Below are 991,231 nucleotides of genomic sequence, written 5' to 3' on the forward strand. Positions count from 1 at the left end.
TCACAATCAGGCTGACAAAGGCCGATTCCCGTGGCCGAGTGAAACGGGAACAAGATACATTTCCCGTCTCTTTAAAGTGACAGCCGTCGTTTCATCGTGAAAGTAATAAACGAGTTCTAGAATTAACAATTTTATCCTGCTTCGAGATGTCCCGAAACAATTTATGTAGCTAATTGAACCGTCATAAGGTTACGAACTCGGTAAGAAAGGGGCGGAATCGAAGCAATGAACGGTGATCGAAGAACCATTTCCATTAATGAAGATGTTCGTTCATTACGCTATATTTTGTGCTCGTATGTATTCTAATAAACATTCATACTCCACGAGTTTTATGTACAAGTGAATAAATATTTATGTACTAGTAGTGAAAATCTACAATTATGACAAAATTGAACATCTTAATCATTGACCAACTACTATGTATTAAGTACAAACAAATAAATATAAACTTTAGTAATTTTTGCAGGTTTTATTTGACATTGATGTTCTAGTAGTGAGAATCTACAATTGTGACAAAATTGAATGTCTTAATCATTGACCAACTATTATGAATTATACAGGGTGCCGCAAAAATGTCGTACTTCCTTGAAAGTGTTGAAAGGGATGATTCCTGAGTTGATTTGACGAACAAATTGCGGACACATAATCTCGCGACACTCGAATCGGTGATTTGGAAGCAAAAGGAACCCTAGAATGCAGAAATAGTGTTTGCCCGCGAGCAACGTCGATAAATCAAGGGCTCCCTTACCGAAATCGGCCGCATGGATGTATAGATATTATGTACAGGCGTTTCTTTATGAATTGTCGAACGCGAAAACTACGAGCGGCCGGAAACCTGCGTTTTCATTGATGGCGGACGTTATTTGCCAACGATGCATGGCTCGCTCCTCGTATATGAGGGCCGGTTGCAAGGGAGAAAAAAAAATAAATCCCCTCGACGAATGCGTTTTCCGCCGATGCGATGGCTGGATAACCCAGATACATATGTTGCCTTTGTGACTGTGAAAGAAAAAATATATCCGCGACGGAAAGGGAACAGGAACACGACAACGACGACGACGAGGAGAGAAAGAACGCGACGACGGTCTGAAATATGTAGTTGTCGGCGACCCGCCTTCGATTCGAGGCTTGAACGTCGTATTTTTTCGTCAATTAATCACTTTCGAGTGTATTTGCGCTCCGCTCGACGGCTGTTATTTTTTCCCCCAGTTTCCTCTCTCTCTCGCTTCTCTTTTTTTTTGCGTGTGTGTTTTTCGGTTTTTATCGGTGGATTCATATCGCGATACGAATAACATCGGCGAAAAAGGACAATACTCGGGGATATCGCGGGGGATAAAAAGCATGGCGGACGAGCACGGCCACTGAAACGCGCGAAACGACGTGCAAATTGCGATGGAAGAGACAAAGGAGGCGGAAGAGGGATGCGCGGAATTACGCTCGCGGTCACAGTGCAGTATAAATTAACTGATAATCCTTTTGATAACGAACGTTGCCGACCCAGTTTCCAAGTTAATACAATCGGAAACCCTGTCGTTGGTGCTTAATTGCCAAGCGTATCTACGTATGAACCGCGAGGAAAATTCGAGACTGTTTGGATGTAGCTCAATTGATCGAATTGTCTTCGCCCGGTGAATGCAGTAATGAACACGCCGGCAAACGGTCCTGTCGTGTTTTCCTCTACCAACAAAGAGAACAAAGAAATAAAGAAAACGCACCGGGTTTGTCGCGAATCGAAACGTTGTTCCAGCCTCTCGACGTTCATCATTGAAGATTGCCAGCTCGAGATCCTATTTTTGTTTGTTATCCCCTTCATTCCCTCCATTCAATATTCCGATTCATTATTTACGGAAATAAAACTTAATCTGCTGTTTGACGATGAAAATGAAGCGTTGTCTCTCAAACGCCGTAATTCACCGAACACTCGACGAAGCGAAGATTAATTCATTATTTCGTCTGTTTGAATCGTACGTCGCATAATCCGAGGAAATTAAATGCGACCTCCAAACGTTTCACGAACTGGAAAATTATTTAATGTTTTTTATATAAAAATTCATCTGATATTTCGTGATCAATGGACTGGCGTTCTCGACTGCTTGTGACGTGAAAAATCATTTGTTATTGTACCCCGAAAAAACGGATCCGATCGAACGTGGGAAAATGGAATATCTTCTCGAAACGTTTATCGAATTACAAAATAAAACTCGATATCTCCGTGTTTTTAACGAAATATTGGTTTTAATTTATTATATGTTTCCATTAATAATGAAACAAGGGCAGCTTAATTGAATTGTTTAATTCGCCCGGTGGCCATTCCGAACGCGTATTTGCATTCTTTAGCTATTTTGAAGCGCAATAAAAATTTATACCGTTACACGTTCATTGTGTACGTGAATTATACGTAAACGTTCTCATAATATTTTCAGCAATCTCGATATTCGCGCCCGGGGGACATCTGTATAATTCCCGATTTAAAAGCGCAATTCTGTTCGACCCGGTGTGTTACAATATATCATATTTCACTACACCGATATTCCACTTCACCTTTGGTAGGCGACAATCGAGCCTTATAAAACAAACGCTTTTTGCCGCGACGAAATCATACACGGCTTTATGAAAACGACAGGCAACAGCCACATGGAAGTGAAGCGCCTCGCTCTCAAAGGAAACGTACCCTGTTCTACATTGAAACGCGCAATTTATCGCGTAAATCGCGGCAAATAAATCGGCGTTTTAAAAACACGATAAAACACGCCGCGCCGTGCCGATATTTCATATGTAAAACATCGAAAATGTTAATTCATCTGTCGATTTCATACGATTCCAATCGCGTTCTCGAAAGAGCTTTTCGATGAGAGCTTGCCTAATTGATAAATTATTCGAAGCCGTGCAAATCCCAAAATACAATCATCATGTGCTTAAAATTTCCTTCCTCATAAATTGTTTTTAAAACCATCAGAGAAAACCTGAACACAGCATACTTTTATTGTATACAGGGTGTTCCAAAAATATTCCTTAGGTCGTTTGGAGTAATTTTTCTTTTAATAAAATGTTCTCCGAAAACCACGGACCAATCAGAGTGTTTTTCGTTAATAACTCCTTAACGAAGCTTCAGAGTACATTTTTGCAAAGGAAAAAGTTATTTCAAGTTACCTTAGAGACCGCTCTTTTCAGCGAAATACATTTTTGGGACACCCTTTAAGTATGAATGTACTTAATTCTGTACGAGCAGATCGGTAAGTCCCATATAAAAATGGTCCAATCGGTTTATAATAAATAAATTACCGCGGATCGATCGGCGGAGGAACAATAACCAGAGAGATGTAGGAGTCTAATTAATGATTTAATTATAAGGGAAAGTTTCGCGGACGGCCTGGCGTTCCTTGGGGAAACGAACCGTCCCGTGGATAATTGAGGATGTTAAGGTAAAGTCTTACGGCTAACCACGAGGCAACTAAGGGGTCCGGCTAACCATGATCTATGAGCGTTCAACATATGAGTGACCTTTGTACGGGCACCGGCTCCTCTGGGAATCAAAAAGGGTCGGGGCACTACCATAATGAAGAAAAACTCTCGGCGGTCGAGCCCCCCCCCCTCCGTGACGCAAGAGAAATCGACTTTCGCCTTTTGCCGGATCGATTACCGGTAACGATGCTCTTAACAGCGTTAAGACAAGACCCCGAAAGTTACGATTAGTTCAATGTTCGTCTATCGAATTGTGGTTTCCATGGAACGGGATAGGAATCCGGATGGGGCGCACAACTCTTGTTCTTCTCCTTGGTCTTTGCTCTTTGGCGAGCTGTAATTTTCTTGAGAGGCGAAGGAGAATGTTCAGTCTTCGAAAATTCATCGAGAAAAATAGCGAAGTGGATTGCAGAATTTTATGTGAATTCTAATTTCCGTGCATAATTTCAATGACATAAGGGAAGAATTTCTTCGACTGGTGGTAATTTTCTTGAAACGTAAGGAAATGTTCAGTCTTCGAAAATTCATCTATAGAAAAGAAGAATTTCTTCGACTGGCGGAAATTAGAAATAGAATAAGAATACTGTTTATTAATGCACACGTTTTGTATAATTTCGTGAAAATCCATAAAAATTGATAGAATTCTGTCTCTGTTTAATTGACCGATAAAATGCGGAACAACCGTCAAGGAAGTTTTTCAGGTTTGGCGGGACAGATTGAATTTCGCTGCCGAACCGAAGTGTCCCGAGGAACTTTGATTTGCCGGTGCCTTAATTAACGTCGCCGGGGTCCTCTAAATTTTTTAAGAGAACCCCTCGGTTGCCCGGTACGGAGAATGAAGGTTTCAATGATTCATCGTCACAATGCGGTATTGGGGCTCCGGTGTCCCGGAGATAATATCCCTTTAAACGAGCAAGAGGGTCGGGAAGAGACGGCGGTTGACTGACAGGGCAGTCTTGCCGGAAAATCTTATTCTTCCGCAATGAAATGAGAAAAGAAAAACGACTACGAGAGACGCCACCGCCGCGCAGCAGCTATGGGGTGAATACCGACTCCCACCCTCACCCGTACTGAGATATTTAAATCATCGTCGGCCTAGCGAAACGTCATCCCTCTCCGTTACCACGCAGTATCGGTGTGTTTCAACGAATGATAAATCGTCTTCCCTCGAGCGCGATTCCCGCTCCGATAAACATTCGCTTCCGTCCGTACCATCTTGATTTACAATTTTGACGGCAGCTTGATCGAACGTATTCTTTCCGATGCGTACCGAATAAAACAGTTTATACAAGTTTACGATACTTTTGCAAAATATATCTGAACTAGGTGTATTAATACATTCGTCGTAAAACGATGGAAAATGGATAACGTTGTAAATGGTTCAACTGGTCTTCAGATATGGTGTAACCTTCACGTGACTTTCAATGAGAAAATCATGTTTTGCGTGGAGGAAGGTATAGGTAAGATTTATATTTATTTGCAAATTAATGTATCGCACATCGTTGAATTTGTTTTCTTTTTAATCTTTAGCGGGTGAATAAAATAGGCAAGATATTTGTGATACACTGTATAATCAAATGGATTCGAGAGAAGTAATATTTGTCGTCGCAGAACATGAACTGTTCAAAATACATTTTCTAGAATAATTTTCCAGGACGCCCAAGCGCCTCCACAAGATTCGAGAAGCTCCCTACTGAAGTTAATAAGGAGCAGAGGGTGAATTCGTCTACATTTCCATGTAATACGCCCCATATTCTTCAGTAGACTTTTTGTATCTCTCGCCTAAACGACGGAAATAAGATTACTCGCAGCAGCCTTTTTTCCCCACTTGTCTTTGATAATATAGCCTGAACAGGTTTTCTTCGAAACTGCAGAAAACTTGTGCCATCAAGGGGAAACGCTTGGGGAACCCGGACGAGGATACTTCAATTTAAGTGCAGTTGAAAATTGAACTATGATTTGCATCATACAGAGACATGTTGTTGGTTCGTCTCTTAGCATAAAGTTTAAAAATCTAGAAAAATCTGAATGCTGTTTTTGCAGCAGTGTCTAAAGTTAGTGTATAAACTGTATAAATTATAAATTCATTGAAAGAGAACACTGTTGTCAAATATTGTTATAAATGGTAGTTGTTCAGTTTTGAATCATGAATATTCTCTTCCACTTAGCTGACCAAAGTTGGACTCAAAAGCATGATTTGCATCTTACAGAGACGTATTGTTGCCTCTGGTTCGTGTTAGCATAAAGTTGAAAAATCTAGAAAAATCTAAATGCTGTTTTCACAAGCAGTGTCCAAAGTTAGTGTATAAACTATATAAATAATTAGTCGAATAAGAATAACAAAATAGGACACTATTATCAAATATTGCTATAAATGGTAGTTGTTCAGTTTTCATTGAAAATAGCTTATGATATACTGTCCACGTCTGAATCATGAATATTCTATTCCACTGAGCTGACCAAAGTTAAACTCAATCTACTTGCCACGCTACAGGTTGACCTATTCTACTTGTCTGTACACACCGTTTCTATTTGCTTGTTCATGACTCGTCCTATCTGGACAATGGAGAATTCAGATATCGCTCACACACAAGAAGAACGCCATAAATAAAAAGATACAAATTTTATAGTCGAGCGCTTCAAAGTCCTTTGATAGTTTAGCTGTGGCTGCAAGTAAAAGCAAATAAAACCTAATAAATATATAAAAGGATATTTTTAACTAGACTTGTGATGATTTTCTACATTAGAGATACTAGGTTAGAAGAAATGTGTGGTTTTCGTGTTAAAATAGTTCCGAGTGCAAAGGGTTGTTAGTTTTATCAATGCAACATGGACATAGTTCAGTGTAATCGCGCAATTTCGGTTACACGCATAGTCCTGCAAAATTTTCGGGATTTTACGTCACCTGTTTAAGAAATGCGGGACCAAAAAATGACGGATCCTACGGAATTGCGGAATCCCACTTTGTGGGATTGCAAGCCCTACATCTGACGAAGATGGACTACAATAAAGTAATCGCTCCTCTCCGAAAAAATGTCCGAAATCCTCCCGAAGGTACGGGAAACTTGTAACTGCAGTCTGTCGAAGTGGAAACCACTTGACTTACGTGTGGGTTTCGCCTTAAAGCCCAGGGCCACGGTACACACCGCAGTCGGCAGACAGAGGCGCTCACCAAAAAACATCAATATTTGTACACCATAAAATCAAGCGAAATAAAAGGTACGGGCCGATATATCAGGCGATCCCGACAGGAATTTATAGACTGATATCGATAAATCTCCGACGGCCCAATGGTACATCGCATTCAAAGGGTTACGGTGGCCACACTTGCCGCAATTTGTTGTCGGCCGGTATATCGATATCCCCGAAATAGTTCGCGGGCCGATCGACATTCTTTCGAGATGCGTCGTAAAACAGTTTCCCGGGGGGGGCGAGAAGTGGCCATTTCACCGCGAATCGAGGGTGGAGGCCGATCGGCCACTTTGTCCGTTTCGCGCAGGGGCGTTTGATAATGCGCGAGAGGTCGAGCGACACGGAATCGATTCGGAACCGAGAGCGGTCCTTCATTTTTCGGACGCTGGACTATTCCCGGCACACTGTGCTTCGAAATCGTAAAATCCGTACTGAGTTCATAAATCTCTTAATTATAGAGAATGGTAACTAAATGCATTCGAATTATTGCTTTAAACGTTGGTAAACTTCATTGAATTTAACAAGTGTTATGAATATACAGCGGATCTTTATGCGAAATAGAATGTTTGTACATCATTTGTGTGGGAACGAAGCTTAACAAAGATTGATTTCTTATGGAACTAATTTTATCCGATCGTTAATAACGTCTTCATATTTTTACATTTTCAAATGTTTTTACTGTTTCAAGTTTCGCCTACTCATTTTTGTCATAAATGCATAAAATCCGTTGTCTAATTATGAAAATAAATCCTTTTTGCACCCTTGACAAAAATCGTTCAAAATCATTGTTTTTTGCAAAAGAATATTTAATTTTGTCCTCCGAAATATGGATGGAAGTGAGATTATGCAGTCCGGGTTATCTTCGAATTTTCTATCCGCCCCCGCAGATATTTCATCGGCAAAGAGTGGAACTCTTTCGTCGTAAACCTCTTTTGAGTTTCGCGCGAGCCGCCAAAAGTAACGGAACACGCGCGAAATAAATTCGATGAAGAATATGTTTCCCGAGAAGTTCGCTTCCGAAATAGCTATTTTTTCCGGTATGCATCTGCATTCTGGAGCGAGCTACAGTGGAGAAGTTGCGAACACTTCCGGAAAAAGTTGAATACAAGAATGAAACATTGAAGAGGTAACAATATTTTGATTGCTTATGTAAAATTTGAAGTTCCAATCATTTTTTAACGAAAATGCAAAATAGTCTCTTAATGTCCACCAGATCAATAATAAATAGAATTAAGATGCTAGATGAAAACGTGACCATTCTTTGAAAAACTAATTTTAGCTAGTAAACGAGTTAACATGCATAAAAGGTTCAAGAGGCCCAGATCCTAATTTTTGTACGATTATACATAATGCGTTAAGTTCGAAAAGCTGTTTAAGTTGGAGCGTAAGTATAATTTGGGGATACGACGTGGTATATTTTAAGTCTTCCAGCGATGTTTCTTTGAGAGAACTTCAAAGCAATTCAACGGTGGAAGTGATATTTAAATAATCGTGTTAAATTTCAATTTTAAACCCCTGAAACTTTAGATCTACACTTAACTGCGAAAGACGTAAATGTGCCGTTTTAAAAATCTTTGAAGTTGCTTTAAAGGGAAGTTTTATGTTCAACGTTGGCTCGCTTTCCTGTTATTAAAAAAGTCTGAGAAAAACATATAATATTTCATAAAATAGGTGAACCGTTTGAAAATAAGCAAATAGCAATCGGGAATCGTTCGATCGACTAACAATGAATACGAAATGGAACGAAGTAATGTCTTCTCTATGTTGTATCAAGAAATTCGGGACTGCGATTCGATAAGGAAGTACAAATTTACCTTTTATTATCGAATACGTAAAGTTCGTGCAACAAGCCTGTCTGCTACGTGTCTAATCCGAGAGGAAGCATCGTCTCGTAATTTAATCCCCCCGATTCCGCTTGTAATTAGCGTTCAGACGTGTAAGGGACTTCCAATCGTCTGTTACTATGCAAATATTGGAAATTTTCAGCTTGCATCTCCTCATCGCACGTGTGTTCATGCTTTCGAAGTTCAGACTTTTCCTTTTGACGTCAGAAATACTTGCAAAAAGAAAATAATGCAATCTCTACTAATTTCTCCAAGATTTAAAATTATAAAAATAACCCACGAACAATGTATTTACCCACAACAAAATTTAATGTTCTATAAAATCATCATTTTCATTGGTTTTCGGGAAAGAGAATACATTTCCCCGTTGCCTTGTCGAGAGGAGACGAGGAAGGGTGTAGGATGTGTTCCCATTGGCCAGCCTTCCAGTTTCATGGTAAAACTCGTGCGAACGTCGGTGCGAGTCTGGGAACTGCAGACAATTTCGTGATAACATTAACAAATACCGGGTCGAGGATAGGTGGTAAGCCTCGTGTACTCGTCCCGCACCGTGACCGGAAATTAATACGAAATTGCTCTGTAATCCGGATAGTCTGCACACCGTAGACGCAAGAAAATGATCCTCGTACACGTGGCATTGCGTGCCGGAGTCACTAGTTTAAATACGATCACGCAGATTATCCCCCTTGTGCTTCGTCCCCACGTAATACTCCGACTTATTTATAATGTATTAGTATCGTATTCCTGAGGTTCTATTATACGGACGCTCGGGCCGGAATATTCATGCCTGGCCGTGATTTAACGATCCTTATCCCCTATTCTGGAAAAAGGCTCCGAATACTCTACGTACACACACGTATCACCGTTTACCACGATTTCTATTAATCCTTCTGGACTCGGTCTTTGATACATGTCGCACGAAACCTGAGGGGAGGCCAAGTTTCAAGTCATTAGATATCTCTGTGATGAATGGACAGATAGATTACCGGTATTAATGAGCCTCGAATTTCTCATGCATTCGAACGCTTGTTTGTCCTGTACACTCAGCTACAGTTCTTTGTAAGAATGTTGAAGAACGCTTCTGCTCAAAGAAAATACAAAAAAATAGATTTTTGTAGATTTACATCGTTAACAGCCCCTTAAGGGGTAGATTCGTTTCCAGGATTGCAAGGGTGCGGGTGCGCCTTCTCGTTTCTCGATAATGCAAAGATGGGGTTCTTCAGTAGTAAGAAAAACTTGATAAAAGATTAATCTGGGCCGCAGTCGCTCCCAAATTTCCTATTTCTCCGTTTACGAGGCGTAATCTGTCGTAGCTTTATGAAAATAGCTACATGCGCAGCTTTAGCTTTCGAATAATGCAAATTACGCTTCGTAAACGTAAAAATAAGACTTTTGAGAGCGACTCCGGTCTAGATTGATCTTTTATTTAGCGCTTTTGTCTACTGAAAAACATCTCTTTGCATTATCGAGAAATGAGAAGGCGAATAGCGCACCCTTGCAATCCTGGAAAGGAGAATACCTCATTTAAGGGCTCATTTGCGCTTCTGCTCGAAGAAAATAAAAAAAAACAGATTTTTGAAGATTTGCATCCGTAACAACCCCTTAAGTGGAAGCATAACTTACGTGACACCTAGTATAACGCAAGAACCGAATTTACAACCAGATAAATGCTACGGTAACATTCCACAGATGCAAAATAATGAACATTATAGTCGAAGGGGTGAGGTGGATCTTTCCCGTAGCGCGGCGGCGGATTAACGTCGTAAAATTTCCAATTACAATCTGTTTCCGGGGGAGAATACGTCAATCTGTTATCGATTATGAGCATGATATTAATTTACCCATACACCGTGTCAATGTCACCGTTTCATGGTGCTCGGCATTCAGATTCGACGTGTTGCGTTCCCATAGGAGATCGATTCGCGTTGCAAAATCCCGCTGGCAGCCGGAAGGGACGAAGGGGTGGGTGAGGTCAGACAGGGTGGACATCCATTGCATCGATCTGGGTCTGCTCATGCCACCGCAAAGAGCAACAGTTGGTTTTTATATAGACTAATATTCGGTGAGCGTGACAGGGGACGATTTCAACTTGGAATTGCTCCCTTGTAACGACAACGTTGCACCCCGTGCTGCTTCTATGTCCGGCGACGTCTTTCGAACTTTCTCTTTCGCACGTTTCAGGGCCGACGATAATGGTGTCTCATCGTTACGTGCTAATCAAGCCATCCTGCACTGACTAAAACTGCGGATAAAGCTGCTAAAGAAGCCGTCGAATCTACTACTGGGCGTAAGTGCTTGTAAATCGCCAACGACAAAAAATATTGAAAAATGGTTCAAGTGAAAGTTATATGTAAACAGCGGATCTTTATGCAAAATGAAAATTTTCGAAATGGTAATTTCGTGACATGTTTAATAGGATGAAAATCATAAAACAGAATTTTTAAATTCTTCTAACATTTTTACTGCTTTAAATCATTTTTCTTATTTCTAAAAATTTGTTCGTGATTTGTTTCATTACCTGTAACATTTGCAAGACTGCAGGAAGTATTAAAGAATGGTTCGAGTGAAAGTTACATTGTGTCTTTAGGCTCAAAAGGCTAGTTTTCTGAAGAAACAATTTTTCCTATTTTTGAACATTTTTCCGTGATTTGTTCCATTCCCTATAACACTCGTCAGACTGCAGGAAATATATAAGAAGTGAATCTCTCGATTATATTCGTATCATCAGTCTTTCGAAAAATCGTATAAACAAATGGAAAGCAGCTCGATCGTGAAATACAAAATAATCCAGGATGAGCAGGAGCGAAGCAGCTTAAATTAATCCATGATGTGCAGCGCCCGTCATAATTAGCAATTGTAGTGGTCGTATCTTGAATATCTCAAATTAATCTTACCGGGAGTTTACGTTTGTCATGTGTTAGTGTGCTCTAATTAATGTAACTAAACTTGAGAGTTGCAACATTCGCTGGATGAAGCCGCCACGCGGAACTGGGTTACGCAATGGAAAAGCACCGTAAGTAAAATGCAGTGGTTGGAGTGTTACAATCATAATCGTCGATCAGCTATAAAATGCTCGAAACTAAACCCTTGCTTCAAAAATATACAGTTTCTATTAAACCATAAATTTATCCAACTAAGAATAAATTGTTCTACTTAATTCCAGTTTCTTCAACATGGTAAAATGTAAATTTGTGTAACCCTTCACAGTGCTGCTAGTTGCGAACGCACAAACACGCTGTGCTTGTTTGCAGAGCAGAAACAGAGGGCCAGAAAATTTCGGGGGAAAGAATCGTCTGGTATTATCGCCGAGGAAATCGATTAGAATCGCTGTCAGCGACACGTGGGGTGTGACAGTGGGGGCGACTCCGAAGAGATAGATTTTGGACGAGTATCGTAGGAAGAGTAGTTTCACGGACGTCATGTTACGTTTGCTGTCGATCTCGAGAATTAGGGAATTAAATCGACCTCCCTTCCTTCCTCCCCCATAGCATATCTGGTGCTCGCCCCCTTGCACCTGACGTATTTCAAATACGGGCATCGGGAAGGAGAGTCGGACGTCTGACAGTAAGTTCACGAACACATAGCCCAAGTCGCTCGACGCTGCAGGCGTGTAGTTACTTGCCGGCTCGACGGCATTATTGACAGGGGTGGGCCAAGTGTGTAACTTTGTTGAGCCGAGACTGAGGTAGCGAGCGACCCCGTGCGCTGAATCCGCAATGGGGGTCGCAGAATTTCGCATACCCGGTAGAAAATCATTTTTCAATTTCCCAACCGCCTCCCGCTCCGATGAATCGACTCGCCGGCGCACACACTGCGACAAATGCCCATTCCAGCTGGAAAAATATCAGATATTGTTTTGCACTTGTTATTGTTCGGCCAAATATTATTTTAGAACGTGAAACTCGGTTTTACCGTGTTTCCCAAATAAAAGAAATAAATTACGTGCGATAGAGGATTTGAAACTCTACTGTACATTTTTTTTATAGAAAGTGATTTGTTTAATCAGCGAATCTTTTCCATTAGTGTGTATTCTCCCATCGTTCCACGAGTAAAATTTTCGTGGTCAAACGTCCAGATAATCTTTTAACGCCCTGAATAATTGCTAATCTTGGGTATGCTCCATAATTTCCCGATTTGAGTCCTTAACTTTTGTACACAGTCTTACAAAAGAATATAATGGAGGATGTACTTATACTTGAAGCATTAATCAGCTGAAGCTATTACAATCTATTCGACAATACGAATGGAGAGTGGTTCGACGAAAAAGGCCCGAGTGTTTCTTACTGAAATCGAGTTTTCGCATCGATTGGGCCGGCAATTCGGCCAGCGAAACAGTTTGAATCGGTGCTCGGGGACGTATTTTACTTCATAACCGAGCTGACAAGGCCAAGTCATTGCGGAGCAATTACAAAAGCATTCGAACATCGTTTACACTTTAGCAGACTGGCGAACGGGGTGGAGAAACGCCGTAGGCGAGAATGGTCTTCAGGATATTAGCACGTTATTGCCCGAGTTTATTGGTTTTATCGATTTCCCCCGTTGCTCTCCTATTCGGACCACGTTGGCCCCGTGTAAAAACGAATTAACAACCGAGTTATTTGCTAAATGCGACGTCGTTTCGCGAAAACTTTCGACAGAATCGATATTTGCTGTCCCGGCGACCCAGCGCCGATGGTCATTATTGCCTGCGTAAATTTATAATATATTTCGAGCGTTACCTTGTGTCACAAATACCCCCGTTTGTGTGTGTGTGTGTGTATCTCAAATATTGACGACCGAATAATGTTCTGTAAATTTAGATCTATAAATACAGTTTCGGTGCTCGCTAATAATAAATACATTTCGTACGCAGTATTTATTCATAATTACCAGATATCATCTGTTATCAAAACTCGAAACTGTCGCAGAAATGCAAGGTAAAACGAAAATCAAGGATTTAGGTCATCGCCGATAATTATCGAACAAAAAACAACTTTCACGAGTCCGACAAATATTTTAATAGCCCCACTATATTTTCCAGATCATCTGAAAATCCGTGATCGAATTAACAGTTTGAAACGGTCCGATAATTCTTTACTCGGAGAGCGTAATGAATAAAATTACGAAATACATTTATTTAATTGATGATTATTTACAGAGTGGTTCTGTTTTCCGATTTCGGTTAAATTTAAATATGTTATTGATCTCGACATTTTCAGTAACATTATTTTTATTACATCCTGCATTCGCGAGTGCGAAACTTCTTCAATTAAATCGAGAGCGTACTATGTTTGAACGACGAAGAATGGAGACACTGTTGCCCCTCGGCGCGGCGTAATGGAGCGAGGGGGACGGCGAAATCGAAGGAATTAGAAAAGTAAATCATGTAATAGACACGCGGCAACTTGGAACCGTAAAAGTTGAGGGCGACCGCGTTGAGAAGCGAAGACAAACACGCGTAAACAAGTATCAAACTCTCGTTGCATGAATTATCGCGCCGCGCGCCTCGTTTACATTCGTTTGTCGATGCCGGTGTTTGCAGCCGCGTTTGCACTTCGCCCCGCTCCTTGACGCCCGCGATGGGGAAAACTTTTAATCCAGCCTCCTCTGAACGTCGTTACACGTCCAGAAATAATGCACGGGACAATTGTAAACCGTCGACAGCGGTGTTTCGCTACGCAAACAAGTCGCCCGGAATCCGTAACGTTCGTTAGCCGCCGATTAAATTAACGCACGGTAAAATTTACAAATCGTTCGGCCATTTTCACGATTCGTTTGTAGTTTGAATTACGGGATTCGTCATTTTACATGGCAAACACCGGGACAGGGAATTACCGAACGGTTTTACAATTTGATGAAATAGTAATTGAATAAACAAAATTGAAAAGCAGAATTGGAATGTTCAGATTTACACTTCACAACTAATCGAAATCTTAAGTAGAGGCTCAACAAATTTCGCAAGCGATTAAACTTCACTAAAAAATTCTGATATTGTATAAATTATTGCTTCAAGTATTGGGTTGGCAAGAAAGTAATTTCAGTATTTTAAGGTGAAATAAAACCGAATTTCTTTATTCTAGCAATGAACTTTAATCAATAAAATATATTCTTTTTGGCAAAAGATCATCGAATAAAAGGAAGAACATCTTATTCATTAAAATTTATTGCTTGGATAAAAAAATTGGGCTTTAATGTACCTTAAAATACCGAAATTACTATCTTACCAACCCAATATTTTTTAAGAGACAGATATGGTCAAGATATTTCCCCAATATTATATTACACATTACGATTTGAGAGATCAGCGTGTGTAAAATGAGTCTGACATTTTCAACGCGAAATACGATAAATATTTTAACGAATAAACGGGCAACCGTATACTGGTGATTATTGGATCACAGTGGCAGTATTGCATTAAGAGATCAAGTTTCTTGTTGGTGTATCGTGTTTCACCTACGAACTTAAGTATGCAAGCATTGTAAATAATTCAATCAGCCTAAGAGCTGGTATTCTCGCATCGACGACTGAGGTTCCACGTCTGATTGATACGGTTTGCTGCCACTATTACTAACCTCTGCGTCCCATCTCTAGACTGTCAATCATTCTCTGTTGCGGTCGGCTAACTTACTATACATATGGAGTGCGGCGAGGGAGCATGGCAACTCCCCAGTAGTATTACACCGTATGTGTCAGACCTAAGAGCTGCGTGACCTCAAATTCCATTACCATCTTCTTTGGAGCCTCCTGTGCTATATGTGGGGAATGTCTTGCCCTTTATGGTCCAATAAAAGATACTTTTCACCGGTATAGTTAGTCTGACGAGAACTCCTTTGTAACCTTATGGAGATTAATCTGTCACTGGAATAATGAGACTGCGGATTTGATGCATTTATGAAACAGTAGAAAGGTTAAAATGATTTAAGAACGTCAATCTCTTATTTTCAGCCTGTTAAAAAGATTAAAGGAAGAATGAATTGCAATTGATGCAGACAATTTTTATTTTGCACAAAAATCCGCAATCTATCCAGAATTTCTGTTGAATTTTTATTTTTGCTGCAAACAGGTTTAAACATTTTACTAAGCTATCACACGCACATTAGATTAGAGACTTTAATAAGTTCCACAGAATTTTCATGAATATAATTGGCGAATGTTTGAATAAATAATCATCGTAGGTCTTATGAGAACTGCCTGAATCGTGGGACTAAATTATTGACCACCCTGTACAACTGCAGGGTTACTAGCAGACCTGTTCATCAATCCACAGAATTTTGTCGAATCTAATTGGCGAGTGGTTGAATAAATAATTATAGTAGGTCTTATGAGAACTGCCTGAATCGTGGGACTAATTTGTTGACCATCCTGTACAACTGCAAGGTTACTAGCAGACCTGTTTATCAATCCACAGAATTTTGTCGAATCTAATTGGCGAGTGGTTGAATAAATAATTATCGGAGGTCTTATGAGAACTGCCTGAATCGTGGGACTCATTTCTTGACCATCCTGTACAACTGCAAGGTTACTAGCAGACCTATTTATCAATCCACAGAATTTTCTTGAATCTAATTGGCGAATGGTTGAATAAATAATTATCGGAGGTCTTATGAGAACTGCCTGAATCGTGGGACTAATTTGTTGACCATCCTGTACAACTGCAGGGTTACTAGCAGACCAATTCGTACGACAATAAATCACAAACGACCCGTGAATCAGTCAGCCTTCGAAATTCATATTTCCAAGGGAATACGAAATCTTAGGAGGCATGCGAATCAATATGATCATCCCCTGGGAGAGGGGGTTAGCGAATTCCCGCATGAATCCATCCGATTCGTATGTATCAGCGCGGACGTAACGTCCGCGAGCGTACGTCTAATTTATTCGAGCGCGCGGGAGAGGCCCGGGCCGAGCGATGCATTGAATTCTGCGGATTCTTTGGGAAATTGCTCGCTGGTTCCAGTCCGTCAGCCAGTCGGCAGCACGCGGCGGCCGCGTTCGCATAGAAATGACCGGCTGGATCTATCCCGGCGGTTCCGCCGAAATACGAAAAATTCTTATCGCAAATAATATTCATCACTCGGCGCGCGAGCATCCTCCATTGCCGGGAGCGGTCCGGCGAACCGATGGAATTTCGATGCGGCATTATCGAGCGCGAAAAGTCGAAGGTTATCGAACCACCCCGCGGTTCCTGAAGGAAAAGTTACGTCCCCTTTCGTTTCCTTTATTTGTCTTTCCTCTCGCTTCGCCGGTTCTCTTTCCATCTCTATTTTCTCTGTTCTCTTATTTTTTTTTTGTTGTTTCCGTGGTAATGTCCAGCTAGTTCCCTCGTCCAGTTTCGCCCCCCTGATCTTCCATCTTGATCTCTGCTCCGTCTCTTGGCCCTCTTTCGGGAATGGATATGTTTTCTTCGAAACTCTCCGCCCACATCATAGAGCAGAAGACGACCGGGCTATTACTATGCCTCCGCTGACCCGTACAAACAATGACGTCCAGAAAGATATCGCCCCGTCCCGTAAACAGGATGAAAAATATCTGGCCGACGAGCTTTCCCAGCTCTCCCCTTTTTCCCGGGGAACGCCACGACGTTCTTTCGTTAAGCTGATTGAACCCGGCCAGGGAAATTTCAAATTGGACTTCCTCCTAGTTCGTTATACGGTCGAAAGGATCAATCGTAGTGACTGCTATCCGCTGGTTTTGGAAAGGATTCCCTCGGAAAGTAATCAAAAGTTTGGGATTAACTGGGACATCGCAGCCGGATTTTCGACACGTGAACGATCCTTGTTGGCGATACCTTGTCTCGTCCGCTTGTGTTCCCTCCGCCCGGCGTACGTGTAACTTGATAATGAGATAATTGTGTCTCCGATTTTTTGCCACCGTTTCGTTCGGTCTCCAGCTCTAGTCGGAGTTCCGTCTCGTTTTATAAATAGACACTGGTCGACGGAGAATTTTGTTACGGTGAAAAGTTATAGTTAGAAATGACGACTAACATTTACGAAATTAAAGGAAAATACTTTAAGTCCAAGCAAACCACATCGAACAACAGCTGTATAGAGTTTGTTTGGATTCCGTTCCATTCTGGCATTGTTGGAAATGTTGAGGCTGACGCTTTAGCTAAGTTGGCAACACTAGAACAAGCTGATAAACGTATTGTCAGTGCCTTCTCTGATTTACGTGAATCTTTTAAGCACAGATGTAGGCCAGTTCAGAGGCGAGAAACACTTTCATTATTATAGTAAAGACAGTGCTGCACCGCGGTTCTCAAACAGAGGTCTGTCAGGAGAATTTGTTGCATCTCTTTCACGCCTACATGTATAATAGTAACTGCGGCAATGAGGTTCAAGATAACGCTGATATCCGAGATAAAAAAACTCTGATATCAAACTATTTTACTCCGAATTTCTTAATAAGAGTAAAAAGAGTAGTAAAATAAATCGTAGTACATGATGTTGAACATTGTCCAACTCTGCCACGATCCCTTTGGAAACGTATCATCCCTTTGTCGCGTCCTTACCAATGAAAGCCGTTCGAATACGTGAAACAAGGATCGACAAAGAGCCGAGCAAAACGATCGCCGATGATCGAGATTAAACTCGCATAAATTCCGCGGCGCTGCTTCCACCTCCAGTCGTAAATAATCCGAATATTACGTTGGTCGTGTCGAATAACCAGCCCCTCCGCAGAGAACGGAATCCCCAAAGCGGTAGCGACGGTGGATGCAACGGAGAAGTGCGATCGGTTACGAGAGGGAACCGTTGGACACAGGGGGTGGATCCTGTTGCCAGGGGTTTCATAAAAGCTGTTTCGCAGGTGCTAAATCCTTCAGCTTTCCAATCAGCGGCGATCGCGATACGGCCGGTTCCCGTACGCTTGTGGACGTCGTTGACGGGACGCGACGGTGGAGCGCGTGTGTCGTGGTCGTCGTCGCGATTAATTAGGCTCGTAGCGGCACCCCACGGAGACATTCGTAAATTTTTGCATAAATCTGGTTCGCGTGGCGCGGCCCAAGGACGAAGGGGGGCACAGGCTCGATGGCCAGCTGAAGTACTAACTGCTGATTCAAACCTGGAGAACCGAACGAGACCGGCCATGGGGTGGACACCGTGAAACATTGTTTTAGGCCTATAAATAATCGTTATTGCCGCGTTAATCATGGATAGTCGAGAGGCTCCATTATTCGTAGTGCTTCAGGGGTGGCGCACGGTATGTTATTGCCCCCTTGAACGAAGGGGTCGGCATAGCGCCAACCCTTACGGTTTCGATGCGGCTGGTATTGCTCTGCTCGGAGCATGCCGCGAATTGCTGAGAACGAGCCGATCGAATCCTGCACGGCGTCGGATGCTACGGCCTAGTCTAGAATCCCTCTTATTGATATCTGCATACCTGATGAGTTTTACGGCGGCCTATCCACCCCAAACCCCACTCCCTTTCTCTTTCTGTCTCCCAGCCCACCCTGTTTCGTGGATTCCCATGGAAACCCGGTTTACGCCGCGATTATTCCACGGTCGTTAACTAAACCTCCAGATCGTTTAGATCGCAGATATTCTAGGAACGGAGACGGATCGAAGAAGTTCCCGGTATTTCGGGATCGGGACCGAAACACTCGCGAAGCCACTGTTTAAGTGATAATTGCTGGCCCGCTGGACTTTCAGCAGTTTCTAGATCTGCGATTTAATTATTATTTATTCAGGCAAGTCCAATTTTTATAACGACCGTTTTCTGCGAGAAAGTTGTCGAGATTTGTTTGAAGGGTTGTTTCAGAATTTGGTATTGTCAAGTTTAAATATATCTATTTTGTCATTTTAATTTGTGATTCTTCTCCTTTATGCAAAATAAAAATTAGCTGCACCCAAAAGATACCTTTCTTTTTGAATCATCTTAATTCTTCCCCTGGTTTAAACTACACCGACCCATGCTTATCATAAATGCATAAAATTCGCAGTCTAGTGATCATTATTGTCGCACCGGTACACAGTGGGCCAGAAACCGATCTTTTTGGACAAAAATCTGCCGACAACTCAGTTTTTCATGGATCCAATTGGAATTTTTTTTAAAATGTTCGTGAATCCGTTTTCTTCGAGGAGGTTGTCGAGATTTGTTTCAAGGGTTGTTTCAGAATTTGGTATTGTCAAGTTTAAATATATCTATTTTGACATTTTTATTTGTGATTCTTCTTCTTTATGGAAAATAAAAATTAGCTACATCCAAAAGATACCTTTCTTTTTGAATCATCTTAATCCTTCTCCTGTTTTAAACTGCAACCATAAATGCATAAAATTCCCAGTCTAGTGATCATTATTAATCGCACGGGTAGCTAGAAGGAACTTTGAACATTATAATTTTTGGGAGTTCGATATACACTTTATGCGGACAAATTGCAAGTAAAATAATGTTGAAAGTACGTATATTATACACGCTGCCATGTACATACTTTAGCCGATAATTAACATTTTACTGATCGATAGCCGAAACAATGCGGGGAACGTAAATATTGCTTTAATGCGATTTATGTTAATAATAACCGCGGAATGATTGGAATGACCATAATAACGAAACAAATAAAACTCTCGTTCGAAATTGATTTAATTTGATTACCCCCCTCCGGAAAGTACGGATTATTAATATCAATTTAACGTTAATTACGAGCACACAGTTTGGAAATCGCTGGCGAGCTTCTTCTCCAATAATATCATTTTAAATGAATTATCGAGTACCGTCATTATTAGCATATAAATTGCGTAATATGGTATTACCTGGCCACAGTAAGGCTCCCCTCTACCGGCTACGATGTCTGAAATTTTTAATTACGTTTCGTTCGGAATCTACTCGCGGCGGAGCAACTTTAGTTTAATCAATCGATATAACCGAAGCCGCAGAAGTCGCCGTCGGGGCCGATACTGCCATTGAATTGCAGAGATTGTCACGTATTCCAGTTTATAATTACTTCAGAACCCTTCATCTTCAGCGCAGTTGTGTCTAAATGAATTTTCACCGTCTACAGTCTCATTAAGATTCTGCGTTCTAATTGCAGTTACAACAAATACGGATTTAATCAACCTTGCCACTAATTACCATCAACTAAACTAAATTGTTTCATCGCCGCCCTCGATTTATCTTCAAAGATCTCTCGCCGATAACTACAGTGCAAAAAACTTCCTAGACTTTTAAACTCTCGTCCGCGACTACCCCCCTCTCCGGATTATTCAGTCGTAAATATTTATAAAAGCGAAACTTGGTCGATTTAATTTAGATAGACCTTGGATTCGAGCTGGGGATTTTTAGAAACTTTTTATTTTTTCCTAGTCGTATGAGAAAATAAGAAGTTCTGCTATTGTCGAGCGTCTTGATGAGTCAATAAACAAATAGTTTCCGATCGCATTTGATCGAGGGCGTGCGGCACAGTCAATATGACTCGGTGGATCTTCGACCCGAGCTAATATTTTTCTCCGGCGGGGTTCCAGGTTGTCACGTCACGGTGCAGAAGCTTCATAAAAGGATCGACGGGCAAACAGACGCATTCGAAATTCGATACGGGGCCATCGCGCGACACTGATCGACGTTCTAATAAATCAAAGGCCAGTGTCACGAGCAGCCGGAGAAGCAGACAGGGGAGATTAACTTATCGAGGCGAGGACCGAAGCCCAATCCCGGATGACCTTTCGCCTTGCCGAAGTTGACCGAGCACCGAATTTTGCGTGAACAAGCGTAACCAACAGCTCGACTGAAGCCTATTGTTCCAAACAACGAGACTTGGCTGTGACGTGTTTCCTCGAGCCGGGAAACTTAGGGTATGCTAACAGCCAACACCGTGGGCTCGGCTGAATTATTATTCATCTGCCACTTCGACCCGTGATTCTTAGGGGGACGAAGATTGCGAATGTCTTTTGTGGACAAACAGCGAGATTAGAATGCCAAACTGTGGGTTCATTTCTAGTATTTAGCGGTCCTGAATTATGATGGTTTCGTTTCTTTTTTGTTAGATTTATTCTAGATAATTGAATAACATGTACGGTAACCATAAATATTTCCTACAATTACTATAGGACGTTTTAAATTTGATAGTCCCTGCTATAAATGCACAAATCTCGCAACCTTGTAATTAAAGTTTATATTTTATTACTGTGAATTATTTGATTATGAATGTCCATTAATATCCACGCCTTCGCAAAACAATCTCCTAGATTCGAAACGATACAAAATATGTAAAAGTGATTAAGAAATAATTGAATAAATTTCAAATTGAACAACAAAGTAAAAAAGTTTGAGGGAAATGCACATTTCAGGGTTGTAAAGTACTGGGTAATCAATCAAGAGTTGGGACGTGGTGCATGTATTACGTACAAAAGTGTAGTAATTTGATAGCGATAAGAAACAATCAATTATAATTAGCGAATATTCCGCTTTCGTGACAAAACTGCCACCACGAGAATTTACAGATGCAAGGTACTCAAATTATTCAGTGTGACCGAAGATATTTATCATTGAACTGATCATTTGTGCAAAACGCTATTAAATACGCAAATTATATGAATTTTCTGTATGTTCCAGGTACTTATGGAGCAAACCGTGGACGAGACTAATTTCTGCGTGGTCAAGATCGCCATGAACCAGGAAAATCTCGGTGCATTTGTAGTCCTGGCTCGTGTGTATAGTAGTCGTGGACACGGCGGTTGGCATTCTATAGTCGGGACACGCGCCAGTTTCGTTGTTTTAGGACCCGCGGTCCATCGCAAGGGACGAATCCTTCGTGCGTATACCGGCGTTAATTGTGGAAAAGCGAAGCGAGAGGTAGGTTTACCGTGTCGGTTCATTCGGGATCGCGTCGGAGAGGCAGGTACGATCGGGAGCCCCTCGGCCCGACGAGATCCGACCGGGGAAGGAGGAAACACATCAACTCCGATCTCCCGGTTATTAGATTAGTTCGGTCCTACCATCCGTACGGAATATCGTTAACTATTCGTAATCTCATTCCGCTACCTAAACCGTGATGTGACGTCGGCTCACCGAGACATCCGCATGGCTTCTTTGCAAACTGTCGTGGAAAATCAGCGCACGCCCTTGGGCTTCCGTTGCACAGCTTTGACGAATTCTAATTGAAAATTGTGATTCGGCCATCAGGTCAACCCGAACTCGTTCCTGAGTGCTCAAAAAATTCTGGGAAACGAGGAGATTCATTTTCGTGGAGAATTCATATGAACGTCTACATGCCAAATCTAATTTTTGAATAAAATTTTAAGAGTCCATTCTAAAAAGTTCATGCTATAACAGAATAAACAATTTAAAAAAAAATTGATTTTTCGACTTCATCGAATATATGTAACACCTTAAATGTGTAAAAAAAATCTAAAGTTGTAATAGACCACCGATGATTTCATTGTCTAGCCCACCCGATAAAAAGTTACTGGCGAGCCTTATGATCAATACTTGTAGATGAATGACACTCGATTCGCGATAAAAGGTAGTAGTTATAACGAATAAGCGCGTCAAAGCGACAGCTCCGTTCTTGTACGTTTTTAGCGGGCGTCTCTTTGCTGTAGTCATGATCGATTTTCCTCTCCAATATGTGCATATCGGAAACTCTCGACAAATATGTATGCACGAAGGGCGCCAACGCCACTCAACTTCCTTGGAACGCTGATCATTCGAGGGGCTCGCGGTATCGATGCCAATCTATCGTCTGGATATTGCAGATCGTAATGTACCATTTCGTTACTGATAAAAGCTTCAACATAATTCGGCACTGGACCATCATTCTACCAAGCCGTAGCACTCGAGTGGCCACTCTGAGACGCCACCAAAAATGACTATGTACATCGTTACCTAAAATATTCTTCACATTATTAAATTATTTAACATTGAAGTATTCTATGAGCGAATTCCATTAGTTTCGTATGCACAAATGAAGGATGTCACTATGCTGCGGATGTTTAGGCAATTTTTAATTTTTGCAGGCAAATTTCAAGAAAGTGGGCACAAATGAAATCTTATTTTCAGTGGTAGTAGCCTTTACAGATCCGAAATAAGTAAAAATCGTATTAAATTCTGTGGCATTCTACATTCCAGCATTTTTTGAACATTTTTAGAAGCCATAAATATTTCTCAAAATATTATTCACATTATCAAATACGTTTGCATTTAATAAGTCACATCCTTCATTTATGCATAGGAAACTAGTGGAATTTGAATCAAATTAAACTAATGAAATGTTGTCACGTGCAGGCAAAAAGTTTGAAGTAAGATTAAGTCGATTAGATTATCAACGGAATAATAAAAAAGGTGATGGAATGGCGCAGAACGAATCGTTACATCGAAAGTGCAATATCGCAAACGAGAGTCGATATCGTAGCAAAAACGAATCTCGTCGAAGACTGGGCGATCTGAATAAAAAAGCGCGGAATGCAGCAGGAAGTTGATCGATTAAATCGGATTCGTATCTCCGATAAAAACTATGATCGGGGCTATTCGTTGGATAGGTAATCGGTGCGCCGATAATTACGCTAATCTGGAAACGGTAACAACATGATCGACGGCGGGGAATCTCTGGCGCCAGGTAGAGGGTATCGGAGGCAGGCCGGGCACGTCATCATCATCAACACCGGGTGCACGGCCGGGTCGTACACGCCGGATAATATTCGTACATATGTAGCGACGCATTATTACGCGTTATTAGTCGCGCTGTGGGCGCATGCGGCTCGCATCGATTTCCCTCTATTATTGTCACTACGAATCCCGGTAGATCAGCCGTGTGCGAGGCCGGGTCCTATAAATACCTGCGCCTCCAGAGAGGCCGGTGATTCTGTTTCCAGCACGGCCACGTCGATAAACGCATTCTCCGGTGGCGTGCCACACCGTCGCGTCGCCTCGGACGTGAACAGGTGAGTAAATGACCGCCGCGCACCTGAGAAACCTGAGCTAACAAGCAGAGTGCACGACCTTCGGGTCACCGATTTATGTATTTGGAACTTTGCGCACTTGTGCTATTCGTTCTTCTGCTTAGGAGTCCTGTTCATAAGTCAACGGACACTTATTCAGGATATAGACGATGTTATTGACGGACATATATTATGAAATAAATATGGTACTTACTAATTCTTTCTAATGTAGGGAACATGTAAATCAAAAATCTGACTAAAATATTCTATATTTTTCTAAATTTTCATTATTATTCTTATATTTTCTAATTTCTAAAATTTAAGTGGGGTAATTGCTTTACAATATGGCTTCTACAGCTGTGTCCATAATAATCCCACAATTTCTCGTATAATAGCTACATCTAATCAAAATGAAACAATAAAATCAAGCTGGAAGCTTGTATTCATCAATTACCATTTTGTTGAAGATAAGTATGTGTCCGGTGATTTATGAACGGGAGTGTATGTAGGGGGAATATGGTCAGTATTGTTAATACAAAATAACACGTTTTAAAATTTCCATTTCTCTTGTTCAGATTATGTACGTAATACTGTCAGGTTTATTATACAGATTCATTTGAAGTAACGTTTTGCTTACGTTTGTTAACACTAACCGTACCAAGGACAAAATATGGCTGTCGTACGATGTGTTATAAAAATTGCAAGTCTGAATTTATATGGATTCCTCACAATTTTTATAACAATATGAGCTTGTCAAAGAAAGACAACCGTCAACCCATAACCGTCATCTGGTAGACGATATAATCTTGGAACAAGGCATGTTATCTGAAACCGGGTCCATAATGTATGCCCTAAGGATGTTCCCTCAAAGGTAAGTACGTGTTTTTATTTGCATTTTCTTCATTTGATGACGTATTTTGTGCAGCGAACGGACGTGTACCGTCAGCAGCATCGCTGCTTAAATTACAGGAAAAAGTAGAAGATAGCTGTAACGAGATATGGAACGTATTTGATAAATAACAGAAAAATGCCGCAGAATCAAGCGAATTAACGTAGCGCCAACTTCGCATTCTGTCTCCATAAAGAAAATTTGTATGCAGTTCGTTGAAGTTTAGCGGTTTAAATCAATTCCAGCAACGCTCGTTGCCGCGTGTATTATTTTATACAACGAATATTTCCTCCTGTATAGAAACCATAAAAACAAGGTGTCAAATATTTTATTTCGGTGAAAAAAGCCGAAGTGAAAGATAGTGGAGGCAATTAATACAACGACGTATAATTTACGGAACGGACAATGCATCATCATGGGGACCGGAAACGGCGACCGAAGTGTAGAAATGAGTTATCCCCACGGAAACATCGTGAAAACAAGGGGCGCGGGAATCAAGGGACTTTGAATTCGCGGGCGAATTTCGCCGAACAAACTAGCAGGTGAATCACGTTCGCGCGGCCGGTAGAGGCGAGAGAAAAAAAGATTAGGCAAATTTCCTCGGGAAATCGGATGTCCGGCTCCTCCAGCGACGACGCGACGTTCCTCGCGCGTTGCGTGCTTTTCCGCCGGAATTATTATGGCCCGAAGCCATCCGGGGCTCGCACGTACGACAACGATAGAGAAAGCAATTACCGCGGCCGCGCCAGTTAATTTTACATTTTTTTTCCGCCCGCGCGATAATGTAACTTAACTGAGCGACGAGCAGGCGAATATTCCATTACACGAGCAATTTCCCGAAAATTATTCCAGGGCGACGCGTAGCTAATAGAGCCGCGAGTGCGGCAAAGATGATTGCCTTTTAAGCGGAAAATTCAATTATGCGCACAAGTGACCCAATTTGCCCGAAGAATCCGGGATCCAAAATCGAACCGCGCCACACCGCCGACCGCCATTTTGACGTCGCGTAAACCGGATCACCGTGGAACTCGATCGGATCAGCGCCAGATTATCGCGTTCCCCAAGCTTCACCTTTTTGCAGTTATTATTTCCCGAAAATTAGTTCGTCTATACATATACGAATTGTTTCATCTTTTTAAACGAAATGTAACAACAGGAATAATGCACGTCATTTTTCCCTAAAACATTTCATTGCTGAGTTGTCAAATAGAATGATATCATTTTTTAAAGAACATAGACATTCCACCGAGAGAAACATTTATACTCATTTACATTAATTCACACGTGGAAATGATACATTAGGACCCTAATGTAGAACGTTACATTAAAAGCTGAAAGGAAACATTTTTTTATGAAAATGTTTAAAAAGTATCTTCGCAGTGAAATATTTGAAGCCAGAATCATTTTTAATTCGTCCACTGTTCCAGTAGAAAATGTTGCAAAAGGTAATGAAGATGATGAATATAATAACTGCTTGTGTAACGGAATAACTAATCACGATGAATAGATAGATAGATGAACAATATTATAATTTATATTGAATACCATATTAATCATACGCTACGCATTGCAAAAAATTACAGTGTCGTTTATCAAAAAGTATGAATAATTGGTTCATTAAAAAACTGAAACGAAGATTTGTGAACGTTCGCAAAAATCAACGTTTTCAAGGACGTGTTACCGGAGGCGGTAATTAAAGAAAAATTAATTGCACGCGATAGGGACTCCATCGAGTTACAGACAGAGTAAGAAAGTTTTCTGTTCGGTGTTTAACATGTTGAAGCTGGTGGTCGGACGCGGGCGAAGATGAATTTCTATTCTGTTAATGTTGTGGACGTTGTCTCTTATCACGGCGGAATAAAAGATACAGAGACGGAATAAAGTTTTCCGCATGAATTCCAGACACGTAGACGTAAAAATTCGTAACTGAAACTTCGCGGGACTCTGGCCACAACTTTATTTCGATTATGGAAATGTCTTATTACAGAACTTTCTGGAATATTTCCAGGAATGCACGTCGGCGGAACTATAACGAGCCGGTACTGGGTCAAGTGTTGCTGTAATCGCGCAATCTTGGCTCGTAAAGCCACTGCCAATTCACGTTACCCCGGATTATGCGCCATTGCAAAAGCAACCCGCGATAATTTTGACCGTCGCGTCGGATCGGCGGGTAAATAAAGTCCGATGAAATACGAGCACTTTTCAACATTGATAACAGTCTTTCCCCTGTCGCCGTTCCTATATATCATTTTACGTCGCGTAAATCTTAATCGAAATTATTCATTAACCGGCACGGCAGAACGACGTTCTGTTCTTTTTTTCGTTTCATTAATATTTCAAGCTCCCGACGATCGATATCTCGTGTCGTTGGATCATGAATTGAGAAGATTGAAAACATTTTTAACGTACAGATCTCCGCTCGTTTGACTCAATCGGACATATCGGAACGGGGACATCAAATTTCGTAAATTTTTTAATGAACAAATATATAACTGACGCGCGGCAGTGTTTTTGAAGCCCCGACAAGGGTGTATTACAATGCGCGCGGGCTGTGAATAACGAGATTCAAGCATACTTCGCTCCCGGAACTATATCGACAATTCAATACGGTCAATGTGTGCGAAACAGAAAGCTGAATGTACTGTTCATCGGAACGTCATCAATTGATTGTACAAAAATGCACGAGAGCCAGACGAACACCGAGCACGATTCGAAAAATTTCTGTAACGGAGTTACGCGAACACAAATTTGGCGACGCGAAATCCGAAACCGATCGGAAATATTTTCCAGCGATTAAAGGTCGAGATTTAACTTTGTAATAATGCTTTTACTGGGAATTTTAAAAGCTACATCTGCTCGGTAATCATTTATTTAGGGGAGTATCGTGTATTCACAGTTTTAAAAGGGTATCATTGAACTTTCATTACGGGATCTATCAAAGTTTGTGACTGATTACTTTTTTATAAATAAAATGCATATATAACATTTTTCCTTTGCGTAGTATAGTATAAGTGACTGTTTTACGTTCTCGCTAGCGATGCAGCCAATTTTTATTTCGCATACAAATTATACGTTCCAGATAATAGAACCAATTCGATCCTAACATTTGGTAAAATTTAGTAACGAAACAGACATCTCCCAACCCGATTTAGCAGTGCAACGTGCACTCAATTCGACGAGTACAATTACAGTGGGCATTACGTGTAACACGCCGTTTCTCAGATCTCAATTAGCAGTGAAACAGGCGCATTGTTCACCGGGCCGATACTATCGCAAATATTGTTATAGGCAATTCCGTTTTTTTTTCCCCCGACGTGGCTCGCCAAGAAGGAACGGCGTTCCAGGTACACAATTATTTCTTCCTCGGGAGAGCCGCAGGAACACGAGGTGAATAACCGCGGTATAAGTTTCAAACAATCGCGTGCGCAGTTCGTGACCAACCTCGGCCCCGGTTCCGAACGCGTGTCGCGTCCCCAGTGTTTGATTCGATTTCCAATCGTACAACTTCATAATTCTAGCCGAGGTTTATAGCTGTCTTAAATCTTTCAGCAGGCCGATCGAACGAATTAAGAAATTTATTGCGAGACTGAAGTACAAAACGTTACCTTCGGTAATATTTCATCGCGCTCGAGGACCATTCTCACGGGAAACTGCGCGCTGATCGATTTATGGCAACTGAATACATACTCTGATTGCCGCGAAAACACAGGGAACCTGTAGCGCGCTGTCGAAATCGCATTTCATATCTTTATAGAAAATCTACCATTGATAATTTTAATACATTGAAAATAATATATTATAGTAGTTTATTAGAGGGAGGGGAGAGGTCAAATGACCTCCCTTTCAAGGAACTCGAACATTTTTGGGACATTCTGTGTAACACCATTTTCTGTGTCTAGTAAACGCTCGAACAATTCATTCGGTGACTTTTTAAACAGTACATAAAATCAATGACATTAAAACAGCGAGAGGATCTGTTATCAAACAGCCAGTAGATTATTCGACAACTCAATTTCCGCGGAAAATTCATGGTGGCGCATGTGCGGACGTTACCGCGTCTGCCGGTAGATTTATCCTCGCTATTGTATTATTATTTTTTGGAAAAAATGCCGCGGCGGGAAAAACCGAGAAATAAAGAATCTCCGTTACAATTTATTCACGCGGTAGCGGTAATTTCGCAACCGGCAAAAAGTGCGGCTGAACGCTGATTTATGGCGTCGAGCCGTGCTATCAGCGACGCCGGGCACTTCCGAAAATACAAATCGGTTTAATTGCACGGAAAATTTTTGGCCACGCTGGCACGCTCGCAATGCGCATTAATAAACTGACGGAAGGGTGCGAATAAAGGATTCCTCGGGGGTGAGCCGAACATTTCGCATCGCCTTTCCCCTCGGTCCCTCCGAAAATTAAGCTTTTGTTTAATTACGTCGACCGTCACACTTCGGTGGCCCGTTGACAGTAATACTGCACGCGAACGCGTCCCAGGAAACGGGAAACGTAACACAATGTTGCGGAAAGCTAGACCAGCTCATTGCTTCGTTTCGCCGGAATGGATTTTTGGTTTTCTTTTTTTCTTTCCCCTTCCCCCCCACCCTTTTTGCTCGAATTGCGGCTCGCGTTACGCGAAACACCAGGCGATTTATTTGAAGAGATTCCGTAGCCGTGGAGGAAGGAACGTAATTGTGTAAAGCAAAGCGAGTATAATAAATATCCATGCAACAAAAGGACCGAATTTAATCAACGAAATAGGGTTGGGAATAGAATTGAGACTAACCTTTTATACTTACAGCCACGTCATTGCTATCATTTCTATGTATGTCTGCAATTTGCAGTATTTTTTTGTGTATTGAATTTTATAGAATGTTTAAAACAGTCTGACAACATGATGGTATCGTACTTCATTGTACATTTCTATATATTTTTATGTACACATATTTCTGGAAACCGTGTATGTAGAATTTTAACTTGAAACTTTAAATTACATTATTCTGATGCTTTACCAGCTATAATTTTAACACTGAACAATTATTATATTTGGTAGATTGAGAACATATTTATTTTCATCTCCTAAGTAAGATTCTAAAAATTCATCCCCAAAAAGTTTCAAAATATTCATACAGCTCTTATGGTTAATGTACATGCACATATTAATGGAAACAGTGTGTTCTTGGTAGAATGATAACATTTTTATTTGAGCTAAGATTCTCAAAATTCAAAAATATTAATACAACGCTTGTGGTCAATGTACACGAAATTCTTAGAGTTGGAGAAGCGACTTTCGAATTCGTGTTGAATTACGTTCAGGGTGCGCGAACAAACATTTTCCACCGCAGCATCGCTATGAAAAACAATTCACGCGACTCCAGAGTACCATTCTGACGGTTGATTAAAATTTTTCTTCGAGCACGCTAGATTTCCGTCATCCAACCGGAAGATAATTTCAAGTTAACGTAATTGTTGCGCGAGGCGGGAAGGAGAAACGGAAAACGGAGGATAGAAGGAAGGCGAGTCTCGGCTCGTATATCCCCGAAGCGGGTATATTTGGGAATTTTTAATCTCGTGGACTTTACACCGCCATAAGGAACGCCGCCAGCTGTATTTAGAAGCGAACTGCATGTAGTACGTTTATTAAACGCCGCGTGCACCCCCGGGGCCTGTCCCTCGAAAATATACGGAGCGATTCGTTCTTATCCCGTGCTACCGTGATTCGCGTGAAATGCGGAATCCAAACTTTCGCGACTCGGCTGCGTCTTGCGCCTGCGATTAAACATTTCTTGCATCGCGAGCGCCGAGTGCACGCGATTTCTAACTCGTTAACTTCGGTTTGTTCATCTATTTTTGCGAAAGATCTTCAGATAGTTATCCAAAAATAATTGCTGTAAAATTAATGACACTGAAATCAATTTATTCTTCATTATCAAGTAATCAAATTAAATACACTTTTTATGAAATGGCTTTGGTTGTTTATTGAGCGGTTGATGTCAACTTCATTTCTTTAATACCCAATTTTTCATGCTGCTAATATCGATAGAATTCAGTTGTATTAAAAAATTATTCATTTTATGAAATATTTGACGCAGCGCGAGCAACGAACAATTAATTTAGAATTTTTGGTCGGAGTTAAAATTCCGATAGTTTCTACGCGGTCGATGAAATTTCCACGAGCACACGATTAATCACCGTAAAAAACAATTTTTTGAAATATAGATAAGACATTTGATGAATGAATGAAAAATGAACGAAGGCTCGACTACATTCTGCAGTTGTTGCAGATTGGGATATTCGAGGTCCAATGACACGCCAGTTCGGCGATTAATGGTGTAATAGAGCTTCGACGAAAAACCTCGATTATTGGTTTTCGCTTAACCCCACGGATATCCCCATAAATATTTATCGAGTCGCTCCCATGAAAGTCAACCGATTCCATCTAATCGTTCTTCCCTCGGAACTGTTCGAGAAACATCCTTGCCGCTGTTCCTCAAACTCAGTCGTATCCACCGGGGAAAACTTTATCCCCGGAAGTGGAAAACTTGTCGTCGGGTCGATTTAACGGTGCCGACGATCGTCAGATTTCCGCGAAAATATGTGCTCCTTGCGGACCAATCGCTTTCAATTAGTTCTGTCCAATACACGTCGGAATGAAATAAACAGAAAATTGAATTAACGCTGGCATTTATGACAATACGGAGTAGATGTAATTTAAAACATTAAATATTTTTATATTATTTTCAACCTATTTTGAACATATTAAGAGAGAAAATTTTCTATGTCACTGCGGTTTATTGCAGTTCAGGTGAAAAATTTCTATTTTGCATAAAGGTCCGCTGTCTAATCATAAGTGACTGACGTGTATTGTGTTATAAAAATAATAAGATTAAATTCATTTATATTTTGTGCGATTATTATTATAATATATACTGGAATAAAAAAATGTATTCAATCGATTCTCATGAAAGCACCTTTATAATTTCCGGTCAATCAAAATGAAATAAAGGAAGAACAGCGTACATGCTAACTAGACAATTTAGGATTTCCGAGTTCAACATAGAATAGCAAGGTAATTGAATTCGTATATTCAACTTTTATTCGATCGATCGAGTAAAATGCCAACATGGCAGGCCTTATAAAAAAATATATAAAAAAAGCTTTTTAAAAACCACGCTTATATTAAAATGCACTGAAAAGGAGAAAATAATTTTTTGCTGGTTCTCCATAAAATACCGAATCCAGTTAAATGATTAATAATATATTTCCCCAAAATTTTAAGCAATTAGTTCAAAATTTCTTCTGTTATAAAATTAATGTCGGAATAGACAGAAAAATTTAATATAAATTTAAATAATATCAAGACATTAGTGACTATAAAAATAAAAGCGCGGAGCGCGCACGAAGATTACGTCAATATAGTTTAGCGATCTACGCTTTTATGTTTATAGTCACTGTCATGATTTTATTTAAATTTATATTAGATCTTTATATCTATTCCGACACTAATTTCCTAACAGAAGAAATTTTGAACTGATTGCTTAAAATTTTGGGGAAAAATATTACTAATTATTTAACTGGATTCGGTATTTTATGGAGAACCAGGAAAAAAATTATTTTCCCCTTTTTAGTGCATTTTAATGTACGCGTGGTTTTTAAAAAGTTTCTTTATATATTTTATTTCATACTTTTATTGTGATCGGAAGCAAGCGTGTACAAAATTTCAGCAAGATTGGACTATGGGAAGAGGTTTGAAATTCGATTACAAGATTTGACGCGTACAAAAACACGGCAAGTTAATATAAGCGTGGTAATAATGATCTATGAATGATTTCCACCCGGAGTGTTGCCGGTTCGTTCGCGATAGAACGAGGAAAATTGAAATTTCGATGAATCAGGCTGTTTCTCGGATGAAGTGGAGGTCGGCCGTGATGCAAACGCGGAGACCTTTATCAGGGCAATCGCATTATTACAAACTAGCAAACACGGCCGAGCACGGCGGCAGTAAAATCTAACGGCTGCTTGATACTTTGAGCACGTAAACGTCTCTTAGCGTATGCATGGACTCGTCGAGGAGAGAACGGTCGTCAACGCCGCGCCGCCGCGTGATCCTGTGCGCTCACGCGACAGCTTTCGATTATCCAGCTAATAAATCGTGAACGCGCTGCTGCATCGAGGCCACGTCGCCTCCCCCGCGAAATTTATGAAAACCAAACTATAACATTCTTATATTAAGGCCCGTATCGGTTTACGACCTCGTAAACTCGGTATGCATCGCGGCAGGTGCATTATAATATCGTGGCGAAGGTCCGTCGGTCTTCGTGTTGGACCTGACACAGCCTCATCTTAAATAAAACCCGAAGGAACCTCGGATAACTTCGTTCAAAGTAGACTCCACTCTTTTCTTTCTTTCTTTTTCTCTCCCGCTCGATGACGTGACCGATTTTCTCTGTGTAAACATTTCAATATTAGCCGCCGGATATCAGCGAAATAAAGTGCAAACTCGACTGTTCAGCGAGTCTTCTGAGAAATGTCTAGTCGGACCCAGGATTTTATGCATTTTTAAAATGCGACTCTGCAGCGCCCGTGATAAAATGTTTGATACCGTGTCGTAGAATTTTTATTCTGCTCAGATGTCGATAGAATTCGCAGACCGCCGATTCACGGTGCGTTTTCATGTCTTTCTTTAGATAATAACAGCTTCATATTTTTGATGAATTTTTCAAAAACTTTATTCAATTTTTACTCGAAGAAGTAGACGAGTTAGAAAATATTTTATCATTCGATTTACCAAGAAGGAAAGACATTTTTCAAAATTTCTATTTTACTTATAGATCTAGTTATGACAACTATCCTGATAGTCTTACAAATCTAGAATGATCGGAGTGAAAAAATTATACCTCTTGGAAACACAAATTGCAGCAACCTGTGACTGTTTGTCAACTCAAATATTTGCTAGTTACTTGTGGATAGCATTAATTACCAAAAATATGGCGTCCAACGAGTCCCGTACGCTCCAGAATCGACCAGAAATTCTATTTGACTAAGGAACCAATCCAACCTAGTTTTCCAAGCAAGCATTGCTCCAAACTACGAATGTACGTTCAAGTTTGAATTTGGTTTCAATTTACGTACTTTTGTAACTAGACTGCGGATCGTTATGCGAAATTAAAATTGTTTACCTGAATTGCTACAAACTGGAGTGAAATAGAACATTATTTTCCGACTTGATATGTTTAGTAGGTTGAAAATAATAAAACAGTATTCTGAAATTCTTGTGAATATTTGTTGCCTGCACAAAAGTATTGTTTTCTTGCGGCGCGAGGTACGATGTTTATTCGCATGTTGCCACGAATCCGGTGAATTCAATTCAGCCACGAACACTTAAGGTGTGTCTGGTAGCCATAAAGAATTACTGTCAACGTCCGGGTTCTCGTTATCTGATAATTAAAGCTGTGTCTAATTGCAGCGAGATACTAATTAAACAAGCCGGTGGCGGGTTACAGGTGCCCATGCATATTAACGTCTCGTACAACTATAAAATAACCATTATGATTTCAAATCAACTAACGATACGTTGTCGAGCCTGCATGTAAATTAATCAGATACACGATGAATTATGCGTCTCCGGCGACCGGTTTTAAAATTCGTCCGACATTAATGAATAAAATGGAATGTAACCCCAGTGACGGCGAATTAATGCTTGATAATTTCTGTCACACATTTCTCTCCCGCGAACATGATTTGCCTGCCTAACGCGGACCCATTATAACCAGCATCTGATAAGTTAATATCCACACGACTTCACCGTGCACGGTCACTTTTCATTTGCATACGTGTGTGACCAGCTTTGCGCTTGCACTTAACGCTGTTCAATTTCAGAGAAACCAGAAAATTATCGTCGCGTCACATTTAATCAATCTAATCGTTCAAATTCTTTTACGGCGGCGCGACTCCGTTGTTCGCAGCGAGAACGTTCTCGAAATTTCCTTATATTTTACAAATTAATTTACAAATTAATAAAATTCTAAGTTTTCCTTATATTTTACAAATTAAATAGCAAATCCACACATTTCTACGTAACTTTACCTACTTGAACCAATAGATAATGAAACAATATCTAAGTCTACTAATAAGTTCCGTAGAATTTTGAAGATTTTTACGAATGCAGACATTTTTGGCAGTCCAATAGATCGAGAGCTCGACGGAGTCGAGGCATGGGCGACTTCGGGGGTCGAACCGAGAATCACAATCGATTCGAGGAGGAAGAAACGCGTGCGGTGGAGTGTATGAATATTCATTTGTCGCGAAACAATAAAAGGCTCGCAGAATTAATACTCGGCAAAGGTTGTATTGGGACAAAGAATTTCGGGCCGGACCGGGGTTGGAAGGGCGCGGGACAACTGTGCCGCGGGATCCCGGCTAATTAAAGCATTCATTCAACCCTATGGATTATTTAAATCAATGTCACGCTGGTCCTCCGGAGACTCGTTAGAAATACGGGCCAATTACCATTAAGAGGTCGAGCCATCAGCCGAAGGGGATGTATTCCCATGCGAAGGCGAAGGAGTCTAAAATTGCTTGACGCAACGGTCCATCCCTTTCGGCAATAAACTCGCAAGTCTTGTAATAAGTCCACCCTTTCAGACGCCGAATTCCGTCGAACCCCGTGCACGCAATCCTACAGATTCCCGGAACTCTCTCAATATTTTTGTAATCAATGTTTCGAACGCTTGGAACTTTGTCGCCGACGAAGCGCAACTCATTGTCAGTAAAACAATTTTACTAGTAATACCTTAGTAATAATTTACTAGTAATAACTAAAAGTAGTAGAAGAATTTTAAAATAATTATCTTAAACTTGTTGGACATATTAAGAAAGAATTGTTGCAATTCAGCTGGAAAGTTTTGATTTTGCATGAAGATCCGCTGTGTCTACTCACAAGTGTAAAAATTTCCCTTAGCCAAGTTCCATTAACAACACCGCAAATATTTTAATAAATAAATATTTTAATGCAACTGTTCCATAAATTTTTGTTACTAAAAGCCACATGAAGAGGTCGTATTAATTATACACAGTGCCCTTCGAAAAATATAATTCTCAAAATCGTGAGAAAGCAAATTCAAGAAAAAATGGGCTTCGTGAGAAATATCAAAGAAAATAGCTCAGTTAAACGATCTCGAAATGTTCATAATATTAAGAAAAGGTCTACAGAACATCTCGTTAAAAACATAAAGTTCTTGTGAAATTTCTTGAAGTTGAAGAAGCGACTTCCGAATTCGTGATGGTAGGATCATTCGTTTAGTAAAAGCTTGCTAACGGAAAAAGCGAACTGTTAACCTACAAAAAGTGCTATAATTCTCTTTACGGCTCGGCTTGCACACCGTACGAGAAATATGGACGTTGTCAAACATAATATAGTACGTGGGTACCTAACACGCGTAACGTTAATGTGCGCGCGTACGTGCAGACGCCGAAATGGTAAAACAGCATCATGTACATTATGCACATAACATATATACAAGGGAATGTGACACAGGGCGGTAATGGCCCTTTATGTAAGTCCCCGTTACCCCGCAATATCTGGTGGAATTAGTTGTCGCCCAGGTTTCAGGGTTAAAGGGATTGCTAGACAACTCGTTAAAAGGATTATCCCCGCTTACGTTACTCGGGCCGACTAATGCTCTACACATTATTAAATCATTCCTCGAGCCGTAGTTGGGTGCGCTCCTATTTCGCCGTTGTAAGACGTTACCCCTCTTATGGTTGCCTGTTGGATATATCCAGAGCGACGCGGATTCGCCGAGCAGAGAAATCCGCGGCCGTAGAGAAATCTTCGAGGAGTGGCTGCCAGAACACTTGGACCTTTAAGTTCATAAATATTTAATGCGCGACGCGGAGGACCCTCGAAAAGGGTAAGGTCAAATGCAATTTCAATGGGGAAAGATAACTTCGCAGGGCAAACTTCATTTTCTTGTCCACGGGGGGGAACCGCTGTCATTAGCATCGATAAGCTTCTAAAGTGCTTGCAAATTTTTCGGCATAAGCACCGCCAATATCAAATGGAGATATTAGAACGCTTCATTCTTTTCCATGATATCGTTGGTGAAACGATTAGGTCCGTTACAGTCCGCTGCTAGGCTTGCACGGTGATTGATCGTTCACCGAGAAGAGAACCGGCTAACCTTTTATGATGGATGATAGATCTGATGGTGGGTGGGAACGCGCAGGTAAAAGATTTTATCTTCACTTACTGGCCAGGTGTAACGATATCGTGGTACACGAGAAAGATTTCGTTCCTGATTGCGAGCTGTAACGAGCCTCGTTCCTCACTGATTTCGAAGACACTGGTTCTCCTATCACCAATCAACAGTTTCTAGAAGTTGCCCTTTAAGTGTGACTTTATAGTGCAGATGTAGAGCAATGCAGAATTGAAATATTTAACAAGTGACGAGTCCAGACAATTTTGCAGCAAACAACAAAAGCTTTGAACACAAGGGAAAATGGATGTCCAATACTTGTAGGCCCAATCATTGAGTCGTTCTACTTTTATCTCGGCGCATGGCGCTGTACTACATGTCTGAGCAGGATGGATAATGCTACTTACTTGACTAGGCATGAAGTATACTGTCTGACCAAATACGGATAACACTACTTGCTCGATTGTGAATAGAGAATACCACTTGCCTGACTAGACGTGTTATTTCCTTTGCAAGCAATAAAGCCAAATTATTTGTTCATCCACATGCAGTGGAAATAATTATTAGCGAAAATTAACACTAGGTTTAATAATCTTAATTTGCGATTACTAAGATTATAAAGATGCTTTCTAGAGGAATTATTTACCAAATTTATTTCTTGGGGTATATTGGGTTGGCAAATAAGTTCGTTCGGTTTTTGTGATTTATTCCAATGTACAAGACCGAACGAACTTATTTGCCAACCCAATACTATTGGAAAAATGGCCAAAAATTTGGATAGACACATTCTCGTTGTGTTTATAAAATAATGTGAAATATTTATTTCTAGACCTCCGTAAACCTAGTGTTAAAAACAGAAGTTGATAAAAGATCACTACATAAAAGTTAGAAACAGAAATTCAACAAGTGCCACATTATTTTTTACTGGTTACACAAATGGACTTCTCGGTGCAGCACAAAACAAAATGGTTTCATTGATTGTCATACTGTGTAATGGATTTAAATTGTTTTTGCAAATTCCGACTTGTTCCGATTTAACAAAGACACTTTTTAAATACCGTTGGGATAAATTGTGATCGAATTCGTTTTGTTAATTCGTTCCTGAACTTTCGCGAGCGAGCGTACGTCATAATTACGAATTTGCTAAAATACGTCGTCTACGTCTCGCATGTATTTACACGGCAGTATAATTCGAGCAGCCTCGATCTCAGTCAATTTCGTGGATTCACTATGTAAAGCGAATTTCCTTATCCTTACATAATAATTATAACTTCGTGCACACTAGAGATTTCTAGCTCGGTTCCGCTCCTTCGACAATGTAACCAGGCTACAGACTAAGTAACTCAAATAATTTCATTTCACGTTTCAGTAATTTCTTGATAGCGTTTCGGCTTTGCGAATAAGAACGACGGTGATACTGCCAGTAGTTCCAGCCAATTACCAGCACGTTAAAAGAACCTATTACCTTCTCTCTGTTCAATTTTCGTTGTTTAAACTTGAGCTACTATGAAGACTAACTACAAATACATTGAGACATAAATTATTTTAGAATGTTCTAAAATATGAGGTACTCGACAATGTCATTATAATTATTATATCAATTTTTATATCTGGAAATCTTCCTTGAAGATATCAGAAGTATTTTAAAGATCTTTTTTAGTAGCATTCTATTTTGATGTTAATATACACACATAATAAATGTAAAACATTTCATTATACAGGGTGTTTCCGAAATCGTGTTAGATGCTGAAACTAGTTGAAAAAAAGCAATAACATTTTTTCTTTTAACTATTTGGTGATTTATCTTAGAAAGTTAACAATTAACGAGAAAGTGATTGGAAAAAGCTGCGCGTACTCTTTTCCAAAGAATAATAAAGGTATCTCTGCCATAATACATGTGTTGTTAGCAAGATTTAAACCAGCCTCGATAGATGGACCACGCTGTATATGGAATAGACGTGAAGCTGCGATTGTAGAGGTTGCAAGAAGCCATAATCTCGTGGAGAAAAATGAGCGTCCTTTTTCTATCGGCCGGCTCGCCGGTATTGATAACAAAATCAACGTGGATAAGAACGAGGGAAGGGTCCGCCGAGCGGAAAGCCCGGTAAACGTCAACGGGGAAATATATTTTTACTGTGCTTAATCCGAATATAATTCGGCTTTATGGTGACATTTAGCCGTGGCGGCGCGCATTCAAGGGAGACCGGCGCGGCGTCCCGCGTGTGCGGTTAATTGTTAGACGCATGTGTTGGAGTCCAATTAAACCATTATACGGGGGCGCGAAAGGCGAGCCGCAGGGTCGGAGGGCAAGGGAAATATAAAATCTCAGCGGCGTGCAATATTTCACCACCGGTCTCGCGTCAGGTTTCGCTCGCCTCGGCGTTTTACCTGGTTTTTATAGTTCCTCCCGTTTCGCGTGTTATACTATCAGGACTTCGCATTTGTCACGGTGCCTTAAGCCTAACCCGCATTCGACCGCATTGTTTCGTAACGTACTGCTGTCTCTATTCGCGGAATCACAGCCGCAAATACACCGCGAGCTTATTAAAAACCGAAGCGACCGATTAAAGTGCCGTTTTCATCAGAACTGTTGAAAAATTATCGTAATTATCAAAAGGTACAGAACAAAAATGAAAATTATGAAATCATTGAACTTTGAACACCAACTACAGCAAATAAAATATGATTTACATAGTTTTAAAAGTTCACTTGCCGGTTTTATTCGATTTTAAACTGATTCTAATAAATTGAAAATTCCAATGAATTCGTCACAAGATTATTATCTTTTTCGAACATTTGAAACTTTGAAGACCATCTACAGCAAATAAAAAATTCTCTTGCTTGTTTTGTTCGATTGAAAAGCCTGTCTCACGCAGTATCGCCGCGCGCCCATCAGTCTCCGGAAATGCACAATCAAATTTTCTGTTGAAACCGTATCCTTTTAAACGGTTGCAACAATTATTCGATGAAATGTAATACCATCCACGGAAACAACTCTGAAATGTTATGTAACAGTGGAACATATTGCTAAAAATCGTTGAAAACGAAAATAAAAGCGACAGACAAATGACAATATATAAAATTTCGTGCTATAATTCTTCTTTGGGCGGCATGCGAACAAACATGTGTGTCACTGTGCTGGCTGTATCCTCGAGTGTAATATACCGTGAAAATTATTCATACGGAGTTTCGTTTTAGATAAAATGGGCTTTGCAATGTTGTCCCAGGACCGTGTAATCGAACCCGTTTTGAATAATGTATCAGTCTATTTTACATTATTTTATATTACATTAATGTGCGTAAATGTTCACCGTGTCGCGTCAGCTGGCCTCCACTTGAATTATTTACCGAAGTAGTATTAAAAAGAAATATCAGAAAGTACTAAATGCAGTTGCACCTGTGATACTGCCCATAGACTCATTTGATTTGAAACAAACGGAGGCTGAAAATTATTAAAGGGAAGAAGGAACGTCTACTTGAAATTATTTATTATAAACTTTCGTAATCCTGCGACAGATTTGCAAAATCAATTTTCTCGCAATCGTCTGAAATGCTGAAAAGTTTTGTAAAAACGCATCGAGCTTGCTATATTTTAATCGCCCCTTTCGCAACACAGGATGCAGAATTAATAATTCACGATCACAGGGAACACGAAGCGGTATTACAAGCATTATATTGGCAGTGTAATTTATTTGAGCTTGGTGTAATACATCCAGGGCCGTTTCGCGCAAACAGGCGAGCGTTTCGCAACACAGTGCGACGTGTCACGGATAATCAAATTTCGAGAAACGTTTTCACCGAATTAACGCTCCCAAAGCTAGCAAAGGGACAATTCCATCGCGTTAAAAGCACGATGAAACGACCTATCGATCGGTAACACACGTCGTTAATAATTGACGTCTCCCTTAAAGGCCGTTCTCTAAAAGCGCGTCAGCTTTTACTTTCCACTCGAGTCTCGTCAGAGGCGTCGTCTCATAATCGACTGACAAATCCCTTATGCATTTGTTCGTTCTGCGAAGTGATCCATTCTCCCGAGCTCTGCCGCGATACAAAATGACAAAAATTGATAAAGGTTTGCAGAGCCCGGTGCTCGACGAGTGACGTGAACCTTGGTTTCAGGAAATTTCATGAAAAATTGAAATCGAGTCGAAACCAATGGAACACGACAAAAAAAATATTAAATCTAAAAATACTACATTTCAGTTTTCCCGGTACAATTGTTCCTGTTCGCTAAAGGAATTTACATGCAATAGAAGAGATCAACGTCGAATAAGCGCGCAGGCCACAATAAAAACTGATCTCCCTTGACAAATCATACTTTACAAAAGACTTTAATGAATGAAGAGAAATTGCCATTTCCGACAATCTAAAATGTCAGAGATTAAGTCGTTTCCATTGTTACTGTTAGCAAGAAGAATTTACAAGTCGCAATAAAAATTTACCTCCCTTGAAAATCATATTTCACAAAAGATTTTAATGAGTGAAGAGCAATAGAATGCGTATAAAATGTTGAACAATACAACGAATTGTGCAAGATGGAAGGGCATCTTCGCAGAATTTGATGCCTAAAGCTCTATACGGTGTTGTGGCAAGAAGAACAGGCCATTTCTGACAATGTAAAATGTCGGAGAAGTAAGTCGGGGGCGAAACAACGTAAGAGTCACCGGCATGAAAACACGTTGCCCGTGAGGTTCTCCGGAGGAAGTAGACGGGAAGAGGGCGAGGTAAGGTTGCAATACCCGGCTACGCGGGGTGCGGCAGTCGTCTGGGAATAAGTTATGAACTCCATGCATTTTAAATGACTAAATCTCTGGACCGAACGTACTCTTTGCTGGATTTTTCCGCGAGAAATGCATTATTGGCCTGACAATCTCTCTGGGCGACGCGTCGCGACGGCGGCGCGTACGCTATACGTGCACACCCTTATCGCGCATCATAGCCCTCCCGAGGTTTTGTCTCTCGAAGTAACATTACGCACCGTTCTTTCTTCCGGATCGTTCGCTGTGTGTTTCGTTCTCATCGCCGTGTCTCGCCGGCCGAAATTAGTTTTCGCCGCGCTCGAACTTCCCGGGCGAAGTCGAAGAACACTCGTTGCAGGACTTCGAAAAATAATGGAAGCACCGAACGACACGATTATATAGTTCCCGAAGACGGAGGAATGAATACGGTGCCGGTGTCGTGTGTTCTGAATTTCATTTTGCCACTGCGAAATCGTACCAATGGCGCGGCAAACTTTTTCTATTGCTCGCGCGATATTACCGGCGAAGTTCAGCCGTGCGAACGCGGCTTTGGAACTGAGCAACTTCATTGAGAAATAATATCTTCAGATTTTGCTGCAGTGAAAAATAAATTTTTAATACGAAATGTTGGTTCTGATCGTACAGGGTGATCTATATGAACAAATAAATCGAAACTAACGAATAACGTTATTTCAAATCGAGTTTAAAGCAGAAAGTAGAATTGGTCGGCCATGATCAGACACCGTCAGACGATTCTTGTCCAACGAAACCGAAGCTGCGAATGAAAAAATAGTGTTCAAAATGAAACAATGACTTCCCAGTCCACCCAACCGGGCCCTCTTGCTCCAGCTTTAGTAAATTACGAAAAGAGTAAAATGCTTGAGAGCCGGCGGAGTTTCCTCGCCAATTAAAGGTTCCGAATGCCGGGAGGTATGAAACAAAAAAAAGATCGCAACAAGATCTTACGTCGGGTGAAACAGTAGCGTGGAACAAGGAAACGGAAGTTCTCGCGATATTTCGTCGGTTGAATCGAAAAATCGAAGGGAGGTCGAGCGAGGGAGCACGGAGGCGGCAGAAAAGGACGAGAAAGTAAAAGTTCTAGCTCGGGGGAAAGGGGAGTAAAAGGACAAGTACGAGAAAAGGAGGAGGCGAGGTGGAGTATGAGGTGGCCGGTGCACGGACCGAGCGATTTCTATCGGCGGCGGTGGTTCCCTTCGCCGGTTTAAGTCGAATCAATTGGAAAAGTTCGATTTCCACTCGTTTAGAACCGCCGCGTTCCACCGGATCGCCGCAGCTTTCCCTTTGGTTTAAAGTAGCGATAGATCAGAGAACGTTTCCGCGTGGAGGGCTGCGAAAGCCCGAAACTTCGTCGCTCCACCGCGGCATCCGGTTCCTGTCCGCTTCCTGCCGGTCTGCTTTCTTTCCCGTGGAACCGCGGCCGCTCGAGAAATTTCGTCGAACTCGGACGATTAACCCTTCGTGCACGCCAGCTTGCCGAAGTTTCCACGGGCGGTACTGCCGGTTTTTCTTGCCGTGCCGACGCATTTAGGGGCAGCGGTATGTATCGATTTGTTGGCTTGCATCGCCGCCTCGAGCTAGGACTAGAAGAGAGCCAGCGGAAGAACGGACTCGTTTCGCCGAGCACGTGGCATCGTGGATCCTCGAGGACCTCGGATTCCAAATAGAGGTTCAGAATTTAGATCTGGGGTGAATGCTCGGGACAGTGATCAGTAGACTGCGGATTTTATGCATTTGTAACCAAAATTGATATTTACAATTTAAAACAGTAGACATATTTTGAAAATTTAAGAACATCAACGTATTAATTCCAGTTTAATAAAACAATTAAAAGAAGAAAGACATTTTTATTTAGCTTCTGTGTCTTGGAATTCTAGTGATCTGTCAATTATAATCGCATAATCGATTTTTACATGTTTTATAAATTTAACAGAATAGAGCCAGCCGAAGTTCTAACTCGTATCGAAGTTCAGAATTTAGATCTAGGGCAAATGTTCCAGAAACTAGCCAGCTTAGAGTAAGATCGTGCCGAATTATTTATAACTCGTTGCCTGTCGGCATAATTAAATAAATAACGTTTCTACATGTTTTATAAATTTAACAGAAGAGAGCCAGCCGAAGTTCTGACTCGTATCGAAGTTCAGAATTTAGATTCTAGAGTGAATGTTCCAGAAACTAGCCAGCCTAGAGTAAGATCATGCTTAGTAATTTATAACTTACTGCCTCTGGACATGATTAAACAAATTTGTACATGTTTTATAAATTGAATAGAACAGGCAGCGAACCATGGCACGTACAATAATATTCCTGTTTGGAACGTCGCCCGTGTTAGAAATTTAATGAACTGTGTACGGTTGAAATCATGACACGTCATCTGTCTTCCATCCTGATATTTAATAATCTCCTTCAACGGGCGAGTAACCGTGGAATAATTATTTTACTTCAGCCACGCGTAACCGAAGTTCGTTTATTCGCTGAACGCGAAATCGGCTTAAAATGGTTTTATTGATCCCTAGGCGCCGGTGCGTACGCGGTATTACGTTGTAACGAGCTGCGAGGGTGCCTTTAATTCTCAATGCAATTAGCTTTCAATTTCCTATATATTGTCGAATATAATCGCCACCATTGTTGTACCGTAGGCCCCGCCGTAAAAATATCTGCGGTTCCAGTCTTCGACTCCATTGGCGACGCTTGTAGCCAATTTCTATACGTACATATTTGGCACCGATGTGACATAATTAGCGAAAATTAATTTATCGCAAACGATATACAGTCACCCGCATTCAATTTGTGAAACAAAGATGTGACTGGAAATAATAATTTCTCTTTGTGCTGGACTGATTGTACACACTTTTATGAACTTATGGAATGTATACAGAGATTTAGAGGTTTTAGAATCTGAAATTAATAATATAAGATAATAACATTTTACAAAGCTCAATTCAACCCTTACGTGGATACGCAAAAATTGCTGTGACGTTCTATTGAATATTATTATTAGACTACGAATCTTCCTGCAAAATAAAAATGTTCTGCATTGATTGTGGGAAGAGCAGGAATAAAATAAAAATTGATTTCATCCCTTGATGAGTGTTAAATTTTTCTAATCCTTTTCTGTGTTTTATATTTCACCTAACCAATTTCTTTATAAATGTATAAAAATCCCCAGTTTAATTATTACATTACACCCGTTATAAATTGCATCTGAGAAAGTAAGACCCTACAAGTTAGGAAAATCTGTAAAAAGTTGAAAGTATCGAGGTACCCTAGGCTAATAAGGTTCAAACCCTGAAGCTGAAGATAAGACGCGTTGGCCCGGCTAACAATACAGCTAATAACCGACGGTGTGCTAGCTCTAGCAAGAGAATCTGCCTTCATCAGAGGCGTGCCAGGTCGAAAACACTTCGGATGGCCGTCGGAGCGATTCCCCTGATACACTGTCCCGATCGTTTCGCCCTCCCTTCGATCTCCGTTGTCGCGTGAGTGATTTGTGCCTTCGGAGCCGACCGCCTGACAAAACAAGTCGTTACACCGCTGTCGGAACGGCTGACCCAGCCAGGCTGCTATCTACTGTCACTGCCGGCACTCGTAAACCGGCAACACGTTTATCTCGCAGCTCGGCGCTACCAGTCGTCAAAAAGTTCAACTCGTTTCTCCCTTATCCCTGGTCTTCCGTCCGTCGTCGTTAAGCCGCCCCTGGCGCATCGTCCGTCGACGACGCGGCTCGTTTTCTCCACAAAAATCCATAACTTTTCTTGTCCTTTCCACGAAAACACGTCGTGGAAAGGACGTTCTCCAATCGTGTTTGGGTCTTTACAAATTATTACTACATCGTGTTGCTTGTATTTATAGTTTTAACATTATAGTTTGAACATATGGTAATGTATAGGATTTTACGTGAAAATACTCGAAGAATTAAAAAATGCTGTATTATTTTCGACGTATGAAATGAACATATCCAATTTGAAAATCCTTTTGCAAAGAATTAAAAAATGTTGTATTATTTTCAACGTGTATCAAAATAATAAAAAAAGAAACGAAATAAATATGTAGCTCTCGCATCTCGTAATTAATGCAGACATTTTTCATTTGGCATAAAAATCCGCGGTTCTCTAATGTAAATGTGGAACAACATATTCAATTTGAAAATTCCTCTGCGAAGAATTAAAAACTGCTGTATCATTTTCGAAGTATCAAACTGATCAAGAAACGAGATAAACATGTACTTCCCGTATCTGGCAATGAATGCGAACAATTTTTATTTCACTTAAAAATCCGCAGTCTACTAATGTACAATCTGAAGTGACATATTCAATTTTCGTGCATGCGCATTATGCTGCGCGTTCTCTCCCCAAGGCCCAGTAAATCGCCGCACGACGATCCTTTTGTCCCCGCTTCCGCCGTGCAAACTTTCGGACAGACGAGCTTTTTCCGTCCGCGGCAAACTAAAGCATCGCCTGGTGTAGAGAGCGGCGCGACGAGTTTCGCTAGCGAACACTTGGCCGGCAAGGCCGTTTCGTAGGAATTTTCGTCGAGTTGCGTCGTGTGCAGCGCCCGTAAACTTCGCCGGACGAAAGACGCTTCTCCAGCCAGCGTAACCGCGCCGAAAAAGTTCCCGGACTAATTAGTAGCGGTGGTTAGTTCGAGTCCACCCAACCGGCAGTCTCTTTGAGCAGTCCGGCGATCGATAAGCCGCTGAAAAGACGGATTTTTATTTTTCTCGCATTTATTTATTCACGTTAGGATGACCTGTTTCGATTATTTTGGAAGAAAGATGGACAAATGATTTATTTTGATGGTCGATGTTGGACTGTCTTGATGTTATAGTTCAGTTTTAGATATTACAGTTAATTTGAACCATTCAATAATTGAAAATCTTTACGAGACGCTTTTCTGTATTGGTCTGGGTTATTCCACTATTGTATACGATTTATGATTTATCGTCTTTGTAAATTACAATCAAAGATAATTTTAAAGTAATATTAAAGAAAAAACATTTAAGGGACGGTATTTCGAAGACTTTTATCATACTGAGAAAATCTACCGCAGATTAGTCGGGATCCACTCGAATCAAGGCGAATACAGTTACCCCCTCTCTGCCAGTACCCGAGAGTCACGTGACGTTCCGACGCAAGCGCGATGGAGACGAAGCGCCTCACGTGACCTACCGTGGCGAAAGCGTGGAGGAATAGCGTAGTAGAAGGGGAATGCGAAATTCTGATATTGCCAACAAGAAATTTTGGTTGTATTTTTTGATCATTTCGCCGTATAGATCTATTAATTCACGCTTAAGGGATATCTAAGGGGAGGATTTTACGCATTCTTCGTACTCCGAGAGAATCAGAGAATATTCTCGGTTGCGGGTTGGTTCATAGTTCGTTTAACAGATTCCACGGTCGGTGGCTCGGCACCGCGGTTCTCCTCAATAATTTAGAAATCGGTGCTGGTTAGAGGCAGCCCGACAGTGGCCGCCATTCTGTCGGCTCGGATAGAAGGGTGGGCACGATCTTCTTTCATTAAATCCCGTACAATTCACGCCGACCGCTTTGTTTAAAGTACAATGGCCATCGACGCGGTGCAGCCGGTGGGCGTGGATACACGACACGGCCGAAGATCGAGTTGGCTCCGGTCGAATCCTTGAGAACTGCCGGGATTCCTTCGAGGTGTAGGGGACACTTCCAAAGGGAATTGGAGAACGGTGATAAGGCAGCGTGCTGGAACAATGCCGGCTCAAATTCGCGCACTCCGTCTCGGATTAGGTGCAGATATGCTCGCGTGACATTTCGCCGCCAGTTTTATATTGCTTCCCGCGCACTGTGTCTTCGGGAACCTCTTCCTGGAAATTCCACCACTCGAAAATTATTGGTGACACATACGATGATTGAACACATGATGATTGTATTTGTTTGACATTGGGGTAACCTTGAAAAGCTCCGTAAAGATTCCAATTGAAATTATCAAAAGAAGAAGGTATGTGTTTCCTGGACAAATTGCATCCTTCGAAAATTTTTGGTGACATATGATGATTGAACACATGATGATTGTATTTGTTTGACATTGGGGTAACCTTGAGAAGCTCCGTAAAGATTGCAATTGAAACTTTCAAAGTGCGAAAATATTTTTCCTGAATAAAATTCCATCACTCGAAAATTATAGGTGACACATATGATGTTTGTATTTGTTTGACATTGTACTAACCTCGAAAAGCTCCGTAAAGATTGCAATTAAATTTTCAAAGGAAGTAATTATGTCTATTTTCAAGTGTACAGAAATATTTCGTTCAAGAAAAAGTAAAAGATTTATTTAATTCAAGAAAAAGTATGTAAAAGAAGAGCATTTATGAAAGAGCTAGTGAAGTACTCGAATCTATCTGTAGACTCTAATGCTGAAGAACGGTTTAGGAGGTCAAACTTCGTTAAAGTAAAGTATCAAGTTATACGAAGCAGCGGATTAACAGAAAAAACAGATGGAGAGTTACCGTAGTAACAAGCTGCATTCGTGGGCGAGTCAACAAAGCGCAACAGTAACCGGACTTTAGAATCAACGACATCGCGTGTTGCATAAATCCGTGGCGTTTTTGCAAATAAGCTTGAAGAATAACAGTTATCCCGGAAATTGTGAAACGCTGCATAAAACGCGGAAAATAATGCTAGCCGGAGACGGTTTCGTAATTTAGATGTTGCGCGACCTACATCTCGTCCGAGCGACAGTTCTCTGCGAAATTGATTTGTTTCTGCGTTTCACTCATTCGTTGTTCATGATTATTGCTCTGCAGAACTTTATGCTGATATAAATTGTTTTATGGAAATTAGGATTGAGAGAAAAATTGTCAATACTCTATTAGGTTCTATCATACGTCTTGAACGTATGCACTTCCTTGAAGTGCAGCTCATTCAATTCAAAAATTTCACAGAATCAAAGTAATTTAATGAAATAAAAATTTTACCATAATTCTAAACAATTTTCACGTTATGAAATTCAATATTATAATAAAGTTTGCTTCAGTTGTTAAGCCAAAAATCTCTTGTACATTTTACTTGATCGGATAAGATGAGAAATGTTACATTTCCAGAGTTCTAGTTGAGTTCAATGACCCGATGGTACGTTGTTAATTTTCGCTACGACATCGGCGCATTTTCGTAAAAACTCTTGATGCGATGTATCGCGATATATCGCAGCCGAAAGACTCCCGGTGCACAGCTGAGCCTCTGGCCAGCGTCGTCGCTCGACGAAGCGGATAATACGGTTTTAACGAACTGTTTTCCATAATGCAAGTAAAGCATTATCAGGCTGTTGAGTGCAGTACAGCCGTATACGTCGGATATTGGAAGCCGTTAACTTTAACGCCCTGATCCACGCCGCTCGAGAGCGACATTATAAATTCCTCCCACCCGCGCTGCAAAATGCAGGAAGAAGCGCGAGAGGAATTGAGCGCGACGTCGACGACGATCGACGAGTGGGCTGCCGCAGAAATTAAAAACACCGTCACGGGAGAGAGAGAGCGATCGCGAACGGATTTTCTGACGTCGGCTTTGCTTGATGCGCGATCCAGATTAAAATTATTTCAACTGCACACGGGCATTTACGAAAATTTATAATATATTTTCGTCAAGGTTGCTTAATTGAACTGCATATTTTGTTTATAGCTAAATAAACAGCTTGTTTGACGACCTGTAACACTGTCCAACAAACTTCAAGATTCTTTTTGCGTTTCCAGAACGATTCTCATCGGTTTTGGTGGGCAGAACGTGAATTACAAGTAGAATAGATGGTCCATGGTCAGACATGTAGGATAAGACGACATTCAAGTAGAATTACAGTATATTGAACAGCAGAAATGAGGAGGAGAATTGAAATGCGATGAGTTATGATTAGTTAAATGAGATAGGAAGAAGATCTGAGTTGAACTAGAGTTAGAGGAACGGAATAAGGCTGATTGTTGGGTATAAGTTAAATAGTTGATAACACGATACTCGAGAAGAGGTTATAACCCGGCTAGGATAGTTGAAAAGTTCTTCACACGTCCAATTCAACTGTTAGACTATGCACAGTGTGGCAAAAGATCGCGATGGAATCCCAATAAATTTGAATACGACTGTTCGACGATTATTTACAAATTAAAAACTCCAAGAAACAATAATTTCCTGTAATTTCTGTACAAGGGAAAAAGTTATACAACGAGGAAGTTTACATTATGAGAAACAGCCATTTTCTCGACGAGAACCAAGCCCAACCCAATTATATTTGCACACATCCTCGCGGGATCGTGTTGTAAGGTTTATCAAACGAATAAGCTTACGAACTTCATCGCGTCCATTCTGAAGTAGGATTCGAATGAATGAAACCGAGCGGGATTTCAAGCAGCCACGAACAAAAGGAGAAAGTGGCGGGAACAATGAAGAAGAAAGCGGCCGGAAGTATAGTAAATGAAATGGGAAGTAAGTATAGTTTGAAAAAGAGCCTGACGGCGGTGGGGGGAGAGACCGATGGCGAACAAAACTAGAGAACGGAAATTTAATTAGCGGCGCACACTCGTTAGACGTACCCATTCGTATTTTCATTGGTTTCTCGAGGCTCTGCCTTGGGCGGACTGTTATCATCTGGCTGAAAGCTACCGCGCGGATTCAGGCCATCTTGAACCGCCGGGCCATGGTCTCGCCGAGTGAATTATATCCCGAAACGGAATCGAAAGATAAATGCCGGCAGACGAGCCCAATGATTTACTAATGGATGGGACGTTGAGAACGCGCCATTCTCGAACGACCAATAAAAAATCGTTGCAGCAGCGAACACGGTAACCGAATGACCGGCCTTCAATAAACCCTGTTTCGATGGGAGCTCGCTTATTTTTATTGAAAGCCGAGCCGGGGTGCAGTTTATCGGGAATATTTAATTGGACGCTCCTATTTTTCCCCGCGGCGATAACGATATAGATATATTGTATTATTCTGCTGCATAGCATTCACTTCGGATCCGGGAACAATGGACACAATTTCTATTTAAAGTGTAGAATATATAGGTAAAGATAAAATTCTGGAAAGCAAGTTCCAGTTCGAACGGAGTTTATAAAATACGATCAAGACGATTTCAGCCGGGAGAAATTAACGTGGATAAATACATAACAGAAGAGACTTGCCTAAGTCAGTGGAACGATTACAGAAGCCCTTGCAAACCCACTGAAATTTATGAACCTCGAGTGAAATCTCTCGGTCTTATGTTTTATGCATCCTGGTGTGCTCGAACGCGCAAAAACAGTGGTAGGTCCGCGAAGATTTGTATTTAGGTATTCCGAAATGATTTCGGTTTAAGCACAACGGGAATATCCCCGGGAAAGTAGACCTCTCCGCGTCGGGCGTATGTTTTCCGCGCGGGAGAGCGCATAAGTAAGGGAATATCCGCAATATTTTATAGATTAGCCAAGCCCCCATAAGATTTCGCGATTCTCATAGAGCGGAACGACACGCGGTGTACGTCATACGATAAAGCCGGCTTAAGCGGCCGCCGCGGTTTCGAAATATCTCTTGGAATTGATTGCCCCTACCGTATGCACACGTTCCTGCGGCGAACCGTTTGTCTTACACCGGTCTTGTTACGGGAAGGGCGTTTCTTTTTATTGACGGTACTTACCTAAACGTTGTTGAGGGGATGAACGCAGCTTTTTTTCCGGAGTAATAGCCTTTCCGGAGAGCGGTCGGCCCTCTTTACGACTGCCTGGTCCAACTTCAAACCGAGACCAGGACCGCACGGTCGCGTAATTTCCGCGGAGAAACAGCTCACGGCCGCCTGTGAGTTATGTTATGCCGATTTTATCGTGTTTGCCCGGAACTTTTCATCTCCGCGCTCGCACGCCCCACCACGTGCATGTTTCTGACGTATACGGTCATCGAATCATTCGTTTCGCTTCATGCATCCGATCTTGTAATATTGGGTCAGTACGCCGACCTACGAAGTATTCGTACACCTTTTAAAAACGAATAACTTTCTCCAAATTGGACCCGACAGCTTGAGTTCTTTTCAAACGTTAGAAGAATTAGTCTACTAGCTAATGTGTAAATCATTTTTTAAAAATTGTTATTGGTCATAATTGCGAAGGAAAAAGTGGGGGTCTATAATGAAAATTAAAAAAAAAAGTAAGTTATATTCTCTTCTTTTAAACGGAAGTACAATTTTTTATTTCTCGGTTATCGATACAGTAAATTTTCTATAGACGCAAGGGCCTCGGGGTCATTTCTTCGCATCTATCGCATATGGGTACCTATTTTTTGAGCTTCAAAGACCGCACCGATCGTACAGAAGGATCCAAAGGCCGAGCCGAACGTAGAGAAGGACAGCGCGTGTAAAGAGAGATCACGGCAACTGTCGATGCGACGACAACTGTCCGCGTCTCTATCTTTCTGATGCGCTGTCCTTCCTTGCGTTCGAAACTCTCATCATCGATTCAACCACTAAATACAGTTGAAATTATATCGTGTTTGGTATCATTTTGCATTAGAAAAATCCCAGGAATATGTTGCTGAAAGTTCCATAAAAAAATAATGAAAAATAAAGAAGATTAAATATTGGTGTTACATTGTGATGACGCACGGGCGTTTGAACTGTGCCGACGACTGCGACTCTCCGCGTCGCGTTAGTAGTGGTTCACACCGATATACCGAGCCGAGATTAGATTACTAAGTTGGGGGGGTATTTTTTTCGCATCTATCGTACAAAAATTTTCGCATCTATAGAACATTTACTGTACTTAACACATTACCGACCGGTGATCATTGCATAATTTTGAAAAATCTATGATTCATGGCTAAACACATTTTAATGAAACCTTCAACAATGACAGCAATTTTCATTGCGAACTAACAAGTCACCCTCAATAACGTCATTTAATACTTTCATTTAAGATTGTAATGTGAAAGAAAATTGCTATGCTTTCTTTTGGTACAGTACAATTAGTGAAATTAGTATGCTTCCGGTAGGTAAAGTGTTAAAAGCTTAATCCAAATATAAATTATGATTATGCGGTCAACAAACGACAGTACAGCACGATGCATCGACCCCGTTCGATGAACTTCACGCGTCGAAGGTGAATTTCATTGCGAAAGAAGTAAAAGTTGAGCAACTACCGCGTCAACCTATAAAGCCGGGAGTTTGCGTGAACTTCCCTAGTTTGTCCGCGCTATGGACAAACAGATTTGCGGGATTGTTTAATTTTTAATCAGTTCGGGGCCGGACATCAGATGCGTTCTTCCCACGACCTTTCCGCGCGTTCAAAGAAGCTCTCGACGCTGTATTCGCTGCTAGACGGACAATCAACCCTGTCGTCTATGACGACACAGTCGCCGGTCGATCAGGTAACTCTGTAATAGGAACACGGCAAGTTCTTCCCAGTGACGTCGTTGCTCTAATAGTTCTTGACCCGTAGCTCGACGATGACGTCTCAACGGAAGCGTAAAAGTCAACCGCGACAACGACGTAAGCTTGACAACGAGGACGATGCGGGGGACGGCTGTTGCTGTCTATAGACGGGGGTGCATAACTCGCACGGAGTTAGTAGTTGCGAGTAATTATTCAAACTCGGGGGATAGCCTGAAGTTCAGGTTGCTCTATTGATCGGGCAATGGTCGAGCGGGGGCGGTGGAAACGTAAGTCTCGAGTACGTTGCTCCGGCTGGATTTCTCTTATTGTTAGTCACAACTCTGTTATCGGGAACCGAATCATCGCCACGGCTCTCCGGATAAATTAATTCGCGGTAGTTAGTCGCGAGATTCTTCCCCTCACCCCCCGGCCTGTCTGTCTGGTCGTCGTCCGTGCAGCTGACTATGTACTCTGTGAATTGTTTTCCTGCATAGTGCAGGCGGCGGATTGGCGACCAGGCATTATCATTCATTTTATTCGTTTTGTCTAGTTTGTTTCGTTTGTCACTCGCCCCCGAAACTTGAGTCCATTTGATCGATTCGAATAGATACAGGCACCTGCAGGCTTCAATTTTATTTATTTTACTTGAACTTCTATTTTTATAATTATGATTAGACTGCGGATCTCTTCATGCGTTTATAGGAAAATTGAGTAGATGAAATTGAAAAAATTCAAGACGTCAATGTATGATTTCTCCTATAGTAAAATCATTAAGGGTAGTTTCTATGTCTTGCAATCGATGCAGACAATTTTTATTTTGCATGAAGATCCGCAGTCTAATTGTAATACATAATTAAGGAAATGCACTTACCTTCACTGTATATTTGATGAGTAGACTGCGGATCTCTATGCAAAATAAAAAACACAGAAGCCAAATAAAAATGATGTTCTTCTTTTAAGTATCCTATTAAGCTGAAGCTAACAGATTGATGTCCTTAATAAATGCATAAAATCCGCAGTCTATCGATGAGCATGGTGCGCAGAAAGGAGGGGAGGGCGAGGTTGTTCGCGCAGAGAAATAGCACATACGGATCCATCGTTTATTAAAGCAAAACTTTATTATAGCAATAGTGAACAATGGATAACTATTAAAGATTTTTAACATATTTTTTTGTTTTTTTGATAAAAATAGCGATTGGATGTTTAGGTTTAGGTATTAGGTGAATATCTAAAGGGTCTCTTACCGTACGAAGTTGTTCGGAACTAAAAGAAGTGTCTACAGTCGAGTGTGTTTCAACGATGATGATAATCGCGCGCGCAACCCAGTGCGATATACGTGTGTGAATTTTTCATTAGCGGGGCAAGTCCACCGTGAATCTGGGAATAACGGTATTATCGAAACAATTCCGTCGATAAATTCCTCGATTTTTTTGTTCGGTTCGAGGGTGGTCAAAGAGGGAGTGGAACTGTGTTCGTCATCCCCAAACCACCCGGCCTCGGTCGGCTAACTGATCAAAAGCATGAGAACCGATGTAACGCGCTAACGAATCCAATAAATCGCGATTACCGTCGAAAATTGGAAAGCAGACAGTAAAATTCCTCTGGTCGTTCATACTCGAAATATCCTCGATAAACGAAAATGGAAGTTCCCGCCGAATGAAAGCGAAAATTTAGTCCGCAACGTTGCCTCGCCCCGAAAAGTAATACCGATCCGTCGAATCTAATTGCTCGGATCGTTGCCGTACGAACGAACGAGAAAAAAAAAGAAAGAGTTCAAACAATTGGTCTTAAAAAGCTTGAAGCTCGCTCCGCGTAAAGTAAAAGAAGAAGAAGAAGCCCCGGATTCACGGTGTACTTTGGTCCGACCCTAATTTCTACCCTTGATCGCTGCAGTCCAGAGAAGGATGAGCACAATACAAACAAGTGGAAAAGAGCGGTACAAAGGAGGAGGGAAAACGAAAAAGGGTGGAATAAAACTAGACGCCGATGACGCCCGCCTCCCCCGGTAATAATGGCGGTAATGAGAAATGAATTCCACAGATGCGAAACGATTAATCTCGCGCGGGACCTCTCTACAGCTCTGTCTTGCTCCCGGGATTTCTCTCTGTCACGGTCGATGGGGATTGTCATCGAAACGATATTAAAAGGGAAACGACGCAAGAAGACAAACGGCGGCGCTGCGATAGAAGAAGCTAACGAATTACGCGAAATTATTGGACTGTTGCTTGCGAGCAAGCCCCGTTTCCACCATGAAGCGCATTCTCTAAAGACACTACACCATTTTCAATCCTGCAGAGCTATTGGCTCCAGCTGATCATTATAAAATGCATTTTTAATCTCTGTTCTCGTTTCGAACGTTCGACAATCTACAATTCATTTGCTACCGAGTTGCATTATAAAGATTATGAGATTCGATTTATTTAAAATTCATTCAACCAAGATACAAAGTAACAAAATACATGCAAAACCGAGGGAGCCCGATCGCAAGCGAGAGTCCAGCGGAACAGAATGATGGAGGAATGATTGTTCTAACCGGTATTACAAGAAGCACGGTAAAAAGATCGGCAGATCAACCCGTCCCACCCCCGACACCCCCGGAGAAACAGAAAACCGATTTCGTACAGAAATCTAGAGAACCTAAGACAGTCGTCGGCTAGTTCTAATGATATATTTGAATTAGTCGTTACCGGCTATCCTACTCTCCTCCTTGTATCGTAGTAATAAGTCATCGTAGTTTACGTGTTTTTATTTAGGGCATCTCTCTCTCTCTTTCTCTTGCTGTTCCTCCACTCCGTTCGCTCTTATTACTTCGAGTAACTGTCGTCGCGGGGGACGTCATTATTCTTCTGTTTTTTTTTTGTTTTCGCACAGCGTACACTAAATCGATCTATAACCTATCTGTGGTGGACGGGACCGGCACCGTTGGATCCGATCGATCGCGATCTCACGATGGTCCCCGAGCCAAACGATCCACGTACAACGACACAAGTCGGCTCAAGTCGCTTTTCACGTTATTCTGCACCCCCTCCCCCCCGGATCCGACAGCGACGATCATGTCCACGCAATATACAGTACTCCGATAATCTTACAAATAATATATCTAACAACGTTAGGTTCATCTTAGATTGCTTTCCGTGATCACTCCATATCTGTCTCGAGAGGCTGAGCGTGCACTGGTCGCGGCCGGAAGTCGTCGGACACCTTCACGCTGCTGACGATTATTACAATAGCGTTGTGTCTCGCAGAAAAAAAAACTGAGACAGATGTCGATGTTGCCGGTTTCTGTCGGCCATCGACCGGTGCACGGAAGACTCCTGGGCCAAAGATCATTGCTACCATAGTGTTCCTCTGTGTCTTTGTCCTTTTCGTCTGCTTCGCCTCCGCGATAATACGTCCGCGATTTTCCGTAAAATCGGCGCCCCTCCCTAATAACTTTCTTCAGAGACGATAGATAGGTTACTGCTATTCTGTTTTTCTTACGTATCGTTTCGACGTGACGCACGCACACCCTGATTCGAACATCCTCTCGCAGCAGGCATCCAAGGAGCCGGTCGCCCCTGGAATAGTCTCGAGCGTCGTCCGAGTCGTTTCCGTCGTCACGAGCGGATCGTCCCGTCGACGGATCGACGCCGGATCCTTCTCTAGATCCTCGTCGATTTCCCGACACGCGATACCCCCTCCCCTTACAATCCGAAACTTAACTCTTTATACCTTACGACGTAATACTATTCAATACTTGTTGAAGCTCATAATAAGTACATATTTGAGGATTAAGTTACCGATTATTGTGTTAACCTTACGCACCTACTCGCAGATTTCTCTCTCTCTCTCTTTCTCGCACATGTACTCGCTCCTCTCGCATTCCGTCGTTCTCACGCACACTCTCTTTCTCGTTTCATCTATATCTGACAGTGTACCTTTGTATGCCGTCGACGCGATAGATACAGAACAGAAAAACGTCGAACTCGGTGTGTATCCAAATATCTCTGTACAAGAATAACTAACGAATCGCGATTCAGTGATCCGCGATCGGCCCGTCAGACGCGGAACGACGCCGATTTAGGGTAACCGGCGTCGCATAGTGATCGAAACGCCGCGGCGGGTTACGAGCCGCTTGGCAGCGTCGCGAGCGTCTCAACGATACCAACGGGGTTTTCTATTTACAAACTGAACGGCAAAACAGCGAAATCTATCACCGACGCGGCTCCGTGTTCTCTCTCTCGCCACCGTCTTCGCAAATTCTCGCTCCGATTCGCGGAGAACCCGAGCCTCGGGCGATCCCCTCGCGCACTATAATATTATACTTTATAGCCTACTCGTACGTCTATTTATGATGACGAGCCGGGTCGCTGCGGAAACAACGACCCTCCCACGGATTGTTTAATACAGCACCGGTAAGCATCCATCTCCGTCAGAGCTCGGGTCAACGAATTGTCTAAACGAGAGCAACGAACACGATCGCTCCACTTTGTCCGTCATTTGGAAACGTAAAGACGACGTTCTGGTTCACGGGAATTTTAGTTGGATTCCCTGAGTAATTTTTGTTGGATTTTTTATACAAAATGTACAGGACAATGTACCGGTCCTATTTTTATTTTAGAAGATAAAAGAAATCAATGTTAATCGAGGTTTTCAATTTCTTCTTTTCGATAGTCTACTGAAACATCATTTTCAAAAAGAGTCTGTTTAAGCACTCCTTAGAAAAGGAACTGATTAATGTGCTTTTCCATCCAACGCAGAGAAACTATCGAGGGTAACACGATGGGAAGCGACCACTATAGTCTGCAATACGCATGATCATGCATTGCCTCGTGGGGCATTGCTGTACGGCTTCGTCGAGGTGTAGGGCAACGTAGCCACGCCCACTCGATGAATTTTGCAGGGAAAGGGCAAGACTGTCTTTTATTGTCGTCGACGTTGAACTGGCAAGATTGAAAGGCAAGAATGAAACTTTGTCTAACGTCGTCTGCCTCGAAGCAGTGCGTATAGTGCAAGTCCCTCGAAAATCAACCAGCGATTGTTGTAAAAAAGATTTCTTGGATCTTCCAACTCGAATTGCACACCGGTTGCTCGAAAGTCTCGTTTATACAGGGAACGTGCCCGACTCTGATCTCCGTTGGTAGAGGCGATCGGCCATCGTCGCTCTACGCTGATTAAAAGTAGATTTAAACTAACGCTCTCGCTACGTGTACGCGATACAAAAACCGATTTCGAAACGATTAAAAATACGACGAAACGAACGGATTAATGAAAGGAAAGATAGTAGCTGGGGTCGAACGAAAAACAAAAACACCGCGAGCCGTTCCTCGCGTTCACGGTCGCGTCGTTTTCCCGGAGAGAGAGGAAAAAATTTGTCGTTCGTCTTTTCCGTCTTTCTTTCCTTTTTTTCTCTTTTGTCGTTTATAAAAATACCATGCGCTATCGCGATCCTATGTACACACAGACGTTCCCGGACCGGAAGAAAAACGATTCCGACGGGGCTCGTTGCCGGACGTTCTCTCGAGTTGGAGAACGATCGCCGACGTCAGTCCCTCCGTCGAGCTTCTTTGCTTCGGCTCGAACCGATCGTCTGCCCAGTTTGACCCGCGATCCACGACCGGCTCTGCTCGATCACTTCGTCGATCCAGACGTAAACGGTCGAGCAAACGAGAATACTCTATTTCTAGGCTCGGAGGCGTTTGCGATTATGGTTCTGCCTTTTTTTACTCCTGACCGGTGAGAGCCGACGAGATCGGCGATTATTCGCGCGTCTACGCGTGCAATTGGAAACGGGAATCAGCGTACACCTCGCAACGATCGGATATATTCGTGAAAGAGGAATGATCGAAGATGTCTTTCGTATCAAAAGTGGAATTATTCAAAATCTTATTTTGCAGTGGTAGTAGCCTTTGAAAAATTCTGTCGAATTTTACATTACAGCATTTTTTGAAAATTTTCATAGATACATAATGATCCACAGTCTAGTAATAAGTAGACTGCGGATCTCTATGCAAAATAAAAAATATTTGCATTGATTGCTGGACACAGGAGCGAAATAAAAATTGTATTCTTCTTTTAATTATCCTATTAAACTGGAACCTTTCTTAAATATTATTAACATGTCCACTGTTTTAAATTGTACGAACCCATTTTTGTCATAAATGCATAAAATCCGCAGTCTAGTAATAAGTAACGAAGAAACTGTCACGGGAAACCGTTTGTGTTTTTCAATGAACTAATTATTCCGTAACGATGCTTATCGGGTGTAAATAAATTGTTTATAAAACGTAGAAGTCTGCAATTCTGCTATTTGTTGACGAGAACGTTAAATAAATTGAGCAGACGTGCCCGAATAGCTGTTCTAAATAATAGAGTTGAATGAATGAAGTTTACGAAGTTTAAAGGTGTACACTTACTTCTCAGTTCCATTGCATTTCTATACGATTATGTGTTCTGCGAATTGTGAACGCGTCCATGGGGTTGAGGAAAGTAGTGCGAACGTTTCGGGATTGTAGGCCTTACCAATTTCCAGCGCGCATCGAACGCACCTGCGTAGCACCTTTAGAGTTGTTGACGATGATAATGGCAATAGTGATACTGGGTAATGTTCTCCTAGTTACAGCGTTTCACGAATGGTAGACGCTCGGTCGCAGTGGTACGCGTGAAAGTGTCATCGGAAGAAAACATCCTGATATGAAATGATGGCATTCACGTAACCTCGTACGCAAAGAAAGAATACATGAAAATTATAGTACAAGTATCGCACGTTTCTAAACGATTAATCGAAAGGAGATTAATCGATCGGATTAAAAAGTGAAGAAGACTAAAACTCGAACCAAACTGAAAGATCAGCGTGATGAAAGACGAAACAGGAGAGAGAGAGAATGCATTCTCGAAATTTGAGAAGTCCGAATTCCTTACTTGCTAAACCGAACCTGGAATCTCGAGCATTGAAAATAGGTTCAACGATTCGATTATCTCAGATCGAAAATTAATTTCAAGATAAAAAAATACAGAATAAAAGGGTTAATAAATTCCGCTTACAAAACTATATCCTTATCAAATGAATAAAAAAACTTACCTAAACTATTGTTCACTCGAACAAGCGTCACTCGAGCGTGTATTGTACGCTCTTCCTCGAAAATTCCGTATTCTTACTCTACTTACTGCAGCAGTGGCTCGAGAACTGATCGATTCGGGAGATACGCAATGAAAATTCTCCTTCATACCAATTGGCTCACAACTAACAAGAAATTACAATTAACGAGCCGCTACTGGGTACTGACACTAAACCTACCGATCACTGAAACTGACCTCCGCGCATTGCTTTATAAAAGTGACGAGATTCTTATTAAAATATGTGGTTGGATTAAAAAATGTGTTCAATCGTTTTGGCATCAAAAATGGAAAAAGTTGCCAGATCCTTTTCATATTTTTGAACCCTCGTCTCAGATCAATGTAGATCTTATCGAGCCTGATACAAATGAATGTCAACTGAAAGTTAGAATTCAGCTGCTGAAACAGCAATTCTGGTCTTCTATTGTTCCGAAGACTCATCCCCTAAATTGTCTTCCACCTGATGCCGAATGCATAAAACCGGTCGTTCGATGGCGGTAGGTTCAGCGTTAAAATCGATAGCTCGTCCGAAGAACGATAACAGTCCTTCCGCACGGGGACACGCGAGCCTGTATTCCCGATTTCGAGTACGTGTGAGATACACGTCGGGAATAAAGTGTATCCGACACGTGTGTACGCAGTATACGATACGTACGCGACACGGGAACCGTGGAATCGCGTGTCCGTGTGCGATAGAGCTGAAGAATTGACCGATTGCGAAACTAAGAATGACCCGCGCGTTCAAAGAAGCCCAAGGAGTGCCGGGTCTCCAGCGAACCACTGCGAACGGGCCGCGATATGTTAACCTACGGGTTAAGCTGGGTGTCCATTTCAGAGTAAAACTCTCGCGAGTTGTCCTCGACAATGTTTCTCACTTAACACATTACCGACCGGTGATTATCGCATAATTTTGAAAAATCTACGGTACATGGCTAAACACTTTTTAATGGATCCTTCAACAGCAATTTTCATTATGAACTAGCAAGTCACCCTGAATAACGTCATCTAATACTTTCATTCCATATCGTAATGTAAAAGAAAATGTCTATGCTTCCTTTTGGTACAGTATACGTTAAGCGAGAAATCCAGCGAGCAACCGGGCGAGTTTAACGCTGAAAGGGATTCCTGGCTTTAGGAACCGAATGTCTGAGTGTCGATCAGTCTACGCCCTACGAGAACACGAGGAAAGTGACCGCGCCACGGCTATAGGAGAGACGAGCGCGTTCGTCGATTCGCGAGTCGAAGACAGACGGCGGTGCGCGTCGCGAGCCTGGCAACGTGATATGGAAAAGCTAACGAAGCCTAGGGTGAAAGGTCGCAGCTCCGCGACCAGGTCGCCGATAATAATCTCATGTGTAACCTGCGTGACGCTCGGAAACGCGTTCGACGCCGCGTTCTTCTTGCACCCGGCTTTCCATTCATCCGCGAATGTACACGGCACCATACACACACGCAACACACACTCACACACACGCACACAGCCTCTACTTACAAGTCACCGTTCATCGCCACCATCACCAACACCACCACCAACCACCGTCATCCATTACGGCGAGACCGCGCGAGGCCGAAAGCTCGCGCAGTTTTCCAGGACACGTTCTTTAGAAACGGATCGGAACGGAAATTACAGATTTTCCTCGTTAGCGTCGCGTCCCTCTTCGTCCCTGGCCAATAGGAAATGGCGTCCACTGTTTGATAGCGTTACGCTGTCTGTCTGCCGAACCGTGCGACGATAACGAGATAAAACTGCTCGCGCTCTCTCTCTCTCTCTCTCTCTCTCTCTCTCTCTCTCTCTCTTCTTCAACGTGACGCAACCGAGCACGTTCGTCCGAGAATCCCGTCGTTCGTATCACAGATCTAAGAAAACAGGAGAACCGATTTCCGCTTGGTGAACGGTTCACGGACGGGCGCCCTCGGCTCGAACCTCCGCGGATTCTTCCGGTAAAAGTCCCTCACCGAGTACCGGATCATCTCTGTGATAGAAATGGTCCCTTAACGTCGTTCCTGGTAGTACCATTAATTGCGGAAGAGTTGTTGAAGGCTCCCGGCAATCTTGAGGTCGCAGGACGTTAAAGAACGATCCATGGCTACCCTTGAATATGGAGAAAACAGCGTTCATCCACGTGTCCGCGTGGTCGCTCGCACAAGAGCTCGCCGCTTAAGCCTCCTCCTCATCTCCGTTCGAAGAGAAAGTAACTCGCACCGGTCTCGAAAGGACTTTTACCGTTCCGTTCTCGAGAGTCCTCTGGAAAGGATGCGACGAGCCGTGGTGTCGTCCTCTAAGCGCAGTTTCCCGCCCGGCGAGCCTCGTCGCGACCATAACTCGCCGCGATCCTTCGTCAACTCCGGGCTATGTACAGAAACGAGAAGCGGGAACGAAAGCGAGTCTCCTCGAGGTGTGTGTTCGCGAGTGGACCGTATGCGCGCGTGCACTGCTCCGGGAAATAGAAGACAACGACGACGACGACGCAACGTCGAATGGCAGTCGCTGTTCGCGACGAACGCCGATCGAAGGATGATCGCGTCGATCGGGTAAAACGTCCGTGGATGATCGGTGATCCGAGGCGCGAAGTCACGTGGGCGTTAGGGTACGAGAGGCTCGTTTGATCGATCGAGGATGGACGTCATGGTGGACGAGGCGATCCTCGCCGGTTTCGGACGTACGGTTTTGCCGGCCCTCTTGATGCGGACGCGTTTCGCTCGTCGGTGTTTCACTTGGTCGAAAGCCCGTCGGTAGCAAGGAGGACAAAGGCAGTGGTGTAACCGGTCAGAAGGAGAGCGAGGTAACTCGTCCGACTGATCGTGGATGGACCGCGATTCTTCGGCAGGACGCTTGCACGCAGCACTGCGCCGGGGTCTCGGCTCGACGAGGGCTCCAACGATCGGCTCCATCAGACCAGGGGTGTGCCGTACACCTCGTTCGTGTGTAGGTTTTGATTGCTGTCGTTCAGCCTCGAGGCGCATTGCTGCAACACAACGGAAAAAAACGATTCCTCAAGCAACCGGTCCGTTAGCAGTTCCTCTCGGTCTTAAAAAAAGGTAGTCTCCTTTCCAGCAGTCGCCCTCGAAGGTCCTATTTTTACGTTTGCGAGGCGCAATTTGCATTATTCGGAAGCATAAAGCTGCGAATGTAGCTATTTTCATTAAACTGCGACAGCTAAAGGGTCTTTCAATAAGCGATAGAACTCTGAATTGAAATAAAACGAAAAATACGGAAGATAATCTAGTAACACATAATTAAATACAGAAATTACCATCACGACTGCGTTTGGTGGAGTGAATACGACAAATCCAATTTTCTGAACTATGTTTCTGAACTATGTTGTTTTCAGAACGATGTTTGCTTTTAGATCATTAACAGTTTGTGGTTTATGGGAACAAACAAGAGACTTAACGTGGCTCCACAAGAAAAAGTCTAATGGCGTCAAGTTGCAAGTTCTTGGAGGCCAATTGACAGCCGCATTCCTCAAATTTCATATTGGCTTTATCGTATTCAATCCACCAAACGCAATCGTGGTGGTTATTAATATGATATTGTATTTCATGTATAGTGCTATCGGATGTACGTTAAAATAAAGTAGTGAGAACTAGCAATGAGTTTCATCTACTCTTTTGCAGTCTTGGAAACGAGTCTACCCCCTCAAGGATTTCCGGACAGGAATTATTCATTAACGAAATTCCCAATAATCCTTTTCAAGCAGGGATTTAAAAAAGCTACTGTCAATATCAGCCCCGCAAACGTTGATCATTTATTCTGAGATACTTATTCATTATTAACGATCTCCGTTAATAAGCAATAACCGTTACTCGTTGAAATTAATTCACGCGGGGTGCATAAATGTATTATGTTATTCAAGTATTTACTATAAACTTGTTTGAATTATGCATGAATTTAATTTACAGCCTCGTTCGCAGTTTACGGAGTCCTTTTGAACGTTTCTGTCACTTGAGTTAATTAAGTCGGAACATAATAATTACCATTGTGCAGTATAATTAACGAAATTCATTGAATTGCGTGTAAAGCTGTAGGCTACAATGCAGGATAAGTATTCCGCATAGTGAAAACACACTACTCCACAAAATTAGGGAACATTGAATTATAAATTTCAACGAAATGGTTACCAATCTTTGAACTGTCGTAGCTTCGTGTAAAAAAATCTTACAATGTTCTACCTGTGCTCATTTTGAAGAGTAAAATCTCTAGTTTCACATCCGTGAATTCAGATTTGTGAAAATCTCTTTATAAAACAAAGCAGGAGAGTGAAGTTACTTTTCTCCATTAGAAAATTTATAAATTCAGTAGCTTCAGCGAATTTAAACAATTATTTCGCAGATTCACTTCAATGTGAGATTTTGAAGGGAGTTCTACAATTCGGAAATCTTCACAGTGATCTCTCAAAGGTAAATCAGCATGAAAATCAACATTGAACTTCAGAGTTGGCACTCAACACGTTAATTTAGTGGATTAGTGTGTTCCTCAATTGGGAAGTTTCTACGTATATCGTGGACGTGAGCTTACCGCTTGCTTCCTCTCCCAGCTCTTCATGGCGGACTTGTATTTCTCGAATTCGTGGCACCAGTCCGAGTATATCTTCTGATAATCGTTCGATTTGGCGGGCGCGGAACATCTGTGGGCGTCCACGGTGATGTTGTACGAGCACAAAAGCGAGCCACCGAGCCAGCAATCGTATCTTCCGGCGTCTTGTTCGTTCACGCCCACGATCACCAGACCCTTCTCGGACGTCTCGATGAACTTGTCCCCGCCAGCCCCGTACTTGTAAGCTATCTGGTACCTGCCCTTCTCCTTGCTGTAATGGTACCATCTGACTTCCTGGTTCGCCAACACCTCCGGCATCTTCACGAAACAGCCCAAATGCACCGACTGACCCCACGTCACTACCAACTTCCGTTTACCCACGCTGCTGTCGCACACGTCCGCCGTGCTGTTCGACACATCCTGAAGAAGTCTGTAAAACGCACACATCCCACCATGAACAAACTTCATCCTTATTTGCTCTACTCACAGAAATGTACATGTTCATATAAAGGATTATTCTGCCATTCGTAGAACAGTTGATGCGAAACTTTATTATTATTGGGTTCTTTTTATTCAAGCTATGCACTTTAATCAATAAAATATTTTCCATTTTGTTCGATGATCTTTTACCATCTTTAAAAACTTCTGTCTCCTATATGGCGGATGTGACATCACTTCACGACCAAGTTCCAATCATTTTTCACGTGTTACCAAAGATGTGTGAACACGTGAATCTCCACCAAGTTTACAAATCTCTTTGAATGGTAAAACATTCACTAATGATGATGACCTGAAGTCGCAGGATCAGTTTTTTGCCGATAAGTTCCAGAAGTTTCATGAGCGCGCAATTATGAAGCTACCAGAATGATAGTGAAAGATCATCGAAGAAAATGGAAAATATTTTATTGATTAAAGTTCGTTGCTTGAATAAAGAAATTGGGTTTTATTTCGCCTTAAAATACCGAAATTACTTTCTTGCCAACCCAATATTATTATTATTATATATTTACAGTTTATTTTAACGTGTTCGCGTTAACAGCGAGGTCATTAGTGACCGCATGATTTACCAGTAGCTAGTCCGGGACCGGTTTAGCGAAAATGTAGTTAATTTTGACGGACTTACCCGGGTTCGTAGGGCTTGCAGGTGTTGGTGTCCTTGTCCCATCCGCAGTAAGGATCATGAACGCAGCGAAGACAATTGTCGTATCGGCGCGTGCACATCACCAAGTCAATTTGCTTTATTCTATGATCGGACGCGACATAAAGGGCCTTGTGCTCCTTCGAGATTTCCATCGCCTGAATCGGCTCGCCCGGCGTCACATCAAAAACGTCCAACAGGATGGACTGCGAATCCCCGTTGTTGTCTATCCATTGAACTACCTTGTGTACACGTCCGTCGCCTGTAACACGAGGCAACGATGCCTTTGTAAACTACTACTTCGGACAGCTGACGGGCCGCGATACGGTCAAATTTACATCGATATAATGTCACCGACAGCCTCGTAATCTTCGGATAACAAATTTACTCCTGTCAAACGACCGGCATACATACACCGTTACATTCCATTACCAGTCTGCCGATTTTATGGATTCGTCACCGGAAGTGAACGACAGAAATGCCAAAGAACATAAGTCAGCGATATTCCAATTCAAAACGTACTTTGTTGATTCGTGAGTAGAATTACTTATGCTATCAAAAAATTGATCAAAGTCTTACTAGTGGTAAAAAATATGAAAATAAAATCAAAAGGATTTTAATCCACTGCTTGGAGACCATCAAAAATTAATTTCACGTTACTATTGAAAAATTGATCAAAGTCTTAGTAGTAGAAATGTAAAAATAAAAGAAAAGGATTTTAATCCACCGCTTGAAGATCATAAAAAATTAATTTCTTGTAAAAAAAGACTAAAGGAATTAAAAATGAATAATATAAATATAAAAAATAAATAAAATTAAAAGGACTTTAATCCACTGCTTGGAGATTATCAAAAATTAATTTCACGTTACTATTGAAAAATTGATCAAAGTTTTAGTAGTAAAAATATGAAAATAAAATGAAAAGGATTTTAATCCACTGCTTGAAGATCATAAAAAATTAATTTCTTCTAAAAAAAAACTTGTTAAGACGCTTCTTTCTGTGTCGCGCTTCTGTGTTTTGTCATGACAACGGCACGATTCCTGATTATGTCAGTTTTCGATGCAATAATACCGGACCAACTACACAGCTGTGAAACAGCGCCAGCGATAGTGAAAGCAGATGATACAAGTCAGCTGCAAGAACCTCCGAGTTAGTGATTATCTTGCCAAGTTCGCCCGCGACAAATCAGGATTAAGATATTTCGCGCAAAATGGTTCGCAGACATGTAATTCCCATTAAATCCCCTTCCGTAATTTAGCTTGCGTCACGGCGATTGCGAATTTGCTGTCGCATACACGACTGAAGAAAACATTCATGGCAAACTTGTATCGCTGCTGAAACTAGTGTTCGTTTACGCACGTGTTAGAAAGGACATTGAAATTTTGAATTATTCGATTGATTCAATTTCTGTCGTACGATTATTATCTCTACGATAAAGTACTCTTGTTGGATCTATTTTCGAATTATGCTATGTTAGTTGCATGCTACTTTCAGATTTTGGAAGATCTTCACGACGTCGTTTGTCTTTTATTTTCAAATTAATATAAGGCTGCAACTATATCAATATTATTTTCTAACCTTCGGTTATGACTAAACTGCGGATGTTTCTGCAATTTTCAATTTTTGTAGGCAAATTTTAAGAAAGTAAATCTTATTTTCAGTGGTAGTAGTCTTTGTAGTCCTGGAATAAATAAAAATCGTACTAAATTCTGTGGAATTTTATATTCTAGCATTTTTTGAAAATATTTGGAACCCATCAATGCATAATGATCTAGTTGTGACAATGGGCCAGCCAATTAAATTTTCAAACAACTGCTGTTCAATAATGAACAATAATATTGAACCGAGAAAAATTAGGAATGTAGTTCGAACATCACCCAATTGCTAAAAAGAAAGTTAAGAATTTCAGACCTATAATGACAATCGAGGGCTAATAGAAACTTTAACTGACGTAAGAATCGTGTCGACGCAATTCCGGAAAGAGGCCCGACCTATCGGAACGCGCGAGCAGTTGGAAAAACGAGGCAATCGACGTCATTTGAATTTTTCAAAGGGATTGTTTGAACACTTACTGGAACCGGCATAGTAGACCGTGTAATCCAGATCCAGGCCAACGAAATCGATGCGCAATTTATCCACGACCAATCGCGTGAGCATCACGTCGCGCTTATAAAACACCGGCTTCTCGTTCTCGTGCGATATCGCGGAGTCCATTAGCGGGTGAGACCGTATAAAGTTCAAAACGGTGTCTGGGAAGGTCTCCGTGTCGTTGACGCACTGGCCGGGTCGCGGGTCAGGAACTTTGTTCGACAGCACCGGAAGCCAGGCGCTGCTGCTGGTCGCTTGTTCTTTGAATTTCCCTCGGAACGCCTCTTGGATCGCGTCGATATGAAACGAGCAGATCGCCGAGCCCATTAATCCGTTCGTCGAGGTGGTGAACGTCCCGTAAAAGTGCGTGTCGTCGCCGGGAACCTTGTAAATGCTCTCTGGAAAAATACGAATGCCACGGTAATTAATGATCCCTGTTCCAGGAAGAACATTCTTCGCCCTCCGACCGCCTAAGGCACACTACAAGCGAAAACCGTTCATATATGTTCAAGAAATTGTGTTAGTAGACCGCGGATTTTATGCGTTTATCACGAAAGTGATAGGTTGCGTTTCAATTGAAATCTTCTAATGTATCAGATGATTGCATAAGTTCGTGCTCCATTTGAAAATAAAATTCAATGGTTAAATTTTAAAGAGCTTTATTAATTAATTATATAGTCACCATTCTTTTCAACCATTAGAAAAGAATAAGCGAACTTGTGCAATCATCTAATATTACTCTCAATCTTCTGGAATTGTTGATAAAAGAATGACCATTCGGAGTGTCTCCTTTCTCCTGCGATCGTTGCAGGCAATTTTCATTTTGCATAAAAATACACAGTCTAGTAATAATATTATAGAAGTTTCCGACCAACCGGAAATGTTACTTACGTATCTCGTTGAAGTAGAAGGGAAATTCGCCAGGTATCGAGCAGTTCAGCCGAGCCTTCAGATAAGTCGACCAATTCTGCGACAAAATATTCTTGCCGCCGGTGTCCCTTTTGCAAACTCTCGCCACACGGGAATAGACGCTTTTGCCGCAGTTTATGTACTCCACCGCGGTCTCGCGGAAGAAGAAGAACACGTGGCTTCCGATGTCGTACGAGCCCACGAAATTCGGCTCTGAAACAAGCAAACAGAATATTCGTGTGACCAAAAATTAATTAGCGATATTCAGCGATTGAATCTTTTTCATCTTCCGAAGCATCGATTTTATTTATATTTATGTGTACAAACTCGAGTGTATAAATCAGCACGCTGCCCCAATTATATTAAATGATTTTGCTTAAACGACTCCGAAATGAGAACGAATAAACGTCGAAACGGTTGAATCGAATTTTCCGCGCGGAAGGACCGCCCGAAGCAATAAAATCGCGTCGATTTTGGCGACGTATGAAAACGAACGGCATGAAAAATTGAGAAACCGTGTTGCACGTGCGTAGGTACGTGTACCTAGACAAATTCAATTCGCAGCCGAACGCCGAGGACGCGGCGGGTTTTATGGAAATATTAAAGTCCCGCGTAAAAATAAAATTGAATCCCGTGTTCGGGGCGGGAACAGTAATTTCAATGGGAATTGCCGCGGTAAGATTCCGCGTTGATGAAATTCCGGCGCGAAGATTCCCGCCGAACGATTTGCTCTTTAAACACAATCAAGCAAATTAAGATGCAAATCCGCGAGCGGTGTTCCGGGCTCTTTCACTCCCGGCTAAAAATCAACACCGTGTCGGTGAAAGTCGCGGGAGCCAGGCATTTTCTCCTGCGGGATTGGGTGGGGGAATTAAAAGATCAGTTTTCCGGGGGCCGGTGTAATTTAGCATTTTCTTTTCTGTTGCCGGATCCCCGTCTTTTAAAAAATCTACCCGAAGAGATCCTATCTCTTTCAGATTGAAGAAACCAGTTGGAAAACTATTGGAGACTATTTTGTAGAATCACAAGTTTACAATCAATATTCGTAGAATCGCAAATAATTGAATAAGCAAGTACTTTTGCTTGCAAATCGTGATTGGGAAACAGGAATTCACGGATTATCTGAAAGATGGCAACAAGCTATTACAAATAATGGAAATTATATCATAATATAAAACATATATTCGCTCTCCCCAAGCTAATGATTGAGATTCATCGAATGGTGCGTCTAACAGGGGAACTAAATAAATAATCAAATATTTCGAGTGAAAGCTGTGGTCCCGGCGATACAGGAGAGCTTCGTCGGATGTAACAAGGACGGTACCGCGGGGTGCTCGTTACGAAAACAAAAGCGGAACCCCGTGAAATTACGCGGAAGGGTTACGGGCCCGGAAAACGATCGTCGGAACTCCGCCGAAAACTTTGGAATTCGAAGGAATGCCGGCACAATGAGAAAAACTATAAAACAGACGGTCGAACGAGCCCGCGTTACGACGCGACGAAGTAAGTTTTCCGCGCGAAGGAAGAGGAACGACTTTCCAAGTTTTCATTTAGCACCCCCGGACGGTTCGTCCCGACCGGGCGCATACTTAACGACCCCCACTTTGTCCGTTTTTACGACCCGCAATCGTAAAACTGCTCTCTCGTCCTCTCAACTGTTATGATGGCACCGCCGTACTCGCTCGTTCGTCGACCTTAATCGTTATTCGAAAGCAAACTTTAGCACGTAGCCCCCACGCGGTCGCGAACACAAGTGATCCTTTAAGAACTATTCGAATTAACACGTTGAACGCCACCTATATTTCTTTTGGTCAGATTTCATTTAAAGGCACCAAAAATTTTCAACTGTTTCTTATAGAATCCCACAGATGTTGACGAGAAAATGCCAAAAATGTAAACTCACTGGTTCTACAGTTTTAAAAGTTGCATTTGACTCAAAATACATAAAAAGAAGAAATCTTTCTTTGTCTCTTGCTTCTTGCAATTGATGCGGAAGATTTTACAAAATGAATTAAGTCCACCTAAAACTCTCTTCAATATTTTCTACAGAAAGAATGGAATGTCCAAGAGTCTCCTGTTATTTTTCATAGAAACCCGCAGTGTACTAATTACCAAATGTGGCAGATTCGTTACATCAGCGATTGAGAAAGGATTGGTTACTGAAATATTAGGAGAAAGTTTTCGGATGATGTGCTTCTCCTTTGTAGACGATTCGAATACAATTGAGTCTGTCTCTGATCGCGAGTCGAGACACTTCCGATTTCCGACTCCCTGTTCCCGTCCGCGGATCGTCTCCCCCTTTCTCCCTCATTTACCCTCTTCCTCCCCGATTCTCCGCCCTCTACACCCTCGTTTCCTCGTCCTCCACCCTTTCCCTTTCGCCCGTTGCACCTCAATATATCAAACTTCCACCGGCGAAGCGTCAGACAATCGATTTAATCGGTGAACTGTGAAAGAGATTGCAGCCTCTTCCTCGCGCCACCGCATAATGTAAAATCGACAGAGGCTGTGCCGTTCGCACGGCGCGATTTAAGCGCGGAGAAAATTCGATTTCCGTCTGCGTCGCGACGTCATCGGATGGCGTCCTTGTTTCTCCACCCACGCGGCGATAAACTACGTCGCCTGAAATCGGCTCGGTTTTAATCGGCCGATTAGTAGCTCCGGGCTAGATTGGAATTCGGCACGGTATTTCGTTGCAACGACGAGCGGTGTGTTTATTTAAATTTTAATTAAACATCGCGACACTGTCCCTTTGTAATACGAAACTTCAATCGTGCATTTTTGCTGTTGCGATCCGGATTACCGCGTGAGCTCCGTTATGGATACTGCTGAAATGGTTCCAGCTAAAGAAATCATAAAAAAGTTGTTGAATCGAAATAAAGCGAATTGTGCGTATAAAATTACGATTTGCACATTCAATCGCCCAAGGAATATTTAAATAAAACGTTTAAGATAGCGATCTTATATCGTGCTTTTAAAAATTGCATTGATCTCTACATCTTTGAATAAATATACATTTCCCCTTTTAATAATTGTAGCAAGCCGAAAGTAATACATCAACGTCAATTCTTCTAATGTCTTTGTGGTTCTACATTTGACCAGTCCATTTTTTGTTATATTTACATAAAATCCACAGTCCATTAATTATAGACGCTGTCCGATTTTAATGTACAAGTGCAATCATCTTCGCAACGATTCGTTATTCGAAAAATATTTCAAGCGCAATTTGTCCTGCGCGAAGAGCCGGTAATTTAGTGCACTTAGTTCATTTTGTGAAATGGGAATATATTTTTTGTTATACCAGAGCCGAAGCTGTAGAACACACTTTATAAAAAAAGTATTAACCCACGCATATCGGCAGACCATTAGCTTAAGAGACTTTTCAATTTCAATATTGCAAAGTGGTTTTAGCAAATAGACCTATCGGCACCATTTTGCAGTATCACGATTAAAATATTTCCTAATCTTCGCATCGACTGGAGTAAAACAAATTGTGAAATCCCGATTGAGAAGTGTAGTTGACTTAACGAAAGTCGAAAATATCGAATACATTTTTATCATATGTTGGGCCTGGTTCTCGAGAAAATCGAGTTTGAAAATTTAATATTTCTCGCGCAGAGTCACCTGTCCCTCGGTTGTACCATCAATATCGAGACACCCTGTATGTACAAAATATCGAAACCTTCCTCGTTCTAGTTCGAACCTATTTAGAAGAATGGCATCCTCGAAGTGCTGGGGAAACGTTCGAAGCTATCAAGCCAGAATCAAACCTACTTACAACGTGCTTGATCCCATCAGCAACGCGCGTTTCAGCTAGGCGTCAAGTTTTGATTAGATGGAGCCGCGCGCGTTCGTTGAAGCGAGGCGGTATTCTATGCAGACGCGGAGCGGAAAACGTTCTCGCGGCACTCTCGATTTCGCGTCTCGCGCTGAAGGAATAATGAAATCACCCCTGGGGCTAGTTTCGCGAAGTTTACAAGTCGCGGGGTTCGTGTACCGGGGGGTGGTGGTGGGTCTAGACCGTCGCGCGTACAAATACGAAATTCTATTTTCCGCGGGTCCCTCGCGTTCGCTATTAGACACGACGCCACGTTAATAAATACGGCAAATTAGTCTGGTTAATACTCTGAGCCCCCGCCTCGACAGCGTCTCCGCAGAATTCCTAAATTAACCGTGTCAATCTTTTTCCGTGTCCTCCCGCGCCTCTCGATTTTCGCCGAGCAAGTTTTCGGGGTAAACTTGTACTTCGCACTTCGGCGGACACCTTAGCCTCGACGCTCTGACTTCCTCGCAGAATCCACGTTCCGAAGACTCAATTAGACTTGTCTGGTCTTTGCTTTCGACGGTGTATACGCCGGCAGACAGGGGAGGACGACTGTGGGTAAACCGGAGAGTCTGACAATAAGGGAAACTTCACCGGTACATGATGTTCGCCGCGCGGATGTAGCCTGACTCCGGTAGAAAAACTTTCTTAATTAGGATTTGATATGCTACGCGCGGCCCGGGATACGAGGAAGGCGAAACTGAAACGTTAGACTGCAAATATTGATAATTAGTGCGGTGAAAGGGGCGTTGATTGCTGCGTTTGTGCAATATTTCCTGTTACTTAGCGATTCTTAGACGGGTTATACGATCACTGTTGTTTATAGTGCGTAAATTGGGTCGAAGGTGGCGTTCATTTGATTGCAGAGAATTTCTATTGTCGACCCCGTAGTTCAAACGTATAAAAAAAGATTCGATCGCAGTGTAATGTATAGGGAGCACACTTTATTAGAAAAATGGGTAGATGTAATTTAAAACAATAAAACCATTCTTCTTATACAATAAAAGAATTTCTCTAAAAGAATTGAAAAATACTGTTAAATTATTTTCGACCTGTTAAACTTGTTAGGCAATGGGATAAACTATTTCAAACTAGTTTGTTGTAATTCACGTAGAACATTTTTATATTAAAAATGCTGTTATATTATTTTCGACTTGTTAAACATGTTAGAAAACGGGATACATTTCTATTTCACTCCAGTTTGTTGTAATTCATGTCGACAACTTTTATATTAAAAATGCTGTTATATCATTTTCGACATGTTAAACATGTTAGGAAAGGGATGAATTTCTATTTCACTCCAGTTTGTTGTAATTCATGTAGACTATTTTTATATTAAAAGTACTGGTATATCATTTTCGACCTGTTAAACATGTTAGGAAAAATTCTATTTCACTTCAGATTGTTGTAGTTCCCGTAGAACATTTTTATTTCGCATAGAAATCCGCAGTCTAGTAACCTGGATTCGAAACAAAATCACTACTTTAGGGTTGTTCGCCGTGTAGGGCAGTAGGTACTTTGAATCTGATCACACTTTGATCCACTGGAAGGTCGGCAAAACGATAAATCAGTATCCGTGCACCCTCCGGCGACTTCCGACGTAGCTAACCAGGCGAGGAGTACCCAGGATCTAGGTACGCAGGATTCAGCAGGATCGCGAAGGAAACAAATGAACGCGGACCGGCGAACGGTCGTTTGACAGGCGCAAGGATCCGTGAAAGTGGCCGGTCGTCGGTCGGTTATTCAGAGCTTGTTAAGCGCCCATCTCTTGCTCCACCACCTTATCCACCCCGGCGTTGCAACCCCTCTCTCTCTCTCTCTCTCTCTCTCTAATCCTTTATCTCCAGCCGACCCGCAAATCGCAATCAATCTTCATTCCACATACTTTACCCCGTGAACGCTGAAGAGCAGGATGAGAGCTCTATGAAGTGGAGCCGGGAGAGAGAGAAACACTCTCACAGGCATACAATGTCACTATGGCGACCATACGTCCTTCATTTAAATGGACAGTCCTTCACTTCACTGCTCTGTTCTCCAGATAATTTATTTCCTACGATTTTCTAAGATAAAATTGAAGACAGCATTTTGTTCACTCATTGGAATTTGAATGTGAACAACAGCGAACTGTTTGATGGATATATTAAAGTTGTATCACGAGTGAAAAAATCGGAGAATGACGACGAAACTATCAACCCTGCCGACATGGATGGATTAGGTACATCTTTTGAAAACTGTGGAATTTTCTGTGGAGGTTTCTCCCATTTATGACCTTGTATGACCTTGATAAGACCCTAATCATATAAATATCATACAGTATAATAAAAACACTCAAAAAAATTAAGGTCACCTTTATTTCCAAAAAAAGTAGTGCAAACACGAAATTATATTCTAATATTTATTATTAGACAGGAGACCTCTGTATGGAAAATAGAATTCTTTTAACCTGATTTGCAACAAACTGGAGTGAAATAGAAATTTATTTTCTTTCTTGATACGTTTAATAAATTGACACTAATGTAAGAGTATTTTTAAATTCTTTTAATGTTTTAATGTTCTAAATTACACCCACTCATTTTTGTGATAAAATCCGCCGTCTATTTACTATTTTGAAGAAGAACGCCGGCTAGTAATCGCGCGAACACTGCATAATGGAAGCTATTAAGAGAAATAATAAGAATTTTCTGGGCGGAAATGTTCGAGACAACAGTTAGCTGAATGAAATCCTGGAAAGGGCGAGAGGGATGAAGAAAGTGGCGGTAGAGGTGGCGCACGCGAGCTTATCCGTCTCCCCGGGTGTCTCTGCTGCATTTAATCAACGCCGCTGTTAATAGACAAACCCGGGGTACGTCTCTTGATGGTAACGTCCCGGTTTGGATGGCGGTGGGATGGGGTTGGAAAGGGCGTCGCCTTCAAATTAAACGACGAAACAAACGGCTAATCATGCGTCCCTCGGGTGTCGGGGGACGCGGGACGGGTTAGAAAGATACAAAATGGGGTCGACATCGGCCTCCTTCCGTCTTGTTTTAGTTCTTCCACCCCCCGCAACCCTCCGTGGGAGGGTCGTGTAGCCGGAGGTCGGACCCCGGCACGCTTCCGAGGGCGGGAAGCAGCACCCTCCTGAGAAATATAAGGCAACTACTTCACTCTATGCGCCGCTATTATTCCGTGCCACGTTGCCTCTCTCGCGAAGCACCACCTCCCCTCTGTGCCCCCACGCCAGAGAGAGAGAAAATTACCGCGGACAGGATACACCGGGTAGAAGGTGGAATTAATTGACAACTTCGCCGGGGATTTATGACTCCATTGTATCATACGGCCGGGAGAGAGAGAGAGAGAGAGAGAGCCGCGGACGAAATTGTTTCGCGACTGATTACGTGACTCGGTTACACACGGATCGAGGGGGCTACGGCACCCAACGTTGCTTTCGCTTTCTTTTGTTGTTTTGCGCGAACGCTGTCGGGCTGACTGATCACCGCCTGGTGTCAAGGTTGAAGGGCGTGTTTGCGATTCGCGACGGTGCGCGAGTTTGTTCCGAATGTTCCGGGGACGGGCACCCCGTAATTGCGACCGTTGCTCGCAGCAAAATTTGCGAGACAATATTAATTCTGTTGGCTTCACTGACGAAGAGCCATTGCGCACCGAAAAACTCAAAAAAACCTTGGCACTTTCTGGGGATACTGAAATGTGAAATCTACATTTGAAAATTCGACTATTCTTCAATTTTTCCGAATTATTATAACATAGCATTTAAACGGCATAGAAGGACACTTTTTCGGAAGTTTCAAGGCCTCCTTGGTCCTTTTTAATGAGTGACTACATTTTCTATCGTGAATCGAGTATCAAATTCCGGCGAAAAAAATCGACCTCCACTCGTCCTAGACCTAATAGGATAATACAAAATGATACACGAACTTTTGCACTGACCTAATATAATAATTTCTTCGTGAAGAAAATTTTCAATGTCAAAATACTGGCCCTCTGATGGATTAGGAGCGAATAATGTCGCGAATTGAAGAGCAATTTTTGCGACGTCGAAGCGAGAAAACATGGAGAACCCTACTCCGAACCCCTACGAAAGTGGGTTGCTCCGCGTACCAGCATTTAGTTCGGCGAAAATTGTTCCGGGGTGTTATTTTATTACTCCGCCTTCTTAGAGGCAACACCCTCTGCAAAGCCTGATGGGTATTCTACCGACGAGGCCGCCCTTCGAGAACCGCTTTTTATCTTCCCCATACCCACGACACCAGAGTTTTTTCACGGTTTCCCCTGGAAAACCCCCGGCACGCTCAAAGACTGTCAACCCCCACCGCTTTATCGAACAAGGGAACTGGTGGCGGCGTGGTATCGGCTTTATACGCAACTATTTAAGCGGGGTACGTGTTTCTTGCAACGTTCCGGCTTCAAAGAGCCTCGCGTAATGAAGAGGCTTTCTCAATTGCTCGGCTGCATGCGTTTTTTTTTTTGTAAATCCGTACTTCGACCCTAATGAAAATTCGATGGTGAGATTCGTGCAGTAAATATCTCCGTTTAATCGTCGTCCGCTACTCCAATGGAAACTAGCCCAATTTTAACCCTTAGCTCTCAAATTGTGACTCTCATTATTCAAAATATTGTTTAAATTATTAAATATATCGGTATCGAATCAATTAATAAATATTCAGGTTCTGTGTGAGGTATTACACCAATTTCATATTCATACAATTTAAAAATTTATAGGAAATGGGAATATTCTAGATCGGAAGAGAATCGTTCAATTTTCGAGTTAAAATACCTCCGAGTGCAAAGGGTTAAGACACAATTAGTTGGATAAAAGTGTAAGACGCATGACATTAACATGTCAACTTGTCACCGACGAACAAATTAAATGAAAGAGCTGAATAAATCAGGACGACGACCTCGTTCGGACGACGTTTGAACTGGAACTTTAATTTTCTCACTTTACAGTATTTTCAGATTTGAAGTGGTCACTTGAAAATGTTCGATAAAGCTTTGCCCTCCCATTGTGATAAGGTTCGACGGCACAAAAGTTCTTGGAAGGCAGACTACTAATTCCTGAAGCATTACCTTGTTCGAGAACGAGAAAGAGATAGAGATAGAGAGTTGAAGAAATCGTCGAGTGTAAGAGTACTTACTGTCCAGCCATTTCGAGTCGTACTTCAGTGTCCTCTTGAAGGTGAACTCCTTGCGACCGGTGGTTAAATTGTAGAGATCCGTGCGGAAGATTACAGTATCGGCTTTCGTGAATTCGGCATTGGTGCCGGAATAAAGAGCTGGCAAGTCACCAGGATTGCCCTTTTCCACCCAGACGGCGGTCGAATTGTCCGCAGGATCGTAAGGACACTTCGCTATACCCATTCCCACGCCTGGGACGTACTCGTGGCGGGGCAGATGGGTCAAATTGCTCTGTGAAAAGAACGCCCAGATTAATCCATTATCGACAAATTATCGTTTAACTTCGTGCCGGCTAGTTCACAATCTCTCTTCGCTGTAACTTTTGTCCTCTAATCAATTATGGAGGTCGCAGAAGTCACAAAAATATGAATTGAAGACGCAACAAGAAGGTAGTCGACCTTGAGAGGCCAGGAACTATCTTTACTATTTATTATTGAATTAATATCATAGCATGCAATTACTATCTTTATCTAAAGTTATCGTGTTTAACTTCGTGCCAGCTACTTTACATTCTCCCTTCGCTGTAACTCTTGTCCTCTAATCAATTATGCAAGTCGAAGAGGTCACAAAAATATGAATTGAAGATGCTACCAGTAGGTAGTCGACCTTGAGAGGCCAAGAACTATCTTTAGTATTTATTATCGTATTAATATCATAGCATTTAAAGACAGTAATTACTGTCTTCATTATTTAGTATTGCTGATAAGGGTCGTCCAAGTAATCCGGGAACGTTCATTTGGCATTTCGATTACGCTCCCGATGGGGGAGGCTCGGTGAAAGATGCGTCGCGCGCGCACGCCGGAAAATTTGGGGCCGGAGCGACGCGTTTCTACGCAAAAGCTGCACATTACCGCGCGAGACTCTATTACACGCACGGGAGTCGTAATTTTCGACAAAGCGAGACCAATATATTCTTTGACTTCATTACACGGGTACTTGAACGCGCGATTCATTTACCTTGGTGCATAATTCCCATCCCGTGGGCACCCGGCTCTGACAGAATCAAAGCGAAAATTCAACAAACACGACCGACTGACAAGACTCTCTCGAGCTACGAGAAGTTTAATAACCGACGATTCTTTACTTCGAGTTTATCCTTTTGCTTCGGAACTTTAGAATGAATTCTATTCCGAATAAGATTGAAATCAAATTCCGAGTTTAAAAATGAACTCAGCAGATCTGCTTGGAAACTGCTCTATAAAATTCAGAGTGAGCCACAAAATTACACGGTGACAAGATCGAAAGTGAATAAGTACCCGCAACAACCCTAACGCGATCGGAAACTCGCAACCTCCCCGTCAACCCTACAATATCCTCGATCGCAACTCAAGCATTCCAGGCAGACGTTCTGTCGAATCCAGGATGAACAACAAACGACAGCAAGAGATACTTACATAAATCACCCAATCCTTGGGCGAGTGAGCGTTCGTGCCGCACATGTAGAGCCGATTCCCGTCCGCCATTGGCTGGATCACCCTTATGTGATTCCGGCAGTCGAAGTGCTGCGAAAGAAGGGGAAGAAAATTGAATTTTCGGTTGATACGTGCAAAGAAACGCGGGGGTAGGGAAAAAGGGGGTGGGCGTGAGAGGATGGCAGAGGTAGGCGACGCGGACAGAGGCTCGATGCGCGGACACGGATTTTTCGAAAAAATTATATTGAACCGGATCGGAGCAAAGGGTTGCTCCGTGATCGATCACATCGGTCCCGTATTTCGGGCGAAATCGCCGCCGCGCGAACGCGAGAAATAAATTGGTTTGGTCGTCACGTAGAGAATATTTGCGTGGACCTTACACCTCGACACGGTGCGTGACACCGTGAATACGAATGAACCGGTGATAAGCGGTCGCTTGCGAACGAATGACCGACGGACAAGCGAATTTTACGTCGGCCTTCGCGATAATCGCACGAAACGCTCATTATTATTAGACAAAATAACACATTAATTTCTCTGTGATAAATAAACTAATCTTTGTGCAAGATAAAAATTGTTTCTGCAGGTTCTTCCATTCAGAAGTGTTATTTTAACTTTTAATTACTCGCATATAGTATTTACAATCTTAAAACTTTAATTCTAGTGTTTCTAGCATAAACAGAGGGGGTTCGACGAAACTATCAAATATTTATTTTGCATTAAAGTGGTTATTTTATTGAAAAGAAGTTCTGTTTTCTCACAATTAACAACTTCACATTTTTTAACAGTTTGACTAACCACGTGTCGAAGAGTGCGACTCTAGTCTTCACGAATAAAAAATACCTTCAACAATATGTTACACAAATGAGTAATAAATGCACCCTAAACATCGTCAACCTCAATTTAACGAGGAGCTACATTAAATTGGCAAAGTCTACTTGATAAATAAAAGTGGGAGAGATTTTCATACCGAAAATATACCTCTGTAAACAGGTGCATCGAGAATCGATAAGTGAAATAAATAATTCGAATATCGGAGTACTCAGCAAGGAACATTTATTCGAAAATAGTTTCGAAAATGACTATTGCACGAAGGGAGTTATTTAAGGCGCGGCATTCAATACTACGTTGATCGGGCGTTGCTTTTGGCACTTTGTTTCATTAAAAAAGAAGTGAAAACGGCACCCTACGGGAGAATTCAACGAGTCCGCTCGATATCAAATTTCGAAGTCTATTCTTCCACGGTCGTGGAATTGAAACGTACGGTCCATTAAACGTGATCTCTTTTCGATTCTCTCACGGGTCCATTTATTTTACATGAAAAACGAGGAATAACAAGAGTAACGAAGGCATTGTGTTACAGGTGCCTTCAAATGAACTCGAATTACTTTGATTCACAAAAGAATGTGCCGGCGATCCTCTGCGAGCGCGTTACCCGACGCGGTTTCTTTCCTAGTTTTATCGAAAATATCATATGCTGCCTCAAAAACGGACCGTTTCTCCGTATGCTTTTAATTGTGCCTTTAATTCGAAATACATCTCGCCCCTTTCCCTTTGAATCGGGCCATTGCGGTCGTCAAAGGACGAAGTACGATTCGCTTATGTTCTCTTTACCAGAAAAATCGAAGAAATTCTTCTCCTTGACTTCAATTTTCTCGCATCACCGTTGCTGTTCCATTTCAATACACAAAATTTATATATAGTTCTCAACAAATATAAAACCTTCAACGCTAAGCTCGCTACGATCAAATTACGAAGACGTTTCCTCGAGAAATTGATATTTTGCATTATTTTTAAATTATTTGAAAAATGGGTAGGTAATTTTATAAGCAGTGGAGGATGGACATTGAGGGGGATGTTATCTTCTGCAATGAAAAGAACTCTGCTCACCTCTGACTTCCCTTTCGACACACAATTTGCCACATTGCTCGGCTCCAAGTTCAGCACGTCCCTCTGAAACAGAAAAGAAACAGGAAGGTCATTTCGATTCGATTTGCACATGCGTAATTCAATGTTTAAACGAATACATTCTTCCACTGTTTTCTACCATGTTGGGAATCGTATTAGACGAGTCGAATAACTCTGTTAGATTCTAAAGCATCGACAAATACTAGAGCCTATCACAAGTTCGGTAATCCTCGCTGAACAGACTGATTAATTTATACTTCTCATCCGCGATTCGTACCGCTGATAATGTTCAGAATACCGACCACCCCCGGTAATATTCGCGCTGCGGTCTCGTTGCGAGATTCTCTAACAAAGGACTATTGCAGCGAGGCGTTATACTGCATCTTTAGGCGTTAGTAATAGCACCACGATTAAATGCTTAACGAGCCTCATAATCGCCTTTTAATTGATTCGTTCAGCTGAGGTATTCCGTCTGTGACTGCAAGAAATTCTGTTTCTACATAGCGCGACCGGCTCTCGCATTATCCAACAGATACGCATCATTGAAAAAGTTTTATCAATGTATATTTTTCTTCATTTTCTAGAATCCACAGAATTTTACGTGCATGACAGATCTTTTGTTCATTGATATTAAAAAAGTGCTGAACCATTGTCATGTACTCTATGAATATTTTTACTTTACGATTATTGAGATTATAAAGATACGAAGAATTATTCAACATTTCGTACATGTTTAAAAAATGGCTTGTTACTTTTGCAAAGTAATGCAGAATATGTAGTCACTTTTGTGCACATATTTGACAGTTATGCTGAAAGAAAATGCAGAAAATGAAGATGAATTTGATGAAAAACCAGAATATCCACTTAAACAGAACAATTTTAAAAACGAATGGCAATTAGGGTAAAGGTACCAGTAAAACAAATTTTTTAGAAATTAATAAAAATAACATGAAGTATACCTAGCATTACTTTATTTTTAAAAAATGAAATTGGTGTTTCCCTTTCGCATATAAATCAAAAGTATTACAATAATTTTTGTTTAACATATAGAAAATCGAGTCAAATAGAAAAGGCCGGTGAGAGAATCAGCGAGAGCTGACCAATTCCGACAACCGCTGCTGCCAGGTTGCTCGCGAGGCGTTCAAGGAAAGATTAGCCGAGTCTTCATCGCAGACGGCGAAGGTATCCGTCCTGGGGCATTCCGAGTGCCATTAGCAGAGCCAGTTAGAGCGCGAAGGGACGACGAAATTCCCGATTAAAAGCGCTCGGAGAGAGAGAGAGAGGCGGGAGATTTAATTTCGCTTGTCGTTGGTAGTCGAGCGGAAATAGGGCGATCAGGAGGAACACAACCGTCAAACGAGCCCGTCGGACTCAATTACAACGCACACTCGGCGCGATATACTTTTGAAAGTTCGTTAGCGCCGTCCATTTGTGTCGTCTTCGGGTTCAGCGAAGTCGTCGTCGCGTCACCAGGGGGGGGGGGGGGAATGAATGTTTCCCCATTGGCACGGCCGTTGAATGGCTCGCGGAACGTCGTCGTCCGTCGAGGGAAATTCTATTTCGGCGCCGGTTGCCATAATTACGAGCCTTTCGAGACGAGGGACGAAAGGATCCGTGGCTGGAACACCGGTTTCTTCGCTGGCTCGTTTCACGCTCGCAGTCTCGCCTGGCAACCGGCTTCTCTCCATCCTCCTTTCTTCGGGACCAACTTCAGCCTGCCCCGAAGAGGTGTCGCGAGTGCATGCTTCACGTTCTGCAAGCGGGAAGAAGAGGCCGCCAGCCGCCACTCGTCTGTCATTGTGCGAATCGCGACGACGATGACGAAGACGGCGACGCGACACGGTAAATGCGATGCACCACTCGCCTTTCGAAACTTTTCTGCTGCAAATGCGCCGCGGAATAAGGTCAGCAGACAGAGACAAGCAATAGGCAGCTCGAGGAGCCATCAAGACACCCAGACGTAACTCTTCTCTCGACCAAGCCCCACTCTTTGATCCGTCGACGCCGTTTCCGGGCTACGCCCGCCAGACTTCGCTAATAAAAGTTCCCTGTTCGGACGACCGTGGCTGCGACAAGCTGTTTGTTTATGGAGCAGCAACTTTCCTCGGTTCCCGACTGGGTAAACGATTTGTACGGCTTTTTATCCATTTCTGACGGGGACGGGTGAAGCTCCGAACATCTCTACGTTGCTTGCGACTTATTCAAGCAATTAATGAAATCGTCTCAACTGAAGTTAATGAATGAACATTGAAAAAATGACATTGACGAACAATTAATAATTGTGACATGTTGCAACTGTTTACAATTACTTCGTCCACTTTCGCATGGTACGAAACGAGACGTTCATTACAGAAGTCGTACATGTGCTTTTTAGTGGGGAAAAAGGTTAAAAACGTTACACGTTCCCCGGATGAGGTTACACGTAATTAATTCAGCACACTGTGTCCTCTATTTCTGCCCGGATATTTTAGAGAAATGTATCAAGTTGCGACACAACCACAGAGAATTCAAAGATTTTATAGCACCTGTAACGAAAATGAATTTCTACTATATTCGCAGTTGGCTAAATATGGACAAACAATTCGCACACGTGTGAAAAAGTCGAATCGACCCGGAATAAGTGTGTGCAGCAGTAAGTTGCATCGCAGAGTCCGTTGTAAATCACGATCGAGGTCCGGAATCACGGTGGTGTTCACCGGGAAAGGTCGAACATCCTCCGGGCGCGGGGCACGTACGGGTCTAACATAATTTCGAAAAACGGAAACCGCGCGCTCGCAAACCGTTCGGCCATGCATTTCGACGCCTGGGAAGGGTCTGGCCCCGGTCGCTATCTCTCGGGAAGCAAAAGCGTTTCGTGCGGCTGCGGAGGTCGTGGACACGATCCGGAAAAGGAAGTGGTTCGTTTGCACGGTCAATCGTCCGAAACGCGTCGGCCTTAACGATCGATCTCCTGCGGACGTCGCGTGCCGTTCCCCGGGGCCAGTGTCACGGCCAGGAACGGCGTTGATCCTCGAAATTGTCCTGGTCGAACCCGTCGGGGAGCCCGGAACGACCCGAAAACAGCTCGTCCACCCGACGCTAGCCCGGACTGACAGTGATCTACGACTAATAAATTAACGAAAGAATTGTTTTTGCCCGGCGCACGCGACGATATCTGTTATACGAGCGATGCGGAAGACAGCGAGAGGGAGGACAACGAAACCCGCTGAAACTGCAGGATTTCCGGGCTTCATACATGCGCCAGACAGACGTCCGCGGGAGTTGACGCACCGTGAATAACTTTCAAGGAGGAGGAGTCCGTTTTACGGCGGAACAGATATTTTAAAGATTGCACGGTCGTAACTCGAGCCGGACCTGTCGCAGACTGCTCACATACTGTCGTATTTTCTACGACAACGGCTGAAATTGTAGCATGCTGACAATTAGTTGAATTTGTGTTAAACTACATTTTCTGTGGAACGGAGCCGTATTCAATTTTTAATTTATTCCGAACGAAAATATCGATGCCATCGCTTCAAACGAATTTTGTAACACTTGGTGTTCGTCTGAACAATTTTATTCATGTCTCTGTCACTGTAGATACGATGATTTTTATTAATTCAACGAATTGATTCTCCGAACGAAAATATCAATGTCATCGCTTTAAACGAATTTTGTAACACTTGGTGTTCGTCTGACCAATTTTATCGATGTCTCTGTCACTGTTCCTGGTAGATACGATGATTTTTATTAATTCAACGTATGTATTGATTCTCCGAACAAAAATATCAATGCCATCGCTTTAAATAAATTTTGTAACACTTGTTGTTCGTCTAAACAAGTTTATCAACATTTCTGCCACTGTTCCTTGCAGATACGCTGATTTTTATTATTTCAACGAATTGATCCTCCGACTGAGATTCTGAATGTATTTCGTCGTAATAATAACAGGAGCTGATCATCGTATTTAACCGTAAACAACGAGATGAAGCGTAAAATCATTATCGTTCGTACAATTATGAGCGGTATGTAAACATCTCCCTCCCCCCATTATATGTGTATACATCTATCATAAAAGGAGAGAGTATTCAAATCCAATGAAATACAAATTTTACGAGAGTCTATTTATTCTTTGCTTCGCATAAATGGAAGGAAGATACGATTTCGCGATCGCGAATATTGCGCTTGTAAAATGAACCTGCGTTTACGATCAACATACATCCTCCTTTTTACGCTAGAACATCGTTAACAACTTCTGCGAATCCGACAAATGAAGCAATTAAAGGTATAACAATGAGAGGATTTTGAACGTCCGGGGAAACAGATACATAAATTCATTACTGAATCTCCAGTTAGAAATATAAATAATCCTCAATTTAACGTGTCTGACTGCAAAATGCCGTTACTGCTGAACATTCTTTGTGTTCTTGAACAGCAAATAAATAATTCCATGCACAATCTTTAATGCTTACAATAGAGAATCCGACAGAGCGAACTTCCCAGAAAAATGTCGCGTTACAGGTTTACGAGTTGTTTTTACAAGGAGAATTATTTCCGTCGCGGTTAACTCGAGTTAGAAATATGAATAATATATCTTTACATGAATATGCGTCAATATATTTAATGCGTCTGACCACCAAATGCTGTTTCTACTGAACGTTCTTTTGCATGATTAAGGCCTTCCCACGACCAGATAAATAATTCGTAAATACATACAGGAGTTTTTTTCATGCACAATCTTTAATGCTTTGAATGTAAAGCCCGACAAAGCAAACCTTTCCCAGAGAAATGTCGCGTTACAGGTTTACGAGTTGTTTTTACACGGAGAATCGTTTCCGTCGCGGTTGTATTGCTATTTTCTGCGGGGCGACATATTTCTCGCGACACAGTGCCGCTTCTTCTCGCAATATTTTACAGAACGCAGACAATTATTAATATTGGATTCCGAGTGTGTATGTGTGTGTGAAAGAGAAAGAGCGAAAGACGTGGTTTTCGTCCGAGGCCGGACTCGACGAAATAAATAACTTCAACCGGAAAAATTGTTGGGCGCGCCGTTTCGCGATAAATCGCGTACTTTCTTTATTTTTTCGCTAGCGCGTCCCCCCTCTTTTTCCACAATGTTTCACACGTCCCGGACAATTCGCGGCGCTTGATTTCGTAACAGGTTTTCGGCGAGAGCGCGGGAAAATTATTTGTTCGGTCGGAACGATAAAATGAATCTCCTCGAACGGAATTGAATCGGACCGGGTTGCGGGAACCCGGGCGATGTAAAATGGAATTCCTACGAGGAATTCTATTCTACAGCACGTTGGAAGTTCGCGGGGCTCTGGGCGGCAGACTTACGGCGGGCCGATTTACAAGCGCCGATTCGAAACCGGAAACGCTCCGATACTCGGCCGGAATTGCAATCGTTAAGTGCGGCCTGAGCACGCCCGCCGAAAATGTCGGTCCGCGGATTCCGCCAGGAGAAGCGAATCCGCGGTGGAGCCACGATTGAACGTTGTTAACGTTCGCTCTATTTAACGGATACTGATTTACAGCGTAATGCTGCGCCGAACAGCTGCTTCAACGCATCTCATCCGGCGATTAAACGGTAAAAGTTCAGCTTCCGAATCGCCACTCGAGCGGCGCCGGCTATTGTTGCCGGATCTTCGAAATGGCCTACAGATTATGCGATTTATCATGTCCCTTATTTCGCTGATCTATTCTTTGTTTTTCTGGCCATTTTGTCAAGTATTTTGCGAATTGAAGTAAAATTGATCGTCGACACACTGTACGAAGATCGACGAAAGCATTTTGTTCATTTCCAGTTATCCCCCGCTTTATTTAAAAAAATTCATTCTTGTGAACAGTATCAGAAATAATTTCTTTTTACACACAAAACAATTCCTGATTTGTCCATTATTTTTTCCAAATGAAGGGTAACTTTCGAACAACCCATTTCAACACCCATAAATATGTCGATAACAATTCATGCAACGCTGGTGAAACATAAAAGTGTTCGTGTTTCTATGGATGAGTGTACGATGGTCGATGTAAAAACCTAGAAATGTTAATTAAAACTTTCGCGTAGAAAATTAAGAGTTTCCGAGTCGCACGACGTACACCTGTCAAAGTTTCTGATTGCTACGCCGGATGTGAACAATCGAAAGTTAGGTCACAATAGTATCGCTATAGATGAACAAGTTCCTCGTAAGTAACACTCGTTCTCTTACCGTACTCCGTTATTAAACACGTGGGCAAAGTACTACTCTGCGAGTAATTACCTTTCCTTCATGGTTCTCTTCAAGTAGAAATAGAGTTCTTTCCCCCACGGTGAAATAATTAATACCTTCATTTTTTCCTTGACCCGAACCGATTAAGTGTGCAATTTTAAAACACGATGCGAACATGCAATGCAAATTGACACGTTTTATCGATGTCACCGTTAACATACGGCACTGCGTTTGAAAATGGCGAATTCTTATGCATTCGAAGCGTCGGAAACGGATAAAGTCAGAATTTCAATAGAATACCGTTCACATTACCTTTACGCTATTCATGTAGAAAATAAAATTTCTGTCTGACTGGAATGCGAAAGGTGTCAGGAAATAAAGGGATACAAAACATTGAAACCTACTTGAATGTGTCACATTGGATTCGCAGAACGTGTCGATCTGTCGATCTACAAAAATAATTACGTACGTACGGCTCACATCCTGATATAATTAACGTACATAATAATTAAATCCATCCTCCAACCCTTTAGTATCAAACGTATATTAGAACATTTCGTAAAAACTGCGATTTTCTTCTCATATTTTTAAGGAACAGGGTAGAAAAATATTTCCCTCCCTTTTTACATTCACACCTTAATATTAGTATATGATTAACGTACATAATAATTAATTCCATGCTCCAACCCTTTAGTATCAAATATATTTTTAGAGAACAAGGTAGAAAAATATTCACCTCATTTTCTACAAAAGGGGCTACCCTTAATAATTTCCGTTCACTCCTCCAAGATCCTCGCCGAAGTATCACCAAAATTTCAGCAAAAATACTGTCTAATTATCAACACACCTTCTAGATTTTGCAAAAGCAGTGTCAGAACCGAACGACTCTGCACAGGCAAGTCTCCAGACCATTTTCGGATTAACAACAACAGAAACTTGGTCCTGGCAAGTTCACCTGCGCCTGTTTACACGGTCCAAGGTTCCGCAATAATTTCATAACGATCGGGGGGAAGGGAGAGGCACTGCATAAATTGTATTCGCGCGTCATGACTAAATAAATGATCTAAGGCCTCTCGGAGCGGATCCGTTCGATTGATACATCTGCGACAGCGGGTAATCACACGCGTACGATCACACGTATACGTCCCCCGAACACGTGATACGCAAACACTTGCGCGCGCGCGTCAACAGCACCACCGCGTACGTGTGTAGACGCGAATATATAATGATACACAAACACATGCGGCCGCGCCTGTGCGAATCACGCGTCTGCGGGAACGAGTAATAGGACAAGGGGGCCACAGGTGGACGCGCACGCACACGAATGCGTAATCACCTGCAAACGCACGGTGTCTAAACAGACGGCTCCGCTCTGCATCGCCCTGCATCGCCCTGCATCGCCCTGCATCGCCCTACATCGCTCTGCATCGCTCTGTTCATTCGCTCGCTCGCGCACAATTGTCGCGATTGTGCGATTACACGGTCGTGCTCCTGCGAGCATGGAATCGCGTGTACACATCTTGTTCTCCAAGTAGTCACTACATCCTGTCGGTGCTCAGCGGTCATCGCCATTTTATTGCTACACGTCCTTCCGCGAGAAGAAAATGGTCGGATTCTGAAGGCTTATCCAAATGCGACGGCCAGATGTCAGCACTGCATAATATTACGTTGGAGGGAAAGCTCTGTCGCGTATTTTAAATAAGCAGGTAATTTTGTTTGTAAATCAAAAACACATGTTGCTAGTGAGTCATTGAGAAATAATGGAGATTACATCATTGAACAATATTAAACATATATTTTTATAAATTGATTCATATGTTTTCTTTCAAATACGACAGAACTTTCCCTCCAACCTGATATTTTATTCGGGGTCAGGACTACAGCAGTGCTTAGAAAATGATATCATGAAGAAATTAACTGGGTGAAATACAAAACGGTGAGAAACGTAACAAATCTAAGGATATGGTTACGTTGTTTTCGAACGTAAACAGACTATTAAGGGATGAAATTTATTTTTATTTAACCACAGCTTCGCACAATCGATGCAGAATTTTTTTCGTTTGCACGAAGATCCGCAGTCTCATTGCTAGGAACAGAATATTTTTCGTTGAACCAGCGGATTCTTAACCCTCATACACTCCTCAAAGATAGTTGCATAAAAATGACTTGGATAATAATTCGCCCATGTTTGCTCTACACGTGAAATCAACAAATTATGTTCCATTTGTAATGTTACATATTAAAGAAATACATCTCACAACATAGTCATAGGGATCAATGATTTTTCAGTACTTTTGTGAAAATGGTAAATGGGTGAATTTTTACCCCGAGGATCGTATAATGGTGAAGGGCGTAATGTTCTGGAAATATGAATTTGTACTAAATTGTACAAAAAGATCGAGAATTAAATGTCACGTATAATATCGTTTGAGGGTAGCCAGTTTTTCACGGTTGGGTCCCGCGAAATAATTGTTAACCATGGAGGCGCATTAGCGCGATAATAATTTTCAGGGGGGTTCCGACCGCGTATAAAGATAATCTACTTACGAACTACGTTACGTTCGTTCGCTCGGCACAATTATTCTCCAAGTACCGCACACGTGGCTGTTGAACTACTTCGTCTCGAAGTGGCTGATATACGGCCCGCATTTCCTATGCAAAACGACCAAGAAACTATAGCACACGTATGTACAATACATGTATGTACAATACTGTATACGTAGAGCCCCACCTATCGTTCCTTCGCTCTACAGTTTCCATTCACCGCCGATTTTGGGTTAACTGTTTCGCCTTCTGTCTCTTATCATCCGTCCATTAAGTCAAGATATTGATCACCGGTCTTTCTATTATCTTTTATACACTCCGGCTAATAGCTGATTTATTCTCGGCGATATTCCGACGTGAAATATCCCGGTCCCCGCGTTCGCTCCGATTTCCGCAATGTCGCTGATTTAATCTTATTAGCCTCGCGAATTCCCATATTTCGTTCGACGTAATATTTCTATTCGCTTCGAATCCAGACGCTGTTAAAATAGCGGTAAACTTTCGCGTGTCGAATGAGAAATATCGTCTTTTTAAATGCGCGCGATGAATGGCTTTTCAATAACTATGCTTGGAAATCGATATTCCCTGTTGACCTATCCCGCTCGGGGTCGATCGGGGCGCAATCTGCAAAAATTCTCCATTGCTCGCGAGATACTCGATGTTGTCGGTTCTATCTCGTCGGAACAGAGACGAGCAGAGTCTTCATTAAATAATAATAGCTGGACCGTTGTTTTTTCCGAGCCGAACGATCAATCGCTCCACTAAATTGTTTATAGCACACGTTGATACGTTAGCAGCTCCATACAATTCGACAAGTAAATGAGCTTTGATAGAAACTTTCCACTTGCAGGGGCGAAAAGTATCCAGGTATAGTTCATACTTATTTATCGGTTTTACTATTTTTACCACTACCTTTGTAGAAGATATCTGGGAACACTTCTACGAAGGTTTCAAATACGAATATGAAAGCTAATTGTTTGATATTAAAACTCGCATCCCGAATATTCCCGATTCAACCCAAGGATTCTTAATAAGAAGAAACCCCTCCATTATCCATGTAATCTAATAAAAACGCAGCCCTTCGCTCGCGGTCGCTGGCATCCCCAGAGGCCTTGTATCATTTTTTCGGGGGAACGCTCGCATACCTGAAGACCGTAGGAGGGCTCGATACAACCGATCTGCTTTTGATTCCTCATTTCTTCCTGTCTATTGTTTTCCCAAACGTCGTTTTTTCTTTTCAGACGCTTAGTGTGTGTGAGTCTCGTGGCTTCCTCCCTCCGCCCAAATATTCCCTTCACTTGGTTGGTTGTGTTATTATATTTACGCGTTCATAGTTGCTAACTAAACCCAACAAAATCATCCTGTAAACAGGAGCCAAGTTCCTATGGCCGTAAAAAGTTGTGAGATCAAACAAAATACGGCCAAGTTCATTAGCTTAGAAATACCTCTTCCAATACTGAAAAAAGCGTTTGCAAAAATTAGTTTCAAAGAACGCTATTTAATGTTTAAAGAGTTACATGGAGGGCTAAATTATTCAAACTTGACCATTACTTTTTCAACCAATGGCCATAAAAGGTGTTGGGTAGCGTCCAAGTTTGAATAATTTAGCCCTTCATGTAACTCTTTAAAAATTAAATAGCGTTCTTTTAAACTAATTTTTCAGTATTGCAATAGGTATTTCTAAGCTAACGAACTTGGCCACATTTTGTTAGATCTCACAACTTTTTACATATCTTGGCTCCTGTTTACAGGATGTTTTTGTTGAGATCAAGATTAATACGTTCAATCACACACCACACACTTGCTCTAAAGGTATAAGGCATCCACCTATGTATCTATCTACAACATTAACATTTTTCTCCATTGTCAACGCAGTGCGACATTCAAGAAGCATCGTTTCAGCCCTAACGCGGATTCGCATGTTTCGCCTGGTTTCTACGTTCCGTTCAGCACCGTTGCGATGCACCAGAGAACGAGTTAACCGTGTTGCAGGATGGTTGACTGTAGTTGTGATTGGCCCGCGTAAATTCGCCCGAAGGGCGTCTCGTTAAAATCATATAACAATCCGGCCAGCTGGTAGAGTCGGTTCGCGGACCCTGATAGCGACGTATTACTCGTTAAGCAGTCCGTTGCATTAAGGCCGCGAAGTACACACCGGTTCGCCGGTAATTAAAAGCGGAGCCATTCCCGGTATCCGCACTTAACCGTAAGCCAGGCAAGGATCTCCTCGTTACACTAATCATTACTATCCGTTGCGAGGTGTAGAAGGTGTGGGGGGTGAGGTTTGAAATAGCCGAGCTGCCCAGCGCGTGTAAATGCTGCCGGACGCCGCGCCGGGAGGCGTGGATCGGAATATCTTTGTAGAGAAGAACGGGAAGACCGAAGAACCAGAGCCTGCGAGAGACCATCGGGTTCTTCTTCCTCCCCTACTTTCCTCGACTCTTTTTATTCCGTGACGAAGGGTCGGGTGAAATGAAACATGTTAATGGTATTGGCAACACGGAAAGGGTGCGACCCGTGCAGCGCACTTTGTGCGAAGGAATCTGCCGTTCGGGTCATTAATCGACCCCAAAGGATTTATTTTATACCTTATCGAGCCTACATTTCGGTCGCTGAACACCAGCTCACCCGTCTCTCCGCGTAAAGAGACTTTTAACCCTCAGTCGTCGTTGTCCTGGGGCTCCGTGATTCACAGCTTTACTTTCAAAACTGATATCAAAGAGATTTTTACCTGATTATATATTTTCAGAGTGGTGTCACTTTCAAAACATACTCGATCTTCATACTACTACACTGTTGCGACCAAAATCTGTGCAGCTGAAGGGCCATTTTAGAGGCCGGACTCCATTCTTCAAATCTACGTCGTTCTTCAAAGAATTTTTTAACGTCTGTATGATCCTTTGAATTTACATTTTCAAAACAACGAAGTATTTTCACTTCCCACCTGTTACATAAACGACTTTGTTGAGAAAAACAGACAATGTTTTCATGCTTTCAATTCGATGCTGTTGTTCAAAAATTTCGAGATCCGTTTACTGAACAAAGCAGCGTTGGGCATTCATCAATTAAAATTTTAACCAAGGACAAGAAAAATGGACGATTGATTCAATTGATTGCAGAAGTTAATCACCAATCGTTGATTAAAAAAAGAAATCATCGAAAAATCGGAGACTGATTTAATCAATTGTTGAAGTTAATCGCCACACGGTCTATCCATAAATTGTAATAAGCAATTAATGAATAAAGTAGGAGGTTAATTGTTAATTGCAATTAACGATTGAAGTAGAAATTTATTCGTCAAATTCGTTGATTAAATTTTTGCCCAACTGTGCAACAAAGTCGTTTATGTAACGGGTTGGAAAGTAAAAGTACTTTCCAGTTTTGGAAATGTTGCAAATTAGAAGAATGAAACCAACGTAGATTTGAAGAATATATGTAGTCTGGCCTCTAAAAAGGCCCTTCAGCTACATAGATTTTGCACGCCAGTGTAGTATGAAGATCGAGTATGTTTTGACAAAATGTTTTAGTAGGTCGTCGTAGTCTAAAGTGGTCGTTCATGTAGATTTTTATTCGGGCACTATAAAATTTTAGACTTGATATGTTAGACAGTTTATATGTTTACAAATTCATGCTGTTCTAAAATGGAAATATTGAATCTTCTATTTTCGAGATCCATTGTTCAACATACCAAGTCTAATTTTATAGTACCCGGATAAAAATCAACATGAACAACCACTTCAGACCAGGCCACGACCAATTGAACCGCCACCTATTAATTATGCTGCTATAAATCCCGAACCTGTTCGAGAATTTCTCCCCCGATAAAATCTCTGCAGGGCTAAAAATAATCAAGGTCAAAGTATGGCATAAAACGAATGCAAAGCGGACCGAACGCGACAGCGCTCCAAAGCGGACCGAACGCGACAGCGCTCCGTATCTGGGATCTTGTGTACCTTATAAATAAAGTTTATACCGCTTTTTGCCGAATAAGACGCTGATCGTAAAACATTATGATTTCGTGCACGCACACGCGTCGTTAATTAACCGAGCTCATAAATGAGCTATGCTAACGTTGAATTGTTTTCGAGAAAATGAGTCGTAGAATCTAATGCCCCACCTTTTTCCATTAGCGGCGGCCGGTAACATAAAAGTTTATGCAACTCGTAAAATTTTCCCGCCATTACGCTCCGCGAATATTAGTAACGCCGTGCATCCCACTGTCCTCGGGAATGTAACTTAATAACCGGCGGCACGTTGCGTAAACTCTGCCCTCTTCGCCCTTTCATTTCCTCGAGTCCTCATCTCTGATCCAGTTTTTCGGATCCCAAACCCTACAGATTGGGCGAAGTCAATGCAATTTATTTGATAAAAACAAAGAGGATAAAATTTAGGATATCTATTGACCAAAACTGATTTTATGAAGGTCTGCTTCGTATACAAACATTATCGTTTCCTCCTCTCTTTCTTTCACGCCCGGATTTCAATACAAGCGGGATGGGTCCGCGTACCCTTGGCAAATAGTTCTTTTGTTATGAGGACGACCGATAAGGTCGGTAAATACGCGGCGAATTCTTCGTCCACGACTTCCAGTCTCCGTGTGTCATTCAACAAGTAAAGACGTGTCTTCCTTGGTTTAATAGTGTACAAGGTGAGGACTTACACCGAAAATATCTCCGTTGTTTTTACTAATACAAGAAAATGTTTGGTTCAGTGTGGCAATTATTGTGACGGAGAAGTTCTTTAGGCTGCTCTTTACTTTACCGGACTCAATATTTGTGCCTTTCTCCTATAAATTTGTATTTGGTATGTAATCTAGTAGATTTGTACCCGGGGCGGCTGCAGATCAAAGTTTCGGTCTTGTAGGATCAAAGGTTCAGGAGTTATGCTTGCTTAAACTTGAGCAATCTGCAGTGTTTTTGACAGATAAGGGCGCCGCCATATTGGTAGTGACGGTCGCGCGCCGCTTACCGAGTTAGTTGGTGATTAGGCAAGGACCGGCGGTTCTGCTCGGTAAGCGGCTCGCGGTTGTCACTACAAACCAATATGGCGGCGCCCTTACCTGTCAAAAACACTGCGGATTGCTCAACTTTAAGTAAGCATAACTCCTGAACCATTGATCCTACAGGATCGAAACTTCGATCGGCAGCCACCCCGGGTACAAATCTACTAGATTACATACCAAATACATCATAATAAAAATTTTGAGTCCGGTAAAGTAAAATTTACCCGTTTTTTACCCTGGTGGAGTACGGTAAACATGAACATGGTCTCCCTACGTTAAGTTATGCTTTTTGATGAATAACTCCACCGAAGGTCATTCGAAGATCAGCATATTATACATGGTTGAATTGAAATAGTGGTTCCATTTAAAAATACGACGATGAACCACTGATCCAAACATTTTTAAAGATAAATGAAATATTATTTGTTCATTTCTAATACCCTAACTGAATAGCTTGAGTGTCGTAGGCGATCGTGACAATTCGTCTAACGGTTGAATTTCAGATTACAACCTCGATATCAGAGCGCCGGGTACGTCGTTTTTCTAACGAACCCCTCGTATTACCGGGGAGCCGTTAACGAGCTCGCGAAATGGGAACGCACCTTAATCTCGCTCGGTTTCTGATTAAAGGCTATGTTCTCCAGTCCTTAATTCACTAAAGAGCAGCAGAAAGTTCTCGAGCAAGTAGACGACGGCGGCCAAGAGACGCTGCGAACCCAGACATGGTGGAAGGAAGAGGGTTGTGGAACACGGGGGCGAGAACAGGTGCGAGTTACCGGGACTGTACACACGGCGTGTCCGGTTGAAATCTATAGTTCCTTAGTTTCGGCGAAGAAACGCCACTGCTGGAATTACAATCTTCCTCGAACCAGGTCGTTATCCGCTCAACGTTCCTAATTGTGCGCGTTTTCTTCGTTTAATTGCTGTTTCCGGCCGATATTTCACCGACAATTCCCTTTGCACCCGTTCGATATTATCCATAGCCACAGTGCGATACGTATTTACCGCGCCACCGGATAAATTACGATGATTAGAAACTGACTATCACGAAATTACAATGGTTCTCGTCAGAGGATGCTGATTAAATGTAGCGAATTCGAGGCAATTGTACTCAATCGGAACCGACACTAATGTGCTATTTGATATTTCGCCGAGAAAGACAAACTCGTATGCGGGATTAATGCATATCTGTCATTATCTACCGATTGAATTCGATACATCGATGATATTCGCGATATTGTAATAGCTGTTATCAGATATTCGTTCTTTAAACAATTCCTAATGACTGGGCTATATTAATTTTTTTAAGAAAGATAACGTAATAACGAAAGTTCTGCGAGAGGACCGTTACTTGTGCTTGGCTTAACTTTAAATTTCAAAGTTTAAATCCTTCTTTAACAAAAAAAGAAGAGCTGAGAGCTTATCCTGTTTCTTCTTGAAAACTCAGAGTGTACTTAGACAACCCTTAACTAGTATAATCGATAAATGAGAAGCTGACTATACGGACTGATGGGAAAGGTTTTAAGGGACTTACGGTGCTCGTTTCGCGGAGTAAAGACTGTTTAATGAACATTTGCTAATTTCCAGAAAATTTTGAACGTAGATCCTCAGGCATTTGTTGCGAATGTTAGGGACTTTGAAATTTAGAGGGATTCAAAACATTATTGAAATCATAAATCTTCTCAGTTTCTATTTTATTAAATAAATCGCTTCACTATTACGAAATTTTTGTGGACACTGGGTGAGCGATCGACGCATTACGCTAACCAATTTACATTGCATTGAAAGCAATACGTAGTATTTTATTTTTCATCGATGCATATTTAGATTTAATCTGAAATTTCGGAATGAAACTGTAAAGTAAGGGATTCACAGCAGGTACTCATTGCATACGCGAAGAAGCTCATCCGACAAGGGATTGAAAAGATTATTTTTATTTCCAACTAATACACCTATTCTCTTATTCTCGCGCCGCAATAGGGTCAACACGATGTACGGGAAGGCTCAATCACGAGAGTCGATGGCTCGTATCACACACGCGTGCAAGATTCCAGGGCAATAATATTCTCGGCCGGCTGCGGTGCATCATTTTATCGTGTTGCCTACGACGCCATTAACTTTACGGCACCGGCATGCCTGCCGGCATGTAAACGCCTTGACTTCCATTACCGGGGACGGTACGCCGACTATTAAACAGAAATATCTCCCTGGGTTAGGTCCCTGTCCCGACCCAACCCCCCAAAACTCTCTGAACCGGGGTTTCCGCGGATTCGTCGGCGAACGGGGTGAGTCTAGAGATAGAAAGAGGAGAGGAAAGAGAGAGGGAGAGAGAGCAGTATCCTCGGGCCGCGTTTACACGCTCGGTAAGCAGTCTGCGAGAGGGAACCCGTCCGCCCGTCTTACAGACGACGAAAGTCGTCGACGCTTGCATTTTGAGACGTTGTGATGCAGCCGAGGCGACTTCTAAGGGCTCGTACTCGGCGCGAGATTACGCGAGCTGATATTTCGAAGACGAATTCGAGGTAAGCCCGGATTTCATTAAGATGCAAGAACGTCGATATATATGCACGATTAGACAGAGGATCTTTATGTAAAATAAAAATATTTTGCAATGATTGTGGGAAGCAGGAATAACATAACAATTGATATCATCCCTTAACCCCTCGCCCTCCAATGTCGTGCCAGACTCGTGATGAAGATGAAGAACAGAGTCTAATAATAAAATTCCTTTTGGTTTTCTAATCTACAGCTATTAGAGAATATACATAGGCATACAATGAATATAAATTTTTTCCTGTTTTAGAAAATTACGATCTATGAAAATGTTCTAATCGCTGAAACCGTATAATAAATCGTAAGGCAAGGGGTTAACGACTATGTTACATTAAAAGCAACATTACAACATTCTTGAATCTTTTAAATCTTTTACTGTTTTATATTCCACCCAACCGATTTCTTCATAAACGGATAAACATCCGCAGTCTACGCACGATGTTTCTGAGGGTAAAATCGAGTTACAACATTTCAGGTTTGAACGTTAACGCGTTCATAAGGCATAGGTTGCTCTGTTTAAGACGATTTTCGACGCTGTGCGAGCGAGCGTTTGATGAAGCTAATACCTCAACTAGACTTAATGAAGGGAAACTGAACCAGGTCTCAGTTGAATCACTTAACCCAGACGTGATTTCACATAATTCGAGGTGACTAACCTAGACCTTCCCTGACTAGCGCGTGTTGATTAGTCTGGACCAAACGCAACCTAACCACAGTCCTATCGAACCAACCTAGAACCCACTTGACCCGAATACTGCAGACTAGATTAGTCTAGACACAACGCCATCCGAGTGCGCAGACCTTCTAAATTCTAATGTAATCTTGGAAGTTGGATGGAAATTAATCAGGCAGAGGTGTGCGAGAGCGTAAAGGTGTCTGGCGGAGAAATTTACTTCGGATCGGGAAGGGTTCTCGAAAATTTCAGGATTCTCGAGAATTTTCGGGATTCTCGAGACCAGATGCTTTCCCGACCATCGGGTGCCCGATATTTCCGGGTCCTCGCACACTTCTAATCACTAGGAGCTAGATGATGCCTTTGAAATGCTGGATCAAAATGAATCCAGGTCACATCGGCCAAGTGTTAAAGATTTAAGAGATCGATTGCGGCGGTATCCGGTGGCGGAGTGGATCGTCGATCCCCAGTATGCGGAGACTGTCCTCGAAGATGATTCTCCTCGGCTAAAAGTTCGAGTATGAGAATCCTCTGCCGGAGTAGGTCGTTGTCTCCGGGTTAATATTCCTTTCGACCGAGCCCGGAGCTTGAAAACGACGTTACGCGCATACAAATTTCGCGTGTCACCGTGGGGAGGAAAGACGCAAAGCGTGTTTGAGATTTACATATTTTTGAAAGGACGCTTGCCCGGGCTTCTCCGTTGATGCCCGCGTCTTTGCATTTCATTAGACCCGGCCGGTTCCTCATTTGGCCGTTAGAAAACAGACGGGACTGAAAACGCGGACGGGAAATAGGTCGCCTCCGACCCGGTGCGGTGGGTCGTGTTGCGGGGTAGCCGTGCCGCGCCGTCAAAGACAAAGAGATTCCTTGCCGAAGAGAAACACTTCACCCGCTCGCTACGTCTCGCTAGACACGTTTTCTGCTCCCGCTCTATCGCGGACTCCTCATTACCGGCACATCTCAAGAAACTCGATCCTTCCACGCCATTCACCATTTTCTACGTAATTCCTCGAATCCGCCAGAAACCTCGACCAAATTCATGTCTCTGTTAATTATACATCAGTCATTATACGCTAAACAGCTTCAGGAGGTTCTAATTCTGGTATTTACTTGCAAAGCTACCCAACCGTGACACGCCGATTTTTAAGAAATTTTGGTAGGATGTAGAACTCGACTTTTTATGCTGCCGACATTTATGTTAAATGCAAGTTCTGCGTCTTCGAATAAGAAAATAATTTTAAAATTAACTTCTTTTTCGGGCTGCACTTTCCCTTAACCAGAAATTCACTTATTAAATTATGGTTATTATAGCTGTGTTACACTCTCTTCTCTCAACACGTTCTGCGAATCTCTTGTATAGGATATCATCTCGTGTTTCTTCACTTTCCGTTGTTTTAAACCAACAAACCATGTTACTACCGCCGTTTATTTCAACAATAACATCGAAAGTGTCGTATATCCCGCGTGTAGCTCACATAACACCGCGAAATTCCTATTTCATCCTGTTTTATCCGTCATAAAATCGAACGTTCGGTCTAAAATATCATTCACAATTGGTCAAGCTTCCCACCGGTAAAAATCCACGTTTCACAATATTTTTCGGTGAAATCGTTCATGGGAGAGCATATTCGAAGTTTCTATCACCATATCCTTCTTCATACAAAAATGTTGTTTTAATGCAAACGGTTCGGGAAATGATTTTCCAGATTCAATTTCATTCGAACAAAAAATCACTCGGATTTTGTGGGACATGTTTGTGTGATAGCGCAGCGATCAACGTGCTAGTACCGAAGATCATCAAAGTCGGTCGCCGTAAAACCAGTCGCGTCGTAAAGAAAGGAATCATCGTTCCAAGAAAATTCCATTTCCAATTCTAATTTTTCTGAGCTCGCCCAGCGAAGGGTACTACAGTCGAACAAATGAATTGCTCTTAGGACTTGTCGTCAGAACTTGTGTTGAACAAATAACTTTCTATCTTGGATCTAATTCGTGCAATGTTAATTCTGCAGAATATTTGTGTGCGGATAGTCTAGCGATCATCGTGCTAATACGAAGAACAGTCTGCAGAAAATTGCATTTCTAATCGTGATTTTTCTGAGTTCGCTCGGCGGGGGGTACTGCATTCGAACCAAGGAATTGCTCTTAAGACTTGTTGTCAGAACAGAACTCGTATTAAACAAATAATTTTCTAGCTCCGATCTGATTCGTGCAATATTACTTCTAGAATATTTGTGCGCGGATAGTCTAGCGATCAGCGCGCTAATACGAAGAACGGTTCGAAGAAAATTGCATTTCCCGATTTTTCTAAGGCGGAGAGGGTTGCTCTGAAGATCTCCGGCTCATGATACGCAATCAGGAAAGAGGTGACCTTCCTCCGGAAAGGTCTGGCCCCGACGTAATCATGACCGTCGGATGCAATCGTTACGAGGAGTGAATCGAGGCGAAGGGGTTGCCTGTGGAAGAGGGTGCAGCGGGGCGCAAGAAAGACGGGTTGATTATGTAGCAAAGGTGAGAGCTTTGAGCGTCAGTGGCAGGCGAACACCGAAAACACCCGAGTCCACATGTAATCACTACTCCACCAGTGGCGTGTCCCAGTTCGGATGAGCCCCGATGCTTTATGCTCCTCCGGATCAGTCGCGGCGTTTCTCCCGCCTCTTCTTCCTCTATTCAAGAGGTCTGCAAGCCACCGGTGGGCGCGCCAGAGGGTGGCTTTAGACTTTCGGCATCCGGCCCGGCTTGATTAAGCTTCTGGGCGAGGTGATGATGTCGCGAGTAGAACGCCCAGAGGTTGTCATCCGCGTCGCGTCGTCTAAACTCCCGCGAACTCGTTCCTTCTTCGTTCCGTTCGGCAAACCACCTTCGACCCCGAAAACCTAACCCCCTCCTTATCATTCTTGTCTCAGCGGTGCACGTTTAATCATCGGTGCAGCCGCGAAACTGTCGCGCCCCGCTGAAAACTCCGTCGCCGCCTCGCGCGCAATTGGGAGCCAAGAAACCGTCAAGGGACTCTCACCCGCTGTCCCGGGATCTTCAGACCTCTTTTCCAGGTCGAACAATCGAACTCCGTCTTCGCAGAAACTTCCTGAATAGGGCAACTTTGTCGTTCGACGCGAACGCCGATTTCTACCTACCCTGCTTCGCCTTTGTGCATGCACGAGATTTATTTCATTTAAACAGGGATTTTCATTCGAGAGATTCTGAAGAAATAACGATGTTGCGGATCATTTAGCTCCGGCAGAGTTGGAACACAACAGCTTGGGAATTTAAAAATCGTTTAACAACTAACTGGCCGATCAATATCGAATCATATTATTGTTATTCTTGATTAAGAGAAGATTTTATTCCTTAAACGTCAGAAATCGTTCGATTCTTCGTTTCTTTGGAAGTTTGACACAACTTCAACGTAAAATATATAAAAAGAAGATTATTCTTTTTTCAGTTATGCAACGAATTTAGTATTGAATCGAGATGTAAGCAACTTTTGCCACAATCACTGACGAATTTTGGATTTCGAGTACGTCGAGTCTCGCGATTAAGTGATTAAGAAAATCCGGGAATCGTTTAATACTTCAGGCGGTCCGTAAAATTGTGTCGTTCATTATTCAAGGAAGAAGAGAGCGAACTGGCGCAGACGACGATACAAATAAACCATCGACTGGTAGGAAGCAGGAACACGATCGGTAATTCAATTCCTCTCACGTAAAGAGTAACTCTGTCTCTCGAGTAAGGCACGTTTCTTTTTCCCCGATCCGAATGAATGATTCAACGATGGACCACGTTCGTTTCGCACATCCGAAAAAGGGCCGGCAATTCGGCGAAAGTGAAATTGAACTGCATTCCTGGAGCAGGATCCGCGTGAAATATTTACGCGATCATCGGGCTCGATTTTTACGAATAACCTTTTGAAGCCGGGGAAACAAGAAAACGGTAGATCAGTCTATACGGCGGCCGGCACAATTTACCGCGTTGAATTATTAAGGGGCGAAGACTACCGGTTTCCCAGGGGTATCGACACCCCCTAACCTACGAAATTCGAGGTCCGTAATGGTACCTGGGAGGCGTGGTTAAAAATTCAACGGGCTGAGCCACCGCGACGCTTTTTATCTCATCAAATAGTAACGCGCGCTGCTGAACTGCTGCAAGATGGAATCGTTTTCTCTCTTGACGAGCGCTGCACGCTAATAATCTCGAACCGGCAAACAAACTGAAATTCCGTCGGAACAATATCGACGTTCTTTTAATTATTTTAATTCGACGTGGATCTCTAATCCTGGGATTCGTTGCTTCAATGCTCTGGTGGCTTCGTTTCATACATTTTCATTATCATGAGAGATGATACATTTTCATTATTAACTCGAAAGTTGAACATCTCTTCTGACCTAGAATAATTCCATTCTATTAGATGATTGCATAAGTTCGTGCCCGATTTGAAAATAAAATTCAGTGGCTAAATTTTAAAGAATTCAGCTTTATTAATCAATTATATTTATTTGTCAATTATGTGGTCACCGTTCTTTTCTACAATTGGAAAAGAATTGTGATTATATAATTTTTTTCACAATCCTCCGTGCAGTACTGTTTACGACATCCATGAAAATCGGGCACGAACTTATGCAATCATCTGATATATCATTTTCCCCATTTTATGGATATGAGATTGATATAACACCTCATACAATACTTGAATGTCTAGGAATTGATTAGATACTAATCGCCACTCGAGTGCTAAGGATAAACCCTTCGGGCACGACATCAGTGCGTCATACTGACTCTGAGAATATTTAAGAATTGATTATACACGGTGAGCTTATTAGACACGATACACCATATTTTATTAGAAGTTGAACATGGTGGTTAGGAAAATATCAAAGAGTCTGGATCACACCAACAGATTACAGCAACATCGCTAATATAATGCAATATTTATCAGTAGACTGCGGATCTTTATGCATTTATAGTCAAATTGAGAAGTGAAATTGAATATTGTTGAAATATTTTAAAAATTAAAGATGTCAATATACGATTGTTGCTCTATTAAAATCATCAAGTGAAGAAATAACATTCAATTTGGTTTATGTTTTGTGCAATCGATGCAGACAATTCTTATTTTGCATAAAGATCCGCAGTCCGTTTATCAGAGAAAGAAAATGACGATTGCGGTCGTCTTGTAAGGGGTGAAAAGTTGTATTTTCTCTATGAAAACAGTTATACACGTACGTACATCATCGAAACATCTCTCAAAGAGTATAGTAAACATTTCTCTCGTCCAAATCTACCACAGATATGTAGATTGAAGTTTCTTCATCAGAACAACCTTCTAAAACTTGATATCCGATTACTTTGTCATTCACTGTAATATCAGTGCGTCAAAGAAACAGATTACGAGGCCACGAACCACACATTTAACAGGAAAGACCGATAAAATATTATCGCAGAACAACGCCAATAAGAAAAGTAATTGGCCGCGGTGTTTCCGGAATGAATTTTCCCGACGAAACGAGAGAAAAATTGTCTCTTAAAACCTCGAGCAAATAATCGCGATTCAAAGGCGGGTAAGTGAAACAGAAGGCAAATAAAATTCAGGAGCGAGTACCCGCAGGCACTAAAGCACAAGAAGGCCGACGACTGCAGCGTCGAATGGGAGCGAATGAACATATAGCCGGTAGGTAATAGTCAAAGCTAATTTCGTAGAGATTCCTGGAGACCCGGTGGAACAATCTCATTCTGGCGGTTCGGTTTCCCGCGAACGTCGTCCTATCTTTCTTGCGTCCCATAAACGAATTCTGCTCCATTCTCGGCGGCGCGTCATATGGCCGTCGATGTCACGCATAAAATGCTCGTCGGTTTGCCGGAGCTAAAAGTGCCTTTCGCTGTCGATCGGCCGCCATAAGTCACTCTTTGCTTAATGGAGTCGTCTGCGCATTGTCTCCCGCAACATAGGAGGACGGAAAGGAAACGCGGAAAATGGAGAAACAGATACGAGGGTTCCTTTCGCGCGGTTGCGCGTCGAAAGGAGAAATCGGATAAGGGAGAAACCGGAGGAACAGAGAGAGAGAACTCGCGGAAGAAGCGAAAACCCGGGATTCAATCTGCATTCAATATTGATTTCAATCCGATATCGCAGATTTCAATTTTTGTGATTTACTTCTTACGCCGCGCACCGCCCGGGACAAAAACTGTCCCGATGAAAAAGACCGGCCCGCCGAGAGCTTTTCGAAAGTCAGCCGCCCCAATGCATACCGATGGAGCGCCGTCATCGATCAGACCCTTGATCCCGGAATTATTTTCAAGATCATCCGATTATAAACGGTGCCGCGGGAGAACCTGCTCCGCTGGGAACCTACGGAAGTAGGGCGTGCGTTTTTGAGAGCTTTTTTATGCTCCCGGGAAATAGAACAAGGTGCTTGCGAGTCTTTCTTGTCTACCCAGGGAGATAGGAATCTGATTACCTGCGGTAGCATGAGACTTTGTGTCGGAGAGATCTTGCCATTTCTTTTTTGAAAGCTTAAGCTTTAAGCTCAACATACAGTCTGGTATACATCAGGTTGATATGACATCTTACAGTTATGCGTTACTAGTTTACATAGCTTTAAATCTTTAAATTACATTGCTTGAAAAAATTTAGAAGAAGATGACATGCCTGAATATTTCGGTTCGTAAAGTAACTATCTGATTTTTAAGGGTGGGAACAAATAGAACTTACCTTTAAACTGACCTTGCTTTATTGTGAAATCGTTAGGACTTTGCCTACATCTGTATTTAAAAGATTCACGTAAATCAGAGAAGAGAAATCACCATTTCCACCAATCCCTGAATGGGGCGGAATCCAAACGAATTCTACACAGCTGATGTTCGATGTGGTTTGCTTGAACGTAAAGTATTTTATTTTCTTTTTTCATAATTTTACACAAGATCTCAGATTGTTATATTAAAATTGGAAAAGTATATCACTGAACACTGAACACTGACAACCAGCATACCCTGGTAAAAATCATGTCGTTTATCATGCGATACATGCGTACAGGATTGAACTAACACGCTGGAAGAACAAGAAGACAAGCGGAATCCCGCGGAAGATGTTCGTATCAATTACGGGAAGTCAATGAGATAGAAGAAATTCGTAACGACCGAAGTTCCAGGACATTGTTGGAGTTTGCGAAGGGGTCGCGCGCGACGCGATGGTCCCGACGCGATGATAAGAAATTATCGATCCGATTTACCGAGTGACGAACTTGTTCGCGCAATATATCTCGGGAAATTACCCGTGACCGTGTTGCCGGCGAATTGTAACGGTGACGCGGAGGAGCGAGGAATAGAGAGAGAGAGAGAGAGAGCCGAGAAAAGAACCTGGTCCCCCGTCAATTGAGTTTAACTTGAAACGAAGAAGGAACGCGGCGTTATAAGGAAAAGTTACGATGGTGGAATTTTCTGATTCGCTGGAATATGGAACAGAGAAATCGCGGAAATGTGTTTCCCCCACCGAAGAATATCCATCCACGCAAGACATGTTTTTTTTTTGGTTTGAGTTAAAACATGAAAGTAAAAACTTTTATATCTGCCAATCTGGCTTGTCTGTAGCTGGAATCAAGATTATTATTCCTGTAGACTAGAAGAAGACTTATTTGCCGAGTTATTTGGTTAAGAATATATTTGTATCCTCTAAGACTACAAAGTAGTAAGTTCGTTTTCATTATTGACAGTCGACTTAGACATTCTCGATTTTAAAACTGAATTCTAATGTTGAGAGTCACTAACAATAACCCTAATTGCTTCTATAAATGAAATAGGCGAAACTTGTATAAAACGCACAAAATTCGCGCTGCAGTAAACGCGTTAAAACCAACATCTGAGCCAAGAATATGCCACAAAATGAGGACCATTACCACCAACCATAAAACATTGAAATGAAACCTGTGAACCACATCTGGTCCAGAATCCACCCCACGTCACCAGACTGCGCATTTTATGCTTATGTAACAGAAATGCGTGGGTGAAAATATAAAATAGTAGGACTTAAGTCGATTTTGTATATTTAATGTTGTTAATTCCTTTCACACGGAATTTCATTCGAACCATTAGCACTCGAGTGAAGACTCTGAGGCAGCACTAAATATTGCTAGATCAGTAATGTAAAATAATTGTTACGTTATTAAATTATTTTATATCAAATAAATTACTAAACATTACTGCATGAGTATATTTCATCAGTTTAATATGCATAAAATGAAAATATTCTAGATCAGAAGAGAAATGTTTAGTTTTCGTGTTAAAACATTTCCGAGTGCAAACTGTTAAAAGTTAGGTTGCATTTTCATAGTGTGCATTGATCGAAAGCGAGAGGAACTTTTGGGAGAGCCTAATATAATTATACAATCGTTTAAATCACTAGATTATAAAATATATTAGATTGTCCCAAAAGTTTCTTTCGGAATGTGTTCCTTTAATGTTGCTAAATAAATACAAACAGTACGATGATCTTTATGTTAATGTCTTAGTATTTTCTAACATGAATTTGCATTATGTGCATGAATGGGAAACCAACATTTGGGAAGACCTAATATTTATTTAGCAATATTGAAGGAACAAATTCCGAAAGAAACTTTTGGGACAACCTTAATAATTATGTTTTGATTAACGCGGAAAATTTATATTTTGCATATTCGCGGTCCACGCATCGCCAATCGAGTAACACCGTGTAGCTATGACGCGCGTGGTAGGCGCCAGGGGGGATGGATATCGAGCAGCCGCAAGAATGAGTTTAGCACAAAAGGCGAGTCTCTTGAATGGCGTCGAAACAATCGCGGATTATCACGGTTCGGCAGGCGGTCGAGCATGTCGGTGTCGTTCGCTTCTTTTTGCCGTCCCGTTCGGCGGCTTAATGCCGTAGTCTGGCAGCATTTTGCGCGACGTCGACGAGGACGCCCGGCGCGGCGTCGCTGGGGCTGTATGGCTATTTGAACACTTTCGCCATAAATTCGCGCGAGAGGGTACTCGAGGCTCGTTCGCGCCGATCCTTCTCCTCCCTTTTCGCATTCTCATTTTTCCTCCCTTCTCCTTCCGTGGGACACACAACGACGCGACGAGTCGCCGCTTTCGATTCGAGACTCGTTAGCGCGACTCGAGTGCCCACGTTTTCAAGGTTAGATGACTGCAATTTTACTATTAGTCCTACTATCCGGTAATTAAGTGTGAAACTTCACAAATTTAACACAAATTTTAAACACATTTGTCAAGTTTTAATGACCTGATACAAACATACGTAAGAAAGAAATTTTCAGCTAATTTATGTAAGCATTCTATGGATGAATGTGTTCTGAATGCAAAAAAGAATTGGTGGCCCTCAAAACCGAATACAACATAAGAAAATATTAAAAAATTAAATCGATAACATTTTGTACGTATTACTGCGGACGAACCGTAGTTGCAATTCATACCGCAGTATTAGGGACATTCCTAGTGATTTTTGTGCCACAGTAATGAGCTCCTCCTTCACTTAAATGTGCGCAATGCTGAGGGCATAAATGTTTTTATTAAAAAGGCAAGAGAAGTTTCTTTTTATATTTTTATTTTATCAAAGTAGATATCTAAATAATAATAAAACTTTCCTGTATGTGTAATTTAAAGCAATATAATCTTTGGCAATCCAGATAGAATGTTTTCAAAATATGAGAACAATTGACAATTTTGTTTGCCTCGCCAACGAGTATATACATTGAATTGTACATTCAGGGCAAAACATTTATTTTTACGTATTCTGATCTGATTGGGAAAAAATACTGCAGTAATAGGTACCCTATCTGTCTGGAGAAAACGACGAGGAGAACAAGGCTGGAAAGAGAAGAAGAGATGGAAACAAAGCGACAATAAACAAGAGCAGGCCGGTAATTAAAAAGTTAAGCTGTTAAGTAGCGATGGGATCGCGGGGCGACGTCAGCTCAAGAACAAACACCGCGGACGCTGACTTCTGGGAAACTGGTTGGAACGGGATCACCTTGGGCGAAACTAGATCGAGGAGAATTTGCTGGGGATCGCAGCACGAGATACGGTCCGTTGCTCTTCTTTGTACAGAGGAATCGGGTCGGAGGTTCGTACTGTTTTAATTATTAAGTAGTGTTTGATTCAATTGGCCGGGCAAGGCGGTTCTGTCTTATTATAGGGATTAGTGGAACGTGAACTGGTTTATGAAGATAACTTCAGGTTGATTTGTATACTAGAGCGAAGTACGGATTTCTCGCCGTCAATTGTTGTTTGCGGAGATGTATTATAGAAGTGGTTCTCTGGTGGAGATTGCTTTGTAGGTGTTTGACGTAAGCCTTTGTTCAGAGGTTTCTGTTACGTTTTGATAAGCGCGTTAAGAGTACAATTTGCTGGCGAAATTCTTGTTTCTTTTTTTTTAAATTGTACGTACCCTAAATTAATCTCTGAATTTTTTGTATGTTTACAATGGACCAAATAACACTGTCCAACACCAAATTTGTTTTCAATATACTGTTGGATCCGTCTTATAGAGTTTCTTGCGCTGATTTCGAATCTGTCCTTAATTTTTCTCCTATACGCACAGTTTTTGAGAAACATGGCTTTGAAAAAAAAAACATACAGGAACTGCAAAGAAAATGGTACGGCAAAGGATTAAGCCAGCTGTTGTCAGCATTGGCGTCTGTGGCCAACAATGACACTGACCGGTATATTGGAAAACAAGGTTTCTCACTTATCGAGGTATCGGAAACAAAACCTCGAAAGGTCGGGCATGCTGGACAAGTGACATTGTCACCTTTTAATCGGTTTATTCGACCGAGGTACTTGAAAGTTCGCTTGACTTATCGGACCGCAAGGATTTTTTCCTGAAGTTCCCTAAAAAAATCATTGAGATCCTTCTCTACTATAATATCATCCTTCACTGTATAATATCATTCCCAGGCGTCTTATCGCGGTAAAACAGTGTACGATTTGAAAGTGAAAGAAAAAGCAGCGAGGGTGTAGGGAGCGCGAGGAGGGTCGCATGGTGCGAAACTTTTCCATCGATTTATAACTATTGCGTGGCCGTTGGGGGCTCGAAAGTCGGGCGTTAAGAGGCACCGAACGAATTCATTTCGGCGAGGAGGCGAGAGGTGAGGTCGCGGCAACGAAAAATCAGGGAAATGGGAAGTGTAAACAAGTTCGTTGGTTCGCGGCACAGCTCGGTGAACTGAGAGAAAGAGAGAGAGAGAGAGAACGAGAGAGAAAAGGTGGAGTAGCGTGGCCAGATAAGGAGGATTCCGCGGAGGGAACCGTGAGAATTTTTCATCGCAACTTCCGCGCGGAATTTTGTTTGTCTTTTCTCTTTCCGCAGTACACCCCGGTTGCTCCGAAGCTCCGGCCGTGATTATCCGAGGAACGGGATTTAAAACTGCGTTGCCCGTTGGACTCGCGGAGCACTCGTGCACCATCGTAATCCATTTATTTACAAGTTTGCCGGGGGAAACACCGTCGCGCGTCCGCACACATACGCGGAAAAGTAAAAGAAACGAGAGCCGGCGCGCGGCCGGGGCCCGCGGAAAGTACTTTAAAGTAATATCCCGGCTGCGTCCCCGCGCTGCCCGCGCGGCAATGGAACCGCGCCCGGGCCACTGTTAGTCAATATTAAACTGTATGAAAATTTATCGTCCGCCATACCAATGAGTCCGAGGGTACGCTCCGCTGCGATTTCATCCGCTAACGACGAACTAGAGCTGTTTTTCGAACACGAGCGATCGCGGATGCACGAGCATCATAGAAAATATGATTTTCAAACTGGAATAACTTTGATTAGATTCTTCCAAGCACCTGAAGACTCGCTTTCATCGGTTCGTTAGACCAGCCATTATAATTAAAAATTTACGTCAAAAATGAGAAAGTATAATTCGAAACAGAAGAATTTTTTAGAAGAATGTGAACATATTGTTATATTAGTTTCAATCTATTAAACATATTAAGAATGAAAATAATTTTCTACTTCACTCCAGTTTGCTGTCTAATTATAATTCAATGATAAAAGGTTCACAACGTTATTTCACAGATCTGTAAATCCAGCAGTTTGTAAGATTTCGAGAAATCCTTAGTACTCGAGTACCATTATTCAAAATATTGTTTACATTATTAAACATGTTGGTGTCTAAAATCAATTACTAAACATTTAAGTATTGTATGAAGTATTGTATCAATTTAATATAATGAAATTAAATGAAGAAAAGCATATGGAATTATTCTAGGTAGGAGGAAATGCTTAATTTCCGAGTTAAAATAGCTTCAAGTGCAAAGGATTAATATAGGTTCATACATCACTACTGACTACATTATAACTGTACAAATTTCGTGAAGAGGATATGTTAAATGCTATTTTTATGAAGGGTTAATATATGGGTTCATACATCACTAATGACTACATTGTAATTGTACAACTTTCATGAAGAGGATATGATAAATGCTATTTTTATGAAGGGTTATTATAGGTTCATACGTCACCAATGACTACATATATGTATAACTGTACTAACTTCAACATGAAGAGGACATCGTAAACGCTATTTCTCTCATTTAATACGAATCATGTTCATTCACTGGACAGGTTACCCTACACGTTGGGAGTACAGCTCGTCTCGAAGCAATTTTTCAAGGTGAGGCACGAATGAGACGAGGGAACGAGGTTGTATCGAGTGGCAGGAGAAGAAGGAGCAGCAAACAATTCTGCCAGGCACTGAAATATAAACGGGCCGGTCCGTTGCTTTCTAGAATGATGGCATTAAATATACATTTCACGGCGAAGGCCACTCTGTGTAACTTCGGGACCGGGCGCTTTGCCTTCGGAATTTCTATCCCTAACACGGCACAACCCTCTGCTCCTCTTCTTTCGCCCTTTCCGTTTCGCCGGCATCCCTCAGCCGACAGGGGCGGTAGGCACTAGTCGTGTACAAGCTGTAACGCGGAGTTTATTGCAACGATGAATTTGGGATAAGACCCCGGCGAAATTTCAGTTTGATGAGGCTCTTCTGCGCCCGGCCCGGCGCGGCGGCCGCCCACATTCGCTGCAGAGAGAGAAAGATAGGTGAAACTCTACCCGCCGCGCGCCTCCCGGTGACAATCTTACTCCTCGAGACAGGAATTCGTGAAAAGGATCCTCGCATTTCCATCCCGAATTGATTACTTTAACGACGGCTCCCTTGGTAATCTATTGGACCTGCGAAATTCTCCAGATACAAAATTGCCGAGCTAGACGATCGCTATTCGCGAAATCGAGTCCCGGCGAAATTCAATTTTGATGATCCGAGGACGTGGATTACAGCACTGAAAAAATCGTGGAATATCGTGGAGCGTTAACACTTTGAGGGTGGATCACGGTCATGATCAAGGAAGAGTTAATGAAGTATTCACAATTACAATGTCTTCTCTAAGAGAACGCGAAGAGGCTGTAGATAATCATAGAGGAGCTTCGTACGAATACTTGTTTCATTAAGACATTTACATTGCAACCAATAAGCAATAAATACAGACAATTTTCGATTACATACAATTTTCGAAAAGGAAGAAAATGTAGAAAATGAAATTAAACAAAAATTAAATAATTCAAGTGCCTGGTTAAATTTTTACTCTAATTCATTAAGCGGATCTGTATGCAAAATAGAAATGTTGTACCTGAATTGCAACAAACTGGAGTGAAGTGGAAGTTTTATTTTCTCTCTCAATATGTGTAATGGATTGTGTGTGAAAATAATGTAGCAGCATGTTTGAGTTATTCTAATGGTTGTACCTTTTTAAATTACTAATTTTTGTAATAAATGCATAAAATCCGCTGTCCATTTATTAAAGACGACACGCAAATATTTTCGCCGCATCATAAATACTGTAAAAACTCGGAAAGCTGCATAATGAATGCAGTAAAGTGGACCACCGGTGGTCTTTGAATTTGGGGCGGCAGCGTGGATGTTAATTTATGAAGCACACTCCTCCGCGGTAGTTTGGTGGAAGATTTTCAAGATACTTGTGTTTCTGTAGCTCTTTTCATGCCGACTTTCTTTTTCCCTCGCGCCGCGCGTGGTTTCCGTCGAAAGATGAGAAACACAGGGAAATAAAAAGTGGAAGATCCCGGCGTTCAAGATCTCTCAATTTTGCGTCGAAATACGGTTGGCCCCACATCGTAATAAGGGCAGGGGAGAAGAAGAAGAAGAAGAAGAAGAAAAAAATAAAAGAACCGAAACGAGGAGTTTTTAATCATCGTCCCGTATTCCCTAGTCGTTGCTCTTTTAGAACGGCATTTTTCTAGGTCACCGCGGTACTCGAGGCGCGGCGGGAACGTTATACCTTACCGAACTGCTCACAGCTCCGCTTTCTGAGTGAGCGTATTAAATATTGTGCATCTCGTTCGGTGGATTAAAAAATAATTCAATTTCCGTTTCTTAATCGACACGTTCCGTTCCTCCTCTCTGCTGTCCCCGGGAAGATTAATCACGACCGCGCGCGGCCCGTAATCAAACCCGCTTTTATACGCGAAATCTAAGCGCACGTCCATTAAATCACTCTGCATATTTTCCTCTTCCCGGTTTGAAATCCGAATACGGTACGCGAAAGAGAAAGATTCGTATTAACTCGTACTGTATTATTGGCAGAAAATTAATGCGACGCGCTTGAAAAGCTGCGAAAAGGAAGCGACTAACTAACGATCGATGTGGAATATTTTCGCATAGAAATACCAGCCAGTAAAAAATCAAATTTTTTCGCATACTCCGCGCAACAAAAGCGCGAGCGGGTAATATTTCCGCCCGCGACAGCGATAAATAATAAACACAATCAAAAGCGAGAGTGCGTGGTCCACGTGTCGCGGCGTAGTCCCACAATAATTGGCCGTGGTCCGATAAAACAATTTCGCCGTGAAAATGGCTCGCACAAATCAAAACGCGCGGCGCGTCGCGTCGGTCGAAATAATTCCAGGGACTCATTATTACAGCGCTCCCCGGGCATAAAAGACGCATAAATATCCGGCCCGGACAAGGCCAATAGAACCCGGGCCGGGGGTAGAGGAGAGCTCTCTCTTTCTCTCTCTTAGCCGCAGCATCAGCAAACTGAAAGCAGGCTCAGCGGTATCTCATCCGCGGCTTTACAGCCGTGTAAATCCCACGGAGGGTTTCTTAATACTTTACTGCCGTCATGTAAACGTAAAACCGCCACCGCGTCCAATCTACCGGAGTTGCAGTCGTCGCTGGAGTTCCGGCTGATGCGATGCGGTTACTCGAAGGCGTGGGTGGTGTATCCAACGGTATCGTGGATCTTGATCTCGTTCCGGATTGGACGTTGTTTTATTGGGCGTACCGGTGTTTTATAGATTCCGATTTTCTCCGGCCCGCTGAAACCACTTGAGCTTACCTCTCACTCTTTCTCTCTCTCTCTCTCGTTCAACCCTCTACCCTCCCACACCCTTCACAAAACCCTTCTTCCATCGGTCCTGTACTTCACTCCGAGCAACACTGGCCGAGCAACGGCCCTCGCTTCCAGATCAACGACGAACGATCTTTCTTCATCAACCTGGCCCGATCGGTGCGCATATCGATCGATCCTCTTTATCGTCAACCCGGAATCCTTTCCGATTTCACCCACCCCGTCCCCCGCTTCTACCATTGTCTTCCTCCGCAACCCCCGAAAGGCCAACCTCCGGTGAAGTATAGAAACCGGTTTGTTTGATTTTATGGCTCGACGCAAGTCTCCCGGGTAGATGATCCGGATACAGGCTACGGAGACGGAGAGTTACGACGTTTTTCTGCGATATTGATTCGTTGCGTTTTGGTGGACCCCGATATGCCTTTCGGAAATTCGCTGGACCTGCATGTTTTATGCGACCGGTTTATGCGGAACCCGTTTCGTATTTTATTCCGCGGATTTATTCAAATGCAGTGGGCTGCATATCTTTACAAGTCGTTCGACTTCGTTAAGAATATTTTCTCACGATAGAAAATTAGGAAAAATCAATTTCAGAGAGTGTATACTGGACAACTAAATCTTGAGATATCATCTGAATCAGAAAAGAAGATTCTTTTACCAGTTAAGTATATGGAAATATGCCTACTTCGAATTTCTACAACTTCATTTTTGCTGACAATTTATAAATCAGTCAATTTTACATTGAATCTTTAAAATATTGCATGATTGGAAAAGTTCCTGACCGATTTTCAGATCTTCTACGAAGGAAAAATATTTACGGAAGAGTGGCGATTCATGCAGCCGATCATTTTAAAATGCAACCACGCTTTACTTTCAGGTCAGGCACGACCTCTGCAATGATCTAATACAATTTAGAAAATCGATTTTACCGGAGTTCTATACCGAGACAGCTCTTAGGGTTGTACGACAGTGACCACGACCGATTTGTCCATAATCCAATCTCGGCTCGCCCCTCGATAGCTCCTCCGACCGGTTCCTCTTCTAATTCGTTCCGGAGTTTACAAAGTCCGAAGTTTTGCGGAGAAACGTTCCCCGGATGGGAATGATTTGTGCCACGTGTTTTTGCGAGCACGGCGGCAAAGGTTCTGCAACATGTACGGGATCCTAAAGAAACCCCGGACACGTCTATTCAAACCACGTACTATAACTCGCGCGTAACGTATGAGGGGGCCCCCGTGGTCCCTCAGGGCTGACGTACCGGACTCGAAACTTTTCTTCCCCTTATGAAATTGTAATGCAGACTCGGGATTAGCATGGGGCCATTGTCTCGGTCGCGGGGGGACAGAGAAATGCACACCGTTGCGTGACGCCTCGACAGGACATACTACGCGCGATGCTATCGAATCGATCCGTCCGCGAGATAGATGGAATAAGACTGTGCGTACACCCGAAGCCCATTCTCGACACGGCGTTCGATTTAAATCGACGAAACTAATGGAAATGGCAATCGTTCCATTTTACTTCCAATTCGGCTAAGCTCGGACGCTTCATTATGGAAACTGTCGGCGAACCGAGCGGACTTCGTCGAATGTAATGGGTATCTCATATTTCTAACCTCTCCTCTATGTGTTTGATTTAAGAAATTTATTCAATCATGTTCTGCGATAGAGACTTTATTTATATATTAGAATTGTGTTAAAATTGTTCGTATTAGAATTGTTGAAATTATAAAGTCTCTGTCCTAGGGCATGATTGAATAAATTTCTTAAATCAAACGTATAGAGGAGAGGGCAGGAATACGAGGCAGATTATTTATATTAGAATTGTTGAAATTATAATCCAAGATTGGTCAATCTGTATTATTGTATTTTTTAGAAGTATAGAATTATTTAAGCCCATTCAAATGATAAAGCTATGACGATCCCAGGAGAATGCTTCTTAAGTCGGCCATTTATTTTATTCCATCGGTTTGAAAGCGCCAGGAGCAAAGCCCATTTTCTTGAATCAATCAATGTAATCTCATGAAAACGGTAGATCCGAACAATCGAACCTCAAGAGGATAATATTAAAAGCTGAATAAGCGACATCGAAATATCAGAGAGCTCATCCTTCAGATTTTTCTCTAATTTCGAAAATAAAATAAGACAGCTTAACAACGCTATTCAACTACCTTGTCCGACATTTTCCGATATCTCGTACAATAGAATACGTTATCTGATCTATACAATATACAACGACGAAGACAACACAGGATACCTTTGAAAGATCCAGGATACATAATAGCCTTATATTAGTAGGTTATATTAATAGGTTGCGACATAATTTAAATACGTAGCGTAATCGATTTCGACGAAAGTCGACAGAATTTCACGAAACTGTTCGAGATGATGTTTACTCGAAAGTTGCAAGTCTTATAGTTTGTTTTTCAATCATTTATTAGGATTGTTATTAGGAGATAACAACATGATAAACATGGCTATGGATAACTTGGGTACCTGCGAGAATATTTGGGTGCCCCTGGGCATATTTGGCCGCCCGTGGGTAGATTGAAAGAACAAATAGGACATTCTGCTGTGTGTAAACGGGCGCCTTCGAATAATTAAAGATGGTGAAAGTTTTTGTAGATTTTTAGAATATGTATAAAATTTTACATTTCCAATATTGGTTCACATAAAAAATTGCAAGAACCAAATTTCAGCATTTTCTGTAGAATTCCGACCAATTGCAATGTTTTAAAAACATTTGTGTGTATTTTAATTATCCGAACCACTAAAAAAATCGAAGTCGTACGGTCCAATATGAACCGAATATGAAATTAAACATTTATTCCAACCTAGAATATTTCCATTCCCTATAATTTTGAAACAATATTTTGAATAATGGTACAGCAATTTTTAGTGGCGCCTCAGAGTCATCATTCGAGTGCTAAGAGTTCTTAAGAGTGACTGTATCTACGGAAAACATTTTTTGAATTTTCAATACAAGCCCACATAAAATGTCCGATGACTATGTGTGTCACTGTAAAACTCAGGATTGCACGAAGGCCCGCCTTCTTACGTTTCCCGGGCCGCGGTTTTTGCTTGGCAGTGCACCACCGCGTAACACAACCCCCTTCCTGCTCCCATGAACGCCTGGGGAACACCCCTTGGGGGTTTGTCAGGGGGATGGACGGCTCTGCGGCCTGGCTGAGCCTGCGCTAACGTTTTACGGCTACGTTACCACGCCACCGCCGCGAGTAAAATCGAAATCCCATTCCCGTTAATTCTCCACGGAATCGAACTCTGCGGTGGCAACACCGGGCATTGCAATGGGATTTCATTGTAACTGCGCCCCAGCGCGCACCAGGGCCAACTTTCCTCGAATTTTTCACGGTCCCGAGGAAACGGGGTAACTAACCCCCCTCCATTTCACCTCCGCGTGTCACCTCTCCTTCCGCAAAGTATGGAAAAGTTCTGCGTAGCCGGCTCTCCTTCACGATCGAAAGCAACGCTCTTTGGTCTCCCTGTTTTCCATGGAAACGCTATAGCCGAACCCTGAAACGACGCCGTGCAAGAACCGGGAACCTCGTGCCGCCGATGGCCGGACGTTTCCCGGTGCAACGTTTGCATTTATTAACGATGGAATTGCGCAACCGCGCGTCGGGAATCCGAATTGTTTGATCATCCTTCGGCAGCCGGATTTTAATGCAGCCGTACCTTCCCGGTGTCAGTTTCTCAGTTTGTCTTTTCGTTTACCCTCGTCCGTTCCTCGTGTTAACCCTTTGCAGTCGGAGCTATATATTTTAACTTGAAAATTAAACATTTCTTCCGTCCTAGAATAATTTCATTGTGTTGTGCTTTTTCATTTTATGGATACGAAATTGATGTAATACCTCATGCCATACTTAAATGTGTAGTAATGATTAGATACCAACATAGTTAGTAATGTAAACAATATTATGAATAATGGTACAGCAATTTTTAGTGGCGACTCTCTCTAAAGAATGAACTATTCTGCCACTCGTGGAACAATTGATCTGAAAAACTTTGTAATTTTTCTTTATTTATCGTGAAATATATACGTACTTCAAATTGTCAATAGAATTCGAAAAAAAGGTCTGTCCTTCCACCCAGCACGAGGTAAAAACATCAGGTGGCGTTTATGAGTCTCTATTGTCCTATACCTCCCTTAAGAAACTTTCTGAAGGACAGACGATGTTTTGCCATATGATTGCCATAAATTCTAGTCTTACAGCGGTCCTTCTCATCTAATTTTTTTTGTTTCTTCAGGAAAATTTTGTCTAAAATCAGTATCGTTCGAACCGCGGTACGGACAACATCTCTAGTGACGTGTCAGTTTGAAGCTTGTGTGTGTTATCTACCAGCAGTGTGGAGTTTATTGACATAACCGTACGTCCCTCAACTTTTGACACTGCCGTATCCTGAAGTCAGCTGTGACACACATTCGGAAGCATCAACTGCATTTGCGGCTGAATAAGTGAGTTCTAATTAAATCTTATTTCTGTTCCTTCTCTTGTTCACTACTTCACCGCGGCACGACACCATCGCTACGCTCAGTAGAACCTGTCGTGAAGCCGGACCCGGCAGGACTTTTACTCAGGGGACCAAAAATTTATACTATTCGACGAAAAAAATGATAAAACTTTAAATTCTAGTGCGCGAATCGAAGTTTCAACGAGTGAAGTTGTTTGTTTTCAAACGCGTTTGACAGCTTAGCCATATTGATTTCCAAATATAATACATTCTTGCAATAGAAGTTAAAGTTTTATCATTTTTTCGTCGAATTTTTTTTGTATAATATTGCATTCAGAAAAGCTGACAATTTTTGGTCCCTGAGTGAAAGTTTAACGTGTAAAGTGTTTATAAAGTGTAATGAGAATTTCGTTTCATATATTTGCAAGACAAAATGCAAAGTCAATCATTAGTCTTCCATATATAATTCTACGGATCGTAGAAAATGAAGGAAAATATTCCTAGAACAGATCGCGATTTTGTCTTACCTTCAAAAAATATGCAACAAGTTCCATTACTCATGGGATCACCTCACATTATCTATTTAATTACCTATTCTCATATCGAAGATTGTTTGAAACATTGTTTGTTTATCCAAAGCATGACATTGAAAAGAAAAATCTCGTCAGACAGAGTTTCATTAATACTAACCCAACTAGCTATGATGAATATTCCCATTTTTATGTACATCAAAATTGAAATTCATGTCCAGGCTATTATCCGCTGTGTGGTAATTGAAAGAAAAGTTTTAACGAGATTACTCTTGTACGATAATGATCGCCGAGGATTTTTTTGTTAGATTAATTTACTGCTTGTCGGGCTGGTGTGGAATTTATTGCGTCATGCGACACTCTGTAAAGCAAAATGTTGTAACTGGATTTCGTTGTGTGGAAAAATGGAGGATCAAGTTGCAACGTAATTCAATATTTGTAAACGGGAAAGCATGATGAAAACGATAAACAGTATAAAAATATTTTACCACATTGGAAACTATATTATTCCTAGTCACTCGATCATGGAAACAGAATTTTAAAAAATTAGACACTGAACTTCAAAGTGAAGGTCAATTTTACAACAAACGTTTGGAAGGGATATACATGTACACTTAATGCTTGAAATTCATCATCAACCTTCAAGATTAAATTTATCTTCATACACACGATCTTCTAAATGAGTTCCAAAAAATTAGTCTGAACATCAAAGTGCAGGTCAATTTTACAACAAACGTTTGCAAGGAATACATATACACCTAATGCTAAAAATTCATCATCCACTTTCGAGGTCAAATTTGTTTCCATTCATACGACCTTGTAAACGAGTTTCAAAAAATTAAACCTTGAACTTCACAGCACCCCTTGCAACGAATGTTCGTCTAGAGAGCATGCACACAGAAGCATTAAACAAAGCCATAACCCACCGTTCCTTTACACAAACAGTGATCATCGGCGGCGCGCGTGCGCGAAAATTTCATAGCGACGGATACGAGCAAGAAACGCGACACGCGAATTTCGTTCACGCCCCAATTTACAGTTGGCAGTGTGCTGCGCGACGATGATAATTAAAGAAAAAAGGCTTCGCGCGAAACCCGATCCATTTTGAAGCGACAGGAGGGATGGAGGGGTTGGGTGGGGTGGTAGTAGAAGGGGAAAGAACGAAACACGAGCGTCACCCCTTTTTTTCGTAGCCCGGGTCCGTTCGGCGATGGCGCGTTGTTCTCCGCTTTTAAATTATTTTTCCGTGTCGTCACAATCGTCACATCTGGCCGCGGAGGCAAGAGAGAACACAGAGTTGCCGCGATATCTCCCCCCTCCTCTTTACCGTCCCACCCGTCTTTCTCTCTCTGGCTCTGTTTTTTGCACCCCCTGGCATGGGGTGGTTTTCGGTTTCGCGACAGGTGGCACGGCCAACGATACGTTGCCCGAATAATTGCATTTTCGAATTGTCGTTTTCCACCCCGCGTCCGCCTATGGCGGAGAGCGTCGTTTCGGCGTTCTTTGTGCCCGACCATGGAGCCCTGCATCGGGAAAGACTAGTTTTCCATCTTTCTCTCGTTTTTCTTTTTTCGTTTAGTTTTGTTTCTTTCGCGTGGAAACTCCTCCCCCGGGGAATCCCGGGAGAGGGATTCAATGGCCAATTTCAATGGACTTGTGAAGGTAAAGATACGTGAAAAGCTACTCTTTCGATGCACGGCCGATACCTCGAAAATTATGCTTTTTTTCAACCCCCTCTGTTGTCGGCCCTCTTGCTTCAACTCCTCGTGACCGTCTCTCTGTCTTCGTTCCGGTTGCACGCGGCCCGAACGATTTGTAGAACATTGCTCGAACATGTTTGCGCGGATCCGCTCGGTTCAAGAGTAACACACTTTTCAATTTATTGGCTGCGCTCTACTTGAAATTTAATAACGTTCCACGCGCTCGTTAGCCCCGGTTGTCATCAATGACTTCGGTTCTTCCAGTCTCGAGCGGCCCGCGTACAATACCACCACCGCATACACTCGTCCACAAAAAAATCGTGTCTGCTGCCGTTAGGATCGCGATACTGCCCGAATTTTCTGCATTCGACCAATCGTCTATCAATATTATCTTTTAGCAGGATTTGTAAGCATCGTTAGAGGGAGGAAGTAATTTCTATTTCGCCCCTGTTGATTGCAATTGATCCAAATTTATTTCTTTGGATATTATATTATTAATACTAGATTTACGAAGGAGTGTTAACCTAGGTTTCTAATATTCTTAATTTGCGATAATTAAGACTGTAAATATGCTTCTCTGAGGAATTGTTTACCAAATTTATATTTCTTTTTAATCTTTCAAATTTATTTCTTTCGAAAAATGGCCAAAAATTTGGATAGACACATTCGCGTTATTTGTAAAGTAAAATATTGGATTGGAACGAAAGTTCGTAACGTTTTTAAATTAAAATTGAAAGCTAAAATTCAGTTACTTATTCATAGAGAGAGAGATTTCTTCAATAACATATTTTCCATTCTGTTCTATTACTTTTTGCCATTTTCGAGGGAACTCCTCGTGTTATTGAATAAACATATGAATAAATACATCAATTTTATCTTCGATTCTTAATTTGAAAACGCTACGAACTTTCTTTCCAACCCAATATTTAAAACGAAGTACAGTGTTAAAGAACAGCTTATTCAGCAAAGTCGTGTATCAAATAAAAATATGCTCTGGTCCTGTGACATTTACATAATTATATTATTTATTTGTAGACTCCGGATGTTTGTGCAAAATAAAAGTTTGTGCAACAATTGCAAGACATATTAGGAGCTAAATATAAATTTATATTTTTCGCTAATAATTTTAATGTAGTGTAATTTTAATACATTAGTACTCGTAAAGTATTTTAATCTCTTAACTGTTTTAAATGGTACCTACTCATTTTTGTCATAAATGCATAAAAGTCTATTTATTTTCAACCCTCGCAACCAGACACGAGCCTAATGTTACTAATACGTCGACAGGTGTCTTCGAAGGATTGAGTATCATGTAATTAATTATTCGTAGAATTTCAACAGACACAAATTCATTTCTACGACATGAACATGCAATCTTTTTGTTCGCGAGTGTATCTCGACGAACACTCACGCTATCCGGTGAAGTTTTCATCACCGAGGAAACCTCATCGATCATTTGACAAAATCATTCCCGTGTTTGAACATTTTGACGTGATTTAGTTGGTAATATTCCGACACGATGCTCTAGTGCTCTCGAAACTCGATTGTCGAAAAATCAACGACAGCCTCCGCGCCGAACGCGCAAAAACGGATCGCATGATGAACTGTCGTTCAGCAGTGTATTGCTGTCTTTATCGAGAGTGCGCGAATGTACCCGGTTTCAAAACGGATTGGAAAACATATCGCAGCGGAGAATTAAAATTCTAATTTGCGCTGTATAAATTTAATGCGAACGGTCGACAGAGCATTTTCGCGGCTTGAAAATCAATATACTGGATCTGTATGTATACTCAGATTGTCCCGGGGGTTCAAAAATAATACTGAAATATCGTGTGACGAATAGTCCATAAATACTTGCTTAAACAGTTTATGGTATTCTAATTCGTGTCTTCGAAATTGTACACAATTTTCTTTTCCCTGCAAATAATTTCTTTAAATAAAAAATGAGACGATGTGCTTACGTCAATGGAACTGTGTTCAAATACTCTGGACGTCAGTTGAAGGTCGATTTATCATTAGCTATAATAATACTGCAGACTTCATGCATTTGTTTCACGAATTAAAGAATATTGTTGTGTATTATTTTCGAAAATTATTGAGCTTGAAAAATCATCTTTATTTTTTATTCCTGGTTCTTGCAATTGACTAGCTGTAACTTTACATTAATCAGAATATGTCACGCCATTAAAAAATAACGATGGTGACATTGAAATATCAGAATCTAACATTCCTTCTTCTCGTACATTTTCTTTCATCGTTAAAAGAATACTTCAGCTAAAAATGTTAAATGCTTGACCCTGTATACAGATGTCCAAAGAGATGAAGTTAAAGAATGATTGATAAAAATACGGAAATTAATTTGGAACGTTTTGAAGTAGTTTCGGTAAGGGTTGGAGCGCCACGAGGACTGAGAGGGATACAGCGCAACGATTATGTGGTAGCAGGTGAAATTCCAGTATTGATAGCAATATCACGAGGCAATTCGAGGTACAAATCGAAAGTCGGGCTCGTTGGCCGTCCGAGATAACCCATTATCGAGCCGGGAACCGGATCGCGGACAAAAGGAGCGACAGAAACGAAGACGACGGGAAAGAAGTGGCGGAATGAAGGTTAATAGCAATTCCGATCGAGGCGTTTCGAGTAACGGGGTAGGAGGAGGGAGACAAAAGGACCGGGAGAGGAGGAAGAGAAGAGATCGTCGTAGGGATCGGATTTCGGTCTTCGTAAAAACCATTGCACCGGACCGAACGGAAGTGGCGTTCGGCCACGGCCATCTCTCGAGCCTTCCGATCGTTGGAGAGGGTTAAAAAGCAATTTTCCTTTCCCGACAGACCCAACAATCGGACTGCAGTTGACCACCGGCCTGGCTAACATCGCCGACACCGACGGCGGCTTCGACAAAGCAATTCCAATTCAATCTGAGCGAACGAACCTGGCCCGTATACGGTGAAAACGAACGCAGTTAGGCCATGCTTTGCGCCTCCGAATGGGAAGCCCAACTGTGCGTGCGAAAAATTTAACGAGACTGATGGACCGACATTCTGCCGGAAACGGATCGCCGAATGGGATAACAAAGGGGATCAACGGCAGATTAAGTACATCGATGCAAATGTTTCGTAACAAACGTTGTTGGGTACACGAAACGTGCTTTTATCGTACTGGTAGATCCTTATGCAGTTCTGAAAGAAATGGATTCGTCAAACGAATGGATATGTCGGTTTTTAAAAACGTCTTAGGATATTTAGCACAGTCTGTTTTAGCCCTTTGCAGTCGGAGCTATTTTAACTCGAAAATTAAGCATTTCTTCCGAAGTATTATAGAATAATTCCAATGTATATAATGTTTGTTCATTTTATGTTTTATGTTCATTTTATGGACATTTTGTATTTTAAACATGAACAAAGGTGTCGGCGACACTATCAAATATCTATTTTGCATTAAAGTGTTTATTTCAGTGAAAAGAAAATTATTTATGTTGGAGTCGTATAGAGTTCCATGTAACCAGCTATGTCATGTGTAGTAATTGATTAGATAACAACATATTGAATAATGTAAACAATATTGTGAATAATGGTCAAACTTTCACTTTATATGTAAGTACTGTAAAACTGAAATTCATGAATGTCTTAAAAGTGCTTCGGATGGATATAACTAATTTTGATATATTATAGTACAATCTTGTACCCAAAATTGATTGTATTAATAGATTTCATCAAAACCAAGTGTGAAAATCAAGTATGAAGATCAAGTAATAAAATCATGTATTAAAATCAAGTACTATTAAGATCGTTAACATGTTTTTTAAAGGCACAAACGCAGACAGTTCTACTTACGAGCGCATCAGAAAGCTCCGAAAAAACTAAAGGAGCGCAGAACAAACAAAAGCGTACGAGGGAAGGGATGCGCAGCCTCTGTGATCTAGCTGAGACGGGAACCGCGGACCTTTAAATACCAAAATTCACGTTGGTTTCGCGCGCATGAAAAACCGGCTTCTGAAAAGGCTCCGCAGAATGTCACGGAATTTCCAACGCGCGAATCCATTTTCGCCGGCGTGCATTAAGCCCCGACGTGGATTGTTCGATACGGCGCACAGAGACGAGCCTGTGTATCCAGAGTGAAAGAAAGCCCGTGGAAAAAAAATCGGGCCACGCATCGTTTCTCCACAATGGATCGCTTAGCGATCCGGTGAGATGGAGAAAGAGAGCGATGGTTATACAGGGTGTCCCGGTATTGGCGACGTAACCGGAGGTGACCGGAACATTAGAAAAATTAAAGACTACTGTTGCACTATTTTCTAAAATTATTAAACCGGGAGAAGTCATTTTTCTTTTTTATTCCTATAATTATATTGCAAGGCTGGGGGGACGTTAGGAAAATTGAAGACTAGTGCTGCACTATTTTCTGAAAATATTAAACGGGAGAAATCGTTTCTATTTTTTATTCCTATAATTATATTGCAAGACTGGGGGGACGTTAGAAAAATAAAGATTATTGTTGCACTATTTTTTAAAATTATTAAACGGGAGAAGCATGAGAAAATATAACCATCGAACGTGAAGGCCTCTTTATCGCAATAACCGCATCACTGGAGCAAATATGTTTTTCCGTGCGTACATTTTCTTTCATTATTGAAAACGACGGGGGAATTTCGAGTAAAAATGTTAGATGAAAAAATCGGACCAGGATGGATCGTTCAGCGATCGAAAGAGAGTCGTCAGCTGTCGCGATGATGCAGACGACGTTTCCACCGACGTGATTGACAGTTTTATAGGGAACAGCGAAGACCGTTTTCGGATTTACGGACAGGACCCTGTTTCAGTGTGAGCCAGGATAGGGTGGGGTCATCGTTACGCGACGTTTGATGCTAATCGAAGCGTGATGCTGCGACAGAAGGCGGTTTCGGGACGTTGCCGATGTTCGTCCGCTCAAATGGAAGAAGAACTGGTATGCCGCTCGGCAAAATCACTGTGAAAGCTCCCTGTCACCCAGCTTCGAGCTCTGAGCAATGATTTATATTCTCATTGCAACCCTTCGGGTAGCCCGCAATTGTGCATGGTTATGAGGAAATGATACTAGGGTTGGCAATTCTAGATTCGATCTAATTTATAATACGTAGTCTATTGTTATCGCTGATGTAAAGCTGTAAATGGGTTTCTACTCCATGATTCAGAGATAAATCGGGCTCGTAATCGATTAATACTGTTACGAGATCCGATACGTGGTAGTTCGAGCACTGATCTAAATTCGATCGCACTGCCTTAGATCGTGGCTCGATGCTTCAATTCTTTATTGAATCTGACTTATGGGAAATATTTCAATTTAACAAATCTTTATGCCTTAAACGAAAGTATTGGATTATGGGTATATAAAACCACACTCTCTTTATGAGAAAGACAATAAGTTTATTAAAACGATACTAAAGGCATGTTGAGAGACACAATGTATATATTTATACAGGTCAAGAGTCTATTCAATCGATCCTTCCTTGTAAAGAAATAATAGATTAGTTTTGTTCTTGATTTACGAGATAAATTCCAACAGAAACTGAAGTCAATAGCTACGAATATTATTCAATTCGATATTCAACGAAATAATACAGTTTGGGAATTCAGTTGGAAATTTTTGTCGTCTTCCGTTGCCTTTTTCTTTTACCAAATATAGCATTTTAAATATAGTTTATACCAACATGTCCATGACCAACTGTCACAGTGCAGTGAAAGAGTTATTCGTCGAATACAGAAGAAAATGAAAAGTTTCTGAACTCGGACGAATTAACACGTTGAACGCCATTATCAAGCAAAGTACAAACAAAGTGAAACTTGTGTCAAACGCGAAAAACTCGCGTGGCAGTCAACGCGTCAATTCCTCATCCGCATCCGCAGTTGAAAGGTTAAATGACTTGGACCACTCACCTCGCAGTTCGAGTGACTGATGTTGCTCAGATTCAGCCTGAACACCTTGTCCCTGTAACAGAAAGAAAAGCTCGTGAGGTTTCGCGTTGCAAGGCGTGTGTGCGGCAACAATTCGCATTAAACGCGGGGGTATGGCCGAAAGCTGCGAGATGTAAATTTTCATTCCGTACGTCTGGGAGATGCATTACTCCGTCTGACTCGACCCTGCCTTATCTACCCACCGGTTATGTATGGTTCTGTACGAGCGTGGCACTTTGCTTACGGCGTTCTGGGTCCCGGGAACTGCCAGCAAGCGCCATGGAATTTCTATGAGCGTCGAAGGGGAAGAGGATCTTTATCCCTCCCCCCGCTCCGCGCTACAGCTGGTTCCCGGATCTCTTTCCCGACGAGGAACGCGCGGACTTTCCTCGTTTCCGTGCCGCCTGTCTGCTTTTATTAGGAAATCTCCCACTTCGAGGGACGAGCCTCTCGCGCGTTCCGGATTATCCATCGAATCAAGTCTACCGGCTGGTTCAGAAAAGGCGAGCGAAAATGTTCGTTAAACAAAGTGCTCCTTGTTCGAAGATTGCGAAACGGAACTGTCAATGCATCTGACAGTGTAACCTACTCCAATCCAGTGTGTTAACAATCAAGTGTCAATTTGGGTCTTCGCTGTGTTCGATTTTGACGCAGCGTGGCCCAAACGTGGCGCCAAGGGCCTGTGTCCCTAAGAGTAATTTATTTCCTTTATGTCCCTAAGAGTTTCTTTAATTTCGCCTATGGGCGGTGCCCTAATTAAGAAACCTCCTACTCTGTTATTAGCTAAGGCCCTGCTTTCCGATATTTGGTGGAGGGAACTTTTCATTCCGACGAGGTTTCCTTGTTCGTGGACCTTCGACGGAAGGTCAGTCGCATCTTATAGTCTCAGTGAAGCAAGTTCACTCCTTTTATCAAAGTTATTGTGTGCCGAACATTCGATTATTGTAGAATGTAGAGCACTGTATGTCTCACAGTTTCCTCGCGGAATCGTCGTCGGAAGAGTCATTCATTTTGGCGCTGACTGGGCGGCTTTTTTTAAATCGAAAACAGGATGACTCGGGTCCCCGCCGCCATTGATCACCCCCGCAAATTGCTTTGGTGGAAAATTTTTTCTTGCCGGCGCGGCGCGGCCCCTCTTGAACGACGTGCCAGCACGTACAAAGAGCCCCCACCCGCCCATCCACCTGCTCAGACCCCCGGAAAAGTTCTCCAGAGCGAGAACTAACTCGACGCGGCTGGATTCCAAAGTACGGATTTGTTTTTCCACGTCGCTATTTACTTTTTCACGGCGGTGTGCACAGGATGAATGAGGAAGGAAAGCCTCGAAGGGTGAAGGAACCGGCTTGTTTCCTACCCTCTCACTCTTCCCCGTCTTTCCGTCACTCTCTCCTCCCCGTTTCCGCCTTTCTTCTCTCGCTTCTCTCGACCAGACAATTCCATCCGATTGCGTATTTTCTATTGAAGACCGATGACGAATGGTTATCGAAAGAAAATTATGCGGCGCAACGGCGTTAATGTTGCGAAACGCCTCCCCGGAAACTATGTAGATTCGATTTGCAGCGGTACGCGGCATGACTGGATCCTCGATTCCAACGGCGTTTCACTCGATTCAGGCTGCCGTTCCTTTTCAACGGAACGCGGAACATTGAATTACCATGAAAACATCGCGATCAGCTTTCTGGAGCGTCGTTCTCCAGATTTTTCGCCAATTAGTGCGCCGTCCATCATTTCTCTCGAGAGCCTACGGCTCAGAAACGATCTTCCCTCTTTTCAGTGTACCTATCCTGTTTCTGGGTCAGACGTCGAGCATTTCCTTGCCGAGCTGCGGAAAATCCACGTACCCCGGCTTTCCGAGATTCCCTTGGAATTTGCGCCGGCCCGGATCCAGACATGCGTCGGGAAATTAAAGATACCTGACGGTACTCTGTAATTGGACCTACTTCGGTGCTCGATTGTTCCAGATTCCCGTTTCACCCGCGGAACCGGCGTCGCGTCGATGCGAAAAATACCGATCGGGAAATTTACGAAATGTTTACCGGAACTGCAATCTGATTGCGGATTGTTTCGGACGGGTTTCAATCATTTCACCGATAATGATTTAATGAATAATTATTTCACCGATATCGCTTTTTGACTTACAGGAATCCTTTAACACTTGTAAGTCAAACGATAACGTTGGTGAAGTAATTTCCGATGATATGATTATCGGCGATTTCGACATTCAGGTAGATTAACGCCGTCGGTGAACTCGTGGAATTTTGTCGATAAAAACATTGTCGGCAGAATGTTAAAATCAATGTTTCTCACATAATATAGTTGTTTAAACCCGAGTTCATTGATCTGATAAAGTTCCAGAACCAATGCTTCTCATTGGAACAATTAGGTTGGGATTTCTTTCTTTGTCTTCATAATTATCTTCAGTACAAATTGGTGAGTGCAATTTCAAACAGTGGAAAGATCCAAAACATTTAAGAGTGTCAACACATTTCTCACGATTCGATAAAGCCATCAAAGAGAGAAATTTATTTAGCGTTGTGCATATTGTAACGCTTGTCACAAGCGTAATTATGGCGGATCGTCTGTCAGGGAGCATAAAATTTAAAAAGAATAAACAGTTCTTTTTCACGAAGCAATTCGCAGAAGCGTCCATATCGAATCGGCCGGTGGCATTCTTCGCGTGTACAGCGGAGGGTGAGTCTGGCAGCGAAAGGGTTAAAGAGAAACGTCGGGGCGAAGTTGTTGCAGCGTCGCGGTCGCAACAATGCGGCGAATGGGGTCGAAAAAGGAGCCAGACAAAATCCGAAAAAACGTATCCGTCTGCTCCGGTAGTCTCGCACAACAGACATCTCCGACTCTCGATGCATTATCCATCGCGTCAAGGTCCAGCCCCATCCACCTGCTTAAATTTTCGATGGAGAAACGCACGAACCGAGAACCGCCCGGAAAAGGACGCTTTTGTTATTTACGGCGGCGCGGTTTAACATAATCGAAGCGATCTTCATTATTCCGGCAATGCATCAAATTCGTGAACGAAATCGTGTTGACCGTCGGTGAACTCGGCGAATCGAGCAGCAGATTACGTAATTCATATTTCACAACGCTGTCCAGACGCAGACGATTATCTGTCGTTAATCGCGGATAAAACGTATCACGTTTTCAATTATTCGCGTCGGACGTCGCGGACTTTTCGCCGGTTCCGTGCGAGCCTCGAGGAAATCGATTCGATATAATTGATTCCCTGATACTCGGACGGCGGTTCATGCTTTATTCCTCGTAATGAGTCTAATACGGTAGAACCTCGCTCGTTGCAATCTCGTTTATTTCGCGGAATACTCGTTCGTTGCATACTAGCGAGGTTATACAAGTTCTGGAACTCGTGGTGGGGAGTGGGGAAACAGATCGCGTGATTGGTTACCACTTTCATAGCACTACCTCGATATTTGCACCCATGTTCGCCCCTGTTTCGAGCAACCAGCGAGGTCCTACTGTATTGCAGATATTAGCAGACTACTTTGGTGTTTCGTATCATGATCAACAATTTATATATGCTAATTATACGTCGTGTTACTCATCTTTGACTTCTGTATTTCAGTGAGTGGATCGTAATACGCTGCAAACAATGTGCAAAGAAAATGTGCTACCAATGTTGCTACCAAGAGACACGTTAAATTGGGAAAAACGAAGACCGACGAGTAGACTGCAGATTTTACGCATTTCCACAAAAATAAACCGGTAAGTTCGTTAGAAACATTTAGAAATATTGTAAAGTTATCCTCAAGCAATTAAACCTGTCAAGTAAGGAAATAAATTTGTACATTTCACCGGTAAAATTTTGATTTCGCATGCAGAGCTGCATCAAAGAACAATTTCAAGTAATTGAAGTAACGCACACGTTAATCCGTTAATCCATTATTTGCAAAGATACATACCTATCAAGACCTTTAGGCGAATAATTATTGCAATAATACCGTGAAACCCGCGCATTCCCTAGAATCGTTTACGGCTATTAATTTTCAATAGACCGGTCGTATCATGCCAAATCAATCGCTAAAACGTTCAGTTCCGACCGCGTATGAAATTTAATCGCATACGTCGGACTACGATTGATTCGCTAAATGCATTTGCCGTGTTTCCAGAATCGGGCCCCACCGCCGCTGCCTGTTTAATTATGTAAAACACAGCGGAATCGAAATTTTCTATTGACATTGTTTCTCCACTCGACTCCCGTGAACCTCATCACGGAATCCCCGAACCACTCGCTTTAAATTCTATAGCGAAAACTCTCTCTCTCTCTGTGTCTGTCATAGCCATACTACACATTTTAATTGTATATATTACATAACGGCCTCTAATTTATTACTAGACTGCGGATTTTTATGCAATTTTCAATTTTTGTAGACGAATTTTAAGAAACTGGGACCAAATCATATTTTATTCTCATTGAAAATAGCATTTGTAGATCCAAAATAAATAAATATTATAAATGCATGAAGATCCGCAGTCTACTTATTACGTAAAAATGACAATAATGCGATGTCACGTTTACTACAATAGCTCCATAAAATTATCAACTGAACATAAAAGTTTGCACTGTGTCTAGTTAATACATTAGGTTGGAGGGAAAGTTCTGTCGTATTTCAAAGAAAATATTTAAAGAAAACGTTATGCAATGATATAATTTCCATTATTTATAACAACTTGTCGCCAACTTTCAGATAGCCTGCCTATTCATGTTTCCCAATCACTCACTGGCAACATGTGTTTTTGATTTACACTTTTGATTTATTCTTTCGATTTACTCTTTCGACTTACTCTTTTGATTTACACTTTTGATGTACATTTACTAATACACACTTACCGGAAAATGCATACATTTGCCGAACCAAATTGCTACAGCACCTCATCTAAATGTAAACATTGAAATAGAACAATTGAAATCAAGTTATCCGCGTCCATTTACCAAATCGGATCTAGGACGTGTAAGTGTCAGCATTTTTTAGTTCAAGAGAATACATCAGCCTGGACGCGACTACATAACAAATTGGCGCACGCACACACAGTAAGCGTGGACGTTTGCCGAGTTACGGTTCCGCGTAAGGCCGCGTAATTTATTAAAATGGCGTCAGGTCGCCGGTACTACGGAAGCGTGGTAAAAATGATTACGGTAAGGAGTCTCTGGAAGTATTACGGGGGCAAACTAATCTACGCGATGCATAGAGAGTGCATTAACACCGCGCTACGTCAACATTCTATTAGCGGCGCGTTCGTGTTTATTACCAAGATCAACCTAATCGATGCACTCCTTTCGCGACGCAACGCTATCGGCGGGAGCGCGGGGGTTAAGCTGATAGCAGCGTCTCGCAATTTCGAGGGACTTTTTTACCGGGACCCTCATCCACCACTCATTGCTCCCATAAACTCTTATCTCAGCCCTCGATCGATATGCAAAAACGAGCACACCCGAATCCACTGCATAAAATATAGTCCATAAAGACGGGGATAGGGGGTGAGAGAGCGAAGCGAGGAGGGTCTGCGAGAAAATAACGAATAGACGAGGGTGAAATGGAAAAGAAAGAGAACGTGGAACCCTCGCGATGGATAATTTCTATGATATCGTGGAAGAAAGAAACGGGAAGTTTTCTTGTAGAGCAGATGATTTTTGCCGTTCGAACCTATCCGGGACGTGTTCGCGGAAGATTTTCGTGACACGACGCCATTCTATCGGGGTGCCGATATCAGCGAACACTAGTTCTTTCCTCGCGTTTCGCTTTTCTTTTTGCAACGGTAGCTCGCCAACGACTCCCACGGCCTGATAATTGGAAGCGTTCAATTAACGTCCTTTAATTGTGGATCGAGCCGCAACACGGCCGCCGATTCTCGAACTACAATTAATGGGTATCACCTTTCTAATTAACGAGGAACGATGCTCGCACATAGTATCGATCCGTGCCGGTGATACCGCGGGTATAAAGGGATCATAAGGGTCGGGAGATGGGGCGGAATCGAGGAGGGTTACGGATAGAAACGTGTACTCTGTTGTCCGCAAGCACTCCGACACTTGGACGAATCTTTATAGATATCTTTATGCGCTTACTCGTGCACAGTCGAATGGAAGAGAAGGCGGTAAACTTCATTAAGGGTTTCGTTCACGGTTAGCGAAAATGGAGGGAATAAACGACGTTGAACTTTTTTTAAATTAATGTGTGCTATGGTTGCTCAAATCTAATGTGGTTGTGACGTCTCTTTCAAACAATAGGACGAGTGATCAAGTCATTCTAATCCAGCCGTGTTTCATCTGTTACGAACTCTTTATGTTCAAAGTAAAGTATCTTTTGAAAAATGAACAAAAATCTTTCTACACACTGGCTGAATTCTTGTCGAAGAATCATTAATTAATAGACCTTAATAGATCTTCATGCATCGAAAATATTTGCACATTTTCAACATGAAAGAAAATAAACATTAATGAAATCTCAATTCTATGCTTGCTATAAGAAATCTTCTAGCAGATCAATTGAACTGATTCACCGTACTGATTGTTCTAAAACAATCGATGAAAGTTGGATTTTGCATAAAGATCCGCAGTCTACTAATTATTTAAGCGTAGAACCAAGTAAAGCCTAATTTATAACCTCAGATAAAAACATTAAAAATCGTGACCATTATTTTTTTGACGTTCAAAAAACTTTTTGGCTCATTATCCAGTAAATTCGGTCCAGTTTCAAAGAAGATATCCCGGTTTGAAGCGATTCTACGACTTCTAGGAACAAAACGATCGCCTAACGATCACGTTTAATCACTGATCTTTCAAGGAGACGTTGTCAACGGTCAAAATACTTACGAACAACGACGTACACAGGGTATAGGTCGGGGGATTCGCGTGGACGGGGAAGTGTGATCGCCACCACTTATCACCATCAACGACGATCTGCAACGTGCGTCGATTACACGCCGTTTCGCCTCCATTCCGTACTTTTTTTTTTCTCTCTCTCTCTCGTTCACATTTTTTCCCTCCCGTCTACCGATATATTCTTTTTTTTATCTTACCGACAACGTCCACGCTGCATTGACTCGAACCTTACACGCGTGCGCTCGCTAGAATTTATTATCGGCGCGCGCGGAGCAATAGGTCGAGGCATTATCGAGCAATTCGTTTTGACGTATCGATTTAACTCCATCGCGGTTCGCGCCCCCTTTGTCCATTATTCCGCGCGGATACGTTTATCCCTTTTATTTTTCATTCGATCGACACGGTATTAGAACCGTTCTGGTTGTTTTTGCGAAATTTCGCCCGCAAAGGCACCTTATTTTTCTCTGTTCCACCGGCCCCGCGGCTAACACGGCCGATCATGCTTTCGCACGGAGACTGGCTCTACGAAACACTTCTTTTTCCTCGTTTTTTAACACTCGCACGGCCGTCGCCGGGTGTTTTCGGACCCAGAAATCACAGTTTTCCTGTCTACGTTTTTCTACGATGTTCGACAATAAAGTAATTTTTAGTATCCACTGGAAAATCGATTTTTAAACGACGTCCAATTGGCTTATAATTTGATCGGCACCTTTAGTGCATGTATCGCCACAGCTCGTATATCGATCTCATTTTTTGGTGCTTGAAATTGTCTGAAATTTGATTTTTTCAAGCGTCAAAAAAATCAACTGAATCAAATACGAGAATTTTCATCCGAGACATTCATTCATCTCGGTTGATTGTTCTCGACGCTGGCTTCGCCGAATTTAGAACGAAAACTGTTCCAATTAGGAGTGAAATACACAAAAAGGAGAAATGAATATCGGAATTTTGCCGACTGAAATCGTCGTTGAATTTCCGCGGGAGTCTGTTTCCAAATAATTGGACGCAATATGCTTTCAATTGGCTTAAATCGCTCGAGGGAATGTTCGGAGACTCTCAAAGTCAATTGTGCTAATAAAAATGTTGCTTTTCATGCTTTGGAATATTAAAATAGAAACAGGCGAACAAGTCTGAAAGCGTCGCCATTCTTGTGGCACAATGTTCCAAACAAAATTGAACCAGCCTTAACTTTGCGGTAAAAGAGTTTCTAAAAATGTTTATCAAATACATTCAAAATTCAAAAATATGTTTCTAATCGCCGAGCTAAAATGTTTTAAAGCCGCGTGCTGATCATGTTTTCAAAACAAATTGTCAGCGGATGTGTGAGAAACCTGTTCAGCCCATGAATTCAACTTTCGAGCGAGCAACATCCGCCGCAGGGACGCTCTAATTCGCGTGTTCCGCAAATTAGTTAATAAGCTTCTAAATTCGAGTAAACAGCCTCGGTCTAACGACCGCTAAACCAATTCGCTGTCAATATAACCGGCCTGCCGGCCGAAATTCAATTCGATCGTTAAATAAATTAGGTGCAGGGAAATCGCGAAGACCAGGAGCGAGCACGAGAGAGCCCAGCTGAATTTTACATGACAATGAATTTCGACGCGGAACGAAGCGAACATTTTCGCATCTATAGAGAGGCGTGGGGGTGTTGAGCTGAAACGAGATTACGGGCAAAATAAATCGGATCAGGGTGACAGGGTGGGGTAAGAAATGACAATCGCGTAAGATGCTTCTGCTTTTAGAGTGACTCGGTTTCTGTAATGAAATGATCTCGGCGTATGGGGTCGGAGAGGAGGGTCGCGGGCAAAGACGACTATACTTCCGGTTAAACTGCATTTCCCGGTGGGAGAGAGTGGTTCGATTTGAACATTTCCTGTTTTCTGGCTTCGTTCCATGGCCCCGTTTCGCGGGCGCTCGTTTCTCCATAGCTATCCGCCGACATAGTGAACCACCGTGACCGTCCTCCCGTCCTCCAGTCCTGCTCTCGTCCCATGCAATATCGGATTCCGATAAGAATTCTGCGCAAAAAGGAAAACGATCCCCGACATTCCTTTTCCAATGACGTGAAACGATTAAGCTCTATGATCTTCGAGCGAGCGGGCTCAATGATGTGACTCTCAATTTCAGACGAAAGGGTGGCCGGCTGTAATTTAATTAAAGGCTGAAATAAAATGCTCCGCGCGCGTTGCTCTCGAACTCGAGAACGAGCCGAGCCGAGCCGTGCCGAACCGAGAACCGATGCTGAGAGCGCTCGGCCAAAAGGAAGGCCACCGTTCGAATTCTATCCGTTGCATTTTTCAAAGGGGAGCATAACGTTTGTGCATAACGCGCGAAACAATTGCCGGGCCAAGCTCGCGCTCCGTTCGCCCCGTGTAATTACTTTGATCTTTTCTTTGATACGTTTCGACGCAGCTTAATGTGCGCGCCGACAGACAGACGAACATGGCCGAATGTTTTTTATTGCTAAATACCTCACGGCGAAAACATTTCCGCGCGCCGTTTCGCCAGTTTTTGTAGGTCCGAGCAACGACGGTGCGCGCGCCGATAGCAATATAGCGAATTAAACATTTCAACGAAGGTCGCCGACAGGTTTTACTTCCTTCTACGCTCGCGAGAACAGTTCGCCGAATTAATAAGCCTCTGTTAACTGTCCGCTCCCAAATATCTCACCGCGAAAAACGCGAACTATTGTGGGGAAATAATTGCGTTCCGTTGGGGGCGAGCTAATTACATTTTCTTTGCTCGTGGTTAGCCTTTTCTGTAATCTGACGATGTATTATTAGTAAGTAGTGTGAACTTTTTGGTTCAATAAATTGATTTTATTCTATTGCACGAATAGTTAACTTGTGCAACCTCTTGATCAAACACAGCGTGTTAACAAAGAAATCACATTTTTATCATGAGCACACGTCATCGGAATAATTCAACAGCACTAGAACATTTTTGGCGATTTTATTGAACTATTTGAACAATTTCCGTGCTGTTCTTTCACTAACTGTACTTACTATGCTGCCCTTTTAAAATTCATGAAGAGAGAAAGTAAAATTCTTCTCACAATTCGTCCATCACCTTTAATTTACAGAATATCGAAAGAAATGAAAGATAAAAAACATGTGTACCGCTAAAATGTACAAAAATTAGTGTAACTATTAATTTTGTACACCACAGTTGCGACTGCATGTAAAAATTGTTCAATTTCAGCGTAGAGCGAAAAACCTCTGAGAGTGTTCGTTGAAAATTCGACTACATCTCCGCGCAGCAAAGTGGGTTAAAGGTATTTTGTTCGGGGAATTTGTATGAGCAGAGGTATAATTAGAGGGAAATGACAATCCTAATTTCCCGTGAATACTCGAAGCAGAAAATTTCGATATTGGAGGCCTCGTGGCTCGGCGTTGCGAGCCCAATGCAGCGTGAAAGTAAATTTATCGAGCGACTAAATTTAATAGTTTGTTTAGCGGAACGCTTTGATATTCAATACCCATCGGTTATATCGCAATTACCTTTTAGATTAGCATAATACTACTTTATTGAAAGCCGCCGCGATTAAACCTTCATTACCCTGAGTAGTATTTGGCAAATGGAAAGCGCTGCCGCTGATAAACTCGGCAAATATAAACGAAATGAATCGTGCTTGTAAGCGTCGTCCACTCGATTTGGTGATTATGACAATAGCTTCTAACGAAGAGCATCAACGGTGCATACGCATCCCCGACCATAAGTGTCCGCAGATTGACGGATTCGCGTGAGTATCTCTCGGATAATGAATTTAATCTTTCCAAGCCATATTTATCCTGAAATAGTGATTCTATTATTCCATTGCCTACGCACTCATCTTTTTCATGAATACATAAAATCTTCAAGTTACTACAATACGTTATTGAATTAGATATTCTTTATATTCTTCGTAGTTTAACAACAGGGTTGGTCGAAAATTTTATTGAAATAGAATTATAATATAAATATAAATAAAAATTAAATCATTTTATTAAAAATTTCGAATAAAGTGGATTTAAAACCCACTCTATTTTTATTGAATTATTGTCTAAGAATTATAATCTAGTTATTGAATTAGTTACTGTTTATATTCTTTGTAATTTAACAGCAGAGTTGGGCAAAAATTTTATTGAAATAGAATTATAATATAAATATAAATAAAAATTAAATCATTTTATTAAAAATTTCGAATAAAGTGGGTTTAAAACCCACTTGGAAAAAACCCACTCTATTCGTAATTTCTATTTAAATAAAATTTTTGCCCAACTCTGTTTGACAGTAATTCTTGTTTTGCATGAAAGAATTGTCGGGTAACGCATTTGTATTCTATTATACATATGTGCCCATAATTATGAAAGTGGTCTAAGTCAGAATTTAAAGAAAAATGAGTTTATCAGTTATTTCACGTCACATTATTTTAAACTAAATGAATTCAATGTAATTTATACGACATTGTGAAAAATGAACCGTTAGATAGTGCTTGTTATTTCATATCCTTCTCCTTTAAATATCTGGAAACAAGAAATATATGACTTAATTGATAATGTTAAATCGAAAGATCTGTCCTTTAATTACTCAATACAATTTAATCATTAGCCTGCGGATCTTCATGCATTTATGAAAAAGTTGATCGGGCGAAATATAAAACAGAAAACTTTAAGAACATCGTGATATTGTTTTTAACGGCGATAAAACAATTTCAATCAATCTAGAACATCACTCACAACATTGTTTCTGTGACTCGAAGACAACATAATTTCCGATGAAACTTTTCCTGCCACAATGAACGTATCAGACTGTTTTTGTGCTTCAACGTACGAGAGGTTCTCCCTGTGTATCCACTAGCTTTCAGACGGTACCCTCGCTGTCTCTCTATTACCGGAGCCGCGTAGCATTTTGTTGGCATTTACCAAATTAAGAAGGGAGCCTCACAAAAGAAAACGCTAGTGAATGGTCGATGGTATAGCGTCGCGGGACGCAGCGGGGAAAGGTTGGAACCGAATCAAGAAATAATACTTCGGTAGTAATGATGCTAGGGGCCCCTTCAGGATCCTCAGTTCGCCCCTGAAGGAGCTACCCCCTTTTCACTCTACGTTTTCAAGAAGTAACGATTTCCCGTGGATTTTATTAAGAGTAACGGTAAGAGATTTTTAGGCTGATTATACGAGGAGAAAATACATCGAGCGACGGTAAAAGATTAAATTTGCTGAATCGAGGTGATTACAGATTCCTCCTGGGAATGCGATAAAAGAAGTGTATTTTGAACAGTTCCTATTTTCTGAATTATGTAAATTAAATGGCATTCTAATTGACTGAGACTGGAAGGAATCAGTGCGAGTACTTAGACAGATTGCAATTAATTATGAATCGCAGCCTACTTCAGTCAGCCTGAAGTAATAACATGTTTAATTTACATAATCTCGATGTAATCTATATATATAAAAGCGAAGTCCTGACTCACCTATCAACGCCCAGGCTAAACCCTTGGACTTAGAAAGCTGAAATTTTGCACAGAGGTTTCCCTTATGATCTATACAAGGGATAAGAAAGGATATTTCGAAATTCAATCCCCAAGGGGGTGAAAAGGGGTTGCAACGTTTGTATGAGGAATATTTTGTTCGTGGTCGGATTTACTTCATACTTGGTCTTAATGCTCTTTGATATAATTAATCAAACACCTGTTTCGGCATTTTGAAAAATTCGACCTCTAAGGGGGTGAAAAGGGGTTGCAACGTTTGTATGAGGAATATTTTGTTCGTGGTCGGATTTACTTCATACGTGGTCTTAATGCTTTTTGATATAATTAATCAAACACCTGTTTCGGCATTTTAAAAAATTGAACCCCCAAGGGGGTGAAAAGGGGTTGCAACGTTTGTATGAGGAATATTTTGTTCGTGGTCGGATTTACTTCGTACTTGGTCTTAATGCTCTTTGATATAATTAATCAAACACCTGTTTCGGCATTTTAAAAAATTGATCCCCTAAGGGGGTGAAAAGGGGTTTTGAAATCTAAGATTGCGGCATGACATAAAATTAAAACTCTATAGGGGTGAATGGGGGGTTAAAAGGTTTTATATGGAGAAACAATATCAAGTTCCGAGAGGCATTAAACGGTTTTCTGTGCGAGCGAAGCCGCTTGCAAAAGCTAGTCAACTATAAATCGAATAAATGTACGGTCGCAGCGAATTCTCATTCTCTCGAATCGCAGAGGTGCACCGGAAAAGTGGATAATGAATTCTAGCAATGACTATTATTCCAGTAGTCGAAAAGAACATGCGAGAATTTCAAGACGCCGGAATTATGTCAAGAATGCAATTTCACGGCGGATGGTAATTGAACGTCCGAATTAATCACGGCTACGCGAGAACCTTTGTTCATTTCCGTTCGATCGCGGAGATTAATCGGAACGGTTCTTAAAAGTTGCGCCGGGTTCCGGACGGCGGCACTTGTTTCGCCCGGTTCGTTTCGAACGCGGCGCCGCGTGCCCCGAAGGTTTCAGTAAATTACCTTTCTGCAAATTGAAACGTTTAGCAAACGAAACCTGGTCATCCCTTCGTGCGCAGGGGGAATGATCCGGTACATAAACGCGGTCTACATATATGTATTTCGGTGCTCGAGCTAAGAGTGCGTGCAAATACCGCGGAGGGAGCCGATTACGAAAAGGAGCACAGACACACTCGACAGGCTGCTGCGCGATGATGGGTCTCTGCGCGGACACGTCTAGACGAGGGAGAGAAAGCAGTCTAATCAAAATCGAATTCAGTGAATTACCGATCCGATTAAAAACACTCTCGATGATTAAACGTCGAAATGCCAGAACTAAAATGATTATTTTTCTATTTTCGTCGAGATTCTGGAAACGAAATTACTCGAGGAACCACACATGTTGGCGAATACTCCGACATACTTAAATTGATACACTTCAAAAACTGCGGATTTTATGCATTTATGACAAGAATGGGCACACACAATTCAAAGCAGTGGACATGATAAAAATATTTAAGGACATCAATGTATCAGTTTCAGCTTAATAGGATAATTAAATGCAGAATACAATATTTTTTGGTTCCTGTGTCTTGCAAACAATGCGAACATTTTTATTTTTCATAAGGATCCGCAGTCTAATAATTAGCTTGATTAAATTATTATTAAAATTATTTTACAGGATTTAAATTGGAGGGGAATAATATTAAAATTAATTATGTGAAACATTGAAACGAATTACTCAATTATGTAGAAAGGAACTCGTACACTTGTCTGGTTTGTAGGTTGATTCCATTCTACTTTTATGACAATAAACTATACCTATTCTGCTTGTCTGACCATAGATCGTTCCATTCTACTGTGTCTCTTGTTCTACTTGCGTAATGTTCGGTTGCCCCTATTCTGTTTGTGTCATTACAGGTTTATTCCTTTAGTCTGATCACAGGTCGGCTTATTCCACTTACTCCCTTTACCTTCATTAACCATACACGTATTCTTCATTCGACTTGTGCTATGTACATGTGTGAACTTTCCTCGGTGAACTACTGTATTAATAATAACTAGACTGCGATCTTTATGCAACGTAAAATATGTTCGTATCGATTGGAGGACACAGGAGCCAAATAAAAATTGTATCCTTTTAATTATCCTAATAATTATCCTATTAAATTGAAGCTAATACATTGATGTCCTTAAATATTTTTGACATGCCCACTGCTTTAAAATATACGTGTCCATTTTTGTTATAAATGCATAAAATCTACAGTTTAATAATAACTAAACAAAATAGTATATATGGGAGAAAGGGAGTAAATTTCAATAAAAACTGAACGTCTCTTGTACATCGACCTCAGACCGAAATCAGATGCTAAAATATGGAGAATTCGCGAGGATTGACGTTTCAGCAATCGGTGCAGCGATAATTGTGATCCGCGAAAGCCATGTGCGGGCCGATGTAATATATCGAGTATTTCAAAACAGGGATTATCCGATGTTCGACGTCACCGAGAAATTTAATCAATCGGCACGCTCCGCTCTGGTCCGGCGCGTGCACACCGCGCAGAATTTTAATCACGGGAATCAGAAAAATCTGTTCCGCGGCACGTACCCATACACTTCCACGCGCGCGCATACAGAGATACATGTTCTACGTTTCAGGGAGAGGTTGGTGTATCTCTCTGTTCTGGTACGGCCGAATCCTCGGCGCTTTGACGACGAGCCGAGCGCGCAACTTTTACCCGTGGGGATTTTCATCTCGCGACATTTTATTACGTGACAAAAACGGATCAGGGATTGGACGTGGGTGGGGTTGTTCGGGGTACGAGTAGACCGGGGGTAAAAAAGAAAAGTACTTACATTGCGCCAACGTATAGGGCGTCCCTCTTACTGTCCAGGTACAGTGTCCTGTAATACAGCATCCCGCAGCTGAACTCCCTCACGTGTTCTGAAAGCAAAAGTAAACAAAGAGATTAAATACTATGTCGCTAGGAGTGCGCAACCCAGACCGGTTCGTTCCTCTTCTCCCACCCCTCAGCCCACCCCCCGAGGAAATTCATTTCTGCGACCCTTTCCATACACCGGCTGACGGATCGTTAGATTTTCATTACGACTTTTATAATAACGCTCGACCGTCTCTCTCACCCTCTCTCTCTTTCTCTTTCTAGCCTTATATCTATCTTTCTGTCTCTCACTCTGTCTTTTTGTTTACCTTAGCCACGAGATAGGGACGCGCCAGTAAGCCGAGGCAAAGTCGACGAACGACTTATGTCTCCCAGCCAGCTGAAACTCGTTAGAATTGCACGGCACGTAACGCCGCGGACGATGTCTCTCGTATCATCGAGATGCTTTTATTGGGGGATGGGAAAAGCTACCCTGTCAGATCGTTTCGCAGCAAATGAACGACAGCCGAGACGCAAGCTCCCAGGATGGGCTTTCTCCGTCTCGAGTTGGTGCATCATTAAATTTTAGGTTCGCGCAAAAATAATTGAGACTACGTCCACGGAACCCGCGCCGCTTGTTTCGAGGGAAATTGTTCTTTGAATACGTTCGCGTGTTTTAATAATCGAAATCGTACAGTTCGATTTGCGAACATGGATTTTAAATAAATTGCTGATAAGATGCCAGTTATTTCACTCAATACACTTGAATCAAAGCTTTTGAACAGGTCCTTCGTGTATTATTTTTGAGTTGAAGAACCTGTTCGAGTGCTTTGATTAATTTCCAAAGCCATCCCGGTCATTTTGTTACCGCATTGAGTGAAACCACTGGGATCATCATTTTTATTATTATTTTTGAGTTCACGCTTCAAGGCTGCATTTATTTATGCGCCTACGAACAATGCATTTCATTTAAAAATGGTAAAAATGGCAGTGCTAGGCCGAAAATCATGAATTACCATTTTTACCACTTCTGATCGATTATAATTCGTAAACCAATTAACCAATTTCAATGAAATTTTCAGAACCTATATAATTTCCATTATTGGCCCAGCTAAAAAAGTTGTAAAAATCAATTTTTCCTCTTGTTTTTCACAATTTATTAGCCGTCATTCACTAAACTAACTCTTCTAGCCTTACAGAAAAATTGAAATCATTCGATCCATTAAAAAAAAGTAATTCTGACGTAAAGTATGCGTGATCAATTATGTGCGTAACTGCAGATTCATACACAAATGTTCTCCCAGGTGTATCGGCCCGAGTCACCCATGATAATTAAAAGAAAAAGCCAGTCGCCGTCTGATAAAAAACGAGGCGGACAATTGAATTCTTCCGAACAACGCGGAGTTCCCGCTAGCAGCACATTTTTCTATACGCGCGGCAAAGTCCGAGCTCATCGTTCAGCGTAATCTAGCGACCCCGAAGAGCATCCAGCTCATTAAGTCGGCGCAACACAATGGCGCGGAGATTAAATCACTAGCAGTTCGGCGTGCGAGCACGCGGCAGGTTAACGAGCGCCCGGGTTCGGTTAAGTCCCATATTAAGGGGGTCCGGCGCGGCATGGATTCGCCGTTTCGGTCCTGGAGATAAAGCAAGAGAGAGATCTGGTTTTTGCATTCATTCATGGGTTCGTGGCGGGTCGGGATAGCGGCGGCGGGTCGCGGTGTCGGCATAAACACGGCCGGGAGCAAGAAACCTCGACGCAGAAAGAGAGAAAAGGAAGAGAAGCCGCCGGGGGCTTCGACTGTGTCTGGGAACCCCTTTCATTGGACGTCGGCCCCTCCTGATACCGTATAAAATATAGTATTGTTCGCGCTCTGTTAGTCTAGAGTGGCGAACGAGTATATTTAGGAAAGGGCGGTTCTCTTTCATATGTTAAGCAGATCAGTGTCGGGCGACGAGATAGAGAGCGAAAAGAAGTGGCTGGGGTGTGCAGAATGCGGCGAGCACGACTGTAAGCTGCACCCCCTCGAGTTTCACCCCCCGCCATAGTTCTCTCTCGCGCACCTAAATGATTGCCGGCTCGACTTAATGTTGTGAAAAATAGCTGGCGCGCTGTGCTCGTTCTCTCTCGCTCGCCGCATCCGACCGATATTTTTCTTTATAAAGAGCACGGGCCAACGAGATGAAACCAATTTTTCAGAATCGCATAATTCGAAGCTTTTCCCGCGCCCGCGCGATTTATATTCGCCGCGTTGCCCCGCTGCGCCGCGCCGTGCAGCGTCGCGATCTCCGGGACTCTGTTGAATCTCAGCGGCCTGCATAATTCGCGGGAAATCTTTAACGCTCCGCTCTGCTCCGGTCTGCTCCTCGATCTTCTCGGCCGGCATCGAAACTGCGGCCCACCCGGACGCCTCTTTTCTTTAATTTCCTTCCGTTCGAGCGTGCCCGGAACCTCAAGTCCGCTGCCTCTCGGGTTTAATGTCTAGACTGCTGCGAGCGCACCGGAACCGTGAATAGAATATATTACGCCTCGGTAGACGGCCGTTATTATATCCCGGCGTCCTTATTAAAGTTTTATCGCGACACTTATTTGCAGGACGACCGGCGGTTGTTCGTTATTCGCTGATCATCGCGAGCTCCGGGCAACGATCAATCTTCTAAACCACGTGTGCAGTTTTAATCGGTAAGATAAGTTGAAAGCCAACTTCCGGTTTTGGAAGCGCCTGTGTGTCCTCTAATTATTCTCTATTATTATTTTGATTAACTCTCTATTATTATCCTCTAATTATTCTAATTGTTCCGAGTCGAGCCAGCGCGCACATCTGGAAATATTTCCAAAGCAGACTTCTCAATGGGAAAAGATTCCATGCAATATGTAAACCCACCTTAATAAACTGTAGGTCCCGTCGCTAATGACTAGACTGCGGATCATGATGCATTTCTAGGAAAATTGAGTAGATGAAAAATTAAAAATTGTGGAAAAGTTTTAAAAATTGAAGATGTCTCCTCTATTAAAATCACCAAGGGAAGAAATATCATTCAATTTGGTATCTATCTCTAGCAATCGATATAGGCAATTTTTATTTGCACAAAAAATTATTATATTCCGCAGTCTACTAACGACCATAGCAGACTAAAGACCAAATAAACAAAATACATCTTTATTAAATCTTCGCCACGTGACCGTTACGTACAAGCTTTGCATAACACTAAATAAAATACACCATTAAAGAGAGATAAGTATGATTCCATTTCGGAAACAATCATTAAACTATTCATGACAGAATGCTTTAATTCATGCCATTAACAATTTTCTCTTTTCCACAGAATCCAGAGCTGGAGCTTCGGGTTGGAGCCCGAAATTAGACGACTCACCGACGCGGGACCATAATTCACGAAGGCCATTCGGGTTCAGCTACGCCCCCTGCCGTCGACAAGCAATAAAATCATTTTCGCGACTCCTTAACATTCAATCCGAAGGAACCACGGGTCCGCAAATAGAAATACATAGGTTGGACGGTAAAATTAGAGTTAACGGATCCCATACGGGCCGTTATGCTTGACCGAGCTTGCGGCGAAACGGGCGCGTCAGTTCGTTAGATCGACAGGAACCGGCGACCGCCTTGTTTCCCCGGGGGAGAGAGGGGCAACGGGAAATTTATCCTCGCTCGCAAAATACGGAGGTTCATTTTTCCGGCTCGTCAGCGAGGCGGCCGCGTTCGTCGCGCGCGTTATTCTGATTTTATTGCCGCAATAAAATCGTATCGCCCGGCGCGGCAGCCTGCATGGAAGATGATGCCTGCACCTGCCGCTCGTTCGACCAGTTGATATAGCTGGTGCCGGGGGGCAGGGGTGTTCTACCGTGCAAAACGGGAACCCACTATTTTCGACGCCCCATAAAAACGTCTGCCCCGATGATCGTCGGCGGTCGTCGGACGTCCGGATCGCGCGAAACTCTCGTCTTTCCTGAAAACTCGATAGTGTTCCACGGCCCGTTGAGAGTCGCTGTTCATTCAGCCGCAGCTCGACCGTACGGCTGTGAAATTAATTTTACGCGCGGATACGAGACAATGCGACACGCTTCTATTTTCACGGCTCCATTCACCGAATGCTCCGACTCCGAGGGGCAAACGTTATTGCCGCGCTCTCGTCGCGCGTTCGTTCACTCCCCGACAATGTTGAAACTTTTCCTTGAACGGCGAGCGGCCAACGTTTATTCGAGAATGTGGACGCGAAGCCCTATATGCGGTTCGCTCGATATACCTCTAATAGGTGAGTACTGCCAATACTGTTCATTCACTTATCGTCTATTTGCACCGCCGCGGTCGTCGTGCGTGTCAATGCAGTTGTTTTTGTACGGATAGTTTAGTGCATCGAGGTTTTATTGGGATTTCATCAGCACCAATGTAGGTGCTGCTCGTGAAATTGGTTGAAGTAGGTAAACCCGCTGATATAAACTTTTTCGCAAGATATTTGGGCACATTTATGCAAAATTTCGTTTGAGGAAGACGAATATGCGGCGTGATTTTGAGAACTTGGACAAGTTATTGCTCTTTTTAAAGTAAAAATAGAAAAAAGGGCTAACTTCCCTTTACCAGAATCAAAATTCGAAGTTTCGAACCTATAGGATCAATGGTTCAGGAGTTATGCTTGCTTTAAGTTGAGCAATTTGCAGTGTTTTTGACAGGTAAGGGTGCCGCCATATTGGTAGTGACGGTCATGCGCCGCTTACGGAGTTGGTTGGTGATTAGGTCGGGGGAGGGCGGCAAGGTGAGCGGCTCGCGGACGTCACTACAAACCAATATGGCGACGTCCTTACCTATCAAAAACACTGAAAAATGCTCAACTTTAAGCAAGCATAGCTCCTGATCTATTGATCCTACAGGATCGAAATTTCGATCTGCAGCCGCCCCGGGTACAAATCTACTGGATTACATACCAAATACATAATAATTTATAGGAGAAAGGCAAAGAAATTGTGAGTCCGGTAAAGTAAAGAGCTCTACACTAATGTAGAGTAAACACGGCATTACTTCTTACAATTCTACGGATCAACGTAGTAAAGTACGTTTCTGACACAAAATGTTAAATATCTCGCGAAGTACATAAAGACATTTCGATGACCTGGAGTTAGTACTTTTATACGTAGGATAATAAAAGGGATCGATTGGTTTAAGAACAAAAATTGAGTTGCGTTAAAGAATAAAGTGCAATTGCACCTGGCGGGTGCATAAGTGCATCCACATAAAGAATAAGTTCATAGAAAGTTATTACGTACTATGACATGTGATTTTTTCCTCCATCATTTTTTTAATTTTTACTGAAACCGGGCAGTAACTTGTGCCAGTTCCAGGATCGATGAGGTACAAATCCACTGATGGTAAGCATGATTATTCCAGTGATTAATTACTACAGCTTTCATGATAACGGAATATAAAAATTCACGAATGCGCATTAAGTAGATGCAAATGAGTCGGGCTCTCATAAATTCATTTTAATTACTTCGTTAAACTTAACTTAACAACTTCAATCGAATTCATTATGGGTTACTCTCTCGCAGATTAATAATTCGACACTAATTGTCACTGGCACGGGACCATAACGTTCAAGACTGTCCAGCATTCACCACGTGCGTGTCTTAATCGCTTAAAGACGATAATAATCTTCTGGGTACGTATTAAACTTTTCATGAAAAATAGTGTGTACAATTTCATTTATAAAAATCTGCAAACACTCGATTCTTCTATGTACGCTCGTTGAAACGAACCGGAAATTAATCGTTCAAAGTTCGGTTTTGCGCGCGTCGATTATGGAAACTTCAAACAAACTTCCGACCACGGTTCGCATAACTTGGCCGGTATCTGGCGCCGAAAAAATGTGTAAAAATACGCGTTGTTTGCGCTTTACGCGGAAGCGATTTGACAAACAACGGACGCGGCTACATGGCGAATCAAAACGGTCAACAGGCAGAGTCGTTCGAAGTTATTTATGCGACACCCGCGCAAATAACTGTTTACGTTCTCCTTTTCGGACGGCATGTGAGCTCTCGGCTGTTTGCCTGTTTACCAAGACGATAATACACTAACCGGGGAATGTAAATCGCTAATTGCCAAATATTTGCTAGTCGCGTGGTACCTTTGCCAGTCGAAGCTGTTGCGAGCACTTAGGCTTATCCTTCGTATCATACTCCGCGTCCCAACTCAAACATCTCGACACGCAGCCGCAAATTCCTATTGTAAATCGCGACTGTGGAAACGGATCGCGAAGTTTAGTCGCCCGTGGAATACGGGAAACGGAAGTTGAACCGGAAGCGAAGGTGACTGGTCAGAGATAATAAATCCGATGAAAATATTGGCTGGTATAAAACGCCGATAAACGTGGCTGCCTTATCAGCCTGTTGCAATGCATCTTTCTATTTTAAAGCGCATTGGAATGCTTTGAACGTTTTCTAAGTTTCTTTCGTAATTTAAAAATCTATTCTATGTACAATTGAATTCTTGTAACTAGACAGCGGATTTTATACAATTATTACAGAAATGAGTAGGTGTAATTTGAAACAGTGAAAACATTAGGAGAATTTAAAAGTACAGTCGTGTTATTTTCAACCTATTAAACATATTGAGAAAGAGAATAAATTTTTGTTTCATTCCAGTTTGCTGGAATTCAGGTAGAAAATGTTTATTTTGTTATAACTAGATGTGGTATGTGTAACTTGAAACAGTGAAAACATTAGGACAATTTAAAAGTACAGTCATGTTATTTTCAACCCATTAAACATATTGAGAAAGAGAATAAATTTCTGTTTCATTCCAGTTTTCTGGAATTCAGGCAGAAAATTTATATTTTGTTATAACTAGATGTGGTATGTGTAATTTGAAACAGTGAAAACATCAGGACAATTTAAAAGTACAATCGTGTTATTTTCAATGTATCAAACATATTGAGAAAGATAATAAATTTCTGTTTCATTCCAGTTTGTTGGAATTCAGGTAGAAAATTTTCATGTTGTTAAAACTAGACTGCATACAAATTTTAAGAAAGTGGTACCAAATAAAATTCTATGTTCATTGGTACACTTGCTGATCTCCAAACTAAATAAAAATTATACTCAATTCTGTCGAACTTGACACCCCAGCATTTAAAAAAAAATTTTTACAAACTATAAATGCATAAAGATCGACGTTAATGAAATTTTTAAAACATTTCTGCCGCGTTGTTCCAAGATACAGCTAACCAAAAAGTGCTTGAAAATTCATGACATTTTGATGCTGATAACGAACTCAGTTTTATCACACATATACTTAAATTTGAGTGGAACGTCCACAGCTTGCGGCTTATTAGTACAACTTGAGTTCGGTGGTGCGGTGTAGATTACCACGGAGCCGTCGAAAAATTTCTCAGGGCATCGTGCAACGATAAGATCGCTCCTCGGGGGTGGTTAACGCAACGAGATAACGCTTAACGACTCCGGGACCGGAAGCTATCCGTTTGAATTCGGTGGTTCCGGCAGCGGCTTAGCTCGTTTAGACAGTATTTCTCAATTAACCAATGGTTTTCTCTCTGTTTTCCCTTGTCGTTGGCTTCACGAGCCTCGTAATCGCATTCATTAGGCTCGATGGAAAGGAGAGGGTTGCGAGGTTGAAGGGCGCTAAGTAACTGCGACAAACGAGATCCTATCGGCGAAATGTGAATACTCTGTCCTCTCCTCGGCCCCGAAATATTCAGATAATTATTCACCGGCGCGATGCAACTGATAACTTCCAGGCCGCTCGCTTCGTTCAACCAGCCATTTATTAAATTATAAAGCCTTTATTAATCAATTGCTAGCGCGGTTATTCACGCTATACACTCCCATCCATAAGTCGAACACGTATTCAGATTTGGATGCAGACGATTTTTTGGTACTGAAAGACCTATATCAAGAAATAAAAATGGTACTTGCTAATTTTGTTCCATTGTAGAGAACATATAAATCAAATCTGACTAATTTTTAAAATTTAAGTGAGCTAATTGTTTTCCAATTAGAATTTTTAAAGCTGTCCATAATCACCCCACAATTTCTCAATCTCTTTTTTCCAACATTTAGTCAATGTACAAAGCTACATCTAATCAAGATAAAACAATAAAATCAAATTGAATGCTTGTATTCTTTAATTACCATTTTGTTGAAGATAAGTGTCCGGTGATTTATTGACAGGAGTGTACATGGCTAAAATACGGAGTTCCAAGCAAGATTTCCAATCTCCAGATTGTCCCACGAACAATGAAAATTTTCTTTTACATCTTTGAAAAATGAAATGCAGAGATATCATTGCGCGATTAGTCTTCCATGTATTTTTCCTCGTTTTGTACACGCTGTGGAAAAGTAATGAGAGCAATTACGGTTTTGTATTTCACTTTTCAAAAATATACAACACACGTTGCATCATGGTTACGGCCTATGCAGTGAAAATAATATGTTCCATCTATTTATTTTCGTGACAAATGCGTAAAAGCCGCAATTTAAAAATTCCCATCGCGCCAGCTGTTCAGATTGAAAAATTAATTTCTGCGCCGGCATATAGCGCAGTAAATTTAATTTCTCCAGTACAGTTTCATTAGACGCTTCAATCTTATAGATTTTTTACGGTTACAATCACGGCGTGAACGCGCGAACAACTTTAACGAAGCAATTAAAGTCCTTTTTCAGTTCGCGCAGCTGCGCGTAATTTGAATCCCCGCGATTTCGTCAGGAAGCGCGTGATTAAAAATACAATGCAGTTCGTTCCGAAACTTGCCGAGCAGTTTACCGCGGGAAGGTCTTAGCGATTGATACCTAAGTAGACAGCGGATTTTATGCATTTATGACAAAAATTAGTAGGTGTAAAGGGTCCTTCCGACCGATTTATGTATAATGGCAAATTTATTTAATTTAATTTTCTGTAATCCATTTAATAATTCAATTAGCAAGACACATCGACGTGAAATTCGATCGAGCGCGCTAGCAGTGCATATTAAAATCACCTTTCGCGGCAGTTCATTAATTAATGCAAAGGTTCGTATATCAAATCGCTCGTTAAGCTCGAACTATAGGTTTTTTGGTTAATTATTAACACTAGTTCGTCGGGTCCTCGTTTAAAATGCTTTAAACCGGAGGAATGAAAAAATTCGTTCAAACGGGAGCGACGCGACGAGGGTGGGGCCGCGTAATTAGAGCAGAAAGTACTCGAATTCCTGCTCTCGGTAACAAGTAATGACTGCCCGCCTCTCTCCTCCTCCGTTGCACTCGTTGCACCACCGTTGCACCCCCGTGTGCACCGAGGGAGGTTCATAAAGTGTTCCGCACGGCCACGGGCACAACGGGTCCCGCATTTTCGACGCATCGGGAATTCGTTAACGAAGGTAAAAGTAAAATATGTCTGTCGATCGCGATGTACCCTCGTGTGCGAATTCCTTAAAATCGTAAGGGACGATCTCGGACTCTAAGGGTGGATTTATAGTGGAGCTGCGAGCATCGATGATAGCGGCGCGGTGAAAAGAAACCAACATTCGTGACAACATTTCGACACACATACTAATGAAAAAGTACATATGTATTTTCTTTGATTTTCTTTTTTTTCACCGCACAGCTCACCTCGCTGCTCCACTATAAGTCCACCCTTATCAATAGACAGCGAACTTGTATGCAAAAGAAACATTTGAGGTAAACTTTACTTTACCGAACTCAAAATTTGTACCTTTCTCCTATAAATTATGATGTTATTTTATCGTCTTAAAAAACATTTTGATCAAACTGGTTATTTGATCAGCGGTGATAAGCGTTAATGAAATAAAGAAAGGGGCACGAGTTGTTTCCCTTCGACTGTTAAGAACGTAAAGTTTGCTTAGACAACGATACTGTAGTATAGTATCGACTGAGATGGTTGCACACGAAATTTCGCGGAACGAAACGGTTCTAAATGCTTTCCACCGTCGGGGGTAATTCAGCGACGGACGACCTCCGACATTGACTCCGTTCAAACCGTGCCAGTCCAGTAGAACAAACTCGAGGTTTGCTTTTCTTCCTGTCGGTAATTATCTCCGCGAAAATCCGACACCGGCGCGACAGTGATAATGCACACGGGAACCGGCGGATGTAGAGCCTGAAATCGCTCGAATAAACGGTTTAAATGAAAATGGGCTCGTCGCGAATCCCGGTTCCGCGAATAAGCGCATACTATTCATTTTTCTTTTTTATCTTCTCCTTTCCACCCTCTCTCTCTCTATCTATCTTTACCCTTTCTTTTTCTTCGTACAGCCTGTTTAAACAGCCGACGTTCTACAAGTTTGAGGATCGTTAAAAAATGTTTAATTTGTCTTCAAACCTTCCCGAAGCGGATTACAGGGGCCTGGTTCTGCGAAATTCGCGGAAAACTGCGCGCTTCGGAGTCCGCCGAGTATCGGAATCGTTATCCGAGCAAACGCGATCGCTTGTTCCGGATGAAATTACCGCGATCATTTCACGGAGAAATCTGTGTCAGCGGCGGTCCGTACTATCGCGTTTAGTTCGCGGAACCGTTTTGTAAATTTCGATTCGCAGCATCGACTGTAACCTGTTATCCGATTTCCGGCGATTTTAGTTTTCGCGGGATTAACGCGTCGACAATTGCGCCCCCGTAATCGAATTGTTGCGAGGCGAGCCGTTAGAAATGTTTATTTTCCACTCGAACCGTCTAATCCGGAAAGTAAGCTCTTCTTACACGGTAAATGGTGCGCACAAACACATTTTTCATCGCGCTCTCGTTGCCTAACGGGTAGAAACGAATGAAACAATGGATACACGCTTGTAACCAACGTCGAACAAAGTTCACTTTGTTTTCAACATTGCTTTTCAAAAAATCCTATTGAAAATTTTGGTCCCGGAAGTGCAGCCTCTGCCAGCCTGAAACAGTTATTTTGTTCAACATGATTGGTAGACTGCAGAATTTATGCATTTATGACAAATATGGACAATTTAAAACAGTGGACGTGTTAAAAATATTTAAGGGCACCAATGTATTAGTCTCAACTTAATAGAATAATTAAAAGAAGAATATATGTATACGAATTGAACATTTTTATTTTGCATAAAGATCCGACCCAATAATTTATTCAGCATTCTATGAAATGATTACAATTTTATAATTATACTAACATGTAGACTGTCGATGCCTATGTAAAATAAAAACCGTCCAAGTCAATTGAAAGAAACAGAAATTCAATTAAAATGCATTTCCTCTTGTAATAATTGCAATAAACCGAGAATAACTTTCTCGAATTAAATTCTCGAATTAAAATGCATAAAATCCGCAGTCTGGTAATATTTAACTGCAATAGTTACATAATAATCGTTCTTACTAAGGCATCCGAGGTAGATCGTGAAGTCGACGACATTCAATAAATTTAATAAACGATATTTTATAAAAGCTCAGAGTGTCGGTACACATTTCCGGATGAATGGAAATAATTACACGAAGTGTAAAGAACGTTATAAGCAGATATGAAATGATTCTACCTCGGCTAACCAATGCGAAAGCGCAGCATAATCAAAATATGATAAGAAGATTACAAATTCATGGAGCGCGGGGAAGACCGCGGTAGAAAAGTAGTTAGCGGCGGAGCTAATCTCGATTAACAACGCCTTTCCTATTAAACAACGAATAGTCTTCCATTCCGCGATGCCGAGCATAAACGATTAATCTTCCCATGGCATTATAATACCCGACTCGCGTATCGCTTGCCGTTTAATTGAATTAAACGGTAACTGCGGACGGAGAGCGTAACGCGAGGCGAAAAACCGTGATACAGAGCTGACCAATTTAATCCCACGGTTACACGTGGTAATCTGAAAGCGAGCCGTGTGACAAAAAAATCCGAGGAAAATACCGTGTCGATCGACGGATGGAAAATCGAAATAAATGCAGAATTATGAATCGCGAACGAAACCTGGGGATCGATTCCGCTCACAAGGATCAACTGAAAAAGTATCCAGAGCAACTCGAGAATGTGTTAGTGACTTTTTCGGAGTGTTCACACGGGAGTAGACCTCGCTGTATTTTTTTGCTATTCGATAGCGAACTTATCGAATCGACGCGCGTTACGGTCGAGAAAAATGCAGCTGGGTGAACAGAAATGATCGAGCCTTTCAGAAGGAAACATTTCGACGAGGAGAAATCGTTCGAAAGTACGTCTCGTTTCCTTTCGAACGATTTCGATTCGATAGGAAAAATTGATTCGAGCATCGAAGTAACCAGGTGACACTTGAAACCGATATTAAGTCCGTTGTAATATTTTCCGGTCGGTGGGAAATTTTAATGGATTGTAACGGTGTGGTTATTTCGCTTAAGCTCATTCATAATTCTGTCTTTCATTTTGAATATAATTGTACGTAGATTGTTAGTAATATCATTTTATGACGCAGGCGTTTGTTATCGAAGGACCTATATTATGAAATAAAAATGGTACTTACTAATTTTATCTAATGTAGAGAACATGTGAATCAAATCTGGCCAAAATATCCTATATTTTCTAACTTTTAATTATTATTTTTATATTTTGTAGCTTTTAAAATTTAAGTGGGGCAATTGTTTTCCAATTTGGCTTCTAGAGCTTCTAGTCCATACTCATTTCTCAATCTCCTTTTTCCAACATTTATTCAAACAGTGCATGTATATATTTAATTTTTCATTCAAAATGTTATCGTATAATAGCTACATCTAATCAAAATAAAACAATAAATTCAAGCTGGAAGCTTGTATTCTTTAATTACCATTTTGTTGAGAATAAGTAAGTGTTCAGTGAATTATGGACTGGAGTGTACATTTATATTCTAATTCGTAATATTTTTCCAGGGGCACACTTCACATAAAGAAAGAAGCAGCGGATGCAGTCTACATAACAACAGAAAGTTCATACCTACAAATCATCTAGTCTAACTCAACTGGCTGAATAACTTTTGGACAAGATCGTCGATCACAGAGAGTTTGGAAAAGTTGTATCCTTTATTTAGCAGGAAGTGGCAAACGTGTTAAGAAGAATAGAAAGCAAATGGTTACTAAAATATCCGCCTGTGCACGGTTGTAGGACAAACGATTCACTGGGGGATGGTTTCACGCAAGCTCCGTAGATCCTGGTTAAGTCCCGGGTCATCGTTGATGTCGACGTCAACGAGCATTTGGGATACCAGTCCAGCCCCGACACATTTGCGCGGACACGTTCTCCTATCCTGGTTGTAGCACGCGTTTGCAGGCGACACCTTATCGGCACGCAGACAGTTCGCGTGCCACGTGCGGTAAGAATAGCTCCGATCCCAGGCCGTCTCGTCGGTACCCCGATACGTGAAATGGAAACGGAATTCGCGACGACCGATTGAATTCCTTAGCCCACGCATCTAAGTCGCTTAAATTGCTGCTCGAATATTTGATTCCGTATAATGGAGCTTTTAACGCGCAGCAGCCGGCTGCCGTCTGGGATACACATTTCTTGGATTCCATGCGGAAAATGGCAATAAACGTTTGTTGTCGATATGCTGGCTGTCCTAAAGTTGTTGTACTTGAAAGAGGTAATTCCTAATGTTATTTGCAGTCATTTTTTCCTGTGTGGAATTGTTCTCTGTCGCTTTGTTGAGGAGTTATTATCAAAAAATGTGGACCTTCAGAGCGCGGCTGCAACTAACAAGTTGTAGTAACAACTTCAAATCAACCCAGGGCCCTTTCAAAGGGTGTCAAACTTTTTGGACACCTTGTATAGACTCTATACTAATTTATAATAGACTCTATAATAATTTTGTTTAGACAGAAGATTTTACACATTTTTTTCGGAGAATAAAATTGTTCCTCGGTAGCTGAAGGTACACTTAACTTGTAAAACACATATTAAAGGACCTATATCATGAAATAAAAATGTTACTTATTAATTTTTTCGAACGTAGAGAACATAAATAAAATCTCTCTCTGACCAAAATGTTCTATATTCTTAATTTTAATTATTACTTTTATATTTTCTAATTTCTGAAATTTAAGTGAGGCAATTGTTTTCCAATTCTCAATCTCTTTCTTGCAACATGTGACTGCGGATGTTTATGCAATTTTCAATTTTCGTAAACAAATTTTAAGAAAGTGGTGCCAAATGAAATTCTATTTTCATTGGTAACATCATTTGTAGATCCAAAATAAATAAAAACGTTGAATTTAATACTCCAGCATTTTTTGTAAATTTTTATAAGCCATAAATGCATAAAGATCCGCAGTCTAATTATCGTACATCAGCTACATCAAATAAAAAAAAAACAATAAAATCAAGCTGGAAGCTTGTAGTCTTTAATTACCACTTTGTTGAAGATAAGTAATGCAATTTTGATTTGGTAAAATCAGCTGTCTTTCGAGACCGACTTCTGGTCGAATTGAGATGTAGCAAATGAAGACGTCAAGGTGTTAAATCGCGAAATCCCGACGCGCGCAGCCGGCTATTATCGAGAGCATAAAGAGAACGATATTCGCGGAGCCATAATTGAAAATAAATCCAGGGATTCGTAACGGTAGTGTGAAATTTTATGCATCACGCATTCCGTGAGCCTCGATCCACCCGGCGGCACCTTTATCAGCGTCATCTTATCGAGTAACAGCGGATTTCGCGACACGTGCGGAGAAGAATAACCCCATTCGATCTACCCTCCCATTCGTCTTCCTTCGAAATGCGAGACCATAACGAAGCGCATTCGCGATTGAATAAAGTTAGGCGCCCCAACCCGCTCGCACAATGCCAGATTAGGTATGCGATCATTTTTTTCCCGTTCGGCTGGCTTCGTTCCAGCCGGCACGCAGGCATATGGCCGTCAAAGATTACGAGGGTACCACCATGACCAATCCCCACTATTATTATTATTATTTCAATCCCTTCGGTTCGGCAAGGTGCTACGGTTATGGCAACGCGACCATCATTGGTTCAAAACATATATTCGAAAAAGAGATTGTTGGTAGATATTTAAACTGTTATAATTTCGTACAAAAGAATCGTACAACAACGAATCCAAAAATCAATTTAAAGCTTCTACTAGTACATATAGTTCATCCTTTTCTATTAAGATGGATGGAAAGTTCTGTTGCATTTTAAATAAGCAGGTAATTATGCTTGAAAGATGGCAACAAGTTGTTACAAACAATGGAAATTATATCATTGTGAAAAATATTAAAATTAATGTTTTCTTTAAAGTACGACAAAACATTTCCTGCAACCCATAGTATAGTTTTGCATGATATAGTGGGTGTAGAACAGAAGACACATTTCTCTTGAAAATGTAGCAAACTAAAAACATTTTCACGTCTTTAAAAACGTTTGAACATTTTTTTCCTAGCTAAATCTATCATTGACTTGATGATTGAACTTCCCTATTTACAACCACCCCTTAAAACTTGACACACGATTTTTCTCGACTGTTCTGTGGAACAAAAAATGCGCATCCACTCCAAAAAGGGTAACACAAATAAGATGGAAAGATATAAATTAGCGAGTTAATTTTTCTGAACATCTAACTATATAGTTGATCGGGTAGAATCTTTCTCGCAAGAGTTCGAAGAATTTCTTCTTGTACGTTCACGAGGTGCGCGATTAAGACCGACGCGAGCAAATCAATTTCAATCGGAGCAAGGCGAGCACGATTTCGAAATTTCGATTCCGGAAAAGAATCGACTCCACTTCCTTAATTTGTTTCTCCCCGCGTTATTCTTTGGCCCAGGGGTTCGGGGAATGACAGGCGGAGAAAGGAGACCCGGGGCAGTTTGCGCGAACTTCGAATTAACTGAAATCGAGTGGTCCGTAGACGAGCGATAAAAGATAAGGCAGAGAAACTTGGGGCTTTTCCGGTTATCTCGATCGTTCGCGTCAGAGTTCCCGAAACGTTCACGGGTCTGCGACACTTCCTTCTACGACGTGTGTTCCAGATCGTATCGCCTTAAATTATTCCGATTAAAAACCCGTCTATTGAAACTTCTCAAGCTGAAACTCGAAGAACGAGCCCGAACCCCTTCTGCTTTCTTTCGCGAATTTTTATGTTGAAAGGTAGTTAATTTGACACTCTTTAAAAGAATTCGTGACGGACAACATTTCTTCTTGATTGGACAACATTTCATTCTTTCAATAAAAAGAATTTTGCATGATGATCAAATCATATTATATTATATTATAAATATATAAAGAATAAATTATTTTGAGAAAGCCTACATTTTTTCGGGAATCCCGATAAATTCGAGCATCTCGTATTTTCGTGTTCCCGACCCGATATATCGGATTCTCGCACACCCTGGTAATTAATTATTCTTATTTTATTCAATTTGCTAATTATTCTCTGTACACTAAATCTATACGAAAATATTCCACTCTGTTTTGTTCCATATTCTCCTGTAAAGTTTTTGGCGGTCGGCTTTAGTTTACGAGATGACCCAGAAATGTGTCAAGGTTCCTTAACAATATTTCCCTTTCAAGTAAACCACAATATCGCTATACGCACTACATATTTTTAGAAATGATGTACACCCTCTCCACTATTGTACACGATCAAAAATCCTCTTACCACTCGGTTCAACGACCTCAAAAGACCTAAGCGAACCGACTCGAAAATCCGGCGCTGTAACCGCGAAGAATAAGTTGGCAAACGGCGTCGGTGTCTGTTAATGAACAATCCCGGGGCCGATATAAGCCGATTTAAATGGAACATCGGATCACTTTTTGATCAGGATAGTTCTGCCCGTGGGACTGGGCCTGCTGACGCGGTTCTAGGAGCTTTTATCCGGTCTGAAATGCGACTCTCTCTCTCTCTCTCTCTCTCTCTCTCTCCTCCTTCGGTGTCCATCAGGAGTTCACGATCGAGGGTCGTGCCAGATGTGAATGCGTACACCCTCGACATCCTAGTTCACGCCTCTTCACGGAATTGACATGTTTCCAACTCGTCCGCGTTGATTGCGGATCGGACGACCTCGACACGACAATACACTCTTCTCGAAAGTCCGTCGCCGTCGGGTATCGCCCGCGAACTTTCGAGTGCTCCCTGGGAAACCATAATATCGGAGGGGCTCTCTCTATCTCCTCGCCCCCATGGTTCGCGTCGCGGCTTCCGGCTCGTTAATATACCGAGAAACTTTTAATTGATATTTACCGGTAATGCCGGGAAAAATGCAACGCTGATTGACCCTTTTAGTGCCAGCGCACGGTGCTACGATTCGAGATGCTAGATGGATAAAACCTTCTTTATGATTACTTATACAGAGTACGCAGATATTTGGAAATATTAACCCGTATAGATTTTTATGCTTCTTCACATAACGTATCTATTTCTCCAAAACATATTTATACAATCCATTAACCCCTTGCCGTACCATTTTCTTAACAGTTACAGTGATTTATGCACGAAAGTGTCGTAGAAGGGAAAAGAAAATGTATATTTTTTGTATGGCTACATTTATTTTAATGCTTAAATATTGATTACAAACGAATCAAATTTTATTGCATTTAAAATGAAACGCGTAACATTTATATTTATAACGTTATTTATAATTTCCACAGGACTGTAAAAATATTGCTCGCTGTAAGAAAAACGATGTCGGCAATAGCACGATTGATCCGACTTTAGAAATTATTTTTAATTAAAGAAGTCGCGTGGCTCGGAGGGACTATTTTCGTCGAATCGATTCCGAACAGCAAAGGGCTCAAAAGTGGAAAAATCACCCTTGGGGATCACACCTTACTGAAATAAATCTAGATAAAAGTAGCCTTCAAGGTATCCCCCAGCTCGCTGGAAGACACGTAGGGTGGGCGTTGAAAAGAGGACGTGCTATCACGCACGTGAAACGCTTTCGAGAAACGGGAACAGGGGGTGAGAATGAGAAACACCCCTCCTCGGATCGCGTGGACACGGACGTCGATAATGACACGTTGATTTTCAACTCGTTTGCCTATCTAGAAAACTGCTCGGCGTCTCGATGACTTCGGACACGAAGGTGACGGTTCGTGGGGGATGAAAACGCGTGCAGTTTAAATAATCAATAAGCAGAAGAAGAAGTATTACCTTCCTGAAGAAACTGAACCGTTTTGTAACCATTCGCAAACTAACACTCTTCGTGTGAACAACGGACAGTGATTCAGAATGAAAAAGTTGTAAAAAATGATTAATAAAGTGCATCATAAAAATGTTCGTACACAAGGATGAAGTTTGTCCAATTTAATTTACTAGTTCTTTTATATTGTTGTCATCAAATATTACAAAAATTGGATCGAATAAATTCGATCTGCATGATATGTTAGCGTTCCATTAAAATTGTTTAAATTTGTACAAACAAAACTTGAACCACTTGCTGTATGTTAACCAGTGAGACTCGTCATGACGATTTTAACAAAGTCTAACAAATATGAATGTTATGCCTTTCTGTTTAGATAAAATACAATTTGATTCGTTTCTAATCAATATTTTACCCTTGTGTAGTCAACCAGGTACCCATTTATTGTATTTCTTTCAACAATTTGTTAATGTTTCTTTAAAAAATATTACAAAATTTCTCTGAATATGTCCATTCTTCACTCGCTAATATATTAATTTATAGTTAGTATAGTATAATTTATAGCTAATATATTAATATATTAATTTATAGTCTTATAACGAGAATTTGTGCAAACATGTTAAATGCAGAAAGGTTTTAAATAATCTATATTTGTATTGGTTGACTACGTAAGGGTTAAGCATTAAAATAAATGTAGTCATACAAAGAACACAAATTTTCTTTTCTCTTCTACGACATTTTTGAGGACAAGGACGTCTTAATCGCTGTGACTGTAAAGAAAATGGTACGGCGAGGGGTTAATAGATACATGAACAATATCCATCCCTCTGCTACGCTCAATTTGCGTAATATTTCAGTTTCGCCCGATAGTTGATTACTCCCAACCGAGGATTCAATGCAGAGAAGAACAAAGTGGTCAATAGTTAACTTGGCCATCGGTTAATTCCGCGCGTGTTACAAACTAGGACACCTGTTTCGGTTGCAAGATACAAGTGAGTTATGCAGTAACATCCAACTCTAACGCGCGATATTGCTGCTCGATGTTTGCTCCCCAGATATTTCTGTAAAAGCTCGTGCGAGAGCCACCGTTGAACCCGGTTCGTTCCAATTTCGAGGACTGGGTACGAATTCACTTTCCCCGAATCCTGTAGGATCCATCTTCATAACCGGTGTCTGCGCCTTCGTCTTCGTGAAGGGACGTCTCTCGTTCTCGACCGACCGGTGTGTACAGGGTGTCACAAAATTATATGTCGCGGACACCATAGCGCGATTCTACACCCCCGATTTAGTCGAAGATGACATAAGGAACCCCCAGCAGTCCTTGAAAAATTGACCTCGAACGTGAACAACAAGGTAAAAGAAACCAGAATTTTTTAAAGACTAGATTTTTTAAAGATTTAATATCTTAAAAAAATTATTTCCTTTTTACCTTGTTTTCTCCGTTCAAGGCCAATTTTGCGGGGGGTTCCTTATGTCATTTTCGACTAAATCGGGGGTGTAGAATCGCGCTACGGCGTCCGCGATACATAATTTTGTGACACCCTGTACAGCACCGTCGCGTGTAACTTCATTTCGCCGCTCGGGAATCGATCCCTCCGGCAAACATACAGGGACAAGAGCATTACCAGGGAAAAACGGGCGAGCGGACGAGGAAAAAGACGGCGGGGCGAGCAGACGGCAAGCGGTCCGGCTAAACAAAGGAATCACGAAGTTAAGGAAAGAAGACCGAGAAGCTCTACGGATAGAGCGAAATTAAACAAAGACTGAGAGGGGAAAAGGAAAAGTGAAATGCGGGGGGTTAGTTGGGTGGCGGAGCAGAAATAGAGAAAGTGAGACGCATAGATCGAAAGAGGGATGGAAAGGGAAGCAGAGGGGAATGCAGAGATGAAATGGGGCGAAGCGTGGCTGGTGCGCGGCGTACCGCCACGTCACTCCCTTCTCATTAATCAACCTCCTTCCATCCTTCCAACACTGTCTGTCTTTCTCTGTCCCGCTGTTGTCGGTCCCTTTTTTTCCCTCGCTCACTTTCTCCCGCGCTCTTGTTTTCCCGTCGCTCGGTTACCCTGTCGTTATCTCACTCGGACGAATTCGATTATTGGATATTTTAATCAAGGTAATAGACTCGCGACTTCGGTGCACGCTTAAAGTAACGAGCAACGCCTATTTCGCGATCGTGTAACAGCAGCGAACGAGACACACTCTCCATCTATCGTCCTCCTTCTTCTGTTCCCGCGGGATAATTCTTCATTGAGAACGCAGCTTTTGGACGACTGCATATAGACGTGCGTTACAACAAGATGCTCGTCTCATTTGTGTTACGAAGAAAAGCATGTTTAGGTTGTTATTACTTTAGAAAATAAGTTATGTGCATGTACAATACAAATACTTTATGTATGACTCTACAATGAATAAATAAAGACAATAGAAAAGAGTTACTGCGTTTATGTTTATTGAAACATCCATTCTTCCTGAACTTCCGACTTGTCGTTGAGTTATACTACTGATTTCCGCAGAAATCTACGCCAGTCCTACTTGTCATTCAGAACTGTGCTGATTCGCAATTGCAAAAGTTGCGAAACTTTGAAAAATCAAGATTTCTGGATGTCTGACTTGTCGTTGACTTGTACTACTGAATTTCGTGCCACCTCCTGCGATATCGTGTTCTCCTAATACAGAGTACAATTTTCGAGGTTCTCGAAAATTTTCGGATTTCTACTAGGAGAACATGATATCGGAGGAGGTGGCACGAAATTCAGTAGTGCAACTCAAGAACAAGTCAGACGGTCGGAAATTGGCGAAAATTTTCGAAAATCTCGAAAATTGAACTTTGTATTAGGAGAACATGATATCGAAGGAGGTATCCGGAATTTCAGTAGTACAAGTCAACGACAAGCCAGACGCTCGAAAAATTTCGAAAATTCAGTAGTGCAAGTCAACGACAAGTCAGACAGTCGAAAATTGGCGAAAATTTTCGAAAATCTCGAAAATTGAACTTTGTATTAGGAGAACATGATATCGAAGGAGGTATCCGGAATTTCAGTAGTACAAGTCAACGACAAGCCAGACGCTCGAAAAATTTCGAAAATTCAGTAGTGCAACTCAACGACATGCGAGACAGCCGAAAATTGGCGAAAATTTTCGAAAATCTCGAAAATTGAACTTTGTATTAGGAGAACATGATATCGAAGGAGGTATCCGGAATTTCAGTAGTACAAGTCAACGACAAGCCAGACGCTCGAAAAATTTCGAAAATTCAGTAGTACAGCTCAACGACAAGTCAGACGGTCGAAAATTGGCGAAAATTTTCGAAAATCTCGAAAATTGAACTTTGTATTAGGAGAACATGATATCGAAGGAGGTATCCGGAATTTCAGTAGTACAAGTCAACGACAAGCCAGACGCTCGAAAAATTTCGAAAATTCAGTAGTGCAAGTCAACGACAAGTCAGACGGTCGAAAATTGGCGAAAATTTTCGAAAATCTCGAAAATTGAACTTTGTATTAGGAGAACATGATATCGAAGGAGGTATCCGGAATTTCAGTAGTACAAGTCAACGGCAAGCCAGAGGCTCGAAAAATTTCGAAAATTCAGTAGTGCAAGTCAACGACAAGTCAGACGGTCGAAAATCGGCGAAAATTTTCGAAAATCTCGAAAATTGAACTTTGTATTAGGAGAACATGATATCGAAGGAGGTATCCTGAATTTCAGTAGTACAAGTCAACGACAAGCCAGACGCTCGAAAAATTTCGAAAATTCAGTAGTGCAACTCAACGACATGTCAGACAGCCGAAAATTTTCGAAAATTCAGTAATACAACTCAACGACCAGTGAGAAGATCTACGATTTTTCTGCATCCAAAATTTTCGAAGATGTGGATCTTATTCTACTACCGAATGTTCATGTACAGGGTGGCAAAAAAGAACACATTAACTGTCGTAACTAATATTCTTTATTTTTCACTTAAAATATTACAATATTAATCGTATGTCATGGTAAGATGAGAGGAAGGTCCATTTTATGAAAGTGGTGACGTAAGATGCAGTGTCTGTACTGAACTCTCCGATTCTGTCAAAAGAATGCAAATGTGTATTATCATCACAGAAAATTGTTAAAGGGACTGGACACCGAAATACCGAGGAAACAAAAATGTCTTATTTACAAGTAACACCTTACTTCCTGTTCCTTTTCCATTAAAAAGAGATATGTAATGTGCCCTCGCGTTTCCGCTGAACGGCTGCTTTTGCTGGAGCACGGTGTGCCTCTATTTTCCTATACACCTTCGAGTTTCCGAGGCCAAGTGAAAAAAGGGGAAACAAAAGTCGGAGGAGGGGATCGATATCCGTTAATCCTGCTAAGTAAACTGCATCTCGTTTCAGCCGTTCCACCGGTGCGGCACCGCCGTCCCACTTTCAGCTTGTTCCTGTCAAACTTTAATTATATTAGGGACTTGTTAAGTTAATGACGTGGCCGTTCAAGATTCGGAAGAAACTCAGCCCACGGATCCGGCGTCAAACTTTCTCCACCGCTGAAGAAACTACGTTCACGTCCACCCGCACGCCCGTAAACACCAAGCGCGTCTCACTGGTTTTCCACGAGGAACACCGTAAACTCTCTCTCTCTCTCTCTCTCTCTCTCTCAGCTCGAACCACTTACTTACATGACTGCCTATTATACATATAGTTTCCGGAAGCCGGGCCCGGTCGAACTTAGAGTCGGGATCTCATTCCGGCCGGTTCCACGTGGGTTACAAAAGGGCTTAATTAGTAATGTGATAGTCCCTTAACCAATAATTGGCCGACCGTATACAACAAAGCGAGGATCATTACCGAGCACAATGCGTGCTGTCCCGCGAACGAGGTCAGGGGTGCACTACTGAAGCTGAACGCGTTCCTGCGGATCTACACCGTCGAATCAAGATGATACTTGGAAACTGGAATAGCTCGGTTCCCTTTGCAACTATTGCCGGATTCCTGCAAATTGCTTAAGATTCGTATTTCTAAGAGATCGATTACCCAGCGACGCATTTGCATTGTTATCTAATTATTCGCCTACGTTTGACGCAACAACTGACGAACGCTAAAATTGCCTTGTTTGTATCAGATGATTATTGCATGAGTTCGTGCCCGATTTGAAAATAAAGTTCAATGGTTAAATTTTAAAGAATATAGCTTTATTAGTCTTTATACAGGCTGTTTCACCTCTAACGGTTCATTTTTCACAATATCGTAAAGATTACATTGAATTCATTTAGTTTAAAATAATGTGATGTGAAACAACTGATAAACTCATGTTTTGTAAAATTGTCAGTTAGACAACTTTCATAATTATGGGCACGTATTTTCCAATTATTGAAATTATACAAATTCATCTATAGAACGTAATGCAATAAATTTCCTTCTCCAAAATTGTATTACATGTATTAAATTTAGTTAGGCGACGATATAATGTAATTTTAAAGACATTAAATACGATTACATACAATTTTAAAGACATTCAATACAATTACAATTTTAAAGACATTCAATATAATTACAATTTAAAGGAAATGAAATACAATACAATACACTTGAAATTTATGTGGAATTGTCCAGAAGCTTTCGAAAATAATGGAGAAGAGCAGATCAATGAGGACACGTAACTTTCCGACGGTGTGACCGAAAGTTGGAACGATGCACGTTCGAGTTGTAACTGGGTCGACCGGTGTTTCGAGTTGAAGTAAGAGTTGTATCCAGCGGATTCGGGAAACCTCAGAACGATTCCGCAATTATTCGGAGCGGCGGGATTTGAAGTTGACGCAATCGGGACGCGCGGCTCGGCGTGTCGTCACGTAAGTGATCAAACGTGATGGCCGCTTTCAGTCGGTTCGAACCGAGGGGGGCCGAAGGAAATTCAATTTTGCTGGAACCGGGACCGAAGACGAGCGTGCACGAAAGGCTGCGGACGCGAGACACCTGATCCCGACCGCGCATTCCGCGGCAACCGGCAACGAAACTTAGGGGTGTACGCACGGAGAGAGTCTTTCGTGGAGATACAGTCAGCCGCCCAGCCCGTTGACCTAAATTGCCGTGGTTGATGCATGCGCCCGGCACTGAGCTCGAACAGTTGCACAACAGTTCAGACAGTTGATCCGAATAATGGCGCAAGTTTCTGGTATGTTAATCGTGCTCGCGCTGAGCTAGGAGAGACAGCGGAGAGAGGAGAAGCGCGCTCTCGCCCTCTTGGAAAACTGAGGAGCATAACGATGAATCGCGTGTATCGCGACGCCGCGCCGGATTCCAGGCAGCCGGAAATGAGAACCGTGTGAATTTGGATTAAACGCGATTGAGTTGGATTATTCTAGCCGAGTACCAGCCTTTGAACAGAAGCCGCGCCGATTTCACCAGGACCCCGCCCGGGAGAATCAAATTTCTATCCGGCGCGTCACCCTGGAACACGTACTGTTGCATCCCGAGGAAACTCGCAATTCCGCTTGGTGCATTCCGGATTTTTGGACCGGTCGATAGGTTAATGGCTTTCAAGAAGTTCTCTGTTGTTTGCACAAACCTCTAGCCTGGAGTGACAATCACACGAACGAGTTAATAATTAATTATTGTCCTCCAAACTTCCCGAAACAAAACCCAGCCCAATCAAATCGAATTAAAATTCAACCCCCACCAACAACTTCAAACCTTCTCAAACCAAACCGCAAAATTAGAGGATCGCCACGTTTCAATTAAAAAATTGCCCATGTTCAAAGCATTGTTACTTGAAAACTTCAAAAACTTCGTCTTATCTCGAAGCTTGAAATGAATTGAAATCAATTGTTCGTTTCTCCGCAACAACGTTTTGCACGCTGTTCAACGTGTGATTATAGAAACACATTTTTTTGTTTGAAGAAAATGTTTTCAACGAATGATACCAACGTAGATATGAAGATTGCAGTCTCATCTTTATGTTTACTGTATGTGGCCGGACGTGCTGTACACGAACGAACAAACACAACCGCCAAGCGTGAAATTCACACGTCGACTGGTTCCTCCAAAAAATTTCAAAAGTCGTAGACAACGTTCAAGAGGGTAGTCGCCGATCTCGGAGCGCGTAGACCTGATGAAGGTTGCTGGATAGGTATCCAGCGAGAGTAGGAAAAAAGCGGGACAAGTGCGAGATAGAAACCCTTCACTGTTTCCGACGGGCAGGTTAAACCGATAACTTAAAACGAGAATGGAGCTTAAAACCCCACTCTGCAGTCTTCCTAAACGGCTCAAGAAGAATTTCAGATATTATCACGGCGAAGCCGTACGCGGCATCGCAGCGCGTCGGGCGCAAAGAGGACGCGCGTTTAAATCCCGTATGGATAATAACGACGAAAGAGAAAGAGAACGGCGAGGGAGGCGGTAAGAATGGGAAAATATGAAAACCGAGGGGAGGATTTTCAAGAACGTGGAAAGAGGGGCCACGAGTGAGAGAGGGAAAGAATGAAGAAGAGAAAGAGAGAAAGAGAAAAGAGGAAGACGAAGCGACAGAGGCGGAGAGAAATTACAAAAAGTGTTCGGCCGCGCAGCCAGGGATCGTACACAAACGGTGGGGAGCGGTCGGGGGAGGTAGGAAGAGGATGAATAAAGCCTGAAATAAATTGCGTTATCTTTTCGTTCCACGCGTATGGCTTCCGCCGGTGTATCTAGCGCAGTTACAGCGACTACACGAGCCTCCGCCATCGACTGGCTAATACCTTTCCTGCGTGCGGTACCGCGAAAGGTGCAGTCATTTTTAGAGTACCCTCCAAGCCTTTTCTATGGGGGTATTCTCGTCGGGACTTGGCGATGGTATATGAAAGGATCCGTTCAGGGGATGCTCTCTCTTTCTCTCCGGCTCATCCTTAAGGACCCTTCTCTCTTATTGACCCTTGGCATTTCTTTTTCTACCTCTCCCTTACTCCGACTCTCTCGGCCGACTCTTTTTAGTTTTAAAACCCTATCTCGCTCCCACCACCTGTCCCTCCCTCCTCCCACAATCCCCCATTCACCTCGTCCGAACCTTCGCTCCACCCCACCGGGTTTCCTTCGATGCCAATTTTCGTGCTTTCTTTCATCGGTGATCCTCGAGCGGGTAACGAGCAGAACCAGCTCGAGGGACAGCTTTCCTTCTCGCGAGACAGCGAACGACAACGCGTATCGGCGACCGTTGAACCATACATGATTTAGTCTAGCGTGACAACCGGCCAGCCTTTTCATTCTTCTCGATGCCTGAACTTTCTTCGTCTCAAGTGACCCCGAGGAATGTCGACAAGTAGTCGACAAGGAGTCGGGACACTTGCTATCTATACGGGGAAATAGTTGTACTGGTTCTTTCTTTTTTTTCGAGGCTAGTGATCTATACGGAATTTAGGTACTATATGAAACATTCAGTGTTTCATTTTTATCTGCGTCCCACACTTTTAAAACCCCGCTCAGCTCGCTCCGTATCTCATATATGCACCATGTTTTCCGTGTCGCCAGCGTCGGTAAGATATACGAGCCTGCGCCGGTACAGTCTGTCTGGAAATTCTATTCTCACCTGTTCAATTTCGGACATTGACGAGGGAGCCAGAGTTTTGTGAGTTTTAAAAATGTTTGCTGATTAAATGTGCGTGTTGCTCGGTTTACAGTCAGAGGGACATTGTCTTCTGTTTGTTAACATGTCTTCTGTTGAATGACTTTGCAACAACCATAGACTATAAACTATTACACAGTGGGATGCAAACATTCATAGGAGGAGCATATTAAAGATGACAATGTGGATTGGATTTTCTGAAAGTAATTTTCTAGTCTGTTCGAACATAAATAAATAAATTCATTATAGATCTACGATGCTTTGTTTCATATGTTCGAAATATCACTGGTAAACTTTTGTGGCTGACTGTACGCAGTAGTTTGCTAGCAACGGTCTTTCGCAATATAATACGATAGTTATTCGAATGTTGCAATTGTATACTGACGTCAAATTATCGGGAGGATAGCCGGTTCGTTAATTATTCATCGACGTCAAGGGGTTAACGATCTTCTCGAATGTTGCATGAAGTGCCTAGCTTGTCAATTAATCATTATCGAACCGCAGATATTTATGCAATATCCGATTATTGGTTGTCTAACAACATTGATTTTAAAACAGTGTATATCATGCATTTATCACAACAGTGAATTGATGTACTATGAAACAGCAAAAACGTTAGAAGAATTAAAAAATACTGTTACATTACTTTCTATCTATTAAACATATTAGATAGAAAAATGTCACTCTAGTTATGATTACGTTTCAATATTCTACAAACAAGTCTCGTAAGTTTCCAAACAAATGTACCCAGCACGTAACACAACTGACCCGCCATTTTTGCTGTAACAGCCACCATAATTGCCACTTTGTAACAAGCCGCACAGATAAAAATACGCCTCAAAGTCACCAAGACTTCCCAGCGAATTCCAGAAAACGTCGCAGCCCGAAAATTTTGGGAAGTATGCCAACGGCCGGATGTATAGTAAAACCCACCCCCAGAAGAGGATCGTCCAGTCCGGCGGAGCTTCTGGGAGCAGACAGCTAATCAAGATTGGTTTCCTTCCGGCGTGGAAGAAGAGGATGTGGCAACAAAGACGGAAACAGAGAACCCCGAAGAAGACGGTGGTGAGAGTCTGGGGTTGGTTAAGGACAAGGGCAAGGGAGGGTAAGGCAAGGCCCACGATCGGATCAGCGTGCTGGCGTTTATCATCGCCGGGGAATCTACTGCGAGGCTGTAATCACCTGCCCCTCCACCGTTCCCTTTCATCGCTAATAACGAGTTACAACCCTTCTGCCGACGGTCTACGCTGCGAATGCCAGCGCGGCTGGAAGGAGGCGAGAGAGAGGCAGAGAAACAGAGAGAGAGAGAGAGAGAGAGAGAGAGAAACAGAGAGTTGGTTGTCCAAGGGAGGGTGGGGGTAATTGCCAACGTAATCACACACGTTGCACAAACCAAGCCCGTTTCACCCTTTCGTGGGTCCACGCGGCGCTGACCGAGGCGAGGGTTGCGGACCACGCGTCCGTCACCCTCGTCGGGATCCGTTTTCGAGGATGATCAGATAGAGGGCCGAAACCCCGCAAAATGTCCCGTGACTGCTAGTCCAGGGCCCTCTTCCTCCGACCTCTAGTCGTCCCCTAGGTCTCTCTCGCCATGTACGCGTCGATGAAGGCCATTCGTCACCGAGGAACCAACGACGTAGCGTCGCCGAAGTATCACCAGAGATATTTGCACTTTGCTGCGCGGCAGTTTTTAATGGCCACGGAAAACCGTGGGGCGTTTTTATGAATGTATCCAAGCTTACGGCGCGCCCGTAAATTCCCGATTCCTTTCCCTCGTGGATTTCGTCATCAGGCCCGACCCTCGGTGAGGGTCTCGATCCTGCTCGTCGAGACACCCTGGGTATAAATTACCATCCCCGTGTATTATAAATTCCATGTGGTGGGTCCACGGATCCTCCTATACACTGCTGTCTCAAAAATTTCCGAGCTTGTGTAAACGATACTCTTGAGAGGATTAGATTACTCCTTCAATTTGCAGGATTTTGGACAGGATGGACCTGTCGCAGAGGATCGGGAGCTGCGCTTCGTGTGTAGGGATCTTGTTACTGTTGGAGTTTGAGTTAGGAATGATTTTGGAAGAAGACTCGTTGTTCAGGAAAATGACCAGTTTGGAAATGCAAGCGGTTAGAGTCTCCGCCAGCACTGGAAGCAGCCAAGCGACATCCTGAAGCTGGATGGTGAATAGTCATCTCGCTGCGAAGCGCGATCACTTAACCGTCTGACAGGGCTCAAAGACGCGGGTGACAGGGTCGCGTGGGTGGGACACAATGATCGCGTCGCGCGGGGTGCGTTCGACGTACATGTGGCAATTACGGTATTAAATTACACTGGTACTTGCGGCGGATCCCGATGAAGTTCGTGTAATCGTGCCGCGGAATTGGCCCATCGACGGTTAATAGCTTTCGCTATTAAGCCATATCGCGATATGATTGGCCGGAGCCGGGCCGTTCAGGCTCGTCCACGGGACACTGTTGACATGCGAGCCTGCGTATCGCGGCCCGGCTAACTAACTTCCACACACGGAAAGGTAATCAAACACTGTGCGGTGATTGTAATCCCCTTATAAAGCGACCAGCGAAAGCGGCTCGAGCTCGGCTCCGCTCGGCCTGGTTGATGAGAACGACTCGGTTTGCGGGAAGGCCCTCCGGACAAACACCGTGATTGACAGTGTAATGAAACATCGGCCGGATAATACGGACGGCAAGGCAATCGTATCTGTCACTTACGCTGCAGTTGACAAAGCTACCGCTGACGCGGTGAAACCCATTCGCAGCCCGCGCTTTGTACACCTTTTTTCACCAACCGATAAACAATCGAAATCTCAGACTTGCGAATCCACTCTTATGCGAATCGATCTATCTCTGAACCATCTTATTTCGTACTGGTTGTTCAGTCACGCACTTCTCCAATCGGTTCAACAAGTAAAGGACACTCTCGCGCGTATCGGTTTGCACTTCCAACGCTGACGCTAACAGAGTCGATGAAAGGTGGGTTACCGGGTCCCATGGAAATCACCGACACAGATTTCTCCGACACGGTTTTCGCCGACAACATTTCTCCGACTCCAGATTTGTCCGACAATAGCTTTGGCCGACAACGCCTTTAACCGACAACGATTTTGACCGGCAACGAATTTGATCCACAATGACTTGAGACACAGTATGAAAATACTGTATGATAGTACATATAATAATACTGTATAATACATACTGTGGTCGTCTTAAGTTGTTGTGGATCAAATTCGTTGTCGATCAAATTCGTTGTCGGCCAAAGCTATTGTCGGACAAATTTGGAGTCGGAGAAATGTTGTCGGCGAAAACCGTGTCGGAGAAATCTGTGTCGGTGATTTCCATGGGTTCGTCGACAACTCATTTGACCGACACGATTTGACCGGCAATAACTTTCGTCGACACTATGTTTTCCTCGACATTGTGAAATGGTCGACAAATAATTTGACCGACACTATGTTTTCGTCGATACAAGAAATGTACAGTGATATGGACCTTTTAGGGTCTGGTTAGTTTGCCACAGCCTCCGGCCGGCACCAATGCTTAAGGATAGGGCGCCCGGCGCCGGAGAATATTCAGTGAAATCACGTGGAAGTTGAGAACAACGAGGAGAACAGGACTCCCTCGTTGATTAAATCTTTTGATTAACGACTGCAGCATCAAAAGAACAAGTCCAACGTTCCCCGAAGCGTTCGAAATGTTAAACACCCGTTTGAATTTTTCTGCCTCGGACTGGTCGTGTCTCTGTTTCGTTTTTAATTCGCCTGGCGAGCACAAGCATCGGTGCTCCACAAAGCAAACGGTTCGGTCGGGATATCAATGAGCCGAGCATCGAACCGATCAGCCAGCGGAACCGACCGAAATAATCGTACGTGTAACCAGAGGGTAATTGCTCGAAACTTATATAATCTGGATCGAGCAAATTAAACGTGTATAACAATCGCACGGCTCTCCGGTCCCGACACCGCTAACAATCGACCGCTGCGGTTCGAATTTCGCGTTGCAGTTCATCACCGGACCACGTGGTGTATAACTCCGCCGTTCGAGTGTAAATTCGAAAGGGAGATCAGCCGCAGAGATAATTGTGATCCTATTATAAATTGATTTCGTCCGGTCGTTTCCGCTCCGCGTACCACAGCCGTGGGATTGTGCGCTAGCCGTTACCGCCACCGGGAAACGACTGTTCTTTTCGGTACGCGTCCCTGCGGAACGATTGGCGCGGTGAAAGAGTAATCTAAACAGGTAATCGGTACCTGCGCGTGAAATACGACCGCCAGTCTACGTATAGTCGCGCATGTAAATGGTACACTTGTTGCATTACTTCCGAGCAAATTACCGAATTACCTCGACATATTTTACTCGCCGCGGAAACGCTTCAGATATCCTTGATTAATCTTCATCGAAACGCTGCCTGGAAGTTTAGGATTGTTCCTTGCGTTTACTATTTCCGGAGACTTGGCTGACGGCGGCTCTTAGATGAAGGCAATGATTGATGGTCATCATATAATCAAAATTTTTACAAACTCTGACACAAATTTTACGTCTTAAACCCATCACTAAAATCCATATTTTCATTAAGAATGAAGAGCTGCATAAAATGAAAATGTTTACAAATTCTGACACAAATTAAGCGTCTTTCTATATCTATCTACATGTTCATTAAAACAGTAGATCGTCCTAAACCCATCACGAAAATTCATACTTTCATCAAGAGCGGAGAGCTGCATAAAATGAAAATGTTTATAAATTCTGACACAAAAATGAAGTATTTTTCTATATCTATCTACACGTTCATTAAAACAGCAGATCGTCTTAAACCCATCACTAAAATTCATATTTTCATCAAGAAGTTCTTCAAAATTTCTGTTGTTTGCACAAACGTCTGGCGTGACAGTCACACCAACAAGTTAATAATCAAATACTGCCCTCCAAACTTCCAGGAACAGAACCCAACAGCTGCAACGAATTAAAATTCAAACCATACCAACAACTTCAAACCTCGTCAAACCAAACCCCGGTGGGAATCCTTCAAACCATCGACCCCATAGAACAATCACGACCCAGAGACGTATCCATCGAGTGCAAGGTGCATCGTTTAAGGGGGGAGGAGGATGAGGAAGAGTGGGGGTAACGCCGGCACGCAAACGCAGCTAAACCCTGCCAACAACTTCAAACCTCGTGAAACCAAATCTCACGGAGAATCCTACAAATCTCCGATCCCGTAGAATGTAGAACAATCGCGACCCAGAAACGCTTTTATCCGAATGCAACGCGCACCGCCTACCGGGGGGGGGGGGGCGCTTGGCACGTAAACGCAGCTAAACAGATTGCAACCGCGGAAGGGGTAATCAAACACGGGATAACTGTAATCCCCTTATAAAGCGATCGTAGCAGACCGATATTCGCGGCCGGGATCGGGATGGACGTCTGGTGAAACTGAGGAGGCAGCCGCAGGCTGGAGGACTTGATTGACGGAAAGGGAGAAGCATGAACAGTCGGCTAATGAAACATCAGTATGCGCACACAATGCTTGGCTCTCTCGGCGAGCAGGGTAGCTGGTCGCTATTACGGTGGCGTGTTTACACGTTGCAGAACCGAGCAGTACGGGGCTCCGCGACACGGGGAAGAACGTGTGGTGGGGAGGGCTGTGACGAATGTGACGGGCGTAGCCAGACTCGGACAGGTTGCCGTCGTTCAGGGGAACAAGAGGCGGGGCCATCATCGGAACCAGGAAGGTACCCACCCCCTCCACTTCCCTGACTAACTGGCTGCGACGGTGGGGGTCGGTCGCGGGAACAACGCGGCTCTAAATTATACAGTAGTGCTCACTTCAATTCGATGAGATTTGTAACACTTCAATTGCACGATGCATCCCCACTCTTCCCATTGGCGCAGCCCAATAAAGAAAATTTGAAATTCAGTCGTTTTTATCTTGCCTTTTCAAAGATGAGTTGTTCAGATTTTTCTCAGTAAAATGAGTCTAAACACGACGAAAGTCGGATTAGTTTTGTAGACTTAATGTAGAGAAATGATTAATTACGTCGGTGTGATTGCTATGTATGAAGTCTATAAAAGTAGGCCGATTTGTGTCGTGTTTGGACTCATTTTAATCGGCAGTATGTAAACAATAAAAAGGCACCGCGTTTAACTAGGTCAGACGAAAATGACTGAATTTGAAAATTGTATTGAATTTGAAATGGGTACTTTTAAAATAAAACTATATTTCACGGCGCGGGAGGAAGCTCTTTTACTACACAAAATCTTTTCTTCGACTGAAGGAAACCAAGGTCCCCTCGTATCTCCATACTGTTTATGTTAGGCCCCACAGTCCGGCTCTTGGAACAAAGTATCAAATGGTATGCTTCGTAATCTCTGTTTATTGATACGATTCTGAGAACGTTTCATCGGTACTTCGTAATCTCTGTTTATTAAAACGATTCTGAGAAGGTTGATGCATTTTTGACAACGAACAATAAGTTCATTGTGCTGGTAACTTATTGATACAATCCAACAGTTCCTGGGAGAACAGCGCTATGCTGTAACGCAACAATTCGAGTCCCGGATAACATACTTTGCAAATTTAACTCGCAGCTAGTCGGACAGGTTGCCGTTGTTCAGGGGAACGAGGGAAGGGCCATCATCCAGCAAACTTCCCCCACTCCCCTGACGAACCAGCGGTGTTGTTGTTGTTCCCCGTATAAAATGCAACGGAAGGGGGGATCGGTCGCGGAAACAACGCGCCTCTGAATTATATTACGACGCTCAAGCTTGCGAGCTACAACCCCACAACAGATACGTGGGCGGGAACGGGGCGGACTCTCGGTCCGTTCGTAGGAGAAGGGGGGTAAGTTGCGTTTTGGCGTGCAGCCTGGAGATTGGCCTTTTGTCGGTTGGGACTGCAAGTGGTCTGGCTCGCCGAAGGTATGCTTTGACTACGGCCGTTTCATTTGACGCGGTATACAATTATAGTTCCCCGAGGAAACTTCGAGTTTTCGGGATGGAATGAACGGTGCCGTTCGGACATGCATCGATACATCGGGCTGTGTAATCGGAATTCGCTGATGCGATGGACGTAATAAGATGCGATTGACGATGACGAGAGGCGTCCTGGTGTTTGATGCTGTTTGTGACGCACTATTGAGATGAGGAGTGAATTGTTTTAGGGAATGTTGGGCTGGTTCGAACTTGGTGTGCTAGTGTTTATTCAACGTTCGATTGGTCAGGCAGTTCGCGGTTTATTTTAGACAGTAACATTCTGATGTTCTTTTCAGAACGCAGTCTTCAAACCTTTCGTAATACGTTTTGTTCTGAGTAAATACCAGATTTCTGATTCTGATCACTAGGCTGCGGAAAATCGAGCAGATGAAATTCAAAATTGTTGAAAAATTTTCAAAATTTAAGATGTCGACATATGATTTCTCCTCTGTTAAAATCATTAAGGGAAGAAATAACATTCAACAAAGTTTCTGTTTCTCGATGCAGACAAACTTTTATTTTGCATAAAGATCCTCAGTCTACTTATGAACAACGATCTATATAACCTTCTGAGAAGTCAAGATGGATTGTCCCTTTGTCCGATCACTGTCACATGTTCACTAATTATAAAAAATGAGAAACCAGTGGTCCGACTGGTCTCGATAGCGGACAGCATTGGTGTATCGTAGGAACAAATAAAATCGATATGAAGATTAAAGGCACCGAGAACAATGAGGCCGTAGCAGCATTGTTCCAATTATTTATTCGTTGGAATACTGGAGAGCAAATCTGGCAATTACCAATTCTAATTAGAACACGGTGCACTGCCTGCATCGTGTGATCAGATTCAACGCGCGCGCAGGTGGGGGCGGCTAGTTTTTCTTGTACGGTTCGTCACCGCAACGGGAATTGGTCACCGGAAGTGGTCGGGTTCCGGCATTATTATCACTATTATCATATATATTGGGCGGTGGGGCGGGGGTGGTGCTGGCGCAAAGCCGCGCGGTGCTAACGCATTTGATTTAACGCTAATAAATAACCATTATTGCGCGGGCCGGAGCTGTAGTCCCGGACCCCCGTGCGCCGCGCCGTGCCGGGGCGGTTGCCAGGTTCCCAAGGGAGAGAAAATAGAATCGACGACGTAGTTTCCATTATTGCGCCCCGATAAGGGGATGGACCCGCGAGGGCGGCCGTACGTGTGGATAGGGTTGATTGCGCCACCATAATATCCCCATAGAAGCGCGACAGATGGCCGGGGACCGCCCAAGTCGCGAAATTCGCGGCTCAGTTCTTCCGTTCGATCGAAAAAGACAGCATCTTCCTATCAAATGTCAAAAACCTGACACTCTGGAATAAAAGAGGGACTCAACATGGCTCCTCTAGAAAAAGCCTAATGACGTCAAGTCACGAGAACACCATAGTAGAAAGATTTAACCTTCGCTCTACGTGTAGGGGTGTAAACGCACCCCCGACTTATTAAAACGTACACGATAAATTACCGAATGGAAAATATTTCACGAATATTTCACAGAAAAGAATTGCAATTATTAAACTTATTATTTTTATTTATATATAGAATTTTTCTGTTATATTAAATTTTGCGATCTTTTCATGCATACGTCATGTCAAAGTGTTTTCTTTACATTTTTCACTGAAAACATGCAGGGGTGTGATTGCGTGAAGGTTAAACAAATTCGTTGAAAACTAGTCAGCTAATTCATTACATAGTTGGAAATAATTATTGATACGATCAACGTTGAATTACATAAAGTGCCGCAGATAGTGTTCGACCGTTAAACGGATGGAAAATGTACAGCAGTTTCTCACGGGGAGGTTCGCAACAGCTGCGCAAACGCGCGCATAAAGTACAAGATGTTTTCGTTGACCCCGGTTAACCGATAAATGTAAATTTCAATATATTCCACGTTAATTGAGCGCGATATGCATGGGAATTATCGATCGAATTGTGTATCGGATTGCAACAACCCGACGACAAAATATGCGCAATGTATTCGTACCTATATTATTCGATAACCTACTGAAACACTCTATAAACGCCACTTTCCTTTTTATCAACCACAAGCCGTGTAATTTCGCTACGGTCTCTCGACACGATGGTCTTATGAATGATACATCAGATTCGTGCAGATCGACACTGATTGTTTCGCTTTGCATACGCTGAACGTGCGTCATTGATTGTAAGACAAGCCTGGATTTCGAATCCTTACAGCTTTGCCCCGTTTAGGACTTGGCACTTCGTTCTTTTGACATATTTTTATTAGCATTAGTAATCTCTATGTTACTCTTTCTGCTGAATAATTTCTTTTAAGCTTTTGAACGTAGTTGAAGTCATTTATAAATACAAGCATCCATTAATCTTGTTATTAAGTCTCGCTTGATTTCCTTCCATATTTAAATTAGACGAGTAGAGTCGAGTAATAAGTAGGCAGTGGATGTTTACGCAAAATAAAAATGTTGTACCTGAATTGCAACGAACTGGAGTGAAGTGGAAGTTTATTTTCTTTCTGAATATGTTTAAATTTTTGTCATTTTCGTCACAAGTGCAGAAAATCCGCTGTCTAGTAATGATTATACAGTAGCACTGGACAGTGAGTACTTAAATAGAGTACCCAAACTTAATGTACTGTCCAATATTATCCAATATTAAAAAAGTTATCGTTTTTTTAGAGCGTCCGAATATTACTGGGAGTCACTGCAAGCAACGGTACCTCTCAACCCAAGCTATTCTCTGCGTTTGCCAGAATAAAGTTTACAGTAAAATGTTTCGTAAAAAATCTCAGGCTTACAATCCTCTAAACTCTAAACGATTCAGGACATCCTCCAGCAGCCAGCACCGCTAATTCAACGCGTCGCGCGGGATCGTTTCATCTCAAAGGACTCGTAGTAAAACGTTCTCCGCAACGTTCCCAGTATTTCCCGACAGTCGGAAAATTCCGGAAAATTCGAGCGGACGAGTTCTGTCGGCGCGGAACGTTTCCGATAATCAGGTGGTTGGCACGTTTCGCGGTTCCGTCGCGGTACCGCAGGATGTAACGTTTAATAGTCACTGACCAAGAATCTGGTCAGCCGAACGACAGGTAGCCTGTCTCGACCTTGTCAAAACCACGAATAGCCAAGCCGTGGTGGTTAGCTACGTAGCATCCTTGGAGGAGGGTGCGGCGCTCGGCACATCTGCGGACACCCCAAAGGATACTCTGACGACAGAGGTTCCGGCACCGATTGCTGATACCGTACACCGCATCTGTCCTCCGGTTCTGCGGAATGTTTGCGGCGGATGCGTTCGAACGTCGTCGGTCCCCAGCAACCCTTTGACCTCGTTATCGATGAAGGATCTCTATCAGCTGGCGGTCTTCTCTCTATTACCTGTCAAAGCAGTGCGACAGTCTCTAAGCCGTGATGAAGCTCGAGGATACCTCGGTTTCGGAATGAATCTTATCAAAGGGAGCCGTCCCATCTAGAAACTTGGCTGTTCTCTTAACAATATTTTCGATCCAACTCATTTCTTTAGTCCAGTCAATGAATCCTCGTAAGGGGGTGTAGAGGGAAATGGAAGGAACACAATTTTTAACTTTGAGCCTTTGTTTGGACTAGTTAGGAGGTAAACATATTAAAAGTCCCCACTCCTACGAGGTGAGCGGGGTGCAGGGGACACGTAGAAGGTCCCCTTTTTCGGTTTTCCGCTTATATCTCGGAAACACACAGTTACGCTTGTTAGACTCCCCCGCAGATCGACGAGAGCGAAGATTTTTTTCTCCGGATAAGTTAGCGCAGACATCGATCAGCAAACTTTCGAGGAGCTAGCTGACTCCTCCTAAAAGGACAGATAAGAGAGTTTCATTTCTCTGGCGAGATCCGTTTACAGATCCGACGCAGGGCATCGAGCATGACTAACGCCGAAGCCGGAAGTCCTGCGAGAAGCAGCATCTTAGCAATATACCAGGGACAGACTCTGGCCAGAGAAGGCAATCGAGATGATTTAAGAGGAAGATGGTATTTGGTCGCGGCCGACGTTGTTTTCTTTGTTCCTCCCGGGTAATATCTTGCAGTTTCGTGTCCCGAGCCGAGTTTCTCCCGCCTGTGTTTTCGGGGGTTACATGATTAGTGGCCACTCCGGTTTTCTCTGACTTTCCACTATCGCGATAGCGGAGGTCAAGCCCCCTCTTCATGGCAGATAATTCAATCTGGGGACCTTCGGGCGCAGGACCGAGGGAGCCCTGTGCGACCAACGCGACCCTATAATCCTGCTAGCCGTGTGTCGACGTGTCCCGTTTCTGCTCCCTCGGACCTCAAGCCTTTGTCCTCTCTTTCCCTGGGCCGAGGCTAGAACAGGCGGCTGAGCTATAGGACCGAACGAGGTTATCGAAGGTAACCATGCAGACTAGAGACACCAGGCATCCGATCAGCCCGGCAGATTTCGCATCAGATGCAATATCGTGTGCCCGGGGTTACTAGGTAGAGGTACAATGTGACCAGGTAATGGCGGAGGCCTGCCGACAAGATTGTCCCACGGGAGGCTGGACAACCGCTGTCCAGAACACGCACCCGCTAGTGCCCCAGCCCCGAAGATGCTAGATCGAATCCGCTCCTCGTTCAAACGACCATCGGATTATCGGGGATAAAGGTTTACGTCGCCCTTAAACGCTCGGCCAGCCCCTTTCAGCTAGGATCGAAAACCGTCCCTTTATCACAATGGAATGAAACGTAATTTGACATCGCGACACTTGGGGAGCACGTCCGATGATTAGGAAGATAGTGAGTTACGTTAGACCACTTCTGAAGTTCCTGCTCCATTTTCGGAGACCTCAACACCAGCCGCGGAGGAGATCAGACATCAATAATCACTGTTTTAACGCCAATTAACCTCGCAATTAGTTGTGAACAAGTCACGTTCTACTTCATCCGAGAAACAGAACATTCATCGAAATTTTCCTCATTGTGTGCGAACGAACCGGCAGCATTCCGGGTGGAAATCATTCGTAGATCATTTTATCACGCGTGCCATGATAGCTTCGTACTCAATCGGTCGAATAAAAGTCGAATATATTAATTCAATTATCTCGCTATTTTATTTGATTGTACAATTATTGAAATTATTAAGGTGTTTTCGTGGGAATTGATTGAATAGATTTTTTTATTCTAGTATATATTATAATAAAAATCGCACACAATATAAATAAATTTAATCTTGTTATTTTTATAATACAATACACGTCAGTCACTTATGATTAGACAGCGGATCTTTATGCAAAACAAAATTTTTAATAGATTGAAAAAAATAGGTTGAATAAATGTATTTTTACATTCGTTTAACGTTTTCAACGTTTCAAATTGCACCTGCTCATTTTTGTCACAAACGCATAAAATCCGCTGTCAATTTTTGTCATAAACCTCCATCTTCAGACTACAAAGCGCCGAAACAGCGTCCAAAGAGTGGACACTTGAAACAGTTTTACGATACTTTCAGAACCGCGAAGAAAATGCACAAAAATGATAAACGTATAAAAAGTGAAGAGAGGATACATTCGCGAGGCTCATTTCCCTATTTGAAAAATCCACGAGGCTCCCGCAGGATCGCGATCCGATCGTAACTGGTAGTTCATCTGTTTCGTTACGAGACGATAGCGCCGTGGGACATCAGAATAAAATTCAGGATCGTCCAGGTGCTGCTGGTCGATATCACCGGAAAGTCGGGATTTACGAGCGGCAGTTGCGAGCGGCCGCGGCGTAAAAACCGGAGAACATTTTATGTAAACGTGTGTTTTACATGCATCGACGCATTAACCGAGTAAAAGTAAATCTGGGACAATTTTGTTCTCCACGTTACTTGATTATGAACTTGTTCATGAATTTGTCTGTGAACTTGACTATGAACTTGACTACGAACTTGATTACGAACTTGTTTGTGAACTTGTTCATGAATTTGTCTATGAACTTGTATATGAACTTGTCTATGAACTTGTTCATGAACTTGTTTATGAACTTGTTCATGAATTTGTCTATGAACTTGTTTATGAACTTGTTCATGAATTTGTCTATGAACTTGACTATAAACTTGTCTATGAACTTGTTCATGAATTTATCTATGAACTTCACTATGAACTCGTCTATAAACTTGTCTATGAATTTGTCTATGAACTTGACTATGAACTTGACTATGAACTTGTTTATGAACTTGTATATGAACTTGTTTATGAACTTGTTTATGAACTTGTTTTTGAACTTGTCTATGAACTTGACTATAAACTTGTCTATGAATTTGTCTATGAACTTGTTTATGAACTTGTTTATGAACTTGTATATGAACTTGTTTATGAACTGGCCTATGAACTTGTTTATGAACTTGTTTATAAATTCGTCTATGAACTAATAAGTTACAACGTGGTACAACGTGTCCTACCAGAGTTGTCGAGAGAGATCCTTCAAAGTGTTAAATAAAAATAGACGTGCATCTATGGTTGGTGCCAAGGCGTGCAACATTTACTGTAATTCTGGCTTAACCACTTATTTAGTCAGTTTTAAAGTACGTAGACTTTTCCGAGCGTATAACTGTACATGTATAAAAAACATGTTTAAATATTTATAACTAGACAGTGGATCTTCATGCACAATACAAATCTTTTACCTGATTGCAACAATCTGGAGTTAAACAGAAATTGCTTCTTAACATGTTTAGTATGCTGAAAATAATATAACAGTCTTTCAAAATGCTTCTAATGTTTTTACTGTTTTATTTAAATTACATGCGTTCATTTTTCTCTTAAATGCATGAAATTCGCTGTCTAAGTGTTCTTCTTCTCCTATAAACTTTTACTCACTGTAACCCTAAAATGAATGGCAGGGTTCAGTAGACACTTACAAGAGAATCTTCCAACTAACATCGTCTAGCGAAATAAATTGACGTGGACGATTCTCAAGAAACTGCAACCGGCCGTGTTCTTTCGAGCGACAGAGTGTACGTTCATGTCGCCGGTGTATATGACCGAAAGACTGGTTGCTGAATTATACATGAACGATAAGTTCCCGAAGCGAATTACCGTGCTCGGTGGTCCCCGATAGTTTCGGAATCGCGTTCTTGGAGCCAGGCGGGGTCGTTAAGCGGGATCTTCGAGCGGCGAAACGACTCGCGTGACATCTCACATTACGGTTGAATTAAACATGACCGACAAGTTGAAATTAGAACAGACTCTTAGAAGGTCCTGACAACGTGAGGCGACGCGACGCGTCGCGAGACGACGAGGCGTATCGGCTGATTCGGAACCGGCTGCGGTCGAATCGATTACCCCGTATCAGCGCGGCCACTGGAAGCTGTCGGTTCCAGACTTCGGTCGGAAATCCATTCGGCGAGAATCGCGACTGTCTGATGTGAGTCAAACGCGGTCAAACGCATGGAATTACGAGCCAATACCACGCTTTAGTAGGACCGCTTCTGCACGCGTTCCACCTCTGTTCATGCGCCGCACGTGAACGCTCGCGGTAAATTTATCGGCGCTCTTCTGTGCAAACCTATCCGACGTTGTTTCATCGTACTTTCACCCTGCTGTATCGTTCGATTATTTTAGCCCGATGCGAAACTTCTTTCCCTAATAACCACGCTTAACCCTTTGTCTGGGCACGCGCTGCCCACCGGCGTTCGGGGCAAGATGAATTGGTTAGAGCGAACGAAATCATTTCCAGCCGTTCGCAGAAGCTTCGCGATGAACATTGCTTTGTCCGACTGTGTTTTTTTTTCTGTAATCATGAGACAGCGGATTTTTAAGCACACTAACAATTTTCCAGCTGAATTCCAACAACTGGAGTGAAATAGAAATTTATTTTCTCTTTTAATATGTTCAGTAGATTGAAAATTTCCGGAGACTTCGCTGACGGCGGCTCTTAGATGACGGCAACGATTGATGTTTATCGTAAAATCAAAATTTTTACAAATTCTGACACAAATTAAGCATTTTTCTATATCTATCTACATGTTTATTAAAACAGTAATCCATCTTATAAACCCATCACTAAAATTCATATTTTCATTAAGAATGGGGAGCTGTATAAAATGAAAATTTTTTAGAAATTCTAATACAGAGATTACGTATTTTTCTTTACCTACCGATATGTTTATTAAAACAGTAGGTCGTCTTAAACCCGTCACTAAAATTCATATTTTCATCAAGAAGGGAAGAAATTTCTCTTTTAATATGTTCAATAGATTGAAAATAATATAAAAGTATTTTTTAATTTTGTAGTGGTTTTACGGTTTTAAATTACGCCTGCTCATTTTTGTTATAAATGCATAATTCTTGCTCAGCATTTTCTCGCACGCTATTTCCTACATAACTGGAACTACATACATATATGGAACTTTGAATAACTCCAACATTTAATCAATTTTTTTATTCAGTAAAATAACTACTTCAATGCAAAATGAATATTTCCTATTATATACGGCGTCGTTATTTATGCTTGAGACACTAAATTTAATATTTTGAGACGGTGTTTGAGACAGTGAAACTGCATAGACAAGTTTAACCCTCACCCGTCCCTCATTTCACGAACTGAATCTGTCCCTCGGTATCAAATTGGCACAGTGATACAAAATAAAAAAAATTTCGATGTTTTTTTAGTCGAATTGATGAGGTAACATTTACATCTTAGGTTTTTCGGTTATATGTTCTGCATTAAAAAAATAGAAGTCACACAAAGTTTCGGGAAAATTTACCTACAAATAGAACAGTATAACTTATTTCGGGAAAACTGTGTGAAATTGACACGAGGGACGGATGAGGATTAAACCTGTTCAAACAAATTCACAGTGTTCGAACAGAGTTCAACCATTAAATATAAACATTCCGATTTCCGCCCATCGTATATTCATTGTGGACGATTCATCCGCGATGTACATCCAAAGCGAAGAAGTGTAAATTCGCTGGAACTTCCTCAATTCCAGCAAACATCCTCGCCTCCTCCCAAGACAATCATTTCGTCCGCAACATCCTCCGACATTCCCTTAATTACCTCGCGAAGCATCAACCATAAATTCCTGAAATACTCGAGAAATTATACTAGAACACGTTTCTCGGTGAACCTTCCGCTCGATTAAAAAGACGCAGAGAGCGCGCAAATGACTCGACGGCTATCGGTGTCCTCCTCCAGAGGATTCGGATCGCAACTGGCCGCGGTCGATCCAATATTTACCAAGTAATAATACGAAATCGGCTGCTCATCGCTCGTTGACCCGAATATCGGGCAAATCGAAGCCTCGATAATTATCGAACCTGAGTCTCGGGCCGTTTAGTATTCGAAAATTAGCTGGAGGATTCTCGAGGGCGGTGTAATTCCGTTCGATCCCAAGGGTGCCGTTTCGCGCGGGCGCGTGTAAAAAGCGCCGAAAAAAAGCCGAAGAGGCGAACAGGGAAAAAAGAGAGAGCGAAAGAGAGAGAGAGAGAAAGAATAGGAGCGGCGTTTCACTCTCGACCCGGTCGTTTGATGCGTCCGGCCAATCTCCGCATTCGTGCGTGGAAAATAAATTCTAGAATGCAATTGCCGAAACCGATAGATTGGTAGAACGAGTAGTCGAGGGGGGTTGTGCGCGGGGGATGGCGAAGGAGGGTTGCCTCGTAAGAGGGAAAAGGCTGTAGCATTGGAGGCGGTGGGGGTCTGAAGGGGAGGCATAAAGGTTATTCGCGTCGTTACAGATGTATAGAAAGCGTTTGGCCCCGGCGAAAGGTTTCACGTTTTCGCGGATAGGATTTGTGGCGGAGTGGCGGAGGTGGGGCGCCTCGAGATGTCCTGGTGTGCGTGCGCGTTCCGGTGCGTGTGTTCCCGGCGAACCCGAGCTTTGCAAATAATATATTGCCCCGTGAATTGAAATAAAAATCCACCGGTTGCTTTCGGCTTCTCAAAAGACTTACGACATCCTATATTCCGATTTTCAGGACACAGACTAGACTGCCACCGTGTCGCGACGTCGTTTTCTCTCTTTTTCTACCGTTCTCCGGTTTTCCCGACCTCTTTTCCTCTCGGTGTGCCTTCGGCAACGCCGCCGTAATACCTAGACTGCGCTAGTTTATGCAAATCCACGTTTTTATCGTCCTCGGCTCACGAAAATTGGAATTAGCCCGTGTACACTGTCCGTTCAGAGTTTCATTAGGCGGGGAACGAACGTAAACGTTATTGGACGGTAAAATATTCGCTTTACGATCCGTTCAGTAGGCTATCGCCAGACAGCGATACGAGATTGGTAGTCTCGAGGTGTGGGTGACTGCGGCCTCATACGCGAATCTAATTGTGAAACGAAAGTTGCGGCGAATCTCTCGTGCGTCAACATTTTCTAACATCGGCTCGGTCTCGTGATGGACATTTTGAATGGTTAAATATGATTCCCATTCATTTATTTCAAGACTGAACCAATTATTGAAACAATAAAAATGATTTAGAGCCGCACAAAGTTTGAATAAAATCAATCTTGTTAATTTTATAAGCGAATATGAGCCAGTTACTTTCAAGGCTCGGCAGGTTTAGTGCTGAACCGAAATGATATTTTATTTTATTGTTATCGATATGCAGCCATTGGAGAATATGTAAAGAATACAGCACGAGGCAAAATTCGTGGTAGAAATGTGAAGGGAGTACAGCTAAAAATAAAATGAAAATAAAGAATAATAAAATTGCGTTGCAAGCTTCATTTTCGAGAGAAATGAATTTTGAGGTTTCATAACTTTAACCCTCTGCAGTCGGACTAATTTTAACTTGAAAATTAAACATTTCTTCCGGTCTAGAATAATTCCATTGTACATCATTTTCTCATTTTATGGATATGAAATTGATATAATACCTCCAGACAGCGGATCTTTATGCAAAATAAGAATTTTCTACCTGATTTGTAACAAACTGGAGTGAAATAGAAATGTATTTTCTTTGTTAATACGTTTAATAGGTTGAAAATAATATAACAGTGTTTTAAAATTCTGCTGTCTTAAATTACATCTGCTTATTTTCTGTCATAAACGCATAAAATCCTAGTCGGTCAGTTACTCGCACTCCATTTTCTACGTAACTGTTTACATGGAACTTTATACGACTTCAAAGTAAAGAAATTTTCTCGAGCTAATCAGAGTACACCGAAATGCATTTCGGGTAAATATCAGACTCGTTTCCCGGCACCACTGTCCGCAATGTCAGCTTATCAACAATTTCTGACCGAAAAGACTATAGCGGGGTTTGCGCGTTCGAATCCCGCGAATCCAATGCATTTTTATGGGTTTTTGGGGGTACGAATTTATTGGGGTAGCAGCCGTAGCTGTTCGCCGGTCCTGCGATGTTATCCACGGCCGTGTGTCGTTCTCTCTCTCTCTGCCCCCACCCATCTAATATATTCGAGCGACGCGAGTCAACGAAAATAAAAATGAAAAAAAAAAAAGAAGAGAAGAATAGCCGGGCGAGAATATCAAAACACGCATAAATTGCCCGGTCTCGTGGCGGCCATACGGGAGTATGATGAATGCGAGCGTGTACGCGTTCTACGTCGCCGGATCAAGAAACACGTTCCGCGGGACGGAACGGAAACGTAAATCAGCTCGTTCGCCTATTTTTCCCCTTCCCGTTCTTATCGTGTCCACGTCGCGTTCGAGCCGCGCTATAAATGTAAAACTAAGTGTGAATATCTGCTGAATAAATATAGAATGTTTTGCGGAACAGACGGGGACCGTTTTAGTCTCGGACAGCCATCTTTTTCGCGGGGAAACGCGCGCCATGCGAAACGAGATATCAAACACACTATCGAATTGACTTTCACAATTTACTAGATCTTCTCGTGATGAAGATTTTCGACAAAGTCTAACAAATATGAATGTTACGCCCTTCTTTTTAACTGAAATAACATTTGATTCGTTTGTAATCAGTATTTAAGCATTCAAATAAATGTAGTCATATAAAAAACATTTTTCTTTTCTCTTCTACCACATTTTTCGGGATAAAGGCGTTTCTGCAAAATCACTGTAATTGTAAAGAAAATGATACGGCAAGAGTTAACTTCTGCTTAGGCACATTTAAGCAATTCTTGCAATCAAGTTTTTTCTGTTACCGTGAATTTTTAAGTGACGTTTCACTCTGATCGTCCATAGATGTGCACAAATAGTATGAAGATTACAATAACTTAAGACTGAAGTTTCAGTTCTTATTACTAGACAGCGGATTTTATGAATTTATGACAAAAATGAGCAGGTGTAATTTAAAATAGCAAAAATATTAGGAAAATTTAAATATACTATTATATGATTTTCAACCTGCTAAACATAATAGGGAAGAAAATAAATATCTATTTCACTCCAGTTTGTTGCAATTCAGGTAAGAAATTTTTATTTTTCATAAAGATCCGCAGCCTAATTATTACTTTGTCTGTATTACATTTTTTCTGCAGCAACTGTAGTGATTTGACAATGAAGGATTTTTCTTACAGTACCAACTGAAGTGAATCGACGACGTCCGTAGAGACTAAAACATTTTCTCGGCAGTATTGACTACAGCGAATTGACGACGTTCATCGACTAAAACATTTTCTCCGCAGTATCGGCTACGGCGAATGGACGACGCTCATCGTTTAAGATCAATTGGCAATCGGAAAAAGCGAAAGAGCGTCTTCTAACAGATCGTCAAAACGACGCGAACAAAATGTCTGTCGACGCGTTGAAATGAACGAAGAAACAGCGTTCAGTGTTATGGAGAAGAGTGTCAGAAATACTTTCGACGAGCACGTACAGCAATTCGCGCAGATGCCGGCCCATAAAGGAGGAATAAAAAGGCGCGTTGAGAATAATACGAGAACAGCAACAATCGTGCGCTTGAGAATTTTGTTTTTCGTTACCCTCTTCGCCGGAATTGCTCTGTGAGCGACGAGCAGTCTCTATTAGGTGATATGCATTGAAAAGAAGCGCGACGTATGAGACCGAAGTTGACTTTTCCCGTGTGCATCGCGTTCTCCCTACTTTTGGCACAATTTTATTCGGTTTGTCAGAATTCGTGACGCTTCTCACTGTCTCCCTGCTCTTTTGTTGTAATAAATCTAATTCGAATACCATCGTTCTGTTCCTTTCCTCCCCCCGATCTGGCCTACACTGGAATTTGTAATATCTCTCACTGTACACGCCCGGCAGATTTATTTAAATTCAATGGATTTATTTTAGTTCAATAGATTTATTTTAGTTCAATAGATTTACTTTAGAGTTCAATAGATTTATTTTAGTTCAATAGATTTATTTTAGTTCAATAGATTTATTTTAGTTCAATAGGTTTATTTTAATTCAAGTAGATTTATTTTAATTCAATAGATTTATTTTAATTCAATAGATTTATTTTAATTCAATAGATTTATTTTAATTCAATAGATTTATTTTAATTCAAGTAGATTTATTTTAATTCAATAGATTTATTTAATACTGTACCTACTTCTGCACGCTGAAATTGAAATTGTAATTTTAAGGGGATGATCCGTAACCCTTTACAAAATACTCCACTTTCCACCCTCTTCTATTTCATGTCATTTAATTCAACTGTATTTCGGTCAATTATTATACTAACTTGTTCCACCCTTTGCACTCGAAGCTATTTTAACTCGAACATTAAACATTTCTTCCAACCAAGAATAATTCCATTCTGTATTAATTTATTTTTTGTATGAATATGAAATTGATATAATGCCTCATAAAATAGCTACATGTTTAGTAATTGATTAGATACCAACATATTTAATAATGTCAACAATATTTTGAATAATGGTATTCGAGTGCTAACGGTTAAAATACTAAGGTTCTTTTATATGCAATATTTAACCCTGTAGCTAAACTGGACACGAATTAGGGACAAATGGTTATAGAAATAAAATCCAAGATCAAAATGTGCGAAGATTTACATGCTCGTGCTACGAAAGTCGCGGAAACTCGTGGATCACGGACCACCTTTTCCGCTTGACAATGTCCATAAATACTCGAACAACTTCTCAGCCACCATCCTCCACCATTTCGGTAATCGATACCTCGCGAACATTTCGGCTCCCGCGAAAACTCTGATACGCAACGCCATAAATACATTGCGGGGTTTCATTCGCGCTGGCCCCTAATTCCCCAACTTTTCTAATAACCGGGCCGAATACATCACATCCGGACAAAACACCGGTCGGAGAATTTGGCAACTTCTGATATTATTTCGCATAATTCATCGTGGGGAAGCCGAACGCGAGGATCGAGTGGTATGCTGGGATCGGCTGGTAGCGACGACAGCGCGTTGAAACAGAGTTATTTGTATTTTTAATTAAGGGTTGCATCCAACGATGCTCGAGAAGTTTCTCCCAACATTATTTTCTAGATCTCAAGATCATCCGTATTTAACACGTTGAACGCCAAAGTAGAAGATGATTGCATTAGTTCGTGTCCAATTTGAAAATAAAATTCGATGGTTGAATTTTAAAGAATACAGCTTCATTAATCAATAATATTATACACAGAATTATTCATTCTTTTCTACAATTAGAAAAGTTTGTAACGTCCATGAAAATCGTGCACGAATTTATGCAATCATCAATAGAAACGCAATTCTGGGTCCCCAGGGTCTCATAACAAACTAACAAACAAAAATGTAATGAAATAACAAAACGATGCTTCGGAGTGGCAGTGTCAGTGACGCTTTGTGTGAATATGTGTGGTGAGAATGAGAAAGAAACATAATAAGTGAGAGGCAAAACTGTAAGAATTAAAGGTACTTTGTCAGTCGTTGATTGAACACCGTTTGTGTTACACATAATCTGTTTCGTTCAACACACGGTTCGTTTATAAACATTGATAACGCTATCCACAGCTTGAACCGGCTGTTCGGATGCATTCCGAGAAGAACCAAACTGTGAACGGGACGTATTCTTGCGGAAATGGCGCGGAGGCTCGAATAAATGGCGTCTTGCACGGTAGAGAGGTTCGCGGAATCGTTGGGGCGAACGGCGCGCCGTAGACGATAATAAATCCCGGGAAACGATTAATTAAGTACAAGCCGAAGCTCTCTTGCGCGGGTTAAAGTATGCCGTCCCACTTTTCGTAATGCCGGAAATAATTCACGGAAACGGTTTGGGATTTAGCCGGGCTGCGGGGGTTGCTCTCCGTGCATCGACGAACGACCGTAATACCGTATGCGGCTGGTTTCGGATGGCGAGGGGGTGGTGGAGGGCGGAGGGGGTGCTCTGGTTCGGTCTGGTCGTCTGTCCTTTGCCCGGTGCCTCTCCACGCCACTATTTATTCGCTTTTTAGTCTCCTCCGCCGCTCTGGAACTGACGCTCGCGGGAGACTGCGGCTTGCAACTGCGGATGCAGAGCTGCAACCGGTCAGCGGCGTTGCACCCTCCGCCCGTATATTTCGGGGCTGATTCGCGGCCGACCGGGAACGTCGCCATTTCCTCGGGTACAAAACACAATGCCCCAGCCGTCCAGCCCGCCGAAGACCGGCCTAATATTTCGCTAGGAGGCCAGAGAGGAACGGGCTGCTCCCTTTTGTGCGTTTGTTTGCGCACCTATCCGCCGTGCAACCCTGGCAAACCTACCCCCGATTCGAAACCCCGCTGACGATACCAGGATATACCCCGAGACAGAGAAACAAATTTACGTGGTTTCATAAGCGTAATGGACGACCCGGTATGTTCGATCCCGAGTTCATCCCGTCACCGGCACACACTGCCCATCACAATGGTAAGAGATTGCGGATGTTTACCATGAGCAGCCCAGAATTTCGAGGATTATGCCTCTACAATGGGTAACGCATCTGTGATAAATAAGAAATGTTGATTCGATACCATTTATGCAGGACTCTCGCTTCTACTTGAAGCCATTCAAACTCGAAACTAATTTCTGTGGTTTTTGCAGCCACTGTTCAACCGAGTCCAGCGTAATGAACTATTTTGATAATTGACAAATGTAAAATGTAAATATATTGATTAGACTGCGGATCTTCATGCATTTGTAGCAAAATTGAGTAGCTGAAATTGACAATTTTTATTTTGCATAAAGATCCGCAGTCTAATAATGATTATAAGTTGAGCGAGTAGTGCAGCGAACAATTTGGAATTAAATTTGAATAATTGTAAAACGAGTATGATTGCAGAATTAAGGAAGTACGAGTTTAGAATTCGAAAGAGTTTCTTTTAAAAGTTAAATAGTTCGCATAATTGTAAATTCATTCCCGATATAAATCCTACAGGCACGTAGAGATATTCTATGTGTAGAATCATAGAAACATGATAAATGTTTGGAACGCCTGACATAAATTCATTTCTGATATAAATCCTGAACAACCATGAATATTTAGAGCGCCTGATATTTCACTTAAAGACCGTTGAAGAAGTATAGCTTGCACATTCTTTGACGGTGTATCTCGCGACACCCGTCAAGCGGCTAATTCTATTACCATATTCGGTACATGATTTTCATTGTCCCGCAAGTTCGCATGCGCGATAGTTACCATGATTAATTTCAGATTTATCGCGGAATTGTCGCCCTCTGTCACGTGTAATCCATCAAGCAGTCTTACGGTTGACTTCACGACTCCACCGGCCGTTTCTTTAGGTTCTCGCTCGAATGACACGACGATCGAAAAATTGCTTAATTAGTTGATTGTCCCAGGCTGTCAAAAGATTTTTTTGAAGCAGAAGAAGCGTGTTAACAGGACCTGTCATTGTCTGAAAAATCGTTGGCAAATCAACGACTCCGTTTTCTCCTTGATCCGCGCGTTTCACCCCGACCACCTTCATTTCTTACCCGTATTTCGTTCTCTTTATCTATTTCCTCTGGTTCCCGAGATTGTTCTGCTGACGCGGACAAAAAACCGTCGAACAGAACATTTCTGGAGGACTCACGATTGTTTTCTGGCTCGGAACACGAAGCTTAACGACAGCAAAACACAATCCATTATCTTCCGCAGGAAGAAGATAATATTGGCCCGTGCTCTGTCATTGGCCGACGAGAACATTCTGTCGAGTTAGGCACTCAGGAATCCTGCTGAGCTACGAAATATAGGGGATGGAAACCCGTCCACGGCAAAACCTCCGAATACCCTGTTGCCTTACAAAGGAAGCGGAATATCATTGTCAAAACGTAAACGTCCGTTTGCATGCTATTCATCAAATAATGTAAGAACGAAAGAATCAGCCGCTCGCCAAGACGCTGAAAGTGCTTCGAAAGAGTTACTAGAGAAATTTCCTGATACGGATTTTTATGAAGAATGAAAATCAGAAGATCGTATCGCATCTACTTATCAAAGTGATTGTTTAATTGTGAATGTATAGATAACACAACAATTTTGTCACGATCAAAATAAATATACAATTAGGAGCAAAACTGATCACACACAATTTAAATCAGAATAACTTTTTTATGAATGGACCAAACGACTTCGATTTCTCTATAAGGCTAGAAGAATTGGTTTAGTAAATGACGTCTAAAAAATATTTTGAAAAAATGCATTTGGTCGGAATTGTGAAAAACAATAGTAAAAATTGTTTGGTCAACTCGTATAAATGATATACGCTCTGAAAATTTCATTGAAATTGGTTAATTGGTTTACGAATTATAAACGATAAAAAATGGTAAAACTTGCCACTTTATGGTACGCTACAAATTACCACTTTTGATCGTTTATAACTTGTAAACCAATTAACCAATTTCAATGAAATTTTCGGAGCGTATATAATTTATACAAGTTGACCACAAACATATCATTTAAATTTTCGTTATTGGGCCACATAAAAAGTCATAGAAACCAATTTTTACTATTGTTTTTCACAATTTATTAGCCGTCATTTACTAAACTAACTCTTCTTAGCTTTACAGAGAAATTGAAGTCGTTTGGTCCATTCATAAAAAAGTTATTCTGATTTAAATTGTGTGTGATCAGTTTTGCTCCTAACTGTAGTTTGTGCCAATATGGAGATACTACAGTACAATAAAATGAAAGAATCTCTCAAAAAGTATTTTGCGGAAACTGAAAGTGAAGATAAAAGGCTTCCTTTGGTTATTGGAACGCAGAATAGACAAAATAGGTGTCGAACGTGTAAAATGTATCAAGCGTGCATTTTTCGGAGGATGTCCGAAAGTTTCCTCAGGTGACTCGCTCTTCGGAAAAATGTCCACGGAGAAGAAGTAAGGTCCGCGCCGGTGAAAATCACGTAATGGGAATACAATTCCCAAGGCGCGGGTAGAAAGAACGAAATGAAAAAAGGTCGAGGGAAAGTTGTTTGCCGGTCGTGCTGGTAACACGCGAGCTTGTCACGCGCGCAATATTTGTACAAAGTCGTTTCGGTTTTATTAAATCTCGTTACCGGCGTAAAACCGGGCTCTCCCTCGGCGCTTCAGTCGGAATTTCCGCGGGAACGTGTCCATCGAACGATTGGGACCGAATCGCGTCCTTTCGAGGCGTCGCGACGCCGCAGGACGTGTGGTACGTGTCCTGTTCAAATGTCTGAGGCGTTTTCATTACCACAAAAAATATCACAAGATAGTCACCGACGAACGGTGCGGATAAACCTGGCATATCTTATTACTCGTTTATATCACGATGTGCGATAAACTCCTTTGGCAAAACTGCATATTAGACTGCGGATTTGATGCATTTATGACAAGAATGGGTACGTGCAATAGAGTTAAGGACATCAGTGTATTAGTTTCAGCTTAATAAAATACTTAAAAGACGCCAGAAGTTTCTATATGGCTGCTGTCTTGTAATATATGCGAACAATTTTTATTTTGCATAGAGATCCGCAGTCTATTAATCAAATAACAATCATTTTTATACTTGAATATTGTTAATTTTTTTGAATTTATTAATTTCATTTTTTATATCACGATATGTGTGAGATATATTTCTTTTGCAAAAAATGCGTATTGGGATAGAAAAAATAAAAAATCGTTAATTTCTTGTCAAAATTAATCCTGGAGAAGTGCCGAATTTTGGCCATTTATCCGCACTGTGCGACGGAGCAAAGGCGACCGAAAATTTGGAGTTCAGCTAAAGGTCAATTCTCATAGATAATCGATTACATTAAAATTGGATTTATTAGAAATTTGGAGTCCGGCTAAAGGTCAATCTCCTCATAGAAAATAAATTACATTAAAATTGGATTTATTAGAAATTTGGAGTCCGGCTAAAGGTCAATCCTCATAGATAATCAATTACATTAAAATTGAATTTATTAGAAATTTGGAGTCCGGCTAAAGGTCAATCTCCTCATAGAAAATAAATTACATTAAAATTGGATTTATTAGAAATTTGGAGTCCGGCTAAAGGTCAATCCTCATAGATAATTAATTACATTAAAATTGAATTTATTAGAAATTTGGAGTCCTGCTAAAGGTCAATCCTCATAGAAAATCAATTACATTAAAATTGAATTTACTTGGCCGTGTTAAAACGTAGACGATATTACCCAATGTTTCTAAACCGGTGTCGGTATTCTAATGAGAGGAGAGGATCAGCGAGACCGGGGATCGGATTTAGCGGGTTGATCGATGATCCAGGCCGATCGGAAATTTCGAGCCGAGTTAGATAGCCGGGCAATTTTGTGATATATCGGTTAACGATATTAAAAGCCGAAAAAGGCATGCATATTCAGGCCGGCGTTTACGTTTTATCTGATCGTCGCTGGCAGCCGCCGCCAGGGAATCTTGACGCGCGATGTAAACCTGCCAGAAGTTGATGGATTGCGGCAACGCTCGGAAGGAGGTTACCTAGAGGAGCCAAACCCACCCATCCCCGGCGTTACACATCGCCCCGGCGCGGCGTCGGGCTAATTTGAATTTAATAAGGGGTTAAATTACTGTTTATTCGTTCGAGCTTGTACGCCTCTCTCGCGACGCGGCTACTCCCACCGGTGGCTAGGATGTTTCTCCGAGGACACGAACAGCCGGTAACTCGCGCGACGCTTGAAACTCTGCTTCACGGGGAAGGAAGTTGTTTTCTGAAGTATGGCGGACACAGCAACCTGGAGGGGCCTCTGCTTTGACGGCTCCGAACAACCCCAATTTTTCGGCGTCCTCAAACACTTCATATTTTACAGACGCGTGTGGACGTGGTAGAGCAATTTGGCAAATTGGTACCGGCACACGCTGCAATTTTAACAGTTTATCTACCGTGAATCTATTAATAGGATTTTCGTCGGTTTTTCAATTTTTAATTGGTACACCGCTGCACTGCAGTCTTGACACTTTATCTACTGGAAGCCTGTTAATTATCTACCGGCGATTATTCGTCCTCGATAACGTAATCTAATCGTTTCGGTCGGGATTATTGTGTAAAAGAATATTTCTAGACTTCCATTTAGTGCAGCACAATTAGTGAAAAACCTATCAACCCTTTGCACTCGAGTGGTGACTCAGAGACGCCACTAATGATTCTTATACCATTATTCCAGATATTTGTTGCACTATTTTTGTATTCAATAAATTACTAAGCGTATTTAATATTTTAATAAACTACAGAAATTAATTCTATATTTAATATTCTATATATAGAATCGTATAAAATGGAAATATTTCAGGCTGGAAGAAAAAAGGGTTAATAGGTTTTCTAGTTCAATTCTTCTAATTATTCTCAGCCTGAATCGGTAACCCCCCATTGCGGATGACGGGCGCAATAGAACAAACTGCGTCGCCTCACCGGCAACGATCAAAACCGTCAGAGTGACGGTATTCGAACAGCGGCTAGCACACGTAGGTGCGCGGAAAGTCCAACAGCATAGTCAACGACACACGAAGTCAATTTCATAATTGCGAGCCGCGGCGGCGACTCTCGCTGTCTCTTTCCGAGAGGTGTACCTTTCTCGGGTTATTTTCTTCCAGGCCGGGTCGGAATTTACATCTCGTCAAGTCTGTCGTGGTTGCAACGAGTGGGAGCAAAAAAAAAAAAGAAGCCCGGGGCCGGGGTCTCTGTTCACGGGGCGCATATATACACGTACCATCCGGTACACGTACACGCTTACCCTTCTGCAATCCCATGAGGATCGCCCCGTGGATGCTCCTGCAACCCTCGGCCATCTTTATTCTAGGACGGACAGGTCGAGAGGGTAGGCATCGGACCGTGGTAACTGGCAGCCCTAGAGGGAGCCGTTAAACCTCGTCCCTGCCCCGGTGTACCTAGCTACGTTTTCCTTCTGATATACAACCCTGCAGCCCGGCTCGACCGCTCCGCTGATTCCGACACGAAGTTCAGAGCAGACCAGGGCAGAGCAGAGCGGAGCGGAGCCGAGCAAGGCTGAGCCGCGGCGGACCGCTTGTTTCCCCCCGGAAACAGAGACGAAAACTCCAATGAGAAGTAAAGGTCGGCTGGCAAGCCGGCTGCCAGGCTAGCTGGAAGAATCACCACCACCACAGCCACCTGTCTTCGGTGAAATACGCCCCTGGATCTACTACTTTTCTACCCGCGATAACCTTCGACCGGCCCCTCTTCCCGTTATTAGCACCGCTACGACCGGCAACGCCGCCCTGAACTTTTGCGATTAGTGGCCAACAATAGAGGGTTTACGGCAGTCAGTAGGCTACTCCACCTTTTACACGCTCTTTTTCTTGTAGCTACTGCGATCGAATCGTTAGAGCCACTTGCTCAGATGGACATGTTCGTTATCGGCGCGCTGCGGTGTTTCATGCAAAATCAAAATTGCGTCCGTTGCAAAATAATGGAGCTAAATGTACATTTATTTCCCTTTGTAATCATATAAACCCTTTAAATATGACTCTTATTCTACAATAATGAGTTCACTTTCTATTAAAGCGAAATAAAATTCTGTTCTGTTTCGTTATATACATGGTTCATTTACAAACATTGATAATGCCATCCACTGCTTGAACAGGCTGTTCGGATACATTCGAGAAAGTATCCTCAGAAAAATAGAGGGTTTACGGCAGTCAGCAGGCTGCTACACCTTTTACACGCTCTTTTTCTTGTAGCTACTGCGATCGAACCGTTAGAGCCACTTTGACTACGGATTTTCATGCAAAATAAAAATTGCATTCATTGCAAAATAATGGAGCCATATGTACATTTATTTCCCTTCGTAACCATCTTAACCCTTTAAAGATGATTCTTACACGACAATAATGAATACAGCGGATCTTTATGCAAAATAAAAATTTTTTACCTGAATTGCAACAATCTCGAGTGAAATACAAATTTATTTTTAAATTCATTTTTTAATTCTTCTTATATTTTTACTGTCTTACATTGCAGCTACTCATTGTTGTCATAAATGCATAAAATCCGCTGTCAAATAATGAATTAATTATATTAAATTAAAATAAAATTCTGTTCTTTGCTAACCAATATTTAAGCATCGAAGCAAACGTCTTTCCTCGTCTGCGAAATTATTAGAGGCAAAGAATAAACATTGCAGCAAGGGTTTAACTAGGAGTACATAATGGTTTTAACATTCCACACTCTCCTCCACAGATTCATTAGTGAATCCATTCACTGGATTTATACAGAATTGTACACGCATAAGAGAAATGGTGATTTGCACATTTTTGGACAAAGACCAGCCCCACGCTAGCTGGGAATTACTTTCGAAAGTAGCCGGTCGTTATAGTGTTAGAAGAACAAGATTATGTTTGAGCAGCTCGCGTTGCTTTCATTAGGTCCTTCAATATTTGAGACCGTCCGTTTGCCATCCTCTCTCGCCGGTCAACAGAGAAAAGCCCGCGAAATTGTACTAACGAGAGCTCGGTTAAGATTGGATCGCGAGCATTACCATGGACCTAAGTCTTTTGAATGAGCGTCGGAGAGGACACAAGTTTTCATGGTGTCCGTCGTACATTGAGCGTGTTCAGCATTCTGTTCGCAGAATCCGATAGCAGACAACTGACTCGCGAATATTCTGAACCTTGGCACGTCTATCTTCCAGGTGAACCGTAGATCGAGCTAGCCGACGCATAAATCATGGGTCAACGGACAGGATACGTGTGTAACACGCTCTCGAGGAAAAAGGAGACACGAACGTGGGCGTCACCAGCGGGGAACAGATAGCAACGCCTCGCTGTTATCGGCCTGTTGTGTTGCGATTATGCGAAAGAACGAGAAATTGCGACTTTTTGTGAGATACGAAGAAAATTAGTTTCGAGGACTTTTCCTTGAGAAAGTGAAGGGAAGCGTTTTCCCTCGACGAAAAACGAGAAATACCGACTTTTGGTAAGATACAAAGAAAATTAGTTTACAGGACTTTGCCTTGCGAAAGTGAAGGGAAGTGTTTCCTCTGGACGAATATTTCTTGATATTCCATTGTGAAGACACAGTTCGTTAGTGCACATTCAATTCATCAATGCACATTAAATTCTCAATTCGTCATCAAAAGGTGCATCCAATTTATAATTCATTATCAAGGTGCATTCAATTCACAATTCATCATCAAGGTACTTTCTATTTATGAAGGTACTTTCAATTCATCAATGCACATTAAATTCTCAATTCGTCATCAAAAGGTGCATCCAATTCATAATTCATTATCAAGGTGCATTCAATTCATAAGTCATCATCAAGGTGCATTCAATTCACAATTCATCATCAATGTACATTCAATTCACAATTCATCATCAAGGTACATTCAATTCATAATTCATCAATGTACACTCAGAAAGACAGAGAGAGAGAGAGATCACAATTCATCAACGTACATTCAACTCGCAATTCATCAATATACATCCAACCCGCGAGAACTCTTTCGAAAAGCATGGACACGCGAGGAGCAGCAAACATGCAGCAAGAGCGAAAATCTGTGACCGAAAGCCTGGCACATATCGGCTAGGTGTTCGAGCGGATTAATCGTGGGCGTCCTCGGGCGTTCCGACGCGGCATCCCGCTGGCCTCTTCATCCTTAATAAACGACGAAAGTCTAATGTACTTATCGCCCTCGCTAAATAAGCGGCCGCTCGGCGAGCACTCTTCGGCGTCAAAGAAATGTAAGCAGCTTATTTATTTCGTCGTTTGATAAATACCGGCAATTAAGCTTAAAGAGCGCGGCCGGAATGGCGGAGGTTGCGCCGGAGGGACAGAGAAAGAGAGAGAGAGAGAGAGGAATGCTGGGAGTCGAGGATTGAAGAAAGAGAGAGAGATGTAGATGAGAGAGAAGGGAGGACGTCAATGGCGGCGCAGACGTTCGAGGATTCACGGACCCTCTCTCTGCGAAAAGCGGAGAGGATGGAGACGTCCAGAGTCGAGCGGGATGGTCGCGCGAAAGCGGAAGGTCGTAGGAAGCGAGGAACAGGTCTTTCCCTTCTTATCTGCAAGTTCCAATATACCCGACCCCAGTTTTCCGTTCGCGCGAGGCCCTCGTCGCCTTCGTCGTCTTAATGCAATAAATGATCTCATTCCCGTGATAACTGTCTTGATATATCGCGCGCAAGGGGCGCCGATCTTGCTGCGGGGGTGGGGGCCGACTGCCAGCAACCGAACCAAACTTCCTTTCCATCGACTACACCCGGAGATCATCCCGACTCGATAGATAAGAGCGCCGACCGTTTATCTGTCCACTGGCCTATGCACGCCTCTTTATCGCGCCGACTTTCCCTCCGATACAACGATCCTGGTTTTCGAGTTACCCGGTTTCTCGAAAATTTCGGGACCCACCTAACTCCGGAGTTCATAACGTCCGATGGCCACCGTGTCGATGCTGATCGAATCTCGGTCCAACAGCTCTGGATTATGGCTCCGGTCATTCCTGGCAAGACTGCTTTGACCTTAATCGGTACTCGTTCCTCGAGAAAGTAGGGTAAGATTCCTCCAAGAGTCATACCACGGGTACGATGATTGATGCGATTCGGATTTGTATGTATGTCAAGTTCGAGGCCCGGAACCTGGTTCCCAGAGAGATCCGACTGTATTTCGGGAAATTACCTTCCCGTCTTATAAACCTTTTGGAACACTTGGGCTCCTCTGGGAAGTCGTTTGAGAAGAAGTTCAGGGCGCAGACATTTCGTGTGGGAGAACATGTAACTGTTTCTCTTATACGTAATCCTTCTGATACAGAGGATAAGATCTTTGTACAATTTACTACATCAGTTTTACATGGAAATAATGCTGTATTTACTTAGCAGAAAGTTGAAAGCTGCGACACCCTCCGCCAGCGATAACGACGATATGCTTCGGCGAATATATTAGTCCCAAAAGTTCCTTTCGGAATGTGTTCCTTTAATGTTGCTAAACAGATACAAACAATGCGATAATCTTTATGATAATGTTTTAGTACCTTCTAACATGAATTTGCACTATGTGCAGGAATCGAAAATCTACTTCTGGGACAACCTAATATTTATTTAGCAATATTAGAGAAACTTCTGGGACAACCTAATGCATATTAGGTTGAAGGGAAGGTTCTGTCGTATTTTAAAGAAAACAGTTGCATCAAATTTATAAAAATATATGTCTAATTTCCATTACTTGTAACAACTTGTTGCCATCTTTCAGATAACTCACTAGCAACATGTGACAGAACTTTCCCTCCAACCTAACACAAAATAGAGTTTTGAAAGACACTAAAGAGACTTAAACAGCAGCCTTGATCAGCATCAAAGGACGCCTCAAACTCAGATAGGTCCGATTATGATTGTGCACGTTAATATTCCTGTTAAATCGTGGGAAAGGAGGCAGGATAACACAAAGGACAGAGCGTTCGCCAGGTGTCTCGTGGATCGAACTTTGAACCTGCTTGCCGAACGGAATTTGCTAGCCGGGGACGTTGTCGGTGGGCTTTTTGCAGACAGTGTGCCGCACACACGCAAGAAGATCGAGCATTGTGAGGCGCGAGGATCGAGGATCCCGGGCCCTTCCCTCGGAACAGGCGGCCCGTGAACGAACTGCAAGGGTGTAAATCTGAAAGTTGGCTAAACTGTCTACTCTCCCGGGGTCGAGTCGGGTTTTGCACCCTCGTCCGCCTTCTTCCCGGCTCTATTCAGCAATGTTTGCCCCCGAGGCATCGCCACGATGTTCCTACACCCAACCGAAGTCGCTAGGTTCCTCCGAGGGCGAGAGTAAGCGGCCGAGAAAATCGGAGACGGGTTGAACGGAGCAAGTAAGAGAAACGACGGGGAAATTGGAACTTTTTATTACCGCCTCGTTTCCAATTTTACACGGAATCACGTCTGCGATTCTAACGCGATTCGCGGCGACATGCACCGGTGAACCGACAGAAATAAACTGCGATCAAGCCATTTGATCGATCATTTTTTGCGGCGTCGAGATTGTCTTGTCGTGTCTTAAGAAACTTGTTAATGAAAATTAAACATTTCTACCTAGAATAAATTCCATTCTACTAATTCTTTTCTTTGTATGAACATGAAGTTGATACAATAGGATAAAGTGCCCAAATATGGTATAGTCGCCTATTATGGCACTACCTTATATAATATCTTGTAAAGGAGAAGTCGCACTCTAGTGAGAAAATCCTCAAACAATAGTTTACTATGTATACGCCATGTATTCTATAGATTTCAATATCGATCCTCCGCCAGTTGTGTCTCCACGTCTTGAATATTTTTGTGGTTAGATTTTCGATTGTATCTTTCTCGAGGAAGGTAAGTCATTTTGAAATGTTTGAACATATCTGTAGTTTCAGTTTATCTATATTAATGTTTGCCACCTGTTGGTTTAGGCTGAAATCTATTTTCTCTTTGTCAGTAGCTAGTATTATCAGTCCACGCGGGGTTCCCAATATGGCACTACCAAGGGTTCCTTAATATGGGTATAGCTATTGACATTCTTGGTGTGGGTGCCGAATATGGCACTAGATGTCATATTAGGGACTCAAGGTGTACCATATTAAGAATCCCCTTCGCTGGAACCTGCAAATGACACTACAAAAACAATATTTTTCCGAAGCTGTATTAATTTTTGAACAAACTTGACTCCAGAATCTTATAGGAAGGAAATGCATCTACAACTGGTAGTTTTTTGGACGAAAAAGAGCATTCTAAAATAATAAAAAAATGACCAACAAAAAGTGGTTCATATTTGGGCACTTAACCCTTCCTCATACAATACTTAAATGTTTAGTAATTGATTGTGAAATTGATGAAACAATATTGTGAATAAACTCGAGTGCTAAGGGTTAAACCAATAAATGTAATTATTTTTAGGAGGTTTTCAACTTAATCCTCCGATGTTAATCACTCATTAATCACCAATCACAATTAATCACTCAGTTTTTGGTGATTGAATTAAATGAACAGCTGAAACAGCTCTGAAAACGCGTTTTAAAAAAATGTAATAAACATCATCGATTATATACTTGTAAAAATCGCTAGATTAAAATTATTAGACGAAGAAATGAATGTTCGATTGAATTATAAATTGTCGGTACATTTGTAATTCGCGAGACACAGTGACACTCTGGAAAAGTGGTTGAGCACTGCACAATTGAAAGGCAGGAATTCGGTATGGCGATGATAACGAACGACACAGAGATCCAGTGTACACGTATTGGCATGAAAGGGTAGCGGCGGGCAACCCTAACACGTCGTGTACACGATGATACCTAGACCATTGAATGAAAGCAAGCAACAGCGCTGCTCTGTTCGTATGTTTGCAAATATTCAAATACAACAGTCGCGGAATATGCAGTTTTTAATAGTTCCATCACAGAGGGTTGATGGGAAATTTGTTTTCAATTTTAGAGTCCTTTGTGCTATCAAACACAATGTGCGAACGTGGCCGACAGCGTGCGAAAAACGAGATCAAAAATAGTAACTTAATAGAGAGAAACGTATTAGGTACCGAGAGAACTGAGTATGTAGAACGCGTGCGTACAATGCGTTTGTTTCGTGTATGGATCCTGCGAACAATGCGAGCGTTAACTGAAGCCAATGAAAAACGAATTTCTACATTCGCCTATATCTGCATTCCACCCCAAAAATTTTTATAATCTTTTAATGTACTATTAATAGCTTCATTATTTTATCAATCGATGCTTGATCCCCGGAAAAAAACATGTTCAACACTTCCCCAACTGAAAATGCATTTTTATCGTCGATATGAATGCTCGTTGAAAATACTTTCATTAAACGGAGAGCAAACCCGAAGCTAAATCAATATCGCGTCGCAATATTGACGAAACTGAAAATCTTTATTAGATTGTGAAATCTGTTTTACGCAACAATACAGAACGAACAAGTTCCCTGATATTTACCGTGCAAACGCGCAAGCCAATTTCTATCGCTGTAATATTACAAGACCGATAATAATATGCACGCGCATACGCGATTTCCATATTTCCCGTCGCGTTACAATATGAATATTATCGCCGATTGCATTATTAAAAATCGCGCGCGAGCCAATTAATATTCCCATTCGACTCATTACATTGTTCAGAAATTGCAGTCGTCGCGTACGCGCGGATTTCTCGTAATACAAAAAAAGTCGTCGATAGGCAATCAAAATTACTATTCCGACTTGATAATCGCTCACTGATCGAGTCGCGATGCACGTGAAAAAATATACATATAGCAGACGTAGTTAAAATTTATCATTTTGTGATTAGTAATTTATAATCAAATGCATTTGTTCACGATTAATAATGCATCGCCGTTCGTAGAAATTATAACTGAACTGATCAATCTCTCATTGTAGTCATTAATGAGGTGCGAACTATTGTGCAAAGTTTCGCGCTTCAATTTCGTACATTAATTTACTTGATATTTGTGTATTGTTTGATAGATATTCGCAGGCTTTTAGGAAGGCAAATAAATCGAAAATTAAAAACACTCCGAAAGAAAATTGGAATAGTGGGGCGGTTTCATAGACTTATGATATTACGCCAATCACGTCACCAGACACAGTCCGTAAAGTGACGTGGATCTACATCAGCGGCTGTGAATGTTTTGAAAATATTTGCGGCCGTCAAACGAAGAAACGAGCGTTTATTTGATTTATTTGAGTTAATTCAGCTTCGCCTGAAACTTTCTTCTCTCACGGATTCGTTCATGGTCGAGATAACTTTACCGCGACGGTGTCAGTCGACAAATTGTTGTTCGAGACTCCATCACACTCACAATTTCGCGTGCCATTGGTCGCGTTTAGAACGATGATTCTCACGCTATTTCCTTTAAGACGACGTTGCGAACCCGGTCAGTAACATTGGCTCCATTTATGACCCAGTTTACCGGAGATTTCATAACGTAAAACGCGGATCAAGTAGACGAAAATACGACGTCGACGACGACGATTTAAGCGTGCCGCACTTCCGAGCGACGATGATAATCCCGGAAATATCGTAACGCTTGAGACCAGTGTTCTAAACTCGATCGTACGCCGCAAACGATATTGCTCGGACGTCGATTTAACGGAGATTTATTAATGCGACATTGTGTCGGCCCGGAGAATAAACCGATTGCTGCGAAACTCGCTTAAAATAAATTTCAAGAATTCTCGCTTCAAAAGTCTACACGCGGGAAATATAGATTTACTTAAACGTTGAACAAGCTTTATAAAACGCGATGAAGGTATGCGATAAATTTCAAGATTTCCAAGACTTTTGGTGTTTATTACTTTTTATGACAAACTCGTCGCCGTGCGTTGAAATCCTTTCATCTGAATCCAATTTTCATAACTCCGAGACACAAGTTTCTATAATTTTTAGACACAAGCTCGTCGAATGAAAAATTCTTTTAAAGAATAGAGAAAATCAAATTAATTTTATGCTGTTTAAAAGTATAACGCACAGTGTTTACGAGAATGATTGAAATCACTAAACTGCGGATTTGATTAATTTGTGACAACATCGGGTATGTGCAATATAAAATAGAAGATCGATTAATAGAATTTAGGATCAATATACAGGAGACCATCTAAATATCTCCTTTATTTTTAATGCTACAAAAGATATTTACGGGATAATTTAAATGGTATCGAAGGAGGAATATCATAGAAGAACAATTTCTTTTGTCCGGTTATTTTTCATAGTTTTTCCAAGGTCACCGTCATTTTGTTATCGGGAAAACTTATTTTATTTTATTCCATCTTGGCTGAAAAAATACATTTGAATATGCTTAAGTCATTACACCACGATGGAATAAAGAAAAATAAGTTTTCCCTACAAAAAATAACGATAACCTTGAAAAAACTATGAAAAAATAACCGGACAAATAAAAATTGTTCTTCTATGATATTCCTCCCTTCGATAACATTTAAATTATGCCCTAAATATAGTTCTTGTGCCATTAAAAATAAAGGAGATGAAGGAGATATGTAGGCGGGGCCTCCTTCAGCTGAGACACCCTGTATAATTCTCAACTCAGAATGATTAAAAAATGAAATGCCCTTATATGTGGCTCGTGCAATTGATTGAAACAATTGTTATTTTACATAAAGATCCCATAAAAAGGGATTGATCAAGAGGACTAACGAACACGATCAATTCGCTCCTCGAAAGTCCATCAAGCACACCTCCCAAAGTCCTGGTTTCATTAAAAATACTTGCCGCTCGTTGACGCGGATCGGCGTAAAAAAAAATCGGGCCCGCGAACGTTCGAAAACATCGTTCCGCGGGCAAAAGCGTTATCAATTGACATTCGCGTTCTGTCGGCCGACAGATTTCCCGCTGCAAAAACCTTCCCCGATGTGCCCTAACAACGACGCTTCACCTCGCCGATCGGAAACAAAATAAAATAAAATATGACTAAAAAAAGTGCGGCTCGAGGGACGCGCGCGGGACCGATCGGGGAGCGAAGGGGAGGGGATATGAAGCCGGAGGAAAAAAAAAAGAATTGACGGGCGCAGAATTTCGCGTTGCGCGTTTCGCGCGTATCGGCAGGCAACGTGGTGCGGCTGGCTGCGGTGTTCTCGGCAGCGGAACCGGTACCGGCGGTGGCCCGCTGTATTTGCATACGTGGCGCGCGGGGGGGGGGGCGGTGGACGCGTAGGTGGCGGAGGATGGCAGGCTTTAATGCCCATGCATCATGCATATTCAAACCCTCGGCACGGTACAGCTGTACACGGAAGCTAAATCCCAACGCGCGTCTCCGCCGGTGCCCCAGCCACCCCCTTGTACCCCATAGCCGCGTCTCCATTCGCCACCCCCCCCCATGCAACCACCGGTACACCGGTGTACAGGGTGTTAAGAAATGTTTTGCCCCGTCCATCCTAGACGGAGTCGACAACTTCCGATCGATGCAGATTTGTTGAACATTTTTTTTTTCATTCAATGTTGAAAACATGTTTGTAACACGTATACTAAAAGAACCTTTCCGAAACACGAGTCTACACATAGCGAGACATCGCATGCTTTGCATATACACGTATCTGCTCCCCCTGTCGTGTGTTTTCGTAGTGCACAAAATCTATTTTCTATAACGCCATAATCAGAAATGATCTGAATATGATAACGCAAAGTCAGAGACGGCAAGAAGAGTTAACACGGACATTTGCGAATAATGTATTGAGATGGGAGCATAATTCCCATCGGCTGAATAAGGGTTGAAATAATAGATTCCTTCACGAGTTAATAGATAATCGGTAGACATCGGATCTTTATGCAAAATAAAAATTGTCTACCTGAATTATAATAAACTGGAGTGAAATTGAAATTTATTTTCTTTCATAATATGATTAACCCTTTGCCTAGTGATTCATATAGTACACCAACAACTCCAGCACTATATTAGTAAGCAAAACAGTCGCGTCGCCGTAGCAGCGACAGTGGATTTAAAGTTCATATTTCAAATGTCGCATTATGGGCGACAACGGAGTGCAAAAGGATAATATATGTTGAAAGTAGACTGCGGATCTTTATGCAAAATAAAAAATGTTTGCATTGATTGCAGGACACAGGAGCCAAATAAAAATTTCACTCTTCTTTTAATTATCTTATTAAGGTAAAACTAATATACTGCTGACCTTAAATCTTTTTAATACCTCCACTGTTTTAAATTGTATGTACCCATTTTTGTCATAAATGCATAAAATCCGCAGTCTGGTTGAAAGTAATATATAACAGTGTTTTAAAATTCTTCGAATGCTTCTGCTGTTTTAAATCACACCTACCCATTTTTGTCGTAAATGCATCAAATCCACTGTCTAATAATCAGACTTGAACATTTGTACTAGATTTTCCAACGCCAACAAAATTGTTTAACGAATCCCCGCCGATCAAAAACATTTCTGCACACCCTGTACAGGAGCGTCGCTCGTCTGTCTCACTTCCCTCTTATTGAAAATCAAAATTCAAGCGAATTAGTCGGCCCGGGACAAGGGCGAGTAGACGCTCGGCGTCGGCGTCGCAGTTCGACGTCTCACCGTCGAGCACCCGTGATTCCCTTTGTGTGGAGAACCACCTCTCCCCGTGTTCCAGTCCGCAGACACATGTACACACGGCCGGAGAAGTATAATTGCTCAATCGTAACCTGGCTCGGCCGGCCAGTGCTGTAAGTGGATCCGCAGCACCCTCACCTGCGGCCGAGATAATTAAACTTCGCAGACGCGGTGGCGCGGCCAAGCTACCTTGCCACCACCTCGCAATTCGCGACGCCATCCGACCGCCACTGGGAACCCGCGATTCGTGATCGTCGATGAATGGCCCCGAGAAATTGCGCCAGGCTACTCAACATTTCCGGAATCAGAATACTACAACTATTCCGATCAACTTTCCATTTCTCGCGATTTCTTCCGTTCGATTCGAAGGACGCGCGAGGTAAACAGCTGGAAATGACAATCAAAATTCTGAACATCTCCTACTATTTAACATTAACCGTAACGAGCACAAAATTCGACTGCTATACACTGTTTTATAAAAATGACAACACTGAATTTATTCAAATTTCTTGCAATTTTTAGAACAATACGTGCTTGAATGAAGAAATTCATTTAATCATTTCTAATGGAATTATCCTATTTTTGAATGATTGAAGATGCTTCTAGCTGAAATTATTCAATAAATTTCTTTATTTCATCACGTATTATTATTATAAAAATTCTGGAAAGTCTAAATAAGTTCAGTCTTGTTATTTTCATAAAATAACGAGTATCCGACACATTTTGTAACCGGTACGGTTAGCGTTAAGCTTTCTTATTGTTAGATTTCAAAGATCGTGGTACGAGAGTAGGATATAATAATCTCTGTGGCATTCAGCTACGCAATTTGGTGATAGAACCGCGGCCCCTAGACAAACAATCGTCAAGGTAAATTCATAAATCGGTCGAAGGAAAAGTTTCGACATCGGCGGTGTAACGAGTGGGTTGAATCTCATTGGAAACGCGCAGGGAGAGGGTTAACGGGAGAAAGGCGAGTCCTCCCGGCAATTTACGGTTAATTTCGGCAAGAGCAAATAATTGGTCGTCCGGGGTAGGGAGAAGGGCCACGTAAGAAACTGCGTAATTGCTCGCAATCACGCCAGCTGGCCTGAGGAATTCGAATCAGCCTCTGATGTATTCGCGGCTCGGGGAACGAGCAGGGAAGGAAGTCGTGTTCTATCGTGCTCTAGAAAAGAAGGCGGCTCTCGTTCGTCTCTTTTTCAAGCGCAATTATCTCATTTGGCCGCCGGCCGGTAATTGAACGGGCAAGAAAATGGTGATCGACGCACCGGGACGTGCTTCCTGAAATTAATCGACGACCGATCGGGCCTGAAACGCCCGTCGAAACGATAAAATAACGCGACGCACGGTATAATTGAACGAGAAGGCCCGTTCAATTATGAATTCCCGCGAACGTGTCCAACCGGTGGAACAGATGGGCCACGGGCTCTGAATTCGACGAGCACGAATCTCGACGCCACCTTTTCGCCGATTGCGAGAGGCACTGATCGATGCGGATGCGAATGCATAGTATCGTTACGCGGTGACAACACGCTAATTAGCTCGTTATCGATGCGCGCCGGCAGAAGCGCGCGCAAATAATTTATCACTGGCCTATGATGTACCCGTGATTGCAATATAATGTTGATAATGGCCGGCCGAAAAAGCCGGCGTCCAACTATTTCACGCTTTTCACCTGCGTCACTGACAAACCACTCGCCCTTTCGTCACCCGACGACAACCGAAAAACTCGTTTCCAACCGTTCGAAGATTTACCGACGTTGCATCGGCTTTTGCACGCTGATCGATAGACTGGTAACTATTTTTGGCACTTTGGTAGATGACTGCCAAATTTTTTGTAAGTTCGGTAATGTGGCTTTGACAGAGTCAATTCAATTTTAAATCGATTTTACTTCTAACTTTCTAATCTAACTTTCAATCAAGATTACAAAATAATGTGGTTGACCACAAACTGTTTGGTACGATCCTTCCCAATCAAAAAATAAAGAGAGACAGATATTTTCGCACTGGTCGATTATTTTGATGAGCAGCATTCGCATGAAATATGAGGAAACGTGTACATTCACAAATATTAACAGTATATTTATTTATCTTCGCCAGAACAAATTCTGTACATGACGAAACACATTTCAAGTTTACCCGTGACTTTACACAAGAATTTGTGTGAAGAACGAACGCAGATTAATACTATTGTGTCTAATTGTAATTATTCATATACAATTTGGAGATTCGATGCATTTATGACAAAAATGAGCCAGTGTGATTTCAAGCACTCGGATTAAAAGAGATTAAGAGCATCAATGTAATATTTATCAATTCATGTGAACGATGTTAAACGATGATATTTCTACGTGATTTCTGTTTCCCACAGTTAATGCAAACAATTTGTATTGCAATGATTGGAAGAAGTAACAATGACAAGTTGAAGATTTCTCAGGAGTTATGGAATCATATCAAATCGAGTTTAGCAAATGATTAGAAGAGGTTGAAGGTTTCTCAGGAGTTATGGAATCATATCAAATCGAGTTTAGCAAATGATTAGAAGAGGTTGAAGGTTTCTCAGAAGTTATGGAATCATATCAAATCGAGTTTACTATATCATAATACAATTAATCAAGTGTAGCATTAATCTTTTTCTAATTTACAGAAATCAAGATATTTTCTGAATATCATAAAATTAAATGTTAATAATCTTGATAAATAATGAGTTATTTTTGCTTTTGATTCACCAGAAAAAGTTTAAATAAAATTCCCCACCACTGTGACCTCTCCTTGTAAGTTGACTACACTCACTTCCAGTCCCAAGTCAGAACAAATAATTCCGTCTCGCATTTCCGGTAGACGTGGCACACGAAGCGTCAAACTGTAGAACCGATCCACCGAAAGACAAAAGCGGAAACACAACGGTCTCGGTTCCGCAATCCGAGAATCGCATCGGCGATCGCGTTACACATACGATTACGGGCGAGATGAAGCCCGCAAACGTTCGCCGTAAAAACAGCAGTTAGACGCAGGCCAGTCGCGGATTCCCGTGCGATCGGTGTCGCAAGAAACAAAAGTGTGCAGGGCGAGTAGTACGTGATCCGGCGACACGAGACGGCAGCACCCGGTAATAATCCCGAGCTCGCGTACACGTTCTCTCATTGTTCTTCGTTGCTGATACAACGGCCGCACAAGTGAGTACACGGCCGGGCAATGGGGGTGTGTTTGTGCGAACCCTGTGGCCCCACGCGTGTATGGATATCAGACGCACGTGTTTACCGAGCGGCCGTTTGTAATTACATTTCGGTTACGAGCGTACGCGTGCTGATTTTACGCTGACGCCGTACCAGCATGAACATAATTCGACGAAACGGATATTGATACTCGTGTGTGCCCCGCAGCCGATATCCCGCGCGACAAACGAGCGGATCCGCGAGACAAATTCTGAATTACTTCCACGCTCGACTGGCCTAATTTCGGCCGATCAATCCACCGGAAAGTCGAACACGTTTTTCCGCCGGCTCCACCATTATTGGGGTTACGCGGGAACAAATGGCTGAATTAGGGAAATCACGATCCTACATCAACATCATTTTGCTGGAATTTGTCCGACGCTGGGATCAACCGAGAGGAACTGGCAATATACAGGGTGTCCCATATCTTCCATGCTGAACAAACATTTTCTTCGTCCTTTTTGTAAGGGATCATACTTAAATAAGACTTCGTATTTTCTGTTGATAATTTTAACACGTTCCGTGGCGCGTGTGGCGCTTGTGAATTGAAAAACGAAGAACATTTTAAAAATGTATTGTAAAGTCAGGTAGAGCTATCTTAAGTCTATAGAATATTCCGACCGAAAGAATGAGGGATTATAAAAAATGCAGGACAGAACAAAGCAAATGGCCTGAATGAAAAATCGAGCAGAAGCAGCTCGGCACGGAACGTGTTGACGAGTTGGAAATAGTCTGACAGTATTCATAGATTCCTCCGATGTTTTTACATTCTTTAATCCAGTTGTGATAAGTGCGTAAAATTTAGTTCTCACTAGACTGCGGATGTTCATGAAATTGTCAATTTTTATAGAGAAATTTTAAGGAAGTGGCATGAAATGAAATACACTATTTTTAATGGGAACAGCCTCTTTGTAGATCCAAAACAAAAATAAAAATCTTGCTAAGTTCTATCAAATTTTGTATTGTAGCATTTTTTGAAAATTTTCATGAGCCATCGGTGCATGAAGATCCGCAGTCTAGTTATCACATTTGCATTAGAAAAAAAATCCTTTAATCTTAGTAATTTAAACATAAAGGATTAACTTAGTATCTAGATAAAATCCAAATAAACGGATAGCTGATACCTAAGTACTAATATACTAAACTTAGAGCACAAGAAGGGTTGGTTAACGAGGGTGGAGCATTTCCTGATCAGCTGCATCGCGGATGACTAACGTGGCCGGGCTGTTTTGAAAATAGACTGACTCAGAGAGATGTACTTGGAGTTCGTACGGGGCTGGAGGGTGGATTATTACGGCTCGGGGGTGTATCGGGCTAATTAAAGAGCAACAGTTCGATTTAAAAAGGAGAAATAATCGATCGCGGGGTTCGTAAGGCAATTACCTAATGCCGGCCCTGTCAGGAGGTCACGTCACATTTAATGAAACGTAACCCCGTCTACTGTTTCGAAAACAGAGCTGGTTCTTCGTGGGCTCTGCGCGCCGTCTGCACCACGCGCCACACACAAAATATGAGTAATAGGAGAGAGCTGGACGAAGGGGTGATTTAGTATTAGGATTTATTAGGGCCGCTCACCCCCGCGGCCGTACCGGCGCGCTGAGAAGGGCGAGGGTAAGACCTTATGATTTCTCTTGGGGACCCATACACACGACTTCGACTAATGCACCTGCTATCTGTACTCCTTCGCAGTACCTTTCTCTACCGTGGCTGATGGAAAAAAGTTCGTATATTTATATCTGGCGGGTCCCAGCACGGAGATTCTGGCGACGGCTACATTCGAATCGCAAGAAAAACGACGGGCATTAGAATATCTCTCCCCTGTGCCTAATTGAAACGAACACCTCTTTTAGGGCTATCTTCCTTTAGGCGCACTCCATCCTCCCTCTTTTCCTGATCCCGCTCAACGCCTACCGGGAAAATATTTTTCTACTGCGCGGAACTCCATCCAAACTTTATCGGAATTCGTGAATTTATCCGGGGAAAGTATATTTATGTGAAAATTGACTTCAGTATTCGCAGGAACCATTACTAACCCGTAAATAGGCAAAATGCAATTCTATCCAATCATGGCAAATGGGCTTTTTTATAAAATGCAGAACAAGGTTTCTTTCATTCACTGGTAAATTTCATCATCTTGTTAATTTTGGTTTCGTTTCGTTTTACATTTTCATATGACGTAAATGCATACAGATCTGCTGTCTGGTTACGTATCTGTTTATATGCACGTCACGGAAAATGTTTTCGTTAAAGGTAGAGGCAAATATAATTATGAATTTTGTCGTGTGAAAAGATATTAACATAAATACGCATATGTTCATTTTTCTTAATGAAAATTGAGGAAATCTCACACTTACTCAAGAAAAAAATGATTGTTGGCAATAACTTCTTCTCTATCGAAGTGTCGAAAAGTACTTTGATAGTTAGTTACGCTGCTTAAATTACATCCACGATTTTCATCGAATATTTTCTATCAATGCGTTATTAAATTATGTAAAACGTTTACGTTCGCCTTGTCCCATTTTCAATTTCTTCGCGATTTTTTTATGGTTGTCTCGATATGCACCGGTAACACATGCACGAGTGCACGCCAGTCTACATTCTAATATGCTGTAGACGCCATAAAATTCTAGTTCGTGCACGAAATTTCCTTATCGAACGATATGAACAATGTTATCGTTTACTGAAGAACGATAGACACGAGAAAGCACTATGAAGGTAATCACTACATAACGGAGCAGTTACCGTCTTCAAAATTGCCATGCTATGCAAACTTATGTTTCGCGAAACTGTATGTACACTGTGTTTCGAAAGAAAAGATCTAAGAAATGGCCGTAATAGTTGTCCGTGGTATTTCTGCAATCCGCGCGGTAAGTATATCTCATTGTCAGGTATTTTCTGTCGAGGAACAAAGCTGCACCAGTGTTAAAATAAAAATATATACTTTTGTATGTTATTGCTATGGATCTTTTTGTTGCAAAGTGCTTATCTTTTATTCCTATCTGCAGTATCCCTGTCTCTACAATTCTTCATTCCGTATATGTATTTTGTATAAAGCCTGTTATTCTTTTTATTGATTTCTTGTTTGTTATTTCTTCGCTTTTCTATGACTTCTTAGCATATACCAATGTAGTTTTACAAACTAAAATACGAGTGACACAGTTTTTCGCTGATCTCGAATGAAATAATCAATTTTTGTCATAACATATTCGCATAAACCGAGATTCATTAGAACGTACAGGATTGAAAAGAATGAAAAGAGCAATCACTATGCAAATTCGTATTTTCACAGGCTGTTTTATAAATCGCTGAATAAGTACGAAATTTTCTGCGTCTACTGGAAAATTCCTTGACGTTCAAGTAAAATTCAACGTCTATTACTATAGGCCTTTTCTTGCAGTTCATAAATTCGCACACGCTATAAACGCATAAAGATCCACAATCTAGTAATTACTAGATTGCTGATTTTATGTATTTGGGTTAAAAAGGGATAGGTGCGATTTAGAACATTTAACACGATCGACATACTAGGCATTTACACCTTATTAACCCTCGAGTGGTGTACTTATTATTCAGATAAATCAAAGCATACATATAAAGAGACTTTCTAACAAATAGAACACGTTATTTCGAAGAGTGCGCGTACGATTTCAAATAAAGCAAACTATTTACTACTTCGAAGAGTGTTTTACCCAGCTCTGTGAAAAACAACAGAGATAATTGCACGCCGAGTTGGTTATCTTACCGGTTCCAGTGTGCGACAGTTCGACAGTCGACGCGTTAACATTACCAATCGATTGCACGAAACGCAGCTATCGATCGTACGCGTGGGGTGCGTACAGGTCGCCTTGCGGCGGCAGCGCCGGAAATCGTCGACTCACCTGGAACAGACGGAAAAAGAGGGGGGGAAATATTAGTAATTGCATCGACGCAACAAATTCGTGTCGGACGACAATAGCAGATAAGACCGGCTGTTATCGTCCGGGGATATCGTAAACAGGCGTGTTTGCTGAAGGCTCGGTGGAAAGTGATACGTGACACGCATACCGGTGCGCGGAGCAAAGGCTGGATTCACGGGCGGGCTTAAATTTCCATTAGTTACACGACAATGGCGCACCGACTGCTCGGGACACAGAAATGGGCGGGTCTAATGCGCTCACCGGGATTACCAAAAATGTGATGCAGGCCGGCTTACGCGGAGACCATTCCCGTGCCACTGTGCATCTGTACTTACAGAGCCAAAGGACTTCCGAGCTAAGAACCGGAACAACTTTTTTTCACGTCTGGCCTACATTTTTTTTTCCATTTCCAGCCCGATAACACTGACGCGGAAACGTTCCGACGTTTCTTTCGCCCTGGGAGATTTAACATTTAGGTCGACCCGAAGGTTCATTTACTGAGCGCTGTTCAATGTTCGGAGAACGTCGTTTATCTGCGAGCTCGTTACGGGTCAGCGGCGACCCGGGTATTAAGCAAATGCATCTTCTTTGAAATAATGCTGTTCGAGCACTTTCTTTGGCTCCAGTTTAAAAGCGAATAGTCAGCCATCTTAAATGTTGGTATTATTAGCCCTTTGCAGTCGAGGGGTGACTCAGAGTCACCATTGAAAATTGCTGTACCATTATTCACAATATTGTTTACATTATTACTAGATTACTTTATGCAAAATAAACATTGTCTGTATCGATTGCAAGAAATAGAAACCAAATTCCATGTTATTTCTTCCCTTAATGATTTTAACACTTTAATGTAGCAAAAAAATATCTGAATAATTTTCTTACAAATAATAATTTTAGGGGAAGATGTTATATACATTATATACTCAGAGTCAACACTAAAAATTGCTGTACCATTATTCACAATATTGTTTACATTATTACTAGATTACTTTATGCAAAATAAAAATTGTCTGTATCGATTGCAAGAGACAGAAACCAAATTTCATGTTTTTTCTTCCCTTAATAATTTTAACACTTTACTGTAGCAAAAACATAGCTGAATAATTTTCTTACAAATAATAATTTTAGAAGAAGTTATTGTATACATTATATTGATTCTAAAAATTTGTTAAATTATAAACGATATTTGCTGTCGCTCTTAAACAATTTATTGAGGAACTCTCAACTGTTGATCTCTCATAAAATGGCATTAAAAAATTGCCGGTAAGTAAAGTGCTAATACAGGAGAAATAATATTGACATCTTCAAGTTTGAAAGTTTTCCAACAATTTTGAATTTCCTCTACTTAATTTTCCTACAAATGCATAAAGATCCGCAGTCTAATTAATACATACATGTTAATATCTAATCACTTACTACACATTTTAGTACTGTACGAGATATTATACAATACAAATACACAATGGAATTATTTTAGATCGGTATGAATGTTTCATTTTCAAGTTAATATTATATTATTTTCTACATTTATATGGGGACATGAAGCTATACATTGATGTAACATGATGTAAAAATAATATACTCGGAGAGTATTCACCCAAAAAAAGGGAACGATTGCATAAAGCATACTGCAGGAATTCTTTTCTGGGACATATTGCGAAAAAAGGTAGCGTCCACTCCAGCGCAGCGGTGGGAGCGGGTGATTCAACTTGGGAAAGAGAACAATAAGCCCATCTTTGAAGATAAAATCGCAAGAGCGATCAAAGATCAAATAGATGTCCCTCGGAAGGTACAGAGCTTCGACCTGGACCCTCGGCGCATTCCAATTTAGCAGAACGCAGAACTTAAATAAGGAAAAGAAAAGGCTGATCAGATTCCTGCCCGGAATAGTCTGGTCAGAGTCCGAGGGGCCACTTACGGGCCATCGATTTCTTCCCGGAAAACTTCTATAACTCATCGACGAGAGCGTACTCTCCCCGGGACAGGCCATAACGTATTGTCCCCTTTTATTTCCCATAAAACTTCAAAAGCCTATCCGAATATTACGACGTCCGAAGAATTCGTTAGCGTCCGCCGTTTGCGATGGTTGGCTCCTCCGGCTAGACTGCTGGTCTGTGAATGGCAGCCGCGTAATATCGTCCGGAAATTATTGGAGACCCGAAATCGTCCCGGGAAACGATATCGAGGACATACATACACCAGCAGGCACGTGGCACATCGACGTATCGTCGATCCACCATACGCATTAACGCGTGAAGATGCGGGCGCACAGGGTCCCGCGGCTGTGCACGCACCGCACAAAGAGGAAAGTCTGCTGGCAAACAGAATAACGGGCCAACACGTGCCGAAGCACGCAACAAATAGCCTAGAAAGCACGCGTATCCCCTGTCACGAGGTACAACACTATCCAAAAGTCTCGCCTGCCTCATCTTTTTCTAAACATAATCCACAAACATGATATTCCCATTTTCTGGACTCGTACGAATTTTTCGTGCGTTATCGATTTTCTACTTTATGAAGTTCTAGGAGGGTTCGTGGTACCTCTCGTCTACATTAGTAGTATCTGCCTCTCGTATACATTAATGATCATAACAGCTGTTCATTATTGTGACTATCGATGCATCTCGAGTTCTGTCTTTCGAGAAGACGCATTATAATCCGATACGAGATGTGTGCAAGCATAGATGCCACGTATTTTCTAATAGGTTCGGCATTTATTCTGTCACGTTTGCTTAAATACATCGATAGCACACGAAAACAAACTTTATAAGCGTGCCAGATGATTAACTATTCACCCTATTAGTAATTTATTTCACACAGCCAGATCGGTATCTACGCGAAGCAAACTCAGCCCTTCAGAACCTTCAGAATTAGTCACTCACGCTGCGCTGTGATGTGTCACAGTAGTCATCCGTATCTCCGCTCTTTCCACAAACCTAATACACAGGGTGTTTCTATTGGATTAAGCTTGGAAGAAGTAGGTCAGAAATGTATTAAACAATTCAGGGTGTTTCTTAATAAAATTGACGTTGGAATAACATAGGCTAGTTACTCGAAATCCAAACAAGTAAGTTCAGAGATATATGAAAAAATTCGTACATAACATTTTAAATATCCATTTTCCAAAGGTCAGTCGGAAAGAATACAGACTTGATCAGGTTCCTAAACCACAGAAATAAGCACCGAGGAAAGAGAAGCCACTATCAGCGAACCGCTATCACGACAAGATAAGACCATATCGCTTTCTCTAATACACGGTCGAGGACTTTTGGAGAGTACTGTATGGCTCGAGTGTGTACTCAGCCCTCCCTGTCGAATTACCCTCGTGCGTTTCCGCTTAGGACACAGTTCCGATTCCGAGAAGAAGCTATCTCCGAATACAAGAGGATCGACGCTTTATTTAAACGCGTGACTACGGTTTATTGTTTGCCGAGTGTATCGATCCATTTCGTCGTTGCCCCGAAGGGGTGGCACGGGGGTGGTGGACTCTTCTCCACTCCCCCGCGGCGCGCGCCGTGACGCGTGATCCTCTTTTTCCACTTTTTCGTCCTTGTTTCCGGCGAAACGAAGTCAGCCGACCGGTCGCCGAACGTTGTTCTTTGATTGTACGTTTGTTTTTCTTCCGCTGATTCGATTGAACGGTACACGAACAGAATTTCCTCGACGCTGCTCGCCTTTCCGTTTTTCGTCGGCGCCCGCCCGCTGTGTACCGGTGACATCGGGTTTGTTTGCAATTTAGGTAATGGCTCGTAATGATTTTTCGGTAACAGAGTAGTCCCCCGCCGCCATTTTCAAGCCTTCTCCAGCGGATCGTGCGTCGTCGACGATCGACTGTGCGGTTTCGCGCCTCGTCACGACGGAATCGAATTCGTTTCAACCCTTGATAGCTGACTTTCGCGTGAAACAAGGAAATTAACCTGTGTAGGCCACCGCCACCCATTTCCTGTATTTCTTTCAACAATTTGTTAATGTTCCTCCAAAAAGTATTACCAAATTTCTCTGAATGTCCAGTCTTTACTCGCTAATATATTAATTTATAGTCTTATAATCAGAATTTGGGCAAACATGTTAAATACAGAGAGGTTTTAAATAATCTATACATTTTGGTTGACTGCATAAGGAATATTTTCGCGTAACAAAACTCCCCGTCGCCATTTTAAACGATCGGTCGTCTAGTGTCGCGTCTCATCACGGCAGTATCAAATTTGCTTCAACCCTCGAACTTTCGTGTGAAACAGGGAAATTAAAATTTTTCGAGAAAATGTGTTTCAAATTACCAATTGCACCAATACGAATATTTTCGTGTAACAAAGTGTTCCACGTAGCGTTTTTCAACGATCGGTCGTGTAGTTTCGCGCCTCGTGACGTGCGGCAGGATCGAATTCGTTTTGAATAAATCTGACCCAATTCCGGCGGAAAAACCGCCCGCTGCGCGCCTCGTCTTCGGCGAGGAATTCGAGCCGGGAAAACCCGTTCATGACAACGGCTCTAACGCGCGCATTTTATGCGCCGGCCGCTAGCAAAAAGAGAGGAAATCGCTCGAAGCAATCACGACTTCTCCGTTCCCCTTTTTTGTTTTTCGGAGAAGAAAAAAGAGGAAAATCGTTAACTCCATATCAGACCGCGCGCGGACTATTCGCTTTTGTGGCTTGCGCGTAGGTGACGAACAACGAAATCGGAGAATTGATGAAATTTTAATGACGTTACCGTGTCAGTTTTGTCCCAGTGAATGTGGATCGGATTTTTCTACGGCAATTCTTTCTACGGACAAACAACCCCGCGATTCGACTATTCTTGTGCGCTACTAATCGCACGATTCGATGATTTTCGATGAAAGTGCGTTTCTATTGTTCACCGTTGTTGTAATTGTTTCCTGTACTAGTGGTAAGTTTGTAATAGGTTGGAGGGATTCTGTCGTATTTTAAATAAGCAGGTAGTTTTGCTTGTAAATGAAAAACATTGACTTACAAGAAGAATTGAAATTCCATCATTGAATGATATATTAAACACATATTTTTATAAACTCATTTAAACGTTTTCACTAAGATACGACGGAACTTTCCCTCTAACCTAATAATATGTGATGTTTGAATAAATCAGACGAGTGATGAACGTATCGGTATCGGAGTGATTAACGTGAACCACAATATTCGATATAACTTTCGTTCCAAATACAGTAGAACCTCATCAGTTGCGTTTCGCCATCACGCGGTGGGAATAGTTGCGGAAAATACGCCGACAGTAAAGAGAAGCGAGGATTCCGTGTAGTAGCGACGAAGTGGACGACTTCATACAGTTGATTGGTTACCTCGACACTTGCAGGTGTTTCAGTCCCGCTCCTACCGTGGTTCTACATTATTAGTTTGTCCCAAAAGTTGGTTCCGATTCCAATTAATGCGTTCAATGAAAATCGAAACTCGTTTTCTAAAAAGGAAAATGGAAAAAATAAAACAATAATGATCATCACGTTTAACACACGTGAACATTGCGAAAGACACTTTGGGTCCGTTCGAGACTTCGAAACACGACTTATAAAATAATAAATACTGAGTAAGAGAGAGAAGAGTTTCGACAACGGTCTCGCTCCGCATGGCTTGCGAGCACAACGGCTGTTTCCCACGGAAAAAAGCAATTCCAATATCTGGCACAAAAGAATTATTTTCGTGGTGATATCAATTCTTGAATATGTATCAGCATCGGAGTCGAATTGAAGCAAATTGAAGGACGAGTTGGCCACGGGTAAAAATCATTTTCCAATTATTCTTCTATTCTGGCTCTGTTTGACACGTTTCTACGAAAGAGACACTGGACACAAAGAATCTGAATATCAACTGAAGTTTATTTATTATACATAGTGCCACCAGTAAGCAAAAGAAGGCGAACAATTGTTCCTCTGATCTTCTAAAGTGAACAATTACTTCGAACAATCGGGACAATATGTACTTTGAAGCATCTTCGCCGTAAATATAGACCGAGATTGTTTTTATGTCCTCGACCGTAGCAAATTCTTCATAAAGTATGCTGCCTCCACTTCGGTCCAGAGCCAAAAAGGGTAACAAATCCACTCGAGAAATTCCCATTGTGCGAAAGTCGAATTTCGCCGGAGTTAAAAGAAGATTTCCCGACCTCCGCGGGAATAATCTTATTCCCGATTAATTTTGAATGGCTCCGACATGCTGCTCCCGTTGAATGGGGAAGTTATAATACTTCCGAGCGGGCAGCAACGGACAACAAGTCGGGAAGCGAAGTCTTAAATGACGAGTATGAAAGTAACCGACGACGAAGTTTGTCGAGCGGGGGACGAGCGGGTGTCCTTTCCCCGCGCGCCGCGCCGGCTAAAGTTTCCCATTAAGATAAAGCTTATTGTCGGAAAAATTAGGATTTAGATCCTAGTTTTAGTTTGGCAAAGTTATGCTTCACTTTCGGAACTAATAAAAGTGAAGTTATAAGTCCATAATGGAAAAACTTTCTCCCTAAAATCTGAAATTGTCAATTTCCCCGGCCGAGAACGGGCCCGGACCGTCGTATTTTTTCACTCGGCCGGGAATTGCATTCGTTTCTCATCGTCAATCCAAATTAGAAATTCTCCATCTATTCTGTCTCTTCTTTCCTCTTTTACGTGTATTCAGAGCTGCGGACACGCTCAAGGCGTACCGATCGGAATCTAGATCGGGTACTCGCTAGGAAGACGTCTTGGTGACGTAGAAAATTGATCTTTCGTTTCTTTGATCCCGCATTTCTTAAACGGGTGATGCGAAATCCTGCAAAATTTGCGGGATTATGCGTGTAATAAAACGTTGCATTGATACTAACTATTATCCCACAAGTGTAGATGCTGAACGAGCTTTTGCCAGTATATCTTTATAACGACTTGAGGAGCAACAAGTTCTCCACGATGACGATATCTAAAAAATGACTACAGTAACAGAGAAGAACGCGATCAAAAAATCTTGTTACCAGAAAGAGGAAGGCTGCTTCTACTAATTCGAACTACCAGATCAAACATAAGCGAATAAATGAATTGTAAAATACGTTTGAGAAACTCGAAACTCGATTACAAGAAAACTAGTCACGCGAATGCTTTGAAATAATTAATACAAGTTTCGAAAACACGTAGTTCTTGTATAAGCCACGATCATATTTCAGAGTCTTAGGATTTTTCAAATTCGAACAACTATCTCTGATAGTACGGTTCTAGTTCAGCGTCGGTGTTTTCTTTCGTAGAAAGAAGCTAGTCAAAGGAGCCGTAGTATCCTCTTAAATTACTCGAATTCCTCTAGCAAGCTATCCGCATCAAGCCCGATAATAAAACTCGTGTTATTGAGCGGCGTTCTTTCCGCCGCGCGTTTCAATAAGTTCCGTGATACGCAAAGCTCGGCAACTTTAAACCAATATATCGGGCTCTCCGAAAGTTTTCGGAGTTGCCGATCGCGTCTTCGGTTCTCGCGAGCCGCGCCGCGCCGCGTTGGCCCAATTTCGTCGGCCCGGAACTTTAATGAAAGAAGTTCCGGTATTCGAGGACGCGGGATCTTCGACGCTCGATCGATCCGAGGCAATATAAACCGTGCCCTGCTGGATCATCACGCGAACGAACATCAGGTCCGCGAACTACGCGCGTCCCTTTATCGTCCCTTGTGGCTGACACGCAACGAATATCGCGTCCCAGCTACGTCGTCGTCGTCTTTCTATCGGTTATCATGTTGTAAACCTTATCTGCTGTGGAACACAATACAGGCACGCGGGACCAGGAGTACGCGTGTTTTACGCGTTGCTCGCGCGATGTAACTCGGTCGACGGACAGTCCTCTGAATGCCCCCCCGCCGGAAGCTTACACCGATTTCACACGACACACCTTCGTGCGACACGAATTCGTTTAATCCCATACCTCTGCTCGATTATTTCACACGTTTCCGCGACCAGTCGCCTATCAAAATACGATGTTTCTGCTGTTCCTCGCGATTTTGTTGTTTGCTCGTGATCAGACTCCGGATTTTATGCACTTAAAAGTGAAAATATTAAGACTTTAAGAGTATCAATACACTATTTTCACCAGATTAAAATGATTAATGAAGAATATAAATTTATATTTAGCTCCCGCGTCTTGCAATTGATGCACAAATTTTTTATTTTTGCATAAACATCCGGAGTCTACTCGTGATAACACATATTTCTTGTTACGCTAAATCACGCTTTCCTAATTTTTTCTCCATTTTTTTAAAATGACCATAACAATTTTCTCAAAATATAATTTTATATAATTGTTTTATTTGTCTGCGAGAGCACCAGAACATTCGAGAAAGGTATAGTCCACTTTATCGTACGATATGCATAGTTTTCTGATAACAAAATTCCAACCGTGAACAAATATGGAAAATATGCCAAATAACGATCCAGCAGGATATTAAAATCTTTTACAGGAAGGATGAAATACTTTAAACAAGAATGTACAAAATATTACCCGGTTATTGACACAAGGATTAACGCAAAATCTTAGTGAAAACGTGTTACTACTAAATAGTTGCCCCAATAAAATGTCAAATATGTAACAAAAAATTTTCTCCGCGAAACAGGAGATCTCCGGTACACTTTGCTCGGCCGAATGATCGTCAAACTGTAAAAGTTGCTGTGCGATCACCGATGAAACCTGACACTGACAGCTTTACAGGATCCTTTGACCGTCGCTGCGACACTAATGGTTTACGGAAATTCTTTTCCATTCTGTCCGAAACTGTCGATCCTCTCTGACGCTGTCCACACGGATTTCGTCCTAAGAGGAATAATTTCGTAAGCGTCGCTACGTGGTTCTATCCTCTATATTTTCTATACGTTCCCGATCAACGTCTTCTTAAGGAGCTCCTGTCGATCTGATCGAAAAATCGGTAACCCTCCTTGTCCCTTTTTATGAAAAAAGGGTCACTGCTATCGACTGACTTTCGATTTGCTTTCACGTTGGAGCTTTTACGGAAGAAGCACGCTGATTGAGAAAGCTTGAGAGCGATGCTTTTCGACGTTCTTTTGAGGATATCACCAGCGACGAGGTCGCCCGGCGAATCTACTGCCGGTGACTCGACTTTCGAATTACTTCTCTTCAAAGAAGTCGACGTTTAATTGGGTTCGCTCTCATTTGGTCAGTCGGTCGGCTGTAGACGACCGTAGAACGAAAATCGCGGCTCCAATTTCTGCATGGAATTGTAGATCAAAAGAGAGTAGGCAATCCGACCAAAATGAAGAAAAATATAATACCTCTTCAGGTTCATCGTCCTCCGATGTAGACGTAGAAGCGGGAGCAAATTAAAAATTCGATCTTCCGACTACGTACAAATCAAACGGTCTCGGTTAGGTTAGGAACGGTGCTTGATCAAGTTCAAGATTACGCAGTCCTACTATGGAGCAATATACAGCGGTATAGCTATAGTATTCCTCTGTGACAAGTTTATCAATATTCGATTAAGCGTAATCATATATATATAACCTTTGATAGATTACATGATATCGATACTATCGGCTCTGTGTACCACACCTCTCAATGACTGGCATTATTGCCTTGGTCGATCTAGCAAGTAGCTAGCATGTCAGAATTTAGGATTCCAAACCGCGTCGATTGATATAGGAGCTTTCAGTATTGTGTTTCTCAATTAACCGGTGGCTTCTCCCTAATCTCGCTTACAAGATGCTAATCCAATAAATCAGCCGGCTAAATGTTTTCCGATTACACACCGCCGGGTGGTAAGCAACGTCGTCGTCGTCGTCGTCGTTGTCATCGATATCTAAGCAATCGGCGTCGAATCGAATCGACAAAGGAGTTGAGAGCCCCTGACAGAGCCAACGGAATCGGCAACGTAATTACCCGTTGTAATTATGGGACGTTTGAACAGCCGTGAGTAACGTTAGCCTCGTTCACGCTGTACGCAGGATAATCGTGGCTCCCCGTTAACTGTCAACATCGTGCACGTGTCGCTCGCACACGGCTTCAGATAATTAGGATCCGACTAATTAGTACCTTTGCCAACCAGCCGGGGCCTTTCTTGCCAAGAACGTTTCACTGAACTTTCGACTTGGTGCCTGTTACACACTTGAAAACTATCGCCGCGATAATTGATCAAAGATGATCGATGATAGAGCCTTCAATCGCTGCACCGCCCCGAGAGAGAGGCCCGAACCGATCCTCTTTGAGCTAAACGGTTCTCTTGTTACCGTGTAGCGGAAAATTAAACGGGCTAATCTGCGGCGAATCGTGCGAGCATAATCTTCAGTAGAAGACTAGATCTTTCGATGGTTAATCTCTGTTATTACTAGACTGTCGATCAAAATAAAAATGCTCTGCGTTGATTGTGGAGAAAGCAGGAATAAAATAAAAATTGATTTCACCCCTTAATGACATCGTTACGTTAAAAACAACACTATTAATTTCTTCATAAATGCATTTCAAAGATGTTAGAAGAGTCCATCGATTGTCGCATTATTTTCGAATTCCATTTCTCAATTTTATTTCGCATAAAACTCAGCAGTGTATGCAGATTGCCATTTTCCAGATAAAACGCGCAATAATAAGAGGGCTTACGACATTTAAGATCGGAAATCTCTCCCATTCAGCTGGCAGCCTCCATCATTCTCGATCATTAACGCGGATCGATGAGAATGAATCGTCGAACGTGGCGAGCGAGGGCGGTAAGCGTCTTTATGGAACCTTTAATTAAACGTTTCATAAATCACGCCGACCGCGAGAGGGTCGATGGAACGCGGGGACAAATTAATAAGATTAATTGGTTGACAGTTTGGGAAACACTTTCGTCCCCGATCCCGTTTATTTCGATGTGGGCTGAATCGTTCAGCGATAGAGGGAGGAGAGAGCGAACGGTGCGCGGAGGGGTGTAAAGCCTGCGAGGAATATTAATTTTTAGCCGGAGGGCCTTTGGAAAATATGTTTTCTTTGGAGCTCGTTTCGCAAAAGCTCGCGAGGGGTAGATCCCTCGTGGACCACGGGATAAGCGTCACGACCAGCAGATAGCTCCTTAGATTGATGGATTTGACCGATTTTAACGAGCGTAACGACAACTAAGCCGAACGGCGCTTTCGAACATTATTGGATATTTGCATAGAGCCGAGGGATCAGCGAGAGTGGCTCCGAGCTAATTAAGACGTACCCCATGCGGACTTAGAGGCGAACAGCACTCTCGAATGGGACATAATCTTGCCAAGGCATTATAGTATAGTAGGTCGCGTTTTCCGAGTCTACTAAAGTAAGAAACACGCGTTCGAATTATATCTTCTGGCATCTACGTACATCTAGTTTTCAGAAATCAGATGAATTTTAATGTAATTTGGATTTTATTTAATGGACATTTTTACCACGAAGACCTTCAACCCTTTGCATTCCCAATTATTACTAGACTGCGGATCTTTGTGCATTTATAGTAAAATTGAGAAGATGAAATTCAAAATTTTTGGAGAACTAAAAAAATTGAACATGTCAATATATGATTTCTCCTCTATTCAAATAATTAAGGGAAGAAATAGCATTCTATTTATTAGTTTCTCTTCCTTGCAATCGATGCAAGCGATTTTTATTTTGCATAAAGATCCGCAGTCTAATTATTACACAATTTTATTGCCAACACATCCCTACATAAAGGACAGATCCATGATTGCTATTTATTTTAAACAATTTTGTTTACTAATTATATTAAAGATAGCTCTCAAAAACGTCAAATTGTTGTAATTTATATTTTTGGAAATTATATTTGTTTTTAACTAAAAAGTAAGAAATTAAATAAATAAAGAAAGCACTCTAAATACATATAAAAATCACACTCGACAAAGGAGTGCAAAAGGTTAACGTAAGAAATTAGCTCATGTCCTACAATTTGTAATTATACAACGAAACAAAATTTCAATTGGTCAGAAATCTCCAAAGGACCGCACGAGGGTCTTGATAATATACCTATGTGTCTAGATACATTATATTATTTAAGCACATTTACGTAACTTTTAGGTCTCAGGTAACCTGTTTAAGCAGCTTACAGGCAAGGAAGAAAAATGAACCTTTTGTTTGAAGTGTATCAAGTTCCGAATGGACGCAAAGGAAGGAGCTAGTTATTTCGTGGGCCAGATCACAATCTGCCCCGCGACCCTACGGGGGTAACAATCATTTGTCTCGCATTACAAATCGTCGTGCACTCGTTTAACGCTTAGAACGACAGCCGTCGTAATACTCGGACGTTATCTGAGGAGCCAGCAAAGTGACAGAGCGATGCCAGTTAGGTGTGAGGGGTCGTTGATCGATAAGACGATACTGGCTAAGTCTCCGAGATACAACACCCTCAGCTGCTATCAACCTTCTGCTAATATGGACACGAGAAACTGGCCGGGACGCTGCGCTATAATCGTTCAAATTGTAAACTGTTTCTTCAAGATGTAAAAAGTCTTCCAGTAAGAGCAATGGAACTCTGAATTGAAATGTAACAATAATACTAAAGATGATGTGACAACCACTGCTTCATTTTGAAGTATCGAGTTGGAAATAAATTAAAATTGAAAGCTAAAATTCAGATATTTATTCATAGATTTATTCAATAACATATTCTCCATTCTGTTCTATTACTTTTTGCCATTGTCGAGGTAACTTCTCGTGTTATTGAATAAATATATGATTCGATTCTTAATTTGAAAACGCTACGAACTTTCTTTCCAATCCAATATATTCGACGACATTATACGTGAAAAAAATATGATATTTCCAAATTTCGATAACTCGGGCACATAAATCAGGTCGTACTTCACCGATAACGCGAATAATGTTTACTTTGAGATCGTTAACAGTTTGTGGGTTGTTGGAACAAACGAGAAATAGTCTGATGACGTCAAGATATTGGTGGCTAGTTGATATTTCTCGAAATAATCCTGTCGATGAACTTTAATCTCGATAAAGCGATAGTCAAGCAGCACTGAATACGCTGACAGATGTCCAACAAACTTGGCGGCGGCTATGACAATTGCAAGATTAGTGTATCGCTATCATTGGAAGACCCTGTACAACTTTAATTTGAGGATTTCATACGACGAACACATTGACTGACAAGTTACTCTAGTGTGACTGACACAATCTTCTGGCTAGACTCCAACGTTAATTCGTACGGCAATAGATAAACCAAAATTTCATCAACGAACAGACTGCGAATCTTTATGCAAAATGAAAATGTTTGGCTCCAGGTTGTACTGTTTTAAATCGCATTATTCAATTACAAATTTGATTCGATGCATTCTGGCTTCGAACTTTTTTCCAGAGCGCAGTACAAGTCCAACCGAAAATTAACATTGAACAAATAAAATGCTCGACACTTTATTTCTTCACTGGACGTTTAGAAAGGGCAGAAAGTTGGAAAAATTAGGTTATGGCTATTGAAGGGAGAATCGCGGCTCGAGCGAAATCGGCAGCAATGAAATGGGAAACCCAAAGAAACGGAGAATGGTCGGCGCCGCAAAACACCATTGCCAGTCTCTCTGGCTTCTCGCGCCATCTTTTTTCGATCACTTTTGTCCGGGTTCACGAATACTTTTGTCGCTCGGTGTACCTTTTTAACAGGTACCACGCGACAATGCGACGCGTTCAGTCCGATACGTTCCGAACAATCTATTTACCGAGCATTGTAATCCGAGGCTCATTGTTCCTTGCAAACAGTGTTTTTCTGCTCGTGCAAACGAGCACGCTCGAAGGCAAGGCACGGGGATATTGGGGATTTACAGCCACCATTGCACCCCGGGGCTAAAGTGGTCGAGATATTTCCGGTTTGTATTTCCGGTCTGGCTCGACACATCGCGGATCAACAACACTCCACTTTCCCCACTGTTTTTCCCTCCCTTTCTCTCTCTCTGTCTTCCTCCGACTTCTTTCTCTATTTTTTTTCTCTCTTTCTCTCTCTCTATCGACATAAAAGGCCGTCAAAGTCAAAACACAATTAAGCCGGAATTGAATAAAGCTTACTTGAACGTACGATACAATCGACCGTTCTATTTCACGTAATTGGATCGATAATTGTATACCGTGCGTGAAAAACTGGACACAGCTGGCTGTAATTATCCGTTTCGGACGCGTTATGTGCGCGACTATCCCGTACCGGCGACGTAACCTATAGCACTCACTAGCGATTCGATTAATCGAATCCCGTGACAGCTTACGCAGTTTTCTCTCGTTTCGGCGTGCTCCATATTTCTTTCTGTATGCGCAACTCTTTTCCCGCGATTGGCTATTGGGATAGAAGATCATCTCTCCACGAATTGCGAGTAGCATACGTATCGCAGATTGTCTAATTATCAGTTTTTTAAAACCATTTTTTACGGGTCCCTCCCTACCAATTTTTTATTATTCGAAGTACATTATCCTTTTTTCCAAGTCGAAAACAGTAGAATCGTTTGAGCTACATTTTTTGCAATACGATTTTAGCCATTCTAATCATTCGAAACAAGAAATTGAACGCCTATGTGTTGCGGCTACAGTATCAACGAAATAATTAAATAAAATATCATGTTGCCGAGAAAAATTACCCTTATGTAGTCAACCGGGTATCCATTTACTGTATTTCTTTCAACAATTTTCGTTAATGTTACTCTAAAAAATATTAAAAATTTCTCCGGGTCCGTTGTTTACTTGCTTGAATCCGTTGTTTAATATATTATTTTATAATGAGAATTTGCGCAAACATGTTAAATACAGAAAGGTTTTAAATAATCTGTACATTTTGGTTGACTGCACAAGGGTTAAAAAATTTTTACGTTTTACTCACGATTTATGCTACTGGAGGACGATTTCTCGAGATAGAGACTCACCTGGAAAAAGAGAAAAAAATATTGTTACTCTCGCATGTGTGCAGAATATTATTCACCAACATAAAATGTAGAAAATTTGTTATAGTTAGACGTAAAAAATGAATGGGAAGTAAAATCATGAATATTGTCCTGTTATACAAAAAATGTATAAAGGAAAACTGACAAGAACGTGACAATTGCGAACATGTTTAGACTGCGCTGAATGTTTATTTAATGCATAAAAGAGCACTGGCAATAAACGTTCCAATTAATGCACGAAATTTCATCAGCCTCTCTTTCTCTGTCGTTTATCTATCGATAGACTGCACTCGGGGAATTAGTGCATTTTATCGCCTTTTCCGTTCGAGTTCGTCGCGAGTCAAAGGAAACGCGATTATACATCGCGGGAAAAAGTGGCGGCGAGCGAGAGAGAGAGAGAGCGAGAGGAGGGGCGAAAAAAATGGGAAATTGCTCTTTTGATCTCCGCACTCGACGAGATTACCGAAAGCTCGAAGATCAAAGACGTAATAGAATTCGTTGCGTGAATTATCCCCGGTATAAATTACGTTTAGAAGCTTCGGACAATAATCGCGGAGGTTTGAATTGCAGAAGTGATACTCGGCGAAATTTAATTTCGAGTTAGCCAATGCTTTGCGAAGAGGCCGTTACAAGTGTCTCGGGCCGCTCTTGGCCCGGAAGACGATGGTTTCTTTCCTTTTTGCGCGTTTAATATCACCGGAGGACGTAACGCGTTAAACTTTGACGGCTTCTTTTGTTTCCGCCTGTTATTGCAAGCGTTTTACGGTTTAACGAGGGCTTCGGCGTGCCTCGGTCCCGCGAATTGACCGGCTGAAATGGATTTAGAGGTGGCGCCCGTAAACGCCGCCTCTGCGGGCACAGTAATGCCTCGATGTATGCGCCAGTGATGTGCACGATATTTGCTATAAATCCCCAATCGACTCACCGGTATCTTTGCGACATTTTTCTGACTGAAACAAGACCGTCAATTTATAATTCAGGAGGACGATTATCCCAACCATTTAATAATTCAATCTAAAGGGAATTTATACGCAACACGTACAACAAGTTAGTAATTAATTAATTTAGCATTACAATATAATCGAGGTTCTACTGTATCAATGAATTAAACAAATAAATATGATCCAAACTTCGTCATGTTTGGTCTCGTTTTAATCAGGAAAATGTCACAAGTATGTTGGAAAAAGTTTCATAAAAAAATCATCAAGAAAACAGATATGATATTGAATATGAAATTTGTTCTGAACAAATTACGTATAAACTATAGTATGGTACAAATTTTGGTAGCTACCTTTAGGTGGACCATCCTGTATGCAGGATGCATATTTAGTTGGTCAACGTTAGCCGACCCTTATAAAGTATGTGTTCTAATATAACCGAATACTTGGCAGACTTTCAATTTGGCGCGTCGTCAAATGCAGATTAATGCAGTTCCGTGCGTACCTTCCAGTAATTCGCATAAAACTTAGATCAAGAAGCGGCGTAACGTTCATGATTGCATGGTGCAGGTAGAAATATGTAGGTCAGAATATGCAGACTGTCATTAACGCGCTCGCAGTCCGTATGTGGGTCAGGATAATTTTAAATAAAGTGTTGATAGTTGCACGCCGTCGAGGATAACGAGTGCCGCGAGTTTAATTGATCTAACCTCGATTTTAATCTGGAAAGGAAGAATAATCTTTAGAAAGAACCGTCCACCACAATTTTTGAAATAGTCATTACTGTCTTGAATTTGTACGATACTGACGGACCTACATTATTTGTTAAAAATTAAATTATACATTCATTCTAAAAATAATTCCTTCAGGTACTTTCATCATCCTTTTATGATTGCACACTTTCGTTATTATTATTACACAGTAGAACAAATGAATATAAATAACATTCTATAAACGTTGAATAAAATATTCCACGGTTTCGTCGAGTAAATAATTTTTCTTTGGCAACTTCGGCGCGTGCTAATCCCGTTAATGTATTTTTTCACGTTCAATATTAGAGTTTAACGAAAACATCCAATATTTAATAACGCTAAAGTACATTGTTTCGCCGAGCGTTATACGTAACAATTAAAGTGGCCACCGCGTAATATTGCAATATCCCGTACAAGTTCCGCGGAAACTGGATACAAAAGCAACATGGGAAAGTGTTGGTTCAAATTCCCCGGGAAACGGAAACTTACATGTGCGAAGTTTTTAAAGCACGGTTCCCAACTTTTCAGGTTTCATATAATCGCCTCCTCTATTATAATCGTACCGATGATTGTAGCCGTGCGGTTGTGAAAGTACGTGCGACAAATTGCTAGTACAATTTTCAAATAATCACCTTACCCTCCCGCCGTTCTATACACGTATGTACTTGGAAGAATATTAAATCTGCATAAGTTTCAATTTAGATAAGGTGGCCGACACTGGGAAACATTCACAAGTTGCTTCCTCACTAAGTTATTCAAGAGTGAGCGAACGGAAAAGAATCATGCCAAGGAAATTCAAAAAGGTGTAGGGAAGGAAGACTTCATGGAAAATTGATGACTCGCATAACCGCGTTAATGGCCGTCGCGCGAAGTCTTTCCAAGTTGCAGCAAATGTTATAATGTCACGGAAAGTATATTTCCCCCTGTCGAGGAGGTAATATTAAATGAAGATTGTACACGATACCGATGAATATTGAAACATGGCACTTCCGTATACAACAGTACTGAATACTATCATTTTTGTTGGAGGATGAAAGACAAGATTCCACGGATTTTCACTAATCTGAACAACAAATGTTGCAAACAAAAGTGAAATGGTATTTAGACACTTGCAAACTTTGATACATCAGGTTCGAGGGAAAAAAATAATTGAGAAGATTGAATTTACTTAAACTTTGTTCGCTTTTCATGATACTATGTGCTTAAATAAAGAAGTCAATTCAGTAATTTCCTATTAATTTCAATTTCAATAACTATGCATCAGAAAACCGATTAATTTGACCGTGGTAGGTTTAGTGTTAACCAAAACATTTGAATCAATTTACAAAAATATAATTTCCATTATTTGTAACAACTTGTATGCTGCCACCTCTCAGATAACCTGCGTTTCTGATTTACTTTCCCTGCAATCTAATAAAAAATTTCGAAAAAGAACTGGTTTTAATATAAAATCGTGGCCACTGTGATTTTTGAATGTTAATATTTGATTTCAGGACGTTGTGGCTGACGTTACGGCCTTGAACCTGTAACCAGACACCGCTTAAAAAATTGATTTGCTAAGAGAACGGAATCGAGAACGTTCCGAGGGTTTGCAAAAAGGAGGAACCGTCCTTTGTAGTTGTGTTACACTCGAGCGGGAAGATTGAGTAACCGCGATCAATGGATCGTCCCTCGATAAGAGAAAAAAAAACCCCGCACAATGCCGGTCTACGTAATCCAGGATAGGTCAAAGTACCGGACTTACGTCGGGAAGGAGTCGTATACGATGCACTAGGGGCACTAGTGTAAGCGAATTAATAATTCAAAGAAGCCGCAGTTAATACCTACATGACGTCACTTGGAAATCGATCCAATGAAACATGCATTACCCCAGGGAGTGACGTCTGTTCGAGCCTGTTACCAGGCGTAGCGCAGAGCTCTGCGGAGGCGCATATCGGAACGTTCGTTAAACTGTCACCGGATCGAAATCGCGACCTAAAATAAAACTTTCACGAACGAATGGTTCTCGGAATTCCGTGCGCTGTAACGAATCATCGGTAGCCGGCCATACGCTGTTGGTATCGGCTAAAATATTCATTCTCGTTACGGGTTTACATCGCAGACCGCTGCTGCCCGCCCGTCGCCACGAGGACGAGGTCTCGTTTCATTTCGAACGATCGAAAATTCCGCGGTTCCCGTTCCCGATTGTGTAAAGTGCAAAAAGAAGTGTGATTGACAGCCGAGATCGCTCCACGTGAATGTAGAAAGCAGTCAGGATTAGCGAGATCATTCCACACGAGACAACGGAAGCTCTGGAATTTTCTTTGCCTCGTCGATTGGTAATGAGACGTTCAAATGGTTTATAAAAAAGAAACTCGATTCGAGATTCTTGGAGACGCCAGTAAAAATTGCTGTACCATTAACTGAAATATTGTTTACATTATTAGATATGTTGGTATCTAATCAATAGACTGCGGATCTTTATGCGAAATAAAAAATGTTCGCATTGATTGCAAGACACAGGAGCCAAATTAAAGTTTCATTCTTCTTTTAATTATCTTATTAAGGTGAAACTAATACATTGGTGGCCTTAAATCTTTCTAATACTTCCACCGTTTTAAATTGTACGTACACATTTTTGTCATAAATGTATAAAAACCGCAGTCGACTAATCAATCCATAGGAAATGCTTAATTTTCGATTTAAAATTGCTCCGAGTGCGAAGGGTTGATTACATGCTGTATTTGATAATTTCCTGGCAAAATCGAGGCTGTGCAACGAACGAGGTAACCGATCATAGCAATTGCCAGACCACAATCCCCACCACGAGCTCATAAAGATTGCAACTAGCGAGGTTCTACCGTAATTCTGTATTCCGTATGAAACTACAAAATTTCGCTTAAAGAACACGAAAAATTACTGAAGGAATTACAGGAATTCCCGAAATGAAACCAAATAGGTGGAGATTGAGGAGTATTTACGTTCTCGAAATTTAATTCAGAACGTGTAAATTGATACGCGATATAACCAGAGAGAAATGCAGCTCGAATTTCTGGATTTCGATGCTGCAAGAGCGTTCCGGATATCGCTTAGCGCGTTTATAATCGAAGCTAATGCAAAATTTATACACTGACGGGAATATAACTCCGGCGTAACTCTGACGAGACAAATTCGCTTGGACGCGATCAGTTTTATTAATCTGACGGCTCGAGGAAAGCGATGGTAACCGTTAAGAAGAGCCCCGATATTCATTTATCTTGTCCGTTTCGCGCGCCAGTCCCGGAACCGTTGAACGAGTGTTTAATTAAACAGGGAAAACAGCACCGGGAGTATATTCTACCGGAAAGTTGAGGGATCCTGAATGCCTGTGAAATAATCCAGTAGCCGCTTGTCCCCATATAAGTTTCACTTTTACAGGGCATTAAATTCGGAATAGTCTCGTCGCGAAGAACTTGGAAGTTTCGCGAGCGGGCCGTGCATTAAATAACAAGATATTCCACGCCGAAAGCGTGGAAGCAACGCGAAGAGCCGACACGGCGAAAGGCGAGAGACTAATTAATATGCTCTGTTATTATCGCTATAGAACGGTAATTACCGCTGCTGAACGATCCTCTTCGGTACGAAAACGAATCTTCGAAATGCAATTAATAGCTGCTCGTAAAGCGGGCGAACGTCACTGCCACGTTATACACGTGCAAGCCTGGGAATTGAAGATTTGGAAATAGGAGAAATTACAGTTCAAGGAATCGCCGGAATTGGATGGAAATGGAAGATACACTCGAGTAATTCATCCGTGCCGGCGGAACTGCAATTCTTGCCACCTGTTACCAATCTTCTGTGCTCCACTGCGTTCTATCTTCCGTAAAGAAGACGATTTCTAGTTCGAACGATCCGCTACGGAATTGTCTGGGTAAAGTTCGCGCAAGAGGAAATGATTGAGTTCTCGAATTTAAACGTTTCTTAACCCTCATCCGTACCTCCTGTCGATTCAACACGGTTTTCCCGAAATACACTCCCGACTATCAGTCACCGGACACTTATTCAAATTTGGATGCGGCCGATTTTTTTATGCAGATTCAGTTCGTGAAATCAGATCGAGCAACTTTGATTTTCTTTATCGATTGCTTTCCTAGAGACATACAAGATTTTAATGTTCAGATAAATGCTGAGAAATGCTTTCGAATCCGGCATGATGTGAATTAAAAATCGTCTTTAGATTCCAGTTCAGGTACAAATATGAAGATAGTACATGGAAATGAAAATGAACGATATTAACCAAGTTCGCGAACAGACTGCGAGTCTTTGTGGAAATTTCACTGGCGCCGTTTAATCGCAATAAAACCGAGTAAAGCTAAAAGCCGTTCTGAAAGCTCTCATCTTGAATCCTCGTGGTAAATCGGATTATTTGAGACTGATAAACATATGCGTTGCTGAGGAAATCTTCGTGCGCTTCGAAAATCGTGTTATAAAAATACTATATCGTCCGAGCTTTAACTAATTCAACGTTCCCGGCTGACAACACGTGTGTGTTCTTTTCGTATATCGCGGCATCAACGGCGTTCATTCGATTCCATGAAAAATGTTGACGCAATGGCACGCATCGCGTGCCGCATTCCAGTTCAATAATAAAGGAGGCGTTGCGGTGGCGGAATTGAAACACCGCCGAATTCGAGCCGACCGATAGCGTCGTTATCAAGATGTAAGGTAGCCAACAGGTAACCAACAGACCCGGAACCAGTGTGTGCACGCGCGTGTGTCGCGAAACATAAAATTCGCGGCAGCTGTAGGACGCGGAAAATGCCCGGCGCCGAGTCCGACGAAATTTATAGCGGCAAAACGAACCACCTCCTTTCTCTCGTTCCACCGTACTCTCTCTTTCTCTCTCTATGGGAGTTCGTGGCCTATAGAAAATCGTTAATTGTCCGCGCCGACGCCGGCGTTAATTTGCTTTGATATACGAGCCAATTTATTCTTCGGCAACGAAGCTCCGATTTTTATGGCGTCCCTTGCTTGTGGCTGCCTGCGACCCCGTCTCTCGTCGATGCATTAACGACACCGATTGCATTCGCGGCTAATTTATGCACGCATAATTTGCTGCAAAGTATTAGGCTGGTGTAGAAATAATTGTGGCTCTCGTCAGTTTAAACCTTGGCAATTTTTCTGAAGCGATGTTTTGTCTTCAGACTGCGGATTTTTATGCAAAATAAAAATCGATCTCCTGTTTTAATTGGTTCAAAAGATTGAAATTAGTATTGTAAGTCCATTAATGCTTACATACATAAGTGAAGAGTGTGGGCTTCATCTATCGATTTGTGTTTTGTCTTTTGCAGTAAGTGTTACGTTGGAGTGAAAGTTCTGTCGCTGGTACTTTTGCTTGTAAATCAAAAACACAATGAATTGCCAGGTTATCTGAAAGATGGCAACAAGTTGTTACAAATAATATTCTTGTGAATTGATTCAAATGTTTTCTTTAAAGTACGACAGAACTTTTCCTCCAACCTAATATTTATTACTGGATTATGCTCGAGAGAAAGCGAATAAAAACGCGAGTTAAACGCAATCATGAAATTTCAAATAATGTACATGCAATAATTTATTCTTGAGGATACATACAGAACGGAATGGATTTCAAGGATACGTCGGACAAAGAAAAATTCAGTTTTCGTTGTTTCAATTCGTCGCAGAACATGCACAAACAATAGGATGCCTGCACCAAAATCAACACAGCTGTCGTTCGGATCACAACATATGTATCTAACAAAAGTGTAAATCGAGCACTTGAAGAGTCGCGGAATTTTCAACCCCGCTCGTGAACTCTCCCATTTTCTCCCTGTATCGCGAGTTTTATTTTTCTCTTCTTTTCGACAAAGTACCGAGAGAGTATTCAAACGTCGGTGTGCACTGTTGGAGTTGCGAGTGTCGACGCACTTCTACGCGCAGTATTAGCACAAAAAAAAAGAGTCGTCACTTTTATGCAGCTATGTACCGAGAAACGAGGGCGGAGCACGGACAATTCTGACTTCCGAGCTTCTTCTAATTTCGTGAGTGGAAACTTGTGTGCACGAAGTGCACCGGCCTATATCTGAATTTTTTTCAAAGGAAACGCTTCGTGCTAAAGGTTCGACGGAACATTGAGAAAATTGCGAGCATCGTTTAGCTACGTACAAAGAAACTCGTTGCAAATACGGGAAAAGCATGATAGTCGAATCTGAATGGGACAGCTGAATCCGTTTTACAAGTAACTAGTCAGCGCGGTGAAAAGGATCTTTAAAAAATGCAGGTTAATTAGTTGATTTGGGTAAAACAATTTCCTAGAGTAATTTGTGAATGCTGTCATAGAACAAAGCCGCTATTAACACTAAACCTACCAATCTTTAAAAGTAGCCTGTACTGTACATGTTCGCGACCTCCACATTTTCTCAAACAAAGTCATTTATATATATTTTTTAAGCACGGGTATTTTATATCAAATTAATCGCAAAATTCAGAGCTTTCCAATGATATACAGTTGAAAAGGAATATTCACTGAATGAAGTTAAAATGATACAATAAAAGAATTACGAAACAAAAGGTCGCGAATTTGGTTGTTAACCTAATAATAAGATCAAATTTTATTTACTAAATCTATTTAGTAATTTCAATAATTGTGAAATAAAAAATCTGGAATCGGTAATCTGACCGGCGGTGGATTTTGTGCTTTCATAAGAAAAACGAATAGACGAAGGGGTTGGTGCAAGCAATAAATATTAAATCCGCTGGTCGATATAACAAAATTAATAACACAGACGAGAACAAAAATGCATCTTAAACCCAGACGAGCAAAGGAAGAATTTCAATCCGGATTTCCCTGGCAGTGGCAAACACAGTGTGTACAACAAACATTTCATGAAAACCGAACAAGCAAAGGAGGAATTTCCGTTTTGAGCAAATTCATTTCTTTATTTCAATGACGCGAAACAGCATTCATCTCGATTGTGCATCGAAGAGTTGAGAAACCGGTCATTCCAGCAGCTTTTAGCACTCCTTTGTCGGATGCCGTTGCAAGGCGTTCAGAATCCCTTTATACATCTTTATACGTCTTTGAAGAAACATACTTCCGGCGGAATATCTTGCATCCTCGCATAAACACGGCTCTCGGCAGCATGCGCGAACGATGTTGCGAAGGGGGTAGATATGGGGGAGAGATAGGGAGTACCGAATTTCTCTAATTACTGGCATAAATCCAGCGAAAGAATTTCTCCTCTCCTTGCTGGTGTTGCGGGGGTGGGGCGGCCTCGGCTACGCGAGTATTTCAGCTATCGCGTACAGAGAGCGTGGAGAAAGTTGGTTCGATATTTTCCACGCACGTGCACGAAATATTTGTGCAGGTATGCAAATTTCATCCCCTCAGCGAGCAACCGGTCCGACCGAGCAACCCCTCCCCCTCTCTCGTACATCCCTCCCGCAGTCTGTCGCGCTCGGCAGATTAACATCGATGTTCCGGGAACAAAATCCCGATGCGTGGGTATTATCGTTCATGCTATCGGGCAACAATGCCCACCTCCGAAAAAAATACAAAAATAGGTGTTCTCGTTGCGTCGTGTCGCGTTCCACGTACGGCGAAAGTAATGACGTGTGACGGCAGAGCACAGCGACGTCGCCGCCGGAAAAGGGGGACAGAGGGATTATCGATGTTTTACTCGAAAGACCGATATTTTCCGTGTTCATAGGCCGACGGATTACGCGGGACGCGCTGCGAATAATCTTTGGCATCGGCAATTTCGGTCTCAGACCGTCGGCTGGCTCGAGGGAACCCCGGGTCAGATTCCCACCCCCGTAAGAGCGCGCCTAGATTCCAACCCCCGTTTTCCATCCTCAGGTGCGCGAATTTTTACCCTTAACGCTCGAGTGGTGACTCTGAGGCGCCAAATCGCTGTACCATTGTTCAAAATATCGGTTACATTATTAAACATGTCGGTATCTAATCAATTACTAAACATTTAGGCATTGAACGAGGTATTACATACCAATTTTACATATTCATAAAATTTAAAAGATCTGGAAAGAATGGAAATATTCTAGGTAGTAAGCATTTTACCAATATTGGGTAATTTCACTTGAAGAGGATGAAATAAAATTGATTTTTGCATTATTAACCCGGCGTTAGTTAGGTGGGGTCTCACAGACCCCAGAGATTTTAGATTGATTGTAACATTGTAACAACGCGTGACAGTTGTTAAGTACTTTTGAATAATAAAAGTTTAATTTCGTGGATCTGTGTTTTCACTCTGATAAATTAGAAGCCTCTTAAGCAATACCTAATCTTATATTTATGAAAGAGGTATTTATTTTTATAATACAATATATTTTTTCCTGGGGTCTGTGAAACCCCACCTTACCACTTACGATACATTTTCCCATCTTACCAACGCCGGGTTAAATTTGTATTAAACGAATTACTAAACGCATCTAATATTTTAATAAACTACTGAAAGTATTGCACGAGACATTATACCAGTTTTATATCGATAAAATTAAGAAAATCATATAAACTGGAAATATTTTATGCCGGAAGAAAAATTCGGGTTTCCAATTAGAATACCTCCGAGTGCGAAGGGTTAATCCCTCAGGGCCAACGTTCGTACCCCCTACTGACTCTGCGCAATATTCCGAAATTGATTACAGGAGCTCGAACTAAAAGCAGTCATACTAAACGCAACAACAATTTCTGCAGTAGCAACGCTGGTATAAACTTGGCATAACCCGTTCGTATTAGCTTAAAGCAGATCGAAATTCTCTGTGTACAAAATTTCCAATAATAATAATAATAATAATAAACTGTATACAGCCCCTTAAATGAAAATAATAGCGCACTTATCCGAGCGGTACTCCGTCAGCCGTGCCGGGAAATTGCGGCTGAAGTGAATCTGTAATATTGCTAATTAAATCGAAGTCATCCGAGCTGACTAATTAAATGGATGTCATTGAAATTCGTTTATTGCGATGACGCGCGCGCGCGCGCGGGCGGCACACCGGGCAGCAAGAACTCGCACCCGTATTATTGGACGATCTCTCGAGGACTAATTTCCCGCGCTATAAACGTTTACCGTATTGTTTTGCCAGCTCTGATCGATTTCGACGAGGCGTGGGAAGCGGTATCAACGTTCCCGGAAACTCTATGTTTACATTCTACACATTTATTTTACTACTTGACGGTACGAGCCCGTATTTCGCGCGGGCAAATCTGATAATGAAACAGAAATCTAAGACAATATTTTCGTTTCTACGAGAGGTCGTACTAAGAGGAAAACACCGCAGCGCCGATATTTCAACTTGACGACCTACTAGAGGAATTTTCGACTCGCGGAGCTAATCTGGTAATTTATTCGTTCGTTGTTATTTGCTTTAACATGGTAAAAGCTTTATCCGTCCCTGGAGGCCGACGGTATCGAATTTATAAAATAATGTACAAAGCACAATTCGCACAATGTTGTTTTCAATATTAAAATATAAAATATCGCACATAGAAATGAACAATGAATGGCAATAGTATACATACTTTTTATATCAAATACTTTTTTGGATTGACGATAGCCACACAAAAATATCTTAGATAGAAATGAATAAATAAATGGAAATAATAATGGAATAAATGGAAATGAACAATGAATGACAGTAGTAAAGGCTTCTCAGGCTTTAAAATTAGAAAATTAAAATTAAATTTAAATACTTTTTGAATTCACGATAGCCGCACAAAACTATCTTACATAGAAATGAACAATGAATGACAATACTAAGGGCTTCAGGCTTTAAAATTAGTTCAGGTAGATTGTTATACCTCTACTATTTCTTTTCACAAATACTTTTTGGATTCGCTGGCTTTGGGAGTGTGAAAGCGTTAATTATAAACGATTTAGAAAAACATTATTGGCAGTAGATTTCAAAGATGGCAGAATAAAGACAAAAGCATCGACAGTCAACGTTCACAGAGAGGATTATCGTTTCCTCATTGGCAACAATCGGGGGTGTGTTCACGCTTCTCGGAAAACCACGAGTGCAAAAAAGAGGAGTGAATAATGTATAAATAATTGTACACATTATGGACTCACGGCTCGTCAGGTAGAGCCACGCCGGCAAGCCAGAATATTCCGCAAGGATATACACGTTATTTTTTTTCTCTCTTTCTCTCTCTCTCTGTCTCTCTCCCTCTCTTTTTTAATCCACGCTCCGCTGGCCCGACTATCGTGATGCTATCGAATCCGCTATAATACGCTTAAATGCGAAAATAATGGCGCGCCGTCGAACCGTCGGCGCCGCTGACGTGTTCCGTTCCGACCTGGGGGTCCAACGGGGGGACAGTGGCTCTAACTACACCCTCCGTACACCCTTATACATTATTGATAAAACATCTATGCAGTCGGTGTCGGTTCATTTGCAGTCGCCTCGATCGCAGAAAAATCGTTTTCCACTGTGATCGATTACAGAAGCAGATTATACCGTCGCGTCGCGTCGTCGTCCGAGGGAAAAAAAGATCTGCACGCTAACCGCTCGCCGGGCACCGAGAAACATGTGTACTTTGCACCAGGGTGAATTCAATTTGAAAATCGTTTGTAAAAACCGGGACAATTTATTTTGGAAAAGACTGCATCCAACTGCCTCTTTATTAGGTTCGTAAATTCTTAAACTGCTTTTATCCGTCGCTTACAGTCACGAAAACCAATACAGAAAGGAGCACAAATTGAAGGAATCCCGGTAATAGCCGAGTTAATTGTTGATAAACAATTAACACGTCGGGCAGCAAACGCGACAGTGACAGCGGTGGAAAAGAAAAGAGGTCGCGAATTTCGCGAAATAAATAAAAGTAATAAATCGATGAAAAATACATAATTCACTAAAACACAGAGTTAATGGTAAAAGTAATGGAAATCAAGAAAACGGTACTCACCACGTAACGGTCGCCATACTGCGACGCACACTTGTACACTTTCCGCGTCTCGATAACAAATGACGTGGTTGAAATGGTCACTCGCGGAAACTCACGTGTGTTTATTTTCACTCTCATTATACTAATGACACCGCGGCCGAAATCTTGGGTCCGCGAGGTACGGCGGAGCGGTGGGGTGGGGTGGCCACTCACGCGAATTTTTCATTGGTGGAGAGGGGCGAGAGACCCGAACAGAGTCCCCGACGATCGGCGATTGCCCCCGAAGTGGGACCGGAGCGGTGGAGAGGGAACGCGATTGGTCCATCACCCGTCGATTAAATATGGCGAGTTCATACTTTGCATTAAAAATTCCCTGTGACACGTCATGTTACCTAGTGACGTCACGATACGTACTAAAGGTGCCTTCTTTATATGATTGAGAATAAAAAAATGTTAGAAAATATGCACGTGTTTCAGGGAAATCTTCAAGCCAATTATAGTATGCATTCTTATTGGAATTTTCGAACGTTTGGGGGCTCGAATTAAAGGTGGAGGATCGCACTTTGTGATAGGAGCATTCCTCATTAAAGTAAATTCGAGAGAATATAAATAAAATTAAAGTATAAAACTCGTATTTTATAACGAGTCAGACTCGTCATGAATATTTTAACGTAGTCTAACAAATATGAATGTTACGCGTTTCTTTTTAGATGAAATAAAATGTGATTCGTTTCTAATTAATATTGAACCATGAAAATAGATGTAGTCGTACAAAAAATATAAATCTTCTTTCCCCTTCTACGACATTTTTGAGGATAAAGACGTCTTAATCACTGTAACTGTAAAGAAAATGGTACGGCAAGGGTTTAATGCACCAAAACATATTTTGCTACATTTCGTATTTTCGTAAAACATTCTTCATAAATACAAAAACACATTCAGAAAGCGCGTGGCCCGCATAGCGATAAAAATTCCGCGAAGTAAATAGAATCGGCGCGGTGCGGGGAGCAACGTAAAGGAGAGAATGGAACTACAAACGATCGAAGGGAATGAAAGCTGGTAATGAAAAAAACGCGCGATAAGGAATCTCGAAGTGGCCGGATAATGCGCTTTAAAGGGAAATTTCTTTTTTAATATTCCCGGGAATGGGAGCGTTTATGCGGTCACGGGGGAGAGAAAAGGCTATGCGATTCTAGAACGACGATCGGGTTGGTGGGGATATGGAAAAGGAATCGCGGCGAAGGGGCGTTAATGTGCGTGACAAACATCGGGACACGGTGTCCGTGCACGCATTGCAACCCGATGCACGCGTTGCATTCCGGTATAAGCTGCACTCGCACACCAGCAGATTCCACTGTTTTCCGAGATATCCAGGAAACTGGGTTATGGGACAAGCTCGGTTCTACCCGCATAATTAGACCCGCTACTACCCCAAAATGATCATGAGGCGATTTAGCCAGAAGCGTTATAAACGGAGACTGGAACAGCGTGCATACGAGAGAGATTACTGCGAACACAGAGAGAAAGAGAGAGGAGAGAACGTGGAAGTTTACATTGTATCTCAAGATAAAATCTACGTGTCGATATCCTGAAATACGACTGCCCAGGGCCACGTAAATTACCCGCCAACGTGAATTTTTGCAGAATAGAAGTTCCATGGAGTATCTGGCAACGATCACGGCAGAATTAATGGCGCCTCTTGTCAAACGAACGAAGAACAGATGCAGACTCTCGCTTCAAGATTTTCTGCTAGCACGTGTAACATTCTCGTTGTACGTATATACAATCTTTTGTTTTCGGTGACGGTGAATTATTGCTCCTGTCGGTATTGTTTCTTTGTGGATCGTGGGAGTCTGATTTCGACACTGGCTCTTGTCTGACAGTGGACGTGCGGAATGTTCGTGTTTATCTGGATCTACGATACACGTGCCACAGACATGCTAGTCGCTACAGTCAATTATTTAACTACAGTTACAGTACCTTTCAAATGCAAACAAATAATTGTGTTGAACGAAACTGAAGAATGATCGATATTTATTATTGACTGTCGTGTTCCATGAATTGTTTCACTTCGATGTTTGCGAGACGATTAAATAGAACTTTGGTACTGAATAATTTTACATTTCACATAGTCGATGAGTGTAAAATGTTTTAACAACCGCGAGCAACAGTGATACAATCAGTTCCACCGCAAATCAAAGACGACCAGATGAAATTTTCTATTGGAAACCATTTTCTCGAGGCGGTTAATAGCGATTTTCGGTAGACTGCAGTAGAGAAATATGGTTTCCCGTCGATAGTCAAAACCGAAGATTGATTGCTTTTCTAGTTGAATCTTTTACAGTTATTGGAATGGAGACAGTTGTCTGGATGTCGTGGGAGCAGCGGTAACTGGTAGGCATACTGGCAATTTTGGAAGGATCATCGATAGCCGATAGTCTTCGATTTCGTCAACGCGATATTGCACATCAGACTATACTGCATTCCAATTCGGGGTCTTGATCGAGATGAAGTCAGTATCGTGGAAAGAATGGACACATCCAAGGTGTATTATGTCTTTTAAAAAATGGTACCGTATTACGTTGCTGCGTCTGTGTTTATGATTTATAAAATTTTTCATTAAAATATATTCATAGAGACTAGACAATGAATGACAAAAATGAGCAGCTGATATTTAACCCCTTGCCGTATCATCTTTTTTACGGCTACAGTGATCAGAACGTCTTTATTCTCAAAAATGGCACAGAAGAGGGAAGTTCATATCTTCTGCAGTTACTTCAATGCTTAAATCTTGATTAGAAACGATGTTGGTAATGAAGTCCTCGGCTTGCAGTATAGTTTAGTTAATTTCAGCATGAATATCCTCAAAAATGAATATCCATTTTCATTCTCAAAAATGTCACAGAAGAGAAAAGTTTATATCTTCTGCATTTACTTCAATGCTTAAATATTGATTAGAAAAGATTGATAATGAAGTCTTCGACTTGCAGTATAATTTAGTTCATTTCAGCATGAATAGATTGATGTTCAGTGGTATTAATTTCATGAGAATCATTCGCAAGTCTCTATCCTCAAAGATATCACAGACGAGGAAACTTTATATCTTCTATATTTACTTCAATGCTTAAATATTGATTAGAAAAGATTGATAATGAAGTCTGCGGCTTGCAGTATAATTTAGTTAATTTCATCATGAATCGATTGATGTTCAGTGGTATTAATTTCACGAGAATCGTTCGACGTGTTAATTAAACGAGAGTTCGCTGTAACTCGAAGCGTCACGTGAAAAATCGATTGCTCAGCCAATCTAGCGAGCTGAAGAGAAAAAAGAAAACGCCAAAGTATTTCGGAAAGTTTCTCGCTGTGTCCGTGTTGCTATTCAAGAGCAGACGAGTACACGGGAGAGCTCGGTGCTCGCATTATTGTCTTAGCAAACAACGGGTGTCGCGGTGTAACGTCGTGCGCGGCGCTTCTCCTTTGGATTTCGTCTCACGGAAACTACGAATTTCCCGAGGAAAGTCGGCGGAACACGCGCGCTATATGAATTCGTAACGGCGCGTCTCGTCGCTCCGATTTCCAATATCTCCGTCGACGTGCTGGTGGCGCGTCAACGACGGATTAGAGACGACGCGACGCGCGCGGCGCTTCGGGACACGAAGATCGTCGAGGCAACGAGGAAACAAGAGAGCAAAAATCGAACAAAAATTCTTTCGTCGCGCTCCGCTGTGAACTGTGCACTGCTCCGTAAAATTCAGTTGTTTATAAAATTTCGCGTCCTTTTCACGGCGCGTCGGCGTTCGCTCTCTCAGCTCTGCCGCAGATAATTCGCTCGGCGGATAGACAAGCGCGACAGAAAGTGCAGCAAAAATGGAAATATCGATTCTCGCGTCGTCGAGATGCTTCCTCTGCCATCCGCGAAACTGCTTTCTCCGAGCTGGAATTTTTAATCGCCACTGGCGCAGGTGAGCGGGCTGACCTTTCTGCAAAGTAGAAATTGCCCGCTTCGATCGCGTAAAACTTCGTGTGAAACAACCTCATGAAAATATTTGGCAAATGTCATTTTATTGCTGCAATTAAAATGATGGGCCATCGAAATAACGAACATTTTTAGCTCTCACGAAATCGTTATTTTAACCCGCTGCTCCCCATTTCTGTATTTTGTTTTTTACATTTCGATGATTTCCGGTTGCATGCTTGAAAATTACTGGAAACTGATGGAACATGCAACTTATTGGATCCAGAGTTTAAAATGTGGAAGTGTATAATGCCGAGAGTAGTTCGTTCTTTGATTCCAGTAATCCATGCTTTCTTCGTTTCCAGCAGTTCATATTCCAAGGAATACGCCTCATAAATTGATCAAGTGGCTGACACAGATTCGAGCGAAGGAATCGGCAGAGTCTTAGCCATTCAACGAGTACCTTAGAATAGAAATCTTAGCCCGGTGGTCTGTCTCCGTTTCAATCGAAAGACGACAGACAGCAAAAAAGTCGAGCATCCACGAAATGTCTCTCCGCGAAATGACGAATTTAATGTCTATCGGTGACGATTACTTTAGACTCGTACTTCAAACATTCATTTTTATCGAGACTAGGATCGTGGTTCTTGTAGCATGCTGAAGATACTTGCGCATTCATGACAAGTATCACCGAGCAAAGTCTAGGAAGATACAAATTTTTAAGTTCAACCCAAGTTCACTGTTTTTCTTCAGCGAAAATGTTGGTCGAGGATTTAATCCAACAACTGTCTCCGCGAATTTGACCTAAAAACGTAAATCTGCATGAAGTGCTGCAGTCTATTCGTCAGGTATTGGACCTGATTTAGCATGCAGGAGGCGGACCCTTCTGATAATTGCACAGATAACAGCATTCGGCTCTAGAGCCATCTATCTAGAGCCATGGATCTTCTAATTGCACGGGATTGCGCAAACTTCTATTGAAATCAATCGACGGGAGCTCACAAGGCAGGTTAGCCAGCCGTAATACGCCGATTTTAATGAAGTTTTGCCGTGATGTGGAACTCAAAAATTATCATTCATATATATTCATATCATTCATATTAACACTAACCGTACCGACCACAAAATGTGTTCGATATGTACATCGTTTTATAAAAATTGCAAGACTGAACTTATTTAGATTTTAATTAATTAATTATTTATTTATTGCTGCTGTAAACCTTGACTTATTTAGATTTGTCAAAATTTTTATAATAATACGTGATTAACCCTCGGACAACGGACGATTTTTATAGCTATATAATTGGCAATGCTCAGGACCGTTCACAACTCTGATTAATAATTTTTAAAAATTTACTTTTGATGATATCTCGTGTAGACACATTAGTCTTTTCGATATCCTTCATGAAACAGCCATTCAGTTAGTTTAATTGCCACAAAGTGAGTAATTAAATAACAATTAAATAAAGAAATTTATTGAATAATTTCTGATGGAAGCATCTTTATAATTTCAATAATTAAAAAATAAAAAATATGGTACGGTTAGTATTAAGGGGGTGAAAATAGTCCTCAAAGTAGGTTTGAAAAATCCATTTTATCGAGAATTTCAAAATCCAACTTGTGCGTATTTGAATGTCGAACCTTTTAGAGTAAACTAATTTTTAAGAAATAATTTGTGTGTAAAGGATTTGTTAACCTTTATTTAAAAGATAGGGCAACCTCCCTTGTTAGCAGATGTTTAACCCTTAACAACTGTCAGTCTCTTTAATTCTTCCATCGCGCGAAGCAGCGGAGAAAATAATTTGCGCAATGAAATTTGATTTTACGGTAATGTTCCCGCGATTGCTGGCAGGATTGCGGGTTCTCGAGGATGTCGGCCATGATCGAAGACATTGATCAAGCAGTAAACGCGTTTAACGTGGATCCTCGGACGACTGTATCGCGGCGAGAGAGCGCGCATCAAGAGAAAGTGGCTCCGTTTCGGAATAGGTCGCAACGCGTAGCGTTACGTCGACCGATAAATAAAATACTCATAACAATTTATCGTCGGGCGTGATGCACGCCGTTTTATCGACGCTCGTGTTCACCGCTGGCGGGTGACGATCCTCCCGCGCACGGTTATAGCCGTTCGCAGGTGGCAGAAAGTATAATGCTAATAAAAATAATGGCGGACAGTATGTAGGTGAGAGGCAACGGGAATGGATGCTGTTCGTCGACTTGATGCTCGACGCGTAAAACTCCGCTCGGATAATACGATAATCTGCACGGTCAAGACAATTGTACGCGAACAGAATATTCATGTCGCAGTGAAACATTTTTCACGCGCAGTATCAGGATCCGGTCGAACCAAAAAATAATATTTCAACATAGAAACATGTATCTTACTTTTACCGCAGGAAAGTTTACATTGATAAAAGAAATTTTTTCAGGGATTCGCACGAAGACCCACGGTGTAAACTTCATTTTTAAAAGCACTGAGAAGTCCGCCATTGCTTACAGTGGTAATTGCAACGACTAGTAAACAGGATTTGCGCCCTTTTTGTTTAAATTAACTAATCGTGTTTAAACGGGATCGCGTTACACGGGGATTGCCTGTAATCCTAATGACTACATTCAAATGTAATCATTAAAGTAAGTGTGCCAACAAAACGTGGCAAATCGATAATTGAATAAAATGTTTCGCATGAACGAGTAAAAGCTAGGAAAATAGTGTCCTACATCTCGCTGAATGAAATTGAAACTCTACTGTAAAACAATATTCTCTTTGAAACGGGGAAATTAATTTTATTAGCAATGTCCATTTATTCGAGATTGATAAGGTTCCGTTTCAGGATGAAGTGATCGAATTCGCTGTTTCGTAGATAAAGATTTTCACGGAAAACGAAAATTTCGCGTCATTTATAATTTGTGTTCGTAGTGGCATTATAATATCGCAGCTCGGGGAACGAACGAATGACGCAATTCAGATGACGGAAAAGCGTCATTTTCAAATCGCGGCCGAAGCCTGACTTGCCGGCGCGGCGCGATGGCGAAAAATTAAATTAGCATTTCTGTTTGTCCGTGTTTCGCGAAATCGTTTCATTCAACGCCGGTAAAAACTCGATGCGTTCCGGCCCGTGAATACGTTAATCACGATCATGCGTAAATCAGATTGATTCAGAGCTTTTCCCGTGCATTTCACACGGCGGCGCTCCCCCTGACTTCAATAATTACTTGAATCATTTCGAATTCAACGCGTGACGTCGCGTTAATGAGATTAAATACTTCGAAAACACTGATATTCAACGCGGCCTCTCCCTCTCTCTCTCTCTCTGTATTTTCAACTCCATTCACCGAAGAATAATTTCGTTCGAATAAGCGAACAAAATGGAAAAAATTCACCGACCCGATTCTAAACGAAAGCTTTCGCCGTCAACCGTCTGTGAAAAGTATTTTTTAAACGTCATCGCATCTCTAACGAAAATTGCTGTTGTTTTTATGCTCGCCCTGATCACGGGTACGTGCACATTTCGAAACTGTATCAATTAGCGATCCGTGATTTTTCAAGTGAATAAATCCCGTTGAAAGAAATGCGATACATTTTTCAAAAACACCACAATTTCGTCAATCATCAAATAGGAAATCTTATCCTGAAAGTGCTTCCTAAAAATAGCTTCTACGATTTTTTAAAATCATATCTACAGTGAAAATTGCATAAAGCGCTGATGAATTAGGTGGACGGAACGTTGGTAAAAAGAAACGGTGTGCGAACGATGCAGTGAGCTTATACGAAATCATAAAATGATACGGTCTAGAACGAGTGATTGCTTCATCGTTCCAGAGGAACAGTTAACGGTATTCTCGTGTGTGCAAGAGGGTTAATGTTGCGTTTAAACGTTCCATTGTCACGGCAAGCTGGAATTAACCTCGCAATTAGGCGCTTGCGATGTTAATTACTTCTTAAAATCTCTTTAATAAATGTCCAAAGTGAAATAGACGCGGTAATACGTAACAGGTAGTTTCAGAGCTGTCGTAAGTGCTCGCACACCTCCGCAGCCGGAGTAGGTTAACGTGCAAAATTCTATGCGTAATGGGAACTGGGTGTAAACTAGTTCCTACGGGAAATTGCTACAACAAATAGTTCCGTGTGCACCCCGTTGCCAGCGGACATCTTGATGGATTAAGGTCACCCGTGTAACGTATCGAAAATTTTACTGTGTCAAGGAATTTCCAGGAAAATTGAACGCGCGCTTCAGAAACACACTTTTTCGCTAGATAATCTGATATAAAATCATTTAACCTGCGCGTGGTATTTCCGTGACATTTTGTGTACAGTTCTCCCTGCGCTCTAAAAAGCCAGCTGATATTTATTTAATGGTTCCAAGCTTGCTGCACGTCCAGTCCCATCAAAAGCGACTTTGCGCGCTGACAGGAGAAACGGCATTGAGCTTTTTCGTATTGTGAAATAATTGTAGGATGAGACACTAACGCGGGATATTTTCATTTGAAGCGAGCATCGGAGTTGCTACACGTCTGTCATTGTGCGAATACAAGTAATAACAATTATTCTTCATTATGATTACCGCTACTATTGTTTCATCCACTTCCCGCAGCATGTTTCTCCTTCTTGTCATTAATATTTCGTTATTCGAAATCCGATTTTGCAGCAGTCCTTTGTGCCGCACCTTCACTTTGCACGTAATAAGTTGCTGATTGTGCTTTCCCCGTCCCGTTGCTCGTATCCACAAATAAATGAATTTGTTTAATGACTTCCTACAAAAGCTCCCTCATGAGTAGACCACGGTCTTTTATGCGCGTACTCCCATTTTCATAAATCAAGACTGCGATAAGGAGAAGATTTGTTTCGTTAACATTCGCGGTAATGCTACGTAAATGCATAAATGGGAGCTTTGAGTCAAAGGATTAAAAGCACGTTCGCATACACGTATAATATCAATTGAAACCGTGGCGATTAAGAATCATATAGTATAGAAAACATATAATCATTTACAAAACAACTTGCAACATTCACGAACCTGTACGGAAAAATTGTGTGCTCGTAAATCATCCGAAATCTGGGGTGAATGGGAACGCTCTCCCAAATAAAATTCAAAACAGAATCGTATATTCGACGTGTCTATGGTGCATTCAGTTTCATTTACGTTCTTATACTCGTATAATATCAATCGAGACCGTGGCGATTAAAAGTCATATAGCATAGAAAACATCTAATAATTCATAGAACAACTCAACCAGAGTAAGAACGGAAAAATTGTGATCTCGTAAATCGCCCGAAATCTGGAATGGAAAGGCTCTCTTAAATAAAATTCAAAACAAAATCGTATATTCGACGTGTCTATGGTGCATTTAGCTCCTTGACCGTTGTGTGGACCATAGTGGAATCGGGATTCGCGAATCGAACAATAGTGGGCGGAAAGGGAGGGGCGAGCTTGGGAGAGGGGGACGCACGCGTGCGGGTGAAGTCTCGTGAAAAATTGCAACGCGGCGAATCCCGATTTACCGATGCCATTACTCACGGGATCGACATCAAAGGGAAATCCGCGGCTAGGCGAAAGGGGTGTCGAGCCAAGATTTCTGCGGATAGCCGCGCGATACGATTATGCAATGCTCGGCCCGCCGGCCCTGCGGATCCATCGGCGCATATATCAGCCATTGTGCATAGCTGCCCTCACCTCAGTTATCTTAATTACATCTGTAATGCGCACCGCAGCGCCCCCGACACGGCAGTCTCGCGTGTTCGTGTGCTTATTTACCAACACCCGTTCGTTTCGGCTCATTCGAACGATCGCGCTTCTCACAAATGTCTAAGGCTGCAGTTCCAGCGGGTGCATCTGCTTGTCGGACCAGTGCAACAAGCGATGGTTGCAATGGATACGTGTTATAACGAACGTGGACACAAAAAGGTGATCGTTTCACTAACTGTTGGGTCCATTAACTATTGGGTTAAAGTGAAACTAGTCAGCTCCTTCTCTTTGCCCCTTTCTTAGTTCCCCTCCACCCCTCTCCTCGTCGTAGGTTGCCATTTCCTCTTCCCTTCTGTAGATTCCTTCTCCTATTCCCTTGCCCTAGGTCTCCACCTTCCATTTCCTTCCCTAGGTCCCTTCTCTTCTTTCTTTCCCTAGGTTTCCTCTCCCTTTCCCTTCCCTAGGTACCCTCCACCTTGTCCTCCCTCGCCTTGATCCTCTCCTCTCTCCTTCCCCTCCCTAGATAACCTCTTCAAAAGCAAGGACCTACAAATGGAATTGCAAGCAAACGGTAAGAGATAAATGGCAGTGGATTCGTTAAACAGTACATTTGCAGGTTACTTTAAGGTCAGAAATGGCGATCAACTGATCAAAGAATCCCACTTCCCCTTCCTTATCGAATTATCTCGAGTCCCACACACACTCGCTCCGCTCAAATTACATTTGGGTCATTCCATGCTAGATCGATGACTTTTTGCAGGCACCATCGTCGATTTTGTTCTAAATGAAATATGTTGTAGTCCATGTGAAATTAGTCATTCTGCTGGTTTCGAATTTTTTTAGAAATGGCAGACCTTCAAATTTTTATCTTTTTCAAGAGCTCATTTTAAAGGGGTAACTTCAACGAATATAACCATATTTTTTCAAAATTTAAATCACTCTGGCCCCTCATCGGATAAAACGTAAAAAAAGAATTTGTTTAAATTTTTCGCCATTATAAAGTTGATTTTCGAGGTTGAAAAAATTATTTTGTAGTAGCCCAATCCTTTCCTAATAAAACAAAAAAAATGTAGCTCAATCGGACAAACAGTTCCTGAGATAAAAATTCGTAAATGAGGCCCGTTTTCGCCAAAATGGGCAAAAATTGAAAACTTTGAAGGCCTGCCAGTTCTAAAAACATTCGAAACCGGCAAAATGATGACTTAAACCCCCCCCTAATTTCACATGAACTACAACATATTTCATTTAGAACAAAATCGACGATGATGCCTGCAAAAAGTGATCGATTTGGCATGGAATGATCCATTTACAACTGTATGCACCATCTATCGACGGAAAAGATGGATTGCAGCATTCACAGAACTAGAGGAAATTCCCCAAAAATCGATTCTCGATTATTGAAACACAAGCTCGCGGCTCCGCATAACTTCTTGTCCGGTAAGAGCGGTGTCAAAAAGCAACGACCGAAACGAGTGGGAACTTCATCCCAGCGGCCGTTCGTTTTTCATTTAATAAACCGTATTTATCCCGAAGCTACTACGTGCGAACGGGGGAAAAAAGAGCAAGGAACGGACCCGGGACTCGAATAACGAGCCGCGATATTTTGGCCGTGAACGAGAGAAACTAGGTTCCACTATCGCGTTCCTATTTCACGCGTTCGCGCGTGAAAGGGCGTGGAAGAGCGATTCAGGGGGAGGGCCAAAACCAATTCAACTATGGCATCGACTTGTTTTGGTCATCGAAATTCCTTTTTTTTTTGTATCTCTCGCCCCACCCCCCGACGTGTCGCGGCGACGACCGACAAAAACGAGCAAGTGTAGCGTGTAACGAGCGAGGCGATTTTTTTTTCTATCTCACGTTACACGACGCGCGCGCGCGCGCCGCTATCCGCGACGTTTTTCGAACCGGCGGACAAAAAAGAATTCGTAGGAAAAAAACGAGGCAACGATCGACACGCGGCCCACCGTGAAATCGTTCGTTAACTTTCTTTGGCGGCCGATCGATCGTCCACCGCACCGAAAACGTGGCAACGTGGCGGCCACGAGCGCTCTTTGCCCCGAGAGCGCGCCCGGGGACCCGCGGGCCACTGCTCCGGGCCGAAACACCTCGCATGAAAATAGAACTACTGCGCTAATCGCTTAAATTTACGAAATTTGGGATCCGGAAGTCAAGACGCGGATGTTTATACAATTTTCAATTTTTGTAGGCAAGTTTGAAGAAAGTGGGATTAAATAAAATCTTATTTTCAGTGGTAGTAGCCTTTGTAGATCTGGAATAAATATTAGATGATTGCATAAGTTCGTGCCCAATTTTCATAGATGTCGGAAATTGTACTGCACGGCGCAGTGTAAAGAAAAAAATTATATTAATAGAATTGTATTTCTACAATTAAAAAAGGATGGTGACTATATAATTCATTAATGAAGCTGTCTTCTTTAAAATTTAACCATTGAATTTTATTTTCAAATAGGGCACGAACTTATGCAATCATCTGATAGAAACCGTAAAAGATTCTATCGAATTTTACGTTTCAGCATTTTTGTCTAGTCATATAATATTATTTCGGAGAGAATTGAATTGGAATATATTGGAAACATAATTCAACACGATTGTATTCCTGCATGTGTGCGTTGAGAAGTACGACAAAATCCTTAATCATCGATCACATTGATTGTCGAAGTTACGATTCGTTAAGAAACCTTTATTAGATTGCAAAAAGATTTTCAGAAAATGACGTAAAGAGAGAGAACGATACCCAGACGATGACTGGGTTTTGTTTTTTGTGCAGTGTAGCCCGAGCAGGCGTGGCTTCGTTGTTCTCAATTTCGACAAAACCAGAGCTGTGCCCCATGGGTTAATCGGTGCCGTTTTGTTTATGCAACTGGAATCTCGCACGAGAAAACTACAACCGCGACGCACCGTTGCGTTCATGTGTGACGGTGTTCCGTGAGCATCTATGAATGATTTGTTTATTCATCGAGGCGTTCATTTTTCAACTGGAATCGAGAAAATTCAATTGGATTCCAAAATAGAAAACGCAGGGGGCTGATTGTGCGAAATTGACGGGTTATGGATTTTTTAAAGGTGAAATGTGGGTCATGCGGTTGGTTTATTCGCCGTTTAACTTTATCCAACGAGAAGTCGAGACCACGTTTTTTTGTAAACTAACCCCATAAGGACCAAAGCGATCATACGATTATTTTTTTAAATACCTTCAGAGATAGTTAACCTAATTAACCCTTGTCACTTGAGTGGTGACTCTGAGGCGCCATTAAAAATTGCTGTACCATTATTTAAAATATTGTACATACGTTGGTATCTAATCAATATGTATATTAGGTTGGGGAAAAAGAAATCCATTATTTTTACGTTATGTCAAGCGGAGAAATGATGGATTTCTTTTTCCCCAACATAATATCATATTATTAAACATTTCAGTATTTAAACCAAATTTAGAAAATCATTGGGAATGGAAATATTCTGGGTCGGAAGAAATGTTTAATTTTCGTGTTAAAATTGCTCCACTGAGAAAATTGCTCCACTCACCACTGAGAACACTTACACTTGAAAAGGATTAAATAAAATTGATTTTTGGATCGTTGAAAACGAGAGCAATTTCAATCCATCAAATTTAAATAATCATCGAGAACGGAAATATTCTAGATCGGAAGAAATGTTTAATTTTCATGTTAAAATTGCTTCACTGAGAAAATTGCTCCACTCACCACTGAGAACACTTACACTTGAAGAGGATTAAATAAAATTGATTTTTGGATCGTTGAAAACGCGACCAATTTCAATCCATCAAATTTAAAAAATTATCGAGAACGGAAATATTCTAGATCGGAAGAAATGTTTAATTTTTGAGTTAAAATAGCTCCGAGTTCGAAGGGTTAACCTAATATTGTTCCTGCCGTTAAAACGGTCACCCGGTATACTTGAGTGGTACACCCGAAGCAGGCCGCGGCACATTTATTATTTCCGTTCTGCGGCGCGGCGGCGCGAGGATAACAGAGAACTCGATTCTACATATGTTATCGATATAATTTCTTGCAATAACAAGCGGCGCAATTTGGAGAACATGGAGTATTGCATTCGCCTCCGCAAATGTGCGACATACACCGTTTAGTAACGAATACCTGGAGGCAGTCTGTTATGTAGTACGGTGTGGCCATTGTTTCCAAAACACAACAGCGAGGCATTATAATTGAGGACTCGTGAAACCGTGATACGATACAACTCCAAAGACAGGAACTCGTTAAATGTGACTCGTACGTGGATATTCGTTTGTCGACTTACAACAAGCCACGAATTAAACACAGACAATGGACCATGTATATAGCGAATTTTTCCCTTTAGCTACGCTTTCTTCGTCATTGAAACTGCTGCAAATTGAGAATGAGGCATTCAACCATTTATTATCGCATTTTAAAACCAACAAAACAGAGTCGATGACACTTAAACATGCCAAACAGTATGGCGTTTTAATTACTTGTTAGTTTAACACGATTCGAGGTACGTACCGCAGATGAAATTAATAATTAGCAGCTCGAAGAGCCAATGCGAATTTCTGTTTAATATTTAATGCTGTTTCCGTCATTAACATTTCTTCAATACGATGGTCAAATATTTTTCGTGCAAATACGTTGTTACTTCACAAGTTTGTGAATGCATTGCGAGGTGAAATTTATTGTTTCTTTCGTCGGTAATATTTCGAACTCGTAAAAACTTAATGAGATTGCGTTTGTTGCAGACACTTCGACGAGAAAAAAATTGATTCTGTAACGTATTGTATTCCAATCGCGCGGATTCAATGGAAATCGCCCGTTCGTTTTTGGACGAATAATTCGACGGCCGATATCGGTTCAATTAACCGAAGGGGTCATTATGGCCGGAAATTAACGATAAAGAGAAACTGAACTCATTCAGGCAATCAAGTTCAAATTGTAACGTATATACGCGGGCAAGCTGCGCCATTTAGTCGATGGAATTACACAAAGAAACGTTTGCCCTGCGTCGCTCTGTTAATTTTTCATCTTTTGTGTTCGATTGGTCCGCTGGATTTGACCAAAAACTCTAATTAGACGGTTCGATGGCAAAATTTCTGATTCGGCCAGTCCCGGCAGCCTTTCAAACACTCGAATGATGCTAATTACGTGCGCAAATTACATAGCATTTAATTGGAACGCTAATAATAACTATAACGTGTGACAATTAACTCGTACAATGGGGTCAAGGGTCGCCTGTGATCCTTTCACGTTTGCACAGTGATATTATGCAGAAGAAGTTGTATGTTTTGTTAATTAATTGTACATTTGTTTATTTCCTACTCACGTTGAACAACGAGTGGACACTTGATTGGAGGAAAGCTTACCTGCAAAAAGAGAAAAAGCATTTTATAATTTTTTTATAGGATGCACAGGTTGTTCGTAAATATTAAATCAATTTGTGAATATAATTTCATACAAATGTATGTTGATATTCTTCATGTAATATAAATGTATAACATGTTACATACATATATAAATGATAAGCTGCAGATTTTTAATTAATTTGAACAAACTGTAAAGTAAGGTCATTTAAATATTAAACATCATTATTAGCCTGTGGATGTTCTAAAAAGTCAAGAAACAACGATGAAACGACGCAATACCGTTTCCAGATTACAGTTCCAGTAGGTCAGCAACCGAGACAGTATACTTCGCAGAATAACGCCAGCGGAAAATGCACAAAAGCGATGAAATAATGAAAAGCGTTTGTATAACGGCAAGTCGGTAATTTCGAGGGTAGGAAACGATTACATCGAATCGATAAGTAATCACAAGCCGCGCGGAATAAAACAGGCTCTCGTCGGCCGGTTCCATTCGAATGACACGATAAACGGGAATAATTTCACCGTAAACCATCGACGGCGGTCCCCGCGCGAGGCGTTTCCTTTTGTCGCACGCAATCTTACATTCCACTTGAAAGCGAAACGTTCTCACAACAAAGCCGACGTTCCCGACGCGGCGCCGCGCGTCGCGAATCGTTTCCTGCCGACGAAACGAGACGAGGGAACATTACTGTTATTGCCACTGTCAGATCGCGCGGCAGAAAAGATCAATGACTGCGGCAGGATTGTCGAAGGCATGTGGCAGGATAATTACCGAAAAGCAGACATCGTGACGGTGCAGGCGAGCGTCGGTCCCACCCTCTTTGTGCCCTGCGAGGGACAACCTATATTTAAGATATGATTAATCATGTGGAGTCGCTCGCGCGATCATCGGCTACCTTTTAGCCCCCAATGGTCCCACCGAGGTATTTAGAACAATTATTCCGTTCCCATTGGCCGGCGGAACGCCATTAAAACGGAAACAAATGATACGATCTGCCTGCCCCGCGACGAACACGGAGTCGCAGAGGGAACAATTTTTTGAGAGATCCGTTTGAAAAGTTTTGCCTTCATTTAGCGGAATGAAATTCAAATATAATTGTATTTCTCTTCATTCTGGAAATATTATCTATAGATATAATTGCTTAAAGTTCAAAGGGGTTTAATTGTAAAATTAAATTAGTGTCATTCCGGAAATCCCCCAGGATAAAATAATTTTGAAAAATTGAGAAATAAGCCAGCCGTTGATTTTTCAACGGGCGTTATCCTATCGAAGGATAGTGATGAGATTTATACTATTTTACTTGCCCGCAAAATTTACATCCACCTCGCACACCCTTGCAGATCCTCTTAAAAATGTATCACGTAAACTCGATCGCAATTTGAACGAGCGCGAACGCTTTCCGCGATTTATACTGTAGCCGCAGCGTGAGATCCACGAGCCGCCATTTCCCCTTCGATTATGCCCGCGGTGACCCGTATTCAGGATTTTGATTGCATCTTCGAAATTACTTTTTACAGCTATCACGCGATCCATCAAATTTTTAATTATCGCCCGGCTGTATAGCTCTCGTCTCCATGAAACTGTAAAGAGAGAAATACACACTGTGCACGGTCGACGGGGGTCGGATCCTCGAGCGGGAGGGGTGGTTGGGACGGGGGGGAAAAATGCCCGGAAACAACGACACAAAAGTGAAACAACGACGAAATTGTGGTTCGCAGAACGAATGGACGGGCGAGCGCGGACGAAACGGGAGATTAAAAAGCACCGAACGTAACGTAATAAATGTTAATCTCGATCCCTCAATTTTCTTCGTTGATGGAACGAAACAGTAATCGGCGAAAATCACGGAACTCGAAAACGTTGTTTCCCCGCAATTACGACGGATCGTACCTTGTTTTGCTTAAACGAAACACCGTTTCCAATCGTCACGCCCGTTGCGACACGAAGCAACGCGACACCGCGTTATTATTATTATTTCGAATTATTGTTTCATGAACGAACACGCGTAACGGAATTACTTTGATCGAGACTGTAAACCGGACAGGACCGGTATTGTCGAGCTGTCGCATCGGAAAGCTTCGATCCATCCTCGAAAATCGTCGATGGAAACGATTCTTCTACCATTTTGCTGACTTTCATATCCGTATTATCTTGGATCCCGGTGAAATTTGCTTTTAGCGGACGCGCGAGCACCCTTTGTAAACGAAATGCGAAAATTCAACCGCGGCGAAATGAGCGGTCGCTTGTCGCCCGCCATTTTGGCAATCATCGAGTGGAATTTCTTTCTGTACTAACGTCCGTCGTTTACGCCAGCTATTTCGTTTCATTCATTATTTAATGAGATTGTTTTCCACGTCCATCTTTTTGTAACAACTTACATCTTTTTCAACCCATTTGAATGATGAGGAACAATTAAATGTTGCATTCTCATTGCAAATATAAAGATGGATTGGTCGAATACAAAGGTATGAAAACATTAGCAAAATTTTACAATGTTATATTATCCTCAACCTATTAAAATCATTAAAACGAGAAATGCATTTTCATGTAACTTCGGTTTCTTACAACTTGGACAATTTTTACTTTGCATAAATATCCACAGTCTAATAATAATGCAATACAGATTAATTGTTTTTCTCAATAACTGTTCCAATTGGATCGATCGCGTAAATCGTACGATCGATTTGAAGACGTCTCCGGAGCTAGCAAGCGGCAAGATCGTGGCCTAAACATAATTTTGCAAGTGTCTCGAAAACGCTCAGCCTAATGGGTAAATCGTTGGATTTCACGGGCGCAATTAAAACGATCTACCAGAGGATGAAACTACGGTGACCAGAAATGTTCGTTATATTAATATCTTTCCCGTGGTTGCCGATATATTTCCGGCGGTGCCTCGCGCATCCACGCATATCTCATGTGTCGCGTATTCACTTCAATTGCAGCGTTCCCGCGGTTTTACTTCCTTTATGCCTGGCCTCATTGTCTCGGGACGCGTGTGGAAAGCCGACTCTGTACGATTATAAATATTATGCGGCCCTTGCATTTCGGGCGTGGCTCGCGAGACGCATAAATCACCTGAACAACGAGGACCGAGATAGTTCGATGGAGACGGCAAGTAACCACAAATGATCTCCGTAATGTGCCAGCATTGATACCTTCAAAATTCTTGAATTTTTAGACATTTGCAAATTATGTACATTATATTAAAGTATGGAGTATGTTATAAAAACATAAAATTCACGGACAAAATAATGTAGCAAACATCAAGAATGGCTTTTTATCTAATAGCCTCACAATCCTTGGGTATCCTAAACCTAGTTACTCTAAAGATTCTAACCTAACACATCATCCAATATTTTTTTACATTTTGAAGGTACATATCGTGTTCCATTTATGTCGCATTTTAAAATCTTCATTCATTTTTTACATTTTGAAGGAACAAATCGTGTTTCAATTATGTGAAATTTTAAAATCTTCATTCATTTTTTACATTCTGAAGGAACAAATCGTGTTTCAATTATGTGACATTTTAAAATCTTCATTAATTTTGTACATTTTGAAGGAACAAATCGTGTTTCAATTATGTGACATTTTAAAATCTTCATTAATTTTTTACATTTTCAAGGAACAAATCGTGTTTCATTTAGGTCACATTTAAAAATCTTGCAATACAAATACAAAGCAGGTTTACCTTGTCTAAAATGAAAAATGGGTAAAGATTTTGGAAAGCTCAAAAGATTCTGACCTAACACTTCACCCACATAATTTTTTACATTTTGAAAAAACAAATCGTGTTTCATGTGACATTTCAAAGAAGTGCATCTTGCAATACAAAAAAGTCAAAGGGTTTACAATGCTTAAAATGAGAAAATGGGTGAATTTTCACTGTGGCCACCATATGGGTTAAGTTGTTTGTTTTAGGGGAAGAGTGAAGTGAATTTGGCAGGAGTCCGATTCTTTCTTGGGCAGCGTGCACAACAATTTCCCTGATTGTGCATTCTAAAGTGGCACCGCTTATTGTTAGCGATGGCTGTGAGCCGTACCCCCTGGCACAGTCATCGCGATGCAATTACGTGTTCCTGGGCGTGGATACGGTCATTATACCGCCCTACTACGCTTGAAAGGAAAAGTTTAATTGTGAGGCCGACCTAGGCCACGTGACAATGATGCATCTAATGCGCGGACCGCAGGGATGTTACTCTCATTAAGTTGGTACACGGTGGAAAATGGGGGCACAGATGGAAATTGAAATGGCCTCGGCCGCTGGAGCCATGCCTGACGTTTGATAGATATGCGGGTTATTATAGAACGTATAATTTATATGATTTCCGGTTGGACCTGGTTGAAATGGGAATTGTGTGTCGATATATATCGAAATAACAGAAATAATTGAAATATTTCCCGTTGCAAATTGGAAATTTTGTGGTGCCTTCGTTTCAGATTCAGTGCTGTCAATTCGTCTTTCCTAATTAATTTATAACAAAAACGGCGCAATTTAAAACACTGAACACATTAGAAAACTTTAAAAATATTTTTGTATTACTCTCAACCTATTCAACATATCTTTACTCCAGTTTGTTACAATTCAAGTAGAACATTTGTCTCACCATTCTGGACAACATTTCTCTTTAAACATTTGTTTGCATAAAGATTAGTAGATTTTATTATTAGTAGACTGCGGATCTTCATGCATTTATGGCCTCTAAAAATGTTCAAAAATAGTTAAAACATAAAATTCCACAGAATTAGGTGCGATTGCCATTGGAAATAAGATTGCACACGATTCTGCTTTCTTAAAATTTTCCTACAAGAATTGAAAATTGCATAAACAACCGCGGCCTAGTTATTAGGTAGCCATAATTTTGCTGTGGATCGAAGTGGCAATGTGAGTGCTCGTTGAAGGAATACAACAGAGATCTTAGGAGATAATAAAAAATTAGAATAGACGACGTCGTTCTTATAGTACACACTCGTGTTACTCAACATAAACGAGCACATTGCGAAAGAAGCTTCCGGAACAGGCTGACACGTTCAAAAAATTAATAACCGGAGCTGTGAATAGCCGTAAGCATGGTCGATTGTGTAGTAACAAAAAAGGGCTCGTCGTCTGAGGGTTAACGGGGGAAGCTGGTGTCGGGCCGCTTCCTTTCACCTTGGGGAACAATATGTAGGCAAAGTTGGCGCGAACTTTGCTGGTCGGACGATGCCGCGAGGTTTCCCTTGTAAAGGGGGGCAGAGCAGAGGGGCACGGGGGTCGATCTGGAAGACGGCGGCTGGCGGGGGGGGGGGGCGTGTGCCGCACAGGTTTCGGGTTCTTGCGGCAGAGCCGAGCGGTTTAGGCAAGGCGTTAAATAGCTCGCAAGTTTCCCGTGGCAAAACAATGTGGCTCGAGTGTGAACCTGGCAGCCGCTCCGTGGAAAGTTGCCTTTAAACCGACAAGGACTACGTGTCTTCCGAGCCGCTCTGCCTCGCGGCTACCAACACGCCACAGTGCCACGTAGATATTAGGCGCACGTACCCTAATCGTTCCGACGCGACGCTACGTAGGAACTCGTCTGCCTTCCGGCCCGATCTCTAGCGTGTCGGACGCTCTTTGGAATGAAGATCGGAGCGGCGTTCAGTCTCGAATAAACCGGGTGCAATTTGTAAATTTAAATTAGCCCGCTTAACTGTGTCACCCGGGGGTTTACGTGTTATTTGTATGGTTGCAGATACTCTAAACCTGGCCTGGAAAACTGGTTGATAGACAAGAAGAGCGGGGCCCCGGCAGCTCCACATACGAGCCTGCAGTTGTGGGAGGAAAGGGCATATGTTCTGGGTGATGGTTTTTTTAGTGGGTAGTGGGGGATCCGACCATCCGATCCTCACACTACCCCCTTCAGGGGTGTGCGCAAATGCATTTTTTCATCATCCTTAACAAAAAAGGCCTGCGGAACTGGTGGCCCACGCAGAGTGAGGGAAAAGTCTTGATCTGTCCACATTCAGCTTCCAATTCTACTGAGCTACTCCCGCCACACCCAATTGACTCTACGTCTGCGTAATGACGTGACAGTGCTGCCAGTCTGATAGCACACAGTTATGCCTACGAGGTAGGCGAACCGCCACAACATTACAGTGCGGTATTTAAATGGGAATTCGACATAAAAATTAAAAAATTCAGACAGGATCCCATAAATATCTTGCACACTTATATCAGTATCTAGTCACACACGATGACGTTTAAATAAATAATCTTCCTGTAATTGTTTGTAATATATGGCCGAACTGTAATAGTTTATCCTCTATGGCTGTTGCCAAGACATTCAAGACAAGGCATGTTAACAAACAGAATACCTACATTCATAAATAAGGATCTTTATGCAAAATAAAAATTTTCTACCTGAATTGCAACATACTAGAATGAAATAGAAATTTATTTTCCAACTAGGTATGTTTAATGGGTTAAAAATAATGTAACAGCATTATTAAATTCATCTAATGTTTTTACCGATTTAAATTACACCTACTCAATTTTGTTATATGTAGATGCATAAAATCCGCTGTCTATTCATAAAAGTCCTACTTATGAAAGCCCTAAATTCATTAAATGGTGTGTTCAGATTCGACAGAAAATGATATTCAATCAAAACTATGTTTTTAACCATTTCATACCGCCTACCAGCCAAGGTTCATCTGCGTACGCTCAGAGCACAGTTCCAACAAGCGAAAAGAACCGGAGAAGAGGGAAAAGGAGCGGAGAAGAAGCAGAGAGTACAGGGGGCCGGAAACTGTGCTCCTTTGATCCCCGAACGTTTTTATCATCCCCCGATGTCGGATACATCGGCGTCCAACTCCTGGATATTTAGCCACTACAAAGTTTTTGGAAGTTGAAGCAGCGGCCCGAGAGTTCTCGAGATGCCTCGAGAGGCTTTAAAATTGGCGGACGTCTTTGGAGGAGGGCAGACGGATCGCGGCCGCCTCTTCGCTGCTGCATCGCACTGCTGCACTCGATAGATTCGATACAAGTCGGGAAGGAGCTGGTAATCTACACCGGGAACCGTTCGGCGATTTTATTGGTCAATTAATACTTTGATGTTCCCCATTGATTTTCTTCTCGCTATTTCCGACATTTAACGATGGGATCGCAACGTACAGTGAAACATTACAAAAATCTAGTCAACGTTGAAATCTATAATAATCCACAGATGCCCAAAGCAGGTTTCGTATCAGTTTCACCTATGGTTGGATAGTGGGACCAGGTTTCGGGCGTTCGATAAAATCGGGGAACAGTGTCGCGGTGTCGTAATCAGCAAAGTATAAACGGAAAGTTCTCGCCCGGGATCCGGAGAGGGGGAGGGGTCGCCGTTATCAGATTCGCCGTGGAAATTTCAAGCCGGCGCGGCGCGGAGCAACGCGAATTCCGGTAACTCATGTAAGTAACCCCGATAGCTATTTGGCTTCATGAACAAGCTCAAAGGATAACGGGTGAGCGTCCCAGCTCGGAGGGTCGATGATCAGGAGAGGGGCGGGGGATGCTCCGGGCAAGGGGCTCGAAATCATCGGTTTCGCGATACGTAGCCCACGGTCTCTCTCTCTCTCTCTCTCTCTCTCTCTCGGTAGGCGATGCTGCTGGAACCTCGAGGGTCCCGGCGCAACGCTCGATACGCGCTTATCGTACAGAGACGGATGCTCCATTATGTCCACATGCTCGACATGCCGGCCGTTTCAATTGAATCGTTCGCCAGATTACCCAATGACGCATAATGCCCACCCCGCGCGCGTTCGCTGCACTCCCGGTTACGTGCACGTAGAACGCGCGCGCGGCGCACGGACACGGGAATCGTAACTCCCGTTGCACTCCCTGCTACCGCCCGCGGACCACCCCTCTGCTACACCCCTGGGTTCGGCCCGGGGTCCTCTCACGGGTTCCACCCCTCGTGCTGCTGCTGCCTGTACTCCCTGCGCGCCTCTGCACCCTTTCACCGGGTGCAGAGAGCGGCCGAGCGGGTGCAGGTATGCAGCTCCGCGGACTATTGTGACCCTCTGAGTAATTCCAGACACGTAAAAGCAATTCCCGGAATCCTCCTCATTGTTATGCAATCACGGCCGGCCGCCAATGCAAACCGAACGGGATCATAATTTTGTCGGGAAGCCGGTAATGCCGCCGCGGTCGTGCCGATGACGCGCCAAGTGTCCCGTTTCCTTTGACGTACGTAACGTATGCGATCGCACTTCGGCTGCTGCGTCGCCCCCGCGCATTACCCAGCCTGCCACGCGTATACTATACACGGTCCGCCGATCGGTTGACAGCTACGAAAGCATTTTCCGGTTTAATGTGACCGTCACGTGCCCGCCGCGCGGTATTCGAGTCCTCCCGAACCGCGGTCCAACGAGCTGAAATTTCGTGGGGCTCGTTGCGGAAGATGGCTGAACTGACATACGGGGTACACGTCACTTCTTCAATGGAAGGCCGTCGATGAGGCCACTAATTTCTCCGTGCATCAATCTCCAAACAATGCTGTGAAAACGTCATTCTTTGAACTACTAAAGTCTCTGCAAAGAAATTTCAGGAAAGAAGATGCACCAGCTCGAAACAGTGTCTCCGCGAGCTGCGCCGCTTGAAAAACGGACTGTCCTTTTATGAACAGCAGTTCAATTTTTGTCGTGTGCCCGTAATGTACGACGGCCTTTCCGGTGGACAGTAAATTTTGATTTCGCTCCTCGCATAAAGATCTGCAAGGACGCGGCGGTGCACTTTCGAGGAAAATTGAAATTCGCTCCGCGGCCCCGGACAAAAATACGAGTGACAAGATTCGGCGCGGCGGCGCTCGGACAAAATCTACGAGCGGGCCGATGTGCCAAGCGGAGAAACAACACGCCGAATACCAAAGCAGCCAGAATTTTTACGCGAATCCTGTCCACGATGTTAGAACGAGCACGCCGGATTGCAACCGTGTAGCCGAAATCGAAATTACTGGCGAGCCGACCCGGGATTCCGAATGTCTTGAATTTTCCGGTACACGAAAAGTGAAAATGTAACATCAGATTGGAAGATCATGAAGAATCATGCTCGTGTGATCGCACATTTCTCGGATCGTCAAACTCGATGCCACTCGACCGCAGCTTTGGGTACCCGAAATTTCGAGAACCCGCACAAGCCCGAGAAATTACCGAACCACGGACTGCTGTCGACCAACGCGACGAGCGCAGCTATTATTTCCTCTGTTCATGGGCGAAAATCGAAACTGGCTCCGTAATTATTCCACGGTGCAATAATTACTGGCGCAAGTCCTTGCCAAGAACCCTAATAGCAGTTAGCCGAACGCCGACAAGTTCCCGGAGACATCCTTCAATTACCCTTTTATCCCTCTTTCCACTTGCGAAACCCGCTGTGATTAACGTGCACCGTGTCGATAGAATTTCTGTAACTGCGCTTCGCGCTTTTTGTCTCTTTCTCTCTCTCGGGTAAATGCGATTTTCGAACAGGAGCCCGGTGTCGCATTCTATCGCGGAAAGTCGCGCACGACTGACATAGGAACGGCAATTTGTTAGTCAAATGAAGCACGTCGATCGGCCATTACGTTGAATTACACTCGCGAACGATCACGGAACGCATTAAATCACGCACGATTGTCCTTAAAAGCAGTTGTCATTTCGGGAATTGCATTCGAAAACGGTATTAACGGTGAAAGTCGTGTTTCGCGCGGAATTGTAAATAAAAATGCTTTCAGTCCCGGAGCAATGAGTTGCGCGACACAATCCAGCAATTACCGAAAATAATCTGGCACGATTGTTCTCAGGTAATTATTCCAAAAAGACTGTTTTCGGCATTTATCGGCACGGTAAACACGTACATTACGTTAACCCATGCAATACATACACAATATGTGCAGTTTCATATTCGCCAAGTTTATTTAACGTTAAAGGCCTCACTGAAATAAGCCTTTCAACAGTACACTTTTTAAAATTAGGGTTTAAAATTAATATTAGGGCTGAAAATCGGGAGTCACCCGAATTAAAGGACTCTCGTGCGATAAATTTCATTAAACGTTCATTTCCACCGGCCACGAAAAGCAATTCCGGGGCACCGGCGATGCAAGACACAGCATCGACAGGGGTTGTTTGGACACGGTCGACGGAGGTTAAGATTTTAATTTTTAAAAATGCTTTCAATCCCCGTGCAATGAGTTGCGCGACACAATCCAGCAATTACCGAGAATAATCTGGCACGATTGTTCTCAGGTAATTATTCCAAAAAGACTGTTTCCACGTTTCGTTGCTGTTTCGCGACAACATTTACGATACAGTAGACACGTTTTATATTACGGTGAATCATGCAATTGTATATTAGGTTGCCAACTAAATTCGCGATCTTTTGTTTCGTAATTCTTTTATTGTGTCATTATAATCTCAATCAGTGACCATTCCTTTTGAAACTGTATATCATTGGAAAGCTCTGAATTTTCCGATTAATTTGATATAAAATACTCGTGCTTAAAAAATATATTGACTTTGTTTGAGAAAATGTGGAGGTCGCGAACTTCCAACCTAATACAATATTTTTTATTAATTAATAGTTTTATTTAACATTAAAGTCTGCACTGAAATAAGCCCTTCAACAGAACACTTCTTAAAATTAGGGTTTGAAATTAATATTAGGGCTGAAAATCGGGAGCCACCCCTTAAATCAACGCGACGAAGGGACATGAATTAAACGACTCTCGCGCGATAAATTTCATTAAACGTTCATTTCCACCGGCCACGAAAGCAATTCCGGGGCAGCGGCGATGCAAGACACAGCATCGACAGGGGTTGTTTGGACACGACGGATGGAGGTTAAGATTTTAATCGGGGCGATTTAAAGCGTTTATTGATTTTTCGGGGACGGTGCCGATCGGTCGCGAACACGGGCTGGACGCGGCGGAATTACGTTTCCGGTGGCTGTTGGCGAGATACGAGTGGTCCAAGGGCCCGTTCCGTCATTTTCTAGCGAAAACCGAAGCAGAACGTGCGGGGGGTTGGGCACACGGCTACGACTGACAGTACGCGTGTTCAATTTCCGATGGTTACTACGGCTGCTCGAAAGGGTCGGCGAAGTTCAATTTTAACGGTGTAACCCTCAACACACCTTCGACCCCAGGACTCCCTTTGTCGGTCCGCCAGTGAATTTTCCGAGTTTTCAAGGCGAACTGAGCCGCGATACGGATGAAACGGATTTGGTCGCCGTCGCCGTCCTCGTCCTCGTCGTCTGTGTGACGAGCGGATCGACGCTGGATAAATCCAACCTGTCGGTTTCACTTTCGACCATTCGATCCGGTTCTCGATGAGGAAAGTTCCCGGAGCCTCGCTTTTAATTGAATTTTCGTGATCGCAAAGCAATCGTTACAAGATTGTAGATCTTCAAGAGTTTTTAGCAAACGCCACTTTGTAAAGTTTTGTTGGAAATGTCTTCGTATATACTTTATCAGTATTGTAAAGATGTTGCTCTAAATAATGACATAGTGTTTCCGCGTATCCTGCATTTAATCTATGTGTAAATAGTAAAAGTGAAACAAGCTCAGCAAAGAAAAATTGTAATACTTGCAATCACAATGTAACCAGTTGACTGCAGATCTTCGTGCAAATTAAACATTGTCCAAGTTGATTATAGAAGTTAAATAAAGACGTGCTTCTTCTTTCATCGACCTCTTCGATTGTTCGTTCAATTCCAAAGATTCGACATTGTCGAAGAAGTTTAATAAAATATCAGAGCACAATGAAATATAATTTCCCTTGCTGACTAATCTCGTTGGAAGTTTCGTTTAAAAGCATTATTCAACTTCTCGCTTGCTATCTTCGCTAAATCCATTGCAGGGGGCCCGGAGGGTCCTGTATTGCTCCGGAATAAATGAGGACTAGCATCCGACAAAATATGACGAATCAATAAAGCGGTCCGCAGTGCAGGAAGGTCAAGAATCAGCAAGATTTCAATCAAGAGCCATTAGGGCGGCCAGTTATGCCGGTAGGCCGAGGGGTTCAACTTTCTCTGCTGGGGTCAATAAAGTACACGGCAGCTCTGTCTGCGACAAACGCGGTCCACGGAGGGTTGGAAGCCATATTGCCGTTGTTGTTCGCCGTTTGGAGACCTTCATAAACACTGAAGATATTTCCTGCCGTCAGGCCCCGTTTGCGCAGGTAGCCAAGACTCGCAACCTATCATTTACTGATCAAACATGGTCAAAAGGCTGCAAACAGGGGTACGGATGAATTTTCTAAGTCATTTTCAAGCAATCCAATAACATACGGATAAGAAAGTAAATGTACTCCATCAGTTTCCGACGATATCTCATAGGTAAACTGCGGATCTTCAAGTAAAATAATATTGTTGAGACCCGTAGTTTTGATAATGTACCTCGAGCAGCGCGTTTAGCTACAAACTGAGGAAACCCAAAAGTAGCAGCAGCAACAATACAGCAATCGCTGATTGGCTACCAAGCCGAAAACTTGGTTCGAGAAGTCATATAAAACCAGCGCAAACCGTTAGAACCTCGTCAGGACGCTGAACTCTAGTTTGTATAATAGAGGCTCGGTTACGAGTTCGTATACATGCAGTTTAGCATTAATTGGTTTGCACAAACGAGGTTCCACTGTAACACACGTCGAAATGTGCACAATGTGCACGTGCAAAGAAGTAAGCTACAACTACTTACATTCAATCATTAGGCAACAAACTACTTGCAACCAGAAAGTGTCTCGTTCGGATAACATCGAACACAGGCTGGTTCGAAATGAATACCTGCGCGATATGAATTTACCAAATGAACATCGGGCTACGTCGAGCAAAGGACAACCACAAAGCATCCCTAATCGGGATCCACGTGACAACAGACCTGAAAACGAGGCCCGCCGTTGCTCGGAGTCGTCTAGCGTGCAAACCAGCGCCTACCAGCCCTGTGCACTCGGAATTCGAGTAATTTAGCGGCGACAAGAACTCGTTCCTGCGCCCAGTCGACTGCCAATGGAAGAATAGCTTCACCCGCGGTTCCTCCCAGTCTGTGAATACCTCGCGATCTACGACACCCTCAAGTGCTCCCCAGAAATTCCTTGTAAAGTCGCCGCAGCCGGCGCGAGTTCTCCCTCCAGGACAAACCAGTTATCAAACACAGAGTTTCTCGGCCGTCGGACAAAGACGCGTTTATGGCGATAAGATGCTCGAAGGACAATGGTACACGGTCGGGGTGGTTCCTTAGCTTTAACCGATTGCGGCACTGCCTACGTATTTGTCCGGCTGGAACCACCTATTATTCCATCGATATCCTTTCGCCCGTGCCGGAAAGTATCTGGCTTCTAAACAGCGGATCTCTTTATGCAAAATAAATATATTCGAATTGCAACAAATTTCTTGTCTTTCTTAACCCTTCGCGGACGGAGCTGTTTTAAAGTGAAAGTTAAACATTTCTTTCGATCTAGAATAATTTCAGTACATCTCATGCAATACACTGAAATGTGTAGTAATTAATTAGTAGACTGCGGATCTTTATGTAAAATAAAAATATGTAAGGTTGCAGGAAGCAGCAATAAGTTGAATAAAAATTCATTTCACCCCTTAATAGTCTTTATACGTTGAAGACAACATAACGATATTCTGAGATTTTTTATATTTCTCACTGTTTTATATTTCACCCAGTTAATTCCTCCATGAATGCATACAAATGATATAATATTCAATTCTTTTAGCGCTTTTACTGTTTTAAATTACGCCTATTAATTTCTGTCATAAATGCATAAAATTCACTGTCCAGCTATTTAAAAAATTTTTCCCTTTCACCGTCGCAGAATCATCGAAAGTCCCATTTACAGGTTTCTGATAAATAAAGTGGTATTGCACACACCACGTCAGTCGACGTTTGTGGTAGTCATCTCCAAGCACATGGGCGATGCAAGATAGTAATAAAGAATGGACGAAAACCTCTGAAAGCGCTCGCGTAGAATCAGGAAATAGCGAAGCACGCGAGAAGTCCAAAAGTGTTCAGGAGAAGAAACGGCTGTTCCGCGCAATACCATCCCCAGCATTACACCGAAGGGGGAAGGAAGCTATCGCAAGGAGCAACTTTCTCGGGTGAGGTGTCCAAGAGAGAGAGAGAAAAAAAGGGAACAATCCGACGTGACAAACACTTGGTAGGAAACTCGAGTCGGGCCATTGCGACGATTTATGGCCAGTTGAAACGTAGCAGAAGTGGATCTTGCCGAATGCCACGCGATCTACGGAAACCTGGGGAGACCAGTTTGCATTCCACGCAGAAACGTCCCCATTCTGTCAGAAACGGACATGAAGGGTGAACCCCGGGCTGCCGTGTTACGCACGGTCGTTTCGCGACCTAAATATCGATGCCAACTCGCGAGTCGCCGATTCCGCGAACGCAAACTTTTGAGACTGACGTGGCACGTGAAAAGAGAATCGCGTGGAAATACAATACTACTATTTTTGGATGAGAACTTCACTAAAATATAATTGCAGAAAATATTGTTAATCGGTTTTTCAATTTTACTATCACCTTTTTTAAGATATTCATATAATTCTGAAACTAAATTCCGTTATTTACGTTTCTTTATTCCTCGACGATTAGAATCCTAATAAACAGGGCGTTTCGAATTAATTGGAATCACTACAACGATGAAATTAATTAATATCATAATCAAATGTTCGGCTGATAGTTATTACGCGTCGCAATTAAGCGCCGGCGAATTAAACGGGAAATTATGGAACAACGGCAAATATCCGTGTAATAACTGTCGGTACCTCAAACAAACAAGACTCGGCTTGCATTCGAAATGCAATCACCCGAATTTCTGATTGCTCTCGAACTGATAAGAGTCGTGTAAAGCTCCCTAAACTACGCTTGAAAAGAACATTTCGCAGTTCACAATGATCGCAGCGCTTCGCCGTATGCGCAACAGCGGAAATCATTTTCTGAAATGCTTGCTCTCGATGTTCCAGGAAACGTAACACGTGAAACGTTCGATGGGCACAATACTCCGCGGAGGACGCACAAAATTGTAACCGGACGGTCGTTAACCCACATCCAACGAATGAGAAAGATAACACTGGTGGACAAAATTAAAGTTTTCGAATGGCGGAGTCCAGAGAAACCTTTATTACAAGCTTCTTGCAGCGTTTTTGTTGATTTTCAGCGAGGCTATGAAATAAAGTAATGCCAAGAATTCGTGGGAAGTGAGAATACAGGAGAAGTTTCTCGCTGTAGCGCTTCAGTTCAACTGACTTCATGTTCTGAGTCTAACTTTGAAAAGGCCGACTTTATTGTTGGTCGAAGATAAAATCTATTGGGTTGACAAGAAAGTAATTTTGGTATTTTAAGGTGAAATAAAACAGAATTTCTTTATTCAAGCAATGAGAGCTTTAATCAATAAAATATTTTCTCATTTATTCTTTTTAGCAAAAGATCACCGAACAAAAGGGAGAATATCTTCTTCATTAAAATTCGTTGCTTGGATAAAAAAATTGGGCTCTATTTCACCTTAACATATATTTAATTCTTTAAAATAAATACGTAACCATTATAAATGCTTCAGTGTGCTTTCACGTATGGTACACGTTCGTAAGCAGAAGAACGACGTCTATAAGTGCGAAAAGTTTCAACAAAGTTCTCTTCGTAAGTGTCAATATCGATCCCTATTACCAGGCTGTCTCGAACAAGTCCACGCTAAGGCAAACAATCCTCCATCACTGGAATTCCCATCGGACAAGATCCTTGGCCGTCAGAAAACAGTGTCAGCACCGCATCTGCAGGAAACGTAAAGCATGCTGTGCGCGGTAAATAAAGAGAAAAATCCGCAATTTTAGCGGGTTTGTGACGGTCAGCCGGCATTTACACGTCTCGCGTGTTCGGTGTCCGCCGAGAGTCGATCCGGGGTAGTCTATGTATCCGGTAAACGCGCTATCCATAAAAGTCAATGGCCGGGCGTTCTTCTCGCGTTGTTGTCCCTGGCAAATGCCAGATAAATGGCTCTCGGGGGTCCCGGCGACACCAACTAATACCCGGCCCGCGGGCGCATTCTCCTGCCAGAGAGCGGAGTCGTTTACGTCCATGGGGCGGCGCGCAGGATCGGCCGATATCAATATAGGAAACTGGACTTCGGGGACTGATGGGACTCGAAAGGTTACGCCTTCTCGGGGGTGCCTCTGCTAATATCGAAGGCGGATGACTTATGGTCGCCACGGTCCGTGGGACCTCCTATGTCTGGTCGCTCGGACATGGGGTTGCGGAGGCCACCACCATGCCGAGCACGCCGCAACCCCCATACTATGTACCAGCCGGACAGGACATCTAAACACAGTCTGGGGACGCAACGAGCCGAAGTGCCGTGCGACTCGCATGCGAATGGAAACACGCACAATGGAAATGTAATTTCATTCCTCGCGACGACTCCGCTCGAGCAGGACGCATTGAATTCTTCCGTGTCTGACCATCGACGTCGTTGCGCCCTTTCTCGTCCTACACCCTACTCGCGACCAGCGTTTACTTCCTGCCAGGGTTTTGTTTAAATTCCGAAAGCATCCTGCTGAGGGGAAAAACCCGTTTGCTATCTCTGACTACACTCGTCCCTTCGAGCTTTGTTATCGACCACGTTGAGATCGCTGAAGAGGTTTAAACATTAATTTTGAGTCTATCTCTTCTTCTTCGTTAATTGCCAGCGGAAAAGAATGAAGAACGACTGCCGTATGCAATGAAAATGCAGCGAGCGGTCGGGGTTTTCTGTTTCCACTCTAATCCTGGGAGCGAAAGGGGGACTACATCCATCATCTCTTCGAACGAGGCTATTCATATAATTACGATCGAACTTCATGTACAGGTAAGTTCGTTTGATCGTTTAATTTTGAGTCTATCTCTTTTTCTTCGTTAATTGTCAGGAACAGCAGCTACAGAAGTGTTTCTTCACTTGCTCATTTCAATCGATTCAAAATAAGACAATAGCATTGTCAAATTCCGCAAATGCTTCTACAAGTTCTACATTTGATTTACAGATTTTCGGTGCAATTGCAAAAAATTCGCAGTCTAGTCAGTCGAACATAAACGGCGGCAATCTTCCTTCTGCAATTTTATTCACACGGAATCACTGCCGGCATGTATACGGCATCTCCATCGCAGAACTCATTATCCCCCGATCAACCCACTTCACCCTCGATCCACATTTATAAACAACCCCATCTCGAAGGCTGCAAACACGGAAGCGAATCTCTCTCGAAGCACGGGCTAAACAGATGACAACGATCAACCATCGAACCACTTGAGGGAGCCATTTTTAAGCGTGCGATAGGGTTGGGGAGGATCGTTCCCGCGGCAAATAAGCTACAGGGGAGCAAATCTTTTCAATTATCGAACCGGGCGATATACATAACAGTAAAGGGTAATGACCGGCGGATTTCGTTCTCGGTCGCGCACGGATCTTCTATCGAGCTACAAGATCGCGCAGGGTTCACGCTTTCGTCGGAAATTCCTTGCTCAGTTCGCCGGTAATTGTACGTACATCGGAGATCATGGCTTTTAAAGTGTGCTAATGCCACATGTGCGGGAACTGTCAAATTTTTTGGTTCACAATTTCTTGAAATTATAAAGACATTTTCTTAATACACTTGTCTATTCAAGCACATATTATATAAATTCAAACAGTTGCCAAATGAATGTTTTTGATGCTCGGACTTCTCAATAGTCAATAAAATTGACGTACACTCCCGTCCATAAATTACCGGACACTTACTTATCTTAAAAAAAATGGTAATTAAAGAATACAAGCTTCCAGCTTGATTATATTGTTTTATTTTAATTATATGTGTAGCTATTATACGATCACATTTGGATACGATACTATTTGATTAAATGTCGTGAAAGGAAATTGTGGGCTGGGCAGCTCTAGAACCCAAATTGGAAAACAATTGCCCCACTTAAATTTTAAAAATTAGAGAACATAGGAATAATAATGAAAATTTAGAAAATATAGGATATTTTGGTCAGATTTGATTTACATGTTCTCTACAGTCGAAGAAATGTGTAAGTACCATTTCTATTGCATAATATAGGTCCTTTAATGACAAACAATCGTCTGAACGACTCATGGGCCGGAGTGTAACAAAAACCTTGTTACAATACACATAAATATGACGTAATTCTCACCCAAAAGTGGGAGAGAATTGATTTCGATACGTAGTAGACATGGACGCCTACGAGTTGGATCAATCTCGTTGACCCGTTGAGAAGCGGCGAGAAGAATGATCGACGATGGATCGTTCCGATGGAACTTGTAGTTCTTCGTGTAGCCAACGGAATTCCAGCAGGAAAACCGGGGCGTGCGATCCGGTCAACAAGTCCCGGGACGCATCAGCCGATAGTGACACGCAGCGTCGCTCACTCATTCTACCGTAATAAGCTGACGGATTACGACGGGGTTTCCTTGGCACGGGTACCGGTGCCAGCTCTCTCTCGATCCCATTAATTTCGCTTCGCATTAACTCCTTCGGGTAATGGTCGATCCGTGCCTATCAAGACGCGTGATTCATTTTTGAGATAACGACCGGCGACGTGTCGCGATAAATGATCGCTGGTTGCGATCGGAATACCCGCCGACTTCGAATCAATGTGCGAAGAGAACCTCCGATGAGCTTCTGAACGGTAGATCATTTATTTTTTAAGAATATAATACTCTGATAATAATTTTATTCTTTTATATATTTCCTCAATAAGTGAGGTAAAGGACTTAGGTATTTATTTCTCCTCAACCTTGAACTTTTCCAAACATATTCATAACATTGTTAATTCCGCCTCAAGAATACTCGGGTTTATACTACGCTTTTCTACAGATTTTCACTCAATACACACAATTAGATTGCTATATATTACCCTTGTCCGTCCCCAGTTGGAATTTGCTTCAGTTATATGGTCTCCGAATAGCTTAAATTATGAAATCATGCTAGAGAGAGTGCAGCATTTTCTTAGGTTTTGTTCTTATAAGATTAATAATCCTATGTCAATCTTTGATCACGATTACTCCACAATATTAAACATAGTCAACCTGGAAACATTGTCTGCTCGCAGAAAAGTATCCGACCAGAGCTTTATGTTTAATTTAATTAATAACCATATAGATTGTCCCTCTCTCCTTATGCAAATCAATTTTTACGCACCTGAACGTGCTTTGAGATCTCGATCAGGTTTTCAAACACTTAAATGCAAATCCGCATATGGATTAATAAATCCTATAAATCGAATTATTGCGAACTCCAACACTCTATATAATAGTATTGATTATTTTGATGGGTCGTTACACACTTTCAAAAAAAAAAATTACGCAGGATTAACTTATAATTCTTAGTAATTTATGTTAAGTCTTTGTTCTATTGTAAACATTTGTGTAAATGGACCTCGGTCCGTTCATATAATAAATAATAATAATAGTAATATCACAGTCTCTAATGCCAAATTCACATGATTTACAATCTCAGAACCTCCTGCAACGGGGTAGACTTCAAAAATCCCAGAGGTTGGCCAGAGATCATCGGTCAAAATGGAGCACACATGGTTTAATAAAGTTCTCTAGCGTTCTCAAAATGTCTTTTCGAAGCTGTCTTCGAAAGGTAGATATACTAAAACGCATTAATCTTTCGGAGCCGGTGAGAGATGTGACAAACTGACAGAAGGGACGCGCGAGGGTGGAGCAACGTTAATATCCGCAAACATCAAACAGTTTCGCGCGTTGCCAATTACGCGTGGCTGTGCAGAAAGATCGGGCATTAACAAAAGTGCGAAAGGACGCGAGGGGGGCGTGTAAGGTGCGCGTCGCCATGTTCGAGGGGTTAAATAATACCGACGGTAAAAACTGTGCCCCTAATCCGGGGCTGTTTGAAAAGGAGCGTCGAGCAGAGCAGCGAGCAAATTAGAGTACAGGCTTGGCAGAGAGCCTATTACGGCTTGCACGACTGAAATCGCACACCGAGGGCGTAATGTGACGTAAATTGATGGTTTCTATATCTCGGCGTTACAGGGTCGTGCTCGATCTTTACGCGTCCGCCGCACACTCTTTCCAGTCGGTACTCTCGCGAGTATCCAGCTTAATTATTGCATCCATTCCCGGACGAGGTGAGGAACATGCTCGCGTTTCACGTTCGAGCAAACCGGCCCGAGGAGTTTTCTTCCGTTTCCGTTCGCTTCCGCGCCGTCACCACCCCCGAGGAGAATCCGAGACGGCCGGATGAAAACGGATTGCCTTTCGTCGGACTCTACTCTCGCTTACTAAACTGATATTAATGGACCGTAAACGACGGTGCATCCCGTGGACCTGGCCAGCCTTCTTCGCCTCAACCTCTCTCTCTCCCTTTCGTTCGCGTACTCTGGCTGTTTTCAGAGTGGACGCTCGAATTTCAGAGGAAGATCGATCGCTCGCCCCGATTCCTCCAATCTGTATCACTCAGGGAACTCGAAATCCTGCTCACGGGCTCCTCTCGAGCAGGGCCAGTTGTGAACGGTGGTGAAATTGAAGAAGAAATATATGCCTCTCAGCACTTGCAAGACGCGTTTTTAGGGCATGGCCCTGAAATTTTAGGAAGAAAGAGTTACATACGTCAGCGTGCAAGGAATAATATTGTACTGGGTGTAAGGTAAAGGTAGTATTAGTTGACCAGTTAAGAGAAGTTTTCCACGCGAACAATAGTAACCACTTGCTCTGTCATCAAATAGCGAGAGTCGATGCCTGAAGACACTCTTTAAGTCTTCTAGATCAGTGGTCCCCAACCCCCGGGCTGCGGACCGGTACCGGTCCGTGGATCAAATGGTACCGGGCCGCCGAAGGAACATTAAATACAATTAAATTAAAATTATTAAATCAAAACAATCGAAAATATAAACAATCAACGTCCCCCCCCCCCCATCAGCGGGCCGCGGTAAAATTATCAAACGTTGACCGGTCCGCGGCGATAAAAAGGTTGGGGAGCACTGTTCTAGATTATGTACCAAGGCCACTTCTTAAAAAAAGTTTACTTATACAAACTTACTTTACTTTTCTTTTTATCCCCCTTTCCCGCATCCTCCACTACCATACTCTTGCCTAATACTTTCTCCATTACTGAGCAATCATGTTTGCGTTCGTATTTCAAAAGCGATCTCCTAATAGTCCGTCCCATATATACCAAAAATCGCAAACAATTTTTATTATGGTGTACACATATTTCATTCAAATTATTTATTAGTTACATATCTGAAATACGGTTGATTTCGTGATTTCGACACCTGCAGCACATAATAAAAACTCTTCAACGCTTGAAATTGTCGACGCAGCAAGGTACATAAACGTTCACGAAACTAGATCGATTTGCCATGAAATTTTCACGAACCGATGGATTTTAAACGGAAAGAAAATTAAAATTTTCGTTCTCTCCGGATAGAAACGTTTCCATTCTGTTTTTAAAGCGCTTTGTAATTTCAAATCAACAGGCACGCGGGGTAGGTGCGCGATATCCCGACACTGACAAGTGAATATTTTACAAACAGGATAATACGAAACATTTCACTGCGAAATCCGGACAGCCCGTTTGACGAGTCAATAATTAAAATTCAGCGAAATCGAGTAAATTAATGAAAACTGTGAAAAAGAGCAAGTTACCGTTTCCATTTGATATCAACCTGACTGTAGAACTCGATAACCCAATTACAGAAATAGAAGATCAAACTGTTGCGTTTTGAAAAACATAATTTATATAATACCAAAAAATCTTTTATCAGAGCGTGCGAGGGCTAACGCTTTCGTAACAGGGGCGAAAAGCTCGGAAGGGGAGGCAATTCGAAAGTCTCAGCCGAAATTGGATTGGAAAGGGTTAACTACCCCGACAAAAGTGCGCGTTTGCGAATTCTACGTTTCGCGTGTCACGTGATCATCGCGCGAGAGTTTCAGGAAGCGTCGCAGGCGCGAGTTCGACTCCTAAAGGTGAGTGGGAACACTTACGAACTTCTCGCATTCAGAGGTAACCTGTGCAAGCGCGCGGCTCCTTTCACGCGTCGCGAACACGTGTCGAAACAGGGAGGGAGTGGGGTGTGCAACTGCGGGAGCGATACGAAACTGTACAGCCATATAACGAACAGGAAGCGGTATTTCATCGTTCGTTCGGGAACTGCCGTGATAACGTTTCTATGATTTCTATTTTACTCGGGCGGCGTGGCCCCTCCCTCTTCACTCGAGTCCCATTCCCGTTTCAGCAAACGGGAACACGCGGACCGTTCTACGTTATACGCGCGGCTGGGGAACGGAACACGAATATATCCCGACACACGTTCAAGCATTACCCACTGCACTCGACGGTATCCGGCTCCGGAGTCTACGTTTACGGTGCGCACCGAGCCTGTCGAGCAATATCTCCGCTGTTTATGAGAAACACGCGAAAGACGCGAGAGACTCCGCTCGCACAGCGGCCCCGTGAATGGGCTTGAAGTTTCGTAATCCTCTAACTACGAGTTCGTCGATTCTTTCTCGGGGTCTTACGGAAAGTGTCGGATACACGCGGCGGAAGTTTTCAGCCGACCACGTAACCTGAAGAATTTTACAATCTCGACGGATTCAGCATAATTCATTCCGGGACTCCTGAAATATTCGAATGTTTCGCGATTAATAGTCTGCGGATTACCTTTCGGTACATCTAGAACAGCTTCGTATACATGAAAAGTTCCAGTTCTTAGACGACTTCCTGGAAAACGATATCATAAGATTTCGACCGAAGCACACTGGCCAAAAACGCTGAGTTCGATCGTTTTCCGAAGAAAATCTCGGACGTTCGCTGCGACAAAAGTTAAAAACATAATCGCTGAGCGGATGGGTAAAAAGTATTGGCCGGGAGTTATCGAAAACAATGGCTGACTGATTCAAAGATTCTCGAAGCGGAAGTCGACGGTTGTTAAACTTTTCCGCCGAGCAGGTTCGTTTTTATAAAACTTATTGCAAGAAAAATCGGAAACCCACTTCGCGCGCTTTCTCTCTCTCTCTCTCTCCCACTTTTGCTCTGGTTTCACGAAGTTATACTGTTCGGATTAATAAAGAAAAGATCGTGGCTCGGTATAATGAGAAAAGTTTGTTTGTAAGAGTCAGGAATCGTCAATTTCGGAACGGAACAGGTGAACTCGGCTCCACCGTCCGGCGTAGGAAATTGAAATTTCGGGGGACAATGGACACACACGAGCAACTTCGGTTCTCCGTGAATGTTTGAAAAATTCGATTGTTTTCCTTCGAACGGCAGCTTCGAGTTTGAAAATTGTTCCTGGGCCCGGTTCGCTTTGATGATGCCAGTGGATTGAATCTTTGGAATTGTGAGAAGAAGATTCTCTTTCTGCATCATTTTTAACTCATATAAATTTTGACGTTTCTGGATCATTAAAATAGATCCAGCAGAAGCAGCTGATGTACCAGGAACAGCCCAGACAAACAAGTCCAGCATCAATTTTTATTGTGAATATAAATGAAATTCTACATTCATTGTTAATCATTTAAAGTGACTGCTAAAAAGTTCAAATTAAGATGAATTGGAATGGATCCACCAGAAGCAACAGATCTGCCAGGAACAGTCCAGACAAACAAGTCCAGCATCGATTTTTATCGTGAAAATATAAATAAAATTCTACATTCATTGTTAATCATTTGAAGTGGCTGCTAAAAGTTCAAATTAAGATGATACGTTTCTGGATCAGAATAGATCCAGCAGAAGCAGCAGATCTGCCAGGAAAAGTTCACACAAACAAATCCAGCATAAATTTTTATCATATATAAATCAAATTCTACATTCATATTCTTAATAATTTAAAGTGGCTGCTACAAAGTTCAAATTAAGATGATACGTTTCTGGATCAGAATAGATCCACTAAATAAATAAAAAATTCTGCATTCATTTTTAATAATTTAAATTGGCTGATAAAAAGTTTAAATAAAGATGATACGTTCCTGGGTCAGAATGGGTTTATCAGAAGCAGCAGACCTGTTAGGAGACAACCTAGTCCAGACAAACAAGTTCATCATCGATTTGTATCGTATATGTATAAATGAAATTCTACATTCATTGTTAATAATTTAAAGTGGCTGCTAAAAAGTTCAAATTGAAATGATACATTCTTGAATCAAAATGGATGCAGCAGATTTAGCAGATCTGCCAGGAACAGTCCAGACAAACGAATCCAGCATGGAGCACCTGGCGTCGAAAGCGTCCCCTCTTTCCTGCGGGACCTGAGCGACTGCAATTCGTCCTTGTGACTAAGTAAGAATCGCTCTCCGAAAAAAGAGCGGTCCCCGCGAATCCATATTCACGCCTCCCGACAACACTCCAGCCGGCAGAGTCTCTCTATTGTTGTGCCGGCGGTCGTCGTACAAAAGTCAGCATCGATCGGCGCCAAACTCATGGCACGCACGCACACCGTCGCACACCGGCCGTGGCACAAAAGTGGGACAATATTGGCAAATGAGACGGTACATTTGCCAGGCATTGTCGACAGGCGCCGGGGTGACCGGCCGGGCCACGGCCGTTGAGCGCACCGTAATTGCGCGCATTGTTTGATGCGCGCTGGACGATTCGAATCAAATCGAGGCTTGGCGTCTTCTTCGCTCGCGGGGACGTCCCCGCCCTCTACATTCGTCCTCGAATCATCCTCGATCATTTTCGCCGGTTCATCTTCCGCGACGGATGACTCACCCGTTGGTAATGGCCTGTGAATGATTATTAGCAGCCATCTTCCTCCCGAGCCTAGCTACCGCGCTTTTTTTCGTTGCTGCACCCTCGCCGAACCCGGCTGTACCAACTATTCCGTCGGAGGAACAAGAGAATTAATCTTGCCCGAAGAAGATTTCCTGCCAAAGCTCGCATTGCGATTTCGAAGCAGTCATCCCTGTGTCCGAGCTTTTGACAAAGCTATTCTGCCTTCTCATCGTGATCGATGCGTCGTAATTAGAGATGGAGTTTAATAAGAGTGATTTATGAATGGTAGTCCAGGATCGTGGGACTACGCGTTGCGGTGATCTATCCATTCAAACAATGAAATTGTGGAGTAACTGACTAACGACCTGGACTCCCGAAGAATCGATCGCCCGACAAGAGGTAACCGGAAACGTAGTTTGATCATTTTTTCTAATATAAGATTACACTCGATCTTGTCTGCATTCCGAAACGTTGTTATTGAATCCCGGAACTGAATCCGAGCTCTATAAAGTCCTTCGAACAAAAGTTACATGATACTGCACTTCTGTTAGCTCACTGATATGTATCAGTTTCAACTAGCTCTACGAAAGCTACTCCGAGATGCATACCTCTAGCCTTCTCAATAGACGGTTCACTGATTTCTATGCTATCAGCAGTGCGATCGATGTCTTCGAGCTATCGACATAGAGAAACTGTACTTACAGATGCAGACGATAGACTCTATCATCATACTTTCGCATATCGTTCCCTAGATGTAGAATTTCAATAAAGTTATTCCAGACTTTCTGTACCTTTAATTGATTTGATCCATTTATGAAAATTTTTGACATCTTTGGAAAAAATTACAATTGTCTTCCTGCAAGTTAGACTATCGTAGGACAAGGCTAGACTGCGGATTCTATGCATTTACGGCAAAAATGAGTAGGTGCGACTTAAAATAGCAAGAACATTAAACGAATGCGAAGCTACTGTTGTATTATTTACAATCTCTGAAACATAGTGAGATAAAAAAGTTTTTATTCTGCATAAAGCTCCGCAGTTTACTTATTACGTTTTTATTACAGGCTTAGATAAAAAGAAAACTTCTGAGAAGCAACTTTTACCATTTCGAAATTTTCGTTGCGCGTCTCCAGCTGAACCAATCGTTCCAGCATCGAAGTACCGTAGCCGTTCGGTCCACTTTTAAAGAAGCGATTCTGCAAAGCTCTCTGACCGCAGTTTCAGAATCGGAGAGTACAGGTTGGAAGGAGAAGGGGAGCCAGCAAAAGAGCTCGAAATGTCCGGCGAATTCATTGGTCCGGCATTCGGGATATTAAATGGCGCGTGTCTGTGCGTGATACCGTGGAGCGGTATCAAATCGGCCATCTCGCCTGTAAAAGTTTCGTTTTGTCCGGTGGTTTATAGCCAGGCGAAACCGAGCCGAGTCCCCGTCTACGCCCGGTCGAGCATTGTTCGACTTGCGCCCGTTCCTTTTCACCCCGGAATAGCCAAGCCGTGATTAACTTCGGCCGTTCCTACCGTCGACGTGATATAAACGCCGTGACGATATCGCCCCGAGAAATGGAATTCCACGCCGGTAACCCTTTTCGACGTCATACCGGTTAATTTACTCGCGTGGTCCGCGGTTATCAGTTTCGCCTTCTGCCATCGGAGGCCGCATTCGAGAGATTTACACGTTCGGCCAAGATCCGCGGCACACATCGTCCTTGTCTGCGGATCTAGCGCATTCTAGATATCCCGATCACTGAACGCATCGCGTGACTCGCCGATCTAAATTCCCGATGATGGCTGCCCGCATCCACCAGATACCGCCAGATGATCGAATGACCCGCACAACAGCCTTTTTCCGATATTCGAATTGAAAACTGTCGTCCAATGCCGCTCGACCATCATCCTGTCGATTCCATTGATCGACAACGCCATGCTTTTTAACACCGAATCGTCGTTTTATTTTTCACGATTATTGGAACGTTCGTCAATTAACAGGGGGCTGTCTCGTGTAGACACTTAGAACTAGACTACGGATCTTTATGCGAAATAAAAATGGTCTGCATCGATTGCAAGAAGTAGAAACTAAATCCAATCCAATTTCTTCTCTTAATGATTTTAATAGAGAAGAAATTTTCAACGATTTTCAATTTTATCTTCTCAATTTTGCTATAAATGCCCGCAGTCTAGTTATACATAACTTCCCTTTCTGTAATTGATTTAGCTACTTTTTCGTCATAAAGAACAATTTCAGAGAAGAACGTCATAAAGACCAAAACAAAGAATTCAAGATGACTCTGTGTTAGGTTCTATACTTTTAGAAAGTTCAATGAAGTAATCGATTTTCTATTTTCACACTTCTCGAATATTTTCGTACTACGCGTTCATCGTTTGCCGAATTACTTGAGAAAATGAAGCATAGCCTGTGAAACGATGAAACTCTAGAGAAACGATGAAAAAATAGAGAATCTTCCTTCTCCTAAGAAGCAATCGCAGGCGCACCCTGAGGTAAGGAGCGTTCAAGCATCGATTCCCGATAGTCCTTGCTCGATTCTCAAAATCAGTGCCAGAGCTAGGACTCGGTGGGGGAAGTCTAGCACTTCGAAGTCACGTTTGGTTATATCGTAGAGAACCGAATGGTTCTTATCGCGACGTCGCAGGCCAGGTGGCGTCGCGTCGCGTCGGCAGGTCGCTCTGCATTCAGGAAAGAAGAGGCGTCGTAAACAGGGCCGGCAGGCAAAAGCGAAGCCAGCAGCGAGCAGCGCGATGCGTTGTATCGGGCGATACGAAGGAGACATCCGAGGGTTCGTAAAGCAAACGAGCCATCTTATCGGTCGGTCCATCTGTATTCACGACGTTTCTGGCTTATCTTCGGCGTCTTCTCTCTCTCTCAGTCTTTCTTAAACGAACGAACACCGCCGCGCACCGACCGTACGGTTCCTTGTCTGTCCTTCTGTCTTTCTGCTCTTTCCCTAAGGAGATCACTTGCCGGCACTCCGGCTCGGCCATACTGCCACTCCATCACATCAGCATCTCTGTTTTCCACTCTATCGCCCCGTCACATCTTCCCGCTCCCTGGATTCTTTATCCTTCGCCGTCCGAGTGTCGCTCTCTCCTCGTCCTCTCTCTCTCTCTCTCTTCCACTGGCATCTATCTGCACTTTCATCCGTTTTAGTCCATAGTTCTTGCTCTCGGCCGGTTATCCGCGTGTACACCGGAAAAGAATGAAGAAAAACGAGCACGGCTCGAGATGAAAAGTCTTGCCACTCATCCGCGGCTAATCCTCCTTTTCTCTTGAAAGTCATCGTCACGGTGCCGCTCCGCGAATCTTCTTCGCTCGCGGACGCCGCCGTTCACGATGAACGCGGCCGTCCGGATTACGCTCGGCCCCTCGACGAATGATCGGTACCACCCTCGCTCCTCTCTTCATCCTCGTCCTCTGCCCCCCGCACAGACCGCGACACGGTTTCACGCTTTCACGGTACGCCGCGCCACGTTCTTCTAAGAAAATGAGGCTAAGTTCCCCGCGGGACAAAAGGGAAGAATCTTTCGCCTAGGCCCTAGCTTTCTTTCTTCCCTCGGCCAGATACCAGCCGCGGCTAGCTTATGTAGGCCGGTTTGGAATACTCAGCGAGCCGGATCGCGCGCGCCGAGGAGTTTATTAGAGGTGTAGGGACGCGCCGCGTGCATCCACGCCGGGTTCCTACTTTATGGAAACCCCGGATTACCGGAGGATTACTAGCTGGATATAATCGCTTATGTTCTTCGTAAAGCCTTAAGCAATGCTAAGCCGCTAGTTACGAGCTTTTTATAAAACCCGCGGAAACTTCTGCGGCTGCATTTCCGGCCTCCGTCCCGTCCGCCGATAAGGTGTCCGTGTTTATTAGCATGATTTCCTCCCGAGACTCGAGCAACACCGTTTTTATTCGTTCTGGGTGCGTTCGGGACAGCTAGTAGCGGCTTTTTAGCACCTCGATCTCTGCGTCGTGCTTGCCTGCCCTGATTTAAAAATTCATTTTCTCTGGAAGGAATTGCGGGGGTTTATAATGGCTTCGTTAAATAAATTATTGTGTTTCCGTTGGAGGGTTTAGGGTGCTCGAAAATGTTTCTGGTGTGGACACAGCTTTATGACGGAGCAGCGGGATTGCTCTCGAAGGGAGATCGATGGAGAAGTGCTCCGAATCGAGCGGGAAGTTCACGCCCCGCGGCGTCGTTAATTCAGCGCATCCCGAAATCTTCGGGTCAGTTTAAAACCGGTCCGGAAACGAGGTGCACTCGCGGGACCGCGTCCATCCCGATAATTACGAGAGCGTTCTCTCTGTCTCTCCCACTCCCGTGGAGAATTTTGCCGCACGATCGGCAGGAACGTTAACGATAGAAGTGGAACACGGTGTCCTACTTTCCGCTCACAATCGGAAGCTCTCTTAGGAGCTGCCGGATGGAATTGGCCGGTGTAAGAGGAACTCCGCGATTAGACATTTACAGGCCGAATCTTCGATCGGATATCGATTCGCCGGCCGATCTTTTTACTGCTGACGCCGACCGAGGGCGGGGGCGTGTGTGGAGCTTAAGGGACCGAGACCGCCGATCTCTTTGTTCGGACTTCTCCCGCGGTGAACGAGAGGGAATCGAGCCGAAGGCAACGAAGGGAAATAAAAGACGGAGCAAGAGAGGTCTCTCTACTTGCACACCGAGACCTCCCGTAAGCGGCACTCCGAGAGCCGGTCTGACCGGTACTCGGCCAACCATTGTCGGACGTCTAGCTGCGAGCGATCGTCTCCGTTTCCACGCCCGGTTCCTCGAGAATCGTAAATTTTTGCTCCAACTACGTGCTCCCAAGCTCTGATTTCTCGCCTCGAACCTTCCTCGCTGCTTTGTTTTATAAGGCACGAACCTAATGCGGCTTCTTCTGCTTTCGTAATACGCTGACATCGTCCTACACTTGCGGAATCAGAGGATTATCGAGTACCTCTGTCCGCATCGTAGGACGCTGTGTCGATTAATGTGATGCAGTGTGTGTTACGTCAATGAATATATTTTATAAAGTTTGTTAATGCACATGGCGGAATTCAGGTTCTACGGTCGTAGAGAAAGGATGGACTTTACGAAATATGTTGAAGTTCATTGTGAAATTCATTTTCTACATTCGTCAGAAAGCATGTACTATATGGAGTATGTTAAAGTTCATTGTAACATTCATTTTCTACATTCGTAAAGAAAGGATGTACAAACATACTATGTGGAGTATGTGGAGTATGTTGAAGTTCATTGTGAAATTCACTGTCTACATTTTTTAAATTTATTTTCTACATTCATAAAGGAAGGATGTACTGTATAGGCAGTATTAGATAGAGTATGTTGAAGTTCATTGTGAAATTCATTTTCTACATTCGTATGAAAGGATGTACTGTACGAAGTATGTTGATGTTCATTGTGAATTTCTGGTTCTATGTTCCGAAAGAAAGGGTGTACTGTATGGAGTATGTTGACATTCATTGTGAAATTCATTTTCCACATTCGTCAAAAAAAGGATTCAGAACATGGGGTCGATTTTACACACCGCACTGTACCACACTAGTGTTTGAAGCCTTTATATCTTCATCTATCTTCCACACTGACATTTTGGGGATTGGATTTCGTGTTCTCTTCACGCTTGACGATTTATCTTGAAAACAACGGTGGATTTACTCGGCAAGTCGCGAGTGTGGTAATGGATATCGTACTAAAACTGGATTGGCTACTAACATGATGTTTTGAACCGTATTAACTTTAACTTCGTAATTTTCAAGAAAGTGGTGAACGAACGTACTAGATTGTCAGAGAATAGTGTGATACTGAATCAGATCTTCGTTTAAAAACTTTGGAGTAATTAATAAACGGTCGTTTTCTCCAGCTAACCATTTGCTATTGGCTCATTGGTTCCAAAATGTTTTATGAAAAATCTCGATGATTCATATCCAATCAAAAATTGGTTTTAAGCTCATAAATTATAGACAGACTTGACAAAAATTGAACAAAGGATCAGAACGTGTTATATACTCATTTAAATAATACTCCAATATTATATAAAATAAAATAATTCCAAATGGATATGATTCTTCCCTTTTTCGCTTCTGAATAATTTGTACGGTTCGTTTCAACCCATATGTCGTGGATGATTAATATGTTCTGCTTTTCACATGTTTTTCGCTGCACCCAGAAAATTTAATACCATTTTCCCGTCGAAGCGAGTAATGCAGACCTCTCTTCTCTCTCTCTCTCTCTCTCTCTCTCTCTCTCTCTCTCACTACCTCTCTATCTCTCTCTGACGATCGACACACGCTCTGGAACTTTGTTTTTACGCAGAACCGCGCTCTCATTCTTTACGCAACATCGGATATTGTGCAAAGAACGTTGAGATCATACATCGTGATTCTGCTTCCAATACTTTTCAACGGAGCATACCGATGTGAACTTTTTACCTTGTTGCTTTTTTTCAGTGACGACCTTAAAAGCGCCATGTGAACGTTCTATGGTTAGAACAGTCGTATTTGCTCGAGTGTTATGAATAGTATTCCAGTAAAACGAGTTAAGTCCTTCACTCACCTGCAACAGAAAGCGAATGAAAAATTATTAATGTGTACATCCTGTTTCAGCAGATCAATATTCGGCGTTTTTAATAGTTAACAAAGAAACTACTTTCATTTGCTTGGATAATTTCTGAATGGTCTATGAATTATTCATCCGATTTATTTCGAATTCGTGCAGTATACAGAATTTTAATTGCAAGCTTATTGTGCATAAACTAGGAGACTATAAAAACGTACACTCTGCATTTTTATACGAGATAAAAATTTCATTGAAAACATCTCCTTTTAACAGTCTTTACAAATAATTTTTGTCACAAGCGCATAAAATCCTCAGCCTATTTACCCATAAGTATCTCGCACACGCGAGTCCACTGTCTACATTTGAATCATTCTGTACAACGTCCAAGAAAAACATTTTCCCGCGGCTAACACCACGTAAGCTTCGAGCTCGCAGATTCTGCAGAAATTTTCAACAAGGGCCGTGACAATGTACGAAATTCGCCCAAGAATTATGTGTCAGCATCGTTATTAATAGCGCCTCATTTCCATTTTATTACCGGGTATAAATTTCACGTTTCCATGACGAGGAGGACGTGTTTCATAAAGCACACCTACCGATTGAGACATTACCCGCAAAATTGGTAGGCTTCTTTCTCGGGACAAGTGAGGCGAACGAAAGTGGGATAACCAGTTTTGTCAGCGTGCTAGATAGCCGGACGTTGTCGCTTCATTGGTGAACGTGTTATTTCAGCCGAACCGGTTGCTGCACGCCTTGGATATATCTTTATCCACTCGCCTCGGACGGATAATGTTGTCGTTTTTTCGCAACCGCGGCTAATTTTAAAGAACGTGTCCGCGGGATTGAATTAATTGCCGATCACTCGACGGTACAAAAATTACGAACGAAATCTTCACCTGAAAATCAAGGATCTATATCCAATAAGAAATAGCAAAAAGATGAAGTTCGAATCAGAGACACCTATCAATTTAAACGAGTCCGCGGGATTCAATTAATTACGATCGAAATCTTCACTTGAAACACAGGATCTACACCCAAGAAGTAGTAGCAAAAAGGATGAACTTCGAATCAGAGACACCTATCAATTTAACCGAGTCCGCAAGATTCGATTAATTGTCGACCATTCGGAAGTACCAAAATTAAGGACGAAATTTTCACCTGAAACGCAGGATCTACATCCAAGAAAAAGTAGCAAAAAGGATGAACTTCGAATCAGAGACATCTGTCCACTTAAACGAGTCCGCGTGATTCGATCAATTGCCGGCCACGAGGACGTATCAAAATTACGAACGGAATCTTCACCAGAAAATCAAGGATCTACATCCGAGAAGAAGTAGCAAAAAGATGAACTTCGAATCAGAGACACCCATCAATTTAACCGAGTCCGCGGGATTCAATTAATTGCCGATCACTCGGAAGTACCAAAATTAAGGACGAAATTTTCACTTGAAACGCAGGATCTACATCCAAGAAGGAGTAGCAAACAGATGAACTTCTGTCAGCAATTTATTATTTCAATGTTTATTAAATGTACTTCAAAAAACGCATTTCTATGATTAATTTACAGTGTCGTGTTCCAATCTATACATATGTATCTTGATTATAGTATGGTAGCTAAGGATGAATGATGGATGCAGGAGTGTAAGATAAAGAGATAATGCGAGTGTAAGATAATAGGGTGATTGTAAACGGAGCTCCATTTTTGCAGCCAGGAAAATAAACTATTTTTAGCGAATATATACAGAATATGGGTTATCGCGTAAGAAAAATTGTCTACAAACGTAGCAGGATTTAAACAGCTAACCTCCTCTGACTATAGGAGTCCCAATTTCCCTAATTTGTAAGTTCGAACGTTCCGGGGGACACGGAGGGGGTGTGAAATCCGTGGAACTTTTTTCCAGAACTGGATTCCCGTTCGAATTTGAAATTGGTGTCCCGGTTCAATTATACGTCCTAACGTTCCGAGGGGAAAAGGAAAAAAAGAGAGAGAAAGAGAGAGAGAGAGATGATCGAATTCAGAAAAACCAGCGACGCAAGCTAACCGTATCGATTTTCCGTTGAACGGAAGATGACTATGTATCCGCTGGACCTGGTTCCCGGAAAATTACGATTCACTCTGATCCACGGTGATAATGCCGTGCTCCTATCGCGGCATCATCATCGGCAGTATTTTCCCCTAACGGGTCAATCTTCTGAAAGAGGCTCCATCTCGAAAAGTGCACGTACACCGAGGGTAGCGGAGGCAGCGCCAGCAGCAACGTCCTCTCCATTGCAGCCCTGTACGTGCTGCATATCCTTCTTCATTCTTGTCCGGCTATCTATTCCGGATCGTTTTCCGACTGATAAATAAACCAGCCCACTAGATCATCCATCTTGGTTAGCATTGGGCGTGTTCTCTCCATTGGTGGCCGCCATTAGAAAGAACCGCAGTCACGGCAGGCCTGGTTAGCTGATTTCGCTCGCCGTGCATTATCGAGCGCCATCAATCGACGTTGTTCAACCAACCCCAATCACACGAAAGACATCGTTGAGAGGACACCAGCTGTTAGACGGCTCGCTAGATCCCGGATACCTAATCATTCGAGTGCAGCAACGCCTCGATACTTGCGAATCAGATGTAAACGGTGTTTATCGACAAGCTTCTTTGTTTCAAATCATTTCTCTATGAAACTTTCTGATTATAACGGCAGCAAACACGGCGCAATTTGGATCGTTCGCTGTGTTGGTCGTGCAAAGTTGATCTGAAGGAACGCTCGTGTATCCAAGTAATGTATAGTCACGCTGTTCGTTTTCTCTTTAGTAGCGAATAGACTGTCATCGGAAAGGAGAAACTCTCAATTTCGCGGGTTAGTTATTTAGTTGCGCCAGCTGTCGCAGATGTCCGGTTTCTGAATCAATGAAGAGCAGCTTATAGAACGTCTGAGGAGCAACGGAACGCAGCAAACGAGTGGAAAAGCTGTCATTTGGCGGCATCGATGTCCGTCATTTTATTCGCTCCGATATCGGGCCGATCGATAAGCAGGCAAGCGGACATCCGATGCTCGGGCTACGGTTACACGGCGGAATGTGCAGTTGAAATTCATGGCTCTTTATGGTAAACGCGACTAGGAATCGATAGCCACGATCCAGTTAACAACGATTTCGGGTTACACGAGCCGGCCGAAAAAGTCACCGGCGAGGGACACCGGCTCCCGGTAATGAAGACTTCGCGCTGACGGCGCCGATTAACTCGGCCGATTGAATATTCAAATCGACCGTGCGAATTTGCAAATGAATCTTGCATGAGATCCGATCGAGGGATTTGTAAACGAAACACGTTTAACACTTACGAGAAGCAACATCTTAACTCCGGTGAACCTCGTCTTCGTGAGTAATACCAGATTCTTGTTCGACCAACTTTCTCAACTTTTCAAATGAAATTCAAACTCTGCTTTTTCCCCCCTTTTGGTCATTGCTATCGGTAGGAAAATATGGTCGAGGGGTCGTAGTCGGAGTCGGACGGTAGCTGCAACCCTTCGGATAATTTATGGTTGTGTTCCTGGCGTTCGGACGTTCGCCGGAAATGTGTAATAAAGTCGTTCTCGAGGATTCTAGACTCTTAGCGTCTCCTCTAGAATGTAAAACGGACCTGCGAGACAATCTCCAACGGGCGAAGCGATTTTACGATTTTTCTGCTAGGGAAAAGATGGTTCCGACTCCATTTGCTGGCAAGTGCCTGGATATTGACATAAGCGTAGAAGAACCACTTTCAGACATTCTCTTAACACTAGGTCCAGCGGACTTGCTGCTGATTTGTTCTTTTTCTGAGGAATTTTTTTAGTGAACTTCTCCATTGAAGTATATACATGTTTAAACAAAACTATTTATATTATAAGGCAATGTATGCCAATTGTTTAGATCTAGTTTAAGGTCTGCACACGTTGAACTTCTGTCTGGGTTCAACAGATTTTAATTCTCCATTATTATTTTATTTCATCATTTATTTGCCAAGCAACGCCACTTCTGCGATGCCAATTCTAAGCGCGCGTCTCTTTTTCGTCGGGTCGCAGACGCCGCTCCGAGTCGACGACTCGACGGAGGGAGGATTTAATTAAGGCGTTAATTGGAAAATGGCGAGGCTTAATCGGCCCCCATTTCCTCCCCGTTGAAAACCTACGACGATAACGACCAACTTTCCACCCGCAACTTCTGACCTCCGCTGTAATCCTTCCCGCGCCCTTCCGGTCCGCGCTATCTTTGCGACGATGCCACGCCGTTCTCTCTCCTCTCTTTCTCTCACTCTCTCTCTTTGCTCCTCTTCCGGGAAGATTGGTTGCGCGAACACGATCCCAAATTGGATTTCGCCTGCTCCGAGCGTCGACGTAAGAACCACGCAAAGCCCGATCCATGCCGTCAGTCTGTCGACTTGCACTTGCATTCGCGTTAGCCGACTGTCTACCGCTTCGGTATAAAAGTGGATAAGATGTTACATATACTATGAATTCTCTGTATCCGATTTCGTCGGAGATAACTCCTACAATTTCAATCTAGGATGTTTCGTAATTTACGGTCACTCGTTATACGCTCTTGCAAGGGCCGTTGCTATCACGAAATTGCCGGTTGCAATGATATCTGGCTCGTTTACTCATTATGTGTTCTTACAAGCGACTAATAATCCTGTTAATCATTGTTTGATTTAACAATTGCACCCTGAAATTATCATTTCTTAACGTGCCCTAAGAAGAGAGAATCTTTAAGACAAATTATAAAGACGCTCTCACGTGAAATAATTGAAAATATCGCGTAAAATTGAGAAATAAAACAATCTCGTCAATTTCGTAAGGCAACAATTTAACTTCTAGTAGTCTGCGGATTTTTTGATTGTGGCAATCAAAAGTAAAACAAAAATTGATTTCATCCCCTAATGACTTTGTTAAGATCCAATCAATTTGTCCATAAATGATTGAATGATGAATTTTTCATAATAAAACAGATTATTGTTCGAGGGGTAATGGAATCAGTGATCTGTAGATTTTCAGGAAATCGTATTTCTCGCGTGAAACGCGATCCGGCCTATCGGCGAAAGCATTTTCCACGGTTCCAAAGCTTTCAGAGGAAGCTCGCCTTTTAATCCCACTCGACTTCCTCCCCCAAGGTCGTAACCCTTGCGAGCCCTTATCTCAGTCACCCTCGTTTCCTATATCTCTCTCTCTCTCCCCTTTCATCGCGAGACTTCTAACCTTAGCAACCGGCTGGCTCAGCTCGCGAATTCTTTTTTTATCTTGTTTCCTGCCAGCCAGCATAAGTGACACATGAACACTATCTCAGAGGGGACGAAAGTTCGTCCACTAATTTTCGTAGATCTTCGTCGTTTCTCGAATCGGCGTAACGGTATATTCCTGCGACAGTTTCGTTGCGATACGGTGAACTATGATATAAGAGGGTAGCTTCTGGTGTTTGCGATATCTACACCGAGAACGTGAATATATACGATCTACATAATTATTCAAGGTGTTTGCGAATTACTGTTACTGGAAGCTGTTCAAAAATGTTACTATTAAAATGTACAATCTCGGTTAAATTTTAGTGACATGTCTTTGTCGATGTTTCTTGTTCCAGAAGGTGTGGAAGCAGCTTCAAAATTAGAATTTGAAAAATAATACCAATTTTCTAGCCCCCCTAATGCATTTAAAGACTCATCTTTATTTTGAAGAAGTGTCAGGACCATTGTTCACCGGTAGAAAACGAGTTGCTCCATTATCGCGTGAACTACATTTCCGGAGTTTCGAATTGTCTGACCTTTTCGCCGAACTTTTCTTGTCAGTCGCTCGATCAGGCGACCCGCTACAAAATCTCGGAACCCTATCGCGTCACAGCGAAATGAAGCTGGCAGGGTAAGAAGCGCGAAGAAAAACCCGGTCGAATCAATCTCCCGAATTCTCCCCGAAAGAGCTGCAGCACCCTTGAATCGGGCGACCCTTCGGCTTGCATCCCTCGGAGCGGCTGCAGATGTTTACAACAGATTGGGTCGCCGAGAACAAGATGTCATATTTCGTGCGGTGATCAACGAGCGAAGGAGTGGATATTCCATTTTCGCGTCCGTGGATCATCCGGGGTCGCTTTCTTATCTCCGATTGGTACGGATCCCGGCGACAAAAAGCTCGCGCCCCTGATACACTGGCGTGGGAGGGGGTCGAGGGGGGTTATCAGGGGCAGCCGATAGCGTCGCGCAGTGATTGATACACGCGTGTCGAACACGCCGCGTGATTGATGCTACCAATCGACGTCAATACGTTGTCGAGTTATCTCTCGTTGGTATCGTGCATCAAACGCTGATCTACTTAGCTCGGCGCGATGCTCGTCGCGACGTGTTAGGCGTCATTGGATCATAGCTCTCTCTCTCTATTCCTCTCTTGCTTACTTGCCCCCCAATCCTCTCGTGACAGCCAACCGTCGTTTAATTTACCGTAAAAATTTCGACCGAGATAGCTCCGCGGGCTCGTGACGCATCGTTTCCCCGGAAAATGAAAAACACATACTCGCGCGGAACGTTGATCGAGCGCCTGCACGCCTCCTGTTGCCCGCTCTATTAATACGGTTTAATGAGCTGCTGAAAGAAATTTTCATCCCGCACCGCGTTAGCGGATTCCGGAATTACGTCGGCCAGCTTTCATCGGGCCCGTTTAACCACCCCAGCGACGATCACCAAATTCATTCTGACCCCGGCGTCGAAAATCGCGTTGGAGAAATGATGATTTAGGCGAGGATCGCTGGAATGCGTCACAGAAGCTCCGGAACGAACAATTGGAAGCATTACTAATCGAGTAATTAGCCACTTCGATAGTTAATTCATATTTTCGATATTTAAGGAATATCTCAAAATGAATTATACGCTACTGTCCGCTTTCTAGAATTTGTAGGTAGCTAGGGGACATAGCAAACAATCATTAAAAGATAACATCGCAATCCATAGTGGACCCCGCAGGGTTAGTTCAATGACGCTTCTTATATTTTTAACTTCATGTAGTTTTTAAATTCATTACAACAGTGATTTCCAAAGCATCGCTCGAAACAAAACTTTCAAAAAATTGGTCAGATTCAATCCATCATCCGTAAGTATCCCAATACTCGTAGGACTTCAGAAAAAGCGTCTCCAAACAACAAACTGTCTCCCTTCCAACGTGCTGATACTTTTCTGATAGGTGGGAACTGGTCGGGGCACGTATCGCACGTTGCACTTAATTGCCAATTATAATCCCTATTAATTAGTAGAGTCTCGAAATGGAAGTGGCCGCCTATTAACGAGGGCCCGCGCCCCATGCCTGGGGACTTGGCCGTTTACGTGGCTGGCAACGCGATAATTCGAGTTCGCCCGCAGCCGGATTATGGCAATATGGCTATTTTCATGATAAACCTCCTTTCCTTTGTAATTGGCTCGGCCCGGAACCGGAACAGATGCGATTTCTGTCCGGAACCGGTAAGAATCGACTTCGAATCGACACCTTTCGAAGCTTGTCCACTTTCCAACTTGCAATTATACTTCTCCGAGCTCCATATTGCATTCGAATGATCAAACTTTCTTTATTTCAGCCAATTAAAAGTTTTACTGACCCCTTCGCGATGTCTCTATCTCGATATGAGAGTTTCCAGTCGGCGAGATGTTTTCACTCGCTGCTCCTCTTCGGGAATCTGATTTTGCTTTTGTGTCGCTCTTGTAATGTCACAGTATTCAATTTAAAAAATTGATCATTTCTCCATAAATATGTTATTGAAAGAAAGATTGAAAATATACCTGAAGAATCATAAGTCGTGATTAACACGTGTAATTCAAGAGGAATGGCAAACTGCTGATCATAAAATAATATCCGACATAAAATCATATCTATTCTTTTGCTCGCTTCGGACTCATTCCCACCATTTTCGTAATTATTCGTATTCCTTGGCCTCTTTTGTTGGCTGAGAACAATCGATTCTTCTTGTAGTTCCCAACCCGTTGGAGAGACAATGAGTTAAACTTAGATAAGAAGAATGGACTATTGAAATGTCTACTCAGGTATTTTCATATTTGGAACGAACTAAAACATAAATTGAGGATTAGCTATTTTATAATCCTCCTGAAACAATTCAGAAGATGTTTCGAGATGTTTGATTGATTTATTTCCAATAAATCGTGAATTTTTCGAATAGTATAATAAATATGTAGTAGACATTTTTGCGAGGAATTATACGAATTCTGAGGCGCGACCGCCGTTCACAAAGTTTGTTCGATCGCTGCACGAACGAATGGATTCGACAGTGATTCTTTCAACTGGAACGGCCACGTATTTTCGTTTTCGCGGAAACTTTACTATTTCACCTGGAAGCGGAATCGATAATGTCCGCGTGATAGTTGAATTTATTAGCCTCGCGTTCGCCAAGTTTCTATCACGTGCTTCAACCCCTGACGGATTATCGCGAGACTTTAAATCACCAACTTACCGGTCGGAGGATTACGCAACGCAAGGTTCAAGTACTCATACATGCAAACAGTTTCATCCAGATGGATAAAACATCGATTGTATTCGAGAATATTTTCACATTCGATAGCAACACTTTCAAACTATAAACTCGGAAAATTTCAAATAAAAATTCATCGAACTAACGAACCTATGACCTGCAATAGACATCTACTCCAATTTACTTCAATTGTGTCCGTGACAGAGTCCGATACTAACGCGTTTTTTATCAATGTCACATAGATAATGGCTGTTTTCGAGTGGGATGTCATGATCATCTTAATAGAATTATTCGATTTTTACTGAAATTTATTTCACGTAAAAAACCATCGAAAATACTAAATTTGCAAATTTATCATTTTTCTAATTATTCGAAATATCAAGATGTATAAAACAACCTAGGTGAAAAACATTATCTTAATAGAATTATTTGGTTTTTACTGGAAAAGTAAATTCATTCATTTCACGCAAAAACCATTGAAAATATTAATAATGTAATTTTACTAATCATTCAATGAACCTTTCACAATTTATACACAAAAGTATAAATTTCAAAATGCATAAAACAGCCTAGGAGAGAAACATCGAATTAATATAAAAAAAAATGGTAAAAATGTCTTCGATTCGGATAATCAAGGTTCTATTAAATATCAAGCAAATATGCTCCGAACTACATCATGTTTGGTCTCATTTTAATCAGAAAAATGTGACAAATGTGTCGGTAAAAGATAGAAAAAGATTGGAACATCATTTTAATAAAATAAAAGTTGTCAAAGTTCATCGTGAGTTCATGGTTTAATTCGTTATTTAATCGTAGCAAACGAGTCGAAGTGGTCGAGGTACCGTGGACGGCGCGGCGCGTCTTGCGTAGCCGCGGATACATTTCCGGGGAAATTCGCGCGACTTTCCCGGTCGTCTTTCCGACGATTTACCTTCAATGGAAGATAATGCTCGCGGAATTGCTCGCCGGCTGGATTATCGCAGAAGGGAAAGAAAGGCAAACGTTTTTCTTTTTCGATCGACCGAACAATCCGATAGGTACGCCGAAGATTTCATCGCGACGATTTCAGACAAAAGGAGCAACGCGATCGCCACTCTCCGACGTACCCCGGGAACCTTTCACGAATTTTTCACGAACGATTGATCGTTTTTTATAATCTATAATCGCGTAGAATGCGAAGGTTTCCGGAGTGGAGCGCCGTCGGGGCTCGTTATCGATTTGCTGCACCCGACGCGACGCGACGGCTGCATTTCTAATGGAATATTTCTTTATTCGCAGTCGAGACCGACGATTGAGCAATTCATGGAAATTGTGTGACCACGAGCAAAACGTTGTGAAAGCGACGGTGTTGGTGTGCTCGTGTGGAGCCGCTTTTTCGTAGACCGAGTTAAACTGAGCGGCTCTTCGGATCAACCCTTATGTCAATACCCAAATATTTCCACAATGTTCAATAACTTTATATTTTTTAGATGTTCGTTAATTAATGATCACCCGATAGAGACAAATTGAATAACATGGTTTAATTGGCGTGTATCAACTTGAGGACAAAATGAAAATGTTGCAGTGGATCTCCATGCAAAATAAAAATTTTTTGCCTCATTTGCAACAAACTGGAGTGAAATAGAAAATAATTTTCTTTCTTAATATGTTTAATAGGTTTAATAGGTACACGTACTCATTTCTGTACTAAATGCATAAAATCCGCAGTCTACTTATTGTGCATGTCTCTAAATTACTACCATCATACTGCAATAATTGTATTGCTTCGTATCCATTTAAATATGCATTTAATCAGAAATTGCGCATATGCAATTACTTTTACTGTAGCAAAGTAACAAGAGCACCCGATACTTCTGAATACTTTTGGGATACCTTTTTATCGGAATTAAAATAATCGTCCTTTTGATGTCGATTTATTCAGTATTGCAAATGAAATTTGTGCGCCATCATTTTTGCAGGATTTATTTAGTTCGATCGAGTTTAAATTAAAATAGAAGATTTGCATGCTAACGACAGCGTATTTTTTTAAAACGAAATCAATGCCAGATGCTATTCGCGTTCGGTTGATTTATTGGGATTAATTTATTATTAAAAAAAGAGCCAAAATGAAATTTGTCGACGGAGTAATATCAAATTTGTAGTTGTCGTGTTAATATTTGAACAATGAACGGAGTGCCGTTTGCTTTGTAGCTCCAGTTTTCAATTAAAACTGTGTTACTGAAAATGTCGAATTCAATTTCGAGAACTCTCTCGTACGTTCGATGTTAATAAATTTCATGCGACTGCCAAATATTGTATAATATGAAAACTTGATAAAATTTGAAATTCTAATCAGGTGTAAATACTACCAAAAATTCAAGTGTCCAAAGACTAGTACCAAACCTGCCAAAGGCACCGCGACGCGAGTCAGCGTCTACGCGAAATTACCCTGAGCATCGGAATTAATACGTCTGCAGAGGAATCGAGAGAATAGGGATGCGTAACTATATCCGATGTAATTGCACAATAAAATTTAATCGCGAACGATGAGGCGAATATTAACGCCGTAACGCGCGAGAGAAAATTTAAGCTGCAACCGGGCTGCTTAAATCAGAAACGCGGCGCTATTGTTCGGTAGAAACAACTTTCACCTTTTTGGTAATTGTGTTCAACCGTGCGAAGTGTGATTATCGTGCTGCGATTCCGACCGAGGCAACATCAAGCGCGGAAATTGGTCGGAAAGTATGTCTGACCAGTGCTGGGTATTTCTACTGACACCTTTTCACCTTTTCTCCTTTTCATATTCTATCGTCTTTATTTTTGAAACGCAGCTTTATGCGCGATATTAATGTTCGCTTCTAACTAGAAAATAGTCTGAAATTCTGCATTTTATGTGACTCGAAGACAATGATATCTAATTTTTCTCGCGCTCTACTTTGTACATAACTGGTTATATGAAAGCTTACTTCATTCCAATATAAATAAATCTTTATTCAATAAAATAGCTAACTAATGCAAAACACAATGTAATGAAACACTAAGCTTCAAGTTTTGAGATTGTAAAAACTATATGCAAGCAATTAAAAGTTAAGGGGCATTTTTATACAGGGGGCACGAGGTGGTTCCTTATGAAAAAAATAAGAAAAGCATATAAAATAAATTGTTTCATCAGAAGATTCGTTTTTGAGAAATGAAACTTTAAATGAAAAAATTTAATTCCATCTTTTCGAATTATTTTTACAAGTAGGTACATGTTATTTGGTCGCACTGACCGTTTTGTTCTTACTTTTTCATCGTCAGAAGAGTCCGCTTCCTAGAGAAGTAAACTCGAGCACTCGGCAAGGTCTGCCGATGTTTAAAGCGAAATAAATTCGCGGCGGCCGCAACAGGACGCGCGAGAGCGAATCTACAATCGAGGTTCAATAGAAAATCATCTTTCATCGTAAACGGTTCGATGAATCCGTCGAGAAGGAGATTCTCGATCACTTTATTCCCGTGTCACCGGTAAAGCGTCGAATTTATCCGGTGGAAATCGGACTGGTGTACACGCTTTACAAAATGGAAAATAGAAAAACAGAAGGAAGAGAAAGATAGAGAAGGCGAAAGAAAGAAAAAGGAGAACAGACACAAATCCTGGGATGCAACGGGGGCGAGTCTGCGAAAGGGTACACGGTGATCCCCCTTTATCCGTGTTTATCGACACTCGACAGCATTCGGGCAGCGCGTAAGCGTTGTAGAAAATGGAACACTATCAATTCGAGTATCAAGCGGCGCGATCGGCGATGGCACTGCAAATATTTAATTACATGCCGCATCGGAGGCCGACGCCTCCGCCAGCGCCGCTGCAAATAACCAGCCATTCATCTCTCCTCGTTGGCCCGCAAGCCTCGTGCAACATCGTAGACGCATGGAATCGCGTATCGAATATGCGTGCTTGCGTCTACTATAGCTACTCTCCTCGGAATCCGACGAAATCCGTGACGATCAAGCCGAATCTGCCCAGCGAGATCAATCTCTCCCGGAATTTCGTCTGCACTCACTACTAATGTCAAAAATAGGATAAGAATGATAAATTCTAGATAAAATGAAGAGGATATATTATCTTTGTTGACACAAGTAATCATGATGACGAGATATATCGTTCATATATTCGGCAAATATACGGAATTTCTAGTGCCACTAATTTCAAATATTCAACATTTCTAGCTCCACAAATTTTAAATATTCAACATTTCCAGCGCCACAATTTTCAAATACTCAACATTTCTATATATAGCGCCACAAATCTCAATGAATTAAATTTTCTAGCGATTCAATTTTAAAACACTCAACATTTCTAGAGCCACAATTTTCAAATATTCAACATTTCTAGCGCCACAAATTTCAAATATTTAACATTTCTAGCGCCACAAATTACAAATATTCCAAATTTCTAGCGCCAAAAAATCCCATACAAATTAAACAATAAGTGTAAAATATGGAGTACTTAATATTTATCATCTTTAAATACTTTATTTGTGTCGAATTTTCAAATAAAATTTCATGTCAGTAATAAAGATACACGAGATATCTCGTGCATAGCATCGTTTCTTCCACATCGTGGAAGCGAGATATCTCGTCCACGGTAGTGAAAGGGTTAGAGGAGCATTTTGGTTTTCGAGTTCGTTTCTGCACGAATTTTTTTGAATTTTTTCAGTAATCCACTTTGTCTTTTTCTGATTATGTGGCTCAGAATTTATCGACACATTATTTTCTGATAAAAATTAGAAACTTGAATAACAAAAATATAATTTGTGTGACATTTAAAAAATTTTTCTTCCATGTGTTGCCTTCACATTTCGCAGTAGTGGACAGTTATAATTTAAAATTTGAAGCTAGTAGAATGCCCGAGCAATTGTGGATTTCAACATTTTTTTTTTTGGCGAACGCTGACAGATTCGTGTATGAAATATACGGTGTGAGAGGACCAGCCATGGTTCCTTGAATGGTATGAATATTTATATTTACACGGGGATACGTTCGTTGAAACGCTATAAATATTCAAATCGCTCAAAGCCATCGAACGCGTGGAATCTGTCGGTTTTCCTAAAAGCGACTGAATGACGAGTGATTGATGATAACGCCCGTAATAATGAAAAATCAGTGTTGTATGTCTTCTTCACTTAACTGAATAACGAGACGCCATCGGAAAATGCTCGAAAACCGTGGGGAAAAACAAACGGAAAAACTTTGTCGACGGAATTGCGAAGCTGAAAATCACAATTTATTCTCTGCTCTGTTGAACTTTTTTAAACCGGTGACAAAAACTTGTTCCGACGTTGTTAAAAATAAAAAATTACAAATTGACGGTATTTAATCTGTCGTAATTTCGTATAAAACAGTCGTACAGCAATAAACTTGTTCGAATTTAAAGCTTCAAGATTCTAATTTGCACACGATTATTAAAACACTTCAACATGATGTAGCAGGAGATTAAATAAATAAAGTATGTATCACAGTGTAAAGATAATTCGCTTTCCCTTCACAGTAAATTGGGAAGAAATGATAAGGTTAATATAAAAAATTGAAAGAATTAAAAGTAACTAGCGCTAAATTCAGAGACTGTTAAAGTTAAAAGTACAATTAGTTTTTCACGTTTCTTTTTTCGCGGAGTTGGTTAGCCGGCTTTTCGGAAAAGCTCTGCAGCAGAGAGCGAAGTAGAAAAGGATCGCGTGGAAAATTCTGCGTTTCTGGGCACTGGAAAACATGAAAAAGTGGCTGTTGCGGAGGGAGAGAAGGGTTCCCTCTCGCAAGGGCAACATTTGCGAGAGATTATGACGAATTGTCGGAATTTCATCGTTAGCCCGGCCGACGAACGATAACTAATAGGTTGTTGGCTGTGCGGCCGAACAGAATTGAAATTAATGATTTAATAATGCCGGCCGATGTAATTATTTATATGAATGCACTTTGATGGAGTGCTTGTCAGCCGGGGCTGAATAATTCGCGATTGAAATGTGGTCGGGCCGCACGGTCGCATAAATTGTCGCGGAATCAACAATATATTCATCGGGCCCGGTTCAGCCGTATACTGTTTGCGCAATAACGTCAATATGTACTCGGCAGTGAGAACTCCGTGTGTACAGGATCACGCAGAAAAACACACGCAAGAAGGGAAAACTGCCGAGGACAATCGTCGACCGGGGGAGTGTTGTGTAATCTTTGATTTATTCCGGGGACATTGCGAACCGAGAAACTTCCTCCGATGCCTCTATCCTACATTGTTAATTGTCTCATTAACGCCGACTCATGCTCGCCCGCACCCTCCTTTCGTTATCAAACAATACCAGCGTGCGACAATTTCAGAAATAATTAGCCTATAGAGAGGGTTTTGTTAGGACGTCGCGCGCGAATTGATGGACTTGCCTCTACGCCGCTTAATTAGATTTTTATGAATGGAAGTGATTAAGAGCAAATGTTATTGTTCGCGCGCGCAATCAAAATGAATAACAGGTTTGTCGTTCCGGAGGTTTTCGACGCACAGTGGTCTGGTAGCTCGCTTTTTATGGCCAAAAACTATTGCAGCGTTATTTCAAGGTTTAATGTTATATTATTATACGTCGTTGGATTCGTCTTGATACCAGTTAGAATATTATCCAGTAAAAAATATATGTTAATATTTAAAACATTCAGGTGACCTTCATTTTTTATACAAAAACAAAGAGATTTTTCTTTAACTTTTTGTATTGAAGTTTGTAGAAAAGCGAATACTGATTAACTTTCGTTGGAAACATTTTTTTGTCAGATCATCGGAAATATTTGAGAAATCTTGTTAACAATTCTCACAAGTTGTTACATTATATTCTGACGAGTTGTTACATTATCGGAAACAAAAATTTTTCAATGTATTAAAGTTGAAAAATTGAATTTCGGCCAGAAAAACAGGGTCTCCAGACCACTGTGCGACGCTGCGATCGGAATGGGATTTGTCGGAACCAAATTTTCTTGTCGAGTAGCTGGCAATATTTTTACTCGAAAATTGGACATATAATAACACTTCTTCAGGAGCATGTAAAAGTTTGAAACAATCGGCTGGGATCTATTAACGAGATGAAAAAATCTTTCATTTAAAATTCCGCGGGATTCTCTATTTTCGGTGGTAAAAATTGAAACATCCGCGGCAGAAGTGGTGGCGCGCATGAATATGGTAATCGACGGATCGCCCTATGTGTTCTAAAATATATTCGCATGATCCGGGGGACGGAATCGCGACACCGGATCAATTAACATTGTTGCGGTCAATAAATTCGGCCGGAGGCGGTCGACAGTTTCCCTTCGGCCGATCCCCGCAACAAAATCTTCGTCGAATTTGCAAGCGGTCGGCGCGCATCGTTGCGAGCGGAGGTGGAGGACAGGCTCGCCTTAATTAATGAAATTAATGACCGTAACGCTGCCGGCGCGTATGTACAGCAGACGTGGACTAATCTACCGCCGGTTCTCGGGGCCCGTTGATCTAGTGTAAGAGAAGCCCAAGGTATATCTGCTAAGACGGACAATGAATAGACGCTGGTTTGATTCAGTAGTTCGAGAGTTTACCTAGGCCGAACGGGGGAGTTCGAAACGCTTCCTCGGTCTCGGCTAAGTACACCGTGGATTTCGCCGGACCGGCATTATCAGGCTACCGGCAATCGATCTGGAATATCGGGTCCGGTGATTGGGTCACCACGAGTGTTTTCGATTTTCACTGACCCGTCTCTCTGTATGACGTGCACTGAATTCCCGACTCTCGGCCGAGAGACTCGCTTTGTGTACTACGTTTCCCGGCAACTTCCATCTGGAAACACTGAACGCGTTAACTACAAGTAGAACGTAATAAAATTAGATCCAGAAACGCGGATCCCTGTCCCGGATGAACGCCGATTGGCTCGGAAAATTCATTTTGAAACGGACTCGACACGCTGCTTTGTTGCACGTAGAACCGTGAGAAGCGAGAGCTACGACTATTTATAGCTGAACTCGGAAACTCTATTTGCAGCTTGCTAGAACCATTCAAGAGATAGAACTACAATCATGTCTCGGCGTGTGTGGAAGATCCCCGCTACCTCTTTGAACGGTGTACCATATTTCTGGCATATTTCTAGTACGATTCTAATTATTTCGTGGTTGTAGTTAAATAGAAAAATGCCAGGAATGCGTTGACAGGAAGGACCAAGTATAAGTGGCATTTCCATCCCGAAACGTTAACATATATCGAGACACGAATATATGCAAACGTAACGTTAAAATCCTCAATTTTAGAACAGTGCAGCTCCCGGTGCAGTCAGCAGTCGCGACAGACTGCATCCGCGGATTATCGAATCTCCGTTCCTCGGCGGGCAGATAACCAGATTCCCAAACAATAAGTTAAGAACGTTCACGTCAATCCTTGAAATCTTATTTTTCCTGATAACCGTGTTCCCATTGTGCGGGCACTTGGTCGAAGTTCTTAAACGTGTTTGGCTGTCCCCTCGGAGGCAGCTTCCTCTCGCCGTTGTCCGACTTCGGAGCCGTGTTCCGAAGTTGCAATTTCTCGAATATCTGCGCGGCGCGGGTAACTCGATTTCGAATGCAATAAAAATACCAATAACTTTCGGAGCGGTTCGAATCAATCGTTGCGCGGGGCCGGCCGACCGCAAAAAGAATATGATCCGCGTCGACGACAATACGTAAGCCGAGAGGCACCGCGGGAATATTCTCGACGGTATCGGGGATTCATGAATTCTCCCCCGGACATATCTTGTCCGAGGACACGGACGAAATACTTGTTGAGAACGACAGAAGGTTGACCAACCGACCGACAGGCCGAGACCGTAGTTCCGCAGTAACCTGGATTTGCGAAAAGATTGCACGGTCCAACGACCCGGAAAGAACAAACGGTGTTCGGTGAACCGTGTTTCATCCACGAAATTTTCCCTGCGCCCCTGTGCTCGCCTGGTTTTTTCTTCTCCATCCTTTCGCTCTATTCCTATCGACTGCATCTCACCCCCGAGACGAGCCTATATATCGCTATTTTCCTTCCAACCTCCCCCATCCACCCTCTCTTTCCTCCATCTACTTCTTCTTCCTGTTCCTCTTTTTGCAGCTCTGATTTTGCTTCACCTTGCCAGCAACGTTTTCCGTGGAACTGCTCTTTCTGGCCCAGCGACCTCCGAATTCCAGCCAAAAAGGACCAGAAAGACGACACTCGGTCTGTTCAGGTGTGCTCCTCTGGATGACGAAGCCCAGAACACGCAGCCACGGTACAACCCATCCCTTTTCGCCCCATAAATTGCTCCAACGAATCTTTAAACCTCTTTTGTCCAGGCTGTTCATTAACCCGCTCGTTACCAGTGTTTGTCTCGGCAACAGCCTTCGCGTTAGCTTGGCGTACAAAATTATTTGGAGCATCCGGTTTAACCCTTCTTTGCTCAGACTTTCTTGATTAAAGTCTTACTAGAGTCTAACATCTCTTTATCGTTGTTTATTCATTCCATATGCAAGGAACAAGTGGCGAATAAACGAGGTATTCAATTCAGCTTTGTAAAAACACCCTTTGAAATCTTTCCGAAAAGTTTCAGCCCCATATGTCGCCTGTAAAGGTAGTCACGGGGATAAAAAAAGAAACACCAGTTTTTGACCTACTTTCGTCTGACCGCCTGTGAAAATTTAAAAAAATATCTGACACGTTCAACATGTCGAACTACATACACGAGAATTTTTTCCGATTTTTCAGTTACGAACTCTGGTCGAGTAAAAATGAAAAACACTGATTCAAAAGTACAGTTTTGTATTTCGAGTTTAACACGTTCGCTACCAGCAGTTGTTTCGTTGCTTACCTTCCTTGTTCGAACGTTTTATTAAACGCTACGCACCCAATTTTGAATTATTAAAACAGTTTAGCAGAAGAAAGTCACAGATTCCCTGAGAATTATGCATTCTACTATGACTTTAAACAACGAAGTGCATAAAATTAAGTCTACTGTTTTTAAGTGAACTGTTATAACATTTTCGTTATTGTGCCTATCGGAGAGCACGTGAGCAAACAATAAATTTAAACTTTCTGCCTCTCCCAGAAAATTATCATTAACGAATTCCCCTGTTAAAATTGCTTCGACTTAGTGAAAATGCGGCGAGCAATGATCCACAACGAGCGTATTCAAACGGATCGAGTGCGTCACCGCTGTAAAATGATTTTGCGATCCGTCCGACAACATTTTGGATTAGAAAATTTCGCGATGCGGTGGAAATAGCGGCGGCGTCAGAAATAGACCGGGGATCCGAGGGAAATGGTGGGAATCGCGCCGACACAATTATCGCGGGCCGCTCGCGGCCTGTATAACGCCGCCCCAGCGAATGCGTACTAATGACGCAATGATGATGCAAATCTCCCGAGATATGTGTGCACGGACAGAAGCCATCGGAATCCGGTTCGTTAATGTATCGATACGCGCCGTTCAAATTAATGCAACCTATTATCGGCGTCGATGCCGGGGCGTTGCTCAGAGGAAGTTTATACCGTTAAAGACGCTTAGCGCCGTTGATTGCACCCTGGAGATGTTACGTGTATCCCGGCTCGTTACGACTTCCAAAACATTTGCGTGCGGCCCTGAAGAGAAGTTTCGTTATAAAAAAAAGCCAGTGGCCACGGTTAATGGAGCAGGCTAATTTGATTTTCAAGAGCGCCGGTCTACTTTGGACGGCCGAATTCTGGAACTGTTGATTAAGCCGCCCTTAACGATTCGAAGCATTAGCGTCGTATTACGACCTCTTACCCCGAGTCCAACTTTACCAACCGATGAAAAATTCCGCAACCCGCTGAGTGCAAAGTTGCGTCACGATTTTTACCATCTTGGAAAAGCAAGTGAATATTTGTGCAATCTGACCTGGACGAGATGGATAAGAAATTATTCGCAAATGGAGGGAGGTGCTGTTAATTAATTTTTTTTTGCCGAGAAGAAAATTTGATTTTTAAGAATACTGAAGGGATGAATCCAGAATAATTATTTATAAATGAAGGAAGCTGCTGTTAATTAATTTTAACGGAAGGTTTGTTTAGGAAAATATAAAATATATTTTGGTACAGTTGTTTTTCAGATTCTGGAGCAGGAACGCCCTCTGTATACGAAGCATCACGGACAGATGCACTTATTGATCCCTCAGCTGATCAGGATCCCAACTTCCGACTCATTTTTCATTTCCCATGGCCGGACGTTGGGAACGTCAGTTTCAGAACGCGAGCTATGATGATATCATAGTTGGTTCGCGTTCAATAAGCTTTCATCAAACGCCGAGGAAATTGCGAGATAAAGCTATCGGACAAAGCTAAATCCATGGAGTGTCATGGGGTCGGGTCACGTTAACTGCAGATGGTATGCTTTTGTTGGTGGACTATTTATGTCTCCGTGCCCTTGGCATCAGAAATTCCGGATTTAACCTGAATACCTGAATTTCATGAAAAACGGGTTACTATGACCTCTAGTCGTGACTTCCCATATTAAAATTCCAATAATAATAATCGTACAGATTTTTAAATGTATCTGACGTTCGGTTTTTATACAAACACTAACAAGAGTATGTGACATATAATATTGAGGAACTGAAGACACGTTTATTCTCAAAATTGAACATTCTTCTCCTGGACTGGATCTACCATAGAGATTTGAAGATTGAATCCTCCCCTTTCGAACGACCCCATAAAACTTGATACAACACGATTTTTTTTGTCTGCTTCATGGAGCAGAAATGAGGAACAAGTTCGATCGCCTACATCTCTCATTCCGTACCTCACATTATTATAAAGTAGACAGCACACCTTCCATTCAAAGTTCAATAAAACGAAAAGGAATCGTACGTCAAGATTTGGGGATTCTTCAATCTTCAAAACTGGGGGAGATTCAGTCATAGAAAAAGATTTGTTAGTATTTGTACAGTCACTTCACCAGAAGCTTCTTGTTCAGAAATAGCTACCAGCTAAGGAACGTCATCGCTGGTTCGATGGTGCGACGTGGGAAAGGAATCCCAGCACAGCCGGAAGGAACTGAAAGATGCAGGGATCCCATAATCGCGGCTAGGCGAACGAACATTCCCCGAGGAGTCCTTCGTCAGGACTTTCCTATTCCGCGGCGAGCAGGACTCTCGACTCGCGTTTCGCCGGGGATCCGAACGGGCTAAGCGTAATCGATCGCCGTGAGAATTCGCGTTCTGTTGACCTCGACGAATCTGGAGGATCGAGAGAGCCTCTCACAGCATCGTGAAAAAGTTAAAAGCTACCCTAATAGATGCTGGCGCCTCTGGAAATGCGGCTCGAATGTCCTTCCGCTGGTCGTCCACGAATTTCGAGAGGGCGCTGTTGACCAATGCTCCGAAAAAATGTAAACAGTTCCATGCGTAGTTAGCAATCCATATACTTTCACTCCAAGCGATACTTAAATGTTCCTGAAAGCGCCCAACTATTTGTATGCACGTGGTTCTGTTGATGATAGATCTTTTATGGATTGTCCATTCCAGCCCATAATCTTTTAACATTATTTTACTTATTTTAGATATGTTTGTTCTGTGTTCTATAAGATCGTCGCCACACTGGAGATAAAAGCAAGAAAATTTGCTGTTCTGTTCAATATTCAAAGCATCCTTGGATCCTTTAAAAAAGTCTTACAAACTCTGAATAATTTATTTGAGCATTTAATCTTATAAAATTTGTTTTTAACTATTTGCAAGAAGGACCAGGAGCCTACTAAAAATGTCCTTCCCTTTGAACAATGTTGATATGTTCTAAATTCTCTGATCTTCCTGCTGTTTGCAGTTCCACGCACTAGTAGCTTGCATTTACTGAAATGTCTTATTCAAGGCTCACAAATTCTGAAATATTTTTCCTCGAGGAACGACTCTTTTAATAAAAAGGTGTGCACGGAAAAAAGTTTCACTCGTCAAACAAGAGAAGGGAGAGAGTAATTACTGTTTTAGTAGTTCCAGGGTGAACGACGCGACGGTCGTGGCACCGGTTCCGATCAAGATAAGCAAACACCTGAAACAACGTTCCAGTAAAAAAAACATTAAGATATCGTTTGCATGATCCGCGGGCGATTTCCTTCCTTATTTCCCCATATTTCACGTGGCACCGGTGTATCCCCTCCGGTAATCAATGGGACCCGGCAACCCGTAATTCACTCATAATTCGCGACAATTCCCGAAACATTTTTACGAGCGCAGAAATGGTCGGCTGAAAAGTTCCGTGCTTGTAAGTATTTGCGAACTGTACGCAATCGAAGCGTGTCACGCGATCCCGCGTCTCTTCCGGCCGATGCTATCGAGAGGAATGTTACAGCGTCGCGACGCCGAGTGATTTCCTTATCCAATCGCGGAACTGCACGGGAAAGCGAAATTCTCCATCAAAATTGACTATTTCCGCATCAAATTTTCCTTTGTACAATGATCCCGTTTATTATATTTCAATAAAAATAGTGTCACAGATAAGTCAGAAGTTCTCCGAACATAATGCCACGTGATTCGACATTGAATAACGTTATGCACAAAATGAATTTGATTTTCTTTGCGTAAAATACAAAATCGCGGTTGTCATAAATGCGTTAAAAATTTGCAATTTCTTTTTATTCATTAATTTTTGTTTCAGTTATATTTGAAACTTCTTTAGTTTTCTATTGTATTAATTGCTTACTGTATGGAGGATTCCTTTTCCCTCTATTTTCATCGAGGATATTTGCATTTATCGCGTCGAAAAGAGTGCAGCAGCGCCGCGACGCGAATGATTTCTTTATCCAATCCGGGAATTTCGCGCGACTTGATTCACTGTACAAAAATCACGGTTCCGCGAACTAATTTCAGAACCGCACGGGGTGCGCGAAATTCTGGATCAAAATTTACGGCTCGGAGCGTCCGCGAAAATTTGCTCGCGTTCCCGAGTTATTCAACCTCCGAGACGAAATTTTCGCCGGGCGTTTTTCGAAGAGCACGATCGCTGCTCATGCCGTACAATTTTCTTGCAATTTTTTCCCCGACCGAGGGTGTAATCACGCTACCGAAGAACACGCGTTCTCTTTGGAGGCTACTTTGCACGTTATTTACCGTTTCTTCTAACGATACGTGTGCAACTTGTCGGGATCTGATGAATAAACGGCACGACCGCAGTTTCGAACAATCTGTACGCCGAGATTTGCGAGGAAAATTGCATCGACATTAAGATAAGCTCTTTGGAATCACAGTATTCGAGATCTTATGTCGTTGTACGCTATAATGCAGATTCTAGGCTCTTGAACGGAAGTATTGCAGAATGGTTTGTAAATTGATTTTTTTCCAACTCTTAACCACCGAGTAAAATCTTCCATCTGCGTTTTTATTGATAAATATTTTTCATTTTGGTTAGCAATATAAGTTCCATGCTTCGTCGCAAAACACTACTGCAAAGAAAGCGAATTCATTTAAACTATAAAATAACTACTTCAATGTAGGTGGAACTTTTATTGGGAATCAACAATGAATTTTCATCAAAGAACAATTTTAATAGTAATAGTAATCGTAATCATCATCAAAAGTGGATATTTATCAAGTGTGAACGACGCTCGAATATTATGGATCGATGTTCTACAAGCGCTTATTATTTACTCCATGATTTACTGAAGTATCTTACGCAGTGATCAAGGAGAATTATTACGAAGTTAGGGGCTTTCGCCCTTTAGAGGAGGGAGTGGAGCATTGAAACCTTTCAAAATAGTATTTCAAGCACAGATTGCCCTGTGGGGTACTGTCACAGCTGCGTCTTGCATTGCTAGGTTTCTATCTCTTTCTCTGACGTCATTCGGCCCGAAACGTTGCCTCCGGCGGTAATCCAAAGCGTTCCGCAGCAGAGAGCTGGTTTAGACAATTTATACAATAGATTTTGATGGATACAGTAACATGTTGCAGATGACATCGACGATTTTCGAATGATAAAAAAAGAGAAATCTTCAAACAGGAACACATGTTTTCTCACCGTGCTAATGGCGAATTTTTCGAAAACTCGATTTCCGTGCAAGTCCAATTCGAAACCGAATTAACGTGAATCAGTCGCACGGATTTCGCCTATTTCGCGATATTGTTCGCGAACGAGCGGGACATTGTTTACGGTGTATCGTGGAAGAGCGATCGCGGTGAATTCGAGTACATACGATCCGTGGACAGGGTCTTTGTTCTCGGCTCGCAGAGGAACGAAGAGGATTGGCTGCGCTCGGCACAGATGTCGATAGGTCGAGAATCGTTCGAACGGCATTTATCGAGATTGGCCCCGGGCGTGTGAACAACTCGCCGTGTGGCCATGGTCGAGCGAGAAAAAGAGAGAGAGAACGGGGCTAGATGTTGCCCGATTTTCAAAAATCTCGAAAAGCTTGCCCCGGCGCGCTGGTACGATCGGTAGCGCGATAAATATACCCACTCGTGCGTATAACGTATGCGCGGATTGCGATTTTGTATTCGAGGCGCGGCCAGGCCGATCGCCTCTCTCGCCGTTTCCAGCGTATTCCGATTGCATTACCTTTTCCGGCCCATTGGCCTCTTCTCTGTTTGCAGGAAAAATTCGTCGACGAACAACACGCCCTCGCTCTCCGCGAGAGCTTGCTTTTATTTATAAAGTCTTCTGTTTGCCTATCCACATATACATACGCGTATACAGTCGGGCCAACAAGTTTCCTTCCACCCTCTCAAAACAATAACCTTTTTTTTTCAAATCGGTTAAAACGACTTCGCGTTTCCTCAGGCGTTGACAGAACTAGGAAATGGCGAAACTCCACCATTTTTTCCATACGTGTCTTTTACGCTTACATGGACTTTCGAAGTGCACTTGGAAATGCAATAATTCAATTAATACGAAACGTAGTGAGACAGTGACATTTAATCTGCATCTAGGCATAGCTTTATTATTAATAGTTACACATTGAATAATTTAATGGAAACCTCGAATAAGAGTCTACGTTATACATGCAACGTAGACCCTTATTCAAGATTTCCATATTAGCATTTTGAGTGGGACCGCATCAGCTCCAATATTCACTTAGGGATTAAAGAAAATTGGAAACACGTTTTGTAGATTTATATCAGTTGCATACACTTATTTATTATACATTTATTACTGTCGTCGACCGTGTGTTGCGATAAACTCCGAGTTTCTCACGACTTTCAACCCTTTCAACCCTCACGGCAACGTTACCCAATTTCGATGAAAGTTTCAGCATTATATCAGCTGATCTTCATGAATTTCTTGATTATTTACAGTCATATTGTCAAAAATAATCTTCATCACTTTCTGTGTATTTACTCCATCTTATAAATAATTCATTGCGTCTATATTCTTTTGGTCCTCGTGACAAGCACGGATAAAGAAGCTCCATAATCAATATTTACAATCTTTTTATACATCGCGTAGCAAAGTAATCTTTCTGACTTCTTGGAAGAAGTCGTTCACTTCTTTTTAAAAAATTGCTCCCCTTTAAAGAACGCGTCAAGACTTTTTTGGCTGACTGTATGTCTACGTATCTATGCACGTATCGCCGATACACCGAGCTTTTCTTCCAGCGCGTATACAGAAACGGTTCCGCATGCATCAGTTCCATCGATCATTCTCTCCATCTCTGCCTTTCCCGCTTATTTTCCACCGTGTTGTTGGAATGCTGAGTTTCAGCTTTATTTTTGATCAATATTATTTTCATTTAAACCGACGCCGCTTTTATACCGCGTGTCTCCGGTTCTTTCTGCACAAATTGGGTCAGGATATTGCATCCGCGGCTCCGAAGGGATGATGTTCAATTGGAGGAACAGGGATGCAGCTAAACGGAAAACCAATTAGAAATATCGAGGAAAGTTTCAGCTTGTTCGGGTTTGTTCGCTTTTGTGCAGATGTCCTTGTTTGTTTTCAAACGACAAACAACGTTGAAATCACTCGGTTCATCCAGTTCGAGTTTTATTAGTTTACAAACTATCCAGCATTAATGGTGTATATTACTTTCTAATGGTAAACAAAATGAATTTATCCGAACTTCAAGTTGTACCAATCAACTCAAATAAATAAGCTTTGAAATTTTTATTTCGGACCAAGTTTTCAAGGTATTACCGTGTAATTACCATTTTCGTCGTGCTTGTAATTTCGTCAACACAGTTCGAATACCATTATTAATTTAACACGTTCGTTACCGACCTCACACGCGTGTGACGATTATGATTTTGCTTTTCGCGTAAAGAACATAAAATTAATATTATGCGTGTCGTTGTTTAAAATTAAAATGCATCGCATGGCGCACGTTGCATTTAATGGAATGTTATAACCATAGAAGCTGTTGCAAGAGAAAGGCTGGCAACGAACACGATGAATAAATTTTAATTAATTTGATTATAGTAAAGCAGATGCTATCTTAGTGGACGGGGTTTTATTGAAATTGTTTCTAGCAACATTTCCGAAGAGTATTCTATTCAGTCGCGCATACAGCTCGGAGCATAATCCTATTATATCTGCATACTAAATCCCATGCGATAATATGATATTCTCATTGTGTCCTAGTAAACTGTAAGCTTTCAGATAATGATTGTAATGACAGTCACATTCGGTAACAATGGACTTCAATACCATGAATCGAACGCACCGTTAATAATATGTCTAACAAATGTAACGAACAACTGCCTAAATCGTGACAATATTATTATAAAAAAAATGATTGCAAATGATTGCAAGGAATAGGAACTAAATAGAATGTTATTTCTTCCCTTAATGATTTTAATAGAGGAGAGATCATACATTGACATCTTCAATTTTAAAAATGTTCCAACAACTTTGATTTCAATTGTCTAGTCGTCATTAACGCGATCAGGGCGAAATAAAACTGCATCTGATCGAGAAGCCTGGAACAATACAAGAAATCTTGGAATCGCGGAAAGAAAATGAACCGCAGAAAACTGGATTATCGGTCCAGAGGGTGCCACTAAAAACCGCACGAGCATCGGATAAATAGCTGGGAGAAGTTTGCAAGGAATCTTCTCTAGAAATACATTCGACAAAAGCGTTTCCCTCGGGAACCGTTCTCGATCTCGATTTAACCGTTTCGAACCGGTCGAGCTGACAATCGCGCGGTCGGCTTGCATTATTATTACACGGCGGATTACGAGGCATTATTTTTGGAGCTGTGGTGAACTTTTCACGGACCCCTCCCTGAACAGACGTCTCCTGGCGACGCTCCAGAACGTTTGCTCGCCCTAAGTCACCCGTTCGCCCCTCCGGCCACTTTCACCTTCGCCGTTTAGGCCGAGATGAGAGGCCTGAGATTAATCAGTTGTGGATTGAACCAAAATGAGTCACAGGATAAAAATTATTTCTCCTACGAAAATATTTTTTAGTACAGTAATTATAATGACCGAGAATTATTTCTGTTAGACAGCGGATCCTTGTGGAAAATAAAAATGTTCTAGCTGACAGCAAACTGGAGTGAAATTGATTTTCTTCCTTAATATGTTTAATAAGCAGACGATAATGTTACTGTAGTTTTAATTTCTAATGGTTTTACTGTTTTAAATCAGGCCTACTCAATTCTGTCATAAATGCATGAATTCCGCTGCCTACTCGTACCAGTTCCAGAAAGTAGATGTGATAATAATAATTTGACCAGGTGTAATCAATTTTTCCGCTCATCTTTTCGCTGTCGAAGAAAAATTCTGTCCGCGAGCGATGCGGTCGCATGGAGAAGTGACTGAGTGAGTGAGAGAGAATAAGAGAGAGAGAGAGAGAGAGAGAGAGAGAGAGAGAGAATTTCCCGGACGCTGTTCGATTCAGAACGGCGATACGGTTCCACTCTAATCAGGATTTATTCGCGAATGAGGCCAAACACAATACGGTGACGGCGCGGAAAGACTCTTTTTCTCCCCCCCGGGAAGCGCATTACCACGAATGAAAAAGGAACTTTACATTTGCGTTAATGAAGTGAATGGAGCGTATTAGACCTGCGGAAATGGCGATTCCACGCCCGGGAACGACAGAGATTTTGGTCGACGACGAAGCAGCGTTTTGCATTCCGCGTTAACCCATAAGATTTCTGTGTCGTTCGCTATTTTAGACGTACAGGATGTTTCTCTATAGTGAGAGATGAATCTTGAATTAAATTCCTCTATAACCCTGGTTTTAATACCCACAATCTTCAATGCATATTTTTATGCCTTGAATGTAAATTAAAACGAGTGGTTCAAATTCAAAGCGAAAAAGATATTAGAAAAATTGAAGGATATTGTTATATCATTTCCGACTTTTTAGAGAAAATTTCATTTAATTTCGGTCTCGTACAAACGCCTCAGGCAATTTTATTATTTTGCACAAAGATCCAGCAGTCTAGTGATCACCCCAGGAAATATCTACAATAATCTTGAAAGTGTTTGACGAAATAAATAACGACACTGAAATTTATCTAGTCAGAGTGGTAGGGAAGCTCCGCTCTGTCGAGAGTTGATCCTTTATACCGTAATACCCTTTGATGAGCTGTGAGGATGATGAAATAATTATTACAGAACTAGAAATAATATTTGTATTACTGAACTTGTCGGAATTGAATGAGGTGCGCGAGCATAATTTCTATCCTCTCCCGTTTGTGACTAGTTTCAATCTATTCAGTAAATTAATCGTGGATTCCGAAGACTGTGTAAAGCTGATGATCAGATATTAAATATGACTCGTCAAATGAGAAAGAATCTTGTTGCAATGATTAGCAACGAATGCATTTCCTGCATTGTAAAAATATAACACATACTGCATAGCACTAATACGTGCGTCCAACATGTAACATGTTCCATAATGGGTACATACGTATTTCGACAAATAAATAACAAAATGATTTATTATTAGTTAACACTAAACCTACCACTGCCGGTCAAATGACCGATCTTATATTTTTCATCTTACAATTATTAAAATTACGAAGTTGCTTAAATTGACTAAAACATTTTTACCATGTCGTTACCATTTACATTGACTAAAACATTCTAATCGCTATTAGTGCTCGATAGGTTTAGTGTTAAACACGTAGTACGTTTGAGTCTGAAATCTCGGAATTAAATTGCACGGCAAGTAAGAAATCCAGTAAAAACGCCATTGAGGAAAGACACTGGGAAAATTCGAGAAGTTCCGCGGCGTTGAAGAAATGCGTTGCTCGGAAATAATCGGAGGTGCTCATTAAAGAGGAGCGAGCCGTGTGATCTCGAACGGCAAATCGGTACGTGTCGATTACAAAGCGCGTGGACGCGATCGATGGCGGTCCTTTCGAGACACAAAAGGAACCCGTGGAAAAAGGCCGGCTCGCTGGTAACAAAGAACCGATCGCGTGGTCGGCGGAGGTGCTCGTTAACGAGTTAAGGAAAATGTATCCGAAAAATCGAGAAATTAGGAGAGAAAAGGTGGTGGTGTTCGACAATCCGGTGGATATCGACGGTCAGGATCGCTTACAGTTGTCCGCGCCTGGTGTAACGTATCCGCCATTACGATATCTAACACTGGCGCGCTCCGGTCGACCAGTAGTCGTCAACGATATCTCGTTTCTCCATTGCATAGAGCACGAATGCCTGTATCGGCTGCCGGAGCCGGGCTGGGCGAACGTGACGATGCAGCACGCCGTGAAGGTGTCGATAACGCTGCACCAAATGAGACACGAGGGGATGGGCGATGGGGTATAGGGGATGTGATGCTGAGACCTCACGAAAACGGGGAAAAAAGACGCGCGATAGGGGAGAGAGCCTCCCCGGGACGGTACATTTATCTATCGATAGACGTCGAGGCCGTGCTCGGACGTTATTTGACGTGTCTTCATCGACTTCCATTCAGAAATCCCCGTGCAAACCTGCTGTCAGCTTGTCGCCTTACTACATAATCGCTGTCGAGGCGACTGACTTTTGATTAATGCGTTCTGAGATCAGCCCCGACGTCGCGGCCTCTCTGCCAGATTATGAATCAAGCTAAGACTCTCTTTTTATATGTCCTGTTATTGATAATCCGTGGAAACGCCACTTTGTGGAGTTAGGTAAAGCAACGCGGACACTCTAGCAAGAATGGCATTACTATTCACGGAGGATAATACACCGGTGAATAAATCAGTCGTGGAGGGAACAAACAATTGCAGATGAGTTTTCATAAAGCGCCGATCCCGGTTGGAAGTCTCCTCGAGGACAAGGCCAATCTCTTTCCCCGGATATGGCTTTCGCAATAAAAAGGATCGCGGTGGAAAGAAGCTGGCGAAGGTATGCCCAGGTAAAGAGGAAAATTATCAGTCCGAAAGGAACGGGAGTTTGTTCACCTTTCACGGTAAATCGCACTTCCGTGCTTTCAACGGGTTTCCTCTCGCGAAGAGCCGTAAAGGAGGAAGAGAGTCGAAGGGATCGGGGCCCGATGGCAAATTCATAAATTCCTGCTCTTCGTTTGGCTACGTGTTCAAGTCCGTCCCCGGCGACTAGCAAAAACGGATCTCCTTTTCTCTTGCCCTCGGTGAAGATACCGGGGAGGAATGAAAAACCAAGACTGCGATAAGTTCCGCGGTGGATCGAGAAAGACGTCCTGGAAGAGGACGACGCTCTGGCGACGCTCTGGCTTTCGCTGTAAACGTTCATCTCGTTATTACATCGCCGGAGAGTTTTCGTGCAACTTGCCTGCTCGGGCAATATACAATTATGCAATAATTTGAAAGCAAAGACCTCGGCGATGCTCCGTATTTCATCCTTGTCGCGAAACCCGCGTTTTTGCCCGATGTTTCCTTCTCGCTGTTCGAGTGCGCGCGTTCTTCCGCCGACAATTTCCCGGGTGGCGCGTCGTCGCCGTCGACGGCGAAAGAAACGCGGCACGGTTCGAAGAAAGTTCGTTAAAAAACGGCCGGGCGCTCTTTTATTAGAGCCACCGGTGGTTCTACAACGTTTTCGTGCCATTTCCCCGGTTCTTGCGCTCCTTAACGGCGGTAATTAGCGATATCGCTTCCCGTTTCCATTCCGCTCGCCAACTACCGCGCAACTTCGACGCCGTTCCGTTCTTTCGACGTCACCTCGTTACATACACCTCTCGGAAAAGGTTCCCAGCACAGAAATCCATCTTGCAGGAAGAGCATCCAGCTCCGAGGACCCTGCATCTATGACACGTAGAATTGTAAACATGCTGCGAGCACAATGTACTCGCTGTTCATGGGAAAACTATCGATCCCCTCGCGATCTTCAGCGACCCCCTTTCGATTAGGGTTCTATCGACGTATCTGGTTGGAAGTGTTCAACACAGCCCCACGCGATCGCGAACCCCCATGCGACGCTCATAGAAACGCAGATTAAGTGTCTTCGATAAGAGGACGCTGGGGGTTAAATCCGGGCAGACGGGCTCTGTGTATGTACCAGTGCTCTGTGTCAATATGAGATTTTGAAAATGTGTTCTCGAGAGTATTGCATTTCGAACTGGTCACACGACTGGCAAAGCTTTGATAAAACTTCTGCTACTTGAAGTTACAACTTTAATTATTCAGTTACAATATTTTGATCAATATTTTTTAGATCTGATTTAGGTAAGCTATTTGATGTTTAGTATTAGTCTCAATTGATCGAGAGTTTGACGAATCAATAGACACAATGAATAGGAGAGTTTGATAACATTGACAGAGAAACTTAATGAAAGAGTAGCTTTTTCGCAGAACCAGTTTTAAAAGTGCTTACTCCAGGACTCGACGACTCCCAGCTGTTTCCAGGAATGTTCAACGAAATGAAATTGCTTCGATTATCCAGTGTTACTGTACCCACCTCTTGGATTAAAGCAGTTGTCGAGATATTAAATGTTAATGCTTTCTGGCGCGAGGATTTTCTTTCGTTCTAGCAAAGCTGCATTCAATATTCAATTTTCTTACAATTCCAGCAGCTCTCGGTGATTCTAGAAACCCTGTTCGACAGCAATACCTCCCATAACGCTTTATAAATTTACTTCCTCGCATTATAAAGCATTGATAAACAATAAAATGGCTAATAAATTCTATTTGAAGTCTTCATTATTGGTTTGAAATGTATTACACTTGAAGAGGTTATAGGGTGTTTTTCAACTTGTTCTTGTCAGGATCGAAAGTAGAGCTGGTAGGCAAGCTCTCTATCAGCGACCCATAAACGATACACAGTCGCCGATTGACAGTCTATCGATCGTTGGAAGAAGGCAGCTTGCTTGGAGGAACGTGTGCCGGTAGGGCGGAAGGCTGTCACGGCCAAAGGAAAGAAAATAGACAGGAAAGACGACTTGAAAGGTAAGGGGCAAGGAGTATGGACGAAGGTCCGCGTACAAAGGATCGTTAACTGGCGTGTAATCGTTAGCTTTGAGCCGGTCGAGAAGAAACCTGCCAGAGGTGGGTACGGTTAAAAAAGAGATTGCGCCGGTGGTCTCCTTCGAGGCCGCACAAAGCCTCGGGATATATGATCGCGTCGCCTCGATCCGCAGTGTATCGATGCACCGGCCAAGAAAAAAATGCAATAAAGCGAACGCTGGCCACGACAATCGGTTGCGATCGAAACGGGGTGAGAGCACGACCGCAGAATCGATCGTGCGTATAGCGTTGCCAATGCTGCGTCGCGACGCCACCAATTTAATTACTCTGAAAAACTCACTCACTCTGACACACTCGCTGGACCAATCCACTGTTCCAACCATAAATTACACCCAATTAAAATAAGCATTCGTGTCATTCAGGAATTTTTTCTGAGAAATTTAATGGGCTCCACTTTTTAAAAAATACCTTGTCTGAAAGTACAGGCACTACCAATTGGAATCTCGGCGTAAATTCAGAGAAACAGAAAGTTTATAAGAAGAACTGAATGCCTTTAGAACAAACAAGAAAGATTATATGTATTTTTCTTTAAATTGTTCTTTCATTAAAAAACCGCCTTTACTTTTAATAACAGCCTGATTTGATATTTCTCCATGCTTCCCATGTATGTCCGAAGAAAGAAAAAATCGGTAGTTCGAACCCCATCTATTGACCCTGCTGTTAATGCTCCTGTTAAACTGGAACACGTCCCCGTAATCCTGGCAGCTTCTTGCCCTGGGCCGCATACCATAGGAGCCTCGACATGTTAGGGTGTCGCGCAGCCACCCCATAACCAGCAGGCGATAATTGGCGGCGGGGATTGATCAGAAAAACGGCGAGCCGCGTCAGCCCTTCACTGACGTGGACATATGGTTTCGGGTTTAGGAACAATAGCTCGGCCAGCAATTAACGTTATTACGGGTTATCCGAGCAGGCCGGAATGCCTCCTCTTTCCTCGGATTTGCGATGATTAAACCCCGCTGATCACTACGATACTTTCAGGGTGTTTTAATTAACGTCGCTCCGCGTTACAGCGCTCATCTCTCTCTCTCTCTCTCTCTCTCTCTCTCTCTCTCTCTCTCTCTCTCTCTCTCTCTCTCTCTCTCTCTCTCTCTCTCTCTCTCTCTCTACCTCTCTTTCTCTGGCCGGCTAGAAAATTGTAAGATACGAGATACTTTGAAGTTGCTGAACTGTTTCAAACGCCTCGGACCAATCTTTCACTGGCCTCGCCGTTTCATCAATTTGTTGAGCTAAGATTAAATAACCTCGTTTCTGGAGGAATCGTCGAACTTTCAGTTTTCTCAGTTTCATTAGTTATATGTTCTGTTCCATCTCGTGTAGTTGTAGAAATATTTCCTCTCCTTCTTCCTAAATTTAACATCTAAATAAGGAACTCGAAAAGATATTTATTTTTGAAGGGCCTTCCACTTAATCCTGTCGCCGACTGTGCGTCAATAATTCGACAGTATTGAGCGTGGTGTATTTGTCAGCGTCACAGAAGAAAATTTTTTACAAATTACCTAGTAAACTAATACATACTTGTAATATCTAAAAATCAATTCAAGTCATGTGGTCCAATTTTGAAAAAGTTTTTGGTTTTTAAATAGCCTCCACTTAATTCTATCCTTGACGACAGTATTGGGCGGAGTACAATTGTCAGCGTCACAGAGAAAGTTTCCAAGCGATAGCAATTTTGAATGAAATTTTTTTACTCATTAAACTTGTAACATCTCAAAAACGAACTCAAGTCCGATTTTGAGAAAGTAATTTTCAAAGGGCGTCCACTGAATTCTGTGCTCGACTGTACGTCAATAATTCGACAGCATTGGGCGTGGTACATTTGTCAGCGTCACAGAGAAAAATTTCGAGGCAAAGCATCGGAGGAGGCGAAGTTGCGCCGACGTGAATCCAAAACGATTTACCGTCCCGTGTACCGGGAGTCCATCGATACACGCCAGTTTCACGAGAGCACCGGCGAGAATCAAGAACTGTGTACTCTGGCTCTTCTCCTCGAAATCTGAACAAATTGACGCGGCCCGCTTATTGAACTCGACCGCAAAATCGATCGATCGGCCGGAAACAACGACGAAAATATATTTGAACCGGCGCGGAGCTCCTCCTCTGGCCGCGGCGTGACGACCGTCCGAATCGATAAACACGCTTTCTACGTGACAAAACAAACGGTTCGGCTAACGAGACGTAATTCACCGTCTGTTTCGGGCCACTTTTCTGTAAAAAGGATGATTGCGCCGCGGTCGCGTTCCGCTGCGTCGCTATCGGCCATGATTTCGCACCATTAGGTCGCGTTAGCGACGCGTTTGCCGGAGGATCGATGACTCCATTGGTCGAACATTAATCCTCACGATCGTTCGCCGATCTATCACTCTCCTACGCTTCCTACCTCGCTGTTTATACTTCTGCTTCGGTCTAGGTCCGTGTTGGACAACTGCACTTTCAATTTCACAGTGTCATCTTCTTTTGCATCTCTAAATTCGCGGACGATCATCGTTTTGGGTATTGATTGATAGAACGATTAAATTGCAGTGCTCATGAAAAATATCAATTTTCTGCATCAACTGCAAGAACCAAGATATAAAGACGCACGGGGGAACTGTCGGACCGCACGCTACACTAACAACTTCAACCGTCCGGCTTCCGAATCCATTCAGAAACCATAAATAGTCCCGCCACAGCTTTGCAACTCGTTCGCGAGATCAAAGAAAGTTCCTCGTATCCGTAACGCAAAACACGTGTTCTTCGAGCTAACGAAATATCACGCGTCCGCCGTTATTTCGTCGATTAAAGAGACGCGGTTAAAAATACGATTCGAAACTTCTGCGAAAGGAATTTCAATACTGAATCAACGAGATAGAACTGTGTAGAACAATTGGGTCATACGGTAAAGCGGTAACCAAAGAATTGTGAAATTTGCGATGGTCACAGTGAAATGGCCCCTCGAATTTTCGACGAACTTCAATTCCCTCACAATTAAGGTCACGCTGAATGGTGATTAAAACTGCTGCAAGTATATGGGACATGTTCGCGAACCGTTGAAACCGCGGCGCTATGAAATTTTTAATCCGGCCCGCGATTGAAATCTCAAATGAGCCACCGGGAATTACCTAACTTGCTGTCCGCGCACCTATGGACAAAGTCGCGTAATTTATCGGCAAGGTACACACCTGTTTTCGCGTTTCGACGGGCTCCCGCATCAGATAATTGATAAATTGGAGTGCTTCTTAACTTGGTTTATCGGTCCATTAGAGCGCGACGAACGAATGGGCTGAAAATTAGTATGCGCTCCGCCGGCATAAACGATAAGTCAAACAGACCCGCCTATGTCGAGCTGAAATATTGCTATGCATGAACGACGGCTTCGTCGCAGAAATTCCTGTTCATCCGATCAACGAGCTACGTAATCGAGGATTAATTGAGCTTCTTCGATTATAGTCGGCGCGAGTCTCCATCGGCGTCACACGCGGGTCTCGAAGAGACCCACTTGGGAAGTTTAAAGCCGAACGACTTTTCAGAATCTCTGAGAACCTGTTGGCAATCCAGAGCAATTTCGCGATTCTAGTCCGGGGAATCGCGCGGATCCATTTTGTAGGCGTAATGGAGCGTCACGAATGCGAATGGGTTGCCCTCGTTATCGTTTCTGACTAATTGTTTCTGTTAGGTACATTATTTTCCAATATACTTCGTTGTGTGTCGCCGTTATCGATTTCACTGACTTCATAAAATATCTTGCACATTTACTTCAAATTGGGGCGGGGGTAGCGGCGTGCACTACTGCATTCTACATTAACTAATAAATATCTGTGGTTCAATTTCTTTAGAAATAGCAATTGATTCGATAAATTTCCTTATCCCAGCACATACTGTGATAAAAACTGCACAAAATCTAAATAAACAGAGCCTTGTCATTTTTGTAAGCTAAAACGCTTTAATCGCTTTTAGTGCTCGGTAGGTTTAGTGTTATTAGGTTGGCAACTAACTTCGCGACGTTTTGTTTCGTAATTCTTTTATTGTATCATTATAGCCTCATTCAGTGACTGTTTCTTTTGAACTGTACATCATTGGAAAGCTCTGAATTTTGCGATTAATTTGATAGAAAATACTCGTGCTTAAAAAATATATATAAATGACTCTGTTTGAGAAAATGTAGAGGTCACGAACTTAGTTGCCAACCTAATGAGCCAGTCCTCCATTCTTTAAGAATTGGCGCGGGGGTAGCGATGGACACTAAAGTGTGCATTCGACATGCTAGAGCAAAATGGAGAAGACATGGAGTGGTCGATTCTCGTCTTTCGGGGATCAATCGACATAATTCCTTTCGGCCGGTGAAAGGGCTGCCAATAAATACAGGGCCGGAACCGGTAATAAATTAACCGGCGTCGGCGGATTGGCTTCTCCCCGAGAAACCAGCAGCCGGTTTCGAACCGGGACGGCAACACACGCCCTTCCCGGTTTCGCGCCCCATGGGCCGATTGCACGCAATATTTATAGCACGCGCGTAATCGACCGTTCTCGCACTGAAACCGCCACCCTGTGGCCTTACATCGACGGCGGCTGATTTGTGACAGCCACGATTCTTCCGGCCAATCCAGCCGAGCCACTCACGGCAATATTGTACCGGGAACTCTTAAATCAGAGAAACATCGAAGATATTTCAAGAGCCGCTGCTAATCATCCCCCGGGCCGCTCCCATGCGAGAGCCACCCTTAAAACGCAGGGGGAGAAACGTTTCATTGCTTCCTCCCACTCGAGAACTTTGAATCTCATCAAAGGGGATTCCCGCGACACTGTTATTATCTAATATCGAACCTCTCTGTCTGTCTGTCGAGGGGCGGATTCGCTAATATGAACTTTTTATGGCTGCTTGGGTTGCCGGGAAATCGTCCTTTCATCCTCCATGTCTTGCGAAAGCGAGACGAATCACCAGAACTCGTATTACGCTCTTTATGGTTGTACTGATTGGGACTGGTTATGGGTCTGCAAAGTTCTATTGACTGACAAGTTGATCCTAGACGACGACAGCCGACCGCAGGGGATGGGAACAGTGGATATGATAAAAAATTTAAGTTTAGCACTTTCCTGTCATAATTCTTCATTCATTCTGCGCAGGTTTTATTAAGATTATTACGTCGTTTTTATTCTTTTGTTGAATATAACCCCTTGTTGCTTTAGATTCATTATTCCTTATCTGCATATAGATTTTATATGTTTCATTCCTCACTATAAAAATAGAAATAAGATGTTCGTGTCGAAGAACGAAATGCCTAGAATGAAAAGCAACATTCCATTTCAGTGTTTTCCAAAAATTTTGTGAATTATTGCATAATTAGAATTCTGTTTCAGAGGTAGAACAGTTTAAAAGTGTAACGAATAGACTGCGGATCTTTATGCATTTAAGGCACATAAAAATTTTCAAAAAATGCTAACATATAAAAGTCGATATCTACAAAGTCTGTTCCTACTAAACAAAAGGACTTCATTGAATTCCACGTTCTTAAAATTCGATTATAAAAATTGAAGATTGCTTCACTGAACTTCAACTTCGAGGATAAAGAGGCTTCTACGAGTTTTACGTTATTGATAAACAAAGAGAGCTATTTTACCGAGGAACGTCTTTTGATAATTAACTGGGATGGGTTCCCGACACAAGATTGTAAATGGAGGAAATCTATTTCCGCTGCCTTTATCAGGCGATTAATTGAGAGCACAGGCTGCATCAGTCCGGTATTCTGTTTGTGGCGTACGTAATGGTAACTCGGCAGAGTATAGATGACCCAATGTCTTTCCTCGGGTTGATTCATTTGCAGTCTGAACCATCCTTACCCTCTCTGTTTCTTACACGGAAGAACCCACCCCCTAGTCTCGTGGGCGAACGATACTCGTTTAAAACTGTAGCTTGAAGAATGGGAGCTGTCAGTTGATCGGTTAACCAGACAAATGTGTTCTGCTTCTCTAAAGTTTCGCAACGATACAAAAATTAATTGTACGTCCTCAAAAAACACCGCGTAATCCTAAGCACGTCTGTATAAACGTTAAACCTTCTCATTCATCCCTTATCTATACAACATAATTTAGTTTTTTTTATATCAAAAGGATCAAAAAGAATAATTTAGTGTTTATGTTTCGTTGATGCGCTGTGGTGAAATTCATAATGTTGATTAAAAACAACAATGGCGGCATTATTATGTGTACTTTTAGATGAGGAGAGTACACTTAACTTTTCAAAAATTTAGAAAAGACATTGAAATAAAATTTTCTTTCGATTTTCGAATGATGTAATTTGTAGGCCATCGAGATTTTTTTAGAGTTTAGAAACTATGATAGTATTTCTGGATGAAACCCCTCCATAGAATTAGCAGTTCGAGGTCGGCTATGCCACATGTAGCAGGCTAATTTAAACGAATTCCCAGGTGAAGCGGTGTAACGGGATAGTGAAGGCAGCCCCTTCGATAATTGACAAAGGCGGCCGTAAATCTGAAAGACACCCAAGGAAAACAGTTTCTCAAACAGAGAGCGAGAGAGGAGCATCCCCTTGGCGGGGACGGCGGATTCTCGAGTGTTAATTGCGAGCGTAAATAAACTATATCAGCCGAGTCGGGGCGCACCCTTCTCCTAGTTAACAAAAATGCAAGGCAAGCTACCGTCGGGGGATGAAAGAACCACGTTAAACGAACCCTGCACGCGTGTATACACGGGGCTGGCCGGTTGCGTGCGAGAGATGGTCGAAGCGCGGGGGATAAAAGGGTATCCTCGTTACAGGAAAAAAAGAAGAGAGAGAGAGAGAAGGTAGCCAACCCTCCGTCAGAATTTCGACGGCCCTCCGGGGGTGTCGGCTACTAATTATGCGTGCGTCGATACGCGCTGTTTACTCACCGAAAATGCGAGGCGGCCCCCGAGAGCCGGAGCCGCGCGGATTCACTTTGATACTGTCTGGGGGTGGGCTTACCTGGAACAAAAAAATACGAAGGAGTTTGTTAGTCAAACAACGTAATTGCTAATCGAGTTCTGTGCTAAATAAAGGAGCCATCAACCTCGCCGGGACACGCAAATGTTCTTTTCGCGATGTCCGTCCCGTCCCCGGGATTTAATTTAGGGCCGACGACGACGGGGGGGGGGGGTTCTGAAACTCGTGAGTTCGTTAACAGGTGTGCGGTACACGCGCGTGCACCGCTTTCGAGCCGGCTTGCGTTGTTTTTCATCAACAGGTTTTATGAAAACCCACCACCTGTTTCTTGCGCTTCCTTTATTTCGACGATTCTTCGCCGGCGCTGCACGCGATGCCACGAATTCGTCGGGGTGAAATCGCGGAAACTCTCCGGCGATGGAAATTCGCCAACTTGAGAACTCGGAAAATATATTGAGACTTCGTATAAATATTATACAATTTACTACAGAAATGGGCAGATGTAATTTAACAGAGAAGAATGAATAAGAGAATTTTAGAATAAAGAATCTAAAGAACATTTAAAATACTGTTCTTTGTACGACATGAACATCTAAATTAATTTCACGCAGCTCTTTACTAACCTGTAATTACGTGATGATACATTACAAAGAAAGAACTACATGAAATTAATTCAGAAGTCCATGTCGTGCAACAAAGGACGGAACTTGAAGAGCTCTTTAAAGGGCTGTATAAATCTAGATAGAATATAAAGGTTAAATAAAAAATGTTCCCGTACTAGATAATATTCCCATAACATTTTTAGCGGTCACAAATCTAACATTAAAAATTCCCATGTACGCCGAGCTAGAAAATTCTTCTCTAAATAAACCGTTTAGCCAAACGCAATTTACAGATCGACCGAGCAGCGTGCAGGGGTTGAAAGCTCGCTCAGAGCAAAGGCGTGAATCCGTAGCAACCCGCGTAATTCGAAGGGAGGTGGAAACCGAAATTTTCGGGTTGGTCGCGTCTCCTTTTCGGTTCTCCGGAAACGTTGGCAACCGACGGAGCCCCCGCAGCTCGAAATCCATCGGAGCTACACGCGCAATTATTCTCGTATAAATTTTAAATCAGGCACGTAACACGGCGGGGAGGTGACGCGTTCGATGCGGTGGTGAGGCGTGCTCCGTTATTAGGAGTCAATTTTCATGGACGCGCGCATAAATCCTCTAACGAACGAGCATTCGCGATAAAACCGAGCGGGTCCGCGTCGAATCGATTCCATTTCTCGCCTGTCCCGCGCCCTCCTCCCTTTTACATCGATTCTTTCGACGGCCGGAATGTAAAACGCCCCGACCCGGTCCATTGGCTACGAACGACATTAAATCACGGTTCGGTTATGATGATTGAAAAGCGGAAATCAGCCGTCGAACGAGCTCCGCGGACCCCGGGATCGTTCTCGCGCGTAAAAACACCGATCTGATTTTGTTCTCTCACTGACGCGCTCTGCATATACTTTTTTTACGATCCGCACTCGCATAATACGGTGGCTGATCAAATTATTAGAGCCACGGTACGAAAAGTATCGCTGAAGGGGTGATAAAAAAGGCCCCTGTTTTATATTTCTTCCTAAAATTCATAGACATCACAATTGCTGCAAGACAAAATTTAAAAGTCATAGACTTAATACATTGAATCTCGGTTATGAGTAACTATTATGATTTACTCATATCATTCTGGCTATCAGTAATCATTATAAACAATCAGCATTTTCGATGGTTGCCGATAATCGTTATTCGCGAGGACAAAGAATCGCTTCCGAGAAAACAGAGCGAAATAATTTATTTCTTCCGAATCATTATCACATTTCTCCTAACAATTTTATTTGGAAACTGACAAGATCCACAATCAAGCAATTAACTAAACATTCTACAAGAACTTTATGAATAACTATTATGATTTTTGTTGGTTGCCGATAATCGTTATTCACTTCTCCTAATAATTTTGTTTAGAAACTGACAAGATCTACATTCATACCAACTGGCTAAACATTCTACAAGAACTTTATGGGTAACTATTATGATTTACTAATATTATTCTGGCTATCAGTAACCATTAAAAATAATATAATTGTTATTGTTACAATAATATAATTGTAATAATTGTTATTCATTTCTCCTAATAATTGTCTTTAGAAACTGACAAGATCCACAATCAATCAATTAGCTAAACATTCTACAAGAACTTCCACTGATCTTCTAAATTCCAGAACAAAATTGCTCACGTTCTTGGGGAAGGTTCTTGGTGTTCATGGGAAAACAATCGGTCCGAGGGTTTTTCTCTTGGGAAGATCGCGTCGATTAAAAAGGAGATTGGTTGATCGAATCGCGAATGGATGGAATCGCCTGTTAATACTGTGGGAATCTGCGAGGTTAAAGCGGAAGCTGGTAGTAGGTTGATGAGATGTCGTATTAGACTGAACGATCGTGGCTGAATCCAGCGATCTTCGTTTCCCGTTCGTGTCCTGATCGGCATTAACCCAGGACCAGGGAAGAGAAACGACGCCGGTTCTGCCATCGACAGGAGCCATCCTTTTTAATTTTCTTTCTTAAGCAACCGGGAGGAACGGTGTCCCTTGTTAGCGGACCGTTTATCGAAGCTCGTGCTCTGCCGGGGCTTTAATTATCCTATCAATTTATCCGGAGTTTTTCCCTCCCGAAAGCTGTACGAAACAGATTCATCGAAAAATCTCTCGCCTCTCGTCCGTCCTCTATCCAGACAAGATTCCTTGATTACTATTTTCTTGGTCGCTCGGGAAACGCAATCGCTTGTCGCGGACTAACGACCACATTCTGTTTACAAAGAACCGGGGAAACTTCTCTTAATTGTTGCAAATAGCCAGTCTGAGATGCTAAAGCGAACGAGCAAACTTTGTTCGAGTTCGTTTCTAGAACAATAGCGAAACAGCCTCGCCGGGAGTAACAAGAGAAAGATTAAAAATCTTATAACGAAGATAACGGGAAGATTGTACACAATGATTAATGCTAATGCTCGCTCGATCCAGTCTTCGTTCAACTTAGTCATTCTCGGTGGAGTCTGCCCGAACAATCGTGAATGAAATCGTTTTAAAATTCCGGGCCGCAACTGTCGAATGTAATTGATTCCCAGCGCGCGACGAAAATTTCAATCCACGCTAATGATTCATGAATCGCGGAAATAATCGCGAACTTTGTTTCGCCACTGTTTTGCCCGACGCAGGAAGCGTGGTTTAATCAGGTTAACGCGCCGAATAATGGAACAACTTGCGACGAAAAATCTAAAATGAAAACTTTTATAGAATAGCCAGTTTTGGACCATTTTTAATTTAATCAATCTGTCAAAGTGTACTGGAATTTGTTGGATCCTTTTTAAATTTTCCACACTAATGGTATATCCATCAACTATGTGAGAATGTTTTAATGCGAGATCAGTATCGAAGCTGTACAATTGCAATAAATATGTCAATATTTTTTAAAATGTTCATGGCGAAGCTTCGAGTAGCTTCGAGATTCTTCGGCGATTACAGGATCGATTTTCGCGAACCAAAATTCACGATGTGTGTTACTGTTTCAACAACAGAGAACTAGTTAACAGCGGCACCGCGAGCATAAACATAAACCGTGGTTACCGCTGGAACGTAAGCTCTGGTTAAGCTGTGGGTTAATCGTTTGTTTAGCCATGCGTAGACTATATTTAATGCTTCGCCTCGGAGTGTTGGCTCGTACGAAAACAACTCGACGTAATCGAAATGTTGAGCTCCCGAGACTCGAATCCCAAGGAAGATCATGGGAACGTTGCGAGACAATTATCGTCGATGAATCTGTGAATCCAGTTGTCGATCGATCAATTTATTCCCAAAATTGTCACGAATTCGGAATATTCGACAACGGTATATTGCAATACAAAAGTGGAACCGAGGATACAGCTTTGCAATTGACTGTTTCGTCGAGCATATACGAGATCACTTGACCTGCTTAACGGTGCATAACTTTCGTGAAAACGAATCTCTATCGTGGCTGAGACGATCTTTTGATTCAAGAACAGTCACTTGAACTCTTCTTTCTTGAACGCCGAATGAAGCTTTAGTGTATATCCGAAGAAAATCAAATAGTCGTTAAATCGCTACTTCTCTTCGTGTATCAATACGGTTTCAGTAAAGTTTAAGTTATTTATTCGGAACAGTAAACGCATTCATGAATGCAGCTCGTATCTTCGTGAAGTGCATTTCTTTCTACAGAGGGTGCTTTCATTTTTTTAATCTCTTACAACAGAATAGGATCGCTTCACATACGATCATTCAAATAAGTTCTTGGTATATACAGTCTTATATGTGTAACACTACTTTCATTTTCCGCACAATAACGCAAGCCAACAAACAAAATGAAAGTGAATGAAAGGGATGTATTGTTAACGAGGTAAAAAATAACTTCGATTTACAAAATGGACTATGAAAAACCGTGTTACAGCAAGCTTGAACCTCATATCCGGACTGGAAGTGTATTTACAGAGAAACATCGAAATATTGGTTATATTTCCTATTAAATCGTACGCGAAGCTTTTGAAAAAGTTGGGTGAATTGCAAATATCGATATGGGTAGGTAAACAGTTTTTGAAATTGCGTATTCCAGTTCCGAACTGTTACGAACGATAAAAATCTTTCCAAAAGCAACATTATGTACTGTACTCATTCTCTGAGTACTGCGAATTAACGCTTTGGACTCGTCACAACTTTAATACCAAAATCAAGACATTTCTTAAACCTAGATCATTTTTATTTTATGTAATCTTTTTGGGCACATAAAATTGAACTTGTTTTCTCATACATCGGCGGAACTTTTTGCAATTCATAGAACACTTCTCTACTAAGTCATTTTTATTGGCGCCTCGGAGTCACCATTCGAGTAAGGAAGGTTGAAAGGAAAATTGTAAAAATTGCAAACTGTAAAAATCCTGTGGAACATAATTCCAATGCGCAACATTACGATCGCCCAATAGTGGTTTGCGGCAATGCGCATTGCGCTCGAAAATGATCTCCCCGCCGAGACATAAATTGCTGGAGCGAAACAAAAAGACTCGAAACATTGTCCCGCAGGTCCGATCGATCGCTGACAAGTCCCAGCTGCGCTGGATCGACGCTCGAAGTCACACTATTTCCGTCGACGAGCAGATATCCACGCCCAACCTGGCGGACACGAAGCCAGCGGCTTAATCGAATACGTCGTTAACCGGGTCTTCGTTAACGAACCCGGGGGTCCGGCTGGAAAGAAACTGCCTAACTAGCCGAAGAAACGAAGTACGCTGCAAAACAAACTTCGGAAGAACGGGAAGACGACGAGCGTTGCATTCCCGCGCAGTTGGCCGAAACAAAACTCCGGTCGGATTCGAAATCCGATGTGTTCGATTGCTCTCGGTGGATTTACGGGTTTTATTTCCGCACCGATAGGTGAAAAATCGCCGATAAGAATGTCTTTCGCTCGATAAGCACCGGCCCTGTTTGCGAAGCGTTCATGGAAATTTGTGCGTACGCTCGTTCCACACCAGACCGCACAGAATTTGCCTCCAACTTATCTTCGAATTTCTGGCACATGTGTAGAAATGAACTGTTAAATAATTCTCATTATTCTTAACGTGAGTCAAGTATTTATTAGAAAGAGGGGACTCCTGAGATCATTTAAAATAAACCTTTCCTTTGGGAAAAAGTCCGTAGCGTTGGCATTGGCCGAGCCGGAAGCGTTTTTCTTTAATAATTTTAACAATAATAGTGTAGTGTGTACCTTCCTTAAGGGGGTAGTCTCGATTCCAAGATTGCAAGGATGCGAGATGCGTCTTCTCATTTATTTATAATGCAAAGATAGGGTTTTTTATTAGTCAAAAGTGCTAGATAAAAAATCAATCTAGGCCGCGATCGCCCTCAAAAGTCCTCTTTTCACGTTTACTAGCCGTAATTTTCATTATTCGGTGGCATATAGTTCTCGCAGCTTTATGAATAATGCAAATTACGCTGCCGAATAATGAAAATTACTAAAAATAGGACTTTTGAGAAATGGGAAGGCGCATGTCGCACTCTTGCAACCCTGGAAAGAGGAGTCCACTCCCTTAACTTTGATGTGAACACAATGATATGAACATTACATCGTGTCAAATTGTGCGCGATTTGACGCAGAATGGATTGTACGCGAAAAGTCGTAATATCGACGAGTATCGATGATAAGTTCCAGTCGAATATCGGCGCGTGAACATTGCTAGATGGCCCGTGAGCCGTCGAGATACATAGAACGAGCGGGCATACATACACACACGGTACTATCGGGTTGCTCCAGCGGCGCACGGTGCACATGCGAGCCCTCCATAAATATCCTGTTAAACGGCCTCGATTTACTGTCCAATAATGGTCGAGTACCAGGCGTCTGTATACTCGTTGATAGTCGAGCCATTATACACGTGGACCGGGCCCCGGGGCTCCGCATAAGAAGGATCTCATTGTTGAGTACAGATAGGCGAGCCGTTACTTTACGAGCGACACTGGAACGCGGACGACGCCAAGGGAACCGCCGGAAATTGACCGTGGATCCTGAACTGACGATACCCGCCGACCATACCAGACACACCAGACGAACTACGGCTTGAATATCGACTGCTTCGACAATAGGCCACTGAACATTAGGGTACCGGGCTCTGCCTTCTTCGAGACCATGCTACCGCCATCACGGACCGAGCTGTTATTGCGCTCAGAAAGACCGGGACACATCCTCGCATCTTTCCGTTCGATCTTCGTTGCAACCGGTTTTATTCCTTCTACCTGTCCGTTGTTCTGTTTCATTATTTAACCCTTTTCGTTCGATGTTATTTTAAATTGAAAATTAAACACATCTTTCGACCTAGAATAATTCCGTTCTATATTAATTTTTTTCTTTGTGTGAATATAAAAGTGATATGTATAATAGCTCATAAAATACTTAAATGTTTAGGATCAGTCTCCTTGTTTCAAGCACATCCAATTGTATCAAGGAAATAAAGATTGAAATGTTTTGAAAAATTTATTAGAACTCTCTGGACAGTATTTCATTCCAATGAAAAGTTAAGGTCACCTCCACTGCTTTAAATGGCGCTAGTTGCTAGGTGCTACATTATGACTAGATAACCTCGAACAGAGCAACTTGCCAGAAAATAGAAAGACTACAGCATAAAAGTTTATGTTTAGTATAAAGAAGTTTTTCATACTAAGAATACAAGAGATTTAAGAGTGCACCATTCCTAACGGATAAGAAGCAGCAAGGATGAACTCCAGTCGAGGATTAAAAGTATCGTACGCGAAGTAAAAGGAAATAAATATGAAACAACCTCTGCATATTAAATGAAAGTTCACGAACGTCTCTGAAAGTCATCTCTTTTCCATCCCCGAGCATTATTTACAGGAATAATTCTACCTGAAGAGAGAACCGATTGCATTCGACCAGAACCGGAGCAGACGTTCCGCGAATCTTCGCGTAGAATTAATTCGAAAGCAACGATTCCAAGAGTCCCCGAGTACGGGAACATCAAAAGGCGACCGAGTCAAGCCGCAGGTGCTAGCTAGAATTGAAATTTCCCTCGTCAGCCACATCTCGATTCGTAGAAACAGCTCGTCCCTCGCTCATCGGCAAAATTCGAAATTCCGAGGGAACAGTATTTCATCCAAGCAGAGAATCTACAGCGCATATTGTGGAAGCGTCCTAAACGCAGCAAAACATGCCTTCCATTAATGCATCTCGATAGAAAAATCTTTGCAGCGAATTCAAGACGATAAGTTTAAAATTTGAGATTATAAATGTATTGAATATTCTTTGGATTTTAACAAATTTAAAATATTCATTTTCAATGCTTGTGTACCGTTCTTTCTAACGATAGGACTTTATACATCTGCGAAAATATTCTTAAATGCTTTCAAATGCTTTAAATTGCACTTATTCACTTTTGTCACAAATGCATCGAAGTCTAATTATTACAACGTGAAATTATGAAGTCCCAGAAACATTTGGGTGCGCACATAATAGTTAAATGTCTGATAATTTCAAGGGAGAAACGCTTTTCGCCGCAGTTCCTGATCGCACGCATTCCTCGATCCACCAAATATGATTTGGCCTAACGTGCAGCATGGCTTTCGTCCGGGAATTTCATCGAGCCACCGGAATCGTACCTGGTCGAGTCAGGTGGGTTGGCCTTACCGTCGACCGGTGCAATAAATTACTGCGGGTCCGTCTCTCGTTCGCGGTTCGTGGGAATCTCTCTGTTTCGCTCTCCCTCTCTTTCCATTCCTCTTTCACCGTTTCTCCCTCTTTGGAGGTCTAACGACCGCAAATAAACCCGGAGTGACGCATCCTCTACGACGGCGACGCGCTCGCGGGCTCCAGGGCCAAGTAAATAAGACATCAAACAATTTGGACCGGGCGGACTGTTCGCGGATAGTCGTCAACAACGAGTTCCACGGTCGACCGCAACGAGGTTGACGAGGTTGCGGACGAAGGTGGACGAGCCTGACCGGATGAAAGAGTGGGGGCAGACGAGGAGCAAGAGGATGGAGGGGGCAACCTGACAATCCGGGCAAGATGGAGAGAGAGAGAGAGAGAGAGAGAGAGAGAGAGAGAAAGATGAGAGAGACAGGAGCGGTTGCAACGTCGACGCTCGGCCCAAAGCCACCACAGCTCGCCTTGTTTTCCAAGAAGACAACAACTTCATTAGGCCGCTCCTCTCCGCCCGTTTCGACTCTATTCCACCTTCATGAATATGCATGCCGACCGCCATCGCGTCCCGATACATTTGCCTGGCTTTCGTTCACGCGAACCGAAGATCTTCCGCAAGCGCGATCGGTCCTCGTCAAACTGACGTAAAGGAGGTCCCGGGTTTCGAGTAGGTACCTGTGCTCGGGATATTCTAGGATCACCGGTTGTTGTTCCATCGCATCTCCTAGTAGTTTCAGACCCATTAAATTCCCTTTAAACCACAATTCCCCCCCCCCCGTTAGAACCGCTTTTCACACCCGGTACATTCCAATTTTTAGTACTACAGTAAATTTTGGATGGATGCGAAAATTTTTGTACGATAGATGCGAAAAAAATATTCCCCTCAACTGTAATGTGATCTCAGCTCGGTATATCGGTGTGAACCACTACTAACGCGACGCGGAGAGTCGCAGTCGTCGACACAGTTCGAACGCCCGTGCGTCATTACAATGCAACACCAATATTTAATCTTCTTTATTTTTCATTATTTTTTTATGGAACTTTCAGCGACATATTCCTGGCATTTTTCTAACGCAAAATGATACCAAACACGATATAATTTCAACTGTATTTAGTGGTTTCATCGATGATGAGAGTTTCGAACGCAAGAAAGGACAGCGCATCAAAAAGAAAGAGACGCGGACAGTTGCCGTCGCATCGACAGTTGCCGTGGTCTCTCTTTACACGCGCTGTCCTTCTCTACGTTCGGCTCGGCCTTTCGAGCTCAAAAAATAGTACCAAATGCGATAGATGCGAAGAAATCCCCCCGAGGCCTTCGCATCTATAGAAAATTTCCTGTATTTAACTATTTTTGAGAGAAACCTTCCCCTTGGTGTATTCAGTTTCCTGTTATTTCCATACTAGGAAGAGAGACGACGTTCGTCTTGTGTCTCCATAGCCATCGCTTAAGTTTAATGTCGGTTGATGTTGATTAAAAAGGCATAGGTGAAATACAATATATGTAGAGTATGAATCGTATAACGTTAACACAAACTCTGGAATTTAGAAGAAAGACTTTGTGGCTGAGAAGGTTGAATCGTTTAAATTAAAACGAAGTAGAGAATTCTCGAATTTACTGGAACCGATTGCCATCAGTTTTTGTTATGGGCAGTATTACAATTGAATATCCGCAAAATTTTAATTTAAGACCCTGTACATTGAATTTACTCGTGTTCATATGTGGGATTTCCCCAATTTAAATGTAACTGCAATATCAGAGCTTTGCATAACACCGGTTGAACTCGCAGACTCTCTTTTCAGCCGGCGATTTTATAATCTTTTATGAACGTGAAACTTAATTTGTCAGAATACCGTATCGGCCTGACCGAATAACAGACCCGCGGTACGATATAATCGGGCAACGCGTATAACGAAAAATTAATTGAATGTTGTAGCCAATTTTAATATCTACCATTCCCAGTGAAATTCCACCGATATAACCCACTATTGTTTTATACCAGCGCATTTCTTCATTTTCCCAATATCAATTATCGAATACCGATTAACAGATACCGATCGCGATCGGATTTAATCGCCATCGCGGGTTTCCTTCTGTTGGTTCGAGCCACAGTGATCAATAAGAGGAACTACTATGAAATATTTCGTGAAATTTTGTTCGACCTATTTCGAAAATTCCAGCGGAATTCCAACGGTGCCAGAAGCAAATTGATCCTAGTTTATAAATTATTCGGCTCGGTTACGTCAATTTATCTGACAGTTACGTTTTCAATAATTCTTCGGTAAATTAACATTAAAGCTATATTCGAAAATTGTGAAATCACGTGGCTTACTTTCTGTTCCCGAAATATGTATCCATAACTAAAAAGGAAATATCTAAACCCTGACGCATTTTAACATAGATATACGTCAGTTTTGGAGTGCTTAAGAAAATTGGAGGTCATCAATTTTTAAGTTCGTAGCTGATTTCGTTCTACTACTTCGAGATGATCGTAGCATGACATTATTTAATCATTATGAATAGTCTGCGGACGTTTGAGCAATTTTAAAAATTTGTAGATAAACTTTAAGAAAGTGGGACCAGATAAAATCCTATCTTCTTTGGTAATAGCTAGACAGTGAATTTTATGCAATTTATGACAAAAAAAGAAACAGTGAAAATAGTAGAAGAATTATTATAATTAAGAAAGAAAGAAATAATTACTTTTATTTTGTATATCGTTTTATATAAAAAGTTTTATTTTGCATAAAGATCCGCTGTCTAGTAATCCTCACTGTAATTATGAAAAATGTTACAATGGTAGCTTGTAGAAGATAAAATTTGATGTACTCACTTTTATAAGGTATTTACTCGCAGTTTACGCTTCACAAGCTGCGCACGAGAAGAAGAACCGAGCAGTACACAATTCCGGGTGCATGTAACGAGGTGAAAGCGGTTTCTTGGATAGTGGGTGGCAAGAAAGCTAGACTCTCGGCGCAATCTGTGGTCCACGAACGAGTTCAAGGAAAGGATAACAGTACATTGTTCGAATGCCACAATTAGCTGGACAAAATACATTTTCAACGAATTGCAAATTTTTTTTCAATTAATACAATGCTGCGTTTCGAATCGTTCCGAGATCTACCGGCTAATCTCCCGTCTCTTCGGCCCGATAAGGATCCTCGATAAAGAGCTCCAAGCAAGATCTATCAGGATCGCTGACAGCTTTCGACTGACCCACATTCGCGCGTGGAAAAACCAGCGCGGACGCCAGCTGTTGCCCTCCAATCCCTTCGAGATGCGTGCACATATTAACGTGAAACGGTCTGTTCCCGAGACAACGAGTTCGGAATAGCGACGTTCCTAACACTACCTGTACACGAGATCCAGGATTTCACGGTTCCCTTCCAATTAGTTTATCACGGCCACTCTACTTTCGCAGATTACGCTCCAGGAAATTCTACTAATTGGCTCTCGAGAAATTCGGATGATCTTTTTCCGTAGACTCGTGACTGAAGTAACTGGCAGTTTTTCAGAAAAATCTATCCATGGAAAATGTTACATTCCGCTCGTTATATGGAGATTGTACTCTGTGTGTGATGCACGAGAAATGTATTAACGTCAGACATTTTATCAGCAAATGCGTGGATTTATGCAAATTTCAATTTTCATGGATTACTTTGTAGAATGTAGAATACATATAGTATTACTTTGACGAATTAATTCAATTTACTAACTACAAAATTGCTTATAGCAAAAATGAAGCAAAAATGTCATTGTTGTTTGTTAATATTTGACAGCGGATTGTATGCATTTATGACAAAAATGTGAGTAGGTGCAATTTAAAATGGTAAAAACATTAAAAGAATTTAAATATACTGTTCTATTATTTTTAACCTATTAAACATATTAAGAAAGAAATATTAGATGTTGCATAAGTTCGTGTCCGATTTGAAAATTAAATTGAATGGTTATATTTTAAAGATTTGGTTATAAATTGGTTAAATTAAAGTTAAGAAAGGATTATTTGTTGCAACTCATGTAGACAATTTTTATTTTTATTATACGACATTCAATTGTAATATTCCAGCTGTGAGGTTTAACTAAAATACACATGATTTTTTAAGAGCCTTATTTCACACTATTCTAGCCTAGAATGGAACAACTATATTTAAAAATAGGGCTGAGTAATTCAATTTGAAATATCATGTAGATTAGGCCATCAGCCATCACACATTGGGAGAAAGAAAAATGGTGGTGGTGTTATTAGTGGTGCGAATTGACTATGATTTGTAAATTAGGACCAACCTTGGCACCGGACCAAATTCAGCTATTCTCTCTTATTATATGTTTATTTTATAGCAAATAATACAACACCGAAAGTTCGCATTTTTATAGAGGTTTAATGAAACGACTGGTCAGAAGAATTTCTGCAAAATTTTCGACAGCTAAAGTTCCACAAAGTTTAATTGAGCCTTTAATCTACTAACAACGGTCAGTAACCACGGAGGATAGTAGAATTATATAACGGAGGTACCAATAACGATGGTTTATCCGTGATGAATATTCATACATATCCATTGAATCTGTATCACGCTATTAAACTTTAGCAGAATATCTACAGCTCCGCTTTACATACACGATGACCCAGTTTAATCTTCAAATGTACTGAATCGCCTATTAAACGCCTGGGCATTACTTTTTGCAATTTGAATTACAACGTGTAACAAACAACTTGCTCGATCGCCATTCATGAATCGTGCCACGGTCGTCTAAAACTGTCAAAAACCAATCGCCGATAAAGAACAATACAAAAATTTCGTTGGGACGCGAAATTTTGGATTTTTTCGGTATCGAGGGGATCAGATGACGCAAACAATTTAATATCGCAGAATTTGACTCTTAAAAGATACAGCTCGAAAATATTCACTCTTTCAGTGGTCACTTTATTAGCCATTTAAAAAATTATAACTCCCGAAGAAAAACACTTTTATTAAAAACCGGTACACGTTCTGAAAAATAGATGTGTATTGTTTTACGGCCAATTGAAAAGTGCAGTAAAAACAGTTCGCTTCCATGATAAAACAATAACTAAAATTGTACAAATACGCAGATAGAAAAATGGAATGGGCGACCTAGTTCCTGAAATTTTTTCTTTTTTCATATATTGCGTGTGAGATATCTATGTTTTCAATCAAATTCATTTAATCAATGAAACCGAAACTGGAAACTTAGAAATTGTCGTGGTAATTTCTACTTCAGCTCTTATTAAGATAACCCAATCATTAAGAGTGTCAATATTGTATATTGGCTAAAACCTTGCTGTCTGGTATTTCTTTACGCTTTAAAATTCAGGAAGAAAAGTCGCAACGATTTTTACACCAACCTACCATTCAAAGTAAAGCTAGAACACCGGGCTGCGGATGTAATTCACGGTTGAGCAGGGTGTCCGCTGTCGGATCGACGAATCGAAACAGTTATAATGGTACGGGGGGGGGGCTTCGGGGCGCATGGAAAATTCATACATCAACCGCGTTCGGTGTCTCAGAATTTATGCACGCCGGTGTTACATGTCGCCGGAGCGGTTCGATCGCGACACGCGTTGAACGAGTAACCTATATTCCGCTGAATATCGGATTCTCATGACTACGTTTAACGGCTGGCGCCGTTCGATGGGGTTGGGGCTGCAGAGGGATGATAGATCGCGCGCATGTGAAGTCCATTATTCAAGGATGGAGTTTTCGGCGGAGGCATTTTTGTTCTAGCGTGAAAGCTACTGGGTCTTATCGAGGGCTACGAAGAGTTATGGCCCGGCTATTATCCAGGAAATTATAGAGTGAACTCGCCTAATGCGATGCCTCTCCTAATATCAGACCTCGGCTTATCTCTTCGTTGCACACAACTTCTCACCGATCACGTTTTGTTTCGTACCTCAATTTATTCCATCGATCAACATTAGTTAGATACAATTAAATGTCTTGAGATAATATTACCGACACCTTGAAAAGTGGCAAGGGTGTAATCATTTTCATAAATGCTGTTATATGTATTGCATTTTTCAGAAAATAATTACCAGAAACCAAATGGCTAGATCATTTTGCAAATGCAAAATAAAAATATTCTGCATCGATTGCGGGAAGCAGTAGTTAAAAATGAATTTCATCCCTTAATCGTCTTTGTATACGTAGAAAACAACACAACAATATTCTTAGATTTTTCAAAAAGCGAATAACACTTGTTGCCGGTTCATGACTGGTTGAGATGAAGACGGCTGGATGAGAAAGAAGACGTAGAGGGTGATCGTTGAAAAAAGGAACGCGTTCTAGCCGATCGAACAAATGGCCGACGATCCACGGTCAATATTTCCGTGCCGCTGAATCCGCCGGCAAAAAGCGCGAGCGTTCCCCGAGCAAAGACATCGGACAAGTTATTAAAAGGACTCCGTTACTATCTATCCGACGTGCGCCAGGTTATTTCTGGAGCAAGATGGTCCTCCCCAAGAGCGAATGTCGGGTGTTCGCACACAGACGAACGGGCAGGCATCGGCACATGGCCGACGATTGCTCCGAAACCAGAGGAAGCCACGTTTAGAAGCAGAAGAGAGACCGAGCGAGTCGCGAAGAAAAGAAATCGTCGAGGCAACGCGCGCCGATGTCGTTGTCCGCTCGATCGAGCTTTCAGCTTCTGCTCCTTTCCTCCGCTTCGCCACGGCGCGTTAAGCTCTGTAAATGATCGCCAACAGCGGCACAGATCGACGCTAATTTTCACTCCCTCCCTTCGCCGTTTTCTACTCCTCGTTCGAGTGACCGAGATTCGCCCGGACCACATGCTAATTGGTTAATACGCTCTCTGCTGGTTAACATCCTTTGTGAGGAAAAATAGAAATTGTCTGCGCCAAATAAGAATTTGTTTCTTCTATTAATCATTTTAATAAGTCTCTTCAATTTCTTACACCTCTCTACTAGTTCATTTTTGTTGAATCTGTGAAATTCGGAAATGAAAATATCTGTATTTGTTACGTTTTTTAAATAAACTGGAAAGATTGATTTTTGTACAAACTCTGTCGCAAGCATGATTCAGTAGAAATACCCTTTTTCCGGATAACAATGGAATAATTACATTTGAATGATTATTACGGAGAACATTATGAGCATCTCGATGAATCACTTACCGAGAACGCCGTTTATAGAATTGACAAACACCCAGAAAAATAGAAAGGCGCAAGAAGCTTCGCAACAGACACTATTGTCTCAGAAGAACGGTCGGATAGATATCTGGAATTTAAATTACAGTGGGACGTCTGTAAAGGCTTGCGCCATTGGAGTCTCCGCAAACATATGCAGAGATTCAATTGAATGGGATCTAGATCTCAATCATTCCCGATTCACGTTAAATTACAGAGGACGAAGGGGTGACGACAGAAGCTTGCAAATTTATTCTTGTAATCTCGCCACAAAAGAAGTTCTGATTTAATCCCAACAGGACGTAAAGCGTTCCGCATTAACGCCGCGCACAACTCCTGAACAAACTGTACAAAGCAAAGTACGATTGAACACAGCTTAATGCTGTAACAATATAATATTATTCGTAAATTAGTGAAACTGCTCATGAACGGAATGGGATTTTACTTAATCCTCGTTGAATGAAACAACCCAGCGATATTGATTATGGCAGTGCTGAGTAGATAGACAGAGGCAACGAAAAGGCAACTTGGAGAGAGGTGATCGAGTACAGTCATGACAAAATCAATTGATCCTTTAAAACCACTTTCTCCTGTGGGAACTATGCCAGGGCTCGGTTACGTTTGCTAATCCCGCGATACACTATACGTACTCGGGTCACGACGATCTGGGCACATAATCTCCTGAACGGTTATTTGCGACGTACAACAACGTCATCCCGTTCTACGCGTGCTACCTCGGTATCTGATTCGGAGTTCTCAACGCTTCGGCAAAGCTTCCCGGCTGAAATCCTGTTTGATTCTACTCTTTCATCGCCAACAAACAAAGTTCGCCAACCGAGGAGGCGCTGTCCACAAAGAAACGCGAATTAAATGTCATTCCATTTACTTGGAGGACCCATAGAGCACTCCTAATTAATCAAAGTTTCTTTTCTCCGTCCGCGCTCGAGATTCCTCCGGCAGCCGGGAATCAAACGATCAAGCGAAAAGGAATAACGAGGCGAACGAGATCTGCAGGCTTGATCGCGGCAAAGCTCTCTTTTTCACTAGCAGTGGACCAGCCAGAGATCCTCGGCTCGGAACTTAATTATTTTAAAAAGTTGCTTGCTTCAACACTGTTATTTATTGTTCGCACAATTTCAAAAAACACATTCAGCTAATGAAACGTTGCTTGATCAGCTGAATTCGAGTGACCGAAAATTCTGAAGAAATTCACGAAGTAAAACCAACTGGAATGCAAATTGGAATGCACTTAGGGAAAGGTAGGATTAAGCTCAGAAGCTAAAAATGGCCTTGTGGGTGGTATCTCTCATCAAGACCCTGGAGATACGCCTTTATCAAGCCTGTGTTACGTATTTGTCGGCGGACGCACGTGTGGCGTCATTGAATCCAGGTTGCCGGGTCGCGTATCGCGATTACCGGGCGCCGAACTATGATTTTTTCGTTGTTAAGTGGACTGGCTGCACGCGAGCGCAGCCCGGAGCTGTGCAGGCTGGGGCTCGGATGCGAAATATGGGAGTTAAGCAATCCAAAAAATGGGTCGCTTTTGCAGTGGGCACTCGACGCAAGGCCAGCCATTCCGGGCACTCGAAACGCGTTTAAACGCTTTGTGCCGCGTTTGTATCCCGATTCCCATCCCTTCCGGCGGCCGCGGAACAGCTCGGGCAAGAGAAATGGTCCCGCCACATTAAAGTGCTTTCGAAAAAGGTGAAAAGAATCGCCTCTCCGCCGCGGCCCGCGAACGGGCTGGGCTCGGGCTGCTTGAAACGATGAGCGGCCGCGGGAATTTTCCCGTTTTTTGTCAAACACGCGGCCGCAAACGTTGCACAGAGGCCCCCGGGGGAGCTACGCCTACGCGTCCCCGCTGCCCCCTTTCCGCCCCTTTGCGCCGGATAAATACGCCTATTTAATGGAATTTTAATGTCGGCTCCGTTTGAAAGTCCCGCGCGCTCACCGACACACGCGAGCGATGTGGGTCACGTCCAAGTGAAACCGGATTTCGTACGTCCGTCTAAACCCCTCGAAGGTTTAATTTCGAAAAGAAGTTTATTTGCTAATTTTTGCGCCGCGCTGGCCGACGCTCGTTAACCGGCTACCTCTCTCTCTCTCTCCCTCTCTTTTTCTCTCTGCTCGCGCGCTTTGCTCGCATCCTCTGATATGACTCCACCGCCATGCGTTTTAATATTTCCGCGATTCCTTGTTTCAGCTTCCCTGTGTGTCTGATATTTTATCATGCTTTCTTTTTTCGAAAATATGCGCGAATGCCGAGGCCACCCCGCATGTTACCACGGCCCCGCGGATTTTATAATGGCCAGCCTTGTTTCGACGACCCGTGCCCGGCTCGTGTTCAGCTCTAGAAAAACGCGTGGCTTTTCCGGCTCGCGAATTGTTAAATGTCGGGAACACGTTGCCTCTGGAATAGCTTTAAAATGTTTGTTCGCCGGACGATGTAGTTAGTCATCGTTTACATTTTCTGAAAATAAGTACTCCCGTACTACTTTTGAATCGAAACAGTTTTTCTGGAGATTTTGAAGTTTGCTGAACGGCAACACGGGACTCCTTTTTATCATCTCAAGTCCCGAGGCAATTCCGAATTTATCGTTTAATGTAATTCTACCGAGGAGGCGAGCTCCCTAGATAGAAGATCTTATTGTGTTAATTTAGACCACCACATCCTAGGAAATCTGCTTTTCGTCAGAGTGAAGTTACAAGGGTCTGAAACGGAACCTCCAGTTTACTTCGTTTCACGACAGCAAGTCCCAAGAGCCGGTGACACAGTGCTGGTTTGTGTTCGAGTTACATGCCCCGAACAACCACACAGGTTTAAGAATTGCGTAGTTTGCGAGACTCTTGAGGTGCGTCTCCGGAGCCACCATTGCAGACGAAACGCCTCGCGTTATGTTTCGATAAACGGAAACATCGTTTTCTTAAAACATTTACATTACGTACTCCTTAATCCTCATACATTCTCCAGAGATAGTTGCGTAAAAGAACTTGGCATAATCTTTCACTCGATCTTGCATTCAAGTATCTAAAGAAACAAAATTGATCAATTTTTAAACAATCCGTAGTCTCATCAATCATCGCGTCAAAAGTCGTATTCAATACAACTTCCTGACTCGATAATTTCATAAATCTGTTATTACCCGCGCGTTTGTTATTCGAAGCGATTAATTGGCCCGCCTCGCGGAACAATAAATGTAAAAATGTCGAGTAACGTTTCCCAAAGCGCAATTTGTATCTGCCCAGACGAATGTTGCATCCAATACATTTTCACGCGGGTCCGTGGCGGTGTTCGATTTCAGAGGCACCATGCAAAATGTCTCGATCCACGATTATATACGTATCACTAAATTACGTGTCCACGGCCGGGGTTTTTGCGGAGGTTCTTGGTATCTGCCGCTCGTAAATCGGAGACCGCAGTGTACGTCAACGATTTCACACTTTGCCGGAATTCTGGGTAAAACCTGCGCCACCGGACGACTGATACTCGGTTTTATGCGAAGCTTGCGCGATAATTTGTAGCAATTCGTTCTGCGTGGTACGGCGCAGCTAAGAATTGCCACGTTTGAACGCATGTAATCAACCGTGCACATTGCACGATAGGAACGTAATTGGTAGACTGTGGATTTTTATGCAAACTTCACTAGTTATCGTACAAACAGCGAAAATTTTCATTCACCGATTGAATGTGAAATCATCTGATTTAAAAATATATTTAAAATGAAACATTTCGTTCCACTCAATCTTAATTTTCTTACCAATTTTGTTATTATCGTATTCGATGAATAAATATGAATAAAAGTACAAGAGCCAGCAGAATTTTGCTAAAATGTTCCGTTCCTCTAAATAGGCAATGCAGAAGTACCATTAAAAAGTTCTTCAATTTTGCAAACGAATAATTATTACGAGTCCAAAAAAGTTGTACAAGCAGCAAACAAGTATTTTTCGAAATTTAAAATTTAACCGATTAATGAATAACCCTTGTGTCGATAACCACTCGCAACGCGCGTTTAAATATTTTGCATCGCGGCATGAAATGAAAAAAATAACATGTATAAGGGTGATTCAACCCTGATTCAAATTCACAAATGTAATAGAGAACATTTTGAGAATTACGTGCATTGAAAATTATTTGAGGGTATCCCAGTAACAAATAAATAACTAATAAAAAGTCTCAAGGTGACCTTTCCATCTTGATAAAAAAGCAAAACAGCTAAAAGCTAATTATTATACACATTCTACGTTATTCGTGGGACAATATGATTTTTGTTCAATCATTTGTTCATGTGTGAAATAGTTTACAAGCAATTGGGATGGCGCACTTATCTGAATCAGTTTGTATTTATGAAACTCGACGTGGATGCGGAAGAACGGTTTACCGAAACGAAACGGAATGACACCGCAGGGAAATCGATCGAGACGATCGATAGAGCTCTCCGGGTATCTAAGGAGAATCGCAGTCAGTCGTTCAAATAATCGAACGAGCGGAGAATTTCTCTTTTGTCGGGCTCCGATAATCACCAGCCGCTGAAAGGAAGTTATCCTCGAGGAGAGGCAAGACGAAAGTTTAACGAGCAATTGCTCCCTTCGTTTTCACGCCCGCGAACTGCCGCGGAATTTCACTTTTTATCAGGCTCTCATGCAGCAATTTACAACGGCGGAGCAAGCTTTTCGTGTTCTGCAAAACCGTTCGGTTTGTTCTTTCCTTCTTTAATCGTTCCAGGAATACGGCCGAGTAACATTCCAATTTGTTCTTTGCCTCTCTCTCCACACTTTATCCTTTTGCAGAATTCGATGCTCGTTAAATCGCGAAGGAAACAATAGCTATGTACAGGGTGTCGCCCGCGAATCTTCCGCATCTTATGTTGCAAACAAAATGCATTGATACTGTGCAATGAATTCGTTGATGTAACAAAATTTTTAGAAAAGATAGGAATCATTCGTAAAGAGTTGTTTCATAATGTAATTATGTTTATCCAGGTTTGTGTCCGTAAATTATTCATTTCATGCGTTTCATGCGAATATATTCGTAAAAACATGAAATATGAGATACCAACAATATTAAAATAAAACAAACGTGATCACTAAAAAATTAAAAATTGTTCGACTATGGCCAATTCCATTTTAAATTATTCCGCCTTTTCGTGTATCGACAAAAACTCGTTCGCAACAAATACATCAGCAACAGCATCACTTCGTTAGGATGTTTGAAAACGAACTACTGCAAAAACAACAGTGCTCCATAAACAATGTCGGAATCTCAGTTTCCTAATTGCATCGTTCTCTCGCAACCTTTTAATTTGATCTTTTATTCATTGGCGTTCTATCGCGCAGGCCCTTGAAAAATTTTCCTCTTCCCCCAGAGCGAACGGTAAAGCAAACAGATGTTTAATTATTAACATAATTGCAATCGATGTTCCGCGTCGCGTCGACAACGGGAACACGCGTCAGCATGTTCGCCGAGACTGCGAACATTTAGCAAGCGAAATTAACAATGTTTTCAGGATAAACAGAAGGAACGCAGCGGAGCAAGGTTCGTTTCTTTTTTCCCACAACAAGCACGGTCTAATATAAATGTTTCTGCTGTATGCTAAAAGTCGAGCGCGGCACGCTCACCGAGTAAATAAAAATTATATTTACGATTTGTGTTTGCCCTTTCTTCATCAAAGGTTCCTCGTCGGTGGAATGAAAAAGGAAAATACGTTCGCGACGAATACATCAACGGAGTTCGATGGGTTATTGCAATTTTTCATCTGCGAGAGTGTACATAACGTAGAAAATCGTTCAACGTTTGATTCCGATTGACACACGGGTCCGCGGCGTTACCAGCGAGGTTACAAGAGATGTATCCAGCTGTCCAAGTTATTGTAAAAGCTGCTCCTGATAGAATGATTCGAGATTTAATTAAAACCGCTGTTCTTTCGTTCGGCTCGATCGCGGGGTGAACGAGTCCATGCCGGAGGCGGAAAAGAGCCGCGACAGACCCAATTTTCATACATTTTCGACTAGTTTCACCTTTCTCGACTCCGGAAAACAGCAACTGCGACACGCGACGCGCAGCACACTTTATTCGCATTAATTTGTAATTATTCCGGCGGATTCGAATAACATACGCACGTTAACGCTCGCGCGAGTAACGCGCTGAATTACCATGAATAACCGCGTACACGTTAGCGCTGACTTCCTAATAATTTATACGCGCGAATAAATTTATTGTATATGTGCATAAAGTGGTTGGCGTGACTGTCGGGTGTATGAAACATTTTTCAAATTATTTCACTTTGGGAATTCATAAGCGAAGCCCGCCTTCTTTGTGTAACACGTAGTACTTTATCCGTAAGTACTGTTACGTGGCTAGCGTACACATCGCGTTTAATATTCCACGATACATATGTCACGTGATTTATTACAATATTCAATGAGGTGTTCCGGTCCGGTACCTCGTTATGACTAGATCAGATTCAGAATCTGAATGCTGTTATTTTATTTGTGGGGCCAATCGATTCACTTTGATTAATTGATCAATTTCTAGTTCACTCGAGTTTGTTGCGATTCGTCATTCATTGCAATTTCGGGTTGGTTAAAATATTAAATATTGTATTCTGATAGCAGTAGTTTGGGCTAAACTTTACCTTACCGGACTCAAAATTTTTGAGCCTTTCTTCTATAAATTATGATGTATTTTGTAGGCTATCCAGTAGATTTGTACCCGGGACGGCTGCAAATCGAAGTTTCGATCCTGACGGATCAATGGTTCAGGAGTTATGGTTGCTTAAAGTTGTGCATTTTTCAGTGTTTTTGACAGGCAAGGGATACTGGATTACATACCAAATACACCATAATTTACAGGAGAAAGGCACAAATTTTGTAGTTTAATATAAAGACTGCAATATCCCATGTGATATCCAATTTCATACTTCATTGCTTCGAAGAATTAGACTGCAGATCTGCACGCCAGATAAAAATCGTCTGCATCAAGTGAAACAAAATGAAGACATAAAAGTCTCATTGAAAATAATATATCGATGTTCTTAGTTTCTTTTAATATCCTTGTCGTTTTAAATTACACCAACACGCTTTGTTATAAATGCATCACATCCGCAGTCGCAGTAAACATGCGACTAGTCCACACCTCGACGATTGAAATGTTAGTTAACAGAATGATTCCCGTTGCGTCGAAGCACTGGCTGTCAGACAGTAACGTGCCAGGACACGTGAGCGGTGGGAAGAAACGGAAATCATGTTCGAGCGATACCGCGTTCCTGCGAGGCGTCCGATTATCCTGCGAATCGGGCACGCTCGTGGGAATAATTCCACCCCCGCGCAGCTGGCATTCTTGGGGAGCGAAGCGGTTATTTTGATCGACCGACATTATAAGCCTGGAACCGCCGCCGCTGCTTCCGGAACCGTGAAACGAGCTCCCAAGTATTAAGACGATGATATTTGCAGGCTACGCGGCTCGCCGCGCCGGAAGCACGGTTCAGAGACGCGTATAGATTACCGCTAGACAGAATATAAAGAGCGGAATTATTGTAGACAGGGCGCGGTGGTCATTGGAAACGCACCACGACATTCTTCTAGCCACTTAACAGCGAGACTACGATGTTAATTAAAGCAATTACATCGACAAAATGCGATCTGCTTGATCACGAGAATTTCTAGGAAGGAGCCAGAAAATTTTCGCCAAGTTGCGTTACTTCGAATCTCGCAGAGAAATCGCGACTCCCACAGTCTAGACCAATAAACGGGAGCGTTCTCTTAAAATAAAATCGATATAACAATAATTTACGAGCCGGGGCGGAAACAGGGGCGACAAGAAGCAACGGGTCGATTGTTCGGGTAGGTATTAATTTTTGTCGACGCCGGGTATTGCTAGGAGGTCCGCGATAACGCGCTGGAACGCTGAAGCATGCAGGGGCTCGCCGATTAGGAGGGAAATCGTGAACGCGGCGGTTTCAAGTTTTCCCGTGCGTCGAGTTTCGCGGATGTGTCCCGTTCCGTTCCGCTCCATTTCGTTCTGGCGTCGGCGCGAGACGACGATCGGATAATTAGCAGGCTGGCAACGCCACGATGCAAATAAATTTCGGCCGTAAGCAGCCATGAAGTCGACGCTTAATTGTACGTCGCGCTGCTGCCCACGACGAACATTCTCCATTTCGCGAGCGCACTCGATTCTCTTTCCGACTTTGTTCCGCGTCTCTGCGAACTTTTGCAGAACAGTATTCGAGAAACGACGGGTGAAATTCGAGCAACCGGTACCGAGGAGTTCACCATTCTCGGCCCCCTGCACGATGAGCATAGTTTCGCGAAAGACGCTCAACCCCCGCGCTTAGGCCTGCACTCGATGCCCGAGGATTATGGTTATCGCTAGCGCCCGTGCAAATCATTGGTACTATTGGAATAATGTATCGCGTGTACAAATTAATTCGCTGCCCCTTCTTCGCGAGCTTGTTGGCTATACACGAACAACCCAAAGACATTCGACTACATCTTGGAAGTAATTAATGAATCTCCGGTATGGCAGGGTGAAGGATTCCAATTCTTGCAAATAATAAATATCAGAAAAAATGTTCAAAACCTTTCCTCCATTCCTGAAATGTATTTCATTTAAAAAATTGAAGAGTACCTGAATTTCTAGAACAAGAGCAGCACAAATACAAAAAAATTACGTAACACATACGCTACACGTAATATCCGGGGATATATCGATGTTCCCGTGAACATTATAATGGAAGTGCATTACATTCACCGTTGCTTATCGGAAGTCGAGCAATTAAACAAGGCCGTGGAGGACCAGTGTGACCGTAAAGATTTGCAATTCGAAGTCCGGGATCGGTGTCACTCGACTGCAATTCCTCGCCAATAAACATCGCGCCGGCCAACGATTCCCGTAAAATTCGATCGAAAACTGCACGCACGGCCGTATGCAAATCTTTCGGGGGCGACATGCGCAACAACCTGCGTTCGGTAACAATGTTATCCTTAAATCTCCATAGTTCATGGCTCATTTCAGAATCCGGCCGTCGAATAGCACGCGATTGCGCGCACGGTGGTGCACGGGGGGTGCGCGGCGTTCGTGGAACGGGGTGCTCAATTTTCGATGTTGCAGAATTTGGAAAAAATCGACAATGCCGACGGGATCGCGGTGGAGGGAGGGTAGGGGTTGTAAATACGTGATGCGGGGAACGAGAGCTGGTATCGGAATGCCGTTGAAAATTGTTTACAAGTTTTCGTCGAAACGCCCGCCAACCCCGCGCGGAAAAAACGCACGCACACGTCGACCGGTCGAGTTCCCGTCACAAAAATATACTTGAGCGGCAGCCACGAGCGATCTCGGGATCGAGGAGAGAACAACGGGCGATAGGGGAGAGGGAGAGGAGTGTTCGAAACGCGGACGGCAGAGCAGAAATGAAAAACAGACGACGAAAATGTAAATTTTCCGGCGGCTTTTTTAAAGGAAAAACTGCGAGCGGCGAGCACACGTGTCCGTGGGATGAGGGGAGGGGGGCTTGCGCGCGCGGTCCGCCGTTAAAAAATTAATTCTTCCTGAACTGGAATAATGGAGCGGAGGGACTGCGAGACACGCGGCGGTCTACGGCTATAGTGAGCCGGAGCTCATGGGGAGTGACAGCTGCGCTGCTCGGTTTCGCCAGAAATACGGAGCGTGTGCATCCGGTGATGCGCGGCGGGTATCGACTGCTCCTAAAGTTTTACACTTGAAAATATGCGGCTCGCGTGCACCGTTCCCCTTTCTCCCCCCCCCCCCTCCTCCGGTTCTTCTCTCCTCGCCGCGATCCAGACTTTATTTTTCACGGCGAAACTCGTCCCATGCTAAGAAAATATGCGAATAATGCTCCACCGCTGCGCCGGGGCCATATCGTTACGTAATTATAAAGTTCCCTCGTTTCGAGCTCGAACGACCCCGTAAAAAACAGCATCCCGGCTCGATGCTGTCTGTCGGTGGGTATATGGATCAGTGGAATCTGTAGCCTGGCCTGAAAAATGCGGGTCACGCTGCCTGAATGACTCCGAGGGAATAGAATATCATTATGTCGATGTCGAAGGAAATGGGGAAATACGATCAGGGGGGGATTTCTTCAGATTTTTCAGCCGGGAGAGTAAATATTGCGTAATGAGGACGGTTTGAATCGATGAAGAGTTTTGGCGTGGAGTTTCTAGCCAATTTAACGATCTGTCCTATTGGGGATGGAAGAAGAAATTGAGCCAAACTCGACGTTGACTTATATTCGTCATATTAGAGGAAAGAATATGTTATAATTGAATTATATCATTTTGTATAATAGCAAGCTCCGAAGTAAAAGGTGGAACGCGGTGGACCGTAGAGGATTGAAACGTAGAAACAAAAATAAAATTGAAGTAGCAATTGCGAAGAACTAGTAAAAATGTACCGAATGCAACTTTCAAAATGTATAAATCATTACAATCAGTTCGGCCATTCCAGTCCCGCAAGTCCTTAAAAATTGAGTATCGTGAACATTGGATGATTGGATCCGGAGCGTGTTGCATCGAAAGACAAAGAAACCGGGGCGGCTGATCTATATTGAACCGCGAGTGAAACAAATGATGTTGATCGTACCAGGCCATTTAAATTCGGCTGCCTGAAATTTAAATCATTCACGAGAGAACCGCATGCAAACTGCTATACGTATACGCCACGCCGCGTGCGCACAATATACTTGTGCAAATATTACTGGCGAACGAGGGAAATAATTTAGCCTAAATAGCGCAGGATATAGGTGCGTGTAAACGGGAAACACGCGGGACTTTTACACGCACGGTTAACCCTAATGAAACTGTACCAGCTGCGTCTCGAGGAACGTTCATCAGACACGACACGGTATAATAGACTACTGCGAGCTCATAAATTTTTCTTACGGGAAACAGGCTACGTTCGTCTAAATTAACGATGCTGTACTTCCGGTCGCTGCTATAGTTCTTTGAAAAAAGCGGATGCAGTTGTAACAAGTCTTCGTAAAAGACACACGAAACGATTCAGTAGACTCGCGCAATAATTCAAGAAATTGTTCAGCCAAGAGTATATTTACGACCGCCTCGCTGATTCAGTGAATGTTGAGCGAGGACCAAATCGTCGCCTTTGTGAATCTCTGTGACACGCGTACGAAGCAGGTGAGATGAAGACGGAGCAGAAGATCGGCTCGTTAGCTGGGATTGTCACGCGAATCCTCTCTTAAATCTCCGCGTGTCGAGTGATCGGTCCCGCGTCGAAGTTTCCGAGGGGAGTAACCGCGAAGTGCAGCTGCAAGTCCAGCGGAACATTAACGACATACCGCAGCCAGGGAGTAGCCGGCGGTATTACTCGACTAATCACTTTGTAACACGGCCGAAGAATAGACGGAGAAAAGAGAGAGAGAGAAGGAGAGTTGGATGAGAGCTGGCTCCTTGGAGGTTGGCTAAGGCGAAGAAGAACTGCTAGAGCCCCGCTGGTGCCTGTTTCATGGGAGTGGGTCGAGGACCCTGGAAAGAGGTGAGACAGGCCAACAAACGGTGCCAAGTGCCAACTCCTCTTGTTAGGGAACAATTAAGAAATGCAGTGTGCTGCAACCAGCGTCGCACGGTGAAAGAGGAACAGCGCAAGTTTTCACGCACGTTCGCCCACCAACCGTACACAACCGAATATCCTCGTGTTTCAACGCGCGCCACGCCGACTCGTTCCGTTAAAAGCTGTCGGCAATTAGAACTATTACTAGCCACCGGGATAATGAACCGCCGACGGTTCCGCGGTTTTTCGCAAGAATTATGCGTCGTCCCCACCGCCGCGCCGCTGAGAGATGAACGCGCGGCGCCAAGTGGTTTTTTTCGAGCGCGAACGCTTGCGACGAAATGCGACCATTATTCCCGAACACGCCTGTAAACGTAATTCTATTCTTATACGCAACGGATGAGACTGGTAATGGTCGCTTCAACTGCCTCCATATGCGATCCGCGAATGGGATTTTTTCTGCGGCTTCGAGTATGTCTTTTCGCGACGATAGTGGTTGAACAAGTGCTGATGGAGATGACGACTGCGGATTTTTATGCAGAATAAAAACTGTCTGCGTTGATTGCGACACATAGGGACCAAGTAGAAATTTTAATCTTGCTCTTCCAAATTGCATCTGCCCATGTTTGTCATGAATACTTTGTCGTGTTTACTTCTCACTGTTTTAGGAGTTGTCACACAAAACTCCAGAGTATCTGTTTAAGTATGAGATTGAAGTAATAATCACTCAGTCTAATCTTTCACTAATGTGTCTATAGTTTGATTTTTGTTAATCCTGTTCGAATTCTCCGTTGTCGTGCACTCGTGAAAATTCACTCACGTGTTCACAGAGCTGAAAAAAAACGCCTTGGTCGGCGTCCGGAAAAAGCTTGTCAAACAAGGGGCAAACACGTCGCACCGACGAAATTAATCCACCGTGCCGAGGTACTTGATCTTCAAGGTCTTCGCATGAGTCTACGCGACCACACGATTTTCAGCTTGTAATCGTCACCCGGAAGGGAGCGTTCGCCGATCCCCTCTGCGGTTTTCATTTCAGTTAACACCTTCCCCCGATGGTTATTAACAGCCGATACAAATTGTCGATACCCACCGCTGTCCGTCACCCCCCTCGTGTCCACGGAACCCGCGCGATACCCGTAAAGTTTCGCGCGGAAGCCCGGTTCCCTGAATGTATGTAGTACACATTTTTTATGGGGTTGGTTAGGTGTAGCCTAGCAGGTCTACGGGGTCCTCGGTCGACGACAACATGCTTCTGGTAACGCCGGTACACCCGGTATCAGATTTGATGGGGCCATGCGGTCGTGTTACGCCGGTACAGGTCGTTACGAGGGGCGATCGCGCGCGGCCCCTTTCGTTCAACCATTACGAGGCATTAACTGGCCCTGTCGACTATTAACCCCCGTGGCAACCGTTATAATACTTCTTTCAAGCTCGGCCGATACACCGCGGTTTCCACGGCGAGGCCAGTTTCCAATTGCTCTTTGTTGCCGCGATTTTCACCGCCCCACGTTCCCTACACGTCCACCTCTTCCGAGCCTCCACCATTGTCAGGTGAAACGGTTTCGGTGCTTTTAGATGCTCCGTTTGTTTCTCTGGAAATCGCTATTGCGCCGAGTATTCTCTTTTATTCGATTTTATCCCTGGTAAGGCCGGGCTAAAACTTTTTGTTATATTTTCATATTTTTCCATCCCCTTGTTGGACGAAGCGGAACATTTTGCCCCAATGTGGACCAAGGTGATAATAAACAACAAGATTCGTCAATAATTAAAGCTTCGACAGAAGACCTTGTTTCTCAGTGAAGTTCATAATTGAAATCAGTATTTGCCTCTCTGTACAACCACGCAACACGGGATGCTCAAAGTTCACAAAATATTAATTAGACGCATCTACGAGAATTTAATTAAATTTCTTCGTAATTTTTCTACGCCTGTATGACGACCGTGACTTCGTGTACCTCACAATTTAAAAATCTAATTGATTTCAAGAAGTCGATCCTCGGAAAAAGACAAAACCTTCCTGTCGAAGTTCGCTCGTATTTCGTGGGAAGAAATACGATGAGTTTGGTGTACTTCGCCTGTACCCACGAACGCCGATATCGAGACAAATAGCGGCAGCAAACATCTTAATAAAGCAGCGTCGCTTCTTCATCTTTATCAGCTCGTTGAAATTTCACTTTGAAGTTTGTCTTGCCTCGCCGATAGACGTTTGACTTATTGGATCCGGTTAAAGGTCGACCAGTTTTCCTGTCAACGGCAACTTGTAGAACCGTTCGTTCCCGGTAAACTTCGAACCATGACGGATTTTTTTTTTATCTCCCCACAGCCTGCCACTTTTATTCGCCTCGGGAAATGTAAATATTTAACGCGTTCCTGGCTGTTGTCGCGATCAACCGATAAAAGGTGTGCGTCGTTATAATCGTCTATGGATAAACGTCTTGATCCGATGATGAATTTCAGGGGAACGGGCATGACGTGCAAGCACAGAGCCTGGAATACGCGAAACACGGGGGTCGAAGCTAGCCGAGTGCACACGCAGGTAAGGACGTACCTGGAACCGAGGTTGCCAAGTAATTAACCGACCAGAAACGACCCGTTCGTGTTTAAGAAGCACGGATAGCTTTCAACGACTTCATTTCTCCGCGCGTCTCGAAGTAATAATAAACTCGAAAGTCGTTACGTTATATCGGGCTCCAATTATGAGGCAATAATACCGAATTACAAGCCTTTGTGCTTTTCAGCTTCGACTTCGACTCCGGCCATTGTTAACAGTACAATATATACCTTCTAGAAAAATAGAGTCGTAAGAGTGTAATTACTAGACCGCAGGTGTTTTCGCGAAATCAAAATCGAAAATGTATCTCGTCTTTCACGAACTTGAACTTCACTACAGTTCTGTTCTTCGTCCATCTGTACCGTATAAATGCACAAAATCCGTGGTTTACAAAATATATATGTAATATAATATGTAAATAATAAAACAGTAAATGGTTAGAGAAATTTAAGGATATTGCAACGTTGTTTTTAACGCGACAAACTCATTAAAGGGTGAAATGAATTTTCATATTACTTCTGCTCCCCACATTATCAATGCAGAACATATTTATTTTGCAAAAAAATCCTCAGTCTAATAATTAGTTTCTGAGAAATGTTTAGATACGAGTCGCGAAGAGTATGTGGCCGCTAAACAGACTTCCTTCGCAGTAACTAGCTTCTATAATTTCTTTTCGTATTGAAGTATTGTGCGTGTGATAATATGGACTTGTGTAAAAACTATATAAGTCATGTGCTTTCTTTTCTCAAATAAAATATCAGTTTAACATCTCTTCTCTTACATATGTTTAAACTGTTAATTGGTATATGATACAAGATGTGAAAAAATTCCTGAAGATCACGTTTCTTCAGGCTGTCGACTAGACACGGGATTCCTTGAAGAAAAATCGAACGAGTCGGAATATTAGGATGTAACTGAATCGTAGGCGACGAAACGAGCATGGCAGCGCAGAGTCTGATGACTGGCAGTCCTAACCGGCGCAATTTCATCCGCGTGCGCGTCCAGCTGCGCGTAACGAGGAAGGGAATCCTCCTCGGTCGAACGCATGCAATTCCCAGATAAACGCGCACGCGATTACTTGCGCCGTTTAATACGCGGAATCGACGAATCGTCGGCCGCTCGAACGGTGGAAAGTCGGAGGGAGGAGAGAAGGCCCTCCTCTGTCTGCGAAAAACCACTCGACTGGCTGGAGCCGAGAGTGTGCGCCAGAGAGAAAGAGAGAGGCGCCGCGTCGCGATATACAAGCGCACACCTGACCCTCAGATCTGACGGTAATTGCGCGCGAATTCCGCGACGTCGCCGCGTCGCGACGCCGCTTTTTATTGCCGGTCGTTAGTGTAATTAGGTCCCACCGACTCACGAACCGGAGGAGCCTTGTAGGCTTAACGCAATCACGGACAGGTGTGTTCGCGCGAAACGCGGAACTCGCTGTAGTGTTCGTTACGTAAAGTTAATTTGTACGCGTGTGCCTACCTGGCCCCGTGCGCTTCAGTTTTTCTGATAGGGGGCCGACAACCTCCCATTTTAATTGGTCCTCGCCGTCGCGCCCGGAAACTTCGAATCCGCCGAGGAAACTTCAAGCTGCGCACGAAGAAATCGGAGATCCCCTTTTATTTCGTTCCGTTATTCGAACTAAATAAGGAAGTTAGCTTACGATTCAAATTGCTATTGCCGTTGAAAGGCCAATCGGATAATCCTTAGCGATGGACCAAAGCAAAGAACTTTCCCCGGAATAAAATCTCCTAATGAACGGAAGAAATTGTTCCCATATCACGACTTTCATGAAGAAGCCCAGAATATCGCGAATTTCTATGAACAACCGCTAATTCGGATCAATATCGAGGTCCGATTGGGTGAACGGATCGGATCAGCGGTAGATGATATGTTAATTGAACTTTCCCCGGAATGAAATCTCCTAATGAACGAAGGAAATTGTTCCAATATTGCGGCTTTCATGGAGGAGCGCAGAAAATCGCGAATTTCTATAAACATCCGAGGTCTGATTGGGTGAACGGATCGGATCATATGTTAATTGAACTTTCCTCATAACAAATTCTCGTAATGAGTGAAAGAAATTGTTCCAATATTACAGCTTTCATGAAAGAGCCCAGAAAATCGCGAATTTCTATAAATATATCCGCTAATTCGAATCAATGTCGAAGTCCGATTGGGTGAACGGATCGGATCAGATAGATAGATCCTCATAATTTTCAGACTCGCCGAGTTCGTGAACCGGGGTGTCCCGAGATGGTTATCAGGACCCCGAAGAATCCCTGACATCTTCACAGCGTGTGACGCACCGCGAAGCCAAGTGAGCCGAGAACCGCAACGAGCCTCGATCGAGACCGAAATTTTATCGATGCGACGCGAGACCCGAAAGCTAAATGGACGAGAGAGAGAGAGAGGGAGAAGTGTACATGTAGGAAATCGGACGTGTCGATCGGAGAACACGCAGACGGGTAGAATAGCAGGCTCGAGGGGTGAGAACGCTCGTATCGCGGCGCTGTTGATAGCGGTTGTAACAATTTATTCAGTCGAGCGACGCCGACGCGCGTCACGAAGAGGGGTGGCTCTGATCCTCCTTCCAAGAGACATTCTCTCTCCTCTCCTTCCAATATCGTCGCGAGAGATAAAGCAAGATTCAATTTGATCTTCCTCTCTCTCACTCTCTTTTTCTCTTTTCTTACCTCTTTCTCTATTAACGCCGGCTTGAACAGCAAGATCTAAAGATTCCTGCGAAGAGCTGATATCGACTGCCGAGGGTGAGAGCACGCGAGATAACTTCCGAGCACGCAAAAAGACTCGCCCGGGATGTGCAGACAGGTGCGATTATTGACTCTACAGAGTTTTCGATATTAATAGAGTCCCTTGTCTCCAAGTGATAAATCACTCCTGATTACCAAATCAGAGCCAAAGCTGTCGCTTCGAAATTTTCTAATCGGTTAGACTTGGCTAGATCGGAAATTTTTCTGAAAAATAATCATTGTCTGCGTCAATCGTAAAACACAGAAACTGCATACACCTTTCTTTCAGTATTTCTTAATTGCATTTGCTAATAGTATTTCCTGATATCGCACCCCCGCAAGAAAAGTGACACAAGTCAACAAATGGCAATTTTGAGGTTATGTCATTGAAAAGTATGTATGAAGTGCCCCAACATGCATGACGGTGTGACTAGTGTGACGGTGGTAACGAAAGCGACTTGTCCTTTATCATTTATAACGAGCAGATTGGACTTGTACAGCTTAAAAAAATTGGAGCGCATTCTACAAATGTCAATCTATAAGCATGCCAAGTATAAAATGATGACACTCGTTACCTTTTTTTAAAAATATTCCCAAAGATAGCCTTGTGATCAGACAAACTGTGGAGTCAGAATTCTCACATTTCTAAATATTCCGTTGAAATCATTTTTGTACCATATTGAAATAAAGTTGCGCGGTTAAAGTGACGTTTCTCAGGCGTAACAGCGTTACCATAGAACTAAGTTTCGCCCTGAAGACAAGGCGAAACGGCGGAAGCGCACAGCTCGGCCGCGTATCAGGCAAAATAATAACGGCACGGTGTCTCGCGTTTTCCGCCGCGCGAAAAATCTCTTGCCTTAAGTCTCAGGTTTATGGCGGTCGTTGGCCGCGTCCCGTTGTAAACTAGCCGGTATTACATTCTCGCGCCTTACGGTTCGAGTGTGCTTTAACTGCGCCCGATGCTCTCCTCCGCCGCGGCTTAACGAGATTCCCGCGCGGCAGACGAGCTCCTTTCGAGAACACGCGGAATGCCGATATCCTGCTGGGAGCGCGAAATTTCCAGCAGACGGAAAACTGCTCGGAACGCGAACGATGCGTCCTGATGCGTGATCTACGGACCTCTCGATCCTCGCCGCGGTAGATGAAAGTTGCCTAAACTGAGGGGGTGTTCTTTAATTGATCATAGATCATTAGACTGCGGATTTTATGCATTTATGACAATAATGGATGGATGGAATTTAAAACAGTAAAAACATTCAAAAAATTTATATCCATATGGTATTTTCAATTTATTACAATTTTTAAAGATGGGAAGAAATTTTTGTATGGTTCCTGCATCTTGTAAGTGACGAAGAAAATTTTTATTTTGCATAAAGATCATACTTGAATAGAAGAAAATTTGGAGATTTTGCATATATTGCTCTTCTAAACAATGTCTCGAACAATTTTCACTAGACTAGATATCAATTTATATTTTTCATTAATAATTTTAATGTAATAGAAATAATATATTAATACTCTTAAAGTTTTTTAATCCGTTCACTGTTTTAAATTGCATCTACTCATTTTTGTTATAAATGCATAAAATCCGGAGTCTAATTATCACTTAATTAACGAGCGGGAAATTTCCACCGACGGAAAACTGCTGGGAACGCGAGTTAATTCGAAGCGACGAAAGTTGCCTAAACTGAAGAGGTGTTCCTTAATTGATCGTAGATCATACGTAAATTAGAAATGTGAGATTTTGCATATGTTGCTTCTAAACGATGCCTGAAACAATGATCACTCAATTAACGAGCGCAAAGTGAAAAGGGAAATCGTTCCGGAAAACTGTGTTCCGACACGGAATTCAGTTCCAGCCAAAAGGATTGCGTCCGAGTGGACGGATTCAAGGCTGTTCGATTAACTATCGACTAAAACGATTTAATCGTCGATCGACTGGGACGCTGGACGAATGGAAAAATTAACCCAGTTTCGTGGGTATGATCGACGGGCCACGCGCAAAAAGAGAGAATTACACTTTATTATTCGGGAACCGGGTGAATGGTATTTGGAGCGGGTGGGTCACGCGAAACTGCCGACAAAGCCGCAGTCGTTTAATACCAGTGATTTCGAAGTAATATTCGGAGAGACTAGAGCCGTTTTAACGAAAATATTCCTGATAAATATTATAGAGAGTGTACATGGGCGTGTTCTCATTGGCGGATTCGTCACACGAAAATCAGAGGGAATAGCTCGTGCAAACGTTTGCCTTGTCTGACCGTGTTTGGCCAAAATTTACTTTTCAACCACTGCAAAAAATATTCTTCGAACGGGTCGTACCTCTCGCATAAAATAACGAGTTGAATCAATTCGACAAATAGCTTCCCGGAGAGGAATTCGCGAGCATTGCAACATTTAAAAGTCTAACAAACAGATTTGAAACAATTGGAATTTGCGACATTTTTCTGATTAAAATGAGACCCAGCACGGCACAGTTCAGATCGCATTTGCTTGTTTAATTGACGATTCGGTAGAACCTGGATTATCCGATTGTACGGATAACAGTTGTGGATTAAAAAGGTAAATATGATCGTGTTTGGTGTCCTTCCAATCGGAAAAGTGTCAGGGATAATGCTCATAGACATTTCACTAAAATCAGGAACAAGAAGATTCTTTTTTATATTCGATACCAGCGGCAAGAGGTAGACGTTAATTTAAGTCTATAATATTACGAACAAAATTCTGCCATCGCTGGAAGGGACAGTATCTTCTCGACGGGTTAAAAGTCTGCTCAATCCAGATAGCAGCTAAGCGGGCGATCGCTGTCGTTTTAAAACGATCACGCGATCCGATGCTCGTTGCTCGTGCTCGTTATGCGAGAACTTTAACCGGTTGGACGCGATAACGCGCTCCTCGCCTAAACATCTGGAGCGTCGGTTGCCGCATTATATCCTCATTATCCTTTCCATCGTGGACCAGAAGTACCATCGTGACCAGGCCCCGTCCCGCGGAATCGCTTCCTCTCCGTCGGGTCGGCCACTTTCGCGCGTTTACACGCCGGCTACAAAGTGTTTTCCAACGGAATAAAGAAAAGGAGCAGGGGAGAGAAGGAGACGCGCGGTGGAGGGGAACATGGGAAGGGGATAGAAAAGAAAAGGAAGGCTCTCTCGAGGGTGACTGTAATCCTGTCGTTGGAATATCCGACAAGTCCCGCGCGCTGTTTCCTTCGCGTCCGCCTCATCCTTCGAGCTTTCGTTATTCCGGAGTTTTTGTTTCCTGTGTCGAGGCGAGTTTACATCGCGAGCGGATTTCGTCTCGAATAAAGACACGATGCAAGCTAATGCAAATAGAGCCGCCTCTTTCTGGCCCTCGCCTCGTATAAGTTGCTCGTCCCGCGCAGCCCGAAGCGCGCGGAGCGGCGGCGCCGCAAAGATCTCCGCAAAGAGGGACAGGGATCCCAACACACCGGGAAAAGAAATTTCTCATAACGGGCAAGCGCCTCGCGTCTCTGTTTCTGCGCGTGAAACTTTCTTTTTTAATCCGGGGTTACGAGCGTGTGTGCGCCGGATAAGTGTACTTTGCCCCACCGTCTGTTGACTTTGACACTAGAGCCGCCCGGCTGCCGAAGTGACGGGCTTCAGAGACTTTTCACTTCGCTTTCCAGATTTTTAGTTCAACTTTTCATTTGCATAGGACAAATCCGCAGTATACGCGTTACCATAAAAATTATACAAAGTCATGAAACGTTAAATACATTGATCTGGTCCCTAATGCGCCGCATTCGAGAAGAGGGAAGCGGAAACGATGCTCGCAGACCCGTCGATAAACGGGGGCTTCTAAATCCGAGGTCTCCGGTCGGGAAAAAATAATTCGCAAACTCCGGCCCGATAAAGCTGTCTCGCGAAAATCGCAGGAGAAAAGTTCCGCCGGAGAGGCAAGCTCCTGTTTACCCAGGAGAAGCGGAAGTTGCGCGCCCGTTCAGCAACGCGGCGAATTAAGTGACTATTAATTCCGAAGTTTTATCGCGTTGTTGCTGCCGCATCGACACAATAATCTCAGCAGACTGGCGTCGCCATCTTAAAACAGACTTACGGCCCCTTTCTAGGATCTATGGGTTCCAGACAGAACTATAGACGACGACGCCGTTCCTCCATCCTTTATCCTTCCCCCATCTTTCCGCAGTTCTTCTTGCTGGCAAGCTTTTTCCATCGGTTAACCCTTTCAACGCGATCCTGGAGGACGTTCGAGAGGTCGGAACTTTCGGTGGAAAAACTCGAGAGTCGGCGCGGGCACGCGACCGATCGAAAGAAACGGTCTCCGAGCTGGCGAATGGCTGGCTTTGGCCGGTCGGTCCCTGAGTAAATTATTAAGGAAAGTTGGCTAATGATTAGCCGGGATGAATGCGCGGCAAGGTGGTTCGCGAGTAACTCTTTCAAGGGGATATCTTCGGAGGGGGGGTTCTTCAAAGGAGATAATTCGACCGAGGCGCAGAGCTTCCCATCCAAAGGCACCTGGTCGGAGGAGCCAAGGTCCTAAGTTCGTAAACTCGTCCAGCAAAGTCAATGTCTCGGCATTCACAGGGATCGGTCTTTGCCGCAGGAATGCGCGGTTTCGAATACCGTATGGCGAGCGAGTCGCCCCGCCATCATCTTTCATTAGCCAGTCAGCCTCCGCAACGGCGCGAGTCTTCGAGAGGGTTCACCGAGAGAGAAAGTACGCTCCTCTCCGTGTGCTAGCTTTTAATCTCGAGAATCTTTCGGACGTTTGGCGACCAAAGAGAACCTCGTCGGGCCCGTTGGTTTTTGCTACCAGACGTTGCCCTACCCTCTATCCCCAGCTACACCTTCACCTCCGTCCGTCCTTTTCTGAATCTCTTGTCCAACCATTCGCTCTCACTCTCTCTCTTCTCCTTCGTCTTCGCCCAGCTACTTACGCAAACATCATTCGTAGAATTCTAGCCGGAGCAAAGAAAGTATCTTGGCGAGCTTCTCGAGTTTACGGTCGAATTAAGGATTTACGCGGGGTAATTCAGCAGTCGGAGCAAATCTTGCGCGAGGGGAGATAGAAGGAGGGCTGCAGAACCATTCGTAGAGAATACGACTACCCAGAAACCCTTGCCGTCTACCCTGCGCGAAGCAATTATCGAACTCGCGGTCAATTTTCGTTTATAAAATTTTGGCCGAGCGGAAAGCTCGCGGTGCGGCTCGCCGAGAGAATCTCGTTTAGCAAGTGAAAAAGATTTCTCGTTTGCTTTAATACTAAATGTGCCAAACACTAAACGCAACTGGTAAGCACTGGTAACATTTGTTTAGAGTCTCTCTCTGCGGTTTGTATTTTGATAGATAATAATTAGACTGTGAATGAATTTTTATAATTTCAATAATTGTTGAATAAAAGTTTTATAATAAGCATTTGATAAAGCAACTTATGCAATTTTCGGTGAAAATTTGTAAATCAGTAATTTCAATTCAACGCGAAACAGAATAAAAATAATTTTTGTCACGGTAGACGGGAAATTGAATAACCGACTGTCAACATTTACTTGTACATAGATTAGAAAGATTAGTATTGCGCGCATCAAATGTCCGTGCAAATTGGATTAATGGATTCCGTTTGAGAAGCTCATCGAAATTAATATCCGTTCTGTTAGATACCAGAGATTCGATATCGGGGCTTTACGATTCATGATCACATCGCGGCGTACACTCGTAGCCGCAAGTGCGGCTTAAATTGACATACTGTTTGCCTCGAGAACGGGGAACCACGGTTTGCGGTGTCGCAATAAATTCGTGCTTTCGTTCGATAAATTAACCTCTTAGCGTTATTGAGCAAGATATCGTTTTATTTGTAATATTCGGCATCCTAAATCGGTACGATACTATAAATTTTAATGCATATCTGTACCGAAACGTGTTATATAAATTCGGATAATCCCTTGGATGACACGGAACATTCTCCGGCAAGACGAGTATACTCGTCACTAGACTGCGGATTTTTATGCAAAATTGTCTGCATTAATTGCCAGATGCAGGAACTGCATAGACATTTATTTTTTCTTAATCATTCTGAATGAAAAGAATGATTTTTCTGGTCGAGAAGAGTTTTTACATTCTTGAAATGTTTTTACTGTTCTGTGTTTGATCTACATATTTTTATTATTAATTAATAATTCATGATTTCAACCGATTTATAGTTTTCTGATTTATTCATCGAAGAATATCTATAAATTAGTATAGATTTATACTTCCTCGAGCACAATTATAAATTAATTTACATTTAATTTTAAAAATATGGAGCAGAAACATGAAGTATTGTATATCGATTGCACTGTTATTGAGCATCATCGAATATTTTGAGTATCGGCATAAGGGCTAATAAGAGAGTAATACATATTGTTTTTCCACATTCATTAACAACAGAAGGCTCGAGCAATTCACCGTATTACAAAGCAAAAATACCACAAGTGACGCGAAGCATGAAACTTCTCGATGTCGCCACGTGGAAGGGAAGAGTGTCATATAAAACATCAATGGTACATACTGTTCACAGAGATTTATCGCTGCAGGATGAAAATCGACGAAGAGTTCTTATCGCGAGTTTCGTATTTCAATAACGGGTGTGCAATACACTTCCACGGTATTTACATATCGTTGGTTACATCGCTTAGCAGTCGTGCAGGATGTAACGTCACACTCCGAATACAGGTTCGAGCGACCACGCATCCGAGAGGCAAAACGAAACCACAATTCAGCGTCATCGTTACGAGAACTCTTAAAATATCCTTCCTGACAAGTTCTCATGATACACTCGTTAACACTGCTGTCGTTGATTTGACTAGAACGAATTTATAAGAAGAAATAGTGATCCTCATAGATCGTCGAATCTACTAAAGGACATACAAACTTAACATGCTCATCGTACGTCAAAATAGTGGATAAATTCACGTCAACAAAATTTCATAAAATCTGGATGCATACTTCATTTAGTCACACAAAAATTGAAAAATTAAAATATGTACTTTCTTAACATTCCGTCATTTTGTATATCCTTACCAAGGTACATTGAACATATTAATGCAAAAATATAAAACTCTCAATTCACTTGACACATATTTTAATGCTCGTCTTCCATGAAATTTTCGGTACTACTAGACAGAAATTCATAGTTAGGTTTTTCCTGGACGAGAAGGATCGCCCGGAGGTTCCTCAGGTCAGGTATGGGCCGGCAATGAAGGACCATAAATACAGAGCCCTGGTAAAAGCATCTCTTAGCAGTTTACGACGCGTCGATTCCTATTTTGCCAGAGCAGCTACGCTTCACGTTTAAATTACGTTTGAAAATTTTCCTCCACTTTCTGTGACTCTCGCCATTATTTCCCAGTTCAGAGAATCAATATTGCAAGACTAGTTGTGCAAGGATGCATACTGCTTTATCGCGTAGACATTTTTCATTCTTCGAAACTAAATAAAACAAAATCGAACGTCCATCCGCCAGAAGACCGTCCCGAAACAGGGGCGCGAATATCATCAGCATGGTGCGAAAACGGGCGGGGGCAATGTAAAGGTAGAAAAACTGGCGCCGGTAATTTCGAACGAAACGAAAAAAAGTGTCGAGCAAATTCGCATAACAAGGCGGACAACCGCGCAATTAAAATTACGTTCTACCGTGCAAAAGGTAGAGTGAGAGAGAGAGAGAGAGAGAGAGAGAGGTTGGGCGCGAGACGAAACAATAAAACGGAAACCGAAAGAGAAAAACAACCTCGGGCTGGCGGGGGGTGGGGGGTAAAAAAGGCGAAAGGGACAAACAAAAAATAAATAAAGCGACGATTTCGTATGTGCACCGGTCGCGGAAAAATGTCTCGCGAAACGAATATACAAAAAAAAAAGAAAAAAGGAGAAAAACCGACACACACGCACACGGGCTTTCCGGGCAGGGAACGAGTTGGAAACGGGGCTGGTAGACGTCGTCGGTGTGCACCGGCAACCACCAGCGAGCCAGCCAGCCAGCCGCCGCTGTTGCCCGTAGTTTTCGGCGTGCCCTAGCGAAACATATGCGACTCTAAACACGCACTTTCCACACTCGACTTGCACACGTAGGCCTGGTTGGCTGGCTGGCAGAGAGGCAGCCGTGCAACCATCCAGCGAGCGAGCCAGCCAGCCAGCCAGCCGGCTGCTCGACCAACCAACCATTCCACATTCCATTCGACGATCGTCTCTCTCCCTCTCTCTTTCACCGAGTCTCTCTCTCTCCCCCCTCGAGTACATAATGAAGTCAGTCCTGGCGTTCTAAGCCCCGAAAATATCGTGTGGCAGGGACCCTCCCCGAGATAATATTGGTGATGTATACTAACAGGCTTTTCGCTACCGGGGCTACGTTTTTACGTCGACCCCCTCCCCGTTCTTCGTCCTCCTAAATGATTTACCGTGAAAAAGGGAAGAAAGGAAGGAAGGAAGGAGAAAACGCACGTTGCCCGGTCAGTATCTCCGCGGCCGCTATTCACCCTCCGTGCCACCCCCTCGAGGAAAAACTGCAGCCCTTTTTAATCCCACCCCCTCGGCTGTGTATACCCGTGGCGAAAAGTGTTTTTTCGCGCCGCGCGCCGAAAATTCCGCCCGGTAAACCGCCGTAGACTTCGTTAACCTTTATCCGACCGTGGCCGAGGGTGTCTGGATGTTTCGCGCGGGGGTCGGTGAAGGGCGCGAAGGGTCGCCGGACGACGCGGAATGTTCGAAAGTTCGCGATTTATATGGCGCGCGGGGCGCATTGTTGAGCGCCGCCGTTGCTGTTTAGAACGGCCGCGGAAGTGAAACTCGTAGGATTAATTAGTGAAAGGATATTTACGTAGCATTAACGATATATTGTCTCTCGCGCTGACGGGGCAGCCCCGCTCATCGCCACGAGAATCGAGCAAGTTTAATTAAAAACGGAACAAAACGCCGCGCGGCTCATTCCCCGGGAAAACTTTAAACTAGACGGGAGAAACAAGCTCGTGATCTATGAAAAATGCCACTACGGGGTGCTGTAACGGAGAGCCATTTAGTCAAACTCGATGCTCAACTATCCATTATGCCGCGGACCGTTTTAGAAGCCCCACCGGTAGGTACTTCAGGGATGCCGGGAGATACGAACAACAACAACAGCTATAAGGAAAGAATAGGAAAATACTGCTCATCGAGTAACGATATCTGAACTGATCATGCAGGAATGGGCTAAGTCAATTTTTTGTTTATTTCGCGTGGGACCACATCTCGAAAGTTTTATCGTTATTCTGTTTTACGGTAGCTTACGTGAGACAGATGCAACTTTCTTCGCTATTATTGCATTTTACAGAACTTTGACTTCATCCCGTATAGTCACAACTTTTTTTGCTTAGATTGGAGCCAAGATCACGCAGCGAAATTTTTAATAAAGTCTCCTCGGGTTCTTCGTAGTGAACGTAAATACGCATGCAATGTAGCTCGGTCAATAGCTGCTATTGATGATGACGTTGTCTAATGGTAATACCATGCATGTCATAGAAACACTGGATCGCTCCTGGCTGCAACACGAACTTGCAAACGGGACTATCAGTGTCTCCCTGTGTTGGTAGTACGTGATCAGAAAACAGTGGTAAAGTCAGTCCTGTTAACCACAGTCGGACAAAAATTTACATATACTCATCAGTTTTAGATGTTTGTGTATAAATGAAATTAGGCATGAACGAAGGTGTATAAACATTTATCAAAGGTGTAAGAACGTGACCAGACGCCAATCAATTAATCTACTATGTTCAATGAATGTTTAAATATTTACATTGTCTGTGACAACTTTGCCTCTACAATAAACACAATTAACACTTGTCAATGATAACAAATGAAACGATAGGTATTGTAGGTTCGGTGTTTCTTGGATAAGTTTAAATAGACAAAGGTATACAGTTTGTTAATCTAAATTTTGTGATAATGACAAGACTTTCTATTTTTATACTGTTTTGATAATTTTAACATTGACTGCTTCGAATTATCTCAACAATTCGAGCGCTTATTGACACATTAATATTTGTGCAATTAAAAATATCATGTTTTGCAGTCGTGATCGAATAAACTAAATTTTTTGATAATGACAACAGGTCCTATTTCTATGCCGTTTTGATCCTTATAATACTGACTGCATTGAATTATCTGAATAATTCGAATGTCTATTGGCACATTTACATTTATCTAATTGAAAATTTCTGTCTGAAAATAATGTAACAATGCCTTGGACGCGACACCTGTCATTGCGTAGTTTCGAAGTAGAACAATCTGTGGGTAGTTAAAATGGCTTTCATCGTTTTGAAACACAATTCTCGCGTCTTTCTTTCATAATTTATTACACGAACGATAATGATGTGATTAACGAGCGTGTGGTACTCCGAAATGATTGAACAAGTGTGAAAGCAGTGATTTCTGCCCGAGGAAACATGTCTAAACGAAAGGTCAATCGAGATTAATGACGACGATGACATACGTTAGTTGAAAATAAATCAAGATTTACATAATCGTGTAAATTAGAATTTCAACAGCGTGTCGTCATTACACGCGGGATTATTATGCTAAATTAGGCAGATCTTAATCGTTCACCTCTACAGAGTTCCATTTCCCAACAATTTCTCTTTAAACTGATCAAACACCAATCATGTGAATTACTTCCGGCCAAAATTTAAAAGGTTACTAAATACAGCTGTCTCATAATCATCACTGTGTCGCCTGCTACATACTCTTTTAGCTCATTTTAAAGATTTGGAGGAGATTTTACGTATTGAAAAATGCCTCAAGATCTATAACTCTTTTTCTCCAACTCTGAACCGCTAAATCAACGAAAACCCTCGAAACTCAGCGCGACTCAAACATCAAGAACTAGATCCTCACAATGGTAAAAACTGACATTCTCTTCAAAAAGCTCTTCCACACTTGCATCATAATCACTTTCAACTCATTTTAATAACAGATTTTGAGGAGATCTAAAAATATATTCTTACACGTGTTAAAAAATGCCTCAAGATCTACTATATTCCTTTTCTCCGAACCACTAAACTAAACCAACAAAAACCCTCGAAACTCAGCTACTCAAACATCTAGACCCAGAGCATCACAGCCGACGACCATTCGTACAATTAGCTCATCGTTCGTATCCCCGGGAACGCAAACACACGCGGCTATCGGATCTGAACCCCGGTTATCTACAGTACACAACGGTGGGACGGTGTCTGGGAGACGATCACGAAACACATTCTCGGATTCGAACCTTTGTGATGCCTGAGGTGGGAGCGTCCGCAGCATGGTTGTTCGAAGTAAGCGTGTCCGGGGTGTGCTCCGGCGGGTCTGTTGGCCAGACTGGGTCCCAGAAGCTGTCCGAAGACAGCTGCGAGGACAGCTGTCCTGACGAGTAGCAGCAGCGCATCCGGTAATCTTCGTCGCTGCATCCTGGCTCACGATTCGGAGGTTCACCGACGGAGAAACAAACAACAACATACGAGGGGGGGTAGTAGGGAGTTCGTGCACTCTCTCGGGTGAACTGGGTCCGATGGAATTGACGGTCGCTAATCGTGGAGCATGTCGTGGACAGTGTTGGACCGTGGAGGATTCGGCCGAGGCCGAGCAGCTGAGGATGTTTTGGCTGTGCGAAGCGTGGCGGCTGCGAGGTTGTCCTGGCCTTGGCTCAGCAGCGCTCCGCTGTGTTCGTAGCGTGGTTGTTGCCCTTTGCTGTTGGCAACGCGCTGACGGACGTTCACCGATGCTACGGCGAGAGAAAGAGAGAGAGAGAGAGAGACTTGTTCCCTGTCTCAGTCTCTCCAGCAGCGACTATCCTGCTCGCACCTGCGGGTCGACAGGTATACACAGAAGAGGACAACGCAGAGAAACTCGACTGTGTGGCTTCCTCCTCCCTTCTCTTTGCTCGGCGTTCACCGCTGGGCCCTCGAGGACAAAGGAATTCTTCGTTCTCTCTTTCCGAACCGGTACCCGGTGTCCTCACAGGTAGAGAAAAGGTGAGACCGGGGTCTACCTAGCCGGGGATCCAGAGTTGCACGAGAAACACAATCCCCCCCTCTCACTTTCGCTCGCACACGATCCGAATCCGGATCCGATCGGTGACCATCGCGGGCACAAAAGGTGTATAGAGTATAGAGGCGGCTGCAGTTTCAAGCTGACCGTCCCGGACCGAGTCGCTCTCGTTCAAGGCTCGGCTGGTGTATGCACAGTCGGCGGTTCTCTATGTCACTGACGCGCGCGGTACACCCTCGTCGCGCGTCATATTACGTCACCGGCTTACGTAGGAGAACGACGAAGCGCCGATCGTTGAACCGAAGAAGTTGCACACTTGCGTAGCCAGTCGGAGGCCGCAGGAAATCGTGGGCAAGTAGTCGGCCGGCTGCAACGGGTCGCTTGACCTCGCATCTGTTGCGCGGCCCACGATCGCCAGCACACACGAAAATTGTCCGGGTTTCTGGTTCGCAACCGTTTCGGACGTACCCGATTTATCGCGCGAGGCGTCACAGCATCGTTCCCATCCACCGATCTACGTCGATTCGTGACACGCGTCCGACAACGCTCGCTCACCACGGTACTCTGCTCCGAACGACACCGGCTATACAAACCTCCCTCTATGGAGGCCGCGGCACGACTGTAGGCGCTTTCGCGAGTTGCCGCGTTCACCGCTCCTCGGATCTGCTCGGCAATCCTCGGCACACGTCGGGCGGCTCGTGCTCCGAGACTCTATGATCCAAGCCAGTTCCTCCCAATCCGAGTCACTCGCCGACACGAACCCCGAACGAACGCTTGCTCCAGCTCCGAGAACGTCACCCCTGATATTTCTTTTAACCCTCGCCCCCGGAGGCGGTTTTTATGGCGCCTATGAAAAATTTTCGACCACGCGGGGCCAATACCGAACGACCAACTTCGACGCTACTCTCGCCTGCAACAATGCCTTGAATTATGGTGCTCTGTCCACCATCAGCTGTGAAACACGCTTATCCGCGCTCCATTCCCGGCTCTATGCCGTGATTCCCACTTTCGCGGTGATTTGAATGCGGCTTGTTACTTTTATGGCTCCGCTCGCGCGGTCGTTCGACACTTTTCAAATTTTTCTGGTCTCTGAAGTTTGGGAGATTTGAATTTTTGGAGATGCGAATTGTTTCATTCGAAAGTTTTGTATTTCGCATAAAGATCCGTGAGTAAAATATTCTTCAGGTGAAATGAGGAATGTCTGGAGTCAGAATAGCTTCACAATTTTAAATTTTAATTTAAAAAAAAATTGTTTGGCAGATAATTCGCAAACAGTAGCTGCAAACATTAAAATTTCCGAGTATATTCATCTCGCCAACGTCTAATTAGCAATCGTTCTCTGCACAGAGAAGTTCCCACAGTCTTGGAACGAAAGCAAAGATTCCCGCAGGAAGTTCCGCGGGAATAATTAGATCCGGCTTAATTATCGGCAACGTTACGGTTTTATCTGTCGAAAGTACACACTCTGCCGTACACATAAGTTACTCGAGAATTGAAATAGAACGTAGAGACCTTTAAGAGTCGGTTAAGTAGGACGATTCTGCGAGTGATAGATTAACGAGTCACTCGCGCGGCATTCTTGCGAACCAACAGACAGAAAGAGAAACAGAGGAAACGAGAGAAAGGGAAGAAGAAGAAGAGTGAAATTCCACTCTAATCTCGCGGAAACTGTACCGAGCTTAATCGCTAAAATATTTCCAATGGTGATTCACGGCGGTGACGTAATTCATGCGTAACGACCAGATAAAAAATTGTTTTAATTCTCCCCGGCCGCGAAGCGTTCGGTTAAAATGACGAAAAGGAACGCGTGGCAAATTCGTCATTGCTGGCAATACGGATTTGCTGTTCGACGAAATTCGTTTCGGAGATTTACTGCAAAAAGAAGAAGACGGACATGTATTTGCATTTTATTTAAAAACATATTCGAGATGGTGAATCCTTCAAATTTTTGTTGTATGAAGCATTAGATAATTTTAAGAGAAGAATGATTCGACTCCAGTTTCTTATACTCGACACAGAAAATTTGTATTTGTATAAAAATCAGCAGTCCGCGGATCTTTATGCAAAATAAATATTTTCTTCATAAAATTATAAGAAACAGGAGCCGAATACAAATATCTTCCACTCTTTAAAGATTGTGGAGAGTCGAAAATTCTTAAATTTTCGTAATATCCTCACTGTTTGAAATTTTGTGTAGAAATACTGTCTAGTTACAACAATTTCGAACAACTTAGGTCCAACGAGAGAGTAAATGTGCACGTAGCCACTTCTACGGTACACTATAGGCCCTTCACTGTAGAACCACGGTGCGCGGGTTGCAGCGTATAACTTCGCGACACCCTGTACATCTTTCCAGTAAGAATCGTGCAGCGGAGATCGATCGGTTTGTTTCATCCCGGGGAACTTTTCACCGGTCGTAATCCCGACAAACGATTCCCCTCTCCGCGAATCGAAATTCCGCGTCGAGAGCGTTACGGCATTATCGAGGCCGTTCCGAGGGTTCGGTAGTCGGCACTCGAGTTTAACGAAATCAATGTATCGAAACACGTCGTAACGTATTCCCCGGAGGGTCGAGGAGTCGAAGTTCAAAGCCCCTGAAAAAGCGCGGTACGCCATCAGCGCGGCATCATCATCGACGGGTCTCTCTCTTTCTCCGCATAGCCCGGAGGTGGAGCGTGCGTGTTCGTCCGCGGAACACGAACCCGGAGCGGATTGTATGAATAAGTCGATATGCTAATGCTCGAACCCTCGAAGTTAGTCGAGCGGGAGGGCACCGACTCTCGCGGCGTTGCCGAAGAAAGTTGCCGGGCATACCTATCCCGTGACCGCTTCACTACCCCGCGAACTATCCTCTAACCAGCCCGCAGGTTGGCCTAACGCGAAAGAAGAGACAATTTCGTATTATACCTCTGACGCGAACCTCTCCACCGACATTACCGCCCACGCTGATACAGACCACTTCCTTTGTTGTTGCACCGCGGGAAGGGGAGCCAAGAAGACGTAGGGGAAGTCGTAAGAATTTTAGAACAAAGGAAAAGTGAGCGAACCAAGTCTACAGAGGAGCGTGGCTTTCCTTAACTCGGTCTAGCGTGCTCCCCGGGCAGCAGAAGCGAGCAACCTTAGCCCGGGTACCCGCGACCAACAAATCTACCGGTCGCTATCCCATTTCATTGAAATAGTTTAGAATTGCATGAGTTTCTCTCCGGCGAACGGCTTCCTTTGTCGTTTCTTACGAGCACCGATCGCCTCTCTCGCTCAGAGTTTTAAGCGCCATCCAGCCGCTTCCCCATCTTTTTTCCAGGACGCTGGCAAATCGCTGGAAAAACCGCGATCCCGCGAAATATAAATGCGAAATATAAACTATCGGCTCACGACAGCCGCAGACTCGCGCAAATCGCAGGACTCCGCGCGGAGCTACCGCAAAAAACCGCGGAAGAATTTCTAAGGGTATTCAGAGTAACCTTCGGCTGATGGTTTCGCAGCTGTCTGTTTGGTTCTCTGCGCGAAGATTTATTATTCTTATCTCGTTTCTTGAGGAATCGCGACATGTCTGTCGCACAGACGTGAACTTTTAACTGTTTATATGTTATCCCAGAAATATGTAATTGAAATCGAAGACGACTACCTCTCAGAGCGGGACTGAGTCCTAGAAGTCTTCCTATTGCTTCCTATTGCCAAGAAGATTTCACAATTTCGTAGTGCTTCTAGAGTTTCGTATTTCACCGATTTATTTTTGCTATGAATAAATAAAATTGAGAGTTGAGTATTTGGCTAAGGACAGCCGATTAGCGTCTTTCTCCGGGTGAGGCAAGCACTCGGTGAAAATGAGACTGGAAGAAACCGTACTCGATACGAAAACTTCTGGTCTGAGGAGCGTTCGCCGGAAATTAGCGTTTCAGTGGGATCCGGGCTGCCGGGCGATAAGAGGGAAAAAAAGGGGCGGGTGCATTACAGGGCACGTTCGTTGTAAACTACAACGGGGTACAGCAACGAGAACTCGACGAGCGCATAACTACCGGCAGTCGTTTCGGCGAGGCGACGTAATCGAATGTCTGAATGCGCCGGCGGCGTGGCGGCGTGGCGGCGTGTTCAAGCGCGGAAGCAATGCGACCAACAACGAGCACGTATAATACACCCTGTCATGTTTACGTGAATGACACATCCGAGAGAAACGGCATTCTAACTTGAGAAGTTCTTAGGGAGACCCCTGGTTTGAATAAGAAAGAAGGTATTATTGTATTCGCCGGCTGTCTGACGCGGCATTCATTCGCCGGACAGTGTTTCGTGACGCGCGAGCAGCCTGATAGGGGTTTTCGTGAATTTCTCCGCGTCTGGTGAAATTTCGCCAAGTTCCCCATAGAGGCCGCCCTATCCTGACTTATGGAATAGCGTACCGGCCTGAATGGATTCACGTGCCAACGCAGAAACACGTAATTACCGCGGGCCGCCGATAAGTTTCGAAGTTAAGTCGCTGTTAAACGGACGGTGCTTGATTTATGGAGGCTCGCGAAGCCGCGCCGAGAAAACCATATTTCGAACGGAGTAACAACGATCGCCCCGTCAATATTACGCCGGGATGTTTCCAGATTGCGTTGTGCAACTTTGTCCGAGCTTACCGCTCGCCACGAACCTATCTATCCATTCGTCACCCTTTTAATTATTGCAATCACGGTTTAAGTACGATTGAATTCAGCGCTAGTTGTACGAAGAAAGAGCTACACACATAAAAATGGTATTTCTTCGATTAAGGGAGTTCGGAGAATTATTTTTAGAATAATTGGAAGCTCTGTCGAAACGAACGCGTTCCCGTCGACTCGTTCCGCAACAAGGCGACAAGAGGCTTCACTTTCGCTTCCGTTTCAGATCTGCCCGAGGGAAGATTAAATGTCGAGCACGAAGGGGTCACGGCCGAAATGGTAACCGGGTACCTGTATAATCTGTACTCGGATCAGACCGAGTCCGGGGACCCGGTTCACGACCGTATTTTTGGTGAAAATATTTTTACGTTATTTCCACATCCTCCCCTTCCCGGCTTGATAATTCTTTGAAAGCCGGGAGACCATAAAATCCGGCAGTATTAAACGAGCCCCGCGCGTGCGGCGACGAGATCAATCGGGTACGATCAGTCATGCGTCTTCGATATTACTCCAGACAGAAGCTGATCCTTCGTTAGTTCCGCTTCAACAGGGGCGAATATCTCTGGGCCCCGGTCGCAAAAAGCTTGCACGGCGAGAAGGTTTTCGCGAGATATTAAATATTCAAGGACGTCGAATCGAGTCCGCATTATCCTCTTATTCCGCGGAGGTACATCGCGCGCCTTTGATGCTCCCACGCCTCGTCACGATTCAACGCGCGAGTCGATCCCGTTTTAGTAACTGCCAATCGAAAATATTTGTCATCCCGAAGATCAACGAAATCCATCGAGCAAAGAAACCGGGGGAAACACGGGAAGGCGAACGTTCTCTCGCTTGTTCCTTCGGGAACGACGCACCGGAGAATTTCTGTCCCCGCGTTTGCTTTAACGAGACTGTTCAATCGTTGAAAAATTGACCAACTTCTCGGATTAGCTCCGCGGAAACGAAAAAACTGCAGAAGTTCCTTTTCGTGCATCCTTCAACATTCATTTTATTTCAGTTCTATAAAATTCTCAATTAGTTTCAATAGTGCTCGTTTTTAAAAGCAATGTATCCATCACTTTATCCAAGAATTCAAAGAAAAGAAACGCGTGCGTCAGACCGTCCAAAAATGGTTTGGACAAACTCGATAAAATCAGGACAAAGATAAAAAGATGAAAAATTATAATTCTAAGTGGTTCAATTTCGGATGACTCTATTTTTTTCAAGCGTTCCTCGAGTAAAATATCCCCTCGCGGCGCTTTAAACCAGCGAGAATGATTCAATGACGAAATCGATCTAGCATAATTGAACGAACGGAAGCAATAATGGAGGAGAGTCGTCCGTTGAAAAATTCAGCAATTACGCCGACCCAATTTCATCCCCTTTTAATCGGCAGACGTTGTTGCGCGTCACGACCGATGAAATATTAACCACGCTTTCGCGCCACTTTTTCGACGCCCATTGTTCGGGAACGTCGGCCGCCGAGATCATTAGATCGTCATTAAGGCACTCTAATTGCGACAATGTAACCGTCCCAATTGCTTCTTAACATCGATCCACGCGTTCAAGTGCCGCGTTTCGTTCGGCGGCGCACGCAAGCCTGTACTGGCAACTTGATTGCTCCAAACTTCTGCTGTTTGGCTTTTACGCTAGGTACTTATATATCGGTCTCCACCCCCTCCGATCTTCCCTTCTTGCTTCGGACCAGGCTAAATTATAACCTATCTAATATCGACGCACCGTAACCCTCACTTATCTCCGCGTCGAAACACATGGTGCCCGAGAGTATCGGGATCTCATCATCCGATTCGAGCCGCGCCGACGAACAGTATCCAGCGATTTTTCGCCACAGGCGGCGGCAACGTATAATGTCTTACTCTGCGGCGCGCGAGCTCCTCGCGTCACGGTGTTCTTTTATTCGGCTAGAGCCACTTAGCCTCGCTTCTTCCTACGGCCGCGTGGGGATCAAATTAGAACGTCAAAGGGAAAGATGCAATTTCGAGAAGGTACACCGAACCGGGTTCGTCCCGTTTAATTTCCATCCTACCTGGAATAGAGCGCCTACAAACACAAACGGCGTCCGCCGTGCCGTCTGGATCTCGTTTCTTCGTGACGCGAAATTAAGAGGGACTTTTTTTGCTAGAAAAATACGCGATGTCGCGGCGTAAGTCGAACAATTGTGCGTTTTTTAAGTAGGGGAATAATTAGACTGCGGATTCTTATGCAAAATTGTCGGAATTCATTAGGGGACCGCCACCCGTCAAATCGTCGGTTTCTGGTTTTTTATTTCAAAATTATTGAAATAAATTCCGTGATGTCATTTTTATGAGGCAACACATGCCAACCATCTTTAGAGCTCGGTAGATTTCACTTAATCTCAGCCGTTTTTAAACTGATGTTTGCTCTTGTAGAAATACATAAGTGTCCGCTCTCTTACCACGTGTGTTCTCACAGCTTCCAGCAATGCCGGATTAAGCAATTTTAATTCCGAAATCAAGACATATCTTTCAACCTAAAAGATTGTCATTCTACGTAATCTTTTTTACGCTGTGCACACGAAACCGAACCTGTTTTCCCGCACGAGCTTTGAATTGTCTAGCAATTTATAGAACACGGAAGACTTTAATCATTAAAAAACTGTTTCAAATAATGCAAAGGGTTAAAATCCCGGGATAATGACTGGCGAACGAGTGCCGGTCGGTTCGTCGCCGGGTCCGTGAGATTACTTTTCCGATACAGAGGCTGGCACAGTTACGGAGGTCCGTCGGGGACCGGCTAAACGAATCAGGATCAAAGGGAGAAGCGAGTCGACGGAGCCGTGCGAAATTATGCCAAGGTTCGCTGGTCGTCGTCGTCGTTGTCTGTGGATCGGCATTCAATAACGACAATAGGCTCTTCGGTATATCCTTCGTGGAGTGTTCTTGGTAGTCGTGTAGCGTTGTGGCCTAATCCGTGGAGTAGGACTTTGATAGTTAAGACGTTCCCCTGTCGTTCGGTCGGGGATTCGAGTTGGTGAACCGGTCCGTGGCGGTGGTGACGAGGAGGATCTCTCCAGAGTTAGGAGAGGGCCGAAGGTGATGAAGGAAGCCGGGGGTATAAGGCACGGGAGGAGTATAGGAGGGAGGAGGAGCGGTCTGTACCGGAGTGTAATCATCAAAGTGACCCACACCCCGTTAAACGGCTCACGCCTCGATCACAGAGACAAGCAAGCCCGAGGTGGGTCCGCCGAGTGATACCAAGGCTGGCGGCTCGTCGGTGACGGCCTAGGGTGTCACGGTGGATTTAATTAATGCAATTTAGCATCCATCCATCATCTCTCGCGTTTTTGCGTTAACGAGGGCCGCTGGCCGGCCTGCCTGGCTGCCGTTCGGTTGGCGTCGGCGTCGGCGTCGGCGCTGTCGTCGTTGTTGCTGCTAACGCCGTGAGCTAGGAGAACCACGGGGGCACTTTGATGACAAGCAAGCCTCTCGATTATATCGACACCTGGACCGCCCCGATCGCCAACCCCTTCCTCCCCTGGCTGCCAGCCGCCTGCCCTCCGACCACCACCAACGTCCACTTGCCCAGCGAAACCTGGGCTTTATGGTCACCCGCCCGTATTAAACTCTCTCTCAGTCATGGAAGGCGCGCGCTAAACCGGCGCGCCTCGATGTGTGGGTGTCCGGTCCGTCTGATCGAGTACGAGGATCCATAGTGTGTGTGTGTGTGTGTGCGACAGCTGCCGATACATCCTCCGGTATCGTCGGCAATAGACGTTCCGGATAATAATAAAAATATTAGACGACGAATAAAAACGCAACGGAGGACCCAGGCGCGTCACCCTCGCAAGGTGGACCGAGTCTAAAAGAGATGGATCGTGCGCGCGCGCACCAACCCCCGATAAAATCATGCCGACGGAACGGTGATATCGGTTCTCTCTTTCTTTTGTTTTTGGCTCGAGTTCTTGTTTTTTTCAAAGCTGGCCCGTTGTCGTCGTTGGAGCAGCGGTTTCATAAAGCGGCCGACGTACATGGACGCGCGAGAACTCGTCGGTGAATTTACGCCGGGCTAGGACGCGGGAAAACTGATTTATGGACGGCTTTATTGGGGAATATTATCGATCCTAGACACCGTTTGACGGCCGCACCGAACACACGCGGCCGGCTAGTTGTCATAAACTTGTTCACCGGCCGCGAAACTTTAGCTACGCGTCGCGGCGTTTGAACTATTGCGGCGGACGAAGAATTTTTAATTTCAGGTAAGAGCGGTCTCATGAACGCGATTCTCGTTTTTTCGCGCGGCATATGAGAAACGCGCGGCAATAAGCGGGACAGAGAAAACTAAAAGAAACGCCGCGGTTGCGGAGCTGCTCGGAAGTCGTTCGTACAAACGAAATTGCTTTCGGTTGGTTTTTCTTGGTTTTGAGTAAAAGTTGACGTTGACCGCGAATCGAGCGCATCCGCTACTTTCTCTTTCTCGAGCGGAATGTTATTCGGGCAAGATGAAACGTCACGATCGTTCATGCCGGTAATGGTCATTTTGTAGCGACGTCGAGGAAGAAATTCGGAAGGCCGGCTGCAAGGAGCAGAGATCGATTGCGTCGAAATTGGGCCGCGTGCAACGTAGCACCGAATCCTCGATCCGTGTTTGTTCTTCGTGGGAATCGAAAGAGAGAAATAGGAACCGGGATCGCGTAATCGCGCGAGGCGGTTCTCGCCCCGTCGACACGAATCGTTTTCGATAAGGCGAACAGTGGAGAATCTTCTTCTCGTCGACGTGGCAGCCGCGAACCGTGGAAATGGCCGCGATTTCTGGCTACCGCGCGCCAACGAGAGATTCCGGGCTCCCGAACGGGATTACCTGTCGAACAGTGGTTACCCAAGCCCGAAATAACCTCCACGACGAACAGATACCCCGGCTAATGTCGTACGTCCCAGTCACGTGAACCCGTGCTTCTTCGATTTTTAACATTGCGAGAACGATATCATTTTCTGCGCTTCGCTCCGCTTGCAACGAGCAATCGTCGGCTACTCGCATACAGTGGAGCTTCAATTGTTATAATAGAAATATGTAGGCGCTTACCCAATTTCTAACAAAATTTATCATAAAAATGTGTAGGTGAAACACAAGGCAGTGAAAATATCAGATGATTTGAGAAATACGATTTTACTGCTTGTGATTTAATCAAATTATTGTGTGAGGGAGTAAATGTCTATGCAGCTCCTGTCTCTTGCAATTGACAAAATCATAAAATATATGCATGTACGTACAATACATAGTAATTATGTATAGTACAGTAATGTACTGATTGCTACATTAATTGTTACTGCTACACTGGTTCCAAGAAGTGGTGGGGATAGCGACGATGCAACAATGGTTCGGATAATTGATGCATTACCGCACTCAACGATGCTTTGTGCAAATGCACTTAAGCTGCATATCTGGTAAATCGTTATTTGGTTTTTTCTGTACAATGGATATTGTATGATTCGCAATTCTAATAGTATTTGATGGTTGCAACGAATGTTGAAAGTCCAGCATAGAATTAAACCAAAAAATAATTAAGGTACATTGAACCAGCTCGAAATGAAAATTGCTGATCTCACGATTACAATACTCGATTTGAATACGTCGGATAATAGAATTGATGTTAATACGAAGGGAGTATGATAAATGTCTTTTTTCGTTTAATACGAATTATATTTAGTCACTGGACAGGTCAGTCTACATAAACAATCGCTTGGTAATATATGAAACATCCAGATTTAGGTTACCTACGTATGAAGTGAAGAGCACATCGTATTTGGACGCTTCCGTTTTTCAATATTCAGAGCCGCGAAAGGTTAAAGGTAGTGTAGTAAAACGTGGTTTACGTCGATACAGGTTGATCAAAATACATGAAACGAAATAGGGCGAAGCTTTAAAAGAAAAGAGCCGTACTTCCAGCTAACATAATAAAGAACTTTCTATTTCCTTCGTGCGTTAACATTTGAAGAAATCGCATATAAATCAACAATATTACCGTCGCGTGCGTTGTACCCTTTTTATTCTAACAGAAATAAGTTGGGTAGCAGCTTGACTTTTCTACGTGGAAACCTTGAAACCTTGGCTCTTGAAACTTTTATGGGTCCTTGCTGTTTATAACATTCAAGGCTTGCAGCCACGCTTAAGAAATCTTATCATACCGCTGCCACTTTTGCAAGCCACACTATGAAGTTTCTAAGGAAGCCTCGAATAATATCGATGAACTAATTAAACCAGGATGAACGAGGTTAATTGAAAATAGTTTCGAAACATCTCGGGAACACTGTAAAAAGGAGTAGATATACTGTATTAGACAAAGTTTTCGAAATTGTTCACATTGTCGGTAGCCCGAAGCGTTTTGAAATTGGCTAAGATCTCCGCGAAAATGGATAATATTATCTCTTAATCGAACTCCTTTGTTGCCCGGAATTATCCCGCGGTCACTCGCCGCGCTTCGAACTTAAAACACTCGAGACTTTCAAACTTTTCATACCAATTTTGAGTGCGAGACGCGAATCACAACTCTTCGCCTTAAACATCTTGCTGAGAAACTATTAAACTTTAACCGGTACAGCGTGTCATTTATTAGGTAGAATTACAAAAGAAAGAATTACAGCCCTGGACCCTCTATGTAGTTCCCCTAAACGTGCGCGTGAAATGTTTTTCAACAAATTATATCATGCATCAATTTCATTAAAATTAATTTCATCACAAATTACATAGAAGTGTTAAATAATACAAGCTTCCAGCTTGATTTTATTGTTTTATTTTGATTAGCTGTAGCTATTAGGTTGGAAAGAAAGTTCTTGCGGTTTTTATTATAAAATCAATATAACAAAAACCGTAAGAACTTTCTTTCCGACCTAATATTATACGATAACATTTTTAAATGAAAAATTAAATATACATATGAATAAATGTTGGAAAAACGAGATTACCCCACTTCAATTTAAAAAATTAGAAAATATGAGAATGATAATTAAAATTTCGAAAATGTAGGATATTTTAAATGACTCTTTAGGATTCTCTCTCTTTAATAACAAAAAATCGTACGCATCCAAATTTGAATAAGTGTCCGGCGACTCGTAGGCGGGAGTGTGGGTATCAGTAAACGGCAGAAAGTTCTTCGGGTGTTTAATAATTTGATTGGACGCGATAATGATGCTCGTCGCGGTGTGGTAGATTTTCGGCCGTCATTTTTCCGGGCCGAGGCTAGCCGGTGCGAATCGATAATCGCGTGAATGGCCGTGTTAAGCAACGTTTAGCGGCGGCGGCCTGTACATTTTTCACGGCAATATGCTTAACGGCGGCGTAACGATCGACGGGGCCAATGAATGCTGCTTAATTGGTGGTCGGGGCCTCTAATTATATAGCTGATTGTCGATGCGCTCATCGACGGGCCACCGCCATCTGCATTACCAGTGATTACAGTGATGTCCGTCCGAAACGATCGGTGCCGTCCCCGTCGCATATTCCTGCCCTCGATCGCCGGCCAATCCGGCCTGATTATACATTCCGTTTCGGGGGATTCGGCCAGTAGTGCATTTTTCACGAGCAGTTAACCGAAGTAATTAGCCGGCGGCCGGCAAGCAACCGGAATAAACGGCCTATACCGAAAAGCATTCTGCGCCGTGGATGCTCGATCGATAAGCGGCTACCCCCGCGACAGAAACTACCCCTCGAGATGTCAATTACCGGTGTCAACCGGCGAAACGAAAAATCTCGTCGCGACGTAAATGTAGAACCACGGGAGTTGCGAACGCGCCCCTTCGCGTCGGCGTTAAAGACAAAACCTCCGAAATTATTCATCCGTTCGATCAAGGGTAGAAACGAAATATAGATTATTTTTAAACGCTCCTGGCATAATATCCTGCATAACGTATGCTCATTTACATCCGACGACCGGTAAGTAAATTTATATCGCCGGGTAATGTGTCATTAACTCTTGAAGGATGGACGTTCTTCCGAATCTTTACTCATCCTCTTTGCGATTATTTTTAAACGTAATTCGGAGATCTCAGAATGGCAATATAATTATGTATCCACTCAATTACTTATGTATTATTTTAGACAAGGAGGAAATGTCAAATGCAGTGTGGTGACCATTCTAAAAATGTTGAACCAATGAATACATTAAAAATGAAAAATTCAAAAGCGAATTAAGGCCAGTAAAAATATCCAAACCTACCGACGAATAGATCGTTCTGAAGAATTGGGGGTAGCAGCCGCAAACAGCCTAAGTGCTTAGAGTGCCAAGTGTCGTCGCCGATATCTGTCAGAAATTTTTCAACGTGGAGGATTTAATACATCGTTGCGCAGCGATGTTCTTAGCACGGTTTAACGTAATTTCGCGAGTTAGCAGGGCGGAAGTGCGTAGAACGCGACTGATTGTTCGACGTGGTTCGAGACGAGGGTGGGATTCGCGGGAGACAGCCGCCAGTGTAACACAATTATACCTTCACCCCCCTCTGACTTCTCATGAATATCAACGTCTGCTCGATTTGTACAATCTCGAGTTATTGTTCCGGAATCGAATCGGACCGGATATTTCAACTGAAATGATATCGGAGCGGAGGGATGAGCGAGTGTCGTTGTAACAACACTAATATGGGGAAAATGATTAACCGGGGAGCGGGAGAATGGGGAAAATACTTATTTGCCGGAACTGTGTCCGGGATATGGAAATGCCACTCGCTTGTGCAAATTTTTTCACTTTGAATATTCACGGTGACCGTTTCACCGTGACCGGGGGGTATCTTTTTTTCTCTCTCTCCAGCAAGCCGCGAATTTAATGAAATTACAAAGCGAAACTATCCCCGAGACGGCGCGTTAATTGAACCAAAGAAACGTTTCTTCTTTCATGCATATTTCGGTATAAATTATTCAATATCGACGCCCTTAACAATGTTATACGGGCCGACCGCGACGTGGAGGAGCGAAGAAAAGTTTGAGAATCATTACCGTCCCTGTTCGTTTCGCTGTAGCGCCTTCAATCAAGCCCCGTTGTCTAGACAATTAACCGGACGGTCGATGCAATTAAAAGCAATTGTTAGGAGTGTATATATATTATATATGTGTGTGTGCGCGCGTGTGTGTCTGTGCGCGGAAGCCCCACGAACTCGGAATTAATGCATCTGTATTAGAACAAACGGATCGCTCGTCTGACCATACATTTCAATAACCATTCTCTATCTGCGTAAAATTTATCGCCGTCCCTCCCCGATTCATGAACGTCGAACGTTAAACAATTATTCGTCGCATAATTCAATGTTCTCCTGGATATTTACCGGCACGGCGGAAAAAGAATTCGTCGCGCGAGCAGAGTGGAAAATGTGTTTCGCGCTCGCAATTTCTGAGCTTTCTCGGAAAACGTTAATTAACGCTATGTAGGACGTCTCTTAATTTCCGATGCGCAAAGTATTGAATACGCGTGGGAAAGTGGAAGTTGTATTTTCAGGATTCAAATTCAATTTTTTCCCAATGTGATGTTTATGTAAATTCGGTGTGTTTCAAGTTATAGACCTTCGAAATAATCGAATTCTAGAATTTTGTTAGCACCGGTAGTTTCTTATTAATATTTCAGTTTAAATAAATGATGGAAAATTTTGCTATATCTGATTTCATTCACGCCAATTCAGTGATCGATAGTGATTTGATAGATTTTTACGGAAAATCAAAATTTTCTACGTCGCTCACAAAACACAGGGACTAGATCCAAACGTGTTTCTCTTTCTTTTAATAATTTCCACTCATTTCTATCGTAAATCGCCCGTATAGTAATGGTTGTTCTTTGACGCAGGGTTAACATTCATCCAAGCTGTTTTATCAGAGCACGATCGCGAGGCATTGACATTTCCCAGAACACCAATTCCTCATCCTCCCGTGGAATTAAAACGGTCGCGTTCCGTGGGGTTCCGTGTCTCGCAGCCGTGAAGCATGTCTGATAAAACAGCCAGAAGAGTATCGAATCGCAATTCCAGGAGAAACGTCTGTCGAACGGGAGCATAACGCACGAAAGTCCTCTGCGACGTCCTCGGCAACGTCCGCGCGGACGTCGCGTATCAGCCATAATGATACGCGTGACGCGCGGATAGACGGTCGCGTCCGTTAAGCTATGTCCACACGTTGCATGCCTCGACTGCCTCGAGTGTTTCCTTACAGTACACGAGGCGAGCACGCGAGGCAGCACAAACCATCAGTTACAGTGACTCGCGTAAATGATCAGTGGCCTGCGAATCTTATGCATTTTATGACAATAATGAAGATAGATAAATAAATGTCCGTGTGACTCCTGCACTAGAATTTCTGTTTCGCATAAAAATCAGCAGTCCCGTGAGCACACACCTATTAAAACATGATAACATTTTGAATAGCGAACGAAATTTGAGCTTTTATTAAAAGCCAGATGGATTAAAAGAAATTGCAGTCGATTGGAATAATAACGAAAACAATGGAGGCCGAATTTAACCATTTTTTACTTCTGCAGAAAAATTGTGAAAAATGATACATTTTCTGTATGTTCGAGAAACTCAACAATTTTTTGTTTGAAAACAATGTTAAAAATAGTATCCTTTGAATAACGATACGAGGTTTTTTTAATTAGAAACGTCACAAGCTTTAAAATGCATCGATTCCGCACGAAATGTCTGAGTCGCGAGGTCGCATCCGCGAAGCATAACCGGGCAGCGTGTGGACATAGCTTTAGACAAGGCAGATGACGGGCACGCCTTTCAGTTTTGTGCGGCCAGGGGAAATTGAAACAGCTAACCGCGTTGGTGTCGACGAGGGTGGCAACAACGGAGTGTAAAGGAGGGGGGTGAGCGAGCGAACCAGAGAAAGAGAAAGACGGGAAACACGAGGGAAGAGGGGATGTGGAAACGGGGGGTTTGAAGAGAGACGTAAATAGAGGGAAGAGCGTGGTCCGGAGAAAGGGAGACGAAAGATAGATCCGTGGAAAGAGAAAGAGAAAGGGCGTAGCGCGGGGAGTGGGGAGCAGAACTAAGCGGGAGAGATTCAATCAAACGAACGCATATAAATGAGTCGTTTTAGGGTAAAACTGAATTATACGCTGGCGGTGGTATGGCGTTGCACACGGTCCGCGAGCGTGTACGTACACGGGTGCGCAGGCCGGAGGATCGCAGTTGCAAGCCCGGCCCCCATGGAGGCCCCCATGAAGGCCGTTGTATATACAACGAATATCCGGCCTGCACGCTCTCCGCCCGCGGACCCTTACGCGGAGAGATTCGTTTGGATAGCGACTATTGAATGGCGCGACGAGAAAGCCTGAAACGACCAGCCGGCTCTCGGAAAAACGGGCAAAGCGAGATCCTTATCCGCGAAGAAGCTGTTCCACTCCTCGATGCGCTTCGCTCGAAATTCAAGCCCTCTTTCTGCCTTCATCCAGCACCGTGGAAGACGTTTTTTTTCGCCGGGTATCGCCTCGTGACGCGCCGTTTGCATGATAACGACCGCTCGAAAGAGCCGATCAACGTAGGGGCGAGTTTCTAGGAAACAGTCGCGGGGGTATGCGTCGCGTGCGACTCCGCGTAACCGCGAGGAGCCGTGCGTGACGATCCGTTGTTATTTTTCTATGGCGTATTTGTTACCAACGTGTGGTCTCTCGTCCCCCTTTCATACACCGGCCGATTCTTTTTTCGCGCACCGTGCCGCTCCCCCACCGACCACGGCCTCGCCGGAATAATTGCGGTAAACTGTTGTCGTTGCAATTGAATTCTTTCGCCATGACTTCTCGTCGCCATTGTAGCTCCGAGGACGAGAGAACGGGTCACGCGAGTTCGCTTTAATAAAGAAATAAATACTCTGAACACGACATGCGGTGAACTCCGGTGTCGTTGGGCTTGCGATGCTTGAACGGGTCGTGACGGACACGTCGGACTTGACGAGACCTGCACCGGACGCGTTTAGCGGTGTACTAGTTGCGGGAAAGTAAATAGAGCTGGGGTAGGTCGTAGCCGACTCGTCGGGCTCGATGAAAACAACACAAGCCATGTTCTGTATACAAGAGATGTCCTTCGACCATGTCTCACTGTTTACGTTAATGGGACCCTACTTGTGTAGACGGTAAACTCGAACGTCGTGCTCGTACGGTGAATTATGATTTTTGAAGAATAACAAACGTTTTCCTTACACATTTTTTCGTACCACTGTGAACTGAATAGAATTACAGTCAGTTGCATCAACTCGTCAAGCTCGATGGAAGCTGATGACTTATTCCGAATTGTGGATAAATCCCAGAAAACTGAATAGAGCAAACTCTGATTTAGTTGAAGCAGTACAAGCCACACGTGTCAGTATAAAACAGCAATAATTAATGAAACAAAGTAGAGCTAGGCCATATCATAGTCAGCTGATCGGCGGCGAGGACAGCTACACGACTCGTGTCAAATCTAATGCAAATCGTGAAAACCTGAACAGAGTTAGAGCAAGTCATGGAATAATTCATCAGCCTATGTGAAAGCCGCATAATTCGTGTCAAATCCCACGCAAACCGCAGGGAATCGAACAAAGCTGGAATAGGTGGTAGCGTCGGTTTTGACAAAAGTCAAGTCATGTCAAATGTTGGACAAGGGAGCTAAACTTATCTTGGACAGATGATAGCGCTTTCGTCAGATACGGAACTGGTATATTTTATTATTACTAGGGTAGGTCATAAATAACTCGTCATATCCAGAACAGGTCACAGCTAACTCGTCAGTTCCAGGACAAGACGTAGCATACTCTACTATAGTTGGATACTATATAGTCGCATTAAGCTTGTCATATCCGACACAGGTCGAACCAACTACGTCAGACGGGACAGAGGTTAAACCAATCTCATCAGGCCAGATAGCAGACGTCTCTATGGGGTCTCAGAGGTCTCGGGGAATCCTGGGAATCTCTTGGGAGAAATGCTTAGGTCCCTGCTTCGAGCTATTGATGATTTTGGGGTCTCGCGGATCTGTAACTACCACGAACGAGTGAAAGTGGTCTGCTAGAGCACTTGTCAATGGGCCATCAAAAGGATAAGTCATCGTAAATCGATCGTCCAAAAACAGTTATCCATTGTACGAAAATATTTTTCATACAAAGGATGCAGGTACATGTTAAGTTTCATTAATCATGAATTCAGTAAAAGCACAAAACACAAGTTCGTGTAAAATATTTCTTTCGTATGAACTGTCGGCGTAACAGAGTTTAAAATATTTAGCTCACGTGGTCGACTGCCTTGTATATTTTACGTGCAAAAGAATCAATAATATGTATTCCAGCGGCGAGAGTTAAGAATTTCATAGCTTGGCTGTAGAGTGGACCATAATATCGCTTGACCCGAGCTTCTTACAATTTTATCGTTTCCCAGTGATCGATCGGACGGCGTCAGGTTAGCGGGTCGTCCAAACACTTGCGGAATTACCGGTACGCGGAGATCACCGGAGTCATTGGCATAACAGCAGGAAACTTGGCTGGAAGGAAATCGAGGGTGGACGGCCGGGGGTGGTGAGGGGGTTAAAAAAGATTCTCGCAAAAGTTTTTGGTCGGTCGAGATGGGGACCGCCGCCGGACGGTGAAGAATAGCAAGCGCTGAACAGAGCGACGGAGGAAACTTCTAAAATTCGTTGAAGCGACGCCAAGTCCGACATAGTATACAGAGGTCACAAAATGGCGGACAGAGTCACGTTTGTCTTACAGTTCTTGCGGGTGTTACCGCCGCGGTGCCGATCCCGCGCGCGTCTTCCCCGTTGTCATCGTTTGTTCTTTTGATTCTTTCTAGTCTCTTCGCCGCCATCGTCGTCCGCCAATGTAACCCCGGGAATCTTCCCGCGGAAAGTTTGGTTATTTAATTTCCTAGCCGCCGCGACTTGCCAGAGGAATCTATCTCTGCCCCCGCTTCCTTCGCTCATTTCTTTCCGCCTCGCTCCCGCACACGTACCGAGTACATCTCTGCCGGGAAACCGTTTCTCCTTGTCAGGCCCCTTATCATGTGCCGGAGATAGTTGACTTTTGTTCCGCAACCAACGGGAATGGGAAAGTCTCGGGAACGCCGGACCGATGGGGATTTCACCGCCACACGACCGCCACAGTGTTCGGGACGATAAAAAGTCCAATTTTCAAGGTGTGAAAAAATGTAATGTTATATAGAACTCGATAGTGTAGACCCGTTGTCTTTTTATCTTTTGATGAGAAGAAACAGCAATTTGCCGAATTGGTTTCAACTGATTAAAACCATCGATGTTCTTAGATAATTGTACAAACTATAGCGATCACGAGAGCGATACGTTTACGTCGGACCTTTTGTTACAATAATATCGGAGCTGGTCAGAACCCCCGGAATTAATACGCGCATCGATTTTGTCTCCGGCTGAAAATTCGTCGGTTTCGTCGCCGAACGCTTGCGTATTGGCGGATAGGTTGCTTCGGGGGCGTTGTCAGCTATCAGTAAACAAAATAAAGGAGCGACTGCTTTGAGTCCTGTAGACGCTGATAATTGGACGAGGCTTTAGCAATACGGGCTTTAACCGATCCCTCCTCTTTCGTGCCTGTGTCCGGCCCCAGGTCCGAGGTGTCCAGAATAGCTCGGGATAACGAGGCAATCTGGAAACGCGATTTGGCTTAACGACAAAAGCGAATTCCAATCACCGGGAACAACAGGGGCCGGCGACTTGCATAAACCAACCCCGGCGGGACCGAACGAATTAAGAAAAATCCTGCGGCTCCTAATTGAAACACGAGTAAATTGATTCTTTTCTGCGGTGCACCAGACATTAGTGCGAGGCGAACGATGTCTACAAGGTGTCCCCTGTTCACGATACCGACGTAGCAAGCGAGGGAGAAACCAATCCTTTCCGATCCTGAGGTAAAATTACAATTTTGGTACGAGGCGATTGCAACATCACTGAAAGATTCAACATTATCTTCGAGTGGCGACAGAATTTGGTTTTGTATAAATTCTAATTTTCCAATAGCCACTTAAAAGATGGATTTACATCAACGCACATGAAGTTAATCACTGAAAATTATTATCTAAAATATTTATACAAAGAAAATGTTGTTTTACAAATAATACAAGAAAATATAAACATTATAATACCAGCTAAGAAGTAGCTATTCTATTGGTAAAGTACATACAAAGAAGGAAGATAATCTTTTATAATCCTTTAAGCTGCTCCAACAAGGAAAATATGATCAAGAACGAGAAAAATAAATCGTGAAGGCTTCTTATTTCAGAATATTTTCCATTAAAGATAATTAAGTACTTTATACTGTACATTGAAGCTATAGAAAATCTTCTCTCGGTCAAACGAAGTGTAATTTCCACGGTTCGCAGCACCGTGAATTCGCGTGTTTTCTATGTCGAACGTCTCGGGCGCGCATTTTCGATTAATAAGTTTATTCCTGCAGAAGTAGCTCGGCAGAAGTATCGCGGAATGCGTTACTCTGATAATTCGAGATCCGCCTTTCGTTACGCGCTATGATCAAGAGCGAATGCACTTTACGACCGCGCGATAAGAAGCGAAAGACAGCGTTGGCAAGAGGATGCCTCGGTTGTTGGCTCGGCTCGCGGATGCTCGCAAAAACGACTCCGAGGACATGCACTTTGCATTTGCGCATACAATCTGCAGTTGGTTTTATGGTGCAGCATGTTTAATCAAATTTCTACGATCTTCGCTGGCCGGGCCCCGTGTTATCTGCTTTCCCCGTTAGCGGGACACTAATTCTCTCGTTCTTGCGTATCTTTAATTCCGAATTAAATTCAACTGCAGTCTCGCTTCAACGGATGCTCCTTTCTTTGGAGTCTTCTTCGGAGATCGACTCCTCGAATACATGCAGTTTATTACAAAACATTTTAAAAATAAGTTCAGTAGAAATGTGTATAGCTTCAAGTTAGCGGATTAATAAATTGCTTAAAGAAAATGCATTGCACTCTGGCTTAAGTAGATTTTGCTGCTGCATTCAAAATGATATGTTTTTTAAATCCAACTTTGCAAATTTGATAATTATATTAAATATTGTGAACACATTTTAACGAATCTATCCAAATACATGGTGTTGTATTTTTAACACAGAAGTTAATATTAGAAATGAGGAAAAACACAATGTAATCAAAAAGTTCTGTTGAATATTATAAAATGAATTCCTTATAAACATGTAACTGTAGACAGGTAGACTGCTATAATATGAATCACCTGATTATGTGAGCTTTAAAGCTGGCACGACGCTAAATAAATGAAAAATGGGAGAAGATCGCAGCGAGCCGATCGCGGTAAAGTGATTAAAATGATCAATACGCTATTAACCATTATTATTTCCGGAACTTCGAAGCGAAAGCCAGCTGGGCGACGCAACCATTCAATCTCAGCAGATTCAATCATCTCGGATGATGGATATCTGCGTCTCCCACGGCATGGGGGATGGGCGCAGAAGAATGGTTCTGAAGAAGGACGGATGCAAAGACGACGAGGATGAGGTCGCGACGTCTCTACCGGAAGGCAGGATCGCGTGTTCGAAGGAAACAGGAGAAGGAGAGAGGTCGGAGGGCCGAGATAAAGAAGAGAAATGGAACGAGAAGCGCGAGCAAGAAGCGAGATTTCATCGTGGCTTGCGTCATCGGCGTAACGCTTCACCGGGTATCCGCCGAACGCAATTTTTCACGGACCCCGGCAAACCGGAAGTCTCCCGGAAACCGGAAGCGGGCTCGGCGAACGCGCGGAACGGTCCCGAAACAGAAACAAAGCGGCACTGAACGTTTCTCGGTGGAAGAACAGCTATATCTATCCTCGGATTTCGATGATTTTTGCAGAGGAAAAAGTTGTTAAAAAATGTCGGGCTTTTGTAACCTACACAAAAATTTATACACACCGATTTTGGTCGACATGTGCGAGGTAGTTCTCGCAAAAATATTCGATACCCTTGAAACGGCCCTTAAAGTCGTTGATTAAAATCGGTGCGTCTTGCAATTCCGCGCAAAAATCTGTTAATCTCGTCGGCGACGGAAGGAGATTAACGTTGTTTGATGCACCTCGATGTTTCTCGTTATGCCGCATAATCGCCAGCTATTTTTCATCGCCGATAGCCAGCAGTATCACCGAGCACTCGGGGTTGGCAGGTCCCGACGCGACACAATGGACAGACGCTCGTGAAAATGCTTAACGGCGCCGTTGTTCCCCAAGTAATGCTGTTGTCCATCGTTAAAGCGAGTACTTTCGATCGCAACTTAAATCTCGCCGCGCTGTTCTCTCTGTATCGCGCATTTTTTAAAGGCTACTCTGGCTCCGAGGAGGGCTCTATTTCCAAACAATTCGATATTAACATTATTTTAGACTGTTTCGAGTCTTTCACTGTTTTGGGAGCTTTTATTAAATCGATCCTCTTAAAAAAATTTTTACACGATGAAAGGGTGCAGTGTGATGCAATATACAATCCATAAAAATTTCTTTACAGCTTTCGTTTGAAATTTTCTTGCAGCTTCGCTGCTTTTCCTGTTGACACGAATTCTAAGGGAACGTTCAAAACAGAGAAACAACTCTACACACTCTGTTCCATGTTAATTTTATTTATTAAGAGAGATTGACAAAGGCATCTCGCACAAAACATCGGCTCGATAACTAAAACTCGATTTTCTTCGCGAGTGGTCTCGTCGAATCGATGCTAAAATGGAACAGTATCGGATTCAAATAAATTTCCCATTCTACTTAATCGAGGACTTCCGTAGATTGTGTTTCGCTGATGAAGATTCGCTGAAGATGAAGATCTCTGCATAAAGCTTCTAGTGACAGTGATAGCTAACTTCATCGGAACGGTGACCGTTCAATCACACAGTCGACTTTCAGAGGCTTTGCGAAGCCGTCCCGCGTAACTTCAATTGGCGGCAGGCACTCTTGTGCCGACGGTAGTGCCGCCGGGGACCTTATTGAAGATTACTTTCAATGACAAAGAATAAGTACGGAGGCCGATAAATGTTAAACGGTCCGCAAAAGACTCGGAACACCTAGACCGGATACACAGGGAAGCATCTTGGTCGTCAAAGACAGGCTACGGGCCGCGCGAGTCCGTGAAACGAGAACTTTAATGCTTCGCTAGCACGCGACGACCGGCTAAACGAAACTCGGCGAGGAATATTTATAGACGGAAACAAACGGATTGACAGAGATATTGAAACGAAGTGTATCGCCGAATGGAACGGTCGAGCGACCCGCAGAATGAAATGCAGAAGAGATAGGCACAGAAAGGGAAGTATCAAAGAGGAAGTAGATACGTGCAAAAGAGAGAGAGAGAGAGAGAGAGAGAGAGAGATGCGCGTATTACGTCAAAGGCTACGTCGTCGGAAACGGAAGTGAGGTGATGCTTATTCAGTCGGAAGTTGCAACGGAGCTTGCTGGCTTTCGCAGACAGAGAACGAGAGAGAGAGAGCGAGAGAGAGAGAGAGATAGATGGAACGGGACGAAGGGACGTTGGAGGCGCTCCTCTGCGACACAGAAGAGTGGAGAGACAGGAAGGAAGAGAGCAAGAGAGAGTAGAGGAGAGGATAGAAGAGGACCTATCGGCCGGAAGGTGCAGATACTCTATCTAGCGCGGCCGCGATAGATAATTCCCTGGAAAACTCGATAAAACCGTTTCGTTCTCTCCTTGTCGATCGGTTACCGGTTGCAGTATGGAAACCCGCGCGCATCCGATCCCACGATCCATTTCGCCAAATGCTTCTAATTACGATCGGTACACCTGATACACTCGGATCCAGTTCGAAAACCTGGCAGAAATTACTTTAATCGAGTTCCTGTTCCTAGGCGCGATTCGAGGCCATCCAGATCCTATCTGGCAGTCGTACGTGCAATCATGTGAGCACACGTGCGGGGATAACCGGGCCGCGGCTTCCGGTCCGTGAAGTTGCTTCGGTAAGTTAATTAGGCCAGCCTCCGCAAAAACTGGATCGGTGCATCGCAATCTTTTTGTTATCCCGTAGGGTCTTGTTAGGTAGGTCAGTTACGTTAGATTCGATCTAGGATTTCGCGTGAGACAATGTTTACTGCACGTGCGCGCTATTGTGAACAGACTGCGGATCTTTATGCAAAATAAAAACTTTTTATCCGAGTAGTAACAAACTGGGCCGAAATAAAAATGTAATTTCTTTCTTAAAATGTTTAATGGATTGAAAATAATATAACAGTAGCATTAAATTCGTCTACGTTTCTTGGTGTTTTAGATTACACCTACTCATTTTTGTCACAAATGCATAAAATCCGCAGTCTAATTATTATGAATTAAAAACGAAATTCAAAAATTATAATCTGATGGGAAAAACGCGTAGATTTTAGCGGAATATACACAGAAAAATCGGTGATTACAGTGGAGCCTCGATTAATCGGGGTCCTGGTAATTGTTCGATAGTGCCTGTTCCACTCTAACCAGTCAGCTCCGCATTCCTTTCACGGGCACTTCTTGTGAGTCACGCACCGTACGAATGAGCAACAAATTCCAGTCGACATTCAGTGTGGTGTAGCAAGACGTAAACGTCACATTGTGACGACACAGTGAAAGAAACTTTCTTAATCACGAAACGTTGCAGTGGCGAAGCACTTATTAATGAAAACTGAACGAAATAAGACGAAATAAATGTATAAATTGTAAAAATAATTGCATTCATTATCAAATCTGGTTTACAGTTGACCGACCTATTTGAGAGGAATAATTTTTCAGTCGACATTCGTCGAGACGAAAGGGTTGAACGTCCATTTAGCCGTAAAATCACGAGAGCCGAGAACAATCGATCGTTTTCTGCTTCACCTTCGCGGAAAGCCATTCGGGCAGCGGTCGTGTAGTCAGACACGTCGCGGCGACACGGTCGCGTGAATCGGAGAACGCGGAAATCGTTGTCGGGGGTGTGTGCGTGGGCGGTGCGGGGACGGCTAAACTCGTCGTTCCGGGTAGTGTGGCGAGGCGTGATTAATATCGAAATACGAATGACTTTATTCATGAGGGGCCGTCGTCGCCTTGTTATGCAGATGAAATTTATGGTTAAATCATATGGCGTTGTAGGCGCGGACGAGCCTGCGGTCGTCGACGGGGCTTACCCTGCGTCTTGCTCGCGGCAACGTGAAATCAGGATAACGAGAAACCAAAGAAGCGGCGGCGACAAGCGGAACCGGGGCGGGGTTTGGAGGCGATCGCATTACGAACGCGGCTTAAAGTGCCTCGCCACCGTTCTCGCTCTTACGCTTCTTTTACGATTATCTCCGGTCGTTCAGCCATCTGCGCGATTCCGGTCGTCTTACTGTCCGGGAATTCCCTGTCAAAGAACACCCCCGTCGCACAGTGGGGTATTTCGCCCGAAAAACTATTCTATTAGGTGTGCAAATAAGTTCTTTCCCCTTTTTTTTCAAATTACATTTTATGCAATAAAATCTTGTCTGGTGATTCTTCTTGCGTCTGAATCGGATTTTCGTTGAGCAATTTCTCCAAATCACCGTCATCAAACTCTCTCGGTGAACGATCGTCGTCTTCCAAATAAAACTTTGAGGCTTTAAATCTCTGGTACACCACTTTTGCATGTTCTGCAAGATACAGCGTTATATTCCAGTGTCGCACAAATCATTTCAGTAGCTTCAACAGCTGATTTCTCGCACGCCATATTGCTTGAAATTGTTGTATAGGATCGGAAACTCTTGGAGCGCTCATCACGACTCTCCTTAAAACTAAAAGAACGCACTTTCAGATGGCACCAAAACCGGGAAGTAATTCGAGTAATTCGAAATACAGGAAGGAACTTATTTGCACATTTAATAGTTGCAGGTTGCAATACTCAAATGTGTAACAGTTATTTTTAATGCCACAAAATATATTTATAGCATAATTTAAATGATATCGATGGAGGAATATCATAGAAGAACAATTTCTTTTGTCCGGTTATTTTTTCATAGTTTTCTGAAGGTCATCGTTATTTTTTCATCGAGAAAACTTTTTTTTTATTCCATCTTATAGCGGCTGAAAAAATATCATATATTTGGATGTGCTTAAGACATTAACAAGATGGAATAAAGATAGAAAGTTTTCCTGATAAAAAATAACGATGACCTTGAAAAAATAACCGGAAAAATAAAAATTATTCTTCTATGATATTCCTCCTTCGATACCATTTAAATTATGCCATAAATATTGTTTTTGTGCCATTAAAAATAAAGAAGATATTTAGGTGGCCTCCTTCAGCTGAGACACCCTGTATACTGGAGTTTGTAAACGTCCAAATACAATCAACTGTGTGTATTCAGTCCTTTTCGTTTTGGAACGCTTCTGAAAATGTGCGTGATCCTGGCGAACCGGCAGGTAACAGGATAGCAACGCGTGGAAGATTTTAATGACGCGCCGCGAAGCCGAGCGCCGATTTTCCGCCATTGTAAACCTAATAAATCTCGCGGCCCGTTCAATACATTAAACAGAGATTTATCATCGTCACTCGAACCCTGTCACCGACGCTGCGTCGACCCGCGACGAGCACAAGAATGATAATGACTTTTCGCGCTCCATACTCTTCGCCTTCGATCGCACCCTGGAAAAATGATGGCAACGCGATCGTGCCAACGTGTCCTCCGACTCGCTACGATGAAACGCTGTCACGTGATTTTTATTGCAAGATTCATTCGATCGTGAAGCTGCCGGTGCTCTGCTTCGTGAACGCGATTGCATAGAATTTTCGAAGCTGATGCTCGTACATCCTTCATTCGATAAAACGACCGAAAAAATCGAGAAACGCGGGGAACTTCAACATTTTCAAACCCGTGACGGATTCAGTCGCGAGCCAAATTTTTCAATACCTCCAGATCTCTTCGGCATCGATTAGCCGCTGGTAAAAACCAACTGTTCTGTGACGCAGCCAGACGATTTTTATTGCAAGATTCATTCGCGTGGAAAGTCGGCCATTTTCTGCGTCGTGATCAAGTAGAATTGTTGAAGTTGAAGGGTGCAAACAGATTGTAGAATTTCATATTTTCATGAAAATATAGAATGCTAATGTTTGCAAGTCGTTGGATAAACTTGATTTTTAGTTTTAGTTAGTAAGCTTTTTAATGACTACGTTGTATCTGAAATGCGCTCGGTGGTTCTCTGTTAAATAATAATGTATTCTACAGTTGCCTTTAAGTTCAGAAAGCAGAGAGCCGTTTGGCAACAGTTTTTCATTAGTGAATTGCGTCGAGCAACCTGTTACGAATGTCGATAAAGATGAGAGAGTCGGAAATGGTAGAGACTAACCTTCGTGTAGTTTCTCCAAAGTTCCAGCCGAAGCTCCGACGAATAAGAAGACGAACCAGAGGAGACTGGCCATTCTTCTCAGCCACGTTCGGTTTCTTGAGGTATCCATCGCTCTGACACTCATACACTACAACAGAAACGGATTTCTCGTTGTAAACGTCGATTCTTGTACAAAAGAAATAATTCCTTACTTTATTTACACAGGGGGGGCGTTATCATTTGAAAATGTTTCCACAGCGTTTGCAATTTTTTGAGTATTAATAATCCGCGGGATTGACTGCTCAAGTTAAACGGACAAGCCTGTATAAAATTTACGAACTTGAAAAACATTTTCTGAGCACGTATATGCTCGCAGTTTCTATAATTTATGAACTTTCTGCAGATCGTACGCGTAAAGCTTACACTAGATCGTTCACAGCACGATATTCTCTTCCTTTATAGGTTACATCGATATAAGTGAAACGATAGAGCACTTCCCTTTTTTAGGAGAGCTATAATACCGAAGTTGAATACTCGACTGTGCGCTACAAATCATGCTTATACGATCCTGCACGGTTACGACTAATAACGAAAATCCATCACAGCTGCAATGAACTTGAAATGTACATTCACTAGAGAAAAATGAATCGGAGGTAAATCAGAAAAGGATGTGTGGCGCGATGTACTCATCTATTCTCAGAAAAAGTGACAGTTAAAAAAGACTAAAATAAAATGGAAAATCGTGAAAGTCGCATGGTGAATCGTCCGCAGTTCTTCGATTTCCCACAAAGAATTCTGACTACGTAGCCGAGCAGAACGAAAGAGATCAGGGGCGGGCAGTGGGCCAAGATTTGCTCGACAGTGGACCGAGCCAGTTAAGACACTATCTGGAAAATCAGGATTCGTCGACTCAACCGTCTGTGTCGGCGTCGAACTTCCCGCGGGTAAAAATTTTTCGCTGGAATGACGGATAATGACGGACGATACTAGGATGGTTTTATTTTTTTCTTGATTATGACGATTTCTGTATGAAATATTGTTTGAAAATTACAACTGCATATTTGGCTGGGCTGCTCTTTACTTTACCGGACTCAAAATTTGTGCCTTTTTCCTATAAATTATGATGTATTTGGTATGTAATCCAGTAGATTTGTACGCGGGGCGGCTGCAGATCGAAGTTTCGATTCTGTAGGATCAATGGTTCAGGAGTTATGCTTGCTTAAAATTAAGCAATCTGCAGTGTTTTTGACAGGTAAGGGTGACGCTATACATATTGGTAGTGACGGTCGCGCACCGCTTACCGAGTTGCTTGCGATTAAGCGGTTCTGCTCGGTAAGCGGCTCGCGGTCGTCACTACAAACCAGTATGGCGGCGCCCTTACCTTTCAAAAACACTCTAGATTGCTCAACTTGAAGCAAGCATAACTCCTGAACCATTGATCCTACAGGATCGAAACTTCGATCTACATACCAAATACATCATAATTTATAGGAAAAAGGCACAAATTCCGGTAAAGTAAAGTTTACCCTTTGACTGCGCTGTAGACAGCACAGGAAATATACAGGGTCGATCAAAAATGTTGTACTTTCTTGACAGGGATGATAATTTTGAGGTCATTTGAAGTACCCTTTTCATTTTAAGGAAGTACAACATTTTTGAAACATCCTGTACAATGTTGTAGTACGTATAACATTGTACAATGTCCGGAAGGCCAAAAATGCCATTGTGCAAAACTACAGAATTGCAACTAGAGAGCAGCATCGCTCGAACAGCACTATCGACTTTCGATTTTCTATTAGCAAGCAGTAAAGATTCGTGGAGGGTTGTTAACATCGGTGCTAGTAAATATGTTTTTATCCGTGAAAGATCGGCGCGAGAAAACTTTCCGGGCGAGTTTCTGGTGCAGTATCAATAACCAGTTTTCCATGAGGAAAAACCATCCGAGTCACTTGAACCGCGAACGGATATCCGCCGCGGATCCGGCAGCTTTTTGCGTGCCAACTCGCGAATGTTTCTTGGTGGTTCTTGCCGGTTCTCGCGGCCGGGGGTGTACGAAAGAAAATAACGAATGGTACTAATAGAGCGTTCTCGGTCGCCGAGAAACTTTTGCTTCGCCATCGAACGGGCCCCGGCACTCGTAAATCAAAACTTTCTCACCTAAGAGCGCGCCGGCAACGACCGCGGATTATTCGTACTCGTCGAACACAGGAAGGTGCGACTACGTTACGAGAGTTTTTCCCGTGGTCCCCCGCTCGCACCGTGGTGTCCTCAGTTAATGAAGCACCCTCTGAAAGTATTACTTCCGGCGGAGGCGCGCGCTCCCCGAAATATGGTCGTCGTAAGTTGACTATGAGAATCGACCAAATACTGTTAAAGACTGCCAGCCTTATGGGAGATCGTGTCACTGAAATAATTCGGCGTTTTCTTACGCTCTCTAGGATATATTGTGGCTGGAGTAAAAGAAACAGAAGGCCACGATTCTCGTCGGTAAGAAGGCGAATGAAGGCATGAAATGTTACATAGATATTTCTGACGATGTTTTCATGTTGGTTTTTAAAATCCACAAAATCGTACATCTTTCGATGCGTGTCGTTTTTTCCTACGTCAACCGATTCGGCGAGACAAAATAAAACAAAATCTTAATGCAAAATAAAAAATTGCATTGATTGCAAGATACAGGAGCGAAATAAAAATGTCTTTCCCCTTTTAATTATCTGACTAACAATAAGTTGAAACCAATAAGCTGATATATTTAAATCTTTTTAACATGTCCACTGCTTTAAATTGCAGTCTACTAATAATTTTAAGGTACCGATTCCTTTCAACGAAATTGCAACAGTTTAAACATGAAATAATTTCAATTTAAGTGCTCGCATAAAGCCCGGTCGTCAACATTAGGACGATCGGAGTAGACAAGTGTTCGTAACCATAGCTGTATGTTGCAATTATAATTTCTTTGGAGCACTCGCTGTGCACAGACGAGCTGTTTTCTTTTTCGGCCGTCCGAGGATACAAGTATCACGGGATTACGAGCCAGAAGTTGGCGCGACAATGTAGCTCGTTTTTAGTAGTTCATCAGGCCTGATTCACGGCGAACCAGAAACTCGCTTTCCCGCGAAGTGGCGTTCGCTCGGACTTCAAAACGCGACGGGCCTCGTCGCGCGGATAAGAAGCGTCTGCCGGCGAAATTCGCGCGTAAAGTGCACCCTCCGAGAACGACTCGATGCCTCGTCGCTCGCCGACATTTTTCTGCCTCGTTTTTGCGATTTTTCATTACGCCGACACCTTGCCACTTACCACCAGACTGCATACCTCCGCGCGAAATGAAATTGCATGCATCGAAATAAACCCTACAAGCGCGCCTCGTGTTCAATACATTTTTAACCCTCGTCCATCCGTCGTGTCAATTTAACACAGTTTTTCTCAAATAAGTGACACTGGTCTGTTCTGCGTAGGTCAATTTGCCCGAAACTTCGCGACTTTTATTTTTCTAATGCGAAACACAACCGAAAAATCTAAGATGTTGAAAAATAACTGTTTATATTGTTAATTCGTCGATCTTTTACCACTGTATTAATTCAAACATTTACAAGAATACATGTTCCCTTATAAAAACGACAAAATTTTTATCATTTCAATCATTTTTATTATTTCAATAATTGCACAATAAAAAATCTGGAACCGATCATTCTGACCGGTCGTGGTAGGTTTGGTGTTGAAACAAAAATGGCCAAAACTCTCAATCTCTTGACAATTCGAATGTATAGGAAATAACGTAATAGTTAGACTGGGGCCTTAATTCGAGACACGAACAGGGAAAAGGCGAATTTTTCACTGATTTAGGAAGTAAATGAGTTATACTATGCCGTCTAACGAACAATTGAAGGATCGAGAGGCGAAGAGAAATCCGTTGAATTCATAGTTATTAATTATAGCTAGCGTGCGGATGGTAATTGCTGGTTTCAGAAGGTGAAATCAGTGTAATTGCACGCGGTAAGGGAAGGAGGCTAGTGCGAGAGAAGCGAAGGCACGGACGGATAGAGCCGAAGAGGACGCCTACAGCGTTTCTGAATAGTGCAGTTCAAACGTTCTCCACTCGGCGAATCGGTGAAGTCGATTGCACTTTGGGGGACCTTACCGGAGCTGCGACGCGCCAAAACGATCCACTCGATCGATACGCGTTAGCGCCGCACCACCTAGAATTTCTAGGACACTTGTCCCGCCGTCACACTGTGATTTTCGTGAATCTCTTGGTGGCATGAAATCCAAATAAGTCGCTTTGTCACGGGACACTCCCTTGTGACGGGAAACTGGACACTCATCAAACGTAAACCGACGCCGTTTACAGAGCGTCGGCATGACCGCAGCTCGTGATAACGCCAGCTTCACTATTTATAACTTCATCTCCGATTTTGACAGATCTCTGAACGCTTGAACCGACTTCTTCGCCCTAAATTCGCTCGCATTATCTTTCCGTTACTTTTTTATTTTCATTGCAAAAGGCTTTTTTATATTTCACTAATTTTTCCGATGATTTTGAACCCCGAAACAAGAAAATTTGGCCAAGAAATGAAAGGATCAAATTTTCTTTTTCTCGCAATTGAACAAAAGAGTCGAAGTTGATCGAACGATATGGATAAATATAATAAGTGAAATACAAGTGAACAGTGCGAATCGGCAAATGGAGAATATGCAATCGACGACCATGTAATTTCTAGACCGGTTGTAGAAGATGCAGACCCGCGTGACGAGTTAAGGTCGTTAAAAAACAATCTGAGTCGGAGCGAGAGGAAAAAGTAGCCCGGTGTCGGGCAGATCGAAGGCACGATCCTCTCGAAATTAACTTACGTTAATTGATTAATCGAATCAGGAGTTCGCCGGCAGTAAAGTAATTGGCAAAGGATGCGAGACTCGGGGGCAATGCAGCTCGAGGCAGCAACAGCCACTTAGCTACATTGCAGCGAGCATTAGCGATAACGAAGTTAACGAGAGCTCGGTTAAACCGATTTACAGGGCAAGACGAGACGGAGGGACGAACAGCCTAACACCCGTCGCTGATCTTCGAGTGAAGCCTGGCTCCTTCTGGTCGGAACGGTCTACTGGACCAATCGCGTTTCTTTCGGCACAGCAGAACTTTATCTCATTTTTCAATTAGAACGACAACGCAATCGTTGACAAGGTATTTTTCATATCTTGTTGGGAAACAACACACAGCACTGGTGCAAATCATGTTTATTCGACACACTATAAGATAATTTTCCTGCGTTCTTCAAGTCTGTTTTGATCCATTCTCATTTTTTTAATATCATCTTGATTGTATCTTATTTTTTCAATTATGAAGGAAGCTAAACATCAGCAGTATTAATCATTGTTTAAGTATCTCACAACTTTGGGTAATTATTGAGAAGTTTTACCTCCTCGTCGATTGCAATAACCTCGAAATATGTTGAAAGTCATTGTCTGGGTTAAGTAGATTACAACAACGGTAGCTGTCTTGTAAACATGATCACTACCTTAAATAAACATATAGCTGAATATTGCTGAGTTTATGCATTAATTGAGCTTTGGAGTATAGGATTTACGTATTTACCAGAAAAAAGTCATGGAAACAAATTCGGAAGGCTCAGAAAATAACGCAATTTAGCCGATGCCCTATGTCAAAGAATTAGTAATCAAAACTTGAAACGGCATGTATCTTGAAAATGAAAGTATGCGACATGAGGCGTTCTTCCTTACAACCACAGATATTTTCCTGTATATTTTGGAAACTACGGTCGAATGACGGTAACATGTAAAGAAAAAACGTTGTTTTATGACGATTGACAACACGTTTCAAGGTCATTGAACCAGCGAAACCAGTCAAAGGTCATTGGAGGTGAAACTTCTAAAAGATTAGCTGATTTAATTGATTCTAGACAAAATGTTTCCTCGGATAGAAGAAGATAGCTCGTGTTTGAATATCGTGTAAGAAGGATTCTGAGAACTTTTGCATTCCCGATCGTTCGGTGCATCCCGCGATAAAGAAATGCCGGCCCTTCCAATACCATTCCTTGTTCGACAGGAGGCTAGATGATCCGTGACCGCCGGGTCGGCCATCAAAGGGCAGTTGTCCATGCCCGTGCCCTACAATTTTAATTTGCCCGGGCGACTTTGACTCTCTTTCTACCGGAACGAGCAGGAGGAACCTCTCGGATTTCAATTTCGCCACGAAGAATCCCCCTCGACCAGCCGGGTATAGAAATGCGGGACAAGAGGGACTCCTCGAGTGCACTCAAACTTGAAGGACGCTCAGGATCAATATTTATAATCTCGATTCGAGACGGCCATGGGTCCGCAGAATCCGTGTCTAAGACTGCCAAACAAGATTCACCGTCGACGCCCCCTCGTTTAATACTATGTATCGTGATTCGGATAAATATTATTCCACGAAATCAGCCGAACGCTCCCGCCTTCTAAAAACAATTCATTTCCACGATATCAATCCTTGGAAGACTAACTATCTCATAAACGACAACACTTGGGTCAAGTAAAACTCTCGGTTTTCCATTCGTATACAGGGTGTTTAAGAAATCGTGGTACACACGAGAAAATTGAGTGGAGATAATTTGGGAAAGGCGAGAAGTATATTTCCATTTTTAAACATGCATTGTTAGATTAGATTTATCGGATTCGCCATTCGACAGATTCAGCTTGGATCCAAAATATCAGCTTAACGCGACATTCAGGAAATTGTTAGGTAAATATTATATGAATGAAATTCGATCAGAGTTGATATTCAATTTAGGGAGATGATTGATTTGGATCTAATTGTATTAATGGGTCTGTGGTGAGAGATATAATTAGATTGTGGATTTTGTGCACGTATAGCAGAATTGAGTTAGTCAAATAAAAAAAAGATACTATTATTATATATTATTAGCACAATCTATCACTAGATTATTAACCTGCAACTATACATAGATGAGGATTAGCTTCCACTAATCGTTAATTTTCTTACCAATTGATAAAATACTTTTGCAAAAATTTAACGCAAGAGATTGTTAGCTGGTAGCAAATTTCTTTAGTAAATTTCTTCCTCGACAAGCGAGTGTGGTTTACCACATTTTACGGATTCGACTGGTCAGAGGTTTCGTTTGATTTCCCGACGAAACCATGACGTCTCGTCAGCTCAATTGCTCGGTGTTGTGCGACCGGAGCATCAGGAATCAGCATCTACGGGATGGGTCGCCCGCTTTGTGCAATTCGCCGGTGACCGATTGTTGTCTACGACGTTTCAGCCACCGGTGGATTGCAATCAGTCTATTGGACGTCTTGCGGTTTCCGCTATGTTGATGCCCGTACGTGTACGCGCGGCACATTCGGAAGAAGGCAAAAGGACAAGGACGATCGTTGAGTGACTCTTTGAAGTTCCTGAAAGCGGTGGTTCCACGCTCGACGGATGCGGACTTTCATGGGGCGCCAGGTGAAAAATGCAGAAAAAGCGAAATGGAAAAGCAAGTCTGTCGAATACACAATTTGCTGTCTTATTATAGTACTCGCATACGCCACAAGTCGGCTGAAATCGATTTCGAAAATGTATTATCGATTTCTCTTTTTCTTTCCTCTTCCTCCGAAGGTAACCAAAACTATAATCTGCTTCCATTTCTATACAATACCAACAAAACTGATATTATTTCTTGGTTTAAACTGTGCCTTGGGTAACCAGAAATTTTTGCCTTTTTCTTGTTTAATCCTGTAGATTTTGACGAGAAAATACCAAAAGGTATAAAGTCTTAAATGTGTTTAAAGTCGAGCGATTTTATTAGATTTATAAAATTCGGATGTGTTTCGTTTCGTCAGTTCTTTCAAACTGTTTCTTTCCGCGATGAGTAGAACGTGTTGATGTAAAAACAAACTTTAACGACAATTTTTCGCCAAGTTTCTTTTACTTTCAAGTTTCATTAGTTTTTATACAACCTGTACAACTAGCAATAATTTTTCTAATATCACAAGACAGCGAATTTTATGCATTTATAATTAAAAACAGTAAAAACATTCGGAGAATTTAAAAAAACTGCCATATTATTTTCAGCCTGTTAAACACATTAAGAAAGAAAAGAAATTTCAATTTCACTCCAGTTTGTTGAAAATCAGCTAGAAAATTTTTATTTTGCATAACGATCCGCTGTCTAGTTATCACTTTTCAATTTAATTTGTCTCTTAATGTCCAATTTGCACAATACTAAAAACTAAAGAAAGATTTTAATGTAAGAGTGCATAGAGAGCCCATACTATTGATTCAGAATCAATGAAAAATGTATAGATTGATACAAGGGACGGTTAATTGTTAAACAATTACGAACATCGGGGTATAATCGCGAATCAGGCCAACATTCTGGAAGTGGTTAGATCAGGATATTCTCCGAGCAGCACGGTTGTTACAGCAGCATGATTTCCTCTTAAAAGCATTAAACGCTATCGCGGAGACAATTAAAGTCTTTTGGTAATGAAGCAACGTTTAGGTACAATACAAAGATCTTAGAAAGAGAGCGTCGAGACCCGGTGCGTCATTATTGAGTCCTTTTAGAAGGGATTCCCCTGCTGTATAAGCACGTAAGACCACCAAAGAAAAGCTCTCGAGTTCGAAGCAAACAAAAACTTTGTTGTTACGATTTCGATGCGTATGATATCGTTAAACGACTTCGCCCTGGTTCTTCCTGGTACTCGAGGAGGGCGGAGTGTTTCCCCGAAATCACAGCGGCGTAGCTTTTCTACTAATGATTCCGAGGGTGTGGCCGAATCTCGGGGAAAAAAATACGAGGGTTCCTTTCTTAACCTCGCGTTCGAGTACACCGACGCCTTAAGAATTTCGCTGACGCGTTCGAATGCAAATGATCGCCGCGATATGCTTCGACAGGCGATTTTTCAACGTGTGCGGTCGCGTGATAAGGTAAGAATAACATTTTACATACATTTAATGGACGCGTCTCGCCAAACGGCGCCTCGGTTGTTTATTGAATAATCGGGGAGAGGGAGGTCGTAAATTATCATGAAGAGAGATTAACTTTATAGCTGCGTACGAATATGTGATTTATAAGGAAGCAGTATTTTGGAGCAATTTATTCGAGCCTGTTCCGCTTCCCGTGGTAGTTCCCTTGGTAGTTTCGATGTATTAAGGTATTAATGTATCAACATAAATTCTTTGTAGACGAATTTTAAGAAAGTGCAACCAAGTAAAATCTTATTTTAAATAAATAGATCTGCACAAATCCACAAAGATCCGCAGTCTACTACCCGTACAAATTTTTAGAACTGTAATTCACCTGTTCAGCAGTTCTGAAAACCGAAATCGTGGAGGTGTTAAGCAATTTTCGGAAACATAACTGATGGAGAACAATTGTGGAATTGTGAAATAAGAAAGTAAATATTGAATATAAAGGTAACGCGTACCAACTATTCAAAATATAATCCATGGAAAATGTGTAATGGGTTCCCGATAGAACTTCGATCGCGAAGTTTCCCGAAAAATCGAGATTTCCAGCCGCGAATAACAAAATGAAAGTGTATTTTTCAATGAACGGGACGTGTCGGAAATGTCAATGGAGCGGTTTTTACCGGGACGGACCATTTGTTTAGGGATCTTTTTCTTCCAGCTCGGACAGCTATTTCCAAACACGTCCGCTTCGTCCATTCCGAAGAGGAAACCGAGTTTTCCGATTTTTTTTTCCGTATAGGCGAAACAGCGGTGCGGCGGATCGCGGCAACGGTAAACAATGTTTGCACACACATCACGTCCTAAAATAGCGGTGGAGAGGCATCGATCACGCGTGGCGCGGCGGAAAGTGGGTGCCGCTCCGGCAAGTTCGCGGTAAGGTTGTTAGCGGAATTTTCACGGGGCTGCTAATGTCGTCGCCGCGTAGGGGCGGAGGGTCTCCGGCTCTTACACTGTCAAAGGCCCACGGCATTTTCAGTTTTCAGCGGCGCGCGGCGACGTGATAATCGAGTGCGCTACGCTTTTAGCTATAATGGGCAGGTACACGCTCCGCGCCGCCAGGAGAGTGTCGCAAAGAGAGCGTCGCGTGGGAAAGCCGAAGCCACGCGCAGCAGCCAAAGACAGCGAGCGTTTTACACGGATCGCGAGGGACAACCGGCGGCTGCTGAACAAGTGCCAGATAATTCGGTTAGCTGCTTGACAGTCCGCTATCATCGGTTTGCTAACCAAATTTCATGTAGCCCCCCCCCCGACCACGCGGTATCGCGCGCGCTGCGCTCAAAAAGTCCGGCAATCCGCTCAGAACTGCCCTATTCTACCCTCCTTTGATACAATGTATTTCATGCTCGACGTTGGCGATCGTTACTCACTAGAAGAACAAGGAAATTGACATCTACTGGATGCCCAAGTATTAAGTCGGAAAGAAAGTTCTTACGGTTTTTGTTATTTTGATCTTATAATAAAAACCGCAAGAACTTTCTTGCTAAGCTAATATTTTCTGATCGCTATACATTGAGAACAAAATAGAATTTTATTCCGGTTTAAAAGAAATTAGTAACATACTTTCTACTACCTTTTTAACCCTTTGCACTCGGAGCTATGTGAACTCGAAAATTAAACATTTCTTCCAACCTAGAATAATTCTATTCTATATGATTTTATTCATTTTATGGATATGAAAAATTGATATAATACCTCATACAATACCCAAACGTATTTAATGTGCTAAGGGTTAATTTCTTTTACATATTTTATTCACATACTTTACGTTATAAAAATGTCAGGTATTTAGATATGAATTTTCATATTTGAAAATGCACAACTGTACATTAAAATTGTTTTTGTTGCAATTCATAGTATCCAAGGTACCTCATTCTCAGAGGTCGATGGCAAACAGGATTTTTTTATCAAATTTAAGCAAACGATGGAAGAATGAAAGTTAAAAACATTTAACTGATTCTAGTTCGATATTTCGACAGACTTGATAATTATGATTTGACAAATGCGTTAGACGCGCGGAGTTTCTGCGCGAGAGGAGGAATGATTTGTAAAACGGTCCAGCTACGTTTCAGCAATTTACAATATTTCGCGGGGGCACTTACGGTTGTCAGTAACAGTGGTTGTATCGATATCATAAAGTGATTGTCACGTTGCAGTTAACGATCGTGATAATCCGAAAACATCGGGGGTCGGTTCGAGTTCACAGCAAGAAAATGCATATTTATCAACGTTTATGTCGGCCCGAACTTCACAATCCATTTATATAATGACCATCCCCGGATTTAATGGGTTCATACCCGGCTTTCCTATTAATAGCCTACCGCGCTGATAAACCATTAATTTCAATTACAGAAAGTTACCGTAGCCATTTGTTTTGAAACATCTGTCGTTGCCTCCGCTCTCTCTCTCTCGAAAAGACTAATTCGCGGTTAAACATTTCCGAGCAGCTGCTACGAACACGGAATAGACTTCCTGATTATATTGAAAACAACACCCGAAGTTGCAATCGTTAATTCCTACTCTATCATCGGGTCAATTACGAACGTTCGCTATAAACTCCGAACTACAGCCAGAAATTTGTTCACGCGGATCGTGTCACTTAATATTCCGTTAATTTCCAGCGAATCGAAGAACACGCTGCGCAACGTAATCAATCATAGATATTAATGAATATTCCTCAGCGCTGTTCGGATCGTTTCGTTGGCATCATTTCCAAGGAGCATTTTTATTTCATTATTTTCTTGCATTCTTTATTTCGTTCGCAACACTTTCGTATTGGATACTTTCAGTACAGTTAAAATTAATGTATGTAATGCTAAAATTTTTTAAAATAGATATTTGATGGTAACGTCGAAAAAACGAATGGGTGGAAAATATTGAAAAATTTTTAGATTTGAAACAAATGTTGAAATCCACTACAAAAGAATGAAATAAACTTTCGTGCACTCTTAAACGATTTTTAACTGGTCTCCACCAGTATTTTAAGATTCTGGAAAATCGAGGTCCTTCATTTGAATAGAATTGACAATTTACTTGTGCAAGGGGACGAGATTTTTCTTCTGAGCTGTACCGCCGTCAAGTTCACAGATGAAGTTCGCGATACTCTCGTCCGACTCTGGTCGATATATCACGATACGTAGAAAGCGAGCAGCGGGATAAAAAGTGACTTCGTGTAAAGATAAATCGCCGAGCTTCCCGTTCGTCGGATTCGCAGAGGAAGTTCGCGAGTATCCTAGCTAGGAAAATAATTACTGTTCCGATGTTTCTCCACCGTAGACGATTTCAGCACGATCGGATGGAAGAAACGTAGCCGAGAAAGCAGGCAGGCAGGCAGGGGCCGTGCTTTATTAATAAATAATTGAAGAGTTTAATGCGCAGCATTGCCAGTGACTGATAACAGATCGTAAATGAGTTTCCATCCGTCGAGGGCTTTTTATTGCCGGTGGAACGAGCAACGACGTTACATTGCGCAAGCAGTTACACGTAATTGCCAATATTTCATAAACCGTCCTACGGGTAAAACGAACTAAAATTGGAATATTCCTTTATTATTAAATTGTTCGTTGTTTGAAAACTCGTCGATGAAGACCAGGCAATCGAACACGGAATTGCAAGAATTTCTATTACGCTTTTTTTCCCCATCCGGTTTCCCTAATTTCCACCGTGTTCGCCGACTATTAAATACAGGAAACCTAATACCAAATGATATAGCAATTGACGAGTCCATCTCGAACCACCATTAATTTAAATTAATGTTTTAATCTGAACTGTCTCGTTTTAATAAAGTTTTTTCTGACCACGAGTAATATTGCAGTTGTCGGCTTTTTGCGAGAACTGGCTGGCAACTTGGAACATTTTCAACTCGGTTATACACGGGTCTGAACCCTTCGTTGCTATGCTCGAACTCCAGCAGGTTTTTTGGTTCGATCGACGGCTGCTTCTGTCTCTTTTTCGAAGTTGATTGCGCTGGGAATATAATTTGATTGCTTCGGCGCCGGGTCTCAGCAGACGGGGCAATCCTAGCTCGCGGCTTAATGAAAAAGTATTATTGGCTATTCTTCGAGCGGCCGTGTTAATCCCGCCGCGTCCGAAATTGCCCGTTTACGTTTTATACGATGAAAGCAAAACGGAGGGAGGTTTTACAGAGAACGATGATAGACGACGCTCATTTGGTACCCATCGGATCGCGAGCTTCTGCTCGTTTACCTTGGTATTTCACCGATCTCCCAGTTGCAGCAGATCAGTGCAAAAAATTCTTTATCCACTTAAACGCGAACTTACTTAGTCTAACAATGTACAAACACCTTTGAGAAATCGTTAAATGTCCGATTTGAGAGAATTCGATGCAGGTTTATTGTTCAATTCTTTGGAAGTGTCGGTGTCGGAAAGTCAGGAAAATAAATTTTGACTATGTAGAAATATTTATAAGAGATCACACCTTTGAGAAATCGTTAAATGTCGGATTTTAGAGGATTCGATGCAGTTTTATTTCGTGTTCAAGTCTTTGAAAGTGTCGCGGTTAGAAAGTCAGGAAAATAAATTTTAATAATGTAGAAGTATGACAGATAAGATAAGATTCATTACAAAAGTTAATTTTAATGGCACTCAAAGTGTCGATAAGTAATTCCAATTTTTTAAGATTTTTGTAGCTTCAGCCGGCAATAGTTTAAATAACAGCCAGTTCTACTTCGCATCGCGACATCACGTTTGCGCACGACGAATCTGTTGTTTAGAATCGAGGAGACTGCCACATACTGTAACGCGATCGTTCCGTTATGATTCATGCGTCCCAGATTTTAGTTCGAATTTCAAACAAGGTTTCCCAATTGGCCGATCCAATCACCGTGTGACCTATAAACAAATTTCTCAAGCCGAGCTACTCCGCCGCGATTCGGCGCGGGCAACAAGAGGAAATCTCATCCGGATGACTCGTTCATGGAAACGGACCAGAACGTTATTAAAAGTTCGAACGAGTTCGCGGAAGTCGCGAATGAACCTGATCTCCACTGGCAAACTCGAACGCAACGTCCTCTCGCGCTATATATGTTAGCTGCTCGGGTCCAACGACTAACATATAACGAGGGCGAACCACGTTTTTGTTTTTCTATCTGGACCCAACATCATTTGGATCTCCCACTTTCCACGAGATTTTTCTAGTTTTACGACCGCGGCGTGAAACTTCACTCGACCTTTCATTTTTATGGAAAAACTTGGTCGATGTAAAACCGAGAAAATTTCGACTTTCCCCGCCATTGGTCTCGGATCGCGTTAAACATTCGTTCGAACGATTTATTGATCTTTGTATGCGGTACGAAGTCGACGGTTTATTCAAAACTGAATTGCGGACATTTGTGAATTTTTTTTATTGATGGGCTTTCGGAAGATAAAGAGTGTTAAGCCTGTTTCTTCATCAACAAAAATTGCCACCCATCAGGATTCTGCCACTATTTCCAAATCAGCCTTCGCAATGAAAGGCTACTGAGGTATTTAAAGCCGCGTTGAAACGGCAACAACGTGCTCGATGTATCACGTGGACAGCTTATAGCAGGGAGCGATGATCGAGGGACGCTTATGGGAGAAGGAACGATCGAGCACGATGGACAAAGGGTCGAAACGAAGTCAGTCAGGCAGTCATGAACCGTCGTCGGCCGCGACGACCAAGACGAAGGCGAAGGCGAATGCGACGAGGAGTAGCTGAGTCTCCTCTGAAAGCGCGACACGGGATAATAGGATAACGCAATAAAGGTGTATGTTGAGGCAAAGGCGTTGGTAGCCGGTTCTAGCCTACGATGCATTCGTAGCAGCCGACTCCGTCGTCAGACGGCGCTTTAACGCGATTAATTTGCGCAGCTACGGCAAACCGGCCTTTGTTTCCGCCTTCGGCACGATAACTTTGCTCCCGATTCCTTTTCTCTTCCTTCACAGACGCTTTTTTCCAACGGCACTTCGCGATCCGTCTCGACTCTCACCCCTTCACCTATCTACCCCTCCCTCTCAACCTCCGCCTGGTTGCTCTCTCCGCCACCCCTCCGCGACCTTCTTTACAACCCCTTCCATTTTCCGGCTCGTCGCTTCGATTCTGCTTCGTTAGCGGAAGACCCTTCATAGAGGATCGGACGTACTTTAAAAATATTAAAGTGTACGCTCGCTACTTGAACGGCGTGCCTGTCCTTTGTTACGTGTCGGTAAGCAGCTCTCCGAGCCACCACCCCCGCTGCCGCCGCCGCTCATCCCCTTTCCCGACTATCAACGGCATCATTCCGATGAATCTACCTCCGGAGTCGTTCTTACGGCGCTGCTCCTCCAGCAAACCGAGGAATATTGGCAGCGCTAGGTAATACAGTGTACCGGTTAAATCATAGGATCTTTGATGTATAGTACTCTCTCCCAATAGTTCGATATACGGGGCTGTGAGGGAATATTTTTTCACCAAATGAACTACCCCTCCAAACTCTCGATACGTTCAAAATGGAACAAACAACGAACAGTTGTCTCTTACAACAACAAGCTTCCTCGTGCATACGAGTGGCCATGTGCATTAATCGGTCATTTGAATTAAGAAAATGCTGATATCAGTTTTATATCACGTACAGCCTTGACACTGTTTAATAAAAAATGGTGTCCCATTCGACGGTACTCTTGATTTTACATGATTTTCATCTTTTCATGCATATGAAATGATTATAATACCTCATACACAAAAGGTTGAGTAATCGATTAGATACTACAGCACATATATTTAACAAAATAATTCCAATTATAGATCGTAAATGTTATCAAATTTGAAAATGCTTTCGGCGCTACCGTTTCGATCAATTAATATAATATAGAAATTTTGCTAGTAAATTTACTAGGAGTAAATCTTTTGCAAAATTGCTATATTATATTAATTGATCGAAACGGTAGCGCCGAAAGCATTTTCAAATTTAATATATTTAACAATGTATAAATATTTTGAATAATGGTACAGCAATTTTTAGCGGTGACTCTCCGAGTCGCTCGAGTGCAAAGGGTTAATACTATCGTCAAAAGCATTTTCGTTCCAAAATGCATTGTTTCCGCGACAATCGACCGTTCCGGGACATTCGGAAAACCCTGTACGATAAAACAGGGTGCAGACGTCACAATAGAATATTCTAAGCAAAGACAAACATTTGCAGGTTCCTTCGCACAGAAGAATATTACAAAATCCAGGCGATGTCCCCCAGTCATGTTCCGATGAGCGACCCGCCCGGCCTCCCTCTTCGAATTCGCATATCCCCTCCAGCCAGCCCTTCTTTCGTCAGGGAATCATCCCTTGGAATTGTTCTTCTGGGGTCGGTATCCGTCTCGCGAGGCGGTGGAAAATTCTGGTATTGTCCCCGGTTGATTATCACGGACAATCGAGCAGCAGGCCGGCCGATTAGCTTCTTCGGGCCTCCGTGGGATTTAGGGGAACCGTTTTAACCCCGGCCGATAGCAGACTTTCTCGTTTATCATTCATGGAACGCTCTTCGATCCGTGTACATGTTCGAGCGTGCCGAAGAATCGGAGTCAAAATTGCTGTCTAATTCTCGAGCCGGTTAGCCAGCCATTAAGCATTCATGGCGGAATTTTGACGCGGTGTTTTAGCCATCGGGATGTCGAGCGAGAGGGGGCTGGCTTTTTCGCGGCGGAATCGGTGATTGACGTTGCTTTCGAAATTGAATTTTAATATTCCATGAGCTGCCCGGTGCCGGATGGCGCGGGTAAGGAGGAAGATGTTTATCAGGGAGCTGGTGGCCCATCATTGGCTTTCGAATATTCCCAGCGGTGTCGTAACAACTTTAGCTAACTGGTTACTGTCCCATCCGAAAATAAACACGTGCCGGTGCAACGAGCATCCCCGAAACATCGGGCGAGATCGTTTTGACTCTCGGTATGATCTCTCTGATCTTCCGGATGATGTGTATATACTATCAAAATCATGCATTTTTATAGAAAGCAATGTTTGTTGATTTGGTTTTAGAACGACTCTATAAGAATCAGACAATAGATATTTTAGAACACGAACAAATTTTTATTTTGTTGGACTGTTTAACCCCTTGCCCTACAATATCGTGTCAGACTTATGATGAAGATTCTGAACAGTGTCTAATAAATATGTATGTTATTAATTTCCTTTAAGCCGAAATGAAATTTTATTTTGGTTTCGTTAATATATAGTTATTGGAGAACATGTAGGGGCATGCAATAGATATAAATTTCTCCTGTTTTAGGAAATTACGAACCACAGAGAAAGTTCTAATTACTGAAACCGTAAAATAAATCGTAGAGCAAGGGTTAACTTAGTCGAGAGGTGAATCAGAGTCACTACTAAAAATTGCTGCACCATTATTCACAATATTGTTTACGTTATTAAAAATATGTTGGTATCCAATCAATTGCTAAATATTTTTGTGTGAGGTATTATATCAATTTCATATCCACGAAACGATAAAGATCATGTAAAATGGAATTAGACTAGGTCGGAAGAAATGTTTGTAAGAACTGTACCATTATTCACAATATTGTTTACATTATTAAATATGTGAATCTAGTCAAGTAGTACACATTCAAGTATTGTATGAGCATTAAACGAAAAAAATAATACGCAATGGAATTATTCTAGATCGGAAGAAATGTTTAATGTTCAAGTTAAAACAGCTTCGACTGCAAAGTGTTAATCGTGGTTCTGCTATACTAAAACTTCATATTGTTTGTATATATTAATTACTAGACTGCGGATCTTTATGCAAAATAAAAGTTGTCTGCATTGATTGCAAGAAATAGAAACCAAATTGGATGTTATTTCTTCCCTTAATGATTTTAATAGAGGAGATATCATATATTAACATCTTCAATTTTTAAAATATTTCAACAACATTGAATTTCATCTACTCAATTTCACTATAAATGCATAAAGATCTACAGTCTACTAATTAAGATGTAAGGGATCTTTCAACCTGATTTTTGGATCTAGAGGTAATTTTCGATCGGGAAATAGTGTCGTTCTCTTTAACGCGGGCATAGTTATAGGATACATTTTTTCAAGAACTATATGAAATTACTCGAAGCGAGTGCCGCCTATGCCAATCAGCTTACGCGATTTCATCTCCCTCTATGCGCCGCGTTTCATTTAAATATGGCGCGGCCGCGTCGGACGCAATTCCACGCAATCCAATTGACCGAACTCTGAAAAGCTCTACGCGGGAGAACACGTAATTTATTTTTTATCCTTTTATCTCGCCGGCTAATTAGCAATAAAAGAAATTTTAACGCACTCGATGTCGCTCGGAGATATAATAATATTATTTCTATAACCTATAGTTGAGGGGAGGGGCCCACACCGTTGCTTTATATCCATTAATGTTTCCGCCGGCAGATCAAATAAAATTAGGCCTCCTCCTGGCGGCGATCTGACAATGAATTCATTTCGAGTTAATCGAAATGCCTGCTGGAGCGGAAATAATATTAGCCGAGCTGAGAGTCACACGGATTTTTCAAATGCAATGCAATTTTCTTTAGGTTTCACAATTTCATAGACGAGGCGCGCGCGGAAACCTCTCGAACTGGCAACTTGATGAAACTCGTAATAATATAATAATAATGTATAATAGATACAACAAATATTTCGCCAAAATGTTCAAAAATTTCGTTGTATTTTTTACTAATGGGTACAATGCGTACCGGAATTTTGCCTATGACTCTCAAACAAATACTTTCTATTAATAATCTCCACGAACTTCTTGCCCACACCTCGTGTAAAAATGAGCAACCTCAGACAAGCTTTGATATTTTGTTATTTGTCCCTTCGTCCCTTCATTTATATTAGATGATTGCATAAGTTCTTTTCTAATTGTAGAAGAAAATGGTGACTATATAATTGATTAACAAAGCTGTATTCTTTAAGATTTAACAATTTAATTTTAAAATCGGGCACGAACTTATGCAATCATCTGATACAACATAAAAGCTTTCTGCATCGACTGGATGAGACAGGAGTTACGTAGAAATGAATTTTTCAAAATTAATTTATAAGAAAATTCTGACATAATCAGCATGATAAATGCGTCGAGTTTAATAATCGAATAATAATCGAATAATTTCGCAACAACGTGAATAACGAATCGAACGAGCAAGACGAAGCAGAGCGAAGTCCATGAAAAAATGATTTCCACTCGGTTCTTGAACATCCATCAAGGTGTTCGCTCGGCCGGAGCAGTCTGGCGCACACGGATGCAAAAACTTTCGCAAGTGTTCCGTCAAATTAAGCCACGGTGCTGGCGCAAATTGATAGATGTTCGCCGATCGTTGCCTCTACATTCATAAACAAGACATTATCCCGACGAATATCCTGGTAATGCGTTCCATCTATTCGCAACATCCACGAGCCGAGAAGGAATCATCCCCCGGAGAGGATGGAACGATGAAGTTGGATAATGCGAAAATAACAAGTCGGGGGATGAATCATGCTCGATCTGACTGCCGCCGGCGGGCACGTCAGGGGTGGCTATTCAAGGACACGGCTTTTCCGAGCCGATCCTCGTCGAATGGACGACGGATATTTCATAAAACCTACGACGGACGATCGACTCTGCTGTTACGAATCCGACTTCCATTATTTAGCACTGTATTTGCAAGAATTTATATTCAAATCTCTCGCAATATTTATCATAATTGTGAAAGTGGTCTAAGATATTGGTTAGGTAAAATATGAAACAGTAAAATTCAAGAATGTTGTTGTTTTTAATATAAAAAAGTCGTTAAGGGATGAAATCAATTTTTATGTTATTCCTGCTGCCCACAATTAATGCAGAACATTTTTATTTACATAAAGATCTCTCTCTCTCTCCGCAGTGTCTACTCATCACATTATTTTGAACTTTAAACTAAGTTCAATGTAATTATTACGACATTGTCAAAAATGAACCGTTAGATAGTGCTTGTTATTTCAGCATTATATGGAATTCATTTAGTGTTAATATCCTTCACCTTTAAATATCTCGAGACAAGAAATATATGACTTAGACTACTTTTCATAATTATGAGCACAATTAATAGTGGTGGACAAAAGTATTCGCGCTCATCCTTTACAATTAGCCCAATCGACTTTTTGAGGTGTCACAAGGATTATTTTGCTAGTTGATATAAAAAAAATTTGCGAAGAAAAACATCAATGTTTTTTATCATTGTCAATATTTCGTGGATCTAAGTATGTTTCGCAGAAAAAAGAAAATTAGAAATATAGTACAGTAACCCCGCGATTATGTAGATTCTCGGTTCTGTGCTGTGACAGAGATCGTGAAGATTACTTAGATCGTGGGATTACTGTATTCCCTAAAATTTGTATAATAAAGGTCACACGCCAAATTTTACTTTAATTTCATTCTCTCACACTTAAGACGGCCTAACCTAATGATCTCGCCGCAACGACACACCTCTCTGCAAGAAGTCTCGCAGTCGACTGCCTGGCCTGGCATAATGTGGCCAAGCAATCGACATATCGAGGATCGAAAGAGACGGTCTTCGAACGAGTGGCTGCGGCCGTTATTCCGTGCACGTTTACTGCATCATTAACGAATTATACGAGGCAACGATAAAAGTGAAATAAAGTTCGCCGCGTAAAGAGATTTACGAGCTACGTACACGAAGCGTCGGACGCGTGTAAACGGAGAGAACGCGTGTTGCCGGCCCAAGGAAAACACCAAAAGGAACCCGTCGGGGAATAAGTTGACCGGCTTTCTTGTACTTCGACACCGATAGGTTTACGGCCTTGTTGACTGCGAGCCGTTTTCCAAGCCACTTCCGGTATGGAGACGACGGCGCTGCTGTCCTCCCACGTAAATGTTCCACGGCTATGTGCTCCACCTTTATTGCGCCATTTTAAATGCCGAGGGTTTCCTTCCATTCCCTGACATCGACGATTATTGTCAGTGGAATGGACGACGGGTCGTCCATTTTAACACATCGTCGGACGCTGACGCGGTACGTCCTTTGATGACCTCGCGTCGGGTCTTCGGGGTTTGTTCATTACCTCAAAAGCTGGCAGCTATCAGCTTGAACCATCGTGTATCTCGAGAACGAACGTGTGAGTTCCGGGTAAAAATTTTCCCATTTTTAAATGAAATATAATTTGTTGTTTAAAAGTGTACAACAAAAGTGGGTGAAATATTACAGCCGCGCCGTATGGGTAAGGGTATGTTCCTCAGGGTAAAAATTCGCCCATTTTTACATACTGTAAAATGAGTGATCTCTTTCTTGCGTTTTTCTTCAAGATGTGACGCTATAAATGAAATACAATTTGCTGTCTGAAAGTGTACAATCAAAGTGTACAACCGCAACAATTTCTGTGGAGCGTATGATGCTAAATGGTATTGATTGTAATTAATTGTCGAATCTAGATACTGGTCTAAATTCAATTGAAACATCAGCTATAATCAGCTGATCATCCGCTAAACGGTCAAACGATCGTTTTCAGCAAATTGTGGCAATTAGAAGTGTAAATTCTAACGATAATTTCCAAACAATCGAGGAACAAGTATCGTCTGAGACGGTTCTATGCGGGCGCATGAAAGCGTAACGACATCTTCGTTTACATAAAAAGAGGGGCGAATCCTTCTCGCTGAACGGCGTGCACGGCGTGTATAATGGATGCACGGGAAATTGTCTCTAAGCGGGTAAAGGTAAAAACTGCAGCGGTCTTTTGTGAGCCGAGGTCGACGTTTTCCACGGTGAAATTGAAACGATTAAAAGAGGAGGAACGAGCAAAGTATACAAGACAGTCCTTTCACCCGGAGGAGCTTTCAAACGAAAAGTAAGTCAAACGGGGCACTCCGTCCGAAAAGCTTTTTCTTCCACACATCTCATTTTCTGTCCGCCTCCATTTAGAAAGTTTTGCACGCGTCGCGGAATTTGTGTATTGCCGGCTAACAATAGGCCGACCTCGTTAAAATTGCCTTCTTCTAAACTCGATGTCGAAATATTTATAAATACCGCGAATCGTTGAAACATGGGTTTACAAATTCAAGAGCTGGTGCTTAGTATTCTTCTCGTGAAAATGTAACATTCACCTAACAAACGAGGATGAAAAGTTCCAAAATTGTGAAGGATTTTTCTTTTTGGTTGAAGTGGAAAGTGTACGGGGTGATTCAAAGAAGGACAATTTTAACAGTAAATAATATTTTATCAATTATTCTATGAGAATTAGAACAAGGTAAAATTTAATTCCCCAATCAAAAGCTTTCTTGCGGTAGAACGAAAATAAAAATGCAAATTTTCAGACACTATAGACGTAGAAAAGTTCTGCTCGCTTCGGGACTGAGCATTCGGTTGAATCAGCCTGTATAAGGGATCGTTACATTTTTAATGAGCAGACTCTGGTTCCGTCTTCAATTAGCCGGTAGACGGTCGCGTCGCAAGAATAATTCGTTAAGGCAAACCGTCGCGTTCCATGAATCGGGAACAACCGTCCGCCGAAAAGTTCGGCCGGCAAACGACGAGGAACTGCGGGAAACTGTTCTTTCCCCGTTAAAACGAAGTTCAAAGGCTTTAACGCCGCGGCCCGAGCGGGCGCGGAACGAGAACTTCTTCTTTCCGATTACTTCTCGTTTTGTCTTCGGTACACTCTTCCTTTGGCCCGGTTCCTGCTCGCAGGAAACTTCGCGTTTGCGCGGATTCGTCGCTTGAGTTCTCTTGAGTTTCTCTGCGTGCGGCCGAGGTTCAATTTTTTTGGTTACTCTTTGCAAAAATGGATGAAAAGTCGCCGGCCAGACTGCTACACCGGCCGATAAGAAGCGCGTTAAACCGTAATGGGTGTGGAATTACGATGGCGGCGAGCAGCGGGGTCAATTTCGAGAAAATTTGCTATCGCTGATGGCCTCCGACCTTATCAATTTTTATGCTCAAGAGACACGCTAACGCGGAGATAGGTGTTAACTGGAGCTTATCCAGAAACAGACTGTTCAAAATGTGCATCTATTGCGAGGTATTGAAAGCGAATAAAACTTTGTTCCTTCCATTAGTGGTTTAAAAATCGATTTAACGAATGAATCATCGAATTGAGGCATCGTTGAGTCAGTAGCACAAGTTACGAAGAAAAATGATCATTCCAGACGCTGTCTGGCAGGCGAGCTCGAAACGAAACACGGCAAAAATTTCCTCGGATAAGAACGATCGCATGTACTATCGATTCGAGCGTCGAATGGTTTCGTGCTCTTATTGTCAGTCACGCGACTGTATGGGATTTCCGGGATCGCAATCTCATCTTATTTCTGCGGAGAAAGAATGGCGGGGGACCGGTGGCAGATGGAAGCTAAGTCGGATCGTCGTCGTCGACGTCGACGTCGGCCCGCAGCCGTTCGCTCGAGGAGCCAATAAAAGCGAAGGCTCGTCGTGCAACGCGCGTAATTCAGAATAATTGAAATACACGCGATGCGCTGATCCCGAGCCGGGTTCAGGTTGCGGAGCGGATTCGGGCGGATCGCACCGAAGCCAATCCGCTCCGCGCGAGCTCGCCCGGCTGCTCATTTCCGCTTTATTGGCGCACAATAAGACAGGCCTATCCCCGCTGATCGAGTAATGGATTTTGATTCCGCCCGACGACTGCCTAATCGCGGCCGGCGAACGCTATTTCGAATCGCGAGCACCGATAATTCGCCATTCCTTCGATAAATCGAACGCGATCAGCTCGACCTAACAAATTGATATTCTCGAATCCTCTGAAACTGACCACTGCATTAAATTGCGCTCACTCATGTCCTTCGTAAATGCATAAAATCCGCAATATTGATTTCTCAATTCTTCTCAGCTAATTTGTAAGTTTCGTCCACATCAGACATATACGACGAATGAGAAGTCGCAGCGCAACAAAGAGAGAGACTGGAAACTGAACGATAAATCCACTGGTTTCGAGAACTTTTTCGCGGATCTAATAACGCCGGCGCCGTTAAGAAAAGTCGACAAAAAGACGCGTGGACAAAGGAGGTCGCGTTAAAATAATAAATCGCCGCGACTCCCCCGCCATTTCTTACAAGTGTCATGCCGATGTGAAAGTTTTCTGAGTTTCGACGGTAGAAATTTATGCAGCTCATCTCGGTCTGCGGGTTCCCTTAATAACTGTCGGCCCTATACACGATAATTTTCAGTTACCGCGCAAAGTTTAACGCGGGGAGCACGGGTAATTTTCCTTTTCTTTCGCGTCCGCCTAAACGGCACGCGGCGTCGTTACAGCTTGGAAGATTGTCCGTTCCTCTGTCTCGCGCCGCAGGAAAAAGTCTCCGGACTATCGAGGCGCTAATCAGGGAGCACAAGGGGAGACTAGAGGAGACGGTTTCTCGCTTAGATACGCCCCTGAAATCCCAGCGGGGCGTAAAGTAAGCCATAGCCGCACGCAGCTTCCCGAGATCTTGCCTAGAATCGTTTCTACCACGCCGAGCCCGCTGGTTATTAATTGTAATTAAATTCCGAGTGCTTGGTTCGGGTTAATTCGCCCCAGCTTCTTCGTCTCCATCGTGGTCGATTAAAAAAATATTCGGCCACGTCGTCTTGGCCTCGAAAACTTTCTAATGGAACTTTCGTTTGCTCGGACGTCTGAGAGACGGGAATTCTTTCCGAGCGCGGACATCGCTCTATTTTTAATCGGTGCCCATCCAAAATTCAATCGTTGAAAGTTCGGACCGAGTACAGTCAGCTGAATCTTTAGCGTCGCTCGCTTTAAAATCCGTTGGAAAGTTCCTATTTTAAAATTCTTACATTACATTTTAAAACGATTCTCGTAAATATACAGAGTACGCAGACTATTAAAATCGAAGAAGTCTCTCGTTTCCGCGTCTTATGCGAGAATATTTGCATACAGATGTGCTAACAACGTTCGGCAGAACGGTGAACGGTTTTTCGCTGGTTTCCGGTTTCGGGCGGGGCAATTTCATTGTAATCACGATACGCAGGCAGGCTAAACCCATCCAAAACAAGCGGCAATCAGGATTGCGGTTAATAACTAGACGCCGGGCCGCAGAGCTGTGCGCGCGAGAGGGCGATAGACGAAATACCGAAGCAGCGTGGTCGCGACGTAAAACCGCGAACCCTGGTAAAATCGCAACCCGTTGCAACGCCCGAAATATTGCTCGGTCTTCCCGCGCTGACGTGAAAATAAGTTTCGACGAATTAATCGGGCGCAGACCGGCCAGACCGCGGCGCGTGGTACGCGCGTTTTAACGCACGCTGCGGTCGCGGGTCGCGGCGTATAATAACGCCGCACATGAATCCTCGCGGATCGACGTCGCTCACTGTTCACCACGCTTCCTCCCGACACTTAAGAAACCTCACGCTAACTGCGAAAACTGCTGCGCACAATATCAAACATTCAAGTCATATCAATTGCAATTAATAGACTGCAGATCTCTATGCAAAATTAAAAATGTCTGCATTGATTGCAAGACGTAGGAGCCAAATAGAAATTTCATTCTTCTTTTAATTCTCTTGTTAAGGTGAAACTAATACACTGGTGGCCTTAAATCTTTTCAATACCCCCGCTGTTTTAAATTGTACGTATTCATTTTTGTCATAAATTCATAAAATCCCCACTCTAGTAATTAAATTCCCAGTCTGGCATGAGTGTCGAACGAATGTGATTTACATGTTTAAGCCTTTGCACTCGAGAGAGAGGAAAAAATATTTGTTGCATTGTGAAATTTGTATTCTATCAATTACTAAACGTTTTTAGTATTTTAAGAAACTGCTGAAAGTATTGCACGAAGTATTATATCAATGTTATAACGATAAAATGAAGAAAATTATATGAAATGGAAATATTTCAGACAGAAAAGTGCAAAGGGTTAAAAAATGCAACTCCTACAGCATCTATTACAATCTGCAAGGAGAGACATTAAACTATTTGTACAATTTTATCCATTTATTTTAAGACAGAAGTATGAAGAGTTTAGAAACTCCCATCAATATCCGAACACCCGGACTGTTTTAAAATTAGACCAAACAACCCAACTTCTTAATTAGACACATCAAAGGCGATTTTGAAGAAATCGTAACTGGTAGGAATGACACGAGAAAAGAATGTTTTTATTGTTCCGCATGCGATCTACATATTCGCGCGACCAAAGCGTAGACTCCGCAGTCTAATTATCAAACTACACCGCGAAAGCTCAAACAAAAAAGAGACTTCATTAATCAAACTCACTTGACGCAGCCGCGCAGTAATAATTGCAAGTCGCTCGGTCTAAAAACCAAACAAATTGTCCCAATAAGGGAACCGGCGAAGAGTTCTCGAACGAGATAACAATTCCCGGGACGCGGCGATATAATTATTACGAAAACGTTCGAGCGGATCCCCCGGTCTGGTTCAATCGGGCGTTATCATTAAAACAATCAACAACCCTGTTCCGCATTCAATTTCCCCGGACGCGGCTGGCGGCTAACAAGAAAGCACGGGGCCGTTCGCAGTTTCCTCGCGGGCAAAACCCATGGGCGATGGGACAATCTCGAATTTTCATAAAGCGGCCGTGTGTCTGGCGCGTCGCTCCCTGCTCCGGGCTATGAAACCGCAAACCGAAGTCCAGGGGCGGGGGGCTTTTTAGGGGTGGGAAACGAGCGGGTGCAGAGAGAACGGTCATCGTTCGCGAGAGAGCAAGGCGCTTACACGTCCGCTACCGTGAACTTACGGGCCAAGTTTTAATTTCAACTTTTATTTATACGAATCCTGCATTATCGTAAGCCCGGCCGGAACCGGGCGGCCATCCTTGTGTCCTCTGCCAGATGAATTATCTACCTCGCACCGCCATGGTTTTTCTAGCCGGCTGCTGGTCCGTGTTAGCCAGCCCCCAACGAAATTCTCCCGGGGTCTCGCGGGAGAGAGAATAATTATTGGACTGTCGATATCCGAGACGCCAAGGAGACTTTGGCTTGTTTTATTGATCGCAGAAGTTGAGGCTCGTCGAATCCGCCGTATCGGTAAACAGTTTATCAACGTTGGTCTGTCGAGGATAATGCGGTTCCTTGGGTTTAGTCTTGTCGGGGGTAAACGGACGCTTGATATAGATCATGCATCTTATCATTTAAATTATGTATACTTAGTGTCGAGACGCAACGCAATGCGAGAACCACGAAACTGTCTCTCGAATTTGACACCAGGTCCCAAAGTCTTCTGCCACTCAATCAGAGGATATAAATTAGTCTAAGAGATTCTTCGCATCCCTTAAAAAGCATCTTTCGCTTCTAGTCTTCAGTCTTCAGCCTGTTCTCACATAAGCCACAACCTTGTACAGTCGTCCTACTTAAAACATAAGTTATTGTTACCACAACACACTTCATACAGTTACTCCACCATTCATCATGGCTTTAAGTAGCCAAGCCAGAAGTGACAGATGTGAGAAAAGTCGAATTCACCGATCTTATCCATCTGCAAGGTAAAGTTTCAGGAGCACAGTAATTTCTACAAAAATGGCTCGCGAATAGCCGCCGGGTCCAAGATAGTCCATTCGGAGGGACCGCCGCGCCGGTCGTGGTTCGATCATTAGCATGGCAAGTAAGTTCGGTGTCGGTATATTACACGGTGCTGGCGTGCTATGACAAAGGCGATAAAGGCCCGGGAAGCTCGAAGCCGCGATAGAATTCCATTATCCCCGTGGAGGACGTGTCCGGGGCGTTGGTGAAAAACAGAAGCCGATAAGAAGCTGGCCGCTCGCGCGACAAGTGCATCAGATGCCGTACAGGAAAATCAGATTGGAGATTCGCTTAGTGCCCGGTGTTCAAAATCATTGAACATAATTAACAGACGACCCGGGGGGGAGAGGAACGATGCGACGGTGCCCTGAGTGGTACCGGATCCTACGCTCTCACGGCCCGCTCCGTTGCTCTGTCTGCTACTCTGAATAGGGTGGCAGAAAGGTTAATGCAGTTAGCTGGCCTCTCCCTTTACCCTCTGCTCCCCTCCTCGCCTCTTCCTCACCTCTTCGACCCCTGTTTACCCCCTCCTTTCGCTTCCTCATCCACCAACGGTCCCTTTCGGTGGCCCTTGGTTTCGCACGAGAGGACGTTAGCGCTCTTGCCGACGAGACAGGCGCTAGGGCCGAGCGTTTTAGTAAAATGGCCTGAAAATGCAATTATCGGCTATAGGTGCGCGCTAATGAATTGCCGACGTTATCCGTATAGACGCCTGCTGAGGGCCGCCGCCTGAACACCAGGGTCATCCACCTCGAAGAATCGCGGTCCTCGATCCGCCGATTTTTCTGCACCCTCTCGCAGATCGATAATCCGATTTTAGCATTGGAAAGTCGTCGGAGAACGCCGGCTATTAGCGCCAAGGGAGACTCTCCAGGATCTTCTAACAAATTGGAGTGGAGAGGATAGGAATGTGAGACGTTTTGAGCAATACACAATATTGATACTTTCAACCCCCTCCAGTATAACAATGAATCGATGAATAATTCCTTTGAAACCAAAATAACATTCCATTTTTTATTGATTCGAGAATATACTATACAGGGTGGTCCACGCAACTTGCACACGTTACGATCTTCAATACCTGGAAGCTGGTACTTGTTCAATTTTTATGCAACTCCACCGCACGAGAGTAGTTAAACCGGGGAAAAAGTCTGAGGGGAACGGATTCATTCCCGACTCCCTCCGAGATTATACGAGCTTAATAAGCAAAAGTATGAGATCGGAGACGGTACCGGGAGCGACGTGCAAGTGGCCGGGATGCTGTAGTTTCGGGGAATTAATTTACGAATTAATAAGGGACTCCCGGGGAACCCGAGGCATTTACTTTGATAATTTGGGTAGCATCTGGCTCGAACAACTCCGAGAATTCTGGACATCTTACTTGGAGGCACCAATACTTTCGGATTAAGAAGAGACAGACCCTCCGACGTTTTCCCTTCGCCCCGGTAATCGGACAGTCTGAATTATTTAATTGCCGTAAAACGTTCGTAATTAGCTTTTCTTGCCCGGCAAAGTGACGCGGTTCCGGCGAGCCAGTCAGACGGAATCAGCGATTCCGAAGGTCGTCGAAAAGCGTTCGAAAGTACCATTCGGCTGTGTCAGATTAATGCCCACTGTGACTCTCAAATGACGCCGTGAACTATGCAGCCGCGAGAAAGTCGCGAATCGAGTAGATTTGTGAATTTACAATATTATACTTCAATCTTTGTATCGAACGTTTTTCCAAATTCTATCAAAGTATGAGTTATTGCATAAACTATTTCATCGTGACCCGTTTATTATGCATAATCGGTGTTCATAGAAGAACGAACAATACAGTACCGTTAACAGTGTACGTAGTTGTTATTTTGTGAATAAGTGTGGTGAGAATGAGACAGTAACATAATGAGTGAGAGGCAAGCCGTATGAAGTGAATTTGGTTGAACAAAATATAGAAACGAGTGTGCATGAGGGAGCGTTTGTTTGGAAAATTTGTCAGTCCTTAATTGAACATTGTTCGTGTTACATCTAATATCTTTTGTTAAATATCAGATGATTAAGTTCGTGTCCGATTTTCTGCTTAGTCACCATTCTTTTCTGATTAATAAAGCTGTATTCTTTAAAATGTAACCATTGAATTTTATTTTCAAATCGGACACGAACTTGTGCAATGATCTAATACATGGCTCGTTTATAAACATTGATAATTCCATTCATTGCGTGCACTTTTATACTTTGTCTCGCTTTTCCCAACGTCAATTAACGATCCCGAACCGGGTTAACAATGGCAGGAACTTTTCGATCTTTAATAGCCTGCTAGGAAGAACAGAAGGAGAATCAGATCAAGGAACGTTCGAAGCTAGGTGAGGTTGGTCCAGGCCCGGTGGTTTCCGTCGGAACAGATCTCTGTCGAGCTCGGAGTAAGTTCGTTGAATACGGATCCGGGCCTGTCGGCTGCTTCCGTCCGTGTAAATGGCGAGCTCTGTTTACGTTTCGACATTTAATAATCATCCATCATGCAACGCCTTAACGAACTAACGGGAGAACAAAAGCACGGGTATCCGACCTCGTTTCCCTAGATTTGTTGCTTGGATTCACCCCTCTCCTCCCCATCCATCTCTCTCTCTCTCTCTCTCTCTCTCTCTCTCTCTCTCTCTCTCTCTCTCTCTCTCTTTCTCCTTCTGTCTATATAGGTAGTTCTCGTGGAATCAAGGCACGAAGTCTTGGTGAATGGCTCGGGATGAAAAGCTACCAGCGAAATCTGAATGTCGGAGGGTCTACCATTAAAACATCGGACGAGTGCTCTCTCGCGTGGCCTAGAATTTGATGCGTTACTTAATGATGAAAAGTCGCCGGGGATGCCTTGCGTCGGATTAGACGCCGGCCGAGACTCACTTGGCATAGATATACTAATTGCGAAACGATATTCCCCGCTGGAGGAACGCTCCAGATGCGAACTGTGGTTTGACTCTGTCGCCTGATCCAAGGTTTTTAATGGAGTTCGCATGTTCCATTAGCTATTGCTTCGTTTGTTGCTTCACTGTCGTTTCTGAAGAGGAAACACTTGTGATTTAAAATTGATAATGCTGCCCCTCAAGAATATTCACTTTACTAAATCAGATTTGATAAATGAAGGACATTCAGCAATTCTCTGCCATGCTTCAACGAGTTTATTAGTCACAAATACTTATTCGTATAATAGAAAAGAGAATCGTGTTGAAATATGCGATGAAACTTCTCCGAACCAAACAAAATTTACGTCGCTCATTAAAGGACTCCTTACGCTAAAATCGAAGTAAAGATATACCTAGCGTTCAAGAAGAATTCGGCGGATAGCACGGATTCGTCGATGGGATGTCTGTGAACATTATGTATAACGAAAGTTAAATCGAGCATGTTCCATTAATTTGAGCCAGAAACGAAAGAGCATCGGCCGAATGGAGGGCGGAGGACGATTACCGCCCCTGGTCCTTCAACTTTTCGCATTATCGCGTTAAGCCCCAGCTATCGCACCATTTTCGTTGAAATTCCCGGGACTGATCCACGTGTTCGGTAGCTCTGTGTATGACCGAACTGCCATATTATCTCTCGTTTAACGTTATTACCCGGGTCGCACGGTGTAGTTGGTCCCCGCGTCATTTCGTCGTTCCCTCGACTCATAACCTGTTCGAAGGAAGACGGGGTCTTTAATTAAAGCCTGGCACCAAACCGGCCGCCTGAATTCGTCGCTTCGGGTAATAGTTCTTTCGTTTCTGGATCGGGTCCCCTGCTTGATCCTCCTCGCAGAAAACGTCCGCAAAGAATTCAAAGATAAATGCCTCACGACTCCGACGCTCGTAACGGAGGAATTTGCGCGCGAAACACGCTGATCAACGTGACAGAAATTCCCGGATACGTTGACCGAGCTAGACGGGGGCTTGCGACAGATGATTACGATTTCCGGAAATTCACTGGCCCGAAAAGACAAAAATACAGACTGATTTGAAAAATGCAGAGAATACGATTTTGCGTTTCAGGCAGCGTGGCCAGATAATTGATTGATTGTCTCCCCACTCTGCCTTCCTCTTTTACGACGCTATCCCCCACGCTTCAGTCTCGGCGTGGTCACGTGATGTGTTTCGTCTATGTCGTGCGTGCGCCACAATATCACGTGACTAATCACGTGACTTCCTTGCATAACACGAATAAGGCTTGCAATCCTGCAAAGTGATATCCCGCGTCATTTTTTGATCCCGCATTTCTTAAATTTTTATGTAGATTTAGATTTTGTTGTTGATTATCTCATTAAGTAAAATTTGTTTCTTTATTAAATATATATTAGATGGAAGAACTAAATCCTTAATCCCACATCTATCCCGCGGAATTGCAAACTCTAGACACGAATAATATGAAGCGACGTTTGTAACGATTACGGTCGCGCCAGCTTTTATTCTCTGTGTCTCATGGAGGTGTGTTTTGCAAAATAAATAGCATAATAGGCATTGCACGAGCAATGGCGTTATGAAAACAGCAGTCACAAAATCTTTGTCGCGTTACACGAGCGAGTCTCCGATATTCCAGCGAAAAGTTTGATCGACCAGAAAGGCGGCGTACGGGAGTATAAAACGCTGAAAACGCACGATAACATTGTCAAACATAATTTCGACGATAATGAAGGAAGCGTTCAGAGCGCGGCGTGTAGTTTTTATGATGAAATACGGTGGAGCCCGTTTGTAGCCCCGGCGCCGATTTTCCGGAAGTGAAATAGCGGTCCTAATGACGCGCGATTCACGCGACGTTAAATCGCTTAACACGGTTTTACATCATAATGCCGGAATAACTGGCGGCGCAGTTGGCCCCGGCTCGCGGATTAAAATAGCGTGATATTCGCGGAAATCAACAAGCTGTCAGATACAGGTGGCAATACGAGTGGCTCGTTCATTGTTACGGTACACGGTAAAAATATGCCGGCGAAAATATGCGGTGAACGCAACTGCCGCGAAACAATAGCCGCGAACATCGAGCCCCGCGCCCGCGCTCGCGCTCCGTGTAATAAACCCGCTTACAATCCCCCGCCACTGTCTTTCTCTCTTTCTCTCTCATTCTCTATTTTTTGTTTTTTTTTCGCCACTGAAACCGGACCGGCGATCATTTTTGTTCGTGTTGGGAACACACTTTTTATCTGCTCGTAAAGGGCCACGCGTCGCGCCGTTGCGCGTTTCGCGTTTCGGCAACGGACACGCCGGCGTTTTATGAACCAAAAATTTCAATTGTCGCGCGGAACAATAGCGTGTTAAGCCACGCGCTACGAGTACCGGATTATTCCTGATCTAGCACTATTTCACGCGTTGATCTTCCTCTTGTCTGCCCTGCCCGGATAGTTTAAAGAGCTAATGCGCCCCGCGGATGCGTCGGAAATGATGTCGCATCGAATAGCGTGTTTAACTACTGTGTCTCGCTCGGAAATGGTTGCGTAAAAGCGTTCTGGTGACACGATGCGATAAATTGTATTTTATTCATAATTCTGTGTTAAGGATTTTTTAATAGACAATTTAATTCGAATCGCGGATCAATAACATGCTCCGAAGATTCAGTTAGGTACTAATATTTTAAAGATGTGATTTATAGAAATAGGCTTTCCTATATTGATAATAGCCCAGTGTTAGAACCGTTTTACAAAAAATATTAGTACTAAAACAATCGTAAAATTGTTTTACAAAAAATAGTGGGAAAAGGTAGTTAAAATGTTGGTGTACATTTTAAATAATTTTGGTCAGCATCCTTTGTAGAAGGATGCGGGGAATAAATTGTTTAAAAATATGGACTCACGACGTAATGGTTGTCTAGATCGTTCTACAAAAAATACAAAAAGTAGTGGGAAAAGGTAGTTAAACTGTTGGTGTATATTTCAAATAATTTTGGGCAGCATCCTTTTCAGGAGGATGCGGAGAATAAATTGTTTAAAAATATGGACTCACGACGTAATGGCTGTCTAAATCGTTCTACAAAAAATACAAAAAGTAGTGGGAAAAGGTAGTTAAACTGTTGGTGTGTATTTTAAATAATTTTGGTCAGCATCCTTTTTAGAAGTATGCGGAGAATAAATTGTTTAAAAATCTGAACTCACGACGCAATGGTCGTTTAAGCGTTTCTTTGAAGAACGACTCGTCTTTCATGTGCATTAAAATGAAATTTGCTTCGACGAACAATAGAACACATCGCCGTTTCATATTGTCCGCTTGTTGACGCACCTAATCTTCTTTCCGCTACGCGCGGACCTCGTTAGGTCCGACTGAAAGAACGCGAAAAATAAAAACACCGCAAAAAAAAAGAAAATGCGTCGCGGCGTTGGGACGCTGTTATCTCGCTGGCAGCGTATCTGCATAAATGCATAATGATTCTATTATTTTATAATTTACTGGGCTCGGGCCGCGGCGGCGCAGCGAGAAACTCAATTTGTAGAATTATATGTAAATTGCGTATGAAGTTATATTGTTCGCGCATTCGCAAGTCAAAGCGCGATTACTTTTAGCTTCGGCCTGCCTTGGAGCACGGTGAAATGCGAATGTTAACTACGAACTATTATATTCACTTGTCTTTGACGTTTCCCATCGGGCTAAGTGGCTCAAAAAGTCGGCGAAGGAAAAGGAGAACGAAAATTGACTTCACCGCTCCTTCATTAACGCAAACGAGGGAAATGGATGGAAATGCGCATTCTTAATGAGTTGTTCGCGAAACTGGCGGTCCCCGAAAGCTGATTAAGCACGGTTGTCATTTTTCTTACTCGCGTAATTCCTAATTATACGGGGATATTAACACTTTCGTCAATGGGAGTCCACTAACAAAATTTTGAAGAGCATATAAATCGTATTTTAACACTAGACGACCAATTTCTCTAATATTAATTTGAACCTTGAGATATCAAATGATCCAAAGATTTAATTGATTAGATTTTTCCTGTTTCTGTGTAAGGTTGGCATATTGTTGTCGTTAAACAAATCAAATTCAATCGTACTCGTGTATTCAATAATGCTGAATGGTATTATTGCCTCACTTTGCAGGAGACTTGTTAAGGAAGTGATGAAAAATTTACGTTTCTGGAAGGTATTAAATAACGTCTGGTGGTGAGATCAAGTAGAATAACGACGAAGTTGGTCAGACAAGTAGAACGCGAACGATCTATGGTCCGGTAGGTAAAATAGTGATGACCTATGGCCAGACAAGTAAAATACGGAATCCCATGATCGTAATAAATGAAGAATAGCGGGGACGCTGGACTAGGCAAAGGAAATAGGGATGGTCTATGACCGGGCAAGTAGAATAGGAACGATTTATAGTCGGACCAGCGGAATATGAAGAATCTATGGTCAAGCAAGTGGAATGGGGATGGTTTACAATCACATAGGATTTGCTAGCACCATACATGTCCTCTGTAAAGCAGGAAAAATGTACAAAGGTTTAAGTTAGATGACAGATGAAACTGAGATGCTTCGAGTTACAAAAAATGTACTCTGTAGTGTGGAAAAAATGTTGTTCAGGTTCAATTTCAAGTTGAACGAACATAGAAGTTACTTACTTCGATTACGAAGTATCAAACTAGGACTTTCCTGAAATGCTATACAATATTCTTAGATCGTTTAAGCATATAATTTAAGACTGAATAATCCAAGTGTGGTAAAGAAGTGAAAGGAAGAGCGAAAGCTAGTGTACAGAAATTTTGTCTAGAGATTATTGACCCCGAGCATGCTGAGAAAATCCATACGGTGTCGTCGGACAGGCCACCAAAAACGTAGAAGGCAAAAAGACAATTTTAGCTGCGCCGTGGAACAATCGACGCGGCGGCAGAAATATCGAGGAGCGGGCGTCCGAGCGTTGACGCACGGCCATACAAATCTGCGCACCTTGTTCTACATTTCTCACCTGCGTGAACGTCCATTCTTCCCCTGTCGCTATTCAGAAAGAATCGCGGCTATAGAGCAAGAACACACGGCCCATTGAAACGCGTTCCACCATTGTCGAGCAACGTGGATCCCGGGGAAGAGAAAATGCCAGGAGATCCGGTTGTACATTCTGCTGCGGTCAAGTCAGTCATTCATTCATTTGCACCCTCCAGTTTTCCAGCCGTTCACCGTCGCCTGTGTTTCCCCATCCATCTCCCACAAGCACGCGACTACGCCGCTCATTGTCCTCGCCGTTCCTTCTTCTATCTTAATTTTCGCCCATTACGCCGCCCGAACGTTTCAATTCGTTCTTCCGCAAACGCATCTCCGCGCACCAAATTCGCAAAGCCGCTCTCGCAAAGGACGGGAGCCGGCCGAGTCGTTTCCAATCTTGGATCTAATTCGCGGTTCGAGCCCGATGCAAACTCGATTTACACCGCGGCGCTGTTTTATTAAAAGTGCGACGTTACCTTGCTTGCCTTATCAGTAGACTGCGGATTCGATGCATTTACTATAGAAACTAGTAGTTTAAGATACAGACTTATAGTTACATATACTCTTCTGTTATTCGTAGGCAAAGCCCGAAACTTCGTGACTCTCATTTGTTTAATGCGAAACACGTAAAAAAACCTAAGATGTACACGAGATGTACACTAAAAATTGTTGTACCATTATTCAAAGTTTTGTTTACATTATTAAATATGTCGGTATCTAATCAATTACTGAAGATTTAGGTATTGTATGAGGATATTACCAATTTTATACCCATAAAATTTAAAATAGCTCCGAGAGCTTTAAATCTATAGCTTTTTAAGTTTCTTGAAGCTATGTATCGCTTTCCAATGCCAGGTTCTGTATGTTTTCTTTTATAATTTTTTCGTATCGTCAGAACAAGATATTCGAGGCGATCAAGTTGTATTTTTCACCCCATAGAACAATAGCAATTTTGCAATTCTTTCCGTAGCTAAGGCAAAAAGAAGAAAAATGTATTCCAAGAAATGTTCCGTATGCAAGTCTACTCTCAATAGATTGTTCGCATGTCTGATTTAGGAAGACTATCCTCTGCCGTTAAATATTATGGTTCTTTCGTTTCAGCTTTCTGTCGTTTCGCGAGACCATTCCCGTTCGTCCTCGCCGCAATTACCTCCTCGGAACCGCGCGCGATTCCGAGAGCTGCACGCGCAAAGGACAAGCAACTCGGATTTCCAATCTTGAATCTAATTCGTGGATCGGGCACGATACAAACGGCACGGAACGCCATTCTGACTTTACAGGGAAGCCTCAGCGCGTAAATGAACCGCTGATTCTTCTTTCAAGTCTCGACGCATCCCGCGGATCCAGAAAATTTATTCTGACTTCGCCACTGTTCTACACTCTTTGAAAGAAGCACTATTACGTTTCCCGGAGATGGATTGAAACGAGAATTGAAGGCGGAACGACGGGATACCGGCATTGTTCCGCCGTAGCGCGTCGCGCTAAAAAAACCGTTGCCATGGTTTCGAACGAACCAGTCGCAAAAAGGAACTGTGGCGAACGAATGGACGATACGGAGCTGCGAAACTTAATGTGAGTAATGGGACGTGGACGCGCGGGAAAAAACGCGTTATTTTAAATTTGTAGAATACGTCTATGTTATATCATCGCGTTACGTGTTCGGATTACCTGCAAGAATTCTGCCCGGGGACAGGTGTAATTCAGGGGTGTGACGTAGCGTTGTTATATTCTGAACCCCTTGAAAAACAAACAGATTTATTCCTTTTAAAATTTTATATTTCAATCTCCACGTTTCAATTCTCTTGTGTTCACTCGTATCTTCGTAAATATTAATTACATAATTCTTAAATTTAAAAAAATTGGAACCCGCCATTCCTCTGTTAATTTAAACCCTCTTTCAGCTCAAACGTCTGAAAATTCCATCGCGAAGCCATTAAAATCGCGATTTGAAAATTCTCGTACAGACTTTCATTTTCAAAAAATTTTGGATTCTTGGTTTACGGAAATTCCGTGAACTGCAATGCTTCCCGCTTTAATTTCGAACATCCGAGAATTCCTACGGGATCCCATTAAAAAATTCACTCGAGGATGCATCTCCAATAAATTGTATAGAAAATATTTTTTACATCATCGCAATTCGAGGAAATATTTAGGTGGCTACCTTCGGAACACCCGGTGCAGTCGGGAAGCAATTAGTTTTGACTATTTTTCAGTGGAAATTCCATTTCGATATTCCGTGTAGTTCAAAGGGTGTAGGACAATATTGGTAAATTCTTCGATCTGGACCAGTGTGCGGCGAGGAACGTGCGTCGCGTCGGTTCCACGTGTTAATCCTACACGACAAAAGCGTTGTTATGAAATTGAAAAGCCACTCGAACCGATCGAAAGAACTGAATCATCGGCGCATTTCGCTGCCATTAATTTGAACGACCGGGATTCCGTCGCGGTGGTAAATTTACCGAGCCATCAGAGTGCAAAATACATTTCCCAGGCGAGCCGTATATCAGTTAGCGTTTCGGTGGCGCAACCTTCCTTTCCCACGTGCACGATTTGCATCCGACTGGCTGCGTTCGTACACCTTTTTCGCATTCTTCGGCTCGTTTTCGAGCTGCACGAGTGGGACCCGATGGGCGGACTAGTCCACACATTAGACAGCTTAGTATCGATCCACGAGCATTATTTTATTCGAATTAATTTAAAGCGACAGTCTCGTATAACCGCTGCAGAATTTAATAATTTTTGTGAATTCTTTTCAAAGTACGTCTTACGTTGAATTTCTTTTTCATTGTAATTACTTGTCTCTTGGTTCTATATTGCCTGGAATAAATAAATGTTTAATAATCGCATGTTGTAAAGAAATAGTTTATCTGGAAAATTGGCAAAATCACGAATGTTTAACCCTTGTGTAGTCAACCGGGTAGCCATTTTCTACATTTCTTTCAACAATTTGTTAATGTTCCTCTAAAAATATTACGAAGTTTCTCTGAATGTTCATTCTGTGCTCGCTAATATATTAATTTATGGACTTATAATGAGAATTTGTGCAAATATGTTAAATACAAAAGGGTTGAAATAATCTATACATTTTAAAAAATATAGAAATTGTTATGACATTGTTCGTTCGAGGAGATTCGAGTCGCTCGAGTGGAGACGTAGCATTAGGTTGCCATCGTGAACGGGCTCGCGCTGGATTGAATCGAGTTAGCCAACCAGCAGCGGCTGCAATGCAGATTCCGCCGCGATCCTTATCGATCATTTCCTCTTTCGTTCGTTGGCTAGAAAGCGAGATGTTGCTCCTCTCCATAAATTCCGCGTTAATGGCCGAACGTTTCTGTTTCTGGAGCTGTTCACGGAGACGCAAGATGTTACTGCGAACGCGTACAAAAGCTTGCTCATTAGAGTTCGAAAATTGTCAAAGTGTTGGCTAACAAGATTCTTCCTCAACCCGTTCCGCCTAATTCCGTAGCTAAATGGGGCAGCAATCATAGGAGTCTTCCTCCGAGAGCTTTGTCCCAACGCTAAAAGACTTTTGGCCCACGGAGGAAATTAATTCCTTGGAACGAAGAAACGAAAGACGCAGTTTGTCTGCGATTAAAATTTATGACCCGGTCCGAAAGCAATCCGCAACTCCCTTAATAAGGCAACGGCGCGCTAGCTTCGCGGAAAAGGATTGTCGCAGTCGCGAAACACCCGCAGAGTCGTTTCTATCCGTCGAAATCGTTCCTGCGGAATCCGAGAGCCTCGGTCGAGCAGTATAACTTTCTCGAAAAATTCGGAACCTTTTCGAAATGCACACAAAATTTTCCTGAAGTTAGTTTCTTAAGGTTTCTAAGAATTTCTCTCGGATTTGTTCATCTCTCTATGTGTGTTTTTCATGTATAAAAAATGTGTAAAGTATCAAAAAAAGGAAATTCCTAAGTGTTAATGAACAAAATTTGTAATTCGCATAAATTCCCGGTAAAATATTCAGAAGTTGTTCTGTTTGATTTAAAACCGTTCTGTCGCGTAACAATTCAATTAATTTCAATGTTGGGCGTAGATCAGTCAACCCAAACGAACATCCATTCTACATACGGCATATTTAAAACCTTTTGCACCTGTTTCGAGTCCCCGAAATCCCCTTGGACCGGTTCCAATCTACTTCGACCACTCTGAACTAGCTGCAATCCGCGTGGCTCCTCTCCAATTCACGCGGAAATTAATAAAACACTGATAACCGTGCGCTTTTGCGACGGAAATCCAAGATTTTTCAGGCGGGATGAAAGCCGCACTGGTTTTGGTAAGCGGGCAAAGGAAAAAAACGGTCCCTTCGAAAAGGAAACGCATCGAAATTTTTACTTATTTAAACCCCTGTAAAATTCTCTCGACCCCACTTCCTTCCGTCGTCGTCGTTCTCTGCTCGCGAAACGACGGAAGAGCTCTTTCTATTAGCCGGTCAGTTCCCGATTGAATTCGAAACTGTTTTCGCTACTTCGATAAAACCAATAACCAACAACCCCCTCGATAGTAATTGATAACCTGAAGTATCTCGGGAGTAGTGTCCTCCAGTTTGCTTGTTTACGTCGGCTCACTTCGAGCTCCTCGGATTTTTTATTCCGTAACTTAATCGTTTAGGAGAAGACTCCTCCTCTCTCCTGAAGAACAATTAATTGATAAGAACGGATCTATAAATACGACGACGCTGTTCATCGGTCAAGATTCCACGACTCTTGGAAACAATGTCACTCAACTTCTTCTACCACGATTTATTTTGCGATTGCAGTGGTTGGAATGTCTTTGTCGTTCATAACTTCTTAGAGGAAGAAGGAAACAGATGGATACGAAAAGGATATATTTTATAAAAGTCAACATTCTTCGGAGTAAAATGAAAAAGAATCACTTCGGTCCAACAAAAAGTTTCCGAGATAAAAATTCATAGCCGCAACCAGACCGCGATAAGCCGATTAAAAGTTGCAAAATTGAGAGGACTGTATTTCAAAAGCACATTCGAATTTAGCGAAGTGATGGCTAGACAGTGGAACTTTATGAAAAATAAAAATTGTCTGCATCGAGTGCAAGAGATAGAAATCAAATTGAATGTTATTTCAAATCAGGAGAAATTGTAGATTGACATCTTCAATTTTAAAATTTGCCAATAATCTTGAATTTTCTCGACTCAAGTTTGCTATAAATGCATAAAGATTCATTGCAAGAAATAAAAATCAAATTGAATGTTATTTCAAATCAGGAGAAATCATATATTGACATCTTCAATTTTTAAAATTTTCAACAATCTTGAATTTTATCGACTCAATTTTGCTATAAATGCATAAAGACCGATTGCAAGAAATAGAAATCAAAATGAATGTTATTTAAAATCTGGAGAAATTGTAGATTGACATCTTCAATTTTTAAATTTTCCAATAATCTTGAATTGTATCGACTCAATTTTTCGATAAATGCATAAAGATTCAAGACTGACATTCTCCCTGATTCATGTACCCTACTTCATGTATCGTTCCGAACAAACTCTGAACCAACGTGACGTAAAATGCATCAAGTGCATGATATCTTCCAATATCTTCCGAACTATTCAGAGGTAGACGTGTGACCTTAGCAGAGACATTTATTTTGCAGATCTCTTTCGGAAACGAACCCAAAAGCGTTCAATTGTCGAAGATGTAGACACTGTATAATTTGCAGGTGGCACGAATCGGAACAGTATCTTAAATCTTGAAAGAGATGAAAACGTCAGTAGACAGACGTCGCGGTTGTCGTCACGATCGACGCGTCGCATCGCGGCGTCGACGGAACGGGTCTATTTAAGACAATCCGCACGTGGCGCGCGAAGTTCATCGTGTCTGGCGTTAATTGGCATAATTCAGCGTCGCGCCGCTATACGTCGATGAATTATGCCGCGTCGGGGCCGACGACAACCGCGATGACATTCGGAGATGGTAATACTCGAACTTCTGTTTCCGATATATGTATAGCGGCGGCGGCGGCTATGCTCGTCGGCTTGGTTCGATTGTCTGCGACGCTTTCCTCGTGATAGTCTGCAAGTCGCCGCCAGACTGGATGGCACATTTACGCTTTCCTCTATGTGGCGCAGATTCACGCACGGATGAACATCGATGCAGCATCGTCTGCAATATCCGTGGCGCGTTCGTTGATGCGTCTATGCACGCGAGCACACGAGACGCTGTACATCGGCGCACTCTCTATTTTTCTACTACTCGTACTTTTATTGAAAACGCGTAGTATTCGATTGACGGAATGTTAAGTTTTTATAGAGTTGGCAACATTTGTCTCTTTTCATGTGGCAACTCAGCAGAGTTGGTCACACTCTCTTTTGTTAGATACTCCGAAGTAATATGACGTGCGAGAAATGCGTTGTGAAATTAGAAAATGTTATCAGTTGTTATAAGGTGTAAGAGCGAAGAAGTTTTTCAGTTTATTTGCACATGTTTAAATCTAAGAATGTACTCTATTCAATTATTACTTTAATTATATCTATACAAACTCTCAACTTGGATTGCATTCATACACCCACGCATATAACAAACCAATGGACACTCATAGAAATATTAATACGGAACAATTTTAACACTAAACCTACCACCATCGGTTAAAATGACCGGCTCCAGATTTTTTATTCTGCAAATATTGAAATAAAAATGATTTCTTAAGAAATGATTGTACAGATATCTTTATCAGAGAACGTACTACAGTAGGAGCCGCACAAAGTCTAAGTAAAATCAATCTTGTCATTTTTTTTAAGCGAACATGTACCACTTACTTTTAAGGCTCGGTAGGTTTAGTGTTAACTCGCCTTTCACTCGCTATCTACAGCTTAATGTTTAACAGCTTTGTTTGTTCGCCGAACGGACGCTATTCGCGCAGTCGACTTTTTTAAAAATGTTTCTTCGTTATTCATCGATCACCGATGCAACGTACGTAGGCTGTTGTTGCTGGTTCTACTTCTATCAACGCGAGTGCCATTTTTATAGAAGTCGCATGCTATTGTTTTGATTAACTACATGTTTGTAGTACAACGCCACTAAACATTGCTGTACCATTACACTAAATATCGTTTACTTATTAAATTATAGGGAACTATTCTAGGTCGGAAGAAATGTTTAATTTTCGAGTTGAAATAGCTTCGAGCGCAAAGGGTTGAGAAGGAGAGTATTGAAAAGTGTTTTGGGATTGTTTTAGAGAAAACGTTATACGAGAATCGAAGAACGCTCTCGAAAAGGCTTAAAGACGGAAAATCTTTCTCTGCAATTACCTTCGGGAAGGGAACGCACAAAGCATTACCCGAAACGATTTCAGCTTCAGTTTAAAAACCATACACGTCGACGTTACTTTGTCCCGAGGTTAAACCGAGCAGACGTTACTTTAATATTTCAGAAATCGGAAACGTGAAAGACGTAAGCCGGATGTAAAATTTACGCAAAGAAATCAAAGGCGTTTCTACGTTTAACTTTTCAACAAGCGTAAGCCCATCGAACGGAGCACGCTGAAAGCTTCGAAATCCAGATTGAGAGCACGTGAATTAATCGAAAGATTTTATTAACACAGCTGATGGAATCGTCAGCTGAAATTCGTAGAATATTTTGATTAAATATTTATTTTGATGATGTGTGAAGAATTAGATTTAGAACGATTTCGAATATCGAATAATTTATTACTACACTGCTTGTGTGGGAATCAGGAATAAAATAAAAATTGATTTTATCCCTGAATGTCTTTGTTACGTTAATAAAAACATTACAACTAATTATAAATAAATTATATAAAGACCCGCAGTCTATTTATTAGATTTGAAATGGTGAACGGATAGAAAATTGATTCGTGTTTCATCGAGAGAGAGACCAGTATTTTTCCCAGGTAATCCCACAGGTGTTGCGCCACTTTGATTATGACAGCCTAACCGAGTTGCGTCTTGCATTAAAATAACGTCGTCCGTGAACTTAATAACACCGGATAGAACAGAGATTGTCTCGAGAGGCATGCGTTACAGTGAAATACGACAGTGTAATAGGTGGCACGTGGGACACGCCGTTGTGTCGTACTACTAAGTGCCGTAACAACCAACACGCGACAAAGAGAAATTCTAATGAGATCTTGTACCGTCGTTGCACCGAACGCAATAACATTGTACGGAAGATAGCGGAGAGAAAATTTCTGGTACACGGTCTACGAGGAGGATCCACTTTAATACGATGAGATCCCACGATCATTCTTCGTTTATAAACGCAGTTATTTCGCACCGTAAACGATCCACATTTTGGCCACAGAATCGTGCAAAGGTGGAGACCATTAAACGAATAAAAAATCGTTATAAACACTTCTACATTCAGAGAAATCTTCCGCAGCCTTCACAATAACAGTAAGGAATTGAGAAAAATCAAGTACAACTTATCGTAGAAGAAACGTCGAAAAAATTGATTTTTAGCTAAAAATATGAAAAAAATCGGAGACAGTGTTTTTGATAATGTTTACGCAATTTTCAATTGTTGTAGAGGAATTTTAAGAAGGTAGTACCCCTGCAGATCTGAAATTAATAAAAATTGTAATAACTTCTGTCGAACTTTATATTCTACTCTTTTTTGAAAATTCTCAGAAGCATAAATGCATAAAGATCCGCAGTCGACTCATTATTAGATTAATTTCCCGGAGTTTGCAACAAAAAATTGGAAGAAATATTCGATGATGTGGTTCGATATACAAATTGCATGCACACTGAAATAACTCATCTCGGAATATCCGTAGAAGACGACGTGTAAAGTTTCTCTCGGAATTGACATGTCTCGAGATCCGTGTCACGCGAAATACACCTCCGAGGTCGCGATCGTTTGATTCATGAACCTTATCATACTTCCATACATCCGCAGTCGATATTCTTGCCGACCTGCTACGTATCTTTGAGATAGATCCCCGTATGAATTTAAGTCGCCGATGCCTCGAGTTTGTTGATTAGGAGCAAATATTCCCTACACTTTGCGAGAGATCGGCTCGGTGTGCTCGGTTGCGCAATAGTGATCTATAACTGTGAAAGTAGTAGAACGGTGTCGTCTGTCGGCCTGGAAATTCCAAAGAAACGATCCGACACATACACGGCTGCTGGTTCTGTCGAATATGGGCACGTTAGCCCCCCGAGGGAAAGACAACTTCGGGGACGACGTGTTTGCCTTCGGAGTTTGGGACTTCTGGTTCGCGTCGCTGGAAAACTAGGCCAATAACCGTCGATTGCTAACTTTTAAAATAGAAATCCATAGAGACACCGTTGCCTGTCGGAAAGAGCAGGCAGATGTCGGAGAACGAATGGATAGCTCTCGTTGATGTTTCAAATCCAGTGGAAACGGAAATTGACGCGCGAGCTATGCACTTTATCATTGAATCATTCATGGCCACGGTTGAATCATATTCGACTTTTATTCCCGCGCGGAGTACAAGATGCCGGCGCGGAATCTCGTCGTGTCCGTCAGTGTCAGGAAAAGTCGTCCATGCTGGTTCTTTATGCGAACACACGGGATAACTATTTTATAATCGGACCAAAAGACCTGACCTTTGTTGAAATTATTAGAAGAATTGCAATTGTTAAGAATTATATGAGAAAATACAGTCGTTTCAAAGTGTGCTCAAATCAGAGTTGTGCTAATTCAATTACACAATTGAATTACATTGTATTACAATTATACAATAGAAATTCAACTGCGTCGTAACTGAATTACATAATACAAACCTCTCAATTAATTCAATTACTAAGTATTTTAATAAAATGTGTAATTGAAATACAATATAATTAAAATACAGCTCTCCAAAGTATTGCCCAGAACTTTGAAGAAGTGCGATATATTTTTATGTCTTTCTTTCATATAATTGTTTGCTGTCTATGCGGCGTAGTTTCTATTCCTCGTCCTCCTTCATAATACGTAACGCTATTTTGTAATTGTACTCCAATTGCAATTACGAATTACATTGTAATTTAATTACAAAGTATTTTATAATTGTACTCGAATATTTTTTGCAATTACGAATTACATTGTAATTTGATTGAATGAAGATCAGAATTATAAATTATAATATGACTGAATTACAATGTAATTCAATTACTTTGTAATTATAATTCCTGGAGTAATTCAATTGTAATTCTGCACAACTCTGCTTCAAATACTTTCGTGGGTCACTGTATGTATAGACTGTTTTATATATATTTATAGCAAAAAATGAAAAACATCTCACAAACAGCAATACATATACGGAGACTGGATTGGATGCATTTGTCACATCTTTTGTACTATATTTTCTAATAACAATACCGAATATATACATTTCATAAAACAGTTTCAGATGAATTGTTCTAGAAACGGCAGAGACTGTGTGAAACGTGTGAAATTGACACGAGGGACGGGGACGAGGGTTAACAAAAATGTGGTATTCTCCTATTGAAGACTCGTCTGAAAAGAACACTTACTGCCAGGTGTGGTAATTGAAAACTTAGCACGAATACACCGCACATGAATGCGCGGGATTACGGTTTCGCGCGGGACAATTTAAAATTAAATGTTGCGAATTTATGGACTCGTAAACGAGACGACGCGACGCGGTACCCGTCGTCGGATTTCTCCAGCTCGAGGCCGATTCGCTGACATCGAGGGTGGAGAGGGTGACAGAGAAGAGGATGAGGACGAGAGATATAGCAGAGGGAAGACCAGCCGTACCTCCCGCGGTACGCAAATGCCGAAATTCACTTCGCAGAGGGGGGGCATAATACTCGGAATTTCGGAATTAGCACTGCCACCGCTGGTACCGCACAATGGAATACATTAAACGGTATGCGCGTTCCGAAAGCTAATAAAGTCTGTTACCGCTTATTACACCTCCGGATACGCATTTAGATCGATACACGCGCGCATTTCGTGCCGTACACCCGCTTCAGATCCTTCGATATCATCGCGAATGTTTTATAGGCGCCCTTTAATTGGCCGTGCGTAATTCACGCCGGACAGTACAGTTGATCCGGCGAAGAGCGAAACCGTGTAAAATGCGATTTTACGCGATATACGGCTTCGAGAGATACCCGCGAGAAACAACCGAATCCTCCATTTGATTTCCGTGGTTATTTCTGTCGGTCGCTCGATGGGAATTACTCCATGATGCTGGAAAATGATTGTAACTATTGGTGATACGCTATAGAACCCTGATTTGTATCTGAGAAATTATCTATGTCAATAGTCTATGTTATTTAAATAGTACCTATCTATTCTTAAATACGAATGTATTAGTTTGGAGGGAAAGTTCTGTCGTATTTTAAACAAGCAGGTAATTTTGCTTGTAAATTAAAAACACATATTGCTTCTTGAATCACTAAGAAACAGGAATTGACAGGTTATGAAATTATAGAATCATATAATATTAAACATATGTATATTTTTATAAAGTGATTCAAATGTTTTCTTTAAAATACGACAGAACTTTGCCTCCAACCTAATAATTGCAAGCTCATAGATTTTTGTGTGCAAAATGTAAAGAAAAAATTAACGAAAAATCTGAAAATACGTAATCAATACTTTAAATACTTAATTAAAGATTCAGAAATCAAGAAGATTTTAAAATAATACATTTAAGAGAGCTGTATCGTCGGAATTGCAATGGTGTTCATCACAAATTTCAGTGTTTAAATATAAGGCAGATTACTTGCATCGCCTGTAAATCTGGTTCCTCAAGACAGATTCTACTTAGCTTTATCAGTAATCCAAGTTTGCGAAGAACGTCCAACCTCGATCTGAATAATACGCTCCAGTAAAAACACCGGAATCGGCTAACAAGAGAACTTCAGTAACTCGAACAATCGAATCTTTCAACTGTAGAAGTTCACGAGAGATCTTAGAAAAACTATGAATAAAAGTATCTTCAGGATGAAAACACTCTTTGAAGTTCTTCCTTCTGTTAACAATCGTTCGAATCAATCCCGAATGGCTTCTTATGCTCTAGAACTATCGAATGAGATTGCTGACAATTTCGAAGTACTTTTCATTTGGTTTATCTAAAAACCGTAAGATATGAATGCTCTTTCTGTTAGCAGGCAAATGTTCGATTGAATGAAAACCGACGTACCCTACGCGAAGTGTCGAGTGACGATTTATCGTAACAATTTGCGGATAATCAGCGTCGTTCTAGCGTGATATCGAAAATCTGTTCCCGTTCACGTCGCACGGTTCTTCAGCTATAAGAACCACACTTCCGATCAAGCTTCTCCGGCGTTCTTCGTCCTTAGTTGGTCGTGTCCACGTACACCCACGTCCAGAAGTATCAGGACATAATATTCATCTCGTAAAAAAGGCTGGTATCAAACAATATTGTAGCAGCAGCAATCGCTATCATTCTGCACGCGAATTTTACATGCATTTATCATGAGGGGTTGGGCCAGTCTGAATAAAGACAAATATAGATCTCCTCATTTTATACAGAATTACAATTAAACGAATACTCATAACTAGCTTCAAAAAATATTCAAAAAATAAAATTTCACAGAATTTAGTACGATTTTTATTTATTTCAGATCTACAAAGACTACTACCACTGAAAATAACATTTCACGTGATTCCACTTTCTTAAAATTTGCCTATAAAAATTGAAAATTGCATAAAAACATCCGGAGTTTTCTCATAACTCTCGTGGATGAGCGGCACAGCTAATTTTATTTTGCGCAAAATAAAAATTGTCCGCATAATTGCAAGACACAGGAGCTTCGTGGACGTTTATTTCTTTTCTAAATAATTTTACTCAGCTGAACGTAATTCTACTGTTCATTTTTGTCTACACACGATTGACCAAAGGGTGAAGGAAAATCTTCACGTTAAAAATCGGGGACCGTTTCGTCTTCTCGTAGTGTGCCGATACTTCTGGACGAGGGTGTACACGTGTCCCGGGCCGGCAAACGAAAAAGAACGGACTCGGTTGGTGAGTGTAGGGGTTGGGATGGTGGTCGACTCAGGCCTCGGAGAGGAAGTGGTGCGAGGGATGAGAATCGGCTGGGAAGACGCGGGCTCGGTTCTCGTGAGAGCAAATCTTTGTCGTAGGAAATCGAGCGTCATGCTCGACCGGAGACTTTCGAGGGCCGAGCACGTAGCCACCGGCTGATTCCGGTCGATCGTGTCAAACACTAAGCGCGGTTTCTGTTGGACGCGATTCAAGGTTATCGCTCCACGCCGCCGGAGGTTTTTCTACCCTCGGCAGAGTGGCTAGCGCGCCGCCATCGCCACGCATAATAATAAACTCTGCAAATATTGCATCCGAGGAAATATGGATTCGATCGGGGTTCCTATATTAAGCGAGACCTCGTCCGTCGTTATTTAATGGCTCCTTTCATGCCGGTCGCCAAGATTGAATTTAAACTATTCCTTCCCTTTCACGCGGCACAGAGGCTGGATCGATAAGAATGTCTGAAATCATTCGTCCAGGAGTGGTCCGGAGAAAGTGTTTGTGTGCACTCTTCGCTCCAAGGAGGATAGGACCCCTGCTAAATATCGAACAGGCTGTGGAGGGGACCGGATCGAAAGAACATTTCTTTCGAAATCGAAAACGACCCAACGACAGGATGAAAATCCCAAAGTTGTGCGATGATGCCTTCAGGTTGCGCGTTTTGCGACATTTTTTAGAATATTAAAAACGAAGTATATTCTCAAACGGTGAATATAAACTTTCTAGCCATACGCATAAAATATGTATGTACATATTTAATCATGCTTTTTGATTGCCCTAACGCCGTCTATAACAAAACATACTTCGATTTTAATATTCTTGAAAATGTCGATACTTCCCCTAAATTTTCAAATTTTATGCTCAATGCGCAAGCACAACTTTGGGATTTTGATCCTGTCAATTTCGAAAACAATGTTTTTCCGATCCGATCTACTGTGGAGGATCGTTCTGAATTGGAGAATTAAATTCTCAAGGTGTTGAATGCCGTCCGAATGTACGTACGCTGCTAATAATCGTCAAAGTATTGTCTAGCTTTTTAAAAAAAAAATCTTTTAACTTTGTCGTTGAAAGATAAATCAAATAAATCGGCCTGAAATCGTAAGACTTCAGGATACTTAGAATCGCGGTTCCCTCAAGGAGAAATCCCGAGTACAGTAATCGTCATGGAGACAGGTTAAGAGGCTGCGTGGAGATCTAGACGACGACGCGACACAACGCACGGCGAAACGATCGGGCCGGGCCGTGATTAAAAAGTCTTTTAGAACCGTTTACACAGCTAGTCGACTTCCATAGTAGCTTGCGGCGTGGCGCCGCCGCCGCGGAATGTTTGCGCATCCGAGCCTATTTCTCTTTTTCCGGGGCGAGTCTTTAGCTTTGTGAGACGGAGTTCCGGCGCGGTGAAGGAGGAAAGATTAAGCGGTCGGTATGCGGGCAAACAAATCGTGTGTGTCAGGAGCGAGCGCGTACGCCGACCGATGGTGCCGCATCCGGCAACCTGGAATTAACGCACCGAGTGCTTTAACAAATCCCGACAAGGAGGGCTGCGGTAACAATAAGCCGCGGGGTAAGTGCTTACAAACACCGGAGGGAGTCCAGCGGCCGAGCTTCCCACCTCTCCTACCCTCCGCCCTTCTCTCTCGCCCTCGTTTTCGACATCCCTTTCTTCTGCCACTTGGAGCCGCTTTTTTAGAAAGTCACTATCGTTTGTAATGATTCTCGCTCTAACAAGAAACACCTAACTGTCAATCAAACATCTTGATGGAACTTTGTACATTTATCCAGGATGTTCCTTGCATATAATAAATATTACGAAAAAATGAAAGAGGAATACAGTGTTTCCTCGAGAATTGTGCAAAACACGGGTCCGGCCAGGGACAATAATCCGACAGGGATACTACAGTAATGTCCGACTGTAAGTCATTTCTCGGTTCTATGCTGTGACCTAAGTCGAACACTATTTTCTGTGGCTTCGAAGACCACGTCGAACATAGAAAAATCCTCCATCGCCGAGAAATGTAAACACAACTAATCCAGTAACAAAACTTCTTTATTTTTCATTATTTTTATTGTCACTTCGACCAACATATTCGTGGCATTTTGCTAATAAAAATGACACTAAATATGATATAATTTCAATTACATTTGCTTGTGTAATGAATGATGAAAGTTTGGACGCAAAGAAGGACAACGTATGGGAAAGAGAAACGCGGAGAGTCGCGGCGCGCCGGCACAGTTCAAAGGTTTTCCCATACGCTGTTCTTCCTTGCGTCCGAAACTGTCATCGTTCATTACACAAGTAAATATCATCGGAATTATATCACATTTGGTATCATTTTTATTAGAAAAATGCCGCGAATATGTGGGTCAAAGCCATTTGGGACATTTTTCGAGAAAACACTGTATTGGTTTTGCAAGCAAGGTAATGGCGTATGTAATATTTTCGTGTTCGCACAATTTTAAAAACAGACTACAAAGTTTGTCTAACAGACGTATTTTGTCAAGACTCTCTGTCTTCCGCTCTCTCATCGCCGAACGTTCCCGCGGTGGGTGTACTACTTATCTGTCGGGACCGCACTCGCGGAGTAACACGTCGCTCCTTTTGTTTTGAGCCGACATATTGTCTGCCGCGACCGCGCACAACCGGGCGAGGGTGTACGTCCCAGCCGATATCGATGTCCCGTGGCTGAACACCATGCTCAAGAACTCCGTGTATCCTTTAGCGACACAATGCCGGCGCCCCGATTGCCTGCTCTCGCTGTTTACCATACGCGATAATAGCGTGCGAAGCGTGCCACGCGTATGCATGCAGAATGCAGACCATTTAAGTGTTCCTGCTACCGGGACCCGTTCGATGCATGAACACGAAGTCGAGAAGGGTATCGGCCGCTGCTGTACACCTACTAGATGAACGCTGATGGTTATTGAAAACGCGACCCCTTAACTCCGCTGAAAATTGTCTTCCTTGCGTTCATGTTCAACCCTCCAGTCGTCGCTAAGCCTATCTACCCATTCTTGCTTTAATCTCTTTAGATGTATCAGTAGATTTTATGCATTTAATAACGAAGTTAGAATTTGGTTGTGAAACGCATGAAAGAAAAAGAGTATACTTAACTGTATAATTATGAAGAAATTATTTTTTACGATTTTTGGTTGGCTCAAAGATCGGCAGTCCACCAGTACCAATACAAAAATCAATTTTATTTCATTCTCTTTAGATGTATCAGTAGATTTTATGCATCTAACAATCAAGTTAGAATTTGGTTGTGAAACGCACGTAAGAAAAAGAGTGTATTTAACTGTATAATTATGAAGAAATTACTTTTAATAATTTTTGATTTGCTCAAAGATCGGCAGTCCACCAGTACCAATACAAAAATCAATTTTATTTCATTCTCTTCAAGTGTAAGTGTTCGTAGCGACGAGTAAAATTGAACCTGTGGAATTACATAATAATGGTAAAATGTTTAAGTCTAGTTGAAGACTGTTTATTTTCTATTTCGTCCACGTTGTAGTGTAAATAGCCGAGGCGTGTTTCTTTTCCCTGCCGGGTCGGCCTTCCCCGATAATTACTCCCGCGACGATGATCCCTGTCGAGGAACAGCTCGCATCAGGCTCGATCCTCGTCCGCGAGGTTCGCACCGGCGAAGAATTAATTTAGCGCGCATTAGCGAGTGTAAAAAGCCGGGAGCCTCATGGACCAAGGCCGGCTGTGGCGAATTGCGCCAGAGGAGACAGGAATATGCACTTCGGACTGACGCTGTGCAGGCGCCGCTGCGCTCGCCAACTGCCGCATTATGAATCCCCCCGTATGCATTAAAGGGTAACCTAATTTCACGGAATTATCGCGATGCGCCCGCTCCTCCGCGAGCCACCGCCACGGCGATACACGCGATATTTCGCCGGCTAGAAACAGGAATACTCGTGTCCCAGAAGCAACGCGTCGATACCAGAGAGTTTTTACAGGAACCAACCACCGTTTCTGTCCTCCCCTTTTCTATTTTCGAGACATCTGTTCCGCGATAAATTCCCCCTCCCTCCTGGAAATACCAGGGATAGGTCGTTGTTGGAGTAATCGATTGTTTGAGCTGGTTGTTCTCGAAAAGAGCCATTATCTTTCTTTCATCAAGGATTTTACCGTGTTACAATTAAAGGAGAATTATGTACTACTCAAATTTTCCCTCATCTATCATCGTCTTGCTTTTATCAAGCACTGCACTATTTTGATCTGAATATTTTAGATTTGGCAGGTGAATAATATCGACTCACTATAATTACATCATAGATAAAATTCATCTCATAATGAAGAATGGACGATGAAAAAAGTCGTGTATTTTTTCAAGAGGAAATTTCACCCCGTAAAATAGCGTCGTGCTACGAATAAAAAATAGGTTTGCGTTATAGATGACTTGCTTTACCCGCACACAAATTTTCATAATTTCTCGGATCTTCAGTTTACCTAGCCTCACTCGTTAATAAATAATTTATGAAATGCGGAGATTTGCATAATGACCCGTGAAATAAGAAAAGAAATACTGACTCGAATCGAACTGTTATCCTTGAAGTCTCAGGATACTTCTACGTATACGATTAATGTTTTTACTTACATATATCATATGAAAGAAAGTCCTGAATAAATCTCGAGTTTCCCCTTTTTTTTACTATGCCAAGACTGCAGATCTTTATGAAAAATAAAAATGATCAACAGCGGTTGTGGGTAGCAGGAGTTAAATAAAAATTACTTTCATCCCCTAATACTTTTTTACACTTGAAAACAACATAACACTATTTTTAGACCTTTCTAATTTTCCACTGTTTCATATTTCACCTAGCCAATTTCTTGATAAATGCATAAAAATCCACAGTCTACTTATTACCAAACCATCAAGAATTGTGTCAGCCGGTAAGACATAAAAATATGAAGAGAAATTCAATTTAATTTAACGAAAAAAGGTTAATTTTACCTCTCGCAACCCCTTAAAGGACGACACCCCGGAGCGGAATACCGCGTTGACCTATCGACCGCGGCGAGAACATTCTTCTTCGATGGGCAATTAGGAAGAGTAGCCCGATGGATTCGAGCGGAACGCAGTAACGATACTCGGAGGCAGGCTCGGCGGGTGTCATTAATCCCCGTGCGGCGGCTCGTCCGTCTTAATTAGCAGAGCGGGCATCGCGCACGGGGATTCGAGCGACACGCGAGCCGACCGGGTTTTCCGCGTGCTCGCGCGTCACACACCGTGCACCCCGCGCTAGAATTTTCACGTTCTCATCCGCGAAAACGAAATAAAAAGTGTTCATTCCTCCGTTCCTTTTTTTTTTTTGCTTTTTATTCGTCGCTCTTTCCGTCGAGCACGCGCGAACAACTATTACTCCCGGCGTTCTTCCGGCTAACGACTGGCCTCGTTATTGCGGAGCTTGTCGAGTCGGTCTCAGGGCGAGCTTATTTCTCCGCGTAGAAAATTTCTGGGGATGAAATTAGCCGGTGAGCGTTGTTGCTCAGCAGATTACTATGTCCGCCCTAGTCCCGATAGTATGCGGTCTCCTACGGTAAATGCTGCGAGAAAAAGTGAACGAAGGAAAACGAACGGTTTCATTAAATGCACGTTTGCTCGCCTCTTCCTGTTCGTCTTGTTGCTGACAGAAGTTCTTCTAAAACGATGTGCGAACTTCTTGAATTGAAATAAAATTTTTGCGCTATGCGGAAATCCATCCACCGAATCTCTGTTCAGCAATCGAGGCGGAACGCGCGCGGGTTCGTTATACAGACCGGAAACTCAGCCGACTTTTGCAAATTGCACGCAGGATCGTGTTTCGCGTTTCTCCCCAAAGAATATTGGCGCGTATGTGCGCGGTCTCGCGAAAACCTGCTCGCCGAACTGGGTCGGGTCAGCGAATTAGGCGGTTTGTATCGTTCGAGCGTAGTCGCGCGTGAAAACGCAGCCCGCTCCGCGCTGCCACGATTTTCGGCCCGCCAATTAGGCCGTGTTTTCAATTGGCCACGCGCGCGCGCACACGTTTATTAAACAACCGTTCAATTAGACCCGCGAAACTCGATCGGTTCGCGATATTGTCAAAGACGGAGATTATTAAACGTATAAAGCGTTCACCGCCCTCGAATCCGCGTTCATGGACGATCGTCCTTGGACGAGGACGCGAGAGGACTCGCAAACTGTTAATTGGAACGGTTCCCGACCGTTTGTGTTTTTCGCCATTCATTAAGCGACGCATCGCACCTGCCCGGATAACCGCGTTCGTTAAAATTCAACGATTTTTTCGAGTTGCGATACCGTGTCTGACTGTTCATTCGCTAACTACGCCGCAGCTTTTATCACCGGGTTAAGTATGGCGGATTTCTTTTGTATCAATTCGATACAGTTTTCAGTTATTGAATTTCCTTTTGCTGCTTGCATTTTCATTCGGGATATTTAATTAAACACGAAATTGGCTTGTGCATATCAGTTTTCAAATCACGAGACTGCCGATCTTTATGCAAAATAAAAACTTTCCATCTGGATAGCAAGAAAGTGAAATAAAAATTTAATTTCTTCCTTAATATATTTAGCAGATTAAAAATCATGTAATGGAATTTTTTAATGTTTCTGCTGCTTTAAATTACACCCACTCATTTTTACCATAAATGCATATAATCCGCAGTCTACAAATCACATTCCGTTTCTGTTAGTGCTAATATGTACTTTTCAATCCTGAATTTACGATGCTACAGGTTCTAAACGTTCGAAGCATGTTTGTGTAACAAGTTGTTGAAAGTTGAAGGTGTAACTAAAGTGGCACAATTAAGCGACTCGCTTTGTAGATTGTCAGCTGAAATACAGTGGTGTACACTTAAGTGTCCGCCGCTATCCCCCAATTCCGAAAACATGGGAGTGCAGTAGAACTCGCAGAACTGCTGACACTTAATTGTGCACTGCATGTTCTCCTATCTTACAAGAATTTGTGAAGCTTCCATGAGCCGCCTGGTTATTTATTTCTTATGCAAACTTGAGAAAATTTATCGCTGTTAAACTGGGTAATTGGGTGATTTTTCACATTCTTTAAATTACATATAAAACACCGGTATTTTACATTTCCGTAGAAGTCCCTGCTTCGAATGTTGTATCATAACCTCATTTCAATTTCCGTTTTTGCTCCAGTTAGCCGCGATACGATTCCAGAGAAAGGGCCCCGCCGCGCCGCAGAGTAATTTTTGTAAGCTTAATTAGACGGCAGAGTCGGAAGTCGATACAGAATGGCGGATCTACTTCCAAGAAGCGGTGCATTCGCACGCGAGCCGGCATACGTAGACGTGGCGTGACAATCGTCGAGGCAAAGGGAGATTGTCGACGATCGACGGAGAAGTCACGCGGACAGAGAACTTCAATCAAAAATACTGAAGTCCTAACGGGCTTTATGGATGATAAAAACTGAACAGCTGGGAAATAAAGTCACGCGACTGTCTGATCGCGACCGTTCAGCTGTTCCCCTCCTCGAGTGGGGGTGGAAACCTGGGGCTGAACCGAAGGGGATGATGCGCACGAGGAAACAGCTTAGAACTCTCGCATGTTATTCACTGGTCCGCTACAAATTTTCGAAATGTGGCTTTTTTGTAAGCTTCTCTCTCCGCCTAATCTCCATCTTGAACGTTCACATGGTCTTCAGATGAGCCCGACATAGTCATAGCGTTTCGATATTTGTTATGAGAGGCATTCCTTCCGACTCTCTTCTCTCCAGACCTCGACGATGCCAATTTTCTTGGATGACGGAAACGTATTTCATTTAATCCTTTGGACCGGAAGCAATTTTAATTCCAAAATCAAGACATTTCTTTCAACCCAGACCATTTTTATTCCATGTAATGTTTTTTACATTGTGCGCATCAAATTGAGTCTGTTTTCTCATATAACAGTTGAGCTTCTTACAATTTATAGAATACAAACGAGTTTAATAATATTAAAACTGTTTTGAATAATGGCATGGCAATTTTTACTGGAGCCTCAGAGTCACCATTCGAGTGCAAAGGGTTAAACCAATAATCTTGAAATCTCATGAAAAATAACACCAAAAGAACGATCTTGTAAGGACATAATTTCGCCTGATCAAATTTTTGCAGAAAATCGAAGACAACGGTCGCGTAAATTGAAAGGAAATTCGACGAAAACAACACTTTAACGACCGCAACTTGACAGATGGAGTTACGGGGCGAGTAATAATTAACGCGCGGCAATTCTTAGCCGAATTTACCTTCACCAGCGAATTTGCACCGGCGGAAACGTCGTGTTCTTGCTGGCCGGCATTAAAGTTTCATCGGTTGATTGAACCACCATCGTGGACGGGGCTTGACCGACGCGGCGTGATGAATGAGCGACGGTATCCTCACATTGATTTATCGATTGGTTATATTATTAACTACTCCGGGCTTTCTGATAACCGGAAAAAGGAAGTTTCCGATTAGCGTTGTCTAGTCGCGACGTTCTGCATGATTTTTTTGGGTAATTGATTGTGACTCGACCGCGATTGCTCGGGCAGGAATCGTTCAGCGGATCCGAGCGATCACGGTGAATTATTTTTACGTAAATGCCACTCTTCATTACTATTTTATCAAGTAGTTATTACGCGTCATGGCTGACTGAAAAACGTGTTAAATGCGCAAACAATAACTTTCATAATTTTGTGAATGCAATTCATACTGGAATAGAGTACTTTAAAATAATTAGAAATGATAATTTCAATTGTATTATATTTAGTGGCTGTTTTGTACCACGAGAATCTTTCGCTTTATGTACGCTTACTAAAATAAGCTTAGTCCTAAAATTGGAAGTAGAATGTCTATGAAAAACCACAAAAAAAGTTAATTGTTCAGAAGTGCCGAACAGACCGCACGAGGTTTAAAGAGTGTTCGAAAGCTCGCGGGATCGCTGTGCTTTTCCGAGTTGTGCCAGCGTCGGAACAAGGGTGGCATTCGATACAGTCCCGTGCACAAGTATCCGAGTCTCGAGCGAGCAAAACCCTTGACAGCGTTATCAGCCGGTTTTCAATCAACGTTTCCATTCGGCCGAACGATTTGAAGGATTCGTTTCTTCCGTCATAGTAGGTAACACGGCCCCTCGTCTTCGCCACTTTTTGACAAGCGGCCTGTCACGGACTGTCGCGCGTCGATCGCTCTATCGGCGCGTCCGCGTCACGGTGGAACTAATAACGAAGGTATACCGTAATTATCGCGAACGTCGGCGTAAGGGTTCGGCGTTCTCTGGATCGATAACAATCAGAGGCACGCCGACGCTTGGGACGTAAGGACGCCGTTTAATTTCCGAGGGCGAGCATGCACGCCGAGGACGAGAATTAATATAGATGGATATGAGTTATCTGGGAAACGGACCGGGGGCCCGGGCATGCCAGTGACGTGTATGACTCTCGTGATGGGGATCACAAAGTCCTGACAGGACATTCGGCTGTGCAGGACGATAGATATCAACCGGTTTTAACGTAACTGTCGAGTGGACGCTTTCAGATCTCTGAAACTGACACTGATGGCTTATCTGTCCTCGTCGAACCGCTGCTGATACGCATCCTCCGCGGACAAACCGGTCGAACGGTTTACAGGGCAAAGAAGAAACGGGTCCGCGGAACGGTGTCTAATTTATTATCAATTAGTCCGGTTGTCATGTGCGGTACACCGTGCTTTTCAATCCGACTGATCCCACGCGAACTTCGTTCCAGTGTACCGAACAACTAGACGCTCTACGCAATTCCCCACCGGTCAGCGAAAATTCCCGGACACCCGTTTCACATGAAAACATTCATTACGAACCGACGCACTGTGGCCCGTTCCTATAAAATAGGTGAAACTCATTTTCGTGTCACGAAATAGGTCACAGTACACTTTTGGCGAGCTAATACTTGTTCGGATAGACTGAGCTTTAGCAGTCGGTGCACTAAAAGATGGTGCACTCTGTACACTGCCCGAAATTACCATAAAGTCACCTGATTTTTTGGCGAAATCTTATAATTATGTCATAATAATGAGAAGCTGATGCACGATAGCATTTTACAATTAATACAAGAAACCAGTTACATGAACAAATTTTTTGTTTTTCTTTACCTTGATTTTCGAGGTCAAGGTCAATTTTGCGGGGAGTTTTTTACGTCAATTTCCACTAGATCGTAGGTGGAGAATCACGCTATGGTGGCCGTGACATATAATTTCGTGACACCCTGTACAGTTATTGCAGAACATATAGGCATACCATTGATATAAATTTTTTCTCCTTTTTTAGTAAATTACGATCTACAAAAAGGTTCTGGTCACTGAAACCGTAAAATGAATCGAAGGGCAAGGAGTTAAGTCTCTTGAAGCTACGTGTTAGTATGTATTGGATGATTGCAAAAGTTCGAACCCAATTTACTCGTGTCCTTTTTTAAAAATAAACATGTAACTTCTACGAAAAAGGAAATCAGGTTGTAAAATTTTCGGAGATAATTGTAGAAAATAGTGGTGACTATTCACATTGATTTGAAATATCAGATAAAAGAAACGAGAACTTCGGAATCCTCCCTTCTCCGAATAATCGCTTTAATTTTAGTCCCGTCTATTGTTTTGCCTGGAAGCGCGATACTTCAAAAGAGGATTCGTGAGCTCGCGTTCTTAATAAAGTCAGCGAGATTGCGATGCGGCCGAGAGGATGCGATGTTTCTCGAAAGAAACTTTCTACAGGCACTGGGTTAGATACATTAGACATGTCGCGGAAGTTGAACTTATCCCCTATACTCGCTAATTGTTTACGAGAACAAGATCCCGGAAGTTTCGGACAAGTTTGAAATTGATATTTCGTAAAGAAACTTGAGACACTCAAATATCTATGTAGGGTAAACTCGTAATTAGTAACGTTAGAATGCAAACTCGGCTGACGCAGCAGCGAACGCTTCTTACTTTCCGCATTAAACCCGGCTCCTTGTGTCTCAGACGTTCGTTTTTAACGCGCCATAGCTTTCGCTTTCTATTACTTTATTCAAATAGTTCTTGGGCTACAGGTCTTTCTATGTAAAAGTTCAACTTTGCTACGAATGTTAAATTGGCGAATGAAGGAGGAAGCACTAAATTATCAGACAACTCCGGAAAATTTTCAAAACATTTACCATTTTATACAATTTTTATAAAGCAGGAATCTTGATAGGATTTAGTACAGCTCTGGGTTAATTTCGATCTAACGAATCTATTATTATGGACCTTGCACAGATAACGCGCGTTAATAACTTGCGTTGATAATAACTTTTCCAAACAACGGTTAAACGTTTGCTAATTTTGGACGGTACAATGCGTTTGAATCGGGGGGAACTTCGGGTAAGTTTAAACGCGAGTTCATGAATTGTGTATGATGCTATCTACTATGAAGTTTTGTCTGATTCTCTGAATTGATGTATACCGCGGAGGAAGAAGCATTTCCAACAGTCCAACCGATTCTTCGAGTCTAATATCAAGTGCATTTATCTTCGAGAACTAGATAACGTATCAAAGTACTGAGAAAAATGAAAAATATACACAAATCATCTTCTGAAAATTTTTTATCGTGCTAAAGGCCGCCATTTTTTAAATAATCAAGATTGATAAACCACTCCATCTTTTCTGTTCAGTAGAAAGACCCCATGTTTATCAAAACATACTCTATAAAAAAATATGTAACTCGTATGATATTGATTGTTTTTAGTTAAAAAAAATCATACGTGTACTTCCAACACCAATAAATATGTGTGCAAAATGCCAATGTAAAAGGTTCAATAGTTATTCCGAAAAATTGTTTCAATTCGTGGAAGAATGGTCGAAAACAATAACATCCCTTAATCCTTCGGTGAATAACCGGATAACCACTTTCAACTTCTTTTTAGAGGTACCTTAATGTTTTTCGCGGATTAAAATTTGCATTTGTTATTGACAGAAGGGTTAAAACGAGAATGAAACCGTTGAAAGGTTAAAAATGGGGTGGTATCGCCGGCGGGGCGACAATCGAGCGGCGTTTCAGGCCGGTTCTATAATTCCAATCGGCAAATAGAAACAAGCAAATATGGCGGTTCACCGATTTCCTGTTTGCTCGCCGATAATTCCGGGGAAGCTAACTGTAAGATTAACCGCGACCTAAACTTGACTCGGAGTAATCTGCTCCCCAACTTCCAATAAACTTCCTCACTGTTAGTATTCATATATGCAGCCGGCGTGAGTGCACAGACCTCAGATTGCCTCGCATCTTCTCTGATCCGGTACGAGTACACGGATCGCAATATCGTCAGGGTCAATCTGCGGACCTCCGTCAAACGGAAAGCAAATCAAATTCCCTGGCAAAGCATGCGCGCGCCAATTAGAGTATTTCAACCGGGAATCCTTGACTTTGATCAATGTACCGGCCACCTGAGTAATCTTGCCTGTAACCGATGAATGCGTCCCATTATAATTATTACCAATCGACGCCGCGCACGAAAGTTGCGCCGACGTTGCCGAGGACTTCCGGTTGCCTCGTCGACTTCGCCTCGTATCAATGGCGTCCTTAGACGTCCTTATACAACGTGAAAGATATTCCTAACATTCTTGATTGACGAGCAGACTGCGAATCTTGATGTAAAATAATAATCTTATGCATTTATGGCTTCTGAAAATTTTGAAAAATGTTAGAGTATCAAATTTGACAGAATTTAATACGATTTTTATTTATTTCGGACCTGTAAAGGCTACTATCACTGGAAATAAGATTTTATTTAATATTTTACTTTTTTTCTTAAAATTCGTCTATAAAAATTGCAAATTGCATAAACATTCGCAGTCTAATATGTAGTAACTAGACTGCGGATCTTAATGCAAAATAAAAATTGTGTGACGATTGCAAGGAATGGAAACCAAACAGAATGTTATTTCTTCCCTCAATAATTTTAATAGATGAGAAATCATATATTGAATGCTTCAATTTTTTAAATTTTCATACAATTTTCAATTTCATCTACTCAATTTTGCTATAAATGCATAAACAACATAAACAACATAACAAACCTCCAAGTAAATTTTACTTCTATTCATCGTTGGACTCGACCAACGAAAAAATAAATGAAAGTGCGTTTTTTAATCCACTGTAAGTTTTGTTTTATTCATTGTCGGGTTGAATGGACGAAGAAAGAAACAAAGGTGTGCTAAATTTCAATCCATTTTAAATCTTTGTATTATTCATTATCGAATTCAGTGAACGAAGAAAGAAATGAAAGTGTGCTTTTCAATCCATTGTGTATTCTAAACGTTTTCAAAGATGTAATATAATTTGTTTCGAATTGTGCATATTCAAAAATCCTGCTTTGGTTTCCGATCGAATTGAACAAAGAAGTGTCACAAGTTAAACAATTTTGCTAATGGAATGCCGGGCGTATGAAATTACATATTGAAACACGAATACAATAGGATTTAGCGAAGTTAATGCGCGACGAAAGCAGTAATACATATTAATACAACAAATTGACTTGTTTCATTTGCCAACAGTTATTTGCGCATTCAACGGAACAGTTTCATTCGTTTCGATAATTTATTTAAAACGACTAATGTTTCGTAATTATCAAAGGTTGTAAACGATGCCGACACGCGCATTATTCTGGTCAGCGTATCATGTTACGGTGGTCACTAGCCGCGTTGAGTTATGTTGATCAGATAACAAGGGGAACATAATACCATTTACTCGAGTCGAACGCGTTTCTGATTATATGTATACATTCCGTCGCGTCGTTCGATGTTCTAGTGGATCTATAACGATTTTTATATCAACGTGAAACTACTAAAGAGACCCGCGCTATCAAAACTTATTAATGAACTCACTCTGTTATTGAATGTATCGCCAACACTCACCATCTGAAACAGAAATATTTGATCGTTAGTTTAAAAGGAAATACAGTTTCGATTTTCATTTGATTGCAAATCTATTTTGATATTCGAACGAGTGATATCCTATTTGAAATTCGCTGAATATTTTGGGCGAATGCAATATGTTCAATACATGCAACGAATTGCGCATCGGACTCATCGAAATCCTATTATCCATAGAATATATAACGAAACGTTGCTCAATAAAATTGTTTTCTCTGTTTCAGAGTTTAAAATAGTTTCACAAGTATTATCAATCTGACCTAACAGATGCTCTAATCAATTTCTCGATGAAAATATTCGACCAAATGTTGTTAAATCAATTTTCGCAAAGAATGTATGGCAATCAAAATAAGTTTGTCCTTTTACCCGGCAAGAGGTGGAAGTGTCAGGTACGCGTGGCGTTTATGAGTCTCTGTTGTCCTATACCTCCCTTAAGAAACCTTCTAAAAGAAGGACAAAGGATGTTTCGCCATGTGATTGTCATAAATTCTGGTCTTACAGCGGTCCCTCTCGTGTCCTGTTTTTTTTTGTCCGACCACCCCGTCGTTCGACATGCATGATCCCCTCTCTAAACTCCTCAGAAAAATCTTGCGTAATCAGTATCGTTCGAACCGCGGTAGAGAGAACATCTCTAAAGACGTGTCAATTCGAAGGTCGCGGTTGTTACTATTTGTGTTTTTAATAGTTATAATAACCAAATGTGAACAACAATGATTATTATATCATTGCTAATTAACAACGATGAACTGCATGGAATAAACATTAATTTATCGATAAGAAAGTGAAAGTGAAAGTGAGAAAATATCTACTATCAACCACCAGCTGCGCAGTTCGTCTCCGAATGGACCGAATGACGCACATTTCGAAGCAGCAACTTGATTTACGGCTGAATAAGTGAGTTTTTAATTCAATCAATATCTATACTCTTTCTCTTGTTCACTACTTCACCGCGGCGCGAAACCAACGCTACGCTCGGTGGACCATGCCGCCGTGTTTTTCATTGATAACTTTTTAACAAATCTGTGGCGGACATTTTTGCAAAGGAAAATTTCACTTCAAATGACCTTGGGAACCGCCGCTTCCAATGAACTCGAACATTTTTGGAAAACTTTGCAAAACTTTATCTTTTCTTTGCAGAGTATGACATTTCATTCTCGACATTCTTAAATTCTTTCATAGCTTTCAGTGCTTGAAAATGGACTTTTTCCTCACTAATAATTCTAACATGTTGAACATAGTGCATCGTCGACATTCTTAAATTCTTTCATTCCTTTCGATGTTTTAAATAGCATTATTTCCTCATTAATAAATAATTCTAACATGTTGAACATAGTGTATCAACATTATTAAATTCTTTCATTTCTGTCAGTGTTTTAAATTGCACGTTTACCTGACTAATAATTCTAACATGTTGAACATAGTGCATCGTCGACATTCTTAAATTCTTTCATTCCTTTTGATGTTTAGCATTGCACTTACACAATTTTTGTCGCAACTGCATAAAATCCGCAGTCTATTGATAAATCGCCGCAAGCGGAGAGAGCCCGGTTTTCCCGAAATTAGCGAAACAGTATGGCGCCCGTAGCTTTTAACAGGCCGGTGATCGCGAGCGCAAACAGCGTCGGTGGAAAACCATCGGCCGCCGTAAACTTCGCGTAAACAGAAGCAAGCGAAGAGGTTTCGGGGGGTGGTAATGGTTCGCGGAGAGGGGCTCGCCCTTAGCGTGAAAATTCTGTTCGGCCGAGTACACCGCTTTCACCGGTCGTTAAAGTCTCGTCGGGTCTTCATCCTCCGCGGTTTAATTTCGGCTACAAGGCGAAACTTTCCGGAGCCGAGGCTAGATCGAGCGAAAAGCATTGGGCAGAGACGCACCCCCGATGGTCGTCCTCCGTCGACGAACGGGCCACGACGCGGCGCGGGGGCGGCTAACGACGACGTCGGGGGACGATGTTTACGCTCTTCCACCCCAAAAACCTGAAAGGGTTCTCCTGTAGATTAGAGAGGCCGCGGTACATGTATTTTGGCCCCCGGAAAGGGTAGATTGGCTTTCTGTCTCTATTAGAGCGCATCTCGGCTCCTCCCACGTCCACCCCCTGTCATCCCCTCATCTCTTCAACGCCGCTGGTCCAACCCGGCCTGTCTTGGCGCCGCGATATTAACTACCGACTGGACTGTTATGCCTTTATTCCCCTATGCCGTCTGCGAATTGTCGATCCTGTCACATTCCTGGCGATCGCTCCGACTTCGATGATGAATAGACTGCGGGTTTTATACATTTAGAGAAAGAAATTTAAAACAATGAAGACATTATAGAAATTCAAGGCTGTAGATACAGTGACTGTACAAAGTATTCGTACACCTTTTAACACTAAACCTACCGAGCACTAAAACCGATTAAAATGTTTTAGCTTACGAAAATGACAAGGCTCTATTTATTTAGAGGTTGTGCAATTTTTATTACAATATGTGTATCGATAAAGAAATGTATCGGATAGATTTTAATGTAAGCAGCTTCGTAATTTCAATAATTGGATGATAAAAAATATGAAACTGGTCATTTCACCGGCAGTGGTAGATTTAATGTGTTGAAAGCGAATAACTTTTTCAACTTTTTCTTTTTTTTCTACTAGCTAATGTGTAAATATCTTTTTTTAAAATTATAATATCCGTGGTTGTAATGAAAATTTAAAGCATGTATTTTGTAAATCTAACATTCTCTTTACAGTTACAGTCTTCATCCTCAAAATTGTAGAAGAGAAAAGAAAATTGATATTTCTCTTATGGCTACATTTATTTGAATGCTTAAATTATTGATCACAAACGGATCAAATTTTATTTCATTTAAAAAGAAAGGCTTGACATTCATAATTGTTAGACAGTGTTCAAAATCTTCATCACGAGTCTGACGCGTTAAAATACAGCAAGGATTTGCTAAAAATAATCAGCCGCCAACAAATAATTATCGAGGAGCATGCTCATACATATTTCATACATTTTCCTCTCTATCCTCGATCCTGAACACACCTCGTAAATACTCGCGAACAGCAATAAGGCCAAGAAATCGAACGATCAATCCGCCGGTCGAAAATTCGAAGCTAACGCGGTAGCAGTACGATGTCCGGAAGGTCGGAGGACTGAAGAGCGTGATCAGGGGTGGCAACAAGCGGCGAAAAAATTTGTTTTTTTCGTCGGAGAACGCTCTTATCGTTATTACGTCGTTTGACGGTCACAATGCAGCCGGAGAATATTGGCCGACGGCGAGAGAGAGAGAGAGAAGAAAAGAGCGACACAGAGGCGAGCCTCGGAAAGGAACACGGAAAGAGATGAAAGCCGTCGAAGAGGGGTGGAGCAGGAGAAGGGGTGGAGAAGAAGGAGAAAGAGGAGAAAAGGAACGATTGCGTTCGGCTTGAATGCGGAGCATAACGGGGAGTAAGTGCACAAGAGAACGGGTCCTTTTCGCAGTTTATTCTTCCTGAAGTCAAACGGGGAGCGACGAGAGGGTTGCCGGGGTTGAGGCGGGGGTGGACGGGGGTGGTCTCGCGAGTACCATCGTCAATAGAGGACCGCGTCGTTATTCGTCGGCCGGTATGCTCTCGAAGGGCGAGGCGTGGCATAAAGGCAACGATGAATAATTATCGCGAGTGCTTCAACCAAAACAAACAACTAACCGCGCTCGACTTGACGGCTAAGTGGCGTATTTAACAAACAACCGGCCGAACGGGTACAGTCGCGCCGATGCACAAGGTCCGGCGAGAACGCGGACCGGCTCCTTCCGCCTCGCGTGCACCGACCTGATGAAGGACACTCCGCGGGGATCGAAATAAAGGAGCACTTTGAATTGGTTAGCGGTGCATTGTTCGCGATTAGCCCCGGAACAAACGCGACGTCGAGATGCTTCACCGCCGACACGACTACCAGCCACATTGTCTCCAACGCTAATCGAGTGGGGTGGCTAAAGGTGTTTGGCGTCGTACACGGCAAAAAGTCCAACGTTCACTCTTCCAGTAAAAACTGTCGCCTGGAATTGGATCTGTACTGTCCTCGAATCACGAAGAATGCATTCGTTCAACTTTCTCCTTCACTTATAATAGACTGCGGATCTTTATGCATTTACGAAGAAACTGGGTGAAATCAATTTTTATATTATTCCTGAAACATTTTCATTTTGCATAAAGATCCGCAGTCTACTGATGATATTAATTATTAACTTAATATTTTAACTCCTAACCCAGCTACCTCGAAGACTTCGTTGAATCAGAATAATTTATTTAACAAATTCATTTTTTTCTTGCATTTCGCAGATGCTTGCAAAACTGTTACCTCGAATGTGCACTAATAATTAAATATTTGATTGAAAGTGTTATATAAACCTTGTCTGGCACGATTTGAACTCTGACAATAATTCTTCTTCCCGATAAATTTCGTTTTGGTGTTCGGCCGTTTTCGTCGCGATTCCTATTACAGAATCGCGAACGACTGTCAGATGAACGACAGCGTTGTAAAAAGAAGTCGATGGTCGGGAGTAGAGCTCGTAACTCGAAAATCCATCGAACCTATCCACTCAATCTGACCTCCTTTTGGAAATACACTTCGCAGCATTACAAATGTAAATGACTAAGAATAAAACGAACGACTCTCCGAACTATCGGCTCATGCAAATATCGAGAAGTTACATAAAATATCGTACTTCAATATAACTCCGTCGTTTTCCCGGTGCCGGTAAAAATTTGAAGTACCATCTCCATTGAATATAAATCACGCGTTGCCCCCGGTATCCGTTTTCGTATTCTATCCTCGGATATTCCAATTTCTATCCGAGATGTACGTTTGTACAATCACCATTCTCTTCGTTCTACGTAATATCTGCGTTATCTGTCAAATGTATTGAACATCGATTCCTTTTATAATTGGCGCAAGCTGCACGTAAGAAAATTACACCGCGTAAAGATTTCCAGACTCTCGTGTGCATTTATTACAGGAAAAAGCTTTAAAACACAGTAAAATGTAAAAATCTATCGAATTTCGTATATTGCTAGGTTTCTTCTCGTCCATTGAAGTTATTAGAACGTAGAATGGAGCTTCTTTGCATAGAAAAATGTGAAGGTGCATAAATATCCTCATGCCGCTCGGTACATTCTCGGAATTTACCATTTCGACCATATATCTATTAGCCGCGCAACAATTTTCGGAACAGAAGTGCTCTTCCTGGGAGTCTTCCAACGTTTGCAGCAAAGATTCGGTGTGTTCTCCTGAAATGTATTATTCATAATTTGATACGATATACGTGAAATTTATACTGTGACATTATACGGCAAATACTCCCGCGTGATGCCAAATGCACCGAACATTAAGCAGAATTTGTTGCCGAAGATAAGGGGGACGTAATACTTCAGCGCGCTCACATCCACCCCCTCCACTGGAAATAGCACACCTTAGAAAGCCGGATAGTAGCATTTTCGTTATTCTGTTGGAGATTTCATAGTCATTCGACAGTCAATTGTTCTGTGTCTTGCAATTCGTTCGGTGTCCATATTGCATAAAAATTCACAGTCTCTTACAAATGTTTTTCTACAAAAATTGTTTCAAAACTGACTACACACCAGCCTAAATAAAAATGTATAGTTCACAACTCTGTACAGCTTCTGTGTCTTGCAATTCATTCAGACAATTCCATATTGTACAAAAATACACAATCTCTTTATTACAAATGTTTTTCTACAGTCAATTGTTTCAAAACTGGCTACACACCTCCATATAATTCCTAACCCTATACAGCTTCTTTGTCATGTAGTTCATTCAGACCATGTTCATATTGCACAAAGATTCGCAGTCTCGTTATTACAAATGTTTTTCTAGAATCAATTGTTTCACAAAACAGGCTACACACAGACAATTCAAACTTCATATTGCATACAAATTCGCAGTCTATTACAAATGTTTTGCGACAGTAAATTGTTTCACAAAACAGGCTACACACAGACAATTGGGACAATGTTGATATTGCATAAAGGTTCGCAGTCTCGTTATCAGAAATGTTTTTCGAGCAAAACTGTGGAAGCTCAAGACAGCCAGTATTGGTCAAGCACAGCTGAGAGGTGAACGGTGTTGAGTCGTTGGAAATCGGGCTAATCAAAATCGGAAGCCGAGGGTCGTCGGTCTACACGGGACAGAGCGAAGAAGAAGAAGACGCGTGGCATCGGGGAGGTACTCGGCCGGGTTATGGCTATAAAAGTTTACGATCCGCCTACATCGCATCTCCATTAGCGTGGTCGGGGTACCTTGCCCTGGTAACGCGATCCATGGTCTTTCCCCGCGACCCGTTTCCACCTGTCTCGGTGATATCGCGGTTCACGGGGGGCCGAGACGCGGAATAAAGGGTGAACAGCGAGGCGTGGAGCGTAAAGGGGGATGAGAGGAGACTCTATTTTTACCCCTAAATGTAAGGGAGGGTATACCGTGGTTCCGCATTATATATATACGCGGCGGAACACCAGTAGCCGGAGCACGGAATAATACCTGGGGCCGAGAACTTTCACCCTTTCCACGAGGCTTTAAAACGCTTCCCCGTCGTTCCCCGTGGGAGAACGAAGAAAGGAGGATCGGAACAGGGTGGCGCGGACAGCCAGAAGATGGGGAGCTAAGGAACGGGGGTTCCCTCCTAAAGGCGAGATCCCGACCAAACGGCGGCCTACCCCTTTGACGTCGTTTAGCTAAAATACGACGGTCCTCGCAGGCTCCTGGGCCCTGTCAACGGGCTCCTCCGAGGGAATCTTCATGCCGCGTGCCGGCGAACAGGGTTTCACTCTTGCGTCACGCTTCCGAGAGTAGAACTTTCCTCCGAGCGTAGATCGTCACGCTGGCTCTTCTTATTCTTATTCTTAGTCCTCGATATTGCTCCTGTTCTCGAGAGTGAAAGGTGCTGGGGTTTATCCTCGAGCGAACAGCGCGATGACAGCTAGTCTCGAGGGTTGTCGAAATGCAGTCTCAGTGAGTTCTATGCTTCGAGAGGGAAAGGGTTCCAAAATACACTGGCGTGCAAAATTAAAGGATCACTAAACTTTCGCTCGAAGCGCTGCAACTTCATGAAAAAACTAAGTCACTATGAAGATAGTCTACTGATGTAATACGTGATAAAATACTTGATAAGATACTTGATAAGATACTTGATGAAATACTTGATGAAATACTTGATGAAATACTTGATCTATTACTTGCTCCAACACTTGATCCAACACTTGATCAAATACTTGATCAAATACTTGATCAAATACTTGATATAATACTTGATGAGTGCATTACCCAGCCTACTGATTTGGAACGCTTTTCTTCGGTTCTTTTTTTGTTCCGAATGCTTTGAATTGCATGACAAACGACAGATCGGCTTTCAGCATTTCTGCAATAACCACGTGACAGAACCTATATAAATATGGTACCTTTATTTTAGACGGATGCAAAATAGTAACGTCACAAAGCCAACTGTCGATCTGAATATTTCCACTATCCATCATGGAAAGGTCAAGCCTGTATTTCCGATATTCTAAGTCCGAAATACGTTTAGCCAGGCAGCAGAATCTATATATACGGTTATTGGGAATGTAATTTAATAATTATGGTTGTCGACTGTAAATTTGTTCATAACGGATTGATAGCAACAGAATTGATTATCAGTGACAAATACTGGGAACCATTGACTGAAATGTTTCGACTGAAATAGACACCGGAAACTAGGTTGGCAGGCCAACATCGAACAAGACAGTAGCTTATTGTAATCCGACGGGTTTTCAACGATGCCACAACCTCCCACCAGTAAAAATTATTTTGTTAGCACCTCCTTAAATTCGTCTAAAAACGCACTATCGCGTTATGTATTGGGTTGTGTAATAAATTTCCGCGTTTTTTGTATTTTATTTTTTTCCCGCAATTTTGTGTTTTGTTGGGTAAAGTATATATATACATTCGAAAGTCTTTTTCTTGCTCTACAAACCTATCTGCTTCAATTTTCCGAATTAATTTTAGTCAATTTTCAGGCTTTTGCAATGGAAGTTCCAGGAGGCCGAAAAATTAATTTTCGACATCTGCTCGACATCTCACTCAAGTTGTGTGGCACCCAAGCTCCAAGCTTTTGAGTAAAGCTCATGGAGTGAAGATGGTTAGCGATGGTAAGTGATAAACCATTGGTTTTGGACCATGTTTTCTTGAAACCATGCTATAATTGATAGATCATTTTCGATCGGACTGCTAATAACATCTGCAAATAATAATCTACTGGTCACGATTCGTGGTTCACCCTGTATACTTTATCGATTACTTTAAATAACGACACAGTGTTTCCGCGTCTCCTGTATTTTATTTATATATAAATAGAGAAAACTGACTTGACTTTATGCCCCGCCTGGGCCCTTCCGTCCTTGGGACAACCGCTCCTTACGTCTGGACCCAATACCTAAGAGGTAGGGTTGCTAGAAATGTTTTATCCAAATATAGAAGAAGTAGTGAAAACTGCAATTATGTATGTATGAGATAGGCTCAAAATATAAGAGTTCAAGTAAAAGAGGTACACACAGCATATTTTAAACTTTTTTATTCAAAGATTTTTGAAAATTATATGCTATTCAAATATGATATAGGAGATCAAGTTCAAATATAGAAGACTCATATCAAATATAGAAGATCTGGCAACCCTACTAAGAGGCTGTGGTATCGTTGAATTCCAACAATGTAGACAGAAACATAGAATTTGATTTGAACGAATTACATTGAAACTGGTTTCGACGTAAATCGTTCCCGATCGGTACAACATTTTCACGCTTGCGGAAAGCGTGCATCGTCCGAGCACCGAGGGGCTGCGAGCCAAGAGTTTCGCCGACCGGCGACATCGCGAAATCTCTGCTAAAGCTTTCAACGGTCCGCGTCTTTGTATTGCCGGAGTGGACGAGAGTGGCGGGCGCCGAGATTGTCGGCGGAAGAGTACGGCCAGGTCTCGTAAGAGAGGTCTGGTTCGAGAGGAGCAAAGTTAGCGACACGTCCAAACTTATCTCCCCTCTGTTTAATTTAACGTAGCTTCGAGTTAGCCGTTAACGTGGTGCCGCGCCGGGGAAACTCGGCCGACAAGCGTAGTTTCCGCGATCACGGACCTTGGTTCTCCGCCGTGTCCCGGGAACACCCCGTCCTCCGCTTCTTCAGCAGTTTCTTCAGCGGCGAGGCTGCCATTTGTCACCGACACAAGCCCAGCCGCCCGATGCTCCGCATTACGGTAATGAGATACATCGAGCCAATGTTCGATATATTAGGTTGTTGTATCGTTAAACAAACGGAACTTTCTTTCCATAAAAAAGGAGTTTTTCAAAGTGGAGCACTAGGGGTGTGCGAGAACTCGACATATAAAATAAGATATGAGAAGAATTTTGTATAATAATTATATACATATATTTATATTATCTTGAATATACAATATATTTATAAATATATAAAGAATACAATAAATTATGTTTCGAGAGTCCCGACTAGACTACGGATGTTTTTGCAATTTTCAATTTTTGTAAATAAATTTTAAGAAAGTGGTACGAAATGAAATCCTATTTTCATTGGCAATAACATTTGTAGGTCCAAAATAAATAAAAATCGTTCTAAATTCTGTCGAATATGATACTCCAGCAATGTTTAGAAAATTTTTATAAACCATAAATTTTCGGGAACCCGTCCCGACTCCAAAAAAATGTCGTGTTCTGAATTGACATGTTTGGCTTCATATTAATCAGAAAATTGTGACAGACGTGTTGGTAAAAATTTCATACAAAAACAATTAAAAATAAGAAACGTCTAACAAGGGTAAGAGGGGTACATCTACAGGGTTAAGTTTAGTCTGATGACCTCGATAACATATTTCAAGGTTATCGAAATTAGCGATAAGGCGACACCTCTAAACAATTACCCAGCATCCACGGGACCAGCGCGGGGCAAGTCGTTTCGCGCCATTTGCCGGCTAATTTGCAGCGGGAAAAGTTGAAGGGACCCCTGCGGAGGGAAGTTCGGGTAAAGTCGGGCCGCGTATTCCTCGAAAACGGGGGCGGGCCAACCCGTGCTGTTCCCCCGGGGAATGAAATTTTAATGAGTCATAATGAGAACGCCGGAATATTAAGTAACGAGGCAGAGGGAGCACCGCCGGCAAGGAATCGACTGCAACGACTGACGTTGCGCGCCGTGTTTACGCTGCAATTGCATTCATTTTGGTCCTCGGCACCGCGCAAGGGCGAACGATGCACAGGCGCAAACCACCGACGAGGACGCACTCGGAAACCTCGGGCACCGCCGCGGAGAAAACATGCGAAAGGCGTGGGAAAAATTAAGTATCCCGTGGTCCAGGAGTTTCGATTGCGCTCGAAATTTTGCGACGAAATTTCTTCTCCCGTACGCGAGCCACGCTAACCGGACGAGGCAACATGCAAATTTCGCCGGGGCTCGCACGTGCACACGTTGCATCGTCCAGGGAATTTACGAGCGAGAAACTGGCTGGAACGTTTGGTTCGGAGGGCACACTGTTGCGATTATTTATTGTCTTTCTCTTGTTCTTCTGGTTTTTAATGGGCGCCCGCTGCTCTCGATGCTCCTCGCTTGACGAGTTGCCGTGTCGACTACATGGAACACGCATTTTTCAGGCGGAAGTTTACTACAATTTTGTTTGATTGGGTCGTGTTGATGTTCGTTTAAGCATTCTGTAGTAAATCGGATACCCATTTACTGCGTTTCTTTCGACAACTCGTTGATGTTTCTCTAAAAATATTACGAGATTTCTCTGAATGACCATCTACTTTGTTCGCTAATATATTAATTTATAGTCTTACAACGAGAATTTTTGCGAATATGTTAAATACAAATAGTTTTAAATAATCTAGACATTTTAGTAATCTACACATCTATACTATTTTAATCGTTAGATACAATGTTAGCAAATGCTGAATGAGGCGTGTTCTTTCCACTCCGACCTATCGGCCCCGCATTCTGTTCATGCAACTTCTTTTGCGGCACACAGACTACAGTGAGCTTACAAATGATTATAGCCACGGTGGCAGAAACATACATTTTTATATATATCTGTAGCGTTATTAAATATATACTTGATAAAATACTTGATAAAATACTTCTTGACATAGTACTTGATGTAATATTTGATAAAATACTTGATATAATACTTGATATAGTACTTGATGTAATACTTGATATAATACTTGATATAGTACTTCATGTAATACTTGATATAGTACTTGATGTAATACTTAATATAATACTTGATATAGTACTTGATATAATACTTGATATAGTAATTGATATAGTACTTGATATAATACTTGTGTAATATGTAATACCTGATGAAATACTGGATGAAATACCTGATGAAATACTTGATCTCTCAAGCACTTGATGAAGTACTTGATTAAATACTTTATCTCTCAAACACTTGATCAAGTACTTGATGAAATATTTGATGAAATACTTGATGAAATACTTGATGAAATACTTGATGAAATACTTGATCGAATACTTGATCGAATACTAGATGAAATACTAGATAAACATAGCAAGACTTCAGTGTAGCTCGTGTTTCGTGTAAAAATTGATTGTGTTAATGTAAACTTTCAAGTAGCTGTAATAATTTGATCATCCACTGTATGTATTCGATTCCGCGGAGATTCACGGAGGAACGACATGTATCGCGAACGTATCCAGCAAACGAAGACCATCGCGCGATATGATTCCTCTGTAAGCGAAATCCTATTCAAAACCGTCTACCCGACAGGGCAAAAAAAAGTACCAAAATGAAAGGTAGATATCGTACGCGCGTTTGTCGAGGCGATCGGTGCTCGATATTGAATCGAAACGAGAATTGGTCGGCAACGGTGTACCAGCCGTTTTTTCGCTCTCTCTCTCTCTCTCTCTCTCTCTCTCTCTCTCTCTCTCTTACTCTCTCTCTTTTTTTTCTCTGGTTCACCAGTTCTGGTTTGCGCGTTTGTAAAATCACTGGCTAAATAATGTACAGATACACGGTGTACCGATGTTAGTTCAAGTGAAATCGGTTGCAGTAGGCTGAGATACGTGTGTTTTCGTACTTCATGTGGAAACCAGCGGATCGGACTCGTTGGTTCCGTGTGTACTTTCAAAAACCAATTTTATAGTTTTTCTAGCGGAGAAACACCGTTGTATTTATTTCATCGACCCTTGTCGCGTTCAATGGAGCGCGTTTGTTTACAGGAACCTGGGTTTCGACGGCAATGCGTGTCTTACTACAACAGCAAATCCTATAATCCACCTGTTCGTACATTTTTAAAAGCAAATATTTGTGCCAACATATTCTTTGATACTTGTGCAAGATATTTATGGAAATTAATTTCTTCGCACGCGGTATTAAACACTTTCCCAGACGTTTCATAAACAATTCGTCACAATCTAGTAATTGCTAGCCTTGTAATATCATGATTCAAAGTCGTCATTAGTAGACTGCGAATCTCATGCATTCATGGCTTCCGAAAATTGTCAAAAAATGCTAGATTATAAAATCCGACAATTTAGTACAATTTTTATTTATTTCACTTCTGCACAAGCTACTACCACTGAAAATATGATTTTATCTTATCCCACTTTCTTGAAATTCGTCTACAAAAATGGAAAACTGCATAAACATCCGCAGTCTAGTCATTAGAATTTGAAAGTTGATTCGGTCCTGAGCGACGGCAATTGCAGCACGCAATTCCAAGGGCAATATGGCGGACGCCATCGGCTGAGAAATTACTTCTAAATAACCGTAGCACGAGGAAGACCAGCTGCTTTAAAAACATCGTCTCAGGACCTGTGCCCGACAGAAACTCGTGCCGTTGCGTCGCAAAGGGCGAGAAGTCGACGGGGAGACGGAACGATTCGGCTCGGCGAATGTTGGGGGCGGGGGCAAGGGAAGGGGCAGGTTCTTAAGAAAACTCGCAATATTTACCCAACGGAAATCAGGCACGACGTAAAAATACAAATCGTCCTAATCATTATTTACTTTACTTTACCGAGCTCCCGCGGCCCACTCACCCGCGAGCCGGCTCCCCTAACCGATGAAAAGACCTTTTCGATCTTCGCTGCGCTCGAAAACGACGATTCAAGGCGAAATCCCACGATCCGGAACCAGGTGTCTGATTAAAGAAGATTCCCGCATCGATCCCGAGCCGCTGCGAACCGTCGACTTCATCAGCTACGACGATTGAAGTCGAAGGGCTCGGCCCAGACTTCTATTTCCGCTTACAAATGCGACTCCTTCGTGCAAACATAAATCCAAGAAACATGTTTAAAGTGAACAGAGTGATCTGCAGTTGATCGATGTCGGAAACAGAATGGAGAAAATGGAAAGCAGCTTCCTCCTGTCTTTTGCTCTTCAATTATAGACGATTTCCTACCTCGTGCATCCCAAACCGAGTTTTGGAGGTTTTGGAAAGAAGTAAAGGAAGTAAAGTATGTAGTAATAAATATTAACTCTCTTGTCACTCATTCCTCTGTCTCATAATAATAGTAGCAGTTGACGAATATAATTTGTCCGATAATAATAGTAGCAACAGAAAATAACTATAGAACGCAACATTTATTATCAAAAAACTAGATTACATTAAACAATAAACTGAAAATATTGGGCTGGCAAATAAGTTCGTTCGGTTTTTGTGATTTATTCCATTCTGAAAAACCGAACGAACTTATTTGCCAACCCAATATTACTCCTGATTCGTATTTTGAGTGTTCAGATAGTTTCTGGATTTTTCAATAATTTCGTTACTGTATTTTAAACTTGTATTTTAAACTTTCCCTATATGCGTGAGCTTAACATTATTCCAGCCATCGTTCTTAATTGCTTCCAGCATAACTTGTATTTTTTTAAAAATTGGTTAACATGGATTTTGATTGAAGGCTTCGCAATTTTGCGCTAAATTCCTGTTTAAATATTCACTTGCTGCTATTATTATGGGACAGTGGGAGTATTACATATAAAGGGTGTCTCAGCTGAAGGAGGCCACCTAAATATCTCCTCTTTTTTTAATGGCACAAAAAATATTTCTGGCATAATTTAAATGGTATCGAAGGAGGAATATAATAGAAGAACAATTTCTTTTGTCCGGTCATTTTTTCATAGTTTCTTCAAGGTCATCGTTATTTTTTATCGGAAAAACTTCTTTTTTTTAATTCCATCTTATAGCACCTGAAAAATACATTTGAATATGCTTAAGTCATTAACAAAATTGAATAAAAAAAAAGGTTTTCCCAATAAAAAAATAACGATGACCTTGAAAAAACTGAAACAATAACCGGACAAAAGAAATTGTTCTTGTATGATATTCCTCCTTCGATACCATTTAAATTATGCCAGAAATATTTTTTGTGCCATTAAAAATAAAGGAGATATTTAGGTGGCCTCTCCTTCAGCTGAGAGACAACCTGTATGTTTTCGACTTATTTTCTCGTGTAGAATCATCCGCAATTTCGACCTCGGGATTCAATGTTAAGGTAAATTCTGCGGTCCATTTTTTAACAAATCTTTACCTATACAGTGCAGAATCACGCTATAGTGCTCGCGATGTATTATTTTGAAACACCCTGTACTTGTCATTTGAGTAAAGTCACGTGACAAGCCACCCTGATCGTTGCAGCGACATTTCAGCGATCATTCTACTTTTATTTACACGTAAATTGCCACTTAAACGGGGCTGGGGGAATTAATTATTCCAGTCGATATTTGCTGGCCATTAGCGATCGCAGAGAGAGAAGAATCGCTCTCGATATCGACAGTTAATAAATTCAACTGTCATAGGATATACTTGTCTTCGTTGGAGGGAATTCAATCCGATAAGCGCGATAGTCGGCCATGCGGTGAAAGAAATTCAATTAGGTCCACGGCGAACGTATCTCGATGCGTTTCTTCTCTTTCCCGAGAATCTTCTGGCCTGACTCGAGCTTCCCCGCTTAATCAGAGATAATCGGGAAATGGGAAAAATCTCGCCGGGTAACAGACGTCGAGCATGAGACGCGATTCTGACGTGGGGAGGAAAGAATAAAAAGCAGAGGCTGTCCGGAGATTTCTGAGACGGAGACGCGCCGAAGTGTTTCTTTGTTCTTGAAAGTTGTTCTCAGACGTAGAGGGTAAACTGGTCGAAAATAATGTGGAAATATGTATATAGAGTATGTACTTTGTAGTTTGGAAAAAACGCTGTTTTAAATACTGTTTTAACCTTCTCTCTGTGTATGGGGTGCATGTGCATCCCAGGCTGACAAAAACTGAAATAAAATGTTGATGAATGGAAAATTTCCATGGATTTTCTGGAAGTGCTATCTGTGATATGTTTCAACTTTTTCATGATTTTTAACGTTGGAATAAGAGTATACAGAGAGAGAAGGTTAAAGCTGAATTTATTTGTTATCATTAGACTGCGGATGTTTATGCAATTTTCAATTTTTGTAGGCAAATTTTAAGAAAGTGGAAACATAAAATCTGATTTTCAGTGGTGGTAGCCTTTGTAGACTTGAAATAAATAAAAATCGTACGAAATTCTGTGGCATTTTATGTTACAGCAGTTCTTGAAAATGTTCAAAAGCTATAAATGCATAGTTTAGTCAGTTTAGTTATTATGGTATGTTTAATTCGTTGTGCTACACGAATTAAAAGAAATTCGATGTGAAATGAAACACTTGTTATTTAACTTGTCATTTCTGTAAGCTTTAAAAAGCCATCAAGAGCGGGAAGAAAGCGAAATTCAAATTATTTGTGCATCCAATAAAGTAAAGAAGAAGATAAATGCTTGCAGCCCTGCAGCCCTCGCTGAAGTACAATGGTGCACATCGAAGTAAGAACAATCACGTATCGACGTTTCCCCAGCTTCGAAGTTAGTGCTGTGCGAGGTCGGAAGTAAAGCGTTAGGAGAATGATGTGCTCGGTGAGATCGAGGGGGATGAAAAATAAGCCCAGAGGGTTCGGGTACAAAATGGCTCATTGACCACGCGTTCGCCTAACTACGTTACTCGTGGCGAAGTCATTTCTTCTCGCTCGAAGCCGGGGTGCGGAATTGCGGTTGGATATCGCCAGCGTCAGTCTGGTAGAACCCAGCAGAAAAAGGAATTTCGGAAAAAAGAATAGGAGATCGACGACGCGGCGACGGGCCGAGCTAAAGAAATATCCGAGCGCCCCTTAGCCGCGGGCCTGCGAAATTGAATACTGCCCCGCGAAATTGAAACAGGAAATTCGACGCGATTCCTTGCCGCTTTGTTGCCGTGGCTGGCTCCGAATTTTATTTTCGTCCCTTCGGCCGGCCACTGATTTCGTTGGCCGCGACACACTGTGTATTGTTACAGAAACGATGCGAAGAAAGTGAGCTGGCTGAACGTGTTGAAAGAAGTCGGACGGTGTTAGGTCAAAATGCATTCGTCAGGAACTGCAAGTGAAACGAATGCAACCGATCAGGAATGATCCCGAACCTTTGAAACATTTTTGTACCTTTATAAACAATTGGTAAATGTTTTACTGGAGGACAGTCCGCGTAAAAAGAACAGCTTTTGTCTGGAAACTTTCTTCATATGTTTATGCATTTATAGCAAAATTGAGTAGATGAAATTCAAAATTGTTGAGAAACTTAATTAATTGAAGATGTCTATATATGATTTCTCCTCTATTAAAATCATTAAGGGAAGTAATAATATTCAATTTAGTTTCTATTTCTTGCAATCGAGGCAGGCAATTTTTATTTTGAATAAAGATCCACAGTTTAGTTAAAACGCAAAATCGAAAAATAGCCGAATTTACAAGTGTCGATTTCAACCCCTTAATATTTAGGGTTGTAACAAATGAATGTAATAGACTTACATTCAGTGTGAGTACAAAGACCGATTAAAGCTTGGATAGCAATAAATGGCCTTGAACAACCTTAAGAGAAACACCACACGTAAATATTTATATAATACTTAAATAAATTTGTTGTCCATCGTAAGACAATCCCTTGACATGGAATAAGTTTTATTTGAAACACACAGATCCTGTATCTTAAAGTTTTGATGCGTGTACACAATGTGCATGTACCCGAAGGACCTTAAAGAAATTCCGACAGAAAAAAGTTTCGAAAGTTGAATACAGGAAGGAAGACGCACTCTACAGAAGAAGTATTTTGTCAGCGGAAAACAAAAAGCGCCGCTAGCAATGACGTATCAACCCGATTACAAGGATAAGCCCCACGATCACGTTTAAATTCACTATACACACATACACACACGGCGTGTATCGCAAACCGGTCGGAAATGATCACGACGTTTCGCCAGACGTTGCCCCGGAGCTACAGAACAAAGTGGGCCATCGCGAGCGGTAAACTCTGTGGTTCCGAAGAGACTAAACTATTTTTCTTATAAAAGCGCTTCCGTGTCGGAATAAGAGAATTTTAACGCTCGATGAAGAAGTAAATATGGGTCAAACCCCTTTGAGGACCGAGTTTGACAGAGTAATTCATTTTATCATCACGTTTTTATTAACTCCCTTTCTTGTTTGTCTGTTCGGTACAAATTTTGCAATTGATTTTAAACTAATTTCTCGATGAAACGAAAAGGAAATGAAACTTTAAACATAGCTCAGAACTGGATGACAATGCAATGTTAACTCGCTTTCTTGTAAGTGATATTTAAAATTGATAACTAAGAAGGATCTGGCATTAATTTGTTTTATTGGAATAAAAATCTTATAAAAAATCTTATAAAATTAATTTTTCTTGCTTCTTTATTTTATTTTTCAGAAGAATATAAAAATTAAACAGATTGATATATTATTGGTAGGTAGGTAGGTATAACAATTTTCTATTTCAGATATGATCAGGTGAAGAGAAACTGAAATAAACCTGAAATTTACCACATGTCTCTGTTATAATCTCATCAAAATGTTTAAAACCGATTGAAACATTTCACACACACAAGACTAAATAGCAGAAAATAATTATTTAAATTTAAAAAAATTTTAATGTACCACGTTTTTAAGACAGACTAAACGGTATAAAATAATTTATCTTAGCCCCATACAGATAGTCCTGAAAATTTGTAATTGTGAATTTTGGATAGCTATGAAAATACTTGTAAGATTTAAAACGAAAAACGTGGGGCGCAAGATAATAGTAAGGAGTGTAGAGAGTAGCTGCCGTTGAGAAAACTCACACACAACAGTTCATATCATTTGCAGTGCAATCAAATTGTTAGTGACTTAGGTGAACTATTCATGCATTAATTATCTATTGCATGCGCCCCACGTTTTTCGTTTTAAATCTAACGAGTATTTTCATAGCTATTAAAAATTCACAATCACGAATTTTCAGGACTATGTGTATGGGGCTAGGAAAAATTATTTTACTCTTTTTAGTTCGTCTTAAAAACGTGGTATATTAAAAATTTCCTTTTATTTAAATCATTTTCGTGGGTGCTGCTTAGTGGTGGAGTGATGACTACAAATGCATATAGATTCTCCAGTTTTTTGCAGAAAGAGAATTCATACGACAAAAATTTTCACTGTTCTACCGCACATTCGTATTTTCACCGCGTGGGAAAAGCATTGCTAAGTACATTTACGTATCCAAGAGAGCACCGCGTAGGTAGAACACCGCAAGACAGTCACAAAGAGAGCGAGGATTACAATAAAATCGCATAACAAAGGCAGCGAAAGAGTAACGCGGAGTCTAAAAGTGTCGGTTGAAATGAAAACTCTGCAAAGAGACTCCCCGTTTCTTTAATCTTGCGGCTCAAAATTGCATGATTTCATTACTGTGTTCCCGTTCGCACGCGTCGAAATTGTTCGTCGCTCGACGTCGCGAATTACCTCTGCGATCGCCGTCATTTAGCAAACATTCGAACTATAAATTCTGTTGCAGCCTCGCGAGGCCGAAACGTGATCGATTAGGGCGGTCGATCAAAGTGCTTTATGACCACTGTGGCCCGACGTTCTCGATTCGAGTTCTAATTGTACCTGTAAATCACAACAGAGGTGACGCGGGACAGTAAGACAAGATTTTCAGTGGCAGATTTCCATTGACCAATCATGAAAGACTCGAGCTTATGGTAGACACAATGCAACTAGAATAGGATGATTAGATTGCACGTTTTATGCATTCGTAACGCAAATGAATAGGATCCACAAAACAGTGAAAACATTAGAAGAAGTTACCCCTTAGATTTTATGGATTTATGACAAAAATGAGTAGGTGAAACCTAAAACAGTAAAAACATTCTAAAAATGTGAAAATATAGAGAGACCTTATTTTCAACCAATTAAAATTATTTACATAAGAAGTATACCTTTATTTAGCTTCATTTCCAGTGTTGGGCAAATTTTATTTTAAATAATCAAATAATAAATAAACGTGTGATTTTAATTGCAAATAATAACTAAACTTTTTATTTAAATATCATAAAAGTTACTTAAGGTATACCGCCGGTGGTATTAATGAATAAAAATACAATTTAATTTATTCTTTCTTAATACAAATAATAATTGCAAATTGTATTTGTAAATAACAATTAACTTTATTATTTTAAATAAATTCATTTAGACTTGCTCAAATAATAAATAATTATTTTTGCGTTTTATTTGAATATCCAAATATCAAATAACTTGTTATTTAAATAATTACTTATTTAAATAAATTTATTTATTGCCCAACTCTGTTCATTTCCATGCAGATGGTGTATAATTATTTTATTTTGCATATAGATCCGCTGTCATATCCATAAAATGAAGAAGAACTGTCGGAAAGAAATTAATTTAATTTTCAAGTTAAAATAGCTCCGACAGCAAAGGGTTAAAAATATCGTGATGTTATTTTCAGCTTATTGGACGTATTGATAAAGGAAATAAATTTCTATTCCTAGCTTGTTGCGATTGAGGTGAACGGTTATTATTTTGCACAAAGCTGCAGCACTCTGCTCGAAGAAGTGTTTCGATTAATTTCAACGTTGAAGTTGCGAGCAAGCGTAGCGAGATGTTCGACAATGCGTAATTCGGTACGCGAATTTCGGTATTTGAGGACGTAGCGAATTCCTATCGACGTCTACGAAGATGAGTCGGGTGATGGTAGGTTCTCATAGAGCCCGGTCAGATCGAAATTCCTGAAGTATGTAGAACGATCCGTCGGGGATTCAGCCTCGGTAGCGTGCAGTGACCACAAAGAGAAGCCCTGGTACACAATGCGCGCGAATGGCCGTGGGTATAATCAAACGGGAGAGGGCCCACTCGAGCGGCGATCTTCCTTTATCGAGTATTAACCAGGAATCCGTGGAACGGATGGTCGTCTTTGTCTATTCCGTTGGAATAATACCGTGGCCGATGCTCGTTCAATTGCGCCAGCCACGGCGTAACAATAAAAAGGATGTATCGTCCGGAGTAATCGTAACGAACGAGGGCAATTAACTCACCGGGAGGGGTCTGCTGAGACAGCGGATGATTCGAGACCGCCTGGAAACGCGGGTGACCACCATCGACGCTCGAGGAAACTGCAGCGCAGTTATCGGGAACAGGATTATTCGGGAGTTCTGATTACGTAGCCTCCGAGTCTTCCGCCCCGCTCCCGGTCTAAATGTAATTAGCTGTCGACCACGAAAATTATCTCGGCCTCGGGAATCGCGACGTGCAAGTCCCCCAGCAAACGTATGGTTGTTCACCGAGGCCCTCCGGATCGTCTCATCGACGCGACACGAAATAATTAGCACCGAATTGTCTCTGTATACAGTGACACTCATATTCGGACACTTTTAACCCCTTGCCGTATTTTAACGACACTCGTGATGACGATTTGAAACAAAGTCTAACAAATATGAATGTTACGCCTTTCTTTTTAAATGAAATAAAATTTGATTAATTTGTAATCCATATTTAAGCATTAAAATAAATGTAGCCATACAAAAATCATAAATTTTCTTTTCACAAAGACGTTCTAATCACTGTAACTATACAGAAAATTGTACGGCAAGGGGTTAAAGAGAACAATTGATTTGCTACACAACGTGAAAAAATTTTTGAAAGAAATTGCAAGTTGTCGGAATTGCAGAGAAAATTCTGAAAGTTTGTATTTTGCAACTATTTTATGCGGGTTTATATGGAACAATTTAGAAAACACGTTTCGTAGATCTGTATCAATTTTAACATATTCTGATAAGTTTGTTACGAACTTTTCAATATGGTAAAAATTTCAGATTTTCACGATTTTCGGCCTCTGACTGCACTAAATCTGAGAATATGAAATTTTATATGATTAATATTATTTGAGGGGGTAGTATTATTCATAAAACTTTAGTAGGGAATTTAATATTATTTTAAAATATAGAATTAAATTATTAAGAAATTTTATATCATCTTTCAATGCCTGTCAAAGCATGAAACTTTCGCAATGCATATCATCAACACAGATCTACAAAACGTATTTTTAAAATTTTCAATATATGCTATAGGTCCATATAAAAAAACTTGTAAAATGCAGCTTTTAGCATTTTCTCTACAATTCCGACCAATTGCAATTTTTGAAAGAATATCTGTTTACATTCTGTACTAAACTAATTGCTGTAGCTCCCCAAAAATGTTCAAATCGTTCAACATTAAAAAAGTTATCTTTTTTTTAGAGCGTCTGAATATTAATGGGAGTCATTGTATGTGTGATAAAAATTTATCACCGCGAAAAATATCCATTTAAGTAATCCAGAATCTGCGGGAAGTGTAACAACGATAAAACTTTTTTTAAATTTTCGTTTTGCTAAAATTGCTAAAGAAAGAACGAAGTTTTTGCTTGGCAAAAGTTAGGCAACTGTTTAACAATTGCTTATCGCGCGACTCGCGAGCGTTATACGGGACCGCGTAGCGATTCTTGAGCTTCACGCAGCGAAGCCGCGCGGAACGAGCGTCCGACAACGCGTACCTCATATTTTATCGGAATGGGAGTATAATTAGTTGGAATAACCGAAGATATAGCGGCACCATTACGCGAGCAGCGCAATAAATGTAAATCAGGCGGCCGCGGAACCGGCAATAATTCCCGGTCCAAAAACAGTGGCGCGTCAACCGGCTCTCTATTATCATCCTGCTGGCTCAGGGAAAGGATATAAAGCTCCAAGTGCCCGGAAATAATCGCTAGACGTGTCTGTGGTTAAACGCAACACTCTTGTCAGCCACTTGGGACAATTGAACTGCGGCACGCAGACATACAACCGTTTCTGCGTATCTATGATAAGTCTTCAGGCTCTCCCGCATTTGTAAGTAAGGGAGCACGCCATCGCGAATTCTATTTTGTGTACTAAATTTACTGTGTGTATTCTTCGGTTCCGAACCATCAAATTTTGGGATGAAATATATTGAATTTAATTAACAACTGCAGCACAGAAATACTTCATTAGATTTTGAAGTATTTACCAGGTTAGAGGTAAGTGGATTGCAAATACTTTTACGCAAAATAACTTTCTAAGCCAATTTTAAGATGTAGAAATCGTATCAAATGAATTGTTTCATTTAATAAATTTCCACGAATCGAAAATAGTGGCTATTCATTTGCGTCAGTTTACTTATCCATTTCCGTCGTAAATCCATCAAATTCGCAGTCTAGAATCTTCAACCTCTTCTGAATAATTTATAATAAAATCTGTTGACTGTAAAATAATCGATCAAGAAATTGAAATAGAACCGCAGCTATAGATGAAAATAGAAAGTCAGAATAATAATGTCTATCGTGGAACGGTCTGCAAGGTTTCAAAGACAATTATTATTTTATACATCGTTGTTGATACATACACATTGATACATTGTTATAATAACGAGAATGAAACCAGCTCGCACACCATTCGGTACAAGGAACGCGAGTTTTTCTGCGTGAAAGATGCTTGTCGTGCAATTTGAATTTAAACGCACGTTTGTGCGCTCGATACGAGGAAAAACATCTCATTCTGTCTAATTCAATTAAGGCGGTAATTTCGTGAGCTCACCAAGAACGTCGTCTAATAACATAAAGAGACCGACTGTAGTCTCTTGGAAATGTTCGAGGCAAGACGCGCATCCTCGGTGCGTTCCGGTGTTTCCGTCAAGCCGGAGCCTCTAAAGAACTTTTATATTAAACTATGACCTGATTAAGTTTCGCTGAACGATGCACATTCTCATCCTGACGGAAATCTCCTTACGCCTTTTGCACAATTGTGAACTGTAGCCCGACGAGAATTGCTGCCACTAAATTCGAGTATACATATTACTAGACAGCGGATTTTAAGTAAGTGTAAGTTAACATACCAATGACTAGACGAAATTCAAAAGTGTTGAAACATTTTCAAAATTTAAGATGTCAATTTATGAGTTCTACTCTGTTAAATTCATTAATTATTTTGCATGGAGATCCGCAGTCTGGTAACAACATTTGAGGATTTTGAAAATACTGTTATATCCTGTGTAACCTATTAAACATATTTTCAAAGAAAATAAATTTCTAATTCGCTCCATTTCGTTATACTGCAGATAGAAAATTTCAATTTTGCATAAAGATCCGCTGTCTACATATTACTATTTAAAGACTCGAACGAATTCTGATTTTTCCTATTGTTAACTAGTACAACCCCTGTCACGTTAAAATGCACCATTCATGTATTTGAACGGATATAGAATGTTACTTCATTTTCTATCATAATTGACCCAACGAATATTTTTAGATATGAAGACCGTAGATGCAATTTTAGACTGAATTGATCTATTGAAGAATAGTGGACCGTAAATGGAATTTTAGATTGAAATGATCTATTGAAGAACCGTCAGTGGACCACAGATGCCAATCTTCGTCCGTCACATGTCACTCCTTACGGTAATCTTGTACGATACTTTTAATGGTTCGTGAAACTTTAAAAATAGTGTATACTTTTTGCAGCAGATAGGCGGCCATATTTATAGGTTAACACGTTGCTCTGGCAAATAACTTCATATCTGCACTCGGAACTATTTTAACACGAAAACTAAACATTTCTTCTGACCTAGAATATTTCCATTCAATATGATTTTTTTTAAATTCTTGATATCTTTTTAAAAATTAGTTTACACTAAGAGATTCGTCATTCAAAGACGCACAAATTGGATTTTGAAATTTCCCTTTAGGCCTAACAGTTTAGGAGGTATTTCATAAAAGAGATTTTTCAATTCTAACTGAGGGCTATTTCCACCCCCTTAACATAAATGTGTCACATGACGGACCTTGGAGATGACACATTGATTCCCAAATGAAATTAAAGCAATAACTTCTCTCAATAACTTTCTTGCCCCATAGTTTTGTAAAAACGATCGCCGGTAGGCAATGTACCGAAGTCGCAGGAGACTTAAGGCGGTAGAGGATACCAGAGGATTCGTTTCCAGGATTGCAAGGGTGCGGGATTCGCGTTCTCATTTCTCGATAATACAAAAATGGGGTTTTTCAGTAGTCAAAAACGCTAGATAAAAGATCGATCTGGGGCGCTATCGCCCTCAAAAGTCCTATTTTTTCGTTTACGACACGTAATTTGCATTATTCGGCAGCATTTAGCTATGAAAATAGCTACCTAGCGTTCCTACCTATCTAGCGTTTTAGCGTATCTAGCACTATGTCACGTTTTTACTACTGAAAAACCCCATTTTTGTATCTTCGAGAAACGAGAACGCGAATCCCGCACCCTTGCGATTCTGGAAGAAGGAGTGTACTCCCTTAAAGTTGAGATTTTCGCAACCCTGTAGCGCACCCCAGACCAATCAGCGACGCGGTGTCTCGCAGAAGAGGGCTGCGGTTCGTTCGAAAAACTGGGAGCGCCGAGGATGATAGTGAAGCCAATTCGCCAGTGCGATTTCTCGGCCGTTATCTCTCCTCGTCCCGGCGTTTTCGGGTGAAAGGCGACGGGGGGGGGGGCGTGATCTGGTTGATTTCCTCCGCAGACGCATTCCGGGGATCGCGATCGGCCCCGCAAAAGAGGGAGGAATCATTTGCGTGGGCGGTCGAGCAGTACCGGTTCGCCGGTGACATTCGTTTCTTTTGTCGTCTGGCCGCATTACGAGGGAAACGGGCAGGGATGACACCGGAGAAAGACGGAAGACGCTCCGGTTCGCGCGTCGCGGCGTCCTCGGCGCCAGGTTCGAGATCCTCGCCGGAGGTTTCGCCGCTTTATACCAGGCACAATGCAATGGGCATCGTTATGGCCGAGCACCACCATAAAGACTAGCGTCACCCGCGGCACAAAGCGCGCTATTTTCCAACCCCCAACCTACACCCCCCGCATATCCAACCGTGGCCACGCTTTTTTTTTCGCCGCGCAACGTGCACCCTCGCGCGCGGTCTATTCGACGGTAATGGCTTCTCTCGCATACTTACTGCACCTCCTTCTCGTCCGGCTCGTCGAGAGAACGGCCTCCGAAGTGTCCCCCTTGCCAAGTTACTTCTCTCCTGCTATATCATGCAACACCCGTTTTTGGCAACCCCTAACAGGAACAGAGTAGATAAGTCAGCTCCCTTCGCAGCGACTGCTTTTCCGATTTGCGTCCGTTGGAGCAGCCATGAGCAACCGATAAGCAACGTGTCGTACACGATTTTCGATACATTTTTCTTACTTCCCGGCTATTTTTTCTAGCATTCGACAGTCTTCGCTGAACTGCGTTAGAAAACACATTCCTCGTACAACGATCGAGTGTTTTCGTATTTGTATCATATTTTGCGTTATTTGCAAAGCACTGGTGCCAAATAAAAACTTTGTTCATTATTTAATTATCTTATTAAACTGAAACTAATACAGTGATGTCCTGACCACTGCTTTAAACTGTGCGTACCCATTTTTATCATAAACGCATCAAATCCTCACAGTCTAGTCATGAAAATAATATATTAATACTCTCAAAATCTTTTAATATCTTCACTGTTTTAAATTACACTGACTCATTTTTGTTATAAATGCATAAAATCCGGAGTCTACTCACATCACTGTGCTCGGGCATGTTCGAATCGAAGCAACAAACATTTCTTAGAAGTCTCCCCGACGTCTTACTGACCAACATTCTCTTCTTCACCCCTCGATTTCGAATTCTGCCGAGCTCGCAGCCATATTGTTCCCACCTGCACCGAAGCTACTGTCACGGGAAGCGACACTTTAGTGCGTTCATTTCCAAGACCATTCGCGCCGTTATTTTTATTCGGACGCATGAATTTTTCGAACGATACGTCTCGCAACCGGAAAAGGCTTCCGGTGTTCCGTCTGTTGATAGAGTGTGAATATTTGAACAGGAACGGTATTACAGATGGAGGATCCGATGAATTCGTTATGAGAAAAGACGCAGGTGCAACAGGAAACACCGAGATTCTGAGACCGAGAGATATGTGAGTGACGTAGATGCATTTGCGTTATGCAGAGTTGTTGCGCCAGTTTCCGGTGCTCCGGAAACGCTGCCTAACTTCTTGTGGGTCACTAGCACGTACGAGGTGTGTTAAAAAAATAACGGGAAATTTTTATTTTTCGAATAGAATTTTATTTATTCGTCTACGTGAATGTTTGCAAAGGAAAATGTTGCTTCAAATAATCTCAGGAGCCTCCTATTTCCGGCTGTTGAAGGAATTTTGGGACACCCTGTATACTGGTGCAGAGATACTTAATCTTGAATTGATGTCACCAACGTCGGTATAAATAGCTAAGCAAGAATAGAAGCTTGAAATTGATCAAATTAACAAATCGAGTTCCGTAAATCTAGAGGTAATCAGGTTGGGGAGATGGCTCGTTTTACGAATTGCAGCTTGAAGACAAGTGGAAGATCACCGACGAACGACGGATTGGTCTGTTAGCGACTACGGATCCATTAATCGCACTCTCGTTCTGGCCAGCATCGGTGGAGCGTTCGCCAACTCGACAGCACCGGCGAGAAAGAACCGAAGAAGATGGGAAATGTAGCAATTGCCGACGTATAAACTCACTGGCTCGGTGCTTTTATGAGTCTAATATAAAGAAACGACCTTGGTCAACTATCTGCCAACAGCTAGACGATGTTTCATGAACTCCCGTCACGACAGCATAACATAATCCCTTTTTCCTCGCGGTTTCTCTCGTCTCTCTCTCGTTAACTTTCTTCAGCTTTTTCTTCCGCCTCGTATTTTATTTCCTCGTACACGATTCAGTCCCGCGCGATCGTCTTTTTATAGATTTTCTTCAATGCCACCGGTGGTTACACTTTTCCTCGGACATTGTCACACTAAACTTCCGCTGAAAGTCATGTTTGATTTGTGTTTATCGTCGCGGCCGGCATTTTCCCGCTCTCTTTTGCAATTCTCTCCATTTGATTACAACGAACGCGTAAAACACAAAAACGACGTTTATTTATCGGCTGTATAAGGTCGTAAATTAAATTTTCGCATTGTTTTTAGAGCATTCATCGTCGCGATACAAAACGCACAAAACCGTTTTCGATGAATTGCACACACTCCTCCAACTAACCTTCTCCATTTATCTGCTGGAACTGCAATTCTTCCGTGGACGGGATAAAAATGGATAAACAGAGGTGCGGCGATTGCAATTTAATATACATTATGGTATATTATCAATCCTGTATAGCTTAATTTACAGAAATAGAAAATCAGAAATACCAGAAGAATGTGCCCAATTTTATTAATAAACCGAGGTTCTGATTTTTCCTTACAACATTGTCATCAAAATTGTGCACGTCATATAATGGAACAGTTCTTCTAACTGCTCGAAAAAAAATTTAGTTGCTTGGTTCACTTTTAAAAAATGTACCGCATTTAAAAGTGTGTATGAAAAGCTTTCGACTCGCTGTATATTTATAACGACTGTAAATCACGGTGCAACGCAAACCATAAATTTCAAGCTATTACACAGGCGCGCCTGTGCGGTTTGCACGGGCCAGTATCCTCGCTGAAGCGACTATAGTGCGAGGGCGTGAATTAGAAGAACAGCGGATTGATCGAAAAAGAAACGCAGAATTCCGGCGCAGCAACGTCCGCGTTCCAATCACGGGCCAGACAGGGAATGCAGTCACTGATATACACGCATGAAATACGATATTCAGGTAGTTTCGGAGCGAACCCATTCGGCTGCGCCGGGGGATCCCCCGTAAGCCGTGTGTCGCGGCCGAGATTTCGCGTAACAGCGCGGAAATATAACACCTTCATCGCCGGTGACGCGGTAATACTTGCAGTGTAACGTTTACCCATATTTCAGGCTCGAGCGCATTGAATGCAGTTACAGGCCGGAACACCGCGTGAACGCGGGTTTATTCGACGGTGTAAATCTTCGGGAATCCTCGAAGAATATGGAGGTTTCTGCTCGATTCATTTCGAGGGTTACGGAGACGTAGTGCGCCACCGACTTCGCCGCATTTTTCTTCGTGACCGTGGAACGAGCCGTTCGTGAAATTGTGTCATACTTTCGCGAACGTAACGTGCCACCGAGAATCAATTCCTCGGGACTATTCTTTGAGGATTATCGACCGACCATCTTGTCTTTCTGTAGGCCAAACGAAATGAAAATTTGTTTTCATGACAGACGTCATTGTAGAGATGTGATTGCAGCAAATGTGCAGAAAATGTTAGGCATTCATTGTTTCCAAATCATGCTAAACATTCGTAGTAAAAATGGAGTTTACACACAGACTTATTAACCATCTTATCTTTCGCAGATTTAGTAGACGATACGAAATCAAAATTTATTTTCTTCGTAGGAGATGTGGTTGCAGCAAATTGAGGTACGTACACAATTGTCTGTGCCGTAGGCATTTATCGTTTCCAAATCATGCTGAACATTCGCAGTAAAAATATAGTGTACACACAGACGTTTATTTTGATCTTACGAGACCGATTCTACAAACTCAGAAAGCCGCTTAGAATCGACACCATTCAATCGGCAGTTGCTCAAACAATGAGTCCCCTATCCAAAAAAAGGAACTAGGTTAATCTACTCAGGCTGGCCGCTGTTTAACGTAAATCTACCCTGTCCGCCTGTTCGAGAGGATCCCGCCTAGAACAAAACAAACGCACAAATATTTGCGGGGCCGCGATAAAAGCTTTCGAGCACGGGCGATTCATGGCGTCATCGTTTACCCGGAAGCTGGAGCGGGCGGACAGAAAAAGACGCGAGGAAGAGCACACGGCTAGGGTAAGAAACGCGCGAAGTCTTCCTCGGGAGATCTTCGAAACGAGGAGAAGAAACCGGAAATATTTCCAGAGCGGCGGACCAAGTTTTCAGCGACGCACTAATGGCGTCGTTTTATCACGATCATCGAGCCGCGATTCTGCATGCGACAAGCCATCGTTACCCCTCGCGACCCCCGACGCTTTCCAACCCCCGCAGCTTTTCACCCCCGTCCCTTTTCACGGACAATCACCGGTTCCCCTTCTTCCGTGGCACCGAGAATCCCCCTGCCCTCCACGCTCTGCCACTTGACACTAGACAGTCTCTTCTGTCTAGTGGGGTGGCTGCATCCGCAACGTTCAAAAACCTCTGGCTGCACCACCGAGCGCGTACATACTCTACACCGACGCGTCCTGCCGTACATAAGCTTGTAGATGTGTCGCGTGCGTGCATACGCGCATCCCGGATGCGACAGCCGCACCAGACAACGCTTCAGACACCTTTGACCCTGGGCTCTTTCGCTTTGTTCGTTTCACGGAGGATTTCAGTTGCGAAAGAGACCCGGCGACACCCTCGCCAGAGATTAACCCTCGCCAGACGGCCCTCGGACAGTCTTCGCCAGCAACAGGACTGTGTGACTGTGTTTCCGATTTGATATAGTCATTTTATTGAGGGAGGACAAGGTAATTGCAGTCAATCATGGTCAACATTATTATTACTAAATTGTGACATAAGTTTCTCATTTTTCTTCTTTACTTTCAGCGAAGGAAAACAATCTTCATTTGGTTCTCAACGTGATGGAGCTAATATTGATTTACCTATAAATGTGCTGTTCATACAGAAGACTAAATTCTTGATGTATGATACAATGATCAAAAATTGTCACGAGCTAATATCTTCGATGCAGAATATAAGAGGTAATTCCAAGTTTGAAGCTTTTTTTACAGTTTATCTTGATTCATACATGAATGAATTTTTTCTGTAAATTTCTAATTTCTCCTCTTCATTTACAGCGAAGAAAGACAATCTCATCCTTTGGTTCTCAACGTGATAGACATTCTTGTCACGAACGTCCGCAATCAACATTGCGTCAACATTGATACACAAATCGTGCCGAACAATTTCCCATCGCGAATTACAATGATCTGCAATCATCAGCATAATCTCGCGAGAACATCGACTCGAGGGTCTGGCGAAATAAAAAGTGTTTGATACCTCGGAAGACGATTTAATGGCCGCAGAGGTTCCCGAGGAATATCGGGACGCGGGATAACCGTGCATGTATGCATAGCTCATAGGGGAATGTTCGAGCTCTTACCTTCGATTTTTCTTCAGAAGCGTAGACAAACGTCGCTCGTGAATATCGAGATCGGCCAGAGGAATTCCCTATTCCCGGCGTACTTCAGCTAAGGCGAGAGGAGTTGGATATACGAATCGAAACGTAAAAGCGTCGTCCTCCCGGCAGCTAACCTCCCATCCCTCCCCGTCGACCACCCTCTTCTACCACCCTGCCATTAATAGTATGCATTTATTCGGAGACGCGGAATTAGACCAGGGATTGCGGTCGCAAGCAGAAGTGGGTGCTCGCCGTTTGAAAATCGCTGGGCAAGACGCTTTTGAATTATTCAATCTTCCATCGATGGAAAACCGTCGGCTTCTACTTTGCTCTCTTCCTTCTACCCTTCCTCTTTCTCCCCAACCTCTCTCGTCACGACACTTATCCCCGCACACCGTTCCTTTACCACCCGCAACCTAATATTAGCCAACTAACCATTTTGCACTGGAGTCGCTTTTTTGTACACGACACCCTGACAACATCGACTCTTCTCGTTTCATTCTCAGCCGTGAATTATGATCGTTGCACAGATGGCGGATCCAACGAGTCGAAATTCGATGCTGATACGAAGACGAAGTGTAATTTTTTTTATCTATTCCCGAGTGGCACTGTTGTTACTTGTAATTAGACAGCGGATAAAAATGTTGTATCTGAATAGCAACAAACTGGAGCGGAATAGAAAATTATTTTTCATTTTAATATGTTTCGTAGCCTGAAAATAAGACAATATTTTTAAACTTTCATAATGTCTTCACTGTTTCAAATTAAGTCTACTGATTCCTGTCATGTAACCAGTTAAAACAGGAATCAATTGATCAATTGATCATTGAAGGAAAAATTGATCATTGACCATAAAATTGAGTATCTGTACGATACACTGTCCGTTTCGAATATAAATTAATTCATTTAATAAGAGAGATAAGTACTTCCGTTCGGAGAATGAGCATCATTTTAGCATATTGGAGAAATTAATATTTCCATACGACTACTCTTTGTGTAATTGAAATTCCCATATTCTACAGTTAATAATCTGTCTGCGGGTGACATGCTTTAAATTCCATCTGGTCGAATGGTATTTTAGGAATCTCTTTGCGTGCGTAATATAATGTGGTTAATCATTGCCAACGGCTTCCATAATACGATTAGAAAGAAAGGTAAAGAGTTTATTGAAATAGACTGCGGATCTTTATGCATTTATAGGAAAATTGAGTAGATGAAATTAAAAATTGTAGGAAGATTTAAAAAATTGAGAACGTCCATATATGATTCCTTATTTATTCAGATTATAATTAAGTGAATAAATAACTTTCAATTTTTATTTTGCATAAAGATCCACAGTCTATCTATTAATCCTGCTCCGTTTTTTGGGCCCAACATTGTGTGATACATTTTGATGCAGTGACGTCTTCATTTTATTAAAGATGAGTTTATATTTCAGAAGAGTATAAAAAAAAACATTGTGAGTACGAAATCAGTGACCTAGAAAATTCTATAAAGTAGAAGTAATTTACCGATGGAAACAAAAACTGAAAAGTTCAATTAATTCCGCCTGCCATTTTTAGGTGCTCGAAGTGTTAATCGGCGATTGCAGCAGGGTTGACTTTATAAACCGGCAACCTCGCGACATCCGCTCGAACAATTTTGCCGCGCAGTTCTTTGTGATAATTTCGGTACGTTTCAGCCAAAAAGAGGACCGAAGAACATTTGGTCGTGTCTTGTAGAATTTAATGGGAAATGGCTGTTACAGGAGTGGTTCCAGCGTAGAAACAGCGATCACGGAGACTGCAACGGCGTTGCGCCGCCGACTGCAGCCGGGAATATGCATCTACGTGGTCAAAAGCCGGTCAGATTCAATTACGAGCCAGTTTAATAATTCCTCGCCAGGCAAGTCACGTACAGCGCCCAGGCCAGGAGTTGTCTCTGCTCGGTTCAGCGAAGTTAGGAACATGTTTTTGAGCTTCCCGGTCGCATCGTTGCCGGTTCGCGAATCGAAGCGCCCGTGCAGCGCAGTCCCCCCCCCCCCCCGTGGAAAGTGGCCCGCGAAAGACACGGCTGTATTCTTGAATACCGAAACGAGAATTCCGGCTCTCGCGATCTGCTCGGAGGAAGCCGTGACACGCTCTCGGGGAGGAGCAGCCGCCGGTGTCGGGAGAAGCTGCACGGCTTTTCCAAAACTTCGGTGTAACTTAAATTATAGTTTAAACGACGAGTCTCGCGGCATTAGCCCCGTCCCGCTCCGCTTTTAATAATTGAACACCCCTTTGAGCCCGGCGAATTAACTTCCTCCCGCTAGATAGCTGCAAATTAATCACTCGCGTATTCCGAACGTTTCGGATTCACGAAAACGGCCAAAGAAAACTCGCTCTGTTCCAAATTCGTTAAACGTTTCGTACGCTGCTCGGTATTCAGCGGCCCGGCGAGTTTCGAAATTGCGTCCAAACTTTGGATGGCATCTAGATAATTGCGAAACGATTCGCTATTGCGTACGTGTTAATGTGGAAAGCTTGAAAAGATCGAGTGCTAATGCATGCTCGCGATCCGTGGAATTTAATGGGTCGGGTGCGGGGGAGCTTCTGGCTTGGTAGAGGATCTTCTCTAAAGCAATCGTGGAATTATTATATAATTAATTCGAAGTGCTAGGCCGAGACAAGTAAAACTGATTTAGAACGAGAATAATAAAATAACCTGAAGAAAACTTTTGTAGAATTTATATTTTGTTTTAGTACTGCGAATTTGTCGGATTTAACTAAACCTACCGAGCTTTAAAAGTAGCTGGTACACGTTGCCTCATAAAAATAACAAGATTAAACTTATTTGAACATAGTGCGGTTTATATTATATAATATCTGCGCTATTAAATATTAAATACTGGGTGAATCTCGTAATTAAAATTAAAAATATTAGAACGCATCATTTTGAAGTTAAATGTCTAATATTTTTCTCGAAATGCTGCGTAAAAAAGTATTACACGAAGTGGGACTTTGAATGAATTTATTGTGAAATAAAAAATCTGGAATCGGTCATTTGACAGGTGGTGGTAGGTTCAGTGTGAAAATTGCAATTCACATCAGAATCCACAAACCGCTGATTACATTTTTCTCTCAGGTTGATTGGTGACGTTAAGAAGATAATTTCAGGATCTCGCACACCTCTAATCTCTGAAGCGGGTGTGCACGTTAGATCGTCATCCGATAAAGTCTCCGTTAAGTGGAGTTCCGCCATGAGGCGGAAGAAACGTGTGCCCGTAGAGATTCCATAAAAACACTCTCACGGGCCGGCTAAGCCGAAAAGGTACGGGTTCCCATCGATTCTCGCAAGCAGACTAGACGCGTCGCGTCGCGTCGCCTCGCCTCGCTTCGCCTCGCCTCGCGGGTATATACGCGGCGATGTGTAAATTACAGAACGGCAGACTATACACGAGATTACGCTTGTCTACCGAGAAAGACGTACCAATAACATTTTTCACGGGCGACTGCCGCGATAAGTGCTTCAACCTGGCAAGCTCGTCGCTTCCGATACTTATCCTCGCGCGTCCGCGTATGAATCACGACCATTGTGCCCTGGGAACTTGATGAAAAGTCACCGGAGATAATATTGGTACGTCGCGAATGTTTTCCTTTTTCCTCCACCATTCTTTTTTCCCCCGTTTCGCGAACCTTCCGCGTCTCGCCGATCCGTTTCTCGCATTTCCATCGTATTTCCACGCGCCGCACAGACCACTCACCCTCCATCCGGCCCTATCACCCCTTCACTCTATCCTATCCGGCTCTATAATAATGAAGTTGTCAGTTTTTGCGGTATGTTCTGCTGGTACATCCCTGTCCCACGTCTATACACAAACACTGCAGAAGTATACGGTCAGTTGCGCGACTGCTGATTATTCGCCGACATGCTCTAAAGCTGAATCGTTTGCAATGTTGTCTGTACTATCGAGTATACAATAGGATATTTTTATTTGATTTAAGTGCGTAAGACATTTTAAGCCACGTAGCACAGTGACAAGGTAGTTTAGCCAACCCTTAACACGCCGATTTTAGCACTAAACCTACCACTGCCTGTCAAATAACCGGTTTTATATTTTTCATTTTACAATTATTGAAGTTATGAAGTTGCTTATATGGAACATGTTTCGATAAATTTTTTTATCCAAGCACATATTGTAATAAAAACTGCACGACATCTAAATAAATAGAGCCTTGTCATTTTTGTATGCTAAAATATTTTAATCGCTTTCAGTGCTCGGGAGGTTTAGTGTTAATAAAATTTTGGTGTGATATAGAACTCAAAGAAATATTCCACACACGTATCTTTTAAAATAGTCCTCGAAGTTGAGGTGAACATTTAATTGAATATCTCCGAAACTAGTAGGTCTAGAGGAAAATTTCAAAATCCAATTTTGCACGTCATTGAATGACGAATCATATCGTCTAAACTGATTTTTTAAGAAATTATTTAAAAATTAACTTTCTATTTTGGGCTGCACTTTTCCTTCCGCAACCTAGGGGTACTAACAAAAATCTTCAGAAGATTAGTTTACAATTACGATTTCTTTCGTATTCATTATAATTTTATTGTCGTAAAAATTTTGTCGACTTGTTATACAATATTGTATAGCACCCTCAAAGTTCATTTGATGTTATCGTTAGAGTTAAATACACTACCGAGGGGTATTAACCAAAATTTTCAGAAAAACATCAATTTACAATTACGATTATTGCCGTAAAAATTTGGTTCATCTTAGTGCACTGGTCTGTTGCAAGAAATTCCGAAAAATTGATAAAAAAATAAGTCGTTTACAGGGACGTCTCCCCTCAAGTCCGGTCGGGCGCGTTCGCGCGCACGCGAGCCAGAGGGGATATCAGCGGCTCCCATCTATGCGTGAAAAATGACGGTGATATATCAGACGGGTTCGTCATTAATCATCGGCCGTGAGCACGGTCGCGCTGCAAAGTCCTTCGAGCGGAACCGTCGACGCCCGCCTGGGAGAAATCATCATCCGACACGCCCTTCGCCGAAAAAAACGAGGCGCTCCGCGAATCCCCAGACGAAACCGTGCAGAAATGGAATTCTCCGCGGGTCTCGTCGCGGATTGACAAAGCCCGACGCGGCTAATCGAGTTCCCGGCTGCATCGGCCGGAAAGTTTTTCTCGACGGGGAGGGTCGCAAACCGTGACGTCTGATGATAGCTGCGAGACAGAGGAGAAGTTGCTTTTCCACAAAAAGCTGCTTTTTTCCCGTAGAGCTATTTTTGAGAATTTTCTCTCTCGTTCCGGTCGAGAGCCGCAGATTTTACTGACATGTTTAATTACACAGAATTTTGTACACCCATTGTATTCACGAATGCTTATTTGTTTTTGTTATGGTGATTAGAGCCATCTAAATTGTTTTTTTTTCTGTTGAAAAGGTCGATCATTTTTTGTAAAATCTTATAGTTCAACACTTCAGAAATGTCACGCAATCTTGAGTTATAATTTTTAGTTATTTTCAGAGCTGGGCGACTTCCAGTGGAGGGGGTAACCGAATTTACTAAGATCGTGCAGCTCCGTCCAGCTTAGATCAAGACTTCATTAATAATCTTCTCGCATGTAATACTATTGGTCATACGAATATTTCTCAGTAATAAAATCAGACTTTTATTTTCACGGGCGATTTTATTATTTCAATATTTAAATGTTCGAAACATTTTTTCATACAACAAACAACTTGCGAGTTATTTGAGATCGTCACGTTACGAGCTTCGCTCTATATTATCAGTCGATTTTATAGATAGCGACGCTTCAATTACTGTGTTGGATGCAGAGAACATAAATAAATATTAGGTCGAACCGTAAATTACTGATGAGTAAATTTAAACCAATATTATTTATGACCCAATCAAATGTTTAATTATTTACTATACACCCGCCGCGATGTTCAAAAGCCAAGTTATACGTAAAAGTGAAATACATTTGGTAAATAAGGTGGTCGACGAAACAATTTTATTTACCGCGAGTGCGGTACTTCATGTTTCGAACGTTCAAAATCAAAGTAGCATAAACAAACAGTTAAAAGAGTGCTCGGTCATCTTAACATTGAAATGTTTCTGCCGTTAAATGAATTACTATGATTTTATCGAACTTTGAAGGATGCTGAATCGGCAATGAAGGTGGTAAGGGTAAACTTTACTTTACCGGACTCAAAATTTGTGCTTTTCTCCTATAAATAATTATGTATTTGGTATGTAATCCATTAGATTAATACCCGGGGCGGCTGCAGATCGAAGTTTCGATCCGGTAGGATCAATGGTTCAGGAGTTATGCTTGCTTAAAGTTGAGCAATCTGCAGTGTTTTTAATAGGTAAGGGCGCCGCCATATTGATTTGTAGTGACGATCGCGAGCCGCTTACGACCTCCCCCCCCCCCCCCCCCCGACCTAATCAGCAACCAACTCGGTAAGCGGAGCGCGTCACTACCAATATGGCGGTGCCTTTGCCTGTCAAAAACACTACAGATTGCTCAAGTTTAAGCAAGCATAAGTCCTGAACCATTGATCTTACAAGATCAAAACTTCGATCTGCATCCGCCCCGGGTACAAATCTACTGGATTATATACCAAATGCATAATAATTTATAGGAGAAAGGCACAAATTTTGAGTCCGATAAAGTAAAAAGCAGCCGGTGGTAATATTGCAAGAAATGTCGGAGTGCATGAAATGCGACAGGAACACCATCACCGTTCATCGATGAAAACATTACACCCCCGCGGCAGCTCGTTCTATTAATTTTTATATCGGCAGTACAATTTAATTTTGAATTTGATTGGCGCGCGAGAAAAATTAGCGTCGCGGCTCGATCGTTCGGAAAACACACTCTCTCGGCGGCGATTTATTAATAACCAGCCGGCGCGGAAGACATTAATATAATTCCACTTAATGAATAAACGATATTCCGGTCTGCGGCGTTGCGGGCACGGTAAAAGGCCAATATTTACACCACGGCTCGTCGGTTGTAATAAACAATCCTGTGAAATGTTTACGTTCTCGACGGTCAAAAGCTCGGTTATGCTCGTCAGAGAGTCTTGTTGCCGCGCAATGTATGTATATGTAGTTGTTCGCGCATTGTCAACGAGCCGAGATTTCATTGGCGAAGCGCCGTGACAAGCCGCGAGAACAGAATTGTCGAACGACAATCGGTCCCTATCGTACGTTTGATTAACTCGAATGCATCGAAATTAATGCGCGTCGCGCAACTATTAACGAGGTCCTCTCATTCTGTCGAGTATTAATACAAATTACGCTGAAACAATTTTACCCCATCGACAAATTGTCACACCGCGCTCGCTCGAATACGATGGATGATCAACTTGACAGCACAATTTGTCTGGGAGCTCGTTAAAATTTCACTAATGCTCGTGTTTCTTGGAAACGGTCGAGCGCGGACACGCGGACCGCAGCTCCGCGCCATTTTGACGGTCGAGCGAAGCCACGAAGCAGCGAATAAGAAATCTTTGCAAGACATCTCGGTGACAGTTGTGATTTTCTGCTGGTTTAACCCCTTGCCGTACCTTTGCTTTTACAGTTACAGTGATTAGACCGTCTTTATGCACAACAATGTCGTAGAAGGGAGAAAAAAATGTATATTTTTGTATGGCTACATTTATTTTAATGCTTAACCCCTTGCCTTACGATTTAATTTACGGTTTCAGCGATTAGAATTTTCTTTGTAGTTCGTAATTTCCTAGAAAAGGAGAAACTTTGTCTATTGTATGCCTACATGTTCTCCAATAACTATACATTAACAAAACAAAAATAGAATTTTATCTCGGTTTATAGGGGATTAATAACATACATATTTATTAGACTCTGTGGAAAATCTTCATCACGAGTCTGACACGATATTGTAAGGCAACAGGTTATTGCTTAAATATTGATTACAAACGAATCAAATTTTATTTTATCTATAATGAAACGCGTAACATTCATATTTGTTAAACTTTGTAAAACATTCTTCATCACGAGACTGGCCCAATATTGGGTTGGCAAGAAAGTGATAAGTAAAATAAAATTTTCTCTATTCAAGTAATGAACTTTAATCAATAAAATATTTTCCATTTTATTCGATGATCTTTCGCCATCCTTCTGGTAGCTTCATAATTCCTCGCTCATAAAACAAACGCGATCCAAGTGGGATTTCAGGTCATCATCATTAGTGAATGTTTTACAATTCAAAGAGGTTTGTAAACTTCTAAATGGATTGTAATCTGATGGTGCAATATTCAGTCTGTATGGTGGATGTGACATCACTTCCCAATCAAGCTCTAATAATTTTTTTTAATGTTCCACCATGATAACGCTAGGCTGCACACATCTTTAGTAACAATTATTGGAGCTTGTTTGAGAAGTGATGTCACTGCATCATCAGATTACCATTTATTTCGAAGATTTCATTGATTAATCTCCATTGCACGAATAAAAAAATTGGATTTCATTTCACCTTAAAATACCGAAATTACTTTCTCGCCAGCTCAGTCCAATTAATTCCCTCTCCAGTAACATCAATGACCTTTTTACGAAAATCAGATTGTTCGATCTAGATTGTTGATCGGCGTCAGATTGTTTCGTCTCGCCGCGCACCGAGTCGTTCGTGCTGGTTAAAATCATCGGAACCGTATGAATGCAATTAGCCGCGCTCCGAAGCGAGACAGAAAAGCGGAGTATCGCGTATCGACGTTTCGCGTTCCATCGTTCGCGGGCGACGGTAATGATACAATGCTCGCGTGTTGCGTCAATACGCGCGAGTACGCGTCAAAGTGCGTGCAAACTAAGCGTTCGCGCGCCCACGCACATTGTCGATCGTTTGTATACACGGCAGGGATGAAGGGGAGGGTGTGAATGAGGGATGCAGAGTGAAAATCGGGGAGAAAGAGTAAAGGTTCATTCACAGTAGAGCTAGCCACGGTGATGAGGAAATTTTGTTATAATAGGTAAATGAAGCTTGACAATTAAAAGGATCTTTTATTTAAACGAATCGTCCTGCTCTTTTGTGCATGTTTGACTAACTGGAACATATGAGAAACCCTATAGGGATCGTTAAAAATTTTTCACACGTTTCTCCCTTGAAATCCCTTCTTTATACCACGTAATAATTTCTACCTCTTGCATTCCCACATATAGGGATCGTCATAACTCGAATGTGAATGGAGCTTAACGCCGAGGCGCGAAGTCACCGGGAAACGAGGGTGCGTGGGAACAAACAAAGAAGCGTCGAAACAAATATACACCGAAAAGGAGACAATGCACGGGAGAAAGCAAAAAGAGAAATAAGAAGGGGAAATAGCATTGAACAGCGTCGATGTCATTATAACCGAGCAGACGACAGGATCTCCGATCAATTTATTTGAAATTCTCGCTGCGAAACATCCGACACAATTTTGTCGTCGAGATACCCCCCGTGGAATCCTGCAGATTACTTTCCAGAAGATCTAATAAAAAAGAAAAAGAAACCTAAGCGCCTCCTCGTTTGGGAGATCCTTGACTACGATGTTCCCGCCCCTACAGATTGGGCTGGCCTGTGAACGAGGCTTAAGTGCCATCGAGAGTAACGATGCCCACTTAAAAATCGTGATTTGCACAATTCGACCCTCGAGTCTGAAGAGACGCGCGATCTCTTCCTTCCTTCCTTCCTACTGTCACCATTTTCATACTTAAACGCGACACACGTGGCGCACGTGCCACCTGGAATGGTACCCGCTGAGCTTTTCATCATTTTAATGAGTAATCATGCTGGCAGCGATTAATACGGCTCGATGAGCCGGATGTATAACCGAACATGATAATTAAAATTCCAGAGTGACCTAGCGTGTATTAAAATGGGGAAGGGCGATATAGTTATGCGAGTTATGTATATGTACAATATGAACATTTTATGTATAAATCTACAATCAATAAATAAAGGAAATGTTATGAAAAAGCATATATGCGTTTATATTTATTGAAACACCAAATTTTCCCAAATCCACGACTTTTCTTTGAGTTAAACTACTGATTCCCGCAAAAATTTACGCCCGTCTGACTTGTCGTTGGCCAGCACTACTGAATTTCGTGCCATCTCCTGCAATATCGTGTTCTCCTAATACAAAGTTCAATTTTCGAGATTTTCAAAAATTTTCGCCAATTTTCGACCGTCTGGCTTGTCGTTGACCTGCACTACTGAATTTCGTGCCACCTCCTGCAATATCATGTTCTCCTAATACAAAGTTCAATTTTCGAGATTTTCAAAAATTTTCGCCAATTTTCGACCGTCTGGCTTGTCGTTGACTTGTACTACTGAAATTCCGGATACCTCCTTCGATATCATGTTCTCCTAATACAAAGTTCAATTTTCGAGATTTTCCAAAATTTTCGCCAATTTTCGACCGTCTGGCTTGTCGTTGACCTGCACTACTGAATTTCGTGCCACCTCCTGCAATATCATGTTCTCCTAATACAAAGTTCAATTTTCGAGATTTTCAAAAATTTTCGCCAATTTTCGACCGTCTGGCTTGTCGTTGACTTGTACTACTGAAATTCCGGATACCTCCTTCGATATCATGTTCTCCTAATACAAAGTTCAATTTTCGAGATTTTCCAAAATTTTCGCCAATTTTCGACCGTCTTGCTTGTCGTTGACTTGTACTACTGAAATTCCGGATACCTCCTTCGATATCATGTTCTCCTAATACAAAGTTCAATTTTCGAGATTTTCCAAAATTTTCGCCAATTTTCGACCGTCTGGCTTGTCGTTGACCTGCACTACTGAATTTCGTGCCACCTCCTGCAATATCATGTTCTCCTAATACAAAACCCAAAAATTTGCGAAAATTTTCGAAAACCTCGAAAATTGAATTTTGTATTAGGAGAATATGATATCTCAAGAGGTGTGGCACGAAATTCAGTAGTCCAACTCAACGAAAAGTCAGACGGCCGAAATTTTTAGAAAATGGAACTTAATTTTTGTCTAATTTGAAAAATTCTCGAAGTTAATGTAATTCTTCTATTAAATATTCATGTACAGGGTGGGGAAAAAAAGAACACACGTAATAACTGTCGTAACAAAATATTCTTTATTGTGTACCAAAACAATTACAATATTAAACATGTATCGTGTTGAAATAAAAAGGTCTATGGGAATGTTTAATACAAGTAGAAATTACTAAAGTAAGTATCTAGTAGTAACGACTGATGTCCAAAGAACAGGATGATATGGTTCACACGTGTGCGAAGTTCCAAAATTTCTGGATATTCCGGTTCGCCTAATCTCGCTGGTAAGATACGTAGTTGAACACAGGTGCAACACGATAAGCGATACGCAGAGAACCGAGAGCTCAACAAATACATTGACTGACGGATTACTCGAGGGCAAGCCGCAAATCCCGCGAAGATGTAACGAAACTCTCAAGAGCGTCGGGGCGTGCGTGTATATGTAACCTGTAACCTGTAACCCTTCTGTAACATGTAACGACGAGCTAGGTTCGTCGAGACGTCAGTCATCCGTGTTTCATAGCGATGAGCGCAGCGAAAGAGCCCAGCGTTCCCGTGTCGTGTCAGTAGTCACGAGGTAAACGTAATAATTACGATCGATACGGCAGCGCGGATTTCACGTGACACGATAGGACACAATCCTGGTTGACAGAGGAAGACAATCGTTTTGCGGAAAATCGAACGGCCACGAAACGACGGGACAGGACCGAAACGCCCCATCTGGTCGAGGAGGATCCTGACGAACCGGGGCTGGATAAAAGAAGAAGGAAACATCGATAGAGACAGCTCGTGCAGGGGGAGAGTCGACGAAACACGCGACATGCGAGGGAGTATCGATTGAGCAACCGGGTTGGATCCCTGTTGCACGTACACTACCTGCAGAAAGTTCCCAAGCTCTCCTGAACATCCAGGATTTTCAGACCTACCTCCGGATTAAAACTTCTTTATCGTTCATAAGTATTGGGCAGTGGAACTTCATGCAAAATAAACATTTTCTACCTGAATTGCAATAAAGTAGAGCGACGTGGAAAATTAATATGTTTCACACATGGGCTGAAAATATTTTTAAATTCTTCTAGTGCCTTTACTGTTTGAAATTATGTCTACTGATTTCTGTCACAAATGCATGTAAACATTTTCTACCTGCACTGTAACAAAGTAGAGTGAAATAGAAATTTATTTTCTTTCAAAATATATTTAATAGATTGAGAAAACAATATAACTGCATCTTTAAATTCTTCTAATATTTTTAGTGCTTGAAAGTACGTCTACCCACTTTTGCTATAAAAGCATAAAATCCGCTGTCTAATAATTACTTAACAGTGGAATTTATTCAGACTTCATACAAAATTCTTACGGTAACATGTGCTTGAATAAACAACTAATACAAACAAATTTGTGGCAATTCTACTGTTAAAGGACATAGAGTTAAAGGACATGTACAAAAATGTCTTTGAGAAATGCTTCAAAATGTTTGTCTCTGTACAAAACGCCTCAAAATAATCGTTTCTTAAAATACAAATAATTACCAGCAATTTCGACAACTATATTGTCAAAAATTTTACAGTTCAGTCGTAAACATTACGACCCGAGAACTCGCAAATTTTTTAACAGACACTCTAATAACCAGACTGCGGATCTTTATGCAAAATAAAATTGTTTCGCATTGATTGTGCGAAGCAGGAATAACATAAAAAAATAAATTATTTTAAAATACCACGTTTTTAAAACGGACTAAAAAGTATAGTGGAGTAGGGAGCGCTGTCGCGCGGAGTGGGAATCGTTGAACGCGACACATAAGTACTACTGAGCGTCGCGCGGGGAGGTGTAACAGTTAAATTTAATAGTTTATATCTCCGAAACGCATAGACTTTTTAAAATTTTTTTTTAAATTATTGCCGTGTCATCCAGCTCATCGGGAAGTTAGTTTAAAATCAATTGTAAAATTTGTACCGAACAGACAAACAGACATACAAGAAAACGACCTAATAAAAACGTGGTAAAATTGATTTCATCCCATAACGAGTTTGTTATAATATTAAAAGTAACAATACAACATTCTTGAATTTTGTTCATCATTTGCTGTTTCATATTTTCCTCATAAATACTTAAAGATCCGCAGTCTACTAATAACAAACCGAGCTATGCAACGTTCCTAAAACCTTCGCTTCGACAAAGTTTCTTGCAAAAAGAAATGACCTCAGATTCGATAATCCTACAATCGCACCGCGTCAGTACATTATTTCGCCACGGATCGACGAATGAGAATATTCGGCAATCCACCTGTCTCCCGTGGCGAATCGTCTCGAAACTTTCTGCGGGTAGTGTAGGTCAACGGAGTTGGCGTATTATTCTCCACTTACCCTCTCCCTGGGGGTTTGGGTTGGTAAAGAATATGGGAACACGACGTGAAATCGCTCGCGTGCCGCATGAATCATCATTCATTTCGTGTTACGCGAGCTGACGCACGCGTCGGTGTTCTACGCTTGCAGGTAGCTCCACAGCAACCTTGTATCGGTGTGTGCACCCTCTGATAAACCCCCTGCACACCCCGGGACAAAGTCGTGCTGGTGGACGCAGGACTTTTATCTGTGGAATCGGTTTACATGACCGGCATCTGATAAGCCCGCTACCAAACACAGTGGGATACCCCTTATTTACCCCGTTTTTGCTTCGAAACGCTCCACCTTACTCCAGCCGTTCCCGGTTCCTTCGATTCTCTCGTCCATCTGCTCGTCCACTCACGCACATCAACCCGATTCACCCTCGTCAAGGGTACGTCCAGGAGAAACTACCGTTCGGCCACGAGAAGATGGCACTGAGAAACTTCTGGACTGAGTTGCCAGGAAAAGTCTCTACGCTTCCGTATCTGCCATTAAATTCTCCTATAGCGACTCTCTGCGCGAGCAGAATATTGCTGAAATCACGTTACTATCGTGTTGCGTGAGCTCACCTGCTTTCACGTTACATACTGAGAAAATACTGATGGATATGTTAGGTTGGAGGGAAAGTCCTGTCGTATTTTACAGAAAACATTTGAATCAATTTATAAATTTCCATTATTTGTAACACACACAACTTGTTTCCATCTTTCAGATTCAGTCCTTGTTTCCCAATCACTCATTGGCAACATGTGTTTTTGATTTACAAACAAAAGTACCTGCTTATTTCAAATACGACAGAGCTTCCCCTCCATCCTGATATATGGCTCACATTCTGTTATTTGTTTTTATGCGACGCGATTGTAATCTTGTTTGTACCTACAATGAGTCCCACAGTTTTATTCGGACACTTAGAAAAGGACCAGACATTTTTTAATCGTGGACCATACGATTTCGATTCTCTTGAGAAGTCGGAACAATTAGTTTTCTACATGAAGAAATTGTGGAAAAAAATTTCAAGTTGTGTTTCAGAACTTCTACATGTGATCATTATAAGATTTTCAGAATATGTTTAACACTAAACCATCCGACCATCAGAAGTGACTGATGTGTATTGTATTATAAAAATCACAACATTAAATATTTTGTGCGATTTTTATTATAATATACACTGATTAATTGTCGTGAAAACGTTTTTCTTAATTGTAAAATAACAAATCTAAAACCTGTCGTTTGTCCAGCGGTGGTAGGTTTAGTGTTAATTGACACAGATTTCTACAAAACGTCTTTTTAAATTTTCGATATGAGCCGATCCAAAAGAAGTTATAATATAACAGAGACATGTAGTAAATTTCAGACGGTATTGCGACGCGTCATATCGAAAACAAACGCCGTGGTATAATGTCAAAGATAAAGGTTGACGGAGAATCTCGGTGTAACGGTTCTTTCGCTTGGTAAACAAACATTATTATAGTATAAATAATACGTAGTAACTTTGTAAACATCGCACGAAGCTCGAACGCACACTGAGCTTCTTCGCTGCGAAGCGGGTCAGTGGAATGGGGATGAGTCAGAGTGGGAACATGTTACTACGTGGGGACGCTGAACGCGATGACGTACTACGTCACGTGGGGGTGTAACGGTTAAATTTATTAATAATAATTTATATCTGCTATACGCAGGCTTCTTAAAAAAATTTTGTTTAAATAATGCATTGTCATCCAGTTCTGAGCTATGTTTAAAATTTAGTTAGTATCAAATCAATTGCAAAATTTGTACCGAACAAACAAATAGACGGACAAGAAAGCGATCTAATAAAAACGTGGTAATAAAACTCAGCTTTTAGTATCTTCTCTGTTAAAATGTTTTTGAAATGTATTTTCTTCGTTTCTAAATGAAAATGTTTTCAAAATTTCTTTGTCACGTCATGTAGTACAATGTATGATACATGTAGTACAATGAACATGTAGTACAATGAACATGTAGTACACGTAGTCCAATATTTTTTAGGGAATTTATCGTATTTTTAAAAGTGTTACAAAATTGTTGCGAGTGACTGTATCTACGCTCCACTACCTGCTCCCCTTCTTCGCGTTCGAAATATTTCGCAATAGCCCGAATCGCTCGACGAAGGAAACAAATAAACCTGTCGAGTGTGACTGGAAGAGTTGAGTGGGGTCTCGGCGATCCCCCGTTGCTCCCCGTTGCTCCCCGCTGTCATTTCGCGTGCCATCTTCTCATGGACGGACAGCACACGACGATCGTTATTCTCTGGCTAGTTGTCTTCGGAACAGGTCTCCGTCGTTCACCGATGGATTTCCCGAGAATTGTTCTCGATATTATCAGAAAATGGAGTTGAACATTGTTTCTCCTTCGACCTACATTGCGTCGAAAGTATACGGCCATTGCTTCGAAGATGCGACGCTGTGTGATTGCGTGGGAGTGGGTTACACCTGCGTCCCCACCTGAGAGTAGAGTTCTGAGATGCGACTGTTTCACACCTGTGTCCCGTTCAGAGTAGATATTACGTCCATTATGTATATTGTGTTTGTGTTGTCTGGCTTACTGGAAAGTTAATCAGTTGGAAAATATATTATTCTTTATCAACACATCTCTACATAATATAGCGAACCACAAAAATGTTTTTACAATATCGAATCACAGGTGCAAACACGTTGCAAAAATGGTTTACCTTTACATCATTTAGTTTCTCAGTAATGAATGTCTAAAAGTGAACAATTTTTATAGGTGTTGCTCGAAAGACGCTCATTTAAAAAATTACCAAATTATTTCACGTAAAAATGTCCATCAGGTGTCCCCACCTCAGAGTAGAGTGTGTATGGCGTCCATTGTGTATTGTGTTTGTGTTGTCTGGCTTACTGCAAAGATAATCAGTTGGATATTATTAATATTATTTTTTATAAACACATCTGTAGATAATATAGCGAATCACAAAAATGTTTTCACAATATCGAATCAGGTGCAAACACGTTGTAAAAATGGTTTACCTCTGTATGATTTAGTTTCCCAGTAATAAATTTCTAAAAGCGATCAATTTTTATAGGATTTGATTGAAAGATGCTTCCCAAATAAATTAATCCCATCTTCCTATATCCTGAAGACAGTAAAAGTAGTCACTATCGTTGCTAGGAAGTCCCAGTGCCAAGAGAAGCCCGAAGAGTCAGGGACACGAAGGTCGTTAAGCTATATCCACAGTGAAGCAATAACGAGCTTAGTTGACGTTGCATGTGCCTCGAAAAATTCGCCGGTTTTGCCAAATGAAAGAGAAAGAGGTAAGAAAAAGTCTTTCGACTTTGTTTCAGTGTGGACACAGCTTAAGACATCGCTATCGTGCGAATATCATGGGAGCGTGACGGAGGTACAACGTTAACCCGCTTTTACCGATAATCTTTCGGTATCTTCGTGGACATGTCGTCGCATAATGTCGTCGGCATGTATAGACGACAGCGGGGTAATTAATTACGAGAGCGTTGGCCGACACCGTAAGCCAATTAACGCGTGAGCCGTCCTCGAGGCTCGTCCTCGTCGCCGGTCGTTCCTGTTCCGTCGCCTATGCCTGGAAAAACGTCTACACGATAGAAAACGCCTAATGAATGGAGCTTGCGCGACGAACGACCGACTCGACAATCGCATTCGTCTAAATTGAGAGCGAGAGAGTCGTTGTGTATTGATTAACGCCGGTAAGCATCCAGCCAGAAAGCAAAACAGGGGATCAATGGCTCTGGCTCGAATGAACGGTTTTAGCTCCCTCCAGCGGGCCAGGTGCTCGTGATTTACCAATCTGTTTCACCTGAAAGCCGACTGCGGAAAAAATATCGGTATAATTGGCATAAGTGGACACCGTTAGCTGCGGAACACCGATATACACCGACCCGGCAGCCGGTATTTGATCATTTGTTCGGCGAAAAGCGAAATTGGACTGCTTCTGCTGCTGCGCTAATGAAAAGCGAATGAATGTTTGAATCGTTCTACAGGTTGACCCGTCGCGAACGCTTCTGATTTACTGGGCCACGCGCGATGGAACCATCGCCGGACTTGTTCGGAACGAGGTCCGTACCGAGCTCGAGCTATGTCGGCGATAGAGTCGACAGGGTTTTGGAAAAGTTCACGCGTTCATCAGGTCGTTCTCGTGATCGAATGTTTGAAAAGTGATTTATAGAACAAATGTTTTCGATCTTTCGCTTCTCATAATATATTAAAAACTCTTTATATTTAATCTACTTAAATTGAGCCTGATAAGTAGACTGCGGATCTTCATGCAAAATAAAAAGAACTAGTCTGGAATCTAGAATCAAAGATTCTTGATTCTGGAATGTGAAGATTCTGGAATCTAGTCAGACTAGAAAATTGTCTGCATCGATTGTAAGAAATAAATACCAAATTGAATGTTTTCTTCCATCAACGATTTTAATAAAGAAATACATCGACATCTTCAAATGAAAAAATTTTTCAACATTTTTAAATTTTGTTTACTCAATTGCATTGATTGTGGGAAGAATAACATAAAAATTGATTTCGTTCCTTAACGACTTCGTTACATTAAAAGTAACAGTACAACATTCTTCAATTGTCTAAATTTCTTACTGTTTGATATTTCACCCAACAAATTTCTTCATAAATGCATAAAGATCCCCAGTCTACAGATAAGTTTGCATCAACGTCTACAAATAAATAAATACATTTTTTTAAGAGTACCTATGTCTAATTTTTCCTCTCACATTTTCCTGCGTCATACGAAATACGAGAAATATTTCGAACGACCTGTTCCAGGTGAACGTCGTCGTTCGTCGTCGATGCGATTACAGAACGGTCCTCGGTTCGCGCGTAATTATCCCAGTTATTATTTCGAGGCGTAATTAAGCGTCGCCGGGACATCAAAAGAATGTCCTTTTGATCTGTTATCCGATAGTGACATCAAACGATCCGTCCACCGTTTGATCCGTCACTCCGCGCGTTAATAGCCATAACAAAATCAGCCTCTTCTTTATTCAGATCTCCGCTCGCTCGAATCGGAATAATCTCTCTTGCATCTTCGAGGGAAGATGTAAAAATAATTTCGTAACTTTATGTTTCGCAACGTCGAAACAATGAATTTCTTTTACGCTCATTCACTATCAATATTATTAGAAACGCGCGAAGGAAGGCACATTCTAATGAAGCTGGTAAAAGGCGAAACAAATGATCTCCTTCGTTTGTCCTTTATTTTCTCAACTGGAATTTCTTCTAAACAAATACCTTGAGTTTGAAGAATTTAATTATTTTCAATGGAATCAATGTAATTTTTACGATATCTTCAAAGACGAACCATTAGATAGTGCTTGTTATTTCTCTTTAAATATCTCGAAACAAAAAATACATTTATTGCTTATAAAAATTTTCAAGAAAGGCTAGAATATAAAATTCGATGGAATTTTGTACAGTTTTAATTTGTTTTAGATCCACCAAGACTGTTCCCATTAAAAATAGGATTTTAGTTCATTCGACTTTCCTAAAATTTGTCTACAAAAATTGGAAAATGCATAAACATTCGCAGTCTAATCATTATGGGATGTTCAAGCTGCGTGAGAGACCCTGCAGAAAGGAACACGACACGTCGCCGACAGACAGAAGATGGGTTCGCGGGAGGCAGTCTCTTTCGCAGCACGTCCGCGAAAGTTTTCTCGCGAATACCCAAAAATGTCCTCTCCCTCTTCCACGATTCGTCGGCTAAGTTGAGGCGCAAGGGCGGAACAGTCTGCGCCGGTTAAATAATAATTGGCCGGCTGTCAGTCGGCTCACGTGCTAAACTTTATTGGAATTGGATCCGTAATCTCGGCACATTTCCCCAGATGCAGAGACTGGGTTGTAGGTGCCTCGGTCCCTCTAGACTGGTTCCCTCTCTCGTCCTGACAGAGTCTCCTTCGCGCAGGATACCAGATGGGGATGGATCCTAATCCGACGGCCTACCTAGCCGCCGTGATACCTTCGCGTTTCGACGGAACGGTTACTGTACAAACACCGCCGATACGAGTCGCTCGATTTCGGCTCAACGTCACGTTACCTGTCGCATTAGCCTGACTCTCGAACGAGAATTGCGCGAGCGAACACCGAATGTCCGGGATCGGTTTCTCCACTCTCTGCGACGTCTTCCGGCGAACCCAGAACTACAGAGTTGTTCCCTGTGTTACACATCCCGACCATAAGTAACCAGTAGACAGCTTTATGCAACATCATAATTTTACACCGGAATCGCAACGAACTGGAGTGATATACAAATTTATTTTCTTTCTCAATATGTTCAACCCTTAGCACTCGCAGAAATTTTAACTTTAAAATTAAACGATTCCTCGGGGACCCGCAATAATTCTATTTTACATACAGTGACTCCCACTAATATTCGGACACTCTTAAAAACACCATAACTTTTTTAATATTGGACTATGCGATTTGAACTTTTTTGGAAAGCTAGAGCAATTAGTTTACTACAGGATGTAAAAAGAAATTTTTTCAGAAATTGCATTTGGTCGGAATTTTAGAGAAAATACTAAAAGCTGTGTTCAGATACTTATGGACGGGAATGTACAGTGTACGTGTATCGAGTGAACCGGAAAGTTCTGGTCGACGATGAGGGACCCATTGCGAGCACTTATAAGCGAGTTCTGATCGTCCACTGTGATCCGAAATTGTTTGTCGAGTCACGTTTAACGTTTGAATATTGATCGCTGAAGTGGGGATCCTAGGATGTTCTTCTGAATGACAAAGTGGCTGATTCAGATGAGACTTGATATCGCGAGGTGCGAAGGTAAACTCGAAATGTGAAATATGTGTGTTCCGCCCTTAACACAAAACCTACTACCACCGGTCACATGACCGGCTCCAGATTTTTTATTTCACAATTATGGAAATTATAAAGATGCTTTCGTGGTAAATGATTAAATAAATACATTTAATAGCGGAGATATTATAATATGAACCGCACGAAGTTCAAATAAATTTAATCTTGTTATTTTTATGAGGCAACAAGTACCAGCTACTATTAAAGCTCGGTAGGTTTAGCGTTAAGATGTTCAAGTCCGCAGTGTGTCAGCCAGTGTTCAGAGCCCTGCGAGACGTACTGTAAAACGGTTTCTGCATTGTGGCACGGGGTAACGTTTCCATGCTTGGCTCCGCGATCTTATTTAACATCAAACAGTCCGGGGTGCAGCGATAGATCCTTTATTCCCGTCAATTTTAAGCAGCCAATCGAGTAGGACGACGGGGTTCGGCGCGCAGCTCCTTTCTGTTGCTCCGCGACGGCGCGGTGTGCGGGAATCGTTCTTCTGGCAACAGAGGCGCTCGGAAACGGCAACGGGAACGGACTCACACGTGCGTCATGCGACTGCGTGCACGTGACACGCAAGGGACGGGATCAAGGAGGGTGGTTTTCCCTGTAAACTAAGCAGCAACGGGGGTAGAGACCGGTATTAAGTGAGGGGTCAGCCCAAGGCGCACTAGGAAGGGATTATCCGAGTCGGTATTCGGTAATTGCTGCTAGCAATTTACCCGGGCAAATCCCCATTAACCAAACCGACGAACCTGTCGGACGTGTTCCTTCACGCAACGATAGTCCACGCTTGTGAACGCGAACCAGTCCGACTGTGTTCTCCAACCACTTTCGATGTCTGAACGATGAAATTATCCGAACGAAAGGTGAAAAGCGACAGAGGCGAAACACAGTCTTCCGTCATCCTTTGATTCCTGGTTCATAAACGACTGGGAATCTGGCCGTGGCACGCTGCATTAAAGGGAAATCGCTCGGGAAATCGGTGGCAACGTGCACACGTGCCTGCAACGGGACACCGTTTCTCGGTAACAGCCCCAGCAAGCTTTTCGCGCACTCGTCACGACTGCTCGGGATATTCGGTTACATCTTGATCAGATTGTCCTACGATTCGAGCGATTAGCTGGTTCTCAGCTGATTAGACTGATCGATGCAGCACGCCGCTCGTAAACATTTGTCCACTTCTCATTTGATTCACTTTGCTCGCCCCCTCGTATGCTCCCTCTTGAGAAGACATGTTTTTGCTGGTTCCGAAAGGCAGTAAGATCCACGCTCTTGATTTATTACTTGCGCACGATACAATCTGCACGATCAGGGAACCAAATCTTTCTTGACCTTTGAAGGACCGGCATTTTTCCATTGAAAATTTGAATTTTCTTACGAAAAATTTATATTTAGATATACATGTAGGTTTTACAATCTATATTCGCCCTTTTGAAAATCGAATTGAAGCTTTTGCAAATCGATTTCACCGATTAAGAATATTTAAAATGAATTAGTTATTTATGTAGATTAAATTGTATGTTTATTTAGACACACGTGAACGGTGTTGTCACCAGGGAAACATAAGACTCGATACCTACTCGGTACGCTTCTATAAATACATACGTAAGTACTTTCAGTTTTAAAATTTATTAATCAGAGAATGGCTACAATGAATATGCAAAACTACTCACAGTTTTCATATTATACATTACAAGGTTAATGAATTGATATTACTTATCATTAAATAAGTGTTTGATGTACATCTTCGCAATAAATAAAATTTTGAATTTTAACAATTAAGTAAAATGTTGAAATTGATTTGCAAAAGGGTGAATTTCGAGTGCAAGAAATCCACATCTTCAAACAAGAATTAGTAAATCCCTTTCAAAATAGTCACTCACAGTCGTCGACGATCGATTCTCGCCTCCGACTTACCTGCAACAGAGAAAAAGAAACGGAAGATCAGATAAGTCTCTAACAGGGCGAATCAAGCAAAAAGGCAGGAGCGAATACAGGGAGAAAGTTAAAATGCACAAGCATTAAAGTAGAAGTGCGCGAGCTGCCCTTTCTGAAGGGATCATCGCAGGAAAAGGGTGGCCAAAGAAAACCCGCGCAGGCTTCGACGGAATAGAGCAAAATGGAACATGGAAAGGGAAGGATGAGAGGTGGGGCGATGGGCGGAACTGTCCCTTTGTACGGCCGACTGCCACGAGAATCGGTGGAAGAAACAAAATATATTCCGCGAGCCACGTGAGCCACCCGTTATAAACTTTCTTTCCGCAGCGGCAGGGGGTTGACGTGCGTGGTCCCTTCAAAGGGATCATGCGAGAATAAAAGTAACGCGCTGGACGACAGAAGGGCGGAACTTTGACGATGAAATTTGGATAAGTTGAACCGCGGGGACAGTCGGCGATGTCTTTGTTTGACGTCTTCGGAAATGGGTATTTTAAAGCTGGTCCCATATTTCTACGTAGGACATCGAAATTGTCCAAGGAAACTTTTCACTGGCCACTAAAAATGTTTTTCGAGAAAGTCGTACTTCAACTATTAGGTTGGAAGGGAGGTTCTGTGCCATTTGAAAGAAAACGTTTGAATCGACTTATAAAAATATGTTTACACAGCGGATGTTTATGCGAAATACAATTTTTTAGGGTGAATTCCAACGAACTGGAGTGAATGAACTCTCTTAATATGTTTAATAGGTTGAAAATAATATAACAGCATCTTTAAATTTTTCTAAGGGGTTCTCACTGTTTTAAATTACACCAATTAATTTTTGCTGTAAATGCATGAGAGAGAGAAATCCTCTGTCTATTAATATATTATTCAATGATATGTTTCCCAGTGTTTCACTAGCAACATGTGTTTTTAATTTACAAGCAAAATTACCTGCTTATTTAAAGTACGACGAACTTTTCCTCCAGTCTAATACTTATTCCGAAAGCTTTTCGCGTGAATATTAAATATGGTATTCGTACTGTAGTTCGAAATTACTACATGTAGTTTGTTCTACAGCCTTCAAAGTGCTGTGGACTTTATGATAAAGTGAGGACAAGCTTGCAAAGAGGTCCCGAAATCTTAATTACAGAGTCACAGATCGTCCACAGTGTTTCACAAGATCCTCGACTGTCGCATCTTCATAAACTCGATTGCAATAATAAGCGGTTACACACAGTCGATGGTCTGCGCAGCCGGGAATCGTCGCAAAAAGAAATCACTCCATAGACCTCCGGGCCAGTGTAAACACACGGGGCGGGTTTGCTCAAAGTCGTCGCGAAACCGCGAGTCTCCCGGCGATAATTTGAACTGGGGCGACTTTCAATTTTCGCAAAGGCGGTCGACGTTATTCTCCGAGGCAAGATCAGCGCGCAGCCTTGATACGTAATAACGGGCCCGCGGTACGGAGCCGGTACCAGTGTATTTCCTGGTTGCGCAAAGCCTCCACGGAGAACCGGGTAATAAACGATGCACTATGCACAGCTTAAACGGAGCTTTATGAAATCCCAGCCATGATTAATAATTTTCCCCGCCCCTCGCTCCCCCGTGCACCCCTCTGCCACGGCTCTGTACCTCGTTAGGCTCATATCTCTCATCCTTAAACCTTCGCGCTGGCTTATGCATCGGGGTCTCCTCGGTGGCTACCTTTCTCCTTTCGCCGTCCGTCTTCGTTCTCCACCTTGTTGCGCCTCTGACTGTCCCCCTTTGTACCGTGGCCGGGCTTCTACGCCATGGCTTGCTCGCGGAACACCTTGGATTATTAATTTCTAGCTCCGCACTCTTTTTGTCGCGACACCTTTTTATCCACGAGCCAGCTCGGCCCGGACCGACCCGGCCCGCGCGAAAACCAGCAGCTTTCTCGGCTACCAAGCGTCACACCGAGATCAGACACTGATCTACCGAGCGCCAGACCGAGACTAGACACTGATCTACCGAACAAACTTGTATCAAGTGTTAGTGGGATCAGATAATACTAAACGATTAACTTTTAGGGTGAGAATAAATATAATATTGTTAAAAAATATGCATTCCATTCTGTCTTACATCTGGAGGGAAGATGTAAAAATTATTTCATGACTTCATGTTTCTCCAGGCCCAAACAATGAACTTCTTCTACGATCATTATCAAGATTATTAGAAACAGAGTTGGGCAAAAATTTAATCAACGATTGACGAATAACTTTATCAATCGATTGAATCAATCGCCGATTTTTCGACAATTTCTTCTTTTAATCAATGATTCACGATTAACTTCGTTAATCGATTCAATCAATCGCCTATTTTGCAATGATTACTTTTTTAATCGTACACATTAATCAAACAATCTTGATTAGAATTCTAATCGATTAATGCCCCACTCTGATTAAACTGCTAAAAGGCTAAACAAATTATGCCCTTCTTTGTCCTCCATTTTCTCAACTTCATTTACTCTAAACAAATATATCGAGTTTGAAGAACAACGCTTTAGAGAGCACTCCATTTTTCTGAAGTTCCACAAGTTTCTTTCCTAGTGCGACACATTTAATGCACGTATTCCTACATGATTAACTGTTCGAGTGAGAATAAATATAATATTGTTAAAAGATATATACATATAGCGTATGAGGACTTCCGATCGAGAAAGCCGCCTCGGACGACTCGGTCTCCGATGGATGAGCCCGGAGATCGCGTGGATCTTCTGTTCCAGGTGACTATAATCCAGGGTTGCAAATTTAATTAAATCTCGGGGGTAGTCCGTGCGAGAGGAGGGTAATTACTCGAGTTTTCTCTCTCGGCCAAAGAAAATCCCCTCGTAAACGGGAATTTTTTAATGAAATGAAACGACCGGTCTGTTAGCGAGCTGTTTTTATCGGGAGCGATTCGCGGGCCGAAAAACCGAAGGATTCATCGGTGTTTGATGGTTTACGGGGCAAAAAGGAACGGCGGTAATAAACCGGCTAATGAGACAATCATCTTTCAAACGGGGAACGCCTATAAATGACGGGTTCACCGGCGCCGATTACCCGAGGAGTAGGTACGGATAAGCGCTGGATACGCCGATAAGAAGAAGACAAATGCGGCAAAGAATAGCTAACATCATTACGACAGCCCTTCGCGCGTAAAATGGGATTATTCCCGTTTGTGAGCCCACTAGGGCGTCGTTCCATCGACGCGACGCATTAAACCGATGACACCGGAACGCGTCCTTCAACTCGCGCATGCTCCACAGTAATAAATGTAATAACAATATGACTCTGCCTATGATTGTCCTCTACGTGTCGTGTTTTCGCCAGCTTTTATCACCCTGAACGAAGAACTCCGCCTTCTCCTCATCTTTCACGCGCTCGTTTACGGCTCGAATCGATCCTGTGTTAACTGTTTTAAACGCGCTGACTCTGCACCGCTGATGTTTTCTATGTCAACGCTCGTAGATTGGAACCCGTCTCTCGCTTGCTATTGCCGGACACGTCAGTTATGCTTCTATTACCGAATAATTAACCGCACGCCGCGGATCTCAAGTTAGCACTGCCGCGTTTCCGTCGGAAATTATTTTCGTCGGTAACCGAACGTAAGTCGGTTTCATGGTACCACTTTGACGGTATTACATCGATTCGGAAGGCACTTGATCAATGCGAATGCTATACTATTTCAATATGTAATTAGAATACGGATTTTTATGCGTTTGTGGCCTCTGGAAATTTACAGGAATTACGAGAATATTAAATTCGATAGAATTGAATACGATTTTTATCTATTTCATATCTACAAAGACTATTACCATTGGAGGTCAGATTTTATTGGATTGGCAAGGAAGTAGTTACGACATTTTAAGGTCAAATAGAGTCCAATTTTTTTTATTCAAGCAATGAATTTTAATGAATAAGATATTTTTACTTTCGTTCGATGTTCTTTTGCCAAAAAGAATAAATAAGAAAATATTTTATTGTTTAAAGTTCATCGCTTGAATAAAGAAATTCACTTTGATCGCAATATCTTAAAGTTTGGTTACAAAAATCGATAATTGCATAAACATCCGCAGTCTAGTGATAATTGATCAAAAAGTTTACGACTATGAATACTTTACGACTATGAACGCTAGGCTTTCCATTTAAAATGCGTCCACGATAAATATTATCTATAACTATTATCATAAAATTCCACTTGCACACCTGGTGGTAATGCCTGGTCGTAAAGTATATCATAAGGCATTCTGTTAGGTAAAAGACTATATAAATAACAGGCTAGCAATTGGTTAAATAAAAAGGCTGATCATTAGACTGCGGATCTCTTTTATGCGAAATAAAAATGTTTTATAACGATTTTGAGTTATATATATACAGCACGAATTAAGTGAAAATTCATTTTATCGCTAATAGACTTTTTACATCGAAAACATCATTTGTTGAACTACTATATTTATACAAAAATAAAATACTCGTAACTACGAATTTGATGCATTTAAGATAAAAATGTGTAGATCAAATGTAAGACGGTAAAAACGTTCAAAAAGTTGAAAGACGCTGTTGTATTATTTCCCACTGATTAAAATGATTGAGATAAAAGACATACAAATCGTCCATTGCAATTCCACCATTTCCAATCTCAGATAGAGGAAGTCCCCGTTCAATACAGCACTACCACAGTCCCCCTTGTCTACGTTAACCCCTTGTCGTAACATTTTCTTTAGAGTTACAGTGATTATCACTATCCCGAAAATATGTATGGCTACATTTATTTGAATGCTTAAACATTGATAACAAACGAATCAGATTTTATTTCATCTAAAAAGAAAGGCATAACATTCATATTTGTTAGACTTTGTTAGTTGAGAGGAAGGTTCAAAGGATTGATTCAAGCAAAACTCACAGAAACGAGAAACTGAAAAATATATCAGCTTGCTCCGACATCTCCCCTGGCTAATAAAATAGAGACCTGGAAACTCGCCGTTCAACGCAGCACTATCACGGTCCCAAAGTAACACGGTAACCGCATAATATCGTCACCGATTCCAGCGGACGGTCTGCCGCGCCGAGCGGAGCGCTCGCCTCGAAACCAAAGCCGGCCGCGGAAGTTACGAGGTTCCATTTAGCATGGGAGCCGCGAATCCTCCTTGTATTTCATCGTCGCACGAATTCTGTTTCAATTTTCGAGGTTCGGTTTCCTACCTGTTCCCTGGTCCCTCCATCCCCGAGTTCGTGGGAGCGGTAGCACCGGGAACCGCCGAAAAACGAGAAGGTAAATCGCGAGGCGAGATCGAAAGGGGGATTCGTGTCTCTATCTCTCGATCGAACGAGCACCTTGCGACACGGTATTCCTCTCGTTCCCATTGCAGATTCTCAGTCGAGGATTCCTCGATCCCAACCCCAGTGGATTTTCGGTTTCTCTTTTTTTTTGGAATAGGTGGAAGGGCACGAGAGGGGGGGGTTAGGTGATCGGTTGACGCAGCGGAGTAAGGGTTGGGGAACGAGACAGGGATTCGAGGGTAATCAGGGGGCGTGGAGGAGAGACAATCCATCAGCAAGAGCCGCTGTGTTACTGCTACCGCTGCCTCCAGTGTCGTCTGCCATTGGCAGACTCTCTCACCCTCCACCCCACCACCGCCGCCCACGCTAACTTCACCATAGCCGGAACGAAATAGAATGATGGAGTTATAGAGACAGATAGACACGGGGGGGACCGGTGCAAGTGCGATTGCGATTGCGAATACGCGCTAAACTTCGGCGCCGCGCTGAAACCGCTGAGTGGTACTCGCGCGCTTTTTTCTCCTCTCTCTCTCTCTTTCGCTCCCGACGACAGTCAGATGCAGATGCAGATGACCCGACCGATACCAACGGCCGACAACTGTTTTCCACAACACACGCCGTTCGCTCGTCTGTTAGGCACGTGTTCGAACGAGTTGGAAATTAGTAGGGGGTGGCTCGAGCGAGCGCGCACACTCACGCACAGACGGATTTAGAGAAAGTTCAGCCCCGACGGAGTTTTTGGTGGCTCGAGCGCTGTCTGCCGAGATTAAATCGTCGGATTAAATTGCGTTTCGCGAACCTCCAGGAATTCCCGAGTTTTAGATGTCAATATCTGCACTCTTTGCTCGGCCGGAATTGATTTTACGATTGCCGCCGATCAACGGGCCAAGATTAGAACGGATTTATGCTCTCGGCCGGCGAGGCTCGAATGATTTAACTTTGCAGACGGCTGGAAGATTTTAGTGGTTTCAGATATTTATGCTCGCACGGACGGTATCCAGTAGAGAAAGTGTGTTTTGGATGTTTCTTGGTGGGATTGGATGTGGTGGAATTGCAACGGATGGTTTTGTGTCTTCTATCTTAATCATTTTAATAAGTGGGACATAATACAACAGTGTCTTTCTCAATTCTTGTCTTAAATGCATAAAATTCGGAGAAAGTATCACTTGCATGTTTCTTGGTGGGATCGGAAGTGGTGGAATTTCAATGGATGGTTTTGTATCTTCTATCTCAGTCATTTTAATAAGTGGGACATAATGCAACAGTGTCTTTCTCAATTCTTGTCTTAAATGCATAAAATTCGGAGAAAGTATCTTTTGACTTGAAGCAAGTTTAAAAAGTATGCTAAAATATTCTTCGAGAAAAGTACAAAATCATTTACAAACTGTATATTCGATATCAACGCAGACAATTCCATTCCTGACGAATCTACCTCGATATCGTAGAACAACGAGTTAAAAAGCGCAAGACAGGAAAGCCAGCACCGCGCGCGATAAAAGAAAGAGCACGTTCGAATCAAAGTCAACACAAATGAGTAGAACAAACCCAAAAACAGCCAGTCGATAAACTACCTGCACGCAGATTGGATCCGTCGAAAATCGCGCGTATACGGGTACAGAACGCAGGATCAACTTTTAATTAAAGCCCGGATCACGGCGGATTTAAGATATTTATTTTATATTTCGACATCGTGGTCGGCGTGCCTCGACTCCATGAAACCTGTCGACGCAGTCCCTCTCTCGCAGCCCAATTCCGACGAGTCTCTCCTCTCTCTCTCTCTCTCTCTCTTTCTAACCCGTGTGTAACACCGTCTCGCTTCGTCGCGTTGCTCCTGAACGCCGTTTCGTCCTAACGTTCCGAGCCCCGTCCCTCGAATCCCTTGTCGCGCTTTATCCGCGCGGATTCAGCCCTTTACAACCTGATTCTTCAATCTCGCAAGGCTGTAAAAGCTGCAGATTTTACGAGCCGCCGAGACGCGCGCATGCATGCTGCACGCGTATTCGTCTCCTGCTGCACGTAGCCGTTCGTATAAGTGCATATAAATGCGTGGACCTGTGTAAAAGTGTGTACAGGTACACTACCGCTCAAAAGTATCCGGAAACTTCCTTTTTCTCTACAAAACGTAGTTTAACCCCTTGCCCTACGAATGCGTGTCTGACTCGTGATGAAGATATTTTGTGTATATAATTTATATACATAAAAAAGTTTATATATATATATATATTTTGTATTCTAGCAGTTTTCGAAAATTTTCAAGAGCTATAATATAATTCCAGAAAGATCCGCTGTATACTAATAAATATATGTATTGGCTTGGATCGAAAGTTTGTAGCGTTTTTAAATTAAAACTCAGAGATAAAATTAGGATATTTATACATAGATTTGTTCAATAATATTGGGTTGGCAAATAAGTTCGTTCGGTTTTTGTGATTTATTCCAATGTAAAAAACCGAACGAACTTATTTGCCAACCCAATATATTTTCCATTCTTACTTATCGAGACTTATCATGTTATTCAATAAACCTATGAATCAATATCTTAATTTTATCTTCGTAGTTTGATTTAGAAACGCTACGAACTTTCGTTCCAGCCTCTAATACATTATTAATTTCCTTTAAACCGAAATAAAAGTTTATTTTGGTTCTGTTAATGTCCTATTTTAGGAAATTACGAACTACGAAAAAGTTCTAACCACTGAAACCGTAAAGTAAATCGTAGTGCAAGGGGTTAAGTTAGTAGGAAAGATATTTAGAACAATTTTGTCACTTGTAATTATTATTATTATGGATATTGTGGTATCATAGCACAATAGAATGTATTTTTAAAGCTTGAAAGGATTTCACGTTTCACTTCGTTTCATTTCTAAGGTGCAGAGCGAATTCAGAGAATTTTTCGATACAAATAAATACTAAAAAAATAAATAAATACCAACCACGGTGGTTACGTCGACGAATCTCGTATTTAATCTTAGTTTAATATTGATACGTTTCGACATAGTTAGTTTTTAACTTAAAACGTTAGATATTCCATAAGAAAGTAATATTAGATATTTAGTTATAATTAGTCGCTTAACACTTTACCTACCGAAAGCCTATTAATATGATTTTCAAAATTGTGCTGTACCAAAAGAAAGCAAAGAAATTTTCCGTTACATTGCAATCTTAAATGAAACTATTAAATGACGTTATCGAGGCTGACTTGTTAGTTCACAATGAAAATTGCTGTTGTTATTCAAGGTTCCATTAAAAAATGTTTAGCCATGTACCAAGATTTTTAAAAACTAAGCAATAATCACCGGTCGGTAATGTGTAAAGTAACTTTTACGCGTTGCTGTTACACATTTCGCAAGTGTCCGGATACTTTTGAGAGGTAGTGTATGTGTGACGCGGTCGTTGGCGCGTGTTTGTAGCGTCGCGGCGCGGAGTTCGCACGCGCGATTTCACACACGATGCCTCTCGTTCGCGAACGAGGAGAACGCCCGAGTTCCGGTGTCGCGCACTCGGTTACCTACTACTAGTCTGGCAATATTCAACAACGCCCAGGAAAAGTTTCCACTCCAATCTTATACGGGAATACACGTCTGCATTTGTCGCGAATATAAAGCGCTGGAAAATTTGTCACTCGTCGCGCTGACTTCCGCAATACCCCGGTCCCAGAACTGGGCGCATACATTTTTTCCTTGAAGGTACGCCGATCCCGGTACGCTCGGTCGTCGACGAAACGAACGCGGAATTGCGGATTTTCGGCAAGCACGGATTTCACGTCGAACTACGGCTACACGCTATTCCAGAACTGTAACTACGTCACGCTCGCCGAATCGTCCGATTGGCTGGAAACTTGCGAATCGAAATTTTAGGAGCTGCCGGATGCGGCACCGTTCGCCAGCGATTTTCAGCGGAACAGGATGGGGATTCTGCTGGTTTGAGAAACGTCGGAACTAGTGCCCTTTGCTATAACTGCGGATACTTTCGATACGGTAACTTTGTAATTAAAGTCGTCGTTCGAAGAAATAAATTTACTGAATTTTTATTTGGAACTTTCGAATGTGTCTTTCAATTCCTTCGGTAGACTTGTTAATCCCTTGGCCTACGATATCGTGGCAGACTCATGATGAAGATTCTGAACAGCGTCTAATTAATATGTAATAAATATGTACGTATAATAACATTAACAAAACCAAAATAGAATTTCATCTCGGTTTAAAGAAAATGAATAACATGTAGGGGCATAGAATAGATGCAGTCTCAATTTTTATTGAAAATTTTCCAGTATGTCTTACGACCTCTTTGTGATGAAGATCCGAAATAGAGTCTAGTAAATATGTATGTTAGAAATAGACTGCGAATGTTTATGGAATTTTCGATTTTTAATAAAATCTTGTTTACAGTGGTAGTAGTCTTTGTAGATTTTAAATGAATAAACATCGTACTAAAAACTTTGTCAAATTTAATATCCTAACATTTTTTGAATATTTTCAGGAGCCATAAATGCATAAAGATCCACAGTCTAGTTATAAATATGTATATAGGAGAAAATTGATATCTATTGTATGCCTAATGTTCTCCAATAACTGAACATTCATCTCGATGTAAAGAAAATTAATAACATGTAGGCATACAATAGATATCAATTTTCTCCTTTCTTGGGAAACCACAAAAAAGTTCTAATCACAGACCGTAAAATAAATTAAGCCAAACGGTTGATGGCTAAATATTGATAGCCGAAGAATAATATTTTGTTCCTCTCTAAAAGAAATAGATGGTATTCGTGTCTAGCAGATTCTATTTGAAACGTTCATCGCTAGCTCGACCGGGCAGTACAAGAAGTTAACAGTGGCAAAGAAGGAGCATGTCCTAATTTCAAAATCAACCGGAACCCGAGGTTCCAACAGATGGCGAGGGATCCGTCGAATTTCGAAAAGTTTCTAAATGAAAGCAGCAAATATTGTATCGGACGAGAGTTCCTTCAACAGGTAGGCCACATCGAGTCTCGGTAGCTGGCCGACCAGAAGAAGCGAGAACGATCGAGGCCGCTCCCGTTTCTGCTCGTGAATTCTCGCCGGTGCACAGTTTCCAATCTGACTTGTCGCGACGCGGTGGATGGAAAGAGTTGAACAGCCGGAGCAGAAGAAAAAGAAGAAGAGACGGAAACGAAACGAAGAGGATGGCGTACCCGTTGGAGAGAAAAGGAGTCCTTATATAACGCGACCAGATTGAAGGAATGGAACAGCCGGGACGAACGTAATGGCGGAATGGGGAATACGATTGTCGGGCCAGCGTTCCGGAAGAAAAGTGCCTTACAAAAGTATGGGGTGGTCTGGCGGGCAGTGGAGAAAGAGGAGGGTGGACCAGTTTCTAGATCGTGAATTCTAGCGGGACGATCTAGTGCCGCCTAGAAACAGACTGTTCCGGACGCTGCGGGGAGAAACACTATGGCCGATGACGAACGAACAGGAGGAGGTTCTTTCTACCAGATCTATTCTCCCCTTGGGATCCTCTTCTCCTATCAAGGGCTTCGTTCGCGAATGGAATGCGCGTGTAGACGTCTTCTTTCTTTTGCGAATGATCCGATGAGTTGAGCAGAAGCGGCTTATGAATATGAAGAATTGGTACGCGTGTAGTCAGGTTGTTAATCTGGGTCAAGAGGTTCGTTGCCTGTACTCAAGGTTGATTAAAGGTGTATACAATTTCAGTGTAGATCCTTATGCATTTATGACGTTTGCCTGATAAGATCACATAAGTAGAACAAGAATTGTATAGAGTCAGACAAGTACAATTTAAATAGTCCGTCATCCAATATGTAGAATTGGTATAGGGCCTTTGCGTAGACTTGTTTAAGTATGATAAGAACAGTCTGTACCCAAGGATGGAGGATAGAATTTCTTAAGATCAGGAAAGTAGAATAGCAGTTTGTAGAGTCAGACAAGGAGAATAGGAGTTGCATAGAGTCAGACAAGTAGAATAGGACCCGGCCTATGGTCAGACAAGACAAAAACTGCCTTGCAACAGCCAGATGGGAATCGGCAGCGAAGAAAGATGGAAAACGGTGTGCTGGATCGTGAATGCTAGGGAGACGATCCAGCGGCGCCTAGGAACAGACTGTTGCGGGTAAGTATGGGGGGAGAGAGTATGGTCTACGACGAGGAGGAAGAAAAGTTCTTTCTCCCGGCGATCTATTCCCCTACCAGGGAAAATAAGTGTCCTCTCCTTTCTTCTCTCTGGTCGTATCGAGAGGATCGCAAACGAATGGAAATAACATGTAGATGTCTGGACGCGATCGTCCCCGTGGATTCTTTCTTCCTCGTGCAAACATGTTCCTCGAAGGCTGGCGAGTGTCCCTACTCGAAGATCCCGTCCCGACGTAGCACACGGTCGCTCTCTTCTACGAGCGACCCTTCAACACACCGACTCTCTTTTCCCAGACCCTTTTGTATTCCTCGCGCATATCACTTAAGGGTCAGGCACCCTCAAAATAGATCCGTTTCACGAAATAACACGCGTTGCCACGGACACCCTTCAACGGCTGCGCATACCAATGGGACGGCCTCGTTTGGCCCGATCAGAAACCATTGACCGGCGACGACGATGCCTCGATAACGCTCTCGCTTTCTTGAGATATCCGATCAGGAAATCGACCAACCGTGGAAAGGCAAAGTGGTCTCCACCGCCACCCCCTTATCCACACCCCCTCCCTTTTAAAACCCGGCGTTTCGTTACCGCTGGCCATCGCCGACGCCGTACACGGTGTCCGGAAATTCACACGACAATACAGGTCAAACGCCGTGCAACCAGACTGCAGATCTCTGTGCGAGATCAATATTTTGTGAAGCAAATGCTAACAGGAATCGAATAGAAATTAATTAAAAAGATTCTTTCGCTCATTAAAAGTATCGTCGTGGTTGAAGTAGAACGAGTTCTTTTTATTCTAGAAAATAAATGCATAAAGATCCGCCGGCTTTCAATAAGTCGAACAGAATGTAACAGCATTCTTACCGCGTCTGAAATGTCAACTGTTTCACATCTCGCACAATCTTCCCATAAATGCATAAAATCTGCGGTTCACTTACAGCGTTTGTGTACGCTTTATGAAATTAATGCGCTAATGAATTATATTGTACATTAAATTCGTCCCAGCTTTCTCTAATTACTGCATGTTTAATTTTCCATATCTGGGTATAAACCTCTACATCAACAACTTTCTCTTTCAACTCCAATAAAAATCTAGCGGCGCACAATTGATGTTTTTATTTATTCTTAAAAAATCATTGTAGAAACTATTTCTAACGCGAAGTTCAGTTTTATTTCTTGTTGCAGGACGCAAAAGGTTTGCACGAAAGTCTGCGGAACACCCCGTATACCAAGGCTCTCGAAGCTTTTCCATTAGACGGCTATCGGTATAACGTTCGAATCGTACGAGCTACTTTTCTTACGAGGGCCCACGTCGTTTCTTCCGGTCACCGTGTGGAATTTTATGCGCCGAGCAAAGGATCGGCTATGCACACTCCTCTAAACCGGTTTCACGGGATCACGGAACTCTTTCCTACTTCCCGAGTTCGGATTCAATTATCAGCCGATCGAATTCCGGATAGAGCATTATGTTGCTATTTGGAGAAAAGGATATGAGAGTAAAGCGGTTCGATGCTGTTTTTATTTCTTCCCCCGTTTGAATGCGCGGTGTTAACAGACTCAGATGTATTTTCACAATTACGTATTTTTATTTTCATTTTCTTGTATAAAAAGTCGACTGCAATGATGCAGATTTTACGCGATTCTAATTATAAAAATCGTTTCATGATTTTATGAATGAAGAAATTTACGTTATATTTTGTTTCGTACAAAAGGTACGAAAATAATGTTGCATTTATACAGGCAATTCTGCGGTGTGTTCAAAATGTAAATGTTCGTAAATTATTTAACACGATGATGTCTATATGATGAATAAGTCATTGTGAACTGTATCTTTATTTTTATCCTCATTAGCACGCTACGAGTGTTATTTCTCCCTTTCATATATAACTTGGATTTACAATATCAATATCTTAGCGTTTATAATATAATATTATATAAACTTTCTTTTTCATCAAAGAAATGATTTGAAGAATTGAAGAAAATTGTACTCGAAGGAGCAAAGAGTAAAATCGAATTTCTTCATTAGTGACATAAAACGTTACAAATTACTATTTCTCCCTTTTAACACTAAAACTACCGAGCACTGAAAGCGATTAAAATGCTTTATCTCATAAAAATGACAAGGCTCTATTTATTTAGATTTTCTGCAATTTTTATGCAATACGTGCGTGGATAAATAAATTTATCGAATTAATTCCATGTCAGCAACGTCATTTATTTGACCGGCAGTGGTAGGTTTAGTTTTAACTTGGATTTACATTACCAGCATCTAAGCGTTTGTAATACAAACTTCTTTCTCATCTAAGAAATGATTTGAAGAATTGAAGAGAATTGTGCGAGAAGGAGCAAAGAGAAAAATCGAATTTCTCGAAAGTGCTTCGCTAAGTACCACGAAGGACGTTCACGAGTGACATAAAACGTTGCGAACGACAGTGGCGAGGGTTCTGAAATTTCATCGGACAGCTTTAATTGTGGAATGAAGAACGACGAGCCGTCGCGTCGCGGTGTGGCATCGTCGATATTCGGATCTTATAATTCACGGGAAGACAGGGAACACGAGCGGTCACGTCAGTAGCAGCGCGCGGTCGGCGGTCAGCCGCAGTGGATACAGTCGGCCAGTGGTCAGACCGAGGAACGAGGGGGCGCTAATCCGGCGCAAAGTCCAAAGGGGAATGGAAAAAAGGCGTCGGGCCGCTCATGACAAATAAGCTCTGATTTAATTTTCACTCGACCGAGTTTCGCTGTGCTGTCGCCTCGAACTCGTTGCTGTAGATTAGCCTTAATGTCGTCGTGGGAAACAGGAGACGAGAGAAAAGAAGAAAAACAAAAAAGACAGAGAAAAAGGAAAGGTGTGGAGAGAAAGAATGGAAAGAGGGAGAGAGATGGGCCAACAATAGAGGAAGACGAAGAAGAGGGGACACGAAAGAGAGAGAGAGAGAGGGAAACAGGGTGAAAATAAGACGAGAAGAGGAGGCAGAAGTGGAAGAGGAGAGGTAGGTGGTGGGTGGGACATAGTTATTAATTAATCCCGGCTCGCCTCTGGATGCCCGGCACGGCAGCCGCAAAATAAAGCTCCCAGCATAAAGAGCTTTACTTCCTGCGGGCATGAAACAATTATCGCCATCCGCCGTGAGCACAAAGAAGAAGCTGAAGAAGAAGGGACGCTCGGGCTGGCAACCGCGGTGGGGGGAAGGGAGATGCGGGGGTGGGACCAGCGTGATTATACGCGGAGTCCGGCTTCGCGACGATCAAAGGGATCCGCCGGTGTGGTCGTCGCTAATCGCAAGCTTTTACGTAATAGCCGCACTCCACCCCGGTCCACCCTCGAGCGCTGAAACCACCGTCGATCGGTCCTGTCTAGTTTTTACAGGGGTGACGAGCGCCAGTGTCGGCAAGATAAATTTTAGACTCTTTTGTGATACACGTTTCCGACCGTTGCCCCGGAATAATCCACTCCGCCGCTAATTAAGCATTTCATCATTACCACGTGAACGATTGCCTGTTTCTTATTTCTCATTTTCGACTGCTCTTGTGTTATTTCTAAGAATTTGTTAGACATGCTTCGGGGATGACGATTCTCGAATATTTTACAAATTTTTAGACGAGCTTAGATTATCAAGAGTGATACACATTTTCGTGCATCATTATTTAATTTCTAGAATTTGAAGATGTCTGTAGAAAATATCAAAAAGAATGAATGAAAGTGATGATCAGACGTCGTTTCATACATAAATTAAATGTAATGTACGTTCAATAACGTAATGTACGTAAATTAAGTGTAATGTATTTAAAGAAACGTTATACTGTGCTTGATTATGCTGGAATTGTTGACAAAATTGTTCTTGTAAGTGGTTGAAACAGCCTAACACTAAAAATTTGCAAAATTACGTTAATAATTTTATTATACAGTGAAACGAACTTTCATCCTAAAATTGAAGAACCAAGGATCTACGAAGAACGTTCAAGTATGAACAGAGAGTAGATAAAATAATCAATTCCAGTATAAACACATAAAAAAGTTACATGTAAATTTTGCACTACTTCTATGCGAACGAATAAAATATTTTGATTCGGCCTGTCGTTTAGTTGTGTTTATCCAAGTAGGATTTTCGTGGAATTTGTATTACTGAAATGCAGAGACCGTAGAGGGTAACTTACCCTCATAAGTCTGAGCGCCATCTGAACGCGGAGGGTTGTATTTTTCCGTAACACCCCTCGATCGATTAATCATCCCTGCCAACAGATGGCGCTGTTAAAAGCGATTTCCGAGGGCGCCAGTGTACAGGACGAAACTCCGAAAAGTAACCGACGGCGACCGATTTTACCGACCATTCTCCGTCTCTCGTCTCTGATTGATTATCTACCTCCCGCTGTGTCTGATAAGTGCTACCCTTATCTACTTAGACAAATAACTTGCAATAACGCTGACACGCCTGCGTTCTTTTATTGAATCTTCGGATTATTCGTTGTCACGGCGAGTAAACTCATAGGAATCTCCACCATGAAACATAGCAATCTTCAGAATTAAAATGTTTATCACGAAAATTATTTATAGACAGCGGATTTTATGCAGTTATGAGAAAAAGTAGTAGGTGTGATTCGAAACAGCGAAAACATTAGAATTGAAAAATATTGTTACATTATTTTCGACCTATTAAACATACTAAGAAAGAATATAAATTTTTATTTCATTCCAGTTGATTGCAAATCAAGTAGAAATATGTATTAATATTCCGTAAATGTAAAATTATTGGCTATATATTTTTGGGAACAGCGAAAAATTAAATTGTCAACATTTAAATCTAATTTTCTATATTTATGAATATTTTTATAGATTTCTAACAGTAGTTTTCTAAATTAAAAATAAATTGTAGGACTCGTCGCTATACATTTTTTTCCAAACCGAAATCGAAGCTTCCCTTCTGGCGTTCGATAGTTTATGTGTATTGGGGGGAATTTTTATGGATATTGCAGGTAATATTGTCCAATCCATTAGTTACAGCGTTCGCAATCTCCAAGATATTCATGGTCAGCTTTATGTGATTATTTTGATAGTTATCAGTCGTAAATGTCCATTTATTCGCTATAATGTCGGGTCCAGCAGCAGCATTCGGTTCGAGGTCAGTTTCGAATGGGGGTCGCGGCCGGTCATATCTTTCGAAGTCGAAATAGGACACGTGTCCACCAAACCATCCCCCGAGACAATCACTGCTGCAATCTGTGCGACGTGACTCCCACCCCCTACTTCCCGACTACACTTTAATACGGCCATTTCCATTTGTACTCTCAAGATTTGAAATATCCGTGTAACCTGTTCCACATGTTACCTCGGAGGCCACTAGAGAAGATTTGAATTTTCAGATTCCACACGGGCCTTTTGCAGAGCAATGTACACTCGAATCATGTATGCATCAAACGCACGGTATCCAGAGATCTAGTTCATAGAGCAAAACCCTTTTAGAAACCGTGCTTCGATCCATGTACAATATGGCTCAGAGAGAGCGATAACATTTAGAGGTTACACACTCTAACCCAGTTCTGCTTCAATTGAAAAGTCACTATACTTAACAATTAATTGCTGACCTGTGTTTTGAGACTTTTGTGGATAATTACAGGGTGAATTTCGTATAACGCGACGATCTCAAATAACTCCTAAGTTATTTGTTGTACGAGAAAATGTTTCGAGCAAAAGTTACATATGAATGTATACCATTTTTTCTCGAATTCGGTTAAATTATGAAATTTTGCGTAAAAAAGTATTATACAAAATGGGGCTAATATTTTCCAGGTATAATATTGCCCAATACTAAATAATATTTTAGAATGTATTCGGAATTTCGTAAAATAACTTGCGAAAGTGTAAGTATGCGAAACAATGTATGTTTTAATAATGAAGTTTTCTAGTTTCGTTATTATTGCGCACTGTAGAACGCGCCCCATAATTAGACCGACGTTTCCGCGAAATAAAAATGACCAGAGTCAATTGTAAAGAGCAGACTCCAAATGAAACCGTATTTCTTCGTTTAATAATTGCATTAAAGTGAAAATAATAGCAGTCGTAAATCCTTGCAAAGCCTTTTGTCTTTCATCTGCTCGTCGTTGTTGTTAGTAAAATCTGCAGTCTAGCCATCTCGCAATTTTCATAAAGAAGGTCAAATTAATTTTGCACACGCTACGATTTAACATTGTAAACCACAGTGCAACGCACCGCGAATGTGTGCACTTTCATTGTTAGACTCGTTCCGCGCTTCACAAAGAGCTTTCTACTTTAAAATATCACAAGTATGAGGACCGTTACAAGAACAAACGCAGGGGCGGCGGCGCGTTAATCACGAAGAGTACGATAAACGTTACAGGAACGACCAATAAAAGGTGTATGTAATAACAATTAATCGTTTCGCAATGATTGCAAAGAATCGTCGGGGGCAGTTTGGGCCGGCGGATCGCAAACGAGCTTCGGGGTTTTATCCTCGAGTGGAGAAGTTTAACGCGAGGGCGGGAAACAATTAAGGTAATTTACGTTTTCGAAGCACGAACGACAGAAACAAAGAATGACAGTTAAATCCCGGTTCAAATCCAGGCGAGCCAGGGCACAAGTGGTGTATCCAGTACATTGTCAGACGTAGGTTATAGCCAGGTAGTGGTAGAGGAACAACGTTAATCAGACCGAGTAAACACCTACCGCTGATTGTGCTACGTATATGGGAAATGCGTGGCGGCACACAAAGCGTTAGGAATCTACGAGGGGAGGCATCGATCGCTGGAAAGCCGGCATTATTCGGCCAGAAGGAAAGAGCTCACGCGAACCCACCAATCCTCGGCCATTCCGTGGACATTGAATCACGCGCTACCAGTTGCCCGAATTCTAGAGCTGTCCAAACACTACAATTTTCAATCGACTGGCAGTCCGTAATTCTGCATCTATCTGTTCTCTCGAGTGATGTGCGACATCCCGAAAGTATCGGAACAGCTAATAGTATTAGGCTGTTGCGTATGAAATGTCCGATTTTTAACAGTAAAGTTAAACAAACACGGCTTTCTTCCGAGTAAACACATTCTCTCAATGAATTACTAATTTCTTGATTGTATTACGGTGGGAATTGAATTTTTTGGTTCACCAGATTCTTCGTTTACAAGAATTCTTCATCTACGAGAATTCTTCATCTACGAGAATTCATCGTCTACGAGAATTCTTCATCTACGAGAATTCTTCATCTAAGAGAATTCTTCGTCGACGAGAGAATTCATCGTCGACGAGGGAATTCATCGTCGACAAGAGAATTCATCGTCGACAAGAGAATTCATCGTCGACAAGAGAATTCATCGTCGACAAGAGAATTCATCGTCGACAAGAGAATTCTTCGTCGACAAGAGAATTCATCGTCGACAAGAGAATTCATCGTCGATAAGAGAATTCATCGTCGACAAGAGAATTCATCGTCGACAAGAGAATTCATCGTCGACAAGAGAATTCTTCTTCGACATCAGAAGAATATGTAAAACATTGCACAAAACGTAAGAAAAATGTATTACGCGGAACGTGCTAATTCTTCGTAAAAAATAAATTGCCTGTACAAGGTTCAAAGATCAAGAAAATAGCATTCTCGTTGGAACAAAGTTGATTCCGAAGGATTGTAAGATGTCTAGCAGTTAGGTATTCCATGGGAATGCGGACTGTAAGAATTGTTGAATAATATTATTTCCGTCGGTCCCGTTTGAAACGTTCACGATTAAATCCCTTGAGAAATCACGTTAAAGAAAAACAGCATTGAAAGAATCTACGTCTTTTAGGTGACCTTAATAAATTGCGGGAAGCTTTCCTCAGAAGTATTTACTCTTCCACTAATCCCTTCAAGGTTGTCACTTCTTAAGGGATCGGAGGGGGAAATCTCTTAAATGCTTTAAACGACTGCGAAGAGCACTGGAATAAGGAAGTTATCGGCTTAAGGCGAAATGCGAGCGAACGACAACCATTGGCCGTATAAAACCAATGGAACTAGCAATCCCGCTTTCCGATTGCATTCCCTTTAAAATGACAAACGACCGGTTCTCGCGATTCCAATTTCGTTCGTGCACTTGAATATTTAACGCTTTGGTAACTTGATGAATATCTTCGGACTGTGGATGTTTATATCAAAATAACACGGTAAAAGTCATTGTTATACACTTTTGAACGTATTGTTTCATCAACTACAGATATTCCAGAACACAAATATGTATAGATATGAGTCCAGAACATAAATATACATATTGGTCGAGGTTATTTCAAGATCATGTTGTTATACAATCCTGAATGTAATTTTTAATCAGCTACACAAACAAATATACATGGTGAGTCTCGTAACGTGACGTGGTCCCACTTAGTATAACACTTTTCTACGCAGAATTTCTACTACAAAAAATGTTAGACATTTCATTGAAAAAAGTGAAGGTGACCCTCATATTTCGACAAAAAAGCAACGTATGAAAAAACAGATTGGAGCACTGTATGTCCCTCAGGAAACCATGCAACTTCTGTTGGAAACATTTTTTCGTACAACAAATAACTTACGAGTTATTTGGCATCGTCACGTAACGAGACTTGATTATTCACTTCCCACACACAAATATTCAAGAAAATGGAGAATGGAGAAATGAACAGAAGCGTATCATCTTCTAATGTGCACTTTTGAAATGAAACAAGATATTCGAAATCGGGTTACGCAGCTGTATTCGACCAAATATGGGTTTCTACCCCGAAGTTTGATGTTTCACCCCATTGAATATGAATGGGGTGGTAAAAGAATGTGTGTAATATTTCTGCAAGTACTACGTCCTCCTAAAGTTTCACTAGTTCTGGAGAAGTAATTTCGGGATGAACCCTTGCAAGATAGTCTGAAGTCAGTCCTACCTTCGTTTTCGACGGAAAAGCTCGACTGTATGGGCCGGTTATGAATAAGCGGCGCCGCGGAATCGCTAAACCGGCGGCAAACGACGTACGCACGTCGAATCGCAAGCTGTCTCCTTTACCATGCCACGTCCGAACGAAATTGTTTCCGCACCGTCGAATTTTCACCGAGCAAGAACTCCTCGTCAAATAATGCGGTTGTCCCGAGGTTTGAGTTTCAAGAGACACACAGACACGACAAGAGAAACAGAGAAAGAAGGCCAGGACCGAAGAGGAGAAGACAGCGTGCTGCGCGCCCCGTATGGAAGAGTGGGAGGGCGGCCGATGGTTTGGTTGTTTTTCAGTTTCGCATTTCCATACTGTCTGCAGGAGCCTGTATGGAAATTCGACGCGACCGGCACGCCTTCCGCGTACCAATATTGAGTTCGAACGAATACTGATGGGCGCATGCATTATCCTTCCGGAATAGATAAACGCGATACAAGGAACAACGAGGATGCGTCGCGCTCCGCTAACTCGAGACCGTCTCTCTGCACCAGGACCGACAATCGACGGAATTACATCGCCTGTCCAGATTCGACGGAGCAAAGAGCCGCGTCATTTCAGCTAGACAACCGCTCGAACCATCCTTGATAGTGTGAACACTGCATCGATTGATTTTATTCATGCTCCGGAAGGGTAACCGAGTTCATTTTCAAGTCTCGACTGCACCCATACCACGGCGGAAGAACTGTTTGTTCAGACTTAAAGCGTTTCATTCCTTCATACGGCTGCAGAGTACGAGAAATACAACGATTTTACCACGTTTTTATTAGCTCGCTTTCTTGTCTGTCTGTTTGTTTGTTTGCGTTTGTTTGTTTGTTTTAATATACAGCAGGCTCTGGATTATCAAGGCGATCCATGTTGCGCAAAATTTTGTTCAGCCAGTTTCTCAAATACATTTCCGTAAAACACCGTCTGGAGCACAAAATATCAAATAAATAAATAAATATGAAATCTTATATTAAGCTAAACATTGTTGTTACACATAGTGAGCTGCATTCGTGAGTTTTTATAGAATGTTCTGAGAAATGTAGCAATTAATTCGCCTAAGAGGTACATCATCTTCTCTCGGATAGCTCGTACGATATCTCAAGAACGGCTTAATTATGTAACCTTAAACTTTTAAGGTATGTTCATACTACGCATAGTTCGCTTTGAAACAACGGAAAATTATGCGAGGTTGTCGATTAGGTGCAGTACATACTTTAGATGCTTCTCCCAAATGAGGCGCAAATGAAGAGTGATGAGATGCTTCTTTTTCAATATTTAGAAGATATAGAAGAACTTAAGGCACGAGGTATTAGAATGCCATCAACATTATGACTCTATCGATTCACGACAGAAAACTAAAGGTACGAAACAATAGCGTTCATCACAAAATGGCAGAAGATTACCCATCAGAGTACAACTTAATCGACTTCATAGTGTTATTGCAGAGGATTCGAACAAAACTCTCACGTAAAAAAGCAGCTTCGAAACCTTTGCAATAAACCAATACCTTTCGCAGAGGTAGAACAGTTTCAGCCGTCGAAAAATGATAGCCGAAAACAATCGAAATCGTACAATTAATTAAAAAGTGGTCCCATCGCAAAACAACGAAAACATTAGGAAACAAGAATTGTATAATAATGTAGCTCCTGTGCCTAGCAACTGGCGCAGAAAATGCATATTATTCATAAACGTTCTACTAATTACCTAGTAATAGATCTATTATAATTGGATACATAATTATGTTTCGTGATTTTCGAGTAATTCGATAATCAAATAATTACATGGAAGTATCGAAGAAACGCGAAGTATTGATATTGATGTATGCCAAAATTAAATTGCCATCACAAAAACAAAATCAAATGTCCAAGTACTTTAGGAAAAAAGAAATTTTGAAAAAATTGCAATTGGTCGGACTTACAAAGAAAATAATAAAAGATGTTGTTCACAACTTTTTGAAAGATGCAAAGATCATTAGATTTATTTCAGTTGTAGGCTGAAAATCATGAAAAATTGCAATTTTCACCTTCTTTAAACGTTTGTAGGTTTATCGCAACGTTGACCGATTTCGATGAAATTTTCAGAATATTTATTGAGCTGGAAAGAAAGTTCGTAGAGATTTCAAATTAAAAATCCAAGATAAAATAAAGTATTTATTCCTAAGTTTATTCAATAAAAAACACAGAATGGAATAGAACAGAATAGAAATTATGTTATTCAATAAATCTATGAATAAATATCTGAATTTTAGCTTCCAATTTTAATTCACAAACGCTACAAACTTTCGTTTCAACACAATATAATCGATACAGATCTACAAAATGTCTTTTTGAAATTTACAACAAAGGCTCCCAGACAAAAGTTGTACACAACTTCTAATATATATCTGATGTTAAAGAAGTGATCGATCTTTTAAAAGTGTCCGAATATTATTGTGATTCACTGTACTCGGACGTACCTGTGCAATCGTTCTTTGCAATTAGGAATCGATCCTAATAGAGAAAGACCATGCCGATCGCTAATGAAAAGAATGCGAGTAGAGTTCTGCGAGATAATGAAAGCAATTCGAGCGACAGAGGTTTCCAGGACGATCGCCGGTCCGCGCCGGCGATATCAGGACGCCGGATTTCAATTAGTCTTCGGGAGCGTTTGTGTCGTTTACCGGATATTTCCGGTGGCCGGCACGTGCACACGCGTTTCGCCGTGGGTGAACTGCAGCCGAGTCGTTAATTAAAATCATGATTGTGCTTCCGACGAAATAGAGTAATCTCCTCGGTATCTCGCGGGGAGGGTAACCGGCGTTTACCGGTTCCGCTCGCATGCTCGCAGAATTTTCGTAGACTCGCCCCCGTTCTTTGTCATTCTGTCCCGCAGGCACAAACTGTTTCCACGTGGCTCTAACGAGCTTGTATTACATTTGCAATGAACGTCCGCGAGCTGCCAGATGGACGCCCCGGTTTGTTTTTATCGCGTACAAAGCGACGCAGCGCCGAAACAAACGTTCACGCGCGGACCTTTATACAAAGAAAAATTCATTGACACGCCCACTGTAACGTTCACCTCGGCTACCCGAAACACCGAGAGCCAGCTGCTTTCTATCCGACGTTAATTGTGATCGATTGCCGTCCGCCAACTAGTTTTTCGCGGTACATCTTCTTCGATTCTTTATCCCTTGATTTTCTAGCTGCGAAACTGACTAGCATTGTGGTGCTGTTTTACTAAAAAATATTTTGACGATTCTTCCGGAGAGAATTTCTACAAACAGAAAATCCGAAACCAGTGATTTTTCAGGCAGCAGTACGTTTATGGTTAATGGATCGATGAAGTGGCGTGTACGCGATGCACGAGTTAATTCATCGTTTCTGTAGAAGATCGAGAAAAATGGAATCGAACTCTGGCAGTTATTGTTGTTTCACTGGGAGATCGTGATAAGTGGCGATCGTTAATTGTTATTAGGGATGTTCTTGCTGGTTGTTCGAATGCGCTAGCGGCGTTGGTAGTTTTGTTCTTTCAGCGTGAGATATTTTTTGAATCAATCCTTTCGAGGCAGTACAACATTTTTAGGAGACATTCTGTGTGGAGTACTATACTTTTGATATTCAATATTATGATATAATTATTAATATATTATATTATAATATGACTATTCCGACTACGGAACTGAACAAATTTTTTTTAGATTTTCTTTATCAAGAATAGTGGATTGTGCATAGAAATTTACATGAAAAAATTGTAGTTTTGTACAAAAGTTTCGCAGAGTAAGTTAAATTTTTTATTAGTATATATTTTAACCCTCATCCGTCCCTCATTTCACCAACTGAATTTGTTCCTCGGTGTCAAATTGACACAGTGATAAAAAATCGACAAAATACCAAGGCAAACAGTTATTTTTCGATGTTTTTTTAGTCAAATTGATGAGTTAACATTTACAATCTTAGGTTTTTCGGTTATGTGTTTTACATTAAGAAAATAAAAATCATGAAGTTTCAGGAAAATTTACCTACAAATAACAGAATAGTATAACTTATTGTGGGAAAACTATGTCAGATTGACACGAGGGTCGGATGAGGGTTAAACAAATTATTTTTTAAAAAAATCGGTTTACACTAAAAGATTCGTCATTCAAAGACGCGCAGATTGAATGTTGAAATTTTCGTGTAGTCCTAATAGTTTCTATTCGGACTATTTCTAGACATATTTAAAAAATACGTGTCAAATACATTTTTGAGTTCTACATCACTACAAAATTTGATTAAACTCGGCGTGTTACGGTTGGGTAACATCCCTTGTTAGATCATTTTCATAATTATGAACACGTATCAATTTCATATCCAGAAAATGGCAAAAATCATATACAGGAATTATTCTGGGTCGGAAAGAATGTTTCAAGTTCAAGTTAAAATAGCTCCGACTGCAAAGGTTTAAGTTCAAGAGAATATTAGTTTTGGAATCTACGTGTACACGTTTGTAACAGTGTACTCTAGTATACCTAGCTAGTGATCGATATCATCTAAACACCGGCGTACAGATGGACAAGGTCTCGTCGTAAATTGAATTGCAGGTTGATGCGGGGTTTATGCTCCTAATGAATTGTTTGACTTGTCCACGGAAAACAAACTACAAGATTGGGAAAATGCTTCTGTGTACACTCGACCAATATGTCGGATTGAGTCTCGCATTGCTCGCTATAGGATTCTTGACCACGGCCAAGCTTGTTCGATTGTTTTATTACTGTAAAATTGTTAATACCGTAGACGCGGTGCACACTCCATCGCCGATTAATCGAGGATCCATTCAATATATCAATGATTTTCATTATTTTAATTGCATATCGAAAATTCGATTCCGCGAAACGAAACATCATTGTAATTGAATAGCATTATGAACAATCCACATCAAAGCACAAATATTCGACACCGCCAGCTAACTTCATAAATTATTATTATTGCTCGAAGCTTTTAACGTTTGATGATCAAGTCTTTGCACTCGTGTTGCCACTAATATTACTGTTTATTTCACGATGGAAATTATATATGATACGATTACAATACACTGCTGTTAGGAATTCTGCAATAATGATACGAGAAATTCAAGAAAAGGACAGAACAGTTATATTTTACAGCCGCAACAGTCGACGCAGTAGGAAAATTTTGTAGCAGAAATATTTTTCCTTTGACGTCTGCAACGACTGGGAATCATTTCTTTGGACCTGGACCAAACGATTGATGTGTAAAAGAAAGAGTTGGGAAAAACTACGAAGAAAATACCGAAGGTTTTCTACAAATTTTTCTCATATGGGTTTGCAATTGAAATTTCAAAAATGTTGTGGATTTCGTAAACGTTGTTGCGAGCTACATAAGTCATGTTTAAAAAATGTTGTAAAATGCAACCTTCCAATCTCGGTACAATTTTTTCCAAATCTCTTTCAGACGTCTATCAAAATTGATCTTTTTTTAGTAACTCGAGTCTTCCGGTTCAATTTCCAGTTATTAGCTTCTAAAAAATATCCGAACATAAATGGAAGTTTCTATGAAACCGCGCGCAGAAAAACGCGGTGCATCTCGATGCTCGGCATTGTTGCATTCGTTTCGGTGTCGGAAAGTTAGACTGTGTTCCCGAGATTGTGCCCGAGATAGAAGGGAATCCGGCGTGCAGAAATGCGTTACGGCATATTGGATTTTGTTGTGGAGTCCTTTGAATTTTGCGCTCGACGCCGGTTCGTTCATTAACTCCTGCTAGAGCGTCGACGATAATGGCTTTCCTACCTACGCTACCTACCGGCCGATGAAAACCCGGTAAAATATTCGCGCCCGTAGTGTTCCACAATTAATTTTTGCACAAATATGTTCTGATAGCGGTATTCCGGCGCGCTAATAAAACTCGTTTCCCAGGGCATCCTTTGGTATCGGGTCCCGTTGAAACACACCGAGTTTACAACCGTGTTAATTATGCGTGTCTGCACATTTTAATCAGAAATTGTAACGCGCCTCCCGCCGCTGTTGTTCGACAGATTGAATAATTAATACACTGCCGGGAAGTTAAGAAATTTACTGTGTTTACCGGGCCGCTCGACATCTGTTATTCGCTCGGACGCTAGACATTGGCCAACTTTTACCATCAGCCGCAACCGAGGACGGACAAAACGCTATGAAACATTATGCTTGTTACGAACAACGCGTTTAATAATTATTACATTGCACACAGACGTCTATTTGCGTCTCGTTAATGTTTAAATTCATTAAAATTTTTGAGGAATCGTTGGAAGGCGGAGACTTCAATCTGTGAAGTGGAAGAATCAAAAATGTTTTTGAAGTTGTTGAAAAATGAGTCTTCAGTTTTCTGTCCACTCCATCTGTAAAAATATCGCAGAACAAAATGAATAACAGCATGCAAATGTAGAGCCTTCAATCTGTAAATTTGTGGAAGATTAATTTGCGACATAATTTTAAAAAATTGCTACAGTGGTTTCAATTGATATTATTTTTCAGAAAAATGGGTCTTCATTTTTCTGTCCGCCACATCACGTAAAAATATCGTAGTCCAAAATTAATAATGGCATGTAATAGTAGAGTCTTGAAGCGTTATAGTCAGACCAGATTTATTGATCTACGATTATTTTTTACAAAATGACAACAGATTAAATATCGCTACTATCTCCAGATGCAGAATTTCATCGAATCGGTTTGAAGCGAGCGTGTATTTTTCACGGGCATTGAACGGACAGTTATCGTGAACGAGGAGACCGTATAAGAGGAACGAGAAGATTACTTTAATTGGCGTTAATGAGACGCGTACGAGTGATTACGATTACCGTCGCTTAAATACGATGTATTGCTTCGAAGTGGAAATAATTGCCGAAATTTCCTCTTGTTTATGCATTCGCCGTTCCATCGCTGAAGCATGAACGCGTACGTACACGGATCGGCCAAATGAACATGTCAAGAGCATAATGCACTTGTACTAATGCACATTGCGTGTTAGTGTTGAGGAGCACGCGCGTCAGGAACCATTCTCGTAAATTTGACGCCGTCTGATGTAACGATAATTGGTTAAACGTTAAACCGCCAACGTCATCGCCCGTTCAACTCACGGAACTACGAAATATCCAAATATCTGATAAATTATGTAGATCATTCTAACCGCAGGAATATATTGAGAGCCTTTAAAAAAAGCAATACGTCCGGCAAACGAAATCTAATACGAGAGAAATGTACTTGGTCGATCAAGAAATTTTCTACAGTAAGGACAAGACGTTGTCAATTATACACATAATTATTACACTGCGGATGTTTATGCATTTATAGGAAAATTGAGAAGATGAAATTAAAAATTGTTGCAATATTTTGAAAATTGAAGATGCCAATATATTATTTCTTCATTATTAAAATGATTCAGTTAAAAAATAACATGCAATTTGGTTTCTATTTCTTGCAATCGATGCAGACAATTTTTATTTTGCATAAAGATCCGCAGTCTAATAATTACATACGTACTAAATCTCAATTATTGTAGAAGAACATGTTTAAAATTTACAACTGATCGAAATCGCGAAGAAAATAGTAATGATCGTCTTCTTACAAGTTGTACATTGTTCTTGCCTGTCATCATTTAACTTTGCCTGGACCAATTTTATAAAAGCTAATCTATTTCAAAGAACGTCCAAATGTCGATGCGACTCTTCGCGAACATGTGCATCGGAATAAACATCACGGCGAGCGTTTGAATGCTCGAAAGGACTGCGTGTAGAAAAGAAAATCATTTTCGCAGTTACGCTCGGTCGTGTTTGCAAAAGGGGCGAACGGATCGGCGGGGGTTGGGGGGGAAAAATCGTTTGATCGAGGAACTAGGTGGAATAGAGTATTTTCCGTTCGACGAGTCGCCCGGTTTGCTTTGCGCGCGCTCGCTTGCCAAGAAAATCGCGTCACACGGTCGAGGCAAGAATCGCGAGCGAGCGTGTAACAAGAGGCGCGGGGCACTCGCGCGTGAATCGCTCAAAGTCGCGGCAACAAACGCTTTCGAAAATTGCATTAAGAGCCCGCGTTCCTACTTCACCACGTATCCACGTAGTCAGGTAGCGTTTGAGAAGTGCCGAATGAATGCGATTCTTGCGTACAAAGTACACGCGGTTTTTAAACACCCACGTAAAGGGCGCTCGCCTGGCGTTCGCGGGAGAGACCCTGGACAAACGGGGGTGAAACTGGGGTGGGGACGCGCACATACATACACCTTTGAGAGAGTAACTCCCTCAGCGGGTCGCCCGAACAAGGAAGAGCCTACTTCGTCCTCTCTTTCGCCTTTATATTCCTTTCTTCGTAGTTTCCGCGAGAACAACCAGCTACAGACGTTCTCGCTGGAACGTCGGCCATGATAATTGCGAAAAAGTTAATTAAGAACACCGCCACGAATCTACCAATTTACATTTACGCCCATCCGTTTGCTTTCATCTCGCTCCGGAGAGGAGCACACATCCCGTCCGCCGCGCGCTGCGAGAAGTCTACTGTATCGGCTTCGCTTACCAACCCTCCCTGCCTGCGTTTCTCTTTATTCCGCCCTTTCTATCCACCCCTTACACCTCCACCTTTTCCCTTGCCGACCCATTCGTGCTCTTTTACGTTTCCCATTAATCTTCCTTCCATTGTTAGCCTCTCCGATGCTTATTATTTCGCCTACGACGACTCGATTTACCTCACCGGTCCTGGACGATACACACCGAACGCTTGACTTTATTCTACTGATGAGACTGTCAACGCTACCGCCACGCACAGATGACATGGGTAAGATGTCTATTGATAGGTTTTCATAACTGGACATCTCATATTAATTCTTTGTCAGTGGCTAAGATGTTAATTTCAATAAATTGGATCACACAGCAGACAACAAACACCTTGTTTCTACACAACGCTCTGCGGAGACAGGAAGTTAGGTAGCCAAAGGAATGCGGGTCTGATTGGTATCTACTAACCTCGATTCGAGTTTAACACCCTCACCACTTTAGAGTCTAATACCCTCACAACTGTTAGTCCTACGCCCCTATCGCTGTTTAGAGTCCAATAGCTCCATCCCCTATCACATATATTTTCTTTCACAGGGAATGTACTGAAACGACATCGGCCGATCTTAATGAAACTGTGAGAGCAAGTAGTGCCACACACATTTTTTTTTATCGGCCAGTTCGTATCGAGGGGTGAGAACAACCCCCAAAATTTATGGCTGGAACCGTATTTGGATGAATATCTTGGAAGCTGTTGAAGCTGGAGAGATGGCGCGTTGTACATCAAACGACGAAGTTGTACATCTTTTAATCAAAAATCTAACTGTGGAAGTCAATTCTAGATTTATTCGTTTTCTGTTTGCGAAGCAACTTTGTAAGTTAATAAATCTTCAGGCTGTAATAGTATCTCTTGATTAGACTGCGGATCTTTATGAATTTAGCTCGATTTTTATTTATTTTCGACCTACAAACGTTATTACTAGACTTGTCTACTTGTAGACAAATTTTATGAAAGTGGTACCAATTGAAATTCTATTTTCATTGGTAATAGCGTTTGTAGATTGAAATTAAATAAAAATCGTACTAAATTCTTTTAAATTTAATACACCGGTATAATTTTTTAAAATTTTTATAAGTCACATAAATGTATAAAGATTTTATTTGAAGCCACTTTTTCTTAAAATTTTTCTACAAACATTGAAAACTACGTAAACATCCGCACAGTCGACTCTTGATAAGAACGTTACACAACATTTACACTTTAATATCGGACATTTCATATGCAAGAACCTAATACATTCTCACGGTCCAATAAAAGTGAGCATTTTCCGCTGCGTAATTATCTGAGAAAAGAACTGGTGAACGCGGCTCATTTTCCTCGCCGTAGGGTGGCCTCCCCTTAAACTGATTTAACGAGGCGTTGAACACTGACCAACAGTTCTGAAGCATCCTGTATTTACAGAATACCTCACGCGCGTTCCCTCCTATTGGATCTCTTTCATACCACAATCCTAGCGCCTTTCCTCCTCATTTTCCCTCTTAATCTCCCATTACTCTTCGTCCTCCCGTTTGCACCCTGGCTCTCGACCGGGCATTCTTTTCCCTCCCGTTCATTCGGCGCGCGCGTGTTTCCTCTTAACCGCGTTCTTCCTCCCTTCTTCCTTCTCTCCCTTCCGCCCGCCGGTTTCCCTCCGGGCCCTTCGTTCTCCGCTTCACCCTCGAACTCTTAAGTAAATTCCATTGCAGTTCGGTTGAGCGAGATTCCTCGCGCACCGCCGACGTCTCCGTCGAGGAAAATCCCGGAAAGAGAGCAACCGTAGGAACCGGAAGGATGGTAAAAGAGCAGAGGGGGAGAGAGAGGAGCGAGAGGGAATCTTACCGCTCACCTTTTTGACTTTTGTTAGCGTGCCCATGCGTCGTCGGGCCGATGAAAGCGTCCTCGAAACCAACCCCTTTCCGACGGCAGCAGTTCCTTTTGACCATCAACGGTCCGCTTTTTAGACATTCGGCACCCATTGTACGACGCCAGCGCCAGGCCCTTTCGCTGCGACAACGTGCGCGTATCTTTGTCACAACTTATCGCTCTGACTCTGTAGACCGTGAATACACCCGCTCGTGGGTTATGTTCATCTGGTTTATTTTTAGTTTTTGTTAATATCTGGTATTAAGAATTAATAATAGTACTTTCATAGAAAAGTTTCATATTATTGTTGAGTAGTGTCAAGAATTTCTATGAATACACACTTCAAAGAAATACCGTGGCGCCTTAAAAGTCCAATTTTCGAGATTGCATAAAAAAACTTGTAACACATTCGAAATACAGTAAGGAGCATACAACGAGCATTAAAACGAGCGTACAATCTGAATGTTCAGTCGGTTAGATTTTTACTACAAAAATTTTGTTGAAGCTTTATCAACTTCGTTAGATGGACCAGAATCCTCTAGGTAACTTGCTATTGTTAATGGGTTCGTATTAGCAGTTGGCAAAGTAAAAATTTTTACAGCATGTGGCAGAATCGTCTAAGTCGCTAAATTTTGTGTAGATCGAGTGTTACACACAGTTAGTTACATTGATAATTCACGGACACAGGGGTTCAAGTAGAATAATAAGTCCACCTATAACCAGACAAACAAAATAGGTGGGTCCTGCTTATTGTTAGGCAAGTAGTTGTTAGGATTCATTGTTGTCAGTAGAAAAGTAATCAGTAATAAACGCTGGAATATAAAATTCGATAGAATTTCATACAATTTTTATTTGTTTTCGTTCCATTTTCTTCAACATCTACAAAAATCGGAAGATGCACAAACATCCGCAGTTTGATTTGTCAGGCAAGTTAAATAGGATTTCAGTGCGAAAATAATAAAGTCAACGACATTTGGTAGAATTTATAACAAAACTATTATTAGATCTGACGATCTGCATTGGAAACAATACCTCTCGAGAGCGAAACGAGTTCGAATTAGTTTCCAGGTGTATCGCCTAGGGAAAAACGGACGAAGTCCGTAATGAGCTGGACAGTTCGTCGGTAACAAGGTAATTTATCGAAAACATAAACGCGTTTTACGCGTTATCCATGGGCATGCTCGCGCCACTTGTTATCGCCCAGAAAATATTGATGCCGCTCAAGCAACCGTGTTTACACGGTTGGGGTGGCCAACCCGATTGTAATTCGAGCCGCGGCCGTTATCGAGCCTCTTTAATACATTACAATTCGATAATATTGCCGGGGCGCGCGATGCGGTAAATTTCGATCCGTAAACTGGTCAGCACGTACCCGGTCCGCGCGGGTATAACGAGGTCCTGGACCGGGCAGCCCGATCACACCGGTTACTGCCACCGTCGAATTTCGAAATTCCGTCCGCGCCGCGCAATGTTAATTGAGGCAAAAGCAAAATGCCAATCCGTCGATATTATGTTACGCGTCGTTATTCTCGCCGGGACACGCCGATCGACGTGCATTGTAACCAATCGCCTGCCCGTATACGCGTCTATCCATTAATCTGCAGGCAGCTCTCTCTCTCTCTCTCTGCCTCTCCACAGCATGCACGACCGTGCACATTTCGACATCCGACCTGCATCCGCACCGTGACACACCTGTACACACGCGTGACCGTCCACGACGCTGGTCAATACGAACTGGACCGTGGAATTTGATCGGAACCGACACGCTCGACGTTCCTCTGCGCCCCCCGAAACCGTTTCTTTGTCTTTCGTGCTCTCGCATAAACGATACTGCGGACACGTGACGGACCGACGCTGCTCCGGATCAGTCGAAATAGTCGGTACAAATAGCAGTTTCATTCAGCCCGCGAAATAAACTGTTTTCTTCCGTTTCCTCACAAATTCTCTGCTCCAACTTCCACGTCTTGTTTAAGACAATATTTGGCATACCATCTGTTGTACATATGTTCTAAACTGGGACACCCTATATATCCGTATTCTTACATTTCCGTTGACAATTGTTACATTTAGTATATAACTTTATGTAGGTCATGTTTCTTTTTGAAAAGTCAACGTGCGATATTGTACTATGAAGAATATTACCGATCTGGCAAGTGGAATAGGTCGGTCTATAATCAGACAAAGTGAAATGGGTACTGGATATTGTCAAGCAAATAGAATAGAAATTATATATTGTCAGATAATAAATGAAATAGTAGACTGATACAGTAATGACAATAAGTGGACTGCAGATCTTTATGCAAAATAAATGGAAAACGAATTGAACGTTACTTCTTCCCTTAATGATTTTAAAAGAGAGATCTTCAATCTTGAAAATTTTTCAACAGTTTTGAATTTCATCTACTCAGTAACTATTAGATAATAATACACGAAATATCCAATTTTATGTCGATAGATATATTACACAGAATCCTGCAACACGAGATTTCTTCTTTAAAATCCTACCTTCGTGCTTTTAATTTAGGTAGGTAACCTTATTTCAGAGTGGAGTATATCTCTGTACGACCCAACGGGATTTTCGTTTAATTTTCTCGCGTCAGTAGCAAGAGATATTTGAAGCCAAAGATAAAAGTCTCAAACGAAAAGGCTAGAAACTTCTCGAGGAAAATCACTCTCTACAGAAATTCACTAAAGGAGGAAAAATACGGTCTATTTAGCTCTTGCTTCTCGCAAATGATACAGAGATATTTATTTTGCGTGAAGATCCGCAGCCTATTGATTACTGAACACTATGCAAAGACGAAACAATTCAGCATATTGTTACTTTGTGCATATTTGCACTCGAAGATTAAACATTTCTTCCAATCTAGAATATTTTAATTAATCGTTTATTTATTGATGCTTATAAAATGCATTCTACATGATTTTTTACATTTTATGGACATTAAATTGATATAAAACCTCATACAATACTTAAATGTAGTAGTAATTGGTTAGATCCGAACATATTCCCTAATGTAAACAATATTTTGATTTTGACGATTCGGAAACAACGTGAACACGTCGCACGAGCACGATCCAAAAATAATTGGCTGGCCAGTGAGGTCAAAAAGCCTTCGAGAAATAATCCAAACAGCCAGTGCCAATTTGCCGAAGGCGTTAAAACCCGTGCACGAGTGTTTGACGTTAGAGGGTCCTCGAACCATTGTCCATTGAACATCGCACGAAATTTGCAGCGTTAATCGTCGCCTTTGTGACCCGTTTACCCGGAAACCCGTCACCTGACATCGATTATGGTGCATCCGAGGCTGGTTCGAATTCGATCTGTACGCCAAACCCAATATAACGACCCGTTGCCGTTCGGCTAATGTGATAGATAGTTCTGCACAGCCTCATCCAACATTGCGTTCCATCGTATGCTCGACGAATCGGTCAAACGAATAATCATAGCGAACACCGACCTACATACGATCATTTCCTTGTACACGTTGACTATCTCATGCCTCCCTTGCATACTTCACGCGTTTACCAGCCACGGTGAAACTGATGCTTGTATTCGATCGACCACTGCTAAACGCCGCTACTGCTAATGTTATTATAATACGGACGTCGCACTCTGACCCGTAATGTTGTCCCGGCTGTCCGAAAGTTTAATCCGCAAACAAAATCAATTAAACCGAGCTAATCTAAATTACTTTTAATACAAGATATCTCAAAAATGTTTGAATTCCTTAAAACGGGCGGTTGGCGAGGTAATTTGAAGCGGAATTTTCATTTGCAAAAATGTCCGCCTCGATGGCAGGATCCGTTGAGTGTAGCGATGGTGTCGCGTCGCGGTGAAGCAGTAAACAAGAGAAAAAGCATAGCTAAACGCCGCTACAGCTAATGTTATTATTAGACTTTGAATTTTCAAAAAATGCTGGGATATAAAATGCGACAGAATTTAGTACGATTTTAATTTATTTCAGATCTAAAAAGACTACTACCACGGGAAAGATTTTATTTGATTCGAGTTTCTTAAAATCGTCGACAAGAATTGAAAATTTCATAAACATCCGCAATCTACTTATTATAATACATTTGCAAACATGTTCGCCTCGATGGCAGGATTCACTGAGCGTAGCGATGGTGTCGCGTCGCGGTGAAGCAGTGAACAAGAGAAAAAGCATAGCTAAACGCCGCTACAGCTAATGTTATTATTAGACTTTGAATTTTTTAAAAATGTGGGATATAAAATGCGACAGAATTTAGTACGATTTTAATTTATTTCAGATCTAAAAAGACTATTACCACGGGAAAGATTTTATTTGATTCGAGTTTCTTAAAATCGTCGACAAGAATTGAAAATTGCATAAACATCCGCAGTCTACTTATTATAATACATTAGCAAACATGTCCGCCTCGGCGGCCGGATTCACTGAACGTGGCGATGGTGTCGAGCCGCGGTGAAGTAGTGAACAAGAGGAAAAGCAGAAACTGATTTAATTAGAACTCACTTATGCAGGAAGACTTCAGGATACGGTGGAGCCAAAAGCTGAGGGACGCACGGCCAGGTCAATAAACTGCACAAGTGGTGGTAGATCACAAACGTGAGCTTCAAATTGACACGTCTTCAGAGATGTTCTCTCTGCCACGGTTCAAACGACACTGATTTTATGGCTAGCTTTTCCTGAAGAGTTTAGGGAGGGGATTATGCATGTCGAACGACGGGGTCGGACAAAACGCAAGACACGAGAGAATTTATGGCAATCACATGGCAAAACATTGTCTGTCCTTCAGAAAGTTTCTTAAAGGAGGTATAGGACAATAGACACTCATAAACGCCACGCATACCTGACGTTTCTACCTCTTCCTGTGTAAAAACAGAGACTTTTATCCGAGACATTCTATTAGTTTATTCTCCCCGCCACCGCACGGTGAGGCCACACTCTGATTTGTCCGTGTTTTTCGTTAATAACTCCTTAAAGCCGAGGCTGACATTTTAGCAAATGAAAATGTCGCTTCAAATTACCTCAGGAACCGCACCTTTCAAGGAACTCGAACATTTTTCATTCATATTAAAAATGTAAAAAATTAACCTTCAACACGTCTAAAATAATTTTCAGCAATTCTCATAATCAGAATAACTTTGTTATCAATGGATCAAACGACTTCGATTTGTCTGCGAAGCTAGGCGAAGTTTGTTCGATAAAAACTTTTAAAGTAAATATTGAAAGTTTTAATTGATCTGTGATTTACACATGATTGAATGAGACGACGGAAAATTCGTACAAATTCTACGTTCGCACGGCTGAAATAGTATAAAAAATTATATTCGTTTCCTAAAAATCGAACGTTTATGAAGGGATGTTTGTTCCGCCGATGCACCTTTGTGCGTCGACCGTTGCCGCGCTTGTGGACAATTTAATTCTGCTCGACTACGAAACGATCGATGAACGATTTTTAACTCCAGGCTATCAGGGAATTGCTTGGTCGTCGAAAGCGTATATTTCTATTTCAGGTTTATCCGATGCAGATACTCGAAACTTCCGCGTATTTACAGTGATGGGTGTAATGTAGAGTCAAGCGCTTACCAACTATTGAAATATTTTTTATTGTAGCTACGAAGGACTTGCACTTTGCAGATTAACGACCAACAAGATTAGTAGACTTTAATCCTACTTCTCGCGATAGAATATAATTTTACTTGGAGAAAACATTATACTAGAAAATATTCTATTCTAAGAACCGAGATAAAAACGTTGTCTTCGTATAATTTCGTGGTTTCGGGCGATTATTTTCTGAAAAACTGACGCACGGTGCCTTTCCGGTAGGATGAACGTTTAAAGTTAGGAGAACGGTCGTCCACGAGTGGAATTGAAATTCAAATTAGACTTATGACGGGCCAGTGCCAAAAAGATTCCAGGACAAAATATACGGTGCTCCAAGCGAAGTATTTTTTTTCTCCCTTTTATTCTTGATCCTCGCATTAGACCCGGCCAGCCGTGATAATAATTCAAGACGAAAGCGAAGTTCCCGCACGTGGATTCGATATTCGTGACACGATTCAGCGACAAGTTCCGAAAACTTTTCCAAAGGCTGTCATCGACCGGGTTCTTTTTCTTGGGATCCACGTACTTGACCCGTGTCAGGCTCAAATAATGACTCCGGGGATGCCCTCGAATAATAAGTTCCTTAGATTGGCTTGACTAGCAGCGGGGGAAACGATCGATTACATATTCAAGACTTTATGTGCACCGAAATTTGCATGAGCGTCCTCCGACTAATTATATATCGGATCCGGTTAAAAATATCGTTGCAGAAAATATTCGCTCAAAATTCTCAATGTGCTTGTCCAACGAATTATTTCAGCTTAGGTTGATTTACCAATTTCTGCCATTGTCCTTTCTTCGAATTCGTCGATGCTCTTCAATTCTTTTAACCTAGAATAATTCCATTCTATATCAATTTTTTTCTTTGTGTGAATATGAAATTGATATAGTACCTCATACAATACTTAAATGTTTAGTAATTGATTGTGCCAACATATTTAATAATGAACAATATTTCGAATAAAGGTACAGCACTTTTTAGTGGTGACTCTGAGTCGGGCCGATCCTTTCACTGTTTCACGTTACAGTTAGTCCTAAAAATCTTCCACAAAATCAAAAGCATTTAATAAATTAAGCCAATTCTGGAAAGCCAAAATTTGTGGTACTGGTTACTCCTGTTACCCTTTTACGTCCTTCATATCTCAATCTAATTTCATTTGTTCGACAACAGCACAATAAAAATTAATTCATTCTACTACTTGGTATTAATTAATTTATTAGAATACATGGTAGACATGTCTGAAGCTGGGGGCAAAGGGCAGATCAGGCAAATTTTTTGAGAAGCACAAGTAATAACCTCCATTTCCATTTTAGAAAAATATTTGGCCCTGAAAGGGTTAACCAGCGTTCAAGGGAATTTAGGATTAACCCGCGCGAACGTTTACTCTCATAATTTCCAGGAACCCGGAGTTCCTCCATTTTCTGGGCACCAGCGAGCTTTCTCGGAATAACCACGCGTTCCGCGACCAATATCGAGTTAATAACCAGCGTACCGGCGACCATTAAACGAGGCCTTTATAGTTACAAATTGACCGTAGCCCGGTAAAACTAATTAACTTGTTGGGAATGTATCAACGAGCCCTTTCAACGGAGCCTGTCGCAGCGCGGGTAATCGCCAGGTCGCCGCATTCATTTTCGAGTCCGCAATCGTAAGAACCTTACCCCTCCTTTTCCTCTCGAGCTTTACCCTGCGGAGGAGTTGCGGCCGATCCGCGCGGCGACGTTAATTACCGAATTCTTTGTAACGTTGGCTAGCAACCGGCCAACGGCAGACTTTCCCTCTCCGAATTAAGTCTCCGTAATATTATCTTTTAATAAGTGAGATCCGACTGTGTGCGGTCTCAATGGCGGCGGGACCGGATAGTCTCGTTCCTCTTTCTCCCGCGGGGAAACCGCGCGGATCACGGCATGGAAATCCGACCGGTGAACGAAACGTTTCGTGCACGAACTGTTTATTATCGCTCGCCTCGCCCCTTTTTACTTCGTCCGACGTGATAACTACGAATCGGCTGTAACTGAACTAGCGACGAGCAACAAGCATTTTTAAAAATATTCGAATTAGAATGAGTTAGAGGAAGATGTGGCTGATTCATAACTGGGCTGCGAATCTTTATGCAAAATAACAATTGAAGTTAAACGAAAATGTACATTCTTTTTAAATCATCTGAAAAAGTCGGAAATAATATCAAAATGTCCTTGGATTCTTCTAATGTGTGTCTAGTTTTGTATTTGACCTATTCATTTTTAATATCATAAGTGTATAAAATCCTCAGTTGAAAATAATGTATCTTAATTTTTTGAAATTTTAAATGCACGGGATCCGCAGTCACTTAATTAAATTGCATATGATAAAAGGCGAAAGTAAATTTAATATGTATTATGAAAATAAGTCATTTTTGGAACGAATATGCCCCCTTACAGAAATCGTACAAAATCAATGTTTTTGGTAACATTGCGTTATCAGCAGGAAATAAATGAAAGAATCTCCGAATTGCGATTTCATAAAAAAATAAATATTTCACCTAAAAATAAATCGTTTAAAAATAAACTCGTGAATTTGTGCAAGTGGCTTTAACAATTTCATAATTAAACAACGAATCTTTATGCAAAATAAACTGGGGTGAAATAGAAATTCATCTTCTTTCTCAACATGTTTAACTTCTAATGTTTTCACTTTTTTAAATTACGTCTACTCGTTTTTGTCATAAATGCATAAAATCCGCTGTCAATTCACGATCGACTGTAACATCCATGTAACGAGGGTAGTGTAGTACCGGCGAATTATTGCTCTGCCGGAGAAAATGACGATTACAACAATAAATTCGTGGAAACCTATTGCACACTGTTAAGTTGGAAGTGCACGCGTGCGGTAACGAAGCTTGATGGAAAGTTACAAATAGAGTTAGGCGTGTTTGTCGTTCCAAAAACCGAAACCCGCAACAATACGCTCGCCACCGGAGCGTAAATGGCGGATTAGGTGGGTGGGGATTATTCATTTTCTATGATGAATTCTGTATGCACGATGGAGTTCTCCTCGATAAACTTCCTACGTGACTGAATGCAAGTTGATGGGCGCGTAAGGTTTCCCGAGGGTCTGGCATGACAGAGATTGTCATACAAATTAATTCAAATATTTGACGTAGTCTGCTTTAATTCCCCCTCCTCGCCCTTGCGGCCCTTCCCGCGAAATCTTTGCACGCCGTGATAAATCCATCGAACGACATTGTCGCGATACAGAAAATAAAATTCACATTCTCCTCGGACGAATGTAATATTACTCTTAATCGAACTAGAATTCGCGTGCTTCGAATATAATCCAAATGAAATGCGCAATAAAATGAAACATGCGAATGGAAAACCGATGAGAATAAATTACCGAAGTAAATATTCATACACGTCATGAATATCACACGTTCGTGATGATCGTTGCTGACTTTATACGCTCGAGGTTTTTAAGCAGCAATGAAACAGAGTTTAGTGGTATGTTGGTAAACAGTTTCAGATTGGTTTCGATTTCGTGAAATGATGATATTTCGAACCTGATCAAGCGTCGCAAATTTATTTCACAGAGGTATAGACAATTTGAAATACTTGCGTATTTCAGAATATTTTTACTGACCCGTAATTTTTTGAAAAAAAGAACTTTATACAACACGATTTTGACGCGATATCAAATTATTATTTGTTGCAACATGTATTTTGTTCCGCTCTGAAACCCGAGGGATTCGGCACGAAAACAATCGTTTTTTCGTATGTACAAAACGGATTCTGTCGCTTTTGTGCGATATTAATTACAGCAGAGGGGTTGTAAAAATCTCAATAATAAATCAACGGAACAATTTCGTTTGCAGTTGATGACGAGATTGCGGTTTTCGACTCCATTTCGAAAATTTCGAAAGTTATTTGCACCGCGGGGGATCGATTCGCCCATTTCCAATTAAACGGGAATCTAAAAAGCGCAGTAATACACCGTAAACGACTGTCAAATGCAATCGGTATCCGGGCCGTATTGTGAACAACGGGAGCGCACGAAAGAGAATAATTCATATCGGGCGTTGCGAACGGAACGGCGCGCGCGCTTTTCCATCAGTGTTTGATAGTAATACCGGAGCCGGTATCCCGGCCCGCCGAGAATCCACTGTAAGCAGAATTATTATTCATAGAACGCATTAAAAATAAATAATTCCCGTCGACGAAGTACAAATACCTAAAATTCATTCCGTTGGTAAATCTACGGCGCTAAATCAATAATAACGCGACACCGGAATGCAATAGGGAGGCGAAGTACAGGCGGTGGCGGCCGATGTGAACATTCAAAGTGCGATCGTGTCCCACCGAATTTAATTCCTACCGTTCTTTGTCGCGCACGGTTATAATCATACGAATAAATGAGTACCGGCGTATCGATGCGCGAAAACTCATAAATTAATCGATAATTGGCGAATTCAATTTTATCGACGGTTTAATCCCATCGGTTGCCGAATCATTAACGCGAAACTACTTTGACGCGCGTTCGAATGGAATAAAAATCGCTGGAACTGCGTTAAACGATTTTTGCAAAGTAGTTCGATTCAATTTACTAGTACCAGTACGTCGAATAGGTAAAAATTCGTTTCTGAAATTGCTCAAGCTGCGAAAGAAAATTTGGTGTTTCATGAAATTGTACGGGGGCGAGTGGTACAACTGGTCCGATGATTCTACTTTGACGATTCTAATTTGTTCGATAGTATTCTTACGTACGAATAGGTTAATAGATCGTAAGTGGATTGGCAGAATTTATATTCGGAACAGTAGAATAGGATTGACCTATATTCATGAGAGAGGATCGGGATAATCTATAATCGATCAAGTAGAACAAGATGATTTATAGTCGGACGTGTGGAGTAGGCATTATAGTAAGACTAATATTAATTGTAATGCTAACCATAATTAATAGACGTTGCATTTAGTCATATTATTAAAAGATTCCAAAAATTCCGTTGTTTTCTATCATTCTTGTCATTGAAGAATCACGTTCCAATGTTTGATGGTCGTAACTAGACTGTGGATTTTATGCATTCATGGTAAATTCGCGTAAGTGAAATACAGAGCAGCACATTACAAGAAGAAATACATTTTTATTCAGCTTTCGTAGCTTCAAATATTGAGACCTACTTCTAAAATTTAAATGTAGAGATCTAGACAAGTAGGATAGGCACCGGCCATAATCAAACAAGTGGAACAGGAAAATAGATACGGTCTATGGTGAAACAAATGCAGTGAAGGTGGTTTAGGGTGAAATAATCAAATAGGGGCTACGTCAAACTGGGTTAATCGCATCGAGCGTCATTAGCTCACCCTTTCCAACTAGACTTTCGCGATGAATTTCATATTGGTCGACGTCCAACGATATCGTCGTGAATTGCAACACCGTGAAATTCAAACATCGAATTGCAATATACGCGATACGCGATAGTAATTAAGTCGTATTTAAACATAACATATTTGCAGGTATACTATACATATGAAACACACAAATAAATTAGAAATATGTTCGATATAGAAATAAATTCTATTCAAGCCGTTTATCTCGACAGCGATTCCGCTATACGAATGGAAATAGTCTGGCGTTCTTTTACAGGTTTGGTGCATCGCAATAATAATTAAAAGGGCTGCTGCACAAAGAAGCAGCAACACTTCTGAATAATTCGAATGAACTAACAGAGAGCAGTTAAAAATCACGTAGCGTTTCAAGTTTCACTTTTACACTGAATATGAAAATTAAAACTTTGAAGAAGCACGAGATATCATGTTTATTGACTGCGGCTGTTGTTAATATTGGGTTGGCAAATAAGTTCGTTCGGTTTTTGTGATTTATTCCACTGTAAAAAACCGAACGAACTTATTTGCCAACCCAATAGTATTGTCGTAATCAATTTTATAAAATGCAGGTCAGTGGATTATATGCATTTATGACAAAAATGAGTATAACTGAATTCAATGCTACTCCGTTATATTCTTTTCAATATATTAAACATTTTCAGAAAGAAATTACAGCTTTGTTTCAGTCCAGTTTGTTGCTGTTATTATTTTGCATAAAGATTTACCAAGATTTTCTTAGTGAATTAAATATTTCCTTGTATGATATACAGAGTGTGCCATTTGAAGTCCCAACTATAATTCAGTAGCGTGTAACACTTTCATCCTTCACGGTCATCCAAGGTCATTTAGTGCCGTTCAACATTCAGGTTAGCCAGACGGAAGTACGTCCACCTGTAGAAGATTTGTGACGGCCATAAGATGTCTTCCCGAAACAGAGTAAGTTTTATGTACAGTGTGGGACATAATTGTGTGCGAAACTTCAAATGGGCCACCCCGTATACTCTGAAGCATTCCTTCCTTATCGAATGAAAAATATTTTCGTTGCGTTTGGGGAACATGTGCTACACGAATTTATGCTCGCGGTTAGGAAGTTAATATTTATAGATACAAAGATTATCTCACGACGTTTCGCACACTTTCCCCGCATACCCATAAATACCGGTAGATATTTCGCCCCGGTGGCCGAACCCGCATAATCCGCACACACGCGACCAAGCAATAACAGAACTATAAACCGTGTTATGCCACTCAGCGTGTACTACTCCCACCCTCAGAACTCGACCACCCACGATTCATCCTGATCGCGTGACTCGCTCGTGCGTTCATTCACCATCGAATATCTGTTCCGACCTGATACGGGTGATCCGATACGAAATCGGTGTACAAACGCAACGGTGCCGGGTGAAAGAAGCTCGAGAACTCCATTGATGTGGCGAGATCGGTTACTTCGAGTAGAAGTAGCCAGTGTGTAGCCAGACGGCTGGCTGGCATCCATTATTACCGTCAGCTCTATTCAAACGCCTAGGGTATCTGGGATCAAGCCGCCATTGGTCCTAGTCTCCGTCATAATTCCGCGATCATTTCTGAAGTCATTTCCGGTCGCGCTCGACAACGACCTAGACGCATTCGAGCACCGAGAGCTGGTCGGAATCGTCGAAATCCTGGCCAAGATTAATACTTGCAATTTTATGGTACATTGCTAAGAGATAGGTAGAGCCAAGGGTGGTAATGTGGACCCAGTTTTTTATACATTTTCTAAAATCCCTAATTCAAATTCATTTCAATTTTCGCTTAAAATGTAGATAAACTAAGAAGGTTACACGTGCTCAAAGTCGGAAGTAAAGGAAACATGATTTCATTGAGTTTAATATAAACAAATGTCATTTTTAAAACGCTTAGAAAGAGGTGAGAGAATAAATCATTGTATTCGCTATTAACGAGCACTTAGAGCGTCTGAAATGAACCAGTACATTTTAATCAGAAACTGAAGTTAATATTAAACACTGTGCTTAAAATTTAGGAAGCTATTAAGAAGGTAAGAGAACGATCTTAATCGTTAAATACTGAATTTTCATTTATCAGTTACTTAATATTAAACACTACACAGAGATGATTAAGATAGACTCGAAGAATATTTGAGATTGTATTGGGTTGGCAAATAAGTTTGTTCGGTTTTTTTATTTGCCAACCCAATATTTGGAGAAGTATTGGACCATATGTGAATCACAATTAATTAAAATTAATCACAACGAGGATAAAAATGCAGTGCTAACAAGAAAAAAGTTGTATGCTGTTAAAGGAGAAGAAATACCGAGCTGTGTAAATTTCATTTCAGATGAAGGCGTCAAAAGTCGCATAACTCAATTCTTTGCTAATTAGAACGGGAACTCGAGAGCATGGAATCTCTCGAATATAGGGCACAGGTCAAACTACATTACCAAATAAAACTTCTTCTAAATTGTGAAAAATCAAACAACCCGATAATAAAGGGTCTTATTTGCGAAGATTAGAGTTGTCCTTCGACACGTGGTTAGTAAGATTGTAAAAAAATTGTAAATTGTAAAAGACACCGTTTTTTTTATCATTTAAAATAACACTTCTTAATGGAAGAACCCTTTATTTATTGGGCAGTTGGATTTTTCACAATTTAGAGGAAGTTTTACCTTATATGTCGTCTCCACTATTATTCGAATAATTTATTTGGACAAGGCCCAAGTTCGTTACAGAATACGTCTGGTAGGCTAAGCGATCGGGCAGTAATAATAGACGGCGAGGCAATAGCGTGTCCATTGATCGCCCAGGACATCTCGAAAATGAGTCTAGTATTACCGGCACAAAGGAACGGGAGAATAATCGATTGGCAAGAAAGGTACAGGCAGGCTCCGGCTTTTAGCGAGGAAAAATGCCGATTCGCCCGGGGATACGGTTTTATGGATCCGCGCGACGGCGCATACTTTGGCTATTTTAAAATAGCGGCTTCGGTATACGACTTTTGCTCTCCGGCGTTCATTGTTGTGTTGCGGCCGGATGCCTGTGTGCATACATAACTGCATCGCTTGGTAAAATTGCGAGCGGAGGAATTTCCGCGGCACTGCCCTTCCCTGCGCCACCCCGTACCGTTCCTCCTCGCTCGCGCGTTTATGCTACCTTTTAACGGTATCCCGAATCATTCTGGTTTCCCGTCAACCTATCAACGTTGCCCATCCACCGTTCAACGCGAGAATCGAGCGTTTCTTTCTTTCGATTCTCAGTGTGTCGACGCCCGTTGTATCTTCTGAAAGGTTTCTCGGTTCTCAAAAATTGGTCCGTTTCGAGAAATTTGTGAAATTGATCACTAGATTTGTAGAACTGCTGTCAGATATTAAAAGTGAACTTTCTGTTCAATTAAAAACCCCAGCTTTTACGAATTGGATTTTTATTCTGACCTGTTATGAAGTAATGCGAGCAAGAAAACTAATCCCAATTAATTCCATCACTTTTAATCATCCGTGTAATCAAGATTACAGTTGAAATCAATATACTCAGGAATAAACAGTATCGATAAATATGCGTTTACAATGTCGAACAAAATGGATTGTTAATAAACAAAAGAATTGTTCACGTATAGGTATTGTATTAAAATTAATTTTCATGTGTGCGTGAATCAGACTAATATTTGATATGAGAATACACAAATGTATGTATAAATAAATATTATGTTATTTTATGTGGTGGCTTGATTAATGCGAATATTGGACGATGACAATGCAAATCGCATTTCCTGCAGAACCAGAATGTGTTTATTTTTCTTTTCATACGCTGAACAGTTATACGAATTTTATACAGCGTTATATTTTATTTTGTTACAGTTTTCTGCTTCTCAAAAAACAGAAGAGTTTGTAAATAAATACGTGTGCATAGCTTTCTGTTATTTTCATTATATTTGGCCCACTTTTTCATAAAAACTGGTTTTCGGAAAGTCCGTTCTCGTATAAGCCCAAGTATTTTACGGCGCACATTCGGCGAAAAACGCTGAAATCTCGTTCAAAAGTGAAAGTCAACGAAAATTCATATGGCTTATGAAACATCCATGTGTCACATTTTGGATTTTAAACAATCCAGCTAGTCTACCGATACGAACTTACACAACGCTCTGAACTGATATTTACGTCAGTTTAATTAACGTAAATGAATTATTAAAGCTACAGCGAATAAAAATGTAGAACACAAATATCTTACATTAAATAATAGTTTCCTGGCCTCCACACGAATTGTGTGTGTAGATTAAAGCTGAGAGTTTCCTCTGCAAGCCAGAGATGGGAGTGATTAGTGAGCCTCCGTTATGCGAACTCATTATTCCAACGAAACGATCTGCGAATGTGATTTTTTCCTCATTTTCGCGAACGCAGTGGCCCTCCACCCGTTTTCGTCGACCTCGTTCGAGGTCAAGATATTACAGGCGACTTGTTAATCAAAGCTGTTCGCAGAAGAGACCGTAGTAATCAGTTATTAATTTTAATAAGACCAGAGTTGGTTAGAGTATCAAAAGGAAAATCGTGCTCGGCGAAATCGGAATCTCCGAATGACTCGGCCGCTGCGAGGTACGGAAGAAAAATTGCGGCGCAATTGTATAATTCCCCAGCAATTTCATGGCACGATAATTACAAACGCGTCACTGCACCATCCTTACAGTAATGGCCGCGGAGCTGCGTTAAATCGCGCAGCGTTTCTGTCACATTAAAACCGCGTTAATGCTGTTAAACGGGTCCGCGATTCTTTCGCGATGTCCCTCTGTCATTCGCCGTTGACATTCGCGCCGGCAGCGTTGGGAATAGAATTTTATTCGAATAAGAGTAAAGAATTAATAATTCGATCATTTGAGTCATTCGTATTTTTCTGGTATAGTTCTTACTGCATCTTCTATGTGTTTGTTATTTTAGGTACCTATAATTAGATTTTTAGGGGGTTGGTGCTGTTTATGATGGGTTTAGACTTATTATCGTCATGGGAAATATTTTCTCCATGTGTTGTCGCGTGCAGAGAATTTTTCTCCTCTCGCAGCTCTTTCTATTTTTCTCCCATTCTCGACACGCATCGGCTGGCTGATGTTCCCATTTCGCATTCCTTTTTTTTTCAACGTCACTTCAGCGTTTTCAACTGACCCCTTTGAGCACGATTACAAGCCTCTTCAGATCCCTGCGCACATTGAATCCGTACACGTACTATCCACCGACAAAGTGGATAATATGGACTTTACCATTATCTGAACAGCCATTAATGTTTAAAAAGAAGTCACAGCCACGACACTGCAGTTCATTAAATTGTACCAGCACGGAAACACTGCTCCTGAATTTTAGATTCCATACGTTTATGCTATAATTTGCTTTAGCAGTGGTACGATATTATTATTTAACACTATGAGTGCCATGTCGGCCATACATGAAGATCAATATTTGATCCCACACGAGGTGTGAGAGTGAGGGAAGATTTTTGTATTCGTTAATAACTTTCTAAAGTTGAACTCCAACTTTTTAAAGTTGAAAAATTCCCACAGATACTCATTGAAATCCCGACTCGGAGTTGATGTATTAAGTTTGTTAATGTAATTCCGAAGTACACTTAAAATTTGAATCCCGAAGGAAATTATAAAATAATTTTGTTAGAATTTCTCAACACAGTCTAAAGGAATAATTCACTTTTATCTGCAATAGCTTTACGCGATAACGTAATAACCTTCCTACGAGCAAATGCAGCTGCATTTATTAATAAAAATATAGACAAAGATCAGCACCTTACTCGTACACCGGAGAGTTAATGAAATTTTATAGTTTAATATTTATTTAATGGTCCCCCGCACGGAAGTGTTCGTACACGAGCATGAATTTCTTTCCATTTAATTTTGTTGGTATTTTAATAACGTTCGTATATAATATAATTACAAGCGTTTAAAGTCAAGCTCGTAATCAGTGAATTTTCTTATCAAAGTGTTTTTCTTGCATTTTTTAATTCTGTTGGAAAATCAATAGACTTAAAATGGAACCAATTTATTTATAAAAATCAGGTGCCGCGAGAAATTTCATTTTTGCAAATCAAGGATTTTAAGTAAGGTATTTAAAAGTAATTACCAATTCATTAACTTTGTAATGTATGAAAACTGCGTGTAGATATGTACGTACATTCATTATTGCCATTTTCTGATTAATAAATCTTGGAAATGTTTAAAAATAGAAATGATTGTATTTTAAAATCTACATAAATAAATGATTTATTTTAAATACTCTTAATGAAATTCAAAAGGTTGAATTTAATTTTCAAAAAGGTGAATTTGATTTGCATAAGGTTGAATTTGACTTGCAAAATGGTGAATTCGAAGTGCAAAACCTATAACACCAAAGGATTGTCGAAAAAATTCGAAACTTTAGAATTCATTTCATCTATTTTTATAGGAGCGGCTTACCGCGTGCGACGAGGGCGGTGTTTAGTTAATCCAACATCTCATTTCCTGCGGAATCGCGACTCATCGACGCGCGAACCAGCAGAGAATCCGAAAAAAGACCGCAAGTCATAGAAATTCCCAATTTCCGAGCCGGAACGCATCGGTGCGCTTTCGCGCGCGGTCCTGTTTCATGCTTCACGCTCATCAAATATAAAACCCCGAAACTGAAAATCCGTCGCCGCGGCTTGGAACCTGCAAATTCGCTATTCCGCGTCGAGGAGTCCGTGGCGTGGAATCTCGGTTATCGGCAGATTATGACAGCCGGACAACCACTGCCCTGCGAGAACGCCATCGAACGAGTATTAAAGACGTCCCGAGGCTCGTAAAAGATTAACTCGTTAAACTTTTACGGCAACGACTTGCTCGGAAACGAAGAAGGTTCATTGTTCCGCGATAGTGTACTTCTTCGACGCCCCCGCGACCCTAAACTAGGAACCGGCGTCTTAAACCGATCTTACGCGATCCTCGGGAAACGGGGATCTTTAATTGGTTGGGTAGTTAACAATGTAATTTGATGCCTTTCATTGGATGGTAACATTCTGAAGACAACAACGCTCGTTTCTTCTCGATTATTAAAGAGTTATTTGCGGAATAACGTTCCTGTGCACGCTTTTATAGCGAAAATAAAGAAAATTGATGAAATGGTATACTTTCATTGCTAAAAATTATCGTAATTTGACTGGTAATGTATTGGGTTGGCAAGAAAGTAAATTCGGTATTTTAAGGTGAAATAGAGAGCCCAATTTTTTATTCAAGCAATGAACTTTAATGAATAAGATATTTTCCCTTTTGTTCGAAGATAATTTGCCAAAAAGAGTAAATAATCAAATATTTTATTGATTAAAGTTCATCGCGCTTGAATAAAGAATAAACAATACCGAAATTACTTTCTTGCCAACGCAATCATTTGCCTAAGTCACAAGCAGTTAAACTTTGAAATAACAGTTTTGTTAATCAATTATACAGGGTGAGTCTCGTAACGTGACGATTTCAAATAACTTGTAAGTTATTTGTTGTAAAAAAAAATGTTCAAACAAATGTTGCATGGTTCCTAGGGGGACATACAGTGCTGCAATCTGATTTTTGTTACTTCGAGTTTTTATCAAGATATAGAGGTCACGCGTTCAGTTTATTAAATAGAATGCCTAATATTTTTGATTGAAATCGGATGAAGCACAAAATTCTCTGCGTAAAAAAGTATCAACGAGATATGATCGATACACTGAGAGAAAAAAGTAGTTACTTCAATAACACGCGTGTTATTGTAATTTTTTTACTTCGATGAATATCAATGTATTCTTTTCAATAGTATGAAATCTAGAAGCAAATCGTGATGTATTTGAATTGTCTATCATGAAATGATTGAAAATATTATTCGATTCAGTACCGTACATTATTATTCGTAATATTTCTCTTTTTCCTTCAATCAGATATGTTGTTAAAAAAATTTGAGAAATATATTGATTTATACTGGAATTGGTTTGAGGCCATATCTTATTTTTTTGAAAACATTGATGTCAAGCTATTCGCTTATATGATTGGCGGAAATGAGTTTTGCTATTGAAATTCAATAGTATTAAATATTCAAATAAGTTCATATGATATTGGCACTATTCAATAGTACATCTTATTGAGTCAACATATATTTTTTTTGTTTCGACAGGATTTTTTTCTCAGTGTATAATTTCCCATATGTATAATAGCTATTACCTGGAGCTAGTAGGTGCTGGAACTGATACTCTCAATTTGAATAAGTACATATGGAAAATTAGGAACCATGCAACATTTGTTTGAACATTTTTTTTTACAACAAATAACTTACAAGTTATTTGAGATCGTCACGTTACGAGACTCAGCCTGTATGTATAAATGGTTGATCATCGAAGAATGAACGTAGGAAGAACACGATATGGTCACACGAACATCTCTTCTAATAGCATGGCAATTTTTCGTGACACTTTAGAGGCGTTATTCGAGATCAAAGGGTTAAGGGCCAGAGGCCTGTGTGCTAGTATCGTGCGAAAGCTCGTTAAAATCGCAGTCGGCCTGTGGGTGTCGTTCCCTTGTGAGCTGACCTATAGCCGTCCTCCTTTTTCTGAACTCAGCTTGCATGATTGCTGGAAACCCACCAAAGACAATATCGGCGTGGCTGCGAGCAGATGAAGCAAGAACACGTACGAGGCGAGCGCCTGGTACACAGACCGACCGGTGGAAACGGGATTGCATCTCTCCACGCCGGGTGTCGAAACCGTAATTCGTTTCCGGGGTGAAATAAAAAAGGGGGAAAAAATTACGCGACGATGCACGTGGCTGACGCCACGAATTTTCTTCGAGGTTGTCGACCCCGAGGAGAGATACGTATATATATATAAAATCCGAATTTCGCGGAGGGCAAAGATGATCAGTTTCCCTCGCCTCTGCCCTTTATCGGGCTTCCGTAATCCTTAGGCTCCTCGCCCTCGAAACTTTCTAGGCTCGGTAAAACGCCCGGTGATTATGAAAGCTCTCTCTCTTCTCTTTTATCACTAACTCTGTCTCCCATTCCGTTCACGAGGATCAATCTATTGATTTATTAATCTATGAATTTATTAGTTCCACCTTTGTTTTGAGTTCTAGTCAGTTGTTATATCAGAACCTAGTAGAAATACAAGGATCAAATTCAAACCAGAACGAAATTGAACCTTCATAATTTTTTAACAGTTTTTTCCCTAACTGTATATCTCCGGCAGAGTTGTGCAGAATTACAAGTGAATTACTGCAGGAATTATAATTACAAAGTAATTAAATTACATTGTAATTCAGTCATATTGTAATTTATAATTCAGATCTTCATTCAATTCAATTACAATGTAATTCGTAATTGCAGTTGTCCAAGTCTACGCCGCATAGACAGCAAACAAGTAAATGAAAGAAAGACATAAAAATATATCGCGCTTCTTCAAAGTTCTAGGCTATAATTTGGAGAGCTGTATATTTTAATTATATTGTATTTCAATTGCACATCTGATTAAAACACTTAGTAATTGAATTAATTGAATCGTTTGAATTATATAATTCAGTTACGACGTAGTTGAATTACTATATAATTGAAATACAATGTAATTCAATTGTGTAATTGAATTACGATGTAATCGCATTAGTACAACTCTGATCTCCGCGGTCTGATATAATATATTATAATTAGACTGCGCGGATCTCTTTGTACAAAATGAAAATGTTCAGCAACGATTATAGGCAACAGGAGTTGAATAAAAATTAATTTCATCCCCCAACAGTTTTTTACACTTGAAAACAGCATAACTCAATTTTTACATTTCTCTATTCTTTCACTGTTTTATATTTCACCTAGCCAGCAACTCTGATCTCCGGTCTGATATAATATATTATAATTAGATTGCGGATCTTTAAGCAAAATAAAAATGTTCAGCAACTATTGTGGGGCAACAGGAGTTAAATAAAAATTAATTTCATACCCCCAACAGTTTTTTACACCTGAAAACAGCATAACACAATTTTTACATTCCTCTAATCTTTTACTGTTTTATATTTCACCTAGCCAATTTCTTCATAAGTGCATAAAACTCCGCAGTCTAATTATAATAAATCGTTCTAATTCTATAAATACTTTTTGGATCGCGTTATAAGTCAGTTTATTATATTGAACTTTTTGTAGATTTCTAGCGCATAGCGTGCGAGAATAAATAGATTTACTTTGCAACGCGTGACAGATGGTAATTTTAACGTTAATTAGATGTGTAAGGTTCTAGAACGAGGTGATGATGTCAGCAGGTATTGGAAATCATTTGTCTTCGTCCGAAGTAGCACAGAAAGTGCAACAATGCGAACGCGCCTTCTCGAATACATGAAACGTCTTCGTAAAACGTACACACCGTACATATCTTAATGAAACATGAAATATGGCTTTGCACGAATGATCGAGAATTGTTTCGCCACCGGTGCGCGGTGCGGGCTCAATTATAATTTCAAATTCCCGTCGAAAACACAAGAACACGTGAAGACAGGTGTGACGTGTGATTAAGATGAATCACACTAACCATGTGGCCCAGATATTTCCTATGCATCAACCGAATCGAAAAATTGCAAGTCAGTCGGGATCACCGAGACCGCGTGTCGCGTCAGAAAAATTCTCTCGTAACAAATCAACCTTCACGAGTCTGGCGCTGCGTGTTTTCACGAATTCGGTGGCGAGAGCCGACGTGTGATTCTGCGGGAAAATGTACAAAGCGAGGAGCAGAATGTGGAACAAACTATTTTCATTTGGTGCTCTACTTTGAAGAAAATTATTCAAAAGTTGAGTAGGTCTGAATTTGAATTGAGTAGATTTTTATGCATTTACGAAGAAATGAACTAGGAAGAAAATATAAAAGATCTGAGAATATAGTTATGTTGTTTTCAACGTAATAATACTATTAACCCCTTGCCGTATTTTAACGAGTCTTAGACTCGTCATGAAGATTTAGCAGAGTCCAGCAAATATGAATGTTACGCGTTTCTTTCCCGATGAAATAAAATTTCATTCGTTAGTAATCGATGTTTAAGCATTAAAATAAATGTAGCCATACAAAAAATATAAATTTTCTTTTCCCTTCTACGACATTTTTGGTTGAGGGGTGAAATGAATTTTTATTTAACTACTGTTTCCCCCACGATCGATGCAGAATACTTCTATTTTTCGTAATGATACGCAGTCTAATGATCAGACACGATTAAATGGTATTTGACAACAATGAGAATTCATCTTGGAGGATGTACACATAGAAAAATGCGATGTATGAAAGCAAATGTTATCGATCGTTTTGCCGCACGACCGAATGATATTCGCGGAGAAGACAGGCCTCGTCAGGGCGCCTTATAATCTGAGAGGGTGCGGCTGGTGAATGCAAACCATTTTCACGAATCAGTGCCAAGACAGAGCATTTCGAATCGATTCGGGGATCGATTCGTCGGGTGGTATCCCCTAAATAGGGGTCGAGCTCCAGTGACTTCGAGAACGACGGCTCCTGGATCCCTTTCACTCACGCCAGTCAGTCCGGATCCTGTAATCTGTTATCGTAAAAATCCTGCTCGCTCACTGCTGCGCCACTGGTTTTAAAGGCAGAGAGGAACGTGCTGTATGAGACACGAGTCGGTGTCTGGCTCTCCGGACTGAAAAAGGAGAGCAGGAACCGACAGAGCGAGAGAGAGAGAGAGAGAGAGAGAGAGAAAGAAAGGGCGGAAAAGGGTGGGAGACGTCACCCCTCAAGAGATGGAGGAGTATCAATATCACGCCTCACTGCTACCTCCGCTCAAATCCCTTCCCAGCCGTCTCTTTTCGCCCGTCCCTTATTATCGGCTTGGAAAAATAATCTTCGAGTACGAATACTCCGCTCACGGGAAACGCGACGAGCGAAAAAACGGCCGGTCTCTTCGACGCTTCCCTCGAATCCGAAACAAAAACGCGCGCGCGCGCCACCGAATTCGATTTCTCGAACGACCGAACTCAAAACTGATCCGCCGCCACCTCCAACCCACCCAGTTTTCGCCAATCGCGAAAGCTGCGATTTATTTGCCGCGCGAATATGCGAGACGATAAATCATCTCTTTGTTCGAACGCGAATTGCAACGGGAATAAAAAATGAGCCGGTGCACGCGTTACTAAACTCGCCCGTGTACTCGGAACAATCGATATCAGCTTGTGACTCGAGAATGGAGCGATGAATAAAGAAGTTACTGTAAGCACGTGTTCTTAAGTGGATCCTTGAGGGGGTGTGTTACAGAGAAACTCCGCGGGCGATGATTTTTTAACCGGGGCTTTCGGAAGTTCGTCCTGGTCGTGTCTTTATAAATAAATTTTGCCGCTCGGCTGCGAAACTTGAGCGGGAACATCGAATCGCTGGTGCCGCAAGCTGAACAGTTCCTTTGACTAGGACTATCAGGAATTTATGTTTCGAATCAGATTTTAGGAAGAAATTTAAAGCTCTACAGTAAATGCACCTATTACTGTGCGTTTTGCCCCAAACAAAATTCTCAATCATACTAATATTTTTATAATCTCAGGATTTGAAAAAAACATTTTCTTCATACAAGGTAAAAGTAAGTAGGTTTTTCGATTTTATTTCTTAATATTCTGTATGTTGTATTAGGTTTCGAGGTCCACCAATTATTTTTTGCATTCAGAACACATCATTCTTCCATAAAATGCTTACACACGTTATTATTTCATGATAAATTAGGAATAGTATTAAAATAAAGTTCGATATCTATTTCTTACCGAATATGATTTTCAGAAGAAACCAACGAGATAAATATCTGGCTCAACCTTGGTTTTCTACTTTCTCCGTTGCACGTGTTAAAATAATCTGGGCGGATTCGGTGTCCCCCGTAAAAACATTTCGAAATCTGTCCTCCGCGTGATAAATAGTATCAGGGAAAATAGTTCCGGGGCTTGTCGGTAATTCGGTGGGAGCGGCCGTTTCGATAACTTTTTTTACGCGGTTCCTAACCGCGTTTGAAAGGGTGACAAAGTGCGTGCTACGCGTATATCGCCAGCTTGAAATATCGCCCCGAGGAATTGTTCGGAATTATACGGTGTCAGGCTGCTCGGACTCGGGAGGAAGAAAAATATCTTTTCTGAACGGATTCTGTCCACGTTCCCCTCCAGTTTTGTCCTAAACAATTTTCAGCATCAAACACACTATAAGAACCTATTGCTCGCCATTCATTTTCGGGTCGTACCCTTCGAAACGTTAGAATAGATCAGCACTTTCATGTAAACGAACGCAAACAATTGTGGATTCAATTCTACAATGAATTAAAAAGTATTTGGACTAACTTTTTCAAGAAATTGTCCATACCCGAACCTATTTCGTTAAAAAAAAATAATACAATAATAAATTTCGCAGACGAAATAGCAAATGTAAAACTGAGAACATGTTTTTGGTCGAAAATATTACAAACTGAATCATCTGTAAAATCAATCAAATATATTTTTTTTGAATGTGTGTGTGAATTTATTACACAAAGAAGATTGAATGTTCCCCTTTACTTTTGCGGTTCTATAGAACAATAACGAGGAACGAAAGTTCAGTAGATCGGCTAGAAAAAATGGTAGATCGGCTAGAAAAAATCGTAGATCGAGTTTCAAGCATTCGTTGTAAAGGGGAACCTCCAATCTTCAAATCTGCGGTGGTATCGGGCACGAGAAAAATGTTTCAATGTTTTTACCGGCGTTTGTATTCGTAACATTTTTTACCGAAGTAGTATCTTCAGTTTCCCAGTCGCTGAACTGCGAAAAAGTATCTTAGACAAAAATGAACGATGGATTGGTCCGAGGAATAAAGAAAACTACTTGTATGTTCTTGATCCCCATTTTTCTGTGTCAAGAGTGAATGGAGCTTTTTGAAAGCGGCTTCCGGGAGCAGGTATCTGCAATTTATTTTCTAAAACACACTTCTCCCCGATGGAAGAAGATTATATAGTCTGAAGTCCAAGATCAAAATAAGACCTCAAATCGACAATCATGATGTAGTGGCAAGGTGTGACGGATACGTGCTCAAAGTTTAGTCGGCGTACCCAAGCGGCAGCTGTAATAGCCTCTAAACGGTGTCGTTAATTTAAACAGACTCAAGGAGAAGCTGTAAGACAATATTTCCAAGGTGGAGAAAGCATACCGAGGTCCCAAGTCACCAATTAAGCGAGGACGCGACCGTGGAACACGTACCCGTCAAGATCAACACGACGACACTTTTCCAAGTACAGGTTCCCTTGTTTGCCGATTTTCCCCCCACCTTCCCCCCCCCCTCTCTCTTTATTTACTCCCGTCACTTACCATCGTCTCCCTCGAATTCTTCGACGAAAGTCGATTCGCGAGGGGATCCCGTGCAAACCTGCGCCGCCGATGCTGTGTTCCCCACCCCCATAAATTGCATAAGGTTAGTTTAAGACGGTGCTTCCGAGTTGGGGGTCGCGAAGGTGGAGAGAAAGCATACTGCTATCGTGGAGACCAAGAACGGTCACATTTTAATACAAACTTCGTTGATAACACAATCAAACGGGACCACCTATCCCCCTTCGAATGTTGAAGGGTTCAGAATCTCTGCGATTCTAATTTTATAATTATAGTGGCTCACAATCAGTTTTACTTCTCTTTTGCGTTGGGTGTACCAATTCATTCGTACCCCTTCCTTCAGAATTTGTTGATATATTCGCCACGATTAGAATGCATTCTATTCTCAGAAACAGTCTCTTTAGAAATTCACAAATTAATAAATCTCTAATGTGGGGATGGGAAGATGAATGCAGAAAAAATAGTGGAGATTATGTAATTGATTAACAGAACTATTATTTCAGAAACGAATCTGTCACTCCAATTTTCATATCAATTTATTTGAACCATGGCTTATACTTTTACTTCTCTTATGTGTTAGGTGTACCAATTCATTCGTTCCCCTTCCTTCAGAATTTCTTGATTATTCGCAAACAATTAGAATGTGTTCTGTTCTCAGAAACAGTCTCTTTAGAAATTCAGAAATTAATAAATCTGTAAATAGTGGAGAATACAAATTTTGAACATATTTGGAACATATAAAAGTGTGTAATAAATTGTTTTAATAAATGTCCCATTGCATTATGCATTCACTCAAATATTATTCGAATTATTCATTCAAAAATCCTAAACAGTCGTCTAAATGTACCTGAAACTTTATTTTATCCGTAATACCTTAAAAATCTTCAATAATATATTTGACTGGTTCCTCTCTTCCTGAATTAATGGGTCCGTACGTAAAAATTAATATCGGAGCCGACATGTTTCTTAAGAACTTAAATATGTTGAGTATCTAATAATTCATCTCGAGCAAAAGCAGCCAGAGTTTTATTACGGTTCCATTAAGCTCGTCACGTTTCCGCGCGTGTTCGGATAACAGAGGTACCCCTGTAATAAAGTGATGTTCAAGGTCCTAGGGTGTTCGTGACCCCAGTATACTTAATTCGCGTCGCAGCGCAAATAGATACGCGCCAGCAGAAAATACAGCTTTGAATGTTATTTATAGCCACCCCCGCAGTAAACTGGTATACGTCGGCACGCTCGCGTTTAATAAGTTAATTTAGAGGCTCTTGTCTCTACGACTTAATTGCACGCACGTTCGAAGCATAGTCGGACACACTAATCTCCATAAGAAAAGAAGTTCGTCGACGGTATCACAGGATCCGACTACCTCGAGGCCTCCGTCCTTCCGAATGACGAGCGTTTATCTAATTTATATTTATTGTAAACTAACGATGAGAAAAAACTGTGTATTTTTAGAAGAACTTCGGAGAACCTACGAGTCCAATTCTTACGAAAAAATTGTGAACGTCCCTTTTTGAATGCTTCTCATTATTCTCGTAATTTTTATTTGCTGTATTTGAAGAATTTTGTTAACACTGAGGTAATAGAACGAGTACCTAAAAATTCCGATATTTTACCGATATTTCTAGTACCCCTCGATGTTTATAATTTCCTCTATTTGCAAAATTTGGTAACCTGTGAAGTAAAAGAACGAGTACCTAAAAATTCCGATATTTTGCCGATATTTGTAATTTGCGCCATTTGAAAAAAATTTGTTAACGCCGAGGTAATAGAACGAGTACCTAAAAATTTCGATATTTCACAGATATTTGTAATACCGGATCGATGTCTGATTTATTTCGTTCATTTGCCAACTACTTGGCCATTCAGCTGTTCCGGAAACTTATAATGAGTACAGATCGAGTTCGAAACTGCATTAATTAATACTTTGAAATATACGTTCATAGTATATGTACACATGGATCATTTCTGCACACATATCCATTTTTAACAGCAGATCTCGAAGGTTTAAAATAATTTCAGCAAGTACAATATTTTTCTATGGATTCATTTGATCCTCAAAGTTTCACTATCCATTACACATTCGACGAGGATAAAACATTCTTCTCGATATTGAAGTTACCATCTGAACTTCCTGATTACTATTCGATTATTACGAAATATACTATTCTAACAGGTCCCGTCAAATAAATTACTTCGTTTGACATAAATTCGAAATGAATTCATGGATAAAGGTAAATTACCATCGAACTAATTACTTTAGAACAATAAATAACGTGCAAATGATTTACACATTGCTAGCGATGTACTTCAATTAACTGAAATCGTGTTGGAAATGTTAATTATGAGATTCGAGACAAAATCTGAACATATCTAATTTTTGATAAACATTCTTTCTGTATCGGCAAGTTACTTTTCTGAAATGGTATAAATCATTTTCGGACATCGTGTCACGTGTCAAAAATAAAAATGGAACTCTGATCATTTATTTTAAAAACTTCTATATTCTACTTTTGTTTTCGATACCGAGCTACATGAAAACGCAATTTCGGTAACATCCTCTCACCCGCAATGCTCTTAAACAATCGTAACAGTTCAACAATTTTTTAGGTTCGTGTACGTTCGTTGAAACATATCAAAAAGGTATACACTGTTGCAAATGAAGAATAAGAGCACCGTGTACTAACAAATTAATTTTGAGAATACCATTTCTAGACGTCAGACTTTCTTAGAGGGAAAACCACACAGTTAAAATGAAATAAAATAAATTACTATTGCACGATAAAACACAAATAACAAATTTGTTTAAATTCAATCGATTTCCGTGACACAATAAATAAGAGGAAATTATCGCGAGAGGCAACGACACGATTCGACAAAAAATTTAAATCGGTGAAACATACATAAGTACATAGTTCACTTGATCACAGAATTAATTTTATAAATCATGAAAGTCTAAATAAATAATTTTGACATTTATCGAGAGGGGAGATGAACCAAGAAAACGGTACTCACCGCGTAACGGTCGCCATATTGCGTCGCCAACTTGTACACTTTCTGCGTCTCGACAAGAAACGACGCAGCTGACACGATCACTCACGTAAACAACTCATATGCGTTCACTTTCACTCTCATTATACTAATGACATTGCGGCCGAAACCTTGAATCCGCGAAGGTCGCAGGTACGGCGGGACGGTGGGGTGGCTACCCTCTCGAATATATTTTTCATTCGTGGAGAGGGGCGAGAGACCCGAACAGAGTCCCCGACGATGGGCGATTGCCCACGAATTGGGACCGGAGTGGAAGGGAGGCTCAGCGATTGGTCCATCGCCCTGTCGATTAAATATGGCGGGGACCTTTCGCACGATCGAGAACGCGGGTTCATACCTTGCACCAAAAATTCCCTTCCAGACGTCACTTCCCGAAAACAACATTAATAATTTGAAGTTATACTAAATATTTTTTAATATAAAATCAACATCTATTGAATTATGAATACATTTATAAATATACCCTAGAGTTAAACCACTAACGTACCAAAATTTTCAAGCCAATTGTAGTATGCATTCTTATTGGAATTTTGGAACGTTTGAGGGCTCGAATTAATGATGGAGGATCGCACTTTATGATAGGAGCATTTGAATTTTAAAGAAACACGCGAAAGAATATAAATAAAATTAATATAAATTCAAGTACGTAAAACTATTGCTAAATATTAGATTAGAGGGAAAGTTCTGTCGTATTTTTAAAAAAACATATGAATCAATTTATAAAAATATAAATTTAATATTATTTAACGATGTCATTTCCATTATTTGTAACAACTTGTTGCCGTCTTTAAGATAATCTGTCAATTCCTGTTTCCCAATGGCTCACTAGCAACACGTGTTAAAAATTTAAAAAAAAAAACCATTATTTTTTTACCAATTTTACCATCGGATCAGACTGGAACTTTCGCAAATAATTCAATTCGAATAAACCCTTAATAGGAAGATCACGCGAATCCTCTTGGTGCTCGATACAAATTCGATGGGAAAAAAGGATCAGGAGAACCCGGAGAATCGACGCAGCAACGATAGTTGGTGTAACGAGAGCGGCTCGAATTCGACGATAGAATTTCGGGCGTTTTCGTCGGCCGGTTAGTAAACTGGGTTCGGAAATACGCGAACCGAGGTTTGGGGTTGTATTGATCGAAGCCGGCTGCGCGGGGTAGTGACTGGAACAGTAGGTACCTCTAGTCACCGAGCTAACAAACGAAATTTGGCCGATTTCGGACAGGAATGATCGCGACATCTCACCGAGCCTGGTCGCGAAGACAAAAGAACAGAACCGTCGCACGATTTTTATGGACAACAGATTATTCTCAGCGAGCTCTGGTGCGCGTGTACGGACGAAATACCCCGAGTCGCCAAACTGTAATTAAATGGCATTCGAGGCGACGAGGATTTCAGGCGTTTATCACAAAAATGGAAACATTAGAAGAATTGAACGATGTTAAAACTATCAGAAGAGCAAATGCACTTTTTATCTCACCTCTGCTTCCAGCAATTGACATGGACCATTTCTTACCACGCTTATATTAACTTGCCGTGTTGTTGTTGTGTTGTATGCTTCAAATCCTGTAATCGAACCCTCTTCTCATTGTCCAATCTTGCTGAAATTTTTCATACACACTTGCTTCCGATGACAACAAAAGTAGAAAATAAAATATATAAAAAAAACTTTTTAAAAGCCACGCTTACATTAAAATGCACTAAAGAGGAGAAAATAATTCTTCTCCTGGTTCTACTGTTATAAACTTAGTGTTGGAATAGATAGAAAAATTTAATATAAATTTAAATAAAATCATGACATTAGAGACTATAAAAATAAAAGCGTGGAGCGCTCACGAAGATTACGTCTATATAATTTAGAGCTTTTATGGAGAACCAGGAAAAAAATTATTTTCTCCTTTTTAGTGCATTTTAATATAAGCGTGGTTTTTAAAAAGTTTTTTTCGTGAAGGAAGTCTGATACGTAAAGTAGTGGAATTTTTTGCAGACGTGATTCGTTAATTGGTTCCCCGTGTTTCTTATGCAGTATAATTGTTACCCATCCAAGTATATAGACTTAAAATGCTTTAAAATGATTTTAAGCATTTGTAACAAAAATTGGTAGGTGTAATTTAAAACATTAAAAACATTAGACGAATTTAAAAATACTGTTATATTATTTTCAACCCATTAAACATATTAAAAGAGAAAAATAATTTCTGTGGCACTCCAGTTGGTTGCAAATCAGGTAGAAAATTTTTATTTTGCATAAAAGTCCGCTGTCTACTGATGACTTAGATGTTGACGCGACTCTTATAAATAGAAAATATATAAAACGAGAAGTTTATGTTGCTAATCAAAAATATTTTTCTTATTCCTCGGGGTGCAACTTACTAGGAGTCACCTTCATGAATACGTAAAAGTTCAAGGTTACTGCAATGTCGAACAAATGTGTTCTCTTCAATATCCTACAGTTTTCTGAAACGTTTTTTCGCGTATAATTTTCGAGCAATGCGATTTTTTGTCCAGAAAACGGAACGCAGTGTGCGTCGCGGCGAAACCGCGTCGGTCCGGAGCGAGGAGATTCCGTGCACGTACGCGTTATTACCGGCGATACGGCGGAATGCATCGAAGTATAAAATCGAAAGCACGCCGGGGCATGGCACACAGGACACGCGGAATTGTAACTTGGAAAAAGCGGACGCGCAACGGCCACGTAAGCGGGTCGCGTATCGCGTAGCGATCGGACGGCACAGATTAAGTAATCTCGAACGGTTCAGCTTACCCGTGTACGTTTACGAGCCCGACTGTAATCGAATTAAAACGTGCCATGGACAAACCCGGACGAGCACGGACGAGAAGAACCACCCTCCGCGCGCAACGCCACAGGAGAAATACGGTGAAAGATTACACGCTTCGCGATACCCGGACTTGCGGGGGTTGGGAAACACCGATGCAGGGAGGCGCGATAACCCGCGCTTACCAGAAAACCCGAGGGTGCGAAAGAATCGGATCGATGCTCATCGGCCCGGCCAATTAATCCGCGAACCTCCGGAAAGACGGGCTCGATCGACGTTGCAATTGCCACCAACTATTCGAAAAGCACATCCCTTGGATAATCTATTAATAGACAGCGGATCCTCTTATGCAAAATACAATGTTTATATATCGTTTGCATGGAAACGAAGCTAAACAAATATTTATTTTTTGTGTAACTGATTTTAACCGATCGGAAGTAACGTCTTCATATTGTCACATTTTTTAAATATCTTTTTACCTACTCATTTTTGTCATAAATACATAAAATTCGCTGTCTACCTATTAAATACATGAAAAAGTATAATTCTTTATTTTTTTTCGTTGCGAGTTGTTTAGAAATTAACAATATTAGAAGCATTTCCGTAATAATTCACTCAAATTAATATTGTACTTCTAACTAAATAATCAAAAAATGAGGAAGCTTTCTTGAAGGTAAACAATTGAAAACAATTGTACTATTAATATTGTACTCTGGTATCGGACACAGTAAAATGAAGTACTAATGATAATTTGCAACGATCAAAATATCGAGAGCACATTTTTGTAGTACATTTTCTAAAGAAAGTGTGTCAGCAATCAGTGGTTCATTTCTAAAATTTGTTCTTCAACCTTTAGACTTACTATTCATGTTGCTTCGCTATGTTTTGCCATCAACAATCAAAAATTGTGATCAATTAACAGACGAAAGTGGACATTCAAATAGAAGAGGAAAAGGGACAAGTCGCTGGGATGAAGAGAGAAGCAGAGTGAATCGGCTGGATTGCAGTTCAGTGCACTACCTGCAGTGCAGATAAGGGCCTTCGGTCCCTCGAGAGCGTCGCACCGATGTCTGTGTATGCACCCATACTTCCGTACGCGAAAAATAAAACAATAATATACTCCGATTCTGAAAGTTACATCTGGCTCACGAGCACTGTGAAACTTCTTACAAGAAGCTGACGTGTAAAATTGCTATATTGTCTACCTTCTTGTAGCAGCATGCATGTATAATTACCAATTATTTGGAATATTTGCTTAGCTTTCCCATTAAGTCCCCTTCCTCTACATCGGTTTTAAAATTCTAAAAAAGGCAATATCACTATATGTTGAAAAATTTCAAACTTCATGCTCGATGCGCAACAGAAAGGCGTACTTCATTTTGATCAAGTGTTCTCGATATTGTAAAAAATGTTTTATCAATCCCGCTAAAACTTCGACATAGTACCGAATCTCGTGGAGATGGCTGGCGTAGGATCATCCCCATAAATTTCCATCAGGCACCCTGGACGGCCGGGGTAATTAATAATTTCGCCCGGCAACAGCGTAGATCAAATTGCCAGGTTTTTCTGGCGATTCATCTGATCGGAGACCGGTTGTTCTTGGTTGGAGGCGAGCTGAAGCGTCCGGTGGCCGCTAAGGACCTTTAATCCAGCTTTTATCGTGATCGTTCGCGGATACGTGATCGCGGCCGAGGATTTACCGCAGCTTGGGGCGGTTCTCCTTTTCCAACGGCAACGAAGGCGGCGGTGGGGGTGTTGGTGGCAGCGGCGAGTAATCGGTTAGCTTTACAACAACGATGTAGTTACCTTTACCGGAGTACGGTCAACGTACGGTTGATTGCGGCATTAGAGGTAGGTGGTTTAAACGAGCGCCACGTCGCCGGTTTGGTAAAAGCTACGAAACCGGAGCGGATCGGAGCGGACTCCAGCGGAGAGGAGCAAAGCGGAGCAACGCGACGTCCGGTGTTATTCGGCGCAACGCGGCGCGCCGCGACGTCGAAATAATGGCTCCTTTGAAACACGATTGCCTTTACACAGTAACGACGCCTACGTGTCAATGGGTCGGTCACGATGTACCCGAGGCTACTGCGGAGCCTAGACGTGTCCACGCCGCATCTGTATGCCTGACAGCAACAGTGGTCATACACGTTCCTTCGGTGAACACGTTACCGCAGAATATTAGTCCAGTTTAGGCTCTTGGTTAATCGAGAACCTTAGAGCAGTGCTCGGCAAACTCATTAGTAGACTGCGGATCTTTACGCATTTATGGAAAAGTTAGCTAGGTGAAATGTGAAACAATAAAATATTAGAAAAATTCTAAGATTTGCCGTTGACCTTTAACTACCCGCGCTGGTGTAAAAAGTACACCATTATTTAAACAAATGCTGTCCCATCACAGTGCGACTTCCCCCATCACTGCCGCTTCATGTAATCTACGCCGAATGTATCCACAAAATGCACTCAAAGTATTGTTTTGGTGGCGGCACGTTGAACTGCTGTTTCCGTGTATTCATTCGTACAGAAGAAGGAAATGAAGAGGAGCCGCCACCTGCCAAAATATGAGCGAGATGTTTCATCTGCGGTAGGAAGAAAAATCGAGTAACCACTATCATATCTGCGGCAGTTGCAAGAGATCAGTATATAAACAACATATGACCACTGTCATTAGTGAAAAGAATGTCGCCAGATTTTCTTTTTTATTAACAATTATTATATTCATTTATATCGTTATTTTCTCAATAAATATCATAATTCATCAAGACAATGTATTTTCTTGTACTAATACAATGATACTTAATATGTATATGTACTTAATCACACAGTGATACATATGGTGTACAAAATACACCGCGCGGGTAGTTAAAGGTTAAGGGCTGAAATGAATCTTTATTTAACTCCTGCTTCCCACAAATTATGCAGAACATTTTTATTTTGCATGAAGATCCACAGTCTACTTCTTCTGGCAGTTAAATTCCTTTAGAAGAACCCAGTTTTAATTTCGGTATTTTAAAGTGAAAGAAAAAACCCAACCTTTTTATTCAAGCAATGAACTTTCGGAACGTTTTTGGCCGACACGGACCAGAAATTTTATGAGCGCAGAATTGTGAAGCAACCAGGAAGATGGCGGAAGATCATCGAACAAAAGAAATTGGGTTTTATTGCACCTTAAAATACCGAAATTCTTGCCAACCCAACAGATGCGCTGAATAAAAACTGAAAAAAATTGTATTAAAATACTACAACATTAAAATAAAATCAGTTTACTTCAAACACGTCAGTTGTGGAAGAGCTAGGACCAACTTCTGGGGAAAAACTGGAGACTTGATGTCTGAAACTATTTTCATTTTTAACAAGAATATATGTTCTTTTCGGGTCACACGTATAGAGTTCGTTCTTTCGAAAGAATTTACTTCCAGTAGCCAAGAGACAGGTGGAAAGATCACGAACGCGTTCGCGACCATAACCCACGAGTATCGTAACCAAAGAGACACACCTTCCGGTGCAGAAGTAAGGACCAGGGGAAACGATCGAGGAATAAAGTATTGATGGCAGCTCGATGTTAAGAATGCAAAAGAATTGTGGCGGGAGTGTATAGCGTACAGGATCGTGTATTGTGCGGGGGATACCCTGAGCACAAATTGAACTCGACTACCAGCGGGAGTAGATGAATTTAGTATTGCGAGGGTGATCGTAGCCTGTGTAGGGAGGGAAACGTTCTACGATGAAAAGGCGCTCCTCCAGTTTCATTATCTGCCGGTGTTTATGTTGGCTAGTTGAGCAATTCGCGCAACACGGTGTCCGTTACTACATCAATCCGGAAGCTGCGTTCGTGGCATCCGTTACGTCTTCCTCTAAACGTATACTCTTGATCCTCTAGGTTCCTTCTATCGAAATATTACAGATTCGAAGAAAATATCCACTTTTAAATTCGATTAAAAACGCAGAAGCATTTGGCATGAGAATAAAAATTGCACGTGTCAATTTTAAGAAGTAGAAATTAGGTAGAAATGCATTTCTTCTTTTAACAATTGTAATAAGTTACAATTAGACAGCGGATCTGTACGTATTTTTATAGCAAAATCGAGTAGATGAAATTCAGAATTGTGATTTCTCATCTACTAAAATTATTAAGGGAGGAAGTAACATTAAATTTAGATTCTATTTCTTAAAATCTACGCAGACAATTTTTATTTTGCATATAGATCTGCAAGAATACAGTTTATGCTAGGTCTCACCTCTTCTCTCAAGTAGGAGAATTCAATCCGAGGCTCTAACAACTGGATGATCTACTTCTATATTATTATTTAATTTTATTTGTGGTGTCTTTATTGTTCGCAAGTTTCGCGTTGCAGGTCAGGTCACCCTGCCCAGTTTAATTTACGTTCATCAACGGTTGGGTTACTTATTAATCCAGTAATTCTGCTAATTAGTTTCGAAATACGTCGGCTGAATGGGTCAGCTGTGATCAACTCCGAGGAGATTCTACAAACTTCGGACATCTGAACCACTATTCATCACTGTCAGTCTACCGTGATGCCGTAGAAGAGCAATTACGGTGTACGATACATGAATTATTATTCACCTTCGTGGTCCACTGGATCCCGATGACAAGCTGATGGAATTGCAAAGGTTTCTTAACACGTTTCTTTAATTTTACGAATTGTTTTCAGACAATATAATAATTACTAGACTGCGGAACTTTATGCAAAATAAAAATAGTTCGCATCAACTACAACAAACAAGGGCCAAGTAATAATTTCTTTCATTCTTTAATAATGTTCATAAGCTGCAACTAATACATTGATGTTCTTAAATTTTTTTAATTTGCCCATTGTTTTAAATTGCACCTACTCATTTCTGTCATAAATGCATAAAATTCGCAGTCTAAGCGATGGTGAAGCGCGGTGAAAAGAAACCAACATCCGTGACAACATTTCGACACATACTAATGAAAAAGTACATATGTATTTTCTTTGTTTTTCTTTTTTTTCACCGCACAGCTCGCCTCGCTGCTCCACTATAAATCCACCCTAATAATTACAGTTCAATATTATGATTCCTGAATATTGCCGCAGTTGCTCGTCCCTACGATATTCTAAATATACCGCAAATATTTAAATTGAAGCTATCGCGCTGCGATCGAACGAACTCAATTTCCGGATCGATATTGCGGTTTCCGGTCAACAGGAGTGGTTGTTCAGCGGAAGAAGATCAAGCGGCGCAACTCAAACGTCGACGAGGATAGATATACAGGGTATCCCAAAAAATGTATTTCTTTGAAAGGGATGGTTCTTCAGGTCACATATGAAATAACTATTTCCTTTACGAAAATGTTCTCCGCGGCTCTGTTAAGGAGTTATTCACCAAAAAAACACGGACCAATCAGTGTGCGGCTCAGCCAACGGCGACGCCCCACTCAGCTGTAGTCGCGCTGTAATTGGTCCCTGTTTATCAAAGCCACGGAGTACATTTTCGCAAAGGAAAAAATCATTTCAAATGACCTCAAGAACCATCCCTTTCTAGGAAGTACATTTTTTAATCTCTCCACTGTTCTCATTAACTCGCAGTCTAGTGATTACATAACTAATGAAAGAATCTGCGTTCACGTTAATTTGAAGCAGGACATTCGTGTTCCCATTATCATGAATAAATAGTTTCACATCCCTCTCTTCTAAAAATACGTTCGCCAGCAAGAAGAGCTCGTCGGGTTCGCTGCGACGCTAAGGATATCTGAAAGTGGATGGCAGAAGTCGGCTTTATCGGAGACGGAGGCCGACATATTATACAAAGGTGTTCCATATCCTCGACCTCTTTTTCATGTAAAATCATCGTCTCCGGCGTTGCATCGGCGATCGAGTGGCACAAAGGGTGACAGAGAAGAGCCGGCGAGAGGCGAAGAACATTCGTAGCAATCTCATTTATGCATTATCCAATTTTATTATTATTTTGAAAGAACGGTTCCAATTTCTTGGGTGGTGATTTGACGAATGGTGGAATAACTGTATAAACTGTTGTAGAAACAATAACTTATATTTTAAATAGGCCAACTGTACGAAGTTGTGGCTTATGTGAGAACAGGCTGAAGACTAGAACGGAAAGATGCTTTTTAAGGGATGTGAAAATTGTGGTAGAGACGGAGAAAATTGATGGTGAGCTGTAGAGATGGTCCAGACGCTGTCTTAACCCCTTGCCCCACAATATCGTGTCAGACTCGTGACGAAGATTCTGAACAAAGTCTAATAAATATATATCTATGTTATTAATTTCCTTTAAACCGAAATAAAATTCCTTTTTGATTTCGTTAATCTGCAGCTATTGTTAACACTAAACCTGCCGGTCAAATGACCGGTTTTATATTTTTCATCTTACAATTATTGAAACGATGAAGTTACTTGCATGGAAAAAATGATTGGATAAACTTCTTTATCCAAGCACATATTGTGATAAAAATTGCGCGAAATCCGAATAAATAGAGCCTCGTTATTTTTGCAAGCTAAAACATTTTCATCGCTTTTAGTGCTCGGTAGGTTCAGTGTTAACTGCAGCTACAAAAAGAGTTCTAAGCACTGAAACCATAAAATAAATCCCAGGGCAAGGGGTTAAACTGTTAATGTTATGGCGCCCGAAAGTGGCAGGAACAATCGGACGAGTCTTTGGTGTCAAATTCTAGAGCGGGTTATGAGCAGGTCTTGTTATGAACAAGAAAAAAAATTCACCATATAGATACGATATAAATATAAACTTAATTGATCTCTTCCGCGTTTCGGCGATTTACCATTGTGTGTCGCGGCGGCGTGTCGGCGGACAGGGAAGCGCGGAAAGTCGAGGATTGTCGAGGATCGTCGAGGATCGTCGCGTGGCGTATAATGGCGAGCAGAAGTTTCCGCAGCATGTTCGGCGGCCGCGTCCTCTCGCAGGAATAAATATTAAATCTGTACCTCGGGGGTATTCGTGTCCGTCAGACCCCGAACCCGACAGTTCTTCTTCCTGCTCCTTCCGACGTCGTTGGGGAACAGAGCGAAAGAGAGCAATAGAGGGAGAGAGAGAGAGAGAAAAAGAAACGCGCAGCGCGGCTCATATGCAAAAAGCAGAACAGTGTCTGGGATAACGGGAGAACATTAAAGTGGGCTGGGCAGGGCCGCTACACGGAATGAATATTTAAAGGAAACCTCGGTTCCACCCTGGCCTGTGCCCTGCAAAGACCGAAGGACGTCGTGGTCTGCACGTGAGGTGGATGGCGCGGGTCGAAAAGGCGTTGGAAGAAGGCGGTCGTGCTATGGCTCTGTACAATTTTCATGTTCGCCTGACGACAGAGTTTCCAGCTCCCGTACCACCCCCGCCGCACCCCCTTTTAAGCTATAGCAGCCACCGAGGGCCGGCTGCCATTATACTCTGGTTTCCAAGCACTGGGACACTTATCGAATTCGAAAACGATTTCGAAAGCATTTTTCAGTTATTGGCCGCCTCACAGGTTCTTCGGAGTTTACGGAAGAACTCTAGGAGTTTCGAAAAATACGTCGCACAGTATTTCCAGGAGTGGTACTTCATAATGGACAGCGAAGGAAGCGGAACGAACAAGTTCGAAGTGGTGCGGGACTGTTTGCCTCCCAGAAGATATCTCGCCACCCCTATCGAATTTCGAGCGCGTGATATATGTAAAAGCATTCCTGCCGATGGATGTACGCGTCCATAAAGAAGGGTGCGTAAAAGTTATAGTGACGCGTTGGGGATACTGATTCGCCTCTGTTCCAGTTTGCTACTTGGAGGACACGAGGCGGGGGTGGACCAGACGTGTTCTCGAAGTCCGAGAAACACCTTGTGTTAATATTCACGGGCTCCGAGCAGCTGGAACAGTTCGTTTACTGTTCGATAACGTGACGCCGAATTTCGTGTGTATTCATCGCCGATTTCGCAAACATTTGGGACGCCGGGAAAGTTAACGCGTGGCGTTCGAATCGGAAAGTTGGGAATTCCAGGGCGGTTGCGCTCCGTGGATTTAGCACGGGGTCTCGAAAATTCATAAAATGCAAATAAAGTCGCTTGCTGAACGTTGCCTGCTGGCATACGACATTGCTTTAACGCTAAACCTGGCACCGCCGGTCGAGTGTCTTAGGTTTTCCATTTTACAATTGAATATTATAATGATGCTTCCATAGGAAATTATTGAATAAACTGTATTCAGGAATATATGTTAACAATAATCAAATCTTGTCGTTTAAGAAGGTATGTAATTTATTTTTATTGCCTCAACTGTACGATTTTATTCCGAATATGGTTTTTATTGAATTACATACGGTTCTTACTCCGTGACTGAATTAATTAATATATAACTCGCTGAAATGATAGCGAATTAATTTGTGCTTTTCAAATTAAAAGTGTTTATACTGTGACGGGCGTATCTACCAAATGAACTTAGCTCATTACCGAACAAGAGAGATAATTAATTAAGAACTCCTGCCTCCTATAATTTCGCGTTCCCGCGATACAATGCCCAAAAATGCCATTTGCGAAATGAGGTCGTCGTTACACTCCGCGCAGAGGGTCGCAGGCACATGTGAACGTATGGGTACGCTAATGAGTACTTCTTAAGGAGCAGTTTCCTAAATTTTACATGCACCTTGCGTTCTTCTGCTTGCGAATGTGTAATGCAGAGGCTTCCTTACCGCTGGAAGTGCAACTACTAAGTGCAGTCTCATAGATCGCATCCAAACCGGCGTTCTTGCGGCTGTGCATTATTATACCAACGAGTAATTACAACTAATCACTAGATGCACTGTTGTTCCAAATTTGTAAAGAAAGAGCCGTGTGCTTCGAGCATCATGAATTAATCATTCAAATTACAGTTCTTCATTGATCATATTAATATTGTTTCTTGGTCATTCATGAATACAATTAAACAAGGAATGAATCCTGTTGCACAGAATCAGTGAGATTAATTTAGAATAATCTACTATCTTAAACAAATACATTCGAAGATCCATGGATCCTCCAATAATAATCTTCGACACACCCGGAGCCTCGTCTACCAGATCGCATGATCTGGCACTTTACAACTAGCCCACGTATCTATCAAAATAACTTTTCTGAAATTGCTGAAAAATATCCAGATTATACTCAAATCTTTACTTCCAATCATATTCGTAAAGTTGATAGTAAATATTTTCTCTGACTCCATGCGCAACGAATTCATTTCGTTACTTCAAACTGCCAGCATCCGCGCATCCTTTCTAGCGTTCGAGGTTTCGTGATTTGTACAGTTTAATTAACGCGACAAGAACGAACGCACATGTTCGTGATCGCAATTGCCTAAAAGGAGCCGACGTTCCCGGGGTTCCGGCTTGAAAATTCAAGTGTTCTCGATGTCACTTCCAGGTTCGCCGATCCTCGACTTCTTACCCCTTTCCAGGCCCACTGGCACTACCCCATTGGAATCCATTGCAACGAGAGATCGCGCGTTCCATCGTTCCGGAATTCGCGGGATCGCAGGAGCCCGCCCCGTCCCCCGATATTGCCGATCATTTCACGGAAATTAATGCAGCGTTATCGTCCCGTAATAATGGTAATGAGCGCGCTTTATATCTCCGCGCGATGCTCGCGAAAGCGTGGAAAAGCTAGACGGCAATTGCACCTCGGCCAGGCGAAATGGCCGGGGCCGATTACGCTGGAAATACGAAGCAGTTTCTGAACGCGTAACGCCTAACGCCGCGCACGTGCGACCCGTCCTCTATCCCGGAAAATTGCGCATGTAAATCGCGCCATCTTTTTTTTTCACGACGCGGACGTCGCTCCTGAGGACCACGCGAAACTCTGCGTCCTTTTAGCTCGACGACACGCGGAAAAGACGCGCTCTAATGTTCGACGGTGTCTTTGTTGCAAGCAGATTGCGGATTTTATGCAAAATAAGTTACGAGTAAATGGATAATAAACAGCCTAAGATACAATAACCAAATTGCAATTATTTAAGGAAAGATGATCAGGCACTGTGTCTGCCAGACGAAATTTCTTTCCACTCATTTAATTATTGTAATTACTTCCTTGCTTTATAGATTTTAATAAGCTCAAACTATGACATTCTTAAATTCCTGTAATTTCCCCACTGCTTTAAATGGTAGTCTTCAGTCTTGTCACGAATGCATAAAATAATATAGGGATGGATTAAAAATTTTAAGTTTAAGTTAAGAAAAATCTTAGTTTAGAAAATAATTCTGGAAGAATTGATTGAAATCCGTCCCCCATTTCACGAACTGAATTTGTCCAGCGGTGTCAAATTCAATTTTATATTTTTATTCAAATGGATGAGTTCACATTTACACTACTGTGCAAAAGAAAGAAGCACCCGGCCATATTTAATAGAAAAGCGTAAAATAAGAACACAGTAAGCTTTGAAAAAGGATTCCGCTGTTTAATTGAATAGCTCTGATTCAATACTTTAAATGCAATAAATATTAATTATAATCTTATGTGCTCCTTTCTTTTGCACAGTAGTGTATGTCTTAAATTGTTTGATTATGTGTTTCGTATTAAAAAGATAAAAGACACGAAGTTTCGGGAAAATTTACCTACAAATAACAGAACAGTATAACTTATTACGGGAAAACTGTGTAAGATTGACACGAGGGACGGATAAGAGTTAAAAACACGAGTAGCTGCAGTAGAAAACGGTGAGAAGATTGCGAAATTGAAGTTCGTTGATACATCACGACCAACCTTTTAAAATGATCGGCGGAAGAATGAATTCCTCGTAATTGATGCATACAATTTTAATTTTGCATGAAAATCCGCAGTCCAGTAATCTATGTTTCAGTGAAGAAAACCGGATGAGATTCACAAGATAGATTCAGAGAACGTAAGAAACATTGCAGCTGATAGCGCATTCACACGGACGAGGTGGATCTCTCGCAGCGGCGAAGTATTAGGAGTTTACGCTAATGGGTTGGGCAAAACGGGTACGTAACGTCTCATCAAAAGGAGGATTCACAGAAGAAGCGAAACGTCGGGAGAAGAAACGGTTTCCATCGTATGAAAAGCCGGTGAGATTAAAAGAGCCAGAAGTCGAGGAAGCCGAAGAAACGAATAAGGCGAACGTGGAAGAGAAAGAAGTGGACGGTGCATACATAGTTGCAAATGAGGCCACAGATGCTCCGGATGATAAGGGATGATGGAAAGTAGTTCCTGAAAAGAGCCATCACGCCAGCTATTCACAATAGCGGAGACTGTGTTGTAGTTAAAGCTGGAAGCCGCCGCTACTTGCCACGAATAAATATTTTGCCGGGAGGTGAAAGGGTACGGGCTTGCAAAAAAAAAATATCTGACGATCCCGTAATTCTATGAACACAGCAATTTTCTAATTAACTCGATGCCTCTTTATCAGCGAAAGCGATCGATTCAAATCAGACGGAAAGAATCTGTAATTTATTTCCCAATTAGTACTAGGCAATTAATTCCATGTCATTCGATAATTAAGAGCACCACAGATTCACGAAGCTCGAGTTATGAGACTCACACTCTAACATCCTGAGACAGGGTTCTCCTCGAGATTCAGACACTAGAGACGCTGCTGATCCTCAGGATCAGCCGAACCTCCGAGGCTACCTGCAAGCATATCCTGTGAGCGAACACTCTCTGAGAATTCGTGTTAAATACTCTTTCACCTTGGAACGTTCAAAGGCTCCTAAAACTGTCGAGTCTACAGAAACTCCTGAAATTTCAAAGACTTCCGGAACTTCGAAAGGGTCTGAAACTCCCGAGACCTCCGAGCCCTCTGAAACTCTTGGGACCAGCCGAGCTTTCAGAGACTCCTCGAATTGTCGAAGCCATCTGAGGCTCTCAAGCTTTCGCGCACTTTGCTGGATCTTGGGAACTATGTTGTTCTATGGTGTCCAGAGTATTTGTCTCTTGGCTCCGGGACGCGTTCTGCCAGATTGCTTGTGTTCGAGGTGTATTACGTGGAATCGCCCAATTTTGCTCCGGTCTGATTCCATCGATATTCTTTAGCAAGTTAACTTATTGGGTCTAAAATATCGTGACAGACTTGTGACGAAGATTCTGAACAATAAATATATGTATGTTATTAATAGACTGCGGATCTTTATGTATTTATAGAAAAATTGAGAAGATGAAATTCAAAATTGTTGAAAAATTTCAAAAATTGATTTCTTCTCTATTAAAATCATGAAGGGAAGACATAACATTCAATTGTGTTTCTAATTCTTGCTTTCGATGCAGACAATTTTTATTTTGCATAAAGATCCGCAGGCTTAATTTCCTCTAAACCGAAATAAAATTCCTTTTTGGTTTAGTTAATTATATTGGAGATCATCTAGGCATACGATAGACATAAACTTTATAATCACTGAAATCGTAAAATAAGTCATAGACGTGGAGTTATCTTTAATTTTGGGCGGAAGAAGTTACTTCGCAAGCCACTTGGCACTGTTAGCACAATTTTTCAAACATTTTACTAACAGAAGTTGATCAGTATTCACTCTTCTATAATCTCGATATAAAAATTTTTAATATTTTTTTAGGTATTAATATATGTCTATTTTTAATTTCCTAATATTCTAGCTGTCTAGTTAAACTTCTAGCTAGAAGAAACGAGTTTCCAGTGAGACTGGAGACACGTCGGAAGGCTTACACATTTCAGCACATCCCGAGATGTTCGGACATTGTAATGGAACGCGATATACATTCTAGCGTGGATCGGTGTCCGCCAATCCTTCATGGATTAACGATGAAGGAAGAGGGTGAACAGCGAGGATTTGCTGTTCGGGTAATTGAAAGCTGACGTGAGCCTCAAGGCGCAGAACGTTTAATAGCCAAAGTTAGTCGCGTTTCTATGCAAATTAAATGCTTATAGCCATTGAGAGGTAGGCCTTGTGGAAGGGCGACGATGGTGGTAGTGGCCGTTCCCCCTTGTTGTTTATCTACGGGGGGTGGTTCTTGGTCGACTCGTAACGCAAGTAGTTAGTGCCTGTGGGCTGCGACGAACGGCCAACGTGTGCGGAATAACGATAAGCTCCTAATGCCGCCGAACGGGGGCCATATTTATGTGTCTCGCATGTTCCCCGTTTTTCTTCGTCCGTTATTGCTACTGAAAGTGATCCACGGGACACCCTTAGCTTTTCTGCTCCGGCGTTTCCGTATGCGCGTCACAGTCTCGAAAATATCGAATAGAATCTAACAAACTCGGATAAGCTCGGCTTCGACACCGGGCTCCCGTACGGCTATGTTTATATTGTATTAAGACAAGGGCATGGCGGCTGAACCCCTGAGCCTGATGCACATAATTCTGTTCGGTCGACTAGTCCGCCCACCATGAAACGTTGCACGCGAACAGGATGGTTATTTGCTGTTCAGGATGATTAGAAACACGGCATTCTCCGGATATCAAACTTACTCTCAAAAATCCTTCTGACAATCATCATTTTAGTCAAAAAGGAACCTATTCTCGAAATTTCATCCAATTTTGAGCATGGACGTATTCGGAAGGTTAGTTCTGTCTGGTGAGCTCATTGCTGAACCACTGGACAGATTCTCTGTAGTTGAAGTCGGTCAGAAAAATAGTCAGGCGATATTTTGACTCCTGTGCTTCATACTTTGAACATGTATGCAACCAACAACAGCATATTGTAGTACAGTACACATACTACTCACCATACTCAAGTTGAAGCGCATTAGTTTGAGCACCTACTATTATGTATCGCTTCCCGGTACTGGGGACGCGTTGTGTGAAAATCATTTCGAAAATATCTGGTTAACCATTAGGGTTAGAACATGAATCGATTCGCGATACAAAGGGTAAGTCACTCCATTTAAAGAAATAAAGTGTATTTATGTTTTGAAATCGAAGCTTTCTTTAATTCATCGCAATATGGTACCAACCACAAATTTGATTGGTATGAAGGAATAACGAGTAGATTGCGGACTTTATGCAAAATAAAAATTGTATTCTTCTTTTAATTACAAAGCAAATTAATCCATACATATTTATGTTAGATTCATTTCAGAATCTTCATCACGACTCTGAGACGACATTGTAGAGCAAATTAATGATTCATTAATCATATTAATGGATTGATGAATGAATATTAATCATATTAATAGACTGCGGATCTTTATGCAAAGTGAAAAATGTTAATGATTAATGACTCATTAATCATATTAATGGATTACTGATTCATTAATCATATTAATGGATTAATGATTCATTAATCATATTAATGGATTGATGAATGAATATTAATCGTATTGATAGACTGTGGATCTTTATGCAAAATGAAAAATATTTGCATTGATTGCAGGACACAGGAGCCAAATAGAAATTGTATTCTTCTTTTAATTATCCTACCAAGCTGAAACTAATACATTGATGCCCTTAAATATTTTTAACACGTCCACTGCTTGAAATTGTACGTACCCATTTTCGTCATAAATGCATCAAATCCGCAGTCTAATGAGAATTTATCAATAAACATGGGAGCTTAATAGAAATTTCGAGCAGCGTACTAGAATAATTGACGAAGCCGAAACGGGAACATTTGTTTGCGAACACGGAAAAGGGATTGTACTCGAAGGTGCCAGCATCAGGGCGTCCTCGGAGGGTAAGGAAAGGGTTTAAAGTTCCGTGGTCGTTTCCCGTAAATCCGGGCCGAGCCCTTAGCCAGTCGGCGATTAACGCATGAACACCCTCTGACACGCATGTCACACAACACCGGAACGGACGGACGACAGACGACAGACGACGAATGAGACGAAGACGACACACGAGAGAAAGGCGTAACCCCATCCGGAGCGTAGGGTGGTCCCACCAAGGGAGGGGGCTGCTGTTTACACTTAACTTTATTGCTTTCCGGGCAAATGCGTGCCGCTGACTCAGCTCGGAATTAAAACCCCTTTCGTGAGGCGCGGCTATCAGTTGTCGCTGATCAGCTTCGATGCGGATGAGGAAACGAAGAAGTTTCTTGTTAGGGTGAGATAGAGTGAGAGAGGGGTCAGAACTCTCGAGGAAGGGGTGACCGTGGCCCGCAGACGATCCCGCAACCCGGAAAGAACACTCCACGGTGGACACGGACCGCGTTCGTACTCTGAGAACTGCTTAAAGCTCGCTGCACACTGTGTCTGCTAGATGAAATTTCTTTCGACTCTTTTAATTAATTTCTTTCAAGCTTTATCGATTTTAATAAGTTGAAACTGTGACATTCTTAAATTCCTTTATTTTCCTTACTGGTTTAAATGGCATCTGTCCAGTCTTGTCACGAATGCATAAAATAACAAAGAGATGGATTACAAATTTTAATTAGAAAACGAAGGAATTGAGGATGTTTTTGATAATTCCTGTGGAAAACGTCCTTATGCTCTAAGCACCAGTGGAGCATGGTAGTCTTGGTTCGAAAAGAACTTGAAAATCTTTGTTTAGAAAATAATTCTGGAAGAACTGATTGAAATTCTGCAACTCGTAAATAAATCGTATACAAAATATAACATCAAAATCCATTTTCTTTAGGTATGCAGTCAATTGAAATTTACTTTGAGGACGTGTCTCGTACACGACCGGATAGTGCATATCTAGCCTAAGGATCCAGCCCTCCGATATGAGCATGGCAGCCCTTCGAACACGTGCGGACGAGTAATATTCGTTTCTCCGCAGGCGGTGGCAGGGACCACCGATAAGAATCTCGCTCGCTCACGGTGCCATTCTCACTCTTTCGATCGATAATGCGCTCGATCTACGACATCGATCCTGGCTATCGCCAAGGTACGACACCGAGCGATAGGTCGGACCTTCGCGCCGCAAAGTATCGCATCATGCTCGTGAGGGAACGGCCCCAATAAGGAGAACCCGAATTTTCCGAAAATTCGTATGTTCGTGTAAGGAACGTGGTCGTTTGACTATTTCCTTTGTGTGGCATGAGATTGTTATAGCGAGCTCACTATAGACATGTTTGACATGGCCATTGACAACTAGACAGCGGATTTTTACGCAAAATAAAAATTTCTTCCCGAATCACGACAAACTGGAATGAAATAGAAATTCATTTTCTTTCTTAATACGTTTAATAGGTTGAAAATAAACGACACATTCTACGAATTTGACTATTTATTTTGTGTCGTATGAGATTGTTACGACGTGATCACTATAGGGATGTTTCATCAATCTTGTCCTTTATTATTATTATGAAATTGAAAAAAAAGTTTCTACCCGAGCTACGAGAAATTGGAACGAAATAAAAATTAATTTTCTTTCTTAATACGTTTAATAGGTTGAAAATAAGCGACACATTCTGTGAATTCGATTATTTATTTTGTGTCGTATGAGATTGTTACGGCGCGATCACTATAGGGATGTTTGATCAGTCTTGTCCTTTATTATTATTATGAAATTGAAATAAAAATTTTCTACTCGAGTTACGAGAAATACGAGAAATTAATACGTTTAATAGGTTGAAAACAAGCGGCACATCTTGTGAATCAAATGGAAGAAAAATCGAGGACCGCTTGTTAGAACGTTTCCCTCGTTAGACGCGAGCCAGCCCCCTCGAACTCGGAAACTTCAGGAATTGTTCGGATCTAGATACGCGGACCGGAATGCGCGGCGACGAAGGTAAACTGCGTTTTATATACCCAATTTGCCGGCCATTACGGCCAGTTTGCTGAAATTTTGGTTTGATGCGACGGCCATTCGTTACGCCGCCGTGAGGGGACCCTCGTCAACTGAGAATTTAATGCGGTTGATACACGGCAAGATGCACTCCCCGCGAGACAGCGTTATTAATGAAAGGTAGAAGCAATTAAATCCGAATAATTAAAGCGTCGTCGTGTCGAGATTTTTTTTTAAACAGACACTTCGAAACCCGGCTTTGTCTATTTTCATAAGGAAAAAGAACTTCTCGATGTAAGCATCGTTTCACAATCGTCTAATTCGCTCGGTGAGACGCTCAATTCCCAGCAGTCCATTTGCATTCCTTTAATTGAATGCACATTAACCTGTGCGTATTCTCCACGTCCATCTGCTTCAAATAGGATGAACTGCATGTACTTAACCGCTCTGAAATTAATTATTCTCATATCTTGTTCATGAAGAGTGACGTTTTCGGTTGCTGGTTCGTCTCGAACGAACTGGGAGAGAATCATCTGTAAAAACAATATTTTAAACCTACAGCTACCTGTCAAACAGGATGCTTATTAATAGATTATTAATTTTATGCATTCAACAACAGTCTAGAACATATCCAAAAATTTATTTAAGAACTGATTGGAAGGTTGATCGAGTGTACCAATGCTTTTGAACAATTTAATAACTTTATAAATTGATATTTCTAGAAAAGAAGTGGTTGTCTCACGACTTCAGCATTTCGTGGAGAAATTTCATTAATTTTTGGGTTTCCAAGGCGACAGTCGCGCAACAATTAGATGCAGTAACGGCATGTGCAAGATCAAAAGGAATTGATATGCCTAACGAGATAGGGTGAATGTAACCTCCTGCGAGCAGGGAGGCAGGATCCGGGGAACGATAATCTGGAGGATTATGTGGGCACGATTGCTCGTTTCGTCACTATGTTGATTTGGCTATGTAAAGCAGCACTTCTATTATTGATAGCTCGCAGATGATAACGCGCATGGCACCGCTGGCTTGTTGTAACTGACTCTGATAATCACAGCTGCAGCTAGCGAAATCCCACGGAACGATCGTGTATTTCCAATGCTGACAATTGCGTGGCGAAATTGGCAAATACCAATATTCTGCAGCCTTACCAGCTAATGGTGTAAAAATCAACTGGAATTGATTCCGGACAACTCCACCGTTGAAGGAAAATCACAAACATAAAACTTGAAAAGTTTCTCCGATTTCATAAACTAATCGCAATAGTTTCGACCATGATGGCCGCGCTTAGTTAAAGTTATATCGTTGTCTTTGATAAATTATTAGATTTTATGCATTCATGTAAAAAATGGATGGGTACAATACAAATTTTAAACACATTAAAATTATGCAAGAAATCAATTTATTAATTCGATGCTTTAAAAAAATGCAGGAAAATTAATTTCATAAAGATATCATCCAAATCAATAAGTAAATAAATGAATGTGCAGGCGTATGACCGATTTCAAAGTAAAACAAGCTTATTCGTGAATTTACTGTTCTTTTCTGTGCCAGTACACGATGATAGTCGTTCGAGCAGAGGAAATGCACTGATCGAGAAAGGATATTTATATGGAACATTTATGGAGAAAGAAATGTGTACTGCAGCGAATAATGTCTATTATTTGCCAGGACTGTCACGGGATACGAGCAAAAAGTAGCCGCGTTATATTCGCGAAACTTGGCACTCTCGATCTCGTAGTATGTGGGAACTCTTTGTACAATCATCGGGCTGGTTAAACTTTCTTCGCCGGTAGAAGTAATATCGCAGTCTATTGTGCGTTTTGTGCGCTTGAATTGTAAATTTTCCTGTTGAATAAAAATATCCATTTCTCTCCATCTCTGTTCCCAGCGCCCTTCTCTCTTTGTCCGCCACCTTTATAATTCTTATCGTCAGTTTTTGTTATTCAAGCACGATTCTTTACTTTTGCTCTTGTTTCTCCTCTCAAAACTTTCGTCCCTGCTGCCTCCCTCGTGATAACTAAGCCCCTCGTGACTTTACTTTTATTCGATGGCGGGTTGTTCGTTAACTTTGTTAACCTCTGATCGCGGGTCGTGTACGTTTTTCTTCCCGTCACTCGATTTTACATTGCCCATTAAAAATTGAAGTTTCCGCTCGTCGAGCACGAGCATATTTTTATATTTTAATTGGACTCGCTGGTGTACGTGAGTAGTTACGTGAATTTTTAAAGTCGAACGCCGGGAATATCTCGATAAGGTATTATGCGTTTATACGCTTTTAGGTCAACATGCAGTTGTGTTTTAAATATTAATGAGACTCGAATCAAAGACCTCCGTTTGCTACACTAGTCAGTTGAAATATTACATTAAAAGTGCACTACGACTGAGACAATAGGAACGAAAGAGGTAAAACGCACACCAGTGGTAGTTTTTGTTACAGTTCAAACCTTTGTCTCCCCATTTTTCTACATTTCAACTCTCGCACCTACAAATATTGAAATTAAAACGAAAAGGTTCGTTCTTCAGCGCTCGCAAAATTTCTCGTATTTTTCCAAAGAATTCTTACGTCCATGAAATTTTAAAAATGTTCAAATTAATACAGTGCAATTTCAGATTGTTTGGAATTTTGTACTTCGCGCACCGACCACAGAAAAGAATTAATATTTCACCGAGCAATTTTATGGCGCGCAATTACTAAAATTACTTGTTCACTTCACCAGAATAACTTTGGACAAATTTATAAGCCACCGTAAAAAAAAAGTCGACCGCATTCATTTCTGCCCCCGCTCTCAACAACACACTGCTAACATTTGCAACGCCATACCCTCAGCCGTTTGAATCACTGCCAACGGAAAAAAACAATAAAAAAGAGTCCTTAAACACGCCGTTTTATCATCGCGCGGAATTAATTCCGCCGCGAAAGGATTAAACGCGCGGGACAATTTAGCGAAAAATAAATTACGGTTATTGGCCGGCAATACGTTAATCCCTCAGTGAGCGTTGCGGCACGCATAAACCGGCGTCTTTTGTTTTATTTTTTTCAACGGGGAACCGCAACCGCGCTGGTCGTTCTTCTTTGTGAAACATGCACTCCATACACGTATGGAGATTATTTATCATTTTCACGTTTCGAAAATACCGCTGATCAATGCAAATATTCAGTGGGGGCCAAAAGAAATTTGAAGAATTTTTAATAAAACACGATTTGAAGTACTGATAAGACAGGACATTTTATATAATACGATAAAGAAATGAAATGGCAGATCGAAGCAAATATTTGAAGTGAAGGCCACAAGAAATTTCAAGATTTTTTAATGACACACAATTTAAAATAGTGATCAATCGGACATTTCGAATGTTAAAAGCTAATACAATGAGTTTCCCGGATTTACGTCGACGACCCTGCAACGAGGAAGTAAAATCGCAGATCGACCCAAATATTCGAAGTGAAGACCGCAAGAGATGAGATGTCAAGATTCAATAAAACGCAATTTAAAATACCGATAAACCAAAATAGAACCATAACATTCCCGGATTTACGTCGACGACCCTGCAATGAAGGAAATAAATTCTAGATCGATGCAAATGTTACGAGCCAGGGCCGCGAGTAGCACGAGTGGCCGGCGAAGGGTTATTACCCTAGGAATATGATATAAATTTGTTAGTTAAGGAACGCGGACGAACCCAATGCGAAATTGGGGAGCCGCTAGGATTATTGACAGCGAGGACGAACCTGACGCGAAGTCAGGGAGCCTCTAGGAATGGAGTCAAACGCAGACGAACCCGATGCAAAACCGGGGAGCTGCTAGGAGGTTGTATAATAGCACAGACGAACCTGATGCGAAATCAGGGAGCTGTTAGGATGCGGACGAACCCAATGCGAAACTGGGGAGCCGCTAGGTTGGATAAATCTTTGTTCGGACAATTGGAATGTCGCGAAAGAACCTGATGGTTAATCAGGGAATTGCTAGGATAATTAGTAAGCCTCGTAACTAGTATAATTTAATTGATACAATCCGAGCGGTAAGATTGTATCATGTGGGGACGTTCAATTACTTGGTTAGGATATTGGACGATAATTATGGGTTTAATGAATTTGAGTTAATTATCAAAGAAGACAAATATATTCTTACTATAGAGTTTCGTTCTACAAGTGTACTTGTGTCGCGAATGAACTGAATTTAGAATAGGAAAGAAATTGAAAGGTGATATTACCTAAGCTAAGACGCACGGTGTTGACGCACTGGCAATGCGGGGGACTCGGAGCAACCTTGTCACTGCCTAACAGATTTTAGACCGAACTCGCGGAATCTGTACGGTTAAACTTTGATTCAAAAGGAACGAACGTCCGATCTCACTGGTAGTTGACTTCCGAGATGCAGCACGACGCGACACTATTCGTGATTACGACAGTACTAGCCCCCGAGAGTAGAAATGTAAGGGCTTATATAGCCCTGCAATGACGGGTGGTACTTGTCAGTACCCTTCAAGTGAACATTCGTATTTTGTCAACGACCAGTTGGTCGTGCGTACGTTTGGGCCCTAAACTAACCTAAACAATTATGTAGATTTATCTAGGGAAAAACTCTGTTCGTTTATCTAGGACGGTTCCTGCCAGAGATGATATTGAACACCTGTTCGTCATCCGTAACACAAATATTCAAAGTGAAGGCCGCAAAAAATTGCAAGAATTTTTTATGAAACATTTTAAAATACTGATAAAATCGGTCATTTCAGATGTTAAAAGCTAATACAATGAGTTTCCCGGATTTACGTTGACGATCCTGCAACGAGGAAATAAAATCGTAGATCGACGCAAATATTCGAAGCGAAGACCGCAAGAGATGTCGAGATTTTAATAAAACACGATTTAAAACACTGATAAACCAAAATAGGACAACGACTTTCCCGGATTTACGTGGCCGACCCTGCAACGAAGAACTGAAATTGCAGATCCGCGTGCCCGAGGGCGAAAAGGCGAAGGGTTAGGCGCGAGAAGGGAGGGGGGCGAGTAGAATGGACGAGCAACAACGTGAAAGCGCGGAAAACGCGCGAGCCAGTTTTTCCTAACCGGCGGGGAAAAAGCCGCGGAATCTCATTTGGCCGTTTTACCGACGATCGGTTAAACAGCGGCTCTCGTTCGAGGCCGTTCAATCGAATCGGAATCAGCCGTTTCGATGGAACTTTCAGCGGCGGTGGCCGGCGTGCAATACTTTCGGACTCGCGGTTCACTTTCCGGCACGGCATCAAACGATTGCTCGCTGGACCGGACTCATCGTAAACTCGTAATCCGAGGACCAGCTCGATGGGCCGATCGGGATCGTAATTATCGACTGGAGGAGGGGCGGGGAATGGCGGTGAGCTTCTAAATTGAAATCGTTATCAGAGTTATTATTAGTGGGAAATTTGATTCACTCCGCGCTGCCGGCCGACCGTCGCTAATTACAACGACGCACTCCGTGCCCCTGTCGTCGAAGCTCTTATTCGACTAATGACGAATGAAATCGTTACGGCCGAACAAATTGGCTAATGAAAAACATCGGAAACCCCCGGCACACTGTCGACGCGCGGAAAACTTTTGGCGATTTTCGACGTACCACTGTGGGCTACACCGATCATCGATCGATGATTTTACGCGTGTTCGCGTGCGCGGGCGAGTTTACGGAACGCGCGATGAAACGGTCGGCTTAATTAGAGATGATAAAGTGTTCATTTTAGTTTCGCGGTTTCGGTGCCGTTCACTGCAGATTTAGAATTGGTTTTTTTCATTTCGATTTCGTAGAACAACGGAATAACCCGGGAAAATGTACAAAAATATCTGTAGATAGCGTTCGAGCGAAGATTTATTCTATTCTGTATGCGAATGGACCCGAAATAACTATTTCCAGATTTTCCATTTCGATGAAGTTGTTCTGGCCGAGGAAAATTCGATACATAGTTTTCTATCATTCAACAGTTATATCAACAGGATGAGAGCTTCTCTCAGCGTCGAAAATAGGAAACGTTTCGAAGCTGCGGGAGCTAGGAGAATAGTGAAATCAATTATTCTTAAAACATAAAAATATCATATACTGTTGTGTTTCGATTTAAACATGTGTAGCTCTCATTTGATAACTTGACATGCGAAAATTGTTGCTTATCGTCGAACAATCGATCAGCTAGTAAATTATAAAGTGGGTGGAGCGTTGTAAAAAAGGTACCGGCACAGAATCTGGTATTTCTTCGTTGTCCCAAACAGTTTGAGATAGCTGCGCGGAAGTTTTTTCCCGCAAATTCCGTTCTCGCGCCGAACTACTTTCCGAGAGGTGCACTTTGAAACTTCGCATCTGGAAAAATCCTACTCTTTTGCACACACGGGGGTCGAGTGTATGCATTTTCCCGGGGAAACTGGGATTGTTAGCACAGCGGAGATACCTGAGATAGTGCAGACATAGAGAGAGAGAGAGAGAGAGGGAGCACGCATAAAGAATTACTTGATTCTCACGGTGCGCGACCTTCCAGCTGCTCCTTTTTACCTGATCCAACATACGTTTCTCGGAAGCCAAGAGCCTGCTTGCTGCTTCTGCCGTTGCTGTTGCTGCTGCCAGTGCTTCCACTGCAGCCGTTGCTTTCAAAACACAGAGCAAACAGCGTTAGCGGAATGGCAAATAAAACGAACAATCCTGACAGGATTTTATTTATCCTGAGAAGCTTAAAATTCGTCGAAATTGTATCTCGGAATAATACAGGAAGGCGGGATTAACTAGAAAGGTACAATCGCTGAAAGAAAAGATCTCGGTATGCTCCGCGTACATCCTGCTGAAGAAACGCGAAGAATACTTATTGTTAGCTCGAAGAAAAAATCACGTCTTCATTTAGAACGATGTAACTGGGTTCCTTGTTGCTCGTGGATACCACACGTTTACTGCGAACCTGATGGTCATAATGTACAGTGGGAATTAAACCCAAAGTCATATGGATAGGAAAATATTTAGTACAATTGCGTCGATGGTTCGTTCATCAGAAAATAAAGTTTGAACATATCAGATCAATCGAGTCTGCGTTAGTACATGCTCGAAGTAGAAACAGTCAGCCATGGTCAGACACTGGCCAATCCTTCCAGGTTAATCAGAAAGTCATTCACCTGGGAAAATTCGGTCGTATTTTAAAGAAAACATTTGAATAAAATACCTATAATTTCCATTATTTATAACAACTTGTCATCTTTCAGATAACCTGTCAATTCCTGCTTCTATAAATGTTCTCTGTCCCGTCAGAAAACATTTAGCAATGCCTCATTAGTTTTTATACAGGATGTCCCAAAAACATTGTGTTTCCTCGAAGTGGATGATTCCTGCGGTCATTTGAAGTAACTCTTTCCTTTGAAAAGGAGTTTCTTTAAAAACAGTTATGTTTGTAATCGCCGAGTACACCAAGTATATACACTAACGAGCATAACTGATTCAACACACTTTAAATCAGAATAACTTTTTTATGAATGGACCAAACGACTTCAATGTCTCTGTAAGGCTAGAAGAATTAGTTTAGTAAATGACCAGACACATCTTTTAAATTTTCGTTATTGGCCCAGCTAAAGAAGTAGTAAAAATCAATTTTTACTATTGTTTTTCACAATTCCGACCAAATGCATTTTTTCAACATATTTTTTACACATCATTTACTAAACTAATTCTTCTAGCCTTACAGAGAAATTGAAGTCGTTTGGTCCATTCATAAAAAAGTTATTCTGACTTAAAGTGTGTTGGATCAGTTATGCTCCTTACTGTAAATCAATTTGCCGTGAACAGGCAATATAATTGATCGTGCCGGATGCTCCGACGCTGATTAGCAAGTGGCATTATGATAATGTTTCGCGAATGAGTAGGGAAACCAAGTTGACGAGTTGTTAAGAATATTTCTCGGCTCTCATGAGAGCTCGAATGATAAACCGTGGCATTGTTGATGTTAATAAATCAAGAGAATTTCCATGGAATTAAATTGAATTCGTTCCGGGCCAGTCTCCCAAGCAAATGAGCGATACTTTGGCCGCGTTCTTTTGGCGGAGGAGCAGCTTCAGTCGATTAGGAAATATTTAATAGCAGCTCGAACGAACCCCTTTTGTATGCAAATGCACGCGACTGCAACTGGTAACAAGGGGCGTGTAATACGCCTCTACATCTGTCTTGGTACGTTGACTCTCCCTACACATTCTTCCAGAGCTGTGTGTCTCCCTCTCCCCCCTCTCTCACTCTCGATCTCGTCAACCAATGGCGGAATTCAATTTACCTCGCGATAAAATCGTCCGTTTTTCTAAATGTCTACGTGTAACCTTCGCACAGGGAGCGTAAATGTTCAGGCTATTTGAGATCTCCGCGGAAAAAGGGTCCGACGCAATTCGTACAGCTGACAGTCTCGAAAGGATAGTCTCTTCTCTGCTGAATTCGGCGATAGAATTATCCAACGACGCAGAAGAATTTAATTAATTGTCAAACGAAAAATTTCAGTCAATCACCCTGTTTTCTGTATAAAATTAATCAAATCTCTATTTGCACTGTTTTCAGCATTTCTGAAAGAAATGGGTAGAATATAAAACGGAGAAGATATTTATAAAATTTAAAAATACGGTTGAAGTCTTTTCAATTCAATTAAATTACTTTTCAATTGAATTACCAACTACATTACGTAATTTACAATTTTCCTTTGTTTCTGATCTAAAGGATATTCTGTAATATAAATTAGAATTAAACATTGATATATTCACGGTAGATAAACCTAGAGGCAGAAGTAAATTCTGTCGTTAAAATCACGGTATACCGAAAGCAATGTACGCACGAAAATGAGGCAAAATGTTTCGATAAACGTGAAAGCTTGCGAACGAACCTTTCAGCACGCGGCTCTCTTTGGAACCACGTAAAAAAGCGCAACGTTTTAGTTAAAATCTCATAAGTATAAAAGGCCTCGGCAAATTACGAGCCACGAGATTTAACAGTATTTACTATAATACTATTTGACGATTTTCATTTTCACGAACGCGCAGGAAAATTTCATTTAGTTTTGCTCTCATTCAGTTTGTCCCGAAACTGTAAATTTTCCAGTCCATAAATACATCAGCTTATTGAAACAACCTGCAGTTGTAGTCTAAAGACATTTTTTAAACGCGCTGCAAAATGTTATATTTATGCGGAGCTGTACAATGAACCTAGACGAACTTGTTTCGATTAACCAGGTACGTCAGCGTAAACCTTTAGAAAATCGATTTCTATTCATTTTGTTGAAAAACTTGGTTTTAAAAATACAGGGCCTTCCATTAAGAAGTGTTACTTTAGAAGTGTTTTCTCCAATTCACAATTTTTTACGAAGCTTCATTAATTTCTACAATAAGTCGTGTTGTGCGTGTGTGACTGTGTGGTGGATCTTTATAAAATTGTGTAGATGTTATTCAAAATTGTAGGGAAATTTTGAAAATTGGAGATGTCATAATGTCTATTAAAATCATTAAGGGAAGAAATGACATTTAATTTAGTTTCTATTTCTTGCGATCGATGCAGACAATTTTTCTTTTGCATGAAGATCCGCAGTCAAGTGATCAGATAATAAAGAAGTTGAATAACAAAGTCCCGTACAATTGATATTACGACTTCCCTTATTTTAGATAAGCAGAATAGCGAAAATGTGGGACGTTTATAGGCGATTTATTGGAAGAGCGCGTGAAATATCTTGTTTCTTCGGTCTCGTCTTGAAGAGAAGAAGAATATGTTGTCGTAATTATGTTCGTGAAAATATATATCACCGTTCGCTGTATCACCGGTAGCCGTGATGAATGCCGGGCTTTTCTATTCGAAGCGACGAAGTTGAATAAAGGACCTCCATTCGAATCACGAGGATTTCTGTTATCGAGTTATATAAATGATTGATACGCTACCGATAGGGCAGAAGTGTCCACTTTGTCTACAATCCGCCTGTATATCAATCATCTTCGAGTGGCCGAGGAGAATCGAATAAATGTTACGCTGGTTGTACGATAGAAATGTAAATCCGACGAGAGAAAGAGAGAGAGAGAGTAAATATCGGACAGGATTTTCGAAGAACGCAAGTGATCTCGCAATCGAAAAATCGTCCGCCGATAAAACCAATTATTCGTTTAAATATTCAATGGCCGAAGCTAGACGCGGCGATCGGAAAATTATCGTCGACAACGGTGTTTATTTTATTTATTCATCGGTAAGAGGATTAAACGTTCGGTCGGAAGATACATTTTTTTACAGCGAGAGGATTAAAATGAACGTCGATACGAATATCAAAAACTGACGTGCAGCAAGAGAATGTAACAGCTTCATCGTGTCCGACGCGACAAGCTACGGATCAACTATTTCGCAAACGGGCGGAAATGAAATTTCGCGGAATTTAGAATAACGTGGAAGTTAGGCGCGCCGGTTGGTCCTGGCTTTTTGGAACATCCTGTCGACAGTCTTCCTGGCGGACGCTCAACTTTCCCGTAAATCTCGGAACGACACGAACACTTTCCGAAACTTACAGCTCTCGAAATTCAAACATGGCATTTAATTAAAAGCCTCTTCAACGGTCTGGCCGTTTCAAAACGCAAAAACATGGGAACATCATACTAAATAGAAGACGTTTTTAAACACTGGTCCGGCCCTATTGTCACAAGTATGAAAATATAATTTATCGTTTTCTGGACACCGTGAGGACCGCTATTCTAAAAAGAATTATTTTGATACAACTGTTTGACGCATTTATATCTCAAGACAGTGTAAATAGGTTTGGGGCAGTTCCTGGAAAATAGTTTCCCAGATATTCTCCACCCACAATATTTTGTTTATGGGGATGTACTACAGTATAAACCACACGAGCATTTGCGTAAAGACTTTATTTTCAAGCGAGCTTAATTAGCGTACCAGACTATGGACTACGGACTATGAGAACTGAACTGGGACTCGACTGACTCTGAAACTACACAGTTCTCTTAAAAATAGCTTTCTCTAGTCACGTACACCATAAATCGTGTCCAGCCGTTTGCACGCTTAGTTACCTTGTAAGGACTTCGAATTTCCTCGACTAGTCCTTACAGTTTATATTACACGATAGGGATGAACATTTTTATAAAAGAAACAGTCTGCAGTTCATTTCATTTCCTCAGAATTCATTCGAACAAATTTTTAAATAATTTCGCAATCTACTGGCAGTGGGGATTTAAGCAATAAATAATAGTACTTCATAACAAAGCACGCTGAAATTATAATAACGGGCGAACTTTCATAATCCCCATAATCTCGGATCGCATCGGTAAATCATGGATTCGTATAGAAATCAATTCAACAACATTTATCGAGTACAGAGCGATTCAGGAAAAATAAAGAACAAGGGAGAGAGAACGAGAAGAAAATAAAGAAATGTAAAATGAAACTGTCAGCAGCTTATTTCATTTTCCCAGAATAAAGATCGTCGCCCATTTAACAGCAGAACACCTCACGGCACACGTCAGGCCAACATCAACATATTGGCACCTCTCAAAAGAATGAAAAAGGGAAAAGGAGGAGTGTTTGATGTTGGGGGGATGTTGTGCTGTTGTCATTAAGTGGACGAGCTTTTATTAAAGTACATACATGTAAATAACGTGAATACGTCGACGCCATTCTAGCGTCGTGCTGTTAAATGGTCAGCGACCTTTAATCGAAGTAAGTCCATTTTTCAAAGCAATTGTGCTTGTTTAACCCTTTGCACTCTGAAATATTTTTCTATTTTACAGCCAACAATTCCTTACTATTTTGAGTGTTTTATTTGAAATTTACTTCAAAGGATAGTTCCTTGACTGCTACTTACTTTAACCCTTCGCTGCATAGTGTATCATATCTGATACAGTTAACAAATCTGGTATATATTATAGTAAACTAAGAATGTGTCTTCTTACTATTCTACATATTTTATCTCATTTGATAAAATGTTGTTTTAATTTTATTTAATATTTTTCCCTTAAATAAAACACAAAAACTGACCTTCTTTCAATTTTTTCATCCATATTAAAAATATCATGCAGTGAAGGGTTAAACAATTTTGTTTGCTAATTATTATATTAAATATAGCTCTCAAATTTTGTTGTAATTTATATTTATGAAACTTATATTAGAGTTTTTAATTAAAAAATAAGAAATTAAATAAATAAAGGAAGAACCAAATACATATAAAAACCCGTTTCCTTTACATTTTCCTTTCTCTGATGTCGAGCCACACTCGACAAAGGAGTGCAAAAGGTGAAGTAAGAAAGATTGTAAGAAAAAGTATATGCATAAGTATGAGTGTGTAAATTGGTGCGTATGTGTAAGAAAAAAAGAAGAGTGCGATATGACTAGTGCAATATCAATTGTACCGTCATACGGTATGAATTTATGTATCGAGCTGGATGCGTCCAGGAACAATCCACGTTGTAGAATTACGAATACATTACTATTAACTAGTCTTCCATCATACCTGCATACATGGTGTCCCAAAACTGTGCTTCCCCGAGTGGGCTGATGCCTGAGATCATTTGAAGTAAATTTTCCCTTTACGAAAATATTCTCCGCGGCTCCGTTAAGGAGTTATTAACGAAAAACCAATCAGAGCGCGGCTGGAGCAGAGTGTGCGTCGCCATTGGCTGAGCCGCGCTGTGATTGGCCCGTGTTTTTCGGGAATAACTCCTTAACAGATCCGCGGAGAACATTTTCGCAAAGGGAAAATTTACTTCAAGTTACCCGAGGAATCGTCCCTTTCAAGGAAGTACAGCATTTTTGGAGCACCCTGTATGAATTTAATTTCAGAACAGCCTGTGTTCTGCACGGACAGTGATCGGATACCGACATTATTTTTTTATGACTGCGTCTACCGCGCCGAGAGTTCAAAAGAAAGCCGAACGTAGAGAAGGACAGCAGGGCAGTGGAGTGGATAGGCACTGGACAGTGATCGCGTATCCGATCGCGGACAGTAAACGCGACTTTACTGTAGTAGGCAAACTTTCGTAATTAACATTATTTCGAGTCGCGTCGATAAACGGAGGATACTTTGCCGAGCCGAAATCAATTGAACAACATATGCTCTGTACAGAGAGCGGTCCATAAAACGAGAAAGCGAGCGAGATGGTGAGAGGAGGAGACGAATAGAGAAATGTAAATTGAAACGATAAAAGAACCCTCGTCGAACGCGGGCCGGATTCACGATTTATAGTTTACCGGCTGACGCATCAAAGGAATCCGTTCGAGACTACTTCGAGTCGGACACAGTTTTGGGGGAGCGTCGCGTCCTGGAGAGGTCGTATCAATTAAAATTGGTTACGGTGCGCGTCCCCCGTCATCGAGAGGGTCGCCGTCATCGATCCCGGGGACGATGGATCGCTCGTAAAATAAAGATTTGGCCAAGAGGGTTGCTCCGGTGGTCTTTTCGGGAGGGTTAGCTCTCGCCCTACGGTAACCCGGCACTCTGTATCCAACGGTGGATCGCATGCACACAGAACCCGGTTCCCGATATACCGTGGGGGGTGGATCGGCGTGTTGAATACTGATTCTCGACGGACGCATACATTACCCGGCCGGATAAAAGATATTTGCATTTTGATGGACCGTGCTGAGTGCATTTGACGTTTCATATGCATTCCTCCTCGGCCGTCTGCACAGCCACGCTCTGCTCTCCGCGAAGTCTACCCGAGAGGAGAAAAAAGCCCTCACCCTTCGCCCCGCCCTTTATTCGCGCTGTCGCCGAGGTATTTGTATTTATTTCGACCGCCTCGAGCACCCCTTTGACCATCTACACGCACGTGCCACGAAATTGTGTCTGTGGTCATAAAGTTAGAACCACCGCCGTTGAGGCACGTCTTTTTTTTCTTCTTTTTTAATTTCAGCTCGTGCTTCCAGCTGCTTTTTGATTTGGCATGCGCGGTTTCGGGAGGAACGGCATGCGTCGAAATTGTTTAAAGTCAAATGAATTTCATTTTGAATGTTACATGTTGACTTTTGAAATTACATATTTGAAATCGCTGTAGCAGTACAGGAAATCGCACAGCAAAGGGCTAAAAACAAATATTGTATATTCCAATAATTGTAAAACGGTTAATGAACCGGTATTTTTAAATAAATTGCAAAAAGAGGCGTTCCTTCATGCTACTTCATCATTTATCCAGCGGAGGCCAATAAAATACACCGCTGTAAAAAGTTAGAGCAATAAAGAAGAATGACACGCGTTGATTGGAAATTAAATATTTAAAATCGCGGTAGCCGTACAGAAAAACGCACAGCAAAGGGTTAAAAACAAATACTGTATATTCCAATAATTCTAAAGGGGTTAATAACCCGGTAATTTTAAATAAATTGCAAAAAGAGGCGTTCCTTCATCATTTATCCAGCAGAAGCCGATAAAATACGCTGTAAAAAGTAAGAACAATAAAGAAGAATTATGCGCGTCGGTGTGGATGAAATCATAAGCTAATTTTCTAGCAGAAATTCTCGGTTTCCCGTTCGGAAAATCCTCGCTGGACTGTAAACTGGAAATTCGCTGGGGGTTTGCAGCAATTTTAAGAATGCAGGCTACTTCGAATATACCGGGAAACGAAGTTGGAAAGATATACACCGCGGGGGCGGAAGTTCAACATCGGTTGCACCGTGTGGAATAAGACTCCGCTAAGGAAAGACTCTTGTTTAACGAAGTTGTGAAGCGTTTGCCGAAGGAAAAGAGAGGAGGCGAGCACCGCGGAGTTTTACTTAATATAATTAACAGGCTCCTGAAGCAGTGTCGAACGAACAAACCCGCCGAGTACTGAAATGTATAATCTTGTTCGGGTCCGCGGGAGGTGGGCTGTGCCGACTGAATTATAGGAACTTTCAAATCGAATGCCTCCGCTAAATGCGTTCCTGTTTGGAAAAAAAACTAATTCATTCCTTTCGATTCTTTATTATATTCTAATTCGGTTACTTCAATGGGACTGACAAGAACGCTGTGCAATGAATCGAGTAAAACAAGTGTTCGTGAAAAGTACGGAAGTCTAGTCAGGTGAATGGTGAGAATGGAGTTCTGGGTACAAGTTTATTAATTCTCAAAATGACAATAAAGAAATTATCTTTGAGTGCCCCCTTTCTCACGGAGACGTGATTAAACAGAACAAAAGAAAAATTAGAATGCAAGATGGACTAGTTCTCTCCTCCTTCTAATCTATTCTTGGTAAGGCAGGACCTCCTTAAGGGGGTAGACTCGTTTCCAGGATTGCAAAAGTGCAAAATTGGGGGGTTTCAATAGTCAAAAGCGCTAGATAAAAGATCACTCTGAGCCGCAGTCGCCCCCAAATTTCCTATTTTTACGTTTACGAGGCGTAACTTGCATAATTGCATTGCTACATACGCAGTTAAAACGGTAAAAATAGAAAATTTGGGGGCGACTGCAGCCTAGACTGATCTTTTATCTAGCGCTTTTGACTACTGAAAACCCCATCTTTGCGTTATCGAAAAATGAGAAGGCGCACCCTGCAGCCTGGCAATCCTGGAAACGAGTCTACCCCCTTAAGAATGACTGCCGCCGCTTGTTAATTGTCTAAATAAATTAATTAAAAAGTTTATCCATTCGACGCACAATTTTTCTAAGCTAGACAGTGGTGTGCATCCGACCGGACGCGAATTTGCTCGATTTATATATGGCCGATCGGTAATATCTACCGGTGTATAAACAGAGAAAGAACAACGGGATGCAAATAGCACGCGCACGCCCGATGGATGTTTGCCATGAGCATTGGAATATGAATGTTGCCTAGAAATTATTCATGGTCGCCGATATTAAACGCTTTCCGGGTGGGCTCGCCGGGAATCAATTGCCAAAAACGTCGATATCGGTGGCGACCTGAAACCGGGATAAACGCGGGACTGTGGTCACAATGGGCCGAAAGACGTGGCAAATTGAAAAATCACTCGCCGTTCGGTGTAACACAAACGGCCCGATCTTTGTGTGCGTGTGCGGCAGGCTCGTGAACTCGCGAACGTGTGCGCGGAAATGAACGAGCCTCCTTCGGCACGTTGTTACCCGGGCAAATTTTTCCTGTCGATATCTCGCGTTAACCAGCGATTCGGCTTTGTTTAATCTCTGCCGCGGGGACAGCCATTTTTCCCAGCAAGTCGTTAACCCTAGATTCGCTCCGGAACACGTCCGACCAACGTATTCCAATGGTATTTATGGACTGCGGATTTTTACGCGCTAATAGCTTGCGGAATTATTTCAATCTTGTTGGCGGGCTGCGAGTTTTATGCGTTTTAGAATTATTGAAAGTACAATAGAACTTGTGGTGTATATATACATATATAATAGAAACACAAGAAAATCAGCAGTGCGAATTAGACTGCGGATCTTTATGAAATTACAGCTTTTGAAATTTGAAATAAATGCTGGGATATAAAATACAACAGAATTTAGTACGATTTTAATTTATTTCAGATCTAAAAAGACTACTATCACGGAAAATAAGATTTTATATGATTCGAGTTTCTCTTAGAATTCGTCTACAAAAATTGCAAATTGCATAAACATCCGCAGTCTACTACGAATAAAGATGATTGGTTAAATAAATAAACGACGTACATAAACATACTAGTGAATAATTTCCAACTCGTCAAAATAATCTGGCAATTGATGCAGACAATTTTGATTTAGCATAAAGCCCGTCTAGTCATAAGTAATAAAAATACTTCTGTTTTAAATGAAGAAGCCTGTATGACCAAATTTCTACGTAGATTGCCAAAGAATTAAAAGCTGTGGAAAGTATGTATACAGGTATTTTGATGAGACTCTATAAATCATTGAACGACGCGGCCTCATTCATTCCCTACCCAAGGCTTCAGTATCATCGCTGATAGCTTCTAAAAACCGGCCGCATAGTGCAATGGACAAGACTCGATTAAGAATTCATGGCAGGCCCGAGTTATTGATCATGAAGCTCGCAGTATATACTAACTTACCGTTAAAGTTGCACTGTTCGCTGCCGGGCGTCGTAACTCGCGGGCGAGATTTCAAAACCGTCGTCTCGGTTGTTTGTTGTAACTTTCAGGATTTCGCAGTCTCTTCGAGGGAAGCGTCCCTTCACTTCATGTCACGGTAATTGCTGTCACAGAACAACACTCTGACGCGAACGAAGTTGCGTCTTCCTGACTTCCGACCAGCGGCCTTTGTCGGGAGTTACCATGTCTGGAAAAAAAGAGGAGAAACGCGTTCAGCAGGCTACAATACCGCATCTACTCGTTACACGAAAATCATCGAAGTTTTAATCATTAATATTCTCGTTCTTGATCATTTTAACCCTCTGTCGTATTTTTGAATGTTCTTCATTCGTCTGTAAAAGAAGATCACGTGCTGAAGGGTAAATGTAAAAATTTGTTTAAAGAGCCAGATGATACACAGAAAAATTGAAGTTGTTTTTCTTCATTGGCACATTCTGTCTGAAATAATTTCAAAAGCTGTGTATAAACACACAGAATAATACAGAATGATTGAGATGATCCCTTCCTATTAAATCTAGGCGAGTCTTATAGAAGAGATCCAAATACGTTTTATATTTTTGTCATTAGAAAGGGAAGAGTTTTCTTCTTTACAATATTCAACCATAAAAGGTACCTTGAACAAAAGGAAGAATTTTAATTTTATGCTGTATTTCAGCTAAATGTTTTCAGGTCGAGTAATAAATGGATCGAGACTCGAAAAAGAATTAGAAGCGGGACGCGTCAAGCTGACGGAACGATTTAAGAATTTTCCGCTTATCAGCCAGCGGGCAATTCGCTCGAATAGGCTCGTAATTCGAGCACTCGGATTCGTCCATACGTGCGCGTGGCCGTAAAAACAGACAATGGACAGTGTCGAAGCGTGGACAAGCTATCGCCCTTTTCCTATCAACGTCGGTAATACACGCTGCTATTTTTCACACTCCCCTCCGTTCGCACCCTTCCAGCAATTCGCTCTCTTTCCCTCTGTTCCCCTCGATCTTTCTCGCTCGCATCGCGCTCGCTCCCTCCTGTCCGCAGAGCTCTTCACGACCGCTGGACACGGTAGTTCTGTCGATTTAAGATTGTCGAAGTTATAAAGCTTCTGAAGGATTCCCCCGGGTTCGCAAGTTTCCCCGAACTTCGTCCTGGTCCTCGTTCATCCCCTTCGCGCACGTCTCTTTCAACCCCCGGTCCTCTCGCGGGCCCACTTTTTCCGGGCTCTCGCAGTTACTTCGGACGTGTCAAAGGAGTAATTCTCCTGTTTCGTGGCTCAAGTTTCCGTTGATCGTCCGCTTACAAACGGGAGATAATGCTCTTTGGTGGCGAGCAGATGGGTTTCGCTTACATTATGTATGCCTCTGTCGCGGCAACCGCGCGGAAACGCAATAAAATCGGTCCAATGTGCGAGATAAAAGAGCTCGGGAGAGGATCGCTTCCACCTGGGAGACGTTCAAGCCTCTTACCAGAAGCCAACGCGATCACCTCCGCTAACTAATTGATGCTAGAAAAACCTTCGAGGCAATCTTCTACGCAATACATCCTCTCTCTTTAATGGAATATTCAGCGAATTTTGTCCCGAGAAAGTGTTATAGCTTCTCCTTTTTGAATCGAACACGTAGAACAACGCTAAAATATCTTTGATCGCATAATAAACTGTTCAGCGCGAAGTTTTGCACTACTGGAATGACATTTTATACCACCACACGAACAATCGTATTGCCACGCGGCCGATTAGGTTGATCAAACGCTTTCAGGCGGGGAGACGCGTTAAACATTATTTAATCGTAGCGCTCGGGCTGCCGTTTTACGGCGCGGAACAATAAATCCCGACAAATTTCTGTCGTTCCATGAAAGGACACCCCGTCTGGCGGCGCGCACCCCGTGGAAAACGACGCGGGGGTGTTACGGTGTCTGGGCTCTCTCGCAACGCCATTAAAACCGTACGTGCCGTCGCGGACGTACCGTACGGCGGGAACAGCTCCTAAATAATGAATACTTAAACGGCCCGGCCAAGGAGCGAGAACCGACTTTTATCTAGCAGCGCGTTGTGTCCTGTCTGGCAAAGGAATCGACAGGCCGCGTTAATTTAATGAAAAATTCGTGATCGTGTGACGAAGATCGGCGCGGCGCGGCTCGTCTGTTCGCGTATATCGTTTCCCGAAGGAAAACGGGTGGCGTTGTCGACAGGGGAAAAAAAGGAACGTATGGAATTAATGATGGCGTACCAGCCCCCCTTGTCTTCGTCTGGCCGTCTACTTGTCTGTGAAAGCACCCTCTCGGCCGGCATTCCGCCTTCGGGCGGAACGTATCGGCGGACAAAGGGGTGGGAGCTGTGTCGAATAACGTTAAACAGTGCAAGCAACCGGTGTAGGTAACTATCGGAAGAAGAGATCGTCACCGGGGGTTGCCGACGGACCCGAGGGGGTGGAAAATACCTCTGCGCCCCGTACACAGACCGGTTCTCGCCTGTCTCGAATCGAAGAGTCGCGTCGGGGGTCGCGATACGGCCGAGCCACCCCTTGTTCCTGTTCTCTCTTCCCTTCTCCATATACAAAGTCTCCTCGCTCTTTCTCCCTCTTCCTCACTCCTTTCACCTCGCTTCCTCCCATCTCTCTGCTTCACTCTTTCTCTCTCTCTCTCGTGGCAACGTAGTCGCAAGCTCGTGCTTCTACCCCTCGCAAAAAAAAACTCGGCTTGCATTTCAGTAAAGAGCCAACCCATCCGCGTGCATGGACAATGGGACGAGACACCCTGCTAGACGGCCGACAACGCCCTTTCTTTTCGACACACGCGTGTCTGCGCTCACGGCGGCGTGTGCGTTCGCCGACAGGGAATAGGCTCTCTCTCTTTCTCCCCCCCCCCTCTCTCGTGCTCTCTTTCTCTGTCCGACCTTACCAATTTTCGTCTCCGCTCGCCGTCGCCGTCCCGCTCGCTACCCCTTGTCCCGCTCGCTCTCTTCATGTGTGTCTGACTTCTTTTTTAAGAGGAACTACAGCGTCGGCGACGATGTCTCGCCCTCGCTTCCAACTCGCGACGCGTGCACCCCGGCACAGTAGCGCGGAAAACAATTTTCTGTGTGCCAGCCGGAAGGGTACTCGCACGGGGAGTTGGTACTCGCCGAGCCGTAAGTACAACACCGTCTGCGGGAATTATACGAGACGCCGATTTCTGGCGTAATGACGCGGATCGGTGGAGCAGCTGCTTCCGTTAACTCGTTCCGCGGGCGATACCGTTCCAATACCGGGGGCCTCTCTCCTCGACGCAGCCCAAATGTTGCGAGAAACGCGAATTTGACACCAGAACTATTACTACTTTTCTAGTATACTTTTTTATTCAAGTACTTGTCATCATAAAAATCCTATGAAATCGGAATAGACTCAGCCCTGTTATTATTATAAAGGAATATATACATTAGTCTCGGTTAGGGCTCGGTAGTTCTAGCATTAATTTACAAGAACCACTGTCCGATTTTACCACGTTTTTATTAGCTCGCTTTCTTGTCTGTCCGTCTGTTTGTTCGGTACAAATTTTGCAATTGATTTTAAATTAACTTCTCGATGAGCTAGAGACTTGAAATTTTAAACATAGCTTAGAACTGGTTGACAATGCAATATTTAAAAAATTCTTTTTAAAAAAGCCTATGCGTTTAGGAGATATAAATTATTAATAAATTTAACCGTTGCCTTCATGTACGAGATATGCACTTTTCAAATTGTACAACTTCATTCCCATCTATCGTGGAAAAACTAAACTACAAAGGCGGGAAGTTTCAAATGTGAAAAACGGTCATTTCAATTGCAACAACCTAATAAAATCATTTTAATCGCTTTTAGCGCTCGGTAGGTTCAGTGTTAATCAAATTCTGCACAGTTGTAGTTTACCTAAAAGTATTTCACAGTCTTTATTATTTACATTTTATAAATTGACACGGCATAAATGCAGCAAATATGGAATTATTATGCAAAATAAAAATGGTCTGCATTCTTACTTTAATAATTTTACCAAGTTAAAAATAATATATTGATGTTCTTAAACGATCTGAATCGTCTATATTTTCAAAATTGGCTACTCATGTTTTCCCATAAATTAAGAAAATCCGCAATCTACTAATTACCTACAGCTCACAATAATCGGACGAGGTCCTCGAAAACGCGGTCTCAAACGAAGACGTCTCAGTCAGCTCTAAAACTCGGTGAAAGCAGTCTGTCCCGTTTGAATGTACGTCGCGTTCACCTTATGAAGTGATTAAACCACCTGACGCGAACGAGAGGCCGGCGCGCCGGTGACGGGCACGAATTCCTTGGAAAAAAAGTTCGCCGTGTCCGTCCGTTTATATTTCCGTCGGGTTCGCGACGAGTGTAAGAACCGCGACGAGGGTTCGCGAGTGCGCTCGAATTCATTCCGCCTCGATAAAAATCACGGGCAAGAGGGCCGAGAAAGCGCGAAACGGCGCGAGGGCCGCCATTATTCAAATTATAAACGCGCCTAACAATGGCAGAAACGTTACTTTCTCGCTGCTTTGGCCAGACCGTGCTTCTCGAATCCGTGGCGGCAGTTGGGCGGGGACAGCCCTACCTGATCCTCGTCGACTACAGTCGGTGACAAAAAGGCGCGACACCCGATGAATTTGTTAATTTTTATTCAGTGTCGTTGTACAGTGTCTCTGTTTGTTAGGATCATTTGATAAAGCTGGAATGTTGTTGCAAATATCTCGGAAACCAGAGTTGGGCATTAATCGGTCAAAATTTTAATAATGATTGATCGATTAATGTGTACGATTAAAAAGAGAAATCATCGAAAAATAGACGATTGAGGAAGTTAATCATCAATCGTTGATTAAGAGAAGAAATCATCGAAAAATCGACGATTAATTCAATCGATTGAGGAAGTTAATCGCCAATCGTTGATTAAAAAAAGAAATCGTCGAAAAAAAACATAAACCACGTAAACAGAGTTTATATTATAGACCAAATGACAATACACCTAAACTCAGTTTACATTTTTGTCAGTATTCATATATAGTTTTCATTCCGCATTTAATTTCGAAATTTCAGTAGTTGATCATTAATCAATTATTCGATTAACGATTACAATTGGAAGGAATGTTAATCGCAATTAACGACTAAAGTAGAAATTTAATCGTTAACCGCAATTGACGATCAATAACTAGGAGATTAATTGTTAAATTGCGATTAACGATTGAAGTAGAAATTTAGCCGTCGATTAAATTTTTGCCCAACTCTGTCAGAAACTAATGAAGACTGCGGATCTGTATGTGTTTATGAAGAAGTTAGTTGGGTGAAATATAAAACAGTAATAATTAGAAAAATTCAAGGATATTGTACTGCTTTTTTTTAACCTGACAATGTCATTAAGGGATGAAATCAATTTCCACTTTACTCATATCCCCGCAATCAATGCAGAATATTTTTATTTTGCATAAAGATCCGCAGTCTAGTCCCATCCTTGTTCCGTTCTTATTTCTAGATAATGCGAAGATGGGGTTTTTCAGTAAAGCGTTAGATAAAAGATCAATCTAGGCCGCGATCGCCGTCAAAAATCCTACTTTTACTGTCGCAGCTTTATGAAAATAGCAACATGCGCAGCCGAATAATGCATTTTACGCTCCGAATAATGCAAATAACGCCTCGTAAACGTAAAAATAGGACTTTCTAATCTTTTATCCAGTGCTTTTCATAAACTGAATCCTGGAAAACGAGTCTACCCCCTTAATCTAATGCTGCTAAATTCCATACTGTACCACAGCCAAACGCAGTGGTCCACTATTTTATCCCCGACTGTATGCAGTTCGAATCAGTCGAGTGCATTTGCAAAAGTACCCGTATTCACACCTTCCGAGCAGCCCTCGTGGACCCTGCGGAACAGGAAGCCTCCGGACTCTTTTGTTTCCGCGAATCTCGGTCTTCCTAGCGGCGCGCGGCTCTGCGGCTGTTGCTCGTTAAAAAACGAAAGGGGCCTCGTTCGTTTGTTCTGGCTTTATTTTCATTTCATCTTTCCCGTCTACGGTCGAATCCACCCTCGACCGACCCCCCTCAGCTGGCTCGTTTTCTCGCGCCGTTCGGAAGTAATACGCTGCCGCTTAATAACAATATTATGTCTGGATACATACGTCCCGAACAGAGTTCGCGAGCAAACCGTCGAACAACCCCCGGGGGTTGCGTGCCAAACAACAGACGCAATGGACATCGCAGAAACCGAGGGTGAGTTTCCTTCTTTTCTCCTTTCTTTATTTTCTTCCTTTCTTCGCGGAGAAGCGAAAATCTCGACGATGCTCGGCCTTTTTTCACTACCGCAGACGGATATAACTACCCGTTGCTATTTCTCTCGTCCGGTCCCTTGGAATTTTATCGGCGAGACGGATCCTGATTGAGCCAGACGACCGGCCGCTTCCGATTGTTTCTCGTGTTTCTGATAGGTGACTCCGACCAAGCTCTCAAAGCTCTTGGCGCTCGGTGATTCGGAACTTTTGTACGGTACACAATAAACAAACCTGCCCTCGGCCGTCTAATAGCGCCACCGGCCGATTGATTCCTGGGGGAGAACACTCCCAGGCGTATAAAAGTAAACAAAGAATAACTCTTTTGTAGAATGAAAAGTTGTATGGTTCGTCGAGCTTTATACGTGTAATTTTCAGCTGTTTCTTTCGACTTTTGAATCCACTTTATTAATGAAAAACATCAGACAAGTGGATAATTTCGAGCGAAAAACAGGCAGACAGTTAAAAATTCAATAATAGACGATATGAATAATATACTTTCCAGTGTAGTGTTGAGAAAATCTCGTACCTAGTGTAACGTTAAAGGGCATCAAAGAGTTTTATATTGTTGAAAATGAAAATTGAGCCTGTCGTTTAATTTGAAGAGCGAAAGAAGTTCGGAATGTAGGATGTTGTTTTAAGACCGGGTACAGCTAATGAAAAAACTTGCGAAAGAATGGAAAGTTCGTAACGACTAATACCTTCGCCTGCGAAAATAATTATTCAACGTCTTCAACAACCGAGCGCCCGTTAAATCCAAAGTTACTTAAATTATCTTCATATCTTCTTAAGGGGGGAAGAATTCCGACGATATTGTGCAACTTTAATTGCCAATTAATCCTGCTTTGCCCTGTCCAGCTCTATAACAAACGCGTCGTTTGAAATGTTCGTTTCGGAATGAGTATTAGTCCAATTAAAATTCCCCGAACGCAGAGCTGCGATAATTGGATCTCGAGATTGACCCAAAAAAGTCGAATCCTGTAAATGGCATTTCCAAATTTATCATTTTATATCATTCTCGCAGGAGTTGATACCATTAAGCAACTTAATAACCTGCGAATTAAAATTTACGAAATATGTCAATCTGCTGATGTTTAGGTTTAAGGACTCCTGGTTCCGTGGTTCGAAACCCACCTTAAACTATGATCCCGTCGCTTAATAACCATAGCAGTTGAAGAAGCGAAATAAAACAATCAAGGGTTAAGGACTCCAATCGGAGATCTGCCAAATCCAAAGACTACAATCTCAGATTTTCTACAGCCTAAAGGCCTAAAGTATCCACTTGTGAGTCCTCAGAAGCTGAAGGACTCCAATTCGTGGACGTCTGTGTCCTAGACCTTCAAGGTGATGGTCTAAAGTCTAAGCTTCCGAATTCAATGACCTTCAGAACCTAGAGATTCAACATGAACATCGCCGAAGCCCAAAGACGAGAACACTTTAGTCGTGGAACTATGAATCTTCAGATTCAGGACCTAAATCAGAAGACCACTAAAACCGGATTCACCCGTCATCGAACACTTGGATCCGACTTCGTAAGCCAAAACAAACGTGTTCTTGACTTGAAACAATATTTTACTTCGATGTGACGTCGTATGCAGATTTATTATGAAATAAAAATGGTACTTACTAATATTTTCTAACGTAGAGAACATGTATAAATCAAATCTGACCAAAACATCTTATAATTTCCAAATAATTACTATTCTTACATTTTCCAATTTTTTAAATTCAAGTGTGGTATGTAATCGTTTTTAAATTAAATATTATATTTGCATATTTAATTTTGCATTCAAATATTATCGTGCCAAAGCAACTTCTAATTAAAATAAAACAATAAAATCAAGCTGGAAGTTTGTATCCTTTAATTACTACGTTGTTGAAGATAAGTAAGTGTCCGGTGATTTTGGAAGGGGGGAACGTCGGGGGTTAATTTCAAATACAAATGAAGAAAGAGGTGTCTTCATATTTCGCATCTGCAATCGATGGAAACACGTTCTCGGTTTCATTCGCATGTTCGACGTTCACAGGCCTTGTACTACAACCGACCATAATATGGCAGGTCCATCCTATACCTCGTCTACGATTGTATTAACGATTCCATTCTTGGAAGGCATTGTTCGTGAGGATCTATCACTGGGGATTTCGCGGCCCTCTGTCAGGCTATCTCTGTAAGACCCAGGCTACAGCACCCTAGCGCTCACCTCCTGCTGCCCCTTAACAACACTTCAATTAGTTCCGACTTAACGGCTTTCAGTTCCGGCGACTCGTGACCGGAATGTCAGACAATTATTCGTTGAACGGTAACTGCGTAACATGAATTTTCAGCCCTCCACGGTAAAATCCGTCTTGACCGCAAAGACAAGGCCAGGCCTTGCGATATTACTAATTTCGAATTAACGTGAGCCTTTTTTTAAACGTAATGGACCTTGAATAATGCTACCGTTAAATTTTGGTAAAATTCGCTTCCAATGAATTGCATACGAAATATTTTAAAATCGCGTGCAGTTCGCTATAATTACACAGTGTAATTTAAAACAGTGGAGACATTAGAAGAATTTAAAAATATCATTGAATTATTTTCAGCCTATGAAACATATTAAAAAGGAAAATAATTTTCTAATTCGCTCCAGTTTGTTACAGTGCAAGTAGAAAATGTTTATTTAGCTACAATAATTTGATCACTGTATCTCGAGCAAACAAAATTGTCGTTTGTATGAACGGTCGCTTTTTGTAACGCTTGGTAACGAAAGTGAATAAAGTAAACAACTAGCTTATTCAACTAAGAATTCTGAGGAAACTCAAACACTGCTCGCTGGTTAATGTAGCTACCACGTACTACAGGGAGTTCCAACTTATTTCCCTCCGAGAACCGCAAGGTCCCCGGCATTCGAACCTCTTCTCACTATGTACAGCCTAGAAGTATTACGATGAAGTCTAAAGAGTGGGGGAAGAACCCCGCGAGGTAGGTGCCGCACAGTGGGACCTTTCGTCCAAATCGGAGACAAAATCAAAGAAACTTTCGATAGAAATGAGGTAGAGCGATGAAATTTTTTAAAAATTAAAGCTGAAACTTTGCAGAATATGGGAAAAATAGGGAGGTTACTGTACGAACGGTTTTTAATCTTGAGAAAATTCGTTAAACATGTAGAATTTCAAGAAATCGATTTTGCAATATCCTGAGGTCGTAGACAAATTTTGAGACCAGATTTGAAATCAGCGTGAAAAAATCTACGGGAAATGAAGTACAGCATGTTCAAAAAAAATTTTTTCCGCCCGTGGTATTGGAAAAACCACAATTTTCTTGAAATTGTGCAAGTTTAACGAATTTTCTCAACGTTCAAAAACGTTCTTACCATAATCTCCCTATTTTCCCCATATTCTGCAAAGTTTCAGCTTTAATTTTTAAAAAATTTCATCGCTCTACCTCATTTCTATCGAAAGTTCTTTGATTTTGTTTCCGATTTGGACGAAAGGTCCCACTGTGCGGCGGAGATATGCGGAGGGACTCAAGAGACTTCTTGCGAGGAGAGGAACAGTAATGGAGTCCTTCGCAGATGAAACATCAGGCGACAACAAATTCAAAGGTGAGAGTCCGGAACAGGAACGCGTGCCCGTCCGGCCACCAAACGATAGGTGTGCGAAATCTTATCGTTTCGGAGCGGAGATGCCAGGAGACATCCAGCTTAGCGAGCAGGGGGATGATAAGATCAAGTATCCGGGGAGGAAAACTGAAGTGAAGCGGAGCGCCACTTAATGTGTTTGCGCGGACCGGTGCCTATACGGAAGCGTCTAGGAAATGAAATACCGTTGCGTACGTAAACGAGCTGTCGGAGCTCTCGGCAAGTAAATAACTAACTTTCTTGGCTGGGCGTAGTACCTTAAACTATCACGAGAAGCTCATTACGTGCTCGGTGTCGCGGGCTTCTCTTTGCGCCGACCAGAAAGCTAATGCTCTGATTACGAAGCAACGACTTCGCTGATTAGAATCGTCAAGGAACTTATAATCGCCGCGCCCTATTTGCACAATCAGATTCACAAACACTGGTAATTACTTGGCCCCGGCTACGAAGGATAGAAGAAGGGCGCGGAGGAAGGGCGGCTGATGGAGCCGTAACGCGTCAGGATTCGTTTAACTTCCTGTACTTTCTACCGATGATGGAAACGGGCCTCGGTAGCTGCGCAACTTCCGGGTCGTCGAGCTGGCGAGGCCGGCAACGCTGCAATTTCGAAGACGAAAACGACATTTACGACGCCATACTTCGTGGCACTGGCGAACTTCAACGACGTTACCTGCGAAGGGACGAAAATACATCCCGTAACGCGCGTTTCATGAACAGACACGAGGCTGAAAGGAGCAGCCGCGGATAGGGGAGTCACAACGGCGAAAGATTTTTCTAGTGGCAATAAAGGGACTTTCTGAGTCAACCGAGACAAAGATTTATGAGGGGAACGTGATCTTATTTTGCCCAAGTCCCGGAGAATTGTCTGTGCCTAATGGGGGAAATGAGTCGGGAAGCTTGTTATCGAACGTAATTAGGCGAAATATCGGCTATTCTAAGTAATCCAAATGAACGGCCCGCGACAGACTTATTGCCGGACTATGTTTCTTATATTACGAGACGTCGATAAATTCAAACCTCTGGTCAGAAACGAGACATTCCCATAATTTAAAAAAATTTATAATTGCCTTTTTCACAAAATATTTCAAGACTGAAACTACTTAACACTTTGCACTCGAAGCTATTTTAACTCGAAAATTAAACATCTCTTCCAACCTAGAATATTTCCATTCTCTATGATTTTTTTAATTTGTTGGATACGAAATTGGTATAATACCACATGCAATACTTAACTATTCAATAATATAAACGAGTGCTAAGGATTAAAAATAGTCTGAGCGTACACAACACATGATTCAATTTTACCAAATTTTAAACAAGACCCCGTACATTAATTCGAAAATAAACAAATGCATTATTTTCCCTAGAATGAACGTTGGTTGTAGCAGGATAATTTTCTTGCACTCATACTAACCCAATTGATTTCTGAAACTCATTTTTAAGCGACGACAGCAGTCTGTTTTCGCCGGCCAGAGGCAAGGAATGATAACTCGGGAGCATCATCGAAGCGACGTCGTCACTCCGTTTCTCTTGTTCCTCCATCTCGTTCGTGACTAGTTCGAAACGTATTATCGAGAGGCTGAAAGTTCCCGTCGAATCAATAAAAGAAATTGGTCGGCGTGTGGCGAACAGATTTGTTAATTTAATGACTCTGCCTCGAGTGACGGCACACGCCGCGCGCCGCTTCGAAGTTTTGCGCGCGGCACCGTCTAAAGTTCCGTCGGTTCGGTACCGATAAGAAGCAACCGTCTAAAATTGGATTCATAGTTTACAGACTGCATTTCCGTGGAACTTAACTTTTCCATTTAACCGGAGGAGTTCCTTTTCCTCTGGCTGGCTAATTCCTTTCTAAAAACATCAATCTTTCAAGGAGTTCCACTCCACTCCGCAAACTGTTTAGAATTAACCTAACCGCCACAAAGACGACACGATGCGGCGGCGGCTACGGTGTAAATACCGTTCCCTCAAAGACATCCTCTTAACGAGGATTCTAATAACGACGAATCAAATTAGTTTCCAGTTGGTACTTTCTCTTAGATGAACTTCCTTCTTCCGCCTGACGTATCAATTCCATTCCGAACGATCTTCGTCGGCCATTTAATGGAGGTTTAAGAATCTACTGGACTCATGCGGTATTTACCACGCATTTTCCGATCTATACTGAAATTTGATGCTCTAAAATAAATCAGTGAACTTCCGTGTCATCCATATTCGAGTGACGAAATTATTCGTTTAGGTTTAAACGTTTAAATGATTCCTTTAAACAGCTTAGGACGTCAGCTATTGATAGGGCTAATAATTTTTAACAATTCTGAAGAGAATTACAAGAATGAATTCTAAGTTCTTCGAAAGATGCTTGTATAAAGCTGGAGGTTCTAAACAAAGAAAAGAGTCACAAAGAACGAACGTAACACGAACGAATCTCGAATTAACTGGAGCATAGATGAGAAAATTAGAGATTACGAATTTTGAATTAGCTGAAGTATAGATAAGAGAATTGAAGAGTTAAAATTTTGATATAGCTGAAAAATAACTATAGCATATTGCCAGCAAACCGCAGACAGTCGATAGTGTTTAGCCGATATCCTGTCGACAAGGTCACGATCGAACAAGCAGCATCATAAATCGTCACGTTCAGTGCTGCAACCGATTCTTGGAGCACTCAATTTTTTCCCTTTCCAAGTTCACTCCCAGTGTCTCGATCAATCACCGACCACCTCCGACTGTCTCCGGGGACAGAAAAATGTCAACAGACCTCACTCGCGTCCGGATAGTCAAACGGTACACGTCAACCATCCAATATACTCGAACTGAAGTACCTCGAACATTCAGATGTGCATTGAAACTTAAAACTTGTCGAATCGTATTGAAGAAACAAAGTAAGTTTTATTTTTTGCTCTTGTTTCTGGCAATTAATGCAAGAATTCAATAAAAAATTCTTTATACTATACATTCAACCCTTAGCCTACAGTGTGTGGGTTCATTTAAGTTCATCATCGTTATTCAGTGTGTAACAATAAAATATATAAAAAAAAAACTTTGTAAAAACCACGCTTATATTAAAATGCATTGAACAGGAGTAAATAATTTTTTTCCTGGTTCTCCATAAAATACCGAATCCAGTTAAATGATTAATAATATTTTCCCCAAAATTTTAAACAATTAGTTCAAAATTTCTTCTGTTATAAAATTTAATATGAATTTAAATAAAATCATGACATCAATCACTATAAATAAAAGCGTGGAGCGTCCACGAAGATAATATTAAGCGTGGTAAAATGTAATGAAATTGATAGGTGCTGAATGGGATGGAATATACAGGTGAATGTACACCGGTGAAGTTCAAAAACACGATTAAAAACATTGATAAACGAATGTCTGAATGGACCCAAGCGTCAATTGCCACAAACGTTCATTACGTGACAATTAATAACAGCTATCGAAATTCACGGTGTTCGCTTTACATTGGTGTATCTATAAAATAAAATACACGATCCAATTACCCCAAATTACATTGAAAATATAGGCCACACTATGCAGTAGAACGTAATCAAGAAACCACTTGGACGTCCGGGAGAAATTGAATAAATTCCCGTTCGTGGAAGCACATTGCTGACCTTATTAGCTAATGAACCCCCGAAACCCCGAGATTACCGTAAATCCTACCAGTATCTTCCTTTTTATTAATAATCTTCTTAGATCCCCGAGTCACAAAGGATCAGCGACGGATGAAGGTTCCTTTTTTTTTCTTAAGAGAAAGAGACTCTCGAACGGCCTAATCAAATGACAGACGGCAAGATGAAAGAAGCCGCGCATATCGACTCCAGGGCAGAGATAAAGAGATTCGATGGAACCGTAGCTCGCAACGGATGAAGGAGGTAGGGTTGAACATAGTCGGGCCGTGTATGGTGCGAGGATAGTGCGAGCGAAAGACGGTGGAAGGCGACGCAGAACCACCAGGACGGCTTATGGATTCTCCCCTTCCACCAACCGAACTTTTGCGTGGTAACCCTTCGTATAAAAGGTTGGCTAGTGTCAGGACAGTTAGGTCGTCGACGTGACCCGAGAATTCGCTTGGAACAACCTCCATTTGTACGGGGAATCACATCCTGGCCAGAAGAAAAAATACAGACTGAACGAAAAATGTGGGACGTAGAATCAAAGAGCCCTTCGCCATTCTCCAAACCATTTTATACCGAGAATGAATTTCTGTCTTTTGGAATTCGTCGTTGTGCACGTACGTGCATCCTTCAGCAACGAAGGTGTATAAAAAATATGTGAATTGGTTACATCATCGTTGATATTCAAGAATAAGAGTTCGCTTGGTAGAACCTCTATTTGTACGGGGTATTACGTCCTTGCCAGAAGAAAAAATACAGACTGGACCAAAAACGTGGGACGTAGAATCGAAGAGCCCTTCGCCATTCTCCAAACAGTTTTATACCGAGAACGAATTTCTGTCTTTTGTAATTCGTCGTTGAATTAAACAGTATATGTATAAATGAAGAAAATATATGAACTGGTTAAGAGTTATCGTCGATATTCACGAATAAAGGTAATCTCGAAGCCAGACTCATATCGTAAATTTAACGACAGCGCGTTTGCTCGAAGGTTAAACCCCAGTCAGCTGAGGACTAAGCCCCACGAACACGCACATATAGTCGAGAAGCAGATGGCCATGACTTGGACCTTCGTAGAAGGGTGTCCCCTACAATTTTCAACTGTTCCTACCACGAAAACGAAGCCCCAACATACGGAATATTAAAGGACACTTCAGCTAGTAATTTATGTTACCGTTGGATTCCGAGTCGACACGTTTACAAGAAAATCTCGAGAGGTTTATCCAACTACTGGTTTTACAAGATTATCGTCGAAATGGGGTTTTCTTGCGTTTTGGCGGTAACTCGAACGGGATGAACGAACAAGTGTTTTTCTGTTGCTCGGCGATTAGAGAACAGGATATTCACGAACTGGGTCGCGAGAACTGGAACTAATCTCGTCGAGTTGCTCAGCACTCTGTCGTAAATGGATATTAGTCAGTAATTATTGGACCGAGGACTATTGTGCAGGGTGACAGACCTAGCGAATTCCTTATATAAACATCATTATGATGCTATTTTTAATAATGTGGAATAACAGTCGAGGTGAAGACGAATTCAAGGACCTTGAAGTAACCTTGAGTAGCAAAAACAATACGATAGTTGTATTCTTTCTATTGATAATTTTAGTAAGTAGAAAAAAATACAATTATATACTTAAATTTGTGACCTTGAAATCGTGTGAATAATGTAACCTTGAAAAAATTGTATGCTAACCACAGAATTAGCCCTGTCGAACCCAATTATGTTTTCCTACGATATTCTGTTTTCATTATCAATAATAAATGTTTCAGGTGTTTGAGGTGACCACCCAGTTATTAAATTGATCTGAAAATTTATGTATCTAATATTAGTTGAGGGAGTAATATTATTTATAGGAATTTTGTATAGAATTTAGAAATATTATTAAATTAATATGAAGATTTCAAGGGTGTAAAGTGATTCGAACAATGATGGGCGGTGCTTCCCGTGAAATGATCTTAAACGGCTCGACGCCGGCTCCATGGACGACCAAGACGCATTACACCCCTTTGCTCGAGTTCAATAGGGTCGAAAAACGGCGACACGTTTGTGAATTAGAGAGTGATCGATTGTCTCGGGGACTGGAAGGTGCCCATAACACTCGCATACTCGTGTACCCTTCCATAGAAGCGGAGGGGCAACCTACGCGATTTCCCGAGGTACCATGGGAGTTTACCCCTTCGGCAACCCCATGTCTGCTCGCACCCCCCCGGTGTGATTTTTAATGGCTGGCATTAAGACCTTTGTCCGCGACGAAGGTCGGTCCGACCTGCACTCCCGGCTCGCGGAATACGATTTATGAATGAAAGAGAAATATTGCTGGTATCTGGAAAAACAACAGGAGTCGCGATCCGCCGCGCCGTAGGGTATAAAACATTTATTTGCTCTGACAATACGGCGAACATACAGAACCCTTCTGCAAACTTGCTTGCACGTTATCCCGGCCGTTGTGCAACTGTGGCTGTCCGTCACGGACGACAGTATTATTCGCCCGTTTCGATTCGATAGCCAATACAATTCCTGTCCTTTGTGTGCCAATCGCCGGCCAATTATTAATTATCGATTTATTGCCGAACAAACTTGAAGAACCGGCGAAGTCCCGGACCACCATTGTTCCCGGTTTGTCGAACCAGCGTACTGACATGTCGGCGCGGCGGTTCGAAAAGTTAATCGCCCTCGGCAAATGAAATTGCTAATTCAACCTCAAAATTCGCGGGAAACTCGGATTAACTGCTAATCAATAGACCTGAGAGTCATCCAATACGTTCACTTCCATTCGCGGAGATATTAGGCTGGAGGTAAAGTTCTGTCGTGTTTTAAATAGGTGATTTTGCTTGTAAATCAAAAAAACATATTGCTATTGAGCCATTAGGAGATTGATTCAAATGTTTTCTTTAAAATACGACAGAACTTTGTGGATGAACACAATAAATTATCACGTGATTCGAGAAAAAAATATAGTTTTGAAGATAATAAAATGGGAACTGGTTTTAACAAATTGAATATAAACGCAATTGTATCTAGATCGCCTTACATTCGTCAATAAGCACACACCGGCATACTTATGCCTCATTCTCACCGCGCTTCGCGCCTAAAACCAAGTTCACAAACTTTCCCTCCAACTTGATAGTTTCGAGATAACAAATATTATCGGATCACTGGGAATGTAATCATGGGGATCGGCGGGAAAGTAATAATATTAATGCATACCAAGATTCCCATTTAGATAATCCGTCTAATTTCAATGCGCTCGTTACGTTATCGAGTACCAGTTAGTTTTATCATCAACACGAAAGAGTCAATGAAGAAAGAACTGTGAAACAATTCTTTATCGGCCATGAAGATGTGTTATACCCGCAGAGAAAACGATACAAAATAGCAACATCAAATTAACGTCGAAATTTATAGGTCTTTTAAAGTTCACTTTTCCCTGATTAAATCCACGACTTTTATGAAACATGAAGATGGTCATAAATAAAAATGAAAAAGCTAGACATACATAGTACTATTTTCGGGATAGTATAATGCGCAACGATATCGAGCATAAAATTGCTTTTCTTTTTATCGGACGAGGGTTCTAAAACACTTGTATACTTCACAATATCCCAGAAAACGCGCAAGTGCCGTATTATCCCCATTGTAATCGGTTCAAAGGCGGCTGGCTGCTCACACATGCCGCTGACAGAGTCATAAACAACATCGACGTCCATCGACGCGGCCATTCGTCTTTCCGAGCACAATTAGATCCTTTCCGGCCCGTTCGACCCTTTGATCTTCATATCGGTGATATACGGGGCCCGTGCCGCGTGAACAAATCGTTGTTCCTTCAGTTGTTAGTTACAGTAACCAAATCTCCTTGGTACGGAGTTAACTACTGAAGGGAGTACAGTAAATTTTCTATAGACGCGAAAATTTTTGTACGACAGATGCGAAAAAAATATCCCCTCCCCAACTTATCGGTGTGAACCACTACTAACGCGACGCGGAGAGTCGCAGTCGTCGGCACAGTTCAAATGCCCGTGCGTCATCACAATGTAACACCAATATTTAATCTTCTTTATTTTTCATTATTTTCTTATGGAACTTTCAGCAACATATTCCTGGCATTTTTCTAATGCAAAATGATATCAAACACGATATAATTTCAACTGTATTTAGTGGTTTAATCGATGATGAGAGATTCGAACGCAAGGAAGGACAGCGCATCAGAAAGAAAGAGACGCGGACAGTTGCCGTGGTATCTCTTTACACGCGCTGCCCTTCTCTACGTTCAACTCAGCCTTTGAAGCTTAAAAAATAGGTACCCGTATGCGATAGATGCGAAGAAATCCCCCCGAGGCCTTCGCGTCTGTAGAAAATTTACTGTAGACCCTTTTGCAGAATTACAAGGGTGCGGTATGCGCCTTTTCTCGATAATGCAAAGATGGACTATTTCAGTAGTCGAAAGCGCTAGATGAAAGATCAATCTAGGCAGCGTAATTTGCATTATTCGGACGCATACAGCTATTTCCATAATGCTGCGACAGCTACACTGCGGAGCACGAGAGAAAACTAGCGGGAAGGGAAGGGGAAAGAAGCCTGACCATTCATATTGCCTTTGCGTTGGTCTTGCCCCGTTCTCCTCTCGCTAGTTTTCACTCGTGCTCCGCACTGTACATGCTGCCGAATAATGCAAATTACTCCTCGTAAACGTAAAAAAATAGGACTTTTGAGAGCGATCGCGGCATAGATTGACGTTTTATCTAGCGCTTTTGACTACTGAAAACCTCCACCTTTGCATTATGGAGAAATGAGAAGGCGTTTCCCCCTTAAGGTCTACCCCCTTAATCTGGTAACACTAGCCCAGATTGACCGACATCTTACGCATGTTCGCAAGGTGCGGCGCATCGTAGGTCGCGACGAGGGTTTCGAGACGTCAGTCACGGCGGCTATGATCCCGGGACGGGCTGAGGCGCTATAGTTTACAGTATCAATCATAGCGAGCAATAAACGGTGCCCGCGCGCAGCGGGGTGAAGAGGGTTGCTAAGATACAGAGCGGTTAATGGCACTATTACGTCTAGGCCGGCCAACCTCGTAGGCCGCGAGGGGGTTTGCGGGGGTGGGACAAAGGGGTAAAGGGTGGACGGGCGCGGATGATGTCGTCGCAACGTGCTACCAGCTGTGACTTATGACGTATCACGGCGAACGAACAACGCCGTGTGCCCCCCCAGGCGGGCTTCAAAACTGAGCCGTTCCCGCGAGGCACGTTCAATAAGCCATGATTTATCGAGGGCCACATTACGCGCGGCCCTTTAAACTCTTTTTGCTGTAATAATGCGTCGCCGGGACCTGTTCAGCGCCGCTACCAAACGTCAACGATGAAGTCGCCGCGAATAAGAGACGACCGAAAGATTAACTCTCTCTTTTTTTCGATAGCGAAACTGCCGCGCCGGCGGAAACTGTGCGAGAGCACCGTGCCGGAAACATTTATCGCGTCACTTGAATATTAAGCACGTCATTATTCAAGTCCCCCGTGTTATTCGTACTCGGAAATTAATTACTACCGGGTATTTATTGCGAAAATGTGCGAGAGCAAGTTGGATGCGAGTCGTTTCATCCATCATGTTGTTGGATATTATAAACAGTACTTGTGAGAGTACTGCAAGATATTTACGTTTTTCAGAAGTTCATTCACACATTGTATGTTACACACGTGTTAGCGCGTTTTTCATATGTCGTTGATATAACCGAGATCCGATAAAAATTCACGGTATGCTCGTTGTTGCAACGAGCCGAACATTCACCGCGTTATTGCACCGAGATAATTGAATTTAACCCAGCAAAGATACCAATAAAATATTCTGTGTAACAGACCTGACGGGATTTTCATCGAAAAGACCCATCGAAAATCAAATTTTCAAAGTCACATTGATTTTCGTACCAATTTTTCGAAACATCGGCCACTGTGAATCGTGGTCTGAAAGCGACTCCAGTGAGCCATCAAAATGAATCAACAGCTTCGAAAACAAAGAACGAACGAGCGCGCGGCCGCGTGAACGGGGAGTTCATGCACTCCCTACCCCGGCTAACTCGTTGTAATGCAAATTATAATGCCGCTTAGGAGTACAACGATTCAACAGTGGTATCAACGTCGCGATTTAATTACGAGTGTGACGCGAGCGAGAAAGCATACCGGCGATTAAGTAAATCGCTCGTGTTTTGTTATTGCCCGGCAAATGCAACGGAGCGTCGAGCACCGTGCCCCCGTGTGATGAGATTAATTAGCTGCCATGCCTCAGACGTTTATCATGAACGCGATAACGGAGTATGATGACGACGGTTAGTTCTGCGAAAATATCTAAATCGCACGCGTTAATACGCTTCTTTTGGATAACGCGCACAGACAGAGCTTTTCGCACCAGCTCTACTTTATTACGGTAATTACGGAACAAGACAGCTTGCAGGATTAATAAGACGTCCCACTTTCGTAATTATCAAAATTGTAATGATTAGTAAATTTATTGTAATTTATACAAACTTTGAAATTGAAGGGGTAATTCAGATTAAAATATAAATTAGAGTTACGCGATCTAAGAAACGGCACGGACCCGAGGATTTTTCTTTTCTGTATACTTTTAATATTGAAAAGTAATATTACTACATACTATATGCTACAGTATTATGGATGTTACGGGTAATTATAAAACAAGACAGCTTGCAGGATTAATAAGACATCCTTCTTCTGTGATTATGAAAATTGTAATGATCAGACTGCAGATTTTATGCGTTCACTAAAAAAATAGAAGAACTACACGAACTGAGAAACGACACGGTCCCGAGGATTTTTCTTCTCTGTACTTTAATATTAAAAAGTAATGTTACTATATGCTACAATATTATGGATGTTACGGGTAATTATAAAACAAGACAGCTTTCAGGATTAATAAGACGTCCTTTTCCTGTGATTATCAAAATTGTAATGATCAGACTGCAGATTTTATGCGTTCATAAAAAAATAGTAGAACTACACGATCCGAAAAACATTAAAAAATTATATTACGACAAATTCATGAATTGTAAAGTGTTGCCAATAATTCAAGAATTTTTTCAATAGCTCGAATTTGATGTTCGGAAACACACCTAAGGGTGTTTCCAGTGTGGTCCTCTCACAGAGTTGTATTTCGCGAAATACAGAAAAGGAGATCGTGAGTTCGACGTAATAGTTGAACGAGCTGACATCGCGAACGCCGCGTGCGTCGATCGTTATATCCGCGGCGGAGGAATTGAATTACGAACAGGGATGAATTCGTTCGACAAGTGAACGTCTTTACAGTGTTCCGAATGAGGGGGAATAAAAACGGCAGCGATGTTGGAATATTACCCGTAGATTAAACCGCCGTTCATTTGCACGTCTGCTACTTGAAAAGTAATTACCTCGTTGTCATCGACAGACCACCACTTAGCCACGGGGAGAGTCAACAGCTGCGAGGGCGAACCTCTTCATTATTTTCCAATACCTCCGCGCTTTGGCCGGTTATCTCTCAGAATGCGAGCACCGGTTTTACCTAGGAACCCCCGCGAAACTATATTTTTATAGGCCAACCAGTACTCTCCATTGTGTTCCATTCCCTTAGTTCCGATTCTCCGAACGTACTCGAGATTTCACGATCGAAATTCAATATAATTCAGAGACCCTGGAAGCACAAATTGCAAACGTAACTTTCTTATTGTCCGTCCTAATTTATTTGACTCTTTCCAGTGTGTTCCCATCTCTTAATTCTAGTTCTTCGAACTTACTCGAAGTTTCACTAACCTAACTTAAAAATACTAAAGAAAGCTTAAAAGTCAATATTTTATATAATGATTCTAAGCAAAACTGTTAGGTTAGGTCACGATTGAAATTGCTATTGCTGTTGAAGCTTAGACTTTCATTTAACTCTATTTCTATATCTACACTAACGAGCATAACTGATTCAATACTCTTTAAATCAGAATAACTTTTTTATGAATGGACCAAACGACTTCAATTTCTCTGTAAGGTCGGTTCATTTGGTCGGAATTGCGTAGAAAATAGAAAAAATAGATTTTTACTATTATACTTTTTTAGCTGAGCCAATAAAATTTCATTGAAATTGGATAATTGGTTTAACGGTTAATAAACGATTAAAAGTGGTAAAAAGGCCGAAAATCTTGAAAAATTGCAACTTTTACCACTTTTGAACGTTTATAGCTCGTAATCCAATTAGCCAGTAAGCTTCGTGACTTGTGCAATCATAACTTCACCAAAAATTTTTCATTTTTATTTTTAAAAAATCTCCGTTCTTAAAATACAGACAGAGCAATCGAGTGTAACAGAAAGTTCACGCCCAAGGTTTGCAAACAACGTACTTATTTTCCAGCATTGTATGCAGTTTTTAAGAAGTGCAAGACTCGGTCGAATTTTTAAACGAGTCTGCGTTGGCTGAAGTTAGTTTTTGTTCCCGAGGATTTTATATGAAACCTAAATAGGTATTTCGAAGTTCAACGAAAGACCCGTGGTTCCAGTGGGTTAGTTTCGGAATTGTACAAGGGTCTCACGTAAGGATTGCTCTTTGTGAGAATTGTCCGGGGATTCTTGGAAATGAGCTTGCACCGAGCGAGGGATTAGGGGTTTCGTGTTAGACACAAACGAGGTGCAGGGCTTTCCACGACCCAATACGCGACGCTGTCTCTGTTTTCCTTTTAACGTAACCAAAGATAACTCCTGAACACTTTAACAGGTTCCGTGCGAAACTGCAATGAAGAGTTGCATTTCCTCCGACGCCAGAAAAGTAAATACGTTTCACGTGAAACGGGTATCTCGCAAAAAACGATCAAATTGCATTTTAAACTTCATTTATTTACCGGTGTACGTTTTCGATGATTTCAAAGCTCCATTTGTTTTTGAGCCTGTTTGGTTGAAGTCAAAGTTGTGACAGTCTCAGAATCTAATACGAGTAGAAGAAAATTTGACATGGCTTCTAAAAATGATTCATTTCAACCGATGAATTTACATTACTTTAATACAAGATAGATTCTTCGATCACGTGAACATTAACATACATGTAGAATTATCACGAATATCATAAAATCGAGAAAACATTTACGCAATCCTTATGTTATAAATTCGTATATGAAAAACTATGACTACATTCTTGACGTTTAATTTTAGCACGTACAGTTTGAATAACAAAAACCGAGAACCATGAATTGGCACAAAGACCCACATAATATCAGAGAACATATCTACACATGTAACAATATTGTTACGACGGCAAGAGATGAAGTTGCCTCCCCCTGAAGATATCGCAGAGATCGACAGAAGTCGTCTGTCGATCGATACTGCGGTTTCCGGACAACAAGGTTGTTGTTGTCAAGAGGACAGCTGACAGACACTCTCGAGCCTTTGACACGAGAACACGCGCTTACGATATTCCTTCATTAACTGTATTAATAAAATAGTGTTGTGGTTCCGTACTCATTTTTCATTATGTGTTCACCGGCGAGACGGGGCCGAAGCCTCCGCAACAATATAATTGTTTCATGGTTTCCGCTTACGATTGTCCGCTCTGTGAAAGTGCCTCTGAAGGAAGGATTGGGAACGGTCGAATCAAAACTCGCACGTGCACGGTGCGTGCTGTAGCAATAGGACAGGACGCATTCGCTCAGAAGAAGGAACAACATGTGTCGAAAGGGAACGCGTCTCGCCGCGGTCACGGGGCTGCTTATTAACGATGTCGTAAAAGTTGTGGCCGCAAAGGGTTGTTGATTAGGTTGTGGGCGTACGTACAGCGCACGTGGACGCTCGCGGACGTTTGTTCATTCATCGTCGAACGGGATGGCGTAGCTCCGTTCCGCTCGTGCGCAGCTTCCTGGGACGTTCAACCCTCTCAGCACGCGTCATACTTAATCGCGCTAATAATAATCGGAGAGCGCGCGCAATCTCTTCCAAATACAGTTCGAGGGTGTTTCGAATCAAAACACCGTGGCATGCGCGCGAAGCTGCTTTCGCTGTCGGGTTATTTAACTAACCAGCGACTTCAAAGTGTTCGCGTTTGAAGCATTTACACAGCAACGGGAAACCAGCGAGGGGTTGAAGAGAGATAGAGGAGGTTGTAAGGTGAGGGGTTGAAACACGCAGGTGGAGGACGAAGGAGAGTAACCTACGAGCCGTTTGGGAACAGTAGAAACGTTGCGATTTACACGGACGTGCCGCATATAATCCCCGCTGAGGGATTGGCCCGGCCTAGGTGAGAAACGAGAGGAACCGTAGTCGCAGAGATCTTGTTTCTACCACTGTTCGCTCCATATTTTTGAATTAGCTGGTAAACGATAATTCACTGCCGCGGTTTCTCGCACTGTTATCCTCTTGCTCAGATCCTGCTGAGCTGCTTCTCTTTCTGTCCAGTTCACCGACCGAGCTAACCAACTGCGAACGGTTGCAAGCATCGTCCGGGATTTTAGTGAAATTTATTCTTTGAGTAGATTGCGTACATATGTTCAATGTTTAGCGTGATGCTGGAATTGAACGAAATACCAGGTCGTCGTCCCGCAAGCAACGTGGCATGTCGTAGCTTGTTTTTGAAACACAGAACACGATGACGATCATCCGTCTTCTGTGCACAATTCTATGGATTGTAGGAAACTAACCCTTAGCAATCGAGTGGTGACCCAGAGTCGCCGCTAAAAATTGCTGTACCGTTTACATTATTAAATATGCTGGTATCTAATCAATTATTAAACATTTAAGTATTTTGTATGAGGCATTCTATCAATTTCATATCTATAAAAAGAAAGAATGTGGAGTGGAATTATTCCAGGTCGGATGAAATGTTTAATTTTCAAGTTAAAAAATAACTACAGTAAGGAGCATAACTGATTCAACACACTTTAAATCAGAATAACTTTTTTATGAATGAGCCAAACGACTTATTTTTTAAAAATAGAAATGAAAAATTTTGGGTAGAGTTATGACTGCACAAGTCACAAAGACGACAAGACGGATCCGTGTGTGGCTGCCTTAAGAATCTGTGTCCGCGTGCACATCGAATAAAAGCGAAACGACGCCGTAAACCGATATTTCGAAGCCGATTGCGCGTTTTACCCCGGCGGCTGGACAAACAAGAGTGAATGACTCCATCAACGAGTTTGTACTTTCATTTAATTGCGAATGTACAAACCACGGGACTTCATTCAACCGTTCTAAACAGGCGGCATTCATCTCGGGGCCATTGCGTTGCGACATTAAGTAACGAGTAAATCGTGAGATAAGATCGAACAAAGCGCCCTAACCGCGATTCCGTTCGAACGTTGCACGCGGACGCAATCGTGGACCTTTATGCGTCCACTGATGCGATTAGATGGAAACGAATAGTTGTGTCCTGTAGGGCAGGAGAGAGTGCTAGGGACCGGTCTCTTTGTGGGGAGAGTTTATCGTGAAAGCGCGCGGCACGAAATCACGTCGCAAATTTTATAGAGATCGCAATTCGAGCGCCGCCGCCGCGGTTTAATGCCGTTATGGACCACCGGAATCGAAACGAGGCGAGGGCTCGGCGGGCTTCTATGCGCATTAAAATCGTTATTAGAAAGGGAATATTGCACTACCCCCCGCCGAAAATGTTACATCACGATCACGTGATTGTCGAATGATTTATTTCGACGTATATTAAACACGACAAGCTGCAGTGTGTATTCTGAATTAGACGAATATGGTATGAGACATTTTTGAAAAATATTAATACAATTATTCTCTACACTACGAAAGAACAAATATATTCATTTAGATTTATATTATGTATTCGACACATATGTATGGTATAAGAGACATTTTCGGAAAATATTAATAAAATGATGCACTCTTCTGTTGTCTTACCTCCATATGTGGTAATTACAACGAAATTGAAATGTTCCGAATGACTGGGGATAATTAAAGTTCTCTTCAAATTTCAATTTGCTCTTTCTGTACAGTATGAAAGGACAAATATATTCATTTATATTATACATTAAACAAATATGGTATAAGGAAATTTTAGAAAAATTTTAATACAGTGATTGATTCTCCACACTATGAAAGAACAAATATATTCATTTAGATTTATATTATACATATATTCGACATGTATGGAATAATAAACATTTTCGAAGAATATTAATAAAATGATGGACACTTTTGTTGTCTTACCTCCATGTGGTAATTACAACGAAATTGAAATGTTCTGAATGACTGGATATAATTAAAGTTCTCTTTAAATTTTAATTTGCTCTTTCTCTACACATTATGAAAGAATAAATATACTCATTTAGATTATACATTAAACAAGAGTATGGTATAAGAGACATTTTAGAAAAAGATTAATAATATGATGGACTCTTTTGTTGTCTTACCTCCATTCGATAATTACAACGAAATTGAAATGTTCCGAATGACTGGGGATAATGAAACTTCTCAACATTATGAAAGAACAAATGCATTCATTTTTACGGTAACAGTTTCTTCATATTGTAACATTGCATTACGAACAAAATGAATGTTCACGCTGCAATAAACGCGTTGATTACCGGATAAGTAAACGCTGCGGAAGTCGAGCAATTCCGCGCCGGTAAGAATAGAGTTTTACCTTTTGCAAATAAGATCGAAGACGTTTCGAGTGCGGCTGTCGTTCGGGCGAATCTGTTTGAAAGAATAAACCCTTCGCGGCGATGTCATACCGCTCGACCTCATTTTTATGCAACGTGTCCGCGGAGCAGTCGGTCGAGTGACGTTGAAAATAATGCAGTCTGCACCTTACGAAGACGGTGATGCAATTTACTTTTAGACAGTCCGATGACGTTCGTTTCATTGTTGTAGAACAACCGATGCTCTCGAGACTTATTATGAAAACGTATCGACAAAGAATTTCTGATGAATTCCTACTGCGCCCGGGACGCGTAAAAAGCGGCGCTCGAGTATCGGGAATGCGAAATATTTGTTGGAAATAAATACAGAGGTGAATTCGCGTATCAATGTCGTGCGGCAACAATGAGCACGTGTTGTATATTCAAATATTTTTGCCCATTGTACCGGCGCATTTACACGGCCACGAAATTATTAGTTCATCGAGACGAACAGCAAAAAGGTTAAAGTTATCCCGTAATACCTGTCTGTATTTAACGAACGCCGTGCACACACCGAACGCAATATGGTTTCGCAGAAAGTATTATAATGTCGATAGCTACAGGAAGAATTAAGTTCCGCTAAGAGCATTAAATAACCAATCGCAAACTTCTGAAGGCCAATTCAGCTTGATCGAATTAGTTGTCTCGTTACGAGGAACGCAATTTTCCGCGTCAAACTTTCATGCAGTTCACCTGCCGGAATTATACAGTAAAACGCCATTATTATTCCCGGCTCCAGTGACAGCTTGCCACCGTGAAATATTGCGGCGATTTCGCCATGATATACATCGCCACCGTGCGCTGTCGGTCCTTCCTTTTTACCGCGGAATTATTCCAAACGTTGCCAGCTGCCAAGAATATTTAGCAGAATCAAACAAAATATTTTTTATACTGAATATATTATCGGATAACAGAAATTCGTAGCTTCGAGTTTCTATCTTTTACGGAGTAACGCGTTCACGTAGTATTTCTAACGGTGTGTTTCACTTTTTCATATTTAATTATCACACAGTTAAGTGTCTGCTTGTCTGTATGCAACTTGGCTTCAAAATGGCAACTATTTCAATTGCATACGACAAATTCAAAAGAGTAAACCACGCGGACGAACTGCACTCTCTTTAAACTTTATTGAAGCTCGGACTAATTAGAATGTACAGAAGCGTTTCCTAAGGGAATCGCACTTTTTTCCCGTTGTATTGTACAAAGACGACGCTAATGTGGGTCATTGCTGTTATAAATTAAACAATGGGAGTGAAAATGGAAATGATCAACGTGAACGACCAGAAAACTCAAGCTTTGATTCGTCGACAGAATATGTTGGTTACAAGGGTGCTTATCTTGATCAATAAGTAGACAACAGATCTTTATGCAAAATAAAAATGTTCTACCCGAATTGCAACGAAAAAAAGGAGTGAAATAGAAATTTAGTTTCCTTCTTAAAATGTTTAACAATATTTCTAAATTCTTCTAATATTTTTACTGTTTTAAATTGCAGCAACACATTTTTGTCATAAACGCATAAAATCCGCAGTCTATTAAGTTTCATTAAGCAAAAAGTTTTGATCAAGATCGCTCGGAACAACGGGACATTTCACGAATCACCTGTTGGTTATCGAAACGCAAAATTAGCGTCGGAGAGTGTGATCAGCGAGGACGAATGATGATCCGCGAAATCGGATTGTCGCGTATCGCGGGTCCGACGAGAAGTTTGACTGATTGTTTTTTGTCGTGCGATGAGCCGACACGGGAAGCAATTTGAGGCGGGATCGAAGCGAAACCTTGATTACCAGCGTGACTAACGAGACTCCGTTCTTCGTAGGAAACGGCTATAGCTGTTCGTTCGTTCGTACCTATCTCCGGAGAATCGATTTAGCGACGACGATGCCCGATCGGCGTGCCCCGACCGGTTCCCCGGCAATGAAAGATCGATTTCACATTTGTAATCGGACGAGCTTAACATCGATGTCCTCGCGAGAACAAAAGAAAAATTGCAGCCGCGCCGAAACGGGGGGCCATTGTTGCGCTTCCGCGTAATCGTCCGAGCGAAAATTCGGGTCGAGAATTCCAAAGAGGGAGGCAGATACATCGATACCATTGGATATGGGATCGATCAAGCCTCCTCGCGAACACAACCGGACGAACGCCCGCAGAAAAGGAAGTCACTCGGAGATTTTCGAACGCGTTCGACCGACTTTGTAACTTACTTGCCGAGTCACGGTTCGATTAAGCGAAATATCAGGAAATGTTTGGACGAGAATGTGATGGCGACTGGGGAGCTCGTCTCTTAGGAAACTAACACACATTTTTCTCCGAGAACCACCAACTTCAACGACACCGGCACCGCGCCGGCGAATTTTATTTACGAAGCTAAATTTCGTCGCGGTAATTGAATTCCTCCGACTCCGATACTGTTTGTTGATTGAATGCAAATTTGCGAGCGGATGCGTAAGACGGAAAGAGGAAACGTATCGGTCGTTTGTGGGAAACCTTCGTGTTGTCAGTTGATTAGAATCAGACAGCGGATTCTGTGCTTGCGGCGACTGTAGAAAGTTGGTGAAACGCGAAACGAGAATGAGATTAGAAGAGATTAAGAATAGAGCGGTTTTAAATCAATTCTTATTTGACTTCTGTCGAGATTGACACTGAATATTTTGCTTCAAGAACATTGCCTTTAAAAATATTGCAAATACACTGGCGTGCAAAATTAAGGATCGATAATTTTCGTTCAAGAATTGCAGTCCAGTAAAAGAGTACAGTAAAGTACAACGTCGTAGAATATTAGTTCTAGTTTCATTTTAAAGCTTGAACCTTCTACTTTCGAATCCCACTGTTCGTTTCTCCCAATAAAGTTTGTACACTATGTAAGGGGTGAGAAAGAGAACGTACATTTTATAGTTCTGAAAATATTGCAAATTTAGATATTCGTACAGACTTAAAAAAATTTGTATAATGAATGGAACTAGTCTCATTTTAAAGCTTGAACCTTCTACTTTCGAATCCTACTGTTCGATTCTCCCAACAAAGCTTTTACACTATGTAACGGGTGAGAAAATGAACATACAACAGTGCAAACATACAACAAACATTAAAAAAATTTCTGTAGCTAATGGAAGTTATTGAACATTGGAAAAAATCGGGAATTTTTCACCGTTAGTTTCAAGCGCGAGCATATGTACGTTTTCAGCCGAACGAATTTACGTTAAAACCCGACAACGCGATTATGTTGCACGTCACGTGGTCAGGAATTTTTGGACGACAATGTATGGCGCGAGGACGCCAGGACCAAACGGTAGTCACTGTCGAGAGTATTCTTCCACCCTTCCCGCGTTTCGTGTTTCATTCTCAGTCCAGCGTATGAAAAGGCTCGATGCGCGCGGTACCAGGACAGGGTCATTTAATACATAGGTACATATGTCAAACAATAAGCGCAGTAGATACACTAAAATCTCATATTCGCCCCGAAGCATCCCCCTGCCCAGCCTTTCCGCCACTAGAAAGGATATCATTTCAATAGATGCTGTTCGCTCTGCTCGCCGGCAACCACGTCCACCACTATCGTCCGTCAGTGTAAAATCAAATGCGGACTTGGCTCGCGTTCTATTACAATACGCCATATTTCAGTGCATTACTGACAAAAAGTTTCGCCGCTGTTCTTTTCCCTTTACCGGCGTACATGCATGTTCAGTTCTCTTTTTTTCATTTTTCCATCGTTTCGCCTGCGCCAAGTATGCACAAGCATTACTGTAACTTTCGCGTTTGTTTCGACGATGACACTCCTATTACTAGACCGTCGATGTTTATGCAAGATTCTTTCTACGCTGACCGAAACGAAACCGGAATTCGAAAAGTTCCTTTGGAAATCGAATCTGTAAGTTCCAGGTGAAATGGAACATAATTTAATATAAATTGACCACTAGACTGCGGATCTTTATGCAAAATAAACAATGTTCGCTTTGATTGCAGGACAGAGGAGTCACATAAATATTTTATTCTTCTTTTAATTATCCTATTAAGCTAAGACTTGTGATCAATGTCCTTAAATATTGGGTTGACAAATAAGTTCGTTCGGTTTTTGTGATTTATTCCAATGTAAAAAACCGAACGAACTTATTTGTCAACCCAATATTTAAGGACATTGATCACAAGTCTTAGCTTAATAGGATAATTACACGTAATCTTCGTGACCGCTCCACGCTTTTATTTATGGTCACTAATGTCATGATTTTATTTAAATTTATATTAAATTTTTCCATCTATTCCGGCACTAATTTTATAACAGAAGAAATTTTGAACCAATTGCTGAAAACTTTGAGGAAAAATATTATTAATCATTTAACAGGATTCGGTATTTTATGGAGAACCAGAAAAAAAATGATTTCCTCCTTTTTAGTGCATTTTAATATAAGCGTGGTTTTTAACAAGTTTTTATCAAAGTATTTCGTAAGAAAGTATTTGAACCTAGCACCGTCGTCCAAGAAAGCAATTAAAGGCGAGTGCATAGCTGCGAGTCAGTTGTAAGTAGAAACGACCAGCACTGGTCAGACAGAGTATTGAAAAACCATGGATGCTATCGGACTCCGTAGGCTTTGAAGAAACTTCATTCCAATATTCTGTAATTATTATTTTCGATTTCCAATTAATCTGAAACTCCGCTTTTCCGATCGGTTTAGACACGATGCGTGTACAATTAACGGTATTTACATGTTCTATCGCTTCCCGCGATAAAGTTCGTGATACTTGTCACGATAAACATCGGATTAAACATTCATCGACAAGATCTTGGAGAATGAGCGTTCAAGCTCTTGAAAAAAACAGTTTCCCGTATTTACCGAGGCACAGTACACGCGGAGAACCTAATCTGCGCTCTTTCCCTAAGCGGCCTGTATTCTGAGAACAAAGGCAACACCAAGTAGAATACCGAGAAAGTAAAAGGAGAGAGAGATCGCGTCGACGTTAAAGCAAACCGGCCGAGTCTAATTCCAAAGGAAAAACGCGAGATGCTAACGTGTCGCCGTAGGCGCAATGCGACATTCCTCGGCAAACATGATGGTTATAGGTAAAAAGCTTTCGTATGCTTTTAGATGTAGGTTAGTTTCGAGTTTCTGACTCGAATAAAACGACAGCTGCCCTGTTTCATTCGCGAACACGCTGTTCCAAGTGGATACCGAGTATGTACTACACACAGCACACAGCGATGCATCCAGAGAAATTGCTCGAAATATACCAACAAAATTAATTAGTGTAAATAACTCGAAACATTCTGTAGCATCATTATTAAAAGTTGCCGGACGTTATTATACATATGTTGCATCACTTACAGTACTATTATTTACAGTTCAGTGTTTATTCGAGATCGCCGAAACAACGCTCGAAAGCTCTAATGTTGTTGTTGTGACTAACTTCTACGATACGAGGGAACAGTTTTAATTACGCAAGTAGTCAAACTCGAATGAAATTACACCGGTAACTGCGAATTCATAAATTTTCTCTATCGTGTGCACACCGTTTTCGGTAATGTACAGTGACTCCCACAAATATTCGGACACTCTTAAAAAGCCGATAACTTTTTTACAATTGGGCTATACGATTCGACCAGTTTTTCAAAATGTATAGTGTAGTACCGAGTTTTGTGCGACTCTACATTCTACAGGTTTCAGAAAGCCTTCCAAATCGATTTTTCTTTGTATTCATTGTTCTCATGGATGAAAACAGATGTTCGCGAGACGAAATCATAATTTGATAAGACAGAACAGAGAGACAGACAGATAAAAAGTGCCAGTCGGATAAATATCCAAATACGATTACAAGAGCTCAGTTATCGAAAAATTCGCCACTGCAAAATCGTCGAGGAATTTTCAACGTCGTCGACCGACTTGAAACATCAGCTTGTTAAACGACATTGTAACGACCTCAAATAATTGGTAATCGGATCGTGCATCACGAGCTAAATACACTCCTTGATTGACTCGAGTCAAGGTTTGAAAAAAAATCGTAGCAACTGAGAAAAGCAAAATGTAGAAAAATGTCGATTATGAATTTGTCACTTCAGAACCGTAAAAAAGAAACCGTGCAGCATGAACCTGTGAAATTGCTCACAAAGAATTCATTTCGCTGCGTAACATATGCAGCAGCGCGGAACAAAGCTACAGAGCAGCCGTAGGAAAACAAACAACAATAAGCCAGGCGAAGAAACATTCGGGCTGCTCCGGGCATCAACCTGACAATTCCCCCAGCTGAGTGTCATAAACCCAATATTGCAGTACTATACACAGGTTGCCCCGATACTCGGTCGAACACAAACGAGCATACCGGGTGTACCGAGGGGAACCAATCACGTCCCCGAGTTTACGGGCTGCGAGCCCGGCCAAACAAACCCGAGCACGCGTATCGAGCGTACGGTGTTTTATCACGATCTCGTTTTGGTAAGGCAAACACAGCGGGGACGGCAATTCGGGTGTTTCGATGAGAAATTTCCTACCTCGAGATCCGGCTGCTCGGCGCGTCTCAGCATCCGTCGTGGCGCGGCGTCACTCAATTATGCAACGTTTGTAAACCACTGACGGCGGGTATGATTATTTAATTGTGTAACCCAATCAAGGCGACCCGTTTAGGCGACATGCACGGAGACAGAGCGAGAGAGAAAGAGAGAGAATATCGACAGAGTATCTCTCCCTCCTGGTATCGAGGTCGACGTATTGGGCGCACTGTCTAACGTCGTTCGCGGTGTATCGACAGCACATAACGTCTCGCGTCACGTTGCATCAGGAAACGGGTGCACGCTCTCGAACCTCCCGCCACGGTCACGCGGTCTGCTTCGTCCGGCGGTCACGTAAACATCACACACAGGCACACCGACACGTACATCAGCACACTACGTCCACGGAACCAACAGAACTGGAAACAAAAATTGACCGAGGTGACACCCGATCGGCGAGGATCCTCGAACTCACGAGTCACTGAACGTCAATCCCTCGATCCTCATGCTCCGTGCGAGAGCAGCTCTCCCGGCGGACTTCTTCGATCCTCTGGAACTCCTAGTCACCCGCGCAACATTCACCGCAAAAAAAAAACAAGAGAAACAATTTCCACAAGGACGTTAGAACTCACTGATCCTCGTCAACAAGCGTGCACGTACTCGGTGTTTAGGGGTCGGCGGGGATCATCCTCGCGTCGACGACACTTCGGGTACGTAACACATGTGACCGTGCCGAAACTGGGCCACTCGCCGGACCGACCGGCGCTAAGGAACACACACGCGGTCTCGCAACCTGGGTGCACCCCTTCTGCACCGCGGAGGTCCACGCGAGTCGGGGCGATCGTCGACAGAGCGGAAACCGGCTCCGGGGGAACGCGAGCACGAAGAACTCTCGCGGGTACAGGCAACGACCGTCGATTCGTCGGTCGAAACGTCGCAATTGCGGGCCAGAAGCACGGAGAGAAAAGGCGCGGAAACCCTCCGCTCGCGAAACGGTCCGGTGACTGAATCGAGCGGTGGACGAGGGACGAGCGACGAGGAAAACAGGCGACGAGGCGAGAATGGTGGGGGTAACTGGAAAAGGGTGGTTGAAGATACACCCATGCTGCGCGGCTGCGCACCTCGGCGTTCACCCCCGCACCTTCCCGAACCGTCTGCGTGTCTGTCCTCGGGTTCTGTCCCGTTCTAGCAGCCCGATCTGCTGGTCGCCTCGTCCCGATCCATCCACCCTCACCTACCTCCTCCTCCTCCTACCGTCGTTCCTCTCTCTCTCTCTCTCTCTCTCTCTCCCTTCATCTTCGAAAGGTAGGCGCGCGGCTCGGTTCCTTAGGTTTAGGTACGTGCCTTTATTACCGGCCATTATTTCTCCGGAATGCTGTTAACCGTAACGCAACGAAATGATAAATTAATTTGTTCTATCGCGCGCACCCTGCCGGGCCTCGACGAGGCTCAGGCGAGGGCGGGAAACTGTATCATGCCCGATGAGGGCCCTGCCCACCCACGCACCCAACGACCGGCGAAGTTATAGGGTGTGCGGAGAAGATGCGGCGAGCCGGACCGAAGCTCGATATTGCCGGTAGGGTCTCAAGTGTTCCCCACTCGGCCCGCCTCGATGGAATAATTATTTTCTTTTTGCCCCAGACTCTTCCCCGGGTCCTCGATCAACCGGCCTCCGAATGAACGGGGCGGTTTTCGGCGATCGACCTTCTGCCGATGCCTCCTTCGACCATTATTATCAGAAAATGTTCTCCGCGAATAACTGAAAATGTTGCGAGCAACGACATTTTTCCTCATCTTTCGAAGTAGCAGGAACCCTAAGTGTATAACCAAAAAGGAAAATAGTCATCGAATAACAAGTATTTCATCGACTAAAATCGTATTGGTTACAAATAAGGATTATTAGTAACCGAACATTTTTTCTCTTGTTGGTAAATGTTATCGTTCAGAGAAATTCATCTCGATTACTTATAACAGTTATCAATAGACTGCGGATCTTTATGCAAAATAAATTCATTCTTCTTTTAATTATCTTATTAAGGTGAAGCTAACACACTGGTGTCCTTAAATCTTTGTAATACCTCCATTCTTTTAAATTGTACGTACCCATTTTTGTCATAAATGCATAAAATCCGCAGTCTAGTTATCAATCAGAGAAATTTATTTCGATCGCCCGTAACAGTTATCGATACGAGAAATTTATTTCTATCGCAAATAACAGTTGTTGATGCGAGAAATTTATTTCTATCGCTCATAACAGTTATCGATACAAGAAATTTATTTCTATCGCTGATAACAGTTATCGATACGAGAAATTTATTTCGATCGCTCATAACAATCATCGATGAGAGAAATTTATTTCAATCGCTCATAACAGTTATCAGTGGGAGAAGTTCATTTCGATCGCTCATAACAGTTATTGATGAAGGAAATTTGTAACAGTTATTATTAAATAGTACAACTTTCTAATGGTAGACAATCAATTATTTCATAAATTTGTGTTTCATAAAATTAATTGGTACAATAAAAATTTAGTGTGACAAACATGAGTTTTTCCAAATTTTCTCCTGACAAATTACACCGCAAGTCATCTAACGTTAATTTTAGAGCAGAAAAGGTTCGTTCAACACTAACCTGAGTTGCGGGCACCGCGTGAATTATGCACGCTAGTTTTGATAAATACGGAGTATATATTTATAAATATTTCTGATTTTCCCAGTAATCTATAATATTTTCGTCTATATCGATACGTTCTTTTCCGATAGTTCTCAATTTCAACTAATTTCGGGACAACTCATATTGTTCAATTCATTTTCCGAGGAGGACGAATCCACTTCCATTGCTCTTACAGAATTTTGCAAGGAAATCCATGTTTAATTTTCGAGTTAAAGTAGCTCCGACTGCAAAGGGTCAAAAATATAGATATTAGGAGTATACTGAATTTGTTTATGAAACTATATTTTGCTGCATGTTTTTCACTGTCTCAAGTGAAAATGGCCGACGTTAATATGCATTGGTCCTGAAGAGAAATAATTTGTACTTCTATCTTTGCGAAACTCCTGCGAAATTGGCTTGGCCACTTAGGCTCAGCCACTAGAAGTTTAGAGTGGGCAGGAAGGAGCCAACTATTCTCGTGTTACGCGAATGTTTCATCGTTTCGCCGCGGACATAAACAGACAGTCCACCTTGTACACACAATAATACTGGTTTTGCTCGTCGTCCTTATCGAGAACCAATTCAGCAAACTGTTTCCCGTTCGAGAATCCGGATGTATTAATATAATCATAGCAGGGGAATTTAACGAGACAGTAAAACGAGACTTTTTTCAATGGAAGAGTTGTTCGAGGCTATTTGGTTTGCAGTCTTTAAATCGTCGAATCACGCGCGCGTTTCATCGATCCTGATTTTATTAAGTCTGAAGAGTGAGGGAGCTTCGAAACTGATCTTCCACGTGCTATCCATCGATTTAGGTAAAGTTCGTTAAGTACGTCTATTACTCTTCGAGCGTAATGTGCTGAGCATCCGTTGCGCTGCAACCGCATTGTTTGACGAACATTTAACAGCATTTAACGTCTTTCTTGTTAGAGAGTGCTACGAATATTTATCCTAATGTAAACAAATTTATTTTACCACCGAATGCGACTGAAATCGATGCAGCGTTCATTTCGAAGAAGAAAGATCGATGTGTAAATTAGACTTGAGCTTGGGTTTAGGCTTGGATTAGCTAGTTTACGCCAGTTATGTTAGATCCAAATTCCATAGTTTCTAACCGGGTTAGACACTGTACGTTAGTTAGATCAGGTCAGATCTGGGTAAATTAATTTGCTTTGTTCGCGTTTCGTCTCGATCAGCCAGCGACGTTATACACGAAACCATGCTATGTGTTACTCGATTAAAATACTGCACCTTTATGGTGCAATATAACGAAGCGAAGTAAATGTCTCTGCTCACGAACATGCGCCTATTACCAACATGCAGTGTTCTCCTAGTTTTCAATGCGCGTTCTTCAATGTTTTAAAAACATACTTGCAATACTTCAACTAGATTCATTGAAATTATACTTGGAGTGTGGGTTAGGTCCCAGGATGGAGCCAAGTACAATTCCAAAATGAAATTAATCACCAGGGACTCGGTAACTGAACGACCCAACTGTTTGTAGCGTTCGGTCATAAATAATGTTAAATAGAGCATTAAATGTTGATGTGGAGCAACGATTATAATCCTATAATAATCGTCGAACAATAAAACTTTCTCGGAGGAGTAAATATATCTGGATCGCCGGCAAAGGCGCACGTCTTTTTGCTTTCGAAACCGATTGACTATGGCGTAATCGACAAAGGAGAACTTTCGAAACTATTTTTACGGTGTCCCATTAACGGCATGTAAACCGATTCATTAAAATAGAGGCGTCCTCAAGCTATATTATTGGGTGGGCAAGAAGTGAAATAAAACCGAATTTCTTTATCAAAGAATATATTTTCTTATTTATTCTTTTTGGCAAAAGATCGTCGCACAAAAGAGAAAATATTGGGCTCTATTTCACCTAAAAATACCGAAATTACTTTCTTGCCAACCGAATATAACGATATCAACGAGTTTGACACGAGATATCCGTGTGACTTCATTATCGACGCTAATCGAATACACCTATTCATACGAATCCATTATCGGCGGAAATTCGAACAATAAACAATCCGGAGGGGGCGCGCGTATAATCTTTATTCCGGCCGGGTGGCGGCAGTTTTCTATCGATAAACGCTGGATCGATTAAATCCATTCATTTAGTTTATTCGCCGATATTGATCAGCGTGTGACACGGTAAATTGCTTGGTACAACCGTGCACCGGGTACGCGCACAGTTTGTAGCAACAAACGACTCGTTACCAACATGTCGAGTCGACGGCTGACAATAGGGCCTCGTCCGACAGCGCCTATCCATGTTCCCCGGACCCGGCGGCCCTTGCGCGCCGTATATATGACCGTGATAATCGTAATACAACGGATGAAAGACCGGACGCATAATGGTGACAGGGCTGAGAGCGTTAGTCGCGGTTGTCGGAACGGCAGCGAGCGGTGTTCGCGCGGCCCGCGTAATCGATGGGTTGTGACACAATCGCGTTATCACTTTTCGTTCCCATACCCATGCCCATGTCCATGCTTGTCCAGCAACAGACCACCGCAAACCTAGGAAACGCCCGTGACAACGCGCGACGAGATTTTATTGCGTTCTGCTCGCCTATCGACAACCCTTTCCAAGCAAACGCGACTCGAATGCGAGCACTTCGCCACACGGGTCTTCCCCGACCCGTGCATCGCGCGGGGGGCTCGCAAAAACCCGAACGAAATCCGTGTCTGTTAATTAAACTTTATTGATTATTAGAGTGCGACTTTTTATGCCAATTGAAAATTTCTTATCTAAATTGCAACAAACAGAAGTGAAATAGAAATTTATTTTTCTCCCTACTAATGTTTAGTAGGTTGAGAATAGAGTTGGGCATTATTTGGCGGAAAAAGTATTTGGAATACTATTTAATATTTTAGATTTTATTTTGCTTGAAGAAAATAGTATTTTAAATAAGATATAGAGTATTTCGAAAATAAAATATTTCTATTTGAACAATCTGAACCTCAAAATAAAATATTTCTATTTCAGCAATTTGATCCGCGGAATAACATATTTCTATTTGAACAATCTCTGAAACACGAAATAAAATATTTTACTTTTTACAGTCAATCTATCGATATACACTCATAAATGTATTGAATTCGAACCATTATTTTCAGCAATAATATTTAAAATTAAAATTGAGACAAAATTAAAATAAAGACAAAATACAAATATTTTCAATATTCTTCAAATAAAATACTATTTTCAAAAAAATTACTGCCTCAAATAAATTATTTTATTTTCAAAAATTACTGCATCAAATAAAACATTTTATTTTCACAAATTACAGCATCAAATAGAATATTTTATTTTCAAAGTTGTGCACATCCTTTAAAATAAATATGACTATTTACTATTTAGAATACTGTTTTTCCCAGCTCTGATTGAGAATGACACAATTGTATGTTTAAATGTTTCTAATATTTTTTCTATTTTAAATTACACCTACTCATTTTTGTCGTAAATGCATAAAATCCACAGTCTATTGATTACTAGACTGCGGGTCTTTATGCATTTATGAGGAAATTAACTGGGTGAAATATAGAACGGTGAAAGATGTAAAAATCTAAGAATATTGTTATGTCATTTTCACCGTGGAAGGACTATGAAGGGGCAAAATGGATTTTTATTTAACTACTCTTCCCACAATCGACGCGGAATATTTTAATTTTGCATAAAGATCCGCAGTCTATTGATTACAAACGGGGGATTTTGTTCTTGCAGGAAGTGTTTCGATTTAAGACATTGAAAGTTACGATTTACAGATATTGTAATTTCAAACAAATTTTAAATGGACAGCGATCAATCTCTACCACAGCTTTTGGAGTCCGGACATGAACGTAGCTTAGGACAGGTTTGGATCACGAGGGACGCGATCGGGAACAATCAAAGGATAGCAAGTGTCCTTCGAGGGTACCCTGCGAGGTTCCCGATTCCCATTATAGAGGAGCACGCGTGCTGGTGGTAGTGGGCGCGGTCGAAACACAAATTCCACGAAAACGTTGCCGAAGTGGAACGGTTCGGTCGAAGCCCAGCTCCGGCTATGCCTTTGTCCGGTATTTTCATTATCGGTCCAGCAACGGGGCTGTCTTTGGGGCAAGTAGCGCGGCCGCAAAATCGTTTACGTTAATGAGCCACGCGACCGACACTCTATAGAGGCCCCGGGTATTGTGCACATCCGCACGGGTATTCCGTGTTCCGCGCAGATAATTCAAACGTTAATCTGTTGTGCTACGTCAGTGGGCCTTGGGAACAGCCCGATGCCCGCCCACTGTGCAAATGTTTTAAGCTACGGCAGCTCGGGAATCGTGGCCGCACGATATACGGAATGCAATTCATCGGTCGTGTAAGTAAGGCACGTACAGAACGCGGCAAAGCTGATGATTCGTGCTCCGCGGACCGTGCAAAACGTGCAAAGAGGCTTCCGTAAACTTGAGGAGAAAAGTCAACAGCTCCAAACCCTCGATGTTTATTTATTCCTTTATCGCGGGCTGCGCAGAACGCGACGTCACATGTGGCATCCATTTCATACAACTGAACAGGGGGTGTAAAAGCAATGTTCGAACCAACAGAAGCAAAGTTTATATAAACATGTGTTCTATTTGATCTTATGAAAGCGATGAACGTGTGTCCTGTTTGTTCTTCAATGTTGTGAATGAAGAAGGTTCGTATTAAAGTGTGTTCTGTTTGTTCTTCAATGTTGCGAATAAAGAAGGTTCGTATTAACGTGTGTCCTGTTTGTTCGCCAATGTTGTGAATGAAGAAGGTTCGTATTAAAGTGTGTCCTGTTTGTCCTTCAATGTTATGAATGAAAGAGGTTCATATTAAAGTCTGTCCTGTTTGTTCTTCAATGTTGTGAACGAAGGAGGTTCGCATGAACGTGTGTCCTGTTTGTCTTTACCACAATGTAGTGAATGAAGAAGGTTCATATGAACACACATCCTGTCCGTCCTTACTCCAATGTTGTGAATAAAGAAGGTTCGTCTGAACGTGTGTCCTGTTTGTCCTCCAATGTTGTGAATGAATAAAGTTCGTATTAAAGTGTGTCCTGTTTGTTCTTCAATGTTGTGAACGAAAGAGGTTCGCATAAACGTGTGTCCTGTTTGTCCTCCAATGTTGTGAACGAAGGAGGTTCGCATGAACGTGTGTCCTGTTTGTCCTTCGATGGTCGTACGATGTTCGTAGGAACGCACTTGCTCTTTGTCCTTAATTTAATGTAGCCAGATTTCTTTCGCTTGGTTTAAATGTGAATAATTTTCAAGCGAAACATTCGTCCGTTTCCTTCAGTCCGTTTTCACGAGAATAGACAAAAATTTTAGAATTCAGAGGTGGTCAGCATTTTACAAACATATTCGTCGCCAACAAAAGCATTACTTAAACCTCCTCGTAATTTCATACCGGCTAGGTAGATTCCATTTTATTTCAACACGGCGAGCTCGTCTCATTTAAAAATTTTTTAATGAAATTCCATTTTGCAGGCGGAAAGTGCAAAGCAGTTTCGCAAGATCTAACTGGGAGTATAACTCCCCCTTAATTGGCAAGCATGCACTCGACTACGTCAGTTGTATATTTTACGAAAAATTGTTTAAAATTATCAACGCTACGCATGGAGTTAGAAAAGGTCTATGGAATACGTAGCAAGCAGAATTGTTAGTTTCCGGAACCGTGTCAAGAACCTGAAGAAACTTCGACTGAACTAATACACACATCAGACGGTTTAGAGAGCAATAATCCTAGAAACTTCCGGTGTAGTCCGGAACTTGCTAGATCACCTACAAAATTTAATGGAATTCATCTCTGTAGTGGTTCGAGTAAAATGAACAAATTATCTCTACATTTTCATTTTCAGTCTTCTGATTAGTAATCTTGCACGGAAATTTTATTTGAATAGCAGACTCTGCATTTGAATAAAAATATTGTTCCAGCAATAGTAACGCTTGCGGAAGAATTCCCAGAACTGCACGGGAAACGTCACAGTAGGGGATGTTCAATCTTTCTCGTTCAGCAATTTTGCTAACTCTGAGAATAGCAATATGTTCGATCGCTGCTATTTCCTTGATTTTCGACGTGTCCCGATGGTGCCGCTAGCAATTCAAGTCCTGATACGTACGGTGAGCAGACGATATTTTACTACATCGTGAAATGGACGTATAAAACTTTTCTTCGTCTAGGGGAACGAATGCGGTCCGCAGTCTATACCGTCGATATTTTGAATCGTATTTTCGTCTTTCAATCTCGCCACCCTCGTCGCCAGACGCTTTGATATCAAATCGTCGAAATACGTCTGCCGGCCATAACGTCTGCCGCTCGAAATAAGAGGGTTATGCTCGAGTCGATGACACAAATTTCGAAAGTTTCCACTGGCAAGAATAAAATGGCTGGAATTAACACTAACCGGACCGCTTTCACATTGTTTATTTTTTAATTATTGAAATTATACAAAGATGTGCTTCTTAAATTTCTTTATTCGAGGACGTATTATTATAAAAACGGTGAAAAATCTAAATAAATTCAGTCTTGTCATTTTTATAAAACAAACCGTTACATTTTGTACCCGGTACGGTATCTATTTTTTTATTCTCTGTGTAACCGATTTCATGATGTGAACATTTTTTAGAGTCCAATACGAAATGACTACTTGTCAGACTCCCGCAACTACAAGAAACATGTTCCCCTTATTTCTAAAAGGTGCATCTAATTGGTAGATATTGCCATTGAACGCAAAATAAAGCGATTCCGTTGATCGTTGTTTCGTGACGCGAAAAACCAGTTGTTATGTCGATGACCGTGAAGACGGCGCGCCGCGGAACGGAGAAACTCAACTTTTAATTAAGCTCCGTTCAATTACAAGCACTCTAACGGAGTCTGGCCTTCAACTCTGATTGCCTGCTAGCGCGGGAACCGCAAGCGCTTTCCATCGTTCTTCAGCGAAATAATGCGGTTAACCCATTCTTTCGTGCGATCTCCCTGCATATTATATCCCGCAGTGTGTACTTCACGGAGAGCGTAGTTTCTACGCAACATTTATCATTCGTAAGTTCACACAATTTCCATGAAAATACGCGCTCGTGTTATAGTCGTTCGTCATAGTCACTTTACTTTAGATTTGAACCGATTAGTCCTCGGTTTATCGTGGTTCTAGTTTAAGTTAGCGTCTCGAAAGCATCGGCACGACAAGATTCGAAATGAAATTTGAATAAAGAGCGGCGAACGGGGCCGGAATCAAAATGGAGTTTATACACAGCACGACGAACAACAAAAGTCGCAAATGCAATTTGAATACGAAACGACGAACAGTAATTGTCGAAATGGACTTTAAACATCAGATAGCGAAAAGCAGGTATCAAAATGGAATTTGAATAAGGAACAACGAACAACAATTGTCAAAATGGAATTTAAACACAGGACGACGAACAGCCAGAATCAAAATGGAATTTGAATAACGACAACAATAATCGAATTCAAGAGAATTTGAACGTTGTTAGGGTTGTAAAAAGATATTAATGGTCTCGAAAAGACCTGATCCAGTTACTTGAAGTGGAAGAAGGAAAAAACCGTGTGCTTCACCACATCTCGTTTTAAGTGGCAAGGATAAATAGTTAAAATCAAAATTTAAACATAATTTACACACACGACGACGAACAGCCAGAATCAAAATGGAATTTGAACAAAAAACAACGAAGAACAATAATCGAATTCAAAAGAATTTAAACGTTGTTAGGGTTGTAAAAAGATATTAATGGTCTCGAGAAGATCTGATCGAGTTACTTGAAATGGAAGAAGGAAAGAACCGTGCGTTTCGCCACCTCTCGTTATTCGGAGAATCAATGAAGACGTTTTAAGTGGCAAGGATAAATGGACCACCCTGTGTATTCATAGGTCTGTATCCCTTCGGCAACCGCAAACCTATTTGGATTCAGCACGATTTAATGCTGCTTGTCAGGGAGTTTACGACTTCTGCTAGCCGCAGCGGACGGATGCCCTTTTTCGTGCTCCCTCGATCTTACCCCGGACGCTGATTAGGTAAATAGCCTAAAGGTTCGACCCTTACGCCAACGTATCCGTCACTGTACTCGTTGGGTCGGAAGAGGAATGTGATTGCATATGTATTGGCGGAGAGGCCAGTAAACTGATAGCCCTCTTCCTTAGGGACGTATCAGCGCGGGAAAACATGAGATATCCCGAAACGAATGTGGGATCTAAAATAACACCGACCAAGTTTTCTCCAGCGTCCCTTTTTTCCGTGACATATGAACTAAACTTTCCCCCCTGAACGCAGATCACTATCTCCAGTTTATTTCTTCTCCTAAAATTAGCTCTTCTGCGACTGTGAGGAATTTCAACTTTGTTAACTTTCAATTTGTCCTGAAAATTTTACGTTCTTCTGGAGAAATAGCATAATTGCTGTAGACTTCTGCTTTTCAGAAGAGTTATGAGTTGCTTTCCACTTGGAGCTAAAAGAATTTAGCTACCCTCCCCTGCTTAACAAAATTCTATTCTCTCACCTGAAACGTACAAGTGACCCAAATCGTTAATTAATTCAGGATCAATAACGCAACAAGTTATTATTCCTTTCCAGCGTGACGGTTAATTAACAAAATTCCGGTCCGCCACCTTGAACGACGCGACGTCCAAACGCAGCGCAGCGGAATCGTTTATCGCCACGTGATTTATTCGGTTCGAAAAGTAATATAAAATTTTCGAGCGATTTGACGGCAGCTTGGAGCAGAACAAATTGTGTGTCGTACCCGCGACACCTGTTGTGCGAGCGTCAGCGATTATTTCAGTTCCCATGGCAGCGTCGGCACCGGGTCAGGCAACGCAATTAACCATCGGGAAGGCCGAGGATGTACGGTGGTGGCTTCGCAGCCCATGAAACTCGGTTCTACCACCGTACCGGTAAGAAGGCCTGCGACAGGATAGGGAAAAACTGTTCTCCCGTCTGAGCCTGTCCCGGGGATGGTCTGACATCTTTCTTCGTATACGTCTGTTCTTTGGTCAAGCACCCGGCTCCCATCGTGTCCCCTTTTTTCGACGGCTGCCGGGTCTCGGTGTCGGTATTTATAGCACGGAGAAACCGCAGAACACCGGGAAAGCTGCTCAACGGGGTAGAAACTGCCCCGAGCAAATCCACGAATGGTTTCTTCTTCTACTCGCCGCGACTTCGGCCTCTCATCTCGGCGCACGCATTGCGGGATAACTCGCGCGAGAAGACGGTGCACGACGGTCCATGTTGCGTCCTCGAATTATCACAATTCGGGTCGTAAATCTCGCACTGTTCTTTTGCAACGACGCACAGTGATAAGTTCGATCGAAATTATCGATTGATACGATCAAGCGAATCTAACCTAGACGGGAGTTGGTTGCGCATGACGAACAAAGATCCACAGGAATCGTGGCCAAAAGCAAAAAACTTTTTACCGTAGTTTAAAAATCTGAGTAGTAGTTACTTTATTTATAAAGTTCCAGGGCACATTTTGTATGTCACAACCAATATTTAATACGTACTTCTGTCTGAAAAGATCGGCATTTTCACCATAATTGAAATTACCTTTGGGATTCATTATCGCGCTGTAACGCTAGTTTATCATCCCTGCTATTGTCGGGCATGTCCCAATTTAATAGAATATTCTGATTTCATTGCTTTATTTCACTTTTCAAAGTTTGGGAGATGAAGAAGAGAAATTTACACGTCTGTGTTCCATTTCATTACCAAAAAAGAAGCTTATGAATTGAGATCAAACGTTCATTTTCTTTTCGGAAAAGAAGCTGTTGAGTTTGTTTGAACGTTCTTCAACCCTACCCATAAAAAGATGTAAGTTGTTGTAAGACGTGCACTTTCTTCTGTATTCTCTGAAAAAATTCTGGGCAACATATGGCAACTAATTCATTCAGAACACTCGGAAACGTATACACCTTAAATTTCATAGACTTCGATCGAAGTCGAAAGCTGGATATTTTTCGAACCGCACTGTGCAATGTTCCGGGAAAAAGTTTTAGGCTAAAAGCCTTAATCGCGACCAGTCTGGTCCTTCTTTTTTGGTCGGTGAGAAGAGAGGAGCCTTTAGCTGGTTGGTTCGGTCCGCGACTTAGTCCGGCCTCGGCAGCCGTCTCTCAGGGGGTGACTTTTCACTCTATCGTGGTTCTTAACGCGGCGCGTTCGGCTCGCCGCTCCCTCGTAGATCATCCGAGACGTAATTCCTTCGCGGATGCCCCTTTAAAAGTTTCCCGGTAGCCGAACAGCTTTCCGAAAGTTTCTCGTTTCAGCTGTGATGTACAGGTTGCGGCGGAATTTACACGCCGCGCCGCATCGAACCGAGCCACACCGCATCCGCTGTTTAGATAGAGAATAGGAAAAAGTGTAGCCGAGGATATCGGCTCGCTTTAGCACGCAAACGAACACCGAATCTCGTTTACACGTTCCCCGGAAACGGATGATACGGATGTTCCCCCGGAGATTTTTTCGGATTGGTTTCGAGTTTGGTTCGCGATTCAAATTATTTTACCGTATACACTGTGCGATTCACTGTTTCCTCCCCTATGTTTCTCTCTCTTTTTCATTTCGGTTTTCTTCTTTTACTATTTCCTCTGCCGATCCGCCTTTCCTCCTGTGTGTTTTTCGGGGCGCGATAGAATTTTAGCGATACACCGAGCCACACGGTATCCACTCGTTTATCCGTTAAAGCCGTCGGCCGTGTCCACCGCAGCCATTTCCTTTCCATTATTTTCAACGGCATTCCACCAGTTAATATTGGAATCCCTCCAAGCATTTCACAATTCAAATGGCGTCTTCTGTCCCGCGCCTCCTCCGCCGCTCGCCGATATAAACGGCTCGGCGTTTTGCATGCTTCTAATTGCACTTTCGTTAGACGGAAGCCAAAGGAATGCCTTAATGAATTGGACCATTATGACGCGGCGTGTGCCGGCCGGTCGTTAGACGCGGATCTATTGAAAAATAAAACGCAACGCGGAACGGCGCGAACGTGTCGCCGTTTTCAATCCGACGAGGCTTCGGTTTCAATTCGACCTTCGCCTACCGGTACGGTGTCTAGGAAAAAATAAAAACCGCGACGGGGAAACGGTTAAATGGTTCTCTATGGCACCGCGTAATGGTACAGTGATATTGCGGTATATTTTAGTGAAACGTTTCGCCGTAAACACGCTCCCGGAGCATTGAAACATTTCGCGAAATGCGAGAGATATTATTTTCTTGGTCGAGGGTTACTCGTTCCATATAGTTGATCACTTGACTGCGGATCATAGATCTTTAAAACAGTGAAAATATTCAAGAAATTTAAAAATGCTCTTGTATTTCCATTTTGCATAAAAATCCGCAGTCTGTTGATTACAAGCGACAACTCTCAGAACTCTAAAGTATGACAATTAAAACACTTCCAATTATAAATTCTGTTCCCGAGCTTGAGAAATAATAGTGAAAAATTCGCTAATGAAAAGAACTTTTCTCCGAGACTTAAAAAGTGCAGAGAATGTTCCTTCATCCTAAGCAACCTTTTTACACTATCGTCGGTAACCCGTGTTTCGTTCTAATCGTTTCACCCTGCAGAGAATTATAAAGTTTTCAGGGAACGACAGAGAATATACGATCGGTAGTTACTCTGTGCGAATCAGAAATTGCGGTGAATCACGTCTCGAGTAATTTCAAGCTAATTATTCTATCTCGACGAGGATTATTTTTATCAGGACTGTACACCGCAACAATCTAAGAAATTCCGCCGTTGGAACGAATAAAATACCAACACGGGGAAACGTGACGTCGAGTGGTTCGTGCAAACCATAGAATTATCAACGCGGAAGCAACGAAAACCATTCAAGTACACGAAGCCAAGAATTTCCGAGGTTTTTTTTCTCGGCGGAGCTCGATATTGCCCGGAATGCACCACTCCGAGCAACTTTCCACGTAAGTAATACTTCACGTGTCCCTCTATATACGTATGTACCCGCTGCTAACGATCCGAAAGTAACCAAGACATGACAGCGTGATATGCGTAGCGACGCATTGTGCTCCGACATTCACTCCGCCGCGCCGACCTTAGCTGTGTAAACCGTATTTGTGCATTTATGCCAACCGAAAGGAACCAGATACCCAATTATATCGAGGAAAATTTTTACGGAATTATACACTGCCGATCAAAAGCTTCGGATATGTGGAAAAACTGCATGTTAAAATTATGATTTTTATAGATGCACGAAGCAATGCGATACCTTCATTTTTAAATAATTTTTCCGATCAGAATTATTTCGAAGAAACTACCAATTCAAACAAGTAACGTAAAAAATGAAGAAAACATTTCTGAAGAACTTCATGCAGTTAATAAGAATATATACAACAATTTTCCAAAAAGCGATCAAATATTTGAAAGCAAGAAACAATTTAATATATCTGTATAAAGTTTCAAACGTTTCTTGAAAATTTTTTTATGTTACTTTAACTTGGTTTTATTTCTCAAGATTACAAATTAAAATTAAAAATACACGTAAAAAATGAAGAAAACATTTCTGAAGGACACCTTGCACAGTTAATAAGAATATACACAACGATTTTCCAAAAAGCGATAAAATATTTGAATGTACTTGAATATACTATGTCTATATAATTTTTCAAACACTTCTTGAACATCTTCAAGGTACTTTAACTTTGGTTTTATTTCTCAAGATTACCTATTTGCCACAAACGAAAGTAGTAACGTTAAAAATGTACGTAAATGATGCAGAAAACATTTCTGAAGAACTTTACACAATTAATAAGAATATACACAACGATTTTCCAAAAAGCGATCAAATATTTGATTATATTTGAATATACTATGTTTATATAATTTTTCAAACACTTCTGAATATTTTCAAGGTACATTAACTTTGGTTTTATTTCTCAAGACGTGCTTGAATATATAAATACTGTACATGGTCAAAATTGGTCAGAGATTAATTGGAATTAATTGGCGAGTTTGATAACTCGTGAAATTCGATGGGATCACCTTTTAGCGAGTATCCGGTGACTTATGAACGCGAGTGTACACGGTCTCACACATGATCGGCCAGCAGCGTTATACGAACCGACCCTGGGCTATCGTAGTGCCACTTGAGACGACTGTTAGCATGTTGACCGAAGCGCCTACAAGGATTAACAAGCCAGCCACTTTTCCCCGGCGCTACTTATTTCTTTCTTTTTCTTTCTTTTTTTTCGGCGGACATCCAGGGATGAATCTTAATTATGCCCGGCCGTCTCTGTACACACGCGACCGCTTGAATACTTTAGCAGCGAATTATTCGGGGAACAGTCTCGGCGGCGGCGACGGAATTGCCGAGATCGTAAAACACGGCGGGGTGTATTAAGAACTTTCCGCAGGAAAAATGTTTGTCCAGGCAAATGCGGCAGCGATACGCGAGCAACTACTTAAGCAACCAACGACAGAACTTTCCGTACAAAAGAAGCCGAACCGATAGGTCGCGATCCATAAATTACGAGACTGATTAAGGGATGCATCCGTTCTCTTCTATCGTCCATTGTCAAGCACTTCCTTTTTGATTGTATTTGAAGTTTTCCACAAGTTTGTTATAAGTAGACAGCGGATTTTATGCAAGTATGACAAAAATGAGTAGGTGTAATTTAAAACAGTAACAACGTTAAAAGAATTTGAAAATACATATTAAACATGTTAAGAAAGAGAGAATATAAATTTCTATTCTAAAATAAAAAATTGTCCATGTCAATTGTAAGAAACGGAAATTAAATGAGAATGTATTTTGTCTTTTAATAATTTCAGTGAGTCGAGAATGATATAACATCATTAAATTCGAACTAATCCATTTTTGTCATAAATGCATAAAATTCGCAGCCTAATAAGTTATGATCTTCAAAAAGGATGAACAAAAATTAACCCTTCGTAGTCAGAGCTATTTTAACTTGAAAATCAAACGTTTCTTCCGATCTAGAATAATTCCATTGTATATGATTTATCCATTTTATGGATATGAGATCGATGTAATACCTCATACAATACGCAAATATTTAGTAACTGATTAGTAGACTGCGGATCTTTATGCATTTATAGGAAAATCGAGTAGATGAAATTCAAAGTTGTTGGAAAATTTTTAAAATTGAAGATATCGATTTCTTTTCTATTAAAATCATTAAGGGAAAAAACATTCAATTTAGTTTCTGTTCCTTGCAATCAATGCAGACAATTTTTATTTTGCATAAAGATCCGCAGGCTACTAATTAGATACGATCATATTTAACCCTTGTGTAGTAAACCGGACACCCATCTACAGTATTTCTTTCAACAATTTGTTAATGTTCCTCTAAAAAACATTACAAAATTTCTAATATATTAATTTGTAGTCTTATAATGAGAATTTGTGCAAACATGTTAAATACAGAAAGGTTTTAAATAATCTATTCATTTTGGTTGACTGACCTGCACTGTTAAGAGTGAAATGGTCCATCGAACAACAGACGTCACTTTACGCAGTGTCGCATAGATCATCATGAAAGAGGACTTCATTGCTAGTTCAGCGATAAGGAATTGGCGAAGACGTTGTCTTTAGAAGTGACGGGGGCGGGGTCGGAGTTCAGGTGCTGGAACCGCCACGAAAAATGTGGGACCCGAACAGGATAGCTTGTCAAGTTACCGATGTCCCCTCGGAGACTCGTCAAACCAGCGGAAAGATGGCGAACCTACTTTCCCCGAGCCCCGGATGTCTACGCGTTCCCCGAGGGCCAGTGATAAAAACCGAGACTAGTCAGCATTCGACAATGAAGGCGCGCCTTACACCTTGCGGGGTGGGGTCTTCGTGGTCGCCGGGGGTCGGCGAAGACGAGCCGACGACAACTCGTAAACTCCCGTCAATCGTCGTCGAATCGTGAAACAAAGGGATATGACGGAATCGAAAGTTCGGATTCGATCCGTCGGTGATCGCCAATGGATACCGTCTGCTGGGACATCAAACTGGGGACGGAAAGAATGGAAAAAACTCGTTGGGAACTATGCTCCTCTCGAAAAACGACTCAACTTTTCGCACATGCCGCGGATAGTCTCCGAATATGCGACTGTAAAGGAAGACGTTTTCATATTCCAGTGTCTGGGACAAGATTTTCCTTTTTCCTGATTTTTCACAGAAAAGAGAAACCCTGTGGTATTATTATCGAGCCGTGCTTTTGTCTGGCTGAGGAATAGATATGATAACTAGACTGCGCAACTTTGTGTAACTTTGCATTTCTGTAGGCGAGCCCGAAGAATGGAGAATTAAATGAAACTGCGAGAAAATTGAAGAACTATTCGGTTGCATTACAGTTTTTTATTTAATTAACAATAGTATTCTTTGGTGATCGATAAGTTCGCTCGTTTACACAAAGGTTATATTGCTACATTGTAAAAATAACAAATCCATTAATGGGGATACTAGTAAAACACTAATGAATATCCTTCGACAATGAAAAATTGTTCTCTCAGGAGAGGCCGTTAAAATAAAATTGTTTCGGGACTGGGTTGCACAGTTTAGGCCACTTCTGCAGCATCGATACTCCCCCTTCTCGTTGGCTGACTCATTCAAGGAGGAGACTTTGGCGCTAAGATCCCTTCAGTGCTAAACTAGGCGGAACCCATGGTCTTGTGACCCCCAATTTCATTGGTTCCCCATTTCCATTACTGGACACCTGGGTTTCATAGTTTACATCAGTCTTGTATCAAATACTTTCCCCTCCTTATCGACTAGCTTGCTGGAGGCCTCGAGAAGACCTTGACCCAAGGACCCTCCAGGCTATACCACTCGAATCCTATAGTCCCAGTGGCCAATCAACCCTGTGTTCCATTTCTTATAAGTGGACACTTTATTCAGATTTTGCTACTTTGTGGTATCATTTTTGATTTTTTATCAAATTTCTTATTCAAAGGATGCATATTATGAAATAAAAATGGTACTTACTAATTTTTCCTAATGTAGAGAAACACCCTATATTTTCTAAATTTTAACTATTATATTCTCGTATTTTCTAATTTTTTAAATTTAAGTAGGGTACTTATTTTCCAATTAAATAGTACATGTGTAAATTTAATTTCGCATTGAACTATTATCGTATAATAGCCACATCTAATCAAAATAAAACAATAAAATCAAGCTGGAACCTTGTATTCTTCAATTACCATTTGTACATCTACCTCAGTAAACACACCAAGACCTAATCGAAGGATCACAATTTTTTTAGACACACGTCCTCGACCATCGTACAGTACTGGAGGTGAAAAAAATCCTCAACCATGACAGATTTTCCAACAATTGCGAAACAAAACGCAAATAGGGAATGCGTCAAGTGTCAAAGAGAAGCTCGTCTGATTTCTCAAACATTGAACCATGTAAACACCATCTAATTGACAAGCGTGTCCAGCTACGAACGAGGGGGCACCGACAAAAACAGTGAAGCTTCATTAGTGCATTTTGTTGTATCCACAGTCCCCGCTGATAAACCGAAGTTCCGTTGATTCCACGTGACGCGTGAAACAATTGCGTCGCCGCACCCTACGGAAAATGTAAACACGGTCCGACAGACAGACGAGTCGTCGACGAATCAGCGGCGCTCATTTGAATATCGGCATGGAATTCGAAATCAAGAAGTCCCCGACGAAGATCGCGGCAAAATATCAGATGAATTTTCGAGGAAAATCGAATACAATGCCGATCGGGTTTTATGGCTGTGGTCAGCGGCGACCCCTCCCATCGCAATTCGTTTAATCAACGGACAATGGAGAAGCTCGGAAACGAATTGTCATACGGAGAGAACCGTGTTCGACGCTATCGAAACATTTCAGAACGGTAGCAGTAACAATCGTGTACTCTGCGCGAGAGCAAACATGATGGATTAGTGGGCATTGTTGTAAGGAATTCTGGGATGAGACGGCCCCCGTTCGCTCTCGGCCAAGGACCGGCAGAAGTGGACGAGAAGGTAGTTTGGATTTTGATTGAGGTCGGAAGTGCGTCGAAGGGATGAACCAATATCCCATTGTTAGGTTTGCAGAACTTCGATGGCGCGGCTTCGTCGATCATACGCTAAATAACGATTCGCTACCTCGCTAACAAAGGCCAGTTTAAAGGCAAGGAATACTTTCATTATTATATTAAAGACAGTGCTGCATCATGGTCCCAGAGGTGTGCCAGAGAATTTATTATGACATTCGGTCGTTGTAGATCAGATCGTTATCGTTTTGATGCATCTCTTTCACGCCTAAATATACAGTCGGTGTACAAAGTATTCGTACACATTAAAGGAACGAATTACTTTTTCAAAATTGGACCCAACAGCTTGAGTTTCTTTTCAGACGTTAGAAGGATTAGTTTACTAGCTAATGTGTGAATAACTTTTTATTAAAATTGTTATTGGTCGGAATTGCGAAGGAAATAGTAAAGGTCACGATGTTTTAATTTTTTATCTGTACCTGTAATGAAAATTTAGAAGGCGCCTTTGGTAGGTTTAAGTAAGTTATATACTTGTACGAAGTTTCATCGAAATCGATCAAGGATGTTACGAAATATAATTGATTGAAAATAGCAAAAATCGTAAGAATCTGCGATTTAAATGAATCGCAAACCGTAAATTTTTATCCGTCAGTCAATTTCAATGAAACTTTGTACATACATATAACTTACTTAGATTTACAAAATACATGTATTAAATTTTCATTACAGGCACAGACAAAAAATTTAAAAATCGTGGTCTTTACTGTTCCCTTCGTAATTGCGACCAATAACAATTACAAAAAAAAATTATTTACACATTAGCTAGTAAACTAACCCTTCTAATGTCTCAAAAAAACGCAAGCTGCTGAGACCAATTTTGAAAAATTTATTCGTTTTTAAAAGATGTACGAATACTTTGTACACCAACTGTAGTAAACGATTCCTAATGTAACTGCGGCAATTAGACTCGAGATCTCAATCACATTATTTGGCAATGTACCTTGTTGGAATCACGGAGAGTTGATCTTATGAAAAGATTAAGCTAGCCCAATTTGTTTCAATTTGTGCTCAATTGAATATTCAGGCATGTCATCTTCTTTCCAATTTTCTTAAGCAATGTAATTTAAAGATTTGAAGCTATGTTAATGCGTTATATTCTGCTGTACCTACAATACTAATGCATTACTGTAAGATGTCATATCAATCTAAAGCTTTCAAATAAAAAATGCTCATGTAAGCTTTAAGATAAGAATAAAACTCGTAACAAAGACGAGAATTAGCAAATCATTTATGTCGAGCAAACGTTTATGTTCCTACTCCATCTAAACTTCTAACTTGTTGAAGTAGCCTATGCATTTAGTGGGATTTGTGGCTTCACTAGTCAAAAACATGATAGCAACATGCTGTGGAAGTCGGTACTGTTTGCTCGATCATCGTTCCAACTATAAACGATTAAGCAGAAGCTCGTTCTCATGACTACGCAGTTGTACAACACAAAGTCCGATTAATACTTGACTGACTGCCGTGAAAAAGCCCATTAATTATCATAGACTAATTTTCACTGGTCCAGACATCCTTTCGCTCGTTAAATTTCTTACACCCATCAGAAATCTCAGTAGTAACCTCATTCTTTTATTAGTCATCACATTATACAGGGTGTTAAAGAGGAACATTCAATACGGTACATAGCACACACTGTACTGAGCAAAAAGTCCTTAGTCAACATAGCTTGAAAGTTTAACCTTTTCCGAGTTGTAAACATTTTACACTCGCTGCCAGCTACTCGATATTTACAGACCATGTCCTGCATGTCCCTTTTCGTTTCCACACACGCTCGGCGTCTTCTGCTATGAAGTATGCATGGAAATTGGACGAGAACGTTCAGTTCGCTGTTTATAAACACTCTGGTATTAAATGATATTAACATTAAATGAAGTGTTTACCTTTTAATTCATAATTAAATTCATAATTTAATTCATAGATAATGTACATATCTAACGTTTTTGATGGTGTGTATCCGTGTACCAAGTATTCAAAAGTTTTTGCACACTCCATTGAAAAAATATTCGACATATTTTTTGTCAGACGCTGCATTATTCCGAAGCGTCGTTCTACAATCAGCATAACATAATTCAGAAAATCAGGAAAATATAATTGATCAGTTACACGAGAATTTCTTTCTTGTATTTCTTTCAATAAATTGTTAGCGTTCCTCTAAAAATATTGCAAAATTTCTTTGAATGTCCATTCTCGCTAATGTATTAATTTATAGTTTTATCCACTATTCAAAATAATGTTTAGATTATAAAGTATGTCGGTATTTAATCAACTACAAAACATTTAAGTATTGCAATGATGTATTGTATCATATTTTTATATCCATAAAATGAGAAAGTCATATAGATTGTAAATATTCTAGGTCGGAAGAAACGTTTAATTTTTAGTTAAAATGGAAATTTGTGCAAGTATGTTAAATACAAAAGGTTTTAAATAATCTATACATTTTGATTGGCTACGTAAGGGTTAACCCTTTGTTCTCCTTTGTCGAGTGTGATTCGACGTCAGAAAAAGAATTTGGATCTTCTTTACTTATTTAATTGTCTCATTTTTTAGTCAGAAACAAATAGAAATTCCACAAATATAAATTACAACAAAGTTGGAGAGCTTTATTCAATATAATTAGTGAAGAAAATTGTTTAAAACAAGTAGCAGTCAAGGAACTGTCCTTTGAAGTAAATGAAACACTTTTAAACTAGTAGGGAGTTGTTGGCAACAAAATTGAAAAATACTTGAGGAAGGCGGTGTAGAATTTCGTGGGGAAGCTCGAGTCGCGGAACAATGATCGAAAGACACGTGTTCCTCCGCGTCATAGTGAAAGCAGAAAATGATCAAGCGCGAATTGACAGGGAAGTAGGAAGCGTTGGTGGAGGAAAGGGTCCCGTGTGCTCACGCCACCGCTAATATTCTTGTACGGCGTGCGTTTCGCCGTACACCGATAACCCTCAAGATAAATAGGTAATTAATCGAGGTTGCCTTCTATCACGCGACGTAGCGTTGCGCACGCTTAATGCCCCGGGTCAAAGCACGTCGATCGACACCACCCCGGTTTACGTATTCAGAGAGCCCTGTATTATAAAAAGCAACGGCGACGCAGAGAAGCGCCGTTTCTTGGAACAATATTAACAACGCGGCTAGGAGGAATCAGCTCGCCCCCTCCGGACGACTTGTCCTCGCTTTGTTAGCCGGAGCTTTCAATCCACCGCTCTCTCCGCCTCGTGTTTTCTTTGTGCCGAGCCAGAAGCTCGGCGGTGGGTATCGTAATACCATCGTCGAGTAGGAAAAACAAGAAGTTCGATGAGCTACGACATGCCATAACAATTTCCTTGTCTCTGCGACCTACAATGCTGGATACATTGCGTCCTCTCTTCTGTAGTTAACATATTGGAAACAGCCCGGGCTGATCCGACAAACCGACGTCGGCGCTGTTTCCCTCAACCACAAGATACTTCCAACCATGTTTCTGCTATACCGTTCAGAAGGTAACCACAGGTTTTGCTATTTAGATTATTTCCCGAAACCCCCCGAATTTTTATTCATTCCCGACGGCACAGCTTATGATTAGACTGCGAAAGTTTATGCAATTTTCACGCGCGCGAAGGGGGAACCAAATAAAATATTATTTTCAGTGGTGGTAGCCTTTGTATTAGGTTGGCAACTAAATTCGAGACCTTTTGATCCGTAGTTCTTTTATTGTATCACTATAACCTCATTCAGTGACCGTTCCTTTTAAACTGTATATCATTGGGAAGCTCTGGATTTTGCGATTAATTTGATATAAAATACTCGTGCTTAAGAAATATACAGTGACTCCCACTGATATTCGGACACTCTTAAAAACACCGTAACTTTTCGAATATTGGACTATGCGATTTGAACTTTTTTGGAAAGCTAGAGCAATTAGTTTTCTACAGGATGTGAAAAGAAATTTTTTCAAAAATTGCATTTATGCGGGTCTATATTGAAATTTTGAAAAATATGTTTTGTAGATCTGTGTGGGTTATATATGCATTGCGAAGGTTTCATTGAAATCGGTTGATGCGGGGAAAAATGACAGTCATTGAAAGATGTAAGAATTCTTAGATTTACTGCTGTTATAGGCCGAAAATCGTGAAAATCTGCAATTTTTACCATCTTTAAACACTTGTAGCTCATTGCAACGTCGACCGATTTTGACGAAATTTTCAGGATATGTTTAATTGAATTATTGCTGAAGCCTGTAATTATTGAAACAGATCTACAAAACGTATTTTTTAAATTTTCAATATAGGCCCACACAAAAAAGTTTGAATCGTATAGTCCAATATTAAAAAGATCATCGCGTTTTTTAGAACGTCCGAATATTAATGCGAGTCACTGTATATAAATCACTTTGTTTGAGAAAATGTGGAGGCCGCAAACTTAGTTGCCAACCTAATAGAACTGAAATATATGAGAATTTGACTAAATTCATTCTTACAATACATTTTTACAAAATTTTCAGAAGCCATAAATGCATAAAGATCCTCAGTCTAGTTCCAATTAGAGCTCAATGAAATAAATTCACGGTAGGCCTTTTTATTTGGATTTTTAAGTTGCATCAACCCCTCGGGGTGATTATTCTCGTATTAGATTAACTTGTTTCAAGAACCTCGGTACAATGGATCAACCATTTTAAGATTGTTCAACTTCTTCACGGTATACAGGTGCATTAAGGTTACCTTTTGCAAGCCTGTTAGCCTTATCGTTTCCATCAATCGCAACACGTACCCACCCAAACGGGAAGGTTTCATTTTGTACTCTTTCTTCTCTTTCGTACGTTCAAATTCGTATAATTATAAACGGGACCATATACGAGTGCAAAAGACGGTGATTCGAGAACACAAGGAGCCGACCAGAAAAGTTCTTCGCAGATTGTAGGATGCTCTTGTTAGGATTCGACGGCCGTGTTAATCGCACGATCAGATTCGCCGCGCGAGGCGAAACGAGACGAATAAAACGGGGCGCAGTTAAACCGGTCGTAAGTTGGCCCCGTCCGGGACTGCAATTCCGAAATAAATTGAGCCCGATTTAATTAAGTTCGGCCGTGTAAGGCGGCGGCCTTAGCCAGACGAAAGGCAAAAAAAAAACAAAGGAACGGAAGAGAAGTGACCGGAAGGCACGAAAAGGGGAACGGGGATGAAAATCCGACGGAGAACCGTGAAGTTCTTTTTTTTTCTCTCTTTCTCGATCGATCCGCGAGGGATCGCTTCGGTATTCTTAGTCGCGAAGGGGTTGAAAAACAGCGACCTATTTCACGATACCGGTCTCGCCGAGGAAACGTCGACCGGCTGTAATGGACACAAGAAAAGCAATAAGGGCCATAGCCCAACTGCGACACGCCGAGCTTCTCAGAATTTGTACGGAGGTTCGCGAAAATGTTTAATGCACGCCTTTTTAGCTGCTCTTATTGAATCTTGAAGCGATGAAACTGGTCTCAGAAGTTTGAGTGGAGAAAACATTCGATCTTTAAAAGATCAGGCCCACGATTCATCGCAGAGTCCTTTTCGCAGAGAGTTGCATGAAAGATCCTAGTATAATAATGCACTCACTTTTGCCTTACGCTTTTGGTCAACAAATTATGTTCCATTTTACCACGTTTTTATTAGCTCACTTGCTTGTCTGTCTGTCTGTTTGTTTGTTGAACGTCACATTTCGAAGAAATAAGCACGTTTGACAGCACCGACAGAAAGAGATCCATCATTTTACAGTATGCAGAAATAGTTTGAATTTTTATCCTGAGGAACAAAACGAGTAAGAACTGACATCTGAAATAACTTGTATCCTGTTGGTTGTATCAAACAACGTTATCAATTTTCATTGTCCATCTTGAGTAGAAAAGTTAGAATTGAAAATTTCTTTAAAATATCGCGCGACCACGACTGAAAAGAATAAAAACTCTGAAACATCTTAACTCTGCGCGAATGCGTTCGATTGAATACAGGTTGCCAAAAACCGTGTGAATTATCTTCACGAATTATTTTATAAGAAGATGTTCTTAGTGAGTGTCTGCTTGGAAGTATTGTTAGAGTTTGCTCGCGCGGCCGATTAATATCGTGAAATTTCTGGATTTATTGGCGAGCCGTGGCGTAGACGAAGTCTAGAGAATCGAAGTGACAGTTCTATCGGAAAATGAAATAATAACGAGACGCGGATCTTGCAGTTCAAGACGAAGAAAAACGAGTAAAAGAGAGGGAAAGAGAGAGAAGAGAGGGCTGGTGATCCGAGACAGTTATTTCTCGAGGTCCTTACTTATTTTCTGGAACGTCGAGCGGTTGAAGAGTATCTTATTCTCGTTTGTTTACCAGGGTTCCTGCAGGGTATCGGTGTACAAAGGAAATTAAAGTTGCCGCGCTTAGCTCCGACGCACAGTGTTCCAGGCGATGTTGAAAACTTCAATTTTCGAAGTATGAAATCTCACAAAGATTTTGTGGTAAAATTTACTTTTTATTTAATGAGAAATATAGATCAATTTCATCACTGTCCTCTTAAAAAAAAAAAGATACCAGGGGTCTTAAACTGTGCAACGCAACGAAGGAATTACGAAAATATCTGATTGAAGAAGTAAGAAATTTTTCCTCCTTCGGTTCTCTCCGTTCTTTCTTTTTTCTATTAAATGGCCGGTCGAGTCACCGGTCGAGACGGTGAGCCAGCAGACAGATTTCAGAAGGCGATAAACAAGTATCAAGTGCTTAGCATCAAACTCGTAATTTATTACGAGCCGCGATATTGTGCTCGTGTGTGGAATTTCCAGCAGGACTACAACGCGCCGCCACTTAACCATTATCAGCAATGTAGGACTTTATGCGAACTAATAATGCGCGTGCACGGGACACTTATTGTTAGCTGCGAGTCGATTTGCTCCTCCCGTGCCTTTTTCACCGGCACACAGTGGTCTAGAAGTCAGTTCTAATGCGAATTAATTATTGTGCGGGGAAAAAATTGACATTTCGTGTAAAAATTACTTTTAAATATTTGAGTAAAGTAAATAAAACATAATTTACAATACTGACTACTTGTTTATTAATATAATAATTATTAATCTAATACTACATTCATTAAAATTTTTTAATGGCCTTCCAACTCTTGCGGGTTCAAGTTTGCGAATGTCAATCTCATTAAAGGGGAATACTATGGTCGATTCTAACCAAGTCCAATATTTTTGATAAAGTTCTCTAAAATTCCTTCATTATTGTGTCCGCTCACATTCCTTCCGGTAAAAATAGCCTCTAGTAATCCACTAACGCAATCCATTCGTTTCAAATTCTTCAATTTGAACCATTCTTCGAACAACTCTAAGCGGGTGATCGTAGATACGTTTACTAAAATATTAAAATAAAATGATAATGGGATTGCGGGGGATCGCATTTTCTCTTTGCCATTTATGGAGATAAAGTAAGCTTTCAAATTAAACACTTCGCAACGCGTGTAAATGCGTGCAAATTTTGTAAAACTTACGACATTCTAATAATTTTTCTTAAAAAGTATCAGTTCATAAAATATATCATAAAGTGTGTGAAGGAAACGTAAACCTACCATTTTCAGTTACAGCCATACTGATAATATCATATATAACAAGATACTAACACAATTTATGCACACTTCAAGAAAGAACTTGATATTTTGAGGTTATAATCTGCAGCAATTGACTAACGCAGAAAAACAAAATGTGGTTACTGGAATGTTGACAGTCTTGCCAACAATAATGCGGTGATGTGATTTACTAATTTTGCTTTTGTTATTGTAGTATACATATCAAACTATCATACAAGTAAATTTTAACAGATTTACGCTAGTTGGTACGCTAGTTGGACTTAAAAGATCACAGTGCGGCGCTTTCAAACTCGCTTTAAAGAATGCTCCGGCGCGATTTGAAACGCTCGGCATTTCCGCGTGATTTGCAAACGAACAAATGAACAGTCCATGCAGCTTCGGTGGGAACTGGTTTGCAGGAAACTATTTGGTACATTTTGTTCTCTGTCAATTTACACGCCGAAGGGCTGAAAACAGCCCTCAAAAAGTGTTGAGGGTGGTAAACATGCGTGGTGAAATATTTCGGAAATTCCTAGAGCTGCGAGAACACTTGTTGTTAAAAGCATAGTTTAAACAACGATCAAGCGTTTGCTACGAAAGATACAGAAAAGTAATTTACGCCATCTACTTCGAAACGATTACTATTTTTACTCTTTGCAATAATTACAGGCTTCAGACGGTTTCGACGATAAAATATAAATCCCGAATATCGAGAATTGGGAGTATTATTACGCGAGTGGGGGTTGAAAATGATGGTACACCCCTAATAGGGGGGCGCGTCGGTTGAAAAACGGAAAGACGAGGGGGCGCGTGCGTTCGGGGGCGTCAAAAATTACAATGCCACAGGAATAATGAGTACAAGAACGATCCGTTGTGGCGCGATATAGCCGAGATTCATGCGTGCCTTCATCATTCCGCTCAATGACGCGTCAAACGCAATCAGAGTGGAGATTACTTCGGCGGGAGGCCCGGGGCTTCGCACTTCCCATAACCATATCCCGCCGATAATCCAACCAATTATTATAGTTCGTGCGGGGATACGAAGGAGGGCTGGATAGACGACGTCTGAGGCATTATTTCCGCTTTGTCGAGCACTCCGGTGTCTTCCTTTCGTGGCACTTAACGCGGCGGATCCGCATGCTGACGGAGCGCACTATTGCGGCCCGGCGAAGCAGCGTGCTCGCGGAAGACGCACAGCCACGTAATCGATACCGCATTAATCGATTCATACACTTCGTTTGGACAAGCATCGAATTAACGTATAACTACAGCCCCGTCGAGCTTCTCGAGCGACCCACGCTTCGCTGAGCTTCCTCAACGTCGCACGATTAAGCAGAAGGTAGATTAAGTACATGTGGCTATGATTAAGTAGATTAGCCCGACGTTTGTCAATAGACTGCGGACTTGCTTTTACGACAGAATTGAGTGTCTGCTACCGACTGATGTGTCCTAATATTGGTGGTGCAATCTTGCGCCAGCTGATTCTACATGAGAAAATAAGTAAAAAATACGGAATTTTGTTCATTTCAAAGTTTCTTACAGATGTTTACTTGTTGTCCGACTTTTTATTAACCCTTTGCGATCCTACGTCGAGCCAGGCACCCTGTACGCGAAGGAAACCATTATTCGGGTTCCCTCCTCACTTGCAGACGCAGTAGATGTGTAAGGGCACACTTGAATGGACTTATTTAGGTAATGCGCAGTGTATTATGTTATCGCAGACCGCAGCAAATGTTTTATTTAATTAACCGTATTCTTTCATCTCTCTGTTTGGCGTATACGCGTTTCCGTTTACCCTGGCACGCAGCAACAGCACGGGACCAACGGTTGCCAGGAAATACATTAACGCGTGTGTTTAATAAAAGTAATTAAATAAGAAAGCTTTAGAAATATGAATAACATACGTTTTCAGTTTCCGTCGGTCTCGTTTGTATGCCGGCCGTCCTACGTATTACACGGCGCAGCAATTCTAATTTGTTAGACGGAAATTCAAGCTAGCCAAAAGTAATTTCATTTAGTTTAATTTTAACAAGATATTATACCGAAAGCGAACGGCGCGGTGTGTTCCGTAATGGTCACGCGAAAATTTCGCATGAAAATCGTCCGTCTCTCGTCCTATCGAATCCTTGCGGCACTGACAAATGACGAAAATTAGGTTTGCCCGCGCGGTCGCGCGGCCATTTTCCCGGACTGTTTTCAATCCCATAAAAGCGACGTAACCGAGTTAGCCGAGCTGATTCCACTCTATCTTCTTCTCTCTCTCTCTCTCTCTCCACAGCCTAATTGGCCAAGCCACCGCGCCGGTTGATTCTACCTTCCCTCCTTACTACACTGTCGCAAACTCTCTGCACCGGCAGTTTCCAATTTCATCGTGCGCCCAGCCCTAATCACACCTTTATTGTGTACGCTTGATTCCGCAGAAACTTGGCGCGAGCGGAAACAACTATTTGATAGGCGATTCGCAATCAATCGTTTCAATAAACGTCCACAAACAACTCGTTAACGACACGAGCCGCCGCCCGTTCTGTTAACAGTCGCAACGTTTTGTATAATACGTTTAATCGATACTGTCTGGTAAATAGACCGCTTCGAACAGAATCATCAAAAAGGTACAAAATGCCCATCTTTCACCTGCACCGGCTGCGTCACAACTGCAATGTTAAAACTGTTCGAGTTCGATCTTCCATTTCACCGACGCAACAGTGCGTTCTCATGGGACAAAAATAAAAAAATAAACTTCCGTGTTATTATACCATGTCGTCTCTAAAAACGATTACATGAAATAAAAATGATCTTTTTTTACACAAAAACAAAATGATCTGGGTTTAAGAAACGTCTTGATTTTGGAATGAAAATTGCTTCGAGTTCAAATGGTTAATTGTGTAGCGCTGTATAAAGCTGTTCCCGTTTTGGCACCGTGGAATGAAGCTGTTCGCATTTTTGCGTAGGCAGAGCTGTTCCTGTTTTAGCGGGCGTGGTTGATGCGACCGTATCAATTATCGTCGCAGGTGCCATTACGGCGAAACACTTCGTGGCCAGTGAGTTTCTGGTTGGTGTAATACCTCGCCGTGCTGGGTCACGTTACATTAGACTTGTCACGTAAATGGATTCGCTGTAACGTCGACATTACCGAGGCAGTTCCCGGCAAAGTTCAAGGTAGAGCGTAGATAGTGGAATTTAATGGAACGTCGTGGAACGCCGGTTCCTCGGCCATCACAGCAAACATTCTACGGTTTTTAATTGAATGTGCACCAGTGCAAGAATCGATAAAGGGCGGAACGTTTTATCACTATGCCCGCTCGTCTTCTTTATTTTCTGTCTCCTCGCAGTCTCTCTCGCCTGGACCGTTCATATCCTAAAATAGATTCATACCCGACTCGTTCTTCTATTTGTTATATTCGAAATATGTTTTACGGGTTTCTAACGTTTCTCGTGGCGATGTTTGCGAACGGTGGTCATTGCAAGACTTGCTCAGCGTAATTATTTTAATAATTCTAATAAACCCTTCGCTAATGACCAACCGATGACCGACGAAGTTCGGGCAGCTCATTCTTAATGACAAGGCTCCATTTATTTAGATTTTGAGCAATCTTGATTGCAATATGTGCTTGGATAAAGAAATTTATGGAATCAATTTCATTAAAGATAATTTCATTAATTATATAATTAAAAATGTAAGACCGGTCATTTGACCAGCAGTGCTAGGTTCAGTATTGAATTTATGGCATCTGAAATGCGGATCGTTATTCACATAAAATGGTTTTCGATGAATATCGTTGATCATAATGACGTCTTCATTTAGGTAGATTTCTATCATACGGTTTCAGAGAAGTTGATCACAAAAATGACCGTGACCAAGGTCATGGAGCGAGGTGCACCGAGCACGGTGAACAGGAAACAAGAGAGCACAGTCTACAGCAGACATGCGCACATATATCCATCCTCCGTAAGTGGTCGTCCCCGACCAAAATCGGTATCGAATATCCACGCAGAGAAAAGGAGAACTTTACCCAATATCCCGTGTTCGGAAGTGCCGAAAAACGGCAGACTACTTTCCGTTCCTTCGGCTACCACGCGATACATTCGGGCCAGGTGTGCTCGAGATTTTATCCGAGCGTGTATCGTGTTACACGGCAGCTAGGTCGTGTCGGTGTTGTGTGCGTGTGGGTGGTTGCATCCCGGCAAATATTCTGGTGCCCGGTTGTTAGGCGCGTCGAATAGTTTCAAGGGACTCCGTTGGATTTGCGCAACGAAGGACCCGGCGAAACTCTGGCAGACTTGCTACGAAACGACGTCGTAGGGTGCGGGTGCGGATGAGATAGAAAGGGAGAGAGAGAGGAGGGTGGTGCGTGGACGGGCAGCGATGGAAATTATAGGAAGTTCCTTTTAATTACTGCGTTAGGGGGCCGAGATGTCGGAGAAAAGGTGGGACGAAGAGGTTCAATTTAATTAGACGATCCTGTCGATCGATTTCATTCGGTCTAACAATCCGGTCGTTACCGGCTGCAAGGACAAGGAGTCCGATCGTTAACGCGATTCGAGCTCCGCAACGATATTACTCGTTCGAATCCGGCGCGATTGAATCGAATTCAGCGTCAGTTCTGTCCTCGACCCGGCCGCGTTAGTTTCCACGGGCTTTAAAGGTTCTTCCGCGTGGTTCGTTGCCCTCCATGCCGTCTCTCTCTCCGAAGTCTAGACTCTATCTAGGTCCGGGTTCCCTTCGATACACTCGGAACGATACACCAGGTTCATGTGCATCGATGCATCGTTCCGATTCTTCGAACGGATACATGGTTTACTTGTTCCAGCGTTTTTCTACCGCACTCTCTCGCAGATGCACGAGATGGGCTCTCAGAGTCGGGCTCCGACTTCTTATTGGCAGCTCCCGTTGGTTACTGCAGAACTATCTATGTAAATACCCAGTCCCTCTCATCCGTCGTATGCATGCGGCTTCGTGTACAAGAGAAATGCGAATTAACTCCGCAATACCTACTACGCCTATTCGTAATCCCGTTAACGCTGTTCGGGGCTACGTGCTCCAACACTGCTGCTAATGAATAACGCAACCACTTCAAACAACCTCGAACCTCCAGCTGCGCAGGTCTTTCTCTGCCAGATGATTGCCAGACGGCATAAACAACAAAACGTGGCTGTCTCTTGGGAATAGTTGGAACAAGGATGAGGAACGCGCTGGCTAACTATGTGTGTCGCGTTGTCAGGATAAATGATCCTCATCCGGTTCAGTTTCACGCTTATCGTCGCTTGATCTGACCGGAAATCAACGAAATTGTTTATTGTTAACGCATTGTTGACCGGTCAAGAGTTAACTCGTGTTTTCATTCACAAATGTTGTTGACCGACCACGAGCTCATTCGTGTTTGCACTTGCATTATCAATTTCAATGTATGCAACCCAGGGTAAAATAGGATATTCGAAAACCTTTGTTTAATCGGTGATTGCTATACAGTTTATCGTACTAAAAAAAAATATTAAAAGTTATATAAAAGATATGCTCAAAGTTTCATCTTGATTCATTATAAACATAGAGTTTATTGAAGTTTATGTAGATTGTTTTACTTTTTTCATTCAATCGATTCAATTGATTTCATCCCTCAATAACTCTGTTGGATTAAAAACAACGTTACGATATTCTTAAATTTTTCGAATTCTTTGCTGTTTTAGATTTCTCCTAATCAATTTCTATTTCGATTAATAATATTAAAACTGTTTTGAATAATGCTATGGCCATTTCTACTGGCGCCTCAGTAACGGCAGAGAAAACAAGTGAATTTTTAAGAATCTCTTTCTTTGTTCAATTCCTCTTGATCGAGTTGTTCGAAAGAAATTCTTACAAATCTTTGCTTCTACTGCCGTTGCGCGAGAAGCCCGCTTAAGTGCCCGCATTTGGTCCCAAATATCTAACAAATATCTAGCAAATATGTAGCAAATAACTAGAATCTTACTAGATTTTCGATCGAAAAAGTGGGTCTGCGTCCATACACTTTTTGTCCTTATTTGAGCAAATTTTGGGCTGGGTGAGGGCTCATTCTAAAGAGTAAGGTTCAACGCAGTGCGCTCTGGTCATCATGGCAGTCAAAAAGTCTTTTAGAGACAGAAAAATGCATTGAAATATGCGGGTTTTTTTCCTAGATTTTTTCTCTACGTTGGGCCCTCATATTATTAGTTATAAACATAATCTCGTTAACCTCGTGACCAGAGCGCACTGCGTCTAACCTTCCTCTTTAGAATGAGCCCTCACTCAGCCCAAAATTTGCTGAAATAAGGACAAAACCCGTCTGGGCGCAGACCCATGTTTCGACCCATTTTTCTAGTAAGATTCTAGTCCCTTTCTAGTTACAATCCTAGTGAATCCTAGGCTGTACTACCCCCTTAAGCACTCAGGAGACTCTAAGTAGAAGGGAAGCAAGTGAAATAGAGGAGATGCGTGAGATACCGATACCCAGCACGTGCCAAGTATCAATTTCGAAGTTCAGTCCGAGGTCCCATTTTGTCGGAATTGGAGGAATAACGGCGGACTCTTAAGTGTGCACTAGTGTGCCGCATGCGGCGAAATAGGAGTAACTTGATTCCGCGTATGAAAAATAAAAACAGCTCTATTCCACGGACGAGTGGCTCCCGCGAATTGTGCCGATTCCGCGTGGCCGGTGGGGGGATAATTTAATTACTGAGAAATCTAATTTCCGTCGCGGCCATTCCTCGTCTGTCTCGTTTCACTGGGCCCCGATGCGATGGCGCGGATTTGAGAAATCGATTCGTGGGATATGTCCAGCGCCGCTTCATAATATCGCCGCTCTACCGGGCGAGACGCAATGCTTACTAAGCAGATTTTCCTGTCTGAGCCACAGACTAGCATTGTTGCGTTATGGAGGCCAGGATTGTTCCTCGATCCTTCTAGGACACACGAGGCCTGCCACCGCGAAAATAAAATCCAGTTACTTGCGCAGTCTGAATGGATAAATTCTTCTCTGAATAGATAAATTCTTAACATTGCACAGTATATTTGTTGAATAAAAAGAAACATTGGGTCCTGTTCTAGCTTATCGTGCTTTCGCTAGAATGTACAGTGGTCCCTGTCTATGTACAGCCTCTATAGTCGCACTTTGACCACATCATAATCACGGTGGCATCATCAACGTGTCCCTGAGCTGGTCCACTGTAGACGGATAGTCTAGTTTCGAACAAAGAGGATATTATGAGACAAGGCCTAAGAGCTTTCAAAGGGTATGTCCATCGTTTCATCGAGGAGAATATTAAAAATTCAAAAATCGTGTAGGCTTTATACTCTTACTATATGTTGAAATAAAAAAATTCTGGAAAGAACTCAAAATCCAAGAATTGTTGCGGTGTCGTGTCTGCTGTTGCAATGTAATGTAAAATGATGATCGGTAGTTAGGATACCTGGTATATACACTGTAGTATAGTTTTTCTATTCGCCGTTTACATTGAAAATAAAGTTTACTTAAAAGTTACCTATTTCACTAGGCTGTGTCTTTTAATCAGAACTCAACTCCCATCTCATATCCTCAACAATATCTTCCAGAATAGAGTGCTAACTGTGGCCCATCCTAATTTTTAAAATTTTCCAATTCCCGGAACATTGGACGACGGTTAAACAATTTTCTGATTCGCCACAGACGCAGAGCCGGGCAACGCGGACTTCTCGAACTCGTATAAACCGGTGCGCATTATGAATTTACCGTCGCGTTGGAACGGTCCGGTCTCTTCTTTTTCTGCGGCGGAAGAGCGGCCGCGAAGGGAAACCTCGAGCCATTGAATGGCCGGCGAGCTCGCAGTTGGCCGCGACTAAATCGCGCGGCTCTATTTCTCCTCGCGCGCATTACACACTCATATTTCAACTCCGCGCGGCACGCTCGATTACTGATTTAGCAGCGCATGAATAACCTTCGAGTGGAATAGCGTTTTCGAGAAGCAGCTTGGATTCCGGCCGCCACGCCGCCACGCCTATCTATCGGGAGTTTCACGTAGCGAGGCAACGGTGCGTGCATGTGGCTGGCTCTCCAGCAGAGCTTCACACGTGAGCGATTACACGTGATTATGCCGGCGCGATTCCCGTCGACAGATCGAAAAACGACCAAGCGAACCGCCGCTGCGTCGAGCGATGCGAGCCGGTGAAAACCGGCGAAAGGGTGCGCGGTTTCTTCCTTTATGTTTCAACGACCGTGGCCGGCGAACGGTTAAAGGAGGAATTGAACAGGTGTGTATCGTGAAAAGGATTCCTTCTCGATACCAATTCTTTCGCGAGAAAGCAATTGTTCCGTCGTGAAAGCCTCTGCGAAGGGACAAACGCGACCGTGGAGGACAGCTAGTCTAACTGTGAACTGCATAAAGAACGACAGGCAAAAAAGGGACGACGCGTAAGTGACGACAATGGTTTACTTTAGGATCCCGAGATTAGATTACTTCCAAGATTAAACTGCGAGCAAATGAATTGCTCCGGACGGTTAATACGAGGAGAGCAAATGAATTACTCTGGAGATCAAAGTTAAACAGTGGCGCAAGAGTTATCTGTCGAGTACGAGAATTTCCAATTACTTTGATTTTAACGAGGCTGACCAAAAGTCTTGGATTTTTTCATATTTTTGATGTTTCTTTGCAGCACTAGGACTTTTGTAGAAACATCGTCGACCCTGGTGGACGTCCATCATTCTCTCTTCCTCCTCCAGCAGCTCATCCTCTTTCCCAGTTCCTTTTCACCTCGTCCTTACCCTTTGCCAGTCACTACCGTCGCTAGATACGGACCTACTCTTACCTAGATCGAATTCTTATACTTCCTTTCCTCGCGAATATTCGAGTAGCGGTCTCAATGTGTTCCCGATGGAGTTTCTAAGCGATCGAGGCGCAGGATTAAACTTAGAAGAATGCGCTTTATGATAGCACGCACTTTAAATCGCATCGAAATTGCGAGAAAACGATTTTCAAAATCTCGCGTCGTCGATAAAATTTCCAAGCGATTCAATTAGCCGCACAATTCAAATTAGAAGAACGAATTCCCGGAGAAATGCATGAAATTACAAATCAATAGTTAAAGCAAATGGTGGGCAAATAGGAACGATGTGAAAGTTCATGGGAGGTTCAAAGTTCATTTATCGATTACGCTTCTGCGAGGAATAAATGATCAAACGTCAACCATTTTGTTGTCGCTGTATGGTTTGCCTGGCTTTTATTATCGAACCGGAACGCTTCGAACTAGTTTGAATTCCACGGTTGTCCTCTAACAGGGGGGAAGTCAGAGATCGTCAGTGTTCTGTGACTTCTAAACTAAGCGTCGCGATTATGAACGGTAACTATAGCAAACAAACCGTTCGAGCGTAAACTACGCGCGACTTGAGGCCCCCCCCCCTTCAGCGCGGTGGATCATATTTTACACCTGGAGTGCGCGTGTAACGCGATTAAATTCGACGTTGCCTCCGCCGCGTATTCCGCCGTGTTACGTTTAATCGATTTCGTGTATAATTAGCGAAAGCACGCGTCTCGGCTTGCTAATAATAACGGTAAACTGTAATACCTTTGAACGCGTTCGCGTAACCGGCGACGATAACAAAGACACGATAGACACGCTTCTAACGAGGAAATCTGCTAACGTGTACATAATGTTAATTAAGCAGCCGTAGCGTCGCGTCGTTCTATTCGACTCGCCCTGTTTCCACGATTCCCAATTTCATCTAGCCGTCCCTGCATAACCCGCGTCGAATTAGCTCGTCATCTACGCATCCTGCACTGATAATTCGATCCACTATGCACGACGTCCCGCTGGGATTGAACATTTCATTCTCGCGATCATTTTAATCAATTATTATTTCCTGTGGTCGTTTAGCTAAGCTAAATTATGGACGGATTAAATGACTTTGGGTGGCCTTGGAAGACGAAAGTGTTGTATTGTGAATTCATCTCGGGACAGGTCGATCTACACGCTTGCTGAATTAATTAGGGGGTGAACTCGTTTCCAGGATTGCAAGCTTCTCATTTCTCGATACAGCAAGGATGGGGGTTTTCAGTAGTCGAAAGCGCTAGATAAAAGATCAATCAAGGCCGCAATCGCCCTTCAAAGTCCTATTTTTAACCGACTTAGAAAAAGGAGGAGGTTACTCGATTCGATCTGTATGTGCCTTTTTTTCGCTTTTTTTTCCTATGTATGTTCACCGATTACGCCGAGATGGATGGACCAATCGGAACGAAACCTTTTGCATCTTGTAGAGTATGTTCCCGGGATGGTCCCGTGCAAAAAAATTTTACATTTTTTTATTAATTACGATTTTATTTGCGAACATGTAGGGTGGTGATACCGTTGTGAACTCCGCTGAATGTTAGACATTAGGAACAGTAACGACGCGACGTCGTTATCGTTATCGATTGCGGCTTTCAGATATTTATAAATTACGATTTGGAATGTGACGGCTGACAGACATAAAAAAAAATGTGAAATAGAAAAAAACTTTTTAAAAAAAATTAAACCGACTTCGAAAATTGCACTAAAAAGTATAAAATAATTTCCATTTAATTTATGTGAATACACACGAACTTAAATACAATACAATCTTTTCGGAGGCGGCGCAAAATTGAAAATTTTCGACACTGGAAGTTACGAAAATCCTTGAATTCTTCTAAATAATAATATATTTATATTTAAATAATATATTTGCGCCGCCTCCGAAAAGATTGTATTGTATTTAAGTTCGTGTGTATTCACATAAATTAAATGGAAATTATTTTATACTTTTTAGTGCGTTTTTTCGAAGTCGGTTTATTACGTTTATGTGGCGGAATTTGCATTATTCGGCAGCATGTAGCCGTCGCAGCTTTATGGAAATCGCAGATTGATTGCAGTAGCGAATCTAACGGTAAGCTATTCCCGGGCCCCGGGAAGCTATAGGGCTCCGAATTTTAAATAAATTTATTTAATATGTAACGGCATGAAATTTTTCATTACTTTTCTGTTTTGTTAATACGTTGACGAGAGTGTTCTCGCAACTTCTATTTCTAACTTGAGTTTGAGGGCCCCAAAATTTTTACCGCTTAGAGCCTCCACTTAACTTGAACTGCCACTGCATCTTTGCATTATCGAGAAATTGAAAGGCGCATCCCGCACCCTTGCAATCCTGGAAACGAGACAACCCCCTTAAACACATGCAGTTCCGTATAAAACGACAGAGATTACCTTGAAATCTCGGATGCTCGTCCACCTGAAGATTTGTGACCGCCATATAAGCTGTCTCCCCAAAAGCTAGTTATTTTTATTAGAAATATTTTGTACACCGAGCTGCATTTTGGCAAGGGAACTACAACTGGCACACAAATTACCGTTCTTCGCGCACACGTTGCAACTCGTCGCCGTACTAAACAGACAAATGGATTCATCGCGAGAGCGTTTGCAACTTCAGTAATCGCGAAATAAAAAGCTGGAATTGGTTCGCTCGGCAGTTGCAGAGTGTAATTAAAGTTGTTGGGAAAGCGATGCTCGCGACAGAGATCGGAACGTGTCGCGTCAAGCGTCGATTTCCGGACGTTAATTTCCTTTCGTGAAATATAGATCGTTCGGATGGCGGCCGATTAAAACGGGATTCCGAGTCGTGTGTCGATGGAAAAAGTGCATCGATGGGGTACGTGCGGATGCGTACGAATGCAACGAGCTTGCTAAGGTCGCCTAAGACCGGGGGTCAGGGGTGTGGGTACCAAACGTGCGCGACGGGGTTGGGTAGCGTGGACCACTTAGCAGACTGGCGACGGGCCAACTGCAATCCCTGCACAGGCACGCCAAGCTTCCTGCATTTTAAACGCACCTGGACGACTTCCGCCATTAATAGATTATCCAACCAGCGTTCGTGTGTCCTGGTCCTCGTGTTGCGCCATGCGCGGACCGTTCGCGTATCGAGCAGAGATTTATCGTTCCGCTCGAGGCTCCAGATTTTTCGACGGAGAAACGGTTCCTTATCCTCGCGCGCCTCACCGTGGCTCGCTGATGCACTCGACCCGAGGCCGGTCGGTTAATACAATATTAAAAGGTGAATAATGCCGGGTAATTTGCATCGAGGATCCCTCTCTCGTGCGGTTTTTACCTCTTCCAGACGAACAAGCCACATAAATTTTCGATGAATGGCCTCGCAGCACATGCTTAGCGATGTTCGTTAAAAAATGACATAGCGTCTCACCTGTTGCGCCCAGGAATAGGAACGTCCGGCGTTTTACTTAATCCTACGGCTAAAGAGCTCGCGGGAAGACCTTCGTGTTCACGAACACGGCCCATTAAATAATATCCCGCAATCTGGCGGAACGATGCGTCGCGCCCTTTGTCTTCTCGATCTGATTAACCGGCGCCATCCTCCATCCGGCTGTTTGCAGGCTTTCTATCTAATTGAGAGCGCCACGGATACGGCTCGCGGGGATATGTCGCGCTTTGAAGAATTTAAATGCGTTATAATGAATTCGAGAGAAGCGGCTGCGATTGCGACGGAGTAAAACACCGCGTGCTTAAAATTCATCGTGAAATTCGTCCACGGGCATGAGGAAATCCGATATTGATAAGAAGTTTTACGGACTGCAACCTAATTGTAAAACATAGAATAAAAGAACATACGTGATCGGAGAGTAAAATCTGTGTTTGTTAAATGATAGAGACATCCACGTTCTTCTTACGAATTCTTGCAAATCTATACATCGTGTGCTAATTGATTTCGAAAGATGCTATCAAGCAGTCAATTACCACCATCAATTACCAGAATATCAGGACGAATCGCGGCGCAGAGTGAAAGCCGTCGAGTGCGAGTTACGTATGCGGAAACCGAGAGTCGGTGGTGACAGAAAGCGAAGCGATCAAACACACACGGGCACACCACCACACTGGAAAATTTGGGCGACGCCCACGCCGTACCCCCTCGATATAAAATAATTCATCGATTCTTAGGTCGGCACGCACAAAACGAGCTCGTCAAGCCGCGGCGGTCCCCGACGCCGGAACGGTATCCATGGAAATCAGGAGAAATTGTTGATTCAGAATCAACGCACAATGGCGGCTGATTCGCGAGATTGTGAACGGCGCGGCGTCACGTGCTCGGTTTTATTAAAGAATATTCCGCCGGGCAGGTTTTAAGCGGCAAACCTGCCCGCTGGATAAACTTAAGCCGCGTACATTACGTGACAATCGAGCCACACCTGGTTCCAAACGGACCGCTTCAATCGTCGCGGCAATTCTTTTCCGAGCTTTTTTTCTATTTTTTTTTCTTCTCCGTCGTTCCCCGGTTTTTCAGCCAAGGGAAAAGAGAGAGGGAGAGAGAGAGTTCGTGAAAGCAGCCGTTCGAGGGCTGCTTTATCGCAGCTCTCCTTTCTTCGTTTTCCATCTTCCGCTCCTTTTCACCGTTCCTTTGAGTCAACACGGAGCTTGCGCGGCGGGATCTACTCCCTCGCCTCCCTTCAATCAGCCTCTTCCATATTTATGCGCGGACGGGCACTCCTCGTGGAAAATTTCCTCGGAGTTCAAAACGGACTACATTATCATAATCTGTCGGAAGGTACGACACTGCCCGAGGACTCGGTGGCTTTAACGTAATTATTAATCAGAATCCGTGGAGATGACGCTGCGGGGAATTTAAGTCTCCCGCGCGATTCCCCTAATATCATTCCGATTATGAAAACCTGCCACCCCCGGTATCTCGGCGAGGACATACCATACGTGGCCGACGCGACGCGGAATCGAAAGATTACTTTCACCGTTCCCTGGAAAAAGTCCGGGCTAAGGCGATCATTTTTCTATCGAGCTTATGATTTATACAGGGCGGCTCATCGAGATAAAACCAACCAAACGTCTCCTTGAATTACGCCGATGCAAAAAATGCTTGTTTTTGTGTTCATATATTTATGGTCGTCAATGTTTTCTCATATAATACTTCAGACATTTATTCATCGTGTAGCTGATCGAAAAATATGTTCAAACATGTACAATTAAAATCAGTGGATTAGTTTCAATTATTTGGGATTACACTTCATATAGTTGTACTTATAAAAATTTACTTAAGAAGGAAACTGCATGTTTCGAGTTCACAGGCTCGAAGCAGAATTCAAATTAATTAATTAAATCCCGAATGGTCTTCCGAGCAAGCTGTTTCTGCGAATCAAAAGAAATGTTTTCTGTGCTACATTGATATTCCAGTTTCAGCGCGACTCCAATACTTCAAAACTCAGACTAAAAGAATATACTGTAAATAATAATTGCCAGTGGTGTCTTCGGAGCGACATAGTTGATTTACATTATGGATCCGAGGAATCTGAATTTTGTTCACATCAATTTTAAACCTCGCTCTGAATCGAATGCAAAATTTTGTCTAGATCGCAGGCTTCCGCGTATTTCGTACCCCAGTCCTTTCACCGCTGCCCAATTGCTTTCGTTCCACTCGAACCGACGCGACGCGACGCCCCGCAAACTCAGAAATACGCGTTTTCTTTCGCATCTTATTGCAACGTTCCTCGTGCTCACGTTCCACGAAAACTTCTCAGAATGCAATTACGCCGGGCATCCTGCGAGAGTTCTATCAAAAAGCATGCTAAGAATAAAAGAAACTCTCTTTTATTCAACTGCAGGGACTTTATGCGATATTGCGACCTACTTGCAAATTGAAATCAGCTTCACGGAAATGATTACAAAAATTTTTATAATTGTTACTTCAAACCGTTAACGTACGTTATGCTTCTTGTCCTAGCGCAATCCTTCGATCACGTCCGTTAATAGTTTAACGACTTCTCGAATTTAAGCATCCAATAGTTCTGTACCCTGGTGTGCACATTTAAAACTTGGGAGAAGCTTAATTGTTACAGTTAACACAATGCGTGCTGATCACTAAAACCTAGCTGTTTCACTATCAGGGCTGCGGAACCCGTGATCACATAATATGGCAATGCGAATTGTATAATTCACAAAAAGACGCAAGCTAATAAATGTCCTACTTAGTCTGGGCCTTCAACCTTCTCTAAATGTAAAATAAATTCATCAATCAATTTCAATAACCAAGTTTCATTTCATAGGTTTCGGTTACTACTTAAAAGCAATGATGTTTCAATGATTATATTTGAAAAGTATTCATTTCATACAAACTGATATCGAACCTCGGAATGAGTACTTACAAGTTTCGAAAAGATACTTATAAATACTTCGATGTTGAAAGGAATCGAATCTTTCGCAAGTAGCACTCGAATCTTGGAAATCAGAACTGCATAGTAGGTTTTAAGCACTTTCTTTATTAAATTCGTAACTAATTAAATTATAGTTATACACGTTGAATTAAATTATGCATTGGAGGACAACATAATTGATTCTAAAGTAAACACTCATTCTTTTTCAAAGTTTGTAATCTGCATATTTAGTGTTAACAGACATTCTCATTGTATTCACTTGTAATTAATCCTGTAAAGCGAAATAAACCCGGAAGGGTTTAAAGTGCTTAAATAAAAAAAGCCTCCAATAGTTCACGCGTTACTTCACTATATCGTCTGCGCATTAAAGACAACGTGTGAACTTACGGTGTTTTTTCAATGTGCGTCTGCGACGAACATCCGCCAACTTATTTTTGATTACAACTTAGTTATGATCTAGCAAATGATAAGTGTCTACGCGAGATCAATTATTAACGGTGGACCGGAAGACCCAGCTCGTAATCGCAAGTCTGATGACAATTACCCTCCAGCCGCCATTGTTTTGCAGTATGTATCACCTGTATAATTCACAAGGCTTACACTCAACTGGCCGCAGGTGTAACAACCACTCGGAACAGTTGCTCCCTAGCGTGCAGACAGCACAGGCACCGTTCGACAAACTCGTCTCAGCCTCGGCTACGAGCTTCAACTTCGAGCCGAGACCCTTCACGAATAAATTCTGCATTTTTATAACTGTTAATCAGGTGGAAAGGAAACGGAGGGTCAGGTGGTAAATCGATTGATATTCATGAGTATACATGGGACTCGCATTGGCAGCCGCGACCTGGCGGTCTAATCTGCGGCGACGGAGTTCCATCAAACGAGTTATTATCGGATACGCGAGACGAATACCCATGTACCCACCTGGTAAGCGCTGAGAAGATTACGTCGGTACGCCGTCGTTGAGCTAATAATGCAACGACGCCGACCGATGCTTCGCTGCGCCTAACCCTTTCATTGTTATTATCTTAATACGATAGCACAAGGTCTAGTAACGTCTGACCCGCTCTCAGTTTAACGAGATTAGCATAATACCGCGAAGCCCTTCTCAGAAGTCTGGCCCCCTACCACCTTCCAACCCTTACTCGTCATCCCTCTCTCGCAGCCTAGACCCCTACTCCTCAGCAACCGCCGCGTTGCACGGTGGTCGATTTTTCTCAAGAATGAAAATAGGAAAGATATTTGCATTTTGCGCGATTCGATCTGTAAGTGTATTCTTTAGTATTCTTGTACCTGGAATCGTGTCGTGTTCGGTGTCGTTACAATCAGAAAAATGTCGCGAATATGTTGGCAAACGTTTAATAAGAAAATGTTTACTAGACTGTGGATATTTATGCTTTTATGAAGGAATTGGCTGGGTGAAATATAAACTATTAAAAGATTGAAAGAATTTAAGAATATTGTAATGTTTTTAATGCAATCAAGTCGTTAAGGGATGAAATCGAATTTTATTTTATTCCTGCTTCCCACAATCAATGCAAAACATTTTTATTTTGCAGTATCAGATGACTGCATAAGCTCGTGTCCGATTTTCATAGATGTCGCAAAGTGTACTGCACAGCGGAGTGTAGAAAAAGAATTATAGTATAGTCACCATTCTTTTCTAATTGTAGAATTGATTAAAAGCTGTATTCTTTAAAATTTAACCATTGAATTTTATTTTCAGATCGGGCACTAACTTATGCAACCATCTAATATGTATGTAAGTGGCATTTCGGTTCCGAGGTTTTCGCAATAATTTGATTTTTGTCGTTTCAAGAAGAGTCGCTCCGTCTGAAGAGGACTTCGCCAAGGACGGACTCGCATTTATTCATCTGCTGGTAGAAGTTGCAATGCGGATAGACAGATGGATGGGTGAGGGGGGTGCACGAGCGGGTGAGGCCGCCGCAGAACAGAGGAAGGTATGAACTGACATTAAACACTCGAGTGTTTTTCCCTGGACGCGGAACTGCAGTTAAACTGTGCTCGGTATTTAACTGCAGTTCTGGAACCGCGGCCGCACCAAGTTTCGCCGACCAGCGATGCTACCGTAACCAACCTTGTAACGATTTTTTGGTGGGAATGTATGGGGTCGGCGCGGGATTGTTTGTTACACCGCGTTCTACCTCTAACTCTTGGGGCGTATTAAGTGCGTCGGAATAAGAAAACGGAATACAGAGCTTGCAGAACGATGGGGAGTATCGGAGGTGGAGCCAACGCGACGAGGGAGAAAATAAGCAGGGAGAGCCTCGGCTGCCAACCAACCAATTAACGCGTTAATCGCCAGACCTGTATCAATCAGGATCCCTGCCGTCTCGAAATCCCTTTTTTAATCGAATGGAAATTTTATGTAAACGCGATTTGTTGCCACGGCGGTGCTCGTTACGAGTTCCGGATCACCGAGAGATTTGAACTCGGCTGGTGCTAGCCCGATCACGTCAAACATTCGGACGTGGTATAAATGAAAAGATGGTTTTAGAATTCTGTGGCTTCGACGTCTCAGTAATTAATTAATTGGAGGTTTTCAGTAGGTGATCCGGTCTTTAAGGGTTGGATTCATTCAGGCTGCTGGTTTCTTGTCTTTAATTATTTCCTGTCGATTGCAATTCACACGGTAATCTCGAAAAGATTTTGATGTTTCTCCTTGAAATAACGGGCATTGAATCATTTTGTGACAATCACGTAAATCTGGTCTTTTTAGTGAGCTGAACCACTAGAATAGAATACAAAATTTATTTCAAAAATTGCCCTCTGTAGCAGATCCGTATATTTAGTTACGACGCGATGAATTAGCTGAAGTTACTCTGAGTCGACTTCGATTATGTAGGTCCCGAAGCGATTCAATTCGCTGTCTACCCTCGTCACGTGTCATCTTAATTTCCTCTGACCTATTCTAATCCAACGGAGCCGGTCGGATCAGCGCGGGATCCCCATCTCGGCTAATTAAAAAATGTGTCAAGCACTCAACGCTCCATTTCGTCAGATTATTATTCGAAAATGGAACAGGAGAAGGAAATTATGAAAATTTGCCACATCCCGGGCGTTCGTGTACTTTCGTTCAGCTAATTTGGCGTATCCTCCGAGGATTTGAACTTTCAAAAACCGCGGCTGCGGAAACCGAAAGAGGAATCGTTCAAATTCTGCTACCAGACATCTATTTTCTTCTTAGATACATAAAGTATATTTTTATTATTACTTATTGTCTGCGTAGAACAATGGTGGAGTTTTACCCTATTAGTGTCGATTAAAAAAGCAGAAGGTTTAGGGGTGGCGATCTCGGTCGAGGAAGCTTCTATTTCTGGGAGAGCGAGCCGAGCCGATTGGGAATTCTTGTGAACATCGGACGGGGCAGTGAAAGTGTTCAATCCGGTTAGAAAACGAGGAATAGAGCGGTCGCGTCGTTGGAAATGCTTCTTCCTGTCTCGGGGATCGCATTGGTTCCACGGCGCTTACTTTGATTCGATTAGTCTGATGCGATGCCCCGCGACAGCGTCCGCCTCGTGTCTCGTTTGAAGTATCCCTTCGACGTACCAGACGACACGGAACCACCCCTGGCAGACGTATCCTAAGCGGATACACGCGAAAACTCATAATACTTGTGCATAGAGCGCCGCGCGACGCGACGAGACGCGATGATCAGAAATTCTGCGCCGGCCAGGACGCACGAAATATATTCCACGAAGTGTCAGGCCATTCCATTGCCTGAATTATTCGTGGTCCGCGGGGCGCTTTGCTGAAATTACCATGCCGGCCATAATGTTAATGAATTTTTCAAAACTGGCGCGCGGGGGAAACTAACTTCAAAGTGCGTGCGCCTCCGAGGACCGCGCGTAATTAAATCCCCCATCGCCGCTTGGAAATGCAAATTTCATGGGCTTTTTTAAAGATTATCTTTACTCTTTCATTGCACGGCCCGATCCCAGCGTATTGGCGGCTTAATAATTAACCCAGGAGCCACAGCACCCGCCTAAATGAACAGCCCTTCCGCCTTTCGAAACGACAGGCAGCATAGCCGACAGCTTTGTTAGATGAAGACGCACGGCTGCGAACGGGATCATGTTACGAGCCGTGTAATATTGCTCACATTATTTACGAGCACTTCCCTCGCCCGAGAATTATTCGAGTAGAATAGGAAAATATGATGGCGATTGTAAGTGGATTACCGTGGTCTGCGTGAACTTCGTTTTTCTGGGTTCGTAAATAATAATTATAACGTTTCCAAGCCCTGGCAAAATGTATTCGATCACTATACTATAAATTACACAATTTTCTTAAAGTCAGTTTTCAGAATAACGAAACAAGATTTTGAAAAAAATTGCTGTTTTTATCCGAGACTTTAATGAAACTTTAATCAATGAGTTTTGTACGTTTTTGTGCAGTTTCAAACATTCATCTCGTACAAGCTGCAGCATATTCTCTTTCCCTCGAGCAAAGTCAATATGTTTATCGAACAAGAACAAGAGCAGAGAAAAATTTACAATAGAACTGCGAGGAAAAGTTGATCAGTTTCTTGTTGGATACAACGTAGCAACACATTCACAGTATTTACTTTGACCTTGTTTCAGAGTATTGATCGTTCTTGTAAATGCTTGATTGAAGTTTATTGGATGTACTGTATTACGGACTTTTTCAATTAGTAAATAAAGACTACTACAATTGACAAAATTACCTCGTTTTATTCTTTATTAAAAGGTGATATGTAGCTCGTTGTGTCTACTCAGCATGTTTCACTAACAAATGTATAAACGTACACAACGTTCTCGCAATACGTTCAATCGAGCCATACGTTCGTTTGCATCGTTTTCCGATAACATCGTTGGAGAACTTGTCTTCTTATAAAAATGATTAATTACGCTTTTAACAGTATAATGGTTCAAATTGTACGTAAATGTGTCTTTTACAAGAAAAGAACACACTGCCAAAAATGATTAAAAAGTTTGTTTAAGCAAGCACCAGTGTTTGATAATCAGACTGAAGAAATTAACTGAGCGAAATACATATAAAAAATCTAAGAATATTGTTATGTTGTTTTCAACGTGAAAAGACTATTAATTATTATAAGAATATTTTTATTTTGCACAAAGATCCGCAGTCTAATCATAATCTAGGATTTAGACTAACCTATAAACTCGTGTTTGAAATCGTTTAAACAATTTCCACAGTTCTTTTACATAGCTAATAATTCCCACACGCGATTTCCGAGTTAATTTCATTAGTATTTGTTCATAATATTTGAATTTCTTGCTTTTTTTCGCGACTGAATAATGTGACTCGGCGCGCACGTTAGAAGTTCTTCGCGAAGACTATAAAACCTGCCGCGGCATTACCGCGCAACGTTAACGAAAAGGATGCGCCGAGCCATCCATCAGGGCTGCGTTGAAATGAAGAACCGACGTAAAATTTTCATCGTCGACTTAGAGGATCCGAGGCTCGCGGCTGCATGCAACGGCCCAGCCAAAACTTAAGCCGCGATATCTCGCGCTCGGTTCGAAATTGTTCGTATTGTTCGGCGTAATTAAACGTGATAATTGATTACAGGCGAGAACAAAAGCGATACACAACGTGCCAGGATTATTTGGCAAACCCTTAGATTAAGTTGCACAACAACTTCTCGGCTTGATGCTGGAGTAGTTGCTCGAAGGAATTCCAAACGGACAGGATACGTTTTTGTCAACGGGGCGGAGGATCCTTAACGCCATGAAACTCGCTGTACGAGTTTACAACGCGATGGAAGGTAAACAATTTTCCATTAGCGAACGAGATTGTTCTTGACCGAATAGATTGAATTGAAATAGAATTTCATTGACCGAATAGATTGAAAAATTCTGTTAAACAATACGCGAACACGAAAGAATCCTTTATTCGCTGCTTAATAATTTATTGAAAGAAAAATATGAAAGCGCAGATGAGAACTGTAGATTCACCAGTTAGAAATTAGAACACTAGCTAAAAAGAGAATGCAGATAGCATGAAGATCGCATGGAGCGCCGTTATTCGAAAAAGCCAAATCGATAGTTGGATTAACAAAAGAAGGATAGATGAATGCACGCGAGATAGGCAAAACGTTTACAGACGTTTATTTACGTAGCCGGCGAAAGATCGAATGAAACGTTCCGAGGATTTCATCAATCATTGTTACAAAAATTCCCGTCCCGATGCAATCAGATTGCGTTCCGGTAGAAATCTCGCAGCGGCAGTGGGTTGCATTCGGGTTTATCGAAGGGTACGCTCGCTCGCGGAAGAGGAAGCGAATAATAAACGCGAGAAGATGAAAGAACCGTTGAAAAAATAAAAGAAGGAACACGTTAATTACTGTTCATTTGTAATGCACTAGCGTTTGTGATTCGAGTAATACGAGTCCCTTTCAGACCGGCAGAGTTCGCCCGGGCTCGAAACGATGAATTTTCCTTTTCCCCGTAGCGTTTTCCGCGCGGCCTACGCGAATTAGTATCCGGTAATGTGTTTTCCTCTTATTATTTCTCCTTCGAATCGCCGTAATTTTGCCAATTAACTGTACTCGGGGGCTGCTGCCGGTGATCTCGGCCGAGAGAGTGTTTCGCAGCTGGGAAACGCGGCGACGCGCCGCGCCAGGGAAACCTTGTTCGCTTCTTTTTGCTGGAACTATTAAGGGCGCCGTACCAATCTAAATCGTCCCTCGTTTTCAGCCAGATTAAATTTCCGGGGTTAATCGTCCCGACGGACTCTTAATTCGTCGCCTTGATTCGCCGTTCGGCTAGAACGCGTTCTCCTCGTCCTCGTGGCAAAGTGTCTGGCTGTCGGTAACAAGCGCGAACTAGGACGTAAATAATTATATAAGTCCGAAGAACTGACGCCGGGCAACATTTTACAGGGATTTGCGCAATGAAACAGAAGGATCGCGAATTAATGTCCCTCGAGCGCCTCGACTCGCTTCGTTAATGGCCGTCGATCGAACGTTAATGATTTCGATCATGAAAATCGTTTTTTATCCCGTCGATAGCAATTATACGGTAACTGAAAAAGAGTGGCGAGTGTTGGCGCTTCGGAGATAAAAGTAAACGAACGAAGCTGAAGGCGATCATTACGGAACAAGATCAGACAGTGTACGAAATCCATAAGCCGTCATTTTGTATCGTTCTGATTGTATTAGGACATTGTATTAGGACGTTAAGGCTAAAGCTTTACCTTGAGCTTGTTTGAAACGACGATATAAGATACAAGGAGAAAGAAAGATAGGAAGCTGGAAAGATCTAAAGAGAATAATCTGAAGCAGAATATCTTATGAATGAAAGAGATATGTACTGGGAACACGAGAGGCAATACGAGACAAGAGATACGTAAAATATTATGTAAATAATATTTTCTTGCTGGGAGGCACGCAATAAATAGAAATGCATACAAAAGAAATATATGTAGATTAGAAGGTGTACGAACTGAGAATGTAGGTCAGTTGCGCCCGTGACAGTGAAGGATAGTACGTAAGGAAACCCTTTCTAGCACAACCTGCTAATGTGAACTTAATTATCGCCCGAACGAGGGAAACACGTAATTAACAAACCGACTTCCAGCTCTTCGAGCATGTGACGAAGTGCTCAAAGAAAGGTGAAATGCTAAGAAAAGTGTAATCTGCCGATCTTAGAAGCAGATGAGGCGAACAGCCGCAACCTGTAACAAAAACAATCCAAGGTGGTAGGTATGCATGAGATTTCTTGAGTGTAGAAAGTTCTATATCGGACTCTTGAATCCGGCTTGGACCGAGTCGGATTTCTTGAGTTTCGGTTGGTCTATATCGGGTCCATCGAATGATCAGTATCTGGTCTCTCAAGTCCGGGACAGCTTGCATTGGCTCTCTTGAATAGGAAATGGTGTTGCTCCTCTAGATCAATAAGTGGTATTGAATCCAGAATTGCTCGAGTTCAAGCTATTACGTCTCGACTGGAGCTCTTCTATCCAGAATGGTCTGTTTCGTGTCAGTTGTTGCTTGTTACCTGATCCAAACTCCTCAGTCAAATAGATCCTTTGACGGATGGTTGATTCACATCATGCAAGTGTATCTAGTATTAGACTTCGTCTGCCAAGACAATCAAACGCGATAGCACAATGTATTTGCAAGCTTTCTATTCGTTCCTTGTAAACAGCAATCAAAAATTTATCCCCGGGTATTTTTGATTAATTTCTTTATAAAACTTTTACCATCGCGCTTGTGACATCTTTCTGAATAAACTGAGACAAACACGACGTAATTCGGAGTATATCTGCTTGTTTAATTCGCGATTCGGTAGAACCTCGATTATCCGAACCGATCATATCTGTATTCTGCAGCTTTTCCCAATTAGTGGAGATTTAATCTAATGCTGTAGCTAAATGCGATACAAGCTGTGTTGTGTTTGGAGTTCCTTAACATAATTGACCTAATTCGGAGTATATCTACTTGTTCGATTATCCGAACCGATCATATCTGTGTTCTGCAGCTTCTCCAAATTAGTGAAGATTTAATCTAAAGCTAAATGCGATACAAGTTGTGTCGTGTTTGATGTCCCTTTAATCATAAAAAAGCCACGAAAATGCTAGGAAAAGTTTCATTAAAAAATGATTAAAGGTAAAAATGTTTCGTTGCTGGATCAGCATCAAGCAATAGTGTGTCTATATAATGGTAATAATAATGTATAGTAGTAATAATATACCCGAATAAAACGTCGCCGACTAAATAGCAGATTTCCCGTATCTCGGGACTGGAGGGGCGGAGTTTCATCCGCTGGCAGTATTCTTAAGTGGATCTGCGAACACGCTCGAATTGGGTCCCGGGAAAATTTACTGATTCCTGAACGGTCGAAAATCTTTCGAGCCCCATTCGATTTCCATTTTCCCCGCGCCCGTTCCACCGCGCGAATTTAACACATCATTTCCCACACGACTTCCGTGAATAAAGATTCTCGGGGGAAGAAATTTCCCTTCCTTTGACAGTGACAGTCGATTTGAGGATTTTCCTAGATGGTCTAGACGGGGCGCTGCCGCCGCGTCGGGGCGAGGGGAGGCAGATATCGAAGAAACAGAGACTTCCAGGGAGGACCAAGAAGAGGGCTAAGCCGACGGGGTTCCCTCCCTCTGTTATCAAAGACGAAGAGAGAAGAGGATACACTCGATTTCAAGTACTGTTCAGGACTAACAAAAGCCGCTTCACGTAAAGTTTCCCCAAACGAGTGGCCTAAGGTCACTTCACTGTCCGACCGCCTTCAAGTACTTAATATCGCGTGATTTTCATCATTGCCTGGTCGGCCACTCTGCCTCAATATAAACATCGAGCCCCCAACGAAATAAGAGAAATTGAACAGACTCCGAGAGAGCTTATACGGGGAGAAACTTTTTAATATTTCGAGACGTTTCATTAAAGGAGATGCACTTAATTCTTTCTATTATAAAGGTAATAAAAAAGGTAGACGGCGAAGAAAATGATCAAGAGAAGCAGACTCGACGTTACCATTGAAATATTTCATAACATTCGCAGTTGCGTAGATCGCTATTTGCTTTATGAAGTATTTTATTAGCCAGAAAATACGATGACACTTGTAGCGCACTTGCTCGCTCTTGTTTAAAAACTGGCGCTCTTCAAACTATTCCGAGTGCGCATTCGGGTCGGTCTCCCTTCAGAAATGTTCAACTTCCTTGCATTCCAATGCGGAGCGTTCTCGCAGAAATTCCTAACAAATTTAATATCGTGGAAAATTAAACGGACGCGCGCGATCTTTTATTAGCGCGAAAATGGCCGCAGACGTTGTAACAGCTCGGGCGAAACGCGCCGACAAGAATACCGTCGACTTTTCAGAGCTCGCGCGCGCGCGCGCGCGCGAGAATTCCTCCTGAAAAATGCACAACGCTACTTCGACGGAATAAATGAGAAGGAACTTACGGGCCGGGGCTCGAACGCGCTCGATACTTCACCGTCCGCGTTACAGCCTGGTTTTCCGCGGGGAGCTACGGGGACTACCAAGTATTCAGCAAATGGCGCGACACCGACTCCCACTTCTATTCATCAATTATTTACCCTCGACACGATGGTACGACTGTCACGGAGAAGTTCATGAATGCGCGTAGATATGACACATTCGGCGGACCGTTCCGTTCCGTTCCAGCCCAAAACCATCCAGTTCCGTCCGCCAGAACGAAAACAACCCCCGCGAGCGACGGCCGTTAACCTACTTCCCGCACACCACCGATACTCTATTTTCCTGTTCGATTACAGCTGCCAAATCTTCGGTCACTGTATGAATTTTCCACGCGCCCTTCCGGAACGGAGGAAGATTATGCAGCACCGAGTGCATTATCCTTCCTTATCCAAGTCTCTCTTCCTAAAGTTATGGCCTCCGTTTCGGAAAAAAATCAGTCACGGCGAAATTTAGTTACTCGCCGATATGTCGCTTCTTCTTCTCGTTGTTTCCTCGAATTTTTACCTTTTTGCGAATGTTTCACCTCTGTCCTTGTTGAGAGGGTTTGCATTATTTAACCCCGTCTCCCGGAGTGTTTTATTTGTGTTGGTGTCGGGCTACAGTTCATTTTGCTCGAGACGATACGATTCAATGTTGACATACGGATAATAGAAGTTCATTGTTACCTAACGTAATTTTCTCCTTTGCTGAAACCGGTGCATGCAACCGTATCTACATTCTTAAATCCTAGTTTTGCTGCCTAATGAAGAATTGCAATTACCTTGATCGTGTACTGCACTTCGTCTTTGAATTCCCACAGTTCTTCGATCCCTTCAGACTTCGGATTCTGGAACAACAATCGGTGGATAAGTATTCTGAGAACGATCGCGTGTGCACTAAGATTAGAAAGTAATAAATTCATTTGTTGAATTGTAAACCCTCCATTCACGAAGAAATGAATCAGACGAGATGGGCATTTAACAAAAGAATGGACGATTTGTCCCATTATTAGCGCGCAATCGTAAAAACATGTGCAGCAAAATCGTTTGCGATTTTGGGGAAGAGAAGAAAAAATGAATTTCCACTCATCCGGAGGATCGGGCGAAACGATCGCTCGGCCATCGAGGGCTAGGTGAACGAACGCACAGCCCCGTGATTTCCGCGAGCGAAAGTGAAAATCGATCGGCGCCACGCGTCTGCGTGTTCATTGGCCCACTTTCCTTCCTCCTCCGAATTTTTTTCTCCCGCTCTCGTTACCCAAGTGTTTTTCCAAGCACTCGACGGGACGAACCGGTTGACGTATCACGTGCCGGGGATAATCGACAAGGTGGCACTCGAGGCGAAAAGCTGAAGAGGCCCTCTCCTGGCCGGAATGGCCTGTCCCGACCCCTAAACGTTGGATCACGTCGGGGTCTGGGTACGAGTGGCGACTGATTTTCGTCGAGTAGCGACCGGCGCGGCGAACGTCGAAAACGGGAGACGGCCAAACGAGATTTAACCCCAACCCCCGGGGTAGACCTGTTTTATAATGAAGACTGATGACAGCCGATCCCCGTACCCCATTCCCCCGAATCGAGTGAAATGCCCAGGTTGTCGACGAATGGTGGGGGACAGAGTGTCCCGCCGTAAGTCGGCTCGGATACGACGAGACTGCTAGGCGAGGCCATTCATCCTGATTAGATGCGGTCTCCCACGGGGACAGCCAGGAAATCTCTCTGTGAACGTGCGCGAGTTATTTGCAGACTGCTGGGGGAAAAAAAGGAACGAGAGATCGCGAGTTACCTCTCTCTCGACCCCAGCTGGCCAACCGTCTGCGCGACACACAAAGGGGGCGTCTAGTTTTTCAACGACGATCAAACAAACCGTACAAGGTAATATTCTCCGGATTCAACGATGTTGCTTTTTTTAGAGGGCCACGCCGACTCGGCGAGGTGCTGAACCGTGGGCCGCATCGGTGCCGGCTCATTTGACAGACCTATGGCTTGTACTTCGAGCAGGAACCATTTCATCCCTCGTGTCAGAGCATCTCCTGGACGTCGACGGGCTCTTCAGTCGTCGGCGACATGCTCGCTTCTCGAACAAGCAGATTAACCCGTTTGTTCGACGTTTGACGAATACCGTTTACGTACTGTACGTGCGTGGATGGAAAAGATCGTGAACTTGATTTTAAAACCGTGCTGAGAAGTTAATAAGGGTTAAATTGTTACGGAGAATGGTGGAATAACTTATATTTTAAGTAGAACGACTGTACAAGGTTGTGGCTTGTGTGAGAACAGGCTGAAGACTGAAGACTAGAACGGAAAGATACAAAGAACGAAGAGTCACCGTGGATTGCTAATATTTTTGAACAAACAAATTACAGGGTATTTGCTAAAATACACCCTTTCAAGTACGAAAGCATATTTCCAGGAGAACCAGTTTCCCAGAAAAAAAGTTCGCAAAAATTGCTTTTCCCGTCGCCCCGACACAACCCCTTAATAATAGAATAATTGAAGGCGATCGCGATGGATGATCCACCCCACCGCGTTTATCGCAAAAAGTGAAAGTACCGGGAGAACCCCTTTCATCTCGTTCCCGCGCAAACAGCGTTTCGATTAACGTGCGCGAACACTCGCGGCAAAGAGAGAAGGCCGCGCGCGTTACGCCGTTATTAAATATTGTAACATGATTCGAGTGCTCGCGCAGCGCCGCGACGCGTTTCACCGCGGCGTTATCGGGCGCGTAACGATATTCCGTCGCTCCGACGATATTTCAAAGTAACTTCACACGACGACGCGACGGGCCGAAGTGCCACGGCCTTAAACGTCGTCCGGAGGGAGGGGGTACAAAAAGGCGTCTCCTTTGCGACTCAGACGTCTCGAAGCTCGAACCATCCCCCGAGCTTTCCAGCCCCGTTCGCCTCGTACCGGGGAACTCTTGAAAAACAATAACGCTGTCGTTGACTCTGAATTTTCCGCGGTAGCAACTCGCCATTATTTCGCGCACCCCAACCCCCGCGAGCGTCGAGGCGGGGCGGGGTTGGATTTTCGAGCGTATTATTTCCCTCGCAGTACTTTTCATTCCTTCATCCCCGAGCCCGCGCAACCAGCACGAGGGAAGAAGCGACGGAGCTAACCGCCCACGACTTTTCCACTTGTTTCTGCCCGGGCCTGAACAAGGAACCGCCGAAGAGCCGGCCGCGAACTGCCGAAGGGAGCAACGGACGCCACGGGGGTGCGAGACGAGAAAAACTGAGAACCGAACCGAACCGGACCGGCGGCGTTAACTTTCGGCACTTACAAGTTTGATGGGATTTCCCTCCCTTTTCTCTCTCCTTATACCATCCACCCACGGTTACGCTCGAACCACGCGAAAACGGCGTATTTCTATCGCCAACCGCGCCACCCCGTATCACGCCAGACTTACGCCGGTTTTACATATTGCGCCGCGAAACTTCCGCCAGTTTTCCGCCGGATAATGGAGCCCAGCGAATTTTTCGGCCCCGGTAATTGCCGGGCCGTGCACCCTCTAGATTTAGAGGCGAGGGGCTCGCTCGGAAGATGTATCCATTCGACAATTGATTAACTCTTTCAGTGTCCAGTTAACCCCGTACCAGTCCCATTACGTTTGAATTTATTCGTGGATATTGTGCGGTGAATTTGTTGCCTTAGCAATACACATCCAGTCCTCGTTGGAAACATAACACAGCCAAAGAAAACGCAATTTTACCTGCAGGGAAATGTTGCGCAGACACCCCTCGAACAATTATGAAAGTCTCGGTGATTCATCTTCGTAATTCTGTCGGTAGGGGACAGTTGTGTAGCTCTTCTTGAAGGATTGAAATACAAATGGGGAAATGATAAAATTGTGGACGAACGATCGAAATAAAAATGAATCGACGATAGACATATCTGAATAGCAGAACAAGAAATAAATGTCTGACCAAGTCGATTTCTTTTCGTACGAATTGCAGAGATTTGTAGCAGAAACATTAATTTGCAAATTTTTAGGAGACGGATAAGTTTGCTGCAGCCTCATTTGCATATAACGAGTTTAAATCCGATCCGATGGTTATTCCGAATCGACCGGGAGACAGGCGGCATTCATTTAATATTCACGTCCACGGTAGCAGTAACATAACACGAAAATGAAAATTTTCGAATTGCGCATTGATCATAAGCGAAGTGCCCATTTGCAAAAGTGCGACTCGTAAATGATAATTAAAAATGTACACGATGCATACGGTCCATAAATGTGTCCGCCGCTTAATTTGCCGCGAACGAATTGCAACGACGTTTTCGCAGCCACGGACCGATACCAATCTGATTTGCATATATAAATCCGTAATAGCCGGTCAGCGCCGGAGGCGGAGGCGGAGGCTCATTTTAATCGAAGAACCCGCGCGCGATTCCATGTATCATGATTGTAAACGGCGCGCATGAGTCCAATGGTAAACGGACAATCGGGAATTTTTGCACGTACCATGGCCCCGGATTACGATAGATAATTGTAATCGACGTTATTGCCGGAATTTAATTAAACCAATTAATTATCGGCTTTATTAAATAGCCGGATTTCGCGTCGCGATAAATTATTCAATACCCTGTTCCGCAAAGAATAGGCGGCGGTGTTTGCAACGCCGATCTTTCAAATCTTCATTAGCCGAAGGATAGTTGCAATTATTCATTCGATTGTACACGGTTCGTTATAGGTGTTTGCGCTGGTAATTGTACTAACCCGTTTAGCAAGACGAATTTAATTTATAAACAGGTGAATTTGATTTGCAAAGATGTGACAGGATGAATTTGGACTACAATTTGCACTGAAACATTCCGAAATAGTTCGCGAAAGCAAGTGGCAAAAATGAATATAATTTTTATAAAGATCCACAGTCTAGTTCTGAGAGACATTAACACACGCATGTACAATGTACATATATGTTTTATGCGTTTTGTGGTGGAATTTAATGCCCGTAAAAATATTTTGCACGAATTTTTTTACATCTGCTGACGTCCAACGTTGGAGATGTGCTTCTTCTGAATTTTTTAATGTACCTGCAGGGTACGCACACACGTAAATCATTTTCCGAAAATCCGCTTACGTCGAGAACTCTGTTACTGAAAACCACGTTAAATTTTTATACGCTTCAAAAATATTCTCCGAAGCCGATATTTCAGTCGCAATTTGTAGGGTTGTTCCGTCGGCTACAATGTTTTCGAATGTTTATTCTTTTTCTCCATCTAATTTCCAGCTTTCACCGAATATTCGATCCCTTCGTCGACTCACAGCAGGCTGTGTAAGTTTGTAAAAAGGCACCGATATTGGCAACGGTATCGTATACCAATAAATGTTTTGTGCACTGCCGGTAGCGATAGCATTGAAGGTTCTCATTTCGTGAGAGATGCAGGCTGCACATTTCTGGTTCATTGTTGCGCATGTGGCAGCCTGTTTGATCGCAACAGTGGGCGTCGGCTAGCCAGCTCGCCTACGAATATGGTAAACAAATCTGGAATGCTATATATTGCTCGAGCGCAGCGTGGGTGCTCTCTCTCTCTCTCTCTCTCTCTCTCTCTCTCTCTCTCGAGTATTTAGCACCGCTCGCTCGCGGTGATGCGCGCTCCTGCTCAAATAATATGTGCAGTGACGGTAAATCCGACGATGCAGGGGCGTATCGCGGTCGAATCGGCCGTAACTTTCCGTAGAAAATTCCACGAGGCCGATTCCACGGTGACGGCCACGGCCACGCTCTTCCCGTACACCTTAAATCCGGTTTTAAGAGCTTCCGGGACGCCCGGTCTCACTCCCAGCACGCCGGAAACTTTCATCATTAAGTAAACGGCGGCTGGGATTTTCATGCTGATTCTCGGCCGTCCCAACGCCCTGTGCTCCCTCGTTTAGATACCCTGAACGCGGCGAATCGTCGCGGCTAACTAGTCTTCTCGCGCGTTTATCTCGACGGTCGTGGAACCGTCGCGTGTCCTACACACGTTAGTGCAACGTCAACCGTTTGATTTAACGTAACCGCCGCGCGTGCCTCGAATACCTGCGCGCCCCTCGAAAACTTTGATGAACTTCTTTCGCCGTTCTGCAAACCTGCCTCTCGTTAACCCTCCGTGACCCCTGAAAATACTTTCGAGCATCGATCTCGCCGAAATGATGCCACCGGCCGAATACTTTCGGACTTTTAAACAGATATCGCACGGTACTGTTGTGCTTGTAAGGAAGAACGCCGCATCTCGCATACTTTTGCTATCGAGACGTTGCCGTTTAAAGCTTTGACGCGTACGAACTCGGCATAAGACGTTGGCTAGATTGCTTTAATTTTTTTGAGCCCTACGGATTTGTTTTCACGACATTTTTCTGGTAAATACGCAAATCCTGTACTCTAAAGCTGAATTCATGCATACACTCGAATTTCTTGAAATTTGTATCCGGAATGAAACATTCCGTCTCGTAATTAGCTCAATTGATGCATAATCTCGAATTTTTCGGTATATTTAATTCATAGTCTCGTAATTCGTGGCACACATTTGAAATCAGAATAACTTTTTCATACATACAGCAAACGACTTCAGTTTACTAGACGGTATGTAATGAAACTTTTGGAAATATTGCGTTTACTCTGAATTAGGCTGTTAATCAGGCTCTGCGAAAGATCGGGAAGAAAGAATGATTTCTGTGGTCGTAAGGAAAAACGCCGCATGTCACAATTCCAAAAAATGTATGCATTCATTCGAAATGCTAAAAAAAAATGATGCAATTTAACCGATGTCCTATATCCAAAACTTTAAACTCAAATATCTCGAAAGCGAAAGTATGCGACATGCGACGTTCTTGCTCACAAAGACAGATTTGAACTAAGAGCATGACCAATTGAATAGAACTGCAGCGAAATTATTGGCACACATGATGCAATGATTTAACCGGAAGTACCTCGACGACTTTGTAAATACGCTTGACGGTCGCGTCGGTACGTAGATGGCGAGATGTTCGCTCCTCCCCCGCATGCAGCGGTGGATCCTATTTTACGCCGAGATTTAGCGTTTACTCTTGTCGTTTTTTAGCGCGTGGCGCGCAGACTAACGCGCGTACCAGACACGCACGCGTAGAACGAACAAAAGCGCTTTTTAAAACAAATTTATTGCTGCGCGTCGGGGGTCGCCGCGAACACGACGGTTACCAAGCTTCGGGGAGGAGAGGAGAGCAAATGAGAGGAGAGAAGAGGAGTGGGGCAGCTCTGTCCGTGATACAACCCTCTCGCAGCCCCGCGAAACCCCCTTGTTTCGCGACGCTACCCCAGGCGTAGTCTGGACATTTACTAGTGCGTCCCGGTGCATTTTTAAAACCGTTCCGACCGTGGAACGGAAACATTAGCCCCGTCCCTGTCAACGGACGAGTATAATCCAGACGGGAGCGAGTCGCATAATCGGCGCCCGGGACGGATTCGTTTTTTTGGCGGCGCCAGGAGCGAAAAGCCGACTCCCACCTGTCGGCCGACAAAACGTAAATCCGATTATGGCCGTATTTGTTGACGAAGACAGAGCCGATTGACGGAGAATTTATTCGAATCGCGTGCTCTTGTTCCCTAGCGTTGCGCTTATGCTGGCTCATTTCGGGCTTCGCCGTATCCATAAAGGATCGCAATGTCCAACATTTTCATTTCATTCTATCGATCACGTTCCTTTTTTGTTCAGGGGAAGATTTCTTGTTTTTAGTGAGAAATCGCTGATTCGTAACTATTTGAAAATACTGCGTTTTCATTATAATTTTATCAAGCCGTATCAATTGTTTTCATTGTCGTTTGAAATGAATATTAATGTGTGAAAATATCTTTCAATTGTTTTGATTGTATTAAAGCGACTACAATTTCCGAAATCGAAGAACATAAATTTTTTTCAGTAGACATTTGACGCTGTTACGTAATTGTTCATGATCCATCAGCTATCCAAATTTGACTTCGACTCGTCCATTTATAATGCCGCACATGGTCAGCTATCCGACTTAATTCTACTTCTCATTAGCGGAATTCGTTATTATAAAATTTTCATTCTACCAGGGCACCAATTATGATAATCCCTTTTTTCCAGCGCGGATAATATTATCCTTTTACATACGCTTTTCAAATTCCAGAACCCAGGCATAGATAGGAGATAATATTGGAATTTGGAAAGATTTTAAAATCAGAGAAATAGGAAACGCAGATACGCGGCACATTCAACGTGTCGGGAGTCGGTGCAGTGATTGCCGACCATCCCCCTGGTTGTAATGTCTCAGTAACAGGTCCTGGAGGGATGCTATGGGGGGTAGAAGAAAAAGAAAAGACATCCATCCCGCCTAGAAGATTTTCACGGCAGAGATACACGTGATTATTAGTAGACTGCGGATCTTTATGCATTTATGGCTTATGGAAATTTTCCAAAAATGATATACTATAAATTTCGATAGAATTCGTTACACTTTCTTAAAATTTGTCTATAAAAATTGGAAATTCTAATCAGTCTAATTACTAGACTGCGGATCTTTATACAAAATAAAAATTGTCTGCATCGATTGCAAGAAATAGAAACTAAATTGAATGTTATTTCTTTCCTCAATGATTTTAGTAGAGGAGAAATCAACAATTTTGAATTTCACGATGTCTAATGTCTAAAGTCTAACGATTATTTAGCGACCAGTTGCGCGTTCGAGCATCGAATCAGGGATACGAGCGAGTTGAACCGAATTGTCCAGCAGACGGTGGCCCGTTCGAGCGGATTTATAACCACGTAACAGGAATTTCCAAGGAAGCATAAAACACGCGAGCAAAGGTTACCCGCGAACCAGGGTCGCGATGCATCTTGTAGACATTTAATAAACGCTTTCGCCCCCGGTTTCCTGTGGCACGAGGGGGTTGGCTTCGACGCGAGCCGACGTCGCGGTGCCCGCCGTTGAAAAATGCACTCGTGCTCGTCATCGTGCACGAACTGCTCGTTACCCGTACGTCTGGCATCGTCTGCGAGAAGCCGCAAGCACAAATTGCGGAAACGGTAGACACGCTTGCAAGCTTCGGGCGGACACTGCCTGCGAGCTCACCTTCCGGTCCACTGGACTCTCGTTTGTGCCAGCCGGCAACACTCCGCGAATAAAGGACACGTATACACGCCGGCTGTCCTTGTGTACACGCCGGAATACGTGGATTCTAACTGTCGCTCTAGGCACCAAGAAAACGGGTATTAGACAGGCACCCCGCTTGCCCGTACCCGAGACCCTTCTCTCAGCGGCGGCAAACCACGAGCACGAGAATTAGAGCGTGAACATATCGTCTGTCTTGAGGGCTAGCTACCGTTGATGAGCAGTCGCGGATGTGGAATAAGGCATAAGCACACCACCACCACCACCACGTAACTAGACTGGCCAAAGATTATTATCTTTGCCCGTGCTCCTGCTACCCAATTTCCAAACCTTGGCTAGCGTTTAATATGTTCTCCAATCCCGCATTTTCCTATTCTCTGATTTGCAACTTCTCCATTGCAACGGGATGTGGAATAAAGCATAAACACTCCACCACCACGTAACCAAACTGGCCAAAAATTATCATCTTTGCCTCTTCAAGGTGTTGTCGTGCTACTGCTACCCAATTTCCAGACCTTGGCTAGCGTTCAATATGTTCTCCACAATCCCGCATTTTCCTATTCTCTGATTCGCAACTTCTCAATTGCAACGTGCGACTTTGTTCTTTTTTTTATCCGCGACTGCCTTTACGTTCGCGTTGAAACAACGCACTAGAAATTCCAGGGCCCTTTGACAAAGACCCGACCCAGCACGTTTGTCAGATAACAGACGGAACGAAAACGATTTCGAGCACGTTGATTAAAGTAGCTTCGGTCGTCGCAGTGGTATCGATCGTATGGTTCGCCGGTCGGATTATGGACCGCTACTTGCCCTAATAAAAGCAAGGGGCGACGGTACAAGTGGGTACGCCGAAGAATCCCGAAGATTGAAGTACACGAAATGAACCGGGCTGTATGACAGAGAGTGAACTTTCGTCGTTTCCGCGGACTGAAATTTTGCTTGTACTCGGTGTAGCCTTGAAGATAATACTTCCTCGCCGCCGAAGAGAGAGACAGAGAGAGAAAGGGAGAGAGGCAGCCGGAGAATTACAGCGTGAGACGTGCGGCAAAGCTTTGGAGGCGAAAAAGTGGAGAGCATGCTGGGTAAGCCAAGGTGGATGGCGCGGGGGAAAGAGTCGTTCGCCGGCCGGGATTAATGGGCCAATTTTTATAAGACGCCGTCGAAAAAGTCTGCGGATCGTCCGGTTGAGAAACTTGAGTGAGCTCGTTCATCTGTAAAATTTCCTGAATGTCGACTAATAGAACGCATTGTGTAAAATCCGCTAGTTATCACTCGTACGAAAAAATTTGGAGAGACAACGGTCTTCGTTCCAGCAGCTTTCAATGCGACGATAAATTTTCCCCAGCAGCGAACAGTAAAATTGTGCTCGTCGATTCCGCGTTCCCGGCTAAATCCGGTGTGTGCTTCAACAACAACGATCTCTTCAACTATTTACAGTGGGACCGACGGCGTAAGCCGACATGGCAAACAGCGAATTACGCGAGATAGATGCGACGTTAATACGTCGAAAATAAAGAGCACGTAGTAATTAATCTGAAACAGCGAGTTGAATGACCGCGGCGAATGTCATCGAAAAACGAAAACCGAAAGTAGGACAGGATAGAGTGACGTCAAAGGAATGTATGTACGTACACGCGCGCGGCCGGATATAACGTCGACGTCGCGCGGGAACATTCCAAATTACAGTACGGAACTGCCGCGGAAAAAGGATGAGAACAATGCAACGTTACGTATGCATATTGTTACGAAATATTTCTGATCTTCCGCGACGGTCTCTCTCTCTTTCTTCTCCCGCGGCCCCCACGGTTCCATAGAAACGGAGAATTGGAGTGTGAACTCCTGGCATTCTCTTACGGGCGAGGAGTTTGCGAACGGGAACCGAAGGATACGAGGGAACCGAAGGAATAGGCGAGGTGGCAGAGTAATCTAGGAGGTCTCAACGCGGGCGAGGAGAGACAGAGAGACGGCGAAACCCCCAGAGAGCTCTGGAATTGTCTCTTACAAAAATATCCTTCGTAGAGGATATCTCACGTAGGATTTCAGGACGACCGGTTCGATTATGAAGTTGCTCCGATATTGTTTCGCGATAGAGAACGGCTTGCTCGGCGTTACGAAGCTTATTTCGAAGATAATATCGGCCAAGACGGTTGTTTAAAAACGAAACGATTTAGCAACAAATCGTACCGCGTCCGAAACATCTCCGACAAACGCGAAGTCTGTTCCGCGTTCGAAACGAGTCACTCGCGTTACTTGAAATGTTTTCTGAACCTTTGAGATATTTAATATAACTTTATTTCACATATACTTTTATATAAAATGATATTGTGACTTTGCTGATCATTTCTCAAAAGTTCCATCATTGAATTTATATAATTCGTTTACACTTAGCAAGTATGTCAAAGTTTTATTGTTATTAACCGGTTTTGTTGAACAATTACTATAGCTTATAGTATTTTACAGACGCAAAATTTCTCTTGAAAATGGTCCACATTTGGATCGGAACGCTGAGAACAATTTAAATTGCAAAATTGCTTAGTGGGTAACATTTGATCAAACCTGCGGCGCCGAAATCATTGAATTGTTTATTTGCACTATCTACGATCGACAGAAAGGAAAATTCAAAAATTCACTCCTATCTTATTTTGTTATATAACATTGCACAATTATTCTGATTGTAAGTCGTCGCTATCCCATCTGACTAGCTATAGACGTCTACCCTACTTCGCTCGTGTAGTCATAAGGTCGTCTGTATTCTACTTGTTCATCAGAGCTAGTCCATATTCTACTGGTCCGACCATATGTCGCTATGTTCTACTTGCCCGACCATATGTCTCTGCATTCTACTTGTTCGACCATATGTTAACTCATTCCGCTTATCCAACAATAATCTGACCCTATTAAATTTAACCTCAAATCATCATTTACGAGAAGCGACATTTTTAATTCTTGATAATTTCACAGTACTCGAACTGTTTAATATTTCACATCTTACATTCAACATTGACAGAAAGGTATTGCTTCTGCTAATTGTGCTCGTTCCATCGCAAACGGTTCCCAGTCCACTCGTCTGACTATATGTAGTTTGTTCCACTTTTGCTTCACTACTTCTTCGACCGACTACAGACGAACTTCTGATGAAGTGCAGTTTAAGCAGCTGCGTTATTGAAAATTGTGTTTGTTAACGCTAAACGATAAGAGTACAAAGCAGGATACATGGGAAGCTACAAATTTAAGCTTGAAGCTAGTCCGACTCGTTTTATTCGCGTTTTCTGCTATCTGCGTATAAAGCGAGACCATCGCCGTGATTTAATAATTCTTCCCGTGGTTCCGCGAAGTTTCCGTTCCTGTCCGAGCAAACAGCGAGAGAATCTATTTAGAAGACAGGATAGTTACCCTGTTTTATGAGGATATTCCAGAACGGAGCGAAACTGGAGCAAGCGACTGTCGCTTGTTATTCTGGTGCAAAGAATCGGCGAAATGAGGCGCGAGGTAACGACAAGCGGAGTGCGCTGCTTTCCTAAAGGGGAGAGAGACGGAAAAGGGAGCACGGCGCGCGCGGACAGAGGAGAGCATGGCAAAGTCTACGTGAAAAGAGGAGAGAATCTTCCGCTCGTACGTGCCGCGTGTCCATCCATCATGAGCTGACAACTCGCCTAGTCTGACCTGCCACTTCTCCATCACGTCGCGTTTAGATTATCTCTAGAACGCCTTTCCTCCATCGTTGCCTCGTACGCCGCGGACTCGGTTTTCCATCCTTTATTATTTCCTTCCTCCATAGTTTCTCGTTCGAAGCGCGTACGCGGGATCCTCATTCAACCGATTTCAATGGATTTACTAGGGTCATGGCCGCTCGTTATGGTTTCGACCGGTGCGAGAGCCAATAGTTTGATACGCCGTCCGGCTGAACACTTCAGCCGCTTCCTTTCACCACCAATATGCTGCAATTCGTTCGGAGATATCGACGAACTGTAGTTTTGCGAGCTGAGCCCACACAAAACGGCGTGGCGGAACGAAAATTAATAAAGCCGTACGTAGTTTAAGCTCTGCCGATAACGCCGTCGAGAGACCCGACCTCCGCCGCATAGATCCGTCGAAGTGGTGCTTGTAGTTTTTATAGAAATCGCGGAATTTCCTGTTCTACACGAGCCCCCTTTAAACTCGTTAAAAGCCGTAGACGATATATTCTGTCCTATGGAAACCGTCACCCACGATTTATACGGTGTCCCAAAAATGTTCGAATCACTTGCAAAAATGTCTCGACACCTTGTATATATTTAATATACCTTCCGGAAACGAGGCAATTCTTAGATGGAGCTCGTCCTTCTGATTCTACGCTGTTCGGACGTCCTGATCCTGTTATCGATCTTGGATAGAATTTTCGGAAGCAGTAACTATTTATTTATGCACATGTGAAATGCATACCTAACACTTGGCCTCTTCAAAGAAATGGTTAATCAACTGTTGCTCTAAAATTCATTTTATCAGCGGAAATATTACATTTTTCGTCTACATGCTTGCCTTATTCTCGCGAATATTTTAACGTAGATTGGTTTCTAGATTATTCAAGTGCAGCGCGGAAAGATTCAAATTTATTCCTACCGATGGTATCCGGTTAAAAGCGATTAGAATATCATCCCTCGACATGTGCGAAAGAGGGTAGTTTTCAATTGTGAATTAAAATATCGGCGAAATCTACCGTCCCGATTTGATAGCGGAATAAAGGCGATTCGGTGTATGTGCCGGAATGCTATGGGAAGGGACCGTTCATGCCTGGAAGCAGGAAGGGACATCGCTCGTAAATATGGCTTACGGGCTCAAAATGTAAAATAATGAGATGTCCCTGTTAATATTTATAAGCGCGCATATGCTCACCAGGGCCATTTTCCGAATAAATGGATATAAATGCTGGGAGGGTCCGGAGTTTTCAAAGCCGCCTCCTTACGCATTAACTTTTACAAACTAGGAGGGTATCTACCTACTTCACCGCACCCCTGTCATTCTTGTGAAACCGTAATTATTTTACCCCCGCGCTTCTATAGGTAATTGTTATAACTTTTCTCATCCGCTTGTAACTTTCTGTTCCTTAAACCTGCGGAGTAATAACTACTGTAATAAATGTAAGCGGAATATGTATGAATGAAGTTCAACATTTTTCATCCTTGCGCGAGTAGAGAGAGAGAGAATTTCATTTCATTGCTCTATCCATCCTCAAAATTTCGTCGTAATTTATAATAGAGAAAGAAATGTATCATTCAGCTGGAAACAAGTTTTGGTGTACTGTCGCTCAGAAAAATGTGTACACAGTGATCCTGTCTTTCCAGGAATCGGCGAAGACCATCGTTGATCCTTAATCGCATCGCAAAACGTTCAACGCGAAATACATACGTTCGAGAATCAATATCGGATTTGTACATTTTCCCAGAGGGACGCGCAATCTAATCGATCGAAGACCGCTCACGCAGGTCTAGAGTTCTCTGCTAGTTGTCCGAATCAAAGAATCTCCGAAACGTTCAACAATAACCATCAATCAAATCGTAATTATCATTGCATTTGAACTGTGAAATTCGTTTTTTGATTGCCTGAACCTGAGCTTTGTCGTTATATATGTGACAGAAGCGAAGATACCAAGTGTTTGCTTGTGTACAGCGAAGACATTCAGCTAATTATGAACGATAAATTTTCCATGAACATAGTAGATACATATAGTATGTACAAATCAGATAGTGTTAACACATTACCGACCGGTGATTATCGCATAATTTTGAAAAATCTATGGTACCCGGCTAAACACTTATTAATGGAACCTTCAATAGCAACAGCAATTTTCATTGGTAACTAACAAGTCAATAACGTCATCTAATAGTTTCATTTCATATTGTAATGTAAAAGAAAATTTCTATGCTTTCTTTTGGTACAGCACAATTATTGAAAATCCTATCAATAGACTTTTGGTAGACAAAGTGTTACATAATAACTTTTCAGCGCTGTGGCGTTCACGGATTATTCGACTTACGCAAAAAGCGCTGGAACTAATTAACCGCGTAAAAATATCTGCGATCGCCTACGTAGATCGGTTCAGTTACGAGAAATCGGTTGTTTAATTAATTCGGTATACAGCCGCTGAGCGCCGTGCAAAATTGTCGGGCGACGTAATCGGCCTTACAATCCGACAGACAGACGGCTCAATCGAATGTCGGTCTACGTGTATTCGATATATACATACCCTACAAAGAATGTCCAATAGCTACACCGATTTTCCGATCTCGCGTTTCCGCCGTGTTCGCTGTAACTGACGGAACAATCAAGCCGCAGGTTCCTTTGTGAAACGAAAAAGAGTAATCAACGTACCGCGATAACAGAGGGAAGAAGCCACTCTGTACAAGCCATACAGGAAGAAACTTTTACTTCCGTGCTCGTGAAGTTGAAAGCGGCTTTGCCCATCTCGAACGGAATTAAGCGGAAGGAGGCGGGACCGTTTATTTGTAAGCAGCACCAGCCCCCGACTAATAAAGATGCCCGGGCGGTTGCAGTCGGTGATATTAAAAACGCGAGTTCGTTTGTTTTTTTTCCCTTTTTTTATTAAACATCATTCCATTTATTTTACCGGCCACTTTGCGACAGTAAATCAACGGATCCGGCCGGTTTAATCCGTTCGCCGTCCATCCTCGCGAGCCGCACAGATTATTTCGGTTATTTCAATTAAAACATCTCCTTTCCGCATGCGGAACAAGAGCGCGGCCAACTTAATTGCATTCTTTCCGCGATTGTGTGTCTACCGCGCCTTCGGATTATGAAAAAACATCTGGCGAAGCAGCCTTGAACAGGAGAAGCCGACGCGACGGTTTTAACTGTGAAAAAGAGAGCAGTCGGCCGACTAGATTGTTTGCGCGTACATACATGCATACGCGAGCGATCCGCGCGTTCCACGCTCGCGAACACGGCCCGCGCCGGACCGTACAAATAGGGTGGAATGATGGATATGATAAGCTGTCCAGATAGCGGACGGGGGTTGTTTTCAATACATCAACCCTGGTTAACCTTCCGGCGCGATCCGCCCGCCCCACCACCTCCCCATCCCAAGACCTCCCTGAAAAACAAGCAGCCCAAAAAGACAGTGCGCTCGGACGATGCAGTCGCGATTTTAGGTCAACGAAGCGCCTGGCGATTACCAGTGCGAATTCTGGTGAATTTGTAATTGGGGCGTGCGGGCTGTTCATGCGTCGTTCATGAACTATACAGGGTGTCCCATTCGAAGTTTCTTCTTCTCCGACTTCTGTTTTCCATACGGAACGGTAAGTTTTTATTTAGCTATGCGTGTAGCCTGTCTCAAGACGAATTCACTGATCTATAACACTTTTGTCTTCCGAGGTCATTCAAGGTCATTCACAAGAAATGAAAAATGTCTTCTTCGAATAAAAAACACTGGATGTACATCCCGTGGCTGGCAACTTGTCTCCTAACAGGAATTCAAAAGGAATGCGGCGGCAAGCCGTCCGATTGGGTCATTCCACTGGCACTTTCGGTTCTCGCCGAATTATTGGCTAAAGTGTGTAACGTCGCGGCCTAACCATTGGCTGCGAGCGAGGACTGTCTTTCCCCTTATGACGTCTCGAGGGACAACTTGTTAGGACGAGAGAGCAAGTACATGTAGACATGTACGACATAGATGTACGTTTTCATTGACAAGGATTTCAGTTGCACCTGTGATTTTCGTTCCACATACATCGAGCAACGTTCTCCAAGCTGGAGGAGTCAAAGCGAGTGTTCAATTTGAAACGAGAGCCCGACGATTTTCTAAAATAAAGCGACCCTACTTCTTGAACGGCGGCCACGTAAACACGATTACTTTGCAGATTGGGTCACTTAAAGAAGCTCTCCTCGGCGTCGAGCAACTGGCCGAGCAGCCTGATTAATCAAGGCCCGTTGATTACAGGCCTTACAGAAAACTTGAGTCGGCAATTACACGTTCGCTCTCACGTGGTTCGCCTTTCTGTTTGATTAACGTTGTACTTTCCTTCGTTTCTTTCCCCTTAATTCCGTCGGTAACCTCTTTCCAGCGACGCGCACACACACAGTCGGTCCGCTCGGGGCACACGCACACGCGGCAAAATTGAATTTGTGACCGCAGAAAGCGCGACGAGGTTTTCTAGCTCGGGGCGACGCGATATTCGCACCAATTCACCGAAAGTACACGGAAAGTGAACGTGATCGAAATTCGATACATCGAGTCACCAGCGCAGCTCGCGATTTTCTTTCCTTCGCCGCCACCTACGACCCTCTCGTTTCTCTTGAGTCGCCCGCGAAAGTGGAACGGTCGTCAAGCAAACGTTCCAGAAAGATATTTTCACCTGCCTCAGCGACGTTCAATTAACTCTTTCGAACGATCGACTCTGCTTTAACATTGTCAGCGTGGAACGCCGACTCTCGAATCACTTGCCACACCGTGAATCTTTACGCAAAATCAAAATTTTCTCTAGATTTCAGCCCTCTACCGTCCCTCCTGTCAATTCGACACAGTTCTCTCGAAATAAGTTATACTGGTCTGTCATTTGTAGGTAAATTTTCCCGAAAACTCGCGACTTTTATTATTTTAATGCGAGAAACATCGAAAAATAACTGTTTGCCTTGTTATTTCATCGATCCTTTACCATTGCGTCGATTTAACACCGAAGGACGGATTCAGTTCGTGGAATAAGGTTGAGGGTTAATTAGTCAAAAATAACATGTATCGTTTGTGCTTCAGCTAATCATTCTTCTCATGCATACACAAAATCTAGCTTCCACTAATATTGTTCCAACAAGACAGGACAACAAACTGTAAATGTTTGTTGTGCATCACTCTCAAATTTGCATGGTATCCATAATTAAACATAGTCATGAGATTTTAATAGGTCGCCAATGAATGGGTACTGAATACTTGATATGATAATGACAATGCGTTGTCTACGCTCGCGTTGTTAATAACCAGGGAGATGTAAATAATATTCGAGCGGCGCGGTAAATATTTCTAGCACTGCATAATAGCGTCGCATCGTCAACAACTGTATTGAACCCACCTAAATCCTCAAAAATTAGCTTTCAGCAATTTAAACGAGGCTCGGTCGTCGAACGTGCTCGAACGAAGAGGACCCCGAAGAGGTCGGTTTTTATTAAAATGGGTCTCGGACATAGGCGGTCTAAGTCCCTTGTCCGCGATGCTCCCGCAGTTGAAGGATGAAAAACGATTCCTAGCGTCTTTCGAGAACGAGATTCTCGAGAGACGTCTGGTATCCCAGACCTGCGTGATCCTACACCGCAAAGACTGTCAACCCCCTACGGGCCGCGTCTTACAGTTTTGATACGCTATTCCATCGCCAGTGATGCGAGATAGGAAGGTCGCGTCCGGCGTGTCGCATCGGCGGAAAAAGGCGCGCGCATCGGGCGAGACGAAGAGAGAAGGAGAAGAAAAGGCTCAGGGAAAGAGAAGCATCCCGGGAAATAAGATTCTGACTTTCTTCTTGACGTATCTGTCTTCCGACCGCGGATCTTCGAAGGTGCAACCGTGTAGACTGCCGCAGGGAGGAGAAAGGCAGGAGGGCGCGAAGGAGATCGCATAAAAGCAAAGAGAGAATGCTGAAAATTTCTCCAGACGGCTGACGCGATGCATTGTCTTTGCACGCCCGCCCCGGTGTTCGTGCCATCAGAGCGAACACGTCTGATGGGTATTTCCATACGCGGTCCTCGCGTGAAACTCGGAAAAATCCGTGGACACCGACACACCATACTCCGGGAGAATGAATATCGTTGTCTTCGGAATCTTGCTCCACGGACTGATACTGCGATTGCTCCTTGCAGTGGAATCTCTTTCGACGCGGACGCCATTTTCACCAGAAAATAAACTTGAACCCAACGCGAACATAATTCACGTCCAGTAACAAAAATACTTCGTCTTATAAAGACGTACAGTCATCACGATCATCGCAAGATTCTCGAATACATATTCCGATTAAAAAATTCATTTTTACAATGATATGGACTATGGAACGTTTATTCTGAAAGTGGTGTAAGACCATTTTTGAAAAAAATGAGATATCACGTAATTCATGCTTAATTTAATGTAAATTTTTTATGTATAACTAGTCCGTGTTTAATTTCTTAAAAAATTCCCATGTTTTGTACAATTTAAAATTGGTCGGTAAATGAAATTGCATAATTATCGATTATGAAAGTGGTGTAACTCCAATTGACAGAGGTAGGTGGCTTAGCAGATGGTTGCCAATCAGATCAGTAGCCTGTTATTCTACATTTGTTTTATATTACGTGTCATATTACGTGTCAAGAGTTACTAGTTTAGGTTACTTATTCTATTTTTTCCTAAAATGGATAACTTCATATTAACATCAGATAGTGATATAGGTAAGAACAAATGGTAAATCAATATTATTTTATGACAATTGAAAATATTTATTTCATTTAATTTTAAATAAATTCACACAGAAATAAAGCCGATGAATTTAAACAGAAGAATAATCTTAGATTCAGAGGATGAAGATAATTCCGCTATGAACAACAAATTAACGAATAGTAAAAAGAGAAAAAGAATAATAGAGGTAGAATGTTCATCAGATGAGGATATTGTTACTGAGAACTTAGATTCTGCAGAACAAAATAAAGGAAAATATATGCAACAAATAAACAAAATTAAGCGAAATACTGGACAAAAATACTATACAAAAAATTTAAATCCAAAAGTTGTAATTGCTCGAAGAAATGTATAGAACGTATTAATGAAACACAACGTATAGAAATTTTTGATAAGTTCTGGAATATAGGTGATTTTAATAAGCAAAATGTATTTCTCTATTGTAATGTTCAACGTGAAACTGTCAAGAGAAGAAGGCCTAGAAATAATTCGGTCACTATGAGGGCATATGCTTATAAATTTTACCTGATCACTTCTGGTGGAAACAGTTTAGTATGTAAGAAGTTTTTCATTGATACTTTCCAAATATCTACTGGACGAATTGATCGTATCCTAAAAGCGCATGAGAATATTCCGAAAGACATGCGTGGAAAAATGGATGGCTCTTGCAGAAGAACTAGCGAGCTAGTGACGAATACAATGATAGAACACATAAAAAGCTTTCCGGCATTTGCCAGACTTCATATAATTTGCCTAAATTTTTTAATTAACATATTACGTTAACCTTTAATTTTCTCGAAACAAGAGAAAATGGACTTACACCACTTTTAAAATAAACGGTCCATATATCCTGTGCGCCGAATCAGGTCACGATCCGCATAACGCAGAAGCTTCGTTAAATAAATTGCTTTGATTTTATGGAATTTTTGAGCTCGCCAGTCAACATGTTAAAAGAGAAGATCAAGTTTTATTTATGCACAGTAATATAAAAGTTTGCTCTGCGAAGGTGTGCACCGATGGTCTAAGGCGTTTACACATCACTGTATTTTGATCATGTAACATGGCGGATTACCGATAGATTTTACGACGTCGACGTATATAATACTCGTTATACCGTTCACGTTTAAATTTGAGTTAACAATGGACCGCGAAGAATGATGTTCCATATTACTTGCATTCGCTGTTTCGTTACGTAATACGTCAGCGCCTGTTATAAGAGGCAGTAACGAGCGAAGTATCTTGGAAACACTACATGACTCGTGTCAATCGATAAAAGCGTGGTGGAGAATTTTCTTGTTACATGCTACCTTGATGTGAGCTGATATTTATGAAAATTTAGTAAGCATTATTACTTAAAATTACCCACATGAGTAACATACGTATGTATAGGGAATGAAATTAGTTTTCTGTTATAATTACAATTGAAATAAGAAAATTGGTTTCGTGGGTAACTGCCTTTTTTTTCGGCTCCGCGTAAACATTTGTGTGATCGAGAACCAATGAATTCTTTTCCGTTCAATTAAGTTGTGATCATGCAACTGAATCTAATTAAATTTATGAATTGCAACTGGTCACTGGAAGAAGAACAAGCGAAACAGTTCGAAGTGTTCGCTAGGAAGCGAAAATGATGGACATCGAGTGAAAAATTCTGCTTCGAAAAGTGATGTCGTATTACGTTCGAAGTTTTTCTCTGCACAGTAGCCTGGCATGACCCCATTACAACGTTAAGCTGTGTAAAAACTTCCATCTAGACGTTTCCCCTGCGAGGAAAAGTTATTCCATTTTAGAAAAATCCTTCATTTTCTCGTTCGATGAAAATCGCTTCGCAAAACATTTTACTCTTCCCGAATGAATCAGCGTGGATATTATTTACCCAGAATTGCTGTATCGCTGAAGAAATGTTTGTTGCTCAGGAAATGAATTTGTTAACGTTTCGAGCTAACATCCGTTAAAACCTGAGACCGTTTACGCGAGAGAATTCGTTCCATATTTCCGATTTATCTTCTTACGCGTAATCTCTAATTTCGTAGATGATTATGAAAACGCAGCGATGCTCACGATACATTATTCAAAGGTTACGATGAAAGGAAAATTGAATGGAATGAAGCGTAACGAGCATTCCTGCTTGGAAAATCAGATTAAAACGAACGTTAGTCTGAAACTACGTACACAGTTTCGATTTTATGCCGGGGCTCGAGTTCCACGGGAAAATTAAATTACGTTCACGACGTCTTCCGTACACCGGCGAAAAGAAATGGAAGGTATTTTTTAATACGAGCCGACATACTTAAGAGTGGTTTATGCGCCACGGTTAAGAAATATAATTTCCTTTAATACACTCCACTCGCTATGCAAACCTTAAAACCCCATTTAATTATATTTTCCTTTACCGCGTGTGCGAGCAGCGTACCTCACAGAGGTACACTATTTATAGGATAAGTTGCATCTTCTTTATCGTTGCGCCAAGAATCGAGCGTCGAGACCCTGTTAAACGGACATAATCTCGAAGGATAAATTGCATTACGCTAATTTTTATAAATTACTTTACACATCTGTAAATTAACTCGCCTGAAACGTTTCCTTTTGTTGCTGGGAAACAGATCCCGCTGTTTGCCAGTTCCCGTGTTTGCTGGTTCCGCAGAAACTCGTCGGCCCCGTCGCGGACCGCTTTCCGCAAATTAAACGACGCTTGCTCATTGAATAAATCATCGTGGCTAATTAATAGATCGAATTTGCGTAACGGCGGGTCGGACGAGCGACGCGTGACACATTTCACGAAGACCGACCGCAGGCAAGATGGTCCTCCGTATCTGATCACGCATTAATCCGGGACAAGCCGACAGAGCGGTAGCAATTCGGCAACTTAATTAAACCAATTAATATTACGACCGACAAGAATGACGACCGATCCGATATCCGAGGAACTGCCGCGTCTCCGCAAGTTTGCCGAACGAGCGTCGAGTTTCAACCGCGTTACGTGCGCTAATCATTCATGTTTACCTGCAGCCAGAAATTCAGCACAGCTCCTGCGTCTTCGAGGTTGGTCGTTAATCGCCGGACAAATTTTTTATAAACTAAATCCTCTCTACTCCTGTCGAATTTAACAGTCATAAAACTTTCTTGCTCGTAATGATTTTTTATTCAATTATATACAATAACGTATGACATATATTCGGATAATCGAGGTTCCACTAAATTGTCAATTGAACAAGCAGATGTGCTCCGAACCGTATCGTGTTTGGTCTCATTTTAATCAGAAAAACGTCACAAATGTGTTAGCAGAAGTTCCATAAAGAATTATTAAAAATAAGAAAGTTGCGTTATTGGCGAATTTTTAAGAAATTACAGATCGTATTTGAGCGACGACTTCCGCGTATCGAGTCACGATTAAAAGTATGGCTTTTTACTTTTACCGAGGAAGAATAAATGTCTTCCTCCAACATCTCTAGAAAAATCTGCGGAGCCATCGAGGTTGAGATAGCCAGTTTCGTGCCTTTCGCAGCAGTGTTACAATTATCGAAAAGCATGCCATCGGGATACTATTGATCCGCAAAGTGTCCGTGCCGGTCACAGGCTTTTTCTACGGACGGATGAAACGGGCAGAGCGTCGAGCAGCGAGCCTCGAACGGGTTTAATTGCTCGGAGCTCGTGCAGTTCACCGATTGCCGCTGTATCGGCGAGATAAAATCCTCTCGTTTTAATTATTCTTTGGTAACGATTCGGACGAGTAACAGTGTGCGCTCGTGAAACCGCTAATAAATTAATAACAACGCGCTTCATGGCAAAGCTCCGTGGTCCAGATTATTTTCTACCGTGCCGTTTTTCCTCGGGCTTTTTTTTCTGTTTGCTATATGTATCCCCGTATCTAGGATCAAAAATAACTGTGCTGTTTAAAATTCTTTAATTTCACGGAACACGTCCAGATGGGATGTACAAATATACAGTAAGAAGCAAAACTGAACCAATAACCACAAGTTTTGTATAAATCATTATTTATTGCTAGGAATATAGAAGAATAACCAAAAAGCAACATTATAATTATTTATATCATAGTTAGAGAAGTAACTTAAGAAATTTTTTTCAATAATTAATGTCTCCTCGTTTAGCAATGACAACAAAAATAGATTGAGTCGGTTTTGCACCGGTCCCTACAAGAAATGTTTACGTGGAATGTTCGTAGTATGTAGTATGTTTCCATCTAGCACTTTGGTATGTTTACAAACTATTAGTCTACGTCTTAACACTCAGTTCTTCGCAACCAGTCGAACGGAAAAGCACGCATGTGGAGTAAGAATAAATATGAAGTCAATTGTGTTAAAAAAAGTCATTTCTCTTTTGAATGACGGCTTGACGCGAAAACTTGCAGTGTTAGTCAATCGACAGTGCAGAGAATAAGAAAAAATACTGTAGAAGTATATTATTAAATGTTGGAGGAAGACCAAAAATTAGTAGAAAGTATGCCAAAGCGAATTAGTGCAGTTTTACAAGCACAAGGGTTGTGGACGACATATAAAAAATAAATAATATATTAAATATTGCCAAGTATTGGACGTGGTGCAAAACCGAGTCAATCTATTTTTGTTGTCATTGTTAAATGGAGAGACATTAATTATTGAAGAAAATGTCTTAAGTTACTTCTAACTATGATAAAAATAATTATAATTTTGATTTTTTGTTATTCTTCTATATTCCTAGCAATGAATAATGATTTATACAAAACTTGTGGTTATTGGTTAGGTTCTGCTCCTCACTGTATGTACCATTTCGAAGCTACTGTTCTTCATTAAAACGAGAATCGTTATCCCTTCTCGTCTTCTCTTTTCCTCAGCTTTCGATTCAGACTCGTGTTCGCCGGTTTTGCAGTGTTACGGCGATTAATAACGAGTTTATAATGTACTGAAATTTACGACTGTAACGGGTAGGTAGGTGTACGGTATTAAATTGACGATAAGTTACCGTTAGTTCCAGTCACGTGAACTCGGAATTACGGGGCTGCATTATCAGCAAATATCTTCAGTACACTTCTCAAAATTAATTTCCTGAGGCACGGTGGATAACAATAATCGATAAGTTTGCCAAACTTTAGTGCCTCGCCGTGAAATATTCAGAGATTAATCAATAAAACGTGCCGCGAAACTTGAAACATTTAATATTCGCTACGGTTGCATTCGTATCGCGTCGTTCGGTTGTTTAACATCGCTGCCCCCCTCCCGCTTGACGTTCGTGTTGTACGACCAAATTAACACCAAAAAATTGGCCGGGCACCTCGGGCATTTTGCAATTTCGTTTGTTTGCTCCGCAAACGCAATAAGCCTGGTCCAAGTCCGCGGCTCGGAAGCGGCCGATTAATAAATATCCGCGCGTAATTAATTGGATTGCAATCAGACAGAACGGACGTGCGTTATTAAATTTTCACCGCGACCCGCGGCCATTCCGCTGTCGTGGATCGTTCTACCGTAATTTCGTCGGACGGTTTGTACGTTTCATAATTTACGAGTCGCAACGTCGTATTAATGTATTTCTTTCACGATGAACGTGCCAGGCTATAATTGCGGGGCAAACGTAACTGGCGGTTGTTCGCGCACAAAGAGGAACAATGCTCGGAAGAAACGAGACCGGCTGGTTCAACTGGATTTTCATACCGCGCCATAATACCCGCTACGAATATTGGGATAGCTACTGTTCATAGTTATATCTCTTTGTAGCCACAAGTTTTAGTGACAAGTTCTAGTATCCATTATTCAAGAAAAATCGTTTACGAGCAATCAACACGGTTTTTAATCGTTTCAGTCACTTAGAAATTGTTTTAGTCGTGGTATTTTCAGGGTGGAAGAAAATGTTTGTGTCGGACGGGGTTAAAGACCTCTCTACTTTAATTCTCTAGTCGATGAGATAAATTTTTCTCCTCATTTGAAATTTAAATTCACAATTTTGGAGATTTACGAGCGAGACGCGGTCTTCTACTGGATTCCTGTTGAGCTCTTCGTTATTACTCTCGTGATTTAGAGTACTCTCACAGACTGCTATTTATTGCAGTCAACTCTTTTATATCGTTCAAATTTGTATTACTCTTGCGAGGATTCGGTTACTTTCGTTCGCATGTGAAATTGTAATACACATTGGTAACTGCGGATGTTCTTTATGCAAACATTTCCTGGATATAATAAATCAGATCTGTAAAAGACACGTCTACCTCGACGAACATTTATAATAAATAAATGTTGTAATTGTTAAAGCCACTTGCTACACTGAATTCTTACTATTCCTGACCGATGTGTTAATTGGGTCTATTAACCCTTTGCAGTTGAATGGTGACTCTAGTGCGCCAGTAAAAATGATCATAGCATTATTCAAAACAGTTTTAATAATATAAAATTCGTCTGTATTCTATGAATAGCAAAAATCTTTGTATGGGAAAACAGATTTAATTTCATGTGCCCAATGTAAAAAAGATTACCTAAAACAAAAATGATCCAAGTTTAAGAAATGTCTTGATTATGGAATTAAAATTGCTTCGAGTTGGAATAAAACTTTTTCTCTCAAAATAGATGGAAAACGAACCAAGCTAAAGCCAGCAAATTTCGAGTAAGTAAAAAGAAAAGTTTTTCAGTACGGAAACACCTGGCTCGAGCCTTGGTCGTGTATGGTATACTTTATCCGATGTTTTATCCCCGCAGCACCGGGGTACCGCGTCCAACAATTAATAATACAATGATTCGATTAAGTACACCTGAAGCCAGGCCCGATATCGCCCGGGGAACAAAGGCGGGGGGGAGAGGGGTGCAACTCCCTCTCCGGGATGGCGTAACGCTTCTTAATAAGTGCTCCCTTTCGCAACTATATTAGCGAATAACTTAGCCGAATGACGGTCCACGGTGAAATTGCTTCGCAAGGCCGCGGGTAATCACGGTCCCGGCCCGATGACGGCGCGGCGGTTTCCCCGTGTAAAATGTATAACAACCGTCCGAGGGAAAAAGATGGAAGACCGGGGCGGCTACGGAGAGAAATGGGGTTGAACGGCATGCCGCCCTTCTAATTTGATGTTGCGTGTTATTAAAGGGCCATTAAAACTCCGTGCATCTACTAATTACCTGCACGCAGTCTGCGCGCGGCACGGTTTAATCAATATTCGGCTTTGTTACAGCCGCGGAAGGAGCGTGAATGATATTCGTCCCGGGGCTCCTCTATCGCCGGGCGTTCTTGTAAATGAGAATTTTCCCGTTCACCGTGTACAACCGTGCGAAACAAATGGAGGAAACGCGGGCCCCGATGGCCCGTGGGGGTGCGTCGGTGGAATAAAAAAAAATGGAAAGAGAAAGAGAGAGAGAGAGAAGCGAAGGTCGGTGGAAACCGGCGGACCGCACGTGAATTTTTGCAATTCCGATGTCGACGTCGCCGCGGTGCGCCGTTTTGTTACCGGGAACGACGCGGACGCGGTAACCCGACGTTTTCCGCGCGCGCTCTCTATTTTTCTCGCGTGTCCCCTTTCTAATCGGCGCGGCTACGCCCGCACACGCCGCGGACTCGCTCAGCGTCGATGAGTCAATGACGAGAACGCAGCCCGCGCTCCACGCTTCCAAAATAATATCGGCGACTTCGCCGGAAAGCCCGTCGAAAAAATTCGCACGGACTTGTTACGCCCCGAGCGAATAACGACGCGACGGCCTCTCGTTGCTCGGAAAAGATCGTTCAGCGGACAACTTTCCCAAAGCGGTTTCCGAGAGGACCATAGTATTATTCAAAACCGTTTTCATGTTATTCGATTCGTCTGCATTCTACGAATTGCAAAAAGCTCCATCGTTGTATGAGGAAACAGATTCAATTTGACGTGCCCAATGTAATAAAGATTACATAAAATAAATATGATTAGCTCACAGAAATGTCCAAAGAGTTGAGAACTATTTGCTCTCGAATTAACACCGCCACGCCCACAAGAACCACATAAAATTAGAACAATTTATTGGCCACATGTTAAGAATGAATTCAACGTTTTGCAGTTTTTATTACAATTGATCTTGTGGAATTTTCGAGGGGTGGATGTTCGGCACTGAACCTGTTAATCACTATTGCGTGCTGACGACCGAGCCTACGCGCGACACCGCGTATTTTGAACAGGTCGAAAAAAGGGCTCACCTCGTGCAGGTGAGATGCGAACAATGCCGGACGCGTGCGAACGACACACGTTCAAAGACAAAGCGGTGCTGGTAAGTGATTAGCGATAGCGAAACAGCGAACACGCAAAGCAGTACACAGAGTTACAGAGAATTGTAGTCTACGTCCAGGTTATTCGTGATTAGCAATTACTGGACAGCTGATTTCATGCATTTATGACAAAAATGGATAGGATCCAGTTGAAACAGTGAAGACGTTAGAACAATTTAAAAATACTGTCATATTATTTTCGGCCGATTAAACGCACGAAGAAAGAAAATCCAGTTTGTTGCATTTCAGGTAGAAAGTCTAGTCGTTTCGTCATCTTAAAATAAGAAACACTGTAAAAATCGTACACAACTATTTTTTGAAAATTTGGATAGTGGGAAATACTTGAATGAATTTATCTGAATTTTATTCTTGATTAAGAAATAGATCAGCCTCCATGTGTTTGTCTGACCATTCCTGGGCGTTGCTACTTAAAGCCATGTGTTCAAGACTGACTGATCGATAGAGGAAAAATCATACAGACTTCGAGTAATGGACGAACAGGATGATAACGGTGAAAACCGAAAACGCAGTACAGAAACCAATAAAAGAGATAACAAAGACCGGCCGATAAAAATCGTTTCGAATTAGCTCCCGCTGAATAATACTTTAGCGACCGAGGCCCGCCGAAACTTTTCCACCTGAAGGCATTATCGTCGAGCAAGAATTACCCGGCACGGAATGAAGTCTTCCCCCGGAACTAATCTTTTTTATTCCCAAATCTCTGCTTCTACCTTTGTCGACGGAAGCGAGCAACTGCTCGACAAGTTGAGGCTCTAATTTCACAGCTCGATTAGTTTCGTCACGGGAAAAAAATCAATGTCGATGGCTCGTCGACACGGGCAAGCCAGTCCGTCGTTCAAAAAAATTACTCTGGGTATCGCGATCGCCTTAATGCGTCGATTTCGTCGGCTGCAACGACGCGCCGTCACGTGTCAAAGGCTGAGAGCGACGGAGGAAGGGAAAGATAGAGATAGGACGTGGAATTGGTTCATTATCGTAATTTCCATATATCTTTCGCCGATAAACGTCGGGCCATCGAAGGAACGAGCCATCGACAAATGAGACCGAAGCATTCTTTATCTGGGCCAATGAAAGGGAGGGTTACCGCTCGAAGGGAAGTCGATAGTTCGATAAGTCTCACGGCAACGGTCCTGCTTTACGAAACCTTAGCACGCAATCATAAGCTCCCTCTGCAACCACTATCCTGCTCTCGCTCAGACACTTGAGAGTCGAACTTTTATGGGGTTCGACCGGGCAAGCCCAATCGGCGCCCCGTTTGATTTAGCGCCGTTCCATTTCTGCACTCCGGCAAACACACTGTCGATTCGATCAGGCGAATTTCTACTTTGAATCGAGCCAACAAGATTCGCTTCGAGGAAGTCCGCGTGCTCGAAAATTATATCTACAACGTTTCACGTTTATTGCACAGGTCGTGGTGCAGCAATAAACTTGGCTCTTCGTGTGTATAATCAAGTAATGCTAATTAGCTTTTCATTAGACTACAGAAATGTTACTTGAGCAAGGATTCTTGGAAATATTATTGGTTCAATTCTTACTGAATGTATTTAATGTGGACAACCGATTTTATGCATTTATGCGAAAAATGGAAGAGACCCCCTTGCGATCTATTAAAATTATTAAAGAGACACATTTCGCCCGAAGACTCATAATCTAATGACAACTTCAGGCTTAATAAAATAGGGAAATTGTAGATATTCACATTTTTCTAAATGACAGAAAGATTCTCAAAATGTCTGCAAAATCCAAAAACTTCATACAGACCACTGTTCCCAGCTTTTGTCAGAAAGTTCATCGAACTGTATCACAGTTGAAAAATACAACGGCAGACATTTTCGACGTTCCGCGACAAATTCTTCGGAACGCAATATCCCCCGAGCGGAATTTTCAATGAACACACGAAATTGATATAATTATTAACAGTTATAGCAGCCTCGTTACTTTCCGAAATTGAGCTAAACTCGTTCCTAACCTGGCACAATGTAATTTCATTGGCGGTCGCGAAGCACAGCCCGCGGCGTAAGAATCGAGATCGATTTACCCCGGTTGCGTTCCGTGTAAACACGCGATCAGTTTGGCCCACTCCGTGCACGAGCAATTTCGAGCGAGGCTTTGTGCCCCAAAAAGTCCACGGAACTTTCGACGGTGATATTCGCCTAACTCGACGGCAACCGTAGATCGATATATTGAATGTACTAACAAGAAACCTTCTAGTCCTTTCTTGTTAGACATTGTTGAGACTCGTTTGGTCGGTCGTTGTCTCGCATTTTCTGGTAAACGGTGGTGTATATCGCCGTGACGACGATCATAAGTGGCGATGAGCATTCCCTGGCCCGAATGAGATTCAAATGTATTCTAAGATGATGTTCGTTCGGTGCGAAACAGCTCGCTGTTTTACGAGTTCATCCGCACCAGCCGGCGTTCAACGCGTTCGCTTCTCGAGAGTTGAATAATGGACAATCGCAACGGAGGTATCCCCATCGAAATTACACCTTGATGTTTTCGCGAAACTTTATTGTTCGCCTTCCCGAGGTATTCTCGTACGGAATGCTCGACGTTAATCAGGGGATTACGCTCCTTTAAACGTTTCCGTTCCGTTACGCGAAGCGAAAACATTTCTCCGTAATCACTTTTCTCGGTGAGTAATAGTATAATTACGCTTTGCGTAATTCTTCCTCAGCTTTCTGTCACGCTTTGCAAATTCCGCCCGAAAACCGTGCAGATGGAACACCATTTTCGATTCTGCTTTGTACAGTGTTTTCTCGATGATTGCCCAAAGCACGGTCCGGCCAGAAACAACTCTGGGGTTGCAAGAAAATTTTCAGTTTATGCATTAACTGAGCTTTATGGTACAGAATTTACGTATTTACAAATTCGAAAGGCCCCAAAAAATCGAAGCATTAGTGATCAAAACTTGGATTCTCGATAGTAATGCAAAAAATGAGAATGATTCGATAGTTTAAATACAAGAAACACCTTTCGAGAAGTGTGGAATTGATTCATACCTCATTGTTCACAAGCTAAGTCGCTATCGAGCACTTCAAGCTACAACGTTCTCGAATGGTTCGCTAAAAAAGGGAATGAAGTAATCAAAACACGTTCACGCTGTTTGTGCGATTAAGAGGCTCGAGTAGGAATCAATATTAGTTAAATCGGCGTGTACGAAATAACACGAGCCACACACAATATTGACAAGTGTAATGTATGCATGGTACATTGATTATTCGACGTCGAGTGGAATTTAATCACATCCCACGATCGAGCCGGCTCTCTCTCTCTCTCTCTCTCTCTCTCTCTCTCTCTGATATAATGAATATTAAAAATTTATTTCCCGTAGCTTCGCTTCAAATAATTCCCCCTCCGTCTCCCGTGTGCTCGCGCATTTGATCCCAGCGGAAAATTTGGATATCCTACATATTTATCCTGCAATGTTCACGATATAAAGGAGCCCCCCGACACTCGAATTGCTTTCAAGTAATTAAAACCTTACAACAAAAAGCACTCTCTGCGCGTGTATATAGGTGCTTCCAAACGGGGAATTATTTCACAGACGTTTCTGAATATGTAGCACACTTCCACTGGGCTGGTATTTAAAATTGGAAATGATTATATTATCATGTTCCATCGAGAAAGCGAGTCGAATGAAATTATACCGGTCGGCGCGACGCTGAAACACGACGAGGAAGACGAGCAAAATATCGTTGGGCGGGTGCAACGAATATCTGCTCGCAACAGAAATTGTCATGTAACCTGCTCCGACGTTAAAAAACATTTTCCAGTTATTCATATCCGTTGTTTCCATTTGCACTCTGTAACGCGGAGCGACCGGAAGGTCGAAAGGATTCGCGTTTCCATCGGAAACGAGCTGCGGGATCATTTAGATGCTTTGTTGCTGGCGAACTGTTTGCAATTGGCCATTGAAAGTTGAACCGCGAAAAACGTTGTGGACACAAGGTGCGTCGGAAAATAGCACGGGCGACACACGCCGCTGAAATATCCACCCATAAACGCCGTAAACGCTCCCGACGATTACATTCACTGATCGCCGGTTTTGCGGAAATCGCGGGTAAACCGAAACTTCGACGCGCGCGATTCGACGTGCCGCAACGATTCCGCCTTTCAACCTTTTTTGGGGAAATGTGCCCGCTGTTTACCAGTAATTCGAACGCCATCACAGCGATAAAAAATCGCTGAAACTGATGCGCCAATATCGGGCGTGGATCGATCCAAATGAAAAATCAAAAGTCAATTTTGTAGAGAAATGGTTCAAAATATCGAACAGTCTGTCTAACAAGGAACTTATTGGAATGCAACGATGAATTTCTTAACATGAATAATTCTTAGATTAAACTAGTCTAATTGATGGGTCTGAAAAACCAATAAATAAAAGTATTAGGTGCTTAAATTCGGATGAAATGATAACGGTTTTAGCTGCAACGTCTTAACTTTTGCAGAGTCATACAGAAATGAGTGCTACATCATTCTGCTGTTTCAGAGAACGTGGAAGTAACTCTTACTCTTCCTACTCGGCGGCAGAAAAACAAAACATGACCATGGAGATATCCTATAGAGACATTTTCTCGCCATCAACTCGTTTGATCGCGCTGTGAGCAGTCTGCAAAATTCGCAAGCTCGAAATCAGGGGAGAAGGTGTTAAAATTGGGGAGTGGAGACGGGGTGGTCCATCGGAAAATTCAAATATTCGCCGTGGTTGGGGACAGGTCGGGGCTGGAACGCAGCTGCTGGCCGGGAATTAACTTCGTCCTGTGAAGTGTTATCGAGCGTCGCGTGCACCCCGCCGTCTCGAAAAGCGGCGGGGGTAGGTAGCCCCGAGGTTTTTATCTGTGGTGGTGGAAAGTTGCGACGATGATGATGGCAGCAGCAGCGGCGCGGCGGTGGTGACGGTGACGGTGTGACGGTCGATGGTGGTGGAAGGCTGATATCGGCGGTGAATGCCGGTGCTGGCGGCGTTGGAATTTTCCTTGCTTCCATCACCGTGGGAAAAAGCAAAGAGTAAAAGCAAACAGGGGCAGTCTAGCAGCCCCGGAGCATCCCATCTGTCCCCTCGTTCCCTCCGTGGCGCTCTCTCCGCCTCCAGTTCGCCTCTCCTTCCTGTTTTCCCGCCGTTGGCGCATCGGAATCTGTGCCAATGGATGCTGCCGCGTCTCGCTGCTCTTATTCGATCGGGAACGGCCGGAAAATGTGAAAAATTCCTATTAAGGGATTCCAATAGGGTCTCGCGGGTACCGAGCACATAAAACATAATATTATTTCCGGCGGTCGGCGCGGTGGCGCGAGAATTCAATTTAGCCGTGGCGCACATAATATATCCTCCTTCTTCGTTCATGACGGAGCTCGAACGCCGTCGCCCGCTTCTTACCCTCCTCGCCTTTATGCCCTGCTGCCCTTAAAATCCTCGCCATCCTCCTGCCACAGAAACCCGCTGCGCCGCGCCGACCCGCGATAGAGTACGAAATAGACCGAGACTTCAGAACGAATCGCCTCGCCTTTAATCCAGAAGGGATTCAATCGGCTCGAGCGCGAACGATGCCGAAGGAGAGAACGACCGTTTAATGCCAATCGACCGAGCCTCCCGATTCCTATCCTCCTCATCCTACCACGCTCGGACCTCTTCAATTGCCTGCTCTTTCTCTTCCGTAACTCTCGAGAATTTCACCGACGCCTGTAAACTACCGCCCCGAAGCTGTAGAAAATCGTAGACTCGTTGCACTACGTGTACTGGAACCAAGCTCCGCTGACTTTGAGATGTTCTTTGTTATTTCTTTAGCTGACTCGGCTTCAGACAGTCAGATAAAAATCAGTGTCATCCAAAGCATGTCCACGCAGAGTTTACACGCACGATAGTCTGCACACTCGATCAGCACTGTATCGGTCAGAGTCAGCAATCGATCATTCGACTAGTTACAGCAATTAGGATTAGCGTCAATCAGGACACTTCAGTTACCAGTCAAGGCACTGAGGTTCGAACTCTGTTACAGTCATGATTCAAAAATCAAGTTTACTAGTATTCATGAATTAATTGGTATCTTGCGGAATACTTTGATTTTGAGGACTTCATAACCACAATATAGTCCAACATAGCGACTTTGATATGTCTGCGTGTTGTTACCTTCAACGAACATGATGCTTGTTCCGTGCCATAGATGGACGTGACGTTTAGCAACGGAACGCATTCACCATACGCGGTCGTCCCTGCGGCCTACGCAACAGCGGACAGTTCCGACTGTTGAATCATCAACGCTTAATAATTCGGAGTTACCGAGCTCATTTGCGAACTTGTTTAATGCAGCCGGTGCATTCGTCAGTGGCATGAAATCGTTGACAAAATGCTCCCCGTAGTAATAGCTCAGCGAGGAATAATTAGCCCCTGTGTTCGCAGTTACAAATTAATGGCCGCGGAAAACATTATAGTGTCGGTTCGCCTTAAATCGGAACAGCTTGGAGGGCGAACGTTGCAGTTAGAGATGCATGCACTAAATCTCCCAGCTCGAAGAACAAACGAATATCTTTTCCAGTCAATCTTATTTATCAAATGAGAATAGATATTTGAGCTGTAGAAGAGTACCGAGTTATCAATACGAGAATATCGCACGTAAATGCTCAGCACGTTTCCTTTATCGCAGCAATTAATGTCCTCAGGAATATGCACTGGTTAGCAACATATCTCACAAATATACGCAAGGATTATTAGAATTATTACAATAGCAGAATTGACATGGACTAAACGTGGAAACAATCCTGTTTACATTGTTCTGACAGACAAACTGCTTGGCATTTGCGACCAAGATTATTCACTGTCAGGTGCTCCGGTGCAAGTTATAGGCTTTTGAAGAAATTAGAATGTATCCGCACTCGAAAGCTTCAACAGTGAGTTGTTACACGTGCATTTACACTTGTCAAAATATCTCCCAATCTACAGTACAGTGCTACGTCGCGAGTCTGCTATGTCTGGGGATTGAGTACTGACGATCCACTAAGTTCGTAAGATCTACCGTAGAATTACCAAGAGTAGAGTTTTGCAGGATCACCGTAATCCTTAAATACCAACAAATTTCAAGGAGATCTAAAGTCTGAAGCAGCTCAACTGCACAGAGACCACATTATGTATTATTTACGCATCTCGGGGGCCACGAGCCGAATGAAGTAGCGGCAAGTTCGAGAGCCGGGCAAACGTACTACTGGGAATCGAAGCCATTAACCTTGCTTCGAAGCGACCCTGCGGCTTACGCACCACTAAATAATTCCGGGGCACATCGAAGAACCCCGAGGATCGGCACCGGGGTTATCAAGACCAAGATCTTCGAAACGTTCTGCTAGGGTGATCCTCCGTTTGATGATATTGTCACACCCTCGCCGCTAATCTTTCATTTTACCGACCCATTTGCTCGACCAATTTCACCTCGAACGAGGAGGACTCGACGAAATTTACTGTGACTTCTTCTGGCAGCCTCTAAGATCTTTCAATAGGTTTCTCCTAGTTTTCCATGTTGCTTCCATAACACTGGTGCACGAACGTGCCTTTTCGGTGAACGGTTTGAATATGAAGGCACAAAGAACGTTCTAGCCCTTGGGTCTAGCAGGATAAGCATTTTTATTGATATTGTTTCCTAAACAATACGTCTAGGTTCAAAGAAAATCCCCAAAACTTTAAGTCGCTAACCCCTTCATTTAAGGGTAGAATGAGGATAAACACCCTAAACTCTATCATTTTTCTTCTCGATTGTTAATTGAGATGTTAAGACGAACAGAAAACGAAAATACTCGACGTTATCTCTTGAGTGACACTTTGAGTGACACCTACCAAGAAATTCAAGCACGATGTTCTGCTACCTGTCTAACATATCTGAAAATTTCAAGATTATCGTAACAATGGTGTAATTCCATTCGTTTTTTCAATTCTTCAACTATGTTCCACCAATCCAATCTGGTCATTCCTCCGTTGTACTTCTCGTTTAATACGTTTTTGATTACTGTATCAGTTTTATACTCTTTCTGGAACAACCTGTATATACTCGTAGCGCTGCTACGAGTCCTCTTGCAGGCCGAAGATGAAACGCTCCGCCTTTCAAAGCAGTTTTTTACACTGTCAAAAAATACAATCTTCAAAAGATCGAATTGTTGAACCCTGCAAGTGAACATGGAAGAATTGGAACCGAGCGGGGAACCGGTAAGTAAGTAATAATTGCATGTTTAATTCGGTGGAGTTTTTCAGCGCAGTGATACGATCTCCATGCCAGGGTCTTGATGTCGTTCGTGCAGAAGCGTAAGATTGTTTGCAGACTGTGCAGGCCAAGTGCCAAGACGACTGTGATTCTGTGCCGGGATCACGACAAGACAAGCGTATATAGTCGATCCAGAGGGTAACGATGTATCAGGCCGTAAGATCCCGTCTATATTTTCCAGTCTATTATTTTTAACGGACGAGTCACTCTTTTCTCGCCTCCTTCTTTCCATCACGACGTCCATCGAAACTAAACGCGCACTTTCTGATTCGATTTCCCCGTTTCGCAGCTCCATGTCACTGTCGACGCTTCTTCCAATTTCCACGTACTTTCCTTCGCGGTTCTCCGCTCGTAAATTGCACTCTACGGTCCCCCACACGACGCAACAAATAACCGCGGAAGTTCAGCGGAAAATTTCTTGCACAACCGACCGAGCGACGACGACGTCTCTCTGCGATCCGCGCGGAACGATGTTCGTAAATCTGTAAATTTTTCAGCGTTCTCTCAACCGTTCTCACCTCACGGTAAGCACCGACGATACCCGGGTCCACGGAAACGATAAAAGAAGCCGTAAACGGGCCAGGGCTCGCGCCGTAGAGCCTTTAAAGCGCTATTCCCGCCGCCGAAATTCTTTCCTCGGAATTAAACGGCTATCATAAGCAAACGAGCATAACATCCACTGCAAAACTCTTAACGTTCGCTCTTTCACCTTCTCCAGGGCTGGTCTTCCATTTCCTTAAACGCTAAAAGTTACTTCTTGGACCAATGCGCGTTTGTCTAGATTCTGCAGAACTTTTATTCATTCAACAATTGTCAAATTAAAAGCCAGTCATTTGTCCATGGTAAGTTTAATATCATCTTTATCGCTCTTTATTGTGATACTAGATGATCCGCTAAATGCTTATCTTGTTTCTTTGCGAGACAATATATTTATGTTGTTAAGTAAAAGGTGTTCAACTACATTTTTCGGTCGAGTATCTATAATACGACCAAGAAAAGAATTATAACGTTTGGCGCGTTTTATCAACATTGATTAAGTCGTTAGTTTTTCTCAGTGAAAGCGAGAACCGCAGTATGTATCAGGTTCTATATTACTCGAGAGAGATTAGTAGCCACTACAATGCCACTTCGTAATTCTACTTGCCGGCTTATGAAGTCTTTTTCTAGAAAGCAAATTGAAAAACATTAGCACAACTTAAAACGAACTTAAGGATTAAGCGAGCTGTTGAATGACCCCGCGAAATAAGTACACGCGGGGAAAAGGAGATTATCGTACTCGCCGGCACGAATTAACCTGTAATTTTCTTTTCCAACAGAGACGGTCTTCTGTGAGTAAAAAATTTACGACAAGATAATTATCGAGACGCGCGTGTACAGTATGCATTCGAATTATTCCTTCCAGAAAGGAGACGGCGCGCCGGGTAAAAGAGGATGGTCGTGTTTTCGGGCATCCAATTAAGGTCCCTGACCATTAAATTTATGAAACACGGGGCGCCTTATGTGAAAATTCCGGGCGCACGTTACGCGAATTTCTCCTGAATGCTTTTGCGGAACGGTCTTTTTTTTTAAATGCGCACTCGACCGGGAGAAGTGTGTTTTAAATTCTTCTTAATCATCGTGCGCTCTCGCAACGGACCTTTCATAACAGACAAAATAGTGTGTGCTCTCTGTGTACACCTTTATGCGGGGAGTCACTTTGCCCTTCAGTTTCGAGTGAATGTCCTTTATGCGGTGTTTCAGCGAGCACGAGCCCGAGGACCGTTGATATATCCGGCGAACGTCTGAACAGGGTTTCCCGTTCGCAGAAGCGTTTAGGTATATCTGTATGCGAAATTGCTACCGGCTAGCGACCGCTTTCACGCTTCTGACCGTGATTTTTGAAAACGAGCTTGTCCAAGATCTCTGCGCACAATTTCGGTGGAAATATCGACGGACGGCTCTCGTGAAAGGAAATACTCTCATGAGTATTTACCGTGCCGAATTCATCGCGATCCCGTTCCGATTAAAGGCACTTTTCAACGCGACGCGACGTCACAAGCAAAGCGGAACTTTGAAAAATTTGAACGACCCCTGACGCGCGGAAATTAAACGTTTTTTATGAAACTTGTTCGAATGTTCAGTTACAGTTTGTTATTTACACTTGACGATTTATCGGTCAACAGAAATTACGATGCGAAATTGCCAAAATTTAAAAGAAATTATATAATAGCCGATTAGTGATGCTAATAAAAATTAAGTAACATTAATTTCTGAAATTCAGAGAATATACATTCGTCAGCAAGATTAATTATTTCGCTTTAGCGAAATTCGACTACATTTACACCCTTTGTAACTTTGAACGGTATCAGTGGATCCTCCACAGCCAGAAATTGATCTAGTAGAGACTAATCCCCAACACCGATAGTGATGGCGCACTATTGAGTTTAGTTCCCACGAATGGCCGATTCCGATCGCCCATAACAGTTTAAACCTCCTGGCTAATTTAGCTCGAGTTATGGATAATTTATTAATGGAAATGAGATTCGGAATAAACCACGATAACTGCATAACTGATAACCGTTCGTGCGTTAAATTATTATGGTTTGAAACAAGAAGGTGTGAAATGTCGACGCGCCGGGATTGAACTTCATGAAACTTGTTCCAATATTCAATTATTGTACAATTTGTTATTTCAACTTAACGATTTGGCGATCAATGGAAATTCGGATGCGAAATATATGTGTATTACAGAGTTAAGAGAAAAGTGTGTGTGTTAAGAATGAAGCCTATTAGTGGGGCTAATCGATTAACTCTTATGTCAACGCTAAATATATTTGTTACAACAAACAACAATTTTGAAAACAAATTGAAAATGGTTAGCAGAGTATTGACATAAGGGTTAAAATTAAATAGCATATAGAACTTGAAGATACGCGGAAGTGTTAATAGAACGAGGATCTCTGTATTTCCTAGGGGTTCTATTCTGTTACCAATTCCTTACCTGGAACTGGCAATTGGGATAATTCGCAAATGCTGCGGGACACCTACACGAGGTTGAAAATGGTTGAAAGGAAACCAGGAGGACATGGTACGTTAAATAACAATAGTAACCATAAGATATAGACAGTGGACCAAAAGGTCGTTCCGTAGCCACGTCTTTTTATCCCTCGACTAGATTTGGCGAGGAAAAGTAGATCCCTGAGATCGTCCCAAGTAGCTTTTCCCTGACCGAAAAGGAATATCGACTTCCGATAAAAGGAAATCGTGCTTTGAGTATCTTTCGCCCCGATGTAAACGATTCGAATTTTCAGAGGACAATCCCCGGACGAAAAATAGTCGAACTTAGGCGAACACCTCTCCTCTAAGCCGTAGGTATAAATATAAAAATTGTTCCGCTCCTAACTATATCTTGATTGCATTCGTATCTTAAAACGAAGTTTCAAATTTTAATTTGATAACTTGATTCTATTTCCACAGATTATTTATCCACTTCTGGTAAAAATGAAAATACTTGCAACTTATTTAATGATACGAGAACAGAGAAGATAAAGTTTATCATAACAATGATTTATGCAAAATTTTGTTTATATTCGGTAGATTATAGTAAAAATTGATTTTGAATGATATGACCAACGTGTAAAAGTGTTAAAAGTGATGGAAATTTGGTTATTCAGGTAATAATTTGAAAGAATAATGGGATGCTTTTAATACCCAAGGAAATTGGACGTATTCTCGGTGTAACCAACGGGTATAACGATTTCAACAAGTGAAGTAAATCACGTTTTGGGCCCCTCTCGGAACACCTCGCCGCGCCGGCCCCACCCACCACTTTTGGACTCCACCCCCGCCCCTTCGTGTTTTACAATTACAGTAGTTTTATGAGTTCCAGCCGCTCCCGCTCCCGGTAGACTTCTGCCAACTTGTGATTGCGCAAGTTTCTGGTTTATGAGCGCGGACCGCCGGCTTATCTCTCTGTGATTCTCCTTTCGCGGCGATTGCACCTGCAAGCGTACATTTACTATTTACGCAAATCGGAATTTACCGGACTTTCTCGTTCCCTGGTACTCCCCCCAGACAGAAAAAATCGTCTGCAAAATTCGTTCAAACTTCTTGTCCACTGAATCGAATTTATTAAACATTCATCACCGACATTCGGTTGGAGGCTGCCGCATATTAATATCAACTACGGCTACGCAGTACCCAACAAAATTGTAAAAACGTTATGACCATCATTGTAGATTTTCATTATCAAATATTGGTTAAAACTATTTTAATAAATATTTGTGACAGCACATTTAACTGTATCGTCCTTTTCAAACTTCAAAATTACATAGAATTCAGATAAAACAGTTAAAAATCAAATTTCTTTCAAATTTTAGTAAACTACCTTCTAACATCTAAAGATATTCAAGTCGACAAGTGCCAGTAATAGATTCCATGTGATGTCTAAAACTGTGGAGCCCAAGGTGAATCGAAATAGCAAATAAGTAAAATAAATAATAGTTCTACTAATAAAGTAGTGATTAGTTTGCAAAGGGTGCGCTTGATTTCATCCCCGACTGTCAATACAATCATTTCAAAGAATTGTTAGATGATGATATGCTAGAGAGAGTCTGCTGTATCATTCAGACTATCAAAGCGGTGTCTTCCAAAAGCTCTAAAAGAAGTGCAATCGCTTCGGAGAGCAAGCAAGGAATTAAATAACGATTCGTTCATCCATTTTTCATATGATTGCGGAAGAGCAAGTCCGCAGACAGCATTGTTAGTTTGACATTATCCGTGGCATCGGGGTCCCGTATCCGGCGGACTTTTTCCCCTAGCGGCAGGGCAACGGGCTAAATCGCGTGAACTTGACAAGCAGGAAGCTTTGTTCAGCGAGCAGCCGAATCTTTCGAGCTCAGCCGACGACGAATTACTCGGCGTCGATCGCTCGTTCTTTGTCCCACGATGATCCCGGCGTCGGCCAGTACTAACGAAGCGGTAGCATAATGAGGTGTGACAGGAGAAGGTGGTAGGCAGTCGCACGATGGTGGAACGGGGCTGTGGAGGGCTGCTTCAGACACCCCAGCTACGCAGACGTCTGATGGGGTTCGACGGCGACCTCGCGGATTTCCATTCTAGCTGAGCCCCAAACCCCTGGCTCTGGCTGCCACCCCGAACCTAACCCAGGCGGAGGCCACAACAAGGCAAAACATGTACTCACGTGCTCGCCCACACCCGCCGTCGCGTAAACAGGATTGTGCATTCGTACACACGCCAGCAGCGATGGGTCTTCGATGCGCAGCACGCAAGCCACGGATCAAATTAGTCTCACGAATGTCTGCAGTCGCGTTCGCACGAACGGGAAACTCGACAGAGGCCCGCGATAAAAGGCTTTCGAGAGACCCGCGGACGGATTATTCTGCCGTATCGGTAATTACTTCGACGAGCACCTCCGTACCGGCATGATCTTTCACAATTAGTATCGATCAGGGATCGAAGCAAACATTCCTCTTTTGTCTCGAAAAAATCCTGTTTGCACTTACAGTGGGCGTGAAAAGTATTCGTACGCCGTTGAAGAGCGGACTTTCTTGAAATGTTAGAAGGATTAGCTTACTAGGCAACGTGTAAATTAATTTTTTAGAAAATTTAGAAAGTCGCATAGAAAAAATATGTGGACGACCGACCGAGATCCTTCGAGAGGATTAAGTCGATACCGTTAAATGCCGGCGGTTGTCTAGGCAGCGACGTGAAACTCGACAGAGTTGACAGAGCGTTCCAGTGTTAATGTTACTGCAGCGTTAACGCTACGTATAACTAATTGCAGCACATTCACCTCCGGCTCTCGCTACCCGATGATTAATTATTCCTCGCGCAACTCCAAGGTGTAACGTCCTTTCAGAGGTGCAAGATTCTCTGACCGATGAATTCAGCAAGACTTAACCTAACGGTGAAAGAACAAATGAATAGCTCGAGTATATCTTTCTGTGTTACGGCGTAATTAAAACGCGCGGATCATGCACTACCCGGGATTAAAGTTTCACGGCAGAGCGTAAGTAGTCCTTTCATTAATTTTTCTCCTTAAACGTCGCCTATTAAGTTTCGCATAAACGAGTTCTTCCGCGAGGAAACTTTCGGAGGCTCCATTCTTCGGAAGATGGTAATACTATCAATAAAATGGAAAGGTTCGCCCTAAAGATTTCCCATGAGAAATTACTGTACGTTCACTGAAAATTAATGACCGATCACTGTTGCAGGCTATGCGGATACATCAAAATGTTAATCGCCGCGATTTACGTCGAACCGGAGAAATCTGCCAGTTAGCACTGTTTATTTCTCGCCAGCACAATCGAACAGAAACTTTATTATGACTTTCAAAGAGAGCAATGCTCATTAGGTTCATTCAGATACTTGTCAATTCTTATTTTCGTTTATGCTTCTCTCAGATGCATCAAATATTAAGATTCCAAGAAGTGTAAGTACTACGTGTCCAAAGCTAACATAAGTCTCGAAATGCAGAGACTCCAATAATTGTGGTGCAACAAAAAGAAGCATAAAAATCTTCTTCACCCAATGATCCGAAACAAAATGAATAGATTCCGTCGCAGAAGGTGAGTTGTTGATTTATCATTTAACTTTCTTCAAATCAAAGCAGATCTGACATAGAGGGTTTCTCGACTCGTGTTGTTTGCTTAAAAGCTGATAAAAATGTCCGGAACTTTTTGATTCGGTAAGCAGGGAGCGTAAAATTTGCTGGCGCGCTGCTGACACGAGAAATTACGGTAGTTGCGCGACCTTCCCGGGAAGTTCGAAAATTCCCGGACCCTACGGAGAACTTGGACTGTAGATTCGAGGCATCTTGCTAGCGTTGCTGCGTGGAAGTGCAATTCACACGCGAGAGCGGTCCCTAAACAGCTCGTTCGCACACAGGAACACAGGAATACGGAAACGGGAACGCAGAGCAGCCGTAGCCCGGTGGCTTGATGGCGGCCACATTCCCGTAGACCACGCAGGAAACACACGGGGAGCCCCGGGGGGCCGGAACGACTCGACATGGCACGGCTTTACCGCACTCTGCATCGATACCTTTCGATAACATCGACCTTCCACCACCTACAGCGTTACTCACCGGTGCCACTTGTCCCGACCCCTTTGTTGCGAATCCTTTATCCCCCTGTCGCGACCCCGCTGATAAGGACAGCTGATACGGTGAGTGATCGATGCGATCGCACGCGATCCCTGTTTAATTAAACGGAAAAAGATCTTGCTCCGACGAACTCCGCCGGCTCCTACGGTAGGGCATTTCACTTGGGCAGTAGAAAATTTATTCGGTACTTTTGTACAACTCTGGAGTTGTGCGAGAACCCGAAAATGTCAGAAGGTATCCGGGCGAAACGAGTCGGGTTCTAGAAAATCTCGAAATTCTCATGAACCCGTCCTGACCCGACATTTTTAGAGTACAGCAGCAAATTAAATAGACGGAGAAATAAGCCAACCGATCGGTTAATTACAACAATGAAGTTTCGACTCGAAAAATCAGCCCGCGCTGCAAGATTATACATATAATTCGTATTAATGATAGCGACATCGACTGCGTTACTGAAGATTGAATTGTGAAAATCGTTTAACAACTTTCGGATTGAGCTCCATTTAACATGCTCTTTTTGTGCGTAGAATATCTCGCTCAAAATCGAATCGAACAGGGGTATTGTGTATATTTCCCGATCGCTCAATTTTCTCCTTTGAATGGGCGAAATTGGCTGAATTTTTTAGGGGGAAAAAAACCGGTATCGCCGGTTTCAGGCAGTTAGTTTTCAATCTCTTTCTCGCGAGATAAACGCATATATTGCTCGAAAAAATGGCCGGGCAGACGCGATTAATAAAAGTCGAAAGCCATTGCGGCCGGACGGAAATACGCAGAATCCAATCCTTCCGGTTTACCACGTTTCCGCGTGGCGCAAAACAAGGATTCTGAATTGCGGGTTCCGCGAGGCCGGCTGAGCGTGACAAGAGCGAGAGTTTGAATTTGTTCGGGAATCGTGGATACACGCGCGCACGCCCGTCCAGCGAATTGTCTGTCGGTTTGCTAGTAAAATTGACGACAACGCCGCCCCGTAAAATCGAACCGGTGAGAGCTTTACGATCGAGTAAAATAATTGGCTTCTATTCCAACGTAAGGGAGCTCTTCATATTCATATTCTGACAAGGGGCAGCAAGTGTAGCATGCCTATCTTAATGAAATTTAAGTACGACATAGTTTATCGCAAAATATTTGACAACAGCCCTTAAAATTTTTGATATTTTTCCGATTAATTGTTTACCGTCGATGCAGACTAATTAGCCACGTGTTTACAAAACCGGGAACCGATATATGCACGCCTACATCTAAAAAATTAGAAACATTCGCGTTCGCAGGCACTTCCGCGTTCATACATAATTTACTTACGGCGTTCGACGCCCGGCCGCGAAGTTTTGCTCCCGCGTGCTAGCGTTTCGGTGCGTATATTAATTAAAAACTTCCGACCTTCTGAATTTTCACCTGGCGTTCCTCTCGACCGGCGTGTACGCCCCCGCGTTTCTCCTCCGTGCGCGGTATCGGCGTTTCCATTGTTGCGCCCCAGAATGTCGAGGTGAGATTTATAAACCGGTGATTTAATTCATCAACGGACGGCGGAGGCTGGCGATGGTGATTTGACTCCTGGCCGTGAGTGAGGCGGCCAGTAATCAGACACTTTAATTAACGCAGCTTCTCCACCTCCGCTTCCCCACCCCCCCCCCCCCCACCGCTAACCCGTTCGCTGACGCGACGCTTTATCCCTTCGAAATGCCGATAGCTTTTGATCTCAAGTTTGCCCGGCTATACGTCGGAAGTAGCGTCTCGCTGCTGCTAAATCGATCAAATGTATCGACGTCAAATAGATTATATGCTTGCGCGCCGCTCCAGACCGCGACTGTGTTCCTCCCTTCCCCCCCTTTCGCGAACTAATGAACCGTAATACCATATGTTAATTAACTCGAGAGATTTTTTGATCGCATGCTGCGCATATCGAATACGGTGCCGTTTCAAATGATCACGTGTTTCTGCTGAGCTTGGTGACATTGGAGACACGCGAAATGAATGCACCGTTGTCATGTTTATTCTGCTCGTTATTGAAACCGAAGTTTCGATTGAATTTTTGCAGATTCTCTAAGCAAGTTTTCCTCATTGAATTAATTCGGAAAACGAAGGAGGAGAATGTGATGTAAGAATTTGAAGAAATGACTGCGTCAACGGCTGTTGGAAATCCAAGGCAGCAACTCGAAACACTTTCCAGACCAACAGGTGCTAAACGTCGGAACGAGAGGAAATTTTTAAAGTCTTTCGCGCTATAAATTTCGCATTACCCGACTCGTTATGACGACTGACGATGTCACGCTGTTACGAGCGGTTTTTCAGGCAATAACACACGTCGTGTAGACATTCCGTTGTACAGGTGACCGGAAGCTTTTTTCGCTCGACACACGAGCCTACCATAATACCGGGCGAACGATGACATTACGATACCATGCATATCCTTCCAGTACTCTAATGCGTATTTACAACGCGAAGCATCGATTATTGTCACCGCTTCATCATCCTGCCCTCCGCCAGAGGCGCGAACGACAAACGCTCGACAAAAAAAAAACGTCGAGATGATCGAGTATGATACGCGGAAAAGCGCAAAGAAGATAGTGCACTTTCGGAAAATCCACCTGCGAAGAGAGAATTTATTTCGGGAACGAACTATCGATCAATTTACATTTTTGTTGATCTATTAGGTTGACGCGTGGAAAATGTCCGATTTGTAACTGTAACGTCAATATGCTTTTTCAGACATATAAAAAGAATAAACTATCACATCGATTGACATCGGAATAAACGTTATTTAAGAATTGGCTTTGTACCTTAAAATGGTGAATTGCGATTAAAATGTTTTTGTTTACAAAAATGACAAGACTATTTATTTAGATCCTGTGCAATTTTTATAACAACATGTGCTTGGATAAAAAAATTTATCGAATCAATTTCGATGTAAGCAACTTCATAATTTCAATACTTGTGGTCGGTTAAGTGTTAATAAATCTTCAGACTATAATAACATTTCTATTTGCATTTGCATTTGCACTAATAATAAAGCACAGTTTAGACGAGCGTACTAGGAATAGTCACGGAGCTACCGAATTCTCGTTAAAATTAGAATCGTGACGACTCAATTTAATGCTATTTTCAACCCCGCCGATATTAAAAAAATATCAGTCGAAGTTCAAACCTTTCCCGGCATTCATATTCCCGTGTTCATTATAAATATCCCTGCCAATGGAGGCAGCTGACGTTGGCCGCTCGTGGGTATTATGCATCTAGCATCGCGTTATTATCTAACTCCAAATTAGTACATAATTAGTAGTTACGGGCCGGTGATATTAAACTGCAATCAACTTGGCAAAGTAAATTCGCTGATGACGACCGCGCGAGCTGTTTAAACGCGATCACATAATTACGGGTACACAGCCGTTGAAATTGAGTCGTTAAACAACGCGTGCGTTGGAATAGCCGACGCCAGACGAGAAATTACGAAATTAAGAATCTCCAAACAGTTTGGCTCCTCGACGGAACCGAACACCGTCTTTTCCTCTACTTGGTTTTTCTTAAATCGTCCGAATTAGCCGTTTTAAACACTCGTCTGAGTGAACACGGCGGAACTATCCTTCGGGAAACACTATTCAAACAGGGAATAACCATGTATGAAAAATGCACCATGTATGAACGTGCACACACGTTAATGAGTAGATACATATATCCGCGGCGATCGTTTCATCAAAACTCGGTCATTGGTGCTAATGTGCCGAAAAGTAGGCAAACACTGATTCATTCACTCGCCACGGTCAGCTTAATCCCAACGAAGAATTCGTAGACCGAGAAGAATCGATACTGCCGGCTGCGGTACGCTTATGCTGCGTCTCCACGTTCAGACTCTCGAGGATGATACCCGTTTGACGATAAACTCTTGACAGTCATACTTGAATTAAAAGAAATGTTTATTGAAGAACAATAACTACCGACGAGTTACTCTCAGACTCGCCAAATTCTGTACGTGAAAGTTAAAGCTGTACTGAACAGTTTAATCTTGTGGTATCAGATGACTGTGATGTAAAGTATTTGTGTTGTTATAGGAAAATGATAGCTTAATTATCAAGATAAATCATATCACTCGACAGAAGTAGTTAGATCACATTACACAAGACAGCTTGTCACAAATAAAATCGCAATCGTCATTTGCCAGAGTATTAAAGCATCCTGACTTATTCATCTAGTTTGTGGAAAGATCCAGTAACCGGTAAGTCAAAGATTAAGGTACACGTGAAGACCGTATAAAGTGGCAATCACTTAATATAAATTCCTAAGAATTATACTGTCCCGAATAGAAACAGTAACTGCAGCGAAGACTAATAGCCAGAGAGCAACTCGTACTACGTCCATTAGTAAATTCTATTCTCGAGGGTTGCTCTTACGTGGACATCTAGCACAGCTCTCGCACCTGAGTCCACTCGAGAGTAAACTCTGCCAAAGGTACACATACACCAGGTTTATACCCAGTGGCAAGCACTAGTCCCGAATGTAATACCCTCAAGTGGACACGTAGCATTACGACGGCTGATCGCGCGAACGTCGTCTCACCTTTAAACCATCTCCTCCTCTATCCACTTTTATCCATTCGCGATCCTCTTTCCGCGACGATGTTCTCTCCGTCCTGTAACCCAACCAGCCACTGCTATTCCTAGAAATGATAGCCGCAGAGGATCCGGGTCGCGCGTAAATTTCCGGAATCTTAGCTGATTTATTGCCGTTTGAAATATAGGTTGCCTCTGGGAAAGATGCTTGCTTCCGGGGCGGAGAGGTCGTGGCACAGTTTACTTTTAACTTAGGGTTGGCTACATGCTGCTGGCTTTTTCAGGATTGAACGCCTCAATTGCCCCATGGGTTTTGTAACGGTCTCTTCTCAAATGGGCGAACAGGTCTTCTTATTCTCCTCATTGTGCGTGCTATTCAGGGGGTAGACTCGTTTCTAGGATTTCAAGTAGTCAATGGCGCTAGATTAAAGATCAATCTAGACCACTGTGTCCCTCGAAAGTTCTAATTTTACGTTTACCAGCCGTAATTTGCATTATTATAGCTATTAGGTTGTTGTAAATTTCCTTTTAAATAACGGAAAGAAAAACAACATATTGACGATAGCATTATGTGTGATTTGGTGAAAATGTGGTGACTAATCAGTAGTCTGCGGATTTCCTGCATTTATGGCAAAAATGAATGGGTGCAATTTAAAACAGTAGAAAGGTTACAATGATTTAATAGTGCTAACTTATTTTTCTCAGCTTGTTAAAATTATTAAAGTAAGAATGAACTGTTTATGTGGCTCCAGTCACTTGCAATTGGTGCAAGCAATTTTTATTTTGCATAAAGATCCGCACTATTCGTTGTTAGTAAAAAAGAACTACAAAATAGAGATGACAATCTTGTTAATGAAGCATGTGAGTGACCAAAAAATTGAATTTCTACCATAATACAATCAAGAAATGTGTGATTCATTGATCAATAAGAAATAGTTGCGGTTGTTTAAGGTTACTGTTAAAAATCAGACATTTCATATGCAACGACCTAACGCATGCGCAACTTTATGCATCCGGATAATGCAAATTACGCCTCAAATTACTTTTGTGGGCGATTGCGGCCCAGATTGACCTTTTATCCAGCGCTTTTGACTGCTGAAAAACCCCATCTTTGCATTATCGAGAAATGAGAAGGCGCATCCCGCGCCCTTGCAATCCTGGAAACGAGAGTCTACCCCCTTGATTCCAGGGACAGTTGTAAAGTGGCGGCCGAAGCTAGTTTTTCAACCATCAAGCCTAAGAAAACCGATTTTCATCTTTCAACGAAACGTTACATCTGTTCTACCTTTCGTCGATTGACATTCTGCATAAGAAATAATAGCGGATTAATCCACCGGGCACGATTTAGACGACTGGTGCGTGTTTAACAAGTGTCCTCTGTACCAACAGCAAGGTCGCATCGTTGTTGATCGTCTGAATGATCCGTTGTAGAGGTAGGAAAGGCAGCTGATTCTATCCAAGGCGCGTCAGTGTTTTCGCAAGGGGTTGAATCTCGCGGACCCCGAGGGCTGCTGTAGGTGTAAAGGGGAAGTCTACGAGGCGTAGACCTGGCTAAGGATTTGTTACGCAAACATCATCGTGGCGCTACGATAACAAATCACTACGTGTTGACTTCCACCACTAGCGAACGATCGAACCCCCGGCCCCATGAAACCTCGGCCTCTGTTTTCACTGCGTCACGAATCAGATTTCCGGATTCCTGGTAAATCCTTCCGACAATATTCGCCAAACGTTTTCGATAACCTCTGTTTTTCATCTCTCTGTACATTCCAACGGCTGCGCTTTCTGTCAGCGCGAAACGTACCTTCCGCGTGCGTCTCTTTCCCGTTTCTGCTCGTGGGAAAAAATTTTATGAAACCCCGCGCTCTCCGGGACTCGACGATATTATTTTATACAAGGAAAAGAAGGGGCAATAGGATGAACTTCTTTTCCACTTATTTCTCTCCGGTCCGAGACAGACAACTGGGAAATTATAACGGATAATTGATCCATGAAAAAAGAATCCTAAAACGAAAACACAGAAATGACGCAGCGCGTCGGTCTCCTCTTTAGTTCCGTTCTGCTTGTTCCTGGACTGTCGAGGCGAATAAAGAAGCTTTCGATAAAACCTGAACTCCTTTGCAGTACGTGGTAGATTTTCCGAGCCAATCGTGCCGGCTGCGAGGCAGCAATTATGTGTATCGATAATGTCAATTACTCGCGAGCAACAAGAGCCAGGAACAAGAGAAACTTTATTCTTGATCGACGCGGGAATGTCTACTGCCAACGTCTCGCAGACATCATTGCTAGATTAAGGTAATCGAGGAAAGAGTGGGCTTGGTGGAAATTTAACCGTGCACTGCTGTGTATCGTGAGGAAATGTACTCGATCTCGGTCATGTCCTTTCGGCTGGAGGGTTTAAAAGCGGATCGATTAAACGCCAGGCAAGGTTGGTGGAACTCGGCGTCGACGACGTTTTCGATCCGGCGAGTTCGATTCCGGGTAGTGACGCTAATCGAGGCTGAGCGGCAGAAAGTTCCTCGTCAACGCGAAACGAGACCTGTCCCGGCGGCTCTTACGAAAAAAACGGGACTTGTCGGAGATCGCGGGCGCAGTCCACGCACGTATTCCATCAGGAGCCAAACCCGGAAGCGGAGGTGCGCCAGGATCGAAGCCTGGTCGCCTGTGGAACTGTACTTTACAACCCGGACCCAAGACAGATGTACTCTCACTCGACTAAACTCTTCTCGGGTTATCGACAGACGGGCTCGAGGTATTAAGCTCCTCCTTATCGACGTCGGCCGATCCGATTTCGATCGATCCTGCCCCTCGATAACGTCCGGGGGATTTGCCTGCGTGGCAGTGAGCGCAACCTATTCGCTCGACCTTCTTAACGAGAGAGATCACCGTCGCCGCGCGTATTGAAAAACTCTGCCCATTCCGGGAGAACGCGATCCCATTTCCATAATGCTTAGGGTGGCGGCGGCAGACGCGGGGGTGCACGCCCCCAGACGCGCCAGGAATTTTAGTCGACTGTTTCGGAGACCTGGAGGGTCGCGCGAATAAATACCGGCTGCAGGAAAACTTCTGCTGCAACCGGAAACACGCGACCTCCCCCGTGTAAAAGTAAATCGTGGCTGTACAATGCCGTCTGCGAGACCTGGAACACTTGCGGGAAATGAAGTGAACTTCAAAAATTGAAATGCTCCTGCTGCTTCAAGCATCTCGACAGTGTTGTGTCGTTTAACCACTTCAGCCTCGATGACACGTACATATGAGCCGCTCGTTCACCGCGCATCGATTAACTTCGCGAAATAGAAATCAGAGGTGTCGTATTTTCGAGGGCAGACAACTCCGCAGTCTATTAATTATAATTTACATCAACGGAGCACGGGCTAAATTCGTTCCGCATGTCATCGATATTTCAGTAACTACTTTAATATTGATAGCAAATACATTTGCACACGGACAGCAGTAATTAGTAATGCAGCCGACTATACGGGTCGATATCGGCGTCGTTAACGCACTCGACAATGCCAATGATAATCACCGTTAATCGCTGTAGAATTGAGTAATACGTAATTTCATTTTCCTTGTCGCGGAGGAAATATTTATGGCGGGTTCTACGGATTAACGTTACACTCGTTCCCGTGTGGCAGGAAAACGGGAAGGCAAGGCGTTTCCGGCGTTTAGGGGATCGAAGAACGGTCCCGAACTCCACTTGGCGAATTGCTTCTCGTTTTTCCCCGGGTCGTAAAAAAAATTTACATAAGGAACTTTCTGGCAAAGTTGATGCGATGGTGATCTCGATACTCGGTAACCATCATCTCACTCTCTCTCTCGCTCTCTCCGCATCGACAGGAACAAATACCTAAACCGTTGGCCCGACCTACTCTCGACTTGAAGAGAGACCTGGCAGCACCCAATCGACCTTTGACTTTGATCGATTATAGGCAACGCCGCCGCTATACGTATTCGAGCTATTAAACCCCTATAATTCTCTCCGTCAATTCTCTCCGCTGGACCCTCGCGCAACGTGACGTGCACTAAAAACAATACACGTAATGAAATACCCATTCCGAACATCGATGAAAGTCGTTCCCTTTCAATAACCTACGGAGAAAATTGCCGTGTCGACGGAAGGTGTTAATAGGTCATCCCATTAAATTCGCACGTACATATCGTCCATTACCCGTCGACGAGTTCGCGTTAATAATAGCGACGAAAGATTTACTAAAATTAGAAGCTTTTATCCATTCGTCGTCGTTTACGTGTTCTAGGTGAAAACAAACTGGTAGAATTTTGTGCAAATTCTTAAGCAATTGTTAAACGCCTTGACGCGATCAATCGCTCACCGAGACGGAAGATTGATCTTTAAGTTAATAAATGACTGACGTAGTACACAGTGTTCAGCGACAAAGGAATACGAGCTGACGATGCAATAAAAAACGGAACAATAAAAATTCCAATCAACTGTTCGATAAAAACCGTATTATCTTCTATTTACATCAGACGCACACAATCGCGCAAAAAACTGCTGAACGACATGGAATCAGACTTAAAGGTTGGCTGCACCGCTGACTAAATAAATGCATCGTGAATGCAACGAACTTGCATTGTGCGCGACTCTCAGCCGTGTATAAATTAAGACGGCGAGCAATCAATGGATTAAGACAAAAGGAATTGAAAGGAGCATTGGAAAACGGCTACAGTGAATCAGAAACGCGTCCCATTGGTTTCCAATGGACCGAGGACACGTTCGTAATCCTCGAAACGCGTTTTCGAGCTGCTGTTACCGTTCCCCGTGATCGAAAGAGATGACTCTCAATATATTCCGCTGGTCGGGCCGACAATGTCACATTCTTCTCTGCGGCACAAGAGAAACGGCCGTACCAACGGCTGCCCATTTTCTTTATTCATCTGGCAACAGTGTATTTCTCATGTACCGCACCGTGCGAGTACACCGGCCGGGGGACGATCGGGAAGTCAATAGGGGAACAATGCAACCTCGTTTTTCTCGGGATTTTGCAGCGCGATGCACTCTTTCTTGTCGTTGCTCCCCTTCGCGGGTAGAAATGTTTTTCTCCCGAATTACCTGCGAGAGCCAAATAGGTGCAGTCGCACGTGACGCCCTGACCCCTGCTATATTAATTGTTACATTCAGCTCCTCTACGGTTTACGTAACGTTGTTAGCTGCGCCGGGAATCGCTCTGCAATGAATTTCGTAACGTATGATCCTTCGATATCGTTCGTGGAAAAACTAATTGTATAATTCGAACCGTAATTCCGACAAATAAGCTAATTCATTGTTTTTTAATAGTTACACGACTACTGTGCATTCGTTGTACAACCCCTTCAGAACGCAGCTAGACACGTGAAGCTTCGGATATCAAAAGTTGGCGTGAATTGACAAATTTAATTTGACACACGAGGAACACGTTAGAAAATGGGGTTCAGAGGTAAGAGAAAGAAACACACCCTGTTTGAACTTAAACAAACATTTTCAGAACCGTCGCGCTGACTGTAGCCGTGAATTCGCTTCTCGTCGACAAAGCAAACCCGATCTTCGGCGTACACTGGTTCACACGGATCGCGCGCGCATCGCACCCCGCTGCGGAATCCCGCGGGAGACCTCTAAATGCGACAATTGCATTAGCGCCCTCATTACATCGCGGAGCGTAAGAACAGGGGATCCACCTTTGAGCAGGTCGACTGGTGTCATCCGCGCGTTCATCTGGTTAGGATTGAGATGTTTGTCTTGCACCTGACGTTGCGTCTTACTTGCCGAAGATAGGAAGCTGGCGGAGCACTCTCGGGCGGAGGTTTGCCGGGTCTGCGCTGCATGTGACGTCTAACGCAACGCCAATAACTCACCTAGTGCACGCCGGCCCCCGAAGAGGTAACTTGCTCCTTCCAGGAGCGAACTCGTCCGTCTTCCATCCCTGTTCCGCCCTCTGTCGTTTCGGGTGAACCCGAGCAGTTGCCCGTCTCTGCGCGACCCACCCGCGCCGTCACCTCGAGACTCCTTCAGCATAACCCTAGGCACCATCAAGTTTGCGAAGGGATGAACGAGAAATTACAGGGAGGTTTGGTTAAATTCCTTCTTCGGCCCTCCACCCTTTCGCTTTCTTCCCTCTCTATCCCTCCGACATCGGGACACGCCGGTTCTCTCGTTCAGAGTCTGTCTTTCCTCAACGCACCAACCCGCCGCCGCGATCCTCCTGGACTTCGTTCCCAAAGGGACCGGTAATTACTGTCGAACGAGACCTGGCACCGATCATTAATTTACCTTCAATTTTGCTGGTTGTATTTCACAGACGGATTCGAGCGGCGCGGTGGTCGTGGAAAGGAGTCGCGAAGAGCACGTCTGAGAAGATACGAGAGAGCCGAGACCTCGTTGGGTCAAGAAGCCTTCTTATCGGATCACGGAGGAAGAGGACGGTTTGCGGCTCGGATGTCAGCTCCCTCCGATTTTCAAAGGAAATGGAATATGCGATGATGCGACCGGTTGCAGCGTAGGTACACGTGAATATCGATGAGATACCGCTTTGGATATTTTCGGAATAGGAAAGAGCTGAATAACGAGACCGGAGGCTGTAATTTAAAGTCAGTAAATCGACCTCATTTCCCGGTAATTTCGAGAGCGTTGCTCTCCACCGGCTAATAATAAAATCCTTTTTGCTGGTCCGTATCACGCACGGCCCGCCGCATTTTCGGCGAGCGTAAATTGCTAATGACGATTTGTAGAAATTCGCATAAACGATACACAGTATTCTGCTAAATAATTCGCGTGCAGCGCGGACGTGAACGTCAATATGTACCGGGCCTTTGAAACGAACAGGTTGCGGCCGGTATTTCTGAACCCGGTAATCATGTTTCGCAAACAGCCAAAAGCATACAGGACGAAGAACACGGCGGTAAGAGAAATTAATGTTGAAATTCGAGAAGATGGTTCACTTTAAAGGAGTCAGTTTGCTCTCGGCCCGATACCGTCCTGCTAATTAATTTTATTATAACAGCCACCAGCGGCTACACTAATTCAGGTAAACCGTTCGATCGTCGAATTTTATTGACCAAGAACTTTAATCACATGTCACTGAAAGATGTAGAATCTCAGTGTTCCATTATTTGAACACGTCATATCCGAATAATTACAATTTTATAGCTACACTTTACGTATTCTGCACATCCTAGTCATAACGTATGAACATCCTGAGGGTAGAATTTAAACTCGGAGAAGAGACCTACTTTCGAAAAACAATTCATTTCCGCGAGTCCAGAGTTAATTTTACAGGACGAAGAAGAAGTTTCAAAGAAAGAACACTTCATCCAAGATGAGCCATTCGCGTGCTTCATGCTTCTACGAAGTAAAGCACTTTGCAGGACACGGCTCGATCTCGTTTCCAATCGCAAAAAGGCGGCAACAAAGTCGAAAAGCGTATCACGCGGTGCTCTCAAAGTTGGGCGTCAAGTAGCCCACCAATCGGACGTCAGATAATTGGATGCTCCAGTTCTCTAGCGGGCTGCCGTTGGCCCGAACCGAGCGCAGCTAGGGAAAACATTACCGTAATTGCGGCTCGGCGAGCGCGCCGCGCCCTTTAAACGAGAATGATCCATCGCCCCCGACCCGGCAAATCGTCTTAAGCGCGCTCGCGCAGCCTTTCAAAAAATGAAGGACGCGAGATCCGAGAAGAGAAAAAAGACGGGCCCGCCTCTCTCATCTTTTCGGAGAAAAAGAGAAAGAGAAAGAGAGAGAGAAGGAGAGCGCTGTTTAACGAGGTCAGAGTGGCCTTCTTCATTTTCCTCGGTGCTCGCTGGCGCCCTCCTTTTTCCCCGCGTTTTCTAAGCCGCGCGCCCCGTCGATTTCTCAGGTAATGACCAGTTTTCTCCGTGTACTTTCGCAGACGAGCAAAGTTTCTTTCTTCGCGTTGAATTCCCGGCGAAAACTGGGAAAAAGAAAAATATCCGAAGCGGGCCGGGCCGGGCCGGTTGCCTCGCCGCCGAGCCGTGCCACGCCGCGAAATAACTCCGCCGAGTAAAAGGAAACATTGTGAAGAAACTTGGACGACTAATGCACCGGAAAATATACATTTAAACGTGAGCACTGCAACCGTGCTACGGAACACGTCCGCGTGCCACCCCCCGACGACGGACTCAGCGTCTTTTCGCGCTGCGTTGCTGCTCAGCTATGTCGTGCGAGAAATCAATGCATTTCTCATATCGATGCGAAAACGTACTGCCGCCTCCGTCGAGAAAAGCACATTCCCCTCTGTGCAGCCGGGAACGAGCTTTGATCATTCGCCGGGGCTCGTTCGATTGGAACAGTACGTAAAGAACTCCGCATCCACGGTTAGGCGAACTGCTCGCGGAAAAATACAAAACTACGGCCGAACAGATTTTCGAGTTTTACGCGAACGTCGGTTCAACGATCAAAAGTGAACTGCAAATTCTTTTAGACCATTAACGGCTGCGATGGAACGCTTTTTTTTACGCGAGGATTTCAGGGGAAACTTTTTTGCTGAAAAATATCGATTCTCCTTAAAATGCGAAGTTACAACTCGAAACATCGAGGATTGTACATTCTGACTTGAAATTGTACAGACACTTCTGAAGAGTCAAATTACACGATTCTTAGAAAAGAATGATTCTAAATTAGCGGGAATAAATTTAGTATACACCAGGGAATATATAAATGAAACAATGTTTGCTGAAGCATAGTTTAAGGTTTTATTTCAAAATTAACAAAGCTGTTATGCTTTTGTGCGTGGCCATAGTTGAGCTTTAGAAATGCGTATCCTATCGATCGTCTAATATTGACAGATTGGAAAATGAATGCGAGAAAAGAAGAATTCGAAACGGACAACAGAAATCGACACAAACAAATATTGAATTTATAAATATAACCAGGCTTTTTCATTCTACCCCTCGCAATCTCGAACAATAGCCCGTGCCGCTAATACATATAGTTGAACTATCCCTCAATAACCCTCAACGACATATCGAAATACCCCCGAAAGATCATTTTTCATATAATTCCAGAATGTAATATACGGTTGGAATGAGATGTCCATTTTCAGCGTGCGTATAAACGGTGAAAAACCAGCTTTTTATATTAAACATGAAATATTGGATTTCGAAAAAATGAAAAGAATGTTCGAGATTATCGCGGCAGTCGCATTGAAAGCCGTAACAGCGCCATCGTATAAATAAACTTCCCCAGCTTCCATTTCATCCGTGCGATTGCAGTAAAAAGAAAAAAAGAAGCGCGCGAGAGGGAATCGCTGCTAATCACAGGTTCATTAACTGAAACGTAGCATCGGTTAATACGCGGGGCGGATATCGCGCGTTACAGAAATCGTGCGCTCGCGCGTTGTCATCAGTTTTTCCAAGTGTCTGCGGCAGATGCTCGCGTCGCGATGCCGCCGCCGTAATTATTCACGTGCAAACATTGGAGCTCGTTCGACGAAGTGAGGAACGTTTTATTTCATTCGCCGGAAGCCCGTATCGAGTTAATCTCATCGCGACTAAAATTACCGTGCAACAGAAACCGGTGAGACAGAGGGGATAAAGCTGCGGAACGTAACACCCTGATGAAAAACGAAGGATTATGGAGCGAGCGAGCGAGCGCGCGCGCGCGTGCGCCGTCGACGATACGGGGATAATGTTTTTTTAAAAAAGTGAACAAATCGATGCGAGAGAAGCCATATCCCCCGCGCATAAGAGACCCGACTGGGAGCAGTCTCGGCTCTGGAGATCTTACGCGGGTCATCTTGAACGTAAACGACCTCGTGTCGTTTACTCAGACGTCAAAGGATTCGAAGAAAACCGCTATTCATAGGATCCGATGGAGACCTCTTTACATGCAAGGGACAGACCTTCATCGACTGCGGAATCTTTACGAGCATCGACCAGGATTCACAAACACTTCCCCGGCTGAAAATATTCTCTGTGCTTCACTTTGAACTTATGAAACCCCGCAGAGAATATTTTGAACGCACGAGGCTCCGCAAACAAGAGATACAAAAGTCAGATACAAAGTGCTTCACTTCGAGACCACAAATAGTGCAGCCTGGATTCAAGAGTCGTAGCTCAGACCAGCTTTGACATCAAAATTTGGAAGCTTCTTACAGCACGCTTAGTGTTGAAAGACTATAGCTTGGGATCAACGTATTCAAGCTGCTCCAAAATCCAATTGATCAAAGAGCTATAAAAGGCTTGTCAAGTTTGAGATATTTGGACTTGAGGATCTGCTGGACCCTTTGAGATTCTGAGACACTATGAATGTCAGTAGAAACTATCTACTAGAAACACAAAGAATGCCAAGTGTCTCCAACAGGACTTTCGATCCATTCGATCAAGATCGAAGGTAGTTTCTACCGCATCCATTGCGAGGCAGCTCCTGTGGGGTTCCCTAAGTTTAAGGTAGCTTCTATCGAGTTTCCTAACTCTGACATAGTTTCTATCGGATGCCTTGAGTCAAGCATAACTATTCCGTCTCTTGAGTTCGAGTTCGAATTTAATCTGTACAGATCTCTTGAATCCGAAACATACTTTATTGGGTGTCACGAATAGTTTTTCGAATTCCCTATGGACTTGGTTTCCCGTATTCATAGTTAAACTAATATCTATCGGATATCGCGTATACCAGAATCAATATCTACCTGTTTAATCGCACATTTTGACCAACATACTCGCGCGCATGTGTTCAAGCCTCGAATATCGCGTGATTACCGATAAACATTAGAGATTCCGTAGCCGAATTCCATCGGGGAAACGTACACGATAATTTATAATCGAGCGGTGGTGTGAAAACGGTGATGTAAATTCTCAGCTCCGGCGCAAAATGAACGCCACGAGGCATGTTGCTGGTGTACACAAGTTCGCAGCGCGGGGATACAGAACGAAGGACAACCGGGAGGGTAGAAAAATGGTGGAGCGAAGGAGGCGAGAGCTTAATTCTCCTCGGTTCTTGCCCCGGAGCAACGACCTACTTCCTTCACGGGAGGTATCAAAGATTTTTAAACGAGCTCTACCCATTTCCTTGCGCGGAGACCGGGCACAAATTGTTAACTCGTTGTAAAGTGGAGCACTTTCATTTCCGTTTTTCGCTCGATTTATCCGCGGCATTACGTTAATCCCCCGTATCTACCTTCTGTATCTGCTTTCATTAAAGCGAAAGAAATTGGAACGACAAATTACTGCTGAATCTCACGAACGCGAAGGTGTTCCGAGCTCGAATCTATACTGCTTGAATTACACCCATAATTACATTGTAACCGCATACGAAAGCGACATTCCTCAAGCGAGCTGCACGCTTAATCCGTATTCGTTGGCCCCGTGAAACTCAAATTACACAATCGTAAATAGTATTTATGAATACTTTAACGCCATCTTGCAGATCTAATCCGTGAAAACTGTTCCACGTATTTACGTACATGTACATAAATCAAACAATATCAAGTGTCGATCAAGAAAATTAATTTTAATTTCAACCTGCCTGGTATATCTGTGGAAATGGAATGTCTCGAATACACTTTTCTTTTTCGTGTTAAGTGAGCATGTTAACATGTAAGTCTAATTTGCAATTCAGTGGCAGAAGATCGCAATCACCGTGGAAATAAAAACGTTGCTTTACGCCGGAGTGAGGGAGGCGTGAATATTTGACCCGCGTTAATCGACGCCATTAGGGATTTCGAGTGATAACAGGGAAATCCGGGTCCGTGTGAACGCGAGAGGTTGGAGGCCATTTTATCTGGCCACGCCTTTCCACTTCCTGGATTGTTTCCTCGTTAGGTTACGGCCTGCTAATCGTTATATCTTTCTTTCTCGTCCTCGCTGAATCGCACTTACGACCAGATCAATTCCGTCAGTTAGGTAACAGGCGGTTATCCGTGCCCAGTGGAAATGTCAGAAGCTACTGAGCATTCTACGTATACTAAATTTACGTCGAACACACAGTTAATCCGTTCCCATTCGTCGAATTTATTTACCTCTTTCACTAAACTGAACGTCACTCGGTGTGACCATTGTAAAGTTAGAATATTACCGAGACATATAAATTGAAATTGAAATGTACAATTCTAAAACAGAAAGTAGTAACAAAATGAATTCAATTGTACCTGTAAACTAAGAGAAACGAATAAGGGGTTTTCAATTATAGGGTTTAACACTAAACCTACCGAGCACTAAAAGCGATGAAAATGTCTTAGCTTATAAAAATGACATGACTCTATTTGTTTAGATGTTTTGCCATTTTTATTACAATATGTGCTTGGATAAAGAAATCGATCGGAACAATTTCCATGTAAGGAACTTGATAATTTCAATAATTATGAAATGAAAAATATAAAACCGGTCATTTGACCGGCAGTGGAAGGTTTAGTGTTAAATGTATAATTGATGTATGGTTGGCGCTGCGGAAGCATTTACGGATCGCTTACCGTAATTCCGAAAATTGGTTGAATGCCTGCAACGTAATAGTTCACCGGGTACAATGCAAACGAATTATTTACACGTGAATTATAATCAAGATGTAGAAAACCACTTTTCCTCCAGCTGAAATTGCTCGCAGTAATTAAGCTCACTTTCCTCTAATCCCATGCTTCACTTCAACCACCCTCTCCCAAAACATAAATTTTCAAGGGTTCCTCGGATACATAAAACATAGCACCGTTAACAGGAGTCGTATCTAGCCCACATTAACGGTTCAAGCAATTTCTACGTTATAAAATGGAGATGTAGGGGTCTCGAGATTACAATTTATCGTCACAAATAAACGGGGGATCTTTATGCAAATTCACCTTCTCCGAGATTAATTGATAGAAGACGGACAGAAATAAAGCTCGCTACCAGAATAGAAATCTTTGCTTAACAAAAATGTTCTACTTTGTCCTTGATTTCATCAACTCTATAACACACATGGTCTTCCTTAATCAACGATAGAACGCAACATCAGATATAAATAGTGAAATCTTGAGATAACATTTAACAACTTCGAGATCAAACACGTAAACGCTCGAAAGATTTCAATAGAGGCTGTTCGACCTTAGACACCGGCCTTTATGTCGTCGTGGCAATATCGATACGGTAGAAAAGAGCTAAGTGCGTCTCCCTTCGTCCCTCCAGGGCCGTGACCGTCGATAAAATCGAATTAGTGCCATTCAGGGAATAGATGTTGCTAATTCGCTCGATCGTTCGCAGCGACGAGCACGATAAATCAAGAGTAAAAGGTGCTCTCCAACTGAAATGAGCGGAAACGATGGTGAAAAGCGTATGGATGGAGGAACGCGTTCGGTCTGCTAATAAATCGATGTCCATCGCAGTTTTGTTGATTCTCGTGAAATTATTTTGTCCAGTTCATTAACTACAACATCGACGGAGCAAATTGAGCGGACATTTAATCAAACAGGATTTATAATACGATAAAATTCTGATACGAATAGGATGGCTGGTTAATTATAATTATTTATCTTGTGTGCGATGCACGAAAGAATGGTTTCACCGATTCTCTTGTTTCTCGATATCCAGACAGAATATATTAATCGGACTCCGAATGGGAAAAATTTTTACATGTAAAAAATTTAATTATTGATTATTCAAATTACTTTACAAAGAATGGAAATTGATTTCTAGAAATGTACGACGCGGTGCATACATAATTCGGTCCATAATTCTGAAATTCGTTCCGCGTGAAGATGAGCGCTTCAGATACTATCCTTTCAAATATACTTCAAAGTATCAATTGCTCGGCGCAAGACACACCTATCTGATCGTTCGAGATTTAATCCGGAAATCGCGTTCCTCATCATTTCCGATAAATCGCGTACGTTCGACGACGCCGGACGCGTGGCGATCAATATTCCGCAAAAAGAGGATAAGAAACGAACGTCAGAACGAGCGTCGATTCGCTGATATCCTCCCTCGGCGGGGAAACGGTCTCCTGACTCGAGTATGCGGATTTATAACCCAAACGACACTGAATGGTCGCCTTTGATCAGACTCCGCCATTAAAGAGTTTTATCTCCTATAACGAAATCTATCACGAGCGAGCCTGGGACCCGGAGAACGAGGTTCCGGGGGAGTAGAATCGTTTAGGGGATTATACGTAGGACCGAGAGACTTTGATAAAAAGTAAAAAGGCGTGGCCCGCGAGGGCGTGTAGCTTCCGATCGGCCCTCGATTCTGATCGCCTTGAATCACCGTTTTAATCCCGAGTTATGGCGATCCGCAGAAGCCGTTCCCCTGTATCCTGGTGAGTCTGTACGCGACCCGGAAGAGGAACAAGCTGCAAGTGGTGATCGGTGTATTAAGAGCCACGTTTGACCCCCCGGCTATCACGGAGATTCAAAGGACATAACAATAGCGCCGAGTGAAAGATTAATCCACAGAGTCCTCGGGGTCGCTCGCGATAAAACTTCCTAGATCCGAGAGAGTAGAGAAAAGCAGGAGAGAGAGTGTTCTCTCGTGCTCGTAATCGTTGTAAAAGCAACACTCCGGCGGCTACATTCTGTTTTTATAGCATGTCGGACTCGGTTTATATGATAATCAAGCATTAACTACCGATGTGTCGATAGCAAGGAATAAAAGTCGGACGCGCGCGATGAGAAATCGTTACAGCCGCGAACACGCGAATCGATTTGCCTTCCTCACCTACTGAACGCGCACGCCGCGCTGCGAGTAAAACCTGATATTCGAATTTTGATCAAAGCTGCACGGAATGAACGCGGCACAACGGATTTAGTGCTTCGCGGTTCACAGCCGAGAGATATTATGAGAAATTGTAATCCAAATACCCATCGCTGTAATCCGAATTTTTATGGACCCACGGGAAACGAGGCAGGATGAAATCCAATCAGATACAATTTTGAATGAAACCGATAGCCCATTCAATACTATCCTTGACTTGTATTTAATTCGTATTTCCATCGATCACTCCACCAAACTTGAAAGTTAATTTTTATTACGATCTATCAATTAAACCGAATTTTAAAGAATCATCTTAATCATAGCACCCATCGTGTGAATGAAGTTATGAACGCAGGTTATTGGTTCTAACTGTGAAAAATCTTACCGATTTTCGGAAATAGTTTATAATTAATCCGGAGTATTGATTTTCCTTCCCTATCAGTGCACAATTTCACTTGACGAGTTCTAGAGGAAGTTTCGCAGAGTAGATTTCGAGGATCCATGTCTATTCTTTGTCCGAGCCGCGTTTCCGTGATTTTACTAGATTATGCGGAAGGTATTATAAATCGTTTGTACTGCATTATTTATAAAATGTCCGTGGTACGGAACACTCCGTACGATCGCGGCGATAGTACGAAAACCAGGTCAAACCGGGAAACCAATAACATCTGGCATTAATACGTGATACAGCGGTCCATTAGGAAGATTCAGTGCGATTCAAGAACCAATGGAAAGAAACGGAAATCGGAGTAAAAAGGAAGGCGAAAGCTCCATCCTGATTGGAAGTGGCGAGGCCAAAATCGATAAGAATCGGACTTGCCGGCTCGGACAGGGGCTGCGGCCAACAGAAACTGGAAGAGAAACAGAACGGGGATGGATACCGAAGGGCAGAGATATTCCCTTGAGTTAGCCACTGCGAAATGCGATAACATCTTAACTGCCTTTGCTCCACGCATCGCCCGCGCCATCCTCACGAGTCGAGATACAAAAGAAATTGTTGCTCTGCAACGAAGTTGTCTCCGCTCGATCTCTTTGCGAGATCGCATTTGCTAAACGGTGGGCAATTCGACCCGATAAATTGCTATTCTCAATCGTATTTTACTGGCTATTTTCTTAATTCTTACTGACATTGTTTTTCTTACTAGAATCTTTACGCAAAATAAGAATGTCGTGCATCAACTGTAAGAATCAGGAAATGCATAGATGTATTCTGTTAGGAATTTTGATAAGTCGCAAATAATACAATCGAGATCTTCTGTTCATTGTTCCTAGAAATGCGTACACTCCGCAGTGGAATTATTAGAACTATCAACTGACACTTTATTAATTTCCACCATAAAACAGTGTCTCCGCTGCAGTATTGTGCCACTCGGAAAATGCAGAGATGCTTCAACTTCACCCTCATTGACTAATAGATATTTATTGTTGTTTTATGGCTGGAGACAAAGAGAGATAGCGTGGCGCGAGTGACACGGACGTGTAGTATTTCTATTGTACGTCTACTACACAGCACTCGTTTGTTTCGAGTCCATCTCCCTCGGTCGTTGCTGTTTCTCTTCCCGGAAGTCGTGCGAGCGCCGCGCTGTGAGACGGCGAGAATGGAAATCCAATTTTTCTTCACAACATCGCGCGACTCGCAGTAGAGTTGGACAAATTCGTTATCCGAACGAGAGCCAGTCTTTTACTCTTCATTTACCCACGTAAGTACGCAAACATGTCGCAGACACGCCCTCGCTGCGATCAATGATATTTGAAGCAAGATTGGATAACTTTGTATCAGTATTTTGGTGATTTAAGTCTACGTCATCCTTTTCTATCGTATCCTTTTTTAGTCCGCGTCAACTCTGAAGGCCACGTGAGTTCTTCGGACCCCAACGATTCCTATCGGGACATTACTGTAGTGCGACCTTGCGGCGCAGAAATTCGGCAGGTGGACTCTGCAGCATTCGGAGGCAGCGACGTTGATAAAACGATCAACGTTACGAAATTTACGGGTAAGGGAATTGAGCGGCGCGCAGGATCTAAGTAATTCAGCGGCTTTCGCATTACGCGGTTTCAATTACCGTGGCTGTCGGATCGCCGAGGGCGCAACACGTACTCGACGTAGCCGAAGGAACGATCTTGACCGAACCCATTCTTTCTCGCCAACGTTTCCGGGCGGTATTCCCCGGGATATAAGGCACGAGGAAGCAGGAAGGGCGGCAACGACCAACCAACGAACGAACGAACGAGTATCGGGACCGTCACGTAGAGCCCCCGTCACGAAAACTCGTCATCCGGTGGGAACGGAAACGGGAACGGGAGCGAAAACGGGGAGGAAAGACCGTCGGGCAAAGAAGAAAGAATTTAGCACGCAACATCTCTCTTCCTCACCGCTATCCGGCGCACATCTATCCGCCGTCTGCGGTGTAGGATTGTCAAATGCGCAGAAAAGGCTTGCCACGTCTTCCGTGAGAGATAGTCCACGTGCGCCGGCGAGACTTCCGGTAACAGTGTCGGGAAATAGAAGAGACTCCTTTGAATCTCCGTTCAGCGAAAAATCAGCCACTCCCAGAAGGATTTCGAGACACAGATATTGGTTTCTGTCCGGATAGAATAGACGACGTTGCCACACCGAGCACAATGTTTCCATTATTCTCCGCGATGTATACAAAATGATCGGCTCGCGAATTGTAATATCAACGATGAAATCTGACGATCCGATTCCTGTTTTACACAATCAACAATGAACGGTTTATGGAATTGTCTCGGGTTCCTTTGTCCGAGTGATCGGTTATTTGGGTGAATCTATTCAGAAAGCGAATGTTTGGCTTCGACCCTGCTCATTGTTGCAGAACCATATAAATTAATTCGATATTGGGTGTCCATTTCACTCGAGTTCATAATTGTAAAAAAAGATTCAAGTGTCTGGTTACTCACCGCGTGTATGGAACAGTGTTCTCGCATGATCGTTCTCCGACGAGCAACTTCGATCATTTATTAACGCGAGGTCTTCCCGAAGAGCGAAGGTTTCCGACGAGAAGTCAGGGCGAACGAAAGTAAACTGGCAGAAGGCAACACCGCGGAGAAGTGGAAAGATGCTCGAGTAAAACTGTCGGCCGGGAAAGTATCAACGTAGTCACGTAACGCGTTGCAGCGGAAGCCCGCGCTTCCGCCGGATACGGAACTACCGTGTGGGAGAATGGACGTCGAAAAGGGAGGAAGAAAAAAAGATGGCGTAGGAGGAAGGAACATCGACAACGCATTCCGTACGCAGCGGCGCTCTCCCGTCGGCGCTGTAGTCGTTTCTTCTGAAAGTTTCATGAGGTTCGCGCCGATCAGGGGAAGCTTTTTATTCGCGCGGAACACTTTGCATTTTTACGACGGGGGGCAAGGTTACCGTGTAGGGCCCTTCGCCCGAGACCTCTGAGGTCTCCGTGCGTGTTACAAGAAGTTGAACGCTGCCATCCCCCGTGTCAATATCCCCTGATGCTATGCCCAGTGGACATATTCTCGAAATGAACCCCGAAGCTTGCTCCTCGCCACCCGCGCACGGAATTAAACGAAATTTTTCGAGCGCCGGAGAAACGAGAGTGTACGCCACTGGAAATACATATTCAGTGCTTTGTTCTAAACCGCATATTGTTAGGGTCTGCAGTTTTCTTAGATACAAGTTGTTAACAAAAATATATCCACAACTTCAATTCTTTCGATGTGAAACCAATTTAAAGTATTTACAGACATTGGGCCGTAATAAGTGAAAATGTCTTCGTAGAACGTAAACAAGGAGTTCTGTTCGAAAGTACGCGAGCTGAAGATTATCAACACAAACTTCTTATTAAAGGACATCGGTCTGTACAACAAACTATGATGAAGAAATACAGAAATCAACAAGTTCGTTAACTAGATTGATGAAATAAAAACGATTAATGCGTGGGAACCATTTCGTGGTGGATACTTCGCGTGCTGGCACAGTTCGCAGCAATTTATCTGCACGTACAAATCCATTCTTTCCGCGGAGTATAACTTGCTCCCGCGAAACATTTAAATGTAATTTGCGTGATCGCGTTCGAGGAATATTTCAGGAGCGCGAGAGGCAGTGCGTCTAGTCTGGCCCTGGGAGCAGTTCTTTCGCCAAACGTGAATTCACTTTCAATTCTCCTCGGCACACGGCGAAGCCAACTTCTGAAGATAACCAACTTCGCCGCAGTTTTTCTATTACCGATATCTATATTATGGATGGAGATAGTTGAATATTTAATAAAACCTTGAAAGCCTCTCCGCGGCTGTTCTTTAATCTTGAATCTATTCGCCGACGGGTACTGTGACCGCCGCGCCGCGGTTTCCCCGGTATTTCTGGAATTCTTCCAATCTCAACGGAATATTTCGCGCCTTCTCGCCGCTTCTAACTAACTTTATTCCTCGAGCTTAGCTCCTCGTCGACCTTGAGTATCCAGATCCTATTCTTATTCAGGGAATTCGTATTCCATGAGACCCGCCGGCTTTTTCCTCCCGAACTCGTTCACGCCCTTCCCCCGTCTCACAACCATCCACCCCTCCAGCCCACGGGCGCGTTCCTTTCGTCCATTTCGAGCGGTAGGACGGGAAACGACAAAACTTGCGATAAGTCGATCCGTCAGGTGCGACCCGAAAAGAAAGCTTTCAATAGAAACGTCTTCGGCTAAGAACGCAGATTCCCGTACCTCTCGGGGATCGACGAACTTTTCGCCACGCGGAGACTGAAGCAATCCCCTTTCTTCGTCTAACTTTCGCCGAACTCGTTTCCTCCCTTCGAAGAGCCGCGCGCAAACACAAACGAGATCCCAGGAAGCCCAGGATTCTCTCTATCTCTCTTTTTCTCTCGTCTCGCTCCTTCGTCGCGTCTTCATCGGTAAGGCCGACAAACCTTCGGAAATAAATGTTTGGACAGTCACCTCAAACGAAACTTTCCACCGTTGCGGTTTAGAACCGAATACATACCGAAAAATTAAAATGTCTCCCGATCGAGCACCGTTCGAGTCAACAATCTAATATTATTTTGTCGGACATCATTATAATGTGTATGCGACGATATTAAAATATGCCAACTGAATTCCATATCGAGATTATGGTTTCCTACCTGAAAGGGGTATACCGACAGGGGTTTTTACAGTTTATCTACCCATTTTTATTATAAATGCAAAAAATCCGTAGTCCACTAATAAGCAATCAAACCCGCGTTCCTTTCGCTAGGATTCTTTGCAAGGTGGAGTGCATTCGATTAAAATAGCCGTGGCATTCGTTTTAAAAAAAGTATCGATAGAAACGCGTCGATCTTTACAGCGCAGCGAAATGCTTGGCCCTATGTGACGCTATGGACATTACACTTCAGAATAGAAATCGCTCTTTTGCTATTTTTACTGATTCTTTGAGTGCCTTGCTTAGTCTAAATTCCATCAGCTTCGAAATCATAACAAATCCTTTCATTCTCCAAATTAAAAAGAAGTACGCGAAATTCTGTCAGGACAACTCACATTCCATAAAATTTTTCTGGATCCCTTCACATATATGAGTGTATGGAAATGAAGATACGGACTCGCTTGTGCAAAAGCTGCCACATCTTCTAACTCAGCGGACAGTTCTCAAATTCCTTTCACCGATTTTACTTGCCACCTCATTCTAAAAAGCATTCTCAACATTCGATCCTCAATTACTGAGCAAGACACCATCAAGGGTATACACTATTCCCAAAAATTCTACAACTCAAATCAAACTCCCTAGTTTGCCACAAAATTTTCATGACTACATTAAAAGTGGTTTTATATGCACAGTAAACCGTATCAGGGCCAATCATTATAATCTCGCTGCCTGTCTGTATCGAGTAAATATTGTTAGTGATCCTAGTTGTAAGTGTAATTATAGATCCGAGGACTTAGATCATGTTTTATGGCAGTGTCGTCTTTATGATTCCCAAAGACTTAAATTAGTGAACAAGTTGCGCAAAATTAAGTTTTTTCTACCATTAAAAGCGGACATTTTCTTTGCTAAACATAATGTTCAAGCCTGTGAATATATCTTTCAGCTTTTAAACGACTGCAATCTACATCTCTAGCGATTATTAAGTCTGTCATTGTACACTAACTGTAAGTCTACTGTAAAATTGTTAAAGCTGAAATAAACCTATACATAATAGGTTTCAGTGGCTCGGTAAAAAAGAGAGCCGTGGGACACGGCTCCTCTCCTCCCGAGTATTACCAAGAGAAAAATAGATCCTTAAATTTTCATTCCGCTTTCGGCGCGGAAAACGAGCAGCAGGATTTGTCATCGGACACACGATAACACCGAGTACGCTTCTTTTTTCATGAAATCTTTCTTGCCTCCCGTGAAATCCCTTCTCGCCGCGCTAGATAGATACGCGTGATTTAGTGCCATTTCTTTTCCATCCGCTCCGGTTGATTTCTTTATTTTCTTGGGACCGCGCGGGGAAGGGTTGCTCGAGGAATACGGATCACCTGCATTAACTCCCTTTCTTGGAATTCGTAAATCCCAATCTATTATGGAATAAATCTTGTTTCGCGGTCGGAGTGGTTATACCGTGTTCGGTTTTTATCCAGGTTATTAAATGAAATCCAAGATAAAACGAAACCGGGCGGATAGAATAATATTCTCGGGAAAAATTTCGTCGAAGAACAATGGCGTTCATTCTTGCATCCCGTTTACAGGGGCCCTTTATTATATTTCACGGATACTTTTATTCTACCCGGAATCGCTTCTCTTGCAACTCTGCAGCTGTGTACAATATGAACATTAAAAAACCAACTTTTTATATACTCTAAATAAATCGGTTGACAGATATCCAGACACAATGTTTATGGTATAATAGAAATTAATTTTTAAACCAGGTAATGCATTTTTACGTGGAAGATTTTAGGTGAAAATATAGTTCTGCCCTGGGAGGATTATATGAAAATAACTTTTCAAGAAGAAATTCGGCAGAGATCTGGGAAGCTTGAAATTTGATTTTCATCTCGAAATCTTCTCGACTCGATTTGCTACACTTCGACGATTCCCAGTGTCAATTTTTCTTGCGATAAATTTGATTTCGGTCAGTTCCACCGAAGTTGTTAGAAGCTTTCCCATTTCAGATCGGGACTGTATGAAACTGTAGAACGAGAGAATACTTTCAGCAGGGATCGAAAATGATGATGGATATTGTATGTGCCGCACAGTATTCCCTTCTTACACGTAGCACTCCGCAAACTCGCTTTCTTTATTTCATTTTTCGATCAGAGTGATGAATCGCCCACTTATCAACGTTTGTTGATCAACTTGAAAGTATAAACTATTTCTATAACCTCTCGAACAGCATGCTCGGGAGACTATACTGAAAATCTCGATGCACAGACAAGGTATTAGTGAGATGATAAGAAGAACCCTTGCAACAGTGTCGCCAGATGAGGGGAGGGAGCACGAATTGAGGGGAAAGTAGAAGCAGAAGGTGGAGTGGGGACCGTCTTGTCGTCTCGCCACGGTATAGAGGCAGTCTTCGTGAATTCGATGTCGCGTGAAATGTCGACATCGTGAAAAATCAGAAGTAAATTTTTCGAGTGAAGTAGCAATAGCCGATTCTCCCGATCGAAGGGAACATTTTCGAGCAGAAAGAGAAAAGAGCGATCAGATCATCCAGGGAACTTGGAACGCGAACATGCGCGAAAAAATCAGCAATGCAAAGAGTTGGAGAGATACAAAGAAGATGTCAGGGGTAAAAGAGAGCTGAATCTACATCGATTCGCGTGATGCATAGATACACCTCGAACTGGAAGGTGTTTCGTTTCGATATAAACGGCTTCTTCTATGTGAATCGCGTATAACTTCGGGATGCCTCGTAAAACTCTGAAAAATTTATCGCTTACTACCTCCGTAACACGGAACGTCGCCGACCCGATGTGTCTCGCTTGCCGAAACTCTCGGGAAAACGAAACGATCGATGCATATTTAAGGGGCTCGATCATCCTCCCGATTCGCCTGAATTCTGACGGGACGATTGAGGGGCGATCGGGATGAATTTTTGAATACGAAACGCGATGCCTCGGGAAACCTTTAAAAATGACGCGCGGAACGTGTCGCGACGTCCTGACGAATATGCAAACGTTCCTCTGCTGATGGTCGGCGTCCAAATATGCTTCGAATATATCTCAACCCACATCTTGCGTCAACTTAACAAATCATTTTTCTCACGCACGTAGCTACATACATTGCTCTAAAGGCAAAGAATACGATTTTCATTCTTTATTTTCGAAACGAGAGGGCAGATGAGAGATACCAAACAATTTTGATGTGGTTAGTAATCGTTCAATATGTCTATTGAAAAATAATTGAAATATCGATACTTCAGAACAAACCTATTGATAACTGCACGGTAGAACTTTTCGTATAACTAGTTCGTTTAATACTAGCCCACCTCTAATTCTCTCCACTACGTTCTTCATTCGAACAATCGGAGTTTGCGAACGGATAAGTGGGCCCAATCAGACCTTTGTTCCTACACAATAATGCTTCAAACTTCACGAGTATGGATATAAATTAGCCAGAACAGTAATTTGGTACTTTTAGTATTTTCCTTCGTTTTCTCTAATAAACCCATTAATGTAAAAATTGCTAATTTATGCTAGTGGGATCAATCAATTTGTGAAAATGAAATTAATTTTGTTCACTTAAAGATTTGACGAGCGCGAATTCTCTCAATCACGGGCTACTGTTCTCATCGCAGCTGTTGGACATTTCTATAAATAAATGGAATGATACTTGACAACAGTTCGAGGTTCGTTTAATCGAGTTCTGACTACAATTCCGTTTAAATAAATGGAGTCTGTTCTGCTTAGCAACAGTAATCTTCACCCTGTTAGCTGCGATTTCGTGTTTCGCTTGATACCTCTCGATCTAACTACGAACTCGTTCAGAGCGAACCGGAGACAGAAAAGAATCGAATAATTAAATGGAAAACCTGGTCTTTATAATGGTCAATATAATATCCTGAACACGTAACTGGGTCGATGAAGTTGTTTATATCAATGGAGCCCTACTTGTATGTAAATCGAATTTTTCAACCTAATGAGAACACAGTGTGACGCTGATTCGATTACTTGGAGGCGTCGAACCGTCGCGAACTTGAGATAATGAAGTAGCCATACAATAGCAGGTGAGGCTTGCATTCGGCCCGTTCACAAAGAGCATCTCATAGATCAGCCTTATCGGCTTATCGGATGAATTTCGTTAGCCATGGACCTGAAATTGGTGCACAATGTAAAGGTAAGGCGAAGGTGTTAATGAGAGTAGAGAGACCTTCGCAATATCGTGGCCCTTAGGACAGACCTTGCCTGTCTAATGAATCAATTAGCCGCGTCTGCCAGGTCCGCGCAGCCGATCGCTTGTCAATGAAAAGTCATTACCGTTAGAACCTAATAATTTCGAGCAATATTCGCGAGACCGTTGTCGTGGAGGTGCGGTAATTCAAGGAACATCCCTTCGACCCCCCTTTCGACAGAGAAACAGTTATGGCGGAGCTCAGAAGGGTGGTGGTGGTGGCAACGGTGGCGCGCGACACAGTATCGCGGTGAAATTAGCGAACCATGAAAATTAAATTCCGCGTAACGATGTCGACAAAAACGACCTTCTCGCCCGAAGGCAACGGCAGCGTTCATCGATTCGTCCATTACCCGAATTTCAATTAGCCGACCCTGCACTGAGGGTAATGACGCCGGCTGCATGACCCGGAGCTATGAAAAATAAAATGGCTCCGTGTGTTGCTGAAAAATGAACGGCCCGGCAGCGCGCACCGTTCGGCGAGCCACCACCGCCGAGACTCGTTAATATAAGCTGGAAAATGTACGGTGCAACCAAAAAAAAATATCTTGCGGAACTCGGAAGGATTTTAATTAATTGAAAATATAATAGAAGGCCCGAGGACCGCGGCGTGCTTTCATGTGGTATCGAATGTTTATTGTGCTCCAGAGACAATATGGGTGCGATCGGTTTCGGTTATTCAGTCTGTTCGCCGAGACCGATCCCTTCGTTTCCCTACGTAAATTCTGATTACAGTCGTGCTCGGTTGAAATCGCACAAAATCTGCTCTGATCAATTCGGGCGAGCCAGTTCTACCGTTCTACCACGACTCACTGTCAGTACCTGGAGGATGGAGAATGAATACATATATGTATTGAGGCGGTTCTGCTATATCACGCGCTTCTAGTTCATTATAATTTCATTTCATACGTTACAAATATATTCCCAGTTATTAATTTAATAAGTGAGTCTCGCTTAGTTCTTCTCCCTACATCCTCGCGCTTGCAATACTCTCCTATTCAATTCGCGTTCGTCGCTATCAATTACGAAAGCCCGTGCGCGTCAACGAACGCGAGACGGAGGACAACAGCGGGGTATCTCCCGTCAACCGAGGATCACCGACGACGTGATCTTCCCAGGACGAGTGAGGATCATAGTCCTCCCTACGACGATCCAGCCTGATTCGACTGCAGCCGTCAACGAGCAACGAAAGCAGTTCGCATAAACGAAGCCTGCCTGTATTCATCGATCGCCATACTCAACTGTCCGATAAGTCGCTAAATATTTCCCTGCGACGATTCGCGCCGTCACAGTTATCTCTGCTCTCGTTCGCCGCTTTGGGCGAATCTACTGTAAGCGTTAAGTAGAATACGCATGTTCGCGAAAGTCGTGGTTCCCAGTCAGACGTCGGACGTAACGTGCCGCGTGGACAAAAGGTTGTATATCGCATTTGAGAGCGTCCAGTAAGGGGAATGGGTCGTGGAACGATAGTTTCGCGAAAGTCAGACTCCGGAACGTAACATCGTATTTAATAGAACTATGTACTGATGCCATACCTCGCTGCAGCTTTTCTTCGACTCATTGTTTACAATCATACGACTAACATTTCCAATTCTGCACAGTTCTGCAGAAATGTATATGCACAAATTCATTATTCCATTATACCCTGCAGCAGTTAATCTCACAATACATGCAACGATCGCGATTGACGAAATTTGCATTCTAAACTACACACGTAAAAACAATCAATACCTTGACACACGATTGAAATATACAAACAAACAAAACAAGTCATCGTGTCATGCAATGTTTATTCGAAAGAAGTCGGATGGTTTTCGCACTTACCGGCGACGTGTTGCTCAGCATACGAGGCAACGTCCCTTGTAATCCTTTCTTCCTGTCAAATCTGTTTCTTCTTAATCCCGTATTACGTGGAATTTCATAAATTCACAGAAGCATCAGTATACAGCACGATTCAAGTCAATCAGTCTCTTTAATCGACACAATTAAACACTGTTTTTATTACTACGCAACAACTTGCCCACAATTTATAACGGTCGTTCACATTCTGTTATGTACCTGCTAACCATCTACTACTAAATACGTTAATGTATGCCGCAACTGTTTAGTCTTAACACTAAACGGTTTATTCGACTAATCTTCACTAATCATGCTAGAGAAAATCACTAAACTATTTTTGATATTTGATAAATGAGATGATTCGGTCGTGTAACAAGGAAACGGTACACGTATCCATTTGTTTCGGAAAATCTGTTCTCTATTTGACTTTCGATTTGCGTACAGCCAGTGCCGAAAATATTTTCAGTCACATTCGCGCCAAAACGGACGCCGTACGGGGTTCACTTAAGGAAAACCAGGGAGGACACGCACGACAGCACACTCGGGGATACAAACGGTAAGGAAAAATCGATAAATCTATGAAATGACTACAGTTGTGAACCGGTCGCGAGTCGAAAATCCGCGAACGTGTCACCGGAGATGCAAAAGATCCGCACGCTTCCCGACGACTGGAAGAGCGGCCGCGCGGCTGCTGTTTCTTGCGGCAAACAGTGCGCATGCGATATAAACAAACCGTTAAGAGAAACTTCGCCCACCGGGTGGGAGCTCCTGAATATATACAACAATAACGTCATAATCGCGATCCTTGATAAATGCGAACACGCGATCGAATGTTACAGTTAATGGGCATTCCCGATCATCGTACTAATAACCTGTTCAGCCACGGAATGGGATGTTACCGTTCAGCATGTGATGTAACAGTGTTCAATTTCTCCGAGGAACGAAGACGATGCCGATACCAAATGGAATAACGAGCAGGGCCCGCTCTAGCGGTTACGACGCCCCGGGCAAAAAAACAAATTGCCGCCTCTTTATAAGCACTGCGCTGAACAAAATGACCTTTTTTTTCTTTTAGCAAAATTGTCTGGCAAGGGTAGTCTGAAATTTTCTATTAATTGAATATTTAAAACATCAATATTTTTCTCACACTTACAGCCAAAGCCAAAATGGCGCCCCTAAATTTTAGCGCCCCGGGCAAATGCCCGGGTTGTCCCCCCCCCCCCCCTAGAGCGGGCCCTGTAACAAGACGGTCGGTGTAATCGAATACGTAAGTTGTTTCATACCTAAGAAGTTCCATTTTTCAAATTGCACAGTGGCGTATTTGGCCCGGAAAGTCGGAAAAAGTATTTAGCGTTATTTATAGGCTCAAGGTCGTAATGCGTATTTAGTTCGTTGAATTCGTCTTATCTCTTCGTGATCGCTTCTGAGTGATTTGATCTGTGCCGCAAGGCACAGAGACATAACCTGTATGTTTTATATTAACGACTAATATTGCATTTTTATGAAATTTATTAGATTTGCGAGACATTTCTCTATCATTTTCATTTCCTATAATTTTCAAGTAATTCATCGGTACTTCGTAAAACTTTATACACAGCATATAAGTACATACACAAACGTAAAAGAAAAATTGTGTGCACTTTTATACTATTTAATTCAATATTACAATTTTGAATAGGAGAGGAAGGATTTTCATCGGGAAACACGCTGTGACTATATATTTATATTTTTATGTATATAATATAAAATTTGAAATCGACTTTTTTCCGACTTTTCCTACGTACATATTTACATCTAACAAGTTATGTTTATGTGTTGAATATTCAACGATTGCCTAGTATTAATTATTCCTCTATCAAGTGAGACGATATTGTAAATTTTTTACAGAATAGAAATCGATAATCGAGGTTTAGGTTATGTTTAACTACATCAAGATTACATTTCCATGAATATATTTATGATACTTTAAACAATATTGACACTCATGAAAAAAAACTCAAATTTGAACATTGCCACTTAAAATAACATTCTATTTGATAGTGAATAATGAAAGATACCAGTGTCGGATATAATCTCGACCATTCCACTTACTTACGAGTAGTCGTTGTACAGTTTAATGCAACCACGATCTCTACGTTACAGCGAAATGCAATATCTTTTCGATCATTTACTCTCGCACATATATACATATTTCGTTTCGTTCCATTGATCAGTGAATGCGTTACCGGCATTATATGGTACATTATCCAGGCGTAATACTCGATGAAAGGTAATTATACAAAATAAATTATTCAACCGTAGAAAACCAATTACTGAAATTAATTACGAAAATCATGCTTCCGTGTGTCTGGTAATTCGCGAAATTGAAAATGACAGCGGCTCAAATCTCCCTTGCTGCCACTATCCCCGTTCTCCGATGCAATTGAACGATCTATTATCCTTGTCCATTTTTCTCTTGCGCTTTTTCACAGGGTCGGCCCTCTTCAATTTTTCAACTGGAATGTGTTCGGTTAAATCCCACTTGACATTTTCATTTCTCCCTTCATCAATGTAAGTTCCCAGCCAGCAATCTGCCGAACTGTTCCTCTGAAAAGGTTGTATCTTTTGAACGACATAAATCCAAACTAATTTAGCTGGCACGAGATCGGCCATCGGCACGGCTGCTGCTTAACAGCCTCGTTAAAAATGCACCACGCAAATCTCAACTGCTCGCTTAGTGATTGACTATTAACTTTTACATCATTACGTGACTTGCAAAGCATCGCCGTCCCTCCCCACTCTGCATAAAATATTAGCGGATCGCTAAAACTTTTCATGCAACGCGCGCTATTAACATGTTGCGTTAATTAAAACCTCAACTTCAACGCTTTGCGACTCCATAGTTTCCGTCGCTTAAATACGTATTCTTTATTTATCGTCTATTACATCTTCTAATTAATTATATATTTGAATACATTGTTCTATACAAAAGATACTACGTTTACTAAAGGGGAATGAATCGTGATTGACGCGATGAGTAGTCTATAGACAGCGGATCTTCATGCAAAATAAATCCACAGATAAATTTATTTTCTTTCTGAATATGTCTAATAGGCTGAAAATAATGTAACAGTGTTTTTAAATTCTTCTAATTTCTTTACTGTTTTAAATTACACCTACCCATTTTTGTCATTAATGCATAAACTCCGCTATCTAGTAATCTGTCATAATTCGCACCTGTAATTATGGCACGACATATAAGGATATCAAAAAATTACAGAACACCCATAGCAGAATGAATGCAATCGTGATCGGGTTGTTTTCAATACCGTTACCCGCCGACTCGTCATAGACTACGAAATTAAAACACGAAAATAAAAATTTCCAATTAATATACAATTTTGCGTCGGTCCAGTAGCACGGACGCAGGAACACTTTAATTAAATCCGCTAAACGAACCACCGAGGATTCGCGTGCGGTAGGCATTCCTACTATCCGATTTGTTTACTTCATCTCGGATTTACGTAATTAAATATCGATTCACCGGACCGCTATAACTCGCTTACCAAATACGAGTAATGAATCTGTCTTTTCTCCGTGACAGGGGAAACGAGCACTGAAATACTTCGGACAAACAATAAACGGGAGGCTACTTATGAAATGTAAATAACAGGAGAATATCCTGGTAGAGCCAACAGGGCGTTCTACACTGTTATGGACCCAAAACGGGCAAGTTTATTACATTTATTAATTAGTGCGTTAAACATCGTCTCAAATATGAACAATAATCGCATCTTATTTTAATCAAATCGTATAGGACAAAAGACAAAGGAGTTCATGTGAATAAAGTTGATATCGAGGCACATTCAACATACGAATGCTTGACCCTTTGCACTCGGTTGTCCCCTCTGAGGCACCACTAAAAATTGCCGTACCATTATTCAAAATATTGTTTACATTATTAGATATATTGGTGTCTAATCAATTACTAAACTTTTAGGTACTGTATGATGTATTATACCAATTTCATATCCATAAAATTCGAAAAAACCATAGGGAATAGAAATATTCTAGATCAGTAGAAATGTTTAATTTTCCCGTTAAAATAGCTCCGAGAGTGCAACGGGTTAAGCTCGTTTGTCACTTTGTTCGAAAGATACACTTCGTCCAACGAGTCGAGTCAGTAAAGGTAAACAAATGCATGTAAATACTGTGATGAGATGACAAGAAGGTTTCGTGTCCCCACTCTACCTTCTCCTTCTACGACGCGTTTCGCCCCTGTCGTGCATGTGCAGAGAGAGGGTAACTTTTCCCCTCACTTCATGCTCCCTCTTCTTGTCACCTCATCCGATAGTAGCCACTTGATCGCGACAGAGTTGTAAATCTAGGTGCACGGTAGTGCACCAGCCAAGTTCTCGCACTACCTCCTTTTACACGAAACAACTTAGCCGTTTTTTAGAGGCTAATTGTAAGTATATGAGAAGTGTACTCAACAAAAACATCCTGTAAACAGGAGCCAAGTTCCTATGGCCGTAAAAAGTTGTGAGATCAAACAAAATACGGCCAAGTTCGTTAGCTTAGAAATACCTGTTGCAATACTGAAAAAAGCGTCTGTAAAAATTAGTTTAAAGGAACGCTATTTAATTTTTAAAGAGTTACATGAAGGGCTAAATTATTCAAACTTGGTCGTTACTTTTTAAACCAATGGCCATAAAAGGTGTTACGTAGCGGCCAAGTTTGAACAATTCAGCCCTCCATGTAACTCTTTAAAAATTAAATAGCGTTCTTTTAAACTAATTTTTACAAACGCTTTTTTCAGTATTGCAAGAGGTATTTCTAAGCTAACAAACTTGGCCGTATTTTGTTTGATCTCACAACTTTTTGCGGCCATAGAACCTTGGCTCCTGTTTACAGGATGTTTTTGTTGGGTACACTTCTCATATACTTACAATTAGCGAAGTGATTTTGTTTATCTATTTCTCGTATACATAGAATACTTCTCGGCAACTCGTAGCGATGGCGTTACGAACTAACCGAATAATTCGGTTACACCGGGCAGCGACGGTGTCTTCATTGAATTGCAACTTATGTTAGGCGGATCCAAGCGGCCCGTACACACACACACACCGAGTTTACGCTGGCCGGATTAGCATGCAAATTCGATGCATTGAATTTCATAGTTTCGACAGCTGTAACAGCCGAATAGATTCGTTGTGACGTGCCGGAGTCGTCGGCAACGTTGCAGTCATCGTCGGTCTCCTACACCGTCTGTTCCTGATAAGCGAATTGTTTAGTCGGCCCGAACCCGCTGCTAAGTAAGGGATTAATCCAATTTAGCCGCGATACCGACGTCGGGGTTGCTTCGCCTTCTTCGAACAAAAGCGCGAATCATCGAGGATGCGACGACGGCAGCAACCCGTAACTTTCAACTTCCGCGCGATCGCGGGTTTAATGATTCAGGAAATGCCGAGGGAAAGCTCTCCGCAGAGCAAAACCCCGTCGAAAGTTCATCGATCTTCCCCTACCTCGTCGATTTCGGAAGATTGCTGCGCCTGTATAAATTACTGTAACACGACTGAACAGCTTCATCAGATTTCTCGGCTTGAACACTTACGGCACGTTGGTTGTATCAAGTCTTTTAAAATTTATCGTAAAAGAATAGTGCATATACAAGTTGGTGGGGAAACGCGGAAAAATGTCTTGAGTCTGTTATTTAATCCAGTGGCTAAATATAGATAACAGGGATATAAAGGGTGGGGCGGAAATTGCAGTACAACCCGGCAGGAGATGATTCTCCATGTAGAAAAATGAGAACGTAGAATCAGCTTTCGCACAGTTGTTCTACTATTTCCGCTGCGCCCTGTATGCTGCTCTGAAAGACAAATGTCATTGAGAAAACGCATTCATTATAACGACAGTTTTAGGTACAAGCTGACGCCGGATCGGCAGAGATTCGTTCTAGTTAGAATCAGCAGTTGTATAACGTAACGAACAGGTGGCATTCGAAGTGTACAATAGTAAGACGACAAAGCACGATACAACGTTCCATTGTGCTTTACGAGGATGCAGTGCGAGAGTACCCAATAAAACGGAGCACGTTACTAAAGTCGGCGATCAGTGGGACTTTATAGGCGGTAAGCCAGATCATAACATTAGCATTCGTAAGCAGAAGTTCAAGTAGTAGTACCATTCCCTGACGTAGCCGCGTGTAGCCGCATGAAAATTGATATCAGCCGCGAGGTAACTTCGGTATCTTACACGCGTTCAACTAGCCGTATGCATGTTCCCCGTGGCAGCCCCGTCAGAATAATCGTTTCCTAAGCAGGTATTATCGCTTCCATGACGGCGCTAGCATGTCGCAATTTTTTCTTTCCCCGGCAGCTTAACGTGGCTGCGATCTTCACACGCTCACGAGCACGTATCGCGACCATGGATCTTCGACGTTCTCGTTGCGGTATCGCGTGATGGAAATTCAGCTTGCCTCGCTCGCCGAAACGGTCGAATGTGTATGCGATCGGAACTTTACCGAGCGATCGATGCTGCTGCATGGCTTGATCCTACCAGGACGAGAAGTTCGAAGAAATAGGTACCTTCTCGAAGTAGGTTCGTTCTCTTGGCTCTTACCGTTCGCCGGCATAATTTAGCAGGCGTCCGCGATGAATCTTTTAGCGCGCGACTTTTCACAGCAATAACTCGCAGTAGCGGTTTACGACATCAGCATAGAGTCACTGGATAACCGAGTTTGGATAACAGAAGTTCTGCTAAGAGTTCGTAGGTATGAGGTCCACAGTTAATTGGATCGTACTGCATTTTTGAAGATCATTAAATTGGGAGCTGAACGCAGCAGACTTAGAGATCTCGCGTCCGTATCGAAACATTTCCGCAATTATAAGATAAATCGGATGTCCAGACCGAATCTGTGTATCGCTGTTATTGCGCAGACCCGGCGTAGAGAACCGTGAATGCGAACCGAGGTAATAAAGGTTAAAACAAACAGGGGAGAGCGCGTAACGTGAAAAGAAATGCGGGAGAGTACGCGCATTGTGTGTAAATCCATACATTTCCCGTAAATAAAATTCATATTGTGTACATTCATATTCATTCTCCGGTAATTAATTCAACGGCAGTGTGTACCAAAGAATAATTAAAATACGAGATTCAAACATCGGTATCAACTAGACGGTGCCTGAGCCGCGGGTGCAGGTTGCTAGCACAGAGAACAGGTTAATAGCTCGTTTTTGCGCGCGAAGAAATCCGTCTGGAGACGCATGGCAATCCGGGTGGGCAAATATTCGAGCAAGAAGTTCGCGGCGATGGTTTCCAATCGGGTTACTAAAAAGCGTGCGCGACGTTGTGCAAGCGTCTTTGCACAATCCGCGGTTCGAGACGTCAAGCAAAACACTATCTACGTCGTGCCTTCGTTGTCGTCGTCGGTGGTGGGTGTTAGCGTCGTCGGTTTTTTTTTCTGAAAGGTACAACGGAACGGCGTAAGCAGCTTAGGAGCGTGGTACCTAACGGTAAACGGGTTAGAGCTCGCGGACGTTGCCGGCTGACAATTGGGGGTGCAGAGGGTTCCTCGTGGCACGAGCACACAGCCCTTAGCATGCGAGCGCTGCAAGCATCGCCAGAGCCACGAACCGGCCATATATTTTGCTAGCGCCAGGTTTCGTGCCGTTACGTTACCCCATTCGTGCCCAGCCCGTGGTTGCGAAGCTGGATAGCTGGCGGTTCCAGAGAAAATAGCTCCTTGCCTGTCTCTGACCGGACGGAATGCACACGAGCTGCTCTTCTTATCCGAGCAGCAATCTATTCGCGCTGGCTGGCCCACTTTCTTGCACGCCCTTTCCCTATCTACCTCCCGGCTCCCTTCGCCTCGCCTTTATCTCTCCTCCCGGCTTTGCTTCCCAGCCTTTTCACTTTTCACTGTTATTTCACCCCAGTTTCCTATTGTTCTTTATTTTACGGCCACCCGGAGAAAGACGACGACCAGACTTCTCTTTCTTTCCCTCTACGTATCGTCTCGAAGCTGCTGCTTCAAATTGCCGGCGTACGCTGCCATTCGAGAGTCAGCTCCACGCGAAACCGGATCCATGGAGCTGGATTCTTTTAATGACGACCACCGCCCGCAGAGGGACGTTGTTCGAATGTTCGACTCTGCATTGCCAACTTAGCGCTTCTCCAGATGCGAGAGTCTCGACAGGGTGACCCCAAAACCTCCTCGAAAGGGGTGAGCCTTTCTGAGCTGATTTGAAGTAACTTTTTCCTTTGGTAAAATGTTCTCCGGATACGTTTAAAACGGTCGCGTGAAACACACACATTGGAAAATTGAAATTCCGCAGTACACGAAAAGATAAAACATTTACAATTTGACTTTTTCCGTGCGAGAGACGTGCGAGGATTGATAAAGCTCTCATTGTCAGCTCAAACGATTGAATCATCGGGTTGGATTTTTCCAGTCGCGGGTTCGCGGGCGACAACGTTTTTCTCTTTTTGAGACATTCTGCTTCAATTACTTAATTTTTTACGACGACAATGGGAATTGGCGTTAAGCAGTATTAGCGACGATACTGGAAACGGTCTCGCCGGTTTCGCAATGAGCGCACTAGAAATGTAGTTTTAAATTAATCTGCTTCGTTTTCCGCGGAGCTTTCGAGGGGAACATTATACGTCCGGTATTAAAATCATGCCCGCGCCTGGAGTGGACCTTTGCCGCTAGTTTACCTGGAAATTACATTTCGTGCAGTACGCATTGCTTCGTTAAATCCGATTTGGTGTTATGTGCAATGCAAAAGGAGTACAGGGAACCGTGCGGGGTTGAAATTACAGACGAAGGAACGAACCGGAGCGGAAGGGAACGAATGAAGATAATCATATAAATAGACAGCGACGAAATCGAGTATAATTCGCTTGTCTGCCGACTTTTCATAATCACTTTATTCCGACATTCACTTCTACAATTCTGTTATACGACTTCGAATTACGCGGTTTCTGTTCGAGAACGGAAGTATAAATGTTTGGACGCATCGCGCATGTATTTTTCATTATTCGCTCGTCTCTATGCTTAGCTCCCAGAGTTAATACGTTAATTGTACTTTCTGGTTATAATGAGGTCGACGCTTTTTAGTAACTTCAACAAGTTGAGTAATGAACAATTTTCTTCATGGGTCAAAAAAAAAAATTCATTTTCGTATACACTGAATGGATATCAAAAGCGTGACGAACTCATTATCCTCTTCTTCCTTATTTTACTTTAACTATTTTATTTTTTACGATGTTGCTGGTTTCGATGGCGGCACGAACACTGTCCTACATAAAGCGTATCGTGAAAATGCTTTATAACATCTTTTCTGTGATAAGTTGCATTGTGGATGCACGTACACAGACTATGTAGTGGTACATCAAGCAATGGAAGGAAAGGCGAGCAGTAGGAAGTGGGCCAGCGTGAATAAATGGTATCTCTGATAAGAAGCTATCCCGTGCGCATGATAAGAATTTACAGGCCGTTTGAATTTTTATGCATTCTAAAATAATACAGACGAAATTACACGCGAAGGTTAGTGCGCACTCGTTGCATCAGCATTTTGTCTCGTATTCTTCATGTGGTATATCTATTCATGAGTGGGCCACAGTAATATTCCTAATATTTCCTTCGCTTTCATCATAAACCCCTAAAACTTGATAGACAGCCATATATTGTAGCAATTCGAACCGCTTATTCGACAAGCGAATTAATTATCTTTAAAGTTCTTCACCTACAAGATGGAAAATTAATGTTTGTGTTTTATTAATCCAAGAAATGAACCACATTGATTTGTTAAACAATGAATTATTATTTTCTAGAGACATACAACTTCTTAACATTCGAACAATGAAGTTGTTAATTATTTGAAACCCGGAATTTCAGCAAATGTGTATTTCGCATAGAGTTAATTGGGGAAAACGTGAAAAGAATCCGTTTCCCGGTGCTTGCGGTTCACTCGCAAGGATCGTGTTTATTAAATGTTTTCACGGTTGTTTCTGCAAAAGCACTCGTGTTTCGTGAAAGCAGTGGAAACTGTTTAAAGGCCGCCAATAAAATTCAGAAGAGAATGTAGGCCAACGCGAACAAACGGCGCTGGCTGCGAGAAGTGTGCAACTTCCATGCAGAACAACTAGGCTGAGATTTTAAACTATCCAAAGGCGCGATCGTAAGAAAATGTTTATAGGAGCACGTGCGACGGTGGAAAGACATTTCCATGGATACTCGAATCGGAACCATTTTATCGCATTTATTCCTTGCCATTGCGATCGCGAGTTATCCGACACTGGAATTCTTTCAAGAAATAATGACAATGCTTTCTGCAAGCATCCAGTTTCTTGAGAAATCCTATTAAAATTTGAATTTCAAGCACGAAGGACTGTCCTTTGCCCTTTGGGATCGAGAAATCTAGTTACCGACGGGTAGTTACTGTTCGTCGTCACTTCTTCTAGAAATCATGCTCGATGTAATTTGCACGGCTCTGTTGTTGCTCCACTACTGACACGTCAACTTCAATTCGATCAATTTATGGAGGCATTGATACTCGACAGTTTTCTACGACATTCAACATGCCAACTCTTATGTTTGTCCTGTAAATTGTAAAGCAGTTCATAACTGTCTAAAAGGCTAGAAATCTGTTGAAGACGTTTTTAAAAGCAATTAGAAGTAGATACTCGACAATTGACATAAGGATTGAAAATAGTTTCGTAGAGTAGATGTATACACGTATATCTCAGATTGTACATCATCTATTTACAGAAGTATACATTTTTACTATCATTATTCTTATTTCATTATATCAGCTAGCTTAATTTCAGTTCTCTAAACATAAATTTTCCAATTTCTTGAGAAGCGTGCAGGGGTTAAAATGTGAATGTTGAGATGATCGTCGCAACCCCTTGTAAATACAACAACGTCATCTCCACCCCTTCGGTTTGAATAAGAGCAGGGTAAAATGGGAAATTGTGGGTCAAATGGGATCGTGGAAGTGTTATCACGTCCTCGTCCAAGAAGGGTATCAGAAAAAATGTAGCGTTCTAGAGGTGCTGCGTTTCCCTCCGGATACAATAATAGTGGCAAGGGTGGTGTGCGAACCGCTATTCTACCCCTACAAAAGGACGAAGGACGCTCCGAGAAACAGACTCTGCGGTTGACCCTGCAGTTTCCAACCAAAACGCGAACAGTGGGAGTTTCCACTCCTCGTTGGTGGCCTCTGATCAAGGTCAGCTTCGAGGTCACAGACCTTCGGGTCTTCTTGTGCCTCGACTTAAATGCTTGGTCATCGAGATCTGACTGACAGGTTTTTTTATTGCTTCTTTTATACACTGCTGTGCAAAAGAAGGAAGCGCCCGGACATATTTAATAGAAAAGCGTAAAAAATCAAATCAGAACACAATAAGTTTTGGAAAAGGATTCCGCTGTTTAATTGAATAGTTCTGAGAATGTGTATTGTGGATTATCTAATACTTTAAATGCAATAAATCAATCATTGTATTGTACAATACAATTTCTACATAAAGATCTTATAATTAGACTGCGGATCTTTATATGCAAAATAAAAAATATTTACGTTTATTCCAAGTCACATGAGCTAAATAAAAAACTTTTTCTTCTCATAATTATCTTGTTAAGCTGAAACTTTTACAGTCATGTCCTTAAATCTATTTAATATGACTCCTGCTTTACAATTGTGCGTACCGATTTTTATTATAAATGCTGAAAATCCGCAGTCTACTTATAATTATACTGGGTGCTTCTCTCTTTTGCACAGTAGTGTATATGCATGAAAACAAAGTGATTAGAAAACGTCTCGTTAAAACCTGAGGGGAGTTCTGAAATTCTCAAATTCACTTCAACATCAAATTCGCAGTTTACACATTATATTTGCCCATCTATGATCGGCCAACATAAAATCCTGTGTGCCCACGCTGAATGTTTAGCTGCAGGTTTCCTGCTAACTGTTATCCACTTGAACGTAAGTTTATCTGAACGACTTTAAGGACACGCTCCCTAGCAGTAGCAGGAAAAGTGCCTCTTAAAAGCAGCATATTTCAGACTTCGTCGAAAATGTCAACAGCACGGACGGATTCGCGTCTAGACAGAATTCACCGTTCACGTGTATTGGTGCAGCATAATATCCGGTACATAGTGAAAATTTGTGGCGCGCCCGCTCCGTTTACAAAGGTTCGTACACGCGGCGCGAAAGATTCCAAGTTTACGAAACTTTTAATTGACTCCATCGTGGAACTTAACAGACACGACTTTGATCGTCCCCCTCTCGTTTATCCTGTCCCACAATATTCCACGGCGACTCGGATTTGACAAGAAGCGAGAAACGATTTTTACTGCACCGCGGAACTTTGATAGCTTCTCGTGGGAAATGGAAGTTACGCCACTGCGCAAGATTTTCTCCGGGTACATTCGAACGTTATATTGTCTTGTCGTTGCAAAATAGCTGGGAGCTTGAATTTTCAAGATTGTTTCGCCTCGAGGATATTCTGAGAAATCGTGTTCGCGAAAAATGAAAACCGTGGATTATGGTTTACCATTCGCTGAGAAATATTTGTTCTAACACAAGATATTCTTGTTTGTTCGAGTACTTGATGCGTTTTCGAGTCGCGTTGTAGGATTAATTGCATTCTAGCTTCAACTGAATCGAACACGTAAATCGATTTAGTTTCGTGTAATATGAAATATTGAATTTCATGTATGTAATCGGATAACACGCGGCACGGTGCACCGCGATCATGGCGATCGCAATTGACGAGGAGGTCGACGCACGTACGGAGATTTTCGAGAAACAACGCGGGGTTGCACGGTGTCGCGGGTTTCCGTCTCTTCGAAGGGCTTTCACGGCAAGCGCACGGTGCACAGGTACAAATGCATCGGGAAAAGGTAAACGCATAAACGGCGAGGTCCACCTACACACGCGTACCAGCCGGAGTTTATGTTGCTCAAGGACCGCCGGCACCACTTTCCGGATGTATCAAGCGCGGCAATCTCATTACCTGCCCTTCTGGATATATAATAATTAAGCGGAGAGCCGATTCATTAAAATCGTCGTTTTACGATTATTATTCGTCTCGAGCACGCCGGATAAACGAGGCGAATTACGCTTGTCCTCGTGTCGTCAATTATGCAACGAAGCACTACAGCTGAAGATTCCGGGGCTTTGTGAACGCGTCGGTTACCAGAGGATGGAATAACGAGAACGTGTCGTTCGCTGTATTTAGCGCGAGCCGTTTTCTCAGCTTTTAGTTAACGGACTTGATACTCCATGTACTGGGTGTGTCTATCGAGACGGAAGAACGTTTCTCCGATATCTAATAAGTGGACCGTGGATCATTGTGCGAAATAAAAATGTTTTGTATTTGATATTCTTAATATTTTTGGTATAAATGCATAAAATCCACAGTTTAGTAATTTACATTTCGATGCGTCGGTAAAGAAGCTGTTCGTTACACGCATAATCAATAATGACACATGGTGGATAGGTCTAATTAATTAATCAAGTCACATCGAATAAAACAACGCTCGAATCCAATCGTGTTCGTATCCGAAAATAAAGTCCCGACTTAATCGCAGCGGTTGCTCGAGAAACGTGTGAAGGTGTATCACCCTGTATACGCATGTGCACACGTACGCGTCGTGTACATATGTAGACGCTCTCTGGGCATCTACGGGGCCGGTGGAAATTCATTTTAAGTTTAATGGGGATTTCGCAGGACTAATCCGACTCTTGAGCGATTTCGCCCACGAGGGAAAGCTTTAATTAAGGACTTTACCAGCTAGCCGACCTGTGCGTGCACGGACGCGCGACTATGTGTTCGCGGAGACGTAATTGTCCACTCTAACTATTTTATCGGAGCATCGAAGAGTCTGCAAATGTTAATATTCTGATCCACTGGAAATTCCGCTGAACGTTTTATCAGTCTTGATGTAGTCTTTGGTATTATAAACAATAATGAAAATATTCTTTGTTTCTGCTTACCTGACAGTTTCGACGTTTTCATGGTAAACATGGTTGGATCTGTTCGAATCAATTATCTTAATATTATTCCTTGGAGGCCAACTTTAATCTTTTCATATTGGATTGTAATATAAAATCGAAGAGTAGAATAATTGAAAATTATCTCCATTTCCGATCTCCATTTCCGTATTAGTAGGTGTCGGTTTTGCTGGATGATAAACAGTATTCATTGACCGCGCGTGTATAATCAATCAATGTTTTTAAACAATCAGCGATGCTACTGACTTTCAGGAGTCGGATAATTAGTGGATAAAAGCAGAGGATGTGGGCAAAGGTTTACCGATGGCTCCGCACGAATCCTGACCCCGTATAACTAGTAGGCTCCCCTCGGCGATGCGAGGCCATGTTTGCACGCGCCTATACCTTCTAACCGAAAGCCCTAAATAAAACCGTGGATATCTGTATGCGGTGAGCGTTGCTGCTGTCGTTCGCGCTGATTGCTGTGTCCTGCTACAGCCGCGTCGCTCCGTTTCGATCGCGGGGGAGGGGAGGTGAACGAGGAGGAGGAGGTGGGGAAGGGGCGAATGAAGAGGACCTCGGGGGGTGCATCGGGGTGTAACGGGGATGGACCCACTGTTTTGCAGGGGGGGAATGGTTTGTATGTTCCTGGCCGTCGTTTGGGGGTGGCTTGCAAACAAACCGCGTTCTGTTATTTGATTCCGTCCACCCGACGCTATTTCACGACCTCGCGCGTACTTTTCCAAGCCGAACGCGCCGACCGCGAATAACGAGGAGCCCGCGCCTATTGCGCATCGACTCGCGAACATCCGCCGGATTATCGAACCGGCACGATATTAGACGGTGTCGCCGAAGATTTCATAACCCGCGTCGTTATCGTCGTTCCCGTTCGAATCGGACTTGTTCGACTGCGACGCGGCTCGCACCACTGTTCCCGCAGTAGTTCGTCCGTGTCCGCTTCTGTTCGAGACGTTGATAGCGGCCGGTTTCCGGGAAGAATGTTCCCGACTGCATAGACGAACTTTATTGGCAGGTCGAGCTTCCCGGGGCATCGGTTAAGCACCTGCTTTCATTGATCGGTGGCCGGGAATACATTACGCGGCGCAGCATTACGAAATGTCCACTCAGCCTCTCTGTACGAATAACATTGGTCTACAAAATATTTTTCTTGTAGGCGCGGTTTAGTTTATATGCAGACTGCGAATCTTTATTCTCTGTCAGGAGCCAAGTGTTTCCTTTACATTTCTATACTGCATTCAATTTTACCCACCCATTTCCGCCAGAAATGCCTAAAATCCGCGGTCTAATTGTTAGCGACGCGTCAGCTCTAGTTTCTGCGGTATCCTCGTTTCCTAGGTTCTTGAATTATTATGTATTTAGTGAATGAAGCACGAAAGTCCATTATTCGCACAGCCATTTAGGTTACTTTCCGCATAATCTTGGAGACATAAGTGAAGAACAAGAGCGATTCCACCAGAACATAAAAACGATGGAAAGTAGCCACTAACGCGAATGGGACACTCACATGACGGCGAACTACTGCTGGAGTTTCATGCCTGTCCACTTATACGGCCGCTTTCTGATTGTTCCGTGTTTTTCGTAAATAAATCCGCCCCTTTCAGAGAACTCGAACGATTTTGGAACACCCTGTATACCATCGACTCCACTATGACTGTTATACACGTCGAAATTAACAGTAAGCACGCTCAAGAATTTCGTCGGACCTGATACACCGTTGCAACGCTCTAATCGTAAAACGAAGCATTAAACCAGCTCGCGACAAAATTGTACCTTTCATGGTCGACGGTATAAATTTTATATTTTTTGTGCACGCTCGTAAAAGTTTCATAAAGTCCTATTCCATATTGATTGCACGGTGCGCTTTTTATACGCCTCGTAAATTCCCTAAGATGTTATCCGTGCATATTGCCGTTGCATTTACACGTAATAGTCGCCAAAGTTCTGAAAGTTTCGGTGGGCCGTTACCTCGCTTCGTTATTTGTTTGATTTAACAGGCGGCTTAGCTGATCCCGCACCTGCAGAAAATCACACTCATGAAGAAATCTCACTCCCTCTCCGGTTGCTCTGAAATTTCAGACGCAGCCTGTAAACGCGTTAACAGACACCATGGAATTTCTCTACCGGGAACACGTAAAATGTCCGTCGTTCAGATTAGCTGCAAAACAGCCGAAATCAGGTTGCGTTACTGCGAACGATGCATTCCCGAATTTTGCGACTCGATAGCGGTGCAAGCAGTCTCCGTTGGAAAGCTGACTGCAATCTCATCCATCTTCAGACGGTATGCGAGTTGCGCCTAGGGCTAATAAGGTGTTATTAATGTCGTCACGCCACAGCCATCTAACTACCTCCTAACTTCGCAAACTATTCTCGCCCGACGGACTGCTGCTAGCCGGTGTTCTCCTACTCCATTTCGTTGATTCCTCGGCCAGCCATTCTCGAGCTTCTTCACTGTTTGGATAGCTCCTCGTCGTCTCGATGAAACACCCTATAAAAACGTGGATCCCGTTCGAAGTCCATGCTCTGATCGAATTTATTAGCCCATACCGAGAACTATTTTTTTCCATTTTTCTTCTGGCGGCTGCTTCCTGAGTGCAAAATCCTATAAACGAGACCATTGATAGGATAACTCTGTCGTGATAGCTTACTACCTATAGCCCGCCCGATGAGCATGAAGCAGTAGCATCTGATTTGAATGGTTATGTAAATATGGAGGGTGCATTCTAAGTAGGATGACTATATCATTTGCGAGCCATGTCGGAGTACCTTTAGAAGGCATTGTAGAATTTTTTAGAAAATCCTTGGAATATTTACGAACGAGGGATGTTGCCAAGGAACGTGCAATTTTGAATTTTTATAGACAAATTTTAAGAATGTGCTGGCAAATAAAATAAATAAAAATCGTACCAAATTCTGTCGAATTTAATACTTCAGCACTTTTCGAAAATTTTTATAAATCATTAATGCATAAAGATCCGCAGTCTACTTACTGTGCTTCGGTAATCGAGATCGTTTTCGGATTATTTAATCCGCCTTAGAATTCATGAATTCAAGGTAAAACCGTAAAGCTGTTATCAAGTTGAATCTGTACCGCGGTATCGTTAAACGAAAAAATAAGCGAGGATTTAAGCGTTGCCCAGTGACACATTTCGCTGCAGGATATTAGCAGGAATTAATTAAACGGGCACTTGTCTCGGCCGACGTGTGCGAGTAGCTTAAGGAGACGTAACAATAAAAAGGCGACCGGTGGATTACAGGAGCCAGCGCAGCGTGCCGGTTTTCCCTTTGACGTAACTGTGGCTGGCGTGTCGCAAGGTGCGTTTTCAAGGAGGAACACTTTGAGTAACTCGATAACTGGTTGCACTTGACAGATGAAGAGACTCCGCCCCTTCGTCCGTCCCTTGAAAAGCGAACTTAAGTCCCAAGAATGAGAAACTTTCGAGATGTGACTAGCAATCGTCTCCCGCTTTCTTCCGTAGTCTGGTCCCTTTCGCAGCTTCACCGGCAACTGCCATTTCAAAACTTTCACGCTTAATTACGAATTTACATTCGGCCGGGACGCACTGTTGGCTGAAACAACTGTTGCTAAGACTTCCAAATTACTGCGAACTGCGAAAGAAGCGATATTACTTAATACGAACGTTCGGTCGCATTCGCGAAACGATAATGTGACATCTCGAAGCCTGCTGGGACAATGAATTATTATTATTATTTTGTGTCTGAGGAAATTCCACCCACGTATTTTAAAACTGTCTGTACAGGCGCCATTTTCACCTGACATGTCTCCGTCGTTTTTAATGACACGAACACTTTCTTCTTCTTATTAGAGATCATAATAGTGCCAATCGCCAATTGGGTGCGCACGTGCCAGGTATTTTTAATTATTCCATAACGAAGCTGCGAACGCGATTGTTTTTTATTTGCGTTTTATCGTGAGCTGTCTACCTGACCTGAATTTTACCACGAATTTCGGCCCACCCTGTATGCAGAAACACCGTACGAAAATGTCCAACGATATTAATTGGTGAAGAATGTTGGAAGGGCAGCGGCGACAATGTTTCGCGGGCCGAAAGTTTTTTAATTAGAAAAGTATCCTCGACACGCACCTAATTAGAAAGGTTGCAAAATTCAACGCGGCGCGACGTGCCACGTGAAGTGACCTTAATTAAAGGGTTCGGACACCATGCCGGAAGGCTCGTCGCGTGCTTTAACCTCCTCGACCCGATGTTATTGCTGCTCTTTCTTCTATGGGGACATAAGTCGTACAGTAAATTCCTTTTTACGACACCATTCTCGATTTTCTTCGGATAGGGGACGGATGTACTATTCTCCCAGGCGATTCCGCTTTTTCGTCGTTTTCTCGTCAACACGGCAACGCAAAAATGCTCCTGCGCACACTTTCGTCGTCCTCGACCAACCCGATGTTGATTTCCGCTGAGAAATATCCTGCCCGAGGTGTTGCCGAGTTATTACATATTCGGTAAGAGAACCTTACTCCGTGAACCCCTTGCAGTAGATCCAGTCAGGAGATGATTTCGAACAGAAACTACCAAATATGTGCGTTATTAATTCCTTTGAAACCCCAATAAAATTCTGTTGTGTCCCTGTCGATACATACGGTGTCCTACAAATTGCTTTTCCTTGAATGAAGTAATTCTTGAGGCCATTTGAAGTAATTTTTACCTTTGCGAAAATATTCTCTGTGGATTTGTTAACTCCTTGCCATATTTTAACGAGTCAGACTCGTAATGAAGATTTTAACAAAGTCTAACAAAAATTCGAACGGTTACGCGTTTCCCTTTAGATGAAATAAAATTCGATTCGTTTGTAATTAATATTTAAGCATTGAAATAAATGTAGCCATACAAAAAATTTTCTTTTTCCTTCTACGATATTTTTGGGGATAAAGTCGCTTTAGTCACTGTAACTGTAAAGAAAATGGTACGGCTAGGGGTTAAGGAGTTATTAACGAACCAAAATCACTGCGAAACGTGTTTTTCGTGAACGAAGAAAATGTGAGCAAAGAATCACTAAACTCGGAAACGCTTTCGGACAGTGAATACCAGTCAAACAATCTGAGCAGCGTGGTTAATTTGATTTTATGGCGTGAATAATGTCGCGGCAAAAACCGAAGACTCGACTTTCTGAGTTATACGAAGTTCCTCGAGTGGATGATCGTTTTTGCCAATTAACCATATCCACGGTCGTTGTTCCCATCGATCGCCAGGTGGTTTACGGCGTCGCTGATGAATACCAGCACGCGGAGGTTGCGCCGTGTCTCTTCATCTCCTGATTCCAACACCCGTAAAACGTATAGCAGACGATACTGGCATTGATTAAAGGCTGAACAAGGCAATAACCCCCCCCCCTGAACCGAAACCGTCGTCGAAATCAGCTAATTATGGTAACGCCATTCTAACTGGATGTGTTGATGAATTATGTGTCGCGAGATAGCTGCGGTTACCGAACTTGTTAGCGGAATAACGATTCTTCAATCCATGTGTACACAGTAAACGTAGGTACTTTGTGCTTTATGAACCGCAAATGTGCGTGAATCCGATAATTGGATCATCGTTTCGAGTATTTTTGCCGAGTACGATGTCGTGTCGTCAGCAATGATAGTGAAATAATACAGTATCAAATCTGAATGAATTCAATCCAGTTATTATCGTAAAGAGCCCAATTTTTTTATTCAAGCAATGAATTTTAATGAATAAGATATTGTTCCTTTTGTCCGATGATGTTTTACCGAAAAGAATAAATAAGAAAATATTTTATTGATTAATTTTATTAATTAAAATACCGAAACTAGTTTCTTGCCAACCCGATATTTTGTATGGCCGATTACATACGTGTTTTCTTGCTCAAAAATCTTTCGTAGTCCCTGCTTGTTACGTTACGGAGTTCTGAAGGAACATGATCGAGGCATTTTCAGCCATTTTACCTGCGGTTATCCCATAGTACCCATACGCGATCCATGGATGGCATTCTCTGAAAGCGTCTCGGCGACGAAGCGAATGCGGTGGACGGAACGAGCAGCACAGTCGGGAGCGTTCTCGATTCGAAAAACCTTGGAAGGGCGTAGGTTCGAGGGGGCTGTAGGCGTGGCCAATTAAACGGGAAACAATCGAGGGAAAGTCATTCTTTGGGACGCGGGATCGGGAGCCAGCCACCTTCATCCATGATTCTGGAATGGACTTCGGTGCTGGTTCTCTCCGGCTATATCGTACAAGCCGGTCATAAAATACATCTCTGGAGCGTGCTCGTCGGTGGAATCCAAACGGCGCATTTGCGCAATGGGACGTGTAACCAGTGCACGAGGAACGGTGTACGTTCGTATATAGAGAGCGAGACTGGGCGAGCTGCTCGACCAGAAGCGAGAGAGAACCGCAGGGAGGCGAAGGTATACGCGTTTGCTTGCGGCAGAGGCAGAAACGCGTGTGTAAAGGAGAGAGAGAGGGTTCCATTTATGGGATTGCATGAAAAATTCCGCACGCATATGAACGCGATGTTTCGTTTCCTTTTGCCGGGCCGGGCCAGAGCCTTGTTATCGTTGGTCGGCTGTCTCTAAACCGATTGCTCGCACGCACTCAGCCGTGCAGCTATACCCACGCTCCGCTCACTCTCTCACTCTTTCTCTCTTCTGGTCCGTCGAGAGAGCAACCCCACGGGATCCGGTACGTGTACCAGCCGCTCCGCCTCAAATCATGTAGAGGAACGTGACGTCTGAATTTGGATTTCTTACGGTTTCGCCCTTTGAAATCTCAAGCACCCTTTGATCATCCGGAAGGATCTTGATTCGAGTAATATCTCAATGGATAGAACGCGCCGTCGCTGCGGAACGCCTATTTTCTTCGGGAACAAAAAGATATTTTATTCCGGTCCCACTGGAACCGCCGACACAAGGTTCGCGGAAACCATTTTACCAGAGTTGACCGACATAATACACTTTTCCCCGAATTGATGCAATGAGTAATTGCAAGTAAGTCGGAAGAAGTAAATCAGTCGATTGAAATTATATTCTTTGATATGAGAGGGCGAAATAGAATATGCATTTACTTGTATATTCTTTAGAAATAAAAATGATGTACGATTATATTTGTGTTTGTAACGAGCGTCGATATTTCCACGCACCATAAGTTATCTTAGTTATCTGGGGTTGACATGCTCGCGGAAAATAATAATGGAAGAAAATTCTCCACCATCGTCGGATACGTTCGTTGAAATAATGTAACCTTGTCCAAACAATTTTTCCATAAAATTGAAAACAATGGAGACAATTGGCACGTCCAGGTATTTTTCTTAGTCGTTCCGCTGTGGCCGGTTGCTATCGAGAGCTGTGTTTGGAAGAGAGTTTTCCGGGAGAGAAAAAATGCATGGAAATTGACATAAATCTGATCGGTGTTCTTTTTTTCGCGGAAACAGGAAGATCCGCACAGTGTGATAAAACATTGTTGCTCGTTGTTATTGTCGCTTAAACCATTGTGTTCTCCAAACATTCGAGATTATAACGTTTTTAATAATATTTTATTTCTTTGTAATATATTCCGCTGTGTAATACAATATTCGGATGATCCCCGGCAAACACCTGGAAAATTGAAACGACTCGATATACAACGGTGTTAACAACGTATTTTGTGCACCGTAATAACATCGTCATTATGTGTATCATAACACTACGTTACAGCCTCGGTAATCTACATTAAAATATCTTGTTAATAAATTCTATCTTGGATTAAAATTTCATCGTTATCCTCTCCACTTGATTCATCGAATGCATTACATCGATTTGTTAATTTACTCGCAAAATTTCGATTGTGAATGGACAAATGGAGAGTGCACCATTAATGTATACGCGACGCTATACATATATTCACAATTTAATTGCTACATTATCTCGTGTCCCACGGATTAAGAAGGTTCCAAACAGAATTAGGAGCTACATGAATTCGATAGAGATAAAAACTGTTAAAAGTTGGAATTTTGGAGAAAGAGCGACATATTTTAAAATTATTTTTATATTTCTTCAAAAAAATGTTATTATTTTTTAAGAGTCAACACCTAGGTACTCACAATCAGTCAAATTTGGTGAATGTGATTGTTGGGAAATAGGAGAATTGTTACTGATTTCTATTTTCTTGGATAATTATAGATTATTGTACAAAATGTTGGATATTGCTGTAAGGGTCAATCGTGCATTTATTAAACGTTGAATTATACAACTGAAAGTGTCGGTGTAACAAGTAGGAAAATGATGAAGGGTTTTATTTGGAATGAATGTGTTTGGAATATGTAGATTATATTATTTGGGGCGAAAGCGGAAATCGTATGCGCACTTCATATGTACGTGGAGCCATCGAATTAGTAGCGAACAGGCTGCGATCAAATCGAATTGGTATCGACCCCAAGCCTCCACTGGCAGGACAATCCGCGACGCTCGTTTACGTTTATAGGAATGTTACTGACATAAAACATCGACAGTATCATTTCGAAACAGCCAGTGAATGGACTGCACACGAGTGCTCAACAATTCACACGCCTCGTCGATCCAACGACCCGCGAATCCCTTTGTCCCTGATTGATAGATGAAGGCAATGCAAATAGGGTCGATGGTAATGTTGTCGCTATGCACCACAGTGCACTTGAAAGTGCTATTTCAATTTCATACTGATGGGATCGCCGCTCGAACTGATCAGTCGATTATATGACCGTTTGTGCTGCGCTGGTCACAGTAAAAACGTGGATGATTTAGTGAATAACCTATGATCATTAATTGCAAACGATCATGATCTAATGGCGTTTTATAATGAGAAAACCCTGAAACTCGAACTCGAGCATAACTGCTCGCCATCGGAAACGACGAGAAAAAACCGCACATTTCGAAATGGTTGTTGGAAATTATCTTGAATAAAACATTGTCTCAGACGGGGTTCGTTAAAGTATGTTTATTAAAATTTAGTATATTCATTCGTTCGATCCTGTCATTAAAAAGTCAATTACAGGACAAAGTTGACTATGCATTCGCAGTACACGTTTGCGTAGACTAAAAAAATTAAACTGGTAAAATATAGTAATGAACTTTCTAATGTATTCACAGATAAATGAATGTCTTCATAGAAGAGTAAAATGTAAAAGCGTAATTTTGATAATATAATAATTAATTTCGTTAGTAAAATTAATTTGCGAACGTACATCTGTTTAGGCCCACCCAACGTTGTACACCATTGAACTGATTTTTCACGAAGTATATTTTGTTAAACAGTTAATAAGTAACCGTGAAAATCGGCTTGGTCCGAAAGATGAGATGATCGAACCGTATCGCAATTTATGCATGATGCTTTCTGCATACGGGCGGTCTGTAGTATCGGAAGACCGCATGCTGCATTATGTTCTCTCATTGTGTCGTTCCACCCCTCGGCCGTGCTCTACGAATAATCCTCGACAACATAACCCCATTAATAATCGCCATAAATATTCATTCGTTCGTTGATTTACGAGTCGGTCGTAGGTACGCGTACGATAGCGGAACGTTTCCCCCAAAAAATTACTAATTGACACCGACAACCATGTTCCTCCTGTATTTCACAAGCCGGAAAATCATAAAAAAGAGTTTGTACACGATACACGCCGCTTTATGCGCTCCCCATAATCGCTGGACTGCAAATCACTGTGAAAGTTCCAGGGAATTGAGGGAATTCAAGAAGAAATAGTGAGGGAAGTGCTATAGTCAGAACCTGAGTAACGTCACGAAGCTATAGCGGGAATCCTATAATCGCTGGACTACAAATCAGCATGAAAGTTCCATGGAATTCAGGGAATTGAATAAGAAATAGTGGGGAGAGTGTTATATAGTCAGAACCTGAGTGACGTCACGAAACTATAGTAGGAATCCTATAATCAGTGGACTGCAAATCACCTTGAAAGTTCCAGGGAATTGAGGGAATTGAAGAAGAAATAGTGGGGGAAGTGCTATAGACAGAACCCGAGTGATGCCACGAAGCTATAGTGGGAATCCTATAATCGCTGCACTGCAAATCACCATGAAAGTTCCAGGGAATGGAGGGAATTGAAGTAGAAATAGTGGGGAGAGTGCTATAGTCAGACCCTAAATGACGTCACAAAGCTATAGTGGGAATCCTATCACGATTCTACAGTACGAATTGGTGGGACAGTTCTCGAAAAGTGACGTCATCTACTTCCTTAGAAGGAATTTTTGCGTCAACACAACAGGTACTCGAGTAGTTTAGTATTGACACAGGGTTTAAACGAATCCGTAGGATACAAGTAAGGCAGAAATAAGTATCTTCTAGTATCGAAAAGATTTGGAGAAATCGTATAAATACGCAGGATCCATATCATAATGTTTGAACAGGGTCCCTCTTCATATAACTGCCCTCGAATGAAACGGGGATAGCCGCGCGTGGCCATAACATCTTTTCCGAGCTTCCGACCAATCCTCTAATGTGGGAGGTAATCGTTGAAGGGGTTAAATCTTGATCACGAGTAACGATAATGTTGCCCTTACCCTAGGGAGCGCAAAACGATGCCCTGTTTCTGTATAATTTTTACAAGCTCATTCTCTTGGACAACCTGAACGGCCTGGGCACGTTAATACAGTGCTGAAGTAACAGCCGTTTCCAAAATTGTCTCTCCAATGAAACCATTGTTGGTTATCGCAGTACTAGATCGACAACCTAAATCTATTAATGGCACAATATTTTTTACCACACTAGATCGACAACTATTTCCCACGCTTACGTAAACGCAACCGCAGACGGGAATTTTGATCATGAGTACATGAATTACAGCCGGATATTAGCATCAGCGATCCAGAAATCAAACATTGTAAAATACGGCCGTAGTAATAACCGGCGGCAATCAGCGACTCAAAATTCCAGTTACAACATGGAAATCGCGGCGCGTCAAGTTAACAGGATTATTGTAATCGACATATCCACGACACGATTACATATTTAAATATGTATACGCTGATCTCGTTTGTCGTCGAAGAACGAACGAACCGTACCGAGCCTGGCCAGGCTAACGGCGGCGCTTGGTAATCGCGAACAGTGGACAATCAGACCGATGAATTAATATACCGGTATATTATTCGATCGCGAAATAGAAATACTCGGTTAATTTGTAGCAATCAGCGAAATCGGAGTGACACTTTTGCGGCTGGATCCTGCCCCTTCCCCCGTACCCCCCCCCCCCGGAATTTCGTATATTTGCGTTGGCACCATCTATCAAACTCGAACAAAGCGGCTGGTGAATTGTTCGATCCAGGAAATTTTTGGACCGTGACTGGCCGGGACGGGGCTCGTTATTCTTCCTCTCGTGCCCACCACCTACCCCCCGAAATCCTCTCCCCCTCCCCGCGAAACCCCGCTCGCGGCCAGCGTATTGTTATTAATGTCATTCGTGTGTTCGTTGCCTGGCTCTATGTAAATTACCGCCATGGATCATCGTTATCCAAAAATCAGATAGTCGACTTCGATCCCATCTAATTGCAAACTAGCCGCCCAGGTTTAATCCGGTTCGTTGCTGCTTGCGATATGGAATCGAAATTCCGCGCGACCGCCATGAAGTATCGATGCTTAGGCTGTGTACACAACCCCGTTCGTGCGCATTGGCTTCCGGAAAAAATGGTGGTGTTTCGACGATTCTTTGTTACGTGGTCTTTTTTTGGAAATATTACAGTTTTTTCAATTTTTTTGTGTGTAAGAGTTTGCATCGTAACCTCGCAAACATTCATAGAGAAGGCATTTCGATCGGTTCGTTAATGATAAAAATAACTGAAATGGTCAAATTGTTTCAGTTGATTTTATCCGTTGTAAATGTTCTAATATTTGTGGACAGTCGTGCACATACGCCGTCGGATGACAAAGCAAACAATAATCTCCGTAGATAACACAATACGTAAATGGGTGTATACATCTACCAAATCCCCTCTTGTCAAAACTAATTGAGAAACACGATTGTTCGGGTAATAGAATATTCGATCTTGAAATCTATATTGATCGTGCACTTTGTCAACGCGTTGAGTGATCATCTATGGCTAATGGGATCATAATTAATTCAGTCTCTCGCAGCAAATAAATGACATTGCTTGTACACTTATCGTTAACATAATTCTGATATCAAAGAGATAAACGCATCGAGCATATGAATTCTACGTTCTCCAACTAAACGAATTTATTTATAGTATGAAATTATAAATGTATTTCGCAATACTTCATACAAATTCGCGCAATGATAGAAACTCAATATGTTGGAAAGCTAAAGTAAATTCTTTCTTCGAAAATGATAATAAACTAATGCACAGCACAGGATATAATTGCGTATGTACTACTTTTCCCGAATCAATGAAAAGTGTGTCAAAATGATACGAGTGAAGCAGGAGTTCTAACACAGTCCACAACAACGAATTATAACTAATACCATCATTTTAAACGTGAACAGCGCAGTCTCGCCGGTCGTATTAATTTCCGCAGGCGATCTTTGCACGTCCAACGGGCAGACGCGATCTAATTTCGCGCGCACGATCGCCGGGAAAATTTATCCGTGTGCGGCGAGAAATAAATTGCACGGTTGAAACGAACACAGACAATTTTTCCGAGATGGATGCGCGATGGAAACGAGCATGCACGGTGTTACGGTTATATGTGGCCCCGTATTAAAAGTGTCGGCTGCCTCGTGACGGCGAGAAAGGATATCTGCGCCCAGGGGATGGGGGTTAAAAATGCCGGACCTAAGGCGGATCAGACAGAAGTCCATAACTCGAAATATCTGGGTGAAAGCAGAATTGTCCCACCAACGTACCAATAGCGGTGGTAACTAGTGGCGCATTAGGGAACTAGTGATTCGTGGGCCCGCTCTATTCCTCTTCCACCGAGCCACCTCCATACTTTTGAGCGTTCAGGCCTGAACTACACTACTTACAGCTTCCTGACGCCACTCGGGTTCTGACTACAGCATTTTCTCCACTGTTTATCCCTTAATTTTCTCGATCAGAACCAGCCAGCCTTTTTGGACCGAAATCCGGCCCGGATCGGGATTAGAATGTGTCCCAATCGGTCCACTTGAACCTAGCTGGTTCAAGATGGAAGACTATAATTGGAAATTCTATCGCGCGGAATGTGAACGACTCGCCACCCTCGTCGCGTCGGATAAACGCAATGGAAAAATTGTTCCAGCTTTGACAGTGCCGCATTGTCGCATCGGCCGCTAAAAAATGTCCAGAGAAATAGTCTTGATTTCGGGAAATACATCGAAATACTAAACCACTGGCGAACGGGGGCATCAAACGTATCCGCGCTGGCAACCGTGCACACTACTGCACACACATCGCCGGATTTATTGGATCGCAACGCATAAAAGGTCCTGTGATGTTCACACGTATGAATAGCGGCACTAATCTTCTTTATATCAGAGTAATTTCTCACCCTTCCGTGTCCGTTGATATTTCCGTATTTTCAGATTTATTTTCCGGTGGTTGTCGAATGTTTTCCGCTTTAAAAAAATAATGTTTTCGGTTTGTGCCAATTACCTGAAGCGTTGGCGAATTCAACTGCGTTTCCTTCGTTTAGATTTGCACTTGTTGCGATCAGATATGCAACATCTTGTTGATAACTAGACAGCGGATTTTATGCATATGTTAGAAAAATGTGTAAGTGTAATTTAAAACAGTAAAAACATTAGAAGAATTTAAAAAATCTATTTCACTCCAATTTGTTGCGGTAAACAATTCTTATTAAGTGCAAGACATGAAAAGCCTATTGTTAGAGTAGAAACGGTTTGATAGAAGCAATTGAAAATAACAAAGGCTACTATTAATTGGTACTACTTACATCATTTGCATAAGAATTGGTAGAACACGAGCCTGTATAATGTAACTATAGACATACTATATCGTCAATGTCCTTACGTACAGGGTAGGTGCGTAACGTCATTGTTCGCCTAAGTGGATGGAAGATCATGACGCGAAGATCGTAACGGAAGACAGATAATCTGTGGCGCCCTTCGTTAACCCAGTACGTCGTAATAGGACGCTTCGAGTAATGAGACCCTAAGTACCGTTATTCGATAGTTCGGACGAACGTCGTTTGCCATAAGGGTTGTTAACATGCGGCGCCTCGCCATGCCGGTTTGATTATGGTTCTCCTATACAACAAGATGTCCGTTAATCATACATCATTTACAATGTAGAAACCAGTTTAGAACAAGTAATTTCATATATTTACGATCGTGACTGATAAGGGAGATTAGTCAATCAGGAACTACAAAAATGTTCGTGGCAATTCGATTTTAAGGGGTGCGATCTTAAAAAATGTTTAATTTTCTTCTTCGCGAAATATTTTAGTAAGGGTGGAAGCTATCTGAAAAATGTTTAAACAAGAACTGTATGGTTCTGTTGTATTTGTAAACCAGCTTTTTAAAACCCGCAATTTTTTAGTAATTTAACATTTTTTAAGGTCAGGCGAGTTCGTTTTAATTATATTTCGTTCATTTTAAAGGAATGCGCGAAGCTTCTGTGAATATAATGTACTATACTGTTCGTTGGTTACTTCCAGTATACAGTTGTATGTAAATGTTTTTGATAAGTAGAACAGATAAATTACGATTTCCACAATGAAATTGTATGTGGTACAACTTTGTAAGAGGAAATGTTTCCGCGGAGCGAACAGGCAGATAATACTCGCCGAAGTAGAAATGCGAAATAAACATTGAAAACATTCAGAGCATCTGTAGGTAAATAATTACCGCGGAATACGAAGAGTAAATAAACGCCGAGAAATTCACGGCGGCTAGATCTCGCGATCTGTGACTCGTAAATAACATTATTAGAGCTTTGGACTGCTTCTCGTCTTATGATAATATTACGCACGCTGTTGACATTACATTTGCGTGTATTTTTTAGAGAAATGTTTACGGGCGGATTCGTACGATTCAAACCAGTTTCACGCAGTAAAATGAAAACACAATCATCCATTAAAGAGGATATGACTGTAGAAAATAGAAAAAAATCTTTTTATTAAACGAACGACGAGCGAAAACAGCATGAAAAAATTTCTACGTCTAGAGTGCTGATATAATGCATTTTTAATGATTAAATAAGAATTTTAACTTTATCATTTTTATTCTCGGTAGTTACATCCTGCATTTCATATATTTTCTTCACAATTGTGAGCAAATTGTTGAGGCCGGAAAAAGATTAATTTTTTGAAGGATTTTTGTAACAGTAGAAATCCAAGCGGTCTCAATAAAGGTTGCAGAGAAAACCCCGCTAACAGCCTAAGCGAATAGCCTGTTATTGATTTAAAGACAACACCGTATACGCTTCGCGGCGAGACAAGTTATTCGAAATTAATTACATAGCCCGAGGTGGTTCCCCTTGCACCACTAATAGAGGAAAAGGAAGAGGATTGGCAATTTGACGTGATGAGAGCGGCGGGATTCGTTTCTCTCCTGCTTCCTTTGAAGAAGCATGCCGGACGAAGTCCTTTAACGGTTGCCCTAACAGGTGATTCTGCTTTCTCGAAGGATTCAATCTCTTTCAACCACGGGCTCCACAGACCATACTAACGCTCATTTCCGTTGGATCCACTCTTCCTTTATGATCACCCTTTACGCCTCCATCGGAGTTCCGTTCCCTCAACTTTTATTAATTATATAACAATAGACCCATCCCCGAGACTCGAACAACCGTCGAGGAAACCGATATTTTTTTGTCCGAACAATACTCGAGAATACTCCGAGGAGATCGATGGAGACAAATTTTCCGTACAATTGTCATTAATCTTGACGTTTAACGCGTTCGCTGTCATGGCACTAAATATTCGCTTTATTAAATTAGACTGCGGATCTTTATGCAAAATAAAAATGTTTAGCCGCGATTGTGGGCGACATGAGTTAAAAAAAAATTGTTGTTTAGCCAATTTATTAATGTTCCTCTAAAAATATTAGAAAATTTCTCTGAATGTCCATTCTTTAGTCGCTAATATATTAATTTATAATTTTATAATGAGAATTTGTGAAAACACCTTAAATACAGAAAGGCTTTAAATAATCTATACATTTCGGTTGACTACATGAGGGTTAACTCTTTGCACTCGTAGCTTTTTGAACTCGAAAATTATTTTAATGCAATTACGAGTAATTGTAATTGGTAGTTGCAATTACTTAACGCCAAAATGGCTCTAAAAAAAAGAAATTAGATACCTATACTCAATGGAAATGTCTAAAAAGAACAAACAAAAAGCATATGTTAGGAAATATTTATTATTCATTAAATATTAATTCTACTTTTACTTCTGCAATTTCAAATTACAGTAATTGGTAAATAATTGTAATTGTAATTGAAATTACATTTTGCCCAACTCTGGTTCCCGCACATTGAGGAACCAATCCGACCCGTCCCGATCCGAGTGTCGGGTAGCCGAAATTTTCGAGTTCTCGCACACCTCTACCGAGCACATTCTGCTCGACTATAATGCTGACGGTATCGTGAGGTTGTGAAGCACTCTGTGTACCATAACGTCGCTCGTTTTCCTAAGCTGGTTCGTTGAAGAGCCAGGGTTGATGTGTTCGACGACATGGACAGGGCCGAATTCAAAGATGGCGAGCCTCCTCAGACGAGGCTTAGAGGAAATTTCCGGGTGGGAACAGAGGGTGCGCGGGGGCAGGAACCGGGGGAGTGAAAAAGAGTTGTCGGCGGTCGAAAGAGAAGCTGCACGATGCCCTTGATGAGGGTGTGAATAAGTATGTCTCAAGTGGCTGGAGTGGTTGCGCTATCAGTCCGGCTTAGCACCATGGGCGAAAATTAATCTCGCAAGCGTGTATCAGCTTCACGGCTGTGTATCTTCCGCGCGTTTGTCTGCGCGCACAGACGAGCAAGAGCGTCCCGACGAGACGCGACGCCGCGATATGCATCGCGTCGCGTAAACGCTTTCCACGAAGCGGAAAACCACTGTCGAGACACCAACGGAATTTTTAGTTGTTACGCTGCTAGAAAATCACCGTCTCCATCGACATCCTTCAGATTGCTATTAAGTATAAAAATTTCGTTAAAAAATAATTACACGGAAAGGTCAACTGTCTGGCATTTTTTGTGCACTGAATCTATTTTTGCTATTATTTACAGATTGTAGAATATTCTGCGTTTGGTTCGATTGAAAATTCAATTCATAGTGCTATCCGTGTTCTGAACAGAGGTCCCCTTTCCATCAATTTAAAAAATTTAATTATATTCACGAAAAAACGATTTCATGAACGTAGAGAACTTTAATTCTTTATCTCTGCCTTTTTCCTACGTCATTGTGACACAAGGGACGAATTAAATTGAAAGAATGCATTAAAACTGCATTTTGTAGATTCGGAATTATCCACGGCATTGGAATCGTCGGAGACACGTTGAACTTCGTCAGATAATAATTATGAAATCCGACAATGGTGTTCCACATAAAGACCGTAAATCTGCTCGGCTAGCTCGACGTGCTCGAAATGAATTTTAGAGCTGGGTAAGGCACGAAACAGGCCACTGCCTTAAATAAGGGGTAATTATTTCTCACTCGATACCACCGTCAAGCAGTACAAGCCCGTGATCTACAAGCCAGTGGACAGATCCGGGATCCCATTACACGGCAGTCCTCTAATTGTCCTCGCAATTCAAATGGGCTGTGATGTACGTACCCTAAAATAGGAGTACAGGACGTGAAATTGATTAACTGGTTAGACAACCTACCACGCACCACCCTAAAACGTATGTAAAGCTGAGCAACACGACGACACGTCCAGCGTTCGCGTTCGTCGACACTGTTTCCACCATTTCCGGTTTGCTTTTAACACGATTGCTGCAGACACCGCCTCTCCGGTCATCGCGGGAAAATTAGAAGCGGTCCTGGGAAAATCGTTGGTCGATTTCGATTCAAGAGAAATCGACGGCCACGCTCTCGACAGAGAAGAAACGAACTGCCGAGGAAATATGTGTCAACACGATTTCGCAAAATCGTGGCAAAGAGGCGCCTGAAATTGACATTTCAACGGGAATAATATTTTTCAATCACAAGCGGTGCTTTAATATTTATCGAATACAAACGTCGACGCTTTTCACGGCGAATCTGTCTGCGTTCTTTGAAATCGAATTGCACGAAAATCGGGGGTTTTATTCGATACAGAAATTCCCGCCCTCGATTCCGGCGTGCGTGCGGCTTCGCCGCGAGAGCAATTTCGAAGGTGGTAATTCGTTGAATGGAGTTAAACGCTTCCCGACGAATCATTTTTCACGCGTTATTAGAAGATTTATGCGCCGCCCGGTTATTATACAGTTCATTTCCACGGCGCCGACGGAATATCGTATTCACGCACAGCACGATACGCGCTGTACGGTTATAACTCCCGGATAATCTGATCGATTCGGAGGAGATCCGTTATAAGCGCCTTCTAATTCAAACTTCGATCAGCACATTTCAGGATTACGTTGCCCGACATTTTCGAAAATGAAATATTCGCGGATTCGATTTGGCCGGGGGCGTCGGAGATTGCTCCCGATACCAAGACGTATATCCTTGAGGAGCCTCGTAAACGCGACATAAACGGAACAGAGAGCCCGCGTCAACATGACGCGGGGTGGAAAGTCAGGGGTCGTTGTTGATTTAGGACCTGTAGGCGACAAACCCCGGGAAAACTAGGCTAACCCTTACGAGACACGTGTTATAAGATCAATATTTTTTATTCCGATAGCCTGCAATGTTTTTCCAGCAGGTACCCGGTTGACAGTCGCGCTGTGAAAAACGGGACGTCAAGCCGGGAATCCTGCTGAAGGAATAGCCAGATTCGATGACAAGAACCTTGACGTGGATGCCCGTGATCTTTTCCATTTATCTTCTATTCATAGAACCTCCGATGCTTTCGACTGTACATCCTGGTCGACCCTTCGATGAATCGGGAAAACGTTTATATCGAAGACCGAAACAAACACTTGTTCTTCGTTTTCAACTCTTTGCCGACTCTAAACATTATTTGAAAATTGATTGCACTAGATCGGGGCTTTATGATACACTTCCAAGCATACTCTCTAAAATTTTATGACGTGGACTTTATGTTTTTGTTAGTTACACCCGTCTTCGGAATTTTCTAATTCGTTGAATATGATTCTGGCCTTATTTCATTGGATAGAGAACAACTACCCTTACAAAGTGTGAATCGAGGGGATGCAAGTTTGCTAGTTACGTTAGAATGTGATTTGAAGCAGATTCAAATCTTTACACACCCTTGGAACTTTACCCTCTTTTCCAAAAACTTTTCAGAAAAATTCGAGTACCCTGCACCATTTTATGTGGACAGATAAATGCATACTCATTGTAAAAATAGATAAAAAAGCTTTTCAGAAACCACGCTCATATTAAAATACACTAAAAAGGAGAAAATAATTTTTTCCTTGGTTCTCCATAAAATACCAAATCCAGTTAAATGATTAATAATATTTTTCCCCAAAATTTTAAGCAATTCAAAATTTCTTCTGTTACAAAATTAGTGTTGGTATAGATAGAAAAATTTAATATAAATTTAAATAAAATCATGACATTAGTGACTATATATATAAAAATAATATTGACGTCATCTTTGTGGGTAACAGAAGAAATTTTGAACTAATTGCTTAAAATTTTTGGGGAAAAATGTTATTAATTATTTAACTGGATTTTATATTTTATGGAGAACCAGGAATAAATTATTTTCTCCGTTTTAGTGCATTTTACAAGTTTTTTTTAGATATTTTATTTTCTACTTTTATTGTCATCGGAAGCAAGTATGTATACAAAATTTCAGCAAGATTGGACTATGGGAAGAGGTTTAAAATTAGATTACAAATTTTAACGTATACATGCAACATCACGGCAAGTTAATATAAGTGTGGTAATACATAGAATTGATATCTGAACTAAAAGATTAAAAGATCGGGGAGGAAGTTCGAATATATGAATTTCGGATATACGTATAATATTTTTTGAGAAAGCCGCCGCTCGCGGATGATTCAATAAAAAAAAAGAAAAGAAAGTAAGGCCGCATGGAAGGAAGCTGCTTCTTTGCATTTTTCAATTTTCCATCCAGCCGAGGCTACTTTATCGCTGACTGCTGGAAGCTTCTTTATGGGGACAATCGTGGCGAAACATCTGCGGCTCAGACCTGCACAGCAGAATACCAAGGATTTATACGGGCCGTGCGATTTAATTCATCCCACGTTTAAGTAGCACGCGGAAATGGATGTCATTCTTGTCGATACGAGGTGCCGTTCTTGTCGATCAATAACGTTATTCCCGATGGAGGGTGGACGCGCGTTCAATTCGAGATAAAGCGCGCCACGGAATGTAACTCGAAATTGCTGCAATCGAAACCGCGCGCTCGCCACGGGTGATTTCGATTTTCGCCACATCGGCAACTAATTTTTACCGGGCGCATCACCTGAACGACCATCTCGACCAATATGGCTCAATAGGTTACGATCTTTATGCATTTATGGCTTTTAAAATTTTCAAGAAATGCTGTAATATAAAGCTCCAACAGAATTTAGTACGATTTTTATTAATTCCAGATCTACAAAGGCTAAACATCCGCGAATCTAACATTATTGATGCTTGAAAATTAACTTTGACGAACGACGAACAGTTGCAGTAGTCATTTACAAACGTGCCGAGCACTGAAACTTGCTGGTAATTGTTGCTTTGTAGAAATAACACGATTAAATTGATTTAGATTTTCCACAATTTTTGAAAAATGTTTGCATTGATTGCAGGACATAGGAGCCAAATAAAAATGGTATTCTTCTTTTAGTCATCCTATTAAGCTGAAACTAATACATTGATGCCCTTAAATATTTTTAACATATCCACTGCTTGAAATTATACGTACCCATTTTTGCCATAAATGCATAAAATCCGCAGTCTATTTATCATAATAAAAGATTTGATCGAATTAACAAATTTTTCTCGCTGTCTTGTCACTTTCATCAAACTAAATATGAAGAACACGTTAAAATGTTACATTATGTTACACAGCTTAGTCTAGTACCGCGATAAAATTATTTTTAACGCTGCCGTGTTTACTGAAATTGGCTTCTCTCCTGTTTTCTTTCGACTCCCTGAAATTGAATTTCTGCTCCTCGTTTCTATATCAACCATTGCACGGTTTTCGTCCGTCGATAAATACACGTATAAGGTAACTCTCACTGCGATAGATGCGAAAAAACACCACTGTGATATCCTGTTTCAATCGCGAAATCGGAAACGCAATATGAAATAAAGAAAATCAAATCGCACAAACTGTGTCAGCGGTATTAAAGTATATCCCACGAGAGAGTAACTCCGTTTCGCGCAGCTTAGAAGATGGTGGGAGCGCAGCGAGCCTATCATCTGTCTCACTCCACTACCCACTCCCCACCTTCCGGAACCAATTAGGGCGAAGATGCGCAAAGACGAACGAAAACTGGTCTTTCCGCGGGGTTACTCTCCCGTGGGATATACTTTAGTGATACATATACTGCATCTGTGCAACATCAAACTTAATAGATCGTTTTATCTTCTGGGACATAAAAGTCAATTCCCAAAGTTCTTTGAGGACAGCATTCCAAGATCATTGGGTGTAAAAGAGATGTCGCTCCAAGAGTCTTCGAATTGAAATGAGTACAGCAGTGGTCCCAGCAAAGCAAAGGGTGTTGGGAACGGTTCCAAGGATTGTAAAAAATGGACGATCACGCGAGAATCGTAGCTCGGTAGCAAAGTAAACATTAGGATGTCGCGTCGTAACCGAACATTCCACCTGCTGGAATTAATTAATCCCCCGCTAAGAAGCTTCATTATCGCGGAACAATCGGCCCGTCTCAGACGTCTCAGCCAGAGATCTGCGATGCATTAAGCAATTTGGTTACTCTCGTCTCGGAGGAATCGCGGAACAAGTTCCTCAAGGAGCCTTTCGTGAAAGAGGGTCGAGCCCTTGGCGCTGCTTGGCTGCTGCTGGTGTGTGCGTTGTGCAACGGGAAGATTGTCAAAATTTCGCCGGGGTGACAGGTAGAAGAGGGCGGGCTGGAGTTACGATAGAAAAGGATGCCAGCAGCTGGTGCGGCGCGGCGATGGTGCTCTCGAGCTTCACCGAAGGCCTCGAAATCTTTACACCCTGGTACAGAGAAGGGTTCTACGGTTCGGGAGGTTTAAACCTGCTGCTGGCATTTAATGGCGTCTGTAAGTTATACCTCCGAGGGAATAAGGACGCGGCCAGAGAAAGGGGAAGGGAAAGAGAAAGATAGGGGAAGAGAAAGAACCCGTGGATGGTTCGAGCACGTAACCCACGGACGCACGGTCGAGATCGAGGAGTGGAAACGAGAGAAGAGGGTCGAATGGATGCGAGTTGTAAAGATAGACGACAAGAATAAGGCGAAAGAAAGTGCCAGAGAGAGAGAGAGAGAAAGGGAGTGAGGCGGAGGTGGGTGAGCAAAACGGAGGCGTGGACGGTTCGCGAAGAAGAGCGAGAGATCCTCGAAGGAAAAGACACAGTTGCCGGCTCCCACACAAATTACCTAAGAAAGCGCTTCTTCAAGTATCAGTTAGGGTTTAGTTCTCAATCTCTCGACTGCGCCGCGGTCTTTTCCCGCGAGAAGGGGATAAATTTCGTAACCCGTCAGGTTAAATCTTCCGGTCGAACCGCAAGCCTCGGGAAGGTCTCCGCCACGTTCTATCGCCGTTCCTTTTCTACCTCGGACGATGAATCGCGTCGCGAGTTTCGTCAGAAGATACCTCTCGCTCCCTCTGATCGAGTTACGGCCGATCGAAGGGTCCGAGTTTTGCTCGCTTGCGCGTTCCACTCCCTTCTTAAAGCCTGCTGAGCATCTCTCTTTCTGATGTTGCCGAATAAAACGCGGCTCGATGAATTCTTGCTGCCCAGGACTTAGGCTACTCCAACGCTACTTACTTGTCTGCCGTTCTCGATTGGTTGACCAGGGCAACGAAAAATTAATAGAACTGGGTGGAAATGAACAAATACTTACTTGAAGTACTTGACCCTTCAATCAACTACCCGCATATCCATTTTAAACATTTTCTGTTACTAGGAAAATCTTCTGGCATACTATCAGATAAGTCGATTCGTGTTTTTTCGAGCTAAAAATTGATGCCAAACATTTTAGATACTATTGAATATGTTCATCGTGTCGATCATACTTGGAAAATTCGATTAACCGAATAGTACACGATACGAATTTATTGCCTGCGAGTGTCATTTCCGAGTTTAAAATGCTCGGTCGGACGAGTTCTCGCGAAAATTGAAAAGTCACGAAGCCTATGCGAGACCGAGGCAACACGTATTATCGTCCGAAGTAATATCTAAAGCCGGGAATTCTTACAAAGATTACTTTCCTTTCACCGGATAGAATAGGAAATGGGATCCATATGCACTCGCGCGCAATAACGGTGCTCCGAGGGAAACTTCTGAAAAGATGTCAAATCTTATCGTTGCTCCGCTACTACGTAACTTTTTCTCCTTCGATTCGCGTTCGCAGCCTCGCAATATCGACACCTTGCATTCTTCCTCCGCCTTTCAATCCCTATAAAAAGACTCTACATACTGGTGTATTACCTTCGTCCAAAGGTGTGTCGCTCGTCCAATCCTCCAGCGGCTTGAGAGGATCTTCAGCGACACGTCCGGTCCAAATTTCAAGCTCCTTTCGCTGATCCAGCTGGAGAAAAGAGGAAGGAGATAGACGGACAGATGGATAGAGAGAGAGAAGGGGAAATAGGAGTAAAAGAGAGAGGGAGAAAGTCGCTGATCAGCAGGATAAAAGGCGCTCGTGTAAACAGAAAGAGAGTGCTTTTGTACCGGCAAATAAAAGCGCTGCCGTCCTCCCTTTCGTTGGTTTCGAAGATACACGAGCATGGAGATTACCAGTTTTATTTCGATATAATGCCACGTATGAGGGTAATGCAAGTGTTCCAGCTACCAAAGGCAGCCGATTGTCCTTTTTGTGCATGACCAAGCACGCTTTGAACTTCTCCGTAAATACGCGACCCTGCAACTACGCGATCCCGTAGTCCACACATTTCGCAGACGCTTGAAAGGGTATCGAGGCATTCTGAATGGCGACTTGTAAGCACCCGTATTTAAAACTTTTTTCTCCCCCCCGGCAACGCGAATAATGCGACTTTTTAAATCGAACCGGTTTAAATGGAGCCACGCGTTTCTCTTTCTACGACGCCCGATTTCCGTAATCTGTCGCTTTGATGGATCATATAGAACCCACGACTTGACTTTGTTTATTATCACCACAGGAATGTATGTTCCACTTCGCTTTGCAGTTTTATATCCCCTTAGGTCAGCGTATTAATCCCCACAAGTAAATTTGGAATTTCATCATACGATAAATATTAGGTTGGAAAGAAAGTTCCTGCGTTTTTTATTATAAAATAACTATTAAAAATTAAAAATAACAAAAACCGTAAGGACTTTCTCTCCGACCTAATACAAAATTTTGATAATAGGTTTCTTTAGGCAGTTTTAAAGCAATTTTATAAAGCATAAAGGCGATGTTTCGACGCTGTGCGCGGTCCAGAGGGCGCAAGCCATGCCCAATTTGGCCCCGAGTGGCTCTCCGAACGGGCCCGAATCGATCCGCAGTCACTCGAGATGGCGGTCCGAGTTCGAACCGCTCGAATGAGAATGGCAAAATTCACCGGACTCGAAGGAACGTAATAAAAGCAATAACTGGCTTGCTGGATCCATCGAGTGTAGAGTTAGTCCCGAGCCAGCCAGGCCGATTCGCAGAATGTTCTCTGGGCTGTGCCGTTTGGTTTTATCGTTTCTCGTGCTTTAAGCTCATCTGGTAAGTGCTGGCTGACTCTCGCATGGGACGTCAAAAACGTCGATCGAGCCTTTCATTCGGTTCGATCAACGGAACCCCGGTACGAGGCAGCCAGCCGACATCCTCCAGTTTACGACAAAAGGACGGAAAATGTCGGAAGGGAGGGGGCAGAGGACTCGACTTCCGGTCCCCACTTTTCGGTTCCGTTCGGCAACCCTCCGCACCCGCTACCCGCTACCCGTTACCCGCCCAGCACCCGGCACTCGTCTGCTTTCTCGACTGGCGCACGACGAAGCCCCTTTTGTTCACGAATTCCCTGATTTTCGAAACTTGCTGTTTAGCTGGAAACTGCTCTCGGAAACGAGTCACCAAACAATCTTGGATGGCGCGGCGGGGCGTTTCCAGTTTCGAAGCGCAAACACGGCATTCGAGACGCTCCGTACGGAAAATTCGAAATCTTCGTGCGACATGCGACTCGTTGAAACGCTATCCCCTCTTGATTAAAGATGCAACGCGACGGGGCGAGGTGTTTAACTTTGAATACCCGGCGCTAAATATTTGAGCGGCCGCGGAACACCCGGGAATCACTGCCCCGAAAATCTCGCGAGCCGTTCGATTTGCCAATATTTTATGATAACGTTTCATTACTCGAAATTTCGTATTCATTCGTCTCGACAAAATTGACGGAACCAAAAAAGTACACAGTGAATCAATAGATATTCGTTAAAAGCTTTCGCGTTAAATTGATAGGTTTCTAATCGACGGTATGATTTTAAATTTAAATACAAAACACCGGTAGGAGAGTAAAAAAATGATACGATCGGACTCGGCGAAGAGACCATACAGAGGGGAACGCTTCAATCGCGATAATGTCGACAATTCTCGACGCAATTATTCGGTAAGAGAGGAAACGCGGTCGCGTTGATTAAATTATTAAAGCGCCCGCTGTCGGGCATGTCGTTATAGCATCAATACGATAATTACCGGTTGCGAGGTGAACACGTGCTCGTCGAGCTTTTTTCAAGTGGCCGGAAATCAGGGAAACGTGACCCTCCAGACACGCCCGATGGCCTTGCTCCGCGAGCGACATTGCACGTATGCATGTGCGAAATTACGGGACAAGGCGAAACGAAGGAGGGAAAAAGAGGCTCGGAGGGGGAGAGGGTAACTAAAAAAGAAGAAAATATAAAAAGCCACGTCATCGGCGCGTCTGCGGCGAAACCACGTACCAGCAAACACGTTAATCATTCTCGACGGCCTGCCGCGACCGTACGAAAACCGGCGTGTCGTCGCATTAACGCCCGTAATTAAATTAAAAAATTTAAATAACCGACGTCCGTCGGACGAGGATCCGTTAACTCTGTCGCGAGCACCTTCCGCTGGCATTCAACCCCATCGGTCCTTCTGTTTTGCATTTTTTTCCCACTTTGGTTGAAAGGCAACCCCAACTCGGCGACCGGGCTTGTCAGGAGGGAGAAGGACGTGGGTAATCATTTCGACGGCGTTTGCTGAACCGACGGGACCAGTGCAAAAGGGTAATGCACTTCAGAGAGCCAAAAGAGGGAAAGAGAGAAAGAGCTTGATATAAGGAGTTCCTTCGTGTTCTTCAAAGTAATGAAGCAGATATGCAAAACTACTTAGGACGTCTCGTTTGGCTCGACTCTTCCTCTTATTTCCACGGTCCATCCTACTGTTTTCCCCTCCACCGTTACTCTTCGTTCCGTCCTCCTTGTCTCATTCTCTCCCGTTATCTCTTTCCTCTCCCGTTCCTTCCTGCCGGTACAAAACGAGCCGGTGCCCGGGACCCGACCTTTCGTTTCATCGCCCGGTCGGAATAGAATAAAAGAGGCGTAATGCCTCGCTATTTGCATATTAAATTTGCCCCTTCATCCGCACCGCTCTATTCAAATGATTATTCTTCATCGTTCGCTTTGGGCTGAAGAGCGCGGCCGAGGCTGTGAAAAGTGCGAGCAACGATGCTCCTCCGGACAGCTCCGGCAAGAATGTTTCAATCCGCCCCCGCCCCCTCCCCTCTCCCGACACCTCACCTCTTTCGCCGAGTAATTGCGCGGAAAAGCAAAATTTCACGTCCGATTTACGATGAAAATTCACATTCAACCGGCAACCTCCGCGCAGTATCTACTGCGATCTTCTCCGTTATCTGTGCGTGCCGTGATTTAGTTAGCCGGCGCGTTGGTGCATTCGTCGAGGCCTTCCAGCAGTCTGATCTTCGCACGCTTTTCGATCCAGGTGTTCATCCACACCTTCTGTAATCATAACTCGATGTTCGTGAACATTAGACTGCGGATTTTATGCATTTGTGACAAAAATGGGTACGTACAATTTAAAGCAGTGGATATGTTAAAATTATTCAAAGACATCAATGTATTAATTTCAGCTGAGTAGGATAACTAAAAGAAGAATACAATTTTTATTTGGCTCCTGTGTCCTGCAATCAATGCGAACATTGTTTATTTTGCATAAAGATTCGCAGTCTAGTAATCATTATTTCCCCGCCCCATTTACTACGGTTTCTTAACCGCTTGTGACATCATTTTTATTTTTTGATACGAGATCAGACGAGACAATGTTCCAATGACGAAACTTTCACCATCACACTAGTGACGTTTTTCTGACTAAAATGAGACCAAACATGGCACAATTCGGAGCGTATTTGCTTCTTTAACCTGTTCTCTATGTACTGCTAGAAATTTTTTAAAAATAATAAGCATACAATACTTAAAAAATTTGGAACATATCTCGGATGGCATTCCCAGAAAATTTTTGAAAATTTTCCATTCGTCAAACTTTTTATTTCCGTTTTTATCAGCCTAGTTTTGCATCCCATGAACAGAGACAAGGTCAATTGTTTCGCAAGTGAACAGTTCAATCGAAATCATGCTGAAATTATGTTTCGCACCCTCTTGAATCGCTAGATACGCGAACCTTGTCCTACAGCTTGCCGTCGAAGTTGAAAACGGTTATTTAATCAGACGGAGGTTGGCACTCGCGGTGATTTTCTGAATTTCATTATGGCGTCGACGCGACGGCAGTTTTATTAGGTCGCCATGGAAACTACGCGCGATCGGTGTTACACACCGCAGCCCTATCTTCCCCGGTTTTTCTAGCCACTTCGAGGAGGTAAAGGGCTTTTGACAACAACCACCTCGACGACGCCGACGTCGACGTCGACAACGACGACGACGATAGTAGAGAAAGGACTGTAACTTTATCGCGTGATCTTCTCATATTACGCGACGGCACGGAGACTGAAATGCTTTAACATCGCCGGCACAAAGTTTTCCCTCCTTTCTCTCCCGTTTTCTCGCGTTCCTTGACGCTGTTACCAACTCGTGCTTGCTAAGACGCGTGCACCGTTATGACGAGACTGTAGTGGTTCGAACACGTCGACGTACACCGGCTAAAATGCGAACTATATGAGAAACACTTCGTTAATAACACACAGAGTGTCTCCAGTTCATTCTCTCGACGCACGAAGAGAATTTGATTTCTTTTCGGTAGGGGCTCGGTGTCGTGTCTACCGCCTGCGTTCGTTATTGATCGTGGAACTGTTTAAGGAATGTTAGGATCTTGAGAATGTTATTCGCTGCGAGGCTCTTTCTCAGTCCCCCAAACATGCTTCGTAGATTGGTGAATTAGTTATCTCAATTTTATCAAATCTTTATTAGAATAAATAGACAGCTTTCAGTTTTCTGTTCCAATATGCAACCAAAAGAAATCTGTAATTAGACCGCAGTTGAGTAACAATATCATGTGTTCAGTCCACCAACTTTTTGTTGGCACTCTGTGTTCTTTGAAAATACAGGAGCTTGTTTCTTTAAGTTACACCGCGTTTCTATTACCAGCATGAAACATCGCCGCTTTTTGTAAGAATCCAAATAATGATACACGCGGGAACTCACACCAGTAAAAACAAACGCTGCTCGGTGCGCGCGATTTCATTATCGATTTGATCGAAGAAATAAAATATTAGTTTGCTTAAGTACCTTCGATAGAATCGACTGCTTACAATTTTCGATTTCATCAAATATTAAAAAGAAATTTATAGTTGCTAAAACAGTCGCAGTTTAACTTCACGTGTTCGACAGAACATTTTAATATAATAGTTTAATTTAATTTAATTTTCAAAACAGTTGTATAGAGAGCGTGGAGATCCTAAACGCTTGTAAATGAGTTAACGCGTGACGGCGAGAGCTAAGGAACTAAAGGATTCGTCGCGGACAGAAGTCTCAGGGTAATGAATAAACCAGAAAGTTGTTTACGTCGGAGATTTACATAGGTTATTTAATAACACGCGGACGTATGTAAATATGACGCGTATAACGGGGCCAACGACTCGAGATTAACTAGATATTACGTCTGACTCGCGCGGTCTAATACTACTATCGTTAACCTATATTCCCCTGCGGCCTTTGTTGGTAAATCGCCACTTTCATAGGGGAGTAACAGCGATTTGCATAAATCACCCGCACTTTATATTGAGTTCTGGCGGAACAAGTTGGCCCGCTCCGCGTCCGCGTTAAGCGACAATTTGTTTGCGTCGCGTCGCGCGTCGTTCCGAACATTTCTTGCAACTTCGGAGTTACGTGAATCTTTCCCATTACACATTTTTTCCCTGCAGATTATTCACTTTTCTCCTAAACGTCTATGCGCGGTGATAGTTAGCGTTCGTCGAGAGAAAATTGTTCACGAAAAGAAGATTTTCTGTTCGTCTGTGTGCTGCTTTATTTTTTTAGAAGGAAAGTAACCTTTTATTTTCGTATCTTCCCAAAAGTTTCGATTTACGTTTCCAGCATCAATATTAGGGAGGAATATTTTTCTACACGAAGTTCTTTTTCTGTCGAATTTTAATAAAGCTGAAGTTAATAAAGAAAGGTCTTTGGTGGTGCCGTAAAATTTTTCAGCTGAAAGCTTTGAATTCACATGCAACATTATACTTTCGGAGAAGATTTTTTACCACGGAATATCGGTGATAGGACGGGTATAAAATTGCAGCAGCCGGTTTGAAATTCCATCGAATTAATCGATGAAACAGATATCAATAATGTTCGCAGGGAATGAATTTTAACCCAGATTGCCTTCGAAACGGAACAAGCATGCACCGCTTTATTTGCAGAGCACCGACGGGCATCGGCGTTAATACTGATTAAGCTACGAATCGCGGCAAAACAAGCTTAAATTGTCTGCCGCGGGAAATATAGCACGCGTGTCTGCGCGATCTTCGCGCTGGTTATAACGCGCTCGTGTAAAATACAGCGATACAGAATTAATCAAACGACCGTGATCCTCGAATTGTTCGAGCCGAAGACCACAGTTAGTATTTTATCGTCGAGCAGGTTTTTGTAGATTGAAATAACTAACGTTTTCGAGCGTGTTTCGGGGTCTGGTCGCGCGGACCGACAAGAAGCATCGATATAAATTTCAGAAGCGTGCGCAACGACCGCGTCCTCGTAATCCTGCCGCACGATCCTGGCAATGGCTTCTCCTTAGCGTCGACAACGAAAACCTGCTGGTTTTCGAGACGGCTACCACTGCGACACTGCAACCTATGAAATGTAACAATCCGGTATTAAATTTCATGGGATTCCATTTGTCAGCGGACGCGCGACTCACCGAGGGAGCGAATTGTTACCTTGCGATCATGATCAATATTTCAACAAAAACATTCTTCTTCGTGATCCATTCCACATTTTTAATTCTACTAATTAAAATTATTCAGAATTAAAAACTCTATTTTGAAGTACTATTTGTAGCACATTATTAAGTAAATATATTTATTGATTAAAGTATACACAAAGTATACAATCGTCATAAAATATCGAGTCGTTGTATCTGTTATTTTTAATATTGAAGTATTTTTTGCGAAACGTGAAGATTACATTTTTGGTAACTACAGAAATGTCCAATGATAAACTACCAATGATAAAATAAATTCGAATAAAACATTTATAAATTGCAGTATACGTACTCGAAATATGATGTTCGTGAAGAAATGCATGACAAGCTTATTCGAGATGCGACAAATTAAAATGAATTGCTCCGATCATCTTTTTCAACGGACACGAACCGCTTCCAAAGAAACATAGTTCATACCGATCGCGTTACCAGCGAAAATGACATCCATACTTATTACCGTATGAGAGCAACGTCATCTGTGAAATGTCGCAAGATTGAAATCGGCCCGATGAATCACTCAGCATACCCAAAGGATTAACCGGGATTTATTCGAAATATACGAACTTTAAAACCGCGTGTATCGCGATTGGAATACCGCCAAATTGTATTCGCGTTACCCTCAGGAAATTGTTATAGCCCCCTGAATGCCAAACACCCCGAACGATCACTATGTACGCTAATTGAATATACGTGTTAGACCTGTGTCGCTCGGCTGTAAAAAGTGTTTTCCACGATGGAAATGCAGCACCTTTGTTTCCACGAGACTGGACGCGATTTTTCGTTTTGTCACCGCTGTTTTATTTCGATCATTGACTTTTACGTTTCTCAGTCCCCAATCCTGTTCTGCCTGGAACGTTCGTGGCGATTTGAAAATTATCATAGCAAAGAATCAGAATAATTTTATTTTATTTTATCATGTGTGTGTAAACTGACTCTAACTCTTACCCTAAACTGACCGTACCATTATTAAAAATATTGTTTACATCATTAAATATGTTGTGTGAGGTATTATATCAATATCATATCTAGAAAAAGAAATAAATCATATAGAATGGAATTATTCTAGATCTATTCTAGAGTGCAAAGGGTTAAGACAATATAGTAGATCTTTAAACTGCTTATTATAGTAGACATACGACTGTTCGTAATTCGTATGTATTGTATTATACGAAGAGTATTATAATGTAGTGAAACGTCCGTACAAATTGCATTATACTAAAAAAATTAGAACTACCATTAACTGCAGGAAACAAAATCTCACAATTTCGAAGCGATTGGTGTCGAAGCCCGATTGGCTCACGGTCCAACGTCGCTTTCCGGAAAGGTAGAGGGCAGGAAGCGACGCGGACATTAATTAGAGCCTCAAAGCAGGGAATCGTATCACAATCTTCGATCTTGGCAGCGTGCACGTTAACGCGAAGGGTAGGGAACAGGGAGAGAGAGAGAGGGAGGGCGAAGAGAAGAAAGAGAAGGGATAAGAAAAGAGAGCAAAGGTCCAGCGAACAAATCGCAATACGAGCCGCACGCGTCTCTTGTCCCTTGGATAAAATCTGACCGGTCCCGGCAGGCTGCTGGTTTTCCGGGGAGTCCAACACATCGATCACGTGCACGCCTAATAGCAGCACGTGTTGGTGATTACGCTCGAGGGACTGTGGCTAGATCGGGTCTAGGTAATTGCCTGAGCATCGAGCTCCCACCACCCGGTCTCCGATCTCCATCCACCGTACCCGGCAAACCCCCATACACACCAGGAACTCCGCGTGTACGACCATCGATGGTATAGGTCCGCTACGTACGCGATTGATTGGTTAACATGTCTGGCTGGCCTCCAGTCTGGCCTTGATTATCTATCTCTCCACCCTGTCTGCAGGTTACTCACCTCAGTCCACTTTCTCTTACCCCTTCGCTCGTTCCTGCCACTCTCCCACTTCCTCTCTCTCTCTCTCTCCCGAAAACTCCCCACTCTACCGACACACATCGTATCATTCAAATTGCAGTATTAAACCCCACCGTTGCACCCCCGTTGCACCCCCTTACCAAAAACTGCCCCGCCGCGGCACGATGAAAATCCTTTCACCGCCGCATCGCGTAATTGAACTAGTTTGGCATGATGAGTTCTTTATGGGATTCGAGAGCCCCCGATTCGATCGTCCCCTCCTCCGCGGATCTATTTACCAAAATTTCTATCCTTCTCCTCGCCCATCATTTTCCTCGCTGAATTAACCCTCTCGACCGCTGACGGTGGTACCATTTATTTCTCTGGTAATCAACGAAATTCATGGCAGCCACTCCCATTTTGATGACCTTTTAGTAGGTGTGTTACGAAGGTTATCGATCCGCGCGAGTAGTGTCGTAACTCGACAACTGTTTTATTATCTAAACACATGTTCCACTGACCAGTTCGGATAACCCAGGTTCTGCATGATGCGACACGTGTCGTGTTTGGTGTCATTCCAGTCAGAAAAATGCCACAAACTTGTCAAACGTGTCACAAGAATATAATAAAAAACACACATCATCTAACTATAATGTACAAATATTTGCTCAGTAGATCCCCATCTTTCTCGGGCCATCGGTCGAGTGTTTCCGGCAGGACTCTCGCCGCCACACGGAATTCTTGAGTTTCCTTGCGTAAGCTCGTGAAAAAGCGCGGGGGTCTGCTTGCCTAGCCTCGGGTGCGTTACTTTGACTAAAAATAAAAAAGAGAAAGAAGGAAAGGCGTGACGGCAACGAGCTGAAAACGGCACGCAAGAGGGGGGGGACATCACCGGGTGTCTTTCACAAAAGAAAGAGGCGCGACACCCCGCGGTTCGCCCCCCTTCCCGAGACGCGTTTTATTTTCGGCGCGCAAAGGGAAGCATTTTTCCACGCAGCCTGAACACGTCGCCGGGGGTGAATAGGTGTAGGTGTCTATTAAAGCACAAGAGTGACATAATACTCGCCACTTAAAAAGGGTTGCCGTGTGACCAGACAGCGAGAGGGGTGTCTGGTGTCTCAAGAGCCCCACTCTAGGGTGTAGGTACCATCCGCAAGCCGGGGATCTTCCCTTACGCGTTGCGCTAAGACAAATGCGTCCTCTTAAGCATACCCCATGCGTGGATACACGCGCGTCCGCGATCCCTTCAACCACACGCGCGACCATCAGCATGCGTGTGCACCTGATTCAATGCCCAGGGACACGCCGGGGAATCGATTGCGGATTCGCGTAATCGAATAACTTCGCTTAACCCTTTCGACGTGGACGCGCCGCGTACGGGGTGTCTCGTAACCGGTAATGCGAAACGATGCGTGGCGACTCTGCGGTCAAGAACCTGTCGGAAATCCAACATCAAAGCTCTCAGCTCGGTCCCCTTTCGAAAATGCTCTGCCGAAGAAAGGAATGAGTGTAGGCAATTCACTTTTCTAGCTCGCAATTAGATCTATGAAGAACTCGATCAATTCCCGACATCAGCCATGAACATTTGGTGCACTGGATGTACTAGCATAACAAATCAATTTTTGAATTAAGGTTGAAGGTCGACATCTTGCACATCGATGAATTTGCTTCTTCATGGGCTATAAAGAATGCGGATTTTTATGTAAAATAAAAATGTTCAGCAGTGATTGTGGGCAGCAGGAGTTGAATAAAAATTCATTTCATCCCCTAATAGCTCCTTACACTCGAAAACGACATAACACTATTTTTAGACCTTCCTAATTTTTCATTGTTTTATATTTCACCTAGACAATTTCTTCATAAATGAATTCGGTTGATTTTTGACGATATCGTGTTCACTACTGCGTCAATTTGACACCGAGGGACAGATCCAGTTAGTGAAACGAGGGACGGACGAGGATCAAAAGATTTGATCACCTTTCTCTGGATTCCTTCATAGTTGATCAGCTTCGGATAAAACATACATGGGCGGCGCGTGAAATTAAGCAGAATTATAGCTGTTCCGATGCAGAATATCCGATGGATCCGCACCTGTACGATGAAATTTAACCGGCTTCCGGTTGTTCCGCGTTCTCTCGAGACGTTTCATTTCACGGATGAAAAGCACCCGCGGATTACCTTTACAAAATACACGGGGGATCCCGTGTTCTCGCGGAGGCGGCTTGATCCCTCGACCAGAAACGCGGAATACAATTTTATACCTCGGTTTTTGTAGGAAGAGCGCGGCGGTAACCCCTTTTGCCAGACGGAGCCCACGGAGACACGGGAAGAAAAGAAAGGGAGAAGTGAAAAAAAAAAGAAAAAGAAAATGGTAGGGAGAGAATGTCTGCCTCCTTTCTCTGATGCGTGACCCAACCCCGAAGCCTAACCAACCCCACGCGTAGGTTAGGCCACCTCTCCGAGGGTGTAAATGTACTGCCGGTTATATTCATAAATACAGGGTGTCCCGCCACATATCTGACTAAATTCTCTAACATATTTAACAGGCTGCCGCGCGCCGGAATGTTATGCACAAGGTGTTCCAGCAGGCTGGTTTCCATGAAGAAGTGCCTCAAAAATTTAGAACATTACTCTGTCCCGACTGAAAGTATTCGGTCGTAAGGCTCGGTACCAGCAAATATATTTTTCACATAGCTGTCCAGTGGTTCTTTTGCACCGAGTTCAATTTTTGTTTGCTTTCTGAAATGTCCTACTACTTATTCTACTAATCCAAATTTTATTAGCACTGTACTAACATTTCTCTTCTGGCCATCGTAATCGCAACTAACTGGTAATTTTCACATCCTAATCGTAATGCGCAGGATAATTTCTCGGCAAACTTTGTTTCAAACTTTTTTTATTAGAAATTGATTCTCTCTTTCACGTGTTTTTTATTTTACGTAGTTTTATGTGTGTTTTCGTGCTCATTAACCTCGCGGGCCATGTTTTACGTTGATGTCGCACAGGTAAAAGCGTCTAAGTACTTTCAAGACACCCCGTATATGAAAGAGCAGACAGGAAGGGCGCTCGCGATGAAGGGAGACGCGAAAGGGCGAGCCAGAAATTCCACCGAATTTAAACCTCCAGACATCCATCACTATACGTGACAGCCAAACCCTTCCGATGTCGAAGTACTGGACTGTACTGAGTTTTTCAAAGCTACAAGTCCGTGTTTTATTGGCAGCTTCGCGATCTGTCATTTCAGACTGCAAAGAAATTGTGTGTCATTGTCATACGTGATCGCGCCGGCGAATGAATAAAATATAAAGCATTTCGGGATCGGAAAAAGCAGTGTTGCTTCTCCGTTTATTCGTACGCGGTCGTCTTCATCAATGAATATACTAATGTAACTAAAAACTAATATGATACTAATATATTAATGTTGATTTATTTGCAAAATACAAAGAAGTGTACTTTGCCAGTCACAAACTACACAAAATCATTTGCAGTAGAACCTCGATTATCCGAACTTAACAGAGGACCATGAGAGTTCGTCTAATAAAATGATAATGCAAAATAAAAATTATCTGCATTATTTCTTCCCGTAATGATTTTAATAGAGAAGACATCAAATATCGACATCTTCAATTTTTAAAATTTTCCAACAATTTTGAATTTAACCTGCTCAATTTTGCTATAAATGCATAAAGATCCGCAGTCTACTAATTATTATACAATGTTAGATTCAACTTTCATTGAACGTCTCAATAAATAATGTATTCAACATCTCAATAAATCAATTTTAATCAGTTTTATCGGTCGTTCCTGGTCAAACTGAAGCGGATAGCACCGAAGGAAAGTTCTTGACTCACTTATAATGAGATCTGAAGTGCGTGTCCGTGCCTCCATAGGCCAATTTAGCGGGCCACCAAATTTTCTCTACAATTTAGCTAAAAATTTCCGCGAGTCGCGGGTGCACGCGGTTCCCTCGCTCTCGCGTGCGGCGATGCTCTTCCCTCGACGGGATTATTATCCGCTGGTTAACAATACGAAATTATAATGAACGCGGAAAAAATGCACTTTTCCTTCCATTGTGGCGGCTGTGTAACTGCAGACGGTAGACCGCGGCTGCTCCGTAACGACGGAATATGCATCTACCTATTCAGTATTGTTCGCCGGCAACTGGAGCGCACAACAGGTTCTCGTTGTCGTTGTAAATTTTTGAAACGGCTCTGCTCACGTGTATCGTGCATCGGCCAGTTTAATTAGAAGTGGGCTGCGCTATTATTTCCCTGCTCGCGTCGTCACGGCCCGTGCAGCGTTAAACGTTTTCGCCGCGACGCGTTCAAGTCCTTTCAATCATTCATTTCCTTTTCTGATCCGCGACAATATGACCGTGCCGACTGCATACTCTCTCTCTCTCCATTTCTCTCTTCGTAACATGAGAAATTGCAGCCTGGCAACGCAACGTTGCGAATTTCGACGTGAAAGCGGAGCAACGTTGAGAACAGAAAGAATGCAGATGCGGGGGCTCCAAAGAGTATACAACTGTACCGGCAACAGCTCGAAAATAGTTTTTCGCTTCCAACCAGCTACACATACATGTAAACCGAAAACTCGCGAAAACGATCGGGGCTCCTATCTGTCGACAAAATATTTTTCAACGTGATCTGCCTAACTATTGTCAACCTGTCGGTCAAGTGCGTGCTTTAGCTTGCGGATCTATTCGCACGTTGGGTCATTTCGCACTCGTCACTAGAACCTTTAATTGAAATCCAGTTGCACAGGAATATTTTGAAAGCGCTTATATTTTTTCCTGAAATTGATGCTGTAAATGCAGTTTCGACGTGGAACGTTTATAATTACTTGAGAGTGACCGAAATACATACGTAGAAATTCCAATGATTAAAAGTGGATTCCCTGAACAGTATTTTACGTTTTACCAGTCAGAATTTTAAGTTGATGAAACAGCTATGCATCCATCAAAAATAAAATATACATATAAAAGTCTCTCGCAAAATCTAAAAAAATGTAGCACGTAGTATATTTTGTTCTGTTCATCCTCGATGCATTCACGTTCGTGACACTGTGCAAACTTCCTATAGAGTATATAAATATTTACTATACATCGTACATCAGCTAGTCTTTTTCAACAAGAGCTGCAGTGCGTCCTCCTACAAATATTTACAGAAATACTTTGTATGCAGCTGTTAGATCACTTGACAGGGTTAATTGAACTGTAATATCGACTCAGGCTCCTGCTGAAGATTTTTAAGAGAAATTAAACAACACAGAAGTTCTAATCGCTGTAACTATAAGATAATGTCAATGCATTGTTTCAATTAATCGATGCAGGGCGGATCATTAGCATTTGGCTGCCTCACGTGCTCGCATTGGTATCATCAATAACCCTAAATGTGAATGTAACCAAGAGCAGGAAACGCTTAATCATCATGCAATCTCTATAACGAACAGAGGAAAAAATTTATCCGAAACCTTTCCAAAACAGGATTTCAATAGCTAGATTGCGGATGTTTATGCAATTTTCAATTTTGCTAGGTAAATTTTAAGAAAGTGGAATCATGTGAAATGTTATTTTCAGTGGTAGTAGTCTTTGCAGATCTGAAACAAACAAAAATCGTACCAAATTCTGTGGAATTTTATTTTCTAGAATTTTTTGAAAATTTTTTGAAGCCATAAGTGCATAAAGATCCTCAGTTTAGGCCTTTTCAAATACTTGTATGTTGTAATAAGTGTCGTAAGAAATTTCCTAATTAAAAAAAAATCGTAGTACAAAGGCAGATTACTCGAAGGAGAGGACAGTTTTAACATTCCTCGGATTATTATCACTCAAGAAACACTCTCAAATGAGAGCTATTTGTACGAGTTTTACAGAACGTTTTGGTTTTCTCGATTCCCAAAAGGTATACATTTATATACATGACGTTTCCGATATTAACCCTTTGCACTCGGTTGTCCTCTCTGAGGCGTCACTAAAAATTGCTGTACCATTATTCAAAATATTGTTTCCATTATTAAATATATCGGTATCTAATCAGTTACTAAACATTTAGATATTTTATGAGGTATTATACCAATTTCATATCCATAAAATTTCAAAAATCATAGCGAATGGAAGATATTCTAGATCGGCAGAAATGTTTAATTTTCCAGTTAAAAAATAGAAATAAATAAAATAAAATTACATTTTCTCCGAAAACTACACATGGGAGCGTGTTTTGATGTTTGGTCCGTGTGTATCTCGTTTAGCGAAAATCTAAAATCACGATTTTTTTAATAACGGATACCCAGCGACAAGCAAAGTATTTACGTCCGCGTAGGTGGCTGTAATCCGATGTTGATCCAAAAATTTGTCGACCATTAAATAACGTATTCATATCACGCGTGCCTTCGGCCCAGCCGCGATACACGAAGTTCGGTCATCATGTTCGGTGTGTTTGCCAAGTATTCATAGAATTCGAGTTTAAGCTCGCGGATGGATAGGCATAAAAAATATTTACGGAACGTGTTAAAAAAATATAGAATATTTCTCTCGCGTGCAGCACGCTGGTTTTCCGCGTCCGGCTGAATATTCCACGACGCGTGTGCAACGGCGGCGATCTGCGATCGTAAAAATACACTGCGATAACTGCGCCGTTCGATAACGGTCGCGAATGTTTACCGACCTCTCATAACCAAACTTTTCAGTACCCCCTCGTCCACCATGACTCGGCAATGAAAACTAACCTCAAGAAATTTCGAAGTCTACAAATTCCAAAGTAAATGGGACCCTGTCCGCCGAAAATGTGACTCCGACCGCCGATGGAATCCGCCGACGTATCACACACGTGACCACCACACCGATTTTCCCCTGTGCACCACAAATTTCATCGCATCCGATTAGCAAATTGTTCGTGCGATTGTACTTCCTATTTTCTACGCAAAACTTTTCGAACAATTTTTAATATCAATTTTACAGGACGAATCGGACAATTTATTTTTGACAAGAATGGATCGACAGATTTTCTGAACATGTATCTGCACGAATATATCTTTTATTTAAATTTGGCGATGTCCTATAGCATTAGGAAATTGTATAATTGCTGCTTGTAACATCAGCAAATGTGTAAAAGAGAAAGAAACATTTCCATTGCCGAGACAAAAAATTTAATTAATTCTTATACTTATATAAAAATGATAAATCATAATCACGACCCTCCAAAAATTCATATTCGTGCTGGATGCATTCGAAACGCAGTATATAAATGATTTTCTAACCTGAGATTTTCTACATTTTACATATGACGAGGTTATTCGAAGCTAATTCAATTCGTGCGCGTTTTCCCGCAGGGAGTAGAACGCTTTTGGTGATCACACGAGTGACCACACGAATTATTTCCAGATTATGGTAGTGGCTATTCCCCGCACGAGTACATAGAACCGGACACTTTCATCCGCAGAGAAAGGCTTAACCGATTCGGGCTGGCGTTCGTTCGGCACGGCGTCCTTAATTAATTTATTTCATAGACTATTGGCCATTCCCGTCGAACATTTACCGTACTCGATAATACCGGGTAATGCGCTATGATCTTCCAGGCGTTCGGTAATCGCACGCTTGCTGGAGATAAACGTGCATATTTGCTCGACGCAGGAGCCGATCAATGGATTTCAACGGGAACGTTTGCACCGGGCAATGTGGACAGACGGAGGTTCCGTGGAACAGCGGCGTGGCGAACGGCTTACGAAAAAATTGTTATCACCAGAACGAGGAGAAGAACGGCTCGATGGTGTCGAGCGATTCGTTGGAGAACGGTAACTCGCAGGATTTCCCGCGAAATCGGCCGCGCGACACGGAATATCAAAAGGCGGGCCGGCAAAGTGAGAATTACGCGGAAATGTACGAGCACGAAAGGGGAGGAGGCAACGCCTGCGAGGGAAACGAGCAGAATTTCAACGACGAAAACGTTTGGCCGAGCGGGAGCTGTGATCCTTGCTGCGACAACTTCGGCAATGGCTACGGCGCGGCTCTGTTCGAAGCGAATCCGAATCATAACGTCTGCGCGAATTGCAAAGTCGGAGCAAACCCGAGCCCGCAGCGTGCCGCCTGTGAAAAGAAATGCGACGAGAACCCGAAGCACAACGTCTCGTTCAAACGATGCTACGAAAGGTGAATATTCCGGCTCTGATATGCTCGAGGCGGAGATTCAATTTGGCTCTTTTTATTCTCTAGAGGTGCGCGAGAACCCGAAAATGTGGGGTACCCGATGGCCGGGATCCTCGAATATGCTCGGGAACATATATTCGAAGATCCCGACCCAACATGTTCGCTGTCCGGACGAAATGTAATGCGAGACATGTCCCAAAAATTAGTCGAAGGCTCTCGAGCCCGAAGCGACCGGACCCGTCCGATTTTTTCTGCGCCATAACGTTAACCCCTTGCCTTTCGATTTGTTTTACGATTTCAGGGACTGAAACTTTTTTTGGAATTCTGAATTTCCTAAAGAAGGCTGTACATTACATGATACATTAATAGCTGTGCATTAATAAAACCAAAATAGAATTTTATTTCAATTTAAAGGAAATTAATAGCATACATATTTATTAGACTCCGTTCAGAAGCTTCATCAGGAGTCTGACTCAATATTGTAACGCAAGGGGTTAAAAGTTTAACACAGCGTCTGGACAATTCTACAGCTCACCCCCAATTTTCTCCCACAATTCTTCACCACCTCCACCGCAATTTTTACATCCCTTTCACATCCCGTCTTCAGCCTGTTCTCACATAAGCCACAATTTTGCACAGTTACCCTACTTAAAATATAAGTTATTATTACCACAAAATACCTCACCCTGTACTAACTAAATTGGAGGAATTCGTTCCGTGTTTACTCTGTAATTTTACCCAGTACTTTTATACGTAGAATAATAAAAGGGATCGATTGGTTTAACAAAAAAATTGGATTGCATCAAAGAACGAAGTGCAACTGCACCTAGTACATAGTGAATGATTTCTTCCTCTATCATTTTCTTCTGATAAACAGCGTAACTTGTCCCAGTTCCCAGAATCACCCTGTATAATACACTATTTCAATTTCCTGATGAATATTAATTTCGTGAACACGTGTGAATAAATATTAGGTGTGCAAATAAGTTCCTTCCTCCTTTTTTCTACGATCATAACTTCTGACTGAATTCGAATTACTTCCCGATTTGGGTGCCATCTGAAAGAGCGTTCTTTCAGTTTTGAAAAGAGTCGTGATGAGCGCTCTAGGAGTTTCCAGTCCTACGCAACAATTTCAAGCAGTATGACGTGCGAGAAGCGTAATTTGCGTCACTGCTTACTCTTTGCATTTCAGCTTAAGAGATCAGCTGTTGAAGCTGCTAAAATGGTTTGTGTGGCACTGGAATATAACGCTGTATCTTACAGAACATGCAAAAAGTCGTACCAAAGATTTAAAGCCGGAAATTCTTATTTGTAAGACGACGATCATTCAGTTGCACCGAGAAGGTATGACGACGGTGGGTTAGAGGAATTGCTCAACGAAAATGCGACCCAGACGCAAGAAGAATTGGCAGAAAGATTGGGATTCACCAAACAAGATTTTGTAATAAAATCTTGAATTTGTAAAAACAGGGGAAAGAACTTATTTGCACAGCTAATATCTAGCACGGTTTGAAGTAACCAAGAAGTGACCGATCTTTTCCATTCCATTCGGTCCAGCTCTTCCCTTGACCGGCAAAGTAAGCGTCGCTTTCTTTCAGTATCAATCAGATGTGGAGTAAGAAACGCAGGAAGCGCACGAACCCCGACTGCGCGTCGAAAAAGAAAACAGAGAGGTACATCCCATTTTACCCATTCCACGTCCGCAAATTCCATTGTTACATTAATCCCGTTCGAACGCAGGAAAGTGACGGAACCAAATCATCGTTGCACCTTCGAGAATTGTTACGGCAACTGCGACACGTACGTCGTGGAGCTTTCAGGATCGGACTGTGACCAGTGTCAGAACTGCCAGAACATGGATTTCGACTCGTCGAACGCGTACTTCGAGGAATGTTGCTGTTCACGCGACCCGAAACCGTGCTCCTCGAGCGTCAGCGTGCATTCGGTCAGGCGTGTTCACCAAGTGTGCGCGAATTGCACCGAATCTGTAAAATGTTGTTCCCCGAGGGAGCCGAAATGCGATCACTGTTCGTCCAGCAAGCATTGTCTTCAGCAGCGGGTGCACTTCACGAAGCCTCGACAGTCGTGCTGCTCGTTCTGTTCGAGGAAGTGCAGTCCGTCGAGGGCCAGTCTGTTCGTCGAGATTGGTAGCAGCGTTGCTGATTTGCGTTGTTTGAGATCGGGACAGGTGTTCCGTTTGTGCAACGTCTCGTCGGAGTCGCTCGGAGACGGTCTAGTCCGAAGAGAAAGCGACCCGGTCAAGAGATACAAGTCGGACGTGCTGAAGACTCGAAGCAAGTCGAAGAAACGCACCGATCCGTGCGAGAAAAAGTGCAGCCCGAATTGCAGGACTCAGCCTGGCTGTATAGGACGCAGCTTTTCGGACAAGATCGAGTGTCCGGAGATCGACTGCGACGCGACCGAGAAGGGAAGAGACAAGAAGGCTCGCAAGAGGAAGTCCAATTGCAGCCTTCATCAACCGTTCAGCCACAAGTAAGCAGTTGAAGTGTTTTTCTTTTTTATTAAGCTACCATTATACATAAGCAATAACACGTGATTAGGATCCTGTATCAGATAACCACGTGGGCAGCTTGTGTCAGCAGCAAGCTTAATCTTAAAAAGAGAGGCCTCCAATATAACAAAATATTTCGCAGGGCAAGCACAGTGTGTTTCGACACGAAGAAGACCGATTGTTGGCAGCAGTGCGAAGCGTACGAGCGGTCGATGTGGGAGGAATTTCGCAAAGGAAAGTTGTGGCTGCAGGACTCTTGCAAGCATTTCCTGAGAACGGCAGCGACCAGTATTAATAATCTGGTGAAGCAAACGTCCAAGGGGAAACTGTTTAAGAAATGCACACGGAAACCCGAGAAAAGTCAAGGTTGCGAACACACTGCTGTCTGCACGGACGAAGGTAATCTGTCGAACTGCTTGCGCGAGAGCGTATGTTGGACAGAAATGGTCACGGATGATTCGAACGACTGTAACGCGCATTGTTGCCAAAACGCCTGTTGCTATTTTAACGAAGACTCGAACACGACCGGGGTGTTCCAATGTCCGAAATGTATGTACCAATAAACTCCTTGATTAAACGCTATCGAATAAATTCTCTCGTGCGCTGGATCCTGTGTTCGAACAGAAATCGGGACCTCTCGTTTTCTCTGTCTCGCAAAAATGACGTAATGTTGGGAAACCGAAAGTTTTCGTTTCCAGATGACCATTATAATTACTGTCAGACGGCTCGTGACGATCGGGAGCGCTGCATCAGTTTTGGGGTTCGCGAGAGAGGCGGTAGCGACAGTTTCGGAGGCCCTCAAAAAAAGAAGAACTCGGCCTCGAACTCTAAGGACACAAGCTCGTCTTCGTCGTCGAACCGTGGAGCTGTGGCCAGAAATCAAACCGCGCAAAGACGACCCTCGGTGGAAGCAGCCAGAGGTAGAGCCAGACAAGGGCAACCAGTTACCACGACCATAGATTCCACCATTCAAACGAGCGTCACTCACTCCGTGATGGATCCTATGAGCGCCACACAGAGAAGCATAGCCTATCAGAGAAGAGTTATACAGGTGAGACAGGGAGACCAGGCTGCGCCAGACGGAAGAGTGACATCGAGACCACCTGCCAAAGCCTTGCCCCCCGCAAGATCAGACTCTGAGACGAAAGAAGGACCAGCGGCTGGAGATCCAACAGCAACGTCTCCGAAATCGGCAGCAGGGACAGCCGATATCGAGATCCAGTGCGAGATAATCAAGCAGACCAGAGTGGTATGCAGCCCTACTGGCACGGAAACGCCTGCTGAGGTTGGAGGCTCTTGCAGCTGTAGTCCTGAGGCGGTCACGGGCATAACTGAGGATGAACATATCTCCACGGCAGTTGTCAGAGGAAGCGACGCCGAATTAGCTGACACCACGGAAGCTCTTCAAGCTGAGAGCTCCGGCGTTGATAGCGAGGTCGACGTCGAAGAAGCGGTTGAAGATGTAACCGCAGACGATACGCAAGAAGAAATAGGCGACGAAACTGTGGCGGATGGTCCTGTGATCGATGCGGTGGATGAAACCGAATCTGAAACACTAACAGCTGGTGAAGAAGCTTCCGGGGATACTTCCGAGGTACCGGACGATGCTGCGGAAGGTCCAGCTGCCGTTGATGCTGCGGAAGTACCATTTTATTCGCTGGCGTCAATGCCGGCTGATGCTACGGGAGTACCAGATGCCGTTGATATTACGGATGTACAAGATGATTCTGGAGTGGCAGCTGACGTTGATACTGCGGAATCTCCGGCGGAAACAATGATTGATACCGTGGCGGTGCCAGTTGGTCATTCAACTGATTTAGCAACTACCGACGACGTCGATGCAGGAAAAGTCAGCAAATCGAAAGCGACTGTCAGTAGAGTGACCAAAGAGGGTCGCAGCGTCGCGAGCATACACATGCAAACGTCCAGCACAATCCTGACGAAGATCCTGTCCGAATTTCAAATCGGGAACACCAGGAAGAGGATACTGATGAGCATCAAGCTGCAAACAGCTCTGGATACGGACGCAGCATCGTTTTCATCTAATGGAAACGGCGCAGAGGTACGAATCGATTTGCATTAACATTTATTGCTCGCTGCTACAGATTTTTTGGAGATGAAAAACTCTCGTTCTCAGGATTGCAAGGGTGCGGGATGCGCCTTCTCATTTCTCGGTATATCAAAGATTAATTTGATATATCGGTAGTCAAAAGCGCTAGATACAAGATGGCGTAACTTGCACTATTCGGGGGCATAAAACTGCACATGTAGCAATTTTTATAAAGCTGAAAATTACGCCTCGTAAACGTAAAAATATGACTGTTGAGGGCGATTGCGGTCTAGATTGATCTTATATCTAGCGGTCGTGTCTACTGAAAAGCCTTATCTTTGCATTATCGAGAAATGCGAAGACGCATCTCGCATCCTTGCAATCCTAAGGAGTCTACCCCCTAATGGAAACTAATTAGAAAATTAAATTCAATAGTTGCCGGGGGTCAGTGACCCGGCGAAGGCCGGTGACCCGACGAAGGCCGGTGACCCGACGAAAGCCGGTGACCCGAGGAAGGTCAATGGCACGCCGAAGCCTGCAAAAATGCGCAGCCACGTGGCCTCGGGCACACAAAGGAAACCTAAACGTCCATCTAGTAGCAGACCGACGACCTCGAGGCCCGCTAGGACACCCGTTAGAGAAGCGATAGATGAAACTCAGTGCGTTAATACTGGCACCACGAGAGGGGAACCACCAAGTCGACGACCTAGGTCGGAGTGGAGCACAAATCAAGACTCTCGTACGTTTCGCAACAAAGGCATTTTCGATTGTTGCGCGGTGAATTGATTACTGCTATTGTATACTACAATGAAACATTTCTTTTTGCAGTCGGATATTGCGGAGGACCTTGTGGCAGGGAGAAACCACTCAAATGAATGAAACAGTAAGGTAATCCTTTCGGATGTATTACTTTGCATAAAACATTTGTTCACAATCGAAGTGCATTCGTCACTTGTTTATCGATGAGACATAATCGAAACTCGCAATCAATCGCTACATTCACGGCGCAAACGCAGCAGCAAGTCAGTTCAACTTCACGATGCAACCGTGATGCAACATTCCCATAACCTCTGGCCAACATGTATTTTAAATTCAAAGTGCAATCGAATCTCGACGAATCAATGATGTTCTGGTAGTATCAGCCACGAAATTTTTCCAGAAGTACAAAGAAATGGTTACCTGTCAAGTGCATAAACAAACCGATCAATAGGTAGAAGATATCAGGGTTTAACAGATACAGAAGCAATGACTGATGGAACCTTGTCCCTTCGACGCACGGTCGTGTGCCCGGGGAATGTTCAAATACAGAACAATGCGCCGAACGCGATCGGAACGAGGGACGTTGAGACCGAAACAATCATCCAAACCGATAACGTGCACATACATACGGAAATATATTCGGACGACGGATCTCCCGGCGTGCCCTGTCCGGATTTCGAGCATCATGAAGAGCATTACATGATTCTTCACTCTTCCAGAAGCAAAAGCAGCGAAACGGATAGTCCCGACATCGACGAAGACGCGGTTCCAATAAAATGCGAGACCTACTCCGTGGAGAGCAAACTGAAGCAGGTTACAAAGATACAAGCAGCAGATGCGCCGAGCAATGGGCCGCAGAAGGATTCCTGGGACGAAGGATCGAGGCTTCTGTCAGGGACAGGGAAAACCTTCAAAATGCGGAAAGGATTATGTCATCCGGATTGCCCAAATTTGCGTATAAGTCGGTCTACCCAATTGCAGCAGGTCTGCGAGGCCGGTACCAGCATCGAGGTGAGCAACACGTTAACGATTGCTCAGACGGACAAGGTGTCGATGACCTCTACCGGTGAGGAAGATGCTGCAGAAGACTTGGCTACGATACCAGAGGAAGGGAGCGTGTGCTCGACAACGGTCTCTGCGGAGACGCAAAGCGTGGAAGACGATCAAGACCTAACAGACGTAGCAGAAGAACAGGTCCAAGAGGACGAAGAAGGTGAAGAAGGTGAAGAAGAATCTGCAGAAGCACCAGACACGGAACCGTTAACTATCGAGGAAGATGAGTCTGCGGAACCGGAGGCAACAGAACCAGCACCAGACGCGGACCCGTTAACTATCGAGGAAGATGAGTCTGCGGAACCGGAGGCAACAGAACCAGCACCAGACGCGGACCCGTTAACTATCGAGGAAGATGAGTCTGCGGAACCGGAGGCAACAGAACCAGCACCAGACGCGGACCCGTTAACTATCGAGGAAGATGAGTCTGCGGAACCGGAGGCAACAGAACCAGCACCAGACGCGGACCCGTTAACTATCGAGGAAGATGAGTCTGCGGAACCGGAGGCAACAGAACCAGCACCAGACGCGGACCCGTTAACTATCGAGAAAGATGAGTCTGCGGAACCGGAGGCAACAGAACCAGCACCAGACGCGGACCCGTTAACTGTCGAGGAAGAAGAAACCGCGGAACCGGAGACAGCAGAACCAGCACCAGACACGGACCCGTTAACTGTCGAGGAAGATGAGTCCGCGGAAACGGAAGCAACAGAATCAGCACCAGACGCGGACCCGTTAACTGTCGAGGAAGATGAGCCCGCTGAAACGGAGACAGCAGAACCAGCACCAGACACGGACCCGTTAACTGTCGAGGAAGATGAGTCCGCGGAAACGGAGGCAGCAGAACCAGACACGGACCAGTTAACTATCGAGGAAGTTGAGTACTCGGAACAGGGGACAGTGGTACCGACTGATAGCATTCTTGAGACAAATATACCGAAAACCAGAACAGACAAACAGAAAAAGCTTGAACGTAATAAATGGGAGAGCGGTGCTTGGATAATACCTCCCGCTCCCACTAGATTGGAGCAAGCTGAGACCCGAATCTGTGCAAAGTTGCTTCGCTCGTCCAGCAGCCAGCTGCACCACGGTGAATGTCGCGAGACTCGATGTGCTTCGAACATTCGTTGTGCCGCTTCCTCGAACCTTTGCTACGACGATGACTGCCAGGTGGATTACTGCTGCTCGAAGACCAGTTCCACCTACTGTCGCCCTCGAGAGCCGTTTACGTGCGATCGTCTTCGCGCGATAAATAATGCCAAGAGGTGCTCAGTGGCTGGAAACAGTGCGTGCAATCAATATAACACGAATTATAATACAGCCTGCAGAATATCGAATGACTGTTGGTACCCCGTTGACCGCGCCAGCCACAGCGCGTACACGTCGCAATACACCGCCAGAAATTGTTATACGCCCGCCTATTGCTACTCTTTCAACACTTGGTACTGAAGAGATGTCATTTTTGAGGGAGTCGGATTCGGGTACCATTCTCACTTTGCACGGCATAATCTTGTAATCAATTTTAGAAAATACGTCCTGTTCGTTACGTCGCAGTCAGAGTTTTGAGAAACGAGATTTGCAAGTCTCCAAGCAATGACAGTGGACAATTTTAACATATATGATTGTAAAGCAATAGATAAGAGATAACTGTAACATGAACAATGAGATTCGATGATGCATACTCATTCAAAGATTGTGAGTAAAATTGATTACGTAAATACAACGTAATCTTTTCCGTAAAATAATGATAGGAATAACATGAAAGGAACATAATTACTAGACTGCGGATTTTATGCGTTTACGACAAAAATGGGTACCTCCAATTTAAAACAGTGGAGGTATTAAAAAGATTTCAGGCCACCAGTGTATTAGTTTCACCTTAACAAGATAATCAAAAGAGGAATGAAATTTTTATTTGGCTCCTGTGTCTTGCTATCGATGCAAACATTTTTCATATTGCATAAAGATCCGCAGTCTAATAATTACTTTTTTAAATGTCACGATACTGAAACGTTGCAGCTATAAACAGTAAAATTTCTAAAAAGTATCCTGATGCACGGGATTAATTCAAACTGAATATTTTCGTAGAACATCTAGTACTTTCAACTTTTTTGCGTGGCGAGGCGAAAAAATAAATTTTACATCTTGGTCCCATGGGTTTAAAAGTTCAGTTAAACGAATTTCTTCCTCCGCAGGATGTCATGGCGGTGTCATAAGTGGTCCTGGTGGTCAGCAGCTATGGGATAGGGAAAGAGCGTGCAAGTTTGTTGCGAAGTTCGTCGGCCAGCCAGAAACTCGACTCGAGCATCCTCTTCAAGCTAAAATCTGCGTACGACGTGTAATTACTGTCGGGAGGCCCGTTGTCATATCACCGAGTATAATAAAAATTCTAGGGAAAATACAATTATCGTCCTACCTTATTACAAGCCTTAACAAGACATTTTAAAACTGCACCGGGCAGCGTACACACGACGCTCGGGGAAATTGTTGAAATTTCCGTGAACGCAAAGAAGGGAAACTGAAATGTCTCCTTGCTTCGTGCGGATGCATTTAATTCTGAAAATTGCATTTTTAATTTAAAACGTTCTCGGCTGAAAATACTCGGCAAGTTTAAATCCTGAGTTACACCATTTCCTATCGCTAATTTTACGGACGATCCTTGGCAACAAACACGAACGCTTCTTTTTTTCTACGTAGTCTTCGAAGTTCGCCTGTAACAGTATCCTAAGACCAAGTTAGCGATACGAAATCCCGAAGAAGTTCGCCGAAGCAGTAGACAATGCTCGGCAGAAATATAAAACACTTGGATATTTCGCGACAACGGGTCTTAAGAGAACATTCCGGTACTGTAAATGGCTTCCGCGGTCAGCTATCCTCGACGACGAAAACTTCTGCGAAGTTTACCGCGAAGTTACCCTGTCTCGGCGCTGCAGGAAACCCGACGCGGCTACTTCCACAGAACCAAAAACTGCACCGCCGAAGTATGTGCTGTTCCTCAGAGCACCGTAATTCCATTGGACAAAAGAGTTCCTTTTTGCGAAGGAAGAAAAATTGCCGCTGCACAGAGGTATCGATGAAGCTCGCCAGCACAGGGAAATAAAAAACGCAAAACCCATGGTCGTTCGTAAGACGAGAGAACCTCTTCGAAAGTGGTGCACGTTATCGTAGATCGCAGACCCAGCTGCGCAAAATTAAACATTTTATGAGGCGTCAAAAAATTGAAAATTTACCTCTGGAACTATGGACTTGATAAAATTTCATCCACAGATGTTTTTTAATTGTTCCAGGTCTTCGTTAACCGAAAATTAATATTTCTTGAGAGTCATCGACTTTTGTTTAGATGGATTGACGATGTGTGCGCCAGGCAAGAATATTTCGTGGTCGACGGGGGCATAGCTGGACGGGCGAGGTTAAGGGAAGATCCTGGTACCTTAAGTGGCTTTAATGGTCAGTGTCCATTGAGACGAAAATTTCAGGGAAGTTTGTCCCGAAGTTCGCCGGCGGTAGACGTACAAGACACGCAACCCCGCCGACGCGACGTCCTGAGTGCCGAGTATCACTTAGGACACGTGAGGTAATCCCGAAGAACACGTTCTCCCGCGTGGCGTCCAAATCGGTAGCCGAAATACTCTGCCGGGAAGTTGAAGCTACGTTCGATGTTGCGGATCTGCGGAGACAGGATGCGATTTGCAAGTTTCGCGATAGAGAACCGACTCTCGAACGGTGGAGCCGGCCAATCTCATGCTGGAACACTTTTCACACTAGCTTTATTTTATACAAATAACGAGAGTGTATCCAATCACATTTTCAGCCATTTTTTTATATTGCACAGTCGATCGAATTCTATTCTCAAGACAATGACGATACCGTGATCATTTTGTTTATAAAAGTAGGGCAACAGTAAACCTAATCCCATGTTAAAGCGAGAGGCTTCTACTTTTACTAACATTCATCCATTTTTGTTTCAGGTAATTTTGCACGGAATTGAAGACATGTTTTCTCACAAAAATGCTACCAATTGAAACATATCTAAAAACATGAGGAATTTAACTGGACCTACGATTTTCTGGGACCATTTTGTTCAACTTCGGATGAAAGATGTACTATCAACGTTACAGCAATACGAGGTGCACGAGGTAAAATTTTGAACTCGTTATTTCTGGGTCCAGTAAATCCACTGTAACTAACAATCATTCATTTTTGTTTAAGGTAATTTTGCACGACATGACAAATGGAGATTGAAGACATGTATTTTCACAAAAATGCTACCAATTGAAACATATCTAAAAACATGAGGAATTTAACTGGACCTACGATTTTTTGGGACGATTTTGTTCAACTTCGAATGAAAGGTGTACTATCAACGTTACAGCAATACGAGGTGCACGAGGTAAAATTTTGAACTCGTTATTTCTGGGTCCAGTAAATCCACTGTGAACTCGATTGGAGTTAGTAAGTCCTTCTTCAGACTGTTGACATCCCATTAACTGAAAACTTCGATGCAAAATTCAGGTACTATGTAGGTATAATGATTCCAAGTTGTAGAGTTCAGGGAAAGTTCCCCACTAGTTGGAAAATTGCGAAGTTCTTTAACCTTTCAGACGAGGATGTAAAGGATTTAAGGAAGGATTAAAATTTTGATATAAATTCATAGCGAGCAAATCCGGGTGAAGGTGTTTTAATTTTCCTGCGAAAAAGAAACGCCACGAGAATATTCGTCATTTTAATCGACAAAATTATAAACCGAATTGCATCAGGCCATTTTGGTGTCGTTAATTAAATCGCAATAGATATACATACATTTTAGTAAAACTTCCGATGAAATAATTATCATAAATTTATTATATACATTTCATCGAATACAATGTTCATTGACAAATATTATTATTTTCCGTAGTTCGTAAATCAACTTAATAACGGTAGTAAATCCTATTATACAAAAGTCAGCGTGTCCACTCGCATAAACGCGGCTGGTTTGCATTTCACAGGCAATTGAAACGATTACAATCGACAAATGCATTCGTATCTACTGACATTTCGCGCAGCGACGAAACAAATTTATTAATAATTTATCAGAATGAATTCAAGAATGGCTGCGAGCGCCGATATAAACGGCGCGATCGAATATTTACCGCAGGGGGAACGACGAACAAACAATCTCGTGATTCAATATTTAGCATCATAATAAGTGTTACACTAATTACTTCGTTTAATTAATATTAATCCCGGAACGTTTGCGTTCTGCGCCACGTTTACAATAGTTTATTGAACAATATCGATCATAACCTAAATCGAAAACGAATTTCGAGTGCGCGTTAGTTATGAAACTATTGGCTTGTTTGTTGATGAACGATGTGGGACCTATGCTGCCGCAAAAAGTGCTCTGCATCTCGAAACTGTCCTCGCTAGAGTTCTTAAAATATCGCAATCGCAGTCTGAAGGAGGACCAAATCCTGTCGAAGATGAAAGAGCAGGGAAAGGATCCGCAAGAAATCCTCACCGAACATCGTCTGCAGATTGCTTGCGAGAAAAATTTAGAATCCGTCCTCAAGAAACTCAATATCGCTTTTCGCATTACGAAAAGGTAAAACCACGAGAAACCGACGTTAAAGAAAGGTTCATCCCTTTCGTTCGCACGTTCGCTATATTGTTTGGAAGCCGTTCGTCACAGGCTACGCTGGATCTCCAATATTGCGTTCAAAAGAATGCATTTCTCTCCGCTATCAAGCGTTCAAAATATGAAAAAGAAGAAAACACGGTGCGTTCTACTTCTAAACAATAAAGTACACAAACTTTTCTCTATATTCCTTCTACCGTCGTGGGTTTATGACCTGCTCGTAAAAAAATAGAAGCATGTACGCGACGTTGACGTGCACAATAATGCATCTTTCAGTCTTGCATGATATTTAAGTAAGAAATTCATTAATTCTACTTCGAGAAAAGAAAGTGCTGAATCAGTTTTCTTTAGCACCTAACGATCCATGGAAAACAATTTTTCATATAAAGATTAAGGTTTGCTTTTTCCCAGCGTGGACTATCTAACATTGAAACACTTTTTACCTTTCAAAATCCAATGATTGATACAAGTTCCATCTGCCTTCCATGCAACTTGATGGAATAGTGATTAAAAGATGAATACAACAATTTTCTTAGGTTTTAAAAAAATCAACTTATATAGTTAATAGTTTGCTAGAACAAAATTGTTAAAATATCGATCGCCCTGCTTTACACGAGCGTCACCCATTGAGGGGGTAGTCTCGTTTCCAGGATGCAAAGATGAGGTTTTTCAGTAGTCGAAAGCGTTAGATTAAAGATCAATATTGGCTGCAATCGCCCTCAAAAGTCCTACTAGTCTTATCGAGAATCCTGTTAACTTCGAAAATCCTAGATTCCTCGAAATTCCTACATTTTCGGATTCTCGCACACCGCTACTATCTTTACGTTTACGAGGGGTAATTTGCATTATTTGGCAGCATGTAGCTGTCGCAGCTTTATAAAGATAGCTAAAAAATGTAGGAATCTCGATGTTCGGGACGGGTTGGGAAGACATCGAGACAAATAAAATAAATAACTAATAACCAAACTGCGGATCTTTATGGAAAATAAAAAATTTTCATGTGAATTCCAAAACGCAGAAGCGAAATAATAATATGTTTCTTGTTTTAATTATTTTATTAAGCTGAAACTAATACGATGATGTTTTTTTTTAATATGTCCACTGCTTTAAATTCTATGCACCAGTTTTTGTTATAAATGCATAAAATCCGCAGTCTACTAATGACTAATGAAAATAGGACTTTTGAGGGCGATTGCGCCCTCGATCGATCTTTTACCTAGCGCTTTTGAGTACTAGAAAACCCCATCCTTGCATTATCGAGAAACGAGAAGGCGCATCCCGCTCCCTTGCAATCCTGGAAACGAGACTGCCCCCTTGAGGCAGCTTCAGGGGACCATGAACACAGAGACAGAGATAAATGTCGACGAGACATGACGGTCCGTGTTCGATTGTTCCAGGATCATGGACGCGTCTAGATGCGTGAATTGGGCGGATCTGGTGATCCCGGTCGGCGGCGACGGCACGTTCCTCCTCGCGTCGAAATTAATTAGTGACAATACAAAGCCGGTGTTCGGGATCAATCCGAGTGTCTCGAGCGGAAGTAACGTTTTTACGCTCCCGTCGAGGTACACCACCGACATCGAGAGCGTGTTCGCGAAACTCCGTTCAGGAGAATACACGTTTTTGATGCGGAGTCGCATACGAACAGTAATGAATGGGGAGGGACTTTACACACGACCCTTTCACATACACGAGAAGAGTCGGATCCAAGGAGAGAGAAGAGTCGAGTGGGTGCATTATTGGAAAGTTATCCTTTCTGATCTAAGCTTGTTCTCCCCTCTGTCTGAAATCAATATGTGCATTTTTATTCGCGGCATCGCACTGCAATAGGCGACTGCACTGCGGAAATACGATCGGCACTCGCGTTTCCGCTATTCCTCCTCTCCATCGCGGTTTCAATACGTCGCTACCGTGATAATCTTTCGACACGGTTGATATCGTATTTCGATACGCCACTCTTATAAACGAATTTTTCTTCTCAACTTTTTTCGTATTTATTCAATTACTCGAAAATTTTTCGGGAAACAAGAGTTAAAGTAGAAGCAGATTTAGCTTTGTTCTGTCGATCATTGGTGACCTAAGGAATGTTATGAATAGACTGCAGATCTTTATGCATTTATGGCTTATAGAAATTTTCAAAAATTGCTGGAGTATTAAATTCAACAGAATTTAGTGCGATTTTTATTTATTTTAGATCTACAAACGCTATTACCAATGAAAATAGAATTTTATTTAGTACCACGTTCTTAAAATTCGTCTACAAAATTTGAAAATTGCATAAACATCCGCAGTCTAGTTATGAAACAATTCCTTGTTTGCAGATTGTTTAAAGCAGTACATGGCAGTGCAATGTTTAACGATTTTGAAAATACTTTAAACTTAAAGAAGATGTTAGTGTTCTCCAGGTTATGAGACTGACAACTAGACTATGGATTTTTATGCAAAATAAAAATGTTGTGCATCGATTATAAGAAATAGGAACCAAGTAAAAAATACTTTCTTTCTTGAATAATTTTAGTAAGTTGAAGATAATACATTGTGCTGTTTATAATTCCTCTTAATCTGTTTACTATTTGAAATTCTACCAACCATTTTTGTCGTGAATGCATAAAATCCTCAGTCTCTACTGATAACATTTAAAAATCATGAGAATGGGGAAGCATAAAATTTGCCGTTCCCACTGTTACTTCAACGAGACTCCTATATCACGCAGATAATGCTGATAAGAGCTGATGTCTTATTTGTATACATTAAAAGTTCTGCGAGTGGAAATTTCGCAGTTCTCCAGTGCTTCTACCTGGAATTAGGTTCTCAAATATAATGAAGTTCTAATAGCAAATAGTCTGCCTCGGGACGGCTCGTTTAACGGAGTTCTTTCTGTCGGCAATTTATCCTCTTAAGTTTTAAACAAGCAACGCATATCGCCCGTTCTACGTTTTCATAAAGACCCGTGATGCGTCTTCGTTTCATGGCTGTCCCTCTCCCCAAGTAGTTTCGAGTTATGGGGCGTTACAAGTACCTCAGTTATAACTTGCAAATTACAATGTTCGCGCACAGTTACGATTCGCGCATAAAAAAGTCGCAACTAGCCCGTTACGGTGGATCATAGTTTGGGATCATAATTTCGGAATAAAAGAAAAACAAGGAAAATCGAGAAACGATTACCCGATATATAATTGGCTTCGCTAGCAACAATAACAACGATTGCCTCGTCGATTTTTCAATTCGAGCAATATTTTTTGTGTCTGTTTTATTCGGTTAACGATATCGCTAAATTGTATCGTTAACCGCCATGGAATTTCGCAATAAACAATATCGATTACTCGTACCACTGACTCGGCTCTGTATTTTTATACGTCTGATCCGTTGATTATATTTCGTAAAAGCAATATTAATACGCGATAAAACAAATAAACTGTACATGAGAAAACGCTTGACCGTTTCGTAACAAAATATTTCTCTCTGCCTTTTCAATATTCGCCGCGCATAAATATGCATTACACTTTCAAATATTGGCAATATCTTTTATTAATGTAATTACCGTATTACATAAACATCGCAGAGCCCTGATACGATCGACCCAAAAGAAAATTGCGGACGCGCTGCAGCCCCGTCAGAGAGTTTTACCTTGGCTGGCGTTGAACGAAGTGAAGTATTTGCTAAAATTTATTCGCTGTTGGCTGTTGATCAACGCAAGTACACGTGTTCTCACTAATTGCAATTTCTTCCGAATTTCTCTCTCACCGTGTAGTAAACTAATCGTTTTAATTTGTCAATACCAAAAATCCAAGTCATTCGAACCGTTTTTAAAAAAAGGTGTTCTACTTTAACCCTCACTTTGCGTTTAGAGTGTAAACGCACTCCAGACTAATAGAAACGTACATGGAAAGGAATGCTATCTGTGACATATATTTTACACATGATTAGAAAAATGGAAATTATTCAATTTATTATTTTCGTTTATAGAGAATCTTTATATATACAATTGAAATTTTTAATCTTTTCATGCCTCATGAAAATACCGCATGGAAAAAATACCTCTTTTCATACGTCGTGAAAAAAATTTCACAGATACTTACGCAGTCAAAGTTTTTTCTTTACATTTTGCACTGAAAATTGCATGGGGTGTAATTACACTCCAATACAGGGTTAACATTAGATTATACAGTGGGTGTACAAAGTATTCGTACACCTTTTAAAAATAAATAACTTTTTAAAAATTGGACACAACAGCTTGAGCATTTTCGGGACATTAGAAGGATGAGTTTACCATGTAATGTGCATAAATAATTTTTTAAAAATTATTATTGGTTGCAATTGCGAAGAAAAAAGTAAAGATCACGATTTTTAAATTTTTTATCTGTGCCTGTAATGAAAAGGTTAAAAATCTGCGATTTAAATGAATCGCAAACCCTAAATTCAGAGCTTTTTGCATCTCACGATTTCAATGAAACTTTGTACATGTACAGAGTGGTCCATTTATCTTGAGACAGTCAATTATTACGGAAACCAGCAGAAATATGAAAAAATGTTTTATATAAAATATTATTATTTTTCGATGTAGAATACGAATATAAAATAAAAAAATATGGTTTTATATTTGAAAAGATGAAGTTGCCCTTCATCTGACCCTTAAAAGGCCATTATGGAAAAATGTGCATAGCGCCATTAAATGTGCCCCTTCATATGAAGAATATTTTATATAAAACATTTTTTCATATTCCTGCTGGTTTCCGTAATAATTGACTGTCTCAAGATAAATGGACCACCCTGTATATGTATGTATAACCTACTTAGATTGACAAAATACATATTTTAAATTTTCATTATAGCCACGGATAAAAAACTTAAAAATCGTGACCTTTCTTTTTCCTCCGTAATTGCGACCAATAACAATTTCAAAACAAATTATTTACACATTAGCTAGTAAACTAAAAAGTTATTCGTTTTAAAGAAGTGTACGAATACTGTGTACACCCGCTGTAAGTACGCAGAGAGGTAGGAGTATAACCGATAGACCGCTCGTAAAATTCAGGTATTCATGGGAGAATTTTCGGCGGCGAGGCCGATATCATTAATCATCCACGTGGAAGGCGAGGCGCATAGAGTTCGATCTTCCGGTGTATGCGTCTGCACCGGGTCAGGCTCTCGATCCTGGTACAAATCTATGAACCTCCAGCCGGCTGATACGGTGCAGAGGGTCGTCGAAATAGCCACGGGCAAGAAATTGAACATGGAGGAGACCAACGATTTATTGTACAAATACCATCGAGCTCTCATGTACCCTCCAGGTAGCTAGCTCGTCGAACATCTTTATAGACTGAAATCGGAATAACTGGACGAATGTATCGATTGAGAATTTCAATCCGGCTCAATCGAACCGATAGAAAGTGACGTACATATTATACACACAGTTCGCCGAGTAACCTTTCCTTCTTTGATTTGTGCAGAGGATACGCGGATGACGTACATGATACGGGAGCTAACCACGACTCGCTGCGTCGTAGGAAACTGTTGCCCGGAAAGACAGAAGTGTGACAAGCTAACTGTCGAATCCGGAGGTTTCGACGCTGGCTTGGTGATAGACGGAAGCATCTCGCTGCCTTTCAACGATGGCACCATCGCCTCCTTCGAGATCAGGCCCGAGCACGCCTTGAAACAAATTGTTCTAACGTGATCTTCGAAAATGTTCACAATGAGTCCCTCTTGCCGAGCTGAATCAATGGTAAAAGATCAATGCGATGAGAACTTGAACAATTAAATGTGTAAGTTATTGTTGTATTCAACCATTAAGACCTCAACAAAATTACTGTATTGTACCATAAGTTCTAACATCAAGTTTCTTTGAATTTAACCCTTTGCGGTCGGAGCTGTTTTAACTCGAAAATTAAACATTCCATCCTGCCTAGAATAATTCCATTCTGTACCATTTTTTTTCATTTTGTGGATATGAAATTGGTGTAGCACCTCCTCCAATACTTAAATGATTAGTGATTGATTAGATACCAAATTATGCACTTGATGGTACACGAGAAAATTTATACAGAATTTTAGACAGGTCTCGGTATGATACTTCGTACTTCGTACCACTTAAAAACTTAAGGTTCGTGGTTCAGTTACTCGTTTCATTGAATTCTTAATTTCTTATTTTCTGCTTTGATGTTTCTATTAGAATATTTCAATAAAGACGATGGATGGCTGAAATTTTCTTCACCGAAGTCGTCGTTTAGAGCACATTAAGATGACTACTAGATGAAACATCCCTCTACAGAAGACGCAAGACGGAAGGAAATCTCATGGAGACATATTGCTTTGAAGCCACCTGTTGTTGACGCTAGAATCTCCGGCTTATACTACCACTGCACTGCGAACGTATCTCGCAAGCTTAGCTTTTTTGCAGGATAATAATAAGATCATGAGTGTAACTGAAATTTGCAACAGAGTCCCTATGCTGGAAACGTGATATTTATTAATCTTCAAAGCATTTCTTATTTTATTGTATCTCACGCGTTCGTGTATTCTGAACAGTCGTAATCGGAATACTAATTTAATGCATTTATGACAAAGATACTAATTGTATGCATTCATGACGAAACACCTACTTTTTGCTTGGCTCCTGTCTCTTGCAACCAATGCACAGAAGTTTTACTTCGCATAAAGATCCGCAGTCCAGTGATTATAAATTTATAATCTTTTAATTTATACAAAGGAGGAAACGTTGGATTTTCGCGAATCTGTTCATTTTACAAAACTGTACGTACCGTAAATGCAAAAAGGGTCGCCCGCAATATTCGCGACCACGAGTTTCTCTCGCGGAAGTTAATCAAGAATGATTCTTCCGTGGAAGGCAGAAAATTCGAGGAAGTCTTATCACGGTGGAACAGCGGGTGCCGATGTCGATACAGCACGGTTTCTTATTTATCTCTAATGGAGAAGGCGTAGGCCGGAGTAACAAATAATTGCGCGCATTTGTTCCGAAAATGAAGGTAGTCTCGGGCGAAAAGATACGGAGGGTCTGGTGATTCGGTGGCAAAGGGCAAGCTGCTCTTTTTTCTGCAGTAACGAGGAGGGTGAGGATACCTTTCCAGCTACATTTTCCGTTTCCTTGGAAGAAGGGCAGCCACGTCCAGACTTCCATTAACCCTGTAATTTCGGTTTCGGCAGAACCGCAGACACGCCGACCTTTGAGATCAGGTGTTCATGCAACGTCGCTCTGGAAATATAAATACGCCGAGATACTCACATTTTGCAACATGAACGGGATCGAACCTCCGAAGGGATGAAAAAGTTTGCGATACGTTGACTAGTTGTCTCAATATGCTCGACATAACTCAATTTAGTTGAATATTCAATTTGATGTGGCAAATTCATTCATTTGGATGTTTACTTATTTTATAAATCAGTTTTTAAAGATTACATTTACACAGGATCAATATGTGCGATTCTTTTGTATCAACACTACATATTTTTATCATAACGTATTTACTGATTGATTATAAATAGACTGCGGATCTTTATGCAAAATAAAAATTGTCTGCATCGATTGCAAGAAATAGAAACTGAATTGAATGTCATTTCTTCCCTTAATGATTTTAACAGAGGAGCAATCAAACATTGACATCTTCGATTTTTAAAAATTTTCATTAAAATGCATAAAGATCTAATTATAATAATTGTCTTCTATAAAAAAGATTGTTCTGCACATCTCCAGAATATCTTTATGACACTGATTTTTTCGGAGCTATTGATCGGAAATGGAAAGCATAGATTAATTGAAATGATTCGAGATTGATGGTAATTAAAGGGATAGAACGGGAAATATGTCAACTAACGACGCACCCTGTATACATGTTACTGTGTGACTTCTCCTTCAGCTAAGTGCACTGTTTTCGTACTCCTCGGAGCGCAAACTGTGGGTGCTCGAGACACAGGATACTAAGTAAAGCACTCACTGCCGACAGTTTCGGGGCGAGCACGTAAAGCGCCCGTTGTAAAAGACTTGGAGAGGTGTAAAAGTCGGGCTTTATAGTACGTCCGGACTGAGTGTATCAAAGACTTTAACATTATTGAAACCGAAGAGCTAACGAAAACTTCTCGAATCGATTTATCTCTGTATCAAGGACACTGTTCCAAGAAATTGCGAAAATGCTCTTGATTTTGTAAAATGAATCTAATTATCTTACCAGCATGTTTTAACACGAGAAGTGAAGAAATTCGTTTTCAGGATTCGATGTTTAATAAAACAACTAAAAAATTTCTTCAAAAAAGAAGGTGTTGACTCAACAAGTAATTATACGAATGCTAATTAAGAAGTACAATGTTAATGTTACAGCACCGACGCACAGTGGTCCAAACGGCCGATTTAGGAGTGCAAAAGTCAAAAAACCAAACATGAAGTAGGCATTTAATACTGTTTCTTACATCAACACACATGTCTGTAGAAGCTGAAATCAACAATTTTACTTCTCAAATCAATTATTGTTAAGTGTGGCATAGGTTGAAAGTAGCAGTGTGAAAAGTACATCGATATAAAGGACATCCTTTTCACCTATTATTTTTTTGTTTGGAACATTAATATTGATTTCTAATTATAACAGCCGTGTTCAGAAGCATTAGGAAGATATGAAAAAAAATATAAAACAATTTTTCGGAAATGTTTAAATAATGTTCCTCAAGGAAGTATTAAGAAATTTATTTTTTAAGTTTGTTGTAGGAAATACTAATGATATTCGCCCGTATTCGCGTTAATTTTTGCATGAATATTAGGAATGGAATATGTAGTTTGTGGTTTCATCAAATTTATTTACAGAAAATTGCAGATTAGCAAGTTATTTTATTTTTTCTGGTACAGTTCGATGACGAGTACGCGTGGAACGAAGAGGTTTTAAGAAATTCATTTCTTAAATTAGTAGGAAATACTAACGATGCTCGCCCGTATTCGCGTTAATTTTTGCATAAATATTAGGAATGAAATATGTAGTTTATGGTTTCATCAAATTTATTTGTAGAAAAATGCAGATTAGCAAATTATTTTATTTTTTCTGGTACAGTTCGATGACGAGTACGCGTGGGACTTACATATATAATAGACGTATTATTATAATAAATAATATATAATAGACGATTAATAGACGTATTAGGCAATAATGTGCAAAGAATGCACATTATTATCATTATTATTGTTGTTGACGTAAATTTCATTTCTGAAAATTATACTTTTGTAAAAAACGAAGAATTGTGTACAAGTTTCTCTTTTCTATCACTATACATTAAAACTGGCATTATAAATTGAAATATGTTACTTCTCTGCTATATTTTAAGACAAAAAAAATATTTCAATAAACTTACGGAACTCTATTAGCCTTCTTTATACTTACCTAATGTGTATAGAATACATGTAACACAGAATTATCGATTATTAGAAGCGTTTATACTTTTGCACTCCTAAATCGGCCGTTTGGACCACTGTGCGACGTCAGTAAGTATGAAAAGAACTAGAATACAGAATTTTGTTTCAGAAAATCCGAGCGAAAGGATTAATAAAAACTTCTATCGTGTCTCTGAGAATGAAGTTAATTATAAACTTTTATAACAGTTATGCCGCCACAAAGAACAATAGGAAGTCAAGTGCTAATTAGAGTGCATGCTAAAATATGTAAGAGAGCAGCCTTATTAAACTAGATTTCTCGATCGGGGAAATTCTTTTCTCAAGTTATGTCCACACCGAAGCGACATCGAACATTTTTTACCGAATAAAAGAAGATGAAGAAGGCAACAAGAGAGAGAGAGAAGCGACAAAGAGTTGCTCGATGTGGCTTCAGTGTGAACGTAGCTTAAGAACAATGGAGATCCGCCCCAGACGAGCTCATCGAGGACGAACAAATGTACGGTCGAACAAGAACAACGGACGACATCGACCAACCTTTTGTACTACGTAATTGAACGCGCCGTCTTTTAGCAGAAACTTCTAAACTGCCGTCGTATAGATCGGACCAAGAGGGAGGAAAAGCTACAGATCCAGACGGAAATTTTGCCAGTACCAAAATGTTGCCATTTTTCATTTGAAAAAGTGCACTATGTATTCGATCAATGCTGATTGATGGAAACAAAAGAAATCGTTTCGAAAGAGGTATTGATTTTTCATATTATTCTTCTTCATTCATATTATTCTATTACGCTTCTTCACATTATTATTCATTCTATTTCTATATTCTATATTTTATATTCTTAATACTAATTCATATTATTGGCGATATACCTAAAAAGGACGTTATAGCAGGCAAAAAATGATTATTTTAACTCGCACTCCACTTTCTACATAACTGGGCACGTGGAACTTTACATCACTCCAACTAAATAAATTTTTGTTCAATGAAATAACTACTTCAATACAAAATAGATATTTACTAATGTCAACGGCACCTTTGTTTATGCTTGAAACACTAAATTGAAATTTTTAGATTGTAAATACTATATGCGATTAATTAAAAAAGTTAAAGCCGCCGCGCTCCGACAACTTCAACCCTCACAGATGGACAACACGTGCGACATACCCTCATAAATCACGCCATTGACGATCGGAGACAATAACAAACGAAATTTCCTTGAGAGGTCCCCACTCCTCAACCTAAAGTCCTTCCGGCGCGGCGTCCAATTAACGAAAGCTACATTTCCCCACCCTTAACCATTCACGAAAAACCAAGGTGACAATCGCAGTACTATTTTGATCGTGGTCGGAGTAACTTCTTCTCGTTCGCTGCCGCGATTTCGGAAAGTGTGTTGTGTAGTATTCTGTGATAGTGTAGAACTGTGGTGTTTTGTGCAATTTTGTGCAATTAACAAAGTTTTGTGCAATTTTTATCAATAACTAAGAAAGTCTTTTGATTTATTTTCTTTTTTAATATGTTCAATAGATTGAAAATAATATAACAGTATTTTTTCATTTTTGTTTTTGTCATTCTTCTTAAATCTTTCACTGTATTTTATCATAATATTCATTTTGGTAGAAATCGTCACATACATTTTATTTGCCTTACATGTTTGTACAATTTTGTTTGTAAAAATAGTCATCCTGTTAATGACTCCGCAAGAAAAAATCAATATTCTGCATTGAATTAGTCGCGATTAGCACAGACTCGGTGAATCCAGCTAAAGGCTCTAAAAAGATATCGCACATTCTCAAAAATAGTGTACCAAAGTAATATTTCTTGAGCTCAAATCGGTAAAATTAGCAAGGTAAACCAAACACCGGGGGATTTGGAACTCGATTCTCCCAGCACCCGCAGTTTAAATGCGTATTTCATCGGGATACCGAGTAATATAATATCCAAAGTTTGATCAAGATAGAACGGGAATGGTTTTAAAGTGCGCTCGTTGATCGTCCCGCCGCATTCCAACGCCACATTAATGAGGCAGTATCGTAGCCGAGGCATTTCCAGAACTTTCTCGAAACTCTAATAACTGAAACGGAATTTAATAAAGCACAGTGCAAACGTCGTAATTGACGTTTCGCATTCTATTTGCGTATGTCGCCCGAACACCAGACTGAACTGTGGCCCTTATTCGAAATTCTGCTACTCTCCCTCCCCACGACGCCTCCCTGTTTGTCTTCCCTCGTCGTCTTATCTTTGCTTCGTGCCGGAACCAACCTGTTTGTTATAGTTATCGATGTAAACAGTGCGCACAATTTTGAGAGAACGTGTCGCGAGCAATCGTAAAATCACGTTCGTTGCTTTCTCATATTGAGTTCGCAGTTTTCAATTTTTGTCGAGAGTCGACGGTTTTCTAGGATCTCAAATATTTGAAAAAAGACGATCACATATGTTGGGTTGATCTTTATTGCAAAATAACTGCACATCGTAATGAAAACAAGAATTAGAATTAACTTCGGAAGACATTCTAAAAATTGCGGGTTAGTTAATACGCAATAATTTCAATTTTTTCATCGGGAAGATATAAGTATTTGCATATCGAAACAACGTATAATAGAATTAATTATTAAGCGATGGTGAACGCGAACTAATTAATTAACGAAAGATCAGCCTGTGTGCAAAATTTATCTTCGCAAACCAAACTCGGTTACGTTCTGATTCATAGCACGCCAGCATCGAACAGATTCATGTTGCAGAGGAAAACCTCATTAAATATATTTGTGCATAAAATACAAAATCCGACAGTGCATGAATACAAATTAGATATGCTTTCAGCAAAATTTAAAGTATTATGAATAAGAGTGATACAGAGATCCAGAAATAAATGTGAAAAATTTATCCCCTTTTGACCGAGATCCGTAGCAAGATTACGTTGACTATTCGGATGGCGCCATTGTGATAGCGCGATCATAAAAATTAGAGTTACGATTCGTACGAGAAAATATAATACATTCATTCTTCTGAATCTTTTTATACTAGATCCTATGTATGCATAGGAATTGCACGTCGCGCTATATGTAGAGATAATATTAAAAATACAAATACTGAGTTTTATTTATGAAACAACATAATATTCAAACCGGAAGTGGACGTCTAAAATTGATGTAGCTTTTGCAAAAATGTTTGTACATATAAATATCATTTATTTTTAGGCGATATTTTGAATACTTAATTTCTAATATTGTGAAAGACAAAGGTGTGATTTCTCAAGCCTCGATTTACAAAATATTTAACACTAACCGTACCGCGACCGGTCAAATGAAATCAATAAATTTCTTTCGTCGAGCACGTATTATTATAAAAATTGTGAAAAATCGAAATAAATTCAATCTTGTAATATTTATAAAACAATATATATCCGACACATTTTGTACCAGGTACGGTTAGTGTTAAAGAGCATAATTTTACGTCTTAGAGGACTACAGGAGATTACTTTGTTCGATAAAAGTATTACGCCTCGGGACGAGGTGTCGGAAAATAAATGGTTGCCCACACAAATAGCTGATTAATTTCGCGGCTCTGTCAAGCCGAGGTTAATCCTCTTTCTTTTATAGAACGTTGTATCAATAGCCAGGAGAAATTGCTCCTCCGGTTAAGATGTTCTGGAGGAGAAAAGGGCCTCTGAAGTAGTTAACGGATGTTCGATAATAAATTCTTCAATGATAACCGTCGCGGCCGTTTCCTCTTATCCGAAGATTTACTTCCTTCCCAGCCGGTCCGGTAATAGTGGCTCGCGAAATTTATTTGCGGGTTCGTGGTGAAACGTTAATTCGAAAAGGTCGGAAGGGAGCTGGAGGATCATTGAACGAGAGGCGGATGAAATAAAACGAACATGACCGGAGGACGAACGAAAGGGAAGAGAATGGAACAGAGAAAGGGTGAGAGACAGGCTGAAATAGATAGAGAGAGAATGGGGGAAGTGAGCGGATTAAGAGAAAAGAAGAAAACGAAAGGGAAGAATCGCGAGGAGAGAAGGAACATTACGGGGGAAAACGGAAAGGACCGACTGGGATTTCGGTAATGTCATTTTTCCCAGCAATGGAAATTCTTTCCTCTTTAACATTTTAAGCCGGCCGCGTGTCTGTGTAATTTGATTCAATCCGCTTCCCTTTCTTCCTCGACCGGCAGCTTCGAATTCGCTGGGAAATTTGATGGATACTATGACTCGCGGAATAAAGCGAAATTGGAGATGTCAGCATTGCGAAGAAATGAAGCCAGAATGAATCCCGACACTTTTAGTCCATAAAACCCTTCTCTTCCGTGCAATCTGTCTGAAAGGCTACACCGTTAATTGTTTCCTCTTTGGCGCCATCGCAAATCGTATCTCAGATCAAGATTTTCGCGTGCGCGGCACACGCAATTAACGCGCAATAAATTATTACCAACTGCCCTAAGAAAGGGGAGTCTAGAGAAGTCGGTCAAAATTCGGAAGAATTTGAAGAAGACTACACCAAAATTTTAATACCTTTTTCTGTGGCTGGGAAATAGCTTTGATTTTACTTTATTAAGTTCATTATTAAGTTCTAAGATTTTTATTTGCTTGTGCATTATACAATTTTCTTATCCGCAATCCAGCGACTAGACGTGCAATTTTTACGTTTAGCCAATTTCGTTAGAAAAAAAATGTTCGTCTACCGTGCGCCGCAAATCAACGATTGTTTCCTGGGCCGGAAAGGGAAGAGCGGAATCAGCGTATCGGGGAGAAGTTCTCGAAACGCGAGAGTTCGCGCAGATTCTTTACGAATGAGAGACCGGCTTAATGAGCATTTTGCAGTCGGCGGAGGAACGTACGGTTCCACGGGCCGGCAACCTTCATAATTACGCGATAACTTATCGGGCGAAGGTTACACGCCCCTCTCGGGTTAACAGGGATGTCCCAAAAGATAGCTGTTACGAGGGGAAGCAAAAAGACGAACGATTCGAGGTAAACGAAAGAGAGCCGAGGCTCATTTCCCTTTCGCCGCGCCCAATGAATTTCGCGGGCAAATCGTCGGAACGAACGAACCGCGGAACGACCGAGCGAGATCTCTCTCATTTTCTCTCTCTCGTCTCCCTCACAGCTATCCTTTCTTCGTACTCCCCTTTTCCCCCTTCGTCCGATCATTTTGTACCTCGCAACCCCTCCGTCTTGCCTCCCTTTCCTTCTCTCGATCCGACTCTTCGTATTAGTTTCACTCCCTCCGTTTCGAACGAGACGAACTTCTGATTTTATCGCGTCGGAGATGCTCCATCGGCTGGAAGGAACCGGAGATTGTTACGCAAATGAATTTGAAGTATTGCCATTTTACATTTCCACCTGTCTCCGGCCCGACCACCATCCGACGCCGTTCTTTCCGATTTTCCATTATCTTACCTTTCGCCCCCGCGTCGAACGCTCACCTTGAGCACACCATCGCGATCTGACTGCTGTTGCATCCTTAAGAAATCGACTTCGATCATCTGTATTCGTTGAAGGAGAACTTTCTTAACATTCGACCGAACTCGAATTTTTCAAGAAGCTTCAAAGAGTACTCTATCAAATCCTAAACGAATTCGTCTTCCTCTTTCTCTCTGTACGGATTAAAAACCTAAACAATTGCGTAACTGTCCCTCCAAACGATCCTACCACAATCAATCCTTTGTAATCGTAAATAATCCGTTCGAATCCGACTGGCACGCGAAAGAACGGAGAACAAGTCAGAGAATCAAGTGAAACAATCGCGAGATTCTATCCACTGTTCTCTACAGTCGCGTTGCCGGTCCCGAGCGACTATACGGGGGAAACTGCTGCGACCATAAAAAAAGGCAATGTGCAGTAAAAAAAAAAAAATAGTACCACGATGTTCACGCGAACACAATCTTCCCTTTAAACGGTCCCTGGTCCGCGTTTTGTTATCTGCCCCTCTCCCCGCCCCCTCCCCTTCGCTCTCGTAGATTTTACGCGTATATTTCCCGCTCTGTCATTTGTTTTCCATTCCCTTCCTCTTTGCCCAATTTCCTGTCCCTTCTCCAGCAGTTCTTCCTCTTTTATCCGTTCCTCTTTCGTTCGTCGGGGCTCCCCTTTTGTTTCTGGTTCCGGCTCCGCCGCTCTCGCTCTCTCTCTCTCTCTTTTTCTATCTCGCTCATCCTCTCTCTGCTCGATCGCATCCTCGCGCACAGGTGTCCCCGCCCTCCGCGCGCCGCGGTGTCGCTCCATCCGAGCGTCCGCGATCGATGCACCTGGCTGCATTTGCAAGTTCAGCGACTGAATGGAATCGGGCGAGACGACAAATCGCGCACGGAATCGAAAATCGCAATAAGGCTGACAAAACTAACGCGATTCTTTCGACGACGAGTCTCAGGGTGGTAGGGGGTTGAGGGTGGAGGGCGCGTCGATAGACGCCACTTTGTTTTGCTGTCTTATCGGGGCGAAAGGGAATTCGGTTTACAGCGCGAGCCGACGAGCACCAGGTAACGATCATTCTCCATCTGCTGCGTTCCCTTTTTTTTTCTTACTTCCCCCTCTTTTTTTCTAGCCCGAGAAATTGCTGCATCGGTGACTGAATCCGAGACGGAATCACGGCGGGAAAGACAGATGGTATTTCTTCGATGGCTCCGGTATCGCGCGGCCTCCAGAAAGTTTAATTTAGTTTTATGCCGCTTCGATCCACTGTTGCTGCCGGCGCATTCTTGTCGCAGTGCGAAGCCGCGTTAAACGGGACACGAACGTCCCCCGTTCATTTGTTGATTGATTGTTTTAATCGAGCTGCTACTAGAACCAGTCGAACCATCAACCATCCGCTTTCCGGAACTTTCGCTTCGATGCAGACGATTTTCGTGACAAGCACGGGACTTTGTCAACGCTTGTAGTCTGTTATTGCTTCACAGTTTAGATAAATGATTTGTATTTTGTTTATAATTGCAGACAGAGGAATGTATAACGCTCAACTAAATTTTCATGTCTCGTCGAAACTTGGAGCTACTTTTATGAGCAGCTTGATTTTCGTAATCGGTAAGATTATATCGCAACTCAACATTTCTCAAGTATACTCGTCCGCTGCGCGCTAGAAACACACATTTCCCCTTCGATTGAACGCATCCTCTACTGCAATTTTAATTCGATTAGAGCCGAAACTTACCGAGGCGTCTCCTCGAATTCGCGCACCTCGAATTCCATCCGAAGGAATCCGATTTTGATAGAGCACGAAGCTGTGCTTCGGGTAAGTTTGCTTGAGATTCGAAAATAACGTCGGAATCATTGGCGACGAATGAATTTACAAGCAATTAACTTTCCCGGGGGATGATTTCGGTCGTGCCCGGTACCTTCGAATAGCTCGATTCTGTTCGGACCGCGTATCAAAAGTTCCTGTAGTTTCACGAGGTACAATAATATTATCAATGAGTTAAGTCACCTTTCAATCCGCGCCGAGAATTCTCATTAAAAGATTTCAAAGGATAAGAACATAAAAGCTGCTCCTCTCGAAGCCGTTGGAACGGGCTGGTTAAATTATAACAGAAAGCGACACGACGAGTTCTCCGCCTCTTTTGATCCGTTTCGACGTTATCGATTGTCAATGCTCGACGGAACAGTCACCAGACAGTTGTGAAAGCTCGACGGACAGCGCTTTAAATGACTTTTCACAGACTGATCACGAAAAGAGGACAAAAACAGTGCAATTTCAGGAGTTGCTTCAGTATGAACAATTTTAAACAAGGTTTTATTCAGTGGGACCTCGACTTCTGCTCCTACTCGCGACTAAAATTAGCAAGACACGTTTAACCTTCTCTCTGTCGGCTGCTATTCTAATGTTAACCTTGTACAGGGGTGTCATTGGACCCTATACATTTTTGCAACATGATGTGAAGAAAAAAATTATCTGAATAAGCATTTCGGAAATTTTATTGATTTTAAAAAGATACATATGCAATACTTAAAAATATTACATATTACTTAAATTCTTTTAGGGTTTCCCCATCTGTGGTATATTTCAAATTTTTTAAGTGTTGCATACTTATCTTTTTAAAATTAATAAAATTTCAAATTCAAAATTACATACACTTAAATTCTTTTAATGTTTCTATCTGTGACTTCTGCAGTTTCTCTATCTGTGACATATTTCAAATATTTTCATTTCTTAATTCACTAAATAAATCAATAAATTTTCATTTCTTATATTTCACTACTGTGGCTTACAATTGAAGCAGGCAATTTCGATTTTGTATAAATCTCTGCGGCCTCCTTGTCACATTTCTTTACAGTCTCTACTTTCAAAGTTCATCGTTCATTGTCTTTTAATCAAAATTCATCGTTCATTGTCTTTTAATCAAAATTTCACTTCATTGTCTTTCTTTTTAGAAATGTTACAAATTCAAACTTCTATAAAAACACTGAAAAAGTCTCTAAATTGAGAAAGAGAGAGAGAAACACACGTGCGATTGAATTCCCGATACTCGATGACAACGCATCCCCGGACTAGAGCGGTTATCGAGCGTCAGCCGTGCTGCTGCTGCACTCACATTTCCTGGATAACCGCGGCAAGTGTATTCGGGCAAAATTAAACGTGAAGTTCCGTCTGGCAAGAAATCGGTGCAGGAAAATTCCTGCGCGCGGCGTTCGCCGCAACGGGGGTCAATTTATAGGATCCGAAGGCTCGGTGGGCATCCGTTCGCTCGGCCACCTACATAAATATTATATTCCCCGATAATACCGTGTGCGCGCTATAAAACTCAGCATTAATCACCGGACAAGAAATACCACCCTCCGGCCGGTGTAGACACAAAACGACCACTTATCCGTGCCCAGGCTTTCTCCGTTTCGAAGCCTGCGGCTGTTCCGCAACCTCGTAAATCGCAAGACGGAAGCCGAACGAGGAGCGGGGGGATAAAAAGCTGGACGCCCGGCAAAAGATAGACAACGAGGAGAGGAACAAGCAAACGGGATGCCGAGAGAAAGAGAATTGTTGGTGGGGAGAGAGAAAGAGTGGGTGGGAAACGGGTTGGTTCGAAGCGGCGGGAGATAAAGGAGAGGACGCTCGGAGGGGTGTAAGTACCTGGAGCTTCTTCAAAAACAGACGAGGGGAGGGGACCGGAAGTAAGTTAACGGGGAAAGACATCGCGGAGGCCACCGGAGGAGAACCGGAGCAGACCGAAGAGAGAACGGAAGGAACGAAAAGGTGAGAAGGGTGAGGCGATCCCGGTGGAAAACTGGAACGCGTCGCGCAAGGAAGAAGAACGCGCAGGAACCCGCTTTTTAAACGCGCCCCACGGTGAAACAAATTGGCGCCGGCGTGTTTACACGTACGGGGCGTAGCTGAAATTCTTTGAGCGCAGCGGACCCGGAAAAAAGGTGCACGCCGCGCCGCATACTGCGTTGAAAAGCGTTCTCCGAACAAAATTCCATCACCCGAAAATTACCGGTGCTACGAACAAACGTTTCCAACGGAAGTTGTAAGACATACACTGGAGTACATGATGATTTATGACATGATCGAATAAGTGTGGTTTAAAACATTGAAAACATTAGACGAATTCTAAAATACTTTTGTACTATATTCAACCTATTGAACATATTAAGAGAGAAAATAAATTTTTGTCATTCCGGTTTGTTGCAATCCGGGTGGAACATTTTTATTTTGCATAAAGATGCAGAAATTACAACTGAAATTATCTGGGAACATTTCTATAGATTTTAAATAGCAATAGCAAACGTCAAATACTAATCTTGCTCGACAATAGTAGGCACAAAACTTGTTTGACAAATACTGGTCTTGTTGAACAATTTGGACTCGATATCGCAGGTTCGTTGACGATTCGACAAACAAGCGTCAACCATAATAGCATGAATAGCGCTGAAACCAAACCTAGATTTCCGCTAACATGTTTCTCGATATGTGTGCGCTTCTCTGTGAACATTTCGTCGACGTTCAACACACGCGATTACGCTAACGAGATAATTAATGATCACCGTTTTACTCCTGCCGGTATAATTATCTCATTGGTCCTCTATTCTTATAACTTGCCAACGTTGAAATACTTTCATTGATGCTACAAACATTATTTAATTAATCCACAGCTACTAAGAAGAACTTGATTGAGAGAATGACTGATTGATGTTTTCGCAAAGTAATGTTCATGTCTTAAATTTATTTGTCGCTTGAAAAGTGGATCATCGAGACCCGGGAATTGTAGAGATGAAAATGAAATGTCCTTTCGAATAATTGAAAGCATTTCTTTGTCTATCGGAAAACCATATTGTATCTAACTGCGAGAAATGCGTCAAAATGGCTCTCCAAGGTGGACTGTTTAAAAAACGAGACAACGGCGAACATATTTCGCAATACATAACAAGTTATCTGGAACCCGACGAAGTCGTATACAGAAAATTCCTGTGGGAACTGCCGGCAGTTCGAAAGCTATAGAAAAAAGTTCTCGTTCCAGCGGTCCCGTAAATAACGAATACTTTTGATAGCGGCTTTATCCAGCGAGTCTAAATTAACAACGACTCGTTACGTATAACACAGCTTCGTCAAGCCAGTTCGTTATTAAACCGTTAGAATAATTTCAGATCTTTCTCGCAGTTGCGGTCGTCGTTGATAAAACATTTACATTTTGTTTCAGTATTTAAATAGCATTTATGCAGTGTGTGGTTTTAAAAGAATAATTTAATATCAGAATCTTGAAACGTAAAAATTGATACGGTGAATCGACTGGAAACGGGAACACGTCCCACGATCACAATTACGGACAATAATTACCGTTCTTCTCTGTCCAGTTTCATTGAAAACCGGCTGCTATTCTTGTTCGCTTATCGACGCGTCGTGAATTTGTAAAGAGAACCGAACTCCCAAGCTATTTATGTGCTGACGCAGGTTACACGAATCCAATCTCGGAAGTAACCAATAACGGTGCACTCGGTGTACAAGTGGTAATCACGTTTATCGCCCTTGACTGAACTAATACTGACAATTCCGTGCAAATACTGTATCCTCTGAATTCCGAAATAGCAGCGCGCTTGCGTCTTTCCCGAAGGAAAAAGTCGAAATATTGTATTAGAACGAACGTGACGCCATGATGGTAAAAGTGAACCGTTGCGAAAAGAAATTAATTGCAGAAATAGAACAACATCGCGGCCGGAACGAGCACGAATTAATTACGGAAATATAATGCGGCATGACTTAATTAGCCCGGTGGAACCGGCAGCGGGGTAAAGAGAGCTAAAAAGTCCGGAAGTCCGCCAGGAAAGAAGATCGTTACGAACGCGCGGGTGTACAGGTGAAATTAATCAAAGTACATCAGCATGTATAACCGGGTTGGCCGGTTTAATTAATATACGTAGCGTTGTAGACCTCACCTTTCCACTTTGACCCAGTTGTCGTAGACGGTGTCCGAGAACCACGCAAATCGGTCGCGCTGACTCGAAGCGACGATCTTAACTCGAGACGACTGGCCAATTTGATCAGCGCTATGTCTTTGGCGAAATTCGACCTCTCGCACCCTGTGCACTTACTTCCCCGGCTACGATATCTCGGCCACATTCGACTTCCGCACGTAATTCTCATCGGCGTTCCAATCACGATAATGCTCGCCTCCTGCCACCACGTACTCCGATTTCCTGAGAGCTTTATTAAAGAGCCTCTCCTAAACGTAGACACTGCGAACGCTTGCTGAAACAATTCCTGGATCGCTATCAAAGAGACTGAAACAGGGTTCGCAATTTTTCATCTACGTACGATTTATATTTATTATTTCTTTCTTAGACTTCTCTTAGCACTTAATAACTTGTACGTGTTCTTTTCAAATTTATACTCACGTTAGAAGATATTCCAGAGTCCCAATGTTCATTTTTAACTCGCATTTTTATTCCTGGATCGCTATCAAAGAGAGTGAAACAGGGTTCGTAGTTTTTCATCTTCGTACGATTTGTATTTAATATTTTCTTCTTTCAAGTTTATTCGCGTGTTAGAAAATATTCAAGAGTCTCAATGCTCATCTTTAACGCAAGCAAGCTGTTTAACAAAGCTTAACAAAGCTGCAACACTATTACAAAATCGTGTAAGTATTCTCCACAAAATCCTTTCGTTATTTTTTCAAAGGCGATTTATCGATAATAGAAGAATCGGTTTCGAAGCTGGAAGATTTATTTTTAGTAGTACTTCGGCAGTTACGTGAAGTCTCGTTAGCTTTCTCGCAACGGGTGCCATATTAACGAAATGAAAGAACGAGGGCGAAGTAGCAAACGCTTTATGGTATAGAGCGACGTAAACAACATTGCGTGACGCCGTTAGAAAAATTGATTTTCTTACAAGCAATTACCTGATACGACGAAATTGTTGCTAACGAGAGTGCTACCGCAAATTTGTTCTTGCCCGTTTTCTGCTATCTCGTATTAAATTTCGACGTGCTACGGAAATACGGTTTGTTCAGCTTCCAATCAGAACAGTGAATTAAATTAGGAACTCTGCGAGAGGAGTACGTTGCATCAAATTTACAAACAAGACAAACGCTAATTACGAACGTATCAATAAAGGAAACATATGTGTATGTATCGTTTTCAATCGATTAAAGTCATTATGGAACGACGTAAGTGACAATTATTATTTTGCATAAAAATCCGCAGTCTAACGATATAACTATGAATTTTGTTCAATTTATCAGAATGTAACTATAGTACCTATTGTTGTTTTTTTTTATTAATTTGAAGGTATTCTGTAATTTATTTTGCATTATTTGTGATAAATGATTGATTATCAACCTGTTTGCTGTATCGCCAAATTTTTCTGAACGATTTTGTTAAAAAGCAGGTGAAATATTAACGAAGTTTTGGTCCAATTTACCGGACACAAGAAATTTGTGGTAACAAATTAATTAATTTTTTTTTATAAGGAAACGAAAAATTGCGTTATCTTGGGGAATAAGGTTTTTAACTAATGCGTTTTTTATATCTTAAATATTATTGTAATAATTTTAATTTATATGTATACGCGCGGAGAGGGAAACATAAATTTAATTTTTCAAAATAAATTAATACTTTAATTGAATGTAAATAGAACAGTTTAAAGAACCTATTATTTATTAGCCGCAGGGTAACGGAAAAGCTGGCGACCCTATGGCGCACCTTCGAGGCAAGGAAGAGGCGGAATATGGCGGATCATTCGTCATGAGAAAATTATAGGATGCTGTACAAGAGAAAGTCACCATCGTCCCCAGCTTAATTCGTCCCGTGCAAGACACTTCGCCCCCTGGTAAAGTGCATAAAATATTCACCGTAATACCGCAGAACGCAGGACACGTCCCTGACGGAATAACAACGTTAACTAAAGTTATAAGTCGGTATTACTTTTCGAAACGCGCATCAATATTAAAATGAGCATCGAAAACTTTCAAGTTCAGCCGCGTTTATTTAAATATTTGAAATTCCTGCCGAAAGTAGTTAACCACCCTTTTCACGAACAAGAAAAGCAATTACCGAACTTCCGACCTGAGAACTTTAATAATTCTGCAATGTTCTGTGCGAATAATTAACAAGATCGCATTGTAAATCGGCCGGTGTAAAGCGATCATTAAATCACAAATTATCGACATATGTTTTCAGAGATTACGCATTGCTTTCACTTCTCGCGCTTATATTGAAATTGTTCTTCGTAAAGTACGCAGTTTACACCATTGATTTTTCGTGATGTCCATTTGGCACTGGCGATTTCATCGAATGCTTTTCAAATGGACTATGAAATCGCAAAAATTGCTTCCAACATTAATCGAAGCGCTTTTACAGTGTTTTAAAAGAGAATATTTTCAAGAGAATATTTCCAAATTTTGAAATAATGGACTTGTTTTTTGTCGGCAATAAAGTGTAAATAGTATTTACTAAATACGAACGGTTCTTCTAGAAAGTATTTTGGCCGGTTTTCTATGCCATAGTTATCGAAATTATAAAAACGCTTTCATAGGAAACGCAATCATTTTGCACCGGCCTAATACCAATCACCTAATTTCGTCGATTCTTGTTTGTCGCTCTTCTTGAGCGCATCTTTACGGTGAATTAACTTGCGCGACGTAACTGGGCTCGTCGCTGGAAATCACAGCAATCGAATTTGTTGTCGCACCTCACAGAGCCAGGCAAACATTCGTTGTTCCCGCAACGGAATTCGTTTTTCCTGTTTTTCGAATGACAACAAACGTTGATTACGTGTTTGGAGACGGTGTATGCAGGATGTTTCTTGATTGCCGCATTTCATCCGCATCAGTCCGCCGAGGCGGAAGTAAAATCGTTCCGGAAGAGAATTCGTTTTAAATACGACTTTGATTTTCAAATCTATTTTTTGCGTCGCTCGCGGGAAAAGTTCAATATTGATGTTATTGGAAACCGTTTCTCTATCGTGCTTTCGGGAGACTTGTTTCTGCTTCGTGAATTAACTCTGCTGCACAAATAAATCCGGAGAAGAATATTTCACAGTTACCGGAGAAATGACTTCGGACGCCGTTAAGAACTGGGATTTATAGAATTAAATAGTGTCCTGCTTTCAAATTATTTAATATTTGTTTGCAGTAATTAAAAACCAACCAGAGACAGCTCTCTTCGAAATCCGGTTTTCCTACAGATAAAGAAATTCATTAAATACTTGCAAAATATTTCAAAATTAAATATATATTTAATTAGAGAAGCCAAATTGGAGAGAGATTGTCCCACTTAAATGATAAAAATATAAGAATATTAATTGAAATTTAGATATATAATGTAGGATACTTTGGTCAGATTCGATTTACATGTTCTCTACATTCGAAAAAATTAATAAGTACCATTTTTACCTCACAATATAGGTCCTTTAATAACAAAAAGTCGTCTGCATCCAAAGAACAGTTTCCCAATTTTTACTATTTTTATTCTTAGACCTCAACAAGTCCTCGAATTGCGAAGAAAATCTCCCAGATTTGATTCTCTGAAGAAGCACTCTTTGACAATGGTAGCGTGAACATCTCCAGCGTCTACACTGACTGAGTCTTACTCCACATGCGTATAATTTTTTCACAGAAAAATTCGATTTTCCTCTATATGGAAACCTTCCATCTAGTTCGTTTCCTGTCTGTTCAGCGGAGGAGATGAACTCCTTTTCCTTGGATCGCATTCGCGTCTTCCATTGTGAAAGCTCCTTTCGCCATTATCGGGCCTGTCACTCGGCGCGGACTTGTCATCGTCATCTTTGAAATTCGGTTTTTCTTGGCCTTTTCTGGGTTTAACCGCTTAACCCCGGTGGACCAGTGGCATTTAATCCCGGAGGACCGTTGTCAGATAATCCCGGGGGCACGCCATCCGGAGGGACCCTTCTTGTTGCCACTGAATTTATTATAGCCGAGGCCGGAAGACCAGTTGTCCGACGTCTATGGCGGGTCCTCTTATCTTTTCCTGCGACCACTGGTCTAATCAGCCGCTAACGAGCTGCGAAAAATTGCTGTTCGCGAATTAACTTGTTGATAACTGTGGGAAACACGCGCTACGAAAGAGGGAATTTTTTTTGCATAAATGAGTCTCTTCGAACCGGCAAATCCATTTTGTAGCAAAACCCTACTTGTTGAAATTTTACATATTTCATACGTGTGAATCTAAAACGTGTTAACCTTTATACTGCCGCACAGTGGGCTGGGTTTTTCGAATATCCACTGACCTCAAAAATGGAAGAATTAATATAATTGATTGAACATTTTAGAATTTACGTTTGACATCCGAAAAATGTCCTTCCTTTTTCGCGATATTTTGATGTTGACTGTTTAATCCTTTGAATTATAATTGTAATTGCATTTATAGCAAAATTGAGTAGATGAAGTTCAAAATTTGTTGAAAAATTTTTTTAAAATTGAAAATGTTAATATACATGATTTCTCCTCTATTAAAATCATGAAGGGAAGAAATAAAATTCAATGTAGATTCTATTTCTTGGAATCGATGCAAACAATTTTTATTTTGCATAAATAAGTAAAGATCCGCAGTTTACTTATTATATGTGCAATGTATTAAAAATATAATGTTCAATCCAGGATAGAAAAATATGAACATTTTTATACAGTTGACAAGGAATATAAGTGACTTCGCTAAGCAAGGATATCGGGATGAAATTTGCACAAAAATTCATTAAAAAATTGTGCCTGTCCGCTGATAATTATCGTAATAAATATACATTTTTTAAAATAACTTTTTTATATTTAATATTTAAAATTGTTACTTGTTTAGTACTTGTTTAGATAATTTAAATCACCGATGTCCTCGGTTATAAATTTCTTCCTATTTCTTGACATTTACTCTTCAAGAAACACACAGAAATTCACAATTTCGAATTCACCATAGATGAATATAGCTGCATTACGAAAAAAGCCAGGCCCGCGAAATTATTCACAAGTTTTACCGGGAAGGAGGAACACCGTCGTCGCCGTGTGGTGAAGTAGTCAATCTTGTATTTCGAAAAAAGAAGTCTCACCGACTGACTCCGAATTGTGGAACGTTCAAAGTTCCATTAAGTCCCACTAACGAGCGAAACTTCGCCCGAACACCGAACACGTCGCGAACTCGGAAGTCGCATCCTCGGAGCACGTGACTCCTTGTACACGCGATCCTTTTTTCCTTTCCGCTCCAGCCCGTAAGGACCATGGAAATCGAGCATAATGAAGGCTACTCACGCGACGCCGCTAAAACCGCCAACGAGACTGTTACGACGCGAATTCGTTGTTTTCGGAAATTTTTATTCAGTCAGTGAGTCGCCTGCATCTTGTTGGACGATACATGCAGGCGGTATCGTTGCAGGTGTTTGCTAACATTTATTAATCCTTTGCACTCGAAGTCCATTTTAACTCCTAACATTTCTTCCTACCTGTTTAATTTATTCCTACAGTATTAAATTCTTTAGTAATTTATGAAATACGAAAAAATTATACAATAGTATTATACTATTCGAGTGCCAAGGGTCAGGGCCCGCTCTAGGGGGGGACATTTGTCCGGGGCGCGAAATTTAGGGGCGCCATTTTGACTGTAACTGTGAGAAAAATATTAAATACCCAATTAATAGAAAATTTGCTTTTATTAATAGAAATGCTTTTATTAAAATTTAAATAAAATGATTTGATTTGTATTGAAGATAAAAAATATGTACCTTTATTTAAAAAATATATATATATTCTTAAGGAGCGGCAATTTGTCTTTTTGTCCGGGGCGACGTAACCGCTAGAGCGGGCGCTGCAAGGATTAAAACAGAGAAATTAATACGAGAAAATTCACACAGCGGATCTTTATGCAAAATAAAAATTTTCTACCTGAATTGCCACAAGCTGGAGTGAAATAGAAATTTATTTTCTCTCTTAATATGGTTAATAGGTTGAAAATAATATAACAGTATTTTCAAATCCTCCGATAATTTTACTGTTTTAAGTTACACCTACTCGTCTTTGTTATAAATGCATAAAATCCGCTGTCTAGTCATAGTCATTGTTTTGCAGCTTCTACGTAGAATTAAAAATATTTTTAACTCTGTTACCAGAGAAGTTATTGATCCAGACTAAGATTGCACGAAGACGATGCAGAACCAGCTGCGCCAGGCACGCGACGAGCGGTCACACAATCGTTTATGCGAATTCATATTGCCTGTGTATTATGGAAATGTCTGCGTTAATGACTACGATCATGGAGACGATCATTCACAACGACTGCTCGGGAGCGTGCCGGGTAACTTGATTTTACTGTGGGAGGGCACCCTCGCAAATCACCAGCAATTTGTCATTTCGAAGTGTCCGCTATAAAATGTTACAAAAATTGTCAGTCTTCCACTGTCCGATTAATTTGCTGTCACAATTTTATCGAGAATAATAGCGTCGGCCATTCTTCTTTTGCTGTATTATTCCGAGCTCGTGGCTCGATCGAGTAACGACAATTGCGACGATCGACTTATGATTCGCTATTGAAACGCATCATTTTTATCATTTTTGAAAAATCTGTCAATACCGTGCGCATAATACTAGCGTTTCACCTCGGAGCGTGACGGATCAGACTCATTCACTGTTCAGCAAAAACTCAGCGACGCAAACTTGTTTGTTTCTCGCTTGCTCGGCTAACCTCGGCTCCCCGAGTTCACCCGAATAGCGTTTCACATCGGAGCGTGACGGATCACACACGTTCGTTGATCATTCTGAGCATTCATAAAAAAAGTTTTCAAGAAGATGAGAAAAAGTTATGAACGATAACGGCCAAATCGGTCACGAATTATTTTGCATTGAAATAGACGGTAATTTTTTCAACTAAACATTACTTTTCGTTGGGGAAAATGGAATAACAATTTCAGCGCGCAGTGACTGGTCGTAGTATTATTGGAATCGCGATTTCATCGACCTATTATTTCTAAAACGCGGGTTGAATGCGCCGCGTCGGCCGGCGCGACGCGGTTCGCGAAACAAAAGAGAAATATATTTCGCGTCGCTCGACAGCGGAAAAAAAATGCGCGATGATGTCTCGGCTCGTGAACATTTTCGCACGTCGACGCAGACTTCGGTGTGATTTTGCTTGTTGTCGTTCTCGCGAAAACTCGAAAAATGGATGTAATGCTTCAGGAGCACGGCGCCAAGCATATATACAAGGTGCCAGAAGGATTACGAGAACTGTGCGCTGACATTTCACGCGAGGTAAGCACGCGCTACGTTTCGCTGGTAACATGAAATCGCTCGATGTTTAACTTAAGTGTTTCCGATAAGCGATAGAAGTTGCAAATTAACCGGCGTTCTTAGTCGGGTCTTAACATTTTTCTTGTTGGTAGCGAACAAAGGCTAACGAGGACTCTCCTATCCCGCTGTTCTATCTTGACGTCGGAAGCGTGTAACCTTTGTTACCTTTTTTTCCTGTCTACATGGGATTAAAAGTTTTAAAAACATTTGTATCGCTCTTCAAGCAAACGTAAATGGGGTACTTCGTTTACACGATTCTGCCAGCAAAGCATTCAGGTCATAGTAAATTCTACGATTAGAGAATAATCTCGGAAAAAAGTTCTACAGTGTCGCCAGATGAGGGGATGTGCTAAAGCATCTTTATTTTGTTTGATACGTAATACATTGTTCGGTAAAGATCCATAATCAATAATCACGATTATCAGTGGACAAAGAAGACTAAATTGTACACGTTGCTTTTGGAAGAATTGTTATGCACAAATACTTACAACACAGCCAGTATTTGTGTACAAGTACTGTGCAAAAATATTTTTGTTCGTACATTGTTGTACATTGATTGAATTTTTCTTCGTATAATGTTATTGTATAATATATTGATTGAATTTTTGTTCGTATGTACGTATGTTCGTTGTACAATGTACAACAATGTTGTTGTACATTGACTGAATCCTTTTTCGTGCATTGTTGTACATTGAGATTGAGTTTTTATTCATACATTGTTGTACATTGATTGAATTTCTGTTCGTACATGGTTGTACATTGATTGAATTTTTCTTCGTACATTGAATGAATTTTTCCTCGTACATTGAATGAATTTTTCCTCGTACATTGAATGAATTTTTCTTCGTACATATATTGTTGGAAATTGACGAATGCACATTGACGAATGCACATTGACGAATGCACACTGATGAATGCACATTGACGAATGCACATTGACGAATGCACACTGATGAATGCACACTGATGAATGCACGTTGACGAATGCACACTGACGAATGCACATTGATGAATGTATTATACAACATTGGTGTTCACACATTAATGGGAATTCTCGTAAGTGATTCTTTGAATGAAATCAATCAAGTACAATATTCTTAATCAAAGATGAATAATTTCCAATTAATGATCGTTTGTTTGGAATAACAGGTACTCAGAGCGCAACCTGAGAGCTTGTACGGTTTCATTGCTGAATACGTGGACACGCTTCTGATCACGCGGGAGAACACGAAAGGTAAATTTATCAGCAGATCCAACTGCTATTGACTTTATCACCATTTCTGCCATTTCAGTTGCGGTGAAGGTCGTGAACAACATTCTGCTCGGAAGCCAAGCAATCCTTTCTATACTATACCGATCCGGTTTTAGTTTGGAACAAATCGCCGTCGCGGCACCGCGGATGCAGGTACATTTTATTATAGCGTGTCCGATGATTATCGGTTCTCACATGGCGCACTTCGTTTCGAAATGCCTCTTTTATTTTTTGATTCCCAGAAAGCGTTTCGGGAGTACTTGGACGCGGTTGACACGCAACCGGAACGGATATGCGAAGGTAAAGTTATGGCACGAATTGTACGAAGGTTATAGTGAACCACGTTATACGTGTGTGTTCTATAAAACATGTTGTCAAAGTTAACCTTTTGCAGTCGGAGATATTTTAACTTGAAAATTAAACATTCCTTCCGACTTGTCTTCCAACATTTCTTGGTACAGCAATTTTTAGAACTAACTCTTGTTTTTCGAAGTTTGTAAATGTTTTCGATTCCTTCGCGCCTGCCCTCAGATATGACAAATGCGATTGTTCCATAATTAGTCTTAATTGATTTGCACAGATAGGACTTGCGACGAGAGGTCCAAGGTTTCCTTACGAAGCATTTTGGAAGCGACTGGATCAACGCGAGAGAATGCTGATCACGCTGCTAAAGTGATACAAGTAAACATTTTAACATTTTAACATTACATGTAATTGTAATTGGAATTGCTATTACTTTCGCTCAATCAGTAATTGTGAAAGAAATAATTGCAATTACTTAACACAATTACAGTAATTGTAATCGAGTCTAACAATTACTTCAGTGTAATTGTTCTTTTAAACCACTAATTTTCATGTTTTGGACCATTTCACCGTTTTCTTATTGTAATTATAGTCCACTTTTGCACATGTAGTTGAAGATGTAATTAATTACTCGTGTAATTAATTCCTGCCCAACTCTGAGTGGAGGGGATATTTTTCTGCGTTTATCGTGTACAGCCTTTTTGCGTTTATAGAGGATTTACTGTAATACGTTTCACTGTATCAGGCAGCATTCCGCGGCCATTACGAAAGGATGATTACGAGCGAGGTGCAGGGCAAAGTTCAATGGCAAAGAGCAGTGGCGAACACATTGGAGATCCTACGAAAAGCTGGCGCCACGCAGTCGGAGATTTCGAAAGCTGCGAAACACATAAAAGTAGGAAATCCTTTACTGATCGTTAGCACCGAGAACGAAAAATTGAAACGAATATTGTCGCCTGTGTAGTTCGCCTACCGCGGCTATTACACTAGAAGAAACCAGAGGATGGACGCCCGTAAGATCTTAATCTCCTGAGACATCGTAGAGAATTTTATGCGAATCCGAATCGTATCAAGGGATTCAATAATGTGAATATTCGCAGCGGAAACGGAAGAAGAGCTCAAGAAGGATGTGCGTATACTCGAGCCTGTGGAAGCCATTCAAGCTGTCGCTTGGATGGAAATGATGTACAATGACTCTGGCTTGACGATGGAGAAGGCGAACGAAGCTGCCAGGGTTATTCAAGTAACGTTCTTTATCGATATTTCTATAGTAACAAGTCTACAAATTTGATTGAAAAGCATGTACGCTAATGGAAACTGTCAGTTTCTCCGAAACAATTGCGACTTTCCAACGGGGTGATGTATTTGTAAAATTTATAAATTGCGCATAATATTTACAGTCTAATAAATAATTAAAGCGACAAATTTCATACATCGAACGGGTCTGTGCCTGTATTTGTGCATAAATTTCATTATCATTATAATGGGCAATTTTCTCTCGGTTCGTTTAGCTTCACCATTAATCACATTTGATGTTTTGTTACCGAAATTGCTTGTTCCGCATCGATCGGGTAATTTCTTTTGCTTTAGACAAAGTAGAGCCGGCGTACTGAATTTTTAATCGCATCAAATTATAACTTCCAATTACGGTCTGCAAGCTGCTTCGATATATTTCGCGTTAATTCAGAGAGCGTACCAGCAATACCGCAAGAGAAAAGGCAGCTACGACGTGCAACGATTAGAGTCGACCAAGTCGATGATCGTTGAGGCTGTTCTCGATTCTCTGCACCAGAGAGTGTTCCAAAAAGTGATGTCTCGTGAAGGTATCCCTGTGGAATATGGTACTCAAGAGGAGTTAACGATCACCAGCACGAAGGTCGAGATGGCTTTCAAAGAACGCTTCAAAATGTCTCGTGTGTCGATGGATGGTGAATGCTTCAACACTACTCAAACATTATCGTTCAAATTACGATGCGTAACTGCGCATGATCGCACGATGTACTTCGACGTCGTCTGGCTCGGAAAACTCGTTTATTTAACCGAACATTTCTCATTTTTTCGTTAGAAATACTCGATCATCGAATTACTTTTAATTTCTCGTAAAAATGGCATATTCTTGGTAGACTCTTCAAACACTGCTTTTATTCACAATATTGCTTACATTATTGAATACGTCGGTATCTAATAGACTGCGCATGTATATACAGGGTCTGTCCGGAAAGTAATGCAACCACATTAAAAAAAAAATCTATTAAACATATGAGTACAAACCTTTAAATTTCTTCAAAGTAGGATCCTTGGGCGTCGATACATTTTTTCCAGGGAGCATACGAAGCATGGAAATCGCGCTGGAAAAAATGTGTCGACGCGCAAGGGTCCTACTTTGAAGAATTTTAAAGGTTTGTACTTATATGTTCAATAGATTTAAAAAAAAAAATGTGGTCGCATTACATTCCGGACAGACCCTGTATATATATACATGCAATTTTCAATATTTGTAGGCAAATTTTTAAAAAGTAGAATTAGATAACATCTTATTTTCAGTGGTAGTAGCCTTTGTAGATCTGGAATCACTAAAAATCGTACCAAATTCTATCGAATTGTACATTCCAGCATTTTTTTGCAAATTTTCAGTCTGCAATTTTTTTGCAAAGTCGAAAAAATAAACATACTAAAATATTATTTTACACAAGAATAACAAAGCAATTTTTATTGTTAATAGAAGGGGAAGAAACGGAAGGAGATTTTGACGAGGAAGAAGAAGAAGAAGAATTCGAAGCCAGAGAACAAGAAAAAGAAGCAGAGTTTGAACACGGAGAAGAATATGATGGTAAAAAGGTTTCCTTTGAATTGATTTCTAATTGTGAAGTCATCAAACATCGTGTACGAATTTTCCTCGCAGAAACAGAGGAAATGGCGACCACACTAGCCAGTTCTGTTTCTGAATACCGTCCAGTGGAATCGGAAGCGAAGACCGACGCAGAATACACGGAAGAACAGTTGACGGAAGCGGAAATGAATGAGATGCAAGCGCCGGAAGTCGAAATTACGACGGACCAATTGCCTACGAGCGTTGAACCACAATCGGAGGCTGAAACGGAGCACCCGACGGAATTAGAATCGGTGGCAGAGGTTGAAGGTAAAACAGAGACCGGAAGATGATCTTGGAATCTTCATATTCCAACGGATTCAACAAATGATTCATTTATTCCGAACTTTTTACCAGCGATTTTGAACATGTTTACCAATTATTTATGAAAAAGTTTTCATGTTCTGCTTCATGCATCTAAAATCTGCATCCTGAAAATATTTTCAAATAAACGATCGAAGACAATTTCTGGAGATAAATGAAACTTCAAAGAAGCGCTTCAGTTCACAATTTTATCGTATAATATTTGATTTCGCTTCATTACTTCGACATTATCGAAGAATGAAATGGGTTGCGCGGAGTTAAAGAGAAAAGAAAATTTGAAATTTCACAGAAACGTTCTGAAGTTTACAAATAAATGTGCGAACATTTCTCTTCTGAAATTGCTCTGTGCAGAGACTGCGGTACGAAATTTATTTCACGCGCAATGCGCAAATCAATTAATAACGAACCCTGTTGCAGGGGTAGAAGAAGAAGAAAAAGTAACGGAAAGCAAGGAAACTGGAGTGCACGAGCACGAGGAAGCAGAAGAGGAGCCAAATGTTGCCCAAGAGACCGGTACCGCGGACGATGCGGCGGAATGATATAAATGTCCTCGGTTATTAACTTTATTAAAGCAATATACTTCCAAAATAGCTTGATTAACTTTATTAGGGTAATATACTTTTAAAAATAGGCTTCCTGAAACGACCGAGTTCGCGACACCCCTCGCGACAGGGGTGAGAATCTCTGCGCAGTTTCCGAGACATATGGAGACTGAAAATGGAAACTGGTTCAACTAAGAACTGTACAATAGTTTCATTATACATTCGTTTTATTACTAGAAAAATTGATAGATGTAAAAATCAATCATGATTTTTCTTATGAAATGATGTTCAACATAAACCTGGCTTAATATCGAAAATAAATTTCGATTTACAAATCTTTAAAATGGTCTACAGCTGAATCATCAAAGAAAAACGAAACAGAAGTTCAAACTACCGTAAAATTGTAACATTTTCGAAAGCATATGTCGTAGAAAAAGTTGAAATTTTATTAAATAACGACAACCACTATATAATGATATAAAACGAAAGCAGACTTATAAAATACGTGTATACTCGCGAGTAAGTCACCCTGAAATTACACTACGATCTAAAAAAAAACTTTATAATAGTATTCCATGACATCTGAAAAATTTGTATTTTCCTCGTGGAAACAGCATTCCATGCAACAAATTCGCATGAACTATTACAGGACATTTTTTTGTAGAAATATGCGACGTATATGAGAAACTGTCCTAGAAATACAACGAGTAGTACGACTTGAGATTTAGTCAGACCTAAAACGTGTGACGCCACGGTGTGCCCTTCGCCGAGCAGCATGTTCCTGTTTTTACTAAACGAGACTTGAGATTTTTCAGCTGGTTGCAGTCCCCCTCCCGGAAAATCGGTAAGCAACCGGCTCTGCACGGTTTCCCCGTCGACGCGCGATTCTCTTGAAATCGATGACTATCGGTGTTCAAGTATCTCTCCCTGTTCCTCGGATTCACGTTCTCATCCATTTGTCCGCTAGCGTCGGAGGTGAACGATTTGTTGCAGTCGTCCCTAATCCGATCGTCCGAGAAATCGTTTTCACCGGCGTACTTCCTGTGTTTGCACTTCTTGCTGGCCTTGGCCTTGTACTTTTCCACCAGGATGCACAAAGAATCCTTGTGATCGATCTTGGCCACGCAGTCGTCGTATTCCTCGTCGTTCTGCTCCGGAACGGTGGATATCTTCTCTGGATCCTTCGAGTGAAAGTCGCGATGGCGGATCGACTCGCATGCAACGTGACTTCTGCAGCATTTTCCTTGGCTGATGGTGTTCGACGAACAGAGGCAGGTATCTGACGCGAGGCGAGGCTTCTCTCTCGCCGAACAACTAAACACAGAAATTTTTCATTGCAGGTGGACCGCAATTGGAGCCAGTGGGGTGTTCTCCTTTCCAGGATTGCAAACAAAAAATAAAAAACGTATTCTTTAAATTTTCAGTATAGGTAAAAAAGTTGTATAATGCAACTTTTAGTAGTTTCTCTACAATTTCGACCAATTGCAATTTTTGAAAAAAAATTTCTTTTCACATCCTGTAGTAAACTAATTGCTCTAGCTTCTAAAAAAAATTTATAGCTTTTTAGAGAGCGTCCGAATATTAACACTAAACCTACCGAGCACTAAAAGCGATTAAATTGTTTTATCTGATAAAAATGGCAAGGCTCTATTTATTTAGATTTTGTGCAATTTTTATTGCAATACGTGCTTGGATAAATAAATTCATCGCATCAATTTCCATGTAAGCAACGTCATCGTTTCAATAATAATAAAATTAAAAATCTAAGACCGGTTATTTAACCGGTAGGTTTAGTGTTAATGCGAGTCACTGTAGCTAGAACACTTCCAACAAGGACATCTTCGCGAACCTGCGGCAATCTTCCCCGCTGCAATGGCGACAACAGTTCTGGCCGAAGCAACATCGACTGCGGCTCTGAGGCCGACAAAAGTCTCGTCGTGGCCGCGACAAGTCGACGTTAGAATGTTTCGTGCAATGAGGATTGCAACCCCGATGTATGTTCGAGTGTGAGTTATCATTGCACGGTCCAAAAAGATTCGACTTCGAACGGGAGTTTCGGTGATCCGACCTGCAGTTAGCTCCTCCGCAGCAACGCTCCTCCATGTTGCACTCTAAACGAAGCGAAATTATCACGATAATTCATCGGGACGTCGCCGTGATTCAGGAACGCGAGGAATTTCAACTTACTCCGTTTCTCCGGCGAGCTGGTGCCTTTAACGTTATCTACTCGATCGTAGCCGCCTTCGTCGTATAGAAGATTAACGGAATCCAATTTGGACGAAGTTTCTTTCGGGCTTCGTCTTCGTGAATGGGAATACGAAGAGCGGCAACGGCTAGAATTTCTGGACTCCGTTATGAAACTTTTCATCATTTTTACGTCAGAGCTGGAAATAAAATAAGTCGCCCTGCAAAAGTCTAGTCGTAGATGAGCACCGAGGATGCTCCACTGAATAATATAGGGACATCAAATTTCTTGCGAATCCTTTCGCTGCTTATAATTAGAGTGATCGAATTTATATTGGAAATTCTACACTCCTCAAAAGAATTAAGAGATCACTTGTGCGAACCCGAAAAATTGGTCCCACTTCACGTGATCATAACTCCGTAAAAAATTGCCGTATCGGTATCGTTAAACAATGGTTTGAAAGCCTGAAACCTCTAGTTTCAGATGCTCTGTTTCAAATTGTTGCTATGTTGGTTTTTTACAAAGTTATAGCGAGATGAAGACAACATTGACAATTTTGACAACATTGAGCATTTATTTGTTTCAAAATAGAAGTGTTTCCGAATTTCTGCAGGCCGAAGAGACTCTAGACCAGTGGTTTCCAACCTTTATACTTTATGCTAAATAATATAGACTCGTTGTAAAAACTGTTAAGTTTTATTTGCTTATAAATATTGTGGTATGAAAATTGTTTTCTTATTCAATTGGTTGGAAACAGTTGCTCTAGACCAGTGGTCGGCAAATTGCGGCTCTTGCACGAATAACGTGTTTAAAATAAATTGATTTTATTTTAATTCAATAATATTTTAATAAAATCTTCAATCAGTCAGTTTGTGTGTTATATAAAACCGCGGATCTTTATGCAAAATAAAAAATGTCTGCACTGATTGCAGGACACGCAGGAGCCAAGTAAAAATTGTATTCTTCTTTTAATTGTCCTACTAAGTTGAAACTAATACATTGATGTCCTTAAATATTTTTCACGCGTGTCCACTGCTCTAAATTGTACGTGCCAATTTTTGTCAGAAATGCATAAAATCCGCAGTCTACTAATGAGTTTGCCGACCACTGCTCTAGACTCTAGACTCCGGTAAGAAGGACGACATTTTTCCCTGCTAAAACGTCTGATAGAATATCGTACTTGTCCAATTGTTCCGATTTCGAAGGATCGCCTTTCTTTGATATCTCATTGTATTCTTTGCTTGGAACGATATCAAGCGCGTCCCCCGCGCTGCAGTGGTCCGTTGTCTTCGAAGCGTTCACCGGTTCGTTAGCTTTTGCAGCCTCGTTGCGTTTACGACAGCAACTGCAGATTATTGGTTTCTGAAGTAAGTTTTCCTTGATTGAGCCACTTTCGCCGTACTCGTCGCTCCAGACTGTTTTAGTATCCGCGCGGCCTGCTCTCGAGCTTGAGCATTTCCTTGAAGAAAACGACGCGTTCTCCAGCTCCTGTGGCTCCTCGGTCTCCGCCACGCTTTCAGCCTAATTTTATTTACAATGAAACATAGCTACGAATCGTCTGGCAGTTTCTCGGTTTACAAATCGAAAAAATCGTCATTGGTAGAATTTCGCGTTTGTGCTGTAGAGCTGGTTACCTTGTCGAATTTCGTCGTATCCTCAAAATTACCGTAAAGTCCATAATTCTTGGGAAACCTACGGCGGGCGCGTTGGAAAGCAATGGAGGCCGCGACCAGCTGATGCGATGAGGACGGACAAACCTGAGACATTGCTAGAATTAGTTGGGATCAAACCGATCCGTTCCCTGATTTTAACTAACTATGTTAGTAACTCGAGATATTTCGGTACGGTTGCATTGATGGAAGGGTGACTGAACGATGAAGTGAGTCGCTTCATTCCGTTATTGATTTATGAAACATCGAACTGGACTTTAATCGATCTCGTGATTTTTACTAACGAGCGACGAGAAAGTTATTTTCTACTGCGTCCGACTACAAGTGTATTATTTTTTATGGGATGTGGGAAGCGTTTTTAGTTTTAGTTTTAAACTTATTTATTAATTATAGAACTTATATACAACTCGTGTTTACTTTCGGACCGCTACGACCTTGTCTTTACAATGCGTAATAATCTACTGACTAGGTAAACGGTTTACCTATTTACCGTAAACCATGAGGTATGTATCAAGAAAGTCTATCAGTACAGATATTTCTTTTACATGTCACAGATGTCGTTAGTCATTAATGTATTTGTGTCCATAATTATGGAAGTGGTCCGAGTCATATTATATTTCTTGTTTCGAGATATTTAAAGGAAAATAAATGAATTCCATATAATCTGGAAAGCAACTAAAAATTGCTGTACAATTATTCAAAGTATTATTTACATTATTAAATATGTCGGTGTCTAATCATGTACTAAACATTTAGATATTGTACGAGGTATTATACCAATTTTATATCCATAAAATTTTTTAAAATCATAGATAATGGAAATATTTTAGATCGGAAGAAATGTTTAATTTTCAAGTTAAAATTGCTTCGAATGCAAAAGGTTAAATTTTGACTTGGATCACTTTCATAATTATGGGCACACTTATGATGTTTAAATGTTAAATCGGTGTGGAAACGAAATTACGAACTTCCGTTTTTAGTGTTTTCCCTGTACCGAACAAGTGCATGCTTGATTTAAGGCCGACCGTACGTATAAATAAAAGTTCTTTACGATCAATTTAGTTCGGGCATGAAATATGTTTCTTGAACAATTGTATTTTGCCGCAAAATCTTGACGTTCTCTTTTAATTACGCGTTGTAACGGCCCCCGTTTTATGGCACACCATTTCATTGCGCCCTTTAACGCGCCCCATTCGCCCCATATAACGACAGACAATTTCACCGGTGTACGGCTTCATCGGATTTGTATTAAACAGAATTTCGCGCGGCATGGAGACCTAGGCCAATATTCGATCGGTGTAGATGCCCTGTTCGACCGTTTAACGACTTTAATTAGAACGATGGCCCATTGATAGCAAAAACAGTGCCGTTTTAACGACATCGCTCACTGAAATCGATACTAAAAGATCAGAGAATCCAGTAAAACGATATTTGTACGGTGAAAAATAACGCAAAGCCAAAAATATTAGTAAAGACGTTGTTTAACCCCTTGCAGTACTATTTATTTTGTGATTATAGTGATTAGTAGACTGCGGATTTTATTTTGACAAAAATTAGCATGTACGATTTAATTCAGTGGACATATTAAAAAGATTTGAGGACATCGGTGTATTAGTTTCAGCTTAATAAGATAATTAAAAGAAGAAAGGATTTGTTATTTGGTTTCTGTGGCTTGTAATCGATGCAGACAATTTTTCTTTTGCGTAAAGATCCGCAGTGTAGTGATGAGACATTCTTAAGATTTGTATTTGGTGGAAAGGAATAGAAAACAATTCGATTCATCGTGATTAAATTAATTTATTCAAAAAATTATACTCCATCGGAAAATATATGTCTATAACTAAATCATAAAAAACGATGATTTAACCCATAATGAAGAATTTGGTACATCAATCCAAATTCAAACGGCTCTTGCTTGTCGCATGATCATTTAACGCTAATATATGTCATATTGTTTTTAAAAATTCCTATATCATAATCGCGTACGGGATGTGAAGAGCGATTAGTGACCCTGTTCACATAATTGTAAAACCAGAGGCGTTGTACTATAATAGTGGTTAATTTGTTACATTTATCATGTTGATAACGCTTTGTAGGGTCGTCAGCAACGATTTATTCACGTTTGCATATAAAATCCCATACACCGTATGTGTATTGTCTATAAACAGATGATACGGCACAGCGGTGTACCGCAAAGAAAGGAAATAGACGGCGTACGGTAAATTCGAGAAGGGGCTAATTACGTCCTATACATACAAAATGTATGTACAGTGTTCTCTCGATAAATGTCCGAAATGTCTGGCCTTTAATTGTCCCAGAACCACTTCATTGTGTGAACCACTACTAATCCAATGAGAAAACTTCGTTATCTTTTTATGGGACTTTGACCAACACATTCGTGACATTTTTCTAATGAAAATGATACCAAATATGATATAATTCTGATGATATATTTACTTGTGTAATGAATAGACTGCAGATATTTATGCAATTTGCAATTTCTGTTAATTTTAAGGCATTGGGATCAAATAAAACCTGATCTTCAGTGGTAATGCTTTTGTAGATATGAAATAAGTAAAAATCGTACTCAATTCTATCGGATTTAATATTCTAGTATTTTTTGAGAATTTCCAGGAGCCATAAATGCACAAAGATCCGTGGTCTAGTAATGAGCGATGAAAGTTTCGAACGCGAGGAAGAACAGTGAACTGTGCCGATGCTGGGCACGGTTGATGCCCTCAAACGCTTGCTTCGCTAATGTTTCGTGTCTTCGTTGCACCACCATAACGGCGCTTACTAGAGGGGGACAGTGAGCGGTGGGGATGATTTGTTCTCAGTTGAGAAACATGTGCCCAGCAAAAGCCAACGCTGTCCTTCTTTGCGTCCAAAACATTCGTCATTCGTTGCACAAGTAAGTATCATCGGAATTATATCATATTTCGTATCATTTTCAAAAAATAATGAAAAAGAAAGAAGTTTTGTAATTGGATTAGTTACGTTTACACTCCTCGGCGACCAAGGCCTCTCGAGCTTCGCTGTGCTTTTCTACGTTCGGCAGTAGTCAAAGAATAGTATCGCCGGACCCGTGTTTTGGACAATTACCGAGAGAACACTGTACTCCTAGATCTCCCTCGGGTGTGTCTGTGTGCGTGAATATTAAAAGCATTTCATCGTTCTCGGAACAAATGCCAGTTATTTCGTTCTAGCTATATGCACCCGCATTTGCACCAACAATCAGAAAAGTAGTCTTTCGTTAGAAACCGTGGATCCCACGCGTCTCGGTGTTACACATCTCAATTGATCAGACAATCGTATTAACTCTTTCACAGATTTCAACACGGTATTTATAAATTCGTTACTAGCGTTTTGACTATCTAAAGCCTTACATTGGTTCGCTATAAATAATTTCGTAGCATGTACACAGCTTTCGTTTCGCGAAACAGCATATATTCTACAGTTACGTCTTCGACGTAACGGATATTTAAATTATAATTAACACTCGCAAGGAACAATTGTATTAAGACAACGTAATGCAACGTTCGTCCGTTTAACGTGGTTCCAACGCATCTCGGATAGCACTTGAAGTGGAAGCGCACCGATGTAATCGGACGGGCCGCACCCAGCTATCTTTATAAGGTACTAGCGTAAGAGCATCGGTCGCCTGTTACGTGTAGTGTCATGATTTCTGTTTCCTTTTCTAATTCATCCACGGCGGACAAGAAGTCGGCGGTTGATATGCTTGAGATATTGGCACCTGGTAATGCTGCATTGACTGAGGAGGATGCTGCGGTCGTTGTTGATGATGCGGTGGTGGTGGCGGCGGTGGATTACAAATGGATTGCATCAATGGGTGTGAATTGTAAGGGGGAGGTTTTGTCGTGTACTGTGGCATTTGATTATACTCGACGTTCATCGGGTGCTCCAGCATCGCATTTTGAACAGGCGATCGATTGCCTTCAACAGGTCCTAAGTAATCACAAGAACATCGGGTCATTACTTCATGCATTCAACACCTAATGGAACCTAGAAGTTATAATCCTGATTACATTGAGTCAAAAACAACTTGTTCATACATCTAGTAATTTTTAAAGATCACGCAAGGTCTCCTTCAAACATTTCCGTATTTGACTTCGTTGAGTAATTCATTGATTAATTTTTATTGAGAATAATGTGTAATAAAAATTGCAGTTATATTTTTGATATTAAGGGAGTCTTTTCCAGCAGACGACGCTCGCGCGTGAATACTCGCACACCGCTAGACCACGTATACGTACGCGAGGATTGCAAGGGATTCCACTTCTGATTTCTCGATAATGCAAAGGCGGGGTTTTGTAGTAGTCAAAATCGCTAGATGGAAGATCAATCTAGGGCGCTGTTTGCCTCAAAAGTCCTTCTTTTACGTTTCCGAGCAATGGTTTTGCAATATTTGGCTGCATGTTGCGCGTCGGAGAGGCTAGTACGCCGGCGTGATTGTAGCGCCATCTGACGGGCAACATGCAGCCAGATATTGCAAAACCATTGCTCGGAAACGTAAAAGAAGGACTTTTGAGGCAAACAGCGCCCTAGATTGATCTTCCATCTAGCGATTTTGACTACTACAAAACCCCGTCTTTTCTGATTAGAAGTGGAATCCCGGACCCTTGCAATCCTCGCGTACGTATACGTGGTCCAGCGGTGTGCGAGTGTTCTCGCGCGAGCGTCGTCTGGTGGATCTCCCTTAAACACAACCCACAGACCTAACTCAAACTTAAATATATTTTAGCGAACATCTGAGAAACTAAAAGGGACCGCCTATTATATGTACAGGAAAAAGTTGTTTAGAACTATGAGCTAGACAACATATTTCAATTTCATCAAAATCCTAGAAGAAGTAATTCGTGTTTTTTGACTAATAATAATAAGATCGAAGACTTCCAAACTCCATGACACTACAGACGCAATTATAATGATTGTCATAGCTCTTTGTGGATACCTCTGGGTCTAATCTGAGGTGGTGGCATGTTTGTAGGGGGTAAACCGGGACACATTCCTTGATGGTCTCCATCTCTCGGCATTGGTGGTGGTCTACCCCATGGAGCTCTGACATGATGCGCTTGCCATGGTGCTTGTGGTGGAAGTGGAGGAGGAAGAGGCGGACCACCTCCAGCATGAATATTTACAGAATCTCCTATCAGATTCTGCTCATTTCCTATAACAAAAACACAAGCATCTAAGTAATCTTATTTTTCGATACACAGAAAATTGATGAAAAAAAGTATACTATACAAAAATATTGAGTATACCTGAATTTATGCCTGCAGATTTTTGGTCCATGCTCCGTTTTTCACCTAAATAACGGCAATTCATGAAATAAAAAGAATTTTATTGAAGGATGCGTAACAGCTGTATGTAAAATGCATTATATATTCGAATATGGCGAATAACATGATAAAATATTGTAAATAGCGCTAAACGTAAATAACTTCTTTTTTTTTAATCACGACAGTTTTCCATTTTAATTGATAATCGACTGCTACCGCTTGTTATTTTTCGCCTCAAGAGAACACTGTGCGACGAATGAAAACTTTAGTTCTTTTCAAACGAGGCTTTCAATTGTTTCGAACCGTGAAGTAACGGAATTGCATGCTGGACTAACAATATTTCAAATCATTGGCCATTTCTAACTAAAAAAATAATGATTATAATCGCTAGCTGAAAACAGATAGTAAACAGATTCGTAGCATTGATTGCGAGCGTTCGCCATTACCATATCGCGTATATCCTACTTATTTAGTGTTCTTGAGCTAGCTTGTAATCTGTAAAATAAAACTCATGTTTAAAAACAAGTTTGCGTTCAACGAGATTCAGACTTCCGGTGGACACAGCCCTCAAAATCTTCGGTTAGTTTACTGTAAAATAAGAGACAAGTAACAAAATCAATGGTATGCAGCTATTCAGCGAGAGCCAATGTACGTCTCCAAATTTTTTGCACGCATAACAAGCTAGAATGAGTACTTTTCTAAAAGTAAGAACCATCGACAATCACATGATAACGTGCGCTGCTACTTCGTGTGTATTCGCATGCTCGGCTTCGGACGTCTGGTCCGCAGATTATATGACCTTGGCAGTATATATATAATTTGTTAAACTTAAAATACTCATATTAAAACATATATCTTAACATAACACGAAGGATAATTAATTATAGTTAAATACCGGTCAAAAGCAATCACTGAAATGTAAAGTCACTTTTCTTGTACGATTTCTGAAAATACATACATTTCGATGAAAAATATACGATGAAAAAGCATTAAAATTAAGACATTCAAGTTAACTATCGTGATCGTACGGTGTAGCGAAAGACTCGTTAACTTCTAAATAATAATAAATAAAGTTAAATCGAAAGCAATTTGCATTGTAGAATCATAAATCTTGGAGGTATTCCTGTCGCCCATCTGCAATGTGTTCGAATGAATACATGAAAATAAAACAGATCGCTAATATGTATCAATTAAGAATAAGAAGTTCATACTGTTTAGCGAAATATATATTTACAGTATATAGTATACTACAGGCTAAGAGTATTGAGAAACAATGCTAGATACCCATCTGAAATAACAGTACAAACATTTTATCAAATCGCAGACACATTGTACGTGAACAGTGTATTGTGAAAAAGGCTGTAAATATTTTCTTCATTATTTTACTGATGTTAGACTTGAACACTTTGACGGCCGCTGTCACGTACACATGATTTTTCGATCTGGCAGTTGACTTTTTTCTGCCAACAATTACATTTACGAGTATCATAGCAATACCCATTATTGTGAGAAAAATTAACGCTCATAAGATCTAAGAAAAGAATTATTTAACACAACTTACGCCTCGTAAACGAAAAAACAGGCCTTCGGAGGGCGATAGCGACCTAGATCGATCTTTTATCTAGCGTTTTTATCTACTGAAAACCCCCCATTTTTGTATTATGTATCGAGAAATGAGAACGCGCATCCCGCACCCTTGCAATCCTGGAAAAACGAGTCTACTCCCTTAAGAGCAATTGGGAACTGTTACACGTTTAGCATCTCTAATAAAATGCGATAATCTACTGAAAAGATAGTCGTCTTAAACTTTTGTCCGCTACTGTAACTGTTTAAAGATTCAGGACATTTAGGTGTAGTACTGTACTCTGTCATTTCACTGTTTCCAATGCTGAAAAGCAAAAGTTGATCTCCATTTGCTAATTTAGCTAGTAAAAATGAACATAAGAATAAATGAACTGGTAGTAAAACGTTACTTGAGGATCAAATAACAAATTTTCAATGGCAGCTTCAATGTTTCCCTTAATAAATTGTATCATGATTTCACCATGAACGTGAAAGGGACCGGCAATAGGCAGTAAAATATATGTATACAGAGAGTGTGCGTAATGCGAGAATAATTTGATGTTAAATGTGCGGCCCTGAAAGTGTTAATAATAAGAAATCCAATGCATATCATGCATTCATTTCCAAAAGGTATCCAGCACTCTTTCATCTTGAATACTCTTAGTTACAGACCTGGATGTGGAGGTGGCATTAGCAGCTTGTTTCGATCTCCATGAGGTAGACCCGCAGCTGTTGGTGACGGACCATGTAAGACTTGTTGCTGCCGATCACCTTCTCTGCTTAAACAATTCAGTTACATAATTATTAACATAGATTCGATCGTTACAGATAAACATTTCAAAATTTTAAGCAAATATCACCTGACGAGCTGGCACGGATACTTCTGAAATATTAAAAGTACCTGGTATTCCCCAGGTCACAGTTAATGATACAAGAACTTTTATGACGCAGTACGTACTTAGTTGTATTTTTCACACAGAATATTATTATCACGAATCTGTCCAATCATTTGTGTTATTTAATCTGTAAAACAGTAAAATCTACAAATAATGGTTCTTCTAACTTATGATTTTAGCCGAGACCTTACAACTAATCATAAAAGTATGTATTATATATACAAACTTCTACCAGTTACATCACCGATACAATAAATTTAGAAATATTCTTTATGTTGTATTTACAAAGAATTGTTTACCAAAAATCAATATAAATATAGTTCTTTGTCCGGCATAATATTCTGTGAATAAACTTATTATATTCACGATCACTATATATATATATCTTCAAACAATGTTGGTTGACTTACTAAGTGCACTTTTCAAGTAATCTCCATACTTATGAGCAAAACCATTGCTTAAAGATAAATTGATTGCGAACATGAGAATTTTCTTTATCAAGTTGTTGCTTGACAGCGATAAAGTAACACTCTCTCCTTATACTATAATATCAAATGTTTTTTTAATCTTTATGCTAACAGTTTTAATAACGAGAAAAAAATTCTACTTGTTACTATGTTTTTGAGTATTTCAAAGCGTTTCCTTCCTATATACTGATTTTGGTAGATCTTGATCAAAGCAGGTTTCTGAAAGAAATTTAATGTATTCGAGTGCATATACTTAAGCACATTATTTGCTGCGTTTAACTTACAATTTTTACATCTAGAAAATTAGTGTAGTACAGTAACCATCACTTAGCACTAGTATGTCGAATAATTGGAAGAAACAACGAAATAAAAAATGTATTCACTATAATTATGATATTGCAAACTATTCTCGGACTCGAATTTCAAAATGACTTTACCAAAATAAATCTATCGTATTCTATTTTTGAACATTCGTGTACTTATTAAATAATTAAAATTCTTTAAACCTGCTTTATTCATGCAATTAAATTTTGCACATCGCAAAACGTTCTCATACATATAAACGTAATAATTATACTGTGTACAGAACTAAATTGTGCATTAATTATTTTACTTACCCTGTTCCATGACGCTGAGCAGGTAGAGGACCACACTGATATGGTGGCGCTTCCTATAGTTTATAAGAAAAGGTTTAGCCAAATTCTCAAACAGTAATAATTAGACTGCGGATCTGTATGTATTTATAGTTCATAAAAATTTTCAGAAAATGCTGTGGATAGTATCAAATTCGACAGAATTTAGTACAGATTTTTATTTAGCTTGGACCTACAAATGTTACTACCAATGAAAATAGAATTTTATTTGGTACCACTTTCTTAAGATTTGTCTAGAAAAATTGAGAATTGCATAAACATCCGCAGTCTAGTAATAATAAATATAAAACACTACAATCTCGAGAACCTACCGGATTTGCTTCAACGTCTGAAAACCTTCTTTTTACACCATGAGATTTTTGTTCCGGTGATTCAGGTTTCTGATCGAACTGCTGAGGGGGTGGCTGTACAGTGTAGTGTACTTGCGGTGGCATATGACCATTCTGATACTGCATATGATGAGCATGGTATTGTATCTGTGCCTGAACTTGCGGGGGAGGTACGTTATGTAGAGGCATATTTCCAGGTGGCATCTGAACCTAGAAAATAAACATTTCTCGTTTCGATTGATGCAAAGGTGTCATTTGTTGAACTTAGAAGGAACATCACGTAAGTGTAACACGGCGATATTAATGTAGGATAGGCTTCGGAATCAATGACTCCGTGACGCATTAGGGCGAAACTATTCGTGACGCATTAGGGCGACATTCGGATCAATAGATTTCCACATTGTTACGTGGGTAGACGCGTTTCTAGGATTGTGAGATAATGCAAAGATAAGGTTTCTCGGTAGTCGATAGCGCTAGATAAAAGATCTATCTAGACCTCTGTCTCCCTGTTACGTTTACGAGGCGTAATTTGCTTCCAAATAATGCAAATTACACTTCGTAAAGTAAAAATAGGAATTTTATCAAAAAGAGAAACCCCATCTTTGCATTGTCGAGAAATGACAAGGCGCATCCCGCATCCTTGCAATCCTGGAAACAAGACTACTCCCTTAATTCCGAGGCCAGATGTAGGATACAGCTCCTTGAAAAATACTTTACACGAATTGTTTTAGTGGCCTACTTTTACACTTAAGCGATGACCGCTATTAGCATATTAAAATGACCTGCAGTTGACCCTGAGATTGTAGCATCTGTTGCGGTTGTTGCGGCGGATACAGCCACGGAGCATTTTGCGAAGGTGGTGCTTGCGTCGGTGGAGGAATACTAGTAAGAACATTCATCGAATTCGTCATTTGAGCAGCTGATGGTGGCGGTACAATTTGTGGTGGTGGGACGGGCTGTGGCTGTGGCCCTTGGTCTGGTCCATCTTGTTGATGTTGAACCTCGCCTCCAGGAGTGAGAGGATGTTGTTGCGGGTGTTGCGGAGACTGAGCATTCGGGAGCAGAAAAGTCTGCGTGGATGGTGGAGGTACTTGTAGATGAAACTGAGGAGTATGACCTTCGAACTGCGGAGGTAACATATGTTGAGCCACTGCCTGAGATTGTTCGTGATTTTGTTGCAATTGCGGTGGAACCATATGTTCGCCTGGTTGCAATACAAACTGGGTTTGTGCTTGCGATACCGGAGCTTGAACCTGCTGATACTGTATTTGATAAGTTTGCGGTACAGGAGGTGGTGGTTGATTCGGAGGGAAGTTTGGTGGTGGAAAATGAAGATGCAGCAACGGAGGTGGTGGTTGTTGAGTTATATTAATTGGCGCTGCCGGAGGTGGTTGTTGTAAATTCACGTTAACGGCTTCGATTATTCCTTGCGGAGGTGTAGAGGACCTTTGCACATTCGATTGCGTGTACACATAAGAAACCGCACCACTAACCGGTGCACTGCTACTCGTTATAAAGTTTTGTTGAGCTGGATTCTGTGGCGGTGGCTGGCTCATCACGTACATTTGAGCCACCGGTTGTGGCGACGATTGCGAACCAGGTTGAAGCCCTTGGATTTGTAAAGGTTGTCCAGGATGAATCTGATATTGCACTTGACTCACTGTCGACGGAGGTCCAATTAATTGCACTTGTCCAACAGGTGGAGGTGGCATGAACGTTTGTATCTCCTATATATGAAACATATGAATGAATTGATATAATATAACAATTACGACAGCTTTAGTAACCATTAGACTGCGGATCTTTATGCAATATAACAAAATTTCTATATCAGTTGAAACTAATACACTGATGTCCTTAAATCTTTTTAATATATCCACTGCTTTAAATTTACATACCTATTTTTATCATAAATGCATAAAGCCCGCAGTCTAGTAATTATATTCACCTGAGCCTGCGGCGGTGGTGGCACCAATGGACCGGAATGAGGAGGAATGTGCACTCCGGGTGGAGGAACCGTTATACCAGACCCTGGCGCACCAGCCACTGTAGCAGTGAGAATTGTTGCTGGCAACGTTACCACGCTACTTTGGGGATGTTGTATTATATCTGCGAAACAACGATGATTTGCAACAGTTACGTATAGAATTTCCAACAGCCATGAACTATTAGTGTATGTGCTCTACCTTGATGTTGTATAGTAACAACATTAGGTGGTCCCAAAGTACCAATGTTCATGGTTTGAAATTCTGCTATAAAAATAAAAATAGCGATAGTAACAATGTATAATATATATATATATATATATATATATATATATATATATATATATATATATATATATATATCGCACACGATGCTTATTAAGAATAGTTTGAATTCATACTTTGTTGTATTTGCGACTGTTCTATAACTTGCTGTGATTGTACTGGTGGTGGTTGTTGCTGTATGTATGACTGTAATTCAGACTGCATTGTTTGAATTAAATTAATCGCTAATTGTTTTGCATTTTGTAACGCTTCCGGTTTTGGATGCCTGTATAAACAAAACATATAACGTGTTTTGCGATTAAACAAATCAGAGTACCATCAAGAAAGGTAGTACCAATGATCTTCTTACTCTATGTACAAATGAAGCGGCTCCGGCGATTCAGCTCCTAAAACTGGATCAACGAATTGCGATCCTCTGCCTCTTAACGTTACATTTGCAGCAGTCTCTGCTCTAATGTACAACAAATTTGCTCCACCTGCGCCTATAATTCTACCTCGTAAATCAAAACCTTCTGGAGCATTCTCTATTCCAACGCAAATCTTTTCCTGTTAAAATGCATCGTACAGAGACATACTTTGTAGACAATTTTTACTTTGCATAAAGATCTGCAATCTAACTATTATCATACAAACGTATTACATACCACAGATGTAATTCCAGAATGTAAACTCATAAGTGGCGGTGGTGCATTGGTAAACCTACTTGGCCTATTTAATGAACTCTGATGTTCCGTTTTAATGATCTCATTGATCTTTTGTATAGCCACTGAAAGAAAGCAATGTAAAAATAACTAAAGTGCTTTTCTAAACGTTTCTAACTTTCATAAGAAAACGATTAAAGATGTAACGTACGATCTACATTATGTTTTGTATGACCCTGTATATACAGGTACAAAGGACGTTCGTTAGGACAACGTATTTTCTCCTGCTCTGTCATAAAACGTCCACGCGTTGACACAGTAGCACCTGAAAGCGATTGATTGAATAATACAAGATAGAAAAGCTAAATTATACAAAGATATGGTGAAACATAGATATATACCTGAATAGGAGTTGATTTCATCTTGTATGTAACCCTTTGTAAGTAATGTACGGGCACTAGGTGGTATTTCGTTAATCTCGAACTCTGACGTATAAGTCTCTCCATTTTTAAAAGTAGCATTGGATGCTGTTAACTATTTAATAGAAGAGAAGTGCGTTATATTAAACGTTATTCATTATAATATTCGTTATTTCATAAATCTACCTTATTGTTAGAGTCCGAGCCCCTTAATTTTCCTTTAGCCATGGGAATGAAGTATACAAGACTTTGTCAAATATTTTTTCTTTCATAACGTCAGCACGATTCGCACTATTTGAAATTTGTCTTCGAACACTAAAAGAAATGTGTAAAAGAACATACATATACTACTTCTGTTCAAGTATTTTTTTAATCGTTCGAAAATTAGATGCGAATGAATTTTAGGTTAGGACTGGTAGTATTAAATGTATTTACAATTAAGTGGCAAGAATGTTAAATTGTTTTGTTTACATACCGAATCGTTCGATAAAACCTACATACAAGTGGCGATTTGATGTTAGGTTTGTTAAATAGGTAAACGCGGAAAACAGAGAGAGAGAGCTAATACTGAAATCGATGGAATTTCATAAAAATACGAACCGACACTGTTAATCACTTGTACAGAGCACCTCTGTGATCACAGAGGTAAGCGATCACGTACACTTACTATATACTACGCTGTCAATATCACTACTGGTGAAGCAGCGAAGCATTATCAAACATGAAACCTGGTAGTACCAGAGACTAATTACGTTATTTGGCCGCTTGGTGTAACCACAGACGAGGGATAGGATCAGGATGGAGTAGACTGTACACTGTAGGTAGATTGGATTGGAGAGTGCGATGCAGTTGGATGTTGGATGCAGCGTGATGCAGCGGGCCATCCAATCGTACAATGCGTTTGCGTTGGGTTGTCGGTTGTCGCCTTAGACCATATAAATGTATAGACACGGCACAGATAATTTTCTTCTAAGAAAAGATGAACTGAATTTGCGAAATTATAGGCCATATATTATGGCTTTGATTATGAATTTTTTCGAAATTATCATGAGAAACAGTGGAATAGGCCTACAGCGGATACCACTGAACAAAAAAAAAAACGCATAAAGAATAGTACCTCATGGGTGATGTGGAAATAAGAGCGAGCGTCGCGTCGCCCCTAACCCGGTTCACACGGTACGGGCCTGAGCTGGTAATGCTATAAACGGGAGATATACAAGGTGTTAGAAACGATCTTTTCAAGATTCATATGGCACATAGAGCGTATATAGCATATTATACTGAATAAAAAGGGCTCATTAAACATGAGCCGAAATCTCAAGTATATCTTTTTGAAATACAATCAATTTCTAGTTTTACGTTAGTATCATGATTTTGACTTACTTTTTTGTTAGTTTGCCTGTGTAGGCAAATGTTCCACATATTCCAGATGCTCTTTTCATCAAATCTTCTGTTATGAAGTACGTGCGTAGATATTGAACCAGTAGTAAGCCATTCATGAAGCCAACATGTTCATTAAGCTTACTGAAGCTTACAGTGGCTTATTTACAGAGAGGATTCTGAAGCTTCTTACTCAGTTTGATACATGTTCCATCTGACATGGTTTTTGTTTTACACACCGTATATACAGATATTTTTATAGTATTAAACAAGACCTGACGAATCAAGTCGAATATGTTTGGTCTATGTTTTCAAATAAGTTGCACATTAAAATATAATTATAACGAACGTTACGTAATTATATTTTCCTCGAAAATAAATGAAGTACGCACAGAAGTTATGTATCAGTCGCCTTGAAATGTAATTTTTTTAATTTAAGAATCTTTGCTACAATATAAAATATGTTTCTATGCACCGAATAAAATCTCGAGTTATAAAAAGAATGTGTTCTCTGAAGATATTTTTAAATCAAATTCCAAGTGTCTCAATTGATTTTAAATGTTCGGAAGTTTACACAGTGCAGTCACTTCCGTTACCTTACAACATCAAAACTATGTTTCTAACAAGTGATATTAGTTCCATGTAATTTAATAATTTTTAATGCAATCGAAACAACACGAAGTTCAGTTCACCTCTATTTAGAAAGTGATTTATATATAATTTGTTCCGTGGGATAAAAGAATTGATATTCAATGTTCTCTTTCCAATCTCATAACCAGGTTTGTATTATCTGTTTATTGTAGTACTTTTAATCGCGTATGTTCAGTAGTTTTTAAACATTTTCACATGAAATTAGCATATATCTTGAATTTCTTGCTGGAAAGATTTCTATCGAGCACTTTTTATTTCAATTCTTACACAGATTGGTAATATAACCTCTATACATGTTATTTATACGAAATGATGAAATTCATTACTATTTTATGTTAACAATATGGTGGCTATTAATTTTAGCATAAGATTACGAGTATTCTATAGATATTATAATCATAGATCAGACATGATTCTACGATGTTACTTTCAAGAACGTTGTAAATCAATTATTTAGTTCGATGAATAAAAATGATAATTAACATTTCATATTTTTAGGTGTTGTATCATCTGACACAATTAACTTCAGCTGTTAATCCAAAACCTAAATCATTTCCAGTCAAAGGTAAAAGACAAAATGGACCTAAAAAGACTGTGGACGAAACTTCATACGATCGTTTGGCAAAAGTAAAAGAATTTTACTTTATTCATTTGCATTATGTAATAATGTTATGCGAGTGTTGTCAACAAAGATATTGGTACGAAGTATGGTTCCATATACATACGCATTTATAACTGCTGAAATAATTACTTATATTTATCTATTTTTATGGATCTCTACCGATAGTATGTTACGTGCTCACGTTAAATTCTGAACTGAACGAATGTAAGATGTGAAACAAATAATTGGTAAAAACACATTTTACAATCATTATTATATGCACAAAAAAGCATCGATGTACATAAATCTCTTTATTTAAACATTCCAATTCACAGAACATTGCCTTACATTTATTAAATCAAATGAAAAGCTTCGGTTTTGTACACAAAATGGTAATTAAAGAATACAAGTTTCCAGCTTGATTTTATTGTTTCATTTTGATTAGATGCAGCTATTAAATTAAATATATACATATACTATTTGAATAAATGTTGGAAAAAAGAGATTGAGAAATTGTGGGATGATTATGGACAGCTCTAAGGACGGAAAATTGTCTGTAAATGAAGATCAATGTAGAAATTTACGTAATCAATTAATGAGATAACTATAAATGTGTGTATACATTATTATGCACTATACCAATAACTTTGTTCGCAACTAAATTCGAGTTGACCAATTTCACAATGAAAATTTCTAATTTATTTCAGTCAGAAAAATGTTATATGGAAGTGTTAATGCACAATTTAAATTTACAAAGTGCAATTACAACGCTTAACATACAAAAGAATAATGTTCGGAAAATGCTGCATCAACTTTCCACAAAGATTTGGGAAGAAAATTTAAAAGAGAACAAATGGAAAATGTCATATATATCAGGATCAAATTTTACAGAGAACAAACACATGTTTCCCTGTAGAGAATTTACAGAACCGATCATTGTACCAATTGTATATTTATCCTCGAAACAGGATTGTAGACCATCGTGTACTTTTTGTATTCAAAATCCATCTAACTATCATGTACAAATTCGTAGTTTTAAAACCAAACGTAGTGTAAATACAGACTTGAATACAAGACCGTCATTTGTGAACAAGTTTAGAGACTGGTTTCTTCATTCTTCGAACACGGTAAGACAATGTACTGTAACAAATATGTATAAACATTTTAAATAACATAACATTTCGTTCTGCAGGATGCATCTGGCAAAAATCAGGTGTTGGAATCAGATTTTGCAAGAGTGAAAAATTTATTCAGTACTGGAGCTCCAGTGGAGAACCATGACAAAGTAAAATCTGCTTTTATAGAAGGGTATGAAGCTGGACTTCAGCGACAGATGCGTGGACGTTCTGTGTGGCCCAAGATACTAACTAATTTCATATACATGACTTGCATCGGATTGTTAATTTGGAATCTTAGTACGCAGTATAACTTTATAACTTTGTATAACTTTGTGTGCCTTTCAAACTTCTACATAAAAATCTGTTTGCAGTGAAATTAGGAGGTGTTTTTCGATTTACAATTGGCCAAAGATCTGAAATTAATCCGGAAGCCATTAATGTGACATTCAGCGATGTAAAAGGAGTAAGTACCGCGAATAAATTTGAGTACTGTTGCACTGTGCTACAGAGAATGATTTATATTTTGTTTACTTACATATCATTAGGTTGAAGAAGCCATGGAAGAACTGAAAAACATAGTTGAATTTTTGAAAAATCCAGACAAGTTTTCTGCGCTTGGTGGAAAATTACCTAAAGGTGTTTTACTAGTAGGACCACCAGGAACGGGGAAAACATTATTAGCTCGAGCTATAGCTGGTGAAGCTGGAGTGCCATTCTTCCATGTAGCTGGACCGGAATTTGATGAGATTTTAGTTGGCCAAGGTGCACGTAGAGTGAGAGATTTATTCAGTAAGTTTAATATGTTCGATAAGGTATACACAATATAAAGAATGGAAAAGAATACTAAGGATGATATAATAAATCACATTGCAGAAGCAGCAAAAACAAGAGCACCCGCTCTGATATTTATTGATGAGATTGACTCTGTCGGCGCGAAACGAACAAACTCGGTGATTCATCCGTATGCGAATCAAACAATAAATCAGTTATTAGCCGAGATGGATGGGTAATATGAACTTTCGTCTACTTATTCAAATCGCAAAATCAACTTTCAAATGAATCTAATGATAGTTATAATATATTATGTTTTCTTAATGTAATTGTAGGGTAGATAAAGTAATTACAATTGTATGAAAATGTGTAATGTCAATTCGTTGACGAGTATTTAACTTCTCTCTTTTACTCGCAGATTTATGCAAAATGAAGGTGTTATAGTACTGGGTGCAACTAATAGACGAGACGATTTAGATAAAGCATTGTTGCGACCCGGACGTTTTGATGTTCAAGTTTTTGTAAATAAACCAAATTTTCTTGGACGGAAGGAAATTTTAGGCTTATATCTGTCAAGAGTATTAATACGAGATGTTAATATAGAATATTTAGCAAGATGTACTGCTGGATTTACTGGTGCGGATATAGAAAATATGGTACTTGTTTTTATATATTTTCTATATTATGCGTTTTATATTAATGAATATTATATTTTTCTGATTCAATTTTAAAAGGTGAATCAAGCTGCTTTAAAAGCAGCTATAGATGATGATAAATACATAACGATGAAACATTTAGAATATGCAAGGGATAAAGTGATAATGGGTCCTGAAGGAAAACTAAAGGCAATGGACGAGGAAGTCAAGCTTATTACAGCATACCACGAAGCAGGACATGCGCTAGTTTCGCATTATACTAAAGATTCTATACCAATACATAAAGTTACTATTATACCTCGCGGGCATTCTTTGGGACATGTAACTATTAAAACACAATCAATTTCGTTTCTATTAATCAAATCTTACTAATAATATATATAAAGTAATTTATTCCTTGACGAATCTAACAAATAATTCTTCTAGACGTCGTATATGCACGAGAAAGATGTATATCATGTAACAAAATCACAATTGCTAGCTAGAATGGATTCGATGATGGGTGGTCGTGCTGCAGAGGAATTGATTTTTGGATCCGAGAAAGTAACAACTGGAGCAGCAACTGATTTTCAAGTATTTCTATGTTTCTTGTTTGTTTAAACAATGTATCGTTTCAATTAACTCTCATCTCGGTGTCAAATTGACACAGTGGTAAAAGATCGATGAAATAACAAGGTAAACAGTTATTTTTCCTCGTTTTACGAGTTAACATTTAGATCACGAAGTTTCGGACAAATTTACGTACAAATAACAGAGCAGTATAACTTGTTTCGGGAAAACTGTGTCAAATTGACACACGAGACGGATGAGGGTTAATCATGAAATATGTGTATAATCTACTTTACGAAAAACGAGAAGTCTTCGTAATATTATAGTCGCACAATTGTTCTTTTCCTAATAGTATATCTTTTCAGCAAGCAACATCAGTTGCTGAGCGGATGGTGAAAACTTACGGTATGTCCGAAAAAGTTGGATTTCGGGCACATTCACACAAAAGAAATTACGACAATATAGATAATTCATATGGTCCTAGTACTAATGAACTGATCGACGACGAAGTGAAACGTCTTTTACAAGTAAACCTTTTTTTCATTATATAATAACACATTTCTACATATTTATTATAATCTATATTATTGTATTAATCGTATATTTTCGTTTAGGAATCCTACGATCGCGCAGTACAAATATTGAAAACTCATGCGAAAGAACACAAAAAATTAGCAGAAGCTTTACTGAAATACGAAACGTTAGATGCCGAAGATATAAAAGCAATAGCGACTGGGAAAAATTTTCGAATTGAGAAATTAAGTAATCAACCGCCAATTATTAATCCAACAAATCATGTATTATAATTAGCCTATTGAATATTTAAAATAGAAACTAAAATAAATTCTATAGTGTACTATTACAGTTTACAGTTATATTTTATACTTCTTTATTATCTCGATTGTTTTACAATGTTGCATAGTTAAGCAAATGCATAATTCGAATGCATAACTGTTAATACCTTTTTCATGAGCTATATATATTTCATTAAAATATACTGTACTTATTCAAGTAGTTTATGTAAATTTATTTTCATTTTTCAAATATCAAAAATACTTTTTCGATTTAGTTCTACAGTGTTTGTTACGATCTATTTCTGAACGAACTTACAGTTACTGCAAATAGAGCTCAACATTTACAGAAAATATATGTTAGTAAATTTTCTCGGTATTTTACTCGATATTATTACGGAACTTGATTTATGGACTGTATCATACATCTGACTACGATCGGATTATAATTAAATCTTACGTCGTTAAAAACATGCATACAGCTACCCATCCTACACCTATCTACTTAGGATACTATGCACATAACATACCGTTACGTTCTAATTTAACGGTTTCAATTTTAATCTTTATTATTAATAATAATTCGAGAACGAAGCTTAATTATGTAAAGTAATGGGACCTAGGAGATTAAATACATCTGCGATGTATATTGCAATTATAATTATTATTGGTTCTAATCAACGCAAGTGAACTGTAAGAGTTTCTATTTTGATAAAAAAATTGATTTACGTGTGCAATAGAAGTTGAGTTTCTTTTAAAGTTGCTTGTTTTAAATTGGACAGTTTATAACGTTACGGATATGGTTAAATAAAGATTATGACACTATGTTAACACCATGAAAGTAACTTTCTGAAAAGTTGTTTAATTTTAAACTTTTCAGTTTTATGAATACAATCACCTCCATTAGAACTTTTTCTATCATATAGATCATTTCGGTCTGTGGAAGCTAAGCGGTATAAGAATCATAATTCAGTAAATTTCTTTTACAGTTAGTGCACATATAGTTAATGAAATATTTCTTTCTCTTTTGAATCTTATCTTATCTGTTTAAAACTGGAAAAACATGGCCGATTCGAATCTCTTGTTTTAAGGAATTGAAATTAAAAATTGAATTCTGAACTTTTCAATTTTAGGAGCTTGAAAAAATCGTTTCGAATTGCTATAATATGCGAAATCAAACGGAAAACTTGTAAATTTTCCAAAGATCGAAATTTTTAGAAGCATCCTCGAATTGTTAAAGTTATGAGACTCTGTGCGCTATGTATGTATATGTATAAAACGTGGAAACAAAGAAAGTTATGTGACAGTTACAGATTACACTACTGGCGAAGATGTAGTAGCACAGATGCGTCAATTGACGTAAGCTGTCTTTTAGGGTAGTTTATTACAGTTTACTGTATTATACAAAAGAAGCTAATATTAATCACGTATACAGGGTGTGGCCAGACGGGTGGTACAACCGAGCAGGGGGTGATTCTACATGTACAAATAAGTCGAAAAAAGGAATAACATTTTTTCGTTTTCGAGAAAATCGAGTTTAAAGTTCCGTCAGGTTCGCGTGCTTTAGTATATGCACGAAGTAGAATTGGTTGATCATGGTCAGACGCGTCAGACGATTCCTATGCAGTAGCACGTGTATTCGCTGCATTTTCAAACTCGATTTTCTCGAAAACGAAGCGTCAAACAAAAAAATGTTATTCCTTTTTGTCGACTTGTTTTTACATGTAGTATCACCCCCTGCTCGGTTGTGCCACCCGTCCGGCCACACCCTGCATAACAATAAAGACTAAACAGTCACAAAATCTTGAAAGTTATAGATAGAATATCTTGTTTTATTGTAAATAGAATAAATTGTTTCTAATTTGTTCATTTACAGTTACTGAAATTACTAGGATATTGTTCGTCTAGTTTTCTGTACAATTAGATAAATGTGTTCTGGAGAATTGCCTTCGGAAAAATGACTGCCACGTTTTTCTAGTTTAAGATATTTACAAAAGAAATATCTACGAAAAAATTTTATATGAAAAAGAATTGTGAATAGAATATAATATACCAGAATATAGTATATAATACACTAAACTAACATCTAATATACTAGAATGTAGTATACTATACTAGAAATATAAAATCAGTTATACGAAATTGTAGTATAATATAATATTAGAATCTAATGTTAATATGTTATTAGAACATAGTAGAATATGATATAATGTTATACTGGAATATAATATAATATACGAAAATATATTATAATATATCAGAATGTTCAAAAGTGTGTAATCCCTCAACTCATGTGTGTCCCATTTTTTTAGATTGAACTTTTCTCACATACACAAGAATTCTGTAGTATTACGCGTGAAATGACTTGCGACAACAAATATACGGTACTGTTAGAAGAAAAAGCGGAAAACGTGTAAAAAGCGTAAAATACGAAAATGCGAAAAAATACGACATTCTAGTCGGGGTTGAGGCTCATTTGTCAGAGGCTTCGTTTTCTGTGTTCCGACTTGTGTGCACGTCCACGTATACCTCCACGCGTAACTGAAAGCTGAGTTGATTGGACTTTAAACAGTCGTGCCCTGAAAGCCGAATTTTGAATTTTCTATTGTTAACTCTTTGCCTACCGGCGCGGCGATGATTTGTGTGGTAGTCTCTCAAAAATCAAAGATTAACACTTGAAGGCTGTTTGATTAGTCTATAGAAAACTGGTATTTTTCTAATTAATGGTCCAGTTTTTAGCTCGCTTTCTTGTTCAACGTAAAATCTACATATTCCAGGTTTGTAAAAGTCTCAATCAATCAAGAAGAAAAATTGCACAACAACAACAAACAAACTCATTGTACAGCTTGAAGCTCGGCGAAGAAGTAATTAATAATATAAAAAAATGGTTCTGTACGACGAAAAATTACAAAAAGGGATGATGATGTAAGACGTACCATCGTTTTGAAAAAAATGCATGAAAATCGATCAATTTTCCAGCGTTTACACGAGACAATCTTCTTAAAAGGAAAATTAGATGCAGTTGAAAAGACACTTGCCTTTTACTTTATAATCTTTATCTTGTGTTCCGCTTATCTATTACGTCGCACGAAGAAAGTGGAATCGGACTTGAGGCGGACCGGAGGCGAGGAAATTCGCCTGAAGAGAGTGGTCGGTCGGTCGGGCCGAGACTATAAATTTCAGGAAGACATCGCTGGAGGAAAACAGAAAATGTGGCGTTGCTGCGACTTCTAGTCGATCTAAGTTGCTACGTTCTTACTGTGGTCGCGTTCGATAAAATATGACCCTGGCTATATAGCTACGCAGACACGTGGATGCTCTTAGATTTAGACTTCTGAAACATTATAAAGAACCAAGACAGTTGTAATAGAAAATTAAATTCTGTTGATTTTATTGATTCTTATTGATTTCTCCCTTAATTCCCCGATTAATTTATCTATATTTATTACAACATTTTGAACAGACGTTGCTACAAAAATATTCCGAATGCATGGGGGTTATTAAACCCTCCCCTTAAACCAGTGTGTATTTACTCATTCTGTACATTATGAGAAAACAAATATAATATTTTTATAGTAATATTTTCTTTGCACACAATAAATTTTACGTATTATTACGAATAAGTTTAATGATAAATACACTTGGCTAGTTTGATCGAATAGTTCTCGCCAGGGGTAGCTGTCTAACGACTTCAAAATTTCGAGATGTAATTCATGCAATTTTTTGGTTGATTTAACAAAGTTTGATATTTCACGGGAAAAGTGGGACCAGTGTTCATTCGATAGCAATATCGACTGATCAGAAACTTTTCCGCAGGGAAAATAAACGGCCCAGGGATGAAATTTCATCGACACTCGTAATGGGGAGAGTCAAACCTCGAAGATTAATGGTCGAAATGGTAGATAAGTATCGTTGCGATTTAATATGCTACACAATCGCGATATTTCAACTTTTTCTCTTCTTTTTATTCCATCCGAAACTGTCAGTCATTTTAATCGAATTTCTATACGTGGGTTTCAGTGGAAGAATAAAACGAAACTGAACTCATTTCACTGAAAACTCAAATATTTTTGCAGAGGAGGTAAAACACAGTTTCGGGGACGACGAGGTTGCTATAAATAACGATGGAAATTATTTAGTTCGAGGTAAGTAAAGGAGTGATTGAAATATCCACAGATTAAATTAACAGAAGACATACCTATTTCAGCGAACATGAAGCCGTCTAATATTTTCGAATTCATAAAGAGTCTTCATAAGCGTCTTTACAGTGAAGCAATTCTACCCGTGAAATATTCACGATTTATATACGTGTATATTTACTTTGCACCTTAAATACCACATGCTAATTTTACAGTGGAGATACATTGAAAATATTCGTGAACCCTATTTACGAAATTAGCTCCTGTGACATTTGCATTTTTAGCACGATATCTGCGTGAATTCAGAATATTTAAAATCTCTCAAGTAAATAAATCTTGTTTAATTCCATATTTGGAAAACGTTCAAACAATTTGTCTCACAGGATTAAGATTAAATATGAAATTCATTTCTGAAAATATTTGTTGTATTATATATGACTGAAAAAGATATTTAGGTGAACCTTTACGAAGACTCGTAATTTCCATCTTCGTTTCATTTTTTCAATATCTAGAGACGCGTTGAAATTACTGAAACGCTTTTAATCTGCGAGAAGACTTAAAACTGACCGCGTCGCGTTGGCTCGACTTTGAAGAGTTTTATGTAACGAGAAGGTGCCAACAACCGTAGTCCCGTTGAAAGCACCGGTTCTCGTTAGATCACCGAAGTTAAACAACGTGGAACGTGATCGGCACTAGGATGGGTGACCGTCTGGTCAAAAACCGGAAGGGGTGTTTTTCACGTGTTGTTGGCAAAAGGTGGTTCGGAACCCACCATAAACAGTAGGTCCCGCTGAAAAGGCGATGGTGAGAGTGGAAAAAGGAAGAGGATTGGTAAATGAATTTGAAACCCTGAGGGGACCAAATATCATGTCCATACCATACCATGTAACGAGAAGGTAGTAGTTAATTGGAAGGAGATCTGACAGTGTCATGAAATCCAAATTGGGTCTTACATTTTCAACCTCGACAGTTTATCAGGGACAGAGATAAATCCCACCGAAATAAAAGAAACAGAAAGTCTCGTCTCTCATGCCTCTTTAATATTTTCATTGAGTAGCTATGAAGTGGTTCTTCCTTAAACTTCTAGGACTACACCCTAAGTCCTTTACATAATATCTACCCCGACAGCACAGTCTGCCCGAGCCCACCGCCGGACCCAGCTAGCCGAGCCCCAGCCCGACACGTTACGGGCTAACGCAATGCTTGGCTCAGCGTTGAGACCAAATCAGGACGATTTAGCCTGGCCCCTGTGCACAAAAGGGCGCGATTTTCACCTGCCGGGGGCTCGAGCCCAGAGCCTGACGGCCGGGCTGGGATTCAGCCTGTTTTTGAGAGGGCAGCACGGTATCACACTAATGTGGCCAATCAGTGCTTCGATTGGGCCCAACTTTTCTCGCGCATGCGCGACACAGGGCGGGTCGCATCAATGTGGCAGTACTTTGCAAATGCGTAGCAGTCTCCCTTGTTACCGACAAAAGTATAATAAGTTAATAAATAAGACCTTTGAGGGCGATTGCTGCCTAGATTGACCTTTATTTGGCGTTTTTGACTACTGAAAAAACCCGTGTTTGTATTATCACGCAATGAGAACGCGAATCCCGCACCCTTGCAATCTTGCAAATCGGCTGAATCCTAGCCCGGCCGGCAGGCCCTGGGCTCGAGCCCTCGGCAGGCGGAAAACGCGCCCTTTTGTGCACAGGGGCCAGGCTGAAACCGAGCCGGTGTGCCGTCGGGGTATACTCTAATATCAGCTATATCCTAATATCCTGAAATCCTTTGCTATCCTGAAAAATCTACAAACAGGATTATTTAGTTTATAATTATTTACTGTATAATATTGGCAGAGTGACAAGCAATTGAGAAAATTCGGAAAATCAAAGTGCTCACAGTGTGGAGCTGCGCAACACGGCACCGAAGATGGCACCGAAAGCTAGTGTCCGTTTTACTCAGCTGCAGATATTGGATTCATAAAGCCGTAAGTACGGGGCATGCTGTGCCATAAACGTGGTTAAAGGTCACAGAGGACTCGGATAAAAGGATTCAACACATCTGAGAAACAAAAGTGAAACATTCGGATTTTCATATGCGACAACAGAAATCCGGGTATACGTTCCACAATTTCTGATACAGAACTTCAAAAATGCTCGATCGATTTTTCCCCTCTTTTCTCGAAAAACGACCTCGAAGTTGCAATTGTCGGTTCTGGACTCTGTATGAGCAGAAAGTATATCGCTGCTCCGGAAGTATGACGCATTTTCAGAAGAACAATGACGTATTTACATGGTACTGGTTACTGTGAGGCTGGTATTTATTATTTTATAAATTGAAATAACTTAAAAGTTGCAATAATAACCCACAATGTCTATAAACTACTCTCATAGAAGAATTAAACCGAATCTATAGGCCATTATAGGCTATTAAGACAAATTGGAATTATTTTTCTTTTGCTTGTCCTGTAAAATTTCAATTTTCGCAGTAGTGTTATTATACTTTCGGAGCAGCGATATTTTCTGAATAGACTGCGAATTGTGTATACATTTATAACAAAAACGAATAAGAGAAATACGAAGCTGTGAAGACATTAAACGAATTCGCGAGCATGTTAACATTAATAATTATTACATTATCTTTGACTTATTAGAATTGTCAAAAGAATGCGTACATGTTTATTTCATTTCTGTTCTCTACAATCGACTTAAAGAGTTTTTACTTTGTGCATGGAGATCCGCAGTCTATTTATGAACCATGAATCAAATAAAGATAAAATTAGACATCGTACATGGACGGACATAAAATGACAGTGGGTGGATGAATTGTTAGAGCCAATTGCTTACATCTTGGTACGATTTTGATTAGTTTTGTATCGCCAAAAGCCATTGCCACTGAAAACAAGATCCTGTTTGATAACGCGTTCTCAAAATTTGTCTACGAAAGTTAAAAATTGCATAAACATCCGCAGTCTAATTACATCGGTATCAAAATTATACCTGTTTTACGTCGCTGGTTGAAATAATTGCTCGGCGCGAGGCATTCGTGGCTGTACTTTGTGATTGTCCTCGTCGATCGCGCCAAAACAAGGAAACGGGGAATCCAACACGGAGAAGTAGAGAAGCGTGCCTGCACTCGGCGCGGAAGAAGGGCAAAGGTTCCGGTAGTCCTGGATTTGTCACAGAGAATCCGGTTAAAAAAGAACACTGCGAGGGAGGGAAAAGGGAAAAGAGGAAAGGTGAAACCGGGCCGAAAGAGGGAGGCTGAGCACGTACCTTGTTACCACTTGTTTATCCACCGGCGCTACCGGGTTGTTCTCCACCAACCTTAGGAGAACCAGGACCGATTCCCCGCTTCCCCAGTTTATGCCGCTACTCTCGAATGCCGGGGACATACTAAACGTACGTTGTACGTGTACTCATTAAGCTTTCTTGAACCCACCACACTCCCCTCTTCGCATTTATCCCCTGTTGTCCTTTGTCTCCGCGTATCTCTACATACATGTCGATCAATTCGCGTGTCTCGTCTTCGTACCTTTGTTCAACTCCCTCCCGTATGCGTATCTCTTTACTCGTCTCAACCACTCTGTTTCCCCCTCTGGTTTCTTTACTTTACCTGTTTTTATCCACTCTCTTTTCCTTGAACATTGATGGAAACGAAGCTGCTAGGAAATGAAGTCTGCTAGATTCTCGTTTCGATCGTGGTACTCGATGAGTGCGAGCAATCTGTTGAAACAATGATTCGCAATAGATGCAGTGCAGGTCACTAGTCAGAATTTTTGTCTTTGTTTAATGATTTTAGCAGATTGAATGCAGCTACCCATATTTTTGTTATAACATTCCATAAAATCAAACTACTGTGTTGATAAATCAATATTTGTTGTTCGGAAAAGTCAATACTTCGTAAGAAGATAATAACAATTTATTACGACTATATTTTCATTGGAAAATTGATAGTTTCATGCAAACTCACCAATGTAAACCAATGTTAAAGATTCGTTTATCGGCTTCATAAAATGTTTTCCATCCAATTCGTCATTCACATTTAATTCCGTTTTCCGTTTCATTGAAACGAATAGACGCAACATGCTTCTTCTAATTATACGACAGTTAAACTAGAATGACCTGCGTCGACTTAAAATGATCATAACTGACGGACGCGCCAGCGCGCAGCGGCAGCTAAAGAGCCATAAAAAATGTAGAAATTCGAACGGTCAAGGTAGAAATGTAAAGATCCCTCGCAGAAGTAGAATAAAGATACGAGAGGGAGAAGTAAAATACAAAGGCTAGAGGAATAAGTTATAAGCGAAGAATCTGTGCGGTAGGAGAAGAAAAACCGGCAAGGAAAGTTTATAAAGAGAATGGGAACGAACGAAAAAAAAAAATGAAACAAACTTCAGAGAAAAGAAAGAAAGCAAACTGTCTAGTAATACCCGCTTAATAGAAATCTTTTTTATATTTCACGGTGCTTTGTTAGGGTAGGTAGCAACGAGAAAGTTTCTTCGTTGATCCACGAAAGGCGAGGAATGCTATTTGGATATTAGACTTTGATGAGCTTGTTTGATGCTTTCACAATTTCATTTATAAACATTCATCACACAATGTTTAATAACTTACTTTAGTCACCTGTTCGTGTTGTTGATGTGATGTATTGTATTTATCCTTTGGACTCGAAGCAATTTTAATTCCAAAATCAAGATATTTCTTTCGACAAAGATCACTTTTATGATTCTATGTAATCTTTTTCACATTGTGCACATCAAATTGAACCTGTTTTCTCATATAACAGTTGAGCTTTTCACAATTTATAGAATACAGGCGAATTTAACAATATTAAAACTGTTTTGAATAATGGTATGGCAATTTTTACTGGCGCCTAAAAGTCACCATTCGAGTGCAAAGGGTTAATGATGAGTAGACTGCGGATGTTTATGCAATTTTTGCAGGCGAATTTTAAGAAAGTGGAATAAAATGGAATCTTATTTCCTTTGCAGATCTGAAATCAATAAAAATTGTACTAAATTCTGTCGAATTTTATATTCTACGCTTTTTTGAAAGCTTCCAGCAGTCTAATAATGACTGAACTCGACAGTTGAGCACAGATATGAGGAGGATACCAGAGTGAATAAAATATAAAAATGATAAAAAGAATGTTTTTTTCCCGTGGTGAAAATCCGCTCGAGACGGAAGTTGTTTTTCCGATGTTCGCGAATTTAATCGAACGGGGGACGCACGTGGTGACATTGGTCAGTTCATGCGGAAAGCAGAACATTTTGCGAGCCATCAATGCCCGTTAGGGCACAGTCACGAACTACCTGCTGGATCGTTAGGGTGATGAATCGGCATGTGAAGGGCCGGTGCCGTGGATGTAGGTTGGCACGACGGATGACGAAGGACGTGTGTAAATCACACACGTAACGGTTACTCGAACGATGACTTCCTGGAGCATGGCCAAATGCGGGGGGCCGAGTCGACAATGATAGCAGTGGAGTAGAAAAGACGGAAATACACGCGCGAGCATTTTCTACGGTAAAATGAGCAGAGCGGACGGAAGATTAGACGACAGACAGCCCCCCTTTTGGTCATTTGCACCATTCGGACTTGCATTTTATGCTTTGCTTCTGCTACGAATCTGTAACGAAGTTCATTAGAAAGATTTTCTTCTGACTCCGTTTAATCGAGAGATGCTGTGGAAGAAAATATACGGTATGGAGTTTTATGAATTTATATAGTAGACAAACTCATTTTATTCAAAAGAAATTCATTCTTCTGAAAAATATTTCTACGGTAAAATGAGCAGAGCGGACGGAGATTAGACGACAGAGAGCCTCGGATTCGCATTTTATGCTTTGCTTCTGCTACGAATCTGTAACGAAGTTCATTAGAAAGATCTTCTTCTGACGCCGTCTAATCGAGAGATGCTTCTACTCGACGCGCAAAGATGCGAACTGCTCTAATTATTCATCTTTCGCTTGAGGTCTCGCGAATTGTTTCCTGTAATCTTCGAAGATTACAGCGGAGCTACGGGTTTGATAATTTTCCGAAATCGTGTAATTATTTTTCCATGGAATATCTTCATTGTACCTCTGTCAGCGTGTAATATGATATTATAAATGTGCCCATAATTACGAAAGTGGTCCAAGTGGTAAATTTCTAGTTTCGAGATAGAATTACACTTGAATAAATTAAAAAATATTTTTATACTATGTCGCACCCCCGCAAGAAAAGTGACACAACTCAAAAATGCACAGCATTTGAGAAAAATCAACTTAAAAAATACTATAAAACCTATATTGAAATAGTTTAAGCTTCTTTTACATTTCAAATAAGTATGATAAATTACGAGATAGAGATGTGACGATTTTCGTGCATGTTGGGGCACTTCATACATATTTTTCAATGATATAACCTCAAAATTGTCATTTTCTGACTTGTGTCACTTTTCTTGCGGGGATGTAACGTTTTGATTTAGAATTTTATTAGTCTTCATTAACGAAAATTTATACCTTTGCACTCGGAACTATTTTAACTCGAAAATTAAACATTTCTTCCGATCCAGAATAATTCCATTCTGTATGCATTTTTTTCGTTTTAGAGTCATCCCTAAACATTGCTGCACCATTATTCACAATATTGTTTACGGTATTAAATATGTTGGAATGTAATCAATAGATCTTTATGCAAAATAAAAATATATTCTGCGTCGATTGTGGGGGAAGCAGTAGTAAAATAAAAATTCATTTTATCCCTTAATATAGTCTTTACACGTTGAAAACATAACAATATTCTTAGATTTTTTATATCTCTCATTGTTTTATATTTCACCCAGCTAATTTCTTCATAAACGTATAAAGATCCACAGTCTACTAATCAATTATGTACTATATCAATATCATATCTACAAAAAACGATAAAAATAATACAGAATGAAATTATTCTACAATAGATCGAAAGAAATGTTTGATTTTCGACTTAAAAGAGCTCCGACTGCAATGGGTTAACAGGTACCTGAAATACGTAGCTCGTTTTTGTAGATTCTTCAGAAAGTCGTAATTTTATTTGAGCAATTCCTACCGGTCGGTTTAGTAGTTATTGATTCATTGTTTATTTGAGCACGCTTCAAATAAATACCTTAAGGCAGGAACGTGCCAATTCCACGTCGGGATTAAAGGAATAGAAAACCATAGGAAATTCCCGAACAGTCTAGTCGCCCGCTCTCGAATTGTGGCAGCCCGGTAAAATACATCAAGCAATCGATGCACACCGTGCGGTTGGACACGATGCGACGACGACGGTGAAAGAGACTTTCGTCGACGCTCAATGTACAGTGGCCGGATTTTCGGTCGAGAAAAGGATTTTCTGCGTCTCGCGGGACGGGTACATAGGGTCGACGGAAATTTCGTATACGTGTTTACCGTGGCTGGATTCGCGTACGTGATGTCAAACCCAGAAAACGATGGTGCTCCGCACACGTACATTGTCCACCAACACAAGGCGAACACCACCTCGGTCGGATTTTCCAAAAACGGTTACCTTCAGTCAAGTTATTCCGGATCATACTTTTATCTTCGCGCTGAGCCAGCTTTGAGCCATCAGTGACGCACAATAATCCGTAAACCGTCAGCGGACGACATTGAACTTCACTCGGATATCGACAATCGGCTCACGGACACGGCACGGTGAATGGGTTGGTGCAGTTTTCCAGGGGATTCCGGGAGACCGAGGCTGGCTGACTGATCTTCAATGAACGATCAGTCAGGAAAGTCTTCGTGCATCCTTTAAAATAGAATAACTCTTTCAGAATGTGTCCAAACGACTCGGAGAATCAGGAATGTCCAATATTTATGAAAGGTACGAATAAACAATTTGTAAAAAAGGACTTTTATTACTTTTTCTTTGAGGAACAGACCAGGTGAAATTTGTACAAAAATTTTTGTACAAATCGGCTAGTAGCACTAATCCTTTCGACATTTCAAATCTAAGTCCTTTTTTACCCGATTGTTTATTTGTACCTTTAGCACTAACCGTAACGGGTACAAACTATATCGTTTGTTTATATATAATTATTCTTAAAACAATGACAAGACTGAATTTATTTAGATTTTTATCAATTTTCAGAACAATACGTGCTCGAATAAAGAAATTTATTAAATAATTTCTGATGGAAGCATCTTTATAATTTCAATAATTAAAAAATGAACAATGTGAAAGCGGTCATTCGACCGGTCGTGGTGCGGTTATTGTTAATCAATATTGTGTATTAGTTTATAATGTATGGATGTTGCCAAGATATTCAAGACAAAGCATATTACAAACAGAAGACTGTACCTTGCTGAAAAACTTTTATAAAAAACCCTTCAATTGGACATTTTTGATACTTTAAAACTGCATTTTAATCCTAAACATTTTTGTAGATCATAATTGTAAATAAATAAATGCAGTCGCTATTCTGCAACGTCACTAGGACGGTCTCGACATAGTGGAAACGATTTTATTCCATATACATACGCGAAGGTTGCAATGAAATGAATTATAGCGCGCAAACCTTGACACGATATTCATCTCAATTTGTTATAATAAATACTGTGTGCTTTACGTCGTATGATTCATTGTTAAAGTTCTTTCGAGATATTCTGCTTGTCAGGATTTATTCCGATCGTTTGTTTTAACTGTTTCCCCATGATTTATCAACGTTGACTATCTGCACGATCAGTCTGCAACCGTGTTTGTTGTATTTATACAGTGCGATCTCTGGAAGTTCCTTTTGTTTAGCTACAGATAAAAAATGTTGCAGCGAGAAGGTAGAACGGTAGAAGATGAATATAAATCTACGTTTTGTCTATAATCGTTGATTATACCGGTTGCACAGTTTTGTAACTTGAACTGCACATGAGTGGGTCATTGCAGCATCAATGGAGAAATTGTGCTACTCTCGTTCTGTAGATATTCCCATCGGTTTATTGATTTATACGTGCACAGTGGATCAAAAAAGTATTTGAACAGTTCTCCGATTCTCGAGAAATTGTCAATATTTGAACTATGATGATTTCGTTAATTAGAAAAAGATTTCGGCTGTCCCGAGGTTATCCGAATAGCGTTTCACCTCGGAGCGTGACGGATCAGACTCATTCACTGCCCAAATAATTGTCTATTCGGCGCGCCTGGAGTTTTCACTTAATATAATGATATTTAATGTCTTTTTTAATTTAATTTAATGATATTTTAAAACAATATTAAATTCTATATATTTCCCATAAATAATATTATGTATATTTTCATAAATTGATTAAAATGTTTTCTTTAATATACGACAGAACTTTCCCTCCAACCTAATACTTTTCGGTAATTTCACTAATTTAGATACTAAATGTAGAAAATGTAGAAGAGACTATTGATGCAATTTTGTTGGTCTATACCTGACCAACCCTTCCACCACCGACTTTCCAGAACTTTCGGTGTAGGAGCGTTCAGATTTAACGAATCTCGGGTCACCAAATGCCCCGTTTTCGTATAAATTGAATTTCCGTAACGGGCAGTAGTTCTATACGCACGAGTATTTGTTAGCATCCGCCTGGATTACTTCTGTTTAGTGGATTCGAAGAAGGTATAGTAATAAGGGGTCTCCTCGCGAGCGTCGTTCCGGTAACGAGGTAAAGTCGTTATTCCGACGCTTTATCGTATCTAACTCGATCCAGAAACGTGAAATGAACAGTTTGTGGCTGATTAAATTGTTCAGCTTAATGGGTAAATGTTGGGGAAGGGAAAATGCGGAAGAGGGGGGGGGGGCAGAGACTGTATTAACGAAATCCGAAATAACATGACGAATACTTCCCTTGCAAGCCATTTACATAATTCCGCAGCACAATTGTAACTTCCGTAATAACGAACCGTGGCGTTGCTTCTGTATATTGTATTGTATATTAATCCTCCTTACTGTTCCCTTATTATTCTACAATTTTTCGATAAATACAAAACGGTGGATCGTCTCAAAATGTTTCCGAATGATCTACATAAATGGTGCGAACAAACATTGCATGGGTTTAATACTTTCAATGAGATGAAAATAATCTGGTACCTTTTTTTTATAATTTTCTGTCTCAGATTTCGCCTACTCGTTTTGGTCATAAATGCATAAAATGCATAAGATCAACTGTACTTTTATTGCATAAATTAAATCATGTCGTTCCACACACACACACATTCATAAGAAAAGTGACAAAATGTGTGTATTTCTATAAAAAGTAATATAATAATAAATAGACTGCAGATCTTTATGCAGAATATAAAAATTGTCTGCGTCCATTGAAGTTGAATGAATATTTTTTCCCTTAATATTTTCCCTTAATTTTAAAAATTCTTCTGCAATTTTGAATTTCATCTGCTCAATTTTGCTTTAAATGCATAAAGATACGCACTCTAATCATAAATATATTAAAACTGTGGTGTACTTTATAGCTAATGTACACGACTATTAACCTAGTATTTCAATAACAAAATGTTTTACATTGCTGTGTTGGTGATATATGTATAGAATGGGGATCTCTATGCAAAATAAAAATTGCATCGATTGCCAGACATAGAAACCGAATTGAATGTTATTTCTTCCCTTAACGATTTTAATAGAGAAGAAACCATATATTGGCCTTTTCATCCACTTAATTTTGCTATAAATGCATAAAGGTCCGCAGTCTAGTGATATACAACAAAAAAGATTGGTAATTTTAGGTAATTTCTATGAACTTTCAATTTTTAGGTAATTTTTTTATGAGTGAACGATTGTTTCTGACCGAGTCCGACTGCTGAAGTAATCGTGAAATAACAGTTTGTATTTTTCAACGTTATTTATGTAGTATAATATTGAATGTGTGTCGCGCGTCAGCTCGGAGGGCTGGCCTCATGTGCATCCATACTACTTGCAATCGGGAACTGCATCTGCCGAGTGCAGCTAGCGTTCTTACCTCGCCGACATTTATTCGTCGAGCAATTCTTAGGACTTCTATCACACAGTGGCCCGACTTTAAACACCGATACACACATTACTCCCGGCTTGGTACTGCAAGGACGATAACTCATCGTCGAACGTTCCTGTTACTGATAAATCCCTAAAGTTTCTGGCAATGCTTTTTCCATCGAAAACTTCCATCGCGGCTGTACACAGCCTTCTGCGTTCGTTTCGTATCAGGAACCTTAAGGATATTCAAAGCGGAAATGATAACAGGGGATAACTGCGTCCGAAACTGATAAATAAACGTTCGCTCTATGCGGAATGTTTCTTACAATCCACAACGACTTTAACTCGGATTACATTTAGCTTTGATTTGTTTCTATCGAGAATTTCTATGTAGAAAATACGTTTGATGATGTTCGATGTCTCTTGTTATTCGTTAATGATGAACAGAATTATATTCCATCAATTATGTAATCTCTGACTGCTCAATCACAATTATGTGCATTTACAATCAGTCGTAAATACAAAGATAAAATTGTATTTATATGCGCAACTGAACGGTTTATGTCACAACCTAATAATTAACTTCGCAAAAATTTTCAAAAAATGCTGGAGTATCAAATTCAACAGAATTGAGTACGATTTTTATTTATCTTGGATCTACAAATGTTATTACTGGACTGCGGATGTTTATGCAATTTTCAATTTCTGTAGATAAATTTTAAAAAGATGGTATCAGATAAAATTCTATTTTCATTAGTAATAGCAAATCCAAAATAAATAAAAATCGTACTCAATTCTGTTGAATTTAATACTCCAGCATTTTTTGAAAATTTTTATAAGTCATAAATGCATAAATTTCCGCAGTCTAGTCTCATTACCAATGAAAATAGAATCTTATTTGGTACCACTTTCTTAAAATTTGTCTACAAAAATTGAAAATTGCATGAACATCCGCAGTCTGACTTTTGTGTTTCGTTGTACCTGTAGAACTAGTTTTGACGCATTGTTCAATAAACTTTAATTGCAGTCTTTATCTGCAATTTTATAAGTCCTGCCTTTTGTTTCAACGCACAACCAGAACACGTCTATACATTCATTTTTAATTATTGACGTATCGGCTATCGCTTTCAACAAATTCATAACGTCCTCTCATCTGTCAATCAACGTTTTGATTCCATTTTCAAACAATTTCGGGGGTTTTGAATATCAAAATATCTCAATAGGTACTCCCTCAATCATTTGATATCAAACGAAGTTGGAAGAACCAGTCTGGGTTCATCAGAAAGCTAAAAAAGCTCCATTTCGAAACGAGAAAAACCTTTTCATATTCTCTTGCGATTGAAATGTGTTTTCTATTACACTACAAATATTTTTAACGAATGCGTAGTACCTTTTTAAATGCATACAGGTTCGCGCTGTCAGTCACGTTAATACTCATTCTTTGAAATTTGTTGAATAGAAAATATCATTCGAATTTCTTTGAACACACGAAAGATAATACTTGGCGGACTGTATTTAATACTGTATTTAATTCCTGAAGTTAAAAACAAATAATTTTATTACGTACAAAACAGTATAGCTTTTTCATAATCGGACCAAACGACTTGACTTTTTTTTTGAAATATTAGAAGAATTGGTTTACGAAATGACATGCGAAAAAGATCTTGAGAAAATTCCAATTGCTAAGAATTACACGAGAAAATAAAAAAGACTATTTTTAAAACTTTTCTATTAGAGCCTATAATGAAAATTTAAAATATGCGTTTTGTGGATGTATGTTAGTTATGCACATGTAGAAAATTTCATCGAAATCGGTTGACGCAGAGAAAAATCTGTGGATTTTAAGCAGAAACTAACCAAAAGTCACGAAAAACTATGATCATCTAAACTATGATAACTAACATACGTCTACAAAACGCATTTTTTAAATTTTCATTAAGGGTTCTAATAAAAACGTTTTAAAAACTCTTAGAAATTGCAATTTTATCAAAATCGTTTTTGCATGTCATTTGGTAAAACAGTTTATCTAATTGCTAAAAAAAAGGCATTTTAAAGTACGTTCAAATACTTCCATCTTTCACAGTATTTAAGACTTTGATGCACGATCCACAGCGGTTCCCGAAAGTGTTCAAACAACGCTCGCAATTAGACCGTCAAACAAATGTGAAATATGTAAGTTAAACGTGTGCTGACAGATCGCAAAAAGTCGACGCGAATTAACGGAAGAATTTGGAGCACGTAGGTATGTTTGCACGGTTTCTGTGAAAATCCGTCGGTTTTACAGTTCCGGAGACGCGAGGACGAAGTTTTCTTGCGCTTATGGACCGAAATAGGTCCAAAGAAAATTCTCGGTCGTTCTTTTTCGGTTGTAGAGGTGGAAACGCGTTTTCGGTACGTTAACTGAACGTGCCGGTCATGCGGTCCGCTGCACAACTGGTCGTTAGCTGCTCGTACGTCCGCGTCCGACTAGTATCCTAATAAAGTCGTATTTCCCCTTGTTTTCCTTTTTTCACCTCGGTCTCTTCTCTTCCGGTGACTTTTTTTCGGCGAATTTATTCGTTCACATTCCTAGACTCCTCAATTTTTTTGCTCACATTTCTCGCGACTTTCTTCGGCGATTTTTTTCGGGGAAACTTATCCGTGAACTGCGGATTTTATGCGTTTACGTGAAACGTAAAACGTTAGGGGAGGACGAAAAGAGGTTACGAGTACCGATATGTACATTATCTCATTCGTTCTTTGTGCAAAATAAAAGTTCTATGTATACTGGTATTGCAACAAACTGTAGCGAAACAGGAATTTATTTTCTTTCGCAATCCTTTGCAGTCGGCGCGGTATTTACACTTGAAAATTAAACATTTCTTCCAGCCTTGAATAATTTCATTCTATACGATTTTATTCATTTTATGGATATGAAATTAATATATCTCGTACAATACTTACTTGTGTAGTAAATTGATTGGATACCAACATATTGAATAATGTAAACAATATTTGTGAATAATTGAACACCAATAATGGTACCTTAATAGGTTGAAAATAATATAATACTATTTTGAAATTCTTCTAAGTTTTCAATGTTTTAACACTGATCCTACCACACCACCGGACAAATGACCGGGTTTATATTTTTCATCTTACAATTATTGAAATGATGAAGTTACTTGCATGGAAATTCATTGGATAAATTTCTTTATCCACAAGCACAGATTGTAATAAAAACTGCGCGAAATCTAAATAAATAGAGCCTCGTCATTTTTTCAAGCTAAAACATTTTCATCGCTTTTAGTGGTGGTCAATTATAAATAGTGGTTGGCCAATTATAAATAAACAGTTTTATTTGACTGCAGTACCTTGCAATTGACGTAAAACGTTTTTATAGAGATTGGCAATCTAGAATTCATCCAGGAGACTATGAAAATGTTCCCATATTTTAAAGTATTTATATTATTGGTGTCTTTTTGCGTATCTTTGTATATTTTTAGCTGGGAAAAATCTGCTGCCTTGCGAACTCGTCGGTTTTATTAAGAGGAGAAACAGTCTCGAGTAGCAGTCGAAATCGTCGAGATTCGAGACAAGTAGCGCGCGCGGGCACGGTTAAAAGCGTCGCGACGACGTCCGACGTCACCGACGTCACCGACGGTTGCAGTTCCCGGTTTACTCGGTCGTCAGAAGACCGATGTTTGCCGTAAGAGACTGGCGGCAAAGCGTACAATCGAACAGAACGGTCGGTCTGCGGCGAAATTCAAATTCGAATCCGGGCCAGATTGGTCGGAAACTTTGCTGGAGTCTGCTTTACGACTAGCTCGCGGGTTGTGGTTCCACGGTCGGTTCATTTGCGAATGGAAATAGGACAGCAAAAGTGGTTCGGATCGGACCAGTGTTCAGCCACATACGCACACGCGGCGGACGCTGCGAATTTTTCGTATGATTTTTATCATCTGGTCCGTCACATGGCAACGCGATTTCTAGACTTGTTTCGATATTCGGATATTTTCGCGATTTATTAATGCATCAGAACACTGTGCTAAATTGAATGGTCAAAGTGGTGACCTTGAACCTCGATGCATGCCCTGAAGCGTTGAATATTCATCGATACAGAATATGAAAACAGAATGTTTTTAATAGTAGTACAGTTCAGCGATTACTGGCCGCAGAAATTATGAAAAAGTACATTATTTTTCTTTGATCTTGTTTATACGGTACAATAAAATTATTAATGAATAATGTTTATGTATAAATAGATAAAGTACATTTTTTTGCTTTGCAGTTGACCTCATTTATACAATAAAATTGTTTACGAAGTTGGACTATATATTGGGTTGGCAAGAAAGCAATTTCGGTATTTTAAGGTGAAATAAAACCGAATTTCTTTATTCAAGCAATAAACTTTCATCAATAAAATACTTTCCGATTTATTCTTTTTGGCAAAAGATCATCGAACAAAAGGGAGAATGTCTTATTCATTATAAATTTTAATAAAAATTTTTTAATTAAAAAATTGGTTTGTATTTCACCTTAAAATACCAAAATTACTTTCTTGCCCACCCAATATAAACACAGATCAAGTAAGTTATTTTCCTTCGCAGTTGAGAGAGACCTTATTTAGACAATAAAATTGTTCATGAAGTTAGACTTTGTATAAATATAGATAAAGTAAATTTTTTGCTTTGCACAGCTGACCTTATTTATTTATTAAAATGGTTTAAAAGTTGGGCTATGCATAAATGGATGAAATAAATTATGTTTCTTTACAGTTGGCTTTCAATGACCTTAAATGATCTTCATCAATAGATCATTGTACACTCTACAACATTATATTGCATTAAAAAAGTAAGAAATTAACGGTCATTAATCGTCATTAACAGTCGAGATATTCAGGTGAACTGTTTCAGGAGCCTCGCTCTGTAAATTGCAGGATACACGCATCGTATACACCGAAATAATTTCGAATCATTTGATAATTTGCGTTCAATATGGATGCTTTAAATAGCCGATGCTGAATAGTGTGCATCGATCAATATCGTTACGGTGGATGATCGATGACTAAACGAATGTACGTACATACATATGTATGTCTACGTCCTGTCATCAATAGACCAGATTTTAGACGAACATATTTTCACGAGGGTTAATAATGCAGCCTATTAATATGGTAAAGTGTACGATATGGAATATATTTGATTTCCATATGATTTCGGTGGTTTGTTTATACAGGGTGTCCCAAAATCCCTTCAACAGTCGAAAATTTCCGACGAAGAGGTTCCTGAGATCATATGAAGCAACATTTTCCTTTGCAAAAATGTTATCCGCTGCTTTGTTTAGGAGTTATTAACGAAAAACACGGACCAATCAGAGCGCGACATAGACGCGAGTTGGCACAGTCGGACCGGCACGCCAACTGTCTATTGGCCGACTGTGCCAACTGGCGTCTTCTAGGTCGCGCCCTGATTGGTCGGTGTTTTGCATTAATAACTCCTAAACAAAGCCACATATAACATTTTTGCAAAGGAAAATGTTGCTTTAAATAATCTCAGGAACCTCCCATTCCCGGCTGTTGAAGGAATTTTGGGACACCCTGTATAATATTCTAGTGAATATCGACTAAATATGAATATATGTATAGACTCATAGGTAGGGTTGCCAGAAATGTTTTATCAAAATATAGAAGAAGTAGTGAAAATGATATATGAGATAGGCTCAAAATATAGGAGTTCAAGTAAAAGAGGTACACACACACAGCACATTTTAAACTTTTTTATTCAAACAAAGATTTTTGAAAATTATATGCTATTCAAATATGATATAGGAGATCAAGTTCAAATATAGAAGACTCATATCAAATACAGAAGATCTGGCAACCCTACTCATAGGTGACTTCGATTCAAATCATGTTTAATGACAATGAAAATGATATTGAAGAACAGTATTTGTATGAAATTTTCAGAGTATGTATCATTGATACAGATCCACAAAAAGAATTTCTTAAATTTTCAATATAGGCCCACAAAAAAGTTGTAAACATATTTTAGTACTTTCTTCGTAATTCCAACCAATTGCAATTTTTATAAAAATTTCTTTCTCACGTCCTGTAATAAACTAATTAACTTCCATATTCCAATATTAAAAAAGTGATCGTAATTCTAAAAGTATTCGAACATTACTGTGATTCGCTATTCGCGCGTAGTTCCTACGTAATCGATGCTTGTTGAGAAGCAAAGGGATTGTAATCAAATACTCCGAATTGCACTTGTAGTTAATATTAGCTTACGCAATTTGAATAGGTGTTGGATTATGAATTGCTGCAGCAAATTGCTATTAATTACCGAGGTGTCAATAATTTCAGTGCTTTGGTATATCTGGTAAGCATTTAATCTTTATGATATCCCATCATAATCGTATTATAACAGTTTCAATAATTCAACTTTCAAATAATTATTCCACATTTTATTTTGTTTATATAATATACATTCTTGATTGCGAACAGGTTATTATTAAAAGCGTCAAAGTTTTTAGTGTCGAATCGTGACGAAAGAATCGCGTTTTAAATAATCGATGACGTTTATCGAAATGAAATGATTGAATATCATGTTTGGCTGCGTAAACAAATGTTAGAACATTCTAGTATAAATCAGCGCGGGATTTCGGCTGTTATTTTAGCGTGATAATTTAATCCCTCGACGATATTTTATTAAAACTCATTAGCTACTTTATGTCGAAACATTGAAAACGTGCCATAAATGAATTTGAGCAGCGAAACAAATTCAATTCCCGATTATAGAAGACTAACGCGTAACGAAAATCCCAAAAATACCGTGACTGACGCTCGTAATTACTGTGAAAGCAAATTCATTCTGGAATTGGCGCGTTATGAGCTCCTGGCAAACAGAGAATTAACATTCCTGTTGTTAGTATTGTCCCACGTCATAAATGTGCCTCGAAAATTGACGCATATTACTCGTAGTTACGAATGTGTGCACATTCGATTTTTCGTTTTTGTTTTTGTACACTTTCATTTGCAGTTATTTTTTCAATTCTCTTTCATACAAAACTGTCATAAGAAAGTAACTTATTCTCGGTCATGAAACTCTAAAGTTAATTTTCATTCATCAAAATAACACATGGATTAATAATTTATGATTTTCGGGCGACACGAGTGCTCTACAAAGTAATGAGAAAATAAAGCAATGTAATTAAAATTAACTAATTTTCAGTCGCGAATAAATTATTAATACATGTATGAGAGAGAGATTCTGTAACGTTTCATGTATGATGTTCCAGTAATTATTAATGAGAATAAAGCAAAGCAATTAAATTTGACGTACCAGACCTTTCCGGTTCCTGTCGATAGATTAAGTAGTATGTTTAGCATAATCATTTTTAATAATAGTTAAACAACCAGTTTCCGAAAGGAATATTTATACGTATTTAAAAGTTTAATATTTGTGAAACTACACAAGTAACACAAAATAAAAAATATATTCTATAAAAAAATAATTAAAGTCCGTATAAGATATAAATCATAAATTTGTATTTCATTCAGTGTTTTTCAAGAGATATGATTTAAGAAAAAATTGTCCATATTTTTAGTGAAACAGTTACCTAATTTTTAACATTTTGTCCATTTACATCATTCTGTGTGACTTCCAGTTTCACCACGATAATAAATTGTTCCACTAACATCCATTTTATTAAAACAGTAATTACATTATTACAGCAGAAATGCGCTATCTATCTAAATCTACTATGTATGTGTCCAGATACCTATGAACGATAGTATGATAAGAGTTGTCGAAAGGAAATTATCCAACTAATTAATTCTTCCCCCTAATCCCTAAGGAAGAAATATCGTGGCAACAGTAATAAATTCAGAGCAGACCGCTGCTACTTGACTAATGAGGTTAGTTGACTAATATCCCTTTATCCCTAATCCATTTAATTGCTGTACCATAGAGTTGATCGTGCTTTTGCAATATTTTGGAAACAAAACGAAAAATTTGCGTGAAGTATCTCCAGAAGTGCTATTATTATTACAAGCTGATTCTGTATAATTGTATAGACAACCTGGTGCCAGTAGCCATTCAATTCTTCTTTTGTATTGAACACACGAGCGAGCATAAACAATTGAGTACGATACAATTGTTTTCGATATAGCGCTTACAAACGCTGAGATCCAATGAGAGCTCATTATCATTCTGTCGGTCAAGCATTATTAATCGAACAAAATGAAGTATACATGTTTATTAAATGTTACAATACCACGAATGGCAAATGTTAAATAAGCAATACTGATAAAGACAATTTTTCGAAAGTTGAAATATTCTCAGAATTTTTCTAATCGCTTCATAGTTCTGTTTCTCGTCTATTCAATTTTATCCAATCATGACCATTTCAAATAAATGTATAATAACGAGATAATAAAAATGGAAACCTTTTTCTACGTACAGCAGTGCGCACGAGAATTGATAATTCAATTATTTCGTAAAATGTTTAAATGTTGTATTACGTGTATTACGATACATATTCAAAAATATTGTATACCACTATGTGCGAAGGGAACCAGCGTCATTTTTTATGGTTCAAAAGCTACCATAAATATTGTGCTGTTCCCCCTGGACAACAACCAAAATGTACAGCTTTAGTTAATATTTATATTTCCGTGGAATAGCATGTTTCGTTGCGCCGAACACACGCAGAGGGGCTCAACAATATTTCTTATGGTTGAATCATCAACATTCTTTTAGATCAAAGTAACGTAATACTAAATAAAAAAGATTAATAAATATATGTACATATATGTGCTTACTCTTATTCAAATCACATTTTACTCGAATAATGTTCAACTCTGTCAATGGATAACAATAGATAAATTGAATCTTTCGACCGTTTCGAGGTGGAGGCAACACAAAGAAAATTGCCAAACTATCAAAAATCAACGCCACCGAAGCGTGAAGTGGAGAGATTAACAAAGGACAACGGTTCCAGCGTTTCGATAACTGACACTACGCGGCCCTCAATACGTATTTGTTATCACAGCCAATGAGCCGCCAACGCCGGAAATGTTTTCATCGCGTTCGTCAATCAATTCCGCTGGGAACAGTTATTTAACGATTCTGCTGGGATTTCGAATCAGATTTTAATGCAACAACCTAACCCAGACCTTGTGTATTAACTTAAAAGAGTTCCAGGACAAAATGAACATTTTTTTTAGAGCATCACACATTTAGTCATCAATATTCTAATAATTAAGACTGCGGATTTTATGCATTTTGGCAAAAATAGGTGGGTGTGATTTATAACAGTAGAAGAAAGATTAAATGAATTTCCGAATAGAAATATATTTTTCATTTATAAAAAAAGTGACGTCAAAATATATTTCTCAACAAATTATAATAATAAATATATAAATTGTGGTGTACTTTTTTTCAGTATCTAAGTAAAAACAAATTATTCTACATTTCTAAACAAATTTTACATCTCAAAAAATTGGTTACTTTGGGTAACTTTTAAATAGCTCTCCTGAAAAATTTTCTTTTCTCGACTTAGGTCAGTTTTCTTCTGAATGAACGACATTGTTTACAATTTAATAAGACGACAAAAGAGAGAAATAAACCCCTATTTGATTTCTGTATGCTGCAACTGATGCAAACAATTTTTATTCTGTATGAAGATCCGCAGTATAATAATTAAACGGCGGATCTTCATGCAAAATAAAAATTTTCTACTGTTTCTCTTAATATGTTTAGAAGGTTGAAGCTGAAACTAATACGACAGTGTATTTAAATTCTTCCAATTCGTTTACAGTTCTAAATTACACCTATTCAATTTTGTAATAAATGCATAAAATCCGTTGTCTACTAATAAATTAACGACGGTGCATGTCTTTCTGTGCGGGCATCCCATCTGGACTTGTCTAATAAAAAAGTTTCGTAGCGTTCCCTTTTCACGAGTTTCGACACAATGCAGCGGAATCCCATTGCCCTTCAATCTCCGCGGGAAAGACCGAGGAAACCGGAAAACGGTATCATATCCGTAAATCTACGGCTACAGCAACGCTGCCATTGTTCGTCTTGGAATTAAGCGTTTCTTGCTGGCAGTTGATACGAGGAAACGCGCTTCCCCGAGCTGGTGGAGGCTTCTCTGCCTAGTAGTAGACGAAGACCGAAAACGGAGGCACATAGATTGGAGGACAGTGGTCTCTGTAACACTACACTACGTAGTATAGCGCTCTATGCACGCGACCCGCCTCTCCGCTAACAGAAAAAGGGACGAGTTTGCGGGGCTGGAGCCAGAGGACACGGGGTTTTTCGGGATTACAATAAGTTCATAGAGCTTTTCGGGGTCGACTGATCAGGGGGGCTTTGCGCGTATTTTGTAACCTGCGATTTTCGTCGCGGATTTTCACCACTCGTTACAGCCTTGCGACGAAAGTGACACATATAAAAAAAAAAGATTGTTTCTGATATAATACTATAATCTAATAATATAATACATTAATCTAATATAAACAAGAATTATGCCATTTTTTTATTTTAGCCTTACAGCCCTTAAAAACAACCCTTGAACAACCCTTAAAACAAATCTTAAATCAACCCTTAAAACAACCCTTAAAACAACTTTTAAAAACAGGAACTGATATATTTTGAGTGCTTGTTTTGTTGCCGAACGGCATCATTTACATATACCAATAATATTTTTTGACTTGTGTCACTTTTGTCGCAAGGGTGCGAAATGTTACAATTAGTTAGTGTTCAAGAAATTCGCAGAAGAGTTGCTATTAGTCTATCGAGAGTCGTTCTTGCAAAATTGAAGGTTGGAAGACTTCCATATTCTGCCGTGTCCATGCTTCTGTTATTTCGTTTAATCTTTGTAGATCTGCGTTATAAGAACAATCAAATTTTTTTTAGAAGATTCGTCTCTGAACTCTGTCCATGCTATACAAACACTTCCGTGCATGTAAACCTTCATAAATTATCTTTCAGTGAATCATCGAACGTTGAAATTGGAGAATTCGCCGAAAGCTGCGTGCATGACGGAGAACGTGCTACGATTGCACGGCGACGTTGACACGTGCTCGAAAAATCGATCAAACGGGAGGCCAACTCGAAAAAGAACCATTGAACAGAACCAGTCGGATACTGGTACAGAAGCATTTTAACACGCCCCCGGAAGGTTTCAAGTTTCAATCGAGAGCAGTCGAAAAGTTATTTACAGTTTCTTGAGAGATGTAGATAATTGTGAAATCGAAAAGAGCAATTAACGACCTCCTATGAACTCCCATACCACTAATTAACACTAAACCTACAAACCACCGGTCAAAATGACCGGTTCCAGATTTTTGATTTTATAATTATTGAAATAATAAAAATGATTTCATATAGAATCATCAAATTTCAAATAAAATCAATCTTGTCATTTTGAAGGCCTGGTAGGTTTAGTGTTAATAAAAGGGTTGCACATTTTCTTAAAATTTGTTTCATGCTTGTTACACGAACAAATCGTTTTCGAAAATGTGCAACTATTTCGCCATTTCACATGTTTCCGTGGATAATAGACCAATTCGCAATAAGCTTCAACTGTAGCAATGAAACATTATGCTTTTAAAAGATAACGTTCATACATCATTCATAAATTTTGGACAACTTCGTATCTATCTCGGAGAATCTAATGATAACACACGTGTACTATCTTTTTGACTGGTCGTGTAAGTAATAAACGAGAAATTGCAGATAAGCTTCGAATAATACGGCACGTATGGAGATTCGTGTGACAAGATAGAGAGTTCCAACGACCCTCGCATGGTACAATTTCTATGAAAGCGTTTTTTGCTGTTATTAATGCATCCTATAGCAGGTCAGTCATGCATGCAGTGTGTCGCCGGCTGAATGTGTAAAAATCGAATATTTCGAAGTTATCCGGGTTGCAAGTCCATTTTCGATAGAGATCCCTATTTCACGTGTGTTTAAACTAAATACACGGGTACACGTGTGCTATTTCACGTATCCGCATTTTATGGGAAAGCAAAATGTATAGGTATATAAAATGCATAGAAAAATTAATTTGAAAACCACTGCCATTTTTTATGCATTTATGACAAAATTCAAAATTGTGGGAAAATTTAAAAAATTGAAGGTTTATAGAAATAATATTCAATTTGGTTTCTATTTATTGCAGTCGATGCAGACGATTTTTATTTTGCATCAAGATCCGAAGTCTAGTTCTAATGGCAAACGACTTCTTTTAGAAAAATGATTAAATATTTCCTTGTCGGTTCTACAATTCTGAGATGTTTAAATTATTGTTGTACAACAACTGCGACATTTGTGAAACCATAGTCTCGAAACGTAAATTAATATCAATATTTTAAAAATTATTCAAATTAAAATGAGGATGCATTAATGCACGTGAGATAGTAAATTTATTGTAGTTATTATAATTGTTATTACTATTGTAGTTATTATAATTAAATGACATAAATGACAGTAATATATTTCGATAAAAAATTAACAATTAAAACTAAACAATTCTTGTTCAGTAATATAATTTAACACATTTCGTCGGTTTGGATCTGCTTTGTTAAATATTATAATAATTGTAGCGCGTGTCGCACATAATCGAAACATTTAATCTGGCAGAGTTCGCAATTATACTATGATATTTTCCGTCGAATTAGAATGAAATTTAACGCGAATGCGCGCTAATGGATCTTAGTTTACCGGGAAACTTCTTAATTGAAACTAACTTCGCATTCGAAGGATCTTTTGATATTCTCGATAACACGATTTCCGATGGTTCTAACATTTTCCGGCATTCTGTTCGGGAACGCAAATATTCACGTTCCGTAATGAAACACGAACTCAATAAATTTGTCGGCTGAAATTAGTATGAACGTCCACTCCCCCAACGTTTCGCATTACACAACGAATTTCCCATAGCATGGAAAAGGGAATTAAATTAATGCATTAAATTTTCTTGTTTGGTTCCGTGCAGTCGTATTGTCCTGCGACTGTACGACGCTGACAAAGAAATTGCATCCGTGATACAAGGAGAGCATTGTAACGAATGCAACATTGCTTTCTTATTAATGCATTTAATTACGTTCCTAGTTTAGTCATTGTATCGGCAGCACAATTGGTATGGATTTAATTAGAACATTGTGGATTTACTAAACATTAGTTAATGGACATGTGTACCGACAAATCGACGAAACAAACAGCCTGCCATTAACTGGATTATACTTTTATTTGTTAAATCGTTGATGTTTGACATTTGTTTTCGAAAAATTTGTTTCCCAAAGAGATAAATAAAGTTTCAGCGTTAAAAATGTTGCGTTCTTGAATTATAACATCTGTGCAAATGTTCTATGCGTGGAATGAATTTTTAAAGACTCTCGAATACAATGACACAGATTTATATATCAATAAAAGTATTTAAACACGTGTAAACAATACTAGAAGCAAGCAAGATATGCATAAAGCAGGACATTTTTCAGTATTCTTTTTACATTCAAAATGATTCAAATAGAACCGTGTTTGAAATTGATTTGATTAAACATTTTACGAGACTTTATTAGGAACAAGAAATATTTTATGTTGCGTAAAATATTAAAACTACACTGTATTAAAATTCCAGCACCCTTCGATCGTGAGTACGATTTAAGATCGGCAGGATTTAAAATTCTAAATCAGTGGCAGAAGTCGTAAAGCAACTAGAAGCATCGAAGATAAGGATCATAAAAGTCGCAGGTCAAAAGGTACCCGACTGCTGTCGTAAAACTGTCGATTCTATCCACCGTTCTAAATCCTTGTTATCGCGAGATCGTCGCACAACAATGAAAAATTTAATTTCAGTCCGGTAAATTGAATTTAGAAAACGATTAGACCTCCTACAAAATTTTGTACACGAAACGGGGGTACTTTGTAGCGTTTCTTTAAAATTAACTCCAGGGAAAATCAATTTTTGAACATCATCATTACGGATGATAATGTTGGTTCAGCCTTTTAATTTGTTGGATTAAGAAACAAATTAATAACAACGTAAATGAAATAATTATCGTTTAATTGGTTCGCAAATAAAATACGATTAATTAGGCTGGGCGGAAGAATCGACAATGCCTTGGCGTAATTTCAGCAGGAACAGAGAGTTGTTTTATCCGCAAATCACCCGCTCACCACATTATTAATTAATAGTGAACAGAATCGATTATAACGTTCAGGATGTCAATAAACGCTTGGCCCCATACGCTATAGGTTTACCTTTATTAGGTATACAGATAGTAAAAACTAGATTGCCAATTATATTGTGGTTAATTTACTCTAGCGGTTTGTGTAACATCCATTCGAGCCTTTACCGTCGGGGATTGAACGAGGCTCCTTTCAGTCACGGCAGAAAGAAATACTGGATTATTGTATGCGAAATGTTGCAAATGGTTTGCATTGATATACACTCCCGCTCAATAGTATTCGGATACTTATCGTTGCAAGTATTTTTATTGTTCACAGAGCTGGGGGTAAAATAGAATTCGAAATAGAAATTAGAGTATGCGTACCACTGAAAATGTTTTGAAACGTATTTTCAGAGAGGCTTGTGTAACCAGTGATAAAGTAATTTTTAAAAATCTTTTTAGAATAACAATTGGGTATATGGAACTAGGCCTTTTCTAGATGTAAACAGATAATCTTGAAGTACCAGTGTTCTTGTTTTAGTGTTCAAAAAGAGTTTATATTGTTCAGAAAAATATAAATAAAAAATCAAATATACAGGGTGCCCTAAAATTCCTTCAACAGCATTATCTGTCAAAATTCTGTTCAAAAGCAACATGCAGTAAATAATAATTGTTATTATAAATGCATAAAATTATTAAATCCCTTGGAGATTCTATTTCTTCCAGAAGGAGAACTGAACAAGTGTCCACATACTTCTGATCGGGGGTGTATGTCCTCACAACCATGAAAGTGGTGTACGTCAAAATTGAAAAAATTCGTTTGTCAATTATTTTACATCACATTATTTTAAACTAAATTAATTCTATGTAATTTTTACGATATTGTCAAAAATGAACCGTTAGATAGTGATTGTTATTTTAACATTATATGGAATTCATTTAGTGTTAATATTCTTTTCCTTTAAATATCTCGAAACAAGAAATATACATATAACTTAGACCACTTCCATAATTATGGGCACACATCGTAGGAAACATTGCCAGAATTTTGTTTCCAATTAAACAAATTACACGTTTCAAGCTGGCATTAATTGTTATATCGAGCCATAATATAATCTCCAAAAAGAAATGTCTTTCCATTTCAATTATAGGTAATTATAGATCGTTCCAGCGTCAGTAATTTTACTGTATTAATATAATCCTCAATAATTCTGAAGCATGAAGATAGATTGATGCCAACGTTCTTTGATTGATTGAAATTTTCCATAAATTATACACAGATATTGCTATTACATGTGCAACGTTATTTATTCCTATTTATGAAAGAATATCGATGCAGTTTAATCACTAGATGTGAGAAAATACAGGAAAATTGATTCCTCAAGTCAGGGAAATAATAACCCGTACATGAAACCCTACGAGAGCGCTTATCGATCATTTAAAACTTTCTATACGTATTGTGACGTGGCAGTTTTGCCAACGTCACCCGATGCCGTTTATCGGAAGACCGGGTCACCCTCTGGCAGCCTAATACGCGAGAGGCGCCGTGGCGAGCGCTCGCCCTGGGTGCGAACGAGACCCATGGGCGAGTTCTAATATTTTTGAGCGTCGCGCCAATTGCGCGACGCGTATCTGCAGGACCGTAGTCGGACCCCAGGGGGGACCCGAAGCACCTCTCCCGCCGAGGAATGCACAGAGACCGGCGCCGGCGACAATTACAACACCGCGAGGAAAGAGGAATCGACGGGGCACAGGAAAATCAACCTGGAGGCGCCGACAAGGACGGACGATGCCAAGCAAGGAATCTCAGCCGTCTTGCCGTCGCCTCATCCGGAGAGAAACCGGATCGCTGCCGGATTGGCTCCTGTCGACCACCTCTGCGGGAAGCAGCCAATACCTACGCGACGCTGCCGGAGAACCACCGAATCGCCGAGCGCCAGGGACCGTCACGCAGGGCTAGGCCCTGTCCGAAAATCTATCCGCGATAGGTCGAACTGCGTGCGGGGGGATTAGAGCGGCAAGGGGGTTGTTCTTCTCTTCCGCGGTTCTGAAAAGTTTAGGGAGGGGATTATGAATGTCAAACTACGGTGTGGTTTGACAAAAAAAAAGGACACGAAAGGGGCCGCTGGGAAACTAGAATTTATGGCAATCACGTGTTTCGGGTTTTCTGGGGATTAGGGTGCACTAATCATTGGGTAATTGTTCGAAAAAAATGTCTGTCCTTTCAGAAAGTTTCTTAAGCCTCATCCGTCCTTCGGCATTGACACAGTTTTTCTGAAATAAGTTATACTTTTCTGTTGTTTGCAAGTAAATTTGCCTGGAACTTTGTGACTTTTATTTTCTTAATGCGAAACACATAAACGAGAAACCTAAGATGTAAATGTTAACTCTTTGCACTCGGAGCTATTTTAATTAGAAAATTAAACATTTCTTCCGCGCGACCTAGAGTAATTCCATTCTACATTAATTTCTGTCTTTGTTTGAATATAAAATTGATATAATACCTCATACAATATTTAAATGTTTAGTAATTGATTAGATACCAACATATTTAATAATGTCAACAATATATTGTAGAATAAAACATCGAAAAATAACTGTTTACCTTGTTATTTCATCGATCTATTATCACTGTGTCAATTTGACACCGAGGAAAGGATTCAAGGGGTTAAGACACGTTCGATCGTCGAACGATAGGTTCATTAGGAAAAAAAATGTGAACGATAAAGTAGTCAACGAAGGGGACAGGCAATTAAAGTCCAATCAAATGCCTACCAGTGAAAAATTTCGGGACGCGTATACGCGCTTGGGTCCAATAAAGAACCTGGCACGTGTGAATCGCCATATTTCTCCTTTATTCGACAAACCAACGGTTTACGCCATTGAAAGGGGATTGAGTAGGAGTGCGGGGGTGGCAAAAACCGGATTGAAAACGGTGAAAAAAGCATGGGTGGAGGGAGAAAGGCAGAAGCGATCAGTTCAGAAAGGGCTACATCCGATTCTACGGACCCGTCTAAATATTTAACTGACCGAAGTAAATCAAATTCTATCGCGTTCGATGCGCTACCAGATTTTTCCATCTGAGCAGCAATGGAATATAAATGCATAAAAATCCGCTGTCTATTTATAAATAAGTTTCATAAACTTCAATTCATTTATTCGTAGAATTAAGAGAACTATAGTTTCATTTTTTTTTTTCATCTGAATAACCAAATTTCTACAAATAAAAAAGATATCTTTGAATCTGAAATCTTGGAATTAACCTATTGTAGTCGGAGCTATTTTAACTTGAAAATTAAACATTTACAGCAATTTTTAGTGGTGACTCTGAGTCGAAAAGGTACAGTGGTACCTTTACAAGGTACCCGAAACGAAATCCCTGCAAATTGACGCGTTTCCAGCGTGTTACTCGAGTTTCCATCCTTAAGGTGTGTTCAGGTCGACCGAAAGGTGGCAATTTGACGGGGAGAAGTCAAAACTGTATGGAGAGTAATACAATACTTGAAATTTGAGTTTCTGTAGGCCACGATATGCATTGTTCCTCCGAGAGCTGTTTACCGCAAAGTTTCCGTCTTGGCAATCATGAGACTAACTTTAAACCCATCATACGATTAAATTTAGATGTTTATTACTAGACTGCGGATCTTTGTGCAAAATAAAAATTGTCTGTATCGATTGCAAGGAATAGAAACCAAACAGAATGTTAATTCTTCCCTTAATAATTTTAATAAATGAGGAATTATATACAAAATGACATCTTCAATTTTTAAAATTTTCCTACAATTTTGAATTTCATCTACTCCGCAGTCTATTTATTACAATATTTTTGTTTCTTACAATCGACGCAGACAACTCCGTTAAAAATCGACCTAATATTGAGCGTTGCAACTACATCGCACGCGTTACGAGAACCAAATTGTTTAGTCGAAGTTGCAGTTGGAAATAATGCGGAACAAGTCGCTGGTGGTGACAGTTTCACGATGAAAAAACTCTTTCGCCTCTTTCTCTCGCTTTCACGAACATCTGGCCGTCTCCCGAGTCGGCTGCGTACAACATACGTCCATTTCGATTTGCCAGGGTTCGATCACGACAAGCGGATATCAATCGACAACCGTTTAGGGAAATCGCTGTTGGCGCTTGATTTCAATTAAATTACCTACCAACGGTGTATTAGTCGGAGAGAGCCTACATTCGATTCTCTGCTTCTGAAACTTCGACACGATTGATATCCTCCACTTTCTTTATTTCTCTTCTATTCTTTCGCGTTCTCTGATTACGCTGTCCGATAAATTCTAATCTTTTTTTACCTGTCCGACAACCAGAATTCTTATTTTCGATGCGCTGAACGCTAGTTCAAAAGTTTCATTCTTCGGCGTCTGAATTTAATTTAAAAAGAAGATTAAGATTTACAGTATATTACGTATAGAAGGATAATTGAGTAACAAAGGGTTAATAGTTAAAACTAATAAGAATTACGCGAATAATTTATCCATAGAACGATTCTGTAGACTGTTCCACAATGTTTAAAACATCTTAAAATTGAAGCGGAAGGACTGAAGGGTTGAAAACTGCAGTAAAATCAGAGAAATCGGGTCAACGCAATTTCTCTCGTTGAAAATTGAGGTAGAACTTCATTAAAGAAAGAAAGAGGTTTCTATTTGCCGCTTGCTGTTCGCCGCAATTATTGAAAAAAACCGTGCAGAACGGTTCCGTAACCTCCTTCTCATTCATAGGATCGAAAATGTTTGTTGTTTGCCTTCATATTTTATTTCGCGCCCGTAGAAACTCAATCCTATTTCAATTTCGCTGTTCATTCCTTTATTCTTTCCGGTTCTGGTAGGAGATAAATTCCGTCGTTTCCTCCCGCCGTTGCTTCACACTTTGAAATCTTTCTCGGCTCCTTGTACTTTCACCTCTTTCTTCCAATATTTTATTTCCTTTCTCGCCAGTTTCATCTGACGATTTACCTTTTATTCGTGTCACCGCCTCTTTCTTCGTCCCGTGGCTCTTCTTTCTCTCATTCACGTTACCCGTTCCCGTGTCCATCGACGTGGCCACTTCGTTGTTCGATTTACAGTGGTGCTCACTTCGATTTGCACAGTTTTGAAACCAAGATCTATTCCGTATAAAAAAATACACAATTTCCCCATTTTTACCACCACTCTAGTTCCAATAGTTTCCGAGATATTAGACCATATATTATGGTTCCAACCCCCAATTTTGAGGGCTGAACGAAATTCTTGCGTAATATAAATGTGCTGTTTCTCAAGATTTTATTTAGAAAAATAGTAATATTGGAAATCTGTTTTGGCAGATCTATTCCGTATAAAATATACACCATTTCCCCATTTTTACCACCACTCTAGTTCCAATAGTTTCCGAGATATTAGACCATATATTATGGTTCCACCCCCCAATTTTGAGGGCTGAACGAAATTCTTGCGTAATAAATAGTACTGTTCCTCAAGATTTTATTTAAACAAACAGTAATATTGGGAATCTATTTTCGTAGATAAGTGTTCACCCGTTAATGTGCCCTTGTAAGTGGTAGGCGAAGGATGGGGATGGATCATGTAAATTTAAGCGTAAGAGATTTTGCAAATTTAAATGAGCATTACACCTCTTTCATATCTGTCTTTGCTCGACGGGAACTGTTCCCGATTCCCCGGTCTTCCCATCTCTCGATCCCGACCTCTTTGTCGGATCGATTCGAACCACCACGCTGCTAAACCGTTCGTTATTGTCACCCGGGGAACTTCAAACGAGAGGAGGATCGCTTCAGAAAAAATTCTCCCATGGTTCGTTTTCTTCTTTGTTCGGTTTCCTCCTTTCTTTTTTGAAAACCAACGGATATCGGAGCGATCGGAACACACCCGAGAGTCGATTCGTTTTTCAATCGCGACGCTCAAAGTGATCCCGCTTAGGGATAGCGGATTCTTCAACCCCTTGATTATCATTCGGTGATGCGGGATTTGTTCCCCGAGTTTTCTGGATACTGCACGTAGTCGCTGCACCGAGATCATTGTGAAAAGAAATCACAGCACAAACAAGTGTACACAGGAAGGAGCCATTTGAAGATTTCTATCGCGAATGCGCTCGGTATTACTGTTGGAAACCGTTGGAACTTGTTACTATTTAGTCTTTATAAACTTTCTTTATTTAAACGTGTCCGACCCTCTACTGAAAAAGGTTGGGCAACCTGGAAATTAAATAAATTTGGAGTCTTTGCACAATTTTAACACATTACCGACCGGTGATTATTACATAATTTTGAAAGATCTATGGTACATGTGGCTAAACACTTTTCAATGGAACCTTCAATAGCAACAGCAATTTTCATTGTGAACTAACAAGTCACCCTCAATAACGTCATCTAATAGTTTCATTTAAGATTGCAATGTAAAAGAAAATTAGAAACTACGTTTTATCACGAACATTTTAGGATACACAAAATTACAGATCTTAGACTTCGATTTTTAGACTTTCTCCATTGGACGAGACACTGTGCGTGGGTCCAAATGGACCCAAATCAGAGGATTAACTCTCACCGTCAGTCGGTGGAACGTTAAGTTGCATGGAACGTTCCAAAATCCAAAGTGATCGTGCAAATTAGAGCGGTGAATATCCCGCCACGATTAACGCGTTAACATCAATTACCAAACAGATTCGGGTAGTTAATATCTTTCCTTTCACACGTTGCGTACCGCCAACACGCGCAAACTGATAAAATGTGTGACGCCGTTCGTTATCCTAATTAGCAACGTTATTGTTATATATATCGTGTGATTTTGATCGTTCAGCTGTGAAGCGTTTCGCGCACATGTGCAGCGAATTATGACGATCTAATCACAGAAATTCCTACGGCGAGCACAATACACCGAGAGCACCACTCTGATTCGAATCGCGAGAGCGGAGGTGTTAATGGTCTCCGATAGTTCAAATTTTGTGAAAGATAAATCTAATTGAGATAATACTCTGGTGATACATATCAATCGGTTCTATCTCGATTGAATTTTTATTAGCTCCGTTGGAAAGTTCTGTCCGCCTCTTATTAAGTTTTATATTAAACAATTTTACTATCTATATTTACTGTGTTGATAGTATTGGGTTGGAACACGGAAGTTCGTAGCGTTTGTAAATTAAAATTGAAAGCTAAAGTTCGATATAATTTTGTACAATTTTTATTTATTTTCGATTCACAAAGGCTGTTCCCGCTAAGAACAGGATTTCATTTTACTCCACTTTCTTAAAATTCAATCACAAAAATTGCAAATAAAAATCCGCAGTCTAGTTATAATTAATACCATAAATGACGTAATATGGAATAATTATCATTAAGAAATATCGAGATATCACGTTTCTATTAAGTAAATTCGAGCTGCGTTACTAACGAGGTACTGATATCATTTGACTGTTTTGAAATGGAATATCTTGGAATTTAATTATTCCATTTCCGGAAGTACAATAACGTTGTGAAGTAAACATGTGTTCCAATTTTACGATCGGCACATGTATTTACAATTCTATCCGGTACAATTATTCATATCCGGTGAAACATTTTCGATAATAATTGTAACTATTGATTTGTACGTATACAGGAAACGGAAAGCTTTATGAAGATCTCGGCGCCACTTTTATTACTTTATAATTTATAATCTCAATATAATTGGAAAATGGAAGGTGTGAAACCGGTCGATTGACCGGCAGTGATAGGTCAAGCGTTAATATTTCGTTTCGATGCGCGATTAATATTAATTACCATATTGACGGCGTAAGGATTTGTTGCGTGCCACGAACAGGTGAATCCTACTACGTACTAGCAATTAATTTTGAATTTACGATCGTCCCACCTAGCAGCTTGTTTCTAGGAGGAAACATGTTGACACGTTGTACCTTACTGCATCACGATTCACGATGCACACCCGTCAAACTGTTCCTACGTTAACGCACTACACGTTCCAACAGTAATAACGACAGCTGCATCGACAATTACTTTAACTAAACCTACCGTCATCTGTCAAAACGATCGGTTCTAGATTTTTTATTTTACAATTATTGAAATAATTAAAATGATTTCATAAGAGATCATTGAAATAACGAGCATAACTGATTCAACACACTTTAAATCAGAATAACTTTTCTATGAATGGACCAAACGGACTTAAATTTCTCTGTAAGGCTAAGAAGAATTAGTTTAGTAGATGACGTCTAAAAAATATTTTGAAAAAATGCATTTGATCGGAATGGCGAGAAAAAAGTAGTAAAAATCAATTTTTTCTATTTTTTTCACAATTCCGATCAAATGCATTCTTTCAAAACATTTTTTAGACGTCATTTACTAAACTAATTCTTCTAGCCTTACAGAAAAATTGAAGTTCTTTGGTTCATTCACAAAAAAGTTATTCTGATTCAAAGTGTGTTGAATCAGTCATGCTCGTTAGTGTACAAAAGGAGCAGCACAAAGTCTAAATATGTATAATCAATTTTGTAATTTTTATAAGGTAACAAATTATTTTTCAATACGACAGATTCGAAAGTTGAACAACATATTGTGGACTAGTTATGAACAGACCGCGGATCTTTATGTAAAAGAAAATTGTTTGTCTTAATTGCAAGATGCACGAGCTGCATACACATTTATTTCCTTTCTGAATAATTTTAACAAGTCCGAAATAATACAACAATATTTTTGAGTGACGTAGAAAAATCGAAACATTTACTCGACTTTAAGGGGAATTTTCGAGTGGATTTTTGAATGCGATTCCATAGAAATTTTCGAATATTTAAGAGCTCAAATTAAAGGATTATATTTTTTGATACTGATACGAAAATGTGGTGCTAGCAACGAGCTTTTCTTCACGAAGGTCTGAACTCTGCATTAATTTCTTTAATTGACTGCATTCGCGGCGAGTGTGAAGGATTCGCTGCTTAATTAGGCGAAAGTTAGCTTTCCGGTGCAAGTTCCAACAGAGATAGTTGAAGGACTTTATTTAGCAACTGTTGTAACGTGAATATATGGGTTCCAGCGATCGATCTTCGAAACTGAAAGCCATTCGAGTATGTCTGAGCGAATGTACACTTCATAAATAAGTAATTTAATTGGAAATGGAGTTTCGAGGATCCTCGGAGTAAATGAGTGAATGCATTAGCTTCAGCTTTTCTGCATCTGCCATCTATTGCTGGTTCCCGATGAAACTTGTAATTTAGAGTTACTTTGCTTCAGTAACTACTTCATTTGATCTTTTGAGGTGTGCGATACGTATTGACGTAGATAAATTAAGGTAAACTCGGTACAAACGACTCGAGTTTTCTTGGAGCTTAGTTGCATTTTCCTGTGCAAGAAATAATGGGCTATGCAGTCTCGACCTGTTCAGGAGAAAGAATACACGGTTGCAGCGTCAGCGAATATTTAGTTTGAAAAACGATTTCCAGAGTATGGGTGCAGGCACAGTCTTTTAATAAATTAAAAAATTAATTTCAATATTTCAATCTGGACTGCAGTTTATTTTATTTCGAGTCAAAAACTATGTCAAATTGACAGAATCCTTCGTTTCTTGGTTTTAGGTGCTTCCACTACACTATGAAAAAATTTTATCCTACCTTTACTGTATCCTAAACTATTAATTGTTATTTTCTGAAGGAACGCAAGAAATGTTAATTAATGTGTACATAATTATGAAAGTGGTCAGTCATATATTTCTTGTTTCGAGATATTTAAAGGAAAAGGGGATATTAACAGTAAATGAATTTCGTATATTATTGAAATAATTTAGCTGAAATACATAATTTATATTGAATTAATTCAGTTTAAAATAAACTTAGAACACTTTCATAATTATGGGCACATATTGTGTAGTCTAATTACTGAAGAAATTTTTACAACATTTCTTCTTGCACAAAAAGTCCAAATGATTCTCACGATGATGCATTACATCATCGTTAGAGGTTTTTAAAGAATTGTGCGAGCAAAATGAATGTGAAACACGCGATCAATAAATACGAAAGAGCGATAGCAGTGGTAAGAATTTCCTTTCGTTGCTCCAGTAGAATAGTGCTTACCAATTAGAAAGTTTCCTCGTTTCAGTAATAATGAAAACTTCAGATATCGATGATTTGCGAATTCAACAAGGAAAGGTAAATTCCACGCCAGTAATTTCTCTCGTGGAATATTTACTCCCATCCCTTCGGCCTTCTCGTCGGTCTGCAGAACCGTGAATCGCGATATCGCTGGCAAAAATATGCCGAGGGGTTTCCAATTAAGTTGTACGTGACGGGTTCTTTTGAAATGTGAAGATTGCACGTTGCGATTTGTTTCTTATTGTATGCATTCAACGAGATTGTTAACGTCTTACCGATCAACTACTGCTATCGAGTATTCTACTCTAAAAGTTTCTGATGAAACTCTTCATGCTTTCTTTCCCCTTCCTATAATACCCCGGGATGCTATAAAGCAAACAATTCAACATAACTCTTCAGATACTTGCAATTAAACAGCGGATCTCAAAATAAAAATTTTCCACTTAAATTGAAACAAAACCAGTCACATAAAAATTTATTTTCTCTCTTAATATATTCGATAGGTCGAAAACGATATAAAAGTATTTTTAAATTCGTCTAATGTTTTTAGTGTTTTAAATTACACCTACTCATTTTTGTCTTAAAATTTTCCACCTGAATAGCAATAAAATCAGAGTCACATAAAAATTTATTTTCTCTCTTAATATATTCAATAGGTCGAAAATGATATTTTTAAATTAGCATTGCAACAAACCGGAATTACGTAGGCATTTTATTTCCTCTTTTAATATATTCGATAGGTTGAGAATAATACAAAAGTATTTTCAAATTCGTTTAATGTTTTTAATTTTTTAAATTACACCTACTAATTTTTGTCAGAAATGCATACAATACACGAGCACTAAATATATTCAACAAACACGAACCATGTTCAGTAGTTCTAGCGTTAGTAACAAAAGTAATGTCTCCAGTGTATTCGAATTTCGCAGTGTTCTTGCCCTTCGATATCGCGTAATTTCGCGGTTCGCGACTACTAGTATAATTCGTTGTGGCAAGCACGCAGTGTCTGGCGACCGTATTGCGACAAATTCCTTTGGCAATACCGATAGCGTGTGCGCGCGGTTTGGAAGGTATTATAATTATCCTTGGCGAACTACAGTTGTACGAATAATTCTGACCCAGAAAAATCCTATTCTAATAATTATTCTAAGTGGTAACAAATTGGCATTCATTTTCCCTTGGGAAAACGAAATTACTTTCCGAACGACCTAACAGCTTTCAATTTAAAAAATAATAGCGTTTCACCTCGGAGCGTGACGGATGAGATTCATTCACAGCAATTGTGTACGCGGTGCGCCTAAAGAAGTTTTCACTTCAATTATCTACACATTCTTGATTTGTAAGTTTACAGAGGTTAGATAAAATAATGAAAATACTTTGATGCTATTTTTGCAGACTTGTGTATGCTGTTTAAGTAATTGTGTGTTGAATTATAAAATTATTGAATCCCGTGCGTCTGGATATAGTTTAAAATGCCGTCTCGTCACTCGATTTTCGTGATCTTCCGCATGCATACGTTTATTCTGTAACCTGATATTTTCATAGACCTTTGAACACCGTCGAAGAAACGGGTAAGAAACCAGCAGAAATTAGCTACAACTGGAAAGAGAATTCGTCAGCAGATCAGGCGCACTCGTGCGCGGCCTCTATTAACATTCATGTTACTTTCCAGGTTGCTCAGCGAAACGTGTTGTCGCTTTCCTTGGTTATTACTCGACGATATACATACACCCGCCTCTGAAATATTACGAGTGTGTCGATTTTCTGCCGCGAACGTGGCTAAGGAAAATGTCGTGTAATCTAAATTGATAAAAATGCACGGTTCCCTTTGAAGGGTCTCTTTGAACCGCTTGAACAAACTTGTCTGAAATTAATTGTGTACCTCATTGTTTGAACTCACTTAACACTAAACCTAACACCGTCGGTCAAGTGACTGGTTTGTTATTTTACAATTATTGAAATTATAATGATGCTTTCACTGATTTTACACATTTTTGTATCCAAGCGCCTATGAAAATCTACGTAAATTCTATGACGCCATTTTTATAAGGTAAAATATGCCAGTCATTTTTAGGACTGGATAATTTTATCGTGTCTGGTCTTGATTTAACTGCTGACTGTCAACTGTTGCGAATAGTCGCTTGAGCAATAGTTATGGGAACTCTACTCCTAAGCTAATTGGCAATTATCAATTGTCCAAAACCAATTAAGACATTTCGTGAGTGAAGTTCCTGTATTCTTCCAATTAGTTAACAGATGTACTCTGCAGTTTCGAACTACATAATCCCCCAGCAGGCAATTATTGTACGAGCGATTTTACTTACAAGTGGGAATCAAATTGTACAGTGTATCGTTTAATGTCCGACATTTTTGTCCGGTTTCAAAGTTCATTCATTTTCTATAAATTAAAATTGTACAGATTTTCCAAATTTCCGTTATTCTTTTGTATAATATATCTCAATTGACTTCAATGAATCGAATAACTTGAATAATCAACGATGAAAGATTAACACTGAGACGAATGACTTGAATGAATCAATTTATTTATTAGAATTCAGAACGCGGAAAAAGTACGCTTTTGGCTAAATAATGAAAGTAGTTAGTAAACTGCAGAACTGGTAAAAAATGAAGAATTGAAATGACAATTTCTTAATACTTTGATTGGTCCACGTGTTATAGATACTACTCACTTCACAGTAACTTAACCAAGTTTATCGTACAAAACTATTAAAAATCAAAAAACTGTTTCTTCACTCGAGAATTACAATTGTATCGGCGACTATGATTTCCATTGTGGATACTGTAAACTCTAAACTTCCCGACGTCCAACAACACTCCAAATTCATTACGTTCAAACATTTTGTCTCATTAATGCTCTATATCTGTGTTTAATGCCTTGTATCGTGTTCATGAAAACACGTGCGATAACTTTGGATGAAGATAAATGAATCCCATGGCTGGCACGAGACCACTAATTTCGAATTTACAGCCGCCTATGTCGGTGGGTCAGCCATATCTAAAACCACCGTTTTCTCCACTACAATTTGTAAATGGTATCGCTACTCTTTTTAGAAAATTCATTAATATTTCATAAACTATAGAAAAGGAAGCTAGTCCTTCCATTTCTGAAATACTAATAGTATTAACCCAGAAATTGCTGTACCATCATTCACAATATCATTTACATTATTAATAAATATGTTGGTATCTGATCAATTACTATACATTTAAGTATTGCACGAGGTATCATATCAATTTCATATCCATAAAATAAAAAAAATCATATGCAATGGAATTATTCTAGGTTGGAAGAAACGTTCAATTTTCTGGTCAAGTACAAATTGCATTAAGAAATGATTCACAATATATTTCCAAAGAACATTTTACGCTATGAAAGGCTTTTAATAGTTTCTTGTACAGCTTCGATTGATTTTCTAAGAATAACTGTTACATAACTGTAGAAGATGAATTGTTAAAACAAATGCAAAGTATTTTTGCGACCCGTTGACAACTGAATCTCCTATGATCAAAGTTTCACAACGAAATTCGTACATAATATGAATAATGACTTGCCCGGAGTCATGAAAGGTGTGGCATGAAAGATATGTATAATAGTTACGTCAAGGAGCACATAGTGTGAAATTAACACGTCAGACAGTTGATTGGCCGACAAAGCTCTGATGTTCGTCATAACGAATCACGTGTCCTGCTCCCTTCAAAAGTTTCGATCTTGATGTACGGCTTTACAGAACTTTGAAGAGCTAGACTTAGCCGGGCCACCGCTGACGTCACTTTCCAAAGGAAAAAGGGATGCGTTAAACTCGAGACCGTGACGTACTAATTATTTCCCCAGTACTGCTTAATATTCAAATTCGCGTTATTTCTGGGAAACTCATTGGAATTTAATAGAAGTTTTCCCGGTGAAGGGGTTCGAATATTTATAAAGCAGCAGTTTTCAGGATGCGGCTTCAAATACGCTTCGATTTAAGAAAAATTTAAGTACAAAGTATTCGTACACTTTTTGACCTTCTTTCTGTGGACTTCTATTCTAATGTTAACCGTGTACAGGGGTGTAATTGAAGCCCTTTCTTGGAGAAATATGTAAAGAAAAATTTGCCTGTGTATAGGAGTTTGTACAATTTTATCGATTTTTAAAAGATAAGTATACGATACTTAACAATTTTAAACATATCATTCCTAGAAAATCTTTGGAAATTTTCCGTTCATCAATTTTCTATTTCCGGTTTTATCAGCCTGGGGTACATTTGCACCCCATACACAGAGAGAAGGTTAAAGACGAATAACTTTGTCAAAATTGGAACCGACAGCTTCAGTTTTTTTGAGACGTTAGAAGGATTATTTTATGTTAGAAGGATACTAGCTAATATGTGAATAATTGTTTTTTAAAATTGTTATTGGTCGCAATTGCAAAGGAACTGCGCTGTATAGTGAAACGACAGGACACTTCAGAATGTTTCTCGTTTCCCTAACTGTGGGCCTACCGGAGATATTTGGTTTCTATAAGTGGGAATTGATTCAGAAAATTGGTTCATTTATCCGTATACTACAATTAAAGTCAACTGAAATCTCGACGATTCCCTTCTCCTAATTTATATAATAAAATCAAGTGTAGCTAGGTCGATCTTTATTGTTAAACCAGCACAAGACCATATACTTTCCAATGAAAACTTTATTGATAAATTGTTTTAGAAATCCAAACGGTAATATGTCACAATTTACTTATTTACAATACTGTTCACTTGTTCCTGTTTCGACCATTCTTAAACTTACAATGGTTACTTTTCCATGCTCCCTTTCAGTTCGTTTAAAAATGATGCGGTAATTATGCCTCCTAGGCATAGCTTCGAAGAATGTACAACAGATTTTATCCGTGTCAGCTGCACAATTTTTGCTCGACGAGCTTTGTTAACGTTGTTTAACGAATACTCAACGACCCACGTCGTTCTCATTTAGGTGCAAGTGCAAAAACAAAGCAGATACCCAGATTAATTGTGTATTCCCAGATTAATTGTGTATTCTCAGTCGTGTATCCGAGAGGTAAAAAGAATGCATTTCGTTTACAAAGTTAGAAGCCTGGAAAAAGTTCAAGTTTGTTATACAGCGTGATCAGTGACCCGATGAAGCAAATCATCAGGATCGTTCGTTTGCTCGACGAACTCTCATGCTTCGATGTCTCGAAGTTTGCATAGCACCTTCTACTTGCGAAACTATAAATCATACGGAGCCGATTCTTTCTTTATTTTAATCAAGAAGAAACTATCCAGTCGAGAAAAATCTTGTTTGATCGCGGAAATTGCTTTCGTAACGTGACCATAATGAACCAATACTATTTAACACTAACTGTGCCGGGTACAAAATGTATTGGGTATATATTGTTTTATCAAAATTACGAGACTGAATTTATTGAGATTTTTCAGAATTTTCAGAATAATATTTGCTCGAATAAAGAAATTTGTTGAATAATTTCTAATGCAAGCATCATATAATAATTTCAATAATTAAGAAATAAACAATGTGAATGTTAGTGTTAACGAAATCTCGACTTTAAAATGTCAAGTTTTTGCAAAACTTCACACGTTCTCTTCGAGAACATAAACGAAATCACTACCAAAGCGAAAGTAGGGGATGATCAGGCACAGCTCAAAGGAGCCGCGGTTTATATCATAATAGTATTGTTCACGGAACCGGTCGGTAACCAATATATTATAGTATATCAATATCTATGAACGCGTTAATTAATTTTCGCCCGAGCGAATATTAATTCGAATGTGGAATAAATGTCTAATTACTGTTGTTGGAGGGTATCCGTGATCTAATAGGAATAATAATAGTCGTGTTATTACTACTTGTGCGTGTGGTATCTCACTAAAATATGTATAAACAATGAGCCCAGATATTTTGGAGCAGGTTAACCAAGCGATGCGTTTCAATTATTTTCGCAAATGAAAAGTAATGAATTCAAACGCAAACTGGCTTTTACATAAAGTAGAAAGAAACCTGTGCTAATTAGACTTTACTTCGTTTTCTCGTGTCGGAACAGTTAGCTTTGCAGAAGCCATTGCAAGGTATTCTTTTACACGTCCGCGTTCACGTACTTAAACACTTTTCTACTCACATTCGCAACTTTTATCATTTCCAACAGTAAAAAGTTTTAATGTTTATTTGCATCCATATTCGCGTTCGAATCCATAAAACAAACATCGAATACATGTTTCGCGATAAAACACCTTCTCAGAAAATTTTATTATTCTTACGTACATACATCTCTGTCCATAAATCACAAGTAATTAACGAATACATGATTCCAGCTAGATTTTATTGTTTTATTTTGATTAGATGTTGGCAGAGAGTTAGGCGAAAATTTTATTCGAATAAAAATTTTTGCCCAACTCTGGACGTAGGCTCATTACAGACTCAGATAAAAAATTAAAAAATTGGGACCTTTACTATTTGCTTCGCAATTGCGACCAATAACAATTGAAAAAAAAATTATTTACAAATTAGCTGGTAAACTAATCCTTCTAACTCAAGCTGTCGGGTCCAATCCTGAAAAAGTTGTCAAGCATTTTCAATAATCTTGCGAGTCTTGTTTCAACCAATAGAAATCGCAAAATGTTATTTCACATTTTACTAGCTATGTTTCACGATCGGTATCTGTTATTCCGTAGTTCGTGTACAACTGTGAGAAGTGTAAATTTTGTGCTTGTGCTATCAGTTTCTCCCGTTCGCGTACTACGATATTTACATTTGTATTCGTAGAACTTTATTGAAGTGAATATTGCGGACAATATTCGGCATGTTACACATGCAAATATGCCCGAAACCAGCAATAACAGGAAAGATGCGTTTTTACGAGCTTTCATCTTATACATATGCAAACTCCCAGCCCAGCCCTTATTATTAGCTCGTTGATGGAGAAATTTAAACAACTAGAACTCAAAGATGAAATGATCAGTTTCTTAACAAAATTTTAAGCAAGAAATAGCGGATTTGTTATCACGCGAATAGCGTACTCTTTCAGCAAATAAAGTGTTATTTACAAGTTTGCTGTTGTTTCAATCTTACTAATTCTTAATGAAGTGTAGAAGATGTACGTTTGAATTGTGCCAAATGTCCGATATGACCGCTGTGGTTCTTCGTCATCGTCTTCAGGGTAGAGAATCAGGGTACAGTGACAACGTAAACATTTGGCTGACGGACATGGAATATGTATGACCGACCTTCCTACATCGATTTCAACAAAGGAAAAAGCGCAGACTGTTACGGTCGCGCGACCTTCATGTACGAAAACAACAAACTGCTGAACGACGACCTCTGTTATCGAGGTATAAAAATAAAAATTTTTAATGTTTATGGCAATCACATGGCAAAACATCGTCCGTTCTTTCTTCAGAACAATAGAGACTCATAAATGCCACGCGTACATAAAAGAACAGACTTTTTCGAACAGTTACCTGTCGGCTCTAGATCGACCTCTGCTATCTGAACAAATAAGACCCGGAAGTGGGGGCAACTTCTTACTAGTGAGCTTCTGTTAATCAAACGGCCTCGTACAGGGTGTAAAGAAATTATATATCGCAGCTACCATAGGATGATTCTATACCCTCGATCTGGTTGAAATTGAACTAAACAAGGTGCCGCAAAATTGACTTTGATCTTGAATTTTAACGTCAAAAGGTCAACGAAACTTTTTTTAAATTCCATCTTTGGCACTTTTGACCCTCGCGACGAGTAAAATACGATGCAATTAAAAAGAATTGTTGACATTTTGACCTTAAAAGTCGTGGTCAATTTTGCGGCACCTTTCTTAGTTCAATTTCAAACCAGATCGAGGATGTAGAATCATCCTGTACTCCAACGAACGAGGTTCCACTGCATTATTAACGAACGAAACGAATTTTCGGGACGACCTAATACAACATGAAACGCTTGTCGCGGTAATTTTGCGCGGTGTCTTATAGCCTTGTCCATTAGTGTATCTAGCTCCGTGTCCCAGGTTGTTCAACCACGACGAAAAATCTCGGAAAAACTTGTAGCGCGCGCGGCCGTAGTTTTGTCGTCGGCTAATGAAAATTAACGACCCTCTGTCAAATGCTGGGCGGTGGCGCTGTAGTATGAAAGTCGGACGAACGCAAGGGGATATTGTGGTAGCCAGGATCATGATTTCGTACGACCCAGCAGCCGAGTTTTACCGGCCTCTGGAGAAGCTCTTGCACATCGTAAATAAAAGGGCCCCGATGACGTATGAATATTCGACGTCGTACATACGGTGCACGTGCCTTACCACCCTCCGTGGAATTTCACCCCCTTTCCTCGATTTCCGAAGGAGGATCACGTTCCCGGCTCGAGTGCTCGATCGGATATGATGCATCGAGGTGTTCCCGGTGATCTTCGAAACTGCTTCCTCTTTTACCTCTCGTTGGAAAATATTGCCACGGCTGGGTAGAAGTTTGAGTTAAGAGGGGTGCCGCGGGGAGTTGGGTGGTAACGGCAGAATGATTCCCAGAGGCAGCGCGCGATCGTATTTCCCCGTTTATTTTTACATCTCGGGTATCGGGTGGCCGCATATGCAAATTATTGCGCTCAAATAACTCCCTTTCTTGTCGATAAATTAGGCCATAGGTCAACACTTTGCAGTCGGTGCCATTATATTAGGTTGGAAACTAAATTTCTAAACTAAACCAAAAACCCTTTCGTTTCGTAATTCTTTTATTGTATCATTATAACATCATTCAGTGAACATTCCTTTTGAACTGTATATCATTGGGAAGCTCTGAATTTTGCGATTAATTTGATAGAAAATACTCGTGATTAAAAAATATATATGAACGACTTTGTTTGAGAAAATGTGGAGGTCGCGATCTTAGTTGCCAACCTAATAACTTGAAAATTAAACGTTTCTTCGGACCCAGGATAATTCCATTGTATATGATTTTTTTCATTTTATGGATACGAGAGTCGCCACTAAAGGTTGCTATGTTGCTATACCATTATTCAAAACATTGCTAGATTATTAAATATGTTGTGGTATCTAATCAATTACTTAACCATTTAAGTATTGCATTGTATCAATTTCATATTTATACAAGGAAAATAAATAATATATAATGGAATTATTCTAGTTTGGAAGAAATGTTTAATTTTCGAGTTAAAGTAGCTCCGAGTGCAAAGGGTGAAATATTAAACAATTTTGTGAATGATGGTACAGTAATTGTTAGTGGAGATTCTGAGTCACCCCTCGGATGCTAAGTGTTAACCCCTCGGTTGACGGGGTGGTAATGTGGCCCCCAATTTTATGTTTCTTGCTAAAATCTGATTCATACATCTATTTGAATGTTTGCTTAAAATGTAGGCAATTTAATAAGATCTAATACAAAATGATTTAATTGAATTTAATGTACTATGAAAATAAGTCCTGGTTTTACCTTCATCAAAAGTGAAGGTAACGTAGCTCTCTACAGAAATCGTACAAAATCATTGTTTCTGATAACATCCTGCCACCAACAGAAAATAAATAAAACCAATTCTTTTCTTCATATGCAAAAATCGTACGCGTACTCTTCTTTCTAGCACGATATGCACTCACCGTGTGCTCATCATTTGCATACATACGAGGCATTGAATGCATATTTCTCCATGTTGGTCTATTGAATAACATCCTCTACAGAATTTGCATTTATATCATGAAAACAGAGATCATTTCATTCATTCACATCATATTTATCCCCCTCCACCATGGGAGGCCTAAAATGTCAATGCAAATAGTTCTTTTGTGAAACGATATTACTTATGCTTCTTATTAGCAGAAAAAGTACATGCAAGTTCTCCAATTAAAACAAGAAATGTGTTGGCGACAGCCAGAGAAGATATAAAAGGGCGGAGAAGATTAGTTCTCGTCGCGATCGATCCAAATGAAATTTGACGTGCCATGTTTTCGTATGGGAACGCTTTGGATTATGTATCAAAGTCACTATTTTGTACTCGTATATTCGCTGTGTGTTGGTGAATAAATAATCACTGTAATGTTTGGTCGGTTCTTTGATGTGCACTATTTTCCTTGCCAGAGTGCTTCATGTGAGCACAGTATAGAATATTAGAGTATTCTTATGAAGCAGCGCGATAGTGATTTTTGTTGCAGCTGCTTTTTTTAGATAGTGCAGCTGAAAGAAGTACTTGCGTCAATTCAACTTTTGTTTGCAATATTTTTCGGTTTCATCAATAATTTCACAGATACTCGATTTATTTTCTTCTTACGTTGGCTAATTTTATATTACTGATTTATAAATTACATATTTTATCAATGGAAACGTTTTTTTAAAAATGTTGTTATATTTTTTTTACAAAATTAGGACCCTTATTTACTATTGGTGATAGTAAATAGTTTGACAAAAGCAATACCTAGTATTTCTACAGAAACAGGTGAATTATACCCTCTTTTAATAAATAATTAACATTGACATATACTGCTTTCCCCATATCTGTTAAATTCAACACTGGATCTCTGTGCAAATTTCTTTACATGTAAAAATGCATATGTACATTCACGTTGTTCTGATAGAAACTTTTTGTTTACTCGGAATTTCTGTTTTATTTCTCACATTGTTTACCATGTTAATTTGCATTTGAGAACAACACCAAGTCCCTTGATGGAGAACTATATTCAAACAAGACAGAATTATATAAAGTTTTAATGGAGGAATGAAATAAAGTTCTTTTAGATTTTATTCTACGCTTGATAAACTCCAGATTGTATCATTATTTCGGCTGCATGCTTCTGATTACAGCAGAAGATGCTCGTACAAAATGCAAATAGTAATTCATAAAATGAAACACGTAAAGAAGTCAATCCAAGTGTTTCATATTTAATATGTGCTCGAATAATTCTTTCCGCAATTTATTTCGTTAGAATAGCTCGAAAATAATAGAACAATACCTTCAACATTTTTCCGATGTGCTCATTGTTCCGTGTTTCTCCTACTCACTTTTCTCGTGAACGCATACAATCCGACAGTCTACTCATAATTAAGAAAAGTGTTAGAGGAAAGCGATTGTTCCATTATCTGAGCATCCCTTTATTAGGATACATTTGTTCTCGTATTAATTCAGACACGGTCGACTGTGCTGTATAAACGTCTTACGTTTCTACTGTTCTCTCGAATGCAGTATTATTCCTATTCAAGTGCACCGTAAAGTCAACTATGTACAGTAAGCGTAGACAGTATTCTTACGTTAAGCTAAACCGGTATACAATTATATTTACTAAATAATAAGTGTGGATGAATTGATCGTGCAGCAAGAACGATTTTTTCAAGTGAGAATTTCCTGTCATTATGTCACTGCTGATATCCCTTTTACAATAAAGCGAAAAAATTCGATTTTCCATTTTGTATGTTTCCCCAATTTCGCAATTAATTTGGAAAGCGCGTTCTCTTCCCACAAATTTGTTCCCGGTACTAACGATTTAACGATGTACCCAAGTATTAACGATCTGTTAATTCGGAATTTACAAATTAGATTCGTTTTTCGTAGTAAGCTTCATTGATTTGCTGTTTATTCACAAAACTGTTTCACTTGTTTAAAATATAGTTAGAAGAATCGTAAGATCTCTATATGTTGTTCCGCACAAACAGCAATTAGAGAATTCAATATTTTCTTTCTGAAATTCTCTTGCAATTACTTCCATGCAATTACAAAAGCAAATGTACTAAACGCGTGTGGGCGTGTGGAAATGTTTCATCCTAAATTTTCCTCTTATTTGAACCAGCTGGTCAATATTAACCCGGTTAGTGATCAACACGGAGTTCCACTGTAATATATTTAGTTTTCACAAGCGCGTACATAGCGAATGGTAGGAAATTTATCAAATGTTCAGAACGTGTTCTAACTCAACGAGTGTTTAAAAAATGACGATGCAACGAAAAATGCTATAACTTTCTCAGATAGACTGCGACGAAATTCTAGGATACATTCACGAAACAGAACGAGACATTTCTCGCAGAATATTCGAGTAAAAGTTCGTGTGCTATTTGCGTCGTGTTGCGAAGAAACTCTTAAATTATATTCTCGTGTTGACTGTTAATTTATTTGAGTGGTTTGCGTTTCCAAAAGAATTCGTTTGCGTTAACATGCTCTGCCGACGAATTAAATAAATTTCGTCCATTTAATATGAAATTTTATTCATGACAATTGATTTTTATTTATGACAAAATTAATATTTAATATTTCATACTGCCATGTGTTCTTTTTTCGTACCGCCTTCAATAAATACTTGAAAATTGACAGAGTGCAAGACCTACGAAAGGAATGAATAGCGTTTACGAATTTGATGTTACAAACCGCTGAACTGGATGCAATTCACTTCCAAGAACTTGCGAAGCACCCTATTATGTTGTTTTGCTACGATGTGGCATGCTGGAACCGGGTCAAGGCAGCTTTTTTTATCTCGACCCTAAGAAGTCTGGAATTTGCAATAACGAGATGCTATTCCAGTCAAAGGGAATACCGATCCGACTGGCCACTTCCGGTTTGTGGTCCTCTCTCAGTGCTGGTAATTGCCACATAACCCATTTCACGTTCGCTATGTTCGCAAAACGATACGTTCAATTGCAGGACATCAAATGATTTCCTTATGACGTTTCTCTGTTGCATTACTTGCAAGGAGATATGCAATGTGTCTGAATCAAATCAGGAACACTTGGCTTGTTTAGCTTCCACACTTGTGGAAAATCATTCGAGTTGAAGGAAGTTTTATTTCGGTTTAGCAGCGAAGGGAATGAACAAAATTTTAAATAATTTTAAAGAGGTTTGTCGAGGTTTGACTGTAGATCGGAAATATGTCTTTCTGATGTTGCAACGATGAGATTCGTGAAACGATGCAGACCACTTCTACAAGAATAACAGACAAAATGGAAAGGAAGAAAGATAAATGGAATGAAACTTTATGAAAAGTTTGCGTCGGTAGATGTCTACGAGAATAGGAACGTCAATCAATTCCGTCAAATCGAAATCTTTACTATACAATAAAAGTTCTTGGGCTATGAAATCCTCGTTGAAGCCGACGCATAAAACTGTCACTCAATTTAGCTTCGAATATCACGGATGCTTTTCAGCCGCGTAAACTATAATATACTGCAATGTTCCACAATATAATTACCACCATTATCTCCCAGATTACAAAGTTGGCGAAATTTTCGAACGAAACTGTTTCACATAGGTTTCGTAGAAGTTCATATAAAATTATGTTCGAAGTATTTAATCTGTGAATCGTAAAATAGGGAATATCATAAAATACGGCGATAAAAATACATCCGGTAATGAATGATGCAGAAATATGACTAGACTGCGGACTTTATGCATTTATGAGAAAAATGGATGGATGTAATTTGAAACGGTAAAAATATTAAGACAATTTAAGAACGCCCATATGTTATTTTCGATTTATTAAAATTGTTGAAAATAGAAAGAAATTTTTATATGGTTTCAGTGTCTTATTATTGACAAAGTAAATTTTTATTTTACATAAAGATCCGCAGTCTAAATATGACATTTAATCGTTGAAGCTGCTTCTACGAGCATGCAGAATCGACCCAGTAGAAATTCAACTAAAGATAGTTTAAAACAAAGCATCATGAATTCATCAGTTCTAATTTTCTCGTACATAAAATTGAAGAAATCTGTCTAGTCGAATAATAACTCTGATGTATATTCAAGTAATATTATTCTATGTAGGAAACTTGGTAGCTAAAGACTGTCATAATACCTACGTTGGAATTCACTTTGCCCCGAATTTTCGTTATCATCCGTAAGCTTTCCTATTCGATTCACCGCAAGTTCGTCCTATGATTTACGACCTGAGTCGCTCCACGGGTAAATCACCATCTTCCATCGTGGTAAAACTTGGCTCGTTCTGCCACCATGAACCATTTTCTGCTCGACGACCTTCCCTGTGTCTTCGACAGCGCCACCAATCCTTCTGCCCGCTAGATATTTCCTGAAATGAGGAATTACATACGTTCGGAGAGATTCCCTCCCGTCGTTCCTTCAGATCTTCCCTTCAAGGCCACATTTCTATAATGCATCGGCTCTCACGGACGGGGATCGTTTACTCGAATCTGTCAAAATGTTATTCGATAATAATAATCTTACTCACCTGATATCAAATGCGTCTGATGGTTAGACGGCGGGGTTTTATGCATTTATGGCAAAAACGAGTAAGTGCAATTTGAAACATCCTGGATCAAAACAACATCTGGTTGAAAATTGCAATTTTTCATGATTTTCATGATAGTTTATAATTCGTAAACCAATTAACCAATTTCAATGAAATTTTCGGAACGTATATAAATTTATACGAGTTGACAAAACCCATCTTTCAAATTTTCGTTTTTGGCCCAGATACAAAAGTTGTAAAAATCCATTTTTATTATTGTTTTTCTCAATTCCGACCAAATGCATTTTTTTAACATGATTTTTAGACGTCATTTTGTAAATCAATTCTTCTAGCCTTACAGAGAAATTGAAGTCGTTTGGTCCATTCATAAAATAGTTATTCTGATTTAAAGTGTGTGTGATCAGTAGACCGCGGATCTTTATGCAAAATAAAAAATGTTTGCATTGATTGCAGGACACAGGAGCCAAATAAAAATTGTATTCTTCTTTTAATTATCCTATTAAGCTGAAACTAATACGTTGATGTACTTAAATATTTTTAACATGTCGACTGCTTTAAATAAAACAAGTTCAAGTTTATAAATCTTCAACAAAATGAAAATTTTATATACTGTAATTTGTCATAGTAATGTCGTATTATCGACGACAACGGAGTGCAAAGGGTTAACTATTTATCATTCTCTGTCTCTGTCAATTTGACACTCGAGGGGCACATTAAGTTGCGAAAATGGTGGACATATAAGGGCCGAAATAAAAGAATAGTATGATATCCATGCACCACGGTAAAGCAACATCTTACATCGAGAAGTATGCAGACGATGGTTGGAATGACATAGTTGCACCCGAACTGAACCTCGCGTAGCCTCGGAAACACATCGGAGTGCTAGACGTCGGGAATGAGCGTGGAAGTGAATTTTCACTGCATGCAGCGGGGGTTCTTTGAATTATTATGTCACGATGAATTATTATGCCGTGTTTCGGTGAGATGCACGGTTCCATGGGACCCGTTCACCCCCCACCTGTTTCTCCTGCTAGGTAAGACATTTTCCTCATGCCGCCTTTTTCACGTTATCCGCGTGAACGTTCGAAGGGTGCGAGCTGCACGATAACTCCCGCTCGCGATTTATGCAGAGACCGCACGTTAAAATCATTCGAGCATGTAACGTATGCTTGCGTGGCTGAAAGAAGATGGAAGAGGATGGATGGATCCGATTTCAAGTTCGCATCGTGTCCTGCTGTCTTTGAAAGATCGGGCCATCCTGGGCCTTGTCGAACGAACCGACAAGGTTCTGTGAGCCGACAATTTTCAATTTTTGTAGACGAATTTTAAGAAGGTGGAATAAAATAGAATCTCATTTTCCGTGGCAGTAACCTGTTTAGATCTGAAATAAATTAAATTCGTGCTAAATTCTGTCATATTTTACATCCTAGCATTTATTGAAAATTTTCATAAGCCATAATTGCATAAAGATCCGCAGTGTTGGGTAAACTTTATAATAATAAATAAAGGTGTACTTTTAATTGCAAATAATAACTAAACTTTTTATTTAAATAAAAGTAATTTAAATAATTCCAGAGAAGTGATCTATTCATTAATTCTTATTTGCAAATAAAAGATTGTTTATTATTTGGATTGAGGTGGAAATCAAATAAATAGTTTTTGGTCTTCTCTTATTTTCTTGTATTTTGTATTTCAGGTATACCGCCCGTGAAAAAAATACAATTTAATTTATTATTTGTCAATACAAATAATATTTGAAATTGTATTTGTAAATAACAATTAACTTTATTATTTTAAATAATTCTATTTAGACTTGCTCAAATAATAAATAATTAGTTTTGCTTTTTATTTGAATATCCAAATAACAACTAACTTGTTATTTAAATCTTTATTTGAATAAATCTATTTATTGCCCAACACTGCAGTCTAGTGATAATACAATGATGTGACTGAAAACAGTTAAGAAGGGTGTTCTGGTTTTCGAGGTGGTTTTTGCACAAATCTTTCTGGATTTTTTTCAGGGAAGCTATCGAACCTTCACGTTTATACACCCCTAGTATTTGAAGTACATATGCGATCTTTCTCAAGTAAAAATAATCAAAATTACACGAGTTACATATTTTTAAGTGAAACTGCGCAGAACCACCCTACCCGATAGGGTGCAGAGCACTAAACTCGGTGCATGAAGGTTATAAATGTTCCGCGCACTGTAGATAGGAGGATGAACAAGTGGAGCTGTCTGTTTGCAGCTGCAAACTGCAGGAGGCCGCGTTGTTGTTAGAACTAATAACGGATTGCGAAGCCGTTTGACGAAACTGGCAGAGGAAAGGGGTGCAACAGTTCGACGAACCCTCTTTACGACGCCATTCGGTAGGCGAAGTGCGTTCACGATCGTGTTTCGCGGCTCGGAAATACATGGAAGAACGACGATAAGAGGATGAGACAGGAAGAGAACGGAAACGCGTCCCGTAGATCTATGTAGATAGCGTAAAAGCCCTGAAAGGGTTGCGCCTAAGCCAGAAGCTGCAGAACTTCAGGAATCTTGCCAATTGCGCCGCGGCGCGGGATCGTAAGCGGAAAGTCTGGAAGCTTTTATTGGCCACGTACACTTACGAATAAGCCTGTAACCAGTTGTAACTTTAACCTCGGTCGCGAATTCCTTTAGCGGGACAAAGTGAGCCCAGCGTTTTCTCAGGAAAGTCGTAAAAAAGCTGTGGGCTATGGCGAGCGGGGGTAGGAAAGAAATAGAGGGATAGAGAAAGATTACGGAACAAATTCATGGTGTGTGACCATCTCGAGGGCAAGGTATTGTCGTTGCCATTTTGGGAAAACTGTTTTCCCACTGTATATCACTGTATCTCTCGAAACTTTATGTTTATTAGACTTTATAGACTTCGGGGAGCAGAGTGTATGGTGCACGAAGTAACAGAAAACTTTTGATCGAAATACTTGCCGTGTTGTTTGTGTCTTATTAGCGCCGGCTCGGTTTATACGACACCGACAAACTTGTAACGCCACCGAAATACATTTATTAGGTCGTTCCATAAGCTCCCGCCGCCGATGCCTGCGCACCATTCACGTTGTGTTTAGTAAACATAGAGTCGAAGTGACTGGGATGGTCGAGGTCACTTGAAAGACACCGTGCAGTGATGAAAATCCCTCAAGTTCTGCCCGAAATGGACGTCACCCATTTGACTAGTAGTCGTAGTTTAAACTCTCTGTTTTAATTTAACATTTTGGGAAGCATGTAGGTTATGCATGACCAACAGAATTTTTTTAACGAACTTGGAAATCCTATTATGTGCTACATAACATCGAATCTTGATAAATTGAACATTATTCTTCTTCGAATAACTTCAATATTGAAAATCTCCGAAGTTCTGGCCAGAATGGTCATCACTTTGTTTTAATTTAACATTTTGAGAAGCATGTAGGTGATGCATGACCATCAGAATTTTTTTAACGAACTTAAAAATTCCATTATATGCTACAACATCAAATCGTGATAAATTAAACTTTGTTCTTCAGTTATTTTCTTTCAATAATTTTAATATTGACTAACCATGAAATTCGATAATAATGCAATAGGTTGTGGTTTGTGGTAAATGATAATTGAATAGTGTAAATAACGAATAGTCTAAATGTACCGAGAGAGTATTCGATGGAGATGGTAACCATATCAGTATTTGTCTTTTTCTACGTCGAAACCTTACTCGCGAAATGTCACGAATCTAATTAAAAATGGTAAACGTTAAAGAATTCCAATTCTACACTTCATTAAATTTTCCAGGGAGCATTGAAACAAGGCTTGTCCTTGAAATGAGTTTTTCTGTTAATAATTTTAATATTAATTCTCATGCCTTAACAGTTTTGTATTTTATCTATTCATTTTTGTCATAAATGCATAAAATCGACGGTCTAAATAGTCGTAGTATTCAACGAATTTGTTGTTCCACTTCGAAATAATTGTATCAACGAGCACCAAACATCGTAAAATATTAGACAAGATATCGAGGATAAAATGCAAGACGATTTTTCATGTAGAACGTATGCAGCTTGTATCTGCATTGACAAATGGTGTAAAAAAAGTCTGTAACAGTGCGCGTACAGTGATAAATTGATTCTTATATAACAGAAACGATAAATTAACCAGCGTAACGTTTTAATGTTAAAAAATTCGAAAGAATTTCCCCGGGTTGTCTTTTTGTCTTCGATCGAGTAAATATCAGAGAAGTATAACAACCATTGCATCGGATTTTCGTCGTTCCGGCGTTCATATTTACATACAGAACGATGAAATCGGACCTTCTGCACAATTTTCCGCCATGATAAATTATACGAATACCGCCTTTGACGGCATTTCCATGCTCGGCCAAAGCGCAACAGAATATGGAACCGTCTACTGTTCCCATTTTTTAAAATACGCTACTGTGTAAGTTGCTCTTTATGCCGTTCGACGTGCATTTGTAACGTTAATTTTTCGTTCATTTTCAAACAGTTCTCAATATCAGATGAATGGCTGCGAGGGCACTCACAAAAAAGCTTTTGCTACACTGTTGAAAATGAGCAAAGAATAAATTTTCATGGAAGATTTTAACCAAATTGGCAGTACATAATATACGTGTTGTGTTTAAAGAAATAAGTATATTTAAAGAAGCTATAAAGGAGCTATTATAAGAATAATTAATTATATAAAATTTGTATTGAAAGTAATTTTAAAAATAATAATAAAAGCTTAATATTATAGAGTATAATATTAAGGTTTCATTTTAAATGAATTAGTTAGGAATTTTTATATTTATTGAAAAATTTATATAAAATTTTTATTAGGTTGTCTATTTAATGACACCAAAAATTAAAGGACTTTTACTCAGTAAAAAATTATCGTTTAAAGTAATAATAATAACTTATTTGGTGCATTAAAATCTCGAAAAATTTAACTGTGTTTTTGCACATTGCGATATCGATTTATAAAATATTTTAGAAGATAACCACGTATGCTATCATGCACAATGAAAACTGTAGTTATACTACCACACAGAAGCATTCATGAACGATGGCATGATGAACAACTCTGCCATTTGACTCGAGCATGGGATCCTGTAATCCGTTCTTCTAGAATAACCGTTGAATAAAAATGTCTACCTTTCTAAATTACGTTACATAATTTCAGCTCTCTTCTCAGTTTAGCCAGCTAGGCAAAAATATCTTCTACCCCGGCGATCAATTTAATTTTTGATAAGGTCATTCGCCGGTTACTTTCTTGACCCATTCCCGTGCAGTTAATTCCAGATTTGGATAGTAATATAACCTGAATCGTCCCCTTCTTCGCTTTCATCCCCTTCCTGCCATTGCATTTCCTCCATATAAACTAATGTTTTACACAATTAAACTGTTTATTGTTTATTTTGTATGAAATTTCAAATATTAGAAAATTTCGGCGTTAGAAATTTTGAATATTATATTAGATATCTCGTCCACAGTAGTGAAAGGGTTAATTCATTAACCAAAGTACCCCCACATTGGTATTTCAAATTAATATGTTTAAGTCTTTAACTTAGTAGCTAGATAGCAAATGATAGTGGTGTTAAAAAGAATAAATGTGTTGACAATGTTCCGCTAACGAGCTCTCAATTACCGCGAATTTGTTCCCGCAAGGGGGAAGTGTAGTTGCAAATTGGGTAGCCACAGGAGAATTGTATTTTTCAATGTTGAACAACAACGTGTTGGGTGGTAGCTCGCGGCAGTGTCAATAAAGTTTTGAAATTGCTCGAAAAGGGAGGACGGTAATCCCGATGGAAGATTTAACTGTCGCTGGAAATAGTCGGTCAACCGCCACAGACACTTCTCCTTGTCGTTTGCTTCACCAAGCCCCAAAGGAAATTATAAATTGGACAGTTTGCTCCTGCTGCTTCCTCCCCGAGGGTGAGCGAACGAACGCCGCGCCGGAGAACACGCGAAATTACAACTGCCGATCTTCCTTCAATTAGAACTTCATTTGTGGCTCCCGTGCTTGTTATTTTCACCAAGCTTCAGATTTATCGCATCGACTCGCGTCGACCATCCTCGAAACTCTGTAATAATTGACGCACGCGGATTACAGACTATGTTTCAATCGAGTCGCTCTTACTTCACCGGCAACACGGTGCCATCCACACCGAATTTCGTCGTTTACTTGCCGACGCGGCTAGGTCACCGATAATTATGTATCGCGATCAGCATCTTCTAAATACTAAGCTAAATAACTAATACATTGCCGGATATTAAACAAGAGTTGCAAGACAAAATAAACTTCTGGGACAAAATATATACGTTCTCCGGACCGTCAAAAACGGGGACAGTACAAGAATCAAGAGGTTAGTAAAATTAAACAATAAAAGTGATTAGGCAATCACTGGATTGTGGATATTTACGCAAAATAAAAATTGTCTGCTTCAATTAGAAGGAATAGAAGTCAAATATATACATCTGCAATTTTGAATTTATCTACTCAATTGTGCTGTAAACGCGTGAAGATCCGCAGTCCAGTAATAACATTCCGTTTAGGTCTTTCCAGTCTACTGAAAGCTCGAGAGACATACAAAATGTGGCCCTAATTTCTTGGCCAGGGACTGTTCACTGACGTAGATATGTAGTTATACGGGGTGTCTCAAAAGTGTTCGAATTCTTTAAAAAGGGCGATTCGCGAAGTCGCTGAAGTGTCATTTTCATTTGCAAAAATGTCCGTCTCGGCTTTCTTAAAGAATCACCAACGAAAAACACGATGCGCGGGATGGTGAAGAGTCTGGCGTGGCGGCAGGTTCCACTGAAAATGAGGGTAGCGTTGGGTCGCGCCGCGGTGAAGCAATGAACAAGAGGAGAAGTAGAAATCGATTTAATTAGAACTCACTTATTCAAACGTAAACGCAGTTGCTGCTTCGAAATGTGTGTTACTGGGCGATAAGAGGTACACAATAACTGCGATCTTCGAATTGACACGTCTTTAGAGAAGTTCTCTCCACCGCGGTTCGAAAGACACTGATTTTACTCAAGGTTTAAGGTTGACATTATGCATGTCGAACGACGCAAAACAACAACAAACGAACAGGCAAAAAGCAGGACACAAGAGGGACCGCTGTAAGACTAGAATTTATGGCAATCACATGGAAAAACATTGTCTGTCCTTTCGGAAAGTTTCTTACCTGACACATCTATCCCTTGCTGGGCAAAAGGACAGACTTTTTTCGAATGGTTATTACAATCCGCAATATAAAAAGCAAACTTGTATCGAAACTGTTATCTGAACAAATAAGAACCGTAAGTGGGAGTGCCTATTTACTAGTTAGTGAGCCTCCATTATCCGAACGGGCTTGTATGCTTATCCGTGTTCGGATAAACGAGGTTCTACTGTGGTGTATACGTCGCCGTTACTATTGGCTTTTGCCAAATGCAATTGTCTTAACAACCTGCATGTTTTCTACGGCGTATCGTAGTGACATTTCAAACCGGATAGTTCGCCGGTACGGTCAATTATGTATCGGAAGCAAAATTGGCTTTCGGCTGTTTCGGAAACAACGGGAAGCCTCAATCGTGCAGGAATTAATGGCTTTGTCGTATCCCAGTACGAAATTGCAGGGAATGAAATAAAAAAAGAAAGAAAGGAATGGGATTACGGAACGGTGAACGCCTCTACGAACTGTACTGTTACCAATTGCTCTTAATCGAGCTTATTATCTATCGATCCGATCCCGTTGGCCGTGCGCGAAAAAGGTATCGCAGGAGATTCCGTGACACCGTACGTATATTCGTGACGATAATTGTCCGCAATTTAGACCGCCATGAATTGAAAATGCTATGCGAATACTATCTTTCGAAAACGCTATAAATTGAGGGGTCGATATAGGCCGTTACGAGTTTCTCCATGATTTATTTCTATCGCATAGTTCTTGCAACTCGTGTCGGGGTACGTGCACCGGTCGGCATTTGCATCCGGACAGTCGTTATCGAAGATTAACTTCTGTAAAATTCAACCGAACGGCTCAACCTTTTTTAACTGCTTAATTAATATAGATGGAAGGCATTTTTATAAAATTACTGCTCGTCGAAATCGAGGAGGATAGTATTAGTTGGTTTTGTACATACTTTCTATTTGAGTCTGCACAGAAAATTTACTACGAAAATTGCAATTTTTAAAAAAGATTTGATTCTGCATCGTCGAATTTAATTACTTAAAAAAACCTGAAGTCGTCTGATTTAATTTCAGAAATATCCACTACCGGTAGTTATAAAATTAATTGGTTTAATGGACTCGAAAGTGACATATTAAAGTATGAAATAATACATGAAAAATATTTCAAATAAACGCTGCACGCTACTAAGTAGGTCATGTGAAATAATTGGGTTTTTTACTTTTATTAATGGAAATGTGAGGGAATGTCACTTCCACTGCTTTTTCTCATGGAGCGACCAATTTTTTTCCAAATTTCAATAAAACGCTATACGCGCATCATTTTGTATATAGTTACAAACGAATGTAATTGGAAATTGTCATCGTCATTTTCGTAACTTTTATTCTATATTCAATCATACGAGTAACATGGTTACTCCAAAATTGCAGCAATGAATGGGACAACATTTTATCTACCGGCTGAATAATATTAAATAGGTCACATGCAATAAATCGCGTTTCGCTATCTTCCACATTTATCAAAATTTGGAGACAAATCTCATTTTAATTGGACACCACATTCGTTCGCATTTAATTGCAACACGCGCTACGTATAATATAAAACACAATAAAATAGAATTGTTAATTAGACAAATACTATATCCAAATTGTTTCCTCATGTCCTGCTCATCTTTGTTTATTAACATTCGTCGAACTGATAAAAACATTTATCATTTATCTCTGACAAAGCTGCATTCGAATTCTTTCACTTTTTTCGAAATCGTTAAGTTCTGTGGATGCACATGCGTACTTCGTTAACAAACTGAAAAAAAATAACTCTTTCATGTCTCCGCTGTTGCTTCCTCTTCGTTATCCGTTCGCCGCGGAACGCTTTTATTTGAATTGCCTCCGCGTTCAACCGCAATTATAATGTTAGTGACCCTCGACAGAAAAACGAATTATTACCGTCATTGTTTTAATACGCGGCATAAACAATTTCGTTAATGTCCGCTTATTAATGGAAGGGGATCGCAAATGAAATTTATTTGGGCGACGGAAAAGCTTGGCGTGCTATCGTCGCTCTATCCGCCATTCCTTTCACTCCCACATTATTGGACAGCCGGTTCAGCGCTCCAAAATTTTCTAGAAACTTTCGCTATTCGTTAATCTGACTGTGACAGACGAAAGTTTATTTATTATGTACCCTTATTCACTAAGCATAGATTTTTTATATCGATATAGCAAACAAATAATAGCCCTACACGATCTATGTCGGAGCACGGACCCGAAGGTTAGACTTACTTATTGTTAGATCAAGACTTTACTCTAACTTCAAATCATTCAAGATTTGACAATAAAATTCAATGCTTTTTTAAAGAAAAGAATGGTGACTATATAACTGTTTTTAAATAGCACTACATTTTATATTTAAATAGCATTTTTGAAGAATCGGAAAGTTCGCCCCGCATCTGTCGCAGAAATCGATGAATGAATCGTAGATTTTTGTACAGTCAATCGAATGAAAACAAGTGGCGACGTGGACAGTTTTGTTAGTTTAAAGACGAGGCAAACAATCTTGTCCGGAGGCTGGAAGAAGATAAATCGACAACAACACTGTCGAATTTATTCAGTTATTCATATTGCCCGAGCATTTCTAACAAGAAAGAAAAATGAATCAGAACTTCCCCTAAGATGACAGAGAAATCAATATCGCGAGCGATTTGACATATTCAGGAAAATTGTGCGCACAAATACGTTTCGTATTTTTAGCTAGCAGATGCTTTACAATTACAATTATTATTACAAATTAGTGTCTTCTATTTTAGAAAGGAATTCTTATCTTTATAATTCCTATCCGACAATTTGAAAGCTGTTTATTTATTATTCGGTCGCGAGGGCGATTTTTAAAAACCAACCGACTTTGAACATTATTGAGACTGATGCTGTCAGTTCTGTGAATCACATTTCCCGATAGCTACAAGTCTATAGTGTGTGCGCTGCAGTTAACTTTAACCTGTTATTATTGTTTCGAATCGGAAACAGATAATGGATTTTCCAGAACACTTTTCAAAAATAGACGGAAAGGCGTTCTTTTCCTCGAAAAATGTTCAACTCCGTGTGTTACATTCGCATCATCTCGGCTATAAATCATAATGCTATGCTGCAGTATTTCCAGTTTGAAACACTATAGAGCAAATGTGCAGATAATATGGAACAGTACATAAAATTTTTTATTTTGATACGATCATCTTTAGATTCAAGTCTAAGCTGATTAAAGGTTAAAAATTAAAGATAGCAGCTGTGTGATTAAAGGCCATTTAAAATCCAATTTGCAGAGGTATATTTTATTATCATTATCGAATAAAAGGAAAGCAGAATAATATTTTCATTATGATAAGAATTGCTACAAACTAGGCTAATTTAATTTTAAATTTAACGCGTGGACAAGGAGTCAAAACAGCGAGGGACTTTCGTGAAAATGCTTTGCAATAATATCTTTATCGGATTGGCACAGAAACCGATCGGTCGTAAAGCGAATGAGCTTTTCATATCGACGAAGCAATTGTCAATTTTTGTGGGGCAAATCTTTATGGAAAATCAGAGAAATAAACTTTCACGACCAGCTTCGCCACGGATGCGTAACATTTCTGAAATTATCCATGTTCCCCAATCTCCTTGTTTTATATCTAAATGTTTACATATGGTGTTCCAGATTTTTAGAAATTATTCTTATTATATGTAGATAGTTAAGTCTGTTTTGCATAATCCTCTGTTGTAAAGAATATTGCTCTTTTTCAATAATATGGTACATAAGCATATTTTTATTTTCGTTCCAACGAAGTAAAATATGTTGTACAGAGGAAGCATATTTTTATTTTTACTTCCACGAAGCACATACAAATTTTTCGGTGTAAAGAAAGTTATTTAGTGGTTTAGTTAGCGCGGTTAAAGGCATTGCGACAGGTGTCCGAAACTACGATCAGCCTATGAATGCAGGTAAGGCTGCAGCTGTGGTCTGCTGTGCCCGTATTATGCGCGCGAGTATGCAGATTACATTTATTGTCGGGAAGTTTGAAGGCAGTGGTTTTCTTAATACATATGTATGGATCAAGAGAAATCTCGCGAATTGTACGTAATTTATACAGTGGCTTCAAAAAGTATGTGAATACAAATTTCCAAATTTTCGAAAAAATTTATAAGATTTATTTTAAAGCTAGAAGCCTATACTTTTACAATTAATTTTTGACTTTTTTCGAAGTTGTTTTTGGTATAATGGGAAACTGAGGACACGCAAAAATGCTGTACTTGAAGTCTCTCAAGATATATTAAAAAATTTTTTTCGCGATTGAACCAACCATATATATGAAGATTGAAGCTTCTTCTCTACAACGACTCCATAAAACTTGAAATACGATTTTTTTAGTCGTTTTATTGAAGTGTGAATTGAAGCTGTGCCATCACCATTGCAGTAGTACGTATCAAGCATAAGGCGTACCACGAGGCTTCTAAAACGACAGACTTTGCTCCTCATTTCTGTTCTATAAAACGAACGCGAAATGTTTGGTAATTTTCTAGATAGTTTCCCGTCATATACAGTTATTTTTTAAATAATTTTAGTTATAGTGCCATTTTCAGCACAACCGATATTTTTCGTGTCCAAATCTACTACAGACTTGAAGATTGGAGCTTCTTCTCTACAACGACTCCTTAAAACTTGAAATACGATTTTTTTATTGAAGTGTGAATTGAAGCAATTTATACTGTCATTTTCAGCACACCTGATATTTTTCGTGACTAAATCTACTACAGACTTGAAGATTGAAACTTCTCCTGTGCAACGACTTCCCAAAACTTTTTCGTGATTGAATCTACTACAGACTCGAAGATTGAAACTTCCGTTCTTCGCTGAATGTTTTTGTTGTAATATGAAAAATGACAAGGGAGCCACATTGCCAGGCTCTTCCTGTGCCAATAGTTTTTGGGGTCCGTGTAATCGACGCGGGAGCTGCAGGGCGTCTCGGGTGTTCTCGTTTCGAGAGTGAATTATCAAGTTATTCGTCGGGAGATCGTCGACGATGGGCGTTCGAGCACCGAAAGTAATCTTTTCGAACGCCTACGAACGAGATGCGGGGACGACTTCCGATTGCAATGGAATAATCGACCGGCTTATCTCGAACGGTGCCGGACGTCCGCGTCCTTTCGATCGGCTAGACGACTTTCGACCCGGCGGAATAATAATTCGGGGCGTGCAGCGGAACGCAGGCGTGGACGAGGCTGCCAGAAGAACGGATTTGCACTTGGCAGGAGACCGAGAGACAACTTCCTGAGAAAGTTTCTCGAGTGGCCGGCCACCCATCTATCTCTTCCCCATTCGCTGCTCCCTCTCGCCTTTTCTTATCTTTGTCTCTTTCCATTCGGTCTTATCGCCTTTGCCTCTTCGTTCGGAAGCTCAAAGAGCTGAAGGTACGAACGTGTCTGGAAAAATTCCCTGGGAGCCATCGCCGACCAAGAAACTCCTCACTTGGCCAAGACTTCCGAAAATGGACATTGCGAAGGTAATGCTTCCCTTAGTCCGAGTTCTTTTGCTCCGGTGAACTTCCACCCGATTACGCCTTCGTTATGTCTCGCTCGATGAACAGTCGAAAGCTATCGTTCATTAATATATTGGAGAACTCGGCCAGGGATGCAGCAACTCGAAAATAGGTTATTATAAATTATTGCGTTGGCAAGAAAGTGATTTCGGTAATTTTGTTCGATCATCTTTTGTCATATTTCTGGCAGCTTCATAATTCCGCGCTCATGAAACTTCAAAATTTTCCCAAAATTGGATTTTCTTCACCGATTGCAAGAAATAGAAACTAAATTGAATGTTTACTTCTTCCCGTAATGATCTTAATAGAGGAGAAATTATATATTGACATCTTGAATTTTTAGAATTTTTCCATAACTTCGATTTTCATATACTCAATGTTATAACAAAGTATAACAAAGTGGTCTGCCAAGCATTTAGGAATCAGTTTTATCTAATAGTCGATTTTACGTGTGGAAAATCAAAATATGTATTCAATCAAGCCCCATGAGAATACCTTCACCATTTCAATAATTGTGAAATGAACAATCTAAAGTGGGTCATTTATTTCTATTTCGTATTGCAAATTTGTTCGTGATCGAATCCACTGATCAGAACAATTAACTGTTAACAAAACGAGCAGACGTAATTTAAACCAGTAAAAACATTAGAATTCAACATTATTGTCAACCTGTTAAACATATTACGAAAGAAAATAAATTTCAATTTCACTCAAGTTTGTTGCAAATCTGGTGAAAAAATTTTATCTCGCATAACGATCCGCTGTGTATTAATAATGCATGGCACCGAAATATTTCCTGAAACCTCTCGTTCCGTTATTTCCTCAATATGTTTCAGTGATTTCATTTTTCAGCCTTCCGGTTAATATTTCCATTATTTTTCGCTTGTTTCCCTGCTGCTGTTTCCTCCACTCGATACACTCGGTTCATACGTATTGTCTATTTTAACAGTCCACATTTGACTAATCTCCTTCGCGTTGCATTCGAGTGAAGAGTTCAAGAGTATCCATATAACATCTCCAGAAGGATATATTTCTACTTGGCTCCAGTTTCTCGCGACTAAAGCGGGAAACTCTTATTTCGCATAAAGTCCCACAGTCTGCTAATCACACAATGAACAGAGAACGAGTATCCAAATTATCCAGCAAGTTCCCGCATCATAGCACCGCGAGCGCTACACTATTTTCAACTGCAAACGAGTCGCTTCACGACTATTTACAACTTTGAAATAATCAACGCGGCTTGCATAACTCGCGAATACCTCGCCGGAGAAACGACACGGTTACAGTTCTTTGCAAACGAACCTTATTCAGCCCCGACGCCGAGGAGAATATCGCAGAAATTAGCTCGACGCTCGTAGAATATTTTTCGGTTCCTTTTCCCTTACGTGGAAACTGTGAAATCTTTCAATTGCTTATTATTCGAAAATTCCTTTAAAATACCGTTTCCTCCCCCATCGTCGTACTCTCTTTATCTTCCTCTTTCAACGTTATTCCGTTTTAGATTACCTACCGAAGAGACATTCGAAAAGTATGGAAATGTGGCCAGTGGTAACCGACGCAATAATCAAGCCAGCATTCAAGATCATGTATATGTATTCGAGCACCGGGGTATTACTTCCCACGGTATTACTTAGCACACTTTCATTTTCGACGGTACCCTGGAACCTCGTTTATCCGAACCAATTAATGCTAAACCTCGTATATACGAACCCTTTATACATATACTTAATCTACACTAGTGGACAAAATGATAAGGCACACAAAATTTCATATAAGTGGCCCACGAAAGTGTTCGTACGCCCTTTAAAACAGAATAACTTATTTATAATTGTTCCAAACGACCTGATGTTTTGTAAACAATTAGAAACATCGGTTTCTAATACTTTCCTTATTTTATATTCAAAGTGCTTATCATTTTTCCCACATTAAAAGTCAATTTCTGTAGAAATAATAAATGGTTTGAACGAGTTATTTAATTTTTAGTATATTATATAAAATTTAGTACCTTATGTTGTTGTATATTCACTTTCTACGTGTATTATATAGTATGAACAAATGAATGTTCACTGCTAAAAACCTTGAGGTGCCTTATCATTTTTACCACCAGTGTGTAAAGTATACTGGAATCAAGAAATGTATCCAATCGATTCCCACGAGAACACCTTTATGATATCAATAATTGCAAAATGCAAAATCAAAAATGGGTCAATGGACCGGCGGTGGTTAGTGTGTTAAAAAGAGAATAACCTTAGTAACTAAATAATTCTAATAATTGAACAGCATGTAAGTTTTGCGGGCGAAGTGCAGTGAAAGAAGCTCGCATCAGCTTACCGCGGATTGCTTTGGATGGATCTGCCACGCGCAGTTGTCAATTAATTTCCGGCGCGAGCGATCGAGTGATATCCTTTGTAAAGTTGAAGCCACAAATTCCGAACGAGTTCGACTAATTACTTCGCTGTCGTGAAATGTATTTCTAGAGCTTCGCCAGACATTTTATCGCTTCGTTCGCGGCTTTGCGCAACATTTGCGGCACTCGGATAATACGTACTGCTCGTTCGTTAGATGATGGCAAAGAATACGGTCTTAATCTATTCCCTACTACCGCACGCATTGTCAAAGACGAAGCGTTTCTCAAGCCTGTGAAATAATCGTCCCATTTCACTCGGTCTCGATATGACAGCTGTTCTTCTTCGTCATCGTCTTCGAGCAACATTCGAGAAACATTTTAGAGAACGCGTAAATCAAATCTGACAAAAATATCCTTTATTTCGTGAATTTTAATTATTGTTCTCATGTTTTCCAATTTTTTTAAATTTAAGTGTGATAATTGTTTTCCATTTTGATTTTTAGAGCTGTTCATAATCATCCCACAATTTCTCAATCTCTTTTTTCCAACATTTATTCAAATAATATATGTATGTTTATTTCTGCATTGAAATATTATCGTATAATAGCCGCATCTAATTAAAATAAAAGAATAAAATCAAGTTGTAAGCTTGGATTCTTTAATTACCATTTTGTTGAAGATAAATAAGTGTCGGATTTATGGACGGGTGTGTACGTTTGTAACAGCACCGTAATTCAAGTGTCTATAACGCAAGTAAGTTTGCTTACCTTCTCTAGCAAACTTGCATGCTCATTGGTCCAGGGACGATGGTGCATCGAAGATCCTTTGTGCTCATCGAGTCCTTGGGAATCCTTGCGAATCCTTGCAGCGTACAAGCTTCTCTTCCGGAACCGAGGAAGCTCCTCCGAATTTCTATCCCCTCGTACGAGACCAATGAAACAGTGAAATATACTTTCATTCTTAATAGTCTTAGCAAGTCGGAAATAACGTAACAGGATCCTACAATTCTTCTCACGTATTTACTGTTTCGTGTTTCATCTACTCACTCTTGTCATAAATGTCATAAATGCATAAAATCGCAGTCTAAAAAATTGCACTCTGGTAATAAAATTGAACGACGAAAATATTTTGTTATGACTAGACAGCGGATCTTTACGCAAAATAAAAATTTTCTACCCGAATTGCAACAAACTGGAGTGAAATAGAAATTTATTTTCTTTCTTAACACTAAACCTACCGAACTCTAAAAGCGATTACAATATTTTAGACAAGGATCTAATTATTCTGATCTCGCGCAATTTTTAATACAATATGTGCTTGGACGAAAAAATTTATCGAATCTATTTCCATCTATGCAACTTTATAATTTCAATAATTATAAAATAATGAAAAATATGAAATCGGTCATTTGTGTGACCGACAGTGGTAGGTTTAGTGTTAATAAGATTGATTGGTTGTAAATAATGTAACAGAATTTTTCAATTCTTCTAATGTTTCCACTGTTTTAATTTTTATAAATCCGCAGGCTAGTGATAACTGAACGAAGAAAATATGTTGTCATGACTAGACAGCGGATCATTAAGCGAAATAAAAATTTTTTCTACCTGAATTACAACAAACTGGAGTAAAATAGAAATTCATTTTCTGTTTTAATATGATTGATTGGTTGGAAATAAATGTAACAGAATTTTAAAATTCTTCTAACGTTTTTACTGTTTTAATTTACAACTACTCAATTTTGTCATAAATGCATGAAATCCGTTGTCTAGTCGCATAAAATCTGCAGTTTTATCGTTGCATTTATTTCCCCAGAAATTCATGAAAACGGAGATACTGTACATGTCTACTAGATCGTCGGTTGAAGCCGCGTAAGCAGATTTTGACCAAGAGAGGAGATCCATCTGGAATGGACGAACTCAAATCTCTAATGTTAAACGTCACTCAAGTGCCACGCTTCATTCGGTTATATTACATTACAACTAACCAAGTCTCTAATTACATGAGTAATACAGGATACAATCTGGAAATACGAGCTGCGTCACCTACCATAATTGACATACTCCATAATCCAGGGAAAATATTTTTAACCACAGCGGCAGACATTCACACATAAAAAATGTAAAGGTTACGATTTTTTAACATTAATTTGAACCAGTAAACGAAATAGTGAACAATTTTTACATTTTTCAATGCCCGTAGCCAAATTATTATCATTTTCGATTCGGTACGTTATCACTGTTTAATATCAAATCAACGAGCCTGTACGATGTGTTACGAAAAGACGTGCATATCGTGCAATATTTTATGCTGCTTAATACTCGTGTAATTAAGTGTGGCATTTTCTCGTGCTTTATCAAAATCATAATGGGCGTAAATCGGTTTGAAGAAAAATGATGCCTCGACACGCAAGTAGTATGCACGATTGTGCATTACAATGTGTATCCGCTATTTATGAAAGAGTTATGTGCTTTTTTAGAGTGCCACTGGAGTAACGTATTTGTGCCTATCATGGTCCGGTTTTTATTTTTCTCGTTAAATTTATTTTTCGCTGTGGTTTAATGAAAATCATTAATTAACGAGCACTGACAAAATACAGTAGCTCTTAATACTACATCTTTAGCGTTAGGTACTTGGACAGTAAGATAATTTTATTCATTGACAATCATTAAAGTTAATCATCAATTAAAAAAAAAAAATTAAAATTGACTTTCTTGATTTTTAAATATATTTGAAGTATATTCTCAGAATACTCCTATTCAAAATTGTGGACAACATGCAACAAATTCCATGGTTAAAATAGCACTGTTCCAGGGATTTTTATACAGGTTGATAATTTGAATTCCGTTGGTGTTTTCATGGAACTGGGCCACCGTGCGACGTTCCCATAGGCAAATACATAAAAATGCATAAAGTGCAACAACATCCGTTTGCAGTCTGTCATTAACGCTGCGCGAACGGCGAATTTAACGGACGCAGCTTGTGTGTCTACTCGTCTGTATTATAATGTTACGCCTTGCGTAATGATGGCGTTGAAACGACCGTCGCGTCACAACGTGCGTTACAAAAACACTCGTGTGTCTGCAGTCTAAGCGTAAATGTACAAAATTGGTCAAAATCTGATTAAGGAGAAAAGTCACACGACAATACTGATCTGAATGAAATTCTGTGTATACACAAAAGCATAACGAGGTAATTAGTAATATTGAATTTGATAATCTGCAAAAATGTGCTATTTAATCATAATAAAACCTTCCGCATCTTTCGTTTTCAAACAAGAACCATTGGCGATTCATTTTGATATTCGAATAAACAACAATGAATACTGTGTATTTTATGTGGAATTATTGTAATTGGAAACAATATCAGAGAAGAATAATAATGTGCATATTTCATGCCTCTTTTTCATTCGTACGTTTATTTAACGCTCAGAATACTGAATAATACCAATAATATCCGATTACCTCGAAATACTAACATTATTCCGTTTTGAATTCCATTTTTGTAATATAAAATCATCCCTTCACACACATACAGACTATAGTACTATTCAAAGTGAATTCTACTACTCTATTCATGCTTATACTTCTCTCTTCTAGAAGTTTTAATTGTTCCGTATAAAACAAACTTTCTTTAAAAGTGTTTATCATTTAAATGGATGGATGGCTGGTAAAATGTAATTGTTTTCATTACCGAAGTTCCAATATTTGATAAATGTAGATGAATTGTACTGTTACGTCACAGTATACTAATAATCGTAATTGGAGTTGATAATGGTACTTTAATATTGTTTGAAACTTACGGTTTTCGAGGATATATGCGCGCGACATTGATGAAATGGTACAAAATGTATAACAAACGTGCTGCACTGAAAAGATGTTTTAAAGAAAACAATGTTGTTTGTATTAGTGATGAACACATCAATTAATAAATATACATTGAATCTTTTTAAAGATATTTGATTAGTATCATGAAAAATTTCTAGCTCAAAGTCCCAAGTGAGTAAAAACCACAATTGATAAATCATTGAAATGAACTTGTTAACATTTTCGCTATGAAACGAGTCCGTGACGTGTCGTTCCCCGTTTTCCGATGTTTATATCGCGGAAAGACTTAAATGAAAAAATGGCAACGAACTCCCGTCGACTAACACGAGACCGATATATCAAACACGAAGGCATTACACGCTCCGCCGAGCGTAAATGGAAATTCGGGGATTGAACGAGTGCGTTGGCCATTGGGCATAGTGCTAACAGTTCCCACGTGTAAACAAACCAGGACGCGATTGTAACCGCAGCTTTATGTTTCGCCACTCTCCGCAGATTTTATCTACGCTCGATCGTGAACGTTCGATAGGGAAGAATTTGATCCGGACTAGTAGGTTCGTCTTTTTTCCATTCACGTTTTATTCAAAGCTTTCGTATCAAAGAGATCGTGAAAAAATACTCTTGGCATCCGCGGATCCGCGTCATCGAAATCCTAGATAAATCGAATGGAAACCGGCCGCTGCGTTCGGCTCGTCATACAAGACAATCCATCTTTGTGAACACTGCTTAATCACTCATAGCTAACTAGACTGCGGATTTGAGGCATTGAAGGCTGAACTGAATAGCTGAAGTACAAAACTGCGAAGACACCGAAATAATTCTTTCACTCGGGGGACTAACAATTTCCAACTTTGATGAAGCTTTGAATTCTAGTGCGAGGAATCGGAAAGAAAGATATTTTATTCTTACTTTACTCATTTTAACAAGCTGAAAATTCATTTTAACCTTATCATTGTTTCGAATTGCACCTGCACATTTTCCCTACAAATGCATAAAATCTGCAGTATACATATATGTCGGTTATTGTTGTGGTTAAACTTCCACTCAGGGGACCAAAAGTTTTCAACTTTTCTGGATCTAATATTATACAAGTCGACAAGGTAATGATAAAAAATTGAATTCTAGTGCGAGGAATCCGAAAGAAAGACATTTCATCCTTACTTTAATCATTTCAACAAGCTGAAAATGATAGATTGTCGTTCTTAAATCATTTTAACCTTACCACTATTATGAATTTCACTGCAGTCTATATGTCAGTTATTGTTTTGGTTAAACTTCCACCCGGGGGACCAAGCATTTTCAACTTTTCTGGATGTGATACTATACAGTTCGACGAGATATATTAGATATAAATAATATACAACTAATAATAAAATTCCATCAATTTTTCGTTCGGGACCAGGATTTCATATTTTTAGGGCGTCACGTAAATCGTGAAATTAATTTCAGCAAGCTTGACTGGCACTGGAGGAGATTACGCGAGTACGAACGCGTTAATAATTTATCACTTCTGCCGCGCGCAAAATATCGCGATACACTCGGCGGTAATCGTATTTCCATGTGGAAGAATCGGATAAAACGCGTTCGCGAAATATCATTTTCGGTATGGCTGGATGAAGAGGAAGAGGGGGGAGTGAGAGAAAAAAAAAGAGGTATCGTTCGGCAGTATGTTACGTCGAGTAGGCACCCGATAAATCAAGACTTATCGAGTTAAAGTGATTATCGAGCTCGTAAGCCTAGCATTTGACGCGCGACCTGTTTTCGGCGTGTACATATTTAGGCGCAAAAAGATCACGTTCGATTTGACAAAGTGCTGAAATGACAAGCACCGATTCCAAACAATTTTCTGCACGAACATTCGACACTGAAAATACGGTTCGACGCGTATTATTTTTAGCTTCGCTCGTTCGTGTCGAAGAACTTGTAAGAATCATAATAATTGAGTGTTCAAATTAATTCGTAGCTCTCAGAGTTATCACTCTCCATTTCCAATTTAAATCTTTCAACCACCTTATTGAAGATTCATAACTTGTCAGATGGGTAAAGTGCATAGAAAGCGATCGAGACTCTTTTGGGAAGTAGAATGAATTTTAGTCGTTTGGAAATGATCAATAAATTCTGCAGAAAGGACTATGAATTAATTTGTAGATCTATTATGCAGAAATAAACAACTTGACCGAGAAAGATAGGAATTATTGTGTGTGTTATGCTTTTGAATACTACGTGAAAACAGTACCAGCAGTTCGAAACGAAAGTCTGCACTTTTAAAGATTATTTATCCCACGTTACATCTGTGTCACTGCAACACTGATATTTTGCTTTAGTCATTTTTCTTTAAAAAGCATTGTATTCACCCAGCAACTGAACTGTGTCACCATTTATACCGAAACATCCTTTGTAAAATTCTTTTATACGCATATTCACCATGCGATGTCATTATTCTCAGATTATAAAGATACATGATTGCTTGTATAATAGTTGTATTCTAACTTCTAACAAGCTCCATTTTCATTGTAAAGGAAACAAAAATATTCAAACATCTGATGCACTCACACACTCTTCTTTCATTTCTGTTAGACTAATTAAATTTTGCACTCTAAATTGTGTACATTATGGTCGTCCTCGAGATATTAACACTGATAAATCATAACCGACGAGATACAAGTACAAATTAACCACGCAGCAAAAACAATAAATCCGATTGTAACGACAAAATATCCCAACGGTTTCTACAAATTAAAAAATGGCGAAATAACCCCGATTTCATAATGTCGAATCGCATAAATTATTGATAACAGAGCGGATGCATTTCTCTTAATCGACCTTTATCATATTCCTGCCCTTATACCATACCTCGTGAACCGTACGAGTTCACATCTATTCTGAATGTTTAAATACGCGTCAAATATTCAGCAGACATTTTCCCCGTATCCATTATGAAAAGCAAACTGCTGTAAAACTTTGCAGCGTACAATTTTCATGAAATTTTACTTCAAAATTGAAGCAGCGTACATAATATTAAAAGTACAATCGTGTAAAACAATTAGAATTTCGAAAACTCTGTACACAGTGATGAGAAATTTCTTTCACACTTATCGTGTAGGGCGTAGGAGATTGTACACTTATGGCACTGTAGTAAAGCACGCGAACTTCCCGCGATTTTCCCGGAATAGACGCGTCTCCTTTTTTTTCCATGTAGTTTCCGGTTGTACTGCGATTTCCGCCCCATCCTGTACAGTCCGGATGAATATTCGAAAAGTGACAGACATTTGCGGTGAAATTCGTTTCCGGACGTTGGCATTATGAAAATTCATGATCGGTGTTTACCACGGGATGTTTTATTTATAAGTATCCGACACCTCGGCGAAGAGGAACGGGCGTAGAACTATTCAGAGCGTATTTCGACGGCAGAATACGAGACAATAGAGACAACAGCCGTTTCTTCGCGAAAGTTGTCTTCGCGGATGAGTAACTGCGGACAACAGTGTTTTTCATTGTCCAGAAGTTAGCGGAGTTGCGGCCTTCGGGACGTTGAAAACCCTATAAATCAGCGCTTATCGCTGGTAGGGCGATTATCGTCAGCACTCGACTTGGTGACCAACGGGTGAGTTGCTGCCGGTGCGGTGGTTGGAGGTCTCTTGGATGTAACTATACGGATAATTAGCAGTTCACGAAGGGAGGGAAAGAATCCGCTGGCTAACGAGCGAGCCAAAAGATCGAGCATGCTCCTCTTAGCTTTTAACTAGTCTCCTCTGGCCCGACGGAAACCAAAAGAATAAAAACCATTGTGTTCGTCGTGCGGACTTCGTTCCTCCTTTATCTCCCCTTCTGTCTGCGTGTATAATACTTCCCATCAGTTCGGCGCAGAATTAAGGTAATTAGGTAGAACGTTGCGACGCAACGTCGATTTCTCGTCTATCGGATTGTTTATCTATCTCGTAGAAAATTCCTCATCTTCCACCCAGTGATAGGCTAGCGATTACTGTGGATCTCTATGCAGAATTTTCTGCATCAGTTACAACGAACAAATTAAATTAGAACTTCAATTCAAGTTTACAAGTCCCCTTGTACTTACATAGTCAACAAACTAGTTTGCGAATTACGTGGCTTAAACCGATGTTACCGGAGCTCAGCCGATTCTTGGATTCCGCGTTTCCACCTAGGTTTCACTAGGGTAGACTCTCGTTTCCAGGATTGCAAGGGTGCGGGATTTCATTTCTCGATAGCAATGCAAAGATGGGGTTTTCTGTAGTCAAAAGAATTAGCTACAATCGAAGAAGAAGAGAAATGCAGCTCTCGTTATTTCGAAATGACCACGATGGTGTAATGAAATATCAATCGAATTCTAACAACAGGTGTTTAAGCATCGATTGGATGACGCGTGTACATGCATTTGTGTGTTGGGTGTGAGAACGAAGGATGGAAAGAGAGAGATTGGCCGAGTATGGAAGCACTATTGTGGTTTGCATTCTTGGGGACGCGGTTTGAAGCGAATTCGGTGGTAAACACGTGTCACCGCCTCTGTAACTTGATAGGCGCACCTGATTCCATCGTTTATTACGTTTGGTGTTGAAAACTTGCCATTGGGTTGGCAGGGAAGTAATTACGGTATTTATGGGTGAAATAAAATCGAATTTCTTTATTCAAGCGATGAACTCTAATCGATAAAATATTTTCTTGTTTGTTCTTTTTGGCAAAAGATCATCGAACAAAATATCTTATTCATTAAAGTTCATTGCTTGAATAAAAAAATTGGGCTCTCCATTTCACCTTAAAATACCGAAATTACTTTCTTGCCAACCCAATATTAACTGCTTTCTTAAAATTATTCACTATCTTTCTTTCTCACAATTGTCGAAGGAAATTCTTCCTGTTTCTTCCGTCTAAATCCTCTCTTTCTAAATTATTGTGATTGAAACACTGTGTATCTTGCAGGATAAGCAGGATCTAACTAGATGGCTAACGGACGTCCACAATTGTTACGTCGACAAGAAGTTCAGTTTCTTATGATCCTCGGTAACGGATGTTATCCACCGCAAGTTCCTAAATGGCGGTGGAGCCATTACGACAGAGAAGTATTGCCGTGGATGGGATGGTACGAACAAAAAGAACGTTATAAACAACCAATTTAAGTGATAGTAAGTGGCCTAATTCTTTTACACTTTAACGTTCACTCCCGCGTGCGTCATACTCCGCGTTTCAGGAGCTAAACCAATTATAATAAAACGAGATAATCTCCCATGCCGAGTGCAATGTCCAAACACCTTTAAGGTGAAGAATGAATAGCGTTGATAGTAAAATAAAACAGTATGTCTATTTTAATTGATTTAAAAATTCATTGAGAAAAGCAATTTGTTTTATTCAACTTTTCTCGTGTCTAGAAATCGCAATATATTTCTGGACAAGCTAATATAATTTCGCACCGCGAGATCAGTGCCTCGACTGGAACGTCTGATCTCGCTTCAGATATGTAAAAAGTTCCAGTTAAACAACGAACACACCGAGTACGTTATTTCGTACGTACATTTTCGAGGAGTTTTGTTTAAATAAGCTAGAAAATATATGTTCCGTAATAAAATCCTCTGACCAGGTACCTGGAATAAACATTTACAGAATGTGGAAAAAGAAAACATTTTAAAAATTATTACAAAAAGGAACAAATATCTAGTAGCTTCTGCATAAAAATACTTCTTTTCATTCTGCATAAAAATCCGTAAAACAGAAACGTTTCACACAAAAATGTATGTTACAATATTCTACGACTTCTTTTTATTGAGTGATATAACCTAGATCGGTTTCAAATACGTTCGTACATCAGTATCTTGACAACAAGCATGCACGACGCACGCAACACACGTGTCACACATTTATCATAAATTTATTTTCCCCAAAGCAAATGAGTGTGTATTTATGAACAATGTTTCTTACAATCAATCATTTAATATTTCTGTTTTTTCCAAAATTACAACAACATATTTAATTTACAGACGCGATTCAAATAAATCTTGAAAAAGATCGAAACTGGGATCGAAACGTTGATTTTGTTTGACAATTAGCAAAATTGCTTTATAATTCGTAATAAACGATCGAACCGTTTGCGCCGAAAACATTTAAAAATTTATTGACTTCTTTTTATCTTGATAATTGAAAAGTTTCTTTCTCTCATCGAGAATTTTAGTGGAAGATACGTCGATGTTCCTCAATTCTGATGATATTTTTACTACTAATCATTTCTTTTTATCAATGAATTCGCAGTCTAGTAATATGTTTTTTATAGTAACTGAATTTTTATATTATGAGAGATCCGAACTAGGTTTCGCATTCATGCAATGCTGATGCGTGCAGTAACCGCGCATCAGCCCATGAAAATCGACCCTTCGCGAGGATCGCAAATTGTTCGCGAACAGCGCATTGTAAGTATAGTGCATAGCGGGAACGTGGTTTTTGACCCGAAATGGCCTACGTGGCTCAGATTACTGGCACATGTGTATGGCACGTTCCACGTGTGAGATTTCACCATAATCGGAGCTTACACAGCTATTATCTACTACTCGTTACACGTAAGATCAGGATTTATTCAGGATTCGAATCAGGGTAGACAAATTACGATTTTAATATTCTGGGTCACATTAGAGCTCAGGTTTCCGTGGGGTTCAAGTGCAATTATTCTTAGAACTATTGGCTGTGTTCGATCTTACAATATAGATATCCAGTTAAATGTTTAATTGTGGGATGAATGATTTAAGAAGCCTGCCATTTATGGTTGCATAGGAAACCTCTTTATTGTGACGTCATACTGTTAGACAGAGTTGGGCATTAATCAATTAAAATTTTAATCAAGATTGATTGATTGATGTGTACGATTCAAAAAGGTAACCATTGAAAAATCGACGATTGATTCTGTTGAAATATGTCAAAATGAATGTATTGTTTCACTCAAGGAACGATCGATTTCATATTTGTGTATAGTTCAGTTTATTTATAAACCCGTTAGTTATTTGTTCGATGTATCGTTCAATGCTTTCTAGCCTGAATGATTCTCAATTGACGTGTGATATTTAAATCGAATAGACGTGTTTTCTGTGTGCTCACAGATGTGTTAATAAAACTTCAATAAGTTAATTTGTTTGATTAAATACATAATCTAATAGATTCAATCGATTGATGAAGTTAATTGTCAATCGTTCATTAAATTTTTGCCCAACTCTGCTATATTAGGTCGTTCGGAAAGTCATTTCGTTTTGTCAAGGGGAAATGAATGCAAATTTTTTATCGTTTAGAATAAGTTTTATGACATTTTGTTCATATTGAAGCGCAGTAGTTAAACAGAAATTCATTTCGTCCCTTAATTGTTAGATTTTTAAAATATTTTATTGTTTTATATTTCACCCAGCTAACTTCTCTATAAATGCATAAAAATCCGCAGTCCAGTAATAACAAATGGAAGCAATGCAATCGCAACACGAAAAACGAAATTACTTTCCGAAAGACCTAATATTTTATTGTCCAATTTAAATTCTATTGATTTACGAGAGATAGAATATTTTTAAATTATTGCACAAGTTAAAAGAATTTGAATAAATTGTTCTTATTATTATATAAATTAATAGATGTCTCACAAGCCAATTCAATTTTTACGAAGACAATTTTCCTGTCCAAAACAGAAATTACTTGAAAATTGGCGGGGACTAATTTCTTTCTTAAATAAAGAAAGACATATTAAAAAGTTGTTCACAATTCTCTGATGGGGTAATGGAAACGTCGGAAACGTAGTATTGTAATTGCAATTCGCGAGTGAATGATCAAAAGTGATGAACTGTTAATAACAATCGTTCCCCGAGCGACAATTATGACGTTGCACTGGTAGAGTTTCATGTTGGATACATTAGTGCAGTATTGCGCGAGTAGGTTTCACCCGTAAACATGACTTTCAGTAATGAAAATTGGAACTGAAACCAAAGAACCATATCTCCCTCTCTCTCTCTCTCTCCCTCATTCTCGTTCTATGTTTCTGTCTTTGTGTTCTCTCTCCAGTGCAATACACGATACATGCATAATTGCATATTACGCGGTTTGATATAATGCAGCATGTATTAGAGCACACCACATCCACTTATATTTGTACCAAGTTCCCCTAATGTGTGTCATCCATAACCGCACAGTTGCATGCTGCACCCGTTGAATTATGCAATATTACGGGAAACGTCACGTTACATTGTAATACGAAAGTACAGCACTTATGCTAGCTGTAAGTACTTCCTTCTGAAATTACGTTATTAATAGTGCTTGGAATTAGAGTCGTTCCGAAGGCAATTGCTGTACTTGCGTAATCAGTGCGTTCTAGTGGATCTCACTTTGCAAATGCTTTTCACCCCCATCATTCGATGCACCATAGTAGTCTTATTAATATATCGTAATTATTAATTCTTTTTTGTTAATATATAATATTATAATTAGATTGTGGATGTTTATGCAATTTTCAATTTTTGTAGGCAAATTTTCAGAAAGCGGGAGCATGTGAAATGTTATTTTCAGTGGTAGTAGTCTTCGTAGATCGGAAATAAATAAATATCGTACTATACTCTGTGGAATTTTATTTTCCAGCATTTTTGGGTGATTTTTTTGACGCCATAAATGCATAAAGATCCGCAGTCTAATTATAATTATAAGTGTAGGAGCGAGATTTTGAAGATTTTCTGTATGCGTGTAATTATATTTGTAAGAATGTATTATATGTGTGTGTGTGTGTGCGTGAGTCAATCGATGCGATATCGATTGACTACGTAATCAACGGTGTAAATAAAGAGACAAACGAAACGCATGAACAAAACATCACTGCGAGAAATATATAATAATAAAAAGACGCGTTCACGCAGTTACGGAGATTCTCGAAAAACACGAATAGATATTGACGTAAAAGTTTATACGATACGATTACGAAACGGAACACGACGAATTACGGCTACGCGATTTACTATTAAAGAGTTTACGTTTATTCAGTTACATATACATATATTGTTATTCTCAGTTGTGCGCTACTTTTCGTTCAATAAATATTTAGAGTTTAACATCCTTTACTCTCTTACATAAGGATTATAATTATAAGAATTATAAGAAGAACTCTCTATACTTTTCATTGAATTTTCTTAAATCATTTTTTTATATCTCACATACATATATATTTCTCTGAATGTTTAGACATTTTTCGAGTTATACGACTTTGTCCTGAACGCTTTTTTTATGCGGTCATAAACAGCGTCGATACTAACGTGTTCCCATGTATACGGGGTGGGCAAGTTTACATGTTCCCTTTGAATAACTTTTTGATTATTCATCAAACAAAAAATGTCATATTCCAAACTTTTGTGATACTGCATGATATTGCACATGTATTCCATGTTTCTAAAAATCGCGGAAAAATCGGAATGAAAAGAGGTAGCTTTTTCAATAAAATATTGACTCTGTTCTATCCAAAAATATTTGTTGACAATCGACACGACAAAAAACATTCGCGACAAAAGTTATTGTACCCACGTTTATTAAAAAAGGATGGATTGGCAAAACGGACATTTCGGCGTCGTTTTGGTGGAAAAAAAGTGTGTAAAAGGGCAAGCCGTTGCACGCGATACTATAAATTTTGTGTGGAGCGGGTCGCGTTCAGATAAGAATCAAATTAGCAAGGTAAGCAGCCGAACACTGATGTTTAGAAGTCACCCGGTTGATGTAGGTGAGAAGGAAGCTCGTGGCTTGAGGAGATTCCCAGGAGCACAATATAAAACAGCCGGAATCGCGTTCAATGTAGAATAAAAAGATCCGCGGCGCACTAAAAGATCGTTTACGACCCTTCCGAGTCTTCTATTACCCTGGAGGACCGCTGGAAATTATTAATTCCCTTAGAAATTAATATTTCCCGCGACTCGTAAGCTCTACATTCTTTTTCGGTAAAGACGTTATACGTAATTGCATATTTCAAAGCGGGTTGGAGGCGGAATTTGTAAGGAATCGATCGCGCTCCCTAGAAATGATTTCGTAAACTGTGATGTACATTTCGCTTTTTGCTCTTGTAAATCTACTAGATCTCTCAACTTATCTTACACTCTCCATTTATTCGACCTCAGTCGCACCTTATTGTGTATGCTACCTTTAAGACTATTTTCCGTTTACAGTAGAACCTCGTTTACACGAATCAATTAATGCTGAAGCTCGTATACAGGCTGATTCTGGGAACGGGGACAAGTTATTGCTCCTCTTTTTAAGTAAAAATAGAAAAAAAATTATTTATACGCAAGAAGCGTCGGGAACAGGATCGTTAAAGAGGAAATTAATGAGACGTTCGAACATCGAGTCTTCATTCTACGTACAAAGAAAAATCAGTAAGTCGTCTCGATGAAAAATTCATCGCTCCGAGAGTACTATAAGGGGAAGACTGTGGAATATTTGAACCTGATTTCGCAAGCTGAGCAAGGAGGCTTATAGAAAATGAAGATAGAGACCGTTATGGAACGTACATTTAATAAATTCACGAAAGCTTGACAGTTCAGGATAATTATACCTTGCATGACACGGGTCTACGGCGCGCCGCGGCCGGTAGGCTTTACAAGCAAACGGTTTGGAGAATTTACGAGCATTTAAAGTCTCGAACACAGTGTCCAAAGAGTTTTAATAAAAGACTATCCGTCACCAACTAATCTTTACAAATCAGTGACTGCACGAAGTACCGCAGACTAGTATCATTGATTATCTTTAATTGCGAGAGCCACGAATTAAGTTGTATTAGGTCGTTCGGAAAGTAATTTCGTTTTTAGACTCCGGATTTGATGCATTTATGACAAAAATGAGCAAGTGCAATTTAAAACAGTGAACATATTAAAAGACCTTAAAAGTATGAATATATTATTTTCACCGCATTAAAATTATTAACGAAGAATATAAATTTACATTTAGCTCCTGCGTCTTCCAATTGACGCACAAGCTTTTTATTTTGCAGCAAAATCCGGTGTCTAGTTGTTACTTAACCTTATTTTGAATAACAACTGACATTTCGGACGTCATTTCCTGCCTGGTAGTGCTCTCTAACCTTTCAAGTATTTTTCTCAATCATATCAGCTTTTACTTTTTCATTACTGCAAGGGTAAAAATGCAGTACACGAAAGAAGACATTGTGTACTGTTTAGGAGAGGATGTACCATCGAATTACCATTTCTTTTGCTTCTTTCAACATTTTTTATGCGGTGCAAATAAAGTCGTAAAAAGTCGTACAACTCAATTTTTTGCTAATAAAACACAGAAATTCTACAAGCATGGTAAAAAATTGGCTTTCATTTTCCCTTGAGAAAACGAAGTGACTTTCCGAACGACAAATACATCTAGTAATTTAATCATGTGCTGCTAAATTATATTTACATAATAACAGTTGCAATCTGGGTTAGTTTTTACAAACTACAAGCATCTTTCCATTACGTAAAAGCCAATATCAACCTTCAACTTATGTGGCCAAGTGAGAAAGAAATTTATTTGATGTCAGGTTGAAGTTTCGATTTAAGGGAATAGTTAATCTGTGTTGGTGATGGTATTCGGTCGCCATCGCTTAACCTGATCGAAGTAAAAAAGAAACTTATTCGTTTACTCCAGGTGGCCAATATCTCGCTATAATGGTACATAGTTTCCGGTGACATCAAGGTAATGGAAAAGTACCTGAAATATGCTCTAGCCTGGAGTTCGGAAATGCTGTCGTAAGATACAAATTAATTCCGTAACACAGGACATGTATGAAAATAAAATATAAAATACATTATAAGAGATTCTCGAATGAATTCTTGATTGAATGAACTCTAAAATTCGATTATTATTCTGATTCAACTGGACAGAGCGAAAATTGCTATTCTTTTTTTGTAGGACGAAGGAATAGGCGATCATTTTGTTCGCGGTATTAATCGGACCTGGCTTTACTAGGGAAATGAGTGAATATTAATTATAAAGTCATTCATCGCGGACGCATTGCGTATAAAGGTAAAAATGTAAATGAACTAGTTTGTGTGGAAATAGCTTCATTAAAATAATGCACGAACGATAGCTGTATAAATGACACGGAATAAATGTGCATATATAATGATTATAACGACGTTATTAGTATAATATTATTTTCATATTTTGCGCATCAGTTTTCCGCGCCACCCCAATTATATCTGCAAGTAACACCCACGCTGCTGATTATTACGGTAACGCCTGCCACAATCGTGAATTTTGTGTAATTTTATTTGATTTAACTTTTTAATCTAATTTAACATTTAATTTATATTTTGTAAAGTGCTCCCCCTCGGGGAGGATTTCTCTATCAATTAAAATTTATAAGTAATTTCCGTCTATTTATAAAAGGCAGTCGTGTTTCTAAAATAGGGCATGAGCACGTTCAACATTTACAAAAATCTAATTTAGTCTGTTAAATCGTGCAGCACTGAGACGAATACTGAAATAGTACACTAATTTTCATGTCGATGCTGTCGATACCTATCTAGGACGTTCGACGACGTTACAGCGATTACACTTCATAGTTCGAGCGTATATATTGTACCTGAACTGTGGGTTCATTTACAATTGTAAGAGAAAATAGAATTCCAATTCTGCTATTTGCCAGCAAGAAGCTGTACAGAATTAAAAACAGTGAACGAAAGTGAATCGAACTCGCAGTGATAGTATACTGTTTTCTATCAAATTTTCTGTAACGCTATAAATTGCACGACCATTAGCAATCTAGCATTAATGGCAACAGTCATTAAAAAAATAAGTACTCTGCACAGGCGTGCCACTAGCGATCTGGATACACGACGATACAAGCCCGTATGATGCACTTATCACCTCTGCGAAGTAGCGTGTTAATGTTCTCGCAAAATCGCGTGAAACGACCGCATGAATTATACAGGCGGATTTCATAGGCCGCTGCGTAACATGTTACCATGAATATCCCCAAGAAGGAACATAAGACAGCGGCATCAGCTCGATGAAAACACAAGTCCCCTTGTACGTAGTCGACCAACTATTTTGCGAATAACTTGGCTCTAAATGACATCATCAGAGTTCAGCCGATTGTTGGATTTCGCGTATTCACCTAACAAGTTTAAGTGATTCTATCGTGAAGAGCTTTCCCCTTTAACTTGAGTACTCGTTACTCGCCTAACTAAGCAGCTCAATGCTGTGTCTAATCGTAATTTTGAAGAGAAAACTTCAGTGAATGAGCCTGATCCGTCACGCTTCGAGGTGAAACGCTATTAGAGGTTATGCGCACAGTATTGGTCCGATTGTTTTCCTTAGACGCGAATCCTCTTGCAAAATTTGATAAGTTTACTCCCCGTTGTATCCGAATTTACGCCGAGCGTCCATGCTTGAACGTAACTTTCCGCACGTGAAATCCCCGCACAGACTAAATCGACGTATCGGTGTTTATTGAGCCCTGTTTGTCAACTGTCCTCATTTACTTTTTAAATCAACCGATCGCGCACGCTGCAGCATCGATTTCCGTACGGTATTGGCTCGGTCGAGCTTGTAAAAAATTACCATTCGCCAGCGTTACGACCAGTTCAAATACCATTAACACTCGCATGTTTTTTTAAACCCTGCCTCGCAGCGTTTCATCTATTCGTGCCATTGTCTGATTTACCATTCACCTTTAAATGTATCTAGATTAAACGATAGAATAATAACTTGTTCTAATATTCACTCTTTTCGTTCAGAACATAAATCACGAATTACATATTTTCACAAACAGATTTTCCACTTTCAGAGTCAGTCAAGAAACGGTACTGTGCCAATGTCATTTACTTGACAATTTATGGCACTACAATTGTCGAATTATATATTTCCATGAACAGATTTTCCACTTTCAGAACTGTTCGCGAAACGGTACTGTGCCAATGTTATTTAGTTGACAATTTATGGCACCACAATTGAAAAGTTCCACAAGCAACGTACGCACCGATTACAAACCAGCATCATTTAGTAAGAATACCCAGAACGTAGAATGGCGAACGTAATCCTCTTTCGCTAGAATTATGTATAATTTTACCTCGCATTAACACGAGATGAATTTTCATTGGACATTATTGAATTTGGGTCACAACAGTACACATCGTCAGCCGGTTTATATTATAATTCTCAGTGATGAACAATAATTAACGTTCTATAGGAATCTAGGAATGTGTATTTGATTGAAGATTACTATACATATTAATACTGTTCAATTTAATAAGATGCAATATTAAAATCGTTTATCAGACATTCAAATTCGTCCCGAGGGATCCAAGTAGACATGAATTAATAATCTTATTAAATTGAAGATCATATGTTAACCTTCTTAAATTATTTTAATTGTCTCTCGGCTACTCACTGTTATCACTAGACTTAAATAAAAATTCACTTCATCCCTTATAATAGATCTTTTACATTGAAAACATCATAACAATATTCTTAGATTTTTCTAATCTTTCACTGGTTTATATCTCAACCAATTTCTTCATAAATACATAAAAATGATTAAAAATCCACATTAATTGAAAATAAATATCGTGCACTTCTCTACACACTACGTCTGTGTAACTATTTCTGGAGATCGTGCGAGGGTTAATGTGTTTTATTATTCTCAATCGCTCCCAATTGAAAAAAAGGAAGTTTCGTGTCAGAAAAAAAGAACTTTTATAAGTCCAGCCGTGCACACAACTTTTCGATTTCGAACGTGACCAGTATATTACACATCGGGAGTGTCGAACGACACATCTTTCGAGTCCGTTCAGTTTGTGTTTCGAAAAACTTCGAAGCTGCTGGAACTTCTATCAGGTCACCTTGATTGTCACGCCTTGTCCCTGGGTCGAACGCAGTTTTCTACATTTCCGGTCTCCGTTAAACTGAAGCCCGAATACGTCTAACCGATGGACACCGAACTAGATGCAATTTCGTTGCGAATTGTTTGCCCCGTACGAAAGTCGCGCCAAGTGAAAATAGAAAATTCGACCGAATATAAACTAACTTCCGCGTCGCATTTCATCCGGTTTCGTTTTGCACTCTTTTCCAAATACATGTGTATGGTGGTTCATGTGTATATGTAGTCATACACACCTAGGGAAAAGTTGCCGAATGCGTTCTGCTCATCGTGAACTAATTCTTTATTATAAAATGTGAATAAAATCAAAATATGAATAGAAATGTGTGTGAATAAAATCAAAATATGAATCAAAATGTGTGTGAATAAAGTCATATTAAAATAATAATAAAACACAATGTGGGTACAAAAGTCGGAAATAAATAGCGACATAGCAATTTCCTGAACATCTGGGTAACATATTGGTTCGGAAAGAAAATAATTTCGGTATTTCAAGATGAAGTATAAAACCCATTTTTTTTTTTAATGAAGCTATAAACTTTAATCAATCAAATTTTCTTATTTATTCTTATTATTATTATTCTATTATATTAATATTAAATTTTTTTTTTATTTATTATTATTCTTATTATTCTTTCTGGCAAAAGATCGTCGAACAAAATGTAAAATATCTTGTTCAATCTTAATCAAGAAATGGAGGATACTCGCAACGCGAATCTTTTCCTTCAGCACTTCGCTACAATTTTTCCGGAACTTTGAACGCGCTTTCGCATTGTCGTTTGGCAAACTTTTGCTCTAACGTTGCCTTTCATGTTAACTTCCAGCATCGCGTTTACGGGGACATGCAGCATTTGAAAAATGAAATACTTTATCTTCGTTTCTGCATAAACTTTTGTAATTATAATGGTTATAATCGATATGTCTAACTAACCAGCTTCATTAGCGAGTGGTAACATGCCTCGCATGTCTTGTGTTAATAAAAGAAAATTTATAAAAAGAGCAAGGCTATTGCGCACACCTAATTGACGTCAGGAATCGCCCCTTCCGACGAAGTACAATATATTTGGGACATCTTGTATACACAAAGGCTCCCGTGCTAATCTTGCACGCACTCTGTGGTAAACCAACAAAAGAATATCGATTTCTGCCGAATCAATCGCGGCTTTTCACAAGACTTTGTTGAAAAGCGTATTTCTTCGTGTATTTTAACAATCGTAATTAAACTCTGGTTCATTAAAACGAAGAATGACAGATGTCTCCCTTTGACGTCAAAGAAGGAATTACTAATGACGGAGACTGTCCTTCTCGTTAACTCTGGTCTACTCAAAAGTAGTTGATACAAATAAGATTTTATTTCTTCTTGTAACGGGATACTTTAGCTTTTCTATAGGCAAAAGAACTTGGGGGTCCTTTTCCATTTGATATGAATAAGTTTCGAAGTGAAGTGTGCAACTGGATTTGTATAGCAAGTTCTTTGTTGTTACTTCATTGATCAAATATTCATAAAAGTTTAAAGAAACCTGCGACAATTTTTCGAGATTAGAATAGAACTTGTATTGATTCCTGCGCGGTCATCTGTTTCACTCGCTCGCGTTTTAACTACATTCGTTCGTTCTCTGTGCTCATTCTCTTCCGCCGAGGGTATACATTTTTATTCGAATTTTTTCGAAATATACCTAACCACTGAACACTGTCATAAGAGACTCGACCTTCGTGTTCTTTTTTAAAATAAATTGTGGGATCCAGTGCGGGAGTGCGAGAGCAACCTATCACAATAATAGCAAGGTTTTATTGTAATAAAAAGTAGCACTTTCATAGAATTCGGAACGAATCTGAATGATTTGGAACGATTCTGAATGACTCTGAACAAATCTGAATGATTTGGAACGATTCTGAACATTTCTGAACGATTCTAAATGATTCTGAATGATGCTGAACGATTCTGAATGGTTCTGAACGATTGTGAATAATTGTGAACGATTCTGAACGATTGTGAACGATTCTGAACGATTGTGAACGATTCTGAATGATCCTGAACGATTCTGAACGATTCTGAATGATCCTGAATGATCTGGATGAGAGAATGAGCAAAGTTTGAGGAGAATCAGCTGTGGGTAGTATGAATTTTGAGCCAGGTGCTTTCGATAACCGAGTGTCAGTCGCATTAGTTAAGTTCTTGTCATCCGAACGCAATTAATACATGCTCCGCTTGGGAAACTTCTGAAATTACCTATGTTTCCATCCGTGTTCAAATGTGCGCGGTTTTGAAATTATCTTGTAGCTTCCCCGTGCATGTATATTACCTTAATTAACAAGATCCATCTCGCATATATCATACTATTCGATTCTTCTTTAAATTTTTTATTTACTAAATTCCGCGAATCCCCAGATTTAAAAATATTCTGTCTGATAGAATGATTTCGAATACAATATCAGCAGAAACATTTATGGAAATAATATCAAGTGATTGTTAGAGCGCTAGACAAATTTATTTGGAACGATATTTATTTGGGTGTACGTTTTTCGATATACTGTGATGTCCAGAATTTCTGTCCGGATATATGGCCAACAACCATCACCGCTTTAATATTAAAAATATTGTCGTATACAAATATTTATGATTCAGTTTTCCATGCAGATTGTTGCGAATGAAAATTTATTAAGCCCCCAATTGCCTATTACATAAATGTAATATATTGTTTGCAATAATTTCAATAAACTAGAAAAAAATTGAACATCCCCTTAAATGTAAAATTAGAATGTGGTGCAATTTGCACAACGTTCCGCCACAAAAATTAGTTCTCACCAGTGTAAATTCAAAGTGTAAATAATTCACGAGTTGTAAATTAAAGTTCCTTTTTCGCGGAATAATTTGCAATTTGAATTTCTCATGTAGATTCGCGATGCAAAGATGACACCAACAGATGTCGCTTCGTAGTTTGAAAATAAACTTAGACGTTTGCCATGACATCTGTATCGGGCAGACAATTAAATTTGTAAACGTCGTCTGGAGTTGCATGTTGCTTAAAAAGGATGATATGAAAATAGAAATCCTTGGAAGTGAAGAGAAAAAAAATTATAGTCGCTACGTCGCGTCGCAGTCTCGTATTCCAGTTCGAAAGCGGAGACAGTCCCGCGGGTGTAACAGGGGATGAAAGTTATAGAGTTATTGGAAATAATCTTGTAAAATAGGTCGGCTAAGTGTAAATATAAAAGAGCAACCCGTGTAATGGTGGTAGTAACGCGTACCGGAAGATTGATCGATCACTGCGTGCGACGAGTCTGTAAATTGTTCGACGAATTTCCTTCTTTTATTTATAGTGTGAATCGCCTGCGATATGTAGGACTGATTTTGTCAAGCTATCTACGCTGCATTTCTATATCGGTACACTGGTTAACTTTTAATTAACTCTTTTTTACTTGTACATTTTGGTAAACACGTAACGACCAGACTGAAGAGCTTTGCGCATTTATGACACATTCGAATGTGGAAAATACACGAAAATATGTGCATCAACCAAAATGTTGATATTTTTCGTTTTATTTTTATCTCGTGGAATTGTTTAATCAATGTACTCGTTCACTTCGAGATACAAGAGCTACTACATTCAAATTCTTTAAATGTGCTTCTCTATTTCTCTTTATTAATATTCCCGTTGCAATTAGGTAAATTGGAGCTTACCAACTTTGTTGCTCCTTGTTCATTTTAATCGGAATTATTACGAGTGACTACGTTGATGAGTATTATACATACTAATTGGAATTACACTCTCCCGCTTTAATGTAGACAATTTCCTATTATCCAGAAATATTGTTAGAATTGTGTTCTGGAAAATCTTAACAATAACACACAGCCTTCTCATTTTAACAGACACGAAGTCTAAGCGTTCGTCTACTGGACGCTGTATTTAAAATACTGAAGTTAACTGGAACACCCTGTATGGAGGGACAAAGATGTTACTTATATTTTCAATATCCGGCGACTATAATTAAAAAGCGGAGAAAGCGAAGAACGAAAACCCGTCATTCATTTGCTTTTGGTAGCGGAGCATCTGATCGTTATTGTGAGGCGGATCGATTATCTCCGAACAGCGGAGAAACCGAAACGTGGGTAGGAACCAAGAGTACAATAAGAGAGAGAAAGCACCGAGGAAAAATTATTAATCCTGCCCAGGAAATTTTAATTAAATTCGCCGCAGTGTAATGATAAAACAGAAGTAGTTCTCGTTCCTCTTCTCTTTACTTCGAATGTCGTCTGGCTCGAAGAACTTTGACATTCCTCGTTAGGAACAATTTGTCGAAGGTAGAACTTTGCCTGACGACATTTAACTTCGCAAGTTCACATCTGAAGTCGTCGTCAATAGTTCATAAAACGAGAGGAGTTTGTTAAAGAGTTATTAAAGAAAGACATGGACCAATCAGCGACTGCATTTACGGCTGAATAAGCGAGTTCTAATTAAATTAAAACTACTCCTTCTCTTGTTCACTACTTCACCGCGGCGCGACACCAACGCTACGCTCAGTGAAAGCTGCCGTCCGTGTTTTTCGTCGATAATTCCTTAACAAAGCCCACGCAGAACATTTTCGCGAAGGAGAAGGTTACTTCAAATGACTTCAGGAAGCACCACTTTCAAGAAAGTACAGCATTTTTTAACATTCTGTGTACCGCCCTCCATGTTTTCACTGTGGCAATAAGTGTACAATCTTTTTTAACAAAGTTTTGTACACTTTCTTTGTTATATTTACTTCTACGTAATATAATACGTATACAGTTATTTTAAATAGTTTTTCATCGCGCTGTAGACTGTCTAGCATTTTCGAAACCTTAAAACCTAACCTGAGCTATGTAGCCCCTGAAGTCCCCGGCCGCTTGGAGCATCGTTCGGAGGACTTGATTTTGTGTACCGTTCTCGGAGGTTCTCTTGACATTCTCCCGAGGACACAACGTCGCGAACCGATGCCCTCTCTCGCCTTTGACGTCGAGCACCGGCGATCGATTCGTGGTGAGGAGCCTGTTACGTGTGTCGTCCCGCGCTTTCCCATCAATTTATTCAGGATGTTGTTAGAAGAGGAGTGTTCGCCGCGCGTGCCTCGAGAAAGTCCTAAGAGGTGGAAGTAGGCGGAATAATCTCGCCATGCATGTACCCGCATCCACCCTTTCTGTTTTGTTTAACCGGATGGCTCCGAAAGTTTCTTGGCCGAACACGACAAACCCAACTCGTCCTCCCGCATGTACGCTTCCTTTATTAGGCTGTCGAACCCGTTCGCCCCAATTTCACATCCGTTTTTTAAACCCGCTACCACTTTTTCACGAACTTCTTCAGTTCGTTAGTTCCTCTTCATCCCCCTTTTTCCCATCGCTTCATATGTCTGCCCGTAATTATGAAAGTGGACTAGATAAAAATTTTGAGAAAAATGAGTTTACCGGTTACTTCGCATCACATTATTTCTAACTAAATGAATTCATCGAAAATTAACTGTTACATACTCGGTGGTCCGAGTCAAAAATATAAAAATATGAGTTTATCAGTCATTACTGTAGGCTTTGTGGGGCTTCACCAATGGCTTTAAATAAAATAAATAAAAATTTACAAGTAAAGTACCGAATGACCGTGATTTTTGGTTGATAAAAATGCAAATGAAAGAAGTAAATTACTTATGCAACCCTGAGCATTATTATGAATTGATAGAGCAGTGATGGAAGTTATTGAATTATCTCCCGAAAAGCTCACTTCGAAGACGATTCATTTTTCGAGAATCCAACGTTCCCGTTTCAAAATTGGCACACGAATGCAAAGCAACTTTTTGCAATGTTTTGCAGCTCCAGGTTGTTTCTCTTCGATTTTTATTTTTTAGGTAAAAAATTGCTTACAATCCCTCGGTAGTATTTCTTTTTCCTTATGTTGAATCAATAGCATGGACTATAGAAAACACTTTTAGCGTTGTGTCAACATTTTGATTTTTTTCAGATGCGAAAACATGACTACCCCATTTCGTATTGGCCTTTCTTTTTTCAAGCATTACGTGATGGACAGTTGCAAATGTTGCACCATTTTAAAAACGACGTTAAAACGATGTTATTATATTATTCTACATGCTGATATCGTTCATAACCCAATCATGTAATGATTTGCCAATAAAAACTGATTATTGTATTAAGAGATGCAAGAAAATGAAAATATTAATAACTACAACTTGACTACAGCATTCGCTGTGTCTCCTTTACATATATTCAAATTAGGTAAACCGAGAATTGCACGAACTCACGAGCAAATATTAAGGCGCATTCGTAGTCGAGATTGAAAGCAATTGCTGCTCAGCCTTAAATTGTCCGTTTGAGGAGGCGAATTGGAGGAGGCTAGGTCAAATTGTGAAAAGACCAGCGTCGTGCCATTCTTGTAGCCGTCGGGAAACGACGTACAGAGCACCAGCTCGTAACATCCACGTTCCCGAAAACGTGAATCTGAAAATCTACAGCTGAAAGCCAACGTAAACTTTCATTTTCCACAAAACGGGTGTACGTCACATTCCCAGTCGATCAAACTTTTAACCATTCTTCCACCGCTTTCCAAAACTTTTGTGAATCAGGATTACACACGTTCTCTCGCAAGCCTCGCGAAAATAAAAAAGTCCTGCTTCGTGTATTGAAATTGGCATTATCTTTAAACACTGAATTAAAATTTTGTGGACTGTATCTCAGAGAACAGGTTTTGATCTCCAACTTTGAGGGCGGTTTTCGCCTATCGATATCGATGATGAAAGGTGAAGAAGAACACGTGTCGAACATATTTCTAAGAATCACCCCTCATACAAGGTTCATCAAAGTCAATTTCAGTCAAATTCAATTTTCTTTAAACACAGAATTAAAATTGCGAGAAAATCATACGTAACTATGGCAATTTTGTGGACTTTATCTCAGAGAACAGGCTGTTGATCTCCAACTCTGAGGGCGGTTTTCGCGTACCGATATCGATGATGGAAAATAAAGAAGAACACGTGTCGAATATAAGAATTCTAAGAACCACCCCTCATATAAGATTCATCAAAGTCAGCTTCTACAACATGAATACGTTCTCTTCTGTAGCACTGTTCCTTCGTTAGTGAACTATTCATGTGGATTGTGTGCGATTTCTCGCGAATCCATTTCCATAGGCTGGTTGGCGTGTGCCAGGGGTCGCGAAAATGAATTAGTTATTCATGGTTAGCTGACAGCTTCCTTGTCGTCAAGACTGTCTCCGGTGGTCGGAACGCAAGCGGCCCAGAGAGAATGTTGCATCGAAAGAAGTCCTCCTTCGGAGACCCTTTTCTGCTACTTGGGATTGGAATGCACTAGAATCGTGAATAATCTAGCAGCCCGTCGAAGATACTTTAAGCTCCTTAATGTCTCGGTTAGGATCGACGAGCGACATGCAAGTTTCTCGTGATCTGGAACTGTTTGAGCCGACAGTTTCTATGGTGAGAATTTAATAGAAAAAAATATAACGTATTAATAAGGGACAGCCCATCAATGTCGATTGCTGATTATCATTCATGCTGATTTCACGCAATCAATTTTGATCGATAAAAATCCCCTGTCTCGTTATAATACATTCCACTTTATTGTCCCACGAATTTTTATGCATTCATGGTATGCAATAATCGGAATGGTATCAGCAAACGTATGCATGAACAACTTTTAATAAGAGCTCCATATTATTTCCACCAAAAAGATTTTCCAGTCATACTGCGTTCCCTTCAATGAAGCATTACTAAATCGCGGGTTTCATGCATTTGTGAAAAAAATGAATGGGTGAAATTTCAGGCAGTAGAAAATTCAAAAGAATTTATGAATTCACCAAAATTATTACAGCAAGAAGCAAATTTCTATTCGGTTCCTTTTTTATTTGTAAAAATTTAATTAGGAAACGCGATTCGAGAATTAATTAAAAGTAATTTTGTGGTTTTCGGCAACTCTATCCTTTCAGCCTTAATTTTGTGTAAAAAACGATTGAAGATTTCATGGAGAACAGATTTTCCCTTTGTTACTTTGCCGCCTGAATGTAAGAACTAGGTAACTTACTTCCTTATTTTAGAGAAATTGATGAAACAGGAGACCGTTATTTTAAACATACTGCCAATATCTGCTTATATTTCTTTATTTTAAGTGGAACAATACATGAAAAAACATCATTTCGGATTAAAAAAAAAATTTTTTAAGTCGAGTTGCCCATTTATAACATGGATAGAAGTCTGTATTTATTTTTTATCTACTTTGAACACTGCTCACTAGATGTCGTAGATTAGTTTGATAGGTTACCCAGTTTTTACATATAAATTCCACTTGATTTCTTCTTTAATACGAAGTAGATAACTCAAAATGTCCAAATTTCAAGTTACCTAGTTCTTCAATATTTCGTGTGAGAGCTGAAAATTGGATTAGAAGACCAAAATTTTGCACAGTAAATAAAATTTGAAGTTCTGCATGCTTAGGCGGAGATAATGATATGTAAATGCGTCTGGGGGAATTACAAAGGCGACAATTACGTCACAGAAACGACGGAAAACAACGACCCCTCAAACGTATTCCTTATCAACAGAGAATCGCAAATTTGTTCTGGCCCGTGAGCAGAGTCTCTTTGTCGCGTGGATTTCGCTAGCCAGGAAACGAAAACCACTAAAAAGAGCAGAAATTAAAGTATTCCAGCTTAGAGTTCGAACAAAGTCATCGTAAAGAACGCCACTCGAAGTCTGTTAGATAACGGAGAACGAATGTATCCAAGTTATGGAGATAACGGATAATTTAGTGTCCCCGAAAAGAGCCAGGGAAATAATATCGTTTCCGATTTTTGTCGAACGAAAGTCCTGGTTGAATGAAACACTGACATGTAAATGCATTTTTAACCACTCATTTTCAAAATAAAAAGGTTGGCTTGCGGAATCATCCCTCGCGCTGGAATATCGCGCCACGCACGTAAGCGAATTATTTAAAAAACGAAAGATAATGATTTCATAGTTGATTTTAGTGCTCGGGAATTGTGATCCACAATCGCTTCGATATACGGTCAGGACGAATTCAGCACATGCTAGACTTCGAAAAGGAACGAATTTAGACAAGCGAAACCCAATTTACTCGAATGCTTCATCAGCGTTGCGTACGTCGACCGAACCCGATCAGATTTCGAAACTTCTTACCCGCACGAAACCGCACGATTTTATTGGATTTTACTCGTTCTAACAATAAGTTATAAACCATCGCCTTTGCATTTTATGTTATTGCGTTAATCCCTTGCCCTAGAATATCGTGTCACACTCGTGTTGAAGATTTTGAACATAGTCTAATAAATATGTATATTATTAATCTCCTTATTTAAACCAAGATGAAATTCTATTTTGGTTTTGTTAATGTACAGTTATTGAAGAACACGTAGGCATACAAGGGAACCTTTTTTAGGGAACCTTTTTTAGGAAACCGTAAAATAAATCGTAGGGCAAGGGATTAACGCTAAACCTACCACTATAGGTCTACATGACCGGTTTTATGTTTTTCATTTTACGGTTATTGAATTTATGACGTCGCTTACGTGGAAATTGATTCGATAGATTTCTTTATCCAAGCACATATTGTATTAAAAATTGCACAAAATCTAAATAAATAGAGCCTTGTCGTTTTTAAAAATTGCACAAAATCTAAATCAATAGAGCCTTGTCGTTTTCGTATGGTAACATATTTTAATCGCTTTTAATGTCCGGTAGGTTTAGTGTTAACAATCGTACTATGCTTGTTGAATGAATTATTTCAGTGTATATTAAATATAAAGAATAGCACAATTATGAACACTTACTAACGAGCAAAAGTAACACAATTAACGTAAGTATCATTCTATTTATAATATAAAATTCATGTTAACTAGTATTCGGATAATTATTCGCTGAAGTAAGAAAACGAGAAGTTTGGTTAGGAGGTTAAGAGAAGATTGAGAAATCCTTGATGCTGTAAATCCTACTGTACATGTATTGCTCGAAACACAGTAGTAGTAACAGCTGAATGGGCGTTTCCGATGAAACCTATTCTATCGCTTGCTAAAAGGAGCCAATGAATCTGGAGGTTGTTTTAGGGAAAGCTTTCAACTTCGCGAGGGGCTAATTGCTTCTAAAGCTTAATTGATCTCAGTTCGGCGACTTCTTTTTCAAGCAGACACCACATCTCATCTGAAAACCCTCCCGAATTCCAACCAGGATGCTTGCCTCGAAAAAGCTGCTCCGAAAGAGCACGTTCGCAGTTTCGATCAGACACTGGATACTGTTTGAGAAAAAGCAAAGGCCCTTGGTGCAATACAAAAATCCTCGATACTTGTAGTTATGAGTTGACGTCACTGACAGACAAAATATAAGAATTTACGTATTGAACTTGATGTTTGTATAACTGCAGAATGCATTTTCCAATATTGAATGAAAAACGTCCAAGTATTCCGTAAATAATTTTACTGATGAGAGTCGAATATGTTAACGTTTCAGTTTGTGTATCAGCCTTCGACGACATAAAGAACAATTCTTATTAATATTATTTTACTAATTACTAAAAAGATCGTTTTCAATCCTCCTCACACTATAAAGAAATAATTCCGTCAGTCAAATAAGGATGGCCGTCAACGTGTTACTAAATTTATAAAATTGAAAATACTGTGCCATCCTGGTCGTTTTTCTTATATTAGCTTTACGAATCAATTTTTATCCTAAATGTATCTCAATCCGCAGTCTAATAATAATGCATATTGTAGGGCAAAAGGTTACCGACGAATTACGCTATAGACGGCATCGAAATGGGTTAATGAATGGATCCACCTCTAGTTCTAAAAATGGATGAAGCGAATATGTATAGGGAGCAAAGGAAAGTGTTCTGATCCAGAAATATCGTGACAATTCAACGTATACAATAATCTTGGTTAAAAAACAAAGATATCCTATAAAAATCCTACAAACTTTAACATAAACATTGTACAACAACTACTTCAATCTTCGTCTCCATTTCACTCACACCCAATTTCATCTTCGACGCGTTCGAGAAGCAAACTGTTGGGAGATCGGAGCCGTCAATTCCCAGAGCAACTACCACCCGGATGACAGACTTGTCGTGCAAATGGCAGCTATTAAGGGGCCATATACGCAACCGTCCATAACTATTCTGACGAACAATATATTGGAAACCACAATCGTCCGAAAATTCCTACGAGAGCACATTTTTAAATCGATTCGGAGATCCCATTTTGGGAATTTGGGAAATGTTGGCGATTTTCGATTTTTTTACATAATTTTGAATTGACCTCTGAACCTAACCAGATCTATCATAAAGCACAATCTGTTTCCTTTAATTTAAGCCTTCGAACGTTCAAAAATTCCTACGCAAACACATTCTACAATCGATTCGAAGATCCCCGTTACTATTTTGAGAATTTGGTAAAAGTTAGCGGTCACGTTTTTGGATTTTCTATCCTGATCTCGCGTTTCCCTTTTTAATTTAAGGCTCCATGTGTGCGGAAATTCCTCGGAAAAGGCTCTCGAAAATTTAATAGACCAGCTCCAAACAGTCGCGTAGCAAATCTATGGCGAATTCAGAAACGAAAACAAATGTTTGCGATGATGTCTATCCATGACAAATGTTTACACGTTCCTTGCAGTCAGAGAAATTTGCATTCATGGTTGCGTACCTTTATAGATAGCATCAAAACTACATGGCTCGTATGACATAGTGAGCCGTACGCCACGGAGTTAATCACTGTGTTATTGATGAACTTCTGTTACCGAAGGCCACTAAATTGACTTGTCACCAGCTCTGTTCTTCGTCGACACTTCTGACTCCTGTTTGACAAACTACTTTTGAATATTCGATTGTATTCTGTCTCCAATGACGAATACACTCCTGTCGAATGAATAAACTGAATGCAGCAAAGGATGGTAGCTTTAGACTTACAAATTGAGACTTTTGGAATTCAAGCCCGTGTCGTCTCGGATTATCCTGGGCCAAAAGCCAAGTTATTTTTCCACTTTTGCTACATTCTTTATATTGTGCACGATAAAATATCCTGTTCTTAACTTCTTCTCCAGCGGGTGCTGCTTGGATTTATATCGTATAAAAATTTCAATTTCTGCTGGTATTGGGATTTTAAAATTGTAAATTTTTCCCGGAATTCCATATTTCTAGAATATTCTAGATGCACCTTCGGATCAAGTTTTCTATGTGTTCCCATAGGAATTTTGCTCCTTTGAAGACTCAAGTTAAAGCCGGAAGATTGCACTTTGCGATAAAATTTTGTATGACAAAAATGCGTGGATGCAATTTGAAAAAATACAGAGATTATAAAAGAATTTTAAAACATCAATGTACTATCTGCAGCTTGTTAAAGTCGTTAAACTTGCTTCCATTTCTTGTAATTGATGGAAACAAGTTCTATTTTGCATGAAGATCCCCAGTCTAGTCATGAGGAACGACAAAAACTTTCAAGATGTTCTCGCATTTCTATTATGCAACAGTAACCGTCATCTAAATTGGAACGTGAATTAAAAAATGCCGAGAAACAATGGCTCGCCTCTCGAATAAGAAACAACATAATGAAAAGTCGCCGATAATAAAAAGACGGAATGAAAGTGGCATTTTCAGAGTCACGGTACATCGTGTTGGAAGCTCAGCGACGACTTTAATGAAACATCCCTCGATCCCATAAATCCGGCCTCGATCCTGGGAAGATCCAACCGGCGCGGCACACTGTAGGGCGTCCTATAATGTTGGACGTGGGGACGAAATTTCCAAGTTCAACTTTGAGAATTTGCGTACATTTTCAGGGAATGTTCCACAGTTTCTACGTTCGTATCACAATTTTCCATTCTTTACTTTACTTACAGTGGCGAAACTGAAATAAATTTCATTTTATTGGACATCTTTCAACGTGAAGCCTGATCAGGAAATGTTTCATATAAAAGTTTCTTCGTGTTTCTCGTAAAATAGGAAACAATTAAGTTAACGTTCAAATAATCTCAACCTGCAATTACCCCAACAGAAATAAATTTTTACCTTGTGAAATATCGGTCGACACTTTTGTCTATGGTTGAAACACTAGATTTAAATAGTTCGAGATTATAAATACTATATGCTAGAGAGAGAGTAATTAAAAAGTTAATGAAAGTAACAGATAAAAACAAACCAATACTGTGCGCATAAGACCGCACGACCGAAGCGAGGACTCGGCTCCCCCGAGTTTAGCGTTTCACCTCGGAGCGTGACGGATCAGACTCACCGCCCAGCAATTGCGTACGCGGCGTGTGTAAGGAAGTTTTTTCTTCAAAAGTAAATAGGCTAACTATATTCCTCTCTCGAAACGATTGTATTGGACATTTTAGCAAAACTGCGTTGTTTTCGAGATATTTAGACGTGAATGTGAACGTGCGATCTACGTATACGCAAGCAGCGATTTCAAAGACGAATGGAACGGACGTCTAAACGGTATTATTCTAAATGCGAGGTCGGCTCTTTCATAGGCAGCGCGGGAGTGCATTACGCGTATTAGCCGAAATCACGCGTCACAAAAGCGGCGCGATGTAACGCACGGTTGAATGCGGAGGCGGCGTATTAGAGCAGCGTAGAATTTCCGGCTTTCGAGCCGCTTTGAAAGGGAAATTATGTCCGATTTCGCTACTTCGATCGTTACGGACGAGCGTGTATTCGAGCCTAGGTCGGGTACATTACTCGTGTACGGTATCTTTTATACAGGACAAGCAGTCGAATAGTCAATGCCGTTGTCCTTACAGAATCCAATACCGACGACGAAATCAACCGGGCTCGCTGCTACACCGGAAAAAGTCGATCAGTCTTCCCTCGGTCACGGTCTTCCCGCGGATGTGCCCCAGGCCTCGTTTGATTAAGCGTAATTTCGCCGATGGGATTGGAAAAAGGTCAAATTCAATGCGCCACGGACTCGGAGAAATTAACCTCTCCAGAGCAGACTGGAGTTTTTTCGACGGTGTGATCGATCTGGTCACTTTCAGTATTCAATTAGAATACTTTGACTTCGGAGAGAGACGAATTGACCTAACCGTTCTGCTCTTACACGATTGTTCCGGAAGTGTGCAAAGAACATTGTTCGAAAAGTATTTAATCCGATTCTCGAGATTTGTCGATGTTTAAGTTCTGATTATTTCGTAAGACGAATACTGAAACTGGATTGATTTTAACTGTGTTCATTTTCCTCTAAGATATTATCACATGATGTACCAGGTGGGAAACTGACATTTTTTCCCTGGAAAATGATGCAGATTCAAA

At 41.5% G+C, this 991,231-nt stretch overlaps 8 protein-coding genes and 2 long non-coding RNA genes across 19 annotated transcripts; 5 read left to right on the forward strand and 5 right to left on the reverse strand.

The window, feature by feature from the left end:
• Positions 1-54,618: 54,618 nt before the first annotated feature.
• Sema2a (Semaphorin 2a) lies at positions 54,619-767,504 on the reverse strand. 3 transcript variants are annotated; one of them, XM_076432556.1, is made up of 15 exons: positions 766,807-767,504; positions 694,178-694,243; positions 608,391-608,616; positions 460,367-460,399; positions 398,266-398,392; positions 141,773-141,860; positions 126,571-126,622; positions 81,589-81,651; positions 79,681-79,788; positions 78,247-78,517; positions 69,274-69,504; positions 68,367-68,780; positions 66,279-66,555; positions 65,138-65,585; positions 54,619-63,584 (listed from the first exon to the last, which is right to left on the reverse strand). In XM_076432556.1, exons 4-15 carry the CDS (start codon positions 460,397-460,399, stop codon positions 63,510-63,512), a joined length of 2,187 nt encoding a protein of 728 aa, XP_076288671.1. In that variant the 5' UTR covers positions 608,391-608,616; positions 694,178-694,243; positions 766,807-767,504; the 3' UTR covers positions 54,619-63,509. The 3 variants fall into 3 exon arrangements, with proteins under 3 accessions (XP_076288671.1, XP_076288672.1, XP_076288670.1); XM_076432557.1 differs by lacking the exons at positions 694,178-694,243; positions 766,807-767,504 and adding an exon at positions 641,056-642,833; XM_076432555.1 differs by lacking the exons at positions 398,266-398,392; positions 460,367-460,399; positions 608,391-608,616; positions 694,178-694,243; positions 766,807-767,504 and adding an exon at positions 370,653-386,877.
• On the forward strand, positions 485,048-491,353 carry LOC143213070 (uncharacterized). The gene is made up of 3 exons (XR_013009857.1): positions 485,048-490,227; positions 490,307-490,461; positions 490,558-491,353. It is a non-coding gene; the product is annotated as an uncharacterized LOC143213070 (long non-coding RNA).
• A 52,265-nt stretch (positions 767,505-819,769) lies between the features above and the next one.
• Positions 819,770-830,146, forward strand: LOC143212876 (uncharacterized). The gene is made up of 10 exons (XM_076432138.1): positions 819,770-820,127; positions 820,620-820,791; positions 820,869-821,384; positions 822,980-823,054; positions 823,122-823,874; positions 824,036-824,292; positions 824,592-825,955; positions 826,379-826,682; positions 826,772-826,831; positions 829,951-830,146. The coding sequence occupies exons 3-9, from the start codon at positions 820,879-820,881 to the stop codon at positions 826,816-826,818; spliced, it is 3,306 nt and encodes a 1,101-aa protein (XP_076288253.1). The 5' UTR covers positions 819,770-820,127; positions 820,620-820,791; positions 820,869-820,878; the 3' UTR covers positions 826,819-826,831; positions 829,951-830,146.
• Positions 830,147-834,662: 4,516 nt separating this feature from the next.
• Positions 834,663-839,220, forward strand: LOC143212875 (NAD kinase 2, mitochondrial). Its single transcript, XM_076432137.1, has 4 exons — positions 834,663-835,099; positions 836,935-837,019; positions 838,408-838,663; positions 838,823-839,220. Exons 1-4 carry the CDS (start codon positions 834,774-834,776, stop codon positions 839,047-839,049), a joined length of 894 nt encoding a protein of 297 aa, XP_076288252.1. The 5' UTR covers positions 834,663-834,773; the 3' UTR covers positions 839,050-839,220.
• A 4,657-nt stretch (positions 839,221-843,877) lies between these two features.
• Positions 843,878-869,557, forward strand: LOC143213064 (uncharacterized). The gene is made up of 13 exons (XM_076432559.1): positions 843,878-854,812; positions 855,837-861,415; positions 862,604-862,688; positions 862,747-862,859; positions 862,949-863,006; positions 863,287-863,387; positions 863,755-863,904; positions 863,974-864,022; positions 864,110-864,252; positions 864,697-864,937; positions 865,732-865,839; positions 865,912-866,148; positions 866,620-869,557. Exons 2-13 carry the CDS (start codon positions 861,326-861,328, stop codon positions 866,739-866,741), a joined length of 1,497 nt encoding a protein of 498 aa, XP_076288674.1. The 5' UTR covers positions 843,878-854,812; positions 855,837-861,325; the 3' UTR covers positions 866,742-869,557.
• LOC143213063 (uncharacterized) lies at positions 867,180-873,012 on the reverse strand. Its single transcript, XM_076432558.1, has 5 exons — positions 870,564-873,012; positions 870,110-870,450; positions 868,932-869,128; positions 868,594-868,855; positions 867,180-868,058 (listed from the first exon to the last, which is right to left on the reverse strand). Exons 1-5 carry the CDS (start codon positions 870,693-870,695, stop codon positions 867,479-867,481), a joined length of 1,512 nt encoding a protein of 503 aa, XP_076288673.1. The 5' UTR covers positions 870,696-873,012; the 3' UTR covers positions 867,180-867,478.
• A 142-nt stretch (positions 873,013-873,154) lies between these two features.
• Positions 873,155-884,031, reverse strand: LOC143213060 (uncharacterized). 6 transcript variants are annotated; one of them, XM_076432549.1, is made up of 16 exons: positions 883,890-884,031; positions 883,324-883,452; positions 883,120-883,252; positions 882,930-883,043; positions 882,722-882,843; positions 882,427-882,623; positions 882,194-882,342; positions 881,994-882,059; positions 881,756-881,916; positions 880,590-881,534; positions 879,790-880,017; positions 879,443-879,495; positions 878,135-878,238; positions 875,882-875,926; positions 875,572-875,787; positions 873,155-874,565 (listed from the first exon to the last, which is right to left on the reverse strand). In XM_076432549.1, exons 2-16 carry the CDS (start codon positions 883,363-883,365, stop codon positions 874,297-874,299), a joined length of 2,844 nt encoding a protein of 947 aa, XP_076288664.1. In that variant the 5' UTR covers positions 883,366-883,452; positions 883,890-884,031; the 3' UTR covers positions 873,155-874,296. The 6 variants fall into 6 exon arrangements, with proteins under 6 accessions (XP_076288664.1, XP_076288663.1, XP_076288665.1 ...); XM_076432548.1 differs by having other exon boundaries at positions 883,805-883,949; XM_076432550.1 differs by having other exon boundaries at positions 881,994-882,056; positions 883,613-883,901.
• Positions 884,032-885,156: 1,125 nt separating this feature from the next.
• Yme1l (ATP-dependent zinc metalloprotease YME1L) lies at positions 885,157-890,549 on the forward strand. 2 transcript variants are annotated; one of them, XM_076432553.1, is made up of 12 exons: positions 885,157-885,296; positions 885,667-885,795; positions 886,477-886,896; positions 886,962-887,184; positions 887,259-887,350; positions 887,433-887,676; positions 887,761-887,893; positions 888,077-888,314; positions 888,393-888,635; positions 888,741-888,887; positions 889,229-889,390; positions 889,478-890,549. In XM_076432553.1, exons 1-12 carry the CDS (start codon positions 885,270-885,272, stop codon positions 889,667-889,669), a joined length of 2,250 nt encoding a protein of 749 aa, XP_076288668.1. In that variant the 5' UTR covers positions 885,157-885,269; the 3' UTR covers positions 889,670-890,549. The 2 variants fall into 2 exon arrangements, with proteins under 2 accessions (XP_076288668.1, XP_076288669.1); XM_076432554.1 differs by having other exon boundaries at positions 887,268-887,350.
• LOC143213067 (uncharacterized) lies at positions 890,550-942,896 on the reverse strand. 2 transcript variants are annotated; one of them, XM_076432562.1, is made up of 6 exons: positions 942,757-942,896; positions 897,754-901,556; positions 897,397-897,506; positions 897,057-897,176; positions 896,781-896,950; positions 890,550-896,675 (listed from the first exon to the last, which is right to left on the reverse strand). In XM_076432562.1, exons 3-6 carry the CDS (start codon positions 897,426-897,428, stop codon positions 896,560-896,562), a joined length of 438 nt encoding a protein of 145 aa, XP_076288677.1. In that variant the 5' UTR covers positions 897,429-897,506; positions 897,754-901,556; positions 942,757-942,896; the 3' UTR covers positions 890,550-896,559. The 2 variants fall into 2 exon arrangements, with proteins under 2 accessions (XP_076288677.1, XP_076288676.1); XM_076432561.1 differs by having other exon boundaries at positions 897,397-901,556.
• Positions 942,837-959,137, reverse strand: LOC143213068 (uncharacterized). Its single transcript, XR_013009854.1, has 2 exons — positions 959,016-959,137; positions 942,837-942,983 (listed from the first exon to the last, which is right to left on the reverse strand). It is a non-coding gene; the product is annotated as an uncharacterized LOC143213068 (long non-coding RNA).
• Between the last annotated feature and the right edge of the window lie 32,094 nt (positions 959,138-991,231).

The sequence above is a fragment of the Lasioglossum baleicum genome, chromosome 10 (genome assembly GCF_051020765.1).
Source record: "Lasioglossum baleicum chromosome 10, iyLasBale1, whole genome shotgun sequence".
Lineage (NCBI taxonomy): Eukaryota > Metazoa > Arthropoda > Insecta > Hymenoptera > Halictidae > Lasioglossum > Lasioglossum baleicum.

Coding starts and splice junctions, on each gene's coding strand:
- Sema2a (XM_076432555.1), bottom strand. CDS start 370,830: ATGCAGCGACGAAGATTACCGGATGCGCTGCTGCTACTCGTCAGGACA. Junction 79,789..81,588: donor TGTCGAAAGGGAAGTCAGAG/GTGAGCAGAGTT, acceptor CTTCTTTCGCAG/CACTTCGACTGCCGGAATCA. Junction 65,586..66,278: donor TGCAAGCCCTACGAACCCGG/GTAAGTCCGTCA, acceptor TGCGTTTTACAG/ACTTCTTCAGGATGTGTCGA.
- LOC143212876 (XM_076432138.1), top strand. CDS start 820,879: ATGGATTTCAACGGGAACGTTTGCACCGGGCAATGTGGACAGACGGAG. Junction 821,385..822,979: donor TTCAAACGATGCTACGAAAG/GTGAATATTCCG, acceptor GCTTTCTTTCAG/TATCAATCAGATGTGGAGTA. Junction 826,683..826,771: donor GAGCACAAATCAAGACTCTC/GTACGTTTCGCA, acceptor TTCTTTTTGCAG/TCGGATATTGCGGAGGACCT.
- LOC143212875 (XM_076432137.1), top strand. CDS start 834,774: ATGGACGCGTCTAGATGCGTGAATTGGGCGGATCTGGTGATCCCGGTC. Junction 837,020..838,407: donor CTTGGCTGGCGTTGAACGAA/GTGAAGTATTTG, acceptor CGTAAAATTCAG/GTATTCATGGGAGAATTTTC. Junction 838,664..838,822: donor AGCTCTCATGTACCCTCCAG/GTAGCTAGCTCG, acceptor TGATTTGTGCAG/AGGATACGCGGATGACGTAC.
- LOC143213064 (XM_076432559.1), top strand. CDS start 861,326: ATGGATGTAATGCTTCAGGAGCACGGCGCCAAGCATATATACAAGGTG. Junction 863,388..863,754: donor ACGCTGCTAAAGTGATACAA/GTAAACATTTTA, acceptor TCACTGTATCAG/GCAGCATTCCGCGGCCATTA. Junction 863,905..863,973: donor AAGCTGCGAAACACATAAAA/GTAGGAAATCCT, acceptor TCGCCTGTGTAG/TTCGCCTACCGCGGCTATTA.
- LOC143213063 (XM_076432558.1), bottom strand. CDS start 870,695: ATGTCTCAGGTTTGTCCGTCCTCATCGCATCAGCTGGTCGCGGCCTCC. Junction 869,129..870,109: donor AAATCGGAACAATTGGACAA/GTACGATATTCT, acceptor TTTTATTTCCAG/CTCTGACGTAAAAATGATGA. Junction 868,856..868,931: donor CAGCTCGCCGGAGAAACGGA/GTAAGTTGAAAT, acceptor CGCTTCGTTTAG/AGTGCAACATGGAGGAGCGT.
- LOC143213060 (XM_076432549.1), bottom strand. CDS start 883,365: ATGGCTAAAGGAAAATTAAGGGGCTCGGACTCTAACAATAAG. Junction 882,844..882,929: donor TACAAAACATAATGTAGATC/GTACGTTACATC, acceptor GCTTTCTTTCAG/TGGCTATACAAAAGATCAAT. Junction 875,788..875,881: donor ATCTGCAGGCATAAATTCAG/GTATACTCAATA, acceptor TTTTTGTTATAG/GAAATGAGCAGAATCTGATA.
- Yme1l (XM_076432553.1), top strand. CDS start 885,270: ATGTTCTCTTTCCAATCTCATAACCAG. Junction 888,636..888,740: donor GCGGGCATTCTTTGGGACAT/GTAACTATTAAA, acceptor TAATTCTTCTAG/ACGTCGTATATGCACGAGAA. Junction 889,391..889,477: donor AAGTGAAACGTCTTTTACAA/GTAAACCTTTTT, acceptor ATTTTCGTTTAG/GAATCCTACGATCGCGCAGT.
- LOC143213067 (XM_076432562.1), bottom strand. CDS start 897,428: ATGTTCAAGGAAAAGAGAGTGGATAAAAACAG. Junction 897,177..897,396: donor AAGAGAGTGGATAAAAACAG/GTAAAGTAAAGA, acceptor ACGTACGTTTAG/TATGTCCCCGGCATTCGAGA. Junction 896,676..896,780: donor CAACCAGCGACGTAAAACAG/GTATAATTTTGA, acceptor TCTTGTTTTCAG/TGGCAATGGCTTTTGGCGAT.